We start from the raw sequence: 1,135,346 nt of genomic DNA on the forward strand, positions 1-1,135,346 counted from the left end.
ACTGTCAATAGTGGGTGTGCGTGTGGAGGGCATTCCAGTCCATGGTAAGGGTTGAGGATGGTAACCATAAGTACAATAAAATGGGCTCATCTGAGTGGAAATATGAAGGGAGTTATTGTATGCAAACTCTGCCTGAGGGAGAAAGGAGGCCCATTCATCCTGTCTGTTGCTGCAAAAACATCTGAGATATTGTTCAAGATTCGAATTGAGTCTTTCCATCTGGCCATTACTTTGTGGGTGGTACCCTGAGGATAGGCCATGGTTAATACCCAATTGTTGGCATAGAGTTGACCAGAACTTTGATGTAAATTGTGACCCTCTGTCAGATATGATAGTCCTAGGTAGCCCATGTAATCGGACTATATCACATAAGAGGACTGCTGCAATCTCAGGGGCCGATGGAAGATGCGACAGAGCAGAAAAGTGAGCCATATTACTGAATGAGTCTACAGTTACCATTACTGTATTCATGCCGTGGGATACTGGCAGATCCACAATGAAGTCTGTAGAAATGTGCTCCCAGGGGCGACCTGGTAACAAAGGTTGTTGGAGTAGACCAATGGGCTTACCTGTAGGATACTTCTTACACGCACTGACCGGGCAAGAGGAGACGTATCTCCTTACATCCTGATGTATAGTGGGCCACCAAAATGTACGACTGATCAATTCCTGGGTCTTTCGTCTACCTAGATGTCCAGACAAGAGAGCATCGTGACACCACAAGAGGATTTGATCTTGAAGTGTCTTGGAAGGAATATGCAGGGCCATATTATGATAGTAGAGCCCGTCATTGCCCAGTATGACCCTGTTTGGAACATCTGTCCTCTGTTTATACTGTTCCACCAATTCTTGTAGAAATGGAGCTACCGCAGCAATAGTTTGCAGCCCCAGTAGAACGAGATCATGACCTTGGTAAATACCTACCTCTTCGCCTTGACTTCGTGATAGGGCATCCGCCACTTGGTTTTCAGTTCCCAGGATGTAGGTAATACAGAAATCAAACTGTAGGAAGAAATAGGCCCATCTGGCATGGCGAGAGTTTGTACACTCCATCTTTTGTAGGACTCTGAGGTTTCTATGATCCGTACGTATAAGGAATTTGTGTTTAGTTCCATGTAGGAGGTGGCGCCACTCCTGACAAGCCATTTTAATGGCCAACAGTTCCTTTTCAAGAATGGAGTAATTGCGTTCGCTGCTGGTCAGAGTCTTAGAATAATAGGCTACAGGATGTTCCCTATCATCATCAGCCTTTTGTAGAACTGCTCCAACCACTCCAGCAGAGGCATCAGTCTCTAGGATGAAAGGCTTGTCTTGATTGGGCTGCACAAGAATGGGAGCCGAAGTAAAATGTTCCTTTAGTTGGTGGAATGCTTCCTTCTGTTCTTGATTAAAGGCAAAAACTACTCCCTTCTTGAGAAGAGCTGTGATGGGTTGCACTAGCTTAGAAAACATTAGTAGGAACTGTCTATAAAAGTTAGCCAACCCAAGGAATCTTTGTATGTCTTTGACATTCTGTGGTTCTTTCCAGTTCAGGACCGCTTGGATCTTACTGGGGTCCATCTGTATACCCTCTCTGGAATGACACTGTGTTTGCTTTAAAGATACATTTTTCAGGTTTGACCAACAGTTGGTTAGTATGGAGACGGTGTAACACTTCCTTGACCTGCTTCCGATGATCCTGTAGAGAGAAGACTAAAATATCATCTAAATATACCACGACTGAGATGAACAGTAAGTCTGCAAAAATCTTGTCCATAAATCGTTGAAATATGGCCGGGGCGTTGACCAAGCCGAACGGCATCACCTTGTATTCAAAAAGATCTAGAGGCGTCCGGAAGGCCGTCTTCCCTTCGTTGCCCTTGTGGACCCTCAAGAGATGGTAAGCTCCTCGGAGGTCGAGCTTGCTGAAAATTCTTGATCCTTGTACCACTTCCAAGATGTCCTGAATCAAAGGCATGGGATATCGGTCTCTGATAGTTATTTGGTTAAGACCTCGATAATCTATACAAGGCCTTAATTCAGAGGACTCCTTCTTGGGTATAAAAAAGAGGGAATCCCCACAGGAAGATCTGGATTCTTGAATAAGCCTGTTCCGTCAGTGAGCATCAAGGCAGTCTCTCAAAGCCTTCCTTTCGGGCAAAGATGAGATAAATACGTCCATAAGGTACTTGTGCCTCAGGTACCAAGTCGATGGCACAGTCTTCTGCCCTGTGCGGTGGTAAATACCTTGGCAACACATCTGAGTAGTCCTGGTACTGGAGAGGAATAGAAGATACTGTCCTCTTCTTGGGGGTCAAAGCCTCTTCCAACTCTGTCTTGCAACAGGACACTTCCATGCAGTGAGTCTGGCAGTAAGAAGAGTTGAAACTCACTCTATTTGTGGCCCAGTCTATGAGGGGGTTATGTCTCTTCAACCATGGGATGCCAATGACTAAAGGGAAGAGGGCGGCTCTAATGAGGTCAAATACAATGAATTCCTGATTCTGTCCCAACTTCATCCTTAATGGAATGGATTCTCTGACAATAGGGCCTGAAGAAAGTGGATAGCCATCGACTCTTTCGACCGGAATCGGTCTTGGTTTGAGCCGTTCAGTCACTTGATTTTCACGGGCCCATTCAACATCTATGAAGTTGCCTGCAACTCCACAGTCCAACATCGCCAATACTTCCACTGGTTCTGGACCCGACAACCATAGTTGTACCTTGAAAACCATGAGACGATTGTCTTCGTTGTCTTCTATTGGTCTGGTGAAGTAGCAAGGGTTACTGACTGTTCCCCCGACACTTCCGTTGCATAAGTTTGGGGACTGGCGTTTTCCTTCCGACGAGGCAGAACTTCTGGACAGTTCCTGAGATGTTTAGATGCCTCTTGCGTTCTTCAGGTGTCAGAGGACCACGGGTTGTTCCTATCTGCATGGGTTCTTCATTGACTGGAACTTGCTTGGGAAGTTGGTGAGGGAGACCTGAAGGGAGGAAAGAACGTGGTCTTCTCTTCTTTTGACGTCTCTCGAGCAAGCGGAATTCTATCTGCAGCGCTAGAGTCATGAGCTCTTGGAAAAGCAGCTGGTCTAGCAACTCGAGCCAACTCATCTTTTAAATCATCATGTAAACCTCTTCTGAAGATAGTTTGCTTGGCTGAGTCTGGCGAATCTGCCTTTGGTGCCAGTCTCAGAAATCAAGAGATATAGGTTATGCCTTGTCTGACATCCAAAATGGCTTCGAACGAGGTGTACAATACTTCTAGACGATCAAAACGCTCTCATAATAGTCCTACAAAAGCGGTCAAAATCATTTAAGGCTTGATCATTGTTGGTCACTAGCGGGGTTGCCCAAGCTAAAGCATTTCCAATTAGATTTGGGATGATGAATCCCACTCTGGATCTGGCCGTTTCGTAGGTGTGTGGCCTGAAGGCAAAATAAACCTGCCAAGCGTCTAGGAACTCCTTTAGTCCCCCCGGATGACCATCATACTTCCAGTATGACAGTGCCATGGGTGGTAGGTCCCCTTGATCGTCTCTATGTAAGACCACTTGTTGGTGCAGTGCCACGTTTTCTGTCTTAAGGGCTTGTACCTCAAGGTTCTGCATAGCAGCATCTAGTTCCTGATACTGCTCCAAGGATGGGCAGAAGGGATGTGACCAAGCAGTTCGGGCTGGACTGCCCCTTTTGGGGTGGGACCAAGTCTGATTTGCATATGGTCTTTCCCCTTCTGTAATGGGTTGGCAGGTGAAGAACGATGATCTGGAGGGTTGCCCAGAGCAATGCCAGTGGTTAAGATTAATTCTAAACCTTCCAGCCATCACCTCTTTGTTTTTGCTATGTCACCCGGAGTGGGACGGGTATGCCCAGACGTGGGTCCCGTGCCTGCTGGGCCTAGAGACCCAAGCTACTCCTCACTGATGAGGCCCAACAAGGCCGAAACATGTTTGGGGATGCTTGTGGTCTCGTGCAAAGAAGGGATGTGACCAAGCAGTTCGGGCTGCACTGCCCCTTTTGGGGTGGGACCAAGTCTGATTTGCATATGGTCTTTCCCCTTCTGTAATGGCTTGGCAGGTGAAGAACGATGGTCTGGAGGGTTGCCCAGAGCAATGCCAGTGGTTAAGATTAATTCTAAACCTTCCAGCCATCACCTCTTTGTTTTTGCTACTGCTCCAAGGACGCCATTGAGATCGACGGGCGTTGTATTCTGTCAGAATAAGGTCGTGCCTCCCCAACCTCCTCCTCACCTGGTCCTTCAGATGAACTGTCCTTGGAATCTGTTAAGGTCTTCCTTCTAGACTTCTTGTGGTCGGGAATCGGTCCTTCTTTAGATGACTTCTTATCGTGCAAGTAGGGTCTAGCTTCCTAAGAGGCCACCTTGGCAGGGAATGGAACCTACCTAGGGGGTCTAGCTCCTAGGGGTTCCCCTTAAGAACATGGAAAAAGCCTCTGGGCAATAAAAAACCCTGATTGATGTAAACTGTACAGAGGGTCCTACTTTCTGGGTATTTCTCTATGGTCGGTGAAGCACTGATTGGAGTCTTCTGAGTAGCTAGTATGGTTTCCAATCTGGTAGTGGAGCTGAGCCAAGAATAGGGGATAAGGACTGGAAGTAGATACGTGAACTGTGAATTAGGATAGCACATCACCAGACTGAAGCAAGAGGTCTGCTAAGTAATAACTGCAGGATGGAGGTAAAGTACCACCGTTGTACAAGAGAAAAGTTGTACAGGAAGTTAAGAATATACTTAATTGAAGACCCGGGGAAAGCAGTAGAATAGCGAAACCCACGTACCTGAAAGAAATGAAGTGAACCGTGCGCAAGGTAAGTACAGCAGAGGAACGTGGATGGGACAAGGAGAGTATGGTGTCGAAAGTGCGGAACTGATGAAATCCAATAGCCTGGTAGAAGTGGAGCCCAAGAAGACTGGACCGCGTAGCAGGGGAAAATAGACAGCAAGAAAACAGGAGAGACCGACAGGATAGAGAGCAAGCAGAAGCGAAAGCAACACTGGCGAGGTTCCGGCGAGAGAGAGAGGGACGGAAAACAGAGCAGGGAACCTTAACACAGAAGACGAAGGAGAAAAGACAAGTATGCAGTTTCTTTCAAGGAAAGGAACGAAAGGGCAAGAAAACAAGTAGAAAAACAAGGCGGGTAGAACTCGACAGAGTAACGGAGCGTTGGAAGGCAAGCAAACAAACAAACAGATACAACGCGCCGAGAAGGGGGCGTGGTTAGTATTTATAGGTTCTACTGCCATCTTGGGTGAGGACTAGACCATGGTGTCTATTCCTGGCCCAACTAGAAACACCAAGCATTCTATACCTTCCATGGACGGCGAATCCTGACAGCTTTGTTCTATGCCTACATGAGATTTTCATGCAGATATGCAACAAATAGATTCCTATGGAATTTGCCTTGGTTTTTGCAACTAGCCATGACCAGGCGGATTCCATAGGAATCAAGTAGTAAATGCTACTTTCAAAGCATATGTTTCGGCAGTATTTCCATAAGACCCGGTGAACAAATGAACGAGCAAAAGCGAGTTCACTCTATCTCGTGGACATATAAAATTGCATGCATGATATGATAGGTTATTTATATCGCTTAATACTCACACGTTTCTAAGCGCGGACCCGAGGAACGAACCTGTGGTGAAGTCTTGCTTCCAAGGCGAGCACGTTGCCCCTGAGCTATTCTCCCGAGACATGCATGCGACCCCATAGCACTTAAGTGTTAACATTGGTGGTTCATTGCATGCAATTTACGCTTTTTTGAAAATGACTCTGACGGAGATTGTCTATTTGTTTTATTTGGATGTATTGTTGGCTCAAGGGGAATGCATACAGGAGGTATTGTATAGGCTGTCATGATTGACAGTGGCGTAACACAAAATGTGGGGGCCCCCCTGCGAGCCATGCTGAGGGCCCCCCCCCATCTCGGCAACAAATCTCTATCGTGCCACACTTTCAATTACTATTTCTCATACATGTTTTTAGGTTGTTTTATCATGTGACTTGATCCTTTAAAAGGGTATTACCCGGGGATCAGTGTCACAGGGGTGCCATGGGAGGGGGTGAACAGTCATGCCTGGTGGACAGGGTGTCTAGAAGAGTATGGGGTGGGGGGCTCTGAGTTGACTGATAAAGATGTGTAGGCAATTACAATCCGAGAAGCACCAGGGAGTGATCTGAGGGTGCTGTGGTGCAAGTCATGGAAGACTGACGTTGAACTCAAAGTCTTCCTCTTTCGGTGCCCCACGTGCTGCTCCCTTACACTTGACCTGTGCAGCAGGCTACCCATGCTCCTCTTGTACAGTCTTTCTTAGCAGCGGCACATTGTTGTTTAAGAGGTGTAAAGGTTGCTTCTTGCTGCATAGATCTGTGAAAATCGTGTGTATCCAGGTGCGATGTGGTGGGAAAGTTGAGCAGGTATGGCCTTATTGCTGGTCACCAAAAGTCTGCAAGCGCAGACTCAGTCTATTCCCTCATTATCACGACGTCCTCCCCATGTTCGTAGGCATGCTGGGATGCCTGCTCCTCTATTAAACAGGAGGGTGTTTTCTCCCAGCTTATTGTGCAGCTGTCCTGCCCTTGCCCCCACCCCCGTTCCATGGTGTCGTCCCGGGGGACTGCCTCCTTCATGTTGATGATGTCAAAGATCATCGCAAATGCGAAGTGCACAACACATAGGACATTAGCCCCTATTACACTCCTACAATGCCAATAGAAAAGAAAATCAAGGTCACCCTTGCAGATGGAAAGAATACAACATCGATTGTACTGCATTGCAGTAAGGGAGGCGACAGGAAAGACGCATGGGCAGCACAGTAAGTTACAATAGTACTTTGAAGTTTTGTTTTTTGGAGGCACTAATATTTCTGGGTATTTCGGTGGAGAATGGCTTCTCTTCGTCTTTTTCTTTTTATGGAAGCACCTGACATGCAAGCACGGGTTTGTCTGCTAAGTTGAGTTGTTTGTGTGGCGTGGTCGACCTCTTGTATAACCTGTTGGACTCCCTCGATTTAGAGAAAGATGCTGTTGAGTCATCTTGATGGCGTCTATTCACATACCCCAGGGAAAGCATTGCCATGGAGCAGGAGCAGTAAGGGAGCTTAAGCAGGGACGTCATTTCACCAAAATGCCAAGGGTAGCGGAAAGGACGTCACACGGCCCTTGACCTCTGATGACATCACAGGAAGTAATGTCATTTGACCCCACCCCAAATTGGCATCACAGGAAGCGATGTAACACAACCTTTCACCCCTTGACAAAACAGAAACAATGCTATGTGATGTCACTTAATGCTATGTGATGTCACTTCCTGTTTTGTCAAGGGGTGAAAGGTCGTGTTCCATTGCTTCCTGTGATGTCACTTTGGGGTGGGGTCAAATGACATCACTTCCTGTGATGTCATCAGAGGTCACGGGTCGTGCGATATCACTTCCGCTACCCCTGGCATTTTGGTGAAATGCTATGTGATGCCACTTCGTAAAATATGGTTACGTTATCATTTTAAAGTGACATACATTTCATACAAGAATGGATCACCATGGGCCTCATTACAAGTGAGGCTGTAAGGGATTAACGGCGCCGGTAACCCTGTACCGCCTCATTACGAGGTCCCGCGAGGGGACCAGCATGCTAACAGGCCCGTCATTAACAGGCCCGTTGTTAGCATGCTCCCCATTCCCATTGAGCCCTATGGGGGCTCAAATGGTTATGGGGATGGTCCGGGTTGGAATGGCCCGGTATTTCCCCATTCAGGGACCACAGACCTGGACCCGAGTGGGGAGGCAGCCATGCCCTTTTTAAGGGCATGGCTGCCTCCAAACTCTTAATGAGGCCCCATATGTGTTAGAACTAGGCTTCCTACTGTTGTCCTCTGTCATCATTCATGTTGCTTCGGCTATAATCTAGCTATGTTCGGCTTAACCTTGTGCATAGTTGATGTCAGCAATATCAAGCCTTGTATTTATGTTAGCATTACTGTTTCTCATGTTGTTAGTTTTCTGTGTTCTGTAAGAGTGTCACTCATGGAACCTGGAGGGTTGGTGGGAGTCTAGAGTGGGAGGTGACTCCAGGATACATAGGGGTCAGTTGAAGGGTGTTGAGCTGGGAGGTCGCTGTTTACAACCTATCCTGAATAAATAAGACTATCAAACGACAGTGGCCCTCATTAGGACTCCGGCGCTAAACCATGGTGCTATTAGCATGCGGGAGTCCGCCATGGAGAAAGGGGGAATTACCACCCCATTCCAAGGTTGGTGGGGCGGTAATTCCCCCTTTCTCCATGGCTTTTCCCCATTCCCATTTTTGCCCCATAGGGCTCAATGGGAATAGGGAAGGCGGCAATTACGGTACCGCAAATTGCGGTAGCGTAATTGCCATCAAGGTCCCTTTGCGAGTCCCTACTTTAACGGCTGGTCCAGACCAGCCGTTCAGATCGGGTCCCGCAAAGGGATCTCGTAGTAAGGCGCTAAGGGGTTAACGGCGCTGCAGCCTTTTACGGTGCCGTTAACCGCTTAGCGTCCGGGTCGTAATGACCCCCAGTGAGTTACTTAAAGTCTGTGTAGATATGTCTTAACAATATGTAATATCAGCGCGTATAGTCCCATATTACCAAATGACTGTGAATGCAAGCAGACGTCCAAGGCCAAACGATAATGAAGTGTTATTATATAGCACTTACGCTTAAGCACTTCATATAGAACAAATATACATACAATATCGCCCACCCTTTGTTGGTACTCGTTTATCATCCTCAGCAGGATGAAAGGCTGAGTTGACCTTGCCGGGAGTCGAACCAGCAACCTTCAGATCACACACATTGCAGCAGCGGGCGCTCAACCCACTGAACTATCTTACAGGCTATTGCTATCAGAAAACCAGCCGCTCCAGAAACAAAGAGCCACATGCTGCTGGCCACAGCCCAGAGGCCTCAATTGAAAAAGAAAACTTCTTTTTTTTCTTTTTTTATGGGTAGTAAGGGAGACCACAGGGATAGCAAGGGGGGGCCTCATGGGTCGCAGGTGCAACCCCTGACGACCCCTAAATGATGTCCCTGAGCTGAAGGTGATCAGAGATTTTATAGAAGCTAATGTCCCCTAACCAGCACTAGCTGTAGCAGAGAAGGGCAACCACCGAATGGTAAGAGTACAGAGTTTCTGGAACTGTGACCAAAATTCTGTTTCCCAGTGACACTGGTACTGTACTGTATGGAAATGCTGTGACAAGACATATACTCCTGGCACCGGAATTTAAGACGGTTGTTGATTTAGATCTTAGCCAGTTCTCCTTTACTCTCAACGCCCTGCCAGATTCAGTGGTTCAAGTTTTTAATACCTCCTGTAAACACGCACTCGGTAAGAGGGCCCATGTTGTATCTGTATGAAAATACTTTTAGAATAAAAAACCCTTTGCCATGACTGGGCGAAGGATGTGAAGAGATCATTTGTGTCCACGCTGGTGGGGTGAATAAACTAACTGTGCCGGACCCCAGTTGAATGAGTGTTTCGCAGCGGTGCATCCTTTCCTCGAGCACATCAAGGTGATGCAAGGATGTGTACCTGAAAAGCTATATACCTGAGAGTGGTGCACTCTGGTATGTTCTGGACAAGGCATGCTGGCACACACACTTAAACCCGGCAGATGCTTCAGTTGTTCATTTATTTAAAGTACTCTTGACTGCATGCATTCATTGAATGGTACCCCGTGTTTATATTCCGTTAGGTTGCAGCAGTTGAGCGTTCCATAAAATAAGTCTGTTTGAAAAAACATTTAGATGCAAGAAAATCTAAACTAAGCACAGTGAAATACTGTTTGCCATGACATTATGCAAGACTTGGAAAAATCAGTGTACAAGCTGATGGGGGTTGGGGGAGGAGGTCTGGGACTAACATTGCCTGGCCTAAGTTGATTGACGAGTACCTATGTGTGCTTCATATCCGCGAACCCCTCTCGCCCCCCCACAACACAACGTGACTGCAATGATGCGTGCCTCAATGCTTATGTGCCCCAGATTTGTAGGTGAGGGTGTGTGTTTGTGTGCACTATGTGGACGGGACCTGGAGGTGTAGGTGCTTTGACCCTTGTTGAATTACAAGGAGACTGTGACAGGGCATCCGTCACAAATAACCATTCTGACTCCCGAACCAGGTTCAAGGGTGTTTATTGTAGATATTACAGATAGTCTTATCAAGGGATTCTCGAGAAGATTAAGTCCAACCAGGATCTTGGGGAAGTTTGGCTCTAGGGCAGTCCCTCTCTCTCTCAACTCCCGTGGGCTTGCCCGCCTCCCTGACCCAGTGTGTCCCTAACTGGGATAGTGCTACTGATCGCTACCCCCTTACTGTCTTTCTCTAACTTAGGCTGCAGGTGCTTTCCCTAATTCGATGGCTGGCTAACTCCCCATGGGCCTTCTGACTGGCCCTCTCCTAGCACCGCTTAGTATTCTAGGGAGAGTTAGGGATGGTGCCTTTTTCCTCATGGCGCCACTCGCTCTACATGCATGCACAGTTTCACCTGACCCTCTTCTACACTGAGTCCCCAGGTTCTCACCCATGCACCTCTACTATCCCTTCGATGTTACACTGCCTTCCTGCCTCCATCCTTTGATGTAACTTCTTTTCTTACTTCTCATCTCACTAGCACCTTCACTACCACTACTCTCCTTTATTCCTTTATGGCTACTACCACTACCATTCTTCTACTACTACTGCTACTCCTCTTTCCACCGCACACTACTACCACTACTACCTCTACTACCACTTTCTCTGCTCAAAACTACTACCTCCTCCTACTCCTAATCTACTTGTACTATGCTCACTCCTCACAAACATTTCACAGACCCTTCTCTCCCACTGGCGTAACGGGGACCCCGCAGCCCCCACGTTGTGGGGGGGCCATGTTGTCCATACTCTTGGGCCTCTGCCCCCATGCCCCCCAAGAAAACCTAAAGTACGAGCATCGGGCTTTCTTTAGGTGCAGTTTTCATTTCTTTTTTCTTTCAACGCATAGCTCGTGCCTTTCTTTTCGTTTCGGGAAGCTCCCTCTATTGGTTGCTATGCAAAATAGAATCCAACTATGTGCCGGCCAACGGGAGAAGAGCACGTCTGACATTATTCCTTGCCCTGTACCCAGATCGAAGACAAGAAGCAGCATTGTATGAAGTTGACAAGGGTTTGTATCGTTTGTGAATGTTCCAGACAGTGGGCCTCATGATAAGTTTGCCGGTCTGGAAATAAGGGTGCCGGTAAGCTCACCGGGATCCTTGTTTCCGGACTGGCAAACCACGGGTTGCCTGCTGGAGCCGCTGTGCCCGACAGGTCTGACCCTGCCGGGCACAGTGGTCACGGTAAGCAAAAGCCCCCTCCCGCTCACAGCAGCAGTCTGGGGGCACCTGTGTGGTACATACATTATACTGAAGACAAATACAGCCAGGGGTTAATAACCTCCACTTGTAATGACATGGCCATCCAGAAGGGAGCTGAAAACTAGATGCCCGATTGTCACCTCGTTGTCTTTTAACACAGGTTCCTCCACATTAGCCCCTTGCAGACAAAGAAGAATGAACAAGTTACTTACCAACTGTAACGTTCTTTCGACTGGATGTTCCTCCCACGTATTCCTCATCTTATGATAACTCGTCGTCCTCAGCTTCACTGCTTCAGAAAAAAAAATTCTCTTGGCAGAGGGCGCTGTGCTCGAGGTCGTGGCGTCGATTGTCCCTCGACGGACTCCGTACTCTGTTGACGTCACCGATGGTATAAATAGCTCGAGCCGCGCCCGTTGCTTCAGTTCTGTTTTTTCGATGAAACATATAGGAGGAACACCCAGGCGTGCCCCCTCACAGATACATTCTTCGTGAGAGGAAAGTGTAAGAAAACGTAAACTGTACTGTGGGGTAGGATGGGAGGGTCGATGAGGAATACGTGGGAGGAACATCCAGTCGAAAGAACGTTACAGTTGGTAAGTAACTTGTTCTTCGAATGGATTGTGTCCTCCCACGTATTCCTCATTTTATGATAGACTCCCATAGCAGTGGCAATTTTGGAGGCGGGAGTACTAGTTTCATTTTTCGTGGACAGAATGCAGAACTGCCTTGGCAAATAATCCCTCATTGGAGGAGGCAGTATCCAAGCAGTATTGCTTGACAAAAGTATGCATTGTTTTCCAAGTTGCAGCTGCACAAATATCTGCTGCCGGGACTCCCCTCTTTAGAGCCGCAGAAGTAGCCATTCCCCTTGTAGAATGGGCACGAAGCCCATCTGGTAGGTCTTTTCCCGCTAATCTGTAGCATTCAATAATGGCTAAAATGATCCAGCGGGATATGGTCTGTTTTGTTACAGATAAGCCTAGTTTATGACCAGTATAACCCACGAATAGTTGGTCATCTTGTCTCAATTTAGACATCCTTGAGATGTAAAACCTAAGAGCCCTCTTGGGATCTAGTCTGTGCAGCCTCTCCTCTTCCTTGCCCAAATGAGAAGGAGGATAAAAAGTTGGTAGTACTATTTTTTGTCACAAATGGAAGTCCGAAACTACCTTTGGTAAGAATGAAGGTTTAACTTTAAGGACTACCTTATCCTTATAAAAAATAGTATATGGTGGTTTCCATGAGAGAGCCTGAAGTTCACTAACCCTGCGGGCTGATATTAGGGCCACAAGAAGGACAGTTTTTAGTGTTAAAAGCCTCAATGGACATGAGTGCAGAGGCTCAAAAGGTATGCAAGTCAAGAATTTTAATACTAAATTTAAGTCCCAAGTTGGGACATGAAAAGGTATTGGACGGTATACGTTAGTAAGTCCTTTTAAGAATCGAATTATTACTGGTATTTTGAAATATGAAACCTCTTCTGAGGTGCGCTTGAAAATGGACAGCGCAGCAAGGTATCCTTTGATTGTTCCTATCCGGAACCCGAGATCGGCTAGATGTAATAAAAAAGAGAGCACTACTGGAGTGCCACATTGAAAAGGGTCCACATCCTTATCTTTGCACCAGTTACTAAACCTGTTCCAGCGACATCGATACAAAGATTTTGTTGCTGGCCTTCTGGCCGAAAGCAAGACTTCCATTACGTTATCCGGAAGATCCCAATCCTTGTATCTCAACCTCTCAGAAACCATGAGTGAAGGTTGAGTGTCTTGACCTCTGGATGGAGAACCCGACCTTCCTCTTGCGAGAGAAGATCCTCTCTTTGCGGAATACGTATTGAAGGGTAGATGGACATGTCTAGAAGGTCCGGGTACCACGTCCTCCTGGCCCAATCTGGGGCAATTTGGATCATGGTTTTCCTGAACTTTCTCAACCTCCTGATTACTTGAGGAATCACGGGGGCTGGGGGAAACGCGTACAGCAGTGGAAACTTCCACTCCACTATGAATGCGTCTCCCAGAGCTCCTCTTTGAGGAAATTCCCTTGAGCAGTACTGATCGCACTTCCGGTTGATCGCGGTGGCGAACAGATCCACTTGAGGGGTTCCCCAAAGGGCGAAGATCTCCAGAAGGACTTCCTGAGCCAGCTCCCACTCGTGAGAGACCGTGCTCTGCCTGCTCAGAGCGTCTGCCGCTGTTCTTCTCTCCGGCTAGGTGAATTGCCGATAGAGAGTTTCCTTCTCGTATTGCCCAGAACCATAGCTGCATCGCCTCTCTGCACAGTGGTAGTGACCCTACTCCTCCTCTTTTGTTGAGGTAGTACATGGCCACCGTGTTGTCCGTCATTATCAGGACATTCTTTCCCTGTACAGAGGGCAGAAAGGCCTTCAGCGCTAGTCTGATTGCCCTCAGCTCCAAAATGTTGATGTGTAGTTTGGACTCCGATGGAGACCAACGACCGCTGATTGTCAGATCGTTGGTGTGTGCTCCCCACCCTGTGAGTGAGGTGTCCATCACTACTGTTATCTCCGGCCATGGTTGCCAAAAAGATTCTCCCTTGAGAATGTTGTCGTTGCAAGCCCACCATAGAAGATCCTGAGCAACTGCGCTCGTAACTTGCAGAAGATCCGACATATTCCCTGAGAACTGGGACCACTGAGTTCTGAGTGCCCGTTGAAGGGATCTCATTCTCAACCTGGCCTCTGGTACTAGTAAAATGCAGGATGCCATGAGTCCGAGCAACCTGAGAAAATCGAAGGCCGGTAGACGTTGGGCATTCTGGAATTTTGTTACCATCTGCTGGATGTGGAGAACTCTCACTCCGGGAGGCGATTTTTTCCCCGAGGAAGTGTCCAAGACTGCTCCGATAAACTGGAGCTTCTGGGATGGTATCATGTGGGACTTCTTGAAATTGAGGGAGAAGCCCAATTTGTGGAGGAAGTGGCAGGTGATCAAAAGATGTTCCTGAGCTTGTTCTGGAGAGCTTGCTCTGGTCAACCAGTCGTCCAGGTAGGGATATATGTGAATACCTCCTCTCCTGAGACTCGCTGCCACAACCGCCAACAGTTTGGTGAAAACCCTCGAGCGGAGGTCAACCCGAATGGCAGAACTTGAAACTGATAATGAGAATTGCCAATCGCGAATCTCAGGTACTTTGTGTGCTTTGGATGGATTGGCACATGAAAGTAAGCGTCCTGAAGGTCCAATGATACCAACCAATCTTGGAGTTGGAGAGCCTGAAGGATCTGATAAAGAGTCACCATCTTGAACTTGTCCTTCCTGAGGAACTTGTTCAAGTTTCTCAAGTCCAAGATGGGTCTCAGTCCTCCGTCCTTTTTTGGAATGAGAAAATATGGGGAGTACCAGCCCCTGTTCCTCTCCGCTACAGGTACCAGTTCAATGGCACCTTTCTCTAGCAGGGTTAAAATTTCCTGCAACAGGAGCGGATCTGGAATTTTGATGGTGTTGGCTCCCGGTGGATGATTCTGAGGCCTTTTTAGAAAGGGGAGACAGTAACCTTGGGCTACTGTTTCCAGAGCCCAAGCATCTGAGGTAATACCCCGCCATTCCTTCAGATGCTGAGAGATCCTGCCTCCCACTGGTGTTTTGTGCAACAAGGTCTCAGAGGGATTTGGAGGCGGCTGCAGGAGTGGCTGAGGGTACAGATGCCGCTCCTGAGGATGATTTTGCACCTCTTCCTCTTGCTCCACGAGGGAAGTTTCTTTTGCCCCTTTGAGAAGCCTATCCTCTTCCTCTACCAAAAGAGGAGTAGTATTGAAAAGAACGACCCCTCCAGGAAGATGAGCCGGAATAGGGTTTTAGAGGCTGGCGCATAGAGGCTCTAAGCGATTTAGCTGCCGCTTTCGAGGTCTGAAGTTTTTCTAGGCTTTCATCAGCCTTGCTGCCAAACAGCCTCAAGTCATCAAAGGGCATGTTAAGGAGTCTGGCTTGCACATCTGGTGCAAACCCCGACTTCCTCAACCACGCAAATCTGCGTAGCAGAACGCTTGCAGCCATGGACCTGCTGATACTATCAGCAGTATCCAGTCCAGACTGGAGACATTCCCCCATTGCCTCCTTCCCGTCTTTGACTATATTCAGGAAGCCTTCCCTTTCCTCGCCTTCCGGAATATGATCAGCTGCTGCCGGAATACAGTCCCACAGGGTATGGGTAAACCTGGCCAGGGTACAGGTGACATTTGTCGATTTAAGGGCCGTACTACCTGACGTGAAAACTTTACGTGCCCATGCATCAACTTTTTTATCCTCTCTATCTGGAGGAATAGTGGGATATGCAGTTTGTTTTGATGTAGATGCTGCCTGAATGACAAGACTTTCTGGAGTCGGATGCTTATTTAAGTATTCAGGATCCGTTCCAGCTGGTCTATATTTTTTTGGAAAAGTGCTATCTGCAGCAGCAATACTCTCTGGTTTATCCCAGTTTTTCTCCACCGTCCTTTGAAGGGCCCTGTGAAAGGGGAGAACTGGATCTTTTTGAGGCCCTCTGACAATTATATCCGTCATGTCATCCTGTTCAAAAACAGGTGAAGTGTTACCCCAACCCATATATTCCATTACTCTGGTCATAAGACCCCTGTACCCAGCATCTGCATGCTCTGCAGGATCAGGTGTGGCAAACTCTAATTCTGGGGAGGTGTCAATTCCACTGGCAGAATGTAGAGTATCACTCAGGTCTCTCATTCTAGATTCCTGGTCAATAAGTTCCTCAGAAACTTGCTTTGTGAACCATAAGAAACTCCAAAAGGAGTCACTTCGTCTTCTTCTGAGCCAGATTCCTCATAAATTGAGGACATGGACTTAAAAAAGTCTGACCTGGGCAAAGGAGTGAATCTCCTTTCTTCTTCTACCATACGCGTCGAAGGGATTGATAAATCCTTTGTAGTTGTCGAAGGAATCTTCAATGACTTCGAAGATGACTTCGAAACGGGCGTCGAGGATGTTTTTGGTTTTGGTGCCGAAATGGTCAACGCCGACGGCGTCGATTAAGTCGTCGAAGCCTTCGACGACTTGTGTTTTTTGTATGGCACTACAGAAGTGCTCGACTCTTGAAGAGTCTTCGAGGGCTTGGCGTCGACTCGAGTTTTTTTAGTATCCTCGACACTACTGGTCTTTACCATGGTAGTCTTGGACTTCCCTTTGTCGTCCAATGGAGCCACCTTAAATTCTTCCCATTTACTGGGAGAATCCGATTTTGTCGGACATCGAATTTGTTCGGTCGGCTCTGAAGAAGAAGATGATGAGGGAGATCTATGTCTCCTCTTCATTTTTTTAGATGATGACGAAGAGTGTCTCGATCCACTCCTAGATGGAGATCTCTTGGAGTGCCTATGGCAATCCGATTCCTTCGAATCAGTTGCTTTCTTATGTTTTTTAGACATAGCCTTCTTAGAGGCTTCCATCCCCACTGACAGTTTACCTCTCCTCTCACGAAGAGCTTTCTCGGTCATGGATTGGCAGGAACCGCAGTCGTCGGTTCGGTGACTGGAACCGAGACACCAGAGACAAACCCGGTGGGGATCCGTGATCGCCATTTTTGATCCACACTCTACACACTTCTTGAACCCAGTCTTGGGTGTCGAAGGAGTTGAAGATGACGACATTTTCTTCACAGAAAATCTGAAGCGCGCCGTTCTCGATAGCGAAACGATCGGAAAAATAGATCTGAAGCAAGGGGTGCGGCTCGAGCTATTTATACCATTGGTGACGTCGACAGAGTACGGAGTCCACCGAGGGACAATCGATGCCACGACCTCGAGCAAAGCGCCCTCTGCCGAGAGAAAAATGTTTTCCGAAGCAGCAAAGCTGAGGACGACGAGTTATCATAAGATGAGGAATACGTGAGAGGACACAATCCATTCGAAGTATAGTTTTTCAGTGGGCATTTAGCGTTTCAGCTCCCTGCTGACTGGCCATCTCGTGATAATCGGTGGCTATTAAGTCTGGGTGTTTGTCTTTGCTTTAAATGTGCACTTTGAGCGTTCACGTTACAACCCTCATTTCGTGGAGCCCTTCAGGTCATCACTACCTAGTGACGGCTCCAGCAAACGAAGCTGGTAACACGAGCATTGCAAAGTGCACATTTAAATCCCCAGAACGAACATAATATCTATAACCTATCATCTATTTCTGTATTGTAACTGCTGACTGGCAACAGGGATTGGACACGGCCACCACAAGCTCTCATGCACCTTCAGCTGGCCTTGAAATTACCAATGAGAAAGCAAAACGCTGCTAGCTGCCTTCTATAAAATAAATGGAATTTTGAGAACACAAGATTTAGCATAACATGTTTAATATGACATATCCAAAATAGTTAATCAAACCTGCAACCCTTTCTGAGCTCATGATGCACATTGGCCTTCCTGCTTATTCATAATAATGCCCCAAATAGTAAAATAACTGCAAATCGGGAGTTATATGTAACTGTTTGGACACATGTATCCTTTGGGAGTCAAATGCTGGCTTCCATGCGTGTATTTCTGTCACAACCGGTTTATCCTGCTTACTCGCAGGGGACTCTAGGTCGACACCTAGAGTCTGTGGCACGCCCTCTGCTTCTTTGACAAGCTAGGGGAGGGCCTCAGCAGGGCTTTCACAGGTGGTGAGGGGGCCTCACATTTTGTGTTACGCCACTGCTTTCTCCAGTAACCTCTACACTCCTTCCAGGCTCACCTCCTCTGTTCTCTCAGACATCACTCTCCACCTCCTTTCCCCACCCAACTACAACCCACGCTAGACTGTTCCCAGCTTATCTCCTAAATAGCCCTCCCACTATCAGGAGTGGCTAGCTCTAACTGCCAATGACTTACCTGATCTTAGAGGGTGTGACCGGGGAGGGCTGAGGGGAGGCCACAAAAAGGGCTTGAAAGACCTTCCCCTTTTATATGTGGTCCGGCCTCGCATATGGCACAACTACTACAATGGATTGCAGCGGACTGTTTCTCTTATTATTGTGGCCTTCTTGTAGGCCTTTCTTTAATAATACAATCCCTGGTGGTCTAGTGGACTTCCTTCTTCTAAGCGTGGGCTCCGGCCGGTCTGCTTTCTGCAGCTGTGCCCTTGTCAATTCGCCGCTCATAACAGGTTTCTACTGCTGGGCCGGCAGTGGCTGCTTCGGTGGCCTGTTGCTGCCATGTCGCACTCCAGATGGGTAAGGAGTGCTCAACAGGGGTCTGACCACATGCACTCCGGCACCCGCTGTGGCGTCTCTTGTTGGGATCTCTCCTTCCAGTGCCAGGGCCTGTTCCTCAGCCCTGTCACAACACCTAGAGGTAAAATCATAGACGGCTTCTTGCGAGTGGTATCAGCTATGTGTCAGAGATAAATTAAGGCCAAAATAATGGCAAGATGTGTTGGTAATATGGCAGTTTTGGCACATGTCACTCTGAAATACAGTACGTTTCTAAGATGCACATTCCATGCTTTGCTAAGATGTACTAATTTACGGTCAGACACCCAATATACAGTTCTGTTTTTACTGTTTTGTTTTGCACACCAGTTTCATAGATCGAGGGACGAAGAACCAGATATCGTAAAAAATGACACATTGACTGACAAGTCCTGGTGGCAATTTCAAAACCTATCCTGAAAACATCTACATTTTCCAGGTAGCAAAATTGCTCTAGGTCAATGGAGGCCTTTTGTGTCTTCAAGACCAAAAGGAGCGATGGGAAAGATCCAATCATAAGCCCTAGCTGGCTGTTTATACAATCAAATGACAGACCAGCGAGAGTGTGCCGGGGGGAGTGCTGTGGGGCTATTTTGAGGGAACTCTGGATTTATTAGGTTGTGTGGGATGGTGTTTTCTCTCTTCTTCCTTCTCTTTCCTTTCGGCAATCTCTCTCATCCAATCTCAGAGAAGAGAGCCACAAATTGTCACAAAGGACAGCGCTAGGGCCCATACATTGACATTTCTTGAGGGTTTTATATCCAGTTTTTCAGTGCAGAAGAACGATGAGCATCTGGACACTTTCCTAAACCTCTTCCTTCAATGTATTTCCTCCCAAAATAGAAATGAAGGATGGTAAGTTTCAGGATGCATACCTCAACATGCCAATTTGCCTCAGTACTACAAACGCCTGATTTGCAGTGGAAGATTAGCTTTTACAATACGAGTGTCTCCATTCAGCATGAACAGTGCACAGAGGATCTTTTGCAAAGGTGAACAGAGCAGATGCAACTCATCTTTGATAGGAGGTCATCTACTTTATTTGATTTATTATTGATTTATAAGGGGCTACCTGTAATATGCAAAATTATTTGTGACATCCCAAGAGTAAGAGTCAGGGGTGTACAAAACTAAGGGGCGGGTGAGGAAGAGGTTATTCCCAGTTCCTGGAGCATTCAGACCTTCGGAAAGAGAGAAGAGCTAACGTCAAATAAAACATAAGCGCTTAGATGTAAAGTAAAGACCGAAGGGCTTTGATACACTGAATCTCTGATGGACCTGTGTTCTAACTTCTTTTTCTATAAGGCACTATTGAAGAGGTTGTTAGCAGATGTTCATCTTAGGGTCTTGAAAGAACTATATTTAAAACAAAATGTTGTTTAAGGTGGGTGGGGCCCTTCCTATCCAAGGCCTTGCGAAGAAAACATTGGATCTTGAAGAAGATTAGTTCCAAGGAAGCTAATGAAGGGGCTTTTGTGCAGCGAAAAGTGATCCAAGCAACTGCTTGGCCGTCTTATTTTGAATAAGTTGCCGGGTGTGGACAAGATATTTCGAGAGTCCGAAGGACAGACAATTGTAGCTTTCAAGCCTACACAACACTACTGCTCTAGCGACTTCTACTTGGTGATCCATGTTTGATAGAAAGACCCATAGCTAGACAACTTGTTTCTCTGGTCTAATAGCCCGCATAAATGTCATACCATGTTTCTTTTTTTATGTTGCTTGGTGTTCAGGTCTTTCTGTCAATCTGAAGAAATCCCCAAATGCTTCCCATCACAGAGGATCTTTTTCATTGGCAAATTTTGGAATGACACCAAAGTGGACAGGGACTCCAGTTGGCACTTTCGCTTGTTCGCTTAATCTGCAAGTGTTTTGCCAGCAAATCTGCTGGGCGATCCCTTCTATGCTCGATGGTTTGGGGGTAACATGTCTTTGTGCATACTGGTTCTCCATGGACTTGTATGTGCCGGACTGAACTTCAACTGGTAACTCGCTGGAACCAAGAGCAACAACCTGCATTGCACTTGATCCCTGTTCCTCAAGTGATTTTGCAGCACCTGGCCTGGTGGAGACAGGATCAATACTGATAAATGACCTGTGGAGCCTGACTACAAACACTTTGTGGAGCTCAAGGTGATTTTCCTGGTCCTTCATGCACGTGTACTGTAAGGAAGGCATGAACAGTAAGACATACACAAGTGACCACAGTTCAAGGGTGTTTATTGGACGTCAAAATGTGCATGATAAACACCTATCTAAGCCTAAATCTACAGATGGGAGCAAGCTACAACCATCAAATAATAATAATAACGCAGTCCTAGTGGTGACTTGTCAAAATAAAAGGGCCATTACTAAAAATAAAACTATTGCCAATCCTTACCTATAAATACAAATAGTGTGGGGAATAATGTTCTGAAAAAGAAAGAAGTGTTCAAAATGATATGTCAGGTTTTCAGTCCGTTAGCCTCTCTTCCCCAGTTTTTCATCACGGGATAAGGTGGTTTACTCGAGCGTAGCACAGTCTCTGGCTTCTTTAGCACGAGGTTACAGTTCACTCATCAGTGCCTTCAGAGCGTAAGTCTCCTTGCTTTTCAAAGTCTCTTCACTCAAAGGGCCTGATGCAACCAAATAAACAAGTTCTTTTCCCCTCTAGATTTTCACAAGTATTCACATCGGGTAAGTCACTATCCACCCCGGATCCCTTTCAGCCAGGCTCAGATCCTTTTAGCATAAAGTTCTGCACAGGCTTCTCTATGCCGGGCTCAAGCCTATCTTTCACCTTTCACTTTATCGTAAAATGTTTGTAAGTTCTTCTTTTTCGGTTTATTCACGGTTCACCCCGGATCCCCTTCTCTAGAGCTCAGAACCTTTCAACACAATTAGTCTCCCTCAGCTGGGCAAGGACCAATGTCAATTTTACATCAAGTATCAACGACTTCCGAATGTGCACAGGGTATGGCTTCACCCGTTGCAGGACCACTTCCATTTCAAAATTCTCTTTCTTTTATTGTTTGCACCCTTTTGGTTAGATACCTAACAGAGACCATTGAATGAGCACACACGTGATGCCGGACCACTCTGTCTGCGGTATCGTATCTTAGCTTCAAAGTCAATTCACTCATCTGCTGTCTAAATAATCTTCTTTATACAATGTTGCTGCTTGCAACCTTGATTTTCACACAGACCGGTCTGCTTTCAGTCTCCCCAACTCACTGGCTGTGATGACTTCCCTGGTGCTGCTTTGTTGTAGGAGCCAAAGACAGTACCACGGCAGCAAATGCTTCTCCCGGTCTTGACTAGCGACGCAGAGAAGCCATGGGTACCTCCAACTCACAATGCAGGATTCTTCCGTTTTAATTCCAGGTCTTACGTTGCCTATTCTCAAAGGCTCATGAAAGATGCAGTCTTTCAGTGAAAATGTCAAGGGTGCTTCCCTTCTTGCAGTCTTATTTGGTCTTGCCGTCTTCCGCCTTGTATTAAACTGCCACCTTGGAACTGCTGCTTCCTCGTGTGCTTTGCCTTGCTTAGCGTGTGCTTTCGCGCTCCGCCTTTTATCCGTGTGGGGAAGTGTGATGGAAGTCAGGTGTGTGTAATGTAATGACCATTGTATTGGGACAGGTCAGGTATACAGCTCGGGTATTAGTCCGTTTTCGGTCACAGTGAGTTGTCTGTGGGAAAGTGTTTGTGTCGGAAAAGGGGTTGGGGGGGATGAATCCCTAAGTATCCTACCTAGTAGGATGGGGTAAAGGTGTTACAGGGAAGAGGATACCATGTCACGCCATCCGGTGTCCCACTTCTACTCCCCAAAGACCCCTCATCCAGGTGATCCTCCCGCACTGGTCCACCCCCAGAAACTGGATCCAAAAGCAATGGCCGTGTCCTGGCCACCTGGATGACAGATCCCCGGGCAGGTGAGACACCTTCAGGATTCTCACATTATCCTACATTCAAGGCCACGGGATGTTCATTCTAAAAACAGCATCACAGCCATTATGTATGTCTACAAGCAGGCAAGAGTTTTGCCTGCTCTTTGCAGATTTGCCTTTTAACTAAGGGACTACTTTATTAATGTCATCTTTCCATTAGCCTTCGATCTTGCAGAGGTCTTAAATACCAAGACAGACACCCTGAGTCTGCTGGCTCAAGCTCCACACCAATGGGTAGTGGATTTGCAGGTGGCAGAGCATTTCCACTGTCACTGGGGCTCTACTGGTGGATCTCTGTCGCAAGAAATAACAAATGCTTGAATTATGCCACATGAGCAGGCTTGGGGGAAGATTCAATGGGAAAGTCCTTTCTTCCCTGGGTCTCACTGTTCATTTGCACCTTTCCTCTGCATATGCTGCTAGCTGTACACGTTGAAACAGTTCACCACTTGTCTTTTTCTAACAGCTCTGTTGTGGCCTAGCCAGGTTTGGAATCAGGCTTTCTTCACCTGTGAATAGAACCTCTGCGGTAGATTCTGCTGAGACAGGATCTGCTTTTGGCTGAAGCGAGGTTTGAGTTTAATCTCTCCCCCCTCAACTATTGTAATTGACCACTAATTTCCCAAGAACTTAGCTTATCTTGGCTTGTCTGACAATCTTTGAATAATTCACAATGAGAGGGAAGATTCCATTGGCATTCCATACTGGAGTAAATGGACAAGATTCAGTTACTAGGGACTGGTCAAGAATGTTGAACTGATTGTGCACTGTGAATGGTGCCTAATCATTTATGTCCGCACTGGCTAGATCCATTATTAAACCGATTGATGTCAAACCTATGAAACAGCAAATGGAACCTATTTGATTAAATGTGTTTTTGTTTTCAAAATCCAGCATTGAGATCATTTTCATGTTTAAATGCCACCTGATAAGTTAAACCCCTCACACAGTTAAGGACCTTAGGTTGTTTTGACAGGTCCAGATCCCAAACCTTTTGAGACAATGACTTATTTTAATCTACGGTTAGTTTTTCTGAAAACGCTTATTCACTACCTTTCAATTTATCTTGGAAAGTTCATGAACTTCAGGCCCTCTTGCAGTTTTTCATTGTGGTCATGAGTGCAGGAGATGTTAGATGGCTTAGATTGTCCATTATCCTTTTCTGCCTGGGGTGGTCATTGAATGTCCTATCAATCAATTTTTACTAATCCTTCAGACAAAGCTGAAAAGAGTTCTTCATAATCTAGATGCTGTTGGGACTCTAAATGTTTACCTTTTTAATGTCAAGGAGATTGTCTTCGGGGGCATGGATGTAAGGAAATCGCGTTCCTACCAAGCTCCCTCAGATGATCCTCTAATGTGATATTTTACGTGCACCCAGGCGAATGATAAGGACCAGATATTCAGCCTGTGTAGAGAGGGATCTAGAGAGGAGCTCTCTGGAGCCCAGAGGCAAGTTCAGAGGGCCTCGTAGCCAAACAGAGAGTGGGGAAGCACCGATGCCCGCTGTATTCAAAATGGCAGCTGTGACTCTCGGAGTGCGAGGAAGCCAACCGGTGGGCCCCGAGACGTAACTCTGGACTGTCAGAGAGTCTGGAAATTTGAAATGGGTGAGCTGCGTGTCCCGAGGAGCATGCAGTCTGCAGAGAGATGGGAGCACCCGGTGCAGGAGAGCACCATGGAAGGAATCGTGGGTCAGGGCTCTTACAGCGGCGTATAGCTGAGCAACTGCAGGGAGCCGCGCCTGGCAGCCTATGATCTGCACACAACATACCGACAGGAGGCGGTGAAGCAGAGAGTGCACAGGTGGGCCAGAACATTAGTAAACGCTCCGCAGAGCTTTGCAACCCGGCGGAGACTTGCCGTCCTGAGCGACTCACCCGCGGCAAGAAGAGGACACGCAGCAGGCTGACAGAGGACCTCCAGGCAATGCAGGCGTGCATACACAAGGGCTCTGATACGCTGCATGATGATATAGCCAGGATGGCGGGGGAGTGCAAGAGCTGAGAGGACATTGAGCAGCACTAGAAACTGCAAAGTACAGTGAAGCATAGACATTGGAGATACGACAGGGGCGGTGATTGTATCCACTTACAGACAAGGGCAAATAAACACCCTATTATTGATAACTGACAACCAAGCTAGTCCGTACTCTCTACAACCTGTGCCAACATCAAATAAGACTTCCCCGCCCTCTGCACGGTACACCCTTGGAGACAACCTGAGATGGCGAGAGGCCAAATATCACAGAGCCTGTCATTGAGTGCCGGGGGTGACATCTGAAGATGGGCGTTGGGGATAGGAACAGTATCAATACCGACTTTGGTGGAAGAACTAAAGCAGACAGAGTGCCGAAGGCCCAGTACCATTTAGTACCGGAAGGAGTTTGAGGAGTGACAAGTACACTGATGCCGGAGGGGGGAAGGAAGAAGGGCTCAGCACACTCCAGACAAACCAAGATGGAGCTGTTTACCAAGAAAGGGGAGCTCAAGCAACTGCCCATTGATATCGGTGCACAGCTAACGGAGGGCACCTGCGAAACACATTAGCCTCCATCTGAATGCTCCAATGACAGACTATTAGAGGCAATAACAGCTTTTAGGACATTTATGGAGACCCGTATTGGTGAGGTTAAAAGTGATGCGTGGCTCCTGCGACAAGAGCTATGAAATCTGGCGGATAGAGTGAGTGCAAGTGAAAAAAAGTGGAAGAGGTGTCATTAACCTTGAAAGCACTGCAGGAGACAGTTCGGGTGCTGGAAGTGAAGGTGCAGCTGCTATAAGATCGCGTAGAAGATACGGAAGGAAGGGTCAGAAGGAGCAACATCCGAATCCTAGGGCTACCAGAAGGGGAGCAAGGAAGAGACCCCACCACATATGTGGAAAATATGCTCCTTCAAGAGATTAGCCCGGGCATGCTGTCACGGGTTTACTGTGGAGAGGGCCCATAGGGCACTGATGAAGAGACCCCCCCCTGGAGCCTCGCCACAACCTGTCATTGCTAAAATTCTAAACTACCGGACAAAGAAAAAATCCTATCTTTCTACAAAACAGGCAGAGTGATCCGCCGATGTTCAGCCTCCCTAGCTATCTACCCAAACTACACCATATAAATCCAAATAAGGAGGGGTCTATTCGTCCCTGCGGAAGAGAGATTGCGACGAAAGGACATACGATACATGCTCCTGTACCCAGCAAAACTGAAAGTGCTATAGAAAAGAAAGACCCTCTTTAATACCTCAGAGGACATGTACACATGGATCGCTGCTAATCAAATGAAACAGATGCCGGACAAAGGTGAGGACACCGGAGGAGCAGTTGGCTGAAGATCGGATGCAACGTAGGATCAAGGCCTGGGATGCATGGACCTTTCAGAGACACCAGTTTTTTTGATGGAGGCAGGGAAAAAGAGTAAGTTGTTGGAATATCATTACCATTCACGACCTGTGGACCTAACCCCCAAGTTGGTTCATTGGTTTTATCATCTGCTTATTTGAGGGGTAATTAAGGTACCGGGAGGTACCCAGCCACCAGGACCCAAAGAAGGGAGGGGACAAATGGTGGTTACACCTCAACAGGACTTTTCTGCTGGGCAGTTAGTTATTGTTTATTAATGTTGGGGTAAGTTGGTTTCAGTCACAACATTGCTTGGTTCTGATGGGGGACGGGTCGATGGGAGCTGGCCCTGAAGCATGCAATGAGGGGAACAGGACCTTCAGGGCACACCAACGCAGTGAATAAAGGAGGGAGTGGCAGTAACAAATCGCATAGCTGAGGTACTCATGGTTGCCTCCTGGAATGTGAGGTGCCTAAACAACTATGTAAAATGGTTAAGAGTGGCAGCGTACTTGCGCCGTAAAGGGGTAAAAATAGCACTACTCCAGAAAACATACTTCATTGCGAAAAGACAGGCACAGGTGGTGAATAAATGGGGTGGGGGGATTTGGATCGACTTATTCCAACTATGCGAGAGGAGTGTGGCACTCACAGGGATAATGAGGGTAGACTGGTACTAGTGCATGTGTACCTGGAACAAAAGGAGGTCTGTTTAATAAATATATACACGCCCAACCACAATGCTGCTACTTTCTTCCATTGCCTATAAGGGAGACTAGCTCCTTTTAGAGGCATGAATTGGATTTGGGAGGAGGGAACTTCAACTGTACGATTGATCCACAGTTAAACAGATCTGACGGTAAATGCACCTCGCCGCCCCCCGCCCCGCAAAGGTCCTGTTAGATCTTATGAAAGATCTATAGATTCAAGAGATCTGGAGATGGCTGGAGGGACCCACGATAGTATTTTCATATTATTCAGGAGTACATAAAGTCTATACACAAATAGATTACTTCCTCACTGGAGTAGACCAGTCGGGGGAATTTGTGGGGGCTTCAAATGAGGAGAGAACAATTTCAGACTACTCACCCCTACTTGTAGATTGGACCATTAGCCATCTACTAGCCCTTATAACCACGTGTCGGCTTCAAGCCAAAATCCTGCAAGATGGTCCATTTAGGGAGGAAATGGGGCAGCAAATAAGCGACTATTTTGATCTAAATGAGGGCAGTGTGAATGGGAAACAAACCCTCTGGGATGCATTTAAGGTAGTGATAAGTGGGGTGGCCATAGCCAAAGCAGGGGGTGGTGGGTTACGAAAGAGCTGGAACAGGAGCTAACGTGTACGGAGGCACAAATTAAACAGGTAGAGGGCACAGGAGAGAGACGCAAGGCGACATAGAAGCTTCTGGGTCCCAGACAAAAGTGCCTAGTGCAATGGGACAGGCTGGGGAAGTACAGTTTTGCACGATATACGAAAGGGTTACACGAGCAGGGGACAAGCCGGGGAAACTATTGGTGTGACTATTCAAGAGTGGGGAAAACCGAGAGAGCATCCTAGAAATAGAGGACGAATGTGGGAAATTATGTAGGTCGCAGAAATAAATAAATGAGACCTGTCAGATGTTTTATCGACAGCTGTATGAAGACTCAGGGGACACCAAGTTAAGGGAGATTGAGGAGACACTGACTGAGATGGACCTTCCCACCCTGAGTGCGGAACAGAGAGAAATGCTGGAAGCACCCCTGTCGCTAGAGGAGGTGCAGGGGGTTATCACCTCGTTACACACGGGCAAAACTCCTGGGGGGTGGGGAGGGCAGCCTCCTGGCAGAGGATTATAGGGAATTAATGGAGGAGGTAGCACCATAGCTAGTATGAACCTGCACGAAGGCATATGCGACAGTGGAACTACTCTGTAGCATGGAGGAATCGATTATAATTCCAGTGCTGAAGCCTGGGAAAGACGGGAAGCACTGTGAGCATACCATGCGATATTGCTAATGAACCAGAACACTAAGATCCTCACTGCGGTCCTAGCGGAAAGGCTTAAAAGGGTTATTGGATTACTAATACACCCGGACCAGATGGTTATGTCCTGGGGAGGGCGACAACAGAAAACCTAAGATGATTGCATGCAATGCTTGACAGAACGCAAGACTGCTCACAGGGCTGCGCAGTGGTGGCACTGGATGTCATTAAAGCCTTTGATTCAGTCAGGTGGCAATGGCTATTTGCCTCCCTGAGGAGCTTCGGATTTGGCGAGCGGTTCTTGAGGTGGGTCCAGATCTGCTACTCCAGACGAGTAGCTAGAGTGAGAACCGGTAAATTCATATCAGACCAGTTCTCTATACAGAGGGGCACGAAACAAGGATGCCCAACAGAACACGTTAAGGGCCAGATCTAGACTAGAAACCTCGATCAAATTCTGGAGGAGGCTGTCTCTTCAGTAACCGACAGGGTCGCGCTTCTAAAGATAGTGGCCCTCCCTCGTTTGTTATACCACTTTGTGAAAGTCCCATATCTTATACCACAGTCCTTTTTTAAGGAGCCTAATACTGTGATTGGAGGGTTCATCTGTGTAAAGTGTAGATGGAGAGTAGCATTGGACACCTTGCAAAGAGAATATGTGGATGGAGGAATGAGACTACCACATTTTGAAATGTATTATTTGGTGGGCCAGCAACAGCGTGTGGCAGGGTGGCTGGCGGACCACGAAAATATAGAACACCTTCTGTCAGGTGCGGGGATAGCCCACTACATGCTGAAGGAGGCACTGTGGCTGGAGAATGATAGGGTCTCTGATCCTACAGTACTCTTGCGACTAGGTAGAGAAATTTGTCCCAGAACCAGGGCTATACTGAAGCTGGGAGAACCCTTCTCACACCAGATAGCGCTTGCAGCCATTTACGGGGAAAACACCAAAGATCTAGCACAGATTAGGTCACACTGGGAAAGTAAAGGGATAATAACGGTTGGAGATCCATTCTCCTTGGATAAGCCACTAACATTTCCAGAGATAGTGGACGGATTCGGCGCAATGCGCGTGAAACGGCCAACCTTCCCGAACCCCCCAGAAGAGGACAGCGTATTGGGGCTCCTATATGATGTGTCGGAGGGTAGACATTGAGTGTCCCGACTGTATCAGGGACTATTGGAGGCCATGCTGAAAGATGTGACCAAAGGGAATAGTGCATGGGAATCAGATATGGGTAGGACAATGACAGACAACAAATGCCAAGAGCTCTATTGTACCCCAAAAATACTCTCAAGAAATGCTACACTGAAACGAAACCAATTCAATGTATTACATAGAGCATACATGATGCCACAGCTTCTGTCACACTTCCCGTGCTCTGGGGTGAGGAGTTGTCCGAGATGTGGAACAGGCGGTGCGGGAATGGGTCACATGTTTTGGGGCTGCCCAGTGGTGCAGGTATTCTGGCTAGAAATAGAACTAAGACTAAGGAATGGGGCTATAACCACCAGGAGAACAGGCTGATAGATCTGGCGTGGGTGCTGGCAAAGAGAAGGATCGCCATGGTGTGGAAGTCAAAGGCTGGCCCATGTATAAATAGATGGTAGGAGGACCTTAGGCGGTGGTCCATAGCAAAGGCAGCAGTGTGGTATAAGGCCATCCAATTAAAGAGGAGGGAAGCCTAAGGTGACATATTGACCTGGAACGTGTTGGTACAAGCATTGTTTAGCTCACCTGATGATGGACCCCCTCGAACTTCAACAGATGCCAGTTACAAGTACTGGGCAACCATTTACACCAAGAGATTGACAGTGGGGTTAGCTGCAAATAACATTCTCGTAGATCATTCTAAGCAGATCACATGCAGTGATCCATGTTACTGTTTTCGTTGGGGTTAGGGTGGGAAGTTGAGTAGGGGGAGGGACTCGAAATATACGATGCGTCATGCAGATAACATGCTGTTCATTGATATGATGTCAGAATGGTGAAAAAAATAAAAAATGTATAAGCAAATAAAAAAAAGAAATTGTCATCATCCAACACTTTTTGTAATAAGTTAATAAGACTTCCCTATTCCACTGGGTAATTCAGTAGGGGGGTTCGTGCTGTCTGGGGAATGTTCTTTGGATATAACTTGCAAAGCAAAGACTTGGGCAAAAGCGCACTGCTTTTACAAACAATACCCCTTGGATATAAGTACAAAGGCTGGTCCTCCGTTTGGTCTATCTGTGCTAAAGAACATTTTGGGTTAATTGCTATGTCTCTATAGCTTTTTTGCTTCCCTGTTGTTCCCAAACATGTGGAGTAAAGGGGGGCAATGTAGGAATAAGGGCAAGTAGCTAACAGTATGGCTATGTGCTCCTAGACATTTTGAGGTGGGAAGGCAACATTTAAAAACCAATACATGACTGGAGGCTATAAATTACTGAACTCCCATCCCCACAAACACCTGGCACCTGCTAATCCACTACCCCCATCCCCGACAGTGTTGATTTCGTGTTGCTGATACAGAAGAATCACAGATGATTAATGTACAATACCTGCTGCTGGCATGCAGAAAGAGGAATGGATGCCTGTTTTTATAATGACACTGATAAAACTATATATACGCTAAAGAAAAAACAACATGCCCTTGTAGCTGCACATTAGTTAATTGCAAAAGTTGGTGAGGCAGATGAAGAAGCGTTCCAAAATGGCCATGTAATCTACAGATGCAGATCTCTGTTGAGAGGAACTACTGAAGTGTAGTCCCAGTGTCACTCAATTGAGTACTTAACTAAAGAATACAGTGAGCATCGGAATGAATCTAGTCTAATAAATTATAAATTACTCACTAACTTACTCCTAGTTCTTACTCTCCTTTCCTCCATACTGCATGCATGGGCGTACCTCGTTAGGGATGGGAACTGAACCTTTTTCACCAGAAACATTGGGCCTCATTATGACCTCGGCAGTAGCCATGCCGCTATTGGTGGCATGGCTGCCGCCGAAATCGCATCCGGGTCCGGGTTCCCAGAATGGTGAATTACCGGACCATTCTGAGTTTGGAGGGCCCGGTAATTCCTCTCTCGAGGAACCTGGCCCCGGACCTTCCCCATTCCCATTTCAGCCCCCATAGGGATGAATGGGAATGGGAATGGGAGAGGGAGCAAACAACGGGCCGATTACGAGTGGCCCGTTGTTTGCTCCCTCTTCCCCTCGTTGGACCGGGTAACGATGCCTGGTTTTACCAGGCGTCCTTACCGGGTCCCGTGAGGGGACCTCGTAATGTGGCGGAACGGGTTTAACGGGTCCGCCTCCTTTTGCGGAGCCAGTTAACCCGTTCCGCCAGGGTCGTAATGAGGCCCATTGTCTTTTTCCCTTTTAAATGTAGCTGCGTGCGGTGGCTCTGCCACCACACCTCAGTACCCTCTGATGTGTCAACTAGATCAAACTGCCTAACAACGATCATTTTTTACAGGGGGAAGGATGGCGGGATGTATGGAGTAAAGGGGACTAAGGACTAGGTGTACGTTATTCACTACAGTGACTAACTTATAAGTACTCATACATCCTGTCCCCTTTCCTCCACACTGCATGGGCGATAACCACTGATTGTAGCCCCAGCGTGGTGGGACGTTGATGCCCTTAAGAGAAGAGGTTCCTCAGGACTGCTTGCCCGAAGGCCGCGTCTGAGCAAGCACTGCCATCTAGACAATAATGCTTGCAGAATGCTGAGAGGATTGCCCAGGTAGCCGCCCTGCTGATGGTTTGCCATGGCACATGCCTCTGGAAGACGATGGTCGTTTTCCTGGCCCTGACTGCATGAGCGTGAAGATTTGCTGGCACCTCCTTATGTTGTCCCTTATAAGCCTCCTGAAGGGCTGTGTCCATCTACATAGATATCAATGCCTTTGACCCCTGGCAAGCTGGCTTTGACCCACCAAAGGTGATGAATAACGCATCCGACTTGTGGAAGCTTTTTGTCATGTCCAGGTAGAACTTTAGGGCTCTCCTGACATCAAGACAGTGTAGCACCCTTTCTGCCTCATCCTTGGGTTTAGGAAAGAAAGTTGATAGGAATATGTCCTCGTTGAGGTGTGACGAACACACCACCTTCGGGAGGAACGAAGGAAGTGTGCAGAGCACCACTTTGTTGCGCTGGAACGTGGTATATGGTTCAAAGGCCACAAGGGCCTGAATAGCACTGATCCTAAGTGCTGAAGTAAGGCCCACTAGCAGCGCTGTCTTGATTGTGACCAATCTGATGTCAATGGACGCCATGGGCTCGTATGGTTTATGCGCCATGGCACCCAGCACCATGTTGAGGTCCCAGACTGGGTGTAGTCACTTGATAGGGGGGTACAACCTTGTGAGCCCCTTGATATGCCTCTTGACCACAGAGTTAGAGGTGGAGAATGAGCTGATGTCCGAATTTCTGTGAGCACTGATGGCTGCCAGGTAAGTATGGAACGTGTTGATCTGAACCTCTGACTCTGCCAGATGTGCCGAAAATGACAGCACCTAATCACGTGTGCATGTCAATGGGCCTACCCCTCTTTCCTTGGCCCAGAAAACAAACCTGGTCCATTTGCTCCTGTATTGGTTCATGGTGGAGTTGCTTCTTTTCTTCTCAATTATGTTCAGGTTGCCCTGAGACAGGTGAAGGTGCTGCAAGGTTATGTGCTCAACCAGGCTGCTAAGGCTAATCTCTCCAGGGAGGGGTGCACCACTGCCCCGCTCGACCCCTGCTGGGAGAGGAGCAGCGTTACCCCCATCAGACGTGGCACCGGGGCTTGTCTTGCCGGCCACAGCAGGGCTATCAGTATCAGCCGTAAGTGAAGTGCTTCTCTGACCTTGCAGATCACCTTGTGTATCAATGGAGTTGGGGGCGAAGGGGGAATGCGTAAACACATATCCCGGTCCATTGAATTTGTAAGGCATCCCCCCGTGAGCCTCTGCCCGGTCCCAGCCAGGAGGCAAACTGTTGGAATCGCCGATTGTGCTCCGCAGCGAATAGGTCTATCTGGGGCTGGCCACACCTCCTGAAGATCTCCTGCAAGACGTGCTTGTCCAACTGCCACTTATAGTTGTCAATGCCCAATCTGCGGAGTCTGTCCGTCTCTAGGTTGGACTCCCCCGGAAGGTGGATTGCAGACAGCCATATGTTGTGGGCTTTGGCCCATTCCCACATCTCAATGGTGAGCCTGCACAATAGAGGCAATCTGGTGACCCCCTGTTTGTTGAGGCAGTAAATGCAGGTGGAGCTGTTCATCTGAATACAGACTGGGCTGTTCTTGACCACTGGTAGGAAGGCCTTGAGAGCCAGCTGTATGGTCGTTCGTTCCAGCAAGTTGATGTGACTCTTCTGTTCCTTCCTGGACCATACACCATGAACACTGTGGTCGCCCAGCATGGCTCCCCACCCCCACAGGGAGGAGTCTGTTGGGATGGTATAAACCGGCATGGTCTGTCTGAACGGTCTACTCGCCATAGGATTGGAATCTTGCCTCAACCAAACCAAATCCTGGTGAAGCTCTACCGGAATGGTGACAGATGCTGCTTGAGAACCAGTTTCCTGGTTCCAGGAGGCAGAGAGGTGTAACTGTGCCCTCCTCATTTTGAGCCTCATTTGCAGAACAGCCAGGAGATATGCTGCCATAATCCCCAAGAGGTGTTGTTATCACCACGCCAAGGTTTATACCTGCTGAGAAAACCTGCTGAGAAAATGGCCAGTAGCCGCTTTTAGGGCTGGCACCTTTTCCGTGGTGGGGAAGATCCTCTGCCCCTTGGTATCCCACACCAGGCCCACGAAGACCAAGGTTTGGATAGACTGGAGCTGAGACTAATTGTGGTTGATAGAGAACCCCAGTTCATAAAGAATATCCATAAGCCGGGAGGCCGTATTCCACACCTCCTCCGGGGATATTCCGCTCAGACTAACCAGTCGTCAAGGTATGGGTGTACATGGTGGCCCTCTGACATGAGCAGACCCACCACCGCATTCATGAGCCTTGTGAATACCCCTGGGGCTGAATTGAGCCCGAATGGAAGGACCTTGTACTGGAAGTGGGAGCCCATCACTCAAAACCGAAGGAATGAGGGGTGGGGCTGCCAAATTGGTATATGTATGTATGCATCCTTCAAGTCCAGGGAGCACGTCCAGTCGCCCCCGCACAAAGACTCCGCTAGCAGAGCTGGCATAACCATCTTGAACATTTGGAGGGGTAGGGATAGGTTTAAGAAGGATAGATCGAATACCACTCGCAGGCCAGCCTGGTTCTTCTTCTGTATTGCGAAAATCTACGAGTAAAACCCCAAGCCTCTCTGCGAGAGGGGGACTTCCTCTACTGCCCCACACAAAACCTGTGAGCGAACCTCTGCAAGGAGAGCTGGTGTTCTGGGGGAGCGGAGGGGGCATCCGAGGGAGGGGGAGGCGGAAACCATGGGAAACCACTAAGACCATGGATCCGCAAAGAGAGTCTGCCAGGACTGAATGTGCAGAGCAAGCCTGCCCCACACCGGAGAATTGTGGACCCTGATGACATCATTGCTTCTTTCCCTCTGAGGCGGGGGTGCCTGAGGGGAGGACTGGAAGAAGCTTTTGTGGGAGGTTCTTTGTTGCTTGTGCCTTTGTTGGCTAGGGTAGCTCTCCGGTCCTGAAAACCCTTGAACACGCCAAATGTTCTTCCCCTGTTAGAACAGGCTTTCCCCTGCCCGGACGGCTTTGCCAGTATTGTCAACAACGTAGCGGTTTGGGAACTGTTTTTCTTCTTTTTTAACTCCACATCAGTGGAAGAATGCAACAAGTCACCTCCTTCAAACGGAAGATCCAAGATGCAGTCTTGTACTTTCAGGTTAAACCTGGAGGGCTTAGCCACACCGTCTGCCTCATGTCTGTGGCCACGCAAATGGCCCTGCCAGCCATGTCGATGTGAGCCACGGTTGACTCCATTAGGTCCTGCGCCACCAGCCTAGCTTTTGCCAAACCTGCTTTGAATGAAGCTTGCTTGTGCACTGGCAGATCAGGAAGGAAATCAGAAATTCCCCTCCATAGCCTCTGATTTTCAGCGACCAGCATAGCGTCGGGGTTACCTTGCCGCAGGTGGAGTCCGGCGTTGGAGGATACTTTCTTCCTGTGGGCCTCCAGAACCTTCTCCTCCTTGCCCATTAAGGCAAAGGTAGATGAGGATGATGGAGATGTCTGTGATTTGGCATACATGGAGGCCGCAGCTATCACTGATGAATGAGGCCGAGGGTGAACCGATAAGAGGAGTGTATCTCCTTCTGCCGGCCTGTACTTAGCATCCAGCCATTTTTTGGTGGGCTGTGTAGAATGGGGCTTGGACTAGCCCTTTTTTACCAGGGTTTCCACGTCTTTTTAGAGTGGGGTGCTTGATCTAGTGGCTGATTCTATGGTCAGCACTTCCACTAGGACCCCTGCTTCTGGCTGTTGATTCTGAGGCTGAGGTATGCCCAGGTGCTCCACCAATCCTGCTAGGCCTATCTTGGAAGGCCCGTGCTGACGATGAGGTGTCCAAGTCCACCTCTTAGTCTGTGTGCCTCTGATCCCCAGGGTCCTGGGGCAGTTGCCGGATCCGCGGGAGGAGTAGCACGAAGGGAGATGCAGTATCATATTGAGGAGGAGGGTGAAGGGGACAAAGTCCCTGAGGTGTTCCTTGGTTATTCCACATCTACCCTTCCATCCAAGAAAGTTCCCTTAACAACACTCTACCACCCTGTTACCCTCAAAACTCATTAGTCCCAGAATCCTTGTTTCACCGGTCTTTATTTGAATACTCCCCATCCTTCAGCTCCACGCCCCTCTGGTTATTCTTTTCTGAAGACCCAATCTATTATAATAGATAACGACTGTTCTCACAATCCCCCTTGTTCATTTCACAATCTCGGTTATTCCTGTTTGCCCCACAAACCCTCCTACCATTTAAAAAACCCTCCAAAATCCACCCTTCCAAAATCATCTACTCCCCTAGGACGAAGGATATAATTCCCCATAACACTTCTTCTCTAACCTGTCACGCAGAGCACTTAGAAACTCTACATCTCCCCTTTTCCCGACACGAAAAATAACAGACTAATACGCAAGCTGTTTCTCTGACATGTCCCGACACCAGGGTCAGGCAAAGTCAGGCAATTGACTTAAATCACACATACCTGCCAACCCTTCCTTTTCTCCACAGGGATAAAAGGTGGAGCAAGAGAGCACAGTACGAGCATGGCAGACTGCATGAGGAGACAGCTATCCAGGCCCGGCAGCTCAAGAGGAGGAGAAGGGTGGGAATATCGAGACACTGACAAGGAGAGACACAACCTTGCCCTTTTTGAAGCAGACCCGCGGAACCTCCACAGAGGGAAGTGTAAGACCGAGGACAATAGCCCAAGTGTGCTGCAGCAGATGTCAATGGTACATGGAGCATGTCCACGCTGATAAGCTGGAGCAAGGGAGACTCCTGCTTCTGTGGTACCGGCCTTGACTCCAGTTAAGAGGAAAGCCACATGGTTCATCACAGCTGATGAGTTGAAGAGGGAGCCAATAAGAACTGGGCTGTGATGAATGAAAGTTGCAAAGTGGCAGAGCGAAAGAAGTTCAAAGAACTGTAAAATTGTAAATGGGAGACCAGCTGCAGAAGGGGACCGGCACCATCTAGATGCTGCTCCGAGAAACTCTGGTTGATCCCTGTTAGAGTGAAACTACAGATACCAGAAGGCTGTAGGAAAGCATTCAAGATAGTGGTCATACAGGAGGTCAAGCTAAATCCCTGTACAGTCGAAAGCCTTTGACCTAAGAACTATGAATAAAACAAGGGAAGTGAATCCCGTAAACTGTGAGACAAATGTGAACATGAAGTTGGCAAGAGTGAACCCGGAAGAGGGATGCCGACGAAGAGGGGGCAAAATCTAAAGTCCCAAGAAACAGTGTGTTGACAAATGTGAAACCTGCTGAGGGATGTCCACTGGAACTGTTTTAAAAGACATTGAGATTGTAGACGAGTAAAGCCATAGTGAACCCGGTGGAGAGAGGTTGAAAATTAAGAGGCGTCTGCACCTGGACAAGGGGGATACAGGGGAGAAGCCATCACCCAAGAAAGATTGGTGAGTGCTGGAAAAGCTATAGTGAACCCGGTGGAGGGAGGCTGAAAGCAAATAGGGGTCTGCGCGTGGAAGACGGGGGACCCAGGGGTGAAGCCATCACCCGAGAGAAATAAGTACAACAGAACTTTGTGATTGTGTGCTATTTGAAAACCTATCAGGCCCTCGGAACCAGGAGGCACAACCCTCGAAGGCCCTGATACTGATAGGAACTGTTTTAGGATCTAAGTTCAGAAGAGGGCGATTCAGGGGTTGAAAAGCGATCACCCAATACCATGAGGAACAAGGGTCAGCGCGTGGAAGAGGGGGACCCAGGGGTGAAGAATCCTCACCCTACGTAAAACAAACTTTCATTTTGTTGAAGGAACCTTTTATTTTGTTATTTTAATACGTCAGGCCCTCGAAGGCAAGAGACTTTCCAGAGAAACGAGACTCGGGCCATCGAGGCTCCTGATAGACTAGAACAGAACTGTCGACTCGTGCTGGGAAAGCTCGAGTGTGTGCTGTGCTCCAAGATCCCACCTTAGCCAGTGCTCAAAATGTGGGGAAGGGAGATCCAAGCTACCCCATCCTGACATTTTATTTGAGAACACTTCTTTCTTTTTTTGAAAACTATCCCACACCCTTTTTGTATTAGTTCTAAGGTTTAGCGATAGGTTTCTTAGTATAGGCCCTTTTTATTTGGCACAACCCCACTAGGACTGCCTTATTTTGATTTAATGGCCAACACTTGCTCCCATCTTAGATTTAGGTTTAGATTAGGCATTTCTCCAACTGGCATACAGTTTAACAAACACCCTTGAACTGTGATCATTTCTGTCTGTCTTTACTGTTGCTACCATGAGTTCCTTACAACGGGCACCAGTGTAGGCGGGGAAGCCGCCAAGAGCGAGGGTGTAGCCGGTTGCAGCTGAACTGGAGTCGAAGGCTGTGTAGGCGTAGGCCGAAGCATGTCCTTGATAATTCCCCTCAGGTTGCCACCCATTTGAGGAACAGCCTAAAGAATCGTTCCTCGCATGCCGGAGCTATGCTTTCCTGCACATGCATCGATGGCGTGAGCGGCATGGAGGGCTGCACTCTTCGGGCACTGTGCCAGCCTTGAGAGAAACTTGCCTCGGTTTAATGCCCCTACCCCGAGGGCACCAGGTAAGATGTGCACCACGTTACCTGTGACGTGATCATGGGAGACCGATCCACCCTTGGAGTGAAGTCCTCCCTCTGGGGTTCGCTGAAGTGGCGTGCGTCCGTACATGCCACCGTTTTGTCTGTCTGCGCGACCATCTTGTCCTGGACCGACACTTACGTGGTGTGCGTGTCTGTTGTGGAAATGGCTCTGTTTGCTTGAGCATGTAGGCTCGGACCTCGCATGCACCTCAGGTGTGGGGACCTGGTAGGCTGACTGCCCTTGGATATGGAGCCGGTAGTGCTGGTGCATGTAGGCGCCCCCTCAGGCCTACAAGCCCCTGGGGAGATTTTCTGTTAAAAGGGCCTTCTGGCCCCCAATACTGGGACCGGGAGGATCCGTGGATTCCTCAGCCGCGAGGCCGGTAGCTCTGTGAGCCTTGGTACCCTTGCTGTGTGGCCCCTCCCGCCTGGCTGCTTTACCAGGGAAGCAGTCGCCCTTGCCGGGTGCTTTGGAGAAGAGAACACTTACATTGGCCTTTGTTTTCCTACGCACATACTCCTTCATTTCTTTGGGCGGAGACCTGAAAAACAGCTCTCTCCACCTTGTGAGCCGGTTCTTGAAAGACTGGGGAGTAAGTGCGTCGCACTTCGAACAGCCGTCCCAGCCGTGGTCTTCGCAGAGGCAGCGTGCATTCTGGTACGACATCAGAAAGGATCTGTCGCAGGACGGGCACCTACCAAAGCCTGTCGTGGCCTACATGCGCCGGGGAGGAGTGAAGCACCAGAGGCCGGTGTAAGTTAAAGTTTCTAGAATTTAAATAAACGAAGGAAGAAAAAAATAAGTAATAAAAAACAGAGGGACAAATGTCCCCGGGGAAGACTGGAAACGTGTGGAATTAGGAGGGCCGCAACAACAGCACAGGTGAAGCAGATCCACTCCCGTTGATGCGGAAAAGAGGACTGAGATGTGGCAGCGGAGTCAGGGGAGTACCCCCGCGTGCAACTAAATTTAAAGGGGAAAAGACAATTTCTTGTGAAAAAGGTTCCGTTCTCGTCGCTAGCGAGGGATGCTCATGCATGCAGTATGGAGGAAAGGGGACAGGACGTATGAGTAGATAAGTGATTCATCTTGCAAACCCGACGATGACTCAAATGAATCATCCCTCAGACTCAAATTAAGTGCTTTGGTGCCAGGGCAGACATGTTTTCTTTTTTCCATGAAGTCACTGAAGGAACGTTTTGATCTCATCTACTCCTTCCTTGCCTTTTCAGCTGAAGAAAACTAAGAAGCTCAATCTGGCAAAAATGTATTTTAAGCCTTATCATTCTCTGTGGCACCAGCAGAGGCTGAGGTGGTGTGGTATTTTGTAGTCTGCCTCAAGCAATGCTCTTACTGGTTGTTTGGTACAGGCATCCTGGGGTTTGGTTAACATTACCCCGACTGCCAAACCTGTCGGAATTGTGTTTACAGTTTTGGAGCATTTGTATCCAAGAATGACAAATCCACTCCAAGCAATCCTACAATTATATGCCGTGGTATCAAAATGGGAGTTTCTTCTGCTGCACGGTGGTGACATAACCAGTTGTACAACAAATACTGAATGGTTTCAGCTCCAAAGACCTGAAGCTTTCCCGACTGGAGGCACCTGCTGCATAGTTTCTAGTTATACAGCCTTGCCTATTTGGCTGTTTTAAAGCCCTGAATTGTGAGTGACGAACATCACGCAGATAATTAATGGAATTGCTGTTTTAGTGCCATCCTCTGTGCTGAGCTGCACTCCCCTTATCACTCTCTTCCCTACTTTATATAGCTGTGGACCTGCTATGAAGTTGACTGTTGCCTGCTGTACTGGTCTCTGCATGGACATCAACTGAAGATGCATCATCAGTTACAGCCCATCACAGAAGACGAAGGTGTCCACAATATGTGATTTCTATAGTTTCAGTGCAGAACACCCACAGCTGACCTCTTATTTACCTTGTCAGAGAGAAACACCCAATATAAATTGTTCTACAGTAGACAAGTGGGAATAGAAATCAAGTAAAATCAATGCTACATGAGTGAAAAAGGGATGGTAATAATTTCACCTTGGCGAGGAAAAGCAGAACAGGTGCGAAGAGGCACGCAATGTTCATAAGGCCAATCTAAAAGTTTGAATGGGACAACGATCTTTTTACACATGATTTTTCCAGGGATGCCTTTGGTGCAGGCAGTTCCAAAGCAGTTAGCAAGGAGTAATACAATGTTTGACAGGGATCAAAACAGCCTACTTGTAGAATTTACTTTACTGGCCCATTCGTTTTTAGGACACTGCTCAACTTGGTCATTATTGATTCCTATTAAGGGGAGACTAGCATTCTTCAAGAAAAAACATACGGTTGATATATCAATGTTTGCAAAATGTGAGACTTTCACAACATCCACTATTGTCTTACAGCATTACCATGGTTTCCAGCTGTTTGTCTCCATGACCTCTTGGAGACACTGTGACTGTAAGCAGACACCCCGGGAGATGGTCCGAGGTATAGTTTTACATACACTATAGGTTTGTACATAAGGTCGTTGTTTTGGGGATTTTAGTGGGCCCTATGGTCCAGAACAGTCACCTACAGAAAAGGCAGAGGAGACCAATGGATGTTTACTGGATTTCTCAGGAGTCGGAGGGAGGGGGATGGGTAAGCAGGCAGATCATACCTAAAAAGTACAACCCGCCAATGGGAAGTCTTTTGATATGAAGTTATTTCAGTGTATGAGGGAGCATGAGGCTTGAAGCTCTGCTTTCTATCTATAATGATAATTGCTTCAGCATTTAAAGATGATCCTCAAAAAGTCATGCATATTAAAAAGTGTAGAAGCCATACTTGTTTTAGTTGCATGATGCAGACAAAGGTGCATGTCACCTTATTTATAAAGATAGCACGCACATTTCTCTGTGACCCGGCATCATCACACATTCTTTGTTTCAAGTGTTTTACTCCAATTGCAAACAGCAGGGTCTTACTTCGGCCTTTATTTGAAAACAACATTGGGCACTTCAAATTGCATAAATACTGATTGAGCAGACATGTGAACGTAAGAACTAGATGGACAAAAGAGATGCCTCAATGCACGCCCTAGGCTAAATAAATAGGCACTCATATTTTGAAAAACTAGAAACATTTGTGATAATAGAAGTTGGATTGATAATAAACAGTACCCTTGTTTCACTCAGACCACTTATGAGTAGATACTCAACAAGAGTCGATTGTGATACAAAGTCGACTTTGAAGTTTTTCAAACCAAGTCCTATTAGTTTATTCAAGCAAAGTTAAAGGAGCATGCATACCCCAAGCCTAGACTGGAAGTACAAACCTGTCATTTGTCTTACGCCCACACACCCAGCCCTCTCCTGACATGCCTCTATTTACTCTGAGGTGAGTCGTCACATACACAACCTGTGTAGGCTACTGTTTGACCAACAATTTGTATTTTAATATTCTTAAAAAAGGACCTTTCTTTTCCTTCTGCCCCACTTGTGTAACTCGAAACGCACATTCGAGCTTCCTCTGAAGCCATTTGGCTCTTTGTCCGAAATGCTATTTAAAAATAAAAAAATGAAACCGTTGAATCTGGTTAATAAATAAGAATATGACCTCTTTATTATTATCTAATGAGTATCTCCAACTGTTTTCAGTATTTTGACAGTGGGTTTATCCCGCCGAGAGCAGGATTCAACTGGTAGGAGGCTGTCATTCCAGTTGGAGTGGAATGGAATTCCACAGAGCTAGTTGGTGTGAGTTTGCCCAGGTTGGGCTCTATGCCTTCATCCAAAGAGCGGCTGTAGCCTCTTGATGGAGTTGAGCGCAGGCGTGATCCGGTAAGGTACACCAGTACTATCTGAGAGGAAAAAATAAGCAGTGGTAAGTGATGGCCAGATATAGAAACATCAATGTACATTTGAAATTACGGGAGGTAATGCATGGATAAAAAAAGGTACCATTTACACACGTTAGTGACTAAGTGGAAAACTTTATTGAACATGCTTCGGTCAATGGCAATTTGGTATGTCAGAATTTACAAACATCAAAACAAAACCATAAAACGAACATGGGGGGGAAAAACGGAACGCACAAACTGGTTCAGCATATAAATAGATGCAATAATTATTATATCTCACTTGAAAAGCCGGGAACCTGGAGGATTCAATTTGCGAATCCTAAATTAAGCTTGAGGATCCAAAAGGGTTACAGGAGCCGAGACACACGATTGCGGGACATTGGATCATGCCCAGGAGAAACTCACTGAGTTGAGCCAATCAGATGGCCAGAAGGCTTTGGGGAGCCCTATGAAAACAAGCAACATTTTTCAACATTTCGAAGGCCAGGAACCTGCAGGGTTCAATGACTTACTCATAAACCAAGGACCAATTGAAAGACAACATCTGGAGCTGGGATCGTGATACGAGAATCATTTATTTTTCCTTTTAAGGAACTTGAACTATTGTCTTTTTGGGAAGACTTAAAACTTTTTGTAAAGAACATGAAGAGAGGATTGAAAACTTTGTTTTGACGAATAGTTGAAAGCCACGCTAGAATGACAAATAACATTGGAAAGTAACCCAAGTAACGTCGGCTAGACGAAGCTAGAGTGGAAAGGCTAGTGCTCTGGCCTATTTTTAGGTTAAGTTTTTCTGACTAGTGGTAGGGCCAGATAGGGGTTAGGTTGTCGGACTGAGGACACATTTTTTATTTGGACAATTGACAAGCACCATTAGTTTAGTTTGTTAGGCAGGGGAAATCCCTCATAGCAATGGGGACAGTTAGGCATTTTTCTTTAATTTAAAATAAAGCCGTATGAAACGATAATAACTAGCCCGACCCCCTCATTTTCAAATCTTGCAACTGCTCTTATAATACACTATGTTTGCGCTGTCCCATTGGGGCATTCCGTACACAAGCTTCCTTCACGACTCGTGGAAGTGGGCCATTATTATTGCAATATTTGGTGTTCGTCAATGATAATTAAAGACCAATGGGGGCCACACTGCAGCTGTGTATCTTTATTTCAGGCAGTCTGTGTATGCTGCGGCCATGTAAAGCTAGGGGCAACATGTAAGGCTATTCCATACAGAGCGTTTGGACCAGCGGAGTGTTTGCTACTTGTTAGAAACATAAAATAAAATCTGCATTTGTTCAATTTACTAATTCAAATTTAAAAATCAACAAGACCTGACACCTTTTCTCAACATTATAACTTTTTTAATGTTATTTATTTGAAAATATATTTTTGCTTCTCATAACATAATTCGTGCAAAAATTCATATACATTCAGAAGTGAAAATCAATATGTTTCCATATACACCAACCATCATACATCTAAATGTCCCAGTTTTGGTAGTTTTTGTATGATGGATATGAAAGAAAGACTATTCGCAATAGCAGATAGTAATCTATTCAGACAAAACATTAAACTTTAGAAGAGATTTATTGGTGATGGCTTCATGATTTGGGAAGGCTCCTTGAATGAACTCAGTTCAAAGAATGGCTTAATTCTTACACTACACATATTCAATTTGCCACATATTACAAACAAAAGTGTATAGCCAAGTGTATAGCCTGCTAGAGGGGTGTGGCCAAGATGGCCGATGGAGCAGACGGGCTGTGATCAGTTCCGTTCCGCCTTCCCCTAGGCCTGCTATGAGACTGAGTAAATGTAACCCAGAGTGCAGCAGTGTAGCCCGACTCATTGCAGAGAACAGGGAGCACCGGGCATGCATGCAGCGGCCGGTGATGGGTAACCCAAGCGTCCCTGCTGCATGTTGGTGTGGTAGGAGGAGGGTCCGGACCGCGGCAGTCGCTATGTGATCCTGCCAACTGTAGATGGAGGAGGCGTGGGAAGCAGCGGAGTAAGGGCGCTGGAGGCAGTCTCCTGCTGAAGCTGCAAACCGCTTCCCGGCCCATCAACAAGCGGTCAGCGAGGTACCCCCTGCTTGGCATGGGAAGGAAATGAAGGGGAGCTCTCATAGTGGAGCCCATCAGGTACAGCTAAGGAAGCGGACCGCAGGGCAGGTGCTCCGTGATCTCCATAGACCCTGGGAAGACAGGTCCTGGGAAGTGAGGCACAAAGAAGGCTCTGGCTGGCAACGAGGGTGCACGTTGTAGGAAGCCAGAACCCCATGGGCTGGAGAGGCAGTGAGTACCAATAAAGGAAGGCAGTTGATGGTGCACTCAGGGGCCTTCAGCACACCACCCTGCATCAGGCAACCTCTTTCGCAGTGCGTGGCACATTGGTGGACTTATTATTCACCCACCTGGAGAATGAAAGAGGCACTAGGCGATGGGGCGGCATAACAGTGGGGGCCCCCCAGCTATGAGCTTTCATTCCAGTGCGAAATCCGTACTCAACCACCTGCCGCACGAACATCACAACACAAGATAGGGAGCATGCACATGTCGTACTTACCTTCATGGAGAAGCTGATGTACGCATACAGTAGCAACTATAAACACCAACATGACTACAGGTACCACAATGCAACATGCACTTACCAAAGCAATGCTGACAAATGGCCACATCGCCTCACACAACAACAACCCTGCCAGTACCACAGCCATGCACCCATGTACACCCAGCCCACAATGGCGTCCCGTCGGCCCCAGATGCTCAGGGAGGGCCCATGGGAAACCCAGCATGCCACATGCACAGTGGAAATACACTGCCACATGACAGCCACCATGTCAGCTGCACATGTCTCCGACATACACCTTACGTAACAAATGCTGCAAGGGAACAGGATGCATGTGAAGCAGAAACAATGCGGACATGAGTGACACAGCATGCACAGACATAGATTCGACACATGACCTGAAATGAAGGCTCATTTGCATGCAAGAGCTGTCCATTGCCCTGATATTGTGTAAGCCTCCCCCATGCAGGTGACTCTGGATACCCACAGCTGCCCTGGCTAATGACCCCTGTGGTGATCCACAAACACTGCAAGATAATGCCTACAACCACGCTCACAGCAGGACCCGTGTGTGCATCGAGCGTACCTTCGGCCTTCTGAAGGCACCTTTCCGCTACCTCAACCGTACCGGTGGAGCCCTGATGTACGCTCTAGAGAAAGTGGGTAAAATTGTGCTTGGTGGGCCATGCTTCGCAATATCTGCCTGAAGAGGAATGTTCCGTTACCCCCTGGCATGGACATGCCACCGCCAGAACATGAGGATGCAGTGCATGTGGGCAGAGGCAAATGCACACATTGCCAGAGATGACGTCAGGGATGGAAGATTGACCCGCCAGGGACTGATAGACAATTTCCTATGGCACTTTCAGATGGCGCAAGCCATACACAGCTGTGTGACAAAACACGACAATGACACAATCAGGAATGTCTTCCATTTGATGAAGTTCAACGGTTTTAATGTAATGAAGTGCCCCAACAATCCCTCCTCCCACTTGCTACCACCAACTCCCCAGCACACTATCCCTCCTCCGTCTCCCACCACCAACTGCCTAGCACACTATCCCCCTCCCACCTTCCACCACAAACTCTCCAGCACACTATCCCCCCTCCCGCCTCCCACCAACTCCTCAGCACACTATTCCCGCTCCTACCTCCCACCACCAACTCCCCAGCACACTATTCTCCTTCACGCCTCCCACCACCAACTCCCCAGCACACTATCCCCCCTCCCGCCTCCCACCGCCAACTCCTCCAGCATGGCCACTCATGGCAATTAGTGTCTCAGAGATCATTACAACTGTGGTCTCTTCCCCCCCCTGCTAGCTCCTGGTGATCTTGGGCACTGAAGGCGCTGTGACTGATGTCTCAGCCTGTCCTGTTGTGATTCATCTGTGAGAGTGGTAGAAGTGGAAGGGATGGAGCCTGGCCACTGCATCTGTTGGCGTTGGACCTCCATTCACTAGTGGATGGCCTCTGCAAGTGCTGAGACACCTTCGGTCTTCTCCCTGACCCTCTGGGCGTATAGTGTCAGGACTGTACTAGCAGTTGTCTCTGCCCGGTTCTTTGCGATGACTCGCACAATCCTGCGGGTGGCATCTTGGATGCTGTCGCGTATGGCCTGCAAGTGTTCAGAGAGTGTGTGCCCTATCGCCTCCCCCTCCCTCTGTCTCCGCTCCATCTCATCAAGCCCCTTCAGCACTGTGCTGCTTGTTGGTGTGTGCGTTATGGGAGGGGGGCTGTACAGTGGGCTGGGACTGTCATTAGGGGAGCCATAGGATGGGGTGTCAGCATTGGGCTCAGGTGTGTGAGCACGATGCAGGCGGCGAGGCCATTCTGGGGAGTGGGCATGCTGCCAGTGATGAGGGGTTTCAGGTGTTGGGCTACGCTACCAGCGATGAGGGCTTTCAGGTGTTGGGGTACGCTGCCAGCGATGATGGTGCCCAGGCGTCTGTGGCCCTTCTGCATGTGGTGACACCGGGCTGGTGTCCCCCTGTGTTTCCACAGTCGCCTGGCCTGGAGGTGTGGCCTCCGTATCAGACTGTCAAGTTGCAAGAGTGGGCGCAGTGGGCCTTGCGGGGGTTCTGGTGCGCTTTCGGGTGGACGTAAGCTTGGCCCTGCTGGTTGCAGTGTCTCACAGCGGGACATCTGCCTTGGCGTGGATTGTCTGCGCCTTTGCGGGGTTGCGGTGGTGGTGGTGGTGGACCTTGAGGGCCTGGATGCACCACTCCCAGATGGGCCTGCCCCCTCATCCTCCTCAGATACCTCTGGCGATGCATGAGTGCCTGTAGGGGACATAGAAAATGTTGTCAGGTATGGTTCCACCATGTGTGTTGGCATGCAATGCACCTTTGCTATGGTACAGGGTGGGAACACGCACATTTGGGCAGATGGGAATGGTTGGTCAGGGAATATTGCATTTGTGTCAAGCATCATAGGGATGGTTGCAGCAATGAGTGTGTGACACACGGCCAGATGGCCTTTGGCCTGTGTGGGCCGGGCAGGGTGTCCATGCTGGGGGAGCTGATGTTTGGCATGCATGCTTGTGGTCCTTCATGCACCCACATCCCTCCCCAAGTGGTTCCGAGCTTGTGGGGGTGGGTGTGGTGGATTACTCCATGGCAATGGCATGGCTCTTTGGGGCACTGCTGTGCAGCCAGCAGGGTTACACTGTTGTGTACAGTTATTGGCAAACTGAGCCCATGTCGGTGAGGGGGACGTGTGCTTCCCTGTGTCTCGTCTGCAATGCCAACAAGGGACTGACCAACTGGGTCCACAATATGCTGGTGTGACTGCTGTACGGTGTCATGGTTGCTCATGCACCACAGTCCCGCTGGCACAGGGTGCACCAACAGGGGTGTGGTGTGCATGGCACTTGGATAGGTCACTTGCCACCCTGCCCCATGGCTGCTGTGCCCCTCTCACTGCACTCTGTTGCAATGCCCGGCTACTGGGTCTGATGACATCCGTCTTTGTCCACTGGGGCATCTTATGCTAAACTGTCATTTGTGCATGCACTTGTGATGGGGGGTGGTGGACTCACCTCCTGCCTCTTGGCTGCTGGCACCCACCTCCGCACCTCTGACTCCCTCGATACCCTCCATATCCAGCATTGTGCTGCACATTTACTCCCAGGTGATTAAGACCAGTGGCTCCACAGTTCCTCCTCCTGTGGCGGTCTTGGAACAGCAGTCCACGCACCCTGACATCATTCCAGCATTTGCGACAGTCCTCCCCATCACAGAGGACACTGGCCACAGCTGTCACTTTCTGGCTGATGGCATGCCAGATGGCTCTCCTGCGCTGTGCTGATGTTTTGCTTTGCCTCATGCCATATAGCTCATCAGTGTGAGCAACAACATCATCGGTCAGGACCACCAGCTCACCCTCGATAAACTCTGGTTTTCCGAGTCGATTATCAGTCACCTTGCTTCTGATCCTCTCCTGAGACATTCTGGCGTGTTTCCAGGTCCGGATGACTGCAGAAAGTGAAGATATTTGATAGATTGTGTTTTTCAAAATGGGCATGGCAATTCTTCCTGTTCCGCCAATGACGCAATTTCCGGCAGTGCTAATACCGCCAAGGTCGCCGGCAGTAGCGCTATTAGTGCTGATTTTCCAGCTGTAACCTTTATTTTGGCGCAATTTCTGCCGGGTTCTAATAGCGTTCCCGCCAGAGTCGGGCACACATTCACGCCAGGTTGTGATGCAGTGCTAATTCCACAACACGACACTGCAGTAACGCTATTTCCGCTCAGCGGAAATTGCGCCGGATTACCACCAAACATGTGATGAGGCCCATAGACTTTAAGGGATCGTCGGTCCAAATCTTCCAAGATGTTACACAGCGAACCTTAGCATAAACCAGTGCCATGAGACCACTTACTGCGAAACTGAATGTGAACGGAAAAAGATATTGCTGGACCTACCTGTTTGGATTGCAGTTTAAATGGTAGGACAAAGTGGTCACGGTCTTCACAGTGGAGGAGGGAGCCTGCTTCCTGGGTCTTGACCTGGGAGGAATGGAGGAGGGCGGAAAGCTAGAAAGAGCCTCTGAGGAGAGGAGGGACGAAGGTTGGAGCAAGAGGCCGAAGGGGAGACAGTGCTGAAGGAGTGTGGAATCTTTGAGCGAATTATGTCAGGGCGACTGGGAGCGGTGGAATTAGCATGAAAGTGAATTGAGCTGAGGTGTGCTGACGCAGGTAAAGTTAGGAGTCATTGGGGAGCATTGTTAATTGTTGATGGTTGGTTAGTTCCATGTTAAGGGATCAGTTGTGCTTTGGAAGGGTTCACAATGAGGGCACACTCTATAGGGGAGTACCAAGGAGGAGCGGGTGCTGAGCTGGTGAGGGGCGCGTAGGGGGGAATTGTCTATTGGTCCTTCGCTGGAATGGTCTGTACTAGGGGAGGAAGTCTCTGATGAGGGAGGAAAAGGGGGAGGGAAAGGGAAATGTTGTTGGGCATGGTAGGGAAGGGTGTGGGGTACAGGAGGGGGGTTAGGTGTCCTGGCTGGTGGGAAAGCGAAGGGCCTGAACCGATTTGGAGGGGGTCTATTTCTCTCTGAGTAAATGCCAGAGCATAATCAAGCTGTGGTCAGGAAATGTGCAGGCACTCAATGCGCCAAACAAGCGGGTGCACTTGCTAAGGGAGTTGAAGTGGGAGGGGGCGGATATAGCTGTGCTGCAGGAAACCCACCTACTGCTTAGAGATCAGAACAGATTACGGTGTCAGGACCTTTTGTTGCAGTTTCACTCTAGTGCATCCACCAAACACACAGGGGCAGCGATTTAAATTTTTAAGCGTGTCAATTTCAGAGTTGAGAATCTCACCAAAGATAGGGAGGAATGCTTTGTCATTGTCAAAGGGTCCATTGGTGGCACCATAGTGACGGTAGCCGCCATCGACACACCAAATAGAGGACAGGAACAATTCATGTTAAACTGCTACAGGTTTTGGAGAGTTATGGGGATGGGATATGCCTGATAGCAGGGGATTGCAACGCCATGATGGAAGGGGATAAGGACAGATCTTTGGCCTCTAAGTACCCACATTTGGAAGAGATTACGGGGAAAGGTAAAACCGCCCTGGGGGAGATTGGTATGGTGGACGTGTGGAGGCACTGGCACCCAGGACAGAGGGACTACACCCACTACTCAGGGGTTCACCAGTCCTACTCGAGTCTACCTCTCGGTGGCATCTCTTTGAGATGTCCAGGTGTGTAGCATCCATACTAGTACGATGTCCTACTACTCGCCGGTCTTGCTGGACGTGAGGCTAGAGGGGAAACTACACCCACTTCCAATGTGGAGACTCAATGAGCTCCTAATACAGGACAAGCTGGTAAGGGAGAATCTTGAAAAGGCCCTTGTGGACTACTTGGATCTCAATTAGAGGGGCAACACATTGCTAGATACTCAATGGGATGCTTTAAAAGCAGTGGCCAGGGGAGTTTGATATAATCAGCGGCAGCATGTCATAAGAGTAGGTTGCAGCAGGAGCTTGAGCGGCTTGGGTAAATTGAAAAGCTGGAGAAGTGGTGTAAGACTGTGGACAGTAGGCGAGGGTAAAGGGAGCTCAAAGCAAGAAGGGATATGTTAAGAAGGCTTCATATGTTAAGGGTGGACAAGGCAGGGCAAATACTGCTAAGAACCAAACAAAGATTTTATGAGATGGGTGATAAAGCGGCAGGCTGTTGGCCAATAGGCAGGGAGCAAGGGGAGGAGCTTTATCCAGCAGATATTGGATGATTGGGGGGGGGGGGGAGTGCAGAATATAAGCGCAGGGCATTCCAGGAGTTCTATCATACACTCTTCGTGGGAACTGGATTGAAGGGAGTCACCAAGAGGCTTATTTAGAGGCAGTAACTATGCCAGTCATCCCTGAGAGAAATAGGATGTGGTTGGAAAGGCCTATAGAAAAGCAGAAGAACCTGAATGCCATCAAAAGCATGGGGGGGATAAGAGCCCAGGGCCAGATGGGCTGTCGATAGCCTTTTATAAGAGCATGGCACACTTGCTTGTGGACCTACTATTACATCTTTTTAACTGGATAAGAGATCAGGGTGTACTAGTGGCTGAATCAATGACCAAGACCCAAATAGTGCTGATCTGTAAGCCCGGTAAAGACCTAGCCCAATGTGCGTCTTATAGACCCATATCTTCGCTTAATGTAGGCATGAAAATCTTCACCAAAATACTAACTAACTGTTTGGCCCCATTTATGCAGTTCCTAATTGATGCGGACCAGACAGGGTTTGTACCCAACAGGGGGCCGCGGATAACATTAGGAAAATCTCCTCACTGATAGACGGGGTACACTGGGGGAAAGAGAACATGGTCTTACTAGCCTTAGATGCCAAAAAGGCATTCAACCGAGTCAACTGGTCCTTTCTAGAAAAGGTGTTGCACAAGGTCAGCCTTGGCTCCAATATAGTCAGGACGATTATGGCAAATTATGCCGCCCCAAAAGCTAGGGTCAAGGTAAATGGAGTCCTCATAGATTCCATTTCTTTGGTTAGAGGCACGCGGCAGGGGTGCCCTTTGTTCCCTATTTTGTTTGCCTTAGTGATGGAGCCCTTCGCATATCAGGAAGTCAGAGCATATTAAGGGAGTATTGGTAGGCAAGGGTGTGAATGAAATCCGCTTATTCGCAGATGCCGTCCTCCTCTCCTTAACTAAACTCGTAAACTCCCTTAGGGCAGTCATGGGGGAACTCGAAAGATCAGGAAAAATGTTGAGATTTAGAATTAATGCTAGTAAATCTGAGCTCTTCAATATCACAGGCACCACAGACACCATGCTGCAGCTGCAACACTTAACCCCATTTAGGCAGGTGAAGGTGAAGAGGACTCTGCGGTACTTGAGTATTAACATAACTAGTAGAGGATGGACATTGGAGGGTGCTAACTACCTGGCCCTATTTTGGGAAGTCCAGAAACATTTGTATGGATGCAGTAGGCTAAAGATGTTGTGGTTAGGGTGGCAAAAAGTGATCAAGATGACCATTCTCCCGAAGATCCTCTATCTTTTCAGGATGTTCTTATATCGAACCCTGGGGAGAAGCAGCGTGCCCTCCAGAAGATGGTTTTTAGGTTTATCTGGGGGGGCAAGAAGGCTTGGATTGGCCACAGGAGAATGGTGGCTCCCAAGGATAGGCAAAGGCTGGCCTGCCCAGATATACTAAACTATTATTTGGCGGCTCAGGTTTGTGTTTTGGCCGACTGGTTTCAGAACAGGCTATAGCTGGGGAGCACTTCCGGAAGTAACCCTGCCTGCCCAGATTCCAGAGGGCCAAACCAGTGTACTTTATGGGATCTCCAGGCGTATGATGGAAGCGTGGGATATGAACTCTAGAAGAAGTGGTCTGGTAACATTCACCTCACCCTTCACACGAATTGATGGGAATAGTGGCTTCGGGCCAGCCCTCAGGAACAGGGCGGTTTTAAAGGTGGGAGGTTGCAGGAATATAGGGGATATGGTGCAGGGGGTTACTATTAAAACCTTTGTAGACTGTAAGGCCGCCTTCGGGCTAGACGAAGGGGAAATATTCTGCTACCACCAGTTGCGACATTGGCTCCAAAGCCCAGTTATGAAATCATCAGAGACAAGAGCGCCCACAGAGCTGGAGAAAATTATTTTGGAAGCTTGTGGGATGAAATGACTTATAGGGAAACTGGTGGGATGCTTGTCGAGCCCCAGACGGGACGATGTTTGGTGATTTCAGCACCAATGGGAAAGGGAATTGGGGAGGACCTTTATGGCTGAAGATTGGGAGGGAGTATACCGCAATACATGGAAAGGGTCAATTTGTACTCAGCATAGGGAGTTATAGCTCAAGGTTCTCCACGGATGGTATCCCACCGCCTTGAAATTGCACAAGTTCCAACCTGGAGCCAACAAGAGATGTTGGAGGGGGTGCAAGCAGGAGGGCTCACTGACGCACATTATGGCAACCTGTGCCAAATTGAAGAAGATATGGGGAACGGTGGAGGAGGTACTGCTAGGGATGGGAGGAGTGGGTGGGACAATCAGACCAGGTTTTATCATGCTGGGGGTATATGCAGGAGGGTGAGTGGGAGGGTCGGTACTTGCAACTCAGGGTGGCCCGCGCCATGGTGATGGCAGCAAAACTAGTGATAACCTCGATGTGGGAAAAGCAGAACCTCCATCGATAGGCCAGTGGTTGCAGAGGCTAAGGAATATAGCAGCTATGGAGAAGATACCAGCCCTTGTTAGGGGAGTGGGTTTGCAGTTTAAGGCATTATAGGGTGCCCTGCTCGAATGTATGAACTCTTTGGACAGAACCTGTTATAAACCTCGAGCATTGCAGGGAATGTTTTGGGATGAGAGCTTGGGTCAGCAGTGAACGGTCGCCAAGTGTGGCTCATGGACTTGGACATGATGTGCAGCAGACTGGAGCTGTTCTCACCAGCATTGTGGGGGGTCGAGGGGCGTAAGTGAGTAAAAAAGTGCATAGCCTCTTTGGATTTACACATCTGGAATGATGGAAACATTCTGAAGAACAAGCCATACACCAAATCCACCAACAAAATAAAACACTGGAACTGTTTTCATCCTGTAAGCTTGGGCCATATGGTCCATTCCAGAAGCATGAAATTATTTAATACAAGAAACTTGGAAGCTTCAGATTAAACTTTGAGAGTGAGTATATCCTAAAAGTCGTCAATCATTTGTTGACACGAGCCAAAAGTAAGCATAGAGACATTGTTACAAGTTAAATATAAAACAGAAAACATCAGTAAAATAACTTGTGCTATCACAAAAGCAAATGATCAAAGTAGATGATTCATCAAATGGAACTGAACGATAATAAAGGGCAATGGACATGTAGATAAAACACCAATATCTTTTTTAAAAACGACAACAGCATATAACAAAGTCTTGTTAGAACATACATTGAGCCCCATACTCCAATATTGCGACCCGTGGGATTTGCCACAGATATGGTGACTGTTTCCAAGTGGCACATTTTTTTAATTTAAGAAAATAAAGTGAGAATGAAGATTACATTTTAACTGCAATATCTAAAATATGGTATATTGCATTTCTGCCCATGCAATTACATTTATGTAGGGTACACTATAAGAAAGATCTCTACACAACTCAATGAACATCGTTCAAGAATTTAAACCGTCACAGCTTCAAGTAATATTGTCAACATTTTTGTGAGAAGACACACACATAGAAGCAACTGGCATGGAAAATGATTGAGAATGTATTTCAATCAAAAAATGAAGGGAGGCATATTTAAACCAAGGACAAGTGTGAGACTGGATTGCCATTACTAATTCCATTACAGAAGGACTTCATTAAACGACTGTCTGTGTTTAAATTAGTATGAACAAGTTTGGAAACTGATAATTCTAATTTTTGTGCACTGTCAAATCATGTTTGAAAGGCAAAGCGTGGGTTCCTGAACAGTATCCATAGGAACTAAATGATTACATTTATATTTAAAACAATCATCAAGTGATGTCTTCTTCCAGGCCAATATATTCATCATTTTCCAAGAGGTAGCTATAAAAACTATAATATCTCGAATACCTACCACTGAGTTGACTGCAATTATGAAGAATCTACCAGCAAATATATGCTTTCAATGTTTGAGTGTGATCCATACAACCCATGCACAGGTCAACTATAAAAGATGGCACTGCACTGTGATCATGCACGCAGTGGTCCAGATAAGATTTTGAAGAGGGATATTTTACTTCCTATTTTTTAATGTTGGGAGTAAAATCATTTAGTAGGGAGTAAAAGTCTACGTCCATTTCCCAGAGGGATTATGTTATAAGCAAGTAAAATGTTTTAACTGGAAAAACGTAAATGTTTTGTAATAATTATTTGTTTTGCACCTAGGTATTCATGCACATTAAAAGAAACCGGTTTACTTCTTATGATCAGGCAGTAACGATAGTTTCTTCCTGCAGTACTATGTGCACTACTAGTCTAAACATATCCATGGAGCTGTGTTGGAGAACTGTGGGGCACATTGTTCTACATATCATTTCCCATTTTTTGTTGGGAGTATTTTACTCCCCGTTTTCATTTATTGCGAGTATTTGCCTATATTTAGGGAGTAATAGTGGCAGTACACCCCTTATCTGCACTGCTGCATGCAAATACGGTGAACATGACACATTTAGTATATAAATAAGGGAGCCCAAGCACAGTGGTGTACCACACTGATGTGTCACGCTGAAGGAGCCTGGGTATTCAAATATATTCAAAAAAGGTGAAGGTTTTAGAATGTTACAGTGGTTATATTGACTATGTACATGCAAGTAAAATTCCACAAAAACCATAACATGTTTAATATAAAAAAAAGAAAATCCACAAAAACCTCTTACCGACTTTTTCACCAGCTCCTTTAAAGAATGGTGCCTCTGAAAAGAACATATTTAACCACATACTGCAATCTTATGAAGCTCACAGAAAGATAAAGATTCTGGATTAAAGATTCTTCATACTTCAGGTAATTTACATCTGTAGGTCAATAGACTCTACAATTAATTTTGGTGCACATATGTGACGCAATAAGCAGGCCTCAAACACACAATTAGTTTGTATACATGATGATGAATTGTAATGTTATTGACATTTTCTGGTGATGTTGTTTCTTTCTTCCTTTAGTTTCTGTGTATGTGCCTCAGATTTGTATGCATTGTGGGTCTTCATATGTATTATTTGTACTAACACAAGTATGTAGTAAGTCTTGAATATTTATTCCATGTTTTAACATCACTCAAAACTCTGATAAGGTAGCATTCATTATTTTACTATCCAAAATTACCAGATAAAAAATAGGGTATTTCGCTACAGCCATTGCCTATGTGTACATATGATTAGGTTCCTGTATGAACAACAACACTCCAATATAATGGTTTTGTTTAGATGAGTACATTGCTTAATACATTAAGTAGTTCATGATAGGGCCCCGATCACCCCTGATACATTGTTACCAGCAATGTAAACACAACCCCTTGTAGGAACTTTTCATCAAAATTAATTTCATATGTGATGTCATTAGTGATGTCATCAATGACATTTGTGAAGTCATCTTTTATGTCCTGGGCGTTAGTCTTAGCAGTGCACAGTGATGGTGCAAGTTATGGTTGCTTAGCTTACCATAACTGGTGAATTTCTAGCTGTTTTTCGATTTTACTTGTAACCATAATGTCCCTTTACCAAAGTTTTTTCACTGAATTACATAGGTTTTCATTAGTGCGACTTAACCATAACGTGCCTTTAACAAAGGTCTTTCTGTGAATTTCATAGGTTTGTATGAGTGAAAATGTTTCATGATGTTACATCAGTGTATATGTTATTAATACTTCCTCTTTTAACATATACGAAAGAACTGTAAACCTACTTTAACAAACAGATTTTTCGCAACACACACTGATGTGTGTCGTTATGAGCAGCGCATGCTGGGGATGCAAGTCATGGTTGAATTGCCTAGGGCATGAGGTTCAACCATGACCCCAGCCCCACCAAACCACCCCGCTATCCACTGCACCTACCCTGCTTCCTTGTTCGGTGACCACTTTAGCCTCATAATGTGACCAATGGCCAGTGCTCATGGCTTGCAGCCGTGGCCAGTCTCCACAATCCATGGGGCCTGGGCTTTGCCATGCTGCATTCCCCAATAGGCAAATCAGAGTAGACATTTGTCCTTGCCGAGGGCCAGGCCCACTGCCCAGGCAGCAAAGTTATATCACTATTTTTTGTGTACTTACTTTTTGACACTTTCAAAAAAGTAAAACACGGGACAGATCTGCAAAAGCATGATTTCAGGACCTTGTGATGCTCGCGCGCAGGTTTGCTGCAATCCCGTCCAACACTTCGGCTGCAGCTGCAAGCAGAAATTATTTTCCCATTGAAACCCAGGGCATCTGCCCTGGCACTTGGCCTTCGGCCTTTTGGCCAACTGAACTTGGAGCATGTCCCTCCCCAGCACTGGAGGTTAAGAATCTGGGAGTTATCTTCTCGGCCTCACTGTCTACGGAAAGCCAAGTTGGGACCATCTGTATGGCAGGCTTCTTTGAACTCTGTGTGCTTCTGAAGGTCTTACCCTTTCTTCCTGTCTGACTGAGGCCGCTAGTTACGGCCTCCCTAGTTTTAAGTCGGCTGGATTACTGTAATTCTTTGTTCTTCGCTTAGCCCCTATATCTTTTTCATCGCCTACAGCTCCTCCAAAACTATGCTGCACACATATGCACTGGTACCCCATATGGCGCCCATGTGTCCCCTATTCTCTGGTCTTTGCATTGGCTCCCGGTTCTTCAGCGGGTTCGCTTCAAATCGCTGGTGATTGTACACCAGGCGTTTTATGGTTCAGGTGCTGAATACCTTCAGGATAAATTTCAACCCTACGTACCCGCTCGAGAACTGCGGTCGAAGGGTTCCTGCTTTCTTGTTGTTCCTCGTTATCAGTTTGAGCTAGTAGGGGGGCCGCTCCTTATCGGTAGTAGCCGCTAAATTGTGGAATTCTCTGCCAGTGCAGCTGAGAGCGACCAATAATTTTCTGACCTTTCGCTGACTGTTAAAAACATATCTGTTCTAACTCTTTTCAGGGTATTCATTTAGTCTCTTATTCCGCCAAGTTTCCTTTTTTAGCGCCAAGATGCTTTGGCGAGCGTGAGCCCTATAAAAATAATTAACATAACATAACATGCCACATGCCCCAATAAGTAAACCAGAGAAGGCATTCGTCCTTGCCGATGGCCAGGCCCATGTCCATGCACCAAAGTTATATCACAATTTTTTGAACTAACGTTTTGATGCTTTGGAACAATAAAACACAAGACAGATTTGTAAAAGTATGCTTTCAGGTCCTTGCGGATGCACCTCATGCAGGTTTGTTATAATCCAGTCCAGCACTTCATGCTGTAGCCTCAAGCAAAATCATTTTTCCCATTTAAACCTCAGGCTTCCGCTATGCTGCATGCCCCAATAGGCAAATTAGAGTACACATTTGTCCTTGCTCAGGGCCAGGCCCATTGGCGATGCACCAAAGTTATAGCACAATTGTTTGTGTTTATATGTTGACACTTTGAAAAAATAAAACACAGGACAGATTTGCAAAACTATGCTTTGAGGTCCTTGCTGATGCTCCTCGGGAATGTTTGCTGAAATCCTGCCCAGCTCTTCGGGCTGTAGCGTTACCACATAGCCAGTCCCTGGTGGTCATGCCCACTTTAACCCCATTGCTGGTCTCTCGTGGTCATGGTCAGTAGCCAGATTGTCCGGGTCATGGCCTTTGGCCATGACTCGGATAATCTGGCCACTGCCCATGGCCACAGGCTATACCTCAGTCACCAAAGGTATAGCACTATTTTTTGTACCTACATTATACCCTTTTCAAAAAATAAAACAAACACATTTGCAAAACCATGCTTTCGAGTCCTTGCCAATGCTCCTTGCAGAGGTTTGCTGCAAATACGTCCATGTTTTATTTTTTCAAAAGTGTCAAAACATACGTACAAAAAATAGTCATATAACTTAGCCACCACTTGACAAAATCCATTCAGACTTTTCACACACATTCAAGGTTGGGCCTATAATCCTTCTGAAGACTTTTGTGCAGATTCTACAAACAGCAAAAAAGTTGAGACCCATCCTCTAATTTTGTCCCCTCTTGACATAATCCCACCATACTTTGCAAAAATATTCAAATCTGGGTATAAAATCTTCTTGCAAACGTCTGTGCATATTTGTCGAATGGCACCAAATGTATAAGCCATTCAAATATTTTTGGACCCCCCCCTCTAATTTTGCCCCCTCTTGGCGAAACAGCACCAAACTTTGCAGAACGATTCATGGTTAGGTCTAAAATGTCCCGCAATGCCATGCTCTTTCATTGAGTGGCGCCAAAGATGTAAGCCATCCAAAAAATGCTTTTCACCAACCCTGTAATGCAGAACGATGCAGGAATGCCCCCGTACATCTGAGATGTTAGCGGACTTCTTAGAAGAAAAGCCATACGATTTCTGGCTTTTTATGGTCATATCCCATCCCATCCTCATCACCCTCCCCAGACATCGTTTCATTAGTTTGACAAGTGCAATGTCGTGTTTTTTACTATGTTTGTACCGCAATGTCCGCGGGCTATGGGCATAGTTCGCTAATTCAACATGGGATCTGTTTCAAAAGTTTTGACGCACCTCAGCTTTTTAATTGACCAATCAGCGCGCGCCTGTGATGTCCACGAATGTCACGCTGCTCTCTGATTGGTCCAGGGGTTGTTTGCGGACTCCGGTTGAGGAAATGAGACTGCGGACCAACCCAGATACCAAAGTAATAAACCGCCCAAAAAGGGCTTTTTCTATGAGTTGAGCAACTTAACTATAACTTCACAGCCGCTACTGTAGGCCCAGTATTAAAAGGGACATTTGTGGATTTGTTTCTGTGTCTGTTTGAAATGTTCAGCATACTTCCCAGCATGCTACAAAACTGATATTTGGCATTGGGTATGTTCCATGGTGTAGACAATGTAAAAAGTATAAAATATAAATGTTTCTCATTTATTTTTGTTTGCGTTTTTTAAGCGGTCTGCAATGCTTGGATATGTGTCTGTGTCTGTTTGAAATGTTCAGCATACTTCCCAACATACTACAAACCTGAAATTTAGCATGTGGGTAGGTTCCATGGCATAGACAATGAAACAAGTATAAAATATACCCTTTTGATTTTTTTAAAGCAATCTTCAATGTTTACCCTGCCATATGGCTCTTCGCGCCATAGTTCTACGTTCATAGTTATTAAAGTTCAGCAGTTCATTGTTCCTAAACTTCCCACACTATCAGCATTCTAGCTGCCTTTAGCAGCACTCACTTTTGAAGTCTTGCGGGTGACACAATACAGTGCTTTTTTAGTAATGCGGGTGACAGGAAGTGTCTCTTCAATAGTGTCCGCAATGACGTTGCCCGTCACATCGTGGTAAATCTCGCATCAGGATTACAGAAACATCATTTCCCACAGAAGTTGATGAATGTGTGCCATCTCAACAGTACTAAGCTTACACGCTTCAGCACTACACTTACGGCACTTATGTTGAGGTTGCTGCTGCCTTGGCTGTAGATCGGGACACCAATAATGTTGCTACGCAATCTCGACGCTCCAACTCAAAGTAGCTGGAACGGATTTCATGGGATTTATGCTTTTCTCATGGTTAGCTTTGTGGCTTGCTCCAGAGTTGGAATTAAAGGACATTTTTTCACACTAGCTCCTAAAGGAAAGACTAGCAATATTGTCTACAAAGGAGCATTTGGTTTAGTTCATTAAATAAACCTCAAACTAGGACTGAAGTAGGAATTACTGTGCTATCTATAATCCACTGGGAAGACCGATTGTCTCCTCAACTGATTATTATTAGAAAATACAGCTATATGTTTGGATTTCTTTTTGCATCCTTTTGTGAAAGACCTCAGTTTATACTGGGGGCCTTCTAATTAAAGTGGGAGACTTGAAAAGGGAACCTGATTTGTTGCTAGTATCCCTTGATGTCACCTTGGTATACACCATTATAAAGCGCAAGTATGGTCTGGAAGCGTGTACATATTTTCTTGATTCAAAATCTATAAACTATGAACAACATAATGAGATGATTCTACGTTTACTAAACTTTTGCCCTGAGTATAACGTTTTTCTATTTGACAATCGATGGTACAAGAAGGAATATGGCACTGCTGTGAGCTCCTGTATAGCCCCTACCTATGCCAACCTATATATGGGTTGGTGGAAACTTACAGAAGCCTGCCAGGAGAACTATGATCATTTTCTAGAACATATAATATGCTGGTACCGTTTTATAGATTACCTATTTCTTATGAATCTCACAGTACTAGAGATTACCTATTTCTGACCTGGAAAGGTACTGAAGAATCTCTGTCTGAATATGTACATCAATTGAATCAAAATACTATGAACATTCATTTGACAATGACAATCAGCCCTATTAGACTGGTATTTTTGGATGTTACATCATTTATAGCAAATGACAAATTGAACAGCAGACTATATAGTTACTTCTTCTAACTCAGATCTACATGCTAAGAGTCACCATCCTAAAACTCTGATGAATAGTATACCCTTTGGAGACCTTATTAGGGTCATACAGGATTGCTAATTAGAAAGTGATTTCCAAGAAGAAGCAGATAAAGTAGATGCACACTTTCTAGCTAGAGGATATACACAAAAAACTTTGGAAATTGCATATTATAAAACTAAACAGGTATCAAGAGTAGATCTTTTAAAATGTGATAAATCCAAAAAGAAGGATGACAGTACTGTGAGATTCCTAAGACAATATAGCTCCCAGGCTCATCAGATCCAGTGTATTCTTAAAAAGAACTGGTCTAGCTTACAAATGGATGGTAATCTGAAATATATAGTGGGAGGCTACCCCAGAATGACGTTCTCTAAAGCTAGATATCTCAAGGAATTGATATCTTCTAGTTATCCCAAATTAGTATTGGACAGCAATAACTGGCTTAGGAAGTTGAGAAAGAAAGGTTTTTTCAAGTGTAATAACTGTAAAGTCTGTAAATTAGTGGACTCCATTACAGGTGTCAGTTATGGTGGTAATAATAATAGAAAATGGTTTGTAAACCACAGAATTGATTGCTTGACCAGACTTCTTGTATATGGAGTAACATGTCCATTTGACAAAATGCATATTGGTTCCACAATTTGTCCTCTGAAGCTTAGAACGTTGCAGCATTTTAGGGCAATAAAGAATAATGATGTTAACTATCCCTTAGCTGTTCATTTTGGAGATAAACACTGATCCCTCCCTGCTCAGATTGTTTGCGTTAACACCAGCATTAGCATAAGAGAAAAGAGAAAAGGGAACAAAGATTAAGACAGCTAAAATCCAAATTTATCATAGAGTTCAATACTATGAAACTTAGAGGACATAATTCAGATGAATTATCAGTGAAATGTTGCTATGAATTAGATTACTAAAACATTTTCTTCTTCTATTTTGTCAAAACAGATTGACTGTGTGTTGACTAAAAAATGCTTTATAGACTTCCAAGCACTTACACTTTTTGATAATGTAGCTGCCAATCATCATCCAAGTAACGCTCTTGTGATTAAGTGACTAATTTAGTATTAACATTTTATGAGAATATTGCTGCTAATATGTATATGGTTTTTATCAAAACTTGATCATTGAAATTGAATGATGAATCATAATCCACTTGGATTTTATTACGTTTCTTTTGAGGTTGTGTTTATTTATTGCACTTGCACTTTACTTTACATAGGGTTATGCTTTAAATATATTCGGCCTCATTACGAGTCCGGTGGTAACCGTGCCTGAAATTCCGGCAGGTTACCGCCGGACTCGTATTACCATTCCACCTCCGTGATTCCCGGAATTACCGGGGCATTACGACCCCGGTGACCCAGGAATTCCGGAAGCGGAATTCGGTAAATCCCCTTTCCCATTGAGTCCCATAGGACTCAATGGGAATGGTGAAGTGGAAACACCAGCACCATCTTGTGATGGTGCCGGTATTTCCACGTCCGCCTGCATGCTGGTGGTGTTAAACCCGCCAGGTCAGACCTGGTGGGAATGAGATCTCCCGCCTGCAGAACTCGAGATCACCCGGTCCGGGAACAACGGTGGGTGCGGGTTTACCGCCAACCTTATTTCCAGACCAGGTGACTCGTAATGAGGCAAATTGTATACCTATTTGCAATTGTTATTGCTGCGTTGTAATAAGTAGATAGCCCACAGGGGCGGAGAGTGGTCTATATGAAAGCATGGGCAATTGTATTTGTTGGCACCTGTTACAGTATAGCCTCCAAATTGGTAACCTATAAGATTCCAAAATGCAGATACAAGTAACAATATTAATTAATTACACAATGTGATGTTTTGAGATGTTCAATCGAAACTTCTTGTAGGGGAAGTAAAATACATCAAAATGTCTGTAAATGCAGATTACTTGATTCAAAATATATATACATTGTAAATGGATGTCTATTTTAGATCCATTTTCTGTACAAATATGTTGATCTATAATGGTTTCTTATGGAGTTGAACCTACTAAAAGATGGCCACTACTATGGTATTTATTTTACAAGCATTTGGTTCCTCACTAGAACGTGATGTTGAAATCAGGTGATCTGCAGAAAAATAAAAGAAATACCCATAATGTGATGTAATTAACATGACAAAGTATCTGCATAGGGGTTGAACGCGTGGTTGATTTCCTGATTCAGGAATAATTGTTGCTTCTGTAAGTCAATGTTTTTAAGTGTTCTTTAATATTTATGTTTGAATAAAAATGTTTCTTTGCACATTGAGCTCTAGTGCTGGGGATTTTGGTGGTCATGCCTTTAAGCGCTGTACATTGAGCAGCAACTTTGAAGGCAGACTATTGTGTTTCTATTTTGATGAGATGTTGTTCTCCCATCTTACCCCATTATAGCATCCACTACTGAAGGCAGAGCACCATATTTGGAGATCAGTTGTTCGATATATATATATATTCACTGACAAAAAACGTTGTTAAAGGGACGTTATGGGTAAGTTGCACTACTAAAAAGCTATGACATTCACTGACAAAAAACGTTGACAAAGGGACAATATGTTTCAGTTGCCTTAAGAAAAATCTATCAAATTCAGTGCACCAAGTACTTGAAAGGAACATTACACTTACTTTGCACTAACAACAACCTATCCATATTATGGTTACAAGTAAAACCAAAAAAAAACAGAAATTTGCCAGTTATGGTAACATAAGCAACCATAACTCGCGCCACCACTGTGCACTGCTAAGACTAACACCAATGACATCAAACATGACCTCACAAATGTCACTGATGACATCACTGATGACATCACATGTGCATTTAGTTTTCATAAACAGCCTCCACAAGGCATTGTCATTATGATGTTGCCAGAAAACTATCAAGAACTATCATGACATACATAGTTCAGTAAGTAATGGATTATACAGCACGTGTGTCGCACTACTGATCAGTAGAGAAGTGCCAACGGTGTGTATAGGACACGTATGCACATGCGCACAAAGTATTCTGCCCAAAATGCGTCCTGTGGACAGCCGTCCCAAGGGAGAACAGTGAGGACGTCACCACACAACCTTATTTCGGGGACACGATCGGAACCTTTGGACAGCAGAAAAGTACAGTGTTGTGCAATGTATGGAGTGTTTTTCGGAAAGTACACGCTTGCAAACACACCACAATGTGCCATTGCACATGTATATATGTTTTTCAACAATGTAGGCCTGTTTTCCGGGTGCACGTTCTCCACAGCAGCCCTACAAAAGGCCACACCGCAGAGCTGCTCCGCAATCTGTTTGTAGCTTTTCATAACAGAGTAGCAGGCCACATTGGTTTGCCCTGTAAGTGATGTTGCACCAAATCTGTGTGCTACATTCCCTTTGCAAGTAATGGCAACCATGTCAGCCCGGCTCAGTACGCACAGTAATGGAGAAAAGTATTAACGGCCCTTCCTGTGACCCACACCCTCAGTTACGCTAGTCCCCACTGTCCCATTTCCATGGGTAGCATGCTGAAAACGGTAGTATGTGACACGTGCGTTTCCCCAAGTACGGCGAAGGCTGTCCCCCAATAAAGCAGAAACATTCCTTCTTCCCTTTCTACTTTCTTCTTTCCAGCACGTCGTCATTGGGTACTGGTAAAATGATCCACACGCATCCACCAATCACATTGCAGAGCTCTCCATGTAACAGTATCAGTTCTATACAACAGTCCTCTGCGTACACACCACACCCAGAAACATTATTGCGCAATACCTCAGCCTCCACAGTCCCATTTCCATGGTCACCATCCTCAAAATCCCCAGATGTGGATTTCGTGCTGCGTGTCGGCGTGGGGGAATACATTGCAACCAGGGTAGAGGAGGAACAAGTTACTTTCCTGTAACTGTTGTTCTCCAGTATGGGTCTGGCATGGATTCACATGCTCATGAATATTCCCCGTCGTCAGGCTGGGAATCCTCGGTAAAGAAAAAAACCAGTATCAGTTTCGTTTCTGATCTGTCTTTCGTAGTAATAACCAATCACTGGTCTCTGCGTCATACTGACCACAGCCAATGTCTGCCCTCTACCTAAGCACCGCCTCTGGCAGCCATCTTCAGATTTGGAAGCACGTGAAGTGGCAGTATGACCAAGTGAAGAGCCGCAGAGGGGTAGGCGGGAGGGTTCGCATGTGAATCCATGCCAGACCCATGCTGGAGAACAACAGTTATAGGAAAGTAACTTGTTCCTTCTCCAGCATGGGGTCTGGCATGGATTCACATGCTCATGAATAAAGAATACATAGCAGTACACACATGCACAACCACGGGAGGTGGCAAAGGCTCAACATTAAGCATTACATCAAACCCAACATTAAGCATCTTACCTCCTCACCAGGCTCACCTCAGGCGAACAGGTTGCGCAGCACTGCTTGGCCGACCCTGGACTCCTCCCTGGAATCCCGATCGACGCAGTAGAATTTCGTGAAGGTGTGCGTCAACCTCCACGTAGCAGCCCTGCATATGTCCAGCAGGGGCACACCAGAAAGGAACGCCGTGGTGGCTGCGATCGCTCTGCTGGAATGGGCTCTGGGACGGCCAGGCAGCGGTCGGTTTGCCAACCGATGACAGTACATGATACAGCCGGAGAGCCATCTGGAAATGGAAGCCTTCGAGAGAGCCTTCCCCTGATTGACAGGTCCAAAATTCACAAAGAGTTGTGACGTCTTCCGAAAACACTTCGTGCGGTCCACGTAGAACTTCAGCGCTCTAGCCACATCCAGCGAGTGCAAAGTCCTCTCAGCCGGCGACGAAGGCGACGGGAAGAACACAGGCAACACCAAGGGTTCGTTGAGATGGAAGTCCGACGGTACCTTGGGCATGAAGGAGAGGTGCGTCCTGAGCCCTACCCTCGTGTCGTGAAAAGTCAAGTACGGGGCCTTGCAGGAAAGGGCCTGGATCTCTCCCACCCGTCGTGCGGAGGTGATGGCCACAAGAAACGCTGTTTTCCACGACAGAAACTTCAACGGGGCCGAGTGCAGAGGCTCGAACGGAGGTCCCATGAGCTTGGTCAGCACCACGTTGAGCTCCCACGCCGGGGCCAGAGCCTTCACCGGCGGGAACGATCTGAACAGTCCCTTCATGAACTCTTTCACCAGACGATGAGACCACAAGGACGTCCGGCCCGTGGTCCTGGTGTATCGGGAGATCGCAGCAAGATGAATCTTGATGGACGCGTGTGCCAGTCCAGCTTTGGCCAGCGTCAGCAGGTACGGCAGTACCTGGGGAGCCGTAATCCGTAGAGGGTTAATCTTCTGTGCGTGGCACCAGACAGAGAACCTCTTCCATTTGTGTCCGTAGCATTTAAGAGTCGAGGACGCCCTGGCCTTTGCAAGAACCTCTCTGCAGTCGGCCGGTATGTCGTATCCTCCAAACTCTAGCGCTGCAGGAGCCAGGCCTGCAAGTTCAGCGATTTCGGGTCGTGGTGGAGGATGGCGCCTCCTTCCCTGGAGAGTAGATCCGCGTCCACCGGCAGCCTGATTGGCGGGGACGCTGATAAGTCCAGAAGGTCCGGGAACCATATCTGCCTCGGCCACGCAGGTGCGACGAGGATCATCCTGCACCGTGACCTCTTGAGCTGGTTGACGAGCCGGATTAGCAGTGGCAAAGGAGGGAACGCGTAGAGGAATAGGCCCTCCCAGGGGAACGAGAAAGCATCGCCCATGCTCCTCGCCTGGGGAAACCTGCTGGCGAACCTCCGGCACTTGGAGTTCGTCGCCGTCGCGAACAGGTCGATCTGGGGTGTGCCCCACTGTCGGAAGAGGCGATCCACTAGATCCTGCCGTAGTTCCCACTCGTGGCACGAGCGCAGCTCCCTGCTGAGTGAGTCGGCGACTGTGTTTTTTATCCCTGCCAGATGAAACGGCACCAGAAACATCCTTTGGGCGACGGCCCAATGCCACAGGTCCTGCGCCTCCTTGGACAGTGCTGGGGCCCTGGTTCCGCCCTGTTTCCTGATGTAAAACATGGTGGTGGTGTTGTCGGTGAAGATCCTCACCACCTTGCCCTTGAGGGACGGAAGGAAGGACCTGAGGGCCCAGAACACTGCACGGAGCTCCAGGACGTTGATATGGAGGGACTTCTCCGTCGGGAGCCACAGGCCTCTCGCGTGCAGATTTTCGGTGTGCGCTCCCCACCCTTCCAGGGAGGCATCCGTGGTCACTGTCTCCTGGTGGTCTGGGGTCTGGAAGTCCATGCCCGCCGTCAGATGCGCGCGGGTGCCCCACCACCGGACCGCTCGGCGGAAACTCTCGTCGAGTGTGATCCTCTCCTCGAAGCCGCCCGTCGTTTGGATCCAGCGCGCGTCCAGGAACTCCTGCAACGGGCGCATCCGGAGCCTGCACATGGGAATGAGGTAGATGCAAGAAGACATCATTCCGAGGAGGGACTTGATGGACCTCACCTTGGCCGCGTCGGAAACCAATATCCGCTGTACATTGCCCAGGATGGACCTGGTCCTTTCCTCCGACGGGGAGGCCAGAAGGGACACTGTGTCGAGCTTCGCTCCCAGAAACAGTGCGTTTTGCGCGGGTACCAGGTGGGACTTGGCGTAGTTCACGGAGAATCCCAGGTCCGTGAGAAGTTGGACGGTCCTTGCCGTGTGCTCCACGGCGAGCTCCCTCGTCTTGGCTCGCATGAGCCAGTCGTCCAGGTAGGGGTAGACGTGGATCCCCTCGCGGCGCAGCTGCGCCGCCACCGGTGCAAGGCACTTGGTAAATACCCTGGGTGCCGACCATAGTCCGAAGGGGAGGGCTTTGAACTGGTAGTGACGCCCATGGACCACAAACCTGAGGAATTTTCGGTGCCCCTTTAGGATGGGAATATGGAAGTAGGCATCCTCCAAATCCAACGACGACAGGAAGTCTCCTTCCTCCAGCTGACCCAGGACGTGCTGGAGGGTGACCATCCGGAACTTCTGCGCCTTGATGAACTTGTTCAGACGTCGCAGGTCTAGGATAGGGCGCCATCCTCCCGTCTTCTTCTTCACGAGGAAGTATCTCGAGTAAACTCCGGAGCCCCGAAGCCTCTTTGGGACGAGTTCGATGGCGCCCTTCCTGAGCAATGCCTTTACCTCCAGGAGAAGCTGAGGGACGTGAAGCTCTTTCCTGGCCACGGGGGGGACGCGCGGGCACCTTCTTTGAAACTCGAGCGCGTGGCCCCGGGCTAAGGCGTCCAGCACCCAACGGTCGGTGGAGATGGACTCCCACACGCTGACGAAGCTCGCCAGCCGGCCTCCCACCGGGGTGCTTCGGTGGAGGCCCGACCCCACGGCCGGTTCAATCCTGTTTGACGAGGCTTTGCCGCCTTGACCTCCTTGGCGACGACGGCGGGGTCCGCCAGACTTGCCTCGTCCTCTGTAGGCCTCCTGAGACGACGAGCGGGCCGCTTGACGGTAGGTAGAGAAACCGCCGCCGGAACCTTTGGAGGCGCCCTTGCCTCCGCTGCTCCGAAAGGGCGTCCGTCGTTGCTGTAGAACCCCAAGGGCCCGGGCCGTCTCAGTGTCCGCTTTAATGGCCTGAAGGGAATCGTCCACTGTTTTCCCAAACAGGTTGTTCCCATCGAACGGCATGTCCAGGACTCTGGTCTGTATGTCTTGACGGAAGTCCGTAGCCTTGAGCCATCCACGCCACCTAAGGCACACGCCGTTGCCCAACTGGCGAAACCCAGTGTCGGCGATGTCCGTCGCAATAGTGATGGCGTGGTCCGACGCCACCTCACCTTCCTGTAGGATCTCCAGGGCATCCGCCCTCTTGTCGTCCGGTAGGAAGTCCAGCAGGGGAGCCAGTTTGTACCATAGCTCCCTGTCGTAGCGGGCCACGATAGCCAAGGCGTTGGCCGCTTTAATCGTCGTTGCTGCAGACGAGATGACCCTGCGGCCCATAGCGTCCAATTTCTTTCCCTCGCCGTCCGGTGGGGAAGTCGATGTGGAGGCCGCACCCCCCCCCCGCTTTCTTCCTGGCCGCCGCGGAGACGACGGAGTCCGGGGTAGGCTGCGCCCGGAGGCACAGGGGGGCCGCGTCCGGGACCCGGTACTTCTTCTCGTACCGGTCTCTTCTAGCTGGCGTCGTGGAAGGGTTCTTGAGGAGGGCGAGGCCCTCATCCCAAATGTCGTCCAGTAGAGGCACCGCGAGGACCGTCTTCCTCTTGGCCTCGCGCCGTTGATAAAGGAATCCTTCCTTTTTCTTCTCCTCAGGGCAGAGTTGGAAAAGCTCGGATGCCCTGGCGATCATGGAGTGGAACGATCCAATCTCGTCGGGCGGAGAAGCCCTGGTGGGAGGTGACGACGGGAGATCCCTGGTCGTATACCTCGTCGTCCGTACCCGTCGCTGCCGTGTCAGTCCCCGTATCATCCCCTCGGGTGGACGGGGAGGGGGGCTGGACGGGTCGCGACGGCTGAAAAGGAGGTGGAGGGTGAATCCTTCTTTTCTTGGGCGGGGGAACACCAGAAGGTCCCGGTTCAGGATCCCCCGACGGGAGAGGTTCCTCCGTCTGCAAAGGTAGTCTCGTCCTTATCTCTGAGCATAAGGACTGTATAGCCAACAAAATGGCCGCCGAGTTGTCTTGCGGCGCTGGCAGAGGGGAATCCGACGGGCGATCAGGGGCCCCGTCGGCACCCTCGACGCTGTCGTCGTCACCTGCGTCGGGATCTATCCCGACGGGCCGTGGCTTAAGACCTCGATCAGCTCTTCCTCTGAAGCCGAATCTACGACGACGCCCTGCCCCCCCTTTTTCTTCCCCGCTGGGGATTTCACGGGGGTCCTATCGATGGGCACGAAAGAGGACACCCTCCGAGGTGGCAGGGAGACTCTGAGCCCTGAGGTCGCCACCACTGGTGTAGCCTCCACAGGCCGCGACAGTATCGATAGAGGGCTTGGCCGGATGGATTAAGGCCTTCACCACCTTAGGTGCGCTCACCGCCTTATCCTTGAGGGGGGGGACACTGCCTCGCTCCCCCTCCGATGGGGCCTTCGAGCTCGACCGGGGCCTCTCCAGGAGCTTCGCCGGGTGCGCGCCCTTCCTCTTACCCGACCCAGAGCGTTGGCTCGTGGCTGAAGGTGCCGGGGAGGGTGCGCCCTGCCTGGCGCCCGTAGAGCCCGACCGTTCGGCGCTCCCGGTGCCAGCGGACTCGCGGTGCTTGGCCTTGTGTTGGACCCCCGTCGCCGGGGCGTCCTCAAAGGTCTTAGAAGACCGCTCGGATTTCTTCCTCTTCTTCTCGCCTGACGGGCTCTTCCCTTCCAGCCAGTTGGCGAGGCGTTGGTGGCGGTCCTTCATGGTCCGCTCCGACATATTGCCGCAAAACGCACAGTCCTTCTCCACGTGCGTCTTGCCCTCATGTAAGCAGTAGAGACAAAAGGAGTGTTCGTCCTCCTTAAAGACGTTCTGCAGCTGGCATCCAGGGCAAACCCTGAACAGCTTTCCGGGCGTCGAGCTTCCCTTCTCCTGGGCCATGTCCGGGCCTGAGAAGCTTCTGGAGTCCTCCAAAACGTAGCTCGACGAAATCTTCACCCTTGAGGGGCGCAGACGAATCCGACACGGGTCCCCGTTGATCGGATGGAGAGTCGGTGGAGCTTGAGGCTCTTTTGACCGGAAAAAACGAAGTTTTGAGAAAAAAAACGTGAAAAAATAGCACTAACGCTCGAAAGCAATAGCACGAGGATCCCAACACATGAACGTGCGGTAAAAATCTGAAGATGGCTGCCAGGGGCGGTGCTTAGGTAGAGGGCAGTCATTGGCTGTGGTCAGTATGACGCAGAGACCAGTGATTGGTTATTACTACGAAAGACAGATCAGAAACGAAACTGATACTGGTTTTTTCTTTACCGAGGATTCCCAGCCTGACGACGGGGAATATTCATGAGCATGTGAATCCATGCCAGACCCCATGCTGGAGAACTATAAGCATTCTGGGCATTGAAGTCCATGATATTTCTAAGTTTCCCAGAGCCACTTTGTTTCAACTGATGGTTAAAGGAAACAGCAGATGTCATATGAACATTATGTGCAGCAACATTAAGTTTAGGATTTTTACCCAAGACAGAACCATTACAGTTAGAGGGTACCTTATGTGATCCATATATTCCCATAGTGGAAATTGTATTCTTTTTAGATGGTCTCTCCTGTATTATCTTTGGGGCTTTTACATGGGTGGGTTTGGTGTAGTGGCAGCATGCAATCAGGTTTTTTTGATTATAAGATCTTCACCTTCACAAGAGGATGAATACTGCATCTCTCCTAAGGGAGTCACCACTTCACCCCGACAGCCATCTCCTCCCATGTGATCCTGCTTAATGCTGTCAGCCCCAGTGTCTGGATCAGGTAGCCGCTGCCTTCCCCTGTCCAAACGGAAGGGTACTTTAGGCTGGGGTTCAGTGAGGAGTCCACAGAATTCATCACAGAAGTTAGACTATCAGGACTGAAGAAGGTTGTAGTCCTCGATGTAGGTATGTAGGTGTAGTGCTGGTGCTTTCTGTAGGCTTCAAGGACTGTTAGATGGGGAATGGGCACTTCAAGAGGAAGGCAATAGCTATGTTGAGCAGACAGGCGATAATGCAAATGTTTCGGATGAGGGCTTTGATCAAGGGCGATCGTGTGTGGTTTTAAAATGGTGGCTGCAGTGATTTAATTGCAGTGTCATCAATAGTGAATTCAATGAAGGTATGCAATAGTTGGTGTGCGATTGTGCAAGGAGGGATTTCGGGGGTGGGGTTTCAGATGTTTCCTAACTGGTTGAAGTTGGAGGGTTTACAGATTGAATGGTGAATGAGGAGGGCCAATGCAGTATTTTACTGCCCTTAAGACAGCCTTGCTCTCGTTAGTTGTTTAGGAGATTAAATGCATTCAGAAGTTAGATTATGCTTGCAGACTGGCACCTTTGAGTTTTGCAGGACCACTTCAATTCACAATCCTTTGTCACTCTTTCACTTTTGCCACAGCTCAGTTTGATACCTTACAGAAACCTTCGAATGAGCATGCACGCGGTGCCAGACCACTCTGTCTAAGGTATCGTATCTTGGTTTCAAAGTTCAATCACTCATCTGATGTCTAATTTTACTTGCGTTGGAAATCACATGTGCTTCATACACTGTTCGCTTCACCGTTCATCATACAATTTTGCTGCTTGCAACCTTGGCTTCAACACAGAACGGTCTGGTTTCGGCCTCCCCAACTCACCAGCTGTGGTGATTTCGCCGGCTCTGCTTTGTTGTAGGAGCCAAGGGCAGTACCATGGCAGTAGGCGATTCTCCCCACCTTGATTATCGATGCTCCGACACACAATGCAGGATTCTTCTGCCTGGTTTCCTGGTCTTACACTTTCTATTCTCGAGGTTTCATGAAAGTAACGGTTCCTCGTCAAAAGGGTCAAGGGCACCTCCCTCCTTGTGATCCCGATCTGTTTTGCCGTCTTTCGCCTCGTGTTAAATTGCCATCTTGGAACTGCTGCTTCCTCGTGTGCTTTGCCTCGCTCCGTGTGCTCTCATGCTGCGTCTTTTATCCGTGTGGGGAAGTGTAATGGAAGTCATTTGTGCGTGATGGTCACGAATTGCCTGACCATTGTATTGGGACATGTCAGGTATACGGCTCAGGTGTTAGTCTGTTTTCTCACATAGCGAGCTGTCCATGAGAAAGTGTTCGTTTTGTGAAGGGGGGGTGGGGGGGCTGAGTTCCCAAGTATCATATCTGGTAAGAGGGGGTAAAGGTGTTACAGGGAAGGGGCTACCGCATCTCACCATCCGGTGTCCCACTCATACTCCCGAAGACTCCTCACCCAGGTGATCCTCCCGCACTGGTCCACCCCTTGGAACTGGATCCAAAAGTGATGGCGTGTCCTGGCCACCTGGATGACAGATCCCCAGGGACTAGCGGCTGAGACACCTTCAGGTTTCTCACATGCCCTTCCCCTATGAGATGTAGCCACATCTGTTTCACAAAGAAACTGAGAAAGGAAATCTGCATTTCCTAGAACTTTGCATTTTCGGTGCTCCACAGTGAAACAGTAGGTTTGCAGGTCTAAGAACCATTGCATGACCCGATGCAACCACCATATTAAGGTATTCTTGGACAATAAAAATAGAAGCTCTTATAAGTAGGCATAGTATATAAAAAGATGTCAGTAATGGATTTATTTGAGCTTCCAAATTAAAGCCATATTAACAATAAAAATATACATTCTTGACTTTATAAGCAAAACTCATTGCCGAGTCAATTAGCATAGTTGGAGGGGATGATTTGATCAAATCTGCAAATTTGTGTTTTTGGTCCCAAAAGTATGAGGTAATTCCTATTTGGATTTAATTGAATTGCATTCTCCAGCATCCACGATTCAACTGTCAAGAAATTGTTAAAGCTGGAATTAGGGCCAGCCACTTTTAAATGGACTTGAGTGTCATCTGCATAGGTGTCATGATGCCTACCCCCGGGCATCCGGATCAAGCCCATCAGCCCGGGAGCAGGCATCCAGACATTTACAAAAACCCCACCAGCCCCAACTAGGGGCTGTCTGGGTTCAGTCCTGGCGCCATAGGGACCAGGCTCATAATAAAAATCAGTCCTGGCGCCATAGGCGCCAGGCTCATAGACATCACTTACTACTTACCTCATGCAGACCATGCTGCAAATAAATCCAAGCCAACGTGAGGCCTGGATGGGACTATTTTACTACAGTGACTATTTTTTACTCGGGTGTGGTCCTGGGGAACTTCTTTCCTGGGACTACTTTGGAGGCTATTTAAACCACGCCCGAACAGCAGCACATGCTTCGTGTTATTCTGCATCCAGCAGCGTGACTCTCACCGTGCCTGCAGCCAGCATCCAGTCTTCTGCCACGCCTGCCTCGAATCCGGAGCTCCTAGAATACAGAGGAAGAAAAAGACAAGGTTAGAAAACAAACTTATTTCAAATTCCTCACCTGATTCCGGATCCATTTCATCTCCCGACCTGGAAGTACATCAGTCCTGCACGCGTCGCTTCGCCAGCTCCAGCACCGCGCCATACTCACCAGTTCTCACAGCATCTTTCGATCCGGCACTGTCTCCATCATTTCTTCGCCGTACTCCAGCACCTAGGGGCACAAGAATAACAAGGTGAGCCAAGGGAATCAACAAATACCTCTTACCACCATAGACTTACCTGATTTACCACCAGCAGTATTATTCTCCATATCTTCATATGCCGCATCTGTAAAGAGGGAGAAAAACAACACGTTAACGCATGTAATAGTTACCGGACAGCGTTAGGAAGGGGACAAGAGTGAACATCGGGCACATTGAACTCTTTGAACTTGATACTTACCAATCCCGCCTGGGACTTCAGAGTCAATGCTTACCGGAACTCTCCCAACGCCTTCAAACCAGTGAAGTAACTGGTATCTACGCGCCCCTGCAAGACACGCAGGATGGAGAGCTCATCTTTTACAAACATAAGGTGAGGTTACTAAGGGGATATCGGAGGTTATTAGTGGGGGAGAGCGAGAACAGTTCGGAGGCCATCACTAAAACCCACAGGTGGCTAATCCCTGTCTCCACTTGCAGGAAAACACTTCTTCGGGTCCAGCAGACAAGACTAGGCGGGCCAGTCCAGACAGTCATCTCTGCACTACGCATCACGTTGACGGAGACAGCAGCTGTCCGGGTCCGATCGACACCCCTGTGGGGTCCAGGTGAGCGTAACAATAGGCATACTATCCTAGATTGTTTTTAAAACAAATGCCATTAAGGGGTTTGAGAAGTGTGTTAAAAAGTAAAGTGTACAATGGCGAACCTTGAGGTACCCCACATGATAAGGGCAGGACCGGGAACAGAAATGAAAATAATTTCACCTGTTGTGTCTTTTCTAAGAAATTGATGTGTGGGTAGAAATGTGAGCAAATTGCTCCAGACGTTGAATTAACAGGTCATGATGACCGTGTCTAAAGTGGCCAAAAGGTTGAACATGGCCAACAAGGTCATTCCCCTTTTGTCTGTTTGCTGGAGAATGTTACCCCAGACAGTAATAAAGGCAGTCTCAGTGCCATGTCTAGGGTGAAAACTGGATTGAAAACAGTAGAGTAGAAAATGTGATTCTACAAACAACTGCAGTTGCGATGAGGCCAAGTGTTCCAAAAGAGCATAGGAAGTCCTTTCACAGGTTTTAAGTAAGACGTATGGATAGATAGTTGTTTTTTCAGAAGAGGAAATATTATGGCTGCTTTTTTAGTTATGTGGGCATGACAACTTCTGTGAATGACATATTGACAAATGAAGTAATAAAACCTGCAATGGAATCTGTAAATATTTTAGCTGTGAGCGCAGGTTAAGAATGATCCAAGCAACTGGTTGGTTGAGGTTTTCTATGAAGATTAGAAATCTCATCAACTGGAAACATTTTAAAATCAAATTGATTGATAATTTGGGGTTTATCTTATTTAGGGAAGGCATGTGGGACTGTCATGGATATATTTTTTCAACAATATATGTGAAACAATGGTAGTTTGGATATCTAAAATCTTTCAAGAATATAAATCATTCAGATTTGAACAATGCTCATGTCAGATGGAAATAGAATTGTGGAACGCCACAGAATTCAGAACTGATTTAATGGTCTGAAATGGTGTCTTGGAGGTATTATGGACCTTCTTAATTTGATCGCTGAAAGAATAACTTTTTGCATCAATTTATATTTCTTATGAATATTTTTGTCTGAATCAGAAGATATTATTAATTGCTTTTTCACCATAGATGATATGATTTGAGAAGAGCATGTGTAATCTCTTTTCGGTTTGCCGTAAACCAAGGAGCCATTTTTACGTCCATTGTAAGTCGATCTTGAAAGGGGGCGGGCTATTAAAATAGCTCATAAAAAGAGCCAAATAAGTGTCGATGAATTCATTACAAGAGAGAGAGGTCTACCATCAAAAGTTCACGTTCATTCTTTAATTGAAATTAGGTCAATTTGTGGTTTTTAAGAAAAAAGAAGATCTAGATTTAGGCTGGGAGTTTGTTGAGCCTACTGGTGGGTAGTCAATCTTAAATAACCTGAAATAATGGTCCAACCAACATACGTGTACAGTGTTATCGGGGATAGCAGTAAAGTCTCTAAAAAGTATTTGGTGCATAACATGTCCTTTTGAATGGATAGAGGTCATCAGAAGATGATTAAAATTGTATAAACAGAATGTTTGGTTTGGGAGTTTAGAATCAGTAGGATTTTGTTCTTCAAATCACGGGTTAAAATCTCCAAGGACGATTAGCTTGTTGTAATCTAGAGCATCACTATTTAGCCATAAGTCGAGATTGTCTAGAAATGCTTTTGTAAGGACTGGAAGGTGGTAGCACAGCAGGGCTTTAAAAGTCCTTTGATTGTCTATGCAAAATTTTAGCAAAAAACATTCACCTGAATCCTCCATTCGGACTTACTTGATGTGTTGACTTCAGAAGTGCTTTTATACATCAGGGCGGTACCACCGCTCCAATTTAACATTCTTTTGGGACATGAGGTGAAGGAGTTAGGCAGCAAAAATGTGGGGGAAATGGCTCTGTCGCGAATAAAAAATCTAAATTACAATCAGTTCAGAAGAAAGTATGAGATAGAGCACCTGACATTTAGCAAAGCACATCCAACATGTGACATGAGCAGCGGAGTAACTTTGTTGAAAATATTGGGGGGGACATGACATCTGAAGAAAAGGTTCCCAAGCCAAATGAATGGGGACAAAATGGTGTCTCATGAAAGTTGGGGGGGACAAACAGATAGGAAATGTAGCGTATATAACTAGAAATACTGCTGATACAATGTTAAAAGACAATTATTAAATCAAAAATCAAACATAATCTCGAACACATGTGCCTAAGGGCCAAAAGACCCTAATCCTTTCTAAATTGTGTGTCAAAGAAATCAGAAAGTTCCCGGACTCCCAAGACTTGAATGTGCGGTAAAAATCTGAAGATGGCTGCCAGAAGGGGGGCTTAGGTAGAGGGCAGTCACTGGCTGGGGGCAGTATGACCCAGAGACCAGTGATTGGTTATTAGTAGAAAGACAGTTCAGAAACGAAACTGTTTTTCTTTTTTTCTTTACCGAGGATTCCCAGCCTGACGGGGAATATTCATGAGCATGTGAATCCATGCCAGACCCCATGCTGGAGAAGTTCGTTGTTAGTGGTGGCTCTGAAAAGAGTTTTTTTTTTGTAGGTGCTTCTGGAGAAACACCTTTTTTCGGTTTTTATTTGATTTTGTGTTTGTTTTCTTGTGCTCACATTGTTATAGTAAACTCTTCAACACATCCTGTAGATGGGCAAACAAAATAGCATTACCAATGGGCGATAACAAAATCCCATTCGCATGGAAAAACTCTGCATTTCCACAACTAATGAAGCCACTGTTGCAGAAGAACATCCTACCAGCGGACAAAAAAATAGACATGCTTCTGTTGATGAGACACCTTCCAACCTCTGGCTCGGAACAGCATTCATTAGCATTGTCTCATACAAGCACCTGGGCAGTGGGAAAAAGCCTGTTCACTACATTCAGCAACCACTTCAGTCGACGGAACAAACCTAAACAAGCCACATAACCCAAATGCATGCACCCGTAGTGCACAACGACAACATCAACACGAGCAGAAGAGGCCATGCCTCTGTAAAGTGCATGCATATCAGCGAAACTGCGGTCACAGACAGGGCACCACAATACGCCCACTCCTCCAAACCGAAATTGCCATCAAAGTGTCTTTCCAGGGCATACTTGTGCAGATCTATCACAAAGGCGTCACGCAAAGTCAACACAATACGTTTCTCCATGTCAGCCAGCCTCACTAGAGTAATGTAAAACAGTATGACCGCCCCTTCCTGTGAACCACACCCTCATTACCTGATTGGATAATCCCCACAGTCAATTTCCAGTGGCCAGCATGGTGAGAAGAGCAGAATGTGGCATGTGCGCTCGCCAAACTACCGCGAGGGCCGCGCCCCAGGAAAGCAGGAGCAGTGTTTCTTCCCTTTCCACTTTTTTTTGTCCACCCCTACCTCATTGGGTATGGGTAAATAGTCACACACGCATCCACCAATGCCATCCAAGTCATTAGCATCTAACACTGTCAGTTCTGCACAACACTTCATATGTACCGTTACAAATTCAGCCTGCAAGTGTCCTGTCATTCGAAAGCACGTCCAGTAGAAAGTGCAGTAAAAGATTGCAAGATTTGTGCAGCCACATTCATCCACATGAGCACCCATTACCACAAAATAGAGGTATGAATACTTTTTCTGCAGTATGTTTACAACTCTGTTATAAGTGCCTCTGTGCACGGTATCTGCCGCTGAGAGTCCATTACGTTATTAAAAAGCATACTGTTTTTTCTCCCATCTGCTACCATCAAATGGCACTTCAATGGTATGTGCTTGCATCGTTTTCATTTACCCATATCATACATTCTAATATCAAAATATCTTTCCTTCCGACAATGCTATGAATTGTTTTCCCCACTAACCCATCTCCTACATAAATCGTAAAAATATGGCACCAAAACCAGCACTGAATGTATCTTACCAACCTAAAGCAAGTTCCCAAAAGGTCATTGTCTGCACAGCTGTAGTTTGCTCTAGGCTACACTATTGCAACAGCCTCTTTTTAAATCTGCCCGCTTCTACTCTCCGCCCTCTGCAATTCATCCAGAAGAGGATGGCACGATTTGTCCTTGGCCTTAAGCCCAGGGATCATATCTCTCCTGGACTGAAATATCTGCAATAGCTCCCAGTGGCTGCAAGGAATAAGGTGAAAACCCTCTGTATTATGCACAAAGCCTAGAGGGCGCTAGAGGGCCAACCAAGATGGCCGCTTCCTAGTGAGCTCCCGCACAGCCTAACATTAATCCGATATAATCATCCTTAATTCGGAATAGCCCTGCCCTGACCGTCGACCATCCTTGTCAGCCAGACTCTGCTCCACCACCCTGTGAAGTCTGGGGCCAAAACGGAAGACCGAAGACCCTAAACGCTGTCCCCCTGCACTCACACCCGAGAGAAGCGAGTAGGCCCGCTAGAAGCCGTGACGAGAGATGACAGCCCAAGCCGCAGTTGGGACCTAGCGGAGAAGAGCTGCCTGCCCCTCACAGCGCCCTTGGGAGGCAGAGTCGGGCCGGACGCCCACAAACCACAGACAGTGATCGGAGAGGGTCCTCCCCTCCCCCCACGGCATCGGCCCCCATGCCGGTGGGTCCGCGGCCTGGGCCGGAGCGGACACCCGGGGACCGCGGGGGACCTCGGGGGAGCCGGGCAGATGCCTGATCACCCGCGCAGGATTGTCGCGGAGCGGGGAGCAAGTCCGCGCCACTTCCTGGCTCCCCCTCTTCTCACCCGATCTGCCCGGTGCAGTGAGAGGTGCCCCCCACCCGCTGCACGGGACCGAAGGGCCGGACCAGCGGCCACGACCCAGAGGTGGAAGGTGATGGCCCCCTTCCTCCCATCCTTCCCCTGGACGGTGGAGACCCAGCACAGAGCGGGAGAAGCAGGAGAAAATCAAGAAACTGTGCCCAGCAGCCAAACACTTTCGTCAGGTACGGAGCGCATTGGGGGGAACAGCTATCTAACTGCCAGTGGCCCTGCTTGAGCCCCCCCTGCGCGATCACGTAAATTCCACCGAAAATCGGCGACCAGACGGCCCCAAACGCATACCCCTGGGCCTACACCCCCAAAGCTCAAGGCCGGCAACCGAACTCTGCAGTCGGCAGGGCATGGTAGAAGCCTGCCCAGGACCCAGCAGGAAAGCTCCACCCCTTTCCCCCTGTGTCATCAATCCTGTGGCGCGGAGCCGGCGGCGGCGGCAGCCACGAACACCCAGAGACCGCTAACAGCACCGGAGAGCCGCGACTAACCCAGGTCCACCCCGGGTCACGGCGAGTGGGAGAAGCGAGGGAGACAAAGCACAGACACCCACTCCTTCCAGACCCAATCCCCGCTCAGCCGTCTGGCCCTGCACAGTGCATGTGACAGAGAGGCCGTCTCCAAGCAGCAGAGCACCACTGAAGCGCTGTAGAGACGGGCGGACAGCAGAAACGAGCACCCCACGGCCCACCTCAACTCTGAGGTACCGAGCGTGCTGTGGGAGACCAATTCTGACCTCTTATATCCCAGCTGGAAATCTTTTCTCCTTCTCAGTATCTGCCGCCAGTTTCTTGCCGCTTCCCCCCCATATAGCCACCTTTACCTGCAGGAATACTCCATCCAGTCAAGTTCACCACGCTGGAAATATCCCCCCCCGGATGGCACCCACGGCCCACTAACTTTTGCCCAAGTATCCGGAGCGACTCCCTGCACTCTGCCACCGGGGAGAGGTGCACCTAATGCCCTCACCCGTCTTGCATCCTCCAGAGACCTAAAAAATAACGAGTGCAATCAGAGACAAAAGTCCAGATCACCACTCCTAGCCCTGCAGACACCATTGCCCCACAAATCACTCTGGCAAACAAACCCCGTCTCTGGGAGTCAACCAGCAGCGAGGCTACTACCTACTAGCATCACACTCCACGCGGCGACGTCCGCTACTCCACCTCAATGGGGAAAACGGACAAAGAAAGCTAACCTTTGAATCCGGGGCACTCCCCAAAACCCCCAGGCTCCAGGAGGACTCAGAACCCATGTCTAGAGGACCCTCCAGATGGACGAAGGACTCTCCTCCACAGACATTAAGAGCCTTTTACTAGACCTCAAAGCCGGCATAGGGAGCCTCAATAACAAAATGGACGGTCTCTATTCGAAGGTAGATCTCTTACAACACAGAATGGACACCCACACAGAACGACTCAACGAGGTGGAACAACGCTTGTCAAATCTTGATGACGGCACGGCAACCCTGGCAGCCAAAGTCAGCCAACTGGAATCCCAAATGAAAGCGGCCAACGCCAAATGTGAAGATTTAGAGGGTCGCTCCAGAAGAAATAACATTAGGATTGTCGGGTGAGGGAATAACAGATGCAACCCAAAATGGAGGACTTTGTCGAAGAGCTATGTACCACCCTTTTTGGCCGAGAAGCCCTCTCGCACATGTTTGTGGTGGAGAGGGCGCACAGGATCCCATCCTCCAAACCCATCCCAGGAGCACCCTCCAGACCAATAATCGCCAGGCTGCTCAATTACAAGGATCGAGACACCATTCGCCAACTGGCCAGAGAAAAGGGCGAGCTACATGATGATGGAGATAGAATACACTTCTACCCAGATTGCTCCCCGGCAGTCCAGTCACAACGGAGATCCTTTACCTCTGTCAGACAAAGGCTCAAGGACAATCAATTCACTTACTCCATGCTCTTCCCAGCGCGACTCAGAATCCAACATGAGGGGAAAGTCCATTTCTTCCAGACGCCGGAGGAAGCCAACGCTTTCCTAGACAGAGCGGGATGCCCCGGGCTGAACCCCAACCAAGCACGAACACAGCGGGAGAGAGCACACAGAAATCCACCTTAACCAGCATGTGGTCAACCGCACGAAATCCGTATACAAGCAACTCAGTGCCCTAACCGAAATATACGCGGGAGTTAAACACTCCAAGGCCGTGCAACTTGGGAGGCCCCTGGTACTCCTTGCACAGCAAAGCTATCAAAACAGTTCACTGTTAATGGGTGGGAAAGTAGGAGACGGACACGCAGCGTTGCAGTTCAATCTTCGATGGCATAAGCAAATGGGCCAGTTGGGGTTGCCGTGTAAGGAAGGAAGCTGGAGAATGGGATTGGGAAAGTGCCTCTGACCCATTACCCCCCGCCGCACCCCCCAGACACCATGACAAGCTAGACCCCCTTCGCTGGACACCGTTGAAACCTCCAACAATCAGCAAAATACACCTCATACAGTGTCCTGTGATCCCTCAGGACGAATTCAACATCAGTTCAATCATATACGCCAGTCGAACAATTCAAAGTCGCCACATGGAACATTAGGGGAGGCAACCTCCCCTCTAAAACAAGAAGTATCCTTCAATACCTAAAGAGGCACGAAGTGGATGTCGCCATGATTCAGGAAACCCACCTACTCCCTGAGAAAGAACACCAATGGGCCAGAAACTGGGGCTGCCATAGGTACTTCTCCTCTTTTTCGTCATACGCCAGAGGAGTGGCGATCTTGATTAACCGTCGGACTGGCTTTCGGATGATAAACACTGAGAAGGACACCGAGGGTAGAGCACTGTTAGTGAGAGGGATTATTGCAGGCAAAGAAATCATTTTTGTCAACTCCTATGACCCCAACGTCGACGGACCAAACAACTTTGATTGGGTGCTCACACACCTTTCAACTCAAACCGCGGCAATGATCATATGGGGAGGTGACCTAAACACCGTCCTGGACCCTGTAAAAGACAGGTCGCGGAGCACGACACTGCCGACCTCCAAAGCTAGCCTCCAGGTACAGGAAATATGCAGAGCCTACAACCTGGTAGACACTTGGAGACACAGTAATTGGGAACAGCGTGACTACACGTTCCACTCGGCAGTCCACAACACCAACTCCAGATTAGACTATTTGATGGCATCCGCCAGTGGCCCTCTCCACTGGGAACAATGTCAAATTCTACCTAAAACCTTCTCCGATCACTCACCAGTAACTCTCATATGCAATCCGTCTACTACTAAATCTCGCTTGCTACATTGGCGCTTTAAGCCCGGATCCCTACAAGACCAAGTATTATCATCCGAACTCCGAGATGAAATTTCAACATTTCTAGACATAAACCTGGGCACAGTAACATCTTCAAGCACGATCTGGGAAACACTAAAGTGTTTCGTAAGAGGGGTCTGCCTTGCCAAAGAGAACGGAATCCTCAAGCTGATCCGGCAGGAACTCACCGCCAGTGAGGAAAGATTGAAACAACTCAAACTTAAGCTCTCCACTATGAACGACCCACGCAACCAAGCAGCACTTAAGGAGGAGCTACAAACGTTCAGGACCTCGGCGGAAAGCGAATTGAAATTCTTAGGCCGTAACAACCAGGTCCGTCAATACGGCGAGGGCCAAAGACCCGGAGCCCTCCTTGCAAGACTGATCAGAGCCGACAGGAAGCCGACAATGGTCGAGAGGATAAACTCCAGACATGGCACGTTCGTGCACACAGATGAAGAAATAGCTGAAGAATTCAAAACCTTTTATCAGGACTTATACACCTCTACATATAACTCGGACACAGACGCCCTAAACAGTTACCTCAAAGACACTGAACTCTACTGGGTGGAAAGAGAGCTACGCAAACCTCTTAATGAAACCACTCCAGAGGAAATAGTGGAAGCCATCAAAACCCTCCCAAACACCAAAGGCCCAGGGCCAGATGGTCTAACCGGGGAATTTTACAAGGCCCTTGCTGAAACCCTAGCGCCTTTACTCGCAGAGGTATACTGCAAAGCGTTAGATACAGGTTCCCTCCCACGGTCATCCCGCGAGGCCAACATCATCCTCTTACACAAGGCAGGCAAACCTCCGGAAGAGTGTGCATCCTATAGACCCATATCTCTACTCAACCTCGATAACAAAATATTGGCAAAAATACTCACAAATAGGCTGCTACCACTGATGATGGGCCTTTTGCTCTCAGATCAGGCCGGATTTGTGCCCGGTCGCTACACAACGTTCGGCATCAGGAGGTTGTTTGGCGTTGTCGAGGCTCTCAACCCCACCTGCCAGGCTGTCGCGGTTCTACTCGATGCCGAAAAGGCCTTTGACTCCGTGGAATGGCCCTTCCTATTCGCCGTACTCACACAGATGGGCCTGGGTTCCCGCTTCATTAAACTTGTCTCCCTACTATATAACGACCCCCAGGCTACCATATTGGTGGGATCAGTGAGGTCTTCCCCATCAAATTACAACGAGGCACTAGACAGGGGTGTCCACTCTCTGCGTTAATATTGTCATTAATAATGGAACCTCTAGCGTCGAACCTGTGAACCCAGCAACTCCACAGGGGCCTCACCATTGGCCCACCCAGGCTGATTATATCTCTGAACGCTGATGATGTAGCATTATTTGTACGCGATCCCGTAGACAATCTCAATCCAATCATGAGAGATTAATTAAATTCAGGGCAATATTGGGACTAAAAATTAATCACAAAAAATCTATTATATTCCCACTCACCCCAGTTACTAAACCATTCACTGATGATTATAACTTTGTTTGGGAGACCTCAAGGGTACGCTACCTTAGGATACAGATGTCACTAAAATACCACAATGTATTCCAAGATAACTATGAGACAGTAGAAAAAACACTACAGGAAAAAGTGAACCTATGGAAATCCCTCCCGCTAACCTTGTGGGGGAGAGCCTCACTAGTTAAAATGGTGATACTACCGAAACTACTATATCTATTCTCCAACATCCCAATTTTAATCCCACAATCCTTTCTAAAGAAAATTAAAAGCCTAGTTCTCAACCTACTATGGGCGGGCAAACCGGTATTACCCAAATTGTTCGTTTACAATTGTTCGAATGAACAATTGACCGAATTTAAAGGGTCACAATTGACCTTTTCACAATTGACCGAATATATATATATATATATATATATGGGTGTTGGGGGGTTTGGCGTTGGGTGGGGGGTTGTGGGGGGTTTCCCCCCACATATATGGTTCAATTGACCTTCACAATTCGGTCAATTGTGAAAAGGTCAATTGTCATTCGAACAGTTGTAAAACGAAAAATTCGTATACAACCGTGAAACCAGCCAGGGTCGCTCACTCAACACTGATACCCCCAGTGTCCTGCGGTGGACTGGCCCTCCCTGACTTAGAAAGATACTTCTGGGCGGCCCAGGCGCAGTTCCTCAGTTTTTGGTATGCCACGCACTTCATTAGACCACACGTGCAGATAGAACGGGCGCTACCAACTCCCAATTTATTAAGGGCTGTCATCATCAGTCAGCTCACAGTGCCTTTCAACACAATGAATGTGGTTCTCGCGACATATGGGATATGGAAAAATGTGCACAAAAATACAAAGTTCAGGTGAGATATTCTCCCCTTCTCCCAATCAAATTAATTCCAGGTACCCCCCTAAAATCTGAAAGGGTTTTCCACCAATGGGTGGAAAAACTACAGATAAACTCTCTTGGGGACTTGTTCAATGAAGGCTCCTTTATCACACCCCAACAAGCAACTGAAAGAGGAGGTAACACTCCCCTGGATAAGTTCATCTACTTTAGAACCAGATATACGGTAAAGGCTCTATTCCCCACGTTTCCGCAACAACCTCCAACATGGCAGTTGCTACACAATGTGATCCAGGCCCAGGGCGAAGGCAGACTAGTTTCACTAATCTATCCATCGATACTCGCACGAAAACTAGATGGGAGAGGTACCTCCAGCTAACGATCCCAGATGAGGAAAGGATATATATATTGAAACAAACCCAAAAAATAGCCCTCAATGCATGCTTCAAACAAATACACTTTAACTATCTACACCAGACGTACTTCACCCCCGCAAAAAAGAATAAACAACAACCGGACCAACCAGCAAAATGCGAAAGATGCAGAAACCCAACGGCAGACTTCGTCCACCTTGCTTGGGACTGCCCCAAACTGACCCCATTCTGGTCTCAGATCCTCCAGACCACAGCAGCAATAATAGAAGAGGAAGTGCAACCCATCCCAACGGCAGCACTGCTCGGGATGACGAAACAACTTTCACCCAGAACAAGGAAACTGGCAGGGTTACTATTGAACCTGGCTCGAAGGAGAGTTGCCATGTGGTGGGGTGGAGGACCATCCCCGTCGGTGGCAAACTGGCATAAAGACATCCTATACTGTCAGGATGTTGAGTCTGAGTTTATCAAGACACTTCCCCTACACGTACGTCCCCCCGACATTTGGGGGCCACTAGTCACATTTTTAATCAACGAGGCAGACAAGAACGCATCATCATCATCGTCTGGGAGACGCAGTCCCCAAAACTGTGACTCTTAATCCTTCAGAATACAGAAACAAGCGGTTAATCAGACTGCGCAGCAAGGGGGTGACACTACAACATTGGCTTTGGTGATCTAGGGAGGGCGAACGGATAGGGGAGGGTGGGAGGGTTAGTAAGGCACTTGGGTAACTCACCCTAACATGGGTGAGATTTTTCTGTAACTGTTCCTTTTTGTTTTTAAAATCACTAAATAAAATGCACAAGGCCTTCTGGGCCCTGGGACCTCAATACCTTTAACTCTCACTTCCTAAATATCTCCCTGCTCAAGCTCTTCCCTCATCCCCCTCCAGCTCCCTCAGGGTCAGTCGCTTCTGCAAGCAACCAGTTGGTGGTAGATCTCTTACTTCGGCTGGAGCCTCCCTCTGCAACAGCCTCCCTGAAACTTGAGGAGAACCATCGCCGGTTCGGGAAGCACCTCAAAGCCTTTCTCTTTGAGTCTGCTTTTTCTCCTCCTATCCCCGGCTGACTTCCTGGCTGAAAGTGATTCTGCACTGGTTACCTGGCCACTCTGTGATGTCGGGACCAGGTGTCAGGAACATGATCTCTAATGCTGTAGCACAGACCATGTCTCATTCCCCTTCTTTCTTAAGAAAGAAACGCTTTCATTATACCGCCAAGAGACCCCCGTTATGGGCTGCCACATGGTTCCCTGCTAGTGCTTTAGCCCGCAAGTGCGCGTTGCGTTCCAGCTGGTGGTTGCCTAGGAGACGCTGGAACGCACGCAGGTCTGGCAGGAGGAATCAGAACTTGAAGTCACGGCGCAACGTTGCCTCAGATGTTTTACGGCATAACGTTGCCGCAAATGTTTAAAGGGTTCATTCACCCATCATTGCTTGCTTCTGATTACAGTAGTCTCAGTAGTCTACATTGTTTGAATATTGCTCTTGGATCTCCTGTCTTATCGAGCCTCTGCTTGTCACCCGACCTTCGTTTGCTACGCCCTTCTGCTTTATCACTGCCCGTTCGATTTTTGACCTCTGCCTGCTTTTTGGAATTTCTCGTGTTGCCCTTTGGAATTGTTGCTACATACTATTACCAAGCTCAGTCTGCTTCGGATTGTTTCTTGCCTACGCCTTTGGACCCTTGCTGCTCCACGGATCTCATCTTTTTGTGCTGTTATGTCCGCCTTCATGTAAAGAACTGTGTCTTCCTGTCATCTCTTTTCGGATCCATTCTTCTATTCAAGACCAGGCGTCCGCGTGCCGGAGGGTACAGGTTTACTTCCTGGATTGTTTAGACTTTCGGATTTGATTGGAACTATTACCTAGACGTACTTGTGACGTCGGGAATAGGGTTCTCTGGAACTGCTTCGTAGGAACTTTGACTTTAAATCTCCAAACAAGAAGGATCATCGTCCCTAAAACCTGAACAGTCCATCCACGTGGGTAGGTGCTAATTACCTTTATTAGTTATCAGCCTATATAAAGACAGCTTATCCGTGTTACTAAGGTTGTTATTTCTTTGTCTTAGAAGGGGGACTATGTCATGATGCCTACCTCCAAGGAGCCAGGTCCGACCCAGCAACCCCAGAGGCAGGCATCATTCCCCCCAGGGAAGTGCCAGCGGGCCCAAGCTGGGGTCCTTTGGACACAGTCCTGGCGCCTTAGGCGCCAGGCTCATGTTGGACCCCTGTCCTGGCGCCTTAGGCGCCAGGCTCATAAAGCTAGACATGTGTTCAAGTGTTTTAATGTGCACTTACCTGATGCAGACCATGCTGCTACATCCAGGCCATCTTGAGGCCTGAATGGAACTACTTTACCTGTGGGACTACTTTCCACCTGGGTGTGGTCGGGGAAGGATACATACCTGATCGGTGGAAGGGTACATGCCTGGAACTTCTTCCAAAGCTATTTAAACCACGCCCGATCAGCAACTCACGCTTCGCGTTGTTCTGCTCCTCGAAGCTGGACGCTCACCGTGTCAGCTCCTGCATCTGGACTTCAGCCGCGCCTGTCAGCATCCTGGGTCGCCTGCAAAAGGAGATAAGAGGGAATTGGAGAGAAAGAAGACCTTACCTGTTAAAACTGCATCACGGGGACATCACACCGACGATCCTGAAAGGGAAGACATCATTTTAAAAGCATTTCGTTTCGATCGCTGCAGCGCTGCATTTCACTCACCTTTCCTGGGCGCCTCCATCTGCAGCAGCGATCATCGGGATCCGCACCCACTTCCCAGAGCCTAGAGAGAAAAGACAAGAAGACAAGGTGAGAGAAGGAAGGGAAAAAGGAAAAGCTCAGTTTCCTTCTAAGACTTACCTTTTGGGTCATTCCCATTTCATTTCGGGTCCTGCCGCTTCCAGGCATTCCGGACCCCGGCCCCAATGGGGAAAAAAGACAAAGACATTGAATGAGCGAATGCAAAGAGATTACCTGAACGCTCATCCAGAACTTACACTTCGGGTCGGCGCCATATCTCCGGCATTCCGAACCCCGGCCCCTAAGGGGAAAAAGACATAAGCATTAGCGCTTGCTGCAATAAGACAATGAACAATTATTATTAAGCTTGAACTTTTGAACTTGCAACAGAACTCTTACAGCGCCTCACCTGAATAGTCAAGCTTATATGGAACTCCCATCAAACCTCAATCCAGTGAAGTAACTGGGTTTCAACGCGCCCCTGCATCAGAAGCAGGATGGAGAACTCATCCTTCCAAACCCTAAGGTGAGACTTCACGGGGAATCGTGGAAGGGTATCGAGGAGGGTTGGAAGGGAGTGGGAGGCTTGAGCATTATTCCGTCAGTAGGTAATACTCCCTTTTCACGCACAGGGGAATATTCCTGCGAGCCAGAAAAGCCAGAGTAGAGGGGCCCTTCCTGTCCATCATCAGAGTCCTGCCCTTCACCATTGAGGAAGCATCAGCACTCGAAGCCAGACCTGCGCCTCCGTGGGAATCAGGTGAGCATGACAGAACGCGAAGCCTACCCACAATCTCCCACCCGGGCGCTATGGAGACTTCCGAGACAGATCAGCTGGCCCAGCTTTTGGGGGAATTACGGGCAGAAGTGCACTCAGCCCGCCAGGAGACTAACGCTCTCAAAAGAGAACTGATCCTATCCAAGGAGAGAACTGATGACCTTGCCAAAAGGTTATTGCAGGCCCAGGCAGGGCACACTCCTTTATCTAATTCCGGAGGTACTTCCACATCAATGGGTTTGAATAACCCGGTACAAATCAATCTACCTGGACACATGCCTTTGGCCCCGCCTGAACGTTTTGCGGGGGATCCCAAGAAATATGCCGTCTTTATGAACCAATGTCGTTTACACTTTCTATGCAGACCCGGGGCCTTCCCTAACGACCAGACCAAGGTAGCCTTTATTCTATCTTACCTCAGTGGCACTGCTGCCGATTGGTCTATTCCATTGGTAAATCAGGATGATCCAATTCTCCAGGATTTTCAGGGCTTCCAGGCCAGCATGGAAAGATTGTTTGCTCGACACTCTCAAGGACAGGCCCTTGATAACGAACTGCTATCCTTACGACAAGGTAATCAGGATCTCCTGTCCTATGTTGCCACCTTTAATAGACTGGTTGTGGAAACTGGATGGCCAGAAAACAAAAGGATCACATTGTTTCATCGAGGCCTGCGCGGAGAGCTTAAGGATGTTCTAGCTCAGATAGTAGATCCACCCCAGGTCTGCGCAGACTACATAGACTTGGTGGTTCAACTTGATCACAGACTTCAAAATAGAAAAGCAGATCGGTTCAAGTACAAAACCCGAGTACCGATCAAAACCCACGCTAACTCCAAGAGTACTCACGTATCCGAACCTATGCAAATCAGCGGTGTTAAAGGACCATTAACGCAGAAGGAACGAGAGAGAAGGCGGCAAATGCAACTTTGTCTGTATTCAGGGACTTCCGGTCACTTTCTTCGAAATTGTCCGGTTAAACCACCTAAGAAGGTGGTTGGAGCCACTGATAACGATTTATTGACACCTGATTCGGGAAACGACCTAGCCCGACAAGCGTAGGGGTCCGCTTGCCGAGCTTGAAAACAAACTCTTTGACCTCGCATTTTGTCATGCCAATGGTGCTCGTGGACCCAAAACAGCCTCAGCAGTTGCATGCTGTAAAAGCATACATCGACAGTGGAGCTATTGGAAACTACATAGACCGTGAATTGGCTTCCAGGATTAAGCTCCCTCTCCGCCCGAAAGTAAACCAAGATGTCATTACTACAGTAGATGTAACCGAAATAGCCTCAGGACCTGTAACGCATTCCACTGTTGAAATGACACTGGTGGGTCAGGATGGACATCGGGAAGCAATCGTGTTTGATGTGATCAAGGCCCTACAATTTCAAGTAATTCTTGGAATTCCTTGGTTAGAAACACATAATCCCAGAATCGACTGGCGAGCAAAGAAGATAAGTTTTCCTGATTGTGAACCAACTTGTTATCCAAGAAATCCAGTTATGGGTCTAGCCTCAGCAACTTCCACCCCTGTACAGCTACCGTCAGAATACCAAGAATTCCAAGACGTTTTTCAGAAGGAACAGGCTAACACGTTACCTCCCCATCGGTCTTATGATTGCCAAATCGATCTGGTACCCAATGCTCAACTACCTTGTAGTAGGATTTATGCTCTTACGGAACCTGAGAACCTGCATTTGCGTAAGTATTTAGATCAGTACCTAGCCAATGGTTTTATTCGCCCGTTCAAGTCTCCTGTCTCCTCAGCTCTGTTCTTCGTGCCGAAAAAAGTGGGCGACCTTAGAACATGTATAGACTATCGCGCCCTAAATCAAATAACGATTAAGAATCGTTATCCTCTGCCCCTGATCCCTGAGCTTATCGACCAGGTGAAAGACGCTTGTGTGTACACCAAGTTAGATCTCCGAGGAGCTTATCACCTGGTGCATATAAAAGAAGGCGACGAATGGAAGACTGCATTCCGCACCAAAATTGGGCTCTTCGAATATCAGGTGATGCCCTTCGGTTTGTGCAATGCACCTGCCGCCTTTCAGTACTTTATGAATGATGTTCTTCGGGAACTTATCGATGTCTGTGTCATTGTTTATATTGACGACATCCTGGTGTACTCTTCTTCAGAATCCGATCACAGAAAACATGTTAGGGCAGTTCTTGAGAAATTGCGCCAGCACAGACTATTTGCAAAGCTCGAAAAATGCGTCTTTCATACCACAGAAGTTGAGTTTCTCGGATTTATCCTGACACCTCAAGGAGTCCGAATGGACTCGCGAAAGGTGGACGCCATCCTCAAATGGCCATCTCCTAGCTCGGTGAAGGGAGTTCAGAGCATGCTCGGCCTCGCCAATTTCTATCGAAGATTCATTCCGGAATTTTCCCGAACAGTCCAACCCATCACAGCTCTCCTAAAGAAAAACAAACGCTTTGAATGGACTCTTGAGGCCGAACAAGCCTTTCAGGACCTGAAAACCAAATTCACCTCTGCACCTGTATTGAAGCACCCGCACCCAGATCTCCCTTACATTGTGGAAACCGACGCAAAGAGACCCAGAAACTAACCAACTACACCCTGTGGCCTTTTGGTCCAGGAAATTTTCTCCTCCTGAAATCAACTACGCAATTACCAACAAGGAGTTACTGGCTATTAAATCTGCTTTCAAGGCTTGGCGTCACTACCTTCTCGGGGCAAGACACACCATCACTGTAATTACGGACCACAGAAATTTACAATATTTAAAGACGGCCAAAGCTCAATCTTCACAACAACTCCGATGGGCTCTATTCTTTGCGGAATTTGATTTCGTAATTACCTATCGCCCTGGCTGCAAGAATGGTAAAGCGGACGCCTTATCCCGGATTGGCATGGAAGAAACCAATTCGAGTTTAGAACCTGTGCCAATCATACCTGAACAAAGAATCTTAGGCCTAACTTCATTGCAAACTATTGAGGACATCCAAACGCAAGTAAAACAACTTCTAGACTATTCAGCCTTACTGGAATCGAGTCAAAAGGGTCCTCATTACACCGTTAAGGATGATTTACCCTACTTCCAGGAGCGGTTGTTTCTGCCAAGTAAAGAATTGCAAGAACTTGTTATTGCCCATCATCATGAATCATTAATGGAAGGACACCCTGGTATCGCTAAAACGGAGGAAAAAATCAAACGCCACTTCTGGTGGTCTTCTTGGAGAAAAGACATAAAGTCTTTTGTATTGTCTTGCGGAATTTGCGCCCAAAACAAGGGTCAAAAGAAAAGGCCAACCGGCCTACTTCAACCCTTGGATATTCCACCGGCACCATGGCACACCTTGTCAATGGACTTTATAACTGACCTGCCTCCTTGTGCTGGTTACAACACTATCCTTGTAATTGTGGATCTATTCTCCAAAATGGCCCACTTTATCCCTTTAAAAGGTTTGCCTTCAGCTTCCACCTTGGCCAAGGAATTTCTGGAGAATATAGTTTGCATACATGGTTTTTCTTCCATATTAGTCTCGGAACGTGGAAGTCAATTTATCTCCCATTTTTGGAAGAAATGTTGTCAACTAGCACAAATAGATGTGCGGTTATCCACCAGCCACCACCCCCAGACCGACGGACAAACCGAGAGAACCAATCAGACTCTCGAGCAATATCTTCGGTGCATGTTACACCAATCCGAGTTAAATTGGAAAGACATCCTTTGGATCGCAGAATATGCATACAACAATTCAGTGCATTCTGGAACCGGACAAACTCCTTTTTATACTTTGTATGGTCACCATCCTCGGACCTCTGACCTAGATCCACCTCTGACCCTGGAAATGCCCGCAGTAAATCATCTGCATTCCACAATAACCCGAGCCTTCAAAGAAGCTGCAACTCATTTACAGCAAGCCAAGAAAAAGTATAAAGAAAATTCTGATTTGCACCGAAGTAAAACTCCTCCTTACCAAGTAGGAGACCGGGTATGGCTAGCAATGAAACATTTACCCCTCAAGGGCCCGTGAACCTTGAATCCCAGATTCATAGGACCTTATCCCATCAAGGCTATAATCAATCCCGTGGCCTTTAAAATGGATTTACCGTCTAACATGCGTATTCATCCAGTTTTTCATGCATCACTTTTGAAGCCAGTACAACCAGGGACCCGACTGTCCAAGCCTCCAGACCCAGTTCAAATTGAAGGGGAATTAGAATTCGAAGTTAAAGACATTTTAGACTCCAAGGTGTTAAAGTCAAAACTCTTCTATCTTGTTGACTGGAAGGGATATGGACCTCAGGAGAGATTGTGGGAGCCTAGTAACCATGTTCACGCACCTCGATTAATACAAAGGTTCCACCGGAGATTTCCGAACAAGCCAAAACCCCCGGAGGGAACAACCTTGGGAGGGGCCTTGAGGGGGGGTACTGTCATGATGCCTACTTCCAAGGAGCCAGGTCCGACCCAGCAACCCCAGAGGCAGGCATCATTCCCCCCAGGGAAGTGCCAGCGGGCCCAAGCTGGGGCCCTTTGGACACAGTCCTGGCGCCTTAGGCGCCAGGCTCATGTTGGACCCCTGTCCTGGTGCCTTAGGCGCCAGGCTCATAAAGCTAGACATGTGTTCAAGTGTTTTAATGTGCACTTACCTGATGCAGACCATGCTGCTACATCCAGGCCCTCTTGAGGCCTGAATGGAACTACTTTACCTGTGGGACTACTTTCCACCTGGGTGTGGTCGGGGAAGGATACATACCTGATCGGTGGAAGGGTACATGCCTGGAACTTCTTCCAAAGCTATTTAAACCACGCCCGATCAGCAACTCACGCTTCGCGTTGTTCTAATCCTCGCAGCTGGACGCTCACCGTGTCAGCTCCTGCATCTGGACTTCAGCCGCGCCTGTCAGCATCCTGGGTCACCTGCAAAAGGAGATAAGAGGGAATTGGAGAGAAAGAAGACCTTAAGTGTTAAAACTGCATCACGGGGACATCACACCGACGATCCTGAAAGGGAAGACATCATTTTAAAAGCATTTTGTTTCGATCGCTGCAGCGCTGCATTTCACTCACCTTTCCTGGGTGCCTCCATCTTCAGCAGCGATCATCCGGATCCGCACCCACTTCCCAGAGCCTAGAGAGGAAAGACAAGAAGACAAGGTGAGAGAAGGAAGGGAAAAAGGAAAAGCTCAGTTTCCTTCTAAGACTTACCTGTTGGGTCATTCCCATTTCATTTCAGGTCCTGCCGCTTCCAGGCATTCCGGACCCCGGCCCCAATGGGGAAAAAAGACAAAGACATTGAATGAGCGAATGCAAAGACATTACCTGAATTCTCATCCAGAACTTACACTTCGGGTCGGCACCATATCTCCGGCATTCCGAACTCCGGCCCCTAAGGGGAAAAAGACATAAGCATTAGCACTTGCTGCAATAAGACAATGAACATTATTATTAAGCTATATTTCTTATGAATATTTTTGTCTGAATCAGAAGATATTATTAATTGCTTTTTCGCCATAGATGATATGATTTGAGAAGAGCATGTGTAATCTCTTTTCGGTTTGCCGTAAACCAAGGAGCCATTTTTACGTCCATTGTAAGTCGATCTTGAAAGGGGGCGGGCTATTAAAATAGCTCATAAAAAGAGCCAAATAAGTGTCGATGAATTCATTACAAGAGAGAGAGGTCTACCATCAAAAGTTCACGTTCATTCTTTAATTGAAATTAGGTCAATTTGTGGTTTTTAAGAAAAAAGAAGATCTAGATTTAGGCTGGGAGTTTGTTGAGCCTACTGGTGGGTAGTCAATCTTAAATAACCTGAAATAATGGTCCAACCAACATACGTGTACAGTGTTATCGGGGATAGCAGTAAAGTCTCTAAAAAGTATTTGGTGCATAACATGTCCTTTTGAATGGATAGAGGTCATCAGAAGATGATTAAAATTGTATAAACAGAATGTTTGGTTTGGGAGTTTAGAATCAGTAGGATTTTGTTCTTCAAATCACGGGTTAAAATCTCCAAGGACGATTAGCTTGTTGTAATCTAGAGCATCACTATTTAGCCATAAGTCGAGATTGTCTAGAAATGCTTTTGTAAGGACTGGAAGGTGGTAGCACAGCAGGGCTTTAAAAGTCCTTTGATTGTCTATGCAAAATTTTAGCAAAAAACATTCACCTGAATCCTCCATTCGGACTTACTTGATGTGTTGACTTCAGAAGTGCTTTTATACATCAGGGCGGTACCACCGCTCCAATTTAACATTCTTTTGGGACATGAGGTGAAGGAGTTAGGCAGCAAAAATGTGGGGGAAATGGCTCTGTCGCGAATAAAAAATCTAAATTACAATCAGTTCAGAAGAAAGTATGAGATAGAGCACCTGACATTTAGCAAAGCACATCCAACATGTGACATGAGCAGCGGAGTAACTTTGTTGAAAATATTGGGGGGGACATGACATCTGAAGAAAAGGTTCCCAAGCCAAATGAATGGGGACAAAATGGTGTCTCATGAAAGTTGGGGGGGGACAAACAGATAGGAAATGTAGCGTATATAACTAGAAATACTGCTGATACAATGTTAAAAGACAATTATTAAATCAAAAATCAAACATAATCTCGAACACATGTGCCTAAGGGCCAAAAGACCCTAATCCTTTCTAAATTGTGTGTCAAAGAAATCAGAAAGTTCCCGGACTCCCAAGACTTGAATGTGCGGTAAAAATCTGAAGATGGCTGCCAGAGGGGGGGCTTAGGTAGAGGGCAGTCACTGGCTGGGGGCAGTATGACCCAGAGACCAGTGATTGGTTATTAGTAGAAAGACAGTTCAGAAACGAAACTGTTTTTCTTTTTTTCTTTACCGAGGATTCCCATCCTGACGGGGAATATTCATGAGCATGTGAATCCATGCCAGACCCCATGCTGGAGAAGTTCGTTGTTAGTGGTGGCTCTGAAAAGAGTTTTTTTTTTGTAGGTGCTTCTGGAGAAACACCTTTTTTCGGTTTTTATTTGATTTTGTGTTTGTTTTCTTGTGCTCACATTGTTATAGTAAACTCTTCAACACATCCTGTAGATGGGCAAACAAAATAGCATTACCAATGGGCGATAACAAAATCCCATTCGCATGGAAAAACTCTGCATTTCCACAACTAATGAAGCCACTGTTGCAGAAGAACATCCTACCAGCGGACAAAAAAATAGACATGCTTCTGTTGATGAGACACCTTCCAACCTCTGGCTCAGAACAGCATTCATTAGCATTGTCTCATACAAGCACCTGGGCAGTGGGAAAAAGCCTGTTCACTACATTCAGCAACCACTTCAGTCGACGGAACAAACCTAAACAAGCCACATAACCCAAATGCATGCACCCGTAGTGCACAACGACAACATCAACACGAGCAGAAGAGGCCATGCCTCTGTAAAGTGCATGCATATCAGCGAAACTGCGGTCACAGACAGGGCACCACAATACGCCCACTCCTCCAAACCGAAATTGCCATCAAAGTGTCTTTCCAGGGCATACTTGTGCAGATCTATCACAAAGGCGTCACGCAAAGTCAACACAATACGTTTCTCCATGTCAGCCAGCCTCACTAGAGTAATGTAAAACAGTATGACCGCCCCTTCCTGTGAACCACACCCTCATTACCTGATTGGATAATCCCCACAGTACCATTTCCAGTGGCCAGCATGGTGAGAAGCGCAGAATGTGGCATGTGCGCTCGCCAAACTACCGCGAGGGCCGCGCCCCAGGAAAGCAGGAGCAGTGTTTCTTCCCTTTCCACTTTTTTTTGTCCACCCCTACCTCATTGGGTATGGGTAAATAGTCACACACGCATCCACCAATGCCATCCAAGTCATTAGCATCTAACACTGTCAGTTCTGCACAACACTTCATATGTACCGTTACAAATTCAGCCTGCAAGTGTCCTGTCATTCGAAAGCACGTCCAGTAGAAAGTGCAGTAAAAGATTGCAAGATTTGTGCAGCCACATTCATCCACATGAGCACCCATTACCACAAAATAGAGGTATGAATACTTTTTCTGCAGTATGTTTACAACTCTGTTATAAGTGCCTCTGTGCACGGTATCTGCCGCTGAGAGTCCATTACGTTATTAAAAAGCATACTGTTTTTTCTCCCATCTGCTACCATCAAATGGCACTTCAATGGTATGTGCTTGCATCGTTTTCATTTACCCATATCATACATTCTAATATCAAAATATCTTTCCTTCCGACAATGCTATGAATTGTTTTCCCCACGAACCCATCTCCTACATAAATCGTAAAAATATGGCACCAAAACCAGCACTGAATGTATCTTACCAACCTAAAGCAAGTTCCCAAAAGGTCATTGGCCCTCATTACGACCCTGGCGGAAAGCGACTGACCGGAGCGCCACAGCGTAAATAGCGTTTCCGCCATTGCACGAAGGAGCAAAGTGCGGCCCATTCCGACCCATCGGGCACGAGCACCACGGCATGGCGGAAGTGCAAAGTCCGCGATGGCGGAAATGACCCCAAAACGGCCCACACCGCCGCCGTACGGCGCCCCAGGTGCAATACCGCCACCCCTCTTAGCGGTCACCGCAGTGTGCGCCTACCGGAAAGTACGGTGCCCGGAAATATACGGAAACGGAAGTTAAAACATGGGCCCGGAACGGGAAACATCCCGGCGTACACCTATAAATACACTAAAACCACACAACCACTAAAATCACTACCCTGAAACACACCCCAACCCGTCAACCACCCTAGCGAAACCAAGAATAATGGGAAAAGCAGCGAAGAAAGCGTGCGACCGCAAGCGGCAGGTCCACTTCTCCCGTGAGGAACTCACCGTGCTAACAGAGACCCTCCAGGAGAATGCTGCCGTCGTCTTCTGCACACAAATGACCAGGACGGCACTTGCAAACAAGAAGGCCATATGGGCTCTGGTGGCACAGCGGGTAAGTGCGGTGGGGACCGCACCCGCACCCCACAGCAATGCCGCAAGCGATGGGACGACCTGCGGATACGCGTCCGCAGCATACTCTCTGCCAACCGCAACATTGCCACAGCCACCGGGGGAGGTCCTGAATCACCCATCAAGTTGACCCCCTGGGAAGAAATCTGTGCCTCCACCATCGGAATGGAGAGCATAGAGGGAGTCGGAGGGATGGAGAAAGGAGTGCAGACATCCGAAGATACAGGTAGGTGGGCCAGAAAAAACAATGCCAAATCCACACAGTCCATCCATGTGAAGTACCATGCGTCCACATAGTGCAACAGAAACACATGTCCAGGAGAACGTCCACACACATCGGCCTGATAGCGCACGTTAAAACCCACAATAAATACTTAAATAATTAAAAACCCCTAATACACGCACTACACGTGCAGCAGGCACACCCTAACTGCAGGCTGCCAAACAACTGCACCCTCACTCCACACACAAATCAAAGCACCTCCAAGGGCCCGGCCCAAATCACCCTCAGGTACCACCCCAATGCATGTGATACAATGCCATTCCAATTCCCACAGACCCACCAATAACCCTCGCCCTCCTCTACTCCACCACAGGGTCCGATCCAAACGACGAGCTACAGGACACCCCTACCAGCACACCTGCAAAGAGGGCCAAGACCAACGGCCAGAGACCCTCCACCTCAGCTGCACGCATCAAGACACGGCAGCAGCACAAATCAGGTGGCAGCACAGAGGAGGGAACATCAACAGGCACCCCAGCAGCCAGCATGCCCACAACACCACCACCACAGGTCCCCCCAATGGATGCCACAGAAGGCACTGCCTCCGGTGGCAGCAGCACCATAGGTGACACCCCATTGATGGCAGCATGCTCCGACACAGAAAACGGGGATGCCGAAGTCAGATCCATCCATGACCTGTCCCAATCCCCCTGTCTGTCCCATCCCGTACAACATGAGGATACCACGCAGGGGCACCCACAAGACGACGACTGGCCATCCCCCACAAGCCCTGTGGCAATGCAACATGAGGACAACAGCCCCTCTGTGACACCCCCGCAAATGGCCTTGGCCCTGCAGAGGCAACAGTCCCTCGACCAGTTGATCGAACAACAGCAGCAACTGGCCACGCTCCTCAAGGACCATGCTGATGAATGTGGGGGCACTAAGGCAGACATAGAAACATCAACTGAGACACTTAGGGCACAAATCGAGAGTAGCACCGAGAGCCTGAGAGTCCAAATGGAGAGAAGCACCGAGAGCCTGAGAGTCCAAATGGAGAGAAGCACCGAGAGCCTCAGGGGGGAACTGCATGCGACGGCCAAGGACGTATGTGCCGAACTTGCCGCAGTGCGCCGTGTGCTCACTGAGCTCTCGCAAACCCTTAGGGACATGCATGGACGTGAGCAGGCAGACACATCATCCGTTGCAAGCTCCGTCCAGGGCAGCCCCCAACGTAGATCTGGAAGGAACCTGCGCTCCACAGGCAGGGGTGCCCCTGATACCCGCAGAGGGGGCTTGCAATAGCGACAGCCCACTGACAATGAGCATCTTTGGACACTGGTGTTCGGGGGGGAGGTAGGGGGGTGGAGGGGGTGTGTTGGGCTCACTTGGGTGGCGGGTCGATAGGGTGTTCAACATGACATCACATATGCCCTAAAAAGTGCACGATCAACCAATGAGATGTGTGGACATTGATCTTTGTGTACTAGGCCATCATAGGCGTACAGTCCATATTGTGCATGTCCCAGACACACGCAGTGCCACGAGTCCCGTGTCCATGTATCAGCCACCAGGCGTGAGTGCTAGAAGCATACATCAATGAGATGCTGACGAATGTCACGGGCCTCCGGTGCCTCGCAGACTCCATGAGGTGCTGCCACATCCCCACCCTCATCATGACCATCATCAGGTGCTTGCAGTTCTGCGTCAGGGGGCATGGGCACATTTCTACGTACGCACATGTTGTGGAGCATGACACATGCCATCACCATCTTTGCAACCTTCTCATGGCGGTACAGGAGTGCCCCGCCAGACCTGCTGAGGCAGCGGAAACGGCCCTTCAGTAGGCCGAATGCCTGTTCTATGACTACACGGGTACGTGAGTGGGCATGGTTGTAGTCCTCCTCATGCTGGTCCCGTGGGTTCCGGACTGGTGTGAGGAGCCATCTCTTCAGTGGATATCCAGCATCACCTGTATGTGGACGAGAAACGTATGATGTGGAATGCCATTGATACGTACGCACACCCCCCTCCCCCTTCCTGCCAGGTCATTGCCAATTCACATACCCCACATCATCATGCATGTAATGAGACTCACCGAGTAGCCAGGATCTGTTCCCTGCGTGTCGCTCCATGTAGCGTGGTATTGTAGAGTTCCTCAAGACCATAGAATCATGGGTTGATCCAGGGAATCGGGCGCAACAATGTGTAATGATCCTGTTGGAGTCACACACCATTTGTACATTCAGGGAATGGAATTGTTTTCGGTTGCGGTACTGGGCCTCCATGGCATGTGGGACGACCAATTCCACATGGGTGCAGTCGATGGCACCAATGCAACCCGGTATGCCGGCAAGTGCATGGAATCCCACTTTCGTGTTTGTAATTTCCTGCTCCGAGCGTGGTAGGGAGATGTAGTCGTCTGCGTGCTGCAGGAGGGCATCGAGCACTTGCAATAGTGTCCGTGAGAACAGTGGCTGAGAAATGCCATGCAACTGTCCGACTGTGTGCTGGTAGGTGCCTGTGGCCAGGAAGTGGAGTACAGACACCACCTTCAGTAGGGGTGGGATGGCGGTTGGGCTATCTATCATGCTGACAAGGTCAGCCTGTGTCATGTCCACAATGGCGGCTATGGTGTCCCGGTCCAAACGGTAGAGGGTGTGGATCTGCTCATCAGTGAGGTTGAACGGATGTGCTCGGAGGCGTGGGATTGCGGGCTGCCTGCGTGGTGGTAGTGGCTGTGCTGGTGGGCCTTGCTGGCCCTGCCTTGCCCTCCTCCTCCTCCTGCGTCTCCTCCGTGCGGCCGGTTGTAGTTGGTGTTTGTCTTCCTCTTGGAGTTGGAGCACTTGCAGTGCTAACAGGTCCCCCAGGGCCAACATCGCGAGTCCTGCCGGTAGCATTTCGGTGTGGTTGTGGGAGGAGACTGGCTGTGCAATTCATGTGTTTTCAGGCTGTATGGCCTCCACCTGTGGTGATTCATTCCACCTGTGCAAACTGCCCTCCCCTTTGGCCGAGCACGTCACGCGCACAACGCTGCAATTCGGGGAATGGTATCTTGCTATTGCTATCATGTATTTGTACCCGATGGCCGTGTTGGATTGGTTGTTATGTTCATTCGGCTATGGTCCCATTGTTTCCCATTCTATCTGTGCAGTCGCGAACAGACTTGTGAAGGGTCAGTGGAACGTAGTACTCGAGTAACGGTGGGCCCTCATGCATCACTGTACCGAGTTGCAACGACGGGCGGGGCGTCCCATTCGTGGGTGAAGGCAGTTGCCATTTTCACACACAGCCGCACTCGATGGAATAATTAGTGATTTCAAACGGCCACAGATGCCTTTCCGACGTGGTGTTGCAAATGAGGAATTCGAAGGGCGGCGCTTTCGGTCTTCAGCTGGCGGCGAGGAGATGCCCACAGGTCTGACTGCAAATATAACGTTCTATTGTTCAATGTCCTTGAGACAGGGCCCATGGCGAGGGAGCAATGATTGATATGAATAGTTTGGGATGCGCATTAGCTACGTGGGCGATGAGGCCGGCCGTTCCCAAATACATGTTACTTCACAACACTGGAATTACGGGCTGGGGCACTGTGGATTTTGCAGGCTGCATAACGCACAGACTCAATGGATGTTTCTAATGTCATGTGAGTAAATATTCAGGCGTTTTGATCCCGGGATGAGGGAATGATGAATGGATGCATGGGCAGGTGATTTGATACAGAGTTTGCCATGTACAGGGTTTCTTGGGATCTATCCGCCTCCCCTACGCTATGTGATGCAGGGCTGCCATAGTGGGACCATCGTCTATCTGGCCTTGTTGAGCCCTCCCTGTCTCGAGGCGCCCTCAGACACTTGTGTCCATGCACGTTGACATTCCCATCTGATGGATTCTGTTTTGACAGACGCATGCACAGGTACACTCGTTTGTGATGGTGTTTGCACCTCGATATAGATGGTTATGAGTCGCAAGTGGTTTTGGGGTGGTGATGATCCTTTTGAGTGGGCTAGCATGCATATGGCTGTGGATTTCGTGTGATCATTGAAGTGAGTTGTTCGAATGTAGTTCTGATGGCCATTCTGTTCTTTTTCTTTTCTTTTGGTTGACAGGTATCTCCTCCCCTTTTGCCACTGCCATCTGTATGCCACTCCTGCAGATGGATTTTACTCCCGACACCTGCTGCTTCGTGTTAATCGGTGGAGCAGCATTACGATCTTATGGGACGATCGCCAATGGCCCACATGCCCTTACGCAGTACTGGTGTCTCGGAGCAACATTTCGGCCTTTCAGCTGGACTAGTGCCTCCCCATTGGGACAGCCCTGCGGTTCTGTGCGCTTCCATGTTGCCTTTTCGTACGTGAATGTGGCTCTGTGTACCATGGGGGTACAGGGCGACACACAAGTAGTGGCTGGTCATTTCTTGCGGATGCAGCCCACAATGGTGATTAGTGTTTTGGAGTTCATGGCCTGATGGCTGTATGGGCTTGGTGTCTTTGATGTGCATAAATTGCTATTCTGATTTGGCCCGTGTAGCGTTTTTCTTTGCAAGTGATGTGGCATATGCCTATTTGGGGGGCGATGTATTGTGAGGAGATCTGCATTGGGTTCCAGCTTCGGGGTTTAGTTGCGTGGTACTGTACTGGGCGCGTTTGCCTACTAAGCCCGTGAGGTCAGGGATGGGGGCTGCCTATATGACAGTTTGAATGTTGTCATGCTCAGGGGCGGGGGATTGGGTTTTGTGTAACAGATGCCGGTCAGCCAGGTGGACTGGTGGAATGATGTGATTTTCGGAATATTGCTGGGCACAGGTGCCTGTGTTTGCGTGCGTTTCTTGGTGGGGGACTGTGGTCATGTCCATTGGGATGGCTTCTGTATTCGTGCCATCTGTGACCTGCAGCTCCCATTGGCCCCTCTTGTGTTGCTTTTGTTCGTTGGCATGCATGGGTGCTTTGTACATTTCAATGGTTGCATTGTGACTTCATTGCACCTACCGGGAGTTGTACTTTGTGGGCAGGGAGCGGTGTACAGGCACTCAGTGGGGCCGTTTACGGTTGATTCGCGATGCCGTACTTCTCGCCATGGCGGAATGGTACATTCCGCCATGCCTGATGGCGTTAGGTACATGTCCGCTAGGGTCGGAATTGGCGTACCGTTGCACCATGGTGGTGTTTGCGGTTTGGCATGGCGCGCGCGCGCGTGCTTGGTGCAGTTAGCGTTGGCGTTCACTACGGTGTCGCTAATGGCTTCGTACTTTGCGGTGACGGGTCATAGTCGCACCGAGCGCTATTCGATGGCGGTATTGCATTTCCGCCATCGTTTTTCGATTCCCGCCAGGGTCGTAATGAGGGCCATTGTCTGCACAGCTGTAGTTTGCTCTAGGCTACACTATTGCAACAGCCTCTTTTTAAATCTGCCCGCTTCTACTCTCCGCCCTCTGCAATTCATCCAGAAGAGGATGGCACGATTTGTCCTTGGCCTTAAGCCCAGGGATCATATCTCTCCTGGACTGAAATATCTGCAATAGCTCCCAGTGGCTGCAAGGAATAAGGTGAAAACCCTCTGTATTATGCACAAAGCCTAGAGGGCGCTAGAGGGCCAACCAAGATGGCCGCTTCCTAGTGAGCTCCCGCACAGCCTAACATTAATCCGATATAATCATCCTTAATTCGGAATAGCCCTGCCCTGACCGTCGACCATCCTTGTCAGCCAGACTCTGCTCCACCACCCTGTGAAGTCTGGGGCCAAAACGGAAGAGCGAAGACCCTAAACGCTGTCCCCCTGCACTCACACCCGAGAGAAGCGAGTAGGCCCGCTAGAAGCCGTGACGAGAGATGACAGCCCAAGCCGCAGTTGGGACCTAGCGGAGAAGAGCTGCCTGCCCCTCACAGCGCCCTTGGGAGGCAGAGTCGGGCCGGACGCCCACAAACCACAGACAGTGATCGGAGAGGGTCCTCCCCTCCCCCCACGGCATCGGCCCCCATGCCGGTGGGTCCGCGGCCTGGGCCGGAGCGGACACCCGGGGACCGCGGGGGACCTCGGGGGAGCCGGGCAGATGCCTGATCACCCGCGCAGGATTGTCGCGGAGCGGGGAGCAAGTCCGCGCCACTTCCTGGCTCCCCCTCTTCTCACCCGATCTGCCCGGTGCAGTGAGAGGTGCCCCCCACCCGCTGCACGGGACCGAAGGGCCGGACCAGCGGCCACGACCCAGAGGTGGAAGGTGATGGCCCCCTTCCTCCCATCCTTCCCCTGGACGGTGGAGACCCAGCACAGAGCGGGAGAAGCAGGAGAAAATCAAGAAAGTGTGCCCAGCAGCCAAACACTTTCGTCAGGTACGGAGCGCATTGGGGGGAACAGCTATCTAACTGCCAGTGGCCCTGCTTGCGCCCCCCCTGCGCGATCACGTAAATTCCACCCAAAATCGGCGACCAGACGGCCCCAAACGCATACCCCTGGGCCTACACCCCCAAAGCTCAAGGCCGGCAACCGAACTCTGCAGTCGGCAGGGCATGGTAGAAGCCTGCCCAGGACCCAGCAGGAAAGCTCCACCCCTTTCCCCCTGTGTCATCAATCCTGTGGCGCGGAGCCGGCGGCAGCCACGAACACCCAGAGACCGCTAACAGCACCGGAGAGCCGCGACTAACCCAGGTCCACCCCGGGTCACGGCGAGTGGGAGAAGCGAGGGAGACAAAGCACAGACACCCACTCCTTCCAGACCCAATCCCCGCTCAGCCGTCTGGCCCTGCACAGTGCATGTGACAGAGAGGCTGTCTCCAAGCAGCAGAGCACCACCGAAGCGCTGTAGAGACGGGCGGACAGCAGAAACGAGCACCCCACGGCCCACCTCAACTCTGAGGTACCGAGCGTGCTGTGGGAGACCAATTCTGACCTCTTATATCCCAGCTGGAAATCTTTTCTCCTTCTCAGTATCTGCCGCCAGTTTCTTGCCGCTTCCCCCCCATATAGCCACCTTTACCTGCAGGAATACTCCATCCAGTCAAGTTCACCACGCTGGAAATATCCCCCCCCGGATGGCACCCACGGCCCACTAACTTTTGCCCAAGTATCCGGAGCGACTCCCTGCACTCTGCCACCGGGGAGAGGTGCACCTAATGCCCTCACCCGTCTTGCATCCCCCAGAGACCTAAAAAATAACGAGTGCAATCAGAGACAAAAGTCCAGATCACCACTCCTAGCCCTGCAGGCACCATTGCCCCACAAATCACTCTGGCAAACAAACCCCGTCTCTGGGAGTCGACCAGCAGCGAGGCTACTACCTACTAGCATCACACTCCACGCGGCGACGTCCGCTACTCCACCTCAATGGGGAAAACGGACAAAGAAAGCTAACCTTTGAATCCGGGGCACTCCCCAAAACCCCCAGGCTCCAGGAGGACTCAGAACCCATGTCTAGAGGACCCTCCAGATGGACGAAGGACCCTCCTCCACAGACATTAAGAGCCTTTTACTAGACCTCAAAGCCGGCATAGGGAGCCTCAATAACAAAATGGACGGTCTCTACTCGAAGGTAGATCTCTTACAACACAGAATGGACACCCACACAGAACGACTCAACGAGGTGGAACAACGCTTGTCAAATCTTGATGACGGCACGGCAACCCTGGCAGCCAAAGTCAGCCAACTGGAATCCCAAATGAAAGCGGCCAACGCCAAATGTGAAGATTTAGAGGGTCGCTCCAGAAGAAATAACATTAGGATTATCGGGTGAGGGAATAACAGATGCAACCCAAAATGGAGGACTTTGTCGAAGAGCTATGTACCACCCTTTTTGGCCGAGAAGCCCTCTCGCACATGTTTGTGGTGGAGAGGGCGCACAGGATCCCATCCTCCAAACCCATCCCAGGAGCACCCTCCAGACCAATAATCGCCAGGCTGCTCAATTACAAGGATCGAGACACCATTCGCCAACTGGCCAGAGAAAAGGGCGAGCTACATGATGATGGAGATAGAATACACTTCTACCCAGATTGCTCCCCGGCAGTCCAGTCACAACGGAGATCCTTTACCTCTGTCAGACAAAGGCTCAAGGACAATCAATTCACTTACTCCATGCTCTTCCCAGCGCGACTCAGAATCCAACATGAGGGGAAAGTCCATTTCTTCCAGACGCCGGAGGAAGCCAACGCTTTCCTAGACAGAGCGGGATGCCCCGGGCTGAACCCCAACCAAGCACGAACACAGCGGGAGAGAGCACACAGAAATCCACCTTAACCAGCATGTGGTCAACCGCACGAAATCCGTATACAAGCAACTCAGTGCCCTAACCGAAATATACGCGGGAGTTAAACACTCCAAGGCCGTGCAACTTGGGAGGCCCCTGGTACTCCTTGCACAGCAAAGCTATCAAAACAGTTCACTGTTAATGGGTGGGAAAGTAGGAGACGGACACGCAGCGTTGCAGTTCAATCTTCGATGGCATAAGCAAATGGGCCAGTTGGGGTTGCCGTGTAAGGAAGGAAGCTGGAGAATGGGATTGGGAAAGTGCCTCTGACCCATTACCCCCCGCCGCACCCCCCAGACACCATGACAAGCTAGACCCCCTTCGCTGGACACCGTTGAAACCTCCAACAATCAGCAAAATACACCTCATACAGTGTCCTGTGATCCCTCAGGACGAATTCAACATCAGTTCAATCATATACGCCAGTCGAACAATTCAAAGTCGCCACATGGAACATTAGGGGAGGCAACCTCCCCTCTAAAACAAGAAGTATCCTTCAATACCTAAAGAGGCACGAAGTGGATGTCGCCATGATTCAGGAAACCCACCTACTCCCTGAGAAAGAACACCAATGGGCCAGAAACTGGGGCTGCCATAGGTACTTCTCCTCTTTTTCGTCATACGCCAGAGGAGTGGCGATCTTGATTAACCGTCGGACTGGCTTTCGGATGATAAACACTGAGAAGGACACCGAGGGTAGAGCACTGTTAGTGAGAGGGATTATTGCAGGCAAAGAAATCATTTTTGTCAACTCCTATGACCCCAACGTCGACGGACCAAACAACTTTGATTGGGTGCTCACACACCTTTCAACTCAAACCGCGGCAATGATCATATGGGGAGGTGACCTAAACACCGTCCTGGACCCTGTAAAAGACAGGTCGCGGAGCACGACACTGCCGACCTCCAAAGCTAGCCTCCAGGTACAGGAAATATGCAGAGCCTACAACCTGGTAGACACTTGGAGACACAGTAATTGGGAACAGCGTGACTACACGTTCCACTCGGCAGTCCACAACACCAACTCCAGATTAGACTATTTGATGGCATCCGCCAGTGGCCCTCTCCACTGGGAACAATGTCAAATTCTACCTAAAACCTTCTCCGATCACTCACCAGTAACTCTCATATGCAATCGGTCTACTACTAAATCTCGCTTGCTACATTGGCGCTTTAAGCCCGGATCCCTACAAGACCAAGTATTATCATCCGAACTCCGAGATGAAATTTCAACATTTCTAGACATAAACCTGGGCACAGTAACATCTTCAAGCACGATCTGGGAAACACTAAAGTGTTTCGTAAGAGGGGTCTGCCTTGCCAAAGAGAACGGAATCCTCAAGCTGATCCGGCAGGAACTCACCGCCAGTGAGGAAAGATTGAAACAACTCAAACTTAAGCTCTCCACTATGAACGACCCACGCAACCAAGCAGCACTTAAGGAGGAGCTACAAACGTTCAGGACCTCGGCGGAAAGCGAACTGAAATTCTTAGGCCGTAACAACCAGGTCCGTCAATACGGCGAGGGCCAAAGACCCGGAGCCCTCCTTGCAAGACTGATCAGAGCCGACAGGAAGCCGACAATGGTCGAGAGGATAAACTCCAGACATGGCACGTTCGTGCACACAGATGAAGAAATAGCTGAAGAATTCAAAACCTTTTATCAGGACTTATACACCTCTACATATAACTCGGACACAGACGCCCTAAACAGTTACCTCAAAGACACTGAACTCTACTGGGTGGAAAGAGAGCTACGCAAACCTCTTAATGAAACCACTCCAGAGGAAATAGTGGAAGCCATCAAAACCCTCCCAAACACCAAAGGCCCAGGGCCAGATGGTCTAACCGGGGAATTTTACAAGGCCCTTGCTGAAACCCTAGCGCCTTTACTCGCAGAGGTATACTGCAAAGCGTTAGATACAGGTTCCCTCCCACGGTCATCCCGCGAGGCCAACATCATCCTCTTACACAAGGCAGGCAAACCTCCGGAAGAGTGTGCATCCTATAGACCCATATCTCTACTCAACCTCGATAACAAAATATTGGCAAAAATACTCACAAATAGGCTGCTACCACTGATGATGGGCCTTTTGCTCTCAGATCAGGCCGGATTTGTGCCCGGTCGCTACACAACGTTCGGCATCAGGAGGTTGTTTGGCGTTGTCGAGGCTCTCAACCCCACCTGCCAGGCTGTCGCGGTTCTACTCGATGCCGAAAAGGCCTTTGACTCCGTGGAATGGCCCTTCCTATTCGCCGTACTCACACAGATGGGCCTGGGTTCCCGCTTCATTAAACTTGTCTCCCTACTATATAACGACCCCCAGGCTACCATATTGGTGGGATCAGTGAGGTCTTCCCCATCAAATTACAACGAGGCACTAGACAGGGGTGTCCACTCTCTGCGTTAATATTCTCATTAATAATGGAACCTCTAGCGTCGAACCTGTGAACCCAGCAACTCCACAGGGGCCTCACCATTGGCCCACCCAGGCTGATTATATCTCTGAACGCTGATGATGTAGCATTATTTGTACGCGATCCCGTAGACAATCTCAATCCAATCATGAGAGATTAATTAAATTCAGGGCAATATTGGGACTAAAAATTAATCACAAAAAATCTATTATATTCCCACTCACCCCAGTTACTAAACCATTCACTGATGATTATAACTTTGTTTGGGAGACCTCAAGGGTACGCTACCTTAGGATACAGATGTCACTAAAATACCACAATGTATTCCAAGATAACTATGAGACAGTAGAAAAAACACTACAGGAAAAAGTGAACCTATGGAAATCCCTCCCGCTAACCTTGTGGGGGAGAGCCTCACTAGTTAAAATGGTGATACTACCGAAACTACTATATCTATTCCCCAACATCCCAATTTTAATCCCACAATCCTTTCTAAAGAAAATTAAAAGCCTAGTTCTCAACCTACTATGGGCGGGCAAACCGGTATTACCCAAATTGTTCGTTTACAATTGTTCGAATGAACAATTGACCGAATTTAAAGGGTCACAATTGACCTTTTCACAATTGACCGAATATATATATATATATATATATATATATATATATATATATATATATATATATATATATATATATATATGGGTGTTGGGGGGTTTGGCGTTGGGTGGGGGGTTGTGGGGGGTTTCCCCCCACATATATGGTACAATTGACCTTCACAATTCGGTCAATTGTGAAAAGGTCAATTGTCATTCGAACAGTTGTAAAACGAAAAATTCGTATACAACCGTGAAACCAGCCAGGGTCGCTCACTCAACGCTGATACCCCCAGTGTCCTGCGGTGGACTGGCCCTCCCTGACTTAGAAAGATACTTCTGGGCGGCCCAGGCGCAGTTCCTCAGTTTTTGGTATGCCACGCACTTCATTAGACCACACGTGCAGATAGAACGGGCGCTACCAACTCCCAATTTATTAAGGGCTGTCATCATCAGTCAGCTCACAGTGCCTTTCAACACAATGAATGTGGTTCTCGCGACATATGGGATATGGAAAAATGTGCACAAAAATACAAAGTTCAGGTGAGATATTCTCCCCTTCTCCCAATCAAATTAATTCCAGGTACCCCCCTAAAATCTGAAAGGGTTTTCCACCAATGGGTGGAAAAACTACAGATAAACTCTCTTGGGGACTTGTTCAATGAAGGCTCCTTTATCACACCCCAACAAGCAACTGAAAGAGGAGGTAACACTCCCCTGGATAAGTTCATCTACTTTAGAACCAGATATACGGTAAAGGCTCTATTCCCCACGTTTCCGCAACAACCTCCAACATGGCAGTTGCTACACAATGTGATCCAGGCCCAGGGCGAAGGCAGACTAGTTTCACTAATCTATCCATCGATACTCGCACGAAAACTAGATGGGAGAGGTACCTCCAGCTAACGATCCCAGATGAGGAAAGGATATATATATTGAAACAAACCCAAAAAATAGCCCTCAATGCATGCTTCAAACAAATACACTTTAACTATCTACACCAGACGTACTTCACCCCCGCAAAAAAGAATAAACAACAACCGGACCAACCAGCAAAATGCGAAAGATGCAGAAACCCAACGGCAGACTTCGTCCACCTTGCTTGGGACTGCCCCAAACTGACCCCATTCTGGTCTCAGATCCTCCAGACCACAGCAGCAATAATAGAAGAGGAAGTGCAACCCATCCCAACGGCAGCACTGCTCGGGATGACGAAACAACTTTCACCCAGAACAAGGAAACTGGCAGGGTTACTATTGAACCTGGCTCGAAGGAGAGTTGCCATGTGGTGGGGTGGAGGACCATCCCCGTCGGTGGCAAACTGGCATAAAGACATCCTATACTGTCAGGATGTTGAGTCTGAGTTTATCAAGACACTTCCCCTATACGTACGTCCCCCCCGACATTTGGGGGGCACTAGTCACATTTTTAATCAACGAGGCAGATAAGAACGCATCATCATCATCGTCTGGGAGACGCAGTCCCCAAAACTGTGACTCTTAATCCTTCAGAATACAGAAACAAGCGGTTAATCAGACTGCGCAGCAAGGGGGTGACACTACAACATTGGCTTTGGTGATCTAGGGAGGGCGAACGGATAGGGGAGGGTGGGAGGGTTAGTAAGGCACTTGGGTTACTCACCCTAACATGGGTGAGATTTTTCTGTAACTGTTCCTTTTTGTTTTTAAAATCACTAAATAAAATGCACAAGGCCTTCTGGGCCCTGGGACCTCAATACCTTTAACTCTCACTTCCTAAATATCTCCCTGCTCAAGCTCTTCCCTCATCCCCCTCCAGCTCCCTCAGGGTCAGTCGCTTCTGCAAGCAACCAGTTGGTGGTAGATCTCTTACTTCGGCTGGAGCCTCCCTCTGCAACAGCCTCCCTGAAACTTGAGGAGAACCATCGCCGGTTCGGGAAGCACCTCAAAGCCTTTCTCTTTGAGTCTGCTTTTTCTCCTCCTATCCCCGGCTGACTTCCTGGCTGAAAGTGATTCTGCACTGGTTACCTGGCCACTCTGTGATGTCGGGACCAGGTGTCAGGAACATGATCTCTAATGCTGTAGCACAGACCATGTCTCATTCCCCTTCTTTCTTAAGAAAGAAACGCTTTCATTATACCGCCAAGAGACCCCCGTTATGGGCTGCCACATGGTTCCCTGCTAGTGCTTTAGCCCGCAAGTGCGCGTTGCGTTCCAGCTGGTGGTTGCCTAGGAGACGCTGGAACGCACGCAGGTCTGGCAGGAGGAATCAGAACTTGAAGTCACGGCGCAACGTTGCCTCAGATGTTTTACGGCATAACGTTGCCGCAAATGTTTAAAGGGTTCATTCACCCATCATTGCTTGCTTCTGATTACAGTAGTCTCAGTAGTCTACATTGTTTGAATATTGCTCTTGGATCTCCTGTCTTATCGAGCCTCTGCTTGTCACCCGACCTTCGTTTGCTACGCCCTTCTGCTTTATCACTGCCCGTTCGATTTTTGACCTCTGCCTGCTTTTTGGAATTTCTCGTGTTGCCCTTTGGAATTGTTGCTACATACTATTACCAAGCTCAGTCTGCTTCGGATTGTTTCTTGCCTACGCCTTTGGACCCTTGCTGCTCCACGGATCTCATCTTTTTGTGCTGTTACGTCCGCCTTCATGTAAAGAACTGTGTCTTCCTGTCATCTCTTTTCGGATCCATTCTTCTATTCAAGACCAGGCGTCCGCGTGCCGGAGGGTACAGGTTTACTTCCTGGATTGTTTAGACTTTCGGATTTGATTGGAACTATTACCTAGACGTACTTGTGACGTCGGGAATAGGGTTCTCTGGAACTGCTTCGTAGGAACTTTGACTTTAAATCTCCAAACAAGAAGGATCATCGTCCCTAAAACCTGAACAGTCCATCCACGTGGGTAGGTGCTAATTACCTTTATTAGTTATCAGCCTAGATAAAGACAGCTTATCCGTGTTACTAAGGTTGTTATTTCTTTGTCTTAGAAGGGGGACTATGTCATGATGCCTACCTCCAAGGAGCCAGGTCCGACCCAGCAACCCCAGAGGCAGGCATCATTCCCCCCAGGGAAGTGCCAGCGGGCCCAAGCTGGGGTCCTTTGGACACAGTCCTGGCGCCTTAGGCGCCAGGCTCATGTTGGACCCCTGTCCTGGCGCCTTAGGCGCCAGGCTCATAAAGCTAGACATGTGTTCAAGTGTTTTAATGTGCACTTACCTGATGCAGACCATGCTGCTACATCCAGGCCATCTTGAGGCCTGAATGGAACTACTTTACCTGTGGGACTACTTTCCACCTGGGTGTGGTCGGGGAAGGATACATACCTGATCGGTGGAAGGGTACATGCCTGGAACTTCTTCCAAAGCTATTTAAACCACGCCCGATCAGCAACTCACGCTTCGCGTTGTTCTGCTCCTCGAAGCTGGACGCTCACCGTGTCAGCTCCTGCATCTGGACTTCAGCCGCGCCTGTCAGCATCCTGGGTCGCCTGCAAAAGGAGATAAGAGGGAATTGGAGAGAAAGAAGACCTTACCTGTTAAAACTGCATCACGGGGACATCACACCGACGATCCTGAAAGGGAAGACATCATTTTAAAAGCATTTCGTTTCGATCGCTGCAGAGCTGCATTTCACTCACCTTTCCTGGGCGCCTCCATCTGCAGCAGCGATCATCGGGATCCGCACCCACTTCCCAGAGCCTAGAGAGAAAAGACAAGAAGACAAGGTGAGAGAAGGAAGGGAAAAAGGAAAAGCTCAGTTTCCTTCTAAGACTTTCCTGTTGGGTCATTCCCATTTCATTTCGGGTCCTGCCGCTTCCAGGCATTCCGGACCCCGGACCCAATGGGGAAAAAAGACAAAGACATTGAATGAGCGAATGCAAAGAGATTACCTGAACGCTCATCCAGAACTTACACTTCGGGTCGGCGCCATATCTCCGGCATTCCGAACCCCGGCCCCTAAGGGGAAAAAGACATAAGCATTAGCGCTTGCTGCAATAAGACAATGAACAATTATTATTAAGCTTGAACTTTTGAACTTGCAACAGAACTCTTACAGCGCCTCACCTGAATAGTCAAGCTTATATGGAACTCCCACCAAACCTCAATCCAGTGAAGTAACTGGGTTTCAACGCGCCCCTGCATCCGAAGCAGGATGGAGAACTCATCCTTCCAAACCCTAAGGTGAGACTTCACGGGGAATCGTGGAAGGGTATCGAGGAGGGTTGGAAGGGAGTGGGAGGCTTGAGCATTATTCCGTCAGTAGGTAATACTCCCTTTTCACGCACAGGGGAATATTCCTGCGAGCCAGAAAAGCCAGAGTAGAGGGGCCCTTCCTGTCCATCATCAGAGTCCTGCGCTTCACCATTGAAGAAGCATCAGCACTCGAAGCCAGACCTGCGCCTCCGTGGGAATCAGGTGAGCGTGACAGACTACTGACCTCTACAACTACTTGTGTTACTACCTAGTTTGGGTTTATTAAGGTGAGCATTGTTGATTCTAGCGTGTACGGATTATTGTTGCCTTGAGTGTGTTACTAACTGGTATTTTCCTTTGCATTCAGAGGCGTTCCAGTGGTGTCCCTCCACGTCTTTCTTTTAATTGACTGCTCTGCTGTTGTTATTCGGCAGAGTGGTACATTATCAGGAAGAATTCTTCCTCTACACTACCTGTTCAAGTACCCAGACCCAATTCAGGATTTGACGTGGCAGAGGTGTTCTGAAAAAATCAGAAGCCTAAAATGGACACCACGGATCCCCTGAACACATTGGCCCAGTTGGTCGCAGACCTTAGGATGGATATGGTTGCTGCTCATGCAGCCACGGAGAGGCAAATTGCTGACCTGCAATCCGGTATGCAGCCGCCAGTTGAGCTCCCCCCGATATCGGCGGCCGGTCCTAGCTCAGGGGCATCTAGGCAGGATTCAGGAACTGTGTATATGGCTGCGCAGTTCCGTTGGCTCCACCCAAACGTTTTACAGGAGACCCTAAAATCTTCCGTACATTTATTAATCAATGCCGCCTGCATTTCCGGTGTAGACCGGCATCGTTCCCTGATTCCACAACCAAAGCGGCCTTTGTATTGTCATATTTGGGCGGTACGGCAGCAATTTGGGCAAACCCCTTGTTAGAACAAGGGAGTCATTTATTGTATGACTGTGATGCCCTTATCACGGCCTTAGGGAGGGTTTTTGATACACACTATCGGACCCAGACCACTGATCTGTAGTTGTTAAACCTCCAACAAGGTAAATCATCCCTACTCTCATATGTAGCCAAATTCCATCAGTTGGTATCAGAAACAGGTTGGCCAGATGAGAAGCGAGCTGCTTTGTTTTACACGGGGCTTTCAGACGAATTGAAAGACACCTTGTCCACGGTTCCTGTGGTTCCCACTGTTTTCCCGGAACTTTTGGATCTTGTGTTGCAGATCGATGCACGGAAAATGGAAAGAAGGGGCGAACACAGGTTTCAATCATCGTCACACCAACCCGTTCCATCCCTGCCTGTTGGGAATGGAGAACCCATGCAAATCAGGGCTTTACGCGGTCCCCTTTCATCCGGTGAAAGGGAATCACGAAGAATAAACAACCTATGTTTCTATTGTGGGACTGCCGAACACTTCCTGCCGTCATGCCCAAAAAAGCCCGCCAAGAAGCAGGGAAATGCCAAAGCCCGGCAAGGCAATGAGTGGAGTCCAGTTGCTGGGCGTAACACCTTCCGACTCTTGTTATTCAAGCCCCTTTTCTATCCCAGTTACTTTTACGATGCCTATTGGGGAGACATGGACAGCTCAAGCCATTGTGGATTCTGGGGCCACAGGCAATTACACTGATTCCGTATTTGTCAAGGATAAGGGAGTGCCGTTTATCTCCAAGTCCTGTCCTGAACTTGTTAATGCAGTGGATGGCACAACACTGCTTTCTGGGTTGTTTACTGAACAGACCATCGAAGTACAGATGACCACCAATGGATGTCACATAGAGACCATTTCCTTTGATGTCATCACAGCACCACAGTACCGTCTCATTCCGTGTCTACCCTGGCTACGTTTCCACAATCCGTCGCTGGATTGGTGTAAAGGGGCTTTGGGATTCCACTCCCCGCACTGTCTTAATCAATGTACTACATGCTCTCCACAACCTCTCGGTCCGTGTCAGTCCATTTTGGATGTGGCAGGTACTATTGGGGCCCTTGCCACGATTAACTTGCCTAAGGAATACAGGGAATTCCAGGATGTCTTTGATAAAGGGGGTGCTGATGTTCTTCCGCCGCACCTTCCCTATGATTGTCCCATTGAGTTATTGCCAGGAGTTATGGTGCCTTCGGGAAGGATCTACTCGTTAACACAGAAGGAGGATGCAGTACTGAAGGACTATATTGATACCGCCCTCCGAAATGGGTTCATCCATCCTTCTAAATCACCAGCGGCATACCCGCTCTTCTTTGTGCCTAAGAAAGAGGGGGACCTAAGACCCTGCATTGATTATAGAGAGCTCAATGCAGTAACAGTCCGGAACCAATACCCCATACCTCTCATCTCTGTGTTACTGGACCAGTTGGGGGCCTCAGTGATTTTGACAAAGCTAGACTTAAGAGGGGCATACAACTTGGTCCGTATTCGACAAGGAGACGAATGGAAAACGACTTTCAAAACAAGGTATTGTCTATATGAATATTTGGTTTTTCCATTTGGACTCTGCAATTCCCCAGCGACGTTTCAGAGTTTTATGAACGATATATTCCGGGATATGCTAGACCAGTTCATCATTATCTACTCAGACGATATCTTGATCTATTCACCTTCAGTAGAAGCATACATTAAACACGTTACCATGGTTTTGCAGAGGTTGAGAGATCACCATCTCTATTCAAAACTTGAAAAGTGTATTTTCCATACCAGGCGAGTCGAACTCCTGGATTATGGCATCACAGACTCCGGTGTTCACATGAGTGCTTCTAAGGTGCAAGTAGTATTAGACTGGCCAGTACCTATTACTAGGAAAGCATTGCAATAATTCCTTGGCTTTGCCAATTTCTATCGCATATTTATACAAGACTTTTCAGCCATTGTCACCTTGCTTACTACCGTTACCAGCAATAAACTCACTTTTCATTGGAACCAGAATGCTCAATTGTCCTTTGAGAAACTGAAGGAGACCTTCACTTCGGCTTCGGTGTTGCAATACCCAGACCCGACCTTACCATTTGTGGTGGAGACCGACGCTTCCAACTTGGCAGTAGGAGCTATTCTTACCCAGCAGTGTAAAGACTCTGGTTTTCTGCATCCAATAGCATTTCACTCGCGCAAACTGTCTTCCTATGAAAGGAACTATACTATAACAGAGCGAGAACTTCTTGCCATACGTGATGCTTTTCTTGTCTGGCGACATCACCTATTAGGTAATCCACTCCCCGTACAAGTCTATACAAACCACAGGAATCTATTGGCTCTTCAATCTGTCAAATGCTCCACGGCCCGACATGCGCGATGGCATGGGCTCTTTACCATGTTTAATTTCACCATCACTTACAGGCCAGGACATCTGCATTCAAAACCTCATGCTCTTTCTCACATCCACGGTTCTTCTGAGACACGCCCTTCAGATGGCGCATTGCTCTTGCCCAACCAAGTTGTCTGTGCTTGTTCTATGCAACCTTCCTTGAAAACCATGGTACAGGAATGGGTTTTGTCTTCACCACAAGAACTAGGTGATTACAACATGGACGTTGTTCAGGGGTTTCCCTACTTGCAGGGGAAGATCTTTATACCCACAGTTCAGGCCAGAAGGGTAGCACTTCAGTGGTGCCATGATTCAGTTGTGGCTGCACATCCAGGAAGAAGGAAGACCCTTGAACTCCTTAAATGTTGGTGTTGGTGGCCAGCCATGCACCAGGATGTGGCCCAGTACATCAACTCCTGTGCCATCTGTGCACAAAGTAAGACTTCCAAAGCCAAACCAATTGGTTTACTCCAGCCAATGCCTGTCCCTGAACGTCCATGGGTGATGTTCTCCATGGACTTTATTGTGGAACTTCCTCCAGTTTTGGGCTTTGACACAATTTGGGTAGTTATAGACTACTTTCCCAAGTTTGCACTCTTTGTCCCATGCAAAGGGCTTCCTATGGCCTCCCAGTTAGCCGATCTTTTTTTGCAACATGCATTCCGTCTTTTTGGCCTCCCTGATATTATTATCAACGACAGGGGTTCACAATTCACGTCAAGGTTCTGGAGGGCGTTCACATCGGCACCAGGAGTGGATGAACTCTACTCCAGTGCTTACCACCCCCAGAATGATGGTCAGACAGAGAGACTAAAAGCAACGTTGAAGCAGTAACTGCAATGCCTCATCCTGCAACATCAGGAATCATGGTATTCTGTTTTATGTCTAGCAGAGTTTGCTTACAACAACTCACTGCACACCGCCACGGGAAATAGCCCATTCTTCGCGTTGTATGGTCAACATCCGCGTTCCATTCCTTTGGGGACGGTTCCTATTTGGATAACCCGGCAGCGCATACATGACTCCAAACCACCCTTGATATCCATCAATCAGTCCACCTGAAACTCACTGAGGCACGTAAACGTGCTAAGGATTTTGCTGACCGTCATCGTCAGCCTGCCCCAGTTTACCAGGTGGGGATGAAGGTCTGGCTCTCTTCTCGGAATCTTCGCATAAAGGGTTGTCGTAAGCTTATGCCCTAAGTTTGTCGGTCCCTACACGATCCTCGACCTCATTGGTCCAGCGGCCCTTTGGCTGGACGTTCCTCGTTGTTGGAGGATTCATCCCGTATTTCACATCTCCTTAGTCAAGCCCTGTCCTTCCGATACTAGATTGGCTGAGGGCCCATCGCCTTCCGTAGTACAGGACTCAGATGAATATGAGGTGCATGACATTTTGGATACTCGTGTCAGAAGGGGTGTTCGCCAGTTCCTTATATATTGGAAAGGTTACGGCCCGGAGGACCGCACCTGGGAACCTGCTGCTAATATCCATGCTCCCGAGTTAATGTCCTAGTTCTTGGCAGCCCGTGGGGTGAGGGCCTCTTTAAGAGAAAGTACTGTCAGGAACACAATCTCTAATGCTGTAGCACAGACCATGTCTCATTCCCCTTCTTTCTTAAGAAAGAAACACTTTCATTATACCGCCAAGAGTCCCCCGTTATGGGCTGCCACATGATTACCTGCTAGTGCTTTAGCCCACAAGTGCACTTTGCGTTCCAGCTGGTGGTTGCCTAGGACACGCTGGAACGCACGCAGGTCGAGCAGGAGGAACCGGAACTTGATGTCACGGCGGAACGTTGCCTCGGATTTTTTACGGCATAACGTTGCCGCAAATGTTTAAAGGGTTCATTCACCCATCAGTGCTTGCTTCTGATTACAGTAGTCTGCATTGTTTGAATATTGCTCTTGGATCTCCTGGCTTATCGACCCTTTGCTTGTTACCCGACCTTCGTTGGCTACGCCCTTCTGCTTTATCACTGCCCGTTTGTTTTTTGACCTCTGCCTGCTTTTTGGAATTTCTCGTGTTGCCCTCTGGAATTGTTGCTACCGACTGTTACCAATATCAGCCTGCTTCGGATTGTTTCTTGCCTACGCCTTTGGACCCTTGCTGCTCCACGGATCTCATCTTCTTGTGCTGTTACGTCCGACATCATGTAAAGACCTGTGTCTTCCCATCATCTCTTTTCGGATCCATTCTTATAGTCAAGACCAGGTGTCTGCATGCCGGTGGGTATAGGTTTACTTCCTGGATTGTTTAGACTTTCGGAATTGATTGGAACTATTACCTAGACGTACTTGTGCTGTCAGGAATAGGGTTCTCTGGAACTGCTTCGTAGGAACTTTGACTTTAAATCTCCAAACAAGAAGGATCATCGTCCCTAAAACCTGAACAGTCCATCCACGTGGGTAGGTGCTAATTCCCTTTATTAGTTATCAGCCTAGATAAAGACAGCGTATACATGTTACTAAGGTTGTTATTTCTTTGTCTTAGAAGGGGGACTACTGACCTCTACAACTACTTGTGTTACTACTTCGTTTGGGTTTATTAAGGTGAGCATTGTTGATTCTAGCGTGTACGGATTATTGCTGCCTTGTGTGTGATACTAACTGGTATTTTCCTTTGCATTCAGAGGCGTTCCAGTGGTGTCCCTCCACGTCTTTCTTTTAATTGACTGCTCTGCTGTTGTTATTCGGCAGAGTGGTATATTATCAGGAAGAATTCTTCCTCTACACTACCTGTTCATGTACCCGGAGCCAATTCAGGATTTGACGTGGCAGAGTTGTTCTGACACCAGGCCACCTCCCCCCGCCAGTCACTGCCTTTCTTGAAAACCCCACACTTGGGGACTGTTTTCTGTTTCCCTAACAGTTCCACCACCACCTGATGTCTGCACTTATCCTTGCACTTGGCACAATCGGGCCGTATTTGTTTTTTCACATCATATATCATACACACACTGCATTCATGACAACAGGATGCCTGCCACTTACCTTGTACACTTAACAGGTTTTATTTTTTCCGCAGTACCCCACTTACTACAACATTTTCAAAAATGATTGCACAAAAGCAGCACTAAATGCATGTTACCAACTTCAAACAAGTACATACAGTGCATGCATACAAACAGGATGCCTGCCCCTTAACTGGCACACTTCCACCATAGGCTTCTGCACTTCTTTGTACATAGAGACCTTCTGCCACAGTTTTTGAGTAAACACCACAACCACAAACCTTATTGAGCAATGCCTTAGCCTCCACAGTCCCATTTCCATGGCTCCCATCCTGAAAATGGCCGGATGTGGCACGTGTAATCCTGAAACTACTGCATAATCCTGAGTTTTCGTGCTAGAAAGGGGGGGTAGGGAGGGAGTGTGAAACAGGCTAGGGGATGGGGTCTTTAGTGTCCCTCTGAAAAGTTTTATTTTGTTTCGTGTTTTTTTTCCATGCTTGCAAAGAACCTTTTTTGTTTTTTTCTCTTTGTATGAGTTTCTGTTTGCTTCTCCTCCTACCATTTTTACCGAATGATGGTCAATGCTTCTTGCACAGTGTAAAAGAAAATGGTATTGCCAATGGTGTTCAAAGAAATGCCATTTGCATGGAAGCAGTGTATATTTTACAACTTTATGATCTCATAGTGGGTGGAGAACATCCCATTAGTGCACATAAATTCAGACATGCTTCTGTTTATAAGACACCTTCCGGGCTCTGGCTGGGGACAAATTGGTGGAATGGTTTAGAAAATGACCTTCGCAGTGGGAAAAATCTGTATCACTGTATTAATCAACTTCTTTAGGTGACGGTGCAAACGTCCACACGACATGTAACCCAAATGTAGACCTCCATAATGTACCACGACAACTTGAACAGTAAAGCTAGAGTGTATATTTTACAACTTCATGATCTCATAGTGGGTGGAGAACATCCCATTAGTGCACATAAATGCAGACATGCTTCTGTTTATAAGACACCTTCCGGGCTCTGGCTGGGGACAAATTGGTGGAATGGTTTAGAAAATGACCTTCGCAGTGGGAAAAATCTGCATCACTGTATTAATCAACTTCTTTAGGTGACAGTGCAAACGTCCACACGACATGTAACCCAAATGTAGACCTCCATAATGTACCACGACAACTTGAACAGTAAAGCTAGAGGCCACATATCTGCAAAGGCGAACCATCCCGCCGAAACTGCACGCATAGAGACTGGCCCACAAAGCGTCCACTCCTTCCAAGCCGAAATTAGCAGCTACACCTCTTTGCACGGCATACCTGTGCAGATCTTGTACAAATGTATCACCCACGATCAGCACTGTGCGTCTCTCCATCTTTACCAACCTCATTACACAGAAAGTATTGGGAAAAAGTAGTACCGCCCCTTCCTGTGAACCAAACCCTTGACACCTGATTCCATAATCCCCACAGTTCAATTTGCATGCCCACCATGCTCAGAATGGCAAGATGTGGCACGTGCGCTTTCGCAGCTACAGCGAAGGATACACCCCAGTAAAGCAGGGACAGTCCTTCTCCCCATTTCACTGTTTTTCTTCCAGCACTCCCTCATTGAGTACTGTGAAATATTCACGCATGCATGCAGCAATAACAGCCAAGAACTCTGCATCCAACACTATCATTTCTTTACAGCACTGCATATTTACTGTTGAACACTCTGAGTACACGTCACGTGTGCTTTCAAAGCACCTTCAGTACAAAGTTCTGGAAAAAATCCACGATTTCAGCATCCAAAATCATCCAGAGCTGCACCCTTTACGCCTTCGACCATGCACACAAGAGTCTACTGCTTGCCCACACCCAGCACAACATAATGGAGCCATGCATGCGAACATGTGGCCAGAAACCACAATCCACAAATGTAACATAGCCCGCAGCACTTCTACATAACCCCAGCAACATAACACAGTGCTGCATGGAAACATGTAACAGTTAGCACATTCCACAAACATACCACTGCCTCCGCCACCCCTACCCACTTCCATTCACAATGTATTGTGTCACTGCCAACCAGACCACACAATCTTCACAACATTGGGCCTACTCCCAGGAAGCTACACAAACCAGAATACCCAAGCACATAAAAGAATCACTTCAACCCTACCCTCTTCTACACTGACAGTGTTTCAACACTGCACCCAGTGGGCACACTGCAGGACTTTTCACTGCACAATTTCCAGCCATACACCGAAAACCGTAGGATGTGCTAACAATGACCGCACCCATGGAACCAACAATGTAAGCATGTTAGCGCACTTCTGGTGCGCTATGAAGAGTAAAATGTGCTCCACAACCATTCTATAAAGGTGACCACCCTCTGAGAGATGCAGTCAAAACTGCATTGCTGCAGTGGGTGTGGTGAAGGCCTTGGCTTTTGGGTGCATGGCCTATGGCTTACGGTATTTGGCCATGCACCCAATAGAATATGCACACACTTTTTAAATATTGCACCCACTTCACACACTGCAGTATCCAAGCACATAGAAGATGGATGCACTTCAACCCTACCCTCTTCTATACTGATAGTATTGCAACACTGCACTCAGTGCACACACTGCAAAACTGGTCACTCCATTAGCTGCAGCCATGGAGTAAACACTGCAGGATGTGCTACCAAACACCACACCCATGGAATGAACAATGTATGCAATGCTGACGAACCAAACACAGAAGGCAACAATGTCAAACCTAATTGCTACCACGGCACATAGTTGGCGGTGCAAGGCCTCCATCCGTGCATCGAATGGGCTACGGGCTTACCACATGCAACACACCGGAGTACACGCTATCTTACAATGTGCATGTCATGTGCAATGCACTCCTCTTCTGCAATTGAGCTCCCACCAGTCACCACGGAAAGAGGTGTCCGCACTAGCTATCGTGCCGTAACGAAGACTCCCTGCCTTCAGCACACATGGTAGTCGTCTGTGCAGAGTCACCCGAATTGGCGCTGTTCCCATTGATACTGCAGGCACCTTAATGTCTTCGTCCACCTATTGACATATCTCAGATGAACCACTTCTCACTCCCCCATCCTTTCTATCCCTTCTTCCCACCACCACATGGGGTAATATATGTGTTGCAATGCACTCCGCTTCTGCAATTCAGCTCCCACCAGTCACCATGGTAAGAGGTTGCGGCACAAGCTATCGTACCATAACGAAGGCTGCCTGCATTCACCACACATGGTAGTCGGCTGTGCAGGGACCGACGAATTGGTGCGGTACGCACAGATACTGCAGGAACACCACCGTCTTCGTTCAGCTAATAATCACACATCTCAGATGAACCTCTTCTCTCTCCCCCACCCTTTCCATCCCTTCTTCCCACCACCACATGCCATATATTATGTTTGTCAGTCCCTTTCGGTGCCGCAATGTCCTTTTTTTTTTGTTGAGACATACATTTCAGTTCTTTGCAACAAAAGTAGTGGTCGGATTTCCACCAAACACACAAAAGCACGCTTTCGGAACCAAGCCCCTGCTCCTGCCGCAAATTTGGTTAAAATCACTCCAGCCGTTCGGGCTGTTGCAAAACTCCAAAAATTCTGGATGTAAACAAAAAAAGCACGCCGTGTGTATAATACGGATACCTTTAATGATCAACAAGAAAAAATATACTTGTACACACAAACATGTGGTACAAAAAAATGCAACAAAACACAGACAAACAGAGGCAGGACGCCATGGTATGCGACCTGCAAACAACGCGTTTCGCGCTACACCGAGCGCTTGATCACGAATGGGGAAAGAAAAAAGACTGGTTAAAATGCACACAGTGGAAAGCAGTCCTATTACTCTGTTAGTTGCAATGACAAGTCATAGCTGAGGATTGAAAAGCAGGCGGCCATGATGGAAAGGAGTAAAAGTGCATGACATAATATAATTGAATGCATGGGCGAGCTAAACGCAGCCAGTGTTGGAAATCAGCACAACACAAATAATAAAATAACAGATTAAGCGCATAGTGCACAATGATGGTCGGATTCTGCATGGAGTTAGAAATCAACGACCCCCACGTATATTCTGATGTACAGATGTAAGTGCGTAGTCTTTGGATATAGCTGGTCTAATGCTCGAAATAACAACATTGCATAAATACAACTGAACACGCACATAATGAAATATAGAATCTCAAGTTGGCAACCAGGACAAAATAATACATGGTGGGTGAAAGTTGGATACTAAAAAACATCCCATCTCATGCAAGGCATAACCGTATCATAGAGTTGTACAGAATATATGACAGGTGCCAACAACCACAATAAAACCTTTGTTATTAAAAGGAGACATAATACTAAAATGCAAGTGCATGGATGACAGTAAGCTAATTATCATGGAAGGTAATACAGTAATAAAACCAACATGCAGCAAACAGCAAATCCCAAATATAGCATTGCTAAAATTAACACATATATATATATAAACAGTTGTAGCAAAAGATTAAAACCCGTATATATAGATAATAAAACTCCAATCCCTAATCATATAGAGAAGCCAAGATTTCAATGTCCAGCAACCTCAAAAAACCACCCAGCCTCGGCTTCTGACACATATAGAGGTGGACGTTAAGGTGTTATATGATAGAGGCAAGTGTTATGTGTTGTGTAAAGTGCAAGTGCAAGTAATATTACCAAAGAAAGTGCATACATAGCAAGACAACAATGTGTCTATCAAGCTTCATAGTGGCGGAGCCACAATACAGTGCGAGTGCAAAAGCAGCAAGAACAGGTAATATTCCCAATATAACAGAAAGTAAAGTGCAAGTGCAAAAGCAGCAAGAACAAGTAATGTTCCCAATATAGCAACAAGACACCAAAGTGTCCATCAAGCCTCATAGTGGCGAGGTCACACTAAAGTGCAAGTGCAAAAACAACAAGGACAATCCTAATTGGTAATGTCGGATGAACACAATAACTCGCTAAGGCAATGATAACATTTGATGGATCAATTGATAAAATGGGCAAAGCCAACTGCCAAGAGCAGAAACACAACACAATAAGCATACACCACCAGAGAAAGGGGAGATACGAAGGACCACAGATAAAACCCAAAGTGGGACCACAGTTATGTGCAAAACCAATCCCCATGAATTGCAGAGTGCATGGCCAAATCAAAATTAGAAACAGCTAATATTTAGACAGATGAAAGAAAATTTAGACAAAACATCTCAAAACTAAAGAAACTAGAGAGAAACAAGAAATGAACGTCCAACTGGACATGCAGATCAAAACAATAAGGAACAAGAAACAACAGAGAAGGGGAACAATTCAAGAGTGGTAAAAGAATGCCAAGGATGAAGGGCCTAAGTGCCCAGAAAATATATAACTCCTCATCAATATTGTGACCCCTTGGGTGCTTAGTGTCAAAATCCAGAATAAATCTGGTTTCTAGCTGTCTCAATTTCAAGATCCGGTCACCACCCATGGGATGAGTCGGCACATGCGCCACTGCAAAAAAAGTTAACAGTTTAAAATCATTCTGGTGTTCCAGTTTAAAATGCTTGGCCATTGGATACGCAGGATCAGAGTTCTTAATGGCTCTCAAGTGTTGCAAAATTCTCAACTTCAATTTGCATGTGGTGCTCCCAACATACCATCTCATGCACGGGCATGAGAGCACATATACAACAAAGGTGGTATCACAGTTGATCGAGAATTTTATCTTGTGCTGGATTTTAGTCACTGGATGTATAAATGATTTCAGTGCAGTGGCATGTGCTCAAACTTTGCACTTCATGCATTTTGTAAACCCAAAGGTGGAGACAGGAAGCCAAGTCGTAGATGACAAGTTTTTGCCACCTGGCGATAAGAAACTGGACACTAGTTTATCTCTTGTGGAGGGCACACGTTTGTATGTAAGAGTAGGACGATTAGCCAGTATAGGCCTAAGATCATTGTCTAGAGTGAGCACATACCAATGTTTCTCAATGATTTTCCGAATGTTATTTGAGGCAGTATCAAACGTAATGATCAATCTCGGGTCATCATTGATTTTGGCTTTAGGAGTGGTGTCATACAGCAATTTGTCTCTGGACATTTCACGTGCTCGGATATATGCCATTTCGATGTTTTTCTTATTATATCCTTGTTTCACAAAGTTAGCAGCTATCAGTGCACAGTGGTCGTCAAAACACGTAATATCAGTACAGTTACGGCAGTACCGGATACATTCACCATATGGAATAGATTTCTTACATGCCGGAGGATGGCAACTATTGGCATGAAGTGGCAAACCGGTATTAGTAGGTTTTTTGTGGAGTGCCGTATAAAAACCTGTACTGTCCAGTGTGACAATGACGTCCAAATAGATAATCTCAGAATAGCTGTGACATTCAGTACAGCAAAGGTTGACCTTGTTGTTATTAATGCTTTTGACAAAGGATAACCACTCATTTTCTGAACCCTTCCAAATAACAAACACATCATCGATGTACCGCCACCAAGAAACAATCTGTGTTGGAAAACAAGATGAAAGAAAGTCAGAAAGAAAAGTAGCTTCCCACCACCCCATCGTAAGGTTAGCATAAGATGGTGCGAAGGTACTTCCCATGGCAGTCCCTCTGACCTGCCAATAGAAAGACCCTTCAAAGAGAAAGACATTGTTTTGGAGACAGAACAAAAGCATATCTATAATCATAGAACTGTGCCCAAGATAGTTGAGAGAGCGAGTGTCCAAATAATATTTGCATGCATTAACACCGACAGTGTGGTTAATCGAGGTATATAAAGAAACCATGTCTAGTGTAGCCAAAATTAAACCCTCTTCCCAAGGTGTGTTAGTGATATGTTGAAAAAAATCCTTAGTATCCCTCAGGTAGGATGGCAACACTGATACGAATGGAAACAAAGTTTCGTCAATGAATTGGGCCAAATGTTCCAACAGTGAGCCACATAAAGTAACAATTGGCCTACCTGGGGGATAGTTAAGTGATTTATGTATCTTCGGAAGGAAATAAATCGTAGGTATGGTGTAACATGCAGGGGTAAGAAACTTAATTAGATCATCCTCCATTAAATCTTCACTCGCCCATTTGGTACACAAGGCAATCAGTTCTGTTCTTATTTCTTCGAAGGGGTCCTTGGAGAGCTTACTATAACACAGATGATCATGTAATTGCCGATGCGCCTCTGCTACATATTTAGGTCTCTCCTGGATAACGATGTTTGAGCCTTTATCGGTTGGCTTAATGACAATATTCGATAGTTCTTGAAGTTCATTGCTAGCCAAACGCTGTGCAGCAGTGAGGTTCTGCTTAGAAATACTGTTTTTTGTCGCAGTTTTCTAAAATCACTGATACAAAGGTCTTGAAATGCCTCAATGCATCCCCCCACGGGAAATTGAGGGTTGAATCTCAATTTGTTCTTTAATTTTGTTCATATGTCCCAATTAGGATTAATATTGAAATCGAAGAGATCAACCTTCATGGGGTCAAATTTATCATCATCGAGGCATGCCAAATCCATGAGTGAAGGAATATCCGATGAGAAGATCAGTACCTCCAGTGCGAGGTGTAGAATGTTTAGGAGTGATTGAATTGATGTCAAAAAACTTTTTTAGTTTAATTTTTCGCAGAAATTTGTGAAAGTCTATGCGTGCTTGTACATAGTTGTAGGTCATAGTTGGACAAAAGTTGAGCCCTAGAGACAAGAGCGAGGTTTGTGGTTTAGTAAGGACATGGGACGAGAGATTAATAATTTGGCAGGACTTCATGTTGTTGGTTATTGATTTTTTACCCCAGAACGCGTTGATCTGCCCTGTTGCTGCCCCTTTAGACCGGTTCCCACGTCGGCCTCGGCGAATAACTTTCTTGCCTGTGATTTCTGTCCTTTTCATTTTCCCGTTGGTGTGCCACGACCTCTGCCTCTTTTTTGATTTTTCCCATCCTGACACAGAAGTCGCATCTCGTCTAAAAAATTCATTTTAGGTATAGGTTCATCGGTCTCTGATGCAGAGATGTCCGACTCAGATGTGGCAGGACCTGGGTCGCCAGACGGTGCGAGTACAGACTGTGTAGCATTAGTTTTACGGACAGAGTCAAAACATTTGGCAAAGGTGAAAACACGACCCGTCTCATAATCAATTTTATCTCTGAGAAATTTCCGATGTTTCCGTTGTTTTATCTCATCTTCATATGCAGTTAAACCTTCCTCAATTTTAGTGCGCAGTTGTTTGCCTTCCTCTGTGGTGGGAACCTTGGTCAGTTCATTCTCAATTCTAACTAGTTCCTTAAGTGCCAACTCACGGTCTAATTTGGCATATTTAACCAGGATTGTCAAAAACTTAGCAGAACAATCCTTGCTGGCTTCACCCCATTCCTGGAGCATCAAAGGATCTTGATCCTCAAAAGAGGGAGTAGTCATGATGCGCAGGCCTCGTGGTATCCTACCGATGTTCAAATAATTTTGGAGAGAATGCTCTTCCCACCACTTAGATATCTCCTTCCTCCGAAGTTTCTCAAGTTCCTTAAGTAAAGTTACTTCTTTGCTAACATTGTTAGCCTTTTTGTTTGCCTCAGTCGTTGGCAACGTGACTGCAGACTCTTGTTCCTCGCTAAATAAATCTTTAGCATGAAGTAGCCGGGCTGCTACCCAGGCGTCCTGCATGTTTGTCATGTGGGAGTTGCAATAATGAAAACAATGAAAAATAACACTGCAAGTACTGTCCAGCTGGAGAGGTCAAAGAGCGGAGTGACGGCCAAAAATTGCAGGGGCCGTCACTAAAGGACACAAGGCTGGTGCGGAGAGGGATAATAAGCACTATAAGTCCATGTGAAAGGATAAGAGACACAAGCAAACTGAAACAAAGCCTACCTTGCGATGACCGTGCGTGCGTCCTCCGGCACACGTAAAGCCGCCAGTCGGTAAGGCGAGTTCAGTCGCGGTCCCTTATAAGTGCGAGGAATCCCACTCCTGTCAGCAGCATGGTCTGCCACCAGCGGCAGCAGCCCTATTCATGAAGCGAAAGTAGAGATAGGGCGCGCACACAATAGAGGTCCTGGTGCTGGTTCTGACACGGAACGCTTCGTGTCAAACAAAAATTGAACAAAGAGGAGGAAAGATGAACCGCACTCCCGCAAGCCAGGCATAGGTTTCAAAACTCCAAAAATTCTGGATGTAAACAAAAAAAGCATGCCGTGTGTATAATACGGATACCTTTAATGTTCAACAAGAAAAAATATACTTGTACACACAAACATGTGGTACAAAAAATGCAACAAAACACAGACAAACAGAGGCAGGACGCCATGGTATGCGACCTGCAAACAACGCGTTTCGCGCTACACCGAGCGCTTGATCGCGAATGGGGAAAGAAAAAAGACTGGTTAAAATGCACACAGTGGAAAGCAGTCCTATTACTCTGTTAGTTGCAATGATAAGCCCCCATACCTGCCATCACCACTGTGCACTGCTAACACTAACACCCAGAACATGAAAGAAAACAAAGGGGCTAAACATGTGATGTCGTCAGTATGTCATCAATGACATTTGTGATGCCATCTTTCATGTTCTGGGTGTTAGTGTTAGCAGTGCATAGTGGTGATGGCAGGTATGGGGGCTTAGTTTACCATAACTGGCGAATTTCAGGGGTTTTTCGGTTTTAATTTGAACCATAATGGGGAGGTAGACATTTTTTTTTAGTGAAGTACACAGGTTTTTGGTAGGGCAACTTAACCATAACGTCCCCTCAACAAAGTTTTTTTTGTATTGAATTTTACAGGTTTTTGGAAGGGGAACTTAATCATAACATTGTGTCAATGAAGTTGTTGTGCTGAATATACACTGTCATCATGTGATTGTGGCAGATAAGTAGTATAATGTACATACTTGATATACATTTAACATAGAACATACAGAATCCCCTCCCTATTGATGTTAGAAAGGGACAGACTGAGCGCCTGTTTGCGGACGGGGGCGGACAGGATCAATATTACCCAAAGATGCAGGGTGTATATGAAAACGTACTATTGTCAAACACAACAAATGTGCAATGTAGAAGAAGGACATAAAGACATTATAAGTAGTAATAAGTAAATTTGAAAAGCTAAAGGTGTGAAATGAAAAGGACACATTTAATAACCATGTAGAATGAAATGGATGGTACCATTAAAAAAAAAAAGGATGCCTCCATCGTAATCACTTCACAGAAGCTCTGCAGCCTGGACCGACAGTGGGCGGACGCAGTAGGAAGAAGGGAAATTACATCAAAATAGTGAGTGAAAGTCATTTTTTGTATGTGTGTGTCATTTTTTTGGTATGTGGTGCAGAAATAATAATTTCTTTCTGTTGTTTTGACAAAGAAATGGCTAGTACTTTGGAGTGGCTGGAGGAGAATTTTCCGCATGGGGAAATGTCTGAAGACAGCAACAGCAATGGTACACACTGCTCTGCATATGCAAAATAATGATCAGTATTTTATAGGCATTTAACATATGTATATTTTTTTTTGTACAGACCAGGAAAGAAAAGAAGAAAGGCCAACAAACGAGACAAAAGAAGACATGATGAAAAGGATTGAGCAGAAAATGGATGTACTGAATGACAATTTTAAAAGTTTAAGGGAGTTTGTGGAGGACTGTGTGAGAGGAAAAGTATGTTACCATTGTCCCACCTGTACCTGCCCCGCTTCTCCATTCCCCAATGAACCATCCCCAAACCTTCAAGAAGAAAATAGACGTTTTGACGAAACATCCATCCCTTCTTCCCCTCACAAATCTTCTCCTCATAACCAGCCCGTGTTGAATCCTAATTCCCCTATATTTGTGTCAGTATCTGCTTCCCCCTCTATTTCTTTGGATTGAAGTGTGTGTGTGTGTTTTTTTAAAAAGACTTAAAATGTTCGCGAACAGCGCACCTGTTCGACCTATCCGTAAGGAATGGAATGTGCGTGTTGTAAAGGCAGTACACCTACCCTTGCTAATGTCAAGTAAGATGGAGTTGATGTTTGACCGCAACATCTGTTCAAGTTGTGCGTACATAAACAGAAAGGGGCGTCCTAAGGACATGATACCTCGCCGTGCCGCTTACAAACGAGATCAAACATGTTCGTAGAACACACCAGGTGTCCGGGATGGCTGTAAATGAGCAAAATGGGAGTGTGTTAAGGACAGTATACCTGTCCGTATCGTCCACAGCCAAAATGGTGGCGTCCGTAGAACAGGCGCAGTGGCGGCAAGTTCGTAGCCAAACAAAATGGAGTTGTCCTAAGGACACTGGACCTGTCCGTACAGTGAACATATCATGTATGCACATGCGCAGTACAACCGTAAGTATAGCGAACATCGCGCCTGTCCCTAACTGTCCGTCTCATTTGTATCGCACTTTGAATTAGTTTGAGAACCCGAACACTGCCCGTAGGACATTTGCGCGCATGCGCAAGTTTGTTACTGTGCATTTGCTGTCCAGCGGACTCCCATTTCTGTCAGGACGTCATCATGTGACCGCACCCACGATGAGCATGTGGACTAATTTGCACAGTTTGTGTGCTTCCGCAGCAGTACAAAAGAGCTTGCAAACACAAGGCAAAATATTGTAGAGTGTAAAAATATCATTTCACATAACCCAGACAATAGCTTGCCTGAGGACTTGTGTAAAATGTTCGTACCGCTTTGCAGTGATGATGACGGTCACAAGGCACACCCCTCCACCCCTATAAATGGCCACCCCCCCGAGCGCATCTTCATTGTCCTTCTAGCTATAGCACATTGAGGTGTACTGCCTTTACTACTGTAGTGACCAAAAGGAAAGTAATCGGTATGGCTTCCATGGCTGCTATTGGTTCATTAGCCTCTGCACCACCCCCAAACCCGCCACCACCACCACCTCCCCAAGGGCCTGCAGAGAGATATATGGGTGTGGATGTAGAGAGCGAGGAAGAAGAGGAGGAAGAGAATGAGGTGGAGGAACTCCGCACTATGAGCACTCGCCGGGAGTCGTGGGTGTGGCGGTTCTTTTCCGTTTATGGGAACGTACCAAAAGCACGTGCAAACCTTGTGAGGTGTAACGAGTGCCAGGTGGTGCTGAGTCGCAGGAGATTTGGTGCGTACAGCTTTGGTACGGCAACCATGAAGCGACACCTCACTTCATTCCACACTGCGAACATTCGGTGCCATGTGAAGAGCGTAGTCGATTGAGTTCCTCCACACCATCCTCCGTGTCCGATCCTTCCACCACAAGAGACACTCATGTGGGGGAGCGCCTCCCTCCAGCTATCTTACAAGCCATTCGCAATGCTGTTGACCCTTACCTTTCAAAGGTGACAATAGTGTGTATGTATTGTGACATAGTACTCTGCATGGGGGAGAGTTTTCAAAGTGCTTTTGAGGCTCCAGTCACGGAGCACCAGAAGAACTGCTCCTTACCTAAGTGAAGCTAACCCTATATCTTTCTCTGTCCACTTGCCCTTTCTTATCCCCGTGGCTGGTGTCCCTTCCTTACCCTCCTTTGGCCTCCTCTCCTAGTGTGTCGTGTGCTGAGAAGCAATAAACATGAAAACAACAAAAACTTCAGAAAAGGCTTTTTTCAGAGCCGCCTTTCTCAGTTTAACAATAGAACTATGAAGTGACCATTGTAGACCCCCGCAGAGTTGTGGAAAAGTTTGCGGACAGTCGTAGGGAAAAAAAAGGAGGGTGCAAGCAGAGCAAACACAATGAAGTGTATGCTGGGAGTAAGTGGTGGCTCTGAAAAGAGCCTTTCGGTGGTGTGTTGTGTGGGTCAAAAAGTGTGGATTGGAGAAAACGGATTGTCACATAGGTTACTGTGAATCCAAAAGAGTTTGCAATGCATTTTGTACATTGCGAAGAAAAATCTTGATTGCCAGCATATGTGAGATGGACTCCATCTCTGCGGAAAATGAAAGAGATGCGAAACAAAATGTTTTCATTGTGGAATGAGGACATGCCAACATCTCTTAAAAAGGCACAAACAGCCTTATTCACATTGCATCTCGCTTTCTCCATTTGTGGACCAAAAGCAGACGAACACAGCCATATTTGTCTTTGTGCAATATGGGAAAAAAGTATTTGACAATTTGGAAACATGTCCATGAGCTTTGCAAGCTTCCTTCATTGCAAATTGCAAAGAAATTCCAGAGATGTGGCCTAAACTGTTTCCTCCACAATGAATGATAAGTATATCTGGAGGACGCTCTTTCAGTAAAGTAACACAGAGATGTACCAAGTCCAGCCACCTCATGCCACGCACGCCATGCCAGTGCACTTCCACATGAGGAAATCCGAGATCTGCAGATAAACTGCAGCTTTCTGCATGCACCTTCAACCAATGTATCCATGAGTCTCCCAAAATCCAGATAATCTGTTTGCAAGCATGCAAAGCCATGGCTGTGTGGTCTCCTGTCAGGGAGAAGACGGTCTTACTAAATCTCGCCGTTCAGAACACACCCACTGAACTTTATTGACCAATCCCTAGCTCCGCTCATTTTCATTTGCATGCGTCTCCACCCCAGAATCCCCGTTGGTGATATGCGCTGGCTGCAAACTACCGCCATGTCCAGGGACATGTATAGGATCAGAGCGTGACAACGGTACATTAAAGTATTATTCCCCTTTTTCCCCTTTAAGGTGGGCTCTGAAAAGAGCCGTTTTCTTTTGGTTTTGGGCAGATACCTTACAGACATCAGTTATTTTGTTTATTTTTTTGTATTTTGTGTCCTTACTTTACTCCTACAACCATTACAGAACCTTCTCTAAAGCAAGCCTTACGTTCCAAAAGAACATTGCATTTCCCAAAGAAGATAACGCAACACCATCTGCTTCAAAATAATCAGCATTACTTGGAACAATGTTTTCGTGGCTGCAGAAAAACATACCAGCACGTAACATAAAAGCACACATGCCACGATTAATGATACACCTCCCAATACTATGATCTGGACAGAAAAAATAATTGTTGTCCCATTTTACTATAGGGAGTAAACCAGAAAAAATGACTTTCTTAGTTGGTAAGATGTTCATGAGCGTCTGAACCAACTGTCCCAAATCTGCCAACAAAGTACGTGCAGTCACATAGCCCAAATGGCAAGCACCGTAGTGCAAAATTACCACATGAGGAGAGGTCATCATACGTATGTCTCTGCAAACTTGCAGAATTGCCGCAACATTGGCATCAGTCACACCACCTCCACTCCTCTCACATCGAAATGGCGTGCCACATGCCTACTCTCGGCATAATGTTTTAAGCCATGGACAAAAATGTCTCCAAGCACCAAAACCCTGACCCTCTCCACCTCTGCCATCTTCAGTGTACGCACCGTCTTTCGACACAAAAGAGTATTGAGAACATCTGATTGGCTGATGCCTTCAGTCCCCTTTCCATGCAGGATTTGCTGTAGAAACCCATATGTGACACGCTATCAAGGACTGTGGACGGTCCTATAGGAATGGCCACTGGGGCAGCGATATCCTCCTCGCCACTTGATAAACAGAGCTCCCCAAAGTACCTTCCTCCTCCTCACCTGAAGAAGACGAATAGTTGAGCTTCTTCCGTCTAGGGTGTCGCACTTGAGTCTTCTTTTTGGAGAGCAGATACGGTCTGCCGCGAAAGGAAGCCACCGTGACCCTTTACAGGGAAAACCACGGTGGCCCCTCTCTGCGACAGCCAATAGTATGAGGGGAAAAAGCCACCAGGCACAAAAACCCTTGATGCCGATGTAACTGGACAGTGGAAGACGGTCCGTTAGCGAAGTCCAAGCCGGGAGGAAAACAGAATCCGGAGGAGAATACAATGGAAGTGAGAGGAATGAAGGCGAACAGCAACGGTAAACAGATGCAGAAGGAGCGAAAAACACAGGGAGAACCAGGAGGAAACCAGCCGAAGGAAGGCAGGTAAGATGGGAACAGGGGAGGAAAAGGGGGACTGGAAGGGATCAAAGAGGGGCGAACTGGTCGCAAGGAAGTAGAAATGGGAGCGATATAGTAACACGGGAAAGCACAGTTGCAACGCGCTGAGCCAGCGAGAAGTGAATAGTGATATACTCAGGCGGCGGCCATGATGGAAAAAGACTAGACCGCGGATATCGTTTCCGAGAAAACGTGGCGGAACAGTCTAATGTCGTCGGAGTCTCCATCGCCGCCAAACTTGCCAGGCGCCTGTGGTCGTGACAGTATGTCCCCCTCGAACGCCCCTTCCTCCCGGTTTGCCCGGGTGAAGACTGTGATACCGGGACAGCAAACGGGGGGCATGTATTTGTGTAACTGGTTCCCAAGTATCCTCGGAAGAGGGGTAGCCCTTCCAGTGTACGAGAAACTCAAGGCGCCCTCGATGATACTGAGAGTCTCGAATCTGGGAGACTTCGTATTCTTCTGAGGTAGAAGTGGGTAGGATCATCAACTTCGGTGTTACCTGTTTCCTAGCGCTTGGCGAGTTTGGCGGCAATGGAGACTCAACAGATTGTTAGTCCAATCCACTGTTGGATTGTGCTTCCGAAGCCAACCGATACCCAAGATGACCGGAAAATGTGCAGCACGAATTATATCGAACAGGATCTCCTCCTTGTGTTGTTGTATCAACACTTGTACTGCTTCCGTGGTATGGGTGATAAGCCCGGAGCATAGGGGTGTTCCGTCCACCCCTTCGACCTTTTGATCCTCTTTCTTAGCGATTCTAAGTAGACCCACCTTATCGGCCCATAATGTGTCCAGAAAGTTACCTTCCGCGCCACAATCAAGTAAGGCTTGAGTGTCAACCACTTTGTCTCTGAAACAGAGTTTGACTCCTACAACCATTAGGCGCAGATCTTCAGAATGAGTTTCGGAGGTGACTGAGAGTGTAGTGTAGGAACAAGGAAGCGCCCCTCTGTAGTCTGTCCCACAAGCTACCGAGGGCATTCGTTTCCCGACCTTCTGGAGGGCACATCAGGGCAATCCCTCAACAGGTGGGCAGCTGAACCACAATACAGACAATGGTTTTCATCCCGTCTCTTCTTCTTTTCTTCAGCGGTTAAGGGGGACCTGGTGGTGCCGATTTGCATGGGTTCATCTCGGGCAGTCCGGGTTGCAGGTGAGGAGGCAGAAGTGTGAGATTCCTGGAATGGGGTTGTGGTACGGCTTTTCTTCCTTTCATTTCTTCTCTCGGTTAAACGGAAATCAATCCGTAATACAGCTGCTAGAAAATCCGAGAAAGTGTCCGGATGAGGAATCCTGGCTAACTCGTCCTTTAATTCCTCCCGCAAACCCCTGCGGATGATTGTGTACTGCGCTTGTTCTTGCCAACCGGCTTCCGTAGCCAATTTCTTAAATGTGGATATGTAGGAAAGCAGGTCGGAGGTACCTTGCCGCACATCCAACAAGTCTTCACTGGCAATATAGGCACACTCGGTCCTTAGGAAGGTTTGCTTCAGGAGGTCTTTGAAGGCGGCATAGTCCCGTAGGACTGGGTCTGACTGGGATACCAACGGGGTTGCCCATGCCAAGGCATTCCCAGTTAAATGGGTGATCATGAACCCCACCTTGGCATGATCCATGGAAAAGGGATTGGGTCTGAAGGTGAACTGTATATTTCAGGCTTCAAGGAATTCCTTTACCTTTCTCTCCGTGCCATCGAACTTCCCTGACACCAAAGGTAAGGGGGGTAAATCTGTAGATTGTTGTTCTCTGGCAGCCACTCTCTGCTGCAGTGCTGCATTGTCGGTCTTGAGTGTCTGGACTTCAACATTGAGGTTTTGGATGGCTGCCACTAACTCCTGCAACTGCTGTGGCGTGGCCATAATCCCTTTCTTTTGGCGTTGCAAGATATCAAGGACTGTGGACGGTCCTATAGGAATGGCCACTGGGTCAGAGATATCCTCCTCGCCACTTGATAAACAGAGCTCCCCCAAAGTACCTTCCTCCTCCTCACCTGAAGAAGACGAATAGTTGAGCTTCTTCCGTCTAGGGTGTCACACTTGAGTCTTCTTTTTGGAGAGCAGATACGGTCTGCCGCGAAAGGAAGCCACCGTGACCCTTTACAGGGAAAACCACGGTGGCCCCTCTCCGCGACAGCCAATAGTATGAGGGGAAAAAGCCACCAGGCACAAAAACCCTTGATGCCGATGTAACTGGACAGTGAAAGACGGTCAGTTAGCGTAGTACAAGCCGGGAGGAAAACAGAATCCGGAGGAGAATACAATGGAAGTGAGAGGAATGAAGACGGACAGCAACGGTAAACAGATACGGAAGGAGCGAAAAACACAAGGAGAGCCAGGAGGAAACCAGCCGAAGGAAGGCAGGTAAGATGGGAACAAGGGAGGAAAAGGGGGACTGGAAGGGATCAGAGAGGGCCGAACAGGTCGCAAGGAAGTAAAACTGGGAGCGCTATAGCAACACGGGAAAGCACAGTTGCAACGCGCTGAGCCGGAGAGAAGTGAATAGTGATATACTCAGGCGGCGGACATGATGGAAAAAGACTAGACCGCGGATATCGTTCCTGAGAAAACGTGGCGGAACAGTCTAATGGCGTCGGAGTCTCCATCGCCGCCAAACTCGCCAGGCGCCTGTGGTCGTGACACACGCCCTACCCGCGGACAAGCGTTGCCTACGTGCGGCACGTAACTCTTACCCAGTCCTTTCACCCTTTCCACACCGATAGCAAATCGAGTCCCTCATTGGACACAACTAAGCAGTCACACAACCATCCACCAATCACATTGAACATCGCTAAATCTAACTCTGTCATCAACATTGCGCACTTCAAAATAACTGTCGATAATTCTGAATGGAAGTCGGATATTGCAAAGCACCTACTTCAGAAGCTACTGTGCAAGTGTTGCGAATTTCTACATACAGCTCCATGCATGCGCACATGCATGATTATCGAGTACAGATATGTATATTTTAATCAGAGAACATGTGCAACCCTTATCATTTAATTTACAAAAATTAATGCCGCTAAATGTGCATAGGCAATTCATACCAACGCTCCCCCTTTTAAGTGCAAGATGTCCGATTTATCATTGACAAACCGCACGACTTCTTCTGTCTTCCGCATAACCTATACATACGTTGCGAGCATGCCTATTTAGGGCGAAACTCGATTTTGTATTATAAAATGTTGGAGTTGTGTACTGTGTACGGCCTACAGTAATGCTACTTGCAATATAATCGTATGACAAAAGTAAGCGCTCCCGATTGCTGTGGTGACATCTCCCTCTGAGGGTCTCCCGATTTTTCGGCATCGTGCTTTTAAATTGCAAGTAGAAAATGTTTTCACATCTACTACTATGCCCTATCGCTTACAAACCTCTCTCCTATAGATAGTACTGCTTGTAAAAAACAAAGCATTTTCATAACCTTAAAAATGTAAGCAATTTTGAAGGACTTGCAAGTAACATATTGCAAATACCATGCAAAGGCTGCACAGAGTGAAGTGAAATGCACACATGCACTGGGTTGACATATGAAAGGAGAATGCTCTGACGAAAGATGCACAATTAATGTGTGCAGTATCAGCACTGCTGTAAACACACAAAGGGCCTCATTACAGGGAAGGCGGTGAACCATGGCGCTATTAGCGCCATGGTTCATGCCGGTAAAATACCGGCACCGCCTTGGTGGAAAGAGGAATTACTGCCCCATTCCAAGGTTGGCGGGGCGGTAATTCCCCCTTCCACCATTGCCCTTCCCCCATTCCCATTTTTGCCCCATAGGGCTCTATGGGAATGGGGAAGGCGCTAATTACGGTACCGTAATTAGCTCCACTGGTCCCTTTGCGGGTTGGTTTTTAACGCCTGCAAAAAGCAGGCGTTAAATTCCCCAACCCCCAAAGGGACCTCGTAGTAAGGCGGTAAGGATTTACCGGTACCGGTAAAATACCGGTACCGGTAAACCCTTACCGCCTACCGTGTAATGAGGCCCAAAGTAATTAATTTTGTTTTTTTTGAATCGCAGTGAAGACTACTCTCCTGAGAATCAACAGCAACTACACTGCAGACGACATATCTGAAGAAACCTGGTCATTTTGCAAAAAAAGGTAAGTACAGTACTACCTTTATATTGTAACTACTCCTCAAAGAGGCTGCGTAGGTTATTTATTTAATTTGGGCACCAAAGTAAACATTGATTTCTGAACCACTCCACCTACAAATATCCATTTATTGAACAAAGAATAACAGGCAGATTGGCTCACAAATCCCTTTGTGTTTGGGACTGAAATAACATACGTAAGCCTTAGAAGGTTAGATTTAGAAAAGAAGTTGCTGTTGCAAGTTTATGGCATTTTGTTTATTAATAATGCTTCTCGCCACCACTAGCCCACTTTGTACTCTCATCTGAAGTACATTGCAGTACTATACAAACAGTAAAATAGCCTTACCAAATCATTGCAAGAGTCCAATGCACATTCACACACCATGACAAAGAGCTTCCAACTCAGACCCATGCACGCATGCACACAGCACACATACATTGTACAACAGACCAAAGTATGCCTTCTTTTTTTCAACAGACACCAAAGAATGCCTACGAAAAAGCAACTCCGTAGAAAGGAACGCAGAAGTAGAGCAAATAAAAATAAAAGTGCCCAATCTAAGCATCCATCTGTTGTACAGTTTGTAGAGAATGTTGGAACAAACCAGCTAATGCAGTCGGTTAGCAAAACAAAGGAAACTTCAACTACCGAAACTTTACCTCCTCCATCAAAATCTGTCACAAAACACCACAATGTTGGCAAAAAATTGGCTACCAGTACAGCTTACAATGCTCCTACTAATCCTGATAGTGTAACAAGAACCCATAGTAAAATAAGTATTTTATGAAAAATGTTTCGTCACAGAGTCCTTCAGAATCTACTAAGAAGAGGACTGAAATCATCCTCACCCCTTAGAACCTACCGTAGAAAGTTAATCCTACAAGCTCTCGTGGACAGTGCAATCCTTCTCAAAAGGAAGTTGTTTATATTAGTGTTAAATATAATGAAAGCACTACCAAAACTAAGTACCAAACTACAAAAGAAACTCAGCAATAAATGGAATGTGAACAAAAATAATTTCTTAAATGTTTGTGGTGGTGAATGGAGTCACACAACAACCACAGAAAGATATTTTAATGAAGAAGCATACAAACAAAATCACACAAACACAATTGCCATCCATAGCAGTGGACGAGGGTATGAAAAAATCAATACTACCATCAAGGAACAAGAAACACTGCTTACAAAAGTATCCTCTGAAAACTCAGAATTACCTCTCGATTCAACAGAACCACACGGTCCAGTATACAAATGGTTGTGCACATCAATGTGTGCCATTCCAAACAAAGCTTTCAAATCTTTACGTCAGTTCCTCAATCAGTATGTAAAAGGTAAAGACAAAACTAAAATGAAAGTGCTGCAAAATATGGATATTTGTCCAGTGCACAAATACACAGGACCACAAGGACATTCATTAGCCTGCATATCTAGGCCTATTTGCAAAATCACCTTCCATGATATCAAAAGGATATCAATACATCATGTAAGAAATCTAGTGTATAAAATATACTATGCAAAAAGTCCAGCTTCAGAATTAGGCAATTTAAAGAACACTCTTCTGCATGGTGCATCCAAATACTTACAAGAAGAAATTGACCGTATTCAGAGAAAGTATTTTGGAAGTGAAAGCCACTTACAAAATGCAATAGTTTAGGAACATAGTAGCAACAATTCTGCACAAAACAAATATGAACTAACTGAATGCCTAATATGTTGCAGTTACTGTAGTACAAAATTAGACAACAACCACACTCCTTCACGTGCTATTACAAATAATTTGGAATTGTTCCCACTACCAAAAATCCTGCGACAACTCAAATTGTATGAGAGCATAATAATTCAAACAGTTCACCCATTTCAAGCAATTATACACTTCCACCCAAAAACAGCAAAATTACCTTCCTCTGAATTGGTGAAAGGCATTTGTGGCAAAGTAGTTTATTTGCCATTAGATCTAACGGAAAATGTACACACTCTAGGAGTGCAACGTTCATTAGAGCACTCTTTAATAGTCTTGGTAAATGGTGTACCAACAAAGGACAAAAAAATTTGGCAACAACTGGTGGACTTACATAAAGTTAGACAAGCATTGCAATATCTAAAAGACAATAACGAGTACTACAAGGAAATAAATATTGATGAAAGCTTAAGGGAAACAAGTGAAATAATTCAAGAGCCATCAGAAAGTGGACAATTCGAACTTCTGGATCCTGCTACAGTATCCACTCTTTTGGACCGTTACACAATTCATCTATTGCATTCCAATGAAAGCATAGATGATGCACTAGAAACTTACCAAATGCGACAAACCAAAGGGTCACCAATGAGTATATGGGAAAAAAGTATAGAAGCACCTGCTTTTCCACTGCTATTTCCTACTGGCAAAGGTGGAAGATACGATGATAGACCCACTCAGATTGGGGCATCAGAATACCGCTCTTTACGAATGTATTTGCAAGATCCCAGATTTAGACAAAATGTGGAATACATATTCCACCTACTCTATGAAAGTGAATTAGCAACACTATGTTACGGAGTTGCACACATTTTGAAATCTGGAACCCACTTTTAAAATATGTCAGCTACGCAGTTAGTACAAAAAGTACAGGAAAAAGATGAGGTTTTACAGTCAAGTAAAACAGATTTGTTTGCAAACATGCGTGGTACATAGGAATACTGGTTCCGATGGCACGGAGACGTGCGTTGAATGATCAGAAACCTTGGACCACCGACTTGGTTTGTTACGCTAAGTTGTGCAGAATATGCATGGAAAGATTTACATGAGTTCCTACGCATAGCAAACAGCAACAAAAACAACATAGATATATTAACACCTGGAGAACTTTGCTCTCTAGATCCAGTTAATGTGTCAAGATATTTCCATCATCGTTTCATTGCCATGCTACACTTTATTTGCAATAAAACTGTTCCTCCCCTTGGAGAAGTGCAACACTTCTTTTGGAGAAAAGAAAATCAAGCGAGAGGAGCACCATATATTCACAGCTGTTATGGAACAAAGGTGCACCGAAATTTGGTCACGACAGTGATATCACTGTTTTGTAGTTTATCCAAAAATATGTCACTTGTGAAATCCCTTCACAGCAGACACATAGTGAGCTGCATGGGCAGATTTTACAATTTCAAAGACACAAATGTGGCAAATATTGTCGCCGCAAATACAAAAACAAAGCTAAATACTACACCAAATGCCGCTTTGGTTTCCCTAGACCAGTTACAGAAACAGGTGAAGTAAACAACTTCATGGCCCTCATTACAAGTCAGGCGGTGGACCATGGTGCTATTAGCACCATGGTCCATGCCGGATTCCGCCATGGTGGATGGCGGAATTACCGCCCCATTCCAAGGTGAGTGGGGCGGTAATCCCCATTCACCATTTGCCCTTCACCATTCCCATTTTTGCACCATAGGGCATAATGGGGATGGGGAAGGCGCTAATTACGGCACCGTAAATTACGGTGCTGTAATTAGCACCAAGGTCGCTTAGCGCCTTGGACTTTAACGCCTGCAAAAAGCAGGCGTTAAAGTGTGAATCAGGCGTTAACCCTTAACGCCTGACTTGTAATGAGGGCCCATGTCTTCAGTTCGACATAGTGTTAAAGGTAAATCACTTAAGAACACGTATTACATAAAAGGAAGGGAAGAATCAAAATATATCAATGATTACAATGCAATCATTACCCTCTTATGGAATGCAAACATAGATGTGCAGTACATTGCAGACAATTCAACTGCTGTTGCACGATATGTTACAGCCTACTTAACAAAAGCAGAAAAAACAGAGCTTCAAGACCTCTGGGATGACCTAGCATCAGACAAAACATTATCACAGAAATTGTACAGCCTAGGCATAAAAATGCTCTCTCATAGAGAATGTGGCCCCTATGAAGCAGCAGATCGTTTAACCGGCACTGCTTTGTATTGAAAATCAGACAACATAGTATGGCTAAGTCTTGGTCACGCAAAATCTAGAAAAAGAGTGCTGAAATCATATGAGGACATAGAAACAATTGCCAGAAATGATCCCAACAGCCAAGACATTCTAAAAACAATTTACTTGACACATACTATCCGAACAGGAGTAGCACTTTGGAAAGCATGTGTCTATACCACATAGCTCAAAACTTTGCATACAAAAATAATGTAAAACCTGATGAAAGCAAACGTAGATATAGAGTGACTGATTGTGAAGGGAGCTTAGTGAAACTTACCAAACAAAGCTTAATTAATCATGTAAAGTTGTCATTAAAAACTCCTCAACAGAAAGAACAATATTACATGCCTCTGTTACAACTTTTCAAACCATGGAGAAAAGAGGAAGACATACTACAAAACTATGACTGCTATGAAGATGCTTTCAAAGCAAATGAAAGCGCTATCACCGATGTGAACTTTACGCAGTACAAAACAATGTTACACAATGAGCAGCAACAGGAAGAAGAACTTCAGGCCCAACTAGATAAGGACTCTTCCGACAGTAGTCAACCTTGTGTAACAGGAAGTCAAGAACCACTAGGACAACCACTAACAGGAAATGACGCTGAAGTACCTATGGCAGATGTAGAAAACACCATGTATCAGTATCAAGAAGATACAGAAGACTTAAATGTACAACAAGCAAAACTTAACAAAGATCAGCGCACCATTTTTGAAGACGTTACAAAACAAATTGATTACAAACCTATACTGCTGTACGTGAGTGGTGAAGCTGGATTAGGGAAAACATTCTTAATCAAAATCATCAGCAAGATCCTTCAACAGCTGACAAACAACAAACTGTCAGCTGTTGTAATGGCCCACACAGGTTTAGCTGCCTACAACATAGGCGGTATCACTTTACACCGATTACTAATGCTTCCAGTAGAGCATCTTAATAAATTAGACTACTACAAACTTTCTGCAGAAGCTGCAATGGAATTACGCAGAGTATTAAAACAAATGAAAATGCTACTAATAGATGAAGTGAGCATGGTCTCCAACCTAATGTTGGCTTTGATTCACCTCAGATTGCAAGAAGTACTTAAAAGTAACAACGAAGAACTCTTTGCAGGGAAACACATTATCGTTTTCGGAGATCTTCTACAATTGACACCAGTGAAAGGTGAACCTATTTTTAAAACCTTACGCCACAAACTCTGCCGGAAAACTGTTGGTAGCATAGGTAATGTCAACCTTTGGCAACATTTCCAATACAGAGAATTAACTGAGAACATGCGGCAATCTGCAGATCTCACTTATGCCAACATCTTAAAAAGTATTAGCGTTGGTGTACTATCGCAAGAAGCACAAGTTGTATTGAAAAACTAGCACATTCATGTACTTTATGGTGATAATGCATGTGCAACTGATGTTATGGAACAAATAGCGCACAAAAATGTCGATTGTATGGCCTTAATGCCAACTCTTGCAAGCTGTTTCAAATTCAATGAAACAATGTTAAGTAAAAAAATACAACCAGTAATGGAAATTAGCGCCACAGACAAACTAGACGTACATCGTATGACAGTACCCATGTGTGAGCAAGCCACAACAAGACTAAATCGTTTAGACAATTCAATCTCCAACTCAGCTGGATTGGAAAAAATATTAAAATTATCCTTAAATTGTAGAGTAATACTTAAACGTAACTTTGACGTCGAGCAAGGGCTAGTTAATGGAGCACTAGGTACAGCTGTTGGCTTTCAATCATACCCACGTGACAGCAACATTCAGTTTGTCAATATTCGCTTTGATAAAGTTTCAGACGTGAAAAGGATAGGGCGCTCAATTGCTCGATTCCTTCTCTTCAAAGACATGTATGTACGTAGAGAGCAATTTTCTCGAACTCTTGCATATGCAGTTACCATTCATAAATCCCAAGGTCTTACCCTAGACAAAGCATTGATAGATATAGGAAACACAGTCTTTAAGGAAGGCGTGAGCTACATAGCATAATCACGCTTACGTACACTTGACGGTCTACTGCTAATGAACTTTGATGCAAGTAAAGTCAAAGCTGATATTCCTTGCATTCTAGAATACAATAGACTGCGTTCACTGTAAACCCCTCATCTGAAACAATATCCTGTTCCAGATAAAGTAAAACATGGTAAAAGAAATCTAAATGAAACAGAAATGCAACAGAATCCAACAGCAAATTTGTCAAAGAAAAGAAAAGAAGCTAAAGTTTCAGCAATTACGGCAAACAAAGAAGAACCTATTAGGGAATGAAAACCAGGGACTTCGTCAAAGAAGGAACAGAAATTCCGAAAAATGCACTCAGATACAGAACTAGCTGGTCCATTCAAATTTGCAAATGAAAGTGGGGTAAATTGCTATGCAAATGTAGCAATGAATATTCTATTTCAATTGCCACCAATTGTTCACAATATTTACTTGCACAGTACACACCAATTGTGTTTGCAAATGTTTGTGCTTCATAGAAATGCAACAAGCAATCCTGACAACACATACAGTGTTCATGGAATATGGCAAGAATTGGACGACTGTGCTGGAATGGTGAGATTCACTGTGAACTCACAAGAAGATCCACAAGAATTTCTAATGTACTTGGTATTAGTATTGGAAAACAAAAGCATACCTGTAAATGAAATCTTACAGATTTCGTACATGTGGAAACATACATGCACTCTCTGTAGCAAGGTGATACAGGAAGAAATCGCAAATGAGCGATGTGTGTATGTTTCCATACCAAATTGTGAAAGCATTCCATTTCAGCAACTTGTACAGAATGCAAACCATGGCAGATTATGTACTATTTGCAATTCAGACAAGCGCTCCACCTTACTGATACAATCACATAGTGCCTACATAATACTTATGCTTCTACGTTATAATGCAGATGGTACCAAAAACAACTGCAAACTGACTGGATTCACACACGGTTAAGTGTCACTTGGAAAGAAAACCTTTACAACAATAGGTATAACCTACCATGCAGGAGCTACAACCAATGCAGGTCACTACACCACATACATTAAAAAGAAATGTGGATGGTTCGAATGTAATGATAGCACCATTACTCTAAAGCAGAGATTGCCAGCTAATCTTACAAATGCATATTTAATCTTCTTAAAGCCAAAATTGAAAAATAAATAGTGTGTACTTCAAGATTGCCAAAAAATTATGTGAAAGACTACAAACAGTTAGAATACACCAACAGGTATCTAACTGCCAAAGAGGATGTAACAACGACACACATAAATGCATATCACAGATTTGTAGGAACAAATGCACAGTTAGAATACGCCTACAGGCTGTTGTTCAAATTCGGCAGGAAGGCAACAAACATAACATTAATCAGAAAGATGAAGGAAACAGGATATAACAATGACACAAATAAATGAATATCACTGATCTGTAGGAAAAAATGCACAGTTAGAATACGCCTACAGGTATCAAACTGTTGTTATAAATCGGCAGGAAGGCAACAAATATAACATTAATCAGAAAGATAAAGGAAACACTCAAAGGAAACAAGGAAGTAGTTAGTACCATAGCAAATGAAGGTTTTTTTAATCCGACAAGGATTTTTTTTCCCCAGACCCAAGGATTAGAAAAGCAAACACAGAAACTGAGCACAATGCACAGTACACTGGTTTGTAAACTAAATATGAGGGTAAAAAAAAAAAGGTAAACTGGCTATTATGCAATGTGGTAAGTTTTCATAAAATGCAAACACTAACATACCTTTTTCTTTTATCACCGAAATTAAAAAAGGTAACCTACGACCTACGCCTTACGACCAAGGTACAAAGAGTATAGTTCCTAGGCACAACCATTGCTGCATATCGAAACCATGGTCCTTGTAAATTAGCTACTTATAAATTTACTTTTGGGACCATCGTCTGCAGCCATGCAGCCAAGACATTAGGGCGTGCACACAACTAGCGCATTACACCACACCCATATTCACTTATAACTCCACTGCGTATGACTTCAGTCTTGGGTGCATGGCCTTTGGGTTCCTTGCTGAGTACCCATGTAAATCAATCAACAGATCCATTAAAAGGGCTGTGATGCCCATGTTAAACGAGGAACAAGTTACTTACATGTAACTGTTGTTCTCCAGCATGGGTCTGGCATGGATTCACATGCTCATGAATATTCCCCGTCGTCAGGCTGGGAATCCTCGGTAAAGAAAAAATCAGTATCAGTTTCGTTTCTGATCTGTCTTTCTTAGTAGTAACCAATCACTGGTCTCTGGGTCATACTGCTCCCAGCCAATGACTGCCCTCTCCCCAAGCCCCGCCCCTGGCAGCCATCCTCAGATTTGGTAGGACGTAAAGAGGCAGTATGACCAAGTGAAGAGCCGCAGAGGGGTAGGAGGGAGGGTTCGCATGTGAATCCATGCCAGACCCATGCTGGAGAACAACAGTTACAGGTAAGTAACTTGTTCCTTCTCCAGCATGGGGTCTGGCCTGGATTCACATGCTTATGAATATAAGATTACATAGCAGTATACAGATGCACAACCACGGGAGGTGGCCAGGCTCAACATTAAGCATTACATAAACTCAACATTAAGCAACTCTTACCTCATCACGAGGCCCACCCAGGGTCGGACTGGGACAAGAAATAGGCCCAGTCACCCAAAAAAAAGTGGCCCACCCCTCGCCTCATGACCCTTGACCTCTGATGACATCACCAGAAGTGATGTCATTTGACCCCACCCCAAAGTGAAATCCTGGGAAGTGTTGAAACACAACCTTTCACCCCTTGACAAAACAGGAAGTGGCATCAAATAGCATTGTTCCTAAGTACACTAAATAACTGTGAATCCAAGGAGACGTCCAAAAGGCCAAATGATAATATGTTATTGTATAGCACTTACGCTTAAGCTCTTTTTTATAGAAAAAATATGCAGTTAATATCACCCAACCCGTGTTGGTACTCATTTATCGACATAAGAAGGATGAAAGGCTATATGGTAAAAAAAATAATATATATTTTTTAAAACATTTGTTTTCTTCCAAATGGCCCAGGCATGCCCAGAAACCGGCCCCCACTGCCCAGGGATGAAAGACCAAGGGGTCAATCCGACCCTGGGCCCGCCTTCAGGTGAACAGGTTGCGCAGCACTGCTTGGCTGACCCTGGACTCCTCCCTGGAATCCCGGTCTACGCAGTAGAATTTTGTGAAGGTGTGCATCGACCTCCACGTAGCAGCCCTGCAGATGTCCAGCAGGGGCACACCAGACAAGAACGCCGTAGTAGCAGCGATTGCTTTGGTCGAATGGGCTCTCGGACGGCCGGGCAACGGTCGGTTTGCCAACCGATGACAGTGCATGATGCAGCCGTAGAGCCATCTAGAAATGGAAGCCTTTGAGAGGGCCTTCCCATGATTGACAGGTCCAAAGTTCACAAAAAAAAGTGATGTCTTGCAAAATCTCTTCGTGCGGTCCACGTAGAACTTCAGCTCTCTAGCTACATCCAGCGAGTGCAAAGTCCTCTCGGCCGGCGACAAAGGTGACGGGAAGAAAACTGGCAAAACCAAGGGCTCGTTGAGGTGGAAGTCCGACGGCACCTTGGGCATGAAGGAGGGGTGCGTCCTCAGCACCACCCTTGTCTCGTGGAAAATCAAGTATGGACGCTTGCAGGATAGGGCCTGAATCTCTCCCACTCGTCGTGCGGAGGTGATGGCCACAAGGAACACTGTTTTCCACAACAGAAATTTCAATGGTGCCGACTGCAGAGGCTCGAATGGCGGCCCCATGAGCTACCACGCAGGGGCCAGAGCTTTCACCGGCGGGAACGATGGGAACAGTCCCTTCATAAATTCCTTCACCAGGCGATGAGACCACAGGGATGACCGTCCCATAGTTCTGGTGTAACGTGAAATCGCTGCAAGATGGATCTTGATGGAAGCGTGAGGTAGCCCCGCCTTGGCCAGCGACAGCAGGTACGGCAGCACTTGAGGGGCCGTAATTAGCAGAGGATTAATCTTCTGTGCACGGCACCAGACAGAGAACCTCTTCCACTTGTGTCCGTATCAGTCCGCCGGGATATCGTACCCTCCAAACTCTAGTGCTGCAGGAGCCAGGCCTGCAAGTTCAGCGACTCTGGGTCGTGACGGAGGATGCGCCTCCTTCTCTGGAAAGAAGATCTGCGTCCGTCGACAGTCTGACTGGGGGGGACGCTGACAAGTCCAGAAGGTCCGGGAACCAGATCTGTCTCGGCCATGGCAGTGCGACAAGCATCATCCTGCACCGGGACCTCTTGAGTTGGTTGATGAGTCGGAGCAGCAACGGCAACGGAGGGAACGCATACAGGAACAGGCCGTCCCAGGGGAACGAGAAAACATCACCCATGCTCTTTGGCTGGGGAAACCTGCTGGCGAACCTCTGGCACTTGGAGTTCGTCGCCGTCGCAAACAGGTTGATCTGGGGTTTGCCCCATCGTTGGGACAATCGATCCACCTGATCCTGACGCAGCTCCCACTCGTGGCACGAGCGCAGCTCCCTGCTGAGTGAGTCGGCGATGACGTTCTTTATTCCAGCTAAATACAAGGGCACCAGAAACATCCCCTGGGTGACGGCCCAGTGCCACAGATCCTGGGCCTCCTTGGACAGGGCTGGGGATCTGGTGCCTCCCTGCTTCCGGATGTAGAACATCGTGGTGGTGTTGTCGGTGAAGATCCTCACCAACTTGCCCTGGAGGGACAGGAGAAATGACCTGAGGGCCCAGAACACTGCTCGGAGCTCAAGGATGTTGATGTGGAGTGACCTCTCCTCCGCGAGCCAAAAGCCTCTCGCGTGAAGATCTCCGATGTGCGCTCCCCATCCCTCCAGGGAGGCGTCCGTCATCACCGTCTTCTGATGTACCGGGGTCTGAAAGTCCTTGCCTGCCGCGAGATGTGCGCGGGTGCCCCACCATCGGATCGCTAGGCGGAAAGCCTCATTGAGCGGGATCCTGTCTTCGAAGCTGCCCGTCGCTTGTATCCAACGGGCGTCGAGGAACTCTTGTAGAGGACGCATCCGTAGGCTGCACAGGCGCACCAGGTAGATGCATGAGGACATCATTCCGAGCAGGGCCTTGATGGATCTCACTCTGGCCACATCCATGGCCAGCAGGCGCTGCACCTTGCCCTTTCCACCGACGGCGAGGCCAATCGCGCCACTGTATCGAGTTTGGCTCCCAGAAACAGTGCGACCTGCAACGGGACCAGGTGGGATTTTGAGTAGTTGATTGAGAATCCCAGGTCCGTGAGAAGTTGGACGGTCTCTGCTGTGTGTTCGACGGAGAGTTCTCTTGTCCTTGCACGGATGAGCCAATCGTCCAAGTAAGGGTAGACGTGGATCCCCCGTAGGCGCAGCCGCGCCGCCACTGGTGCGAGGCACTTGGTAAACAACCTGGGTGCCGACTTCAGCCTTCAGACTTCAGTGTCCTTTTAGAATGGGGATGTGGAAGTAAGCATCCTCCAAGTCCAGCGACGATAGGAAGTCCCCCTCCTCCAGCTGTCCCAGCACATGCTGGAGGTTGACCATCCTGAACTTTTGCGCCTTGATGTATTGGTTTAACCGCCGCAGGTCCAGGATGGGGCGCCAACCGCCTGTCTTCTTTCTGACGAGCGAGTACCTTGAGTATACTCCGGAGCCCCGGAGCCTCTTGGGGACGAGCTCGATGGCACCTTTCCTGAGCATCGCCCTTACTTCTAACATCAGTTGAGGGATGTGATTTTCCTTCCTGGCCACGGGAGGAATGCGGGGGCACTTCCTTAGAAATTCGAGAGTATGGATAGACTCCCACATGCTGATGAACTTCGCCAGCCGGCCTCCCACCGGGGTGCTCAGGTGGGGGCCCGAGGCTACGGCCGGTTCAGTCCTGCTTGGTGGTGGCCTTGCCGCCTAGGCCTCCTTGGCGACGACGAAGAGATCCTCCTGACTTGCCGCGTCCTGTGTAGGCCTCCTGCCACGAGGAGCGGGCCGTCTGGCGGTACGTCGAGGAGCTGCCGCCGCCGGATCCCTTGGAGGCACCCTGTCTGCCTCTGGCGTTCCGAAAGGGCGGCCGTCGTTGCTGCAACACTCCCAAGGCCCGAGCCGTCTCTGTGTCGGACTTGATGGCCTGAAGTGACTCATCCACTGTTTTTCCAAACAGGTTGTTCCCGTCGAAGGGCATGTCCAAAACTCTGGTTTGCACGTCCTGGAGGAAATCAGTTGCCTTGAGCCATCCCCGCCGTCGAAGGCAGACACTGTTGCCCAACTGGTGGAATCCGGTGTCAGCGATGTCCGTGGCCACCGTTATGGCGTGGTCCGACGCCATCTCACCTTCCTGCAGGATCTCTGGGGCCTCCGACCTCTTGTCGTCTGGTAGGAAGTCCAGAAGGGGAGCGATCTTGTACCACAGCTCCCTGTCGTAGCGGGCCACAATCGCTAGGGCGTTGGCCGCCTTAATTGTCATCGCCGCAGACAAGATGACTCGTCGTCCCATGGCGTCCAGCTTCTTCCCCTCGCCGTCGGGTGGGGAGATCGAAGTTGAGGATGACGCCCCCGCCGCCTTCTTCTTGGCCGCCACCGAGACGACCGAATCCGGGGTCGGCTCTGCCCTAAGGCATAAAGGGTGGAATCGGGGACTCGGTACTTCTTCTTGTACCGATCCCTCTTGGCAGGCGTCGTGGACGGGTTCTTCAGGAGAGCAAGTCCCTCCTCCCAGATATCGTCAATCAACGGTACCGCGAGGACCGTCTTCCTCTTGGCCTCACGCCGCTGATAGAGGAAACCTTCCTTCTTCTATTCCTCAGGGCAGAGCTGAAAAAGCGTGGATGCCCTGGCAATCATGGCGTGGAAGGAGCCAATTTCGTCGGGCGGGGAGGCCCGTGGGTGTGGTGATGGAAGGCCCATCCCATCGTCACCACCGTCGTCATCTGTCCCCGTCGTCGCCGTATCCGTTCCCGTGTCATCCCTAGGATCAGGGGAAGGAGATGAAGGCTGAGCGGGTGGCGAGGGCTGGAAAGGCGGGGGGATGAACTCTCCTCCGCTTGTTCGGAGGGCTTCCCGACAGGCCCGGTTCTGCTGGGTCGTCCGTTGGGGTTAGGGGCAATCTCGTCCTTATCTCTGTGCATAAGGTTTGTATTGCCATCAAAATGGCCACCGAGTTGTCCTGAGGCTCGGGCACTGGCTGCGACGGGCGCGATGGTTGCTCCTCTTCCACGGGAGCCTCGTCGGCGCCACCGTCGCTCTCTTCCTCCGCCTCCTCTGGGTTCGCCCGTGGGACCGGACCTCCTCGAACCTCTTGTTGAGGCCCTTCACGACTTCAACTAGTTCCTCCTCAGAGGCTGTATCCATGTCCGTGCCGGCCACCGCCCCCCCCCTCTTTTTAAACCGGGGTATTCACGGGGTTCTTATCGATGGGCTGAAAAGAGGATTCCCTCTGTGGCGGCAGGGAAACACTGGGCCCCGAGGTCGCTTCCACTGGGTTAGCCTCCACAGGCTTCGCCCGGGCCGCCGCGACTCCCTCGGTAGAGGCCTTCACCGGGTGAATCAAGGCCTTCACCACGTTGGGCGCACTTGAGGCCTTCACCTTGGGGGAGGGGTCACCGCCTCGCTCCCCCTCGGCTGATCCCTTCGAGATCGACCGGGCCCTCTCCAGAAGTTTAGCCGGGTTCTGGGATTTTCTCTTCCCCGAGCCAGAGCGTTGGCTCATGCTTGATTGCGTCGGTGAAAGTGCGCCCTGCCTGGCAGCCGAGGAGCCCGACACTTCGGTGCTCCCGGTCTCGCAATGCTTTGCCTTCTGTTGGGCCCCCGTCGCCGGGGCGCCCTCACAGGAATTAGAAGACTGCTCGGACTTCTTCTTCTTCTCACCTGCTGGGCCCTTCTCCAGCCAGCTGGCGAGGCGGGACCGACGATCCCTCATAGTCCGTTCCGACAGGTTCTTGCAAAACGCACAGTCCTTTTCCATGTGCGTCTTGTCTTTGTGAAGGCAGTAGAGACATCTCGAATGCTCATCCTCCTTGAAAACATTCTGTAATCCGCATCCAGGGCAGTTCCTGAACAGCTTGGATCTGGGTGTTGAGCTTCGCTTGTCCTGGGCCATGTCCACGAGGTAGGCCTCAGATCTTCTGGAATCCTCCAAGAAGCGTAACTCGACGAAAACCTCGCCCAACGAAATGGGTCCCCATTGAACCGAAGTAGAAACGGTGGAGCTTGAGACTCGATTGACCGAAAAAATTTGATTAAACTCCATTTGAACGTGCGGTAAAAATCTGAGGATGGCTGCCAGGGAAGGGGCTTGGGGAGAGGGCAGTCATTGGCTGGGGGCAGTATGACCCAGAGACCAGTGTTTGGTTACTACTAAGAAAGACAGATCAGAAACGAAACTGATACTGATTTTTTCTTTACCAAGGATTCCCAGCCTGACGACGGGGAATATTCATGAGCATGTGAATCCATGCCAGACCCCATGCTGGAGAAAGCAAGCTACAGAGAGGACCTGTTCATGTGGTCAAATGCAAATTAGTTCCATAAATACCATGTAGAAAGAAACCTGCAGGCCATGCATATATTTGGGCAAAACCAAATTCAAATGTAATCCTTCATTGGCAGTCTCCATTCCCTTCTTGGAATCCTAACTGGGTGTCTGTTATCACATTTTTAATTCCGACACAAGAGAATTTCCCCTGAAGAATGTCCTACATGACTGTATATCAAGGACAGAAACTTGTACAAGTCGGGTTGTTTGTATTACACTAACAGGAAATAGGCCAAAAGTAGTAAGGCATAGGAATCAGAGTGTGATATGTATACACAGTGTGTGATCCTAAAGAAACTATTGCAACATTACTCACCTATGGTGTTTCTACTTGTGTTGTTTTAACATAATGTATTTGTTTTATGGACTATGATCATTTTTATGATTGTTTTATGAAATGTATTGAATCTTAATAACATTTAGTGATAATTGATTCCACTTGATGTGGGAAGAGTGTTTAGTGACACCTATTCAAATATCGGACTTTCTTTTTATATATTTAAGTACCGTCTCTTTGTGAGAGTAAACATCCTCTGAATTGAAGGAGGAGGTTAAAGGCTCCAATGGGTTCATAGTCCCACTCACTGCAAGCTTTCAAAATTGCCATCCAGGCCCACCCCCCAAAATAATTAGAGACTGTCTCCACCCCTGTCTGTTCCCCTTTTTCATATCTGCCATAGTGCCTAGAGTCTATGCAGATGGCAGCCATGCCTGGTACAAATCCTAGTTAAATAACATCTCATCCTTGCGAACCACCTCGTTGACCTCTTTACAGAGCATGAACAGGGGTTGGTTGTTGTACATATTTTTTTGGTGGTTGTGAAATATGCTTGTTGTTAAATTCTATGTTGTGATGTTGGTGTAAAACCTGCACCCACTGTACTGACGTGATCACGCCCCCCTCAAAGGCACAGGGAGATATTCAGCCTACTACAGGTGGACATTTGGGAGTCTTCTTCACAGGGGAGTCAGGCTTCGCTGCTGGCTGCCACCTCTTCTCAGGTTGTGGGACCACATACATCCTTGTCCTCTTTTAGATCTCTGGTGTTGATACCTGCACCACTGGTTCTGGTAGGACTGCTATTTGTTGTACACACTCTTGCTAACACTGTATCCACATCCTTGGCAAAGAGGAGCATTCATTTGAAGGAGAGGTCAAGTACTTTGGCTTGCACATCAGATCTAAAGTCCATACACATCAATCAGTTTTGTCTTCTGAGCACTTGCCCATAGCTCATGTTGCAGAAACCTGTATCTGCGATCTTCACGGCTGCTTTCATGGCATGCTTGCAGGCAATCTCACACTAATATAAATGATAGAAAACTGTAGTGAACCATGTACATCTAGTCCAGAGTCCCCTTTTTTCAAACGTTTTGAAAGATTTTCAGTAGCACTTTTTTGTAGCACCAAGAAATGTTGTACTATTTTATCTTTATTTGAGGGATGTTGCAAGCGTGACCTCTGCCCCAACTTCTTATGCCTTGACCAAGCCTCACTCTTCAGTTCTTTTCTAATTGCAAAGGTCTGTGATTGACTCAGAACTAAGGAGATTTTAAGAGGGGAAGGAGGGCGGCATATTGGGGGAGGGGAACTGTGGACTAGGAGTACATTCGTCGGTACACTGAGTACCTGTTTTCTTAATGCAACGTCCTTTCCCCTTTCTTCCATACTTTGTTTGGGTGGATGGTACTAAATCCAGGTTATTTAAAAAGGTTTCTAAGAACCGCCTGTCCGAACTGGGCATCTGCCCTGCAGCTCAGATCCAGACAGTAGTGTTTACAAAAAGCAGCTGGGGAAGCCCATGTAGCTACCTTCACAATAGATTTCCAGGAGACATGTTTTTAAAAGTTAGAAGTTACTCACCGTAGTAACAAACGTACTCCTAGTCCATTGTCCCCTTTCCTCCATAATGCATGCAGTACTGGTTAGGGACGGGAACTGAATCTTTTTCACACAAAAAAGCCATTCCCCTTTAAATTTAGCTGATCGTGGAAGCGTGGTACCAGGAGCATGTGGTCCTCTGACTCTGTCCCCCGCGCCACGCCTCAGTCCCCTTTTTCACATCAGCCAGATTGATCTACTGCCTAACTATGTTCTATTAGGGGGAAGATGAAGGGTTGTATGGAGGAAAGGGGACAGTGGACTAGGAGTAAGGTAGTCACTACGGTGTGTAACTTCTAATTACTCCTACTTCCCATTCCCTTTCCTCCATACTGCATGGGCGATTAGCGCTGATTAGTAGTCCCTAGAGAGGTGAGATGTCTATCAATTTAATAGAACAGATTCTTCAGCACTGCTTGCCCAAAGGCTGTGTCTGAGCGTGCACTGCTGTCCAGACAATAATGCTTGCAGAAGGGTTAGCCCAAGTAGCCACCCTGCTGATGGTCTGCCAAGGCACATGCCTTTGGAACGCCACTGCAGTAGCCTTTGCCCTGACCGCATGGGCATGAAGATCTGCTGCTAACTCCTGCTAACTCGTTGTTCTGACCCTCTCGTGAATAGCTGCCACCACCCACCTTGCTATTGAGGCTTTAGAAGCCTGACAGCCTGGCTTTGACCCACCAAATGTGATAAACAGTGCGTCTGACTTACGAAAACCCTTCGTTCTGTATGGCTAGAACTTCAAGGTCCTTCTCACACCTAGACAATGTAAGACCTTTCCTGCCTCCGATTTCAGATTCGGAAAGAATGTCGGTAGTACAATCTCCTCATTAAGATGGAATGAAAACCCCACCTTCGGCAAGAATGAAGGATGGGTGTGCAACACAACCTTGTCTCGATGGTATACGGTTCCAATGCCATCAGGGCCTGGGTCTCGCTGACCCTGCGTGCTGATGTAAGCCCCACTAGGAGGGCAGTCTTTATAGTGACCATTTTAATGTCCGTCTACACCATGGGCTCAAATGGTTTATGCGCTAGCACACCCAGGACCACACTGAGATCCCAAACCGGGTGCAGATGCTAGATCGGAGGCTACAGCTTTCTGGGGTCTGGGTCCACTCTATATCCAACTTTCTCTCCCTAAATACCTCCCAGCTAGAATTCTTCAGTCTTCTAGCTCTAAGCCTCTGCAAGTCAGACGCTTCTCTAAGCAGAGACTTGAGTGTGGAGTAGATCTCTTTCTTCTGCAGGAGCCTCCCTCTGAAATGGCCTTCCTGCCCCTCTCCGTCTCAGGCCAGATCTCCTTAAATTCCAGAAGCTTCTCAAGACCTTCCTTTTCTCCTCCTCCTTCACCCTCCCTTGCTAGCCCAACCTGCCTCTATATTTGGTGGCCTGTTCCTTCATGAGCCTTACTGGGGCAGGCCCTCCTTCGACAAGTCTCCCCTTGCCCCTTACCAGCTCTTGCCCTCAGGCAGCCTTCCCCGACCATCCTACTGAGGCTAGACGACCTCCTCTCCCTTGCACTAGCTGACCCCTATCCTGCTGCCTGAGCACTTCCCCTCCTGGACCTCTCTCAGCACTTGACCAGCCCCTGGCCCGCTCCCCCTTGCACTTCTCCCTCCTCCCCTCTCCCTGCACTTCTATGATCCGAATGCCACAAGGTCTAGTAGGACCGTTACTGTTATTTCTTCTCCCCCTGTTCTCCCCCTTGTCTTGTGGTGCCTGGAAACACCTGTTGGTGTATAGACGTCTTATAAATGCTCGATACATAAATAAAATAAACAAATAAGCCATGTTAGCCCTGTAAGATGCTTCTTGACCAGGTTGGAAGTGGAGTAAGACATTGGGCCTCATTACAAGTATGGCGGTCTGGAATAAGGGTGCCAGTAGCAACGTACAGGCACCATTTCTGGACCGCCATACTACGAGAATGCTGGTAGGAGCACGGATCCCCCGGGAGGCTTGACCTGCTGGGTTTTCAGGCCCCTACTGGCATGTCTCTCCCTGAAGCCCCGGCACTGTTAGCAACGGTGCCAGTGCTTCAGTGTCCCCATTCTCATGCAGTCCTACGGGACTCCATGGGAATGGGGATTTACTGTTCCGCCGCTATTTGTGATATCCCGGTAGCACAGGGATATTAGGTAGCGGAAACGGTATTACGGGTTGGCGGCAACCCACCGGCAGCACCGGCAGGTTACCACCAACCTCTGTGCAAGCTATAGGATCTATGCCTCTGTCCCTTGCCCAGTAATACAACTGTGTCCATTTGCTCTTGTATTGACTCCTAGTGGAGTCACTCCTTGCCTTTTGTATCCGTAGATTTTCTTGGGACAACTGCAGGTGCTGCAGAGTCAAGTTTTCAGGAACCAGGCTGCTAGGGCTAGCTTCTCTGAAGCCGGGCGGACCAGCGTCCCCCACCCCATGCATATCAGTAGCGATGCAAATGGCTCTGCCATATCTATATGGGCCACAGCGGCCTCCATAATGTCTTGTGCGACCAACTGGTCCTTGGCTAATCCTGCCTTGAAGGCCGCTTGCTTGTGTACTGGCAGATCTGGAAAGGAAATGCGCAATCTCCCTCCAAAGCCTTTGGTTGGCTGCGGCCAGCATCGTATTGACGTTTGCCTGCTCTGAGGTGAAGCCCGGTGTTCAAGTAGATCTTTTTTCCATAGGCGTCCAGAATTATGTCCTCCTTTCCCAGCAAGGTTGAACACAGATCCAATGCAAAATTGAGGCTGCAGGGATGTCAAACACACCACAGTTCGAAAATCCAGAAGCACACAGATGCAATGCGAAATGGAGGGTGCAGGGATGTAAAACACACCACAGTTCGAAAGCCGAGAAGCACACAGATGCAATGCGAAAAGGAGGGTGCAGGGATTTAAAAGACACCACAGTTCAAAAGCCCAGAAGCACACAGATGCAATGCGAAATGGAGGGTGCAGGGATGTAAAACACACACAGATGCAATGCAAAATGGAGGGTGCAGGGAAGTAAAACACACCACAGTTCGAAAGCCCAGAAGCACACAGATGCAATGCGAAATGGCGGGTGCAGGGATGTAAAACACAACACAGCTCGAAAGCCCAGAAGCACACAGATGCAATGCGAAATGGAGGGTGCAGAGATGTAAAACACACCACTGTTCCAAAGCCCAGAAGCACACGGGTGTAATGCGAATAACCAGGTTACTCACCGTAGTGACCACCTTACTCCTAGTCCATAGTCCCCTTTCCTCCATACTTATGGGACATTCCTCCGTCCTGTGGGACGGGACCGGAGCACTTTGTAAAAGCATTAAAAAAATGCACATTTATTTAGTCCTTCCTCTCTTTCTACGCGGGGTAAGGCACGCGGCCATAACCCCGCCCACCTTAGCTCCGCCCCGCGCATCGCCCATCATTCCTTTTCTATCACCAGGTCAGAGACCTTTTAGCAATAACAGAGGAACCTTATTAGAGGGGACGGCTGGCGGGAGTATGGAGGAAAGGGGACTGTGGACTAGGAGTAAGGTGGTCACTATGGTGAGTAACCTGGTTATACTCCTACGTCCCGTCCCCTTTCGCCCATACTTATGGGAGATTCCCAAGCACTCCTTACAGGAACTACGGGTGGATGGAAAACCCCTATTGAAAAAGGTTCTTCAGCACAGCCTGGCCAAACTGAGCATCAGATCTGGAGCTCAAGTCTAGACAATAAAGTTTACAAAAAGCCGATGGGGAGGCCCAAGTAGCTGCTTTAGCGATGGTCTCCCAAGGGACATATTTTTGAAAGGCAACTGCGGCTGCCTTGCCCCGCACCAGGTGTGCATGAATACATTTAGGAGGATGCAGTCCTTGGACAGTGTAAGACTCCGTAATACAGGCAGCGATTCATCTGGCGATAGTCGCCTTAGAGGCCTGTTTACCTTGTGGATTACCAAAGGTCACCAACAGTTGAGAAGAGTTCCTAAATTCAGATGTTCTGTCTAGATAGAACTTAAGAGCCCTTCTCACATCCAAACAATGCAGAACCCTTTCCGCTTCTGAAGCAGGGTTTGGAAAGAAGACCGGTAGGGAGATTGACTGATTCAGATGGAAATCAGAGGCCACCATCAGCAGGAAAGAAGGATTTGCCCGTAGGACCACCTTATTCTTGTGGAAAACCAAGAAGGGATGCTCCACCGGCAAAGCTTGGAGTTCACTCACACGTCTTGCTAAAGTAACGGCAACCAAAATGGACACCTTCCATGAAAGGTGCTTGAGGTCCAACCTGGCCATTGGTTCTAAAGGTTTATGGCACAACGCCGTAAGGACCACATTCAGATCCCACGCTGGGTGTGGTTTGCGAACCGGGGGATAAAGGTGCGTCAAACCCGCGAAATGTCTCCTAATCTCTGGGTTAGACAGAGAGTAAGAGCATTGGTCCGTGGATAGCTAGGCGGATACAGCCGAAAGATAAGTTCTGCATGACAGAACGTCAATGCCCGACTCTGCTAGGTGAGATACGGAAGACAGCACAGTGTCAATCGTAGCCGCCCTTGGGTCCAGCTGTTTGTCTAAGCACCAATGACAAAACCTAAGCCATTTGCTTCTATACTGAGACCTTGTCGAGGGTTTCCTGGCTGCCTTAATAATGCGCATGCTATCAGCAGACAGGTTGAGATGTTCTAAAGACCTGAAGTCAGGCACCATGCCGCCAAGCTGAACGATAGTGGGGAGGAGTGCCACAGCTGCTAATCCCTCTGGTGAAGCAGATCGGGACTCACCGGTAGCCTGATTGGTGGACACACCGACAGGCGTTGAAGTTCTGAGAACCAGAACCTGGCTGGCCACCACGGGGCTATGAGCGGAAGGGAACAGTTCACTGTGTTCTTCAGATTGCAAATCGTCCGATGAATCAGAGGCAGAGGCGGGAAAGCATAGGCCCTCATGTTGTGCCAAGGAATCTCGAGAGCATCCCCCAGAGAGGAGGCTCCCAGACCATTTCTGGAGGCATACAGAGGAAGCTTCTTGTTTGTCGACGTTGCGAAGAGGTCCACTTCCGGAGTGCCCCAACGCAGGAAAATCCCTGAGAGGATCTCCGCCTTCAGTTCCCACTCGTAGCTGACCATTGTCTGCTGACTGAGGGCGTCTGCCGTGACGTTCAGCTGGCCCGGGATGTGTACTGCTACCAGCCAGACATCATGCCGAACCACCCACTTCCAAATCCAGATGGACAGGTCCACAAGAGGGGGAGACTTGGTGCCCCCTTGCTTGTTGATGTAATACATTGACACCAGGTTGTCCGTGTGGATACGGACCACCTTGTTGGCAATGACCGGTCTGAACGCCTTGAGCGCTAGGAAAATCGCCAGAAGCTCCAGATGATTTATGTGAAGGAACTTGTCCTGAGGCGACCAAAGATCTGAGACCTAAAGAAGATCCAACGTCGCACCGACCCCTGAAGGGAGGAGTCTGTCGTGACCATTACCATCGGGGCTCGGTCCTGAAAACCCGCACCCACCGACAGGTTGCTGAGAGACGACCACCACTCCAGGTCCGCTCTCATGCATGCCAGAATCAATATCAACTTGGAGTCCGGATCCACAGCCTGACGCCAAGAACTCTGAAGAGCCACCTGAGTCTGCCTCATTTTAAGGCGAGCGAGAGGTAGAGCCAAAACACACGAGGCCATGAGGCCCAGAAGCCTCTGGAACCACCAGGCCGACATGCTCTCCGACTGCGCAAACATCTGACACGTGGCCAACAGATCCGCCATTCTGTCCCCGGTCAGGTAAACTCTGCAGTCGATTGTGTTCCAGCGAAAACCCAGGAAAATCAAGTCCTGAGAGACCATCATGGAAGATTTCCGCCAGTTCATCGACAGCCCGAGATGGAACAGGAGCTGGAGGAAAGACTAAAGATTGCACGCTGCTATCAACGGGCAAAGGCTGCGTAAGAGCCAATTGTCCAAATACAGATACACATGGATACCCTGCAGACGAAGATAGGCCGCTATCACCGACATCATCTTCGTAAAGAGATGCGGCGCCGTGCTGAGGCCAAAAGGAAGCACTCGGAACATGAAGTGCTCCTCTCCCACAGAGAAACTGAGACATCTCCTGTGTGGATTCCAGATCAGTATATGCATGTATGCATCCTTAAGGTCCACCAATCGCCCATCTGCAAAGAGGACCTTACTTGGCCAGGCGTGATCATCTTGAATTTCTCTTGGGGTAGGAAAAGATTGAACTGGGAACGGTCTACGATGGTGCGCAGGCCAGCCTGGTTGGGGTTGGGCACCGTAAACAGTCGGGAGTAGAAGCCCTCTCCTCGCTCCCCTAGGGGAACGGGTTCGACTGCTCTGAGGTCCAGCAACTTCTAAACCTCGGCTTTGAGGGAGGGCGACCCCGACTGCTGGAAAGGAGGGTTGAAGGGTGGGGTAGGGGTAAGCAGAAGCCCGCCTGAGCGACTGACAAGACCCACCGATCCTTGGTGATGGTCTGCCATGCCTCCCAATGAGATACAATGCGTCCTCCCACCGGGGTCTCGTGCGAGCGCAGAGAACCCTCATTTGGCAGGCTTCTCAGTTTTGTTACCACCTGAACCTGAGGAGGAGGCTGAGAAGTGGGAGAAAAACCGAGTCCGTTGCTGCCTCCAGCGGGAATTGCCCAAAGGGGTATCCACTCTGCAGTATGTCCGATCTAGAAACCCCCTGAAACCAGAGGAGGGCCGGCTTTGCGACAACGGTCTCTGGGTCCTAAAAGGAGTTTTAACCAGGACGGACAAGGACTTGGCTGTCTGGGTGCTGACTTTCGTTTTGGGCAGCTGCACATCTGTTGAGGAATGAAAAAGCTCCTTACCGTCAAACGGCAGGTCCAACACCTTGTCCTGCACCTCCTTTGAGAACTTGGTGGCATGCAACCAAGCCTGCCGGGAGTATCAACTCCCAACATAAGGCCCCGAGCCGAAGTGTCCACGTGATGAGCCGCGGCCTCCAGCAGATCCTGGGCCAATACCCTGGCATCCGACAATCCCGCCTTAAAGTCCTCCAGCTTCTCAACCGGAAGGAACACCTCGAACTTCGACCGACCTTTCCACATTTTCATATTCGCCCCCGCTAACACCAGTTCTGCATTGGCCTGCCGGAGTTGCAGGGCCGAGTTAGCAAAAATCTTCCTCCCAAGGGAGTCGAGGAGCTTGTCCTCTTTCCCCAGTACCTGAGTAGCCGTCGTGGAAGAGGATGCTGCAGGCCTGGACTGTAAAGTGGCCGCAGCCACCACCGTGGAGGATGGGGGCGGACAAGATGCTAGGGCCACCTCTTCCGAAGAATGAAGCCTGTAGCGCGCGTCAATTTTCTTATTGACAAAAAGTCCAGAGTGTGGCTTCTCCCAGACTCTATGGACCTCCGCCAAAACGTCCTTCTGCAAGAACAGGCCGGTATGCTCCGAAGGAGATAAGGTGAGCGGGTTCCTCGGGTACTGGAACATCCAATAGACACATCATGTCCAGCACCCGGTCGTGGAAAGCTCGTATATAGCGGGGCTGGTCTTCGCTGTCCTGATCGCCCTGTGCATCATCCGACAGGTCAGGGTCCTGCTGAACTACGTCGGGAACCGCCTTGTCCACCAGGGACAACAGAAGCAAGGGCGGAAGGGTAGGAGGGAAGCACCGTAGGCAAAGGCGGCGCCGGTGGAACCACTGAAGGCGCGGGTGGAGCCGGAAGCGCAGGCGGATACCCAAAAAGACCCTTGAAATACTCCCTCATGGGGTCAGTACGCATGATTGTCTGAAACTTGCCGAAAAAAGGCATCCTCCAGAGAAGGCTTTGGAGCTGCCAGAGGAGGCCTCTCAAGAGGAGGATAATTCCAGGGATGCAGAGGGGAGGGCTGCCAAACTGGTCCATCCCCAGAGGTGTCCACATAAATCAAGGGTGCCGAACCCTCAGGTAGCGAAATGTTGTGCGGCAGGGGCATCCGAGCGTTCCAGTCGTAAAGTGGACGAAACGGAGGCGCACAAGGAACCTTATGTTCACCCATACAACCAATCCCCACACCTGAAATTGACAGCGTAGTTGTGGGGAAGCACCCAAAATGGCTGCCGTGGTCGAGGCGGGAACGGCCACCATTTTGCCGTCACCTGAGGGGAACTGCGGCACGTGTGGAAGTGAGGCAGAGGTCCCCCCCGGTGGATCAGGGGTCTTCATTTTAGCCTTTACACAAGGAACCTCGGCCGAGCCGGTACTATGCGGCCTGGAATGTTTCTGCAACATACCAATAGCCAAACTAGCCTTCACACGAAGGACCTTTGCACTGCCGGTAAAGGAGGAACTTTGGTTCGAAAACTCACTCCTTGCCCCCTCAACGGTTCTGGTGTCGCCACAAGAGCGGGAACGGTGAGAAAATCCTTTCACCGATACGGCCTTCTCTGGCCTCTCAGAACTGTTGGTAACCTTAGCCTCTGTATGAGGGACCTCGGACCCGAGTCCGGTAGAAGCCTCCTCACAGCGGGCCTCGAACATACATTCGGTTTTACCAAGCCCAGCCGAGGCCTCGGGACGCACCCCGGGACTTTTAAGGGAAGCCGATAAGGAGGCATCAGAGCGAGCTCCGGTATCCCACGACTCAGTAGAACTAGGTCTACATGCAGCCCCCACAGGAGGGGCCTCGGATTGTAATCCGGTGTCCACAAGCCCCTTACAGAGACCTTCTGAGACAACTCTGCTACACTTTTTAAGCCCAGAAGGCACCTCAGGGCAAGCCCCGGTGACAGAGCGGTTGACGCTCCTCCCGGACCGGGAAGACCCCAGGAAGGAGTCTCCCGGCCGGGGTGCTCCAAACAGTATAAAGTACTTACCAGGCGTTTCTTCTTTTTGTCAATGAAGGATTGAAATTGCGTCGGAGGAGTGCGCTGAAACACCTCCTCCCACCGCTCTAACCGACGCTGAAGGGCCCGGACCGAAAGGGAATCACAAAAGAAACAGGAGTCCCAACGGTGATCGGGACCCAAGCACTCTAAACAAAGAGGATAGGGGTCCGCCCTCGTGAAGCGCCGCTGACACAAAGTACAATTTGGAAAGTGTAGTTTAAACGACATAGACAAACTACTAAGCGATCGCTAGCGAGAGCCAGAGAGGAGGAAAAAAGGAAGAAATTCATCCGCAGATGCAAGTGCATCCAGTCCCGATGAGCGAAGAAAAGGACTGATGGGTGATGCGCGGGGCAGAGCTAAGGAGGCGGGGTTATGGCCGCGTGCCGTATCCCGCGTAGAAAGAGAGGAAGGACTAAAACATTATGAAAATGTTTTGATGCTTTTACAAAGTGCTCCGGAGGAATGTCCCATAAGTATGGAGGAAAGGGGACGGGACATAGGAGTAATGGGGGGTGCAGGGATGTAAAACACACCACAGTTCGAAAGTCGAGAAGCGCACAGGTGTAATGCGAAATAGGGGGTGCTGGGATGTAAAACACACCACGGTTCGAAAATCCAGAAGCACACATATGCAATGCGAAATGGAGGGTGCAGGGATGTAAAACACACCACAGTTCGAAAGCTGAGAAGCACACAGATGAAATGCGTAATGGATGGTGCAGGGATGTAAAACACACCACAGTTCGAAAGCCCAGAAGGACACAGATGCAGTGCGAAATGGAGGGTGCAGGGATGTAAAACACACCACAGTTCGAAAGCCCAGAAGCACACAGATGCAATGCGAAATGGAGGGTGCAGGGATGTAAAACACACCACAGTTCGAAAGCCCAGAAGCACACAGATGCAATGCAAAATGGCGGGTGCAGGGATATAAAACACACCACAGTTCGAAAGCCCATAAGCACACAGATGCAATGCGAAATGGAGGGTGCAGGGATGTAAAACACACCACAGTTCGAAAGTCCAGAAGCACACAGGTGTAATGCGAAATCGGGGGTGCAGGGATGTAAAACACACCACAGTTCGAAAGTCCAGAAGCACACAGGTGTAATGCAAAATGGGGGGTACAGGGATATAAAACACACCACAGTTCGAAAACCCAGAAGCACACAGATGCAATGGGAAATGGAGGGTGCAGGGATGTAAAACACACTACAGTTCCAAAGCCCAGAAGCACACAGATGCAATACGAAATGGAGGGTGCAGGGTGTAAAACACACCACAGTTCCAAAGCCCAGAAGCACAGAGATGCAATGCGAAATGGAGGGTGCAGGGATGTAAAACACACCACAGCTCGAAAGCCCAGAAGAACAGAGACGCAATGCGAAATGGAGGGTGCAGAGATGTAAAACAGGCCACAATTGGAAAGCCCAGAAGCACACAGGTGTAATCCGAAATGGGGGGTGCAAGGATGTAAAACACATCACAGTTTGAAAGTCAAGAAGCACACAGGTGTAATGCGAAATGGAGGGTGCAGGGATGTAAAACACACCACAGTTCGAAAGTCCAGAGTACACAGGCGTAATGCGAAATGGGTGGTGCAGGGATGTAAAACACCCAGAAGCACACAGATGCAATGCGAAATGGACGTTTCAGGGATGTAAAACACACCACAGTTCGAAAGCCCAGAAGCACACAGATGCAATGCAAAACGGAGGGTGCACGGATGTAACACCACAGTTCGAAAGCCCAGACGCACACAGATGCAATGCGAAATGGAGAGTGCAGGGATGTAAAACACACCACAGTTCGAAAGCCCACAAGCACACAGATGCAATGCGAAATGGAAGGTGCAGGGATGTAAAACACACCACAGTTCGAAAGTCCAGAAGCACACAGGTGTAATGCGAAATCGGGGGATGCAGTGATGTAAAATACACCATAGTTCGAAAGTCCAGAAAGCACACAGGTGTAATGTGAAATGGGGGGTGCAGGGATGTAAAACACACCGCAGTTCGAAAGTCCAGAAGCACACAGATGCAATGCGAAATGAAGGGTGCAGGGATGTAAAACACACCACAGTTCGAAAGTCCAAAAGCACACAGATATAATGCGAAATGGAGGGTGCAGGGATGTAAAAAAACACCACAGTTCGAAAGTCCGGAAGCACACAGATGCAATGCGAAATGGAGGGTGCATGGCTGTAAAACACTCCACAGTTCGAAAGTCCAGAAGCAGACAGATGAAATGCGAAATGGAGGGTGCAGGGATGTAAAACAGACCACAGTTCGAAAGCCCAGAAGCACACAGGTGTAATCCGAAATGGGGGGTGCAGGGATGTAAAACACACCACAGTTCGAAAGCCCAGAGGCACACAGTTGCAATGCGAAATGGAGGGTGCAAGGATGTAAAACACACCACAGTTCGAAAGTCCAGAAGCACACAGGTGTAATGCGAAATCGGGGGGGGGTGCAGTGATGTAAAATACACCACAGTTCTAAAGTCCAGAAGCACACAGGTGTAATGTGAAATGGGGGTACAAGGATGTACAACACACCACAGTTCGAAAGCCCAGAAGCACAGAGACGCAATGCGAAATGGAGGTTGCAGGGATGTAAAACACACCACAGTTCGAAAGCCCAGAAGCACACAGATGCAATGCAAAATGGAGGGTGCAGGGATGTAAAACACACCACAGTTCGAAAGCCCAGAAGCACACAGTTGCAATGCGAAATGGAGGGTGCAGGGATGTAAAACACACCACAGCTCGAAAGTCCAGAAGCACACAGGTGTAATGCGAAATCGGGGGGGGGGGGGGGGCCAGATGTAAAATACACCACAGTTCGAAAGTCCAGAAGCACACAGGTGTAATGCGGAATGGGGGGTACAGGGATGTAAAACACACCACAGTTCAAAAGTCCAGAAGCACACAGATGCAATGCGAAATGGAGGGTGCAGGGCTGTAAAACACACCACAGTTCGAAAGTCCAGAAGCAGACAGATGCAATGCTAAATGGAGGGTGCAGGGATGTAAAACACACCACAGTTTGAAAGTCCAAAAGCACACAGATGCAATGCAAAATGGAGGGTGCAAGGATGTAAAGAAACAACACAGTTCGAAAGTCCGCAAGCACACAGATGCCATGAGAAATGGAGGGTGCAGGGATGTAAAACACACCACAGTTCGATAGTCCAGAAGCACACAGATGCAATGCGAAATGGAGGGTGCAGGGCTGTAAAACACATCACAGTTCAAAAGTCCAGAAGCAGACCAATGCAATGCGAAATGGAGGGTACAGGGATGTAAAACACACCACAGTTCGAAAGTCCAGAAGCACAGAGATGCAATGCGAAATGCAGGGTGCGGGGATGAAAAACACACCACAGTTCGAAAGTCCAGCAGCACACAGATGCAATGCGAAATGGAGGGTGCAGGGATGTAAAACACACCACAGTTCGAAAGTCCAGAAGCACACAGATGCAATGCGAATTGCAGGGTGCGAGGATGTAAAACAGACCACAGTTCGAAAGTCCAGAAGCACACAGATACAACGTGAAATGGAGGTTTCAGGGATGTAAAACACACCACAGTTTGAAAGCCCAGAAGCACACAGATGCAATGCAAAATGGAGGGTGCAGGGATGTAAAACACACCACAGTTCGAAAGTCCAGAAGCACACAGATGCAATGCGAATTGCAGGGTGCGAGGATGTAAAACAGACCACAGTTTGAAAGTCCAGAAGCACACAGATACAACGTGAAATGGAGGTTTCAAGGATGTAAAACACACCACAGTTCGAAAGCCCAGAAGCACACAGATGCAATGCAAAATGGAGGGTGCAGGGATGTAAAACACACCACAGTTCGAAAGCCCAGAAGCACACAGTTGCAATGTGAAATGGAGGGTGCAGGGATGTAAAACACACCACAGTTCGAAAGCCCAGAGGCACACAGTTGCAATGCGAAATGGAGAGTGCAAGGATGTAAAACACACCACAGTTCAAAAGCCCAGAAGCACACAGATGCAATGCGAAATGGAAGGTGCAGGGATGTACAACACACCAAAGTTCGAAAGCCCAGAAGCACAGAGAGCAATGCAAAATGGAGGGTGCAGGGATGTAAAACACACCACAGTTGGAAAGCCCAGAAGCACAGAGGTGTAATGCGAAATCGGGGGGTGCAGGGATGTAAAACACACCACAGTTCGAAAGTCCAGAGCACACAGGTGTAATGCGAAATGGGGGGTGCAGGGATGTAAAACACCCAGAAGCACACAGATGCAATGCGAAATGGACGTTGCAGGGATGTAAAACACACCACAGTTCGAAAGCCCAGAAGCACACAGATGCAATGCAAAATGGAGGGTGCAGGGATGTAAAACACACCACAGTTCGAAAGCCCAGAAGCACACCGTTGCAATGTGAAATGGAGGGTGCAGGGATGTAAAACACACCACAGTTCAAAAGCCCAGAGGCACACAGTTGCAATGCGAAATGGAGGGTGCAAGGATGTAAAACACACCACAGTTCTAAAGTCCAGAAGCACACAGGTGTAATGCAAAATGGGGGGTACAGGGATGTACAACACACCACAGTTCGAAAGCCCAGAAGCACAGAGACGCAATGCGAAATGGAGGGTGCAGGGATGTAAAACAGACCACAGTTCGAAAGCCCAGAAGCACACAGGTGTAATCCGAAATGGGGGGTGCAAGGATGTATAACACATCACAGTTTGAAAGTCAAGAAGCACACAGGTGTAATGCGAAATGGAGGGTGCAGGGATGTAAAACACACCACAGTTCAAAAGTCCAGAGGCACACAGTTGCAATGCGAAATGGAGGGTGCAAGGATGTAAAACACACCACAGTTCGAAGGTCCAGAAGCACACAGGTGTAATGCGAAATCGGGGGGTGCAGTGATGTAAAATACACCACAGTTCTAAAGTCCAGAAGCACACAGGTGTAATGCAAAATGGGGTGGTACAGAGATGTACAACACACCACAGTTCGAAAGCCCAGAAGCACACAGGTGTAATCCGAAATGGGGGGTGCAAGGATGTAAAACACATCACAGTTTGAAAGTCAAGAAGCACACAGGCTTAATGCGAAATGGGGGATGCAGGGATGTAAAACACCCAGAAGCACACAGATGCAATGCGAAATGGACGTTGCAGGGATGTAAAACACACCACCGTTCGAAAGCCCAGAAGCACACAGATACAATGCAAAATGGAGGGTGCACAGATGTAAATCACACCACAGTTCGAAAGCCCAGATGCACACAGATGCAATGCGAAATGGAGAGTGCAGGGATGTAAAAAACACCACAGTTCGAAAGCCCACAAGCACACAGATGCAATGCGAAATGGAGGGTGCAGGGATGTAAAACACACCACAGTTCGAAAGTCCAGAAAGCACACATGTGTAATGTGAAATGGGGGGTGCAGGGATGTAAAACACACCGCAGTTTGAAAGTCCAGAAGCACACAGATGCAATGCGAAATGAAGGGTGCAGGGATGTAAAACACACCACAGTTCGAAAGTCCAAAAGCACACAAATATAATGCGAAATGGAGGGTACAGGGATGTAAAAAAACACCACAGTTCGAAAGTCCGGAAGCACACAGATGCAATGCGGAATGGAGGGTGCATGGCTGTAAAACACTCCACAGTTCGAAAGTCCAGAAGCAGACAGATGAAATGCGAAATGAAGGATGCAGGGATATAAAACAGACAACAGTTCGAAAGCCCAGAAGCACACAGGTGTAATCCGAAATGGGGGGTGCAGGGATGTAAAACACACTACAGTTCGAAAGCCCAGAGGCACACAGTTGCAATGCGAAATGTAGGGTGCAAGGATGTAAAACACACCACAGTTCGAAAGTCCAGAAGCACACAGGTGTAATGCGAAATCGAGGGGGTGCAGTGATGTAAAATACACCACAGTTCGAAAGTTCAGAAGCACACAGGTGTAATGTGAAATGGGGGGTACAGGGATGTACAACACACCACAGTTCGAAAGCCCAGAAGAACAGAGACGCAATGCGAAATGGAGGTTGCAGGGATGTAAAACACACCACAGTTCGAAAGCCCAGAAGCACACAGATGCAATGCAAAATGGAGGGTGCAGGGATGTAAAACACACCACAGTTCGAAAGCCTAGAAGCACACAGTTGCAATGCGAAATGGAAGGTGCAGGGATGTAAAACACACCACAGTTCTAAAGTCCAGAAGCACACAGGTGTAATGCAAAATGGGGGGGTACAGAGATGTACAACACACCACAGTTCGAAAGCCCAGAAGCACACAGGTGTAATCCGAAATGGGGGGTGCAAGGATGTAAAACACATCACAGTTTGAAAGTCAAGAAGCACACAGGCTTAATGCGAAATGGGGGGTGCAGGGATGTAAAACACCCAGAAGCACACAGATGCAATGCGAAATGGACGTTGCAGGGATGTAAAACACACCACAGTTCGAAAGCGCAGAAGCACACAGTTGCAATGTGAAATGGAGGGTGCAAGGATGTAAAACACATCACAGTTTGAAAGTCAAGAAGCACACAGGCTTAATGCGAAATGGGGGGTGCAGGGATGTAAAACACCCAGAAGCACACAGATGCAATGCGAAATGGACGTTGCAGGGATGTAAAACACACCACCGTTCGAAAGCCCAGAAGCACACAGATACAATGCAAAATGGAGGGTGCACAGATGTAAATCACACCACAGTTCGAAAGCCCAGACGCACACAGATGCAATGCGAAATGGAGAGTGCAAGGATGTAAAACACACCACAGTTCGAAAGCCCAGAAGCACAGAGACGCAATGCGAAATGGAGGGTGCAGGGATGTAAAACAGACCACAGTTCGAAAGCCCAGAAGCACACAGGTGTAATCCGAAATGGGGGGTGCAAGGATGTAAAACACATCACAGTTTGAAAGTCAAGAAGCACACAGGTGTAATGCAAAATGGAGGGTGCAGGGATGTAAAACACACCACAGTTCGAAAGTCCAGAGGCACACAGTTGCAATGGAAAATGGAGGGTGCAAGGATGTAAAACACACCACAGTTCGAAAGCCCAGAAGCACACAGATGCAATGCGAAATGGCGGGTGCAGGGATGTAAAACACAACACAGTTCGAAAGCCCAGAAGCACACAGATGCAATGCGAAATGGAGGGTGCAGAGATGTAAAACACACCACTGTTCCAAAGCCCAGAAGCACACGGGTGTAATGCGAATAACCAGGTTACTCACCGTAGTGACCACCTTACTCCTAGTCCATAGTCCCCTTTCCTCCATACTTATGGGACATTCCTCCGTCCTGTGGGACGGGACCGGAGCACTTTGTAAAAGCATTAAAAAAATGCACATTTATTTAGTCCTTCCTCTCTTTCTACGCGGGGTAAGGCACGCGGCCATAACCCCGCCCACCTTAGCTCCGCCCCGCGCATCGCCCATCATTCCTTTTCTATCACCAGGTCAGAGACCTTTTAGCAATAACAGAGGAACCTTATTAGAGGGGACGGCTGGCGGGAGTATGGAGGAAAGGGGACTGTGGACTAGGAGTAAGGTGGTCACTATGGTGAGTAACCTGGTTATACTCCTACGTCCCGTCCCCTTTCGCCCATACTTATGGGAGATTCCCAAGCACTCCTTACAGGAACTACGGGTGGATGGAAAACCCCTATTGAAAAAGGTTCTTCAGCACAGCCTGGCCAAACTGAGCATCAGATCTGGAGCTCAAGTCTAGACAATAAAGTTTACAAAAAGCCGATGGGGAGGCCCAAGTAGCTGCTTTAGCGATGGTCTCCCAAGGGACATATTTTTGAAAGGCAACTGCGGCTGCCTTGCCCCGCACCAGGTGTGCATGAATACCTTTAGGAGGATGCAGTCCTTGGACAGTGTAAGACTCCGTAATACAGGCAGCGATTCATCTGGCGATAGTCGCCTTAGAGGCCTGTTTACCTTGTGGATTACCAAAGGTCACCAACAGTTGAGAAGAGTTCCTAAATTCAGATGTTCTGTCTAGATAGAACTTAAGAGCCCTTCTCACATCCAAACAATGCAGAACCCTTTCCGCTTCTGAAGCAGGGTTTGGAAAGAAGACCGGTAGGGAGATTGACTGATTCAGATGGAAATCAGAGGCCACCATCAGCAGGAAAGAAGGATTTGCCCGTAGGACCACCTTATTCTTGTGGAAAACCAAGAAGGGATGCTCCACCGGCAAAGCTTGGAGTTCACTCACACGTCTTGCTAAAGTAACGGCAACCAAAATGGACACCTTCCATGAAAGGTGCTTGAGGTCCAACCTGGCCATTGGTTCTAAAGGTTTATGGCACAACGCCGTAAGGACCACATTCAGATCCCACGCTGGGTGTGGTTTGCGAACCGGGGGATAAAGGTGCGTCAAACCCGCGAAATGTCTCCTAATCTCTGGGTTAGACAGAGAGTAAGAGCATTGGTCCGTGGATAGCTAGGCGGATACAGCCGAAAGATAAGTTCTGCATGACAGAACGTCAATGCCCGACTCTGCTAGGTGAGATACGGAAGACAGCACAGTGTCAATCGTAGCCGCCCTTGGGTCCAGCTGTTTGTCTAAGCACCAATGACAAAACCTAAGCCATTTGCTTCTATACTGAGACCTTGTCGAGGGTTTCCTGGCTGCCTTAATAATGCGCATGCTATCAGCAGACAGGTTGAGATGTTCTAAAGACCTGAAGTCAGGCACCATGCCGCCAAGCTGAACGATAGTGGGGAGGAGTGCCACAGCTGCTAATCCCTCTGGTGAAGCAGATCGGGACTCACCGGTAGCCTGATTGGTGGACACACCGACAGGCGTTGAAGTTCTGAGAACCAGAACCTGGCTGGCCACCACGGGGCTATGAGCGGAAGGGAACAGTTCACTGTGTTCTTCAGATTGCAAATCGTCCGATGAATCAGAGGCAGAGGCGGGAAAGCATAGGCCCTCATGTTGTGCCAAGGAATCTCGAGAGCATCCCCCAGAGAGGAGGCTCCCAGACCATTTCTGGAGGCATACAGAGGAAGCTTCTTGTTTGTCGACGTTGCGAAGAGGTCCACTTCCGGAGTGCCCCAACGCAGGAAAATCCCTGAGAGGATCTCCGCCTTCAGTTCCCACTCGTAGCTGACCATTGTCTGCTGACTGAGGGCGTCTGCCGTGACGTTCAGCTGGCCCGGGATGTGTACTGCTACCAGCCAGACATCATGCCGAACCACCCACTTCCAAATCCAGATGGACAGGTCCACAAGAGGGGGAGACTTGGTGCCCCCTTGCTTGTTGATGTAATACATTGACACCAGGTTGTCCGTGTGGATACGGACCACCTTGTTGGCAATGACCGGTCTGAACGCCTTGAGCGCTAGGAAAATCGCCAGAAGCTCCAGATGATTTATGTGAAGGAACTTGTCCTGAGGCGACCAAAGATCTGAGACCTAAAGAAGATCCAACGTCGCACCGACCCCTGAAGGGAGGAGTCTGTCGTGACCATTACCATCGGGGCTCGGTCCTGAAAACCCGCACCCACCGACAGGTTGCTGAGAGACGACCACCACTCCAGGTCCGCTCTCATGCATGCCAGAATCAATATCAACTTGGAGTCCGGATCCACAGCCTGACGCCAAGAACTCTGAAGAGCCACCTGAGTCTGCCTCATTTTAAGGCGAGCGAGAGGTAGAGCCAAAACACACGAGGCCATGAGGCCCAGAAGCCTCTGGAACCACCAGGCCGACATGCTCTCCGACTGCGCAAACATCTGACACGTGGCCAACAGATCCGCCATTCTGTCCCCGGTCAGGTAAACTCTGCAGTCGATTGTGTTCCAGCGAAAACCCAGGAAAATCAAGTCCTGAGAGACCATCATGGAAGATTTCCGCCAGTTCATCGACAGCCCGAGATGGAACAGGAGCTGGAGGAAAGACTAAAGATTGCACGCTGCTATCAACGGGCAAAGGCTGCGTAAGAGCCAATTGTCCAAATACAGATACACATGGATACCCTGCAGACGAAGATAGGCCGCTATCACCGACATCATCTTCGTAAAGAGATGCGGCGCCGTGCTGAGGCCAAAAGGAAGCACTCGGAACATGAAGTGCTCCTCTCCCACAGAGAAACTGAGACATCTCCTGTGTGGATTCCAGATCAGTATATGCATGTATGCATCCTTAAGGTCCACCAATCGCCCATCTGCAAAGAGGACCTTACTTGGCCAGGCGTGATCATCTTGAATTTCTCTTGGGGTAGGAAAAGATTGAACTGGGAACGGTCTACGATGGTGCGCAGGCCAGCCTGGTTGGGGTTGGGCACCGTAAACAGTCGGGAGTAGAAGCCCTCTCCTCGCTCCCCTAGGGGAACGGGTTCGACTGCTCTGAGGTCCAGCAACTTCTAAACCTCGGCTTTGAGGGAGGGCGACCCCGACTGCTGGAAAGGAGGGTTGAAGGGTGGGGTAGGGGTAAGCAGAAGCCCGCCTGAGCGACTGACAAGACCCACCGATCCTTGGTGATGGTCTGCCATGCCTCCCAATGAGATACAATGCGTCCTCCCACCGGGGTCTCGTGCGAGCGCAGAGAACCCTCATTTGGCAGGCTTCTCAGTTTTGTTACCACCTGAACCTGAGGAGGAGGCTGAGAAGTGGGAGAAAAACCGAGTCCGTTGCTGCCTCCAGCGGGAATTGCCCAAAGGGGTATCCACTCTGCAGTATGTCCGATCTAGAAACCCCCTGAAACCAGAGGAGGGCCGGCTTTGCGACAACGGTCTCTGGGTCCTAAAAGGAGTTTTAACCAGGACGGACAAGGACTTGGCTGTCTGGGTGCTGACTTTCGTTTTGGGCAGCTGCACATCTGTTGAGGAATGAAAAAGCTCCTTACCGTCAAACGGCAGGTCCAACACCTTGTCCTGCACCTCCTTTGAGAACTTGGTGGCATGCAACCAAGCCTGCCGGGAGTATCAACTCCCAACATAAGGCCCCGAGCCGAAGTGTCCACGTGATGAGCCGCGGCCTCCAGCAGATCCTGGGCCAATACCCTGGCATCCGACAATCCCGCCTTAAAGTCCTCCAGCTTCTCAACCGGAAGGAACACCTCGAACTTCGACCGACCTTTCCACATTTTCATATTCGCCCCCGCTAACACCAGTTCTGCATTGGCCTGCCGGAGTTGCAGGGCCGAGTTAGCAAAAATCTTCCTCCCAAGGGAGTCGAGGAGCTTGTCCTCTTTCCCCAGTACCTGAGTAGCCGTCGTGGAAGAGGATGCTGCAGGCCTGGACTGTAAAGTGGCCGCAGCCACCACCGTGGAGGATGGGGGCGGACAAGATGCTAGGGCCACCTCTTCCGAAGAATGAAGCCTGTAGCGCGCGTCAATTTTCTTATTGACAAAAAGTCCAGAGTGTGGCTTCTCCCAGACTCTATGGACCTCCGCCAAAACGTCCTTCTGCAAGAACAGGCCGGTATGCTCCGAAGGAGATAAGGTGAGCGGGTTCCTCGGGTACTGGAACATCCAATAGACACATCATGTCCAGCACCCGGTCGTGGAAAGCTCGTATATAGCGGGGCTGGTCTTCGCTGTCCTGATCGCCCTGTGCATCATCCGACAGGTCAGGGTCCTGCTGAACTACGTCGGGAACCGCCTTGTCCACCAGGGACAACAGAAGCAAGGGCGGAAGGGTAGGAGGGAAGCACCGTAGGCAAAGGCGGCGCCGGTGGAACCACTGAAGGCGCGGGTGGAGCCGGAAGCGCAGGCGGATACCCAAAAAGACCCTTGAAATACTCCCTCATGGGGTCAGTACGCATGATTGTCTGAAACTTGCCGAAAAAAGGCATCCTCCAGAGAAGGCTTTGGAGCTGCCAGAGGAGGCCTCTCAAGAGGAGGATAATTCCAGGGATGCAGAGGGGAGGGCTGCCAAACTGGTCCATCCCCAGAGGTGTCCACATAAATCAAGGGTGCCGAACCCTCAGGTAGCGAAATGTTGTGCGGCAGGGGCATCCGAGCGTTCCAGTCGTAAAGTGGACGAAACGGAGGCGCACAAGGAACCTTATGTTCACCCATACAACCAATCCCCACACCTGAAATTGACAGCGTAGTTGTGGGGAAGCACCCAAAATGGCTGCCGTGGTCGAGGCGGGAACGGCCACCATTTTGCCGTCACCTGAGGGGAACTGCGGCACGTGTGGAAGTGAGGCAGAGGTCCCCCCCGGTGGATCAGGGGTCTTCATTTTAGCCTTTACACAAGGAACCTCGGCCGAGCCGGTACTATGCGGCCTGGAATGTTTCTGCAACATACCAATAGCCAAACTAGCCTTCACACGAAGGACCTTTGCACTGCCGGTAAAGGAGGAACTTTGGTTCGAAAACTCACTCCTTGCCCCCTCAACGGTTCTGGTGTCGCCACAAGAGCGGGAACGGTGAGAAAATCCTTTCACCGATACGGCCTTCTCTGGCCTCTCAGAACTGTTGGTAACCTTAGCCTCTGTATGAGGGACCTCGGACCCGAGTCCGGTAGAAGCCTCCTCACAGCGGGCCTCGAACATACATTCGGTTTTACCAAGCCCAGCCGAGGCCTCGGGACGCACCCCGGGACTTTTAAGGGAAGCCGATAAGGAGGCATCAGAGCGAGCTCCGGTATCCCACGACTCAGTAGAACTAGGTCTACATGCAGCCCCCACAGGAGGGGCCTCGGATTGTAATCCGGTGTCCACAAGCCCCTTACAGAGACCTTCTGAGACAACTCTGCTACACTTTTTAAGCCCAGAAGGCACCTCAGGGCAAGCCCCGGTGACAGAGCGGTTGACGCTCCTCCCGGACCGGGAAGACCCCAGGAAGGAGTCTCCCGGCCGGGGTGCTCCAAACAGTATAAAGTACTTACCAGGCGTTTCTTCTTTTTGTCAATGAAGGATTGAAATTGCGTCGGAGGAGTGCGCTGAAACACCTCCTCCCACCGCTCTAACCGACGCTGAAGGGCCCGGACCGAAAGGGAATCACAAAAGAAACAGGAGTCCCAACGGTGATCGGGACCCAAGCACTCTAAACAAAGAGGATAGGGGTCCGCCCTCGTGAAGCGCCGCTGACACAAAGTACAATTTGGAAAGTGTAGTTTAAACGACATAGACAAACTACTAAGCGATCGCTAGCGAGAGCCAGAGAGGAGGAAAAAAGGAAGAAATTCATCCGCAGATGCAAGTGCATCCAGTCCCGATGAGCGAAGAAAAGGACTGATGGGTGATGCGCGGGGCAGAGCTAAGGAGGCGGGGTTATGGCCGCGTGCCGTATCCCGCGTAGAAAGAGAGGAAGGACTAAAACATTATGAAAATGTTTTGATGCTTTTACAAAGTGCTCCGGAGGAATGTCCCATAAGTATGGAGGAAAGGGGACGGGACATAGGAGTAATGGGGGGTGCAGGGATGTAAAACACACCACAGTTCGAAAGTCGAGAAGCGCACAGGTGTAATGCGAAATAGGGGGTGCTGGGATGTAAAACACACCACGGTTCGAAAATCCAGAAGCACACATATGCAATGCGAAATGGAGGGTGCAGGGATGTAAAACACACCACAGTTCGAAAGCTGAGAAGCACACAGATGAAATGCGTAATGGATGGTGCAGGGATGTAAAACACACCACAGTTCGAAAGCCCAGAAGGACACAGATGCAGTGCGAAATGGAGGGTGCAGGGATGTAAAACACACCACAGTTCGAAAGCCCAGAAGCACACAGATGCAATGCGAAATGGAGGGTGCAGGGATGTAAAACACACCACAGTTCGAAAGCCCAGAAGCACACAGATGCAATGCAAAATGGCGGGTGCAGGGATATAAAACACACCACAGTTCGAAAGCCCATAAGCACACAGATGCAATGCGAAATGGAGGGTGCAGGGATGTAAAACACACCACAGTTCGAAAGTCCAGAAGCACACAGGTGTAATGCGAAATCGGGGGTGCAGGGATGTAAAACACACCACAGTTCGAAAGTCCAGAAGCACACAGGTGTAATGCAAAATGGGGGGTACAGGGATATAAAACACACCACAGTTCGAAAACCCAGAAGCACACAGATGCAATGGGAAATGGAGGGTGCAGGGATGTAAAACACACTACAGTTCCAAAGCCCAGAAGCACACAGATGCAATACGAAATGGAGGGTGCAGGGTGTAAAACACACCACAGTTCCAAAGCCCAGAAGCACAGAGATGCAATGCGAAATGGAGGGTGCAGGGATGTAAAACACACCACAGCTCGAAAGCCCAGAAGAACAGAGACGCAATGCGAAATGGAGGGTGCAGAGATGTAAAACAGGCCACAATTGGAAAGCCCAGAAGCACACAGGTGTAATCCGAAATGGGGGGTGCAAGGATGTAAAACACATCACAGTTTGAAAGTCAAGAAGCACACAGGTGTAATGCGAAATGGAGGGTGCAGGGATGTAAAACACACCACAGTTCGAAAGTCCAGAGTACACAGGCGTAATGCGAAATGGGTGGTGCAGGGATGTAAAACACCCAGAAGCACACAGATGCAATGCGAAATGGACGTTTCAGGGATGTAAAACACACCACAGTTCGAAAGCCCAGAAGCACACAGATGCAATGCAAAACGGAGGGTGCACGGATGTAACACCACAGTTCGAAAGCCCAGACGCACACAGATGCAATGCGAAATGGAGAGTGCAGGGATGTAAAACACACCACAGTTCGAAAGCCCACAAGCACACAGATGCAATGCGAAATGGAAGGTGCAGGGATGTAAAACACACCACAGTTCGAAAGTCCAGAAGCACACAGGTGTAATGCGAAATCGGGGGATGCAGTGATGTAAAATACACCATAGTTCGAAAGTCCAGAAAGCACACAGGTGTAATGTGAAATGGGGGGTGCAGGGATGTAAAACACACCGCAGTTCGAAAGTCCAGAAGCACACAGATGCAATGCGAAATGAAGGGTGCAGGGATGTAAAACACACCACAGTTCGAAAGTCCAAAAGCACACAGATATAATGCGAAATGGAGGGTGCAGGGATGTAAAAAAACACCACAGTTCGAAAGTCCGGAAGCACACAGATGCAATGCGAAATGGAGGGTGCATGGCTGTAAAACACTCCACAGTTCGAAAGTCCAGAAGCAGACAGATGAAATGCGAAATGGAGGGTGCAGGGATGTAAAACAGACCACAGTTCGAAAGCCCAGAAGCACACAGGTGTAATCCGAAATGGGGGGTGCAGGGATGTAAAACACACCACAGTTCGAAAGCCCAGAGGCACACAGTTGCAATGCGAAATGGAGGGTGCAAGGATGTAAAACACACCACAGTTCGAAAGTCCAGAAGCACACAGGTGTAATGCGAAATCGGGGGGGGGGGGTGCAGTGATGTAAAATACACCACAGTTCTAAAGTCCAGAAGCACACAGGTGTAATGTGAAATGGGGGTACAAGGATGTACAACACACCACAGTTCGAAAGCCCAGAAGCACAGAGACGCAATGCGAAATGGAGGTTGCAGGGATGTAAAACACACCACAGTTCGAAAGCCCAGAAGCACACAGATGCAATGCAAAATGGAGGGTGCAGGGATGTAAAACACACCACAGTTCGAAAGCCCAGAAGCACACAGTTGCAATGCGAAATGGAGGGTGCAGGGATGTAAAACACACCACAGCTCGAAAGTCCAGAAGCACACAGGTGTAATGCGAAATCGGGGGGGGGGGCCAGATGTAAAATACACCACAGTTCGAAAGTCCAGAAGCACACAGGTGTAATGCGGAATGGGGGGTACAGGGATGTAAAACACACCACAGTTCAAAAGTCCAGAAGCACACAGATGCAATGCGAAATGGAGGGTGCAGGGCTGTAAAACACACCACAGTTCGAAAGTCCAGAAGCAGACAGATGCAATGCTAAATGGAGGGTGCAGGGATGTAAAACACACCACAGTTTGAAAGTCCAAAAGCACACAGATGCAATGCGAAATGGAGGGTGCAAGGATGTAAAGAAACAACACAGTTCGAAAGTCCGCAAGCACACAGATGCCATGAGAAATGGAGGGTGCAGGGATGTAAAACACACCACAGTTCGATAGTCCAGAAGCACACAGATGCAATGCGAAATGGAGGGTGCAGGGCTGTAAAACACATCACAGTTCAAAAGTCCAGAAGCAGACCAATGCAATGCGAAATGGAGGGTACAGGGATGTAAAACACACCACAGTTCGAAAGTCCAGAAGCACAGAGATGCAATGCGAAATGCAGGGTGCGGGGATGAAAAACACACCACAGTTCGAAAGTCCAGCAGCACACAGATGCAATGCGAAATGGAGGGTGCAGGGATGTAAAACACACCACAGTTCGAAAGTCCAGAAGCACACAGATGCAATGCGAATTGCAGGGTGCGAGGATGTAAAACAGACCACAGTTCGAAAGTCCAGAAGCACACAGATACAACGTGAAATGGAGGTTTCAGGGATGTAAAACACACCACAGTTTGAAAGCCCAGAAGCACACAGATGCAATGCAAAATGGAGGGTGCAGGGATGTAAAACACACCACAGTTCGAAAGTCCAGAAGCACACAGATGCAATGCGAATTGCAGGGTGCGAGGATGTAAAACAGACCACAGTTTGAAAGTCCAGAAGCACACAGATACAACGTGAAATGGAGGTTTCAGGGATGTAAAACACACCACAGTTCGAAAGCCCAGAAGCACACAGATGCAATGCAAAATGGAGGGTGCAGGGATGTAAAACACACCACAGTTCGAAAGCCCAGAAGCACACAGTTGCAATGTGAAATGGAGGGTGCAGGGATGTAAAACACACCACAGTTCGAAAGCCCAGAGGCACACAGTTGCAATGCGAAATGGAGAGTGCAAGGATGTAAAACACACCACAGTTCAAAAGCCCAGAAGCACACAGATGCAATGCGAAATGGAAGGTGCAGGGATGTACAACACACCAAAGTTCGAAAGCCCAGAAGCACAGAGAGCAATGCAAAATGGAGGGTGCAGGGATGTAAAACACACCACAGTTGGAAAGCCCAGAAGCACAGAGGTGTAATGCGAAATCGGGGGGTGCAGGGATGTAAAACACACCACAGTTCGAAAGTCCAGAGCACACAGGTGTAATGCGAAATGGGGGGTGCAGGGATGTAAAACACCCAGAAGCACACAGATGCAATGCGAAATGGACGTTGCAGGGATGTAAAACACACCACAGTTCGAAAGCCCAGAAGCACACAGATGCAATGCAAAATGGAGGGTGCAGGGATGTAAAACACACCACAGTTCGAAAGCCCAGAAGCACACCGTTGCAATGTGAAATGGAGGGTGCAGGGATGTAAAACACACCACAGTTCAAAAGCCCAGAGGCACACAGTTGCAATGCGAAATGGAGGGTGCAAGGATGTAAAACACACCACAGTTCTAAAGTCCAGAAGCACACAGGTGTAATGCAAAATGGGGGGTACAGGGATGTACAACACACCACAGTTCGAAAGCCCAGAAGCACAGAGACGCAATGCGAAATGGAGGGTGCAGGGATGTAAAACAGACCACAGTTCGAAAGCCCAGAAGCACACAGGTGTAATCCGAAATGGGGGGTGCAAGGATGTATAACACATCACAGTTTGAAAGTCAAGAAGCACACAGGTGTAATGCGAAATGGAGGGTGCAGGGATGTAAAACACACCACAGTTCAAAAGTCCAGAGGCACACAGTTGCAATGCGAAATGGAGGGTGCAAGGATGTAAAACACACCACAGTTCGAAGGTCCAGAAGCACACAGGTGTAATGCGAAATCGGGGGGTGCAGTGATGTAAAATACACCACAGTTCTAAAGTCCAGAAGCACACAGGTGTAATGCAAAATGGGGTGGTACAGAGATGTACAACACACCACAGTTCGAAAGCCCAGAAGCACACAGGTGTAATCCGAAATGGGGGGTGCAAGGATGTAAAACACATCACAGTTTGAAAGTCAAGAAGCACACAGGCTTAATGCGAAATGGGGGATGCAGGGATGTAAAACACCCAGAAGCACACAGATGCAATGCGAAATGGACGTTGCAGGGATGTAAAACACACCACCGTTCGAAAGCCCAGAAGCACACAGATACAATGCAAAATGGAGGGTGCACAGATGTAAATCACACCACAGTTCGAAAGCCCAGATGCACACAGATGCAATGCGAAATGGAGAGTGCAGGGATGTAAAAAACACCACAGTTCGAAAGCCCACAAGCACACAGATGCAATGCGAAATGGAGGGTGCAGGGATGTAAAACACACCACAGTTCGAAAGTCCAGAAAGCACACATGTGTAATGTGAAATGGGGGGTGCAGGGATGTAAAACACACCGCAGTTTGAAAGTCCAGAAGCACACAGATGCAATGCGAAATGAAGGGTGCAGGGATGTAAAACACACCACAGTTCGAAAGTCCAAAAGCACACAAATATAATGCGAAATGGAGGGTACAGGGATGTAAAAAAACACCACAGTTCGAAAGTCCGGAAGCACACAGATGCAATGCGGAATGGAGGGTGCATGGCTGTAAAACACTCCACAGTTCGAAAGTCCAGAAGCAGACAGATGAAATGCGAAATGAAGGATGCAGGGATATAAAACAGACAACAGTTCGAAAGCCCAGAAGCACACAGGTGTAATCCGAAATGGGGGGTGCAGGGATGTAAAACACACTACAGTTCGAAAGCCCAGAGGCACACAGTTGCAATGCGAAATGTAGGGTGCAAGGATGTAAAACACACCACAGTTCGAAAGTCCAGAAGCACACAGGTGTAATGCGAAATCGAGGGGGTGCAGTGATGTAAAATACACCACAGTTCGAAAGTTCAGAAGCACACAGGTGTAATGTGAAATGGGGGGTACAGGGATGTAAAACACACCACAGTTCGAAAGCCCAGAAGCACACCGTTGCAATGTGAAATGGAGGGTGCAGGGATGTAAAACACACCACAGTTCAAAAGCCCAGAGGCACACAGTTGCAATGCGAAATGGAGGGTGCAAGGATGTAAAACACACCACAGTTCTAAAGTCCAGAAGCACACAGGTGTAATGCAAAATGGGGGGTACAGGGATGTACAACACACCACAGTTCGAAAGCCCAGAAGCACAGAGACGCAATGCGAAATGGAGGGTGCAGGGATGTAAAACAGACCACAGTTCGAAAGCCCAGAAGCACACAGGTGTAATCCGAAATGGGGGGTGCAAGGATGTATAACACATCACAGTTTGAAAGTCAAGAAGCACACAGGTGTAATGCGAAATGGAGGGTGCAGGGATGTAAAACACACCACAGTTCAAAAGTCCAGAGGCACACAGTTGCAATGCGAAATGGAGGGTGCAAGGATGTAAAACACACCACAGTTCGAAGGTCCAGAAGCACACAGGTGTAATGCGAAATCGGGGGGTGCAGTGATGTAAAATACACCACAGTTCTAAAGTCCAGAAGCACACAGGTGTAATGCAAAATGGGGTGGTACAGAGATGTACAACACACCACAGTTCGAAAGCCCAGAAGCACACAGGTGTAATCCGAAATGGGGGGTGCAAGGATGTAAAACACATCACAGTTTGAAAGTCAAGAAGCACACAGGCTTAATGCGAAATGGGGGATGCAGGGATGTAAAACACCCAGAAGCACACAGATGCAATGCGAAATGGACGTTGCAGGGATGTAAAACACACCACCGTTCGAAAGCCCAGAAGCACACAGATACAATGCAAAATGGAGGGTGCACAGATGTAAATCACACCACAGTTCGAAAGCCCAGATGCACACAGATGCAATGCGAAATGGAGAGTGCAGGGATGTAAAAAACACCACAGTTCGAAAGCCCACAAGCACACAGATGCAATGCGAAATGGAGGGTGCAGGGATGTAAAACACACCACAGTTCGAAAGTCCAGAAAGCACACATGTGTAATGTGAAATGGGGGGTGCAGGGATGTAAAACACACCGCAGTTTGAAAGTCCAGAAGCACACAGATGCAATGCGAAATGAAGGGTGCAGGGATGTAAAACACACCACAGTTCGAAAGTCCAAAAGCACACAAATATAATGCGAAATGGAGGGTACAGGGATGTAAAAAAACACCACAGTTCGAAAGTCCGGAAGCACACAGATGCAATGCGGAATGGAGGGTGCATGGCTGTAAAACACTCCACAGTTCGAAAGTCCAGAAGCAGACAGATGAAATGCGAAATGAAGGATGCAGGGATATAAAACAGACAACAGTTCGAAAGCCCAGAAGCACACAGGTGTAATCCGAAATGGGGGGTGCAGGGATGTAAAACACACTACAGTTCGAAAGCCCAGAGGCACACAGTTGCAATGCGAAATGTAGGGTGCAAGGATGTAAAACACACCACAGTTCGAAAGTCCAGAAGCACACAGGTGTAATGCGAAATCGAGGGGGTGCAGTGATGTAAAATACACCACAGTTCGAAAGTTCAGAAGCACACAGGTGTAATGTGAAATGGGGGGTACAGGGATGTACAACACACCACAGTTCGAAAGCCCAGAAGAACAGAGACGCAATGCGAAATGGAGGTTGCAGGGATGTAAAACACACCACAGTTCGAAAGCCCAGAAGCACACAGATGCAATGCAAAATGGAGGGTGCAGGGATGTAAAACACACCACAGTTCGAAAGCCTAGAAGCACACAGTTGCAATGCGAAATGGAAGGTGCAGGGATGTAAAACACACCACAGTTCTAAAGTCCAGAAGCACACAGGTGTAATGCAAAATGGGGGGGTACAGAGATGTACAACACACCACAGTTCGAAAGCCCAGAAGCACACAGGTGTAATCCGAAATGGGGGGTGCAAGGATGTAAAACACATCACAGTTTGAAAGTCAAGAAGCACACAGGCTTAATGCGAAATGGGGGGTGCAGGGATGTAAAACACCCAGAAGCACACAGATGCAATGCGAAATGGACGTTGCAGGGATGTAAAACACACCACAGTTCGAAAGCGCAGAAGCACACAGTTGCAATGTGAAATGGAGGGTGCAAGGATGTAAAACACATCACAGTTTGAAAGTCAAGAAGCACACAGGCTTAATGCGAAATGGGGGGTGCAGGGATGTAAAACACCCAGAAGCACACAGATGCAATGCGAAATGGACGTTGCAGGGATGTAAAACACACCACCGTTCGAAAGCCCAGAAGCACACAGATACAATGCAAAATGGAGGGTGCACAGATGTAAATCACACCACAGTTCGAAAGCCCAGACGCACACAGATGCAATGCGAAATGGAGAGTGCAAGGATGTAAAACACACCACAGTTCGAAAGCCCAGAAGCACAGAGACGCAATGCGAAATGGAGGGTGCAGGGATGTAAAACAGACCACAGTTCGAAAGCCCAGAAGCACACAGGTGTAATCCGAAATGGGGGGTGCAAGGATGTAAAACACATCACAGTTTGAAAGTCAAGAAGCACACAGGTGTAATGCAAAATGGAGGGTGCAGGGATGTAAAACACACCACAGTTCGAAAGTCCAGAGGCACACAGTTGCAATGGAAAATGGAGGGTGCAAGGATGTAAAACACACCACAGTTCGAAAGTCCAGAAGCACACAGGTATAATGCGAAATCGGGGGGTGCAGTGATGTAAAATACACCACAGTTCTAAAGTCCAGAAGCACACAGATGCAATGCAAAATGGAGGGTGCAGGGATGTAAAACACACCACAGTTCGAAAGCCCAGAAGCACACAGTTGCAATGCGAAATGGAGGGTGCAGGGATGTAAAACACACCACAGTTCGAAAGCCCAGATGCACACAGTTGCAATGCGAAATGGAGGGTGCAAGGATGTAAAACACACCACAGTTCGAAGGTCCAGTAGCACACAGGTGTAATGCGAAATCGGGGGGTGCAGTGATGTAAAATACACCACAGTTCTAAAGTCCAGAAGCACAGAGGTGTAATGTGAAATGGGGGTTACAGGGATGTACAACACACCACAGTTCGAAAGCCCAGAAGCACAGAGACCCGATGCGAAATGGAGGGTGCAGGGATGTAAACAGACCACAGTTCGAAAGCCCAGAAGCAGACAGGTGTAATCCGAAATGGGGGGTGCAAGGATGTAAAACACACCACAGTTCGAAAGTCCAGAGCACACAGGTGTAATGCGAAATGGGGGGTGCAGGGATGTAAAACACCCAGAAGCACACAGATGCAATGCGAAATGGACGTTGCAGGGATGTAAAACACACCACAGTTCGAAAGCCCAGAAGCACACAGATGCAATGCAAAATGGAGGGTGCAGGGATGTAAAACACACCACAGTTCGAAAGCCCAGAAGCACACCGTTGCAATGTGAAATGGAGGGTGCAGGGATGTAAAACACACCACAGTTCAAAAGCCCAGAGGCACAAAAGTTGCAATGCGAAATGGAGGGTGCAAGGATGTAAAACACACCACAGTTCTAAAGTCCAGAAGCACACAGGTGTAATGCAAAATGGGGGGTACAGGGATGTACAACACACCACAGTTCGAAAGCCCAGAAGCACAGAGACGCAATGCGAAAGGGAGGGTGCAGGGATGTAAAACAGACCACAGTTCGAAAGCCCAGAAGCACACAGGTGTAATCCGAAATGGGGGGTGCAAGGATGTATAACACATCACAGTTTGAAAGTCAAGAAGCACACAGGTGTAATGCGAAATGGAGGGTGCAGGGATGTAAAACACACCACAGTTCGAAAGTCCAGAGGCACACAGTTGCAATGCGAAATGGAGGGTGCAAGGATGTAAAACACACCACAGTTCGAAGGTCCAGAAGCACACAGGTGTAATGCGAAATCGGGGGGTGCAGTGATGTAAAATACACCACAGTTCTAAAGTCCAGAAGCACACAGGTGTAATGCAAAATGGGGGGGTACAGAGATGTACAACACACCACAGTTCGAAAGCCCAGAAGCACACAGGTGTAATCCGAAATGGGGGGTGCAAGGATGTAAAACACATCACAGTTTGAAAGTCAAGAAGCACACAGGCTTAATGCGAAATGGGGGATGCAGGGATGTAAAACACCCAGAAGCACACAGATGCAATGCGAAATGGACGTTGCAGGGATGTAAAACACACCACCGTTCGAAAGCCCAGAAGCACACAGATACAATGCAAAATGGAGGGTGCACAGATGTAAATCACACCACAGTTCGAAAGCCCAGACGCACACAGATGCAATGCGAAATGGAGAGTGCAGGGATGTAAAAAACACCACAGTTCGAAAGCCCACAAGCACACAGATGCAATGCGAAATGGAGGGTGCAGGGATGTAAAACACACCACAGTTCGAAAGTCCAGAAAGCACACATGTGTAATGTGAAATGGGGGGTGCAGGGATGTAAAACACACCGCAGTTTGAAAGTCCAGAAGCACACAGATGCAATGCGAAATGAAGGGTGCAGGGATGTAAAACACACCACAGTTCGAAAGTCCAAAAGCACACAAATATAATGCGAAATGGAGGGTACAGGGATGTAAAAAAACACCACAGTTCGAAAGTCCGGAAGCACACAGATGCAATGCGGAATGGAGGGTGCATGGCTGTAAAACACTCCACAGTTCGAAAGTCCAGAAGCAGACAGATGAAATGCGAAATGAAGGATGCAGGGATATAAAACAGACAACAGTTCGAAAGCCCAGAAGCACACAGGTGTAATCCGAAATGGGGGGTGCAGGGATGTAAAACACACTACAGTTCGAAAGCCCAGAGGCACACAGTTGCAATGCGAAATGTAGGGTGCAAGGATGTAAAACACACCACAGTTCGAAAGTCCAGAAGCACACAGGTGTAATGCGAAATCGAGGGGGTGCAGTGATGTAAAATACACCACAGTTCGAAAGTTCAGAAGCACACAGGTGTAATGTGAAATGGGGGGTACAGGGATGTACAACACACCACAGTTCGAAAGCCCAGAAGAACAGAGACGCAATGCGAAATGGAGGTTGCAGGGATGTAAAACACACCACAGTTCGAAAGCCCAGAAGCACACAGATGCAATGCAAAATGGAGGGTGCAGGGATGTAAAACACACCACAGTTCGAAAGCCTAGAAGCACACAGTTGCAATGCGAAATGGAAGGTGCAGGGATGTAAAACACACCACAGTTCTAAAGTCCAGAAGCACACAGGTGTAATGCAAAATGGGGGGGTACAGAGATGTACAACACACCACAGTTCGAAAGCCCAGAAGCACACAGGTGTAATCCGAAATGGGGGGTGCAAGGATGTAAAACACATCACAGTTTGAAAGTCAAGAAGCACACAGGCTTAATGCGAAATGGGGGGTGCAGGGATGTAAAACACCCAGAAGCACACAGATGCAATGCGAAATGGACGTTGCAGGGATGTAAAACACACCACAGTTCGAAAGCGCAGAAGCACACAGTTGCAATGTGAAATGGAGGGTGCAAGGATGTAAAACACATCACAGTTTGAAAGTCAAGAAGCACACAGGCTTAATGCGAAATGGGGGGTGCAGGGATGTAAAACACCCAGAAGCACACAGATGCAATGCGAAATGGACGTTGCAGGGATGTAAAACACACCACCGTTCGAAAGCCCAGAAGCACACAGATACAATGCAAAATGGAGGGTGCACAGATGTAAATCACACCACAGTTCGAAAGCCCAGACGCACACAGATGCAATGCGAAATGGAGAGTGCAAGGATGTAAAACACACCACAGTTCGAAAGCCCAGAAGCACAGAGACGCAATGCGAAATGGAGGGTGCAGGGATGTAAAACAGACCACAGTTCGAAAGCCCAGAAGCACACAGGTGTAATCCGAAATGGGGGGTGCAAGGATGTAAAACACATCACAGTTTGAAAGTCAAGAAGCACACAGGTGTAATGCAAAATGGAGGGTGCAGGGATGTAAAACACACCACAGTTCGAAAGTCCAGAGGCACACAGTTGCAATGGAAAATGGAGGGTGCAAGGATGTAAAACACACCACAGTTCGAAAGTCCAGAAGCACACAGGTATAATGCGAAATCGGGGGGTGCAGTGATGTAAAATACACCACAGTTCTAAAGTCCAGAAGCACACAGATGCAATGCAAAATGGAGGGTGCAGGGATGTAAAACACACCACAGTTCGAAAGCCCAGAAGCACACAGTTGCAATGCGAAATGGAGGGTGCAGGGATGTAAAACACACCACAGTTCGAAAGCCCAGATGCACACAGTTGCAATGCGAAATGGAGGGTGCAAGGATGTAAAACACACCACAGTTCGAAGGTCCAGTAGCACACAGGTGTAATGCGAAATCGGGGGGTGCAGTGATGTAAAATACACCACAGTTCTAAAGTCCAGAAGCACAGAGGTGTAATGTGAAATGGGGGTTACAGGGATGTACAACACACCACAGTTCGAAAGCCCAGAAGCACAGAGACCCGATGCGAAATGGAGGGTGCAGGGATGTAAACAGACCACAGTTCGAAAGCCCAGAAGCAGACAGGTGTAATCCGAAATGGGGGGTGCAAGGATGTAAAACACACCACAGTTCGAAAGTCCAGAGCACACAGGTGTAATGCGAAATGGGGGGTGCAGGGATGTAAAACACCCAGAAGCACACAGATGCAATGCGAAATGGACGTTGCAGGGATGTAAAACACACCACAGTTCGAAAGCCCAGAAGCACACAGATGCAATGCAAAATGGAGGGTGCAGGGATGTAAAACACACCACAGTTCGAAAGCCCAGAAGCACACCGTTGCAATGTGAAATGGAGGGTGCAGGGATGTAAAACACACCACAGTTCAAAAGCCCAGAGGCACAAAAGTTGCAATGCGAAATGGAGGGTGCAAGGATGTAAAACACACCACAGTTCTAAAGTCCAGAAGCACACAGGTGTAATGCAAAATGGGGGGTACAGGGATGTACAACACACCACAGTTCGAAAGCCCAGAAGCACAGAGACGCAATGCGAAAGGGAGGGTGCAGGGATGTAAAACAGACCACAGTTCGAAAGCCCAGAAGCACACAGGTGTAATCCGAAATGGGGGGTGCAAGGATGTATAACACATCACAGTTTGAAAGTCAAGAAGCACACAGGTGTAATGCGAAATGGAGGGTGCAGGGATGTAAAACACACCACAGTTCGAAAGTCCAGAGGCACACAGTTGCAATGCGAAATGGAGGGTGCAAGGATGTAAAACACACCACAGTTCGAAGGTCCAGAAGCACACAGGTGTAATGCGAAATCGGGGGGTGCAGTGATGTAAAATACACCACAGTTCTAAAGTCCAGAAGCACACAGGTGTAATGCAAAATGGGGGGGTACAGAGATGTACAACACACCACAGTTCGAAAGCCCAGAAGCACACAGGTGTAATCCGAAATGGGGGGTGCAAGGATGTAAAACACATCACAGTTTGAAAGTCAAGAAGCACACAGGCTTAATGCGAAATGGGGGATGCAGGGATGTAAAACACCCAGAAGCACACAGATGCAATGCGAAATGGACGTTGCAGGGATGTAAAACACACCACCGTTCGAAAGCCCAGAAGCACACAGATACAATGCAAAATGGAGGGTGCACAGATGTAAATCACACCACAGTTCGAAAGCCCAGACGCACACAGATGCAATGCGAAATGGAGAGTGCAGGGATGTAAAAAACACCACAGTTCGAAAGCCCACAAGCACACAGATGCAATGCGAAATGGAGGGTGCAGGGATGTAAAACACACCACAGTTCGAAAGTCCAGAAAGCACACATGTGTAATGTGAAATGGGGGGTGCAGGGATGTAAAACACACCGCAGTTTGAAAGTCCAGAAGCACACAGATGCAATGCGAAATGAAGGGTGCAGGGATGTAAAACACACCACAGTTCGAAAGTCCAAAAGCACACAAATATAATGCGAAATGGAGGGTACAGGGATGTAAAAAAACACCACAGTTCGAAAGTCCGGAAGCACACAGATGCAATGCGGAATGGAGGGTGCATGGCTGTAAAACACTCCACAGTTCGAAAGTCCAGAAGCAGACAGATGAAATGCGAAATGAAGGATGCAGGGATATAAAACAGACAACAGTTCGAAAGCCCAGAAGCACACAGGTGTAATCCGAAATGGGGGGTGCAGGGATGTAAAACACACTACAGTTCGAAAGCCCAGAGGCACACAGTTGCAATGCGAAATGTAGGGTGCAAGGATGTAAAACACACCACAGTTCGAAAGTCCAGAAGCACACAGGTGTAATGCGAAATCGAGGGGGTGCAGTGATGTAAAATACACCACAGTTCGAAAGTTCAGAAGCACACAGGTGTAATGTGAAATGGGGGGTACAGGGATGTACAACACACCACAGTTCGAAAGCCCAGAAGAACAGAGACGCAATGCGAAATGGAGGTTGCAGGGATGTAAAACACACCACAGTTCGAAAGCCCAGAAGCACACAGATGCAATGCAAAATGGAGGGTGCAGGGATGTAAAACACACCACAGTTCGAAAGCCTAGAAGCACACAGTTGCAATGCGAAATGGAAGGTGCAGGGATGTAAAACACACCACAGTTCTAAAGTCCAGAAGCACACAGGTGTAATGCAAAATGGGGGGGTACAGAGATGTACAACACACCACAGTTCGAAAGCCCAGAAGCACACAGGTGTAATCCGAAATGGGGGGTGCAAGGATGTAAAACACATCACAGTTTGAAAGTCAAGAAGCACACAGGCTTAATGCGAAATGGGGGGTGCAGGGATGTAAAACACCCAGAAGCACACAGATGCAATGCGAAATGGACGTTGCAGGGATGTAAAACACACCACAGTTCGAAAGCGCAGAAGCACACAGTTGCAATGCGAAATGGAGGGTGCAGGGATGTAAATCACACCACAGTTCGAAAGCCCAGACGCACACAGATACAATGCGAAATGGAGAGTGCAGGGATGTAAAACACACCACAGTTCTAAAGTCCAGAAGCACACAGGTGCAATGCAAAATGGGGGGTACAGGGATGTACAACACACCACAGTTCAAAAGCCCAGAGGCACACAGGTGTAATGCAAAATGGGGGGGTACAGAGATGTACAACACACCACAGTTCGAAAGCCCAGAAGCACACAGGTGTAATCCGAAATGGGGGGTGCAAGGATGTAAAACACATCACAGTTTGAAAGTCAAGAAGCACACAGGCTTAATGCGAAATGGGGGGTGCAGGGATGTAAAACACCCAGAAGCACACAGATGCAATGCGAAATGGACGTTGCAGGGATGTAAAACACACCACAGTTCGAAAGCGCAGAAGCACACAGTTGCAATGCGAAATGGAGGGTGCAGGGATGTAAATCACACCACAGTTCGAAAGCCCAGACGCACACAGATACAATGCGAAATGGAGAGTGCAGGGATGTAAAACACACCACAGTTCTAAAGTCCAGAAGCACACAGGTGCAATGCAAAATGGGGGGTACAGGGATGTACAACACACCACAGTTCAAAAGCCCAGAGGCACACAGTTGCAATGTGAAATGGAGGGTGCAAGGATGTAAAACACATCACAGTTTGAAAGTCAAGAAGCACACAGGCTTAATGCGAAATGGGGGGTGCAGGGATGTAAAACACCCAGAAGCACACAGATGCAATGCGAAATGGACGTTGCAGGGATGTAAAACACACCACCGTTCGAAAGCCCAGAAGCACACAGATACAATGCAAAATGGAGGGTGCACAGATGTAAATCACACCACAGTTCGAAAGCCCAGACGCACACAGATGCAATGCGAAATGGAGATTGCAAGGATGTAAAACACACCACAGTTCGAAAGCACAGAAGCACAGAGACGCAATGCGAAATGGAGGGTGCAGGGATGTAAAACAGACCACAGTTCGAAAGCCCAGAAGCACACAGGTGTAATCCGAAATGGGGGGTGCAAGGATGTAAAACACATCACAGTTTGAAAGTCAAGAAGCACACAGGTGTAATGCAAAATGGAGGGTGCAGGGATGTAAAACACACCACAGTTCGAAAGTCCAGAAGCACACAGGTATAATGCGAAATCGGGGGGTGCAGTGATGTAAAATACACCACAGTTCTAAAGTCCAGAAGCACACAGATGCAATGCAAAATGGAGGGTGCAGGGATGTAAAACACACCACAGTTCGAAAGCCCAGAAGCACACAGTTGCAATGCGAAATGGAGGGTGCAGGGATGTAAAACACACCACAGTTCGAAAGCCCAGATGCACACAGTTGCAATGCGAAATGGAGGGTGCAAGGATGTAAAACACACCACAGTTCGAAGGTCCAGTAGCACACAGGTGTAATGCGAAATCGGGGGGTGCAGTGATGTAAAATACACCACAGTTCTAAAGTCCAGAAGCACAGAGGTGTAATGTGAAATGGGGGTTACAGGGATGTACAACACACCACAGTTCGAAAGCCCAGAAGCACGAGACCCGATGCGAAATGGAGGGTGCAGGGATGTAAACAGACCACAGTTCGAAAGCCCAGAAGCAGACAGGTGTAATCCGAAATGGGGGGTGCAAGGATGTAAAACACACCACAGTTTGAAAGTCAAGCAGCACACAGGTGTAATGCGAAATGGAGGGTGCAGGGATGTCAAACACACCACAATTCGAAAGTCCAGAAGCACACAGGCGCAATGCGAAATGGGGGGTGCAGGGATGTAAAACACACCACAGTTCAAAAGTCCAGAAGCACACAGATGCAATGCGAAATGGAGGGTGCAGGGCTGTAAAACACACCACAGTTCGAAAGTCCAGAAGCAGACAGATGCAATGTGAAATGGAGGGTGCAGGGATGTAAAAAAACACCACAGTTCGAAAGTCCGGAAGCACACAGATGCAATGAGAAATGGAGGGTGCAGGGATGTAAAACACACCACAGTTCGATAGTCCAGAAGCACACAGATGCAATGCGAAATGGAGGGTGCAGGGATGTAAAACACACCACAGTTCGAAAGTCCAGAAGCACACAGATGCAATGCGAATTGCATGGTGCAAGGATGTAAAACAGACCACAGTTTGAAAGTCCAGAAGCACACAGATACAATGTGAAATGGAGGTTTCAGGGATGTAAAACACACCACAGTTCAAATGTCCAGAAGCACACAGATGCAACGCAAAATGGAGGGTGCAGGGATGTAAAACACACCACAGTTCGAAAGCCCAGAAGCACACAGATGCAATGCAAAATGCAGGGTTCAGGGATGTAAAACACACCAGAGTTCGAAAGCCCAGAAGCACACAGATGCAATGCAAAATGGAGGGTGCAGGGATATAAAACACACCACAGTTCGAAAGCCCACAAGCACACAGATGCAATGCGAAATGGAGGGTGCAGGGATGTACAACACACCACAGTTCGAAAGTCCAGAGCACACAGGTGTAATGCGAAATGGGGGGTGCAGGGATGTAAAACACCCAGAAGCACACAGATGCAATGCAAAATGGACGTAAAACAGGGATGTAAAACACACCACGGTTCGAAAGCCCAGAAGCACACAGATGCATTTGCAAAATGGAGGGTGCATGGATGTAAAACACACCACAGTTCGATAGTCCAGAAGCACACAGATGCAATGCGAAATGGAGGGTGCAGGGATGTAAAACACACCACAGTTCGAAAGTCCAGAAGCACACAGATGCAATGCGAATTGCATGGTGCAAGGATGTAAAACAGACCACAGTTTGAAAGTCCAGAAGCACACAGATACAATGTGAAATGGAGGTTTCAGGGATGTAAAACACACCACAGTTCAAATGTCCAGAAGCACACAGATGCAACGCAAAATGGAGGGTGCAGGGATGTAAAACACACCACAGTTCGAAAGCCCAGAAGCACACAGATGCAATGCAAAATGCAGGGTTCAGGGATGTAAAACACACCAGAGTTCGAAAGCCCAGAAGCACACAGATGCAATGTGAAATGGAGGGTGCAGGGATGTAAAAAAACACCACAGTTCGAAAGTCCGGAAGCACACAGATGCAATGAGAAATGGAGGGTGCAGGGATGTAAAACACACCACAGTTCGATAGTCCAGAAGCACACAGATGCAATGCGAAATGGAGGGTGCAGGGATGTAAAACACACCACAGTTCGAAAGTCCAGAAGCACACAGATGCAATGCGAATTGCATGGTGCAAGGATGTAAAACAGACCACAGTTTGAAAGTCCAGAAGCACACAGATACAATGTGAAATGGAGGTTGCAGGGATGTAAAACACACCACAGTTCGAAAGCCCAGAAGCACACAGATGCAATGCAAAATGGAGGGTGCAGGGATATAAAACACACCACAGTTCGAAATCCCAGAAGCACACAGTTGCAATGTGAAATGGAGGGTGCAGGGATGTAAAACACGCCACAGTTCGAAAGCCCAGAGGCACACAGTTGCAATGCGAAATGGAGAGTGCAAGGATGTAAAATACATCACAGTTCAAAAGCCCAGAAGCACACAGATGCAATGCGAAATGGAGGGTGCAGGGATGTACAACACACCACAGTTCGAAAGTCCAGAGCACACAGGTGTAATGCGAAATGGGGGGTGCAGGGATGTAAAACACCCAGAAGCACACAGATGCAATGCAAAATGGACGTAAAACAGGGATGTAAAACACACCACGGTTCGAAAGCCCAGAAGCACACAGATGCATTTGCAAAATGGAGGGTGCATGGATGTAAAACACACCACAGTTCGAAAGTCCAGCTGCACACAGATGCAATGCGAAATGGAGGGTGCAGGGATGTAAAACACACCACAGTTCGAAAGTCCAAAAGTACACAGATGCAATGCGAAATGGAGGGTGCAGGGATGTAAAAAAACACCACAGTTCCAAAGTCCGGAAGCACACAGATGCAATGCGAAATGGAGGGTGCAGGGATGTAAAACAGACCACAGTTCGAAAGTCCAGAAGCACACAGATGCAATGCGAAATGGAGGGTGCCGGGCTGTAAAACACACCACCGTTCAAAAGTCCAGAAGCACATAGATGCAATGCGAAATGCAGGGTGCGAGGATGTAAAACACACCACAGTTCGAAAGCCCACAAGCACACAGATGCAATGCGAAATGGAGGGTGCAGGGATGTAACACACACCACAGTTCGAAAGTCCAGAATCACACAGATGCAATGCGAAATGCAGGGTGCGAGGATGTAAAACACACCACAGTTCGAAAGCCCACAAGCACACAGATGCAATGCGAAATGGAGAGTGCAGGGATGTAAAACACACCACATTTCTAAAGTCCAGAAACACACAGGTGTAATGCGAAATCGGGGGGTGCAGAGATGTAAAATACACCACAGTTCGAAAGTCCAGAAGCACACAGGTGTAATGCGAAATGGGGGGTACAGGGATGTAAAACACACGACAGTTCGAAAGTCCAGAAGCACACAGATGCAATGCGAAATGGAGGGTGAGGGCTGTAAAACACACCACAGTTCGAAAGTCCAGAAGCAGACAGATGCAATGCGAAATGGAGGGTGCAGGGATGTAAAACACACCAGAGTTCGAAAGTCCAGAAGCACACAGATGCAATGCGAAATGGAGGGTGCAGGGCTGTAAAATACACCACAGTTCGAAAGTCCAGAAGCAGACAGATGCAATGCGAAATGGAGGGTGCAGGTATGTAAAACACACCACCGTTCCAAAGTCCAGAAGCACAGAGATGCAATGCGAAATGCAGGGTGTGGAGATGAAAAACACACCAGAGTTCGAAAGTCCAGAAGCACACAGAAGCAATGAGAAATGGAGGGTGCAGAGATGTAAAACACACCACAGTTTGAAAGTCCAGAAGCACACAAATGAAATGCGAAATGCAGGGTGCGAGGATGTAAAACACACCACAGTTCGAAAGTCCAGAAGCATACAGCTGCAACGTGAAATGGAGTTTGCAGGAATGTAAAACACACCACAGTTCGAATGTCCAGAAGCACACAGATGCAACGCAAAATGGAGGGTGCAGGGATGTAAAACACACCACAGTTCGAAAGCCCAGAAGCACACAGATGCAATGCGAAATGCAGGGTGCAGGGATGTAAAACACACCAGAGTTCGAAAGCCCAGAAGCACACAGATGCAATACGAAATGAAGGTTGCAGGGATGTAAAACACACCACAGTTCGCAAGCCCAGAAGCACACAGATGCAATGCAAAACGGAGGGTGCAGGGATGTAAAACACACCACAGTTCGAAAGCCCAGAAGCACACAGTTGAAATGTGAAATGGAGGGTGCAGGGATGTAAAACACACCACAGTTCGAAAGCCCAGAGGCACACAGTTGCAATGCGAAATGGAGAGTGCAAGGATATAAACACACCATAGTTCGAAAGCCCAGAAGCACACAGGTGTAATCCGAAATGGAGGGTGCAGGGATGTAAAACACACCACAGTTCGAAAGTCCAAAAGCACACAAGTGTAATGCGAAATGGAGGGTGCAGGGATGTAAAACACACCACAGTTCGAAAGTCCAGAGCACACAGGTGTAAAGCGAAATGGGGGGTGCAGGGATGTAAAACACCCAGAAGCACCCAGATGCAATGTGAAATGGACGTTGCAGGGATGTAAAACACACCACAGTTCCAAAGCCCAGAAGCACAATGATGCAATGCGAAATGGAAGGTGCAGGGATGTAAAACACACCACAGTTCCAAAGCCCAGAAGCTCACAGATGCAATGCAAAATGGAGGGTGCAGGGATGTAAAACACACCACAATTCGAAAGCCCACAAGCACAGAGATGCAATAAGAAATGGAGGGTGCAGGGATGTAAAACACAACACAGTTCGACAGCCCAGAAGCACACAGATGTAATGAGAAATCGGGGGTGCAGGGATGTAAAACACACCACAGTTCAAAAGTCCAGAAAGCAAACAGGTGTAATGCAAAATGGGGGGTGCAGGGATGTAAAACACACCACAGTTCGAAAAACCAGAAGCACACAGATGCAATGCGAAATGAAGGGTGCAGGGATGTAAAACACACCGCAGTTCGAAAGTCCAAAAGCACACAGATGCAATGCGAAATGGAGGGTGCAGGGATGTAAAAAAACACCACAGTTCAAAAGTCTGGAAGCACACAGATGCAATGCGAAATGGAGGGTGCAGGGATGTAAAACACACCACAGTTTGAAACTCCAGAAGCAGACAGATGCAATGTGAAATGAAGGGTGCAGGGATGTAAAACACACCACAGTTCGAAAGCCCTGAAGCGCACAGATGCACTGCGAAATGGAGGGTGCAGGGATGTACAACACACCACAGTTCGAAAGCTCAGACGCACACAGATGCAATGCGAAATGCAGGGTTCAGGGATGTAAAACACACCAGAGTTCGAAAGCCCAGAAGCACACAGATGCAATGCGAAATGGAGGTTGCAGGGATGTAAAACACACCACAGTTCGAAAGCCCAGAAGCACACTGATGCAATGCAAAATGGAGGGTGCAGGGATGTAAAACACACCACAGTTCGAAAGCCCAGACGCACACAGTTGCAATGTGAAATGGAGGGTGCAGGGATGTAAAACACACCACAGTTCGAAAGCCCAGAGGCACACAGTTGCAATGCGAAATGGAGAGTGCAAGGATGTAAAACACACCACAGTTCGAAAGCCCAAAAGCACAGAGACGCAATGCAAAATGGAGGGTGCAGGGATGTAAAACACACCACAGTTCGAAAGCCCAGAAGCACAGAGGTGTAATGCGAAATCGGGGGGTGCAGGGATGTAAAACACACCACAGTTCGAAAGTCCAGAGCACACAGGTGTAATGCGAAATGGGGGGTGCAGGGATGTAAAACACCCAGAAGCACACAGATGCAATGCGAAATGGACGTTGCAGGGATGTAAAACACACCACAGTTCGAAAGCCCAGAAGCACACAGATGCAATGCAAAATGGAGGGTGCAGGGATGTAAAACACACCACAGTTCGAAAGCCCAGAAGCACACCGTTGCAATTTGAAATGGAGGGTGCAGGGATGTAAAACACACCACAGTTCGAAAGCCCAGAAGCACAGAGACGCAATGCGAAATGGAGGGTGCAGGGATGTAAAACACCCAGAAGCACACAGATGCAATGCGAAATGGACGTTGCAGGGATGTAAAACACACCACAGTTCAAAAGCCCAGAGGCACACAGTTGCAATGCGAAATGGAGGGTGCAGGGATGTAAAACAGGCCACAATTGGAAAGCCCAGAAGCACACAGGTGTAATCCGAAATGGGGGGTGCAAGGATGTAAAACACATCACAGTTTGAAAGTCAAGAAGCACACAGGTGTAATGCGAAATGGAGGGTGCAGGGATGTAAAACACACCACAATTCGAAAGTCCAGAGCACACAGGTGTAATGCGAAATGGGGGGTGCAGGGATGTAAATCACACCACAGTTCGAAAGCCCAGACGCACACAGATACAATGCGAAATGGAGAGTGCAGGGATGTAAAACACACCACAGTTCTAAAGTCCAGAAGCACACAGGTGCAATGCAAAATGGGGGGTACAGGGATGTACAACACACCACAGTTCAAAAGCCCAGAGGCACACAGGTATAATGCGAAATCGGGGGGGTGCAGTGATGTAAAATACACCACAGTTCTAAAGTCCAGAAGCACACAGATGCAATGTGAAATGGAGGGTGCAAGGATGTAAAACACATCACAGTTTGAAAGTCAAGAAGCACACAGGCTTAATGCGAAATGGGGGGTGCAGGGATGTAAAACACCCAGAAGCACACAGATGCAATGCGAAATGGACGTTGCAGGGATGTAAAACACACCACCGTTCGAAAGCCCAGAAGCACACAGATACAATGCAAAATGGAGGGTGCACAGATGTAAATCACACCACAGTTCGAAAGCCCAGACGCACACAGATGCAATGCGAAATGGAGAGTGCAAGGATGTAAAACACACCACAGTTCTAAAGTCCAGAAGCACACAGGTGTAATGCAAAATGGGGGGTACAGGGATGTACAACACACCACAGTTCGAAAGCCCAGAAGCACAGAGACGCAATGCGAAATGGAGGGTGCAGGGATGTAAAACAGACCACAGTTCGAAAGCCCAGAAGCACACAGGTGTAATCCGAAATGGGGGGTGCAAGGATGTAAAACACATCACAGTTTGAAAGTCAAGAAGCACACAGGTGTAATGCAAAATGGAGGGTGCAGGGATGTAAAACACACCACAGTTCGAAAGTCCAGAGGCACACAGTTGCAATGCGAAATGGAGGGTGCAAGGATGTAAAACACACCACAGTTCGAAAGTCCAGAAGCACACAGGTATAATGCGAAATCGGGGGGGTGCAGTGATGTAAAATACACCACAGTTCTAAAGTCCAGAAGCACACAGATGCAATGCAAAATGGAGGGTGCAGGGATGTAAAACACACCACAGTTCGAAAGCCCAGAAGCACACAGTTGCAATGCGAAATGGAGGGTGCAGGGATGTAAAACACACCACAGTTCGAAAGCCCAGATGCACACAGTTGCAATGCGAAATGGAGGGTGCAAGGATGTAAAACACACCACAGTTCGAAGGTCCAGTAGCACACAGGTGTAATGCGAAATCGGGGGGTGCAGTGATGTAAAATACACCACAGTTCTAAAGTCCAGAAGCACAGAGGTGTAATGTGAAATGGGGGTTACAGGGATGTACAACACACCACAGTTCGAAAGCCCAGAAGCACAGAGACCCTATGCGAAATGGAGGGTGCAGGGATGTAAACAGACCACAGTTCGAAAGCCCAGAAGCAGACAGGTGTAATCCGAAATGGGGGGTGCAAGGATGTAAAACACACCACAGTTTGAAAGTCAAGCAGCACACAGGTGTAATGCGAAATGGAGGGTGCAGGGATGTCAAACACACCACAATTCGAAAGTCCAGAAGCACACAGGCGCAATGCGAAATGGGGGGTGCAGGGATGTAAAACACACCACAGTTCAAAAGTCCAGAAGCACACAGATGCAATGCGAAATGGAGGGTGCAGGGCTGTAAAACACACCACAGTTCGAAAGTCCAGAAGCAGACAGATGCAATGTGAAATGGAGGGTGCAGGGATGTAAAAAAACACCACAGTTCGAAAGTCCGGAAGCACACAGATGCAATGAGAAATGGAGGGTGCAGGGATGTAAAACACACCACAGTTCGATAGTCCAGAAGCACACAGATGCAATGCGAAATGGAGGGTGCAGGGATGTAAAACAAACCACAGTTCGAAAGTCCAGAAGCACACAGATGCAATGCGAAATGGAGGGTGAGGGCTGTAAAACACACCACAGTTCGAAAGTCCAGAAGCAGACAGATGCAATGCGAAATGGAGGGTGCAGGGGTGTAAAACACACCAGAGTTCGAAAGTCCAGAAGCACACAGATGCAATGCGAAATGGAGGGTGCAGGGCTGTAAAATACACCACAGTTCGAAAGTCCAGAAGCAGACAGATGCAATGCGAAATGGAGGGTGCAGGTATGTAAAACACACCACCGTTCCAAAGTCCAGAAGCACAGAGATGCAATGCGAAATGCAGGGTGTGGAGATGAAAAACACACCAGAGTTCGAAAGTCCAGAAGCACACAGAAGCAATGAGAAATGGAGGGTGCAGAGATGTAAAACACACCACAGTTTGAAAGTCCAGAAGCACACAAATGAAATGCGAAATGCAGGGTGCGAGGATGTAAAACACACCACAGTTCGAAAGTCCAGAAGCATACAGCTGCAACGTGAAATGGAGTTTGCAGGAATGTAAAACACACCACAGTTCGAATGTCCAGAAGCACACAGATGCAACGCAAAATGGAGGGTGCAGGGATGTAAAACACACCACAGTTCGAAAGCCCAGAAGCACACAGATGCAATGCGAAATGCAGGGTGCAGGGATGTAAAACACACCAGAGTTCGAAAGCCCAGAAGCACACAGATGCAATACGAAATGAAGGTTGCAGGGATGTAAAACACACCACAGTTCGCAAGCCCAGAAGCACACAGATGCAATGCAAAACGGAGGGTGCAGGGATGTAAAACACACCACAGTTCGAAAGCCCAGAAGCACACAGTTGAAATGTGAAATGGAGGGTGCAGGGATGTAAAACACACCACAGTTCGAAAGCCCAGAGGCACACAGTTGCAATGCGAAATGGAGAGTGCAAGGATATAAACACACCATAGTTCGAAAGCCCAGAAGCACACAGGTGTAATCCGAAATGGAGGGTGCAGGGATGTAAAACACACCACAGTTCGAAAGTCCAAAAGCACACAAGTGTAATGCAAAATGGAGGGTGCAGGGATGTAAAACACACCACAGTTCGAAAGTCCAGAGCACACAGGTGTAAAGCGAAATGGGGGGTGCAGGGATGTAAAACACCCAGAAGCACCCAGATGCAATGTGAAATGGACGTTGCAGGGATGTAAAACACACCACAGTTCCAAAGCCCAGAAGCACAATGATGCAATGCGAAATGGAAGGTGCAGGGATGTAAAACACACCACAGTTCCAAAGCCCAGAAGCTCACAGATGCAATGCAAAATGGAGGGTGCAGGGATGTAAAACACACCACAATTCGAAAGCCCACAAGCACAGAGATGCAATAAGAAATGGAGGGTGCAGGGATGTAAAACACAACACAGTTTGACAGCCCAGAAGCACACAGATGTAATGAGAAATCGGGGGTGCAGGGATGTAAAACACACCACAGTTCAAAAGTCCAGAAAGCAAACAGGTGTAATGCAAAATGGGGGGTGCAGGGATGTAAAACACACCACAGTTCGAAAAACCAGAAGCACACAGATGCAATGCGAAATGAAGGGTGCAGGGATGTAAAACACACCGCAGTTCGAAAGTCCAAAAGCACACAGATGCAATGCGAAATGGAGGGTGCAGGGATGTAAAAAAACACCACAGTTCAAAAGTCTGGAAGCACACAGATGCAATGCGAAATGGAGGGTGCAGGGATGTAAAACACACCACAGTTCGAAACTCCAGAAGCAGACAGATGCAATGTGAAATGAAGGGTGCAGGGATGTAAAACACACCACAGTTCGAAAGCCCAGAAGCGCACAGATGCACTGCGAAATGGAGGGTGCAGGGATGTACAACACACCACAGTTCGAAAGCTCAGACGCACACAGATGCAATGCGAAATGCAGGGTTCAGGGATGTAAAACACACCAGAGTTCGAAAGCCCAGAAGCACATAGATGCAATGCGAAATGGAGGTTGCAGGGATGTAAAACACACCACAGTTCGAAAGCCCAGAAGCACACTGATGCAATGCAAAATGGAGGGTGCAGGGATGTAAAACACACCACAGTTCGAAAGCCCAGACGCACACAGTTGCAATGTGAAATGGAGGGTGCAGGGATGTAAAACACACCACAGTTCGAAAGCCCAGAGGCACACAGTTGCAATGCGAAATGGAGAGTGCAAGGATGTAAAACACACCACAGTTCGAAAGCCCAAAAGCACAGAGACGCAATGCAAAATGGAGGGTGCAGGGATGTAAAACACACCACAGTTCGAAAGCCCAGAAGCACAGAGGTGTAATGCGAAATCGGGGGGTGCAGGGATGTAAAACACACCACAGTTCGAAAGTCCAGAGCACACAGGTGTAATGCGAAATGGGGGGTGCAGGGATGTAAAACACCCAGAAGCACACAGATGCAATGCGAAATGGACGTTGCAGGGATGTAAAACACACCACAGTTCGAAAGCCCAGAAGCACACAGATGCAATGCAAAATGGAGGGTGCAGGGATGTAAAACACACCACAGTTCGAAAGCCCAGAAGCACACCGTTGCAATTTGAAATGGAGGGTGCAGGGATGTAAAACACACCACAGTTCGAAAGCCCAGAAGCACAGAGACGCAATGCGAAATGGAGGGTGCAGGGATGTAAAACACCCAGAAGCACACAGATGCAATGCGAAATGGACGTTGCAGGGATGTAAAACACACCACAGTTCAAAAGCCCAGAGGCACACAGTTGCAATGCGAAATGGAGGGTGCAGGGATGTAAAACAGGCCACAATTGGAAAGCCCAGAAGCACACAGGTGTAATCCGAAATGGGGGGTGCAAGGATGTAAAACACATCACAGTTTGAAAGTCAAGAAGCACACAGGTGTAATGCGAAATGGAGGGTGCAGGGATGTAAAACACACCACAGTTCGAAAGTCCAGAGCACACAGGTGTAATGCGAAATGGGGGGTGCAGGGATGTAAATCACACCACAGTTCGAAAGCCCAGACGCACACAGATACAATGCGAAATGGAGAGTGCAGGGATGTAAAACACACCACAGTTCTAAAGTCCAGAAGCACACAGGTGCAATGCAAAATGGGGGGTACAGGGATGTACAACACACCACAGTTCAAAAGCCCAGAGGCACACAGTTGCAATGTGAAATGGAGGGTGCAAGGATGTAAAACACATCACAGTTTGAAAGTCAAGAAGCACACAGGCTTAATGCGAAATGGGGGGTGCAGGGATGTAAAACACCCAGAAGCACACAGATGCAATGCGAAATGGACGTTGCAGGGATGTAAAACACACCACCGTTCGAAAGCCCAGAAGCACACAGATACAATGCAAAATGGAGGGTGCACAATTGTAAATCACACCACAGTTCGAAAGCCCAGACGCACACAGATGCAATGCGAAATGGAGAGTGCAAGGATGTAAAACACACCACAGTTCTAAAGTCCAGAAGCACACAGGTGTAATGCAAAATGGGGGGTACAGGGATGTACAACACACCACAGTTCGAAAGCCCAGAAGCACAGAGACGCAATGCGAAATGGAGGGTGCAGGGATGTAAAACAGACCACAGTTCGAAAGCCCAGAAGCACACAGGTGTAATCCGAAATGGGGGGTGCAAGGATGTAAAACACATCACAGTTTGAAAGTCAAGAAGCACACAGGTGTAATGCAAAATGGAGGGTGCAGGGATGTAAAACACACCACAGTTCGAAAGTCCAGAGGCACACAGTTGCAATGCGAAATGGAGGCTGCAAGGATGTAAAACACACCACAGTTCGAAAGTCCAGAAGCACACAGGTATAATGCGAAATCGGGGGGGTGCAGTGATGTAAAATACACCACAGTTCTAAAGTCCAGAAGCACACAGATGCAATGCAAAATGGAGGGTGCAGGGATGTAAAACACACCACAGTTCGAAAGCCCAGAAGCACACAGTTGCAATGCGAAATGGAGGGTGCAGGGATGTAAAACACACCACAGTTCGAAAGCCCAGATGCACACAGTTGCAATGCGAAATGGAGGGTGCAAGGATGTAAAACACACCACAGTTCGAAGGTCCAGTAGCACACAGGTGTAATGCGAAATCGGGGGGTGCAGTGATGTAAAATACACCACAGTTCTAAAGTCCAGAAGCACAGAGGTGTAATGTGAAATGGGGGTTACAGGGATGTACAACACACCACAGTTCGAAAGCACAGAGACCCGATGCGAAATGGAGGGTGCAGGGATGTAAACAGACCACAGTTCGAAAGCCCAGAAGCAGACAGGTGTAATCCGAAATGGGGGGTGCAAGGATGTGAAACACACCACAGTTTGAAAGTCAAGCAGCACACAGGTGTAATGCGAAATGGAGGGTGCAGGGATGTCAAACACACCACAATTCGAAAGTCCAGAAGCACACAGGCGCAATGCGAAATGGGGGGTGCAGGGATGTAAAACACACCACAGTTCAAAAGTCCAGAAGCACACAGATGCAATGCGAAATGGAGGGTGCAGGGCTGTAAAACACACCACAGTTCGAAAGTCCAGAAGCAGACAGATGCAATGTGAAATGGAGGGTGCAGGGATGTAAAAAAACACCACAGTTCGAAAGTCCGGAAGCACACAGATGCAATGAGAAATGGAGGGTGCAGGGATGTAAAACACACCACAGTTCGATAGTCCAGAAGCACACAGATGCAATGCGAAATGGAGGGTGCAGGGATGTAAAACACACCACAGTTCGAAAGTCCAGAAGTACACAGATGCAATGCGAATTGCATGGTGCAAGGATGTAAAACAGACCACCGTTTGAAAGTCCAGAAGCACACAGATACAATGTGAAATGGAGGTTTCAGGGATGTAAAACAAACCACAGTTCAAATGTCCAGAAGCACACAGATGCAACGCAAAATGGAGGGTGCAGGGATGTAAAACACACCACAGTTCGAAAGCCCAGAAGCACAGAGACGCAATGCGAAATGGAGGGTGCAGGGATGTAAAACAGACCACAGTTCGAAAGCCCAAAAGCACACAGGTGTAATCCGAAATGGGGGGTGCAAGGATGTAAAACACATCACAGTTTGAAAGTCAAGAAGCACACAGGTGTAATGCGAAATGGAGGGTGCAGGGATGTAAAACACACCACAGTTCGAAAGTCCAGAGGCACACAGTTGCAGTGCGAAATGGAGGGTGCAAGGATGTAAAACACACCACAGTTCTAAAGTCCAGAAGCACACAGGTGTAATGCAAAATGGGGGGGTACAGAGATGTACAACACACGACAGTTCGAAAGCCCAGAAGCACAGAGACGCAATGCGAAATGGAGGGTGCAGGGATGTAAAACAGACCACAGTTCGAAAGCCCAGAAGCACACAGGTGTAATCCGAAATGAGGGGTGCAAGGATGTAAACACATCACAGTTTGAAAGTCAAGAAGCACACAGGCTTAATGCGAAATGGGGGGTGCAGGGATGTAAAACACCCAGAAGCACACAGATGCAATGCGAAATGGACGTTGCAGGGATGTAAAACACACCACAGTTCGAAAGCCCAGAAGCACACAGATGCAATGCAAAATGGAGGGTGCACAGATGTAAATCACACCACAGTTCGAAAGCCCAGACGCACACAGATGCAATGCGAAATGGAGAGTGCAGGGATGTAAAACAAACCACAGTTCGAAAGCCCACAAGCACACAGATGCAATGCGAAATGGAGGGTGCAGGGATGTAAAACACACCACAGTTCGAAAGTCCAGAAAGCACACAGGTGTAATGTGAAATGGGGGGTGCAGGGATGTAAAACACACCGCAGTTCGAAAGTCCAGAAGCACACAGATGCAATGCGAAATGAAGGGTACAGGGATGTAAAACACACCACAGTTCGAAAGTCCAAAAGCACACAAATATAATGCGAAATGGAGGGTGCAGGGATGTAAAAAAACACCACAGTTCGAAAGTCCGGAAGCACACAGATGCAATGCGGAATGGAGGGTGCATGGCTGTAAAACACTCCACAGTTCGAAAGTCCAGAAGCAGACAGATGAAATGCGAAATGAAGGATGCAGGGATATAAAACAGACCACAGTTCGAAAGCCCAAAAGCACACAGGTGTAATCCGAAATGGGGGGTGCAGGGATGTAAAACACACCACAGTTCGAAAGCCCAGAGGCACACAGTTGCAATGCGAAATGGAGGGTGCAAGGATGTAAAACACACCACAGTTCGAAAGTCCAGAAGCACACAGGTGTAATGCGAAATCGAGGGGGTGCAGTGATGTAAAATACACCACAGTTCTAAAGTTCAGAAGCACACAGGTGTAATGTGAAATGGGGGGTACAGGGATGTACAACACACCACAGTTCGAAAGCCCAGAAGAACAGAGACGCAATGCGAAATGGAGGTTGCAGGGATGTAAAACACACCACAGTTCGAAAGCCCAGAAGCACACAGATGCAATGCAAAATGGAAGGTGAAGGGATGTAAAACACACCACAGTTCGAAAGCCCAGAAGCACACAGTTGCAATGCGAAATGGAGGGTGCAGGGATGTAAAACACACCACAGTTCGAAAGCCCAGATGCACACAGTTGCAATGCGAAATGGAGGGTGCAAGGATGTAAAACACACCACAGTTCGAAGGTCCAGTAGCACACAGGTGTAATGCGAAATCGGGGGGTGCAGTGATGTAAAATACACCACAGTTCTAAAGTCCAGAAGCACAGAGGTGTAATGTGAAATGGGGGGTACAGGGATGCACAACACACCACAGTTCGAAAGCCCAGAAGCACAGAGACGCAATGCGAAATGGAGGGTGCAGGGATGTAAACAGACCACAGTTCGAAAGCCCAGAAGCAGACAGGTGTAATCCGAAATGGGGGGTGCAAGGATGTAAAACACACCACAGTTTGAAAGTCCAGAGCACACAGGTGTAATGCGAAATGGGGGGTGCAGGGATGTAAAACACACCACAGTTCGAAAGTCCAGAAGCACACAGGTGTAATGCGAAATCGAGGGGGTGCAGTGATGTAAAATACACCACAGTTCTAAAGTTCAGAAGCACACAGGTGTAATGTGAAATGGGGGGTACAGGGATGTACAACACACCACAGTTCGAAAGCCCAGAAGAACAGAGACGCAATGCGAAATGGAGGTTGCAGGGATGTAAAACACACCACAGTTCGAAAGCCCAGAAGCACACAGATGCAATGCAAAATGGAAGGTGAAGGGATGTAAAACACACCACAGTTCGAAAGCCCAGAAGCACACAGTTGCAATGCGAAATGGAGGGTGCAGGGATGTAAAACACACCACAGTTCGAAAGCCCAGATGCACACAGTTGCAATGCGAAATGGAGGGTGCAAGGATGTAAAACACACCACAGTTCGAAGGTCCAGTAGCACACAGGTGTAATGCGAAATCGGGGGGTGCAGTGATGTAAAATACACCACAGTTCTAAAGTCCAGAAGCACAGAGGTGTAATGTGAAATGGGGGGTACAGGGATGCACAACACACCACAGTTCGAAAGCCCAGAAGCACAGAGACGCAATGCGAAATGGAGGGTGCAGGGATGTAAACAGACCACAGTTCGAAAGCCCAGAAGCAGACAGGTGTAATCCGAAATGGGGGGTGCAAGGATGTAAAACACACCACAGTTTGAAAGTCCAGAGCACACAGGTGTAATGCGAAATGGGGGGTGCAGGGATGTAAAACACCCAGAAGCACACAGATGCAATGCAAAATGGACGTTGCAGGGATGTAAAACACACCACGGTTTGAAAGCCCAGAAGCACACAGATGCATTTGCAAAATGGAGGGTGCAGGGATGTAAAACACACCACAGTTCGAAAGTCCAAAAGTACACAGATGCAATGCGAAATGGAGGGTGCAGGGATGTAAAAAAACACCACAGTTCCAAAGTCCGGAAGCACACAGATGCAATGCGAAATGGAGGGTGCAGGGATGTAAAACACACCACAGTTCGAAAGTCCAGAAGCACACAGATGCAATGCGAAATGGAGGGTGCAGGGCTGTAAAACACACCACAGTTCAAAAGTCCAGAAGCACACAGATGCAATGCGAAATGCAGGGTGCAGGGATGTAACACACACCACAGTTCGAAAGTCCAGAAACACACAGGTGTAATTCGAAATCGGGGGGGGTGCAGAGATGTAAAATACACCACAGTTCGAAAGTCCAGAAGCACACAGGTGTAATGCGAAATGAGGGGTACAGGGATGTAAAACACACGACAGTTCGAAAGTCCAGAAGCACAAAGATGCAATGCGAAATGGAGGGTGAGGGCTGTAAAACACACCACAGTTTGAAAGTCCAGAAGCAGACAGATGCAATGCGAAATGGAGGGTTCAGGGATGTAAAACACACCACAGTTCGAAAGTCCAGAAGCACACAGATGCAATGCGAAATGGAGGGTGCAGGTGTAACGCTCACCTGAATCCCTCGGAGGCGCAGGTCCGGGCTTGGAGATTTCTGTGTCTTCTAGGGTCACGCGCAGGCCTCTGGTAACACCCTGGATAGACCCTCTCCTCACCGTAATTTTGACCTGGAGGGTGAGGTGTCTGCAAGCAGGAGAACAAGGGGTTAATGTATGTTCGGGTGGCCAATCTGACCTTCCCCTTTTCTGGACTCCCCACGTTACTCGTAGGCTGAATATGCTCACCTTATATAAGTGAAAGCGGAGCTCTCCATCCTGCGTCTGTGCAGGGGTGCTGATGCCAGTTGCTTCACTGGTTAATTGCCCAGCCTCTTGATTGCAGAGGATGAAGTCAGGGAGCAAGGCCGTCGTTAGCTGCACGAACGGTGATTGCTTGAATATGGAGTTTTATTTATATGACCCCTTAAATGTCTCTCGCCATTGCAGGTCCGGTATGTAGATAAGGTAAGCGAGAAGAATGCTCGAGCTCGTGAAGGCACGTAAGTAAAAGAATGTTATTCGAAGTTAAATGCACTTCTTAATGTCTCTTTTCCCTTTCGAAGTTAAATGCACTTCTTAATGTCTCGTTTCCCTTTTTCAGGTAGCCGTAGCAGTCGGCGTGGAGATGGACGCCGAGGTACGTGCCGGAGAATGGGCAAGCCGATGACAGCTAGAAGGCACGTAAGTAGTGATGGCGTACTGTGCCCCTAATGATGTCCTTCTTGTTTTAGCAGGTGCGGACAAACAGCGCCTGACGAAGATCGAGGCGTACGTGGCACCGGTAAGCAGAATAATCACGGAGGTTCACTAACCAATGTCCTTTGTTTCCGCAGGATTGCCGGAGTATGAAGAGTGCGGTACGCGGCCTCGGGATGCTCCGATGGACGAGGTAAGTGCTGCGCTGGTTTTGTCTTGTCCTAACCTGGTGTCCTTGTTCTCTTTCAGACGCTGCTGAAGACTGAAGACTGATCTTCCGGGAGGTAAGACTGAAGATTTCTTATTCACAGATGCAGAAGCTGAAGATTCTCTGGAGCTGACACGGTGAGCGTCCTGCTGCTAGTGCAGAATAACGCGAAGCACGTTGCACTGATCGGGTGTGGTTTAAATAGGCCACTGGAGTGCTTAGGTGTCTCCTTCCACAGCCTCGCCCAGACAAGAAAGAAGTTCCAGCTTCTAGAACAGTTCCAGTATCCAGTCCCAGGGAGTGGTGCTGGCCACACCCAGAAGGTAAAGTAGTTCCAGCCAGGAATGGATGAGGATATCATCCTACAGGTAAGTGAGCAGCATGGTCTGCAGCAGGTAGGTCCACCCAAGCACCATTCCTCTCAATATGAGCCCGGCGCTTCCTGTGCCGGGACTGAGTTCCCTTATGAGCCTGGCGCCACTGGCGCCAGGACAAGGTCCAAAAGGCCCCTGTGGGGACCGGCTGGTGCCTGGAATGGAAGTTGTGACCCTGCTTCCAAGGATGTTGGGCTGGGTCTGACTCCTTGGAGACAGCGGTCATGACAGCACCCCCCTTCAAGGCCCCTCCCAAGCTTGTCTTCTCCGGAGGCTTTGGCTTGTTGGGAAAAGTTCGATGAAACTTCCTGACTAGACGAGGTGCATGGACATATTCTGAAGGCTCCCAAGATTTCTCCTGGGGGCCAAATCCCTTCCAATCAATCAGGTAGTACAGTTTCGATTTGGAAATTTTGGAATCCAAGATGTTTCGAATTTCAAATTCAAGTTCTCCATCCACCTGGATTGGCTCTGGAGGATTAGTCAAACGGGTTCCGGGTTGCATAGGTTTAAGGAGAGAAACATGGAAAACGGGATGTATCTTCATCCGAGTAGGTAGCTCCAATTTCACAGCCACCGGATTTATCACAGCCGTGATCGTGTAGGGTCCTAAATATCTTGGGTTGAAGGTGCGTGGTCCTTTTAGGGATAAATGCTTCGTGGACAGCCAGACTTGATCTCCTACTTGGTATTGAGGGGCCTCTTTTCGATGTTGATCCGCTCCTTTCTTATACATTTCCTTGGCTCGTTGAAGGTGAGCTGTGGCTTCCTTAAATGCTTGAGTTATTGTCGCATGCAGATGGTCTACAGCGGGCGTTCCGAGAGCTTGAGGTGGATCCAAATTAGAGGTTCGAGGATGACTTCCATACAGCAGAAAGAAAGGGGTTTTTCCAGTTCCTGAATGGATTGAATTGTTGTAGGCGTATTCAGCAATCCAAAGGACATCCTTCCAAGTGCCCTCCGATTGTTGCAACATACAGCATAGATATTGTTCCAGAGTTTGGTTAGTCCTCTCAGTCTGCCCGTCAGTTTGGGGGTGATGGCTGGTGGAAAGTCGTACATCAATTTGCGCTAAACGACAACAACTTCGCCAAAAATGGGAAATAAATTGGCTCCCTCGATCGGAGATTAACACTGAAGGGAAACCGTGCAACCGGACGATGTTTTCAAGGAATTCTCGGGCCAAAACGGGAGCTGTGGGTAAACCTTTCAGTGGAATAAAATGAGCCATTTTTGAAAAAAGGTCCACGATTACTAGAATTGTGTTGTATTCGGAGCAGGAGGGTAAATCTGTGATAAAATCCATTGAGAGAGTATGCCAAGGGCATGGTGGAATGTCTGTTGGATGTAGCAGACCTGCTGGTCTTTCCTTTTGACTCTTGTTTTGTGCGCAGATGCCGCAAGAAGCCACAAAATCTTTAATGTCTTTTCTCCAAGTCGGCCACCAAAAATGTCTTTTGATTTTCTCTAGGGTTTTGCCCACCCCAGGATGTCCTTCTATTAGAGAATCATGGTAGCAGGTGATGACCTGCTTCTGTAAGTCAACACATGGCAAATATAGTCTTCCTTGGAAATACAATAGATTCTGATCTATCGTAAAATCTTTCCCTTTCAGTTGCCAATTCAATGAATCTTCAGGAGTTATTAGTTGACTGACTTTTGCTTCGATATCTTCAAGGGATAGCGTGTTGATCACTCCCAGTATCTTTTGTTCGGGGATTATTGGTACCGGCTCTGAATTAGCTGTGTGTTCGTCTACCCCTATTCGGGAGAGGGCATCTGCTTTTCCGTTCTTATTCCCTGGCCGATATGTGATCACAAAATCAAATTCCGCGAAGAATAATGCCCAGCGGAGTTGTCTCGAAGATTGGGCCTTGGCTGACTTCAGATACTGGAGGTTGCGATGATCAGTGATTACAGTGACTGTGTGCCGGGCTCCCAGGAGATAATGCCGCCAGGCCTTAAAGGCGGACTTAATTGCCAGAAGTTCTTTGTCCGTAATTGTATAGTTGATTTCGGGGGTCGAAAATTTGCAGGACCAAAATGCCACAGGGTGTAATTGGTGTGTTTCGGGATCTCTTTGTGATAGCACAGCCCCCATTGCGAGGCTGGATGTGTCTGTCTCGATGATATACGGAAGTTCTGGACGAGGATGCTTTAAGACTGGAGCGGAGACAAATTTAGCTTTCAATTCTTGGAAGGCTTGTTCGGCCTCTGGAGTCCACTCGAATTTTTTATTCTTTTTCAGAAGAGCCGTGATGGGTTGAACTACTCGAGAAAATTCTGGAATGAATCTCCGGTAAAAATTAGCGAAGCCCAACATGCTCTGTACTCCTTTCACGGAAGTTGGGGACGGCCATTTGGTGATAGCGTCCACCTTTCTTGAGTCCATGTGAACTCCATTGGGTGACAAGATGAACCCCAAGAATTCGACTTCCTTTACATGAAAAGTACACTTCTCCAATTTAGCAAACAAACGGTGTTGGCGAAGTCTCTGTAGAACCGCTGTGACATGTCTTCGGTGCTCAGCTTCTGAGGATGAGTATACCAGGATATCATCGATATAAACAATTACGCATACATCAATAAGTTCTCGGAAAACGTCATTCATAAAGAACTGAAAGGCGGCCGGTGCGTTACATAGTCCAAAGGGCATTACTTGATACTCAAACAATCCGTATTTAGTGCGAAAGGCCGTCTTCCATTCGTCACCCTCCTTAATGCGTACCAAGTGGTAAGCTCCTCTGAGATCTAGCTTTGTGTATATGCAGGCTCCTTTAACTTGGTCCAATAATTCGGGAATCAGAGGCAAAGGATATCTATTTTTGACTGTAATCTGATTCAGGGCGCGATAATCGATACATGTTCTCAGGTCACCTTCTTTTTTCGGAACGAAGAACAAAGCTGAAGAAACTGGAGATTTCGAGGGACGAATGAATCCGTTAGCCAGGTACTGGTCCAGGTATTGCCTGAGATGGAGATTTTCTGGCTCAGTGAGAGAATATATTCTACTGCACGGAGGAGTAGATCCAGGTATTAGGTCTATCTGGCAGTCGTATGACCGATGCGGGGGCAAGGTATTGGCCTGATCTTTCTGGAAGACGTCGCGGAACTCTTGGTATTCTGGAAGCAATTGGGGGCTCTCGGAAGCGATGGCTGCTAGCCTGATATCGGGTCGAGGGTAGCAAGTTGGGGCGCATTCTGGAAACCGGATTACCTTGGCTCGCCAGTCTATCTGAGGATTGTGCTTTTCCAACCTAGGAATACCCAGGATTACTTGAAACTGCGGGGCCTTGATTACATCAAACACGATCTTCTCCCGATGTCCATCTTGGCATAGCAACATCACTTCCATGGTGGTGTGAGAAACCGGTCCGGAAGCTATTTCTGTACCATCCACTGTAGTGATTATGTCTTTAACGATCTTAGAACATAGAGGAAGATTCATCCTGGTTGCCATATCTTGATCTACATAGTTACCGATCGATCCGCTATCAATGTATGCTTTAATTGCATGCATGCGATCTGGTCGATCTGGACTTATGAGGACCATGGGCATTACCAAATGCGAGGTCAAGGAACTGGTTTTAACGCTCGGCAAGCGGACCTCTACACTTGTCGGGCGAGGTCGTTTCCCGATTCTAGTTTTTTAGCATTCTTATCGGAAGCTCCTACAGCCTTCTTGACCGGTTTCACTGAACAATCACGAAGGAAATGTCCGGAATTCCCACAGTAGAGGCACAGCCGTAATTGTCTTCTCCTTTCCCGTTCCTTTTGGGTTAATGGTCCTTTAACAACCCCTATCTGCATGGGCTCCACGGAATCAGTTCCTTTAGCGGAGCTCTGAGGTCTTGAAAATTTTTGGGTTTCAAATCTGGAACGATCGGTCTTCCTGTTCTGTAGCCGGTGATCTAATTGGACTACTAGGTCGATATAATCGGAACAATCTTGCGGGGGATTCACCACCTGTGCTAAGACATCTTTAAGTTCTCCACGCAGCCCTCTGTAGAAAAGCGTGATTCTATTATCCTCAGGCCACCTAGTCTCAACCACCAGTCTGTTAAAAGATGCTATGTATGCTAGGAGATCCTGATTCCCTTGTCTTAGTGATAGGAGTTCATTGTCCAAGGCCTGCCCCTGTGAGTGCCTTGCGAACAACTTTTCCATACTGGTCTGGAAATCTTGAAAGTTATGGAGGATCGGATCATCTTGTGTCACAAGAGGAACGGACCAATCTGCAGCACTACCGCTAAGATAGGAAAGTACGAACGCTACTTTGGTTTGGTCAGTTGGGAATGCGGCGGGTCTACACAGAAAGTGCAAGCGGCATTGATTGATGAATACTGCAAACCGTTTTGGATCACCTGAAAAACGTTCGGGCGGGGCCAAAGGCACATTCCCTGGCAGATTAATTTGCACCGGATTATTTGAGGTTGTAGGAGTGTAGCTCCCTCCCGAGGCAGGCAGAGGCGTCTGTCCCGCTTGTGTGTGTAACAACTGTCTGGCCAGATCATCCGTTTGTTCTTTTGAAACGATCAACTCCCTTCGTAAAGCATTTGTCTCTTGGCGGGATGCCTGTACTTCAGCTCTCAGTGCCCCAAGCAATTGGGCCAACTGATCTGTGTCCGAGGATTCCATTGCGCCTGGGTGGGAATTTTGCGGTAGGCTTCGCGTTCTGTAACGCTCACCTGAATCCCTCGGAGGCGCAGGTCCGGGCTTGGAGATTTCAGTGTCTTCTAGGGTCACGCGCAGGCCTCTGGTAACACCCTGGATAGACCCTCTCCTCACCGTAATTTTGACCTGGAGGGTGAGGTGTCTGCAAGCAGGAGAACAAGGGGTTAATGTATGTCCGGTTGGCCAATCTGACCTTCCCCTTTTCTGGACTCCCCACGTTACTCGTAGGCTGAATATGCTCACCTTATATAAGTGAAAGTGGAGCTCTCCATCCTGCGTCTGTGCAGGGGTGCTGATGCCAGTTGCTTCACTGGTTAATTGCCCAGCCTCTTGATTGCAGAGGATGAAGTCAGGGAGCAAGGCCGTCGTTAGCTGCACGAACGGTGATTGCTTGAATATGGAGTTTTATTTATATGACCCCTTAAATGTCTCTCGCCATTGCAGGTCCGGTATGTAGATAAGGTAAGCGAGAAGAATGCCGGAGCTCGTGAAGGCACGTAAGTAAAAGAATGTTATTCGAAGTTAAATGCACTTCTTAATGTCTCTTTTCCCTTTCGAAGTTAAATGCACTTCTTAATGTCTCGTTTCCCTTTTTCAGGTAGCCGTAGCAGTCGGCGTGGAGATGGACGCCGAGGTACGTGCCAGAGAATGGGCAAGCCGATGACAGCTAGAAGGCACGTGAGTAGTGATGGCGTACTGTGCCCCTAATGATGTCCTTCTTGTTTTAGCAGGTGCGGACAAACAGCGCCTGACGAAGGTCGAGGCGTACGTGGCACCGGTAAGCAGAATAATCACGGAGGTTCACTAAGCAATGTCCTTTGTTTCCGCAGGATTGCCGGAGTATGAAGAGTGCGGTACGCGGCCTCGGGATGCTCCGATGGACGAGGTAAGTGCTGCGCTGGTTTTGTCTTGTCCTAACCTGGTGTCCTTGTTCTCTTTCAGACGCTGCTGAAGACTGAAGACTGATCTTCCGGGAGGTAAGACTGAAGATTTCTTATTCACAGATGCAGAAGCTGAAGATTCTCTGGAGCTGACACGGTGAGCGTCCTGCTGCTAGTGCAGAATAACGCGAAGCACGTTGCACTGATCGGGTGTGGTTTAAATAGGCCACTGGAGTGCTTAGGTGTCTCCTTCCACAGCCTCGCCCAGACAAGAAAGAAGTTCCAGCTTCTAGAACAGTTCCAGTATCCAGTCCCAGGGAGTGGTGCTGGCCACACCCAGAAGGTAAAGTAGTTCCAGCCAGGAATGGATGAGGATATCATCCTACAGGTAAGTGAGCAGCATGGTCTGCAGCAGGTAGGTCCACCCAAGCACCATTCCTCTCAATATGAGCCCGGCGCTTCCTGTGCCGGGACTGGGTTCCCTTATGAGCCTGGCGCCACTGGCGCCAGGACAAGGTCCAAAAGGCCCCTGTGGGGACCGGCTGGTGCCTGGAATGGAAGTTGTGACCCTGCTTCCAAGGATGTTGGGCTGGGTCTGACTCCTTGGAGACAGCGGTCATGACAGCAGGGCTGTAAAATACACCACAGTTCGAAAGTCCAGAAGCAGACAGATGCAATGCGAAATGGAGGGTGTAGGTATGTAAAACACACCACCGTTCCAAAGTCCAGAAGCACAGAGATGCAATGCGAAATGCAGGGTGTGGAGATGAAAAACACACCAGAGTTCGAAAGTCCAGAAGCAATGAGAAATGGAGGGTGCAGAGAGGTAAAACACACCACAGTTTGAAAGTCCAGAAGCACACAAATGAAATGCGAAATGCAGGGTGCGAGGATGTAAAACACACCACAGTTCGAAAGCCAAGAAGCACACAGATGCAATGCGAAATGGAGGTTGCAGGAATGTAAAACACACCACAGTTCGAATGTCCAGAAGCACACAGATGCAACGCAAAATGGAGGGTGCAGGGATGTAAAACACACCACAGTTCGAAAGCCAAGAAGCACACAGATGCAATGTGAAATGCAGGGTGCAGGGATGTAAAACACACCAGAGTTCGAAAGCCCAGAAGCACACAGATGCAATGCGAAATGAAGGTTGCAGGGATGTAAAACACACCACAGTTCGAAAGCCCAGAAGTACACAGATGCAATGCAAAAAGGAGGGTGCAGGGATGTAAAACACACCACAGTTCGAAAGCCCAGAAGCACACAGTTGAAATGTGAAATGGAGGGTGCAGGGATGTAAAACACACCACAGTTCGAAAGCCCAGAGGCACACAGTTGCAATGCGAAATGGAGGGTGCAAGGATATAAACACACCATAGTTCGAAAGCCCAGAAGCACACAGGTGTAATCCGAAATGGAGGGTGCAGGGATGTAAAACACACCACAGTTCGAAAGTCCAAAAGCACACAAGTGTAATGCGAAATGCAGGGTGCAGGGATGTAAAACACACCACAGTTCGAAAGTCCAGAGCACACAGGTGTAAAGCGAAATGGGGGGTGCAGGGATGTAAAACACCCAGAAGCACCCAGATGCAATGTGAAATGGACGTTGCAGGGATGTAAAACACACCACAGTTCCAAAGCCCAGAAGCACAATGATGCAATGCGAAATGGAAGGTGCAGGGATGTAAAACACACCACAGTTCCAAAGCCCAGAAGCTCACAGATGCAATGCAAAATGGAGGGTGCAGGGATGTAAAACACACCACAGTTCGAAAGCCCACAAGCACAGAGATGCAATAAGAAATGGAGGGTGCAGGGATGTAAAACACAACACAGTTCGACAGCCCAGAAGCACACAGATGTAATGCGAAATCGGGGGTGCAGGGATGTAAAACACCTCACAGTTCAAAAGTCCAGAAAGCAAACAGGTGTAATGCAAAATGGGGGGTGCAGGGATGTAAAACACACCGCAGTTCGAAAGACCAAAAGCACACAGATGCAATGGGAAATGGAGGGTGCAGGGATGTAAAAAAACACCACAGTTCAAAAGTCTGGAAGCACACAGATGCAATGCGAAATGGAGGGCGCAGGGATGTAAAACACACCACAGTTCGAAACTCCAGAAGCAGACAGATGCAATGTGAAATGAAGGGTGCAGGGATGTAAAACACACAACAGTTCGAAAGCCCCGAAGCCCACAGTTGCAATGTGAAATGGAGAGTGCAGGGATGTAAAACACACCACAGTTCAAAAACCAGAAGCAGACAGGTGTAATGCGAAATGAAGGGTGCAGGGATGTAAAACACACCACAGTTCGAAAGTCCAAAAGCACACAGATGCAATGCGAAATGGAGGGTGCAGGGATGTAAAAAAAAACACCACAGTTCGAAAGTCCGGAAGCACACAGATGCAATGCGAAATGGAGGGTGCAGGGATGTACAACACACCACAGTTTGAAACGCCTGAAGCACACAGATGCAATGCGAAATGGAGGTAGCAGGGATGTAAAACACACCACAGTTGGAAAGTCCAGAAGCACACAGATTCAATTCAAAATGGAGGGTGCAGGGATGTAAAACACACCACAGTTCGAAAGTCTAGAAGCACACAGATGCAATGCAAAAAGGAGGGTGCAGGGATGTAAAACACACCACAGTTCGAAAGCCCAGAAGCACACAGTTGAAATGTGAAATGGAGGGTGCAGGGATGTAAAACACACCACAGTTCGAAAGCCCAGAGGCACACAGTTGCAATAAGAAATGGAGGGTGCAAGGATATAAACACACCATAGTTCGAAAGCCCAGAAGCACACAGGTGTAATCCGAAATGGAGGGTGCAGGGATGTAAAACACACCACAGTTCGAAAGTCCAAAAGCACACAAGTGTAATGCGAAATGCAGGGTGCAGGGATGTAAAACCACCACAGTTCGAAAGTCCAGAGCACACAGGTGTAAAGCGAAATGGGGGGTGCAGGGATGTAAAACACCCAGAAGCACCCAGATGCAATGTGAAATGGACGTTGCAGGGATGTAAAACACACCACAGTTCCAAAGCTCAGAAGCACAATGATGCAATGCGAAATGGAAGGTGCAGGGATGTAAAACACACCACAGTTCCAAAGCCCAGAAGCTCACAGATGCAATGCAAAATGGAGGGTGCAGGGATGTAAAACACACCACAGTTCGAAAGCCCACAAGCACAGAGATGCAATAAGAAATGGAGGGTGCAGGGATGTAAAACACAACACAGTTCGACAGCCCAGAAGCACACAGATGTAATGCGAAATCGGGGGTGCAGGGATGCAAAAACACACCACAGTTCAAAAGTCCAGAAAGCAAACAGGTGTAATGCAAAATGGGGGGTGCAGGGATGTAAAACACACCACAGTTCGAAAAACCAGAAGCACACAGATGCAATGCGAAATGAAGGGTGCAGTGATGTAAAACACACCGCAGTTCGAAAGTCCAAAAGCACACAGATGCAATGCGAAATGGAGGGTGCAGGGATGTAAAAAAACACCACAGTTCAAAAGTCTGGAAGCACACAGATGCAATGCGAAATGGAGGGCGCAGGGATGTAAAACACACCACAGTTCGAAACTCCAGAAGCAGACAGATGCAATGTGAAATGAAGGGTGCAGGGAGGTAAGACACACAACAGTTCGAAAGCCCAGAAGCCCACAGTTGCAATGTGAAATGGAGAGTGCAGGGATGTAAAACACACCACACTTCAAAAACCAGAAGAGACAGGTGTAATGCGAAATGAAGGGTGCAGGGAGGTAAAACACACCACAGTTCGAAAAACCAGAAGCACACAGATGCAATGCGAAATGGAGGTAGCAGGGATGTAAAACACACCACAGTTGGAAAGTCCAGAAGCACACAGATTCAATTCAAAATGGAGGGTGCAGGGATGTAAAACACACCACAGTTCGAAAGTCTAGAAGCACACAGATGCAATGCGAAATGGGGGGTCAGGGATGTACAACACACCACAGTTCGAAAGCCCAGACGCACACAGGTGCAATGCGAAATGGAGAGTGAAGGGATGTAAAACACACCACAGTTCGAAAGTCGAGAAGCACACAGATGCAACGTGAAATGGAGGTTGTAGGGATGTAAAACACACCACAGTTCGAATGTACAGAAGCACACAGATGCAACGCAAAATGGAGGGTGCAGGGATGTAAAACACACAACAGTTCGAAAGCCCAGAAGCACACAGATGCAATGCGAAATGCAGGGTGCAGTGATGTAAAACACACCAGAGTTCGAAAGCCCAGAAGCACACAGATGCAATGCGAAATGAAGGTTGCAGGGATGTAAAACACACCACAGTTCGAAAGCCCAGAAGCACACAGATGCAATGCGAAATGGAGGGTGCAGGGATGTAAAACACACAACAGTTCGAAAGCCCAGAAGCACACAGTTGCAATGTGAAATGGAGAGTGCAGGGATGTAAAACAACCCACAGTTCGAAAGCCCAGAGGCACACAGTTGCAATGCGAAATGGAGGGTGCAAGGATATAAACACACCATAGTTCGAAAGCCCAGAAGCACACAGATGCAATGCAAAATGGAGGGTGCAGGGATGTAAAACACACCACAGTTCGAAAGCCGAGAAGCACAACGATGCAATGTGAAATGGGGGGTGCAGGGATGTAAAACACACCACAGTTCGACAGCCCAGAAGCACACAGATGTAATGCGAAATCGGGGGTGCAGGGATATAAAACACACCACAGTTCAAAAGTCCAGAAAGCAAACAGGTGTAATGCGAAATGGGGGGTGCAGGGATGTAAAACACACCGCAGTTCGAAAGTCCAAAAGCACACAGATGCAATGCAAAATGGAGGGTGCAGGGATGTAAAAAAACGCCACAGTTCGAAAGTCTGGAAGCACAAAGATGCAATGCGAAATGGAGGGTGCAGGGATGTAAAACACACCACAGTACGAAACTCCAGAAGCAGACAGATGCAATGCGAAATGAAAGGTGCAGGGATGTAAAACACACCACAGTTCGAAAGTCCAAAAGCACACAGATGCCATGCGAAATGGAGGGTGCAGGGATGTAAAAAAACACCACAGTTCGAATGTCCAGAAGCACACAGATGCAATGCAAAATGGAGGGTGCAGGGACGTACAACACACCACAGTTCGAAAGTCCAGAAGCACACAGATGCAATGCAAAATGGAGGGTGCAGGCATGTAAAACACACCACAGTTCGAAAGCCCAGAAGCACACAGATGCAATGCAAAATGGAGGGTGCACGGATGTAAAACACACCGCAGTTCAAAAGTCCAGAAGCAGACATGTGTAATGCGAAATGGGGGGTGCAGGGATGTAAAACACACCACAGTTCAAAAGTCCAGAAAGCACACAGGTGTAATGCGAAATAGGGGGTGCAGGGATGTACAACACACCACAGTTCGAAAGTCCAGAAGCACACAGATGCGATGCGAAATGAAGGGTGCAGGGATGTAAAACACACCACAGTTCGAAAGTCCAAAAGCACACAGATGCAATGCGAAATGGAGGGTGCAGGGATGTAAAACACACCACAGTTCGAAAGTCCAGAAGCACACAGATGCAATGCGAAATGAAGGTTGCAGGGATGTAAAACACACCACAGCTCGAAAGTCCAGAAGCACACAGATGCAATAAGAAATGGGGGGTGCAGGGATGTAAAACAAACCACAATTCGAAAGCCCAGAAGCACACAGATGCAATGCAAAATGGAGGTTGCAGGGATGTGAAACACACCACAGCTCGAAAGTCCAAAAGCACACAGATGCAATGCGAAATGGAGGGTGCAGGGATGTAAAACAAACCACAATTTGAAAGCCCAGAAGCACACAGATGCAATGCAAAATGGAGGTTGCAGGGATGTAAAACACACCACAGTTTTAAAGCCCAGAAGCACACAGATGCAATGCGAAATGGAGGGTGCAGGGATGTACAACACACCACAGTTCCAAAGCCCAGAAGCACACAGATGCAATGCGAAATGGAGGGTTCAGGGATGTAAAACACACCACAGTACCAAAGCCCAGAAGCTCACAGATGCAATGCAAAATGGAGGGTGCAGGGATGTAAAATACACCACAGTTCGAAAGCCCACAAGCACAGAGATGCAATAAGAAATGGAGGGTGCAGGGATGTAAAACACACCACAGTTCGACAGCCCAGAGGCACACAGATGTAATGCGAAATCGGGGGTGCAGGGATGTAAAACACACCACAGTTCAAAAGTCCAGAAAGCAAACAGGTGTAATGCGAAATGGGGGGTGCAGGGATGTAAAACACACCACAGTTCGAAAGTCCAGAAGCACACAGATGCAATGCGAAATGAAGGGTGCAGGGATGTAAAACACACCGCAGTTCGAAAGTCCAAAAGCACACAGATGCAATGCGAAATGGAGGGTGCAGGGATGTAAAAAAACACCACAGTTCGAAAGTCTGGAAGCACACAGATGCAATGCGAAATGGAGGGTGCAGGGATGTAAAACACACCACAGTACGAAACTCCAGAAGCAGACAGGTGTAATGCGAAATGGGGGGTGCAGGGATGTAAAACACACCACAGTTCGAAAGTCCAGAAGCACACAGATGCAATGCGAAATGAAGGGTGCAGGGATGTAAAACACACCACAGCTCGAAAGTCCAAAAGCACACAGATGCAATGCGAAATGGAGGGTGCAGGGATGTAAAACACACCACAGTACGAAACTCCAGAAGCAGACAGGTGTAATGCGAAATGGGGGGTGCAGGGATGTAAAACACACCACAGTTCGAAAGTCCAGAAGCACACAGATGCAATGCGAAATGGAGGGTGCAGGGATGTAAAACAAACCACAATTTGAAAGCCCAGAAGCACACAGATGCAATGCAAAATGGAGGTTGCAGGGATGTAAAACACACCACAGTTTTAAAGCCCAGAAGCACACAGATGCAATGCGAAAAGGAGGGTGCAGGGATGTACAACACACCACAGTTCCAAAGCCCAGAAGCACACAGATGCAATGCGAAATGGAGGGTGCAGGGATGTAAAACACACCACAGTTCCAAAGCCCAGAAGCTCACAGATGCAATGCAAAATGGAGGGTGCAGGGATGTAAAACACACCACAGTTCGAAAGCCCACAAGCACAGAGATGCAATAAGAAATGGAGGGTGCAGGGATGTAAAACACACCGCAGTTCGACAGCCCAGAAGCACACAGATGTAATGCGAAATCGGGGGTGCAGAGATGTAAAACACACCACAGTTCAAAAGTCCAGAAAGCAAACAGGTGTAATGCGAAATGGGGGGTGCAGGGATGTAAAACACACCACAGTTCGAAAGTCCAGAAGCACACAGATGCAATGCGAAATGGAGGGTGCAGGGATGTAAAAAAACGCCACAGTTCGAAAGTCTGGAAGCACACAGATGCAATGCGAAATGGAGGGTGCAGGGATGTAAAACACAACACAGTACGAAACTCCAGAAGCAGACAGATGCAATGCGAAATGAAGGGTGTAGGGATATAAAACACACCACAGTTCGAAAGTCCAAAAGCACACAGATGCAAAGCGAAATGGAGGGTGCAGGGATGTAAAACACATCACAGTTCGAAAGTCCAGAAGCACACAGATGCAATGCGAAATGGAGGGTGCAGGGATGTTAAACACACCACAGTTCGAAAGTCCAGAAGCACACAGATGCAATGCGAAATGCAGGGTGCGGGGATGTAAAACACACCACAGCTCGAAAGACCAGAAGCACACAGATGCAATGCGAAATGGGGGGTGCAGGGATGTAAAACACACCACAGTTCGAAAGACCAGATGCACACAGATGCAATGCAAAATGGAGGTAGCAGGGATGTAAAACACACCACAGTTTGAAACCCCAGAAGCACACAGATGCAATACAAAATGGAGGGTGCAGGGATCTACAACACACTACAGTTCGAAAGCCCAGACGCACACAGATGCAATGCAAAATGGAGGTTGCTGGGATGTAAAACACACCACAGCTCGAAAGTCCAGAAGCACACAGATGCAATGAGAAATGGGGGGTGCAGGGATGTAAAACAAACCACAATTCGAAAGCCCAGAAGCACACAGATGCAATGCAAAATGGAGGTTGCAGGGATGTGAAACACACCACAGTTCCAAAGCCCAGAAGCACACAGATGCAATGCGAAATGGAGGGTGCAGGGATGTAAAACACACCACAGTTCCAAAGCCCAGAAGCTCACAGATGCAATGCAAAATGGAGGGTGCAGGGATGTAAAACACACCACAGTTCGAAAGCCCACAAGCACAGAGATGCAATAAGAAATGGAGGGTGCAGGGATGTAAAACACACCACAGTTCGACACCCAGAAGCACACAGATGTAATGCGAAATCGGGGGTGCAGGGATGTAAAACACAGCACAGTTCAAAAGTCCAGAAAGCAAACAGGTGTAATGCGAAATGGGGGGTGCAGGGATGTAAAACACACCACAGTTCGAAAGTCCAGAAGCACACAGATGCAATGCGAAATGGAGGGTGCAGGGATGTAAAAAAACGCCACAGTTCGAAAGTCTGGAAGCACACAGATGCAATGCGAAATGGAGGGTGCAGGGATGTAAAACACAACACAGTACGAAACTCCAGAAGCAGACAGATGCAATGCGAAATGAAGGGTGTAGGGATATAAAACACACCACAGTTCGAAAGTCCAAAAGCACACAGATGCAAAGCGAAATGGAGGGTGCAGGGATGTAAAACACATCACAGTTCGAAAGTCCAGAAGCACACAGATGCAATGCGAAATGGAGGGTGCAGGGATGTTAAACACACCACAGTTCGAAAGTCCAGAAGCACACAGATGCAATGCGAAATGCAGGGTGCGGGGATGTAAAACACACCACAGCTCGAAAGACCAGAAGCACACAGATGCAATGCGAAATGGGGGGTGCAGGGATGTAAAACACACCACAGTTCGAAAGACCAGATGCACACAGATGCAATGCAAAATGGAGGTAGCAGGGATGTAAAACACACCACAGTTTGAAACCCCAGAAGCACACAGATGCAATACAAAATGGAGGGTGCAGGGATCTACAACACACTACAGTTCGAAAGCCCAGACGCACACAGATGCAATGCAAAATGGAGGTTGCTGGGATGTAAAACACACCACAGCTCGAAAGTCCAGAAGCACACAGATGCAATGAGAAATGGGGGGTGCAGGGATGTAAAACAAACCACAATTCGAAAGCCCAGAAGCACACAGATGCAATGCAAAATGGAGGTTGCAGGGATGTGAAACACACCACAGTTCCAAAGCCCAGAAGCACACAGATGCAATGCGAAATGGAGGGTGCAGGGATGTAAAACACACCACAGTTCCAAAGCCCAGAAGCTCACAGATGCAATGCAAAATGGAGGGTGCAGGGATGTAAAACACACCACAGTTCGAAAGCCCACAAGCACAGAGATGCAATAAGAAATGGAGGGTGCAGGGATGTAAAACACACCACAGTTCGACACCCAGAAGCACACAGATGTAATGCGAAATCGGGGGTGCAGGGATGTAAAACACAGCACAGTTCAAAAGTCCAGAAAGCAAACAGGTGTAATGCGAAATGGGGGGTGCAGGGATGTAAAACACACCACAGTTCGAAAGTCCAGAAACACACAGATGCAATGCGAAACGAAGGGTGCAGGGATGTAAAACACACCACAGCTCGAAAGTCCAAAAGCACACAGATGCAATGCGAAATGGAGGGTGCAGGGATGTAAAACAAACCACAATTTGAAAGCCCAGAAGCACACAGATGCAATGCAAAATGGAGGTTGCAGGGATGTAAAACACACCACAGTTTTAAAGCCCAGAAGCACACAGATGCAATGCGAAATGGAGGGTGCAGGGATGTACAACACACCACAGTTCCAAAGCCCAGAAGCACACAGATGCAATGCGAAATGGAGGGTGCAGGGATGTAAAACACACCACAGTTCCAAAGCCCAGAAGCTCACAGATGCAATGCAAAATGGAGGGTGCAGGGATGTAAAACACACCACAGTTCGAAAGCCCACAAGCACAGAGATGCAATAAGAAATGGAGGGTGCAGGGATGTAAAACACACCACAGTTCGACAGCCCAGAAGCACACAGATGTAATGCGAAATCGGGGGTGCAGGGATGTAAAACACACCACAGTTCAAAAGTCCAGAAAGCAAACAGGTGTAATGCGAAATGGGGGGTGAAGGGATGTAAAACACACCACAGTTCGAAAGTCCAGAAGCACACAGATGCAATGCGAAATGAAGGGTGCAGGGATGTAAAACACACCGCAGTTCAAAAGTCCAAAAGCACACAGATGCAATGCGAAATGGAGGGTGCAGGGATGTAAAAAAACACCACAGTTCGAAAGTCTGGAAGCACACAGATGCAATGCGAAATGGAGGGTGCAGGGATGTGAAACACACCACAGCTCGAAAGTCCAAAAGCACACAGATGCAATGCGAAATGGAGGGTGCAGGGATGTAAAACAAACCACAATTTGAAAGCCCAGAAGCACACAGATGCAATGCAAAATGGAGGTTGCAGGGATGTAAAACACACCACAGTTTTAAAGCCCAGAAGCACACAGATGCAATGCGAAATGGAGGGTGCAGGGATGTACAACACACCACAGTTCCAAAGCCCAGAAGCACACAGATGCAATGCGAAATGGAGGGTTCAGGGATGTAAAACACACCACAGTACCAAAGCCCAGAAGCTCACAGATGCAATGCAAAATGGAGGGTGCAGGGATGTACAACACACCACAGTTCGAAAGTCCAGAAGCACACAGATGCGATGCGAAATGAAGGGTGCAGGGATGTAAAACACACCACAGTTCGAAAGTCCAAAAGCACACAGATGCAATGCGAAATGGAGGGTGCAGGGATGTAAAACACACCACAGTTCGAAAGTCCAGAAGCACACAGATGCAATGCGAAATGAAGGTTGCAGGGATGTAAAACACACCACAGCTCGAAAGTCCAGAAGCACACAGATGCAATAAGAAATGGGGGGTGCAGGGATGTAAAACAAACCACAATTCGAAAGCCCAGAAGCACACAGATGCAATGCAAAATGGAGGTTGCAGGGATGTGAAACACACCACAGCTCGAAAGTCCAAAAGCACACAGATGCAATGCGAAATGGAGGGTGCAGGGATGTAAAACAAACCACAATTTGAAAGCCCAGAAGCACACAGATGCAATGCAAAATGGAGGTTGCAGGGATGTAAAACACACCACAGTTTTAAAGCCCAGAAGCACACAGATGCAATGCGAAATGGAGGGTGCAGGGATGTACAACACACCACAGTTCCAAAGCCCAGAAGCACACAGATGCAATGCGAAATGGAGGGTTCAGGGATGTAAAACACACCACAGTACCAAAGCCCAGAAGCTCACAGATGCAATGCAAAATGGAGGGTGCAGGGATGTAAAATACACCACAGTTCGAAAGCCCACAAGCACAGAGATGCAATAAGAAATGGAGGGTGCAGGGATGTAAAACACACCACAGTTCGACAGCCCAGAGGCACACAGATGTAATGCGAAATCGGGGGTGCAGGGATGTAAAACACACCACAGTTCAAAAGTCCAGAAAGCAAACAGGTGTAATGCGAAATGGGGGGTGCAGGGATGTAAAACACACCACAGTTCGAAAGTCCAGAAGCACACAGATGCAATGCGAAATGAAGGGTGCAGGGATGTAAAACACACCGCAGTTCGAAAGTCCAAAAGCACACAGATGCAATGCGAAATGGAGGGTGCAGGGATGTAAAAAAACACCACAGTTCGAAAGTCTGGAAGCACACAGATGCAATGCGAAATGGAGGGTGCAGGGATGTAAAACACACCACAGTACGAAACTCCAGAAGCAGACAGGTGTAATGCGAAATGGGGGGTGCAGGGATGTAAAACACACCACAGTTCGAAAGTCCAGAAGCACACAGATGCAATGCGAAATGAAGGGTGCAGGGATGTAAAACACACCACAGCTCGAAAGTCCAAAAGCACACAGATGCAATGCGAAATGGAGGGTGCAGGGATGTAAAACACACCACAGTACGAAACTCCAGAAGCAGACAGGTGTAATGCGAAATGGGGGGTGCAGGGATGTAAAACACACCACAGTTCGAAAGTCCAGAAGCACACAGATGCAATGCGAAATGGAGGGTGCAGGGATGTAAAACAAACCACAATTTGAAAGCCCAGAAGCACACAGATGCAATGCAAAATGGAGGTTGCAGGGATGTAAAACACACCACAGTTTTAAAGCCCAGAAGCACACAGATGCAATGCGAAATCGGGGGTGCAGAGATGTAAAACACACCACAGTTCAAAAGTCCAGAAAGCAAACAGGTGTAATGCGAAATGGGGGGTGCAGGGATGTAAAAAAACACCACAGTTCGAAAGTCTGGAAGCACACAGATGCAATGCGAAATGGAGGGTGCAGGGATGTAAAAAAACGCCACAGTTCGAAAGTCTGGAAGCACACAGATGCAATGCGAAATGGAGGGTGCAGGGATGTAAAACACAACACAGTACGAAACTCCAGAAGCAGACAGATGCAATGCGAAATGAAGGGTGTAGGGATATAAAACACACCACAGTTCGAAAGTCCAAAAGCACACAGATGCAAAGCGAAATGGAGGGTGCAGGGATGTAAAACACATCACAGTTCGAAAGTCCAGAAGCACACAGATGCAATGCGAAATGGAGGGTGCAGGGATGTTAAACACACCACAGTTCGAAAGTCCAGAAGCACACAGATGCAATGCGAAATGCAGGGTGCGGGGATGTAAAACACACCACAGCTCGAAAGACCAGAAGCACACAGATGCAATGCGAAATGGGGGGTGCAGGGATGTAAAACACACCACAGTTCGAAAGACCAGATGCACACAGATGCAATGCAAAATGGAGGTAGCAGGGATGTAAAACACACCACAGTTTGAAACCCCAGAAGCACACAGATGCAATACAAAATGGAGGGTGCAGGGATCTACAACACACTACAGTTCGAAAGCCCAGACGCACACAGATGCAATGCAAAATGGAGGTTGCTGGGATGTAAAACACACCACAGCTCGAAAGTCCAGAAGCACACAGATGCAATGAGAAATGGGGGGTGCAGGGATGTAAAACAAACCACAATTCGAAAGCCCAGAAGCACACAGATGCAATGCAAAATGGAGGTTGCAGGGATGTGAAACACACCACAGTTCCAAAGCCCAGAAGCACACAGATGCAATGCGAAATGGAGGGTGCAGGGATGTAAAACACACCACAGTTCCAAAGCCCAGAAGCTCACAGATGCAATGCAAAATGGAGGGTGCAGGGATGTAAAACACACCACAGTTCGAAAGCCCACAAGCACAGAGATGCAATAAGAAATGGAGGGTGCAGGGATGTAAAACACACCACAGTTCGACACCCAGAAGCACACAGATGTAATGCGAAATCGGGGGTGCAGGGATGTAAAACACAGCACAGTTCAAAAGTCCAGAAAGCAAACAGGTGTAATGCGAAATGGGGGGTGCAGGGATGTAAAACACACCACAGTTCGAAAGTCCAGAAACACACAGATGCAATGCGAAACGAAGGGTGCAGGGATGTAAAACACACCACAGCTCGAAAGTCCAAAAGCACACAGATGCAATGCGAAATGGAGGGTGCAGGGATGTAAAACAAACCACAATTTGAAAGCCCAGAAGCACACAGATGCAATGCAAAATGGAGGTTGCAGGGATGTAAAACACACCACAGTTTTAAAGCCCAGAAGCACACAGATGCAATGCGAAATGGAGGGTGCAGGGATGTACAACACACCACAGTTCCAAAGCCCAGAAGCACACAGATGCAATGCGAAATGGAGGGTGCAGGGATGTAAAACACACCACAGTTCCAAAGCCCAGAAGCTCACAGATGCAATGCAAAATGGAGGGTGCAGGGATGTAAAACACACCGCAGTTCAAAAGTCCAAAAGCACACAGATGCAATGCGAAATGGAGGGTGCAGGGATGTAAAAAAACACCACAGTTCGAAAGTCTGGAAGCACACAGATGCAATGCGAAATGGAGGGTGCAGGGATGTGAAACACACCACAGCTCGAAAGTCCAAAAGCACACAGATGCAATGCGAAATGGAGGGTGCAGGGATGTAAAACAAACCACAATTTGAAAGCCCAGAAGCACACAGATGCAATGCAAAATGGAGGTTGCAGGGATGTAAAACACACCACAGTTTTAAAGCCCAGAAGCACACAGATGCAATGCGAAATGGAGGGTGCAGGGATGTACAACACACCACAGTTCCAAAGCCCAGAAGCACACAGATGCAATGCGAAATGGAGGGTTCAGGGATGTAAAACACACCACAGTACCAAAGCCCAGAAGCTCACAGATGCAATGCAAAATGGAGGGTGCAGGGATGTACAACACACCACAGTTCGAAAGTCCAGAAGCACACAGATGCGATGCGAAATGAAGGGTGCAGGGATGTAAAACACACCACAGTTCGAAAGTCCAAAAGCACACAGATGCAATGCGAAATGGAGGGTGCAGGGATGTAAAACACACCACAGTTCGAAAGTCCAGAAGCACACAGATGCAATGCGAAATGAAGGTTGCAGGGATGTAAAACACACCACAGCTCGAAAGTCCAGAAGCACACAGATGCAATAAGAAATGGGGGGTGCAGGGATGTAAAACAAACCACAATTCGAAAGCCCAGAAGCACACAGATGCAATGCAAAATGGAGGTTGCAGGGATGTGAAACACACCACAGCTCGAAAGTCCAAAAGCACACAGATGCAATGCGAAATGGAGGGTGCAGGGATGTAAAACAAACCACAATTTGAAAGCCCAGAAGCACACAGATGCAATGCAAAATGGAGGTTGCAGGGATGTAAAACACACCACAGTTTTAAAGCCCAGAAGCACACAGATGCAATGCGAAATGGAGGGTGCAGGGATGTACAACACACCACAGTTCCAAAGCCCAGAAGCACACAGATGCAATGCGAAATGGAGGGTTCAGGGATGTAAAACACACCACAGTACCAAAGCCCAGAAGCTCACAGATGCAATGCAAAATGGAGGGTGCAGGGATGTAAAATACACCACAGTTCGAAAGCCCACAAGCACAGAGATGCAATAAGAAATGGAGGGTGCAGGGATGTAAAACACACCACAGTTCGACAGCCCAGAGGCACACAGATGTAATGCGAAATCGGGGGTGCAGGGATGTAAAACACACCACAGTTCAAAAGTCCAGAAAGCAAACAGGTGTAATGCGAAATGGGGGGTGCAGGGATGTAAAACACACCACAGTTCGAAAGTCCAGAAGCACACAGATGCAATGCGAAATGAAGGGTGCAGGGATGTAAAACACACCGCAGTTCGAAAGTCCAAAAGCACACAGATGCAATGCGAAATGGAGGGTGCAGGGATGTAAAAAAACACCACAGTTCGAAAGTCTGGAAGCACACAGATGCAATGCGAAATGGAGGGTGCAGGGATGTAAAACACACCACAGTACGAAACTCCAGAAGCAGACAGGTGTAATGCGAAATGGGGGGTGCAGGGATGTAAAACACACCACAGTTCGAAAGTCCAGAAGCACACAGATGCAATGCGAAATGAAGGGTGCAGGGATGTAAAACACACCACAGCTCGAAAGTCCAAAAGCACACAGATGCAATGCGAAATGGAGGGTGCAGGGATGTAAAACACACCACAGTACGAAACTCCAGAAGCAGACAGGTGTAATGCGAAATGGGGGGTGCAGGGATGTAAAACACACCACAGTTCGAAAGTCCAGAAGCACACAGATGCAATGCGAAATGGAGGGTGCAGGGATGTAAAACAAACCACAATTTGAAAGCCCAGAAGCACACAGATGCAATGCAAAATGGAGGTTGCAGGGATGTAAAACACACCACAGTTTTAAAGCCCAGAAGCACACAGATGCAATGCGAAAAGGAGGGTGCAGGGATGTACAACACACCACAGTTCCAAAGCCCAGAAGCACACAGATGCAATGCGAAATGGAGGGTGCAGGGATGTAAAACACACCACAGTTCCAAAGCCCAGAAGCTCACAGATGCAATGCAAAATGGAGGGTGCAGGGATGTAAAACACACCACAGTTCGAAAGCCCACAAGCACAGAGATGCAATAAGAAATGGAGGGTGCAGGGATGTAAAACACACCGCAGTTCGACAGCCCAGAAGCACACAGATGTAATGCGAAATCGGGGGTGCAGAGATGTAAAACACACCACAGTTCAAAAGTCCAGAAAGCAAACAGGTGTAATGCGAAATGGGGGGTGCAGGGATGTAAAACACACCACAGTTCGAAAGTCCAGAAGCACACAGATGCAATGCGAAATGGAGGGTGCAGGGATGTAAAAAAACACCACAGTTCGAAAGTCTGGAAGCACACAGATGCAATGCGAAATGGAGGGTGCAGGGATGTAAAACACAACACAGTACGAAACTCCAGAAGCAGACAGATGCAATGCGAAATGAAGGGTGTAGGGATATAAAACACACCACAGTTCGAAAGTCCAAAAGCACACAGATGCAAAGCGAAATGGAGGGTGCAGGGATGTAAAACACATCACAGTTCGAAAGTCCAGAAGCACACAGATGCAATGCGAAATGGAGGGTGCAGGGATGTTAAACACACCACAGTTCGAAAGTCCAGAAGCACACAGATGCAATGCGAAATGCAGGGTGCGGGGATGTAAAACACACCACAGCTCGAAAGACCAGAAGCACACAGATGCAATGCGAAATGGGGGGTGCAGGGATGTAAAACACACCACAGTTCGAAAGACCAGATGCACACAGATGCAATGCAAAATGGAGGTAGCAGGGATGTAAAACACACCACAGTTTGAAACCCCAGAAGCACACAGATGCAATACAAAATGGAGGGTGCAGGGATCTACAACACACTACAGTTCGAAAGCCCAGACGCACACAGATGCAATGCAAAATGGAGGTTGCTGGGATGTAAAACACACCACAGCTCGAAAGTCCAGAAGCACACAGATGCAATGAGAAATGGGGGGTGCAGGGATGTAAAACAAACCACAATTCGAAAGCCCAGAAGCACACAGATGCAATGCAAAATGGAGGTTGCAGGGATGTGAAACACACCACAGTTCCAAAGCCCAGAAGCACACAGATGCAATCCGAAATGGAGGGTGCAGGGATGTAAAACACACCACAGTTCCAAAGCCCAGAAGCTCACAGATGCAATGCAAAATGGAGGGTGCAGGGATGTAAAACACACCACAGTTCGAAAGCCCACAAGCACAGAGATGCAATAAGAAATGGAGGGTGCAGGGATGTAAAACACACCACAGTTCGACACCCAGAAGCACACAGATGTAATGCGAAATCGGGGGTGCAGGGATGTAAAACACAGCACAGTTCAAAAGTCCAGAAAGCAAACAGGTGTAATGCGAAATGGGGGGTGCAGGGATGTAAAACACACCACAGTTCGAAAGTCCAGAAACACACAGATGCAATGCGAAACGAAGGGTGCAGGGATGTAAAACACACCACAGCTCGAAAGTCCAAAAGCACACAGATGCAATGCGAAATGGAGGGTGCAGGGATGTAAAACAAACCACAATTTGAAAGCCCAGAAGCACACAGATGCAATGCAAAATGGAGGTTGCAGGGATGTAAAACACACCACAGTTTTAAAGCCCAGAAGCACACAGATGCAATGCGAAATGGAGGGTGCAGGGATGTACAACACACCACAGTTCCAAAGCCCAGAAGCACACAGATGCAATGCGAAATGGAGGGTGCAGGGATGTAAAACACACCACAGTTCCAAAGCCCAGAAGCTCACAGATGCAATGCAAAATGGAGGGTGCAGGGATGTAAAACACACCACAGTTCGAAAGCCCACAAGCACAGAGATGCAATAAGAAATGGAGGGTGCAGGGATGTAAAACACACCACAGTTCGACAGCCCAGAAGCACACAGATGTAATGCGAAATCGGGGGTGCAGGGATGTAAAACACACCACAGTTCAAAAGTCCAGAAAGCAAACAGGTGTAATGCGAAATGGGGGGTGAAGGGATGTAAAACACACCACAGTTCGAAAGTCCAGAAGCACACAGATGCAATGCGAAATGAAGGGTGCAGGGATGTAAAACACACCGCAGTTCGAAAGTCCAAAAGCACACAGATGCAATGCGAAATGGAGGGTGCAGGGATGTAAAAAAACACCACCGTTCGAAAGTCTGGAAGCACACAGATGCAATGCGAAATGGAGGGTGCAGGGATGTAAAACACACCACAGTACGAAACTCTAGAAGCAGACAGATATAATGCGAAATGAAGGGTGCAGGGATGTAAAACACACCACAGTTCGAAAGTCCAAAAGCACACAGATGCAATGCGAAATGGAGGGTGCAGGGATGTAAAACACATCACAGTTCGAAAGTCCAGAAGCACACAGATGCAATGCGAAATGGAGGGTGCAGGGATGTAAAACACACCACAGTTCGAAAGCCCAGAATCACACAGATGCAATGCGAAATGGAGGGTGCAGGTATGTAAAACACACCACAGTTCCAAAGCCCATACGCACACAGATGCAATGCAAAATGGAAGGTGCAGGGATGTAAAACACACCACAGTTCGAAAGCCCAGAAGCACACAGATGCAATGCGAAATGGAGGGTGCAGGGATGTAAAACACACCACAGTTCCAAAGCCCAGACGCACACAGATGCAATGCAAAATGGAAGGTGCAGGGATGTAAAACACACCACAGTTCGAACACCCAGAAGCACACAGATGCAATGCAAATTGGAGGTTGGAGGCATGTAAATCAAACCACAGTTCAAAAGTCCAGAAGCACACAGGGGTAGTGCGAAATGGGGGGGTGCAGGGATGTAAAACACACCACAGTTCAAAAGTCCAGAAAGCACAAAGGTGTAATGCGAAATGGCGGGTGGAGGGATGTAAAACACACCACAGTTCGAAAGTCCAGAAGCACACAGATGCGATGTGAAATGAAGGGTGCAGGGATGTAAAACACACCACATTTCGAAAGTCCAAAAGCACACAGATGCAATGTGAAATGGAGGGTGCAGGGATGTAAAAAAACACCACAGTTCGAAAGTCCGGAAGCACACAGATGCAATGCGAAATGGAGGGTGCAGGGATGTACAACACACCACAGTTCGAAACTCCTAAAGCACACAGATGCAATGCAAAATGGAGGGTGCAGGGATGTAAAACACACCACAGTTCGAAAGTCCAGAAGCGCACAGATGCAATGCGAAATGGAGTGTGCAGGGATGTAAAACACACCACAGCTCGAAAGTCCAGAAGCACACAGATGTAATGCGAAATGGAGGGTGCAGGGATGTAAAACACACCAAAGTTCGAAAGCCCAGAAGCACACAGATGCAAATGGACGGTGCATGGATGTAAAACACACCACAGTTCCAAAGCCCAGAAGCACACAGATGCAATGCAAAATGGAGGGTGCACAGATGTAAAACACAACACAGTTCAAAAGCCCAGACGCACACAGATGCAATGCGAAATGGAGGATGCAGGGATGTAAAACACACCACAGTTCCAAAGCCCAGAAGCACACAGATGCAATGCGAAATGGAGGGTGCAGGGATGTAAAACACACCACAGTTCCAAAGCCCAGACGCACACAGATGCAATCCAAAATGGAAGGTGCAGGGATGTAAAACACACCACAGTTCGAAAGTCCAGAAACACACAGATGCAATGCGAAATGAAGGGTGCAGGGATGTAAAACACACCACAGCTCGAAAGTCCAAAAGCACACAGATGCAATGCGAAATGGAGGGTGCAGGGATGTAAAACAAACCACAATTTGAAAGCCCAGAAGCACACAGATGCAATGCAAAATGGAGGTTGCAGGGATGTAAAACACACCACAGTTTTGCAGCCCAGAAGCACACAGATGCAATGCGAAATGGAGGGTGCAGGGATGTACAACACACCACAGTTCCAAAGCCCAGAAGCACACAGATGCAATGCGAAATGGAGGGTGCAGGTATGTAAAACACACCACAGTTCCAAAACCCAGAAGCTCACAGATGCAATGCAAAATGGAGGGTGCAGGGATGTAAAACACACCACAGTTCGAAAGCCCACAAGCACAGAGATGCAATAAGAAATGAAGGGTGCAGGGATGTAAAACACACCACAGTTCGACAGCCCAGAAGCACACAGATGTAATGCGAAATCGGGGGTGCAGGGATGTAAAACACACCACAGTTCAAAAGTCCAGAAAGCAAACAGGTGTAATGCGAAATGGGGGGTGCAGGGATGTAAAACACACCACAGTTCGAAAGTCCAGAAGCACACAGATGCAATGCGAAATGAAGGGTGCAGGGATGTAAAACACACCGCAGTTCGAAAGTCCAAAAGCACACAGATGCAATGCGAAATGGAGGGTGCAGGGATGTAAAAAAACACCACAGTTCGAAAGTCTGGAAGCACACAGATGCAATGCGAAATGGAGGGTGCAGGGATGTAAAACACACCACAGTACGAAACTCCAGAAGCAGACAGATATAATGCGAAATGAAGGGTGCAGGGATGTAAAACACACCACAGTTCGAAAGTCCAAAAGCACACAGATGCAATGCGAAATGGAGGGTGCAGGGATGTAAAACACATCACAGTTCGAAAGTCCAGAAGCACACAGATGCAATGCGAAATGGAGGGTGCAGGGATGTAAAACACACCACAGTTCGAAAGCCCAGAATCACACAGATGCAATGCGAAATGGAGGGTGCAGGGATGTAAAACACACCACAGTTCCAAAGCCCATACGCACACAGATGCAATGCAAAATGGAAGGTGCAGGGATGTAAAACACACCACAGTTCGAAAGCCCAGAAGCACACAGATGCAATGCGAAATGGAGGGTGCAGGGATGTAAAACACACCACAGTTCCAAAGCCCAGACGCACACAGATGCAATGCAAAATGGAAGGTGCAGGGATGTAAAACACACCACAGTTCGAAAGCCCAGAAGCACACAGATGCAATGCAAATTGGAGGTTGGAGGCATGTAAATCAAACCACAGTTCAAAAGTCCAGAAGCACACAGGGGTAGTGCGAAATGGGGGGGTGCAGGGATGTAAAACACACCACAGTTCAAAAGTCCAGAAAGCACAAAGGTGTAATGCGAAATGGCGGGTGGAGGGATGTAAAACACACCACAGTTCGAAAGTCCAGAAGCACACAGATGCGATGAGAAATGAAGGGTGCAGGGATGTAAAACAATCCACATTTCGAAAGTCCAAAAGCACACAGATGCAATGTGAAATGGAGGGTGCAGGGATGTAAAAAAACACCACAGTTCGAAAGTCCGGAAGCACACAGATGCAATGCGAAATGGAGGGTGCAGGGATGTACAACACACCACAGTTCGAAACTCCTAAAGCACACAGATGCAATGCAAAATGGAGGGTGTAGGGATGTAAAACACACCACAGTTCGAAAGTCCAGAAGCGCACAGATGCAATGCGAAATGGAGTGTGCAGGGATGTAAAACACACCACAGCTCGAAAGTCCAGAAGCACACAGATGTAATGCGAAATGGAGGGTGCAGGGATGTAAAACACACCACAGTTCGAAAGCCCAGAAGCACACAGATGCAAATGGACGGTGCATGGATGTAAAACACACCACAGTTCCAAAGCCCAGAAGCACACAGATGCAATGCAAAATGGAGGGTGCACAGATGTAAAACACACCACAGTTCAAAAGCCCAGACGCACACAGATGCAATGCGAAATGGAGGGTGCAGGGATGTAAAACACACCACAGTTCCAAAGCCCAGAACCACACAGATGCAATGCGAAATGGAGGGTGCAGGGATGTAAAACACACCACAGTTCCAAAGCCCAGACGCACACAGATGCAATGCAAAATGGAAGGTGCAGGGATGTAAAACACACCACAGTTCGAAAGTCCAGAAGCACACAGATGCAATGCGAAATGCAGGGTGCGGGGATGTAAAACACACCACAGCTCGAAAGTCCAGAAGCACACAGATGTAATGCGAAATGGAGGGTGCAGGGATGTAAAACACACCACAGTTCGAAAGCCCAGAAGCACACAGATGCAAATGGACGGTGCATGGATGTAAAACACACCACAGTTCCAAAGCCCAGAAGCACACAGATGCAATGCAAAATGGAGGGTGCACAGATGTAAAACACACCACAGTTCAAAAGCCCAGACGCACACAGATGCAATGCGAAATGGAGGGTGCAGGGATGTAAAACACACCACAGTTCCAAAGCCCAGAAGCACACAGATGCAATGCGAAATGGAGGGTGCAGGGATGTAAAACACACCACAGTTCCAAAGCCCAGACGCACACAGATGCAATGCAAAATGGAAGGTGCAGGGATGTAAAACACACCACAGTTCGAAAGCCCAGAAGCACACAGATGCAATGCAAATTGGAGGTTGGAGGGATGTAAAACAAACCACAGTTCAAAAGTCCAGAAGCACACAGGGGTAATGCGAAATGGGGGGGGTGCAGGGATGTAAAACACACCACAGTTCAAAAGTCCAGAAAGCACACAGGTGTAATGCGAAATGGGGGGTGCAGGGATGGAAAACACACCACAGTTCGAAAGTCCAGAAGCACACAGATGCGATGCGAAATGAAGGGTGCAGGGATGTAAAACACACCACATTTCGAAAGTCCAAAAGCACACAGATGCAATGTGAAATGGAGGGTGCAGGGATGTAAAAAAACACCACAGTTCGAAAGTCCGGAAGCACACAGATGCAATGCGAAATGGAGGGTGCAGGGATGTACAACACACCACAGTTCGAAACTCCTGAAGCACACAGATGCAATGCAAAATGGAGGGTGCAGGGATGTAAAACACACCACAGTTCGAAAGTCCAGAAGCACACAGATGCAATGCGAAATGGAGTGTGCAGGGATGTAAAACACACCACAGTTCGAAAGTCCAGAAGCACACAGATGCAATGCGAAATGCAGGGTGCGGGGATGTAAAACACACCACAGCTCGAAAGTCCAGAAGCACACAAATGTAATGCGAAATGGAGGGTGCAGGGATGTAAAACACACCACAGTTCGAAAGCCCAGAAGCACACAGATGCAAATGGACGGTGCATGGATGTAAAACACACCACAGTTCCAAAGCCCAGAAGCACACAGATGCATTGCGAAATGGAGGGTGCAGGGATGTAAAACACACCACAGTTCCAAAGCCCAGAAGCACACAGATGCAATGCAAAATGGAGGGTGCATGGATGTAAAACACACCACAGTTCAAAAGCCCAGAAGCACACAGATGCAATGCGAAATGGAGGGTGCAGGGATGTACAACACACCACAGTTCGAAAGCCCAGACGCACACAGATGCAATGCGAAATGGAGGGTGCAGGGATGTAAAACACACCACAGTTGGAAAGCCCAGAAGCACATAGATGCAATGCGAAATTGTTAGGGAGAATTCTCTGTAAGGCTAATTTCCCAAACCTAGTGAGTCCCCCAGCAGCTTTGCTGGATTTTTTGGGGTTTATTTTTTTCTCTCCTGCTAAGAGTGAGATTCTTTTGCTCCCACTCTTAGACATGATTTGAGGTGTTCCTTTAACTTTCCATGTGTTTAATGGGCTATGGGGTCTTTTACTCCATAGGGTCTCATGTGTTTTTTTTTATGTGGGTTACACAGCACCCTGCGTGCCGTAACCCAGGGGTGTCTTAGCGACCCCCCAACATAGACTCCATACCCTGGGACTGACTACTGTCTCCCAGGGCATGTAAAGTCTCCATTGGCTTTGCTAGTCCCAAATTATGGACAGAAACCAGTACAAACCATCATATTGTGGACGTACTGGTCAGGGCAATTCGATTGCCCCGGGGTCTGTTGTTCGAGGGGGCACATCTCCGTCCCCCTGATCGAGTTTTGGCTGGTGGCAGTGGATACTACTTTTTATATTCGACCGCGAATATATCTCTATGGGATTTTCCCATTGTTCGAGGCAAGCAACTTTAATTATTTCATTCTTATAGCCTCGAACATACCGCTGGTTTATTTATTCAATATTAATTCGCCGGTTGGTATTTGTTGCCAGAACTCGATTCTAAAATGGCGTTTGTGTTCTCTTCTGTGACTCCAACCCAAGTCGAACCCTTTGTTCCACTTTTTGGCGGGCTTCTCCACAGAAGCCTCCAAAAGTGGTGCCACTCTGTCTGGGTACCACAGGGGGTGCGGGAGAGGGTTTAGGCACCCTGGTCTGAGTTACCTTGGTAACTCAAGTCGCACTCTTGTGTGATTGGCCCAGGGGGTGAGCCGGCCGGCTCACCACTTAGCATGTTTGATTGACAGCTAGGCTGAGTGAATGCGGGTATGCTGCATAAAAGCAGGGCTTTGGGGACTGGAACTTCAGAAGTCACCACAGGACCTAAGAATCCGAGGAGGGAGAAGCTGAGCCGGCCTGCAATGACGACACCACCGGTGGAGCCCTGCTGACCCGTCTCACCACTTTTCCCAACGACAGAGGAGATCTCCAGCCCGGAGAGTCTTTTTCCTTCGACTGGTGGGGATAACCAGTCTACCTTCTTTTCACCTTCCTGGAGCATCTCATGGCTGCCTTGCCTGTGCCAAGCACCCCAGCAACTGGGATACCATGTTTTCACCTCTACCGTGAATCGAAAGGGTAGTACCTTTGTACCAGAGAACTCCGCGGCTGGTTTCTTCCCTGGCAGTGCAACGACCTTCATCCTTCCTCCACGACGAGATCTTCTCCTCTTCTGGACGATGCTGCGACTTGCACCCGCTGCCAGGAACAACTGCCCCCGCTGGAGGATCCTCTCCAGTTAAGGTACCGTGTTCCGCCTGGCTTCCCTTGCAACCGTTTGAACGGGGTGTATTAAATCCTCGTCTCTCGAACCTGGGTTAGCCTGGGACACCTTAGCTAACTTTCCTGCACTGAACAAAACCTTTTTCGAACTACCTCCACAAACTTTGAAGACTCTGTGTAACTGTCTGATCTTGGGCATCTTCCACCTGGCTCCCTTGAAAGTGGGCCTGGCACCTAAACATCCTTGCTCACCAGTAGACTGGGCCTTCCTAACTTGCTGTGGTTCTTTAAAAAGTATTTAGTGTGTATGCTCCCATAATTCTGCTTTTCCCTCCCTTTTTATTTAACTTGTTGGAGTGCCATCGAACGTTAAGCGCTCACCTCTGTCTGGAAATAAGTGGTGTTAACTAAAACTTGTCCAACAAGTAATCAGGGATGTACATATGATAATAGTGATTGTGTTTTGAACTTATCTTACCAATTTAGTGCTAGTGTGTTTTATAAGTGTGTGTTAAATAAATAATTATATACTTTTACACCCAAGCTCTGATCAGTGTTTGCTTGTGCTACTGTATTTCTGTACCTATTTTGTATGCTCTGTATACTGCCTAACTCTTCCTGAGGGAAGTCTGACTGCACAGCCACAGCTACCAGTGCATCTGTGTGGTACAGACTGCTATCAAGTGGGTTTACTGCCAAACACCTGTAGTCTTAAACCTTTTGCAGTGTTCCCTAAGGGAACTGCACAGGTTTCTGCCTAACAGAAATGGAGGGTGCAGGGATGTAAAACACACCACAGTTCCAAAGCCCAGAAGCACACAGATGCAATACAAAATGGAGGGTGCAGGGATGTAAAACCCACCACAGTTCGAAAGCCCACAGCACACAAATGCAATGCGAAATGGAGAGTGCAGGGATGTAAAACACACCACAGTTCGAAAGTCCAGAAGCACACACGTGTAATGCGAAATGGGGGGGTGCAGGGATGTAAAACACACCACAGTTCAAAAGTCCAGAAGCACACAGATGCAATGGGAAATGAAGGGTGCAGGGATGTAAAACACACCACAGTTCGAAAGCCCAAAAGCACACAGATGCAATGCGAAATGGAGGGTGCAGGGATGTACAACACACCATAGTTCGAAAGTCCAGAAGCAGACAAATACAATGCGAAATGGGGGGTGCAGGGATGAAAAACACACCACAGTTCGAAACTCCTGAAGCACACAGATGCAATGCGAAATGGAGGGTGCAGGGATGTAAAACACACCTCAGTTCGAAAGTCCAGAAGCACACAGATGCAATGCGAAATGCGGGGTGCAGGGATTTAAAACACACCACAGTTCAAAAGTCCAGAAGCACACAGATGCAATGCGAAATGGAAGGTGGAGGGATGTAAAACACAGCACAGTTCGAAAGCCCAGAAGCACACAGATGCCATGTGAAATGCAGGGTGCAGGGATGTAAAACACCACAATTCAAAGCCCAGAAGCACACAGATGCAATGCAAAATGGAGGTTGCAGGGATGTAAAACACCCCACAGTTCGAAAGCCCAGAAGCACACAGATGCAATGCGAAATGGAGGGTGCATGGATGTAAAACACACCACAGTTCGAAAGCCCAGAAGCAGACAGTTGCAATGCAAAATGGAGGGTGCAGGGATGTAAAACACACCACAGTCCGAAAGCCCAGAAGCACACAGTTGCAATGCGAAATAGAGGGTGCAGCGATGTAAAACACACCTCAGTTCGAAAGCCCAGAGGCAAACAGTTGCAATGCGAAATGGAGGGTGCAGGGATGTAAAACACACCACAGTTCGAAAGCCCAGAAATACACAGATGCAATGCGAAATGGAGGGTGCAGCAATGTAAAAAAAACCACAGTTCCAAAGCCCAGAAGCACACAGATGCAATGCGAAATGGAGGGTGCAGGGATGTAAAACACACCACAGTACGAAACTCCAGAAGCAGACAGATGCAATGCGAAATGAAAGGTGCAGGGATGTAAAACACACCACAGTTCGAAAGTCCAAAAGCACACAGATGCCATGCGAAATGGAGGGTGCAGGGATGTAAAAAAACACCACAGTTCGAATGTCCAGAAGCACACAGATGCAATGCAAAATGGAGGGTGCAGGGACGTACAACACACCACAGTTCGAAAGTCCAGAAGCACACAGATGCAATGCAAAATGGAGGGTGCAGGCATGTAAAACACACCACAGTTCGAAAGCCCAGAAGCACACAGATGCAATGCAAAATGGAGGGTGCACGGATGTAAAACACACCGCAGTTCAAAAGTCCAGAAGCAGACATGTGTAATGCGAAATGGGGGGTGCAGGGATGTAAAACACACCACAGTTCAAAAGTCCAGAAAGCACACAGGTGTAATGCGAAATAGGGGGTGCAGGGATGTACAACACACCACAGTTCGAAAGTCCAGAAGCACACAGATGCGATGCGAAATGAAGGGTGCAGGGATGTAAAACACACCACAGTTCGAAAGTCCAAAAGCACACAGATGCAATGCGAAATGGAGGGTGCAGGGATGTAAAACACACCACAGTTCGAAAGTCCAGAAGCACACAGATGCAATGCGAAATGAAGGTTGCAGGGATGTAAAACACACCACAGCTCGAAAGTCCAGAAGCACACAGATGCAATAAGAAATGGGGGGTGCAGGGATGTAAAACAAACCACAATTCGAAAGCCCAGAAGCACACAGATGCAATGCAAAATGGAGGTTGCAGGGATGTGAAACACACCACAGCTCGAAAGTCCAAAAGCACACAGATGCAATGCGAAATGGAGGGTGCAGGGATGTAAAACAAACCACAATTTGAAAGCCCAGAAGCACACAGATGCAATGCAAAATGGAGGTTGCAGGGATGTAAAACACACCACAGTTTTAAAGCCCAGAAGCACACAGATGCAATGCGAAATCGAGGGTGCAGGGATGTACAACACACCACAGTTCCAAAGCCCAGAAGCACACAGATGCAATGCGAAATGGAGGGTTCAGGGATGTAAAACACACCACAGTACCAAAGCCCAGAAGCTCACAGATGCAATGCAAAATGGAGGGTGCAGGGATGTAAAACACACCACAGTTCGAAAGCCCACAAGCACAGAGATGCAATAAGAAATGGAGGGTGCAGGGATGTAAAACACACCACAGTTCGACAGCCCAGAGGCACACAGATGTAATGCGAAATCGGGGGTGCAGGGATGTAAAACACACCACAGTTCAAAAGTCCAGAAAGCAAACAGGTGTAATGCGAAATGGGGGGTGCAGGGATGTAAAACACACCACAGTTCGAAAGTCCAGAAGCACACAGATGCAATGCGAAATGAAGGGTGCAGGGATGTAAAACACATCGCAGTTCGAAAGTCCAAAAGCACACAGATGCAATGCGAAATGGAGGGTGCAGGGATGTAAAAAAACACCACAGTTCGAAAGTCTGGAAGCACACAGATGCAATGCGAAATGGAGGGTGCAGGGATGTAAAACACACCACAGTACGAAACTCCAGAAGCAGACAGGTGTAATGCGAAATGGGGGGTGCAGGGATGTAAAACACACCACAGTTCGAAAGTCCAGAAGCACACAGATGCAATGCGAAATGAAGGGTGCAGGGATGTAAAACACACCACAGCTCGAAAGTCCAAAAGCACACAGATGCAATGCGAAATGGAGGGTGCAGGGATGTAAAACACACCACAGTACGAAACTCCAGAAGCAGACAGGTGTAATGCGAAATGGGGGGTGCAGGGATGTAAAACACACCACAGTTCGAAAGTCCAGAAGCACACAGATGCAATGCGAAATGGAGGGTGCAGGGATGTAAAACAAACCACAATTTGAAAGCCAAGAAGCACACAGATGCAATGCAAAATGGAGGTTGCAGGGATGTAAAACACACCACAGTTTTAAAGCCCAGAAGCACACAGATGCAATGCGAAATGGAGGGTGCAGGGATGTACAACACACCACAGTTCCAAAGCCCAGAAGCACACAGATGCAATGCGAAATGGAGGGTGCAGGGATGTAAAACACACCACAGTTCCAAAGCCCAGAAGCTCACAGATGCAATGCAAAATGGAGGGTGCAGGGATGTAAAACACACCACAGTTCGAAAGCCCACAAGCACAGAGATGCAATAAGAAATGGAGGGTGCAGGGATGTAAAACACACCGCAGTTCGACAGCCCAGAAGCACACAGATGTAATGCGAAATCGGGGGTGCAGGGATGTAAAACACACCACAGTTCAAAAGTCCAGAAAGCAAACAGGTGTAATGCGAAATGGGGGGTGCAGGGATGTAAAACACACCACAGTTCGAAAGTCCAGAAGCACACAGATGCAATGCGAAATGGAGGGTGCAGGGATGTAAAAAAACACCACAGTTCGAAAGTCTGGAAGCACACAGATGCAATGCGAAATGGAGGGTGCAGGGATGTAAAACACACCACAGTACGAAACTCCAGAAGCAGACAGATGCAATGCGAAATGAAGGGTGTAGGGATATAAAACACACCACAGTTCGAAAGTCCAAAAGCACACAGATGCAAAGCGAAATGGAGGGTGCAGGGATGTAAAACACATCACAGTTCGAAAGTCCAGAAGCACACAGATGCAATGCGAAATGGAGGGTGCAGGGATGTTAAACACACCACAGTTCGAAAGTCCAGAAGCACACAGATGCAATGCGAAATGCAGGGTGCGGGGATGTAAAACACACCACAGCTCGAAAGACCAGAAGCACACAGATGCAATGCGAAATGGGGGGTGCAGGGATGTAAAACACACCACAGTTCGAAAGACCAGATGCACACAGATGCAATGCAAAATGGAGGTAGCAGGGATGTAAAACACACCACAGTTTGAAAGCCCAGAAGCACACAGATGCAATACAAAATGGAGGGTGCAGGGATCTACAACACACTACAGTTCGAAAGCCCAGACGCACACAGATGCAATGCAAAATGGAGGTTGCTGGGATGTAAATCACACCACAGCTCGAAAGTCCAGAAGCACACAGATGCAATGAGAAATGGGGGGTGCAGGGATGTAAAACAAACCACAATTCGAAAGCCCAGAAGCACACAGATGCAATGCAAAATGGAGGTTGCAGGGATGTGAAACACACCACAGTTCCAAAGCCCAGAAGCACACAGATGCAATGCGAAATGGAGGGTGCAGGGATGTAAAACACACCACAGTTCCAAAGCCCAGAAGCTCACAGATGCAATGCAAAATGGAGGGTGCAGGGATGTAAAACACACCACAGTTCGAAAGCCCACAAGCACAGAGATGCAATAAGAAATGGAGGGTGCAGGGATGTAAAACACACCACAGTTCGACACCCAGAAGCACACAGATGTAATGCGAAATCGGGGGTGCAGGGATGTAAAACACACCACAGTTCGAAAGTCCAGAAACACACAGATGCAATGCGAAATGAAGGGTGCAGGGATGTAAAACACACCACAGCTCGAAAGTCCAAAAGCACACAGATGCAATGCGAAATGGAGGGTGCAGGGATGTAAAACAAACCACAATTTGAAAGCCCAGAAGCACACAGATGCAATGCAAAATGGAGGTTGCAGGGATGTAAAACACACCACAGTTTTAAAGCCCAGAAGCACACAGATGCAATGCGAAATGGAGGGTGCAGGGATGTACAACACACCACAGTTCCAAAGCCCAGAAGCACACAGATGCAATGCGAAATGGAGGGTGCAGGGATGTAAAACACACCACAGTTCCAAAGCCCAGAAGCTCACAGATGCAATGCAAAATGGAGGGTGCAGGGATGTAAAACACACCACAGTTCGAAAGCCCACAAGCACAGAGATGCAATAAGAAATGGAGGGTGCAGGGATGTAAAACACACCACAGTTCGACAGCCCAGAAGCACACAGATGTAATGCGAAATCGGGGGTGCAGGGATGTAAAACACACCACAGTTCAAAAGTCCAGAAAGCAAACAGGTGTAATGCGAAATGGGGGGTGCAGGGATGTAAAACACACCATAGTTCGAAAGTCCAGAAGCACACAGATGCAATGCGAAATGAAGGGTGCAGGGATGTAAAACACACCGCAGTTCGAAAGTCCAAAAGCACACAGATGCAATGAGAAATGGAGGGTGCAGGGATGTAAAAAAACACCACAGTTCGAAAGTCTGGAAGCACACAGATGCAATGCGAAATGGAGGGTGCAGGGATGTAAAACACACCACAGTACGAAACTCTAGAAGCAGACAGATATAATGCGAAATGAAGGGTGCAGGGATGTAAAACACACCACAGTTCGAAAGTCCAAAAGCACACAGATGCAATGCGAAATGGAGGGTGCAGGGATGTAAAACACATCACAGTTCAAAAGTCCAGAAGCACACAGATGCAATGCGAAATGGAGGGTGCAGGGATGTAAAACACACCACAGTTCGAAAGCCCAGAATCACACAGATGCAATGCGAAATGGAGGGTGCAGGGATGTAAAACACACCACAGTTCCAAAGCCCATACCCACACAGATGCAATGCAAAATGGAAGGTGCAGGGATGTAAAACACACCACAGTTCGAAAGCCCAGAAGCACACAGATGCAATGCGAAATGGAGGGTGCAGGGATGTAAAACACACCACAGTTCCAAAGCCCAGACGCACACAGATGCAATGCAAAATGGAAGGTGCAGGGATGTAAAACACACCACAGTTCGAAAGCCCAGAAGCACACAGATGCAATGCAAATTGGAGGTTGGAGGCATGTAAATCAAACCACAGTTCAAAAGTCCAGAAGCACACAGGGGTAGTGCGAAATGGGGGGGTGCAGGGATGTAAAACACACCACAGTTCAAAAGTCCAGAAAGCACAAAGGTGTAATGCGAAATGGCGGGTGGAGGGATGTAAAACACACCACAGTTCGAAAGTCCAGAAGCACACAGATGCGATGTGAAATGAAGGGTGCAGGGATGTAAAACACACCACATTTCGAAAGTCCAAAAGCACACAGATGCAATGTGAAATGGAGGGTGCAGGGATGTAAAAAAAACACCACAGTTCGAAAGTCCGGAAGCACACAGATGCAATGCGAAATGGAGGGTGCAGGGATGTACAACACACCACAGTTCGAAACTCCTAAAGCACACAGATGCAATGCAAAATGGAGGGTGCAGGGATGTAAAACACACCACAGTTCGAAAGTCCAGAAGCGCACAGATGCAATGCGAAATGGAGTGTGCAGGGATGTAAAACACACCACAGCTCGAAAGTCCAGAAGCACACAGATGTAATGCGAAATGGAGGGTGCAGGGATGTAAAACACACCAAAGTTCGAAAGCCCAGAAGCACACAGATGCAAATGGACGGTGCATGGATGTAAAACACACCACAGTTCCAAAGCCCAGAAGCACACAGATGCAATGCAAAATGGAGGGTGCACAGATGTAAAACACACCACAGTTCAAAAGCCCAGACGCACACAGATGCAATGCGAAATGGAGGGTGCAGGGATGTAAAACACACCACAGTTCGAAAGTCCAGAAACACACAGATGCAATGCGAAATGAAGGGTGCAGGGATGTAAAACACACCACAGCTCGAAAGTCCAAAAGCACACAGATGCAATGCGAAATGGAGGGTGCAGGGATGTAAAACAAACCACAATTAGAAAGCCCAGAAGCACACAGATGCAATGCAAAATGGAGGTTGCAGGGATGTAAAACACACCACAGTTTTAAAGCCCAGAAGCACACAGATGCAATGCGAAATGGAGGGTGCAGGGATGTACAACACACCACAGTTCCAAAGCCCAGAAGCACACAGATGCAATGCGAAATGGAGGGTGCAGGTATGTAAAACACACCACAGTTCCAAAACCCAGAAGCTCACAGATGCAATGCAAAATGGAGGGTGCAGGGATGTAAAACACACCACAGTTTGAAAGCCCACAAGCACAGAGATGCAATAAGAAATGGAGGGTGCAGGGATGTAAAACACACCACAGTTCGACAGCCCAGAAGCACACAGATGTAATGCGAAATCGGGGGTGCAGGGATGTAAAACACACCACAGTTCAAAAGTCCAGAAAGCAAACAGGTGTAATGCGAAATGGGGGGTGCAGGGATGTAAAACACACCACAGTTCGAAAGTCCAGAAGCACACAGATGCAATGCGAAATGAAGGGTGCAGGGATGTAAAACACACCGCAGTTCGAAAGTCCAAAAGCACACAGATGCAATGCGAAATGGAGGGTGCAGGGATGTAAAAAAACACCACAGTTCGAAAGTCTGGAAGCACACAGATGCAATGCGAAATGGAGGGTGCAGGGATGTAAAACACACCACAGTACGAAACTCCAGAAGCAGACAGATATAATGCGAAATGAAGGGTGCAGGGATGTAAAACACACCACAGTTCGAAAGTCCAAAAGCACACAGATGCAATGCGAAATGGAGGGTGCAGGGATGTAAAACACATCACAGTTCGAAAGTCCAGAAGCACACAGATGCAATGCGAAATGGAGGGTGCAGGGATGTAAAACACACCACAGTTCGAAAGCCCAGAATCACACAGGTGCAATGCGAAATGGAGGGTGCAGGGATGTAAAACACACCACAGTTCCAAAGCCCATACGCACACAGATGCAATGCAAAATGGAAGGTGCAGGGATGTAAAACACACCACAGTTCGAAAGCCCAGAAGCACACAGATGCAATGCGAAATGGAGGGTGCAGGGATGTAAAACACACCACAGTTCCAAAGCCCAGACGCACACAGATGCAATGCAAAATGGAAGGTGCAGGGATGTAAAACACACCACAGTTCGAAAGCCCAGAAGCACACAGATGCAATGCAAATTGGAGGTTGGAGGCATGTAAATCAAACCACAGTTCAAAAGTCCAGAAGCACACAGGGGTAGTGCGAAATGGGGGGGTGCAGGGATGTAAAACACACCACAGTTCAAAAGTCCAGAAAGCACAAAGGTGTAATGCGAAATGGCGGGTGGAGGGATGTAAAACACACCACAGTTCGAAAGTCCAGAAGCACACAGATGCGATGTGAAATGAAGGGTGCAGGGATGTAAAACACACCACATTTCGAAAGTCCAAAAGCACACAGATGCAATGTGAAATGGAGGGTGCAGGGATGTAAAAAAAACCACAGTTCGAAAGTCCGGAAGCACACAGATGCAATGCGAAATGGAGGGTGCAGGGATGTACAACACACCACAGTTCGAAACTCCTAAAGCACACAGATGCAATGCAAAATGGAGGGTGCAGGGATGTAAAACACACCACAGTTCGAAAGTCCAGAAGCGCACAGATGCAATGCGAAATGGAGTGTGCAGGGATGTAAAACACACCACAGCTCGAAAGTCCAGAAGCACACAGATGTAATGCGAAATGGAGGGTGCAGGGATGTAAAACACACCACAGTTCGAAAGCCCAGAAGCACACAGATGCAAATGGACGGTGCATGGATGTAAAACACACCACAGTTCCAAAGCCCAGAAGCACACAGATGCAATGCAAAATGGAGGGTGCACAGATGTAAAACACACCACAGTTCAAAAGCCCAGACGCACACAGATGCAATGCGAAATGGAGGGTGCAGGGATGTAAAACACACCACAGTTCCAAAGCCCAGAACCACACAGATGCAATGCGAAATGGAGGGTGCAGGGATGTAAAACACACCACAGTTCCAAAGCCCAGACGCACACAGATGCAATGCAAAATGGAAGGTGCAGGGATGTAAAACACACCACAGTTCGAAAGTCCAGAAGCACACAGATGCAATGCGAAATGCAGGGTGCGGGGATGTAAAACACACCACAGCTCGAAAGTCCAGAAGCACACAGATGTAATGCGAAATGGAGGGTGCAGGGATGTAAAACACACCACAGTTCGAAAGCCCAGAAGCACACAGATGCAAATGGACGGTGCATGGATGTAAAACACACCACAGTTCCAAAGCCCAGAAGCACACAGATGCAATGCAAAATGGAGGGTGCACAGATGTAAAACACACCACAGTTCAAAAGCCCAGACGCACACAGATGCAATGCGAAATGGAGGGTGCAGGGATGTAAAACACACCACAGTTCCAAAGCCCAGAAGCACACAGATGCAATGCGAAATGGAGGGTGCAGGGATGTAAAACACACCACAGTTCCAAAGCCCAGACGCACACAGATGCAATGCAAAATGGAAGGTGCAGGGATGTAAAACACACCACAGTTCGAAAGCCCAGAAGCACACAGATGCAATGCAAATTGGAGGTTGGAGGGATGTAAAACAAACCACAGTTCAAAAGTCCAGAAGCACACAGGGGTAATGCGAAATGGGGGGGTGCAGGGATGTAAAACACACCACAGTTCAAAAGTCCAGAAAGCACACAGGTGTAATGCGAAATGGGGGGTGCAGGGATGGAAAACACACCACAGTTCGAAAGTCCAGAAGCACACAGATGCGATGCGAAATGAAGGGTGCAGGGATGTAAAACACACCACATTTCGAAAGTCCAAAAGCACACAGATGCAATGTGAAATGGAGGGTGCAGGGATGTAAAAAAACACCACAGTTCGAAAGTCCGGAAGCACACAGATGCAATGCGAAATGGAGGGTGCAGGGATGTACAACACACCACAGTTCGAAACTCCTGAAGCACACAGATGCAATGCAAAATGGAGGGTGCAGGGATGTAAAACACACCACAGTTCGAAAGTCCAGAAGCACACAGATGCAATGCGAAATGGAGTGTGCAGGGATGTAAAACACACCACAGTTCAAAAGTCCAGAAGCACACAGATGCAATGCGAAATGCAGGGTGCGGGGATGTAAAACACACCACAGCTCGAAAGTCCAGAAGCACACAAATGTAATGCGAAATGGAGGGTGCAGGGATGTAAAACACACCACAGTTCGAAAGCCCAGAAGCACACAGATGCAAATGGACGGTGCATGGATGTAAAACACACCACAGTTCCAAAGCCCAGAAGCACACAGATGCATTGCGAAATGGAGGGTGCAGGGATGTAAAACACACCACAGTTCCAAAGCCCAGAAGCACACAGATGCAATGCGAAATGGAGGGTGCATGGATGTAAAACACACCACAGTTCAAAAGCCCAGAAGCACACAGATGCAATGCGAAATGGAGGGTGCAGGGATGTACAACACACCACAGTTCGAAAGCCCAGACGCACACAGATGCAATGCGAAATGGAGGGTGCAGGGATGTAAAACACACCACAGTTGGAAAGCCCAGAAGCACATAGATGCAATGCGAAATTTATTAGGGAGAATTCTCTGTAAGGCTAATTTCCCAAACCTAGTGAGTCCCCCAGCAGCTTTGCTGGATTTTTTGGGGTTTATTTTTTTCTCTCCTGCTAAGAGTGAGATTCTTTTGCTCCCACTCTTAGACATGATTTGAGGTGTTCCTTTAACTTTCCATGGCCCTCATTAGGACCCTGGCGGAGTGGGTTTCCGCCAGCGCTAATCGCGGCGGACCCGTCCGCCGAACTACGAGTTCCCTTAGCGCCATGGAGGTTTTCTCCGCCTGGTTTTACCGGGCGGAGAAAACCATGGCGCTAAGGGACCTCGTTGTTAATTACGCCGCCGTACTTTACGGCGGCGTAATTAACTCCTTCCCCACTCCCATTATACCCTATGGGGCAAGAATGGGAATGGGGAAGGGTAAAATGGGGATTGGGGATTTACCGCTCCGCCAAGGTCGGCATGGGGTGGTAAATCCGCCAACCCCCATGGCGCTATCGGCGGCTTTCCGCCATGCTCCGCGGTGCATTTAGCACCGCGGATTCCGCCAGGGTCGTAATGAGGGCCCATGTGTTTAATGGGCTATGGGGTCTTTTACTCCATAGGGTCTCATGTGTTTTTTTTTTATGTGGGTTACACAGCACCCTGCGTGCCGTAACCCAGGGGTGTCGTAGCGACCCCCCAACATAGACTCCATACCCTGGGACTGACTACTGTCTCCCAGGGCATGTAAAGTCTCCATTGGCTTTGCTAGTCCCAAATTATGGACAGAAACCAGTACAAACCATCATATTGTGGACGTACTGGTCAGGGCAATTCGATTGCCCCGGGGTCTGTTGTTCGAGGGGGCACATCTCCGTCCCCCTGATCGAGTTTTGGCTGGTGGCAGTGGATACTACTTTTTATATTCGACCGCGAATATATCTCTATGGGATTTTCCCATTGTTCGAGGCAAGCAACTTTAATTATTTCATTTTTATAGCCTCGAACATACCGCTGGTTTATTTATTCAATATTAATTCGCCGGTTGGTATTTGTTGCCAGAACTCGATTCTAAAATGGCGTTTGTGTTCTCTTCTGTGACTCCAACCCAAGTCGAACCCTTTGTTCCACTTTTTGGCGGGCTTCTCCACAGAAGCCTCCAAAAGTGGTGCCACTCTGTCTGGGTACCACAGGGGGTGCGGGAGAGGGTTTAGGCACCCTGGTCTGAGTTACCTTGGTAACTCAAGTCGCACTCTTGTGTGATTGGCCCAGGTGGTGAGCCGGCCGGCTCACCACTTAGCATGTTTGATTGACAGCTAGGCTGAGTGAATGGGGGTATGCTGCATAAAAGCAGGGCTTTGGGGACTGGAACTTCAGAAGTCACCACAGGACCTAAGAATCCGAGGAGGGAGAAGCTGAGCCGGCCTGCAATGACGACACCACCGGTGGAGCCCTGCTGACCCGTCTCACCACTTTTCCCAACGACAGAGGAGATCTCCAGCCCGGAGAGTCTTTTTCCTTCGACTGGTGGGGATAACCAGTCTACCTTCTTTTCACCTTCCTGGAGCATCTCATGGCTGCCTTGCCTGTGCCAAGCACCCCAGCAACTGGGATACCATGTTTTCACCTCTACCGTGAATCGAAAGGGTAGTACCTTTGTACCAGAGAACTCCGCGGCTGGTTTCTTCCCTGGCAGTGCAACGACCTTCATCCTTCCTCCACGACGAGATCTTCTCCTCTTCTGGACGATGCTGCGACTTGCACCCGCTGCCAGGAACAACTGCCCCCGCTGGAGGATCCTCTCCAGTTAAGGTACCGTGTTCCGCCTGGCTTCCCTTGCAACCGTTTGAACGGGGTGTATTAAATCCTCGTCTCTCGAACCTGGGTTAGCCTGGGACACCTTAGCTAACTTTCCTGCACTGAACGAAACCTTTTTCGAACTACCTCCACAAACTTTGAAGACTCTGTGTAACTGTCTGATCTTGGGCATCTTCCACCTGGCTCCCTTGAAAGTGGGCCTGGCACCTAAACTTCCTTGCTCACCAGTAGACTGTGCCTTCCTAACTTGCTGTGGTTCTTTAAAAAGTATTTAGTGTGTATGCTCCCATAATTCTGCTTTTCCCTCCCTTTTTATTTAACTTGTTGGAGTGCCATCGAACGTTAAGCGCTCACCTCTGTCTGGAAATAAGTGGTGTTAACTAAAACTTGTCCAACAAGTAATCAGGGATGTACATATGATAATAGTGATTGTGTTTTGAACTTATCTTACCAATTTAGTGCTAGTGTGTTTTATAAGTGTGTGTTAAATAAATAATTATATACTTTTACACCCAAGCTCTGATCAGTGTTTGCTTGTGCTACTGTATTTCTGTACCTATTTTGTATGCTCTGTATACTGCCTAACTCTTCCTGAGGGAAGTCTGACTGCACAGCCACAGCTACCAGTGAATCTGTGTGGTACAGACTGCTATCAAGTGGGTTTACTGCCAAACACCTGTAGTCTTAAACCTTTTGCAGTGTTCCCTAAGGGAACTGCACAGGTTTCTGCCTTACAGAAATGGAGGGTGCAGGGATGTAAAACACACCACAGTTCCAAAGCCCAGAAGCACACAGATGCAATACAAAATGGAGGGTGCAGGGATGTAAAACCCACCACAGTTCGAAAGCCCACAGCACACAAATGCAATGCGAAATGGAGAGTGCAGGGATGTAAAACACACCACAGTTCGAAAGTCCAGAAGCACACACGTGTAATGCGAAATGGGGGGGTGCAGGGATGTAAAACACACCACAGTTCAAAAGTCCAGAAGCACACAGATGCAATGGGAAATGAAGGGTGCAGGGATGTAAAACACACCACAGTTCGAAAGCCCAAAAGCACACAGATGCAATGCGAAATGGAGGGTGCAGGGATGTACAACACACCATAGTTCGAAAGTCCAGAAGCAGACAAATGCAATGCGAAATGGAGGGTGCAGGGATGAAAAACACACCACAGTTCGAAACTCCTGAAGCACACAGATGCAATGCGAAATGGAGGGCGCAGGGATGTAAAACACACCTCAGTTCGAAAGTCCAGAAGCACACAGATGCAATGCGAAATGTGGGGTGCAGGGATTTAAAACACACCACAGTTCAAAAGTCCAGAAGCACACAGATGCAATGCGAAATGGAAGGTGGAGGGATGTAAAACACACCACAGTTCGAAAGCCCAGAAGCACACAGATGCCATGTGAAATGCAGGGTGCAGGGATGTAAAACACCACAATTCAAAGCCCAGAAGCACACAGATGCAATGCAAAATGGAGGTTGCAGGGATGTAAAACACCCCACAGTTCGAAAGCCCAGAAGCACACAGATGCAATGCGAAATGGAGGGTGCATGGATGTAAAACACACCACAGTTCGAAAGCCCAGAAGCAGACAGTTGCAATGCAAAATGGAGGGTGCAGGGATGTAAAACACACCACAGTCCGAAAGCCCAGAAGCACACAGTTGCAATGCGAAATAGAGGGTGCAGCGATGTAAAACACACCTCAGTTCGAAAGCCCAGAGGCAAACAGTTGCAATGCGAAATGGAGGGTGCAGGGATGTAAAACACACCACAGTTCGAAAGCCCAGAAATACACAGATGCAATGCGAAATGGAGGGTGCAGCAATGTAAAAAAAACCACAGTTCCAAAGCCCAGAAGCACACAGATGCAATGCGAAATGGAGGGTGCAGGGATGTAAAACACACCACAGTTCGAAAGTCCAAAAGCACACAGAGGCAATGCGAAATAGAGGGTGCAGGGATGTAAAAAAACACCACAGTTCGAAAGTCCAGAAGCACACAGATGCAATGCGAAATGGGGGGTGCAGGGATGTAAAACACACCACAGTTCGAAAGTCCAGAAGCACACAGATGCAATGCGAAATGAAGGGTGCAGGGATGTAAAACACACCACAGCTCGAAAGTCCAAAAGCACACAGATGCAATGCGAAATGGAGGGTGCAGGGATGTAAAACACACCACAGTACAAAACTCCAGAAGCAGACAGGTGTAATGCGAAATGGGGGGTGCAGGGATGTAAAACACACCACAGTTCGAAAGTCCAGAAGCACACAGATGCAATGCGAAATGGAGGGTGCAGGGATGTACAACACACCACAGTTCCAAAGCCCAGAAGCACACAGATGCAATGCGAAATGGAGGGTGCAGGGATGTAAAACACACCACAGTTCCAAAGCCCAGAAGCTCACAGATGCAATGCAAAATGGAGGGTGCAGGGATGTAAAACACACCACAGTTCGAAAGCCCACAAGCACAGAGATGCAATAAGAAATGGAGGGTGCAGGGATGTAAAACACACCGCAGTTCGACAGCCCAGAAGCACACAGATGTAATGCGAAATCGGGGGTGCAGGGATGTAAAACACACCACAGTTCAAAAGTCCAGAAAGCAAACAGGTGTAATGCGAAATGGGGGGTGCAGGGATGTAAAACACACCACAGTTCGAAAGTCCAGAAGCACACAGATGCAATGCGAAATGGAGGGTGCAGGGATGTAAAAAAACACCACAGTTCGAAAGTCTGGAAGCACACAGATGCAATGCGAAATGGAGGGTGCAGGGATGTAAAACACACCACAGTACGAAACTCCAGAAGCAGACAGATGCAATGCGAAATGAAGGGTGTAGGGATATAAAACACACCACAGTTCGAAAGTCCAAAAGCACACAGATGCAATGCGAAATGGAGGGTGCAGGGATGTAAAACACATCACAGTTCGAAAGTCCAGAAGCACACAGATGCAATGCGAAATGGAGGGTGCAGGGATGTTAAACACACCACAGTTCGAAAGTCCAGAAGCACACAGATGCAATGCGAAATGCAGGGTGCGGGGATGTAAAACACACCACAGCTCGAAAGACCAGAAGCACACAGATGCAATGCGAAATGGGGGGTGCAGGGATGTAAAACACACCACAGTTCGAAAGACCAGATGCACACAGATGCAATGCAAAATGGAGGTAGCAGGGATGTAAAGCACACCACAGTTTGAAAGCCCAGAAGCACACAGATGCAATACAAAATGGAGGGTGCAGGGATCTACAACACACTACAGTTCGAATGCCCAGACGCACACAGATGCAATGCGAAATGGAGGTTGCTGGGATGTAAAACACACCACAGCTCGAAAGTCCAGAAGCACACAGATGCAATGAGAAATGGGGGGTGCAGGGATGTAAAACAAACCACAATTCGAAAGCCCAGAAGCACACAGATACAATGCAAAATGGAGGTTGCAGGGATGTGAAACACACCACAGTTCCAAAGCCCAGAAGCACACAGATGCAATGCGAAATGGAGGGTGCAGGGATGTAAAACACACCACAGTTCCAAAGCCCAGAAGCTCACAGATGCAATGCAAAATGGAGGGTGCCGGGATGTAAAACACACCACAGTTCGAAAGCCCACAAGCACAGAGATGCAATAAGAAATGGAGGGTGCAGGGATGTAAAACACACCACAGTTCGACACCCAGAAGCACACAGATGTAATGCGAAATCGGGGGTGCAGGGATGTAAAACACACCACAGTTCAAAAGTCCAGATAGCAAACAGGTGTAATGCGAAATGGGGGGTGCAGGGATGTAAAACACACCACAGTTCGAAAGTCCAGAAACACACAGATGCAATGCGAAATGAAGGGTGCATGGATGTAAAACACACCACAGCTCGAAAGTCCAAAAGCACACAGATGCAATGCGAAATGGAGGGTGCAGGGATGTAAAACAAACCACAATTTGAAAGCCCAGAAGCACACAGATGCAATGCAAAATGGAGGTTGCAGGGATGTAAAACACACCACAGTTTTAAAGCCCAGAAGCACACAGATGCAATGCGAAATGGAGGGTGCAGGGATGTACAACACACCACAGTTCCAAAGCCCAGAAGCACACAGATGCAATGCGAAATGGAGGGTGCAGGGATGTAAAACACACCACAGTTCCAAAGCCCAGAAGCTCACAGATGCAATGCAAAATGGAGGGTGCAGGGATGTAAAACACACCACAGTTCGAAAGCCCACAAGCACAGAGATGCAATAAGAAATGGAGGGTGCAGGGATGTAAAACACACCACAGTTCGACAGCCCAGAAGCACACAGATGTAATGCGAAATCGGGGGTGCAGGGATGTAAAACACACCACAGTTCAAAAGTCCAGAAAGCAAACAGGTGTAATGCGAAATGGGGGGTGCAGGGATGTAAAACACACCACAGTTCGAAAGTCCAGAAGCACACAGATGCAATGCGAAATGGAGGGCGCAGGGATGTAAAACACACCTCAGTTCGAAAGTCCAGAAGCACACAGATGCAATGCGAAATGCGGGGTGCAGGGATTTAAAACACACCACAGTTCAAAAGTCCAGAAGCACACAGATGCAATGCGAAATGGAAGGTGGAGGGATGTAAAACACACCACAGTTCGAAAGCCCAGAAGCACACAGATGCCATGTGAAATGCAGGGTGCAGGGATGTAAAACACCACAATTCAAAGCCCAGAAGCACACAGATGCAATGCAAAATGGAGGTTGCAGGGATGTAAAACACCCCACAGTTCGAAAGCCCAGAAGCACACAGATGCAATGCGAAATGGAGGGTGCATGGATGTAAAACACACCACAGTTCGAAAGCCCAGAAGCAGACAGTTGCAATGCAAAATGGAGGGTGCAGGGATGTAAAACACACCACAGTCCGAAAGCCCAGAAGCACACAGTTGCAATGCGAAATAGAGGGTGCAGCGATGTAAAACACACCTCAGTTCGAAAGCCCAGAGGCAAACAGTTGCAATGCGAAATGGAGGGTGCAGGGATGTAAAACACACCACAGTTCGAAAGCCCAGAAATACACAGATGCAATGCGAAATGGAGGGTGCAGCAATGTAAAAAAAACCACAGTTCCAAAGCCCAGAAGCACACAGATGCAATGCGAAATGGAGGGTGCAGGGATGTAAAACACACCACAGTTCGAAAGTCCAAAAGCACACAGAGGCAATGCGAAATAGAGGGTGCAGGGATGTAAAAAAACACCACAGTTCGAAAGTCCAGAAGCACACAGATGCAATGCGAAATGGGGGGTGCAGGGATGTAAAACACACCACAGTTCGAAAGTCCAGAAGCACACAGATGCAATGCGAAATGAAGGGTGCAGGGATGTAAAACACACCACAGCTCGAAAGTCCAAAAGCACACAGATGCAATGCGAAATGGAGGGTGCAGGGATGTAAAACACACCACAGTACAAAACTCCAGAAGCAGACAGGTGTAATGCGAAATGGGGGGTGCAGGGATGTAAAACACACCACAGTTCGAAAGTCCAGAAGCACACAGATGCAATGCGAAATGGAGGGTGCAGGGATGTACAACACACCACAGTTCCAAAGCCCAGAAGCACACAGATGCAATGCGAAATGGAGGGTGCAGGGATGTAAAACACACCACAGTTCCAAAGCCCAGAAGCTCACAGATGCAATGCAAAATGGAGGGTGCAGGGATGTAAAACACACCACAGTTCGAAAGCCCACAAGCACAGAGATGCAATAAGAAATGGAGGGTGCAGGGATGTAAAACACACCGCAGTTCGACAGCCCAGAAGCACACAGATGTAATGCGAAATCGGGGGTGCAGGGATGTAAAACACACCACAGTTCAAAAGTCCAGAAAGCAAACAGGTGTAATGCGAAATGGGGGGTGCAGGGATGTAAAACACACCACAGTTCGAAAGTCCAGAAGCACACAGATGCAATGCGAAATGGAGGGTGCAGGGATGTAAAAAAACACCACAGTTCGAAAGTCTGGAAGCACACAGATGCAATGCGAAATGGAGGGTGCAGGGATGTAAAACACACCACAGTACGAAACTCCAGAAGCAGACAGATGCAATGCGAAATGAAGGGTGTAGGGATATAAAACACACCACAGTTCGAAAGTCCAAAAGCACACAGATGCAATGCGAAATGGAGGGTGCAGGGATGTAAAACACATCACAGTTCGAAAGTCCAGAAGCACACAGATGCAATGCGAAATGGAGGGTGCAGGGATGTTAAACACACCACAGTTCGAAAGTCCAGAAGCACACAGATGCAATGCGAAATGCAGGGTGCGGGGATGTAAAACACACCACAGCTCGAAAGACCAGAAGCACACAGATGCAATGCGAAATGGGGGGTGCAGGGATGTAAAACACACCACAGTTCGAAAGACCAGATGCACACAGATGCAATGCAAAATGGAGGTAGCAGGGATGTAAAACACACCACAGTTTGAAAGCCCAGAAGCACACAGATGCAATACAAAATGGAGGGTGCAGGGATCTACAACACACTACAGTTCGAATGCCCAGACGCACACAGATGCAATGCGAAATGGAGGTTGCTGGGATGTAAAACACACCACAGCTCGAAAGTCCAGAAGCACACAGATGCAATGAGAAATGGGGGGTGCAGGGATGTAAAACAAACCACAATTCGAAAGCCCAGAAGCACACAGATACAATGCAAAATGGAGGTTGCAGGGATGTGAAACACACCACAGTTCCAAAGCCCAGAAGCACACAGATGCAATGCGAAATGGAGGGTGCAGGGATGTAAAACACACCACAGTTCCAAAGCCCAGAAGCTCACAGATGCAATGCAAAATGGAGGGTGCCGGGATGTAAAACACACCACAGTTCGAAAGCCCACAAGCACAGAGATGCAATAAGAAATGGAGGGTGCAGGGATGTAAAACACACCACAGTTCGACACCCAGAAGCACACAGATGTAATGCGAAATCGGGGGTGCAGGGATGTAAAACACACCACAGTTCAAAAGTCCAGATAGCAAACAGGTGTAATGCGAAATGGGGGGTGCAGGGATGTAAAACACACCACAGTTCGAAAGTCCAGAAACACACAGATGCAATGCGAAATGAAGGGTGCATGGATGTAAAACACACCACAGCTCGAAAGTCCAAAAGCACACAGATGCAATGCGAAATGGAGGGTGCAGGGATGTAAAACAAACCACAATTTGAAAGCCCAGAAGCACACAGATGCAATGCAAAATGGAGGTTGCAGGGATGTAAAACACACCACAGTTTTAAAGCCCAGAAGCACACAGATGCAATGCGAAATGGAGGGTGCAGGGATGTACAACACACCACAGTTCCAAAGCCCAGAAGCACACAGATGCAATGCGAAATGGAGGGTGCAGGGATGTAAAACACACCACAGTTCCAAAGCCCAGAAGCTCACAGATGCAATGCAAAATGGAGGGTGCAGGGATGTAAAACACACCACAGTTCGAAAGCCCACAAGCACAGAGATGCAATAAGAAATGGAGGGTGCAGGGATGTAAAACACACCACAGTTCGACAGCCCAGAAGCACACAGATGTAATGCGAAATCGGGGGTGCAGGGATGTAAAACACACCACAGTTCAAAAGTCCAGAAAGCAAACAGGTGTAATGCGAAATGGGGGGTGCAGGGATGTAAAACACACCACAGTTCGAAAGTCCAGAAGCACACAGATGCAATGCGAAATGAAGGGTGCAGGGATGTAAAACACACCGCAGTTCGAAAGTCCAAAAGCACACAGATGCAATGCGAAATGGAGGGTGCAGGGATGTAAAAAAACACCACAGTTCGAAAGTCTGGAAGCACACAGATGCAATGCGAAATGGAGGGTGCAGGGATGTAAAACACACCACAGTACGAAACTCCAGAAGCAGACAGATATAATGCGAAATGAAGGGTGCAGGGATGTAAAACACACCACAGTTCGAAAGTCCAAAAGCACACAGATGCAATGCGAAATGGAGGGTGCAGGGATGTGAAACACATCACAGTTCGAAAGTCCAGAAGCACACAGATGCAATGCGAAATGGAGGGTGCAGGGATGTAAAACACACCACAGTTCGAAAGCCCAGAATCACACAGATGCAATGCGAAATGGAGGGTGCAGGGATGTAAAACACACCACAGTTCCAAAGTCCATACGCACACAGATGCAATGCAAAATGGAAGGTGCAGGGATGTAAAACACACCACAGTTCGAAAGCCCAGAAGCTCACAGATGCAATGCAAAATGGAGGGTGCAGGGATGTAAAACACACCACAGTTCCAAAGCCCAGACGCACACAGATGCAATGCAAAATGGAAGGTGCAGGGATGTAAAACACACTACAGTTCGAAAGCCCAGAAGCACACAGATGCAATGCAAATTGGAGGTTGGAGGCATGTAAATCAAACCACAGTTCCAAAGCCCAGAAGCACACAGATGCAATGTGAAATGGAGGGTGCAGGGATGTAAAAAAACACCACAGTTCAAAAGTCCGGAAGCACACAGATGCAATGCGAAATGGAGGGTGCAGGGATGTACAACACACCACAGTTCGAAACTCCTAAAGCACACAGATGCAATGCAAAATGGAGGGTGCAGGGATGTAAAACACACCACAGTTCGAAAGTCCAGAAGCGCACAGATGCAATGCGAAATGGAGTGTGCAGGGATGTAAAACACACCACAGCTCGAAAGTCCAGAAGCACACAGATGTAATGCGAAATGGAGGGTGCAGGGATGTAAAACACACCACAGTTCGAAAGCCCAGAAGCACACAGATGCAAATGGACGGTGCATGGATGTAAAACACACCACAGTTCCAAAGCCCAGAAGCACACAGATGCAATGCAAAATGGAGGGTGCACAGATGTAAAACACACCACAGTTCAAAAGCCCAGACGCACACAGATGCAATGCGAAATGGAGGGTGCAGGGATGTAAAACACACCACAGTTCCAAAGCCCAGAAGCACACAGATGCAATGCGAAATGGAGGGTGCAGGGATGTAAAACACACCACAGTTCCAAAGCCCAGACGCACACAGATGCAATGCAAAATGGAAGGTGCAGGGATGTAAAACACACCACAGTTCGAAAGTCCAGAAGCACACAGATGCAATGCGAAATGCAGGGTGCGGGGATGTAAAACACACCACAGCTCGAAAGTCCAGAAGCACACAGATGTAATGCGAAATGGAGGGTGCAGGGATGTAAAACACACCACAGTTCGAAAGCCCAGAAGCACACAGATGCAAATGGACGGTGCATGGATGTAAAACACACCACAGTTCCAAAGCCCAGAAGCACACAGATGCAATGCAAAATGGAGGGTGCACAGATGTAAAACACACCAAAGTTCAAAAGCCCAGACGCACACAGATGCAATGCGAAATGGAGGGTGCAGGGATGTAAAACACACCACAGTTCCAAAGCCCAGAAGCACACAGATGCAATGCGAAATGGAGGGTGCAGGGATGTAAAACACACCACAGTTCCAAAGCCCAGACGCACACAGATGCAATGCAAAATGGAAGGTGCAGGGATGTAAAACACACCACAGTTCGAAAGCCCAGAAGCACACAGATGCAATGCAAATTGGAGGTTGGAGGGATGTAAAACAAACCACAGTTCAAAAGTCCAGAAGCACACAGGGGTAATGCGAAATGGGGGGGTGCAGGGATGTAAAACACACCACAGTTCAAAAGTCCAGAAAGCACACAGGTGTAATGCGAAATGGGGGGTGCAGGGATGGAAAACACACCACAGTTCGAAAGTCCAGAAGCACACAGATGCGATGCGAAATGAAGGGTGCAGGGATGTAAAAAAACACCACAGTTCGAAAGTCCGGAAGCACACAGATGCAATGTGAAATGGAGGGTGCAGGGATGTAAAAAAACACCACAGTTCGAAAGTCCGGAAGCACACAGATGCAATGCGAAATGGAGGGTGCAGGGATGTACAACACACCACAGTTCGAAACTCCTGAAGCACACAGATGCAATGCAAAATGGAGGGTGCAGGGATGTAAAACACACCACAGTTCGAAAGTCCAGAAGCACACAGATGCAATGCGAAATGGAGTGTGCAGGGATGTAAAACACACCACAGTTCGAAAGTCCAGAAGCACACAGATGCAATGCGAAATGCAGGGTGAGGGGATGTAAAACACACCACAGCTCGAAAGTCCAGAAGCACACAAATGTAAAGCGAAATGGAGGGTGCAGGGATGTAAAACACACCACAGTTCGAAAGCCCAGAAGCACACAGATGCAAATGGACGGTGCATGGATGTAAAACACACCACAGTTCCAAAGCCCAGAAGCACACAGATGCATTGCGAAATGGAGGGTGCAGGGATGTAAAACACACCACAGTTCCAAAGCCCAGAAGCACACAGATGCAATGCGAAATGGAGGGTGCATGGATGTAAAACACACCACAGTTCAAAAGCCCAGAAGCACACAGATGCAATGCGAAATGGAGGGTGCAGGGATGTACAACACACCACAGTTCGAAAGCCCAGACGCACACAGATGCAATGCGAAATGGAGGGTGCAGGGATGTAAAACACACCACAGTTGGAAAGCCCAGAAGCACATAGATGCAATGCGAAATTGTTAGGGAGAATTCTCTGTAAGGCTAATTTCCCAAACCTAGTGAGTCCCCCAGCAGCTTTGCTGGATTTTTTGGGGTTTATTTTTTTCTCTCCTGCTAAGAGTGAGATTCTTTTGCTCCCACTCTTAGACATGATTTGAGGTGTTCCTTTAACTTTCCATGTGTTTAATGGGCTATGGGGTCTTTTACTCCATAGGGTCTCATGTGTTTTTTTTTATGTGGGTTACACAGCACCCTGCGTGCCGTAACCCAGGGGTGTCGTAGCGACCCCCCAACATAGACTCCATACCCTGGGACTGACTACTGTCTCCCAGGGCATGTAAAGTCTCCATTGGCTTTGCTAGTCCCAAATTATGGACAGAAACCAGTACAAACCATCATATTGTGGACGTACTGGTCAGGGCAATTCGATTGCCCCGGGGTCTGTTGTTCGAGGGGGCACATCTCCGTCCCCCTGATCGAGTTTTGGCTGGTGGCAGTGGATACTACTTTTTATATTCGACCGCGAATATATCTCTATGGGATTTTCCCATTGTTCGAGGCAAGCAACTTTAATTATTTCATTTTTATAGCCTCGAACATACCGCTGGTTTATTTATTCAATATTAATTCGCCGGTTGGTATTTGTTGCCAGAACTCGATTCTAAAATGGCGTTTGTGTTCTCTTCTGTGACTCCAACCCAAGTCGAACCCTTTGTTCCACTTTTTGGCGGGCTTCTCCACAGAAGCCTCCAAAAGTGGTGCCACTCTGTCTGGGTACCACAGGGGGTGCGGGAGAGGGTTTAGGCACCCTGGTCTGAGTTACCTTGGTAACTCAAGTCGCACTCTTGTGTGATTGGCCCAGGTGGTGAGCCGGCCGGCTCACCACTTAGCATGTTTGATTGACAGCTAGGCTGAGTGAATGGGGGTATGCTGCATAAAAGCAGGGCTTTGGGGACTGGAACTTCAGAAGTCACCACAGGACCTAAGAATCAGAGGAGGGAGAAGCTGAGACGGCCTGCAATGACGACACCACCGGTGGAGCCCTGCTGACCCGTCTCACCACTTTTCCCAACGACAGAGGAGATCTCCAGCCCGGAGAGTCTTTTTCCTTCGACTGGTGGGGATAACCAGTCTACCTTCTTTTCACCTTCCTGGAGCATCTCATGGCTGCCTTGCCTGTGCCAAGCACCCCAGCAACTGGGATACCATGTTTTCACCTCTACCGTGAATCGAAAGGGTAGTACCTTTGTACCAGAGAACTCCGCGGCTGGTTTCTTCCCTGGCAGTGCAACGACCTTCATCCTTCCTCCACGACGAGATCTTCTCCTCTTCTGGACGATGCTGCGACTTGCACCCGCTGCCAGGAACAACTGCCCCCGCTGGAGGATCCTCTCCAGTTAAGGTACCGTGTTCCGCCTGGCTTCCCTTGCAACCGTTTGAACGGGGTGTATTAAATCCTCGTCTCTCGAACCTGGGTTAGCCTGGGACACCTTAGCTAACTTTCCTGCACTGAACGAAACCTTTTTCGAACTACCTCCACAAACTTTGAAGACTCTGTGTAACTGTCTGATCTTGGGCATCTTCCACCTGGCTCCCTTGAAAGTGGGCCTGGCACCTAAACTTCCTTGCTCACCAGTAGACTGTGCCTTCCTAACTTGCTGTGGTTCTTTAAAAAGTATTTAGTGTGTATGCTCCCATAATTCTGCTTTTCCCTCCCTTTTTATTTAACTTGTTGGAGTGCCATCGAACGTTAAGCGCTCACCTCTGTCTGGAAATAAGTGGTGTTAACTAAGACTTGTCCAACAAGTAATCAGGGATGTACATATGATAATAGTGATTGTGTTTTGAACTTATCTTACCAATTTAGTGCTAGTGTGTTTTATAAGTGTGTGTTAAATAAATAATTATATACTTTTACACCCAAGCTCTGATCAGTGTTTGCTTGTGCTACTGTATTTCTGTACCTATTTTGTATGCTCTGTATACTGCCTAACTCTTCCTGAGGGAAGTCTGACTGCACAGCCACAGCTACCAGTGAATCTGTGTGGTACAGACTGCTATCAAGTGGGTTTACTGCCAAACACCTGTAGTCTTAAACCTTTTGCAGTGTTCCCTAAGGGAACTGCACAGGTTTCTGCCTAACAGAAATGGAGGGTGCAGGGATGTAAAACACACCACAGTTCCAAAGCCCAGAAGCACACAGATGCAATACAAAATGGAGGGTGCAGGGATGTAAAACCCACCACAGTTCGAAAGCCCACAGCACACAAATGCAATGCGAAATGGAGAGTGCAGGGATGTAAAACACACCACAGTTCGAAAGTCCAGAAGCACACACGTGTAATGCGAAATGGGGGGGTGCAGGGATGTAAAACACACCACAGTTCAAAAGTCCAGAAGCACACAGATGCAATGGGAAATGAAGGGTGCAGGGATGTAAAACACACCACAGTTCGAAAGCCCAAAAGCACACAGATGCAATGCGAAATGGAGGGTGCAGGGATGTACAACACACCATAGTTCGAAAGTCCAGAAGCAGACAAATGCAATGCGAAATGGAGGGTGCAGGGATGAAAAACACACCACAGTTCGAAACTCCTGAAGCACACAGATGCAATGCGAAATGGAGGGTGCAGGGATGTAAAACACACCTCAGTTCAAAAGTCCAGAAGCACACAAATGTAATGCGAAATGCGGGGTGCAGGGATTTAAAACACACCACAGTTCAAAAGTCCAGAAGCACACAGATGCAATGCGAAATGGAAGGTGGAGGGATGTAAAACACACCACAGTTCGAAAGCCCAGAAGCACACAGATGCCATGTGAAATGCAGGGTGCAGGGATGTAAAACACCACAATTCAAAGCCCAGAAGCACACAGATGCAATGCAAAATGGAGGTTGCAGGGATGTAAAACACCCCACAGTTCGAAAGCCCAGAAGCACACAGATGCAATGCGAAATGGAGGGTGCATGGATGTAAAACACACCACAGTTCGAAAGCCCAGAAGCAGACAGTTGCAATGCAAAATGGAGGGTGCAGGGATGTAAAACACACCACAGTTCGAAAGCCCAGAAGCACACAGTTGCAATGCGAAATAGAGGGTGCAGCGATGTAAAACACACCTCAGTTCGAAAGCCCAGAGGCAAACAGTTGCAATGCGAAATGGAGGGTGCAGGGATGTAAAACACACCACAGTTCGAAAGCCCAGAAATACACAGATGCAATGCGAAATGGAGGGTGCAGCGATGTAAAAAAAACCACAGTTCCAAAGCCCAGAAGCACACAGATGCAATGCGAAATGGAGGGTGCAGGGATGTAAAACACACCACAGTTCGAAAGTCCAAAAGCACACAGAGGCAATGCGAAATACAGGGTGTAGGGATGTAAAAAAACACCACAGTTCGAAAGTCCAGAAGCACACAGATGCAATGCGAAATGGGGGGTGCAGGGATGTAAAACACACCACAGTTCGAAAGTCCAGAAGCACACAGATGCAATGCGAAATGAAGGGTGCAGGGATGTAAAACACACCACAGCTCGAAAGTCCAAAAGCACACAGATGCAATGCGAAATGGAGGGTGCAGGGATGTAAAACACACCACAGTACGAAACTCCAGAAGCAGACAGGTGTAATGCGAAATGGGGGGTGCAGGGATGTAAAACACACCACAGTTCGAAAGTCCAGAAGCACACAGATGCAATGCGAAATGGAGGGTGCAGGGATGTAAAACAAACCACAATTTGAAAGCCCAGAAGCACACAGATGCAATGCAAAATGGAGGTTGCAGGGATGTAAAACACACCACAGTTTTAAAGCCCAGAAGCACACAGATGCAATGCGAAATGGAGGGTGCAGGGATGTACAACACACCACAGTTCCAAAGCCCAGAAGCACACAGATGCAATGCGAAATGGAGGGTGCAGGGATGTAAAACACACCACAGTTCCAAAGCCCAGAAGCTCACAGATGCAATGCAAAATGGAGGGTGCAGGGATGTAAAACACACCACAGTTCGAAAGCCCACAAGCACAGAGATGCAATAAGAAATGGAGGGTGCAGGGATGTAAAACACACCGCAGTTCGACAGCCCAGAAGCACACAGATGTAATGCGAAATCGGGGGTGCAGGGATGTAAAACACACCACAGTTCAAAAGTCCAGAAAGCAAACAGGTGTAATGCGAAATGGGGGGTGCAGGGATGTAAAACACACCACAGTTCGAAAGTCCAGAAGCACACAGATGCAATGCGAAATGGAGGGTGCAGGGATGTAAAAAAACACCACAGTTCGAAAGTCTGGAAGCACACAGATGCAATGCGAAATGGAGGGTGCAGGGATGTAAAACACACCACAGTACGAAACTCCAGAAGCAGACAGATGCAATGCGAAATGAAGGGTGTAGGGATATAAAACACACCACAGTTCGAAAGTCCAAAAGCACACAGATGCAATGCGAAATGGAGGGTGCAGGGATGTAAAACACATCACAGTTCGAAAGTCCAGAAGCACACAGATGCAATGCGAAATGGAGGGTGCAGGGATGTTAAACACACCACAGTTTGAAAGTCCAGAAGCACACAGATGCAATGCGAAATGCAGGGTGCGGGGATGTAAAACACACCACAGCTCGAAAGACCAGAAGCACACAGATGCAATGCGAAATGGGGGGTGCAGGGATGTAAAACACACCACAGTTCAAAAGACCAGATGCACACAGATGCAATGCAAAATGGAGGTAGCAGGGATGTAAAACACACCACAGTTTGAAAGCCCAGAAGCACACAGATGCAATACAAAATGGAGGGTGCAGGGATCTACAACACACTACAGTTCGAAAGCCCAGACGCACACAGATGCAATGCGAAATGGAGGTTGCTGGGATGTAAAACACACCACAGCTCGAAAGTCCAGAAGCACACAGATGCAATGAGAAATGGGGGGTGCAGGGATGTAAAACAAACCACAATTCGAAAGCCCAGAAGCACACAGATGCAATGCAAAATGGAGGTTGCAGGGATGTGAAACACACCACAGTTCCAAAGCCCAGAAGCACACAGATGCAATGCGAAATGGAGGGTGCAGGGATGTAAAACACACCACAGTTCCAAAGCCCAGAAGCTCACAGATGCAATGCAAAATGGAGGGTGCAGGGATGTAAAACACACCACAGTTCGAAAGCCCACAAGCACAGAGATGCAATAAGAAATGGAGGGTGCAGGGATGTAAAACACACCACAGTTCGACACCCAGAAGCACACAGATGTAATGCGAAATCGGGGGTGCAGGGATGTAAAACACAGCACAGTTCAAAAGTCCAGAAAGCAAACAGGTGTAATGCGAAATGGGGGGTGCAGGGATGTAAAACACACCACAGTTCGAAAGTCCAGAAACACACAGATGCAATGCGAAATGAAGGGTGCAGGGATGTAAAACACACCACAGCTCGAAAGTCCAAAAGCACACAGATGCAATGCAAAATGGAGGGTGCAGGGATGTAAAACAAACCACAATTTGAAAGCCCAGAAGCACACAGATGCAATGCAAAATGGAGGTTGCAGGGATGTAAAACACACCACAGTTTTAAAGCCCAGAAGCACACAGATGCAATGCGAAATGGAGGGTGCAGGGATGTACAACACACCACAGTTCCAAAGCCCAGAAGCACACAGATGCAATGCGAAATGGAGGGTGCAGGGATGTAAAACACACCACAGTTCCAAAGCCCAGAAGCTCACAGATGCAATGCAAAATGGAGGGTGCAGGGATGTAAAACACACCACAGTTCGAAAGCCCACAAGCACAGAGATGCAATAAGAAATGGAGGGTGCAGGGATGTAAAACACACCACAGTTCGACAGCCCAGAAGCACACAGATGTAATGCGAAATCGGGGGTGCAGGGATGTAAAACACACCACAGTTCGAAAGTCCAGAAGCACACAGATGCAATGCGAAATGAAGGGTGCAGGGATGTAAAACACACCGCAGTTCGAAAGTCCAAAAGCACACAGATGCAATGCGAAATGGAGGGTGCAGGGATGTAAAAAAACACCACAGTTCGAAAGTCTGGAAGCACACAGATGCAATGCGAAATGGAGGATGCAGGGATGTAAAACACACCACAGTATGAAACTCCAGAAGCAGACAGATATAATGCGAAATGAAGGGTGCAGGGATGTAAAACACACCACAGTTCGAAAGTCCAAAAGCACACAGATGCAATGCGAAATGGAGGGTGCAGGGATGTAAAACACATCACAGTTCGAAAGTCCAGAAGCACACAGATGCAATGCGAAATGGAGGGTGCAGGGATGTAAAACACACCACAGTTCGAAAGCCCAGAATCACACAGATGCAATGCGAAATGGAGGGTGCAGGGATGTAAAACACACCACAGTTCCAAAGCCCATACGCACACAGATGCAATGCAAAATGGAAGGTGCAGGGATGTAAAACACACCACAGTTCGAAAGCCCAGAAGCACACAGATGCAATGCGAAATGGAGGGTGCAGGGATGTAAAACACACCACAGTTCCAAAGCCCAGACGCACACAGATGCAATGCAAAATGGAAGGTGCAGGGATGTAAAACACACTACAGTTCGAAAGCCCAGAAGCACACAGATGCAATGCAAATTGGAGGTTGGAGGCATGTAAATCAAACCACAGTTCAAAAGTCCAGAAGCACACAGGGGTAGTGCGAAATGGGGGGGTGCAGGGATGTAAAACACACCACAGTTCAAAAGTCCAGAAAGCACAAAGGTGTAATGCGAAATGGCGGGTGGAGGGATGTAAAACACACCACAGTTCGAAAGTCCAGAAGCACACAGATGCGATGTGAAATGAAGGGTGCAGGGATGTAAAACACACCACATTTCGAAAGTCCAAAAGCACACAGATGCAATGTGAAATGGAGGGTGCAGGGATGTACAACACACCACAGTTCGAAACTCCTAAAGCACACAGATGCAATGCAAAATGGAGGGTGCAGGGATGTAAAACACACCACAGTTCGAAAGTCCAGAAGCGCACAGATGCAATGCGAAATGGAGTGTGCAGGGATGTAAAACACACCACAGCTCGAAAGTCCAGAAGCACACAGATGTAATGCGAAATGGAGGGTGCAGGGATGTAAAACACACCACAGTTCGAAAGCCCAGAAGCACACAGATGCAAATGGACGGTGCATGGATGTAAAACACACCACAGTTCCAAAGCCCAGAAGCACACAGATGCAATGCAAAATGGAGGGTGCACAGATGTAAAACACACCACAGTTCAAAAGCCCAGACGCACACAGATGCAATGCGAAATGGAGGGTGCAGGGATGTAAAACACACCACAGTTCCAAAGCCCAGAAGCACACAGATGCAATGCGAAATGGAGGGTGCAGGGATGTAAAACACACCACAGTTCCAAAGCCCAGACGCACACAGATGCAATGCAAAATGGAAGGTGCAGGGATGTAAAACACACCACAGTTCGAAAGTCCAGAAGCACACAGATGCAATGCGAAATGCAGGGTGCGGGGATGTAAAACACACCACAGCTCGAAAGTCCAGAAGCACACAGATGTAATGCGAAATGGAGGGTGCAGGGATGTAAAACACACCACAGTTCGAAAGCCCAGAAGCACACAGATGCAAATGGACGGTGCATGGATGTAAAACACACCACAGTTCCAAAGCCCAGAAGCACACAGATGCAATGCAAAATGGAGGGTGCACAGATGTAAAACACACCAAAGTTCAAAAGCCCAGACGCACACAGATGCAATGCGAAATGGAGGGTGCAGGGATGTAAAACACACCACAGTTCCAAAGCCCAGAAGCACACAGATGCAATGCGAAATGGAGGGTGCAGGGATGTAAAACACACCACAGTTCCAAAGCCCAGACGCACACAGATGCAATGCAAAATGGAAGGTGCAAGGATGTAAAACACACCACAGTTCGAAAGCCCAGAAGCACACAGATGCAATGCAAATTGGAGGTTGGAGGGATGTAAAACAAACCACAGTTCAAAAGTCCAGAAGCACACAGGGGTAATGCGAAATGGGGGGGTGCAGGGATGTAAAACACACCACAGTTCAAAAGTCCAGAAAGCACACAGGTGTAATGCGAAATGGGGGGTGCAGGGATGGAAAACACACCACAGTTCGAAAGTCCAGAAGCACACAGATGCGATGCGAAATGAAGGGTGCAGGGATGTAAAACACACCACATTTCGAAAGTCCAAAAGCACACAGATGCAATGTGAAATGGAGGGTGCAGGGATGTAAAAAAACACCACGGTTCGAAAGTCCGGAAGCACACAGATGCAATGCGAAATGGAGGGTGCAGGGATGTACAACACACCACAGTTCGAAACTCCTGAAGCACACAGATGCAATGCAAAATGGAGGGTGCAGGGATGTAAAACACACCACAGTTCGAAAGTCCAGAAGCACACAGATGCAATGCGAAATGGAGTGTGCAGGGATGTAAAACACACCACAGTTCGAAAGTCCAGAAGCACACAGATGCAATGAGAAATGCAGGGTGCGGGGATGTAAAACACACCACAGCTCGAAAGTCCAGAAGCACACAAATGTAATGCGAAATGGAGGGTGCAGGGATGTAAAACACACCACAGTTCGAAAGCCCAGAAGCACACAGATGCAAATGGACGGTGCATGGATGTAAAACACACCACAGTTCCAAAGCCCAGAAGCAGACAGATGCATTGCGAAATGGAGGGTGCAGGGATGTAAAACACACCACAGTTCCAAAGCCCAGAAGCACACAGATGCAATGCGAAATGGAGGGTGCATGGATGTAAAACACACCACAGTTCAAAAGCCCAGAAGCACACAGATGCAATGCGAAATGGAGGGTGCAGGGATGTACAACACACCACAGTTCGAAAGCCCAGACGCACACAGATGCAATGCGAAATGGAGGGTGCAGGGATGTAAAACACACCACAGTTGGAAAGCCCAGAAGCACATAGATGCAATGCGAAATTGTTAGGGAGAATTCTCTGTAAGGCTAATTTCCCAAACCTAGTGAGTCCCCCAGCAGCTTTGCTGGATTTTTTGGGGTTTATTTTTTTCTCTCCTGCTAAGAGTGAGATTCTTTTGCTCCCACTCTTAGACATGATTTGAGATGTTCCTTTAACTTTCCATGTGTTTAATGGGCTATGGGGTCTTTTACTCCATAGGGTCTCGTGTTTTTTTTTATGTGGGTTACACAGCACCCTGCGTGCCGTAACCCAGGGGTGTCGTAGCGACCCCCCAACATAGACTCCATACCCTGGGACTGACTACTGTCTCCCAGGGCATGTAAAGTCTCCATTGGCTTTGCTAGTCCCAAATTATGAACAGAAACCAGTACAAACCATCATATTGTGGACGTACTGGTCAGGGCAATTCGATTGCCCCGGGGTCTGTTGTTCGAGGGGGCACATCTCCGTCCCCCTGATCGAGTTTTGGCTGGTGGCAGTGGATACTACTTTTTATATTCGACCGCGAATATATCTCTATGGGATCTATACCGCTGGTTTATTTATTCAATATTAATTCGCCGGTTGGTATTTGTTGCCAGAACTCGATTCTAAAATGGCGTTTGTGTTCTCTTCTGTGACTCCAACCCAAGTCGAACCCTTTGTTCCACTTTTTGGCGGGCTTCTCCACAGAAGCCTCCAAAAGTGGTGCCACTCTGTCTGGATACCACAGGGGGTGCGGGAGAGGGTTTAGGCACCCTGGTCTGAGTTACCTTGGTAACTCAAGTCGCACTCTTGTGTGATTGGCCCAGGTGGTGAGCCGGCCGGCTCACCACTTAGCATGTTTGATTGACAGCTAGGCTGAGTGAATGGGGGTATGCTGCATAAAAGCAGGGCTTTGGGGACTGGAACTTCAGAAGTCACCACAGGACCTAAGAATCCGAGGAGGGAGAAGCTGAGCCGGCCTGCAATGACGACACCACCGGTGGAGCCCTGCTGACCCGTCTCACCACTTTTCCCAACGACAGAGGAGATCTCCAGCCCGGAGAGTCTTCTTCCTTCGACTGGTGGGGATAACCAGTCTACCTTCTTTTCACCTTCCTGGAGCATCTCATGGCTGCCTTGCCTGTGCCAAGCACCCCAGCAACTGGGATACCATGTTTTCACCTCTACCGTGAATCGAAAGGGTAGTACCTTTGTACCAGAGAACTCCGCGGCTGGTTTCTTCCCTGGCAGTGCAACGACCTTCATCCTTCCTCCACGACGAGATCTTCTCCTCTTCTGGACGATGCTGCGACTTGCACCCGCTGCCAGGAACAACTGCCCCCGCTGGAGGATCCTCTCCAGTTAAGGTACCGTGTTCCGCCTGGCTTCCCTTGCAACCGTTTGAACGGGGTGTATTAAATCCTCGTCTCTCGAACCTGGGTTAGCCTGGGACACCTTAGCTAACTTTCCTGCACTGAACGAAACCTTTTTCGAACTACCTCCACAAACTTTGAAGACTCTGTGTAACTGTCTGATCTTGGGCATCTTCCACCTGGCTCCCTTGAAAGTGGGCCTGGCACCTAAACTTCCTTGCTCACCAGTAGACTGTGCCTTCCTAACTTGCTGTGGTTCTTTAAAAAGTATTTAGTGTGTATGCTCCCATAATTCTGCTTTTCCCTCCCTTTTTATTTAACTTGTTGGAGTGCCATCGAACGTTAAGCGCTCACCTCTGTCTGGAAATAAGTGGTGTTAACTAAGACTTGTCCAACAAGTAATCAGGGATGTACATATGATAATAGTGATTGTGTTTTGAACTTATCTTACCAATTTAGTGCTAGTGTGTTTTATAAGTGTGTGTTAAATAAATAATTATATACTTTTACACCCAAGCTCTGATCAGTGTTTGCTTGTGCTACTGTATTTCTGTACCTATTTTGTATGCTCTGTATACTGCCTAACTCTTCCTGAGGGAAGTCTGACTGCACAGCCACAGCTACCAGTGAATCTGTGTGGTACAGACTGCTATCAAGTGGGTTTACTGCCAAACACCTGTAGTCTTAAACCTTTTGCAGTGTTCCCTAAGGGAACTGCACAGGTTTCTGCCTAACAGAAATGGAGGGTGCAGGGATGTAAAACACACCACAGTTCCAAAGCCCAGAAGCACACAGATGCAATACAAAATGGAGGGTGCAGGGATGTAAAACCCACCACAGTTCGAAAGCCCACAGCACACAAATGCAATGCGAAATGGAGAGTGCAGGGATGTAAAACACACCACAGTTCGAAAGTCCAGAAGCACACACGTGTAATGCGAAATGGGGGGGTGCAGGGATGTAAAACACACCACAGTTCAAAAGTCCAGAAGCACACAGATGCAATGGGAAATGAAGAGTGCAGGGATGTAAAACACACCACAGTACGAAAGCCCAAAAGCAAACAGATGCAATGCGAAATGGAGGGTGCAGGGATGGAAAAAAAATACCACAGTTCGAAAGTCCAGAAGCACACAGATGCAATGCGAAATGGAGGGTGCAGGGATGTACAACACACCATAGTTCGAAAGTCCAGAAGCAGACAAATGCAATGCGAAATGGAGGGTGCAGGGATGAAAAACACACCACAGTTCGAAACTCCTGAAGCACACAGATGCAATGCGAAATGGAGGGTGCAGGGATGTAAAACACACCTCAGTTCGAAAGTCCAGAAGCACACAGATGCAATGCGAAATGCGGGGTGCAGGGATTTAAAACACACCACAGTTCAAAAGTCCAGAAGCACACAGATGCAATGCGAAATGGAAGGTGGAGGGATGTAAAACACACCACAGTTCGAAAGCCCAGAAGCACACAGATGCCATGTGAAATGCAGGGTGCAGGGATGTAAAACACCACAATTCAAAGCCCAGAAGCACAAAGATGCAATGCAAAATGGAGGTTGCAGGGATGTAAAACACCCCACAGTTCGAAAGCCCAGAAGCACACAGATGCAATGCGAAATGGAGGGTGCATGGATGTAAAACACACCACAGTTCGAAAGCCCAGAAGCAGACAGTTGCAATGCAAAATGGAGGGTGCAGGGATGTAAAACACACCTCAGTTCGAAAGCCCAGAGGCAAACAGTTGCAATGCGAAATGGAGGGTGCAGGGATGTAAAACACACCACAGTTCGAAAGCCCAGAAATACACAGATGCAATGCGAAATGGAGGGTGCAGCGATGTAAAAAAAACCACAGTTCCAAAGCCCAGAAGCACACAGATGCAATGCGAAATGGAGGGTGCAGGGATGTAAAAAAACACCACAGTTCAAAAGTCCAGAAGCACACAGATGCAATGCGAAATGACGGGTGCAGGGATGTATAACACACCACAGTTCGAAAGTCCAAAAGCACACAGAGGCAATGCGAAATAGAGGGTGCAGGGATGTAAAAAAACACCACAGTTCGAAAGTCCAGAAGCACACAGATGCAATGTGAAATGGAGGGTGCAGGGATGTAAAAAAACACCACAGTTCGAAAGTCCGGAAGCACACAGATGCAATGCGAAATGGAGGGTGCAGGGATGTACAACACACCACAGTTCGAAACTCCTAAAGCACACAGATGCAATGCAAAATGGAGGGTGCAGGGATGTAAAACACACCACAGTTCGAAAGTCCAGAAGCGCACAGATGCAATGCGAAATGGAGTGTGCAGGGATGTAAAACACACCACAGCTCGAAAGTCCAGAAGCACACAGATGTAATGCGAAATGGAGGGTGCAGGGATGTAAAACACACCACAGTTCGAAAGCCCAGAAGAACACAGATGCAAATGGACGGTGCATGGATGTAAAACACACCACAGTTCCAAAGCCCAGAAGCACACAGATGCAATGCAAAATGGAGGGTGCACAGATGTAAAACACACCACAGTTCAAAAGCCCAGACGCACACAGATGCAATGCGAAATGGAGGGTGCAGGGATGTAAAACACACCACAGTTCCAAAGCCCAGAAACACACAGATGCAATGCGAAATGGAGGGTGCAGGGATGTAAAACACACCGCAGTTCCAAAGCCCAGACGCACACAGATGCAATGCAAAATGGAAGGTGCAGGGATGTAAAACACACCACAGTTCGAAAGTCCAGAAGCACACAGATGCAATGCGAAATGCAGGGTGCGGGGATGTAAAACACACCACAGCTCGAAAGTCCAGAAGCACACAGATGTAATGCGAAATGGAGGGTGCAGGGATGTAAAACACACCACAGTTCGAAAGCCCAGAAGCACACAGATGCAAATGGACGGTGCATGGATGTAAAACACACCACAGTTCCAAAGCCCAGAAGCACACAGATGCAATGCAAAATGGAGGGTGCACAGATGTAAAACACACCAAAGTTCAAAAGCCCAGACGCACACAGATGCAATGTGAAATGGAGGGTGCAGGGATGTAAAACACACCACAGTTCCAAAGCCCAGAAGCACACAGATGCAATGCGAAATGGAGGGTGCAGGGATGTAAAACACACCACAGTTCCAAAGCCCAGACGCACACAGATGCAATGCAAAATGGAAGGTGCAGGGATGTAAAACACACCACAGTTCGAAAGCCCAGAAGCACACAGATGCAATGCAAATTGGAGGTTGGAGGGATGTAAAACAAACCACAGTTCAAAAGTCCAGAAGCACACAGGGGTAATGCGAAATGGGGGGGTGCAGGGATGTAAAACACACCACAGTTCAAAAGTCCAGAAAGCACACAGGTGTAATGCGAAATGGGGGGTGCAGGGATGGAAAACACACCACAGTTCGAAAGTCCAGAAGCACACAGATGCGATGCGAAATGAAGGGTGCATGGATGTAAAACACACCACATTTCGAAAGTCCAAAAGCACACAGATGCAATGTGAAATGGAGGGTGCAGGGATGTAAAAAAACACCACGGTTCGAAAGTCCGGAAGCACACAGATGCAATGCGAAATGGAGGGTGCAGGGATGTACAACACACCACAGTTCGAAACTCCTGAAGCACACAGATGCAATGCAAAATGGAGGGTGCAGGGATGTAAAACACACCACAGTTCGAAAGTCCAGAAGCACACAGATGCAATGCGAAATGGAGTGTGCAGGGATGTAAAACACACCACAGTTCGAAAGTCCAGAAGCACACAGATGCAATGCGAAATGCAGGGTGCGGGGATGTAAAACACACCACAGCTCGAAAGTCCAGAAGCACACAAATGTAATGCGAAATGGAGGGTGCAGGGATGTAAAACACACCACAGTTCGAAAGCCCAGAAGCACACAGATGCAAATGGACGGTGCATGGATGTAAAACACACCACAGTTCCAAAGCCCAGAAGCACACAGATGCATTGCGAAATGGAGGGTGCAGGGATGTAAAACACACCACAGTTCCAAAGCCCAGAAGCACACAGATGCAATGCGAAATGGAGGGTGCATGGATGTAAAACACACCACAGTTCAAAAGCCCAGAAGCACACAGATGCAATGCGAAATGGAGGGTGCAGGGATGTACAACACACCACAGTCCGAAAGCCCAGACGCACACAGATGCAATGCGAAATGGAGGGTGCAGGGATGTAAAACACACCACAGTTGGAAAGCCCAGAAGCACATAGATGCAATGCGAAATTGTTAGGGAGAATTCTCTGTAAGGCTAATTTCCCAAACCTAGTGAGTCCCCCAGCAGCTTTGCTGGATTTTTTGGGGTTTATTTTTTTCTCTCCTGCTAAGAGTGAGATTCTTTTGCTCCCACTCTTAGACATGATTTGAGGTGTTCCTTTAACTTTCCATGTGTTTAATGGGCTATGGGGTCTTTTACTCCATAGGGTCTCATGTGTTTTTTTTTATGTGGGTTACACAGCACCCTGCGTGCCGTAACCCAGGGGTGTCGTAGCGACCCCCCAACATAGACTCCATACCCTGGGACTGACTACTGTCTCCCAGGGCATGTAAAGTCTCCATTGGCTTTGCTAGTCCCAAATTATGAACAGAAACCAGTACAAACCATCATATTGTGGACGTACTGGTCAGGGCAATTCGATTGCCCCGGGGTCTGTTGTTCGAGGGGGCACATCTCCGTCCCCCTGATCGAGTTTTGGCTGGTGGCAGTGGATACTACTTTTTATATTCGACCGCGAATATATCTCTATGGGATTTTCCCATTGTTCGAGGCAAGCAACTTTAATTATTTCATTCTTATAGCCTCGAACATACCGCTGGTTTATTTATTCAATATTAATTCGCCGGTTGGTATTTGTTGCCAGAACTCGATTCTAAAATGGCGTTTGTGTTCTCTTCTGTGACTCCAACCCAAGTCGAACCCTTTGTTCCACTTTTTGGCGGGCTTCTCCACAGAAGCCTCCAAAAGTGGTGCCACTCTGTCTGGATACCACAGGGGGTGCGGGAGAGGGTTTAGGCACCCTGGTCTGAGTTACCTTGGTAACTCAAGTCGCACTCTTGTGTGATTGGCCCAGGTGGTGAGCCGGCCGGCTCACCACTTAGCATGTTTGATTGACAGCTAGGCTGAGTGAATGGGGGTATGCTGCATAAAAGCAGGGCTTTGGGGACTGGAACTTCAGAAGTCACCACAGGACCTAAGAATCCGAGGAGGGAGAAGCTGAGCCGGCCTGCAATGACGACACCACCGGTGGAGCCCTGCTGACCCGTCTCACCACTTTTCCCAACAACAGAGGAGATCTCCAGCCCGGAGAGTCTTCTTCCTTCGACTGGTGGGGATAACCAGTCTACCTTCTTTTCACCTTCCTGGAGCATCTCATGGCTGCCTTGCCTGTGCCAAGCACCCCAGCAACTGGGATACCATGTTTTCACCTCTACCGTGAATCGAAAGGGTAGTACCTTTGTACCAGAGAACTCCGCGGCTGGTTTCTTCCCTGGCAGTGCAACGACCTTCATCCTTCCTCCACGACGAGATCGTCTCCTCTTCTGGACGATGCTGCGACTTGCACCCGCTGCCAGGAACAACTGCCCCCGCTGGAGGATCCTCTCCAGTTAAGGTACCGTGTTCCGCCTGGCTTCCCTTGCAACCGTTTGAACGGGGTGTATTAAATCCTCGTCTCTCGAACCTGGGTTAGCCTGGGACACCTTAGCTAACTTTCCTGCACTGAACGAAACCTTTTTCGAACTACCTCCACAAACTTTGAAGACTCTGTGTAACTGTCTGATCTTGGGCATCTTCCACCTGGCTCCCTTGAAAGTGGGCCTGGCACCTAAACTTCCTTGCTCACCAGTAGACTGTGCCTTTCTAACTTGCTGTGGTTCTTTAAAAAGTATTTAGTGTGTATGCTCCCATAATTCTGCTTTTCCCTCCCTTTTTATTTAACTTGTTGGAGTGCCATCGAACGTTAAGCGCTCACCTCTGTCTGGAAATAAGTGGTGTTAACTAAGACTTGTCCAACAAGTAATCAGGGATGTACATATGATAATAGTGATTGTGTTTTGAACTTATCTTACCAAATTAGTGCTAGTGTGTTTTATAAGTGTGTGTTAAATAAATAATTATATACTTTTACACCCAAGCTCTGATCAGTGTTTGCTTGTGCTACTGTATTTCTGTACCTATTTTGTATGCTCTGTATACTGCCTAACTCTTCCTGAGGGAAGTCTGACTGCACAGCCACAGCTACCAGTGAATCTGTGTGGTACAGACTGCTATCAAGTGGGTTTACTGCCAAACACCTGTAGTCTTAAACCTTTTGCAGTGTTCCCTAAGGGAACTGCACAGGTTTCTGCCTAACAGAAATGGAGGGTGCAGGGATGTAAAACACACCACAGTTCCAAAGCCCAGAAGCACACAGATGCAATACAAAATGGAGGGTGCAGGGATGTAAAACCCACCACAGTTCGAAAGCCCACAGCACACAAATGCAATGCGAAATGGAGAGTGCAGGGATGTAAAACACACCACAGTTCGAAAGTCCAGAAGCACACACGTGTAATGCGAAATGGGGGGTGCAGGGATGTAAAACACACCACAGTTCAAAAGTCCAGAAGCACACAGATGCAATGGGAAATGAAGGGTGCAGGGATGTAAAACACACCACAGTTCGAAAGCCCAAAAGCACACAGATGCAATGCGAAATGGAGGGTGCAGGGATGTACAACACACCATAGTTCGAAAGTCCAGAAGCAGACAAATGCAATGCGAAATGGAGGGTGCAGGGATGAAAAACACACCACAGTTCGAAACTCCTGAAGCACACAGATGCAATGCGAAATGGAGGGTGCAGGGATGTAAAACACACCTCAGTTCGAAAGTCCAGAAGCACACAGATGTAATGCGAAATGCGGGGTGCAGGGATTTAAAACACACCACAGTTCAAAAGTCCAGAAGCACACAGATGCAATGCGAAATGGAAGGTGGAGGGATGTAAAACACACCACAGTTCGAAAGCCCAGAAGCACACAGATGCCATGTGAAATGCAGGGTGCAGGGATGTAAAACACCACAATTCAAAGCCCAGAAGCACACAGATGCAATGCAAAATGGAGGTTGCAGGGATGTAAAACACCCCACAGTTCGAAAGCCCAGAAGCACACAGATGCAATGCGAAATGGAGGGTGCATGGATGTAAAACACACCACAGTTCGAAAGCCCAGAAGCAGACAGTTGCAATGCAAAATGGAGGGTGCAGGGATGTAAAACACACCACAGTTCGAAAGCCCAGAAGCACACAGTTGCAATGCGAAATAGAGGGTGCAGCGATGTAAAACACACCTCAGTTCGAAAGCCCAGAGGCAAACAGTTGCAATGCGAAATGGAGGGTGCAGGGATGTAAAACACACCACAGTTCGAAAGCCCAGAAATACACAGATGCAATGCGAAATGGAGGGTGCAGCGATGTAAAAAAAACCACAGTTCCAAAGCCCAGAAGCACACAGATGCAATGCGAAATGGAGGGTGCAGGGATGTAAAACACACCACAGTTCGAAAGTCCAAAAGCACACAGAGGCAATGCGAAATAGAGGGTGCAGGGATGTAAAAAAACACCACAGTTCGAAAGTCCAGAAGCACACAGATGCAATGCGAAATGGGGGGTGCAGGGATGTAAAACACACCACAGTTCGAAAGTCCAGAAGCACACAGATGCAATGCGAAATGAAGGGTGCAGGGATGTAAAACACACCACAGCTCGAAAGTCCAAAAGCACACAGATGCAATGCGAAATGGAGGGTGCAGGGATGTAAAACACACCACAGTACGAAACTCCAGAAGCAGACAGGTGTAATGCGAAATGGGGGGTGCAGGGATGTAAAACACACCACAGTTCGAAAGTCCAGAAGCACACAGATGCAATGCGAAATGGAGGGTGCAGGGATGTAAAACAAACCACAATTTGAAAGCCCAGAAGCACACAGATGCAATGCAAAATGGAGGTTGCAGGGATGTAAAACACACCACAGTTTTAAAGCCCAGAAGCACACAGATGCAATGCGAAATGGAGGGTGCAGGGATGTACAACACACCACAGTTCCAAAGCCCAGAAGCACACAGATGCAATGCGAAATGGAGGGTGCAGGGATGTAAAACACACCACAGTTCCAAAGCCCAGAAGCTCACAGATGCAATGCAAAATGGAGGGTGCAGGGATGTAAAACACACCACAGTTCGAAAGCCCACAAGCACAGAGATGCAATAAGAAATGGAGGGTGCAGGGATGTAAAACACACCGCAGTTCGACAGCCCAGAAGCACACAGATGTAATGCGAAATCGGGGGTGCAGGGATGTAAAACACACCACAGTTCAAAAGTCCAGAAAGCAAACAGGTGTAATGCGAAATGGGGGGTGCAGGGATGTAAAACACACCACAGTTCGAAAGTCCAGAAGCACACAGATGCAATGCGAAATGGAGGGTGCAGGGATGTAAAAAAACACCACAGTTCGAAAGTCTGGAAGCACACAGATGCAATGCGAAATGGAGGGTGCAGGGATGTAAAACACACCACAGTACGAAACTCCAGAAGCAGACAGATGCAATGCGAAATGAAGGGTGTTGGGATATAAAACACACCACAGTTCTAAAGTCCAAAAGCACACAGATGCAATGCGAAATGGAGGGTGCAGGGATGTAAAACACATCACAGTTCGAAAGTCCAGAAGCACACAGATGCAATGCGAAATGGAGGGTGCAGGGATGTTAAACACACCACAGTTTGAAAGTCCAGAAGCACACAGATGCAATGCGAAATGCAGGGTGCGGGGATGTAAAACACACCACAGCTCGAAAGACCAGAAGCACACAGATGCAATGCGAAATGGGGGGTGCAGGGATGTAAAACACACCACAGTTCAAAAGACCAGATGCACACAGATGCAATGCAAAATGGAGGTAGCAGGGATGTAAAACACACCACAGTTTGAAAGCCCAGAAGCACACAGATGCAATACAAAATGGAGGGTGCAGGGATCTACAACACACTACAGTTCGAAAGCCCAGACGCACACAGATGCAATGCGAAATTGAGGTTGCTGGGATGTAAAACACACCACAGCTCGAAAGTCCAGAAGCACACAGATGCAATGAGAAATGGGGGGTGCAGGGATGTAAAACAAACCACAATTCGAAAGCCCAGAAGCACACAGATGCAATGCAAAATGGAGGTTGCAGGGATGTGAAACACACCACAGTTCCAAAGCCCAGAAGCACACAGATGCAATGCGAAATGGAGGGTGCAGGGATGTAAAACACACCACAGTTCCAAAGCCCAGAAGCTCACAGATGCAATGCAAAATGGAGGGTGCAGGGATGTAAAACACACCACAGTTCGAAAGCCCACAAGCACAGAGATGCAATAAGAAATGGAGGGTGCAGGGATGTAAAACACACCACAGTTCGACACCCAGAAGCACACAGATGTAATGCGAAATCGGGGGTGCAGGGATGTAAAACACAGCACAGTTCAAAAGTCCAGAAAGCAAACAGGTGTAATGCGAAATGGGGGGTGCAGGGATGTAAAACACACCACAGTTCGAAAGTCCAGAAACACACAGATGCAATGCGAAATGAAGGGTGCAGGGATGTAAAACACACCACAGCTCGAAAGTCCAAAAGCACACAGATGCAATGCAAAATGGAGGGTGCAGGGATGTAAAACAAACCACAATTTGAAAGCCCAGAAGCACACAGATGCAATGCAAAATGGAGGTTGCAGGGATGTAAAACACACCACAGTTTTAAAGCCCAGAAGCACACAGATGCAATGCGAAATGGAGGGTGCAGGGATGTACAACACACCACAGTTCCAAAGCCCAGAAGCACACAGATGCAATGCGAAATGGAGGGTGCAGGGATGTAAAACACACCACAGTTCCAAAGCCCAGAAGCTCACAGATGCAATGCAAAATGGAGGGTGCAGGGATGTAAAACACACCACAGTTCGAAAGCCCACAAGCACAGAGATGCAATAAGAAATGGAGGGTGCAGGGATGTAAAACACACCACAGTTCGACAGCCCAGAAGCACACAGATGTAATGCGAAATCGGGGGTGCAGGGATGTAAAACACACCACAGTTCAAAAGTCCAGAAAGCAAACAGGTGTAATGCGAAATGGGGGGTGCAGGGATGTAAAACACACCACAGTTCGAAAGTCCAGAAGCACACAGATGCAATGCGAAATGAAGGGTGCAGGGATGTAAAACACACCGCAGTTCGAAAGTCCAAAAGCACACAGATGCAATGCGAAATGGAGGGTGCAGGGATGTAAAAAAAACACCACAGTTCGAAAGTCTGGAAGCACACAGATGCAATGCGAAATGGAGGGTGCAGGGATGTAAAACACACCACAGTATGAAACTCCAGAAGCAGACAGATATAATGCGAAATGAAGGGTGCAGGGATGTAAAACACACCACAGTTCGAAAGTCCAAAAGCACACTGATGCAATGCGAAATGGAGGGTGCAGGGATGTAAAACACATCACAGTTCGAAAGTCCAGAAGCACACAGATGCAATGCGAAATGGAGGGTGCAGGGATGTAAAACACACCACAGTTCGAAAGCCCAGAATCACACAGATGCAATGCGAAATGGAGGGTGCAGGGATGTAAAACACACCACAGTTCCAAAGCCCATACGCACACAGATGCAATGCAAAATGGAAGGTGCAGGGATGTAAAACACACCACAGTTCGAAAGCCCAGAAGCACACAGATGCAATGCGAAATGGAGGGTGCAGGGATGTAAAACACACCACAGTTCCAAAGCCCAGACGCACACAGATGCAATGCAAAATGGAAGGTGCAGGGATGTAAAACACACTACAGTTCGAAAGCCCAGAAGCACACAGATGCAATGCAAATTGGAGGTTGGAGGCATGTAAATCAAACCACAGTTCAAAAGTCCAGAAGCACACAGGGGTAGTGCGAAATGGGGGGGTGCAGGGATGTAAAACACACCACAGTTCAAAAGTCCAGAAAGCACAAAGGTGTAATGCGAAATGGCGGGTGGAGGGATGTAAAACACACCACAGTTCGAAAGTCCAGAAGCACACAGATGCGATGTGAAATGAAGGGTGCAGGGATGTAAAACACACCACATTTCGAAAGTCCAAAAGCACACAGATGCAATGTGAAATGGAGGGTGCAGGGATGTAAAAAAACACCACAGTTCGAATGTCCGGAAGCACACAGATGCAATGCGAAATGGAGGGTGCAGGGATGTACAACACACCACAGTTCGAAACTCCTAAAGCACACAGATGCAATGCAAAATGGAGGGTGCAGGGATGTAAAACACACCACAGTTCGAAAGTCCAGAAGCGCACAGATGCAATGCGAAATGGAGTGTGCAGGGATGTAAAACACACCACAGCTCGAAAGTCCAGAAGCACACAGATGTAATGCGAAATGGAGGGTGCAGGGATGTAAAACACACCACAGTTCGAAAGCCCAGAAGCACACAGATGCAAATGGACGGTGCATGGATGTAAAACACACCACAGTTCCAAAGCCCAGAAGCACACAGATGCAATGCAAAATGGAGGGTGCACAGATGTAAAACACACCACAGTTCAAAAGCCCAGACGCACACAGATGCAATGCGAAATGGAGGGTGCAGGGATGTAAAACACACCACAGTTCCAAAGCCCAGAAGCACACAGATGCAATGCGAAATGGAGGGTGCAGGGATGTAAAACACACAACAGTTCCAAAGCCCAGACGCACACAGATGCAATGCAAAATGGAAGGTGCAGGGATGTAAAACACACCACAGTTCGAAAGTCCAGAAGCACACAGATGCAATGCGAAATGCAGGGTGCGGGGATGTAAAACACACCACAGCTCGAAAGTCCAGAAGCACACAGATGTAATGCGAAATGGAGGGTGCAGGGATGTAAAACACACCACAGTTCGAAAGCCCAGAAGCACACAGATGCAAATGGACGGTGCATGGATGTAAAACACACCACAGTTCCAAAGCCCAGAAGCACACAGATGCAATGCAAAATGGAGGGTGCACAGATGTAAAACACACCAAAGTTCAAAAGCCCAGACGCACACAGATGCAATGCGAAATGGAGGGTGCAGGGATGTAAAACACACCACAGTTCCAAAGCCCAGAAGCACACAGATGCAATGCGAAATGGAGGGTGCAGGGATGTAAAACACACCACAGTTCCAAAGCCCAGACGCACACAGATGCAATGCAAAATGGAAGGTGCAGGGATGTAAAACACACCACAGTTCGAAAGCCCAGAAGCACACAGATGCAATGCAAATTGGAGGTTGGAGGGATGTAAAACAAACCACAGTTCAAAAGTCCAGAAGCACACAGGGGTAATGCGAAATGGGGGGGGTGCAGGGATGTAAAACACACCACAGTTCAAAAGTCCAGAAAGCACACAGGTGTAATGCGAAATGGGGGGTGCAGGGATGGAAAACACACCACAGTTCGAAAGTCCAGAAGCACACAGATGCGATGCGAAATGAAGGGTGCAGGGATGTAAAACACACCACATTTCGAAAGTCCAAAAGCACACAGATGCAATGTGAAATGGAGGGTGCAGGGATGTAAAAAAACACCACGGTTCGAAAGTCCGGAAGCACACAGATGCAATGCGAAATGGAGGGTGCAGGGATGTACAACACACCACAGTTCGAAACTCCTGAAGCACAAAGATGCAATGCAAAATGGAGGGTGCAGGGATGTAAAACACACCACAGTTCGAAAGTCCAGAAGCACACAGATGAAATGCGAAATGGAGTGTGCAGGGATGTAAAACACACCACAGTTCGAAAGTCCAGAAGCACACAGATGCAATGAGAAATGCAGGGTGCGGGGATGTAAAACACACCACAGCTCGAAAGTCCAGAAGCACACAAATGTAATGCGAAATGGAGGGTGCAGGGATGTAAAACACACCACAGTTCGAAAGCCCAGAAGCACACAGATGCAAATGGACGGTGCATGGATGTAAAACACACCACAGTTCCAAAGCCCAGAAGCAGACAGATGCATTGCGAAATGGAGGGTGCAGGGATGTAAAACACACCACAGTTCCAAAGCCCAGAAGCACACAGATGCAATGCGAAATGGAGGGTGCATGGATGTAAAACACACCACAGTTCAAAAGCCCAGAAGCACACAGATGCAATGCGAAATGGAGGGTGCAGGGATGTACAACACACCACAGTTCGAAAGCCCAGACGCACACAGATGCAATGCGAAATGGAGGGTGCAGGGATGTAAAACACACCACAGTTGGAAAGCCCAGAAGCACATAGATGCAATGCGAAATTGTTAGGGAGAATTCTCTGTAAGGCTAATTTCCCAAACCTAGTGAGTCCCCCAGCAGCTTTGCTGGATTTTTTGGGGTTTATTTTTTTCTCTCCTGCTAAGAGTGAGATTCTTTTGCTCCCACTCTTAGACATGATTTGAGATGTTCCTTTAACTTTCCATGTGTTTAATGGGCTATGGGGTCTTTTACTCCATAGGGTCTCGTGTTTTTTTTTATGTGGGTTACACAGCACCCTGCGTGCCGTAACCCAGGGGTGTCGTAGCGACCCCCCAACATAGACTCCATACCCTGGGACTGACTACTGTCTCCCAGGGCATGTAAAGTCTCCATTGGCTTTGCTAGTCCCAAATTATGAACAGAAACCAGTACAAACCATCATATTGTGGACGTACTGGTCAGGGCAATTCGATTGCCCCGGGGTCTGTTGTTCGAGGGGGCACATCTCCGTCCCCCTGATCGAGTTTTGGCTGGTGGCAGTGGATACTACTTTTTATATTCGACCGCGAATATATCTCTATGGGATTTTCCCATTGTTCGAGGCAAGCAACTTTAATTATTTCATTCTTATAGCCTCGAACATACCACTGGTTTATTTATTCAATATTAATTCGCCGGTTGGTATTTGTTGCCAGAACTCGATTCTAAAATGGCGTTTGTGTTCTCTTCTGTGACTCCAACCCAAGTCGAACCCTTTGTTCCACTTTTTGGCGGGCTTCTCCACAGAAGCCTCCAAAAGTGGTGCCACTCTGTCTGGATACCACAGGGGGTGCGGGAGAGGGTTTAGGCACCCTGGTCTGAGTTACCTTGGTAACTCAAGTCGCACTCTTGTGTGATTGGCCCAGGTGGTGAGCCGGCCGGCTCACCACTTAGCATGTTTGATTGACAGCTAGGCTGAGTGAATGGGGGTATGCTGCATAAAAGCAGGGCTTTGGGGACTGGAACTTCAGAAGTCACCACAGGACCTAAGAATCCGAGGAGGGAGAAGCTGAGCCGGCCTGCAATGACGACACCACCGGTGGAGCCCTGCTGACCCGTCTCACCACTTTTCCCAACGACAGAGGAGATCTCCAGCCCGGAGAGTCTTCTTCCTTCGACTGGTGGGGATAACCAGTCTACCTTCTTTTCACCTTCCTGGAGCATCTCATGGCTGCCTTGCCTGTGCCAAGCACCCCAGCAACTGGGATACCATGTTTTCACCTCTACCGTGAATCGAAAGGGTAGTACCTTTGTACCAGAGAACTCCGCGGCTGGTTTCTTCCCTGGCAGTGCAACGACCTTCATCCTTCCTCCACGACGAGATCTTCTCCTCTTCTGGACGATGCTGCGACTTGCACCCGCTGCCAGGAACAACTGCCCCCGCTGGAGGATCCTCTCCAGTTAAGGTACTGTGTTCCGCCTGGCTTCCCTTGCAACCGTTTGAACGGGGTGTATTAAATCCTCGTCTCTCGAACCTGGGTTAGCCTGGGACACCTTAGCTAACTTTCCTGCACTGAACGAAACCTTTTTCGAACTACCTCCACAAACTTTGAAGACTCTGTGTAACTGTCTGATCTTGGGCATCTTCCACCTGGCTCCCTTGAAAGTGGGCCTGGCACCTAAACTTCCTTGCTCACCAGTAGACTGTGCCTTCCTAACTTGCTGTGGTTCTTTAAAAAGTATTTAGTGTGTATGCTCCCATAATTCTGCTTTTCCCTCCCTTTTTATTTAACTTGTTGGAGTGCCATCGAAGGTTAAGCGCTCACCTCTGTCTGGAAATAAGTGGTGTTAACTAAGACTTGTCCAACAAGTAATCAGGGATGTACATATGATAATAGTGATTGTGTTTTGAACTTATCTTACCAATTTAGTGCTAGTGTGTTTTATAAGTGTGTGTTAAATAAATAATTATATACTTTTACACCCAAGCTCTGATCAGTGTTTGCTTGTGCTACTGTATTTCTGTACCTATTTTGTATGCTCTGTATACTGCCTAACTCTTCCTGAGGGAAGTCTGACTGCACAGCCACAGCTACCAGTGAATCTGTGTGGTACAGACTGCTATCAAGTGGGTTTACTGCCAAACACCTGTAGTCTTAAACCTTTTGCAGTGTTCCCTAAGGGAACTGCACAGGTTTCTGCCTAACAGAAATGGAGGGTGCAGGGATGTAAAACACACCACAGTTCCAAAGCCCAGAAGCACACAGATGCAATACAAAATGGAGGGTGCAGGGATGTAAAACCCACCACAGTTCGAAAGCCCACAGCACACAAATGCAATGCGAAATGGAGAGTGCAGGGATGTAAAACACACCACAGTTCGAAAGTCCAGAAGCACACACGTGTAATGCGAAATGGGGGGGTGCAGGGATGTAAAACACACCACAGTTCAAAAGTCCAGAAGCACACAGATGCAATGGGAAATGAAGAGTGCAGGGATGTAAAACACACCACAGTACGAAAGCCCAAAAGCAAACAGATGCAATGCGAAATGGAGGGTGCAGGGATGGAAAAAAATACCACAGTTCGAAAGTCCAGAAGCACACAGATGCAATGCGAAATGGAGGGTGCAGGGATGTACAACACACCATAGTTCGAAAGTCCAGAAGCAGACAAATGCAATGCGAAATGGAGGGTGCAGGGATGAAAAACACACCACAGTTCGAAACTCCTGAAGCACACAGATGCAATGCGAAATGGAGGGTGCAGGGATGTAAAACACACCTCAGTTCGAAAGTCCAGAAGCACACAGATGCAATGCGAAATGCGGGGTGCAGGGATTTAAAACACACCACAGTTCAAAAGTCCAGAAGCACACAGATGCAATGCGAAATGGAAGGTGGAGGGATGTAAAACACACCACAGTTCGAAAGCCCAGAAGCACACAGATGCCATGTGAAATGCAGGGTGCAGGGATGTAAAACACCACAATTCAAAGCCCAGAAGCACAAAGATGCAATGCAAAATGGAGGTTGCAGGGATGTAAAACACCCCACAGTTCGAAAGCCCAGAAGCACACAGATGCAATGCGAAATGGAGGGTGCATGGATGTAAAACACACCACAGTTCGAAAGCCCAGAAGCAGACAGTTGCAATGCAAAATGGAGGGTGCAGGGATGTAAAACACACCTCAGTTCGAAAGCCCAGAGGCAAACAGTTGCAATGCGAAATGGAGGGTGCAGGGATGTAAAACACACCACAGTTCGAAAGCCCAGAAATACACAGATGCAATGCGAAATGGAGGGTGCAGCGATGTAAAAAAAACCACAGTTCCAAAGCCCAGAAGCACACAGATGCAATGCGAAATGGAGGGTGCAGGGATGTAAAAAAACACCACAGTTCAAAAGTCCAGAAGCACACAGATGCAATGCGAAATGACGGGTGCAGGGATGTATAACACACCACAGTTCGAAAGTCCAAAAGCACACAGAGGCAATGCGAAATAGAGGGTGCAGGGATGTAAAAAAACACCACAGTTCGAAAGTCCAGAAGCACACAGATGCAATGTGAAATGGAGGGTGCAGGGATGTAAAAAAACACCACAGTTCGAAAGTCCGGAAGCACACAGATGCAATGCGAAATGGAGGGTGCAGGGATGTACAACACACCACAGTTCGAAACTCCTAAAGCACACAGATGCAATGCAAAATGGAGGGTGCAGGGATGTAAAACACACCACAGTTCGAAAGTCCAGAAGCGCACAGATGCAATGCGAAATGGAGTGTGCAGGGATGTAAAACACACCACAGCTCGAAAGTCCAGAAGCACACAGATGTAATGCGAAATGGAGGGTGCAGGGATGTAAAACACACCACAGTTCGAAAGCCCAGAAGAACACAGATGCAAATGGACGGTGCATGGATGTAAAACACACCACAGTTCCAAAGCCCAGAAGCACACAGATGCAATGCAAAATGGAGGGTGCACAGATGTAAAACACACCACAGTTCAAAAGCCCAGACGCACACAGATGCAATGCGAAATGGAGGGTGCAGGGATGTAAAACACACCACAGTTCCAAAGCCCAGAAACACACAGATGCAATGCGAAATGGAGGGTGCAGGGATGTAAAACACACCGCAGTTCCAAAGCCCAGACGCACACAGATGCAATGCAAAATGGAAGGTGCAGGGATGTAAAACACACCACAGTTCGAAAGTCCAGAAGCACACAGATGCAATGCGAAATGCAGGGTGCGGGGATGTAAAACACACCACAGCTCGAAAGTCCAGAAGCACACAGATGTAATGCGAAATGGAGGGTGCAGGGATGTAAAACACACCACAGTTCGAAAGCCCAGAAGCACACAGATGCAAATGGACGGTGCATGGATGTAAAACACACCACAGTTCCAAAGCCCAGAAGCACACAGATGCAATGCAAAATGGAGGGTGCACAGATGTAAAACACACCAAAGTTCAAAAGCCCAGACGCACACAGATGCAATGTGAAATGGAGGGTGCAGGGATGTAAAACACACCACAGTTCCAAAGCCCAGAAGCACACAGATGCAATGCGAAATGGAGGGTGCAGGGATGTAAAACACACCACAGTTCCAAAGCCCAGACGCACACAGATGCAATGCAAAATGGAAGGTGCAGGGATGTAAAACACACCACAGTTCGAAAGCCCAGAAGCACACAGATGCAATGCAAATTGGAGGTTGGAGGGATGTAAAACAAAAAACAGTTCAAAAGTCCAGAAGCACACAGGGGTAATGCGAAATGGGGGGGTGCAGGGATGTAAAACACACCACAGTTCAAAAGTCCAGAAAGCACACAGGTGTAATGCGAAATGGGGGGTGCAGGGATGGAAAACACACCACAGTTCGAAAGTCCAGAAGCACACAGATGCGATGCGAAATGAAGGGTGCATGGATGTAAAACACACCACATTTCGAAAGTCCAAAAGCACACAGATGCAATGTGAAATGGAGGGTGCAGGGATGTAAAAAAACACCACGGTTCGAAAGTCCGGAAGCACACAGATGCAATGCGAAATGGAGGGTGCAGGGATGTACAACACACCACAGTTCGAAACTCCTGAAGCACACAGATGCAATGCAAAATGGAGGGTGCAGGGATGTAAAACACACCACAGTTCGAAAGTCCAGAAGCACACAGATGCAATGCGAAATGGAGTGTGCAGGGATGTAAAACACACCACAGTTCGAAAGTCCAGAAGCACACAGATGCAATGCGAAATGCAGGGTGCGGGGATGTAAAACACACCACAGCTCGAAAGTCCAGAAGCACACAAATGTAATGCGAAATGGAGGGTGCAGGGATGTAAAACACACCACAGTTCGAAAGCCCAGAAGCACACAGATGCAAATGGACGGTGCATGGATGTAAAACACACCACAGTTCCAAAGCCCAGAAGCACACAGATGCATTGCGAAATGGAGGGTGCAGGGATGTAAAACACACCACAGTTCCAAAGCCCAGAAGCACACAGATGCAATGCGAAATGGAGGGTGCATGGATGTAAAACACACCACAGTTCAAAAGCCCAGAAGCACACAGATGCAATGCGAAATGGAGGGTGCAGGGATGTACAACACACCACAGTCCGAAAGCCCAGACGCACACAGATGCAATGCGAAATGGAGGGTGCAGGGATGTAAAACACACCACAGTTGGAAAGCCCAGAAGCACATAGATGCAATGCGAAATTGTTAGGGAGAATTCTCTGTAAGGCTAATTTCCCAAACCTAGTGAGTCCCCCAGCAGCTTTGCTGGATTTTTTGGGGTTTATTTTTTTCTCTCCTGCTAAGAGTGAGATTCTTTTGCTCCCACTCTTAGACATGATTTGAGGTGTTCCTTTAACTTTCCATGTGTTTAATGGGCTATGGGGTCTTTTACTCCATAGGGTCTCATGTGTTTTTTTTTATGTGGGTTACACAGCACCCTGCGTGCCGTAACCCAGGGGTGTCGTAGCGACCCCCCAACATAGACTCCATACCCTGGGACTGACTACTGTCTCCCAGGGCATGTAAAGTCTCCATTGGCTTTGCTAGTCCCAAATTATGAACAGAAACCAGTACAAACCATCATATTGTGGACGTACTGGTCAGGGCAATTCGATTGCCCCGGGGTCTGTTGTTCGAGGGGGCACATCTCCGTCCCCCTGATCGAGTTTTGGCTGGTGGCAGTGGATACTACTTTTTATATTCGACCGCGAATATATCTCTATGGGATTTTCCCATTGTTCGAGGCAAGCAACTTTAATTATTTCATTCTTATAGCCTCGAACATACCGCTGGTTTATTTATTCAATATTAATTCGCCGGTTGGTATTTGTTGCCAGAACTCGATTCTAAAATGGCGTTTGTGTTCTCTTCTGTGACTCCAACCCAAGTCGAACCCTTTGTTCCACTTTTTGGCGGGCTTCTCCACAGAAGCCTCCAAAAGTGGTGCCACTCTGTCTGGATACCACAGGGGGTGCGGGAGAGGGTTTAGGCACCCTGGTCTGAGTTACCTTGGTAACTCAAGTCGCACTCTTGTGTGATTGGCCCAGGTGGTGAGCCGGCCGGCTCACCACTTAGCATGTTTGATTGACAGCTAGGCTGAGTGAATGGGGGTATGCTGCATAAAAGCAGGGCTTTGGGGACTGGACCTTCAGAAGTCACCACAGGACCTAAGAATCCGAGGAGGGAGAAGCTGAGCCGGCCTGCAATGACGACACCACCGGTGGAGCCCTGCTGACCCGTCTCACCACTTTTCCCAACAACAGAGGAGATCTCCAGCCCGGAGAGTCTTCTTCCTTCGACTGGTGGGGATAACCAGTCTACCTTCTTTTCACCTTCCTGGAGCATCTCATGGCTGCCTTGCCTGTGCCAAGCACCCCAGCAACTGGGATACCATGTTTTCACCTCTACCGTGAATCGAAAGGGTAGTACCTTTGTACCAGAGAACTCCGCGGCTGGTTTCTTCCCTGGCAGTGCAACGACCTTCATCCTTCCTCCACGACGAGATCTTCTCCTCTTCTGGACGATGCTGCGACTTGCACCCGCTGCCAGGAACAACTGCCCCCGCTGGAGGATCCTCTCCAGTTAAGGTACCGTGTTCCGCCTGGCTTCCCTTGCAACCGTTTGAACGGGGTGTATTAAATCCTCGTCTCTCGAACCTGGGTTAGCCTGGGACACCTTAGCTAACTTTCCTGCACTGAACGAAACCTTTTTCGAACTACCTCCACAAACTTTGAAGACTCTGTGTAACTGTCTGATCTTGGGCATCTTCCACCTGGCTCCCTTGAAAGTGGGCCTGGCACCTAAACTTCCTTGCTCACCAGTAGACTGTGCCTTCCTAACTTGCTGTGGTTCTTTAAAAAGTATTTAGTGTGTATGCTCCCATAATTCTGCTTTTCCCTCCCTTTTTATTTAACTTGTTGGAGTGCCATCGAACGTTAAGCGCTCACCTCTGTCTGGAAATAAGTGGTGTTAACTAAGACTTGTCCAACAAGTAATCAGGGATGTACATATGATAATAGTGATTGTGTTTTGAACTTATCTTACCAATTTAGTGCTAGTGTGTTTTATAAGTGTGTGTTAAATAAATAATTATATACTTTTACACCCAAGCTCTGATCAGTGTTTGCTTGTGCTACTGTATTTCTGTACCTATTTTGTATGCTCTGTATACTGCCTAACTCTTCCTGAGGGAAGTCTGACTGCACAGCCACAGCTACCAGTGAATCTGTGTGGTACAGACTGCTATCAAGTGGGTTTACTGCCAAACACCTGTAGTCTTAAACCTTTTGAAGTGTTCCCTAAGGGAACTGCACAGGTTTCTGCCTAACAGAAATGGAGGGTGCAGGGATGTAAAACACACCACAGTTCCAAAGCCCAGAAGCACACAGATGCAATACAAAATGGAGGGTGCAGGGATGTAAAACCCACCACAGTTCGAAAGCCCACAGCACACAAATGCAATGCGAAATGGAGAGTGCAGGGATGTAAAACACACCACAGTTCGAAAGTCCAGAAGCACACACGTGTAATGCGAAATGGGGGGGTGCAGGGATGTAAAACACACCACAGTTCAAAAGTCCAGAAGCACACAGATGCAATGGGAAATGAAGAGTGCAGGGATGTAAAACACACCACAGTACGAAAGCCCAAAAGCAAACAGATGCAATGCGAAATGGAGGGTGCAGGGATGGAAAAAAATACCACAGTTCGAAAGTCCAGAAGCACACAGATGCATTGCGAAATGGAGGGTGCAGGGATGTACAACACACCATAGTTCGAAAGTCCAGAAGCAGATAAATGCAATGCGAAATGGAGGGTGCAGGGATGAAAAACACACCACAGTTCGAAACTCCTGAAGCACACAGATGCAATGCGAAATGGAGGGTGCAGGGATGTAAAACACACCTCAGTTCGAAAGTCCAGAAGCACACAGATGCAATGCGAAATGCGGGGTGCAGGGATTTAAAACACACCACAGTTCAAAAGTCCAGAAGCACACAGATGCAATGCGAAATGGAAGGTGGAGGGATGTAAAACACACCACAGTTCGAAAGCCCAGAAGCACACAGATGCCATGTGAAATGCAGGGTGCAGGGATGTAAAACACCACAATTCAAAGCCCAGAAGCACACAGATGCAATGCAAAATGGAGGTTGCAGGGATGTAAAACACCCCACAGTTCGAAAGCCCAGAAGCACACAGATGCAATGCGAAATGGAGGGTGCATGGATGTAAAACACACCACAGTTCGAAAGCCCAGAAGCAGACAGTTGCAATGCAAAATGGAGGGTGCAGGGATGTAAAACACACCTCAGTTCGAAAGCCCAGAGGCAAACAGTTGCAATGCGAAATGGAGGGTGCAGGGATGTAAAACACACCACAGTTCGAAAGCCCAGAAATACACAGATGCAATGCGAAATGGAGGGTGCAGCGATGTAAAAAAAACCACAGTTCCAAAGCCCAGAAGCACACAGATGCAATGCGAAATGGAGGGTGCAGGGATGTAAAAAAACACCACAGTTCAAAAGTCCAGAAGCACACAGATGCAATGCGAAATGACGGGTGCAGGGATGTAAAACACACCACAGTTCGAAAGTCCAAAAGCACACAGAGGCAATGCGAAATAGAGGGTGCAGGGATGTAAAAAAACACCACAGTTCGAAAGTCCAGAAGCACACAGATGCAATGTGAAATGGAGGGTGCAGGGATGTAAAAAAACACCACAGTTCGAAAGTCCGGAAGCACACAGATGCAATGCGAAATGGAGGGTGCAGGGATGTACAACACACCACAGTTCGAAACTCCTAAAGCACACAGATGCAATGCAAAATGGAGGGTGCAGGGATGTAAAACACACCACAGTTCGAAAGTCCAGAAGCGCACAGATGCAATGCGAAATGGAGTGTGCAGGGATGTAAAACACACCACAGCTCGAAAGTCCAGAAGCACACAGATGTAATGCGAAATGGAGGGTGCAGGGATGTAAAACACACCACAGTTCGAAAGCCCAGAAGAACACAGATGCAAATGGACGGTGCATGGATGTAAAACACACCACAGTTCCAAAGCCCAGAAGCACACAGATGCAATGCAAAATGCAGGGTCCACAGATGTAAAACACACCACAGTTCGAAAGCCCAGAAATACACAGATGCAATGCGAAATGGAGGGTGCAGCGATGTAAAAAAAACCACAGTTCCAAAGCCCAGAAGCACACAGATGCAATGCGAAATGGAGGGTGCAGGGATGTAAAAAAACACCACAGTTCAAAAGTCCAGAAGCACACAGATGCAATGCGAAATGACGGGTGCAGGGATGTAAAACACACCACAGTTCGAAAGTCCAAAAGCACACAGAGGCAATGCGAAATAGAGGGTGCAGGGATGTAAAAAAACACCACAGTTCGAAAGTCCAGAAGCACACAGATGCAATGCGAAATGTAGGGTGCAGGGATGTACAACACACCACAGTTCTAAAGTCCAGAAGCAGACAAATGCAATGCGAAATAGAGAGTGCAGGGATGTAAAACACACCACAGTTCGAAAGTCCAGAAGCACACAGGTGTAATGCGAAATGGAGGGTGCAGGGATGTAAAACACACCACAGTTCAAAAGTCCAGAAGCACACAGATGCAATGCGAAATGAAGGGTGCAGGGATGTAAAACATACCACAGTTCGAAAGTCCAAAAGCACACAGATGCAATGCGAAATGGAGGGTGCAGGGATGTAAAAAAACACCACAGTTTGAAAGTCCAGAAGCACACAGATGCAATGCGAAATGGAGGGTGCAGGGATGTACAACACACCATAGTTCGAAAGTCCAGAAGCAGACAAATGCAATGCGAATATGAGGGTGCAGGGATGGAAAACACACCACAGTTCGAAACTCCTGAAGCACACAGATGCAATGCGAAATGGAGGGTGCAGGGATGTAAAACACACCTCAGTTCGAAAGTCCAGAAGCACACAGATGCAATGCGAAATGCAGGGTGCAGGGATTTAAAACACACCACAGTTCAAAAGTCCAGAAGCACACAGATGCAATGCGAAATGGAAGGTGCAGGGATGTAAAACACACCACAGTTCGAAAGCCCAGAAGCACACAGATGCCATGTGAAATGCAGGGTGCAGGGATGTAAAACACACCACAATTCAAAGCCCAGAAGCACACAGATGAAATGCGAAATGGAGGTTGCAGGGATGTAAAACACCCCACAGTTCGAAAGCCAAGAAGCACACAGATGCAATGCGAAATGGAGGGTGCAGGGATGTAAAACACACCACAGTTCCAAAGCCCAGACGCACACAGATGCAATGCAAAATGGAAGGTGCAGGGATGTAAAACACACCACAGTTCGAAAGCCCAGAAGCACACATATGCAATGCAAATTGGAGGTTGGAGGGATGTAAAACAAACCACAGTTCAAAAGTCCAGAAGCACACAAGGGTAATGCGAAATGGGGGGGTGCAGGGATGTAAAACACACCACAGTTCAAAAGTCCAGAAAGCACACAGGTGTAATGCGAAATGGGGGGTGCAGGGATGTAAAACACACCACAGTTCGAAAGTCCAGAAGCACACAGATGCGATGCGAAATGAAGGGTGCAGGGATGTAAAACACACCACATTTCGAAACTCCAAAAGCACACAGATGCAATGTGAAATGGAGGGTGCAGGGATGTAAAAAAACACCACAGTTCGAAAGTCCGGAAGCACACAGATGCAATGCGAAATGGAGGGTGCAGGGATGTACAACACACCACAGTTCGAAACTCCTGAAGCACACAGATGCAATGCAAAATGGAGGGTGCAGGGATGTAAAACACACCACAGTTCGAAAGTCCAGAAGCACACAGATGCAATGCGAAATGGAGTGTGCAGGGATGTAAAACACACCACAGTTCGAAAGTCCAGAAGCACACAGATGCAATGCGAAATGCAGGGTGCGGGGATGTAAAACACACCACAGCTCGAAAGTCCAGAAGCACACAGATGTAATGCGAAATGGAGGGTGCAGGGATGTAAAACACACCACAGTTCGAAAGCCCAGGAGCACACAGATGCAAATGGACGGTGCATGGATGTAAAACACACCACAGTTCCAAAGCCCAGAAGCACACAGATGCATTGCGAAATGGAGGGTGCAGGGATGTAAAACACACCACAGTTCCAAAGCCCAGAAGCACACAGATGCAATGCGAAATGGAGGGTGCAGGGATGTAAAACACACCACAGTTCGAAAGCCCAGAAGCACACAGATGAAATGCGAAATGGAGGGTGCAGGGATGTACAACACACCACAGTTCGAAAGCCCAGACGCCCACAGATGCAATGCGAAATGGAGGGTGCAGGGATGTAAAACACACCACAGTTCGAAAGCCCAGAAGCACATAGATGCAATGTGAAATTGTTAGGGAGAATTCTCTGTAAGGCTAATTTCCCAAACCTAGTGAGTCCCCCAGCAGCTTTGCTGGATTTTTTGGGGTTTATTTTTTTCTCTCCTGCTAAGAGTGAGATTCTTTTGCTCCCACTCTTAGACATGATTTGAGGTGTTCCTTTAACTTTCCATGGCCCTCATTACGAACCTGGCGGAAATCGAAAAACGAGGCCGGAAATGCAATACCGCCATCGAATAGCGCTCGGTGCGATTATGACCCGTCACCGTAAAGTACGATGCCATTAGCGACACCGCAGTGAACGCCAACGCTAACTGCACCAAGTACGCGCGCGCCATGCAAAACCGTAATTAGCACCATGGCGCAAGGGTACGCGAATTCCGACCCTAGCGGACATGTACTTAACGCCATCAAGCACGGCGGAAAGTACCATTCCGCCATGGTGAGAAGTACGGCATCGCGAATCAACCGTAAACGGCCCCACTGAGTGCCTGTACACCGCTCCCTGGCCACATAGTACAACTCCCCGTAGGTGCAACGAAGTCACAATGCAACCAGTGAAATGTACAAGTCACCCATGCATGCCAACGAACAAAAGAATCACAAGAGGGGCCAATGGGAGCTGCAGGGCACAGATGGCACGAATACAGAAGCTATACCAATGGACATGACCTCAGTCTCCCACCAAGAAACGCACGCAAACACAGGCACCTGTGACCAGCAATATTCCGATAATCACATCATTCCACCAATCCACCTGGCTGACCGGCATCTGTTACACAAAACCTAATCCCCCGCCCCTGAGCATGACATCATTCAAACAGTCATATTGGCAGCCCTCACCCCTGACCTCACTGGGCTTCGTAGGCAAACGCGCCCAGCACAGTACCACGCAACTATACTCCGAAGCTGGAACCCAATGCAGATCTCCTCACAATACATCGCTCCCCAAATAGGAATATGCCACATCACTTGCAAAGAAGAACGCTACACGGCCCATATCAGAATAGAAATTTAATGCACAACAAATTCACCAAGCCCATACAGCCATTAGGCCATGAACTCCAAAACACATTTCACCATTGTGGGCTGCATCCGCAATAAATGACCAGCTACTTCTTGTGTGACGCCCTGTTCCTTCATGGTACACAGGGGCTACATTCTCGTACGAAAAGGCAACATGGAAGCGCCTAGAACCGCAGGGCCGTCCCAATAGGGAGGCACTAGTCCAGCTGAAAGGCCGAAATGTTGCTCCGAGCCACTAGTACTGCGTAAGGGCATGTGGCCCATTGGCGATCGTCCCATAAGATCGTAATGCTGCTCCACTGTATAACACGAAGCAGCAGGTGTCGGGAGTAAAACCCATCTGCAGGAGTGGCATACAGATGGCAGTGGCAAAAGGGGAGGAGATACCTGTCAACCAAAAGAAAAGAAAAAGAATAGAATGGCCATCAGAACTACATTCGAACAACTCACTTCAATGATCACACTAGATCCACAGCCCTATGCATGCTAGCCCACTCCAAAGGATCATCACCACCCCAAAACCACTTGCGACTCATAACTATCCATTTCGAGGTGAAAACACCATCACAAACGAGTGTACCTGTGCATGCGTCTGTGAAAACAGAATCCATCAGATGGGATTGGTAACGTGCATGGACACAAGTGTCTGAAGGCGCGTCGAGACAGGGAGGGCTCAACAAGGCCAGATAGACGATGGTCCCAATATGGCAGCCCTGCATCACATAGCGCAGGGGAGGCGGACAGATTCCAAGAAGCCCTGTACATGGCAAACACCGTATCAAATCATCTGTCCATGCATCCATTCATCATTCCCTCATCCCGTAATGATAACGCCTGTTTCCATACTCACATAACATGTGAGAATTCCATTGAGTCTGTGCGTTATGCAGCCTGCAAAATCCACTGTGCCCCAGCCCGTAATTCCAGTGTTGGGAAGTAACATGTATTTGGGAACGTCCGGCCTCATCATCCACTTCGCTATTGCGCATCCCAAACTATTCATATCAATCATTGCATCCTCGCCATGGCCCCTGTCCCAAGGACACTGAACAATAGAACGTTATATTTGCAGTCAGACCTGTGGGCATCTCCTCGCCGCTAGCTGAAGACCGAAAGCGCCGCCCTTCGAATTCCTCATTTGCAACATCACGTCGAAAAGGCATCTGTGGCCGCTTGAAATCACTAATTAATCCATCTAGTGCGGCTGTGTGTGAAAATGGCAACTGCCTTCACTCACAAATGGGAGGCCCCGCCCGTCGGTGAACCTCGGTACAGTGATGCATGAGGGTCCACCGTTACTCGAGTACTACGTTCCACTGACCCTTCACAAGTCTGTTCGCGACTGCAAAGAATGCATGTGAAACAATGGGACCATAGCCGAATGAACATATCAACCAATGTTACACGGCCATCGGGTACTAATACATGATTGTAATAGCAAGATGCCATTCCTCGAATTGCAGCGTTGTGTGCGGGACGTGCTCGCCCAAAGGGGAGAGCAGCTTGCACAGGTGGAATGAATCACCACAGGTGGAGGCCATACAGCCTGAAAACACATAAATTGCACACCCAGTCTCCTCCCACAACCACACCCACTCCGAAATGCTACCGGCAGGACTCGCGATGTTGGCCCTGGGGGACCTGATAGCACTGCAAGTACTCCAACTCCAAGAAGAAGACGAACACCAACTACAACCGGCCGCACGGAGGAGACGCAGGAGGAGGAGGGGGGCAAGGCAGGGCCAGCAAGGGCTGCCAGCACAGCCACTACCACCACGCAGGCAGCCCGCAATCCCACGCCTCCGAGCACATCCGTTCAACCTCACTGATGAGCAGATCCACACCCTCTACCGTTTGGACCGGGACACCATAGCCGCCATTGTGGCCATGACACAGGCTGACCTTGTCAGCATGATAGATAGCCCAACGGCCATCCCACCCCTACTGAAGGTGGTGTCTGTACTCCACTTCCTGGCCACAGGCACCTACCAGCACACAGTCGGACAGTTGCATGGCATTTCTCAGCCACTGTTCTCACGGACACTATTGCAAGTGCTCGATGCCCTCCTGCAGCACGCAGACGACTACATCTCTCTACCACGCTCGGAGCAGGAAATAACCAACACAAAAGTGGGATTCCATGCACTTGGCGGTATAACGGGTTGCATTGGTGCCATCGACTGCACCCATGTGGAATTGGTCGTCCCACATGCCATGGAGGCCCAGTACCGCAACCGAAAACAATTTCATTCACTGAATGTACAAATGGTGTGTGACTCCAACAGGATCATTACACATTGTTGTGCCCGATTCCCTGGATCAACCCATGATTCTATGGTCTTGAGGAACTCTACAATACCACGCTACATGGAGCGACACGCAGGGAACAGATCCTGGCTACTCGGTGAGTCTCATTTCATGCATGATGATGTGGGGTATGTGATGCGGCAATGACCTGGCAGGAAGGGGGGGGGGTGCGTACGTAGCAATGGCATTCCACATAATTCGTTTATCGTCCACATACAGGTGATGCCGGATATCCACTGAAGAGATGGCTCCTCACACCAGTCCGGAACCCACGGGACCAGCATGAGGAGGACTACAACCATGCCCACTCACGTACCCGTGTAGTCATTGAACAGGCATTCGGCCTACTGAAGACCCGTTTCCGGTGCCTCAGCAGGTCTGGCGGGGCACTGCTGTACCGTCATGAGAAGGTTGCAAAGATGGTGATGGCATGTGTCATGCTCCACAACATGTGCGTACGTAGAAATGTGCCCATGCCCCCTGACGCAGAACTGCAAGCACCTGAAGATGGTCATGATGAGGGTGGGGATGTGGCAGCACCTCAAGGAGTCTGCGAGGCACAGGAGGGCCGTGAAATTCGTCAGCATCTCATAGATGCATGCTTCTAGCACTCACGCCTGGTGGCTGGTACATGCACAATATGGACTGTACGCCTATGATGGCCTAGTACACAAAGATCATTGTCCACACATCTCATTGTTTGATCGTGCATTGTTTATGGCATATGTGATATCATGTTGAACACCCTATCGACCCGCCACCCAAGTGAGCCCAACACACCCCCTCCACCCTCCTACCTCCCCCCCGAACACCAGTGTCCAAAGATGCTCATTGTCAGTGGGCAGTCGCTATTGCAAGCCCCCTCTGCGGGTATCAGGGGCACCCCTGCCTGTGGAGCGCAGGTTCCTCCCAGATCTACGTTGGGGGCTGCCCTGGACGGAACTTGCAACGGATGATGTCTCTGCCTGCTCACGTCCATGCATGTCCCTAAGGGTTTGTGAGAGCTCAGTGAGCACACAGCGCACTGCGGCAAGTTCGGCACATACGTCTTTGGACGTCGCATGTAGTTCCCCCCTCAGGCTCTCGGTGCTTCTCTCCATTTGGACTCTCAGGCTCTCGGTGCTACTCTCCATTTGGACTCTCAGGCTCTCGGTGCTACTCTCCATTTGGACTCTCAGGCTCTCGGTGCTACTCTCCATTTGTGCCCTAAGTGTCTCAGTTGATGTTTCTATGTCTGCCTTAGTGCCCCCACATCCATCGGCATGGTCCTTGAGGAGCGTGGCCAGTTGCTGCTGTTGCACGATTAACTGGTCGAGGGACTGTTGCCTGTGCTGTGCCATGGCCATTTGCGGTGGTGTCACAGAGGGGCTGTTCGCCTCATGTTGCCCTGCCACAGGGCTTGTGGGGGATGGCCAGTCGTCGTCTTGTGGGTGCCCCTGCGTAGTATCCTCATGGTGTATGGGATGGAACAGACAGGGGGATTGGGACAGGTCATGGATGGATCTGACTTCGACATCCCCGTCTTCTGTGTCGGAGCATGCTGCCATTAATGGGGTGTCACCTATGGTGCTGCTGCCACCAGAGGCAGTACCTTCTGTGGCATCCATTGGGGGGACCTGTGGTGGTGCTGTTGTGGGCATGCTGGCTGCTGGGGTGCCTGTTGATGTTCCCTCCTGTGTGCTGCCACTTGATATGTGCTGCTGCCGTGTCTTGATGCGTGCAGCTGAGGTGGAGGGTCTTTGGCCGTCGGTCTTGGCCCTCTTTGCAGGTGTGCTGGTAGCGGTGTCCTGGAGCTCGTCGTTTGGATCGGACCCTGTGGTGGAGTAAAGGAGGGCGAGCGTTATTAATGGGTCTGTGGGAATTGGAATGGCAATGTATCACATGCATTGGGGTGGTACCTGAGGGTGATTTGGGTCGGGGCCTTGGAGGTGCTTTCATTTGTGTGTGGAGTGAGGGTGCAGTTGTTTGGCAGCCTGCAGTTAGGGTGTGCCTGCTGCACGTGTAGTGGGTGTTTTTGGGGTTTTTACTTATTTATGTATTTATTGTGAGTTTTAAAGTGCGCTATCAGGCCAATGTGTGTGGACGTTCTCCTGGCCATGTGTTGCTGTTGCGCTATGTGGCCACATGTGAGTCACATGATTGGACATTGTGGATTTGGCATGGTTTTATTTGGGCCACCTACCTGATTCTCCGGATGTCTGCACTCCTTTCTCCATCCCTCCGACTCCCTCTATGCTCTCCATTCCAATGGTGGAGGCACAGATTTCTTCCCAGGGGGTCAACTTGATGGGTGATTCCGATCCTCCCCCGGTGGCTGTGGCAATGTTGCGGTTGGCAGAAAGTATGCTACGGACGCGTATCCGCAGGTCGTCCCACCGCTTCCTGCATTGCTGTGGGTTGCGGGGTGCGGTCCCCACCGCACTTACCCGCTGTGCCACCAGGGCCCATATGGTCTTCTTGTTCGCAAGTGCCGTCCTGGTCATTTGCGTGGAGAAGACGGCGGCGGCATTCTCCTGGAGGGTCTCTGTAAGCACGGTGAGTTCCTCACGGGAGAAGTGGACCTGCCGCTTGCGGTCGCACGCTTTCTTCGCTACTTTTCCCATTTTTCTTGGTTTCACTAGGGTGGATGACGGGTTGGGATGTGTCTCAGGGTGGTGTTTTTAGTGGTTGTGTGTATTTTGTGGTTTTATAGGTGTACGGGGTGTTGTTTCCCGTTCCGGGCCCATGTTTTTACTTCCGTTTCCGTATATTTACGGTCACCGTACTTTCCGGTTGGCGCTCACTGCGGTGTCCGCTATGATGGGTGGCGGTATTGCACCTAGGGCGCCGTACGGCAGCGGTGTGGGCTGTTTTGGGGTCATTTCCGCCATTGCGGACTTTGCACTTCCGCCATGGCGTGGTGCTCGTGCCCGATGGGTCGGAATGGGCCGCACTTTGCTCCATCGTGCAATGGCGGAAACGCTATTTACGCTGTGGCGGTCCGGTCAGTCACTTTCCGCCAGGGTCGTAATGAGGGCCCATGTGTTTTATGGGCTATGGGGTCTTTTACTCCATAGGGTCTCGTGTTTTTTTTATGTGGGTTACACAGCACCCTGTGTGCCGTAACCCAGGGGTGTCGTAGCGACCCCCCAACATAGACTCCATACCCTGGGACTGACTACTACTGTCTCCCAGGGCATGTAAAGTCACCATTGGCTTTGCTAGTCGCAAATTATGAACAGAAACCAGTACAAACTATCATATTGTGGACGTACTGGTCGGGGCAATTCGATTGCCCCGGGGTCTGTTGTTCGAGGGGGCACATCTCCGTCCCCCTGATCGAGTTTTGGCTGGTGGCAGTGGATACTACTTTTTATATTCGACCGCGAATATATCTCTATGGGATTTTCCCATTGTTCGAGGCTAGCAACTTTAATTATTTCATTCTTATAGCCTCGAACATACCGCCGGTTTATTTATTTAATATTAATTTGCCGGTTGGTATTTGTTGCCAGAACTCGATTCTAAAATGGCGTTTGTGTTCTCTTCTGTGACTCCAACCCAAGTCGAGCCCTTTGTTCCACTTTTTGGCGGGCTTCTCCACAGAAGCCTCCAAAAGTGGTGCCACTCTGTCTGGGTACCACAGGGGGTGCGGGAGAGGGTTTAGGCACCCTGGACTGAGTTACCTTGGTAACTCAAGTCGCACTCTTGTGTGATTGGCCCAAGTGGTGAGCCGGCCGGCTCACCACTTAGCATGTTTGATTGACAGCTAGGCTGAGTGAATGGGGGTATGCTGCATAAAAGCAGGGCTTTGGGGACTGGAACTTCAGAAGTCACCACAAGACCTAAGAATCCGAGGAGGGAGAAGCTGATCCGGCCTGCAATGACAACACCACCGGTGGAGCCCTGCTGACCCGTTTCACCACTTTTCCCAACGACAGAGGAGATCTCCAGCCCGGAGAGTCTTCTTCCTTCGACTGGTGGGGATAACGAGTCTACCTTCTTTTCACCTTCCTGGAGCATCTCATGGCTGCCTTGCCTGTGCCAAGCACCCCGGCAACTGGGATACCACGTTTTCACCACTACCACAAATCGAAAGGGTAGTACCTTTGTACCGGAGAACTCCGCGGCTGGTTTCTTCCCTGGCAGTGCAACGACCTTCATCCTTCCTCCACGATGAGATCTTCTCCTCTTCTGGACGACGCTGCGAATTGCACCCGCTGCCAGGAACAACTGCCCCCGCTGGAGGATCCTCTCCAGTTAAGGTACCGTGTTCCGCCTGGCTTCCCTTGCAACCGTTTGAACGGGGTGTATTAAATCCTCGTCTCTCGAACCTGGGTTAGCCTCGGACACCTTAGCTAACTTTCCTGCACTGAACTAAACCTTTTTCGAACTACCTCCACAAACTTTGAAGACTCTGTGTAACTGTCTGATCTTGGGCATCTTCCACCTGGCTCCGTTGAAAGTGGGCCTGGCACCTAAACTTCCTTGCTCACCAGTAGACTGTGCCTTCCTAACTTGCTGTGGTTCTTTAAAAAGTATTTAGTGTGTATGCTCCCATAATTCTGCTTTTCCCTCCCTTTTTATTTAACTTGTTGGAGAGCCATCGAACGTTAAGCGCTCACCTCTGTCTGGAAATAAGCGGTGTTAACTAAGACTTGTCCAACAAGTAATCAGGGATGTACATATGATAATAGTGATTGTGTTTTGAACTTATCTTACCAATTTAGTGCTAGTGTGTTTTATAAGTGTGTGTTAAATAAATAATTATACACTTTTACACCCAAGCTCTGGTCAGTGTTTGCTTGTGCTACTGTATTTCTGTACCTATTTTGTATGCTCTCTATACTGCCTAACTCTTCTTGAGGGAAGTCTGACTGCACAGCCACAGCTACCAGTGAATCTGTGTGGTACAGACTGCTATCAAGTGGGTTTACTGCCAAACACCTGTAGTCTTAAACCTTTTGCAGTGTTCCCTAAGGGAACTGCACAGGTTTCTGCCTAACAGAAATGGAAGGTACAGGGATGTAAAACACACCACAGTTCCAAAGCCCAGAAGCACACAGATGCAATACAAAATGGAGGGTGCAGGGATGTAAAACACACCACAGTTCGAAAGCCCACAGCACACACATGCAATGCAAAATGGAGAGTGCAGGGATGTAAAACACACCACAGTTCGAAAGTCCAGAAGCACACAGGTGTAATGCGAAATGGGGGGTGCAGGGATGTAAAACACACCACAGTTCAAAAGTCCAGAAGCACACAGATGCAATGCGAAATGAAGGGTGCAGGGATGTAAAACACACCACAGTTCGAAAGTCCAAAAGCACACAGATGCAATGCAAAATGGAGGGTGCAGGGATGTAAAACACACCACAGTTCGAAAGCCCACAGCACACACATGCAATGCAAAATGGAGAGTGCAGGGATGTAAAACACACCACAGTTCGAAAGTCCAGAAGCACACAGGTGTAATGCGAAATGGGGGGTGCAGGGATGTAAAACACACCACAGTTCAAAAGTCCAGAAGCACACAGATGCAATGCGAAATGAAGGGTGCAGGGATGTAAAACACACCACAGTTCAAAAGTCCAGAAGCACACAGATGCAATGCGAAATGAAGGGTGCAGGGATGTAAAACACACCACAGTTCGAAAGTCCAGAAGCACACAGATGCAATGCGAAATGGAGGGTGCAGGGATGCACAACACACCATAGTTCGAAAGTCCAGAAGCAGACAAATGCAATGCGAAATGGAGGGTGCAGGGATGAAAAACACACCACAGTTCGAAACTCCTGAAGCACACAGATGCAATGCGAAATGGAGGGTGCAGGGATGTAAAACACACCTCAGTTCGAAAGTCCAGAAGCACACAGATGCAATGCGAAATGCAGGGTGCAGGGATTTAAAACACACCACAGTTCAAAAGTCCAGAAGCACACAGATGCAATGCGAAATGGAAGGTGCAGGGATGAAAAACACACCACAGTTCGAAAGCCCAGAAGCACAAAGATGCCATGTGAAATGCAGGGTGCAGGGATGTAAAACACACCACAATTCAAAGCCCAGAAGCACACAGATGCAATGCGAAATGGAGGTTGCAGGGATGTAAAAAACCCCACAGTTCGAAAGCCCAGAAGCACACAGATGCAATGCGAAATGGAGGGTGCATGGATGTAAAACACACCACAGTTCGAAAGCCCAGAGACAGACAGTTGCAATGCAAAATGGAGGGTGCAGGGATGTAAAACACACCACAGTTCGAAAGCCCAGAAGCACACAATTACAATGCGAAATGGAGGGTGCAGTGATGTAAAACACATCGCAGTTCGAAAGCCCAGAGGCAAACAGTTACAATGCGAAATGGAGGGTGCAGGGATGTAAAACACACCACAGTTCGAAAGCCCAGAAATACACAGATGCAATGCGAAATGAAGGGTGCAGGGATGTAAAACACACCACAGTTCGAAAGTCCAAAAGCACACAGAGGCAATGCGAAATAGAGGGTGCCGGGATGTAAAAAAACACCACAGTTCGAAAGTCCAGAAGCACACAGTTACAATGCGAAATGGAGGGTGCAGTGATGTAAAACACATCGCAGTTCGAAAGCCCAGAGGCAAACAGTTACAATGCGAAATGGAGAGTGCAGGGATGTAAAACACACCACAGTTCGAAAGTCCAGAAGCACACAGGTGTAATGCGAAATGGGGGGTGCAGGGATGTAAAACACACCACAGTTCAAAAGTCCAGAAGCACACAGATGCAATGCGAAATGAAGGGTGCAGGGATGTAAAAAAACACCACAGTTCAAAAGTCCAGAAGCACACAGATGCAATGCGAAATGAAGGGTGCAGGGATGTAAAACATACCACAGTTCGAAAGCCCAGAGGCAAACAGTTGCAATGCGAAATGGAGGATGCAGGGATGTAAAACAAACCACAGTTCGAAAGCCCAGAAATACACAGATGCAATGCGAAATGGAGGGTGCAGCGATGTAAAAAAAAACACAGTTCCAAAGCCCAGAAGCACACAGATGCAATGCGAAATGGAGGGTGCAGGGATGTAAAAAAACACCACAGTTCAAAAGTCCAGAAGCACACAGATGCAATGCGAAATGAAGGGTGCAGGGATGTAAAACACACCACAGTTCGAAAGTCCAAAAGCACACAGAGGCAATGCGAAATAGAGGGTGCCGGGATGTAAAAAAACACCACAGTTCGAAAGTCCAGAAGCACATAGATGCAATGCGAAATGGAGGGTGCAGGGATGTACAACACACCACAGTTCGAAAGTCCAGAAGCAGACAAATGCAATGCGAAATGGAGAGTGCAGGGATGTAAAACACACCACAGTTCGAAAGTCCAGAAGCACACAGGTGTAATGCGAAATGGAGGGTGCAGGGATGTACAACACACCACAGTTCGAAAGTCCAGAAGCAGACAAATGCAATGCGAAATGGAGAGTGCAGGGATGTAAAACACACCACAGTTCGAAAGTCCAGAAGCACACAGGTGTAATGCGAAATGGGGGGTGCAGGGATGTAAAACACACCACAGTTCAAAAGTCCAGAAGCACACAGATGCAATGCGAAATGAAGGGTGCAGGGATGTAAAACACACCACAGTTCGAAAGTCCAAAAGCACACAGATGCAATGCGAAATGGAGGGTGCAGGGATGTAAAAAAAACACCACAGTTCGAAAGTTCAGAAGCACACAGATGCAATGCGAAATGGAGGGTGCAGGGATGTACAACACACCATAGTTCGAAAGCCCAGAAGCACACAGATGCAATGCGAAATGGAGGGTGCATGGATGTAAAACAGACCACAGTTCGAAAGCCCAGAGACAGACAGTTGCAATGCAAAATGGAGGGTGCAGGGATGTAAAACACACCACAGTTCGAAAGCCCAGAAGCACACAGTTACAATGCGAAATGGAGGGTGCAGTGATGTAAAACACATCGCAGTTCGAAAGCCCAGAGGCAAACAGTTACAATGCGAAATGGAGGGTGCAGGGATGTAAAACACACCACAGTTCGAAAGCCCAGAAATACACAGATGCAATGCGAAATGGAGGGTGCAGCGATGTAAAAAAAAACACAGTTCCAAAGCCCAGAAGCACACAGATGCAATGCGAAATGGAGGGTGCAGGGATGTAAAAAAACACCACAGTTCAAAAGTCCAGAAGCAAACAGATGCAATGCGAAATGAAGGGTGCAGGGATGTAAAAAAACACCACAGTTCGAAAGTCCAGAAGCACACAGATGCAAAGCGAAATGGGGGGTGCAGGGATGTACAACACACCACAGTTCGAACGTCCAGAAGCAGACAAATGCAATGCGAAATGGAGAGTGCAGGGATGTAAAACACACCACAGTTCGAAAGTCCAGAAGCACACAGGTGTAATGCGAAATGGGGGGTGCAGGGATGTAAAACACACCACAGTTTGAAAGTCCAAAAGCACACAGATGCAATGCGAATTTGGAGGGTGCAGGGATGTAAAAAAACACCACAGTTCGAAAGTCCAGAAGCACACAGATGCAATGCGAAATGGAGGGTGCAGGGATGTACAACAACACCATAGTTCGAAAGTCCAGAAGCAGACAAATGCAATGCGAAATGGAGGGTGCAGGGATGAAAAACACACCACAGTTCGAAACTCCTGAAGCACACAGATACAATGCGAAGTGGAGGGTGCAGGGATGTAAAACACACCTCAGTTAGAAAGTCCAGAAGCACACAGATGCAATGCGAAATGCAGGGTGCAGGGATTTAAAACACACCAAAATTCAAAAGTCCAGAAGCACACAGATGCAATGCGAAATGGAAGGTGCAGGGATGTAAAACACACCACAGTTCGAAAGCCCAGAAGCACACAGATGCCATGTGAAATGCAGGGTGCAGGGATGTAAAACACACCACAGTTCGAAAGCCCAGAAGCACACAGATGCAATGCGAAATGGAGGGTGCAGGGATGTAAAACACACCACAGTTCCAAAGCCCAGACGCACACAGATGCAATGCAAAATGGAAGGTGCAGGGATGTAAAACACACCACAGTTCAAAAGTCCAGAAGCACACAGGGGTAATGCGAAATGGGGGGGTGCAGGGATGTAAAACACACCATAGTTCAAAAGTCCAGAAAGCACACAGGTGTAATGTGAAATGGGGGGTGCAGGGATGTAAAACACACCACAGTTCAAAAGTCCAGAAGCACACAGATGCAATGCGAAATGAAGGGTGCAGGGATGTAAAACACACCACAGTTCGAAAGTCCAAAAGCACACAGATGCAATGCGAAATGGAGGGTGCAGGGATGTAAAAAAACACCACAGTTCGAAAGTCCAGAAGCACAGAGATGCAATGCGAAATGGAGGGTGCAGGGATGTACAACACACCATAGTTCGAAAGTCCAGAAGCACACAAATGCAATGCGAAATGGAGGGTGCAGGGATGCAAAACACACCACAGTTCGAAACTCCTGAAGCACACAGATGCAATGCGAAATGGAGGGTGGAGGGATGTAAAACACACCTCAGTTCGAAAGTCCAGAAGCACACAGATGCAATGCGAAATGCAGGGTGCAGGGATTTAAAACACACCTCAGTTCGAAAGTCCAGAAGCACACAGATGCAATGCGAAATGGAAGGTGCAGGGATGTAAAACACACCACAGTTCGAAAGCCCAGAAGCACACAGATGCCATGTGAAATGCAGGGTGCAGGGATGTAAAACACACCACAATTCAAAGCCCAGAAGCACACAGATGCAATGCGAAATGGAGGGTGCAGGGATGTAAAAAAACACCACAGTTCAAAAGTCCAGAAGCAAACAGATGCAATGCGAAATGAAGGGTGCAGGGATGTAAAAAAACACCACAGTTCGAAAGTCCAGAAGCACACAGATGCAAAGCGAAATGGGGGGTGCAGGGATGTACAACACACCACAGTTCGAACATCCAGAAGCAGACAAATGCAATGCGAAATGGAGAGTGCAGGGATGTAAAACACACCACAGTTCGAAAGTCCAGAAGCACACAGGTGTAATGCGAAATGGGGAGTGCAGGGATGTAAAACACAGCACAGTTTGAAAGTCCAAAAGCACACAGATGCAATGCGAAATGGAGGGTGCAGGGATGTAAAAAAACACCACAGTTCGAAAGTCCAGAAGCACACAGATGCAATGCGAAATGGAGGGTGCAGGGATGTACAACAACACCATAGTTCGAAAGTCCAGAAGCAGACAAATGCAATGCGAAATGGAGGGTGCAGGGATGAAAAACACACCACAGTTCGAAACTCCTGAAGCACACAGATACAATGCGAAGTGGAGGGTGCAGGGATGTAAAACACACCTCAGTTAGAAAGTCCAGAAGCACACAGATGCAATGCGAAATGCAGGGTGCAGGGATTTAAAACACACCAAAATTCAAAAGTCCAGAAGCACACAGATGCAATGCGAAATGGAAGGTGCAGGGATGTAAAACACACCACAGTTCGAAAGCCCAGAAGCACACAGATGCCATGTGAAATGCAGGGTGCAGGGATGTAAAACACACCACAGTTCGAAAGCCCAGAAGCACACAGATGCAATGCGAAATGGAGGGTGCAGGGATGTAAAACACACCACAGTTCCAAAGCCCAGACGCACACAGATGCAATGCGAAATGGAGGGTGCATGGATGTAAAACACACCACAGTTCGAAAGCCCAGAAGCACACAGATGCAATGCGAAATGGAGGGTGCATGGATGTAAAACACCACAGTTCGAAAGCCCAGAAGCACACAGATGCAATGCGAAATGGAGGGTGCAGGGATGTAAAACACACCACAGTTCCAAAGCCCAGACGCACACAGATGCAATGCAAAATGGAAGGTGCAGGGATGTAAAACACACCACAGTTCAAAAGTCCAGAAGCACACAGGGGTAATGCAAAATGGGGGGGTGCAGGGATGTAAAACACACCATAGTTCAAAAGTCCAGAAAGCACACAGGTGTAATGTGAAATGGGGGGTGCAGGGATGTAAAACACACCACAGTTCAAAGGTCCAGAAGCACACAGATGCAATGCGAAATGAAGGGTGCAGGGATGTAAAACACACCACAGTTCGAAAGTCCAAAAGCACACAGATGCAATGCGAAATGGAGGGTGCAGGGATGTAAAAAAACACCACAGTTCGAAAGTCCAGAAGCACAGAGATGCAATGTGAAATGGAGGGTGCAGGGATGTACAACACACCATAGTTCGAAAGTCCAGAAGCACACAAATGCAATGCGAAATGGAGGGTGCAGGGATGCAAAACACACCACAGTTTGAAACTCCTGAAGCACACAGATGCAATGCGAAATGGAGGGTGGAGGGATGTAAAACACACCTCAGTTCGAAAGTCCAGAAGCACACAGATGCAATGCGAAATGCAGGGTGCAGGGATTTAAAACACACCTCAGTTCGAAAGTCCAGAAGCACACAGATGCAATGCGAAATGGAAGGTGCAGGGATGTAAAACACACCACAGTTCGAAAGCCCAGAAGCACACAGATGCCATGTGAAATGCAGGGTGCAGGGATGTAAAACACACCACAATTCAAAGCCCAGAAGCACACAGATGCAATGCGAAACGGAGGTTGCAGGGATGTAAAACACCCCACAGTTCGAAAGCCCAGAAGCACACAGATGCAATGCGAAATGGAGGGTGCATGGATGTAAAACACACCACAGTTCGAAAGCCCAGAGGCAAACAGTTGCAATGCGAAATGGAGGATGCAGGGATGTAAAACACACCACAGTTCGAAAGCCCAGAAATACACAGATGCAATGCGAAATGGAGGGTGCAGCGATGTAAAAAAAAACACAGTTCCAAAGCCCAGAAGCACACAGATGCAATGCGAAATGGAGGGTGCAGGGATGTAAAAAAACACCACAGTTCAAAAGTCCAGAAGCACACAGATGCAATGCGAAATGAAGGGTGCAGGGATGTAAAACATACCACAGTTCGAAAGCCCAGAGGCAAACAGTTGCAATGCGAAATGGAGGATGCAGGGATGTAAAACACACCACAGTTCGAAAGCCCAGAAATACACAGATGCAATGCGAAATGGAGGGTGCAGCGATGTAAAAAAAACACAGTTCCAAAGCCCAGAAGCACACAGATGCAATGCGAAATGGAGGGTGCAGGGATGTAAAAAAACACCACAGTTCAAAAGTCCAGAAGCACACAGATGCAATGCGAAATGAAGGGTGCAGGGATGTAAAACACACCACAGTTCGAAAGTCCAAAAGCACACAGAGGCAATGCGAAATAGAGGGTGCCGGGATGTAAAAAAACACCACAGTTCGAAAGTCCAGAAGCACATAGATGCAATGCGAAATGGAGGGTGCAGGGATGTACAACACACCACAGTTCGAAAGTCCAGAAGCAGACAAATGCAATGCGAAATGGAGAGTGCAGGGATGTAAAACACACCACAGTTCGAAAGTCCAGAAGCACACAGGTGTAATGTGAAATGGGGGGTGCAGGGATGTAAAACACACCACAGTTCAAAAGTCCAGAAGCACACAGATGCAATGCGAAATGAAGGGTGCAGGGATGTAAAACACACCACAGTTCGAAAGTCCAAAAGCACACAGATGCAATGCGAAATGGAGGGTGCAGGGATGTAAAAAAACACCACAGTTCGAAAGTTCAGAAGCACACAGATACAATGCGAAATGGAGGGTGCAGGGATGTAAAACACACCTCAGTTCGAAAGTCCAGAAGCACACAGATGCAATGCGAAATGGAGGGTGCATGGATGTAAAACACACCACAGTTCGAAAGCCCAGAAGCACACAGTTACAATGCGAAATGGAGGGTGCAGGGATGTAAAACACACCACAGTTCGAAAGCCCAGAAGCACACAGTTACAATGCGAAATGGAGGGTGCATCGATGTAAAACACACTGCAGTTCGAAAGCCCAGAGGCAAACAGTTGCAATGCGAAATGGAGGGTGCAGGGATGTAAAACACACCACAGTTCGAAAGCGCAGAAATACACAGATGCAATGCGAAATGGAGGGTGCAGCGATGTAAAAAAAAACACAGTTCCAAAGCCCAGAAGCACACAGATGCAATGCGAAATGGAGGGTGCAGGGATGTAAAAAAACACCACAGTTCAAAAGTCCAGAAGCACACAGATGCAATGCGAAATGAAGGGTGCAGGGATGTAAAACACACCACAGTTCGAAACTCCTGAAGCACACATATGCAATGCGAAATGGAGGGTGCATGGATGTAAAACACACCACAGTTCGAAAGCCCAGAAGCACACAGTTACAATGCGAAATGGAGGGTGCAGGGATGTAAAACACACCACAGTTCGAAAGCCCAGAAGCACACAGTTACAATGCGAAATGGAGGGTGCATCGATGTAAAACACACTGCAGTTCGAAAGCCCAGAGGCAAACAGTTGCAATGCGAAATGGAGGGTGCAGGGATGTAAAACACACCACAGTTCGAAAGCGCAGAAATACACAGATGCAATGCGAAATGGAGGGTGCAGCGATGTAAAAAAAAACACAGTTCCAAAGCCCAGAAGCACACAGATGCAATGCGAAATGGAGGGTGCAGGGATGTAAAAAAACACCACAGTTCAAAAGTCCAGAAGCACACAGATGCAATGCGAAATGAAGGGTGCAGGGATGTAAAACACACCACAGTTCGAAACTCCTGAAGCACACATATGCAATGCGAAATGGAGGGTGCAGGGATGTAAAACACACCACAGTTCGAAAGTCCAGAAGCACACAGATGCAATGCGAAATGCAGGGTGCAGGGATTTAAAACACACCTCAGTTCGAAAGTCCAGAAGCACAGATGCAATGCAAAATGGAAGGTGCAGGGATGTAAAACACACCACAGTTCGAAAGCCCAGAAGCACACAGATGCAATGCGAAATGGAAGGTGCAGGGATGTAAAACACACCACAGTTCAAAGCCCAGAAGCACACAGATGCAATGCGAAATGGAGGTTGCAGGGATGTAAAACACCCCACAGTTCGAAAGCCCAGAAGCACACAGATGCAATGCGAAATGGAGGGTGCATGGATGTAAAACACACCACAGTTCGAAAGCCCAGAAGCAGACAGTTGCAATGCAAAATAGAGGGGGCAGGGATGTAAAACACACCACAGTTCGAAAGCCCAGAAATACACAGATGCAATGCGAAATGGAGGGTGCAGCGATGTAAAACACCCCACAGTTCGAAAGCCCAGAAGCACACAGATGCAATGCGAAATGGAGGGTGCATGGATGTAAAACACACCACAGTTTGAAAGCCCAGAAGCAGACAGTTGCAATGCAAAATGGAGGATGCAGGGATGTAAAACACACCACAGTTCGAAAGCCCAGAAGCACACAGTTACAATGCGAAATGGAGGGTGCATCGATGTAAAACACACCGCAGTTCGAAAGCCCAGAGGCAAACAGTTGCAATGCGAAATGGAGGGTGCAGGGATGTAAAACACACCACAGTTCGAAAGCCCAGAAATACACAGATGCAATGCGAAATGGAGGGTGCAGCGATGTAAAAAAAAACACAGTTCCAAAGCCCAGAAGCACACAGATGCAATGCGAAATGGAGGGTGCAGGGATGTAAAAAAACACCACAGTTCAAAAGTCCAGAAGCACACAGATGCAATGCGAAATGAAGGGTGCAGGGATGTAAAACACACCACAGTTCGAAACTCCTGAAGCACACATATGCAATGCGAAATGGAGGGTGAAGGGATGTAAAACACACCACAGTTCGAAAGTCCAGAAGCACACAGATGCAATGCGAAATGCAGGGTGCAGGGATTTAAAACACACCTCAGTTCGAAAGTCCAGAAGCACAGATGCAATGCAAAATGGAAGGTGCAGGGATGTAAAACACACCACAGTTCGAAAGCCCAGAAGCACACAGATGCAATGCGAAATGGAAGGTGCAGGGATGTAAAACACACCATAGTTCAAAGCCCAGAAGCACACAGATGCAATGCGAAATGGAGGTTGCAGGGATGTAAAACACCCCACAGTTCGAAAGCCCAGAAGCACACAGATGCAATGCGAAATGGAGGGTGCATGGATGTAAAACACACCACAGTTCGAAAGCCCAGAAGCAGACAGTTGCAATGCAAAATAGAGGGGGCAGGGATGTAAAACACACCACAGTTCGAAAGCCCAGAAGCACACAGTTACAATGCGAAATGGAGGGTGCAGCGATGTAAAAGACACCGCAGTTCGAAAGCCCAGAGGCAAACAGTTGCAATGCGAAATGGAGGGTGCAGGGATGTAAAACACACCACAGTTCGAAAGCCCAGAAATACACAGATGCAATGCGAAATGGAGGGTGCAGCGATGTAAAAAAAAACACAGTTCCAAAGCCCAGAAGCACACAGATGCAATGCGAAATGGAAGGTGCAGGGATGTAAAACACACCACAGTTCCAAAGCCCAGAAGCACACAGATGCCATGTGAAATGCAGGGTGCAGGGATGTAAAACACACCACAGTTCCAAAGCCCAGAAGCACACAGATGCAATGCGAAATGAAGGTTGCAGGGATGTAAAACACCCCACAGTTCGAAAGCCCAGAAGCACACAGGTGTAATACGAAATGGGGGGTGCAGGGATGTAAAACACACCACAGTTCGAAAGTCCAGAAGCACACAGGTGTAATGCGAAATGGAGGGTGCAGGGATGAAAAACCCACCACAGTTCAAAAGTCCAGAGCACACAGGTGTAATGCGAAATGGGGGGTGCAGGGATGTAAAACACCAAGAAGCACACAGATGCAATGCGAAATGGACGTTGCAGGGATGTAAAACACACTACACTTGGAAAGCCCAGAAGCACACAGATGCAATGCAAAATGGAGGGTGCACGGATGTAAAACACACCACAGTTCGAAAGCCCATACGCACACAGATGCAATGCGAAAGGGAGGGTGCAGGGATGTAAAACACACAACAGTTCGAAAGCCCAGAAGCACACAGATGTAATGCGAAATGAAGGGTGCAGGGATATAAAACACACCACAGTTCCAAAGCCCAGACGCACACAAATGCAATGCAAACTGGAAGGTGCATGGATGTAAAACACACCACAGTTCGAAAGCCCAGAAGCACACAGATGCAATGCAAATTGGAGGTTGCAGAGATTTAAAACAAACCATAGTTCAAAAGTCCAGAAGCACACAGGGGTAATGCGAAATGGGGGGGTGCAGGGATGTAAAACACACCACAGTTCAAAAGTCCAGAAAGCACACAGGTGTAATGCGAAATGGGGGGTGCAGGGATGGAAAACCCACCACAGTTCGAAAGTTCGGAAGCACACAGATGCAATGCGAAATGGAGGGTGCAGGGATGTACAACACGCCACAGTTCGAAACTCCTGAAGCACACAGATGCAATGCAAATTGGAGGTTGCAGAGATTTAAAACAAACCATAGTTCAAAAGTCCAGAAGCACACAGGGGTAATGCGAAATGGGGGGGTGCAGGGATGTAAAACACACCACAGTTCAAAAGTCTAGAAAGCACACAGGTGTAATGCGAAATGGGGGGTGCAGGGATGTAAAACACACCACAGTTCGAAAGTCCAGAAGCACACAGATGCGATGCGAAATGAAGGGTGCAGGGATGTAAAACACACCACATTTCGAAAGTCCAAAAGCACACAGATGCAATGTGAAATGGAGGGTGCAGGGATGTAAAAAAACACCACAGTTCGAAAGTCCGGAAGCACACAGATGCAATGCGAAATGGAGGGTGCAGGGATGTACAACACGCCACAGTTCGAAACTCCTGAAGCACACAGATGCAATGCAAAATGGAGGGTGCAGGGATGTAAAACACACCACAGTTCGAAAGTCCAGAAGCACACAGATGCAATGCGAAATGGAGTGTGCAGGGATGTAAAACACACCACAGTTCGAAAGTCCAGAAGCACACAGACGCAATGCGAAATGCAGGGTGCGGGGATGTAAAACACACCACAGTTCGAAAGCCCAGAAGCACACAGATGCAAATGGACGGTGCATGGATGTAAAACACACCACAGTTCCAAAGCCCAGAAGCACACAGATGCATTGCAAAATGGAGGGTGCAGGGATGTAAAACACACCACAGTTCCAAAGCCCAGAAGCACACAGATGCAATGCGAAATGGAGGGTGCAGGGATGTAAAACACACCACAGTTCGAAAGCCCACAAGCACACAGATGCAATGCGAAATGGAGGGTGCAGGGATGTACAACACACCACAGTTCGAAAGCCCAGACGCACACAGATGCAATGCGAAATGGAGGGTGCAGGGATGTAAAACACACCACAGTTCGAAAGCCCAGAAGCACATAGATGCAATGCGAAATTGTTAGGGAGAATTCTCTGTAAGGCTAATTTCCCAAACCTAGTGAGTCCCCCAGCAGCTTTGCTGGATTTTTTGGGGTTTATTTTTTTCTCTCCTGCTAAGAGTGAGATTCTTTTGCACCCACTCTTAGACATGATTTGAGGTGTTCCTTTAACTTTCCATGTGTTTTATGGGGTATGGGGTCTTTTACTCCATAGGGTCTCATGTGTTTTTTTTATGTGGGTTACACAGCACCCTGCGTGCCGTAACCCAGGGGTGTCGTAGCGACCCCCCAACATAGACTCCATACCCTGGGATGACTACTGTCTCCCAGGGCATGTAAAGTCACCATTGGCTTTGCTAGTCCCAAATTATGAACAGAAACCAGTACAAACCATCATATTGTGGACGTACTGATCGGGACAATTCGATTGCCCCGGGGTCTGTTGTTCGAGGGGGCACGTCTCCGTCCCCCCTGATCGAGTTTTGGCTGGTGCAGTGGATACTACTTTTTATATTCGACCGCGAATATATCTCTATGGGATTTTCCCATTGTTCGAGGCTAGCAACTTTAATTATTTAATTCTTATAGCCTCGAACATACCGCCGGTTTATTTATTTAATATTAATTCGCCGGTTGGTATTTTTTGCCAGAACTCGATTCTAAAATGGCGTTTGTGTTCTCTTCTGTGACTCCAACCCAAGTCGAGCCCTTTGTTCCACTTTTTGGCGGGCTTCTCCACAGAAGCCTCCAAAAGTGGTGCCACTCTGTCTGGGTACCACAGGGGGTGCGGGAGAGGATTTAGGCACCCTGGACTGAGTTACCTTGGTAACTCAAGTCGCACTCTTGTGTGATTGGCCTAAGTGGTGAGCCGGCCGGCTCACCACTTAGCATGTTTGATTGACAGCTAGGCTGAGTGAATGGGGGTATGCTGCATAAAAGCAGGGCTTTGGGGACTGGAACTTCAGAAGTCACCACAGGACCTAAGAATCCGAGGAGGGAAAAGCTGAGCCGGCCTGCAATGACGACACCACGGGTGGAGCCCTGCTGACCCGTCTCACCACTTTTCCCAACGACAGAGGAGATCTCCAGCCCGGAGAGTCTTCTTCCTTCGACTGGTGGGGATAACCAGTCTACCTTCTTTTCACCTTCCTGGAGCATCTCATGGCCGCCTTGCCTGTGCCAAGCACCTCTGCAACTGGGATACCACGTTTTCACCACTACCGCAAACCGAAAGGGTAGTACCTTTGTACCGGAGAACTCCGCGGCTGGTTTCTTCCCTGGCAGTGCAACGACCTTCATCCTTCCTCCACGACGAGATCTTCTCCTTTTCTGGACGACGCTGCGACTTGCACCCGCTGCCAGGAACAACTGCCCCCGCTGGAGGATCCTCTCCATTTAAGGTACCGTTTTCCGCCTGGCTTCCCTTGCAATCGTTTGAACGGGGTGTATGAAATCCTCGTCTCTCGAACCTGGGTTAGCCTGGGACACCTTAGCTAACTTTCCTGCACTGAACTAAACCTTTTTCAAACTACCTCCACAAACTTTGAAGACTCTGTGTAACTGTCTGATCTTGGGCATCTTCCACCTGGCTCCCTTGAAAGTGGTAATGATATCAGATAATTATTTCTGTAAAATTAATATGAGGTAATTATTATAATATCAAGTTGCTACAATTCTTAGAAAAACAAGAAAAAGAAAAAAGAGACTAGGGGCTGTGATAACCAATCACTTAACTAACCTGTACTTGAGGTCAAAGATCTGGGTCAATATTCGTAAAAAGTTCACTCTGTGGACTTCCTGAACCTAAAATTGACAGAAAATTACAATTTAATGTCAAGCTAAAGGTAGGTGTTAATAGTGAGTGTAATGGCGATCTGGAATGGGACCAGCGGCGCAACGAAGCGCTGGGTTCCACTCTCAGATTGCTGTACTGAAAAAGAACTTTCATTGCTCACCTATCGGGGTAGTCGATGCTAGGTATGGAGATCGTAGGGTACTTCAACTGTTCCAAAGCCGCATCTTGAGAAACAGTGCAAGCGGCTGTAATAAATAGACAACGTTATTGTTGTTTTAAATCTATGCTAGAAGTACATGACTTGGATAAACTCTTTAACTTTGGCTATGAGGCGTTTACCTGGAGCTGAGTATGGTATGACTTCCTTGATTGAAGTGTTGCCGTTCCACGTCGTTAATTTCCAATTCCCATAGAGAACAAGACGGATAAGATCACAAGACAACCTTTAAGTGTACGTGCGTGAAGCTTCACGTCGATAACTGTTGCCATATATAACGCGGCGGTACAACCGCTGTAGAACTCTGTTAGAAAGGGGGATACAATCGCACCCCCGTGTTAGTGTACATGAATTAGAATCACACCCTATCTCACAGGTTTGTATTAAGCGCTATAGCGAGAGAGTTACCGGCTTCAATGAATACGAGCCTCGCACCGCGTTTGCCTGACGGGAGTGCAGCGAACTTCCTGTTTCTCCTACAGTTTCAACGTAGTTAGTGGCGACGTGTATGAGTAAATAAACTAGAGTGTAAGGGCGGATCAAAACGGCGACCATGTTGGAAGAAAAAGTAAATAACGCCTATCCATGTGATTGTGTGAATGAGAGCTAACCTGGCCAGTATTGTAGATTAATAGTTAATCTAAAGGACAAAAAGAGCTGACTGCCCGTTTTGCCTACTCTCTACTGGATTTTCATTCGCTCACAGGTTTATCGGTATCAAACCGATTTACGATCATTGTTGCCAACAAGTTATAGAGTTACAAAACAAATTTTCCTATATAAACACCTTACAAAAATATCAGATGCATGTCTCAACAGTTTGTATGTAACAGCTAAAACAAACATATTGCTTCTAAACATATGAAAAACATGTTTTTGATCTTCAAGAACAGTGATAAACATTAAATCACAAAACATTGCAACAGATAGTCCATCGAAAAGATATACCCCATTAGATCTCAAAAAAACAGTAATGAACCTTCAATCATAAAACTCTGTAGCAGACAGTCCGTCACAAAAAACAATACAAATCCCATTCTAAGTTCATTCCCCGGGGAGCCATTGAGTCCAATTTGTCTATCCAGAATGTTTCTCTTTGTTGAAGCAATTTTTGTAAGTTGCCTCCTCGTCTAGGTAATTTAACATGTTCCAGAATTACAAATTGCATTTGTGCAATTGTGTGATTGCGTTCATTAAAATGTTGTGCTACTGGAGATTTCATGAGTTTTAGTCGCACATTAGATTTATGTTTGCACCATCGTTGTTTGGCTTTCCTGCCTGTAAGACCCAAATAATAGAGCCCACAGGGACACTTAATGCCATAAATAACACTCCGAGTATCACATGTGGAAGTGTGATTTAGTGCAATCTTATTGCCTTTATAAGGGTGATGAATGTAATTACCTTGTAGGACATTGTGACAGCAGTTACAGTTGTTACATGGGCGGGTTCCCTTAAAATTGCTCATCTGTATTTTCTTCGCGGAGAAGTCTGATTTAATCAGACAATCTCGGATTGACTTGCTCTTATTGTAAGCAAAAAGTGGAGGTGTCAGAAAAAGGCTTACTAATTTGGGATCAAGTGATCATTTCTCCCAGTTATTTTTCACTATCTTTTTAATCTGTCTGCTTTGTTGCGAGTAAGTAGTGACATACACAATGTCTGTAGTATCTTTCTTAGCAGTTGGACTCAAAGCTTGTTGTCTAGTGATGTTCTTGACTTTTTCTTTATCATGTTGTAGCTGTGTCTGGTCATAACCTCTCGAAAGTAATTTCCTGGTTAGTTCATTCGCTTTTTTATCAAATTCATCTTCTTCGGATACGATTCTTCGGTATCTCAATAATTGGCTCAGAGGGATACTTTCGATCGTTGTTTGTGGATGAAAGCTAGATGCAAGGAGCAGACTATTCCTATCTGTTGATTTGGTGAATACAGTAGTAGAGAGTTTCCCCTGATGTTCATACACCATTACGTCAAGGAATTCCAATGATGTTCTACTCATTTTGTAGGTAAACTTGATCCTTTGTGCCAATGTGTCCATAAACTTAAAAAATTGTGTTAGTTCTTCTTCTGTTCCACTCCAGATACCGAAGAGGTCGTCTATGTACCTAGTGTAAAGTTTCAATTTTTGATTCCACATCTGATTATTAAGTACTTTCGTCTCTTCTAGGTATGTCATGAAGATATTTGCGTAACTGGGAGCCATCGCGGCACCCATTGAGGTTCCAGAAATTTGAATATAATATTTGTCCTCAAACATAAAAAAGTTATTGTTCAAGACAATTGTAAGTAGCTGCATGACAAACAGTCTATCAGACTTAATGTTGCTGGTTGTTCTTAGGAGTGCCCATTCGATTGCCTCAAGTCCTGCCTGATGAGTAATATTTGTATAAAGGCTGGTGACATCCATAGTAAACAAAATGTCCGAAGTTGGGTCAAAGGAAATTGTTGTTAATTTCGATAGAAAATCATTGGTGTCTTTGATGTAGGAACAAGCCCGTTGTGCTAGAGGTTGGATTATTTTATCTATATATTGTGCAAGTGGTTCCAAGAGACTATTGCTAGCCGCTATTATTGGACGTCCTGGTGGATTCTGTAGATCTTTGTGAATTTTCGGTAAAACATAAATAACCGGCATGATTGGATGTGAATTTGTCAAAAAAGCTTTAGTTTTGTATGAAATAATGTCCTCTTCTTCTGCCGCATCTAAGTATTTCTTGATTATCTCTCTCACTTGTTCGGTGGGATCTGTATTGACTTCCATATAGGTCTCTGTACCAGCAAGTTGTCTTTCCACTTCTGCTTTATATTTCGATGTATCTAATATCACCAAGGCGCCACCCTTGTCAGCCGGTTTGATAATAATTTCTGGATTACGCCAGAGTCTGTCGAGTGCTTGTTTTTCTCTCGCAGTCAGATTCGTGCGCTGTTTTCTTTTGAAGTTGATTTTCTTAAAGTCATTAAGAACAGATTTTTGAAAAGATGGAACGCTCACCTGGTTCCCACGGGGGCGCTGGTCTAGTCTGGATTGCTGCGGCCTCTTCTAGTGTGATGCGCAGGACCCAGAACACCGATTGGACAGGACCTCCAAATCGTGCTTGCCTGGCCCGTAGGAATATCCTTCTGCAGATGAGAAAGGGGATTAACAGTCTGCAGAATAGTGTGCTACCTCCCCCCTTTCCCCCTTCATTCCTCTCTAACTTCCTCCAAACCCCGGTTTGAGCTCACCTTATGGTTTGGAAGGATGAACTCTCCATCCTGCTTCTGGTGCAGGGGCGTGCGTTCGTCCAGTTACTTCACTGGTTTTCAGAATGGCGCTGGCAAAATCCACTTGATTTTCCTGAGCGATGCGCCGTAAGTATGAAAGTTCAAAGTTCAAGTGAGGCCCCCTTTATGTTGTCTTTCTAACCTGTGATCTGTCCTTTATTTCAGGTGCAGAATGAAGGCGATGCGTCGAGGGGTTAAACTGCCGAGGTGAGTAGTGATGAGGGCGATCCCTCTAAATGTCCTTATCATTCCCCAGAAATGTCTCTTGTCCTTTCCCCATAGGGGCCGGGGTACGGTACCTGCCAACGGGGCGGCGCCGACCCGAAATGTGAAAGAAAAGCTGGTAAGTATTATGGCTGTTAATCAGGCTTTCCTTCTGTGTTCCTTCTGCTCACCTTTTGTTTCTTCCTCTCTCCCCTAGGTGCAGAGATGTGGCGTCTGATGCTGACAGCCGCGATGGAGCCGGGAGATGTCTCGAGGACAGGTGAGTGAAGCGTGGCGCTGCAGCGAGCAACGCAATGCTTTTAAATGGAAGTCTTTCTTCAGGGATGCTGGCGAGAAGATTCCGGATGCAGGTAAGAAGTTTGAAATAGTCCTTGGTTTTCACCTTTCTCTTCTCTTCCTTCCTTGCAGGTCTTCCAGGTTCGAGGCGGGCGTGGCTGGAGTCCAGGAGCAGGAGCAGACACGGTGAGCGTTAAGCTGCAGGAAGCAGAACAACGCGAAGCATGAGCTGCTGTCTGGGCGTGGCCTAAATAGCCTCCAAAGAAGTCCCAGGTATGTATCCTTCTCCAACTAGGTATGTATCCTTCCCTGGCCACGCCCGAGTGAAAAAATAGTCCCTATGAAAAAATAGTCCCTTTCAGGTCTCAGGGAGGCCTGAAGCGTGCAGCATGGTCTGCATCAGGTAAGTGCACAAAACACCTCCCTTTATGAGCCTGGCGCCTATGGCGCCAGGACTGATGTCCAACATGAGCCTGGCGCCATAGGCGCCAGGACTGAGTCCAAAGAGCCCCTATAAGGGGCCGCTGGGCTTTTACCCGAGGGCATGATGCATGCTTCCGGGGGTGCTGGGCCTGGCCTGGTGCTCCGGGGGTAGGCATCATGACAGCACTCCCTCCCAAGGCCCCTCCCAAGGTCGTTCCTTCTGGAGGTTTTGGTTTGTTTGGGAAATTCCCATGGAACCTTTTTACCAGCCGAGGTGCATGTACGTGATCACTGGGTTCCCAAGACCTTTCCTGAGGCCCGTACCCTTTCCAATCAATTAGATAGAAAAGTTTTGATTTTGAGATCTTAGAATCCAAAATGTTCTTCACCTCGAATTCAGGCTCCCCATCTATCTGAATCGGTTCTGGTGGCTTTGTTAATCTGGTTCCTGGGTGCACTGGTTTCAAAAGTGACACATGAAAAACGGGGTGAATCCGCATATTAGATGGTAGATCGAGCTTGACTGCCACTGGGTTGATTATAGCTTTGATCGAGTAAGGGCCTAAATACCTTGGATTAAAAGTTCGAGGCCCCTTGAGTGATAGGTGTTTGGTAGCCAACCATACTTGATCCCCTATTTGGTATGGAGGCGCCTCTCTTCGATGCAGATCCGCATTCTTTTTGTGTTTCCCTTTCGCATGTTGCAAATGTGCAGTTGCATCCTTGAAGGCTTGAGTAATCGTAGAATGCAAATGGTCCACTGCGGGCATTTCAAGGCTCAGAGGTGAGTCCAAGTCTGAAGTACGAGGGTGATGTCCATATAGGGTATAAAAGGGGCTCTGACCAGTTCCAGAGTGTATCGAGTTATTGTATGCATATTCAGCCACCCATAAAATGTCCTTCCAATTACCCTCCGATTGGTGCAACATACATCGTAGATATTGTTCAAGGGTCTGGTTCGTTCTCTCCGTCTGACCATCGGTCTGTGGGTGGTGGCTGGTCGAGAGTCTTACGTCGATTTGTGCCAGTTGACAACACTTTTTCCAAAAATGAGAAATAAACTGGCTTCCCCGATCGGAGACTAGTATGGACGGGAATCCATGCAAACGGATGATATTTTCGAGGAATTCCTTGGCAAGAACAAAGGCTGAAGGTAATCCTTTCAACGGAATAAAGTGGGCCATTTTGGAAAATAAATCCACCACGACCAGAATAGTATTGTAACCATTACAAGAGGGCAGGTCCGTGATAAAATCTAGTGACAGGGTGTGCCAAGGTGCTGGTGGAATGTCTAAGGGCTGAAGAAGACCGGCGAGTCTTGTCTTTTGACCTTTGTTTTGGGCACAAACTCCACAGGACATCACGAAAGATTTAATATCCTTTCGCCAGGAAGGCCACCAGAATTGTTGTTTAACCTCTTCCTCTGTTTTGGCAATGCCAGGATGTCCTTCCATCAGGGTATCATGATGACGGGAAATAACCAGTTCTTGCAATTCCTTTTCTGGCAAAAATAAGCGTCCTTGGAAGTAAGGTAAGCCATCCTTGACTGAAAAGTTAGACCCCCTTTTGATCCAATCCTGCAAGGCTGAAGAGTCCAGGAATTGTTTCACTCGTGCTTGAATGTCTTCAAGGGTTTGTAAAGTGGTTATCCCCAAAATTCTTTGTTCGGGAATTATCGGCACAGGTTCTGAGTTTGTGTCTATTTCTTCCATTCCAATTCGGGATAGAGCGTCCGCCTTACCATTCTTATAGCCGGGGCGGTAGGTGATTACAAAATCGAACTCAGCAAAGAACAAAGCCCATCGGAGCTGTCGAGACGATTGAGCCTTGGCATTTTTTAAATATTGTAAATTTCGGTGATCAGTGATCACGGTGATGGTATGCCGGGCGCCGAGGAGATAATGCCGCCAAGCCTTAAAGGCAGACTTAACGGCTAATAGTTCCTTATCGGTGATCGCATAATTTATCTCCGGCGGCGAGAACTTTCTGGACCAAAATGCTACGGGGTGCAGTTCATTGGTTTCAGGGTCTCTCTGAGACAGGACTGCTCCCATGGCTAAGCTGGACGCGTCGGTTTCGACTATATATGGGAGATCGCGACGCGGGTGCTTCAAAATAGGTGCGGACGTGAACTTAGCCTTCAACTCCTGAAAGGCCTGTTCGGCTTCCTCGGTCCATTCAAAACGTTTATTTTTTCGCAAGAGTGCAGTGATGGGTTGCACCACACGTGAAAACTCTGGGATAAACCTGCGATAAAAGTTGGCAAAACCAAGCATGCTTTGGACACCTTTCACCGAACTAGGTGATGGCCATTTGAGGATGGCATCCACTTTCCGTGAATCCATTCGGACCCCTTTAGGTGTCAGGATGAATCCGAGAAACTCAACCTCGGTGGTATGGAAAACACATTTTTCCAGCTTGGCAAACAGTTTGTGCTGGCACAGTTTCTCTAGGACGGCCCTGACATGCTTTCTGTGATCAGATTCCGAAGAGGAGTACACAAGAATGTCATCGATATACACGACAACACAGACATCGATGAGTTCCCGAAGGACATCGTTCATGAAGAATTGGAAGGCTGCAGGCGCGTTGCACAACCCGAAAGGCATCACCTGGTATTCGAATAGTCCATATTTTGTACGGAAAGCCGTTTTCCATTCGTCGCCTTCTTTTACTCGTACCAGATGATAAGCCCCCCGGAGATCTAACTTGGTGTATACGCAAGCGTCCTTCACCTGGTCAAGGAGTTCAGGGATCAGAGGCAGAGGGTAACGATTTTTAACAGTTATCTGGTTCAATGCGCGGTAATCGATACAAGTTCTAAGGTCGCCTTCTTTTTTAGGCACGAAGAACAAATCTGAGGATGCCGGGGACTTTGACGGACGAATGAAACCATTGGCGAGGTATTGATCTAAATATTGTCTCAAATGCAGATTCTCTTTTTCAGTAAGGGCGTAAATCCTGCTACAAGGGGGTTGTGCACCAGGCACCAGATCGATTTGGCAATCGTAATATCTGTGGGGAGGTAACGTGTTGGCCTGTTCCTTTTGGAAGACGTCCTGAAAGTCTTGGTACTCTGGAGATAGTTGCACGGGGACAGAGGTTACTGATGCTAGATTAATCTTTGGATTTTCTGGGTAGCAGGTTTGTGCACAATCCGGGAAGGTTATTCTCTTCGCTCGCCAATCAATTCGAGGATTATGTGTCTCTAACCAAGGGATTCCGAGAATAAACTGAAACTGTGGAGCCTTGATTACATCAAACACAACTGCCTCCCGATGGCCATCCGGACCTACAAGTGTCACCTCAGCTGTGGGATGTGTTACCGGTCCAGAGGCAATTTCGGTTCCATCTACTGTGGTGATGACATCTTTGTTGGTTTTAGGACGCAGAGGGAGGTTTATCCTAGAGACCAATTCTCGATCCACATAGTTTCCTATAGCCCCGCTATCGATGTATGCCTTTATAGCATGCAACCGTTTAGGCTGTTCCGGATCTACGAGGACCATTGGCACAATGAAATGCGAGGTCTGAGAGTTAGTTTTCAAGCTCGGCAAGCGGACCCCTACGCTTGCCGGGCGTGGTCGTTTCCCGATACAGAGTTTCCATGGATTTTATGAGCGGCTCCTACCACCTTCTTGGGCGGCTTAACCAGGCAATCTCGTAGAAAGTGTCCAGAGGACCCACAATAAAGGCATAATTGCATCTGTCGTCTTCTTTCCCGTTCTTTTTGAGTTAGGGGTCCTTTAACCCCTCCGATTTGCATAGGCTCCGAGCCATCAGCCCCCTTGGGGTTAGCGTGGGTCTTGGCAAACACCCGGGTTTCAAACTTGGACTGATCTGCTTTTCTGTTTTGCACCCTTTGATCCAATTGGACCACTAAGTCTATATATTCAGTGCATTCTAGGGGCGGATTTACAACTTGTGCCAGGACATCTTTAAGTTCTCCGCATAGACCTCGATAGAATAACGTGATTCTTTTATCCTCTGGCCAACCAGTTTCCACAATTAGTCTATTGAAGGTTGCAATGTAGGATAGAAGGTCTTGATTGCCCTGTCGCAGAGATCGAAGTTCGTCATCCAGAGCCTGTCCCTGGGAGTGTCGAGCAAATAACCTTTCCATGCTTGTTTGAAATCCTTGAAAATCACGAAGAATCGGGTCATCTTGAGTTACCAGTGGGACTGACCAATCGGCAGCACAGCCGCTGAGATATGACAACACAAAGGCTACCTTGGTCTGATCATTAGGGAAGGCCCCAGGTCTGCATAGGAAGTGCAAACGACACTGATTCATGAATACGGCAAATCGTTTGGGATCCCCAGCAAAGCGTTCAGGTGGGGCCAGCGGCATGTTTCCAGGTAGATTAATCTGCACTGGGTTACTGGAAACCACAGGAGCGGGGTTCCCCCCGGAACCGGGTAAAGGAGTTTGTCCAGCTTGACCTTGCAAAAGCTGTCTAGCCAGGTCATCAGCTCTATCTTTTATTACAATCACTTCCCTCCTGAGGGCACTAGTCTCTTGACGAGCGGCGTGTACTTCGGCCTGTAATTCCCCCAGTAATTGGGCCAACTGGTCAGTTTCGGAAGTTTCCATAGCGCCTGGGTGGGAATTTGTAGAAAGGCTTTGCATTCTGTAACGCTCACCTGGTTCCCACGGGGGCGCTGGTCTAGTCTGGATTGCTGCAGCCTCTTCTAGCGTGATGCGCAGGACCCGGAACACCAATTGGACAGGACCTCCAAATCGTGCTTGCCTGGCCCATAGGAATATCCTTCTGCAGATGAGAAAGGGGATTAACAGTCTGCAGAATAGTGTGCTAGCTCCCCCCTTTCCCCCTTCGTTCCTCTCTAACTTCCTCCAAACCCCGGTTTAAGCTCACCTTATGGTTTGGAAGGATGAACTCTCCATCCTGCTTCTGGTGCAGGGGCGGGCGTTCGTCCAGTTACTTCACTGGTTTTCAGAATGGTGCTGGCAAAATCCACTTGATTTTCCTGAGCGATGCGCCGTAAGTATGAAAGTTCAAAGTTCAAGTGAGGCCCCCTTAATGTTGTCTTTCTAACCTGTGATCTGTCCTTTATTTCAGGTGCAGAATGAAGGCGATGTGTCGAGGGGTTAAACTGCCGAGGTGAGTAGTGATGAGGGCGATCCCTCTAAATGTCCTTATCATTCCCCAGAAATGTCTCTTGTCCTTTCCCCATAGGGGCCGGGGTAAGGTGCCTGCCAACGACGCGGCGCCGACCCGAAATGTGAAAGAAAAGCCGGTAAGTATTATGGCTGTTAATCAGGCTTTCCTTCTGTGTTCCTTCTGCTCACCTTTTGTTTCTTCCTCTCTCCCCTAGGTGCACAGATGTGGCGTCCGATGCTGACAGCCGCGATGGAGCCGGGAGATGTCTCGAGGACAGGTGAGTGAAGCGTGGCGCTGCAGCGAGCAACGCAATGCTTTTAAATGGAAGTCTTTCTTCAGGGATGCTGGCGAGAAGATTCCGGATGCAGGTAAGAAGTTTGAAATAGTCCTTGGTTTTCACCTTTCTCTTCTCTTCCTTCCTTGCAAGTGCACAAAACACCTCCCTTTATGAGCCTGGCGCCTATGGCGCCAGGACTGATGTCCACCATGAGCCTGGCGCCAAAGGCGCCAGGACTGAGTCCAAAGAGCCCCTATAAGGGGCCGCTGGGCTTTTACCCGAGGGCATGATGCCTGCTTCCGTGGGTGCTGGGCCTGGCCTGGTGCTCCGGGGGTAGGAATCATGACAAAAGATTCCAAAATACAATTCTGAACCGGCTGAGCAAATGTACTCTTGGATTTCATTTCAAGAAATTCAGACTGAGTCTCCTTTTCAGGTATTTCAATTGAATCAAAAAAGACTTTAAGTTTCATCTTCCGCATCAGTTTAAAAAAGCTGATTTTTTCTTTCAATAAAGTACTTGAATAATGGGGAACAAATGAGAGTCCCTTTTGGAGCGTCTGGTGTTCAAATTGACTTAGTTGGTATCTAGAAATATTGACTACTAGGTCTTCTTGGGCTGAGGGAGTACTTTTTTGGGAGGATTTCTTTTTTTTGCTGCGTCGGATCTTAGCCGGTCTAAAAAAAGAATAGGACGTGGGTGGTATCTCTGAAGTAGGCGCTGTGGAAGTGCTAGGCGTTTGGCTAAAGCCACGTTGTTCTTTCTCTGGTGTTCGTGGCTGGTGTGGGCGTTCGCTAGGTTCTTGTTGGTTTTCTACCTCACCGCTCGAAGCTTCAGAGGTATTCGTAGAATTTTTCGGCGTTGGCTTGTTCTTATTAAAAAAGGGTTGTTTATTTCTTGAAGAGTCCTGTTGTTGATAGTATTCTTTCCATGTATATACAATGTCTAGTTTATAGTCTAATGTATCTCTCCTGAATTTGCGAACTTTTTTTGTCTCAGGCCAGTTTTGAAATCATCCAATTTGCTATTCACCTCCTCTAGTAGTTGTGACAGTTCCTCTTTGTTAATAAAAGTCGAAAGAGTTTTGTTTGTATTTTCAATATCCGTTTCTAGCGTTGTCAATGATTTTGATAATTCTTCTATCGTCAGAATGATAAGATCCAAGGAACACTTGTTCAATATTTGTCTCCACCTTTTAATGAACTCAGGATTTTCTTTGCACAATGTAGGTTCGAGATCAATTCTAAGTCCTCTGGGAATTATTTGGGATTTGTAATATTGTGACAGGGTCGTTGCATATAGTTTCTGATTGATTTCACGGCGTATCAACCTCTCTAGTTTCTCAGGTTTAGTTGAGGAGCCCAGTTCTTTTTCTGTTGTTTTAATAAGTTTAAGAATACGATTGGCTTCTTCCTCGGAAAACGCTAAAGTTTCTGCTTGATTAGTTGTAAGGCTCTCTATTTTAGAAAATGACATGATATTGTGTCAAAACACAATTGGTGAAATATCTGTGGTGCAACCTCTAGTATTGGTGTAGCAACAAAAGAATACTAGAAACAAAATTGGTTGTAGAGGTGCACACTTAGTTGGTTAGGATAAAGGAATGTCAATATATATAATGTTACTTCGTAGTGCTACCTGTTGGGATCTATGCTACTAGACCCAAACTGTAAAGAAAAAGGGGGAGGTATCGCAAAGAGCAACTCGCGATACAAACAGGGGCACAAACCATAGCAGACAGATAGCTGCTAAAACACTTTCGTCCAAACTCTTAATAACTTTAAATGAGACAGTTCAAAAAGCTTTATATAAGGTTTCAAAATAAGGTAAGTATTAATCAAAACAAGTGACCAACAATAGACTCTTGTCGGTAATATTTCAACAATTTCAACACACAAATTTCATATAAAAGAATCTCCGCACAAGTGATCGTTCAATAATCTTTTCAAAAGCTCTATTATGTGGGTCTTACAGGCAGGAAAGCCAAACAACGATGGTGCGAACATAAATCTAATGTGTGACTAAAACTCATGAAATCTCCAGTAGCACAACATTTTAATGAACGCAATCACACAATTGCACAAATGCAATTTGTAATTCTGGAAAATGTTATATTACCTAGACGAGAAGGCAACTTACAAAAATTGCTTCAACAAAGAGAAACATTCTGGATAGACAAATTGGACTCAATGGCTCCCCTGGGAATGAACTTAGAATGGGATTTGTATTGTTTTTTGTGACGGACTGTCTGCTACAGAGTTTTGTGATTGAAGGTTCATTACTGTTTTTTTGAGATCTAATGGGGTATATCTTTTCGATGGACTATCTGTTGCAATGTTTTGTGATTTAATGTTTATCACTGTTCATGAAGATCAAAAACATTTTTTTCATATGTTTAGAAGCGATATTGTTTGTTTTAGCTGTTACATACAAACTGTTGAGACATGCATCTGATATTTTTGTAAGGTGTTTATGTAGGAAAATTTGTTTTGTAACTCTATAACTTGTTGGCAACAATGATCGTAAATCGGTCAGATACCGATAAACCTGTGAGCGAATGAAAATCCAGTAGAGAGTAGGCAAAACGGGCAGTCAGCTCCTTTTGTCCTTTAGATTAACTATTAATCTACAATACTGGCCAGGTTAGCTCTCATTCACACAATCGCATGGATAGGCGTTATTTACTTTTTCTTCCAACATGGCCGCCTTTTGAACCGCCCTTACACTCTAGTTTATTTACTCATACATTTCGCCACTAACTACGATGAAACTGTAGGAGAAACAGGAAGTTCGCTGCACTCCCGTCAGGCAAACGCGGTGCGAGGCTCGTATTCATTGAAGCAGGTAACTCTCTCGCTATAGCGCTTAATACAAACCCGTGAGATAGGGTGTGATTCTAATTCATGTACACTAACACGGGGGTGCGATTGTATCCCCCTTTCTAACAGAGTTCTACAGCGGTTGTACCGCCGCGTTATATATGGCAACAGTTATCGACGCGAAGCTTCACGCACGTACACTTAAAGGTTGTCTTGTGACCTTATCCGTCTTGTTCTCTATGGGAATTGGAAATTAACGACGTGGAACGGTAACACTTCAATCAAGGAAGTCATACCATACTCAGCTCCAGGAAAACGCCTCATAGCCAAAGTTAAAGAGTTTATCCAAGTCATGTACTTCTAGCATAGATTTAAAACAACAATACCGTTGTCTATTTATTACAGCCGCTTGCACTGTTTCTCAAGATGCGGCTTTGGAACAGTTGAAGTACCCTACGGTCTCCATACCTAGCATCGACTACCCCGATAGGTGAGCAATGAAAGTTCTTTTTCAGTACAGCGATCCGAGAGTGGGACCCAGCGCTTCGTTGCGCCGCTGGTCCCATTCCAGATCGCCATTACACTCACTATTAACACTTACCTTTAGCTTGACAGTAAATTGTAATTTTCTGTCAATTTTAGGTTCAGGAACTCCACAGAGTGAACTTTTTAGGAATATTGACCCAGATCTTTGACCTCAAGTACAGGTTAGTTAAGTGATTGGTTATCACAGCCCCTAGTCTCTTTTTTCTTTTTCTTTTTCTTGTTTTTCTAAGAATTGTAGCAACTTGATATTATAATAATTACCTCCTATTAATTTTACAGAAAGAATTATCTGATATCATTACCTGAAGAAGGCTTAAAATGAACCCGAAACGCGTAGTATAGGACAGAAGACACAACAACAACAGCACTTCTCTGTCTAGATATCAGTGTATATTATTTGAATGAAACAGCTTGTCAACAATTGAATTTATAACCCTTATGTGTTTTTGAAAAATGTATTGAACGATCACTTGTGCGGAGATTCTTTTATATGAAATTTGTGTGTTGAAATTGTTGAAATATTACCGACAAGAGTCTATTGTTGGTCACTTGTTTTGATTAATACTTACCTTATTTTGAAACCTTATATAAAGCTTTTTGAACTGTCTCATATAAAGTTATTAAGAGTTTGGACGAAAGTGTTTTAGCAGCTATCTGTCTGCTATGGTTTGTGCCCCTGTTTGTATCGCGAGTTGCTCTTTGCGATACCTCCCCCTTTTTCTTTACAGTTTGGGTCTAGTAGCATAGATCCCAACAGGGAGCACTACGAAGTAACATTATATATATTGACATTCCTTTATCCTAACCAACTAAGTGTGCACCCCTACAACCAATTTTGTCCCTTGAAAGTGGGCCTGGCACCTAAACTTCCTTGCTCACCAGTAGACTGTGCCTTCCTAACTTGCTGTGGTTCTTTAAAAAGTATTTAGTGTGTATACTCCCATAATTCTGCTTTTCCCTCCCTTTTTATTTAACTTGTTGGAGTGCCATCGAACGTTAAGCGCTCACCTCTGTCTGGAAATAAGTGGTGTTAACTAAGACTTGTCCAACAAGTAATCAGGGATGTACATATGATAATAGTGATTGTGTTTTGAACTTATCTTACCAATTTAGTGCTAGTGTGTTTTATAAGTGTGTGTTAGATAAATAATTATATACTTTTACACCCAAGCTCTGGTCAGTGTTTGCTTGTGCTACTGTATTTCTGTACCTATTTTGTATGCTCTGTATACTGCCTAACTCTTCTTGAGGGAAGTCTGACTGCACAGCCACAGCTACCAGTGAATCTGTGTGGTACAGACTGCTATCAAGTGGGTTTACTGCCAAACACCTGTAGTCTTAAACCTTTTGCAGTGGTCCCTAAGGGAACTGCACAGGTTTCTGCCTAACAGAAATGGAGGGTGCAGGGATGTAAAACACACCACAGTTCCAAAGCCCAGAAGCACACAGATGCAATACAAAATGGAAGGTGCAGGGATGTAAAACACACCACAGTTCGAAAGCCCACAGCACACAAATGCAATGCGAAATGGAGAGTGCAGGGATGTAAAACACACCACAGTTCGAAAGTCCAGAAGCACAGAGATGCAATGCGAAATGAAGGGTGCAGGGATGTAAAACACACCACAGTTCGAAAGTCCAAAAGCACACAGATGCAATGCGAAATGGAGGGTGCAGGGATGTAAAAAAACACCACAGTTCGAAAGTCCAGAAGCACACAGATGCAATGCGAAATGGAGGGTGCAGGGATGTACAACACACCACAGTTCGAAAGTCCAGAAGCACACAGATGCAATGCGAAATGGAAGGTGCAGGGATATAAAACACACCACCGTTCGAAAGCCCAGAACCACACAGATGCCATGTGAAATACAGGGTGCAGGGATGTAAAACACACCACAATTCAAAGCCCAGAAGCACACAGATGAAATGCGAAATGGAGGTTACAGGGATGTAAAACACCCCACAGTTCGAAAGGCCAGAAGCACACAGATGCAATGCGAAATGGAGGGTGCATGGATGTAAAAAACACCACAGTTCGAAAGCCCAGAAGCACACAGTTGCAATGCAAAATGGAGGGTGCAGGGATGTAAAACACACCACAGTTCGAAAGCCCAGAAGCACACAGTTACAATGCGAAATGGAGGGTGCAGCGATGTAAAACACACCGCAGTTCGAAAGCCCAGAGGCAAACAGTTGCAATGCGAAATGGAGGGTGCAGGGATGTAAAACACACCACAGTTCGAAAGCCCAGAATCACACAGATGCAATGCGAAATGGAGGGTGCAGCGATGTAAAAAAAAACACAGTTCCAAAGCCCAGAAGCACACAGATGCAATGCGAAATGGAGGGTGCAGGGATGTAAAAAAATACCACAGTTCAAAAGTCCAGAAGCACACAGATGCAATGCGAAATGAAGGGTGCAGGGATGTAAAACACACCACAGTTCGAAAGTCCAAAAGCACACAGATGCAATGCGAAATGGAGGGTGCAGGGATGTAAAAAAACACCACAGTTCGAAAGTCCAGAAGCACACAGATGCAATGCGAAATGGAGGGTGCAGGGATGTACAACACACCACAGTTCGAAAGTCCAGAAGCAGACAAATGCAATGCAAAATGGAGGGTGCAGGGATGAAAAACAGACCACAGTTCGAAACTCCTGAAGCACACAGATGCAATGCGAAATGCAGGGTGCAGGGATTTAAAACACACCACAGTTCGAAAGTCCAGAAGCACACAGATGCAATGCGAAATGGAAGGTGCAGGGATGTAAAACACACCACAGTTCGAAAGCCCAGAAGCACACAGATGCCATGTGAAATGCAGGGTGCAGGGATGTAAAACACACCACAATTCAAAGCCCAGAAGCACACAGATGCAATGCGAAATGGAGGTTGCAGGGATGTAAAACACCCCACAGTTCGAAAGCCCAGAAGCACACAGATGCAATGCGAAATGGAGGGTGCATGGATGTAAAACACACCACAGTTCGAAAGCCCAGAAGCACACAGTTGCAATGCAAAATGGAGGGTGCAGGGATGTAAAACACACCACAGTTCGAAAGCCCAGAAGCACACAGTTACAATGCGAAATGGAGGGTGCAGGGATGTAAAATACACCGCAGTTCGAAATCCCAGAGGCAAACAGTTGCAATGCGAAATGGAGGATGCAGGGATGTAAAACACACCACAGTTCGAAAGCCCAGAATCACACACATGCAATGCGAAATGGAGGGTGCAGCGATGTGAAACACACCACAGTTCCAAAGTCCAGAAGCACACAGATGCAATGCGAAATGGAGGGTGCAGGGATGTAAAACACACCACATGTTCGAAAGCCCCGAAGCACACAGTTGCAATGCGAAATGGAGGGTGCAGCGATGTAAAACACACCACAGTTCCAAAGCCCAGAAGCACACAGATGCAATGCGAAATGGAGGGTGCAGGGATGTAAAACACACCGCAGTTCGAAAGCCCCGAAGCACACAGTTGCAATGCGAAATGGAGGGTGCAGGGATGTAAAACACACCGCAGTTCGAAAGCCCAGAGGCAAACAGTTGCAATGCGAAATGGAGGATGCAGGGATGTAAAACACACCACAGTTCGAAAGCCCAGAATCACACAGATGCAATGCGAAATGGAGGGTGCAGCGATGTAAAACACAACACAGTTCCAAAGCCCAGAAGCACACAGTTTCAATGCGAAATGGAGGGTGCAGTGATGAAAAACACACCACAGTTCAAAAGCCCAGAAGCACACAGTTGCAATAAGAAATGGAGGGTGCAGTGATGTAAAACACACCACAGTTCAAAAGCCCAGAAGCACACAGTTGCAATAAGAAATGCAGGGTGCAGGGGTGTGAAACACACCACAGTTCGAAAGCCCAGAAGCACACAGATGCAATGCGAAATGCAGGGTGCAGGGATGTAAAACACACCACAGTTCGAAAGCCCAGAATCACATAGATGCAATGCGAAATGGAGGGTGCAGCGATGTAAAACACACCACAGTTCCAAAGCCCAGAAGCACACAGTTTCAATGCGAAATGGAGGGTGCAGTGATGAAAAACACACCACAGTTCAAAAGCCCAGAAGCACACAGTTGCAATAAGAAATGCAGGGTGCAGGGGTGTAAAACACACCACAGTTCGAAAGCCCAGAAGCACACAGATGCAATGCGAAATGCAGGGTGCAGGGATGTAAAACACACCACAGTTCGAAAGTCCAGAAGCACACAGATGCAATGCGAAATGGAGGGTGCAGGGATGTAAAACACACCACAGTTCCAAAGCCCAGAAGCACACAGATGCAAATGGACGGTGCATGGATGTAAAACACACCACAGTTCCAAAGCCCAGAAGCACACAGATGCATTGCGAAATGGAGGGTGCAGGGATGTAAAACACACCACAGTTCCAAAGCCCAGAAGCACACAGATGCAATGCGAAATGGAGGGTGCAGGGATGTAAAACACACCACAGTTCGAAAGCCCAGAAGCACACAGATGCAATGTGAAATGGAGGGTGCAGGGATGTAAAACACACCACAGTTAGAAAGCCCAGAAGCACACAGATGCAATGTGAAATGGACGGTGCAGGGATGTACAACACACCACAGTTCAAAAGCCCAGAAGCACACAGATGCAATGCGAAATGCAGGGTGCAGAGATTTAAAACACACCACAGTTCGAAAGTCCAGAAGCACACAGATGCAATGCGAAATGGAAGGTGCAGGGATGTAAAACACACCACAGTTCGAAAGCCCAGAAGCACACAGATGCCATGTGAAATACAGGATGCAGGGATGTAAAACACACCACAATTCAAAGCCCAGAAGCACACAGATGCAATGCGAAATGGAGGTTGTAGGGATGTAAAACACCCCACAGTTCGAAAGCCCAGAAGCACACAGATGCAATGCGAAATGGAGGGTGCATGGATGTAAAACACACCACAGTTCGAAAGCCCAGAAGCACACAGTTGCAATGCAAAATGGAGGGTGCAGGGATGTAAAACACACTACAGTTCGAAAGCCCAGAAGCACACAGTTACAATGCGAAATGGACGGTGCAGGGATGTAAAACACACCGCAGTTCGAAAGCCCAGAGGCAAACAGTTGCAATGCGAAATGGAGGATGCAGTGATGTAAAACACACCACAGTTCGAAAGCCCAGAATCACACAGATGCAATGCGAAATGGAGGGTGCAGCGATGTAAAAAACACCACAGTTCCAAAGCCCAGAAGCACACAGATGGAATGCGAAATGGAGGGTGCAGGGATGTAAAACATACCACAGTTCGAAAGCCCCGAAGCACACAGTTTCAATGCGAAATGGAGGGTGCAGTGATGAAAAACACACCACAGTTCAAAAGCCCAGAAGCACACAGTTGCAATGCGAAATGCAGGGTGCAGGGGTGTAAAACACACCACAGTTCGAAAGCCCAGAAGCACACAGATGCAATGCGAAATGCAGGGTGCAGGGATGTAAAACACACCACAGTTCGAAAGTCCAGAAGCACACAGATGCAATGCGAAATGGAGGGTGCAGGGATGTAAAACACACCACAGTTCGAAAGCCCAGAAGCACACAAATGCAAATGGACGGTGCATGGATGTAAAACACACCACAGTTCCAAAGCCCAGAAGCACACAGATGCATTGCGAAATGGAGGGTGCAGGGATGTAAAACACACCACAGTTCGAAAGCCCAGAAGCACACAAATGCAAATGGACGGTGCATGGATGTAAAACACACCACAGTTCCAAAGCCCAGAAGCACACAGATGCAATGCGAAATGGAGGTTGCAGGGATGTAAAACACCCCACAGTTCGAAAGCCCAGAAGCACACAGATGCAATGCGAAATGGAGGGTGCATGGATGTAAAACACACCACAGTTCGAAAGCCCAGAAGCACACAGTTGCAATGCAAAATGGAGGGTGCAGGGATGTAAAACACACCACAGTTCGAAAGCCCAGAAGCACACAGTTACAATGCGAAATGGAGGGTGCAGGGATGTAAAACACACCGCAGTTCGAAAGCCCAGAGGCAAACAGTTGCAATGCGAAATGGAGGATGCAGGGATGTAAAACACACCACAGTTCGAAAGCCCAGAATCACTCACATGCAATGCGAAATGGAGGGTGCAGCGATGTGAAACACACCACAGTTCCAAAGCCCAGAAGCACACAGATGCAATGCGAAATGGAGGGTGCAGGGATGTAAAACACACCACATGTTCGAAAGCCCCGAAGCACACAGTTGCAATGCGAAATGGAGGGTGCAGCGATGTAAAACACACCACAGTTCCAAAGCCCAGAAGCACACAGATGCAATGCGAAATGGAGGGTGCAGGGATGTAAAACACACCGCAGTTCGAAAGCCCCGAAGCACACAGTTGCAATGCGAAATGGAGGGTGCAGGGATGTAAAACACACCGCAGTTCGAAAGCCCAGAGGCAAACAGTTGCAATGCGAAATGGAGGATGCAGGGATGTAAAACACACCACAGTTCGAAAGCCCAGAATCACACAGATGCAATGCGAAATGGAGGGTGCAGCGATGTAAAACACACCACAGTTCCAAAGCCCAGAAGCACACAGTTTCAATGCGAAATGGAGGGTGCAGTGATGAAAAACACACCACAGTTCAAAAGCCCAGAAGCACACAGTTGCAATAAGAAATGGAGGGTGCAGTGATGTAAAACACACCACAGTTCAAAAGCCCAGAAGCACACAGTTGCAATAAGAAATGCAGGGTGCAGGGGTGTGAAACACACCACAGTTCGAAAGCCCAGAAGCACACAGATGCAATGCGAAATGCAGGGTGCAGGGATGTAAAACACACCACAGTTCGAAAGCCCAGAATCACATAGATGCAATGCGAAATGGAGGGTGCAGCGATGTAAAACACACCACAGTTCCAAAGCCCAGAAGCACACAGTTTCAATGCGAAATGGAGGGTGCAGTGATGAAAAACACACCACAGTTCAAAAGCCCAGAAGCACACAGTTGCAATAAGAAATGCAGGGTGCAGGGGTGTAAAACACACCACAGTTCGAAAGCCCAGAAGCACACAGATGCAATGCGAAATGCAGGGTGCAGGGATGTAAAACACACCACAGTTCGAAAGTCCAGAAGCACACAGATGCAATGCGAAATGGAGGGTGCAGGGATGTAAAACACACCACAGTTCCAAAGCCCAGAAGCACACAGATGCAAATGGACGGTGCATGGATGTAAAACACACCACAGTTCCAAAGCCCAGAAGCACACAGATGCATTGCGAAATGGAGGGTGCAGGGATGTAAAACACACCACAGTTCCAAAGCCCAGAAGCACACAGATGCAATGCGAAATGGAGGGTGCAGGGATGTAAAACACACCACAGTTCGAAAGCCCAGAAGCACACAGATGCAATGTGAAATGGAGGGTGCAGGGATGTAAAACACACCACAGTTAGAAAGCCCAGAAGCACACAGATGCAATGTGAAATGGACGGTGCAGGGATGTACAACACACCACAGTTCAAAAGCCCAGAAGCACACAGAAGCAATGTGAAATGCAGGGTGCAGAGATTTAAAACACACCACAGTTCGAAAGTCCAGAAGCACACAGATGCAATGCGAAATGGAAGGTGCAGGGATGTAAAACACACCACAGTTCGAAAGCCCAGAAGCACACAGATGCCATGTTAAATACAGGATGCAGGGATGTAAAACACACCACAATTCAAAGCCCAGAAGCACACAGATGCAATGCGAAATGGAGGTTGTAGGGATGTAAAACACCCCACAGTTCGAAAGCCCAGAAGCACACAGATGCAATGCGAAATGGAGGGTGCATGGATGTAAAACACACCACAGTTCGAAAGCCCAGAAGCACACAGTTGCAATGCAAAATGGAGGGTGCAGGGATGTAAAACACACTACAGTTCGAAAGCCCAGAAGCACACAGTTACAATGCGAAATGGACGGTGCAGGGATGTAAAACACACCGCAGTTCGAAAGCCCAGAGGCAAACAGTTGCAATGCGAAATGGAGGATGCAGTGATGTAAAACACACCACAGTTCGAAAGCCCAGAATCACACAGATGCAATGCGAAATGGAGGGTGCAGCGATGTAAAACACACCACAGTTCCAAAGCCCAGAAGCACACAGATGGAATGCGAAATGGAGGGTGCAGGGATGTAAAACATACCACAGTTCGAAAGCCCCGAAGCACACAGTTTCAATGCGAAATGGAGGGTGCAGTGATGAAAAACACACCACAGTTCAAAAGCCCAGAAGCACACAGTTGCAATGCGAAATGCAGGGTGCAGGGGTGTAAAACACACCACAGTTCGAAAGCCCAGAAGCACACAGATGCAATGCGAAATGCAGGGTGCAGGGATGTAAAACACACCACAGTTCGAAAGTCCAGAAGCACACAGATGCAATGCGAAATGGAGGGTGCAGGGATGTAAAACACACCACAGTTCGAAAGCCCAGAAGCACACAAATGCAAATGGACGGTGCATGGATGTAAAACACACCACAGTTCCAAAGCCCAGAAGCACACAGATGCATTGCGAAATGGAGGGTGCAGGGATGTAAAACACACCACAGTTACAAAGCCCAGAAGCACACAAATGCAATGCGAAATGGAGGGTGCAGGGATGTAAAGCACACCACAGTTCGAAAGCCCAGAAGCACACAAATGCAATGTGAAATGGAGGGTGCAGGCATGTAAAACACACCACAGTTAGAAAGCCCAGAAGCACAAAGATGCAATGCGAAATGGAGGGTGCAGGGATGTACAACACACCACAGTTTAAAAGCCCAGAAGCACACAGATGCAATGCGAAATGGAAGGTACAGGGATGTAAAACACACCACAATTTGAAAGCCCTGAAGCACACAGATGCAATGCGAAATGGAGGGTGCAGGGATGTAAAACACACCACAGTTCAAAAGCCCAGAAGCACACAGATGCAATGCGAAATGGAGGGTGCAGGGATGTAAAACAGACCACAGTTCGAAAGCCCAGAAGCACACAAATGCAAATGGACGGTGCATGGATGTAAAACACACCACAGTTCCAAAGCCCAGAAGCACACAGATGCATTGCGAAATGGAGGGTGCAGGGATGTAAAACACACCACAGTTACAAAGCCCAGAAGCACACAGATGCAATGCGAAATGGAGGGTGCAGGGATGTAAAACAGACCACAGTTCGAAAGCCCAGAAGCACACAAATGCAATGTGAAATGGAGGGTGCAGGCATGTAAAACACGCCACAGTTAGAAAGCCCAGAAGCACACAGATGCAATGCGAAATGGACGGTGCAGGGATGTACAACACACCACAGTTCAAAAGCCCAGAAGCACACAGATGCAATGCGAAATGGAGGGTACAGGGATGTAAAACACACCACAATTTGAAAGCCCTGAAGCACACAGATGCAATGCGAAATGGAGGGTGCAGGGATGTAAAACACACCACAGTTCAAAGGAAAGCCCAGAAGCACACAGATGCAATGCAAAATGGAGGGTGCAGGGATGTCAAACACACCACAGTTCGAAAGCCCAGAAGCACACAGATGCAATGCAAAATGTAGGGTGCAGGGATGTCAAACACACCACAGTTCGAAGGTCCAGAAGCACACAGATACATTACTAAGTGGATAGGTATCAATAGCTCAGTGAATAACTCACCAGTGATACAGAAAGAGTAGAGCTCCAGATGAGGCACATTTTAGTGAAATGGATGGCTGCAGGCAAGTGGACCATTACCAATATGGAGAAGATGATGGTGATGTTGTGGGCAGAGAGGCCCTCCGAGCCCTTCCAAGGCCCAAACAAGCTCAGACAGGGGCCTTAGCCTGGGCCTAGGGAGAGGGACGGCGATCGCTTTAGAGCTTAACCCAGCCTTTCTTAGCTTAGGCCTCTACATACTTCTGCAGAGGAATGCCAGACCTGGTGGATGCTCCGATGGTCAGTTCCTGGGCTAGGACCCACACCTAAGGTTGTTCCTTCTGTGACTGCGGGATACCCAGATACTCCGCTAACCCTGCTAGCCTATCTTAGAAGGCCCGAGCCAAAGTGGTGGCATCCACATCTTCTTCCTTGTCTGTGTCAGCCTAGATGGTGGCACTGTGATCCCTGGATTGGGGGTCTGCAACTCCCTGAACCGCACCATCACCCGGCAAAGTTGCCAGTGGTATCCCGGGATTTGTGGAGACGAAGGAGGAGGAGACTGGGGCTGTGCCAGCCCTGGAGTCGGCGGAGGCGGCCCGAGAGTCTAAAGCTACACTGGAGCTGGCGATGGCTGTGGTAAATTCGGTCTTCACGCAACCGTGGATGTCAACACACCGGCTGATCCATTTGTGACTTCCTAGGGTCCCTCCATATGTCAAGGAGTGTTATCTGACATATCCTCATATGCTCTCATGGGATTTCCCCATTTCATTTTCTTTACGGTGGAACTGGATGCAGATTCATTTTGAAACCATCTGCATATATAAATGAATTCAAGGTCTCAAGTACCCCTCTTTTCAGCATTGATGGTTGCTGGGAATCACAGACGATAAGTAGCCACTCATTCACTGTTGTACCTTGTCTCAAATCACTCCTCACACATCCTGAAAAGGGCCGGGCACATTCCGTTGGTGAGAATGTGGACCCCTGCACAGGCCCGAAACTCTTGAGTCGACGACAGACATTCTTTTTGGGTGTAGTTACCCATTTCATACTGACAGAGATTGGTTTTTTAACCAAATTGGTTCTTGAACAATATGTGATTTACTTCAGTTGGTGATGTAGTTACACTGTATTTTCTAGTGTATGTTTCACACATATTTTTCGTTTCTCAAATGGTAACATTGCACATGTTGTTCATCTTGCATAATTTGTATTTGTTTTGTATTTTGTTCTAGTTATATAAATATGTTTTTCTTGTCAAGTTCAGTTTTCGTTTTGTTTACACATGTTTGCTTAGTATACACAGGCATTTTATGTTGTATGTGTGTGCAACCTTGGATGTCCTCTTTATTTTTTTTTTTGAAGTTGGTTCATTCAGCCAAATGTACAACTTGTAGTTTCATTTCATTAACTTAAGCCTAACTTAAACCAGTTCTTGGGCTGCATTAAATAACCATTTTTGTTTACATTTAGGTGTGTGTGTATGTGTATATGTTGAGGCTCATATAGGACTCATGTCCACATTATTTAAATTTATTTACGTGACATTTTGTTCAATTGATGAAATTGTATGATACATGTATCGCTAAGAAGTAGATTTTCTTCTGCTAATATCTGGCAGTACCGGAGTCTTGGGCTGGCTGGCGCCGGCCGGTCCGGAAGTATCATGTCCTGCATGGTACCCTTCGAGTTGCCCGCCATCTGTGGATACTTCATCAGCGTCTTAAACTTGTCAAATATCCACTCCTATGCAGGCGTAGCACACTCTGGCGCCGCAGGAGCAGTTGGGGCAGTGGGCTGCATTCTGCCCGAGCCATGCTAGGACTGCATATAACTAGCCATGGTGTAGCGCATGGACAAGGATGTTACTAGGTAGAGTGGGAAACCAGGGGGTGTCTCACCCGCTAGTCCTCGGGAATCTCTCTATAGGGTGGCCAGGACACAGAAATCACCTTTGGATCCATACCCTGGGCTTGGACCAGTGAGGGAGGATCACCTGGGTGAGGGGTCTTCGGGATGTATTCCTGCCTTTTTTGTTCATCTACCCATCCTATTTTTTTGGATTTTCCAAAGTCCCAAGAACCCCTCCCCCCCCTTTTACACAAAAACTGGGCCGGGGGAGAGGGTGACTGAAAGTAACCAGACTAACTCTCTCACATCGTACTGGATATGCCCTGTTAATCAGGCCAGGGAAAGTCAGGCACTTTACACTAAGTGCATACACCTGATACCAGTTAGCTCTCCTCATACAAATAAAAGTCAACACCTCATGACACACTCTGAGCAAGGCGGAACACGAGTACGAGCAGAACTTCCGGGACAAAGGCACACCTACTGAAACAGAGCAACGAACAAAGGGACGAGAGCAGCAGGCCGAAAACCCGAAGCCTTCCGTAATAGAGGTTGTTGCCTTTGACAGACCGTGAAAGACACGATGAGAAGGCCAGATCCCACAATTGAAAATTGCATTGTGTGTCAAGGACGCCGGTGACCCTCCCGGGTGAACGGCAGAGTTGGGGAGGCGAGGCCAAGCCTGTGGTACTAACCTTGACTCGTAAATTGGGAATCGCAAAACAAGAAAGAAGTGCACACAGCCAGTGAGTTGGCAAGCCACCTAAGAGACCGGTGTGTGTTAAAGTGAATGAAGTAGCAACATTATATCACAAGTGAAGGCTGCACGCATGTGGATGAGACACGAACAAAGGCAGACCTGTGAATGAGAAAATAGTCCATAGGCACCCCTCTGCGAGAACTAACACGGCTAAAGGACCTGCTTGAGAGTCTGCAGCCACACTTTAGCTCACAGAAGGAGAATATCCATTTGCATATCAGACTTTGTCCCTCCCACATGGGCAGACCAGCACCGAAATGCTATGGCAATTCTCTTCTGAACAAGATTACCAACAGCAACCCCATACACGTGTTTCAGCCTTGTTGGGCCTCATCATTGAGGTGGAGCTGTGCCTCTCTAAGCACAGTGAGCAAGGGGTCCACGTTTGGATGACCCTAGAAAACTTATGGTGACTAAACCTAAGTCCCTTAAAAAATCAGAAAATACTCCATAGGCGCCCCTCTGCGAGAACGAACACGGCCAAATGACCTGCTCAAGAGTCTGCAGACACTCTTTAGCTCACTGTACCTATCACAGAAGTGAAATACCATTTGCATATCAGACTTTGTCCCTCCCCCATGGGCAGTCCAGCACCGAAATGTTTCAGTCTTGTTGGGCCTCATCAGTGAGGTGGAGCTGTGCCTCTCTGAGCACAGTGAGCAAAGGGTCCACGTCTGGATGACCCTAGGAAACTTAGGGTGACTGAACCTAAATCCCATTAAAAAAATCAGAAAATAGTCCATAGGCGCCCCTCTGCGAGAACGAACACGGCTAAATGACCTGTTCTTTGGGAATGTACCCACTTGAGAGTCCGCAGCCACACTTTAGCTCACTGTACCTTTCACAGAAGGGAAATACCCATTTACATATCAGTCATTGTCCCTCCCACCTGGGCAGTCCAGCACCGAAATGCTATGGCAATTGTCTTCTGAACAAAAGTATCAACAGCAACCCCAGACACGTGTTTCAGCCTTATTGGGCCTCACCAGTGAGGTGGAGCTGTGCGTCTTTGAGCACAGTGAGCAAGGGGTCCATGTCTGGATGACCCTAGGAAACTTAAGTGACTAAACCTAAGTCTCTTAAAAAATGTGAAAATAATCCATAGGCGCCTCTCTGCAAGAACGAACATGGTTAAATGACCTGTTCTTTGGAAAGGTACCCACTCGAGAGTTCGCAACCACACTTTAGCTCCCTGTACCTTTCACAGATGGGAAATAAACATTTGCATATCAGTCTTTGTTCTGCCCACATGGGCAGTACAGCACAGAAATGCTATGGCAATTCTCTTCTGAACAAGAGTACCAGCAGCAACCCCAGACACGTGTTTCAGCCTTGTTGAGGTGGAGCTGTGCCTCTCTGAGCACAGTGAGCAAGGGGTCAACGTCTGGAGGACCCAAGGAAACTTAGGGTGACTAAGTGTAGGCTGCACTTGTATGGATGAGACACGAAGAAAGGCAGGCCTTTGAATTAACTTTAAAGTAAAATGCAGCTGTGAGATCAGCTATACTAAGTAACAGAGTGGTCTATCGAAAGGAAGTAGCCCATTCGAAAGTCTCAGTGAAAGGTACATTTTTTTAAGCTAAAAGGCAAACAAACAGCAAAGGGGAAATAAAGAAGATTAATTCCTAGAGAAGGGAAGAGTGAAAGTAAAACAGTGAACATTGAGTCAAAGTGGTCCTGCGGTGGTCTGTAAAGAAAGCCACGCACATTCGAAAGACTTTGACATGCGAAAGTGGTCCGAGCCCGACTGAGGGACACCCGAACTATAATGAGAGGTCTGAGCCCGACAGAGGGGGACCTACAAGAACTATGTGGTGAAAGTTCTCAACCCGGCAGAGGGGGATCTTTGTGAAAGGTTTGGTTGAAACATGATTTTGGAAATCAGAGAAAGAGACTTTAACTTGGAAGGCCAGGCGGGCCTCCATCAACGGTTTTGAACTGTGTATTCTGTTAGAAACCGAGCCAGAGTGTGTCATCCTGCCTACAAGGATTAACTTACTCCACGAGGCCCAAGGTGGGGAGGAGAGCTGTGTCAGCCACATTATCATTTGAACTGAAAAAATAAGCCCTCCTGTAGCGCTTCTCTATAAAAGAAAAAATGGAAATGCAAGAGGTTGATTAGTTTGAAATAATATGAAGATTTTATTCTTGAACAAATAAACAAATTTAGACCATAGATCTGGTTGATGCACTGAGCACAAAGAAACTTTGCAGATCACAAATTAGATTTACTTAGTCTTGGTGAGCAATGATTGTTGGTTCAAAGGATACACTATTTTTCTCTGTTGTCCTGTAGTCTATTAATAGCTGCAAAATTGAAAGCTCTGTTTTTTGAAAAGGGTCCTTTTTAGGACAATACAGAGTTGTAGGGAAGATTATCTTGTTATCCTTATTTGTTTTGGTTAAAGGATGTGTCCTTAGTTGTTAGCGACGTTGGAGAACAGATGACTCTATGTTGGAAAAAGGGTCCTTGTTTTGAGAAAATGCAAAGGTACATTGGAGATCCTGTGGTTGAAAATATAGCTTTGATTGTTGTTGGGATTGTGTTGAGGAGCGATTGGCTCTATGTTGGAAAAAAGTCCTTTTGAGAAACAGTGCAAAGTCCTCGACACGTGTTTTCCCACCGCACGGTCGCGGTGGTTCTTCAGGAGGAAATTTATTGGAAGAGATTTCAAAGTATTTGTCAAACTGTTGTATACTTGAAATGTAGAGTTTCCATTGTAAACTTAAATTATAGAATCCGAGAGGAAGAGAGAAAATGTACAGGTTGTTCCAAAATGTTATGTCTTGCACATTCTTAATGGCAAAATAAAAAGGATTCTTGATTGACACAAAGGCAAATATATACTTACAGGTTTAGAGCATCTTATTTATCCTAGAGTGTTCAAATGGTGCAGGAGCACTTGTACATTGATCATTGTTCGAATCTTATTCCAAAAATCGGTTGTCTGTAAGAATTGATTAAATTATATATTACCAAGTATATTTAACCATTAGTTCATTCACAGAAGATGCGTGTTTAGCAGCTTAGTTTAAAGTGTTTACTTCGGATAACAGGGTATCAATTGTCTGGTATTGATGAGTACGATTGGAAAACCTATTTATGCACCATCATAATAGAACAACTAGTTGAGGGAGCATTGTTAGTCAATATAGCACTTGGTAAATAAAGAATAAAAGATTTAGGCACCATCATAATAGAACAACTAGTTGAGGGAGCATTGTTAGTCAATATAGCACTTGGTAAGTAAAGGATAGAAGATACTAAATGTGGCGTCAAAATGATGGAGCAACATGGGCTGGGAAATTGGACTTACCAGAAGGATACTGGGTCTAATCACACTTGTTCGTCAAAATAGGACGTCCACCATGTGTGTATTGTGGAGGCCGTTATTAAGACAATACGCTGTGAATTAGCGTATGCGTGATGATGTCATGCGTTATCGCGTCGAAATGTCATGACATCATGACGTTGTGGTTTGTTTACAGTCCGCCATTTGGAGCGGTGAGGTTCGTGGTGTGCAATTGGCAAGGATCAAATATAATTAGTAGGAGAAAGTAAGAATCAGAGGCTGCCTTTTTGATCATATGTGGTACTTATGTGGTGAGGACATTTTAGTCAATGAATATATGCATGTATGAAGAAAGTATAACCGGTGGGCTCACCACATCTCACCTGTTTGCTGAGACATAAATTTAATAATGCTGTTATGCAAAAAATGGAGGTGATGAGTGAAAACGTATGTTGCAAGACATGACTACTAATATACTAGTGGTTGGTGTGCCAGTAGTTGCAGTGTGAAAAAAATGAGAGAAGAAGGAAACGGTTTCTGAAAATAGAAGCAGTTTCTAAAGATGGAGAAAGAAAAAGAGAAGTTGTTATGCAAATGGTACATGTTGCCAGACCGAATTGTTTACAGGAAGTGACATAGCTCTTGGTCTGCATTCAGACCGGTGTTGCATGTGTCCATTAGGCAGATCCAACGTGCTTCCTGTTGTCTCAGATGCAGTTCGGGGTTGCCTCCTCTTAGAGGAGGTTTGAGCTTGGCAATCCCAAAAAATGTGAGATCTTTGATCTGTGCTGGTTGGTGGGATTCCAAAAAATGGTTGCCTATAGGTGATCTCATGTCTTGATTTGTGATGGCTCTGATGTGCTTGCTGATCCTTGTTTTGAGTTTCCTGATGGTGCTTCCGATGTATAATTTGTTGCATGGGCACGTAATGGCATATATGACGAATTTGCTGTTGCAGTTGATTAAATGTTGGATGGTGTAGGTGGGTCCATTTGGTTTGGTCATGGTGGTTTTTGCGTTGTCTGAATATTTACAAACTGAACATTGCCCACACTTATAGCTCCCTTTAAGTGGTTTCTGTAGCCACATAGCATGTGTCTCTAAATTCCATGGGGTTGATTTGTTCACGAAATTGGAAGGACTAAGTTCATCTTTGAGATTCCTTGCTTTTTTGAAAGTCAAAGTTGGTCATGCTCCTAGGATGGTAAAGAGATCAAGGTCAGATCTGAGGATGTTCCAATACTTCGTGAGAATTTTTCGAATAGTTAGGTTGTTTGAGCTATAAGCCGTGATGAAGTTGGTTTTCTATTCTTTATCATTAGTTGGTTTGTTTAATTTGGTTTTGGCTTGTAACAGCGATTCTCGAGTTCCTGTGAGAGATTTATGGTAGCTTCTGTTAACAAGTGCTGTAGAGTATCCTCTTTGAATAAATGTGTCCATTGTCTGAGCAGCATGTTTTGAGAAATCATCTTCCTTGGTGCAATTCCTTCTAATTCTCAAGATTTCACCAAGGGGTATGTTGCGGATAACATGTTGAGGGTGGTTGCTTGATGCATGTAGTATGCTATTGACAGCAGTTGGTTTAGTGTAAAGTGTAGTACAGATTGTGTCATTGTCTATATAGAAGGTGATGTCCAGAAAGTTAATGTTGGTTTGGCTGAATTCTGTGGTAAGTTTGAGACTGTAGGTGTTTTTGTTAAGGTATTGGAAATAGTTCTGAAATGATTTTCTGTTCCCTTGTGATTTGTTCTTGTGATCTACTATGTGTTTATTTCTTTTTAAAGGTTTACTTAAACCAATAAAAAAAATAAAAAAAAACAACATGATTCTTGAGATGTTACAATTCACGGTTCATAACAATATCTTTACATTCAATAAATCTCTGTACCGGCAAATACAAGGCACAGCCATGGGCGCAAAATATGCCCCATCATATGTGAACCTGTACATGGGCCACTATAAACTAGAATCTGCGTGGCAACATCCATCATTCACTCATCTCAACAATATCATCTTCTGGGCCTGCTACATCAATGACATTTTTCTCATTTGGAACGGACCAATACAATAATTTCAGGACTATTTCCAATACCTTAACCAAAACACCTACAATCTCAAACTTACCACAGAATTCAGCCAAACCAACATTTACTTTCTGGACATCGCCTTCTATATAGACAATGACACAATCTGTACTACACTTTACACTAAACCAACTGCTGTCAATAGCATACTACATGCATCTAGCAATCACCCTCAACATGTTATCCGCAACATACCCCTTAGTGAAATCTTGAGAATTAGAAGGAATTGCACCAAGGAAGATGATTTCCCAAAACATGCTGCTCAGACAATGGACACATTTATTCAAAGAGGATACTCTACAGCACTTGTTAACAGAAGCTACCATAAATCTCTCACAAGAACTCGAGAATCGCTGTTACAAGCCAAAACCAAAATAAACAAACCAACTAATGATAAAGAATGGAAAACCAACTTCATCACGGTTTACAGCTCAAACAATATAACTATTCGAAAAATTCTCACAAAGTATTGGAACATCCTCAGATCTGACCCAGATCTCTTTACCATCCTAGGAGCACGACCAACTTTAACTTTCAAAAAAGCAAGGAATCTCAAAGATGAACTTAGTCCTTCACATTTCGTGAGCAAAACAATCCCAGGGAATTTAGAGACACATGCCATGTGGCTACAGAAACCACTTAAACAGAGCTATAAGTGTGGCCAATGATCAGTTTGTAAATATTCAGACAACGCAAAAACCACCGTGACCAAACCAAATGGAACCACCTACACCATCCATCAATTAAGCAACTGCAACAGCAAATTCATCACATATGCCATTAGGTGTCCATGCAAAAAATTATACATCGGAAGCACTATCAGGAAACTCAAAACAAGGATCAGTGAGCACATCAGAGCCATCACAAATCAAGACACAAGATCACCTATAGCCAACCATTTATTGGAATCCCACCAACCAGCACAGATCAAAGATCTCAGATTCTTTGGGATTGCCAAGCTCAAACCTCCTCCGAGAGGAGGCAACCTCAAACTGCACCTGAGACAACAGGAATCACGTTGGAGCTGCCTAATGGACACCTGTAACACCGGTCTGAATGCAGACCAAGAGCTATGTCACTTCCTGTAAACAATTCAGTATGGCAACATCTACCATTTTTTCCAATTTGCATAACAACTTCTCTTTTTCTTTCTCCATCTTTAGAAACTGCTTCTATTTTCAGAAACCGTTTCCTTCTACTCTCCTTTTTTTCACACTGCAACTATTGGCACACCAACCACTAGTATATTAGTGGTCACGTCTTGCACCATACGTTTTCTCTCATCACCTCCATTTTTTGCATAACAGCTTTATTAAATTAATGTCTCAGCAAATAGGTGAGATGTGGTGAGCCCACCGGTTTTTCTTTCTTCATACATGCATATATTCATTGACTAAAATGTCCTCACCACATAAGTATCACATATGATCAAAAAGGCCGCCTCTGATTCTTCCTATCTCCTACTAATTATATTTGATCCGTGCCAAATGCACACCACGAACCTCACTGCTCCAAGATGGCGGACTGTAAACAAACCACGACGTCATGACGTCATCACGTTTCGATGCGATAATGCATGACATTATCACGCATACGCTAATTCACAGCGTATTGTTTTAATAACGGCCTCCACAATACACACAGTATGACTGACGTCCTATTTCGACGGACAAGTGTGATTAGACCCAGTAACCTTCTGGTAAGTCCAATTTCCCAGCCCATGTTGTTCCATCATTTTGACGCCACATTTAGTATCTTCTATCCTTTACTTACCAAGTGCTATATTGACTAACAATGCTCCCTCAATTAGTTGTTCTATTATGATGGTGCCTAAATAGGTTTCCAATCGTACTCATCAATACCAGACAGTTGATACCCTGTTATCTGAAGTAAACACTTTAAACTAAGCTGCTAATCACGCATCTTCTGTGAATGAAGTAATGGTTAAATATACTTGGAAATATATCATTTAATCAATTCTTACAGACAACCGATTTTTGGAATAAGATTCGAACAACAAGTGCTCCTGCACCATTTGAACACTCTAGGATAAATAAGATGCTCTAAACCTGCAAGTATATATTTGCCTTTGTGCCAATCAAGAATCCTTTTTATTTTGCCATTAAGAATGTGCAAGACATAACATTTTGGCACAACTTGTACATTTTCTCTCTTCCTCTCAGATACTATAATTTAAGTTTACAATGGAAACTCTAAATTTCAAGTATACAACAGTTTGACAAAACTTCGAAATCTCTTTCAATAAATTTCCTCCCGAAGAACCACCGCGACCGCGCGGTGAGGAAACACGTGTCGAGGACTTTGCACTGTTCCTCAAAAGGACTTTTTTCCAACATAGAGCCAATCGCTCCTCAACACAATCCCAACAACAATCAAAGCTATATTTTCAACCGCAGGACCTCCAATGTACCTTTGCATTTTCTCAAAACAAGGACCCTTTCTCCAACATAGAGTCATCTGTTCTCCAACGTCGCTAACAACTAAAGACACATCCTTTAACCAAAACAAATAATGATAACAAGATAATCTTCCCTACAACTCTGTATTGTCCTAAAAAGGACCTTTTAAAAAAAACTGAGCTTTCAATTTTGCAGCTATTAAAAGACTACAGGACAACAGAGAAAAATAGTGTGTCCTTTGAACCAACAATCATTGCTCACCAAGACTAAGTGACTATAACTTAGATAAATCTAACTTGTGATCGGCAAAGTTTCTTTGTGCTCAGTGCATCAACCAGATTTATGGTCTAAATTTGTTTATTTTTTCAAGAATAAAATCTTCATATGATTTCAAACTAATCAACCTCTTGCATTTCCTTTTTTTCTTTTATAGAGAAGCGCTACAGGAGGGCTTCTTTTTTCAGTTTGTTTTAAGCCCAGGTCAGCCTCTGTGGCACCCCCACATTGCAGCATCTCTACTCTTGCTAACCTATATCTTTCGCACATCCTCTACTTGGGGCGCCAACACTGTTCATCAGGCTGAACATTTTCTAAATTATCATTTGAACACTGAGTTTTCCTTTTGCATATATTTCTCCTTTTTATACGTTTTGTACAAAAGATAGGGTAGGCATTAGGTGTTGTAAGCAGAGGCCATTTGACGGACTCAACTAGGACTGTGTTGTTTATCGTTTGATGGTCGAGATTACTCCCATCATAGTTATAGGGCAAAATAGGAATTTATCCAACCCCAACATTTTCAATAAATGTTTTACAAATTGTATCCATTGTGTCAGTGTCAATACTTGTGATACCATGCCTTCCCTACAGTAGGCTGTGCACCACGGCATGTGAGGATGCATGGTCGACCATTCAACTCGTGGAGTGAACTCCTTCCTAGGTGCTGGAGGCATGACCCCCTCAGAGCCTTCTGGCTGAGGTGGGCGTGCCTCTGCATGTGGCACAATTTTGTCAGTCGACACCGCCATTTTGTCTGGTTGGACTGCCAAGCGTGGGAACTGTGTGACCGCTGAAGTACTTGCACATGCCTCTACCTGTTTTCCCTCAAGCATAGGCTCAGCCCCTTTCTGCACCTCAGGTGTGAACCTGGGAGGCTTGCTGCCCTCGGGCATAGACCCGGTAGTACTTTTGCATAGAGGTACCCCCAAGGGCCTCATCGCAGTACCAGAGCGATGCCCCTCAAGAGATTTTCCAGTATGATTTCCCACCAGAGACTTTTCGGCCCGTCTGGGAGCTTCGGGACCCTGACTGGTAATAGGATCAGAATGTTCCCTCCAGCTCGGGGTCTTCTCACGGAAGGAATCGCCTTCGCCAGGTGCTATCGAGAAGAAGAGTATACTTAACTTGGGCCTTGATACCCTATGCACATACTCCTTGAGGTGTTCAGGCAGAGACCTGCAGAAGAGCCCCCTCCACTCGCGAGAAGGTTCTTCAGTGACTGAGTTGTGAGCTCGTTGCACGCCAAACTGACTTTCCAGCTGCGGTCTCCACAAGGCACTGCCCGCGTGGGTCAGACGCTGGGAAAGATTTACCAGGTTACTCACTGTAGTGACCACCTTACTCCTAGTCCATAGTCCCCTTTCCTCCATACTTATGGGACATCTCTCCGTCCTGTGGGACGGGACCGGAGCACTTTGTAAAAAGCATCCACATTTATTTAAAAAATGTGTCCCTCTTCTCTTTCCTGCGCGGGGCCGGCACGCGGCCGTAACCCCACCCACCTTGGCTCCGCCCCGCGCATCGCCCATCAGTCCTTTTCTATCGCAGGGTCAAGACCCATTAGCAATAACAGAGGAACCTTATTAGAGGGGACGGCAGGCGGCGTATGGAGGAAAGGGGACTATGGACTAGGAGTAAGGTGGTCACTACGGTGAGTAACCTGGTAATACTCCTACGTCCCGTCCCCTTTCCTCCATATTTATGGGAGATTCCCAAGCACTCCTTACAGGAACTATGGGTGGATGAAAATACCCCTTACTGAAACAGGTTCTTCAGCACAGCCTGGCCAAACTGAGCGTCAGCTCTAGAGCTCATATCGAGGCAGTAATGCTTACAGAAAGCAGATGGTGAGGCCCAAGTAGCCGCTTTAAAGATGGACTCCCAGGGAACATACTTCTGAAAAGCAACCGCGGCTGCCTTGCCTCGCACCTGGTGTACATGGATACCTTTAGGAGGTTTCAGCTTTTGGACGGTGAAAGATTCCGTGATACAGGCGGCAACCCTTCTGGAAATGGATGCCTTAGACGCCGGCCTGCCCTGAGGTTTACCGAAGGTCACAAACAGTTGCGAAAAGCTTCGAAACTCGGAAGTCCTGTCCAGGTAGAACTTAAGAGCTCTTCGGACATCCAGGCAGTGTGGAACCCTTTCCGCCTCCGAGGCAGGGTTCGGAAAAAAGACTGGAAGGGAAATCGACTGATTCAGATGGAATTCGGTCACTACCTTTGGTAGGAAAACTGGGTTCGTCCGAAGGACTACCTTGTCCTTGTGAAAGACCAAGAAAGAATGCTCCACCGACAATGCCTGGAGCTCACTCACTCTCCTCGCTGACGTAACGGCTACCAGAAAGGACACTTTCCAGGATTCGTACTTGAGGTCAACCGTAGCCATTGGCTCAAAGGGTTTATGGCACAGCGCCGTCAGGACTACATTTAGGTCGCAAGGCGGGTGCAGACTACGAACCGGAGGGTAGATGTGTGTCGAGCCAGCAAAATGTCTCTTCACCACCGGGTTAGTTAAAGAATAAGAACACCGGTCTGTAGAGAGGTAAGCGGAAATCGCCGAGAGATAAGTCCTGCAAGACAGAACATGAACCCCTGACTCTGCTAGGGAGGATACGAAGGACAGCACCGTGTCAATCGTCCTCACCCTCGGGTCCAATTCTTTCTCCAAACACCAGTGACAGCACCTGAGCCATTTACTCTTGTATTGGGATCTGGTCGAGGGTTTCCTGGCTGCCTGGATAATGCACATGTTATCCGCAGACAAACCCAAATGCTCTAGAGACGTGAACTCAGGCACCATGCCGCCAAGTTGAGCGATTGTGGGGAGGGGCGCCACATCAGCTGTTCCCCTTGTTGAAGAAGATCGGGAGTTATTGGTAACCTGATCGGCAGACACACCGACAGGTGTTGAAGTTCTGAGAACCAAAACCTGGCCGGCCACCATGGAGCTATCAGTAGAAGAGAACAGTTGACAGAGCTCTTCAACTTCCAAATTGCTCGATGAACTAGGGGAAGAGGCGGCAAGGCGTAAGCTCTCATGTTGTGCCATGGAATCTTGAGTGCGTCCCCCAGAGAGGAGGCTCCCAGCCCCCCTCTGGAGGCGAACTGAGGAAGCTTCTTGTTTACCGCCGTGGCGAAGAGGTCCACCTACGGTGTGCCCCAACGCGAGAAAATCTATGAGAGGATCTCCGCCTTCAACTCCCACTCGTAGCTGACCACAGTCCGCCGGCTGAGGGCATCCGCGGTGACATTCAGCCAGCCCGGGATGTGCACTGCAAGCAGCCAGACCCCATGAAGCACGACCCACTCCCAAATCTGGATGGACAGGTCCACGAGAGGGGGAGACTTCATTCCCCCTTGCTTGTTAATGTAATACATTGACACCACATTGTCCATTCTTATGTGGACCACCTTGTTGACAATGAGAGGTCTGAACGTCTTGAGCGCCAGAAAAATCGCCAGACGCTCCAAATGATTTATGTGCAGGAGCTCGTCCTGAGGTGACCAGAGGTCCGAGACCTGAAGACGATCTAACGTCGCACCCCACCCCAAAAGGGAGGAAAGTGTGTCGTAATCGTCACCATGGGGGCTGGGTCCTGGAACCCCGCGCCCACTGACAGGTTGCTGAGAGATGACCACCAGTCCAGGTCCACTCTCATGGAATCCGGAATCATTATCCGCTTGGAATCCGGGTCCACAGCCTGATGCCAGGAACTCCGAAGAGCCATCTGGGTCCGTCTCATTTTGAGACGAGCAAGAGGAAGAGCCAGCACACACGAGGCCATGAGGCCCAGAAGCCTCTAGAACCACCAGGCCGACATGCTCTCCGACTGCGCAAACATCTGACACGTGGCCAACAGATCTGCCATTCTGTCCCCGGTCAGATACACTCGGCAGTCTATCGTGTTCCAACGAAAACCCAGGAAAGTCAGGTCCTGTGAGACCGTCATGGAGGATTTCCGCCAATTCACCGACAGCCCAAGATGGAACAGGAGCTGAAGGAGAGACTGGAGGTTGCCCGCTGCTGCCAACGGGCAAGGGCTGCGAAGGAGCCAGTCGTCCAATTAGGGATACACATGGATACCCTGGAGACGAAGATAGGCCGCAATCACCGACATCATCTTCGTGAAGACACGCAGCACCCAACTGAGGCCAAAAGGAAGCACCCGAAACTGGAAGTGCTCCTCTCCCAAAGAGAAACGAAGGTATCTCCTGTGTGGATTCCAAATCAGGATATGCATGTACGCATCCTGAAGATCCACCATGTTGAGCCAATCGCCCGTCTGCAAAGAGGAGTGAATCTGGCCGGGCGCGATCCTCTTGAATTTCTCTTGGGATAGGAAAAGATTGAACTGGGAAAGGTCTAAGATGGTGTGCAGGCCAGCCTGGTTGGATTTGGGCATCGTAAACAGCCGGGAGTAGAAGCCCTCCCCTCGCTCCCCAAGGGGAACGGGTTCCACAGCTCTGAGGTGCAGAAGTTTCTGAACCTCGGCCTTGAGGGAGGGTGAGCCCGACAGCTGAAAAGGAGGGTTGAGGGGTGGGGTAGGGGGTAAAGGTAAGCAGAAGCCCGCTCGAGCGACTGACAAGACCCATCTGTCTTCTGTGATGGCCTGCCACGCCTCCCAATGAGACGCAATGCGTCCTCCCACCGGGGTCTCGTGCGAGCGCGAAAAACCCTCATTTGGCAGGTTTATCGGTGGCTGTGCCACCTGAACCTGATGAGGAGGCTGAGGAGCGGGAGAAATACTGCGTACGCTGTTGTCTACGGCGGTTATTCCCCGCAGGAGTATCCACTCTGTGAGATTTGTGGTCAAGGAAGCCACTAAAACCAGAGGAAGGTCAACCTTGTGTTAGGCAGAAACCTGTGCAGTTCCCTTAGGGAACACTGCAAAAGATTTAGGACTACAGGTGTTAGCAGTAAACCCACTTGGTAGCAGTCTGTACCACCCAGATTTACCTGGTAGCTGTGGCTGAGCAGTCAGACTTCCCTCAAGAAGAGTTAGGCAGTATGCAAAGTATACACAATAGGCACTCAGATACGATAATACAAACAAACACTGATCAGAGCTTTGGTATCAAAGTATAGAATTATTTATTTAAAAAACACACTGTTTGAACCACTCCAGCACTCTTATTGTAAAATACTCTAAACACAGTTACTATTATAATATATACAACCCTTATTCCTTATCAGATAAGTCTTAGTTAACACCACTTATTTCCATACAGAGGTGAGCGCTTAACTATAGATGGCACTCCAATGAGTTTATGAAAAAGGTAGGGAAAAAGGCAGAATATGGAAAGGTACACCACTCTAAGATTTAGGAACACTATTAGCAAGGCAGAAGAGCGAAAGTCACTTGTGAGCCAAAGTCCATAGGCTGGGCCCACTCTTAGAGAGAGCAGAGCACAAATGCGCCCAAGATCACACAGTTACACTAGGCTTAGAAAGTCTTGCAGGGAGTTGAAAAAGAGTTTAGAGAGGCTCAGAAAAGTTTAGCCAGGGTGTCCCAGGCTAACCCAGGTTCGAAAGCCAGGGGCTAAATCTACCCCGTACAGTCGGTAGCAAGGGAAGCCAGGCGGGACACGGTACCTTATGCGGGAAGGATCCTCCAGCGGTGGAAGTTGTTCCTGGCAGTGGGTGCAAGTCTCGTCGTCGTCCAGGGGAAGAGAAGATCTCGACTTGGAGGAAAGATGAAGGTCGTTGCACTGCCAGGGAAGAAACCAGCCGCAGAGTTTTCCGGTTAAAGGTAATACCCTTTAATTCGCGGTCGTCTTAAAACGTGGTATCCCGGTTGCCGGGGTGCTTGGCACAGGCAAGACGGCCACGAGATACGTCGGGAAGGTGAAAAGTCGGTGAAACTGGTTATCCCCACCAGTCAAAGGAAGAATACTCTCCGGCGGGAGATCTCCTCTGTCGTTGGGAAAAGTGGTGAGACGGTCCAGCAGGGCTCCACCGGTGGTGTCGTCGTGGCAGGTCGGCTCAGCTTCTCCCTCGTCGGATTCTTAGGTCCTGTGGCGACTTCTGAAGTTCCAGTCACCAAAGCCCTGCTTTTATGCAGAAAACCCCCATTCACTCAGCCTAGCTGTCACTCAAACATGCTAAGTGGTGAGCCGGCCGGCTCACCACTTGGGCCAATCAGGACGGAGTGCGACTTGAGTTGCCTAGGCAACTCAGTCCAGGGTGCATAAATCCCCCTCCACCCCTCCTAAGTACCCCAGACAGAGTGGCACCTCTTTGGAGGGCTTCTGTGGAGAAGCCCGCCAAAAAGTGGAACAAAGGGCTCGACTTGGGTTGGAGTCACAGAAGAGAACACAAACGCCATTTTAGAACCGAGTTTTGGCAAAAAATACCAACCGGAGAATTAATATTAATTAAATAAACCGGCGGTATGTTCGAGGCTATCGTAATTAAATAATTAAAGATAGTAGCTTCGAACAATGGGAAAATCCCATAGAGAAATATTCGCGGTTGTATATAAAAAGTAGTATCCACTGCCACCAGCCAAAACTCGATCAGGGGGGATGGAGATGTGCCCCCTCGACTAACAGACCCCGGGGCAACTGAATTGCCCCAGCCAGTACGTCCACAATATGATGGTTTGTACTGGTTCTGTTCAGAAATCAAGACTAGTGAAGTCAATGGTGACTTTACATGCCCTGGGAGACAGTAGTCAGTCCCAGGGTATGGAGTCTATACTGGGGGGTCACTATAACACTCCTGTGTTACTGCACTGAGGGTGCTGTGTAACACACATCACAAAAACACATGAAGCCCTATGGGGTAACAGACCCCATAGCCCATTACACACATCTAGAGTCAAAGAAACACACTCAAGTCATGCCCAAGAGTGAGGGAAAAAGAGTCTCACTCTTGGCAGGAGAAAAAAATAAACCCCAAAAATCCAGCAAAGCTGCTGGGGGACTCACTAGGTTAGGAAATTCAGCCTAAACAGAGAATTCTTCCTAACACTCATCCCCCCCAGACTAAGGGACAGGAGGATTTAATCCACTCCTGGATGAACCTCATACCTCTAGTGGACGACATACATCCTAGAGAGTCCATCAGCATTTTGATGGTGACACCTTGACCTATCTTCTATGGTCCAATCACAGGTTTTCCTTTGTAAGCTATATGACCTATAAACCCTTTGAGGAACATCAGTCTTTTTAAAGTTATAGGGGATCTGGCTGACCAGTCCCTCAGAAGTTGTTACAACTTCTGAACCTGTGTTAGGCTTTTTCAAGGGGTCCTTATAAAGGATTCCCTTAGATCTAGAGGGGCCTCCAAGGTTCCTCACACCTCTCTTGTGGGAGCAGGTTGGGTCTTAGGCCTCTTGGTTGGAGGGGTTGGGGTTAGGCAATGTACCTACTCCCCCTTCCTCTTAGATCTAACCTTACCTACTTTAGGAGTTTCCCCCCTAATATTAGGATTTGGGTTGGGGTCTTCAGTAGAAGGTCCAACAGTCTGAAGGTTTTTGGCCTTAGACTTTTCTTTCCTGGTTTTCCACCAGCATTGAGAATTACCAGTTCTCTTAGGCCTAGGTAAGGGTCCAGTAGGTATATCCTCCTCTTCCTCTTCCAGGGGGAATCACAGACTCTGAAACTGGGGGAACAATGATGGAGCTTGGTTGGGGCTCCAATTTCCCTAATGTACTAGCCTGAAATGTGCCTGGGTTAGAGGTCAACTTACTAACACCATGGCTTGTAGTGGGGGTCTCAGTAGAGGTTCCCACAGGCTTAGAGTGGTCCCTTAAGGTGGCCTCTCTAGCCAATTTGGTTAGGTTCTGGTTCTCCATACTGGGAGGCCTGGGGGTATGTGACACTACTCCTAGAGTTCTCAGGTCATTCCCCAACAGGACTTTCCCAGGCACCTCAGTCTGCACACTGACAGGGATCCTCACTGTCATGTTGTTACACTGAATGAGGGCTGGTAGAATAGGAACCATCTGGACAGGGCCTCCAGACATCTTAGTGGGACCTTTGGGTGCTCTTGCCACATCCTCAGGTTGAAAGAAGCTTTCATCCACTACTGTTCTGCTGGCCCCAGTGTCTCTCCTGGCAGGAGTATCCTGGCCATTGACAAGAACACTGTCCACATAATACACCTTAGAGTTAACAGGTAGGGTGATATACACAACCCTATTCTGGGGACTAACCAGACCCATAGGATCTAAGTTTACAGTTGCTTGACGACCCAAGGGTTCTTCAGCAAAGAGTTCAAAGTGGGCACTAGCCATCTGTACTTCATCCTCAGGAGTGAAGGCTAAGGAGACTCTGCTGATCCCTGCAGGTTTGCCCTTGCACTTGGGATCTCCTTTGATATGGTCAGTAGCCTTACAGATATAGCATTGTCCAAATGCTCTCTGAAAGGGTGGCTTGGTCTGACCTCCTTCTGGTTGTTGACCAGAAGGTACACTAGCCTGTTTTGGTTTACCCTGGGGCTTACCCTGGTTATTTTGTTGTTTGTGGCCCTCTTTGGTATGGGAGGTATTAGAATTCTCTGGATTCACTTTGGGTGGCTGCTTTCCCTCATCCATTTTCTGAGTTACCCCAGAATCCTTGTGAGTGGCCCTGTTGGCAGCCCACAAGTCAGCAGCCTTAGCTAGCTTTCTGGAATCTAATTCCTTTGAATCAGCCAAGTGCTGTCTGAGCTCAGGAGAGCAGGCATCAGAAATTGACTCCAACATAAAAAGATTCTTCATACCGTCATAAGTGTTCACTTTGTAACCCTTAATCCATCCCTCTAGGTTTTTCAAACATTCACTCACCCAGGTAGCCCAAGGGGTACCATCATTCGTTTTGAGGGTTCTAAACCTCTTAAGATACTGGGAAGGGGTCTTCCCAAATCTAGCTATCAGAGCTAGTTTCACACATTCATACTCTTTCCTATCCTCCTCCCTCAACTCCATTACCACATCAGTTGCAACAGGGGGAAGCCTAGAGAACAACCAGGTGAGTAAGTCATTTCCTGTGATGTTCTGGAGCCCATGATTATATTCAAACAGAGACAATCAATCCAACACATCCAATTTAGGCTCATACATACCAACCAATTTTTTAGGCATCCGGGGTCTTTTAGGACTGGAACTTCTAGAGGAGCCAGAGAGAGAAGTATTTTCAACAGACAATTTCTTCATTTCTAGCTCATGCTTGAGCTCCATTTCCCTTAGCCTTAGCTCTTGATTCAGTTCCTGGTGTCTCTGTTCAGCCTGAGTATTCAGTCTCTTGAACTCTAGTTCAAGTTTCATTTTCTCTAATTCAAGATATTGAGGACTAAGTGTGGGACCTGGCAAAGGCCCAGTAGGTACAGCAGGTAGAGCAGACAGAGGCCTAGGGGGGACAGTCACAGCAGCCTCACCCTCCTCTTCTGACTCTTCCTCAAGATTATCAACATTTTGATCAACATCAATCTCTATACTGTTATCTACAGTTTCTGGCATGGTAGGTTCCTCTGAACCATCATCCAGACTTTGGTTAGCTAACAACCTTTCTATCAATTCCATTTTCTTGCCTTTAGTCAGGAGATTCTTATGCTTGCAGAGTACTCTTAAACAATCAGCAGTTTTTGTAGCAAGGGACTCTTGACTATAATTTTCCATAGTTGACATGTTAGAAAGATTAGTTTTTCAGTGCTAACCTTTGTGGTTAGTTGTATGTACACCAGTGTTAGGCAGAAACCTGTGCAGTTCCCTTAGGGAACACTGCAAAAGATTTAGGACTACAGGTGTTAGCAGTAAACCCACATGGTAGCAGTCTGTACCACCCAGATTTACCTGGTAGCTGTGGCTGAGCAGTCAGACTTCCCTCAAGAAGAGTTAGGCAGTATGCAAAGTATACACAATAGGCACTCAGATACGATAATACAAACAAACACTGACCAGAGCTTTGGTATCAAAGTATAGAATTATTTATTTAAAAAACACACTATTTGAAACACTCCAGCACTCTTATTGTAAAATACTCTAAACACAGTTACTAATATAATATATACAACCCTTATTCCTTATCAGATAAGTCTTAGTTAACACCACTTATTTCCATACAGAGGTGAGCGCTTAACTATAGATGGCACTCCAATAAATTTATGAAAAAGGGAGGGAAAAAGGCAGAATATGGAAAGGTACATCACTCTAAGATTTAGGAACACTATTAGCAAGGCAGAAGAGTGAAAGTCACTTGTGAGCCAAAGTCCATAGGCTGGGCCCACTCTTAGAGAGAGCAGAGCATAAATGCGCCCAAGATCACACAGTTACACTAGGCTTAGAAAGTCTTGCAGGGAGTTCGAAAAGAGTTTAGAGAGGCTCAGAAAAGTTTAGCCAGGGTGTCCCAGGCTAACCCAGGTTCGAAAGCCGGGGGCTAAATCTACCCCGTACAGTCGGTGGCAAGGGAAGCCAGGCGGGACACGGTACCTTAAGCGGGAAGGATCCTCCAGCGGTGGCAGTTGTTCCTGGCAGTGGGTGCAAGTCTCGTCGTCGTCCAGGGGAAGAGAAGATCTTGACTTGGAAGAAAGATGAAGGTCGTTGCACTGCCAGGGAAGAAACCAGCCGCGGAGTTTTCCGGTTAAAGGTAATACCCTTTAATTCACGGTCGTGGTAAAACGAGGTATCCCGGTTGCCGGGGTGCTTGGCACAGGCAAGACGGCCACAAGATACGTCGGGAAGGCGAAAAGACGGTGAAACTGGTTATCCCCACCAGTCAAAGGAAGAAGACTCTCCGGCGGGAGATCTCCTCTGTCGTTGGGAAAAGTGGTGAGACGGTCCAGCAGGGCTCCACCGGTGGTGTCGTCGTGGCAGGTCGTCTCAGCTTCTCCCTCGTCAGATTCTTAGGTCCTGTGGCGACTTCTGAAGTTCCAGTCCCCAAAGCCCTGCTTTTATGCAGATAACCCCCATTCACTCAGCCTAGCTGTCACTAAAACATGCTAAATGGTGAGCCGGCCGGCTCACCACTTGGGCCAATCAGGACGGAGTGCGACTTGTTTTGCCTAGGCAACTCAGTCCAGGGTGCCTAAATCCCCCTCCACCCCTCCTAAGTACCCCAGACAGAGTGGCACCACTTTGGAGGGCTTAAAACTGGTAGAGCATTACCCTCTACGTTTTAATACTTTTCTTACTCAGCCATTACCTACTAGTACGACATAACTTGGGGCCAAGATACCCCATCTACAGCTTCTGTTCCCCCTTTCCTTTTATTTTTAAACTCTATGCAGGATATCACCAAGATGTAACTGTGACTTTACCTGAGAGCTCTCAGTGTTCACACAGATGCATGATCTTGTCGCCTGATTTTCTCCCCGTGTGGCTTACACCCGAACCTCTGGGATCTGAAGCACCGGCAGGTAAGCCGGCCACCGGTGCCGAGAGTTTAAAATATTTTTGTGCAGTGCCCTAAGTACAAGGGGCCACGGCCTGTTCACATCCACCCCTCTGACTCGATATCCATATATTCTCCACAGGGTCCCCAACTAGGAGCCCTGATGAAGGCGGACCTATCGCAATAGAATACTGCCGAAACGTGATGAAGACAGGGAATTAAATCAAACACATATATCCCTGATCCTTTGGAACTTATATTCCGGTTCCAACTATCAAAACTCACGTTGGCAAGGACAAAAAAGATATCTTGTATCAAAGACCCTGCAGCATTAATTGCTTGAAATTAACAATTGCAAAAAGGGACTATCACTGAACAGAATCCACAGTTTGGGCAATGATATTGTCTATCTATTGAACCAGTATCATGCATATGTCCTTTTTGCACTCTACTCTATGATTTAGTCACTTTAGTGAAAAGAAATGAATTTAAACCCAATGTTCTTTGTGTTTTTTGTTTTTGTTCTGTGAATATAATTGTGTTAAAATACTTATTTATACTGTAATCTTTCCCCAAAAAAACGTTGTCTTCTCAATGTACCATGTGGATGTACTTGTATTTTGTTCTACCCTTGGTTGAGATTATAACCTTGTTGACTTCCGATTATGTGTTGTGTTTTCTAAAAATATATGATTTTGATCCTCTTGGAAGTAGAAAGTGATTGGCCCTCATTACGACCCTGGCGGAAATCGAAAAACGATGGCGGAAATGCAATACCGCCATCGAATAGCGCTCGGTGCGACTATGACCCGTCACCGTAAAGTACGATGCCATTAGCGACACCGTAGTGAACGCCAACGCTAACTGCACCAAGTACGCGCGCGCGCGCCATGCCAAACCGTAATCAGCACCATGGCGCAAGGGTACGCGAATTCCGACCCTAGCGGACATGTACTTAACGCCATCAAGCACGGCGGAAAGTACCATTCCGCCATGGTGAGAAGTACGGCATCGCGAATCAACCGTAAACGGCCCCACTGAGTGCCTGTACACCGCTCCCTGGCCACATAGTACAACTCCCCGTAGGTGCAACGAAGTCACAATGCAACCAGTGAAATGTACAAGTCACCCATGCATGCCAACGAACAAAAGAATCACAAGAGGGGCCAATGGGAGCTGCAGGGCACAGATGGCACGAATACAGAAGCTATACCAATGGACATGACCCCAGTCTCCCACCAAGAAACGCACGCAAACACAGGCACCTGTGACCAGCAATATTCCGATAATCACATCATTCCACCAATCCACCTGGCTGACCGGCATCTGTTACACAAAACCTAATCCCCCGCCCCTGAGCATGACATCATCCAAACAGTCATATTGGCAGCCCTCACCCCTGACCTCACTGGGCTTCGTAGGCAAACGCGCCCAGCACAGTACCACGCAACTATACTCCGAAGCTGGAACCCAATGCAGATCTCCTCACAATACATCGCTCCCCAAATAGGAATATGCCACATCACTTGCAAAGAAGAACGCTACACGGCCCATATCAGAATAGAAATTTAATGCACAACAAATTCACCAAGCCCATACAGCCATTAGGCCATGAACTCCAAAACACATTTCACCATTGTGGGCTGCATCCGCAAGAAATGACCAGCTACTTCTTGTGTGACGCCCTGTTCCTTCATGGTACACAGGGGCTACATTCCGTACGAAAAGGCAACATGGAAGCGCCTAGAACCGCAGGGCCGTCCCAATAGGGAGGCACTAGTCCAGCTGAAAGGCCGAAATGTTGCTCCGAGCCACTAGTACTGCGTAAGGGCATGTGGCCCATTGGCGATCGTCCCATAAGATCGTAATGCTGCTCCACTGATTAACACGAAGCAGCAGGTGTCGGGAGTAAAACCCATCTGCAGGAGTGGCATACAGATGGCAGTGGCAAAAGGGGAGGAGATACCTGTCAACCAAAAGAAAAGAAAAAGAAAAGAATGGCCATCAGAACTACATCCGAACAACTCACCTCAATGATCACACTAAATCCACAGCCATATGCATGCTAGCCCACTCCAAAGGATCATCACCACCCCAAAACCACTTGCGACTCATAACTATCCATATCGATGTGAAAACACCATCACAAACGAGTGTACCTGTGCATGCGTCTGTGAAAACAGAATCCATCAGATGGGATTGGTAACGTGCATGGACACAAGTGTCTGAAGGCGCGTCGAGACAGGGAGGGCTCAACAAGGCCAGATAGACGATGGTCCCACTATGGCAGCCCTGCATCACATAGCGCAGGGGAGGCGGACAGATTCCAAGAAGCCCTGTACATGGCAAACACCGTATCAAATCATCTGCCCATGCATCCATTCATCATTCCCTCATCCCGCAATGATAACGCCTGTTACCATACTCACATAACATGTGAGAATTCCATTGAGTCTGTGCGTTATGCAGCCTGCAAAATCCACTGTGCCCCAGCCCGTAATTCCAGTGTTGTGAAGTAACATGTATTTGGGAACGTCCGGCCTCATCATCCACTTCGCTATTGCGCATCCCAAACTATTTATATCAATCATTGCATCCTCGCCATGGCCCCTGTCCCAAGGACACTGAACAATAGAACGTTATATTTGCAGTCAGACCTGTGGGCATCTCCTCGCCGCTAGCTGAAGACCGAAAGCGCCGCCCTTCGAATTCCTCATTTGCAACATCACGTCGAAAAGGCATCTGTGGCCGCTTGAAATCACAAATTAATCCATCTAGTGCGGCTGTGTGTGAAAATGGCAACTGCCTTCACTCACAAATGGGAGGCCCCGCCCGTCGGTGAACCTCGGTACAGTGATGCATGAGGGTCCACCGTTACTCGAGTACTACGTTCCACTGACCCTTCACAAGTCTGTTCGCGACTGCAAAGAATGCATGTGAAACAATGGGACCATAGCCGAATGAACATATCAACCAATGTTACACGGCCATCGGGTACTAATACATGATTGCAATAGCAAGATGCCATTCCTCGAATTGCAGCGTTGTGTGCGGGACGTGCTCGCCCAAAGGGGAGAGCAGCTTGCACAGGTGGAATGAATCACCACAGGTGGAGGCCATACAGCCTGAAAACACATAAATTGCACGCCCAGTCTCCTCCCACAACCACTCCGAAATGCTACCGGCAGGACTCGCGATGTTGGCCCTGGGGGACCTGATAGCACTGCAAGTACTCCAACTCCAAGAAGAAGACGAACACCAACTACAACCGGCCGCACAGAGGAGACGCAGGAGGAGGAGGAGGGCAAGGCAGGGCCAGCAAGGGCTGCCAGCACAGCCACTACCACCACGCAGGCAGCCCGCAATCCCACGCCTCCGAGCACATCCGTTCAACCTCACTGATGAGCAGATCCACACCCTCTACCGTTTGGACCGGGACACCATAGCCGCCATTGTGGACATGACACAGGCTGACCTTGTCAGCATGATAGATAGCCCAACCGCCATCCCACCCCTACTGAAGGTGGTGTCTGTACTCCACTTCCTGGCCACAGGCACCTACCAGCACACAGTCGGACAGTTGCATGGCATTTCTCAGCCACTGTTCTCACGGACACTATTGCAAGTGCTCGATGCCCTCCTGCAGCACGCAGACGACTACATCTCTCTACCACGCTCGGAGCAGGAAATTACCAACACAAAAGTGGGATTCCATGCACTTGGCGGCATACCGGGTTGCATTGGTGCCATCGACTGCACCCATGTGGAATTGGTCGTCCCACATGCCATGGAGGCCCAGTACCGCAACCGAAAACAATTTCATTCACTGAATGTACAAATGGTGTGTGACTCCAACAGGATCATTACACATTGTTGTGCCCGATTCCCTGGATCAACCCATGATTCTATGGTCTTGAGGAACTCTACAATACCACGCTACATGGAGCGACACGCAGGGAACAGATCCTGGCTACTCGGTGAGTCTCATTTCATGCATGATGATGTGGGGTATGTGATGCGGCAATGACCTGGCAGGAAGGGGGGGGGTGCGTACGTAGCAATGGCATTCCACATAATTCGTTTATCGTCCACATACAGGTGATGCCGGATATCCACTGAAGAGATGGCTCCTCACACCAGTCCGGAACCCACGGGACCAGCATGAGGAGGACTACAACCATGCCCACTCACGTACCCGTGTAGTCATTGAACAGGCATTCGGCCTACTGAAGACTCGTTTCCGGTGCCTCAGCAGGTCTGGCGGGGCACTCCTGTACCGCCATGAGAAGGTTGCAAAGATGGTGATGGCATGTGTCATGCTCCACAACATGTGCGTACGTAGAAATGTGCCCATGCCCCCTGACGCAGAACTGCAAGCACCTGAAGATGGTCATGATGAGGGTGGGGATGTGGCAGCACCTCAAGGAGTCTGCGAGGCACAGGAGGGCCGTGAAATTCGTCAGCATCTCATAGATGCATGCTTCTAGTACTCACGCCTGGTGGCTGATACATGGACACGGGACTCGTGGCACTGTGTGTGTCTGGTACATGCACAATATGGACTGTACGCCTATGATGGCCTAGTACACAAAGATCATTGTCCACACATCTCATTGTTTGATCGTGCATTGTTTATGGCATATGTGATATCATGTTGAACACCCTATCGACCCGCCACCCAAGTGAGCCCAACGCACCCCCTCCACCCTCCTACCTTCCCCCCGAACACCAGTGTCCAAAGATGCTCATTGTCAGTGGGCAGTCGCTATTGCAAGCCCCCTCTGCGGGTATCAGGGGCACCCCTGCCTGTGGAGCGCAGGTTCCTCCCAGATCTACGTTGGGGGCTGCCCTGGACGGAACTTGCAACGGATGATGTCTCTGCCTGCTCACGTCCATGCATGTCCCTAAGGGTTTGTGAGAGCTCAGTGAGCACACGGCGCACTGCGGCAAGTTCGGCACATACGTCTTTGGACGTCGCATGCAGTTCCCCCCTCAGGCTCTCGGTGCTTCTCTCCATTTGGACTCTCAGGCTCTCGGTGCTACTCTCCATTTGGACTCTCAGGCTCTCGGTGCTACTCTCCATTTGGACTCTCAGGCTCTCGGTGCTACTCTCCATTTGTGCCCTAAGTGTCTCAGTTGATGTTTCTATGTCTGCCTTAGTGCCCCCACATCCATCGGCATGGTCCTTGAGGAGCGTGGCCAGTTGCTGCTGTTGCACGATTAACTGGTCGAGGGACTGTTGCCTCTGCTGGGCCATGGCCATTTGCGGTGGTGTCACAGAGGGGCTGTTCGCCTCATGTTGCCCTGGCACAGGGCTTGTGGGGGATGGCCAGTCGTCGTCTTGTGGGTGCCCCTGCGTGGTATCCTCATGGTGTACGGGATGGAACAGACAGGGGGATTGGGACAGGTCATGGATGGATCTGACTTCGACATCCCCGTCTTCTGTGTCGGAGCATGCTGCCATTAATGGGGTGTCACCTATGGTGCTGCTGCCACCAGAGGCAGTACCTTCTGTGGCATCCATTGGGGGGACCTGTGGTGGTGCTGTTGTGGGCATGCTGGCTGCTGGGGTGCCTGTTGATGTTCCCTCCTGTGTGCTGCCACTTGATTTGTGCTGCTGCCGTGTCTTGATGCGTGCAGCTGAGGTGGAGGGTCTTTGGCCGTCGGTCTTGGCCCTCTTTGCAGGTGTGCTGGTAGGGGTGTCCTGGAGCTCGTCGTTTGGATCGGACCCTGTGGTGGAGTAAAGGAGGGCGAGCGTTATTAATGGGTCTGTGGGAATTGGAATGGCAATGTATCACATGCATTGGGGTGGTACCTGAGGGTGATTTGGGTCGGGGCCTTGGAGGTGCTTTCATTTGTGTGTGGAGTGAGGGTGCAGTTGTTTGGCAGCCTGCAGTTAGGGTGTGCCTGCTGCACGTGTAGTGGGTGTTTTTGGGGTTTTTACTTATTTATGTATTTATTGTGTGTTTTAAAGTGCGCTATCCGGCCAATGTGTGTGGACGTTCTCCTGGCCATGTGTTGCTGTTGCGCTATGTGGACACATGTGAGTCACATGATTGGACTTTGTGGATTTGGCATGGTTTTATTTGGGCCACCTACCTGATTCTCCGGATGTCTGCACTCCTTTCTCCATCCCTCCGACTCCCTCTATGCTCTCCATTCCAATGGTGGAGGCACAGATTTCTTCCCAGGGGGTCAACTTGATGGGTGATTCCGACCCTCCCCCGGTGGCTGTGGCAATGTTGCGGTTGGCAGAAAGTATGCAACGGACGCGTATCCGCAGGTCGTCCCACCGCTTCCTGCATTGCTGTGGGTTGCGGGGTGCGGTCCCCACCGCACTTACCCGCTGTGCCACCAGGGCCCATATGGCCTTCTTGTTCGCAAGTGCCGTCCTGGTCATTTGCGTGGAGAAGACGGCGGCGGCATTCTCCTGGAGGGTCTCTGTGAGTACGGTGAGTTCCTCACGGGAGAAGTGGACCTGCCGCTTGCGGTCGCACGCTTTCTTCGCTACTTTTCCCATTTTTCTTGGTTTCACTAGGGTGGATGACGGGTTGGGATGTGTCTCAGGGTGGTGTTTTTAGTGGTTGTGTGTATTTTGTGGTTTTATAGGTGTACGGGGTGTTGTTTGCCGTTCCGGGCCCATGTTTTTACTTCCGATTCCGTATATTTACGGTCGCCGTACTTTCCGGTTGGCGCTCACTGCGGTGTCCGCTATGATGGGTGGCGGTATTGCACCTAGGGCGCCGTACGGCGGCGGTGTGGGCCGTTTTGGGGTCATTTCCGCCATCGCGGACTTTGCACTTCCGCCATGGCGTGGTGCTCGTGCCCGAGGGGTCAGAATGGGCCGCACTTTGCTCCATCGTGCAATGGCGGAAACGCTATTTACGCTGTGGCGGTCCGGTCAGTCGCTTTCCGCAAGGGTCGTAATGAGGGCCATTGTCTTTTATTCTTCCTAAACTATATTGGTTATCTTTTACCTATTTCTCAAACACTGGAAACATCACTGTAATATTTGTCCTTTGAAACACAGAGCAACTTCACTATTTGGGTGGACACATGAGAACAACGGTTAATCTCACTTTAGGATTTCTGTAATCCGGAAACCTTGCAAAAATAATAATTAACTTTTAAAAGAAAAAATATGAAAATAAATAGTAGCAAGGGTACATTCTTCTGTTTAGAGGGTCACTATAACACCCCTGTGTTACTGCACTGAGGGTGCTGTGTAACACACATCACAAAAACACATGAAGCCCTATGGGGTAACAGACCCCATAGCCCATTACACACATCTAGAGTCAAAGAAACACACTCAAATCATGCCCAAGAGTGAGGGAAAAAGAGTCTCACTCTTGGCAGGAGAAAAAAATAAACCCCAAAAATCCAGCAAAGCTGCTGGGGGACTCACTAGGTTAGGAAATTCAGCCTAAACAGAGAATTCTCCCTAACACCTTGCGACAACAGCCTTTGAGCCTTGAAGGGAGCTTTAACCAGAACAGACAATGATTTAGCCGTCTGAGTGCTGTCTTTGGTTTTGGTGAGCTCTACATCAGTAGAAGAGTGAAAAAGCTCCTTACCATCAAATGGAAGGTCCAGAACCTTGCCTTGCACCTCCTTCGAGAACTTAGTGGCATGCAGCCACGCTTGCCGCGAGGTATCAACCCCAGCAATCAGACCCCAAGCCGAGGTGTCGACGTGATGAGCCGCAGCCTCCAGGAGATCCTGGGCCAAGACCCTGGCATCGGAAAGGCCTCCTCTGAAATCCTCCAACTTCTCGACCAGAATGTGCTCCTCAAACTCTGACAGACCTCTCCACATCCGCATGTTAGCTCCCGCCAAAATCAATTCTGCATTGGCCTGCCTGAGCTGTAAGGCTGAATTGGCAAAGATTTTCCTCCCTAGGGAGTCCAGGAGCTTGTCCTCCTTTCCCAAGACCTGAGTAGCCGTCGCAGAGGAGGATGCTGCAGGCCTGGATTGCAACGTAGCCGCAGCCACCACTGTGGAGGAGGGAGGCGGTCAAGACGACAAGGCCACTTCTTCCGAAGAATGCAGCCTGTACCTCACGTCAATCTTTTTTTTGACAAAAAGTCCCGAGTGTGGCTTTTCCCAAACTCTACGGACCTCGGCCAGAACGTCCTCCTGCAAGAACAGGCCGGTACGCTCCAAAGAAGACAAGGTGAATGCCCCAGAAAGCACACCCTCCTGCGGAACAGGTGCCTCAGGCACCGGAACATCTAAGAAACTCATCATGTCAAGCACCCGGTCATGGAAAGCTCTGATAGAGCGGGGAAGGTCCTCGTTGTCCTGATAGCCTTGAGGGTCATCTGACAGGTCAGGATCCTGCTGAGCCGTGTCAGGCACTGCCTTGTCCACTGGGGACAATGGTGGCACAGGCGGAAGCGCAGGGGGAGGCACCACGTGCACCGGAGGCGCCGGCGGGACCACCGTCAGAACGGGTGGAGCCGGAGGCGCGGGTGGACATATCTCCTTGAAAAGCCCTTTGAAATATTCCCTCATGGGGTAGGTGCGCATAAGTGAAATTTACCGAAAAAAGCGTCCTCAGGAGATTGTTTCGGAACCTGAGGAGGCCTCTCATGAGGTGGACAAATCCAGGGATGTAACGGAGCAGGGTGCCACACCGGCCCCTCCACCGACGAATCCACATAAATCAAGGGAGCCGCCCCCGCGGGCAACAAAACATTGTGCGGAAGAGGCATCCGGGTGTTCCAATCATAAACCGGCCGGTAAGTATGCACACAAGGGACCTTAGGTTCACCCGAAGGACCGAACCCTACACCAGGGGCCGATGGCGTAGTTGATGGGGTAGTACCTAAAATGGCTGCCGTGTTCGTGGCGAGAACGGCCGCCATTTTGTCCTCATCTGAGGGGAACTGCGGCACGTGAGGAAGTGAGGCAGGGGTCCCCGTCGATGGGTCAGGGAACTTAATTTTAGCCTTAACGTAAGGAACCTCGGCAGAGCCGGTACTATGAGGCCTGGAATGTTTCTGCGACATACCAACCGCCAACTGAGCCTTCGAAGGAAGGGCCTCGGCACTGCCGGTAAAAGAAGAAACTTTCTTCTTTGCCCCCTCAACAGATCTGGTGTCACCACAAGAGCGGGAATGGTGCACTGTCACCGACAGGGCCTTGCCCGGCCCCTCAGAACTGTTGGTATCCTTAGCATCTGTACGAGGGACCTCGGACCTAGGCCCGGTAGAAGCCTTATCGGCACGGGCCTCGAAACATCCGTTCGGTAACCTCAAGCCCAGCCAAGACCTCAGGGCGCACCCCGGTTTTGTTTTTGAGGAAAGCCGAAAGAGCAGCCTCAGAGCAAGCTCCGGTACCCCACGACTCAGTAGAACTGGGTCTAGAAACAGCCCCCACAGGAGGGGCCTCGGAGAAAACTCCGGTAGAATTATTAGGCCCGACAGGCACCTCAGGGCGAACCCCGGTAATAGAGCGATCAACGCCCCTCCCGGCTCGAGAGGAACCCGGAAAGGTATCCCCCGGCCGGGGTGCTCTGAAAAGTAAAGAACTTACCAGGCGTTTTTTCTTCTCGTCGATGAATGCCTGAAAATGCGAAGGAGGAGTCCGTCCGAACACCTCCTCCCACTGCTCCAACCGATGTTGAAGTGCCCGGACCGAAAGGGAGTCACAGTAAAAACAGGACTCCCAACGGTGTTCCGGACCCAAACACTCTAAACAAAGAGTATGGGGATCCGCCCTCGCAAAGCGATGGTGACATGATGAACAGTCTGGAAAATCTAGTTTAAAAGACATAGACAGACTAGTAAACGAACGCTAGCGAGAGCCAGAGAGGGAAAAAAAGGGAAGAAAGTCTTCCGAGGATGCAAGTGCGTCCGGCCCCGATCGTGCGGAGAAAAGGACTGATGGGCGATGCGTGGGGCGGAGCCAAGGTGGGCGGGGTTACGGCCGTGTGCCAGGCCCCACGCAGGAAAGAGAGGAGGGACACATTTTTTTAAAAGAATTTGGATGCTTTTTACAAAGTGCTCCGGTCCCGTCCCACAGGAAGGAGAGATGTCCCATAAGTATGGAGGAAAGGGGACGGGACGTAGGGGTACTGTCAATTTAAGGGCACCTACTAAAGCCTACCTGGGCCGGAAAGTGTCAGGGAGGGCGAGGCACCGGAGGCCAGTTTAAGAAAGGTAATGTAAATTAAAAGTTAAAATAAAATAATGGGACAATGGATCCCAGGGAAAGGTCAAGCGCATGGAATTAAGAGGGAAAAGGCCTCAACCATCAGCGCAGGTGAAGCAGGTCTGCTCCTATCGCTGTGGAAAAGAAGACTGAGGTGTGGTACCGGAGGTCGGAGTCAGGGGAGCGCATGCTCCTGGTAGCACACCTCCACGTGCAGCTAAATTGAAAGGGGAAAGGCTTTTTGGTTGCCTTTATTTACTCCACCAAAGGTTCCAAAAAGACTTGAGGAATTTCTGAATTCCTTTGTTATAGCAAACTAACATTTGAGGGCTTGACTAACGTCTAGGCAGTGTAAAACTCTTTCCACAGCAGAGGAAGACACTGGAAAGAATACTGGTAAAGATATCGCTAGATTAATGTGAAATTCTGTAACTACCTTTGGTAAAAAGGATGGGTGGGTCTGGAGAGCCACCTTATCTCTGTGAAAAGTGGTAAAAAGCTCTTAAGCGCAGAGAGCATGGAGCTCGTTAATTCTTTTTGCTGAAGTGATGGTGATTAGAAAATCCACCTTCCATGAGAAAAGTTTAATGTCGGTCATATCCATTAGTTTGAACGTCTTATGACAAATGGATGTTAATACAACTATTAGTCCCATTTGACATGGGGCACTATAACTGGAGGATAAAGATGACATAAGCCATCAAAATGGTTTTTCACTATGGGGTTGGTCGAGGAGAAAGATTTATTATCTGCGTTTAGGTATGTTTCTAGAGATGACAGGTAAGTCCTGCAAGAATCTTTTTGTATGCCTGTGGTTGCTAGTTCAGCAATTCGGGATGTTTTACCTTGTCTTACCACCAGTAACAGAATCTCAAACACTTACCTACTGAGCCCATGTGGGTTTCTAGGCAGCTTGGATGATGCATGCATTTTCTTCCTATAGGCCTAGGTGCCCTAAGGATCTGACCTATGGAACCTTGCGTCAAGCTCAGCAATAGGGGGATGGGTGAAATACCAGACTGCTCTCTTGATGCAGAAGTTCTGGGAGATCTGGAAGCCGAATGGCAATGATGCAAGATTCATGAGGCCGGAGAACCAGAATCTCACTGGCCACCAACGAGCAATGAATATTAGTATTCTTTTAGTTCTCCGAAACATCTGTAGTGTACGAAGAGCGGGAACTCCAGTGCTAATATTCCATCCCATGATATCTCCAGAGCATCCCCTAAGGAGTTTACACCCGATCTTCTCTCGAGTTGCAAAGAGGAAGAATTCTGTTCCTGTCCTTAGCAAATAAGTCGACCCGGGAGAGTCCCTGCTAATTGAAAATATGGCTCGGAATGTCATTCTTCAGTTCCCACGTGTGGTTGACTATAACCAAACAACTGAGGGAAGCCGCAGCTGAGTACTCTGTTTCTGGGAGGTGAACTGTTTGAAGCCCGATTGCTCTCAGAGTAGCTCATTTCCACATCTGTACGGCCAGTAAGATGGGATGTTGAGACTTGGTGCCACCTTGCTTTTTGACATTGTGCGGATATGCACAGGATAAATTCTTTACACTGGGTTAATGGATGCAGATACTTTAAATGTGTGGAGAGAACGCTTAGTTGCTGAAATAGGGAAAGAGGAGCCACAAAAAGTATTTGAAGAGGGTACAGTGTTAAACACGTCTGGCAAGATTTTATGATTGCAATGATGGTACATCTCAAAGAGATTGTCTTATTAGGCTAGGTGCCAAGCTCTGGTTCTCCTACACAGAATGTTAGAAATCACATGAGATGATGAGCAAAATATGCCGAAATGTCAGGGTGAATTGTCAGAACTGCGCAATAGGATGATTCATTAAGAGAATAGCAGGCCTGATGCATTTCACAATTTCAAGCCAGGTGCGATGAACTCACGGCTCAGTTGTCACAGGTACAGGCGAGCCCACAGTGCTTTGAGGCGTTAAAAGATGAGGTCGGAGTAAAGAAGAAACAAAAAATTGAGGATTTGGAGGAGATTAACTACTTGAAAAGTTAAAGCAGATTCGGGTAGACAGAGATAACACAATAATGGAGATGGAGTTATTGCGTCGAAAAAATTGACAGTTTGCTCAATATATGCATTAATTGGAAAGCAAACTGCTTCATTTATTGTCAGAAGACGATAAAAACTGACAGTAATCCCTGATTACAAAGGACAAGTCACATAAATGAATGGCCTAATGATCAAACTGAGGAAAGTCCAGCTGTGCCCTCTTGTGCTAAATAGAGAGAGATGATTCAAAATAAACTTCATTTTGATACACTTAAAATTATGAAATCACTTAAGAGTTTAGTGGAAACTTTTAAAAAATATTCAAGTTTATCAATTGAGGAACATACAGAATGCGTGGTGGAAATCTACCGGACATTAAAAATCCAAAAACAATAAAATATTAATTTTGTTCATTTAACCATTGATCCTGCAAATGCTAGTTTTCTGCGAAGTCTCAGTGAGTAAGACATTTTACTAAGTGATGATTATCAACAAGTGATAAGAAGGTTTTTCTCTCCATATAAATCAATTTGAGACGATAAACAGGCTGCATATTAGTTATCGGCAGTGTCCAACGAGTCGCCAAAACAATTTCTTTAAACCTTAAAACGGGCCTTACTAAGCTTTGATGTGAACTGTGATGTTAGCTCAGTAGAATTCAAAAGCATGCTTTTCCCTGGTCTTCATAAAGAAATAATAGCTCAATTAGCCCATGAATTTACCAATAATAAAAGCATACATTGGATTTTAGACCAGGCCATGAAGATATGGGAGGTTATTTCTCACAATGAAAATAAGGGAAACTAATTGAAGCAAAAAGCCAAGGAGACAACAGTGGACCCTGCATTTTTAGAAGTTATTTCAGGAAAAAGCATGGCACTAGAGACAGCCCACATGAAAAATGATGTAACGCAGAATCGGAAAAATGTGTCAGTGCAAGGAAAGGCAGCACCGCAAACAACAATATTTCAATTGCAAGATCCCAGTCAAAGGGACACCTTTATTAGTCCCTGGTATCTTGCCAACTCACCACTAGTATGGTTTCCATACAATATGACAGAATCCAATACACCCAAATTCAATCACATAATGGGCCATACCAGGAGTTGGGAGCACATACCAGCTTTAAACCTGCAACAATGATAAATGGGAATGGCAATCAAACAGGGACAAGATATGTGGATAGGTTCATTGAAAATGGCAATCAACAAAGGGAGTAGTAACAGTCAAATGAGAGACATAATGTGACCTACAGCCCTCGCCCCTATGTTCAAGCCTCAGCACAAGGGGATTATGGACAGAAGTTCAGAGGAAACACTAACAGAATTCCGTTGCTTGAAAGAGATCAAAATAGGACAGGCCAATTTGATTCCGACCAGTACAGGCTACAGCACAGAGAGATGATTATAGAGATCAAGAAAAATGTCAGTGCTTATAAGCACAAGTAATCAAATAGAGAAGCTGTGCACTGGTCTAAAGAATCAGCAACAGGTGACAAGTCCGAGTGAACAGCATAGAAGTGACATTGCAGAAGGCATCAGCAAATGACTGATCAGGCAAACAGCCCACCCCAGAGGGCCAAATGATTCACCATTGACTGAACACACAGTGCTGCGTAGTGATTTAGGGTTTGGAAGACAAAGTGGTGATAATATAGGAAATAAAAACACACACAAGAAATGAGTGTAAACCAAAGTATTGACTACATTCAGGTGTCTGGAGGTGTGAAGACAGGAAAAAGGAAAAATGCACACGAGGAACCCAAATGGCAGCGGGTTAAAAAACAGTCTAAAATGATGATGGCACATGGGAAGGATGAGAAGCATACAAATTAACAAATAATAGCCAGTGAGCAAATGGGTCATTACATGGTAAATGGTGCGTTGAACACACCAGAAATAAATGAAACAGAGCTAAGTGAAATGACAAGTGAAAATGCACAAACAAGTGATGGGGTTTCATTACATTATTAATCTAATCATGCTCATACCTCCTCAGGGATGAGAACTCCCCAAAGGACACTTGCAGGTGAGTTCCCAAAGCAATATTTTGAGCCACAGATGTTTGACGAAGGGCGAGAAACAGGTACAAGTGCCAGGTGATTTTGCTAAACAAAATGTTGACATATTGCCACATGAGGCCAATGAAAACACAAAGCAGTCGTGCACCACAGGGAAGATAAATTAAGAAAATCAGAACAATGTTGAAAAAACAGTTAAGGAAGTGTATGAGAATTCTGGTGGGCCCGCTATGGAGGGAGGCCAATCTATTGCAAAGCTTCAAATGGAATTCCAGGGCAGGAAAATAAACGGGGAATTTGGAAATTAAATGGGCAAAAAGGGGGTAAAATATCATTCCGCATGCCCGTTTGTTTGGCAAGAAGCCAGGCAGGTTTAAAGAAAATCAGCCCTGAGATCAGCAACAATTCACATTTCCAATGTATACTTGAAGAATGTGAAGACTGGTATTATGCACCTATCACAGTGGAAGAGCAATACAATGTGTTTGCAGTAATGTAATGTCAAGGAAAATGCTGGATAGCATAAATGAATGTGGAACCCCACAAGACATTTTGCAATTAAGACAGATTGAGGGCCCTGTACATTGTTTCAATGCTGAAGAGATACTGGTGGAAGTCGCCACTGAAGATAACATCAAAGTAGGGAAACATAGGGCCTCATTACGGGTCGGGCGGCCTCGAAATAACAGTGGCGGTAAATTTCCGGACCGCCCGATCCCGAGTCCTGCAGGCGGGAGGTGGCGTTCCCGCCAGGTCTGACCTGGCGGGTTTAACACCGCCCGCCTGCAGGCGGACGTGGAAACACCAGCACCATCACGAGATGGTACCAGTGTTTCCACTTCCCCATTCCCTTTGAGTCCTATAGGACTCAATGGGAATGGGGATTTACCGAATTCCGCCTCCAGAATTCCCGGGACACCAGGGTCGTAATGCCCTGGTAATTCCAGGAGAAACGGAGGCGGAATGGTAATACGAGTCCGGCGGTAACCGAGCTGGAAAAACCGGCTGGTTGCCGCCGGACTCGTAATGGGGCCAATAGACTGAAGCAAGAAGTGGTAGTCACGCCAACTGAGGAGACACCATTCCTTTAAGGGACAAATTGTCTTAAGAGACGGCCACTGCTAATTGATGGGGTAAATGGGGTTGTGTGGTCTTTTGCCAAAAGGTCCCTGAAACCTCAAAAGGTAGTAAGCTAGATTAGCAATGCAAAAGAATGCCACACCTTTGCAAAATCATAGAGAAAAGTGTAGGTTTATCTTCAAGATGGCTGTGTACCCAGTGTCACTGTCATTCTCATGTGCCAGGATGAAATGGCGGGGCGGGGGGGAGAAAAGCAGTCATTGGAGATCCATCTAGATCCCAAGAATAACTGGCAAACACAAGTAGATGAAAACAGATTATGACTCTATCTAAGTGATGAAGATTTTAGACAAAGTGATGCTCCGGTGTCAGATAAGGAGAAATATATTTGACATGAATGAAGATCAGGCATAGATACCAGTGCACATCAATAGGCATCCCGGAAACGATTGCAGCAGTATTGGCCCTAGAACAGGAGAGGAGTATCATCAATGAAAAAGTGTTAAAACAAATGCTTCACAGAAAAGAAATACCAAGTTTTAAAATGAAAAATCAACAAATATTTGGATTAGACAGCCTTGATTTGGGACATAGAATTGTGGGGAGATGAATGTGTAAATGGGCAGAATAAACTGCATTTGGGTGCAAATGTGCAAATGTGAGTCTAAACATTAGCCCCTACTCAAACAACCTCAGCCTTACAAGATTTCTTAGCTATTGAAAGGGCAACCTCAGGGTTTCCCCCGATAACTTTAGCCCCTTTACAGGAAACCTCAGAAGTAACTCCGGTCTCAAACTTAGACCACCTAGTCCTGGTAGTGCTACGGTCAATGCAATTCCCCCAGGCACCATATGTCCCAAGAAAGAGATCACCTGGCCGGGGTGCCCTGTATAGGAAAGTACTCAGTCTGTGATGTTTCTCCTCAATGAACTCCCTGAGGTGGCTCGGTGGAACGCACCAAAAAACCTCTTCTCCCCTTCAGAGTCTCATTTCGAGTTGGCGAACAGAGAGGGAATCACAGAAAAAGTACAAGCTCCAACTGTGATCCAGACCTAAACATTTGAGTCAGTGTGTGGGGATCCACCACCACGTAGTGACGACTACATGAAGCACCCGACACAAACCCTTTATTCTTTGCCACAGGTGGAGGGAAAAGGCTGATTGCAGATACCTGGCAGGAAGTGTAGAAAAAAGTGACCAAAAGAAATGTGAGAAAAATAACCTGCAGGTGTTACCACGTGTCAGATTCCGACCTCCCACAGAAAAGGAGTGAAGGGTGAGGTTTGTAGTAGGGAATTGGAAGGCACAGCGAGGCTACAAATGCACCTGCCTTTGCATTAAAAATAAAAAAAGACAAGAATTTTTGGTGCTACAAAAAAGTGCTACAGTCACATTGTCAGTCTAGAAATAGGGATGCCTCTACTTTGGGACCGCAAACGCATTTTGGTGGCCGTGGGCCAACGTCTCATGCACGATATGACAAAATATAGGTTTTCGAGTTTGCCAATGAACGGCCATTTTGATGTAACAAGAATCGCCATTTTGTTTTCTAACCATTGCTCATTGCTTTCTGTTCCTATTGCTTCGCAGTATATTTTCCGCTTACGCTGCTCGACTGTGTAACATTGTTGTCTGTATGTGAAAAGGACAAGGCCGCAGGGCCGTGAGGATAACAAGAGTTTGCTGAAACACAAACGTAGGCAGCGCCAGGAAGAATGCCCGGCTCCCTCCCGAATGTAGCCTTGAAGCAGAGCTGCAGGGCCTTTAATCATTTCACAGCTGCCAGCCAGTCTCGTTATGTGGTAGAATATGTTAGAATAATACCGCTAAAGGCTTGAATTATGCTTTTCTTACGGCCCCCCTTTTGCTGAGCCCGCTAGAGCATGTCGGCTCCCAGGACGCGAATAGCACCTGATAGATAGCAAGGTCCGGAATGCAACTCCCCCCCGTATGTAGTTCGCTTCCAAGAACAGAAGCGCCGTGTTCTATTCAATAACCGAAAGATGCCTTCGCACTCACAAATTGCAAATTGTTATTAGAATAGACGTTTGAAGGTGTGATAGTGGTCGGAGATGTCCATCATCACACCAAGTTCAAAGAAACCCAATAAAGGGGGGTGTTAAACATGTCATAGCTGATTGTTTGATATGCATTTTGTATATATGTAACTGATGTACGTAATTCACTCTCTTGCGTCCCTCGAGGTCTAGAGATACATGTCGGGGGGTGTGAGACCGAGTTGGCCAACTGAGACTTTTGCTTTGCAATAAAACCCTAGCTTTGGGAATACAACCTCGTGCCTGGCGTCTCTACCGTGTGTGGTGACTCGCCTTGTTTCCATAGGCGTCAGGGTCCCCTAGGGGCCCCTTTCAACATCCCGAAGGACAAAATGTCCCAAAAGTAGGGAAGAATATGGACGGGATGTAGGAGAAATCAATTATATGTACAGGTGTTGTGAGGAAAGGGGAGAACATAAGCTTAAGACATTAAGACATTCCGTGTATGGATGAAGGACATGCCCAAGGCAATGTGTCGAGCTCCATGAGTGATTCTTTAGATTTAGTAGCTGCGGTATAGGGAAGGTTGAAGTAGCCAAGAAAGATGTTGACTGATTTGTTGTTGTTCTGAAGGAACATTACTTTTTGTTAACCTCTTCGGGGTTACACCTTCCCTTGAGCTATGCAAACATCTCTCCTCTTTGTTTGAGGAGAAAGCCATAATCAGACCACTATTCCCTCTAACACTTTGATTACTCCTGATACTTGCTCTCTTTCCCACTTCTGTACTTCAACTGTTCGTCCCTTCACTTGGATATTCTCTGAGTTCTTCTCTGTTAACTCTGATACACTTCTGGCTATTCCACAAATCAAATGTCACTCACTACTGGCACTGTACTTGACTGCTTCAAATGAACGGTGGTGGGAGGCGTGGCTGACGGTGGACCAAGATGGCTGTATAGCCGGTACAACGTCCTTTCGTCGCGGGATGTTTTCTCCTGGGTTTTTTTTACCGTGAATTTTGTACGCAAAAAAACAATCTAATTTTTTTGAAAATGGGGGGTTTGGGCCCAAAAAACAAAAATAAATTTGATGGGTTTTTTCGAGAAAAAAATTGCGGTAAAAAAACCTGCAAAAAAACATCCTGCGATGAAATGACATGGAACCGTATAGCCAGGGAGCTCCTGCTGACCCAGCGGTATTTCCTTGGGGATGGAGGGGATCTCTGATGATCTCCATATGAAAGATCAGTAGTGAACCCACGAGACACCCTCAGAGCACACAGAGGGCAGTTGCGGACCCAGGCGGCACCAAAGGTGCTGCAGTCGCAGACCTGGTTGAAGAGCTGTGACTTAACGACTACCGCTCTGCAGAAGTACAGGGATGGGTAGTGGCTAAACCGCCTACTTAACTCTTACAATACAACAAAATAACAAGATCCCAATCAGAAAGATGAACAAGGCACAGTCAAGAAATATACCTCCTTCGCCTTTTGTGGTAACGTGGGCCGAGTGAATGTGATGAAAGTAGCAACCCGAATAAAGGTATGCCTAATCAAGGATATATATATGTATATCAAATATATATATATATATTTTTTTTTTTTTTATTTAGTTAAAAAACCAATATGCAAGAGAATAATTAATTATAAAACCAATAGCAATAACCCTCTCCTGTGGAAAGAACACAGAAAATGCAGAATGCAAAAGTAGCAAACACAGAATGCACATGTAGCAAACACTCTGGGTACTGTAGCAGGAGTGAAAGGCAAGAAATTGCAACAATGTCACTTCAAAGATATTTCGTGGTGGAAAAAAAGTGTGAATGGCTGTCTTATCAGTCATTAGTTTCCCAAACGTAGACCAAGGGGGGATGGTCCTCACAAAAGTACCTTTGAGTCAAGTTGGGTTAGAAGCAGAGCTCTCTGCGGTTCAAAGGTAGTGTTCAAGAGATGCAGTTAAATGAGCCCAGCTGGGTCGGTTCAGAGGTCGAAACACTAAAGAAGTTCCTTGACGCTAATCAAAGAAGAAACCAAGGCACTCCTATGGGGAATCCCCCTATAATTGTTCAGATTTTCAAAATTATAAATGGAAATTGTAAACCCCTTAAGTGCCAAGGACGAGTATGCTCGTCCTTTTTGCATAGACTTGCATAATAGCCAGGCAGTTAAGGGAAGAAAAACAATCAATAACAAGCAGTTTATGAAATCTAACAAATTAATTGATACTTCTCAAAAAACAAAGATTGTACACAATACTCCTCTCGGGAGATGTAGTTAACATTATTTGCATTGGTAGAGTTCATATAGGATAAGTGCTTCAGATTGTACAGAAACAAACTGATGGTTGTTCTGTGGTGGATGAGCTTGTCCTTTTTACACACTACGCGTTTCGGGAATCACTCCCTTCTTCAGGTGTTGTGAACTCTATCCCCTCCTGTAATCAAGGATGTGCAGTGTAATTAATGTAATGCTCGACTAAAGATTATAGATAATATATGGACTAAATATAAATCAATTAAATAAATAGGTCTCCAAGGTACCAACCTGATTGTGTACTGTATTGGGTGACAACCCTAAATGCGCTGTCTGTATTGTTCTGAATGCATTCGATATATTGGAAGGCTAAGGAAAAGAAGAGGGGAGGAGTGTTACATGCTGATTTATTAAAGATCACTTGTAATAAGACAAGTACGGTGTACCCCGACAGGGGTTAAAAGAGTAAAAACACTCACTGTTCTTATGTATGTTTTATTTATTTATTTATTTTGCATTTTTAAAGCGCTCACACAGCCCGGGGGCATTGAGGCGCTGTTGCAGGAATATGTCTTAGTTGAGTATTTATGACGCGCTTAATACCCAAAGGTTACTAAGCGCGGACCCGGGGATCAAACCTGTTTTGCTTCGTGTTGTCTTGTTTCCAAGGTGAGCAAGTTGCTGCTGAGCTATCCTCCCGGGACAGGAGGAGGACAGTGTAGGTAGTGCGCCAGATAGGAGTAATGACGGCAACTCGAGCGGCGTACCACTCCAGTAGGTATGCTAATCGGCTTTTTCACGGCGTCAGAGAAATCTATCAAAGGAAGAGGAGGTATAAATCATTCGTTCCACTCCTCGAAATAAATCTGATCTAACCAAAAGGAACACGATCAGATACCAGTAGTGTGCACTATCTAAGTACGCTAAGCTTTCAAAGACTTATCTATTATTTACCAGCAAATGGGCCTCAGCGGGACGGAAGGCAGCTAGCAAGCAGTCCCCCGTCCCACGGTAGCCCATATGTAAGTGGCGACGTCCACATGATCGGAGTACCCGTCACACGTCAGTCTAGTCACATGATCCTTGTAAAATAAGTGAGTAAGGTGATTCAAATGTGGGACCATCTCTGAATATGATCTTCGTTGCCTAGCTGTCTTCGACTAAGGAGGGTCAACCCAGTTCAAGGCAATGGTTACTGCTGGGTTGAGTCAACAAGTGACACAATGCTTTCAGTTGTTTGAGTCGAGGCCCAGAGATGTTCAATGCAGTGATCTTGATGGTCCATTACTTTTGTTTGAAGAGAGGGGCAGTTCGAAGTCATCCACAGAAGTGAGCTGGTGTTTGTGCCAGACGGGTGACATGCTCAGCTGGTATGATGCAGCATCAAGCTAGGTCGATGAATGCAAAACAGCAGTTTGAAGACAGTGCCATAGACAGCACCGTGAGTCCTGATGGTTTGAAGGCATTCGAACGCAGTCAGCTCAGGTTCGAAAACGGTTCAATGTGGCAAAATACAGGAATCCAGCTGCTTTTGCTTCTTTTGGTGCTCTGAGTCCCAATCAAGCGAACACAATTGGTCCTTTTCCTCTTCACGTCCAGTCCTGGGAGGCTTCATGGCACCTGCAGAAGTCTTTCACCTCCAGTGAGGAGCTTACTGCAGCGTAGTGCAGCTAGCAGAGAGTGCAAGTCTTGGTCCAACTGGAATCACCCCAATGTTCCCTGGGAATGGGTAGGCTGTAGAGCATTCCTCTGCCATTGAACACATGTTTTCAGCTTTGGCGGAGAGCTTTGGAAAGATTGCTTTGCCAACAGGTTCCAAAATAATTCTCCTGTCTATTAGAATGTAAGATAATACAAAGAAGGAGTGGGAGACCCCTTCCCTATAGAGGCAAAAGGTCACAGGGGATTGGGTAAAAGCAAGCCTGCTTTAAGAGGTCCAGTCCCTGTCAAGGTAACAGGTGACTTGTGCCTTCTTCTATCCTACCCAAAGTGCTCTGCAGGAAGTGGAGTGGGCAGGAAGGAAAGAGAAGCCCACAGATAGCAAGATGGAGGAACCCTTACTCCAGTCCTTTTTGCTTTGTCAGGCTGTTCTAACCCTGCCCCCTTCCAAGGTCTGCAACTTCAAAGGCTCTTTGGTATTCAACACCCTGCTTTGAGGCTGGCCCTTTTATCATGAGTGTGCCACTTGGAAGCATTTTTTACAGCAGTCCTCTAGCTGATTGTTTCCTAGACTGGAGAAGTGGTATCCCACCTCTGAAGGGGATCAAAGATGCACAGCTTTCCCACCTATATGCTGCTGGATGAGTCAAAGACGGGCAGTCTGGCTGAAACCACATAGCCTTTCCATAGCTTTCCTGAGCTCTGAGGGTTGACATGAGTATGATACAAATCTGATGTGCCTTTATAATTGTCTGAACTATCTGTCAACATGCCAAAACAACCCAGGTATATTTTACTTTTAGAGATTACCTTGCCACCAGATGGATAGTTCTTCATAACTGTTATGGGTTTGCTTCAGGGTGCAGATTTAAATGCCACCTCTGTCTGCAGTGACTTTGGTGTCACAGCAGCTATTAAACAGGGCACATGTGACCTTAGCTGCTTGCACGGTCCGTCCACTCATTTCCGATGAAAGCCACACAATTATTGCCAAGACCCTCGCTATGACTCTCCCCATTTGGTAGTGCTACATGCTCAGAGAAAGTGTAATTTTTAAGGGGGACCTCCACTTGCAGTATTGTACTTTCTACCACAGTCACTACTATACATATATATATATATATATATATATATATATATATATATATATTCATTCAGTGAAAAAACTTTGTTAAAAGGACGTTATAGTTAAGTTACGCTTCTAAAAACCTATCAAATTCAGTGAAAAAACTTTGTTAAAGGGACGTTATGGTTACAAGTAAAACCAAAGAACCCCTGTAATTCGCAAGTTATGGTAAGCTAAGCAACAATAACTTGCGCCATCATCATGCACTGCTAAGAATAACACCCATGACATCAAAGATGACATCACAAATGTCATTAATGACATCACTGATGACATCACTTGTGCATTTACTTTTCATAGGAAGTCCCTACAAGGGGTTGTGAATGTAATGTTGCCAAAAAAGTGTCAGAGGTGATCGGGAGACGTGTGATGAACTACATACTTCATTACGCAATGTACTGCTCCAAACAACATTCTATTGCAGTGTTCTTTCTAGTACAGGAACATACTCATACAGAAACGTAAGCATAGAGGTGTAATAGTAGCTAATAATGCATCACTACTACATGCAAAACATAAAGAGACCATAATGCAAACAAATATGGGGCATATACACGGAGAGTAAAGTAAGCAAACAAGAGGCAGTATCATTAGCAACTGTGTATAACCTACATGATTATCTTCACGCACAGAAATGATTGCTGTGTTTCATGCCTGCTTCTTCCCCTATGTATGTGCATCATATGATGCAATTGAAGTCTAAGGAAAGTAGTGTAAGAACATGTGAGAATGGCAACGTCTAGAAATTTATACTTTTTTAATTTTAAGTTTCTAACTGTCAGTGAATAAACCCACCTGGCCTAGATATGTCAGTGAATAAAAAAGAAGGGGCTAGACATGTGATGTCATCAGTGATGTCATCAATGATATTTGTGGTGTCATCTTTGATGTCATGGGTGTTATTCTTAGCAGTGCACAATGGTGGCGTAAGTTATGGTTGCTTAGCTTACCATAACTTGCGAATTTCAGCGGTTTTTCGGTTTTACTTGTAACCATAATTGTCAGGAACCGTAGTTACTCGTCCACTCTTCCGTCACATTTTCCTAGGAGCATGTCTAAAAATGCCTCTAAAGTGTTCACACAATCACGAGTATTGCCTTTTTCTATTCGGGGAAAGCGTTATGCTCCAAGATGCGGCGCTCATCTCCAAGAATTCACTGCATTAAAGAAACGTGCACCGTTTGCAGCCCGGTGGCGGTTGCCATGGAAACTAGGGTATAAACAGTGAGGCGTACGTCATCACGCGCACGTTCAGTCATGTGACTTCATGACTATTTAAACTCCTCCTTGACATTGAATCAGTGCTTCTGATTTTGGCTGAAGTACGCTACATCCTGTGTGTTTAACTACATTCTTGGTTTCCTGATCTTTGGTTTGTCCTTTGATTAAGTTTCTGAATTTTCCAGTACCTGCTCTATGTGACTCCTACCCTTGTTAACTTGTTTCTTCTGAGCCTTTTTTCCTCCCTTGATCTGCTGTTTCCCTATTCACCCACGTTGCCGACCCGGACTGCTCAACAGACTTCTGTTTCCTTTCGATTTTGGATTGTCATTGCTTTCCACGTTGCTGACCCGGACTGCTCAAAGGACTTCTGTTTCCTTTCGATTTTGGATTGTTATTGCTTCCAACGTTGTCGACCCGGATTCTTCAACGGACTGCTTTCGCCTTCCGACTCTAGATCTGACCTGCTCATCATTGCCGAACCGGACTGGCCATTGAACTGCAAATTGAATTGGATCCTTACCTGTGATCGCTACCTGGTAGTCCGGAAGCTCTTCACTCCCTTTCATCCTGGTACGGACTAGAGACTTCCTGGTACCTGGAGGGTGTTTTGGGAGCGTCCGCGTTCCGTCGGGTTCTTCAAGGAACTTCCTGGCCTCTAGGCGTCTGTTTTTCTGCGGGAATAGTCCTATCACATTGTGTTGCTTCCGGACCTTACCTAAGTAGTGATCCTACATTGTCTCTGCACATCAGAAGCTAATGTATGGGAGTGAGGGGCCCCTAGGCCCCCTCGCGCCGTACACTCCTCAGTACAAGGCTTGGACCACGTGCCTCCGCTAGTGGGATTGCCCCTTGCCCTTATGTAAAGTTAACCACGGTTGACTGCTACATAGATGGGACTACTGAGCAGGACATGGGGCATCCATCTTTTGTGCCCCCTTTCGACTCCATCTTGGGTAAACAGGCCTCACTGCGATAGTACAGCAATGCTCAGCTCCCCTTCCACCGCAGCAGCCAAGGACAGAGACACACACACACAAGGCGCGCAGGCAGCTGACTGGCCCCCACCCTTGCACTCCCCCAGCAAAGGAAAGCTCTGCGCTCCCATTCTCACGCTGAAGCCGGAGAAAGTTGCAACAACCAATATGATACAGTTTTCTTCCTCTGAGATCACTGCTAGCATGAGAACAAGCATGTGAACCAGGATCAGCTAAGCACTTTCTGCTCGTTCGTCCCTATAAACGTGCAAGCCACCCACCCCCATTTAGAGCAATTTATTGCCATCCTGACCCTGCGCTCCCTGTACGGTATTTCTTTCAAGTGCCAGACCCTCGCCTGTGCTGCGAAACCCACCCAACACACCCACTACTAACCTTAAGCATTTTACCAAAATATATGTTTTTACTTATACTAATAGGTCTGAAGCTTAGGAGATATGTGAAACACAGCTTGACTCTTTTTACATGCACAATAAAGGTCAAGGCCTCCAATTAAAGCCACGAATTACCCACTGTACTAACAATAAAAACTATGTGTGATTTGTGTAAGAAATATGAAAAGTAACATAAAATGTTTAGATAATTTGTTATTTAGTGTTTTTTGGATGCAACATATTAGCTTAGGTAGTGACCACAGTGACCGGACCCTGACCTGCGTGGAGCACAAGATATTTGACGTCCGTCATCTCGTCAGCCACTCAGCCAACCAGAAGGAAGAGATGCCACCCACACCTACAGCATCACACCGCCTGGCCAATCGGGTCCATTTAGCATTTGTTGTTAGAGTTACTTTAATTGATATATATATATATATGAGTTATGATGTAAATGTGGTAGGGGTTTTTTGGGTTATTTCCTAGCTGGAGAAATAAACCATGCTTTGAACTCTTGCAGCCGGGTCTCATTGCCTCCTTCCCCGACAGGGGTGGTGTTGGTTATTTTATTTTCTCTCACACGTAGTAAGCCGGGGAAAGGCACCTACACTGATTACCAACAGGAACACGGTAAGGGCCCCATCCAATCCCGTTCCTGGACTTTCTCCTCTGACCTATTATACCAATTCTTATCTTGCATGTTTCTTCCTTGTTACTCTACAGATACCTCACACATCATTGCTCTCCGGTTGATTCCATCCCATTTGACCAGCCGGGGTGGTGTTAGTTTTACTAGTGATAAGCCCAATAAGGTTGGTTCTGTTTGGATACACTGTTACTTGTTTATTAAGAAAAAGGCTGTTGTTAATGTGCCTTTTCCTTTCCGGCTCTAGGTCTGCTGTTCGTGTTTGGGTCCATTCTTCCAGATAATAGATCCCTTGGTATTGGTGTTTTGTATCCATACACAGGGTTACATTGTTGGGTATAATTCTTCGTCTCCACGCTGTGGGCAAGTTACCAGGCTACCCTGACAATAATGTCCCTTTAACAAAGTTTTTTCACTGAATTTGATAGGTTTTTATTAGCGCAACTTAACCATAACGTCCCTTTAACACATTGTTTTCACTGAATATAGATATAGATATGTATTTCATAGGTTTTTACCATGATACCCTTAGTTTATATAGATATACCATACAACATACTGAGCCCCTGACCCATGCTAATTGCTGCAATGTCCGTGGACAATGCAACTGTCCGCGGACTCGGGCAACACCAACATTGTCTAAAAGCTCAGGGGGTATCGTACATTGTTGTATCATACAACATACACATTGAACATGTTCAAATAGCAGCATATAAATGAATTACATTGAAAATTAAATAAGAGGTACACACTGTATACGTAAGACATCAACAGTCCAATTACATAGGATATACAAAATAATGGAACATACCAAAAAAAAAAGAACATATGCCTCCAGCAGAATTACCTCACTGATGCTTTATACATAAACTGCAAACCAACTATAAACAGCACACCTACAAAGCAGTAACAGCAAAACTGAATAACAAACTGGTAAGTACACTACATTAATTCCTATAGTTATAAACCTTCTTTAGTAGGATACACTAAAATATTATGTATCTTTTTTTTTACACAGAAATGGCTAGCACTCTGGAGTGGCTTGAAGACAATTTTCCCCAGGATGAAATGAGTGAAGACAGTGATACTACTGGTAAACACTGCAGTTTTCAAAGTAAGCCAATTAATACACATTATTTCACATGTACCTAACACATGTTTTTTCTTTAACAGTACATAAAGAAAATAAGAATAATACTCTGAAAACAATACTTCATGTAGTAATGGAAAAACAATCAGACACTGTGGAAAATCTTCTAGTGCACTTAGAAGAAAAAATGGATCAATTATTCACCAATTTCATTATTTTGAAGAACTTTGTAGAAAACTATATCATGGAAAAAATTAAATATCACTGTCCCACATGCACCTGTACCCCTTATCCATGTCCCAGTCAACTATCCCCAAAAATTCCCCATCACCAAAAACGTTATGATGAGACCTCAATCCCTTCCTCCCCTACCACCCTACATGTAAAAAACCCTAATTCCACTGTATATGTCTCCATTTCTGCTTCCCCCTCTTTTTCATAATTTCTATATTTGTGTATATTAATAAAGTGATATGAATACTGTTCCTGTAGGTGGCTGCATTTAAAAAAAAAATGCTGTTTGGGAGTTTGCTGACAGCGCGACTGTCCGGAATGTCTGCAATTAACCAAAATGGGGGTGTCCTAAGGACACTTGGCATGTTCATACTATCCACAATCAAAATGGAGGTGTCCGTAGAACACATAACCTGTCCGCATGTCTGCAAAGTTGTGACGCACCTTTAATGTGTTCGGGGACCCTAACCCTGTCCGGCGGACACTTGTGCGCATGCGCATCCCAGCCTCGTGGTCCTACGGACATCGCGCCTGTCCGTAACTGTCCGCTGCACGTGTATCGCACTTTTAATTAGTTCAGGGACCCATACCCTGTCCATAGAACACCCGTACGCATGCGTACAACCGATCCCGCACAATAGGTGTCCTACGGACAGCCATCCCATTCGCGGACGTGCCCGCAATGTCATCATGTGACCGCACCCACGCTGAGTGTACGCCCATGACCGCGGACAGGGTCTGGGCCCCGGACACCGAAAAAACACTTTTTTGAGCAATCCAAGATGTTTTTCAATGAAACTTCACCCTTGTCGAGGTCCCAGACTATACCTCTACTGATCTGGATACTTTTTGGAACTTTTTGGTGCTCGAAGTGTCCACGGGCAGCGCGGCAGCGCGAAGTGCTCCCCAGCACCCCTATAAAAGACCACACCCTAGAGATGCTCCTCATTCTGTTTTTGGCTACCAGAGAGAGCATTGCTCAATATTGCTGATGTCCTATATCTGATTGGCTGCTGACCTCTGCCTCCTGTATGTAGTATGGCTAAGCCTTGCTACTGCTAAATCCAGAAAAAGAGTTCTCAAATCATATGAAGACATAGAAACAATAGCCAAAAATAATCCCAACAGCCAAGAAATTTTGAAAAACAACTTACTAGACTCATACTACCCAAACCATGTGTCTATACGACATAGCCCAAAACTTCACATACAAAAATAATATTAAACCAGATGAGAAGAAAGGTAGATACAGAGTCGAAAACTGTGAAGGCAGCCTGGTGAAACTTACCAAACACAGCCTAATTAATCATATGAAATTGTCATTAAAAACTCCTCAACATAAATAACTGTATTCCATGGCCCTACTACAACTTTTTAAACCATGGAGAAAAGAAGAAGATTTATTAGATACCTATGTCGCTTATGAAGATGCTTTCAAAGCAAATGAAACAACTATAACAGATATAAACTTTACGCAGTACAAAACTATTTTAGACAACGAACAGCAACAAGAAGAAGAACTCCAGGCACAACTAAATATAGACACTCCTGACAGCAGTCAACCTTCTCTAACAGAAAGCCAAGAACCACTTGGACAGCCACTCATAGCAAACAAGGCTGAATTAGCCATGACTGAAGTAGAAAACACAATGTGGCAGTATGAAGGGTTTACAGGAGACTTTGCTATAATCAAATCACAATTAAACAATGAACAGCGTAGCATTACAAATTGAACATGTTATGCAGCACTAAACTAAAACTTGTACCTGTGAAGACTACAAACCTATACTGCTATATGTGAGTGGTCAAGCTGGTTCAGGGAAAACATTCTTAATAAAAATCATCAGCAAGTTCCTCCAACAATTGACAAACAACAAACTGTCAGCTGTTGTAACTGCCCCCACAGGTTTAGCTTCCTACAACATAGGCTGTGACACTTTACACCGATTACTATGCCTTCCAGTAGAACACAAAACAAATTAGACTACTACAAACTTTCTCCAGAAGCTGCCATGGAACTACGCAGAGTTTTGAAACAAATGAAAATGCTGCTAATAGATGAGGTGAGCATGGTCTCCAACCTAATGTTGGCTTTATGTCACCTCAGATTACAAGAGGTCCTCAAAACAGACTACAAAGAACTCTTTGGAGGAAAACACATTATTTTTTTTTATTTTTTTTTATTACTTGCCTTTTAACCATTTAAAAGGTTTTTGCAAGTCGTCTTGTGTTCTTTGTGAAGTCTGTTTTCTGGTAATCACCTCACCACTTAGGTAGGAGGAGTCACGGCGTCAAGTGTGATTTGGGCAGTTGTGACCTGTGTTGGGTCTGGTACTGCTGCCGAGATGATGATTTTCTTTAAAGCTCCATCTAGGAATTTGGCAGATGCCATTGTCCATCTTGAGGATTCTCCAGATATTAACCAAGTCCAAATCGTTACTTCATCTGTCGCCGATGGATAGGATATAAGTGGTGAGATGTAAGCTTCTCTGTCTTTGGTCAGTTGTGGGCAGGTCGTGAGGAGATGCCTTATTGTTTCTGGTTGCTCTTGGTTGTCACAAAGACGGCAGAGACTAGATGTTGCCAGATGTCTTGTGGTTAAAACATCCCTGGTTTAGTCGAGCTCTCATGAAGAGCTTTCATAGCGTTTTGTTTGGACATTTTTCACAGTACTTTAGTGGTTTTCTTATTTTGTTGTATACTGGCGGTAAGTGCAATAGTAGGTGATCCAGTCTTGGAGTTCGATCTTGGTTGATACTCTTGCCGGGTTGCCGATGAGCTGTTCTTCTGTGCAGGCAAGTTCTTCAAGTTTTCCTTGGAGAGTTTTGACCCTGTTGTTCAGTAGTTTACAAGTCCCGTTTTTGATTTCTGCCGCGATTACTTGGTAGACTGGGATAGTGTTGGTTTGTAGAGTCTTCCTGTAGAATTGTATAGCGCTCTTGTCCACTACTGCTGCTAGGCAAAGGAGGCCCAGTTTGCGCCGGATTGCAGCCAAGGAGGTTGGTTTGGGAAGGCCAAGGACCGATTTCCACAATTAGCCTTCCAGTTGCAACCAGATTGATGCAGGCATGGTTAAGGAGGCGTTCATTCCGTATGTCATGGTCGGGATGACTTTTGCCTTGTAGAATTGTATGGCTGGAGACAGTGAAAATTTGCCAAATGTTTTGTCTACTTCTCTTGTCTGGGCTGCGAGGTTTCTTATTTTGTCCCATAGACATTTTTGCATTGTGCATTCTTCCAGCGAGTTGTCGATCCAGATGCCTAGATACTTGTACTCTTTGACCACTTCGATCTTGACATTGTCTAGGTACCAGGTGTGGCCTTCCAAATGTTTTCCTTCCCTGCTGTTTGCGGATTTGGAGAGGAGGAGGAATTTGGTTTTGGATTTGTTTATTTCGAGGTTGTTTTCTTTCATGTATGCCGCTAGATTGGTTAATTGGCATTGAAGTCCAATTTTGGTCTGGTCCAGTGGGATCAGGTCGTTGGCATACCATAGTTTCGACACACAGGTCTGACCTATTTTTGGTGGAAAGGATCAGATTTTATTTTCTGAATTTCGGAAGTCTCCAAAAAACGCGATGAACAAGGCTGGGGCGAGCGAGCATCCTTGTTTGACCCCTCTCTCCGAGTGGATACTGTCCGAGAGCAGGCCCTTGTGGTTGAGGCGATCTCGGAGTGATGTTTTGGTGTGCAGTGCCATGATCGGGTCCAGTATTGCTGGGGGGCATTCCCACATTTTTAGTTTGGTCCACAGTATACTGCGGTCGACCTTGTCAAAGGTCTACGAGAGGTCCACTAGGGCGAGGTACACCCGTGTGGCACCTGACTTGACTTTAGATTTTGCGATGTTTCAGAGTAGTAGGTTGACTGCTGTGCTTTCTTCCTTTAGGAAACCTGTCTGGAACAGGTCAGCGCTGGGGGAGTTTCTAGCCCATTTTTGGAAGTGGGTCAGTAACAGGCTTGCAAAAAAATTTCCGATGATATCCAGAAGTGCGATGGGCCTGTAGTTGGCTGGGTTTTGTCTACAGCCCATTTTGTAGATCGGGACGATGATGGCTTCTGTCTATGATGTTGGAATTAGTTTTGATTTTTTGCACTTCTTGCAGATTTGGCTGATCACCGCTGCCCATTCTTTTGGATGCTTTTTCAGGTCGATGTTCATGAGGCCGTCCGGGCCTGGGGCTCTCGAGGAAAACACATTATTGTTTTCGGAGATCTTCTTCAATTAACACCAGTTAAAGGTGAACCTGTTTTTGAAACCTTAGGTCACAAACTATGCCGTAAAACTCTTGGCAGCATAGAAATTGTCAATCTTTGGCAACATTTCCAATACAAAGAATTAACTGAAAACATGCCTCAGTTTGCAGACCTCGCCTAGGCCAACATTTTAAAAAATATTAGAGTTGGTGTACTATCTAAAGAAGCACAATCTAAATTAAATACCAGACACATCCATGCACTCTACGGGCATAACTCATGTGCTAATAATGTCATGGAACAATTAGCACACAGAAATGTAAACTGTATGTCCTTGATGCCAACTTTTGCAAGCTGTGCACAATTCAATGAAATAATGTTGAAAAAAGAAATGCAACCAATAGTTCAAATTTACTCCACAGACAAACTGGACGTGCACGGTATGCCACTACCCATGTGTAAACAAGCCACAGCACGACTGAATACCTTAGAAAACTCTATCTCTAACACTTATCTTTAAACTGTAGAGTAATGCTCAAACGTAACATTGACATGGAGCAAGGACTAGTTAATGGAGCACTTGGTACAGTTGTTGGCTTTCAAACATACCCCACGTGACAAGAACATTCAGTTTGTCAATGTTCACTTTGACAAACTGTCAGAAGTTAAAAGGATAGGACGCTCAACGGCCCGATTCCTTCTTTTCAAAGACATGTATGTACGCAGAGAACAATTTTCTCTATCTCTAGCAATTGCAGTCACCATTCATAAATCACAAGGTCTTACCCTAGATCAAGCATTGATAGATATTGGCAGCACAGTGTTTAAAGAAGGCATGAGCTATGTAGCACTGTCACGTCTACGTACACTTAAAGGACTATTTCTAGTCAACTTTGATGCAAGTAAAGTAAACGCTGATATTCCTTGCATTGTAGAAAAAAAGCAATAGTTTGAAAAAGAAAAGTAGTTCAGACTCAAATTATACAGCATCTCACAACAATACCTCCAAAGAAATTAAAAGAAGCTAATACTTCATCAATGACCACGACTAAAGAAGGATATACTGCACAAACAAAACCAACTACCTCTTCAAAGAAACAACATGCACTTCCAACAAATGACTTAGACACAGAACTGTCTGGTCCATTCAAGTTTTCCAATACAACAGGTGTAAATTACTATGCAAATGTAGCAATCAATATTCTATTCCAATTACCACCAATTGTTGAAAACATTTACTTAAACGGGACAGACCAATTATGTTTGCAAATGTTAGTCCTTCACAGAAATGCAACCAACAATCCTGACAACACTTACAGTGTTTCTGGAATAAGGCATGAATTAGACTACTGTGCTGGAATGGTCAGATTCACTATAAACACACAAGAAGATCCATAAGAATTTCTAATGTACTTACTACAAGTACTGGAAAACAAAAACATACCTATAAATGAAATCTTCCAGATTTCATACATTTGGAAACATACATGCACTCTCTGCAGCTATGTGGCACAGGAACAAGTCCCTAATGAACGCTTCGTGTATGTATCCATACCTAACTGTGAATCCACTCCATTTTAGCAACTTGTACAAAATGCAAACCAGGGCAGATTATGTACTACTTGCATTTCCGATAACCGTTCCACCTTACAAATAGAGTCACATAGTGAATACGTAATAGTAATGGTTTTGCGTTACAATGCAGATGGTACCAAAAACAACTGCAAGCTGACTGAATTCACACATGGACAAGTATCACTTGGCAAGAAAACCTTCACAACAGTAGGCATAATCTACCACGAAGAAGCCACAACCAATGAAGGTCACTACACTGCATACATAAAAAAGAAATGTGGATGGTTGGAATGTAATGATACTTCCATTACTCTAAAACAGAGATTACCAGCAAATCTTGTAAACACTTACATAATATTCTTAAAACCAAAATGTATTCACTAATCTCAACCCAAAATGGCAGCCTGCTTTTAGCATTGTGGTTGCTAAGCAATCTCACACAGCCAGGATTGGCTGCTTCAATATTTCCACAGCGATCGCAGCCGGAAGTCGAGAGCAGGCGTACCCCCAAGGGCCGGCCACCATAAGGGCAACTTCCTGTCTGTGCCTCACCGCGACGGGCCGCGCAGAGGCCGCGCACCCCACGCTCCATTACGATCAGGGTGCAAGATTACTCAAGCAAGTAAGAATCTCCATAAAAGCCACCATTCACTACCAATGGTAATATACGAAGGTACACCACGCAATCCATACTCCCAGAGGGAGTAAACTACAGATGCCTGCTCTCCTACTCCTTATCCCTACCCTGGACTATCTACATCAACGGCATCTACCTCTGCTATCCATGGGCCACTCGCATTATCTCCCTCACTGCAGCGCTAACACAAGCTCTCGATCCATGCTGCCCAGCAAATTAAACGGCATAGATTACTGTCTGTTACACCTGCCATTGCACTGCCTAATAACATTAGCTGCATCTAGCTTCTGTAGCATTGCCTGCCAATTTGTGCACTGCATTCTGCATCTGCCCTCTAGCTGATAATTCATCTAGCTGCTTTAGCATTGCCTGCCAATTTGTGTACTGCATTCTGCATCTGCCCTCTAGCTGATAGTTGCATCTAGCTGCTCTACCACTGCCTGTTAAATGTATCAAACCATCAAACAGCCTAACCCAATGTATCCAACCACCTCACGCAAAACACTCCACAGGCTCACGTGCCAACACTCACTTCTCACACCCCCGCCCCTTTACCACTCATTATTCTAGCGTTCACAGTAGTAACTCTCCTGCACTTATCCTCAACCATGTTCTCCACACAACCCACATCACTTTTTTCACAGACCTCCTACTCGCCCAAAAAACTTAACAACTCCACCACGTCGTATATCCCAATCACACAAACCCACACAGACATCTAGAACTTAAGACTTAGAATGCGCACCTTCCCGCCGTCCATCCTCAGCCTCCCTAAATCAACCTTCCACAGAAACCTATTACTAAGCCACTGCACCAAAGCATCCTACCAGGCTCCTACCAAACACACTCAGTGTAAATCAGCAACCTCCTTCCAGACCCCTCCCCAATGCCCAGGCACTCATATACTGAGATCCCTTAAACCAGCGCTCACCAGCTACAAAAATGCGACTACACCCACACCCACCTCAGGCCACACCACTAGCCACATCCTTTCATCTTCTCCTAAGATCACCAAAGCCTCTGAGGCACTCAAATGTGCCCGATCCCTCTCAGCCCATGCCCTCGAAATCAATGACCTTATTGTCATACCAGACTTAGACTTACTTGTCATCACAGAAACATGGCTCAATGAGGCTGCTATCAAGCTCGCCCTCCCTCTAGGCTATTCTATCCTTCATCAGGATAGAAAACGTGCCATAGGAGGGGGTGTTGCCCTCATACTTAGAGACAACCTCCCAGTTAGACTGTGCAATGACACATGGGAAGGTAATAGTGACCTTGTCTCAGTCAAACTGCCAACGTCAGCCAATGACACCCTAAATATTCACATTATATACAGACCGCCCGGTACACCCATGGAGTTCCAAGGGCACCTCCTCCACGCCTTAACCAACAAACTGAAAAACTCATCTAAATCCCTCCTACTCAGCGACCTCAAACTTAGGTCTCACCAACCCTAAAGACAAAGCTGCTGCAGCCCTTGCCAAATACCTCAAAGATCTAGGCTACACACAATAACTCACAGACTCCACACACTCGAAAGGCCGCACTCTTGACTGGGTGGCAGATCACAACTGTTCCTCCACCATAACATCCAACCTTGCCTATCCTTGGACAGACCACAACTGCATCCAACTATCCATCCCCACCAAAACCACCACCAAAACACTCTCCTATGCACCCCCTGCCATGGTCAGAAGCTCCAAAAAAACTAATGGCAGATAATCTACGGCCCCTCCTAGACACTAAGGAACTTAAACCACCTTTCTCCGACACAAAGGTCTTGGCCGACATCTACTCTCGCACCCTTACTACAGCCATCAATACCATTGCCCCCATTGAAGCAAAAAAAGAAAAAAAATCCATGAACACCAACTCTTGGTTCACTGAGGCTCAACTGGCCCTCCGCGCCGACCAACGGATTGCCCTCTTCAACTGGCAATCCAACCCCTGTGAGGCCACCAAAGGTGACTTTAAAAGAATCTCATCAATATACAAAAAAGCGATATTCACTGCCAAATCCAATAGCATTAACTCTCGTATATCAAAGGCAAACTCTAAATCCAGAGAACTATTCACCATCTTCAAAGAGCTCACCTCTCCTCCTGCTAACCCGATGAAATAACCAAAGATGAAGCCTGGTGTAACAGTATACAAGAAGCAATTCTTAATAGAATCTCACTCCTCCAAGACAAAATACGAACTCAACGTTCTCTTTTATCCAACTCAGACACGGCTGACCTCCCTCCTATTACTATACAGAAGCCCGCCCCCCCTCTCTTCACATTCAGAAATGTCTCAGAATCCGAAGTCACTGCACTCTTACAACACATCAAACCCTCCTCATGCAAAGGTGACATCTGCCCACCCAACATCATTAAAGACAGCGCTGTCTCACTGGTTCCACTGATCACAGCATTCATCAACGCATCATTCTCCTCAGGCATCGTCTCTGCCAACCTCAAAGAAGCCTGGTTCCAGACCCTTCTCAAGAAACCATCCCTAGACCCATCATCCCCTAGCAACTACCATCCTATCACAACCGTCCCTTTCCTCCTCAAAATCCTCGATACAGCTGCCCACAACCAAATCCAGCACTTCCTCAAAACCCACTCAATCTTAGGAAAAAGGCAATCAGGGTTCCGCAAAGGCCAAGGCACAGAATCTGCCCTCCTGGATTTAAAGAACCAAATCACCAAAATAATGGACACTGGATAACCAGCCCTCTTACTACTACTAGATCTATCTGCCGCATTCGACCTCGTAGATCACAAAACTCTCACCTCCCACCTCACCAGCGCGGCCCACTTCTCGAACCACACCACCTCCTGGATCACCTCTTTCTTAGAAGGCAGAGCTATGAAAGTTTTCTCAGACACAGCTAACACCACCCCCACCACCATCCACTGCGGTGTACCTCAAGGCTCCTGCACTGCCCCCACACTCTACAATCTATTCACCAAGCCCCTTTTTGACAAACTTGACTCCCTCGGCATAGTCTATACAAACTATGCTGATGACAATCAAGTCCTCCTCCCTCTCACAGGTTCCTACAATCACGGCTCAGCAGCCCTCCTTGAAATTTACTCCACCATCCAGGCTTGGATGGCCACAAACGGTTTATGTCTCAATGGAGACAAAACCGAGATCATTATCATTGGCCCACAAGAAATTCTGAACAAATTCCACCCCCAATATGTCAACTTCTCCATTGAGAATACCACCATCCCAGTCTCCCCATCCGTAAAGACCCTTGGAGTATATCTATATGCCACTCTATCCATGAACAAACAGGTCAAATTCTATTGCCTTTGCCTCCACTCACACCACCAAACTAATAAACGCTGTCAAACCATACCTAACCAAATAGAACTGCCTCTCCATCGCCAGAGCTACCATAGGCGCCAAGCTGGACTATTGTAATGCCTTTCTAGTAGGCATCTCACCTTAACCGGCTTCAGACAGTACAGAACAACGCGCTCAGAGCGGCCCTCAAAATCCCTAAGAGAGACCACATTACCCAAGCTAGGAGAGATGCTCATTGGCTTCCGGTTAAGGATAGAATAACTTTTAAGACACTGACCTTAACCCACAAATGCCTTAGCCTCACTGCCCCCACCTATCTTTCCAAAACCATTAACCGTGACACCTCCACACACCCCATGAGGACACACCACACCAACCTACTACACAAACCCTCATTCAAAAGAGCTAAAGCCAGAGGTATAGGCTTGCCTTATCAAGCACCCAAACTCTGGAATGCCCTCCCCACTGCCCTCCGTGCTGAAACTTCCCTCTCCATATTCCGCAAAGTCCTCAAGACCACACTATTCAACTGACACACTGTATGCCTGCTGACAAATGTAACTAAGTATGCATACCTTGCCGTTCTGTACCGACAATTCTTAACCATGTATGTGACTGCTCATTTAATTCACTGTAACCAGCTATGATGTTTTCTACTGCTATTTGAAACATACTTGCTGTAACAGCGCCATGATGCCTCAGGGCTGATGCACGCTTTAGAAATCCTAATAAATAAATAAATAAATAAATAAATCTCAGTATTAACATCTACAAAATGTCTTCAATAACCTTTAAATCCATAAACTAATAGAATAAGGCAACAGCTATCTAACAGTGAAAAACTATAAACAGTTACAATACGCCAACTGGTATCTAACTACAACCAGAAAACTGCAATATATATTTTTCTAAGGAAACCCTGCAACACTTACTACGTATAAAAATACCCTCAACAAATTCAAAACTATCAACAGTTAGAATACGCCAACAGGTATCTAACAGGTATCTAACTGCCCCAAAATTCTGCAACAACCAAACAGATAAATGAATACTGCTAAACTGCAACAAAAAATAAACAATTAGAATACGCCAACTGATATCTAACTGCAACAATAGCACCACTACTTCCAGACCTATTCAATTCTTCCTACTGAAATCAACCACCGAAAAATATTGTACCATAACGTAGAAGAACAAGTTACTTACCAACTGTAACGTTCTTTCGATTGGATGTTCCTCCCACATATTCCTCATTTTAGATATATCCTTACCTTCAGCTTTGCTGCTTCTGAAGTTTTTTCTCTCTCCACCACAGGGCGCTGCACTGGAGGCTGCGGCGTCGATGTCCCTCGGCGCATCCGTCGAGTGCCGGTGTCATCCGCTGTATAAATGCCTCAAGCGCACCCGTTAGCCTCAGTTCCGTTTTTTCGTATATTGTAGCCAATGGATTGTAGTTAATGGCGTGCCTCTTTTGACCCAAGCCTTAAAAGAATTTAGAGTGTAAATCAAGTAAACTGTACTGTCGGGTAGGCTTGCAGGGTCGATGAGGAATACGTGGGAGGAACATCCAATCGAAAGAATGTTACAGTTGGTAAGTAACTTGTTCTTCGAATGGATTGTGTCCTCCCACATATTCCTCATTTTAGATAGACTCCCAAAGCAGTTTTGTATTGGAGGTGGGAGTACAGAAGTTTTAGTCATGTACAGAATGAAGTACTGATTTAGCAAATAGACCTCCTTGAGAAGAAGTCGAATCTAGAGCATAATGTTTTATAAAAGTGTGCATGGATGACTATGTGGCTGCTGCACAAATATCTTGCAAAGGGACACCCCTTTGAAGTGCTGTTGAAGTTGCCATGCCCCTGGTTGAATGAGCCCTCAGCCCATCTGGAGGATCTTTCCCAGCCAATCTATAACATTCAGTTATAGCCAAAATTATCCATCTAGATAATGTTTGCTTGGTTACAGCTAGTCCCAATTTACGGCCAGTGTATCCCACAAAAAGTTGGTCACACTGACGTAGTTTTGCCAATATTGAGATATAGAAGCTAAGAGCTCTCCTAGGATCTAATCTATGTAGCCGTTCCTCTTCTTTACTTGTGTGTGGAGGAGGGTATAAATTAGGCAGTGTTATTTTTTGTGACAGGTGAACATCTGAGACAATTCTTGGCAAAAAAGAGGGTTTTACTCTAAGGACTACTTTATCTTTATAAAAGATGGTGTGAGGAGGACCACTAGAAAGTCCCTGCAACTCACTTACCCTGCGGGATGATGTCATTGAAACAAGAAGTATTGTTTTTAGAGTAAGAAGCCTTAATTGACAAGAATGTAAAGGCTCAAATGGAACGCATGTGAGGAACTTTAGTACCAAGTTTAAATCCCACAGAGGAACTTGAAAGGGTATTGGAGGAAACACATTATTTAGACCTTTTAAGAATTGAGTTATTAAAGGTATCTTAAAGTATGATTCTTCCTCTGATGAGCGCTTAAAAATGGATAGTGCTGCTAAGTATCCTTTTATCGTACTAACCTGGAGCCCAAGATTAGCCAAGTGTAATAGAAAAGACAATATTGTAGGAATATTACATTGAAACGGGTCCACATTCTTTTCTATGCACCAGTTACTAAATGTGTTCCAACGACACGGTACAGAGATTTAGTTGCTGGCCTTCTGGCCGAAAGCAACATCTCCATAACGTCATCTGGAAGGTCCCAATCCTTGTATCTCAACCTCTCAGAAGCCATGCGTGAAGGTTGAGAGTTTTGACCTCTGGATGGAGAACGTGACCTTCCTCTTGCGAGAGAAGATCCTCTCTTTTTGGAAGACCCATTGGAGGGCAGATGGACATGTCCAGAAGGTCTGGGTACCTCGTTCTCCTGGCCCAATGCGGGGCAATTAGGATCATGGTTTTCTTGAACTTTCTCAACCTCCTGATTACCTGAGGAATTACAGGGACTGGAGGAAACGCATACAGAAGTGGAAACTCCCATGCCACCATGAATGCATCTCCTAGAGCTCCTCTCAGGGGAAATTCCCTTGAGCAGTACAGTACGCACTTCCTGTTGACCCTGGTCGCGAACAGATCCACTTGTGGGGTTCCCAAAAAGGCGAAGATCTCTTGAAGGACTTCCTGAGCTCGTTCCCACTCGTGGGAGACTGTGCTCTGCCTGCTCAGAGCGTCTGCCGCTGTGTTTTGCTCTCCGGCTAGGTGAAATGCCGACAGAGAGATCCCTTCTTGTATTGCCCAGAACCAGAGCTGCATTGCTTCTCTGCACAGTGGCAGTGACCCTGCTCCTCCTCTCTTGTTGAGGTAGTACGAGGCCACCGTGTTTTCCGTCATTATCAGGACATTCGTTCCCCGTACAGAGGGCAAGAAGGCCTTCAGCGCTAGTTTGATTGCCCTCTGTGATGGTATCATGTGTGACTTTTTCAAATTCAGAGAAAACCCTAGTTTGTGAAGGAAGTGGCAAGTCTTGGACAGATGTTCCTGGGCTTGTTCTGGAGAACGTGCCCTGATCATCCAATCGTCCAGATAGGGGTAGACGTGAATGCCCCCTCTCCTGAGACTCGCTGCCACCACCACCACCATCTACTTGGTGAAAACTCTCGGGGCAGAGGTCAACCTGAATGGCAGAACTCGAAACTGATAGTGAGAATTGCCAATCGCGAACCTCAGGTACTTTCTCTGCTTGAGATGGATTGGTACATGAAAGTAAGCATCCTGAAGGTCCAAAGATACCAACTAATCCTTGAGTTGGAGAGCCTGAAGGATCGGGGAAAGTGTAACCATCTTTAACTTGTCCTTCCTGAGGAACTTGTTCAAGCTTCTCAAGTCCAAGAGGGGTCTCAGTACTCTGTCCTTCTTTGGTATGAGGAAATGTGGGGAATATCAACCCTTGTTCCTCTCTGCTAAAGGCACATGTTCTATTGCACCTTTCTGTAGCAGGGTTAAAACCTCCTGCAACATGAGCGGATCGGGATTTTTAACAGAGTTGTATCCCGGTGGGTGATTCTGAGGTTTCTTTTGAAAAGGAAGGCAGTAACCTTGTGATACTGTTTCCAGTGCCCAAGCATCTGAAGTAATGCCCCGCCATTCTTCCAGATGCCGTGAGATCCTGCCTCCCACTGGGGTCTTGTGGATTTTAAAGCCATGCTCCCTGACGTAAAAATCTTTCTGGACCATGCATCAACCTTTTTATCATCCCTATCAGGGGGAATTGTAGGGTATGCAGCATTCCTAGTAGAGGTAGCTGCTTGAACTACCAGACTTTCTGGAGATGGATGCTTACTTAAATATTCTGGATCTGAAGGACAAGATCTATATTTTGACACATATTTCTTATTTACTGCTGGAATAGTTTCAGGGTTTTCCCATGCAGTATTAACCTTCCTTTGTAAGGCCACATGAAAAGGAAGTATGGGGTCTTGCTCAGGTCCTCCTGAAACAATGTCAGTCATGTCATCATCTTGATAGACAGGTGAATTTCTACCCCATCCCATGAATTCCGTTACCCTGTTCATCAGTTTTCTATAACCCGCATCAGCATGTTCTGCTGGGTCTGGTTTTTCAAATTCATATTCTGGAGAAGTATCCAGACCACTTGCTGATTGCAAGCACTCATATAGATCCTGCATCTTAGACTGAGGATCAACTAACTCCTCAGGGTCTTGCACCAAATTTAACACCAGCAGGTGAAACATCTTCTTCTTCTGCTGATGACTCTCCTTCATATATAGATGACATGGTCCTAAAAAAATCATGTCTACTTTCTGGGTGAAACACCTTTTCAGGTGGTATAGGTTTTAACATTGGTGTCGATTTAACCATTGTAATGGGCGTCAACGTCGACAAAAGCGGAAATGGCGTCGATGTTGTAGCCACTACCTTCGATGTTGTTGAGGTAGTTTTCGATGCCTTCAAAGGAATCGTTGATGCCGTTGAAGGAGTTGTCGAGACCATCGACACCGTCGAAGGAGCCTTCGATACCGTTGATTGTGCACTCGACGTAGCCTTTTTAGGTTGGGTCATCGACACCTGGTGCTCGACTGCCTTCGAGGACGTTCTAGAGGAGGACTTTGATGACGTATGAGAGTCTGATGCCATTTTCTTGAATTCTACCTCCGATGTATGCACCGGTAGGTCTTTCCTATGAGGTGTCTGGGAAGATTCCCTGGATGACACCCTCGACAATATTTTGTCGGATTTTCTCATCTTGGATCTTCCCCCTTCACTTTTTTGTGAGCAGGGGCATGGTTTTCGTTAGACTTTTTTGAGGGGGTCTGGGCCGCGTTCTCAAATTTTTTAACATAGATGCTCTGAAAGTTTCCCACTTTCTTGGAGAGTCATGTCTCGATGGACATGCTATAACTTCCTCAGACGACGTTGAGGAAGAGGAAGAGGGAGACCGGTGTTGTCTTTTCTTTGCCTTTTTAGAGGACGAAGAAGAGGACTTCCTGGATCTACTCCTCGACATAGATTTTTTATGACGTTTTACCGAAGACTCAGCCGAGTCTTTAATCCCCCTCGAAGAAAACTTTGAGGATTCCTCCCCCACCGCCAGTTCACCTCTTCGTTCTTTTAAGGCCTTATGGGTCATCGACTGACAAGAACCGCAGTCATCTATACAGTGGTCGGAACCGAGGCACCAGAGGCAATTCCGTTGGGGGACAGTCAGCGACATCTTTCTCCCACATTTCTGGCATTTCTTAAATCCAGTCTTCGGTGTGGAATGATTAGATGAAGACAACATTATCGTTTCGAACTGAAGCGCCGTTTATATCGATCCGAAGCGAAGCTAACGGAAAAACGGATCTGAGACCAACGAGCGCGCTCGAGGCATTTATACAGCAGATGACGTCGACACTCAACGGATGCCGCTAAGGGACATCAACGCCGCGGCCTCGAGTGGAGCGCCCACTGGTGGAGAGAGAACAAATTTCCAAAGCAGCAAAGCTGAAGGTAAGGATATATCTAAAATGAGGAATACGTGGGAGGACACAATCCATTCGAAAGTTTTTTTTTAATCCTGCATGGATTATTTTCCTACAGACCCAATGATTATACGAACAAACACAGGAACTGAGCAAATTGCACAGTACACTGGTTTGAAGCATAGTACTTGTAAAGTACTAACTATGAGGGTCGACAAAGTACAGAAATGTCTGCTATTCAATGCAATAACTAATTATAAACTACCTACACTAACATGTGATCTTTTCTTTTATCACAGAGAATGAAAAAAAAATGTCTGCTCCATTTTTCCATACCATGAAAAAACTGCATACATCCTCAACAAAGCAAACAGTAAGTATACAATGATTGCAGTCACAACCACATAACATAACACACCCATGCAAGCAAACACCTGACCACTGACCACAAACCAAAATGTTTACTTGCTGCAGTGGTTGTGACGAGGACATACAGTCTTGAGTGCATGGCCTGGCCAAAAACTACATACAACCTAAACAAAGCAAACAGTAAGCATACAATGATTTGAGTCACAACCACCACAACATAACACACCAATGCAAGCAAACACCTAACCACTAACCACAACCCAAAATGTTTGCTTGGCCCTGGCCACAACCACTGCAGCATAACACACCCATTCAAGCAAACACCTGCCCACTAACCACAACCCAAAAACATAACACAACCACGTCCAGACCTATCCATTTCAATTAACATCCTAAAACAATAATTACAGCCAATGCACACACTCTTCAATACATACCCTCTTCGCCCAATACTCTACTAGCTACCCAAAACCAATACAACAAGCACAGTAAAATATCCTGTAGTGTGGCCAGTGTTTAGTATGTCCGCGGACAACCGCAACCTCATCACGGCCTTCGTCCACCTAAACAAATACAGAAATTGACCCATCTCTCACTTTGCCACCCTCTCCAGCCACACTCCCACACCAACACACTCCTCAAAATGAGATTTCTGCTCTGTTCCACGCCGCGCTGTCCTTGGATATCCGCGGATCCAACATGGCGTGCACATCGGGAAAAGGTGACGCACCTCACGCTTCACTCCAGCAAATCAGCGAACACGTTGATTGTCTGCAGACATGACGTAGCCCCATTAGCCAATCAGTGTCCTGTCCGCGGAGCGAACAGGGAAATCTGTATGGAGCGGACCCAGATATCACTGATTCTTTTGGACCTACTTTTTGGTTGTTTTAAAAAGAACTACTGGACGGATTTCCACCAAATTTACAAAAGCACGCTTTCGGGACCAAGCCGCCGCTCCTGCCGCAAATTTGGTGAAAATCCGTCCAGCGGTTTGGGCTATAGGCGTGAGCAAACTTTTTCTCCATTCAGTCTATGGAAAAAAAATAAATATTGGGACCCCCCTATAACTTTGCCCCCCACTGACGAAACCTCAACAAACTTTGCAAACAAATTCATGGCGAACCATATACTTTTTTTGCAAAGTTTGGTGAGGATTCGTCCAGGGGGAGCAAAGTTATAAGCCGCCCTTAAAGTGCTCTTCCTATGGGTTTAGCAACTTAACCATAACTACACGGCTGCTAAACAGGCTTTCAACTGCTGCATGTAATATAAGCCCCTTTAAAGCTTTGCCAGAACCATAACCTCTCTTTTTTCAAACTTCCATAATCCCTAGGCACTTAGTTATGACCAGCAGTACTGAAGGCAATACTTATGCACTTAGACCATGGGCGAACAAAAATTATGTTCTAGGTTATATATAGGATTTTCCGATACTGGTCTACATAATCCAAAAATTCTACACTTGTACAATCTGGAATATACACATTAATTGTGAATGGTTGCTGAAAGGGGATTGTGAATTGTTATTGTAATGGGGGTGTTTTCAATGCAAATCCAACAAGCACTGACATAGCCAGCGGGCCTGAGTCTAAAAATGAAGAGAGTGAGCCATTTGCCCTGCACTGGCGTTAAAACATCCTATGCTTTACATGTACAAAGCCATACCTATTGGCTTTGCCAATGTGTTCTACCTGCAGTAATGTGCAACATTTTAAAAGGTCCCATATGCAGTTGTGACGTGAGTCCTCTTGTCTACTGCAGGTTTTTACCAAAGCGCATTATATATTAAAAGGCACTCCAAAAAAGATACATACAAATAAAGGTACCCACAAAAGAAATGTTTCTTTTCCAAATGTAAATATACATGATGCAGAGCCATATGAACAGAGTCCCTTTTAAAACACTGACATACAAGCATACAAAAATGAGTGGAACTGAAACATACACCACTGATATGAGCAACACAAAGGCACTGAATTATGTTCTGATAAAAATGTAATCAAAGACTACAGCACATATAAATTGAGGGGAGCAGCAGAAACTTAGAAATTGAAATCAGCTATTGTTACTCTGGAAGCATGAACTCTTATGCAAACAATCACAATGCTTTTTGGGTTTAAAATAAAACATAAAATAGACTTACCCAGCATAGAATGGAGAAAAAGGAGAATGCAATACTGGCTCGAGCTGAGTCGCCACCCATCGGGTAGCTATTGGAATTGGTCAAGGCCCACTGGTTAGCCAGAAAGCAGAATCCAACGAACCACAGAATCGACCAGATTACTGAGAGAGAAATCCATACAAGTAATTTTAGTTGTTTTCAGTACAAGACGCATAAACAAATCAAGATTTAAATAATCATTCATCCACACCTGTAGGGAGTGGTGACAATGATTCAAAGTTTTGGAATGTTATGGTGCTTCTGTGCAAGAAGCTCATTAGCAACTGAATTATCTCTAGGCATGGCTAACAGAGTAGACCAGAGCTAAAGTTGATGTTGGAAGGGAAATCGAGGTGACAGTAAAATGAATTAGGGCTGCCTGGTGCGTTAATCTGTTGACAAGTCTATCCAGCCACACTGTTCCACATTCTTTTACTAATTTTTGGTAGACTCATTGTGATGACTCAAATATTCTTTGTTTGTGGCCCTATTCATGATTACAGGGACACACATCACTTCCTTTTTATGTGGTATTGGGGAGAACCGTTTAGAGGTAAGTGGACTGTCCACTAGGAATACAAGAGTCAGTGTGATGGGTAACACCAACTAACTCTTACGAGGCCACAAAACTTGCACTTGTCACTAGTGATTAGGGAGCGAAAATTCCCTCTTGAAGAGTAAGAAATGTGCTGTGTGCAGTTGAGAACTCGCATTCATGCGCGGGATCAAGTGACATTTTTACACATGGCTAATAGCTAGCAACTTGGAATTTTAATCCATGCTCTTATATACTATCCCATTTTGTGCATTTTATTTAGTTTTGTCCAAAGTACTCATATTAGGAAAACATTTTTAATACCGCTATTTAATCAGTTTTGCATTAGAAGAACTGATGTATCGCTTGACCTTTACTTGATGGGGGATTGTGAGCTGGCAACCTACTGTTTAGGGAATTATTTGCTCCAAGCTTGGAGGGTCAGACAAAAAAACATCACTTTACCATCAGCCTCGCATAAGTATTTCTGAGTTTTTACATTTTGCTTTTAAAATTTGTGGCTTCTAATTTTTGGAACAACAGCGCCACGTTTTATAGTGTTTTATTAATGTCTTAATTATGAACTGCAATGTCTTGTGTGATTTGTATGCTGTAAAATCTGTGTTTGACTTTTATGATATATTTATTGGATCGAAATACAGTATTTGTATTTAATTGACTATGCCATTTTCTCCAAACAGAAAGGTGATAACAAAGCGATTCAATTGAGAAAGTAGTGTCAGAATAAACAGACTGGTTTAGCCAAAGATGTTCCCGACGTGAGATGCAACTAGGTAGAGTAGCCGACATGACTGTGTTCTGAGCCCGTTCTAGGACCAGCCCGAGAAGCAGGCCGAGCAAACATAATTTCTAGGGAACCCCATCTACAACAAAATTGAGGAATGGCTGTTGAATGGCATCCTCAACACAGGTGAGCTGCTGATAATAATGTATCTTTGTGGAATAGCAGGGATCTGTGGCCTGTTGAGAGGTCTCCATCCACAGACCATAGAGGCATACCTACAGTGGAGAAGCAAACTTTGAGATTGAAGGCAGAGAGGAACCAACTGCCCACACCCAGTTGCCATGAAGAGCTTAGAGGACCAGAGAGTTAGCCACACCAGCTTAGGGATATTGCAGGGACCATGTACTGTACACCCACGGTGCAATGACAATGTGCGGAGTGCCATGCTTGTCGAGAAAGAGGTTGTGCAGAGGGGGGTAGATAGCCCTATCTATTGACAGGAACAGTACTGAAACCCTGGGACTGTCTCACATGAGCATTAAGAAAGAGGGTTGGGGTATCTAGAAGTCAACGCAAAGAGAGCGTTGGTGTGATTGAATGGGCCCTAAATCTTCACTGGGCTTCCCCGTGGTTTTCGTCTCATGTCCTCTCTGGCTCTGTCCAGTTTTGAGATTTTCTTGCACCTTATGTGAAGGGTTACTATGTAGCCTCTGGTGAGCTGGAGAGCCATTGTCATCTTCCAGTTAGGGCACTGTATGAAGGTTTATGAAGGCATGATGATTAAGTCCTCTGGTACACCTGAGGGAAGGTGAGTGCACTTCTTCAATGATAAAGCCAAGGAGGGTTCAGTGGTCAGTGCCTGGAAGAAGCTCGAAGACCTCTTTGGTTCCCGGGCAACCCTTCTGGACTGACTGCAGGTTTTGCACCCTCCTGTGGCTGACTTTAATCCATCAGTAAGCTTGATTACTAGAAGGACTGAAGAAATAATTTGAAGAGGTTTCAGAGAAGTGCTGATGAGTTAGGTGACATGATGGATGTTAGGGATATTGAGAGGATCATGTGTGCGCTTATGCTGTTTTTCCAATGCCAGGATGTCGGCCCATAGTTGCCCATAGTTGCGTCTCCTGGTTACCCCAGCTTTTTAGTTTGTGGGACCATCACGAGATACACTCCCCATGCATATAAGCATTAAAGGAGTTCCAACAGTCGTCGTCTGTGCGGCCTGGGGACAGATTGGTCTGCCAGAAAATGTCCACACCGCCCTCTAGGTGTGCAAAAAAGTCTGGGAAACGTAGGGCCTGCAAGTTCAGTTTCCACAATGGCATCCTACGCGGAACATCAGGCAATACCATGTGCGTGATGACCGGCGCATGATCCGACAAGGTAGTGGGTATTATGTCACATTTCTGAACTAGGTGTGTGGCATTGGAGGGCACTAGCCAGTAATCAATCCTGGAGTAGCTGCGATGGTGATTGGAATAGAAGGTATAGTCCCTCTGACCCTTGTGTTTGACATCAACGAAAGGTCGTCCATAAGGGAGTGGAGGGTGGCCCGTTTAAGGGGAACACTACCTGTGGCTGTGTTTGCACTCTGACGGTCCATTAGTGGGTCTAAGGGAACATTCAGGTCTTCCCCCACCACCATCAGATTCCCCAAAATGCATGCGCATTCCGTAAAGGTGTGTGTGAAAAAGTTCAGGGAATCAGTTGTGGGTGCATAGAGGTTGAGTAGGGTGAGAGGCTGTTGTTAAATACGCCCCTGAACCAGGACGAAGCACCCATTTTGTCTGCCAGCGTATTGAGTACTTGTAGGGATACACCTATGGATCAGGATGAAGACACCACTTTTACCCTGGCAAGGAGAGTGCTTCGGGACCCCCACCTAGCCACGACCCAATTTTGCGGATTCCCCAGAATTAAGGTGCATCTCTTGCAAAAAGATGATGTACCCCTGGATATCACGCATGTAATTGAGCATTCACCTCCTTTTGATGTGGCAAAACCCTGTATATTAAATGTTCCCAGTGTGAGGGAGGTCATTGCATCCTAAAGGAGGTGTTCAATCGGTGCTCGCCCAAGAGATGGTCCCCCGTGGCACAAACCATGTCCCCAGCGTTGCAATAGGCATACATTCAAAAATTGTCCCCTCCCATAAAATCCACTATATGGCCCGCAGGCGGCATCCATGATTGTATCCACATCAACAGTATACAATTCAGCAGGCATTTGGAAATGTACCCAACTAAATCACCCAAAAACAGTGAGAACACAATAAACATTGGGATCGAAGAACCGTATCCCAATAACTTGCCAGTAGTGCCTGTGTGGGACTGGCTAGAGGAGGTCTGTGAACCGACTGCCTACTCCACACATACCAACGTCCCCGAAGAGGGAACATTGGGGATCATAACAATAAGAATGCAAGTGGCAAGGGAGTCAGAAGCATCAAGGGAGTTAATGGAGGCCGCGGGTGATGAGCAGTGCATAGTGTCCCATCCCTGTAGGTGGAAGCAGCAAATGATCCATGTTGGTGCCACACTTAGGCACTTCCACCTTCGAACGTGGGTCGTGCATTGGGAGTTGGTTCAATAGCGCTGTAGGGCAAAAGGTTTCTGTAAGGGAAAGCAGGCCGGAAATATCCTCAGAACCGGGGCCGCCCAGTTTAGTTCTATCAACCAGAAAAATGAGTCCATCTTACAGTCATGCTGTCTTCACCTTACCCTTTCATCCTGTGTGCGCCTCAGGTCCCTAGGCTTTTTGCCCACTTTTTGCCATCTCTCTGTCTCGTCGTAGACTGGTGTTGTGGTCGCGGTGTGGAGCGGCTCCCCTGCTCTCCTCCATCGCCCGTCTGGGTATATTTGGCTGTCACCAGGTCTTGTTTTAGAAATCGCCAGGCTGTTTGAAGGTCCTCAAAGGAGTACCACTTCCGGTCGAGTTCAATGCACCACACAGCTGGGAACTTGAGGTAGTACTTTTATTCTGTGCCCTTCAGCGCTTCAAACAGTGGGTTGAACCCTTCCTGCGTCGGGAGACTTTGATGGAGTAGTTATTGAAGATTTGTATGTCAGCGTTGTCCACTCACACCACTCCCGCCGCTTGGTAAGCTTTCAGAATCGCAAGGTTGTACTGGAAGTTGAGCAATCGCATGGTGATAATGCCTGGCCAATCCCTGTGGTCGGTTTAGGGACAGGGGCTCTGTGTACTCGTTCGATTATGTAGTTTCGTGGATTGTCCATATGCAGTTTATCGTGCAGGAAGGCATAAATGTAGGCTTCTAGATCAGTGCCCTCGACACCCTCCGCTAGGTCCTCTAAGCTAAGGTTGTTGTGCCTAGACCTGTTTTCCAGGTCTTCCAGTTTGGCTCCTAGGCGCTGCACCTCCTTGATTACCCTATCAAGGTTTGTGGCGGTTGTGTCATAATTGTCCTTCAGCGTGCTGACGCATTGTTCATTATCAGTAGTTCACTCAGCTTGGGTGTTGAGGCAGCTGTGCACATCTTGTAGGTCCCTCTTAATATCCTGGACGTTTGCATTTGTTTCTTGTGTCCGTTGTCCTATTATTTTCATCTCAGTCAATATGGCCTGCTGCTGCTTTGTTTGGCTGTCCATTGTGGGATAGCATCTGGATGAGCAGCGCAGAGGTGTGTCACTGGGAATTCTACCTGCCACACTTTCTGGAGTTGAGTCCCTTGATGTCCTTGGCATACCAAGCAGGCAACTGGGGAAGTTGTGCGAGCCAGTGGGTGCAAGGTGAGACAGCAGTAGTGAGTGGCTTGGTGCTGCGTGGGCAACAGTGTCCCGGTATCTCCAGTGGTCAGTGACTGTGGGAAGCAGACTGTTGCACTCCAATAGCGTGTGCCAGGGCCTTTGAGTGAGGCAAAGTGTTAACTGAAGAATGGCTGCTGTCTCAGGCCCCCTGTTGGGTTGCGCTGCTGTTCGGTCATCATTCTATGCTCCATTGTGAGATGCGCTTACTGCCGGCGTCCAGCCATGTGTATTCATGTCTGGGTGATTCAGTCATTTTCGTGTCTCTGCCCCATTGGGACAGGATGCCCTTTTATTCACATATGCGCCTCTGAGGATTACACAGGGCTGTTTTGAGTCAGCCGCCCCAGGGTGACTATGGTGGTAGCCTCTGACGCCAAGTCTGAGCCCAACGCTCCTGTCCTTGCCCCCAACAGGGGAGCACCTGGGGTCCCTGCCACACTTTGTTATATAGCAGGAAGCAGTGAGCCAAGTCCCAGATCTGCGCTCACCTCTTGCGATTAGCTGGCCCGCTCCGCTAGCAGAAGCAATGTCCCTCCTCCTGAGATTGGCAGCAGGTGATCAGTGCCTCTGAAGATCACAGCTGCAGGCGGCTGCTCATAATGTGGCTGCCTGTGTTCCAGGGACTCCCTGCTTCAATTTGTCATGGGGCTTTCATCCTGTCAGGGACAGGCTTGACTGAATTCCACAGGAGCTGATGCTGGCCCCACAGACCCTCACCAGGAGTTCACCTCTCAACCCTTAAGTATAAGCTGAGCTGAAAACCCCAAGAAAGGGAAAGGGGAATTTGGAGAAAATAACAACGGAGACACTGCAGCCCTGCAACCTTCTGGTAGGCTCTGGTATCTGTAGTAAACAAATACACCTGGTTACTTATATGATAATATAAACTTCTTTTCTAAAATTATTCTAAACAAACTCTAAACTCTTTACCTCTTAAACCTCAGTAAAAGACTTAGAGGCTAATAATCTGTGTGGAATATCTTGTAAATAATATCTTGTTTAGTGCATATAGTTCAAGCCACTCAAGTCTCTTTAGAATCCTAAAGTGATGGCCCTTGCAAACACCTTACAGACTTAGATATTCTTCTTGCTTTAAAGTTCTTTTCACTCTATGTAGTTTTTAATGCTTTTATAAAATGCAGTCTTTCTCTGAAGTATTGAATTCCATTTGCATAAATTACATTAAATAGATACTCTTTAACTTTCTGGAATGCTGCTTTCCTTCTGCGTGTGAATTGTTTCTTTATTTACACATAAAAACGTATAGTTTCTTTCTTGATACGCGTGTGCGTTAAACACGTGAAATCAGAAGACGTGAAGAATTGTCCTCGCGTTTAAAATACACACGCGATTCTTAACAAAACACGCACGTGTGAAAAAATACGTAAACGCGATAAAAATAACACGTGCTAGTTAAAATGGACTCGCGCTCTATCGCTACCGAACACACGCGGAGAAACGAAACGTAATTCACGTAAAATAGTTCACGCATTAAAAACAACTCACGCTTAATTAAAATGGACTCGCGCTCTATCGCAACCCAACACGCGTTTTCTTATGAAACGTCTTTCACGTTAAAAATGTACACACGCTAAAATTCACTTGCGCAATTCATTTGGGCACGCGCTCTATCGCTCTGAATACCCGCGCGCTTCCTAAAACACGTAAACGACGACACGCGAACTTGCGCACACATTAAACAGTCTTGAAGTACATTACACGCAGTTAATAAACTTTAAACTTCAACGCACAATCTTCAAGCTTGTTTCCTTATAGTAACTTAACTGTAAATGTCTCTTTTCTCAAATAATTTTGAAACTTGTTAGCTCTTTAAGTTTTCTTATAAAAGAAAATGAAAGTTCACTGTGAAAATCTTAAAATCTTTAAAAGAACGATCCCACCTGATGTCTTCTTGTTCATACAGGATCAGCAAGCGATATTCTTACTTCTTTGGTAGATTTTCTGAACTTTGAAAGGGCCTTACTTAAGGAGCTTAACTGATGTACAACCAGCCACTGAATTTCTATGGATGAAAGGCAGTTTAGAATCTTGCTCACCTCCCAAGAATCAAACCCATTATCCTTTCCACCAATCAGGCAAACCAAACATATCATTGTTCCTTTAACAAATCAGATTAAGTTTCTTTCTCTCCATCTTGACTTGGGCAAGCACAATGTTAATTCTAGGTACAAACTCTTCCTGTTACTAACCCAGCCAGCTCTGAAAGCACAACTAACCCAGCCAGCTATGAAAGCACAATGTTAATCCTGTTACTCTTCCTGTTACTAACCCAGCCAGTCCTGACACATTGGCAGCAGGTGATCAGTGCCTCTGAAGATCACAGCTGCAGGTGGCTGCTCATAATGTGGCTGCCTGTGTTCCAGGCACTCCCTGCTTCACGCGATCCTCTTCTCCGGCAGCTCCTCCACACTAGCAGCAACCCTGTGAAGGTGGGAAGAAGCATGGAGCTAGCAGGCCAACAGAGCTTCCCCCACAGTGATATTTGCCAGGTGAGCATCATATAAGCCCTCTGCTGGCCCCTCCATTCTGAGCTTTCTTAGCAAGCTGCAGTGATCATTTTGCACCCAAGTCCTACAGTGCTTGGGCCTCGAGCGCCTCCCCAATCGTATGGGAAATCTTGAGGGGTGCCAGAAACAGTCTGGGACATTTGCCCAATTAGTCACCAGCGGACTGTCTTAAGTCATTGATGGATGTCCCTGTGTCAGAACGTGAAAGGGGAGACGATTACCCTGAAACTCAATGATATTGAAACTCATGAAAGGAGATGTAACATTTCTTTAGAGTCATTGTGAAGGAAGAAGAGGTACTGAGGGACGTGTGAACGTCATGAACGGAATAGTAAACTTCGTCTTCAAACAGGAATGAGGTCTGTTGGAGTCGCTGGGGACAATATATTTCCCAGTGGGTTGAGGGTGGTGTCCATGGACCATTTAAACTACTTTAATACGCAACTACAAGATAACAGAGGAACGTGGTTAAGGAAAGTAGTAGTAAGCCATTTATGAAATGTTGAGAGTAATAACAAAGCATTACAGCAGAATATTAGAACTGTCCAAATGAGAAGGGAGACATTGTTGAAAAATTTGAGTTTGCATAGGTGCAGACATAACGGCTCTCTGCCGCCAAATCATACACATGACTGAAAATGAGCCGTGGCGTGAATGCAAGGCGTTAAAGCCAAACACAAGGTTTTTACGCCTTGCATCCACGATACATCTCAATGGAAAACGGGCCCCTCTGTGTAATGAGGAGAATTCCCAAAACAGCAAGAAAACATCTGTTCCTTCAAGAATGCGCCAAAGTTAAGTTAATGTGTGCTTGAATAGCACAAGTGTGATCTGGAAGCACATCTACGTGGTGCTGTTGAGTTGACATTTGAAAGAATGCAGGTTTCATCAGGAAATTGAGTAGAGTTGCTGGATGACCAATTGTACTAAATTGTGCGTTAAATTATATGTATATTTAGAGCTACTGGGTTGGTCGGTTATTCGTGTGAGCTGTAAGGCTAATGGGCCCATAAGAAGAGGGAGAATTAAAATAAACGTGTCACTTACTGGAGATGATTAGATCCGTGATCATGATGCACCTCAGAACTTTGGGTTGGACGATGAAGGCCTCGGAGGCGTCCAGTGCCAGAAAGAGACAGCACCACATAAAGCCCAAGATACCCAACGCAATCCCGAAGCTGCAGGCCCTGAAGTTGTCATTTAAGATGCAATGAAGTTTTGAGGTGCTGGGCAGGTTCTGGTATCCGCCATTCACAAGAGAGCCAGCCACAATTAAGGACATAATCTGTGATAAACAGGAAACAGCAGAGATATCACATGGTAAGAAAACACCTCTCTCGTCATTGACTCTGAATGACTTCTCCACAACTCATATTGTCGATTGCTATAATGAAAAAAACAAAAAGAAATCTAGGAATTGACTGTGGGCATGTAAAAAAGCTACTGCGGCAGAAACACATTAAGGCTGTGACAAGGTAAAGCAAGCATTGTCATAGGAAATAATTATGGTGTGTGTGTGATTACAATGTTTTCTGGATTGCCATATGTACACTCAAACCATCTACCAATCATTGACATCATATTACAGGCTTTGAACACATATGTCAGGACAGGTATAGCTATTGAAAGGCCTGGTAATCACATCGAATGGCAGGTATGCAATCAGAAGTCAGGTATTCACATTGTATAACAGTTATGGCCATCGAATGCAAATATACTCGCATCATATCTCATGTACTACTATAAAATGGCAGATGTTCACATTACATTACATGTTAGGCAATGGCATCAAAGCATATTGAATATATTCATATCAAATGACAGATACATCATAAATCGTCTAATGACTTCAAATGCCTGGATGTTCTACCAACTTGCTGCGAATTGCCATCAGTCGTCACGGTACTCACATCATAACCCAGGTATTGTCATGAAATCTTGAGGTACTCATAATCTCATCAAGGTATTCCTTTGAAATATTCTGTTTCTCACACAATACACCAGGTAGTGCCATTAACGACCAGATAACCACATGACATGCCAGGTACTCCCAACAGGTTCTCATGGTAATAGCAACATATACCAAATCTTTCAATCAAAGGCTCAGGTTCTCACATAACATAACAGGACTTACACTTAAGTATCTCAATCAAACATCCAGGTACTCCCACAATTTGCCTTATATTGCGATCATTTGGCCGGGTAAGTCCATTGCATGCTAGATATAGGCATTGAATGTCAGGCACTCGTATAAAAAGCAAAGTATTTCCTTCATATTCCGAGGTACTCACATAATATTCCATAAAATCAATGGTATTCACGTAATATACCAGCTAATTTCCATTATATGCCAGGTGCGAGGCTCTTCTGGTGTCAATTGGGCAGCGGGAGAAGACACGACAACCAGAGGCTTCTATGTAGAAGGCTGTGTTGTCAGTTATCATTTTCTATAAAGTCAGGGAAAGAGAAGAAAGACTGCCAGCCTGCAACATTAAGACCAAAAAGTGGTCTAGTGTTTCTTCTGGAAAGAAAAGACTGTGGGACGCTGCAGAGGCACGCTGAAAATAATTTAGAGTGAAATATCCACAGATTCCTAAATCCCTTCTATTAACAATTACGATGGTCTTGGCCATGGTCGGACTTGGACATAACATTTTCTCGGGCACCAATGAAAAAGTGGCCCACATTTGCAAATCAAAAACAAAGAGGTGATGGCTGGAAGGTTTCGAATTAATCTTAACCTCTTCTAGTCCAGCCCGAACTGCTAGGTCACATCCCTTCTGCACGAGACCACAGGCATCCCCAAACATGTGTATGGGAGTGAGGGGCCCGCAAGCCCTCTCGCGCCGTACGCTCCTCAGTACAGGGCTTGGACCACATGCCTCCGGTAGTGGGATTGCCCCTTGCCCTTATGTAAAGGTAACCACGGTTGACTGCTACATAGATGGGACTACTGAGCAGGACAGGGGGCATCCATCTTTTGTGCCCCCTTTCGACTCCATCTTGGGTAAACAGGCATCACTGCGATAGTACAGCAATGCGCAGCTCCCCCTCCACCGCAGCAGCTCAGGACAGAGACACACACACACAAGGCGCGCAGACAGCTGGCTGGCCCCCACCCTTGCACTCCCCCTGCGAAGGAAAGCTCTGCGCTCCCTTTCTCACGCTGAAGCCGGAGAAAGTTGCCACAACCAATATGATACAGTTTTCTTCCTCTGAGATCACTGCTAGCATGAGAACCAGCATGTGAACCAGGATGAGCTAAGCACTTTCTGCTCGTTCGTCCCCATAAACGTGCAAGCCACCCACCCCCATTTAGAGCAATTTATTGCCATCCTGACCCTGCGCTCCCTGTAAGGTATTTCTTTCAAGTACCAGACCCTCGCCTGTGCTGTGAAACCCACCCAACACACCCACTACTAACCTTAAGCATTTTACCACAATATATGTTTTTACTTATACTAATAGGTCTGAAGCTTAGGAGATATGTGAAACACAGCTTGACTCTTTTTACATGCACAATAAAGGTCAAGGCCTCCAATTAAAGCCACAAATGACCCAACTGTACTAACAATAAAAACTATGTGTGATTTGTGTAAGAAATATGAAAAGTAACATAAAATGTTTAGATAATTTGTTATTTAGTGTTTTTCGGATGCAACATATTAGCTTAGGTAGTGACCACAGTGACCGGACCCTGACCTGCGTGGAGCACAAGATATTTGACGTCCATCATCTCGTCAGCCACTCAGCCAATCAGGAGGAAGAGATGCCACCCACACCTACAGCACCACACCGCCTGGCCAATCGGGTCCATTTAGTATTTTTGTTAGAGTTACTTTAATTGATATATATATGAGTTATGATGTAAATGTTGGTAGGGGTTTTTTGGGTTATTTCCTAGCTGGAGAAATAAACCATCCTTTGAACTCTTGCAGCCGGGTCTCAGTGCCTCCTTCCCCGACAGGGGTGATGTTGGTTATTTTATTTTCTCTCACACGTAGTAAGCCGGGGAAAGGCACCTACATTTTTGGTGACCCCCGCGACGTGATTTAGAGAGGTGCCTCGAGGCCTGCCCCGCCCGGCAGCGAGATCCAGGACGCCCCCAGAAAAACCATCGCCTCTGTGGTTGACCAGACTGTGCACACCAAGAAGAAAGGGTCAAGGGTTCCTGGTTGACGAATACCCGATCGGAAAGGCTGCTCGCGAAGGCAGGCCACGGCTTTGTTGGGGGACAGACCTGAGCGAGGTCCGGCCGTGAGCGGTGACCCTCGGAGTACCTGACTGAACACGTGGAGTCCCGGTTGCAAAGACCCCAAAGAAAGGTAAGGGGAAAATATGGGAAGAAGGGAACTAACAAACAAAGGGAAGGTAGTTAAGAATAGGGTCTGTGTGAGTGACGGTGAGGCTTTTCTGATCTATCCTTTATATGGCCATTAGGTGTTGTAAGAAGTGAGAAGAAGAGAAGTAGTATCCTAGCCCGTACGGGGTAGAAGGCGGCGCTGCGTAGCATTTGTCCCGACCAAGTGCAGACTAGAGATAAAGAGAAAATAGTAGGGGTCTCGTATATTGAGTAGACTCGGAGTAGTTTTAGAATATTCTTTTTCCGTGGAGGTAAGAAATCTTGAGACATAATAAAGGTGAAAGAGGTGGGGAGTGAATGCGAAATAGTAGGTAGAATAGGGAAGAAGAAAAACCGGGGACAGTAACGGGAATAGGGAAAGAACAAACGCGCGCAGGCAGTGCATGTGTATGTTGCATGATTATATGTTTGTCGGTCTGCTTTGTGTATATGTCCTGTTGAACACACTAAAGTATTTCAGTACAAGTAACTTGTGATTAATGAATAATAGGCAAAGAAATACATTGTGAGAGGTGACCAGGTAACACCTCTCAAGAAGAACAGCTAATGCGACATACCATAATTGCGAGCATTGATAAAGAACGTATTTTCACATGTTGTAACTGACATGCCAAGTGAGAGGTGGGAAGGGACTCAAGGGTACCAGAACACACAAGAAAGGAAAAGAAGCATTGCCATGGGGAGAGTACCGCCACTGGCAGATATTTGCCAGCACCTTCCACTATATAGCGACAGGATACAGAAGTATCACGATCAGTGGATCACTGAGATAAAAGGAGATGGGGTTATACCAATTTGGCCAGAAGGAGGGTCATTCGACAAAAGAGTGTTGGACCTAGTATCAACACATTTGCTAGCACGATACAAAGGGAAACAGTTACAGAACCGGAGAGAAGTATTAGATTTATGGCGAATGTTCGAGGAAGTTACCCCCACGGCAGAGGTAGGTACAAGCCGAATGATAGAAAAGCAGAAAATACCTGAAGAAGTAAGCGGGACACCAAAAGGGGAGTGCTCAACAACTACAACCGAGAACGAAGTAACAAAAATCTATCCCTTAATGACCAGGCCAGCAGTAGGGTTTAGTGAGCCCCTGTATATACCACCCACCCCCACTGCTCAGTGCGGGGCAACAGCCCCCGAACCCCTGCCATATGACAAAGGAGGCCTGTATGGCCCCACGAGTGCGCCTCCTGTGAACATAGCACGTTTAACAGGCGATTTAAAATGCCAGCTAGCACACGCACAAATGGAAATAACACGGTTAAGAGCTCTATGTGACAAAGGGCAAATGCTGCCAGGGGGAGGGGAGGTACCCCCGCTGTCACTGGCAGATCTCACACCCCCGATAGGGGCAGTAAGCAATGCAACCCCAGCAGTCTCAGTATCAGGGCAATCCATAAGGAACGTCATCACAGCAAAGACAAGAACAAGAGTGGCAGTCAGGACAGTTCCTGTTCCAATTGAAAAACAAACCAGTGAGAATTATACGCCCAGATACACCAGAGAGTCAACAAAGCGGAGATCAGGGTGAAAGACAAGGAAGTGAACCCAAGGAAAACTGGGAGGATAATAACGAGCTAGAGTCAGAAATAGAAGACGTATGGGATGATTTAGATGAATACGAAGAGGCAGCTGCCGCAGAGGGTTCCCCACTGCCAAACTGCCGTTACCCAGACACACTATCACCACCATTATGGCAGGGTAGATTAAGACAACGAACAGGGAAGACAGGGAACATACTGGTAAGTAAAACAAAAAAAGGGAGAACGAGCAAAACAGGAAAGAAACAGAAACTACAAATGCCACTGATACATAAAGGAGCAGGTAGGCCAAACTATATTCCGTGGGCCCAAATGGACAAAAACAACCTGTTAAAACTCCTCCCCCCGCTGACGGGAGGAGCAGGTAAGTGGATACATGTATTTGAGAAGAACACGGCAGGCGTGCCGTTAGCTATAGGTGATGTGAAAACCTTATTAGTATCAGCAATCGGGGACCAAGCAGACACAATCTGGGAAAGGGCAGGGTTCCCGGGAGTAACAATCAGCTGTGATCGCCACGATGGATCACCATTCAACAATGTTCGAGCACAAGTGTGGGATGCATTGTGGCGTGCATTTCCAGACGTTCCAGATTTACATGCAGTGATGCAGTGCACGATGGAGGAGAGTGAGGATCCTGCGCAGTTCATTTTGCGAGTGCAAGACTTATGGAGAAGTGAAACTGGTACGGCATGGAATCAATCAACAGCCTTATTTTATTTTATCATTAAAAAGGGGTTGCCGAAAGAGGTGCAGAAGGCCTTGGACAAAATAGCTGGGATCGAAGCCAAAGGGTGGCCTGAAATTCAGAGCATAATTGTACACCATTGGAGGAGGATCAAAGAGAAGGAAAAGGAGGTCACACAAAAGAGGCTGGCCGACGAAGCAAAACTAGTGCAGACAAAATTAGTGAAGGTCGCCGCCATTACTGCCAGTGTAACCGCAGACAGAGGAAACGAAGGAGAGGAAAACGCGGGAGGAAGACCCATTGGGATAGCAGCGCAGTGGATTGGAGAGAATCAAGGACAGTGGAACGGAGAGGAACAGCCATGCCAAGGATCACAGTGGCAGAACAGGCCGGCCCAAGGAAGAGGTGGGTACCGTGGGCAGAGGGGAGGATACGGAGGAATGGGAAACAGAGGGTATGGTGGGCAAGGACCAAGAGGAGGACAACAGGGGTCATGTTGGAATTGTGGAAAGTGGGGACATTATTCACGAGATTGTAGAATGCGACCATCAGGGTATTTTCAGGGGCAGCAGCAGCCCATGAACAATGAACAGGGGTGGGGCTGCCCACACCAAGGTAGTCCTTGTGGAGCTCCAATCGGGAGGGGGGTACAACAAGATCAGTACTGCTATGACCCCCAAATGGAACAAAGACAGCCAGCCCCACAACAGCAGCAGCCACAACAGCAAAACGCACTACAGCCCATGGCAAGACAAAACTCAGTAGGGAACATAAACAATAACCCTTTTGCAGCGGCCGCAAACGGTGCCCTTGCACCATTCCGTGGCGTAACGGTCGTAGGTGACAACGTTTTTTCAGTGCCAGGTCAGCAAAGATACCAAGACTAGGACAGCCCACAGAGAGTACTTGCGTGTCCAGTCCTATCCACCACACAAAGTGCAAATGAGGAACCACTAGTGGCGGCAGAGATAGGAAACAAGCAGTTTATCTTTATGGTAGACTCTGGAGCAGAAAAATCATGTCTCACAGAAGGGCGGTTTCAGCTCTCGGGAAGAAATTTGGAGATTTCTCTGTGCTTAGAGAGGCATCAGCTTCACCTCACTGATGATCCCCAACAAGGGTGAAACACGTGTATGGGGTTGCTGGTGGTACTCTCGTTCAGGTTGGAATTGCCATTGCATTTCGGTGCTGGACTGCCCCTGGGCAGGACAAAGACTGATATGCAAATGGATATTTCCCATCTGTGAAAGGCACAGTGAGTAAAAGCAGTGGCTGCGAACTCTCAAGTGGTTAATAACCACTGAACAGGCTATCAGGCCTTGTTCTGTCGAGAGAGGGGCGCCCGCTACCTTTGCAAACAAGAAGGAAATTTGGAGATGCAGGGATTCTCTGGGGCTATTTTAAAAGTTCCTTATACAAAAGATCTTGATGTAACAGTAGGGGGAAAAACAGTGCGCACACCCTTATTGTATTACGAAGACGCGCCAATCAATTTGATGGGACAAGACTTGCTCAGTAAGTTAAACATGACCATAGCCTTTACTGAAAGAGGGATAGTGTGCTCGACGCCAGGGGTATGCCCCGTACGAGCACTCCTGATAATAAGCACGATTACAAAGGAAGTTGCAGTAAGAGGGATCCCCGTTGACATGGACATGTTCGTCTATGGAATACAGGTATTAGCCCGAGTAGTGCCTGAAATAACACAAAAAGAGTGTAGAATACCATCAGACTTCATATTCCGACCAATCACACCAGCAGATGTAATGCCAGGCACAATTATATCTATAGACACTGAGGCAGTTCAAGTTTCCAACAAACGCATTGTGGTCATAGCCTGGACGCACAGGGACGCGAGTGGAGAAGTGTGCTATGCATAGAGTCGAACATAATGCTAAAAGATATAACTGATGAAGAATTGTTTTTACCGATTACGAGGGGGATGGAGAAATAATAATGGAAATAAGCGTACCATGTGACATTATGATCCAATACAGAGAAATACACAACCCACTCATGGCTAACATAAAGGCCAAACTGACAATATTTGATGAAGACATGGCCAGGGTAGCACCTGAAATTTGGACTACAGGGCCACACGATGTGGGATTGTTGCATGAGGTGACTCCCATAAAGATAAAACTGAAACAAGGCGCCCTCCCACCCAGAGTGAAACAATACCCAATATCCAAAGAAGCAGAGGAAGGTATTAGAGAAACAGTGAATGCACTCCTAAGCCAAGGTATCTTAGTGCCATCAACTTCCCCATGCAACACAGCGATTTTTCCGATTAAAAAAGCGAAAGGAGGGGCGTGGAGAATGGTCCAGGACCTCCGCCCACTCAATGACGTCATCCTAAAAGAGTTCCCATTAGTGCCTAATCCGGCATCAATATTGTGCAGTATACCAAAAGAGGCAACTTGCTTCACTGTCATTGTTTTGAAAAATGCTTTTTTCTCTGTGCCACTTGCACCAGAATCACAGTACCTTACAGCCTTTACATTAGGGAACAGCAGATATGAACACCGCAGACTCCCACAGGGGTATTGCGAGAGCCCAAGCATTTTTAACAGAGTACTACGAGAAGACATCAGTAACATAGATGTAGGGAGCACCATTATACAGTATGTAGACGATTTACTCGTCTGCAGCAAAACAGAAGAAGAGTGTAGAGAAGACTCGATAACACTGCTTAACGTATTGGCTGCCAAGGGATACAAGGTGGACAAAGGAAAGTTACAATATTGCCTTGCAGACGTTGTATATCTCGGCCAGCAAATATCTAAAGATGTAAAAAGAATACTACCAGACAGAGCTGCTGCCATTCGACACATTATCATACCAAAAACAGTGAAGGACATGCAGAAATTTCTTGGCATATGTAACTATTGCCGAGCATGGATTCTCGACTATGCAGCATACACACGGCCAATGCTACAAGCACTGACAGAAGCACAGAAGAACAGGGCCCCAATAAAATGGACACATGAGACAATTGCCCAATTCTCCCGATTAAAAGACCTTATTGCAGACGCCCCAGTCCTTGCAAATCCAGATTATGAAAGGGAATTTTTCCTGTTTTCACACAGCAATGGAACATTGATGACAGCAGTATTGACACAAAACACATCGCTAGGCCACAAACCATTAGCGTACTACAGTGGAATATTAGACCCAGTAATGCAGGGACATTTCGCTTGCGAACAGGCCCTCGCTGCAGCGGCCTTCACCATTGAGAAAAGTGCCACAATCGTAATGGGATGTTCAGTGACGCTATCTGCGGAACACTCATTATTTGCTATCTTGGAAAGATCAAAATCCACTCTCACAACACAGAGAGCATCTGCTTATGAAATAATAATATCCAGTCCAAATGTACACGTGGTCAGATGAAAAACAGTGAACCCAGCCATATTCATTACGGAGCCATGCACAATTGAAGATTTACAGGAACACGATTGTAGTACGTATGAGGGAAGAGGGCGATGACATTCCCAAAGCAAGAGAAAATGCCCTTACAGAAGGAGAAATCTATTTCATAGACGGGTCAGCATCCATAAACTCAGAGACAGGAGAGAAACATGTGGGGATGGCAGTAGTGCGCATGGAAGAAGACACATACGAAGTGATTGTTCAAAAGCGCCTCCCCTCACATTACTCTGCACAAGCAGCCGAACTGACTGCACTAATCAGCGCGTTCGTTACACACAGCCAAAGATTGTGCCGTAACAATATATTCAGACTCAGTTTACGCCACCACCACAGTTCACTCAGGGCTATCACGCTGGCGAAGGAGAGGGTTTAGAAGAGCAGATGGGTCCCCCGTACAACATGCCACGTTGCGAAATGAACTAATAAAAGCTTTAGCAGAGCCATCGGTAGTAGCAGTGGTTAAATGCCAAGCCCATACCAATAACACAGCCGCTGTCTCATTGGGGAACGCGGCAGCCGACACAGCAGCGAAGGAAGCCTTGTACTTCAATAAGACACCAACATCAGAGTACGTTGTAAAAACAGCCACAGCTGAACAACCAGCAGAAGCATACAGTAACACGCCCATAGCACAATTGATAAAACTCCAGAGAAAGGCTGCACCGGAAGAGCAGGAGTTGTGGGGCAAACAAGGATGTACACAATCAGCCACAGATCTCATTTGGAGACAGAAAACGACAAGGAAAAGTTAGTGATGCCTGTAGAATTATTAGAAGTAGCGTTCCAACAACTGCATTTCCCAGCTCACGTTGCAAAACAACACATTGCCTCAGACATTCAGGAGGATTGGTTTGTTCCCAATCTGCACGAATACTTGTCTAAATTTGTGATTGAATGCACTACATGCCAAACTTACAATTCAGGAATGACATTACGAACTCTGTGTGGCACTTTGCCACGCCCTACAGGTCCATTTAGAGAGCTACATATCGACTATGCCGATATGGGAGAAAGATGTAATGGAGCGAGATACTTGATTGTGGTGGTATGCCCTTTTTCACGATGGGTGGAAGCGGGCCCCTGCCCCCATCCTGATGCAAAATGTGCTGCCAAGTTCCTTGCGCGAGAAGTATTCTCGCGGTGGGGAATCTGTGACGTGATCCGTTCAGACAACGGCACGCACTTTGTGAATGATCTGTTCAAAGAAGTAACCTCCCTTCTGGGGGTGAAACATAAACTATGTTCGATTTATCATCCAATGGCCAATGGAGTTGTGGAGAGGATCTGCTCAAAAGCAATTTATCGAAATTATGCTGCACGTTGAAAAACAATTGGGTATATTGTCTGCCCCTAGCACTGTTCCAACTCAGAAATCAACCATGCAAGGATCACCATTTGAGCCCGCACGAAATTGTGACGGGGATTGCACACGCCGCTCTCTCCTGTTAGGAGGGTGTCTGATGCACACAGGGCTCCCACAGTGCTGGGGGAAGAATTTAAGGAATACCTAGCATAGCTAACACGCGCAGTACGCAGCATAGCAAAACAAATTGCTCCGCCATTTACTGAAGATGTAGCAACAGACACCTCCATGCCGGCAGCAGATAGCCCGGAGGGGCCTTTAATGCCAGGGCAACACATCTATGTTAGAAGTTTTGTAAAAAGGTGGAATTCACCAACATTTCATGGTCCATACACAGTGGTGTACAGCACCACAACCGCAGTTAAAGTGAAGGGACTGAAATACTGGGTGCCCCTATCGGACGTGCGAAGGGCGCACAGTGTCGCACTCCCCCAGAATGAAACAGCCTGTGTGGATGGCATCGCTAACACAGTCTGAAACAATGAAAACTGCAACTAAAACAGGGAAAGTATAGTGAAAAAGCAAAATGTTTTTTACATATTCTGTCTCTCTCTCTCTCTCTTTCTTTTTTTTTCTCTCTCTTATTCTCATATGAATCGTGTTATTTTTTCTATTTTTCTTCATTGTTTTTATGATAAATGGAAAGAAATTGTTAAATGCCTAATTGAGCAAAAAGACGAAAAAGAATGAACAATTGCAAATATGTTTCTTTTCATGATGACTTAACGAATTTGTCTCGCCCACCTAGGTTCAACATGAGCCAATGCGACAAAACGGCTGAGCAGGCTGAAATGTTAGATAGAAATAGGGATGCCACTAGGGCCAGTAGACTGAGCAATGTCGAATGCGTTATAAAATATACTGCCATACTATTTGCAATAATGATGTTTTATTTTATTTGGTATAACGTTGTTTTATTTGTGGCAAATTAAATGAACAAAGGGGGGAGCGGGGCTAATATGACAAAACCAGGGTCTAAACTAATATGGACTGGAGTAACAACCATTTTGAAGGACACTTATAGCGTTGAATCAAATAGCATAAATGCAACGCCACCCTATGAACAATTGCATGTGAACAAAACTGCTATTCCATTGTTGAGTAATACTATGGCCCAGGAAAGAGAGCTTGGATGGAATGCAAATGACGATTACTATTGGTTGACTAACTCCAGAAATACAAGCATGCACACACACACAGCACCAGAAACCACTACTGAATACACACATGTCACCATGAACAACATTGATGATGCATGGTCCAGAATATTCCCGCTGCAATGTCAACGAGTTGGTACCCAATTAAAAAACAAAAGAAGGAGGAGAAAAAGGGGGGCAGGAAAAAACAGATATGATATTTATCACAACCTGGGGTTAGATGAAATAGAGGACCCCCGACACCCTGACCAATCAAATAAATGGTATTCAGACATGAGCACCGCAGCAAAGCAAGCAAGTAAAGAAAGTTGCTACGTGTGCTCACTTATTCCTCATGCAACTGGAACCCCAAAAATGTTAGTTCCACAGAAAGTACCCTTGTCTGAGGCCCGATGTTTGATTCATCTGATGTTGAGTAGAATAAAAAAGACATTTCAGGCACACACAGTCACCATGGAAAAATTGGAAAACGAACAAACATGCACCAGCAGACGACAAGGAGTAATCTGCCTCCAAGAGCCATTTTTCATCATAAGAGGGACAAGGTATGCAGACGACAAGTGGCATGATGAAACGATTAAATGCAAAGCTGAGGGGCTTCGAGGGCTGCCAGACGAAACATACAAGTGCGCAAAAGAAACGTGCATCCCCATCTGGTCACAGCATGTCACCAAGCTGACATGGGTCACACCCCTGGAGAGACCCATAAAGATTCAAAGGGAAATACCGCACAAACTTTGCTTCCATGGAGAAGGGAAGGTGAATATGGGAAACGCACAGCAGTGCAATAAGACTTTAATAATACCAGATATGAAAAAAGGCACTTCTGCACTAATGGACATATACTGCATCTGTGGCAAACAAGCTTACCTGCATCTCCCAGCATCCTGGAGGGGCACTTGTGCCCTAGCCACACTTCACTCAGCACTAATGGTGATACCAGAGAGCCACGTTCAGTTTACAGCAAGGTCTTCGGCTGACAGTTCGACAGCAGGCCAATCGGCTGACATATCGGCAGCAAGGCAATCAGCTGAACCATCGACAGCGCCCGATGAGACAATCACGGAGCCCCCAGCATACGAACTATTGTCAGAAGAAACATTGAGAACCAAGTTGTCACGCAGGAAAAGATCCAATTATATTTCGTCCAAATCGTAAGAACTCCTTGCTGAAATCCCGCAGCAGTACAAGCTTTTCTGTTCTGCAGGGACATTTTTTGCATCATTTCTAGCACCAGGCGTTCAAGCAAGGACAAACGCGAAATGGCTGCAGATAACACGCTGGGAGCTCATCCAGCTGGCTAACGACACTGAAGAAGGATTCAACATCATAAAAATAGAGCTCCGTGCACTGTGCCTGATGACGATGCAAAACAGATATGTCTTAGATCTTATCACGGCGATGGACGGCGGTGTTTGCAAAAAAATTGGGGGGGCGTGCTGCACGTTCCTACCAACTTCAGATACTGCTAACGGGACACTGTCACACGTGATAACAGCAGTGCATAATTTAGGAGAAAGAATGAGAACAGAAGGTGGAGCAGACAACAACACGTGGTTCGACAATCTGTTCAGCTGGATACCATCATGGGTGAATATAGCAGCGAAGATACTCATTCCCATTATTGTCTTTCTTCTCCTAATATTCTGTGTGTGCCAACTGGGACTAAGATGCTGTGAAAATAATATGCCTAATTCAGCGATGATGATGGTAACAGTGGGCCGACAGACAACGGTGGCTACCATGATAGATGCCCAAGTACAAACTGGAGAAAACACCACACCGCAGTATAGAATGACTGCCATCTATAAGCAGAATGGGACGTGGTTGATAGTCTACATCATACTACCATTAAAGAACCAAAGAACTTGCTGTGGTATGACGAGGTTTGGATAGATTTAGATGGGGATGGTGGGATATACTTAATGGTCACCCCAGAAGAATATGCAAGAAGAGGTAACAGCTTAAGAAGTGTGTGCAAAGCATGGATGCCAATAAAGGGTACACCCGCTTGGTATGAGGCTGTGGCTCAAGCTGAGCGCTACCGAAGGGAGAACAGAAAGAACGAGATAAGTAGTTAATTACTTTAGATGTAAAGAAAGGGGGGAATGTATGGGAGTGAGGGGCCCCCAGGACCCTCGCGCCGTACGCTCCTCAGTACAGGGCTTGGACCACGTGCCTCCGGTAGTGGGATTGCCCCTTGCCCTTATGTAAAGTTAATCACGGTTGACTGCTACATAGATGGGACTACTGAGCAGGACACGGGGCATACATCTTTTGTGCCCTCTTTCAACTCCATCTTGGGTAAACGGGCCTCACTGCGATAGTACAGCAATGCGCAGCTCCCCCTCCACCGCAGCAGCCAAGGACAGAGACACACACAAGGCGCGCAGGCAGCTGGCTGGCCCCCACCCTTGCACTCCCCCTGCGAAGGAAAGCTCTGCGCTACAATTCTCACGCTGAAGCCGGAGAAAGTTGCCACAACCAATATGATACAGTTTTATTTCTCTGAGATCACTGCTAGCATGGGAACCAGCATGTGAACCAGGATGAGCTAAGCACTTTCTGCTCGTTCGTCCCCATAAACGTGCAAGCCACCCACCCCCATTTAGAGCAATTTATTGCCATCCTGACTCTGCGCTCCCTGTAAGGTATTTCTTTCAAGTACCAGACCCTCGCCTGTGCTGCGAAACCCACCCAACACATCCACTACTAACCTTAAGCATTTTATCACAATATATGTTTTTACTTATACTAATAGGTCTGAAGCTTAAGAGATATGTGAAACACAGCTTGACTCTTTTTACAAGCACAATAATGGTCAAGGCCTCCAATTAAAGCCACGAATGACCCAACTGTACTAACAATAAATACTATGTGTGATTTGTGTAAGAAATATGAAAAGTAACATAAAATGTTTAGATCATTTGTTATTTAGTGTTTTTCGGATGCAACATATTAGCTTAGGTAATGACCACAGTGACCGGACCCTGACCTGCGTGGAGCACAAGATATTTGACGTCCATCATCTCGTCAGCCACTCAGCCAATCACGAGGAAGAGATGCCACCCACACCTACAGCACCACACCGCCTGGCCAATCGGGTCCATTTAGTATTTTTTGTTAGAGTTACTTTAATTGATATATATATGAGTTATGATGTAAATATTGGTAGGGGTTTTTTGGGTTATTTCCTAGCTGGAGAAATAAACCATCCTTTGAACTCTTGCAGCCGGGTCTCAGTGCCTCCTTCCCCGACAGGGGTGATGTTGGTTATTTTATTTTCTCTCACACGTAGTAAACCGGGGAGAAGTAACCGCTGCTCGGTTATCAGAATGGTTGACTACTTATAAGTAACCATTAAGAAATATAAATAAAGAACAGCGTACTTTGTGTAATGAAACAGAAGTAGTGACAGACGGGTATGCCCAGACATGAGTCCCATGACTGCTGGGACTAGAGACCCAAGATACTCCTCACTGATGAGGCCCAACAATGCCGAAACATGTTTGGGGATGCTTGTGGTCTCATGCAGAAGGGATGTGACCAAGCAGTTTAGGATGGACTGCCCCTTTTGGGGTGGGACCAAGCCTGATTTGCAAATGGTCTTTCCCCTTTTGTAATGGCTTGGCAGGCGAAGAACGATGGTCTGGAGGGTTTCCAAGAGCAATGCCAGAGGTTAGCGTTAATTCCAATCCTTCCAGCCATCACCTCTTTTGTTTTGCGTAAACCACATTTGCAAATGGCAATTAATTCCTTTTGTGACAGACTGTTTGAGTAGTACCCAAGTGGGAGGTTTTTGATAAAATGTGATACAAATTGTGCATTTTAAAGAATATTTATTCAGTAACACTGGTCAAAGCTACTAGCGGATGGCGAAATAACTTATCAAACTGGCCCACATGGGCCAAAGAACTGGCCCAATTTGACCCACACTAGCTTTTTGTGTTTTTGGTTTGGCATTGCCCTATTGCAATATAGGCCAGTCCAAGTCTGGTCTTGGCTTACTTCAGGTGGTGCTACTACCTGGAACCAAAATTAAAAACTTGGATACACTCTATTGTACTCTGCATAAGAAAGAAACTGCTCATTCCCACCCATGTAGAGCTTTATTCAAAAGTTATCTTCCTGAGTGCTGTTAACTTCCTTTCTGTTCTAAAAGAGGGTTACACAGTAAATATTACAATGAAAAGAGTGTAGCCTTAGCGTGATAGCCTAACAAATGAGTCCTATCAAACACAATTGGATTGATTTTGACAGTGAACACCTACAAAATTGAAGTCTTTTCACCCCTTCTTTCATTATAAATTTGGTGGTAACAGTAAAAACAAGACGTACTTCAAATATCTCCTATATCACAGCACCATTGGTAAAAGCATGGGGTATTTGCAGCATGGGCTATTTTATGGGATTACCACATGCGTTAAATACTACATACATCTATATCAAGACCAGAGGCTAGCAGTATGCTTCTCTTTCCTTATTGTAAAATCAGTTTGTTGTAGTTCAAACGTTAGAACATGTTAAACCATACACCAATCAGTGTCCCTTCCTCCTTTAAGGACATTCCCTTTCCTTAAATACTTCTCTTAGCTGCACGGCAGCACATAAGTACATATTTTCTACAAATATTTGATGTGTGATTGGGAAGTATTAGAAGCCATAAAGTGGGAAGCCGCATTTTGGGTCTAAAAGAGTAGATTTATGGTACTCTGCTTGTGAATTCCAGAAGGTTTTCTTTCTGGGCAGCATTGCGACTCCTGACAGGAAGTGGCAAGATACTTATTCAAAACACAAGAGGTGATGACTGGAAGGTTTAGAATGAAACTTAACCTCTGGCATTGCTCTTGGCAACCCTTCAGACCATTGTTCTTCGCCTGCCATGCCATTACAGAAGGGGAAAGACCATATGCAAATCAGGGTTGGTCCCACCCCAAAAGGCCGAACTGTTAGGTCACATCGTGTACATCGTTTACATTGTGGTCGGCATGGTGTAAATCCTCTGACAAACTGGCCTGCCGCCTGCTCCAAAGGCAATATCGACTCTCTTTCCTCACTAAGAAGAGAGCTCACATCCAAGCCTGCGTTTCTGCGGCTTCTAACAACTTGGCCAAACTCTTTCAAATCTGCTAGGAATTGGCTAATCCTGCTGCAGTCTCTACCTCTCCTGTCCCTTCGCAGGCCCTCTGCTCGGCCCTGGCTTCTCACTTCATCTCTAAAACCCAGGATATCCTGTCCATCCTGTCAGCTCCTCCTGCCTCTCCCACACTCTCTCCTCTTCCTTCGGCCCCCCTGTGGCCGCCCTCCTCTCTTCTCTGCCTTTCCTCTCCTCTCCCCTGATGAGGTTTCAAGACAAGTCCGATCTATTGAAACCGCTTCTAAGCAGGTTCCCCCCTGTTCTTCCAAAACCATCAAGGACCACATTGACACCCTCGCCCCAGCAGTAGCTGGCTTCGGCAACCACTCTTTCGCCTGCGGCACCTTGCCCTCGCCTCTGAAGCACTCTCTTGTGCACCCTCTTCTCAAGAAACCCTCAGCCGATCCCTCCCTTCTGGCTAACTATCGCCCGATATCTATCACTCCTTTCTTGGGCAAACGCCTGGAAAAGTTAGCCATCTCCCAGCTTAATCTTCACACTGAATCTGTTGGTTGTCTCCATGACCATGAGTCGGGCTTTAGAGCAGCCAGCAGCACGGAAACTGCTCTCCTGAACATCCGTGAATACCTACTCTCAAACCTTGATTCGAATCGCCCATTTGTCCTCATCCTGCTCGATCTCTCCTCTGCCTTTGACATGGTCAACCATGCCATCCTGCTCAACCGGCTCTGTGATAGCCTGGGTATCAATGATCAGGATCTGGCCTGGCTGACTTCTTTCCTCTCTGACAGACCCTCTCAGATCCAACTTGGGTCCTTCCTCTCCTCTACCTCTCTCTCTCTCTCCACCTGCAGTGTTCCCCAGGGGTCTAACCTTTCTCCCTGGTTGTTCAATCAATACCTGGACCTCTCTCCCACTGCATTGCCGCTCTCTGCTCCAATTTACAGTGCTATGCGGAGGACACCCAGCTCGCCTTCAGGCTCCCCTCTGCCACCTCTTCTCCCTCTCTCATCCCAGATTGTCTGACTGCAATCCAGGAGTGGTGCACCGCCAATGATCTCTGCCTGAATGCAAGCAAGACGGAGATCCTCCTCATCGGCACACCTGCACCCCTCTTTCCCACCACTCTCTGGCCGGCCTCCCTTGGCCCTCCTCCTGCTACCACCTCTGTGGCTAAGAACCTCTGGCTTATCTTTGACTCCTCTCTCTCCTTCTCTCCTCATATTTCTGACGTCTCTAAGATGTCTATCTACCGAGGGGGGTGTGGCTAGCCGGAGACGCCGCAGGATGTGACTCCGCTGAGCTCCTGATCCCGTCCAGGCAATCTAAACCCCCCTTCTGGAGGCGCAAGAAGCGTGAAAATGTAGGCGAGGGTTCCTCGAGTGTGGGAGACAGTCTGGGCCGAATTTGGAGGTTATTGTGGTGTGAAGAAGGAGAAAACAAAGTTCCGAAGTTATGCAGAGAGCCTGGTGAGACAAGATGGTGGATGCGAGTTCGCGCGTGGAGGAGGAGCACAGTCACTGAGGACCGGTACGGAGGCAGGGGGAAAGAAGGTGCCCAACGGAGGAAGCACCCCTGATGAGGTGTGGCAGAGGGGGTGAGCTGAGAGGAAGGTGCACGGCCCGCCCCCATCGGATTCGCCGGACCCATGAAGATACAGAACCCGCAGGCTCCGAGAAGCGTGCCTTGGCACCTCAGAGGGAGCCTGAGTTAGCAACGGCAGGCGGAGGCGGGTGAATGGCTGAACTAAACGAGGAAACAGCAGCGAGTGTCCGCTGGGATGCTGCTCTCCCCCCGTCACGTCAGAGAAGTTGCTGAAGGTGCGGCAAGGAAACCGAAGCTCATTGTCACATCGCAGAGCAGCGGTCCATTCCCAGGCATGAACACCAGTCACAACGGTTTGCAGATAATCGAGTGGGGGAGAGCGCAGCGGTGGCTGAGCCTGCACAGGCTGAAACGTTTTAGCAGCAGACAGCAGTGATAGCTGAGAGACTTATACTGCCAGCTCAGGGGCTTCACACAGAACGAGAGGGGGGAGAGGAGCAGGAGGAGAGCCCCTGAGGCAGAAGAGCGAGGTGAGGAGTGGATGAAGGAGGAGAGCAAAGTGGGGGGAGCTCTGGACTTCATCTAAAGAGGGCAAGGAGGGAGAGAAGGCCCTGTGCCATGGGAATGTGCGGCAGGAGAGAAAAGTGTGCTTTACCCGGGACTGTGGGGGTGAATGGAGCAGGTGTCAGACAGGGGTAACTCCTGCTCCCACCCACAGGAAAGCAGCAGCGCAAAATACACGTGTGACAGGACAATGAGGTGGACCGGACAAAGGAAAGGCACCCATGCTGGGGGTATGAGCTCGACAGACCTTTCCTGCATGTGCGGGCATTAAGGAGGGAGTCCGTAGTCATCTCAATGGAAGAGGCCCCACAGGAACATGTAATTTGCACAAGATCACAACCTCACATTGGATGTTCTAACCAGGGTACACCTGTACCAAGTGCAAGAAGAGATCATGAGGGAAGCCCGTAAGCAGGAGCCGGTGAGGTTCAGAAACACATCGCTGACTCTGTTCCAGGACTTTGCGCAGGCAACGCTGCTCAAACGGAAAAGGCTGAGAGTAGTGACAGAATGGCTCCGTTCCAATAAGGTCTGCTATCGATGGAGCTTTCCATGTGCATTACGATTTGAATGGTGAGGACGGAAATTTGTGATTTCCAAAGTAGAAGAAATGGCCTCTATCATAGAAAAGGGAGAGAAGGGACAGTCATCGGAATCTAATGGGGACCAAGAGGAGGAGGAGATGGTTTTGCCGTCAGGAAGAAAGGAACGAAGGAGAGCAACGCGGCCCCACTTGAAGGGGAAAAGCCAGTCGAGTAGGGGGGTCCAACATGAATTTAGTGAGTCGAGAACTGGTAAGAGGAGATCTCAGGGCGATGCTGACTGGTAAAGTGGGGATTTAATGATGTTGGTAGAAGCGTAGAAGAGAAACGGGGCAAGGGGAGGGACGGGATTGAGGGATTGGACAAGCCCTAAACAACCTGGGTGGGAATAAAACCCAGTGGTCGATGAAGACACGTTTTTGGGTTGGTGGGGGGTACTTCTCACAAGTTGGGTGTTGGAAGGGGGAGATTTTTGGTGGTATACAGTGATCAGACAGATAGTCGAGGGTTCGGGATGGAGGATGAGTTCTTCAAAGGGTGCTGTAAGGGAATGGGATGACTGCAGATATTCATATAGTGTCCCTGAATGTTCAAGGACTTAACTCCCCTATCAAATGGCGCTCAATTTTGCAACGCCTGGTGGAGTTGCAGGCCTCAGTTGCCTGGTTACAAGAAACCCACCTAGTAGAAAAAGATGAGATACGTCTCAAAGACAAAGTCTTTTCAAGTCAATTATTTGCTTCCAGTGGTGCAAAGAAAAGAGGTGTGCAAATTCTAATAGCGAAAGATGCAGCATTTGTCAAGAGATTTGTCCATAAAAATCCAGAGTGGAGATACCTAGTGGTGGGGGGGTTAATAAGAAGCCAATTGGTGACACTGGTGAGCATATACGGGCCGAATGAGCATCAAGACCACTTTCTAACTAAGATACGGAAGACAATCACAGGCTGGTGTTTGGGGAAGGTAATAGTGGGTGGGGATTTTAATTGCGTGATGGACCCACATATGGACAAAACTCTCCCGCCAACACAGGCTGATGGCAGGAATAGATTGGCGCTGGCACAATTCCTCGGGGAACTTCACCTGATAGAAACTTGGCGTTTTTCTAGACCCCAATCCAGGGATTACACTCACTATTCGGTGCTTCACAGGGGGTTCTCCCGAATTGGCATGATTTTGGTCTCTGACACGCATATACCTCAGGTAACGGAAATAGAAATTGGGGGGTGGTTTCTCTCAGACCATGCACCGGTGGTACTGCATTGGGAGCCTGTGGAGGGCGCACCAGAAGGGTCGGAAGGCATGGCGATTAAATCCCTTTATTCTAAAGGATCCAGTGGTGAGGGCACATATGGAAGACACTCTTAGGCATTTCTTCAAGGAGAATGACACAGAGGGGATGAACTGGGGAGTGCTGTGGGATGCAAGTAAGGTGGTTATGAGGGGGAATTTATAGCGCAAACAGCGGCATATATCAGAGGGAAGGAAAGGGTGAGAGAGGCTCTGGAGAGGGAGGTTAAGGAAGCAGAGGCTTCACACAAAGAAACGGGTTCGGGGAGGCTGTGGAGGGCCCTGATGACGGTCAGGGCTAGACTTGAAGCACATCTGGCAGAAAGATCGGCACAATTATTAGTCAGCACCAAGCAAACATATTACACCAAAGAGGATAAGGCAAACATATTCCTAGCAGCAAAACTGAGGCAACGACAGGCTGAAAAATACATTTCACAATTGAGGAATGGGGAGGGGCAACTAATATGGGGGGAGGAAGAAAAGCGAGAGATCATGTCTCAGGGAGGAGGATCAAAACAATTTCTTGGAAGGCTGTGACATGCCACAATTGACAGAGGAAGACAGGAGGGTATTGGAAGCTGCCTTTATGGAGGAGGAGACGGGGAGGGCAATAAATATGCTGGCTGGGAACAAAGCTCAAGGCCCAGACGGGTTTGGAAATTAATATTATAAAGTATTCCAACCGATTTTAATAGGCCCATTGACAAAACTCTTTAACTACATAAAGGAAACAGGGAAGGTGTCTGGGAATATGGGGCCCTCTACGACCATTCTTCTATCAAAACCTGAGAGGGTCCCCACCCAATGTTCCAGTTATCGCCCAATTTCACTACTCAATGGTGATGCCAAAATATACTTGAAAATGATCGCACTTAGACTGATGAGGTATTTGCCTAAAATCATCCACCCGGATCAGGCGGGATTTATAATGGGCAGACACACCCAGAACAGTACTCACAGGGCAGTGAATATGATAGATTGAGGGAAAAGGACGGGGCAGAAGTTCTCGTTGGTAGCGTTAGATGCCTCACGCGCATTTGATAGCATGGATTGGAACTACCTTAAACTTACGCTGTCCCATCTGGGGTGTGGGGACATTTGTACGCATATGATTTCGGTGAACTTTCAAACTCATTCCATGAAGCTATACATGAACAGGAAGCAATCAGAGTCCATAGCAATACGCAGAGGAACGAGACAGGGGTGCCCACTCTCCCCTTTCGCCATGGCCATGGAGCCACTGGCGCATGTGATAAGATAGGGCCTAGCAATAAAGGGAGTGGTGGGAGAGGGAACAGAACATAAAGTGGCACTATACGCTGACGAGTTATTTATTTATAACATTTATATAGTGCACCTAACCATTGGACATCTGGGCGCTTGTGCTTAAGAATATGGTTACAGTCAGTTACATTTTAGTCTTGTGCATAAGGAAATTGGTTACATCCAGTTGCTTTCAAACTTAGTCTTAGTCTTGTGCATACAGAATTAGTTACATCCAGTTACTTTCAAGCTTAGTCTTAATCTTGTGCATAAGGAATTTGTTACAATCAAGTTAGATTCAAGCTTAGTCTTAATCTTGTGCATAAGGAATTGGTTACATCCAGTTACTTTCAAGCTTAGTCAAATGCAGAGTATGAATACATAGGGTATAGTTACATTCAGAGGTATATTCAACTTGGTCCCACAACAAGAGGTACATACAGCTGCCTGTACCACGTTAAAGTGGTTTTCTGGGACCCATAGAGTTGCCTTTTCTGAAGGGGCTCGAGAGGATTCGGAATGGATTAGCTGTAGTTATTGAAATCTTGGTTGAAGACGCCTGGACAGGTACTGTTGTTCTTCAGGGATAAAGGGGAGTTCATTGCCAAAGGTGTTGGAATTCATGGGAGGTTTTGCGGAGGCCTCAGGTTTTCGAATTAACTTCCAGAAGTCAAGGGCACTTAATATCTCAGAGGAACAAGGGGGGAGGAGCGGGGAAGCCAGGGGTAGGAGGGCATTGGTATGGGTGAAGGAGCATTTGGAATATCTGGGGTAAAATTGACTCCCACACAGCAGGGGAATTTTAAGGCCAATATCCGGGTCTCCTGAGAAGCCTTAGGGAAGATTTAAAAAAGGTGGGACATGCAGGAGCTGTCCTGGTTTGCAAGAATAATGGGGGTCAAAATGATGCTCCTTCCCAGATTTTATATGTAGTGTGTGCGCTGCCGTTGTGGATTCCCCCCAAACTCATAACGAGGCACCAGAAAAGATATCAAAATTCAGGTAGGGAACCACAGGTGGCCAGAAAGATCTTGTTCAGAACCCCTGGGTTGGGTGGGTTGGGAGTCCCAGAGATGTCCTGTTACCTCTTGGCGGTCCAGCTGGCACCCATGTTGCACTGGTCTTCGCGGGGGGCCAAAGAGGAGGGTGTGAGCTGGAACAGCAGGTGATGAGCATTCCATTGGGGTAGCTGGGCTTCCAGAAGGCTAAAGCAAGAGAGACTGGGGGGACGCTGCTGGCCTCCACAAGAAACACACTCAGATACTGGGACAAAGCGTTGGGAGTAAGGAAGCTCAGCCCTGGGAAGGGTCCCCTTACCTCACTGGGTCACAACGGTGAGTTCTCCCCTGGCTTAACCCTGTGATTTTGGGCAAATTGGGAGGAGGGAGCACCCTAACACTAAGGGATCTTTTTCAAGATAGGGTTGCCATACAGTTTGAGGCGTGTAAAACGAGATTTGCCCTTCTTGAAAGTGAAAGACTCCATTACGTACAAATTAGACATTGGATCACATCCAAGGAGTGCCGAGAGGCGGCTAGTAGAGTGCCGGTGGGGTTGGAACTTACAATGAAAGAAGGTGATCCAAGAAAAGGGATCTCTAGATGATATCGTTTATTGGATAGGGCTACAATGAAAGACGAATTGTGGTTTATGAGGAGTTGGGAACAAGATCTGGGCATGCCCATATCGGAAGTGGAATGGGGGCAAATTTGGGGGAGGGCCCAGAAAAGCTTGAGGTGCTCCGCAATTAAAGAATCTGTGTATAAGATATTTATGAGATGGTACATGACTCACTGATACTGCATAGGGCAAACCCAGACTCCCCTAGAGAGTGTTGGAGGCGATGTGGACAAGTGGGAGAAATGCGACACATGTGGTGGACGTGCCCTAAAGCGGGAAAGTTTTGGAAAGAAATATTAGGCCACATTAAATAAATCTTGGGTATACAGTTACCAATGTGTCCAAACGGGATTGGAGCTTTTTTAGGACTCTGAGAAAAACAAAAAGAAAAACGAGGAGAGGGCAAGGTAAATCAAAAAAGAAAGAACAAATAAGTGAAAATCCTGGTCGTGAACATTTCCAAGAAAATTCTCACTAGTGGTCAACTCAAGATGTTAAACCGTGGATTATCATTTGTCCCGACAAACAACACCACTCTATTTGAGGAGAAGATCTGCATTCGTAGGCTATTAAGAAAATTAAGGCTTAAGATCTTTTTTGAATCAGATGAAGATCTGGAAACCCTTCACTCAGTAGGTGAGCACTGGAAATCCGACCGAAAAGTAACTTTGACCCACATGTCCAGAACTCCATCTTGAATCTCTTCGAAAAGCACGTCCTCTCTGACTTGAAACGGATAAACTACCAGATATCAACACCCTACAATGTTAAGAAATGCCAACTGGACCATGTTGAAACATTAGCCAAAGATGAAGATCGAACCATAAAACCGGCTGACAAAAGTGGTGCCATAGTGATAATGGATACAGGGGATTACACAAAAAAATGCTTAGAACGCCTCAATGATACCAACACGTACACAAAATTGGATGGAGATCCAATCATGAGGATACGATCACTTATTGAAATAGCAGTGGAGGAAGCCCTAGATAATGAATGGATAAGCAGCAAAACAAGTGAATTTCTAATCAATCAACATCAAATCACACCAGTGTTCTATGGACTGCCAAAGATTCATAAAAAACAGAATAATACACCTCTGAGACCCATAGTGGCCGGCACAGATAGCATATTTGATCCATTGTCTATATACATTGACCGTTTACTGCAACCATTGATCCAAGTCATTCCAACATATCTCAAAGATACCACGGATTTCATCAAATGTATCCAAGAAATTAGAGCAGTTAGTGAGGACTGCATAATATTTAGCATGGATGTCTGCAGTCTGTACACCTCCATCCCGCACGAGGAAGGGATTCAATCTGTAGAATGGCTATTGCTGAGCTCACAAGCAACTAGAGGAGACCCACAATTTATTATGAATCTATTAAGTTTGATACATAACAATAACTATTTAAGATTTCAAGGAAATTACTATCTGCAGGTCACGGGGACATCAATGGGGTCAGCAATAGCCCCAGTATACGCAAACACTTTTATGTACAGATTTGAGCACACTCATGTGTTGGAGAATGTGGAGTGGTCGAGCAAGATACTGATATGGAAGCGCTTCATTGATGATATTTTCGGGATCTGGTGTGGGACACAAGAGGAATTGACTTATTTCTTCAACTACTTGAACTCAACACATCAAAGCATCAAATTCACAATGGAAATAGGGACCCCTCTTTACACTTTCTAGATGTTTGTTTGGAAATCAAAAAAATCAGATCACCACCAATGTTTACCATAAGCCGACCGATGTCAATAACTTATTGCATTTCTCAAGTTTCCATCCTAAATCAATGTTGGGCAGTCTGCCCTACAGCCAAATCGTAAGGCTTAAGAGAATCATTTTCGACCAAGCAGGCCTTGATGTGGAATACACAAAACTTCTGGAGAAATTTGAAAAGAGGGGCTATCCTCACACTGTTTTGGATGAGGCGAAAGAGAGGTCGTCTGGTTTAAGCAAGGAACAATTACTGACTCCTAAAGTCAAGAACAAGGAGACACCGTTACTATATATCTCTAAATATTCTCGCCAAAGCTTCCAAGTAGGAAGAGCAATCAAGAAACACTGGAATGTTCTCCACAGCGATCCACTCCTCCACAAATTATTCCACAAATCCCCGATGATGGCCTTTAAAAGAGGTGAGAATCTAAGGGACAAATTAGTGAGAGCTGAGAAACTTCCCAAAGAGAAGCAAATGCTGTTGAGCACAAGGAGGAAAGGAACACACCCCTGCTTGGCCTGTTCACATTGTAATAATATGATAAAAGGTGAATTTGTGACACACCCCCAGACGGGTAAAAAAATATAAACTCAGAGATTTTGCCACCTGCATTTCAGTAGTTGTGATATACGCCATTAAATGCCCTTGTGGCAAACTGTACGTGGGACAGACCACCAGGGCAGTGAAAGACAGAATCACTGAACATAAGTCAAACATCAGATGCAAAAACATTAAAACTCCCCTGGCAAGGCACTTTGTACAACACCAACACACAGTAGCCCAAGTTACATTTTTGGTTTTGGAAGTGGTCAAAAAACCATACAGAGGGGGAGACTATCAGTCAACCCTCTCCCGCAGAGAAACATTCTGGAGAGATCTCCTGGACACTCTCAATCCTAAAGGACTCAATGAGGAGTTCTCACTTAGATGCTTTATCTGAAATGCAATCGAATACTGACCTATTTTCCATTATTTTTTGTGCTTGAATATGGATTTAACCTGAATAAGCATTAGCAACTAGTGTCACTCTACCTCTCTAACTTGGGGATCACTTTCATTACAAATTGTGCTTGTTGTGACAGTCTACTGATTGACTAAAGACCAATAGAGTAAAGTAATATGATGAACATGATACAGATTAAATTCAATTTGCATTGTGCACAAATTCACAGTGGAACACTTGTTAAGATGATGAAAGTCCAGGTCTTGTCAACCAGCCCACTGATGATATGTTACTCTACATAAAATATATAAACACGGATTAGTCATTAATTCTAGACATGCCCATAAGTGTACCTTGACCCGCTGTGACCATAGTGTAATTCTCACATACCTCATATGCTAATATATGAACCGATTACGGGAGCTTTGTTATCTCCTGCACTTATATACCTACATAACAGGATTTCAGTAAACTATAGGTACTTCTATTCCTTTGGTCAATCACAATCACACTTTAGCGGCCATCCGTATTCTGGTAATATACAGAAATCTCCATAACACTCCAAAATGGCGCCCACAGGATACATTGCTCTAAAGGCATCCTGGATGTCCACATAACATTGAGAATAGTCCTTTTTCTATTTCCAAGAGGAACGCACGCTATTGCTATAGTTACCTCAAACACACAAATTTTCCAGCGTGCTGGAAGGTTTCCTGGGAGAAGGTGTAACCAACAGCAACTAAATCGAGGGACGCATCGCCGGCACTGGGACTCGCGCGGCCGCTGCGACCCTCTCTGAAATCAGCAGCATTCTGTACGCTGTGACTGTGTTCGTCTCATGAACCCTAAACGGGATTAATAGGTAAGAACATAGTGAGATAACCGCACTGCGACAACTCTCGTCAGTGGCCTTGTTAGTTTGCAACCGAACAGAGATTGATAGTGTACCTTAATATTTTCCCAGATTTCATGCAAAGAGTGCCAGAGGATTGACTATCACTAAAAAAAGGAACTAGTGAGCAACACATTCACCAGCACGCACGATAATGAGCAGCACGTTAGCCTCACGGACCCAGCCTCTCGTTCATTGAGAGGTGAGCCTGTTAACTTTATTATTGTCACTCTGCCTGCCTTTATAGTTTTTTTAAATTATTAGCTGAGAATTATAGACCAGAACAGACACGTGTGGCAGAATAGCAGGTTGACGTTAATTGTCGTTTTATAAATAAACGTTAAAATCTTAATGAAGGATATCTGGCGTTCTTGGTAACCACTGTATGTTATATGTGCCTCCACTTAATTAGAACCAGGCCATTATTAGAATGGCACTTGCCACAGAGAATGATCACTTGAAATGCCTACAAAACATCATGTTTCAGCAAATAATAGAACCCGTCTTCTATACATGTGTGCTCTGTCTGCATTTAGGTCTCCAACCTGGAAACAGGAGCGTCCCCTACCCCACAATCGTCTGAGGATTCAGAATAGTCTAATACGGCAATTTCCCCACCACAGGTTTCTTTAACCAGTTCCTAAAAGTATGCTCCCTTCCATCCTCGCTTGACGTAATGCATGAGTATAAGTACTATCTACACATGGTGAACATAGGTAACAGACATGTATTCCTACATTATAGACACACAGAATGCAGAATTGCATAATGGTCACAACGGCAGCCCATTGGGGTTCTTTGGCTAAAATGAGCCTCTTTGAAAAACTAGAGACTATCCGCTGAATGTTTGTACATAAGGACCAAGCTTATCCTTTGAAACCAATTTCATTAACCATGGTCCGGTGCTAATGCTTTTTCTTGAATTCATTACTCTTGAGCATAAAACCTATGTCCATCCAATTGTCTGTAATTTGACATATTCCTCATTTATTTTACTGCTTTGCAGTTCATACTTTTTGGCTCAAGAAGAAGGGATGTTGATCCCGAAATGCGTCAGCCTTTCTATTTGAACTGTACATGTACAAGATTGATACTCATCTAAACAGCATTTACTGCTTGACACTCGATTTGTTCTCTGCATCAAATGATGCAATAACAAAGAATCTGTTATATTGATTAAACTATTGTGTTTTAACCAATTAAATGCCTAAATCATTGTTTGTTCTTATACTGACTTCTCTAAAGAGTGTTGACTTATATGGTCTATAAAGATTTTTGTTTAACCATCAGATGATGGTATATTAATAGTGTGCAGGGGACGGGAGTGCTCCTACCTTTGGATCCTCTTTCTTTTCTCTACATATAGGTAATAGTGGTCCTGTGCCAGGGTCACGTTTCCTCCCCCACACCTTAAAAGAATACTAAATAAACGTACACATCCTATTAACAATATAAAACAGTAGGAGAGTGCATCTACAACCCTCCGCCCCTTTTGGGGGCAGTAGCAGAAAGAGTATATGGAGCAACGGGAGCGAGAGCAACGCTGATCACCCACATGTTAACGGCAGCGAGAATCACACTGGCACACAACTGGAAATCGGAACATGGACCGATACATGCGATATGGTGGGTTTGTATCTGGAACATTATAGCAATGGAAAATGTTTGCGTGTTAGTGATGAATAAATATAAGAACTATGTGAAAGTATGGCTGCCGTTTCACGAATTCACAGCCGAAAGGGACAATCAATTCCATAAACCAGCCATCCTCAAAACTTTCTTGGTGCTGTAACCCTGTGGGGGATGGTCCTTGGGCACGAAAAGAGGCTTACTGAACTTTCAGTCCCTGGGCTTATCCCGTAAGCCAGAAAGACAATGTTGGGCAGTCTTCGGGAGTAAAATTAGACACTTGGATATACCACCAGAGTTATGTTGATGGAGTTGGGAGGCGGGAGGGGTGAAGTGAGGAATTGGGGGGGGGGGCAGACAAGCTGTCATTGAACAACCTTTAACTTATATTGCTCAGTATATGTTCTTGTGTTTGGTGGCTGATGATAAATTATAAAATAAAGCTTGTAAAAAAAAAAAGAAGTCTAACTACCAACTGCACCTCCTCAGAGGTAATTTTCCTTTCCTCTCCTTCCCCCAGAAGCTCACTGTATCTAGAGTTCTGGTTCTCTCGAGGCTTGACTACTGTAACAGCCTCCTTTTAAATCTGCTTGCCTCTACTCTCCGTCCTCTGCCACTCATCCAGAACAGGACTGCAAGACTTGCCTTGGCCTCAAGCCCAGGGATCGTATCTCTCCAGCACTGAAATCTCTCCATTGGCTCCCAGTGGCGGCAAGGATCAAGTTCAAGACCCTTTGCATTGTCCACAAGGCCTGCTGGTGCCTCTATTTGGAACAGCCTCCCTGCCTCTTTGAAACTTGAGCAGAACTATCTCTGGTTCGGGAAACAGCTCAAGACTTTCCTCTTTGCTTCTGCCTTCTCTCTTCCGCTAGCTTGCTGATCTCTTGTCCGATACTGCACTGGTTACCTGGATACCCTCTGAAACCACAGGCCCAGGTTCCTTTCCCTCCCAGTTGCACACCTGGGGCTGTATCTGCAACCCTACAATCCCCCACACCTGCACTTATCTACCACCTGTTTCTGCAATTAACCCTTGTACTGCCACCTGCTGGCCACACTTTTCCAGCGTGATTTTCGTTGTCTAATCCTATGTCTTGCACTTGCTCCCCCTGCCCTTCCCCTGGCACTTCTCCCCTTCCCTCTCCCCTGCACTTGCGCGACCCCAGTGTCACTGGGCCTAGTAAGATCATTGTCTTGTTCCCTCTTGTTCCCCTCCATCGCCTCGTCCCACCTTGAAACACTTGTGTATAGGCGCAATAAAAATAAAATATCATACCATATCATATCATCCCTACTGCACGAGATCACAAGCATCCCCAAACATGTTTCGTCCTTGTTGGAACTCATCAGTGAGGAGTAGCTTGGGTCTCTATGCCCAGCAGGCACGGGACCCACGTCTGGACATACCCGGGAGGACATCTCAGGCTGGGGTCTAGTGATGACTCTGCAGTTCCCTGTCATGTGGGTTTCCAATCTATAGGAAGAAGATCTGCTTTTATGGCACATCCTTTGCTTTCCGTATCCAGGTGGGCCCAGACAGCCTTTCCTGGTAACATCACTGGGATTCGACAAACTCTTATCCCCAGTGCAAAGCATAACATCAGGTTTTTCTAACGATGCAGCTTCTTTGGTGTGATAAGATATAGTGCTCTGATCTTTCACCTCAGGTATTATTTTCCTGGAATGGGCATACATAATGTTGGCATAAGAAAACCCGGAGTTTGGTTTGTGACTCCACTCTAATTTCTGCTCTGATGGTAGGGAATAGCTTTCCAGTTTATTGAGTGAACAATGTCTTGTGGAATGTGCCTGTTTCCCACAAGAAAAACACTCCTGTTCTGGTGGTCGGTATCCTACAGGGAATATACATTCTTCCCACGAGGGATCAGGTTCATCCTCACTTTCTTATCTACCCAGGGAGTTTCTACATCTGCAAAGCATAACATCAGGTTTTTCTAACGATGCAGCTTCTTTGGTGTGATAAGATATAGTGCTTTCATCTTTCACCTCAGGTATTATTTTCCTGGAATGGGCATACATAATGTTGGCATAAGAAAACCCGGAGTTCGGTTTGTCACTCTGCTCTAATTTCTGCTCTGATGGTAGGGAATAGCTTTCCAGTTTATTGAGTGAACAATGTCTTGTGGAATGTCCCTGTTTCCCACAAGAAAAACATGCCTGTTCTGGTGGTCGGTATCCTACAGGGAATATACATTCTTCCCACGAGGGATCAGGTTCATCCTCACTTTCTTATCTACCTAGGGAGTTTCTACATCTTCTCCTACTTTGAGGGTCTCCTCTTTGTCAGGGGGCGTATTGCCCGAAGTGATGACTATAATATTTTGGGACTGAGAGACTTTGCAGTACTCTGTCTCTGGGGACAAGAAACCTTTCTAGGTGGTGGGGAATCGGGAAAGCTATTATTTCCCTTGTTTTGTATCCCTACTGACGAGGCCTCTAATAAATGTTCAGATTTTCTAACCTTCTCTGGCGAATATAACGAAGTGACCGTTGTTTCAGGAGCGTTACGATTTCTTAGTTTCCCAGGTAGAGGTATCTCCCGTATTATTCGGGGTATCGGGAGCTTTTCTCTCTTCCCCTGGTAATCTTGATTCGGTCTGGTAGTAACCAGAGTCAGAGTTTTTCTCTGCCGCTAGCTTCGAGTCATACAAAAAAAATGTTTGGTCCCACTTCCCATCGAGTTGCCTTCCTGGGTTTCCCAGGGGTTTAATGCACCAAGAGTCCTACCGGTCCACCCCTCTTAATTTGGATTGGCTTGTGCGACAAATTAGAAAGGGCAATTTTTATTTCTTCTTCTCCTAGAAGGTGAACAAGTAAGGGTCTCACAATTTCTTTCTAGAGGTCCCAGCCCACTGGTAAAAAAAATGACCCATCTAGATCTTTCCTCAGGCACAAATGTTATGGGGCTGGACCCACCGATGGGAGAGGTGATGTTACTCCACTCCTTCACAGATTTAACAACTGTGGGGCTAGTATCTATCACACTCATGTGGGATCCCCAGTTTGTTTCAGCTGAATCCGATCCCACTTCTGACACCACATGTGAGGGGTCAGAAATGCGAGACGGACACAAAGGTTCAGATTTCCCAAATGTCACTATTTATTAAAATAAAAAAGGTGGGATAAGCTCCTATCTTTCCCTATCCTAACGAGGAGGTCCCTACCTAGTAAACTAAAGAAAGAAGACCTAATGTCCAAAAAGTCTCTGACCCGCACACTAATACATACATCAAAATAAACAAGGAATGGTTGACTAACTTTAGTTCTGCAAAACATTATGAAAAGTTAAAACTTATAAATTTGAGCAAGTACTCCTTGTGACCATGGTTGAACTCCCTTCCCCTGGGTCAATTCAGGAATATCCTTGACACAGTTCAGATTCAACCAAATTTGATTCAGTTACAAACAACAATGTATCTTCCTTCCAATTATGTTCATCCACCAAATGATGCAAATGTTTCTTTCACAAACTCTTGTTCACAAAACAAACACTGATTCTCCTTGGCAGTATCCTTCTTGATAAGTGTCTCTTCAATAAAACATAAGTTAATAAACCAATGAAATTGTTTTCTTTAAAGTTCAAGGCACTTCTTAGCACATCACACTTATTATTCGCTTGAAATACTCTTGTCACAATAGCACACTGCTGCCTTTGGTAATGTAACAGTTTGTTAAAGGATACCACACATAATAACTTCTTCCAATGACACATTTTTATCACAACAACACTTTTTCAAAAAAATATCTTCTTCATTCCTGGTATGCCTGGCAGGGCTAACTACTAATGACCCCTTTCCTGGTTCACTCTCCTACCAGGAAGATAAACTGCTACACCTACAAATACTTTCAGTGACAATAACTGTTCCAGAGTTCTTCCCACCAGTATCCCCTGTGAGGAAGGCTGCACACTGGTAATCTCTTTCAATAGTCTCTTGGTTCTTGACAAAGTGGGTTACAGGTTCCCCCAAACTGGTGTCCCAAACAAGTAGGATTGCGCCCAGGTTGCCTTCTCATGTCTTCTTGATCACAACCTCTTGGCTGCTGGCAATGCGGGTTCCAGATTTCCCCTCAATCTGATAACTCTAAGCTGAAAGAAGGAGATGGGGAAGGCAGTACGGAAGAAGTAACTCAAGCAAAGGCTGTCTCAAGGGCAAGAATTGCCCCCGAAAGAAGAACTCCACTTGATGCCATTGCCAAGAGTGAATGCAAGTGACATTGAAGAGAACGTGCAGCGGGAAGCGGCATGTGGAGAACAAGTCTAGCTGAAGGGGAGGCAGTCTCCCAACTCAGCACACGGTATGTTGGTGAGAGAGAAGTCGCAGAAGATTACCGGAGCTCTCAGAGTTCTTGGGGAGAGACGCGCAGCCCACCGAAGATATGAGGAAGCTGGAGAGAGAGCAGGCAGGACACTGGAGGTCTGCAACATCAGCTGCAAGTGAAAAGGAGACGCTGTTGACCCCGGGACGCTCCGAATATGACAATTGTTGAAACCCAATAAATGGGAGGATGCCTTGGGTGCCCCTCTGTCGGATGAAACCTTCGCACACTACTGTTCACCACAAGCGTGTAAGCTGGCCATCAACAGCAATTTTAAGTTAATCCAGTTGAGGTTTCTGCACCAGTTTTACTTGACCCCAAAGGACTTACATAGATTCTTCCCAGAGGCTCCAGAATCGTGCCAGTGATGCACTATTGCCACAGCGTCTTTCCTACACCTGGCCTGGGACTGTCCCCAAATCGATGTTTTTTGGGAACAAGTGTTTGAATTGATTGAAGGTATTGTGGGGGAGCGGATGGAACAATCTCCTATAGTGGCGCTGCTGGGATGTACGCTGAGTCTGCCTAAGCATGTCAGGAGATTAACAGGCCTTCTGTTGCTGCTTGCTAAGAGGAGAGTGGCCATGATGTGGGGCAGGAGCCGCACTCCCTCATTTGAACAGTGGAGGTCTCACATTCTATACTGTTACGAAACGGAAATGGACTATGTAACCTATGTGCATCCGAACTCGAGGCCTATGGATATTTGGGGCCCGTATGTTGCTTATCTACTATCACTCAGCAGTGGGGCATCTGAGGTGTCTGATCATCACTTCTCCTGCTGAGTCTGAAATTGTATAATTCCTATCTTTATGTTCATTTATTCGCACCTTGGCTGTGATGTCTATGGGGGCGGGTGTGGTGTGGTGTTGTCGTCTGAATGTGAACTTGTGTCGTTTGTTTTGTTTCTGCTTTAAAACTCAATAAAAATAGTTTTAAAAAGAATTATAATAATTGCTGGTAATTCCAGCACCAGCAATTTTACCAGACTGGCAAAACGCAATTTCGCCAGTGGGGGCACTGATTTACCTCCAGCCAAGAACTGCAGGTAAATCAGGCCACTACCGACAAATAAATGCCAGAATTACCGGCACTGGTTTTACCGGTGCTGGTAATTCCGGCAATCTCCTCCATGGCGTCCCATCGGACACCATGGAATGGGGATTACTGCCATTTCCACCACCTGTAATAGCCCAGTAATTACCAGCCGGATACCGGCAAACTTGCTAGAAAGCCTTCTGTGTTGTAAGGCTATATAGTGCATTAATATAAGCGGGATTGAGCTAAATCCATACAGTGATTACGGCAAATCTTTTCAACAAAGGTGTTGACTAGATATTGTCTGGCATAGTCTCTTAGCCCTGGCTTTCCTCCTTTGTTGCCCTTGTTCATCATGAATCTGTTCTATGCGCATCCTCACTATGCGCCTTCTCCTTCCTCAGGACCAAAAGAAATGTGCAAACAGACACTGTATAATATAACATTTAAAATAAAACTTGTGTGGTATTGGTGGTTTGGCAAAATAATTTTTCAGGTCCAGCATGCCAGGAAAAAGTTGCAGTCAACATTAGATTCAGTTCCGTCATGTGACTCTGGCCACAAATGTCCTGTTAGTTGTCTCGTGAAGTCCTTCCAAGAACACTCCTCCTTCTCTTTCTTTGGTTATGTTATGTGGATTTATACTGCACACCGCTGCCATTTGTGTAAGCTAGTTAACTGAAGCACTTGACGAAAATGGAACACAACGGTCAACCGCCTCGACTCAACCGGTCTGTTTATAGGTGCCGTATGCAGAGGTTCAACTCTACTGAACAGTTCCCCTGACCAAGACTATTTTGTCCCTGCACCTGGGGAAGAACAGAAATGATCATGCAGCTCTACTTCTCAAGGTTGCTTATCAAATAAGCAAATCAAGTCTACGGACACATGATCAACTCAACTGCCTAAGTAATACCTCCACTCTACAAATACATGATCAATTGCACAGCATAACATATCCTCAAGCAGCATGAACAAATGAACAAGCTGTCTTCGACCAGCCCCCATTCCATAAACTGCAGGAAGGTATAATGATGCCGTGTGTGTCTTTAATAGAAACGAGGATTTCCTACACTTACAGATTTGGAAAATTCTCATTCTATGACAAAAACTGTAGACAAACGATATAATAATAACAATCATTTGCATTTATATATCGCTAGGAACGCTCAATCATCTGACCAGTGCTTATTACCCACTGTGTGTGGTGCTCATTTATCGACCTCGGAAGGATGAAAGGCTGAGTTTGGCCCTCCTGGGATTCGAACCTGTCAAAGCGAGTGCCCTACTCGCTGTACTATCTGACCGGCAATATGCTGGTTTAAAGCTTGCTTACTACTTAACGAGGCTGGCTGAAATATCAGTTTCAGACGTGAACCTTTAAATATTAATTCTCCAGGACAGTATGCTGCCTTCCGGATGTCTGCCAGGGGTCGCCAACCTGAAACACCCTCGAAGTCATAGGTCCTCTGGTCATAAGAACCCATCATGCCCATCTTCCCAGCGTGGGTGAGGAAACTGGCTTAAACGGCTTACATGCTACTATCAGCAGCTGCCTGCCTTCTGCATCACTGGCATTTTCAAAGACTTTCAGACAGCATAACGCACATGACGTGGAGTGATCTGGAAACACAGTATAGGAGATTATGCAAGGGCTACATTTTGTACAATGTGAAATACTACTCCTGCCAGTAAAAAAACATCCGTCCTGATAAGTTCAGAGCTTGGACATCGGACATTTGCTGGCATGATACCAGACATAACAGTTTTGTGGGCCTAAAGGACAGGGCCCAACTAGACACGTTCTTGGTAGAATGTCAGGACTGAAATAGTTTGAGGAGCTTATTGAGGTCTCAAGGTTGAATAATTGGTCACTGGAGGTTAGTAATGTGCAGTTCCTCAAGTAGTCAGCATCAGGGGTGGACTGGCCTATAGTGAACTCTGGAGATTTCCCGGTAGGACTTTGCATCCTAGACCTCTTTTGTGTGCTGACCATTATTATTTTCAAATGTTCTAATTTTTTCCAGGGCCTCTTTTTGTTCCCAGTCTACCCCTGGTCAGCGTACAAGAGAATGTTCGCCCACTGGCCACCCTCTAACAAAGAGCGGTTTGCCTAAATTGCTGATCAGTGGGAATTCACTGTACAGTAGGAATAACCTGTTCTGCCAAACTGTTGACACAGTTGAGCAGTTTTATACTAATTACCTTTCTAATATGTCCCCCGGATTAGACCCATGGTGAAAAACATAAAGAAAGGTCTAAACTATTATGGGATTGGATGGGACTATAAAGCATGGGCAAGCATGTAGAAGATACTTGGCAACCTTCTTCAGCGAATCGCTGTTTAATTGCATTCCAGGCCCTTTTTGGATTGTTTTGGGATTTTACTTCATTGGCGTTTTGGCAGTACTTCCACCTCTCTGTCCTGCATGCTAGGCACTAGACAGTGGTACCTCTGAGTGTAGCTTTTGTCCGAGAGCTCTATGGATCAGAAGAAAGGGAGGGGTTGGCGTCCGAGTTTTCAAGAATCTCTTGCAAGTTGTGACAGACACAAAATGGCAGATTCACAAATTCCTGGTAACTTCCTCCCCAATAGAAGAAGGAAGCACCTGTGAGAAGTGAACCTGGAGATGGAAAGGTACGCACCCCAGAGATCCAGTTGTGACACCCATTCCTCTCATATTGAAGGGCCCTGATCATTTGTAGCCTTTAGATTTTGACGTGCAGGTCAGGTACACCACACATTTGTTCCTTTGTTTGTGACACCTCACCAGTCTTAACTTCTCCTTCCTCTTTACTAGGACGAAGTAGCTGGAAAATCTCTTTTGATATTGGTGAGTCAGCCATACGAAACCTACTTCTGCATCCATCAGAGCATGGACCGTAATTCCTGCAAGAACACCATGGGTGAGCGAACCCGCCTTGCCTGTGGGTATCGTGAAACTCTATGTGGAGTCCACTTATTGGTTGGCATACTCATGCATTGTCTGATAGCCAGTCCAATTTTCCAAAAACAATGCAATGGGCCCTCCCACTGATGATTTTGCTGCAAATGTGGGAACCACCTGAGGCACCAGTGGGCTGCTACTATAGTCTCCTGCACCTGTGTTCTCTTTGAACCTCTGCTTTGCAATGGAAAAAAAGATATTTGTGTGCTGTGCTGCCAGCATTGTGTGGTTACTCTTCCCTCAAAGGACCCTTTGTCTAGTTGGTACCAGACGCAGAGTGCCCTTGACCTCAACCAACCCTGTCAAACATCTTGCTGGCAAAGAATCTTTTAATCGAAGATACGTATATGCCAACAAACTTAAAGAGGTCTTTAGTGAAGGGGTTTCACAAAATAGGAGGCCCTGAGAGGATGCTCCGGCCTCTGAAGGTTCCATTTCCCCCAGGCAGCTGTCTACTTTAATCAGCACCCCTTTTCAGTGCTGAGTAGCTATCCCGAGTTAGTATAACCCAGCAGACACATGACACACTGGGCCGAGCCAGTCAACGCATGGAGTCTATGGGTGTGCCTATCTTTGGCCCTCCAAGATTTTTGAGAGAGGGCTAACCACATCCAGGACTGTATTCTAGCAGGCTCTCCACGCTGTGTAATTTTCTCTTAGATGACTTCCACATGGGATGGTAATGTTTATTTGTATAGCGCCTATACAGAAGACAGGTTTTTCAAAGCGCTCAAGGAGGGGGGGACGGGCAAGGGGAGAAAGACAACAGTCATTCAGAGCCCTTGAATTTCTGAACGATACAAGTCTGACCACTAGGCAGAGTAAGTGCATAAATACATATAACAGGGTAGATAGATTCTGCAGTTTTTCCAAGAGCATAGGGCACAACCATGCAGGAGGGGAGACAGGGAGAACATTAGAGACGATCTTCAGGCATGGTACGATGAGATCGTGCGAGTGCACAGCAGGTACAGGAGAGGAGAGGGAGGCGATAAGTGCAGGGGGGGCGGGAACACGTGTGACTGGTTAGTCAGAGAAACTGGTAAGTGCTGAGGGAAGTTGTTCTCATGGGTCATTGACCAAGTGCAGTAGCAATGGGGCAAGTGCAGGCCCTGAGGCAAGTGCAGAAAGACTGGTGAGGGAGCCAGGGGCCTGTGAGACTGTGTAGCCACCTCAGGTGCTTCTGCCACCTTCCCAACTATGTCCAGCCACATACTGACCTAAGCTTCACTCGTATCGCTTTCTTCAGTGGCTCATGCAACTAGATGGCATTCATTCAGAAGATTTCAGATTGATTACTTCTTCCGAATCAAAGGAGTCATTGGTCTTGCCTGCTTACGTGGCAAACGGTGCAGTGTTTTCATCCTGTGGCCACTCACGTGGCCGACCAGATCAGATTTTGTTGGCTGGAGAGACTTCTCAGGTGTGACTCCACTGACCTGCAAATCCCTGTTTTGCAGGTGAAATTTTATTCGGGAACACCGGGTAGAAGATGGCTATATGAAGAGTTACTAAATGTCCATCTCAAAATATACACAAAGATACATTTCTTGTTATCTAAATTCACAGTGTTTCTTGATTAGTATTTTTAGTTTGCTAGTTAAAGATGTGCATTTAGAAATGCTGAGAGCGATTGAAGAAGTGAGTGAAGTATGTGAATGTGACATTGAGTGATCAGTATTGAATGCGTTTGGGTATTTATTTATATGTATTGTCTGTGCTCTGTTCTTTAAGCCAAGTCTGTTGTTTAAAAATAAGCATATGATTATGTTCATACATTACATATGTTTTCAATAAAGTGTCTGTTTATAAATGTTGTGAAGAGGGAGACCCAAGTGTGGCCCTCGTGACCCCCACCCGACTTACAGCCCGAAGACAGAAATGAGAGATGTGCATCAATCCTGGCCCTTCCTCGCCATCGTTGATGTATTGCAGATGTGAGAAGTGCTATTCACTCAGTCAGCCATTCAAACCATACCCGACTGACAAAATGGAGGAGATACATTTGTCATTGATCAAACAAGTCGACTGACTATAACCTCGAAGAAGCTGATGATGTCACCACTGACTTCATGACATAGATGCGTTAGAAACGAAGAAAACAGGCATCCATGCAGAAGCTACGCAGACACTTAGGGGAAAGCTGCTCCCATCGAACCAAAGGTGGAACGATACAATTACTATACAGGTTCGAAGACGAATGTTCTGTCTCAGGGCCTAGGCGGTCGGAGATGGTAACTTGTCAGGAACACACAGCACCTTCGTGATCATTCCAACTGCCTTGAGCAGGTTCACTTGGCCTGGTAGCTGTCCAAGGTCCCAAGCATGAGAAGACCTGTTCTGCCAATTCCTAGCTACCTCTCACATTAAGCACACTAAGTTGCATAAGCCAATTACTTTCGGGCTGACCTGCAACTTTGTATTCGTTACACTAAGAGGTGGTCCTAGGAGCAGCCATCAGATATGGCTATCCAATAGTTATGCTAACCCCTATGGATTACATATATAGACTTCCTCAATTAACCAATTCCTTCCCCCGTTATGCAACTTGTTTTTGTGACATCACTAGCCGTTAAAATGGTGTGACACACGTTTGGAGGATGAGAGCTCTGAGAAAACGTTATGCTGTTCTAATGCGATCCCTGTCATTTGATCATAAAGACAGCAAACTGTGCCCTATGGTTGAGTCTTCCATTATTACGGCAGGGATTTTGTTAAGGCCCAAGTACCCTCTTGCTGGTAATCGGGGTAGCTGCTAAGAGTGCCCCTGCCGCTCCTTTATAAGTAGTAGCAGAGGGATGATCGCTAAAACCTTTCAGCACTAAAACCGCCTCGCCCCGATGAATGCCTGAAGGGCAGCGCAGTGACCGTGAGGATCAGACGTTTAGACTCCACGGAGGAATCATTGAAGAGGTCATCAGGAGTGTTAGGGAGAATTCTCTCTTTAGGCTGAATTTCCCAACCTAGTGAGTCCCCCAGCAGCTTTGCTGGATTTCTGGAGTTTGTTTTTTTCTCCTGCCAAGAGTGAGACTCCTTTTTCTCCCACTCTTGGACATGATTTATGGTGTTCCTTTGACTGTTAATGTGTTTTATGGGCTATGGGGTCCTTTACTCCATAGGGTCTCATGTGTTTTTACTATGTGTGTTACACAGCACCCTCCGAGCATTGACACAGGGGTGTCATAATGACAACCCACCATAGACTCCATACCCTGGGACTGACTACTGTCTCCCAGGGCATGTAAAGTCACCATTGGCTTTACTAGTCCCAAATTATTAACAGAAACCGGTACAAACCATCATATTGTGGACGTACTGGTCGGGGCAATTCGATTGCCCCGGGCTCTGTTAGTCGAGGGGGCACGTCTCCGTCCCCCCTGATCGAGTTTTGGCTGGTGGCAGTGGATACTACTTTTTATATTCGACCGCGAATATTTCCCTATGGGATTTTCCCATTGTTCGAGGCTACTAACTTTAATTATTTAATTCTCATAGCCTCGAACAGCCCCGGGCTCTGTTAGTCGAGGGGGCACGTCTCCGTCCCCCCTGATCGAGTTTTGGCTGGTGGCAGTGGATACTACATTTTATATTCGACCGCGAATATTTCCCTATGGGATTTTCCCATTGTTCGAGGCTACTAACTTTAATTATTTAATTCTCATAGCCTCGAACATACCGCCGGTTTATTTATTTAATATTAATTCGCCGGTTGTTTTTTTTTTGCCAGGACTCGATTCTAAAATGGCGTTTGTGTTCTCTTCTGTGACTCCAACCCAAGTCGAGCCCTTTGTTCCACTTTTTGGCGGGCTTCTCCACAGAAGCCTTCAAAAGTGGTGCCACTCTGTCTGGGTACCACAGGGGGTGTGGGAGGGGGTTTAGGCACCCAGGACTGAGTTACCTTGGTAACTCAAGTCGCACTCTTGTGTGATTGGCCCAAGTGGTGAGCCGGCCGGCTCACCACTTAGCATGTTTGATTGACAGCTAGGCTGAGTGAATGGGGGTATGCTGCTTAAAAGCAGGGCTTAGGGGACTGGAACTTCAGAAGTCGCCACAGGACCTGAGAATCCGACGAGGGAGAAGCTGAGCCGACCTACCACGACGACACCACCAGTGGAGCCCTGCGGAACAGACTCACCACTTCCCGACGACAGAGAAGATCTCCCGGCTAGAGAGGCTTCTTCCCCTGACTGGTGGGCACAACCAGTTTACCTTCTTCTCTTCGCACCCCAGACTGGTTTGTGGTCGAATTGCCCATGCCAAGCACCCCGGCAACCGGATAGCCACTTACCACTGGACCGCGAATCAACGGACCGTTCCTTTTACCTGAGAAACTCTGCGGATGGTTTTTTCCCTGGCAGTGCAACAGACTCCTGTTTTCCTCCCCGACGAGATCCTCTCTTCCCCTGGATGAAGCACCGACTTGCGTCCGCTGCCAGGAACAACTGCCCCCGCTGGAGTATTCTCACCACAATAAGGTACCGTGTCCGCCAGGCCTCCCTTTCTAAAGATTGCTGCAAGGTAATAATAACCCCTTAACCTTCTGGACTGGGCTGGCTGCCTTGACCCTCTAACTGGCCCCTCTCTTTGGTGCAACTCCTTTTTGAACCGTTACAAGACTTTTGTGCACTGCAACCGTTTGACCTTGGACACATTTCGTTTTTATCCTCTGAAAGCGGATCCGGCCTACTGACTCTAAATTCACGGTGTTACTTTGCCTTCCTCTCTTGTTGTGTTCGTGAAAAAGTGTTGGGATCTGTTAAATTTATTCTCTGCTTTTCTCTCCCTTTTTAAAACGAATAATTAGAGTGCCATCTACGTTAAGCGCTCACCTCTGTCTGAAAATAAGTGGGTCTTTACATAAGACTTGTCTAATATTCTTTTAAGGGAGTGTATATCTTTTAGTGGCAGTGTTTTTGGATTGCTTACTATTAGTGCCTGTGTGTTTTTCTAAATGTGGTTTTAAATAAATAATTATATCTCTTTTACACCAAGCCCTGGTCAGTGTTTACTTGTTCTATTGTGTTCTTTTGACCTATTGTGAATACTCTGTATACTGCCTAACGCTTCTTGAGGGAAGTCTGACTGCTCAGCCACAGCTACCAAGTGAATCTGTGTGGTACAGACTGCTACCAAGTGGGTTTACTGCCAAACACCTGTAGTCCTAAATCTTTTGCAGTGGTCCCAGAGGGAACTGCACAGGTTTCTGCCTAACAAGGAGCCGCCTTGGAGAAATTCCTGCCCGCTCCCTGTGCGACGCCAAGCAGACCAGACGGCATAGTGGCAGATTCTGGGAGAGTCGGTGTCCGAGGGTCTTCAGCAGATCACAGAGTGTAAGTATAGACTCAACTACATGGGAAGTATAGTGAAGGGGAAAATCTTGTTTAGTGTTGTGTTTTTGTGCTCTTGTGTTTTATGTGAAGATCCGTTTAGCTTGTAGATGAAAAATAGAAAAATACTATAAAAAGGTTACCTGTCATCTAGGTGTTAGCTCAGTTTATTGATGAAAAATATTAAGAAACCCATAAAAAGGATCTGGGTTGTCTGCCCACAAACGTTTTGTTCGCAGGCGGACTGCCTGTAGTGTAACTGCTCGGGCCCCCGTTTTGACCGTTCATTAAAAACGGGGGCCCAAGCAATTTCTGTCCCCCGCCACCAATGTCAAGGATGCGGGGGACACCCCGCAACCCCCGAATCGGAAGATACCTAACCTGGGGATCGGGGGACACCCACGCAACCCCTGCTCTTCATGTTCAGTATTTTCGGATTCTAATTGATCGCAAAAATTCGAACTAATGGTAGTGACCAAATTCGGTCAAATCTACCATTCGTTAAAAAAGTTTAGATCAATTTTAGTAAAAAGGATACCTATGCTCTAGGCAGGTCAGCTTAGTTCATGGAAGATTTTATATATGGTTCCCAGTGTCTAGGTATTGGCAGAAGGTGCTAACTTAGGTCACAGAAGGTGGTTTCTTTATTTATCTCATTGAGATGTGTTCCTACATGCAGCGGTATAGAAGAAGGAACACAATTTTGAAGTTCCCTATGTCTTGATGAGGAAGGAAGACAGCTGTAAGTTATGTTATGTTTGTTATTGTGCCTGTTGGGGGTATATCTTGAAGTATTAGCGGTGTTTCCTTTGGAGCGTTTGTCACATCACATGTGAAGTTGTTGAATAGGACTTGAGGTGCTTAGAAGGTGATCAATTTAATTTTGTTGAACTGTTGCTTGAATTGGTGGAGCTCGAGGAGCACATGAGGGAAGCTATGGTTTAGTCTTAACGGTTGAAAACGCAGTCTGGGCGGTGCACGGAGCACGCTCTTGTTGATGGTGGTGAGCCAGAGAGGCGGTTGGAACGATTTTTGGATTGCTGTGGTTTTTGTGAATTTGATCGAAAAGCGATGTTAATTATGTGAACTGTGACATTAACGTATCGAAATCCCGATTTGAGAACACAATCATGAGGCGATAGTCCCGACAAATTAATGGGTAGGTGGACAGATATTGCTTAAATTTGATGCGAGGACTACAAGCGAGCTAAGACATACGGGAGAGGAAGCTCCAAACCATAAAGATGCAGAGGAAGAAGCTAAGGAGTGGGCAGAGATAATGGAGGAAGTACAGAGAAGAGAAAGGGAAGAGAAGGAGGACCACGACAGGGTGAAAAGAGAATGAGAACGTCCAGAAGAGAGAGAAAGGGAAGGTAGAGAGAAGAAAAGGCAGAGGGAGCTAGAGGAGAAGGTGATGAGAAAGGCCAAACAGGAGGAGAGACAGTCGCAAATAAAGAGGTAGGCTGGTAGTCGAGCGACTCGTTAAAGAGCGCTGATGCACAGAAGAAGAGAATAGGAGACGCGAGCGGGAGAGAAACGGAAGTAAAGAAAAATATTTTACAAGAGCAGCAGACACTAAGACAGAATCGGCATATCTAAATGATGCTGAGGAAGAGGGGATATGAAGAAGAATAGGGGAACTTTATAGGAGCAGGAGAGACAGTATAGTTGCCCCAAAGGCGAGTAGGAGTACAGCAGGGTCTTTGTTAAGAGGGGAAAGCAATTCTTTGGATAAGGCGAAGAGGAAACAACGGGAGAAAATGATGTTGTTGAGGCTCAGCTTTGAGGATGAGAGGGACAAAGACAGTGACAACAGTATTGGGACCATGGGGTCAGATGAAGATCGACAGGGAAGTGACAATGACGAGGGGGAGAGGTCACGCCGCCACTCTATAGAAGTAAGCCCTAATAGAGACACATTTTGGGGATAAGTGGAAGACACAGGAAGAGACAAGGGAGACCCTGAGGGACGACTGGAGCATCCTAGGCACAGGTCACATAGTGCAGGCAAAGGTACTCCATATGTGCAGAGGCTCAAAGCCTTGCCAGGACAGAGTCGGGTAGAGATGGTAAGAGCGTTTACAGCCACTAAAGACATGGGGAAACATGACAGAGGTATGAGACTGACACAGTTTCTGTTACTAAAGAAGGGTGGTGGACGACCACAGTATATACCATGGCAACAGATGGATAAGGATAATCTGAGGTGTAAACTAACCCTTCTTGACTGCAGCGGCTGGGAAATGGATTTATAAGCTAGAAAGATTAACGGCAGGGATGACACTGGCAGTGGACGACATGAAGACTTTACTCTCAGCCATTCTTGGGGAGGTAGCTGATGACATTTAGAAAAGGGCAGGGTATCCCGGAGTGACTGCACATAACACGGCACATGATGGCACACCGTTCAATGACTGCTGAGCAGAGGTATGTCAAGTTCTAAGGTTACAGTACCTGGACACATCTGACATAAGCGCGAATATGGCACACAAAACGTGTGAGGACGAAGACCCACTTCAATGCATGCAGGAGATACAAGAGTGCTGGCATCTCGAGACGAGAGATCCGTGGGATAACACAGTGGGGTTGTTTTATCACATATTATGCCAAGGGCTGCCAGAACAGGTGCAGAAGTAGCTGAAGAAATTAGTGGGGATCGAGGCTAAACCATGGTCAGAGACTCAGCTAACTATGGTGCATTGTTGCCGGCTAATGCAAGAGCACGCGAGAAAGAAATGTGAGGAGAGAAAGAAGGAAGAGGAGAAGTTAGTGCAGAAGAAGCTATCAAAATATACAATGGAAGGGGCGATGGTGACGAGTGGAGAGGCGGTGGTTGCCCAGAATATGCAAAATAGACTAGACAGTAGGAGGAGGCTTTGTAGGAAGAGGCGACGCAAACCACAGGTCAAGTGTACAAGGAGGAGTGCCCCGGGGAAGAGGGTTTGGATACCCAAACACAATAGGGTGGAGATGGATTTCATGGGGGACAGCCGAGACCAATGGGGGGGGTCCAATACAATGCTGGCTATGCGGAGGGATAGGTCACATTCCACGAATGTGCAGGAGCAGGGGGAAGATGCAACAGAATGGGGAAATGGCACACCAGCCAATATACCAGACAGAACAAGCCGACTATTATGCCCAAGATATCATGCACGCGCAGGCATATGCGCCAAACCGGCGCAAGCACAGAGTATGCCCTAAGCAGTCATACCAACCCATGACATATGCACTGCAAGCACAGGAACATATGCAGTCAGCTCAACCAGCACAGCACAGCACCGCTGCAGCAGAACATTGTAGCCACGACACACAAAGACTCCACAATGCAGACTCCCATACGGAAGTTGGGGGGAGTGACTGTAGTGGGTTGGCAACCCTTTTATCGGGACATGGATGACATTATATCCACAATAGGACAGCCCACAGACACACCTGATGTGTTCGATCCTATCCGTTACACCTGACCCGAACGAGGAACCACGTATAGGGGTGACAATAGGTGACAAGACTTTCTCTTTTCTCATGGTTACGGGGATGACTCGATCCTGTATTAGGTAGGGGGATACCCAATGTCAGGCATTGCCATGAATGCGCTGAGATTCTCTGGGGTTACAGATTTGGTTCCTTTTACTGAGGAACTTCCGATTTCCATAGAAGAACATGACCTGACCATACCATTGTTATATTCCCAACAGACAGTAAACATAATGGGTAGGGACATGATGAGCCGACTTAACATGGCCATCTCATTCACTTATCAGAAAATAGTATATTTTAAACTCCAGGAAGTCACTACATGAATCTGAGGGAACTTATTCAGGCATATTGCGGACAGACTCTAAAGAGGGGGTGCCAGCGAACCCCAGGCTTTTTCAATATGCAGCGGAATATGGCTTCCGGGGATACAAGGCAAGCTGCTATGTATACCCAACAAGTTTTTGTTCAGACCAGAGGTTCCCCTAATGAAAGGGAAGGACGAGTGTTACCAATACAACTGCAAATACACAAAGGGGAGTCCCTTGGATGAACCACGTCAGTTTATGATTCAATGCAGCCTAGCCATACTACGGCCTCTGCATTTCTAAGTAGATTTTGACTGAATCTATTAAATGGCACACATCTTGAATAAAAAATGAAAATCTTTATTCGGTAGGCCCATAGGTCCTACAATAGAACACACATAAAACATATATAAATACTTTATCTGTTTTGAATTATACAGATGAAACAAACACTTTTTCATGTATGCTGAATATCACAAACAATAAATCCCCACTCTGGACTAGTGCAACAAACCTAGCATTGCATATTGATAGGTAAATGATATAACCAATAGCATATGTACATATTTATGAACAAAATATAAGAAAACCAAAAGAGCAAATCTTGTTTGTTAAGAATAGGACACACTGGACATTTTCAAACACGTGACTTGTTAGAGATAGGACTCAATCTAATTCATAAGTGTACGGTCCTTATCCTGTACTTCTGACCCTCACTAACTACTGCATGACAAAATCCATGTATGCCAATACCTCATGCATGATACATAAAAAAGAAAGTACAAGACTTTTAGAACCAGATACACATCCCAGGTCTACGTCTCAGAAATGTTAACAACCACAAGAATATATTTAAGGTTGTACAGGTAAGACGTTTCGGCAGATGGTAGATTTCGCTACCTACTTCAGGACCCCAAGGGAAGTTGGAGCTCTGTGGATGTGATACAATTGGTATTACTACGACATTAAGATAAAACATCAATAAAAACTATGTTAAAAGAGAATTAAGAAGGCAGAGGATGTAAGAGAACAAAGAAGAGAGCTCTGGTGTAAAGAAGAGCATATTACATCTGAAGGAAACAGAAGTAGGCAAAGAAGAAAAAATAAGAAATACCAAAAAAGTCTTGTGTGGCGTAAGGTGAGTCCCCCCACACACACTTTCAGCACCCAGTGGGCCAGTATCCATTTAACATATTGTAGACTTTCTAAGCGATAAGGATGTATATTGCACTCGAAAGGGATTCTACATCCCGGATGAACAACTTGTATCCATGGATGTGTCACAAACCGTCACCACGTTTATGGTCTTGAGGCTCAGATTCAGCTAGTATAAAGGAAATACATATATGAAAATTCAGAAAGGCTCCCATTCATTTTTCTAGGTTGACAAGTAGGTCCTACATACCCCCGCTGCCACTGTGCAGGGAGATGCTGCGATAGGCTTTTCTATACGATTTAGCCGGGTTCAAACCACAGATCTCACGTGCAGTTTCGTATGGCTCAGAGTGATTGTCCCGATATTGAGCACGTGAAAGAGGGTCCCGATATTGAGCACATGAAAGAGGGGCAGAGAATTAAAATGTCAGTTAAATAGCAGCACACCTAGGTGTTATGGGGGTATAGATGCATTGGTCGAGGGGTCAGAAAATGACTTATAGAGTGGCAAATTACACTCAAATGCTCACCTTTAAGATGGTTTAATAGTCTATGCGGGGAAGCGCAAATCCTCTCCTCCGACACTTTCATGTATAAATCAATAAATGCCCACTCGCAGATCTTGCACGAAGAAACAAAAAGACAAAACACATTCAGTCCGGTGTTAACACAGATCATTGAAGCCAATTATTCAGCTATGGTCACGTTGAGAATACAGCGAAACAACATGTGCCCTGCTACCTGCTCCCGAATATTGTCTGCTGCCAAATCAGGCGGGTCGCATTCAAAGCAGGGACAAATATCCAAGCACAAATAATATTGTGACTCCGCAACGTGCAGCTACTCGCCCGCTATTGAATGCTCATATTACAGGCGACTGCTAAACGTGTGTGACGGAAGTAATACTGCTTCATACAGTTGCTCCACTAGAACACAGTACGAATCACTTAACTCGACTAAAGATTAAAAAAGCCTTCTGCGGCATGATGGTGGTGCCCTAATGTCCCCTTACCTAGTCTGAATAGAACTGGAGACAGTTATAGTGAGGGACAAAAGAATAGTGTTGCATGGGACTGACGACATAGGACGGGCATGGAGGACAGTCATTACGGAAGGAGAAGAGCACAGGCTTACTGACTTGACAGACAAGGAACTGTGTTGAGATGATCGTTCGGACCTTGAGACAGTGTTTTCCATGAATATTCCCTATTGGGTGAGAATACACTACAGAGAAGTGGCAAGGAGAATGGTTTTGCAGAAAAAGACACCACCACCAACTCTCGAGGAAGACCTGGCACGAGTACCCAGTGTTCTATGCATAGAATCAATCAAACCCAAGAGTAAATTAGAATAAATCAAAAAGAAGATATAAAAAAAGTAAAAATGTCAGATATATTCGAAAAAAGAGAGGCGGAAGCTGAAGAACTTTTCCTGAGACACAGACAGACACCTGGCGATGTACGTTCATCTCAGACATCAACGTCATTGAGAAATCTATTTGAAAGATTGGAAACAGTTTCGAAAAAAGAGTTAGCCAAGTGGTGGGAAATGAAAACCCTGAGAATGTATATGGATATGGAAAGAATTCCACCAGGACTTAGAATATGTATTTTTCCTTCCTTTGAAGATGAAGATATAGAAGATTTGAAAAATTGGGAGGCTCTCCTCGCAAAAACTTCAAAAGATATGATGGTCAGAATAATCAACCATTCGGCAATAGCCCATGAGAAAGCATTGGAAGAAATTAAGATACTAAAAGAAGCAATTGAGAAATTAAACTTACCTGAAATAACGTTTAAAAATTATCAAATATTAGATGATTATTTAAATAAATTCACTGAAGAATTAAAATCTAAAAAAACAAAAAGCATTCCTAAGAGACAAAATAGATTATAAAATTGGAAGAGTATACACATATCAGAGAAAATATGACATTAAAGGAAGAACTACTCCTATTTCAAAACCTTATTCTAAGGCAAAAAATGTGAATATACCATCTTCAACTACTCAATCTTCTGACACAGAAACGGTTAGTGAAGCAGAAAGAGAAATGGAACCAAGTACATCAGGTAAAACACATGAATTAAATTTTTTAGCAGAATTCAGAAGGCACAAGTCGATCACGAAATCAAATTTTCAACAAAGTACCATCAATATAAGGGGCACAAGACCTGGTATAAACGAAGGTATATCAATCAACTTACCAAAAACAAGAGAGGAAAAAGAGGAGGAACGCAAAAACAAAGGAAGCGGACAAGGGGGAATGCAAACCAGATCACAAGACAAGAGGATGAAGTAAATTTAGTCATGAATCTAACTGGACAAGAAGTCGACACAACAACTAACAAGGTATTGAATAAAGGACTAAATTTCAATCCATCAAATAAGGCATATTATTTTCACACTAATGTAGATCTATTCAAATTTTGTAGAAAATTAAAATTGAAAAAATACTTTGCCGAATCAATATTCGAGAAATAAAAGAAGATGAATCAGGATATCTCACCTCTGTCAGTAGAAATTGTGGAAAAGACAATAAATGTCATGAATCTCACAGAAGAAAATTATACTACAGAAATGTTCCTGGATGAACAAAATATTGATCCTTGTTTATCGGAAGAATCAAACTTAAAACTAAAATCTAAGTTCATTCCTAAAGTGGCAGAAAACAATGTAATTGATGTCTTTCAAAAAATGGTGAGTGCAGATCTAAGACAAAATTTCCTCAAAAATAAACAAACGAAAATGAAACAGAATCTTTCACAAAAAGAATCGATGGCTATTGAGTCCTTATCAAAAAATACACAATGGATAATTAAGAGTGCAGATAAAGGAGGCAATATTGTCCTGATGCAAAGAAAAGACTATATTACTGAAGGAAACAGACAATTGAATGATAGGAATTGTTATTGTCTACTACAGAAGAATCCAATTATGGATTTGCAGTCGGAATGGCACAGCATGATCAAAAATTGGGAAGAAATCGGCTTACTCTCTGAAGATGAATATCATTATCTGAACAACACTCATCCAATTATGCCAATAATATATTTTTTGCCAAAGATTCATAAAACATTTAAACAATTTCCAACCTGTAGACCAATCATCAATGGCATAGGTTCATTAACAGAAAGAGTTTCCCAATATATTGATTTACATCTTCAGCCTTTAACAACTAATCTGTCATCATACCTGAGAGACAGTAAACATGCCATACAACAACTGGAAGAAATACCCTGGGAAGAAAGTTTTCTTTTTGTAACTATGGACGTGGTATCTTTATATACCAGTATTGAACATTTAAAAGGGCTTGAAACAACAGAGTTCTTTTTGAAAACAAGATCAATTTCGTTCTTTCAACAAAATTCAATGATTTTAGAAATGTTGCATTTTGCTTTAACCAACAATATCTTTTTGTTCAATAAACAAATTTACAGACAAGAACGAGGCACAGCAATGGGGGCCAAGTTTGCACCGTCCTATGCAAACTTATTCATGGGACACTTTGAGATCAACCATGCATGGCAACATACGGCATTTACGAATGGATACATAACCTATTGGGGAAGATATATCGATGATATTCTTATGATATGGAATGGAGATAAAAAAAAACTTTTTGACTACATCAGATATTTGAATGCGAATGATTATAATATCAAATTTACTGAAAAAATGAGTTCTGAGAAAATTGAATTTTTGGATCTGCTAATCTATACAGATGGGGAAAAGATCCTAACAGATCTATATATAAAGCCAACTTCAGCAAATAATGTACTACATGCTGAAAGCAATCACGTGAAGCACATAATCAAAAATATACCATATGGTGAATTTCTGAGAACAAAACGTAACTGCAGTTCAAATGAAAAATACGAAAATCATGTTAAATTGCTCAAAGAAAAATTTATCCAGAGAGGTTACAAAAATCAAGATGTGGACAAAGCTAGCTACAAAGCTGAAAAAGTACCTAGAACTGAACTACTACAGGACACACCAAGAATGGTGAAGAAAAGTGAAGAAAAGGTAGACTTCATAACGACTTTCAATAGTGAAGCTCACCTTTTGAAAAAATTCCTGACAAAACATTGGAACATTTTGCAAAGCGATGAAATGCTGAAACAGTATATAGAAGCTAAACCCAGGATAATTTATAGAAGGGCACCAACTTTAAAGCAAAAAATTAGCCCCAGCCATATGAAAGAAGAAAAAACCGAAGTGCTAAGTCAATTTTTACAAGTTCCAGCACCAACAGGAACCCACAAGTGTGGGAGTTGTGGAATCTTTGACCAAATGGAAAATGGTGTAAAAGAGATAAGGTTACCAAATGGAAAAATTCACAAACTAAAGCAATTCATTAATTGTAACACTAAGTATGTGATTTATACAATTACATGTATATGTAATAAGAAATACGTGGGAAGTACTATCAGAGTACTGAAAATCAGATTGCAAGAACATATTAGAGCCATTAAAAATAAGTACACAAGATACCCTATGGCAATTCATTTTGATCAAGAACATAAAGCAACGGATATTAAGGGTATCAAGTTTCTGGGTATAGAAACAATTGAAAGCATGGAGAGAGGAGGCAACAGAGAGCTACAATTAAGTACAAGAGAAGCAAAATGGATCTGTATTTTGGATACTTGCAATACAGGGCTAAATTCAGACAATGAAATGAGTTATTGGTTGTAATGATTTGCTTTTTGAAATTCTGTTTGAAATTTAAAAATTGTTTGGGGGTTGTGAAAATGTTTAACTAAATTTAAAAGAATTGCTGATATAGTGAAAAGTAAAATCGGAACTTACTTTTGGTAAAGTGCCATGATCTTGAATTAGTGTCTTTGAAATAAAGTAAAAAACATAGTTTATTCAAACACTAAGATGGTCGCCGACCGTGTAGGAAAAACGCGTGACATCATTACGCAACGTAACGCATGAAGTCATCGCGTTGCGCGGTGTGATGAAGTCACACGTAGCGGGCCCGCAAGTATAAATAAGAGGATTAAAAAACACTTTCACAGTAGCATGGACTGAGAAGGATTGAAGGCAATCGTACCGGGATAAATAAGGTGAGGAGAGCAGACTAAGGGATACTGTATGTTACCAAAACCATAGGGATTATTTAAATTTAACCTAAGCTTAAAAACTTTGTTTATTTTACTTCTGGTTTTCACAGAAATCCCATATAATTTTTCTGGAAGATAAGAAAGGATAAATGTTTGCTATAAATGGGAAAAAAATAACTTTAACAAAAGGATTTAAAAGTTGAGAATATTATCGAATTTGAAAAAATTGGTGAGTATGTTAAATGAATATTTAAATTGGTGGTTTGCCTCTACCACCTAATTTGTTGTATATAAACAATGTATTTGAGTTGATATAGCTAAGCAAAAAAATGTTTTTTCTTGTTTTATATTAGAAAACTCTCCTGATGAACCACGTGCGTTAAACGTGGAGAAGCACGTGTTGAGAGACAAAAGGGATATGGTTATTTGAAGAAGAAAGTTTGTTTGAAAGGAAATAAAAAACAAAGATGTGCATAACCAATCAAAGATGTATCTTTGTATGATTTAAAGTTCAGAAAAGGAATACCGGAAGCGCACTCCAAGGAAGTGTACAGTTAAAAAGAGCAGTCCATAGAACCTGGCCTGTTAAAGGGAGTAGGAGCTGTCCAAATACAGCTCAAGCCAGGGGCTATCTAACTGAGGGCAAGACAATATCCCCTATCCAGGGAGGCAGGCAAATGCATTCATGAGACGATCGCTGCGTTAGTGAAGCAAGGAATTTTAGACCCTTCTGAGTCACAGTGTAATACAGCTGTGTATCCGGTGAAGAAGGTGATGCGGGGAATCGTAGTTGTTTTATTCAAGATCTACATCCTTTGAACCAAATAATTGAGGCAGAATTTCCGCTAGTTCCCAATCCAGTGACAATTCTATGTAGTGTTCCACGGGAAGCTCCCCATTTTACAGTAATAGATTTGAAGAATGCTTTCTTCTCTATAGGACTTCACCTCCTTCCTATATAGAAACCAGAAGTGGAAACTCACGAGATTACCACAGGGGTACTGTGAATCACCCTCTTCTTCCAAATGGACCTAGGAAATATACAGTTGGAGAATACCGTATGTAGACGACATTTTGATTTGTAGCAGGTATGAAGAGTAGTGCCAAAAAGACTTAGTGCAATTGTTGACAGTATTAGCAGAAAAGGGTTACAAGGTAGACAAGTCAAAACTACAATATTGCCAGAAGGAAGTGTTGTACATTGGACAGTTCATATCACAGGAGGGATGAAAGGTAACTCCAGTAAGAGCGGAGGCGATCTTTAGAACGCTGCCGACACAGACAGTTAGTGAGATGCAGCAATTCTTGGGCCTTTGTATATGTTGCAGGGCATGGGTATTCAACTACAGCACATACACAAGACCCATATTAAGCAGGCTTTGTGAGGCACAGAAGGGGGATGGGAACCTGTCATGGACACACAAGGTGACTGAAGCATTTGAGGAGCTGAAGAAGGCAATATGTACAGCCCCAGTGCTAGGGATTCCCAATTGCAATGACAAATTTTAATTGTTCTCACACTCCAACGAAGTAGTGATGTTTACGGTACTCACACAAGACAACCTTAGGACACAAACCAATGGCCTACTATAGCGGACGTGTAGACCCAGTGATGAGAGGACACTACCCTTACGAACGAGCATTGGCTGATGCTGCATTTGAAGTAGAAAAGTTGACGAGTATCACAATGGGGTGCAGTACAAAACTTTACATGGAGCATGCCCTCTTTGCGATCTTCGGCTAGTCCAAAAGCACATTGACTACCCATAGAGCATCCGGATATGAAGTGATCATCTCAAATCCACTGATACAGGGAGTGAGATGCGGAATTGTGAACTCAGTGACATTCATAGCTGAACCAGTGGAGGAAGGAGACTATGTGCACGACTAAACTACATGCATGGAACACTATGACCACATCCCTATGGTGGGGGAGAATGCCCTCGAAGGGGGGGTACTTTTTATTGACGGTTCATCGACGATCGACGAGGCGATGGAGAGAGACATACTGAGACAGCAGTAGTAACGACCAAATCGGATGGGACAGTTGAAGTAGTAGCAAGTGCGAGATTGCCTTCAAATTTTTCAGTGCAGCCAGCAGAATTAGTGGCTCTCATAATGGCATTAGATGAGCGCAAAGGAAAGGAGGTTACAGTGTATTCCGTTTCAGCCTACGTGACGTCTACAGTACATGCTGGACTGTCACAATGGCAGAGGATAGACTTTCGACTCACTGACGGCACACCAGTACAGCACGTGCCCCTGTTGGGCAGAATCATAGACACACTACATCTCCCTTCAGCCATAACAGTCGTGAAGTGCCAAGTACACACAAAGGGGGAGGTCTTAGTCTCCCATGACAACGAGATGCATAGCATATTTTACAGAGATAAACGAGTTTGACACCCCATCCAACACCTGCAAACGGGTCCGCAATATGATATTGAAATAAGGGTATAGTTCATTACCTGCCACACAGATAATGGAATTTCAAGGGAGGGCACCATTGGAGGAAAAGGAGCTATGGGTAAGGAGACGGTGTTCAATATCCGCTACAGACGCATTGTGGTGACAGGCAAGCACGGGCAAGCCAGTGATCCCAGTAGCGTTGTTGCAAATTGCACTCACGCAATTGTATCATCCCACTCACTTAAAGGGACGTACTTGCTGAACACATTGGGGAAGAGTGGTTCTGGACAAATATGGTGGAGCACATAGCCACATTAATTGAAAATTGTACTGTATGCAAAAAATACAATGCGGGTAACACATGGCGAGTAGTGCGAAGAGCCATACCCCGCCAAATTTGACATTTCCAACACCTCCATGTGTATTACGTAGACATGATCCAGGTCTGCCAAGGCTACCGCTATATGATAGTAGTAGTAGGCCCTTTTCCCTATGGATCGAAGCTGGTCCATGTTCACACCCCGATGCCCTCAGGGCGGCCAGATTTCTCGTTAGAGAGGTGTTCCCACTATGTGGGGTGTGCAAGGTCCTACGGTCAGACAATGTGCCTCATTTTGTAAATTAGACTTTTGAACGCATAACAGCCCTACTGGAGATTAAGCATACATTTTCCTGTGCTTATCACCTGCAAGAGAATGGAATAGGTGAGCATCTCAGTGGCCTGTGTGAGAAATCTGAAAGTTTCTCACCCGCTAGTCCCCAGGGATCTGTCATCCTGGTGGCCTCCTGGCACACAGCCATCGCTTTTGGATCCAGTTCCTGGGGGTGGGCCAGTGCAGGAGGATCACCAGGATGAAGGGCCCTCAGGGAGTGGAAGTGGGACACCGGAAGGTGAGACGCGGTATCACCTTCCCAATAACACATTTTCCCCATCCTACCAGGTAGGATACCTAGGAATTCAACCCCGCACCCTTTCCGACACAAACTCTTTCTCACGCACAGAACCGTATACCTGACATGTCCCACCACCATGGACAGGCAGGGTCAGGCAATTATGGATTATTACACACAATTGACTTCCATCATACTTCCCCACATGGATAAAAGGCGGAGCACGAAAGCACACTCTGAGTGAGGCAAACCACACAAGGAAACAGCAGTTCCAAGATGGCAGTCTAATACAAGGGGAAGGACGGCGAGACCATAGAGAGTCGCAAGGAAGGAAGTACCCGTGACCTCTAAAGACTATTACTTTCGGGAGCCTTGGAAAGTAACGAAACGAAAGACAGGCAATTAAGGTTGATCAAACCTGCACAGTGTGGCGGAGGTACCCGGGGCTCTCCCATGTCAATAACTAGGGTGGGGAGGAGTGACTGCCGCCGTGGTACTGTCCTTGGCTCCTACAACAAAGCAGCATCAAAAAGACAGCACAGCCGGTGAGTCGGAGAGCCTGATACCGAACCAAGTTGTATTTTGAACCAGGGTTGCAAGCGGCAACACTGTACAAAGAGAACAGTGTGTGAGGCGTTTGCAAAGAGCAACGCAGATATGAGTGGAAACCAAAAGGAGTAATTGAACATTATAATTGAACTTTGAAGGCCAAGAAAAGATACCATACACAGAGTGGTCCAGCGACGTGGGTGCTCATTCGAACGTCTTTGTTAGGTATCCAACTAATGCTGAGTCTGAGAAAAGGAATATTAACATCGAAGTGGTCATTCAGGGGTCAAGTTAAACCCTGTGCACATTCACAATTGGTCCGAGCCCAGGTGAGGGAGATTAATCGAGTGATAGAAAGGAAGCTGAGCCCGGCTGAGGGGGATCTGTGTTCAACCGTGAGTCACCCGAGGAAGAATGATCTCAACTTACTTGGAAAAGGATCTAAGCATGACTGAGGGGGATCCAACGTTGAACTTTTGTTTTGGAACTTTTGTTTTGGAAGGGATCTGAGCCCAGCTGAGGGGGATCCAGAGTGAACACCCAAATTGGATACTGGAAAAGGAAAAGAACATTTTCATTGTTGTTTTGGTGTACTAGACCCCCTGAGTCAAGAGACTTACAAGAAGTAGAGACTTGAACACATAAGGTTTTGAACTGTGTAAATGGAACTGTAATCTCGTGCCGCATAAGCCAGAGTGTGTGCTTTGCTCGAGTGAACCACCTTGTCCCGTGCTGAAAACGTGGGGAAGGGAGGCCAACGGTCCCAACATCCTGACTTATCATTTTGTAAACACTTCTTTCTTTTCATGAACATCACCCCACTTTATTTGTAAATTAGTAGTAAGGATTTGCAATAGGTTTTCTTTGTATAAGCCCTTTTTATGTTGGCATGACTCCACTAAGACTGCATTATTATTATTTGATGGTCCTAGCTTGCTCCCATCTGTAGAATTAGGCTTAGATAAGGGAGGATAGCTCAGGGGCAACGTGCTCGTCTTGGAAGCAAGATGACACAGAGCAACACAGGCTCGATCCCCGGGTCTGCGCTTAGAAACCTCTGGGTATTAAGCGTGTCATAATTAACACATTTTATTAAATTAAATTAAATTGGTGCTTATCTCACCCTTGTGAAGGTTCAATAAACACCCTTGAACTGTGGTCACTTGTGTCTACATTACTGTTGATACCATGCCTTCCTTACACCTTCTAAAGGAGAAAATAGCATTGAAAAAGGGGTGGCTTCATTGTCTGCCCCTAGCCTTGTTCGCATTGCACAATCAACCTGGATCTGACCACCATTTAACACCCCATGAAGTGGTGACAGGGTGACGCATGCGACTCCCACTTGCTCCTCCCTCTAGAGCACTGACAGATGCCGATAGTTTTGCATTTGTTTTAGGTGATACAATTCTTGATTACCCTGCTTCAATGATGGCTAGTGCGCCTTTTATCGCTCGACAGCTGCAAACCCGGTGGGAGAGGTCATAGAAGGTTGAGGAAGACACCACACCAGAAACGAAATCTGAGTTACTTAAGCAACCACCGTTTTATACAGGGGATGCTGTATATTTACGAACATTTGTTAGGCCTTGGTTTAAACCAAGATGCAAGGGGCCTTTTTCTGTAGAGCAGGCCACAGACAGAGCAATGAAACTGACCGGCAAGAAGGCCTGGAACTACATTGGAGACGTCAAGCCCTGCATAGATGAGACCTCCTCCTGCCAGCACAAAGACGTTTTGATGCAAGGAGAAGGAGAAGCACCACAACGAAGATTGACTAGATCGATGACCAAAGTTAGAGAAGAACCAAATGCAGAGCTAGATTAGGCACACTATCCTTTCCTCACACTAGGTATTCATCCTGAAAATGAAAAAGCCTGGTTCAGAAGAACAAGTTACTTCTTACCTTGTAACGTTCTTTCGATGGGATGTTCCTCCGACGTATTCCTTATCTCAGATATCTCCTTCCAGCTTTGCTGGCCTCGGAAAAATTTTCTCTAGAGGACGCAGCGCGTCGACGTCCGCCGAGTCGATGTCCCTCGACAGCCGCCGTATCGACTTCGACATCATCCTGCCTATAAAGGCTGCGCGCAGCCTCCGTTGCTCAGTTCCGTTTTGTAGCCCACAGTTTTTCTGTCTGGACTAGACTAATCACCCTGAAGGAGCGTAAGCTGCAACAACAAGGGAAGTAGTACTGCGGGGATGGATGGGAGGGTCGATAAGGGATACGTCGGAGGAACATCCCATCGAAAGAACGTTACAAGGTAAGAAGTAACTTGTTCTTCGAAGGGATTGTGTCCTCCGACGTATTCCTTATCTTAGATAGGCTCCCATAGCAGTATTCTGTTATTGGAGGTGGGAGTACTGGCTTCATGCTTCCTTTTATTGATGAATAGAGTGCAATACTGCCCTTCCAAACCTAGTCTCTTGACTGGAGGAGGAATCCAAGTTGTGAAATCGTGTAAAGGTATGGACGGACGACCATGTGGCAGCCGCACATATGTCTTTAACCGGCACTCCTCTTTTGAGGGCCGATGAGGCTGCAATACCTCTGGTCGAATGAGCCCTAAGATTTTGAGGGGGCTCTTTTCCTGCCAGTTTATAACATTCCAAAATGGCTAGAATGATCCATCTGGAAATGGTCTGCTTAGTTATTGGTAACCCCAGCTTGTGACCTGCGTAGCCTACAAACAGCTGGTCTGCTTGTCTTATCCTGGCCAGTCTACTGATGTAAAAACTTAAAGCCCTTCTAGGGTCCAGCCTGTGTAACCTCTCTTCCTCTTTTCCCGGATGAGGAGGAGGATAGAAAGATGGCAGGGTAATCTTCTGAGTGATATGGAATTCAGAAACCACCTTTGGGAGGAAATTAGGCTTTACTTGCAGGACAACTTTGTCTTTGTGAAAGATTGTATGAGGGGGTTTACAAGAAAGAGCTTGTAACTCGCTCACCCTTCTAGCAGATGTAAGTGCTATTAATAAAACAGTTTTAAGGGTAAGAAATCTTAACGAACAAGAATGGAGTGGTTCGAAAGGTGTGCCCATCAGGAAAGTTAGGACTAAGTTTAAATCCCACAGGGGAACCTGGAATGGTCTTGGGGGATAAACGTTAGTTAACCCCTTTAGAAACTGTATTACCAAGGGTAACTTGAAATAGGATGGTTCTTCCGCAGTGCGCTTAAAGATGGATAGCGCTGCGAGATAGCCCTTAATGGTGCCAACTTGAAGGCCTGAATTCACCAAATAGAGTAGGAAGGACAAAACCATTGGTGTACCACATGAAAAGGGGTCGATATTCTTTTCTCTACACCAGCTGCAAAATCTGTTCAAACGGCAGCGGTATAAAGACTTTGTTGCTGGCCTCCTTGCCGAAAGCAACACCTCCATAACATCATCATGGAGGTCCCTATCCTTGTACCTCAGCCTTTCAGAAGCCAAGCGTGAAGGTTGAGGGTTTTGATGTCTGGATGGAGAACCTGACCTCCCTTCTGTGAGAGTAGATTCTCTCTGAGTGGAAGTCGGATTGGAGGGCAGATGGACAAGTCTAGAAGGTCTGGGTAGCACGTTCTCCTGGCCCAATCCAGGGCAATTAGGATCATGGTTTTCCGGAAAGTTCTCAACCTGCTGAGCATTTGAGGGATGACAGGGACCGGTGGGAACGCGTACAGAAGCGGAAACTCCCAGTCCACTATGAGCGCGTCTCCCAGAGCTCCTCTTGGGGGAAATTCCCTTGAACAGAACAGATCGCACTTTCTGTTGACACTGGTGGCGAACAGATCCACCTGAGGGGTTCCCCAAAAGGCGAAGATCTCTTGAAGGACTTCCTGAGGTAGTTCCCACTCGTGGGAGACTGTGCTCTGCCTGCTCAGAGCGTCCGCTGTCAAGTTCTTCTCTCCGGCTAGGTGAACTGCCGATAGAGAGATCCCTTCTTGGATTGCCCAAAACCAGAGCTGCATCGCCTCTCTGCACAGGGGTAGTGATCCCACGCCTCCTCTTTTGTTGAGGTAATGCATGGCCACTGTGTTGTCCGTCATTATCAGGACATTCTTCCCTTGTACAGCTGGCAGGAACGCCTTCAGCGCAAGTCTGATGGCCCTCAGCTCTAACAGGTTGATATGTAGCCTGGACTCCGATGGAGACCAACGACCGCTGATGGTCAAGTCGTTGGCGTGGGCTCCCCACCCCGTGAGTGAGGCATCCGTGACTACTGTTATCTCCGGCCAGGGTTGCCAAAACTGTTCTCCTTTCAGAATGTTCTCCTGACAGGCCCACCACTGAAGGTCTCGAGCCACCCTGTCGGGAACCTGAAGAAGATCTGTCATTCTTCCTGAGAATTGTGACCACTGAGTCCTCAGTGCCCACTGGAGGGATCTCATTCTCAGGCGAGCCTCTGGCACTAGGAAAATGCAGGATGCCATGAGGCCTAGCAACCTCAAAAAGTCGAAGGCTGGGAGATGTTGGGCATTTTGGAACTTGGTAACCATCTGTAGAATATCTTGAGCCCTCACCTCTGGTGGCGAGGCTTTTCCCAGGGAAGTGTCCAGGATCGCTCTGATGAACTGGAGTCTCTGCGATGGTATCATTTGTGACTTCTTTAAATTGAGGGAGAAGCCCAGTCTGTGAAGGGAGTGGCAAACGTGATTTAGCTGGATCTGAGCTTGTTCCGAAGATACAGCCCTGATCAACCAATCGTCCAGGTAGGGGTAGACGTGAATCCCTTCCCTCCTTAGACTTGCAGCCACTACCGACATTAACTTGGTGAAGACCCTCGGGGCGGAGGTCAGCCCAAATGGCAGCACTCGAAATTGATAATGAGAGTTGCCAATTGCGAACCTCAGGTATTTCCTGTGTTTGAGATGGATAGGCACATGGAAATAAGCGTCCTGAAGGTCCAGAGATACCAACCAGTCCTGGAACTGGAGGGCCTGAAGGATCTGAGAAAGAGTTACCATCTTGAATTTGTCTTTCCTGAGGAATTTGTTTAATTCTCGCAAGTCCAAGATGGGTCTCAGTCCTCCGTCTTTCTTTGGAATGAGAAAGTAAGGGGAGTACCAGCCCTTGTTCCTCTCCGCTACAGGTACCGGTTCTATGGCACCTTTCTCTAGCAGGTCTAAAATTTCCTGCAAGAGGAGCGGATCTGGAGCTTTCTGAGAGCTGATCCCCGGTGGATGACTCTGAGGTATGCGTAGGAGAGGCAGGCAGTAACCTTGGGCAACTGTTTCCAATGCCCAAGCATCTGACGTGATAGCCTGCCATTCCGACAGATGTTGAGTTAACCTACCTCCTACAGGTGTCTTGTGAAGGAAGTCCTCAGAGTGGTTTTTGGGCGGCTGATGCAGATGCCGATGGTAAAGAGGCACCTGCTGTTGCTGCGGCTTTTGAATATCTACCCCGTCCACCTCGGGTAGTTCTTCTTTGTCCCCTTTGAGCCGGTCGTCCTCTACCTCTTCCGAATGCGGAGTAGAAGCGAAAGGACTTGCCCCTCGCAGAGGTTCCTGTGGGACGAAAAGGTGTCTGACGGATTGCAGCGCCTAGGGATTTTGCTGCTGCCTTTGATGTTTGCAGTTTTTCTAAACTGTCATCCGCCTTTTTCCCAAACAAAGAAGAGCCATCGAATGGCATGTTCAAGAGCCTGGTTTGCACATCTGGGGCAAAACCAGACTTTCTCAACCAAGCAAATCTCCTGGTTGTTGTACTTGCCGCCATTGCTCTGCCGATACTATCAGCCGAATCAATGCCCGTCTGGAGGGATTCGCACATAGCGTCTTTACCGTCCTGTATGATATTTAGGAACGCCTCCCTTTCTTCTCCCTCCGGGATGCAGTCAGCCGCTGTAGAAGCACACTCCCAAAGTGTATGGCTGAATCTAGCAAGGGTACCAGTAGCATTAACAGATTTTAACACCATTCTACATGCCGAAAAAACTTTCTTTGCCATAGCATCATATTTCTTATCGTCCCTGTCCTGTGGGACGGTAGGGTAAGCAGTCTTGTCGTCAGTAGAAGATGCTGCCTGTACCACCAGACTTTCTGGGGATGGGTGTTTTGACAAAAACTCCGGGTCTGCAGAAGATACCCTGTATTTAGTAGACAGTTTTTTATTTACTGCCGGGACGACATCTGGGGTTTCCCAGTTCGTCATGATTTTCCTCTGAAGAGCTTTATGAAAGGGCACTGGAGGATCCTCCTGTGGACCTTTATCAAGAATATCCGTGAGGTCATCTTGTTGGAAAGCCTGTGAAGGTGTTGACCACCCCATAAATTCTGTGATCCTGGCCATTAAGGCTCTATAGGGGGTTTCAGCATGCTCCCCCGGGTCTGGCCTAGCGAACTCTACCTCAGGGGAAGTGTCTAACCCACTTGCCTCATGTAAGGAATCATGGAGATCCTTTAACCTGCGTTCTTCTGAGGATAGCTCCTCTTGAACTGGGGTTGCAGGTCCCTGCAACTCAAATGTGTCTTCTTGTTCAGATAGTTCTCCCTCTTCCATAATTGAGGACATAGTTCTCAATTGTTTTGAACTCACAAAGGGTGTGAAACCCATCTCCAAGGCAGAGGGTGCCAAACTTGTTGTAATCGGCCTCGAAAACGTCGATGCCGTCGACGCCGACGTCTAAGGCTTCGGGCGTGGCGTCGAAAACAAAGGCGGAGGCCTCGAGATCCTCGATAGAATTTGGATTCTGCTCGAGGAAGTCAACAATCTCGACGCCATCGCGGACCTGGGGATAGCCACTGGGTGCGTCGCAACCGTGACTTTCCTTGGCGTCGACGCCGGTGTCGAAGATGGCGTCGAGTCGACAGACCCGTGTGTCGAAGGTCCCTTCGACAACGGCGTCGAAGACACCGACCTCGGCGTCGACGGAAACTTCGTCGACGGTGTCGACGGAACCTTCGAAGAAGGTTTCGAGGTCATAGCTTTACTCGAGGGTTCGTGACGAGCTCGAGAAGCTTCCTTCGACTGCGACTCGCAGCGCTTTGACCTTCGGGTCTTTCGACCAGAGCATCGCTCTCGGCAGTCTTCGAGGGGGTCGAGGAAGCTTTCTCGAAGACGCTCATCATATTTTTGCGGAATTCCTCCCATTCAGCCCGGGAACTATGTTTCGTGGGGCAAGGGGAAGAGGAGGACGGAGAAGGGGATCTTCAACGTCTCCTCTTCGAGTGCTTCGATCTCGAGGAGTGATGGGACCCACTCCGAGAACTGAAGCGCAAATGGTGACGAGGAGACAAATGTCTCGACTTCGTTGAGGAAGAAGAAGCTTTTGAAGTCTTACCTTTCTCCAGCTTCCCCCTACGCTCCTTCAGGGCCTTAGCTGTCATGGACATACAGTCCTCGCACTCCGAACAATGGTGTTCAGCTCCCAAACACCACAGACAAACTCTGTGAGGGTCAGTCAGCGACATCTTTTTCCCACAATCTCTGCATTTTTTGAAGCCGGACCGAGGGGTTGTCGGTTCCGACGAGGAAGCCATCGAGTATGAATCGAATATCTCGAGGTAAATAGAATAAATTCTCTACGAAACTGAGCTTATTCCGAGGCACTGAGTAAGCGCGGAAAAACGGAACTGAGCAACGGACGCTGCGCGCGGCCTTTATAGGCAGGATGACGTCGACGTCGATACGGCGGCTGTCGAGGGACATCAACTCGGCGGACGTCGACGCGCAGCGCCCTCTAGAGAAATATTTTCAAGGGCAACAAAGCTGGAAGGAGATATCTAAGATAAGGAATACGTCGGAGGACACAATCCCTTAGAATACATGGTTTTGTACCTGCACACACCCTTTGAGAAGCACTTTCTTCAATTCGTAATTAAGACCGAGCGGATGATACCACCTAGGTTGTTCTTGTATGCCTTTCTTCTTTACGTGGCACAAACGTGCCCACTTCTGACCCACAGAGATACATCCATTATTACGTTATTGAACAGTGCAAAAGTTTGTTTAGTGTGGGAACAATTTTTTTTGCAGCACTTGTTCAGTACAAAAGAAGGAGAGTTTAACACACAATAATAACGTGTTTTTGAGGCTTTTTGGGTGATTTTACAGACTTTCTGAACAATAAAGAGGACATTGGGTACTACAAAAAATGGGAACTGTAATTCAAACTGCTGTGTTGATGTTTTGTGCCTTCTGATGGCTCTACATTTTTACCCTCTTTGCACTGTGCATGATTCTATTCTCGCATGCACATGCTTTGGTTCCTAATAACACAGCCCCTATCCATGCTCTTACGGAAGCCATATCTGGGAAGATGACTAATGCTGCCAGAGAGGGGAAAAGATTCAAACGCAATACAGATGTAGACCCTGAACAGTTAAATTTATATATAACAGATTTGGCCCATGTATCCAATAACATGTGGAATAAGCAAATGATCAAAGTGTGTAAAGAAACTACGAAGGAGACCTGCTATGTGTGCTCTCATCCCCTATGCCATGAGTATGTCCAGAACATTTGTAGCAACTGAAATTCCGAGTGCCAGAGCACAATGCCTCATGCACTTGTCGCTCTGCACAACCAAAGGCCGATTTCAGGGGAGACGGGCCACATTAAAATGGATGTCCCAGAAGACGTTCCCGTACGAAGACAGTTATATCAAGACTCAAGACACGATAGAGGACTACTGGAGCACTAACAAGACAATACAGTAAATTCCCTGATAGCCCACACAAAAGAGAAGCCAGAATAGTGACAGAAAATTAATTACAATGCACCAAGACAAAAGCAGATAGGAGGAGTGCCAGGATACTGGGAGAGGCTACAACTAATAGTATATGGGCAAATATACACAGCTGAAGGGTGGAAGGAGGGAATGGTCGGGAGCAAAGCACATGCACTCCTAACAGTTCCAGTAGAAGTGGTACAAAAGGAAAACGATGATTGACTCAAGGAATTTGAAGCAAGTGCAAAGCTGCTCACCTGGGTAGAGAATGAAGCAGGTCCTATGTCAATGATACCACTCAAGAGTGCTTCATTGTGCTACCAGAATGACGGTCCAGTGAAAGTTGGAGAGAATAAAGCCTGCAAGCAAACATCGAAAATACCAGACATGAAGCTCGGTACTGCAGTGCTAAAGGACCACTACAAGGCCTGCGGGTCCAAGTTATACATGCAACTGCCGCCGAATTGGGGAGGAATATGCTCTCTAGTACAGCGGAACACACCAGCATTAGTAGTACCTTGGAAGGACATACAAGTAGACGGGTTCCCTAAGATGGATGCTCATCAGAGGAAGAAGAGATCTGCAGAGCTGACAGGAGGAAACTATGTGTCATTGAAAATGGAAGATGCACTGGACGCAATACCACCAGAACATAGGCTGTTCAGCAGGACCGAGATATTCTTTGTGTCCATCATTCCAGCGGTTCAAGTTAATGTGAAAGCCAAGTGGCTCCTGATTACGCAATGGGAGATGATGCAGATGATAAACTCAGACGTTAAGGGGTTCAACGCCATCAAAGAAGAACTGAGAGCTGTCAATTAATGGCCCTACAGAACCGATACGATCTGGACCTTCTCACGGCTATGGGGGGAGCCATTTGTGCCGAGATCGAGCCTTCCTGCTGTACATATGGACCCACCCATGATGAAGAAAATGGGACCCTAAGAGAAGCTATCACTCAACTATCGGACCTGCATGCTAAAATTGAGGCAGAGACAAAAGCTATAGTACAAGACGTCGACTGGTTGTCATGCATATTTACCTGGATACCATCATTGTCAAGGAGTTCCCCCCTTCTCACCTGAGTTCGATCGTTGCTGGATTTCTTGAACGATGCTTTCTTGCGGACGGATCGAGTCTTGAATAAGGCTGCACGAGTCTCTTCCGATTCAGCGTGCGTTCAAAGTTCCGGGATGCAAGGATCCATGAATCCGGGAAATTTACAGAGTGCGCTACTAGCACACGAGTCCAGGAATCAAGAAAGGAAGGAAAGGGACTAGGAATGGGGTAGGCTGAAAGAAGCAAGGAAAACAATACCGCTAGCTACAGAGCACACGTCTGGTCGCTACTTCGCAATACCATTGAGACGCGTAGAGCCGCGGGAGGCGTGGTCTATTAATAGAACACGCTACGTCCAAGGTGTAGAGCGAGGAAGGTGTTTCACAGTGGACGGCCATGTTTGAAGTACAAGGGAGTGTAAGCCCCGTTGAGACAAGGACCAGGAAGTCCAAAAGGGGCGTGTTCTGTAGTTCATGACAGCATGCCTCCTCCGAAGACCGGTTCCTCCGGGTTTGCCCGGGTGTATAAGATGAAATCTTCTGATCAGTCGAGGGGCCTTGAGATTAGAAAGTGGTTCCCAGGTTCTTTCACTAGGAGGATATCCTTTCCATTCAACCAGGTATTGAAGCTGACCCCGTTTATACCTGGAGTCACATATTCGGGATACTTCATATTCCAATTGGTTGTCGACCAGCAGAGGAGGAGGTCGGCAGGATTTCCGGGAGGATTGGGTGTAGGGTTTTAATAAGGATGTGTGAAATACTGGGTGAATTTTCTTTCTGGTAGTCTGATCCGCTATGAAACTGGATTGATAATTTCCTTGATGGGAAATGGACCATAGCACAGAGGGGCCAACTTGTTTGGCCGTAGATGTCGGGGTAGTAATTTCGAGGACAACCAGACTTGATCACCAATTGCATAAGAAGGACCTGGTCTTCTTTTGGAATCTGCATACCTCTTAGTCTGTGTTCTGGCCCTCTCTAAGTTTTCTTTGGCCTCCTGGTGTACGTGGATGAGGGTTTTTAACCAGGAGTCGACAGTAGGTACTGGTGTAGGAAGAGGGAGAACAGAGGGTAGAACCGATGGATGGAAACCTTGGCTACAATAAAAGGGACTGGTCTTAAGTGCGGAATGATCGGAATTATTGTAGGCAAATTCAGCCACGGGTATCAGGAGCGACCAGTCATCCTGAACCTTGGTGGCTAAACATCGAAGGTACTGCTCCAGGGTCTGATTAGCACGTTCTGTGGCCCCGTTGGTTTGGGGATGATAACCAGATGAGAGGGCGCGTTGGATTCCCAAAATGCGACAGAAATGTTTCCAGAATTGAGAGACGTATTGAGGTCCTCGATCAGATATGATCTTGCAAGGAAGTCCATGTAAACGGAATATGTGTTCCAGGAAGATTCCAGCAAGCTCGGACGAGGATGGTAGCTTACACAGGGGTGTAAAATGAGCCATATGAGTGAACAAGTCTATGGTAACCATGATGGTCGTGTATCCTCGGGAAGGTGGTAATTCCACAATGAAGTCTGTAGCAATGAATTCCCATGACCTTGTTGGCAGTGTAGGTTGCAGTAGAAGACCCGCCGGTCTCTTGTTATCATGTTTATTTTGACTGCAGATAGTACAAGCTTTGATGTACTGCTGTATGTTGGTCTTCATTCCAGGCCACCAAAACGGTGACGGAGGGTGTTGGTTATGCCATAATGTCCGGAGTGAAGGGTATCATGACAGAGGTTTATTATTCTTTGTTGTCATTTCTGTGTAGGAATGACCAGTGCATTGTCCTTGAATAAATATTCTTCCCTAACTGTTAGGTTCCATGGATTCTTCCTTGAAATATCCTTCCAGAGGTCAGAGGATTGGGTTTGCATTCAAATTTTTTCCAGGAGGTTGACTGCTTGAGCTTCAAAGATCGTGTGGGGAAACATCTTAGGATAGGCCCTGTCTTCAGTAGTTACATAGTCAGGACATCGAGATAAGGCATCAGCAATCATGTTTTGTGATCTGGGAACATGAGTGATTTGGAATTGATACTGGCCAAAGAAGTAGGCCCAACACGCCTGACGACTCTTCCTGCACTCCAACGACTGTAGAATTTGAAGATTCTGATGGTCCATGTGGACCTGAACTGGATATCTAGCACCCAGAAGTAGATGTCGCAAATCAGTGAAGGCTTGGCGGATGGCTAACAGTTCCTTTTCCACGACGGAGTAATGTGTCTCACTGGGAGTCAGGGTTCGTGAGAGGTAAGCAATCGGGTGTTCCAGTTTATCCTCAAGTTCCTGCTTCAAGACCGCTCCTATGGCGTAGTTAGAGGCATCCGTTTCCACTAGGAATGGACGATTTATGTCGGGTTGGGCCAAGATGGGGGCTTGCGTGAATTCTGTCTTTAAACGTTGGAATGCTTTATCTTGCGGTGTAGACCAGATAAAGGGGGTGTCTTTCTTCAAGAGGGCAACGATCGGCTGAAAGATCTCGGAAAAGGTAGAAATGAACTTCCGGTAGAAGTTGGCAAGCCCCAGGAAGGATTGAACTTGTTTCACGGACGTGGGAGCAGGCCATGCCAGTATGGCCTTTACCTTTGAAGGGTCCATACCAATTCCTTCGGGGCTAAGGATGAATCCTAGGTAGTGAACAGAAGTAACGTGAAACAAGCATTTTTCGGGTTTGGCTAAAAGTTTTTGTTCACGGAGTCGTTGTAATACTGCCTTTACATGTTCTTCATGCTTTAGAGGATCCTTGGAAAAGATCAATATGTCATCCAGATAGACAATGACGAAGAGGAATAACATGTCAGAAAACACCCTAGCCATAAAACGTTCAAAAACTGCGGGGGCATTAGCTAGTCCAAAGGGCATGACTAGATATTCATAGTGACCAAAGGGTGTTCTAAAGGCTGTTTTCCATTTGTCTCCTTCCCGGACATGGATCAAATGATAGGCACCCCGGAGATCCAATTTTGTGAATATTACGGCGCCTCTCACAGCTTCCAGGATATCCGAGATCAGGGGCAGTGGGAACCGATCTTTGAGGGTGCATTGATTTAAGCCACAATAGTCGAGGCAAAGTCTGAGTTCCTTGGTGTCCTTCTTGGGAATAAAGAACAATGAAGCACCCGCTGGAGATTTTGAGGGTCTTATCGTGCCGTTTTCAAGGTTGGTATCCAGGTATTCTCGGAGGGCCTTTTTCTCTGGTTCGGAAAGGATGAACATTCTGGCGAAGGGAATCACTGCTGAGGGATCTGTATCTATGGCACAATCTTCAGGTCTGTGAGGGGGTAAGGCCTGGACTATGGCAGTTGAAAATACATCAGCATATCCCTGATAGGCCTCTGGGATTTGTGTGATATTGGAAACCATGAGTGGTGTTTGCTGGTCTCTTAGTGGTTCTTTAGGGGTGTCGAGGAGGGATCCAGGAATAGACAGTGGGACATACAAAGCTCTGAGCCTAGGAATAGTGATCCTGCTGTCCAATTGATATACGGATTGTGCTTCTGTAACCAGGGCATACCCAATACCATGGGGTAATGAGCTGACTTAATTATGTCGAATGTAATCCGCTCTTGGTGATGGTTTATGGAAAGCTGGATCTCTTTTGTCTGCAGGCTTATGGGTCCTGAAGTGAGGGGTCTTCCGTCGATTGCTTCCACCGGCTGCATGGTGCTTCGTGTCTCGTATGGAATATGGTGACAAACAACCCAGTCTTGATCAATGAAAATTCCCATAGCTCCGCAGTCTACCAAGGCCAGAATGGGATAGGTCTTATTCTTGGAGGGCGACAGGAAGGCCTGTAGTATCACCAAATTGTTTTGTCCAGGAGAGTTCAAGGATGGAATTGATGTGGAGCAAACATCTCTCTCCCGAAGCTCTGCTCCATCTAGGATCGGGAGCTGGCGTTTCCCGAACGCCGAGGAGGGCCTAGAGGACACTCCCTAACCAAGTGTTTGTCTGAGGCACAATACATGCACAACCCCGTATGAATCCTTCTCATCCTTTCTTGCGGGGATATAGGTCCACAGAAGGCTCCTATCTGCATGGGCTCTGGTTCAGAGACTGAACCTGGGTTTCTGTCCGTCTTGGTGGTACTCTCAAAGGACAGCTTCAGAGGATTACCTCTGGATTTCTTCTTCTCTGCCTTCCTTTCCTGGATACGGAAATCTATTTGCATGGCAAGGTCCATTAGTGCCTGGAATGAGTTTGGGCGACCCACTCTGGCCAACTCATCCTTAATCTCCTCATTCAGTCCTCTCCTGAAAAGGGTAAAACTCGCCTCAGGGGACCAATCAGCTTCCTTGACTAATTGCTTGAATCGGGTAACATAGGTGAGCATATCCTGGGATCCTTGCTGAAAGTCTAACAGGCGTTCCTGGGTACTATAGACCTGCTCTGGACGGTCAAACATGGTCTTAAGGGCTTGTATGAAGCCATCATAGTCATCTAGGAGAGCATCGCTGGAATTAACGAGGGGCGTAGCCCAGCTTAAGGCGTTTCCTGAAAGGTGGGAAATTATGAACCCCACCTTAGCCCTGGGAGTTGAAAACTAGTAGGGCTTAAAAGTAAAGTGGACCAAACATGAATCCAGGAATCCGCGAAGGGTTTTTGCCGACCCATCGTATTTGTCCACTATGCCGCCCAGCAACACAATTTATTTTGTGGCAGAATCACGGGATAGAACTAATTGTTTGAGAGCAGCGTTTTCTGCCTTTAGATTCTGCACCTCGGTTGATAGCTCTTGCATGTCACGCATCAGGTCCTGGACGGCCGCTTCCATGTCCATATCGAGTTCGGTCAGTTGGCATCTCAAACTGTCAAGGAGTTCCCCCCTTCTCACCTGAGTTCGATCTTTGCTGGATTTCTTGATCGATGCCTTCTTGCGGACGGATCGAGTCTTGAATAAGGCTGCACGAGTCTCTTCCGACTCCAGCGTGCGTTCAAAGTTCCAGGATGCAAGGATCCAGGAATCCGGGAAATTTACAGAGTGCGCTACTAGCACACGAGTCCAGGAATCAAGAAAGGAAGGAAAGGGACTAGGATTGGGGTAGGCTGAAAGAAGCAAGGAAAACAATACCGCGAGCTACGGAGCACACGTCTGGTCGCTTCTTCTCAATAGCATTGAGACGCGCAGAGCCGCGGGAGGTGCAGTCTATTAATAGAACATGCTACGTCCAAGGTGTAGAGCGAGGAAGGTGTTTCACAGTGGACGGCCATGTTGGAAGTACAAGGGAGTGTAAGCCCCGTTGAGACAAGGACCAGGAAGTCCAAAAGGAGTGTGTTCTGTAGTTCATGACAATCATGGATGGCCAACGGACTGAAAGTATTGATAGCAGCACTAATACTAGTGTTATTTGCCTTCTATGTCATTAGAGTAGCAATATCACAATGCAAAAAGACTGCTGAAAAGACTATAGGGATGAAGGTATTACTGGACTTGGAGACAGAAGAGGATGAGGAAACAAAGACACGTAATGCATTGAAATCACAGCTGACGCAGTGTCCTCTGTTCCGGCCAGGCACAGTGTTTGCATTTCCTTCCAACACAAGCAACTACTGGGGAAAATGGGTATGGTGCAACAGTGATGGAGATTGCAGCTCCATGACCTGGAGTTTGGATGACCATGCAAAGTATCAGTATATTCTTTTTGCTCTCACCTACTTAAGTTTCAAAAATACATTACTCAACTGGCGCAACTGGGATTGTACATTCCACTGAACTTTCAATTTCTTATCTCTGGTAATCAAGATAACAGTACACACCCAATAGCTGACAACCAAGCCTCAACTATAAAATTCTGGATAAACTAATTTTGAATTCGGCCAAAGAACGAAGTCCTCACTTTTTGATTACCATTTATGAATATAAACTAGATCCCGAAACTGTATGTGAACAGGGAGGGTCGTTTGGGGAGTGTGGTTAACTTGTCGACCAGAGGGAGGATTGAAGAGGGAGTATTCAAGTGTGAGTATTCAAGTGTGGCACTTGTGACCCCTCACCCTACTCGCAAACCCAAAGCCAGAGAAATGAGAGCTGCGCATCACTCCTGAGTCTTTCCTCGCCATCGTTGATGTATCGCAGATGTGAGAAGCACTATTCACTCAGACAGCCATTCAAACTGTACCCGACTGACAATATGGAAGAGATACAGTTGTCATTGATCGAACAAGTTGACTGAATATAACCTCGAAGAAGCTGATGACGTCACCACTGACATTATGACATAGATGCCTTAGGCATGAAGCATAGAGGCATCCATGCACGGAGCTACGCAGACACTTAGGCCACAATTCTCTTATACACAAAGCAAATGCTTATGACTTATATAGTTAGAGGACCTACAGATTTACACAAGTATATTTTCAGCTATGAGAAACAGCAGGACGCCAAGAATACATACAACTAGCTCGCTCATGCCTTATTGCGACTAACACGGACGGCCATAAAACAAAGATGGAAGCCATAGGTGCATTGAAGTGAATGGGGAAGGCAAGACGAACTTCATAATACAGGGAGAGATTGACAGCCTGATTCATTTAAAAGCAGACAGACAAAGCTTCCAGCACAAACAGAGTGCCCAGCCTTGCCAAGGACGAGCAGAGACAGAAGGTTGCCAGTTCACCAAGGCGATAAGACACCTGCAAGGAATACAGTCTAAAATCCTCATAATTACAAGCAGGAGAACTTCATTTCGTGGTCCTTACACATGTGACCTGGAAGAAAAGGAGTGAACCTATTCATTCGAGCCAAAGGTCGAAAGATACAATTACTATACAGGTTCAAAGCTGAATGTTCTGTCTCAGGGCCTAGGCGATCAGAGATGGCAACTTGTCGAAAAACACAGCACCTTCATGATCGTTCCCACTGCCTTGAGCAGGTTCACGTGGCCTGGTAGCTGTCCAAGGTCCCAAGGCTGAGAAGACCTGTTCTGCCCAATTTATAGCTACCTCTCACGTTAAGCACACTACGTTGCACAAGCCAATTACTTTCAGGCTAACCTGTGACTTTGTTTTCATTACACTTAGATGTGGTCCTAGGAGGAGGCAACAGATATGGCTCTCCAATAGTTATACTAACCCCTGGGGATTATTACATATATAGACTCCCTCAATTAACCAATTCCTTTCCCCGTTAGATTTTTGGGATGCAACTTGTTTTTATGACATCACTAGCAGTTAAAATGGTGTGGATCACGTTTGGCGGATGAGAGGTTTGAGAAAAGGTTATGCTGTTCTAGTGCAATCCCAGTCCTTTGATAATAAAGACAGTACACTTTTCCCTATGGTTGAGTCTTCTGTTTGTGCGTAGGGGATTTTGCTGGGGCCCAAATACCCTCTTGCTGGTAATAGGGGTAGCTGCTAAGAGTGCCCCTTGCGCTCCTTTACAGTTGCCTCACGATTGCTTTCTGTTGTTGCTGTAGGTGAAATTCAACATCACTGAGCCAGAGTTGCAAGATCATTTTTAACAATGCCTTTCCATAGTGTCATGGAACAAGGACTCAGAATTAGAGGGCCCTCATGAAATTGGCTGTTGCCCTTATACCTGCCTTGAGATACTCTGTGTGTTCACCAATGCTCGCAGTGCTGAAATGCTTGAGCATGCACGCAGACTGACACACACTGCAGGCCTTCTGTGCCCCAACTTTCTAGTGCAGAGACACTATCCAGGTGCCTGCCACTGAGCGCACTGGATAAAGTGACAGACCTGCCTACATTTGAAAATCAAAAACCCTGAGATGTATACCCTGCCCATAGCCACACCTGACTCTGCCCAATTGTACAAGGCTCTGCCCACATGCCCCCGTTATCACGGACACACTTGTCAAATACAAAGCCATGTGTCATTCTTATGTTCCCGAAATGCAACATATCCAGGAAGAGTTCTATTTCTGCTATTTTTCCCTTTATGGTAGAGACCAACAGTAATCACTTTTATTCTCCTTATGCCCCATGGCTGTCATTGCCGCCACTCAAGGCAGCATTTGGATAGAGTAGAAAGAATTCACTATTTTGAGTGGCTCCTCCTAAACACCACTGTCTGATCTAGTGAATCAGCAGGAAGTGGCATGCTTAATAAGTTCACCGAGTATTGGCACTGAGTATTGGGTGGCCTAAGGAGTATAATAAAGAAACACCAAAAGGAGATCCCCTTTTATCATCTGAACATCAATGGCATTAGTTTTAAATTAATTGGAAGTACCATGACCCTCATTATAGCTGCGGAAACAAGAAAAGGGAGAGATGCTGGCCTGTATTATAGAAGAATCGCTGTGGAGCGTGGCTTGGCAGCCATGGAATAGGCTGCACTTCGTGTGGGCTCCTGTATCCTTTCACTAATCCGCATCGGCGCACGCCTACAAACCACGAAAACAAGGGAGAAATGAATATCACAACAATATGAAAGTAAGCGGCATGCAATGAGCGGAGAGCTGGGAAGATTGTCAGCGTAAGCCAGAAGTTATGGACCCCGACAGTGAGAAGAGAGCGTTGCGGGACCGAAATCAAGATGGCAGCGTCCCCAAGACAAAGGAGCCCCAGGCGGTGAGGGCAGAACTGAAGAAGAGGAGCGAGGCGCGGTGACCGGTGAAGCCAGCGGCCCCATGGAAGGAGCCGTGGGCTGCCAGACAGCACACCCAGCGCGGGTGCAGGAAGAGCGGAGGAGCAGAGGATCGGGTGCCGGAGCACGCACAGGAGGGAGGCTGCGGTGGCCCCCTTAGGGGTGCGGAGGTCCGAGACGTGCACCCCAGTGGGGGAGCAGAGACACTGGTGTTGCAGTGCCCGGGCCCCCCTTCTACCCTCCTGCAACGGGGGAGGAGGGGCGCACAGCCCGTAACGAACCAAAGCGCAACAGGGGGCCCCCCCGCGAAATAAGCAGCGGGACACTGGGGAGGCACCACGAAGGTCGCAGACACACGCGATCTGCAGTGTGTGAATGCAAGCGTGTCACACACTCAGAGAAGACGGCGGCGCTCGGACGGATAGTAAGATGGCAGCGTGAGCACCCGCCGCTTGATCCAACGCTGTTTGGGGACACGCTGAGTGCCAGGCTAGGACTTTGCAAGGTACAGAGGAAAATAAGATAAGCATAGACAGCAGTGAACCTGCTGGCAACTTGCTGGCAACCTCCTATAAGAACTGCACACCCAACATATGGACCCTAATGCAAAACATAGGTGCGAATAGTAGATGGTGAAACAGAGGAGGAAACAGTTGCGCATGGACGTAGGAAGGGGCGAGCCCTGGTGCATGAAGCAGTGACACCCAAGGAGCGAATCAGACATAATAAAGGATGGTCATTGAAGAAGCAATACTAGCAGATTATAAGCGGAGTGCCTCATTGTAGACAACACCACACGGAAGAGTGCGCTACGGAGGTCCATACCCCTGGCATGACTGCAAAGCACAGACAAGCACACCTGAACAGGTACAAGGTCAGCAGAGCACCAGCGCCAACGGATTGCACGAAAAGTGATTACTAGGGGGCCCTGATACCCACAACAATTGAATGTAGGCGGGAGAGCTGGTCGTGGGAATAAGGAAGGAGTGACCCAGAGAATACGTGTCCCAAGATAATATTGACAATGGCTAGCCTGCACGAGGCATACAGGAAGTGAGAGCTGAAAACCTCCCGCGAGGCGGACTGGAACAGTACGCAAGTGAGTGCAAGACGGGCAGCGCTATAGTAGGTCTACACCCACGGGGAAAAGAAATCTGCGGGGGGGCAAAGACCCACATGCTACTGGTGCGGATCCTGGTTTGAAGACAGGGTGAAACAATGTCTGTGAGGAGTGGTAAAACCAAGGGCAAGCAGCCCACAATGGACATCTTTGCTAAGTCGCAGCAGCCTCCCACCACAAGGTATGGCTGCCGCACTTGCAGACGCAGCTTTGCCGAGAGAGGAACACTTGATCTTAACAGCCATCACGGAATTGAAAACCTTGTGGGGAATAGCGATGGCAGACCTGAGAACCGCAGTGGAAACCAAAATAGATGCAGTGGGGATAGAGGTCAACCTGCTGAGACAAGATGTGAGAGCGCTTGCGGAAAGAACAAGTGGTCTAGAGAGCGCAGTGAAAATCAACACGGATACCAGCTCAAACAATGCCAAGAAAGTCCACATACTGAAACAGCAGGTAGCCAACCTGGAGAACCGTGCGGAGGAGGCCGAAGGAAGAGCGAGACGCAATAATATACGCGTGGTCTGCCTACCGGAGGGGGAGGAAGGCCAAGACCTCACAGACTATGTAGAGAACCTGATTATACAGGAAATAGGAGCTAGTAAGCTCTCACAAGGGTTTGCAATCGAACACACGCACAGGGCCCTGATGAGGAAACCGCAACCCGGAGCCCCCCCTCGAGCAATTATAGTGAAGTTCCTGAACTACAGGGGCAGAGAGAAGATCTTGGAATTCTTTCGGAAAGGAGGGACGATATCAAGGGCGCCTGCGACCATCACCGCATACCGTGACTACACCATGCTGGTGCAGAGACAGCGCTAAAGCTATGTGGCGATCAAGAGGAGACTGAGCACAGCCGGATTCAAATACATGCTCTTGTATCCCGCAAAGCTCAACATTTTACACAAAGGCAAAGCACACTTTTGTGACACCCCGGAGTATGTGGAAACATGGTTGGACGCACATGGCTGCCCGGAGCGAGATGAGGAACAAGGCCGAGAGGGACACAATAAGTGATTTCAAAGCCATGCATGATAAGAGGCGGGAGGGAGTTTCCGGGGGCAGAGACTATAGAAGAGATAACAACGGAGCTGCTAGCAGAGATAGTAACGGGAAACTGTAATTTGTGACACCTGAACACCTTGGACTGGAATATAGATTGTAAAAAGTAAAATGGGCGGTGTTAAAGGAATGGTTCGGTCAAAAATTTTTATTGTCCCTACGGGTCGGCCATGTGTTTTTAAGTCTAAGTTGCTCGATTTTAGAAAAATTTCCTATGGCCCTTACCCGAGTTTTCGTCCATTAAACGCACGCGAAAACAGGCATCAGGGCGCTGCCATTTTGTGATAATCCTATCACTTGCCCCATCGCCCTGGCTGACCTGCTTTTGTGCCACTAAATCATATCCCCCACCCCTAAGCCTGTCATCAGCAGACGCGTACCGCCCATTTCACAACGCCAAAGCACGTCTCGTGTCAACATTCGCTGCGCTTCAGCCAATGACGTGTCGCCATGGAAATGGCAGGACGCCTCTTTCCTCAATAAGTATAAACAGACCGTTTCACAACACACAGCAGCAGATTTTCGATTCCATTCCTCTCTCTGTGTTACTTTGAGTATTCTGTGACTCGTTTCTGTGCTCTGGTCAGCTACCTTCGTTGCTTGTAGCCCGTGTGAACAGATACCAGTACCACCGCTATAAATTATTTTAGCTTGTTTAACACACAATGGCTACAATAATGCCCTACATGTACGAGCCCGAGTATACCGAGGAGGAACTACTGGAAAGGGAAACACGCGAAAACGATGGGTCTTCAGACGGCAGTTGGGAGGACGATTCAACAGCTGAAGAGCCTGGACCTAGTCGCATGGACGGTGTTTCCACCTGGTGCACATGCAATCGGTGCAAGCTAATGCCAACCGAGGACGAGAACTGCTGCTGCTGTGAAAACTCGGGATGCGTGGCCTACATTTCGGAAGGCGAGCCACGACCGCAATGCATCACCGAGCTGCCAGACTTCAGGGCAGCCTGCCTCACACGGTCCGAGGTTGAGGATAATGATGGTGCTTATGCACGAACTTCGTGCAACTGTTCGTCCTCGTAATCCGAGTAACGAGTAAGTATACTCTGCTTGTCATGCCACTCCTATTTCATGGTCTTCTACTATATCCAAAATTACATATACATATCATTGTAACGCATGAAAGTCGTTCAATAGTGTGCAGTGTCTAGATAGCATTTGTCCGAGCGGAATGCCATTAGTTACAAGAATTGTCATTGACAACAAACGTTTATTAAACTTATCTTGGTCATTTAAAAACAGTTTGTTTCATTCCTTTTCACAGGTAGTACAGGCTGGTGGCCTATCATTCCTTTACATGGTGGCTTCACGGGAGGCTTGGACACCGCGTTCGAAGAGTAATACCCGCCTGTGCCGTTCGTGCCATAAGAGAAACGTTCCCAAGTGACAGCGGTCAGTACAGGGGATTTTCCCCCGCTGTGCTGCAACCTGACCTGTACAATATGTAAAGTCTTCTATTTTTGTGTCATCAAAATAAGATACAAAATAAAACACCACATATATTTTAACAAAGGTTGTTTCGATTTTTTAAATGAATCAAGTGTGTCTCCATTCAAGGATGGACGTCAGACATCTGTGCTCCGAATGGGTGAAGATCAGGTCGCTGTGAAGCAGGGTGGTCACTATCTAAGCTAACATAATATATTCTCAATAATGCATGCACTAAATAACATTTGTTCAAAGTCTTTCAATCGGTTATGTCTCTATAAAAGTCACACATATATCTATACTATCAATTAACATTGGATTATACAGGCCTTAGGTTAAGGGTCTTGACCACTATAATACACTGTTTGAAGTGTGGGTCTGTGCTCACAAGAATCTCCGGTATGTGGCATTTCTTATTGATAGGCAACGATATACTGCAGTAGGGGTCTAATGTTAGTTGGGGATCTGCTAGGTGGGCATCATGGCGTGGTCAGTGGTCTGGCACATGAAGAGAATACCTTGAAGGGACACAGGGTCAGAATGGCAGTAAGTTTCCACTGGCGATGGACACGTTTGTGGAGATGAACGAGCTATGTGCTTAGTTCAGGCTGGTTCACATGCAGGACAGTGATCTCAGAGGACGAGTGATGTGTTACATTTATTAGCTGTTGCAAATACCTCTGGAGTTTTCCAGTCAGAGTGGGAACGAGGGTGGGGGCCATGTGCTCTGCGCAGTGAAGCCTGGTCACCAAGATGGAGTGGAAAGGGGGTACAAAAATGGATGCCCCGTGTCCTGCTCAGTGGTCCCATCTACGCAAATGTCAACCAAAGTTAACATCACATAAGGGCAAGGGCGAACCCACTGCTGGAAGCACTTGGTCCGAGTTTCTACTGAGAAGTAAAGGATGAGAGGGGCCTGATGGCCCCTCGCTCCCACACACTTGCCTGCACGCCCACCGGCCCATCCATCCCACCCCCCTCTATCAAAGGCGGTTCGCACCCGGGGATGAGCGCTGGCATGGGGGGCTGTCACGGGCGCAAACGGCCAAAGTGCCAAACAGCATGAACACTTCAAAAGGTATCCCACGCCCAGGGGCCATCGCTCACATGGCCTCCTCAGACCCCGTGTCTCCAGGCAGGCCTCCCCTGAGGCAGGCCGCCCCCCCGCAATCCACATAAGTGTGTCTCCATTCAGCAGTCTTCCTGTGCCTTATCTGCACGCCCCAGGCCCATCCATCCCACCCCCTCTATCAAAGGCGGTTCGCACCCGGGGATGAGCGCTGGCATGGGGGGCTGTAACGGGCGCAAACGGCCAAGGTGCCAAACAGCATGTACACTTCAAAAGGTATCCCACGCCCAGGGGCCATCGCTCACATGGCCTCCTCAGACCCCGTGTCTCCAGGCAGGCCTCCCCTGAGGCAGGCCGCCCCCCTGCAATCCACATAAGTGTGTCTCCATTGAGCAGTCTTCCTGTGCCTTATCTGCACGCTCCAGGCCCATCCATCCCACCCCCCTCTATCAAAGGCGGTTCGCACCCGGGGATGAGCGCTAGCATGGGGGGCTGTCACGGGCGCAAACGGCCAAGGTGCCAAACAGCATGTACACTTCAAAAGGTATCCCACGCCCAGGGGCCATCACTCACATGGCCTCCTCAGACCCTGTGTCTCCAGGCAGGCCTCCCGTGAGGCAGGCCACCTCCCTGCAAACCACATAATACCACGACATACACACGTCATTCATTCACAAACACACCCCTGTTTCTAATACTTTATAAACCACTTGATATGTCTCATGAGAACATCTTTGTACTTTGCAAGTCAACTCCTGAACCTTCTACCTGAGAAGCACTGAGATCTATGCTAATCTGCTTGTCGTCGTGCTATCTGTGACTGCTTCGAGCAAACTCGTCAGTGTGCTACCCATGGCCATCTACCTGTTCTCCTGCAACATGCTGCTCGGCCTGCTGAATCCAACTGTCTGTTGGTCAAGGTAAGGCCATGTATCCTAGTCATATTTCGGTCATTTTTACATTTCTATCTATTTGCGATTACAGTACCCAATAGTGCTATGGTCATTGGTCTCATTGCTATTGACTTGAGTTTCAATTGTTATGCTATCAATAGATCTATTTATTTTCATCTGTGTCAATTGTCATCGAATTGCATCCTTCGGGGGTCCAGTCTATAATGTAAGCATGTTTCCTTCTCTTGCAAGACAGAACATCCAAGGGACGAGACACATGTTCAGAGTTTAGTCACATCATTTAAAACATTTCTGTAACTTATGCAAATACTAAGCCGCACATGATGAACTGGTATAGTTCCGGTGACCAAAACAAACCTTGCATTGAACATGGTATGGTTCATTTACTTTTTTATGACATTTTTATTCATCAAGGTTTTATAATAATCTTGATATTTACTTTTCAGAATGTTCAACAATGCCTGCCTGTTCGATTAGCAGTTGCCCTTCGAAGACCCATGCTAAACCTGAAGGCACTACAATGCATGTATTCCCTAAAACTGTTGATCGAATAAGAGAATGGGTCAGACATTGCGGATATCCACCGGAAGAGCTTGAAAGTAGAGTCCAGCAAGTCTTTGAGGACAAGAGGGGTGATCGATACCGCATCTGCAGCCGGCACTTTTCCTCGAACATGTAAGCCACATCTTGGGTAACAAAGAAGAATAAACGGCGAACGACACGAAAATTGCTCGCAAACGCTATTCCAACTCTATTCGTCCACATTCCGCCACTGGTGAGTCAAGTGTCCGGATTTAGCTTTAGGCCTTGCGGTAGTGTGTAGGTAGCCGAATGGATTAATTGATATTTTAGGTGTTGTGTCCTTTGTAATTCTTTCAATATTGATATGAGTGTATAGCTTTTTGAATAATGACATTTATCAATGCATTATTTTTCGATTTTATAACCCCCAAAGGAAATCTATTCATTGGCACAGGGAACTGTGCTATATTGCGCATTTTCAATAGCATTATTCTTAAGTATTCTGTCGGTTTACATGGCAATTTTTTAATATTTGCATTTCATTATCAAACAATAATTTACCTTTACAACTGCTTGATTATCCACTGAACCTGAAGCAAAAACATTCTACATCCGTGACGTGCCCGCAGTTATCAACCACTTCTAGTGCGTATCAGGTAATCATACTTGGCTATTCCGCTACAGACTTGTTTTATGCATGTCAAGTAATAGTTTTTATGTATCGTGTGATTATTTTACCAATTGTTTGGCTAGTGCTTTCCAATTGATCTAAACCTTAGTTGTCGTCCCCTGGTGTTTGTTTTCAGTTATAATTAGTGTTATCCATACTAATGCAAGTACTGTCTTTCAGGGAGATGCTGAAGCGTCCACCACATTGACAACAGCCCTCGATGTTCTTCAGCAGCACGAGGTATGGATACTGACAGCTCCATCGACCGTGATCATCAGTACTGGAACACTTGTCGTTTGATTGTTCTACACCATGTTTCATTCGTGGTTAGCCATTGATATGTACCTGTGCCGTCGACCCCAAGTGTGTGTTGTGTTTTCAATATTGTAATCCTTACTAATGCAAATACTATGTTTCAGGCAATTGTTGAAGCGTCAACCCACGCACTTGATGCGGAGCCTGACATTCATGTAATTCCAGGGGAAGTGGAAGCGGGCCCATGCGGATACGAATCGGCGCAACAGCTTTCGGAAGTGTGCACCACATTTACAACATCCATAGATATTCTTCAGCAGCACGAGGTATGGATACTGACAGCTCCATCGAGCGTGATCATATAACGTGATTCCATTTGCTATACTTTCTTCCCTATTAACGCAAGTACTGTGTTTCAGGGAGATGATGGAGCTTCCACTACAATCACAAGATCCCATTTAGATGATGCAGATGTAAAGAAATCGGAGAAATAAGTCGATTAAATCTGCTCATATTTAAATATTCATTGATTCTTTTAGACAATGCATCATTTGTGGTTATCTCTTCATATGTATCTGTGCCGTCGACCCCAAGTGTGTGTTATGTTTACAATATTGAAAACCATACTAACGCAAGTACTGTGTTTCAGGGAGTTGCTGATGCCTCCTCTCCAATACAATCATTCATGGCAGTCCATGCAGAGCCAGAGGTATGGATACTGACAGTTCCATGGAACTAGGTCATCAGAGCTTGAATACTTGTCGTTTGATTGTGCTACACAATGTTTAATTCGTGTTGAGCTATTGAGATGTACCTGTGTGTTCATCCTCACGTGTGTTTTATGTTATCAATATTGTGATACATAGTAATGAAAGTACTATGTTTCAGGGAGTTGATGGAGCCTCATTCCGTGCTGTCTATGCGGATACAGAAAATATAGTCGTTGCAGCGCAAGAGGAAGGGAAGAGATGTGGAAACGAATCGGAGCTACAGCGTGCAGATGTTGAAGTTCGAGTCAAGAAAGTTGCAAAGAAAAGAAACAAACATAAGGTTAGTTACAAACAGTTCATAACTTTAGAATTTATTTGTGCTGGGGACTATTTTATGTTTTTTCCAGTCAATTGTACTATACTTTATCTTGTGTTTAAACTGAACATCCCTTTTCCAATCTGTCCTGTAGTTACCCGTGGGTCTACGAACTATACATACACAGACAGTGAAGCGAATGAGAGATGTTGCTTGCCAGACCATTTACACTATGGAGGAACTATTAATTCAGACGCCGCGTTTTGAGACTAGAGATGCTCAAATCCAATGGCCAGAACATGAAATGTATGTGTCCGCAGAATCCAGTAAACTTGTAATGGACCATTGCTACAGTGCGACTGCACCACCACAAGAAGATGATACTGAATGTATTGAGGATAGCTCGGAAGTAGTCGCAGATCAATTCACACAATCTACACCCGCCACAAAATTGACACCAAAAAAGCTGTCGACAATGTTGTGTTCTCCCATCAATGTTGAAGTAACAGATGTTGAAATGACAGAGAATGAACCAGCAGCAGTATTCACCGACGCATCAGAACCTGACATCGGCGATATTTCTTTCAGTTGTGGTGAAATGCCCTCAACAATGCAGTCCGAAACAAGTGTGACACCGGATGACAATCTAATGAAAGAGGGCAAATACATAGTATTCGACAGTTGTTTGATGGATATTATAAGTATGCTGAAATGTGGGCATTCCGTCAGAGGGAAAGTATGTCGGAGGCCATTGATTCATGTGACTCTTCAAAAACAAGGCAGTAACGTCAAAATACATGCCACCTGTAGATTAAATCATGCGTTCTCATGGTCTGCACAACCGATGCTGGGGAAGCTGCCAGCAGGCAATCTACTGTGTGCAGCTGCATCACTTTTTAGTGGGTCCAGTTTTAGAAAGTTAGAGTCTTTCTTTCAGTATATGGGACTTCATTTCATTTCTAAAATGCAGTACCAACATGATTATCTGTTTCCGGCCATTAGTGATGCTTGGAAAATTGAACAATTGTCTCTAGCAAGTACATTCGAAGGGAAACGATTCAAGCTAGCCGGCGATGGACAGTGCGACAGCCCTGGATTTTCTGCCAAGTACTGCACCTACCACTTTCAGGACATGGATAGTAAGAAAATTGTGAGTTCGGTGGTTGTGCAGGTAACACAATGTACATCCTCAGTGGCCATGGAGAAACTAGGATTTATAAAATCAGTGGAATATGTACAATCGAGGGGAATGCACATCAACCTCATAGCCACGGACAGACACGTTTCAATTGCCAAGACAATGAGAGAGCAGTTCCCACATATTAAACATCAATTTGATGTATGGCATCTTGCTAAATCAATCAATAAGAAAATCTCGGCTGCAGGGAAAAAAAAGGTTTGGAAAGTATTTCACAGTGGTCCCAATCTACCAGCAACCATCTTTGGTGGAGCTCCAAAACTCGTGAAGGGTCAGTGGAAATACTACTTGAAAAATGGCGGTCACTGATGCACCACTGTACCAACGTTCACCGCTGGTCAGAAAACCTACATTTCCACCAATGTGAACATGGCCCTTTGTCCCCAGAGGAGGCAAGGAAGAAGAAGTGGTTGATTCCATCTTCACCGACACACAAAGCCATTGAGAAGATTGTTTTCGATAAAACTCTATCAAGAGATTTGAGGGGGCTGACAGAATTCTGTCACACAGGAGGTTTGGAGGTGTTCCACAATATGTGCCTAAAGTACAGGCCAAAGCGCTTGCATTTCAGCATACAGGGCATGAAACATAGGACTCTACTTGCGGTCTTGGCCCATAACAAGAATCTCTGCCGTGAACAATCTAGAACTACGGGTAATGTAAGGATACCTCGCTACACTAAAGTATTTTCTAAAAGAAGTAAGCAATGGGTCATCAAACCAGTCTATGAGGAAATGGAGTTCGACTTTGTAAAAAGCCTTATTGTTGCTGTACTCGAGAAGCACAGATATGGAATTTTGAACGTTTCTGTGCAGAGCACTGATGCATTGCCACCAAACATTGCCACTGTGCCATGTCCACCCAAAGCAGAGCTGGTTGTGAAGTACAAATCCCGGTTTAAATAATTGTAATATGATTGTCTTTTTGTAAATAAATGTTATTGTACACTGTACATACAAAGTATGCTAACCCTAACCCCTCCCATCACCATCCTGGGTGGCAAACAACCTGGGTGTCTTGTTTGACTTCTCTCTCTATTCACCTCATATCGCTGACCTTGTCAATATGTGTATGTATATATTTTTGTTGCTGTAACTAAGTTTCGCAAGGCTTGCGTATTGCAAATAATAAAACAAACAATAAATCCCACTTTCAACTCAACTCCTCGGGTACGTTATACTTTCCCTGACCTTCCCCCAAAAAGTCAATGTCTCCATAGTTATGGTTCTCTAGGGCTGCAAAGCTCACGGACAACGAGGACAAAAATTGGGGGCCTCAGAATGCACCAAGCGAGCCGTTGCAGATGGGAGAGAAGCCAGTTCACATTTGCACATTGAGGGCTAGTACATAGATGGATTCGAAAATTCAAGTTCTCACAGATGGCTTTACTACGGGATGTTGCAAAGTAAGAATGTATGCTCGTTTAGAGTGAAGGTCAGCGACTTTGATTTTCAGCTGGCAGCCTGAAGAGGCCCACAACTCACACTGGCAGTATAAGGTTCTATTGTTTTTTTACCTTGAGACAGGGACCATGCCGAAAGGACTTCATTTGAAGGAGGGGTGCAATAACGTAAAAGACGATAAGGCAGAAAATTCTGAAACTAGACCGAGTTTCATGTTAGTTCAGTATACGAAAAATCGTTGTCAAGAGCACAGTGGGATTTACGGACTGCATTACGCAGAGACACAATGGAAATTGCAAATATAATGTAAGTAACTCTTTAGACGCTTTTATACCGGAATGAAGAATTAATGCATGGATGAATGAATGAATGAATGAAGAGCAAGTAAAACATTTGTAGGACCGCCTTTGTACCGGGCACATGGGCATGCAGGTCCACATTCCACACGCATGTAGACAAACAGTCGTTTCTCATTGTGTGTTAACCTCGATTTATTTTGTTAGTTTTCGCATTGATTTTAGAGCCGAACATACTCCATTGCACTATCCTTGAAAGCAAATAGTTTCAGATCGGCTGTAATAAATAAAATGAATAATATTAATAAAGATCGGCTGGCAAGACTAATTATAATTTTTATGTTTTCAAAACAGGTATATCCTACCCTACTGCTACTGCCACAAATTTCAGACCCCGGCAGATGGTTTCTTCAACCGCCAGCTGCAGCTTATCGTAAACAACTGCACCACTTTGACGATCTTATGGGACGATCGCCAAGGGCCCTTATGCCCTTACGCAGTACTAGCGGCTAGAAGCAACATATCAACCTTTACTCTGGCCTAGTGCCTAGTTGATGGAACAGCCTTGCGGTTCACCGTGCGACGAAAGTGCTTCTTTTAACGAAAACCAACACCCTGTGTACCATAAAGTAACAGCGCGTGACTCACGATAAAACGGAACAGGATTTGCGGATAGAGAGAAAAGAAAAAAAATGACATTCCGATTTAATATGCCAATTGCTGAATATTCTATAAACATTTAATGTTAAATAAATGTACTTTACCAAATGTACCGTTTTGCTGTTTGATTTGAAGGTACAGTTTCATATTCCGAATTGTGGCGCGCTGTGTTGTGAGTTGATCTGTGTTGGTTTCCGGGTTCTGTGTGAAGTCGCGTAGAAGACGACTGGGCGCGTTTGCCTACGCAGCACAGTAACGTCACAGAGAGAGGCGGGGAATATGAATGTTTTGATAATGTCAGGCTCAGGGGCGGGGGATATGATTTAGTGCCGCAAAAGCAGGTCAGCCAGGGCGATGGGACAAGTGATAGGATTATCACAAAATGGCAGCACCCTGATGCCTGTTTTCGCGTGCGTTTAATGGACGAAAACTCGGGTAAGGTCCATAGGAAATGTATCTAAAATCGAGCGACTTAGGCTTAAAAACACATGGCCGACCCGTAGGGACAATAAAAAATTTTGACCGAACCATTCCTTTAAGCGCGCTTAGCATGATGAGTGAAATAGGAGTCACAAGATGAAGACAACCTACCCCTGGGAGTTAAAGTAGTAGGACCACCACTAGGGCGATATCTCCCTGCTGGCCCGTGAGTATGGCAATTGCTGGAAAAGGGCTAGATGCGGGGGTGCCTGAGATCCAGGGATAGAGCTGGGCAACAATTGGGGAAGGGTAGAGACAAGAGGGGGTTGTTGAAGGGTAACTTGAGGTGGGGGGAGGAGGGGAGGTTGGGGAAGTGTTGGGGAGTGTGTTGGGGTTGGGAAAGGAGGAGGGCGGGAGGGAGGGTGGTGAAGTGGAAGTGTTTATAGTTAGGGGAAGTTTATATTGGAGAACAAGCCTATGCGTAAATGGGGAAAAACCTAGACATGGACTGTACTTGCGGAGGGAGGAGTGGAATCCTAATACATTATGGGGGATCTTAAAGTAATTACCTGGAACGTTAGAGGGCTTAATAGCTATTTAAAAAGGAATAAGGTTATGCTGTATCTGCGTAGACAGAAAATAGACATAGGGCCTCATTACACGGTAGGCGTTATGGATCCCCATCCGTATTACGACCCGGCTCACCGCTATTAGCGGCACCGCTAAGTACGGTGCCACTAATAGCGGGCAGGCAGCGTGCGCGCGACCCTCCATCCCGTAAATTACGCCATGCTGCTATTAGCACGGCATCACAAGGCTAGTGGACATGCCAATAGCGGCATGGTAAAGCCCCCCGAACCCATTACCGCCATGGTGCTAATACCGGCATCGCGAACCACCCGTTAAGAGAACGGAGCAGTGTTCCCACCTGCCACAGGTGGACACAATCAGCACAGGTGGAGGCAATGGAGACTGTGGCAGCTCAAAAGGAGCACCCACACCCCTTCCCACACCCCTTCCCACACCGAGATGGTTCCAATACTGGCAGCATTACATGGCCTGGAGGACCTCGTTGCAGCACAGCTGCAACAACAACAGGCAGCACAAAGGAGACGCAGGAGGAGGAGGAGGAGGAGGGCAAGACAGGCACAGCAAGCACCACCACGGCACCTAATCATACCACAGAGGCACCCACCAATCCCCAGGATCAGAGCCAGTCCATTTAACCTAACCCCTGAGCAGATACACACCCTGTACCGACTGGACCTGGTTACCATCACCAGCATCGTGGACCTGATACACAACGACATTGTGAGCCTCATAGACATCAGAACTGCCATCCCCCCACTACAGAAGGTGGTGAGTGTGCTCCACTTCCTGGCCACAGGCACCTACCAGCATACAGTGGGACAGATGCATGGCATCTCACAACCAGTATTCTCCCGCACGCTGAACCAGGTACTCAATGCCCTCCTGAAGCATGCACCTGAACACATATACATGCCACGGACTGCCCAGGAGATTGCAAACACCAAAGTTGGCTTCTATTCACTGGCAGGCATCCCAAGTTGCATCGGGGCCATTGACTGTACCAATGTGGAATTGGTGGTCCCACATCACAATGAAGTAGTCTACCGAAACAGGAAGCAATTCCACTCCATCAATGTCCAAATGGTATGTGACGCCAACAAGATAATCACACATTGCTGTGCCCGATTTCCCGGATCAACCCAAGATTCCATGGTCCTGCGGAACTCAACTATCCCATGCTACATGGAGCGACAAACCGCACGACGTTCGTGGCTACTTGGTGAGTAGCAGGGCAAGCACATGGCAGCGTGATTGGGGGCGGGAGAGATACATACTCCAACTGTGTGTGATTGGGGCGGGGGGAGAGATACATACTCCAACTGAGTGTGATTGGGGGGGGGGGAGATACATACCCGAAATGGGTGTAGCTTGTCGGCTGTCAGCAAAATGCACATACAGATGTACGCCAATGTCCATCTGGGAAGGCGGCAATGTACTTGAGATGAACCGACATGCAAGTATAAGCTACACAACACAGATGACATTCCAGGTCTAGTAACATTAAACATCCATCCATATACACATTGCACAACATTCCAGGACACAAAATACAAACATTTCACACATGCCAACAAGATAGTCATCCGGAATTAGTCCAGCACAACATCAATATTGCAATGTGCCCTATAATGCATGCAAAGGGATCACCCCTAGCCATAGAATTTCACCACGCACCTATAGCACCACTGAAGTGATGCCTCTCTGCATGGCAACATCAATGTTGGAATGGCAGTACACCAGCAATGTTGAACCAAATCTGCCTGGGCCCAGGGACACCGAAGACCTCGCCTCACCCAGGACATGTCAATTACTGTTGGAGGCATTAATGGGGCATGTCCACTTGCAGGGTCGACCTCCCCATTGCCCATTGCTGTCACACAGACCATCTGCATGTATGCTGTTAATTGTGTACTTGAATCACAATGCAATGTCAATTTGTGTGATATGAACAGGCTGCTCTTGAGGTGAACAGTAACAGGACCCCGTTCGTTCCCCCATACAGGTGATGCGGGCTATCCCCTGAAGACCTGGCTCCTCACACCTGTACGGAACCCACAGAACAGGCACGAGGAGGAATACAATCGTGCACATACCCGTACCCGCATTGTGATCGAGCAGACTTTTGGCCTTTTGAAGTCACGGTTTAGGTGCATTAGGAGGTCTGGTGGCGCTCTCCTGTATGGACATGAGGTCTGATGGCGCTCTGCTGTATGGACATGAGAAGGTGGCCAAGATCACCATGGCATGTGTCATGCTGCACAATATGTGTATCAGACGGAATGTGCCACTGCCCCCTGACGTTGAAATAGAGGCACCTGATGAGGATGATGATGGTGATGAGGACGGAGGTGAAGGGGATGCAGGTCTTGCAAGAGGGGATGGGCAGGAGGGACGTGCTGTGAGACAGCATCTGATCAACCAAATATTCTGAGGAACATGTTTTCGTACTGTCACATGGATATGGGTAGTAATGCACTGGTGTATGTTTGGAAGCACGAAATGGACCCTGTCGCCAATAAAGTACACAAACACAATGAAGATGTCCAAGCCTGTGTTTTGATCAGAAACCAGTGTATTGAGTAACGGAAAGGTGAAAAAGTGCAAGTCCCCAAACATCCCACCACCCTTCCCCCCACCCCCCACAACAGACCCATAACACCCTTCCCCCCACCCCCCACAACAGACCCATTACACCCTTCCCCCCACCCCCCACAACAGACCCATTACACCCTTCCCCCCACCCGCCACAACAGACCCATAACACCCTTCCCCCATCCCCCACAACAGACCCATAACACCCTTCCCCCCACCCCCCACAACAGACCCATAACACCCTTCTCCCCAACCCCCACAACAGTTCCTCATGTGTCTGCCATGTTTGCGTTGGCCCATACACACAGAGGAATCGCCATTAACCCCCTATTGGCCATTGTCTGTAGCAGCATTTGGAGGATGGCCAGACGTGCGCCTGGTGGTGCGTGTCGAGCGGCGGAGGGGGCTTGTCTGTGTTGAGCCGGAAGATGACGATGGGGCAGACTGGCCTGGTTGTGTGAAGTGGCGGTCCATTATGTCGGCCATGCGAGTAAGGACCTCCCTGAGCCTGGATATCTCGTTACACAGCCTGTCAGTGTTTGCGTCCATCCTCTCAGTGGAGTGCCTCGCCGTCTCCACGATATTCTCCCTGAGATGGGCAGCCTCCTCAACATGCTGGCCAACCAGCACAGTCAGTTCGTGTTGACGCTGCAGGATGGTGGTCAGTTGGAGGGCAGTGCTGGGTGATGTTGTACTGGATGCTGTGCCCTCAGATGCATCCACTGCAGCAGGTGAAGCCACCAAGGGGGACATTATGGCTGGATTGTTGTCCTGGAATGGTGCTGGCTCTGGGGTTCCAGGGGGGCTTGGGGTGTGCATCTCCATTGGCCCAACTAGGGTGTCCTCAGGATCAGATAGGGGGGCAGTGGCGGCTGCCTCATCAGCGGAGCTTGCCGCAGCTGATGGTGGGCCCTCGGTGGCTGGTATTGGTGCCTATGGGTTCACCTCCGGTGGTGGGGCTGCAGTTTGTGGTGCAGCTACTTCTGCCCTGGCAGTGGCACTCCTACGATGTTTCCCGCTCATCAGGTGTGACCTTCCCCCTGGATGTTGTGGGGGTGTCCTCCGAGTCCTGTGCCCTTGGCCTCTTACTCGTGGCTGGTGCCTGGGATGCATTAGCGGCATCCTCACCATCTGTATGTGAGCCTGTCAGGGACAAGAAGGGGGATGGCATTGGTTGCGTTTCAATGTACTTAATACAGATTACATAAATGATGCAGTTGTGGCCATTGGGACTTAGTAGTTGTGGATGCAGGTGATGTGCCAGTTCAGTGCCTCATCCATGCATGGTTGTGTTTGGAACTTGTCTCTGGTGATGTGTGCATGTGTGTGTGTTTGGGTCTGACACTGACATGGTGAGGGATGGATGCATGTGTGGATGTGTGTCCATGCATGAGAGGAGTTTGTGCTCACATATGGGGGGAACAGTACATTCACATCGCATCCTGTCATGTGTACATTCACCTCCATCCGAAGTGGTACCCACGCCGAGCTCCATGGTGCCTACTCCCTCTATGGATTCCACAGAAATCAGGTTTCCACAGGTCTCCTCCTATTCTTTAAGTCTGATTGGCGAACGAGCTCCACCTGCAATGGCGATGCGGCGGTCTTCTGCAAGGATGCCCCTCACCCGCAGTCTGAGGTCGTCCCACCTCTTCCTGCACTCACGCACCGTGCGAGTGCTGGTGCCCACTGCACTCACTTCAACTGCAACTTCCTCCCAGATGGCTTTTTTTTTTAGTAGTGTTGGCTGCCGCATGTCATTGGCAAAAACTACCTCTGCATTCTCAGCCAGGGTCTGTGTCAGCATATTCAATTCCTCTGCTGTGAATTTCTCCTTGCGCTGCCTGTCAGTGCTTTTTTTAAATGCCTTGGGCATGATGCAGGTGTCCCGGATGATTTAGAACTGCTGAAGACTCAAAACAGGTCCAGGGGGCAGAGGATGGCAATGGATTGTGTTTTTAAAGATGGCCGCCGTGCTCTTTCCCGTTCCTGTGCGATGACGCTATTTCCGGTTCCGCAATTTAACGGTCACCGCTATTTGCGGTGACCGCTATTTGCATGCAGCAGGAGGGCAGAGATGCAATCTGCACTTTCGTCGAGGGCGGTAGGTGACTTTTTTGGGTCTTTACCGCCATGGCGGTAGGGGGTTTACCGGCATGGCGCTATGCTCGTGTCCGCGTACTCGTAATAGTGCTTTATTAGCGTACTCTTGCGAGGGCGGCCACGTTGATAGCGCCATGCCGGTATTTTGGAATTTTTACTGCACAACGTGTAATGAGGCACATAGCCATGATACAAGAGGCCCACGTTACACAAGAAAAGCTGGAGGTGATCCGGAAAATGTGGAGGGGGACCGTTGTAGGCGCAACATATTCCGCTTATGCTAGAGGGGTTATTACCTGGGTGGCACCGCATGTCCCATTTCAGCTATTGCAATCTACAGTTGAGGCAGACGGGAGAATGGTTATAATAAGAGGGCTGGTGGAAAACAAGGAAATAAACATTATAAACACATATGCCCCGAACCAGGATACGGCGGCATACTTTAAAACTCTATGTGATAAACTCAGCATGTGCTTAGGGGGGGGGGGGGGCAGTGATTTGGGGAGGAGACTTTAACAGTGCACTAGACCCGAAAATAGATAGATCAGATAGCAAAATAGATAGACCCACTCCAGCCGCTAGGACGTTGCAGTCACTGTTAATGGACTTAGGGTTCGAGGATGCATGGAGGTCGCGCCATCTACAGGACAGGCAATACTCGCATTATTCAGCTCCAGAAAATCTACATACTAGGCTGGACTATTTGTTTGTCACACAGGAGCTAATGACAGAAAAAGCGCAGAAAGAATATAAAGCGAGGGTCCTTTCAGACCACTCGCCATTAATACTGGTATGGCAATCCCGACCCAAGAGCAAGGATACCGACATGGCGCCTCAGAGCAGAGGCATTGAAAGACACTATTTTCAGGGAGGATCTGAGAGAGGAAATAGTAAACTATTTTGAGATCAACACTGGCAGTGTAGAGACAGTGGGTATGCTCTGGGAAGCCTTCAAAGTGGTAGGGAGGGGGATAGCCATAGCAAAATCCAAGGGACTACAAGGAGGGATTTTAGCAGAATTACAAGAGGCGGAAACAGATCTAGAAATAGCGTTAAAAAGGGGAAGCAATACTAGGGAGCATAATGAAGCAATACTCAGGCAGCAACAAAAATGCGCTGGGCACTGGGAGAGACTGTGCAATCTCAATTATAAAAAGTATATAGAGAGACAGCATGCAGGAGGGGACAAACCGGGGAGGGCCCTGGCATGGTTATATAAGAGCGAGACCCCTAGACCCACAATCAGAACGATAACGAAGGAGGATGGGCGCATAGAGGACACCCAAGAAGGCGTTAACCAGGAATTTGCAGACTATTATCGACTCCTGTACGGTGATGAAGAGGGGAGTGATTGCAAAGAAATAAGAGAAACAATGGAAGACATTGGGTTGCCGCAAATTAGCGCAGAAGAGCGAGTGGAGCTGGATGCTCTGATTACTCTAGATGAACTGGAAGAGGTAGTGGTGCAGCTACCCACCAGCAAGACTCCGGGGGCGGACGAACTACCTAGCAAATTTTATAAAATGTGCAAGAATGAGGTGCTCCCCCCGCTTTTAGAGATATGAGGCACACGAAGTGGGAAGACTACCAGAGTCGCTAAGAGAGGCGATTATCATACCAATCCCTAAACCCAACAAGCCCGGCAATGATTGCGGCTCATATAGACCGCTGTCAATGCTGAATCAGGACAGTAAAATACTGACGGCGGTCTTGGCAAGCAGAATGAGGAGGATCATTGATACATTAATACACCCTGGCCAGACTGGCTATGTCCCTAACAGGAATATATCCAATAATCTCAGACGACTCCATCGAGTCATCGAACATGCGAATGGGGATGCGGGCGAAATGGCAATAGTATCGCTGGACGCAATAAAGGCCTTTGACTCGGTCAAATGGCCTTGGTTGATTGCGGCCCTGACCAATTATGGAATAGGACCTGGGTATCTTAAATGGGCCAAACTATTATATAGCGCACCGCTAGCCAGAGTCAAAACAGGAGCTGTAATATCAGAGAGGTAGCAACTTAGTAGAGGTACTAGACAGGGATGCCCGTGGACCCCCATGCTGTATATCCTAGCCCTAGAAACCCTGGCGATATACCTGAGGCAACAGTATGACATAATAGGCAACACCATAAAAGGAGAACCACACTTAATCTCCCTGTACGCAGATGATATGCTGTTGTATCTACGCTACCCAGAAGAAAACCTCCAGTATGTTCTGGAAGTGATGGAGCGATTTGCAAGGCCTATCCTAAAAAGTCTTGTATATTTCCACTGGGCAGATACAAAGGGATCCCGTTAGATCAGTTACCTGTCTTGCAGATACCATGGGAGGTCAGTACGTTTCGATACCTTGGGGTAGACATATACCATATGGTGGAGGCAGAGCACCAGCATAACAAGGAGACGGCGATTAAGAGTATTGACAATAGTATGAAGTTCTGGGTGAAGCTCCCCTTGGCGATGATGGGACGAGGAGCAATGCTGAAAATGGTGGTCCTGCCAAGACTATTGCATTACTTTGGGAACATCCCATACCTGATACCAAGGCGATTCTTTGCTAGGACACATAGCATATGCTGGGAATTCCTCTGGCATGGGACGAGGAACAAAGTGGCCCTTTGGAAATTACAAAACCCACACGAGAAAGGGGGTATAAAACTGCCAAATTATAAGATTTACTATATAGCAAGCCAGCTACAATATGTAGCGAAATGGCTCTCTGAAGAACCAACCTCAGAGTCCAGACTGTTTCAACTGGACTGTGCCCCATTCTTTTTAAAAGAAATTATGTGGTTACCCAGATCGGAGGTGGAAGGGCACCCAAAGATGATGATACTAGGGTGGGAGATATGGCGTAGGGCCTGCCAGGTAATGGAGAACCCATCCCCGTGTTCCACGCAAGTGCCACTAGTTGTATTGACAGGAAAAGAAAAGCAATTACGGATGACGATTAGGAAGCACTGGGGACCAGTCGGGATAGCTACAATGGGAGATATATGGCAGGAGGGGAAGATAAAAGACTTTGAGATGCTGGAGGAGAAAACGGGGCTACACACAGGACAATATATCACATATCATAGGGTGGTGCGGCGAATCAAAGAGACATGGTCCGAAGTGGTACTAGAAGACCAACCGGATGCCTCCATAGATACAATATATGACATAGCAGAAGGAGGACACGAGATATCTAGGATATATGAGCTCATGATGTCTAAAGTGGGAAAGGAGGTGGTACAACTGAGATAGGACTGGGAAGAGGAAGTGGGTGCCCCAATGAGTGATGGGATGTGGGAGCGAGCCCAAGGGTACCATAAGAAAGTGTCAATGAATGCAAGATTACAACAGATACAGTTATACATAACCCACAGGGCGTATACGACACCCCAAAGGATAGCCAAATTTCAAAACGCAGTACGACAATCATGCCCCAAATGTGACGAAGAAAACGCTGGAATGGTGCATATGTTCTGGACATGTCCAGTAATTGAAAGGTTTTGGGGAGAAGTAGCACATAAACTGGAAGAGAAAGGGATTAAGATAGTGGTGGATACAGTGTGGGCTTGCCTGATAGGGGGCTTCCTAGACCATGTAAACTCAAGCATGTAAGCAAACTAAAAGATCTGGCGTATGTACTCGCAAAGCAAAGAATTGATATGGGGTGGAAGGCATGCCATAAACCAAGAATAGAAGTATGGTGGAAAAATGGGCCGAAGCTGAAACTACAGTATGGCAGGAAGCCAGTGGTTCCGGGGGGGAGGAGGAGGCTGAAACTCTGATAGCCTGGAAATATCTAATAGCTACGATATTTGGGCCCCCGCAAGGCCAATGGAGTGATCCGGACCCAACAGAGACAGACCCAACAGGGACCATGGAAGAGGAAACCCTACTGCAAGACGAGAGAATAGAACATGAAGAAGAGTAGGCTAGACTGGGGGCTGGGGGGGGTTAACGGGAAAAGCAGTGGATATAGAAGGAGTGATGAAAATTAAAAATGCTATTATATGCACTGCAAGTTTGGTTTGGGTTGTTTGTTGAAATAAAACGAATAAAAATTGTTTAAAAAAAAAATAGAAGAATCGCTGCCTGTCTTGTGTGTTAAAGGTAATCTCCCTGGATCAGAGGCTGAACAAGCACTGGCGAGTACACTGCCATCAGACTATCACCCAACTGGGGTTATCTTTAGAAACAGTTCTGCTCTAAGCCAGAGCTGCTGACAGTCCATAACGGATTTAATCACATAACACTTACGGACCGAGTGTGCAAATGTGTGCATGCATTGTACGAGTCGAATCAAGACTAAAGTCAGACAACCTTGTACAGGCACACACAGCATGATGCGCTGCATGCAGCAGATCAGCTGTGGCCTGCGCTTCGGCCGGATGATGGACCTCAGGAGCCTCAGCAGGGCCTTAGAGGACCAAGGCCGGCACCACAGACACAAAGACAGGCAGGCCAGCAATGCCACGGATATCAATTTATCAAAGGGCCTGAGGCACGTGACTGATGCTGGTGAACTTCACTGCGACGGGTCCCATACAAACTCAGCTGTGCCCGTTGCCTAACGCCAAATTCACGCCATTACTGGGTCTCTGCCCATGCTCCACCTGATTGGCTAATAGCAGTCTTTTGTAGTTTGTAGCCAATCAAATGAAGGCATGGGCAGAGTCTCAGCAAATCTGTGCCTGCCTGCAGAAAACCTAGAGACTCCATGCTCATCCCCAGAGAAGAGAGTAAAAGCCTGGAGTCTCCGGGCTAATCCCGCAAACTATACAGATCTGTACACCGATCGATATCAGCTGAGCTCTTGTACACAGGGAAACAAAACCAAATGCTGAAATGTTTTAATGTTATGCAACAGCAGTGCCAGGAGAAGCCATGGAGGGATGAGCCCATGTGTTGGATTCCCAATTTACTTCAAATGGTGTGTCCGTAGTTGGCAAACCCTGAATCTGATTTTAAGTGACTTCATTGAGGCATGTGAGAAACCTGAGTGTATTCTCCCGAGTAGACCTCGAGAAACCCTTAATCAGTTGGACAGGGAAGGGCTGGCGCTCTCGATGCCAACCCTGGGGGTGGACGAGCAAGGGAGGATCACCTGGGTAAGGGAACCCAGGGTTATGCTTGGGAAAATGCCCCAGGAGAGGCGTGGTATTATATCGGAGAAAGGGATGAGGAAGACAAGCTTCTTGAATCCTTTATAGGTTGCACCCATTCAACCTCCCTTCCACCTAAAGAATCTCCCTTATCCAAAACAACGACCCCCTCCATATCTGGTAAATCTTGCCCTTCTGACTTTACCAAACCCCCTGGTAAAAGGGTCATAATGCCATATAACACCCTTTCCCTTTTCGACCCTGTAGGATACTTGAGAACTCTACCACCCTCCTTTCTTCAAACAAACACTTTCGCACACCACGAAAGACGACGGACTAACACCAGAGCCATTTACCTGACATGGCCCAATACAAGGGTCAGGCAAAGATAGGCAATTGGCCAGAATCACACACACACTTTATTGCCCTTTCCCTTCACCACAGGGATAAAAGGTGGAGCATGGCAGACCGTACAACGAGAGAGCTATCAGAGCATGGCTGTTCAAGTGGGGGAGAAAAGCAGCGAGAACCGAAGGGGCGACAAGTAGAGAAGCGACCTTGCCCTTTCCGACCCAGACCCGCGAAGCCTACGCAGAAGGAAACATAAGACCACGAACAATAGCCAGAGTGTGTTGCAGCAGATGTCAATGGTACACAGAGCATGCCTACGCTGATAAGCAGGACCGAGGTAGATGCCAGCTACTGTGGTACCATCCTTGACTTGAAAGTAAAGCCAAGTGGTTCATCACAGCCGGTGAGTCGAGGGGAGAACCGATAAGAGACCGAACTGTGTTGACTGAAAGCCGCAAAGTGGCAAATTAAGAAAAGTACCAAGAACTGTGAACATTGAGGAAAAGCCAGCTGCAGAGAGGTCTGGCACCACGTGAATGCATCAGACAGAGGGATGCCGATGGAAAGTAGCAAAGCCTAAAGTCCGGATGAACAGTGTGTTGACAACGATGAACCCAACAGAGGGTTGTCCACAATGAACTGTTTAAAAAGACATTGGGCCTTATTACGAGTCCGGCGGTAACCTGCCGGTTTTTCCGGCTCGGTTACCGCCGGACTCGTTTTACCATTCCGCCTCTGTGATTCCCGGAATTAGCGGGGCATTACAACCCCGGTGACCCGGGAATTCCGGAGGCGGAATTCGGTAAATCCCCATTCCCATTGAGTCCAGTAGGACTCAATGGGAATGGGGACCATGGAAACACTGCCACCATCTCGTGATGGTGCCGGTGTTTCCACGTCTGTCTGCAGGCGGGCGGTGTTAAACCCGCCAGGTCAGATCTGCCGGGAATGACACCTCCGCCTACAGGATTCGAGATCACCCGGTATGGAAACAACAGTGGTGGCGGCGGGTTTACCGCCACCGTTGTTTCCATACCGGGTGACTTGTAATGAGGCCCATTAAGACTTGTGAATGTCAAAGGTGAAATTGTACTGAAAAGCCGTAGTGAACCAGACGGAGGGAGGCTGAGATTTGAGAAGGGTCTGAGCCCGGAAGAGGCAAATCCAAGGGTGAAGAGCTGTCACCCAAAAAACTGCGAAAGAAAAAGGGGAAGGTGTGTGAATGAGAGCCAGAGTGAACCCGACGGAGGCAGGCAAACATTTGAGAAGGGTCTGAGCCCAGAAGAGGGGGATCCAGGTGATGGAAAACCATCACCCCACCGACACATGAATGCAACAAAGAAATCTTTGGAATACAAGCCAGAGTGAACCCGACAGAGGGAGGCTAAAAGTTGAGAGGGGTCTAAGCCCAGAAGAGGGGGTGAAGAATCCCCCAGGGGTGAAGAATCATCACCCCAAGTGCAATCCGAAAGGAACTTTTTTTTGTTATTTGATGCTATTAGGTCCCCCGAAGCAGGAGAGACAACCTCTGAAGGTCCTGATATTGAAAAGCAGTGTTTGAGGGGTCTGCGCCAGGAAGGGGGGGACCCAGGGGTGAAGTCATCACCCAACGTACATTTGGAACCAAACTTATTTTTGTTTGTTATTTTTGAAACCCATCAGGTCCTGGGAGGCAAAAGACTTTTTGTAGAAAAAAGACTTAACCAACAAAGGTCCTGATACGTGAAGCGGAACTGTCGTCTTGTCCAACCTGCATATCCAGTTTAATAAACACCACAAAACTGTGATCACTTGTGTCTGTCTTTACTGTTGCCACCATGAGTTCCTTACAGGCACTGTAATAATATAGCTACAAAGAATATTATTACGCACACAAAACAAACCATAACTCGTAGGTGCTTTTCTCACTGATCAAGCAGCAAAGAAAGAGTAATAGAAGGAATCTTGGAATGACATCATGAGGCAGCTAGCAGGACATAGGCGCCAGAGTCAGATTACTGAACTTTCAGGTTCTTAAATGTAAGGGGTACGAGTTTTCCCAGGCGTGCTGGGAACTGTAGCGTGTTGTAATGTTTTTTATGTGTTGCTGCTAGAGCTTCGCTGTTTTTGTTATAAAGAGAAAGAGAAGCGTAATGCTTGCCTCCAGTCTTGGCATAGAATCCCATGTCATAAATAACAACTACTATCCCTTCAAGCTATCCTTTCTATGGATCCAGAATATAAACTGCATGCACGTTATTCAAATGCCTAGCCTAGCAGTTTAGATAAATAAGCAAAGATTAGGCATCCCATTTCCGAAAAAGAGATATTTTAAAAACTTGATGTCAGGGTTGCAACATAATTAGCATTTTTAATTTTAAAACCATGGACCATCACATATCTGATGTTGGTGTGGAAAACAATATTCCCTCTGTTAAGATCGTTATAGCACAGGTTCTTGCCATAGTGAGTGCACATCATCACCTCTTAAGCACTTTTCTCAGTTCTATGGGAAAATACCTCATTTTAAAGATCTCAAGAGAAAAAAACTGATTTACAATGCCCGATTTTCTTTTGATCGTAAAAACAGCATTGTAAAGGTATTTTTCTCTTGAGACCTTTAAACAGCGTTTTAAAAAAAGGATATTCAGGGGGGGTTTCACCATCCAAGCCCCCCATTGTGTCCCCCTCGAACTCTCCGAACCCCACCCTCTCCCGTGGGATTTCACCCCCAGCCCCTCCCATCCAAACCAACACACATACATTCACACACACCAACACACACGCACACTTACACATTCTCCTCGTCCTGTGCTTCCGGGTCCAGACGGCCTGTCAGCCCCTGCGCGCACTTGTGTGCGGCAGGGGCGTGACAGTTCCATTTAGAAAGACTGCTCCGTGCGGTCACAGAGCAGTCTTTCTAAATTGGTCTTATGGTGAAAAGATCTTTTAAAAAATATCTTTTCACCTAGAACGCTTTGCTCCATAGGATATGCTTTTTTTGAATCTCCATTCAGAGTATATAAAATGTGAATATCAGTATAATTTGAAATTCAAAGTTCTGAAAGAACAAATTACTTACCTCTGGTAATGTTCTTTCTGATGGATGTTCCTCCCATGTATTCCTGATCTTAAACATATTCCTATGGTCGCAGCAAACTTTGGACATTGTTTCGCCACCAGAGAGGCAGCGTGCAGCTTCAGCGATGAGGTTCCCCCACACTCCTCAGCAGTGGCGTAACACATGATCTGGGGGCCCCCCTGCGAACCATGCTGAGGGCCCCCACCCCCCAAATCGGCAACAAATCAGGGGACATGCCACACACTGGACCGGCCTAGATTAACACACTTGCGCAATACGCACAAACGTGCTGCTGAAGGGGTATGCCGCACACTGCACTAGGAGAAAGATATAAATATGTGTTTAATGCAATACAGCACACCTTCTGTGGAAAACTGGCTAAAAAGCCACAGTGTTTGCTATTGTTGTGAAGGGTAACACCAATCCAATACATGCAAGTCACCAACAGTTCACAAGAACATTAATGCTTTGCCATTAAAAATGCCATGCCACAATTAAAACATGTCCAACTGGCTGCAAAATGTAGACCAGTGTATACACGTAATAACATTACAGTAAAGCATGCCAGGCCACATTTAGACATACCTAGACTGATAGCACCAAAATGCCAGTCGACGCAATAAAACTCATCAAGAAGAGAGCACACATTCAAGCTTGCGTCGCTGCGGCCTCTAACAACACGGCCAAACTCTTTAAAATCTGCAAGGAACTGACCAATCCTGTTGCGGTCTCTACCTCTCCAGTTCCTTCAACAGGCCCTCTCTACGGCTTTGGCCTCTCGCTTATCCACGAAAACCCACGACATCATGTCCACTATCTCCTCTTCCTCTCTTTCTTCCTCTCTCAGCCCCCCTTTGGCCATTTCTCCCTCTCCTCCTTTCTCGTCTTTCTCCTCTTTCTCTCTAACACCGGAGTAGGTTTCTAGACAAGTCCCATCTATGAAAGTGTCGTCGAAACAGGTGCTCGCCCGCTCCTCCAGAACCATCAAGGACCATATTGACATCCTTGTTCCAGCCTTGGCCAATTTCTGTAATCATTCTTTTGCCACTGGAACTTTCCCCTCTCCCTTACTCTTGGAAAAGCTGGCCATCTCCCAGCTTACTCTCCACACTGAATCTGTTGGTTGTCTCCATGACCATCAGTCTGACTTAAGAGATGCCAGAGGCACGGAAACTGCTCTCCTGAACACCTGTGAAGATCTGATCTCTAACCTTGATTCCAGCATTCCTTCTGTCCTCATCCTCCTTAACCTTTCCTCTGCTTTCGACACAGTTAACCACGTCATCCTGATCAATCGACTCTGTGAGAACCTGGGCATCATAGATCAGGCCCTGTAGTGGCTGACCTCCTTCCTCTTGGACCGTCCCTCTCAGGTCCAACTTGGTCCCTTTAACTCCACCACCTCTCTCTACCTGTGGCGTTCCACAGGGCTCTATCCTCTCACCCTGGTTTTTCAACCTCTACTTGGCTCCTTTGGCCCACCTGATCTCTACCTTCTCCTCTAACTTTCAGAGTTATGCGGATGACACTCAGCTTTCCTTCAGGCTGCCCTCAACTTACTCTCCTCTCTCGCTCATTCCTGATGTCATCTCCACCCTCTCTTTCTCTCTTAACATCTTAGACGTCGCCAAGAAGTCCCACGACCAGCTGCACCTCCTCAAAGGGACTCTTCCCTTTCTCATTTTCCCCCAGAAGCTCACTGTCTCTAGAGCCCTGGTTCTCTCTAGGCTGGACTACTGCAACAGCCACTTTCTCAATCTGCCTTCCTCTACTCTCTGCCCTCTGCAACTAATCCAGATCAGGACTGTAAGACTTATCCTTGGCCTCAAGCCCACGGACCGTATCTCTCCAACCATGAAATCTGTTGGCTGCAAGGATCAAGTTCAAGACCCTTTGCATTGTGCACAAGGCTTTCTGGGGCTGGGATCCACACTACATCCAATGCTCTCTTCCCAAATAGCTTCCTTCTCGAGCCATAAGGGTTAGATGCTTCTCCAGGCAGAGTAGGGGGTAGATCTCCATCCTCTGCAGGTGCCTCCCTCTGGAATGGCCTCAATGCCCCTCCCACACTTGAGCCGGACCACCTGAAGTTCCAGAAGCGGCTCAAAACGTTCCTCTTCTCCTCTGCTTATTCTCTCTCCCTCCCCTGCTGATCTACCTGACCTACCTGTCTGCTTTACCAACTGGTTGCTTGGCTACCCTCGGACTCACTGAGTCCACTCTCTTTCTTGATCAGTCACCCTTGCACTGCCTGCGGGCCTACCACGCAGTTAGGGGCTGTAACTGTAACCCTACAGTCCCTTGTTCTCCTTGCAATACCCTTAGCCGCGCTGCTCTGGCTGCACTTACTCAGAGCATTGCTACCCTGTTTTCCCCTCCCCTCGCACTTCCCCCCTCTGTTTCCCCTTGCACTTCTCGTTCTCGCACTTGCATGATCTGAATGACACAAGGCTTAGTAAGATCATTTGTCTTGTCCTCCCTCTGTTTTCCTTCCCTTGTCTTGTCTTGTTGCGCCTAAAAACACTTGTTTACAGGCGCATTATATATGACTTATCATATCATATATCATTTTATCACAGATGCCCAGAAAATATACAGTGCTGCAGTAAGAAACGGCAAGACTGGCAGAACCCAAGTGCCAGTCTAGCCAGGTAGTTACACTTAGCAGGACTGCTTTATCAGAAATACCCAGTTAAAAAAAGTCATACCAAACTGAGGAATGACTAGACTGACTGCACCAAAATGCCTTTCTAGCCACTATTACCACATATCATGCCTGCTTAGAATGGAAATGGACGGTCATTATGATTTATTGCACAACCCCCTCCCCCCACACACCTACTCCAACCTCCAAAATCAGCTGATTGGCCCAGAATTACCTCTGTGTCTCTCTTTTTTGTCCCAGAGCTTACGTATGAGGCTCCTTGCCTCATAGGTAAGTACTGGTATGAGGAAGAGTGGGACTAGGAGTAATGAAGATTACAGGTAGCTAAGGCAGGCATTACCTTCATGTACCTCTACCTCATCCCAGTATTTGTTTATGAGGCATAGTGCCTCATACACAAGTACTGGGATGAGGATGAAAAGAGCTAGGAGTAATGAAGATTACCAATAAGTAATCAAGGCATTAAACACAAGTAGTGGTGCAACACCATTGAGCTGACTGGGCTTCAGCACTTCCCCCCCCCTGAAATTGTGCTCTATGTTGACTTGACCTGGCTGACCTACAGAGCAGTTGCCGGACAGAAAAGGACACAGATGTTAAACGGCACCTAGGTTTCGCTGTTAACAAGGGCCCGGCGCAGCAATTACTAATGTACCGCATTTCCCTGTTAGTACCTGCATTCAAATGCCAATTTTTTTAGGCAATTGAAATTGTGATGTGGGTTTAGTACTTGCATGCCAGGGGAGTGATTGGAAGGGTAGAGAGAGAACAGGAACCCGTCATTCTCACAGCAGTCCATAAGTGGGTGCTTTCAGACTTAAAGGAGAGAGGTAACTACTTATAACATTGAAGCTACACTAGAATAGTCTCATTAAAATGCGTAAAGAAGTTAGATGCCCCCATACAAATAAGTTGGCTCCTCCCCCCACATGTGAAGTTAGCGCCTCTGCCAATATTTGAAGGGTTAGCCCCCTGAAATGTAGGTTTTGTTGCGCCCCTGAATACAAGCACACACACAATTCATCATATATACACACGCACACCCAGTCATCCATACATTTGAGTGTGCACTCTTTCACCATACAGGCACACCCAGGCAGCCACCCATAGATTTAAGTGTGCACCCTTTCACCATACAGGCACACACAGGCAGCCACCCGTCCATTTAAGTGTGCAACCTTTCACCATACAGGCACACACATCCAGGCACCCACCCATACACTTAAGTGTGCACCCTTTCACTGTGCACACACCCAGCCACCCATATATTTATGTGCACCCTTCCACCATACACTCACACAGACAGTCACCTATACATTAAAGTGTGCACCCTTTCACCACACAAGCACACCCAGTCAGCCACCCATACATTTGTGTGTACTCTTTCACTATACACCCACACACGCACACGTCATGGAGTTGAGGGGAGCCATAATACTTCAAAAATAAATTGTTTCTTTTTGAAGTAATAGGGGTTCCCCCATCCCATCACATGGAGGCCTCCAGCCTACGGTCTTCATGTCAAGGGGTGGGGGTAGTGCCGTACCTCAATAACAACGTTTCTTTTTGTATTCACTCTGCCTTCATAAAGAAATGATTTCTGTTACAGAAATAATTTCTTTATAAATGCAGAGTGAATTACAAAATAAAAAAATAAAAAAGTTTTTTTTGTTTACTCCAAGATGGGCCCCCTCTCAGGACATGTATTCACGGGGGCCCCTGTTACACCAGTGCTCCTCAGTACCAGTCGTGACATCGGCATCAGTATAAGTATCCAACACCACGCCCTGTGTTTCTCGTTTCCTCTCCGTGCTCCTTGGGGAATGTTTACTCTGTATGCTTTAAGGGTGAATTATTTTACTTATAATGACCAGGCAATGAAGGAGCAATCTAATGATTATGGGGTAGGATCGGAGGGCGAAGAGGAATCCGTGGGAGGAACATCTATCAGAAAGAATATTACCAGAGGTAAGTAATTTGTTCTTCTAATGGATTCCTCAACTTGAAGAATCAACTTGATTCTCAACTTAAAGAATCAATGGATACCTCAACATTAGAAGAATCAATCGATTCTTCTAATGGATTTCTCAACTCAACAGATTCCCATAGCAGTAACCTCTGTCAGGAGGCAGGGAAAAAGAGTGACTCTCATTGCAATCATATCTTAAAGCATTCGCTAAGACTGATCTGCCAAACGAGGCATGCTGGCTTTATATCACATCCAGGCAATAATGTTTAGCAAATGTGTGCAGGGGTGACTATGTCAGTGCCTGACATATGTTCAGAGTTGGGACTCCTCTTTAGAGTGTGGATGAAGCTGCTACTCCGCTGCTGGCGTGAAGCCTCAATACTTCTGGAATGGCCGTGCCTGCTATATTGTAGCATTCAGAGATAGCTAGGACTGTCCATCTTGGCAGTTCGTTTTGTCAATGATTTGCCCAGTTTTGGGCAGACGTAGCCCACAAATAGTTGGTCCTCTGTTCTGAAGTGGCTTATTCTCTCAAAATAGAAAGCCCTTTAAGGGTCCAATCTATGCAACCTCTCCTCCTTATTTAATGGATGAGAGGGAGGATAAAAGGCTGGTACATTTTGTTTTGTTACAAAGGAATTCGGACACCACGTGCAGAGATGATTGCAAAAAGGAAGGCTATTTGCCAGGTAAGAAACCCGAGTGGGCAAGATTGCATTGGTTCAAATGGGGCATCCATTATGAATATTGAAACCAAATTTAAGCCCCAAGCCGGCACCACAAAGGGGGTCCGGAAAAGTATTTACTAGCCCTTTTAAGAATTGAAGTACCAAGGACAGAATGAAGTAAGAGCCTTGATCAGCTGTGTGCTTAAAGATGGAAAGTGCTGCTAAATATACATCGACTGTAGCCCCCTGTAGCCCTTGCTGGGCTAGGTGTAACAGAAAGGAAAGAACAGTGGTGATACCGCATTAAAAAAGGGTCCAAATCCTTGGCCCTGCACCAGCTGTAAAATGTCTTCTAGCGGCAGCAATAGGGAGCCTTTGTTCCAGGCCTTCGGGCCGAAAGCATCACCTATGATCTCTTCATGGAGATTCCAGTCCCTTTACCTCATCCTCTCAGTAGCCAGGCATGGAGATTGAGAGTACTGGCATAACGATCGAGGACTAGGCCCCCCTCTTGCGAGAGTAGGTACACCCTCTTTGGAAGGTATTGTGGAGAGCAGATGATCAAGTCCAGAAGGTGCAGGTCCCACTTCCTCCTGGCCCAGCCTGGAGCTATCAGGATCATGGCTGTTGCAAACCTTCTCAACCTCCTAATGACATGAGAGATGACGGGAATTGGTTGGAACGCGTATAGAAGTGGAACTTTTTTATTTTTAAACTTTATTTGTTTTTGGTACAAAGACCTTTACAAATAATTACAAAAGATAAAAAAAATAAGTGACAAAAGAGAACAATTCACAAAATTGATTTTCAGCTAACTTATATCGGATACAACACCAACAATAAGCTATTCAACATAACATATAATATATATTTGTGGATATTATCTTACTCCATCAAGTTCATTTGCGATGACATTTACCAATCTTACAGTCCTAAGTATGGAAGAGCTAGTAGCACCCCACATACATGTTAACCATATCCAATTTCTGGCTAAGATGGAGTTTGCCTGTAAAAATGAATTCATTATTTTACAGCGATCATTTTCTAAATATATACAAAAGAGAAAAAGATGATTTAGCAATTCCTGAGTTAACTTACAGAATCTGCATATCTCATCACCCATATCAGGCTTGTCTTTATGCCAATACTTCATTCTCACCCTTGTGTGGAGCAAGTCAAGTCTAAACAGCATGTATGTTCTACGTACCTGTGAGCATGGGCATAATAATAAATATGGAAGACGAGGGGATTGCTTATGGCAGAATTTAGCATATTCTACAAATAATGGATATCTGTGTATTTGCAAACAACAATCCACCCAATCATGTTTGAACATTTTTTTCTTAACTTTTGCTTGAAACAGTTCTAAATCTTCCATAGACATATTGATTTTTTTCAACAAAGACAACATACGCTCTTTGTACTGTACCAGAGAAGGGGGGTTGTTACTAACAAGCATGTGATTTAATCCAATGTATAGAGAATTTATAGGAGGAAACACCGTTTTGGAGAAGTTAGAGAGTAGACGCCAGTTATATCTTACAGATAGAGAATTGAGGTCCAATTCATGCCTAAGAATTGCATTTGGCATAGGGGCTGGTAATCCCAACGTTGTCATGAACCGCCGTCTGCCTCCCTTCTGGACTTCGTGGTCCCTGACACATAAGGGATTGAACTCAGTAATCCTTCCAACATGGCCGCTTGATGCGGAACGCTGCTTACCAGTCTTTGCGATTGATTTTCGAATCCAGGAAAAAAAGGCAGAGAAAAAGAAGTCGAAATCATCATTCCAAAAAGCTGTCACAGACCGCCCTTCTAGCCCAGAACCCACAGTTTCTCCGACCTCAGATCCAGAACCCATGCAACTGAGGGCATTCCGTGGACCCATTACCACACAAGAAAGGATGCGCCGTATTCACACTGGACTCTGCATGTACTGCGCCTCCGATAAACATCTTGTCAGAGAGTGCCCTATTGCTCCTCCACGGCGTTCGGGAAATGCCAGCTCCCGATCCTAGATGGGGCACAGTTTCGGGAGAATGATGTCTTCTCCACATCAATTCCTTCCTTGAATTCTCCTGGACCAACCAAGCTTGTGATTCTTCAGGTCTTTCTATCGCCTTCCAAGAAAGAATCTTACCCCATTCTGGCATTAGTAAATTGCGGAGCCATGGGTATATTCATAAATCATGATTGGGTCACTACTCACAACATTCCACACAAAACTCGAGAGACGATGCAACCAGTAGAGGCAATTGATGGAAGACCCCTATCTTCAGGACCCATAACCCTTCAAACTAAAGAGATCCTGCTCTCTATAAATCACCATCAAGAGAGGATCAAATTTGACATCATAAGATCTGCCCACTATCCGATGGTTCTAGGCATGCTCTGGTTTCAGAAGCATAACCCCTACATCAATTGGGCAACAGGCTCCTAGTTTCTTGGTTCTGAACACTGTATGTCCCACTGCTTATTCCTAGATTCCTTACCAAAGTCCTCTGAAAACTCGCAAGAAATCCAACAGAGTCCAGTCACTGTCTCTAACATCATCCAAATTCCCAGGGCCTATCAGGCTTACATAGATGTATTTTCGACTGCAATAGTTCAAGCTCTTCCTCCTCACAGACCTGAGGATTGGCCCATCGATACTGAGCCTTCAGCAGTGATCCCTTTCGGGAGAATGTTTATTTTATCAGAACCTGAAAAAAGGGCCTTCCGGGAATACCTGGATACTAACTTGGAAAATGGCACCATACGACCATCCAAGTCCCCGGCGGGCGCTTTGTTATTTTTCGCTCCCAAGAAAGATACCAAGGAGCTTAGACCATGTCTAGATTACTGTGGCCTTAACCAGTGTACTCTCAAGGACCGCTACCCATTGCCTTTCATTTCAGATATCCTGAAAGCAGTAAGAGGTGCAGTAATATTCACAAAATTATATCTCAGGGGTGCCTACCATCTAATTCGTATAAAGGAAGGTGACGAATGGAAAACAGCGTTAAGAACACCTTTTGGCCATTTTGAATACATGGTTATGCCCTTCGGACTTGCTAATACCCCAGCGGTCTTGCAACGTTTTATGGACCGGGTGTTTTCTGACATGCTGTTCCTCTTCGTCATTGTATATCTGGATGACATACTGATTGACTCCAAGGACCATTTGAAACATGAAGAACACGTTAAGGCAGTTTTACAACATCTACGTGAACATAAGCTCCTGGCCAAACCCGAGAAGTGTCTTTTCCATGTATCAACTTTTCACTATCTCGGATTCGTTCTTAGCCCTAAGGGGATTGGAATGGAACCCTCAAAGGTAGATTCTATTCTATCCTGGTCCGTTCCAACTACTGTAAAACAAATTCAATCCTTCCTGGGGCTTGCTAACTTCTATCGGAAATTTATACCAACCTTTTCGGAGATTGTACATCCTATTGTTACATTGCTAAAGAAGGATACCCCCTTTCAGTGGACCTCAGCACAAGATACGGCTTTCCAACGCTTGAAGTCGGAGTTTACACAAGCTCCCATCTTAGCTCAACCCGACATTGATCGCCCTTTTCTTGTGGAAACTAATGCCTCCAACTACGCCATCGGGGCAGCCCTAAAACAGGAACTTGATGATAAGTTAGAACATCCCATCGCCTATCTTTCTCGCACCTTGGCTCCCAGTGAAACTCATTATTACGTCCTGGAAAAGGAACTGCTAGCCATCCGCCAGGCTTTCACTGATTGGCGTCATCTTCTCCTGGGAGCCAAACACCCGGTACAGGTCCGCACAGACCATCAGAATCTTCAAGTCCTGCAATCCCTAGAATGTAGAAACAGTCGTCAAGCCCGTTGGGCCTTCTTTTTTGCTCAATATCAGTTTCAAATCCATCATGTCCCTGGAACATACAACATAATAGCCAATGCCATATCCAGATGTCCTGATTACGAAACCCTGGAAGATCGGACTTTTCCTAAGATGTTTCCCCACATAATATCTGTTGCCCAAGCAATCACCCTCCTGGAGGATATTCGAATTCAAACGCAGTCCCCTGAAACCTGGAAGGAGTTTAAGAGAAACAATCGATGGAAACTGAAATCCAAGGGACAGATATCTGTTCATGGACAATCGCTTAGTCATCCCCACTCCTGGACTGCGGCAAAAGATCACAAGCCTATGTTATGATACTTTTCATTCAGGACACCGTGGCATCACCAACACCCTCTGTTCAATACAAAGACAATTTTGGTGGCCGAGGATGAAAGAGGATGTCCGGATCCATATCCAGGCATGTGCAGTCTGCAATCAGAACAAACATGATAATAAGAAACCGGCAGGTCTACTGCTTCAACCAGCAATACCAACAAGACCCTGGGAATTCATCGCCACAGATTTTATCATGGAACTACCATCTTCCAGGGGATACACAACTATCATGGTTACCATTTGTTCACTCATATGGCTCATTTTACACCTTTATACAAACTGCCATCCTCATCTGAACTCGCCGAAATCTTCCTGGAATACATATTCCGGCTTCATGGGCTACCCTCCAAGATCATTTCTGACCGAGGACCCCAATACATATCCCAGTTCTGGAAACAATTATGTTGTATACTGGGAATCCAACGTGCCGTGTCCTGAGGTTATCACCCACAGACCAATGGAGCCACTGAACGTGTAAACCAAACTCTGGAACAATATCTTTGTTGCTTCGCCACCAAGGTCCAGGATGATTGGTCACTCTTAACACCTGTGGCCGAATTTGCCTACAACAATTCGGATCATTCAGCTATCAACACCAGTCCTTTCTTCTGCAGCAAAGGATTTCATCCGTCAGTTTTACCTTCCATTCTCCCACACCCTACCCCAGTTCCTACGGTTGATTCCTGGATTGAAACCCTTATTAATGTACACAAAGAAGCAAAGGAACACTTAGAAAAGGCCCGAAAAGACGTTAAACATCATGCCGACTCCAAAAGAAGACCTCTGCCTTCTTACTCAGTAGGCGATAAAGTCTGGTTATCCTCGAAACTCCTTCCTCGACATCTGCGACCAAATAAACTGGCTCCCAGGTATTACGGCCCCTTTTTTATAAAAGAAATCGTCAACCCAGTGGCCTTTCGACTTCGGCTACCAGAATCATGGAAAAGGATCCATCCTGTCTTCCACACCTCTCTATTGAAACCATATGTTCAACCCTCTCGAACTGCTCCAAGATCTACCCCAGTGATTATCAATGACCAACTCGAATATGAGGTTTCCAGAATCTGTGACTCTAGATACCGACGTGGTCAACAACAATATTTGGTCGAATGGAAAGGGTACCCTCCCAGTGAGCGCACCTGGGAACCCGTGTCAAACATGAATGCTCCCAGGCTGATTCGAAGATACCATCTTATACATCCGGGCAAACCCGGAGGAGCTGGACATTAGAGGAGGCATACTGTCATGAACCGTCTGCATCCCTTCTGGACTTCGTGGTCCCTGACACATAGGGGATTGAACTCAGTAATCCTTCCAACATGGGCGCTTGATGCGGAACGCTGCTTACCAATCTTTGCGTTACACGCTCTACGTTCTACAAAACAGACACGCCCCGCGGCTCTGCGCGTCTCAACGCTACTGCTCGCCGTAGCTGGACGTGTGCTGCCGGAGTTCGCTCGGGGCTATTTTCCTGATCTCTATTCTCGGTTCCTTGATTCCTCCTCCTTTTCCTTTCATCCCTCAACTTACCCAAACTTTCCTGGATTTACACCCGCGCTCGAGCCACGGGTTCTATGCCTCCGCGCGCGGACATTGTTCCTTCCTGGTTCCATCCTGGACAATCTGAACGAAGCACGGTGGAATCCGAAGACCTGCGCGCAGGCTTATACAAATCCCAGACCCTGTGGCAGAAGTCACAAAAGAAGGTTGCAAGTAAACACGAAAGACAGGTGAGAAGGGGAGAGACTTGTGACAAACGTATACTTCCAGATGGCACCTTGGAGTTGATCTGAAAGGGGACCAAGGTCGTTTAGAAAAAGTTCCAGCAAGATTTTCATTTGGCCCTTCAAAGGAAGTAACTTTACCATAAGCAGTTCTTTCACTCTTTTATAGGAAACATTGTCCGACAATATCAGCCCTAAATAAGGTAAATTTAAGGATACAGCTATGGGCAAAGACTCAAATGTCTAAGAAAAGTGCCAGACTTTTTTCTTGTTGCAAAATACAATTATGTTTGATTTCTGAGGGTTTACGGTTAAGTTGTTACTTTTGCAATACTGTGAAAAGCGTTCCAATTTCATTTTAAGGCCTGCTTGCGTTCGATCGAACAACAGGATGTCGTTAGCATATGCTAACCATGATAGGGTAAAAGACCCTAAACCAACTGCAAAAGATTTGTCTAGGTTCCATATCTCGTCTATATCAGCAAAATAGAGGTTAAAAAGAATGGCTGCAAGATTGCATCCTTGTTTGATACCCTCCAGCTTGGTATAGCTTCAGTAAGTGATCCTGCCCGATTAATGTGCACCCTAAAGTTAGTATTATAGTGGAGCATTTCTACTAGAGTGATCAGATACTGAGGGAATTTAGCCTTATGCATTTTTTGCCAAAGTATGCCTCTTATAACAGAATCAAAGGCTGCCTTTAGATCAAGAGAGGCGACAAAAATGGGACTTTTGTCAGAGCAATTAGCCGATGCAATGATGTGGGCGAGAATGCAGGCATTAAGAGGGGTGCCCATGCCTTTTCTGAACCCTACTTGTGCAGTGCTAAGACAATCATTGTTTTTTTTTTAAACATTTTTTATTTTATAAACAACTCTCCAAACATTACAACCTATTAGGACTCACTTAGGACTCACGTGATAATGTTTAACAGCATAACATTACTAAATGCACTCTTCGGTCCTCCCCCCACCCACCCTTTTAACTCGAGCCCCTATATCCGTGTCATCAACCTGTTCATCTTCAGGCGTGTCTATTACTATCATTCCTTCCGTATCGTCTTCACTGTGGTCGGTCTGGGAGGGGACCACCATTGAGGCCACCAATTGTCTCCATGCTATTAGGGGTCCTACCTCCTCCTCACCCCCTCCACTAACTGCGTCGTACCAGATAGCTGTTTCTGCCTCTGCCCATTTCATGAGGTCTGCCCACCACATCCCGATTCTAGGCCAATGGGCTGCTTTCCAGCTCATTGCAATCCTCCGTTTGGCTAGGATGTAGGCCAGGTCCTTCATCTTGCTGACATGCCTCAGGTTACGTGGTCTGGGGAAGCCCCCAAGCATGCATGCCCAGGCTGACTCCACATTCAACGTGATCCCTTTTCCTGTTAAGCATACCTTCAACTCTGTCCAAAACCTTCCCACCTCCGGACAAGCCCAAAACATATGTAACATCCCAGCCGCCTCCTCCCCACACTTAGGGCATCTCTGTATCACCGGACCACCAAACCTGGCTACTTTACTGGGGGTCAGATATGCCCTATGGGTGACATATAATTGTATCTGCTGGAGTCTCGCGTTTCGGGACACCTTCTTATGATACCTTGGGGCTCTATCCCATTGCCCATCCGACATGGGTTCTCCGACCTCCTCTTCCTTCCCCACCTTGGCCCCCAGTAGCTCATATATGCGTGACATTTCATGCCCCCCTCCGAAATATCATACATTGTCTCGATGGTAGCATCAGGAGGTTCCGCCAGTACTGCCGCAGGCCATCTTTCTCGCACTCGTTTGATGTTTCTGGCATAGGTAATGTGTTGGCCCCTATGCACCCCAGTGTCCTCTATTAGCTTCTGAAAGTCTAATGCCTCCCCCTCCTGCCATATATCTCCCAGGGTAGCCAGGCCCATCGGTTCCCAATATCTACAGACCCCTTTTATCATCTGAGAGTCCCCTTCACATAGCGCCAGTAGCGGCACCTGTGTAGAGATCGGGGCTGAATATCCCACCATCTGCCATGCTCTGTACCACATTCCCCAGCCAAGCGCCAGCAGTCTTGCCATTCCCCGTACCTTCGTTTTAGGTAACCACACTGTCTCTCTGAGGAAGTAGGGAGCAGGATCTTTACCTAACAACCTGGCCTCAGCCGACTCCTCATCAGGCAACCACTTAGCCACATATTGCAGCTGTTCCGCCAGGTAATATAACTCAAAATTCGGCAGATTTATACTCCCTCTGTCACACGAATTTTGTAGTTTACAGAGGGCCACCCTATTTCTGGAGTTATGCCATAGAAACCCTCTGCACAGGCTATGGTGTTTGGCGAAAAAATGCCTAGGGATCACATACGGGATGTTTACGAAAAATTGTAACAGTCTGGGCAGGACCACCATCTTAATCAGAGCCGCTCTCCCCATCATAGCCAGAGGTAGCCTGGACCAAAATGCCATGCTATTTTTAATGCCATCAACAGCTTTTTCCGTGTTATGTTTGTGTTCTTCTCCTACCGTGTGGTATATATTGATGCCTAGGTATCAAAAACGTCACGGTCCGCCAGGGTATTGGCAAAACCGGGAGGTCATGCGGTAGGACGCCTCTGTACCTCCCCAGGGGGAACACACTGGTCTTCTTGGGGTTCACTGCTATGCCTGAGAGGGTAGCGTAACGCTCCATCACCTCCAGGACATATTGTAGGTTCTCCTCTGGGAAGCGCAGATATAAAAGTATATTATCGGCATACAATGATATAAGATGCGTTCCCACAGCAGTCTGGATCCCTATTTCCTCGTATTGTTGTCGGCGGCAAACTGCCAGTGGTTCTAACGCTAGGATGTACAGCATGGGCGACCAGGGCCAACCCTGTCTAGTACCTCTGCTAAGTTGCCACTTTTCTGAAATTGTGGCGCCCGTTTTAACCCTTGCAATTGGAGAACTGTATAACATCTTGACCCACCTCAGGTACCCCGGCCCCGTTCCATAGCCCTTTAAAGTTGCAAGCAACCAAGGCCACCTCACTGAATCGAAGGCCTTGACCGCATCTAACGAGACAATTGCCAGTTCGCCAGCGTCCTTTTCTGTTTGGTCAATAATGTGGTGAAGTCTCCTATGATTATCGGTTATATTCCTGCCAGTGACATAACCCGTTTGGTCAGGGTGTATCAGTCTACCAATGACTTGCTTAAGCCTGTTTGCTAGCACTGCTGTGAGGATTTTGCTGTCCTGATTAAGCATCGACAGAGGCCTGTATGGCCCACAGTCTGTGTTTGAGTTAACCTGGTGAGTTAACCTGGTTTTAAAAGCGGAATCATCACTGCCTCCCTTAGGGACTCCGGCAGCCCACCACTCTCGTATGCTTCGTTGAGCATGGCCAGCAATGGCGGGAGCAACTCTTGTTTATATGTTTTATAGAATTCGCTGGGGAGTCCATCCGACCCCGGAGCTTTGCATGTGGGCAGGTGCTGAATCACAGTCTCTAGTTCATCAGAGCTGATTGGAGCATCCAGGTCTGTCCATTCCAGATCATCCAAGGAGGGCAATCCTATGTCTTCTATTGTATCCTGGATCTCTTGATCCATATCCTCCCCTACGTCCTCATACAGACATTTATAGTATCTAAGGAACTCCTCATTAACTCCCTCTTGGGTATCCCAGATATGGCCCCCATCCCCCCTGATTTCCCTGATCACTGGTTGTGATGTTTTGTTTTTATATAGCCAGGCCAGCAATCTGCCTGGCTTGTATCCTCCCGCATGTTGCCTTTCCGCATATTTCTTATAGCTCAGCTTACATAGTCTGTCCCAGTGCTCACTGCAGGCTTGTTGCAGCAACTCTACCCTTACCCCCTCCTCCCAGGAAATGTCCCCCTCACGCATTATCGCTTCCAACTCCCTTTCCGGTTCCTGCAACTCCCGTGCTATACCCCCCTGGAGCCCTCTGGATTTTGATATGGCTACACCCCGCACTACTACCTTAAATGCCTCCCATACAGTTCTCTCAGATTGAACGCTTCTGGTGTTAATGTCGAAATACTCAGTGATCGCCTCCCTCAAATCCTCCCGGAATCCCGCGTCCAGCAGGGCCTCTGCCCTAAGCTTCCACGTCGGGATTCGCGCTCTAGGGGGTTGGTGTCACCACTCCAGGACCAAAGGGGAGTGGTTCGAAAGCACCCTGGCCTTATATTCCGCGCTCACCATTTCTCCCACTACCTCAGCAGCCGCGAACACATTGTGTGCAGGTCATGTGGCGCCGCATAGTGTGAGTACTGCCTGTCTGCTGGGTGTAACTGCCTCCAGATGTCTTCGAGTGCAAAGTCTCTCAACAGGGCTTGTAACGCTTTTGCAGCCGGGGTGGGCTTGTCCGGCTTGCCGTCTGACCTATCCATTTTGGGGTTCAATGTACAGTTAAAGTCCCCGCCCCATAGGATCGCGCCACCCAACAGGAGGCTGATTTTGCCATATAGAGTCCTTAAGTAAGCCGCAGTATCTTGGTTGGGGGCGTATAAGTTTATAATGCTCACTTCCCGATTTTCCAACATCCCCCACACTACGACCATTCTGCCTTCCGGGTCCACAGTAGACCGAATCATCTGAAACGGTACATGCGGTACCACCCATGTAATAACTCCTCTTGCATATGCTGAATATGTGGCTCCCGTTGTGCACCCCTTCCATTTTCTTTTGACCACCTCCAGTTTCTCTCTAGTTAGGTGGGTTTCCTGTAATAAGGCTTTCTCAATCCTCATCCTTCTTAGGTACATCATCAATTTATTACGCTTTAGATAGCTATTGAGGCCCCTCACATTCCACGTCACCACTCTGAGGCTACCCGACTCCATTTATCTGGTATCCCGTTTCCCACCCCAGTGTCCCCTCCCGCCTGTTCTCACTCAAAGTTTGGCTCGATCCCCTACCACTCCCAACAAACTTCCCCACCCCCCTTTCTGCAACCCCAAAACACTGCACACAACCCTTTCCCTCCCCCTCCCAACCCACCCCCATGCAGGTGCCCAGCTCCATCCCTGGATCTCAGCCCCCCTCCCCTGTGTTTGGTCATCCCTCGGAATGCTGAGGTCAGGAACCTAGCAGGGTGTCACCGGACTACCAGTGACCTAACTAAAGTTCTCTTCTTGGGGGTATGTGGGTTGGCTCTCTAGGCTCCCGCGCTATTATCAAGGTTTCTCAGTGCTAACGGATCATGCATGCATTTATAACCCTAACAGTACCCTCCCACAGGCTGTGTCTTATGCTATATTCAAGTCCCATTGTCTTGGGCTGTGACTCCCTGGGTGTCGCAGACGCACGTTACTTATCTTCTCCTTCTCCCGTCTGGATTCCCGATTCCTTGGGGCAACTCTGCGAGTCCAGCCACCCCATAGCGTCCTCTGGAGTTTCAAAAAACAAGGCTCTATTCTTGTGGAACACCTTCAGCTTAGCCAGATAAATCAACATATACTTGTGTCCTGCTTCCCGCAATCTTCTTTTCACCGTCCCAAAGTTCATACGTCTGCGCTGCACCTGCAAGGTATAATCCGGATATGCAGTTATGTTTGCCGACCCCCTCTGTATTGTTCCGCCCTTCTGAAAGTGTTCAAGGATTTTTTCCCGATCCCGGTAGTTCAGGATCTTGGCTATCACCAGTCTGTGGGTGTTCCCCGGCGGTGGCTTCCTCATCAGGGCCCTGTGCGCTCTTTCCACTGCAAACCCCTGGATCAACACTCCTCCGGTTATCTCCTGCAGCAGCATATATTCGATGTACTCCATTGGGTTGGATCCCTCTGCTCCTTCCGGCAATCCAACAATACGGATATTATTCCGTTGGGCGCGTCCCTCCACCTCCTCCGCCCTGCTTTCCAGGTTGCCCACGCGCTGCACCAGGGCATGAAGTTCCGATTTGTGGTCTGTGCAGGCTGCCGTATTCGGTGCCACCTCTTTTTCTAGGTCCCCCATGCATTCCGCCAGCGATCTGACATCTTGCCGAAGGAGGTTCACCTCCTCCTGCACCGCTCCGACTTTGAGCTCTAGTGACACCTTTAATTTGTTCATGGTCAGTCCCAACTTGGTCTCCCAGGCCACTTTCAGATCTGCAATTGCAGCAAGGATCTCCTGGTTTGAGCACATGGCGTCTGTGCCCCCAGCAGGGGCCTTGTCTTTGCTCCTGGCGCCTTCTACCCCCGCCGATGTTTTGGCATATTCATCGAGCGTGGGCAGCTTGTCCTTCATTCTCAGGGGTTTGTTGGTCATTTTACTGTGTAAGAGAGGTGTAGGCGAGCCCGAACACTTGTGGCCCTTGGCCCTAATAAGGTTTGGCTGCTCTTCGAGTCAGGGCCCAAACAGATCGTCAGGGGTGTCTGCGTGCTGCCTATTCTACTCCTGGAGTGGGCTGTGTCCTCGCACGTGATTAGATGGCTTTGTTCAGGCCTCTCGACCCCCAGACCCCAACCCTCAGTGCTCGAGGGGCTTCCAGGGCATCCTTGCTGGCCCCATGCGTGTCAACCCTGAGTCCCAACAAGTTTCCGTCGCGTCTCACCTGGCAGCGAAGTCCGTGGCGCTTCCCACCGGGCACGGTCCCCAAACAGGCTATGTTGTGGCCTTGAAGTGGGCTATATCGTTCCACGCTATTTATATGGGCTGAATGATGCGCTCCGGGCTGGAGTCCTCCCTCAGTGGCTCTGCTGGCGTGCCCACTGGTTACGGCGAGTTATGCAAGGTCCCCGACACCGTGTTATGGGCCTCTGCTTCCCCTCCCTCCAGAGGTTAGGACCGCGGCCTCGTCCGGGCGTCAGATGAGTGATTGCCCCGGCCCCAGTGCGACTTTTACTAACTGTATGCCGTAGGCTTTTCACAACCTCACCTCCACTGTTGCAATCCACTGGGAGCCGTCCTGCCCCCGCGGCACGGCAGTGCCTCGAGCCTGCCTTTTTCGGGATGAGCCTGCGGATGCGCGTGCATCCGCGCTTGCTGAGTGCCCGACGGGAGACCGGCCACATGTCGTACACCGGGCCCGGTATCTAGCGTTCAGGCACCGACCTGCGGGGTAAGATCTCCCTCGCTGGGCGTCTGTGTGCTCCTTCAGCGCTGATCCCAAGCTCCGCGAGCCCCTCCGCAGCCGGCCCTGGCACCCCTCCGGCACGAGTGCCCGCGCTGCTGCTGCGGCGGTGCTGTGCAGGCGCCGTCTCCCTCAAAGCGATATTCGGGCCTCTACTCCTATCGCGTCCGTGGTCCTCCCGCTCTAGGCGTCCCAGGCAACATCAAGGTCCTATGACCGGGCGCCAGACCCGGCTCCACAACACCCCCACTGTCCGCCGTCCAGTGTTCTGGTGCCGCTGCGGGCAGGGGCTGTCCTTAACCCCACGCAGCGTCCTGCTGCCATTGCCGTAGCGCCCCCTGCCGCACTTCCACGTTCTATGGACTTCGGTCCCAATCACTCGACCCGGCAGGGCCCGCTCCCATCCGCAAGGGTCCTTATATGTCAGAGCCTGCGCTGGACTCTTCTTGTCCTCCCGGGGCTCAGGGACTCAGCGGTCAGTTTATGGCCCTTTGTTCCATGTCCGCCATCTTGCGCAGCCCTGGAGCCCAGGCTCCCCAAGTCTTCCGGTAGCCCTCTCTCATCCGCTACACCGCCGATCGGGCCATCACAGCACTCCATGCATTCCCCTGCTTTTCATGCTTCTGTAGGTGTACTGCAGGCAAACGCACCAAGGATTAAGCACGTCAATAACCCAGGATCAATGTCGGATCCGCGGGAGCCATCCAGGGACACGTCCACTCACGCGGCCATGTAGCCACGCCCCCCCCAGACAATCGTTGTTACGTGCAAATATTTCCAACTCTTGTAGGATTAAAGAGGCAAAGATTTTTGCTGCTACGTCAATAATGGCGACAGATCTATAATTGTTAGGATCGGATATTAAGCCCTTTTTGTGTAGAAGAGAATGATTGAAGTAAGCCAGGAGATGGGAATCATTTTTGAGCGAAAGATTTCACGGAAAGTGACACTAAAAGTCGATGCCCAAAACAACGGATCATCTTTAATCAAACATGGACGTAAACCATCTGGCCCTGCACATTTAGATCCCTTCAATTTATGAATTGCGTGAAGGATATCTGTAATTCCCGAAGGACAACAATTTGGGATTAGTTGGCTATCAGGCAGATGTTCAAAGGATCTAAATTCATCTGGAAGCGCACATTTGGAAAGAAAGAATGAGGTCCAAGTTGAGCTGTCAATTCCTGAGTCAAATTCGCGAGGTTTGTCCTTGTCTATTGCTGTAATCATTTTCCAGATATCTTTTATCTTCCGATTGCATAACAAATTTACTATTGTTTGATTTCGTTTTAGTTTGGTCTGTTCCCGGATCTGGTTTAAAGCATTTTTGTAATTACATATGACCTTTTTTTTCCTCGTTAGATGCTCAGAAATATTACTACTCAACCTGGACTTCCTCGCTTCTCGGAGGTCAGCATTTTTTTTCTGTTTGAGTAAAGCTACCTCATAAGAGTATTCTACTTCCTCATTTTTGGTTTTGTTGGGAGCTCCACACATATAAGCTATTTTTAATAGATGAGACGACATCATCTGTGAATTCCATTTTAGTATAACTTCATTTTCATGGCAATTTTTCCCATTGCTCTTCCAAAGATCTCTATTTACAAGAGCAGTGAATTTTCTACAAGTAGAAGGAGACCAGTTAATCGACATTCTAGGTCTATCAATTTGAATGAGGGCTAGATGAGATTCCTGATGACAGGATTTCAAACAGTCTGTAATAGATGTTGTTATCATTAAAGTGCGCATCAATGGTGCTTACTTTAGAGAGCATACCTGATAAGTACTTGGAAGCGAACATGTGATCAATCCATGATTGATGGCCCCCACATTTCCATGTGAAATTTGCGTGATTGCATTCATGTTGTAGTGGATGAACATCCCAATATTTTAAAAAAACTCCTCCATACTTTCCCCTTTTGTATAGCAGTCTGGAAGTATGCTGAATTGTGGTAGACATTACTGTTCTGTTCATTACTGTTCTTTTGAAAAAAATGATGCAATAAAGTCCCCTCCAATAAGATTTTCAGCAGAGGGCAAATTTCAGCAGAGGGCGAATTATCAAAAGCCTTGAGGAGGGTTTTGTTTAATAATTTGCACGCTATTTCAATGGGGTTCCAATATAGTGATATTATTAATACATTTCCACTATGGAAGGAGTCGAATTTTACATCCATCAGTAAAAAAAGGTCAGATTGATAAACATGATTAATTGTAAAATTCAATTTGGTATCAATGAGAATAGCTAAGCCTCCTGCTGGTCTACCTTCTAAACCTCTAGTAGCATGGTGTACACAGGAGAAAAAACCATCAAGTTCGATGTTTGATAGGGCCATGGTCTCTTGGACCATCAAAATGTGAGGACGAGATTCTTGAGTTGTCTGATTCCTCCATTTCGTAAGGTTCGAGAATCCACAGCAATTCCACGAAGCGACCTTAAGGTAATAAATTTATGATGGTGCATGAGGAGTAATTGTATTGGCAGCTGTTTTAATTAACGGCTCAAGCCACTTTACACCATTCAGGGTATTCGTGAGCGCTGACAGTTGATCCATCATGTTTTTAGAAGGATCTTTATGGACAGATGGATTGTCACCATTGTTAACAACAGCTATAACAGGAGGTGGTTGGAATTCTAAGAAGTCCATTGTATCTTTAATGTTTAAGAAGGCCTGCATGTTAAGACCAAATATCTGTAAATCATTCTGATGTTCCCATATCAACTTTGCTATTATTGGGGAAAACATCTTGGACAGCATACGGTTATTGTTCTCGTTTGGGAGTCGAATCCATTCAATGTTGTTTGTAACAAGGCTACGGAGCGAGGGAATCTTGAAGAGAGCATTCATTAAGAATGAGCGATTAATACGAACTGCTCCATTGATATTGGCGTCGCTCTTCCATCCGATGGTGTTTTTATCTCATTCGGGATTGAATGAAAGGTAAGTAGGATGTTCGGATTGGCTGCCGCGGGGTCAACCTCTAGCTCCTTTTCGTCCTTGATATCTTCGTTTGTCTGTTCCACCAAACTCACAGGGAGATTGTGTGTTTGATTTCTTGGTTCACAATCTTCTTGAGCCATATTTATAGCGGGCGAGTTCGACTGGGTCATCAGAACCTCCTTTGGCGGATGTGTAGAGAGCATCACCATTGACTGAGGTGGTACAATATGATTAGAGATGTGCTCAGGTACCTGTTTTTGTTTAGTGTAGTTATCCGACCCACCGCCGGCACAGTTGGAGCAAGGTTCCAGGAGTGGAGCAATTTTTTTGGAGTTTTCAACTGATGCCGTTGGATTCAAGCCTGTCTCCTCAGTTACAAAGGACGCTTTCTCTTTCCCCACAGGTACCTCTTTTCCTTTATTGTTTTCCTTTATCACGTAACCGTTGTTTTTTTTAAATGTGATGCCTGTAAAGAATGAGGTTAAATTTGGTTGTATCAATGCAGGTACACTTAAAGTTGCATCTATTTGCGTTGCAGCATTTGCTTTTTTGGTGAGCAGTTCTGGATCAGGAACCGTCGATTTAGAGTCTATTTTAACATTTGCCATAAGTTTAGGGATTTTTTTGTGAGTTTTTAATGAACAAATCTGTAAAGCCCTTTTGCTTTCTTCATTCAGCTCGCTCAGATTCAAAATTTGCTCAGTAGAAGTTGCATTTTGTGAGCCTTTGCCAATAGTTACTTTAGACTTAATGGAATTGGTGGTGGTGATATGATATGATATTTTATTTGTATCGCGCTTGTAAACAAGATATCTCTTTTGCCGCTTTTTCTGCTCTGGAGGTTCCCCCTTTATTTTTATGTCTTCTTTTTAAGGCTTTCTGGTGGAGCTTTTTGCCCTTTCTCGATATAAAGTAGAAATTCTCTCTTGGGATCAATTCTTCTTTTTGCGATTCGAGACATTTGTCTTGTTCAATGATATTAATTAGTATCGAAGGACTGTCTGGAGTCTCCACAGTCGGGATCGAATTGGGATATGCTGCTTCTGCCGTCGCAAGCATCTCAAGAATTTCTTCTTTTGGATGCATCTGGACTAAAAGTTGTTCGAAGTCTTTCATGTTGGGATTTCGCAACCTCCAGGTAGTCAATTGGCTCGCTCAAAGGTATGCACATGGGCTCTGTCACTGTGGCTTCTTCACGATGTATTATTCGCGGGAAAGTCAAGGGCACTCCATTTAACAGTAGGGTCAGCCAATGTTTGCGATCCCACGTGTTTTTGTTCCACCTGAGGTGTGTTTTTTAGGAGCTCTTTTTTTACAATTTAGGCTGCTCTTTCATGGCAATTCATGTGATGTTTATGACAAGCCTCCTGAGCTAGAATGTAACCTTCAGCTTTCATTAAATGTGTCGTGTTCGTGGTCGAGACATTTTTTATCTCCTGCAACAGCAGATGAGAATATTCATGCCCTCGATCTAATAGGTTTAAAATTCTCGTAAAGACAGGAAGATCTTTGATGTTATGCTCCATAATTTCTTCGTCAATATTTTCTTGAGAGAGGGGCACTTAGGAAGATTTGAAAAGTTGAACACTGGCATCGATGCATTCAAGTTCCTTTGTGCCGGAATTGGATTTGAGGTTTTACTTCTATTGAATCTTTTGCAGTAGGAGAACTAGTGGAGGGAAATTGCAGTTTTTGTGCGAATTGGTACTCTTTTTGCTCGTGACCATAATGCGGTCTCAGCATCTCCTTTATATTAGATTTATGAAAATGTACATGTTCTCTATATATCCCGTTTGTTGAAACAGGCGTCGAAGGCCCAAGAGATAGGCGTACTCTCTTATCGAAGTCTGCCATGATTATGGGGGCCAGCATGGAGATGTCTGCCACGGGGGAGAATGTATAATTATGTATCTCTACAACAATTTTTTTATTCCTACAAGGATTGTGAGCTGCCGCAAACGGATATGTTGTGATATTCTTGTTTGCTTTTTTGAGAGCAAAGTTCGTGATCAGCTGGATTAGTATCAATTGTTTCCGGATTGATGCTCTTTTCAATGGGAGGTATGATTTCCTCAGAGTGAGCAGACATGGATAGAAAAGATTGTTTTCCATTTAGGGAGAGAGAGGGGCTATTTCTTTTTTTTATTGGCATTTTTTGGGGATTCAACAGCAGGTTGTGTCTTAGAGGAGCAATCCTTCCGCTTTTTGCCATTCCTGAGGGTGATCTCCATAGAAAGCAGAATATGGGAGCAAATCAGAAAGGATTGCAGCAGGCTCGTGTTTGATGTTTGCGCAGGGGGTATTTGGCCTAGAGAACAGTTATTGACACCCTCCCACGTCGTCTAAGTAACTTTACCTTACCAGATTAGAAGAAGCAGGGCATACCCTCGGTCTGAGAACAGGGGTATAGCAAAGTAGTCTCTCTGCTATCTGCGGTGAAAATCAGATATATTGTCTCGTAGCTCCTGCGACCCGCGCGGCGCACCGTGAACAGTAAACAGTACTTCATATACTTCACGGTGCGCGCGCGGGTGTGCTGTATTCTGGAAGTATAACGTTGTCAGAGAGGGGCGTGGACACCAAAGGGGTGGGATCACTGTGCGACAGGACCTTAGGATAAATTACAAAATTAAAGAGAGAGCTATTTAGCTTAATGGTCGCACAAACAAAAGGTCCACTATTTCTCTGTTATAAGGTGCACAACGTGCCAACAACAGTCACCTCTTTTGGTTTCAGAACGCCAGGCAAGACTGTGTAGCTTCTAAAGACGTCCTCCTGGTGGACGTTTGCATACACAACAGTGCGGGCTCAGCAATGGAAAGTGAGGAAAAACAGAGACCGGCTCCCACGTAGTGGAAAGTTCTAGTCCACCACAAACGTGTCTCACAGTGCTCTTCTCAGGGAAAATTCCCTGGAACAGAAAGGTTTGCACTTCCTGTTGGAACTGGATGCCTACAGGTCTACTTGAGGGGTTCAGCAGAGAATGAAGATCTCTATAAGGACTTCCTGGCACAGATTCCATTCATAAGAGGCCAAGCTCTGCCTTCCCAGGGCGTCTACCCTCGCGTTCTCCTTACCAGATAGGTGACCCACAGACCAAGAGACCCCTTTTTGAAATGTACAAATCCAGAGCTGCATTGCCTCTCTGCACAGTGGTAGTGAAACTAGGCCCCCTCTCTTGTTGACGTAGAGTATGGCCACTGCTTTTTCTATCATGGTAAGATAGTTTTCCTCTGTATCGAAGGCAAAACGGCCATCAGTGCCAGTCTGATAGCCTTCAGCTTCATGAGGTTTATGTGAAGTTTAATTTCTGTTGGGGACCACAGCCACACTCACTGTGAGCTCATTAAGGTGCACCCACAGCCCTGCAGCAAAGGTTGCAACTATGGTTGCCAAGGCTGCCAAAAGAACTCTCTTGCCATCAAGTTCTCCCTATGGGACCACTGCAGAAGGTCTTGAGAGACCTTGATCGGGACGTGTAGAAGGTCCATCATGTTGCCTGAGAACTGAGACTATGGAAATCTGAAAGCCCACTCAAGTGATCTCATCCTCTGTCTGGCCTCCAGCACCAGAAATATGCTGGATACCATGAGACCGAGCAACCGCAGAAAGTCCAGGGCTGGTGTGGGAGTTTTGGAATTTGGCGACCATGTGCTGGATGTGCAAAGCTCTGTCCTTGGGGGAAAAAGCCTAGGAGAAATCCATGACTGGAGTATTTGTGAGGGTGCCATCTGAGACTTCTTGAAGATGAGGGAGAAGCCCAATTTGTGTAGGAAGTGGCAGGCGCTGTTTAGGTGATCCCGGGTTTGCTCCTGTGATTGGGCCCTGATCAACCAATCATCCAGGTAAAGGAAGACATGGATTCCCTTTCTCCTTAGACTGACTGCCACATTTGATAACAATTTGGTGAAGACCATTTTGGCAGTGGTGAACCCGATCAGTAGGACTCAAAACTGATAGTGTGATCTGCCGATCACAGACTTTTTAGTGCCTTAGATGTATTGGCACATGGAAATAAGTGTCCTGGAGGTCCAGTGACACCAACCATTTCTGAAATTCCAGAGCCTGGAAGATCTGTAAAAGTGTCCCCATCTTCAATGTGTCTTTCCTGAGGAGCTTGTTTAAGTGCCTCAGGTCCAAGATGGGTCGCAGTACCCCGGCCACCTTCGGAATCAAGAAGTAACTGCAGTACCACCCCTGGTTGCTTTTCGCTTGAGGCAATGGTTCTATTGCGCCTTTCTCTAGCATGGAAGCAATCTCCTGCTGGAGCAACAGATCTGGGAACTGGGGAGAAAGTGGAGGGGATGGACAGGTTGGAGGACGCCTGGTAAAAGTGAGGAAGTGCCCTTTGCGTAACTACCTGTTTTAGCCGCACACCCATTGTAATGTTGTACCACACTGCGGGATGCAGCATCAGATGTCCCCCACTGAAGCAGTGTGTGAGGAGTACTCAGAGAGGTTTTGTTACAGTTGCTGTGCCCGCTGGGGCAGCATAAGAAGAGGTTTACATGGCCTTACCCCCTCTAGCCGTTGCAGGTTTAGCAAATCTCTGTGATTGTCTTCCCGGAGCTAGACCCCTGTCTTTTTGGCCAAAAGACCCATAGTAGTGAAATGCTCTAGTCTTCCACATTACAGGCATAGGCGGAGTGGTTAGCATCTAGACCAGACTGAAGAGCCTGGCACATTGCCTTCTTCCCATCAGCAATAATATTTAGGTAGCCCTCCCTTCTCTCCCTTTTGGAATATGCTCCACTGCTTCTTCAATCTCAGCCCGCAGTGTGTGGGTGTACTTTGCTAGAGCACATGAAGCATAAACTGCTTTCAAGGCCATGTTGCCCAAGACAAAAAACGTTTAGACCAAGCATCAACCTTCTTGTCATCTCTATCCAGGGGTAAGGAAAGATAGGCTTCAGACTTTGCCCTGGATGTGGCTGCTTGAATAACCAAACTCTCTTAGCTAGGATGCCTTGACAAGAATTCAGGGTCCATGGACGCTGGTTTGTATCTCTTGATGAGGTCACACCATATGCTGGCACCAAGCAGGGCTTTTGCCATAGCTCCAATAAGAGGTCTCTTCAGGCCGCATGAAAAGGAAGTATTGGGTCCTTAACCAGTCCTTTATCTAAGATACCAGTCAAGTCATATTTTGTGACATTCTTAACTGGATGACCCCATCCCAGGGCTTCAGAGACTTTCCCCAAAAATGACATATATGCAGTATTAGGGTAAGCATGGGGATCTTGCTGGTAAAATTCACCAGTGTCAAGCCCACTTGCGGCCAGAAGGTCAGTTGCTAAATTTTGAATGCTTGCATCCTCTGAGGAAAACTTCTTAGGAGAGTCGGGAAATGCTAAAGACTCCATTCCAAAAGGGACTTGATCTCCCTCTTCGTCCAAAATCCCCATGAACGAAGACATGAACCTTTTTCTGGATTTCGGACATATTTCGATGTCGAAGAGTCTTTGACACTCAATGTCGACGGACACTTCGGAAGGGGTCCCAGTAAGGCGTTGAACAACATTGAGACGGTTGCAGCCGTCGACGATGTCAGGATCTTCTCAAGACTTTTCAGCATCTACTTTGCACCCTTTTCAGCACATGGGATAAGTCTCTGCTGGAGTCCCTGCCAGCTTTACCAGGCACAGTGGGCTCTATTCACTTTGTGGCCTTCACAAGAAAAGGGCGAGAGGGCTGCTTTTTTAAAATCTCCACCATTTATTATCAAAATTCCTCCCGGACTTAAAAGAAAATCTCACCTATCAGGCCATAAGTCTGATGAAGAGTGCTTGCATCTCTTCTTCATTCTCGAAAAAGATGAGGAGGAATGATGCAGATTGCTTTGGGAGTGCGATCCTTCTGTGCCATTTTCTATAGCTTTTTTTTTCTTTCGGAAGCTTGATCGGCTAATAGGTGTTCTTTTCCCTCACATACTCTTTTCTTTGAGAGAGTTCCGCTCAGAGATTTGCACAAGGATCAACCAAGAGCCAGTGCTGAGCATGCAGAAAAACAGAACTGAGATCACAGGGCGCAGTGCTGAATACTTATACCAGCGCCAATGTCACGTACAGCCATGATGCCAAGGAGTATCGAGGAACCTCAATGCTGACGCTGCACGGTGCCCCTGGTGGGAAACACATTTACAAAGTTTGCTTCTACCGCACAAATATGTATCTAAAATGATGAATGCATGGGAGGACACAATCCGTCAGAAATAAAGTTATTTATGTATTATGTACAGCTTGAATGGAGATTAAATGAAGATGCATTAAATCACAAAATTCAATCTTTTAAATTTCAGATTCAACAAAACAAAAGTTCAACCTTCATACCCACAAAATTAATTTGGGTTTCATACCAATAGCAGATAAGCACATTACCAATAACTCTTTGTAGTTCATCTCACTCAACGTTATTCTCCTTACCCAAGCTGCCATCCGTACAATGGTCAGAGGTCTAAACATGAACAGGACTAAGGCATTGTTGGTGACATCTCTCAGTGCTTGGAGACAGCCCATCGCTCATCGCTGGATTTACTAATTTTCAAGCCAGTCTTTAATACCACTGCCTGTTCAAAAGAGGGAGGGAAAATATCATTTGATTATGATAAAATGTATACCAACAACAGATTGTGTTTGGTTTATTATTTTACAGTGAAATAACAAAATAACCATGATCAAGGTTGCAATTTTCATGTAGATTTGGGTATATTAATATAAACATCAGGTCATTGCTTTAACAGAACCAAAAGGAATGCAAACATAGTTTTTAAGAAAACATAGATCATCCATGACTTAAATGTAACAGACATTTCTTTATTAATTTGAGAATTCTCATTTCGCATCAAAATCAGTCTTTTCTCATTAAAAAGCAACTAGCTGTTCCTGGCATAAGATACGCTGTTCTAGCATATCTTAAAGGTCAATATCGGTCAGTATTTCATTGGGTCACTTCAGAAATATCGGAATTACCACTGATGGCTTCCAGGAAGGGGGCGCAGGGCCCTGTGACTTATTAATGGTCATTAAAAAGGCTAAACGTACAGGAAACTGTCTTCTTTTGAATTTAAAAGGCATATTTGTATCATATGGAATGAGAGGTATGCACGGTATAAGGACCGTATCTAAGTTTAATCCATCGATTACACAGACCTCTTTAGTATTTCTTTGTAGATGCGTAATTGTCAACCTTGTTCAATTGCAGAGTCCCTGTCATGGCTTAAGATTGCGTAGTAACATAATTACAGCACCTTCATTCACTTTTAGCTTGTGAGAAGGCATTCGTCCTACAGCGTTTCACTCTTTAGCGACTGAAACGTTGAGCCGGTAATTAACAGTTCATTGACACTGGATCTTCCGCGCCCTGTGTTAAGAGAAGCGGTGGTGGAAAGAGGTAACTTGAAATTATTCCAAATGTTTGCGATAGTGAAAGGTGAAGGTGACTGCGTAGAACGGTGCTCATTCTGTCTGTTAAAATGATAGCTGTTGTTGAAGTGGAAGGCCACACATAGGTGCACTTTGCCATTTGGACAGCAGAGGACAACCTAACACTGATAAATTGCCTTGTTAAAATTATAGCTGTTGTTGAAGTGGAAGGGCACACAGAGGTGCACTTTGCCATGTGCACAGCACAGAGCAACCAAACACTGAGAAATTCCATCAGCTGATTATGGAAACATACCTAAGGATTTTATATATATGGATGTGCTGGTTTTGTAGAGGAGCTTTAACTTTTGCCAATGGTGATCCACCATTGATTACCAATGATTTGGCATCACCTGGTAAAACTTTAAGACACCCCCACGCCACTGCAAAACCTGACAACATACAGACAACCTCTGGCTTTTCTTCGATTCCAAAATAGCTACAAGTTGCAGATCAATCTAAAATATTCTTGACCTCATCTTTCCCTCTCCCATATTTACTCCTGTGTTACAGTCATTTTACACTTCCTTCAAACCCTTAATGAAGATTTTCTTAGGAACAAGAGCACCTAGACGCTAAGCATCCAGCTTCAAACGAGTGGTAAATACTCATAGCTGTTATCACATGCAATAGAAAAACCTCCTTCCCTTGGGAAATATTTCCCAAAACACTGGAACATGCCACATTACATTCCTTCTGAGTAAAAAAAAAAAAAAAACAACCAACAGTCAAGAGAGGCACAGAATTAATTTGTGCTGTCATCTGAAAGAGGTTCTCCTCTGTGACTTAAGTCATCAAGCTGTCCTATTCAAACTTGGTCTCTCTGCCATCTTTGGGCAGTAGTCCATGCTATTCTCCTGAAAAAACTGAAAGGGTGGGAAAGGGTATCAGTTACTTGCCTGGATGCATATATATTTTTTTCAACCATATCCAGAAACTATGCAATGTAAGGATGGAACCATCCGGTCACAGGGTATTGTGTCAAATTCTACAGAAATCGGGCCTCATTACACGGTAGGCGGAGAACCATGGCTCATGCCGGTAAAATACTGGCACCGCCTTGGTGGAAAGGGGAATTACCGCCCCATTCCAAGGTTGGCGGGGCGGTAATTCCCCCTTCCACCATTGCCCTTCCCCATTCCCATTGTTGCCCCATAGGGCATAATGGGAATGGGGAAGGCGCTAATTACGGTACCGCAAATTGCGGTACCGTAATTAGCTCCCTGGGTCCCTTTGCGGGTTGGTTTTTAACGCCTGCAAAAAGCAGGCGTTAAATACTCCAAGCCGCAAAGGGACCTCATAGTAAGGCGGTAAGGATTTACCGGTACCGGTAAAATACCGATACCTGTAAACCCTTACCGCCTACTGTGTAATGAGGCCCATCCTCTATCTCTATGCTTTTATTCACTGCCGACCAGCACTTACCCGTGAAGGATCTGGAAGGAAAAATTACAGGTAAGTAACTTCAGTTCTCCAGCATTAGTATTCTTATTAAATTCACAAGCTGTTGAATATTCCCTGTCATCAGGCTGGGAATCCTTGCTACATTAACAAAGCAATTTAAATGTACATATACAAGAAAGACTGCACTCACTTTTGTGTTTTATCTTCCTCATTTCTGGCTTTTTGCCCCCTAGCCAATAGATGGCATCCCAATAGCTAGGCTACGTGAAGCCATCTTTATATTCTGAAAACAGTAACCATCCAATCTTGAGCATCATGTGGGGTTAGCAGGCTGGTCGCATGTGAATCTATTAAAGATACCAATGAATGACAATTGTCCTTACAAGAAACTACCAGGGGTGGACTGAACTAAAGGGAACTCTGGAGAACCCAACACTAGCCCCAGGGGTGGACTGGCCTAAAAGAAACTCTGGAGAACCCAACACTAGCCCCAGGGGTGGACTGGCCTAAAGGGAACTCTGGAGAACCCAACACTAGACCCAGGGGTGGACTGGCCTAAAGGGAACACCAGAGATTTACCAATAGGCCTCTGCACCCTGCGCCACTTTTTGTGTGGAAAACTAGTTTACTTTCAAATTATCTCATGGGAAAAGGGTTGGCTTCGCTGAAAATGTGTAATATGGGGCCACTTTGAAAATGATTTCCAGGTCCTCTTTTGGTTCCCAGTCCACCCCTGGAAATTACTGTTTTGGATGTATGTCTAATGCTTGAAAAAAAGTGCTAACTTTTTTGGGTTCACATTTTTGTACCCACATTTTTGACCACCGAATTTGGAGGGTGCAGCGGAAGGCCACCCGCACTAGCCTACTCCCCTCCTCCCCCGCCGACCACCCCACTCTACTACCACCAATATTGCCTGACTCCAACTCACCATCTACATTTTGGCGGTAAAATGTGAGCACAAAAAGAATTTGAGCAGTTTTTCTTCAAGTAATAGACACTATACCAACCTTTTCTACTCTCCAGCACTGGATCTTTATTAGATTCAAATGCTGATCAACCGATTAGAAAACAGTTCAAATAGTTGTTCACAGGGCAAGTAGTAGGAGAAAAAAGGCACACCATAAGCAAACGGGATGCCTAGCAGTGCTTGCACAACACTGGAATCCTCTGATGTCTTCGTGTCCACGTATTCAAACTTTGTGAAGGCATATCATATCATATCATGAGTAACCTTCCATGTTGCAGCGCTGCAGGAGTCGTCAATCGGTACTCCTACCAGCATACTGATAGTAAATACATTGGCCCTTATGGAATGTGCTCTGGGCTTCCCTGGAAGCGGCCTATCAGTTTTCCTATGGCAATATCTGATACCCCTTGCCTGTGCCATTGGGTCCATATGCGACGAACAGCTGAATAGAACGGCAAATTCACTTGGTCCTTTCTATATAGTATTTCAGTGCTCTTTTCACAGCCAGTGAGTGAAATTTCCAACGGTGACGATAGATTATTAAAGAAGGTTGCCTCAAATGCAATATAAAAGGAACCTTAGGCATGACTCTCAGATTTGTAATAGGTTTACCTTGGCTTTTTGGAACTTAAGATAAGGCTCATGCACTGCAAGAGCATCAAGATCCCCAATCCTCCGGGCTGAGATGATTGCCACTATAAAATGCTGTTTTCCATAAAATTAACTTAATATTGCCAAATCTTAATTTTCTTTGGCACATCCCACCACTTGCACCAAAAACAAGGATCAGCTCAATCCATAAAGGGCATCTGAATGAGCGCATCTTTTACATCCCATTGCACATCTGTGCAAACCTGTGGGTGTTTCTGCACATTTAAAAGCATATCCCGAATTCACAAATGGCATGTGCTTTTAAATTTTCAGAAATTGGGGTCATCCCCATGCGCCTGTGGCCAACAGGCACAGGGATAGGCGCAAATCATGACAGGGTCATATTTGACTGTGTCACACTTGCATTGCTATCCCCTATGCATGGGTTTGAGTGGGTTGCCAATCAGCCTGCAAAGAACCATATTTAATTCCCCTGAAGATTAAATCATTTTGATAGAAGTAAAATTCGGAATAATCGGTTTATGAATTCTTTCATCATCCTTTTAGACCACTGGAAAGGATTAGGGGATTGACGAGTATAGCAGCAAATAGCCGCTACGTGCAATTTAATGGAAAAGAAGGCTGAACCTCCTTTAGCCATTTGAAGCAAATAAGGAAGGCCCTGATGCAATTGACAGTCAAACTGTTGTCCTAATGGGAGCACCATGTGCAGACCCTTTTCCACTTTTTAGTATAGCACTGTTAGGTAGCAGGATTTCCAAAGCCGCAAGTACGTCCCTTCATTTCTGAGGCATTTCAACATCCCTGAACTCTCTCGGAACTTAGAAGCCGAGCTCTGAGAGTGACGGACAGAGGATTGTGGTGCATGCAGAATATTCCCCTATTGCCTAGACAACAGGTACATGTTGGGTAGAGAAAGATTTGTTGTGCCCGGAAGAGATGCAGTAGTTTTGAGAACTTGTACTGCTGTTGCGTATGATGAACAAGACCATCAGGATTATTGGCGGCAGAGAAAAAGCATACAGAAACCTGTTTCTCTAAGGAATAGAGAACGCTTCTCCCAGGCTGCCCTGATGGTGGCATTTGTTAGGGAACAATTTGCACTTGGAGTGGTCAATCTATCCTGAGCTTTCCCCAAGCTTTCAAGATGTAATTAATCTGGTCTTGTTTCATTTACCTTTCTTGGCATGCTAGATCGCTGCTGAGCGAATCGACCATTGTGTTTTGCAAACCCGTCGGGTGAAACAGGATCAGGAACATATTGTGGTTAAGAGAGCATTTCCCTAATCTCTGGGTTTTCAATGGTAGAATCTGGGATTGTGTTCCTGCTTGTTTCTGTGTGTGTAGAACACTGTTGTGGTATTGTCGGTGAAAATCCTGATGCTTCTGCCTGTGAGCTTGGGCAGGAAATATCTCAGCAGTCAGAGCGTCGCTAGAAATTCTCTAGAATGTTGATGCATAATGCTTCTCTTCTGGTGACCATAGCCGATTAGCATGGTGGTTTTCTAGGTGGGCTCAACAGCCCACTATAGATGTGTCCATCATTACTGTCAGCACGAACACCGAATCTGTGGATGGTTCTCACCCGCCCCCCCCCCCCCCAAGAGACTGTCCGCTTTCTGCCACCATAGAGGACTTCAGTGAAACACTGTTTGATGGGAAATTTTGTTTGCAGTTCCAGCTTTCTGAAACCTTCCGGCATCTGAAATCTAGGAATTGCTGGAGGAGTCACATACACAGTCTGCAATTATGTATGATAGAAATGCAAGATGAGAGCATGCTGAGAAAAGGCGTATATGTGCAAACCTCATCACTTGCCCTAACTTCAGAAGCTTAATATTGAAGAGGTGAGTGTGAATCCACGCTTCCGATGGCTTTTCCTTCAAAACATTGTTGTCTATCAGAGATCCTAGTAATACAGTTATGTTTGAAGGAACTCTATGGAGATATTTTGAAATTGAGCTTGCTCCTTTGAGGGCGCCTGGATCAGTCAGATGCCTAAGTAAGGATAGACATGAAGACCTTGACATCTCATGCAGGCAGCCACTAGGTACTTGGTGAAAATTCTCTTGGCCAACTTAAAGTAAAACAGAAGCACATTGAATGTGAAATGGTGGCCTGCTTCTACAAAACGGGGGAAGCTTCTGCACTTGCGATCGTGGTAGTCTGCGTCTTCTCCGTTTAGCAAAGTGAAAAGATCACCTCCTTAAAGCAGAGCTAGAACCTTCAGCAAAATGACCACCTGGAACGACTGGGATCTGAGAAACTTGAATCCTTAAAACTAGGATATTTCTTCAGCCCCCAGTCTTATTTCCTATCAGGAAGAATCGAGAATAAACATGTTGATATATTTACAAGAGGGGGATACAACTCATGGGAGCAGACTGGTTGAGCAGGAGCATCTTGATCTGCTCCTGCAGGATATTCCGGTGTTCCTTCTTTTATGTATTGTATTGTATTGTGGGACATGTATTAACCGCAACATACGCCCAAAGGCATCTTGGCGCTCCTTGCAGGACAGAGAACAATTATAGAAAAGAAGGGTTTTCAGGGCTTTGTGGAAGGCTGGGTGGGCAGCTGTGGCTCTAAGGGAGAGTGGGAGGGAGTTCCAAAGACCCAACGCAACCACTGAAAAAGAACCTGCCACCAATTGACCATATTTGACCAAGGGGACAGTGAGAAGACAGGCAACGGCAGAGCACAGAGACCGGGCCGGGACATATGGTTAGAATTTAGCCACAAGATATTGTGAGAAATCTGAGGTGTTTCTCCAGGCTATTCTCGAGGATCCTTTGTTCAGGTGGCATGGAGAGGGCCATTGCTCTTGGATCCCAACCCTGGGGGCGGATGAGGGAGGATCACCTGGACAGGGGGTCCTTGGGTACTATGGGAGACATGCCCTCAGGCAAGACATGGTATTCCTCCCGTTCCGATACACCCTTACCCGACATCCCCTCAGTTGTCATGGGATATTGTCAGCACAGTACCATCATACCTCAGTACCTTTCGGTAAGAAAAAGGAGAAAACCATCAGGGAAACTTAAACCCATTAGAAAATCAATTTACCCATCACAATGCATTTACCCCCTTCATCCTGACAAACCCGACATGGTTTTTCCACGATCTCCAGGAAAAGCTGCAACTCCCACAATCCCAACTCCATTCTAGAAGTCCAACTACTGGGAGGAAGAAGAGGCAGATGGGAGTCATAAGGATTACTCATAGGAATCCATGGGTAATGGATTCCTATGGGCAGTCTCTATGTTGTCCCGATAAAGAGGTCAGGCAGAGTCAGGCAGGGAGGGACAACTACTCACACCTGACTCCAATCAACTCTTTCAAAGAGTATAAAAGGTCAGCCACCCAGACACACTCTGAGCGAACAGGAGATGCTGAAGGAACCATGAAGACCAGAAGGAGAAGTCTGCAGCTGGGAGATGCTTGGGAAGCCAAAAGGTTGGATGGACTGCCAGGATTCTGAGGCCTGTGAGTACAAAAGGGGCTACAGTGTGGCATGGGAGCCGTGCCCCAGGGAACCAAAACTCCAGCTACAATTTTCTGGTAGTGTTTTTTAAATCAGTGCTTGTTCCCTGGTGAGTTCCACAAACCCAGGTAGTTGAGGGGCAGGTGCTGGGACCCTGACCTCAAGTGAATCTCTATTGAGGACCCGCTAACACCTCATCAGTGAGGGTAAAAGATGGAGACCCTGTGACTAGAGGGAAGCTAAGGCGGGATAACCTACTGTCTCAAGAACTTTGTGTAAATCCCAAAAGTACCCGTATCTGGCAAAATGTAGTCCAAAAGAGCAAAGCTGTGAGACAGAATGGTCCGGCAGCACATGTGTGCCCAATCGAAGGTCTCTGTAAGGTATGCAGCTGAGAAGTGGCACAACAAGTGACAGTTAAAGAGTTGTAAAGAATTGGAAATCGAAGTGGTCCTGCGATGGGCCAAGCAAAATCCCACACATAGTCGAAAGTCTTCGATTCTGGTGTCAAAAGGGATCTGAGCCCGGAAGAGGGGGATCCATGGTCCGAGCCCGGATGAGGGAGACCAAGTTGTGAATTTGAACATTGTAGAAAAGGGGTCTGAGCCCGGACGAGGGGGACCCGTGGTCCGAGCCGGAAGGAGGGAGACCAATCATGAATTTATGAATGTGAGAATCTTGACAAAGGAAATGAACGTTTGTGTTTTGTTTGCTACATCAGACCCTCTGCAGTGAGAGACTTTGAATGGCAAAGAGACTTTGGCTCAGAAGGTCCTGATACTGAGATATTGAATTGTACGAGTAACAAAAGGAACTACAAGTACCAGCAGTCACTGGGAAAGAAGGTAGTACTGTGTGTTTTGACAAGCAAAGTGAACTTTGTTTCGAGGCGGAGGAAGCCTGTGTTTTGACAAGAGACGTTTCTTTTGAGAATCCTTTTTGTATCTTAAAGACTTTGCCAGAGTGGTGTGAGACCAGCTGAACCACTAAATTGTGTCCTCGTGCCAAAGAAGTCAGAGTGTGCACGAGGCTCAAGTGTGCTGCATTGTCCCCTGCTGAAAGCGTGGGCAAGGGAGGCCAACTGCTCAACTGTCCTGACATATTGTTTCTTGAACACTTTCTTTTTTTTAATACACTACTGCCCCACACCATTTTGTAGTTATAAGTAAGAATTGGCAATAGGTTTATTATCATTGGCCCTTTTATTTTGACAGACTGGATTAGGACTGTGTTATTATTATTTAATGGTTGTAGCTCGCTCCCATCCTTAGATTTAGGTTTAGAGAGGCGTTTAACCAACCCTTTAAAATTCAATAAACACACTTGAACTGTGTCTCATTTGTGCGGTCTTCATTGATGATACCAAGCCTTTCCTTACAATATTCAGCTCCTAGACTATAAAAAGCCTGATGCACCAAGCAGAGAGTTTTAAAACAAATGTTTTTGGCCACCCACAGGGAGCCACTGGAGCTTTCAAAGAATGGGCAAAATGTGAGAGCAGCAGGGGGTGGAAGTAGCCAGATGAGCAGCAGAGTTCTGAAGAACTTGAAGATGTTGTAGAATATAGACAGGTTGGGCAGGGTATGGAGAGTTACAATAGTCAATCGAGGAAGTGACAAAAGCAGAGACTACATACGAAGACGTGCAGGAATGTAGAGAAGAGCCTGACAAAGAAGTTTGAGCTGAAAGCCCCGTTGACAAACTGTACTTACCTGCAGCTCCATGGACAAGGACGTGGTAAGTTTCACCCCTAGATCTTTACCAATCGAGAGCGGTGAGGGGAAAGGGCCCAAGGAAGCAGGCCAAAAATCAGCTGTCAGAAAGAGGAAGCCAGGGGAGAGCCCACCATCAACACCTCAGTCTTTTCGCTGTTCAACTTGAGCCAGTTGTTGCACATTCACCCACCGCTTCCAGACAGTCACCTGGCTGCTGAATCAGGAATGGAAAGGTCAAGGCGTAACAAGATTTGCGTGTCATCAGCATAAGAATAGCAGAGGAAGCCATGGGAGAAGATAGGTTTGGTCAGAGGTTGAACATAGGTGTTAAATAAGACTGGGGAGATGGCGGCCCCTTGAGGAACACCACAAGTGAGGTCAACCACCAGAGAAAGGAAAGAGGGAAGAGAGAGAGTTTGGCGGTGGTCTGAAAGAAAAGAAGAGAACCACGCCAGGGTGGTACCCAAGAGGCCAGCTCCTGCCAGCCAATTCAGCAGGACTGCATGATCAATGGTATCAAAAGGCAGCTGAAAGGTGAAGCAAAAGCAGGGTACTAATGCTGCCCGTGTCATGAGTCTGAGCTAGATCGTTCATGACCGAGACCAGGACTCTCTCTGTCCCACGCCCTGACCAGACTGCGAAGAGTGAAAGAAAGATGATTCCTCAAGAAAGGCAGTGAGCAGAGGGCAGACCAGGGATTCAAGAAGCTTTATGGAAAAAGGAACAAGAGAAATCAGACGGAGGTTGGCAGGGACCGAAGGGTCAAAAGAGGGCTTTTTCAGCAGCGGGATAACGGTGCCAAGCTTGAGGGAAGTGGGGATCATCCCAGTGGAAAATGAGATGTTGACAGCTTCCATCAACAAATGGATAAAGTGAGGTAGAATGTCCTTAATTATACAAATAGGAATAGGACCCTGAGAAGAGGATTTGAGTTTGGTAACGGCAGCAGCCACATCAGAAGCTGAGAAGATGGGAAATACAGACCAAGAGGTGGTGGCTAGGGGCTCAACAGGGGGCAGAGGACAAGCAGGATGAAGAGTAGGGATGGAGACAATATCAGACCGGATTATACTGATTTTGTCCATGAAGAAGTAAAACAGAGAATCACAAGGAGAGACCGGGTCCGGCGCAGTGGGGGAAAGACGGCAAACAATTTTAAACAACTCTTTGGGATGATTAACAGACGTCTCAATAAGAGAGGCGTACTGAATTTGTTTCGCACTGATAATAGCTTGATGGTACTGCGAGGCAACATGGGATAGCGCAAGTTTAGCTGTGGGGGAATAGGAAAGCCTCCATTCACGCTCCAGCTGTCTGCACTTCAGACGGAGTACCTGAAGCTTATCAGTGAACCACTGTTGAGAAGGACGTGCAGGCACCATAGTCCTCTTGAGAGGGGCTAGGCGGCAGCTAGCACTACCAAGGTTTCAGATAGTGAGCTTAGATCCACAGAGGAGGGCCCAGAGTGTCAGGCACAGATCTGGGTAACAATGTCAGCTTGTGGAATTGAGCACCAGCCACGCCGATAAACTGTATTGGCCTGGGGAGTAGGCTTAGAGACCTTAATGTCCCAGGTAAAAGGAACAACCAAAATGGTCAGTCCAGAAGACTTGAAAGACGGGAAAGATGGTGACCTCAGAACCTGGCGAGAAGATCAGATCTAAGGTGTTAGCTAAATTATGAGTAGAGTCAGTGACCTGTTGGACCAAAGAGAGCTCCTTCATAGATGACACAAGGCTTTGAACTTTGGGATCATTAACATCATTAACCTTGAGGTTAAAGTCACTCAAAATGAGGTGTGCATGGGTGCTACCAGTGGTCTTTGCAGGAACTGAAGGGTGTGGCCAAAGACCAGCAGCAAAAGCACCCATAAGTCTAATGCTACCTTTTCAAACGCAGATAGATGATTTGACAGGTATCCAACCTCTGGGGTGCTGAAGTGCAGGGACATCTAATGGACAGTCAAGCCTGCTTGGGCACTTGTTACTTGGGCTGAGAGGAGCCCTTTGGGGTTTTTTTTCTCAGTATTCCTGAGAATGTGCTTGTAGTGTTCCCGGTTTTGAATGAGGATCCTCTATAAAATTGTGAACATTAAGAGGACTGTGAATCTTTTCCTTACCTTGAATATCACCCTCTGGGATAGACAGAATGGTAAGGGTGTCTGTGTTGCTTGATGGCAAACCAAGTGTCATCCACAATTTACCTGGACCAAAGGCATGTCTACTACTTTCACCTGCACATCATGCCTGAAATTGCGGATTTCAGCCATCTTTGTCTTTAAAGAACTGTTTAGTTTCCCATCTGGAGAAAACCAGTGTCTGCAATGTCCACCGCCATTGGCATTGCATGGTGCGATGACATTGCTCTTTTCCACAAAAGCACAAATGCCTCGTTTCTCAGCATCTTCAAAGAATTCCAATATGGGGGCTATCATTTACCATATATCTCTGCCATATTTTGCTGGGATCAGCAAAAGAAAAAGTTATTCACTGTAGTGACTAACTTATTCTTAGTCCATAGAACCCTTTCTTCCATACTTGTGGAATATTCCATCCTTTGGGATGTCACTGAAGCACTTTTTGGTAGCATCCCAAAAATATTGTCCTTTTTTTATTTTTACGCAGGGCTGGTGCTGTATGGCTCTAGCCCTGCCTTCCTGAGCCCTCGCCCAGCTCATCGAACTTCAGTCCTTTTCGATTGCCATGGTTGGTAAACATTAGCAATTTAAAGGGAACTTTGTTAGTGGGGGCAACGGGCGTATGGAGGAAAGGGGACTATGGACTAGTGCTAAGCTAGTCACTACGGTGAGTTACTTTTTCTTCTCCAACGTCACGTCCCCTGTCCTAAATACTTGTGGGAGAGTCACAAGCACTGACTGTAGAAAATAGGTGGACGGATTAAACTCCCCTAATTAAATAGGTTTCTGAGGACCACTTGACCAAACTGAGCATCAGCTCTAGTGCTGAGGTCTAGACAATAATGTTTGCTGAACGCAGAGTAGGGAGGCCCAAGTGGCTGCCTTGGCGATGGCTTCCCAGGGAACGCACTTCTGGAAAGTCAGAGAGGCCAATTTATCCCGCACTAGATGTGCGTGGATGCCTTTGGGAGCCTCTAGGCCTTGTACTGTGTGGGCTTCTGTGATGCAGGAAACTATTAGAGGCCGGGATTCCTTTTTTTTGCATTTACAAATGTGAAAAACAGGTGCAAAGAGGTTCTAAAGTCCTTTGTCCTCTCAAGATATAACTTGAGAGCTCTACTGACATTGAGGTTTTGTAGGACCCAAACTGCGTCTCTCTAAGAGTACGTAAAGAACACCGGTCAGGTGATAGTTTGGTTAATATGAAAATCCGAAATGATTTTAGGGAGAAAAGACGGGTGTGCTTGCGGCAACACTTTATCCCAATGGAAGGACATAAAAGGTTCTTCAATGCAGAAGGCCTGCAGCTCTCCAATCTTTCTTGCTGAAGTGATGGCGACCAAGAAGGCCATCTTCCAGGTGAGCAATTTAAGATCCACTTAAACGGCTTATGACAGAGGACATTGAGCACCACATTGAGGTCCCATTTCGCCTGAGGCTTGACGGGAGGAAAAAGATGGAGCAGGCAGCAAAATTACGTTTTATGACTGGGTTTGTGAGAGTGAAGAAAGCAGGAAATCTCTATGGCATCTCCCAGGAAGCCTGGGCACAGGTCCTCCCTGAAAGCATCTTTCTGATGTTTTCTGTTGGTGTGAGTCGCAAAAAAGGTCTACACTAGTGTCAACGATTTCAATCAGGCGACGCACACCTTGGTCTCAGCCTAGTATGCAGCACACGACTGAAATGCTTATCTTTTTATGTTAGATTCAATATTGAGAGGGTACACCACTCATATCACACCCCCTTTTCAAATACCCTGGGTCACAATTGACCATGAACCAGGCTGGTTGGTAAAATACAATATTTATTTATTTATCTGAAAATTAAAAAGAAATCATACACTTTTTAATATGGGGCAGCAATCTCCAATGTGGTGATAATAACAATGAGAATGTGAGCAATGCACTGGGTTTAACTTACTAGTGGAACATATACACAGCACAGCAGGATAGGAGCACTTTTGGTTTAGGTAAGATAGCACTTGAGTTAGAATTCCCCCCTGCAATGTTCCCTCACTGAAAAATAATCAATTCTGAGTGGATAAACAGAAGCAGCAGGTAATCAGGAATGACACATAGGAAACAGAATGTTTACTCTACACTAAAGTATTCAGGCTAGGCCACCAAAGAGGGACACAGTAAGCTCCAGGGTTGATTCGCGAGTTCAACCCTATCACCCCAGCGCCCAACCTTGGCGGAGCCAGTCCCATCACTTGAAATAGAACTAAGGGCTTAGGATTTATACAAGGCAAAATTACTAAAGAGATGGCGCTAGCACTAGAAATCAAGTGTAGGATTGCAAGAATGATTCTGAAAGTTTGAAAAAGGTATCAGGATAAGGATAGGGTGACTTAGAGAGTGGGATGAGGACAAAGACAAGATATGCTATGGGTTTAGGTGGGGTGGCAATTGATACTCACAGTCCACTTTTTAGTTTTTGGATTTTGGACATTCAACGGTTCAGTCACTACACGGCAGGACGCCTGGCAAAACAGCTGGGCAGTTCTGGTCGCCGGGTAGCAATTCTGGACTGGCAATTCTGGTCACTGGATACTAAAGATTATCAGGGTAGCAGGATGGCAGCAGCATGCAGTGAGGGGCAGCAAGCCAGGCTGGATCAGGATGCCAAAAGGTGCCACAGCTTTCCCCTTGTTAATGGAAGATTTAGTGGGTTATTTTAGATTTGAGGCCTCACTGGGAATGGGACCAGCACTGCTTGGGTTTTGCAGTGGACCGTGGAGTAGGGTCAGCAATGTTTTGGCCTTGTAGTTGGGATCTGGAGTCTGGATGGATGGAACAGGGACAGGATGCAGCGCAGGAAATCAGGAAGAGTGTCTGTGTAGAGTCTTGTCATGTACCCTTATTTATAGTGCATAATGACATCTTTTTCCACTTTCTTCCTTTTATTTATGTCGGAACACACTGGCAATCTCTTCCAATGTGCCCCCTTTGTTCCATCCTGCCCCATGGCACTCACAGGAGACAGCGCCACCATTTTGTGGTGTCTGTGCAACTGCAGCTTGGTGATGTGGGGAAATGCTGTTGAGTGGGTCAATATATCCCCCCCCCCCTGGGCAAGTGGGAATTCTTCGGGGAACAAGGCAGGATCAGTCAGGTATGATTCCTTCTTCCATTCGAGAGCGGTGCGTCCTGCTCCTCTTGTTGTCTCTGGTCGGAATGTAGAACAACACCCCCTCCCCCTGGTTTACCCATGGATCTCCTTTTCATGGTGTGGAGTGACACTCCCGGTTATCCTTTAGTTTCTCCCTCCCAGGTTCCCGGGGAGGTCCTCCTTGGTCGTTAGATAGGTGCAACCCGAGCAAATCTATGAAAGAGAACACAAACCGGTTACGACAATTTCCCACTACCTGCCTTCCAATCGGGTTGACAGCAGAGGGATACGCAAGCATTCAATTGATCACAATTGATAATGAAGAAAATACTCCATGTTACATGATCATATTTATAAATCCTATCTGCTCCCTTCTGGTTCTTCTTTTCCTTATTCTCATGTTTCCGATGTCTCCTCTGTTTGATTCTCTCTGGGCTCTTCAATTTGTTGCAAAGTGCGCCTAGGGTGACAACTCTTTAGCTGGTTAATATGGACCCATTTCTCTTCTGTCAATTCGCCTTTGGTGATGCAGATTCTGTAGGCGACAGGTGAGATTTTGTCTACAATTTCAAAAGGTCCTCGCCAGCTAGGCAAATATTTGCACTCTTTGGTCTGGTGCCTTTGGAAATTGTACAAGTAGGCCCTGTCTCCTACTTGGTATTCCTTTTTGGTTGTTTTTAGATCATACTGAGTCTTCATCCCCTCAGCAGATCTTTCTAGGTTCCACTGAGCGTACGCAAAAGCATGTTGAAGGTGTTTTCTTAGATTCTCAACATACTCATGAGTTGTGGAGGCGTTAATCAGTGTCTGCTCCTGTGTTCTATATAGCAGATGCTGAGGTAGCACCATCCTTCATCCAGTCATCAGCTCAAATGGAGACATCTTAGTTGCAGAAGAAGGTGTAGCTCTGATGGCCATCAGGACAAGCAGTAATCGGATGTCCCAACTTGGCCCAGAGTCTGCCACAAACTTTTTTTAAATGCTCACAATGGTTTTATTGTACCTCTCAACTCCACCACTAGAGGAATGGCGGTATGCAATGTGAAGTTTCCTTTTTACCCCAAGTATCTCCCACATCTTTGTCATCACTTCGATGGTGAAGTGACTACCTCGGCCTGACTCAATCCTTTGGGGTAGGCCAAAACACAAAAAGATGTGATTGATCATCAGGGCAGCTGGTGTTTCTGCCTTGCAATTTGGGGCCGGGAGACATTCCACCCATTTGGTAAACAAGCATGTTACGGTTAACATGTACTTGTTCCCCCTAGAGGAGCGAATCATGGGCCCGATGAAATCTACTTGTAAATCTGACCAAGGCAGTGTCATCCCCCTCTTCTGGAGGGGAGCTCGGTGTGTGAGTGAATTTGGCTGACATGGTGCACATACAAGACACCCCTTCAAGTATTGGTCGAGGTCCTGCCCCATGTGTGGCCAGAATGCAACCTCTGGCAAGATTTCTAAAGTAGAGTGAAACCCCCGATGACCGGCTGTGGGCGCAACATGGCCGTGACTTAGCATCAGGCTTCGGAATGAGGTAGGGACCACCCACTGGTCACAGTCAGATATGGATCTCCTTACCAACAAACCGTCTTAGATTCGGAACATTTCTGGATATTTCATCAACACTCTGAGGTCCTCTGTCCCAATGTAATCGGTATCCGTCAGGGGAAAGTTCTCAGGGTCCTCAATGTGTTGATAAAACTTACCAATAATCGGATCCCCTTTTTGTGCCATGATTAAATCAGCATCTGGGGTCTCCTTACTCCATTGGGCAGTTGAGAGTTCATTGTGAGCATTTGTCTGGGACCTAGTGATAGCAGTGACCTGGATTTCCCCCAACAGGGACTCGATCTCGACGAGCTCCCCCTGGATGGCTCCGGTTTCGGCCAGCTGATCAGCTAGGTCGTTTCCAGTTTTGTCTGGTCCCTCTATTCTGGAATGCCCCTTGATCTTCTTCCAATAGATGGTCATGCCACTAGAGGTGACCAGATCATTACCTAGATCCATGGAAAAATGTCGGTCATCAACCGCCATTCCAATAATGGTGCCTCCGCCCAGAGTGATATTCCTAAGGTCGCTGTTATCCATCAATATTGGAATAGTGTTGTGTTCTACATTGACTAATGGTGTTGGGTTTAACCCCAACCCCTGCTGTTGGAGATGGGCATTGAAGTGTACATATGCGTCAGGACTTTGCAGTTTCTGTCCTCTTTTAATTTTTAATTGAAGTGGGAATAGTCGTGTCCGTCCTGGGATGGTGACCTCCTCTCCAATTTGAACTTCAACTGCATACGGCAGCAATTGGGCTAACCAAAATGCTTTTTCTGAATCATCAAAGTCCATGGGGTTACCCCCTAGTCGGGACCACGCTTTGTAATTGATCAGGTCCAAATGAATGGCAAACAGATTCAGAATGTCACTGCTTAAATAGAATGCAGCAGGGACATCTCGCACGACCCAACAGTTATGTACTATGCTTTTGTATAGAGATTTTGAGCATACACCTGCTAGCCAGGAGATGTTTGGAATTTGGGAGTTTCCAGGCCCATTTCCCACTTATCGATCGATTTAAATGTGGGAATGGCTGGATCTTTTGGAGCTTTCGGAACATGGCGTCGCTGATGAAGCTCTTACCGTTGTTCACGCACACTCGGGCGAGAACAGATTCCTTCCCCTCATTTAACTGAATACGGATGAATCACCGCGAAGCACCGCAAAGGACTGTTTGCTGTGCGGGGGACTTGCTCAGGGATTCGGCGCTGGGATTTTGCACGGCTTCCCTGTGGCCCTCGCTCTCGTCAACCTTGTTTCTCCTGGCATTTGCATTGCCGCTGGATAAGGAGGAAGTCTTTGGAAGTTACACCGTCGTGCCTGACCTGCATCCGAGAAGGAAACAGGTGTTGTGGAGCTAATCACGCCCCCTCTGGTTTGTGCAACGCTCCTTCCGTCTCCATAAATTCATTGGCCTCCAGCGCACCCGCGCTGCGCACCGCGAAGCAACGCAAAGGACTGTTTGCTGTGCGGGGGACTTGCTCGCGGATTCGGCGCTGGGATTTTGCACGGCTTCCCTGTGGCCCTCGCTCTCATCAACCTCGTTTCTCCTGGCATTTGCATTGCCGCTGGATAAGGAGGAAGTCTTTGGAAGTTACACCGTCGTGCCTGACCTGCGTCCGAGAAGGAAACAGGTGATTTGCAGCATACCTCCTCCTCCGCCCTTAGGGTCCTCCGCCCTTAGGGTTGTGAGGCTCTTTGAATAGAAACTGGACAATGAATATGAGGCAAGCAGTTATTAAAAGCTAATTATTTTTTCACTTTTTCTAAAGGTGTTGTGGAGCTAATCACGCCCCCTCTGGTTTGTGCATCGCCCCTTCCGTCTCCATAAATTCATTGGCATCCAGCGCACCCGCGCTGCGCACCGCGAAGCACCGCAAAGGACTGTTTGCTGTTCGCGGTGCGCAGCGCGTGGCACTGGGCTGATTCTATGCTGCAATTCTTATGGTTTAGGTGAGCCTTGCTTGGCTTTGTTTTACTTTTTGTTTTGTTTCTTTTTTGCTTTAGACTGTTTAACTAAGACACACATCTAGGTACCTTCTTTCTTTTTCCCCTGTAACTCTTAGAGGGAAAAGGGAGAAAAAAAAAAAAAAACCTTCACATATCCTCTTTGTGAATTTTTATCGGTAAGAGATTATAGCATGTGAGGTGTTGTACTTTCAAAAACCCAACTTTATGGATTCCCCCTTACTTACTTTAAGGAACGGGAAGCGTCTGAGAGAATCCATTAAAAAATCGGGAATTAAACCATTCCCTAAAATAAAAATGGAGGGACCGGATATATCTAAAATTAGTCAACAGCCCGGTCTATCTGCTGTTATTCAAACAGCCTCCTTCTCGACCTCTGTAGAGCAGTTGGCTCCTCAAAATGCTTGCAAACACCACATAGACATTGAATTGTCTACTTCTTTATCAGAAGCACAAGAAAATACATCTTTCAGTCTCCAAACAGCTAATGATATAGATATTCAAACTAGTGTTGTTCTGGATGTGACTGGTAATGCTCCCATGCCCATTTCTGACACCTCTATGCTTGCACCAGGCATACTCTCTGCCCTAGAAAGGCGAATTAGCCTTTCACTAGGTCCATCCACTCCAGCTGCATCCTCATGTGGACTATGAGAACAAGTGCATTTCCATCCGACGCCTTGCCCGCCTTTGGCTTTTTCGAATCAGCCTGCAACATCTAGTAGCCCTTCGAGGGAAGTGTTTGCGTCGAGTAAAATGAGAAGTTCTCCCACTTTTGAATTTCAATCCCTTAGGAAACTTCAGCTGGATGACCCGACTCGTTCTGGCGCTTTGAATAATCAACTGCCACAAGTGGCGACTTTTGACCCGACCACTTCCCACTCTCCTTTGTCCCCAAAACCGATTAATGGAAATTCCTCACATTCACTAGAGCAGGAATTACATTCATTTCCTGTACTTACTCGCATCCTCAATCTACTTGACAAGGGCCACGAATTTACACATGTGCTACTAAAGGATATAAAAGACTCCATTGTAACTAATTCGATCAAACTTTCAAAAATTGAAGGATTTATGCTAGCCCAAGAATCATGTCACAACTTTCATATTATGTGTCCTGAACGCATGGCTGAGCTTGTAAAGAGGGGCCTGCCAGCTACTCTTGCAATGCATGCTTTGACCTCGCAAAGCACTCAAACGACTGAAGTTACTTATTTGTTAAATGGCATGCCCACTTCTTTTGCCAATGCCGCTGCCAAAGCTTACTTAATGGAGTCTTCTACGACTAGTCCAGAATCAATAGACATAGTCGAAGTGGCGAAACTTCAACACAAGCGAATTTTTCAAATTGAACAATTGCTATTTAAATCTGAGCTGTTCTCTGCAGAATTGTTAAATAACCATACAATAACTTCGGCTGTTATTCCGACCGAGCCAGCTCCAGAAAGTCCTTCTGCGTTTACGAACCTACTTGAGAAATCTACCTCTCCAGATTCAATTGAAATGTCGACTAATATTTACCATCCTTCTCGCAGGATGAAAAAATCCTATCAGAGAGCCCTGAAACACAGAAACAAATCAAAGAGGAATAATCCCTCTATTTCTAATAGTAGCAATGCAGCTCCCTCAGTACAATGCTCAGCCAAAAATTGTAACAATATTGATGTGACACTGAATACTTCGCAAATTGGAAGCGAAGATTTTAAGTTTAACTCGAGCCAATTGAACGAAGAGAGTTTAAATGCTCTTCAAATAAAATCTTCTAAAAAAACTCCAAAAAAAGGGAAGAAAGGTACGTAGCCAACCTCTCTTAATGTAACAGTTTAAATGCCTGGTCTCTCTTTTCTCCCCCTTCTGTCGAGCTCTCCTCACCTGAACCGCCGGAATCGCCGTCGGGGTCCTGCAGACGCCGTCGAAGTAGATAATCCTTCTCCTTTTTCGGATGAGCTTGCTTGTCACGGAGGGAGGCCACCGTGACCGCTGAGGAGAACAGCTGTCCGAGGACCTCCCTTCCGGAACCAAGCCGAAATAGGGGAAAAACCCTGAATGGGGAAAAACCATTGGACACTTCTGGTCTGTAGCATGGAAGGTGTAGTTCCAGCAGAAAGTAGACTTTCAGATGAGTAGGAGGTAAGTAATAGACTGGATCCGCATGAGTAGATGAAGGCAACACTGCAGCGGAACAGGGGAGTCCTGTCGTGGGGAGCCGGAGGACAGGGCTCCACGGAACACCCACCAGCCAAATACAGCAAGCGGGGCGAGGACCGGAGAAGAGGCAGCAAAGGCAAAGGAGAAAGGTGCCAGGCAAGTAGCGGAGAGAGAAAAGGAAAGTGTAGGGAAAGGGGCGGCGCCTATCCGCGAGGACGGGGCCGCAAGAGAAGAGAAACAGTAACCGCCGAGGAGCGGCGGCAGCAGAGAAAACTGGAGGGGAGAGAAAGTAAGAAGAACACTCGCTGAAGGGCGCGAGTGACAGAAGCCAGGACAGAGCGAGGCAGGAGCGAAGAAACCCGGAAGAGCGAGAGCTTCCAAAGGATAGTTGCAACGCAGGGACCGCTGGGCCGGGAGAGAAGATATACTCCCAGCGGCCCCGCGCTACAAGGAGGAAAAAGTAACGGACACAAAGGAGGGACTAGTACCTCCCGTACCTGCGTCCCAAAACCCAGCGCGGAAGAAACCGCCAGTCGGAACGCCTGCGGGTGACAGTATGCCCCCTTCCAGTCTGCACTACCCCAGGCTTCCCCGGGTGCAGGCGGTGGAACCTGGCAAGCAAGCGAGGAGCATGCACCTGAGAAGCAGGTTCCCAAGAGTCCTCCGTCTCGGGATAACCCTTCCAGGACAAAAGGTATTCCAACCTCACTCGGTAGAACCTAGAATCTCTAATGTCGGAGACCTCAAATTCTCCTTGATTGGGTGTCTGTGAGGGAGTGTGTCTGGGCACTGGTCTGTGATGAGAATCGGAATAGAAAGGTTTAAGGAGAGATGAATGAAATACAGGGTGAATGCGATTCAGAGAAGGAGGCAGCCGAAGACGGTAAGCCACAGGATTGATCTTAAGAAGAATGGGAAAAGGACCCAGAAAGCGAAGGGAGAGTTTAGAGGGCCTTGTCCATCTAGGTAAAAACCGGGTGGACAACCACACCTTGTCGCCTGGCTTCCAATCTGGACATTCTTTGCGGTGTTTATCTGCTCCGATCTTCGATTGTCTCCGGCTGTTCTCTAAACTCTGCAATACCGTGGCATGGGCATCATTGATCTGATCCAATACCTCTTCGGCCGCTAGGGAGTTGGTGAAACTGGAAATCTCTGGAAGAATGGACTTAGGATGGACCCCATAAGTACAAAAGAATGGCGAGAGACCAATGGCAGCGTGTCTGGTATTGTTATACGAGAATTCTGCAGTAGGCAGTAGAGAAACCCAATTGTCCTGATGCTGAGTGACGTAACATCTCAGATATAGTTCGAGAGTAGCGTTCAGACTTTCCGTCATCCCGTTGGATTGGGGATGGAATCCCGAAGAGAGTGCTCTCTCAATCCCCAATCGGTTACACAGGGCTGTCCAGAATCTCAAGGTGTACTGACTACCCCGATCAGAGATGATCTTGTCAGGTAAACCATGAAGTCTGAAGATGTCTCGTGCAAACACCTCAGCCATCCTGGTGGCTGTAGGAACACCAGAAAGAGGAGAGAAATGTGCCATCCTGGAGAACGCATCTACCGTAACCATGATGCAGGTACAGGATTCGGATTCCGGTAGGTCTACAATGAAATCCGTAGAAATCAACCCCCAGGGGCGAGTAGGCATCTCAACTTGGGTAAGTAACCCCAACGGTTTCCCTGTAGGATATTTAGATCGAGCACAAATAGGACAGGTCTTCACAAAATCCAGGGTATCTTTTCTCACGGTGGGCCAGGAAAAATTCCTCGAGATGAGCTCCAGGGTGTTGATTCCCCCGCGGTGACCTGCGAGGCGAGAAGTGTGACACCAATCCAGAATCTTCTTCCGCAGCGGGCCTTCCGGAACATACAGTCGTTTCTTGAAGAACAGCCAGCCGTCCTTCTCCTGGTAAGGAGAGTCGGAGTGTAACGGTAATTGGGGAAGTTCCTGAACCACAGCGGTTTTAACCTCTTGTAGGAAAGAACTAACAAGGGCCAATATCCGATTGCGATGAAACATGGGTTCAGCGGATAACGAAGCCCTTTCCTTGCTGGAGTCCTTGCGGGATAGGGCGTCTGCCAGACGGTTTAGTGACCCAGGAATGTAAGAAATCTGGTAATCATATTGCGAGAAAAGATAGGCCCAACGTGCTTGCCTGGAATTAGAACACTCCATTTCCTGGAGGGCTTTCAGGATTTTTGTGGTCAGTCCTGATAAGGAAGAGATGTCGGGCCCCCATGAGCAGATGGCGCCATTCATCGCAAGCCAGTTTCATTGCCAACAGCTCCGTTTCTAGGACAGAATAATTCGGTTGACTGGGTGAGAGTGTCTTGGATAAGTAAGCTACCGGATGTTCCACACCACCGACAGCCTGAAGTAGTACCGCTCCGATGGCAATTGCAGAGGCGTCGGTCTCCAGGATGAAAGGCTGAGTTTGGTCCGGGTGTCGGAGAATCGGAGCTGAGCAGAAGAGATGTTTGAGCAACTTGAAACTGTTCTCGATATCGGTTGACCAGCGGAACGGAGAGGCCTCCTTCTTGAGTAGGCGAGTGATGGGTTACACCACTTCCGAGAAGTTGGGAATGAACCTTCGATAATAGTTGGTGAGTCCCAGGAACCTCTGCAACTCTCGGACAGAAGTGGGGGCGGGCCATTCGAGAATGGCCTGAACCTTCCTTTGATCCATGTCTATCCCTTCTTCTGATAACTTGTAGCCCAGATACTGCACAGAAGATAGCGCAAATTTGCACTTCTCAGCTTTAACCAATAGCTCGTTCTTTTGTAGACGTTCAAGAACTTGAGTGACATGAACAATGTGTTCCTGTAAGTTTGAGGAGTAGACCAAGATATCATCCAAGTAGATGAACAAGTTACTTCTTACCTTGTAACGTTCTTTCGACGGGATGTTCCTCCGACGTATTCCTCATCTTAAATATATATCCTTCCAGCTCTGCTGGCCTCGGAAAAATTTTTCTCCAGAGGGCGCTGCGCGTCGACGTCCCTCGAGTCGATGACCCTCGACAGCCGCCGTATCGACGCTCGACGTCATCCTGCCTATAAAGGCCGCGCGCAGCGTCCGTTGCTCAGTTCCGTTTTGTAGCCCACAGTATTACTGTCTGGACTAGACTAATCACCCTGAAGGAGCGTAAGCTGCAACAACAAGGGAAGTAGAACTGCGGGGATGGATGGGAGGGTCGATGAGGAATACGTCGGAGGAACATCCCGACGAAAGAACGTTACAAGGTAAGAAGTAACTTGTTCTTCGAAGGGATTGTGTCCTCCGACGTATTCCTCATCTTAGATAGGCTCCCATAGCAGTATTCTATATTCGGAGGAGGGAGTACTGACTTCACGCTGTCTTCTATTGATGAATAGAATGTAGTACAGCCCTTCCAAACCTAGTCTCTTGACTAGAGGAGGAATCCAGATTGTAAAAACGTGTAAAGGTATGGACAGACGACCATGTAGCGGCCGCACATATGTCTTTAATCGGCACGCCTCTTTTGAGGGCCGATGAAGCTGCAATACCTCTGGTCGAATGAGCCCTAAGGTTTTGAGGGGGCTCTTTCCCTGCCAGTTTATAACATTCCAGAATGGCTAGAATGATCCATCTGGAAATGGTCTGCTTAGTTATTGGTAACCCCAGCTTGTGACCTGCGTAGCCTACAAACAGCTGGTCTGCCTGTCTTATCCTGGCTAGTCTACTAATGTAAAAACTTAAAACCCTCCTAGGGTCTAGTCTGTGTAACCTCTCTTCCTCTTTCCCCGGGTGAGGAGGAGGATAGAAAGATGGTAGTGTAATCTTCTGAGAGATATGGAATTCAGAGACTACCTTTGGGAGGAAATTAGGCTTCACTTGCAGGACAACTTTGTCTTTGTGAAAGATTGTATGAGGGGGTTTACAAGAAAGAGCTTGTAATTCGCTCACCCTTCTAGCAGATGTAAGTGCTATTAATAAAACAGTCTTAAGGGTAAGGAATCTTAACGAACAAGAATGGAGAGGTTCGAAAGGTGTACCCATCAGGAAAGTTAATACTAAGTTTAAATCCCATAGGGGAACTTGGAATGGTCTTGGGGGATAAACATTGGTTAACCCCTTTAGAAACTGTATTACCAAGGGTAATTTGAAATAGGATGGTTCCTCCGCAGTACGCTTAAAGATAGATAGCGCTGCGAGATAGCCCTTAATGGTGCCAACTTGAAGGCCTGAATTTGCTAAATATAGTAGGAAGGACAAAACCATTGGTGTACCACATGAAAATGGGTCGATATTCTGTTCTCTACACCAGCTGCAGAATCTGTTCCAACGGCAGCGGTATAAAGACTTTGTTGCTGGCCTCCTTGCCGAAAGCAACACCTCCATAACATCATCAGGGAGGTCCCAATCCTTGTACCTCATCCGTTCAGAAGCCAAGCGTGAAGGTTGAGAGTTTTGATGTCTGGATGGAGAACCTGACCTCCCTTCTGTGAGAGTAGGTTCTCTCTGAGAGGAAGTCGAATTGGAGGGCAGATGGACAAGTCTAGAAGGTCCGGGTACCACGTTCTCCTGGCCCAATCCGGGGCAATTAGGATCATGGTTCGCCAGAATCTTCTCAACCTCCTGATCATTTGAGGAATGACAGGGACCGGTGGGAACGAGTACAGAAGCGGAAACTCCCAGTCCACTATGAACGCGTCTCCCAGAGCTCCTCTCGGAGGAAATTCCCTTGAGCAGAACAGGTCGCATTTTCTGTTTAGGCTGGTGGCGAACAGAGCTACCTGAGGGGTTCCCCAAAGGGCGAAGATCTCTTGAAGGACTTCCTGAGCTAGCTCCCACTCGTGGGAGACTGTGTTCTGCCTGCTCAGAGCGTCCGCTGTCAAGTTCTTCTCTCCGGCTAGGTGAACTGCCGATAGAGAGATTCCTTCTTGGATTGCCCAAAACCAGAGCTGCATCGCCTCTCTGCACAGGGGTAGTGATCCTACGCCTCCTCTTTTGTTGAGGTAATGCATGGCCACCGTGTTGTCCGTCATTATCAGGACGTTCTTCCCTTGTACAACTGGCAGGAAAGCCTTCAACGCAAGTTTGATGGCTCTCAGCTCTAACAGGTTGATGTGTAGTCTGGACTCCGATGGAGACCAACGACCGCTGATGGTCAAGTCGTTGGCGTGGGCTCCCCACCCCGTGAGTGAGGCATCCGTGACTACTGTTATCTCCGGCCAGGGTTGCCAAAACTGTTCTCCTTTCAGAATGTTCTCCTGACAGGCCCACCACTGAAGGTCTCGAGCCACCCTGCCGGGAACCTGAAGAAGATCTGTCATTCTCCCTGAGAATTGTGACCACTGAGTCCTCAGTGCCCACTGGAGGGATCTCATTCTCAGGCGAGCCTCTGGCACAAGGAAAATGCAGGATGCCATGAGGCCTAGCAACCTCAAAAAGTCGAAAGCTGGGAGACGTTGGGCATGTTGGAACTTGGTAACCATCTGTAGAATATCTTGAGCCCTCACCTCTGGTGGTGAGGCTTTTCCCAGGGAAGTATCCAGGATCGCTCCTATGAACTGGAGTCTCTGCGATGGTATCATTTGAGACTTCTTTAAATTGAGGGAGAAACCCAGCTTGTGAAGGGAGTAGCACACGTGATTTAGCTGGATCTGAGCTTGCTCCGGAGAAACAGCTCTGATCAGCCAATCGTCCAGGTAGGGGTAGACGTGAATCCCTTCCCTCCTTAGACTTGCAGCCACTACCGACATTAACTTGGTGAAGACCCTCGGGGCGGAGGTCAGCCCAAAAGGCAGTACTCGAAATTGATAGTGAGAGTTGCCAATTGCGAACCTCAGGTATTTCCTGTGTTTGAGATGGATAGGCACATGGAAATAAGCGTCCTGAAGGTCCAGAGATACCAACCAATCCTGAAACTGAAGGGCCTGGAGGATCTGAGAAAGAGTGACCATCTTGAATTTGTCTTTCCTGAGGAATTTGTTCAATTCTCGCAAGTCCAAGATGGGTCTCAGTCCTCCGTCTTTCTTTGGAATGAGAAAGTAAGGGGAGTACCAGCCCTTGTTCCTCTCCGCTACAGGTACCGGTTCTATGGCACCTTTCTCTAGCAGGTCTATAATTTCCTGCAGGAGGAGCAGATCTGGAGCTTTCTGAGAGCTGATCCCCGGTGGATGACTCTGAGGTATACGTAGGAAAGGTAGGCAGTAACCTTGGGCAACTGTTTCCAATGCCCAAGCATCTGACGTGATAGCCTGCCATTCCGTCAGATGTTGAGTCAACCTGCCTCCTACAGGTGTCCTGTGAGGGAAGTCCTCAGAGTGGTTTTGGGGCGGCTGATGCAGATGCCGATGGTAAAGAGGCACCTGCTGTTGCTGCGGCTTTAGAATATCTACCCCGTCCACCTCGGGTAGTTCTTCTTTGACCCCTTTGAGCCGGTCGTCCTCTACCTCTTCCGAATGAGGAGTAGAAGCGAAAGGACTTGCCCCTCGCAGAGGTTCCTGTGGGACGAAAAGGAGTCTGACGGATTGCAGCTCCTAGGGATTTTGCTGCTGCTTTTGAAGTTTGCAGTTTCTCTAAACTGTCATCCGCCTTTTTCCCGAACAAAGAAGAGCCATCAAATGGCATGTTCAAGAGCCTGGCTTGCACATCTGGGGCAAAACCCGACTTTCTCAACCAAGCGAACCGCCTGGTTGATGTACTTGCCGCCATTGCTCTGCTGATACTGTCAGCCGAATCAATGCCCGTCTGGAGGGATTCGCACATAGCGTCTTTACCGTCCTGTATAATATTCAGGAACGCATCCCTTTCTTCTCCCTCCGGGATGCAGTCAGCCGCTGTAGAAGCACACTCCCAAAGTGTATGGCTGAACCTAGCAAGGGTGCAAGTAGCATTAACAGACTTTAACGCCATGCTACATGCTGAAAAGACTTTCTTAGCCATAGCATCATATTTTTTATCGTCCCTGTCCTGTGGGACAGTAGGATAAGCCGTCTTGACGTCGGTAGAGGATGCTGCTTGTACCACCAGACTTTCTGGGGATGGATGTTTAGACAAGAACTCTGGGTCTGTGGAAGATACCCTGTACTTTGCAGACAGTTTTTTATTTACTGCTGGTATTACATCTGGGGTTTCCCAGTTTGTCATGATCTTTCTCTGAAGAGCTTTATGAAAGGGCACCACTGGATCCTCTTGTGGGCCTTTGTCAAGAATATCCGTGAGGTCATCTTGCTGGAACGATTGTGAAGGTGTAGACCACCCCATGAACTCTGTAATCCTGGCCATTAAGGCTCTGTAGGGGGTTTCAGCATGCTCCCCCGGGTCTGGCTTAGCAAAATCCACCTCAGGGGAAGTGTCTAACCCACTTGCCTCATGTAAAGAATCATGAAGATCCTTTAATCTGCGCTCTTCAGAGGAAAATTCCTCTCTAACTGGGGTTACAGGTCCCTGTAACTCAAATGTGTCTTGTTCGGACAAATCACCCTCTTCTAAAATTGAGGATATAGTTCTCAATTGTTCTGAACTAATAAAGGGAGTAAATCCCATTTCCAAGGCAGAGGGTGCTGAACTTGTCATTATTGGCCTCGAAAACGTCGATGTCGTCGACGCCGACGTCGAAGGCTTCGAGCGTGGCGTCGAGAACAGAGGTGGAGGCCTCGAGGACCTCGACAGAATTGGAATTTTACTCGACAATATCGACGCCATCGACGTCGAGGGCCTGGGGATCGTCACTGGATGTGTGGTCACCGTGACTTTTCTCGGCGTCGACGCCGGTGTCGAGGCCGGCGTCGAGTCGACAGACCTGTGTGTCGAAGGTCCCTTCGACAACGGCGTCGAAGATCTCGACGTCGACAGAACCTTCGTCGACGGCGTCGACGGAACCTTCGAGGAAGGTTTGGAGGTCATAGTCCTACTCGAGGGTTCGAGACGCGCTCGAGAGGTTTCTTTCGCCGGGTACTGCGACTCGCGGCGTTTTTGACCTTCGGGTCTTTCGACCAGAGCATCGCTCTCGGCAGTCTTCGAGGGGGTCGAGGCCGCTTTCTCGAAGACGCTCATCATATTTTTTCTGAATTCCTCCCATTCAGCCCGGGAACTATGTTTCGTGGGGCAAGGGATTCTTTTTGGCGAAACAGAGGAAGAGGAAGACGGAGAAGGGGATCTTCGACGTCTCCTCTTCGAGTGTTTCGATCTCGAGGAGTGATGAGACCCACTCCGAGACCTGGAGCGTGAATGGTGACGAGGAGACGAATGTCTCGACTTCGTCGAAGAAGAAGAAGCTTTAAAAGTCTTACCTTTTTCCAGCTTCCCCCTACGCTCCTTCAGGGCCTTAGCTGTCATGGACATACAGTCCTCGCACTCCGAACAATGGTGTTCGGCTCCCAAGCACCACAGACAATTTCTGTGAGGATCGGTTAACGACATCTTTTTCCCACAATCTCGACATTTTTTGAAGCCGGATCGAGGAGTTGTCGGTTCCGACGAAGAAGCCATCGAGTACGGTATCGAATAACTCGAGGTAAATAGTACTAAGAACTGAGCAACGGTATTCCGAGGCACCGAGTAGCGCGGAAAAACGGAACTGAGCAACGGACGCTGCGCGCGGCCTTTATAGGCAGGATGACGTCGAGCGTCGATACGGCGGCTGTCGAGGGTCATCGACTCGAGGGACGTCGACGCGCAGCGCCCTCTGGAGAAAAAATTTTCCGAGGCCAGCAGAGCTGGAAGGATATATATTTAAGATGAGGAATACGTTGGAGGACACAATCCCTTCGAAGATGACGGAAGTGGAAAGCATATCGGAAAACATTCTGTCCATAAATCTTTGAAACGCTGCAGGAGCGTTAACCAGTCCAAATGGCATCACCTTATACTCGTACAGGCCGAATGGGGTGCGGAATGCCGTCTTCCATTCGTCACCCTCGAAGATTCTGAGCAGATGGTATGCGTTTCTGAGGTCGAGTTTGGTAAAAATTCTGGCTCCTTGTACAGCCTCGATGATATCGGAGATCAAAGGCATGGGATAACGATCTCGGATAGTCACCTTATTTAGACCTCTGTAGTCTATACAGGGTCTAAGTTCAGTTTAATCCCTTTTCTTGATAAAAAATGAGGGCGCCCCTGCAGGGGATTTCGAAGGCTGAATCAGCCCATTCTTTTAATTAGTGTCCAAATAGTTTCGTAACACAAGCTTCTCCGTAAGTGTTAGAGAGAACATTCTGCCAAATGGAACTAGTGCATTGGATACCAAATCTATGGTACAGTCCTCGGGCCGATGGGGTGGTAGTTTGGAGTGAAGGCTTTCTTGGAATACTTCGGAGTATTTCAAGCAAAAATTGGGTAGTGCAAAAACCCCCACACAGTTGGAGGTGTGAGCCGTAATAGATTGAAGGCCCTTCTGACTCTTCGGTGGAAGACAGTGTTCGGTGCAGTATGCAGAACAGAAACTCAGCTGGTTATTTGTCCAATCGATTTGGGGATTGTGTCTGCGAAGCCATGTGATTCCCAAAATTATTGGAAAATGTGCAGCCCGGATGATGTCGAACTTTATCACTTCCGAGTGCTGAAAAACTGTTAAGGATAGCTCTTCAGTGGTATGGGTGATGAGTCCGGATGATAGTGGAGAGCCGTCAACTCCTTCTATCTTCTGACCTTCCTTCCGGGGTATCCTGCGTAGACCGACCTTATCAGCCCATATGGAATCAACGAAGTTTCCTGCTGCTCCGCAGTCCAATAATGCGAGAGTCTCCACCTTCTCGCCTTCTAACATGATGATAGCTGAAACTACCATGAGTCTGGAATCTTCCTTGGAGTCAGAAGAAGAAACCGTTAGAGAAACATAGGGACGAGTAGACAGAACTGGAAACCCCCCGACACTAGTCCCTATTGATGCCGAGGGTGCTCGTTTCCCTGCCTCTTGTTAGGCAGTTCTGTGCAGTCTTTTAAAAGGTGTTGATCCGACCCACAGTAAGCGCAAAGTCCCTTTTCTCTTCTTCGCCCTCTTTCGGCAGCAGTCACAGGTGTTCTTGTGGAGCCAATATGCATCGGTTCCTCTGAAGCGGCAGCGGGAGAAAGACTAGGGGGAGAGTATGCCCGAGAATCCGGGAGGAATCCTGAGCCTCGTTGTTTGCGTCTTTCCATCTTCCTTTCCTGTAGGCGATACTCGATATGTAGTGCAGCAGTTAGCAGGTCCGAGAAAGTAGGTGAGCGAGTAGATCTGGCTAACTCATCCTTAATCTCCTCTTTTAGACCCCTCCTGAAAATGGCATACTGTGCCGGTTCTGGCCAGCCTGCGCCAGAAGCAACTGTTTTGAAAGCAGAGATATATGACAGGACGTCCAAAGAACCTTGCTTTACATCCAACAACTCTTCAGAAGCAGTAAATGACAACTCTGGGCGTTCGAAAGTCTGTCTCAGAGAATTTTGGAACGCTGCGTAATCTTGGAGAATTGCATTGTTGCTTGTGACTAGGGGAGTGGCCCAGGTCAGAGCGTTGCCCGTCATGTTCGAGATTAGGAAGCCGACCTTCGCTTGATCTGTAGAGAAAGTGCGGGGTCGGAAAGTAAAGTAGACAGTACACGCCTCTAGGAATTCCTTCACTTTTTTGGGGGCACCATCAAACTTTCCCGAGGATAGTGTTGTAGGCGGTAGTTCTGGAGGAGGTGGTTCCCGGGCGGATACCATTTGTCTAAGGAGGGCGTTCTCAGCTTTGACTCCCTGAAGTTCCTGAGACATAGCTTGAATTGCCTTCCAAAGCTCTTGCACTTGCCCTTCGGCTGACATTGTGTCTTTCTTTGGCGTTGCAATCTGTAACAGTTTAAATGCCTGGTCTCCCTTTTCTCCCCCTTCTGTCGAGCTCTCCTCACCTGAACCGCCGGAATTGCTGTCGGGGTCCTGCAGACGCCGTCGAAGTAGATAATCCTTCTCCTTTTTCCGATGAGCTTGCTTGTCACAGAGGGAGGCCACCGTGACCGCTGAGGAGAACAGCTGTCCGAGGACCTCCCTTCCGGAACCAAGCCGAAATAGGGGAAAAACCCTGAATGGGGAAAAACCCTTGGACACTTCTGGTCTGTAGCACGGAAGGCGTAGTTCCAGCAGAAAGTAGACTTTCAGATGAGTAGGAGGTAAGTAATAGACTGGATCCGTATGAGTAGCTGAAGGCAACACTGCAGCGGAACAGGGGAGTCCTGTCGTGGGGAGCCGGAGGACAGGGCTCCACGGAACACCCACCAGCCAAATACAGCAAGCGGGGCGAGGACCAGAGAAGAGGCAGCAAAGGCAAAGGAGAAAGGCGCCAGGCAAGTAGCGGAGAGAGAAAAGGAAAGCGTAGGGAAAGGGGCGGAGCCTATCCGCGAGGATGGGCCGCAAGAGAAGAGAAACAGAAACCGCCGAGGAGCGGCGGCAGCAGAGAAAACTGGAGGGGAGAGAAAGTAAGAAGAACACTCGCTGAAGGGCGCGAGTGACAGAAGCCAGGCAGAGCGAGGCAGGAGCGAAGAAACCCGGAAGAGCGAGAGCTTCCAAAGGATAGTTGCAACGCAGGGACCGCTGGGCCGGGAGAGAAGATATACTCCCAGCGGCCCCGCGCTACAAGGAGGAAAAAGTAACGGACACAAAGGAGGGACTAGTACCTCCCGTACCTGCGTCCCAAAACCCAGCGCGGAAGAAACCGCCAGTCGGAACGCCTGCGGGTGACACTTAAACCAATTGCTGAAAATGTCCCTGCGGATTTCACTCTCAATGGCGAACTAGTTGGTTGTGAAGGTACTGGTTCTTCCAATATGTTGGTTCAGGCAAACTTAAACACCTTTTTTCCTTTAGTTGAAAATAAAAAAACATCATGTTGTGGTGGGTCCAACATTATTAACAAAGAGGCTCCGGAAGCGATTACCTCATCTTCTATGAGTGTTCCAGCTGTGATTCATCAACCCTTGTCTGGAACCCCAGATAACTACCTCACAGCATATGGTTCCTCAGATGCCTCCTCCTCAGATGCTTCCTCCAATTACAAGGTTAGACATCTCTAATTTTTCAGGAGTAGATTTAGCAAAGCAATTCGGTTCATCTTTGAACAACTTCCCCTTTGCTGGAGATAATCAAGTCCCGACTGCAATATCCTCGATAGAAATGAAAGATATTCATGGAAAGTCAACTACTGAATGCATTCCTTCAGCTCCACGGATCATAATTAATCACGAGTTACGATCTTTTAATGAAATTCCTGAGGAAATGCACACCTTAATTGGCTGGGCCAGTAACCAACATACCAATGGAGTGGCCCCTATCAACCGCTCCTTTTTGATGAACACCTATATACAATTCCTTCCTTGCGTAACCTAATTTCCCAAGACATAGATTGGATAAAGTTACCATCAATCAACAACAATCGTATGCTCTGTAAGGTAATCTCGCCCATTATTGCGAAGTTGATTTGGGAGTATAAGTCTGACTTAATCTTTTTGGGCTTTGAATTGCAAGCATTTGCTTCCTTTGAAAAGGCTATACAATTTTTAGAATTTACGCCTCCACCAATTTTGGCAAAGTGTCCAGTTGCAATTAACTCCACCTCAGCTTCTTCTGAGAATGAAAAAATACTAGGACAGTTGGCTTCCCTTACATCTGCTTTGAATGGATTCTTGGGAATCTTGCCGCTTTTGCAAAACTCCTCACAAACAGCGGGCATGAACTCTACCGCTACGCTAACATCATAATGTAACAAGTTCATTATTCAATCCTGGAATTGCTGCGGTCTGAACAATCTTCTAACTTGGTTCGCAAATAATAACCTAAAAGATCTTCCTGCTATTCTATTATTGCAAGAAACCATGTGTTATAAAGAATTCTGTCTTGACGGTTTCACAGCCGTTCATAACACCGCAACTCAGCCCGAGTCTGGTCGTCCAGTTGGAGGTATCTCAATTCTATTGAACAATGATCTGGCTTTTGTAATAAATTCAACGCTGTCCTCTCAATTATTCTTAATGACAAATATTGACATTAACATTTTAGGGCTAAAAAAGTGGTATTGATATCTATTTATTGGAATCCCGCTACGCTTGATATTGAAGAAGCCATCTATGTCCTAATGGAACCATTAACAGAAAGCTTTTTGCAAATATCCGGCCGCAGAAGTGCTAATCTGCGGCGATTTTAACGCTTACTTATTTGCATCCATAAAGATGCCTCCTTCTCATGTATCTTCACAGCATTTCAAAACAGCTTATGTAAATGGGATAAAATGGACACAATTCTTCCTCTCGTGGGATTTAGTAGTGTTAGAACCCCTTCACCCACATTCCTTTTTAACTTGGCGGAGGGGAAAGGCATGTTCTACCATTGATTACATAATAGCTTCTCAATATCTCTCTGGAATCATCTCTCCAATTACTTCCTTTTTTCCATCGTACGGTGATCATGCCATCCTTTTGGGTGTTATATTGGCAGAAATTAAGTCGTTTGGTAAGTTACAGACTTTGAATCTAGTTCAGAACGATAGACAATTTTTGTCTATTCGTTGGAAATCATCTACTTGTCGCCGATTGACATTTTTAGTCAATCGGGACTGGTGTCCTGACTATGATTATGGGGCGCAATCTGCCCAGGTTATTCTTGCATGGAATTTACAAATGATCAATAACCATTTAATTACCCTTGCCGAAGTGGCGCAGATATACCCCAAAATCAAAGACCCGGCTTATATTTTGACCTGTCGAATTGCGAAATTAAAATCGGAAAGAAACTGTGAGTTAAGAATTTTGAAAAGAAATGTTTGCTCTAATTCTTGTAATAGTTATCTAACAGCGAAAAAGCTATTGCTACGTAACTATAAAAATAAGATAAGAGCAACCAGAGCCTCTTTTCATTTAATAGGTAATCAAAACATGGCACGCTTAATTTGTAAGCACAATATTCGCGATATTTGGCAATTACTTAGGACAGCAAACAGAAATACTATGCCTCCATTCGAATCTGCTATAGATGGCACTGCATGGTTTAAATTCTACGAACAAAAATATCTGTTACCATCTCGCTTTCTCCCAGTTGATATCGAGGACCTAGTCATCCACATTCCGATGCTATGCCCATGGTCTAGCGAGGACATTCTGTTTGCTATTTCCAAACTCAAATCCTCGAAATGTGCAGGCCCTGATGGCCTACCTCCCTGTATAATTAAGGATGACCCTTTGTTTTGGGCCAATATTCTTCTGAAGATATTTCAATCTATCTTTATCCTAAAAGATCTTCCGCCCTCTTGGGTTAGTTCAATCATTATCCTGTTACATAAAAAAAGGACCTCTAAATAATCCCCTTAATTTCAGACCTATTGCCCTTATGGATGTAGCGTCCAAAATGTTTTCTCTCCTCCTATTGAAGGAGGTAGAAACTCATATTACTGTGAACCACATTTTAAATAAAGTCCAGACTGGTTTTCGAAAAAATATGGGGACACAGCTAAATGCTACGATTCTTGCACATCTAAAAGCTGAGGCGCTTCGTCCTCATCATGGTCCAATATTTATCGCATCCTTAGATTTATCTTCCGCTTTCGATTGCGTTATTCGCAGTAGACTTTGGGACAAAATGCTTAAACTGAAATTTCCACCATACTTAGTAGCACTCATTGCGTTGTTACATCATAAGAAATCTTTCAGAGTACGCATTTCGAGTAAAGGCAGTTTGTCTAACCCAATTCCTACAGTAATTGGGGTTAAGCAAGGAGTAATCTAGCGGCAGTCCTATTTAACTTATACTTATCAGACATCGAAGGCTTATGGGACTCCGCCAAATCTTACTCGGTCCGACTTGGCAAACTTCAGCTGTCTTGGCTGGCGTATGCAGACGATGTGCTTTTATTCGATAGTACCCAATCAGGTTTGCAGAACAAATTAGAAACCTTTCAGAACTTTTGTAGAGCAAATAATTTGACCATACATTTCTTAAAATCTAACATCCTCGTGCTTTCCTCAAAAAAGAAAATTCGTAAATTTCGATGGCGCTTGGACTTTGTTGATATTCAAATTGTAACACAGACTACCTATCTCGGCTATAATCTTGCAAATAACTTGTCTGCCATCTTCTGGCAAAGAACACTGGCGGAAAAAACTTTACCTCTACAAAATCAAATGAAAATTATCTTCCATAAATATTGCAAATTCTCCTTACTTCCGCTGTTTGAATTTTACTCTAAAAAGATAGAGGCAATTATTCTGTATAGCTTAGACCTATGTTTATTAGATATGTCTAGCTTCTTAAATAAACTTCAAGCAAAACTGTGGAAAGTCACTCTTGGTCTTCCTACTTATCTGCCCAATGCAATATTACTCCATGAATTAGGACTAAACTCCCTAGCAGTGCGCCATAATTGGCGCATCCTAAAGAATTTTACAAAAATGTGTTCTCCAATTGAAAACTCTATTTATGAAGACTTTTTTATTATGTTGAAGGAATCCAATCCAACATCTATTAGAACCTTCCACAAGCGCATACTTGTTATATTAGAGGGGATTAACATCTCTTCCGTAGTATTACCATCTAAACTATTCATAGCTCAGAAACGCCTGTTTTGGAATGATTGGGCTGTTACCTGTTCTAAAATAGCTTCTTTTGCTTCATTTACTGAATATGCAAAATTCAGACACAAGCAATTGCCAAGATTACCTTATCTTATGCTTTGCCCCAGTGCTGAACTCAGGGCCTTATATATGCGATTTCGATTAGATTTATTGCACACTAAATCGAGAACGAAATATTGGAACAATACTGCTATTAATACTCATGATACCATCTGCAGATTTTGCAACAAGGCCGAATCATCTGAAACTTTAAAACATCTTTTTCTTTTATGTCCATTTTTTTAAATTGAAAGAGTGAACACGATCACTGCCTTTAGCTTGACACATTCAATCTTTGGAAGAGAATTGATATGATATGATATGATATGGCATTTGTAACGCGCCTATACACAAGTGTTTCAAGGTGCGACGAGGCAGGGGGGGAACAAGGGGAGACAGACAACGATCTTACTAGGCCAGGTGTCATTCAGATCGCGCAAGTGCAAGGGTAGAGGGGAAGGGAAAAGTGCATGGGGGAAAGGGAGAGGGGAAAGTGCAGTACAGGGTTATAAACATACAGCATACAGGATAAATAACAAGGGCCAGCTGGTGGCAAGTGCGAGGTAAGTGCAAACAAGTGCTGGGAAGGGGGGCTGTATGGATACAGACACAGTCCCGTAGTGAGGGGTTGCCGTGGAGGCAGTGCAGGGGAGAGTGGCTGGGCCGAGAACGGTGAATGGCCCAGTTGCAGATTCAGTGCAGTTTCAGTAGTATTAGCAGGGGAGAGGGGGAGAGAAAGCGGAGGCAAAGAGGAAGGTTTTGAGGTGCTTCCGGAACCGGAGGTGGTTCTCCTCAAGTTTCAGGGAGGTAGGAAGGCTGTTCCAGAGGGAGGCCCCTGCAGTGGAAAGAGATCTGCCCCCAACTCGTTGTTTGGAGAAGCGGCTGACCCTGAGGGAGTTGGAGGCGGATGAGCGAAGAGCTCGAGAAGGAAGATATTTAGGAAGAGAGAGTTGAAGGTATTTTGGCCCAAGGCCCCAGACGGCCTTGTGGACAATGCAGAGGGTTTTGAACTTGATCCTCGCAGTCACTGGGAGCCAGTGTAGTGATTTCAGTCCTGGAGAGATACGGTCCATGGGCTTGAGGCCAAGGACAAGTCTTGCAGTCCTGTTCTGGATGAGTTGCAAAGGGCGGAGAGTAGAGGCGGGCAGATTAAGATATCTTAAGAATTAATCTGGTCGCGTTGTATGTGGGGCTCTTCGAACTCTATAATTATGGCGACAGTACGCCTGGTGAAGATCATTTTCACAGCATTATCAGCTATCTCAGAGACCGAAAAAAATTGTGAAACTACAGCTCTTACTATTTAAGTCTTGTTTGTGTTTTATAGAATATATTGCTTTTTTTTCTTTTCGTCTGATTTTGTCACAAGTAACGAAGTGTAAATAGTGAATTGTCCTTTTTGACTTTTTTTTTATTTTGATGTGTTAATTATGTGTTAATTATGTATTGTATATTATAACGTAGGTTAGATGTTTTGTCTATCTGGCTCATTTTGAATTTTCGTAAGTGTAATGTACGAGCGTTGAACTGTTTTTAAATGTAGTATAAGGGAAAGAATGTAAAGATGTAAAGATGTAAAGACGTAAAGATGTAATGATGTTTATTGAATGTAATTCTTACGAACAATGCTATAATTTTGTAAAGATGCGTATGCATCAAAAACAAAATTTCAATCAATAAACTTTAAAAAAAAAAAACTGTTCTCTAATTTTCTGAATATCAGCTAAACTTTGAGCTGGTTTCTCATCACTTTTGGCTATGGAATTGGGATTTTCATATTGTAAATGGGAGTATTTCCTTCCAGTGTGGAATGCCACTTGAGACTGGAAGGAAGGTTGATCTTCAGGAATGGAGAGGAGTTCCCATCACCAGTTTGTTGTCCAACAGCAATTACTGTCACGTCCGGTATTTGATTGTTCTGAAAATGGAACTCAATATGATCAGATTTTTGTTCAACCATGTGGCATGTGCCATTTAAACTCACATGGCTGAAACGCTGTTTTAATTTTATTGGCCTGTTAGTCTGAGTCCAGAGGACCTTCTTCACACAGTCTATTAAGGGGGACAACCTTCGCAGGATGTGATTCCCTAGTAGACAGGGTGTGCCCTCTGGAGTCACGACTATGAAAGGGTGTTTCACCTTATGTCGCCCAATTTTTATTTCCAAATACGCAGTCCCCTCGACAGGAATTTCATTCCCATCGAAGTTCTGGAGTTGTCCAGGAAGAGGGGTGAGAGGGATCTGGTATCTCTCCCCCCTTCCTCAATTTATCTGATCACAGGTCCTTTTTGACAGAAGAGTGGCTTGGGACCCAGTGTCCACCAGTGCCGAAAATGCACATTGCTTCCTCTTATTCTAGGGATTTACACTCCCCACTCTCCCCTTGTGCCGCCTCCTCTGGAACCAGTGAATTGTCAGGGCCCTCGCCCTGTCATTGTTCTGGGGTGCCAGATCCTTGGTTTGTGGGGTTCTGTACCGCCATGTTTAACTGAGGGTTCTGTTGAGCCCTCAACATGCAACCCAGATCCTGGGTTAGGTTCTGTACCTGTCACTCCAGTTGGGACACCCGTTCCGGCTGGTAGAGGGGTCTCTGGTCAACCCTAGGTGGATCACGGGAAGGGTAACTATCCCTTCTCCCATAGGACCCTGGATATGGCAAATTTTGCTAACACTCCACCCTTGGCCTCCCCTCTCCCGGATTGGGATGTCTGGGTTCCTGAAAGCGGGGAGTGGAAGGAGTGTTGTCCTGCAGGTTAGGGTTTTGTGGGTATCGGGAAAAGAAGCTTAACCCAGCATTTGGGGAATTCCTGCCCTCCTGAGGGAAGTTAGGAGGGAAGTTTCCAGGGGGAGCACTTACCTGGTTGGATCCCCCCCTTGGGCCGGGGGAGTCCAGACGTACCCCAGGATTGGTCAGTTGCCCTTTTATCGGGGGCTAATATAATCAGGGAAGTTAGGGCTCCCATTAGTGGAATTACCTCCCTGACTGCCACCTGGTTGTAACTGGCCAGAAGGCCTTCTGGGTCTTTGATTTTGCTGACTTGTGCAGGTGTATTTTTAGGCTCCCCCATCTCTAGGTCTAAAATGGGGGCAACCTTCACCTCTGCCACCTTAGCAGAAGCAGGGGTGTTGGCTGGTTTGGGGTTTTTGTTCAGATTTTTATTTTCTGTAGGTTTTTGGACCCCATACATGCAGGTCGTCTGCTTTACGACCAAGTCCAGAGTTCTTTTCTCTTGGAAGTCCCTTACTAGCTGGGTCATAATATACTTGGGGAGGGCATGAAAGAAGGTGGTTACAAACACCTTACTATCCGTGCGCACCCTCCTAGTGGTCTGGGCAAAGACGCGTTTGAGCTCCTGCACAAACTCTTGTGGGGCCTGATCTTCCCCGCACTGCAGATTATATGCTGCTTTGCGAGCCTCCAGGAGGTTTCTGTGGGCAGAAAAGTGTTTCAAGATGGCCACCCTATAGGTGGACCATCTTGAATGGTTCTGGTCCTCCAGTCCTGCAAAGAAACTGGAGTACTCATGGGAGAATGTCAATTTTACATACTCTATACAGTTTTGGTTGTCTTTCAGATGAAAAGTGTCCATCATCTGCTCATAGAGCTCCAGGTGTTCCCAAACAGAATATCTTGCATTTTTATGGTAGGGGGTTATGACAATCCTAAGGGCTTTAATCTGCCTAATGGGATCTTTGGTCATAACTTGCTTGAGTTTGTTTGACTTCTTTGGCTTAGTCACCTGAGTCCACTCGCCCTCAGTCATAGGGGCGCTACTAGTTGAGGTCCCCTCAAGATCATCTAGGCTTTTCCGGATTCTGTGAGCTTGAGAGGGGCTCGCAGAATGGTGGGGCCTAGTTTCTCCACTCCTGTGGGGCACAGGAGAGTAATCTTCTGTCTCCTCCTTACTCCCGGGGTGGGCAGAGTATTCCCTCCACTGCCCTAATTGGATAGAGGTCTTCAGGATACTCTTTTTGGGCCTCATCTCATTGGGTTTTTCATTAAATTGGACCAACTGGTCCCTTGGAAAGTAATATTTCAGTAGATCTAATTCGCTGACCCTCCCCTCATAGGAGACTTCCTTGTCAGAGACATCAGCCTGGATGTTTGGGTATCTATACAGGGATGTCCATCCATCCATTTCTGGAGGGCGCTGATCTGTCATTTCCATCATGCTTGGTCTATTGAATTCTGCCGTCCTCATGGTTTCTGGTTCATGTGAACCGGTAGACATGAAGCTGGCAGTGTTCACAGTATTAAATGGGTTGGGGTCCCTTAGCATAGAAGTCCTTATCCTATGATCAGGGGTTACCCTGTCCCTCTATACCTGTTTGGGGTCCCTCCAATTAAGATTAAATCTAGCACCCTCTTTCTCCAACCTTGCTAGTTTCTCCTTTTCAGCCCCTGCTTCTATATAAGAAGCAAAGATCTGAGCTTTTTGTTCAGCTATCAAGGCTTTACTGGCCTCTATGACCCGCTCTTTCGCTGCCACTAGTTTGTTGAGCCCATCATTCTTTTCACAGAGAGCCTCATTGTCTCTCTGCGTTTCTTGTATGGTCTGGGAATAATGAGACAATATCTGCTGCAGGAGACCCACCTCCTGAATTTTCGCATCTTTGGTCTGGTTGTTCTCTTCCAGAGCACCTTCTACCCATCTGGCATGCTCCAGTAGATTCCCATACATTTTTAGTTCATTGAGTTTATGGAGGGCTAACTCACTCCCCTGTAACTCTATTTTTAATTTGCTGATTTACTGGCATAAGGCATCTTTCTCCTGATTTAGGGTGCCTCTCTGTTCAGCCAGGTCATCCCTTTGTTGCCTGATGATATTGAATTTCTGGCGCTCTTCATCAAATTCTGTTTGAGAGTGGAGGTCTCTCAAAATTAACTTATTATTTTCCTCTTAATTCATCTATCTGATTTTGTAGAGTAACTATCTGCTCTGTGCAGGCCCTGTTATAGGTTAACGGTTGAGTCAGCTTCCGTTGACTCTCAACCTTTTCCTGAGACTATTTTTGCTGCTTCTAGTTGGGCCTCTTGATCTGCGTTATTTTGCTGTTGGTGAGCCAAATCCTCTTTTAATTTTATGATGTAGTTTGCAGATTCTACCTCCAACTCTTGGCTCTTTTGTAATGTTTGTTCCGCTAAACTTAAATCAATCTGGATTTTATTTAATAGTTCAGATTGATTCTGCGCTAGAGTTTCATTTTCCTCCTGCTTTTCCGGCATCCCCCCTGTATGGAGATACAGGTAGGCCGTGAATCTGGCAATTTTGATTTTCTCCTCTTTCATTTTTGGGGTCATATATAGCTCGCTCAGAGCTTGGTGTAATAGGTCACCGTTCTGCCATGTATCCAGGTCCAAGGCGGTGACCTGTTGGACTATTTCTTGTAGCCAGACTTTTTCATCCTGTTCTAGCCACTCACCTCTGACAAACAGCTTGTGCAGAAGGTGCTCCGTAGCCATATTTATCTCTACTGGAACTGCTATTTTGGAGATGTTCTTTCTTTATTAATTATTTCGGTGTTGATTTAATTTTACTTTTATAGACAGGCCTGGTGCTTAGAGTATTTGTTTTGGGAGGCGCCTGTACAATGTAACCCAGTATTCACACCACACAAAGTATTACTACCCTGCAGGTTAGTCTGCTGTGTTAGACTGTCACGGTGGCAACTAAACTCAATCCCGGACTCGAGCCCCCAAATTTGTTAAGCATTTCATTCAGGCGACGCACACCTTGGTCTCAGCCTAGTATGCAGCACACAACTGAAATGCTTATCTATTTATGTTAGATTCAATATTGAGATGGTACACCACTCATATCACAGCCCCTTTTCAAATACCCCGGGTCACAATGGACCATGAACCAGGCTGATTGGTAAAATACAAAATGTATTTATTTATTTGAAAATTAAAAAGAAATCATACACTTTTTATTATGGGAATTTTGAACCCCTGGCAATGTTATAAAATGACACTCTGAAATGGACAATTAAATAATGAATGTGTGTGAAAAACCTTGAAGCAAATATAATTCCTCACTAAAGCAACAATGCAAAGACACTAACAATCACAATGAATGGATTACCAAAAGCATACAGTTCGAAAATGAGTGGAAGTTTAAAACATGTTGGGCCTCATTACAGCCATGGCGCTCCCGTAAGGAAGGGTCCCGGTACGGGACTGGCACCCTTCATTACGGTGTTAGGCAGAAACCTGTGCAGTTCCCTCTGGGACCACTGCAAAAGATTTAGGACTACAGGTGTTTGGCAGTTGTTAGGCAGAAACCTATGCAGTTCCCTCTGGGACCACTGCAAAAGATTTAGGACTACAGGTGTTTGGCAGTAAACCCACTTGGTAGCAGTCTGTACCACACAGATTCCCTTGGTAGCTGTGGCTCAGACTTCCCTCAAGAAGAGTTAGGCAGTATACAGAGTATTCACAATAGGTCAAGAGAACACAATAGAACAAGTAAACACTGACCAGGGCTTGGTGTAAAAGAGATATAATTATTTATTTAAAACCACATCTAGAAAAACACGCAGGCACTAATAGTAAGCAATTAAAAAAACACGGTCACTAAAAGATATACACTCCCTTAAAAGAATATTAGACAAGTCTTAAGTAAAGCCCCACTTATTTTCAGACAGCGGTGAGCGCTTAACGTAGATGGCACTCTAATAATTCGTTTTAAAAAGGGAGAGAAAAGCAGAGAATAAATTGAAACAGATCCCAACACTTTTTCACAAACACAACAAGAGAGGAAGGCAAAGTAACACCGTGAATTCAGAGTCAGAAGGCCGGATCCGCTTTAAGAGGATCAAAACAAAATGTGTCCAAAGTCACACGGTTGGAGTGCACAAAAGTCTTGTAACGGTTTAAAAAGGAGTTGGACCAAAGAAAGGGACCAGTTAGAGGGTCAAGGTGGCCAGCCCAGTCCAGAAGGTTAAGGGGTTATTATTACCTTGTAGCAATCTTTAGTAAGGGAGGCCTGGCAGACACGGTACCTTAAAGTGGTGAGAACACTCCAGCAGGGCAATTGTTCCTGGCAGCGGATACAAGTCGGTGCTTCGTCCAGGGGAAGAGAGGATCTCGTCGGGGAGGAAGACAGGAGTCTGTTGCACTGCCAGGGAATAAACCAGCCGCGCAGTTTCTCAGGTACAAGGAGCGGTCCATTGATTCGCGGTTCAGTGGTAAGTGGCTATCCGGTTGCCGGGGGGCTGGGCACGGGCCGTTCGACCACAAACCGGTCTGGGGTGCGAAGAGAAGAAGGTAAACTGGTTGTGTCCACCATTCAGGGGAAGAAGCCTCTCCAGCCGGGAGATATTCTCTGTCGTCGGGAAGTGGTGAGTCGGTTCCGCAGGGCTCCACCGGTGGTGTCGTCGTGGTAGGTCGGCTAAGCTTCTCCCTCGTCGGATTCTCAGGTCCTGTGGCGACTTCTGAAGTTCCAGTCCCAAAAGCCCTGCTTTTATGCAGCATACCCCCATTCACTCAGCCTAGCTGTCAATCAAACAGGCTAAGTGGTGAGCCGGCCGGCTCACCACTTGGGCCAATCACAGAAGAGTGCGACTTGAGTTACCAAGGTAACTCAGTCCAGGGTGCCTAAACCCCCTCCCACGCCCCCTGTGGTACCCAGACAGAGTGGCACCACTTTTGGAGGCTTCTGTGGAGAAGCCCGCCAAAAAGTGGAACAAAGGGCTCGACTTGGGTTGGAGTCACATAAGAGAACACAAACGCCATTTTAGAATCGAGTCCTGGCAAAAAATACCAACCGGCGAATTAATATTAAATAAATAAACCGGCGGTATGTTCGAGGCTATGAGAATTAAATAATTAAAGTTGGTAGCCTCGAACAATGGGAAAATCCCACAGGGAAATATTTGCGGTCGAATATAAAAAGTAGTATCCCCTGCCACTAGCCAAAACTTGATCAGGGGGGACGGAGACGTGCCCCCTCGACTAACAGACCTCGGGGCAATCGAATTGCCCCGACTAGTACGTCCACAATATGATGGTTTGTACTGGTTTCTGTTAATAATTTGGGACTAGTAAAGCCAATGGTGACTTTACATTCCCTGGGAGACAGTAGTCAGTCCCAGGGTATGGAGTCTATGTTGGGGTGTCACTATGACACCCAAGTGTTACTGCATGGAGGGTGCTGTGTAACACACATAGTAAAAACACATGAGACCCTATGGAGTAAAGGACCCCATACACATTAACAGTCAAAGGAACACCATAAATCATGTCCAAGAGTGGGAGAAAAAGAGTCTCACACTTGGCAGGAGAAAAAAAAAACTCCAGAAATCCAGCAAAGCTGCTGGGGGACTCACTAGGTTAGGAAATTCAGCCTAAAGAGAGAATTCTCCCTAACACTCGCCCCCCCCAGACTAAGGGACAGGAGGATTTAATCCACTCCTGGATGAATCTCATACCTCTAGTCGATGACATACATCCTAGAGAGACCATCAGCATTTTGTTGGTGACACCTTGACCTATGTTCTATGGTCAAATCAAAGGTTGTTCTTTGTAAGCTATATGACCTACAAACCCTTTTGGGAACATCAGTCTTTTTAAAGTTATAGGGGATCTGGTTGACCAGTCCCTCAAAAGTTGTTACAACTTCTGAACCTGTGTTAGGCTTTTTCAAGGGGTCCTTATAAGGGATTCCCTTAGATCTAGAGGGGCCTCCAGAGATCCTCACCACCTCTCTGTTGGGAGAAGGTTGGGTTTTAGGCCTCTTGTTGGAGGGGATGGAGATAAGCAAGATACATGCTTCTCCTTCCTCTTAGATCTACCTTTACCTACTTTATGAGTTTTCCCCTTAAGACTAGGAATTGGGTTGGAGTTTTCTGTGGAAGGTCCAACGGTCTGAAGGTTTTTGGCCTTAGACTTTTCTTTTCTGGTTTTCCGCCAGCACTGAGAATTACCAGTTCTCTTAGGCCTAGTTAGGGTTCCAGTAGGTCTATCCACCTCTTCCTCAGAAGCAGGGGGAGTCACAGACTCTATAACTGGGGGAACAATGATGGAGTTTTGTTGGGGCTCCCATTTCCCTAACATGTTAGCCTGAAATTTGCTTGGGTCAGAGGTCAATTTACCAACACCAGGGCTTGTAGTGGGGGTCTCAGTAGAGGTTCCCACAGGCTTAGAGTGGTTCCTTAAGGTGGCCTCTCTAGCCAATTTGGTTTGGTTCTGGGTCTCCATACTGGGAGGCCTGGGGTACTGGATACTACTCCTAGAGTTCTTAAATCATTCCCCAACAGGACTCTCCCAGGCACCTCAGTCTGAACACTGACAGGAATCAACACTGTCATGTCATTAGACTGAATGAGGGCTGGTAGAATTGGAACCATTTGGACAGGGCCTCCAGACATCTTAGTGGGACCTTTGGGTGCCTTAGCAACATCCTCAGGACTGAAAAATCTTTCATCTACTACTGTTCTGCTGGCCCCAGAGTCTCGCCTGGCAGGGGTATCCTGGCCATTGACAAGAACACTGTCCATATAATAAACTTTAGAGTTTTCTGGTATGGAGTTGTACACACTCCTATTCTGATCACTAACCAGACCCATGGACTCTACTGTTACACTTGCTTGAAGAACCAAAGGTTCTTCAGCAAAGACTTCAAAGTGAGCACTAGCCATTTGGACTTCCTCCTCAGGAGTGAAGGCTAAGGAGACTGTGCTGATCCCTATAGGTTTACCCTTACATCTGGGATCTCCTTTGATGTGGTCAGTTGCCCCACAGAGATAGCATGTTCCAAATGCTCTCTGGAAGGGTGGCTTGGCCTGACCGCCTTCTGGTTTGTGACCAGAAGGTACACTAGCCTGTTGTGGTTTACCCTGGGGCTTACCCTGGTTATTTTGTTGTTTGGGGCCCTCTTTGGTTTGGGAGGTATTAGAATTCTCTTGGTTCCCCTTTTGTGGCTGCTTTCCCTCATCCTTTTTCTGAGTGACCCCTGAATCCTTGTGAGTGGCCCTGTTGGCAACCCACAAGTCAGCAGCCTTAGCTAGCTTCCTGGAATCTAATTCCTTTGAATCAGCCAAGTGCTGTCTGAGGTAAGGAGAGCAGGCATCATAAATTGACTCCAACATAACAAGATTTCTCATTCCCTCATAAGTGTTCACCTTGTAACCCTTAATCCATCCCTCTAAGTTTTTCAAACACTCAGTCACCCAGGTAGCCCAAGGGGTACCATCATTCTTTTTGAGGGTCCTAAACCTCTTAAGGTACTGGGAAGGGGTCTTCCCAAATCTAGCTATCAAAGCTAGTTTCACACATTCATAATCCTTCTTATCCACCTCCCCCAACTCCATTACCACATCAGTTGCAATAGGGGGAAGCCTAGAGAACAACCAGGGAAGTAACTCATTCCCTGTGATGTCCTGGAGCCCATGATTATACTCAAACATTTTTAACCAATCCAACACATCCAACTTAGGTTCATACATACCCACTAATTCCTTAGGCATCCGGGGTCTTTTGGGACTGGAACTCCTAGAAGAACCAGAGGAGAGAGAAGCAGTTTCCACAGACAACTTTTTTCATTTCTAGTTCATGATTAAGCTCTATTTCTCTGAGTCTTAACTCAGCTTGCTTCTGCTCAGCCTGGGCATTCATTCTTCTGAACTCTAGCTCTTGGATTCTTTCAGATTGAGCAATAAAACGTTTGTACTCTAATTCAAGCTTCATTTTTCAAGTTCAAAATAAGCAGGGTTACATGTAGGACCTGGTATAGGCCCAGTAGGTACAGTAGGTAAGGCAGACAGAGGCTCAGAGTGGCTAACTTCATTAGGTTCACTTTACTCTTCTGACTCATTATCAAGACTTTGATTTAGATCAATACCATCACTGTTTTCTACATTTGCTGGGGGTAGATTCCTCTGTACCACCCAGACTTTTGTTTTCTAACAATCTTTCTATAAGTTCCATTTTCTTGCCCTTCTCAGATCGATTCTTAAGTCTACACAATACTTTTAAGCAATCAGCAGTTTTGGCAGACAATGATTCTAGGGTATAGCTCTCCATAGCAGACATAGTTAGAAAATCAGCTTCTTAGTACTAAGGTCTGTGGTTAGTTGTCCTAAAGTGTTCAACAAGAACTCTAAAGTGTATACTCAATACAAATCCCACCGCTGTACACCAGTGTTAGGCAGAAACCTGTGCAGTTCCCTCTGGGGCTACAGGTGTTTGGCAGTAAACCCACTTGGTAGCAGTCTGTACCACACAGATTCACTTGGTAGCTGTGGCTGAGCAGTCAGACTTCCCTCAAGAAGAGTTAGGCAGTATACAGAGCATTCACAATAGGTCAAAAGAACATAGTAGAACAAGTAAACACTGACCAGAGCTTGGTGTAAAAGAGATATAATTATTTATTTAAAACCACATCTAGAAAAACACACAGGCACTAATAGTAAGCAATTCAAAAACACGGTCACTAAAAGATATACACTCCCTTAGAAGAATATTAGACAAGTCTTAAGTAAAGCCCCACTTATTTTCAGACAGCGGTGAGCGCTTAATGCAGATGGCACTCTAATAATTTGTTTACAAAGGGAGAGAAAAGCAGAGAATAATATGAAACAGATCCCAACACTTTCGTAAGATCAAAGCAAGAGAGGAAGGCAAATAAAACCGTGAAGTTAGAGCCAAGTAGGCCGGATCCACTTTAAGAGGATCAGAACAAAATGTGTCCAAGGTCACACGGTTGAAGTGCACAAGAGTCTTGCAAAGGTTCAAAAAGAGTTGGACCAAAAGAAAGGGACCAGTTAGAGGGTAAAGGCGGCCAGTCCAGAAGGTTAAGGGGTTATTATTACCTTGTAGCAATCTTTAGAAAGGGAGGCCTGGCGGACACGGTACTTTAAAGTGGTGAGAATACTCCAGCGAGGGCAGTTGTTCCTGGCAGTGGATGCAAGTCGGTGCTTCGTCCGGGGGGAGAGAGGATCTCGTCGGGGAGGAAGACATGAGTCCGTTGCACTGCCAGGGAAGAAACCAGCCGCGGAGTTCTCAGGTAAAAGGAGCGGTCCTTTTATTCGCGGTCCAGTGGTAAGTGGCTATCCGGTTGCCGGGGTGCTTGGCACGGGCAATTCGACCACAAGACGGTCTGGGGTGCGAAGAGAAGAAGGTAAACTGGTTGTGCCCACCAGTCAGGGGAAGAAGCCTCTCCAGCCGGGAGATCTTCTCTGTCGTCGGGAAGTGGTGAGTCGGTTCCGCAGGGCTCCACCGGTGGTGTCATCGTGGTAGGTCGGCTCAGCTTCTCCCTCGTTGGATTCTCAGGTCCTGTGGCGACTTCTGAAGTTCCAGTCCCCAAAGCCCTGCTTTTATGCAGCACACCCCCATTCACTCAGCCTAGCTGTCAATCAAACATGCTAAGGGGTGAGCCGGCCGGCTTACCACTTGGGCCAATAACACAAGAGTGCGACTTGAGTTACCATGGTAACTCAGTCCAGGGTGCCTAAACCCCTTCCCACACCCCATGTGGTACCCAGACAGAGTGGCACCACTTTTGGAGGCTTCTGTGGGGAAGCCCGCCAAAAAGTGGAACAAAGGGCTCGACTTGGGTTGGAGTCACAGAAGAGAACACAAACGCCATTTTAGAATCGAGTCCTGGCAAAAAATACTTACCGGTGAATTAATATTAAATAAATAAACCGGCGGTATGTTCGAGGCTATGAGAATTAAATAATTAAAGTTGGTAGCCTCGAACAATGGGAAAATCCCATAGGGATATATTCGCGGTCGAATATAAAAAGTAGTATCCACTGCCACCAGCCAAAACTCGATCAGGGGGGACGGAGACGTGCCTCCTCGACTAACAGACCCCGGGGCAATCGAATTGCCCCGACCAGTATGTCCACAATATGATGGTTTGTACCGGTTTCTGTTAATAATTTGGGACTAGTAAAGCCAATGGTGACTTTACATGCCCTGGGAGACAGTAGTCAGTCCCAGGGTATGGAGTCTATGGTGGGGTGTCACTATGACACCCCTGTGTTACTGCACGGAGGGTGCTGTGTAACACACATAGTAAAAACACATGAGACCTTATGAAGTAAAGGACCCCATAGCCCATAAAACACAGTAACAGTCAAAGGAACACCATAAATCATGTCCAAAACAAACTCCAGAAATCCAGCAAAGCTGCTGGGGGACTCACTAGGTCAGGAAATTCAGCCTAAAGAGAGAATTCTCCCTAACATACGGGACGCCCTATTACGAGATCCCTTGCGGAGGGATAGCAATAGATCACATTTACAATGTCCAAAAACCTCCCACATTTACTTTACTTAAAATCCGATTTTTGCCAAAAACAGACATTTATACAATTGCAATCTCTTAGTAAATTATATACACAGGTTACATATTATGGGCAGTACATATCAGTCCAATCCTCCAGTCTGTGGGACCTTGTTTCGCCCTTCTGATACATTTTGGTAATTTTGAGCATGAAAGATTGGGCTGAAAATTCCATAACTTTATGCACAGATGAGAATTATCCCCAGGGATGTATGTACAAAATGTTATGTTTGCAACATTGATACTTTCCAATTTATCCTCAATATTTTGACATTTGTGCCCCTGAGGTATCAGTGACTTCTATCACGTCTTAAAAGAAAGCACAAAAAATCACTTTTAAACTGTGACATTTTTACAATTTTTCAAAGTCTTGCTGCAAAGATAGAAGTCTTTAACGTTTATTCCTGAAATAGTTTTTGGGAACAAATGGCAGTCTCTTTGTTCCTGGGTCCATTTTTTTCCTGTCCTTCAACTGCTGCCAACTGTCATTTCCTATAGAGCATGGTGGGGGTTTCTCCCTTAATTGAAGTTATATTGCGTCTTCACACTTCAGACTTCCTTCCCTGGGAGCTTCATTGTCAGGGTCCCAGCAGAGACAAAAGTCTGTTCAACCCCGTAATTATCAGGAGGTTGTCAGTATCTGCTGAGAGAGAGCCCTCCTTTTGGTGCCACCCCTCCAAGCAGAAAACCTGTTTTTCAACTTGCAACTCCAGCCACAATAGTTTTAACCTATAATTTCTGATCTTAGATCCAGAATTAAAGCAAGCCGGTTGCATAAAATAGCCCATGTTATATAGTCTCACCATCAACAAACCCCTTCATATTGCTAAGGACTGGCAGGCTTTGATTCACCAGTGCGCTGCTCCAAAACACAGGCATTTGTTTTTCTTTAACTTGCAAAAAGGCCCATTTTTTTACACGTGGTGCAGCTGGCCTTCCTTCTTAAATTCAACTTTTCATCTCCAGAAACTTGACACACTGTCTTGCAGCTAAAGTTATTCTCTTGAATGCTGAAGTTGGCCTGCAGCACAGATACATTGAAACAGACATGGCTCAGCTAGTTAGAGTCTATCTCTGAACAGCTGAGTTTTGGATACTTTTCCAAAGAAAATGAACGTGTTTCCCGTGTTAGTAAAAGTAAAGTTCCTGGTTGATTTTTTTAGAGTTGGTTTGACTGGGCTTGTCAATTCAGAATCATGCCTGGTTTTTCTGAAGCACAGTGAGACACACATGGCTTGGTATGGCTTATTAATCCCAGTGGCTTTAAGGAACAGAGGGAATTTAGCGTCAAAGCCATATTTTCTAAAGGTGAAAAAGGGTTTCTTTTCAATGTGGATTTTGGCTTCTGCAGCAAGCAACGCTGTGTTTTCCACTTTCTTCCTTTTATTTATGTCAGAGCACACTGGCAATCTCCTTCAATGTGCCCCCTTTGTTCGATCCTGCCCGATGTGTGCATGGCAGGACGGTGCAGCCATTTTTGTTGTTGTTGCTAAACGCAGTTTTGAGCCATGGCGCTATCAGGAGCCAGCGCAACCATTTTGTGCTTTGTGTGCAACTGCAGCCTTGGTGATGTGGGGAAATGCTGTTGAGTGGGTCAATAAATCCCACAATAGGGGTTCCGCAATTGGAGAAGAGATGGAAAATAACATGATGGTTTAACGCCCACTTGTGATTTGCAGAAGACCGATGGCTGAGAGAATCAGCTGCTGTGTTTTCCTGACCTGGAATGTGCACCGCTCGAAGCCAAATTCCCCTCTGTACTCCCCATTCGCATATTTGAAGGGATAGGCCCACCAGAGGAAAGGACTTTGTCCCCCCTTGCTTGGTTACATAAAACATTGAGATTGAGTTGTCTGTCCTGATAACAACTATCTTGTCAGTGATATTGGACTGAAATGCCTTTAGGGCCAGATAAATGGCTAATAATTCAAGGTAGTTGATGTGGTGTTCCCTGTCTGAGGAAAACCACAAATCGAACACCTCCAGATTATTCAGCGCAGACCCCAACCGAGCAGGGAGATGGTTCCAAAAAGGGGGTCCCCTCCGGGAGTCGTCGCTTGAGAACAGTTCTGTCTGAGTCATCTGTGTACGTCACATCTTTAACCTTGCCAGAGGAAGGACTAAAACGAAAGATGCCATTAAGTCCAGAAGCCTCTGGAGCCACCTTGCTGACCTGTGAGTGGAATCAGGAAAAGGGTACATGTATCGAATAAGTCTCTCATCCTGTCATCTGTTAGAAAGGATATGAACACAAAATTAAGACTGATTACCCCTCTTTACGCTGCTATGCCACTAGAACATTGTTTGTACATTTAACACATGTGGTCAAAATAAATCATATTCCACATCAAGAATGTGGTAGAGTACACACTAAAAATCGGTAAAAAACATAGTTTATTAGGTTCTAATTATATCATTAAAAAGTTTTTTTTGAAAGAGATATCACTAACACACGGTTTGACATCATCATTCTGTCATGTTTTGACACTGATAAAAGGACTCGAAACAGTGAGCCGTCACAACATTTAGAAAACACAGGGAATAATTTTGACATTACTACAAACAGATCACAAAAATTACCAAACGCAAAACAAATTTCACAATTATAAAGAGAAACAGAAGACCCCTTGATTATTTTCTGTGGATGGTCGACATGTTTCGGCCTGCTTAAAGGAGAGTTCCGGGACTTTTTTTTTATTGTCCCTACGGTTCGGCCATGTGTTTTTAAGCATAACTCGGTAGATCGTAGAAAACTTTCCTATGGACCTTACCCGACTTTTCGTCCATTAACGCACGCGAAATCAGCCGCCATTTTCTGATAATCCTATCACTTGCCGCATCGCCCTGGCTCACCTGCTTTTGCGGCACTAAATCAAATCCCCCGCCCCTGAGCCTGACATCAGCAGACGCGTACCGCCCATTTCCCAACGCCAAAGCACGTTTCGTGTCAACAATCGCTGCGCCTCAGCTAATGAAGTGTCGCCATGGAAACGGCAGGACGCCTCTTTCCTCAATAAGTATAAACACACCGTTTCACAACACACAGCAGCAGATTTTCGATTCCATTACTCTTGCTGTGTTACTTTGAGTATTCTGTGACTCGTTTCTGTGCTCTGGTCAGCTACCTTCGTTGATTGTAGCCCGTGTGAACAGATACCAGTACCACCGCTATAAATTATTTTACTTTCTTTACCACACAATGGCTACAATAATGCCGTATATGTACGAGCCCGAGTACACCGAGGAAGAACTACTGGAAAGGCAAGCACGCGAAAACGATGGGGATTCGGACGGCAGTTGGGAGGACCAGTCAACGGATGAAGAGCCTGGACCATGTCGCATGGACGGCGTCTCCACCTGGTGCACGTGCAATCGGTGCGAGCTAATGCCAACTGAGGAGGAGAACTGCTGCTGCCGTGAAAATTCCGGGTGCTTGGCCTACATTTCAGAAGGCGAGCCAAGTCCGCAATGCATCACCGAGCTGCCAGAGTTCAGGGAAGCCTGCCTCTCACGGACAGTGTTGAGGATGATGATGGTGCTTATGCACGAACTTTGCGGCACTGTTCGTCCGCGTAATCCGAGTAACGAGTAAGTATACTCTGGTTGTGATGTCAGTGATGCCACTACTATTTCATGGTCGTCTCCCACATATAAAACTACATCTACATATCATTCGAATGCATGTAAATTGGTTCCATGTTGTGCATTTTCTAGATAGAATTTTTTTCAAAGCAGAATGACATTTTTGTACCTGAATCGACAGTGATAAGAAAGTTGTCATTTTAATAAAGTTTGCATCTTTCATTTTCACAGGTGGTACAGGCTGGTGGCCTATCGTTGCTTCACTTGGTGGCTTCACGGGAGGCTCGGACACCGCGTTCGGAGAGTAATACCTGCCTGTGCGGTACTTGCCATTAGACAACATTTCCCCAGCGACAGTGGACAATACCGCAGATTTTCCCTGGATGTGCTGCAACCGCAACTTTACAATGTGTAATGTTTATTATTTATGTTCAATTGAAATTAAGATCTAAAATAAAACCCAACATATATTTTAACAATGGTTGTTTTGATTTTTTAAATGAATCTAGTGTGTCTCCATTGAATAGTCTTCCTGTGCCTTGTCTTGTCACACCACATGTCTCCGGCCAGCATCCTCCCTCACGCTGGCCGCCCACCTTCAATCCACATAACCGTTGAACCCATATGCAGCAGACATACATATGTTATTTTGCGGGTTGGCATCAAGCCTCCCGGCCTTGCCTCCTCCCCCAAAAATACTTACCACACCACCTGCTGCTGACTAACTGCCTAGGGATCCAGGGTCTCCAGGGTGAACTGCACCCATATATTCTCCTGGGAGGGTGAGGTATTTATAAACTCACCCCCCTGCCTTCCATGTACTAGATCCTGCAGCCTGCCTCTTACATGCAGTTAGATGGCCTCTCCTTGGTGAGGCCCTACGGCAAACGAGTCTTGTCTGCACGACCACCGCCCCAATCCACCCCCCGCCCTATCAAAGGCAGTTTGCACCGGGGTACTTGCGCTGGCAAGTGGAGCTGTCAGGGAGCGATAAAGGCCAAGAGGTGCCAAAGACCATGTACACTTCAAAGTGGTCTATAGAGCATGGGTTGTTGTTCCCATGTCTACCGCCAGACCCCGTGTCTCCTGCCAAGCATCCCCCCTCATGCTGGACGGCCCCCTGCAATCCACATAAGTGTGTCTCCATTCACGAGTCTTCCTGTGTCTTGTCTGCACGACCACCGCCCCAATCCACCCCCCGCCCTATCAAAGGCAGTTCGCACCGGGGTACTTGCGCTGGCAAGTGGAGCTGTCAGGGAGCGATAAAGGCCAAGAGGTGCCAAAGACCATGTACACTTCAAAGTGGTCTATAGAGCATGGGTTGTTGTTCCCATGTCTACCGCCAGACCCCGTGTCTCCTGCCAAGCATCCCCCCTCACGCTGGACGGCCCCCTGCAATCCACATAAGTGTGTCTCCATTCACGAGTCTTCCTGTGTCTTGTCTGCACGACCACCGCCCCAATCCACCCCCCGCCCTATCAAAGGCAGTTCGCACCGGGGTACTTGCGCTGGCAAGTGGAGCTGTCAGGGAGCGATAAAGGCCAAGAGGTGCCAAAGACCATGTACACTTCAAAGTGGTCTATAGAGCATGGGTTGTTGTTCCCATGTCTACCGCCAGACCCCGTGTCTCCTGCCAAGCATCCCCCCTCACGCTGAACGGCCCCCTGCAATCCACATAAGTGTGTCTCCATTCACGAGTCTTCCTGTGTCTTGTCTGCACGACCACCGCCCCAATCCACCCCCCGCCCTATCAAAGGCAGTTCGCACCGGGGTACTTGCGCTGGCAAGTGGAGCTGTCAGGGAGCGATAAAGGCCAAGAGGTGCCAAAGACCATGTACACTTCAAAGTGGTCTATAGAGCATGGGTTGTTGTTCCCATGTCTACCGCCAGACCCCGTGTCTCCTGCCAAGCATCCCCCCTCACGCTGGACGTGATTCATACACGTCATTCATTCACAAACACACCCCTGTTTCGAATTCTTTATAACCCACTTCATATTTATAATGAGAACTTCTTTGCACTTTGCTAGTCAACCCGTGAAGGTGCTGGTTATCTGCTCTTCGTCTCTGTGAACTTCCGTGACCACTTCGAGGAAACTCGTCAGTTTGCAACCTGTGAACTGCTCCCTGTTCTTCGACAAGAAACTACTCTGATCCCTGCATCTAACTGTTTGCTCGTCAAGGTAAGGCCATGTACCATACTCATTTTGCGTCCAATTTCTTTTCGTTCAAGACAGTACATGCAAGGAACTAGTCACATGTTCTGAGTTTAGTCAAATTATTTTTCTATTTTTTTAAAGTTATTCAAATACTTATCCGCATGTGAATAACGTGTATAGTTCCAAGAACCAAAACATACCTTGCATTGAACCTTTTATGTGTCATTTAATTTTTTAACACATTGGTATTCATAGAGAATTGTTGATCTTTACTTTTCAGAACTTTCCACAATGCCTGCCTGTTCCATTGGCGGTTGCCCTTCGAAGACCCATAATAAATCTGAAGGTACTATAATGCATGTTTTCCCTAAGACAATAGATCAGATAAGAGAATGGGTCCGATATTGCGGATATCCACCCTCTGAGCTTGAAAGTAGAGTCCTAGAAGTCTTTGCGGACAAGAGGGGTGATCGATACCGCATCTGCAGCAGGCACTTTACCTCTGACATGTACTCCACATCATTGCTAATAAAGAAGAACACACCGCGAGCGAGGCGAAAATTGCTCTCAACCGCTATTCCCACTCTATTCGTCCACATCCCTCCACTGGTGAGTCAAGTTTACGTATTTATCTCTCGGCCTTGCGGTAGTGTGTAGCATTAGCTAACAATAATTTCCCCATTTATGTATCCACTCAATATGAAGGCGGAAGATTCTCCATCCGTGTCGTTATAGCAGTCATCAGCCACTTCAAGCGCCTATCGGGTAATCTTACTTAGCTATTCTGCCATTGACTTGTTTTAGGCATGTAAATCAATAGTTTTAATTTATCGTGTAATTATTTTACCTAATGGTACACCCTTGTACTCGTCCTCTAGTCTTTGTTTTCAGTTATAATTATTGTTATCCAAAATAATTCAAGTACTGTCTTTCAGGGAGATGCTGAGGAGTCCAACGTATTGACGACTACCGTTGATGTCACTCAGATGCTCGAGGTACGTTTCAGGACAGTTCCATCGATGGAGATCATCAGATCTTGCATTCTTGTAGCGTGATTGTTACACACAATGTTTCTTTCGTTTTTAGCCATTGATATGTCCTTCTGTCGTCGCCCTCGTATGTGTCTTCTTTTTTCAATATTGTGTTCATTACTAATGAAAGTCCTATGTTTCAGGGAGTCGATGGAGCATTAGTCCAAGAAGAAGGGGGAGCGTGCAGTTACGGGTCGGCGCAACAGCTTGCAGAAGTGTGCACCGCAGTTACATCGTCCCTTGATGTTCTTATGCATTTCGAGGTATGGATACTGACAGCTCGATCAAGCGAGATCATATGACGTGATTACATCCGCTATACTTCCTTCTTTATTAACGCAAGTACTATGTTTCAGGGAGATGACGGAGCTTCTTCTACAAGAACATCACCCCTAGTAGTTGATGCAGATTTCTGGGTGGTGACACTTCCAACGATCGAGCAAATCGAATCATATTTAGATATCCATTATTTATTTTAGACAACTGATCATTTGTGCAGGTCTATTTAGATGAGCCGTTGACGCCTGCACAAACTTTATGTTCTTTTTATCAAAATAGAAAACCATACTAATGCAATTACTGTGTTTCAGGGAGTCACTGAAGCATCATCTTCAATAATATCATCAATGGAAGTCTATGAGGAGCCCGAGGTATGGATCTTGACAGTTCCATCTAACTAGATCAACAATGCGTGAATAATTGTCGTTTGAATGTTCTACACAAAGCGTTCATTCGTGTTTTGCTATTGAGATGTACGTGGGTATTGGTCCCCAAGTACATTTTGTGTTTTCGATATTATTATACATACTAATGAAAGTTCTATGTTTCAGGGAGTCGATGGAGCGTCAGTGCGTGATGGATGTGCTTATCAGGAAAACATAGTCGTTGCAGCGCAAGAGGAAGTGGAGACATATACACACGAGTCGGAGCAACAGCGTCCTGATGTTGAAGTTCGAGGCAAGAAAGTTTCAAAGAAAAGAAAGCAAAAGAAGGTTAGTGTCCTGGTCACTATATTATGTTGTTTTTCACTGTTAATAGTTCAATACTGTAAGTTGTGTTTAAACTGAACACCCCTTTTCCAATCTGTCCTCTAGTTGCGAGTGGGTGTACGAACTAGATCTACACAGACAGTGAAGCGAACGAGAGATGTTGCTTGTCAAACCTTTTGGCAGGGACTTGAGACTGGAGAAGCATCGTGCCAATGGGAAGAATATGAAGTGATTGACAACGGAGCTATACCACCACCAGCCATTGATAGTGAATGTCCTCCTGGTAGTTCGGATGCAGTCGGAGATCAATTCACAGAATCCACACCCGCAAAAACTAAGACCGCGAGAAAGTTGAAGAAATTGTTTTATTCACCCATCGCCGGAGAAGGAACAGATGTTGCAATGGAAGAGAATGAAGTAGGCGACAATGAAACACCATCAATATCACTGAACATAGCGGAAGACGATATCAGAGATTCTACCTTTCATGTGAGTGACATGTCCTCAACGTTACAGGCCGAACCAGCTGGGATGCAGAGTGACAATATAAGGAAAGAGGCCAAATTCATTGTATTCGATAGTTGTTTGATTGATATTATTATTCGGATGAAATGTGGGCATTTGGTTGGTGGGGAAGTATGTGGGGAGCCATTGATTAATGTGACTCGTGCAATTCGAGGCACTAACCTTAAAATACATGCCACCTGTACAAAATATCATCCTTTCACATGGTCTGCACAACCTATGCTGGGACAACTGCCAGCAGGCAATCTACTTTGTGCAGCGGCTGCACTTTTTAGTGGTTCAAGTTTTAAAAAATTAGAGTCGTTCTTTCAGTTTGTGGGAATCCATTTCATTGCGAAAACTCAGTTCTACAAATACCAAACCGATTATCTATTTCCAGCCATTAGCGAAGCTTGGAGAATGGAAAAAATGTCTATTGATAGTACATTCGCGGGCAAACGGTTCAGGCTAGCCGGTGATGGACAGTGCGACAGCCCAGGATTTTCAGCCAAGTACTGCACCTACCACTTTCAGGACATGGAAAGTAAGAAAATTGTGAGTTCGGTGGTCGTGCAGGTGTCACAAAGTACATCCTCAGTGGCCATGGAGAAAGTTGGCTTTGTAGCATCATTGCAAGAACTACAATCGCGGGGAATGGTGATCGACCTGATAGCCACGGACAGACACGTTTCAATTGCCAAGACAATGAGAGAACAGTACAAAAATATAAATCACCAATTTGACGTTTGGCATCTTGCAAAATCAATCAATAAAAAATTGTCGGCTGCAGGTAAAAAAAAAGAATTGCAAGGTATTTCACAGTGGTCCAAGTCAATCAGCAACCATCTTTGGTGGAGCTCAAAAACATGTGGAGGGTCGTTGGAAATTCTACTGGAAAAATGGCGGTCAGTAATGCCACACTGTACAAACGTTCACCGATGGAACACGAACCAACATTTCCACAATTGTGAACATGGCCATTTGTCCACAGAGGAGGCACGGAAGAAGAAGTGGTTGATTCCTTCATCACCCACTCACAAAGCCATTGAAAAGATTGTATTTGATAAAACTATAACAAAAGCTTTGAGGGGACTCACGGAATTCTGCCACACAGGAGATTTGGAGGTGTTCCACAATATGTGCCTCAAGTACAGGCCAAAACGATTGCATTTTGGCATGGAGGGCATGATACATCGGACTCTTTTAGCGGTCTTGGCACATAACCATAATGTTGGCCGTCAACAATGTAGGACGACCGGAACTTTAGGGACGCTTCGCTACAATAAGGCCTTCACTAAAAGAAGTAAACAATGGGTGATCAAACCAGTGTTTGAGGATATGCAATATGAGTTTATTGAGAAACTTATTGTTGACGTCCTAGATAGGCACATAAATGGAGTTGTGAACGAACCTGTGCAGGGGACAACTGCATTGCCACCCAACATTGCATCTGTTCCATGTCCACCTAAAGAAGAACTCATTGAGAAATACACATCACGGTTTAAATGATTGTAATTTGATTGTCTGTTCTCTCAAGTCTCCTCATGTCGCAGGCCCATTGAATATGTGTATCTATCCAACCTTGTTCATTTGCGCATTAAATTAAACCAAACAGTATTATAAATCATTTTTCAAAAAATATAGAATCTCTCCGTATTTATGGTTCTGTGTGGCTGCAAAGCACGCAGACAAAATGCAAAGATGGAGTGTAAATTTCAAGTCCTGTGAGAATGCCTTACACTGAATGTAGCTAACTAGGAATGTGTGCTCGTTCAAAGTGAAGGTCAGCTGCTTTGATTTTTTCTCGGGTGCCAGAATGGCCCACGAGTCAGTATAAGGTTCTATTGTATTTTGACCTTGACAGGCCGGGACCACGTAAGAAACGATAATGAATATAATTTCAGAAACGAAAGCCATTTCATGTTCGTTCATTAGAAGAAATAACGTCGGCATAGAAGGAGTGGTATTTCGGGGCTGCCCTACGCACAGACGCAATGGAAAATGCAAATATAATGTAAGTAACTCTTTAGATGAGTTTATACCGCAATTTAATTACTATACAGTAGCTTTAAAGACGGGTTAAGTTGTACTTGTTCGTTCTATGTGGCATGTTGTTTTGTACCGCGCACTATCTTGGGGAGAACCGTCTACTTTTACGGAAGCACCTCAAAACCTTTGCTTCTGCTTTCTCTCTCCCTCTCCCCTGCAACAACTGGTCCACTGTCTGCGATCTCGGTCCTGGGCCCTTCCACTCTCCACCTGCACTCCCTGTCAACCCCTGCACTGAGGGACTGTCTCAGTATCCTACAGCCCCCCCTTGACGTTTAAAACCCAGTTGCACTGTCCTAGCTATGAAATAATTTCCCGACCGAATATATAAAATGAATAATTTTAATAAAGATCTGATGGTGAGACTAATTTCATTGTTTATGTTTTTCAAACAGGTACATCATGCATTACTGCATGTGTCACGAGTACCAGACACCGGCGGACGGCTTCTTTAACCGCCAGTTGCTACTCCGCGTGAACAACGTTACCACCCTGACCATTTTATGGGACGATCGCCAAGTACAAGTATGCCCTTACGCGGTACTAACGGCTAGATGCAACATACAGACCGTTGTGGTGGCCTAGTGCCTCGTTGTTGGAACAGCCATGCGATTATCAGTGCGACCGAAGAGCTTATTTTATCGTAAACCAACACCCTCTTTACTGCACACGAACATCGCTTGCCTCAAGACGAACTATTTTGGATCGAGAGCAAATAAAAATGAAAATCGCTGAATATTCTATAAACATTTGATGTCCAATAAATGTACTTTGCCAAATGTACAATCTTGCAGTTTGCTTTTAAACCACAGTTTGATATTCCGAATTGTGGCGCTGTATTGTGAGATGATCTAAGACCCTGTTTACAGCAAAGGAACATCGCGTGCCTCAAAACGAACTATTTTGGATCGAGAGCAAATAAAAAAGAAAATCGCTGAATATTCTCTAAACATTTGATGTCAAATAAATGTACTTTACCAAATTTACAATCTTGCGGTTTGATTTAAAAGTACAGTTTCATATTGCGAATTGTGGCGCGCTGTGTTGTGTGAGCTGATCTGTGTTGATTTCCGGGTTCTGTGTGGAGTCGCGTAGAAGACGCCAGGGCGCGTTTGCCTACGCAGCACAGTCACGTCACGGATAGAGGCGGGGAATATGAATGTTTTGATAAAGTCTGTTTCAGGGGCGGGGGATTTGATTTAGTGCCGCAAAAGCAGGTGAGCCAGGGCGATGCGGCAAGTGATAGGATTATCAGAAAATGGCGGCTGATTTCGAGTGCGTTAATGGACGAAAAGTCGGGTAAGGTCCATAGGAAAGTTTTCTACGATCTACCGAGTTATGCTTAAAAACACATGGCCGAACCGTAGGGACAATAAAAAAAAGTCCCGGAACTCTCCTTTAAATATTTTGGACACTATCCCTAGTGTCGTTTAGCTTAACAATTAAAGGCCATCTTCAGAACAATGATTTCTTCACAAACACTTGTTGATTCTTTTTTTACCCCTGAAGAATATTCGTAAGAACTTAATATTAAGCCAAGTGATCACGATGGGTCAGTCAGAACCACCTATGGTGGATTTGGCAAAAGTCCATGTAGGGCCATTTATCGGGTTGTGCTTGACTTAGTCCCGCTCTGATGTTTTGGGAGATTTTTCTATTTCTATTCCAAGCCAGTCACAGATCGCTGGTACAAGATTTCAAGAGGATGCCTGCCGCGTTTTCATCCATATACCCCAAATAGTTAGGTATTACTAGAAAGTAGTTCCCATTGGTAAAGTAGGTAAGAGTGGATGTATGTCGTGGGTTGCACAGAGGGTTTCTTTTTTCTTATTTTTTCTTAAAGCTGATGGTGCGTCAATCACTGGGAAACACGACGCTGGCAAAGACAGCTCCTATTGCTGCCTGTGTTCATATCCTTTACGATATTAGTTCCCCCTGAGTACTGATCCCCCATAAAAAATTGGGAACTTACCTTATTAAGGTATAACAATTTGTTAGAAAGACCTTTGCCATCATTGTGTTCTGGTGGAAACCCAAGAATATCAGATCTCAGTAGATCGTCATTGAAGACTTCCTCCAGTTCACTGACAATCCCCATTTGAAAAGAAGTTGAAGTAGCATTTACATTTGTGAAGCTGCTTTCTGAGAACAGTGACATCTGAGGAGTCAGTCATCCAAATATGGATAGACATGGACTCCCTGAAGACTGAGGAATGCTGCTATAACCGCCATCATCTTTTTGAAGACTTGTGCAAGACTTGTGGTGCCAAGCTCAGTCTGAAGGGGAGTACACAGTACTGAAAATGCTTGCACCGACCGAAAAACAAAGGTATTTGCAGTGCTGAGCCGTATTGGTATATGAAGGTACGCGTCCTGAAGAACCACTACACAGAGCCAACTGTCCTTTACTAGAGACAAGTGGATCTGTGTAGGCGTGATCATCTTTAATCTTTCCTGTGGAAGGTGAAGATTGCAATCTGACAGGTCTAAAAAAGTGTGCAGGCCAGCCGAGTTGAATTTTGGCACTGTAAAAAAGCAGAAGTAGAAGCCCCCACCCTCTTCTGGTGGAAAGACTCATTCTATAGCCCTTAAGTCAAAAAATGTCTGAACCTCTGAGCAAGGACAGCAAGGACAGGGAGATCCCAGAGGAGGACGGGATGGAGGAATTGCCAGGAGAAGAAGGCAAAAACTGAACGGGTTACCAACAGAAGCCAAGGATCCTTCGTGATGGTTCGCCAAGCCAGATGTTGAGAGATGTGACCACCTACTAGAGTCGATTGGGACCATTTCAAGCTGTTATTTGAGGAGGTATCGAGACTGAGGAGTGAGAGAAAATCCTTGATCACTCGTTTTCTGCTGCTTGCGTCAGGGACTGCGAGAGGAGCAGTCTGGCTGACGCGACTTCCGATCTTGAAACCTGTGAAAACCCCAAAGTAATCTGGGACTAAAGTGTGACTATTTGGGGTAAGAGGGTTTTGCGGCTGGAGGTTTTGTGAGGACAGAGAGCGATTTTGCTGTCAAAGTACTTGCCTTGGTTTTTGCCAACTCATCATGGGTAGAACTGTGGAAGAGTTATTTACCCTCGAAAGAAACCTTCCCTTGGACCTCCTTTGTGAATTTGGTTGGGTGGAGTCATGCTTAGTGGGTGACATTGACACCAATCATAAGGCAGCGCGCTGAAGCATTAGTATGATGTGCGGCAGCCTCTAACAACTCCATAGCCAGAACTCAGGAGTCCGATAAACTGGTCTTGAAATGGTCAAGATTGTCTTGTGAGAATTCAAAGAGCTCTTTCAAGAACTTTGTCTTGTGAGAATTCCAAGAGCTCTTTCAAGAACTTTAGGCTGCCGCAGCCAGCACCGCTTTGGCATTTGCCTAATGGAGCTGGAGGGCTGCAATTGCAAGGATTATTTTCCCAACTCCCTTCAAATTCTTATGCTCCTTGGACAAGACATGTGATGCCGAAGAGAGCAAGAACAATGCCAAAGATTTTGAAAGGAGGGTAGCCGCTGCAGCCACCGTAGAAGATGGGAGGCGACATGTGGTTAGAGGAATTTCCTCGGATGCTTGAAGCCTGTAGCAAGTGTCTATCTTTTTGTTAATTTTTTAAAAATGTTTTATTTGTATTTGGTCAACAAAAAACGTTTACAAAAAGACAGAGGGCCTCATTCCGAGTATGGCGGTAAGGGATAGCGGCCACCGGTAACGAGACCGGTGGCGGTAATCCCTTACCGCCATACTCTGAGTTCCCTCTGCGCCCTCGCCCTTAACGCCTGCTTTGAGCAGGTGTTAAAGTCGAGGGCGCAAAGGGGCCTCCAAGCCAATTACGGTGACCGTAATGAACGGTCACCGTTATTTGCATCTTCCCCATTCCCATTGAGCCCTATGGGGGCTCATTTGGGAATGGAGAAGAGCCTTGGTGAATGGGGAATTAACGCCCCGCCAACCTTGGAATGGGGCGGTGATTCCGCCATCCACCAAGGCGCTGCCGGTCCGGGTACGGCGTCAACCAAGGCGTTAATAGCGCCATTGGTTAGCGCCGTACTCGGAATGAGGCCCAGAATATATAAAGAAACTATTTCATATAGAATTGAAAAAAGAGCAACACTAAAAAAAAAGTAAACACAGTTAAAACAGAGATAAAAGGACCAGCAGGACAAAGGACAACCGAGAGAAGTAAGTATACACTCCCACTCTATATATCTTTGGTTATCAAGATAATATAAGGAAATAAACAAGAGAGCCAATGACTAAGTTGAATGAGCATTATTTCTGAGATTTCTCAGATCACCCCCTATAGAGTGTAACATTGAGTATCTTTTTGTTTATAGGTTGGCCAGTGTGTGGCTTTTTCCCACTCTTTCCTCGACTCAGCAAAGATATCCATTTAACAGAAAAGGCCTGGCTGGTCCTGCGTTTTCACAGTAAGAGCCCCTGACAAAAACCCTGGCTGTAGAGTCGGAGGTTCAGGTAGCGGGATGTCTATATAAGACAAAAGATCATTCACCCGGTCATGAATCACCTTGATTGACGAAGGCGAGTACTCCTCTTCCCCATAAACATCTGTCACTTCCTTATCGGCTAAACTTTATGCAGGAGGCACCGAGCATGTAGGGGACGCAGCACTGTGTTGAACTTACGCAGACTGCAGCACGTACTGGCACAAACATCAAATTCTCAGGCAGAGTACGCCATACTATCCCTAGACGCAATAAAAGCGTTTGATTAAATATACTGGGAATGGCTTGTGGCAACATTAAAGGTGTTTGGATTCGGGGAGCAATATATTAAATGGGTGCAAATACTATACACGGCCCCAATAGCGAGGGTAAAAACTGGTGGGTTGGTGTCATCAACCTAGGACAAACAGAGAGGTACTAGGCAAGGTTGCCCACTGTCTCCGATGCTCTGTGTGTTGGGGCTGGAACCAATAGCAATCTACTTAAGGAAACAGTTCCCAGAAGTGGGCATTTGGGTGGGAGGTGTAGGGCATCTGGTGTCATTATATGCGGATGATGTGCTTCTGTACTTAAGGGACCCACACCTAAACGTCCCAGTGATGCTGAACATACTAGATAACTACACGAGGGTGTCTGGGATCAGGTTCAGCAGAACCAAATCCTGTATATTCCCAATAGCAGGGCTAAGCGGGAAGGACACAGGGGAACTGCCGGAAGTGGGAATACAATGGGAAATGGAATTGTTTAGGTACCTGGGGATAAACATACGACACACACCAGAGCAAATGCATGAAAACAACACAGTGGCAGTGGTGAAGGGTTTGAGGGGTTCCATGAAATTTTGGTCCAAACTGCCATTGTCTCTAATGGGCAGGGTGGCTATTACCAAAATGATTATCCTGCCAAGATTCCTGTACTACTTTCACAACGTGCACTGCTACATCAAGGCGTAATTCTTCCGCCTACTGGAAACACTGCTCCAGGAATTCCTGTGGGGGACGGCCCGGCACAAGCTTTCAGACTCTAGAGTCTCCAGGGGGTCACCCTAAGGTGCCGCACTCTGGGTCTAAACTGGATACTGGAGTCCCCTCGGAGGTTCCCTTTTTGTGGGCTAAAGATCCTGCGGTCACCCCCGAGGTTCCCAGAAAGGGACTAAAAAATCTACCAGCAAGGCCGAGGATTCCCATTCCGGGGCTAATAAAACCGGATTAATTTCCGAGGTTCCCCTCAAAGGGGCTTAGTATTGTACCGGCCAGAGGGAGTAAAACAGACAGAGGCTCGTCCAAAGTCCACATCTACCCAGCTTTGCTGAGGATTCCTCAAAAAGGTCTAAGGAACCACTGAAAGCTCATAAAACAACAGCCAAAACCTCCATGGCTTTTGACAAACCTGTGACGCACATTAACACAGATAGTTTCAAAATGACAGCTCCCCCAATGTCAATGATGTCGGCCCCTGTGTCTGCGCCTTCAGCTTCATCAGGTGCGGATGCCAAGCCCAAATCCCTGCTGTCTGCATCCTTGGGGAAAGATTCTTTCAGTCCGAGAATGGATTGGAATCGGAGAATTCCCCTACCAGCGACAATTTCTCTTCTTCTGACTTCGGCACCATTACACTACGTTGATCTGTGGTTGGGGGGACATTCTTGGCAGCCAGTGTCAACAGAATTGTGAAGGTATAATCCGTTTGGCAAATCGGTTCCAACACCACAGCCAAGAAAATCTTCAGAAGAGGCATTTTTCTGCTGTTTCCAAAACCTCATGCACCCAGACCCGATGAAAACCTATGTTAAGGACCTCTTTTGAGAAGTTTTTTCCCAGGCAGCCGGAACCTCCAAGGCCAAAGGAAGTACTGTCTCTGCCTCCTCCACCAAGGCCAGTGGAAGTACCACCTTTGCCTCCTCCTTCTCCAGTGGAGGGTCCTCCTAAACCAAAGGAGCCAGAGCCAGTGCCACATGCTCTATGCTCCATGCTTTATTTTAAAATGTTTTTATTGGCATTTATAGTACACATTAACATCTGCTTCTCAATTTGTCATCATTGTCATACATTTATATTAAGTTAATTTAACAACAAATACATTTATAACAACAACAAACAGTCTTCACCGCTAATTCTGCACATGGGGGTACACGACTCTCTGTACAAAGGACCTCCGATGCACAGGGTCGTCGCCAGAGTTGCCAGGGGGCTATGGTGTGTCTACCAGGGCTTCCTCGCTTCAGTAGCCCAGCACTAAGTTATTCTGGGCATCCCAGATATGGGCACAATTCATTCATGGGGGTTTGTCATCTGACGGATGAAATATGTCCCAAGTTAGTGTTTTCCAGGCCTCATATGCAGGGCTCTCTTCGTCTCCTGCCTTAGCCAGCCCTTCTCCCCATTTATTTTATTTTAACATGTTTTTATTAGCATGTATTTAATACAACTATGCATTTCAATTGCTGCACCTTCAATGCTGATCTTAGTGCTTACAACATTGTACTAATAACCACAACATGAAACAAACAACATTCTTCACGTGTCTGACATTGTATCTTGCCTGGTCCATTGGTGTGCAAATACAGGACCTGTATCTCGATACCCACTTACTGCCCTCAAGGGCTTCAGGGTGGTTGGTTGGGTTTTAGTTGGGCAACAGTATTATCTAGTGCATATTCTACAAAAACCAGTTGTTGATTTTCAAGGGGGTTTATCATCTGACCGGTAGAACATGTCCCTGATTAACGCCTTCCAGGCGTCACATGTATTACTCCCTTCGGTTCCTGCTTTACTCATCCCATCCATCCATACCTTAGTTTCCGCCTCAGCCCAGCGCTCTTTGAAACATGCCTTCCACTCATGGTCTGGGCCTAGACACTAGAGGCAAAGTTTGTGAGGGTCCGGCGCCATGTAGTGACATCCACAGGAGACACATGAGGTGAAACCCTTATCCTCCAGCATAGGTGGAGGAAAGAAAACAACTGCGGAGGCGAGGCAGGAAGACAAATTGAAGGACAAAAAGCAGGAGAGGAAATAAAAACCTGCGATGCTAAATGCATCGATCCCATCTGTGTTGAGAAAAGGACAGAAGGCCGATCCACAGAGCGGGGCTCAGGAAGGTGGTCCAGAGCCATACGCATGCCGGCCAAGTGTAAAAATAAAAAAGGGACTATATTTTTGGATGCTACCAAAAAGTGCTCTGGGCCCGTCGCGCAGGATGGGATATCTCACAAGTATGGAGGAAAGGGGACAGGGCATAGGAGTAAGAGTTTTCTGCCTTCCCTGTTGTTGCCGCTGTAGTTATCCTTTTACCAAAAGCATCAAATTATTTCTCCTTCTTGTCTGGGGGTCTGTGCAGTGATGGGTTTACCTACCTCTTCCTGGCAGCTGCAGAAAAGGAAAGGTTACTCACCGTAATGAGTGCTATACTCCAAGTCCAAAGCCCCTTTCCACCATACTCATGGGACATTCCGTCCTAGCACCACAAAAATGTGTCCTTCTTTTGTTTTTACGTGGAGCCCCACGCATGTGCAGTAGCAAGCCCCGCCTTACCAAACCACGCCTCCGGACCATGCCCCTCAGTCCTTTTCCTCTGGCTGAGTTTGGGCTCTGACCGGAGCTAAGGCCTTTTATTAGGGGGATAGAAGGCGGGTTTATGGAGGAAACAGTCACTACGGTGAACAACATTTCCTTACTCCTATGTTGTGTTCCTTTTACTAAATACTTATGGTTGATTTCAAAGCATATAATTCGCTGTGGGTGGAAGGTTCTAGCCTAATCCCTACCTGACAAGGTTTTTTAGAACGGCTTGTTCGAATTCGGTGTCTGCTCTTGAGCTCAAATCCAAAAAGTAGTGTTTGCAGAAGACTGATGGAGGGGCCCATGCAGGTCCCATTGCATTCAGACTCTAAGGGACATGCCTCTCAAATTCCACTGATATTGCCTTGGCCTTGATTTAATGCACATGCAGACCTCTAGGTTGAACCAGCTTTTGAATTGACTAAGACACAAGAATACAAGACTCAACCAATCTAGTGATGGTTGGTTTAGATGCTGGGGACCCCTTATTCACTTCCCTTAAGGTTACCAGGAGCTGGAAAGATTTCCTAAGATCCTTGTTTCTGTCCAAATTGCATTTTAAAGCCTTTCTGACATCCAAGGCAGAAAGGTACGCCCTGCAAGTCTCAATCTTATTTCCAGAAGCCTCTATGCTCAAAACAAAAGACAAGAAATCATCTAAGGAAGCAGTCAGTGGATTCCTTTCTTTCTCCATAATCCAATAGCAGAACCTGAACAAATGTGCTCTTGTATTGCAATCTTCTGGAGTCGTTTATTGCCGCTTCAATGATGTGCATATTGTCCTCTGAGAGTCCAAAATGCACTAAGGTCCTGATCTCAGGTACCACACCGCCAAGTTCAGCGATCATGGGAAGGAGTGTTGAATCTGCCCTCTCTCCTGGCTTAGCATGTTCGCAAGAAATGGAAAAAGGAGTGGGGGGGTTGTTGGGGCAGGTTCAATATATCCGAAAACCAGAAACCCATTGGCCACCAGGGGACTATGAAGATTGCATAGTAATGTGCCGATTCCCAGAACTTGCATACAGCTCTGTGAATCAGAGGAAGGGGAGAAACATAAGTGCTCATGCCCTCCCATGATATCTCTAGAGCATCCCCCAGGGAGATCTGGCCCTGGCTCTCCCTCAAGGCAAAGAAGAGGCACTTCCTTTAGGACTCCCTGGGAAATAAGTCCACTTGTGGAGTCCCCCAGGGGATGAAGGGGGACTGGGTTACTTGTGAATACAGTTCCCACTCGTGATTGTCCTCCGCTAGGCGATTCAGGCAATCTACCTCTGTATTGGATACTTCTGTTACGTGGACCGCAAGTATCCAGATGTTGTGCTGCCAAGCCCACTCCCAATTCTGTACCATTAGGGAAATAAGCTATCTCGACTTTGTGCCACCCTGTTTGTTCACATAAAACATTGACACAGCATTGTCTGTCTTCATCGATATTGTTTTTTTCAAGATATTCATCAAGAAAGCCTTTAGGGATAAAAATACTGCCTTTGCATGCAGAAAATTGATGTGTTGAATCAGATGCTCTAAAGACCAAAGATCTGACACTTGGAGGGGCCCCCATGTTGCTTCCCAACCTATAAGGGAAGAATCCGTTGTGATGCTGACTTCATATGTAAGATCTGGGTTGGCCACCAAATCAGGTCCCGCCTCAGAGTGAGGAACCACAATTTGTTTGCTTTGTGGATCTAAGGCCTGAGACCAGGGCTCTCTCATGGTCACCTGAGATCTGCACATTTTCAGTCTGGCCAGAGGCGCAGCTTGCACACATGAGGCATGAGGCAAAGTAGCCTCAGAAACTACCTGGCGCTGATAGTGTGAGAGTTGAGGAACATTTGATCTGAATGTTCATGATTAGCTTTTGAGTTGGAAAAATCCTCGACTAGCAAGTCACCCAGCGGAAACTGATGAATGTCATGCCTTGCGTTATCATCAAGGATGACTTCCCCCAGTTGACTGATAGATCAAACAGTAGGTCCAACAGGTATTTGAGATGTGCTTCCGCTATTTGTAGGGACCTTTCCCTCACCAACCAGTCATCCAAGTAAAGATAAACATGAACCCCCAAGACGGCGGAAGGCTGTAACAGTCAACATCATTTTGATAAACATGCTGGGTGCAGAATTCAGGACAAGGGGGAGTACTTGATACTGTAAGTATGGACCCCCAATTCCAAAGCGCAGAAACCTGTGATGAGAGGTCTATTGGGATGTGGTGATACGCATCTTTCATATCCACTGCAGTGATCCAGTCTCCCTGTTGAAGAGCAGACCATATATGACCTGGAGTGATCATATCTACATTTTCTAGGAGAAGATGCAGATTAAAATCTGCCAAATCCAAAATGGTGCAGTGGCCCGCCTGGTTGGATTTTGACTCCATAAAGAGCCTGGAATGAAACCCCTAGCCTCTTTCTGAGAATGGAACTTCCTCTATGCTGCTCATTTTGACTAATTCAGTGATCTGTTCCTTCAAAGAAGAGAATAGAATCTGCATTGGGAGATGGGAAGAAAGGCCAAGGGAAAATCATGCACGGTTCAGAGGTGATGGCCCACCAAGACTTGATGAGAAGTAACATTTTTGGCCACACATGAGTGTTCTGGTAACGATCTGCACCATCCTTTTTTTGGACTTCTCAGCTGTGTCTGGGGAGACTCAAAAGATCTGGGGCTTAGAGAAAGTGTACCCTCGAGCTGAGGACTTCTGCTGCTTTTTTCTTGGCAGACTTGGCACTCTGTTCTGCTGTCAGGCTTGTCTGTCTTGCAACCCATGAAATCCTGCAAAAGAGCGTGATCGGGTATTCGCCCTTGAGGAATCGGTCTGCTTAGATTTTGCTGGTTTAGAAAGCACTGACAAAGACTTAGGGGGAATGATGGTAGCCTTATTTTGGAGAGTTCATCGTCGGTAGTATGGTGGAATAAATCTACCCCATTGAAAGGGAGTTCAAGGACCATATCCTGGACCTTCTTTGTGAACTTCGTAGGGCAAAGACACGCTTGTTTACAGGTATCCGGTCCTTTGCTGACTCCCCTTAAAGAGGTTCCAACGTGATGAGCCGCCACCTCTTGAACCTCCTGGGCGATCAACCTTGTGTCCACTACACCACCTTTAAACTGTTTCAGATACTCAGCTGAAATAAACTATTCAAGCTCTGATAGATCTCTCCAAAGTTTTTGGTTAGCTGCTGCCAGTAAAGCTGTAGTATTAGTCTGGCGGAACTGCAGTGCAGAGTTGGCATAGATGTTCTTTACTGGAGTTTTAAGAGTTCAGTCTTCTTTACTTAGAATATTCGAGGAAGAAGCAGAGGAAGAAGTAGGTCTTGAATATGTTTGTGCCCTCCCTGACTTATACGTGTAGAAGTGAATAAAACAGACACTCCCTGGACAGGGAATAAGGCACAAAAGAGCAGGCTACGAGAGTTCAAGGAAAAGTTTATTTAGATCTCTGAGAGCGCTCTGAACACATCAAAGTTACACCATAATATATAGTACATTGGCATATTTAACACATGATGCTACGTTGGACCCGGATTGGTCAGCCAGGGTGGTGTCTTAGGTGTGGGCATCATCTCTTCCTCCGGGTTGGTTGCTTACTTGGTGGGAGGATTGACGTCAGACATCTGTACTCCGGATGGGTGAAGGTCAGGTCGCTGTGAAACATGGTGGTCACTATCTAAGCTAAGAAAATACATTCTAAATAATGCATGTACTAACTAATTAATGGTTGATCAAAAAACACTCAGTAGTTTATCATGTCACTATACAAATCACACAGGTATCTATAACATCTGTGACGTTTGGGTTATACGGATCATAGGTTTACGAGTCTTGACCACTATAATACTGTCATTGACCTGTAGGGTTAGACTCACAAGAATCTCAGGTATGTGGCATTTGTTAGTATTCGGCATGATATACTGCAGGAGGGGTCTAATGTTAGTTGAGGGTCTGTTGGGTGGGCTTCATAGCATGTCAGCAGTCTGGCACATGAAAGGGATAACTTGCCGGGACACAGGGTTAGAATGGCAATAAGTTTCAACTGGCGAGGGTGAGAGGGCAAGAACACTTTTGTGGAGATGGACGAGCTATGTGCTTGGTTCATGTTGGTTCACATGCAGGACAGTGATCTCAGAGGAAAAGAGATGTGTTACATTTATTATTTGTTGCAAGCATCTCCGGCTTCAGCGTGAGAATGGAGCTGCAGAGTTTTCCAGTCGGAGTGGGAACGAGGGCGGGGGCCATGTGCTCCGAGCTGCTGCGGCGGGGAAAAGGGAGAGAGGCATTTTGTACTATCGCAGTGAGGCCTGGTCACCAAGATGGAGCCGAAAGGGGGTACAAAAAATGGATGCCCCATGTCCTGCTCAGTGGTCTCATCTACGCGAATGTAACCCAAAGTTAACATCGCGTAAGGGCGAGGGGCGTACCGGTTACCAGACATTTGGTCGAAAAAAATTGGTCGACCAGACAAATGGTCGAACCAATTTGGTCGAAAACCAAATGGTCGAATTTTTTTTTTTTTTTATTTTCACCCCTTTTTTTGGGGGGGGGTCCCCCCACCCCCTTTTTTTCTAAAAACCCATTTTTGTAAAAAACGGAAACCCGAAAAATAAATATATAATTAAAAAAAAAATTCGACCATTTGGTTTTCGACCAAATTGCGTCGACCAAATGTCATTCGACCAGTTTAAGGTCGACCAAATGTCTGGACTCCGGGCGTACCCACCACTAGTGGCACTTGGTCTGAGTTTTTTACTGAGAAGTGATGGCAGAAAGGGGCCCATTGGCCCCTCGCTCCCACATATTCCCCCCTTTCGTTACATCTAAAGTAACAAATACTTCTATTTTTTATTCTTTTCATTCTCCCTTCGGTAGTACTCAGCCTCCGCCACAGCCTCGTCCCACGCGGGGGTGCCTTTTATTGGCATCCATGCTCTACATAACTTCTTAAGCTATTTCCTCTTCTGGCATATTCGTCTGGTGTACACATTAAGTAAATTCCTTCATCCCATCTAGATCCACCCATACTTCTTGGTACCATTGCAACTCCCTTGGTTCTTTTATCGTTGTATGATGCAAATTATCAACTATATCCCCATATTGCCTGTAAATTGCTGTCATCCTGTATTGTGGTGTAGTGTACTCCCCTGTTTGCATTTGTGCATCTATCATGGTAGCTACCGTTTTCGGTCGGCCCATTGTTACCATCATCATAGCTAAGGTTGGCATGCTTTTCTCACAACACCGTAGTCCCAGTTGGCACACACAGAAGAACAGGAGCACCAAGACGATGATGGGGACCAGTATTTTCATTGCCACATTTACCCATGATGGTATCCAACTGAACAAATTGTCGAACCACGTGCTTTCTTCTGCACCTCCTTCTGTTCTCATCCTTTCCCCTAGATTGTGTACTGTTTTTATCACATGTGAGAGTGTCCCGTTATCAGCATCTTCAGTTGGCACGAATGTTCAACATGCCCCCCCCAATTTTTCGGCAAACACCACCGTCCATCGCCGTAAGGAGATCTAGGACATATCTGTTTTGCATTGTCATTAGGCGCAGTGCGTGGAGCTCTATTTTTATCACATTGAACCCCTCTTTAGTGTCGTTAGCCAGTTGGATGAGCTCTCAGCGCACTATCTGCAACCATTTGGCGTTCGTTCGTGCTTGCAGTCCCGGGACAAGAAGTGAGGCGAAAAATGTCTCTGCTGATGAAAAGAGCTTGTATTTCTGCAGGATCTCAGAAAGGAGTTTCGATGATTCGGATGAGATGTAATTGGAGGATCTTTTACTTCATGTCAATCTTTTCTTTAGTTCATATTCTGACAATAGTTCATACGCTGGAGCTTCTGTTTTTATTTGTTGGGGTGCTGTCGATGGTTCAGCCGATTGCCCTGATGCCGATATGTCAGCCGATTGCCCTGCTGACCCTTGGATATGGCTCTCTGGTATTACCATCAGGGCTGTGTGGAGGGTGGCTAGAGCACAAGTTCCTTTCCACGATGCGGGGAGGTGCAGGTAAGCTTGTTTCCTGCAAATCCAGTACATATCCATTAGTGCAGCGGTGCCTTTCTTCATGTCAGGTATTATGACGGTCTTGTTACATTTCCTTGTCTCTCCCATGTTCACACTTCCCTCCCCATGGAAACACAGTTCATGTGGCACTTCTTTCTGTATTTTGATAGGCTTTTCTAATGCTGTGACCCACGTTAGCTTAGTGACATGTCGCGACCAGACGGGGTCACATACCTCGTTTATCCATTGGAGAGTGTCATTGGATAGGCCTCAAAGTGCTTCTGCTTTGCATTCGATAGTTTCTTTGTGCCACTTATTTTCTGCATATCGCGTTCCCTTGATGACAAGAAATGGTTCCTTGAGGCAAATTACTCCTTGGCGTCTACTTGTGCACGTTCTCTCATTTTCCAGTTTTTTCAATGTGACAGTGTGCGCTTGGAACGTGCTCTTTATTCTGCATAAGACCAGATGAATTAAACATTGGGCCTCCGACAAGGGCACTTCTTGCGGCACTAACATTTTCGGTGTTCCTGATGCGTGCGGAACGAGTGAACAGACGTAGCAGCTTTCATTTGTTGCTTGCTTCGCCGTGGCACTCACGTCGGAATACCATTTATTTGATTGATCAGGGTGGCCGGGATCTTCTATTTCATCTATTCATCCCGCCCCCCTTTTTCTCCTCCTCCTCCCTTCCTTGTTATTGTTTTTCACCCGTTTATAATGTATTGGAAATATTCCAGTCCAGGTTGTATCATTGCTATTCAATATGGTTTGTCTATCGTCAATAGTAGCAGCAATGTTGTGTGAGGTAGGGTATATGGTTGTCTGTGCATGTGTATTAGTGTTACGTAAATCATTTGGCTAATAATAATCTCCATCGTATTCGTTAAATTCATAATCATCACTCATATTTATGTTCAGAAGTAACAATGATACTCTTGTTGGTCCTACAGTGGCGTGTCCTGAAGGTTGCATCACATCTGTAGTGTTCATGTTAATCTCATGTGATTCTTTCCACATAGTCTTCACCCCAGTCCATATCAAGTGCAACCCTTCTCGTATCATGTTAGCCCCGCTCTCCCCTATGCATGTCATTTACGAGAGAGAAGGGTATAATACCACGCCATGAAAAACAACATTACTGACATCAAAACTGCAGCACATTTCAAAACACATTCAACGTTACTAAACCTTTTAGCCCTAATGGCGTTCCTATCACTATCTAGCATTAATTGGTTCTCCGCGATTGTGGTTCGTTGGGCCATTTGTCACCTGGAGGGGTGATATAAATTTGTTAAGTCACCACAATATATACATGTATTTACATTTTTTGTTCAACTTCATGTTTAATCATTATTTTTAGTCATGTTTGTTCATTTGCTCTATTACACATTTACTTTTGCTATGGAGGGAAGGAGAGTAAAACAGTGATGGAGAAACTCGTGGAACAATAATCGAAACGAAGGTGGGAGATAGAGAGAGTTGAGGTGTATGGAGGGGATATCGATCAATCAAAAAGGAAAGAAGGAAAACATAGAAAAGAAGGAAGTAGGAGATAAGTCGTGCAGAACAAAATACATATCATAACTTTTATCTCTGCATGTTCTCTTTACTGACAATTTGGTTATCTTTTTTCAACCCCATTTGTGGTACCAGTGGCACCATCTTGCTCCTCCTGGGGGATTGTACTATCGTGTGCCCTCCTCACATCTGATAACTGCACCCAATACTTCAATCCTTTCACCTTCACCACAGTGGGTGTACTATAGATGACCTCGTAAGGGCCATGAAACCTGGGTAAATTCCACCTCCTTACAAAGCTGCGGACATACACGTGTGCTCCTGGCATCAGTGGCCCGCTTGAACTGTCTGTGGCCGGTGTGGTAGTATCAGTCGCAACTTACTCTTTAGAAATCCGTTGATCTTTTCTACCACCCCACTTGCCATCGGGTGATAAATTGAGCATAGTTTGTGTTTTACCCCCAAGAGTGATGTCACTTCCTTAAAGAGGTCATTCACGAAGTGCGTACTGTTGTCTGATCTTATCACATCGCATATTCCCCGTTGGGAAAACACTTCCCGAACAAGGAATTTGGCCGCACACTTCGCGTCTGGGTGGGGACATGGGCCTGCTTCCACCCATCTTGAAAAGGGGCACACACCACAATCAAATATCTTTCTCCATTACACCGCTCTCCCATATCAGCATAGTCTATATGGAGCTCTCTAAATGGTCCTGTTGGTCGGGGCAGGGTACTGCGCAGTGTTCTCAATGTCATTCCTGAATTATATGTTTGGCATGTTATACATTCTACAATTAATTTTGACAGGTGCTCTTGCAAATTGGGGACGAACCAGTGTCCCTGGATGTCTGCGGAAATGTGTTGTTTTGCTACATGGCCGGGGAAATGCAGCTGTTGGAATGCTATTTCTAGTAACTCTATGGGCATTACAAACTTTCCTGTTGTCTCCTGTCTCCAAATGAGATCTGTGGCTGATTGTTTACATCCCTGTTTGCTCCACGGTTCTTGCTCCTCCTGTGGTGCTCTTCTTTGCAATTCTTTTATCTGCGCTAATGGGGTATTACTGTAGGCTTCTTCTAGTCGGTCTGTGGTGGTTGCTTTTACAATGCATTTGAGTGTTGGTGTTACATCGAAATACGAGGCCTCCTTCGCGGCTGCGTCGGCTGACGCGTTTCCCAATGAGATTGCATCTGTGTTGTTGGTATGGGCTTGGCATTTCACCAGTGCCACTACCGATGGTACTGCTAATGTATCTATGAACTCATTCAACAATGTCGCATGCTGTACTGGAGAACCGTCTGCCCTCCTGAATCCCCGTCTACGCCACCGTGACAAACCTGAGTGCACTGTGGTAGTTGCATATGCTGAGTCTGAGTATATTGTCACCGCACAGCCCTTGCCTGTGTACAGTGCTTCGATCAGGGCAGTTAGTTCGGCTGCCTGTGCTGAGTAATGGGATGGGAGGCGCTTTTGCACAATTGTCACATAGTCATCTTCCTCCATGTGCACTACCGCCATCCCTACGTGTTTTTCCCCTGTTTCGGGGTTTATTGATGCTGACCCATCTATGAAATATATTTCTGGCACGCACGGCAGCCGCGGCCGCTGGCGGTTGTGGAGACGCTGGCGCTGGAGCGGCCATTGTTATGGCCGCTACGCAGCTGCACGTTCTCCAGCCGCGGTCTAGCGTTCCGCTGTCGGATCAGCGGCGCACTTCATTACGAGCGCCAACCCGGAAGCCCGCGCGTTGCAACCTATTCGCGTTAGGCTTCCGGGTTGGTACGCTCTAGTGCCTTTCTCCGTGTTCTGTTCCTCTCTCGTTTCTTTCTCCTGAGTACGTTCTGCATTGCCCTTTCGTCCTCTCCCTTACCTCTCAGGCCCCCCTTTTCTTCAGCAGTCCTTCTGTTTTGGCTACCATATTGGCTTCAGCAGTTCTCCTTTTCTTTTCTGTCTGTTGGGTTCCATCACCCCCATCCTACCTTCGTTCTGGAAGGAAGTTCGTTCCGTGTGGGAATCCTTCAAATCATTTCTGACCTGGCATCCTGTTATCCAATCCAATCGGAAGGGGTTTTTTGTGCCTTGTGGCTTTTTCCCCTTCATTGGTCTGCCCCGGTTCGGGGGCCCCCCTAGGCCCCGAGTCAGAGGGCAGGGTGGCTTCCTCTCGAGGCAGACCCCATCTGCATTCCCGAGAAGAGGCCCTGAGAAGAAGGAGATTTGGACTCCAAACAGAAGAAGAGACAGCAGGTGAGCAGGAGGGCATAAGGGTCACTGTGGATAGTGGTGAGGAGTCGAGTAAACCAGGGAGCCATTGTGACAATTTCTCCCTCCTGTAGGGCATTTTCACTTGCTTTTGGGATGTCATCACCTTCCCCCTCATATGTGGCACAATTGTGTTCCTGTATGTCCTCTGTCGTGCATGGCTCTGTAATGAATGTTGCTGGGTTTACTGTTTTGCACCTTACGTGTACGTTGGGGCTCGAAATTATTATTTCATATGCTGTTGCTCTCTGTGTTGTTAGCGTTGATTTTGGTCGCTCAAGGATGGCGCATAGGGAATGCTCCGCATATAGCGTCACTGAACATCCCATGACAATGGTGGCGCTCTTTTCAATCGCGAAGGCCGCAGCTGCGAGAGCCTGTTCGCACGCGAAATGGCCTTGCATTACTGGATCTAGCGTCCCGCTGTAATAAGCCAATGGTTTGTGACCTAGTGATGTTTTCTATGTCAGTACTGCCGTCATCAGTGTCCCATTACAGTGTGAAAACAAGAAAAATTCCCTCTCATAATCTGGGTTTGCGAGAACTGGGGCATCCGCAATTAGGTCTTTTAATTTAAAATACTGTGTCATCATTTCATGCATCCATTTTATTGCGGCTCTATTTTTCTGTGCTTCTTTTAACACTTTTAGTAAGGGACGTGTGTATGATGCGTAATCAAGGATCCATGCTCGCCAATAGTTACAAATGCCAAGAAACTTTTGCATATCTTTCACAGTTTTTAGGATTATTATGTTGCGTATAGCAGCTGCTCTGTCTGGGAGTATTCGCTTCCCATCTTTTGATATTAGCTGTCCGAGGTATACAACCTCGGCGAGACAGTATTACAATTTTCCTTTGTCCACCTTGTATCCCTTGGTAGCTAACACATTCAGTAGTGCTATCGAGTCTTCTCTGCACTTTTCTTCTGTATGGCTGCAGACAAGTAAATCGTCTACGTATTGGATGATGGTACTCTCTACATCTATTTTTCCAATGTCCTCACGTAACACCCTGTTAAAAATGCTGGGGCTTTCGCAATACCCTTGTGGGAGTCTGCGATGTTCATACCTGTTGTTCCCTAATGTGAACACTGTCAGGTATTGGGATCTTGGGTCAAGTGGTATGGAGAAGAAAGCATTCTTCAAGTCAACTACAGTGAAACATGTTGATTTTTTTGGTACGCTGCACAAGATTGATGCCGGCTTAGGCACTAATGGGAACTCTTTTTGAATGGCGTCATTGAGTGGGCGGAGATCCTGGATCATCCTCCACGCCCCTCCTTTTGCTTTTTTGATCGGGAAAATCGCTGTATTACATGGGGAGTTTGATGGCACTATGATGCCTTGTTTTAGGAGTGCATTTATGGTTTCCCCAATTCCCTCCTCTGCTTCTCTCGATATGGGATATTGCTTTACCCTCGGCGGTATTGCACCTGGCTTGAGTTTTATTTTTATTGATGTCACCTCATGCAGTAACCCTACATCGTGGGGCCCTGTGGTCCAAATTTCAGGTACTACCTTTGCCATGTCCTCCTCAAATATAGTCAATGGGGCATTAACGCTAGCCAAGAGTGGGTTGTGTACCTCTCTGTGCTGGATCATAATATCACATGGTATACTTATTTTCATTATTATTTCTCTGTCATTTTCACCATCAGTTAATAATTCCTTGTCTGTTATGTCTCGTAGCATTATGTTTGGGTCTATGCATAACACAGTTCTCCACTCACACCCCTGCGCGTCCAGTCCTATGACCACAATGCGTTTGCTGGATACCTGAACTGCCTCGATGTCTATGGACATTTTCGTGCCTGGCACGACATCTGTGTGTGCAATTGGGCGGAATATGAAATCTGATGGTGTTCTCCATTCTTTTCTCGTTATCTCTGGTACCACTCGTGCTAATACCTTGATGCCATAAATAAACATGCTTATATCAATAGGTATCCCTCGTACCACAACTTCATTCATCACTGTGCTGATCATCAACATGGCTCGTACTGGTCATACTCCTGGGGTTGAACACACTATTCCTCGTTCTGTAAACGAGATGGTCATATTTAATTTGCTTAACAAATCTCTCCCCAACAGATTGATCGACGCATCTTCGTGGTACAGTAAGGGTGCGCGCACAGTTTTTCCCCCCACCGTTATATCAAGATCTTTAGTGTAAGGAACTTTTTGAAATAACCCCAGAGAACCCCTACGTCTCTAAATTACTGCTTGAGAGTGGAAACCACCCTTCCATAAGACATGATTTCTCCGCTCCTGAGTCTACCATAAAGATAAACTGCTTGTTTCCTATCTCTGCCTCCACTAGTGGTTCCGCTTCTACACGTAGGGTGGTGGATAGGACTGGACATGCAAGTGTTCCCTGTGGGCTGTCCTAATCTGAATGGGCCTCATTACGACCCAGGCGGTAAGTTACCGCCTGGGTCGTACCCTTACCACCATGGTGTAAACTATGTTTACACCATGGTGGATGGCGGATTTACCGTCCCATTCCAAGGTGAGTGGGGCGGTAAATCCCCATTTCCCATTTTCCCCTTCCCCATTCCCATTTTTGCCCCATAGGGCATAATGGGAATGGGGAAGGCGCTAATTACGCCACCGTAAATTACGGTGGCGTAATTAGCACCATGGTCCCTTAGCGCCATGGATTTTAACGTCTGCAAAAAGCAGGGGTTAAAATCACCATGGCGCTAAGGGACCTTGTAATCAGGCATTAAGGGTCGGCGCCGTTTACGGCGCCGTTAACCCCTTAACGCCTGATTCGTAATGAGGCCAAATGTCTTTCTTGCCCTGGCACTGAAAAGACATTGGGCCTCATTACGACCCAGGCGGTCCGGAAATAACGGTGGCGGTAAACCCGCCGCCACCGTTGTTTCCGGACCGCCTGAGTCCAACCCCTGCAGGCGGGAGGTGATGTTCCCGCCAGGTCTGACCTGGCGGGTTTAACACCTCCCGCATGCAGGCGGACGAGGAAACACCGGCAGCATTACGAGATGCTGCCGGTGTTTCCATGATCCCCATTTCCATCGAGTCCCAAAGGACTCAATGGGAATGGGGATTTACACCATTCCGCCTCCGTGATTCCCGGAAAACCGGGGTTGTAATGCCCCGGTAATTCCGGGAATCACGGAGGCGGAATGGTAATACGAGTCCGGCATTAACCAGGCGGTTTTACCGCCTCGGTTAACGCCGGACTCGTAATGAGGCCCATTGTCTCTAACCACTGTTACGCCACAGTATGGAGCGGGCGCACCGTTTGCAGCTGTCGCAAAACAATTGCTGTTTGCGTTTCCTACCGCATTCATTTTGTCTTGCCATAGGTTGTGGCAGTGGTTGCTGTCCTTGCTGCATCTGAGGTTCGTTATAGCATTGGTCCTGCTGTCTCCCTCCTCCCATCGGTAGTCCATAGGGGCTACCTGGGTGTGGGAACCCCCAACTTTGTTCGTTCTCCATGGGCTGTTGCCCCTGGAAATACCCTGAAGGCCGCATTCTACAATCTCTGGAATAGTGTCCCCATCTCCCACAATTCTAGCATGACCCGTGTGGTCCGCCTTTCATTCCTTGACCACCAAATCCTCTATTCCCCATACCTCCAAACCCCCCTCTCTGGCCACGGTACCCACCTCTTCCTCTTGCTGGTCTTTCTTGCCACTGTTGTCCACCGTACTGCTCTTCTCCGTTCCACGGTCCTTGTCCTCCTGTGGCCCGCAGTGCCGCTATTGTTGCTGGTCTGTTTCCCACTCCTTCATCCCCCTCGTTTTCTCTGTCTGTGGCTACGCTGGCGTTGATGGTGGCTACCTTCACTTATTTGTTCTGTACCAGCTTCGCCTCGTCTGCCAGCCTTTTTTGAGCTATCTCTTTTTTTCTCTCTTTGATCCTCCTGCAGTGGTGCACAATTATGCTCTGTATTTCAGGCCAGCCCTTGGCTTCTATCCCAGCTATTTTGTCCAAGGCCTTCTGCACCTCCTTCGGGAGCCCCTTTTTGATGATAAAATAGAACAAGGCAGTGGATTGGTTCCACGCCGTGCCAGTTTCGCTTATCCATAAATCCTGCATCCGCAGTATGAATTGCGTAGGATCCTCGTTCTCCTCCATTGTACACTGCATCACTAAATGTAAATATGGAATATCAGGAAACGTGCGCCGCAATGCATCCCATACCTGTGCTCGAACGTTATTGAACGCCGATCCATCGTGGCGGTCACAACTCACCGTTACTCCGGGGAATCCGGCCTTTTCCCACACTGCGTCTGCTTGGTCACCAATTGCTGACACTAATAAACTTTTCACATACCCTATTGCGAGAGGCACTCCTGCTGTGTTTTTCTCAAAGGCGTGCATCCATTTCCCAGCCCCTCCCGATAGTGGGGGGAGGACATTTAGCAAGTTGTTTTTATCCATTTGAGCCCTTGGAATGTAGTGTGGCCTACCTGCTCCTTTATGTATCAATGGCATTTGTAACTTGTATTTCTTTCCTACCTTACTTACTGCACCTTTCTTTGTTTTACTTACCATCATATTTCCCCCTCGCTGTCTTAGTCTACCCTGCCATAGTGGTGGCGATGGCGTATCTGGGTAACGGCGGTTTGGCTGTGGGGACCCGGCCTCGGCAGCTGCCTCTTCATATTCGTCTAAGTCACTCCACACCTCTTCTATTTCTGATTCTTGCTCATTGTTTCCTTCACATCCTTCCCCTCTCCCACTTTCTGGGGTGGGTGGGAGTATAATCCTCACGGGTTTGTCATTTAGATGAAACAGGAACTCCCCTGACCGCCACTCTTTCTCTTGCCCTTGTGGTATGCGTATTCCTTGTGATGATATTGATCGCGCTGGCTCTGAGATTGCTTGCGCCACTTCCCCTGCTGTGCTCAATGTTGGCGTTAGATCCACCATGGATAATGGTGGCACCTCTCCTCCATTGTGCGATAGAGCATTTGGCCTCTATTGCACAATGCTCTTAGCCGCATTATTTCCACCTGTGCATGCGCTAGCTGGCGGTCTAATTCTCCAGTTAAGTGTGCCAAATTCACGAGGGGTGCGCTTGTTGGGCCATACAAACCTCCTTTATCATAGGGTGGTGGTGCCGTGGCAACTACTCCTGCTGAGGGTGTAGGGGTGGGACATGCTGGTGTGTACAGGGGCTCGCTGTATCCTACTGCTGGCCTTGACATTAAAGGATATATTTTCGTTGTATCGCCTTCAGCTGTAGTGGTTGTGCACTCGCCCTTTGACGTTCCACTTACCTCTTCCCGTGTTTTCTGATTTTCATTCGTTCTTTCTTTACCTACTGTAAGAGGATTCAATTCAGCACTACAGCCAAGTTAACGCCTAGTCTAGAATACTGAATGAAAACCCTTATTGATATATCTTTAGGTCCAGTTCATGCGTTCTGGATGACTACCCTTGTATAACACCCCTCTCTTGGAATCCCCCTGACCCCACTGAGCCAAGAAGTAATTCTGTTTTGCAAGTTTAAAAGGTTTATTTGATAAATTAAAATATATATATCACACTTTATAATAAATTAATAATTGAATATCACACTTAATCTGATATGGTAAATATTAACAACGGAGAATCTGGCACTAGCACACTTCTTTATAATGACTAATGAGTTGATATGAAATGGATAAGGTAGCACACTGGTAAATAGGAACAAAAGTATAATGTGGTAGAGGATGCTTTATGTAACTCAGGTGGATGCAATATTCAATGAATGCAGTACAGAAAATACGCAATATGATTCAACCAGGCAATGTAATCACTTTTCTCGGGCTATTCCCTCCCCCCCTCTTTATGCAATGCAAGGAAATGGAAGGAAAACACACAGTCCTCAGAAATGCAATCAACTGTAATTCAGTTCAATCCCAGCAAGCTTACAGAAAACAGATAGGAGTTTTGAAAACACAGGCAATGCTTGGATATGTGCTGGCAATGAATGAGAAATATGCTAAATTTGCTTTTAATTCCCTTATAGAGGTTCAGGGTGAGTGGTATCTAGTTAATATTAGTCCAGGCTCACACTAGCAATGATGCAGGGATAGTTAGCAGGTTAGACGAATTTCTGGCCAATGGAAAGCAAACAGCAGCAGTTTTTACATGTGAAGAAATTGCAAATCGCGGTAAAATTCGCGGATGCGCCGAGCGCTATTACAAAGGAACCGCAAGGACTATCTCTACCGTTTTGGGGTCCTAGAAAAGCCTGGGATCTCAGCTTCCAAATGAAAGTTATTGCAAGTCTCTAGCCCAAACGGTTGCGGAGATATGAGTAATTTAGTAAAGGTCGTTTTTGGTTTTGTAAATTTTAAACGCACACTTTTTCAAAATGACAAGTGACAAATTTTTGCAGCTATAATGACAGGTGACAGCTAGGAGGCAGTTCTACTTAGGTTAAATAGATTGAATTAGATGAATTTAAACTAAGAGATGTGTTCTGAGTTTTGCTAAGTACTCACAAGAGATTTTGAACAGGAAAGCGACTTGGTCACGGACTTCAGTCTGGTCAGGTCTTTCCGGGTTCTGCTCACAGCGCCTGGCCTCTGGAACTGCTCACAGGGGTCTGGTCTCTGCTAGGCACCGGTTCTTTGGGTCTCTCTGCTCTGGATAGATTGAAGTCTCTAGTTTTGGATAGATTGAAGTCTCTAGTTTTGGATAGATTGAAGTCTCTAGTTTGGCTCTCTGGAGGTTTGATGAATTTGAAGTCTGGATCTCTGGATGTTGTATGGTCCGGCAGAGTGCGTTGCAGCAAATGGAATTGAAGGTCCCTATCTGTCCTGTCTGTCTGCTTTTATGTGTTTAGAATGTGGGTGTGTTCTAGCATCACTGACCCTACCTCTCTCTCAGCTTCTAATTGGTCAAACTTCCATTTCTTACTTGATTGGCAAACTGAACTGTGAGTCAGATTGATGTCATTTTACAGCCTGCAGAAAGTCCACTCCTCCTGTCAACTTACACACAAATCTAGATTTGAAACAAATACATATTTGCAGAGGTACATATTGTTTTAAAATCATATGCACCCATCATGCATTACAGGAGGTATCCCCTGTTCAAACTCTGCTCTTCCTGGGAGCTTGCATTCAAAGAGTGTACATAATTGACTTTTTAACTGCTTTTCCAATTTCCGACATGGACCCAACTTTACATACATGTGTGCAGGGGGTAGGGACATTAACTGATGAAGTTTCAGATTTTTAACATGCACACATTTAGAGTAATATCCACTTTTCCGCTAAAACCCCCCTGAACATACCACCGGTTCCTACCACGTCTTAAACTGTGGGCAGAAAAATCACAAGAATTATGGTATCATTTATAAAATTTTCACATGTCCGCTCTATGAATTATCCCCCTTTTTATAAAACCATATCCTTGCTGCAGGGGTGTGTCTTTTCAGGTCACATGGTACAGAAACCAGTCTTTCCAGTTTCTGCCAAGCCAGCTTGCTTCTCACAGGCAGTGCTCCTCCCAGCTTCTCCAGGAGGAAGCCACTTTTTACGACGTCTGTAATAAAAAACCTTTGCCTGAGTGGAGAGGGCTTTGTTCACTCTCTGGCAGAGCACAGGAAATTCAAATATCAGATAGATGGCATATCCTTAGCCTGGGCAGCAAAAGGAAGGTTGGCCTGGGAACACAGTGGTGACTCAAGTTTCACTGCTGATGGGATCCGTTGCTAGGCAAAATCAAGTTCCTTAAGCCAGACCTTCAGCTAACTTTTTGTTGCTTTTAAAATAACTTGTAATTTTACACATGCAGCTAGAATGCTGATTCTAAGTGCAAAACTATGACATTTCAACAGTTACAAAGGCATGTGACACCAAACATAGGTCACTCATTTAATTTAACATTTTCGATTTTGGTGGTTTTAAATCCAGTTGTAGTTAGGCTTAAGCTGCTGACTCCATAGCATTTTTGTTATAAGCATTGTTTTTGGGCTCTTCATTTCCCAGATTTTGTAGGCACACAAAACTCCATTCTGCCAAATGTCTGCTGGTGTTCAGTGAATATTTTGCACATGTTGCAAGGTTTGAAATAGGCATTTTGCTTGCCTTCAGAAAAACACACAGAGTGGTTTTAAAACGCCGGCTTTTGGATAGTGGTGAGTACTGGTACTGCACTCATTTTTGGGATTTAAGAAATGAATTCCCCACACTTCTAGGTTGCATTTGGCAATCAGCATTGCCATTCCCAATGGTTTCAGACTACTGTGCGGGTAGTCCAATGGTGGTTTTAAAGCGCTTTGAAGCTAACCGGCGCTACTGTTTTTCCTTTGGCAACCCATTTCCCTCATGGCAACCCGGCCTTTCATTCTCGCACTGGTGGGTGGCAAGTGAGGCAACCATTTTGGTGGGCGCACAAACTGCGCAGCTTTCCTGGATTTCGGCGCACATGTGGGTTTTCCGCCATCTTGAATTTCCTAAGCCCACAGCACCAAATGTTGTAGCAGGATAGCTTAAACGTGGGTCAGGACACCCAACAAGTCCCCCCCACGCGACTGCACTTTGAATTTGAGTCGATGGGGAGTCGCGTGCACAAGGGTTTTGACCCATGCACCGGTCCGTCCGCATAATCTTCTTCCTCTTCTGTAGATGGCACAGTTCAGCATCTTCTTCTCCATCCGGTACTGATCGATCGGTTCTCCTCGCCGGTCCTGATGGGAGTATTGGGCGGTCCACTGGGCCCATTGGATCTCCGTTCCCGGTCTCCGGATCGTCCTTCTTGGTCATCCTTCATGGTTTCATCTCTCCTAGGATGATAAAGCAAAAGCGGCAATATCTACTCATAGGCGATTTTTTTCCACCACTGTTGAGATAGTGGGGCAGCATATGCATTTTATCATAACGAAACATTACATTCTTATTTTAATAAAAACAGTATGACTAAGAGACAGTTTCATGTAAATCACAATATTTTAGAGACTAGATGTGGTAGGTTTTATGATTGGAACTGAATTAGTCTGATACAGTACCCGCTAGGATTCCAGAGGATTCCTCCAGTTGTTGCAGAGTGTGCCTGGGATGGCAACATTTCAACTGGTTTATGTGGACCCACTTGTCTTCCCCCTCTGCCAAAGGACCTTTGGGGATGTGGATTTTGTAGGCCACAGGGGAGATCTTGTCGATGATCTCAAAGGGTCCCTTCCATGTAGGCAAAAATTTGCGCTGCTTGGCCTGGTTCCTTTGGAAGTTGTATAGATAGACCCGGTCTCCCACCTGATATTCCTTCCTGGAAGTTTTCAGGTCATAGTGGGTCTTCATGCTATCAGCTGATCTTTCTAGATTCCGCTGAGCATAAGCAAAAGCATGTTGAAGGTGTTTCCTTAAATTCTCCACATACTCATGAGTTGTGGAGGCATTTATCAGTGTCTGCTCTTGGGTCCTATAGAGCAAATGCTGAGGAAGCACCATCTTGCGCCCAGTCATCAACTCAAATGGTGACATTTTGGTTGCAGATGAAGGGGTAGATCTGATAGCCATTAGGACCAGAGGTAATCGGATATCCCAACTTGGCCCAGAATCTGCCACAAACTTCTTTAATATGCTCACAATTGTCCGGTTATATCTCTCTACTGCCCCAGAAGAAGCTGGTCTATAAGCAATATGCAACTTCCTTTTGACCCCCAGTATCTCCCACATCTTTGTCATTACTTCACTGGTGAAGTGGCTACCTCTGTCTGACTCAATCCTTTGAGGTAGACCAAAACGGGAAAAGATGTGGTTAATCATCAAGGCAGCTGCAGTTTCTGCCTTGCAGTTTGGGGCTGGGAGACATTCCACCCACTTGGTAAACAAGCATGTCACAGTCAACATGTACTTATTCCCCCTAGCCGAGCGAATCACAGGGCCTACAAAGTCGATTTGTAAATCTGACCATGGCAGTGTCATTCCCCTCTTTTGTAAAGGCGCCCGGTGTGTGAGGGATGATGGCTGAAATTGTGCACACACAAGGCAACCCTTCAGGTACTGGTCGAGGTCCTGCCCCATGTGTGGCCAGTATGCAACCTCTCTTAAGATTTCCAATGTTGTGTGAAACCCCCTATGACCGGCAGTGGCCGCATCATGGGCGTGACTTAACATCAGGCTTCGGAATGAGGTAGGAACCACCCACTGATCGTGGCCAGCTTTGGATTTCCTTACCAACAAACCGTCTTGGATCCGGAACATTTTGGGACATTTCATCAACACTCTTAGGTCCTCTTTCCCAATGTAATCGGTATCCGTCAGGGGAAAGTTCTCAGGGTCCTCAAGGTGCTGGTAAAATTTACCAATTATTGGATCCCCCTTCTGAGCAGTAATCAAATCAGCATCAGGGGTCTCCTTACTCCATTGTGCAATTGGGAGGTCGTTGTGAGCATTTGTCTGGGACCTAGTGATGGCAGTGACCTGGATTTCCCCCAACAGGGACTCAATCTCAATTAGATCCCCTTGGATGGCCCCGGTTTTGGCCAGCTGATCAGCTAAGTCATTTCCAGTTTTGTCTGGTCCCTCTACTTTGGAATGACCCTTGATCTTCTTCCAATAGATGGTCATCCCATTCGAGGTGACCAGATCATCAATGTTTTGGATCAACTTCCCATGTTTCAAGGGTTTGTTGTTAGCACATACCATGCCTCTGGTCTTCCAATTAACCAGGTGCTCCACGAACCCGTTCCGTACATAATCCGAATCTGTGATTATGACCAGTTCGTGGAGTTGATGCTGGACAGCAGTGAGGATGGCCTGATGCACAGCCATCAATTCTGCCACCTGACTACTTCGGGGACCAATTTTGTATCCAGCGGAGGGTTCTGGGGACTCATTCACCCATGCATTCCCTACGCCGGCCACCAGTTCTTTCTCCCCGTTGTTGTCGATATGGTAAGAGCATCCATCCACATACACAGTGGGCATTCCCTCACACTTGTCCTCTTCAAAGACTTTGTGGGGGGAATTAAGGTATGCCTCCATGTTGTCCTTTATTTTTAGACTTTCGTCCTCGAGACAGTTTTCTCTGGCACAATCATGCAAGTCAGCCAGACCTTGCGCGAGTGGACTCTTCTTGTTTTGGCCATATCTGACCTCCACAGGAAAGCCTTGCATTGACAGAATCCAGGAAGTAATTCGGGAATTACTCACATTTCCGGCCCGGATTCTGTCACTTTGGAGATATTGCAGAGGCTGGTGTGGAGTCTCCACTATGATGTGTTCCCCCTGGATAAACGGGCGGTAATTCTTCAATGCCCACACCGTTGCCAGGAGTGCCTTCTCACAATCGTTGAATTTTTCCTCCACAGAGGATAAAGTTTTGCTCGCATAGGAGATTACTTTATTGACCTTGTCATGCTTTTGATATAATACTGCCGTCAAGCACGTATTAGAGAACCCTGTCTCCAGGAAGAACTCCTTGTTTCTGACCGGGTAAGCTAGGCAAGGCGCTTGTGAGAGGCTTCTTTTGAGTTGTCTTACTGCCTCGGATTGTTCTGGACCCCATTCCCACTTGACCCCCCCCTTCAGGAGATGAATCAGGGGTCTGGTGATCTCTGCGTAGCCCTCAATGAACTTTCTGCTGTAATTAGTCAGTCCAAGGAGGCTCCTTAGTTCCCGCAGAGTTGTGGGGTCTTTCAGTTTCTGAAGTGCTTCCACTTTCTTTTCCTGGGGACAGAGACCCTGAGGAGTAATCTCATGCCCCAAGAAATTAACACGGGTTCTACACCACTGTGCTTTCTGAAAGGAAAGTTTTGCTCCGGCGGCCCTCAACTGTGTCAGAACATAACGGATCTCCGCTATGTGTTCCTCAACAGTTGAGCTTTTGATGAGGACATCATCTACATAAGCCAGGTTACCCCTTGCACCCAAGTCGGGCATGGCCTTGTGTAGAAAAATGTTGAATTCATTACCGGAGTTGAGGTATCCGAAGGGAGTCCGGGTCCATGTGTACTGCTGGCCCCCAAAGGTAAAAGCCAGCTTGTATTGGTCCTCCCTACTGACAGGCACGGTCCAGTATCCATTGGTCAGGTCTATTGCAGTGAATACCTGTGACCCCTGGATCTGGGCCAGCCCTTGGTCAATGTAGGGCAGAGGCCATCGGGAAGTATGGACCCGTTTGTTGAGCTCCCTAAGGTCAGCGCAGAGTCTCCACTGGCCGTTTGGCTTCAATATTCCCAGCACCGGATTATTGAAGGTGCTGTGGACTGGACGGATTATTCCCCGGGACTCAAGGTTCTTAATTATTTCAGTAAGGGACTCCATTGATGCGAGAGGCAAGCGATATTGCTTCACAAACACTGGAGTCATGCCAGGGTCCGTGGGGATTGTTGTGGTGTGGATGTCGGTGCGACCACAGTCATATGAGTCTACCGCAAAGAGATCTTGGAAATCCAAGAAAACTTGTTTCAACTTTTGCTTTTGTTCCAGAGTCACACAGGCATCAGCTAGGTTGACTCTCTCTTCCACCATCTGCCTGAAGCCTGGAAAGACTTCTGGTTTGGCTATTTCAGCGGCCTCCTCCAGCTGGGTGGAGAAGTCCCTGGTTAGAGTGCTGATTTGGACCGGAGGCTTCAGGTGGGAAAGGCAGCCCTCATGGACCTGGAAAATCACCTCATCCCTCCTGAAGTCACAAGTCACATCTTCCTTACCATAGGGGCAGGAAGTGTACACCAGGAAGTTCCCCCCATGCCGGGTAACAATCCTGTCTGGTGTTGTGTTGTCCTCACTGTCACTCTCAAAACAGTCCTTGGGGATTGGTCCTAACAGTTCATTTACTAAGTCGATGGAAAAATGTCGGTCATCAACCGCCATTCCAATAATGGTGCCTGCGGCTAGAGTAATACTCTTTAAGTCGCTGTTATCCACCTCTATTGGAATGGTGTCATGTTCTATGTTGACTAATGGTGTTGGGTTTACCCCCAACCCTTGCTGTTGGAGAGAAGCATTTAGATGTATGTAAGCATCAGGGTTTTTCAACTCTTGTCCCCTTTTAACTTTCACTTCCAGGGAGAATTGTCGGGTCCTTTCTGGGATGGTGACTTCCTCTTTGATCTGAATTTCAACTGCATAAGGTAGCAATTGAGCTGACCTAAATGCTTTTTCTGGGTCATCAAAGCCCATGGGATTATCCGCTAATCGGGACCAAGCTTTGAAGTTTATTAGGTCCAAACTAATGGCAAAGCGATTGAGAATGTCACTGCCTAAGTAAAAGGCGGCAGTGACGTCTCGCACGACCCAACAATTATGGACTATGCTCTTGTTGCCAATGGAGATTTTGAGCATACACCTGCTTGGCAGGAGATGTTTGGAGTCAGGTGCTTCCAGGTCCATTTCCCATTTGTCTATCAGTTTGAAGGTGGGAATGGCTGGATCTTTTGGGAGTTGGCGGAACATGGCTTCGCTGATGAAGCTCTTACCGTTGTTCACACACACTCGAGCGAGAACAGAGTCCTTCCCATCATTTAACTGAACAGGGATGAACAACTGCTCTCCAATTTGCTGAATATCAGCCAGGCTTTGAGCTGATTTCACATCTTTCTGGACTATAGGAGTGGGGGTTTCTGATTGTGGATTAGTATAGAATTTCAGAGTGTTTCCTTCCAGCGTGGAATACCACTTTAGACTGGAAGGAAGGTTGATTTTCAGAAATAGAGAGGACCCCCCATCACCCGTCTGTTGTCCTACTGCTATTACTGTCACGTCTGGAATTTGGCTATTCTGGAAGTGAAATTCTACTTGGTCAGATTTTTGTTCAACCATGTGGCATGTGCCGTTTAAACTAACATGGTTGACACTCTGTTTTAATTTTATGGGTCGGCTAGCCTGAGTCCAGAGGACCTTGTTTACGCAATCTATTAGGGGTGACAACCTTCTCAGGAGGTCATTCCCTAGTAAACAAGGGGTGCCCTCTGGGGTCACAACTATGACCGGGTGTTTCAACTTATGTCGCCCGATCTTAATGTCCAAGTCTGCCGTCCCCTCGACGGGAATTTCCTTCCCGTCAAAGTTCTGCAGTTGTCCAGGAAGAGAGGTGAGAGGAATTTGGTAATTCTCTCCCCTTCCTGCATTCAGTTCGTCAACGGCCCTTCTGGACAGAAGGGTAGCTTGAGATCCAGTGTCCACCAGCGCTGAGATTGTACCCTGCCCCTGTACTTGTACCGGGGCATAATATCTTCCCTCCTTCTCCTCAAGGGGGCACAGATAATGCACATTTTTGGACAACTGGTGGGCTAATTTTCTGGTTTTGGACATCGCTAGCGAGGAGATTTGGGCAGAATTCTGTGGAGAGTCTTGGGAATCTGAAAGAAAAAATTTGCAACTGGAGATCAGAGCCATTGTGGGTTCCCCTGGCTCCGTTTCTGGGCCGCCCCCCCTTTTTTGGAGGCAGTCGCCAGGATGGGTTTGAACCAGGGGATTTTCTTGCTGTTGGTTCTGGGATGAGATGGTGGGTGGCGGTAGCTCAGTCTCCACATCTCCCCAGTCTGGATTTGCATCCCTAGGGACCCATTTTTCTTTGGGAGGAGTTCCCCCCTCTCTGAAGGAGAAGATCCTTTTCCCAGGATCCTCTGAGGATCCCTCTCCCTCAAATTGGAAGATCTGTACCTCCTCCTCAAACTGAGTCTGTTTGGGTCTTTTGTTTCTCCTACCCCCCCTCTGCTCCTTAGGAGGCAGACTTTCAGGGGCAAGAGATTTTGTTTCCGGTTCCTGGGTTTCCAGGGGCTGTTTACAAGTGAGGAAGGAAGCTTCCTCCAAGGCTTTACACCCCCCTTCCCTTTGTGCCTCCTCCCTGGGAACCGGTGATTTATCGGGGTGCTGCCCCCGTCATTGTTCTGGAGCACCAGGTCCAGAGTTGGGTGCGTTCTGCGCCGGCATGCTGATCTGAGGGTTCTGCTGTGCCCTCAGTATATGACCCATATCCCGCGCCATGTTTTGAACCTGGCGCTCTAACTGGGAAACCCGCTCAGGCTGATACGGGGCCCTGTTTTCTCCCCTGGGCTGATCCCGGGAAGGGTAGCTGTCCCTCCTCTGGTAGTACCCCTGGTTGGGAAGATTTTGGTACCCCTCCACCCTTGGCCTCCCCTCTCCCGGATTCAGTGGTCTGGGCTCAGGGAATTGAGGAAAGAAGGATGGATGATTTTGGGGTTGGAAGTCGGGTGGATATCTGGGGAAAAAGTTCTGCCCAGGGTTTGGTAAATTTCTGCCCTCCTGTGGGAAGTTTGGAGGGAAGTTCCCTGGGTTAGGTGCTTGTCTGGATCCCCCCCCTTGGGCTGGAGGAGTCCACACATAACCCAGGATGGGTCGATTACCTTTGTAGCGAGGACTTACATAGTCAGGAGAGCGAGGGACCCCATTTGTGGGGCTGCCTCCCTGGCTCCCTGTCTGCGACTGGCCCGAGGACCTTCTGGGCCTAGCATTATTAGGTGCAGGTAGGTTTTTAGGCCCCCCCATCTCCAAATCCAAAACGGGGGTGACCTTTACCTCTGCCACCTTGGCAGCAGCAGGGGTGCTGTTGGCTTTGGGGTTTTTCTGGGCATTGCTTTTATTTTCTATGGGCTTCTGCACCTCATAGATGCGGGTAGCCTGTTCAATGACCCAGTCTAAAGATCTTTTCTCGTGAAAATCCCTCACGAGCTGGGTCATGATATATTTGGGCAAGGCATGGAAAAACGTGTTGACAAACTCTCTACTATCTGTGCGCACCCTTCTTGTGGTCTGTGCAAAAGCACGCTTTAACTCCTGCACAAATTCTTGTGGGGCCTGATCCTCCCCACATTGTAAATTGTAGGCTGCCTTGCGAGCCTCTTGAGGATTTCTGTGAACAGAAAAATGTTTCAAGATGGCCGCCTTATAGGTGGACCATCTTAAATGATTTTGGTCCTCCAGCCCTGCAAAGAAACTGGAGTATTCCGGGGAGAAGGTCCACTTTACATATTGAATGCAGCTTTGGCTGTCCTTCAAATGGAAAGTCTCCATCATTTGTTCAAACAACTCTAAGTGCTCCCAAATAGAATACTTAGCGTTCTTATGGTAAGGCGTGATGACGCTCCTGATCGCCTTAATCTGCTTTAAGGGGTCCTTAAGCAAGGCCCTTTTTGCCTTATTGGCCTTTTTGGTTCGGGTAACCCTGGTCCAATCGTCCTCGGACTCGGAGGCACTGCTCCCAGAGGTTCCCGTCTGTTCTTCCAGGTTTTCCCGGATTCTGCGAGCCTGGGAATGGCTGGCAGAATGTGGGGACCTGGTCTCCTGTGTCCTGCGCAGTTCAGAGGAGTCTTCAGATTCCTCCTTGCTGCCAGGATTTGATGGGTACCCCCTCCACTGACCTAACTGGGCAGAGGTTTTCAGGATGCCCTTAATGGGCCTACTCTCCTGGGGTTCCCCATTGAACTGTACTGTACTTGGGTGCCCATACCCGGATGTCCACCCCTCCATTCCTGGATGGTACTGGCCTATGAGCCCCATACTCTTAGCTGGATAGTAATCTGCCATCCCTGTGGCCCTGTGCTCATGTGCGCCAGGGGACACGGGGGTGGTAGAGTCCAGGGACTGGGGAAGATGAAGGCCCCTGGTGTTAGGGCTCCTGCGGTTATGGTCAGGAGTCTCTCTTTCCCAGCGGACCTCATCTCTATCCGCCCCTGCTCCCTGTTGCAATGCAAGAGCCTGCATTTGTGCTTTCAGTTCCTCTGTTAAGGCCTTACTCGACTCTATCAGTTTCTCCTGCATCGCTACCTGTTGCTGGAGCCTATCATTGTGTTGACAGAGGGCCTCATTTTCCCTCTGTGCTTCCTGGTTGGTCCTGGAGAACTGGGCCAGTCTTTGCTGCAGGAGGGTTACCTCCTGAGCTGTGTCCCTATTGGCCTGCTCCTTTCTTGCTAGAGCATCCTCCACCCTTCTGGTGTGCTCTACCAAGTTCTGGTTTTCTTTTTGGAGGTCACCCAGCCCCTGGTGGGCCAGGTGATTTTCTTCCATTTTCCTTTTTAAATGGCAGACTTCCTGGCCTAAGGCGTCTCTTTCCTGACTAAGAGCCTGCATTTGTGCCGCCAGGTCGTCCCTTTGCCGTTGAAGGGCACCAGCTTTTTGGCGCTCCTCATCAAACTCTGCCTGGGTATCCAGGTCTTTCAAGATCAGCTTGTTGCTCTCTACCTTCACTCTATCTAGATGACTTTGCAGGGTGGCTACCTGCTCCGTGCATGCCCTGTTAAAGTCTAATTGTTGCTCCAGCTTTTTCTGGCTCTGCAGTAAGGAGTCCAAACTGTCTTGGTGCTCCTCCTGTAGGGCCAGAAATCTGGTATCCTGTTCTGACTTTTCCTTTTGCAGCACATCCATATCCTCCTTTATTTTAGTGATGTACCGTCTGCTGTCATTTTCTGACTCCTGGCTCCTCTGCAGCCTCTGCTCAGAAGAGTCCAGATCAGATTGGGCCTTCTGTAATGCCATCTGTTGCCTATTTGCCAGATTTTGGCTTTCCGCACATCTATCCTGCATGTCTCCAACGTATAGGTACAGGTATGCTGCTATCCTGGCAATCTTATTGTGTTCCTCTTTGGCTTTAGGAGCCATATATAGTTCACTCAGGGCCACATGTAAGGGACCCTGATCTCTATATATATCTGACCCTGTTTCAGTGACCTGTTGTGTGATGGCCTGCAACCACACATCCTGGCCCTGTTCGGTCCATTCACCTCTCACAAATAGCTTATGCAAGAGGTGCTCTCTGGCTATTTTCATGTCTACTAAGGTCGTCATTCTAGAGATTGGTCTCTGTCCTGACTTACAGAAGTTTGTATTTTATTTTTGCAGAACAGAACTTTTCTTGGAGTGTCCCTTTTGAGGAATGCTTCACAGCGTAATGCAGCGTGGTGATCCGACTGGATGTATGTATCCCGTCAGTTAGCACACTGTATTAATCTGCACAAATGGTAAATCTAACCCAACGTCTCGGCTCGAGCCCCCACTTTGTAAGAGGATTCAATTCAGCACTACAGCCAAGTTAACGCCTAGTCTAGAATACTGAATGAAAACCCTTATTGATATATCTTTAGGTCCAGTTCATGCGTTCTGGATGACTACCCTTGTATAACACCCCTCTCTTGGAATCCCCCTGACCCCACTGAGCCAAGAAGTAATTCTGTTTTGCAAGTTTAAAAGGTTTATTTGATAAATTAAAATATATATATCACACTTTATAATAAATTAATAATTGAATATCACACTTAATCTGATATGGTAAATATTAACAACGGAGAATCTGGCACTAGCACACTTCTTTATAATGACTAATGAGTTGATATGAAATGGATAAGGTAGCACACTGGTAAATAGGAACAAAAGTATAATGTGGTAGAGGATGCTTTATGTAACTCAGGTGGATGCAATATTCAATGAATGCAGTACAGAAAATACGCAATATGATTCAACCAGGCAATGTAATCACTTTTCTCGGGCTATTCCCTCCCCCCCTCTTTATGCAATGCAAGGAAATGGAAGGAAAACACACAGTCCTCAGAAATGCAATCAACTGTAATTCAGTTCAATCCCAGCAAGCTTACAGAAAACAGATAGGAGTTTTGAAAACACAGGCAATGCTTGGATATGTGCTGGCAATGAATGAGAAATATGCTAAATTTGCTTTTAATTCCCTTATAGAGGTTCAGGGTGAGTGGTATCTAGTTAATATTAGTCCAGGCTCACACTAGCAATGATGCAGGGATAGTTAGCAGGTTAGACGAATTTCTGGCCAATGGAAAGCAAACAGCAGCAGTTTTTACATGTGAAGAAATTGCAAATCGCGGTAAAATTCGCGGATGCGCCGAGCGCTATTACAAAGGAACCGCAAGGACTATCTCTACCGTTTTGGGGTCCTAGAAAAGCCTGGGATCTCAGCTTCCAAATGAAAGTTATTGCAAGTCTCTAGCCCAAACGGTTGCGGAGATATGAGTAATTTAGTAAAGGTCGTTTTTGGTTTTGTAAATTTTAAACGCACACTTTTTCAAAATGACAAGTGACAAATTTTTGCAGCTATAATGACAGGTGACAGCTAGGAGGCAGTTCTACTTAGGTTAAATAGATTGAATTAGATGAATTTAAACTAAGAGATGTGTTCTGAGTTTTGCTAAGTACTCACAAGAGATTTTGAACAGGAAAGCGACTTGGTCACGGACTTCAGTCTGGTCAGGTCTTTCCGGGTTCTGCTCACAGCGCCTGGCCTCTGGAACTGCTCACAGGGGTCTGGTCTCTGCTAGGCACCGGTTCTTTGGGTCTCTCTGCTCTGGATAGATTGAAGTCTCTAGTTTTGGATAGATTGAAGTCTCTAGTTTTGGATAGATTGAAGTCTCTAGTTTGGCTCTCTGGAGGTTTGATGAATTTGAAGTCTGGATCTCTGGATGTTGTATGGTCCGGCAGAGTGCGTTGCAGCAAATGGAATTGAAGGTCCCTATCTGTCCTGTCTGTCTGCTTTTATGTGTTTAGAATGTGGGTGTGTTCTAGCATCACTGACCCTACCTCTCTCTCAGCTTCTAATTGGTCAAACTTCCATTTCTTACTTGATTGGCAAACTGAACTGTGAGTCAGATTGATGTCATTTTACAGCCTGCAGAAAGTCCACTCCTCCTGTCAACTTACACACAAATCTAGATTTGAAACAAATACATATTTGCAGAGGTACATATTGTTTTAAAATCATATGCACCCATCATGCATTACAGGAGGTATCCCCTGTTCAAACTCTGCTCTTCCTGGGAGCTTGCATTCAAAGAGTGTACATAATTGACTTTTTAACTGCTTTTCCAATTTCCGACATGGACCCAACTTTACATACATGTGTGCAGGGGGTAGGGACATTAACTGATGAAGTTTCAGATTTTTAACATGCACACATTTAGAGTAATATCCACTTTTCCGCTAAAACCCCCCTGAACATACCACCGGTTCCTACCACGTCTTAAACTGTGGGCAGAAAAATCACAAGAATTATGGTATCATTTATAAAATTTTCACATGTCCGCTCTATGAATTATCCCCCTTTTTATAAAACCATATCCTTGCTGCAGGGGTGTGTCTTTTCAGGTCACATGGTACAGAAACCAGTCTTTCCAGTTTCTGCCAAGCCAGCTTGCTTCTCACAGGCAGTGCTCCTCCCAGCTTCTCCAGGAGGAAGCCACTTTTTACGACGTCTGTAATAAAAAACCTTTGCCTGAGTGGAGAGGGCTTTGTTCACTCTCTGGCAGAGCACAGGAAATTCAATTATCAGATAGATGGCATATCCTTAGCCTGGGCAGCAAAAGGAAGGTTGGCCTGGGAACACAGTGGTGACTCAAGTTTCACTGCTGATGGGATCCGTTGCTAGGCAAAATCAAGTTCCTTAAGCCAGACCTTCAGCTAACTTTTTGTTGCTTTTAAAATAACTTGTAATTTTACACATGCAGCTAGAATGCTGATTCTAAGTGCAAAACTATGACATTTCAACAGTTACAAAGGCATGTGACACCAAACATAGGTCACTCATTTAATTTAACATTTTCGATTTTGGTGGTTTTAAATCCAGTTGTAGTTAGGCTTAAGCTGCTGACTCCATAGCATTTTTGTTATAAGCATTGTTTTTGGGCTCTTCATTTCCCAGATTTTGTAGGCACACAAAACTCCATTCTGCCAAATGTCTGCTGGTGTTCAGTGAATATTTTGCACATGTTGCAAGGTTTGAAATAGGCATTTTGCTTGCCTTCAGAAAAACACACAGAGTGGTTTTAAAACGCCGGCTTTTGGATAGTGGTGAGTACTGGTACTGCACTCATTTTTGGGATTTAAGAAATGAATTCCCCACACTTCTAGGTTGCATTTGGCAATCAGCATTGCCATTCCCAATGGTTTCAGACTACTGTGCGGGTAGTCCAATGGTGGTTTTAAAGCGCTTTGAAGCTAACCGGCGCTACTGTTTTTCCTTTGGCAACCCATTTCCCTCATGGCAACCCGGCCTTTCATTCTCGCACTGGTGGGTGGCAAGTGAGGCAACCATTTTGGTGGGCGCACAAACTGCGCAGCTTTCCTGGATTTCGGCGCACATGTGGGTTTTCCGCCATCTTGAATTTCCTAAGCCCACAGCACCAAATGTTGTAGCAGGATAGCTTAAACGTGGGTCAGGACACCCAACACTACCTCTGCTGTAGGCGTAACTTCCTCAAACATTCGCCACAGGTCTAGTACTTCTCTTCTATTCTGTAGTTGTTTCCTCTTATACCTTGCTAACAAGTGTGTGGATACTAAATCTAACACCCTTTTATCGAATGACCCACCTTCTGGCCAAATTGGCGTCACACTGTCTCCGTTTATCTCCGTCAACCATTGATCGTGGTATTTTTGTATCTTCTCACTGTATAACGGAAGGTGCTGACAAATATGTGCTAGTGGTGTTATTCCCCCCATGATGATATTTTTTCTTCTTTCCCTTTGTCTGTACTTGCCCTTCAACCTCTCTTTCCCTCTAATCACTTCTCCACTTGCCTTTCTTTCCTTCTAGCTGAACGATATACCTCTAATCTTTTCAATTACTTATAGGTTGTCTGCACACATATGTATCAATATAGATATATAAATCACTTTTCAATGTTAACCTTATGGTTGTTGCATGTTCAAATTCAACAGTTCATTTTTGCACATTTTGCCACTTTAACCACAAATTAATCACAGTACTTGGATATCCTTGACAAAAATGGACAGAACCCAAAAGACATATAACACATATCATGCACATGCACTACCTGCACGCTTTTTCTTCCCGTATGTTCTTTTATCACCCCTTTCCCATTTCACCTACTCTTCTCATTCACTCCCTACCTCTTACACCCTTTTACTCTTTTCCAAGAATCCTTTCGTACCCAGAAAAAGAATGTTCTAAATAACTACTCCGAGTCTACTCAATATACGAGACTCCTACTATCGTCTCTGTATCTTCACTTATTTATTCTGCACTGGACGAGACAATGCTACGCGGCGCCGCCTTCTACCCCGTTAGGGCTAGGATACCACTTCTCTTTTTCTCTTCACTTCTTACAAAAACCTAATGGCCATATAAAGGACAGATCAGAAAAGCCTCATCATCACTCACACGCCCTACTCTTCCCTATAACCCATTACCACCTGTCCGCCCTATTTCCCCTTTACCTTTCCTTCGTAACCTTCGTAACCGGCACTCACATGTTCAGTCAGATGACTCGAGGGTCGCCGCTCGCAGTCCGACCCCAGTCAGGCTTGCACCCCAACCAAGCCGTGGCCCGCCTCGGCGAGCAGCTTTTCAGTCGGGTATTTGTCAACCGGGAACCCTTGACCCTTCTTCGTAGTGCGCACAGGCTGGTCGGCCGTGGAGACAATGGTTTTGCTGGGGGGCGTCCCGGATCTGGCCGCACAGCGCCGGCCTTGAGGCACCTCTCCGATCACGTCGCAGGGGGTCACCAAATGTTTGTGCCCTCCTTGACTTACACGTATAGAAATTAATAAAACATACACTCCCTGGACAGGGAATAAGGCACAAAAGAGCAGGCTGCGAGAGTTCAAGGAAAAGTTTATCTAGATCTATGAGAGCGCTCTGAACACATCAAAGTTACACCATATTATATAGTACATTGGCATATTTAACACATGATGCTACGTTGGATCCGAATTGGTCAGCCAGGGTGGTTTCTTAGGTGTGGGCATCATCTCTTCCTCCGGGTTGGTTGCTTACCTGGCGGGAGGATTGACGTTAGACATCTGTACTCCGGATGGGTGAAGGTCAGGTCGCTGTGAAACATGGTGGTCACTATCTAAGCTAAGAAAATACATTCTAAATAATGCATGTACTAACTAAATAATGGTTGATCAAAAGACACTCAGTAGTTTATCATGTCACTATACAAATCACACAGGTATCTATAACATCTGTGACGTTTGGGTTATACGGATCACAGGTTTACGAGTCTTGACCACTATAATACTGTCATTGACCTGTAGGGTTAGTCTCACAAGAATCTCAGGTATGTGGCATTTGTTAGTATTGGGCACGATATACTGCAGCAGGGGTCTAATGTTAGTTGGGGGTCTGTTGGGTGGGCTTCATAGCATGGTCAGCGGTCTGGCACATAAAAGGGATAACTTGCCGGGACACAGGGTTAGAATGGCAATAAGTTTCAACTGGCGAGGGTGAGAGGGCAAGGACAGTTTTGTGGAGATGGACGAGCTATGTGCTTGGTTCATGTTGGTTCACATGCAGGACAGTGATCTCAGAGGAAAAGAGATGTGTTACATTTATTATTTGTTGCAAGCATCTCCGGCTTCAGCGTGAGAATGGAGCTGCAGAGTTTTCCAGTCGGAGTGGGAACGAGGGTGGGTGCCATGTGCTCCAAGCTGCTGCGGCAGGGAAAAGGGAGAGAGACATTTTGTACTATCGCAGTGAGGCCTGGTCACCAAGATGGAGTCGAAAGGGGGTACAAAAAATGAATGCCCCGTGTCCTGCTTGGTGGTCCCATCTACGAGAATGTAACCCAAAGTTAACATTGCGTAAGGGCAAGGGGCGTACACACCACTAGAGGCACTTGGTCCGAGTTTTGTACTGAGAAGTGATGGCAGAGAGGGGCCCATTGGCCCCTCGCTCCCACACAAATACAACATGGCAGCCGCCACTACTTATTAGGATGGCTAGGGATGAGAATGTAGATAGTCTAGTTTGTCCTGCATCAGTCAATACCTCACATCAATCTGTTTGTTTGTGGGAGTAACTGAGTTTGGCTTTGTCCTGCTCTTTCTCACTTCAGTGACGTCCTTTTGTATGCCAACGCCAGACTTTTGCTTGCTGTCACTGACTGGCTCCTGTGAGTGGGGATTCCGTGATGGGAATATCCAGAAAGCCCATCAAATCCACAAGCCTGTCATGGAATACTCTTGCAGAAGAAGGAATATCTCTTCTTCCTTTTCCTGCAGAGCATCACCCTGATGATCTTTGGGATCTGAAGATGGTTCCTTAGAGGCAGGTTTTGGTTTGAGTGGTTGAAGAGATAGCACCGGAGCAGTCTCCATTTATAGTGATTGTATGAGGAGGCTTTTCCACAGGTTTGGGTGGATCCTGATGTTTCAGAATTAGGTCCCAAACTAGACCTTTGAAGTAACCATTCATGAGTTCCGAACGTATGAGGGCTTTGAATTTAGCAAAGAAAAGGTCCTCCGATGACTGGGTGCTCCTAATCTGAGATTGAAGCATCGGTACATGAGATGCCTGGACAGGATTATATCAAAGTTGGTTGCCAGGTTGGCCTAGCCAACCACAGTTCCACATAATATAGTGGAGCTGATGTGGGGGCTAAAGACACGGTTGGCAGGAGCGACATCCGTGTTGGTGCGGACCATTTCACTCTTGGCGCGAACAGATCGCTCCCCAAAGAAACACTAGGGGTAGATCTAGGTCGCAAGCCTGAAGACCCCACCATGGATGAGGATCTGAGGTTGTGGCGTCACCTGATTCTTGTCTGTTGTAGGACATTGTGACAGGAATGTGCACAGGTGGTCCTAGCTGCGTCACAACATGCAGGTTTTTCTGTTGTATGCTCTTTCTTGAGTTAGAGTTTGTAAGAATTAGCTTTTGATGCGGGAACCTCAGCTGGCCCAGTAACTGGATTAGCCCTAGATGGGGGAACCTCTGGAATAGTCCTGGTTATATTAGCCCCAAAAGGGGGAACCTCAATGTCACCGTTGGGAAATTCAGCCCTTACTGAGGCAACCCCAGAGCAAGCTCCGGTATTGTTTGCCACCAATGAGGGATCCCAAGCTCTGCCGGTACTGGCGCTAGTCCCTAAGAGGGGATCGTCGGCCTTGCCGGGATCGACGTTAGCCCCTTATCAGGGGACCTCAGGGAAAGCCCCAGTATCCAGATTAGCCCCTACTCTAGAATCAAGTGGCAAGTCATGGTAATGCTAGAGCCAGGCCGGCCCCTCCCGTGACTGGAAATCCCAGAGCAGACATCCCCAGCATGAGGTACTTATCTGTCACTACTGGTTCTCTTAGATGAAGTCTTGTAGGTGCTACAGAGGTGGGCGGTGAAAGACCTCCTCCCTGTGACAAAGTGGACGAAATAAGACACAAACCAAAAATAAGTCACTATAAAAACAAGCATCCCACTGGTGCTTTGGTCCCAGACACTCTAACCAGAGTAAATGGGGATCCCCTGCAATGCTACAGAGCCTTTATGTCTCTGCTTAAACAGCAGGAAAAATCAGATGTGGCAGCCAAGATGGGTGGAGAAAACATTGTGTGAAAGATAAGAAACATTTTGGGAAGAAAAAAAACACAGGTGCCACATACATCCGATCCGGACCACGCAGGGAAAAGGAGTAAGGGACGAGGACCGGTGGCAGGAGTTAGGAAGGCAGGTCCTGTTGCTGCACAAGCGTGGGGACCTGTATAAAAATAAAAGAAGGACTTTTTTGTGGTACTACCAAAAGCCATTCGGTCCCATCTTGAAGGTTGCAATATCCCATAAGAATGGAGGAAAGGAGGGTGGGATGTAGGAGCACCACGGATTTGGGGTTAGGCTGTGCCCTTAATCACTTCTGAGTACTATCGTGGGGATGTATTCTTTTTTGTCCGAATGGTCCCTCTTTGCTGGGGTCGAAAAGGATGTAGGCATCGCTACTAACCCATGCACCCAAATATCGTAAAGGATGGGGTGGATATGATTGTCTTTTTTTTTTTTTAAAACATTTTTATTAGTTTATTCAAACAAACAATACAAACCAAATTTGCAGTGCATGTAATAACATTTCAATTATGCATCACTTTATTATGTCCACCGCTTTCACTATCCCACCCCCCCCCCTTTCGAGCCTACTTTCTCTCGTATTCAGCTTCTGCATCCTGCGGTAGGGATTCCTCGTCTGCGAATTCCGTTGGGTCCCGCATCGGCCCAAATAACTCTGCTATTAGTGATTTCCAGGCCATCAGGGTTACCGTTTCCTCCTCCCCCCTCAGTCCTACTTGAATCCTGCCACACCATAGTTTCTACCTCAGCCCATTTCCGAAGATCTTCCCATCATACTTCTAGTCGTGGTCTGTGGCAAGTCTTCCACCCCATAGCAATTCTCCTCTTTGCAAGTACATACGCCAGGTCTTTTAGTTTGCTCACGTGTTTAAGCTCACATGGTCTAGAAAACCCACCCTTCAAGCAGGCCCACATTGTGTCCACCTCAATCTTGGTACCTCTTTCCGTCAATCTGTGTGCCACTTCGCCCCAGAAGCGCTCAATGATCGGACATGACCAAAACATATGCACCATCCCAGCATTTTCCTCATCACATTTGGGGCATGCTTGCCGCCTTGCATTTTTTAATCTAGCTATACTCTGAGGTGTCATAAACGCCCTGTGTGTAATATATAGTTGTATCTGTTGCAGTCTAGCATTCCTTGACACCTTCTTGTGATACCCTTGGGCCCTTTCCCACATCTTATCACTCATCGGGACTCCCACTTCCGCCTCCCACTCTTGTCTCAGTTGCACTACCTCTTTTCCCAATTTAGCCATCATCCACTCATATATTCTGGATATCTCGTGTCCCCCTTCCGCTATATCATATATTGTGGATATGATTGTCTTTCTTGCTCTTTTGCCATCCTTCATGTGCTCCGTCGGGGGTAAATAGAACATCTTACCACCCTTAAGTCAAAGGCCTCAATTTCATCTGGAAGAGAAACCCTGGAAAGATGTTCTTCTGGTTCTTCATCTGTGTGGATGAGGTCACCAAACTTGTCCGACCTGGAAGATTTAGTTGAAGAGGGGGAGGCAAAGATAGCTCAGGGGCAACGGGTTTGTCTTGGAAGCAAGACAACACAGCGCAACACAGGTTCGAATCCCGATCCTGTGCTTAGAAACCACTCATTGGTATTAAACGCGTTAATAAAGAATAATTATAATTATGTATCTGGATAAACTCCTCCCTGTGCATCTGTGTCAGAAATGGGATACCCCTCTTCTCTAGGTCTCAATGGCTGTCATGATCTCTGCTTCCAAAAGGTCAGGGTTTTCCCAACTCCCTTGGAAGCAGATCCATAACCCAGGTTCCGAGTGCCAACCAGTCCCAATTGGGACCTTTTGGACCCAGTCCTGGCGCCAGTGGCACCAGGCTCATAAATATGCCCAGTCCCAGCGCTGGAAGCGCCGGGCTCATAATGCTTGGGTGGACTTACCTGCAGCAGACCATGCTGCTTACTTGCCTGCCAGTTGAGCCTCTGATCCTCTTCTGTTTGGAACTACTTTTCCTGTTGGGTGGGGCAGGAGCCACTCCATAGATTCAGAACACTGGAACTCTTCTGGAAAGCAGGAACTCTTTTCTTACCTAGGCGTGGCTGTGGAAGGAGACACCTAAGCACTACAGGAGGCTATTTAAACCACACCCGATGGATGAATCTTGCTTTGCGTTATTCTGCATCCTCTGCAGCAGAACGCTCATCGTGTCTTCTGCATCTGATCCTGGGCCTAAGGAAAAAGGCTTACCATCCTGAATCCAGTCTTCAGCAACACCTATAAAGACAAGAAAGAACAGGTTAGCATTACGGTCTTCAGTGACAGCTCTTCACTTACCTGGTCCATCGGCTGCCACCAACGCCTCGCGCTGCATTCCGGCATCTGAAAGACAAAGGCTTACCTACTCTTCGTGCGCTCCGGAGGTCTTCACACTGCATTCCGGCATCTGAAAGACAAAAGCTTACCAACTCTTCGCACGCTCCGGAGGCCTTCGGCGCTGCATCCCGCATCTGAAAGACAAAACAAGGTGCGTTTAAAGACATTGGGGAACTTTAATACTCACGTGCCATTACTCCTTTCCACATCTAACCCAGTGGGTATTCCGGCACCCTGCAGCCGCTCCGAACTTGTACCTGCAAAATAAAAAGACAGTTAGAGCGCATCGTGAAGCAGGCAACAAGCGCTTACTTACGTGCTTCCAGGCGCTTCTATTCATCACACGGGCTCCATCTTCAACTCACTTCAGCCCGTCATCCGCCATCGCCGGAACCCTGCAAAACAAGAGACATCATTACTAAAGACTTTAAAGACATTAGAATTACTCGAAACTTACCGTTCGTGCAGTAAACGACGGACAGCAGTCCTCTGAAGTCAAGAGGCCTGCTCCCCTTATCCAGTGAAGAAACTGGTTACAGCACCCTGCCCCGAGGCAGATGGAGAGCACAGCGTTCACTTACCTAAGGTGAGAGCGTTAACCTTTGGGGTTCTACAGGAGAAGAGAAAGGGAAGAAGAGAGAGGCATTCAATAACCCAGTTCCTTAATCCCATATTTTCTATCTGCAGACATCTTACCCTTCGAGTCAGACATACAGTGCACAGAGGTCCAGCCCAAAGAGCCAGCCGTGTGTTACACATCACCTTTGAAGATACGGTATACGCCCAGTCAAGACCGGCGCCTCTACGGGAATCAGGTGAGCGTTACAGAACGCAAAGCCTACCACAAAACTCCCGTCCAGGCGCTGTGGAAACCTCGGATACCGACCAGCTAGCCCAGTTACTTGGGGAACTAAGGGCAGAAGTGCATGCAGCCCGTCAGGAAACGAACGCTCTAAGAAGGGAACTGATTATTTCCAAGGAGCGAACAGATGATCTCGCTAGACAATTGCTACAGTCACAAGCCGGACAGACCCCGTTACCCGCATCTGGGGGAAATCTTCCTTCTACATCCTCTATGAATCCAGTGCAGATCAACCTACCTGGGAATGTACCTCTGGCTCCGCCCGAACGATTTTCTGGTGACCCAAAGAGGTTAGCAGTATTTATCAATCAGTGCCGGTTGCATTTCTTATGCCGGGCAGCAGCCTTTCCAACTGATCAAGCTAAAGTAGCTTTCGTGCTTTCGTACCTTAGTGGCAATGCGGCAGACTGGTCGATCCCTCTAGTAAATCAAGATGATCCGGTCCTCCATGATTTTCAAGCTTTTCAGCTCAGTATGGAAAAACTGTTCGCAAGACATTCACAGGGGCAGGCCTTGGACAATGAGCTTCTTTCGTTGCGACAAGGTAATCAAGACCTTTTGGCTTATATTGCGTCTTTCAACAGACTGATAGTGGAAACTCAATGGCCTGAGGACAAAAGGATTACGCTGTTTTATAGAGGTCTACGTGGAGAGCTCAAAGATGTGTTAGCCCAAGTAGTGAATCCCCCACAAGATTGTTCGGACTATATAGACTTAGTCGTTCAAATAGATCACAGACTGCAGAACAGGAAGGCCGATCGTTCCAAGTTTGATGCTCGAGTATTTTCCAAACCGCCAACTCCTTCCAAAGGAGTAGACTCCGGGGAACCCATGCAAATAGGGGGTCTGAAAGGTCCTCTAACACAAAAGGAGCGGGAAAGGAGAAAACAGTTGCAATTATGCCTCTATTGCGGAAACTCAGGGCACTTTCTTCGAGACTGTCCGGTGAAACCTGCCAAGAAGGCAGTAGGAGCTGCAGTTACCAAAGTTACAAACTCTGAGCAGGGAAACGACCTCGCCCGACAAGAATAGAGGTCCTCTTGCCGAGCGTGAAAACCAGTTCCGTGACCTCGCATTTCGTGATACCTATGGTCCTCATTAGCCCTGATAATCCGGATCGATTACATGCAATTGAAGCTTACGTCGACAGCGGTGCCATCGGCAATTATGTGGATCATGAAATGGTTTTGAGGATGAATCTAACTCTTTGTCCCAAGGCTGTAAAGGACGTCATTACTACGGTGGATGGTACGGAGATAGCCTCCGGGCCAGTAACGCATACCACTCAAGAGGTGACGCTAGTAAGTCAAGATGGACACCATGAGAAGATCGTGTTCGATGTGATCAAGGCCCCTCAGTTTCAGATTATTCTAGGAATACCTTGGTTAGAGAAACACAATCCTCTGATCGATTGGCGAGCAAGAACGGTCCAGTTTCCAGAATGTGTCTCTACTTGTCACCCTCCACCTGGTGTTGCACTGGCAGCAATTTCTTCAGAGACTCCCCAGTTACCTCCCGAATACCTAGAATACCAAGATGTTTTCCGGAAGGATCAGGCTAACTCTCTACCTCCTCATAGGTCTTATGACTGCCAGATAGACCTGATACCTGGATCTACTCCTCCTTGTAGTAGAATTTATGCCCTCACCGAGCCTGAGAACCTTCACCTTCGACAATACCTGGATCAATAACTGGCAAATGGGTTTATTCGTCCTTCCAAGTCCCCTGCTTCTTCAGCTTTGTTCTTCGTTCCAAAAAAGGAAGGAGACCTTAGAACTTGTATAGATTATCGCTCCCTGAACCAGATCACCGTTAAGAATAGATATCCGTTACCTTTGATCCCTGAACTCCTGGACCAAGTCAGAAAAGCATGCATATATACAAAGCTGGATCTTAGAGGAGCTTACCACTTGGTACGAGTAAAAGAGGGCGATGAATGGAAGACGGCCTTCCGCACCAAGTATGGGCTATTTGAATATCAGGTCATGCCCTTCGGACTTTGCAACGCCCCGGCCGCCTTTCAATATTTTATGAACGATGTCCTCAGAGAGCTCATAGATGTGTGTGTTGTTGTTTACATTGACGACATCCTCGTTTATTCTTCATCGGAATCTGAACATCGGAAACAAGTGAAAATGGTCCTCGAAAGATTGCGTCAACACAAACTTTTCGCTAAGTTGGAAAAATGTGTTTTCAACGTGACTGAAGTTGAATTCTTGGGATTCATATTATCACCTGGCGGAGTGCGTATGGATTCAAAGAAGGCCGATGCAGTTCTCAAATGGCCATCACCATCCTCCGTAAAAGGTGTGCAAAGCATGTTAGGCTTCGCTAACTTTTACCGCAGGTTTATCCCCGAATTCTCTCGAATAGTCCAGCCCATCACTGCCTTGTTAAAGAAAAACAAACGTTTTGAATGGTCTACCGAGGCGGAACAAGCTTTCCAGGATTTGAAGACTAAATTTATCTCTGCACCAATCTTAAAACACCCTCGCCCCGAACTCCCCTACATCGTGGAAACTGATGCTTCAAGCCTTGCCATGGGGGCAGTTCTATCACAAAAGGACCCGGTAACCAATCAGTTGCATCCCGTGGCATTTTGGTCCCGCAAATTCTCGCCTCCTGAAATCAATTACACGATTACTGACAAGGAACTTCTGGCTATCAAGTCTGCCTTTAAGGCTTGGCGGCATTATCTGCTGGGGGCCCGACACACCGTTACTGTGATTACAGATCACCGAAACCTGCAATATTTGAAAACCGCAAAAGCCCAATCCTCTAGACAACTCCGTTGGGCATTATTCTTTGCCGAGTTTGACTTCATAATTACCTATCGACCTGGTACAAAGAACGGTAAAGCTGATGCCCTTTCTCGGATGGGAGTGGAAGAACACTTGATCAACCCTAAACCTGTACCAATCATTCCCGAACAAAGAATTCTGGGTGTAATCGCCACAGAATCCATAGAGGAAGTTAAGGATAAAGCCAGGCAACTTGTAACTCCAGCAGACATACAGAATTGGCATCTGCAGGGAAAGGACTTTGCAGTAAAGGACAACTTATTGTATTTCCAAGAACGATTATACCTACCCAGCACAGATTTACAGAAAAAAGTAATCTCTTGTTATCACGATTCTTTAATGGAAGGACATCCCGGTATGGCCAAGACCTCAGAAAAGATCAAGCGCTACTTCTGGTGGCCGTCTTGGAAAAAAGATATCAGAGACTTTATAATGTCCTGTGGAGTATGCGCCCAAAACAAGAGTCAAAAGGAAAGACCAGCAGGCCTCTTACGCCCTATTGACATCCCACCTCGCCCTTGGCATACGCTTTCTATGGACTTCATCACCGATCTACCTCCATGCTCCGGATACAATACGATTCTAGTAATCGTGGACTTATTCTCCAAGATGGCGCATTTCATTCCGCTCAAAGGCTTGCCAACAGCAGCAACTCTGGCCCGAGAATTTCTCGAAAACATCGTCCGACTGCACGGTTTTCCTTCGGTTCTAATTTCGGATCGAGGTAGTCAATTTATTTCTCATTTTTGGCGAAGTTGCTGTCGGTCGGCTCAAATTGATGTGAGACTATCGACCAGTCACCACCCTCAGACCGACGGACAAACCGAGAGGACCAATCAAACTCTGGAACAGTATTTACGCTGCATGCTGCAACAAACTGAAAAAACTTAGAAAGACATCCTTTGGATAGCCGAATATGCCTACAATAACTCTGTCCATTCGGGAACTGGGAAAACCCCGTTTTTTCTTTTGTACGGCAGTCACCCTCGAACCTCGGAGTTGGATCCCCTCCAAGATCTTGAAACACCAGCAGTAGACTACCTGCATTCTACAATCACCCAAGCCTTTAAGGAAGCTGTTTCTCACCTTCAAAGGGCTAAAGAACAATACAAGAAAGGAGCAGATCAACATCGGAAGGAAGCCCCTCAATATCAAGTAGGGGATCAAGTCTGGTTATCCACCAAATATCTACCTCTAAAAGGGCCACGCACATTCAACCCAAGATACCTTGGTCCCTATTCCATCACTACCATAGTAAACCCAGTAGCAGTCAAGTTGGACTTGCCCCCGCACATGAAGATACATCCGGTCTTCCACGTCTCTCTATTGAAACCCGTGCAACCTCAAACCCGACTAACTAAATCTCCAAAACCTATCCTAGTTGATGGAGAACTCGAGTTTGAAGTCAAAAGCATTCTGGACTCCAAGATCTCCAAATCTAAACTATTTTACCTAATTGACTGGAAAGGCTACGGCCCCCAAGAGAGATCCTGGGAACCTGCTGAATATGTCCACGCTCCTCGCCTAATCAAAAGATTTTACCGAACATTTCCTGACAAGCCAAAACCCCCAGAGAAGCCCGGTTTGGGAGGGGCCTTGAGGGGGGGTACTGTCATGATCTCTGCTTCCAAAAGGTCAGGGTTTTCCCAACTCCCTTGGAAGCAGATCCATAACCCAGGTTCCGAGTGCCAACCAGTCCCAATTGGGACCTTTTGGACCCAGTCCTGGCGCCAGTGGCACCAGGCTCATAAATATGCCCAGTCCCAGCGCTGGAAGCGCCGGGCTCATAATGCTTGGGTGGACTTACCTGCAGCAGACCATGCTGCTTACTTGCCTGCCAGTTGAGCCTCTGATCCTCTTCTGTTTGGAACTACTTTTCCTGTTGGGTGGGGCAGGAGCCACTCCCTAGATTCAGAACACTGGAACTCTTCTGGAAAGCAGGAACTCTTTTCTTACCTAGGCGTGGCTGTGGAAGGAGACACCTAAGCACTACAGGAGGCTATTTAAACCACACCCGATGGATGAATCTTGCTTTGCGTTATTCTGCATCCTCTGCAGCAGAACGCTCATCGTGTCTTCTGCATCTGATCCTGGGCCTAAGGAAAAAGGCTTACCATCCTGAATCCAGTCTTCAGCAACACCTATAAAGACAAGAAAGAACAGGTTAGCATTACGGTCTTCAGTGACAGCTCTTCACTTACCTGGTCCATCGGCTGTCACCAACGCCTCGCGCTGCATTCCGGCATCTGAAAGACAAAGGCTTACCTACTCTTCGTGCGCTCCGGAGGTCTTCACACTGCACTCCGGCATCTGAAAGACAAAAGCTTACCAACTCTTCGCACGCTCCGGAGGCCTTCGGCGCTGCATCCCGCATCTGAAAGACAAAACAAGGTGCGTTTAAAGACATTGGGGAACTTTAATACTCACGTGCCATTACTCCTTTCCACATCTAACCCAGTGGGTATTCCGGCACCCTGCAGCCGCTCCGAACTTGTACCTGCAAAATAAAAAGACAGTTAGAGCGCATCGTGAAGCAGGCAACAAGCGCTTACTTACGTGCTTCCAGGCGCTTCTATTCATCACATGGGCTCCATCTTCAACTCACTTCAGCCCGTCATCCGCCATCGCCGGAACCCTGCAAAACAAGAGACATCATTACTAAAGACTTTAAAGACATTAGAATTACTCGAAACTTACCGTTCGTGCAGTAAACGACGGACAGCAGTCCTCTGAAGTCAAGAGGCCTGGTCCCCTTATCCAGTGAAGAAACTGGATACAGCACCCTGCCCCGAGGCAGATGGAGAGCACAGCGTTCACTTACCTAAGGTGAGAGCGTTAACCTTTGGGGTTCTACAGGAGAAGAGAAAGGGAAGAAGAGAGAGGCATTCAATAACCCAGTTCCTTAATCCCATATTTTCTATCTGGAGACATCTTACCCTTCGAGTCAGACATACAGTGCACAGAGGTCCAGCCCAAAGAGCCAGCCGTGTGTTACACATCACCTTTGAAGATACGGTATACGCCCAGTCAAGACCGGCGCCTCTACGGGAATCAGGTGAGCGTTACAATGGCTCTCTTCGGTCATTTTTTTGTTGACAGTCCCAAGGACTATTTTATAGTTATCGATGATTCAGTCATTTTCTGCAATACAGCCATGAACGAGGAGACAGAAGTGAATCTCAGGGCTAGGGAATGCTTAGCAGATCCCTGTTCACTCCTTTTTCCCTGGGCTCTTCAGCATGAGACGTAGTCCTCTTGGAAGTGCTACCTTGACATATGATCTCCCAGGTTGAGCAGAGGCAGGGTTTCTTACTGTCCGATGTGATAGTACCCTTTATCAAACCAGGCCACCAGACGCCTCTATTTATCTCTTAGTTTCTTATTAGAAACAGACTGACAGACGTTGCAGGATTCCATGTCACCTTCTGGATGAAGACAATAAAGCCACTCCTTGTGTTTTTCTCCAACATATATATATATATATATATATATTTTTTTTTTTTTGGCATGTGGGTACCGTAGAAAAGGATTTACTTGATTGTATCGTCTCCAGCTATTGTAAAGTTTGGGGATTACAATCCATAAGGGATCAGACCCTGAGGGGGTACAGGAGGGAACTCTTCAAACTCCCTGTGGAGTACCAAGTGGATCATAATGTTCCCAAACTCCAGAAATATGAAAGATGTAGGGCCTCATCAGGGGTTATGTGGAGGGGTAAAAATTCAGATGTAAAAGCGTTACCGCCGCAATACCACTCAGCCCAATACCGAGTTTGGGAGGAAAGTAGCAGATTTACTGCCAGCTTTGAGCTGGGGGTAAATCTTGCCACTTTCCGCCCATTTGCACCGCTATTGGAGCTGGCCGTAATAGCGTCCAACAGCTTTGAGCTAGAGGTAAATCTTGCCACTTACCGCCCATTTGCAACGCTATTAGCGCTGGCGTTAATAGTGCCCAGCATGCCCCATAGAGTCCTATGGACTCTTAACAAAATGGGGAGTAACAGCCTTACCGCAACTACGCCAATAGCGCCAGAACAAGTTGCGGTAACGCTATTTGCGTTGGTGGTATCCTGGTGGATTTACCACTGGGATACCGCCAAACTTCTGATGAGGCCCTTTATCTTTTGCTCCACCAAAAGGTCTTGCTTGAAGTAGCAGATAAAGAAATTAATTTTTAAAATGTTGAAGGAAATGAGAACTTCTGAGAGCACTCCCTGTTCTGAATGTGCCGTCAATAATCTGATGGCCTCCTGTGGCAGAGCTTTGGAAAGGCTGTATATTGGGTAGCACCCAATTGGGCTGATATGAGGTTGATAGAACACTAAAGTGAGTGCAGTCTTTCTTGTTTACAATAATGAACCAAGGTATCACAGACTGACAACAGGGACTATTCAACAGCAAGTGAATATATGATAGCTCCAGTGCTGGAAAACATCATAACATACACTTTCCAATGTTCGTTAATAACACTAAAATCCACATACATGTAGAAAAACAACAGTGACTGTCTATATCACATCTTTCACTAATTGAACAAGACCTTTGCCTAAATGAAACTCAAAGTAAGACACTTACACTGGTAGGTAGAAAGCTTGTATCACTCCCATTCATTTCAATTGGTCCACCAACCTCATCTTTGAGACTCCCTTACTACCTAACAAAAAGCCAACCATGTAGAAATCATATTGAACAATAACCTTTCATTTGTCTGCCAAATTAAAACAGTGCCTAAGGGGTCCTCAAACTACAGCAATCCATGTACTGAACATCATCCTTATATTTTAAATAGATCAATCAGTGGATCTGTGTAAAGTCTTCATAATGGCCAAGCTGTTGAATGCAAAGAAACTACAAATGTGGCGTCTCACGAAGTAATCACTTCAAATATTTCATTTTGTAAAAAAAGGGCTTAGATTGGGGTAGAAAGGTCAGTTCAGAAAGTTACCGAAAATAGTATATTTTATTATTTCATGAACATGAAATAACAACATATATAATAAATCAAAACAATGTAAAAAATCTTTCAAATTTATCCGGCATTTAGGCAAGTAGAAATACATAAACATTTTTATCAAATCTATAGAAAAATACATAAATATAAAGTGCAAAGGGCGTGGCTTTGTGGTGAGCAGCACATAATCGGAGATCCGTAGTGATCCTGAATATGAGACTGCCAAACTGGCCTGATATCCAGTAAAAGTCGAACTAAAGGCATTATTAGGGTGTCGGAAGACTCGTGGAATGCCCAGGGAGAAGTTGTGGCATGAAATCCAGCGAGAGACCCGGAACACGACGCTGGGAGAAGCTGCGCAGCAGAGGGCTAGATGGCGGAGGGGCGCCAGCTCCAACTCTGAGGAGGAGCTGGAGAGCGAGCGCTGAGGCCACCGGATGAGAGTGGCACAGGACCACGAACTGTGGCAGAGGTCTGGGTCGGAGATAAACTGTGAAAGAGACCCGACTCCAGCATCATTTAAGGTCCACCACACTGAGAGGATACGGTGGAGGTGCGAACCACGGAAGAGAGGCAGCCAGGAGCGGAAGCAACAGGAGAGTGTCGGCACCGCAGAGGCCCTGAACACTACGCTAAGCTGAGCCCGGTTGAACAGTAAAGGCACCGCAGCTCGAGAGGTGAGTGCCGATGGGCAGCGCATGGCCCCCTCCACCCCACCCGGACATCCATATTACGGCGCGAGGAGGAGATTGCAGCACGCCCGCGCAAAGGGCATGACTCGGGCTGAGGCACTTGCACAGCAGCCTGGGTAACCCCGCCAGGTGGAGAAAGCAGGGGGTTCCTGGAGCGAGTCTAGTACTTGAAGCCGTAACGGGAAGCAAGCGGCCGACGTGGCCCCCCCCAACAGAGTAGAGAACAACGCAGGAGAACGGCACCCGCCCCGATCGGCTCCAGACGAGGCAGTAGACTGGGGCGTGGGGATCTTCCCACACCGCGCCACTGGGCGACATCCCGGCCCACAAGGAAAGGAGAGGAGACACAGAGGAAGGAAGACGGACGGAAAAGGCCACTAAACGACCTGAGGCGAAAGGAGACACAAGCAGATCCCACTTCTGGATGCCAGCAGCCGCCAGACCTCGAGGCAAAGAGGAGACCAGCGCGTGAGTTGCACACAGTCCGGGGAGAACGGGGAGACCCCCGTCTACACCCAAGAGCCGGGTGTAAAAAGGCAAACATAATTATCCACCCGGGGACCACAGTAGCAGTAAATAAAGGAGAGAGAGCAGCATGTGGGAGGGCATAATCCACTGAGCACACCTGCACCGAACTCTTGCAGCCCTCTAAACTGCCCAAAGGGCAGGACCTGGAGCCTTCGTACCTCCACAGTACACATCACCACTTGGGACTCGGTCTAAGGCCTAGGTTGGGCGGACAGTGGCCACAACGGCCCATCTTCACTCCATATGATCCCTGGCGCAGTCGAATACAAACGAAAACACCCGGTAGCCGCACCATAGGGGACACATAGTATACAGCCGGAAAGGGTTGTACACAACGGCAGACAGGGGAGAGGCTACATGGGCTCTGACCCACCCCTGGCGCACATAACACTGGGAAGCTTGCAGGCCTAAATAGCAGCGAGCAAGGTCAGCTATCAGGGTTGGTACCCAAAGTTAACGGATCACCTCTTGAGCCCCGGTGCGGGGAACTCCGGGCTCCGTAGCCGGTCAAGCAGATCGGCCCCGTCTAGCACTCCGGAACACACAGCGGGGAAGAGGATACCTGCGGCTCCCCCCTCCACCGGGAAGGGCGACTTTTGCCTTGGAGAGCTCGTCGAGGGACAGCGGCGCAGGCTCCTCCCTTGGAGGAAGGTGCGTGCTGACCGGGCGTTAGACATTGCAGCGCTTGAAGCGCGCCGCACAACCGGCCCAGACGGGCCCCTACAACAGCAGACGCACCCCCCGGCTAGCAGCGCAGAGGGAGGTACGGCCTGTGGCCACTGAGCACCAGAAGACCCTGGCCCCGATTCAGTGGACAACCAGTGCCAGACGGATGCTGCACAACACGCATGGGAGGTGGATGGGAGCCCCATGTGAAGAGGCAATAGCAGCTATAGGGAGTGGACAAAGGAAGGAAACTCCGGAGCCCGAGAAGTACCGTACCGCGGTGAAAGGCCACACACAACGGCTACATCCGGACCATCCTGCGCGGACGCAGCTCTGAGCGGCCTCTAGGCCCACTCAGTGACACGGAAGACCTACTAATAGCATTGAGCACGCATGAGGCACTGACACAAGACTTACAGCAAGTCGGCATGCAGGGAAAATAACCCGCTGCTCAAGATAGCCTTTGCGCTGCATCTACAAATGGTGGGGCAGAACATGAACATTTGCATGGACGAATAAGACAGTTGCTTCAGCAAGAAATACCAGTGGCAAAAAAGAACCTGGGGCAACCACCAGAGAGATCATACCTACGGCGTACAATGCTTGGGAGGGGTGACAAGAGCGGCACTGCAGGGCAACTAGTGGACGCATGAGAACATAATCCACTCGACGACGTACGCTGCTAGAACCTGCTCAGGGCAAATTGAGACAGGAGAAGACTGCCAGACGTGGAGACATACAACCCGCCCAGATAGAGGAATGCCAGGCAAATCGAAAGGGAGCAGAGGCAAACAAACAAGAATTGAACCCTTTGCTAGAAAATCAAACAGGGGCCAATCCACACCGTCAGAGGCAACCATCGCTTTGTCTAGCACAGACCAGCAGAAAGAAGGTGAGAGCGCGATATTGGAAGCCATAATGGCTCTGAAGGCGTCTATTTAGAGCAAGCTGGGCACAGCCATTGCAGCCCTCAAGACGTCCCAAGAGAACAAAATGGACACAGTGATGGTGGACGTGAGTCTCCTCCGGCAGGACATAAGGACCCTGGCAGACCGGGTGGGCACGGCGGAGCAACAGGTACAGCAAAACACCACGGATGTGGCAGCAACCCAGAATCAAATGTCAGACGTGCTCCTGAGGGTCAAGGTCCTAGAACAGAGGGCGGAAGACTCAGAAGGAAGGGATAGAAGGAATAACATCCGGATTGTTGGACTACCAGAGGGAGAAGAGGGACAGGACGCTACGAACTACGTTGAGAACCTCCTGCTTCAGGAGATTGGGGTGGGGGTACTATCCCAAGGCTTCGCAGTGGAGAGAGCACACACAGCCCAGACCAGAAGGCCCCAACCCAGAGCCCCGCCGAGATCAATGATCACGAGGATCATGAAGTTCAAGGATAAAGAGAAGATAATGATGTTCCCTAGGGAAGGGGGTCGATAACCAGGAACTCCTCCAGGATAACGATTTAACCGGATTACACTATCCTGATACAGAGACAACGAGCATGCTATGGGCCCACCAAGCAACGCCTCAGAGCGACGGGCATCCGTTACATGCTGTTATAACCAGCGAAACTCAAGGTGATACCACAGGGCAGATCGTATTTCTTCGAGACAATTCCCTGCTGGATAGATCTCAATCTGTAATTCAGTATTTTATCCAATAACCTAACATAGATATTAACATATACAGTAAGCTAATCATTTAAATAGTTTAACAATTCCTAAACATTTTATATATCCAACAGAGTAAACTAATAAAAATATCAACACTATACTGTTACCAACGCTCTGAACACATTACTAGTTGCATATTTACTGAGGCTCAAAAGATAGAAAAGAACAACCAAAAATAAACGTTCCCGGATACACACTTACACACACATAACATACATACACCAAAATATATTAACTTGCATTCACATACTTTTGCTCGGATCTTCTTTCAAACAATTTATTTCTATGTACCATATAGATCATTAAATGGCATCCAAAGATCTAAATCGACATCTTCCTGATTTCTCCCATGATACATACATTTCTGTAACGCTTACCTGAACTCTGCGGGGACACAGTAGTGGGAAACTGCTGGGCACAAGTCTGGGACACTGGAGTGGAAACTGCTGGGCACAATTCTTCCCTTCTACCTTGCTAGCAAGGGGTCCCTGCATAAAACACCAAAGATTTCTTAGTGTGTGTAAAGTGCTCAAAATCTTGGATTCTATGGGAATTCTCCTTAAAATTCTTACCTAGGTTATTTTTGAAGCGAGCTATCCATCCTGCATCTGTGCAGGGGCTCTAGTTCTGCAGAGGGACATCCAGATGAATACAGTGGGGTGGAAAGGGAGCAAAAGTGACAGAAGGGGAAATTCCTACTATGCTAGTGGAGCCCCACTGGGCATGTAGTGAAAAATAGGTTACAACCCACTCAAAAGAAAGAAATACCAACACATGGCCAAATGTGTTTAACACCCCAAAAGCTTCTTCTTCCTAAGTATGTGTGTATAACAGGATGAACTGAACTGGCACAAAAACAAACGTGCAGCTGCACGTAATAACAACAATGGGCAAAACCTTTCAATAAATGCCTTAACTATGAAGTAGAAAACCTCAGTGTAAATACAAGCCCAAACGCACTTCACTGTAAGAAGTAACAATGCCTTTCACTCAAAAGACTGTAGCAGGTGAGAAGCGGGAAAAACGCTCGGTAGCAATGCCTGCCAAATGCACTTCTAAATAAACGCAGCAATGTCTTTCCCTCAGAAGCCTAAAGCTAGCGAGGAGCGGGACACGCGCTCAGTAGCAATGCCTGCCAAATGCACTTCACACTAACATGGCAATGTCTGTCACAGGAGATAGTTCGTCAGCAGAGAGCGGGAACTCGTTTTACAGAATGCTGACTGAACACTCTTCACAAGAGCATGTCTTTATCACTCTGCAATAAATAAAGTCAATAAACTCAAGAGCAAGCCGCTCGTAAAGAAAAAAGAAAACAGATACTTGCAATGTGTAGCGCTGACAGGAACAATAAATACTTAAACCGCTGACAGGAACGAGTGCATTATTAGAATGCAGCAGTGCGGAAAATGGAAACTAAATGACTGAAGTTATTTGGTGCTAAAGGACAGGCTGGGGAGGTGAAGGAAAATACTAAAAGGGTTAGAATATGGGACCAATGAACCAATGAAGCGAAAAACTATAAGTTGACAGGACAGCTGACTGGAACTGCGGTAAGCGTCAATTGAAGGCAATGATGACGCGAAGCAGGGAACTCTCGAGGGGAGGGGCTTAAATAGGAGCAGGATGACAACCACTAGACAAACACTGCTCACCTCCCAGAATAAGCTAGACGGCCATGTATAAAAGTCAGGAAGTGACATCAATTCCCCTCCAGTGCTCCGAGTTGTTTTTTTATGGCCCAAGAATTATAAATGGAAGACCACTTCCTTTTAGAGTCAATTAGGCAACCTTTTCCTGTGATCATGACAGTATTCCCCCCCAAGGTCCCCCCTTTTCCAGGTTTGCTAGGGTTATTCAAATGGAAGGATTTTATCAAGCGGGGTGCATGAATATTTTCAAAAGGTTCCCAAGTTCTATCCTGTGGCCTATACCCCTTTCAGTCCACTAAGTAGTACAACTTTTTACGAACTACCTTAGAGTCCAGGATAGCCTTTACTTCATACTCTGGTTGGTCCTTTTCCACAACTATGGGAGCTGGGGAATCTTGAATTCGGGTATTAGGACTCACTGCTTTCAACAAGGACACATGAAACACTGGATGAATCTTCATATTCTTGGGAAGCGTTAACTTCATAGCCACTGGATTGATAACCTTTTCTATATTAAAAGGACCCAAAAATCTTGGAAGGAACTTCCGGGACCCTCTCAATCTCAAGTTCTTGTAGCCAACCACACAGTGTCTCCCACCTTATACTCCGGGGAGTTTCTTCGTTTTTTATCAGCAAACTTCTTCTGAGCTTCTTTTGCTAAGTACAGCTGTTTTTTGCTTGGTCCACTGCAGTAGCGATATTGTCGTGCAAGGTTTTGATTGCCGGCATTTCCAAGGATTCAGGTGGATAATGAACAGAGGTTCGGGGATGCCTTCCATAAATAGTGAAAATTTGAGTCAATCCAGTGAATGAGTGGACTGAATTATTGTAAGCGTATTCTGCAATCCACAAAACCTTGAGCCAGGAGTCTTCAGTCTGATGGAGCATGCACCTCAGATACTGCTCCAATGTTTGGTTTGTGCGTTCGGTTTGCCCATCCGTTTGTGGATGGTAACTGGTGGACAAACGTACTTCAATTTTAGCCATTTTACAACATCTCTTCCAGAATTCCGAGACAAACTGACTTCCTCGATCAGACACGACTATGGAAGGAAAACCATGTATCCTCCCAATGTTCTCCAAAAAGATTTTGGCCAGAACTGATGCAGTTGGTAGACCTTTCAGGGATACAAAATGCGCCGTCTTGGAAAAAAGGTCTACCACCACCAGGATGGTGTCGAATCCGTCGCTCTTAGGTAAATCTGTAATAAAGTCTAGCGAGAGGGTATGCCAAGGAAGAGGTGGAACATCCAATGGATTGAGAAACCCAGCAGGTTTCATTTTCTGAGATTTGTTTTGCGAACAGATTCCACAAGTCTTGATAAATTGAATCACATCTTTTCGCCAGGTAGGCCACCAGAAAGATCTCTTGACCTTTTCTAACGTTTTTGTAACTCCAGGATGTCCTTCCATCAAAGCACTGTGGTAGTCAGCAATCACTTGTTCTCGCAACTTTTGAGTAGGTAAGAAGAGTCTTCCATTATAAAATGGCAACCCTTCCTGGACACAACAATGTTCTTTCTCAGACTCCCACTTTAGCAATTCTGCCGTGCTAATATTTGCTTGGATTTCTTCTCGCAGCTCTTCAAACAATGAATCTGTGTTATTCATAACTCCAAGCACTTTCTCTGCAGAAATTATTTCCACTGGGGTTGTGGCAATGTAAGCCTTGTCACCCTTACCCAGTCTGGACAGAGCATCAGCCTTTCCATTCCGGATACCAGGCCGAAACGTGATAACGAAGTCGTACTCCGCAAAGAAAAGGGCCCATCTTAACTGTCGCGAAGATTGTGCCTTTGCAGAGCGTAAATACTTCAAATTCCGATGATCAGTGAAAATGGTGACAGTGTGCCTAGCCCCAAGTAGGTGATGCCTCCATTCCTTCAATGCACATTTTATTGCCAACAACTCTTTATCAGTGACAGTATAATTCAATTCAGCCGCAGAAAATTTTTTGGACCAAAAGGCCACTGGGTGCATCTTTTGCGATATTGGATCACGCTGTGATAAGACTGCACCCATGGCCACATTGGACGCATCGGTTTCCACCACAAAGGGAAGATCCGGTCTGGGATGTTGAAGAACTGGAGCCACTGTGAACTTCTCCTTCAGTTTCTGGAAGGCCTCATCCGCCTCCTGTGTCCAATTGAAGGTTTTGTTCTTTCGCAGCAAGGACGTGATGGGATGAACCAGTTGAGAAAAGTCTGATACAAATCGTCGATAAAAGTTGGCAAACCCCAGAAAACTTTGGACTCCTTTCACAGAAGTTGGAGCTGGCCAGGAAAGGATGGCGTCAACCTTTCTGTTGTCCATTTTTACCCCCTGCGAAGACAACATGAATCCCAAGAATTCAACTTCAGGAACATGGAATTGACATTTCTCCAACTTCACGTACAAGGAGTTTTCTTTGAGGATCTGAAGAACGGCAGTGACATGTGTAAAATGCTCCAGAGGATTGGCTGAAAAGATCAAGATGTCATCGACATACACCACTACACAAATATCCAGTATCTCGCGAAATATGTCATTCATAAAAGACTGAAATGCAGCTGGTGCATTACATCCTGGTATTCAAATAGTCCATAGCGAGTGCGGAAGGCCGTTTTCCATTCATCTCCAGGTTTTATGCGAATGAGATGGTATGCCCCTCGAAGATCAAGCTTGGTGAAGATCTTGGCTCTCTTTACTTGGTCCAATAGGGTAGAAATGAGAGGCAGGGGGTATCGGTTCTTCACAGTGATTTGATTCAGGGCTCTATAATCGATGCATGTTCTCAAATGTCCTTCTTTTTTGGGCACGAAGAACAGAGGTGATGCAGCAGGGGACTTAGATGGTCTAATAAATCCATTGGCCAAATATTGATCAAGGTAAGCTTTCAGATGAAGGTTTTCCTTTTCCGTTAATGCATAAATGCGATGACAAGGAAGCTGAGCTCCTGGAATCAGGTCTATCTGACAATCATAAGGCCTATGAGGGGGTAAAATTTCGACTTGCTTTTCTTCTTGAAAAACATCCTGAAACCTTTGATATTCTGAGGGCAATGAACCAATGAGGCCCAACATGATCTCAGTATTCTTTGTTGGTTGCTCTAGGCCCGTAGAAGGTTCAGAGAGACTACAATTCTCAGAACATTCAGAGCTAAACATCAAGGTCCGTGCACGCCAATCAATAACAGGATTATGTTTTTCCAACCAAGGCATTCCTAGGATGATTTGAAATTGTGGTGCTTGAATTAGGTCAAAGGAAATCCCCTCCTTGTGTCCTTCCTGGCAGAGCATGATGAGATTGTTTGTTAACTGAGTCACCGGGCCTGACACTAGAGGGGTGCCATCGACCCCAGAAACATTATTAGCTTCCAATTTCTCCCTTAAAGGAATACCCAATTTGCTCACTAGGTGTAAATCCATATGATTGCCAATTGCCCCACAGTCAATATATGCGTTCAACGCAAATTTTTTGTGGGACATTCTGGACTAACTATGATGATGGGAAACACAAAATGCGAGGTCACAGAAACCTTCTTCACGCTCGACAAGCTGACCTCTACACTTGTCGGGCACTGGAGTTTTCAGGACTCGGTTCTTTCTTCTCCTGACTGATTCCTCCTAGGGGCTTTCTTGAGGGTTTCACAGGACAGTCTTTCAGGAAGTGCCCCGCCTTTCCACAATATAAACACAGCTGCTGCTGCCGTCTCTTATCTCTTTCCGCTTGAGAGAGAGGACCTCGAATTACCCCCACATGCATGGGTTCGGCATGAGTCTCTCCCAATGATCTTCCAACAGATTCCTTAGGACGTACAAAATAAGCTCGACCTTCTGGGCGGGCCCGGTCTGTTCTTCGATCTTGGAGCCGATGGTCTAACTGGATGGTTAAATCAATGAATTCTGTGACACCTTCAGGTGGGTTCACCACCTGTGCTAGGACATCCTTCAACTCACTCCGCAACCCGCGGTAAAACAAGGTGGTTCTTTTTTCCGAAGGCCAATTGATTTCTGCAACTAGTCTATTAAAGGTTGCCACATAAGCCAGTAGATCTTGATTGCCCTGTCGCAGCGATAACAACTCATTATCTAGGGCTTGACCCTGAGTGTGACGCGCAAATAACTTTTCCAGTTCCCGCTGAAACTCCTGAAAATTTCGTAACAAAGGATCATCTCTGTTGACAAGGGGAATAGACCAGTCGGCTGCATATCCACCAAGATATGACAACACAAATGCCAACTTAGACTGGTCCGTGGGAAAAACTCCTGGTCTACATAGAAAATGTAGTCTACATTGGTTTAAAAACACTGCAAACTTCTTTGGGTCTCCATTGAAACGCTCCGGGGGAGCTAAGGGAATATTTCCTGGTACAACCACTTAAACTGGAACAGCTGATGCAGATGGGGCTGGAACTTGTGGATTACCCTGAGGCAAGGGAACCTGTCCAGCTTGAGACTGCAATAGTTGGTGAGCCAATTCTTCGGTCCTATCCCTGTTTACCACTAACTCCCTCCTCAGAGCGTTGGTTTCTGAACGAGCTGCATGAACCTCAGCTCTCAATTCCCCCAACAATTGGACCAACTGATCCACCCCTGGAGTTCCCATGATGTCCAGGCAGAGTATGTTTCAGTACGGCTTCGCGTTCTGTAACGCTTACCTGAACTCTGCGGGGACACAATAGTGGGAAACTGCTGGGCACAAGTCTGGGGCACTGGAGTGGAAACTGCTGGGCACAATTCTTCCCTTCTACCTTGCTAGCAAGGGGTCCCTGCATAAAACACCAAAGATTCCTTAGTGTGTGTAAAGTGCTCAAAATCTTGGATTCTATGAGAATTCTCCTTAAAATTCTTACCTAGGTCCATCCTGCATCTGTGCAGGGGCTCTAGTTCTGCAGAGGGACATCCTGATGAATACAGTGGGGTGGAAAGGGAGCAAAAGTGACAGAAGGGGAAATTCCTACTATGCTAGTGGAGCCCCACTGGGCATGTAGTGAAAAATAGGTTACAACCCACTCAAAAGAAAGAAATACCAACACATGGCCAAATGTGTTTAACACCCCAAAAGCTTCTTCTTCCTAAGTATGTGTGTATAACAGGATGAACTGAACTGGCACAAAAACAAACGTGCAGCTGCACGTAATAACAACAATGGGCAAAACCTTTCAATAAATGCCTTAACTATGGAGTAGAAAACCTCTGTGTAAATACAAGCCCAAACGCACTTCACTGTAAGGAGTAACAATGCCTTTCACTCAAAAGACTGTAGCAGGTGAGGAGGGGGAAAAACGCTTAGTAGCAATGCCTGCCAAATGCACTTCTAAATAAACGCAGCAATGTCTTTCCCTCAGAAGCCTAAAGCTAGCGAGGAGCGGGACACGCGCTCAGTAGCAATGCCTGCCAAATGCACTTCACACTAACATGGCAATGTCTGTCACAGGAGATAGTTCGTCAGCGGAGAGCGGGAACTCGTTTTACAGAATGCTGACTGAACGCTCTTCACAAGAGCATGTCTTTATCACTCTGCAATAAATAAAGTCAATAAACTCAAGAGCAAGCCGCTCGTAAAGAAAAAAGAAAACAGATACTTGCAATGTGTAGCGCTGACAGGAACAATAAATACTTATGCCGCTGACAGGAACGAGTGCATTATTAGAATGCAGCAGTGCGGAAAATGGAAACTAAATGACTGAAGTTATTTGGTGCTAAAGGACAGGCTGGGGAGGTGAAGGAAAATACTAAAAGGGTTAGAATATGGGACCAATGAACCAATGAAGCAAAAAACTATAAGTTGACAGGACAGCTGACTGGAACTGCGGTAAGCGTCAATTGAAGGCAATGATGACGCGAAGCAGGGAACTCTCGAGGGGAGGGGCTTAAATAGGAGCAGGGTGACAACCACTAGACAAACACTGCTCACCTCCCAGAATAAGCTAGACGGCCATGTATAAAAGTCAAGAAGTGACATCAATTCCCCTCCAGTGCTCCGAGTTGTTTTTTTATGGCCCAAGAATTATACATGGAAGACCACTTCCTTTTAGAGTCAATTAGGGAACCTTTTCCTGTGATCATGACAATTTCTCATAATCTGATAACCACTGCATATCTCTAACCCAATTGTCCACTTGTGGTATTTTCCTAGTTTTCCACAATTTCAAGATCTGTTTCACTGCCATCATTAAAGCCTTGTCAATCCAACATCTATATCTGCTAGCAATCACACACCTTCCCCTATCCGACAAGAGGATTGTAGAAAAGGGTGTCCTCAGTAAGTCTATAGATAGTACTGTGTCCAACCTGTCCAATACATCCCCCCAAAAACCAATCGATCTAGAGCAGTTCTACAACATATGCATTTGTGTTCCCCTCTCCTTCCCACATCCTCAGCATATCTCATTGTTGAAAAGATCAAGACTATACATGTGCACTGGCGTCCAGTACAAGTAACTCATAGTTTTCTGATGTGTGGGTCTTAAATTTAAATCTAATTTACTTCTATAACCTCCTTGTTGTACCTTTCTCCACTCTTCCTCTGAAATACAATGGTCTGACTCAGATTCCCAAGTGCTTTTTAATGTGTCCCATGATTTAATAGTGGAATGACCTAAATGCATTGAATTAAAATAAGTAGATACGCTTTTTCCAAGATGGCAGCCAAACCGGGTAGACTTGCATGAGCAAAGCTCTGTCCCCCAGCTCGGGCCGCAACAACTTAGAAACACAAAGAAGCAGACATTTGGCCCCTTTCGAGCGGTTCTCCATAGAAGGCACAACGGGAAAAGGAGAAACCAAAAAGGCAGCTCCAGTCCGCTGTAATAGGAAGGAGGAGACCCCACGGATCACAAGGAGAGGAAGAGTGCCCACAAGGCCCGCTCCAAGCAATCACGGCCAGCAGAGAGTAAGCCCGGGACCCCTAGCAAGAGCAGGCACCACGAGGAACAATATCGGTGAGACACCCTCATCCAAGTGAGCCAGCTCCGCGCACACCAGGGGCCCTGAGGCGTCTGAATTGGGCACACAGACAGCGCAGAGATGAGACACCCGACGCGCTGAAGTCAGCCAGCGGTGGGATATGAGGAGCCACAGGGTGAGAGTATGGGTGGCGTACAACGGAGCCGCAGCAAGCAGAGGAGGCGGCCCACAGCCCCCCAGCACGAAGAAACAGTAGAGGGGTGGGAGCCCCCCCAAGCACGAAGTACGGAGGCAGAAACCACCACGGAACACAGAAAGCGGACGCTGCCCCGGACACAACTCCCGCCGGCGGGGACACTGTCAGAGAGACACGCCACCGCCTCCACAGCAGAAAGGACCGCGAAAACATACGTTAAGCACCCAGGGATGGCGGGAGAGCCCACTACTCCAGCGGCAGGCATACGCCCCCTCCTCCGGTCCTAGCATTAGCAGGCTAAGATCCGGGGACAGGGGATCAAGCAGAAAGCGAGAACCGGCCTACAAAGAGGCCCCAGGGAAAGCCGAAGCCCACACAACGACCCAGCAGAGGCCGAAATAGCCCAAGGGGAGAAAACATCACAGGAGGGGAGACCACCTAGATAAAGGAGCCCTATTCAGCAAAAGGAAATAAACAAATAAGGAGAACTCAAGCAGCCACGTAGCGGGGCAGCCCTCCCAACGCCAAGAGCAAGAAGGCACCACAGACAAAGGGAGGAGAGGGGAAAAAAGACTCCCCCTCACAGAAACCCCAGAGACTCAACAGGGCGCACGCGGGGAGGGAAAGGAACACTAGGCTTCCCCAGGGGCAAAGACCCACACAAAATCAGCCAGGAACAAACAGAATCGGGCATGCCAGGAAGTCCTTAAAAGCAAGCATAAGCGGTAAAACATCTGCATCGCCCAGACCACCATGGAAAAAATACACACACATGTCAAAATCCAGAACCCGACAAGGGCAACAGCCAACACAGCCCCCCAACAACAAGGCCAAACAGGATCAATACCTCCTCCAACTCTGGGGACCAGATAAAGCAGCGACGCCGAAAGGTAACGCGCAGAAAGAAAAGGGGAAGACTGTGTCTGAGCAAGCAGGAGGCACAGATATGGCCATGAAAGACGATATGAAAATGTGGTTCAAACAATTTCAGGGCCAATTTATATCCTCCACGCAAACACAGTTCGAAGACATGAAAGGGGAGATGAAACAAGCAATCCAAGAACTGAACAAGGAAATAGGGAACTAGGAAAGAACGGATCAACTGGAAAGAACGGTCCAAAACATAGACGAAGAAACATTGCAACAAGCGGAAGCACAAGAACGACTAGCAAGACTGGCCCAAGAACTAGAGATTTCATGCAAAGATCTAGAAAACCGCTCCCGAAGGTCAAACATAAGAATCAAAAATATGGCGGAATCAGTCGAGGATAAAGACCTCCGCTTGGCAGTCCAACAGGTGTTCCAAGACCTACTTATGGATGACCCAAGAGAAGAAATACTGATAGACAGAATACACGGAGTCGGCCCCCGTAGAGCGTGAGAACCAGTCGCCCACCAAAGAGATGTGCTAGTCGCACTTTCACAATATATGCAAAAAGAGCAAATCTTAAGGAAAGCCAGGTCGGTAGACCACATAAGAATGAAAGGCAAAGAATTTCAGCTCTTCCAGGATCTAGCACAATCCACGCTCAGGAAACGCAGGGAGATGGCGCAGATAACGAAACATTTGACAGAGAAGCAGGTGCGATACAAATGGACTTTCCCATTTGGCCTTATCTTTACTTGGGAGGAGAAACAATATAATATCACCACATGTGAGGAGGGTCTCAGGATTCTAAACATGCAAGAGTAGGAGAATGAACCAGCACAAGATAAGCATTCACTCGGAGAACGCCGGGCTCCGAGAGGCTGGCAAACAGAGCACAAACGGTTGAGACGCCGAACCAGGAATCTAGAGCACAAATGACCCTGAATCAAGATAAAAGAAACAAGCCATAACAGACGGAACAAGACACCAATTATGCAAGGAAAAGAAGCATGGGCCAAATTCTGACAGAGGCTGTGGCAGAGCCAAGGGACGTCCTTGGAATCCACAACAGACATGCAGGGTTTAGGACCCCCTGCGAAGACATTGACCTGAGTATTAGAGGACATGGAGCGAAGGCCACATGCCCAAGCATCCTTAGGGCCCATTGCCTCAGGGCAAAAGTTGGAGGGTATGGGATGGAGGGAAGGGGGGGAGTTGTGGGGAAGTTACATGGGGGAAAACTTCAAAACACCGGCATCAATGGACCTAACTGCAATCCACACAGTAAGAGACAAGAGAAATCAGAAACACAAGGGAAAGGATGGGGCTGAAAATATTAACATATAACATAAGGGGGCTGAACTCTCCTGTGAAAAGAAAGAAAACGGAACACTTCCTACACAGAGAGAAGTTTGACGTAATAATGCTCCAAGAAACACACATACAAAAGAAAAGAAAAGAAAAAGACAAATCCATATAAGGGGGTTCAATCAAATACTCCAAGCCAACGATGAAGAGAAGAAAAAGGGGGTCATGGTAGCGTTTTGCTAACCATCTCAGTGTACAAATACGAGAAACGATGTCAGATAAGAAAGGACGGTACCTATTTGTGAAAGTCCAGATCGAAAATCGCCCGTTGACGCTAGCAACATTATACGCCCCAAACATTGTCCAGGGCAGCTTCATAAAAGACACACTGAACAAGCTGGAAAACTTCGCAGTAGGAGAAATTTTCTGACAGGAGACTTCAATCTGGCATGGAACCCGAGGGAAGACCGCTCAAACCCCAACCACACACAAGGGACTCCCTCGCAACAGCTAAAGGAAACGATGAAAAAGATGGCCCTGGATGATGTATGGCGGAGAATCAGAGGCACAACCCCGGGATTCACATACCACTCACACATACATGGCACAAGTTCAAGAATCGACTATATCTGGGTCTCTGGGACCCTATTAGGGGAAATACAGGACATTGAAAAAGGCCAGATATCGCTATCAGACCATGCCCCATTATGGATAACTCTCCCTAAGATCCACAAACGCTCTGGTTTATGGCGCTGGACACTGCCAAGAGAAACAACGCAAGACCCCGCAATGAGAGAAATAGTCAAAGCGAAAATAACAGAATACTTTGAACAAAACGACACCCCTGAGGTCTCCAAAACCACAATATGGGAAGCCTTCAAAGCGGTGATACGAGGAAAAATAATAGCCCTAAAAGCACAGAAAGACAAACAATCCAGAATATGGGAATCAGAATTAGAAAACAAACTGGAAGAGATCAGAGAAGAAATGATAGACAACAGATCTCTGAAATTAAAGAGAGCCTACCAACACCTCCAGAGCCAGCTAGAAACACTTAGAACGAAAAAGGTGGAAACCCAACCACTCCACCTAAAACACTGGCATGTGATGAAATCAAACAAGGCGGATAAACTGCTGGCGAGACAACTAAAAGGGAAACAACAAAACCAAACAGTAAAAGCACTAAAAGATGAACACGGCCAAAAGAAGACACAATCTATAGAAATAAAATAAATATTCAGGGACTACTACCAGAAACTGTACACATCGGACAAACTGAAAGAGGAGGAGCAGGTTGAAGACCTCAAGGAGATTACACTTCCAACCCTCACATCAGAAGAAAAAACATCACTTGACGAACAAATAACAATAGAGGAGGTGACAAGAGCAATCAGAGACCTACCCAAAAACAAATCCCCAGGCCCAGATGGCTACACCGCTGCCTTCTATAAATCGCGGGTATTCTATCCCCCATCCAAACTTATTCAACACCTTCAAAGACACAGCCAACATAGCCAGGTTAATGAACGAGGCAAAAATCCTGGTTTTCCACAAGAAAGGGAAAGACCCAGTGAACCCAAGCTCATACCGCCCAATCGCTTTAATAAACATAGATGCAAAACTCTACACAAAGGTCCTGGCAAACAGACTCGCTCCACTACTCCCCAAGTTGATACATCAAGATCAATCCGGATTCATCCCGAACAGGAAAACCCACGACAACATCAGACGAATCGCACACCTGATACAGAAAACGGGAATAACCAACTCCCAGGCAGAAATTCTAGCGCTAGATGCAGAAATAGCATCCGACCGGTTAGAGTGGTCCATGTTATTTGCAATAGTGGAGAAAATGGGCATGGGCAACACATACATAAATATGATACGAGCAAACTATAACTCACCAGCAGCCAGAATAGCAGTAAATGGGGAACTCTCAGATACGATCAGAATAGAGCAAGGCTGCCCACTGTTCCCCTCCTATACGCAATCTTCCTCGAGCCACTGCTGACAAAGATAAGAGTGGCACCCGAAATCAAGGGCATAGAAATGGGAGGCCACATTCACAAGACAGCGGCATACGCGGACGCCATGCTGATGACCGTAGCAGAAACAACAAAGACACTTCCCGTCCTCATTCAAGAAATAGACGAATACGGATAAATATCAGGCCTAAAGATAAATAGACAAAAGTCATTGGTAATGGTCCTAGGGGGTGACAAACAAGAACTACATACATTACCAAGACTTCTGTATTATTTTCAAGCACTCCCAATAAGGATACGCCCACATTCTTCAAGACACTCATCAAAGTAATAACGAAATATATTTGGCACAACAAAACCCGAGACTTTCAAACCAAGCTCTCACGGCGCAAAAGGCAGAAGGAGGAATGGCTCTTCCCCACTTTCGGAAATATTATGAGGCAGCTCAGATGTGGTTCCTGAAGGAATGGATCCCAAACATATCAGAAAACAAATGGGAAGCACAGGACAGAGCGAGATTCAATATGCGCCACCAACTATGGATGAAACCAGAGCACATGCACCAGAACGTCAGAATAAACACAACCTTGGAAATATGGGATAGAGCAACCAAGAATGGAACACTGACCATAGAGCCCGCCCCCTTCATACCAATACATAACAACCCGGAATTCCGACCCGGTATTGAGAAAGGATAATTTCAGAAATGGTGGGATGCAGACAGCACGAAAGTGGGTGACATATATGATGGCCAGCCAATCAGAACATACGCAGAATGCCAGGACCTTCTGGGCCTCACGGACAAGGACAGATATAAATATGAACAACTACACCATTGGCTCACCACCCCGAGAATAAAACATGCATTAACAAGGGACCTCACCCCATTCGAAACATACATCATGACACAGTCAGGGGGGAATAAATGCGTCTATACCCTATACAAATTTATAAACGCCAAGACAGAGGAAATAAAATGGCAATATATTAAGAAATGGAAACAACGCTACGAAAAGAAATAACGAGGGAACAATGGGCATACATCTGGCAAATAATCCCCAAGTGGACCAGGGCGATCCAAACAAGAGAAGCATGGACCAAAATCATGATACAATGGCACTACACCCCGGAAAGACTCCACAGAATGTTCAATACTGCACAGAATAGATGCTGGAGGGGATGCGACACAGTGGGCACATGGAGACACATTTGGTGGGACTGGCCGGAACTACGGGTCTTCTGGACAGAGGTAAAGTCCCAAATGCAAGAAATGTTCAAGGGTGCAGAGACGCTAGAAGAAGAGGTATGGATGTGTGGTCTGTGGAACCCCTGAGACAGGACATTAACAAAGACACAAAAGAGAAACTTCATGGGATTCCTCACGGCTGCATGACTAGCATTAGCACAAAAATGGAAACAGAAGACACCCCCATCCAACCAGGAGTGGTTACAGAAAATATGGGCATTTGTGACGATGGAAAGAATCACATATAACATTCAAGGGGGCCAGCAAAAATATGCGTCAGATTGGGGAGTGGCGATAGACTACCTTCAAAGTGACTATATGATCCAGTGGTGCCCACACAAAATCCACATACTGGACATGTTTACAGGATGAGACAGAAAACTGAGAGTGGACGCAGGAGGAACATTATGGACAACACAGCCGGTGAGGGGGGAAGGAATGGGGGGGGAAAGATTATGTTGAAATCTCGAAGTTCATGTTTAAAGAAATGCCAATAAAAACATATTTATAAAAAAAATAAGTAGATACCATGCAGGGTGGGGACTTAAATATGACACAACCTGAGGGTTCTTTTTCCATTGAGCCTGATAACATTCTCAGCCTCTGATGCAACAGGGTCTCCAGTTCTTTACACTTACACACTTCTCTGTACCCTAGACCAAACTTCCTCTGTAGCTCCAAGAAAGATACTATCTGCCCATCCGGCATGATGTCCCCTATCTCCAGAATACCTTTAAGGATCTAGCTGCACCAGCAAAGAGATTTATTTGCAAGTTGGAGTCCAGGGGTCCCCACAGCGAGTTTTTATAATGCAAATAAATGTTCTGGTCAGTATCAGTTAGCCAATAAGTAAGGATTGCACGTGTCACATCTATAGACGGCAATCTATTTAAATTCATGGGTATTTTCCCCATTGAATAAAGGTTATCTAATTCCACATCTCTTTCAATTTTCAGCCAAACTGGCTCTTGTATATTTGCGGTCGTCATATAGTGAGCAGCCTTCTTTAGTATAAAACCCCTATGATATTTAATAAGATCTGGATAGCCTAAACCACCTTCCTGTATTCTGCCTATCATAATATATCTAGGAATTTTTGCTTTCTTCTTCTTCTTCTCACCCAACATAAAATTCTGAAATATACTATCAAATATTTTTAACAGTTTTTTGGTGAAAAGTAAGGGACGTTATTGAACAAGATATAATACCTTTGGTAACAGGGTCCTTTTAGTTGCATTGACCTTGGCCTAAATTCATAGAGATAAGTGTTCCCACTGTCTGATATCCTTCATCAATTCCCCAATCAAAGTTTCTGCATTTACCTCTACAATGTTCTTCAGATCCTTGATAAGGTAAATTCCCAAATATTTAACTTGTGAATCTGACCATTTACAGTTCCATTCTGCAAAGTCACTTCGTCTACACGTCTCTGAGAGTGGGAAGACGTCTGTGTCAGGGCTGGGCTATTCCATTCTTATTGCAGGCAGAATGCCCAGGGACAAAGAAACACCAGGAAACTACATTTCCCAGCAGGCAGTGTGCTTCACGAGCCTGCCGGCATGGGAAAAGCCACACCCGACAATCTTAGCATGCGCTGACCGCTTCCCTCTGATCCTGCTTGCTATTCCGTCTACCGGAGGGAACGGACGTGGATTTCAGCGCTCCGCTCTGGGCACGCCTATGTGGTGCATCGGCCCGCCTGAACACTCTACAGGCCCATCACCCATATAGAGATAAGTGGCTTACTTGACCTTCATGTGAGGAACAGAACTAAACCTTTTGGGGCATGTTTATTACGATTACGCAGTAAAGACCGCAGCACATGGCAGACACTAATCCGCATGCAGAATGCATTCCCTGGAGTGACTGTGCTTAATGAATGTTCTACAACGTTTACCACGTTCTGGGTGACGGCAACCTGAAACGTACGGTCTCCGAAGTATCAAACGGAGAATCTTAAAAAACACGTGTGCTGAGCCTCGGGTGACATCAACCCCAGGCCGTGCGCTCATCTCGCTCATGATTGCCCATTACATTGGGTAAAAAGCAAAGTGCTATAAACACAGAAGTTAGCTCAGCTCTCCCTTATTGTTATTTTTGGTATTTTCCAGCGGGGCATCATCACAGGACATTCGGGACTTCCCGGACCGCACAAAAGGACCTAGAGCTACGAACCGCAGCTAAGTGTATTTTCTTTGTTTCAGTCACTACTTGAAGCCCTGTAAGCACACATGGTGTAATGTGTTATGAGATTACAGTGTGAACACGCTGTTTCTTATCTGCATGAGAGCAACGCAGGAAGCAGTGCAGTAGCATACTCAGTTTATGCCTAAGTGTAGGCAAAGTAGAAAGCATTGGTTAGAGCTCCAGGCAAAAGCTCAAACAAGTGTGGTTAGAGGCTCCACTAGAAAGGCTTCCTAAACAGCTGTGTAAGTTCTAAGTGTGTGTGCTGTGAGAATGTGCTTTGACAGGGCGGAGAGCACAATACCAGCAAAACCAACCAAACCGGCGGCAGGAGCTGAGGAGCATGTTACCCTAACTTCCCCAACCCACCCACAACCTCTTCCTAACCCTCTTTCCGGTTACCCTGCAACCCTCTACCCATCCAACCTATGGACCCTAACCCTCTTTCCCTGACAGGTCACGGTTGCCTGTGGTTCATACCAGTCCCAGGTGACAAGACCTTACGGGGAGGCAGGAGTTTGTGCTGCCTCTGCGCCAGTCAAGATTGTTAGCAGTTCTGACAGAATAGCAAGCCCACATATATTCAGGCACCCAGGTAGCACGATCAGCCATGACGGATGTAGTTGCCTTGTTGCAAGAGCTCAAGAATGGGCTTGCTGCGACTATGCAGCAATATTTGGCCCTGGCTGGCCAGGTGCATACCCTAACAGTCCCGAACCAAGCCCCAGCAACTTCCTTAACCCGAGACCCGCCGACACCAGTACAGGTGCAGGTATCTACTGAGTCTCCTCTCCCACTGGCAGCCCCAGAACGATATCAGGGGGATCCCCAAAAATACAACCAGTTTATTATGCAGTGTCAATTACATTTTCTGACCAAACCCGCAGTGTTTCGAACAGATCAAGCCCATACTGCCTTTGTGATATCCTGCTTGAGTGGAGATGCAGCGTCCTGGGCTACGCCCTTGGTGCGCAAGGACGAAGCTCTGTTGTATTCTTGGGAGTACTTCCAGGAGGAGTTCGGCAGAATTTTCAATCAGTGATCGGCTTCTTTACTTAAGGACAGGGAACTGTTGACTCTCCGACAAGGGAGTAAAGAATTGGTCACCTACGTAACATCATTCAACAGGCTGGCCCTGGAATCGGATTGGCCCAAGACAAACAAATGGCACTGTTCTACCAAGGCCTTCGAGAGGACCTCAAGGACCTGATTGCTCAAGTGGACCCACAACCAAACAACTGTTGTACGATGATCGACTTAGCATTACTCTTGGATCAGCGCCAAAATGAATGACGTCAAGACCGACAGAAATGGGAAGCCAAACCAAAGGTACAATTAGACCAACAAAAATCTGTTAGACCACCAGAGAAAAGCATGGAGGAGCGTATGCAGATCGGAACAGTTTGGGACCACTGTCCAAAGAACAAAAAGAAAAGAGAAGACGGGATAAACTCTGCCTATACTGTGGCAAAGCAGGGCATTTCGTTCGGGAATGTCCTACAAAACCATCAAAAGGAGTCCTGTCGGAAACGCCACTGCTCGCCAGTGAGGGTGGCCCAGGCGAGCACAGCTAAAGACACTTCAAAGAGTCTGGCTAATACATACCACAGTCAGGCAGCACATGTGATGTTGGAGATCCAGTTGAGTTAGCAAAACAAATATATCCCTGTAACACTTATGATCGACTCAGAAGCTACAGGAAATGTTGTCGATGCAAAATTGGCGCAGAGTTTAGGTCTTCCGTTAGTCAAGAAGGCGCAGGAGGAAGAAGTCAAAGCAGTGGACGGTTCCCAGTTAACGTCAGAACCCATCACGCAGCACACCCAACTCCTTTGGTTGGTCTGTGGAAAACACCACCAGGAAAACTTGTAGTTCGACGTTATTGCGGCCCCGCAGTTTGGGTTCATTCTGGGTATGTCTTGGCTACGAGCACATAATCCTAGTTTAGACTAGGTTTCAGGCTTGCTTCAGTTCTCATCGGTTCATTGTAAGAAGCATTGTGGAATGCCGAACTTCACGCAAGTCATCGGAAGCACAGACACAGTTTTACCGGAAGACTATACTGAATACAGGGATGTCTTTAGCAAGGCAGCTGCAGAGACTTTGCACCCACATCGACCCTTTGACTGCAGGATAGACCTGGAAGCCGGGGCCATATTATCATGCAGTAGGATCTACACCCTCACGGAGGCAGAAAATGAACACCTGAAAACTTATATCGACACAAACCTAGCAAACGGATTCATCAGACATTCTACATCACCGGTCTCCTCCCCTTATTCTTTGTCCCTAAGAAGACACGGGATTTAAGAACTTGTATTGACTATAGAGCAATAAATGGGATCACCATCAAGAACCGTTACCTGCTCCCCTTGATACCGGTGTTGTTAGACCAGGTAAGCGGTTCTACATGATATACAAAATTGGACCTACGCGGGGCATATCATCTTGTCTGCGTAAAACAAGGAGACTAATGGAAGACGGTGTTCCGGACCAAGTTCGGCTTATACGAGTATCAGGGGATGCCCTTCGGGCTCTGCAATGCTCCATCGGCGTTCCAACTTTTCCTAGATGTAGTACTACGGGGTTACCTGGATGTATTTGCTGTTGTATACACAGACGACATACTGATATACTCGCAGAACATGGAGGAACACCGGGACCATGTGAAGGCCGTCTTACAAAGGTTGAGAGAACACCAGTTATATGCAAAGCTAGAAAAATTTGAATTTCATCGGTCAACTGTGGAATTTCTGGGTTTTATTTTATCGCCCCAGGGGGTCACCATTGACAAAGGAAAAGTACAAACCATCATAGATTGGCTATCCCCAACCTCAGTAAAAGAAATACAAACCGTTCTAGGATTTGCCAACTTAAATAGACGTTTATAGAGGGTTTCGCCCAAAATGTCCATTCAATCACTCGTCTCCTCAAAAAAGGGGTGGCATTCAAGTGGGATGCAGCAGCAGAAGAAAGTTTTCAGGCACTCAAAAAGGCATTCACCACAGCACCAGTGTTTATGCAACCAGACTCAGCCAGACCCTTCGTGGTGGAAACCGTTGCATCTAGTTACGCCATTGGGGCTGTACTTTCACAGCGTGATAACCATGGGCAACTGCACCCAGTGGCCTATTATTCAAGAACTTTACTACCTGCTGAACAAAATGACGTTATAGCGGACCGAGAACTACTGGCAATCAAAGCCACCTTTAGCGAATGGCGCCACTATTTAATGGGACCCAGGCATACAATTACAATATTCACCGACCACCGGAATTTGCATTTCTTAAAGACAGCTAAGGCGCTAAGTCCCCGACAGCTAAGATGGGCAATGTATTTTGCTGAATTTGACTTTTTGGTTACATACCAGCCTGGCGCAGAAAATAAGAAAGCAGACATCTTGTCTCGTTATCCAGAATCAACTGCGGTACCGACAGAGAACCCAAGGGAATCAAGACCCATAGTAGATCCGGTATGTGTGATTGGAAGTATAGTGGTAGATGATATGTTCCAAGACATTAGAAAGGCCATGACAGCACAAGAACTGGTACAATGGAAGTCGCAAGGCAAGGATCAGAAGGAAGGATTACCATTCTACAAAACAAGTCTATACCTCCCAACAACTCGGTTGTGACAAAAAGCCATTCGTTGGTGTCATGATTCACCTTTCGTAGGGCACCCGGGAGCACCCAAGAATCTTGAACTTCTTAGTAGACACTTCTGGTGGCCCCACATGACCAAGGATGTTCGACTTTACTTAACCTACTGCAAGAACTGTCTACGGAATAAAACGGATCACCAAAGACCAGCTGGCATGCTTCAGCCATTACCAACGCCTCCAAGACCTTGGAATACAATCTCCCTTGACCTTATAGTCGAGCTTCCCATGAGTCTAGAGTTCACATCCGTTTTAGTGGTCATAGATTATCTAATCAAGATGGGACATTTTATACCATGTAGATGCACACCATCCGCTGGCATCCTAGCCAATTTATTTTTACAAAACATAGTCCGGTTAAATGGAATCCCTCAAAGTATTATCTCAGACAGAGGTCCACAGTTCACCTCTCGTTTCTGGAGTGCCTTCTGTACGGTTGAGACTGTTCAAGAACTTCAGATATTGATACAGCAGTGGTACCAGTTACGTCTGCTCACTGATGATGAAAAATCCTTTCTGATCAAACTTAGACCCCTAATACCAACTCTCTATTTGTTACCTATGGTACACAAACCTTTTACTAACCTACCACCTGTGCGCCCTATAATGAGTGGCCAAGGAGGAGCCACTGAGACCCTTGTAACATATATTGACTCTTGTATTAAGGACCTAGTACCGACAATACCAGCATACCTTAAAGATACGACTCATACTTTACAAATTCTTAACAATATTACATGGGAATCACACTACTTTTTGGTTACCTTAGATATAACTGCACTGTATACACCTATCGAACACACACTGGCACTTAAGACCATTGATCATTCCTTCAGATCACAGCAAAAGCACAGAAAGACAAACAATCCAGAATATGGGAATCCGAATTAGAAAACAAACTGGAAGAGATCAAAGAAGAAATGATAGACAACAGATCTCTGAAATTAAAGAGAGCCTACAGACACGTCCAGAGCCAGCTAGAAACACTTAGAACGAAAAAAGCGGAAACCCAACTACTCCACCTAAAACACTGGTATGTGATGAAATCAAATTAGGCAGATAAACTGCTGGCGAGACAACTAAAAGGGAAACAACAAAACCAAACGGTAAAAGCACTAAAAGATGAACACGGCCAAATGAGGGCACAATCTATAGAAATAAAAGAAATATTCAGAGACTACTACCAGAAACTGTACACATCGGACAAACCGAAAGAGGAGGAGCAGGTAGAATACCTCAAGGAGATTACACTTCCAACCCTCACATCAGAAGAAAAACCATCACTTGACGAACAAATAACAATAGAGGAGGTGACAAGAGCAATCAGAGACCTACCCAAAAACAAATCCCCAGGCCCAGATGGCTACACCGCTGCCTTCTATAAATCATACGCGGGTATTCTATCCCCCATCCTAACAAACTTATTCAACACCTTCAAAGACACAGCCAACATCATCAGGTCAATGAACAAGGCAAAAATCCTGGTTTTCCACAAGAAAGGGAAAGACCCAGTGAACCCAAGCTCATACCGCCCAATCGCTTTAATAAACATAGATGCAAAACTCTACACAAAGGTCCTGGCACAGAGACTCGCTCCACTACTCCACAAGTTGATACATCAAGATCAATCCGGATTCATCCCGAACAGGAAAACCCACGACAACATCAGACGAATCGCACACCTGATAGAGAAAAAGGGAATAACCAACTCCCAGGCAGAAATTCTAGCTCTAGATGCCGAAAAAGCATTCGACCGGTTAGAGTGGTCTATGGTATTTGCAATACTGGAGAAAATGGGCATGGGCAACACATACATCAATATGATACGAGCAAACTATAACTCACCAGCAGCCAGAATAGGAGTAAATGGGGAACTCTCAGATACGATCAGAATAGAGCAAGGCTGCCCACTGTCCCCCCTCCTATACGCAATCTTCCTCGAGCCACTGCTGACAAAGATAAGAGCAGCACCCAACATCAAGGGCATAGAAATGGGAGGCCACACTCACAAGACAGCGGCATACGCGGACGACATGCTGATGACCGTAGCAGAACCAACAAAGACACTTACCCTCCTCATTCAAGAAATAGACGAATACGGATCAATATCAGGCCTAAAGATAAATAGACAAAAGTCATCGGTAATGGTCCTAGGGGGTGACAAACAAGAACTACATACATTACCAAGACTTCTGTATTATTTTCAAGCACTCCCAATAAGGATACCGCCCACATTCTTCAAGACACTCATCAAAGTAATAACGAAATATATTTGGCACAACAAAACCCGAGACTTTCAAACCAAGCTCTCACGGCGCAAAAGGCAGAAGGAGGAATGGCTCTTCCCCACTTTCAGAAATATTATGAGGCAGCTCAGATGTGGTTCCTGAAGGAATTGATCCCAAACATATCAGAAAAAAAATGGGAAGCATAGGACAGAGCGAGATTCAATATGCGCCACCAACTATGGATGAAACCAGAGCACATGCACCAGAACGTCAGAATAAACACAACCTTGGAAATATGGGATAGAGCAACCAAGAATGGAACACTGACCATAGAGCCCGCCCCCTTCATACCAATACATAACAACCCGGAATTCCGACCCGGTATTGAGAAAGGATAATTTCAGAAATGGTGGGATGCAGACAGCACGAAAGTGGGTGACATATATGATGGCCAGCCAATCAGAACATACGCAGAATGCCAGGACCTTCTGGGCCTCACGGACAAGGACAGATATAAATATGAACAACTACACCATTGGCTCACCACCCCGAGAATAAAACATGCATTAACAAGGGACCTCACCCCATTCGAAACATACATCATGACACAGTCAGGGGGGAATAAATGCGTCTACACCCTATACAAATTTATAAACGCCAAGACAGAGGAAATAAAATGGCAATATATTAAGAAATGGAAACAACGCTACGAAAAGAAATAACGAGGGAACAATGGGCATACATCTGGCAAATAATCCCCAAGTGGACCAGGGCGATCCAAACAAGAGAAGCATGGACCAAAATAATGATACAATGGCACTACACCCCGGAAAGACTCCACAGAATGTTCAATACTGCACAGAATAGATGCTGGAGGGGATGCGACACAGTGGGCACATGGAGACACATTTGGTGGGACTGGCCGGAACTACGGGTCTTCTGGACAGAGGTAAAGTCCCAAATGCAAGAAATGTTCAAGGGTGCAGAGACGCTAGAAGAAGAGGTATGGTTGTGTGGTCTGTGGAACCCCTGAGACAGGACATTAACAAAGACACAAAAGAGAAACTTCATGGGATTCCTCACGGCTGCATGACTAGCATTAGCACAAAAATGGAAACAGAAGACACCCCCATCCAACCAGGAGTGGTTACAGAAAATATGGGCATTTGTGACGATGGAAAGAATCACATATAACATTCAAGGGGGCCAGCAAAAATATGCGTCAGATTGGGGAGTGGCGATAGACTACCTTCAAAGTGACTATATGATCCAGTGGTGCCCACACAAAATCCACATACTGGACATGTTTATAGGATGAGACAGAAAACTGAGAGTGGACGCAGGAGGAACATTATGGACAACACAGCCGGTGAGGGGGGAAGGAATGGGGGGGGAAAGATTATGTTGAAATCTCGAAGTTCATGTTTAAAGAAATGCCAATAAAAACATATTTATAAAAAAAATAAGTAGATACCATGCAGGGTGGGGACTTAAATATGACACAACCTGAGGGTTCTTTTTCCATTGAGCCTGATAACATTCTCAGCCTCTGATGCAACAGGGTCTCCAGTTCTTTACACTTACACACTTCTCTGTACCCTAGACCAAACTTCCTCTGTAGCTCCAAGAAAGATACTATCTGCCCATCCGGCATGATGTCCCCTATCTCCAGAATACCTTTAAGGATCTAGCTGCACCAGCAAAGAGATTTATTTGCAAGTTGGAGTCCAGGGGTCCCCACAGCGAGTTTTTATAATGCAAATAAATGTTCTGGTCAGTATCAGTTAGCCAATAAGTAAGGATTGCACGTGTCACATCTATAGACGGCAATCTATTTAAATTCATGGGTATTTTCCCCATTGAATAAAGGTTATCTAATTCCACATCTCTTTCAATTTTCAGCCAAACTGGCTCTTGTATATTTGCGGTCGTCATATAGTGAGCAGCCTTCTTTAGTATAAAACCCCTATGATATTTAATAAGATCTGGATAGCCTAAACCACCTTCCTGTATTCTGCCTATCATAATATATCTAGGAATTTTTGATTTCTTCTTCTTCTTCTCACCCAACATAAAATTCTGAAATATACTATCAACTATTTTTAACAGTTTTTTGGTGAAAAGTAAGGGACGTTATTGAACAAGATATAATACCTTTGGTAACAGGGTCCTTTTAGTTGCATGGACCTTGGCCTAAATTCATAGAGATAAGTGTTCCCACTGTCTGATATCCTTCATCAATTCCCCAATCAAAGTTTCTGCATTTACCTCTACAATGTTCTTCAGATCCTTGATAAGGTAAATTCCCAAATATTTAACTTGTGAATCTGACCATTTACAGTTCCATTCTGCAAAGTCACTTCGTCTACACGTCTCTGAGAGTGGGAAGACTTCTGTGTCAGGGCTGGGCTATTCCATTCTTATTGCAGGCAGAATGCCCAGGGACAAAGAAACACCAGGAAACTACATTTCCCAGCAGGCAGTGTGCTTCACGAGCCTGCCGGCATGGGAAAAGCCACACCCGACAATCTGAGCATGCGCTGACCGCGCCCCTCTGATCCTGCTTGCTATTCCGGCTACCGGAGGGAAAGGACGTGGATTTCAGCGCTCCGCTCTGGGCACGCCTATGTGGTGCATCGGCCCGCCTGAACACTCTACAGGCCCCTCACCCATATAGAGATAAGTGGCTTACTTGACCTTCATGTGAGGAACAGAACTAAACCTTTTGGGGCATGTTTATTACGATTACGCAGTAAAGACCGCAGCACATGGCAGACACTAATCCGCATGCAGAATGCATTCCCTGGAGTGACTGTGCTTAATGAATGTTCTACAACGTTTACCACGTTCTGGGTGACGGCAACCTGAAACGTACGGTCTCTGAAGTATCAAACGGAGAATCTTAAAAAACACGTGTGCTGAGCCTCGGGTGACATCAACCCCAGGCCGTGCGCTCATCTCGCTCATGATTGCCCATTACATTGGGTAAAAAGCAAAGTGCTATAAACACAGAAGTTAGCTCAGCTCTCCCTTATTGTTATTTTTGGTATTTTCCAGCGGGGCATCATCACAGGACATTCGGGACTTCCCGGACCGCACAAAAGGACCTAGAGCTACGAACCGCAGCTAAGTGTATTTTCTTTGTTTCAGTCACTACTTGAAGCCCTGTAAGCACACATGGTGTAATGTGTTATGAGATTACAGTGTGAACACGCTGTTTCTTATCTGCATGAGAGCAACGCAGGAAGCAGTGCAGTAGCATACTCAGTTTATGCCTAAGTGTAGGAAAAGTAGAAAGCATTGGTTAGAGCTCCAGGCAAAAGCTCAAACAAGTGTGGTTAGAGGCTCCACTAGAAAGGCTTCCTAAACAGCTGTGTAAGTTCTAAGTGTGTGTGCTGTGAGAATGTGCTTTGACAGGGCGGAGAGCACAATACCAGCAAAACCAACCAAACCGGCGGCAGGAGCTGAGGAGCATGTTACCCTAACTTCCCCAACCCACCCACAACCTCTTCCTAACCCTCTTTCCGGTTACCCTGCAACCCTCTACCCATCCAACCTATGGAACCTAACCCTCTTTCCCTGACAGGTCACGGTTGCCTGTGGTTCATACCAGTCCCAGGTGACAAGACCTTACGGGGAGGCAGGAGTTTGTGCTGCCTCTGCGCCAGTCAAGATCGTTAGCAGTTCTGACAGAATAGCAAGCCCACATATATTCAGGCACCCAGGTAGCACGATCAGCCATGACGGATGTAGTTGCCTTGTTGCAAGAGCTCAAGAATGGGCTTGCTGCGACTATGCAGCAATATTTGGCCCTGGCTGGCCAGGTGCATACCCTAACAGTCCCGAACCAAGCCCCAGCAACTTCCTTAACCCGAGATCCGCGGACACCAGTACAGGTGCAGGTATCTACTGAGTCTCCTCTCCCACTGGCAGCCCCAGAACGATATCAGGGGGATCCCCAAAAATACAACCAGTTTATTATGCAGTGTCAATTACATTTTCTGACCAAACCCGCAGTGTTTCAAACAGATCAAGCCCATACTGCCTTTGTGATATCCTGCTTGAGTGGAGATGCAGCGTCCTGGGCTACGCCCTTGGTGCGCAAGGACGAAGCTCTGTTGTATTCTTGGGAGGACTTCCAGGAGGAGTTCGGCAGAATTTTCAATCAGTGATCGGCGTCTTTACTCAAGGACAGGGAACTGTTGACTCTCCGACAAGGGAGTAAAGAATTGGTCTCCTACGTAACATCATTCAACAGGCTGGCCCTGGAATCGGATTGGCCCAAGACAAACAAATGGCACTGTTCTACCAAGGCCTTCGAGAGGACCTCAAGGACCTGATTGCTCAAGTGGACCCACAACCAAACAACTGTTGTACGATGATCGACTTAGCATTACTTTTGGATCAGCGCCAAAATGAATGACGTCAAGACCGACAGAAATGGGAAGCCAAACCAAAGGTACAATTAGACCAACAAAAATCTGCTAGACCACCAGAGAAAAGCATGGAGGAGCCTATGCACATCGGAACAGTTTGGGGACCACTGTCCAAAGAACAAAAAGAAAAGAGAAGACGGGATAAGCTCTGCCTATACTGTGGCAAAGCAGGGCATTTCGTTCGGGAATGTCCTACAAAACCATCAAAAGGAGTCCTGTCGGAAACGCCACTGCTCGCCAGTGAGGGTGGCCCAGGCGAGCACAGCTAAAGACACTTCAAAGAGTCTGGCTAATACATACCACAATCAGGCAGCACATGTGATGTTGGAGATCCAGTTGAGTTAGCAAAACAAATGTATCCCTGTAACACTTATGATCGACTCAGAAGCTACAGGAAATGTTGTCGATGCAAAATTGGCGCAGAGTTTAGGTCTTCCGTTAGTCAAGAAGGCGCAGGAGGAAGAAGTACAAGCAGTGGACGGTTCCCAGTTAACGTCAGAACCCATCACGCAGCACACCCAACTCCTTTGGTTGGTCTGTGGAAAACACCACCAGGAAAACTTGTAGTTCGACTTTATTGCGGCCCCGCAGTTTGGGTTCATTCTGGGTATGTCTTGGCTACGAGCACATAATCCTAGTTTAGACTGGGTTTCAGGCTTGCTTCAGTTCTCATCGGTTCATTGTAAGAAGCATTGTGGAATGCCGAACTTCACGCAAGTCATCGGAAGCACAGACACAGTTTTACCGGAAGACTATACTGAATACAGGGATGTCTTTAGCAAGGCAGCTGCAGAGACTTTGCCCCCACATCGACCCTTTGACTGCAGGATAGACCTGGAAGCCGGGGCCATATTATCATGCAGTAGGATCTACACCCTCACGGAGGCAGAAAATGAACACCTGAAAACTTATATCGACACAAACCTAGCAAACCGATTCATCAGACATTCTACATCACCGGTCTCCTCCCCTTATTCTTTGTCCCTAAGAAGACACGGGATTTAAGAACTTGTATTGACTATAGAGCAATAAATGGGATCACCATCAAGAACCGTTACCTGCTCCCCTTGATACCGGTGTTGTTAGACCAGGTAAACGGTTCTACATGATATACAAAATTGGACCTACGCGGGGCATATCATCTTGTCTGTGTAAAACAAGGAGACGAATGGAAGACGGTGTTCCGGACCAAGTTCGGCTTATACGAGTATCAGGTGATGCCCTTCGGGCTCTGCAATGCTCCATCGGCGTTCCAACTTTTCCTAGATGTAGTACTACGGGGTTACCTGGATGTATTTGCTGTTGTATACACAGACGACATACTGATATACTCGCAGAACATGGAGGAACACCGGGACCATGTGAAGGCCGTCTTAGAAAGGTTGAGAGAACACCAGTTATATGCAAAGCTAGAAAAATTTCAATTTCATCGGTCAACTGTGGAATTTCTGGGTTTTATTTTATCGCCCCAGGGGGTCACCATTGACAAAGGAAAAGTACAAACCATCATAGATTGGCCATCCCCAACTTCAGTAAAAGAAATACAAACCGTTCTAGGATTTGCCAACTTAAATAGACGTTTATAGAGGGTTTCGCCCAAAATGTCCATTCAATCACTCGTCTCCTCAAAAAAGGGGTGGCATTCAAGTGGGATGCAGCAGCAGAAGAAAGTTTTCAGGCACTCAAAAAGGCATTCACCACAGCACCAGTGTTTATGCAACCAGACTCAGCCAGACCCTTCGTGGTGGAAACCGTTGCATCTAGTTACGCCATTGGGGCTGTACTTTCACAGCGTGATAACCATGGGCAACTGCACCCAGTGGCCTATTATTCAAGAACTTTACTACCTGCTGAACAAAATGACGTTATAGCGGACCGAGAACTACTGGCAATCAAAGCCACCTTTAGCGAATGGCGCCACTATTTAATGGGACCCAGGCATACAATTACAATATTCACCGACCACCGGAATTTGCATTTCTTAAAGACAGCTAAGGCGCTAAGTCCCCGACAGCTAAGATGGGCAATGTATTTTGCTGAATTTGACTTTTTGGTTACATACCAGCCTGGCGCAGAAAATAAGAAAGCAGACATCTTGTCTCGTTATCCAGAATCAACTGCGGTACCAACAGAGAACCCAAGGGAATCAAGACCCATAGTAGATCCGGTATGTGTGATTGGAAGTATAGTGGTAGATGATATGTTCCAAGACATTAGAAAGGCCATGACGGCACAAGAACTGGTACAATGGAAGTCGCAAGGCAAGGATCAGAAGGAAGGATTACCATTCTACAAAACAAGTCTATACCTCCCAACAACTCGGTTGTGACAAAAAGCCATTCGTTGGTGTCATGATTCACCTTTCGTAGGGCACCCGGGAGCACCCAAGAATCTTGAACTTCTTAGTAGACACTTCTGGTGGCCCCACATGACCAAGGATGTTCGACTTTACTTAACCCACTGCAAGAACTGTCTACGGAATAAAACGGATCACCAAAGACCAGCTGGCATGCTTCGGCCATTACCAACGCCTCCAAGACCTTGGAATACAATCTCCCTTGACCTTATAGTCGAGCTTCCCATGAGTCTAGAGTTCACATCCGTTTTAGTGGTCATAGATTATCTAATCAAGATGGGACATTTTATACCATGTAGAGGCACACCATCCGCTGGCATCCTAGCCAATTTATTTTTACAAAACATAGTCCGGTTAAATGGAATCCCTCAAAGTATTATCTCAGACAGAGGTCCACAGTTCACCTCTCGTTTCTGGAGTGCCTTCTGTACGGTTGAGACTGTTCAAGAACTTCAGATATTGATACAGCAGTGGTACCAGTTACGTCTACTCACTGATGATGAAAAATCCTTTCTGATCAAACTTAGACCCCTAATACCAACTCTCTATTTGTTACCTATGGTACACAAACCTTTTACTAACCTACCACCTGTGCGCCCTATAATGAGTGGCCAAGGAGGAGCCACTGAGACCCTTGTAACATATATTGACTCTTGTATTAAGGACCTAGTACCGACAATACCAGCATACCTTAAAGATACGACTCATACTTTACAAATTCTTAACAATATTACATGGGAATCACACTACTTTTTGGTTACCTTAGATATAACTGCACTGTATACATCTATCGAACACACACTGGCACTTAAGACCATTGATCATTCCTTCAGATCACAGCAAAAGCACAGAAAGACAAACAATCCAGAATATGGGAATCCGAATTAGAAAACAAACTGGAAGAGATCAAAGAAGAAATGATAGACAACAGATCTCTGAAATTAAAGAGAGCCTACAGACACGTCCAGAGCCAGCTAGAAACACTTAGAACGAAAAAAGCGGAAACCCAACTACTCCACCTAAAACACTGGTATGTGATGAAATCAAACTAGGCAGATAAACTGCTGGCGAGACAACTAAAAGGGAAACAACAAAACCAAACTGTAAAAGCACTAAAAGATGAACACGGCCAAATGAAGGCACAATCTATAGAAATAAAAGAAATATTCAGAGACTACTACCAGAAACTGTACACATCGGACAAACCGAAAGAGGAGGAGCAGGTAGAATACCTCAAGGAGATTACACTTCCAACCCTCACATCAGAAGAAAAACCATCACTTGATGAACAAATAACAATAGAGGAGGTGACAAGAGCAATCAGAGACCTACCCAAAAACAAATCCCCAGGCCCAGATGGCTACACCGCTGCCTTCTATAAATCATACGCGGGTATTCTATCCCCCATCCTAACAAACTTATTCAACACCTTCAAAGACACAGCCAACATCATCAGGTCAATGAACAAGGCAAAAATCCTGGTTTTCCACAAGAAAGGGAAAGACCCAGTGAACCCAAGCTCATACCGCCCAATCGCTTTAATAAACATAGATGCAAAACTCTACACAAAGGTCCTGGCACAGAGACTCGCTCCACTACTCCACAAGTTGATACATCAAGATCAATCCGGATTCATCCCGAACAGGAAAACCCACGACAACATCAGACGAATCGCACACCTGATAGAGAAAAAGGGAATAACCAACTCCCAGGCAGAAATTCTAGCTCTAGATGCAGAAAAAGCATTCAACCGGTTAGAGTGGTCCATGGTATTTGCAATACTGGAGAAAATGGGCATGGGCAACACATACATAAATATGATACGAGCAAACTATAACTCACCAGCAGCCAGAATAGGAGTAAATGGGGAACTCTCAGATACGATCAGAATAGAGCAAGGCTGCCCACTGTCCCCCCTCCTATACGCAATCTTCCTCGAGCCACTGCTGACAAAGATAAGAGCAGCACCCAACATCAAGGGCATAGAAATGGGAGGCCACACTCACAAGACAGCGGCATACGCGGACGACATGCTGATGACCGTAGCAGAACCAACAAAGACACTTCCCCTCCTCATTCAAGAAATAGACGAATACGGATCAATATCAGGCCTAAAGATAAAAAGACAAAAGTCATCGGTAATGGTCCTAGGGGGTGACAAACAAGAACTACATACATTACCAAGACTTCTGTATTATTTTCAAGCACTCCCAATAAGGATACCGCCCACATTCTTCAAGACACTCATCAAAGTAATAACGAAATATATTTGGCACAACAAAACCCGAGACTTTCAAACCAAGCTCTCACGGCGCAAAAGGCAAAAGGAGGAATGGCTCTTCCCCACTTTCGGAAATATTATGAGGCAGCTCAGATGTGGGTCTTGAAGGAATGGATCTCAAACATATCAGAAAAAATATGGGAAGCACAGGACAGAGCGAGATCCAATATGCGCCACCAACTATGGATCAAACCAGAGCACATGCACCAGAACGTCAGAATAAGCAAGATCATGAGCAGAACCTTGGAAATATGGGATAGAGCAACCAAGAATGGAACACTGACCATAGATCCCGCCCCGTTCATACCGATACATAACAACCCGGAATTCCGACCTGGTATAGAGAAAGGATCATTTCAGAAATGGTGGGATGCAGACAGCACGAAAGTGGGTGACATGTATGATGGCCAGCAAATCAGAACATGCGCAGAATGCCAGGACCTTCTGGGCCTCACGGACAAGGACAGATATCAATATGAACAACTACACCATTGGCTCACCAGCCCGAGAATAACACATGCATTAACAAGGGACCTCACCACATTCGAAACATACATCATGACACAGTCAGGGGGGAAAAAATGCGTCTACACCCTATACAAATTTATAAACGCCCAGAAAGAGGAAATAAAATGGCAATATATGAAGAAATGGAAACGACGCTACGAAAAGTAAGGGACGTTATTGAACAAAATATAATACCTTTGGTAACAGGGTCATTCTAGTTGCATTGACCTTGGCCTAAATTCATAGAGATAAGTGTTTCCACTTTCTGATATCCTTCATCAATTCCCCAATCAAGGTTTCTGCATTTACCTCTACAATGTTCTTCAGATCCTTGATAAGGTAAATTCCCAAATATTTAACTTGTGAATCTGACCATTTACAGTTCCATTCTGCAAAGTCACTTCGTCTACACGTCTCTGAGAGTGGGAAGACCTCTGGGTCAGGGCTGGGCTATTCCATCCTTATTGCAGGCAGAATGCCCTGGGACAAAGAAACACTGGGCAACTACATTTCCCAGCAGGCCGTGTGCTTCACGACCCTGCCGGCACGTGAAAAGCCACACCCGACAATCTGAGCATGCACTCACCGCGCCCCTCTGATCCTGCTTGCTATTCCGGCTACCGGAGGGAACGGACGTGGATTTCAGCGCTGCGCTCTGGGCACGCCTATGTGGTGCATCGGCCCGCCTGAACACTCTACAGGCCCCTCACCCATATACAGATAAGTGGCTTACTTGACCTTCATGTGAGGAACAGAACTGAACCTTTTGGGGCATGTTTATTACGATTACGCAGTAAAGACCGCAGCACATTGCAGACACTAATCCACATGCAGAATGCATTCCCTAGAGTGACTGTGCTTAATGAATGTTCTGCAACGTTTACCACATTCTGGGTGACGGCAACCTGAAACGTACGGTCTCCGAAGTATCAAACGGAGAATCTTAAAAAACACGTGTGCTGAGCCTCGGGTGACATCAACCCCGGGCCGTGCGCTCATCTCGCTCATGATTGCCCATTACATTGGGTAAAAAGCAAAGTGCTATAAACACAGAAGTTAGCTCAGCTCTCCCTTATTGTTATTTTTGGTATTTTCCAGCGGGGCATCATCACAGGACATTTCGGGACTTCCCGGACCGCACAAAAGGACCTAGAGCTACGAACCGCAGCTAAGTGTATTTTCTTTGTTTCAGTCACTACTTGAAGCCCTGTAAGCACACATGGTGTAATGTGTTATGAGATTACAGTGTGAACACGCTGTTTCTTATCTGCATGAGAGCAACGCAGGAAGCAGTGCAGTAGCATACTCAGTTTATGCCTAAGTGTAGGCAAAGTAGAAAGCATTGGTTAGAGCTCCAGGCAAAAGCTCAAACAAGTGTGGTTAGAGGCTCCACTAGAAAGGCTTCCTAAACAGCTGTGTAAGTTCTAAGTGTGTGTGCTGTGAGAATGTGCTTTGACAGGGCGGAGAGCACAATACCAGCAAAACCAACCAAACCGGCGGCAGGAGCTGAGGAGCATGTTACCCTAACTTCCCCAACCCACCCACAACCTCTTCCTAACCCTCTTTCCGGTTACCCTGCAACCCTCTACCCATCCAACCTATGGACCCTAACCCTCTTTCCCTGACAGGTCACGGTTGCCTGTGGTTCATACCAGTCCCAGGTGACAAGACCTTACGGGGAGGCAGGAGTTTGTGCTGCCTCTGCGCCAGTCAAGATCGTTAGCAGTTCTGACAGAATAGCAAGCCCACATATATTCAGGCACCCAGGTAGCACGATCAGCCATGACGGATGTAGTTGCCTTGTTGCAAGAGCTCAAGAATGGGCTTGCTGCGACTATGCAGCAATATTTGGCCCTGGCTGGCCAGGTGCATACCCTAACAGTCCCGAACCAAGCCCCAGCAACTTCCTTAACCCGAGACCCGCCGACACCAGTACAGGTGCAGGTATCTACTGAGTCTCCTCTCCCACTGGCAGCCCCAGAACGATATCAGGGGGATCCCCAAAAATACAACCAGTTTATTATGCAGTGTCAATTACATTTTCTGACCAAACCCGCAGTGTTTCGAACAGATCATGCCCATACTGCCTTTGTGATATCCTGTTTGAGTGGAGATGCAGCATCCTGGGCTACGCCCTTGGTGCGCAAGGACGAAGATCTTTTGTATTCTTGGGAGGACTTCCAGGAGGAGTTCGGCAGAATTTTCAATCAGTGATCGGCTTCTTTACTCAAGGACAGGGAACTGTTGACTCTCCGACAAGGGAGTAAATAATTTGTCACCTACATAACATCATTCAACAGGCTGGCCCTGGAAACGGATTGGCCCAAGACAAACAAATGGCACTGTTCTACCAAAGCCTTCGAGAGGACCTCAAGGACCTGATTGCTCAAGTGGACCCACAACCAAACAACTGTTGTACGATGATCGACTTAGCATTACTCTTGGATCAGCGCCAAAATGAATGACGTCAAGACCGACAGAAATGGGAAGCCAAACCAAAGGTACAATTAGACCAACAAAAATCTGCTAGACCACCAGTGAAAAGCATGGAGGAGCCTATGCAGATCGGAACAGTTTGGGGGCCACTGTCCAAAGAACAAAAAGAAAAGAGAAGACGGGATAAGCTCTGCCTATACTGTGGCAAAGCAGGGCATTTCGTTCGGGAATGTCCTACAAAACCATCAAAAGGAGTCCTGTCGGAAACGCCACTGCTCGCCAGTGAGGGTGGCCCAGGCGAGCACAGCTAAAGACACTTCAAAGAGTCTGGCTAATACATACCATAGTCAGGCAGCACATGTGATGTTGGAGATCCAGTTGAGTTAGCAAAACAAATGTATCCCTGTAACACTTATGATCGACTCAGAAGCTACAGGAAATGTTGTCGATGCAAAATTGGCGCAGAGTTTAGGTCTTCCTTTAGTCAAGAAGGCGCAGGAGGAAGAAGTCAAAGCAGTGGACGGTTCCCAGTTAACGTCAGAACCCATCACGCAGCACACCCAACTCCTTTGGTTGGTCTGTGGAAAACACCACCAGGAAAACTTGTAGTTCGACGTTATTGCGGCCCCGCAGTTTGGGTTCATTCTGGGTATGTCTTGGCTACGAGCACATAATCCTAGATTAGACTGGGTTTCAGGCTTGCTTCAGTTCTCATCGGTTCATTGTAAGAAGCATTGTGGAATGCCGAACTTCACGCAAGTCATCGGAAGCACAGACACAGTTTTACCGGAAGACTATACTGAGTACAGGGATGTCTTTAGCAAGGCAGCTGCAGAGACTTTGCCCCCACATCGACCCTTTGACTGCAGGATAGACCTGGAAGCCGGGGCCATATTATCATGCAGTAGGATCTACACCATCACGGAGGCAGAAAATGAACACCTGAAATCTTATATCGACACAAACCTAGCAAACCGATTCATCAGACATTCTACATCACCGGTCTCCTCCCCTTATTCTTTGTCCCTAAGAAGACACGGGATTTAAGAACTTGTATTGACTATAGAGCAATAAATGGGATCACCATCAAGAACCGTCACCTGCTCCCCTTGATACCGGTGTTGTTAGACCAGGTAAGCGGTTCTACATGATATACAAAATTGGACCTACGCGGGGCATATCATCTTGTCTGCGTAAAACAAGGAGACAAATGGAAGACGGTGTTCCGGACCAAGTTCGGCTTATACGAGTATCAGGTGATGCCCTTCGGGCTCTGCAATGCTCCATCGGCGTTCCAACTTTTCCGAGATGTAGTACTACGGGGTTACCTGGATGTATTTGCTGTTGTATAACCACACGACATACTGATATACTCGCAGAACATGGAGGAACACCGGGACCATGTGAAGGCCGTCTTACAAAGGTTGAGAGAACACCAGTTATATGCAAAGCTAGAAAAATTTGAATTTCATCAGTCAACTGTGGAATTTCTGGGTTTTATTTTATCGCCCCAGGGGGTCACCATTGACAAAGGAAAAGTACAAACCATCATAGATTGGCCATCCCCAACCTCAGTAAAAGAAATACAAACCGTTCTAGGATTTGCCAACTTCTACAGACGTTTATAGAGGGTTTCGCCAAAAATGTCCATTCAATCACTCGTCTCCTCAAAAAAGGGGTGGCATTCAAGTGGGATGCAGCAGCAGAAGAAAGTTTTCAGGCACTCAAAAAGGCATTCACCACAGCACCAGTGTTTATGCAACCAGACTCAGCCAGACCCTTTGTGGTGGAAACCATTGCATCTAGTTACGCCATTGGGGCTGTACTTTCGCAGCGTGTTAACCATGGGCAACTGCACCCAGTGGCCTATTATTCAAGAACTTTACTACCTGCTGAACAAAATGACGTTATAGCGGACCGAGAACTACTGGCAAATAAAGCCACCTTTAGCGAATGGCACCACTATTTAATGGGACCCAGGCATACAATTACAATATTCACCGACCACCGGAATTTGCATTTCTTAAAGACAGCTAAGGCGCTAAGTCCCCGACAGCTAAGATGGGCAATGTATTTTGCTGAATTTGACTTTTTGGTTACATACCAGCCTGGCGCAGAAAATAAGAAAGCAGACATCTTGTCTCGTTATCCAGAATCAACTGCGGTACCGACAGAGAACCCAAGGGAATCAAGACCCATAGTAGATCTGGCATGTGTGATTGGAAGTATAGTGGTAGATGATATGTTCCAAGACATTAGAAAGGCCATGACGGCACAAGAACTGGTACAATGGAAGTCGCAAGGCAAGGATCAGAAGGAAGGATTACCATTCTACAAAACAAGTCTATACCTCCCAACAACTCGGTTGTGACAAAAAGCCATTCGTTGGTGTCATGATTCACCTTTCGTAGGGCACCCGGGAGCACCCAAGAATCTTGAACTTCTTAGTAGACACTTCTGGTGGCCCCACATGACCAAGGATGTTCGACTTTACTTAACCCACTGCAAGAACTGTCTACGGAATAAAACGGATCACCAAAGACCAGCTGGCATGCTTCAGCCATTACCAACGCCTCCAAGACCTTGGAATACAATCTCCCTTGACCTTATAGTCGAGCTTCCCATGAGTCTAGAGTTCACATCCGTTTTAGTGGTCATAGATTATCTAACCAAGATGAGACATTTTATACCATGTAGAGACACACCATCCGCCGGCATCCTAGCCGATTTATTTTTACAAAACATAGTCTGGTAAAATCGAGTATCCCTCAAAGTATTATCTCAGAGGTCCACAGTTCACCTCTCGTTTCTGGAGTGCCTTCTGTACGGTTGAGACTGGTCAAGAACTTCAGGTATTGATACAGCAGTGGTACCAGTTAGGTCTACTCACTGATGATGAAAAATCCTTTCTGATCAAACTTAGACCCCTAATGCCAACACTCTATTTGTTACCTATGGTACACAAACCTTTTACTAACCTACCACCTGTGCAACCTATCATGAGTGGCCAAGGAGGGGCCACTGAGAACCTTGTAACATATATTGACTCTTGTATTAAGGACCTAGTACTGACAATACCAGCGTACCTTAAAGATACGACTCATACTTTACAAATTCTTAACAATATTACATGGGAATCACACTACTTTTTGGTTACCTTAGATGTAACTGCACTGTATACATCTATGGAACACACACTGGCACTTAAGACCATTGATCATTCCTTCAGATCTCATTCAGCATCCCATACTTTACATGTTCAAATGTAAAAAAGTTTTGTTGAGTTTACTCTAAATCACAACCAGTTAATTTTTGATGATAAATACTATACCCAAACTAAGGGAATAGCAATGGGCACCAAATATGCCCCTGCCTTAGCCAATCTATTTATGGCGTACTTTGAAGACCTGCATATCTTTCACAACAATCCCTTTAGCCAATATATCCCCATTTGGAGGATATATATTGACGATGTCTGTGCCATCTGGTCAGGTACACTCATTCAATTTAATGAATTCAAGCAGTTTCTTAATCAGAACCAGTTTGCTATAAAGTTTACTGGGCACATAAACGCATCAGAAATTATGTTTCTAGACCTCAAAGTTTATATAACTGACAATACCATACTGACTTGCACATTTCACAAAGAAACTGCTGTGAACTCTATTTTACATGCAAACAGCAGTCATAGATAAAGTGTGATTAACAACATACCACGTGGTGAACTTTTGAGAGCCAGGAGAAACTGCAGTGAGGTAAAGAACTTTGAAATAGAATGTAAGTCAATAGGAACCAGATGTAAAGAGAGAGGTTATACTATTCCAATTATCAACGAAGCATTGCAAGATGTCAAAACAATGGCACGATCCTCTCTGTTATCACAGACTCCAGGTCAACAAGCCAAAACTTCCACCATTTTTCCTAAATACGTGAACGTTATCACTACATTTTCCATGATTCTAAATGTATCTACCACATCTTGAACAAACATTGGAACCTGTTATTACTAGACTCAGATTTGGTATCATAAATCCCAGAGAAACCTATGATTACTTTTTCAAAAGCTCCAACTCTCCGAAACCTACTTTGTTCCTCCTTTTTGAAATCTGGTTCCAATACACAGGACAATTGGTTATCTAAGAATACCAAACCCAGTGACTTTCATAAGTGTGGGACATGCAATTTTTACAAATTTGCTCTGTCACCTACTAAAGTATTCACCTGTCATGGAGATCTCAAAGTCAATATTACAGATTTTATCAATTGCCGTTCAAAGTACATTATATATGCAATTGTCTATGTGTGTAAGAAAGTGTATATTGGCAGTACCATCCGGGAACTGAGAATCAAGATCAGAGAACACCTTGCCAATTTGAATAGTCAAGATGCCAAATTGCCTTTTGCATTGCATTGGCGAACGGAACATCAAATGGCACACCGATGCAACATTAAATTCGTTGGTCTAAAACACATCAAGCCACATACAAGAGGTGGCGATAGACAATTGAAATTACGTCAGGAAGAAGCACACATGATTTGCAAATTACGATGTGCGCAGCTTGGTTTAAATTAGGAACATGAATTAAATGTATTTCTATGATCTACTCATCTAAGATATATGCAAGTGGTTTATGTAGTTTGGAGAATTGGTGATGCTACCACATCCCAACAGGTGTATTAACTGATAAGGTTACTGTGGGCCTATCCCACACACTAACATAGACCTAAATAATACCAAGATGTAGCAGTCTGGGAAACAGTGGCTACTCATATCAACAGGTATACTAACTGATAAGGTTACCGTGGGCCTATCCCACACACTAACATAGATCAAATGAATACCTACATGTAGCAGTCTGGGAGACACTGGCTGCTCATATCACTTAGTGCCCCACATTAAGCTATACCCCCTTTTCTGTGTTAGTTGCACTATTTTATCAGTTCTCGGGCCCTAACATACACATTTTCATCCATACATATTACCTAGCGTAAGCACAAACCTAACATACTAATTTTCATCCATGCATTTTACCTACGTTTAAAGCGTGCCATTAATATCATTAAAACTTAGAAAATGTTTGCATCATTAATCTTTTCTGACCGTTATATCAGTGCTATTTGCCGTTGGCCCTAATAATTTCATACATGAGCTACAAACTTCTTAACATGCACTTGTCTAATTATTGCCCTAATTCGGACATTTGCTAAATTTAGATGTTATATATATTTAGGCTCTTGTACAGAACCGCATTTCTGCATTACCGGCATGTGAAACAGACGTTCATGATGCACGGGACTATCCTCTTCAACTGGGGTTTTACATCTAACACAATCCCATGACTAAGCATGGGAACGTTCTATTGTGCAGCTGGCTTGTCATCAACAGGCAACAGCAGCAGTAAATTGGTTGAACAAACTCTTTAGAAGACCAGACGCATGACAATGTTGCCAGTAATCAGTAAACATTAAGCCGTTTTAAACGCAAGTACATTTACATCATTTTAGTTACTAAGCGTTGCCTTTGATTTGCAAAACTTAAGTGCAAAGCAGAAACCTGCGGGATGGTTTTTTATGGGACACTACGTGGCAGAGTTGCACAGTGTTGCCAGGCAACCTCTGAGCACTCTGATCACATGACCATAGCTTATTTTACCTTCGAGGCCAGTTATAGGCCAACAGAGCCAACACCCGCATTCCGGTAGTCTGCAACCAGACACACGGCAGTAATTGCAAGTTCTGAACACATTGAAGCGGAAATTAGGTAAGCTCATAATGTTTAAACGTTTACCCAGTTACAAGGCTTTCTGCCCAGAATCACTCTAATAAGTCACCTTACACTTTTCGGCTCTTGCATCAATGTGAAAGTAACACGGGCTTGGGCGGACTTTTACAATACACTTTCCTTTATTTTTCTCATGCTTTAGTACATCGCATGTCGAGCTGACAACAAGTCTTTAAATTGGAAACCTGACTTAGGACATTATGCCTGTTTGAAAATACATCGCGCAACTTTGAATATATTGTGAATGGTAGGTGAGCCTTAGAGCACTTTCCATTTAAACGTGCACTATCTATTGTGATTCTTCCTTTTATTGGTAACTGGTTATTACAATAGCAGGCTTTATCTGCTTTTCAGATAAAACACATCGGGCCTCATTACGACCCTGGCGGAAATCGTGACGCCAAATGCACCATGGAGCACGGCGGAAAGCTGCCGATAGCGCCATGGGGGTTGGCGGATTTACCGCCCCATTCCGACCTTGGCGGGGCGGTAAATCCCCATTCCCCATTTTACCCTTCCCCATTCCCATTTTTGCCCCATAGGGTATAATGGGAGTGGGGAAGGCGTTAATTACGCCACCGTAAAATACGGTGGCGTAATTAACAACAAGGTCCCGTAGCGCCATGGATTTCTCCGCCCGGAAAAACCAGGCGGAAAACGCTCCATGGCGCTACGGGAACTCGTAGTGGGGCGGACGGGTCCGCCGCGAATACCGCTGGCGTAAACCCACTCCGCCAGGGTCGTAATGAGGCCCATCATATGGATCTCCCCCTCAGATTTGAGGTTTTAACAACCCAACAATCTGCGGCTTTATGTACACAGCTAGTACCTCGCTTTCAAAATATCAGGTACTTTTCAGTTAATAACCTTACCCTTTTGGGATGTGACTATGCTCACCAAGGCATTTGTTGACTTAACCATGATGGAATTATGTATCTGTATATTATTGAGAGTTTTTCACTTACTATATTCTTTGTTTTCTCTTCCCCTCCCCATCCCTGTTTCTCTTCATGCCTCTGTGTTTTTTGTTTTTTTTGTGTTTTTTGTATTTAAATGGTATGAATCTACAATTGACTAAAATCTATGTTGGTGCTCGAATTACGGACTATGTATTATTGGTCATTATTTTGTTAGTTATATTTGTTTACGCCCTGAAGACGGCCCGGTTAGGGTTGAAACACGTGTTGGCGTGGCGTTTTCTGTTTATGGAACATTAAAAAACCTTCTACTTTAACCATATATCGGATAACTTGTATAAATCCTTGGGAAGGAATTTGTGATTTCTTTATAAAACAATTGTCTAACAACACATAACCATTAGAGGCCTTGCTACAGGTTTCTTTCTGGCATAGGTTGGCAGCGCAGACAGTGAGGCTTTTCAAATCTCTTGCTGCCTTCTCTAAGACAGTGGGAATCGAGATGTGTCTATCCACTAGTTACTACCCAGAGACGGATGGGCAGACTGAAAGTCTGAACCAAACCTTGGAGAAATACTTACGTTGTATGATCCACAATCGAGAAAAATCTTGGGATGAGGTCATTTGGACAGCGGAATTCGCCTACAACGCAATTCATTCTTCAACTAAAACGACACCTTTCTTCGGTACATATGGGTACCAGCCCCGTTTTCAGCCTGTGCCTCCCTATGGCCCCAGCAGTTGAAGAACGAATAAAACAACTCACGGATGCCTGGCGAGTTATTCAATGCAATCTATCAGAAGCAAAACATAATTACAAAAAATACGCTAACAGGAAGCGTCGTCCAAGTCCGCCCTATCGCATTGCCGATACAATATGGCTTTCCACACACAATATACACCTACAGGGTCCGAGAAAATTCCAACCCAGGTACATTGGTCCATTTCCAATAGAAGCTGTAGTCAACCCAGTGGCAGTACGATTGACACTACCAAAACATATGCACATTCATCCGGTATTTGATGTAGCTTTATTGAAGGTGGCCCCTTTGTCCATGAAACCTAAATAAAACACCCATTGTGATTGATGGCTATCCCGAATATGAAGTTAAAGCCATCTTAGACTCACGTATCAAGCAACACGAATTGTGGTACTTGATTGACTGGAAAGGGTACGACCCATAGGAACAATCATGGGAACCTGCATCTAACTTACATGGTCCTCGGCTCCTCCGTCAGTTCCACCGTAATAACCCCACTAAGCCGGGGCCTCCGAGGGGGAGGGGGAGTAATGTCAGGGCTGGGCATGTTAATTGTATTATGGGTCCAGTGCAGACCCTACATGTACACCTTGGTGCTGCTAACCCCCTGCACAAACCCTCTATATGTTATATAAGGAGGCTATTCCATCCTTATTGCAGGCAGAATGCCCAGGGACAGAGGAACACCAGGAAACTTCATTTCCCAGCAGGCCGGCATAGGAAAAGCCACACCCTACAATCTGCGCATGCACGGGCCGCACCCGTGTGATCCTGCTTGCGATTCCGGCTACCGGAGGGAATGGACGTGTACTTCAGCGCTCCGCTCAGGGCACGCCTATGCGGGGCACTGGCCCGCCTGAACACTCCAGAAACCCCGCGTCCATATACAGATAAATGGCTTACTTGATCTTCGTGTGAGGAACAGAACTAATCCTTTTGGGGACATGTTTATTACGATTACGCAGTAAGGACCGCAGCACATGGCAGACACTAATCCGCATGCAGAATGCATTCCCTGGAGTGACTGCTTAATGAACGTTGTACAACGTTTACCATGTTCTGGGTGACGGCAACCTGAAACGTACGGTCTCCGAAGTCTCAAACGGAGAATCTTAGAAAACACGTGTGCTGAGCCTCGGGTGACATCAACCCCGGGCCGTGCGCTCATCTCGCTCATGATTGCCCATTACATTGGGTAAAAGGCAAAGTGCTATAAACACAGTTAGCTCAGCTCTCGCTTATTGTTATTTTTGATATTTTCCAGCAGAGCATCATCACAGGACATTCGGGACTTCCCAGACCCCACAAAAGGACCTAGAGCTATAAACTGCAGCTAAGTGCATTTTCTTTGTTTTAGTCGCTACTTTAAGCCCTGTAAGCACGCATGGTGAAATGTGTTATGAGATTAAAGTGTGAACACGTTCCTTATCTGCATGAGAGCAATGCAGGAAGCAGTGCAGTAGCATACTCAGTTTATGCCTAAGTGTAGGCAAAGTAGAAAGCATTGGTTAGAGCTCCAGGCAAAATCTCAAACAAGTGTGGTTAGAGGCTCCACTACAAAGGCTTCCTAAACAGCTGGGCAAGTTCTAAGTGTGTGTGTGCTGTGAGAGTGTGGTTTGAAAGGGCGGAGAGCACAACACCAGCAAAACCAACCAAACCGGCGGCAGGAGCTGAGTAGCATGTTACCCTAACTTCCCCTACCCACCCACAACCTCTTCCTAACCCTCTTTCCGGGTACCCTACAACCCTCTACCCATCCAACTACGGACCCTAACCCTCTTTCCACGACGGGTCGCGGTTGCCTGTGGTCCATACCAGTCCCAGGTGCCAAGACCTTACGGGGAGGCAGAAGTTTGTGCTGCCTCTGCGCCAGTCAAGATTGTTAGCAGTCCTGACACTCTGATTTCTCCCACTTAACTTTAAGTCCTGAGAATTTACTCACTCTTTCAAATGCACTTTTAAAAGCATTATTCCCCTCTCCTGGATTTGATAGTATAAACACCATATCATCAGCATATGACAATACTTCAATTTCTGTATCTCTAAATTTAAGACCCCTAATTCCTTCTTCTCTATGTAAGAATGCAATAAATGGTTCTAAAGCAATGGTAAATAAGAACGGCGATATTGGGCACCCTTGGCTCGTGCCCCGTTCAAGTTCAAATGAGTCAGAGGCTTCATTATTCACCCATACCCTTGCCGTCGCATCATTATGTAGACATCTAATTGCCTGTAAGAACTGTGTACCAAACCTTATCTTCTGCATAGTAAACTCCAAGAATGCCCAATTCACTCTACCAAATGCCTTCTCAGCGCCTATAAAAACTAGTACTGTATCAAGAATCACATTTTTTCAAAGTCACACTATGTCATAATAGTCCTAATGTTGTCATTTTCAAATCTATCCCTCATAAAGCCGACTTGAGATTTGCGAATTTGGTACCCAATACATTTATCTAGCCTATTCGCAAGTATTTTCGAGAATATATTAACATACATGTTAAGCAATGAAATCGGTCTGTAATTACCACATTTCTTATGGTCTTGGAATCAGTGCCTCTCGCATTGAATGGCATAAAGTCCCTTTGTATATACAGTCATTAAATAGCTCTCATAAAAAGGGAGCTAATGTAGGCCCATACAATCTATAAAATTCCGATGGCAAACCATCTAACCCAGGCGATTTGCCAATGTTGAGTTCAATTGCCTGTAAAAATCTCTTCCATCTCAAACTTGGCTTCCAATGCAACACTATCCTCGACTTTTAACATCGGAATGTCTAAAGAGCTAAAAAAGCTCTCCAAATCAGATACTAACGGGACGGTGTTACCCGTATATATAGATTTATAGAAAGAGCGGAAACACTGGCAAATCTCTGTGCTTTTAACTACTGTACCACCTTGCTCATTCTCAATGCCTTGTATATATGAAGTCTCCATCATCCCCTTCAACCTACTAGCTAGTAATCTACCACTTTTGTCACTGTAGTCCCAGTATTTTAGTCTCACAAAAAAAAGACCCCTTTCTGCCAACATATTAGTTTTATTCTTCAAGTCTTCCTGCGGTCTCTCTTCAAGTCTTCCTGCGGTCTCCCATTCTTTTAGTTCGTTTTTTTTTTCCGTTGTAGGCCGGCAAGCCCTTTTTCTAACATATGTATTTCTTTTAGTCCAGTGTTCCTAGAGTAAGAAGTCCTATTAATTAATTCACCTCTCACTGTAGCTTTAAAACTATCCCAAACCATTTGAATATCTGTTGAGCCCATATTTTCTTTAAAGAAAGTCTCAATAAATGTTTTGAAATGTGTTATCTTTTTTTCATCTTTGAAGATACTTGTTTTCATGCGCCATCTAAAAAAAATAGATTTTTCCCTGCCCATTGTTAGGCGTAAACCTACCAAAGCATGATCTGAGCTTTCACGTTCCCGAATATCTGTCCTTAATACCTTATTACTCAGTTTATCTGAAATCAGTATGTGATCGATCCGGGAGAATGAGTCATGTATTGGTGAATATTCTCTCTCAGATGGATGTATAGTCCTCCAAGAGGCTTGGTAAATCAAATCTCTTAATAAAAAGATTAAATTCTTTACTTATCCCGTGCTTCGTATACCTACATGATGCTGAGTGGTCAACAGCATGATTAAGTACACAATTGAAGTCTTTACATTTTATCGTTGTTTCTCGCTGCATATCACGTAGCACTTGGGTGCTACCTTTTCAATTTTAAAGTTTAGGTAAAGTTTAGGCCCTTTCTGAATAAAATGCTAACTCGTCTTGATTTTGAGAGTGGCAATTTGACAACTCATGTGGGTATTTTACATTGGTTAGATATTTTCTAGCCTCATTTAATAAGTGTGTTTCTTGTAATAATACTACATCAGCCTTTGTTCTCCATATCCTTGTCATCACTTTTTTCCTCTTTTTCGGGCAGTTAATTCCTTTAAAATTCCAGATCATAAACGTTAAATCATTAATTTTACATCAAAGTAACTGATATATCGCAAATTCATCATAAGAATATTAGTAACCATGTCTATTCGCATTGTATATTTAATACTCTGCTGCAAATAATGATAGGGATCTGTGTGACTATTATAATCTCCTTGATTCTTTAGAAGGCATGCATCCTTAACCATTGCACACAAACAACATAACAGACATATATAGACAACACAAAACCAAAATAAACCAAAATGCTTTCTAACATGTCAGCCACATATCAGTCCAGTTCAAACTGAACCATCTATAAGTTACAATCCGAATTATACATTTCATATTCTGAACCATAGACTCCCGATAATCGGTGCCCATTCCAAAAGCATTACATTTAATTCTCTTTTCCTATTGCATCAGATTATTTTAACCTGTAATCACGCCCTACATTCCACTTCTTATTTAGACCATCTTATTTATCTCTCATCATTTTAATTAATAGAGCCGGGTTCTTATCCAATTCATCCACCTTTTTCCTAATGAAGAAGAAAGAAGAGAGTACAGGTGGACTCTCAACTTCTGTCCGTAGAGAAGAAGAGAGTATCCATCACCATCATAGTGACATAGGCGATCTAGAGGACTGGGTGAACGGGGAACACATACTTGTATGAGGGCTTTTTGTCTGTTCTTCCACAAAAAATATATGTGACAACTGATGTCAAATTATCAGAGAAATATATAATTTAGTGTATTTAGGGGCAAGGTTATTGCCCAACAACATATTAGGATTTTAATGGCACAGACCTGCATGATAATGTAGTGATCACTTAGCTTAGTTGCTTGCTAGCTAATGAAGTATGTTCAGCTGTAATTTGCCATAATCCCATATCAGACCAAACGGTGTCACAGTTGGTATCCTATAGATATCAGTGAGCAATCCTAACAATTACCAGACAACTAATTGAAACTGTGTTCCCTGATTGTGTGGCCTTGTATAGTGTAACCTGTTGTAGCTTCATTTAGCCTACCCGCATTCAAAATAGCAAAATAATGCAGAAATTCAAGAGACGTGTTTTGCATGAATATAAGAGTAAAAGAGGTTGCATGCAGTTAATGTTTGGTGATCTTGCTGGTAATACCAGCGACTTCAAAGTGTCTACCCACCTCCTTTACCATCAGTATCTGTGACATAAGACTCCAGTATTAATAGCTAATTGCAAATTGCAAGGTATACCACCCACGCCTTCACAATATTTCTCACACTGACCCATTACAGGTAACCCAATGCAACTCTCCAAACTCCCCAAAACCCCTCCGGACAACCACACACATAGTGTACATTATCAGCCTGGAGTATCTCAACTAAAATTACTACAGAGGATCGCAAATATGCCTACCATAGAGAGTTCAATTTAATAGATCTGTACACGTTAACATTCTACTCATGTCTTGCTCCTACATTCCCTCCCAACCTCTCTCCCGCAGATCACACGGTTATTTAGTATAGCGTATCAAGATTTGCAAAGAATTTCATTTATACTCTGAGCCACTTCAGAAAGATGCTCCTTTGTATGTTCCTTAGATCCGAACCTTGAGCAAACCAAGCCTTTATGCCCATCATATGTTCAGGTGGTCCCGGCTAGACAACAAGGTGCCTTTGCCAGCCCCCAACTGAGTAACACCATACCGCGAACATTTCACCAGGTTGTGCTCATTAACCTTGTCTCTTGCTCCAATCCCCAGGCATTCCCTCTCCCTAATCTAATTCCTCCTACTCCAGCTTGCGGATGTGACCGAGAAGCCCCACTAAGCCCATCCATCAATCAACTCCTCCCGCTGTCCAACCCGCAACATCTTCAAACACAAAAGCCCACTTCACCCCCAGACCCTCACCCCTCCTGACTGAGGGAGGCCACGATCGTCATGCTAAAAAAAAACGTTAACTCAATCAACCAAATCCAATCCAGATGACATCCGACCGAATGAAGACGTATAATCCAATGAGCTGCTTCAAGATCTGTGTGGTTGTGTCCTGGGGAACGTTTCAAGGCAAGGTTGTCCAACATCCAGATCTTCAACTCTGCTGCTCAGTGTGTAAAATCTCGTCTCCCTCCACTCATTTTTCCAATACTGTAGGGTCGTAAGGCTCATTATAATCAAATACTTCCTGGATTGCGTGCTCACGCCTCCTAGCATCGTAGGGCCCCCTTTTCTAAGTTGCTCGCGCTCGCACCAAATGAAAACAATTCAGAAGTCGTTTTACAACCATGTCAACCTTTATTATTATATTATAGTAAAATATAGTTATTATGGTCTTTTTTTGTAAAAAAAGACAAAACAAAATCGGAAATAACCAAAAATAAGAAATAAAAGTATTACATTACCATTCGTCCAGTGCAAATGTGATCCAATATAATAATAAAGGTAGACCACATTTTCTTTTTAAAACAGTCATCTTTTCTTTATGTTGTTTTGACAAGTGGTTCCATTCTACCTTGCTAAAGATAAAGCTGGAATTGTGTTTGTGGTCCATTTTGTCATAGATCGTCTTAAATTATTTTAGGACTGCTCTCTTAAATGTGGCCGTTTCCTTAGAGATCATGGAGACTGAAGGTATGAATGTGGACTTAGGTCTAAAAGGGGTACTTCCCTCTAGCTCTGGTATTTCATTAGTTTCTTCCATTCCAAAGAAGTCTTTCAAACATATCTTTCTAAACAATTGTTGAAGTTCAATTTCTGCATCCTTTTTTTTTGTTTAGGGTTTCTCTTGGAGATAAAAGAAAAACCTTTTTCTAAGACATTGGGGTCTCTTTCTGACAACACTCTTTCTGGGATGTCAAACAGAGCCCTTGGTATTCCTACCGTCTATAAGCCCTCTTCTGTGTTTCAAAGAAGTTTGGTATTGGTGCAGCTCCTTGGTGTGGGGGAGGAAAAGGGAGGTCCTGTGGTTGATAACCCTGAAGAGGATATACAGGTGGATCATTTTGATGTTGATCATTTTGTTGCGAATAATCGCCTCTCCTTCTCCCCCGGGCATTGTTCATGCCCCATGGTCTTTTGTTCTGGCGATAATTTATAGCCCCTCTAAAATTACGATTGTCTCCCTCCTCTAAAGAGGAATCAGAAAAGGTCACTCTTTTTCTTTGAAGGTGTTGCCCTTGCTGCGCTCTCTGGTTGTTCGGGTCATTCCAATATAATGGTCCTGTGTTATCAGCATAGAGGTATGGGTATACCGTATCTCTAGAAAAATTCTGAATATCCTTCTTGATCTTTTCAATTTTTTTGTTAGTAGTATTTTTAATAAACTCATTGGGCCTCATTACGACCCTGGCGGTTGGGGGTTAACAGGGCTGGTAGAGCTGCCAGCCCCGTTAACCCCCTACCGCCTCATTACGAGGACTGCTCGCGGGACCCGCTAAGGACGCCTGGTAAAAAAAAAAAACAGGCGTCCTTAGCGGGTCCCGCGAGCAGAGCAGGATGCTAACAACGGGCCCGTTAATAACGGGCCCGTTGTTAGCATCCTCCCCATTCCCATTGAGCCCTATGGGGGCTCAAATGGGAATGGGGATGTACCGGGTCTGGGTTCCCTGAATGGGGAAATACCGGGCCCTCCAAGATCGGAATGGCCCGGTATTTCCCCATTCAGGGAACCCGGACCCAGTACCAAAAAGCAGCATGGTTACCTCCAGGGTCGTAATGAGGCCCATTGACCTGTTTCTCAGTAGCAGCCAGTCTCTGCTGCATTTTGTAGCTACTCCTGCAAAGCCTGTTTTGTACTCTTCATCGTCTATAAAGAGACATGGTTCATTATGGACCTGTAGGCACACTGGTATGTTTTTTTTTAGATATTCAGTAAACAGGTGACTGTGCATCTAAATCTCTTTTTCTCTAGCTTTAAGAGAGAATCACTAGTTGTATTAGCTACTCCTCCAATTTCTAAACTATTAGGCAGGTTATCAAAGAAGGATGGAACATTAATTGCTTCTGCTAATTGTTCATCATTGAATGATACAATGCCCAAACCCGCCATCCTAAAAACTATAGAGGCAGGACAAATTTTAAATGTTGATGTCTAATTCACTTCTACTTAAAAACGTGTATACTGGCACCACTCAAAATCACTGAAATGCCCACTCAGCAGCTTGCTGTTCGTGAAATATAAACTATGTGTGGGGATCCCCTTGCCTCGTAGACACCTGGGGAATGGTCACAAAGAAACTACAAATGTGGTGTCTCACGAAATAATCACTTCAAATATTTCATTTAGTAAAAAAGGGCTTAGACTGGGGTAGAAAGGTCAGTTCAGAAAGTCCTTCGAAAATAGCATATTTTAATATCCAAGCTGTTGAATGCAACATAATCTATCCAGTAAGCCCAAAGGCTGTTGCCAAAGGCTTTAAATGCAACAAAAGCAGGACATTTGTCTGAGCTTAATGGAACAGGTCCATATGAAACCCGTCTTCAGAGAACTCCACTGGCGGTTAATAGAGATAAGCATTAAAGTTGAGATTTTCTGCTTCAGTCACAACGCCTACTAAACAGCTATAGAATCTGCACAAATCAGAGCCCTATTACAATGCCATAATATACCACTGATTGGAGAAACCTTAATTGTCCAATCAACGGACTTTCTAACTACCAAAAACATGGGATCTGACTGCTTAGAGTGCAGACATCCACACCCTGGGAGGCTTTAATTCCACACCTAAGAGCAGATCCCGATTTTCTATGCTTTAGGATGCTCTTGAAAACAGGCCTTTATGGGCTTTCAATCACATACAGGCAATCCTTTGACAGGGACCAAATGATACAGCACAGGACAGCCTTTCTTGCATCCTGATTGTCCATGATCGCAGCATACTAATTATACTAATGTACTTCTGAGCCCCTCAAAGGTACTTTAGAAAAGGCCTACATTAATATGGCTAGTTCATTATTTAACTAAGGCATGTGAAGAATTTCACACTTCCTTAACTAACAGCCTGCCTTGGTTATATGGATCACTGTTTAGTACTATTGTTGCTTACACTTTCTTCATTCTGGAAAGAAGAGTAAAGGGGACACATGATACTTATGGCACAGCTCCTGTCATCACCCATCACAATATTCTGAAAAAGGAATTCCGTTTCTACTGTCCATTACAAAATTAGAAAATGAACCATGTGGAAAGGGTTGAGCTAGGCCGAAAGGATTTTTAGAAGGACATTAAACAGATGTATGTACAAATGTTCAGTACTGTGCGGGTATTTTCCTTCACCTTGTACCCTGTACTCAACCTCACCCATTTTAACCTCACCTCCACTCTACCTCACATCCACTTTTCATCTCACCCTACCTCATCACTACACCCTTATTTATCTTACCTCACTATTCATCCCTCTACTTCACCCACTTCCACCCACTTTCACCCCACCTTGGCCACCTTCTTCTCATCTCTCTTCACCTCATCTCACATCATCCATCTTCAGTGAAACTTGCCTTATCTATCCTCACCCCACCTCAGCGTAACCATCTTGGCACCACACTACCCTAAACACTCTCCTCACCTTGCCTCCACCATCTTCACACCTTCTCACCCTTTCAACCTTTACCCAACCACACACCATATCTACACATCCTTACATGGCTTGCCTTAATCTGCCTCACCCTCATCTCCATCCACCACCTAAAGGTAAAACAAACGAGTGAGAAGTGGGAGACTATTTGGGGTCTTAATGATGTAAATGGAAAAGGCACTGAACATTGAGGCCTCCAAAGCTGCCTGATTAACGTAGCCAGGTATTGTGTGGTTGACGAAGGCAGTGTCTTGCTCATACGGATCATCAACAAATGCTGCATCAACAAATAGTGTCCCAAAATGCAAGAATGAATGGGTAGTAATAAGAGCTATCTGTGGGGTGAATATTGGAAAGAGCATTTTAACAGTAATTTGTTTCCCTGAATGAATATTTTTCTCAAAACACCTCTCACACACAGCAAATTGCCAGGCTAATAAATATATGCATGCAGATTAGTTCCACATGCTCATTATGTACGAAATGGACAAGTGACTACGTCTAGCTAGTAGGCCCTACAGATAAGTGCATGTACCAGACAGTTGATACTCCTTAAAACAGACAAATACTCTCAATGGGCCTCATTACAAGTGTGCCACAAGGCTTGCATCGAGGCCCAGGAGGAAGCCTCTTTCTCCATTTCACTGCCGTGAAACAACAGCGGATCCAGCTCCCTCCTGCATTCTCTCATCCCTCACCCCTGCAACCCTCCGGAGCTACAAATCTTCTAAGTAAGCCCATTTGGGTGCTGACATCTTTCTGGCCACTAAATACCTTACCAGCTGGTGCAATTACAACCTCTTTCAAAATCACATTTTCGTCAGCGTGATATGCTTTTAAATTCGATTTTTAACTGCAAATTAAGTGTTCATACCACCTTTAGTCACCTAAATCCTGCATTTTGCCTATGCTTGAGGCCACTCTCCAAGATGGCAACCCTGGTCTTTGGCACTGCAGCCATGCTCCTGATGTAAGCCTGGGACCTTGCGATTGGCTGCCTCACCACCTTATAGCCAATCAGGGTCACCGGAAGGCGGGAGCCGGCCCAATCACACAAGGCCCACATCTAAGGCCCTGTCCGTCCCTGTCTGTGCCTGCCGTGCTCAGGGCCCAACTCCCTGGCACCATCATTCGTCATTTTTCTAGAGGCATATTCTCACTCATCTCTGCTCCGGACTGGTTTCTCCCCGACCCGCTCCCTTACGTGAGTTCTGGGGCTGCCTCATCCACATAGAACCTTTTCTTCTCTGCCTTCCAAGTCTGCAATTCTGGAAACACCCCTTGCTCTACGGTGACTCTGTTTTCTGCCTTTCACACTGTGTCTCACTCCACCATCTTTCTGATAGCCACGCTCCCCTTCCTGTATCCATGAAACCTTGCTGTTATTTGAAAATTTTACTTAGCTGTGCCCCTTGCTGCTTAGAAAGTTCCTGTTTATTTGAAAATCGCACTTAGCTGTGCCTCTTTGCTGCCTACTAAGTGCCTGCTTGTTTGCAAATCGTACTTAGCTGTGCCCCCTTGCTGCCTACTAAATGCCTTTTTGTTTGAAATTCGGACTCAGCTGTGCCCCCTTGCTGCTTAGAAAGTTCCTGTTTGAAAATCGTACTTAGCTGTGCCCGCTTGATGCTTAGAAAGGGCCTGTATGTTTGAAAACTTTGCTGTTGTTTGGAAATCGTACTTAGCTGTGCCCCCGTGCTGCCTACAAAGTGCCTATTATTTTTAAACCTGCTGTTTGTCTGACAATAGTATTTAGCTGTGCCCCTTGCTGCTTAAGTGCCTGTTTGCCTATAAATTGTACTTAGCTGTGCCCACTTGCTGCTTAGAGGGTGCATGTTGTTTGAAAACCTGCTGTTTGTTTGAAAATTGTATTTAGCTGTGCCCCTTGCTGCTTAGAATGTGCCTGTTTGCCTGTAAATCTATTTAGCTGTGCTTGGTTGCTGCAGAGCAATGTGCTTATTCGCTTGAACCGCCATCCCCCCTGGCACCCTCTGTCCCCTATACTCTGTGTACTACCCCCATATATCCCCCCCAACCCCTCCCTCCTTTGTGCCTCGGTGCATCAGCCTGGTAAGTGTCCTCCTCGCCATTGCAGCTAGCTACGTCCCTATCTATCTCTCCTATTCTCCCCAACTGCTTCTCTATTTCCTATCCCTCTCCTATCCCAAAATCTGTCTGGAAGAAACTTAAGAAGGACATAGTGGGCTCAAACCCAGACCTTCCTATTGCAGACACCTATGTCACGGCTTCCGCCAGAGAGACACTCACAGACATCCTCTTTGTCGTTCCCTCACCCGACCTATGCACCCGATACATGGTCGCCTTTCTCTCTCCTATCGCCTCTTCCCCCATTAATAGTGGCACCCGCTGAGAGGTCCTCCTCGACCTCTTTGCCATTTCCAGGGTCATCATCAATGTCTATCTGAATGGAACCATCTGTTACGCTCACCTGGTCTCTGCGGGGGCGTTGGGGCACGGTTGCAGCCCTCCCAGGGAGTAGTTCGCCCTCATCTGGCTTCTCCCTCTGCGCTTGTACAGTTACTGCGGTAGTGCTGCTCAAGATTGCTCCTATGTAAATGTAAAGAAGGCGTAAGTATGCCAGTCTGTGATACGAGTTCCCTTCCACTCATGGTGTAGTTCCCATAGGATGCACTGCCCATAGAAGGCTCACCTGTTTATCTTGAATGATGAGCTCTCCGTCCTGCTACTTCCAGCAGGGACACTTGCTTAACAAGGACCGAGTTCCTTCACTGGTCCCTCTGTGTGGCTGTCCAGTCCATCTGCGACTAATCTACTTCTCTCCAGGTGAGTGTTTTGTGTTTGTATAGTCCGTTTTGCTTTCCACCTGCTATACAGTGTTTGTTTCGTCTGTTCCGGCAATGTTGTTCGTTCTTTCCTTAATGTCTCTCTTATGCTCTTTCCCCGTGTAGGTGATGTCGCAACCCGGCAGCTGTGAAGATGAAGATGGCAGCCGGAGCCAACAGGGAACGAGTTCACAATGGCCCGGCAACAGGTGAGTGATATCTGAGGATGCGTGCGTGGTCCCAATGCGGCGCAACCCCCAGCTGCTGAGTTTCAATTGTCTAACCTTTTCTTTCTGCTTCTTTACAGGGCCCAACTCTGTGGACGATGGGTGCGGCGTTGGATGATGAGCGCGGCACCGGAATCAGGGTCACTGGTTTCCTGAAGGTAAGTATGTTAATGCGATGTGATGATGAACGCTGGCTTTCAGGAGGTGAGTATGCAGATACGATGAGATGGTGTTCGCTGGCTTCCAGAAAGTGACTATGCAGATGCAATGAGGTGGTGATCGCTGGCTTCCAGAAAGTGAGTATGCAGATGCTGTGAGATGCTGAATGCTGGCTTCCAGAAGGTAAGTAAGCTGGTCCAAGTGGCGGTGAGCGTCACGCTGCATGAAGATGCAAAGTAACGCGAAGCATGGATCAGTGTGAGGGCAGGGCTTATATAGCCCTGGCCTGTTTAGCCACGCCCTCGAGCAGCCTGGCTGGGCACGCCCTGCCACACCTAATACTAGATGCACGTGTAAAGTGGGCCTGGAACATTCCCAATGATCTGGTCTTCTTCATGAGCCTGGCGCCCCAGAGGCGCCAGGACAAAACCCACATAAGGGGCTCTGGTGTGTCCCATACGAGGGCGGATGGGCAACAACTGTGTCCCTGCCTGAGTGGCCATGACACCGTCATGATTCATGGTCCTCAACCCAACCTTCTTCTCTTTGACAGGCTATTACCTAGCCACTCAAACCTTACCTCTCCTGCTGAACAGGCTCCCTTGCCCACTGTGTCTTCCTTGTCCTCTGCACAGGCTCCCTTGCCTGCTGTGCCTTCTTCTGCCTCTGCACAGGCTCCCTTGCCTGCTGTGCCTCCTTCCGACTCTGCACAGGCTCCCTTGCCTGCTGTGCCTTCTTCCACCTCTGCACAGGCTCCCTTGCCTGCTGTGCATTGTTCCGCCTCTGCACAAGCATCCTGGCCTTGCCTTACTATCCCAGCTTGTTAGGGAGGATTCTCAAAATGTGCTAATTTCCCTTACCTTTTGAGACCCCCAGCAACTTTGCTGGATTTCTAGGATTTTATTTTTTTACCTGGGAAGAGTGTGAGCCTTTTTTTCCCACTCTTCCATGTATTTCATGTGTGATTTACTTTTGTGTTCTTTGGTTATGGAGTTTTAAAACAACTCCGTGGCATCATCTTTTTCTGTGTGTCACACAGCACCTTCAGTGCAGTGGCACAGGGATGTCTTTCAGACTTCCCATGGTTTAAATACCTTCTCTAGGATTGACTACCGTCTCCCAGAACATGTAAAGTTAAATTGGCTTTACTAGTCTCTTTAAATGTACTGACCCAGCACACACTATCTTCCTATAGAGTGCTGGAGGGGTTGCCCAGATTTCCCTGTGTCATAACACTCATGTAACAGTAAAATGTTACATTTTCCTACTTTAAATGGCTGGTGGCAGTGGTTTAGATAAACTACCCTGATTTTTCCTGACTGCTAACAACGGTAGCTAAAAATCGCCCCAGACCTCTCTGTAAAGACAGACTCCGGTCATCTTTTTTCACCATTTCTTTTAGGAAAAGTCCTTCTTGTGTTTGTCTCTGCGTGCCAAACCAGGTTTGGTCCCTTTGTTCGTTGGGCTTTGGCGGGCTTCAGGGCTGAAGCACTCCTATGGCGCCTGAGTGTCTGGGATGGACAAGATGTCCCTGTGCTTAGTCTCCTAGGAGACCTGAATGCACTCTGCCATGATTGGCCATGATTGGCCGGCTGGCTGTCTGGCAAGGACAGCCACCCTGCTGTGTGAGTGACAGCCAGGCTGGAATGAATGGGGGAAAACTGTTTAAAAGCAGGTCTCTGGGACTTGGAAAGCAGTCGACCACTGGAACAAAAGAACCAAAGACGAGCTGAAGGAAGAGGACTGCTGCAGCTCCTGGACGACCGGTGAAGCCCTGATGCAGGTCCGAATTGCCTGAAACTCCAATCGACAGAGAAGCCCTTCAAGGTTAACTTCTTCCCTTGAGTTTGGTGGGAACAACCAACTCGCAAGCCACCTGGACACCGTCCCCATCTGGTCGAATTTTTATCAGAGTGCTGTTGAAAACCAGACAGCCAGAGGGAAGGAAGCTTGTGGACTTTAAGGCACTCACACCTTAAACCGACGTCTTGCTACAGCTTTTGGCCTCATCCCTGGGCAGAGCTGGAACCTCCCGAGGTCCTCCTTCTTGTCCCCAACACTGAAGCTCAGGAACAGCGAGATCTGCTCGAACTGCCAGGAACAACTGCCTCAGCTACAGCTTTCTTCATTAACAAGTTACTGTGCAAACACGGTCTGGAACTATTTTTGGCCATCGAGAAAGTGTGTGAAACTTTCCTCAACTTCGAAGGTTTGTCCTTCCGTAAACATTCGTCAAACTTTTCACCTAGCCAAATTCTTCTAAACTCCGTGGCAAAGACTTAACCGTTATCTACCAGAACTGTGCTATCCTATACAAATACTCTGAACCATTGACTATGGCACAGGACTATGATATGATATGATATGAGAAGAATTGCTGGTTGTATTTAACTGAAACCTGTTGCCCTGCCTATGAATGTATTTGGGCTGTCTATTCTTATACCCTTGTCTTTTTATGCCTTTAATAAGTATCTGAAGTGCCATTTTGCTCCCACTTCACAGGAGCTAAATCTTGTTCATTTACTTCCCAGTTGGATTTTTGTGGTTTATCAGTGTGTGATATTGAGCTGCTTATGCTAGTGTAATGTTTTCGAACTGACTCAGTAAATAAATGTATATTATTTTACCAAGAAACCTTGAGTACGTGTTTGTTTGAATCACTGTATTAGTTGGTCCTTTGTGTAACTTGTTCTACTGCTCACTTAAACTCTTGAGATAAGTCTGGCTGCTCAGCCATCACTACCACTTTACTGTGTAGTACAGGCTTGTACCAAAGGTGAAATTGTGCTTACACTTGTAGTCTTAATTGCCTGTAGTGTTCCCAAAGTGTACTGCAGGTGATTTTGCCTAACACTGGTGTAGAGCGGTGAGGATAAAGTATACTTGTTACATTTAAAGTGCTACTTTTACCTTTGTTCAAATAATCCTCCCAAGGCTAAGCAACACTAGTAAAGCAATTGTTTTATCATGACTGATATGGAAAGCTACAGACAAGAGACCCTAGTGACTTTAACTGTTGATCAATTGAGAGATATGTGTAAAGCTAGGAGTCTCACTGTAAAAGGAAAAAAGGTTGAATTGATAGAAGAGTTGTTAGAATACCAAAGTCTGAGGAGTGGGTCTGAAACCCCCACCCCTGCAGCAAATGTGGAAAATGTTGATGAGGATGATAATATGTCAGAGCCAGGCTCTAATATTGTTGATGAGTTAGATGAGGCCAAAGAGTCTCAGAATGTGGGCCCTGTCTTACCTCTACCTGCTCATAGGCCTCAATCTTTGACCACAGGGACCCCATCAGGTCCAAACCTATGTCCTGAATTTGTCTCTTTAGAAAAATTGAGACTGGAGTTAGAATTCAAAAGAATCCAAGCTCAAACTGAAAGCAAACATCACAAGCTTAGACTCAGAGAAATGGAATTGAATCATGCACTTGAAATGAGAAAATTGCCTCTTGAAACTGGTTCCAGTCCTAAGAGGCCTAGCATCCCCAAAGATGCAGTAAGTATATATGAGGTTAAGCATTATATTTTGGATTGGTTGGCTGCTTTTGAATATAACCATGGGATTCAAGACATTACAGGGAATCAGCAGAATCCTTGGCTTTTTTCTAGGCTACGCCCTGTTGCAACTGATGTGGTAATGGAGTTGGGGGATATAGACAGAAAGGAGTATGAAACTATGAAGCTAGCTTTGATAGCTAGATTTGGGAAGACCCCTTCTCAGTATCTTAGGAGGTTTAGAATTCTCAAAAAGCATGATGGTACACCTTGGGCTACCTCAGTGACTGAATGTTTGAAAAGTGAACACTTATGAAGGTATGAGTAATTTGTTTATGTTGGAATCTATTTATGATGCCTGCTCTCCTCAGCTGAGACAGCACTTGGCTGACTCTAAGGAAATTGATCCAAAGAAGTTAGCAAGAGCTGCTGACTTGTGGGTTGCCAACAGGGCTCCTCACAAGGATTCTGGGGTAACTCAGAAGAAGGACGGAAGGGGAAGCAGCACAAGAAAGATACCAAAGAGAATTCTAATACCTCCAATCCAAAAGAGGGCCCTAAACATAACACGGGTAAGCCACAGGGAAAACAGAATCAGGCTAGTGTACCTCCTGGTGCCAAACCAGAAGGAGGTCAGAACAAACGCCCATTCATAAAAACATTTGGAAAATGTTATGCTTGAGGGTCAACTGACCATGTGAAAGGGGATCCCAGATGTAAGGGTAAACCCTAAATCCACGCTGTCTCCTTAGCCTTCTCCCCAGAGGATGAAGTACCAATGGCAAGTGGAAACTTTCACTTACTGGCTGAGGAACCCATAAAAGTCTCAGCCAGTGTTTCTTTAGTATCCCTGGGTCTGTGGGAACAACAGAATTTAGATGTGTATAACTCTATTCCAGATAATACTAAAGAGAATTACAAAGACAGTGTTCTTGTGAATGGTCAGGAGACCCATGCCATCAGAGACACTTGGGCCAGCATAACTGTAGTTGATGAATCATTTTTCAAGGTTGAGGATGTTGCTAGGGCACCCAAATTCCCAACTAAGCTTGCTGGAGGCCCTGTCCAAATGCTTCCACAGTTACTAGCTCTCATCCAGTGCAATGACATGACTGTCAAGATACCTGTAAGCGTGCAGAGTGAAGTACCTGGGAGAGTCCTGTTGGTGGAATGACTTAAAAACTCTTAGAGTTATATCAAGCAACCCCAGGCCTCCCAGCAAAAGGAAACAGGAGAAGACTAGGAAGGCCAGAGAGAGTACCTTAAGGGGCTCTCAAGAGGATATTATAGAGGAAACTATAACTCCCAGTCCACAGGACTTACTGACTGCCATTTCTAAAAAGAAAGAGGAAAAGGGGAAACCTAAAACCTCACATATGAAACCAGCCAGCACTCCTGTGCTACCTACAAGGACATCTCAGAGAGGACTGTCCAATATCACACCTATGATCCCTCCACCAGCTGAGGCTGGGTGTGTGCAACAACCTTGTGTGGTTGAATCAGCTGCTGAGGAATCAGAGCTGGAAGAGGACTTTGCTCCTGTTGGAGATCTGGATCCTACAGACCATCCTGCGTTGCAGTCTTTACTGGCAGAAGGTGGACCCTGTAGGGCAGACTTCAGCAGAGGTCAAAGAGAGTTTCCTACTCTTGAAGGTCTTCGCCAACAGGCAGCTTCCCAGCTGGATGGGCAAGAGCCAGGGAAGCATAGGTTGTACTGGGAAGATGGCCTCTTCTACAGTGAACCGACTGAGTCTATCCCATGGGACTACAGAAGACTTGTAGTGCCTCTTGAAAGCAGACTCCAGTTCCTACAGTTAGCCCATGAGATACCTTTGGCTGGTCACTTAAGTTTTAAGAAATCCACGGAAAGGGTCTCTTTATATTTCTACTGGCCTAAGTTGGGGTCTTATGTAGATAAGTTCTGTAGGAGCTGTCACACTTGCCAAACCTCTGGCAAGAGTAGAGCCAAGAATGTGGCACCCTTGGTGCCTCTCACAGTGGTGGGAGTCCCTTTTGAGAAGGTAGGAATCGACATTGTTGGTGTCCCTTAGACCCTCCCACATCTTCAGGAAACAGGTTTATCCTGGTTGTAGTAGACCATGATACTAGGTATCCTGAAGCTATACCTATGAGGACTGTTACAGCTCAGGCTGTTGCTAAGGCCCTTCTTGGTATTTTTATCAGGGTAGGTTTTCCTAAGGAAGTTATCTCTGATCCAATTTTATGTCCCACTACATGCAGGCCATGTGGAAAAACTGTGGAATACCTTCTCAACTGCCTACCATTCTCAGACAAATGGATTGGTTGAGAGGTTCAACCATACAATGAAGATCATGATAGGTGCTTTAGAGGAACACTTAGAAGAAAGTGGGACCTTCTATTTGCTTATAGAGAAGTCCCTCAGGAGGGAGTTGGATTTAGTCCCTTTGAACTTCTTTATGGCCATCCAGTTAGAGGTCCCTTGGCCTTGATTAAGGAGGGGTTGGAGTCTGATCCTTCCCCCAAGCCAGTGAGAGTCACTGACTATGCGATAAGGGGGGCGTGGCTACATGGCCGCGGGATAGGACGTGTCTTTTGAGAGCTCCTGCTGATCTTTCCTCGATCCTGGGAAGAAACTGTGTTTTAAACCAGCTGTGCATAGCCAATGCATATCCAAGGATGCATGAATATTGGGAGCATACAACAGGCCTAATTGTGGAACGACTAGCAGTATGAGGAATAAATAGAGAGGAGCAGAAGTCCTGAGGAGTCCAACCTGCGGAGGAAACAAAATGGCGCGTGGCAAGGACAAAGGGACAAGCGGCAAAATCACTGCATCACAATGAGGAGAGCGGAATGAACAAACACAAAAGTGGACCCTGCTCGCCCATGGAGAAGCGGACAGTGCACTAACGAGACCGAGGCCGATGGAACAGTTGCCAGAGAGCGAGAGCCTGCAAGTACGAGAGTGTGCGCCTGCTGGGGACAAACGAGCGCTGGTGTGGGCAGGAGATCAGGCGGACATATTTGTGTGACGGAGGGGCGGACGTGACACCATCGGCACCGTATGAGGCTGCATCAGTGAGGACCGAGTTCCCAACCCTAAGGGAAGCACCTGGGTGGAAAGCAATGCAGAGCCTATAGCACAGCCCCAACAGTACGGCAACAGTGGCATTACCGAGGAGCAGGACTGGGGATGGCAGGTCCCGGAGCACCTCCCTGTTGAAGGGAGAGAGACCCTACCAGCGGCACGGCGTGGGGACTTTTGCAACAAAGGCGTATTACTTGCTATAATTGAGGGATGCGGGGGGTGCGTCTTTCGGTTTGGTTGCCCGCCTGGCCCCACAACGAAACACCGGTACGAATTGAAGAGCGCCGCCACAGACAGAATTGTGGACACGAGGGTTGGCAACGGACTAGCAGATTAAGCCCGCGGCACCCGCAGCTCACATTCAGACGCTGCTGGAGAATGTGTAAGCAGGACGGCGAATATACAAAGAACGAGCGGAGCGCTCGCTGAGCGCAACAAACTATATTCAGGCGCCGACGGTGGTGCTGAGGCAGAGCGCAACACTGTAACAGAGCTGCCAGAGCTATTGAGAGGCGACGGAAGGTGGGCCCTGCATTTGATAACGCCTGGTAGCCGCACTAGAAAGGAAACGGTGAGAAAATAAGCGAAAGGCAGAAATACATTAAGACACGCCATGGCCATGCTGGGCTAAATACGGCCAGCCCACCCCGGCAGCAGCTACAAACAGACCAAAGGGGCCACCCACAGAAACAATTACAGTAGGCGCCATAACCGAAATTGTGCTGGATAGCCGGACAGTATAAGACCTATAGGTCCCCAAGTGGACGCTACCTTAAAGCACTGGAGCTCAGGATGCCATACCACCAAAAAACATCAGGAGGCTGATGGAGAAGGCGAGAGCACACTACTAGATTTAGCCCGGGAGCACAATACCCCACCACAAGACGCATAAGAAGCACACCATCACAGGCTGACACCCACATATACCAGCGGAACGGGCCTGGACGTCCTAACCACGCTGGACAGCTCAACAAACGTGCCTACCAGCGCAGGCACAACAAAGCAAACGAGACAACCACGGCCTCACCTCTAAAGAAGTAGCAAGGATATACTGCTGCACCGCACACTTGGATGAGTGCGCTGGGCACAGAGGGGGTGGCAGGCTGGGCGCGCACACGAGAGGGGCAGCTGCAGAAGCGGCTTGGATAGCGTTAGCGACAAGTTGCACTGAAGGATAATCGAAGGGGCACTTAGGCCACATAAAAGCATAAATCGCTAGAGCACCAAAACAGACCCACAGGCCCTTGGGTGCGCAGATAGCGACACAACCCACCTAGAGCCGGGACATAAAGGTAATAAGAACGAGCAGCGGCCAAGGACGTGGGAGGACACAACCCACTCATGAAACAGCGTTAACAGTATACAAACACTTCAACCACAGCTCCCCTTAAGCATCACAGTTGAGGACGGACTAGCGATGAGGCGCCAAAGGTCACACCCCCCGAGGGCCCAGAGGGAAGCATACAGCAACACTGAGATGGCAAACAAACAGGCCAAGGCAAAGGGCAAACAACCCACGCTAGAAGAATATGCGAGGACACCGCAGATGGCAGAAGGGGCTAGAAGCAAGAAGTAATGATGTATCTAAGAAGGCAAAAAGTGGACATAGCATTATTGCAGGAAACCCACCTTACCAAAGAGAAACTAGAGATGGTCAAGAAAAAGTAGAGAGGGACCACCATGGGAGCCACATATTCAGATTATGCTAGGGGGTTGGTTACCTGGGTGGCACCCCATGTGCCATTCCAGCTGCTTCAGGCCACGGCGGAGCCAGATGGGAGGATGATAACGATACGAGGGTTGTTGGAGAACAGAGAACTGAGTATCATAAATACGTATGCCCCCAAACATGAAACGGCAGCCTACTTCAGGACACTGTATAGCAAAATCAGCCTCCACATGGGTGGCGCGATCATATCGGGAGGGGACTTCAACAGCACGCTATGTCCTAAAATGGATACGTCAGATACGAAACTAGATAAACCCACCCCCGCTGTAAAAAGTACTACAGGCCCTGCTGAGAGATTTCGAGCTGGAGGACATATGGAGACAGCAGCACTTGAAGGGCAGGCACTATTCACACTACGCCGCCCCACACAACCTGTATACGAGACTAGACTATTTGTTCGTCACCTCAGACCTCGTAGGGGAAATGACGGGCGCAGAAAATAAGGCAAGAACACTATCGGATCACTCCGCCCTGGTCCTGGAGTGGAGACATCAACCACCTAGAGCAAGAATTCGAACATGGAGGCTTAGAGCGCAGGCCCTGCAGGACTCGGTATTCCGAGAGGACCTAAGGGAGGAGATCATTGGGTATGTGAAGTCAGAAGAAACCTTATGGGAGGGATTTAAGGTGGTAGTGAGAGGGGCGGCCATATCCGAATCCAGAGGGCTGCTACGGGGCATAGAGCGGGAGCTACACGAGAAGAAACTGGAAGAAATAATGCGTAGGGGAGGCACCTCACAGGAGGAGGCCAAACAAGCGTGCCAACTACAACAAGCTAGCGCAGGACTCTGGGAAAGACTATGCAAACTGAACTATACAAAATATATTGAAAGGCAACACGCAGGCGGGGACAAAACGCGGAGGCTGCTTGCATGGTTATATAAAAACGAGACACCAAGACCGGTAATTAGGGAGATAACAGGAGAAGAAGGCCAGATTTGGAACACCCAAGCGGGGGTGAATGAGGGGTTCCTTAGGTTCTACAAACGCCTCTACGAAGACACGGGGGAGGTAGCAGAACGGGATATCCAGGAGACACTGGAAGACATAGGATTACCCAAACTAAATGAGGAAGAGAGGGATGACCTGGAGGCCCCAATCACGATAGAAGAACTAGAGACAGTAGTATTGCACCTACCCACTAGCAAAGCCCTGGGGTCTGTCGGGCTCCCCAGTGAATTCTACAAAAACGTATAGACAAGAAGTGCTCCCCCCGCTGTTGGCTATGTTAAACGAGGCGTTCGAGGGGGGAAGGTTACCGGAATCCCTAAAGGAGGCAGTGATTATTCCGCTCCTCAAACCCTGCAAGCCAAGCACAGAATGTGGGTCGTACCGACCCCTATCTATGCTAAACCAGGATAGCAAAATACTTACAGCGGTGCTAGCAAACAGACTTAAAAGGGTAATTAACAAACTCATACACCCCGACCAAACTGGATACGGGGCAGGAATATAACCGACAACCACAGGAGACTCCACCACAACATAGAACAGACAGAGGGCGACCTTAGTGAAAAGCAATAGTCTTGCTGGATGCAATAAAAGCCTTCGACTCAGTGAGATGGCCCTGGATGATGGTGGCCTTGAAAGAATATGGGATGGGACCAGGGTACTTGAGGTGGGTGAAGATGGTATATAGCTCCCCAACAGCTAGGGTCAAAACGGGTGTGATAATTTCAGATAAATGGCAACTCAGCAGAGGCACAAGGCAGGGCTGCTCCTGGTCCCCAAGCTATATATCCTGGCATTAGAACCATTAGCGATCTGCCTCAGACAGCAATACGGGGAGATTGGGATCCACACAAAGGGGGGAACGCACTTGATATCATTGTACACTGATGATATGTTGCTATACCTCCGTTTCCCAGAGGAAAACTTGCGATATGTCCTGGAAGTGATGGAGCATTATGCAACCCTTTCGGGCATAGCGGTAAACCCCAAAAAGTCAAGCATGTTCCCACTGGGGAGATACAGAGGGGTCCCACAGGGGAGCCTACCGATCCTGCAGATACCCTGGCAGACTAGAACAATTAGATACTTGGGGATTAATGTATATCACACAATTGCAGACAAATATAAATACAACATAGAGAGGGCGGTGGAAGGAATCAAGAACAGCATGGGGTTCTGTGCGAAACTTCCCCTGGGAATGGTGGGTAGGGCGCCTCAAGATGGTGGTCCTGCCCAGGCTGGTACACTTCTTCACGAATATCCCATACATGCTCCCCAAACGCTTTTTTACGAAACTCCAGAGCTTATGCAGGGGCTTCATATGACCTGATACCAGAAATAGGGTGGACCTATGGAAACTGCAGAACCCGTATGACAAAGGGGGCATACACCTGCTGAATTAGCGGGGCAGCTCCAGTACGTGGCCAGATGGTTGTCGGAAGTAGAAACGGCAGAGGCCAGATTGCTAAGTAGGGACTGTACCCCATTCTTTTGAAAAGAACTGATATGGCTACCCAAACCAAAGATGAGAGGAAGAGCGAGATTGCTGGAACTAGGTTGGAATACTTGGCGCAAAGCGTGCCGATTAGTGGGAAACCCGACCCCATGCTCCCCGCTGATACCACTTGTAGCGCTATGCGGAGAGGACGAGCAAACGATAAGGGGGATCTGCAAATTCTGGGAACCGGTGGGCCTCGCGACCCTGGCAGACATATGGCAAGAAGGGTAGGTATTAGACTTCAAAAAGATAATGGAAGAAACCGGAGTACACATAGGACAACACATTACATACATCAGAATCATCAAACGAGTGAGAGAAAAGTGGCCAGAGATAGTACTATCAGAACAACCCGATATGATCATTGAAACGATGTATGATATCTCGGAGGGCGGGCACGAAATATCCCGAATTTACGAACTATTGATGTCCAGAGTGGGCAAGGAGTTGCTCCAACTGAGGAGGGACAGGGAGGAGGAGGTGGGAGAACCTATGCAGGATGGGCAATGGGCATGAGCCCAGAAATATCACAAGTAGGTGTCCCGTAATGCGAGGCTGCAACAGATCCAGTTATATGTTACCCACAGGGCATACATGACCCCCAGTAAAATCGCAAGGTTTGGAAGCAGAGTAACACAGAAATGCACCAAGTGCGGGGAGGAGGATGCCGGGATGAATCACAGGTTTTGGGCCTGCCCAGAGGTGGGAAGATTCTGGGAGGAAGTCAAGCAACGCCTGTCCCAAAAGGCGATCAAGTTAGGGGTGGACTCAGTATGGGCATGAATGCTGGGGGGATTCACTAGACCACATAACCTAAAGCATATCAGCAAACTGAAAGACCTGGCCTACATCCTGGCCAAACGGAGAATTGCCATAAACTGGAAAGCAGCCCAGAGACCTAGATTAGAGGTGTGGTGGAATGACCACTTGAAATGGGCAGAAGCGGAGACGGTTGCATGGTACGAGGCAGGTAGCAGGGGAGGGGAAGAGGAAGCGGGCCCCCTGATGGCATGGAGACGAATGGTGGATAAGCTGTCGGGACTCTCCCATGTCGGATATAGTGAAGGCAACACGTCTGGTAATAGTGAAGGAGATAAACCCTAAGAAACTAATCTTATGGCATTGAAGGGGGCGCTCGAGTTAACGGGGAGGGAAGGGGGGAGACTGTAATGTGCAATATGTTGATGTAATATTAAGTAGCAAGTATATGGAAGTGTCCTATATGTTGGATTAGTTTGGTGTGTTGTTTTAAAAAATGATAATAAAAATTGTTTTAAATGAAAAAGACTATGTGATCGGTCCCCGGAGGAGAATGTCACACATGATGGCAGAAGCATCAGATAACTTGAAAGCAGGTCAGGCTCTGGTGAAGCATTGGCATGACCAAAAGGCCAACATGGTTGAGTTTTCTCAAGACTAGCTAGTTCTAGTTATGGTACCTACAAGGCAGAGGGCCTTACAGAACAAGTGGACAGGACCATTCAAGGTTGTGGGTAAACTTGGAGAGGTCAACTATCTGGTGGACTTAGGCATTCCTAAGGAGGCTCCCAGAGTCATTCACACCAACCGTCTAAAAGCTTATGTCTCAAGACCAGAAGTAGGAGCTTTGCTTCTAGCTTCAGCTCAAGAGGAGGTGGAGAGTGAACTTCTACCTGACCTACTCAGAGGCCAGCCTTTAGATGAGAAGATAGAAGGAGATCATCTCTCTTCTAATCTGACACCTGAACAACAGGAGGAGTGCAAGTTTCTGTTAAATTAGTTTGCCTCCCTGTTTTCACTATCACCAGGCTTGACCCCTTGGGGCCAGCATGATATTCAAACTGGTGACTGTTTACCTGTTAAAAGCAGAGGTTACAGGATGTCAGGTCATGTAAGATCCCACATAATGGAGGATGTCAACAAGATGCTTGATCTCGGGGTAATAGAGCCCTCTACCAGTCCATGGTCTAGACCAGTTGTTCTAGTACCAAAGACAGGATCCAAGGAGTTCAGATTTTGTGTGGACTATAGAGCTCTTAGTGCAGTCACCAAGACTGATGCCCACCCTTTATCAAGGGCAGATGAACTGGTGGATATACTTGGTTCAGCCAAGTACCTCAGTACATTTGATCTCATTTCAGTCTATTGGCAATAGCACTGACAGACCATGCCAAGGAGAAAAATGCAGTCTCAACCCAAGCAGGCCTCTACCAGCTTAAGGTAATGCCTTTTGGACTAGAGAATGCACCTACTACATTCCAAAGGATGGTTAATCAAGTTCTGAATGGGATGGAGAACTTCTGCATGGCATACTTGGATGACATTGCAGTGTTCAGCCCTACTTGGAAAGAACATGTTGGCCACTTAGGATATGTTTTGCAGGCTAAAACTGGTGGAACTTGTTCTACTGCCCACTTAAACTCTTGAGATAAGTCTGGCTGCTCAGCCATCGCTACCACTGTAGTACAGGCTTGTACCAAAGGTGAAATTGTGCTTACACTTTTAGTCCTAATTGCCTGTAGTGTTCCCAAAGGGTACTGCAGGTGATTCTGCCTAACACAGCTCCCCTATCGGCCTTGGCTCCTCCGCCACCCTCAGGGAGAACCAACATCCCCTGCGCCCTCCCGCGGAAGACCTTCAAAGATGGCAAGCTGCTCCATATTGCAAAATACTTGAATGCATGAATCTTGATGTGCTCACCATCACGGAGACATGGTTCAAGGACAGCTCTGTCACAAGCTTTGAAATACTCCTCCCTGAAGGATACAAGATCCTCTGTGTACCCAGGCCTAAAGTGTTGGGAGGGGGAGTGGCACTGATCTTCCCAGAATGGATACCTGTGGCCATCATCGCCACTCAGGGCTACTCCTCTTTTGAATGCATAGTCTGCAGGCTCTCACGCTCTCCTAAATCTTCCCTCTATATGGCCACCTTCTATCGGCCAACAGGGCAATCCACTCTCTTCCTCTCGGGATGGTCTGACCTGGCCTCCTCTCTACTCTCCTCCTCCTCTCAACTCCTCCTGCTGGGTGACCTCAACATCCATCTGGACTCTCCTGACTCCTCTGGACCTTTCCGCAACCTATACGATTCCCTCTCCCTCTCTATCTTACCTTCTGGCTCCACACACATAGCTGGCCACACTATGGATGCTCTCATCTCTACCAACATCTCTCTCTCAATCCCTCTCACTACCTCTCTCTCTTGGACGGACCACTCTCTTCTCTCTTCACACCTGAAACTCTCTTCTCCTCTTGCAGGTGCACCATCTTAAATCTCTCCATCTCCAACACCCTTGACATTCTTGCCCCTGTCATGAGGGTCTGACTAAAGTCTTCCAAAATGTGCAACTCTTGGTACGACTCTGATCTGGCTGCCCTTAAACGCAAGTGTAGGGTAGCTGAAAGGAAATGGAATGCGTCAGGTGGGCCCTCTGAAAAACTGGCCTGCCGCCTCCTCCAAAGGCAATATCGACTCTGCATCCAGCCGAAGAAAAGAGTCTTTATTCTAGCCTGCATCTCTGTGGCATCAAACAACACAGGCAAACTTTTCAAAGTCTGTAAGGAACTGGCCAATCCTGCAGCAGCCTCCTCTTCTGTCACACCCACCCAGGACCTTTGCTCGTCACTGGCTTCTCACTTCTCCGCAAAACCCAAGACATCCTTTCCTCTCTCACCTCCACACCACATCATACACCAACACCCTTGGAGCCTCCATTGGCCCCTCCACCACTTCTCCCCTCTTCTCTCACTCCCATCACACCTGATGAGGTTGCCAGACAAGTCCGGTCTATGAAGGCCTCGTCCAAACAGGTGGGCCCCTACCCCTCCAAAACAATTAAGGACAACATTAACTCTCTCGCTCCAACCTTGGCTGATCTCTGCAATCTCTCTTTTGCCACTGGAGTTTTCCCAACTTCTCTTAACCACTCCACTCCCTTGTGCACCCTCTGCTTAAGAAACCCTCTGCCGACCCCTCCATTCCAGCAAACTACCGCCCCATCTCTATCACCCCTTTCCCGGGCAAACTCCTGGAGAAGCTTGCTATCTCTCAGCTTACCCTCCACACTGAATCTGCTGGTTGCCTCCACGACCATCAGTCTGGCTTTAGAGCGTCCAGAGGCACGGAAACTGCTCTTCTGAACACCTGCGAAGACCTGCTCTCAAATCTTGACACTAACACTCCCTCGGTCCTCATTCTGAACGACCTCTCCTCTGCCTTTGACACGGTAAACCATAACATCCTGATTGCACGTCTCCGTGACACCCTAGGAATCACCGGTTAGACTATGGCATGGTTAACCTCCTTCCTGTCTGACCGCCCATCTCAGTTTGGACTCTTTAAAACCTGCGGCGTCCCTCAGGGCTCTAACCTTTCCCCCTGGTTCTTCAATGTCTACATGGCTGCCCTGGCACGTGAGATTGCCAGTTCACCTCTAATTTACAGTGTTATGTGGATGACACAAAACTCTCCTTCAGGCTACCCTCAGCCACCTCCTCTACCTCGCTCATATCAGACTGTCTGTCCGCAATTCAGTCATGGTGTGCTGCAAACGACCTCTGTCTCAACGCCAGTAAGGCTGAGATAGTTTGCATTGGGACTGCTCCCGTTTTCCCGCTCTCACTCTGGCCAGCCTCCCTTGGCCCTGCGGCCGCCCCCACATGCGAGGCAAAAAACCTTGGGGTCATCTTCGACTCCACTCTCTCCTTCTCCACCCACATTTCGGACATCTCTAAAAAGTCCAAAAACCAGTTGCACCTCCACAGACGTACTCTCCCTTTTCTCACCTTCCCCCAGAGGCTCACTGTCTCCAGAGCCCTGGTTCTCTCAAGGCTTAACTACTGCAAGAGCCTCTTTCCCAACCTCCCTGCCTCTGCTCTGTGCCCTCTGCAACTCATCCAGAACAGAACTGCAAGACTTATCCTTGGCCTCATTCCCAGGTACCGCATCTCTCTGGCGCTGAAATCCTTCCACTGGCTCCCCGTGGCTGCAAGAATCAAGTTCAAGACCCTCTGCATTGTCCACAAGGCTTTCTGGGGCCCACCTATCTTCACCGATGCCTTCCTAAATACTGTCTCCCCCAAGCCCTCTGCTCATCTACCTCCAACTGTCTGCGAGTGAGCCGGTTCTCTAAGCAGAGATTTGGAGGGAGATCTTTATCCTCAGCAGGGGCCTCCCTCTGAAATAGCCTCTCTGCCGTCTTGAGACTGATTTCGTTAAGTTCCGGAAACTCCTTAAAACATTCCTCTTCTCCTCTTCCTTCTGTCTCCCTCTACCCTGCTAAGCTCTCCCTCCACTCTATTCCCTATCCCCCTCCTTTTCCATACAGCATGCCGACAGTCCACCGGGAGTAACTCAGAGTCTCACAGGTCCCCGGCACCCTCGCCAGTCCTCCAGCACTTGCCTCAGGGCCTGCACTTGCCTCATGCTACTGCACTCGGTCAACTACCCATTGAGAATGGAATCTCTCAGCACTTACTCAGTTTCTAACCAATTGGGCGTATCCTGATACCCCCACTCTGCACTTGTCCTCTTCCCCCTCCCCTCTCCTGTACTGTCTGTGCACTTGCACGATCTGAACGTACCATGTCTTGAAGATCATCTTTCCTTTCCTCCCTGTCTCCCCTCCCGCATGGTGGTGCCTCTATGCTGTTGGAAAAACATCAGAATCGTTGTCAGACCTATTTGTTGTTATCTACGCTGTTAATTGTTCTATATGCACTTAATCTGTCTGGCAGACTGGTTATCGTTCAGAAACTCAAGGGCTCTGAATGACTGTTGTTTTTCCTCCCTTGTTCTCTCCCTCCTTGAGCGCCTTGAAACACTTATCTTGTGTATAGGCGCTTTACAAATAAACATTACCATTACCATGTTGTTTTAAACAGAAGTCTATCCACCTTCTCTGTCAGTATATTTTCTAGTTTGTTTTTCTTGAGTTTAAGAGCGGAACATGAATCTAATGTATAATTTACCATTGTTTGTTTTCGATTTCTTCAATTTCATCTCTCAGTTTCTTTGCTTCCTTCTCCCGTTCTCTTTACTTGAGAGGCCATACCCCTCATGTAGCAGTTAAATGCCTCCGAGACATACTCCACCGGCACATCATCCGTTCAATTCTTTTACAACAAAAAACATAGCTTCCTTCACAATTGTATCAATATCTCTACGTCGTCAAGTAGTGTAACATTCACTTTCCAGATACTTGTCTTAGGCATTGGAAATGTCCATGACATTTCAAGCGAAACTGGGGCATAGTCAGAAATCAGAATAGTATCAATATCTCCTCTTTTGTAATTCTGTGTGCATAATCCAGATGTCAGGAGTAGGTCAATTTGTGAATACATTCTATGACGACCAGAATGAAACATGTATCGCCGGTCTTGTGGGCGTTGAAGTCTCCAAATATCTTGTAACTTGCACTCCCCCATAAAATCTTCCATGGCCCTGCGTTTCACGGCACTCTCAGAACATAATGCTAGCATTTCTATCCAGCATTAGGTCAAGTGTGATATTAAAATCCCCTCCCACTATGAGGTTGGGTTGATTCACATTCTGCACAAACTGCGCTAGAGTGACATAGAATTTGCCATCACCCCCGTTTGGGGCATATATATTGCAAACACCATATAACACATTTTGTACATTCATAATGATACATAAAATTAGCCTGTCATTGTCTTTTTAACAAGTTATTTCAGATATTGGCAAGTTCTTCCTTATCAATGTGCATACCCCCCTAGAACGTGAGGTGAAATATGAGCAAAAGACCTTCCCCACCCAGCCCCGTTTCAATTTCTCTGCATCTGTTTCCAGTAAATGTGTTTCCTGTAATAAGGCTATATCTGCCCCCAACTCATTCAATCGATTCAAAATTCTTTCTTTTGTTTGCACAGTTTGCACCATTAACATTTGGCACCTCCCTTCCGTACTCTTGTAAAGAGATCTCTGTTCCACCCACTCCCCAATCATTCTTAATTATTATATTGTGCTAATATATTCCAATATAATTGTCACATCAGCCAATAAAGAATACCTTACATTCTTATTCTTTATGATCTTGAAAATATTCTAGCCCCTCTAAATATCAAACTATATACAGATGTAGCTATATCAGGAATTCGTCCTTCATGACAATCTCATCTCCCATCTGTTGCCGATTATTATCATGCTTTAGCCCAACATTTCTAACTTTGCAATTAAATTGCAACTAGCAATCTAACAGTCCTTTTCTGGGTCTGTCAAACACTGGACTTGAACCACTTTATTATCTTAGGTTACTGCCTTTCACACCGCACCTATGCACACCAAATGACTGTGTACTAATTCCTACAATCACCAATGTTACAAAACAAGCAACTCTTGTGGTCAGTGCTGCCACCTCACTTTGAAAGACTTAAACCACTGTGGGTATTACTGGGCCTTACACCAGAGCGACTGTAGTTTAGCCCTAAATCAAATATATCGATCCTGCACGCCTCTGAGTCTCCAACAGTAGTGTCCAGGATTTGTGTGCGCCTATTGACCTGGCAAATTCCTAGATTTCCCCCGTTATTATAGCCTCTTTGGTCAACTCTAGTAGCTTCAACCGGGGACTTGTGACATATAGGTCACTCAAGGGGTTGAAAAGGTACATTTTGTTAATGTGTGCAATCTGTGACCTGTCTCTTAATGGAAGGCTGTGAGGAGCCAATCAACAAGCAGCCATAATCCACTGCTGTCTATGGATCACATTCCCCATGCCTCTTTTACTGTTTGTCCACTTCTTCTTCAGAGATGCCAAGATCCAGGTTTGATTCTGCTGGAAGTATTGTCTCACTCTAGCCAAGAGCCCCAAACGCACAACTCCCTATGAAAAAACAGGGTTTTCAAGGTTTTTACTTTTTGGACATTTAGTTTAGTTTAGTTTATTTATTTATATTGCGCTGAAATGGCCGCAGGGAATTAGGGCACTACACATAACAATACACACAGTCAGAAACACACATAACGCTAAATTAAATACATTTGTTTCAGGATGGGCCAAGAGGAATACAACAGCAATGAAAAACAAAGTTATTTTTGACTAATTAAGCACAATCCTTAAGTTAGAGGCGGATGACACGTTGGTCAGATTTTTGCATTAACTCAGAAATGAAGGAAGGCTGCTCTGACCACAGCCTATGATGATACAAACTGTATTGGTCCCAGTGCACCATTCCTTAATATGCATCATTCCCAAAAGCTTAAAGTCCTGTCCTCTAACACAGCCAGGACCCACTTTGGCGTGTATCCAAGACAAGACCTTATTTCCGAGCGCCTCTCTGGTTTCCACCCTCTCCGGGTTCCAACAATCCATAGTAAAACTCTCTTTGAGAGATATCAATTATCACAGGAATTCTCGACTTCTTGACACAAATATTCCTACCATGAGAAGACATAGCCAGTCTGGGTGAAGGATTAGCCTGCTTTCTATTCTTTTGTGAGGGTACAAAGGCCCCTGCAGCCACTGCTACCACAGCAGACCCCACGTCAGGGCACTTGCAGTCAGACTTGCAGTCGGACTGAGATACGCTGATCTCATTTGCAATGTTTCCCCCACTGGTATTTAAAGTCATGTATGTTTGACATGCTATATCCAAAGGCTGCCGCATTATGCCGATCGAGATCTCATCTCCTAAAGGTAAGTGAGCATCAAAAATGCCTGTTATTGCCACTTCATCTCCATATGATCTGCCTGTATGTTCATCCGACACTGTGTCATTACGCTCTGCCCTCTCATCATCCACTTCTGCCACTTCCCTACCTCCCTCTTCCACACCTAATCATGTGCATGATATCTACCACAACCCAGTAGCGCAACCAGTCGATCCCGATCTTCTATCTACAATGTGCCCAAGAGGGTGCCTAGCCCCTCGCACTAAAGTAAATTGCACCGCAAGGTCCCCCAACATCCCTGCTACACCCAAAATACTCCCCAGTGCTCCCGCGCTCAGTGCAGAAATGGTTGCCCAGGAAGACTCCATGAGGTCCCTCAGCCTCCGTAATGCCCCACATATTTTGCCTACCCACCCTACTAAGCTATGCGCTAAAACGGATCACAACACTAATTGCACAACCCCACTGGCAATAAACAGCAAAAAATGCCTTCCACTGCCATGGCAACAAAGATGCTCATCCTATGCTCACAGTGCCCACCAACATTGACCACAGAGCAATACAGCAAGATGTCCCCCCAGCCACAGAGACCAGAAACAAGCATCTGCGCAGGAGAATCTACCACACTTACTCTTCATACACACCAGCTTGGCAAGTTAGAAACTCGAGGTTAGCCACCCGCACGTCCACAAAGATGCCTGCTGATCACAAACAGCTTAGACCTCCTTACTCACCTCTGATTAAAGAACATACCATACTCATGGTCCACACTGCTTCCGTGTTACCCACACAGGCTATGTTAACACCTAATCTCCAGGAGGGTACCCAATCTTTTGCTGCCCATACCAAGGGTGCACTGATTAACGCTAGGTCCATCCCTGCCTACTCAACAGACATCCATGATCTCATCACCTCACACGACCTAGACTTCCTAGCCATCACTGAATCATGGCTGCACTCTGCCTCCGGGCCTGCCCTGTCCCTGGCCATCCCCCAAGGGTTCGTCATCCTTAGGTCAGATAGACAGGACACCAGAGTGGGAGGTGTTGGCCTGATTTATAAAACCTCACTTAATTTCAGACAATGCGCATCAAAAATGGACGGAAACTGTGACCTGCTATGTGCTAAATTCACCACCTCCCACACCAGCTCGATCATGCTCAATATCCTCTACAGGCCCCCTGGACCAACAGGTACCTTTGAGGAAGACCTCCTACATACCCTCAAGACCAGCCTCAAGACATGCTTAAAAATCATCCTCATGGGTGACTTTAATCTGGGCCTCAATGACCAGACTGACGATAATGCCACATCCCTAGCCAACTCACTAACTGCCCTGGCCTTCGTTTACTGTGTCAACAACCCGACGCATGCCAAAGGCTGCACCCTCGACTGGATTCCGGACCTCAATGGCAAGGTAGATATTAATGCTACCCACCCGCGTCCCTGGTCCAACCATTTGTAGTAACATTTACTATCCCACAGCCCAGTCAACACTTCCAACATCTCACCCATGCCTCTGCCCTCGGTGCGTAGCTCTCGCAAAATCAACAAGAACAGCATCACACTTGTACTGACTGTCTAAGCTTCACCCAGAAAACTACCAGCACATGGCCAACAATCGAGTTGCGCTCGCTGACTTCTACCTGAAAACATTGGCAACTGCTGTAGACAGTCGCCCCGCTAGCACGCTGGAAAGCCAAGACTCTGACCCACTCCAATTCATGGTTCACTAGCGATCGACAAGAACTGAGAGCCAAGAAACGGCAGGCTGAGGCAGCCAGGTTAAAGTCCCTATTGGTTGCCCACAAAGCCCTTTTCAAAGCCACTGCCAAGACCTACAAACTAGCCATCATTCAGGCTAAAGCTATGACCTTTAACAACAGAATTGCCAATACCAACTGTAACTCCAAAGAGCCATTCACCTTCCTCAGGGAACTAGAAGCGCCTGCCCCCCAACCCCCAGACATCACCAAAGATGAAACTTGGTGTGTAAACATCCAAGAGGCCCTGCTTGGCAAAGTCACCAGCCTACAGGAGAGAATCTACACCAAACAATCACCAATCACAACCCCTCCTCCATCCACTCCCCAACACCCCTATCCTCCCAAACCAGACACCTTCCGCTTCCACCCTGTCTCGCAAATGGAAGTGGCCACCATCCTCAAAAACCTCAAACCATCCAGATGTAAAGGAGACAACTGCCCACCCCTGACGGTCAAGGACTGCTCAGAAGTGCTCATTCCTTTTATCACCAGCTTCATTGACGCCGTCTTCTCCTCATGCATAGTCCCGGCCTCCCCGAGGAAGCCTGGGTCTACCCATTGATCAAAAAACCTACACTCGACCCGGTGATCCCAAGCAATTACCGCCCCATCACCACCGTCCCTTTCCTGCTGACGCACGGGTGACGTCACTCGCGACCATGTTTACACTTAAATCCAATCAGAATTGGAGCTTGCGACGTGACGTCATCACGCGCATGCGCGGGTGGCGTCACTCGCGACTATCAATATACATACCACTCTTATCCGGTATTCGGGTGCGGATGGAGAATGCCCATACTCTACCTCTTACCAGCAGTCACCTTCTTGTACTGTAAGTATCATTTAAGGCTACCTTTTCTTAGGCGGCTTGACCTTTTCTTTATAATATAGCCATGCTATTTCTCTTTTTTAGAATACTACAACCAGTTCACACTGATGCCTTTAAAAGACTACTGGGGGTGTCCTACATGACATCGTGAAGTGAGTCTAGGTTTTATTCTACACTTCATAAATCACCACGGGTACTTGGCATTTATCACCATTGTAGTTCTTACATGTCTAAATAGCACAGGAACAGGATCTTGTTACACCATTCCCCACTTTTTTTCTTAATAGGTTACCAATCACACTCCGATTCTATTGATGGTATTGTCTACAAACTCAATAGGCTCCCAAGCATTTGGTGAATAAGTTCATCCTTTGTTACAAGACTAAATCTCTTAAACTAATGTTATTGGTTGAAAACATGCGATGATGCCATTTTTTGTACTCCTATCTAACTAATGAAGTACCTTGTTTTGGTTCAAAAGTATAAACATGAATACATATCATTAGATAATTAATTTATTACTTTTTTCTACAGAAATTGTATTGAATGTTAAGAATACAGAACACATTGCCCCTGATGAAGAGTGAAAATTGATACTCGAAACGCGTTGGGCCACATTAAATTGTGATTAATGATTTGTTGTTATAAAATGAATAAACTACTGTTTGTTGGATAAACAGAAAAGTTGTCAAGAAATAATTGGATGATTTAAGAATAACTTTGTGAGCTAAACAAAGCAATGAAATTTATTTAAAAACTGTGGAAACTACTAGGCTACTGACTGTACCTATTAAAACTTCTATACAGGCTTTTAGCCTCTTGTTGATAGTGTGCAGGGGATGCGGGTTTCCTTAAATAGGAAACTATTGTTCCATGCTTGTGTGACATGCACACAAAAAATAGCTTGTTTTAGGAACTTTGCATTGTATTTACAACATGCATACTAACAAGTCAGGTCTGTGTCACACAATGACCACAAGCAGGTGACCGTATCACAGTTTTTTGTTGTTTTGTGTGCGTCTTTAAGTCTGTTTGCGAAAGGTACAGTTGCAAGATGTAGAGGTTTAATAGGATCTTATTACCTTGCATTCTGGTACTTATAGTCTTATATTTAGAATGAGGACAATAAAGATACAACTCTTTTTGCTTAGCAGATCTCTAAAAGGATTTATAAAAATGTTCAGGTTAATTTATTTATTTATAGAGCGCCAAAGCCTGATGGCATCGGTACACTACACTGACACGACAAGACTTAGGAGACAGGACAAAAATGGAAGTGAAAGAAAATAGATAGCAAAGATTAGCAGAATAAGTGAGTTTCAACGTTTTCCTAAAAAGCGTCCAGCTGGTTTCTAGTCTCAGCGGCGTAGGAAGGTCAATGCAGATATGGGCCACTAGCACGGGGAAAGATCTCCCCAGGCCTCTGCTTCTTTTAGCTCTAGGGATGGTAAGCCGACCACTTGTGCTGGAGCGAAGCGATCTTGAAGGATTGTAGCTGGTCGTATGTATCTTCAATACTTGGGCGCCTTACCGTGTATACATGTGTGGGCCAGACTGATGGCCTTAAACTGAACTCCAGCTGCCACATGGAGCCAATGTAACTCCTTCCTGGTCCCTGAGATATGATCTCTCCTAGGAATGTAATAGATAACTCGAATTGCATTGTTCTGTACAGTCTGCAGTGCTTTAATGCAGCTAGAGTTTGCCCCTAAGAGTAGGGCGTTGCAGTAGTCTAACCAGGGCAGGATAATGGCTCTAGCCAAGGTGGCGCGATTTTTTCAGTGACAAGAATGGTTTAGCATGTCTTAGTACCTTAAGATGGTATTGGGTGCTATGAACTACCCCTTGAACATGAGCGACTGAGTTGACTGCCGCGTTCATGCGGATGCCTAGCATCTTGACTTTGTCTCTGGTGGCAATTACAGAGCTGCCAAATGTCAGGCTGAAATAATCAGCACCCAGCTTGGATCTGGCTTCGGTGGTCCCAAATGGTTGCATACTAATTGACCTTTTCACAATTCTCAGGAGAATTGACCTTGGGAGAATTTACCTCATTTAGAAGGTCAATTAGGACATATATGCGGGGGGGAAACCCCCTGCAACCCCCTACCCAATCCAGAACCCCCCGCAACCCTCCACCCAATCCCCTTATATTATTTATAATCCAAAACAAACCCAATACATATATAAAATAACTAAAATAATATAAAGGTCAATTGTGCAGAAGGTCAATTCGGACCACTATAATTTTTTCAATTGTGCAAAAGGTCAATTGTAAAAGGTCAATTTGGGTAATACCGTCCCAAATATCATCAATTCAGTCTTAGCCGGATGGAAACACATAGAATTCAGGTTCATCCAGTTATCAATAAGCCCAAAGGTCTCTTGTAAGTTGGTAGAGTCCAACTCATAATTACCACTCAGTTCCAGGATGAGCTGAGGGTCGTTTGCGTAGTTTGAAAAAGTGATTTTCTGAGATGTCAAAAAATCACACAAAGGCAGGATATACAGGTTGAACAGGGATGGGGACAGACAAGCCCCTCCTTTATGCACTCTGTTCTAGATGTTGCTTTCCCCATCCCACTCTCGATTGCCGTTACTCAAGAAGGATGTGAACCAGTCAACAGCATCAGACGAACATTGGCCATGTGAGTGAAGACAGCTCACAAAGCATGAATGGTCCAGTAAGTTGAACGCGGCCGACAAATCCAACAGTACCAGCAGGCCTGCTTTGCTATTCTCTACGATGGTTGTCTGGTTATGTTCGTATTTTTCAAGTCCTAAAAAATATCATTATTTTGGTTCCTTGAAATCCAACCCTTAAACATATTTTGTCAACTAGAGCTGATAGGATGGTCAGGCGACTAAATTGCACATAGGGCTTAAATCCGGTGCCACCTTACAAAGTATGTGATTTTGGTGGGCACATCAGTTTCCTCCAGTGTGCATTTTCTGCCACATATCGAAGTGATAGTTCGCAGTGTAAGATGTTCAGAAATAGCTAGAATGTCTTAAGTTTAACAGATCATGGTACTGTTCTATGCATAATAGTGCAAATGTATTGCAATTCACAAATATATTTGTCGGGTGGCTTATTCATGTAAACTAAATGTAACATACAATGATGATGACACACTACTGTAAAAGACTAAAGTCACTCCAAGGACACCATTTTCTGTCACTTCAAGTCTATCAATATGCAAATTAAGGGGATATACACCTCAATTGTTATGTCACGGGGAGGAGAAGCAGCAAGCGCTCTACAGATTGGTGTGCATCCAGCCACCTGCTCGGTTCTTTCCCTTGCTTCCCCACCTGCTTTGTTACTTTCCGCTTCCCTAGATCATAAGTAAATAGTTGTGCAACAACAAAATGAAATGCTTCCTGAACATGGCAGAGGTTTTGCTTAGCATTTCCCAAAACCACAGAACAGACACAATTTTACTTTTTCATCGATGTTCAACAACTATCCACCAAGAAAACGGTAATTATCTGAAGACCAACACAATTACAGCTTTTGTTTTGGAGTCACAACGTTTTTAGTACAAATCCTGATTGTGTATTACTACAAACTATGATCTTGTGCATATTTTTATGTGGCTGAATTATAAACTGGAGAAGCTAAGCATAGTTTTCCCCACATTGTCTGCAGCTATGTGTATGTTTGCACACTCATGGCATTGGTTATATATACATATTTAAATATATAGCACTTCTCAATTGGACTGCAAATCTCACTCATATTTTAACAGAAAGGGCAGGGCTTTAGGTGAGCAGGAGAGACGCCCTGGCTTCTCCGAAAGCTCTCATTGAGCCAGCGCTCCCTAGTCCCCATGAGTAGCACCCAGCCTGGTTTTAATCAAGAACACTTGTGGGAGGGCTGTAAGGTATGCTGTGTGTAGGTAAGTGGTCAGCCTCCCAAAGCAGACAGGCAGCATCTGCCTCCCAAATGGTAACTTTTCCAAATGTGTATATATTACTGATAGTTTGCCATCACTTTACTGGTAGGGTATCATCACAATGCACACTGTGCCATTTTTATGCAAAGAAGGGTTGCAGGCATGAATCACTATCACACATGTGATATATATATATAAAAAAAAATGTGGTTGTTCTTACGTTCCCAAAATGGCCTTTGATCGTATGCAAAGCACCAAGTAGTTTGCATTGGTGCTATTTGTCCTCCTCCCCTATTCACAAGGATGCCCTCCTGGGAGATTTCAGGCCTGGCTGAAGATGTCAGGGAATACAATAACACATTAAGGTCCGTCTTTGGACACAAAAAGCACATTTAAAGTGAAATGGTCTTTACTTTGAGAAGACTGGTGCCTCCTTAGCTTGAAATGATCACGGGACAAGTAGACAGCAGGGGAATTAAAACCATAAACGAGCACTTAGGAGCTATCAAGCACAATAGGACTGGTTCATTTATTTACACAATTAAGCTGATTTACTAGCTGATTGAATTGCTTGTGTTGGAGTCAGAAAATTATTTATTTACATACAGCAGTTTATTTGGAAACTGAACCAGAGAGTTTTGTTTACAATATACAGACTGGATGCAAACAAGGCCACCTGAGATCATGTTAGCTGGGACAAAGTATATGTTAGCTGGGCTTCATGTTTGTTGGGACAGGTGAGAAAAGGGCAGAACAGTTTCAGAGGTCCCCTATTACACCTCCATGTTAAAGGCAGTTTTGTATCGCTAAAGCCTGTTGCTGTAGAATCTCAACAAGTCTCCTAATTTGTAATGTAGCCGCAATGACTACCTACGTATCATGATTATACACAACTCAGAAAAACTAGACAGCATCATCCGGCGCCTGGCTAGCTAAAAGAACAAATTAATTGGTTCATTTTTATGAGGGGGGCTCACCGCAAATATTGGCCCCCGAGTGATCGCTCCTAGATGTGATCGTAGAAGGAGAGGTGAGGCTCACAACAGACCGCTCTTCTCTTCTCTTCGCAGGCCTCCAGTGGCTTTCCTCACACCTTTCTTTTTACCGCCGTTTCTTTCCGGTCGCCTTAACAACGGATGGAGCATGACGTCAAGACGTACGGCACAAAGGCTCGAAGATCTCGAGCGACTGTACACCACGCACGGGTTGCTGTATCCAGTCTCTGTTTGGCGTCACGAGGAACGGACTGAACTTAAGGGTAAAGTAGAACAGTGGACAGAAAAAAGAATGTTTATTAAAAAAATTATGAACATTGGGAAAATACAAAACGTCTTCACTGGAACGGGATAATGTACTGTAGTGTAGCATATCTCACAACCCGAGGAAGGTGTCATCAGCCTCCAATAATCAAACGATGTATTTCTTTATCGGTTATTGGCAGTGTTCGCGTGCGAATCGCGTGTATGCCTGTGTTAAGACTGAGAAATCAGATCTCTGGCACAAGGGTTGCCATCGGGCCATCTCTTCATGCACTTAGCGCTCAACCTTTCGAGTTCAGAGAGCGGGCGAAAATACATTTCGTTTTAGAATGGTGCAAGTCCATTGACTTTAATGGATATGTGTGGAGCTCAGACGGCGAGTGAACACTTTGCTTGGCAGGTGACACCCGCCAAAAGCGTGTGAGTATCAGATTGTGGTGGCTTTAGTAAAGACAGGACACCGTGTGTAGTAACTGCGGTATTTATCGGACACCTGAGGTGAAGGATCAACTTGGGAATATAATGTCCAGGGGCAGGGGCACAACTGTACTCACAATCCAGCAATCCTATTGCGGCTGCTGCTACTCTGGTCCTTGTAGTGGGGCACACAATTCACACCAGAGCCCCCAGGAGGCTGCCCTCAGCCACGGCGTTATGCTCTGGTGTGTGTATGCTGGATGTGCAGGCCTCAAAGCCTTCTGGCTCCGTGCTTCAGGAGGAGCGCGGGGGCAGTCCTTTCACTGCGCTCTCGCGCCCGCTTATAACTTGAAACACGATGCTTCGCGCTTCTCACAGGAGTTCTCGCGAGATTGCGGAAGGCGATCTCACGACTGGACGTCCCCACACACCTCCTTTGGTGGGAAAAAGGACAGGTGGTCAGTGCATGACAAAGTCTGAGAACTTGCTGGGTTTTCTTCTCTCACGCTGGGGTCTGCCTTGTTCAGAGGGCGGATCTGAACGCCGACATGGGGCGTGGGGAGATTCGGGTGGATCGGGTTCTCCTTGTGTCACTTCTCTCTGTGCTCCGTCTGGCGGGGACAACGGGCTCATGCCTGCGGGTTCTTCGTGGTGCTGCGTTCCCGATGAGTTCTCCCTGATGTGGTGCGTGTTGTTGGACGGACCTTGTTAGGACTGTCCTCCAGCTTCTTCGGATGGTTGGTTGGTATTTTCTCTCCTGCGGTACATGGCCACTCTTTCCAAGTTCCATCGCCTACCGTCGCTGGTGCATATGTGGTTGGGGCCATTGGCAATGACCTCTATGGGTCTACTGTAGTTGGAGCTGGTCATGGTGTCTTTATGGGGAAGGTGTATTTTTACCAGTTCGCCTTCGCTAACAGCTGTGCTTTGGAAGGCCCTGCGTTTGTCCCTTTGAACCTTCATTGCTTCCTTGTTTGCATGCGGAACGCTATGGGCCTCATTACGCAGTAGATGGTAAGGGATTACCGGCACCGGTAAGGTCACCAGTGCCGGTAATCCCTTACCGCCCTACTACGAGGTCCCTTAGCGGGTCCCTTCCTTAACGCCTGGTCTGACCAGGTGTTAAGGACGGGACCCGTTATGGGACTTCAGAGCTAATAACGGTACCGCAAATTGCGGTACCGTTCTTAGATCCATCCCCATTCCCATTGAGCCCTATGGGGGCTCGAATGGGAATGGGGAATGGTTCCCGGAATGGGGACTTACCGGGTCCTCCAAGGTCGGAATGACCCGGCAAGTCCGTATTTCGGGGACCCGGAATGCGGTAAGGGGGTAGCCATGGTGCTAATAGCACCATGGCTACCTCCTACCGCGTAATGATGCCCTATGTCTTGCATGTCCACATCTCTGTCTACCCTTACTTGGTGTAGCCAAGGCGGTATCACCGTGGACACCGCCCTTCTCCCTCTGAACAGTTGGAAGGGTGAAACGCCTGTGATGGCATTTGGTGTGATGCGGTGGGCTGCGACAGCCTCTTTTACTGTTTTACTGGGGTCTAAGCCCAATGCATGTGCCAACTGTAGCGCCCCTTTGATGAAGCGGTTTGCTCTCTCGACGAGCCTGTTGGCTTGTAGATGGTACAGACTCGCTGTCAACTGTCGAATGTTGTGTTTTTGTAGGAATCTCTCCATTTCTCGGGAGACTAGTTGCACCCCGTTGTCGGTCACAATCTCTTCTGGAAGGCCTTCGCGCTGGAAGACGGCGGTGAGCGCCTCAATGACCGTGCTGGTGGTGATGTCTGAGGCGAATTCGACCTCCAACCAATTGGAAAAATAGTCCACCATGACGATTCCATACTTGTGCTATGAGGGCATGCTGTCCAGTGGGCCGATGAATTTATATTCACAAAAAAGAGTATTGGTACGTCAAGGATTGGCCTATGAGCGGTATAAATGAATTAGTACCATATCGGTCCAATACCTATATAACCTTGTTGGTTATGTAAAGAACACTACACCCAATTGTATATAACAGAGTCATAACCATTCATAACAATTGAAAACACATTTAATGTGGAAAATACATACATAGAATTAAATCAAACATGTAATTCACATTTGTAACAGTGGATAAAATCTTTCAAACCATATATTAACGAGTTGAACCTATGAGAAATGAAGAGAACAAAATCAAAAATTAAACCAAAAAGGAGAAAGGAAGAACCCGGACCAAATCCGGATATAAACAAGAGTTCCTTGTTATTTAGACATGCAATTTTTCCTTTACAAATAAAAACAGAGAAATACTCAGTGAAGTTATTCTGAAAGTCAATGCAATATCTCGAACTGCAATATTGCCGTAGACTGTAACCATCAAGTGTGCAAAAATGAAAATAATTTTTTGTTTCCAATGAATAGTCTTATTAATTGAAAAATGAAGTCCCAGGCTAAAAGTCTTAAAAAGCTGGGATTGGGACTGCCAACGCATCCGAGGGAGAATAAGAATAAGAACCCCCACACGGCTTCACCATAAAGGGGTGTCCTTGCAAATGGAGGACTGAAGACCGGGTTCTAAATCCAAACTGGGTGAGGTGTATAGTGGAGGACCTCCAGTTTCCTTTAATCAGAAATGCGTTTCGGCGGTGAGAACTGAGTGGAGAAAATAGAATCTTCACAGTTGGATTGAGTGTTCCGCCTTCATCAGGGCAATAAGTAGCAAGACCCTGTTGTTTTCAAAAAAAGGAGGAAGGGAAAAAGAAAAAAAATATATCACGGTGTGGAGAGAGTAAAAGCATTAAGTGCTAACAATTAAAATCAAGTGTAGAGAGCTATAAACAATTATATACAAAAAGAAGTTACAGGTGTAGGTGGGATGCTTTCGTCTCAGTGCAGATCAGAGATCCTAGTCTTGTCTGCAACAAACTACTCAGTGCCATGTGAACTTAACCTATGAACAAGGGGTTCTCTGACAACATGCAGATGAGTCCCTGTAGGGTAAATGGGAAATAATGGCACATTGTCCCCTTCAACTATAAAGTACCTAGGCCCCAGACGACCATATATGGTATCCGGTCCTCGGTGTGTAAATTTACCAGGAAAATTCAAACATTCAAGATCGGTGACAGACAATGGAGTTTGAACAACCAATCCAAAGGAAACTGGAGGTCCTCCACTATACACCTCACCCAGTTTGGATTTAGAACCCGGTCTTCAGTCCTCCATTTGCACGGACACCCCTTTATGATGAAGCCGTGTGGGGGTTCTTATTCTTATTCTCCCTCGGATGCGTTGGCAGACCCAATCCCAGCTTTTTAACACTTTAAGCCTGGGACTTCATTTTTCAATTAATAAGACTATTCATTGGAAACAAAAAATTATTTTCCTTTTTGCACACTTGACGGTTACAGTCTACGGCAATATTGCAGTTAGAAATATTGCATTGACTTTCAGAATAACTTCACTGAGTATTTCTCTGTTCTTATTTGTATAGGAAAAATTGCATGTCTAAATAACAAGGAACTCTTGTTTATATCCGGATTTGGTCCGGGTTCTTCCTTTCTCCTTTTTGGTTTAATTTTTGATTTTGTTCTCTTCATTTCTCATAGGTTCAACTCGTTAATATATGGTTTGAAAGATTTTATCCACTGTTAAAAAATGTGAATTACATGTTCGATTTAATTCTATGTATGTATTTTCCACATTAAATGTGTTTTCAATTGTTATGAATGGTTATGACTCTGTTATATACAATTGGGTGTAGTGTTCTTTACATAACCAACGAGGTTATATAGGTATTGGACCGATATGGTACTAATTCATTTATACCGCTCATAGGCCAATCCTTGACGTACCAATACTCTTTTTTGCGAATATAAGTTTTACTAGCCCCTTACTGGTACGCCAGCCCTAGGGCAGACCACTGCCACCACAAAGTGGCCACCTTCTTTGTAATATATGTCAGTGGGCCGATGAAGTCTGGTCCTATTTTGTGCCACACTCCTTTGGGGACTTCAGTGGGCATCATGGGGGCTTGCCTCACGGACAAGCGTTTGTCGCTGTGGATACATTCGTGGCATCTCTCTATCATGGCCCGTATGTCCTAGTCCATGCCTGGCCACCAGTAGGCGTCGCATACTCTTCGCCTCGTCATGTTGCTACCAAGGTGGCCCGAATGTGCTCTGCATAGGATGACTTTCCAGATGCCTCTGGGGGGAATCACATGGTCCCCTCGTAGAATGAGACTGTTCATGGTTGTAATTTCATCGCTCACTTTCCAGTAGGAGCGTAGTCCTTCTGGGACTGCTCTTTCGTTGGACCATCCTTCACAGGCCCACTCTGCCACGCAGCAGGGGGCTTCGTCCTGCTCGTATTCATCATGCCAGTGGCGCTCGCTTAGTTCCATAAAGTCGCCGTTCCTGAGGTCGCCCATGGAGGCCATTACGCATTCGTCCTTGAGGAATGTGGTTCTTGGGGCATTTTGGTTCAGGAGCCTGGACATGCAGTCTGCTTGGGCGTTCTTCCAGCCTGCAATGTGGGCTATCTCATAGGTGTATTGTTGGAGTTTGGCGGCAATTCTGGCCAGTCTCGGTGTGGCAGTCTTTGTGCCACCTGGGCTTAGCATGTGTATGAGGGGTTTGTGGTTGGTGACCAATCGGAATTTTGTACCCCAGACATACGACTGGAAGTATTCTAAGGCCCAAGCGCACGCTAGCATTTCCTTTACTACTGTGGAGTAGTTCTTCTCCGATACTAACAGGGTCTTTGAGGCGAACGCTGCAATGTTCTCGGTGTCACCCTTTTTTTGGGTTAGGGTGGCGCCTAGCCCGTAGGCGCTGGCATCGGTCGTGATGCATGTTTCCCATTCTGGGTTGAAGGGTTTTAAACAGGGTGCATGGAGCATCCTTCTTTTGATCTCCTTGAATGCATCGTCCTGCTGTGGCCCCCATGCGTAGCTCGCCCCTTTCTTCAGAGGTTCCCTCATGGGGGGCGTGGTTTCTGAGAATCTCGGGACTAATTTTGCGTAGTATTCCGCAAGGCCCAGGAAGGACCGGAGTTTGTCTTTGGACATCGGGCCCAGGGCGTCGGTTATGGCTTCCAGGAGATTCTTTTTGGGGCTCACTCCCTCCTTCAAGATGCGATAGCCGAGGTATTCGACTTCTCCTATGCCGAAAACACATTTCTCGTGGCGCAGGTGGACTCCTGCTTCCTGGAGTCTGCTCAGTACTGCAGCAAGTGCTTTGTCGTGGGTCTCTGAGTTCTTTGCGTACACAAGTATGTCGTCCTGAAAGTAGGAGACATTCACGATTCCTTTCAGCAGGGAGCTCATCATCCTCTGGAACGCGGATGGCGCTGAGGACAAGCCGAACAGCATTCTGGTATACTGGAACATGCCGAACGGGGTGATGAACGCCGTGAGCAGGCGCAAGGATTTGTGCAGGCTGATCTGGTGGTATGCGTCACGCAAGTCCAGCTTCGAGAACACTGTTGCTTCTTTCATCATGAGCACTATCTCACTGATGCTGGGGAGCGGGAAGCTGTCAGTGACGACTTCTAAGTTGAGGCTTCTGAGGTCAATGCAGACTCTGAGGTCATTTGAAGATTTCTTTTTAATGAGTACTACTGGGCTCAACCATTCTGAGGACTCTACTGTTTCGATGGTGCCCTCTTTGACCATTTTCTGGAGGTGGGCTTCCAGCGCAGGTCTCGCTGTGGCAGGTACGGACCTGACCTTGTGCTTCACAGGCACTGCGTTGGGTTTGAGGCGGATCTTGTGGATGTAGTCCTTGATTTTTCCCAGAGTTTCGGAGAACAGGCCAGGGAAGGCTTCTTTCCAACTCTGCGCTCCTCCTGAAGAGATCACAAGCACCTGTTCTGGTGTGCTGGGGTCTAGCCTGATGCTGAGCCTGTGTTGATCGTCCCACCCTAGTACGGCGGGGCCTTGAGAAATGAAGTAGACTTTTGTCGTGGTGAACCTGCCTTTGAACTCAATCCTTGCTTTAATGTAGCCGAGCAGATCCACGGTGGCACCTCCGAAGACCGTCGGTTTTTGTCTGGTGGTCCTGATTTCTACTTTGTCACACCCCATCATCTCTTTATAGGTGTTAATTTGCAGGATGGTGAGATCTGAACCTGAGTCGGCCATGACTTGTGTCTCCATGCCGTTCACCTTTATTGTGCAGTGGGGGTTTTCTCTCCTGGCTTGGGAGGCGTCTACCATGATGACCATGGGTCTGTTGTGTAGCTCGTCATCTTCACTCGACTCCTTGTCGCCGTCGATGCAGGTGACGGCTTTTCCCTTCCACGTGCAGGCCTGGGCCACGTGACCGAAGCGTCGACATTTTGAACACTCTTTGTTCATGGCGGGGCATTCGGGATCACTGGCCATGTGTTTGGTGCTGGAACATCTATAGCACTTCGTTGCATCCCTTTGTCTGGGACCTTTGTCTCTGGGGTTGTCGCAGGGCTGTCTTTTCTGCACTCTCTCCATTGCAGCGCTGATATGCCGGGTACAGGCGATGGACTCCTGACCTCTGTGCGCCTGCTGGTGGTTTCCTCTTCAGCTCTGGCTATTTGGATGGCCTTGTCGAGGTCCACTAACTTCTCCTGGATGAATTTATCCTTCACTTTTCTCGAATTGGTGTGTACCACGAGCATGTTGCAGATGACTTGTTCTGTGTTGTCGCCGAATCCGCACAGGGATGCTAGTTCCCTCATTCTGGTAATGTAGTCGTCAACTGGTTCGTTGCCCTCCTGCTTGCGAGTGTAAAACCTCAGTCTGTGCAACACCACATTTTCTTTGTTGGTGAATCTCTTCACGATGCAGCGAATAGCTTCCTGGTATGCATCGTCGTCTTCGCCAGCCTCTGGCATGGCCTTTAGTCCTGCAAATATGAGCTGCCCTTCGACCCCCATTGCGTTCAACAGCATTGCTTTCTTTCTGTCCGGCGCGTATTCCATTCCGCCCATCGCTTCCAGGTATGTGGAAAAAAGCGGTTCCCACTGCTGCCACGGAATCGCCCGGGCGAGGAGAGGAACGCAGGGGTGGGGAGGCGTGGCACTTTGCATGGTGGTTGCACTGGGTTCTGGCTCCTCGTCGCCAATTATGTGGTGGCTTTAAGACAGGACACCTTGTGTAGTAACTGCAGTATTTATTGGACACCTGAGGTGAAGGATCAACTTGAGAATATAGTGTACAGGGTCGATTTGGGAATATAATGTCCAAGGGCAGGGGCGCAACTGTACTCACAGTACAGCAATCCTATTGCGGCTGCTGCTACTCTGCTGCTTGCAGGTCCTTGTAGTAGGGAACACAATTCACACCAGAGCCCCCAGGAGGCTGTCCTCAGCCATGGCGTTATGCTCTGGTGTGTGTGTGTGTGTGTGTGCTGGATGTGCAGGCCTCAAAGCCTGCTGGCTGCGTGCTTCAGGAGGAGCGGGGGGGCAGTCAGTTCACTGCGCTCTCCTGCCCGCTTATGACTCGAAACGCGATGCTTCGGGCTTCTCACAGGAGTTCTCGCGAGATCGCCTTCCCGCAATCTCGCGAACGGAAGTCCCCACACAGACGCAACTATTTTTTAATCTAATTTTATTTCTCGCTGCTCCAGATTGTATCTGTATTCATAGTGATATCCTCCTGCGTGTGTTCGCAGTGACCCATGGAAACTACTTTAGGCATACCTCTCAACTCACACGCTTTAAGCGGGTGTCACCCGCCCAGAAAGCATCTCTCTCACCCGCCAAGCTCCCCACCCTTCCATGAAAATGAATGGGCTTTCACCCGCCAAAAGACAAATCGGGTGTTTTCACCCACCATCGGGTGACAAAACGTTGAGAGCTATGCTATAGGAAAGTAAAATTTCACCTACCCTCAGGGCCGGCTGAAGATTTGTGTGGAGGCTAGTCTTGCAAGGGCAGCTCCGAACATGCTGTCGATAGACTTTGCACGGGTGACACACCATGCGGCAGAGAGGTAAGCGAAGCTGGGAGAGAGTGTCGCACTGTGCTGCTCCTCCTGCAACTAGTATACAACCCCATTAAGATATTCTACTCTTGATCCACTAGCAACAATAAAAGGGACTTAAGACAGTGATGTGGACAGTGCATTCAATTCTATGCGGCTGGGTGGGCAGGGAACTAGGCCAGAAATCCGAGGGTAGCCAGGGGCCCAGTGCCGAAGCAGACAGAGATCAGCAGGGGTAGAAGCAAAGAGGAAGGTCTTGAGGTGCTTCCAGAACCGAAGATGGTTCTCCTCAAGTTTCAGAGAGGAAGGGAGGCTGTTCCTGAGGGAGGCCCCAGCCAAAGAAAGAGATCTACCCCCAACTCGTTGCTTGGAGAAGCGACTAGCCCTGAGGGAGTTGGAGGTGGAGGAGCGAAGAGCTCGAGTAGGAAGGTATTTCAGAAGGGAGAGTTGAAGGTACTGTGGACCCAGGCCCCAGAAGGCCTTGTGGACAATGCAAAGGGTCTTGAACTTAATCCTTGCAGCCACTGGCAGCCAACGAAGAGATTTCAGGGCTGGAGAGATACGATCCCTGGGCTTGAGGCCAAGGACAAGTCTTGCAGTCCTGTTCTGGATGAGTTGCAGAGGGCATAAGAGTAGTAGCAGGCAGATTTAGAAAGAGGCTATTGCAGTAGTCCAGCCTAGAGAGAACCTGAGCTCTAGAGACAGTGAGCTTCTGGGGGAAGGAGAGGAAAGGAAGAATAACTGAGGAGGTGCATTTCGTAGTTTGACTTCTTAGACACGTGAGAGATGTGTGGAGATAAGGAAACCGTGGAGTCAAAGATGACCCCGAGGTTCTTAGCCTCACAGGTGGGAGCAGGTAGGCGGCCAAGAGAAGCCGGCCAGCGAGTGACAGGAAAGGAAGGTGCAGGAGTGCTGATGAGGAGGATCTCTGTCTTACTGGCATTAAGGCAGAGGTAGTTGGTGGCACACCACTCCTGGATTGCAGACAGACAGTCAGAGATGAGAGACGGAGAAGAGGTGGCAGAGGGGAGCCTGAAAACAAGCTGAGTGTCATCCGCATAGCACTGAAAATTGGAGCAGAGAGTAGCAATGTGGTGGGCGAGGGGTGCCAGGTATTGGTTGAAAAGCCTGGGAGAGAGGTTAGACCCCTGGGGAACACCACAAGTGAAGAGTGAGATAGCGGAAAGGAAGGACCCAAGTTGGACCTGGGAGGGTCGGTTGGAGAAGGAGGTAGCCAGGCCAGGGCCTGATTAGTGATACCCAGGTTATCACAGAGGCGGTTAAGCAGGATGGCATGGTTGACCGTGTTAAAAACAGAAGAGAGATTGAGTAGGATGAGGACAGAGGGGAGATTAGAATCAAGGTTGGAGTGCAGGTCTTCACGGATGTTCAGGAGAGCAGTTTCTGTGTTTCTGGCTGCTCCGAAGCTAGACTGATGAGCATGGAGACAACCAACAGAATCAGTGTGACGATTAAGCTGGGAGATGGCCAGCTTTTCCGGGAGTTTGCCCAGGAAAGGAATGATAGAGATCGGGCGATAGTTAGCCGGTCAGGAGGAGTTAGCCGTGGGTTTCTTGAGAAGAGGGTGCACAAGAGACTGCTTCAGAGGAGTGGGGAAGGCTCCAGAGACGAAGGAGTGGTTTCAGAAGTCGGCCAGGGCAGGAGTGAGGGTGTCCATATGGTCCTTGATGGTTTTGGACGAACAGGAAAGAACCTGTTTTGACGAGACGTTCATGGATCGGGCTTCTCTAGAAATCTAGAAATCTCGTCAGGGGAGAACATAGGAAAGGAAGAGAAAGAGGGAGGAGAGGCGGCTGCAGGAGGGCTAAAGGTAGCCGAGAGAGAAGTGGAGGAGAAGACAAGATGGTGGACAGGATGTCTTGGGTTTAAGTGTCATGCCTGCATCATATGGATTGCTTCATACTCCAACCCGCTCCTGCTTACCGGAGCCTGTGGCCTTCAGAACGGCTAGACCGTTCTACACGTTGTTGAAACTATCTGGAAGGCGCCGTTAAAATCAGCGATTGCTATCATACTGTTTACCAATTTTCACTTCCTGGTTACTAGCCCAGGTCACATGACCAATGCTTCGTCATCACGTTGGTCAGACGTTTTGTCAGCTGACTCTATTTAGCTGTGCGAGTTCCGAGCACAGACGCTTCTGATTGCGTTTCTGTACTCTAAAGTTCCGGAGACTTCCCCTGCTGTTATGAGCAGACGCTCCTGCTGTTCCTTCGTCATCAGGGTGATTGTTTCCATCAAATCTTCCATCTCGCCCTGATATTCCGCTCTGTTCCGTACACAGTTTCTATCGGGTTGCCTGCGCGGCCCAATCTAACTTTTCGCTCCCCGCGGAGCTTCCATTCCTGCCTTGGTTCCACCCACGGACTCTCGTCAACCTTCCGCTCCCTGCGGATCCTCCAGTCTGCCGTGTTCTACACGGACTCTCAACAATCTCCCGCTCCCGGCGGAGCCTCCAGTCTACTGCATTCCACATCGGACTCACACTTACCTCCCGCTCCCCGAGGAGCCTCCAGTCTGCCGTTTCATCTACACGGTTTCTATTAATCCTTCCTCTCCGAGTCTCATGGATTCTCACTGGGCCTCTCCCACAATTTCAACTTCATAGGATTCTTCAGTTTGGATCAAGGACCCAATTAGTCCAAGTGCACTGAACTTTGGACGCTTTCCGGGGTGCACCAACTCGGATCTAGTGCGACCCTCGTTTCGTACGGGTTAGTCTCCTCACTTACCCTTCCTGTCGTTGTTTTCCTGGATTCCCTTCTCATCTCTGGACTCCCGCAAACTTCCTTGGACTTCATCAAACTTCCCCAAGACTTCCAGTTGGCTCATTGCAGGTTAGTGCATAATAGTTAGGTTTTATTCATTACCTCTCTCTCAAAATACCATTCTGATAGTTTTCTTGTCTCATCTGCGGCCTGGTGCTACTTGGTTCACACTCGCCCTTCCCTCTAATAACTCTCTCTGACTGCTGACTAAATCTGGTCAAAGAGTGGCATTAGTTAGAAGGTTTTTATTGACTGCACTATGTTCCACTTCGCTCTTCACCCAGTTGGGAAAAGACGCCAAGTGTATCCTTTGCTACAAGTTTGTATCCTTTTCGAAGAATCCAATACCTTGTAAAGTATATCCTGTGAATCTGAAATCTGTGTCATAATCTGTGTCTTAACAGTAAGGGATGAAATGAGAGGCCAGGGCTGTGCAAAGGGCCTGGGAGGGGACAGGAGAAATAGAGACTGCAGCAGGATTGGCCAGCTCCTTGCCTATTTAAAAGAGTTCGGCCGAGTTGTTAGATGCTGCAGGGACGCAGGCTTGGATGTGGGCTCTCTTAGTGCAGACAGAGAGCCGGTATTCCCTTTGGAGCAGGCGGCAGGCATGTTTGTCAGAGGATGCACAAGATGCCCGCCATTTCCTCTCAGCCACCCTACACTTGCATTTAATGGTTACTAGGTCAGAGTCGTACCAAGATTTGCACTTGGCTTTGGGCTTCAAGCGGATCCTCATGACAGGGGCAAGAACATTGAGAGTATCAGAGATAGCAGAGTGGAGCTTGGAAAGGGCAGTGTCAGGATGAGAGTTAGCCAGAGGGGAAGGAGGGGGAGAGAAAGTGGCAGCGAAAGCCTCAACTGACACACGCTTCATGAGCCAAATGACCAAGAAGGTAGGTGGCAGTGCTGGAGTAGGCTTGGCCTGCCGGATAGAGAGGGATAGATGGGAGGAAAGGAGAAAGTGATCGCTCCAAGAGAGAGGAGTGATGAGAGGGTTAGATAAGGGGAGGTCAGAGAAGATGGGAACATCCAGAGTGTGCCCTGCAGAATGAGTCGGGCCAGAGGGAAAAATAGAAAGAGAGAGAGAGTTGCAGAGCTCTCAAAAGAGTACAGAAGAAGGACAGGAAGTATCCAGGAGGATATTGAGGTCTCCAAGGAGGAGGGGTTGAGTGGTCGAGGCCAGGAGGGAGGAGGAGAGGTCAGCCCACTCGGAGAGGAAAGAGGTAGTTGGACCAGGTGGCCGATAGATAGTAGCAATGGTGAGAGAGTGGCAGGGAGAGAGAGAAAGCCTACAGACAAGGCATTCGAAGGAGGAGTAGGCCTGCGTAGGGTGCACATTACTAAGGCGACCGTAACAAACAAACCTGCAAGAAACCAAAAGCCCAGAGGAAAGAACCTAAAAGCGTGCACGCCAGCAGTAAAAGAGAACAATGATTGCATAGACTATACGTTACTGAGGCAACTATATCAGACAGACCGGATAATAAGTAAGGCGGTCTGGAGAAGAAAAGAAAACAAACTTAATAATAAAGCATTGCTAGCAATATCAAATTTATAGCAAATTAATATGTTTAAGTGAAGTATAATAAAAGAAACGTTAAACCGTAGAAAACTATATAAAATGCAATCACTCACAGTGCACCCACCTGAAAGCTTTTTACCTAACCCAGGGGAACCTGGATAGAAAGGAGGGAGGATTTGTAACATTGTTTATAGGCAGTAGAGCATGATGGATTGACTTAAAAGGAATCAATATTACTTCATGCTCTCTGTCAAAAAGGGAGACGGCAATACAGAAAATTACCTCCACCCTCTGTAACTCACCCTAGAGCAGGTAGCATGGATGTTTATGACATGGCTATAAAACAACTTGATACATAGTATTTTCTAGAAACGAACATAGTAATCAACAGATTACATTTTTATTCTAGAAAACAGAAACTGTATGAAACCACAGAAGAATTGTTTCCGCTCTTCGAGCGTTATCTGTTTCCTGCAGGTTTGGAGCAGGCATTACTGCGCATGAACTCAAGAGGCATCAAGTAATATTACACACAAGCAATTCCATGATACAAGAACAACTATAGATGTGCAGGAACCCATCATAAACCGAAACAATGGCCATCACGAAAATAATTGAACATTCAGAACTGTGTTGAAAGGCAATCAAAGAAAAAAAGAAACCCTCCAAAACCAAGGTGAAAATGATGTAGATACAAACTCCATTTCTCAAATAAACATAGTAAATAAGAAGGCAGGGACATCTGGAAATAAGGTCAATGTCAAAAACCAGACAATAGAGTGGATTACCCCACACTCAACCAGGACAAGGAGTGAAGGATGATTTAGCCGAAATGTGACCAAGTTCGGAAAAAGATATGCTTCCATTGTGGCAGGCCAGGACACTATGCAAACTCAGGGTTTTGTTTGACTCTCACCCTGAAATGCTTGACCTGTAGTATGAAAGGGCATTTTGGGGCAGTGTGCAGGCCGGAGGAAGAGGGTAGCATGTGTGCAAGAAAAAGATAGCCCAGCAGAACGAGTGCTGATGGTGAGATGTTCACTCAGGAATGTCACTGAACTGTCCCAGTTGTGTCGTGTACTTTGACCACATAGGAACAAACAAGAATGCTGGTTTGCACACGGTTATCATGCTAAATGGATTTGTAATGTATAATCTTTCAAGTTACTCAAGAATGTAATTTGGCAACAACCATGAATCGGATTACAACATAGGAGTAGGAATCTGTTTCCACTCAGAGTATTAATATCAAAGAATCTTATAATTGAATCTTGAATACCTCACTCGAAAAGTTGTGTGTCTGATAGTTTCATTAAGATACATTTCGGTTTTGGACTACTTGACTGTAAAAAATGTTTTTGGGTTTGTACTGTGCACAGAGAAATTGAATATGTAAAATGATATTCATGGTGATGGACTATATCAGAAGCCCTGAAGAAGCTCACCTTAGGTTTAATAAAATGTCCTTAACGTATGTGGTGAAACACATGTAGGCATACAAATAAATAACATCAGGAGGGTAACCAAGGAAGAAATACTGTCAATGGCGAGGATGAAATAGATTAAGGAGTATTATACATTTTTATATACTCTCTTTCCTGATGTGAAAGAACAATGCATTCTTTGTTTTGACAACCGCACTTTGATATATTAAAACAAAATTAATAAACAGACTGATTTATGAGAAATAAATGATGCACAACAACTTTACCTCTTTTTTGTTTTGAATTTCACATAGGACCATGATAGTTGCTCCCCATACACCATAATCGAGCAGAAATTGAATGATTTGAAGGATTGCGGATTGAAGGCACGACTACACTAATCAGACATAATTAACCCAGGTGGGTTGTACGGCACACATAATTCGCTCCTGGGGTTCATCCATGCCTTACTAGAGTTCAAAGACAGAATGGACACCATCAAAATATATGTTGCAAAGAAAGAGGAAGTTTAAGGACGGTCTCCCAGTTTGAACAAGAAAGATTACCTAATGTTTTCAATTCAAAGATAGGGTGCCTGAAGGTCTAGGCCCACACTATCATCATCAAACCTGGAGCGCAGCCAATTACACATAAAACGAGGAATATACCTTTCGCTCTGAGCGCTGATGTAGAGAAGGAGCTAGGCTGCTTAGTGAAGGATCATTGAACAAATAGAATCAGCAACGTGAATAAGGCCAATTTTTGTAGCATTAATGAAAAAGAGCAAGATCAGAGTTTGAAGTAATTGAATAAGAACATATTGATAGACACATTTCCTTTACCAATCATAGGTAACATATTAAACTGTGTGCATGGAGCAGACCAGTTTACCACCATGGACCTGTCAGCAGCTTACCTTCAGATGCCGTGAGTATTTTAGGCATCTCACTTCCTTAATAACACCCATTCTTCTGTATTGTTGCTGTAGGATGTCGTTTGGTTTAGCATAAGTGGTAGCAGTATGTCATAGAATTATGACACATCTTGAAGGGGATGGAAGGTACTTTTGTGTATCAAGATGACATACTTTTGTATGTTAAAGGAGAGAAAGAGCACGATACCAGATTGAATGCAGTTTTGTGCAAATTTAGAGATAAAGGCCTGACCATAGAGATCGTAAAATGTACATTTAGGGAGAATGAGGTAGAATACTCTGGACAGTTAGTAAATTGCAATGGGTACAAACCAGAACAAGTCACCATGAGGGCAATTCTTCCCACAAACAAGGGTGATGTACGTTCCTGCGAGAATATTACGATAATTTTGTCAAGAACTTTGCTGATATCACTCAACCCTTGTAGACATTATTTAAAGATTCCAATTTTGTGTCGAGTAGTGAGTGTGAAGAAGCAGTGAGGCATATAAAGGATGGGACATGCAGTGTCCCAAACCGGCGAAGGTTTATAGTAGGCAAACCAGTAAAGTTGGCAATATATACCAGTGGGAACAATTTGGGTTGGTTATCTCTCAGGTTATTGATGGCACGGAAAAGATGGAATGGTATGTCATGCATCTAGAGCTGCATCAGACAAATAATCCAGATACTCCGGTGTTGAGCAAGAATTGCTTTCGTGGATATGAGGAATCAATGATTTCTGACAATATCTCTGGGGGAATCCTTTAATAGTATGCACTGACCATAAACCCCTGGTAGAATTTTCACCAGTGAAGGGTATGGTAAAGGCCTCCTCTCCAATAGCGAGATTGAGTTTATAATGACAAGAATATGATTTCCAGATTAGATATCTACTTGGCATTCAAAACAGGGCAGCTGAATTTACTGTCACGTTGGCCGGTCATTGAGGCAGAGGGAACTCCTAATAAGGAGGAAAAAACGTTTGCTGCTTTACAACTGGACCTCCTTGCAGCCTCAATTTACAAAGAAGAGCAGACTAGTGAGTTGTTAAAAGACCCAGTCTAGTCTGAAATTTAATTTTGGATTGCTCCATTAACAATAAAATACATACAACAAAATTGTAGCACACCATCATCCCCCTTGTGAGACAGTTCCCAACGACAAACATTAATTTGTAAACTAGAGTTAAAATCAGCATATAAAACCAAATAAATACAGTTTTCAGTAGTTGTATGTTATAATACTTGTTTGCTCAATTTGTCAAAAACTGCCCTGATGACTTTAACCTATAGCATAAGTGTGTATCTTCAACCTTCTTATATTAAGCGCCCTGTCGTTAAACCTCACCAAGTTGTACATGAACCAAGGCCGCAACACAGTTTATCAGCATTGCCATGGTTTCCTTACAAGATCTAATGTAATGCTCAAAAAAAGTGGCTTTAACCACTCAATCCTCCCACAGTGATAGAGTGGGCAGATCAGGTAGAAGAGGGACAAATCTTCGTCCAACCCCAGACCACACTGGCATTTTGGTTAAGCTCTACACCAACTTGCTCTTTTAAATAGCGGAAGTACATTTAATTGAGCCATAGTTAAAAGCCTCCTACTTGTGGTCGTGTTCATGCTGCTAATAGACAGCAGACATGTCAGGTTCTCCTTAACCTCGACGTACCAGGCCAGTGAAGGAAAGGCTTTAGTTCTTTTACTTCTGCGACCAATGCCCTCTCTCTAAACCAAATGGCTGATTTTACTTGTGTCAAATTCCTCATATGTACATCTGCCCCACTTCCAACAGCTAAATCCTCCCAGAGCTTACTTCCTTTCTTATAGCAGAACTACTTGTCCCTACTCACTAAGTCCTACATCTCCAAGAACCCCATCATTGTATTTGGGTTATCCGAGAGCCCCTGTTTTAAAAGACGTCAGATAGCTTGTCTGTGCCAAGGATGCAATACTCTGTAGCCCTAATTCTATTTGTTAAGCACTATTTGAGCATCCAGGCAGCAGACCTAAAATTTGGCACAGACATTTTGACTGTAATATGTCCATAAGCTTACAGTGTCCATAGTCACAGACTTCGCTACATAGAGCATCACTGAGGACACTTAATTTGAAAACTGCCATACATTTGTCAAACCTGAGTGCTCCATATCGCTAGTAGAATCTTAGGAGCCCTTTGAGTCTGGCTGTTGCTCTTTCTGCCCGGTATTTAATGTGTGCTGCCCAGCTGCCATTCCTAGTAAACTTTAATCCGAGATAGACATAAGAGTTCACCACTTCAATTGGGTCTCCTTTCAATTCCGATCTCAGGGGTATCCTCATCTTCCCGAATATAATGATTTTAGTTTTACTTTTGTTTTATTTTATTTGTGGTGTTCCAGAAAGTCATTGGCCTAACAAAGACCTTGGTTCAAACCACCTAGAGGTAATGCTAAAATGACTGTATCGTCGGCAAAGACTAGTGCCCTGTACTCTTTGTTCCTCAGCCCAAGTGGGAATACCTTGATTATATAAAACTTTAGCCAAAATAATTGTCCAGAGCCCAACTGCCCACTCTTAAGGCGGAACCAGGACATTTACATTTTTTACTAAAGTAGTTCGGTGTAATTGCAAATCTTACGTGATAATGTTGAATAGTTAATAGACCAGAATTGATTAAAAAACCTGTCACACAAAGTGACAGATGAAGACACACAAGATATACATAGACACTTTCATACAGATATATCACACAGTGAAGGTCACATATAACCATTTAAATTACAACATAAATAGCTCACAATCGTTACATACACTAAGTGAGTCTTAAAAACAAAGCACTACTAGTGAGGATCAAACACAAACAACACAGTGCATTTCAGGACACTGGTCCTTCTTCAGGGGTAAACCCCTTGTAGTATTCCTGAAATAATAGATGAAATAAAGCACAGTCAATATAGAACGTTCAATAACACAGAAACATTGTTTGTGTTTCCTCCCTAGAAAACAAACAAATCCAATCCTAACCTGACACACCTAGGCAAAATGCCCTTCGTATTGTAAGTCCAATCGACGATGTCACATGTACTTACAACACGTTATCCTGTTATTAGATACTAGGCAGTCAGTATTAAGAAACTAACATCTGTAAAAAATGAAATAGAGTAAATTAGTAACCATGACTTGAAAACCCCAACTCAAGCCGAACAACAATAAGCGAACGTCATTTACCTTAAATGTACAAGAATGTAAGCACATCTTCTTAAATTATTTTATTTCATCAACACTGCAAGAAAGAAAGAGAACACCACTATATTCCCCCATACGCATGATCCTGATAATAAAATTACATAAACACACAAGGAGCACAGAGTATGGTATCCTACCCCGTGGAGCCAAGAAAGTGTCCACATAGAGGACCAGTTCTTCACCGACCATGAGTGGGAGATCGGAGCGCCCACTTCTAAAAATAGAAGCAAGCGTCCTATGTTGCCACCCATGTATGGCACGCTGGCAACTAGTCAGTATACTAAATAGAAAGTACTAGAAAAAACTAGCGCAATCTTAGAAAATGCTTGTGTTGTTGTTTGCCCATGTACGTTCATGCTGTTAGTAACGTACCCAAGAACACCAATCAATTTAAGTGCATTGTGATCTACATAATCAAAATGTGTGTGCTCAATCTAATAAACAGAAAGGTATAGAGGTTTAGAGACTACTAAAAAAGAAGAAAAAAGTATACCATGCCAAATACACCCAAATTCATAATAAACCCCAAAACGAAAAATCCCATCAACACACCCACTGGTAAGCAACTCATAGTGGATAACCAACATGAAAATACCAGTGTTATTAGTCGAGCGCTCAAAACAAGGACAAACTGAATGTCTGCCCATTTGAAATAAAACAAAGCTTACATAAAGAATTAACAACCATTTCACAATTCCTGCTGTATGGAAATACAATACCCACATTTCACCTTCTAACGTAAGTCATCCATTCTAATACATCAATTAGAATATAACAGAAAGTCAAACAAAGAAATTCAAATCAAACTCCAGATTCATCCCCCTAGGGATCAGGGAAGACAACTCATTGATCCAGTGTATTTCACATTCATGGAGTAGCTTAACAATATCTCCTCCTCTTTTGGGAAGAATCACTTGTTCCAGGATCACAAATTTTAGTTGTGCCACAGTATGACGTTGTTCTTCAAAATATATAGCCACTGGAGATCTGCGATTCTTGTTATGTGTTTGCGACTTGTGCTCAGTACAACATAGCTCTGCCTTTCTGGTTGTGAGTCCCACATAGTAAAGTCTACAACAACAGTTAAGAGCATAGATAACATTTGAAGAGTCACATGTCGGGAAGGATATCATTCTCATCTCTTTGCCATTACAAGGGTGCCTTATAGAGAGATCCTTTATTAATTATTAGAATATTAATTACTCTAAAAGTAGCATCACTCACACACAAATGCCTTAACAACGCCGCTCCACGCTATCTCACCGACAGATTCATCAGATATTCCTCCAACCGACCGACTAGAACATCCAATTCCAACACCCTCGTAGGGCTCAGATACAAACACTCTAAAACCGGAGGCACCAGCTTTCAAGTACAAGCTGCACAACACTGGAACTCCCTCCCCACTTCCTTAAGAGCTACCCAACCTTACCCACTCTTCAGGCATAACTACATCCAGTGGATCAAGGAAAATGACATCTAACTTCCAAGTCCACTATGTCTCTTTCCAGTCACTTTACAGAACAGTACCTAGCCCCCGATTACACATGACACACTGACATTCCACCCTGCACCCTGTATATATGACCCGTACTTGTATATATGACCCGTACTTGCCGTATATATTATATAATCAACTGTATATATGTCCCTCCTTACATTTGTATATTCCTCATTGTATATTATTATTATTTTCTATGTTTTCCTTATTGTATATTGTTAGGGAGAATTATCTGTAAGGCTAATTTCCCAAACCTAGTGAGTCCCCCAGAAGCTTTGCTGGATATTTTGGGGTTTATTTTTTTCTCTCCTGCTAAGAGTGAGATTCTTTTGCTCCCACCCTTAAACATGATTTGAGGTGTTCCTTTAACTTTCCATGTGTTTTATGGGCTATGGGGTCTTTTACTCCATAGGGTGTTTTTTTGATGTGGGTTACACAGCACCCTCCGTGCCGTAACCCATGGGTGTCGTAGCGACCCCCCAACATAGACTCCATACCCTGGGACTGACTACTGTGTCTCCCAGGGCATGTAAAGTCACCATTGGCTTTGCTAGTCCCAAATTATGAAGAGAAACCAGTACAAACCATCACATTGTGGACGTACTGGTCGGGGCAATTCGATTGCCCCGGGGTCTGTTGTTCGAGGGGCCACGTCTCCGTCCCCCCTGATCGAGTTTTGGCTGGTGGCAGTGGATACTACTTTTTATATTCGACCGCAAATATATTTCTATGGGATTTTCCCATTGTTCGAGGCTACCAACTTTAATTATTTAATTCTTATAGCCTGGAACATACCGCCGGTTTATTTATTTAATATTAATTCACCGGTTGGTATTTTTTGCCAGAACTCGATTCTAAAATGGCATTTGTGTTCTCTTCTGTGACTCCAACCCAAGTCGAGCCCTTTGTTCCACTTTTTGGCGGGCTTCTCCACAGAAGCCTCCAAAAGTGGTGCCACTCTGTCTGGGTACCACAGGGGGTGTGGGAGGGGGTTTAGGCACCCTGGACTGAGTTACCTTGGTAACTCAAGTCGCACTCTTGTGTGATTGGCCCAAGTGGTGAGCCAGCCGGCTCACCACTTAGCAAGTTTGATTGACAGCTAGGCTGAGTGAATGGGGGTGTGCCGCATAAAAGCAGGGCTTTGGGGACTGGAACTTCAGAAGTCGCCAGAGGACCTAAGAATCCGAGGAGGGAGAAGCTGAGCTGGCCTGCAACGACGACACCACCCGTGGAGCCCTGCTGAACCGTCTCACCACTTTTCCCGACGACAGAGGAGATCTCCAGTCCGGAGAGTCTTCTTCCTTTGACTGGTGGGGATAACCAGTTTTGCCTTCTTTTCAAATTCCTGGAGCATCTCGTGGCCGCCTTGCCCGTGCCAAGCACCCCGGCAACCAGAATACCACGGTTTACCACTACTACGAAGAGAAGGGTAGTACCTTTTAACCGGAGGACTCCGCGGCTGGTTTCTTCCCTGGCAGTGCAACGACCTTCATCTTTCCTCCACGGCGAGACCTCTTCTTCCTCTGGACGAAACACCGACTTGCACCTGCTGCCAGGAACAACTGCCCCCACTGGAGCTCCCTTCACACTTAAGGTACTGTGTCCCGCCTGGCTTCCCTTGCGACAGATCGTTCGGGGTGACAGTAAAGCCTCGACTTTCTAACCTGGGCTAGCCTGGGACAACCTAGCTAACTTTTCCTGACTTGAATTTCATCTTTTTTGTGCGAACTATCTACAAGACTCTTTGGGCATAACCCCACTGTGTGAACCTGGACCCCTTCTCCTTGCTCTCTCCAAGAGAGGGCCTTGCAATTGACTTCCTTGCTCTCCAGTAGAACTGTGCCTATACTGCCTTACTGTGGTTCTTAGTAAAAGTATTGAAACTTGTGTGGTTCCTTAACTCTGCCTTTTTCTTCCCTTTCTGTACAACTTATTAGAGTGTCATTTTATGTTAAGCGCTCACCTCTGTATGAAAATAAGTGGTGTTTCTCACTTATACTTGTCTAATAAGTGAATAGGGTTGAATATATATGATAGTGACTGTGTGCTGAATTTACTCACCTCGTTTTTTTTGCTAGTGTAAACTACAAGTGTGTTTTTAAATAAATAATTATATACTTTTACACCAAAGCTCTGGTCAGTGTTTGTTTGTACTACTGTGTCCCTGCACCTATTGTGTATACTCTGCATACTGCCTAACTCTTCTTGAGGGAAGTCTGACTGCTCAGCCACAGCTACCAAGTGAATCTGTGTGGTACAGACTGCTACCAAGTGGGTTTACTGCCAAACACCTGTAGTCTTAAATCTTTTGCAGTGGTCCCTAAGAGAACTGCACAGGTTTCTGCCTAACACATATTAATGTTCAGCAATGTAACCAAGTTGAGAATATTTTTTCTGCCTGTCTGCGCCGTGATACCCTCGGGTCTGGTGCGCATTACAAATATTAAAACAAACAAACAAACAAGAATGTTGGCATGAGTAACATGGTAATGGTAATGGAAAAGTATCAATCCTTGCCAATTTTGGTTTAACAATACCACCACATTTTAATCTTGGTACTGTGAAGATCCTTCAGATGGCGTCACTTCTCCCCAGAGGGAAGGCCCTTTCCATGAGGCTAGGGAGGTGAGGCTGCTAACCAATAGTCCCCATAAGGGTGTTAACATGCGGGATGATCTCATGGAGAGAGACTCCTCTCCTGGGCATAATGACGTGAGTGGGAGTCATGCCCCCTTAAAACCCCAACCTTGCAGGCTGATGTTAATGCTTGAATCTTCTACACATATGCTACTATCGGAAACTATGCGTTATTGTAAAATATGAAACCACCTTGATGCCATAGGAACAGGGACGAAGAAGAGCTTGAGAACGCTACAGTCGAGCTGTAAGAATGCTTGATCAGCTGCTGTCAATTGGACTGACGTTACACTGGGGCTGTTCCTGCTATTTAAACTGAACAGCAATGAAGGACTGGGCTCTTTGTCATCTGTCCCATCCAGCAGTGGCCGGTGCGGTTCTGGTATGCTAAAAGAGGTTTTATGCCCATAAGGAGAACCCGGCAAGCGAGGGGGATGCATCGAAGTCCGTAAGGCTGAACTTGGACTTTGGGAGACTGCAGCAAATCACCTCCCCATAGTTAAAAAGACAAGCAGCGGGACACCCAAGAAGCATCTTACAAATTGCTTGGGAACCGGCACAGTAAATCGGCAGAAATGGAAAGGTGGTGGTGCGACCTGTAGTGGGTAGACTATCGGATCTGACAATGGTGCCGAGACTGCCTACCATAGCCTACAGCATAGCAACATAAGTGAATGTGCAGAGAGTGCAACTGAATGTGGTGGTGGCATGACCTGTCGTTGGTGAATTGAGGGGTTCATCAACTGCGCCGAGACTGCCAGAAGTAATTGGCCATGGAGAGAAGCAGGCCGCAGAAGAAGCGTGAACAGAAGAAGTTGAAGTAGAGAGAGTGGACCCCTAGCGAAACTGGTGAAGGGTCCCCCGGCAGAAGTTAACAGCAACAAGTATAAGTCTGGGAAGGGGCCTGGAAGATGCGAGACTGTAAGCCATGAAGAAGCAGATGAAGTAGTGAATCACTTTGTAGCATAATTCCCTGCCCAGTTCCACATGAGTGTGACGCTAGAAAGTCAAGAGGGACTCAGGTAGCATCTTCGTCATCCCTTTGGGGGCTGAATAAAGAGTATGAGGAAAGTCTAATGTGTGGAAGCCTCCTTAAAGGAATTACAAGTTTTGCTTAAAACTATAGGGGATATTGGGGAACAAGCTAGGAGAAGGGAGTCATTCTCCTAGCCCCACAAGGATCCTGTAGAACAGTTTGTTTTGTTAATGGAATCTTTACTTTGCGAAAACTTTGTGTCTTTGGCACACTTTACATCCATGAGAAAGGAGTCATTCTCCTGGGTTACGATCAGAACCTGAACTTTATTACTGTTTATTATAGTGACAAGGATAGCATAGGATCTTTTTGATGTGGACGGTGTCTTTTTGATTTGGATTTTCACAGACTTCCTGACGAGCACCAGAGTTTCTTTAGTTTAGGTAGAGAAATCCTATTAGAGTTAAGGGCAGGCAGGTTTATCTTTCTTTAGAATTAAATCATCATAGCACCACTTGGTCAGTCTCCTCATTCCTCGTCGGCACTGTACTCTACATTGAATGAGTATAAACATACACTAGATCAGCTGATTGAGGTTTTGGACGTTCCTGTAACAGAATATTATGTTGTAAAACTGATGCTTTCTGCTTGGTTGTAACAATTACACTCTTGTCATATTGTTTAGAGCGAAAGGGTCCTAGCATAAGCTCACTCTGTTGAGTATATACACTAAAATCCAAAATGATACGTTTTATTCCCACCAACTGGCAATACAGGAATCCCTTAATAGTGTTGTCAGGATGGAAGCTTTTCCCATGTAACAAACTGCTTCTGTATGTTGGCCTGGTAAATGAAGATGTTGTACATTTCCCATTAATGAACCGGACATACATATCTAAAAAGTGAATAGCATTCTGGTCTTTGTTCCAAGTACAATTGATTCGATCTTGAATCAAATTAAGTCCCTCAAAAAGTGAAAGAAACTCAATTTCTGTCCCAATCGAGACCTCAAAAATGTCATCAATTTACCTTTTATAGAAAGCTAAATGAGACATGGCCGGTTCCCCTGACAAAATCCTAATAATTTTGAAGAACAACATCATACTGTGGCACAATTGAAATTTGTGATCCTGGAACAAGTGATTCTTCCCAAAAGAGGTGGAGATATTGTAAAGCTACTTAATCAATGTGAAATATTCAGGATTGGTGCGTTGTGTTCCCTGAGCCCAAAGGTGAGGAATCTGGACTTTGATTTTCATTGCTTTGTTTGACTTTCTGTTCTTATCTACTTGATGTAGTAGAATGGACGACTTACATTAGAAGATTAAATGTGGGTATTTTATTTCTATACAGCAGGAATTGTGAAATGGTTGTTCATTCTTTATGTAAATTTTGTTTTATTCCAAATGGGCAGCCATCCAGTTTCTACTTGTGTAAGACAAGACCTCCAGACAACCAGACAATAAAAACACTCCTTTTGGGAAAAAGGCTTGTTGCACCACTTTGCAAGGAAAACAAGATTTATTTTGTATACAAAAAGGAAAAGGGTATCAGAAGGTCCCTTAGAACTAAACTGACATGGAGCTCTCTGCTAGTTGAAAGCAGGCATATGGCTTTTAAGGAAAGACATCATCACTCATGGCGTAAACAATATACAGTTTTATTCCCCCAGCCTCATTGGCTAGCACCTATATACATAGTACCAGCACACTATAGTGCCTTGACCAATTGGCCACATCCTAATCTACCGCTACCCTATAACTATGGTTCCCCTTTTCCGTCACTTTGGTTCTCGGTTGGCTACTGGATTGGCAAGTTACCTGGGATGTTACCCACCCCATCAGTCTAGTCATGTGAGGTGCACCTGGTCGTTAGCATGAGCTCAGTGGACAACTCCAAGGTCAAATTGGACCTTTGACACAATAGTGCACTCCTCTTGATACAGATACAAAGGAGCCCCAGCCATGCCTTCACAGCTCTGGACTAGATTTTCTGGCATCATCTCTTGCTCTTCGTATCACAAATCACAGGATATTCTGATCCTCGCTCCCCCTTATCAGTTGCCCACCCGCGGTACAGCTCGTTGCTCTCTCGAGAACCACATTAAACAGCCCAATTCTGATGGATTTGTGTACTATATTTTCCAGACGCCTGGCAGTTCAAATAAGACAGCCATTGTCCAGGGGGGGCTAGTGCCCTAAATCTAAACCGAGCATGTTGTCAGCGCAAGACCTCTAACCTGGCTCCCATGGATTTGCCTTACTAGAAGGCTGCAGCCCTACCCTCACTCTGCTGTTCACGGTCCAATCTTGTTCCCCAGGCCTACAGCTTGTTACATTTAAACCATTATCTATTCAGTCTGAATGCCACTATTCTTAGCTTCACTCCTGGGGCTTCGGAAAGGGAAACTAATTTGAACTCTTCATTATGCTACGCTACTACACCTCCAACAGAGAATACAAATTGCTAGGCCTCACTTCCAATATGACGATGCTTCAGTATTTCCTGCACCCCAGCCCGGTGTCTGCATCATCATCGTTACACATTATATTTCACTACTGCTACACAATATCACCCGTGCCTTATACCTGGGCCTACCTAATCCTCTATAACTACTTTAAAGATACATTTGTTGCTGGCTCCATATTTCCATATGCAAACTACTCATATAAGCGGCTCCCCATGCCTCGGCTGCTGCGCTCCTTCACTTTCTCATGCACTAATAGATTTTCCTTAGTCTGAATCGTTTGGCTATGCATGGAAGCTTCGCGTGTATCCCAACACTTGGCTCAATTATTAGATTCAGTTGGTCCTTGTTTTGAGCACTTGACTAATAACACTGGTATTCACATGTTGGTTATCCACTATGGGTTGTTTACCACTGGGTGTGTTGATAGGGCTATCCCTTTTGGGGTTTACCAGGAATTTGGGTGTATTTGCTATGGTATTTCTGTTCTTTTTTAGTACTTGTGAGGAGTCAGGAATGATACTCGGACACAAGTTAGACGTGACTTTGGCTAAAGACTTTTATTAGAACATCAAAGGGTTGGAGAAAGGCCTCGCTCTACCTGCACTAGCAGAGTTTCCATACCTAAACCTAAAACTAAGGATCTGTCAGTGTCAGAATCTCCAAAACAAAACTGTCCTGTGTCCAACGTACTATTCTGACCCTAACACTCTAAATCAGCAGTATTCAAACTGTGGGGTGTGTCCCTCTGGTGGGCCGGAGCCTCATGCCCAGGGGGCTCGCATACACAGCCTGAAAAGCTGCCGGACAACAGATTAAGCAGCCTACTGTGCCTGTGAGCGCTGCCCTGGGATGTGCGTCTGGCTGATCTCTGTTGACTTGTAGATAACTGCGATGAGTTCGGAATATGCAAACAAAGGAATGCATATTCCAAACGCAGCGGGTGAGATGCTCTGGAGTCACACAACCTGCGGCCCTCTTTTTTTGTGCTGACAGCCTTTCAAGTGGCCAATTTATAAGTGATGGCTCATTAACAAGACAGTTTGTTTTCACAGTATGTGCTATTTCAGTGTAAAGACCTGAACATGATTGATTGATTGATTGATTGATTGATTGATTGATATTTTATTTCTATCGCGCTCGTACACAAGTGTTTCAGAGCGCGACAAGGCAAGGGAGGGCAACAGGGGAGAACAAAACAGCGATTTTACTAGGCCCAGTGACATTGAGAATGCGCAAGTGCATGGGAGAGGGGGGAGGGGAAAAGTGAATGGAAGGGGGGAGAGGTGGAAAGTGCAAAGCAGAGGAGAAACAGATAAATAACAATAAATAAATAATAAAGGCAATAAACAGTGGTAATGCAGCCAGCAATTTGCAAGTGCTAGGTTTAATGCAGCAGACAGGGTAGGTCTGATAAGTGCAGGAAGAAAAAGGGGGGCTGTATGGGTACAGATACAGACCCCACTGCAAGGGGTGGTCCAGAGGCAGTGCGGGAGGGTGGCAGGATGAGCAGGTACCTGGGCCCAAAAGACAGAGGGTGGCCAGGTGCACGGTGCCAAAAGAAAACAGATCAGCAGGGGAGAGGGGGAGCGAAGGCAGAAGAAAAGAGGAAGGTCTTGAGGTGCTTCCGGAACCGGAGATGGTTCTCCTCAAGTTTTAGAGTGGCAGGGAGGCTGTTCCAGAGGGAGGCCCCAGCCGAAGACAGAGATCTACCTCCAGCTCGTTTCTTAGAAAAACGACTTACCCTGAGTGAGTTGGAGGTAGAGGAGCGAAGAGCTCGAGAGGGGAGGTATTTGCGGAGGGATAGCTGAAGGTATTTTGGACACAGGCCCCAGAAAGCCTTGTGGACAATACAGAGGGTTTTGAATTTAATCCTTGCATCCACTGGGAGCCAGTGGAGAGATTTCAGAGCTGGAGAGATACGATCCCAGGGCTTGAGGCCAAGGACAAGTCTCGCAGTCCTGTTCTGGATTAGTTGCAGGGGGCGGAGAGTAGAGGCAGGTAGATTTAGATAGAGGCTGTTACAATAGTCCAAGCTAGAGAGAACCAGATCTTGAGATACCATGAGCTTCTGGGAGGAGGAGAGGAAAGGCAGAGTACCTCTGAGGAGGTGCAGTCAGAAATTCAACTTTTTAGAGACCTCAGAGATGTGGGCGGAGAAGGAAAGGGTGGAGTCAAAGATGACCCTGTGGTTCTTAGCCTCGCAGGTGGGGCTAGGAGGAGAGCCAAGGGAGGCCGGCCAGAGAGTGAGGGGAAAGGATGGTGAAGGTATGCCGATGAGCAGGATCTCGGTCTTGCTGGCATTCAGACAAAGGTCATTGGCGGCACACCAATCGTGAATGGCAGTTAGGCAATCAGAGATGAGAGAGGGAGAGGAGGTGGCAGAGGGCAACCTGAAAATGAGTTGAGTGTCGTCAGCGTAGCACTGGAAATTTGAGCAGAAAATGGCAATGCAGTGGGCGAGAGTTGCCAGGTATTGGTTGAAAAGCCAGGGCGAGAGGTTAGACCCCTGGGGAACACCACAGGTAGAGAGGAAGATAGATGAAAGGAAGGACCCAAGTTGGACCTGGGAGGGTCGATCTGAGAGGAAAGAGGTCAGGCAGGCCAGAGCCTGATCAGTGATACCCAGGTTTTCACCGAGACGGTTGAGCAGGATGGTATGGATGACCGTGTCGAAGGCAGAAGAGAGATCGAGGAGGATGAGGACAGAGGGAATGTTAGAGTCTAGGTTGGTGAGCAGTTCTTCACGGATGTTTAGGAGAGCAGTTTCTGTGCTTCTGGCAGCTCTGAAGCCAGACTGGTGGTCATGGAGACAGCCAACAGAATTGGAATGAAGGTTAAGCTGAGAGATGGCCAACTTTTCCAGGAGTTTGCCAAGAAAGGGAGTAATGGAAATTGGGCGATAGTTAGCTGGACAAGAAGGATTAGCTGTGGGTTTCTTGAGAAGAGGATGCACAAAACAGTGCTTCAGAGGGGAGGGGAAGGATCCAGAGGCAAAGGAGTGGTTGCGAAAATCAGCAAGGGCCGGAGCGAGGGTGTCAATGTGGTCCTTGATGGTTTTAGAGGAACAGGGATGAACCTGTTTTGAATAGGCTTTCATAGATCGGAGTTGTCTAGCAACCTCGTCAGGGGTGAAAAGTGGAAAGGACGAGAAGGATGGTGGAAGGGTGGCTAAAGAAGGGTCAGCAAGCACAGATGGAGAGGGAAGAGGAGGAGTGTGGGTGGAGAGGGTGGACAGGATGTCCTGGGTTTTTTAAATGAAGTGAGAGGCAAGGGCATTGCAAAGAGCCTGGGAGGCAACAGGAGGGGTAGAGACTGCAGCAGGGTTGGCCAGCTCCTTGCAGATTTTAAAGAGTTCGGCCGAGTTGTTAGATGCCGCAGAGACACGAGCTTGAATATGGACTCTCCTATTGGTGAGGACAGAGAGTCGGTATTGCCTTTGTAGCAGGCGACAGGCCAGTTTGTCAGAGGATGAACAGGAAGTCCTCCATTTCCTCTCAGCTGCCCTACACTTACGTTTAAGTGTAGCTAGGTCAGAGTCATACCAGGAATTGCACTTGGCTTTGGAGTTCAAACGGATCTTCATGACAGGGGCAAGAGCGTCAAGCTTATTAGAAATTGAAGAGTAGAGCAGGGACAGGGCTGTATCAGGATGAGAGACAGCCAAAGGTGGAGGGGGGGAGAGAAAGTGGCGGCAAAAGCCTCAACTGACACACGCTTCATGGGCCGGATGTCTGAGAAGGTATGTGGCAGTGTTGGGGTAGGCTTCGCTTGGGGGGAAGAGAGGGAGAGATGAGAGGAGGGAGTGATCACTCCAGGAGAGAGGAGTGGTCAGAGGGATGGAGAGGGGGAGGTCAGAGGAGATCAAGACATCGAGTGTGTGCCCTGCAGAGTGAGTCAGGCCAGAAGGGAGGATGGACAGGGAGAGGGAGTCGCAGAGGTCACGGAAGAGTAATGAAGAGGAGCAAGGAGAGTCTAAATGTATATTTAGGTCACCGAGGAGGAGGAATTGAGTGGTAGAGGCCAGGAGGGGGGAGGAGAGGTCTGGCCACTCAGAGAGAAATGAGGTGATTTGACCAGGAGGCCGGTAGATGGTAACCACAGTAAGAGAATGGGTAGGCGAGAGAGAAAGCCTACAGACAAGGCATTCAAAAGAGAAGTAGGTCTGAGTGGGAATGATAGAGGCAGGAATCCACTCAGGAAAGATCAGGGCTACCCCCCCTTCCCCCCCACCGGACCAGGAGTATCTGGGTGCTTAGAGGGTCTTGTAGCCATCAGGGAGGAGAGTGTACAAGCTCGTAACAGAACTGGCCGTGAACCACGTCTCAGTAAGACCAAGGACATCAAGGTCTAGTTCTTCAAGGAGGTGGCAGATGTCAGAGAAGTATTTGACGGCAGAGCGAGAGTTGAGAGTGGCAATATGAAGAAGGCTGCCAGCCTTAAAGACCTTCCGGGGAGGGTTACAGATCAGAGGTACGCCCTGCGGAGGAGAAAGAGCCCTAGGAGGGGCAGAGGAGGAGGAGGAGAGAGAGGGCAAGGTAGCCAAGGGGGGAGAGGAGGGGACAGCAGGAGATGAGACATGGGGCATTTATATTCACCAGGCCAGCACAAGTATCAGTTAGCTGACCAAACCTATGCAAAAGAGAATTAACTCAATGTCACTTGGCACCTTGATTAGGAAAGTGGAGTTCATTGTGTGTCACCATGCAGACAGTAGTCCATGGAAATCAATGCAGCGATGTGTGCAGCAATGAATTGTGCGCTGCACAAGTCGCCAGCCTGTTGGTTAATGGTGTCTTGTTTTTGTCTGATGTGCCCAATGCCCATACAAGAGCACACTGGACTGTTTTATGTATGTGACTCTGACGAGCAGGCCATACTGTGCCCACACTTAAACACATAAAGCAAACAAAGAAGTCGCCTCAAATTGTAAATCCACAAGGCCAAACGCCCTTTCTACACTGCCACACCATGATTTTCACTAGCTGCAGTCCAGCACTAATAAGAGATGCTAATGCCAGCTCGGTTAGATAAAGCATGGGCCTGCTCTTTTTTGCTGAAATAACCGCTGAGGCCTGCGCAATGGTGACAAGGTAGTGGCTGAGGAACTGTGGGCTCTTTACCACGCACCAGAAGCCGGTTTTGTTTAAAACGCTTCATCAGCATATTACTGGTCAGGCTAAAGTTTGAAAGATGTACAATCCTTTCTGTGTAGCCTTTCTGTGCATTGTTTATTGGGTCTCTCTTGTGCGTCATCCTGCCCTGTCTGTAGATATAAATCCCTAGAGATGTTTCTGTATTGGGATTGGGCATGCCCACACTGAGACCCAGCCCTTCCTCCTCTAAAATTCTTCAGAAAAAAGAAGCAAAAGAGCCCTTGTACCTCATTTGAGTGACTGATGTTGCAGCCATTTTATACTTGCATCCAAAAACATAAGCTGTCCAAATGGGCATGTATGGTTCATGGTTACAAACATTTTAATGTTAGGGTGAGTGTTGTGAACCGTGATGTGAGCACCAAGCCATGCATCAGTTATGCATTTAGAGATTCACACATACAATCCTTTTATCACAGACTTGTTTATCAAATGTAGAGATCTCTAATCACTTATAGTCCTGAAATGCTCTGTGATTTAATGCAAAGTATACATTAATTCTCATTGGTGTTATCTGTCCCCTTTCCCACTCTCAGAGAGGTATTTTGAAAGAGTACAACAAGAGTGTACCAGACTGTCCATCTTGGAATGATAACCTTCTATCAGAAAATAATTCATGTGGTTAGTCTAGTATTGCCCCTTGCGAAATACAAGTGAGGTGGTACGAACAGAACACCTGCAACACAGGACCAGGTAAGTGGGCCCTCAGACCCCGATAGGCTGTGCACACCGCAGTGTGCCAGTACGGACAGTTTCAAACTGCTTTCAGGCAAGGCCTTCCCTAAGAGCAGGTGACAGAAAAAACATTTACTTGGTCAGCAACAGTTTTCACATTAGAATTCTTGTATAAGTACTTAAATTTCAATGTAATGAAACCAGCTTCATTTATATAGCAATTATTGATTCATTTTGAAGAGGGGTTTTGTCGCACGACAGAGGTGTAGTTTGGGAGTGACGTGTGCCAGTCAGTGGGGGTGGGGGGGCGCATTCTGATGTTTTTGATGTTTCGTCATGGGCACCAAGTTGGCTAGAAACTGCCCTGATTATAGCACACACCTGCTTTTGCGGATATAACCCACCCCTCCCATCTGAATTCACAGCAGGAAATCACTAATGATGGCTCATTAATGACATACTGCCCTACTTTCAGATGGGCGGTGGTGGTAGGGGGGGAGCAACTGCCCCCTTGTTGCCGGTCAGAATTCATTTAGCTCAGCAATGTATTCAGTTCTCTGTTTTTTGTCCTGGTACTTAAAATGTGCACTTTGCATTACAAGCTGTGTGCCGCAGACTAGTTCCACTCTAAGCGGGGGAGAAATGAGGACTGTGGGGACTCTGTACAAGTGAAAAGAACAGGGCCCCCATGGTCCTCATTTCTCCTGCAGAAGCAATGTCCAGTGAAGGCGCCAGGGCATTTCACCCTTTTCAAATTAGAGACGCCAGGGCATTTCAACCTTTTCATATGAGGGGCCTTCACTGTGCTTGATAATCCCCAAATTCTCTTTAATCTCTTTAATTTCATGCAAAGCTTCATTTTATTTTTACAAGGTTATTTTACTCACTGAAGCTGATCAAGTCACCTAACAACATTAAGGTCCAGCGTTAATACTTCCCTGAAGAAAATGCTGGCATTAACGACTGGGTGATGCAGATTTTTCTGGCAGAGGAGGTGGTGCATCTTCCATTTGATGTTCAGGAGGAGCCGATTGAGGTTCAGTCGGACACTACTCTGCAATCTGAATTTAGGAACATTACAGTAGGTGACTTTTGGCTAAAGGTAATTCTGTAGTATACTACATTGGCAAGGTCTGCTATACAGTCTCTCTTACCCTTTGGATCTTCCTACTTGTGCGAAGTAGGCCTTTCAGCATTGGCTTTACTGAAAACGAAATACCGCACAAGGCTGGAAGTGGAGGACAACCTCAGAGTGGCGGTCTCAAAAATAAAGCCACATATTGAATTATTTTCTGCAGAGACAGACCCACCCTTCTCATTAGTACTTGCTCTGTAAAATCAAATTGCCTTCTGCTGAATGTACTAATAGGAATGTATTTTGAGAAAATAAAAGCCCTACTCTAGAATTTTGTGTTTTCTTGTACAGTTTCTATGTTTGGATTGGAATGGATTGTCCTACTGTCTTGGAATGCCTCCCTAACATATCCCTTCAAATGTATGGCATCACGCATTCTGCAGCCAACTCTATAACAAAAAAAATAACACCAACACAGAGGGGCGGGGCGATCCTGAAAAAAGTACTTTTTGCGCAGGGGGGCCTTGGCATAAAATGTTTGAAGAACACTGCTCTAAACAAATTAATTCTAAGATGAAAAGGATAATGTCATTGGCCTTGAGTGTCTTTTAAATGTTCAAAGGAATGGTGGAAAATAATGTATACTCTCTGACCCTATGCATCATCCACAAGGCTTTCTGGGGCCTGGGACCCCACGACATACAATGCTCTCTCCTTAAATAACTCCCTGCTAGAGCCCTTCGGTCTTCCAGCTCCACTCTCTGCAGATCAGACGCTTTTCCAAGCAGAGAGTGGGGGTAGATCCCTCTCTTGGGCAGGAGCTTCCCCCTGGAATTGCCTCCCTGGCCCTCTCAGGCTTGAGCCGGATCTCCACAACTTCTGGAAGCTTCATAAGACCCTACTTTTCTCTGCTTCCTTCCCTCTTCCCATCTCCTGCCATGCCCCCTCTGCCTTATTGACTGGATGCCTGGTCCCTTCTGAGTCCTAAAGGGCACCAGGCCCTCCTCGCCCAGGCTACCCCTGCACCCCGGTCTCCCTGACCCCCACCATAATCTGCACTGTCCCTTCTGGGCTCCCTTCCCCTGACTAGCCTGATGGGGTGTGTATCCCTACCGAACCTGGTCCACCGCCGTCCCCGCACTTAGCATGCTTTCCTCACACCCTGCATCCTCTAGCACTTGCCCACCTGGCCTCCCTTAGTACTTGTCTAGCCCGAGGGGCCCTCTTCTTCCCTTCCTCCTCCCCCTGCATTGTATACCTCGACTCCCCCGGACTCCCCTTCCACCTTCACATTATCCCTTCCACCATGACTGGCACCCCTGCCCATTCCTCTCCCCCGGCACTTCTTGTTACTTCACTTTACGATCCGAATGACCAATACATAAATAAATAAAAACAAAGACTCCTTCAAGGATAGGTATCCTTGCTCCAGAGGGTTCATGCCTTTCCCTGGATTCTTTGACACTTTCTGAGTTTACAAATAACAGTTCTTGATCAACAACAAAGGTTATCTCCAAGCTGATTGTCTTTATGTATGGTTGGTATACCTGGTGTACTCTCCTCCCATGATGTCTGTCCCCAAGCCTTTAAAAGCAACACAGGCTACTGGCTAATCCTTGTATCTCATTCACTTCCTGCCATTTGCAACAGCCTGGTATATTCTTCTCTGCTTTTTGAACTCATACTTTCCAATTGACTGGTATGCTCTCCTGCCAGGGCTTCTTGAAAGCACACGCTTGTAATTGCTTGGTACACTCACCTGCTAGAGCTTCTTGAAAAGACACACTTGTAATTGCCTGGTATACTCTCCTGCCAGGACTTTTCATCCGTGAGCATCTGCTCACTCACCTTTGATGGTTTTACCTTTTTGCCCTATTGATTAATATACTTGGTTTCTCATATATGGCCTCTTTAATGTCTATCTCATGTGCTTGCAACATGCATTGACAAACTTGCAAGTCTCTCCTTTTAGAAAACTGCTCTTTCAGTCTTTCTCCAGTTTCACCAACCGTTCCTTTACCTCCTCTTGTTTGACTTTGTTATGTATAATTCTGTCCGTTTGGCATGTTCGTCAATGCGCCTCAATATTCCCTCTTTCCCCATCGTGTCCTCACCGGTAGTTGATGGCATTTCTTGTCTCATTCATCGTCTGCTGGTGATTGTCTCCTGCTTCTTTCTTCTTCACAAGTTTCCTGAGGCTTCTACTGAGATCGTCTGCTTCGCATGGGATTCCGGTGGGTAACGCGCTGCTCTCTGACATGGGTAAACGCCCAGGAGCCCTCTGCTGGCTTCTGGCATTCTTGCCACGTGTCACCTGCTTCCAGCTGCCTTCTCCCTTGAGCTCCCTGAGCCGGTTGGCTCCACAGACATTTTTCCGCATGGAAAGGCGCAACCCGCTCCTGCGTGCAACTTCCTCTTGTTTCTTCTTCTGGCGATTTGAATGTCCCGGGCACAGGTGTGCGCTTGGTGCCACTAGAACGCTGCCTGTACTAGTGGATTCCCCTTCTCTGCATTACTCCGCTCTGCTTCTTCGTCACAGTGTTGCAGGGATTGTGGGAGTAGTAATCCCTTCCTGAAACCGCTGTATGAATGTTTGCAAACTAGGTTTGGAGGAAGAGTCTGTGGATTTAACAAAAGTGTCTTGAATCATTTTACAAGGCTGGTTAGATTTTAAGAGTTGGCCTTTGGACTGGAACAAAAAGGTTTTACTACTCTTCATGGATGGAAGAGGGGAGGCCTTAACACAAGCAATTAGGGCATGGCGTATCGGAAGTGTATCTTCTGAAAGGAAAGGGGGATACCATGTCTCACCCGATTATACCATCACCCCCTGCCGGAGGTTGTCTCCCTCCATGTGATCCTCCCTCATATAATCAGCCACAGCACCAGGATCTGATAGCAACTGCTGTCCCCTTGCCACATGGGAGGAGGTCACCGCCATGAAAGCAGTGAGGATATCATCGGATTCATCACATATGCTTCTTTTACAAAGTTTGATTTACCTTTATGTTAATTTATTAGATTGAGCACACACATTTAGATTTTGTAGACACTAATGCACTTTAAATTGATTGGTGTTCTTGGGTACGTTATTTCCAGCATGAACTTACATATGCAAACATCAACACAAGCATTTTCTAAGATGGCGCTTGGTTTCTCCAGTACTTTCTATTTACTATACTGACTGGTTGCTGGCGTGCCGTACATGGGTTGCAACATAGGACAGCCACTTCTATTTTTAGAAGTGGATGCCCTGCTCTCCCACTCACGGTCGGCGAAGAACTGGTCCTCTGCATGAACACTTTCTCGGCTCCAATGGGTAAATGTCACTGGCTTGCACGACTGGAGGCTTTGGAGGAGGTGGAAGATCAGCCATTGAACATGCCTACACGTTTGCCCTGAATGTGCAGGCTCGCTCTAGTGTTTGACTCCCGGCCGGCTTAAGAGCTAGCTCTGCCCCCTTCCCCTCGCGTTGCAACCTTGTTACTTGCTTTCCTCTCAGGTTCGCACAACGCTAGTTTTTCCTATCCTTGCCCCCTTTGCCTATCTTCCGCAGAGATTATTTCTCAGCTTCCAGTGTTTTGTAATTTTATTCCCACTGAGCTTCTTACCACTGTCCGCACCTATACTGCGCTACATGTGTCCTCTCCATTGCCCCACGGCTCTGCCGTGTTATCCTGCTTCGTATCGGCTCCATACAGCTCCTCTCCATTCCGAGCCATGGCAGCTGGATACTGTATCCTTGTCAGTTTCAAAGACTTCCACTGACTTGGCTTACCTTTGAATGCTGGCTATCTACAAATCAGTGTCATTGATACAATTCCGTAATAGTTTCCATGCCTCAGTTACCACCACTCAACACGGCTCCCCTTCTCAGCGGACTGCTTGCCGGTCTTCCAGCCAGGTGCTCCTCTTTACCTCTGCTTACGGAGACTTTTGTTCAGATCCAATCTCAGTCCCATTGAGCACCGTAGAGAGAGCCTTCCTTTGTCTTTCTCTCCTTCCCTACTGTTTCGGCTTTATTACCTTTCTACAAACTCTTCATTGGTCATACCCTACCATTGCTACTGAGGACACAGATGACTACCTCAAGGACTCCAGCTCCAACAAAGGGTTTTTTATGTCTCTGGCTTTTTCTCTTTGGCGATCCCGGAAGGGTGGCCTCTTGTCTTGTCTGTTCCTTCCGCGGACATAGTGGCTACCTCTCGGGGTCGACCATATCTCTTCGAAGAGAGGAGGACCTCTAAGAATAAGGGAACCAAGGCTCCAACCGATCAGCAGGATGTTTCCACTGAAGAATCAGGTGAGGAGAGGGAAGAAGACAACATTGTTGTCAGTTTGCAATGCCTAACAATGCCCGCAACTATGGCTACCGCTGAACAGATCCAGGAGTTGATAGCGGCTGTTCAGGGACTCTCGGCAGAGCTTCAAATCATCAAGGTGGAAAATGATGTTCTAAAACACATGCGCAAGGGACCAAACCACTGATCTCCCGCCAATGGCCTTGGCTACAGGGCAAATTTGATGGCTCGCCGAAAGAAACTTAAGGAGTTTATTGACACCTGCTTTGTATACTTTACATTTCGCACTGCGTCGTATGCCTCGGAAAAAGCTAAAGTAGGCTTCAGGTTTCCAACATGGTGGGAAACACGTTGGCTTGGGTCACACCCTTGGTCACCTCAGCTGATCTGGCGTTACAGGATTTTAAAGCTTTTTTGGCCTTTTGCGAAGGACTTTTGAGAGGTCGGAAGTGGTTTATTCCGCTTGCGAATCATTACTGGACCTTCGTCAAGATTCAACACACTTAATGACCTACATCAGTGACTTCAAACGCATTGCCGCCCAGGCCGGATGGCCCAAAGAGACACAATATGTCATCTTCAGGAGAGGCTTACAGGAAGAATTAAAGGGCGAACTGGCAAGAATCGCCCGTCCAGCTACTTTTGCTGATTTCATGCCCTTCACTTTGCAAATCGATTACAGACTTAAGGAACGAAAGGCAGAGCATGGAAGCCCCCCTACAAACCATCCTCGAGCACGAGTCCGGGAATACCACCCACAACGTCCTCCTCATCAGGGACTATGACTAGAGAAGAACCCATGCAGATTGGAACAGCTTGTGGTCCCTTAACTCCTATGGAAAGGAAGAGAAGACGAGATTTAGGTCTTTGTATTTACTGTGGAACTGACAGTCATATATTCCGAGTTTGCCCTGAAGTTCCACCTCGACGACAGGGAAACGAAAGACCCTGGTCCTAGGAGGAACCCTGGATTGGGGAGACAAGAAGAGTTCCATATGGGTTGCAAAGGCAGTCGAGAAGGAAAGTGATTCCCGACTGTTGGGAGTTCGTCTCTGTCTCCTGCTTCCACAAAAGATTGAAGCACTTGCCCTTATTGATAGCGGGACCGCTGGAAATGTTCCGGATGAAGTCTCGGCCAGCAAGGAGGGTATCCCCCGACTGGAAAGAAGGGAAAATCAGACCGTCCACGGTGTTTATGAGAGACCGCTAATCTCAGGTCCCATTACTCACACCTCTGCTCCTTTACAGTCAGTTATTTGTGAACACCAGGAGGAGATCAGCTTTGATCTCATTTGTGCTGCTCATTTCCACATTTGTTTGGGGATTCCCTGGCTTAGACTCCACAATCCCTACATCGACTGGAAGGAGAACATGATTAGTTTTCCCTCGGCTTATTGTACCTCTAACTGCTTTCCTGATCTCCGGTCACAGACATCCTCCACGGATTGTTCCAAGGTCGAAAGCACTGTGTTGAGTATCCATTGTATTCCAGCTTTTTATGAACCCTTTAAGGAAGTATTTCTGGATCAAATACCTAATCAACTACCTCCACAAAAGCGGAAAGATTGCGCGGTGGACATCAAACCGGACACTTTGGTTCTGTTTGGTCACATGTTTTCGCTAACCATTCCGGAAACACAAGCCCTGAAAGAATACCTGGACGATAACTTATTCAACCCTCTAGGTCTCCGGCAGGGGCTTCTCTGTTTTTTATTCCAAAAAAGGACTCAAAGGAATTACGCCCTTGTATCGATTACCACAGGCTCAATCGCGTAACAATAAGAGACCGATATCCCATGCCCCTCATTAAGGACATTCTAGAATCTGTTCAGGGTTCAAAGATCTTCACTAAGTTAGATCTCGAGAGGCATAACATCTTTTGAGAATCAAACAGGTGGACGAATGGAAGACGGCCTTTAGAACACCGTTTGGGCTCTTTGAGTATCGAGTCATGCCTTTTGGTTTGGTTAATGCTCCTGCCGTCTTCCAGCATTTCCTGGACTGCCTGTTATCGGACCTTCTTTACAGAACAGTGATAATCTATTTAGATGACATCCTAGTATTCTCCAGGATGGTGCAAACTCACTGTGGTCATGTATCAGAAGTACTATCCCGATTACAGAAGAACCATCTTCTCCTTAAACCGGAGAAATTTATGTTTGAAGTGTCATCGGTTCCCTATTTGGGTTTCATACTCTCAGAACAAGGAATCGAAATGGACCCACACAAGATCACGGCAGTCCAACAATGGCCAACCCCAGCAGGTATTAAGGACATACAAAGATTCTTGGGTCTATCTAACTTCTACTGCAAATTCATTCCCAATTTCTCTCAGATTGTGTTACCCATCACAAGGTTGTTGAAGAACAACACACCCTTTAAATGGGGAGAAGAAGCTGAGTCTGCCTTTCAGTTTCTCACTGGTTCTCAAACAGCCAGATCAATCAAAACTCTTCATTGTTGAGACCAACACTTCTGCTGGAGCCATTGGAGCAGTCCTTAAGCAAGGCTGTGGAGAATTGGAACATCCCATCGCCTACTTGTCCAAGACCCTTAGTACTTCCGAATTGAACTATTCAGTTATTGAAAAAGAACTTCTTGAAATTAAACATGCTTGTTTAGAGTGGAGACACCTTTTACAAGGCTCAATTCATCCTTTTGAGATAAGAACGGACCACCACAATCTCAAGGTCCTTCAGCAGATGGAATGTTCTAATGCACGTCAGGCTAGATGGGACTTTTTTTGCACAATATGATTTCACCATTACTTACATCCCAGGATCGGACAATACGGTAGCAGATGATCTCTCATGCAGATGGGCCTCCCCAGATGTGAAAGGACAGAGTGGTGAGCCTGTCTTCAGAAGGAATTGTTTCCTGGGTGTTACAACCTCTTATTCCATCTAGGTCGTTTAGTTGTGCCCTCTTCCAGATTACAACACAAGATTCTCTCCTGGTGCCACAAGGGAAGAACGGCTGGACACAAGGCGGTCGATGCCACTCTGGACCTGGTGGGTCGCTCTTTCTGGTGGCCATCTATGAAGAAGGATGTCAAGGCTTTCGTCCGCGCCTGCCCCACTTGTGCTCAATGCAAATCCAACACCTGCAAACCCATTGGACTTTTGGAGCAGATTCCTGTTCCTACCAGACCCTGGAGCCATATTTCAACTGACTTTATGATGGATTTACCCTGTTCGGGGGGTTGTACGGCCATAATGGTGGTTGTAGACTCCTACAGCAAGTTGGCGCATTGTGTTCCTCTCTCTGGTCTTCCCTCGGCATCTGAGACTGCTAGGGTATTTCTAAAGGAGATCTTCCGGTTGCATGGCCTACCAGCAGCGATAGTATCGGACCGGGGTACTCAATGTACTTCAAAATTCTACGATGACACCACCGGTGGAGCCCTGCGGAACCGACTCACCACTTCCCGACGACAGAGAAAATCTCCCGGCTGGAGAGGCTTCTTCCCCTGACTGGTGGGCACAACCAGTTTACCTTCTTCTCTTCGCACCCCAGACCGTCTTGTGGTCGAATTGCCCGTGCCAAGCACCCCAGCAACCGGATAGCCACTTACCACTGGACCGCGAATAAAAGGACCACTCCTTTTACCTGAGAACTCTGCGGCTGGTTTCTTCCCTGGCAGTGCAACGGACTCCTGTCTTCCTCCCCGACCAGATCCTCTCTTCCCCCGGACGAAGCACCGACTTGCATCCGCTGCCAGGAACAACTGCCGCCGCTGGAGTGTTCTCACCACTTTAAGGTACCGTGTCCGCCAGGCCTCCCTTTCTAAAGATTGCTACAAGGTAATAATAACCCCTTAACCTTCTGGACTGGGCTGGCCGCCTTGACCCTCTAACTGGTCCCTTTCTTTGGTCCAACTCCTTTTTGAACCGTTACAAGACTTTTGTGCACTGCAACCGTGTGACCTTGGACACATTTCGTTTTGATCCTCTTGACTCTGAATTCACGGTGTTACTTTGCCTTCCTCTCTTGTTGTGTTCGTGAAAAAGTGTTGGGATCTATTTCAATTTATTCTCTGCTTTTCTCTCCCTTTTTAAAACAAATTATTAGAGTGTCATCTACGTTAAGCGCTCACCACTGTCTGAAAATAAGTGGGGCTTTACTTAAGACTTGTCTAATATTCTTTTAAGGGAGTGTATATCATTTAGTGACCGTGTTTTTGAATTGCTTACTATTAGTGCCTGTGTGTTTTCCTAGATGTGGTTTTAAATAAATAATTATATCTCTTTTACACCAAGCCCTGGTCAGTGTTTACTTGTTCTATTGTGTTCTCTTCACCTATTGTGAATACTCTGTATACTGCCTAATTCTTCTTGAGGGAAGTCTGACTGCTCAGCCATAGCTACCAAGTGAATCTGTGTGGTACAGACTGCTACCAAGTGGGTTTACTGCCAAACACCTGTAGTCCTAAACTTTTGCAGTGGTCCCAGAGGGAACTGCACAGGTTCCTGCCTAACACTTACCCTGTACGGGGGGTTGTACGGCCATAATGGTGGTTGTAGACTCCTACAGCAAGTTGGCGCATTTTGTTCCTCTCTCTGGTCTTCCCTCAGCATCTGAGACTGCTAGGGTATTTCTAAAGGAGATCTTCCGGTTGCATGGCCTACCAGCAGCGATAGTATCGGACCGGGGTACTCAATGTACTTCAAAATTCTGGAAGACTTTATACAATCTGTTGGGTATCGATAGGGCCCTCTCATCTGGATACCATCCTCAGACGAATGGACAGACCGAACGAACGCCTCCACTATACCATGGAGCAGTACCTCTGATGCTTCATAAAGTCTCGGCAGGATGATTGGATGGATCTACTTCACATTGCAGAATTTGTGTATAATTACACACTACACACAGCTATAAGAATGAGTCCGTTTTTCTGCACCTACGGCATCCACCCCAGATTCCTACCGATGTCTATTTTCCCAGATTCCTCAGTACCCACCTTCGATGCCCTTCTTAAGGACAACACTCAAGCTCACAAGGAATCTTTGGAGGGTCTTAAGGTTGCCAAGCAAAACTACAAGAAGCAAGCTGACCAGCATCGGAGAAAGGTTCCAGAATGGGATGTAGGTTCTTTAGTTTGGCTGTCTACCAAATATCTGCCCAGATGGGTTTGTCCTTTGAAACTGTCCCCCCGTTTCATTGGACCTTTTGAAATTTTGGCTAAGATTAATCCAGTTGCTTTCAGACTCAAATTACCTACTTCCCTTGTCAAACTGCATCCCGTGTTCCACTCATCTTTTCTACGTTCTTGTGTTCCGGTTTCCTTTGGCCGTCGTAAAAGACCCATCCGGACGGCAGTCCCCCCAGAGTCTGAGGAATATGAGGTTACAAGGATATGGTATTCCAGCTACTATAAGGGTAAGATCCAGTACTTGGTACAATGGAAGGGATATCGGCTTTCTGAGAATTCATGGGAGCCGGTGTCTTATATCAAAGCCCCACGACTCATTAGACAGTTCCACTGGTTCCATCCTGGAAAACCCGGTACCCCCAGGCTCAGAAGGGGGCATACTGTCACCGGCTTGCGAGACTGGAGGCTTTGGAGGAGGTGGAAGATCAGCCATTGAACATCCCTACACGTTTGCCCTGAACGTGCAGGCTTGCTCAAGTGTTTGCCTCACGGGCCGGTTTAAGAGCAAGCTCCGCCCACTTCCCCTCACGTTGCAACCTTGTTACTTGCTTTCCTCTCAGGTTCGCACAATGCTAGTTTTCCTATCTTTGCCTCCTTTGCCTATCTTCCGCAAAGATTATTTCTCCACTTCCAGTGTTTTGTACTTTTATTCCCACTTTGCTTCTTACCACTGTGCGCACCTCTACTGCGCTATGTGTGTACTCTCCAGTGTCCCACAACTCTGCCGTGTTTTCCGGCTTTGTATCGGCTCCAAACGGCTCCGTCCCATACTGAGCCTCGGCAGCTTGGCAGAACTCTTAAGTATCTTCTATGAAAGGCTCATCTCCATTCCAAGCCTCGGCAGCTGGATACTGCATCTGTGTCAGTTTCAAAGCCTTCCACTGACTTGGCTTACCTTTGAATGCTGGATATCTACAGATCAGTGTCACTGCTACAATTCTGGAACAGTTTCCACGCCTCAGTTACCACCACTCAACGCGGCTCCTCTTGTCAGCGGACTGCTTGTCGGTCTTCCAGCCAGCCGCTCCTCTTTACCTCTGCTTACGAAGACTTTTGTTCAGATCCAATCTCAGTCCCATTGAGCACCCTAGAGAGACCCTTGCTTTGTCTTTCTCTCCTTCCCTACTGTTTCTGCTGTATTACCTTCTACAAACTCTTTATTGGTCCTCCCCTACCATTGCTACTGAGGACACAGACAACTACCTCAAGGACGCCAGCTCCAATGAAGGGTTTTTTATGCCTCTGGCTTTTTCCCTTTGGCGATCCCGGAAGGGTGGCCTCTTGTCTAGTCGGTTCCTTCAGCAGACATAGTGGCTACCTCTCGGGGTCGGCTATATTTCTTTGAAGAGAGGACGACTTCTAAGAAGAAGGGAACCCAGGCTCCAACCGATCAGCAGGATCTCTCCACTGAAGAATCAGATGAGGAGGGAGAAGAAGCCAACATTGTTGTCAGTAAGATACCATACTCTGTACTCCTTGCATGTTTATGTGATTTTATCATCAGGACCCTGCGTATAGGGAATTATAGTGTTGTTCTCTTCCATTCTTGCAGTGTTGACAAAATAAGATAATACAAGGAGATGTGCCTATGTTCTTCTACTTTTAAGGTAAATCGCATTCCCTTATTGCTGTTCGGCTTGAGTTTGGGTTTTCAAGTCGTGGTTACTGATTCTCTATTAATGGGATAATGTTTTGTACTAGACAACGTCGATTGGATTCGGCATTTTGCCTAGTTGTATCAGGTTAGGAATGGATTTGTTTATTTTGTAGAGAGGAGGCGCAAACCATGTTTCTGTGTTATTGAACGTTCTATATATATTTATTTTTAGTACTTAAATTTGTATTAAAGCAGTGTCATAACACCAATAATAATACATTTGAACACAACAAATATTATAACAAACACCCTCCCCCCATACCCTAAAAGTCCCAGGAAATAAACCTATGTAGATTCAGGCATTTTTCACATAAGAGCAAAACTACCAGGTGTGTTCGGACTATCATAACTAGACCAATTTGCTTGAGCTCTCCCAACCCCAGGTGGCATAGATCCCAACCCTATTCCCTCAAGAGTGGTGGTCCATCCCCCTTCTGCCTTGGAACACCAATTGTGTCATATTGCTATATAATAGACTCCACTGCCCCACTGCAGCCTCACTCTCAATGATGAAGCACCGCTTTCCCCGGCGAGAATCCCGTCCTGACCTCCTCCCGGAACCCCATTATGTATCTCAATCCAAACACCACTTCATCACGAAAGATCACATATGGCCATTGACTATGGCAATGAACTTGTCCATTGTGAATATCTCCCTGAGTTTATGTTCTCGCTCAGTTTTATCAGGGGCCTCTGGGGATTTCCACTTCTGTGACAATGCGATTCTACCAGCTCCCAGCATTGCCTCCCATAGTCCCAGAAACCTAGTCTTGTCTCTCTCAACTGGTGGGATGCCTAATAACATCTGCAGGGGGTCAAGATCAAGCTAGATGCCTGTCACCTCCTTCATCCAGCTCATGACCTCAGTCCAGTAAATCTGAACCTTGGGGCACTCCCACCACATATGGAACAGAGATCCCTGCTGGCCACAATCACACCGACAAAGTGGGGATGAGCCCCAAAACATCTTGGAGAGCCTGACGGGGTCTCTGTGCGAACTGTGTAGAACCGTAAAACCGTGTTCCATCGTAGTGGTCGATAATTGACCATGTAAAGTAACCCTAAATATAGTACTGCATGTCTCCCCTGGGATTTCACAGCAGACCCAGGTCTCCCACTCTCGTTTAAAGACCTGTCTGCTGCCAATATCGGCAGTGACCATGGCCTTAAACAGACACGAGAGGACGTCCTTCCGACCCTCTGTGGTGGATAAAGCCTTTTCGAATTGTGTCAAGTCGCGAGCGAACTAATCGTCCCAACATTTATTTATCAGGAGCCCTCTCAATCTCAAATAGTAAAAAATGGACAGGGAATCTTGGCCTAAAACTTCTCAGAGAGGGCTTAGTAACCTTTGAATGAACTTCCTGAGAATAGCTGGCCTGCTCTCCCCAAATGGTTGTCCGACCACACATGCGCACGGCGAAACTCCTGCTTAGCTAAATTCAATGGGATCCCCCAAACAGAAGATAACGGTAATGGCCAGGTAGATAAGAACAAGTTTGTCTTTGTTAACCCTCCATAGGGACCATAAAACCCCTAACGTTGAGTGCTCCCTCAGTTTCTGGGGAGCCATACATCAAGGGGCTCATAACAAATCTTTTTCGGGTGTGCTTCCAAACCCTCTAGAAAAGTCCAATAGTTGCTTAAGTCGTCCCTGATGTGCTCTAATAGGACTCTTAACTGATCAGCCTTATAATACAACTGCATATCCAGGTAGCCAAACCCTCCCCAATCTCTTGGCAGCATGAGTGTTGCATGTCTGATTCTTGGGACTTTATTTTGCCACAAGAACCTGCTAAGCAACGTCTGTACTTCTCTAAAATAACCTTCCAGGCCAATTGTGGGTATTGGCGAGAAGAGGTAGAACAAATTCAGGAGCACATTCCTTTTGACGGAAGTCATCCTACCCACCAAGAGAGTACCCTAGTGGCCCATCAGATAAGGTCCCTCTTCTGAGTAACCAATATGGGGTCGTAGTTGGACAAAAATACCCTGGACATATCCCTCAATAGCCGAATACTAAAATATATGATCATCACCTTCTCAACCCTCATTCCACTATCTACGGATCGGCATACTACAAGATTTGTTCACATTAATCTTGAGATCCGAAAACCGCCTAGTCGGATATCTGGGAAAGAAGCTTGGGGACGGATGAGTGCAAGTTGTCCACATACGCCAAGATGTCGTCAGCAAACAGCAACAGTTTAAAACGTGTCCTCACACTGTATGCCTGTGATGGCTGGGTTAGTTTGAATAGCAATCGCTAATGGCTCCATGGATAGTGCATAAATCAAAGGGCGCAGGGAGCATCCCTGTCTTGTTCCTCTGGGTAGTAGGAAGGGGGGTCAGTACCCCATTTACCCGGATGCTTGCCATGGGGGAGCGTTACAGGGCAGCTAGCCATTTGTGGAGGTTATGTCTAAACTTCATTTTCTCACGAACCTTTGACATGTAAGGCCATTCAACCCTTTTCGGAGTTCCAAGAGATCACCACCGCATCCAGGTCTGCTTTCTGAGCAACATACATAAGGTCTATGGTCTTTATGACCAAAGAGCTTACCGGCACCCTTGTTTTCCGGACCGCCACACTACGAGTCTGCCTGCAGGGGCTGTTGTTCAATGGCCCCTACAGGCAGACTTTTCACGGAAGCACTGGCACCGTCAGTGACGGTGCGTGTGCTTCTGAGGCCCCATTCCCATGGAGTCCTATGGAACTCCACGGTAATGGGGACTTACAAAATCTGCCACCTGACTTTGTGCTCAGTCGGGACTTGCAATGTCCTGGTGGCACCGGGAAGTCAGGCGGCGGATTCGGTGTTACAGGGTTGACGGAAACCCGCCAGTAGCACCAGCAGGTTACCGCCAACCTCGTAATGATGGCAACTGAGCTGCTCTGTGCAGATTTAAACCTGTAGCCTTCGTCCCATTTGATTGTAAACTTTCAATCTTGGCCCGAAGGTCAGCCTCAGGCCCTTGTCTTCCCCATTTCTTCAGGGCACCCATACCAATGAAGACCTCTCTTATGGTGGCCTTAAACCCTTCCCAAACCAATTCAGCACAGATATCGCCCTTATTCAATTCAACGTATTCCTTAATGTTTCCCAATAAGGTTTGGGCTAACTCCAATGAACGTTTACGCCATGGTGCGATGCCGTAAAGTCCGGCACATTCCGACCCATCGCGCACGAGCATTACGCCATGGCGCTAATGTAAACTACGCCATGCCGTAAAAGACCCCAAAACGGCCCCTACCGGCATCGTACGCCGCGCAAGGTGCACTACCGCCATCCATCACAGCGGCGACCGTAATTAGCGGTCACCGTAATTAGCAGTCACCGTAAATAAGCGGAACTGGAAGTAGAGTCATCGCACAGGAACAGGAAAGAGCACGGCGGCCATCTTTAAAAACACAATCCATTGCCATCCTCCCCAACCACTCTACATCCGACCCTGAGACCTGTCAAAACCCATTACCCACCCATTTTCCCACTACAAAATGCCAAAAGCTGTCAAAAAAGCCTGCGATCGGCAGCGGTAGGACCGCTTCACTCGGAGGAACTCACTATGCTGGCGGAGACCCTCCAGGAGAATGCGGCGGTGGTCTTCTCCACACAAATGACCAGGCTGGCAATTGCCAAGAAGAAGGCCATCTGGGCTCTGGTGGCACAGCGGGTCAGTGCAGTGGGAACCGTACCCCGCAATGCACAGCAGTGTCGAAAGCGGTGGGACGACCTGAGGCTCCGCGTCAGGAGCATCCTCTCCGCAAACCGCAACCTGGGCCTGGCAACCGGGGGAGGATCGGACTCCCCAATCAAACTCCAGCCATGGGAGGAAATCTGTGCCTCCACAATCGGCATGGAGAGCATAGAAGGGGTAGGAGGGATGGAGAGAGGAGCACCGACATCAGGCGATGCAGGTAGGTGCCTCAAAGCAAGCCATGCAATAGTCACTGAAGTCCATTCATGTGTAGCACAATGTTGCCCTAGAGTGTAAATGCAACACATCAGCAGGAGACTGCCCACAGCCACATCCGACCTCCACCCTGTACACATGTAGTATGCACACCCTAACTGCAGGCACCCACATACCTCCATGCTAAAGCCACACAAAAAGGAGACAACCTGCATGCCCCTGCCTCAAATGTGCTGCATCTAGTAACCAAAATGATGTCAGTCATCGCAATTCCAATGTCCGCAGACCCATCAATAACACTCTCCCTCCTTTGCTCCACCACAGGCTCAAATTCCAACCCCGAGGATGAGGACACCCCTGCCACAACACCAGCCAAGAGGGCCAAGACCACTGTGCCAACACCCTCCACCTCAGCTGTAGTGATCAAGACACCGCAGCAGCCGAAAACCGTTGCCAGTACACAGGCCGGCCCACTGACAGGCACCACAGCAGGCAGCATGGCAGCGGCAGCAGCACCACACATCCCCACAATGTTCGCCACAGAAGACACAGGTTCTGCAGGAAGCAGTACCATAGGCGAAACTGCTGCCATTGCAGCATGCTCTGAAAGTGACACAGAGGAGCCCGATGTCGGACCCCCCACTGACCACCATCATTCCCCCTGTCTGTCCCAGAGCAGCCCCCATGAGGATCCCACACAGGGGCATTCAGAAGATGAGGACTGGCCATCCACCCCATGCCCTGTCGAAAATCAGCAGGAGTAGAGCAGCCCCTTCGTAACACCATCTGAATTAGGCATGGGCCAGCAGAGCCAACATTCCCTGGAGGAGATAATCACGCGCCAGCAACAACTCTCCTCGCTTATGAATGAGCATGCTGCAGAATGTGGGGGGGCAAGGGCAGCCATGGAACAATGTACAGAGACCCTGAGGGCTGAAATGGAGCGGAGCATTGAGACCGTGAGGGCTGAAATGGAGCGGAGCACTGAGACCCTGAGGGCTCAAATGCAGTCCTCCTCAAAGGACATGTGTGCGGAACTTGCCGCCGTGCGGCGCGTGCTCTCAGAGCTAGCCAACTCCATTCGGGACATGTGTGCACATGAGCAGGCAGGGACCTCCTCCGCTGCCAGTTCCACCCAAAGCAGCCCCATCCGCCGATCGGGGAGGAACCTCCGCAGCACAGGCAGGGGTGCCCCGGGGGCCGGGAGAGGGGGCTTGCAATAACGGCTGCCCACCGTTATCATGCAACATTAGCCACTTAGTCACAGGGTGTGTTGGGGTGTTCAGGGGGGAGAGGGGAGGAGGGAGTGGTTGTGTTAGAGTGTTCAGGGGGGAGGGGGGATGGTGGAGTGGGTGTGTTGGGGTGTTCAGGGGGAAAGGGAGGAGGGAGGGGTGTGTCACAACAATTCACATTTAAAATACACATTTTCCTTTTGCACAAATCAAATGTGTGGACATTGTTCATTGCGTATGTGTGCTTTATTGGTGTACAGTCCACAGTGTGCATGTCCCCGACACACACAGTGCCCCAAGTGCCGTCTCCATGTCATACACACCAGCCATGTGTGCTAGAAGCATTGGTTGATGATATCTTGTCGCATTTCACGCCCCTCCTGTGCATCACCTCCTCCATGAGGTGCGGCCCCATCTGCACCCTCCTCATCCTCATCGTCAGGTGGTTGCAGTTCTGCGTCAGGGGGCAGGGGCACATTTCCTCTGACGCACATATTGTGTAGCATGACACATGCCATGACGATCTTTGCCACCTTCTCATGGCGGTACAGGAGTGCCCCACCAGACCTGCTGAGGCAGCAAAACCGTGCCTTCAATAGGCCGAATGCCTGCTCAATGACCACACGGGTACGTGTATGTGCACGGTTGAAGTCCTCCTCATGCTGGTTCTGTGGGTTCTGGACTGGTGTAAGGAGCCACCTCTTCAGGGGATAGCCTGCATCACCTGTATGTGGGCGAGAATGTATGTGTCAGTCATGACGTCTAATTCGAAACTTGATGTGCCACCATGGCTTGCATCCAACTGTTACTTTGGACCCCTTTTAAATGCACTAATTGATTCACACTATGCGACCGGTATATGCTCATGGCTCTCATGGCCTGTTTTGCATGCCATCAACCAATGTATGCAGGGGGGGTCAAGTGCCTTGTGAGTGCCCATCCACTGTGTTCGTTCATGCCGTTTGTTTTGGTGGCCTGGCACGTGTCCTGTGATGTCAATGCTCACATCATTGCAACATTGCTGTCGGCCTCATCATGACCCCAGTGAGCAATACTGATGTTTATAGGGACATTTTGGGGGCCCTGCTGTCTGTGTGATGGTGTGTTGATGTTTCTGTCCGTCATGTGCCTCCTTTGTGCGCAGTTATGGGGGACAGGCCTTTCGGTTGATGGTGTTTGGTGACGTGCATGTAGGTGCATTTCGTTGTAGTCAATGTGGTCAGAATTGGTACAATGCACTTGCAGATGGTTATGTCATGGTTGGGACACAACCTCATTCACATGGTAGGGCTGCATACATCAGGCATTGGGTTTACTGGTGTTGGGTGAAGTTTGTTTTGCTTTAGGGTATGATCTGGCTCCGTTGTCTCTGCTACTCATAGCCAGGTGGAGTGTGCATCATTCCCCCCCCTTTCAGCCAGGTGGAGTATGCATCATTCCCCCCCCCCGCCGCTTTCAACCAGGTGGAGTATGCATCACCCCCCCCCTTTCAGCCAGGTGGAGTATGCATTGGTACATCGTTCACCTACCCACTTCACATTTCCATGGTCATGACATTAGACTCACCGAGTAGCCAGGATCTTGGGCCTGCATGTCGCTCCATGTAGCGTGGTATTGTGGAGTTCCTCAGGACCATTGAATCATGGGTTGCTCCGGGGAATTGGGCACAACAATGTGTGATGATCCTGTTGGAGTCACAGACCATTTGCACGTTGATTGAGTGAAATAGTTTACGGTTGCGGTACGGTACCTCCATGGCATGTGTGGAACCACCAATTCCACATGGGTGCAGTCGATGGCACCAATGCATCCAGGTATGCCGGCTAGTGCATGGAAACCCACTTTGGTGTTTGCAATCTCCTGGGCAGTCCGTGGTAATGAGATGTGGTCGTCTGTGTGCTTGAGGAGGGCATCGAGCACTTGGATCAGTGTACGTGAAAATAATGGTTGTGAAATGCCATGCAAGTGCCCCACTGTGTGCTGGTAGGTGCCTGTGGCCAGGAAGTGGAGTACAGACACTACCTTCAGTAGGGGTGGGATGGCGGTTGGTGTTTCTATCATGCTGACGATGTTGTTGTGTGTCATGTCTACGATGGCGGTGATGGTGTCCCGGTCCAAACGGTACAGGGTGTGGATCTGCTCAGCAGTGAGGTTGAATGGACTGGCTCTGATGCGTGGGATTGGGGGCTGCCTGCGTGGTGGCACTGGCTGTGCTGTTGGGGCTTGCTGGCCCTGCCTTGCCCTCCTTCTCCTCCTGCGTCTCCTCTGTGCTGCCTGTTGTTGTTGTTGTTGTTGTAGCACTTGCATTGCTATCAGGTCCTCCAGCCCCAACATTGCTAGTCCTATTGGTATCATTGTGGAGTGTGACTGGGTGTGGGAAGGGGTGGGGTGTGCTCTTTTTGTACTTCCTGAGTCTGTATTGCCTCCACCTGTGCTGATTCTGTGCACCTGTGGCAGCTGGGTTCACTTTACATGGCCATTTACGGTTGGTTCGCGATGGCGTAATTAGCACCATGGCGGTAAGGTACTTAACGGGCTTTGTGATGGCGTTAGGTGCATGTCCGCTTGGGTCGTGATCCGCTTAGCTTTGCGCCATGCCGCTATTTACGGCGTGGCAGGTCGCGTGCGCGCGACCTTGGTGCAGTTAGTGGGAGCGTTAACTACGATGCCGCTAATTGCATCGTAGTTAACGGTCACGGGTCATGATCGGACCTAGCGGAAAACGATGCCGGTAATCATTTACCGGCATCGTTTTTCACTTACCGCCAGGGTCGTAATGAGGGCCCCTGTCTTTTAATAACAGGTCATTACAAATCCATCTTCCCTTGGGTCTATGAGACCACCCTTCCCCTAACACCACCCGGACCAAGTCATGGTCAGGCCATGGCATAGGAGCCACATACATATCATTAACAACCCTCTTTAGAGAAGAGTCCACCAGCACAATGTCAGTTCTTGAAAATAGTAATGGTCTCAGGAATAGAAGGTGAATGGAGGCTCATCCCGAAGTGCAAGGATCAAGGAGTCAGTCCTCATTAATCACACTAAACATATTGGCCTAGGTCCTCTCAGCAGTGGTCTCCTCTGAGTCTTTAGCTCTTTTCCTATCCCTAACTGGATCGAGAACCATATTAAAATCTCCCCAATGACTAGTTGCCTCTCAACAAATCCCTTCAGTTTATCTTTCAGGGCACTCCAGAAGGCGATCTGGCCCAGTAGATTGAGACAATCATGAGTAAACCTCCCCATAGGAAACCCTTGACTATTATATAGCGCCCCTTTGGGTCGCTGAGAACCTTCGCTACTGTAAGGCCCAGTTTTGACGAGGTAACTGCCGCCACACTTTTTAATCTCAGGCAGAGGACTGATAAACCTCCCCAATGTGTCTTGATTTCAGGCCCCGGAAGTCCCCTTCCGGTCTGTAAGGAACTATGTGCTAAAGAATCCGTGCAGCACATGCTACGTGCTCTGTAATGTAATACATGGGTTACTAGCATGAATTACTAGCGTGGTTTACTAACATTAGTGACTGTAGCAATTGGAACTGAAATGGGGGTGACTTTGAACCAAACAGCTAATGTAGCGGTTAGATTTGTGTGCTGCAGGCCTTAACATACTAACATTTCGGCAGGTGCAAGAACAAATACGCTGGCTGTGGTTTGCCAGTTTCACAGAATAAAGCGTGAAAACTGCATTTGCAGGCGAGATTCAGAGCTTGAGCTGTGAGGTTGCAAAAAAGGGGCCTTGAAGATAAATGACCATTGTTCTGAGCGGAAAAGAGGAAGCAAGAAATATGCTACATTATCAGGAGATATGCCGAATGCTGCCAAAGGTCCCTTAGGGCTGAGCTGAAAGAAAGGCTGGTAGATCCTCAGAGGTTCTGTCACATGTTCAAGTTAGGATTGACACAAGAAAGGGGCTGGAGTTTGAAGGAGGTAACGGCTGACATCATCAGATAGGTGGGTAAACATTTTCAGAATCCATATGTGATATTTGGAGAAAGCGATGGTTCTGGAGAAGGGTTTATAATGGGCTCTCAGCTGCAAGGAGTTTTTTTTAACAAACTCTGACTACTAGCAAGGCCTGGGGCCGTTGGTTGTCGGATCTTGAGAGAGATTTGGAGCTTACTAGAAAACGTTTTGCTATCTCTAAACTGAGCTGGCTTGTTCGCTGTGTTGTTTTGAGCACAATCGAAAGATCGAGGCCTTGAAACTTGATGCAAGCTGTCTTTGAGCTGACTATATCTGGATAACTGGCAGCGCTATAAAGTTCAGAGCAGTGCAGTGTCCTGGGATCCTGTCAGCTGGCAGGAATGTGGGGGCAGCTGCCGAGTGGAGCCCAGACTGCAGAGAGGCCTGAAAGGCTGGACTTACCAAAGTCTCAAGTGAAGTAGAGTGAGTATTAATAGGGACACAATTAGCAGGGAATCTCTTCTAGGGATAATCTGGCAAGTTGTCAAACTGACCCAAAAGGAATAACTCTGTTTATTTCTAAGGTACTCAGAGATAAAGGTAGTTTGCGTGATTCATAATTGGTTATTGGGGTTGTTCTGATATGCAGGAGAGTCCATTATATCTAATCTCATACTATCCTGACCTTACCTAAGGGGCAAGGAGTAAATGAAGATTGAAGCTGTATCTTTAATGCATTTGTTTTCATAGTCAACATACTAGCTTGGGTCTAAGGGCTGTGCTGAGCCAAAGTACAAACCGGGGCATCACGAGTTTGGTGGTAACCCTTAAATGCAGCGGTAATGTTATTACCGCTGCATTTAAGGGTCCACCAGATCAGGGCTTTGGGTGCATTTACCCCCAGCTCTGAGCTGAGGGCAAATCTGCTGTGATTTTGCCGATTGTCGGGCGCTATTACCACTGCGCTAATACCACCACGCTAATACCGCCGGCAGTAGCATTGCTGAAAATTCCCCATTGGGCCCTATGGGGAATGGGGAATTTCCAAACGGGCCCAATGGGGAATGGGGATTTACCGTTATGCCAAACCCGTGAATCTGCGCTAATAGCGCCGGGGGGGTTGGCGGTAACACTAATAGCCCTGGCAGTAATACTGCCGGGGATACCGCCCAAATCGTGATGAGGCCCAAAGTGTTTTTCGATTTTTTCCTTTTTTCTTTTCATGTGTTCATTGCCAACATTTGTTTCCATTCTTTCTATGCTCACCACTGTATCAGTTTTGAGATTACATGTGCATTTTGCGCTGACGAATGAACATAAAAACGCCTAAGTGCAGAAAGGTGACAGTGGGCCTCATTATGAGTTTGGCAGAATGGGAAGGCAGAATGGGAATGGAGAGCATGGATGCACCGGCATCTTTAATAATGGTGCCGGTGCATCCGCAGGTTTTGCTGGCGGGTGCCGCACAGCCCGCCAGGTCAGACCTGGTGGGCTGTCAGGCACCCGTGAGCAAAACTCGTAGTTTGGCGGTACGGCGCCAACGGTGCTGGTGCCGTACCAGCACCTTTGGCACCGTACCACCAAACTTATAATGAGGCCCAATGTGTGGTGGCTGTTATTGGCCCTCATTACAACACCAGCGGTAACCAATGGGGCTATTAGCACCATGGTTGCTGCCGGTATTGTAACGAGTCCGCCATGGTGCAATGGGGATTACCACTCCATTCCAAGGTTGGCGGGCGGTAATTCCCCATGCACCATTGGCCCTTCCCCATTCCCATTTTTGCCCCATAGGGCTCAATGGGAATGGGGAAGGCGGTAATTACGGTACTGCAAATTGCGGTACCGTAATTACCTTCAAGGTCCCTTTGGGGGTCCCTACTTTAACGGCTGGTCCAGACGAGCCGGTAAGGTCGGGAGCCGCAAAGCGACCTCGTAATTAGGCGCTAAGGGGTTAATGGCGCTGCAGCCTTTTACAGCGCCGTTAACCCCTTAGCGCCAGGTCGCAATGAGGCGCATTGTGTCTGCTTTTATTGTGCAGCTTGTCCAATGTCTTATGATTAATGCATTATTTTCCAGGACATGGTGTGTGTCTGGCGCAGTACAAAGCCTACTGGTGTCTAGCCTAGCCCGTGGTAAAAATTGTGGAAAAAGGAAAGTGGCAAGGAATATATCCAACACATTTGGTGTGTTGACTGGGAACAGCTTTGGCTCAATGCTTTAGGTAGGCGTGGCACAGTATAACTGACATTGTGCCCTGTGCTGGGTACACTCTCAGAATTGTTTTGGTTAATTGTGCTGTGCGCTAAATAGTTTTAGCACACTGTGCATTATACAAGCAGACATGGCAGAGGTCAAGGTAGCAGAATTGTGCAGATATCTAGAAGTTCTTTGTGCTAGCTACATGGAGTTCAGACACTTTAGGTGTATGAATAGAGAACTTAATTGCTGAGATAGGGAAAGAGGATCTAAGAAAGTTGTTTGAAGAGGGTACAATATTACACACGTCTGACAAGGTTATTTAACTTGGATGAAAATAAGTCCTACTGAGATTGTCTCATCAGATTGAGGTGAAGGTTTGGTTCACCCTGCACAGAATGTTAGAGGTTCGATGAGATGATGAGCTAAATATTTTGAAATATCCTGGTGAGTTGGCACAATTGCATGAAAGGGTGTTTCAGTTAGAAGATGCCTCAGGGAAGGGGCATCCCATTTCACAGTTGCAAGCCAGATGCGATGAACTGCCGGATCAGTTGGATCCACAATGTTTTGAAGCTTTGAATGTTGAGATAGAGTTGAAAGGGAAGCAGCTGGAAGACAAATTGGAGGAGATTAACAATTTAAATAAGGTATTAGAAGGGAACTGGGCAGACAGAGATGTAGCTTTGTCAGAGATGCAATCACTGTGCAGACACAATAGTCAATCTGTTAGGGATATTCAATCATTGGAAAGCAACATTTTTCATTTGATGTCAGAAGATGATAAAAAAAAATTGAAGCAAACTCTGATTACAAAGGGTATGTAACAGAAATGAATTATTTAATAATCAAACTGAGAAAAGAGGGCTACGCATTTTATAAGGAGAGACAAGATTTACAATCCCAGATTAGGGATATAAAATGGCAGAATTCGGATTTCAGAAACCAAGTGCTGTGCTTGGCTCACAAAGAGCTGCAGGGCATGACTGTCACTGGGGCTGTGCCAAGTTACAGACTGGGAACTCTGCCAGCTGAAGCACGCTTACCAGGGACTGACCAGGTTCCAATGTTGGAGAGGGAGAATCAATCTGTGGCCCCTTCTGATGAACAGAGAGAAATTAATTAAGACAAAGGTCATGTCATGATTCCCAGGAGAGGGCAGAGCATATTTCCCCAGTATAATCACTCTGTCAGGTCAACCAACGTGTCAGGCACATTTTCATACACTCGTGATCTTGGTAGAGTATGGACCCTGAAGGTGGCTGGCTGGCGTAGGCAGCATTGTATTGGCATGGACAGCCTACACCAAGATGGCTGCCAAGTTACTCCACACAATGAGACCCAAAATGGCCTCCAAGCAGCCCATTCTAAAGTTATCCCTGGTGGTCTAGTGTTCAAGGGTGCAGCCAGGGCTATAAAACCACGCCCCGTACTCAGCATTTCGTCTGCCAACACGACAGCAGTGTAACGCTTACTATCTGCCTCAGCGTGGCATCCACAGTGAGACCGCTACAACTTTGAACTTCCATCGGGACTCCACAGAGTGAATACATATCTGCCTTGATTCCGGCGTGCTCTGATCATCCAGCTGGAGTTTTTCTTCTTCTGCTGCATGCCGTCAGACTTCTGGAAGGGAAATCACAGGTTAGAACTGCGAAGCAACTTGAGTCCTGAGCCCTTCCCTGAAACCCTGCTTACCTCGTTTCCTCCAACGCAACCCGGACAACAGCAAACAGAATCTCCAGCACTTGTGGCATCCCAAGAGGCAAACTGCATCTAAGGAAAGAAGACAGGACAGTATTGATGCACGGCTTGCGCATTGCACATGAACAGTGAGCAAAGCAGTACAACAAACTCGCGCCTCGCAGCGCACTCGCCATCTACTCTGCCACTGACATTTACCTACTTACCAGGAGCAACTCATGAGTCACAACAGGACTTGACCGCGATGACCAGTGAAGCAACTGGACCTGGTATTAGAGACTGCATGCTGGAACTCACCGTTGTACACAGAAGGTGAGATAGTGCCCCTGCCAGCCAGCAGCCTATTAGGGGAAGGTCAAGGAAGGCTGGTGGGAGATAGTTTTGGGCCCGTACTAAAGTGTCCACTTGTTACCCACAGATCAGACAGATCACACAGTGGCCAACTCATTAGCCATTCAGCAGACATCAGAATCACTGCAGGTGAGTGGACATCAATCCTAAAACACTCCCACTTGCACAGTGCGCTGCGCCACAGTGCCATCCTGCGTATACTGTGAAGAAGCACTGTTTTGGACACTCATCACGCCTGGCCACTGGAGGGAAGCCACAAACACCTAGGCAACACCTGAAGACAGGGCGCCCCCGCAAGACATCTGAAGCTAAGCTTTACAGGTCATTTCAATCCACTTCAATTATGAAATCTATTAAGAGTTTTGTTAAACCTTTTAGAAAAGATGTGAGTGTGACAATCGAAGAATATTTGGAATGTGTTTGGAATTGTATTGCACTTTGAACATTCCGAAACAACAATATGTTCGATTTTTTCACCTGACAATTGACCTGCTTAGTGCCAGCTTTATATGTAGTCTTAGTGAGCAGGACAATCTACTGTGGGACGATTATCAGCGAGAGATAAGAAAATATTTCTCCCCGTATTGTTATTGAAGATGCAAAATGAGCAGTCTATACTTTATCGGCAGGACCCGATGATTCCCCAAGACAGTTCTTGCAAACTTTGAAACAAGCATTTTTGAGATTTGATGTGAATTGTAATGAGCACTAGAATTCAAAAGCACGTTGATTCATGGACTACAAAAAGAAATTGTGGCTCAGTGATCCCGTGAATTTAATAGGGACAAAAGTTTGCATTGGATCTTAGATCAATCCACAAAGGTATGGGAGGTAATGGTACACAATGAGAATAACAGCAAGGGAACGAAGCAGAACGCAAACGGGTTTTAGAGGTCAGATCAGGAAAAACATGGCGTTAGTAACAGCTCAGACAAGGAATGACACTTTGCAGAATCTGAAGTATGTGGCCATGCAGGGAAAAGCAGCACCCCAGACAACTGTATTCCATCCACAGATCCTAGTCAAAGGGGCACTTACATTAGTCCCCAGTACCTTTGCAACTCGCCACGAGTGGTGTTTTGGTATGACATGGCAGGATCCAATAACACCCTAAGTCAACTACATACCAGGCTTTGGGAGCACAGAGTAGATGTAACCCTGCTACAATGATGTATGGCAATCAAACATGGCTGAGAGATGTAGATAGATTCATTGAAAATTGAAATCAACAAAGGGAGCAGTATCAATCAAATGAGAGATACAATGTAACCTACAGCCCTCGCTCCTATGTTCAGGCCGCCTCAGAAGGGGATTATGGACAGAGGACAGCAGCCCCACGCTCCTCACCTCCTCGGTCCGGGAGTTCAGGGGAAACACTAACAGGAGTCAGTCTCCTGAAATAAACCAAAATAGGACAGACCAATATGAATCCAACCAGTACCGGCCTAGAGCACAGAGAGATGACTTTAGGGATCAGGAACTTTTCCAGTGCTTGGAGGCACAAGTGACGATGTTAGCTGATGAAATCGGAAGGATTTGCGTGGGGCAAAAGCAACAGCCTAACTGAGGATGCAGAATATAATAGTGACATTGCACAGGGCACTAAAAAAATGACTAATCAGGCAGTCTTCTTACACTGAAGGTACGATTGATCCACCATTGGCCAAACACACTGAGCTGCATAGTGATTTAAAATTTAGAAAACCAAATAATGATAACATAGGAAATACGAACACACACAAGAAAGGAGTGTGGTTTAATCTAGAGTTAAACCAAACTATTGGCTCTTTTCGGGTGTGTGAAGATAAGGAAAAAGAAAGGAGAAATGCGTAAGGGGAACCCAAACAGCAGCGGGTCTAAATACAATCTAAAAAGAACATGGCACATAAAAAGGACGAGGGGCATACAAATGAACAGTTGATAGCCAGTGAGCAAGTGGACTGTTGCATGGGTAATGGTACACTAAATACATCTGAAATAAATTAAACAAAACTGAGTGAAATAATAGGTGAGAACAGAAAAAGTACAAAGACAGGTGATAGGCTTTCATAAGCTGATAATTCTAATCATATCTCCACAGAGATTAAAACTTCTCAAAGGACGCTTACAGATGAGTTCCCAGAGGAATATTTCATACCACAGATTTCCAAGAGGTGAAATTGACAAGAGTACAAGAGCCAGGTGAGTTCCAAGCACAAAATGTTGACATACTGCCACATGATGCGAATGAAAACACAAAGCAGTCATGCACCAAAGAGGATATAAGTGAAGCAAATCAAAATTATGTGGAAAAAACAAGTAAGGAATGGGGTGAAAACCAGGAGGCCATGCTATGCAAGGGTGCCAACCAAAGCTTCAAATGGATTCTCAGGACAGAAAAATAAACAGAGAGATTAAAAAGGGGATGGGCAAAAGGGGTGTAAAATGTAATTTCACATGCCTCTTTGTTTAGCAAGAGGCCAGGCAGTCCTTAAGAAAATCAGTCCTGGATTAGCAGCAATTCACATTTCATATGTATAATTGAAGTATGTGAAGATTGATATTATGCCCCTATTATAGTAGAAGAGCAATGCAATGTATTTGCAATGATGGACACAGGTGCACAGGCAACCGTAATGTTAAGGAAAATGCTGAATAGTATAAATGAAGGGAGACCCCCCCCACAAGACATTTTGAAATTACGACAGGTGGAAGGTGCCACTGAAGTTAACATCAAGGTAGGGAAACATAGACTGAGGCAGGAAGTGGCGGTCAAGCTCATTGAAGAGAACCAATTCCTATTAGGTTTGAATTGTGTGAAGAGACTGTCACCTCTGATCGAAAGGGTAAATGGGGTTCTGTGGTCTTTGGCCAGAAAACCCCTGAAGGCTCAAAAGGTGGTGAGACAGGTTAACAATGCAAAATAATGTCACACCCTTGCTAGGTCAGAGAGAGCAGTGGAGGTGTATCTTCAGAATGGCTGTATGCTATGAGAAACCTGAAGGTGTCTCACCTATCAGTCCCCAGGGATCTGTCATCCAGGTGGCCAGGACACAGCCATCGCTTTTGGATCCAGTTCCTGGGGGTGGACCAGTGTGGGAGGATCACCTGGGTGAGGGGTCTTTGGTGAGTGGAAGTGGGACACCGGATGGTGAGACAGGATATCCCCTTCCGGGCTCAGATCCTAAAACAGTTCCTATCCATATCAGGTTCTTTTGTAGTTGCGCCTCCTGGCTCCAAGGGCCTGATAGGTTTTCAAACAACAAACAAACACAAAGTTCTGTTCCACGTATTTCTTGGGTGATGGCTTCACCCCTGGGTCCCTCTCTTCTGGGCGCAGACCCCTCTTTTAGCAATCTTAATGTCTTTTTAACAGTTGCAGTGGACATCCCTCGACCGGGTTCATGTTTGTGAACACACTGTTTCTTGGGACTTTAAACTTTGCCCCTTCCTTGTCAGCATCCCTCTTCCGTGTTCACTCTTGCCAACTTCACATTCACATTTACTTTCAATGTTAGCGGGATTCCCTTCCCTTGCTTTCTCATGTGGCAGGATTCACTTCCCTTGCTTTCTTTATAGTTCTTAGGTCAAAGGCTTTCAACTGTACGAGGAGTTTGCTTGACCTCCTGTATGACCACTTTGACCTATTGTTACGCTCACCTGGACCCCACAGGGATGTCGATCGGACCCGGACAGCTGCGGTCTCCTTCAACGTGATGCGTAGTGCAGAGAGACTGTCTGGACTGGCCCGCCTAGTCTTCTCTGCTGGACCCGAAGAAGTATTTTCCTGCAAGTGGAGACCGGGATTAACCACCTGTGGGTTTTGGTGATGGCCTCCCAACTGTTCTCGCTCTCCCCCACTAATCACCTCCGATATCCCCTTAGTAACCTCACCTTATGTTCGTAAAAGATGATCTCTCCATCCTGCGTGTCTTGCAGGGGCGCGTAGATACCAGTTACTTCACTGGTTTGAAGGTGTTGGGAGAGTTCCGGTAAGTATTGACTCTGAAGTCCCTGGCGGGATTAGTAAGTATCAAGTTCAAAGAGTTCAATGTGCCCGATGTTCACTCTTGTCCCCTTCCTTCCTTAAACTGCAACTGAGTTCGTGAGAAGAAGGTCTCGTAGCTGCTGCTGGCGTTCAGGTAAAAGTCTGTGTTACCCAACGCTGTCCGGTAACTATTGCATGCGTTAACATGTTGTTTTTCTCCCTGTTTACAGATGCGGCATATGAAAATGTGGAGAGTTATGGAATAATACCGCCGTTGGTAAATCAGGTAAGTCTATGGTGGTAAGAGGTTGTATTTGTTGATTCCCTTGGCTCACCTTGTTTTTTCTTGTGTCCCGTAGGTGCCGGATTACGGCGAAGAAATGATGGAGACAGTGCCGGATCGAAAGATGCTGTGAGAACTGGTGAGTATGGCGCCGTGCTGGAGCTGGCGAAGCGACGCGTGCAGTACTGATGTACTTTCCAGGTCCGGAGATGAAATGGTTCCGGAATTAGGTGAGGAATTTGAAATAAGTTTGTTTTCTAACCCTGTCCTTTTCTTCTTCTTTATTCTAGGAGCTCCGGATTCGAGGCGGGCGTGGCAGAAGACTGGATGCTGGCTGCAGGCACGGTGAGCGTCACTCTGCTGGATGCAGAATAACGCGAAGCATGTGCTGCTGTTCGGGTGTGGTTTAACTAGCCTCCAAAGTAGTTCCAGGTAAGAAGTTCCCTAGAGCCACGCCTGAGTAAAAAATAGTCCCTGTAACAAAATAGTCCCATCCAGGCCTCATGTAGGCTTGGACTCTTTTGCAGCATGGTCTGCATCAGGTAAGTAAAGTCTATGAGCCTGGCGCCTATGGCGCCAGGACTGATTTCTATGATGAGCCTGACACCTAAGGCGCCAGGACTGAACCCAGACAGCCCCTAGCCGGGGCTGCTGAGGTTTAAACAAATGTCTGGATGCTTGCTCCCAGAGCTGAGGGCCTTGGTCCTGAAGCCCGGGGGTAGGCATCATGACAGCACTCCCCCCCAAGGCCCCTCCTAAAGTTGTTCTTCCCCCTGGCCCCGGTTTGTCTGGGAAGTTCCGATGGAATCTTTTCACCAACCGAGGTGCATGAACGTGGTCGCTAGGCTCCCATGATCTTTCTTGTGGTCCGTAGCCCTTCCAATCGATCAAATAAAAAAGTTTTGATTTAATCATCTTGGAGTCCAGGATATTTTTTACCTCGAAAAAGGTTCTCCATCTATCAAGATGGGGTCAGGTGGTTTGGTTAATCTTGTCCCGGGTTGAACTGGTTTTAGAAGTGAAACATGAAAGACAGGATGAATTTGCATATTAGAGGGTAATTCGAATTTGACGGCCACCGGGTTGATAATGGCCTTAATGGTGTAAGGTCCCAAATATCTAGGATTAAAAGTCTGAGTTCCCTTCAGAGGTATATGTTTTGTAGCCAGCCAAACTTGATCCCCAATCTGGTATTGTGGAGTTTCACTTCTATGATGATCAGCATTTTTCTTGTATTTCTCTTTTGCTTGTTTCAAATGTTCTGTGGCTTCCTTAAAGGCTTGTGTAATAGTAGAGTGCAAATGACTAACTGCGGCCATTTCTAAGTGCTGAGGCGAATCGAGTTCTGAGGTTCGAGGGTGATGTCCATATATGGTATAAAAAGGGCTTTGTCCGGTTCCTGAATGTACAGAGTTATTGTATGCGTACTCGAAAATCCATAAAATATCTTTACAATTGCTTTCGGTCTGGTGTAGCATGCAGCGTGGGTACTGTTCAAGGGTCTGGTTGGTCCTTTCCGTCTGACCATCGGTCTGGGGATGGTGACTTGTTGAGAGCCTCACGTCGATTTGTGCTAGTTGACAACATTTCTTCCAAAAATGTGAGATAAATTGACTACCTCGGTCAGAAACCAATACGGAAGGGAATCCGTGTAATCGAACAATGTTTTCTAGGAACTCCTTGGCCAGAATCGAAGCAGAGGGTAACCCCTTTAAAGGAATAAAGTGGGCCATCTTGGAAAAAAGATCCACAATAACTAGGATGGTGTTAAATCCATTACATGAAGGTAGATCTGTAATAAAGTCTAAAGACAAGGTGTGCCATGGTGTAGGTGGAATATCCAAAGGTTGTAAAAGGCCAGCGGGTTTTTTCTTCTGGCTTTTGTTTTGGGCGCAAATACCACAAGACATCACAGATGACTTTACATCTTTTCGCCAAGTGGGCCACCAGAACTGTCTCTTAATTTTCGCTTCAGTATTTACGATACCTGGGTGTCCTTCCATCAGGGTGTCATGGTAATTGGAGATGACTAGTTCTTGTATTTCCTTGTGTGGTAGAAATAGTCGTCCTTGATAGTAAGGTAGGTCATTGACGACTGAGTAGTCCGGGCCTTTCTTTACCCAGTCCTGCAGGGTTGCTGGATTGAAGAGTTGTTGGATTTTTGAATGAATATCTTCTATAGAGTAGTTATTCCAAGAATTCTTTGCTCTGGAATTATTGGCACCGGTTCCTATTCGGGATAAGGCATCTGCTTTGCCATTTTTGCAGCCTGGTCGATAAGTGATCACGAAATCGAATTCGGCAAAGAACAATGCCCATCGAAGTTGTCGCGATGATTGGGCTTTGGCTGTTTTTAAATACTGCAGGTTCCGGTGATCAGTGATTACGGTAATAGTATGCCTGGCACCAAGAAGATAGTGCCGCCAAGCCTTAAAGGCGGATTTGATGGCTAATAGCTCTTTATCGGTAACCGCATAATTTAACTCAGGTGCTGAGAACTTTCTGGACCAAAACGCTAGTGGGTGAAGTTGACCGGTTTCAGGATCCTTCTGGTACAGGACAGCTCCCATTGCTAAACTGGATGCATCAGTTTCTACTATGTATGGAAGCTCAGGGCGTGGATGCTTTAAGACAGGTGCTGATGTGAATTTCACTTTCAGCTCTTGGAAGGCCTTTTCAGCCTCTTCGGTCCACAAGAAGCTTTTGTTTTTTCGCAAAAGTGCTGTGATGGGGTGTACAACATGGGAGAATTCCGGAATGAATCTGCGGTAGAAATTAGCAAATCCGAGCATGCTTTGTACCCCTTTGACTGAACTGGGTGATGGCCACTTGAGAATTGCGTCTACCTTTCGAGAGTCCATTCGGACTCCTTCTGGAGTCAGGATAAATCCAAGAATTTCAACTTCCGTAGCATGAAAAACACATTTCTCCAATTTTGCATATAACTTGTGCTGGCGTAGTTTCTCAAGGACTGCTCGCACGTGCTTAACATGGTCTGATTCTGAGGAGGAGTACACTTGAATATCATCTATGTATACGACGACACAGACGTCAATGAGTTCACGAAGGACATAGTTCATAAAATACTAGGCTGCTGGTGCATTGCACAACCCGAAGGGCATCACCTGATATTCGAATAATCCGTACTTGATGCGAAAGGCAGTCTCCCATTCGTCGCCTTTCTTGACACGTACCAGATGATATGCCCCTCGGAGATCTAACTTAGTGTAGATCAGGGGTGCACAACTGATTTTGACAGAGGGCCGAAAGTACCCTACATGATGGCTATAGTAGGCCGAAAAGTAAATGTGGGTGGGGCGTGGCGTGGCAGGAGGCTTTTTCAACCCCTAATTTTTATTAAACACTATGCCCCATAGCCCCCACCCCTCAAGCAAACACTATGCCCCATGGCTCCCACCCCTCATGCAAACACTATGCCCCAAGGCCCCCACCCCTCAAGCAAACACTATGCCCCATGGCCCCCACACCCCAAACAAACACTATGCCTCATGGCCCCACCCCTCATGCAAACACTATGCCCAAGACACCCCCCTCAAGCAAACACTATGCCCCATGACACCCCCCTCAAGCAAACACCATGCCCCAAGACACCCACCCCTCATGCAAACACTATGCCCCATGACAATCCCCCAAGCAAACACTATGCCCAGTGACACCCACCCCTCATGCAAACACTATCCCCCAAGGCCCCCACCCCTCAAGCAAACACTATGCCCCATGGCCCCCACTCCCCAAACAAACACTATGCCTCATGGCCCCACCCCTCATGCAAACACTATGCCCATGACACCCACCCCTCATGCAAACACCATGCCCCATGACACCCACCCCTCATGCAAACACCATGCCCCAAGACACCCACCCCTCATGCAAATACTATGCCCCATGACACCCCCCCAAGCAAACACTATGCCCAGTGACACCCACCCCTCATGCAAACACTATGCCCCAAGACACCCACCCCTCATGCAAACACTATGCCCCAAGACACCCACCCCTCAAGCAAACACTATGCCCCACGCCACCAAGCATGCACCATGCATACATACTCATACAGACCCCAACCCCCCCACCCCTGCATACAAACTAACAAGCATACACCATGCACCCATACAGACCCAAACCCCCCACCCCCAACTCAGCACACAAACTCACAAGCATACACCATGCACCCATACAGACCCGAACCCCCACCCTGAACTCAGCACACAAACCCACAAGCATACACCATGCACCCATACAGACCCAGAACCCCCCACCCCCAACTCAGCAAACAAACCCACAAGCATACACCATGCACCCATACAGACCCGAACCCCCCACCCCCAACTCAGCACACAAACCCACAAGCATACACCATGCACCCATACAGACCCCACCCCCAACTCACCATACAAACTCACATGCATACACCATGCATCCATACAGACCTGAACCCCCCACCCCCCAACTCACCAAACAACTCACAGGCATGCACGCAACGCATACAGACCCGGACCCCCCTACCTCACATCTCAACATACACTGAACGTGCACACAACAACAAACATTTAGGCAGACCCGACCACTCCAACCACCCCCCCAGCATCTCAACATACACTTCACGTGCATACAAACATATTCAGGCAGACCCGACACACACCCCACCCCGCCTCTCAACACACACTGCACTTGCACACCAACACATTCAAGCAGACCCAACACACACCCCACCCCCACATCTCAACATACACTGAACTTGCACACAAACATATTCAGGCAGACCCGACCCCTCCCCCCCGCCTCTCAACACACAATCCACTTGCACACAAACACATTCAGGCAGACCCGACACACACCTCCCACCCCATCTCAACATACACTGCAGACATACAAATACAAACACACCCATACACACCCGACACACACCCCCACCTCCGCATCTCAACATACATACAAAAACAAAAAACACAGTCAGGACGGACCCGAGACAGACACACACACACACACAAACATACAGCCCCCCCCCTACCATGTACTTACCCAGACGTGCTGAAACGCTGGCGAGGCTTCTGGCACTACGGCTGGCGTGGGCGTGACAAGGCTGAAATCTTTCCGGCATCAAGCCTTACTGGCCACGCCAGCTGTAGTGCTGGCACTCCATTGGTGCAGCACACACGCACTACGTGGCTCGTAGGAGCTGCGTGGTTCATGTGCACTGAACCAATGAGGGCCAGTGTTTTGTACGGCCCGGAAGACAACAAAGACTTTCCTAATGGAGGGCGGCCGATGCTGCTTGCGGGCCGCCCTCCATTAGGAAAGTCTTTGTTGCTGGCGGGCCGGACAAAACGGCATGGCGGGCCGCAACTGGCCCGCGGGCCGTATGTTGTGCACCCATGGTGTAGATACAAGCAGACTTTACTTGGTCTAGTAATTCGGGGATCAGAGGCAATGGGTATCGGTTTTTTACCGTAATATGATTTAATCCGCGGTAATCTATGCACGTTCTAAGGTCACCTTCCTTTTTTGGCACGAAGAATAAAGCTGAGGATGCAGGAGACTTGGAAGGACGAATAAAGCCATTAGCAAGGTATTGGTCCAAGTATTGCCATAGGTGACGATTTTCAGGTTCCGTGAGGGTGTAGATTCTACTGCATGGGGGTTGTGCACCGGGTAGGAGGTCGATTTGACAATCGTATGATCTGTGAGGAGGTAATGTGTTGGCCTGTTCTTTTTGAAAAACATCCTGAAATTCTTTGTATTCCTGAGGTAACTGCACGATTGGGTTAATGACTGTAGCCAGGCCTTTGTTCAAAGTTTTCTCCGGGTAACAGGTGTGTGCACAATCCGGGAAGGTTATTCCCTTCTCTCGCCAATCTATACAAGGATTATGTGTTTCCAACCATGGCATCCCCAGTATTATCTGGAACTGTGGGGCTTTGATTAGATCAAACACAATAGTCTCTCGATGCCCATCTTGACTCAACAGTGTCATCTCTGTAGTGGAATGAGTTACAGGCCAGAGACAATCTCAGTTCCATCAACTGTGGTGATGACATCCGAAGTGGTCTTTTTGCAAAGAGGTAGATTCATCCTTGACACCAATTCGTGGTCCATATAGTTTCCCATGGCCCCGCTATCTATGTATGCCCTTACTGCGTGCATACGTGATGGCTGCCTGGGATCAAGTAGGACCATTGGGATGATCAGATGCGAGGTCTGAGTGTCCTTCTTTAAGCTCGGCAAGCGGACCTCTACGCTTGTCGGGCGTGGTTGTTTCCCGAATCAGGCTCTATGTGGCTTTTATCAGCAACTCCTACCACCTTCTTGGGTGGTTTTGTAGGGCAATCCCGTAGAAAATGTCCTGAGGTTCCACAGTACAGACACAACTGCATCTGTCGTCTTCTTTCTATTTCCTTTTGAGTTAAGGGGCCTTTAACCCCCCCGATCTGCATAGGTTCAGATGCATCTGTTCCTTTGGGGGCAACGTTGGGTTTAACCAATACCCGGTTCTCGAACTTAGCTCGATCAGTTTTTCGGTTCTGAAGTCGGTGGTCTAGCTGGACCACTAAGTCTATAAATTCTGTGCAATCCTGAGGTGGGTTCACAACTTGAGCCAAGACATTTTGAGTTCTTCCCGAAGTCCACGATGAAACAATGTAATTCGTTTTTCCTCCAGCCACCGGGTTTCCACCACCAACCTATTGAAGGTTGCAATATAGGTTAGCAGATCCTGGTTACCTTGTCGTAAGGATAAAAGTTTGTTGTCTAGGGCTTGACCCTGTGAGCGTCTGGTGAATAGTTTTTCCATGCTCGTTTGAAAACCCTGAAAATCCCGGAGAAGAGGATCATCCTGGTTGACTAATGGAATGGACCAATCCGCTGCGCTGCCACTAAGATATGACAATACAAAGGCTACTTTGGCTTGGTCATTTGGAAAGGCTCCCGGTCTGCATAAAAAGTGCAAGCAGCATTGGTTCATAAACACGGCAAACCTTTTGGGGTCCCCAGCAAAGCGTTTGGGTGGAGCTAACGGAATATTTCCTGGTAAAACCACTTGCACAGGATTGCTTGATGAAACGGGGGTTGGGTTTCCCCCATATCCAGGTAGGGGCGTTTGCCCAGCTTGGTTTTGCAGTAGTTGCCTAGCCAGACCATCCGTGTGCTCCTTTGAGACAATCAGTTCTCTCCTGAGGGCATTAGTCTCTTGGCGAGCGGCATGTACTTCCGCCCTAAATACCCCCAATAATTGGGCCAGTTGGTCGGTTTCTGAGGTTTCCATAACACCCGGGTGGGTATTTGTAGAGAGGCTTCGCGTTCTGTTACGCTCACCTGGACCCCACAGGGGTGTCGATCGGACCCGGACAGCTGCGGTCTCCTTCAAAGTGATGCGTAGTGCAGAGAGACTGTCTGGATTGGCACGCCTAGTCTTGTCTGCTGGACCCAAAGAAGTATTTTCCTGCAAGTGGAGACAGGGATTAACCACCTGTGGGTTTTAGTGATGGCCTCCCAACTGTTCTCGCTCTCCCCCACTAATCACCTCCGATATCCCCTTAGTAACCTCACCTTATGTTCGTAAAAGAGGAGCTCTCCATCCTGCGTGTCTTGCAGGGGCGCATAGATAACAGTTACTTCACTGGTTTAAAGGCGTTGGGAGAGTTCCAGTAAGTATTGACTCTGAAGTCCCTGGCGGGATTGGTAAGTATCAAGTTCAAGGAGTTCAATGTGCCTGATGTTCACTCATGTCCCCTTCCTTCCTTAAGTTGCAACTGAGTTTGTGAGAAGAAGGTCTCGTAGCTGCTGCTGGCGTTCAGGTAAGAATCTGTGTTACCCAACGCTGTCCGGTAACTATTGCATGCGTTAACGTGTTGTTTTTCTCCCTCTTTACAGATGCGGCATATGAAAATGTGGAGAGTTATGGAATAATACCGCCGGTGGTAAATCAGGTAAGTCTATGGTGGTAAGAGTTTGTATTTGTTGATTCCCTTGGCTCACCTTGTTTTTTCTTGTGTCCCCTAGGTGCCGGATTACGGCGAAGAAATGATGGAGACAGTGCCAGATCGAAAGATGCTGTGAGAACTGGTGAGTATAGTGCCGTGCTGGAGCTGGCGAAGCGACGCGTGCAGGACTGATGTACTTTCCAGGTCCGGAGATGAAATGGTTCCGGAATTAGGTGAGGAATTTGAAATAAGTTTGTTTCCTAACCTTGTCCTTTTCTTCTTCTTTATTCTAGGAGCTCCGGATTCGAGGCGGGCGTGGCAGAAGACTGGATGCTGGCTGCAGGCACGCGGGCGTGGCAGAAGACTGGATGCTGGCTGCAGGCACGGTGAGCGTCACGTTGCTGGATGCAGAATAACGCGAAGCATGTGCTGCTGTTCGGGTGTGGTTTAAATAGCCTCCAAAGTAGTTCCAGGTAAGAAGTTCCCTAGAGCCACGCCCGAGTAAAAAATAGTCCCTGTAACAAAATAGTCCCATCCAGGCCTCATGTAGGCTTGGACTCTTTTGCAGCATGGTCTGCATCAGGTAAGTAAAGTCTATGAGCCTGGCGCCTATGGCGCCAGGACTGATTTCTATGATGAGCCTGGCGCCTAGGGCGCCAGGACTGAACCAAGACAGCCCCTAGCCGGGGGTGCTGAGGTTTAAACAAATGTCTGGATGCCCGGAGCTGAGGGCCTTGGTCCTGATGCCCGGGGGAAGGCATCATGACACCTATTTTGGCGGCTCTCCTATGGCCTTCTGATATCTGTTGTTTTACTCAGATGGGGATAGACCAGGGTTTCTCGGAGCAGCACCCACGCCACGTGGTGCCGGTCCCCTTCTGCAGCTGGTCTCGCCCTTTTCAATCTTACAGTTCTTTGAACTTTTTTCGTTCTGCTTCTTTGTGACTTTCATTCATCACAGCCCGTTTCTTATCGGTTCTCGCCTCGACTCACTGCTGTGATGAACCGCTTGGCTTTCCTTGTAGCTGGAGTCAAGGCCGGTACCACGGTAGCAGGAGTTTCCCTCACTCTGGCTTATCAGCGTCTATACGCTGCGTGTACCGTTGACATCTGCTGCAACACACTTGGGCGATTGTCCTTGGTCTTACTATTCCTTCTGCAGAGGTTTCACAGGGTTTTGTTAAAAAGGGCAAGGTCATGTCTCTCCTCGTCTGCCTCTCGATATTCGCCACCTTTCACCTCCTCTTGAACCTCCGGGACTGGATAACTGTCTCATTGTGCGGTCTGCCTTGCTCGTCCTGTGCTCTCTTGCTTCACCTTTTATCCCTGTGGGGAAAGGACCGTCAGGTGTGTGTGATTCTGATCAATTGCCTGACTTTGCCTCACCCTTGTATTGGGACATGTCGGCAAAACGGCCCTGGTATTAGTCTGTTCTCTTGTGTGTCGTGCAAAAGTGTTTGTGTCGGTAAAAGGGGGGGGGGGGCAGTGGTTTTGAATGTCCTACGTGGTAGGGAAAGGCTGTTGAAAGAAGGGGGATATCACATCTTACCCATCGGTGCCCCACTCCTACTCCCCGAGGACCCCGCATCCAGGTGATCCTCTCTCACTGGTCCACCCCCAGGAACTGGATCCAATAGCAATGGCTGTGTCCTGGCCACCTGGCTGACAGACGCCAGGGTTTAGCCAGGGAGACACTTTCAGGTTTCTCACAAGTGACAAAAGTGAAAGAGTGGCAACGGATTGTGTATCAAAGAGTTCCTGTAGCAGGTCAAGTAAAATTCCATGCACAATCAAAAGTCTTCAATGGTGATACTGCAAAGAAATTTGAAAACAAAGTAGATAACGTTGGTCTGAGCCCGGACGCGGGAGATCAATCAAAAACTTTTGGGTTAAGCGAGTTTGTTTTAAAGTAAATTTTATTGGTCTGAGCCTGGTGGAGGTAGACTGACTGAACAGTGTAATGAATCGGAGCTGAGTCTGGCTGAGGGGGATTTGGGGTGAACCATGAATCACCCGAGAAATGAGATACATGGAAATCCTACAAGCATTATGTTAAAGGGGATCTGAGCCCGGCTGAGGGGGATCCGAGGTGAATAGGAAATCACCTGGGAAAATTGAGTATGTGTGAAATCCTAAGAGGAAAGGAACTTATTGTTTGTTTGTCGCTTAAGTCTCTCTGAAAGAAGAGACTTTGAAAGGCAAAGAGACTTGGGCACAGGCCCTGATGCTAATGTTTGAACTCCCTCGTGCTGAAGAAGCCAGAGACTCTGCCAAGTTCGAGTGTGCCGCCTTGCACTGTGCTGAAAACGTGGGGAAGGGAGGCCAACGGCCTGAATATCCTGACATATAATTTCTTGAACACTTCTTTCTTTTACATAACATGGTTTCCCACACTATTTTTATTTAGAGGTAAGGATTGACAATAGATTTTTTTAGTATAGGCATTTATATTTTGACAGATGGTCCTGATTTGAGACAAAGAATTGTGGGGAGGTGCATGTTGAAAATAACAATATGGTCCAAAAGCATACATCACAACATATGGTTTATAAGTGGAACCAACGCCAAATTCTATCTGGGAAATGACATCATGCACAGAATGAGTATGGGTTTCGATTTTTTTATCAAAAGGTTTGGTCCAGATGGGGTGGGTCAGCACCTCAATTTAGGGATAGAAGGCAAGCATACCATTGTGTGCAATAATATCATATGCAGTTGGGCTACAAGTAAAAAAGAATGTTACCATTCCTGCATTCGCAAGACAGGTTACGATAGCATTGAAGTACAGAATGGACAGAAATGTATGGAGCCCGATGCATTTGTGTGTCTCAATGAATCCATGAGACAGCATGAGCTAGGATGTGAATACACACGCTTAGTGGAAGTTGGGGATGGTCCCATCCGAATACTTGTGGATAACAAAGCATATCAGGCAATTTACTTGAAGTAAGGTACACCATTAGGGGTGACAATGCAAGAATCATACTACACTGCAGATTTAAACAACCCAGTTATTCGGAATATTCTTGAAAGATATGTCACTTCACAGGGTGAATTGCCCAAGTCTTTAGACTCTGAACCAAAGGGGATTTTCAGAATTCAGTCGGTGTAACCTTAAGAACCAAAAGATGTGATTTGTTATCATCAGGATGATTGAATCCTATTCCAAGTGGATAAAAATGAGACAGAAGAAAAACAGCAAATTGAGGTGGAAGCTGAGTTGCCAAGATACTTCAGAGTGGCGTCTCTCCATAGAGCTACTGCCACACAATTAGAAGAAAGCACAAAGGTTCCTCCTTTAGAAGATTTTCCTGGATTTTCTAAAATGGTAGAGGAACAAATCCAAGCTGCAAATGCATGCACAAATGTAGAAGACAAAGACCAGCTCCTATAGACCGATCTCACTCATTAATACTGATGCAAAAATACTGGGACGACGCCTAGAACATCTCCTTCCCTGACTATTGCATTAGGATCAGACGTGTTGCATAAATGGAAGACACTCTTTGAATAATGTGAAGCGCCTGCAGCACGATATCCAGTCACCCGAATTATGCGGAAATAGTGCTTTCCCAAGATGCTGAAAAAAGCGTCTCACAGGGTGCAGTAGGACTATCTGTTCAGAGTACTGGACAAGTTCGCTTGAAGAGATGATTCATTGATATGATCACACTGTTATACAATGTTACCACGGAAAGGTGGTTACTAATGGGCACACCTCAGTGGCATTCTCACTATTTACGGGCATGAGACAGGAATGTCCCTTATCACATTTACTTTACGCAGTAGCTATTGGACCGTTGGCTGTGAAAATACAAACCGATGATGGGATAATAGGTATTACCAGGGTGGACATTGAACATTACATATCTGACAATGAGCTATTATACACCGGTAAATGTGCTAGAGTTCTTCCGTGCTTATGTGCTATTCTCCAAGAACCGTGCATGGTAGCCGGAGACAAAGTTAACTGGGAAATGTCTGAGGCAATTCCACTGCAAACAGATATGCCCTGGGATCCAGGAGTGTTTGCCCTGTTCAGACTGCAGACACAGGCGATTAAATATCTGAGGGTGTGGATAAGCAGGAGCTTTGAATAACTTATCCACCTTAACTATCGACCTATCTTACTCAGTATCAAGGGGGACCTCATCAAGTAGAACATCTTGCACTATCATTTTGGAGTTGATTCAACGCGGTAAGAAATTAACACCTTGCCCAAACTGGTGTATTTGGCACAGATGATCCAGTTCCTCCACCGACATCCATGATACAGGATATCAAAAGACAATCAGGGAACTTTATATGACGCCATAAGAGAGCGAGGCTCAGTATTAAAATACTACAGGTGGCAAAAAGCGATGGAGGGGTGGCACTTCTGTCTTGGAGGGCTTATTATCTGGTGGCGTAGATGGTCTGCGTTAAGAGAAGGTTCAATAATGAAGATAAGACCAGCTGGAGGCTGACAGAGCTGGAGATAATGTGCCTGTATATACCGCTGGAGATTTTTGCTATACCACCGAAGAAGCTACCAAAATGTATCAAGTCGCATCCCATACTAGGCAGTATGATATGGTAATGGCACTGAATGCTTCGATTGACAGGGAAAAATGTAAACGATACCCCTGCATGGCTTAGCATCTGGGAAGCATTATTCTTATGCTTGGGCGACCAGACGAAATTCAGACATGAAATGGACTGGGGCGATAACCGAATTATGGATCTATATGATGCAAACACACCATTACCATTCCAAGAGGTCAGAGACAAAATGGGCTTTACATCTAATGAATGGTTACAGCATTGAGTACTAGTGTCATTAATAAGGACACACATCTCCGATGCCACCCACACTAGAGAAATTTCGCTTTGTGAATCTGAACTGACCAGAGACATTGTTGAGTGCTATAGGATTCAGGCGTACTATACACTGTGTATACCTAATAATTTAGGGAGGAAGGGTAACCTTGCCAATAAATGGGCAGAGGATCTAGAAATCCCAATAGATACCAATGATATATACACAGCATACAGACTAATGAATGCAGTATCACTTATTTTAAGGAATAGGAGATACAATATAAATTGGTGCAAGGTGTATGCTATCCTCTGACCAGGTTATATACTATGAATTTGATGGAAAATCCAGAAGGTTGGAGAAGATGCAGGGAATTGGGTACCATGGGACACATATTATGGCTATGCCCATAGATTCAGCCATTCTGGGCGGAGGAATTGGCGAAACTATCTCAAATACAAGGGTCCATCACAACAAATTCACCCACAGCCACATTGTTCGGATTGGGAATAGAGGAATGGCATCAGGATAGCATGGTGAGAAAAATGGTACATATCATGTTGTTTACAGCCAGAAAGGCTATTATCCACAGATGAAAATCGGAGACTCCCTCGCACCAAGGGATATGTGAAAATCTTTCCAAGATATGTACATACGAAAAGAGGGCATGTAATACGAGACAGATGTCACCCTGGGTGGGTAGGCTCTGTGAGCTGCTTGACCAATTTCTATGAAACGGCAGAGACCCCCGTGACAATACCTGGTGCACAGCATGAATAAGTGGGTGGGTGTTTGTTGTGAAAACACGCCTATAGATCTGGACACCAGGAGTGACCTAGTAATGGAAGATAAATCACAAAGGGAGAAGGAGTCATGAAATGTTGCATCAACCACATATGGAAATAGTAAACGTGTATTATGTACAACAATAACATGAATGTACACAGGACTGTAGATGAAAGTGTTGCCAGGTGGACTCGACTTGGATGATAACACTGTTGAAGTTACCTTTGCCATAATGTAAACGGTTTAAGTAGAAATGGGTCACTGCGGAATATTATAAATCTATGTAATTTTTCCGAATTGCAAAATAAAGAATGTAATTTTAATGAAACAAAAACAACGAAAAAAATCCCCAGTTTTACTTTTCTCGGGGTTCCCTCCAAGTACCCAGGTTCCTCGTGCTTAAAACCCCACCCCAACCCCCATCCAACCAGTTTTTACCCTTTACCCCACCCCCACATATATATATTTAAAAAAAAAGAAAATTGTACAAAAATAAATACATCAGTATTTTTCCGTTGTTATTGTTTTCTGTGAAAATGCATTCTTTATTTTCTTTTGGTTAAAACCACTGGATACCACCCTGAACACACAAACAAACAATGTATATTACACGGCCCACGGTAGCAGCCGCGTAGTTATGGTTAAGTTGCTAAACTCATAGGAAGAGCACTTTTTCAGCAGTTTATAACTTCGCTCCCCCTGGACGAATCCTCACCAAACTTTGCAAAAAAAAGTATATGATCGGCTCTGAATTTTTTCGCCAAGTACGGGGAGGTTTCGTGTGGGGGGGCAAAGTTATAGGGGGTCCCACATTTTTTTCCCCCATAGACTGAATGGTGAAAACCTTTGCGCACGGCTCCACCGGAACGGCTGGACGGATTTTCACCACATTTACAGCACGAGCGGGGGCTTGGGTCAGAAAGCGTGCTTTTGTGTGTTTGGTGGCAATCCGAGCAGTACTTGTCACAACTCGCCTGCCGTGGAGACTATACCCAAGATGGAGACTGAAAAGGAGGTAGAAGAAGGACTCCTTCCCTGGACTCGCTGTGCGCATTCTAGTCTTTTGACTTTATGTTCCCGGAAGTTGCTAACGCACTCGCCGTGCAACTTCCAGTACTTTGGAAAGTGTTTCCCAGCGCTCGCGTGCTATTTTCCTTTTTTCCCACCTGGCCGCTTTCCGAACGGCTTCCCCTTTCCGTTTCTGCCGTTCTCGGACGGCTGTTCCTCTGTATGCTGTCTACTGATTACCTTATTGGAAACTCCCTCTTTCCTTGCTCGCAGTTCTTGCGAGGTACCTGCTACTCTTCTGCAACCTAGCCCCTCCGGACTTCTTGCATCCTGCAGCTGCTCTCTTGAGTGTTTATTTGGAGCTATTGTGTACTTTACCTACTCCTTCAGTTTCTCAGTGCATTCTGGGATCAGTAGTCCCAGCAAGATATCACAATCTACCAGGGTTTTTTCGGCAAGGCTTTTTCCCTGGTCTGGGGTGGGCTCCCTGGGGTCCCCACTGCCAGGCAAATTGCATCTCAGGCAAAGTGGCCTCTAGTGGAGCCCATACCCATCGCACCAAACCAGGGGTAAGGACGCACAAGAAGCCCAGCGACTTTTGGAGACAGAGAAGAAAGGAGATACCAACGGATGAATTCTGGGACTCTGATTCAGACGGTACCTCAGCCATAAAGACTTCAGGTGAGGAGGGGGTTGGTGGAGATAACAAGGATCAGACTGAATCTGAGAGATTGCAACGCCCAGAGATAATGGCCTCCCTAGAACAATACCAAGAAATGGTAAATGCCATCCAGGCCCTGACGGCTGAAGTACAGTCCCTAAGAGCTGACAATACAGCATTACAGCAACAGGTTCAACAGTTGGGACAACAGGCACCTCAACGGGATGATAACAGAGGAGAACTACCTCCTCTTCCCTTGTCCTGTGGGAAATATGATGGGGACCCAAAGAAATTAAAAGAATTCTTGGATGCCTGCACAATCCAATTCACCTTTCGCCCCAGAACCTACGAGTTAGACAGAACTAAGGTTGGGTTCTTAATATCCAATCTGACAGGCAACGCTCTGGCATGGGCTACGCCTTTTGTTACTACTTCAGATCCGGTTCTCATTGATTACGGCCTATTCACACAACGACTAAAAGAAAGGTTCGAGAGACCGGAGGTCTTGTATTCCGCCTTTGAAGATCTACTCGACATACGACAAGGGTCATCGGATGTCCAAACGTACCCTGTGAGATTTCAAAGGATAGCTGCAGAAGCAGGATGGCCCGAAACTGCCCAACAGACTATATTCCGAAGAGGACTCCACGAAGACATCAAGGACGAACTGGCGAGAGTTGCCAGACCTAATTCTTTCCAAGACCTGGTCTCCTTAGTCTTACAAGTAGAGTTCCGTATGGCAGAAAGGAAGGCAGAAAGAAGAAGACCACGCAATTTTGTATCAGGACCAAACCCCTCTTCGATACCTGAAAAGAGATCCACGGAAGAACCTATGCAAATTGGAACTACACGAGGACCTCTATCTACTGGCGAACGCAAGAGAAGAAGGGACCTCGGCTTGTGTATGTATTGTGGGTCAAACAGCCATCTATTAAGAGATTGCCCTGAAGTACCCCCCAGAAGACAGGGAAACGAAGGACCCCGACCTTAAACAGGGAAAGGGAAGGGGTGAACACCATAAATCCCTGTCACTTAGCACAGCCTTCGGCTTTGGAATGTTGCAGTCTTATGGTGATCAAGATACTAATAGAATGGGAACCGACAGGGTCCGTGGAGTGCATAGCCATGTTAGACTGTGGGGCGGCTGGCAACTTTGTGGACGACAAGTGGGCCAAGGAACATCTCTTACCCAGACGACCGAAGATTAGATCTATACCGGTGGAAGGAGTCGATGGTACCCCACTAACATCAGGCCCCATTAGTCACGAAACACAGGAGTTGAAGATAAAGATGGCTAATCATCAGGAATACCTCTCATTCGATCTGATCAGGGCGGCACATTTTCCGGTAATACTGGGAATTCCCTGGTTGAGAAAGCACAATCCCCACATTGATTGGAGTTTGAACACAGTAGACTTCAAATCACAGTACTGCGATCAACATTGCTTAACTACAGAAATCACCCCGGTCATTCAAGCAACACTGCATCCTTCCTTCAGTGTCAACATGATACCAGCTCCATATCAGGAATTCATAGATGTATTCACAGACACACAGCCCCGTCTTCTACCACCACATCGCAGAGAAGATTGCAAGATCGATCTGACACCAGAAGCAGTTGTGCCTTTCGGGAGAATGTTTCCGTTGTCACTACCTGAAAAGGAAGCTCTGAAAGAGTACCTTGCCACCAACCTAGAGAACGGCCTTATTAGAGAGTCATCTTCCTCAGCAGGGGCTTCTCTCTTTTTTATTTCCAAAAAAGGAACAACAGAACTACGTCCCTGTATAGATTACAGAGGTCTGAATAGTCTTACGGTGCGAGATAGATACCCTATGCCATTAATGAAGGACATCATTGAAGCCGTCCAGGGTGCCCGGGTCTTCACCAAGCTGGATTTGAGAGGAGCTTATCATCTTTTAAGACTCAGCGAAGGGGATGAGTGGAAGACGGCTTTCCGGACACCTCTAGGACATTACGAATATAGAGTAATGCCTTTTGGACTGGTCAATGCACCGGCTCAATTCCAACGATTCATGGACAATGTGTTTTCAGATATGCTCTACTCCTCAGTGGTCGTTTACCTAGACGACATTCTTGTCTTTTCTGTCACTCTGGCTGAACACCGTGTCTTGGTAACAGAAGTCTTACAACGTTTAAGGAGAAACAGTCTACTAGCTAAACCCGAAAAATGCATATTTGAGGCATCCACAGTACCATATTTGGGTTTTATATTATCTGCAGATAACATACAGATGGATCCAGCCAAGACGGATGCCATTACAAATTGGCCTGTACCCTCTAATGTCAAAGGAATCCAACGATTCTTAGGACTAGCGAACTTCTATAGAAAGTTTATCCCCAATTTCTCTGAGATTATTCTTCCTATCACCAATCTTCTGAAAAAGGGGGTGAAATTCCTCTGGGATTCCGACACTGAACAAGCCTTCCGAACTTTGAAAAGAACCTTTGTAACAGCTCCGATCCTCAGACAACCAGATCAAACACGCCCGTTCATAGTGGAAACTGATGCTTCCCTCGGTGCTATCGGGGCAGCATTACTACAGAAGGAGGAAGACGGCTTGGAACATCCTGTCTCTTATTTTTCACGCACGTTGACCACTAGTGAACGCAACTATTCCGTTTTAGAAAAAGAACTCCTAGCCATCCGGCAAGCGTGTGAGGAATGGAGACATCTGCTACAAGGCTCTGTAGTCCTGTTTTTGGTCCGTACGGATCATAAAAACCTTAAGGTCCTTCAAAAGATGGAATGCCGCAACTCACGACATGCCAGGTGGGCGTATTTCTTCTCACAATTTGACTTTATAATCACCTATCTCCCAGGAAAGGACAACACTCTGGCAGATGCCCTTTCTCGGAGTATGGGTGAAGATTCGGGAGATCTACCAGAACAGGAACTCATGTTAGCAGGAAAGACATTCATCGCCACCATAAACACATTTTTGCGACGGGTAAAGGTGGAACAACAGAACAATAGGAGCCCAGTAATGGATTTGAAAGGGAAGGGCAACTTTCTCTTTAGAAAGGAAGCTTTGTATATACCAACCCGAGAACTCCAAGTACAAGCAATGTCCTGGTGTCACGATATTCCCTCTGCTGGACACAAGGGCCAAAGAGCCACACTAGAGTTAACATCCCGTCAATTTTGGTGGCCTTCCCTGGCTAAGGATGTGAAGGAGTATGTACAGGCCTGCCCTGTGTGTGCTCAAAACAGGTACGATTACCACAAACCCCTAGGACTTCTACAACAAGAAAAACAGCCCGAAGGACCTTGGCAACAGATATCCACGGATTTCATAGTGGAGCTGCCGGAATCCTGTGGACACACCGCCATAATGGTCACAATCGATTCCTTTAGCAAGCTGGCTCACTTTTCTCCTCTTAAAGGACTCCCTACTGCCAGCACGACTGCAGAAGTCTTTCTGAAGGACATAGTCAGGCTTCATGGGATTCCCACCAATATAGTCTCAGATCGAGGCGCTCAGTTCACGTCCAAATTCTGGACAGTTCTGTGCAGAACATTAGGAATCAGGAGATCTCTTTCCTCAGGGTTCCACCCGGAAAGCAATGGGCAAACTGAACGTTTGAACGCCACTCTCAAACAGTACATACAGTGTTTTTGTAACCAAGAACAAGACGACTGGTTCCATCTTCTGCCCATGGCCGAGTTCTCTTATAACAACACAAGACATACCTCCCTAGGTATGAGTCCTTTCAAGTGCACCTATGGTTACGACCCAAAGCATATACCTCTCTCTGGCATCCCTCCTACAAACACACCTTCAGTGGATCATCTACTGGATACCATACAGAGGATGCACCGAGTATCAGAATCCAATCTCGCGAAAGCTCGACAAGACTGTAAAAGATGGGCAGATCAAAAGAGAAGCCCAAATCCTCAGTGGGAAGTAGGAAGGCAGGTGTGGTTATCCACCAAGTATTTACCTAGATGGGTTCATCCAGGAAAGTTTGCGCCCAGGTATCTTGGGCCCTTTCGTATCTCAGCCAAGATCAATCCTGTGGCTTATAGACTGGACCTTCCCCCGATTCTCAAAAGAATTCATCCTGTCTTTCATACCTCACTCCTTAAACTATATATTGAGGACCCTCATTCCCAAAAGACAAAAAGCTCCCCTCATAAGACCACAAAGACCACTGAGGAATATGAAGTTTCCGACATCATGGATTCCAGATACAAAAGAGGTGTACTGCAATACCTGTTTTTTTGGAAGGGATACCCAAAGTCAGAATGCACATGGGAACCTGTTAAGAACATTTCTGCTCCTTGTCTACTACGGAGATTCCATCGCCTTCATCCCGGAAAACCAGGGGGTGGAGGCCTGAGAAGGGGTCATACTGTCACAACTCGCCTGCCGTGGAGACTATACCCAAGATGGAGACTGAAAAGGAGGTAGAAGAAGGACTCCTTCCCTGGACTCGCTGTGCGCATTCTAGTCTTTTGACTTTATATTCCCGGAAGTTGCTAATGCAATCGCGTTGCAACTTCCAGTACTTTGGAAAGTGTTTCCCAGCGCTCGCATGTTATTTTCCTTTTTTCCCCCCTGGCCGCTTTCCGAACGGCTTCCCCTTTCCGTTTCTGCCGTTCTCGGACGGCTGTTCCTCTGTATGCTGTCTACTGCTTACCTTATTGGAAACTCCCTCTTTCCTTGCTCGCAGTTCTTGCGAGGTACCTGCTACTCTTCTACAACCTAGCCCCTCCGGACTTCTTGCATCCTGCAGCTGCTCTCTTGAGTGTTTATTTGGAGCTGTTGTGTACTTTACCTACTCCTTCAGTTTCTCAGTGCATTCTGGGATCAGTAGTCCCAGCAAGATATCACAATCTACCAGGGTTTTTTCGACAAGGCTTTTTCCCTGTTCTGGGGTGGGCTCCCTGGGGTGCCCACTGCCAGGCAAATTGCATCTCAGGCAAAGTGGCCTCTAGTGGAGCCCATACCCATCGCACCAAACCAGGGGTAAGGACGCACAAGAAGCCCAGCGACTTTAGGAGACAGAGAAGAAAGGAGATACCAACGGATGAATTCTGGGACTCTGATTCAGACGGTACCTCAGCCATAAAGACTTCAGGTGAGGAGGGGGTTGGTGGAGATACCAAGGATCAGACTGAATCTGAGAGTACTTTTGGTGCAAACTATTGAAATGTATGTCCCAAAAAATTTGTGATACCTGGGTCCGCTCCGCGGACCCATTTCCCTGTTCGCTCCATGTACCGAAGTGTCATTGGCCTATGGCACGCCGTGATGTCGGCAAATGTTGGGCGCGGCTGGTGGTTGGCTAGAGGGAAGCGTGCTGTGAGTCAAGGTTTTTGGGAAACACCGACATGGTGTGTCAGAGGACAGTGCCCCGCCAAACGGGTCTGACAAACATAATGTAGGGCATGTGGTGGTGGGAAGCAGGGATGGAAAGGGTGGGGGAGAGAGAAGTGGTTCATCACAGATAAGTGATTATTAGGTGGATGAAGGCGGAGGATTGCCTGCAATATTATTGCGTATTGCGTGAATTCGCCGGTACGTAGATAGCCGACTACTTTGTGTGGTGATTGTAGATGGCTGTCGGTACGGCCTGATAACCTGTTTGTGGCGACCACTCTCCGTGGTGAGGGGTGGCAGGTGATTTTTAGACGGGGAGTGAATGACATATGGCATAGGCTGGGTGGGAGCACAGATGCCTATGCTATGTGGATGGATAGCGGTAGTTGGCCACATGGTGGCATGCATGGGTGCATGATGTATCGGTGGGTCTGTTGAAAGATTAGACCGTTGGATGCATGGCCGAAGGCCGTAGGCCGGGGGCCATGCACTGAAGAGCCTAGAGCTTGAGCTCACCAACCGTAGCAATGCCTGTCAGACTCTGTATCCAGTAAAGAGGGGGGATGCTTGCATAGTGTGTGTGTGCAGATTGTTTGGAGTAGGTTTACTGTTGCAAAGAGTATGTGGGTAGGTTGGCAGTGACACAATACTTAGTTAATGGAAGTTGGTACGTCCGTACAATGTGCTTGCCAGTGCGCAGGGGGGCAGGAGACAGTGTTTTATGTTTACAATATGGTAAATGTGGCAATTTAGTGCTGGATAGCTAAATGGCAGTGCACCGGTTGGGTAGGAGTGCTGGTGGGAGTGTTGTGTATGTGCATTGTGTGAGTTGGTGAGATGGTGACATGTATAGTGCCATTATGTTGGGGTGGGTGTGTGCAAGGCCTAGACTATTCAGTGAATGACTGAAGGCCGTAGGCCGGAAGATATGCACTCCAGAGCCTAGGCGTTGAGCAGATCCAGGGCACTAATGTATTGTTGCCTCTGCATCCTGTTAGGATGGTTGAAGGACAGCTTATATGTGCTTGGATAGTGTGCTATGTGCAGATTGCTTGCACTGTAGCCTTGCAGGTTTGACAGTGAATTAGGCACAGGAAGGTGATGTTTGGAGAATGGATGTGGAGCACATTGTACACGTGCTACAGCAGCACATGTGAGTTCCAAAGGGTGTAGTGTGCGTTCCATGGTTGTGGTGATAGTTGCAAAATGGTACAGTATTTGGTGTACAGCAAGAGATGGTGCAGTGACAAGTTGTGTATTGTGGCCAGAGGGTGCAGTGTTTATGTAATGTGAGTATGGAAGAGGGTATGGTTGAAGTGCCACTTACATATGCTTGGTTACTGTGCTGTGTGTAGATTTATTTGTAGTGGGTGTGTTGAAAGATCAGACTATTGGAGTATCGGTGGGTCTGTTGAAAGCTTAGACTATTGGGTGCATGGCCGAAGGCCGTAGGCCGGTGACCATGCACTGAAGAGCCGAGGGCTTGAGTGCACCCACCGTAACAATGCATGTGAGACTCTGTACTCGGTAGAGGAGGCTGTGTGCATAGTGTGGTGTGTGCAGATTGTTTGGAGTCAGGTTACTGTTGCGAACAGTTTGTGGGTTGGTTGGCCGTGAGACAATAGTTAGTGAATGGAAGTCGGTACGTCCGTACTATGTGAATGACAGTGCACAGGGGTGCAGGAGACAGTGTTTTATTTTGACAATAGCCTAGGCGTTGAGCAGAACGATGGCACTAATGAATCATTGAGTCTGCATCCTGTCAGTATGGTAGAGGGTATGGTTGAAGGGCACCTTATATGTGGTTGTTTAGTGTGCTATGTGCAGATTGATTGTAGTATGGGCACTGTTGTGAGTAGTTTGTGGTTAGGTTAGCAGTGACACAATAATTTTTGAGTGGAAGTGGGTAAAACAATAGTATGTGAATGAAAGGGTGTAGGGGAGCCAGAGACAGTGTAATGTCAGTACATTACGGTGACTGTTGCATTTAACGAAGTGCATATGCATTGCGGTGTGGAGGTTAGGTAGGAGTGCTGGTGCCAGTGGTGGGTATGTGCATAGTGGTACCTGGTGAAAAGCTAACAAGAATGTTACTGTTACAGTGTGGGGAATGTGTGCAAGGAGCACAGCCACTGCAGCCTTGCAGGTTTAACAGTGCATTAGGCACAGGGTGGTGATGTTCGGAGAATGGGTGGGGAGCACATTGTACACATGCTACAGCAGCACAAGTGAGTTCCAAAGGGTGTATTGTGCGTTCCATGGTTGTGGTGAAAGTTGGAAGATGGTACAGTATTTGGTGTACGGTAGGAGATGGTGCAGTGTGGCCACAGGGTGTAGTGTTTATGTAATTTCAGTATGGAAGAGGCTATGGTTGAAGTGCCGCTTACATGTGCTTGGTTACTGTGGTTTGTGTAGATTTCTTTGCAGTGGGCGTGTTGAAGGATTGGACTATTGGGTGCATGTACGATAGGAGATGGTGCAGTGCAAAGTTGTGTACTGTGGCCACAGGGTGCAGTGTTTATGTGATGTAAGTATAGAAGAGGGTATGGTTGAATTGCAGCTTACATGTGCTTGGTTACTGTGATGTGTGCACATTTATTGAAGTAGGCCCAATGTTGTGTAGCTGTTGTGAATAGGTTGCCAGTGACACGATACTTTGTGAATGGCAGTGGGTAGGGGTGGTGCGGGCTGTGGTATGTTTGTGGTCTCTGCTAATTGGGATACTTTTCCGTGAATGGGTGTTAATTAGTGTGGGGGAGTTGGGTAGAAGTGGCGCCATGTATGTTACGTTTGTGCATTATGTTAGGTGGCAAAATGGTGGTATGCATGGATCCATAGGGTTGTTGTGCCTGTGGAAAGGACTGCACTGTTGTGTTCATGGCCAAAGGTGTGGTGGGTTCGCCTCTGGATAATTGTGGATGCTGCAATCGTGCATTCTTTATCAGAGGTTTATGGTGGAGGGGCTTTGGAATGAAACGCGACGTGTACTGAGAGTGTGTAATAGTAAATTTGGAGTGGTGTGCAGAAATGATAGTGTGCTATGCAGAGGTTTTGTATGTGAATGCTGCATGCGTGTTTGACAATTTGCCAGCACCTAATGGGGGAGTGGAGCAAAAATGCTTGTGCAAAGGGAAGAAGTATTGTGTGTGCGTTACTGGGCCGTGGCCCTTACTGTGGATGGGAAAGCGCACATGCAATATTATCCCATTATGAGCATGGTGCAAATGGAAATTGAATTGTGGGAAATAGGCAATTAGGTGTTTAGGGTGTGGTTGCCAAGAAGGGGTGGTACCAAATCGTCCCAATACTGTCTTGTGAGGTTGGTGGAGATGGAGAGACGCACAGTGCTTATTGTCGGTGACACTTTTTGTGTGCCATCTGCACAGGTGTTGCGTTTAAAGAGGCGTTGCTTGTAATTTCAGGTTGGAAGGAGTGCACGCTTTCTGGGGCTGTCAGTGTGACTGCAGTTTCGGCAGAATGGTTCGACTTTGCAGATATGTGGTCTCTGTCACGAACGTTAACTTTGTAGTCGTGCACTATGGAAGTCTACCTTTGGGTTATGTCGTGTGGATGTTTAATCCGCCATCTGAAGAGGTTGCTGAATGCAATGATGGGGATTTTTCCTACTGCTAAGGTCGTTTTCTCACACATAACACCAAGAGGAGGATGGGCCCATGACGGTGTCATTTGTCCACGGCCGGAGGTGGGAAGGCATGTTATAAACCGATTTATGCGTGATTTTATACAGACTACTGGCATGTTGTCCACCCATTATGAGGTGATGAGGTTGCACAACATGCAGTGATCCGTAGAAATGGCATTTATTTAAGCACCATTGGCAATGCTGTTTTCTTTTACACTGTGCAAGAAACATTGCGCAGAATGTGGTAAACAAGTGAGAAGAGGCAAACAAAAACGCATATAAAGAGGAAAAACAAAAAACGTTGCTCGCACACCCGTTAAAAACAAAATACAAAAAAAACCTTTACACATCTACGACGGAAGATGCAATCCCATTGTGAGGGTCAGATTACTTAGCCCGCCACCCCTCGCCCCCACCGGATTGTGCAGTACTTTTAGGATTAGACGTGCCACATTCTGGGTGGCCATGTGGATATATGCGGATAAAGAAAACGTACATAGTTTTACAGAACTTTGTAGTGGATGTGCTTTGCAATGGCACGCCACTTGTACTGTAAATGTGTGACGGTACATTTGAAGTGTTGTATGATGGTGGTTTGGATGTGATTGGTGGATGCGTGTGTGCCTATTAACGCATAAGTCAATTAGGTAGTGCCGCAGAGAAGGGAAGAAGGACTCCTCTTGCTTCACTGGGGCGCAGCCCTCGAGCTAGTTCGGAAAGTGCACGTGCCACATTTTGCCCTTGTAAGCATGCTGGGCAATGGGAATGTGCCTGTCAGGATTATCCAATTAGCTTCTTAGGTTCTGACTCACAGGCAGGGGCGGTAAGAAATTGTTACAATACTTTGTGCAGTCGATTGGTAGAAATCGAGAGACGCAGAGTGCTGTTACTGGGTGATGGCTTTGTGGTAGATTTGCATGGGTATGTCCAGGAAAAAGACTTGGATGGCAATTTCGGGTTGGAAGGAGTGGAGGCATTGTGGTTCGCTGTCGACATCTGCAGTTTCGGCATTGTCATTGACCTTTGCAAAGAAGTGGTCACTTTCGGGCCTTTTGACGTTGTCGTGCTACACTACGAAGTTAAGCATGTGGGTCACGCCTCTTCTTCAGATGTGGTGCATCAACTGAAGAGATTGTTGACAGCAGTGAGGCGTTTCTTTCCCACTGCAAAAATTTGATTCTCATCTATACCGCTAATAAGAATGTGGGCCTGTTGGAATGGAGTTTCAGAGGGCGAAAGGTGTACCAGCAATGGCAAAATGGCTTCTTTTTTTTAGCAAACTTGGAATGTTCTCCTGCAACAATGAGATCCCTGGGTGTAGAAATGCGGTTTTCTTCCATGACAATGGCATGTCTTTGTCGAACATTGGCAATGGTATTTTGTTGCGGCATTTACAAGATGCATTGAAAACCTTACTTTAAGAATGCACGGAGTACAGGAAAAGAAAAATCTGTATGAAAAGCGAAAATCCTTTGTATTATCCATACCACTAACAAGACTATGCACTTGGTCTAATGCAGTTTGTTCCCTGCGTGAGGGCGGAAGATGTGTCAGCAATGGAAGTATGTGTACATTTTTGTATGATGCTGCCATGTTTTTCTGCTAAATTGACATTATTCTGTTGGGATGTCGCGTGACGCCGAAGTCTCGCCAGACCTCGGGCGACCCCTGAAGAGCTGGGAACAAAGAGCACAAAGCCGTCACCGACTCAGACTAAGCCGGCAGAGGACACTGAGAAGGTCTAACTTCCGGGCCTCCTCTCAAACTAACTGTAAAATGACTCCAGAGTCTGTATTTCATTGCATCACCCTGCACTGTTGAAGGCCAGCTACCTTTAGACTAAATGCTGCACTTGTTGTCTGTTTTGCACTGCTGATTTTGCTGCAGTAATAAAGAGTTAAGCTTGTAACACAAGAGCTTCTGCTACATCATTTCACAACACATTGCTTCAAAAAATGCAGATTTATTGCATGACAATGGGCCTCATTATAACTCAGGCGGTCCGGAAATAACGGTGGCGATAAACCCGCCGCCACCGTTGTTTCCGGACCGCCTGATCCCGACTCCTGCAGGCGGGAGGTGATGTTCCCTCCAGGTCTGACCTGGCGGGTTTAACACCGCCCACCTGCAAGCAGATGAGGAAACACCAGCAGCATTACAAGATGCTGCCGGTGTTTCCATGATCCCCATTCCCATCGAGTCCCATAGGACTCGATGGGAATGGGGATTAACACCATTCCACCTCCGTGATTCCCGGAAAATCGGGGTTGTAATGCCCCGGTAATTCCGGGAATCACGGAGGCGGAATGGTAAAACGAGTCCGATGGTAACCAGGCGGTTTTACCACCGCGGTTACTGCCGGACTCGTAATGAGGCCCAATGTCATTTCTTTGTGCAATATTCATAGTGGTGTTTTGCAGTTGTATGTACAGGATGCAGTGAGGGGGTTGTTGTAAGAATGGGTGGAGTGCACAAATATAAAAATCTCTATAGAAACCACAGAAGGAGTTTTCCCTTAAACGCATCTACACAAACAAAACCGCGACCACCTCTTTTTAGAGCCACCGCTATATATAAAATCTGCTGTCCTGGTTCCAATGTATTCCGCCACATCTGCACACAGCACGAAAAGTATACGTAAACCCTGTTACTTGCGGGATTCCATGTGCACCTCCGGCCCATTTGCAGAAAGGCGGGCATGGAACTGGGTCTGTGGAAGCTTCTGGGTGTGGTATGACCAAGAATGTTTTGGAAGCGTAACGTTTGTAAATGAGTCACCAATGGAATATTACAGTACTGTATATGATGTTGTTAGCAGGTAATTGGAATAGCTACTGCAAAGGGTGGGCAGGGACTCGGACACGCATTGCGATTGAAAGCAGTCGGCTGTAACTACGTTCCAATACGGACTGTGTTCCTTTCGTCTTGCCTGTAAACAAACGGCCACTGTACAGGTTGCGATCAACAGTACTATAGAACAGCAAATGTACACATCCAATGTCTCATGCACTACTCCTACACAGCTTGTGCATTGGCACTGCCATATGTGTGAATGTCTCACCACGGATAATTTGTTCTCGTACTTATTGATGTGCACCATATTCTACGCCATATATTACGCCACAAAACTGCTTTTTGTACATATTGTAATATAGCAATCTGTGCATCCAGGCAACAGTTCCCTCACTTGATGGTATGATATTAGTGGTATCTGTAGCATTTATGGAGATGAATACATTTTGCCCAATAAGAATGCTTTTCATCAGGAAACACGCAGTTTCATTTGGAAGCGCAATAAGACAGTTGTTCAGGTAGCGCCACGTGGCCACATTACTTTTGTAACCAGCACTGTTAATGTTTGAGATTCCAAGATTTTGTGATTTACTCAGTTGTGCGGACATGCAACTGTCTGGGATTTAGCAAGCAGCAACAGCGTTCATATTTTGCAGAGTCACTACTGATTGTCATATGTGCAGTGCAATATTTTATGCACTTGTGAAAACGGCAGTGAGGAACTTGCTACGTACCCTCACGTTGGTAAATGCAGAGACAGTGTGTGAGTTTCACACGTACTGGAACGACAAGCAGCATTTGATTCAAGGCAAGGGGCTATTTAACACGCCCACTGTACATTGGAGCATCCTGTTCCTTGCTCCCAATGGGCCCCACCCACCCGTGACGCAGTTATAAATTAGTAGCTTTGCAACAAGAAATCTGTTGGCATCAGCACAGTTTGAAATGAGGTAGTGTGTGGCATGATTCGGTAGGTGTGGCGACAGGGGCGGTATTACCAGGAAATAGAGGATGACATACGAATACGTATAGCTGTGCAACTGACAGACGTCCGGTGCCACGACTATTTAAAAAGGGACTGAGAAGATGCGGACATGAGGCCAGTTCTGTAGTCGTATGGACACTTCCATTGCGATTGGACATACACCAGCCACATGCACTCTCAGTAGGAAATCTCCATTTTGCTGACATGCAGGCATCTGGGGCAGCACTATGCGCTACAGAGTCACAATGCATTGACAGCACCAAAGCAACAAATATGCACACAGTCACAAACAGTTTACATGTACACGTTTACTTTGTAAGAAACATTGGCCGTATTTGGACAGGGTAGGGGTACTAGTAATTGTTTAGCAATTGTTCAATTTTTACGTACTGGCTGTGTACATTACTTTTTACAGTGTCTCATAGATTTCGCGTGGCTACATGCTGTTGTGGAAGAGGTGCCGCTATTGATGCGTTCTTTCAATGTAAAGTATGTCCTCTTACACACAAACATGTGTGTGAAGTGCACATAAAGCAATACATATTACCTACATTTCTTTTTACACTGTGCTGCTTGCCCATGCAGTTAGTATCCTTACTTATTTAGGGAAGAGGGACGTTCTTTTCCAGCTATGCTAGGGTGCTTAGCATTGTTGCAAGAAAAAAAAACAAATATCATGGTTTCCTATTGTGGTACACTGCAGAAATTAGGCATTAGTAGGAGACACTTCAGTGTAGTTACCACATTGGAGTTACGTTTTGCTGTCAATACTTTGCATTCCTTACTCTGCTATTTGTTTCTTCATTTTCATGTGTAGCTGCATTGTGGTAATGTTGCTGGATGCAGACGTGCCTTCATGTACTGGTTTCTTCCACTATGGTGTATACTGTATGCCTTTGGTCTGTGTGTTTCACAAGTACAGAGTTTGATCACTTACCTTACTTCATTCTCCTTGCGATGTACATACATGGTGCTATTTATACATGTTTATTCACTTTGATGATGAATGGTAGCAGTATGTGAGACAACTAATGCTGTTTCCAGCAGTTGGAATGCTAACCACTATATGCACTCAGATGTACATTTTGTGGTTATTGTGCTCCTTGGTACGGAGACATCAATTTCCTATGCTGTATGGTACATCTATGCAACCCAATGGCTTTCTGGTGAAAATCTATAAAATTCAGTGAAAAAACTTTGTTAAACGGAAGTTATGTTTACGTTGCACTAATAAAAACCTATGAAATTCAATGAAAAAACTTAGTTAAAGGGACATTACAGTAAAGTTGCGCTACTAAAAACATTTCCCCTTTATTGAAAAAATAGCCCAAAGCAATGTTATGGTTAAAGTGCCCTACTAAAAACCTATGAAAGTCACTAACAAAAAACCTTGTTAAAGGGACGTTATGGTTACGTTGCACTACTAAAAAACCTATGCACTTCAATGGAAAAACATTGCTAAAGGAACGTTATGGTTACAGGTGAAACCGAAAAACCCCAGAATTTCGCCAGTTATGATAAGGTATGCAACCATAACTCGCGCTACCACTATGCACTGCAAGGACTTACACCCATTACCTCAAAGATGACATCACAAATGTCATTGATGACGTCACTGATGACATCAGAGCTGCATTTAGTTTCCATGAAAATCCTCCACACGGGATTGTCATCATAATATTGGCAGCAAACTATCAGAGGTCATTGGGAGAACTATCATGAGCTACATAGTTCATTAAGCAATGCATAGCTATAAATACCATTGCATTAGAGACTTCTTTCCAGTACATGAACCTACTCATGAAGAAACGTAGGCATTGTCTGCAGCATGCACCAAAGATGTGCAATACTCAAAATCCTGCCAGGTTGGATAGTAAAATGATCAATGCTTTCGTTTTAGATTATTGCGTATTGTCAAACATGTAATAAGTAGCTACCAATGCCTCACTTACTAGATAATGGTACTACTACACATAAAACATAACGAGACCAAAGCGCATATAAATATGAGCATATACAGGGAGAGCAAAGTAAGGAAAAAAACAGCGGTATTACCAGAAAGTGTTCATAACCTAACTGATTATATTTATGCACAGAAATGATTGCTGTGTTTCAGCCTTGTTTCTTCCACTATGTATATGTATCATATGATGCGCCTGAACCCTAAGGAATGTAGTGTAAGAAAATATGAGAAGACTAAGGTCTACAAATATAGTATCTTTTCAATTTTTAGTTCCTGACTGTCAGTGTAGAAAATCTCTTGGCCTAGATATGCCAGTGAACAAAAAAAGAGGGAGCCAGACATGTGATGTCATCAGTGATGTCATCAATGACATTTGTGATGTCATCTTTGAGGTCATGGGTGTTAGTCCTTGCAGTGCACAGTGGTAGCGCAAGTTATGGTTGCATACCTTACCATAACTGGCGAATTTCTGGGGGTTTTCGGTTTTACCTGTAACCATGACGTCCCTGTAGCAACATTTTTCATTGAAGTGCATAGTGTTTTTAGTAGTGCAACTTAACCATAACGTCCCTTTAACAAGGTTTTCTGTTAGTGTATATCTGTCCTGACTAGGACGTTCTCGCCCTCCTTCCTCCCCACTCTCCTCACCTGGTGATAGGTTATCCAAATCTGCAGTTGAAGTTCCTTCGATGCAGGTAATCCTTTTCCTTTTTATGTGGAGGGAGCCTGCCGCGAGAGGAAGCCACAGTGATCGCTAGCTATAACAGCAGTCCTGTGGCCTCGTTCCCGCGAGCAGCCAGGAAGTAAAGGGAAAAAGCCGAACGGCAGAAAAAACCCTTTTGTCCGTATTGTTGGTATGCTCGAAGTTGATCCAGGATTGGAAAGTGGTCCAGAGATGGTAGTGGTAAACGGCAGGTGGAGATGGTAGAGAGGCTGGCAATCCTTGAGGTAGAGGTAAAGCTAACCACATAGAAAGATTGGGAAAGAAAGCCACTGAAGGGAGCGCCGGCCAAGCGGAAAGCGTAGTAAAAGTTAGAAGGCAGCGAGGCAAAGAGATAGAGGAGGAAAGGACGCCAGAAAGGCGTACGAAAGGAGTCAGCTAAAGAAAAAGCCAAAAGAGGAAAACAGCATCTGACCCAAAGGAGAGCAAAGCGCTAATCTAATGGGGTTGCAATGCAACGGTAACCCGGAAGTACACAGAATTTATACTTCCGGGCGGCCGCCAGGACGCAACAACTAGACCTGCACAGAGAGGAAACTAACCCCGCACTCTACCGTGACGAAGCCGCCAACGCGTAAGTAAACCCCATCCGGCACGGCGGATGACAAAGATGGCGGATGTTCTTTCTTGTCCTTCTATGAGCACCGGTCTAGTTGTTGCACGTATTTCCCCTATGGTGCCGGCAGCTCAGGTGACTGAATATAGGGAAGCAAGTGTATTGCCTCAGTGCGTCGCTACTTCAAGTCAAGACGCTTTGTAAGTTATCGCCACCTAGGGATCTTTACTTTCGGGCTCTTACCTAATTTCTAACTTTTACCTCTTGTTCGCTTCAGATTTGACATTTCCAGATCGCAGGGAATCTTTTGCTCTGCCCTCCGAAGCTCCTTCCCGTCCTTATTCAGAAGACTGCCTGAAACTCGTACCAGTTACCCACCATTGAATTTGCACCATGGTACTTATTATTCCTCGCCCTTCCCTCTAACTGTATTACGATCTATTCGTTTCATGCCGCTCTGATCTATTCCCATTCGACTGACCTTCTCACTCTCCTGTTTTGGGATCATGTTTTCCCTTTCTTGCAGCCTTCCGACTCACAGAACATAGCAAGTATAATTGATCCGCTTTAAAGCTTCTGAAGCAGAATCAGGTGGGTGACTGATTCCGTGGGACTCCCTTCTAGCTCGCAATTCTTCAAACCTATCTTACCTGTCCTTTTTCGTTCGCAGAACATCTCCTCTGCAGTTATCGAAAGACTGAAACAAAGACGAGCTCCTGCAGGATTCCCCCTCGTGAAGACCAGACGACATCAAACTGCACTCACCACTACAAAGAGTTTTCTTCCCATAGAGAGTTTCCCTGGGGGCGCAGTCCTCTCTTCTCCTGGTGGTTTGTGCCCGGGTATAGAGTGGCTGGGCTTGTAGGGGAATTCTCAATTCAATCTGCTCCATTGCCTTCCCGGTCACGGCTGAATGTTCAGGTTAGTGCTCTCGTTCCTAGAGAATTTCAGATTGTCATCAGCAAAGTATATAACCTTAACAGTAACAGTAACAGTGTTACCAGTTAACCATATCAGTTAACAGTTCATATTTAACAGTTAGCAACGCCAGAAAAAAAAAATCCTTTTCTTTCTCCCTCTTTGAACTTCAGCACCTTCAGCACGTGACTATGGAACAGCAATTGCAACAACTCATGGCTGCCATGCAGACTATGTCCCTGGAGCTGCAAAGACAATGCGCAGCTCTGTCAGCAGATAGCTCGGGTAGTTCCTGAAAATCCCCCGTCCTCTCTGCCATCTGGCAAATACAATGGGGATCCTCACAAATGAAAGGAGTTTCTATACAGTTGCACCGTGCAATTCACGTTTAAGCCACGGTATTTCCCTACTGATAAGGACAAGGTAGGGTTCTTGATTTCTCACCTTTCAGGACCCGCGTTAGCGTGGGCCACCCCATTAGTTACTTCGGGGAACGCAATTCTGGTGTCGTATCCGGCTTTTGTTAATAGCCTTAAGTCTGTGTTTAATAGGCAGGAAATATCAGTGGCCTTCCAGGAACGACTCCTTGATCTTAGACAAGGAAGCAAAGACCTTTTGACTTATATTACTCAGTTCAAGCAGCTCCCCTCAGAGACTAATTGGACGGATGACACTCTTCTTACTTTATTTCGAAGAGGGCTCACTGAGGAATTGAAGGATGAGGTGTCCAGGGTTCCCCGTCCAGCTAATCTAGCTGACATGATCACCATCACTATGCAAATGGATTATCGCCTCCAGGAGAAAATGGCAGAACGAAGGAAGGGAAAAGTTTATCATCATCGTACTGAGAACTACCCAACAACTAGCAAATCACCACAGACAGAAAAACCCATGCAGATTGGGGCAGCCCGAGGTCCACTGTCTACTCATGAAAAGGAACGACGCAAGTCGTTAGGACTATGCATGTATTGTGATTCCTCTACCCATGTGTTAAGGGACTGCCCGACTGTTCTGCCCCGAAGACCTGGTTTCCAAACGCCGGGAAACTCTAGAACCTAGTCGTAGGAGGAACCACGGCTGGGGGAAGCAATGATGGTTCCTCAACTCAGATTGACGTGTCCCATGTGTCTCCCCCACAGGATCTTTCCATGGTAGTTTTGTCTCTGACTATAGTGTTCCAAGAGCAAGTCATTCAAAGAGTTCCGGCTTTAGTAGATTGTGGGGCAGCCGGGAACTTCATTGACGATAAATGGGCAGAAGACAAGGGAATTGCTCGTGTTTCTAAGATTTGCATCACGCCTATTCAAGGGGTGGATGGTAGTCCTTTAAGTTCAGGTCCTATCTGGGAACAAACTAAACCCTTAACATGCATAATTGCCTCACATAAAGAAGCCCTCACATTTGATTTGATTAAGGCAACAGACTTTCCCGTTATATTGGGCTTGCCCTGGTTACGGTTACACAATCCGTTTATAAACTGGTCAGCTGGCACCCTTTTCTTAGGATTTGAATACTGTGTGACTCACTGTCTCTCTCATGAATCTGTTGGACTTCGAGTTCCTTCACAAGTCCCCAGTCACACTTCGATAACAACGATTTCCCAGATAGGTAACATCCCAGTCTGTTACCAAAAATATCAATCGGTCTTTTCCACACCGCAGTTTCCTACTCTTCCTCCTCATCGGAGGGATGACTGTCATATCGAGTTGATTCCAGATCAGCCTGTTCCGTTTGGGCGCATGTACATGCTATCCCAGCGAGAGAAGAACGCCCTTAAAGAGTACCTTCATACCAACTTACAGAATGGCCTTATTTATTTATTTTTTAAAAATATTTTTATTGGTTTAAAAACAAACCTTTAAAAAGTTTTTTTTTTGTTACAAGCATCAATTTCTCCACATAATTCATTGAGTAAACCCAATCCTGCCAAAACCCAAATTAACTATTGCATCTTTCTAACAACCCAGTCATTAAGATTGAGGTAACTCCGGTTTCAACAAGTTCTCAATCACGGTTAAGAAAGATGTGAGTGGGAGTATCAACTTCATGTCGATCCCATTGAACATTTTCTCCCACCATTCGTCGGCGCATAGTGAAGGATGGTCCTCGGCCCATGAGCCCAGATGGATTGATCGCATGTCTCTCAATTTACTACAGAGCAATACCAAATGTTTAAGGGTCTCCACCTCACGTGCACATAGCCTACATGCTGTGTCTAAGGATGCATTACGATCCCATACTTTGAGCCACTCTTTAGTTTTGAAGGCGTTCAGTCTGAACAGCATGAAAACTCTCCTTGCGTTTGCACTCGGGAACAAGCCTATGTACCTTTGTAGGACATTAAATGCCCTAGCTTCAGTCGGTACATCAGCCATCAATGTCTTGTCAGATCTTTGAGCGCATGTCGCCGCCCAGTCAGCATGCCAGATTTTTTACTTTGCAGCATCCAGATTGTCATGCAATGTTTCCATGGTAATATCGAATTCCACAAGGAGGTCTTCACAGCGTTTGGCCCACATTGCTACCATGGTATGACCCTCGGAAGATATATCATGTAGGATCTGAAACTGCAGAATGTTCTCGCGTTTCTGTGTTTTACAAAATAAAGACAAGAGATTCCAACAAATTCTACCATGCAATGAGGTTAGTGCCAATTCATATCTTATACATGCCGTGGACAGCCCCTTTGGCAGACTCAATGCTTTGGACCAAAACGTGTTCTGCAATGTAGCCCATAAGGTGTCGGGACATCCCAGCGCATTTTCAGCTCTGTACGTTAGGATTGGAGAAACCTTTTGTTGGTAAAAGTTTCGAACTGTAATTAGCAAAAACCTTCAAAATATTTTGATTATAAGCAACGCTTGATTGGCAAGTTGATGACATTTCCTCCTGATTTCAATGATCCATGGGCCATCATTTATATTAGAGATTATCCGCATGCCTAGATATTTCACACTGCTTGACAAGCCTATCGAATCGTGGCCCAGCTTCCATTTAGTTTTGCTTTTGGTTTTATTTCGAGCTGTTCTCAAGTTGTTGAGCACCATGATTTCGCATTTGGAGGTATTGATCTCCAGTTGATTCATGGTCACGTATTTGTGTACTGCATCCAGCTTTCTCTGCAGGCCAATAGCTGTTATATCTAGTGCAATCAAATCATCTGCGTATAACAGCCAGCTAATATGCGACATATGGAGTTTGGGAGGAAAAGATTGCACAGAGTTTATGGCGTCTCCAATGTCAGATATGAAAAGGCTAAAGATAGCGGCAGCCAATGGGCAACCCTGCTTCACTCCCTTATACGTCTTGATCTCTTTGGAGAGCGTTCCTACTTGGTCTAGTCGTATACGAATCGATGTATCTGTGTGTAGATCTTTAATTGCATTTACCAAGCCAGGTGGGCAGCCCCATAGTTGCAGCTTGTTCCACAGCATTTTGCGGTAAATGGTGTCAAATGCATGGGAGAAATCGATAAAGGCAAGATAAACATTAGTGTTGGTACGTAAGGCCTCCATCTTCAACAAGTTCAGAATAAGTAAATTCAACGAACATCCAACGTGTTTGACAAACCCAGCTTGTCTTGTGTTACCCTATTAGCCTTTTTCGACCATTCAATCAGTTTTCTTTGTAGCACTGTAGCGTAGATTTTGCCGAGAACATCTAGCAGTGCCACCGGACGGTAGTTTTTAGGGCAGGCTCTGTTTTCCTTCTTAAAAATATGCACAATTATAGTCGATTTCAGGACCTAGGAGTCTGCTGTTGTACTTTTATCCTTTCGAACAACTCCAGAGACACATCTGCCCAGATTTCAGGATGTTGCTTGATTGTGAAGTTTGTTAGACCGTCTGGTCCGGGGGCCCTGGAATTGTTTGCTTTTTTTATTATGGCCATAATATCTTCTTTTGAAGAGTGTGTGTCCCAAGATGATTCCAATGGGGTAGATAGAATTGGGGTGACGTTCGGTATACTATAAAGAGTCTCATAATGTGTCTGCCATTCAGCTTCCGTCACCATACAAGCTTGGAGTGCAGTTTGAGGTGCTTCAAGATTGTTAATAATGCGCCACAAAATCTGCACTATTTTAGTTTTTTAAGCACATCAGCATCTTCTCTGCGTCCTGTTGTACCAGTAGGTGCCTGTGACCTTTTAGGCAGTTTTTGTAGTTTTGTTTCGCCAGCTGATTTTTCGCTATTCTTACATGGTTCGGGAACATTTTGTTTTTACGGATTGTCGAACGCATCAGTCGCTTCCTCTTCAACACCTCTAGGTCGAAGCAATGGGTATTTTTGAATGACAAATTTTTGAGCCCTATGTTTTTTGCTTTAAACACAGATAGCAGCGGTGTATATTCCACTGTTATGCCGTCTCTGTGAAATTGCTCTGATAAGTGCGCGACTTCGTTTGTGTTCAGCCGCAATCTGATTCTACTGGGTTCCACCAAAACCTGTGGTTGCCACTCTAAACCAGGCTTATTACTAGCAATTGAGAACTCCATTTTTAGCATGCCATGGTCGCTGTTAAGCATGTGGACCACCTTTAAAGATTTGACTCGGGAGTGGAGGGCATCCGATGCAAACATATAGTCAATGGTGGATGTTAGCTCGCCTCGTTGCCACGTTGAGCCAGGTGGAATATCTCCACGAGTTCATCCATTTAGCATTGTTAAGTCCCGAGCTTTTAGTTCTTCCAGCCATTCTTTTGCAAGGCTTGCTTTTTGTGCTTTTAGCGGTTTAAAGAAATCTATGTTAATGTCACCACAAATTATTACGTTTATTGGCCGTGTAGATTCCATCAAGTCGTCAATAATTGTTGAGATTTGATCTATCAAGAAAACGAGCCTGCCCTCTCGTGGTTCCAATATATATTTATAATATATATGGGATCCAAGCAAGCCTTTATATCATGGTGTTTCCCAATCTCAGACACCTGGATGTAAGAAGAGTAGTTTGTCGATTTTAAAAGGTGGTAGCCCGAGGATCGCCTAATGAGAGTCACCAACCCTGCCATAGGACGACCCTTTTCTAGTGTAATGGCAGGATTGAGGGCACCTTCGAATTCAGAGACCACATGTAGGGTACTCATCCATGTCTCTTGCAAGCAAGCTACCTGGATTCCCTGCAGCCAATTTGAATTAAGCAAATGTACAAATCCTCTCGTGTTCCATGATATAAATGTGCATGATGGATTGCGTTCCTCTATCTGGCATTAACTTAATCTATTTTTGTTTAAGGATTTTGCAAGCCAGTTCCAATTGTCCATTTGATCCTTAATAAGCGGGCTGCTTGATGGAGTGTTCACAGCAGTCTTACAATTGATCCCTCCATTTATGGTGATTCTGATAATGTCCATCTTACTCCGCAAGGCATCGAGATGGGTTTCAGAGAACGAGACCTTCGGCAACCCAAGTTTTAAGATGCCATGTGGTTTCTGAGGAACGGAGTTCTGCTTGTCAACTGCCTTCTTGGCGTTAGATGAATTATCAAAGTGCTCATTCTGAATGATTGAGTCAGACGTTCCTTCTCTCGTCTGAGAGGATCGGTCAGGTGACGTAGATTCCATGACGTGTTTCAAAGTTGACTCACAATGAGAATAAGGCGTCTGCGGCCTCTAAGATTGCTCCTGCAATTATGTTTGATGCTAGATGCAAAATCACCTTATCGTTCCGGTTTTCATCAGGGAACTCTACAATTTTTACGTCCTGAGAACTCAATGCTCGTAATTGGGGAATGTGGTGTAGAAGTTTTATCACGTTTGTGCGATTCAAGATCGGACTATCTCAAGAGTCAATTCTCTCAATCAAGATCTTTGATACAGGGATATTGATTTCATGAATTTTGTTTTTCTGAGACTTTGTTGTAACAGTGGAATTATCAATTCTCTCCGTAACATCTTTGTTCTTGGTCCCATGTGGCGGACGTTTTAGTGATGGTATTAAATCATTACTATAAGACTTCTCATGACCAGCACTTACCCCAACAGATGGCAGTTGGTCAGGCTTCATAATAGGCAAGGTGGTTCTCTGTAGATTAGCCCTTAGTAGGGCCCTTTTTTCTTGTAGGGTGTGGAACACGGGACTTAACGGCAATATGTCGTTTGCCACGTCAATTGAGTTCTCAACAATAATTGAGCATGTTCTTTCGCTGTTAATCACATCTCTGTCATTAATCAACCCGTATGAGGAAGTGAGCGCGGTTTTCCTAGGTAGCGCAGCCCCACTGTCAACTGGCAACGTAAGTGTAACCTTTCTCAGTGGTTCATGTGGTTTGGGACTGTCTGATGCAGCCTTCCCTGCAGACCGGGCGGGCGCCTTCTCGCTATCCTCGCATTCTGGGTCGTTATACACGGATAGGTCCAATAATGCGTCCGAACTATCCTGCAAGGCATCATCGATCTGAATGACTTTCTTCTTTGTTAGTGTAGGTGGTGGAATAATCGTTGTAGTCTTGTTCTCAGGTGCCTTTAAAGGAAGACAGGTATTGGGTGCTTTCACCTTCTCTACAAATTGGATCACTTTAATGTTCCGCAAAAATGTTCGGGCCCCACAAGCTCGATTCATCTTCCTCCCTGGAAGGTTTTTGGATTTCTTTATTTGTTCTTTGTGAGGCTGTATCTGTTTTGTTGTTCACAGAGTGGGGTGAGAGCCACCATTGACGATGGAAAACAAATCGACGGTCTTGGGATGGGCTGACTCAACAACCACTTGCTTAGTGTTAGGTGTTAACACAACATTAGGGTGTGATGAGGATGATGCAACTTGCACGCTAAGTTGGGCCAAGTTAGCTGCACTTCTTGCCTGAAGAAAGGCACTGTTAAAGGAAGTCTCAGCTGCAGTTCCCGGCGAGACAGTAGTGTCTACATCATCAAGAATAATGGTTCCGCTGTTCGTAGACAACCTACAAGCAACTGATGATTTCATCTTTCCAGTGTTCGTTTCTAAACTTAGAGTTCTTCCTTCCTTCGACTTTCGCGCCCTTCCAATAGCGTCATTTGAGGCCGTCCCCACTGTGGGCAGGATTAAGTTTTAAGACGTCGGAGACCCCTTCTTGATCATTGCATGTTGGCTGAGCGTTTTTTGCCAGTACTTGAATTGGATTGTGGAGGTCAGTATCTGAGACCATTGCACCTGGAGGTTGAGATGTCGGAGATGCAGCCCTATGGTTATGGCGGAACAGCGCCAAAGCCTCTTTTGCAACCTCTGCCAATAGTTTTTTGTCAAGAGCACCATTTCTTTTTTGATCATTCACAGATGAGAGTAATTTCATCATCTTGTGAGTTACCTCTTCTTGCTTGTTAATTTGTCTTGACTGCAATTCTTCCAGATGTATCAATTTAGAATTAATTAATGCTACCAGGGTTGTTAGATCCTTAGTACTGTCATTAATGGACTCATATAGTTTTGTGAATGGCACCATTGAGATGGCCATTGAGGAGGTTAACAGAGCTTGTAATTCATTGAATGGCACGTAGTCACATGTAGGTTTTGGAGCCCGTAGACTATGGCCCTCATTACAAGTCAGGCGTTAAGGGTTTAACGTCGGCCCCGTTAACCCTTAACACCTGATTCACACTTTAACGCCTGCTTTTTGCAGGCGTTAAAGTCCAAGGCGCTAAGCGACCTTGGTGCTAATTGCCCTATGGGGCAAAAATGGGAATGGGGAAGGGCAAATGGTGAATGGGGAATTACCGCCCCACTCACCTAGGAATGGGGCGGTAATTCCGCCATCCACCATGGCTTGTAATGAGGGCCTATGAGTTAAGTCTTTGGTAAATTGTTTTTGTTGAAGTGTAGCCATGTTAGACCTCCTTACTTTTGGGAAAGGATGATCCACAAATGAAGAATCTGATGTTGAAGAATCATCTGAGACTGAAACAGCACTGGGTCTCAAGCCCGATGTATTTAATGCATCATGTTGATTTAAAACAAGAATGTTCTGATTGCTGAAAAATCTTTTTTGAGAGTCAAGCACTGCCGACGGAGAAGTCTGATTCGCCTCTTGGTTAGAATGCCCTTCACTTAGTCTCGGGCGTTTATATGTGACCCATGACCAGATATCCTCGTTAGAGTTAGAAATGTCTGTTGTTATTTCTCTTTGAGGACATTCTGGTGCCACCCTCGTTTTCTAAAATTGGTTCAGGTAGGTGTTTTGGTGTACGTGCTTTATTTATTTGGAGCAGGTTCTGTAACACCCTATTTACCACATCCAAAGAATTTCTCTGCTCTGAACTGCCGTGTCGGTGCGGGGTTCTGCATCACGGCAGAACAAAGGTCTATAGAGGCAGTATTGGGAAAGGCGTGTGCGTCTTTACACAAAGGAATACGGTCATCCGACAAGGGTGCAGTACCGAACGTTTCCACCGGAGTAAGCAAATCACTAGACGCAGCAAGAACCAATAGAAACGGCAATGGCTGCAATGGCGGCACCACAGCAGCCCCGCTTGAGCAGCCGGAATCCAAGAGGACGTCCCCCCATCGTTAGCTGCAAGCACAGCCTCCTCACCAGCCAGTCGAGTCGCCTCGAAACTGCAGAGCCGCGGCGGGACAGAGTCAGTAACCAAACTGCGGAACTCATGCACGGCTTCCAGCGCCGCAGGCGCCCCGGCCGCCTCGCAGCCCAAACCAGGAAGCACAACCGGCAGGCGAACTTCACGAGCCACTCCCACCAGGCCGGCCACCACGGGTGCACCGCACCCGCCGACATGTTCAACAGCCCGCGCAGCCAAGGCACACAGGCACTCCGGCACAGCTCCCCTCATCAGGGAGTCAACCCCCCCCCGCCTGGAGCCCAGAGTCGAGCCCCGACAGCCGCTGTGATGCACTCGGTACAAGCACAGCATCAATCTGCAAGGTAAGTGCAATGTTCTCTGTGCATGATAAGTCAGTATTTGTCTCGTGAAAGACTTGTAAATCAATAGCAATTTCAGGAGCCATTTCAGGAGCAGTGGTATGATTCACGCCAGCAGCAGTAATAATGTAATCATTATAATCAAGTACCTGAGTAGATCTTTCTTCAGAGTCTGAGGCACAGGAGTAATAGCGACTAGCCTGGGATTGTCTCGATCTCTCTGCCGTAGCATCCTCGTTCCTGCCACAGCGCTTTGTTTGTGCTCGAGTCAGTGGGGATAGGAGGGTTGTGTTGCCGGCGATCATATTGGGCTCTGTAAGAGTTTGTAGTTTGGTGTAAGAGCCTCACCTTGCCACAGCCACTCGCCAAACAGCCAAACAGGAATCACCTCGCCCTTTCGCCTCAGGCCTTACGCCACAAGGGCGTCCAAGGCGGCCTTAAGTAGTCAGTCACCTGACAATCCTTAAAGGCACACGCACCTTGAGGTGAATAACAGGTAGTATGGTAGATAGCAGGGAGACTTCTCCTTCTCCTCTACTGCAGGTCCACTCGCCAGGTCCACTCGCCACAGCCAAACAGGAATCACCTCGCCCTTTCGCCTCAGGGCTTACTACTGAATCCACCTCATCTGCTGGGGCCTCGCTATTTTTTATACCAAAAAAAAGACACAGAAGACCCTGTATAGGCTATAGAGGCCTCAACAAGATTACAGTACCAGACAAATATCCAATGCCCCTGATTCCAGATATTCTCGAGGCAGTACAAGGGGCCACCATTTACTCCAAATTAGATCTCCGAGGGGCGTATCATCTCATCCGCATTGCTCCCGGAGATGAATGGAAGACGGTCTTCCGAACACCTTTTGGACATTACGAATATCAAGTAATGCCCTTTGGCCTCTCGAATGCCCCAGCCATATTTCAACGATTTATGGACCATCTGTTTGCAGATGTTCTATTACATTTTGTAGTCGTATACCTGGACGCCATTCTGATTTTCTTTGCATACAAAGCCGAACATATCCGTCATGTAACATTAGTCTTGGATCGACTTCAAGCAAATCATTTGTATTGTAAGGCAGAAAAGTGTGAATTCCACAAGACTCAGGTCAATTACATGGGGTTCGTGCTATCGGCTCAAGGTGTGTCTACGGACCCAAGAAAAGTGTCAGCAGTATTGGAATGGCCATCTCCATCAAATATTAAAGAAATACACGGTTCCTTGGCTTCGCCAATTTCTACCGCAAATTTATACCCTGTTTTTCCAACATCATTCTTCCCATTACCAGGTTGTTGAAAAAGGGAGTACCCTTTTCTTGGGATTCTAAAGCTGAACAAGCCTTTAATAAACTGAAGAAAAAAAATTCTGCTGCCCCAATTTTGTCAACCCCGATCGGTCCAAGCAATTTATACTAGAGACCGACGCATCACATTATGCTTTAGGAGCTGTTCTCCTGCAAAGATCAAGTCAAGGAGTGGAATCCCCAGTGGCATATTTATCCAAAACCTTTATTCCCTCCAAAGTCAATTATTCGGTTCTGGAAAAGGAATTACTGGCTATCAAGAGATCTTTCGAAGAATGGAGACATTTGTTGTTGGGGTCTCCGTTTCCTGTGGAAATCCGCACAGATCATCAAAACTTGAAAGTACTTCAACATGCCCAAACCACCAACAGTCGTCAGGCATGTTGGGCACATTTTTTTCCTTCCTTATCGCATTTTATTTACCTTTTTACCCGGAAGTCAGAATCTTAGAGCAGTTGCTTTTTCCCGGAAGGACCACCCTAAGGCTAGATTCAGTCCTGAAAGCCTGTTTCCCAAGGCTCAGTTCATTTCAGTCCTGACTTTCTCCAGGCAATAAAACAGACACGGATCTACACCTACAGTCCTGCGAAGATCTCGAACAAAACTACCAACTTGCCAGAGATTGTGGTTTATTCTTTCATGGTAAGCAAGTACCTGTGCCTTCCTCCACTCTCCAGAAAGAGGTGCTGTTTATGTGCCATGATTCCAGAGCTGCTGGTCACCGGGGATATCAATCTACGTTAGAACTCATCAAACGTCATTTCTGGTGGCCTAATCTTCGCTCCGATGTGCAAGACTATGTTTCGGCTTGTGTTACCTGTCTTCAATCTAAAGTACCCAGACAACCTCCCTTGGGTCTACTTACCCGAATGCCTATTCCTGATAGACCTTGCGAATTGATTTCTATCGATTTCATTGTGGATCTGCCTCCATCCTCTCACCAAACTACTATAATGGTAACAATAGACTATTTCACAAAAATGACCCATTTCACCCCTTTGCCCAGACTGCCTAATGCGGATCAGATGGGCCGAATCTTCATTTCAGATATCTTCTCTCGTCATGGCTTACCAGACACAATTGTGTCAGACCAGGGTCCCCAGTACATCTCCCTATTTTGGCAAAAGTTGTGCGCCTTTTTGGGAATCAGAAGAGCACTGAGCTTGGGGTACCATCCACTGACTAATGGACAAACAGAGTGATTAAATCAGACATTGGAATGTTATTTACGTTGTTTCATATCGCCCGCACACGACAACTGGGTTGATCTTTTACCATTGGCAGAATTCGCTTATAATAATGCCAAGCACTCAGCTTTGAAAACTAGCCCTTTCTACTGTACCTATGGATACCATCCGGCTTACGTTCCGACCATAGCACCATCTCCTTCCCGATGTCCTGGGGTGGATCGGCTCATTGCAGACATTCAACTGGGTCACCAAGTCGCTCGTAAGGCTCTTCAGTCTGCTCAGGATCGTGCCAAGGTTTCTGCAGACCGTCACCGAAGGGCAGCTCCTGAGATAACGGTTGGTGATGAAGTATGGTTGTCTTCTCGGTTTCTTCCTCGCCACTCGGTTCCCTCTAAGTTGTCTCCCCGGTTCTTTGGACCCTTCACGGTTGTTTCCCTGGTGGGTTCTGCAGCAGTCAAACTCTCGCTGCCTCCTTCTAGGTCTCGGATCCATCCTGTTTTTCACCTCTCTCAGATCAAGATGGGAGTGCCCGATCGTTTTCAACGATGCACTGTGTTTCATCCACCTCCTGTTTCCACTACAACAGGACCAGACTCGAAGTTGCTGGCATTTGTGATTCCCGTTACCACAGAGGTCATCTTCAATACCTGATTGATTGGAAGGGGTTTTCTCCAGCAGATAGGTCCTGGGAGCCGGCTTCAGGGGTTCATGCTCCTCGTTTGGTGCGCAGATTCTTCCGGCTCCATCCCGGGAAGCCGGGTTCTCCGCCCTTGCGCAGGGGGCATACTGTTACATCTTGCTATAAACGTTGGTCTCTTTGGCATCATGGCCGAAATAGCCATGCCGCTGTTTTGAGTCCTTCTAAAATGGCGGGTGTTCTTTCTTGTCCTTCTATGAGCACCGGTCTAGTTTTTGCACGTATTTCCCCTACGGTGCCGGCAGCTCAGGTAACTGAACATAGGGAAGCAAGTGTATTGCCTCAGTGTGTCGCTACTCCAAGTCAAGACGCTTCGTAAGTTATCGCCACCTAGGGATCTTTACTTTCTGACTCTTACCTAAATTCTAACTTTTACCTCTTGTTCGCTTCAGATTTGACATTTCCAGATCCCAGGGAATCTTTTGCTCCGCCCTCCGAAGCTCCTTCCCGTCCTTATTCAGAACAGTGCGTGAAACTCGTACCAGTTACCCGCCATTGAATTCGCACCGTGGTACTTATTGTTTCTCGCCCTTCCCTCTAACTGTATTACGATCTATTCGTTTTATGCCGCTCTGATCTGTTTCCATTCGACTGACCTTCTCACTCTCCTGTTTTGGGATCATGTTTTCCCTTTCTTGCAGCCTTCCGACTCACAGAACATAGCAAGTATAATTGATCCGCATTAGAGCTTCTGAAGCAGAATTAGGTGGGTGACTGATTCTGTGGGACTCCCTTCTAGCTCGCAATTCTTCAAACCTATTTTACCTGTCCTTTTTCGTTCGCAGAACATCTCCTCTTGTAACGCTCACCTGAATCCCTCGGAGGCGCAGGTCTGGGCTGGGGGTTCTCGGAGTCTTCTAGGGTCACGCGCAGGCCTCGAATGCCACCCTGGAAAGGCCCTTTCCTCACTGAGATTTTGATCTGAAGGGTGAGGTGTCTGCAATTATGAGAGCAAGGGGTTAATATGGATATATAAGCCTGACTGGGTAAGCTGCCTCCCCTTTCTGGTACTCCCAAGTAGTTCATAGGCTAAATGTGCTCACCTTATGTAGGTGAAAGCGGAGCTCTCCATCCTGCGTCTGTGCAGGGGCGCCGAAGCCAGTTACTTCACTGGTTAATTGTCCAGCCTCTTGGTTGCAGAGGATGAAGATTTGGAGCTAGGCCGTTGTTAGCAGCACGAACGGCGGTTGCTTGAATATGGAGGTCCGGAGAGCGATGGGATGGCGAAGGTATTGCAGGCAAGTAAGTAGAAAATGTCAATTCGAAGTTAAAAGCACTTCTTAATGTCTCTTTTCCTTTTTCAGGTCGCAGAAGCAGCTGGGTAGAAAAATGGATGTCGAGGAATGCACCGAGGAGTGAGTATGATGAGCGCTACCCAAAACACGTGCGTATAGATGGAGCTTTGTATTTCTTAATGATGTCCTTTTGTTTTGCAGATGCGAGTAGCAGCGTCGGCGGAGGCGAGAAGAATGCAGCGCAGGTAATGAAAGTTTCACGGAGGTTTACTAACCAATGTCTTTGCTTCCACATGGTGCCGGAAAAATGGAAAGCTGCAGCCCGTGGCTTGAGATGCACCGATGGACTGGGTAAGTGCTGCGCTGGTTTTTATCTCGTGCTAACCTGGTGTTCTTTTCCCTTTTCAGATGCTGCTGAAGACGAAGATGGTTTTTCGGAAGGTAAGATTGCGGATTTCTCTTCCCCAGATGCAGAAGTTGAAGATTCTCTGGAGCTGACATGGTGAGCGTCCTGCTGCTATTGCAGAATAACGCGAAGCACGTTGCTCTGATCGGGCGTGGTTTAAAAAGCTTACTGGAGTGCTTAGGTGTCTCCTTCCACAGCAGCCTCGCCCAGGTAAGAAGTCCCAGCTTCCAGAATAGTTCCAGTATCCAGTCCCAGGGAGTGGTGCTGGCCACACCCAGAAGGTAAAGTAGTTCCAGCCATGGATGGATGAGGATTTCATCCTGCAGGTGAGTGAGCAGCATGGCCTGCAGCAGGTAGGTCCACCCAAGCACCATTCCTTACATCATGAGCCCGGCACGTCCTGTGCCGGGACTGGGTCCCCTTATGAGCCTGGCGCCACTGGCGCCAGGACAAGGTCCATAAGGCCCCTATGGGAGCCGATGGGTGCCTGGAAATGAAGTTGTGACCCAGCTTCCGAGAAGTTGGGCTAAACCTGACTCCTTGGAGGCTGCGGTCATGACAGCACCCCCCCTCAAGGCCCCTCCCAAGCTTGTCTTTTCCGGAGGTTTTGGCTTATTGGGAAAAGCCAGATGAAATTTTCGGACTAGACGAGGTGCATGTACATATTCTGAGGGTTCCCAAGATCTCTCCTGGGGTCCTTATCCCTTCCAATCAATCAGGTAGTATAGTTTTGATTTGGACATTTTGGAGTCCAAGATGTCTCGAATTTCAAATTCGGATTCCCCGTCAACTTGGATTGGCTCAGGAGGTTTAGTCAAACGGGTTCCGGGTTGCACAGGTTTCAGAAGAGAAACATGGAAGACAGGATGTATCTTCATTCGAGTAGGTAATTCTAGTTTGACAGCCACTGGGTTAATCACGGCCGTGATCGAGTAGGGTCCTAAATATCTTGGGTTGAAGGTGCGTGGCCCTTTTAAAGATAAATGTTTAGTGGACAGCCAGACTTGATCTCCTTTTTGATATTGAGGAGCCTCTTTTCGATGTTGGTCTGCTCCTTTTTTGTATGATTCTTTAGCTCGTTGAAGATGAGCTGTGGCTTCTTTAAATGCTTGAGTTATCGTCGAATGCAGATGGTCAACAGCAGGTGTTCCGAGAGCTTGAGGTGGGTCCAGATTTGAGGTTCGAGGATGACTTCCATACAGCAGGAAAAAGGGGGTTTTTCCCGTCCCAGAATGGATTGAATTATTGTAAGCGTATTCAGCAATCCAAAGGACATCCTTCCAAGTACCCTCGGATTGATGCAACATGCAGCGCAGATATTGTTCTAAAGTTTGGTTAGTTCTCTCAGTCTGCCCGTCAGTTTGAGGGTGATGGCTGGTGGAAAGTCGTACATCAATTTGTGCTAAACGACAACAACTCCGCCAAAAATGGGAAATAAATTGGCTCCCTCGGTCAGAGATTAGTACAGAAGGGAAACCGTGCAACCGGACAATGTTTTCAAGAAATTCTCGGGCTAGAATGGAAGCTGTAGGTAAACCCTTCAGTGGGATAAAATGAGCCATTTTTGAAAAAAGGTCCACGATCACTAGAATGGTGTTGTATCCGGAGCAAGGGGGTAAATCCGTGATAAAATCCATCAAGAGCGTGTGCCAAGGGCCTGGTGGAATGTCTATTGGACGTAGTAATCCTGCTGGTTTTTCCTTCTGACTCTTGTTTTGTGCGCAGATACCACAAGAAGCCACAAACTCTTTAACATCTTTCCTCCAAGATGGCCACCAAAAATGCCTTTTAATTTTCTCCGAGGTTTTGGCAACTCCAGGATGTCCTTCCATTAGAGAATCATGGTAGCAGGTGATGACCTGTTTTTGTAAGTCAACGCAGGGTAAGAATAGTCTTCCTTGGAAATACAATAGGTTCTGATCTATTGTAAAATCCTTTCCTTTCAATTGCCAATTCGATGAATCTTCGGGAGTTATGAGTTGATTGACCCTTGCTTTAATCTCTTCGAGGGATAGTGTGTTGATTGCTCCTAGTATCTTTTGTTCAGGAATTATTGGCACCGGCTCCGGATTAGCTGTAAATTCGTCTACCCCTATCCGGGAAAGGGCGTCTGCTTTTCTGTTCCTAACGCCTGGTCGATATGTGATTACAAAATCGAATTCTGCGAAGAATAAAGCCCAGCGTAGTTGCCTCGAAGATTGAGCTTTAGCTGACTTCAGGTACTGGAGGTTACGGTGATCCGTGATTACAGTTACTGTGTGCCGGGCTCCCAAAAGATAATGCCGCCAGGCCTTAAAGGCGGACTTAATTGCCAAGAGTTCTTTGTCCGTAATTGTGTAGTTGATCTCAGGAGCCGAAAATTTGCGAGACCAAAAGGCTACAGGGTGTAACTGGTGCGTTTCGGGGTCTCTTTGTGACAGCACTGCCCCCATTGCAAGACTGGAAGCGTCTGTCTCGACGATGTAGGGAAGTTCTGGACGGGGATGCCTTAAGACTGGAGCAGAGATAAATTTGGCTTTTAATTCTTGGAAGGCTTGTTCGGCTTCTGGAGTCCACTCAAATTTTTTATTCTTTTTCAGAAGAGCCTTGATAGGTTGGACTACCCGAGAGAATTCAGGAATGAACCTTCGGTAAAAATTAGCGAAGCCCAGCATGCTCTGTACACCTTTCACGGAAGTTGGGGAAGGCCATTTGGTGATAGCATCCACTTTTCTTGAGTCCATGTGAACTCCGTTGGGTGACAAGATGAACCCTAAAAATTCCACTTCCTTTGCGTGAAAGGTGCACTTCTCCAGTTTAGCAAACAAGCGGTGTTGGCGAAGTCTCTGTAAAACCGCTGTGACGTGTCTACGATGATCAGTTTCTGAGGCTGAGTATACCAGGATGTCGTCAATATAAACGACTACGCACACATCAGTAAGTTCTCTGAGGACATCATTCATGAAAAACTGGAAAGCGGCCGGTGCGTTACATAGTCCGAAGGGCATTACTTGATACTCAAATAATCCATATTTAGTGCGAAAGGCCGTCTTCCATTCGTCGCCCTCCTTAATGCGTACCAAATGGTAAGCTCCTCTGAGGTCTAACTTTGTGTATATGCAGGCGCCTTTTACCTGGTCCAATAATTCAGGAATCAAGGGCAACGGGTATCGGTTTTTGACTGTAATCTGGTTCAGGGCGCGATAATCGATACAAGTTCTTAGGTCACCTTCCTTTTTCGGGACGAAGAACAAAGCTGAGGAAGCCGGGGATTTCGAGGGGCGGATGAATCCGTTAGCCAAGTACTGGTCCAAGTATTGCCTGAGATGGAGGTTTTCTGGTTCAGTGAGGGCATATATTCTACTGCACGGAGGGGTGGACCCAGGTATTAGGTCTATCTGGCAGTCGTATGACCGATGCGGAGGCAGGGTGTTGGCTTGATCTTTCTGAAAGACGTCGTTGAACTCTTGGTATTCCAGAGGTAATCGGGGGTCCTCGGAAGTGATGGCTGCTAGCTTGATTTCGGGTTGAGGATAACAGGTTGAAGCGCATTCTGGAAACCGAATTACCTTGGCTCGCCAGTCTATCTGAGGATTGTGCTTTTCCAACCAAGGCATTCCCAGAATCACCTGAAACTGCGGGGCCTTGATTACATCAAACACGATCTTCTCCCGATGTCCGTCTTGACATAACAACGTTACCTCCATGGTGGTATGAGAAACTGGTCCGGAAGCTATTTCAGTACCATCCACTGTAGTGATTACGTCCTTTACCATCTTGGGACGTAGGGGAAGATCCATCCTGATAGCCAAGTCTTGGTCCACATAATTACCGATTGCTCCGCTATCAATGTATACTTTGATAGCATGCATGCGATCTGGTCTATTGGGACTTATGAGGACCATAGGCATTACCAAATGCGAGGTCAAGGAACTGGTTTTAACGCTCGGCAAGCGGACCTCTACGCTTGTCGGGCAAGGTCGTTTCCCGATTCCAGTTTCTCAGCATTTTTATCAGAAACTCCTACGGTCTTCTTGACCGGTTTCACTGAGCAATCACGAAGGAAATGTCCAGAATTCCCACAGTATAGGCACAGCTGTAATTGCCTTCTTCTTTCCCGTTCTTTTTGAGTTAATGGTCCTTTTACTACTCCTATTTGCATTGGTTCCACTGAGTCATTCCCTTTAGCGGAGCTCTGAGGTCTTGAAAGTACCTGGGTTTCAAATCTGGATCGATCGGTCTTCCTGTTCTGTAGCCGATGATCTAATTGGACTACTAGGTCGATATAATCTGAACAGTCTTGCGACGGATTAACCACCTGTGCTAAAACGTCTTTAAGTTCCCCACATAGACCTCTGTAGAAGAGCGTGATTCTCTTATCTTCAGGCCACCTGGTCTCCACCACCAGTCTATTAAAGGACGCTATGTAAGCCAGGAGATCCTGATTACCTTGTCTGAGTGACAGGAGTTCATTGTCCAAGGCCTGCCCCTGTGAATGTCTTGCGAACAACTTTTCCATACTGGTCTGAAAGTCTTGAAAGTTATAGAGGAGCGGGTCATCCTGTGTCACGAGAGGAATGGACCAATCTGCAGCACTACCGCTAAGATAGGAAAGTACAAACGCTACCTTGGCTTGGTCCGTTGGGAATGCGGCGGGTCTACACAGAAAGTGCAAGCGGCATTGATTGATGAATACTGCATATCGCTTTGGATCACCGGAAAAACGTTCGGGCGGGGCCAAAGGCACATTCCCTGGCAGATTAATTTGCACCGGATTATTTGAGGTTGTAGGAGTGCCGCCCCCTCCATAGGGAGGCAGTGGCGTCTGTCCCGCTTGAGCCTGTAGCAACTGTCTGGCCAGATCATCCGTCCGTTCCATGGCAATGATCAACTCCCTTCGTAAAGCGTTTGTTTCTTGGCGAGATGCGTGTACTTCTGCCCTTAGTTCCCCAAGCAATTGAGCCAGTTGATCTGTGTCTGAGGTTTCCATTGCGCCTGGGTGGGAAAATTGCGGTAGGCTTCGCGTTCTGTAACGCTCACCTGAATCCCTCGGAGGCGCAGGTCTGGGCTGGGGGTTCTCGGAGTCTTCTAGGGTCACGCGCAGGCCTCGAATGCCACCCTGGAAAGGCCCTTTCCTCACTGAGATCTTGATCTGAAGGGTGAGGTGTTTGCAATTATGAGAGCAAGGGGTTAATATGGATATATAAGCCTGACTGGGTAAGCTGCCTCCCCTTTCTGGTACTCCCAAGTAGTTCGTAGGCTAAATGTGCTCACCTTATGTAGGTGAAAGCGGAGCTCTCCCTCCTGCGTCTGTGCAGGGGCGCCGAAGCCAGTTACTTCACTGGTTAATTGTCCAGCCTCTTGGTTGCAGAGGATGAAGATTTGGAGCTAGGCCGTTGTTAGCAGCACGAACGGCGGTTGCTTTAATATGGAGGTCCGGAGAGCGATGGGATGGCGAAGGTATTGCAGGCAAGTAAGTAGAAAATGTCAATTCGAAGTTAAAAGCACTTCTTAATGTCTCTTTTCCTTTTTCGCAGGTCGCAGAAGCAGCTGGGTAGAAAAATGGATGTCGAGGAATGCACCGAGGAGTGAGAAAGATGAGCGCTACCCAAAACACTTGCGTATAGATGGAGTTTTGTATTTCTTAATGATGTCCTTTTGTTTTGCAGATGCGAGTAGCAGCGTCGGCGGAGGCGAGAAGAATGCAGCGCAGGTAAGGAAAGTTTCACGGAGGTTTACTAACCAATGTCTTCGCTTCCACAGGGTGCCGGAAAAATGGAAAGCTGCAGCCCGTGGCTTGAGATGCACCGATGGACTGGGTAAGTGCTGCGCAGGTTTTTATCTCGTGCTAACCTGGTGTTCTTTTCCCTTTTCAGATGCTGCTGAAGACGAAGATGGTTTTTCGGAAGGTAGGATTGCGGATTTCTCTTCCCCAGATGCAGAAGTTGAAGATTCTCTGGAGCTGACACGGTGAGCGTCCTGCTGCTATTGCAGAATAACGCGAAGCACGTTGCTCTGATCGGGCGTGGTTTAAATATCTTACTGGAGTGCTTAGGTGTCTCCTTCCACAGCAGCCTCGCCCAGGTAAGAAGTCCCAGCTTCCAGAATAGTTCCAGTATCCAGTCCCAGGGAGTGGTGCTGGCCACACCCAGAAGGTAAAGTAGTTCCAGCCATGGATGGATGAGGATTTCATCCTGCAGGTGAGTGAGCAGCATGGTCTGCAGCAGGTAGGTCCACCCAAGCACCATTCCTTACATCATGAGCCCGGCACGTCCTGTGCCGGGACTGGGTCCCCTTATGAGCCTGGCGCCAGTGGCGCCAGGACAAGGTCCATAAGGCCCCTATGGGAGCCGATGGGTGCCTGGAAATGAAGTTGTGACCCAGCTTCCGAGGCAGTTGGGCTAAACCTGACTCCTTGGAGGCTGCGGTCATGACACCTCTGCAGTTATCGAAACACTGAAACAAAGAAGAGCTCCTGCAGGATTCCCGCTTGTGAAGACCAGACGACATCAGACTGCACTCACCACTACAAAGGGTTTTCTTCCGATAGAGGGTTTCCCTGGGGGTGCAATCCTCTCTTCTTCTGGTGGTTTGTGCCCTGGTAGAGAGTGGCTGGGCTTGTAGGGGAATTCTCAATTTTGTCTGCTCCATTGCCTTCCCGGTCACGGCTGAATGTTGCGCCGACCCGTAACTGCATGCTCCCCCTTCTTCTTGGACTAATGCTCCATCGACTCCCTGAAACATAGGACTTTCATTAGTAATGAACACAATCTTGAAAAAAGAAGACACATAGGAGGGCGACGACAGAAGGACATATCAATGGCTAAAAACGAAAGAAACATTGTGTGTAACAATCACGCTACAAGAATGCAAGATCTGATGATCTCCATCGATGGAACTGTCCGGAAACGTACCTCGAGCATCTGAGTGACATCAACGGTTGTCGTCAATGCGTTGGACTCCTCAGCATCTCCCTGAAAGACAGTACTTGCATTATTTTGGATAACAATAATTATAACTGAAAACAAAGACTAGAGGACGAGTACTAGGGTGTACCATTAGGTAAAATAATTACACGATAAATTAAAACTATTGATTTACATGCCTAAAACAAGTCAGTGGCAGAATAGCTAAGTAAGATTACCCGATAGGCGCTTGAAGTGGCTGATGACTGCAATAACGACACGGATGGAGAATCTTCCGCCTTCATATTGAGTGGATACATAAATGGGGAAATTATTGTTAGCTAATGCTACACACTACCGCAAGGCCGAGAGCTAAATCCGTAAACTTGACTCACCAGTGGAGGGATGTGGACGAATAGAGTGGGAATAGCGGTTGAGAGCAATTTTCGCTTCGCTCGCGGTGTGTTCTTCTTTATTAGCAATGATGTGGAGTACATGTCTGAGCTAAAGTGCCTGCTGCAGACGCGGTATCGATCACCCCTCTTGTCCGCAAAGACTTCTAGGACTCTACTTTCAAGCTCAGACGGTGGATATCCGCAATATCGGACCCATTCTCTTATCTGATCTATTGTTTTAGGGAAAACATGCATTATAGTACCTTCAGATTTATTATGGGTCTTCGAAGGGCAACCGCCAATGGAACAGGCAGGCATTGTGGAAAGTTCTGAAAAGTAAAGATCAACAATTCTCTATGAATACCAATGTGTTAAAAAATTAAATGACACATAAAAGGTTCAATGCAAGGTTCGTTTTGGTTCTTGGAACTATACACGTTATTCACATGCGGATAAGTATTTGAATAACTTTAAAAAAATAGAAAAATAATTTGACTAAACTCAGAACATGTGACTAGTTCCTTGCATGTACTGTCTTGAACGAAAAGAAAACATGGATGCAATTTGATGACTACTAGCAAATAGATATAAATTAAAAAATTGGACGCAAAATGATTATGGTACATGGCCTTACCTTGACGAACAAACAGTTAGATGCAGGGATCAGAGTAGTTTCTTGTCGTAGAACAGGGAGCAGTTCACAGGTTGCAAATTGACGAGTTTGCTCGAAGTGGTCACGGAAGTTCACAGAGACGAAGAGCAGATAACCAGCACCTTCACGGGTTGACTAGCAAAGCGCAAAGAAGTTCTCATTAGAAATATGAAGTGGGTTATAAAGAATTCAAAACAGGGGTGTGTTTGTGAATGAATGACGTGAATATGTCGTGGCATTATGCGGTTTGCAGGGGGGCGTCCAGCGTGAGGGGGGATGCTTGGCAGGAGACACGGGGTCTGGAGGTAGACATGGGAACAACAACCCATGCTCTATAGACCACTTTGAAGTGTACATGGTCTTTGGCACCTTTTGGTCTTTATCGCTCCCTGACAGCTCCACTTGCCAGCGCAAGTACCCCGGTGCGAACTGCCTTTGATAGGGTGGGGGGGTGGATTGGGGCGGTGGTCGTGCAGACAAGACACAGGAAGACTTGTGAATGGAGACACACTTATGTGGATTGCAGGGGGGCGTCCAGCGTGAGGGGGGATGCTTGGCAGGAGACACGGGGTCTGGAGGTAGACATGGGAACAACAACCCATGCTCTATAGACCACTTTGAAGTGTACATGGTCTTTGGCACCTTTTGGCCTTTATCGCTCCCTGACAGCTCCACTTGCCAGCGCAAGTACCCCGGTGCGAACTGCCTTTCATAGGGCGGGGGGTGGATTGGGGCGGTGGTCGTGCAGACAAGACACAGGAAGACTCGTGAATGGAGACACACTTATGTGGATTGCAGGGGGGCGTCCAGCGTGAGGGGGGATGCTTGGCAGGAGACACGGGGTCTGGAGGTAGACATGGGAACAACAACCCATGCTCTATAGACCACTTTGAAGTGTACATGGTCTTTGGCACCTTTTGGCCTTTATCGCTCCCTGACAGCTCCACTTGCCAGCGCAAGTACCCCGGTGCGAACTGGCTTTGATAGGGCGGGGGGTGGATTGGGGCGGTGGTCGTGCAGACAAGACTCGTTTGCCGCAGGGCCTCACCAAGGAGAGGCCATCTAACCTCATGTAAGAGGCAGGCTGCAGGATCAAGCACATGGAAGGCAGGGGGGTAAGTTTATAAATATCTCACCCTCCCAGGAGAATATATGGGTGCAGTTCACCCTGGAGACCCTGGATGCCTAGGCAGTTAGTCAGCAGCAGGCTGGCCTGTGGTGGCAAGGCGGCACGGGCCAGAGGGGGTCATCTCTGTACCCGGTGCCCAAAAGGATGATTTATTATGATCAACCATATTGATTATTTACCTATAACCATGTTTTGTATCAATAAAATCCAACGGCCTTTTATTGCCAACGCTTGAACAAAGTGGTGTGGTAAGTATTTTTGGGGGAGGAGGCAAGGCCGGGAGGCTTGATGCCAACCCGCAAAATAACATATTTATGTCTGCTGCATATGGGTTCAACGGTTATGTGGATTGAAGGTGGGCGGCCAGCGTGAGGGAGGATGCTGGCCGGAGACATGTGGTGTGACAAGACAAGGCACAGGAAGACTATTCAATGGAGACACACTAGATTCATTTAAAAAATCAAAACAACCATTGTTAAAATATATGTTGGGTTTTATTTTAGATCTTAATTTCAATTGAACATAAATAATAAACATTACACATTGTAAAATTCCGGGAAAATCCGCGGTATTGTCCACTGTCGCTGGGGAAATGTTGTTTAATGGCAAGTACCGCACAGGCAGGTATTACTCTCCGAACGCGGTGTCCGAGCCTCCCGTGAAGCCACCAAATGAAGCAACGATAGGCCACCAGCCTGTACCACCTGTGAAAAAGAAAGATGCAAACTGTATTAAAATGACAAAACTTTCTTATCAATGTCGATTGAGGTAAAAAATGTCATTCTGCTTTGAAAAAAATTCTATCTAGAAAATGCACAATATGGAACCAATTTACATGCGTTCGAATGATATGTAGATGTAATTTTATATGTGGGAGACGACCATCAAATAGTAGTGGCATCACTGACATCACAACCAGAGTATACTTACTCGTTACTCGGATTACGCGGACGAACAGTGCCGCGAAGTTCGTGCATAAGCACCATCATCATCCTCAACACGGTCCGTGAGAGGCAGGCTTCCCTGAACTCTGGCAGCTCGGTGATGCATTGCGGACTTGGCTCGCCTTCCGAAATGTAGGCCAAGCACCCGGAATTTTCACGGCAGCAGCAGTTCTCCTCCTCAGTTAGCATTAGCTCGCACCGATTGCACGTGCACCAGGTGGAGACGCCGTCCATGCGACATGGTCCAGGCTCTTCATCCGTTGACTGGTCCTCCCAACTGCCGTCCGAATCCCCATCGTTTTCGCGTGCTTGCCTTTCCAGTAGTTCCTCCTCGGTGTACTCGGGCTCGTACATATACGGCATTATTGTAGCCATTGTGTGGTAAAGAAAGTAAAATAATTTACAGAGATGGTACAGATGTTCACAAGGCCTAGAAGCGGCGAAGGTAGCTGACCAGAGCACAGAAACGAGTCACAGAATACTCAAAGTAACACAGAGAGAGTAATGGAATCGAAAATCTGCTGCTGTGTGTTGTGAAACGGTGTGTTTATACTTATTGAGGAAAGAGGCGTCCTGCCATTTCCATGGCGACACTTCATTAGCTGAGGCGCAGCGATTGTTGACACGAAACGTGCTTTGGCGTTGGGAAATGGGCGGTACGCGTCTGCTGATGTCAGGCTCAGGGGCGGGGGATATGATTTAGTGCCGCAAACGCAGGTGAGCCAGGTCGATGGGGGGAAATGATAGGATTATCACAAAATGGCGGCTGATTTCGAGTGCGTTAATGGACGAAAAGTCGGGTAAGGTCCATAGGAAAGTTTTCTACGATCTACCGATTTATGCTTAAAAACACATGGCCGAACCGTAGGAACAATAAAAAAAAAGTCCCGGAACTATCCTTTAACACCAACCTGCTGAGAAAGGGAGGGCTGGTCGTACAAAGTGGTACCATGCAGCAAAGACAAGAAACATATGCAAACAGCAGCAAGTGCGTGAATGGGAAGGGAAAATGCAGTAGCTGCACAAAGTCTGTACTTTCAAAAAAAACAGCGCAAAGGCATACGGTATGCAGCACAATGGAATGCACCAACACGAGAAGTAACGTTTGCCTTCAACACTCTTACCGCACACCTGCTTCACATTCCAACAAAGGACAAAGAGGCAGAGTTAGGTTCGCCAACTACTGAGAGCAGAACCTCACTGCAACGTGGTAAGTACACTAAAGTTTATGTTCGAATTGCACAGGTTCTGTAGCCTACAATAGTAGGAAAGCATGATGTTTTATGTTTGTGCGCAGCAATGCCAAGCACCCTAGAATGGCTGGAAGAGAATTTTCTGCGTGAGGACGATAACCCCATTGCTACCTGCCGCAGTGTGAAAAGGGAACAAGTTACTGCAAGTGCAAGCACCCTAGAATAGCTCGAGGAGAATTTCCTGCATGACAAAATGAGTGACCATAGTAACCCAATAGGTAGGGAATGCAGTGTGAAAAGTAACACAATTACAATATATTGCTTCATGCATACTAAACACATTCGTTTGTCTTTAACAGAACATACGAAAGGAGTACACCAGAAGCGGCACCTTTTCCACAGCAACATACGGCCACAGAAACTGAAGCAAATGCTGTAAATATAAAACTAGACCGCCTGTCCGCGAAAATGGATGAATTGATGAACAATTTTGGTGCCTTGAAAATTATTGTACACAAACCTTGTACACAAGGTTCTCGACAATACCCCTTGCTTATGGTCTGATCATCACATCATAACCTTTAATATTGAAGCAACCCCGCGAGCCCCGACACTGATAGCCCCACCACTCCTTACTAGAAGTAAAAAGGACATAACTAAGGAGAAACTCCTCCCTTTGCTACTCCCTTCCCTCAATGCGGCCACTAACACCTGCTCTGATCCCAACTCCCTAGCAGACACCTATAACCAAACTATGCTCACGGCCATAGACTCTATAGCACCCATCAAACTTAGGAAGGCTAAACCACGAGCACATCTTAATTCATGGTTCACCCCACAGTTAAGAATGCTCCGTAAAGCTAAACGCTGTGCTGAAAATCGCTGGGAAAGCCACCCCTCTGATGAGCATAAAGATGGTTTCCTTCTTGCCTCATTTAGCTATAAAGATGCTATCATCACTGCAAAAAAAGAGTCTCTCAACAATCGTATTCTGCAAGCTGATTCAAATACAAAGGAACTCTTCAGAATCCTAAAAGAGCTAGAAACTCCAGTCTCCCCCCCAGACACTTGCTCGAAAGATAGTAAATGGTATATGCATATCTCTTCCTGTGACCCCTGGTAACACCGCCCCTGGCCAAGATATGTGAAGAAACGTGTGATGTAGTTTTAGTAGGTGGAAGCGCTCACCCAAGTCCAGCGAGTACCTTTGCACGTGAACATTCCACCTAGTGTACCGTGCGCACACCAAGCTTATTTGGAAATATTGGAAATATTCAGTGCACGTGTGCCGTACATTTAAGTAGTCCGGGGATGCGAAGGTTATCCGTAGGAGACCTATGCACGTGGCCACAAAGTATTCCGACCAATATGCATCCTGCGGACAGTCTTCCAAATGGAGAACAATGTCGACGTCACCATGGGAACGGAACCACGCTGCTCGTGGGCCCTTATTTGGCATACACAATCAGAACCCATGCACATCAAAAAAGGACTATTTTCTGCAATGCATGGCGGGTTACAGTCAGAGTGCACCCTACAGAGGTCCTACATTCTCCCTTCTGCATGTAGTTATTGTAGGGAAAGAATTAGGGCACTTTCCTGTTTGCTCCACAACAGTCCTATAAAAGGGCACACCCCACAACTGCACTCCAATCCGTGTTTGGCTTTCCAGAGAAGAGCAGCGGTGCAAATTGGTTCATGCAGAAATTGCTTTCTGACCAAATCTGTGCCTGGAAAGTACCTCTCCCAGTACTGGCCACCAGGGCTTCTGCTACTACCTCTGACTCAGGAGCACCCACACCCTCACCACCGCCACCTCCTTCTGAAGGGCCTGAGCAAGGGAACAGGTGTGATAATGTGGATGGACATCAAAAAGGAAACAAGGATAAAGTACAGGGAATCTCCATTGCCTGCAGCCAGCGTGAGTCGTTGGTGTGGAAACTATTTACGACCGTTGGAGATGTTCCCAAATCTCGTGCAAACCAGCTAAAATGCACTGAGTGATAGTACTCAGTCGCGGAAAACCTGGCTTGTACAGCTGTGGCACGACCTCCATGCGGCGGCACCTGAAACCACAAGGCAGCTGTTTGGAGGGTTGTCCCCTTCCAAGAAGGCAGTAGGTTACTTTCCTCTACAGCATCCTCCACATCTGCTCCTGCCACCACTAGGGACACTCCAGTCGGCCAGCGCATCCCTCAACCAGCCTTGCAGGCCATGTGCACCGCAACAGACCCGTACCTTTCAAAGGTCACTGTCTTGTGCATGTACTGTGACGCGGTACTGTGCAGGGGGGAACAATTTCGAAGTGCTTTTGAGGCTTCAGTCCCGGAGCATGACAAAAAGTGCCCCCTACCCAAGTAAGGTGCATGCAACATCTTGTGCTTTCCACATGCAATTTCTTATCCCTGTGGTTGGTACCCTTTTTCAAACCTCCCTTGCATTCCTGTCCTTCTGTGGCATGTCTTATAACAACAGGAAATAATGTAACACAACCAGAAGGGGGGGGACAAAAAGGCTCTTTCCAGAGCCACCTTTCACTGTTTGAAAATAGAATTTGAATGAAAGCATGCAGGCGGTGGTGCAGCCTATTAAGCCGCGTACACGGTTGTCAACAATGGGTGGCGGGACTCTGTCAAAAACATTGTACGCATTCGCAAAACGAAGAGGTGGCTCTGAAAAGAGCCTTTTTGTGCTGTTTGTGTTTGGAACGTTCGAAGTGGTGAACACCCACAGGGAAAATGCTTGCTAAACTTGCAGGAAGCGCTGCACTGCATTTTGGATACTACGCAGAAACAGCTCATTGCCAGCATCAGTCAGAGGAAATCCATCTGAACGAAAAATGTTGCTACTATGAAACTTAAAGTTTTCATTGTGGAAGGAGAACATGCCAACGCCTCGCAAAAAGGCGCAAATAGCCTTGTTCACATTGCGCCGCGCTTTCTCCATTTGTGGCCCACACGAGGAAGAATGCAGCCACATCTGTCTCTGGGCAATGCAAGAAAAAATTATGTGCGACTTTGGAACATTTCCATGAGTTGCTGTCATGTCACCTTCATTGCAAACTGCAGTGAGATAACGCTAACATGTCCTAAACTGTTCCCTCCACAATGAACAATAATAATGTCTGGATGAGCGAGCATCAGCAAACTGGCACAAAGAGGACCCACATGGAGCCCCTTCATCCCACGTTGTTACGCTCACCTGGTCTCTGCAAGGACGTTTTCGGTACGGTTGCAGCCCTCCCAGGATCTGGCTTCCCTGGTTCAGGCTTCTTCCCCTGCTCCCGTGTGTCATGAACTACAGAACACGTCCCTTTTGGACTTCCTGGTCCTTGTCACAACGGGGCGTGCACTCCATAACACTCCCAACATGGTCGTCCAGCGTGAAACCCCTTTCTCGCTCCACGCGCTGGACGTAATGTATTCTAATAATAGAGCACGCCTTCCATGGCTCCGCGTGTCTCAATGCTATTGCAAAGTAGCGATCCGACGTGTGTCCCGTAGCTCGCGGTATTGTTTCCTTGTACCTGTCTATCTACACATTCCTTGCCCCTTCCTTTCCTCCTATTTCCTGGACTCGTTGCTAGTTGCACCTTTCCTAGTTCCTCGGATTCCTGGATCCGCGTTCCGGAAACTGAACGTACTCTGGAGACGGAAGAGACTCGGGCAGCCTTGTTCAAAACCAGGTCCGTCCGCAAGAAGGCAGCGAGCAAGGACTCCAGCAAAGAACTGACCCAGGTGAGAAGGGGGGAACTCCTTGACAGTTTGAGACGCCACCCGACCGAACTCGATAGCGACATGGAAGCCGCCGTTCAGGACCAGATGCGTCGCATGCAAGATCAACCGAGGTCCAAAATCTAAAGGCAGAAAACGCTGCACTCAAACAATTGGTCCTATCCCGGGATTAGGCCACAAAAGAAAGCGTCTTGTTGGGCGGCATTGTTGACAAATACGATGGGTCGGCAAAAACCCTTCGTGGATTCCTGGATTCATGTTTGGTCCACTTTACATTTAAGCCTTATTACTTTTCGACTCCCAGGGCTAAGGTGGGTTTCATAATTTCCCACCTTTCCGGGAATGCCTTAACCTGGGCTACACCCCTCGTTAACTCCGGCGATGCCCTCCTAGATGACTATGATGGGTTCATACAGGCCCTTAAAAACATGTTTGATCGCCCTGAGCAGGTCTATAGTGCCCAGGAACGTCTGTTAGACTTTCAGTAGGGTTCCCAGGATATGCTCACTTATGTGACCCAATTCAAACTATTGGCCAAGGAAGCTGATTGGTCCTCTGAGGCGAGTTTCACCCTGTTCAGAAGAGGACTGAATGATGAGATTAAGGATGAGTTGGCCAGAGTGGCTCGACCAAACTCATTCCAGGCACTAATGGACCTTGCCATGCAAATAGACTTCCGTATCCAGGAAAGAAAGGCTGAAAAGAAGAAATCCAGGGAAAATTCTTCCAAGGTGTCCTTTGAGAGCACCGTCAGAACAGACACAAACCCAAGCACAGTCACAGAACCAGAACCCATGCAGATAGGAGCCTTCCGTGGACCCATATCCCCGCAAGAAAGGATGAGACGGATTCACACAGGGTTGTGTATGTATTGTGCTTCGGACAAACATTTGGTCAGGGAATGTCCTCTAGCCCCCCCTCGGCATTCGGAAAACGCCAGCTCCCGATCCTAGATGGAGCAGAGCTTCGGGAGAGAGATGTTTGCTCCACATCAATTCCATCCTTGAACTCTCCTGGACAAAACAAATTGGTCATACTACAGGCATTTCTATCACCCTCCAAGAGCAAGACCTATCCCATTTTGGCCTTGGTAGACTGCGGGGCTATGGGGATCTTCATTGATCATGATTGGGTTGCTAGTCACCAGATTCCGTATGAGACACGAAGTACCTTGCAGCCTGTGGAAGCCATTGACGGAAGACCCCTCACTTCAGGGCCCATAAGCCTGCAGACCAAGGAGATCCAGCTCTCAATAAATCATCATCAAGAGCTGATTAGGTTCGACATCATTAAGTCAGCCCACTACCCCATGGTATTGGGTATGCCCTGGTTTCAAAAACACAATCCGTATATCAACTGGACAGCAGGATCACTATTCCTAGGCTCAGAGTTTTGTATGTCTCACTGTCTATTCCTGGAACCGTCATTAACACCCCCTAAAGAACCACATAAAGACCAAGAAACACCACTCATGGTTTCCAATATCATACAAGTCCATGAGGCCTACAAGGTTACGCTGATGTGTTTTCGACTGCCATAGTCCAGGCCTTACCCCCACACAGGCCTGAAGACTGCGAAATAGAAACGGAACCCTCAGCAGTGATTCCTTTCGGCAGGATGTTCATCCTTTCTGAACCCGAGAAAAAGGCCCTCAAAGAATACCTGGATACCAACCTTGAAAATGGCACCCTAAGACCTTCAAAATCTCCAGCAGGTGCTTCGTTATTCTTTGTTCCCAAAAAGGATACCCAGGAACTCAGACCCTGCCTCTATTATCGTGGCCTAAATCAATGCACCCTCAAAGACCGATACCCACTACCCTTGATTTCGGATATTCTGGAAGCTGTAAGAGGCGCGGTAATAATCACCAAGTTGGATCTCCGGGGTGCCTATCATTTGATCCGTATCCGGGAAGGAGACGAGTGGAAAACCGTCTTTAGAACATGCTTTGGCCATTACGAATACCTGGTCATGCCCTTTGGACTAGCTAATGCCCTGGCAGTCTTCCAACGTTTTATGGATAGGGTGTTCTCTGACATGTTGTTCCTCTTCGTCATTGTATATCTGGATGACATATTGATCTTTTCCAAGGACCCTCAAAAGCATGAAGAACACGTAAAGGCAGTACTACAAAGACTCTGTGAACACCAACTCTTAGCCAAACCCGAAAAAAATGCTTGTTTCACGTTACCTCTGTTCACTACCTAGGATTTATCCTTAGCCCAGAGGGAATTGGTATGGACCCTTCAAAGGTAAAGGCTATTCTGGCATGGCCTGCTCCCACGTCCATGAAACAAGTTCAATCCTTCCTGGGGCTTGCCAATTTCTACCAAAAGTTCATATCCACCTTTTCCGAGATTTGTCAACCGATCGTTGCTCTCTTACAGAAGGACACCCCTTTTATCTGGTCCACACAGCAAGACACAGCGTTCCAGCGTTTGAAGATCAAGTTTACACAAGCTCCTATCTTAGCCCAACCCGACATAAGCCGACCATTTCTAGTGGAAACGGGTGCCTCTAATTACGCCATAGGAGCAGTGTTGAAACAGAAATTAGAAGATAAGCTGGAACACCCCATTGCTTATCTTTCACGAACCCTGACTCCGAGTGAAACACACTACTCCGTCCTGGAAAAGGAATTGTTAGCCATCCGCCAAGCCTTCACTGAATGGCGGCATCTACTTCTGGGAGCTAGACATCCAGTCCAAGTCCGTACGGGCCATCGGTTGACTGGTCCTCCCAACTGCCGTCCGAATCCCCATCGTTTTCGCGTGCTTGCCTTTCCAGTAGTTCCTCCTCGGTGTACTCGGGCTCGTACATATACGGCATTATTGTAGCCATTGTGTGGTAAAGAAAGTAAAATAATTTACAGAGATGGTACAGGTGTTCACAAGGCCTAGAAGCGGCGAAGGTAGCTGACCAGAGCACAGAAACGAGTCACAGAATACTCAAAGTAACACAGAGAGAGTAATGGAATCGAAAATCTGCTGCTGTGTGTTGTGAAACGGTGTGTTTATACTTATTGAGGAAAGAGGCGTCCTGCCATTTCCATGGTGACACTTCATTAGCTGAGGCGCAGCGATTGTTGACACGAAACGTGCTTTGGCGTTGGGAAATGGGCGGTACGCGTCTGCTGATGTCAGGCTCAGGGGCGGGGGATATGATTTAGTGCCGCAAACGCAGGTGAGCCAGGTCGATGGGGGGAAATGATAGGATTATCACAAAATGGCGGCTGATTTCGAGTGCGTTAATGGACGAAAAGTCGGGTAAGGTCCATAGGAAAGTTTTCTACGATCTACCGATTTATGCTTAAAAACACATGGCCGAACCGTAGGAACAATAAAAAAAAAGTCCCGGAACTATCCTTTAACACCAACCTGCTGAGAAAGGGAGGGCTGGCCGTACAAAGTGGTACCATGCAGCAAAGACAAGAAACATATGCAAACAGCAGCAAGTGCGTGAATGGGAAGGGAAAATGCAGTAGCTGCACAAAGTCTGTACTTTCAAAAAAAACAGCGCAAAGGCATACGGTATGCAGCACAATGGAATGCACCAACACGAGAAGTAACGTTTGCCTTCAACACTCTTACCGCACACCTGCTTCACATTCCAACAAAGGACAAAGAGGCAGAGTTAGGTTCGCCAACTACTGAGAGCAGAACCTCACTGCAACGTGGTAAGTACACTAAAGTTTATGTTCGAATTGCACAGGTTCTGTAGCCTACAATAGTAGGAAAGCATGATGTTTTATGTTTGTGCGCAGCAATGCCAAGCACCCTAGAATGGCTGGAAGAGAATTTTCTGCGTGAGGACGATAACCCCATTGCTACCTGCCGCAGTGTGAAAAGGGAACAAGTTACTGCAAGTGCAAGCACCCTAGAATAGCTCGAGGAGAATTTCCTGCATGACAAAATGAGTGACCATAGTAACCCAATAGGTAGGGAATGCAGTGTGAAAAGTAACACAATTACAATATATTACTTCATGCATACTAAACACATTCGTTTGTCTTTAACAGAACATACGAAAGGAGTACACCAGAAGCGGCACCTTTTCCACAGCAACATACGGCCACAGAAACTGAAGCAAATGCTGTAAATATAAAACTAGACCGCCTGTCTGCGAAAATGGATGAATTGATGAACAATTTTGGTGCCTTGAAAATTATTGTACACAAACCTTGTACACAAGGTTCTCGACAATACCCCTTGCTTATGGTCTGATCATCACATCATAACCTTTAATATTGAAGCAACCCCGCGAGCCCCGACACTGATAGCCCCACCACTCCTTACTAGAAGTAAAAAGGACATAACTAAGGAGAAACTCCTCCCTTTGCTACTCCCTTCCCTCAATGCGGCCACTAACACCTGCTCTGATCCCACCTCCCTAGCAGACACCTATAACCAAACTATGCTCACGGCCATAGACTCTATAGCACCCATCAAACTTAGGAAGGCTAAACCACGAGCACATCTTAATTCATGGTTCACCCCACAGTTAAGAATGCTCCGTAAAGCTAAACGCTGTGCTGAAAATCGCTGGGAAAGCCACCCCTCTGATGAGCATAAAGATGGTTTCCTTCTTGCCTCATTTAGCTATAAAGATGCTATCATCACTGCAAAAAAAGAGTCTCTCAACAATCGTATTCTGCAAGCTGATTCAAATACAAAGGAACTCTTCAGAATCCTAAAAGAGCTAGAAACTCCAGTCTCCCCCCCCAGACACTTGCTCGAAAGATAGTAAATGGTATATGCATATCTCTTCCTGTGACCCCTGGTAACACCGCCCCTGGCCAAGATATGTGAAGAACGTGTGATGTAGTTTTAGTAGGTGGAAGCGCTCACCCACGTCCAGCGAGTACCTTTGCACGTGAACATTCCACCTAGTGTACCGTGCGCACACCAAGCTTATTTGGAAATATTGGAAATATTCAGTGCACGTGTGCCGTACATTTAAGTAGTCCGGGGATGCGAAGGTTATCCGTAGGAGACCTATGCACGTGGCCACAAAGTATTCCGACCAATATGCATCCCGCGGACAGTCTTCCAAATGGAGAACAATGTCGACGTCACCATGGGAACGGAACCACGCTGCTCGTGGGCCCTTATTTGGCATACACAATCAGAACCCATGCACATCAAAAAAGGACTATTTTCTGCAATGCATGGCGGGTTACAGTCAGAGTGCACCCTACAGAGGTCCTACATTCTCCCTTCTGCATGTAGTTATTGTAGGGAAAGAATTAGGGCACTTTCCGGTTGCACGTGCTCCACAACAGTCCTATAAAAGGGCACACCCCACAACTGCACTCCAATCCGTGTTTGGCTTTCCAGAGAAGAGCAGCGGTGCAAATTGGTTCATGCAGAAATTGCTTTCTGACCAAATCTGTGCCTGGAAAGTACCTCTCCCAGTACTGGCCACCAGGGCTTCTGCTACTACCTCTGACTCAGGAGCACCCACACCCTCACCACCGCCACCTCCTTCTGACGGGCCTGAGCAAGGGAACAGGTGTGATAATGTGGATGGACATCAAAAAGGAAACAAGGATAAAGTACAGGGAATCTCCATTGCCTGCAGCCAGCGTGAGTCGTTGGTGTGGAAACTATTTACGACCGTTGGAGATGTTCCCAAATCTCGTGCAAACCAGCTAAAATGCACTGAGTGATAGTACTCAGTCGCGGAAAACCTGGCTTGTACAGCTGTGGCACGACCTCCATGCGGCGGCACCTGAAACCACAAGGCAGCTGTTTGGAGGGTTGTCCCCTTCCAAGAAGGCAGTAGGTTACTTTCCTCTACAGCATCCTCCACATCTGCTCCTGCCACCACTAGGGACACTCCAGTCGGCCAGCGCATCCCTCAACCAGCCTTGCAGGCCATGTGCACCGCAACAGACCCGTACCTTTCAAAGGTCACTGTCTTGTGCATGTACTGTGACGTGGTACTGTGCAGGGGGGAACAATTTCGAAGTGCTTTTGAGGCTTCAGTCCCGGAGCATGACAAAAAGTGCCCCCTACCCAAGTAAGGTGCATGCAACATCTTGTGCTTTCCACATGCAATTTCTTATCCCTGTGGTTGGTACCCTTTTTCAAACCTCCCTTGCATTCCTGTCCTTCTGTGGCATATCTTATAACAACAGGAAATAATGTAACACAACCAGAAGGGGGGGGACAAAAAGGCTCTTTCCAGAGCCACCTTTCACTGTTTGAAAATAGAATTTGAATGAAAGCATGCAGGCGGTGGTGCAGCCTATTAAGCCGCGTACACGGTTGTCAACAATGGGTGGCGGGACTCTGTCAAAAACATTGTACGCATTCGCAAAACGAAGAGGTGGCTCTGAAAAGAGCCTTTTTGTGCTGTTTGTGTTTGGAACGTTCGAAGTGGTGAACACCCACAGGGAAAATGCTTGCTAAACTTGCAGGAAGCGCTGCACTGCATTTTGGATACTACGCAGAAACAGCTCATTGCCAGCATCAGTCAGAGGAAATCCATCTGAACGAAAAATGTTGCTACTACGAAACTTAAAGTTTTCATTGTGGAAGGAGAACATGCCAACGCCTCGCAAAAAGGCGCAAATAGCCTTGTTCACATTGCGCCGCGCTTTCTCCATTTGTGGCCCACACGAGGAAGAATGCAGCCACATCTGTCTCTGGGCAATGCAAGAAAAAATTATGTGCGACTTTGGAACATTTCCATGAGTTGCTGTCATGTCACCTTCATTGCAAACTGCAGTGAGATAACGCTAACATGTCCTAAACTGTTCCCTCCACAATGAACAATAATAATGTCTGGATGAGCGAGCATCAGCAAACTGGCACAAAGAGGACCCACATGGAGCCCCTTCATCCCACGTTGTTACGCTCACCTGGTCTCTGCAAGGACGTTTTCGGTACGGTTGCAGCCCTCCCAGGATCTGGCTTCCCTGGTTCAGGCTTCTTCCCCTGCTCCCGTGTGTCATGAACTACAGAACACGTCCCTTTTGGACTTCCTGGTCCTTGTCACAACGGGGCGTGCACTCCATAACACTCCCAACATGGTCGTCCAGCGTGAAACCCCTTTCTCGCTCCACGCGCTGGACGTAATGTATTCTAATAATAGAGCACGCCTTCCATGGCTCCGCGTGTCTCAATGCTATTGCAAAGTAGCGATCCGACGTGTGTCCCGTAGCTCGCGGTATTGTTTCCTTGTACCTGTCTATCTACACATTCCTTGCCCCTTCCTTTCCTCCTATTTCCTGGACTCGTTGCTAGTTGCACCTTTCCTAGTTCCTCGGATTCCTGGATCCGCGTTCCGGAAACTGAACGTACTCTGGAGACGGAAGAGACTCGGGCAGCCTTGTTCAAAACCAGGTCCGTCCGCAAGAAGGCAGCGAGCAAGGACTCCAGCAAAGAACTGACCCAGGTGAGAAGGGGGGAACTCCTTGACAGTTTGAGACGCCACCCGACCGAACTCGATAGCGACATGGAAGCCGCCGTTCAGGACCAGATGCGTCGCATGCAAGATCAACCGAAGTCCAAAATCTAAAGGCAGAAAACGCTGCACTCAAACAATTGGTCCTATCCCGGGATTAGGCCACAAAAGAAAGCGTCTTGTTGGGCGGCATTGTTGACAAATACGATGGGTCGGCAAAAACCCTTCGTGGATTCCTGGATTCATGTTTGGTCCACTTTACATTTAAGCCTTATTACTTTTCGACTCCCAGGGCTAAGGTGGGTTTCATAATTTCCCACCTTTCCGGGAATGCCTTAACCTGGGCTACACCCCTCGTTAACTCCGGCGATGCCCTCCTAGATGACTATGATGGGTTCATACAGGCCCTTAAAAACATGTTTGATCGCCCTGAGCAGGTCTATAGTGCCCAGGAACGTCTGTTAGACTTTCAGTAGGGTTCCCAGGATATGCTCACTTATGTGACCCAATTCAAACTATTGGCCAAGGAAGCTGATTGGTCCTCTGAGGCGAGTTTCACCCTGTTCAGAAGAGGACTGAATGATGAGATTAAGGATGAGTTGGCCAGAGTGGCTCGACCAAACTCATTCCAGGCACTAATGGACCTTGCCATGCAAATAGACTTCCGTATCCAGGAAAGAAAGGCTGAAAAGAAGAAATCCAGGGAAAATTCTTCCAAGGTGTCCTTTGAGAGCACCGTCAGAACAGACACAAACCCAAGCACAGTCACAGAACCAGAACCCATGCAGATAGGAGCCTTCCGTGGACCCATATCCCCGCAAGAAAGGATGAGACGGATTCACACAGGGTTGTGTATGTATTGTGCTTCGGACAAACATTTGGTCAGGGAATGTCCTCTAGCCCCCCCTCGGCATTCGGAAAACGCCAGCTCCCGATCCTAGATGGAGCAGAGCTTCGGGAGAGAGATGTTTGCTCCACATCAATTCCATCCTTGAACTCTCCTGGACAAAACAAATTGGTCATACTACAGGCATTTCTATCACCCTCCAAGAGCAAGACCTATCCCATTTTGGCCTTGGTAGACTGCGGGGCTATGGGGATCTTCATTGATCATGATTGGGTTGCTAGTCACCAGATTCCGTATGAGACACGAAGTACCTTGCAGCCTGTGGAAGCCATTGACGGAAGACCCCTCACTTCAGGGCCCATAAGCCTGCAGACCAAGGAGATCCAGCTCTCAATAAATCATCATCAAGAGCTGATTAGGTTCGACATCATTAAGTCAGCCCACTACCCCATGGTATTGGGTATGCCCTGGTTTCAAAAACACAATCCGTATATCAACTGGACAGCAGGATCACTATTCCTAGGCTCAGAGTTTTGTATGTCTCACTGTCTATTCCTGGAACCTTCATTAACACCCCCTAAAGAACCACATAAAGACCAAGAAACACCACTCATGGTTTCCAATATCATACAAGTCCATGAGGCCTACAAGGTTACGCTGATGTGTTTTCGACTGCCATAGTCCAGGCCTTACCCCCACACAGGCCTGAAGACTGCGAAATAGAAACTGAACCCTCAGCAGTGATTCCTTTCGGCAGGATGTTCATCCTTTCTGAACCCGAGAAAAAGGCCCTCAAAGAATACCTGGATACCAACCTTGAAAATGGCACCCTAAGACCTTCAAAATCTCCAGCAGGTGCTTCGTTATTCTTTGTTCCCAAAAAGGATACCCAGGAACTCAGACCCTGCCTCGATTATCGTGGCCTAAATCAATGCACCCTCAAAGACCGATACACACTACCCTTGATTTCGGATATTCTGGAAGCTGTAAGAGGCGCGGTAATAATAACCAAGTTGGATCTCCGGGGTGCCTATCATTTGATCCGTATCCGGGAAGGAGACGAGTGGAAAACCGTCTTTAGAACATCCTTTGGCCATTACGAATACCTGGTCATGCCCTTTGGACTAGCTAATGCCCTGGCAGTCTTCCAACGTTTTATGGATAGGGTGTTCTCTGACATGTTGTTCCTCTTCGTCATTGTATATCTGGATGACATATTGATCTTTTCCAAGGACCCTCAAAAGCATGAAGAACACGTAAAGGCAGTACTACAAAGACTCTGTGAACACCAACTCTTAGCCAAACCCGAAAAAAATGCTTGTTTCACGTTACCTCTGTTCACTACCTAGGATTTATCCTTAGCCCAGAGGGAATTGGTATGGACCCTTCAAAGGTAAAGGCTATTCTGGCATGGCCTGCTCCCACGTCCATGAAACAAGTTCAATCCTTCCTGGGGCTTGCCAATTTCTACCAAAAGTTCATATCCACCTTTTCCGAGATTTTTCAACCGATCGTTGCTCTCTTACAGAAGGACACCCCTTTTATCTGGTCCACACAGCAAGACACAGCGTTCCAGCGTTTGAAGATCAAGTTTACACAAGCTCCTATCTTAGCCCAACCCGACATAAGCCGACCATTTCTAGTGGAAACGGGTGCCTCTAATTACGCCATAGGAGCAGTGTTGAAACAGAAATTAGAAGATAAGCTGGAACACCCCATTGCTTATCTTTCACGAACCCTGACTCCGAGTGAAACACACTACTCCGTCCTGGAAAAGGAATTGTTAGCCATCCGCCAAGCCTTCACTGAATGGCGGCATCTACTTCTGGGAGCTAGACATCCAGTCCAAGTCCGTACGGACCATCGGAATCTTCAGATTCTACAGTCATTGGAATGTAGAAATAGGCGTCAGGCACATTGGGCCTACGTTTTTGTCCAGTACCAGTTCCACATCCCTCATGTTCCTGGATCACGTAACCTGATTGTTGACGCCTTGTCTCGATGTCCTGACTATGTAACCACTGAAGATAAGGCATATCCTAAGATGTTTTTCCCCACGATCTTCGTAGCTCAAGCAGTTAACCTCCTGAAAGAAATCCGAGCGCAAACCCAATCCTCTGAGTTATGGAAGGATATGTCAAGGTAAAATCAATGGAATCTAAGAGCCAAGGAGGGATATTTATTCAAGGACAATGCACTGCTCATTCCTACACAGAAATTATAACAGAAAATAATAAACCTCTGTCATGACACACTTCACTCCGGGCATCGTGGCATCACCAATACCCTCCGTCTTATACAGAGACAGTTCTGGTGGCCTAAGATGAAGACTGACGTACAGCAGTACGTCTAAGCTTGCGTTGTCTGTGCTCAAAATAAGCATGATAAGAAGAGACTGGCGGGTCTTCTACTGCAACCAACGCTGCCAACTAGGCCATGGGAATTCATCGCTACAGACTTCATTGTGGAACTACCACCATCTCGAGGATACACTACTATCATGGTTACCACAGACTTTTTCACTCATATTGCTCATTTTACGCCCCTCAGTAAACTACCATCCTCCTACGAACTAGCTGGAATCTTTCTGGAACACATATTCCACCTGCATGGACTTCCTTCCAAGATCATATCTGATAGAGGACCTCAATATGTCTCACAATTCTGGAAACATCTCTGTCGAATTCTGGGAATTCAACGTGCCCTCTCTTCAGGGTATCACCCCCAAACCAACGGAGCCACAGAACGTGCAAATCAGACCCTGGAACAGTACCTTCGATGTTTCGCCACCAAGGTCCAGGATGACTGGTCACTCCTGATACCCGTTGCTGAATTCGCCTACAACAACTCCGAACATTCAGCTCTCAAAACCAGTCCTTTTTATTGTAGTCAAGGGTTCCATCCATCGGTTTTACCCTCTGTCCTTCCTCATTCTACACCGGTACCTACTGTTGTCTCCTGGATCGAAACCCTCGTCAACATACACCAGGAGGCCATGGAATACTTAGAGAAGGCCAGAACGCAGACCAAGAGATATGCGGATTCCAAAAGAAGACCAGGCCCCTCTTATGCAGTCAGTGACCAAGTATGGTTGTCATCAAAATTACTACCCCGACATCTACGACCAAACAAATTGGCTCCCTGGTACTATAGTCCATTTCCCATCAAGGAAATTATTAACCCCGTCTCATACCGGATCAAACTACCAGACTCCTGGAAGAAAATTCATCCAGTTTTTCATACCTCCTTATTGAAACCCTACATTCCATCCTCCCGGAAATCCTGTAGACCTCCTCCTCTGCTGGTCGACAACCAACTGGAATATCACGTATCCCGGATTTGCGATTCCAGGTATAAACGGGGCCAGCTTCAATACCTGGTTGAATGGAAAGGATACCCTCCTAGTGAAAGAACCTGCGAACCTATTTCTAATATCAATGCCCCTCGGTTGCTCAGAAGATTTCACCTCATACACCCGGGCAAACCTGGAGGAAAGGGTCTTCGGAGGAGGCATGCTGTCATGAACTACAGAACACGTCCCTTTTGGACTTCCTGGTCCTTGTCACAACGGGGCATGCACTCCATAATACTCCCAACATGGCCGTCGAGCGTGAAAACCCTTTCTCGCTCCACGCGCTGGATGTAACGTATTCTATTAATAGACCACGCCTTCTGCGGCTCGGCGCGTCTCAATGCTATTGCAAAGTAGCGATCTGACGTGTGTCCCATAGCTCGCGGTATTGTTTCCTTGTACCTGTCTATCTACCTGTTCCTTGCCCCTTCCTTTCCTCCTATTTCCTGGGCTCGTGTGCTAGTTGCACCTTTCCTAGTTCCTTGGATTCCTGGATCCGCGTCCCAGAAACTGAACGCACTCTTGAGTCGGAAGAGATTCAGGCAGCCTTGTTCAAAACCAGGTTCGTCCGCAAGAAGGCAGCGACCAAGGACTCCAGCAAAGAACAGACCCAGGTGAGAAGGGGGGAACTCCTTGACACTGTGTTGTGGACTGCTCTGGTTGCTGGAACTGCCCCTGTGAGGATACGAGAGGTCATGATGATGCTGTGATATAGCTGAAGTTCTCGAACCCTTCTTCCCAGAATGTGGTGAGCATGCATTTGCCCATATAGTCTCACCTGTTTAACTACGAGGATGAGCTCTCCGTCCTGCTTCTCAAGTGCAGGGGTGCTTTAATTGGACCTAGTTCCTTCACTGACCCATGTGCGTGGCAGCCCAGACCAGCTGTGACTGATCCACTTCGAAGGTAAGTGTTCTTCAAGAATGATTATTGTCCGTATTTGTTAGCAATATCTCTTTCCTATGATTAGTGTTCATATCCCTAGTAATGTCTTTCTTTCTCCCCAATAGGTGATGAAGGTCCAGCGGAGTCGTGATGCTGGAAGTGAGCCCGAATAGAGCCCTGAGGAGTTTACAATGTCCCAAATAGAGAGTAATTTTGAGTCCTAAGGTCAGCGTGAGGATTGTGTAGCGTGCAACCTTAGCGAATTGTCTTTATGTGGTTTCTGAGCTTATTTGTCCTTTTCTCCTGCAGGTATGGCCTGGCGACGCTAGACGAGGAGCTGTCACGGCTCGCTCCCGTTCCCGTCACTTGGGGGCATGTTTTGGGGTTTATTCCCTACTGGACATTTCCTCCGAACCTTATGCTACAGTGCTGTGATGAATTGGGAGCGTTAAAACCTTATTTTCCAAGTTACTTCCCTTCCGGATCCATTCCAGGTTTTTGGCAGCCAGCATGCTACTTTAATCTAATGACTATGCTTCCCAGAATGCCTGGCTCACTGCTTCACCTCCTCCCTTGCAGGACAAGGTTGGGTGGAGGATAGGCAACACCTGTGGCTGCAGGTGCAGCAGGCGGCACACCTGAGAGGTGTGCTCGTTAAGCAGCTTTAAAAGCCTCAGTTTGCTTCAGTCCAGCACTGGTCATTGTTGCAGTGTTCCTGTTGTGACTGGTCCCTTGTTCCTAGCTTTTGTGCCTAGTTCCTAGTTCCTGTTTCTTGTTCCTCTGCCCTGGATTTCGGATTTATGTGCTTAATTGATTTATGCTTTCTGGATTTCCCTTTCTGTCTTCCTCTGTCTGCAGGCAGCCTTTCGCTGTGCTTTACCCTTTGATGCTGCCCAATTTGCCTGTGTTCTGTTTCTTTGATGCTGTCCTTTGCTACTGAAAAACTTGATGCATTAGTCTTTCCCTTTATAGATTTAGCTTCCTGCGTTTTCTCCTTGGATGGGTGGGAAAGGTTTCCTTTTGTGATATCATTTCCCCGCTCCTGATCCTTACTTTCTATTGGGATCCATTCCATGTTTTCCATTACACTTCTGCATTTATTTCCCATTGATTATTAGGTGTGGGGTGCTGTTGTAACTAGTCCCTGTGTGAATGCCTTTTGGTTTCCTCACTATTCTATAATCACAATTCCTACTTGCCCCTTGACTTGGGTCTTATGAATTTAGTTATCCTCCACCCATTGCTGTTATAGCCTTCTGGGTCCCTGTTTGATCAACTGGGTTCGTGGGTTTACTGACATTCAAGTGGTCTTTCCGGTCCTCGTGAGTACTGTTTCTAAGTTCCTTATTCAGTATCATCCAGAGTGTCAGCTCACAGATCCTGTCCTTGCTTGCCCTCTACGTGGGCTTAGCGCTGTCAGTATCTGTAATAGCATAGTGGGTAAGGAGTTTGCTGACTTTCCTTTCAGTCATAAGGAGGTTCTAAGTGCTTACCCCACATCCCTTTTCATATATTGGTATTATTGTTTCACTCTATTTGCACTCCTGGGTTTTAGTATACACGAGTCTTGGGTATTGTATGCACGTTGTTAGATTCAAAGTTGTTCACTGTGCGATTCCGTGCACATTTCCCTTGTCATATTCATTGCCTTCTTCCTTTCTTAACAGGAGCAGCTGTCCGAAGATCTGTCGGCGGGTGATGGATGACTGTAGCCGCAAGGATGCTGGCCGAGATGAACTCCCGCGTAAACGTTCAAACTGCAGAACAGGTAAGGAGCGCTGCAGGCGATAGTATTGCTGGAGTCAGGTAGGTGCACTTTAGGAGATGGATGATGTTATTGCTGAAAGCAGGTAAGATGTGCTTCTGGTGAAGGTAGGCTTCGGGCGATGGTATTGCTGGAATCAGGTAAGATGCGCTTCAAGCGTAGATAAGATGCGCTTCAGGCGATGGTTTTGCTGGAATCAGGTAAGCTGCGCTCAGGGGAGTTGCTAGGTCTTGAAAAGCCCCGGGGCTAAACTGATGTCGGAACTGTCGGGACTGGGGGCTAGCTAGTCTTTTGGCTGTAGCTCCTGAGATTCTATCCGGGGCTACAACCAAAAGATCAGGGGCTATAGCCCCCTTAGCCCCCCCCTAGCAACGCCCCTGGCTGCGCTTCAGACGATGGTTTTGCTGGAATCAGGTAAGAAGTGCTTCATGCGGTGGTGAGCGTTACACTGAATGAGCAGACTAACGCGAAGTGCTGGCATGCGGGCGGGGCAGGCTTAAATAGCCTGGTCCCAGCCACGCCCCTTTGCTCTGCTTGATGGCTCCACCCTGCCACTCCCAGAAGATGCTCCATGTGTAGCCCAATGCATTCCTATGGCCACGCCCAGCCTAGATGCACATGGGGGCCCAGCAAGAGATGACATAGCACGTGCACTAGGAATAAAGTGTGCAGAGCACACTTTCTCATGAGCCTGGCGCAAAAGACGCCAGGACTGGGTCCAAATGAACCCTTTAAGTGATGTAACGTGTGGTTCTTGCCCTGTGGCCATGACACACGTATTCAGTACCAGTGCACATCGACATTATGGAACCCAAAGTGTGCTGCCAGTGCACAGCGTTCTGCGTAAACTTGTACCCAATGTATCCAGGAGTCACCCAAAAGCCATATAGTCCACCTACTGAACGGCACAACCATACCCGTAGTCATCTCCACTCCTATTTGCAAACACACGTTCTGGCAAAATCTGTTGCTACACACCACACCCAGGAAATCGTATTGACCAATCCCATCTCCTCCACAGTCCCATGTCCATTCCAGCCACCCTGAAAAGACCCGGATGTAGCATGTGCGCACCTCCAAATGCTGCAGCTTTTCGCGAACATATTTTTTTTCCAATAAGTTTTTATTAGCGGTTTTCAATACAACAAGAAATGAAAGTTTACAAACCCTTTTATCCCACAACAACAACTCACCCCCTCCCTGCCATCCTTCCCCCCTTCCCAGATCCTATAGGTTTGCTGACGGCTCATCTTCAAGAAACAAATTAAGTACATTATTCATGCTAAAACGACCCAGCAGCCCCGGTAGAGCTTTGAGCAGTGGCCCTAGGCGGCCTCGAACAAAACAAAAAAAATGCTGCACACGTGACTTCACAGGTCTGATTCATCCTGAGGGCGAACTATGCCCTATAGTTCCATAGCTTTGGGAAACCAGGCGCGGCGAGCTCCCGCTTTTAAGTATGACAACAGATTGGCCCAGTCCGAGATGAAGCGCATATGAGCCCCCTGGATCGAGCAAGTGAGCCACTCCATTGCCACCATTGACCACAGTTTCGCAACCCACTCGTGTTCCTGCGGAGGATCCCTTGACTTCCACTTTCTAGCCACAACCAGTGCAGCCGACGACATCATTATCACATACAGTTTGTGGTCCGTGCTGGTGGGCAGGGTTGTCAGCATTCCATTAAGGCCTAATAAATGCCGCCTTGTATCACAGCTCTGCTGGGCCCCCAACACCTGGGCACAGCCCGCTGAACTAGAGACCAAAAGGCAACGAGTTTCGGGCACTCCCACCAAATGTGAGCCCAGGAGCCTACTTTGCCGCACTCCCTCCAGCAATAGCGTGATACCGTGGGGTATATTCTATTTGACCTTAGTGGGGTTAGGTACCATCTCAATATCAGCTTCAACCAGAGCTCGCAGATTTGGATAGATCTTGCCAGTTTCGGGACTTGGGACCAAAGATTGACCCATTCCTGTTCCTCTATGTCCCCCCCAACATCCTGCGCCCATTTGACCATATAGCTCCTGGAATGTACAGCTTCTCCCCGTTTTATAAGTTTGTAAATGGACGAAACCACCCCCCTGTCACCCGTGTCCATGTCTAAATATTTTTCAAACTGGGTGACAGAACGAGAAGCCGCCTGTCTTACTGAGGGATGGGAGATCCAGTGCCTGATCTGAAGGTACGAAAACCTCTGCTTCTCCCCCACACCGAAGTCTAACTTACACTGCTCAAATTTGTTCACCTCACCCCCTACCATCATTTCCCGCAACATCCGACAGCCCCCCTAGAACCATGGGTCAAAGTTCTGCGGATTCGTAGCTGCTGGGGAGAATTGCGGGTTACCACACAAGGGCGTGTACGGGGAAGGGAAGGAGGTGATTTGGGCTCTCACAATAGCTTGATCCTAGGCATCCCCTATTGTGGACGTTATTGCACTACAATACATTCTAGTCGGCCTATCATGCTTTGGCATCCACAGTACCGCCTCCAGATCTTTACCCACTACCGCCCTATCCATCGGCCTCCACACCTTACCACTATCATTCCTTTGCCAGTCCCTAATGACTCTAATCTGTGCCGCTATGTAGTACACTCGGAAGTCAGGCTCACCGACTCCCCCACGGTCTGGCAAAGCTTTCATAATGGATGCCGCCATCCTCGGGCGCTTTTGGTTCCAGACAAATCGGCTCGTTATTCTTTGCAGGGCCTTAAAGAAAGATATGGGGACTCGGACCGGTAAAGCTGAGAAGTGGTACAGGAGCAGAGGAAGGATTGCCATCTTTAAAGTGTTGATTCTACCTAACCAGGAGATCTCAAGAGGGCCCCAATCCACCAATTTCGATTTCACCTTCTGGAGGAGGGGGGGTAATTTGCTGTATATAATTGCCCCACGGTCTTGGTCAGATGGATACCTAGATACCTTAGCGAGGAGTCTACCCATCTATATCTAAAGGCCCTGCTGAGGTCTTGGATGGCGGTGGGTGACAAGGTAAGAGGTAACGCCTCAGACCTATGGACATTGACTTTTAAGCCTGTCACTTAGCCAAATCTGTTCAGTTCTCTTGCCACTGCCTGCAGGGAGGTGATCGGGTGGGTCAAAGCCAGAATCATATCATCAGCGAAGGCTGCGATCTTGTGATCCTCGCCCCCAAACTGGATTCCCTTAATATCTTTAGCCGCTCGCACCGACTCCAGAAACGGTTCCAGGTGCAGGACATAAAGGAGCGGCGACCTCGGGCAGCCCTGCTTGGTACCTCTTCCCACCCGTATCGGAGCAGATACGTGACCATTTATAGCCAACAGTATCACTGGATTCTGGTAATTTGCCCTCACACGCGTAATGAAACCCGGGCCAAAATGTCATGCCGCAGAGTTCCTGGCGTCTATGGAGCCGCTGGCGACGCGGAACTTAGTCCTGTTCGCCGGCAGCTTTCGGCCACGCCCCCTGTATCCTGGTTTTACTTTCCTTCTGTTCCTATTGGTTGGGCGCTCCGCGTCCCGGTGTTATAACCGACCACTTCCGGGTCACGGATGCGTCGCAACGCTTCTAGTTTCGTCCGTTACCCCTGAATTGCTTGCTACCTGTTGCTATCTTCCTGGGTTACTCGCTTTTCCGCCGGTCGGGTCCTCGTGCCCTGTCCGGCCCCCTCTGTTCTTCCTTCGTCCTTCCGCTGGTTCTTTCTGCCTCTCTCTCGCTCCCTTGACTTTGTTTCACTCGCCTGTCTCCTCTGCCCTCCTTCCAACTTGCTTACCCTCCCTGCTTCCCATCTTCACTTACCGCTTTTCCTCCTCTTGTCTGTTCCGCTTACTCCATTTCTCTGTTTCCTACTTCCTCTCGCTCTGCTCCGTTCCTTCCGTGTACCAGTTCCCTGCCTTGTCCTTGGACTTGCTCTCGCATACCTTCAGGATTGTTTGCTGTGACCTTCTGTGTACCAGACTCCGGCCTGTTCCCCTGGACTGCCTTTGCTTGCCGTTTTGTACTTCCACTTCTAGCCTCGTGTACCAGATCCTCGGACCGCTTACTGGACTGCCTGTGTTCTGGGGGATTCACTCCACGTGTTGCCTCCAGACACTTTCCACCAGCTTTCACCCTTCAAGGATTCCTGGTTCCACACCTCCAAGGCACCCAACAATAACACAGGGGTTTTTTGTGTCTAAAGGCTTTTTCCCCTCTTGGTCGATCCCGGGGGAGCGGCCCCCTGGTCTCCCCTCTTGCGGGGCACGGTGGCTTCCTCCCGGGGTCGTCCCTATCTACATAAAAAAAGGTGCGATCACGAAGAAAGGAAAAGAAGGGTACTTGGAAGGAAGAAGAAGGTGAGGAGTCGGGGGAGGGGGAGATCTCAGAATCTACACTGTCGGACGAAGATATCACCGACCCCGGTGACAGTTTGCGACGCCTAAAAGAGATGGCCACCCCACAGCATGTACAAGAACTCGTAGCCGCTGTACACAGTCTAAGTTTGGAGATGCAGAACCTTAAGACAGCTAACGCCACCCTTCAACAGCGTCTGACGGACAGGGAAAGACCTTTAACCGATTTACCTCCACTTCCCCTAGTATCAGGGAAGTTCGATGGTTCCCCAAAAAAGGTTAAGGAGTTCCTGGACGCATGCAATCTTCATTTTTCCTTTCGCCCTCAGACCTTTGCCTCAGACCACGCCAAGGTGGGGTTTATGATCACCCACATGACCGGGAATGCCCGGGCTTGGGCTACCCCTCTAGTAAACCAGCCAGACCCGGTTTTACAGGACTATAATGCCTTTAAGGCCCTGATTCAACAAAGCTTTCTGCGAACAGAGAGTACCTACTTGGCCTCGGAGGACCTCCTTGACATCCGTCAGGGGAATTCTGATCTACTGACATACATCACCGCTTTCAAACAGGTGGCAGCTGAGGCAGGTTGGCAGGAACAGGCCCAGTATGCCATATTTCGGCGAGGTTTAAGGGAGGAATTGAAGGACGAACTAGCCCGGATAGAAAGACCGGTGTCTTTTGCCGAACTCCTGACAGCTACCCTCCGAATTGACTTCAGAATGATGGAAAGACGTCAAGAAAAGAAGAAGACCAGGTTAAGTGTACCCCCTCTCTTAGAGACTCACTCACCCGCATCTGTACCCTTCCAACGGACCGCTAAGGAAGAACCCATGCAGATCGGAACCACCAGAGCCCCGCTCACACCTGAAGAAAGGAAACGGTGCAGGGAGGGTTCCCTGTGTATGTACTGCGGGTCTTCCTCACATTTATTAAGAGATTGTCCGGAAGGTCGGGAAACGCTTGCCCTCTGTAAACATTGGGACGCATTACCGAGGGGCTGCTCCTAGTCCCTACGCGCCTCTTTCTGTATCCTCTACTGAAACGTCTGAGGACTCCCGGTTGATGGTTCTCACAGTTTCTCTCAGAGTGGGGCCCAAGGAAGTAACCACTTTAGCCCTACTCGACTGTGGAGCAGCAGGGAACTTCATGGATACCCATTGGGCAGAACGACACAGGGTGAAAAGGATAGCCAAACGAGAAGATCAAAAGGTGGAAGGGGTTGATGGCGAACCTTTGAGCTCAGGTTTGATTACTCACACCACGGAAGCACTTACTTTGTCCATCCAACAACACACTGAAAGTATCACATTCGATATCATCAGGGCTGCTCACTTCCCCCTTATCCTGGGTATCTGTTGGCTACGCAGACACAACCCCAGTATTGACTGGTCTAGAAACTTACTTAGTTTTCAGTCCTCACTATGCAAATCAGAATGCTTGCCAGAACCAAGATTCGAGACCGTCAAGACCACAAATAGCTGCGAGGTCAGAACTGTACACTGTCTCCCACACTACCTGAAGGAGTTCAACGAGGTGGCAACTGAAAAGATACCCGTCGAGCTCCCTCTGCACCGGCCTGAAGACTGTTGCATTGATCTCACCCCAGGTGTCTTGGTACCCTCCGGTAGGATGTTTCCACTGTCTTCAGAAGAAAAACAATACCTCCCAACATACTTGGACAGCAACATGGAAAACAGGCTCATAAGGCCTTCAAAGTCCCCTGCAGGGGCATCCTTGTTCTTCATCTCTAAAAAGGATTCAAAGGAGTTGAGGCCGTGTATAGATTATCGCGTTCTAAACAAGGTTACCATAAAAGACCGGTATCCTATGCCATTGATCACCGATATCCTACAAGCTGTACAGGGTGCTACCATCTTTACCAAACTCGACCTGAGGAATGCTTATCACCTACTCCGGGTGCAGAAAGGAGACGAATGGAAGACAGCATTCCGGACTCCTTTCGGCCTTTTCGAATACCAGGTAATGCCGTTCGGGTTGGTAAATGCCCCGTCGGTATTCCAACGGTTTATGGACAGACTATTCTCCGATCTCCTGTGCCAAACCACATTGGTATACTTAGATGACATTCTGATATACTCTCACACTCCTGAAGACCATGTGGAACATGTCAGGGAAGTATTCAGAAGACTACAGAGAAATCAGTTGTCTGTTAAACTCGCCAAATGTGTGTTTTCAGCCTCCTCCATTCCTTATTTAGGATACATTCTGTCAGACCACGGTATCTCCATTGATCCTAACAAAGTGTCTTCCATCATTGAATGGCCTTCACCCACCTCAGTCAAAGAGATACAGAAATTCCTGGGGTTAGCAAACTTCTACCGGAGATTTATCCCTAATTTCTCTCAAAAGATACTACCCATCACCTCACTTTTAAAGAAGTCTGCAACTCCATTCAAATGGTCAGTGGAGGCGGAAGACAGTTTTGGGAATCTTAAGGAAGCCTTCTGTTCGGCACCCATTTTACAACAACCAAACCAACATTTACCCTTCATTCTAGAGACGGACGCTTCATCAGCCGTAATAGGGGCTGTGCTTCTTCAAGAAATCCAGGGTACAGAACATACGGTGGCTTATTTCTCGAAGACCCTAAACACCAGTCAAAGGAAATACTCGGTCATAGAGCAAGAGCTTCTAGCCATGATGGCGGCCTGTGTAGAATGGCGCCATCTGCTTCAAGGAGGAAGGTTCCCGTTCACCATACGGACCGATCATAAGAACTTGCAGGTTCTCAAACAGTTTGAGTGCTACAACACTCGACAGGCCCGATGGGCTCACTTCTTCGCCCAATTCGAATTCCACATAACCTACATCCCTGGCAAAATGAATGTTGTAGCCGACTCTCTTTCCCGCCGGTGTGATTACCTGCCAGAGACAGATACGCCTCTTGAACAGATGTTTCCCCAGTCCAGGACTATCGGAATTATTTCTAAATTCCTTCAGCAGGTACAAGAGGATTCTGGAGGTCGTTTTGAAGTGGAAAGACATTCTAAGGATCTGGCCTATGAAATCAGGAACGGCCTTTACCTTGTCGGAGGGAAACTCTATCTACCCACACCGGCTTTCCGCAAGACAGCACTTGCCTGGTGTCATGATTCTAAACTAGCAGGACACAGGGGAGTGGCTGGCACTCTCGACTACCTTCAAAGACATTTCTACTGGCCTACGATGAGAAGGGATGTAGATCGGTACGTTCAGTCATGTATCGTCTGTCTGCGGAGTAAGTCCTCCCGTAAACGACCAATTGGTCTACTGGAACCAAGTGCTGTACCTAAGGGTCCTTGGAGCACGATCTCTACGGATTTTATAGTGGATTTGCCCCCGTCTCAAGGATGCACCTGTGTCATGGTAGTAGTAGATTAATTTACCAAATTGGCCCACTTCTCCCCATTGCCTGGTGTTCCTACTGCAGCCAAGATGGCGGAAGTGTTTCTCCAAGACATATTCTGGTTACACGGTCTACCTAACAAGATAATTTCAGACTGGGGTAGTCAGTACCCCTCCCGGTTCTGGAAGGCACTGTGTGTCAGACTAGGTATCGAAAGAGCTCTCACCTCTGGATTCCATCCGCAATCCAATGGGCAAACTGAACGCCTAAACGGAACCCTGGAACAGTACTTAAGGTGCTTTATCAACTCCCAACAAGACAACTGGTGCACGCTACTCCCTCTAGCTGAATTCTCTTACAATAACTCCACACATGCCGCTCTGGGGTTCAGTCCTTTTTTTGGTACTTATGGTTTTCACCCTCGCTCCATTCTTCCTGTCTCGGGCCTCTCTACTAGCGTACCATCGGTAGATTCTTCCCTCGCCCTCCTTAGAGAGACACACAAGAAGGTAGAGGAAGGCCTTAAGTCAGCCCAAGCTCAATATTGCATTCAAGCCAACAAACACCGTAGACCTGTACCAGGATGGGATGTGGGTACCAGAGTCATGCTCTCCACTAGATATTTACCTCGTTGGGTACATCCCTACAAGTTATCTCCCAATTATCTAGGGCTATACGAGATCATACAGAAGATCAACCCTGTGGCTTTTCGCTTAAAATTACCCAACAACCTCAAAAGGGTCCACCCTGTTTTCCATGCCTCTCAACTCAAGTCATTTCATGCTGACACATGGGCACGACAGGTTAGACAGGCCCCGATTCCTCATGGTTCCACTCGGGCGGAATATGAGGTCGCCCAACTCTGTGACTCCAGGTATCATAAGGGCAGGCTGGAATATTTGGTTAAATGGAAGGGCTACCCTTCATCGGAAAACTCTTGGGAACCCATCACACACATTAATGCTCCTGTCTTACTTCGCAAGTATCACTTCTTTCATCCAGGGAAACCAGGGCGAGGAGTTTATAGGAGGGGGCATACTGTCATTCCGCCGAGTTCCTGGCGTCTATGGAGCTGCTGGCGACGCGGAACTTAGTCCTGTTCACCGGCAGCTTTCGGCCACGCCCCCTGTTTCCTGGTTTTACTTTCCTTCTGTTCCTATTGGTTGGGTGCTCCGCGGCCCGGTGTTATAACCGACCACTTCCGGGTCACGGATGCGTTGCAACGCTTCCGGTTTCGTCCGTTAGCCCTGAGTTGCTTGCTACCTGTTGCTATCTTCCTGGGTTACTCGCTTTTCCACCGGTCGGGTCCTCGTGCCCTCTCCGGCCCCCTCTGTTCTTCCTTCGTCCTTCCGCTGGTTCTTTCTGCCTTTCTCTCGCTCCCTTGGCTTTGTTTCACTCGCCCGTCTCCTCTGCCCTCCTTCCAACTTGCTTACCCTCCCTCCTTCCCATCTTCACTTACCGCTTTTCCTCCTCTTGTCTGTTCTGCTTACTCCGTTCCTCTGTTTCCTACTTCCTCTCGCTCTGCTCCGTTCCTTCCGTGTACCAGTTCCCTGCCTTGTCCTTGGACTTGCTCTCGCATACCTTCAGGATTGTTTGCTTTGACCTTCTGTGTACCAGACTCCGGCCTGTTCCCCTGCATTGCCTTTGCTTCCCGTTTTGTACTTCCACTTCTAGCCTCGTGTACCAGATCCTCGGACCGCTTACTGGACTGCCTGTGTTCTGGGGGGGATTCACTCCACGTGTTGCCTCCAGACACTTTCCACCAGCTTTCACCCTTCAAGGATTCCTGGTTCCACACCTCCAAGGCACCCAACGATAACACAGGGGTTTTTTGTGCCTAAAGGCTTTTTCCCCTCTTGGCCGATCCCGGGGGAGGGGCCCCCTGGTCTCCTCTCTTGGGGGGCACGGTAGCTTCCTCCCGGGGTCGTCCCTATCTACATAAAAAAAATGTGCGATCACGAAGAAAGGAAAATAAGGGTTCTTGGAAGGAAGAAGAAGGTGAGGAGTCGGGGGAGCGGGAGATCTCAGAATCTACACTGTCGGACGAAGATATCACCGACCCCGGTAACACAAACCCCATTCTGCACAAGACCGCAAACAGGAACCCCCACTCAACCTGATCTAATGCCTTATCAGCGTCAATTGCCAAAAGAAGGGCCGGGATATTCCTTTTCTGGGTCTTTTCGACCAAGTGTGCCAGTTGTCTGACATTATCAGATGTTTGCCTACCTTTTATAAAGCCCGACTGGTCACTGTGGATTAATTTGGGGAGGATGGATTTGAGACGATTAGCCAGGACTTTGGCATGGATCTTGGCGTCGACGTTTATCAACGCAATTGGATGGTAGGATGCGCAGTCAGTCGGATCTTTACCCTTTTTGTGTATCAAGATCACCTTGGCTTCGTTCATGGAGTTGGGGAGATGACCCGTGGCCCCTATGCAGTTAAATAATTTGGTCAAAATGTGGATTAGCACTTCTTTATGGGTCTTATAGAATTCAGACACATACCCATCCGGATCTGGGGCTTTACTGGACGGGAGGTTATTAATAACTCTCCTAACTTCGTCAATGTTAATCTCAACCTCCAGCGCATCTCTATCAACCTGCGGACCACGTCGAAAGCCAATATCGCGTAGATAAGCTTCTTGATCTGTGCTTGTGGGGTGGCTTGAACTATAGAGGTCAGTGTGAATTCACCCTCAATGTCGGGATTCGATGTGAGCACGACCCCTCCCTCGCCTTTTATTTTTACGATTGTTTTGTCACCTGCCTCCTTTCGTAGCTTTCTGGCGAGCAAGCGGTCAGCCTTGTTGCCTTTAATATAAAACCTTTGTCGCAGCCGGAGGAGATTGCGTTCGGCCGCTCTTGTCTGTATGAGTTTCAGCTGGGCTCTGACTGCTCTGTATTCCTTTTTGGTGGCTGCTGACATCCTAGGACCCATACGAGCCATGACAACCTTAAGTCTTGCTTCCAGGTGTTGTTCCTCCAGCCTTACTTCACGCTCTCTTCTGGCCTTGATCGCTATGATCTTACCCCTGACTGTGGCCTTTAGGGCATCCCACCATATGTGAGGGGTTGTGTCCTCCCACTTATTTTGCTTGGTATAGTCCATTACTTCCTCCTCTACTTCCCTAGCCAGGACTGGATCCCTAAACAATGAGGCTGGGTACCTCCATTTCCAAATGGCCGGGGGACCCCTAGGTTTAGCCATTGACAGTGTAAGTGAAGCGTGGTCGCCCAGGGTGATTGCCCCTACCTCCAAAGCTGTCACCCTTCCCAACAATGGTTTCAAAATCCAGAAATAGTTTATCCGCGAGTGGGACCTATGTGCGTGCGAATAGAAGGTGAAACCCTCCGCGTCACCATAGAGTTCTCGCCAAGTATCGACCAGGGCCAAGTCACGCATTTTCTTCACCAGATCCCCCGACGGTCCCCTCTGAATCTCCCACGAGGAGGAGCTTCTGTCTTTGGAAGGGTCCCAAGCTAGGTTAAAGACCCCCATTAGGAGGATGTTTGCCTTAGCGATTTCCCTAAACGGGTGAGAGAATGTTGTATATAAACGTCTTGTGCCTGGTTGGGTGCATAGATGGTTCCTACCGTGAGAAACTCTCCTTTTCCCTCGAGTAACACTGCCAGGTATCTTCCTTGGCTATCCACCTGTATGTCCCTAATGGTCAGACCTGACCCGTCTCGTAGAGCAATTAGGACACCCACTTTCTTACATGGTTGCGTGGCCTGTACCAGTCGGGAGTAGCCCCAGAATCTAATCCTGTGGGTGTCCTTGGTGCGAACGTGGGTCTCCTGCAATGCTACTACCAGGAGTTGTTCCCGCCTTAGATACTTCTCCACCTTCCTCCTCTTGACCTGTGAATTGAGGCCGTTCACGTTTAAGGAGAGAAACTTCAAAGCCTCTGAGTTAGCCATTGGACATCCTCATGTGGGGCCTAATTAACCCTATTGGGCCTCGCAAGCTCTTTCCCCAAAATGGTATTTGCAGTATGCGCTCCCTCTGAGAGTCATTGTTTGGGCCGTCCAGCACTGGACCATGGATCTATCCCACACCCCCCCCACTCCCTCCTAGCTACCCCCCACACACCCCTTTCTAGGCGAGATCCACTGGCTCTCAGCCCCCCTCGTGAGTTCTCCACGAGAGCCCTAACCCATAACAAACCCAGAAACTACCCACGCAGGAAAACCCATTCCCATTCCAAGACCCCTTCCCTCCCCCTCCCCCGCTCCTGCAAACCATTACAACATTAGAAAATTGCCCTTCAACACCAGCTGAACAGCTTTTGCTAGCGCCCTCCCCGGGCTCCAATATGAAGAGTCACCCGGCCGTATAGTGTCCTAAGTGACAGTTGGAGGAGAACCCTCCACTGATGGACGTCTCTGGGGCCGACTCTTGCTGGTTTTCCTGGGAGCTGGGTCCGTATCCCTCCTCCTTCCTCTTTTATGCTGGATTGTGGACCACTCCCATGGCTTGCGACCACCCTAAGCGCCTCCGCCTGTGGCGTCGAGGCCCGCTCCTCCAGGCCCAGCAGGGCCAACCCCTGGTCACAGGTCCTGATCTTGTGCTGAGAGCCTTGCCAGTCGAACGACAGACCAAATGGGTGGGCCCATCTATAACAGATTTTTTGAGATCTAGGGAAAGACAGGACCAGATTCATTCGTCGCCTTTTAATTAGCGTGATCCTTGCCAGGTCTTGATATAACAAGATTTCCTGACCATTGTAAGTAATGGACGTGGCTCTTCTCGCCTTCTCCATAATCTTCTCCTTTACTGCATAGTTATGGAAGGCCACCAGCACATCGCGCGGTCTAGACCCTCGCTCCGATCTTCGTGGACCCACCCTATGTACTCTGTCGAACTGCATGTCGGCGACCATGTCTGAATTTAGCAGGTCCACAAAAATTGCCTTTAACACTGGGTCCAGCTCCTGATCCTGGATATCTTCTGGTAGCGATTTAACTCTAATGTTCGCCCTTCTCGACCTGTTCTCCAAGTCTTCTGCTTGCAATTCCAGATTTTGTGTAGCTGCAGCCAGGGTCTCCAGCAAGTTGTCAGCTTTTCTTGCGTCTTCCGTCAGTTCCTGAATGGCACGCTCATTGATATCCACTCTCTCTTTGACCTTATTCATATCTCTTTTGATCTCTCTTAGGCTTTCGGCCAGATCTTCTCGCAACTTATCCATTTTTTGCTGCCCCACCGCCGTGATCTTTTCAGCCAAATCGCCCATGAACTGGGACAACATTGCATGGGTTAACGGCCTGTCGTGGTCCTCTAGGGACACTGCAGCGGTATTGTCGCCTGAACCTTGGGCCATCTCCTGCGCCTCCGCCGACTCCAAGTCTTTGGCCCAGAATTTCGTAAGGGGGCCATCTGTGGCTTTTTCGTGGGCTTTCCCCTGGAGGGGTAGTCTTTCCCCTTATTTCTGAACATCTCAGCACGAAGAGAATGTGGCCCCCAATCACCGGGAAACAGTGGGTGGTGCGATGATGAGAAGGCGCCGGCAGGGCAGGGGCAACGCAGAAGGGATCCCAGACAGTTTCCGGAGAGATCTCACTGCAACCCGGCCCGTATGCAGCTATCTCCCAGAGCCCAGGCCAGGCTGGCAGAGAGGGCGCCCCTCCCTTTGGTGCTCCTATTTTGGGGGGCCGACTTCAGCTACTCCCGGGGCTGGGAAAGATCCACGGCACCAGCTCCACCTGGTGCCAGGTTAGGCCGACATAGCAGGCTGGTCCAGTTTAGCAGGGCTCCGGAGGTCTAGCGGGGGCCCCACCTCAGAGCGCATTCCATGGCCAGCCACCGTAACACACGCACTCAGCGGCCCCCAGGTGGCTGCTCCCGAGCTGGGGGCCGACCAAGCCTGCACTGCGCTCTACTACTGAGGTAGAGCCTCAACCTCGGGTCCCTGGGGCGTCCACTATCCCATCAATCCGCACACACGGGGGGGGCCACACACTGCACAACCCCCTGTGCACTTCTCCCCGGCCCCCCTCCGGCCCTCCTCCGTACCTTCCAAGCAGTGCTCCGATGGGCTGTGAAAGTCCGCTTCCCCTCCTTTTCAGGGCCGGAGGAGGGGGGACAGCCACAACGTGGCGAGGCCTCAGCCGGCGCTCACAATATCCACTCCGAACGCCGCGCTTGTCCGGCTTCGGTGCCCAATCGGGCAAAGACAGAGCGTGGCACCTCCTTTTTAGTCCTGGGGGGGCAGCAGCAGCTCACCCAACCCACCGCCGGGGTCGAGCCAATTCCACCCCCACACCGCGGGCTCTCTCTCTCCGCTCACGGCGGTCCTCGCGGCCTCCGTCCCGGGGCACCAGGCCACCACAGTCCCCCCGCCACCGGCCCCGTCGCCTCCGGGTGCCGTCAACCTGTGTGGCCCTCGCCCCCGCCTCAAAGCACCCCCACCACCTGATCTGGGTGCCGGGGAGGGCTGCAACCGTATCGCACGGGCTAGCAGTTATAGGCAGGGCAGGAGTGCAGGGAGTGACGTCCTCCACTCTACGCGGCCATCTTGGAATCCTTTCGCGAACATATTGTGCTGTGTGACGGACTGCGTAAACACATTTGTAGCATGATAGAGAATGTTTGCTTTGTTGGTAGGTCTGAAAAGTGTTTTTTTTTGTAAAGCAACGTGTAAAGAAACACCTTTTTGTGTGGTAGTTGTTGGGGATTGCTCTCTGCTTTTCCTCCTTATGTTATTACATGAGTTTCTGCAAACTACATTTTACATTGTGGAATAGAAGACTAATTTCAATAGGGGGAAAAAAAAATCTGATCCACTGACAAACGTCACACTAGAAGCACTAAGGTTCTCATGGGCACAGAAGAACATCCTAGCATGGAACAGAAAAGCAGACATACACCTGAATCGATAATCTGTAGTCCCATTTCCATCACAGGCATGTAAAAAAGACAGCATGTAGCACGTGCGCTTTCCCCAACTATCAGGAGGGGCGCACCCCAGTAAAGCAGGGCCAGTCCTTCTTCCGTTTCCAATAGTGTTTTCCCAGCACTCCCTCATTGGCTACTGTTATTTTTAAAAAAGTATTTTTATTGATTTTAACAAACATTCAAACAACCAACCACATCCGACAGTGCATTTTATAAACTTACAAACATCATGTGAATTATCGTGAAATTGCCACTGCCATTCCCTCTCCCTCCCCCTCTAACCCGAGCCTACTCCACTACACCCTCTGCTATAATCCTCTGGGGGCCCCCCTCCTTCCGTGCTCCCAGAGGTATTGTGTTCTCCTGGACAGGGCTGGGTGGAGCCAAACAGTGAGGCCACTAAATGTCTCCAAGCCATCAGCGTTCCCACTCCCTCACCCCCCCCCTGTTGGCCGACCTCATACCATACTGCCGTTTCAGCTTCAGCCCATTTCTGGAGATCATACCACCACATCTCTATCCTGGGTCTATGGCTCGCTTTCCACCCCATAGCTATTCTGCGCTAGGCCAGGATGTAAGCCAAGTCCTTAAGTTTGCTCACATATTTCAATCCCCCCACCATGCAGGCCCACACAGACCCTTGTTGGCTACTGTTAAATGGTTACATACCCATCCACCAATTACATCAAAGAATTCTGCATCTAACTCTATCACCTCTGTTGAATAGTCCATTCCAACCGTTAAACACCCAGAGGTCAGGTGTCCTGTAAATCAAAGCACCTGCACTAGAAAGTACTGTAAAATGATCTACGTGTTCTGCATCCACATACATCGGCATCGCTACCCATCACCACACCTCGTAGGTATCACTACTTTTTGTATAGTACATTTGCAACTGTGTTGTAAGTTCGTTGCACCAGGGTACCTGGCACTGAATCTCCATACCGTACTCAAAATTCATACTGTTATTTCTCCCACAGTGGTAGGTGCTGGCAAAGTTCCCATTTGCCCATAGCAGCCATTGTTATATGCAAACGGTTACTCTGTTCTTTTGTTCCGTCAATTTCACTTTGCTTTCCCGCATTAATGCACCTCCTATCAAATTTGTAAAAATTGCAAACACACAAGGATCAGTCAGCGTGTCCCACCAAACTACGCTAAGTGCATACATTGCATGAATAACAACAGTTTCCGGCCACTTACCTTTCACACTTCATAGATTACAACATTACTTAAAATAGAAAAAAATGTATGTGTGCATTGACAACAGTAACATTCATAAATGCGCCTAAGGAAATGAAAGACCAGAAACAATGGCGCCACTCATGTACCAAGCATATATATGCAGAGAAGTACATGCAAATGCACACACAAAAACATTCTGCTTTGCATGCTGTACATCTTTCCGCGCCTTTTTGTGATCCTTCCATAATGCGAAGTACTCCATTTTGAAAGTAAATAGTCCTACATTAATACACACAGGTGTTCAATAAGACATCATACAACACACTCCCAAATAGCCCACCTATCCCCTTAACAAACATGATTATGCTCCCAAGTCCCCATTCATATCGTTATCCAGCCATTTATACACACACACTTTCTCTTCCTGCCAAGTCATCCCCCTATAGTTTGAAAGAATGTATTGTACAAATGTAAGCACTATGCCATCAGCCAACATATTTTCTTACCATCTTCTTATACAGGTGCAGTACCCACCTCTCTCTGGAAAGCCACTGGTGTGTGCACTTGAAAATACAACCTGCACTAAAGCTACTCTCACCAAGCAACAAAGTAAGTACAATACCATCATAGTGTTGTACGTCGTACTGGAAGAGTGCACTATTATTGTATTGTTTCATATAGATTTGCAAAGTATGTACTTCATTTTTACTCATGACACCTCTACAGGTGCTCAGTGTTTGTTATGTCGCCACCATTAGACTAATCCCCACATAGTAAGATACTGTCCCCAACCGAAAGTTAGAGGCCATTACACAGTGACACATTTCCATGTATATGCATACCCTCATATTGAACCACTCATGCACATTGCACACATATACATTTGACAATCTGCACACCCACACTTCCCTTTCTTCGCCAACAGCTACTACACAATGCCTACCAAAGTGCAACTCCTTAGAAAGCAACACAGAAATAGAGCCATGCAACCTAAAAACATAGAAAGTAGCCATCCACTGCAAGCAGAACTTCTACAGAAAGTTGAAAGAGAGGAGCTGATCCAGCCATTAAGGAAAACGGATGCATCTACCAGTAAAAACAGTGTAGTTCATCTGGCAAAATGTGAGAATGAAAACAAAAGCATTAAAAACAGTGCAACGCGCACTACTGCTAACAGAGCACATACAAATGATAATGCAACAACAAGCAAGCATTCCAAAATGTTTATTTTTCAAATCATTTTCCACCACAGAGTCCTTCAGAACCTTATAAATAGAGGGCAGAAATCACGTTCAACCCTCAAATCCTACCGCAGAAAAGTCATCCTGGAAGCTCTTGTAGACAGTGCAATGAGCGTGAAACGGAAATTGTTTATAATCATTTTGAACAGAATGAAACCACTAACAACATTAATTGGTAAATTGCAAGCACTACTTTGAAACAAATGCAATATCAGCAAAGATACCTTTGCCCACATCTGTACAGGTGAGTGGAGTCACACCACCAACACAGAGCCATACTTCAATGAAGAATCATACAAACAAGAACAAACAAACCAAATGGTCTTACATCGGAGTGGACGGGGGTATGAAAAGATACACAATACCATAATGGAAGGAGAAACACTGCTTTCAGAAATACCCCATTCAAACTTAGATGTCACTCTCCATTCCACCAAACCAACACGCCTCACCTACAAATGGCCTTGCACATCAATGTGTGACGTTCGCCAATGCTTGATCAAATCTTTGCAGCAGTTCCTCAATCACTATATTAAAGGCAAGGAGAAAAGAAAAAGAAAAGAAAACTACTACAAACTATGGACTCCGAGGTCTACGAGGACATTCCTTAGCCTGTATTTCTGGACCTGCTTGAAAAAGCACCTTCCACCATATCAAAATGTTAGCAACCCACCATTCAACAGTCAGAAATCTAGTTTACAAACTGTACTATGCAAAAAGTCCAGCTTTAGCACTGCAACATTTAAATGATATTCTCCTACACGGTACAGCCAAACAAGTGCTCAAAAAAATAGAGCACAGCCAAAGGAAATATAGTGAAACTGAAGAGCACTTACAAACTCCAGCATTTTCAGACAACAGTACGGACAACATTGCAGCTATCAACATTTCATTTCACACATACAGAAAAGATTTTTTTTTCTTTTTTCTTTTTTATTACGAGTATATAATCACTGAAGTGATTTTTACAAGAAGATGAACAGGACAGAAGGTTATGAATAACGAAAAAAGAAGAAGGTAACGTAAGATTTCAAAAGTAAAAGCGAAGGTAAAAGCAAAAATAGTAGTAAAAGTGAAGATAGAAGGTAAAACTGATAAACTGATAAATGAATGCCAGGGTGGAAACACAGATGGTAAAAGTAAGGACGAGGTCAAAAGAAAAGAAATACAAAAGTTCAAAAGCACATCTGCTGGAATGCCAAACCAAGTATGTGTGTGTTGTCGTAGAACTTTCTATAGAAAGAGCACCAAAACTATACCTATAATGCAGAAAATAGACGGCAATGAGGAATCCCAATGGTTTCAGTTAGCTCTTTACCTTATAGCTGAAAACAAATATGAAATTACGAACACCTCCATACTGTGCGCATACTGCACTGCAAAACTTGACAATAACCAAATGCCTTCACGGGCAATCAGTAATAGTTTGGAAGTATTTGCACTGCCAAACACACTGGAGCAACTTAATTTGTATGAGAGCATTATAATCCAAACAGTGCACCCATTTCAAACAATAATACAACTTCAACTGAAAACTGTAAAATTGCCTCCCACCAAATTACTGAAAGGCATTTGTGGGAAAGTAGTTTATTTGCCATTAGATCTGAATGATAATGTAGACACTCTACGAGTACAACAGCCAATAGAAGAATCTTTGATTATCCTAGTAAATGGTGTTCCTACAAAAGACAAAATAAATTGCCAGCAACTAGTGCACTTAAACAAAGTTAGGGAAGCCTTGCCATACCTTAAAAACCACAATGAATACTGCAAAGAAGAAATAAACATTGAAGTAAACCTGAGAGAAACGACTGAAATAATTCAGGACTTCTTAACAACTGGCCAATTTCAACATCTACATCCAACTGCAGCTTCCAATATTTTAGACCACTAAACAATTCACCCACTGCTCTCCAAAGACACCATAGACAATGCACTAGAAACATATCAAATGTGGAAAGCCAAAGGAGCGCCAATCAGTATACGAGGAAAAAGTGTAGAAGCACAAGCCTTTCCTCTACTCTTCCCGGCTGGAAAAGGTGGAAGATATGATGAAAGACGCACACAAATAATAGCATCAGAATACTGCTGCTTACGCATGTATTCTGAAGACCCTAGATTTAGACAGAACGTGGAGTACATATTCCACCTCCTCTTTGAAAGTGAACTAGCAGCGCTATGTTATGGAGTTCCACAAACACATTGAAACAGGTTCCCATTTTCAAAACATGTCTGCTTGTCACACCGCTTCCTACTAAGTCAAGGACATGCCCCTCCGCATCTACCTCTATCCACGCTCCCCGGCACACACGCTCAGATTCATGTACTTCGTTTCCCACTCACGTTTCACACAACAGGGCATGGCATGGCATGTTTGGCGTAGCTGGCGTTTATCGCCCTTCACGGCTGTGGAAAACCAAGTGGAGACTCCTTCACTCCAGGAACTCACATCCTTCGCGGAGACCGGCGCTGCCCGGCGCGTCACAGATCACGTGACTCTTAGTTGCCTAGCAACGCTACAACGCTTTCGGTTCACTTCTCACGTGATACTGTCACGTGCGTCCCTTCCAGGGATAAAAGGAGTTTGAAAACCAAAGGCGTTGCTTCACAGCTGTTTCAACTAGGATCACGTGACGCTCTCTCTTCGTTCAAGGACCTGTTCTATTCTGACCTACGCTTGCTCCACGGATCGTCTTTGCTTAACCCTTCACTGACTCTGGAACTTTGGATTGCCTATTGCCAACTTACGCTTGCTCCACGGATCGTTTTTGCTTAACCCTTCACTGACTCTGGAACTTGGATTGCCTATTGCCGACTTACGCTTGTTACACGGATTGTCCTTGCTTAACCCTTCATTCTCTCTGGAACATTGAATCATCTGTTTTCTGACCTCGGACTGCCTGGAGTTCTCTACGGATCACGTGTTTCATTAGGACCTCGGTCCTACAATACGTGGTTACCTGCTCTACCTTACAGCCTTGTCCAGCCACAGCCTGGAGGTTCATGCCTCTTTCAGCCTTGGGAAAGACACAAGTCCTCACAGGTATTCCAGTGTTTTGGTATTTGCATTTGGGAAGATTGTGTCCTGCTTTGCTACTTACATAACCATTGTACCTTGCCTTACAGCGCTCAAGGGGTTCTTCCGGCTGTCCCGCGTCCTGGCTTGGGGACTTCCACCTGTGGCCTTAATAATCACGCCTACAGTATTTCTGGTGTTGTCAGGGTGTTTCTTGGGGACAGAGGGGTTGTTCATACTCTACACGACCAACGAACTTCGTAACAGACTGTGAAGCCTTTTTGGTCGTCCAGAGTATGAATCCCTCCGCCGGGGATCCAGTGACCGCTTTGTTGCAGGCAGTGGCGGCCCTCAGGACCGACATGGCTACCGCCACGACAGCCATACATCACCGTCTGGGCGCCCTACAAAGCACACGTTTCCCATTACCCACGGATGCCGATTTCGGGGCCACAGTTCCCCCAGCCCAACCAGCACCTGTCACGGCCCCTGCACCCACTCCTGTATTGCTTCCTACACCTGTCCCTCTTGCTGCGCCAGAACGCTACCAGGGGGACCCTCGGAAGTATCGTACTTTCGTTAATCAATGCAAATTACATTTCTTGTGCAGGCCCTTAGCGTTTCCCGATTCTGTTACAAAGGCCGCGTTTCTTCTGTCCCATTTGTCTGGGGTGGCAGCCACCTGGGCGAACCCAATGCTGGAGAGCGATCATCCCGCTCTATATGATTTTGATCTTCTTGTATCAGAAATGGCCAAAGTCTTCGATACACGCTATAAGGCCCAATCAAGGGATCTCGAACTCCTGGATCTAACACAAGGTAAACAATCATTGATAGAATACATTACTAGGTATAACCAACTCGCTGCTGAAACATCCTGGCCAGAGGAGAAAAAGGCAATCGTATTCTATCGTGGCCTATGCAATGCCATGAAGGATGCACTCTCAGTGGTTCCTGCCCTTCCCTCGGTATTTTCGGATCTGGTGGATCTTGCTTTACAAGTTGACGCAAGGAGATCCGAGAGAAGGGCCGAAACAACGTTCACTAGTCAATCTGGACATTCCGTTTCTATCACCCCTGCTGAACCCATGCAAGTAGGTGGTATCCGTAGTCCGATAACACCATCCGAACGAGAACGTCGGAGAAACGATAATGCCTGTTTTTATTGCGGGTTAAACGGACACTTTGTAAGGGAATGCCCCCGACGCCCCAAGAACAAAACCTCGGGTTTTCAGAAGGCTCGCCCATGATACAGGGGGCACCGGCGAGCCTGTCTATGACCCCCTCTGAACCCACCTTCGGGCCTGTCAGACCAGTGGTAGTTCATGCCCTACTGAAGCCCACTAGGGAGATCGCACACATAGTTCATATTGTAGTTGATTCTGGGGCCACTGGTTGTTTCATCGATATTCCCTTGGCCCATTGTCTCAATCTGCCCCTGGTCAGGAAAGAACACCCGGAACCTGTACACGCCTTGGACGGCACTTCCCTGTCTTCCGGCCCAATCAGGTTCCAGACTGCTCCGATGGAAGTGGTGATACAAAACATCCATAGGGAAACCATGTCGTTTGATCTTATCAATACACCACAGTTCGGCATCATATTGGGAATACCCTGGTTACGGCAACATAACCCGTTGATCAATTGGGGAAACGGACAAGTCACGTTCGAATCCGAGGTGTGTCAACAGTTTTGTCTCATCGAAGCTGACCCGCTGTCCACTCCTGCCACGATCCTTGGTGCCATGGCTGCCACCCATATCGATGACATTGTTCCAGACCCTGTGCTTTCGCACGCCGTGGGGGCCGTTACAGCTAACATACCCATTGCCTACCACGATTTCCATATGGTTTTTGATAAACCCACTGCTGAGGGTCTACCCCCACATAGACCATACGATTGTCCGATTGACCTGGTTCCGGAGGCTCCCATTCCCAGGGGTAGGGTCTATTCGTTGTCACAGTCAGAGGAGCAAGCCCTTAAGGAATACATACATCGGGCTTTGAAGTTGGGTCACATACGACCTTCTTGTTCTCCAGCTGCCAGTCCGATCTTCTTTGTGCCAAAGAAGGAGGGCGATCTTCGTCCATGTGTGGACTACAGACGGTTAAATTCCATCACCGTAAAAAACAGGTACCCGCTTCCGCTCATATCCACGCTGCTGGACAGGTTGACTAAGGCTTCTGTCTTCACCAAGCTGGACCTAAGAGGAGTGTACAACCTGATTCGTATGCGGCTTGGGGATGAGTGGAAGACGGCGTTCTGCTCCCGACAGGGTTTGTTCGAATATACAGTAATGCCCTTTGGGCTTTGTAAATCTCCCGCGACGTTCCAACGATTCCTCAACGACGTATTCTCGGACATCCTGGATACGTTCGTGGTGGTATATCTGGATGATATTTTGATCTACTCATCCTCCCTGGAGGAACACGTCGGTCATGTTAGAGAGGTACTCTCTCGCCTCAAGGCAAATGCCTTGTTCGCCAAACCTGAAAAATGTTTATTCCATTCAAAGGAAGTGGAGTTTCTGGGTTTTCACATCTCCCCTGGGGGCTTGTCCATGAACCTGTCTAAGGTTCGTGCTGTCACTGAATGGACAACTCCCGTTAACATCAAACAACTCCAGTCCTTTCTCGGCTTCGCTAATTTTTACCGGCGATTCATCGCCGGCTTCTCTTCTATCGTTTCTCCTCTGACCGCTTTGACCAGCCCTCTCGTCCCGTTCTCTTGGACCCCTACACATCAGAAGGCTTTCGAGGCACTCAAGGCCAGGTTCGTTTCTGCCCCTGTTTTGCAACACCCCGATCCCGACCTCCCCTACATTCTGGAGGCAGACGCCTCCTCGTTTGCTCTAGGTGCGGTACTGTCTCAGCCTTGCCCAACCACGGGTTATTTGCATCCGGTAGCCTATCACTCACGAAAATTCTCGGCAGCCGAATCACACTATACTGTAACCAAGAAAGATTATTGGCCATCAAGGATGCTCTACAAGCGTGGCGACATAATCTCATGGGGGCAAAGTATCAGGCGGTGGTATATACAGACCACAAAAACTTACAAGACTTGGCCTCCCTGAAATGTGCAAACAGCAGGCAGGTGCGTTGGCATTTGTTCTTTGCCGCCTTTGATTTTGTAGTCAAACACAGACCAGGTCGCATCCATGGCAAGGCTGATGCTTTATCCCGTTCTCCTGGTGGGCAGTCATTGTCTCTGTTCCCCAACACACTACTAGGAAAAGGCCATATTATCTGTATGTGTACGCCATCTCCCACCATGCTTACCGACATTAGACAAAGGGTTTCCCCAAATCCTCATGCACTCACCGAATGGGACGTTGCCCTTCACGAGGGGTTACCATTCATCCAAGGCAAATTGTTCCTCCCTACATGCGATGTACGCAACCAGGCACTAGCCTGGTCACATGATGCTACTATAAACGGCCATCCAGGGCAACAACGCACTTAAGAATTGTTACAACGTTGGTGCTGGTGGCCCTCCATGAGGAAAGACATTGAACATTATGTTAACACGTGCTCCATATGTGCTCAATGCAAACCACGCAGGGGACGGCCTTTAGGGCTACTCTTACCGTTACCGGTACCTCCCAGGCCTTGGCACACCATCTCTATGGATCTCATCACCGACCTGCCCCGCAGACAAGGCTACGATACCATATGGGTTATCGTCGATTCGTACACCAAAATGGCCCGCTTTATCCCTTGCACAGGCATACCGTCTGCCCCAACCCTGGCTCGCTTGTTCTTTAGAACTATCTTCTGTCTCTTTGGTTTACCGCAGGTCATCATCTCAGACCGTGGATCGCAGTTCACGTCCTATTTCTGGCGCGCTCTCACCAAACTCCTGGGTATAGATGCTCGCTTCTCTTCGGCTTATCACCCTGAAAGGGACGGGCAGACCGAGAGGGTGAATCAGGCTCTAGAGCAGTACTTGCGGTGCCTGTCCCTTCAGTACCAAGACTCCTGGTCCAAACTGTTATACCTCGCTGAATTTGCGTATAACAACTCCCGTCATTCGACCACTGGTTTCTCCCCCTTTTATGCTCTGTATGGACAACATCCGCGCACCCTGCCGCTCCCTGATTTCCCCTCTGCCACTCCTGCTGCTAATGCCTGTGTGCGCGATCTGGCCGGTGTGCATGCCCAGACACTGGTCCATCTCCGTGAAGCCCAAGCGGTGATGAAGACTAAGGCTGACCGCAAGCGGGCGAAGGCTCCGGAGTATCAGGTGGGCGACCGGGTGTGGCTGTCGACCAGACATTTGCGGATCCCTGGTTGTCGCAAACTGTTGCCCCGTTTTGTGGGCCCTTACCGGATTACCAAGGTCTTGAATCCCGTGGCTCTCAAACTCTCTGTTCCCCTTTCCTGGCGGATCCACCCGGTGTTCCATACCTCTCTCCTCAAACCGTACCTTGCACCCACTCGTGTCCTTGTCCTGTCTGCCCCTGTCTCTGTGTCTTCCCAGGACGTTTTTGAGGTTAGTGCTATCCTTAGTTCCCGTTACCATCGGGGTCGCCTTCAATATCTGGTGGACTGGCTGGGCTATGGTCCCGAGGATCGTTCCTGGGTTCCCTCCCGGGATGTCTGGGCTCCGCTTCTGGTGTCGCGGTTTCATAGGGACAACCCTGCTAGCCCACGTGGTCATGGGCCTTTGAGGGGGGATTCTGTCACACCGCTTCCTACTAAGTCAAGGACATGCCCCTCCGCGTCTACCTCTCTCTGGAACATTGAATCATCTGTTTTCTGACCTCGGACTGCCTGGAGTTCTCTACGGATCACGTGTTTCATTAGGACCTCGGTCCTACAATACGTGGTTACCTGCTCTACCTTACAGCCTTGTCCAGCCACAGCCTGGAGGTTCATGCCTCTTTCAGCCTTGGGAAAGACACAAGTCCTCACAGGTATTCCAGTGTTTTGGTATTTGCATTTGGGAAGATTGTGTCCTGCTTTGCTACTTACATAACCATTGTACCTTGCCTTACAGCGCTCAAGGGGTTCTTCCGGCTGTCCCGCGTCCTGGCTTGGGGACTTCCACCTGTGGCCTTAATAATCACGCCTACAGTATTTCTGGTGTTGTCAGGGTGTTTCTTGGGGACAGAGGGGTTGTTCATACTCTACACGACCAACGAACTTCGTAACAGACTGTGAAGCCTTTTTGGTCGTCCAGAGTATGAATCCCTCCGCCGGGGATCCAGTGACCGCTTTGTTGCAGGCAGTGGCGGCCCTCAGGACCGACATGGCTACCGCCACGACAGCCATACATCACCGTCTGGGCGCCCTACAAAGCACACGTTTCCCATTACCCACGGATGCCGATTTCGGGGCCACAGTTCCCCCAGCCCAACCAGCACCTGTCACGGCCCCTGCACCCACTCCTGTATTGCTTCCTACACCTGTCCCTCTTGCTGCGCCAGAACGCTACCAGGGGGACCCTCGGAAGTATCGTACTTTCGTTAATCAATGCAAATTACATTTCTTGTGCAGGCCCTTAGCGTTTCCCGATTCTGTTACAAAGGCCGCGTTTCTTCTGTCCCATTTGTCTGGGGTGGCAGCCACCTGGGCGAACCCAATGCTGGAGAGCGATCATCCCGCTCTATATGATTTTGATCTTCTTGTATCAGAAATGGCCAAAGTCTTCGATACACGCTATAAGGCCCAATCAAGGGATCTCGAACTCCTGGATCTAACACAAGGTAAACAATCATTGATAGAATACATTACTAGGTATAACCAACTCGCTGCTGAAACATCCTGGCCAGAGGAGAAAAAGGCAATCGTATTCTATCGTGGCCTATGCAATGCCATGAAGGATGCACTCTCAGTGGTTCCTGCCCTTCCCTCGGTATTTTCGGATCTGGTGGATCTTGCTTTACAAGTTGACGCAAGGAGATCCGAGAGAAGGGCCGAAACAACGTTCACTAGTCAATCTGGACATTCCGTTTCTATCACCCCTGCTGAACCCATGCAAGTAGGTGGTATCCGTAGTCCGATAACACCATCCGAACGAGAACGTCGGAGAAACGATAATGCCTGTTTTTATTGCGGGTTAAACGGACACTTTGTAAGGGAATGCCCCCGACGCCCCAAGAACAAAACCTCGGGTTTTCAGAAGGCTCGCCCATGATACAGGGGGCACCGGCGAGCCTGTCTATGACCCCCTCTGAACCCACCTTCGGGCCTGTCAGACCAGTGGTAGTTCATGCCCTACTGAAGCCCACTAGGGAGATCGCACACATAGTTCATATTGTAGTTGATTCTGGGGCCACTGGTTGTTTCATCGATATTCCCTTGGCCCATTGTCTCAATCTGCCCCTGGTCAGGAAAGAACACCCGGAACCTGTACACGCCTTGGACGGCACTTCCCTGTCTTCCGGCCCAATCAGGTTCCAGACTGCTCCGATGGAAGTGGTGATACAAAACATCCATAGGGAAACCATGTCGTTTGATCTTATCAATACACCACAGTTCGGCATCATATTGGGAATACCCTGGTTACGGCAACATAACCCGTTGATCAATTGGGGAAACGGACAAGTCACGTTCGAATCCGAGGTGTGTCAACAGTTTTGTCTCATCGAAGCTGACCCGCTGTCCACTCCTGCCACGATCCTTGGTGCCATGGCTGCCACCCATATCGATGACATTGTTCCAGACCCTGTGCTTTCGCACGCCGTGGGGGCCGTTACAGCTAACATACCCATTGCCTACCACGATTTCCATATGGTTTTTGATAAACCCACTGCTGAGGGTCTACCCCCACATAGACCATACGATTGTCCGATTGACCTGGTTCCGGAGGCTCCCATTCCCAGGGGTAGGGTCTATTCGTTGTCACAGTCAGAGGAGCAAGCCCTTAAGGAATACATACATCGGGCTTTGAAGTTGGGTCACATACGACCTTCTTGTTCTCCAGCTGCCAGTCCGATCTTCTTTGTGCCAAAGAAGGAGGGCGATCTTCGTCCATGTGTGGACTACAGACGGTTAAATTCCATCACCGTAAAAAACAGGTACCCGCTTCCGCTCATATCCACGCTGCTGGACAGGTTGACTAAGGCTTCTGTCTTCACCAAGCTGGACCTAAGAGGAGTGTACAACCTGATTCGTATGCGGCTTGGGGATGAGTGGAAGACGGCGTTCTGCTCCCGACAGGGTTTGTTCGAATATACAGTAATGCCCTTTGGGCTTTGTAAATCTCCCGCGACGTTCCAACGATTCCTCAACGACGTATTCTCGGACATCCTGGATACGTTCGTGGTGGTATATCTGGATGATATTTTGATCTACTCATCCTCCCTGGAGGAACACGTCGGTCATGTTAGAGAGGTACTCTCTCGCCTCAAGGCAAATGCCTTGTTCGCCAAACCTGAAAAATGTTTATTCCATTCAAAGGAAGTGGAGTTTCTGGGTTTTCACATCTCCCCTGGGGGCTTGTCCATGAACCTGTCTAAGGTTCGTGCTGTCACTGAATGGACAACTCCCGTTAACATCAAACAACTCCAGTCCTTTCTCGGCTTCGCTAATTTTTACCGGCGATTCATCGCCGGCTTCTCTTCTATCGTTTCTCCTCTGACCGCTTTGACCAGCCCTCTCGTCCCGTTCTCTTGGACCCCTACACATCAGAAGGCTTTCGAGGCACTCAAGGCCAGGTTCGTTTCTGCCCCTGTTTTGCAACACCCCGATCCCGACCTCCCCTACATTCTGGAGGCAGACGCCTCCTCGTTTGCTCTAGGTGCGGTACTGTCTCAGCCTTGCCCAACCACGGGTTATTTGCATCCGGTAGCCTATCACTCACGAAAATTCTCGGCAGCCGAATCACACTATACTGTAACCAAGAAAGATTATTGGCCATCAAGGATGCTCTACAAGCGTGGCGACATAATCTCATGGGGGCAAAGTATCAGGCGGTGGTATATACAGACCACAAAAACTTACAAGACTTGGCCTCCCTGAAATGTGCAAACAGCAGGCAGGTGCGTTGGCATTTGTTCTTTGCCGCCTTTGATTTTGTAGTCAAACACAGACCAGGTCGCATCCATGGCAAGGCTGATGCTTTATCCCGTTCTCCTGGTGGGCAGTCATTGTCTCTGTTCCCCAACACACTACTAGGAAAAGGCCATATTATCTGTATGTGTACGCCATCTCCCACCATGCTTACCGACATTAGACAAAGGGTTTCCCCAAATCCTCATGCACTCACCGAATGGGACGTTGCCCTTCACGAGGGGTTACCATTCATCCAAGGCAAATTGTTCCTCCCTACATGCGATGTACGCAACCAGGCACTAGCCTGGTCACATGATGCTACTATAAACGGCCATCCAGGGCAACAACGCACTTAAGAATTGTTACAACGTTGGTGCTGGTGGCCCTCCATGAGGAAAGACATTGAACATTATGTTAACACGTGCTCCATATGTGCTCAATGCAAACCACGCAGGGGACGGCCTTTAGGGCTACTCTTACCGTTACCGGTACCTCCCAGGCCTTGGCACACCATCTCTATGGATCTCATCACCGACCTGCCCCGCAGACAAGGCTACGATACCATATGGGTTATCGTCGATTCGTACACCAAAATGGCCCGCTTTATCCCTTGCACAGGCATACCGTCTGCCCCAACCCTGGCTCGCTTGTTCTTTAGAACTATCTTCTGTCTCTTTGGTTTACCGCAGGTCATCATCTCAGACCGTGGATCGCAGTTCACGTCCTATTTCTGGCGCGCTCTCACCAAACTCCTGGGTATAGATGCTCGCTTCTCTTCGGCTTATCACCCTGAAAGGGACGGGCAGACCGAGAGGGTGAATCAGGCTCTAGAGCAGTACTTGCGGTGCCTGTCCCTTCAGTACCAAGACTCCTGGTCCAAACTGTTATACCTCGCTGAATTTGCGTATAACAACTCCCGTCATTCGACCACTGGTTTCTCCCCCTTTTATGCTCTGTATGGACAACATCCGCGCACCCTGCCGCTCCCTGATTTCCCCTCTGCCACTCCTGCTGCTAATGCCTGTGTGCGCGATCTGGCCGGTGTGCATGCCCAGACACTGGTCCATCTCCGTGAAGCCCAAGCGGTGATGAAGACTAAGGCTGACCGCAAGCGGGCGAAGGCTCCGGAGTATCAGGTGGGCGACCGGGTGTGGCTGTCGACCAGACATTTGCGGATCCCTGGTTGTCGCAAACTGTTGCCCCGTTTTGTGGGCCCTTACCGGATTACCAAGGTCTTGAATCCCGTGGCTCTCAAACTCTCTGTTCCCCTTTCCTGGCGGATCCACCCGGTGTTCCATACCTCTCTCCTCAAACCGTACCTTGCACCCACTCGTGTCCTTGTCCTGTCTGCCCCTGTCTCTGTGTCTTCCCAGGACGTTTTTGAGGTTAGTGCTATCCTTAGTTCCCGTTACCATCGGGGTCGCCTTCAATATCTGGTGGACTGGCTGGGCTATGGTCCCGAGGATCGTTCCTGGGTTCCCTCCCGGGATGTCTGGGCTCCGCTTCTGGTGTCGCGGTTTCATAGGGACAACCCTGCTAGCCCACGTGGTCATGGGCCTTTGAGGGGGGATTCTGTCACACCGCTTCCTACTAAGTCAAGGACATGCCCCTCCGCGTCTACCTCTATCCGCGCTCCCCGGCACACACGCTCAGATTCATGTACTTCATTTCCCACTCACGTTTCACACAACAGGGCACGGCATGACATGTTTGGCGGAGCTGGCGTTTATCGCCCTTCACGGCTGTGGCAAACCAAGTGGAGACTCCTTCACTCCAGGAACTCACATCCTTCGCGGAGACCGGTGCTGCCCGGCGCGTCACGGATCACGTGACTCTTAGTTGCCTAGCAACGCTACAACGCTTTCGGTTCACTTCTCACGTGATACTGTCACGTGCGTCCCTTCCAGGGATAAAAGGAGTTCGAAAACCGAAGGCGTTGCTTCACAGCTGTTTCAACTAGGATCATGTGACGCTCTCTCTTCGTTCAAGGACCTGTTCTATTCTGACCTACGTTTGCTCCACGGATCGTCTTTGCTTAACCCTTCACTGACTCTGGAACTTTGGATTGCCTATTGCCGACTTACGCTTGCTCCACGGATCGTTTTTGCTTAACCCTTCACTGACTCTGGAACTTGGATTGCCTATTGCCGACTTACGCTTGTTACACGGATTGTCCTTGCTTAACCCTTCATTGGCTCTGGAACATTGAATCATCTGTTTTCTGACCTCGGACTGCCTGGAGTTCTCTACGGATCACGTGCTTCATTAGGACCTCGGTCCTACAATAGGTGGTTACCTGCTCTACCTTACAGCCTTGTCCAGCCACAGCCTGGAGGTTCACGCCTCTTTCAGCCTTGGGAAAGACACAAGTCCTCACAGATATTCCAGTGTTTTGGTATTTGCATTTGGGAAGATTGTGTCCTGCTTTCCTACTTACATAACCATTGTACCTTGCCTTACAGCGCTCAAGGGGTTCTTCCGGCTGTCCCGCGTCCTGGCTTGGGGACTTCCACCTGTGGCCTTAATAATCACGCTGACAGTATTTCTGGTGTTGTCAGGGTGTTTCTTGGGGACAGAGGGGTTGTTCATACTCTACACGACCAACGAACTTCGTAACACTGCTACACAGCTACTTCAAAAGGTGCAAAACAAGGAGGAAGTTTTACAGCCAAGTATTACAAATCTCTTGGCAAACATGCGTGGTACGAAAGAGTACTGGTTCCGACGGCACACAGATGTACGGTGTATGCTACGCAACCTTGGTCCACCCACATGGTTTGTCAATTTAAGTTGTGCAGCGTATGCATCGGAAGACTTGCACACTTTCCTATGCATAGCAAACACAAACAAAACAGGTGTAGACATGAAAACACCAGGAGAACTTTGTTTGATTGATCCTGTAAATGTTTCACGCTACTTCTATCATCGCTTCCTTGCCATGCTGCACTTCATCTGCAATAAAGCACTTCCTCCCTTCGGAAAAGTGGCACACTTCTTTTGGAGAAAAGAATATCAAGCCAGAGGAGCACCACACATCAACAATGATCCTAAATTTGGTGAGGAGATTGATTAAACTGTTTTGCATTTCATTCACAAATATGTCACTTGTGAAACCGCTTCAGAAACTACACATAGTGACCTACATGCACACGTTTTGCAGTTCCAAATACACAAGTGTGGCAAGTATTGTCGGTGCAAATATAAAAACAGAGGCAAATACTACACCAAATGCCATTTTGGTTTCCCTAGACCAGTTTCAGAAACAGGGCAAGTAAACAGCTTCATCTCTTCGGTTCGACAGAGCGTGAAAGGGAAATCTCCTAAGAACACATACTACATAAAAAGGAGCGAAGCATCAAAGTACATCAATGATTACAATGCAGTAATTGCCCTCCTATGGAATGCTAATGTTGATGTACAGCACATTGCAGACAATTCCACTGCAGTTGCACGATATGTCACAGCCTACTTAACCAAAGCAGAGAAAACAGAGCTCAAAGACCTCTGGGATGACATATCATCTGACTAAACACTGTCAGAAAAATTGTACAACTTTAGCATAAAAATGCTGTCCCATACAGAATGTGGCTCCTACGAAGCCGCAGACCGTTTAACCGGCACCGCCTTATATGGGAAATCTAAAAACATAGTGTGGCTAAGCCTTGGTCCTGCTGCATCCAGAGAGTACTGAAATCATATGAAGACATACAAACAATAGCCAAAAACGATCCAAACAGCCAGGACATTTTGAAAAACAATTTATTGGACACATACTACCCAAACAGGAGTATTACTTTAGAAGCCATGTGCCTATACCAGCCTAAAACTTCTCATACAAAAGTAACATTAAACCAGATGAGAGAAAAGGGTGATACAGAGTGGAAAATTGTGAAGGCAGCCTTGTGAAACTTACCAAACGCATTAATCATATGAAATTGTCCTTACAAACTCCTCAACACAAAGAACTGTACTACATTGCTCTACTGCAACTTTTCAAACCATGGAGAAAAGAAGAAGATGTATTAGCCACCCACGCCTCCTATGAAGATGCTTTCAATGCAAGTGAAAGTACAATTACAGATGGAAACTTTACACATTACAAAACCATATTAGACAATGAACGCCAACAAGAAGAAGAACGTCAAGCACAACTAAATGTAGACACTTCTGAGAGCAGTGAACCTTCCGGTACAGGCAGCCAGGAACCACTTGGACAGCCACTCATAGCAAATGAGGCAGAATTAGCCATGACAGAAGTAACCACCACCATGTTTCAGTATGAGCAATCTGCTGAAGAGTTGGCTGTTCTGAAATCCCAACTAAACAGTGAGCAGCGTACGTGAAAAAAATTGAACATGGTTTACAGCATGAAAGTAAAGCTTGTACCTGTGACAGTTACAAACATCTACTGCTGTATCTAAGTGGTGAATCTGCAGCAGGGAAAACATTCTTAATAAAGATGATCAACAAATACCTCCAACAATTAACAAACAACAACCTTTCAGCTGTTGTATCCGCCCCCACATGTTTAGATGCCTACAATATAGGTGGAGTCACTCTACAGCGATTGCTACTCCTTCCAGTAGAACACCAAAACAACTTAGAGTATTATAAACTTTCAGCAGAATCTTCTATGGAGCTGCGCAAAGTTTTGAAACAAATGAAAATGCTCCTAATAGATGAGGTGAGCATGGTTTCTAACCTAATGTTAGCTTTGATTCACCTCAGATTACAAGAGGCCTTAAAAACAGACTATGAAGAACTGTTTGGAGGAAAACATGTCATTGTTTTCGGAGATCTCCTTCAATTAACACCAGTCAAAGGTGAACCAATCTTCAATACCTTAGGACACAAAGTGTGCCATAAAAGTCTTGGAAGCATTGGGAATGTAAATCTCTGGCAACATTTCTAATACAGAGAACTAACTCAAAACATGGGTCAGTCTGCATACCTCACCTAAGCCAACATTTTAAAAAACATACAGATTGGTGTACTATCAAAGGAAGCGCAGTTACCCTCAACACTAGACGCATCCATGAGCTGTACGGGCGTAACACATGTGCTACTGATGTCATGGAACAATTAGCTCACAGAAATGTCACCTGTATGTCCTTAATGCCAACTCTAGCAAGCTGTGTACAATTCAATGCAACAATGCTAAAAAAAGAAAACCAACCACTAGTGATAATCCACGCCACAGACAAACTAGGCATACACAGTATGACAATACCTATGTGTCAACAAGCCATAGAACGACTAAATATCTTAGAAAACTCTACCTCCAACACAGCTGGTCTGGAAAAAATGTTAACATTATGTGTGAACTGTAGAGTAATGCTAAAGCGTAACCTTGATGTTGAGCAAGGTTTAGTTAATGGAGCACTTGGTACAGTTGTTGGCTTCCACACATACCCAAGGGACAACAGCATTCAGTTTGTCAACATCCAATTTGACAAACTTTCAGAAGTTAAAAAGATAGGACGCACAATGGCTCGATTCCTTCTTTTTAAAGACATCTATGTACGCAGAGAACAGTTTTCTCTGTCGCTAGCTTATGCATTAATTATTCATAAATCGCAAAGGTCTAACCTTAGATCAAGCATTGATTGATATTGGCAGCACCGTCTTTAAAGAAGGCATGAGTTACGTAGCACTGTCACGGCTACGTAAACTGGAAGGACTATATCTAGTGAATTTTGATGCAACTGCAGTCAGCGCAGACATTCCTTGCATCATAAAGTACAACAGACTACGTGCACTATGCACACCCCATCTGAAAATGTACCCTGTTGCTCACAAACCCAAAGTTTCGAAAAGAAAGCTGATTCCATCAGAAGTGCTAAATCATTTGGCAACAGTACCACCAAGAAATTGAAATCAATTCATACTACATCAACTACCAAAAGCACAGACAAAAGGAGTAAAAAAGACAAGACATACCCAACTCCAGACACAAAAAAGTGCCTCTTCAAACACACCACAGACCCTTTCATCAAAGTATCAAAGTACTCAGACACAGAAGGACCTGGTCCATTCAAATTTTCTAATACAACAGTTGTTAATTGCTATGCAAATTTAACAATGAATGTTCTATTCCAAATGCCAGCAATTGTGGAACACATTTATTTAAATGGCGCAGACCAGTTGTGTTTGCAAATGCTCGGCCTTCACAGAAATGCAGTAAGTAATCCAGATAACATTTACAGTGTCCCCGGAGTAAGACAACAATTGGACTACTGTGCTGGAATGGTGAAATTCACATTAAACCGACAAGATGATCCACAGGAATTTCTAATATACTTACTAAAAATACTGGAAAGGAAAAACATACTCATAAATGAAAGCTTTCACATTTCCTGCATATGGAAACATACATGCAGTCTCTGCATACATGTCATTCAGCAGCAATTCCCCAACAAATGCTTTGTCTATGTACCAATACCTAACTGTGACTCCATTCCATTTCAGCAACTGCTGCAAAATGCAAACCATAGCATATTGTGTACAGCGTGCAATTCTGATAATCGTTCGACGCTACATATACTCGCACATAGTCAATATGTAATTGTAATGCTCTTAAGATACAATGCCGATGGAACCAAAAACAACTGCAAACTTACTGCCTTCACACATGGCCAGGTATCACTTGGCAAGAAAACCTTCACAACAGTAGCCTTAATCTACCACACTGGCGACACAACCAGTGGAGACCACTATACTGCACACATTAGAAAGCAATGCTCATGGTGGGAATGCAATGATACGTCCATCATTCCAAAGCAGAGATTACTTGCAAATCTTGCAAATGCCTACTTAATATTCTTGCAGCCAAAATGTAGACATTGATGTACAAAACTACTATGCCTTACTCCCCAGCACCAACCAGTACTCACGTAATGGCACAAATAAAGAATTACCTTCCACACTGTCGCCCTAAAGCAACTTTGCATACAGCAAGCATTCAATAAATGCATTAAAGTGTGTGTTGGATAATTCTATCCCCAATGAACTCAATGAGTACACTCAGACAGAAAATTGGTGTACCCAAATGACAGTAGCAGTATAAACTATCCTCAGTAATGTCTGAAACCACCAAAGAGTACTTTGGTATTTGTGGTAGAAACCACAAATGAGTCACCGCCTCTCTAAGAATACTCATGCAAATGCTATACATATGGAACTATCACTTTGTAAACCCATATTGGTACACCACCACTTCCGAATGCACACAGATGTGAAAGTAGCAACAGGAATGCACGAGCTTGGAAACGTACCTTATAGGAATGGGACACTGTAAACAGTTAGAATACGCCACCTGGTATCTTACTGCAACCAGAATACTACAATGTTATTTGCTGCATTACAACAACCCACCTCAACCTGCAACACGACTGTGCTACAAACATATCTTCAAATACTTCCAAAGTATGAGCAGTTACAGTACGCCAACAGGTACGTAACTACCGTCACAATTCTGCAGTAGCACAGTACAATGCCACAATACTTGCAAAACACCAGCAGCAACCAAACACATAAAGAAACAGTGCTACAAAAACAAAGCAGGTTAACGTTTACAAAACACCAACCGCTATACAACGCCACCCATCCTACCAACATGTGTAGGCCTGAAATCGTAAACCATTACATGTTCTCCTACTTCAAGAGTCCACCTTAAAAAGTGCTATAACCACTGCAAACGTTCCTGTAATTCATTGTGCACCATAGCAGCAAATTTATTTGGAAGGGTATTTTTTAATCCAGCATGGATCTTTTTTCCCCACAGACCCAATGATTATGCAAAGAAACACAGTCACTGTGCAATGTAGCAGACTGCAAAGTAACGAAATATCTGCTCTAACATGTTCCGTTTTCTTTTCCTTCAGATAATGCAGCAACGATTACTACAACGTTTCACATTCCATACACAAAAAACGGCACTGGCCCTCCCCAATGCAAACAGTAAGTATGTAATTATTGGTACCATACTTCTCTACAATGTCCACAGTGCACTGTGTGCACTTATTTCTGCAATGCACATAGCAATGCCACAATTTGCAATGCACACCTATATTACACTAAACAGCTTCTGCCTACTCCCTACACACTTCACTACACCCAGTAAAGTGTAGGGGCTCCAGCCATGCACTCAATATTGTAGACCCTGCCCACAACTGCCGCTGCACTGTACAACTATGCATACAAACATCTATCCATGTACCAGAAACCCCACACATAACACAGCCACCTAACTCTTAGCCACTGCAGTTGACATTTCCTGCCATTTCTTCCACACAATACATAACCTGTTTGCTATGTACACTGTTCATCTAAGTCTATAATAAGTTGACACATTCAACGCACTACACTACAGTAACCTACCCGATAATCTGCACAATCACAACAATGCAAATTGATCAATGCATCCATATATCTTACGTAAATGTCCTAACTGCTGCAACATTTGGCTCCTCCCACTCCACTGGCACCGTTTAGGCCATTAGGTCATCTTAATTGTTATGTACACCATTTCAAAAGAAGGTGTACAACACAGATTTCCCTGCAGCACATGGTACATAGCTCGCCAAACATATTTCAAACACTTAGTTACGCCTTACATTTTTAAACTTCTGTGTCCCTTTCTTATTGTATAATGGAAACACCATTTGAACATCATAACCTCCTTACAATGTTTGAAGGACGTACACAGTAATTCCTTTTCTTTAATCAATGACAGCCCCAAACATGTTCATGCTGCAAGACACCAAACTGCGTACGATGGCCCAGCCACCGACGTATGTTGAGGCAGCGCACACACAGTCTGCCATTGTCCACTGTTGCCTCGTAATACACTGCACATAAAAATGTTCCTTAGGGACTGTAAAAGCACATTTTATGTTTGTTGCCAGGTGTGCATTCAGGGCAGCATTTGTACGGCACCATCAACTCTACTTGTACGTCATACTAACTTCATCGTAATGACACTACCAACATTCGGAAATGCATGGTACAATTGAAACTCGTTGCCGGCTGAATCCTTTTTTTTCTCCAGTATCATCTCCGAAAAGCGAAACCTAACAGACCTCCCCTTCAACAGGGCAAATGCTCATAGTAAAACAGCCTTGAGTAGGAAGCATGATTAGCTCCAAGGGCAGACATTATATGGAATTGTAGAAAAAAAGGGGACATAACTTACAGTGCAGTTGCTCTGCCCATGTGTCCCAAAGGTAGCCTGCAACGATTCCATACGCCGTACACTGCAATTTGTCGCCCACTCAATACAAGCATGGAATTTGCCGAAGTTATGTAACTACAAATTTACAGCACATATGTACTACAATTAAAATGTATTAAGCTGCAGTTCTGTATGCATAATTATAAACTTACTTTACTGCACACTTTCTCTGTGTGCATTGTACTGAGGTTTGTGACAGCAGTAATCACGTGCCATTACAGTGGCATGTCTCCACCATTCCCTGTAAATTGCAACTGTGATTGTACTTCCTTTTGTTGCCATTCTTCCCCAGCCCTTGCAAATCTAAACATAAAGGACAAGACGAAAAGGGAACGCAATTCGTGCAGTGAAACGGCACACCTTATGCTCACTCGTGCAGTGCTACATTCCCTGTTTTGCCCTCACTATGCCCATTCAAACAATTACCAGTTCTATGCAACCTCATTGGGCCTCATTATGAGGTATGCCGGTAAGGGAGAAATGATGCCGATATGTAAATACCGGCATCATTCACCGTTCCGTAGCATTCCGACCTGGAACCCTGGTATTAGCGGCATACCAAACAATGGTGCCACTAATAGCGGCATGGGCGCGTACACGCGCCTCTTCAGGTAGTAAATACTGGCATTCCGGTAATAGGGGGTAGCTTCAACCGACGCAAACATGCAAATACCGGCATTGCGAACCCGGTAATAACGGGCTGCATGATGCCGGCAAAACAGGCATAGCGGACCACCCGCAAACAGCAAGCAAGATACAAGGCAGCTGCCACAGGTGCACACAATCCCCACAAGTGGAGTCAAAGGAGGCTGTGCTAGTATGAACTGAGCACACCCACACACCACAACCCCCCACGCCCCGGTGTAGGCAATGCAGAGTTGCCCAGTACAAAAGGAGCACAACTAAACACCACACCCCTTCCTACACCAAGATGCCACCACTAGCATTTGCAAACATGGCGCAGGAGTACCTGCCTATACTGATACAACTACAGCAACAACTGCAACAACAACGACAACCACAGCAGCAAGAACAGGCAGCACAGAGGAGACACAGGAGGAGAAGGAGGTTGAGACAGGCCCATCTATTACCACCAGCGCAGCCACCAGAGCCTCGTAGGCAGCCAGCAATACCTCGCACCAGACCCAGCCCATTCAACCCTACCCCTGAGCAGATCCACCCCCTGTACCGGTTGGACTGTGACACCATCACCACCATAGTGCACATGATACAGAACGACATTGCCAGCCACATACAAATATGCACTGCCATCCCACCACTACTAAAGGTGGTGTCTGTGCCACACCTCCTGGCCACAGGCACCTACCAACACACAGTGGGCCAGCTGCATGGCATTTCACAACCACTATTTTCACGCATGCTGAACCAAGTGTTGGATGCCCTCCTGAAGCACGCAAGAACCCACATATCCCTACCACGGACTGCCCAGGAGATAGCCGAAACCAAAGTAGGCTCCCATGCACTGGCAGGTATGCCCAATTGTGTCGGTGCCATCGACTGCACCCATGTGGAATTGATAGTCCCCCATGCCATAGAGGCCGTGTACCGCAATCGCAAACAACACCACTCCATCAATGTGCAAATGGTATGTGACTCCAGGAAGATCATCACCCATTGCTGTGCCCGATTTCCTGGATCAACACATGATGTCATGTTACTGGGTAAATCCACGGTACCCCATCAAATGGAGCGAAATGCCGGAACACGTGCCTGGCTGCTTGGTGAGTTGCACAACCATCCCATGGCAGTGCTTTGGGGTACTGATGTGTGGAGATGCATGAGGCGGGGGCAATACTGCACCTGGGTGGGAATAGCCGGTGATTAGAGAATGCATGCAGAGCCAAACACTCCTGACCTGAACCAGTCAAACGGTACATGACACTTCACTGGGCCACATATCACAAATAATGCATATAAATGAGAACAAGTAAGAGGCACAACCAGGCCACCATGGTTATGGTAAGCAATGCATGAATGAACAGGACGGCAAGTGTGGCTATGTGGGCAGTGTGACCATGCATAGTAAATAATGAACAGCATGAATTGGAGTCAAAACATTGTTGCACTACCACAGCATATCTGCCTCAGCATGCATGATTACACCCTGCATCATCTATTGAATGCCAACCAGACTACCACACCTCATGACAGAACAGATTGCACCTAGATAACATTTTTTCATGCTTACAGGGACATGTGCATGGCCACTCCAATTAGCTGGCGGCATGACCGTGCTCCCTGATTTACGAGAGTTCAGAGTGACACACACCTATTTGAATCTGCTTGCTGGTGATGGAGGATATCCCTTGAGGCCGTGGCTACACACCCCTGTGCCTAACCCGCAGAATGGCCATGAGGAGGAGTACAATCGTGTGCAAACCCTACCCGTGTTGTCATTGAGCAGACCTTTGGCCTGTCAAAGGGGCGGTTCCGCTGCCTCACCAGGTCTGGTGGGGCACTCCTATGTAGGCCTAAGAAGGTGGCAAAGATCACCATGGCCTGTGTCATGCTGCACGACATGGGCGTCCGGAGAAATGTACCATTGTCACCTGATATTGACATGCATGGGCCGGCTGAGGATGATGAGGACGGAGACGGAGGTGAAGTAGCCCCACTGCCAGTACGTGATGCACGGGATGGCCATGCTGTACGGCAAGCACGAATTCAAGTATACTTCTGAAACACAGGGACTATGAAAGACTTGTGTCAGTCAGACACTGGGCCAATATGAACATGCACATAGGGAATGTTGGGAGTTGGGCACTGAACACCGTAACACATTAAAGGGATCCAAACGAAAAATAACAATGTCCAGCCATGGATTTTTCTTCTCACAACTTGTGTATTATTTAAAACTGCAAAAATGTGCCCACTCCCCCCTCCCAGACCCCTCCAACAAACTCCCTCACCCACCCCACAAACCCCAGAAAACACCCCAACAAACTCCCTCACCCACCCCACAGATCCCAAATGTCCCCATGTGTGCAACAAACAGTGTTCCCTTCACCAATGTAGTTCTTCACATTGTCATTGGCCATACTGTTATTTCTTTGAGACTTTTGGGTCTGGGGTGCCATGGCCGAGCGCCGTGCGCTCCTGCGCGTTAACCGCACAGGGCTCGATTGCACCGAGGTGGAAGGGGTTGTTGTAGTGGAGGTGTCTATTGTCAGTCCCATGGCTGGGCCAAGGTGTTGCCGCTGCATTTGCGGGATGTTTGCAAGAAGGGCCTGTGTCAGTGACCCCATGCACTCCCTGAATGCACACGTAGATGCCTCCACAGCAGCTGTATTGGCTGCAATGGCCGTGGCTATGGCCCTCATGGCTTCATTCCCAGCGTCGACCTGTCGATGCATGATTTGCAGCATTGACTCTTGGCGGGACTCTACCCTTGCCAGGCGAGCCTCGAAGGAGGTGTCGGCCGCAGGTGTACTGGTGGCTGGCAGGGTGGTGGCTGGCAGGGTGGTGGCTGGCAGGGTGGTGGAAGGCACCTGCGTGGGCTCCTCGTCCTTGGCACTGTCCTCCTGGAAGATCCCATGTCTGATTCTCCAAGATCAGAGTCATGGAGACCCGGATCGTCCAGGCTCTCAGACTCCGCAGGTGGGTGGGGGCTGGCAATGGGGCTTGGGGTGGGTATTCCAAACATAATTCCAGCCTCATCATCCACCTTTGTGGACACAACGTCCGTGGTGGCTGGCGGAACGGCTCCCACTGTGTTGGGTGCCTGCTGCTGTTCTGTTGCTGCAGGTGCCCCCTGCAGGGTTGATGCCTTGCGTGGCACACTGGGTGCTGCTGCAGGCATTTTCTTGAACGGGGGGGCGGCGGTGGCCATGGCCCCTTTGCGTGCACTGGATGTACTCGCACCCCTGTCCTGTGTTCCACCTTCCTCATCGGTGCCTGGGAGATAGAAGAGATGCAGGTCATCAGTGATGTTGTCAAATGGCAGCTATGATGTATTGTGGTGTGATATGTTCATACATTCAGGCATCATTTCATGTCTGGTGTGTGGCATTTGGTGTACTGAGGGGACATGTTGGCAATCAATGCATGGCTGGTGGCATAGCATTGGTTTGGTGTCTGTGTGGTGGGTCCCATGAGCATGGTTGGGTCATGTTGCACCTCTGTTGGGATTGGGATTTTCACTCAGCATGCGTGTGGTGCAGGGTGTGGCACTCATTCTATGGATGTGTTGATGTAGCCTTGGAACATGCATTGCCTTGCCTAGTCTAACTTCCACATCACTTGTGCCACATCATGTTTTGGTATACGTGGATGTGATGGTTCACTCACCTTCCTCTGTGGTAGTTGCAGCGCCGAACTCCTGGTCTCCTATTCCCTCTATGGTTTCCGGGTCAATGAATGCACTTGCGGTCTCCTCCCATGCGGTGAGCTTCACAGGGGAGTGTTTTGAAAGTAATAACGGCCACAGGTACATGCAGCAGTCAACCGGCACACAAACATTGATGGCGCACATTTCAATGTTGCATTTTTTAGCAAACCAGCTCCTGCATTCTCTTGCAATCCGAGGGGACCCCTATGAGGGTTGTTATTTTTTATTTTTTTCCTTTGGACACACACATAGACATTATGCCGTGGGTCTAACAACACTCGCTCGCACTGCCATGTTTTGTAAAAAGGAACCACATGAAAGGAGAGTCTAGTGGCAACGTTTCAAAGACATTTTGCTTGTGTGGAGCCGTACAAGGACAGTATCGCCCACAAAACAGAGAGCACAGCAGTGGGTTAACATATGACGCTATTCAATAACACACACTACATGGTCCATGAGGCAGCCACCTATTGCGTCATCCTTCCCAAAAACTCTTCTCCTGTATGCTGCCACTAATAACGGCTACTTACATCTATTCTTATTCCTCTTTCTACTCAGCTACCTTGCACCTTACTGCACGTGCCACCACTTCCACCAAGCATTGCAAGATTACCATAATTGATGTGTTTGCCGTTGTTGTTATCTGGCCCAACCGATATGGGCCTTTATGACCATTTGCGGTTACGGCAATACGAACCAACCTGCAAACGTTCATTATGTAAGGCATTCCAGAGGCAACAGCAGCTACCTTGCAAAGAAAATGTGTTGTTCCACACGGCCCATGAAGGAACACAAAGTAATCTTTTTTCCACTTTGCTAGACGACAAAAGAAGTACAGAAGTGCACAGACGGCATTGCACACTGGATTTTGTTTGCGAAATAAAAGAGCGGTGATTGCAGCCACCTTACACGTTATTGTGAACATTCCGTAACAAAATAAAGCACTTGCAACAATTCACAATGTTGTTGACAAAGTATGAGAATTTTCTAGAACTGTACGCTCTGTGTGCGCATATCTGCTTTTGCTTTTGTTTATGTTGTTCCTTTCCGGGGCTAGCTGCTCACGTAACAAAAATACCTGGAGTGCATGCCATGAGCAACGACTCTCCACAACTTAAGTCAGCTATGCCAGTGACTGTTGCGATGGTGTATGCCACCCACTCGTAAAGGTAATGGAAGCAATGCACACATTACAATTTCACACAATAGGAACGCCAACCGCGTTCGTTGGCCATCTCAACAAGTACACAAAAGAAAGCTAACAGTCAGAAGGCCTGCCATCCTGTATATGGCGGGACTTAACAGCGTCGATTTTGTCCGGTGCAAATGTATGTAGCTGGTCAAGTGGCACAGCGAGTAGAGCGCTCACTTTCACATCCGTGCAGAGCTTGCTAACTTAGGTTCGAATCCCGGCAAAGCCAAACTCAGCCTTTCATCCTTCCGAGGTCGATAAATGAGCACCACACACCGTGGGTAATAATAAGCAGTGCTCAGATACCTGAGGGTTCGTAGCGCTATATAAATGCCAAATTATTATTATTATTATTATTATTATTATTATTATTATTATTATTATTATTATGTGGGTCGGTCTGTACATTAGCCATACTTTAAATGTGTAATGCTTAGTAACTCGTGTCATGTCGCAATATTTTCCTTCACTCTCAAAGCACAGGGTATTATCAGGAGCAATACCATACCAAACACAAATGGTGGCATGTTAGTCCGTAAACGGCAACAAGTCCAATGACGTACACCATATGCAAGTGCGGTAAACCCGCCGCCACCGTTGTTTCCGGACCGCCTGATCCCGACTCCTGCAGGCGGGAGGTGATGTTCCCGCCAGGTTTGACCTGGCGGGTTTAACACCGCCCGCTTGCAGGCGGCCAAGGAAACACCGGCAGCATTATGAGATGCTGCCGGTGTTTCCATAATCCCCATTCCCATTGAGTCCCATAGGACTCAGTGGGAATGGGGATTAACACCATTCCGCCTCCGTGATTCCCAGGAAACCGGGGTTGTAATGCCCCGGTAATTCCGGGAATCACGGAGGTGGAATGGTAATATGAGTCCGGCGGTAACCAGGCGGTTTTACCGCCTCGGTTACTGCCAGACTCGTAATGAGGCCCATTGTCAATTTCTTTACATCATCTACAATGCAGTCCACATTCCCAATGGAGCGTCCATGCAGTCGCCACAGAAGGTTGTCACCTGAGGAGCTACGTGCAAATTTCAGCATTGCTCGCGTACACCTCTCGCACTCCACCATCTTCTTCGACCTGAACAAATGTATCATATCTTCCACTTTTCCCGCCCCCACACTACACGTCCCCTCCTTCACCCACCCGATCCTGCAACCCATGTTTTGCAACCCCTTACGCCGTGTCAAAATTGCTGGAGTACTCATATACACCACTCGCACACCACCGTCTTCTTCAACCTGAACAAATATATCATACTTTCCTCTTCTCCCCCCCAACCTTTCCATCCCTTCTTCCCACCATCACATGCCGTGCATTATGTTGTCAGTCCCTTTCGCCGCCGCACTGTCCTCCAATACACCATGGCGGCGTTTCCCAAAAACTTTGACGCACAGCACACTACCCTCCAGCCAACCACCGGCCGCGTCCAAAGTTTTCCGACATCACGGCGTACTCCAAGCCAATGAGACTTCTGTCCATGGACCGAACAGGGAAATGGGTCAGCGGAGTGGAGCCAGATATCACACATTTTTTGAGATGTACATTTCAGTTCTTTACAACAAAAGTACTGGTCGGATTTCCACCAAACACACAAAAGCACGCTTTCGGAACCAAGCCACTGCTCTTGCCACAAATTTGGTGAAAATCCGTCCAGCCATTTGGGCTGTAGCCCATTCAGTCTATGGGGTAAAAAAAATGTTGGGACCCCCCCTATAACTTCCCCCCTGCACGAAACCTCACCAAACTTGCCGAAACAATTCAGAGCGGGCCTTATACTTTTTTTGCAAAGTTTGGTGAGGATTCTTTCAGGGGGAGCGAAGTTATAAGCCACCAGAAAAGTGGTCTTCCTATGGTTTTAGCAACTTGACCATAACTACACGGCCGCTACCGCGGCCCGTCTAATAACTTTAAGCAATTCATTGCATGGTTTAAAGTACTTAAAACACAAGCGTGCCACAGTATGTCACAAATCTCTGGACTAGCTGATGTAAAATGTACTGTCTAAATAACTTCAAAGACATTAAACAAGTCACAAACACCCTCAGAATCATTGCAGGATACTATAAATGAAATTCTTTTTTTCAACATTTTATTTTTCTCAGGGTGCACTGAACTCTCAACCTCATGCATCAGAGCCCTAGACTCTACCACAGTACTAACAGTCTGAATGGTGTTTACCGTTGATCCAATTCTAATCACCTTTTCAGACAGCAGTTTTGGTAGTCCCTTTTCTCTGTCAATGTATTCCACATCGTGCAATGGAATGGCACCTACATTTATCTATATATTACCTTGAAATCGGCCTTCTGTTTGCTTCGATTAGTACTCCAAACATCTCTCCTCTTATCCTTGTCTTATATAAAATAACTTTCAGCAATTGCATGGTTTAAAGAACTTAGAAAACAGGTACGCCACAGCATGTCAAACATCTCTGGACTAGCTGATGTAAAATGTCCTGTCTAAATCACTTCAAAGACATTAAACAAGTGACAAGCACCCTCTGAAACATTGCACGATATTATAAATGAAATTCTTTTTTGACATTTATTTTCCTCAAGGTGCACTCAAACTCTCAACCTCACAGCCCTAGACTCTACCACAGTACTAACTGTCTGAATGGTGTTTACCATTGATCCAGTTCTAATCACCGTTTTAGAAAAACACCCTCTGACTCACTATGGAATATTATAAATTCCATTTAAAAATAATTATAATTCTGACAGTGCACTTGAACTCTGAACCTAGTGCGTCATAGACCTGGATTCTATGTCAAGACCGGAGGCTTGCATTATGTTTACTCTTCTTTACTAAAACTCAAGCAGCAATCTTAACAAAGAAAAAAACATTCAACACAACTCAAACAAAACTACAATTTTCTGTGACAATTCAGCCTTTGCAGTTTGAAAGTCTATTGCCCTCAGGCATGACAGGTGACAATGACAGGTTCTTTCAAGACGGACCTCTTTGCGCATTGGTTGAACCGCCAACTGGAATGGTTCTTCAGCTGGAGGCTGGATCTGCAGGCAGTGGCCATGGACGTTTTCTTACATCAAATGGGTCCATGCAGGAACGATGCCTTTATCCCCTTTGCAATGATTGTGAGGATGCTGGCGTATGTAAGGCAACAGCAAGAGAAAATAACTTGGTGATGCCAGCTTGGAGGAGTCAGGCTTGGTTCCCGGATCTGCTGGAGCTCACCTGCGGCATCCAGATCCTCCTAACGGACAAGCTAGGCATTCTGGCAGACCCTCTAGTTGTGTTGGGACATCTGTAGCTGGTAGCTTGGGTGATTTTAGGAGCGCCTGGAGAACGCCAGGACTATCGGGAGAGGCTGAGAACTTCATTGGAGAATCCTGGTCACCCAAGATGGCCAAATCCTACAGGACGGCTCGGAATAGATGGCTCAGCTGGTGTATGGCTAGATACGTGCATCCAGCTACAGTGGATGTTATCCACGTAGTAAACTTCCTGGCAAGCCTAGCTGGCCAGGGTAAGGCCTATAGAACAGTGAACACGTTTAGGTCTGCCATCTCGTCCAGTCACAAGCAAGTTGACCTAGCTCTGGTTGGAGAACACACCCTAGTTGCCAGACTGCTTAAGGGTGTGAGAGAAATTCAGCCGCCGATGCCCAAATATTCACGCCTATGGGATGTGAACGACGTTGGCCCAACAACAGCGATTTGACCAGGAAAGCTCTGTCGGCTAAACTAGCTATGCTTCTGCGTTTAGTGACCTGCAAAAGAGTATCGGACGTGGGAGTGCTGGAGATAGATAGCAAATCGTTTTCTCCAGAAGGGATTAAGTTCCACTTGAAAATGAGGATGAAAATCTGCATTAGAACGGCTATCTTCCCTGCTTTTCCGGAGCAGCAGAAAGTTATGTCCGGTCAGGTGTCTGAAAGCGTACAAAGGCCACGCATCTCAGACCCACGGGACAAAGTCGGTTTTTCATTGCATTCCATAATCCTTTCAAGGCAGTGTCCAGTGCCACCCTAGCCAGGTGGCTGAAATGGGTCATGCAAGAAGCAGGTATAGACACATATTGCTTCGGAGCACATTGCGCGCAAGGGGCTATGGCTTCTAAAGTCTTTGCCATCAGAGCCCAGCTGCATTACATCCCCAGGCCCGCAGACTGTTCGAGCGAGTCTACTTTGAAGACCATTTATTTTAAGCCAGTCAACCATGTTGCCTTGTTGGTGGTAAGTAAGCTTTAAACAAGTATAATACGAGCCTCTAGTCTTGATATAGAATCCAGATTTTCCATACTAACGTTCGGGAAAGTCATGATTCTATTGTTAAGGATTTCAATCAGGCACACACCCAAGTCTCGCCTAGCATGTAGTGCACAATGAAATACTTATTATTTGTGTCTATAAATTCAATATTCTGAATGATATACCACTCATATCACACCCGTCTCAAAATACCCCACAGGTCACAGTGTACCAGGAATCAGGCTAGTTTGTAAAGGTAAATTTGTATTTATTTATTTAATATACAAATCACGCATACATTTTAATATATATATATGGGGCAGCAATCACCTAGCAGTGACAATACAATTAAAAAATAAGTAAAGCAATCGAATTCACTTTTAATAAGGCAGAATGTAAAACACAAGAAAAAAAACAGTTTTGGTTTGTGAACAGATAGAGTTTAAGTTAATATTTCCCCCTGCAAAGTTCTAAAGGTACAAATGAGCAATCCTACACAGATGTCAGTAATCAGCAGGTATTCAGGAATGAAAGATAATGTCTAAAGTTTAAATGCAATCTTCCCTCCCCAAACAAGAGAGAAAACCCTTTTTGCAGGTGGACACTTTTAAACCGACAGGTGCAAATGGCTTTATAAAACAAGGCAAAAGGGTGCAAAAATGCTTAAATGGAGAAAAATTCTTAGGAGAGCAACACTAAACAGGTCCTAACACACATGAGCTACCAGCTAAACAACCGTACACACTTTAGATCAGGATGGGAGTGAAGAAAAACTTTGAATGGGAAAAAAGACATGTGTAAACTTTTGAAAATTGCAAATTCGCGGCAAAATTTCACTATGCGATTTCTGATAAAATACTGGACAAATACACTGTTCTGCAATGCAGGCTTTGGTTGTGGATATAGCTAAGGGTCTTAGGTATCAGAGAGAGCTGAAATTTCATTTCTATCTATACAATTGAAGAAGTTATAGAAGTTTTATTGAGAGGCATTTTTGCAAAATAGGCGCAAAATGAAAACAGAAATTCGGTTTAAAAAATGACAGGTTGATGTTATTATACTATATTAATGACTATGAAAAAGAGGATGCCACCTGGGAATCTTCACAGTTACGTGGCCAGCGTAACCCTTGTATGGGAGGAAAGGTCTTTAGGGCCCCCTCCCTCTATTTCCCACCAACGTGCAGCCACTTGTCTCGCCCAGCGGCCATCCATGCACCTGGGGCCCGGGATGCGGGATGGCTGCGGGTCGACACATGGAGATGCACAGCCCATCCTGAAGTATGGTACATACTCCATTTTGTGACACACTTAGACTCCATTTTGAAAATAAGCAAACTTAGGCTTCACTAACACAAGCAGTCTGCAGTGCTGCAGTTCTTCCCTCCTGACCGTGCACAGCGAGCCCGGCGCTTCCCTCGCCCTCCTCCCCTTGGCGGTCCTGCTGCAAGCCTGTTCTCACGGGAGACTAGGCACGAACAAGTTACATGACAAACACTGTATCTTTCACATTCCGCAGTCCATCATTGACCTGCAGATGACCGGGCCGAAGCTGAGGTTTGAGAAAAGCAAGCTATCTCCATAAACCTTACCTTGTCCCCTCGCAGACCCCCCATTTATCACACAAGCTGTGGATAACCCCAACCCTGTTCCCCAATTGAAGTGCCAGACATGTATGCTAAGCCCGTGTGCCACCCTGTTTCACCCATGCAGCTAAGCCATCTGAAGGGACGATAAATTCACTTTGAGTCCACAAAACTGATTGTACATATTGAAATAAAATGGCCCTCACCCATCCCAGACCATACACGAAACCACAACGTGTATGGTCAAGTTTTTCATTACTAATCACGAGTTATTGGTTTTGTACAATAAACAAAGCAATGAATGATTTCTTAAGAATGTATGATTCTAAATGTATTCAATTAAGTGTTGTAATATGTATGGTCTTAATACAATGAGTGTCTACTGTATAATAGAGTGTCCCTAGTAGCATTCATCTAACCTCTGAGTATCGAATTATGCACATCATATTATAAGCAGAACATGGCAAACTTTTTATTGTACCAATGCACTCACTAACCTATGTCTACCTCATTTGAAATGTAAGCTCTATGTGTGCCTCACACAATGTAGCGAACACACAGCCCAACAGGTTACAGGGCCCTTCTCCCCTTACCCCTCTCAGGTACCGCTGCATGCACAGTCCCCACCTACCCTCCCCCCTGGCCGGGCCGGGATTCAAAGCCTTAGCCCTGTGAATGATGTGATGCTACAACTATAACCTCCCACCCCTTCCACTGTGCTTACACCGAGCATGTACCCTCCCCACAGCCCCCTTAATTAACGTTGTTACCATGAATCTGCCTAGCACCCCCAGACTCTGGTTAATGAAATATAGGCAACAAGGCCGTCATCTTAATCTTAACGCTCTCTTGAAGTTAATAGTGCATGCTCCTTCTGAAGTGTAGTGCCTCAGCTCACCCCTGATCCCCTGTGTGGCAATATATTCGACTCACACAAATAAGCAATAAATAATTGTCTCAGGAGATCAAACAGAATGATTGGTGACTGTGACACCTCAATCATATGAGTAATTGTGCCCCTTGGATCCATGTGTTCTCACTTTTATTGTTCATGACAAATGTTAAAGAGTATGCCTTTCATGTGTTAACTTAGATAGATGATGGTCAAAGTATGTGTGGACACAAGGGCAAATGTTATGCAGCATAAATTGTAATAGTTCGGACTTCCTCGGACCCAGCGCTCCACCCAGATGAGCCCAGCTGACCCGAGCACCCCGCACTGGCACCACGTGGATCTCTACCAATCATGGAGCACTGCCCTTAAACAATGTTTAGTATCCAGTCTTCACCACCCAATCCCCACTACTATGTGCCCCCAATAGCTCACCTCACTCATGACGTTATTTTGTAATAAATATGCATGTTTTTCTTTTGTCTGGCAGAGCGCTCTCGGAGTTTGCAGAGTTCTCTGCTTGCCCTATATTGGTTTGAATAAACTTTTGAATAAACTTTTACTTTTAAATTCACCCACACTCAGTCTTGGTCTCATTCCCATCTGGGGTGTGTCCATCATTGACTCTTCTTGGGGAGTTTTAAATGCCTTTTTGGAGGACGCTCACTTTCAAGTGGTGACACCGATGTGATTTGTCCTTTCGTTGCTTTTGGCACAAGACGTCCCCGGCCACAGGTGGTCAAAAGAGCTGCCCGCGTACGGCAACTGGTACGCTTAGACATGAGCACGCAGTAGGACGAGAGGGTACTTGTCCGACTTCACAAAACCCATAGTATTGCTCACTGGAGCCGGGGGCGGCCATTGAGTGTGGGGCAGCGCCGCCTGGACGGACCAGGTCCGGAGGGTCTCAGATCAAGACGGACACGTGAGTATCAAGTGCGAGTGACATTGAAAGGAGTTGGATGTAGAACATAGTGTACGGGGTCAGGTTGAGTAAAAGGGGCTTGTGGGGATGTAATAGGTACTATCTTATACTCTTTTCTTTCTCTGCATATGGCCATTAGGATAAGTTAAGGAGATTACGAGGTGAAAAAGGAGTATGGGAACCTAGCTCTGTAAGGGGGTAGAAGGCGGAGCTGCATAGTGCTATCTTGACTGATACTGTGAATAAGTGGAAAATGGATTAAATAAGTGGGCGTCTCGCATAAAGAGAAGACTCGAAGTACAATTTTCTTTCTTTCTTTTCCTTCTTCTAATCTGCGGGAAGGTATTTTGAGAATGTAAGGGGTAAGGGGTATAACGAGCTGGGGTAAAGGAGATCTTTCTAATAAAGAACAGTTGAAAGCAGACAGGGAGGTGTATGTTACATGTTGTATGTGAACTGTCTGTCGATCGATGTTATTTATTGAATTGGTTATGTCTTTTGTGATCACAACATTTTGGTAACGGTTAAAGTGACCGTGTAGTGGTTTTTTGTTGAATAAGTGGTCATTGTAAGTGGGACACTTTAAAAGACTCAGTATATGAGGTGTATAAAAATGGTATACTAGCAGTAAAATATTGGCATAGTTAGCATTGGGACTACATAACAGAAGTAAGGAGTACTAGGAAGGACGAGAAAGTAACATGGGTGCTGTCACGCCACTTTTGGGGAGACCGAGGTCCGTTGCGATCGCTCTCCCTTCTCCCTCCTGGCGGATCTACCCGCGCTTTCGCGCCTGGGGAGCCGCCAGGAGGAGAGCTTCTGGAACCGCTGCTGGAGGGTTGCGGCGCATGCGCGGGAAACCGCTGTCTCAGTTCCGCGCATGCGCCGTAGATTGGGCCTGCGCTTTGGGAAGGGCTTGCCTTCCAAGCCTCGTTTCGGGTCCGCCGGCACCCGGAGACGAAACGGCTTGCGTTTCAGGCCTCGCGGGTGCTGGCGGCCCATAAAAGGGAACCGCAAGCAGAAGCTAACCGCGTCTCAACGCGGAAGCTTCGTTCGTGTTGCTCGCTCCTGGTTTCCTGTGGTTCCTGCTTCCACCTTGCCTTGCCCCCAGCCTGCCTGGGTGCACAGCTCAACCCTGGGTCCTCTTGGGCCCTTTTGCCTTGCCTTGCCTCCAGCCTGCCTGGGTGCCCTGCTCAACCCTGGGTCCTCTTGGGCCCTTTTGCCTTGCCTTGCCTCCAGCCTGCCTGGGTGCCCTGCTCAACCCTGGGTCCTTTTTGTCCTGCTTGCCTTCTGCCTGCCTGGGTGCCCAGTTTTGCCCAAGGGTCTCTTTGGTCCCACTTGCCCTACTTGACCTCCAGTCGCCTGGGTTCCTTGTTCTCGCCCTGGGTTCCCTTGGCTCCAGTTTCCCCTCTGACTCTCCTGGGACCAATTGGGCCTTTGTCTTTTTCCCTATTCCTTGGGCTCTCCCTTGTTGGTTTCCCTTCCCTATCTGGTTCCCCTTTTCCTGTCTGGTCCTGCCTGGTGCCTCGTCCTTTTTGGATCTACAGACCATCGGGCTAGTCAGCCATCTCCAAACGAGCTACCTGAAGTTCGCCTGAAAGTGTCTTCCTGCGGATTGGTGCCCCGACTTAGTCTTTGTTTGGTGTGATCCCGCGTTCACCTTGGACTTCACCTTGTTCCTAATCTTCAACCTGACTGCTGCCTCTCCTATCTGTGCTTGCACAGTCCCACCGTCACGTTAATCAGGAGAGTGCCTTCCGTGACGCTGGGAGTGTGTCCATCCTCCACCCTGTACCATTTGGGTGGGGGAGAGGCGGGTTCCCCGAGTCACACACTCGTCATTCAGCTGGCTACAGCCTGGCGGCCCCAACAAGATCCACATCAAAGAAAACAGGTACGCAGTCTTCACGTACATCCCAGCTTGACAGGTGCAGAAACACTGTTGTCCCATATTTGTCAGAGCTTACCGGAGTATGCGGAGTGCATAACTAAGTACCATGACCAATGGGCCACAGAATTAAAAGGGGAAGGGCTACCACAGGTATAGCCCCAGGAAGGGTCGTTTGACAAGAACATCTTGGATATGATAGCTACATGCCTCTTTGTAAAGTATAAAGGCATGCAGTTGCAGAATAGAAGGGAGTTATTAGACCTATGGAAGTTATTCGAAGAGGTGCATCCACAAAAAAACGGAGAGAGCAAACAAAGGAACGAAGGAGGGCAAAGAAAAGGAAGGGCCAATAGAAGTTGTACGAATATACCCCCTCTTAAACAAACCAGTGCCAGCCGAGGGATACAGTGACCCGGTGTATGTGTCAAAACCCACTTCCCCAGCCTCACCAAGACCCACAGCACCCCCACCATATGAGTGCCCAAGAGCGAGTGAAGAGGTGAGTACCCCGGCAATAGATATTGAAAAATTCACAGAAGATTTCGACTCCAGGTTATCAATGGCCCGAAACGAACTGTCCAGACTAAGAGATATGTGTGAACAAAGTGGGTCAGGTACTTCCAGGATCGACCAGGCACAGGGGGCACAGACACCGACAGGTCAATAGAAGAAGGGTGGAAGAAGGGGGAGAAAATACTCTGAATAAACGATGAGCCAACAACAATAATAGAGCTAGAGCAATACACACCTGAGGGAGAAACGGTGAGTCGGCATGACATCAGGAGGAGCAGAAGAGCTATGGTGTGACATAGAGGAAGATGAGCTGGAAGGTAGGAGAATAGGGATTGCATCAGGAGGAGTGCCGGTGAGGTTAGACGAAACACCCCTGGGGCGGGCAATGGAAGAAAAATGGACTGGGAGGCTAGGAAACAGAGTGGGGAGGATGGCTGTAGTGGGAAAATGAGGGACAAAGTTGACTACGGGAAAAGGAACAAAAGGAAAGTTGCAGCTGCCCCTGATACACCGGGGAGGAGGGAGGCCAAATTATATACCCTGGGCACAGATGGATAAGGCAATTTGTTGAAATTACTGCCCTCACTGTCAGGAGGTGCGAGTAAATGGATATATGCATTCGAGAAAAACACTGCAGGGTTCCTTTGGCAGTGGGTGACGTTAAAAGTTTGCTGGTGTCTGCGGTGGGTGATCAAGCTGATCGGGTTTGGGCAAAAGCAGGCTTCCCAGGAATAACATTAGATTGTGACTGCCATGATGGTGCCTCATTTAACACAGTGAGAGCGAGAGTATGGGACGCATTAAGAGACACATTCCCAGACACACCTGATTTAGAGTCAGTAATGCAATGTACAATGAATGACGAGGAAGATGCAATGGCCTTCATTTTACGGGTGCAGGAGATGTGGAGAGCGGAGACGGACAAGGCCTGGGATCAGTCAACATCCCTGTTTTACTTTATAATAAAAAGAAGGCTCCCGAAAGAAGTTCAGAAAGCGCTCGATAAAATAGCTGGGATTGAAGCCAAAGGTTGGCCCGAGATACAAAGCATCATAGTACACCATTTTTTTATTTTTATTATTTGTATTAGCTGAATTAAATCAACCTTTCAAATATAAAATGCAGGAACGTATATACATAACAATACAAAACCATATACATATTATTTACATTTACATGACAATTATATTTCATTCCACGAAAAACCACAAAAGAAACCAAAATAGGCGTGATGTGTTCTCATTTGATCAATATATATAATAAGATCAACAAATGATTATGAACATTTTCTTTGCATTTGAGGTTTCATGGTATCATATAATAAAAACTTTTATTATTTAAAATTTTGAAAGGGAATTTGTCAAACACCTGATTGCTCATATTTTTGTTCAGCAAGAATAGATTTCGTTTTTATAGCCTCCAAATCTAAGCATGTTAGAAAATGAACAGTTGCAATTTGTAAAAGTAAATAACTGGCACCCAAAATTAGCGACCAACATAAACCCTGGTCTGTGAGGCATAAGTATTTACAGTGCCTTGTATAATGTATTTCACGCAATGGCCTTAGAGCACAGCATTCTGTGATGATGTGTACTAATGTTTCACAGGTGTCCTTCAACAAGCAAAAACGGCAGAAATTGTCATTTATAGCTAATTGTTTCCACTTGGCTTGAACATCCCTGGTATTACACAAATTAAAGCGTAATCTTAAAAATGCCATTACGCAGTTTAAGTGAGGGGCACCGGACCAAATAAGGGGGTAAAGTTTGTAGTTTTTTATGTGGAAACCGGGCCCCCTCCGTATTATGGTACGAAAGACACAGGGTTCTCCAGGGTAATCCAGTCAAGCTCAAAGAGTTTTAATTTTGCTTTATCAGGATTCTGTATTAATAGGTATAGTGATACATCTGCCGAATTTAGTACGTGATAGACCTTTGTGAGCCATTGTTCAATAAATGTGTGATTAGTAGTAAATATATAGTTTGTCAAAGTTTTCAACAAGACATTTAAGGTAGTCGAAATCAAGCATTTCCTAAAAAACACACACAAACGCCCTGATATATGGCATGTATTGAAACCAAACCCAATTCATACCTTATCCAGGAGGCAGGTATACAGTTCGGAAGGTGTAAGATACACCGCCAATATTTTGCTTCCCATTTAGCAAACGGAAAAGGTGAGTTAGTAATTAATGTTTCAAAGCCATACAAAAGTGCCGGGATTGTTTTCATATTCCAAAAAAAATGTGCAGGTTGATTGAAAATTTACCATATTTCAACATTATAATTCTGGCTTGTGAAATAGATGATGTAAGTTTTGCCTCTAATCGTGCTGTATGGGCTTTTGCATGATACTGGCCCTCAAACATTATACCAATATAGGTATACTGTGGAACCATTTGTATGGGAGATCGATCAAAGGTCCAGACATATGACAAAACGGCCCTGGCGCTTGGGTGAATAAGCAACAATTTGTGTTTTGCTCATATTGATTTTCAACTCGATTTTTTGAATATAGATATAGAACGTGTTCAGCAAGCGCTGCAGACCTAGTTGTGTTTTTGAGCTGAGAACTAGGTCATCTGCATACATAAGGGTTTGAATGGGTTGATTATTGAGTTTTGGAGAGTCTGATATCACGTCTATCAAGGCAGATCTAACGTCATGAATAAAGTAGATGAAGATTGCTGAAGCTAAAAGACATCCTTGCTTGAAAAGTACTAATCTGGTCAGATAATAATCCGTCTAACGTTAGCCTAACTCTGATGGAAGTGTGAGAGTGCAATGAATGAATGACATCATACAATGTGGCCGGACAATTATCTTTGCAAAGTTTAGAAAGAAGTATCACCCGACTCACTGAGTCGGAGGCGGCATTGAGATCAACAAAGGCAAAAAAAACCTGTTGTTTGGACATGTGACATTGCAATTTGACTGAATTAAGGGCCAACAGATTTATGGTGGTTCCCATGCCAGCAACGAATCCTGTTTGATTAGGATCTCGGAGCTGGGCTTGTAGAGTCCAGGCATTAAATTCGCACAAAATCAATTTGTCAAAAGAAATTCCTGGCGCATCCAGTAAGGCGATTGGCCGATAATTGGCTGGCATACAGCGATCCCCCTTCTTGAAAATAGGAACAATAATGGAAGTTTTCCAAGATATGGGGATGGCACGTGAGGTTAGTATTTCCTGAAAGATGGAGTGGAGGATATTGGCCCATTCATCTGGGTGGGCTTTGAACATAAAGTTCGAGAGCGCATCTGGACCCATCGCCCTAGAGGAGTGTGTGGGAGCGATGGGCCGATGGGCCCCTCTCTACCATCACTTCTCAGTACAAAACTCGGACCAAGTGCCTGTAGTGGTGGGTACACCCCTCGCCCTTATGTGATGTTAACCTTGGGTTACATTCGCATAGATGGGACCACCAAGCAGGACACAGGGCATCCATTTTTTGTACCCCCTTTCGACTCCATCTTGGTAACCAGGCCTCACTGCGATAGTACAAAATGCCTCTCTCCCTTTTGCCCGCCGCAGTAGCTCAGAGCACATGGCCCCCACCCTCGTTCCCACTCCACCTGGAAAACTCTGCAGCTCCATTCTCACGCTGAAGCCGGAGCTGCTTGCAACAAATAATACATGTAACACATCCCTTTTCCTCTGAGATCACTGTCCTGCATGTGAACCAACATGAGCCAAGCACATAGCTCGTCCATCTCCACAAAAGTGTCCTTGCCCTCTTACCCTCGCCAGTTGAAACTTATTGCCATTCTAACCCTGTGTCCTTCCAAGGCATTCCTTTCATGTGCAAGACTGCCAACCATGCTATGAAGCCCACCCAACAGACCCCCAACTAACATTAGACCCCTGCTGAAGTATAGCGTGCCCAATACTAACAAGTGCCACATACCTGAGATTTTTGTGAGACTAACCCTATAGTTCAATGACAGTATTATAGTTGTCAAGGCCCATAAACCTGTGACCTGTATAACCCAAATGTTGTAGATGATATAAACTCTTCAGTGATTTGTAAAATGACATGATACACTACTGAGGGCCTTTTGATCAACCATTATTTAGTGAATGCATTACTCAGAATGTATTTTCTTAGCTTAGCTTAGATAGTGACCCCTGTGTTTCACAGCAACCTGACCTTCACCGATCCGGAGCACAGATGTCGGACGTCAATCCTGCCAACCAAGCAACCAACCCGGAAGAAGAGATGATGCCCACACCTAAGACACCACCCCGGCTGACCAATCCAGGTCCAACGTAGCATCATATGTTAAAGATGTCAATATACTATATAAATGTGTTGTAACCTTGATGCGGTCAGAGCACTCAACAGGTATCTAGATAAACTTTTCCTTGAACTCTCGCAACCTGCTCTTTTGTGCCTTATACCCTGTCCAGGGAGTGTCTGTATTATTCATTTTTTCACGTAGAGTCGGGGAGGGCACAAACATTTGGTGACCCCCTGCGACGTAATCGGAGAGGTGCCTCGAGGCCGGCGCCGAGCGGCGAGATCCGGGACGCCCCCAGCAAAACCATCGCCTCTGCGGCCGACCAGCCTGTGCGCACTACGAAGAAGGGTCAAGGGTTCCCGGTTGACGAATACCCGACTGAAAAGCTGCTCGAGGCGGGCCACGGCTTGGTTGGGGTGCAGCCTGACTGGGGTCGGACTGCGAGCGGCGACCCTCGGGTCACCTGACTGAACACGTGAGTGCTGGTTGCGAAGGTTACGAAGGAAAGGTAAGGGGGAAATAGGGGGGACAGGTGGCAACGGGTAATAGGGAAGAGTAGGGCCTGTGTGAGTGATGATGAGGCTTTTCTGATCTGTCCTTTATATGGTCATTAGGTTTTTGTAAGAAGTGAAGAGAAAAAAGAGAAGTGGTATCCTAGCCCGAACGGGGTAGTAGGCGGCTCCGCGTAGCATTGTCTCGTCCAGTGCAGAATAAATAAGTGAAGATACAGAGAAAATAATAGGAGTCTCGTATATTGAGTAGACTCAGAGTCGTTATTTAGACTATTCTTTTTCTGGGTACGAAAGGATTCTTGGAAAAGAGTAAGAGGGTGTAAGAGGTGGGGAGTGAATGAGAAGAGTAGGCGAAACAGGAAAGGGGTGGAAAAAAAGAGCAAACGGGGAGAAAACGCGCGCAGGTAGTGCATGTGCACGATAAGTGTTATATGTGCTTTTGTGTTCTGTCCATTTTTCGTCAAAGATATCCAAGTACTGTGATTAATTTGTGGTTAAAGTGGCAAAATATGCAAAAATGAACTGTTGAATTTGAACATGCAACAACTATAAGGTTAGCGTTGAAAAGTGATTGATATATTTATCTAGATACATATATGTGCATACAAATTACAAGTAACTGAGAAAATTTGTGGTGTATTGTCCAACTAGAAGGAAAGAAAGACTAGTGAAGAAGTGATTAAAGGGAAAGAGAGGTCGAAGGGCAAGTACAGACAAAGGGAGAAAAGGAAAAGATAGCACATATCTGTCAACACCTTCCGTTATACAGTTAAGAAAATAAAAAAATACCACGATCAATGGTTGACAGAGATAAAAGGGGACAGTTTGATGCCATTTTGGCCAGAAGGTGGGTCATTCGACAAAAGAGTATTAGATTTAGTATCCACACACTTGTTAGCAAGGAATAAGGGGAAAAAAACTACAAAATAGAAGAGAAGTACTAGACTTGTGGCAAATGTTTGAAGAAGTTACGCCTACAACAGAGATAAATAAAGAAAGAACGAACAAAACACAGAAAACGCAGGAAGAGGTAAGCGGAACGCCAAAGGGCGAGTACACAACCACTACATCTGAAGGCTATACAACCAAAATATATCCTTTAATGTCAAGGCCAGCAGTAGGATACAGTGAGCCTCTGTACATAGCAGCATGTCCCACCCCGCACCCACAACCGAAGCAGTTGCCACAGCACCACCACCCTATGATAAAGGAGGTTTGTATGGCCCAACAAGTGCACACCCCGTGAATTTGGCACACATCACTGGAGAATTAGACCGCCAGCTAGCGCATGCACAGATGGAAATAACGCGGCTAAGAGCATTGTGCGATAGAGGCCAAATGCTGCCAGGGGGAGGAGAGGTGCCATCATTATCCATAGCAGATCTAACGCCAACATTGAACACAGCAGGGGAAGTGACGCAAGCGATCTCAGAGCCAGCGCGATCAGTATCATCACAAGGAACACGCATACCACAAGGGCAAGAGAAGGAGTGGCGGTCAGGGGAATTCCTGTTCCATCTAAATGACAAACCTGTGAGGATTATACGCCCACCCACCCCAGAAAGTGAGAGAGGTGAAAGATGTGAAGGGAACAATGAGCAAGAATCAGAAATAAAGGAGGTGTGGAGTGACTTAGACGAATATGAAGAGGCAGCTGCCGAGACCGGGTCCCCACTGCCAAACCGTCGTTATCCAGATACACCATCGCCACCACTATGGCAGGGTAGACTAAGACAGCGAGGGGGAAATATGATGGTAAGTAAAATAAAGAAAGGTGCGGTAAGTAAGGTAGGAAAGAAACACAAGTTACAAATGCCATTGATACATAAAGGAGCAGGTAGGCCACACTACATTCCATGGGCTCAAATGGATAAAAACAACTTGCTAAAGGTCCTCCCCCCACTATCAGGAGGGGCTGGGAAAATGGATACATGCCTTTGAGAAAAACACAGCAGGAGTGCCGCTAGCGATAGGGGATGTGAAGAGTCAGCAATTGGTGACCAAGCAGACGCAGTGTGGGAAAAGGCCGGATTCCCCGGAGTAACGATGAGTTGTGACCGCCACGATGGGTCGGCGTTCAATAACGTTCGAGCACAAGTATGGGATGCATTGAGGTGCACGTTTCCAGATATTCCAGATTTACATTTAGTGATGCAGTGCACAATGGAGGAGAACGAGGATCCTATGCAATCCATACTGCGGGTGCAGGATTTATGGAGAAGCACAACTGGCACGGCGTGGAACCAGTCCACCGCCTTGTTTTATTTTATCATTAAAAAGGGGCTCCCGAAGGAGGTGCAGAAGGCCTTGGACAAAATAGCTGGGCTAGAAGCCAAGGGCTGGCCTGAAATACAGAGTATAATTGTGCACCACTGCAGGAGGATCAAAGAGAGAGAAAAGGAGATAGCACAAAAAAGGCTGGCAGACGAAGCAAAGCTGGTACAGAACAAATTAGTGAAGGTCGCCGCTGTCAACGCCAGTGTAGCCACAGACTGAGAAAACGAGGGGGACGAAGGAGCGGGAAACAGACCTGCAACAATAGCGGCACTGCGGGCCACAGGAGGACAAGGACAGTGGAATGGAGAAGAGCAATACGGTGGACAACAGTGGCAGGAAAGACGAGGAAGAGGTGGGTTCCGTTGCCAGAGAGGGGGGTTTGGAGGTATGGGAAATAGAGGATTTGGCGGTCAAGGAATGAGAGGCGGACCACAAGGGTCATTCTGGAACTGTGGGAGATGGGGACACTACTCCAGAGATTGTAGAATGCAGCCTTCAGAGTGTTTCTAGGGACAACAGCCCATGGAGAACGAACAAGGTTGGGGATGCCCACACCCAGGTAGCCCCTATGGACTACCGATGGGAAGTGGGAGACAGCAAGACCAATGCTATAACGAACCTCAGATGCAGCAAGGGAAGCAACCACAACCACAACCTACGGCAAGACAAAACGCAGTAGGAAGCGCAAACAATAATTGCTATGCCACATCCGCAAACAGTGCGCCCGCACCATACCGTGGCGTGATCGTGATTGGAGACAATGGCCCTCATTACGACCCTTGCGGAAATCGAAAAACGATGGCAGAAATGCAATACCGCCATCGAATAGCGCTCGGTGCGATTATGACCCGTCACCGTAAAGTACGATGCCATTAGCGACACCGTAGTGAACGCTAACTGCACCAAGTACGCGCGCGCGCGCCATGCCAAACCGTAATTAGCACCATGGCGCAACGGTACGCGAATTCCGACCCTAGCGGACATGTACTTAACGCCATCAAGCACGGCGGAAAGTACCATTCCGCCATGGTGAGAAGTACGGCATCGCGAATCAACCGTAAACGGCCCCACTGAGTGCCTGTACACCGCTCCCTGGCCACATAGTACAACTCCCCGTAGGTGCAACGAAGTCACAATGCAACCAGTGAAATGTACAAGTCACCCATGCATGCCAACGAACAAAAGAATCACAAGAGGGGCCAATGGGAGCTGCAGGGCACAGATGGCACGAATACAGAAGCTATACCAATGGACATGACCTCAGTCTCCCACCAAGAAACGCACGCAAACACAGGCACCTGTGACCAGCAATATTCCGATAATCACATCATTCCACCAATCCACCTGGCTGACCGGCATCTGTTACACAAAACCTAATCCCCCGCCCCTGAGCATGACATCATTCAAACGGTCATATTGGCAGCCCTCACCCCTGACCTCACTGGGCTTCGTAGGCAAACGCGCCCAGCACAGTACCACGCAACTATACTCCGAAGCTGGAACCCAATGCAGATCTCCTCACAATACATCGCTCCCCAAATAGGAATATGCCACATCACTTGCAAAGAAGAACGCTACACGGCCCATATCAGAATAGAAATTTAATGCACAACAAATTCACCAAGCCCATACAGCCATTAGGCCATGAACTCCAAAACACATTTCACCATTGTGGGCTGCATCCGCAATAAATGACCAGCTACTTCTTGTGTGACGCCCTGTTCCTTCATGGTACACAGGGGCTACATTCTCGTACGAAAAGGCAACATGGAAGCGCCCAGAACCGCAGGGCCGTCCCAATAGGGAGGCACTAGTCCAGCTGAAAGGCCGAAATGTTGCTCCGAGCCACTAGTACTGCGTAAGGGCATGTGGCCCATTGGCGATCGTCCCATAAGATCGTAATGCTGCTCCACTGATTAACACGAAGCAGCAGGTGTCGGGAGTAAAACCCATCTGCAGGAGTGGCATACAGATGGCAGTGGCAAAAGGGGAGGAGATACCTGTCAACCAAAAGAAAAGAAAAATAATAGAATGGCCATCAGAACTACATTCGAACAACTCACTTCAATGATCACACTAGATCCACAGCCATATGCATGCTAGCCCACTCCAAAGGATCATCACCACCCCAAAACCACTTGCGACTCATAACTATCCATATCGAGGTGAAAACACCATCACAAACGAGTGTACCTGTGCATGCGTCTGTGAAAACAGAATCCATCAGATGGGATTGGTAACGTGCATGGACACAAGTGTCTGAAGGCGCGTCGAGACAGGGAGGGCTCAACAAGGCCAGATAGACGATGGTCCCACTATGGCAGCCCTGCATCACATAGCGCAGGGGAGGCGGACAGATTCCAAGAAGCCCTGTACATGGCAAACACCGTATCAAATCATCTGTCCATGCATCCATTCATCATTCCCTCATCCCGTAATGATAACGCCTGTTTCCATACTCACATAACATGTGAGAATTCCATTGAGTCTGTGCGTTATGCAGCCTGCAAAATCCACTGTGCCCCAGCCCGTAATTCCAGTGTTGTGAAGTAACATGTATTTGGGAACGTCCGGCCTCATCATCCACTTCGCTATTGCGCATCCCAAACTATTCATATCAATCATTGCATCCTCGCCATGGCCCCTGTCCCAAGGACACTGAACAATAGAACGTTATATTTGCAGTCAGACCTGTGGGCATCTCCTCGCCGCTAGATGAAGACCGAAAGCGCCGCCCTTCGAATTCCTCATTTGCAACATCACGTCGAAAAGGCATCTGTGGCCGCTTGAAATCACAAATTAATCCATCTAGTGCGGCTGTGTGTGAAAATGGCAACTGCCTTCACTCACAAATGGGAGGCCCCGCCCGTCGGTGAACCTCGGTACAGTGATGCATGAGGGTCCACCGTTACTCGAGTACTACGTTCCACTGACCCTTCACAAGTCTGTTCGCGACTGCATAGAATGCATGTGAAACAATGGGACCATAGCCGAATGAACATATCAACCAATGTTACACGGCCATCGGGTACTAATACATGATTGTAATAGCAAGATGCCATTTGTCGAATTGCAGCGTTGTTTGCGGGACGTGCTCGCCCAAAGGGGAGAGCAGCTTGCACAGGTGGAATGAATCACCACAGGTGGAGGCCATACAGCCTGAAAACACATAAATTGCACACCCAGTCTCCTCCCACAACCACACCCACTCCGAAATGCTACCGGCAGGACTCGCGATGTTGGCCCTGGGGGACCTGATAGCACTGCAAGTACTCCAACTCCAAGAAGAAGACGAACACCAACTACAACCGGCCGCACGGAGGAGACGCAGGAGGAGGAGGAGGGCAAGGCAGGGCCAGCAAGGGCTGCCAGCACAGCCACTACCACCACGCAGGCAGCCCGCAATCCCACGCCTCCGAGCACATCCGTTCAACCTCACTGATGAGCAGATCCACACCCTCTACCGTTTGGACCGGGACACCATAGCCGCCATTGTGGACATGACACAGGCTGACCTTGTCAGCATGATAGATAGCCCAACCGCCATCCCACCCCTACTGAAGGTGGTGTCTGTACTCCACTTCCTGGCCACAGGCACCTACCAGCACACAGTCGGACAGTTGCATGGCATTTCTCAGCCACTGTTCTCACAGACACTATTGCAAGTGCTCGATGCCCTCCTGCAGCACGCAGACGACTACATCTCTCTACCACGCTCGGAGCAGGAAATAACCAACACAAAAGTGGGATTCCATGCACTTGGCGGCATACCGGGTTGCATTGGTGCCATCGACTGCACCCATGTGGAATTGGTCGTCCCACATGCCATGGAGGCCCAGTACTGCAACCGAAAACAATTTCATTCACTGAATGTACAAATGGTGTGTGACTCCAACAGGATCATTACACATTGTTGTGCCCGATTCCCTGGATCAACCCATGATTCTATGGTCTTGAGGAACTCTACAATACCACGCTACATGGAGCGACACACAGGGAACAGATCCTGGCTACTCGGTGAGTCTCATTTCATGCATGATGATGTGGGGTATGTGATGCGGCAATGACCTGGCAGGAAGGGGGGGGTGCGTACGTAGCAATGGCATTCCACATAATTCGTTTATCGTCCACATACAGGTGATGCCGGATATCCACTGAAGAGATGGCTCCTCACACCAGTCCGGAACCCACGGGACCAGCATGAGGAGGACTACAACCATGCCCACTCACGTACCCGTGTAGTCATTGAACAGGCATTCGGCCTACTGAAGACCCGTTTCCGGTGCCTCAGCAGGTCTGGCGGGGCACTCCTGTACCGCCATGAGAAGGTTGCAAAGATGGTGATGGCATGTGTCATGCTCCACAACATGTGCGTACGTAGAAATGTGCCCATGCCCCCTGACGCAGAACTGCAAGCACCTGAAGATGGTCATGATGAGGGTGGGGATGTGGCAGCACCTCAAGGAGTCTGCGAGGCACAGGAGGGCCGTGAAATTCGTCAGCATCTCATAGATGCATGCTTCTAGCACTCACGCCTGGTGGCTGATACATGGACACGGGACTCGTGGCACTGTGTGTGTCCGGTACATGCACAATATGGACTGTACGCCTATGATGGCCTAGTACACAAAGATCATTGTCCACACATCTCATTGTTTGATCGTGCATTGTTTATGGCATATGTGATATCATGTTGAACACCCTATCGACCCGCCACCCAAGTGAGCCCAACACACCCCCTCCACCCTCCTACCTCCCCCCCGAATACCAGTGTCCAAAGATGCTCATTGTCAGTGGGCAGACGCTATTGCAAGCCCCCTCTCCGGGTATCAGGGGCACCCCTGCCTGTGGAGCGCAGGTTCCTCCCAGATCTACGTTGGGGGCTGCCCTGGACGGAACTTGCAACGGATGATGTCTCTGCCTGCTCACGTCCATGCATGTCCCTAAGGGTTTGTGAGAGCTCAGTGAGCACACGGTGCACTGCGGCAAGTTCGGCACATACGTCTTTGGACGTCGCATGCAGTTCCCCCCTCAGGCTCTCGGTGCTTCTCTCCATTTGGACTCTCAGGCTCTCGGTGCTACTCTCCATTTGGACTCTCAGGCTCTCGGTGCTACTCTCCATTTGGACTCTCAGGCTCTCGGTGCTACTCTCCATTTGTGCCCTAAGTGTCTCAGTTGATGTTTCTATGTCTGCCTTAGTGCCCCCACATCCATCGGCATGGTCCTTGAGGAGCGTGGCCAGTTGCTGCTGTTGCACGATTAACTGGTCGAGGGACTGTTGCCTCTGCTGGGCCATGGCCATTTGCGGTGGTGTCACAGAGGGGCTGTTCGCCTCATGTTGCCCTGCCACAGGGCTTGTGGGGGATGGCCAGTCGTCGTCTTGTGGGTGCCCCTGCGTGGTATCCTCATGGTGTACGGGATGGAACAGACAGGGGGATTGGGACAGGTCATGGATGGATCTGACTTCGACATCCCCGTCTTCTGTGTCGGAGCATGCTGCCATTAATGGGGTGTCACCTATGGTGCTGCTGCCACCAGAGGCAGTACCTTCTGTGGCATCCATTGGGGGGACCTGTGGTGGTGCTGTTGTGGGCATGCTGGCTGCTGGGGTGCCTGTTGATGTTCCCTCCTGTGTGCTGCCACTTGATATGTGCTGCTGCCGTGTCTTGATGCGTGCAGCTGAGGTGGAGGGTCTTTGGCCGTCGGTCTTGGCCCTCTTTGCAGGTGTGCTGGTAGGGGTGTCCTGGAGCTCGTCGTTTGGATCGGACCCTGTGGTGGAGTAAAGGAGGGCGAGCGTTATTAATGGGTCTGTGGGAATTGGAATGGCAATGTATCACATGCATTGGGGTGGTACCTGAGGGTGATTTGGGTCGGGGCCTTGGAGGTGCTTTCATTTGTGTGTGGAGTGAGGGTGCAGTTGTTTGGCAGCCTGCAGTTAGGGTGTGCCTGCTGCACGTGTAGTGGGTGTTTTTGGGGTTTTTACTTATTTATGTATTTATTGTGAGTTTTAAAGTGCGCTATCAGGCCAATGTGTGTGGACGTTCTCCTGGCCATGTGTTGCTGTTGCGCTATGTGGACACATGTGAGTCACATGATTGGACATTGTGGATTTGGCATGGTTTTATTTGGGCCACCTACCTGATTCTCCGGATGTCTGCACTCCTTTCTCCATCCCTCCGACTCCCTCTATGCTCTCCATTCCAATGGTGGAGGCACAGATTTCTTCCCAGGGGGTCAACTTGATGGGTGATTCCGATCCTCCCCCGGTGGCTGTGGCAATGTTGCGGTTGGCAGAAAGTATGCTACGGACGCGTATCCGCAGGTCGTCCCACCGCTTCCTGCATTGCTGTGGGTTGCGGGGTGCGGTCCCCACCGCACTTACCCGCTGTGCCACCAGGGCCCATATGGCCTTCTTGTTCGCAAGTGCCGTCCTGGTCATTTGCGTGGAGAAGACGGCGGCGGCATTCTCCTGGAGGGTCTCGGTAAGCACGGTGAGTTCCTCACGGGAGAAGTGGACCTGCCGCTTGCGGTCGCACGCTTTCTTCGCTACTTTTCCCATTTTTCTTGGTTTCACTAGGGTGGATGACGGGTTGGGATGTGTCTCAGGGTGGTGTTTTTAGTGGTTGTGTGTATTTTGTGGTTTTATAGGTGTACGGCGTGTTGTTTCCCGTTCCGGGCCCATGTTTTTACTTCCGTTTCCGTATATTTACGGTCACCGTACTTTCCGGTTGGCGCTCACTGCGGTGTCGGCTATGATGGGTGGCGGTATTGCACCTAGGGCGCCGTACGGCGGCGGTGTGGGCCGTTTTGGGGTCATTTCCGCCATCGCGGACTTTGCACTTCCGCCATGGCGTGGTGCTCGTGCCCGATGGGTCGGAATGGGCCGCACTTTGCTCCCCTCGTGCAATGGCAGAAACGCTATTTACGCTGTGGCGGTCCGGTCAGTCACTTTCCGCCAGGGTCGTAATGAGGGCCAATATCTTCTCAGTGCCAGGGCAAGAAAGACATTCAGATTAGGACAGCCCACAGGGAACACTTGCGTGTCCAGTCTTATCCACCACCCTATGTGCAGATGAGGAACCATCTCATGTGGGGGCAGACATAGGAAATAAACAGTTTATCTTTATAGTAGACTCAGGAGAAATCATGTCTTATGGAAGGGCGGTTTCCGCTGTCAGGCAGGAATTTAGAGATGCAGGGGTTCTCTGGGGCTATTTTAAAAGTTCATACACTAAGGATCTTGATATAACGGTGAGGGGAAAAACCGTGCGCGCACCCTTACTGTACCACGAAGATGCGCCAATCAATTTGGTGGGGAGAGATTTGTTAAGCAAATTAAATATGACCATCTCCTTTACAGAATGAGGAATAGTGTGTTCAACCCCAGGAGTATGCCCAGTACGAGCCATGTTGATGATCAGCACAGTAATGAACTAAGTTGTGGTGGGAGGGATACCCATTGATATAAGTATGTTTATTTATGGCATCAAGGTATTAGGACGAGCGGTGCCAGAGATAACGAGAAAAGAATGGAGAACACCATCAGATTTTATATTCCGCCCAATTGCACACACAGACGTCGTGCCAGGCACGATAATGTCCATAGACATCGAGGCAGTTCAAGTATCCAGCAAACGTATTGTGGTCATAGGACTGGGCGCGCATGGGTGCGAGTGGAGAACTGTGTTATGCATAGACCCAAACATAATACTACGAGATATAACAGACGAGGAATTATTCACTGATGGTGAGAATGATGGAGAAATAATAATGGAAATAAGCATACCATGTGATATTATGATCCAGTACAGAGAGGTACACAACCCACTGATGGCTAGCAGTAAGGCCCACTGACTGTATTTGAGGAAGACATGGCAAAAGTAGCACCTGAAATTTGGACCACAGGGCCCCACGATGTAGGGCTACTACATGAGGTGACACCAATAAAAATAAAACTCAAGCCAGGTGCAATACTGCCAAGGGTAAAACAATATCCCATATCAAGAGAAGCGGAGGAGGAAATTAGGGAGACCATAAATGCACTCCTGAAACAAGGCATCATAGTACCATCAAACTCCCCATGTAATACAGCGATTTTCCCGATCAAGAAAGCAAAAGGAGGGGCGTGGAGGAGGATGATCCAGGATCTCCACCCACTCAATGATGTCATTCAAAAAGAGTTCCCATTAGTGCCTAACCCGGCATCAATATTGTGCAGCGTGCCAAAAGAATCAACATGTTTCACCGTAATTGACTTGAAGAATGCTTTCTTCTCCATACCACTCGACCCAGGATCCCAATACCTGAGAGTGTTTACATTAGGGAACAACAGATATGAACATTGCAGACTCCCACAAGGGTATTTGAAAGCCCCAGCATTTTTAACAGGGTGTTACGGGAAGACATTGGAATCATAGATGTAGAGAGCACCATCATTCAATACGTAGAACATCGCAGACTCCCACAAGGGTATTGTGAAAGGCCCAGCATTTTTAAAAGGGTGTTACGGGAAGACATTGGAAACATAGATGTAGAGAGCACCATCATTCAAATGTAGACGATTTACTTGTCTGTAGCCATACAGAAGAAAAGTGCAGAGAAGACTCGATAGCACTACTGAATGTGCTAGCTACCAAGGGGTACAAGGTGGACAAAGGAAAATTGCAATACTGTCTCACCGAGGTTGTATACCTCGGACAGCTAATATCAAAAGATGGGAAGCGAATACTCCCAGATAGAGCAGCTGCTATACGCAAAATAATAATCCCAAAAACTGTGAAAGACATGCTAAAGTTTCTTGGCATTTGTAACTATTGCCGAGCATGGATCCTTGATTACGCGGCATACACACGCCCCTTACTACAAGCATTAAAAGAGGCACAGAAAAATAGAGCAGCAATAAAATGGACGCAGGAAATTATAACACAGTATTTGAAATCAAAAGACCTCATTGCTGACGCCCCAGTCCTCGCGAACCCAGATTATGAGAGGGAATTTTTCTTGTTTGCACACTGCAATGGGACACTGATGACAGCAGTACTGACACAGAAAACATCACTAGGTCACAAGCCATTGGCTTATTACAGTGGGACACTAGATCCAGTAATGCAAGGCCATTTTGTCATGATCTCTGCTTCCAAAAGGTCAGGGTTTTCCCAACTCCCTTGGAAGCAGATCCATAACACAGGTTCCGAGTGCCAACCAGTCCCAATTGGGACCTTTTGGACCCAGTCCTGGCGCCAGTGGCACCAGGCTCATAAATATGCCCAGTCCCAGCGCTGGAAGCGCCGGGCTCATAATGCTTGGGTGGACTTACCTGCAGCAGACCATGCTGCTTACTTGCCTGCCAGTTGAGCCTCTGATCCTCTTCTGTTTGGAACTACTTTTCCTGTTGGGTGGGGCAGGAGCCACTCCCTAGATTCAGAACACTGGAACTCTTCTGGAAAGCAGGAACTCTTTTCTTACCTAGGCGTGGCTGTGGAAGGAGACACCTAAGCACTACAGGAGGCTATTTAAACCACACCCGATGGATGAATCTTGCTTTGCGTTATTCTGCATCCTCTGCAGCAGAACGCTCATCGTGTCTTCTGCATCTGATCCTGGGCCTAAGGAAAAAGGCTTACCATCCTGAATCCAGTCTTCAGCAACACCTATGAAGACAAGAAAGAACAGGTTAGCATTACGGGTTTCAGTGACAGCTCTTCACTTACCTGGTCCATCGGCTGTCACCAACGCCTCGCGCTGCATTCCGGCATCTGAAAGACAAAGGCTTACCTACTCTTCGTGCGCTCCGGAGGTCTTCACACTGCATTCCGGCATCTGAAAGACAAAAGCTTACCAACTCTTCGCACGCTCCGGAGGCCTTCGGCGCTGCATCCCGAATCTGAAAGACAAAACAAGGTGCGTTTAAAGACATTGGGGAACTTTAATACTCACGTGCCATTACTCCTTTCCACATCTAACCCAGTGGGTATTCCGGCACCCTGCAGCCGCTCCGAACTTGTACCTGCAAAATAAAAAGACAGTTAGAGCGCATCGTGAAGCAGGCAACAAGCGCTTACTTACGTGCTTCCAGGCGCTTCTATTCATCACACGGGCTCCATCTTCAACTCACTTCAGCCCGTCATCCGCCATCGCCGGAACCCTGCAAAACAAGAAACATCATTACTAAAGACTTTAAAGACATTAGAATTACTCGAAACTTACCGTTCGTGCAGTAAACGACGGACAGCAGTCCTCTGAAGTCAAGAGGCCTGCTCCCCTTATCCAGTGAAGAAACTGGTTACAGCACCCTGCCCCGAGGCAGATGGAGAGCACGGCGTTCACTTACCTAAGGTGAGAGCATTAACCTTTGGGGTTCTACAGGAGAAGAGAAAGGGAAGAAGAGAGAGACATTCAATAACCCAGTTCCTTAATCCCATATTTTCTATCTGCAGACATCTTACCCTTCAAGTCAGACATACAGTGCACAGAGGTCCAGCCCAAAGAGCCAGCCGTGTGTTACACATCACCTTTGAAGATACGGTATACGCCCAGTCAAGACCGGCGCCTCTACGGGAATCAGGTGAGCGTTACACATTTTGCGTGCGAACAGGCTCTCGCAGCTGCGGCCTTCGCGATTGAAAAGAGCGCCACCATTGTCATGGGATGTTCAGTAACGCTATATGCGGAGCATTCCCTGTTCGCCATCCTTGTGCGATCAAAATCAACACTAACGACACAAAGAGCAACAGCATATGAAGTAATAATTTCAAGCCCCAACGTACATGTTGTGAGGTGCAAAACAGTAAACCCAGCAACATTCATTACAGAGCCATGCACGACAGAGGACATACAGGAACACGATTGTGCCACATATGAGGGGGAAGGTGATGACATCCCAAAAGCAAGCAAAAATGCGCTACAGGAGGGAGACATATATTTCACAGATGGGTCAGCATCAATAAACCCCGAAACAGGGGAAAAACACGTTGGAATGGCAGTAGTGCACATGGAGGAAGATGACTATGAGACAATTGTGCAAAAGTGCCTCCCATCCCATTACTCAGCACAGACAGCCAAACTAACTGCCCTGATCGAAGCACTGCACACAGCCAAGGGCTGTGCGGTGACAATATACTCAGACTCAGCCTATGCAACTACCACAGTGCACTCAGGGTTGTCACAGTGGCGTAGAAGGGGATTCAGGAGGTCAGACGGTTCTCCAGTACAGCATGCAACATTGTTGAATGAGCTAATAGATGCATTAGCAGTACCATCGGTAGTGGCAGTGGTGAAATGCCAAGGCCATACCAACAACACAGATGCAATCTCATTGGGAAACGCGGCAGCCGACACAGCAGCGAAGGAGGCCTCGTATTTCAATGTGACACCAACACCCGAATGCATTGTAAAAGCAACCATCACAGATCCACAAGAAGAAGCATACAATAATACCCCAATAGCGCAGATAATAGAATTACAAAGAAGAGCACCACAAGAGGAGCAAGAACTGTGGAGCAAACGGGGATGTAACCAATCAGCCACAGATCTCATTTGGAGACAGCAGACAACAGGAAAGGTTGTAATGACCATAGAGTTACTAGAAATAGCATTCCAACAGCTGCATTTCCCCGGGCATGTAGCAAAGTAACACATTGCCGCAGACATCCAGGAACACTGGTTCGTCCCCAATTTGCAAGAGCACCTGTCGAAATTCATTGTAGAATGCATAACATGCCAAACATATAATTCAGGAATGACATTAAGTACACTGCGCGGTACCCTGCCCCGACCAACAGGACCATTTAGAGAGCTCCACATAGACTATGCTGATATGGGAGAGCGGTGTAATGGAGCAAGATATTTGATTGTGGTGGTGTGCCCCTTTTCAAGATGGGTGGAAGCAGGCCCATGTCCCCACCCAGACGCAAAGTGTGCGGCCAAGTTCCTTGTGCGAGAGGTGTTTTCACGATGGGGAATATGCGATGTGATTAGATCAGACAACGGTACGCACTTTGTGATTGACCTCTTTAAGGAAGTGACATCACTCTTGGGGGTAAAACACAAACTATGCTCAATTTATCATCCGATGGTGAATGGAGTGGTAGAAAAGATCAACGGATTATTAAAGAGTAAGTTATCTAAGCTGTGTAACACATTGAAGAAAAACTGGGTGTATTGCTTGCACCTAGCACTGTTCCAACTCAGGACGCAACCATGTAAAGACCACCATCTGAGCCCCCACGAAATTATGACTGGGAGGCGAATACACACGCCAGTATCCCCAATTAGAAGAGCATCAGATGCGCACAGGGCTGCCACAATGCTGGGGGAAGAGTTCAAGGAATACCTGACCCAGTTAACATGCGCAGTACGCAGCATAGCACGACAAATACCACCGCTTTTTACTGAAAATGTGGCGACTGATACTACCACAACGGCCACAGACAGTTCAAGCGGGCCACTGATGCCAGGAGCACATGTGTACGTCCGCAGCTTTATGAGGAGGTGGAATTCACCCCAGTTTCATGGCCCTTATGAGGTCATTTATAGTACACCCACCACGGTGAAGGTAAAAGGATTGAAGTATTGGGTGCACTTATCAGACGTGAGGAGGGCACACAATAGTACAATCCCCTAGGAGGAACAAGATGGTGCCACTGGTACCACAAATGAGGTTGAAAAAGGATAACTAAATTGCCAGTAAAGAGAATATGCAGAGATAAAAGTTATGATATGTATTTTGTTCTGCATGACTTATCTCCTCCTTCTTTCTTTTCTATGTTTTCCTCCTCTCCTCTTTGATTGATCGAAATATTCTCCATACACCTCAACTCTTTCTCCCTCTCGATCTCCCACCTTCGTTTCGATTATTGTTCCACGGTTTTTCCACCACTGTTTTATTACCATCTTCTCCATAGAAAAAGTACATGTGCAATCAAGTAAAAGAACAAACATGACTAAAGGTGATGATTAAACATGAAGTTGAAAAAATAATGTAAATACATGCATATATTGTGGTGACTTAATGAATTTATATCGCCCCTCCAGGGGAAAAAATGGCCCAACGACCTACAAACGCGGAGAACCAATTAATGCTAGATAGTGATAGGGTCGCCATTAGGGCTAAAAAGTTCAGTAACGTTGAATGTGTTTTGAAATGTGCTGCAATTTTGATGTCAGTAATGTTGTTTTTCACAGCTTGGTATTATACCCTTTTATTCTTTGTTAATGACATGCAAAGGGGAGGAAGCGGGGCTAACATGATACGAGAAGGATCGCAAATGATATGGACTGGGGTAAAGACTACATGGAAAGAGTCACATGAGATTAATGTCAACAAAACAGATGTGATACTACCCTCAGAATACATCACTGTAGGATCAACAAGTGTGTCAGTGTTACGCTTCAATGTAAATATGAGTAATGCTTATGGATATAACGAATATGATGGAGATTATTATTGGTCAAATGATTTAATTAACACTAGTATTAATGCACAGACAACCATACACCCTACCTCACACAACATTGCTGCTACTGATGACGATACACATGCCATATTGAATAGTAATGATACAACCTGGGCTGGAATGTTTCCAATACATTACAAAAGGGTGAAAAACAATAACCAGGAAGGGAGGAGGAGGAGAAAAAGGGGGGCGGGAGGGAAAAGATACGACATCTATCATGACCTAGGGTTAGACGAAATAGAAGACCCCCACCACCCTGATCAATCAAATAAATGGTATTCCGACATGAGTGCCACGGCAAAGCAAGCAACAAATGAAAGCTGCTACGTCTGTTCACTCATTCCGCACGCATCAGGAACACCGAAAATGTTAGTACCGCAGGAAATGCCCTTGTCGGAGGCCCAATGTTTAATTCATCTGGTTTTATGCAGAATAAAGAGCACGTTCCAAGTGCACACGGTCACATTGAAAAAACTGGAAAATGAGAGAACGTGCACAAGCAGAAGCCAAGGAATAATTTGCCTCATGGAACCATTTCTTGTCATCAAGGGGACACGATATGCAGAAAACAAGTGGCACGAAGAAACAATTGAATGCAAAGCAGAAGCCCTTCAAGGCCTATCAAATGACACTTTCCAATGGATAAAAGAGGCATGTGACCCCATCTGGTCGCAACATATCACAAAGCTAACGTGGGTCATGGCATTAGAAAAACCTATCAAAATACAGAAAGAGGTGCCACATGAGCTGTGCTTCCATGGGGAGGGAAGAGTGAACATGGGAGAGTCAAAGAAATGCAACAAGACGGTCATAATACCTGACATGAAGAAAGGCACCTCTGCACTGATGGACATGTACTGGATTTGCGGCAAACAAGCTTACCTGCACCTCCCCGCATCGTGGAAAGGAACTTGTGCTCTAGCCACCCTCCAAACAGCCCTGATGGTAATACCAGAGAGCCACATCCAAGGGTCAGCAGGGCAATCGGCTGGCATATCGGCTGCAGAGCAATCGGCTGGCATATCGGCAGCAGGGCAATCGGCTGAACCATCAACAGCGCCCCAACTAATAAGAACAGAAGCTCCAGCATATGAACTATTGTCAGAATATGAACTAAAGAAAAGATTGACATGAAGTAAAAGATCCTCCAATTACATCTCATCCGAATCATTGAAACTCCTTGCTGAGATCCCGCAGAAAAACAAGCTCTTTTCATCAGCAGAGACATTCTTCGCCTCGCTTCTTGTCCCGGGACTGCAAGCACGAATGAACGCCAAATGGTTGCAGATAGTGCACTGGGAGCTCATTCAACTGGCTAACGACACTGAAGAGGGGTTCAACGTGATAAAAATAGAGCTCCGCGTGCTGCGCCTAATGACAATGCAAAACAGATATGTCCTAGATCTCCTCACGGCGATGGACGGTGGTGTTTGCCGAAAAATTGGGGGGGGCGTGTTGCACATTCGTGCCAACTGAAGATGCTGATAACGGGACACTCTCACATGTGATAACAGCAGTACACAATCTAGGAGAGAGAATGAGAGCGGAAGAAGGAGCAGAAGAAAGCACATGGTTCGACAATTTGTTCAGCTGGATACCATCATGGGTAAATGTGGCAATGAAAATACTGATCTCCATCATCGTCTTTGTGCTCCTGTTCTTTTGTGTGTGCCAACTGGGACTACGGTGTTGTGAGAAAAGCATGCCAACCTCAGCTATGATGATGGTAACAATGGACCGACCGACAACGGTAGCTACCATGATAGATGCACAAATGAAAACAGGGGAATACACTACACCACAATACAGGATGACAGCAATTTACAGGCAATGTGGGGATATAGTTGATAATTTGCATCATACAACGATAAAAGAACCAAGGGAGCTGCAATGGTACCAAGAAGTATGGGTAGATCTAGATGGGGATGGAGGAATTTACTTAATGTGTACACCAGATGAATATGCCAGAAGAGGAAATAGCCTAAGAAGTGTATGCAGAGCATGGATGCCCATAAAAGGCACCCCCGCGTGGGACGAGGCTGTGGTGGAAGCTGAGTACTACCGAAGGGAGAATGAAAAGAATAAAAAGTAGAAGTATTTGTTACTTTAGATGTATTGAAAGGGGGAATGTGTGGGAGCGAGGGGCCAATGGGCCCCTCTCTACCATCACTTCTCAGTACAAAACACGGACCAAGTGCCTCTAGTGGTCGGTACGCCCCTCGTCCTTATGCAATGTTAACCTTGGGTTACATTCGCGTAGATGGGACCACCAAGCTAGACACGGGGCATCCATTTTTTGTACCCCCTTTCGACTCCATCTTGGTAACCAGGCCTCACTGCGATAGTACAAAATGCCTCTCTCCCTTTTGCCCGCTGCAGTAGCTCGGAGCACATGGCCCCCACCCTCATTCCCACTCCAACTGGAAAACTCTGCAGCTCCATTCTCACGCTGAAGCCGGAGCTGCTTGCAACAAATAATAAATGTAACACATCCCTTTTCCTCTGAGATCACTGTCCTGCATGTGAACCAACATGAGCCAAGCACATAGCTCGTCCATCTCCACAAAAGTGTCCTTTCCCTCTTACCCTCGCCAGTTGAAACTTATTGCCATTCTAACCCTGTGTCCTTGCAAGGCATTCCTTTCATGTGCCAGACTGCCAACCATGCTATGAAACCCACCCAACAGACCCCCAACTAACATTAGACCCCTGCTGCAGTATATCGTGCCCAATACTAACAAGTGCCACATACCTGAGATTCTTGTGAGACTAACCCTATAGTTCAATGACAGTAATATAGTGGTCAAGGCCCATAAACCTGTGAGCTGTATAACCCAAATGTTGTAGATGATATAAACTCTTGAGTGATTTGTACAATGACATGATACACTACTGAGGGTCTTTTGATCAACCATTATTTAGTGCATGCATTACTCAGAATGTATTTTCTTAGCTTAGCTTAGATAGTGACCACCGTGTTTCACAGCCTGCTCTTTTGTGCCTTATCCCCTGTCCAGGGAGTGTCTGTGTTATTCATTATTTCACGAGTCGGGGAGGGCACAAACAGGAGCTTGCCTGCATGATGATGGAACAAATACTTTCTATAGAGATCTGTAATTGCCATGAGGAGGCAGAAGTAAGTGTATATATAATTTTTGAAAAAAACGGATCGGCATACAATGAAGAAAAGTGGGAAATCCAAGTTGATTCTTGGACACCATTGATTTGTGCATCTCCCTGGAGATGACATCTACGATCATTCAGTAACTGCCACATGGTGGCAGAGTTTTTGTTGGACATGGCATTTTGCATTGCTTCACTATCTTGTTGGAATTGGGCCGCCTTTCTACTCTTTAACCAGTTTTTGTATCGGCATTTGGCTGTTTTTAGGTGCTGCCACCGCAGAGGATCTTGTGATGCTGCTAGTTTTTTCTTAAGGTTTTTGAATTCTGCTTTAATACGATGAGTCTCTGCATTAAAGATATGTGGATGTCTTATTTGATTACGTCGAAGAGCGGTTATGGTCTTCTGTTAAGGGTTTTGACCCATGCTAAATCAATAGACAGGGTGGATGTGGGGTTGAGCTGTCGCCGCCCACCTTCACGCCAGAATCTAGGAGAACTGTGCAGTTTGTGCGCACACCAAAATGGTTGCCTAACTTGCCACCCACCAGTGCGAGCATGATGGGCCAGGGGTGTCATGAATGGAATGGGTGCCAAAGGAAAAACAGTAGTGCCTGTCAGCTCAAAATCACTTTAAAATCACCCTTTTGTTTCTCTGAATGCAAGCTCAAAATGCCTATTTCAAACATTGCCACATATCCAAAAATCTTACTGAACACCAGCAGACAGTTGGCAGAATGAAGTCTGATGTGCATACAAAATCTGGGAAGATGAAGAGCCCAAAACAATGTATATAACAAGACTGGCTGAACTGTGGATGTCAACAGCTGGAGTGAAATTGGACTTAAAGCCACTAAAATCGAAATGTTTAAATTAAATGAGTGACTACTTTTGAGTGTCACATAGTTTGTAACTGTTGAAATGTCATAGTTTTGAACTTAGAATCAGCATTCTAGCTGCATGTGTAAAAATTGTAAGTTTGATTTAAACTGGGTAACAACAAGTGACATGTAGCTAAAAACTGGCTTAAAGAGATTCCAATTCTGCCTGACATCTACCCCCACAGGAGTTGAATCTTGATCAGCAGGTTCCCAGGCCTGGCTGCATCCTGTTGCCCCTGCCAAAAGGAGGTCACACACTCTCTGATTGAATTACCTGGGGACTGCAGGAAACGAAACAAAGGGCCCAGGCAGATGGTTTATTGCGGGGGTCATAAATGGCTTCCTCTTGGCAGAAACTGGGAGGGGCAGGGCCTCTGAGGACAGGCTGAGCTTAAAGAAAGTAGGCAAACTGGTTTCTCTACCATGTGACCTGGGAAGACACACCCCTGTTGGCCAGAATATGATTTTAAAAAAAGATGTATAACTCATGGTGCGGGCTTTTCAAAATTATCTAAATGATACCATAATTCTTGTGATTTTTCTGCCCACATTTTAAGAGGTTTTAGGACCTGGTGGTATGATCTGGGGGGTTACGAGCGGAAAAAGAGGTTGTTACTCTAGATGTATGCGTGTTAAAAATCTGACATTTCCTTATCTAAATGCCCACATGCCTTGCACACAATTGTATAAATTTGGAGAAAAATCTGATATGGGGAAAGCTACTAAAAAGCGCAAAATGCTGCCATTTCTGGATGCAAGCTCTTAGGAACATCAGGGTTTGAACGGAGTATACCTCATGTGATATGTGATGGGTGCATGTCATTTTAAACAACTGTGTATCTGTGCAATATGTATTTGGGTCAGAAATAGATTTGTGTGCAATCTGACAAGGGGAGGTTCCTCTGACCATAAAACCTACAGCATCACTCTGACAACCCATTTCCTTCCCCCAATCATGAGAGAGGGGAGAATTGGGCCAATGAAAAGTAGAGAGGGGCAGGCTTAGCTAGGCCCAGGCACACACCCATTTTCAAAACACATAAAAAGAGACTGCTGGGACAGGTAGAGAGATTCAAATCCAGTTGCTGCAAAGCGTTTTGCCGGACCACACAACATCCAGAAGATACCAGTTCCAGACTGACTCCAGCTACATACTCCAGAACCTAGAACTTATACTTTAGAACCTAAATCAGAGGCCTAAAACCACAAGCTGAGTTCTCTGCAGCAGGCCTCAAATCATTGCAAGCTACTCACAGCCGGGCGAGCTGCTTGAATCCCTTGCCAAGAACTTTTGCCAGGACCAGTGCAGAGATCCAGGAGCCGTGCAGAGACCGATGTATCCGGACAGACCGGACCAGTGCCAGACCGTGCAGAACCGCAGACCCAGAGACCAGATCGTTGTGAAGTGCTGCTAGCCTGATTGATCAGATCCGTGACGAGGTCCGTCCTTCCAAAATATATTGTGAGTACTTAGGTCAGATTGTGACAGAAATAAGATCTTAGTTTAAAATAATCTAATCCAAACTATTTTAATCTAACCAGAACTGCCTCCTAGAAGTTGTCACTTGTCAATTCTGCAGCTGCATAGCTGTCACTTGTCAATTTGAGTTACTTTAAATCCGAAAAACAACCCTTACAAAATCGTTCATATCTCTGGAACCGTTCGTCCTAGGAACTTGGTTTTATCTTTCCTCTGAAAGCTTAGGATCTCAGCTTTCCAACGAACCCAAAACCGACGTATACATTTAATCGCGATTCACGCACTTGCAAATTTTACCGCGATTTGCGATTTGGTTAAAAATCCAGCCACGTGTAACCATCAGCAGTCATTTATTTCCTTGCTAGAAATTCGTTTGCCTCTTAATCACCATCTCTGAATCATTGCTAAAGTGGGCCTGAACTCATCCCAAGTATCTCTCACTCTCCCTGAACCTCCTAAAGGGAATTAAAACCATTTTCGGCATATTTTTCACTTCCTTGCCACCACATTCAAAGCACTTGGGCCGGTGTTTTAAAACTCATACCTGATTTCTCTAAGTTGCTGGGGGGGGAATTGAACTGAATTATATTTGATTGCATTTCTAAGAACTGTGTGCTCTCCTTTTCATCTCCTTACATTGCATAAAGGGGGGGGTGAATTGTCAAAGAAAGGTGATTGCTTGTTTTGTTGAAGTCATATCAAGTTATTTCTGTACTGCATTTATTCCACCTTGCATTTCCTTGAACCATATCAAGCATTCTCTACCCCTTTATTCTTCTGTTCCTATTCACAAGTGTGCTACCTCATCCTCTATACTACTCCAAGTAACCAAATCAGTTTACTAGTAGAACATTATTCATTGTTGATTACTGCTCATATTCTTAAGTGTGATATTAAATATTAATTTATTATAAGAGTGTGATAGATATACCGTTATATTTCTCAAATAAACCTTTTAAACTTGCAAAACAGAACTACTTCTTGGCTCAGTGGGGTCAGGGGGATTCTAAGAGAGGGGTGTTATATAGGGGTAGTCGTCCAGAACTCATGAACTGGACATAAAGATATATCAATAAGGGTTTCCATTCAGTATCCCAGTCTAGGCATTGACTTAGCTGTTATGTTGAATTGAATCTTCTTACAAATTGGGGGCTCGTCCGGGATTCTGGGTTAGATCTATCACTTGTGCAGATTAATACAGTGTGCTAACTGACAGAAGACATACATCCGGTCGGATCACCACGCTGTGTTACGCTGTAAAGCACTCCTCAAAGGAACGCTCTAAGGAGAAGGTCTGTTTTGCAAAAAAAATAAAATACAAACTTCTGTAAGTCAGGAAGGAACTCAAATTCCAGAATGACGACACTGGTAGATATCAAAATAGCCAGAGAGAACTTCTTACATAAGCTATTTGTGAGAGGTGAGTGGACTCATCAGGACCAAACGGTCTGGTTGCAGGCAGTCGCGCAACAGGTCACTGAAACAGGGTCAGATATATGGGGAGATCAGGGTCCCCTACATGTGGCCCTGAGTGAACTATATATGGCCCCTAAAGCCAAAGATGAACATAATAAGATTGCCAGGATAGCGGCATATTTGTATCTATATATGGGAGCCATGCAGGACAAATGTGCTGAAGGCCAAGATCTGGCAAATAGGCAACAGATGGCGTTAGAGAAGGCCCAATCTGATCTGGACTCTTCTGAGCAGAGGCTGCTCAGGAGCCAGGAGTCAGAAAATGATAGTAGGCAGTATATCATTAAAATAAAAGAGGACATGGATAGACTGCAACAGGAAAAGACGGACCAGGATACCAGAATTCTGGCTTTGCAGAAGGAGCACCAAGACAGTCTGGACTCCTTACTGCAGAGCCAGAAAAAGCTGGAGCAACAGATCAATTTCAACAGGGCATGCACAGAGCAGGTAGCCACCCTGCAAATCCAACTAGACAGAGAGAAAGAGGAAAGCAATAAATTGATTTTGAAAGACCTGGATACCCAGGCAGAGTTTGATGAAGAACACCAGAAAGCTGGTGCCTTCCAAAGGCAAAGGGACGACCTAGCGTCACAAACGCAGGCTATTGGTCAGGAAAGGGATACCTTAGGCCAGGAAGTCTGCCATTTAAAAAGAAAAATTGAAGAAAATCACTTGGCCCTTCAGGGGCTGGGTGACCTCCAAAAAGAGCATCAGGGCTTGCTAGATCACACCAGGAGGGTGGAGGAGGCTCTGGCAAGAAGGGAGCAGGCCAATAGGGACACAACTCAGGAGGTAACCCTCCTGCAGCAAAGACTGGCCATGCAGGAGAGACTGATAGAGTCTAGTAAGGCCTTAACTGATGAACTAAAAACGCAGGCTCTTGCATTGCAACAGGAAGCAGGGGCGGATAGAGATGAGGTTCGCTGGGAAAGAGAAACTCCTGAGCATAACCTCAGGAGCCCTAGTACCAGAGGCCTTCATCTCTCACAGTCCCTGGACTCTGCCACCCCCATGCTGCCTGGCGCACAGGAGCACAGGGCCACAGGGATGGCAGATTACCATCCAGCTAAAAGTATGGGGCTCCTAGGCCACTACCACCCAGGAATGGAGGGGCGGGCATCCGGGTATGGGCACCCAAGCACAGTGCAATTTAGTGGGGAACCCCAGGAGAGTAGGCCCACTAAGGGCATCCTGAAAACCTCTACCCAGTTAGGTCAGTGGGGGGGATACCCAGCAAATCTTGGCTGCAAGGAGGGATCTGAAGACTCCTCTGAGCGGTACAGGAAACAGGAGACCAGGTCCCCACATTCTGCCAGCCATTCCCAGGCTCGCAGAATCCGGGAAAACCTGGAAGATCAGACGGGCACCTCTGGGAGCATTGCTTCTGAGTCAGAGGATGAATGGACCAGGGTTACCCGAACCAAAAAGGCCAATAAGGCAAAAAGGGCCTTGCTTAAGGACCCATTGAAGCAAATAAAGGCAATCAGGAGTGTCATCACTCCTTATCATAAGAACGCCAAATATTCCGTTTGGGAACACTTGGAGCTCTATGAGCAAATGATGGAGACTTTCCATTTGAAGGACAGCAGTAGCTGCATCCAGTACGTCAAATGGACATTCTCCCCAGAATACTCCAGTTTCTTTGCGGGGCTGGAGGACCAAAATCATTTAAGATGGTCCACCTATAAGGCGGCCATCTTGAAAAAAATTTCTGTTCACAGAAATCCTCAAGAGGCTCGCAAGGCAGCCTACAATTTACAATGTGGGGAGGATCAGGCCCCACAAGAGTTTGTGCAAGAATTAAAACGTACTTTTGCGCAGACCACCAGAAGGGTGCGCACGGATAGCAGAGAATTTATCAATACGTTTTTCCATGCCTTACCCAAATACATAATGACCCAGCTCGTGAGAGATTTTCATGAGAAAAGATCTGTAGACTGGGTCATTGAACAGGCTACCCGGATCTATGAGGTGCAGAAGCCTATCGAAAATAAAAATAACGCACCGAAAAACCCCAAAACCAACAGCACCCGGCTGCTGCCAAGGTGGCAGAGGTAAAGGTTGCCCCCGTTTTAGATTTGGAGATGGGGGGGCCTAAAAACCTGCCTGCACCAAATAATTCACAGCCCAGAAGGCCCTTGGGCCAGTCACAGACAGGGGGTCGAGGAGGTAGTCCCACAAATGGGGTCCCCTGCTCCCCTGACTATGTAAGTCCCTGCTACAAGGGAAACCGACCAATCCTGGGTTATGTGTGGACTCCTCCAGCCCAAGGGGGGGGATCCAGCCAAGCACCTGACCCGGGGAACTTCCCTCCCAACTTCCCACAGGAGGGCAGAAATTCTCCAAATCCTGGGCAGAACTTTTTTCCCTGGTATCCACCCAATTTCCAACCCCAAAACCATCCATCCTTCTTTCCCCAATTCCCTGAGCCCACAGAACCTAATCCGGGAGAGGGGAGGCCAAGGATGGAGGGGTACCCAAATCTTCCCAATCCTTGGTATTACCCGAGAAGGGATAGCTACCCTTCCCGGGATCAGCCCAGGGGAGAAAATAGAGCCCCGTATCAGCCTGAGCGGGTTTCACAACTTGAGCGCCAGGTCCAAAATATGGCACGAGATCTGGGTCACATACTGAGGGCTCAACAGAACCCTCAGGTGAGTATGCCACCGCAGAATGCCCCAAACTCTGGACCTGGTGCTCCAGAACAATGACGGGGGCAGCACCCCGATAACCCACCGGTTCCCAGGGAGGATGCACAAGGGGAAGTGGGGTGTAAAGCCTTGGAGGAAGCTTCCTTCCCAACTTGTAAACAGCCCCTGGAAAACCAGGAACCAGAAACAAAATCTCCTGCCCCTGAAAGCTTGCCTCCCAAGGAGCAGAGGGGGGGAAGGAGAAACAAAGGACCCAAACAGACCCACTTTGTGGAGGAGGTACAGGTCTTCCAATTTGATAGAGAGGGATCCTCAGAAGATCCTGGGAAAAGGATCTTCTCCTTCAGAGATGGGGGATCTCCTCCCAAGGAAAAATGGGTCCCTGTCAAGTTGGGAAGCACGAGAGGGCTGCGTACCTGGTTTCTTGGTCTTTGATCTTGCCGAGGTCGCCAGTCTGGAACCAGTTGAAAGACGAGCTTGTGGCACGAGAGACCAGCCTCTCCGCCACCCAAAACTGATACTGGGTGGAGGATGGGCCGATTCCCAATGTCACGGAAAGCACTCTCCAGATTAACGTGACGAAGGGACTGTGTAAGCACAGACAGAAGAGGCTACAGTCTTGTTGCCGATCACGGGCAAGGATGGAGTCCGATGGAATCAAGTCCAAAAGCACGTGAACTGAAGCGGAGGTCAATGATTATTCTTAGTCCACAGGAACGGATGTAGAGGGTAAGGCCGGACAGGAATGGAAGGAACTAGGCTGGAACAGGTGACCAAACTGAAGGGGACCGAAAGGTAACCCTAGGGCAGCAATCACAGGGGACCCCGGTAAGTGTATGCTGGCAGACCCAGGGAGATCCAGGTAAAAGTATGTCGGCAGGCCCTGAGTTGAGTCTGGTAAATTGCTGGCAGAGCCAGGAGAACCCAGGTAGAGTATGCTGGCAGGCCCAGGGAGAACCCAGGTAAAGTATGCTGGCAGGCCCAGGGAGAACCCAGGTAAGGTATGCTGGCAGGCTCAGGGAGATCCCAGGTAAGGTATGCTGGCAGGCCCAGGGAGATCCCAGGTAAGGTATGCTGGCAGGCCCAGGGAGATCCCAGGTAAGGTATGCTGGCAGGCCCAGGGAGGAACTCAGATGAGTAGCAGGCAGCCCAGAGTGGACTCAGGTAAGTTGCAGGCAGCCCAGGGTGGGCTCAGGTAAGTAGCAGGCAGCCCAGGTAGGAATGCTCACAGAACGAAGCAAACCGCGTTGAGACGCGGCTTGCCTTGATCTGCGGCTCCTTTTATGGGTCGCTGGCGCCCGTGAGGCTTGAAACGCAAGCCGCTTCACCCCCGGGCGCCGGCGTACTCAGAGGTCTCCCGCGCATGTGCCGTGGCCCTCCGGCCCCGACACCCAACGCTCTCCCTCTGGCGAGCCCCCAGGCGCGGAAGCGCGGGTAGACTCGCCCGGAGGTGACGGGAAGAGCGGGCGCGGCGGACCCCGGTCTCCAACGTGGCGTGACACTATGCCCCCTGCCAGGAAGGCCCGGGGCCCCGGGTTTCCAAGGAAACTGCCTATAGAACTCACGCACCAAGCGGGGAGCATGCACATGCCGGTGTGGTTCCCAAGTACGATCACAAGCCGGGTACCCTTTCCAATCCACCAAATAGTGGAGCACCCCCCTGCGATAACGAGCATCACAGATCTCGTGTACCCCAAATTCCGGGATGCTGTGCACTATGACTGAGGTTGGGCGAGGGCAGGTGCGACCGTAGGTATCGACAACATAGGGCTTCAACAAGGAGACATGGAAAACTGGGTGTACATGCCAAGAAGGGGGTAACTGGAGACGGAATGCTACTGAGGACAGCCGCTTGGTAATAGTGAATGGACCAAAATAACAGGGAGCCAGTTTGACAGGCAAATTGCGAAGCGGCAGGTTCCTAGAGGATAACCAAACCTTGTCCCCGACTTGAAAATCTGGTTCCACACTCCTCTTCCTGCCCGCCTGAGCCTTCATCCGATCCTTGGTTTCTCTCAGGATCTTGCGTGCCAATTCCTGTTGCTGTTGGATGCTTGAGACCAGGGCATCAGCGGATGGAACAGTACTGGCGGGTACGGGATGGAAGGGCATCAATTTGGGATGTTGGCCAGTTGAGCAGAAGAACGGACTGACCCCAATGGAGGCATGAACAGTATTGTTGTAGGATACCTCAGCAAGGTCTAACCCAGCCTTCCAGTTGGACTGAGTAGCGTTAGCAAAACAACGGAGGTACTCCTCCAACGTCTGATTAGTCCTTTCGGTGAGCCCATTGGTCTGTGGGTGATAACCCGAGCTTAGAGCTCTACGAATTCCTAGATGGCCACACACCTTGCTCCAAAAAGAAGAGATGAACTGGGAACCGCGATCTGAAATGATCTTTTCCGGAAGGCCATGCAACCGATAGATTTCATGTAGAAACGCTGAAGCCATTTGGGTCGCCGTAGGAATCTTCTTAAATGGAATGAAATGAGCTAGTTTGGTGAAACCATCCACAACAACCATTATGCAGGTAAACCCTTCGGAGGGAGGCAGATCCACAATGAAGTCCGTGGCGATGGTATGCCACGGGTAAGGTGCCACTTCAGTAGGTACCAGCAATCCCAACGGCCGTCTTCTCGGAATTTTGCACTGGGCACAAACAGGACAGCTTTCGACGTACTTCTGAACTTCGGTAGCCCATCCAGGCCACCAAAACTGTCGGGATATCAATTCTCGTGTAGCTCTCATTCCTCGATGACCTCCGATAGGCGAATCGTGAAATCCATGCAATATGCTATCTCGGATTGTTCCCTTAGGAATCTACAGCCTTTTCCGGAAAAACAAAAGCCCATCATGTTCGTACACTGACCGACGCCTAAGAAGGGCCGACCTTTCAGGATCCGTCCGGGTGGCGTCAGCGATTGACTCAAGATGAGGTGACAAAGTCAGTAAGAAATGCTGAGGGGAAATCAGTGGCTGATCTGGACAGGCCGCTCTACTTCTTTCTCCAGGGATCGGGAGAGAGCATCCGCTTTCAGGTTGGAGGTTCCCGGAACGTAAGTCACATGAAACACAAACGGAGAGAAGAAGAAGGCCCACCTGGCTTGACGAGGCGTTCGACATTGCAAGGAGCGTAGGTACTGCAAGTTGCGATGATCAGTCCGAACTTCCACGGAAAAGCGAGCTCCGAGTAGATGATGTCTCCATTCCTCAAAAGCGGTCTTAATAGCCAACAGTTCCTTTTCAATAACCGCGTAATTTCTCTCGCTGGGATTCAATTTGTGAGAGAAATAGGCTACTGGATGTTCTACTGACGTCGCTGGATCTTTCTGTAGGAGAACAGCTCCGACAGCGAAGTTGGAAGCGTCGGCCTCCACAATGTAGGGTAGATCATCCTGTGGATGGCGCAGAATCAGGGCGGCCATAAAAACTGACTTCAAGGTGTCAAAAGCCTGAGATGCAAAGGAATCCCACTTGAAAACCACTTTACTGCTGGTCAGCCTGGTGAGGGGCGCTGAGATCTGAGAAAACTGTGGAATAAAGCACCTGTAGAAATTGGCAAATCCCAGAAAGCGTTGAAGAGATTTCACGTCGTGGGGTGGTTTCCACTCTTGTATGGCTTGCACCTTCTTAGGATCCATCTCTATCCCATCTTGGTTAATCACAAATCCCAAAAACTAGATATAAGGCTGATGAAAGCAGCATTTCTCCGCCTTTGCGAATAGATGATTACAGGACAAACGGCGAAGGACCTCCCGAACGTGTTCCACATGCTCTTCAAAGGATTTGGAAAAAACCAGGATATCATCCAAATACACCCAGACTGACAAACCAATTAGATCACCAAAGATGTTATCCATAAACCGTTGGAAGATAGCGGGGGCATTGCATAGACCGAATGGCATTACTCTATATTCATAATGCCCAAAAGGTGTCTTGAAAGCCGTTTTCCATTCATCGCCACTCTTGATGCGGACCAAGTGGTAGGCCCCGCGTAAGTCCAGTTTGGTGAAGATCCGAGCTGTGTGTAAAGTTTCTAGGATACTGCGAATCAATGGTAATGGATAACGGTCCTTTGCAGTTATGTCATTTAGTTGCCGGTAATCTACACAGGGTCTCAAGGTGCCTTCCTTCTTCTTCACAAAAAACATGGGAAATCCAAGGTCTGTAATACCGCAGGTTGCATGGGAAGAAGTATAGAACAAAATGTGGAAAGGTCTGAAGATGGAATAGGACCTGTCGCTGCCCTTCCAATACACGACAGGTCTTTTAGTTTCCCGCCTTCTTCTTCTGTGGACGTAAAGGACACGTACCCAGATAATGCCCGGCAGCTCCGCAATAAAGACATAGGCGTAATGTTCTTCTCCGTTTCTTTTCTTCCTCAGACAATGGACCTCTCATGGCTCCCAACTGCATTGGCTCTGATCCTGATTCAGTAGGACCGAACGATCCGGCGGGTAAACTGGTCATTCTGGGATTGTTTCTTTCGAGCTGACGTCTTTCTGCCTTCCGCTCGGCTAGCCTCTGGTCAATGCGGAGCACTTCATCAATCATGTGTTGGAGACTGTCTGGATCGGGGATATGGAGTAACTCGTCCTTGTACTCCTCTCTCAAGCCTCGGCGAAACAGGGTCTTCTGCGTGATTTCAGGCCACTGAGAATCGGTTGCTAATAGTCGGAAGCGGCTGATATAGGTTATGATGTCGGCGGTTCCCTGTTTGATATCCATCAGTTGATTCTGTGCAGCAGAGGCCAGATTTGGCGTTTGGAACACCTCCAGGAATGCCTTTTCAAAGGCTGCAAAGTCATTCAAAATAGGACTGTTTGAAACCACAAAAGGAGTTGCCCAGGCTAAAGCATTCCCAGTTAAGTTCCCCAAGATGTACCCGATCTTGGCCTTATCATTGTTGAAATGAGTCGATCTGAAAAGAAAATGGATTCGGCAGTGGTTACAAAACTCTGCCACCCGTCTAGGGTCTCCATCAAACTTGATTGGTGTTGTATGAGCCAAAGAACCCTCCACCTGTGAAGTACTCATTGCTCCTTGGGTTATCATTTGACGTAACGTCTGATTCTCCTGACGCAAGGCGGCCATCTCAGCCCTGAGTGCTTGTAACTCATTCCGCAGGTCTTGCGAATCCTCCATCTCCACGTCTGAAGGCAGGCATCTCAATTTGTCAAGTTGGGAAGCACGAGAGGGCTGCGTACCTGGTTTCTTGGTCTTTGATCTTGCCGAGGTCGCCAGTCTGGAACCAGTCGAAAGACAAACTTGTGGCACGAGAGACCAGCCTCTCCGCCACCCAAAACTGATACTGGGTGGAGGATGGGCCGATTGCCAATGTCACGGAAAGCACTCTCCAGATTAACGTGACGAAGGGACTGTGCAAGCACAGACAGGAGAGGCTACAGTCTTGTTGCCAATCACGGGCAAGGATGGAGTCCGATGGAATCAAGTCCAAAAGCATGTGAACTGAAGCGGAGGTCAATGATTCCGGCGTGGCAGATATATTCTTAGTCCACAGAAACGGATGTAGAGGGTAAGGCCGGACAGGAATGGAAGGAACCAGGCTGGAACAGGTGACCAAACTGAAGGGGACCGAAAGGTAACCCTAGGGCAGCAATCACAGGGGACCCCGGTAAGTGTATGCTGGCAGACCCAGGGAGATCCAGGTAAAAGTATGTCGGCAGGCCCTGAGTTGAGTCTAGTAAGTTGCTGGCAGAGCCAGGGGAACCCAGGTAGAGTATGCTGGCAGGCCCAGGGAGAACCCAGGTAAGGTATGCTGGCAGGCCCAGGGAGAACCCAGGTAAGGTATGCTGGCAGGCCCAGGGAGATCCCAGGTAAGGTATGATGGCAGGCTCAGGGAGATCCCAGGTAAGGTATGCTGGCAGGCCCAGGGAGATCCCAGGTAAGGTATGCTGGCAGGCCCAGGGAGATCCCAGGTAAGGTATGCTGGCAGGCCCAGGGAGGAACTCAGATGAGTAGCAGGCAGCCCAGAGTGGACTCAGGTAAGTTGCAGGCAGCCCAGGGTGGGCTCAGGTAAGTAGCAGGCAGCCCAGGTAGGAATGCTCACAGAACGAAGCAAACCGCGTTGAGACACGGCTTGCCTTGATCTGCGGCTCCTTTTATGGGTCGCTGGCGCCCGTGAGGCTTGAAACGCAAGCCGCTTCACCCCCGGGTGCCGGCGTACTCAAAGCGAGTCCTGGAAGGCAAGCCCTTCCTAGGACTCGAGCCCAGTCCACGGCGCATGCGCGGAACCGAGACAGAGGTCTCCCGCGCATGCGCCGTGGCCCTCCGGCCCGACACCCAACGCTCTCCCTCTGGCGAGCCCCCAGGCGCGGAAGCGCGGGTAGACTCGCCAGGAGGTGATGGGAAGAGCGGGGGCGGTGGACACCGGTCTCCAACGTGGCGTGACAGTCCCAAGGGATGCCAATTCAGACTGGGGAGATGTGGAGACTGAGCTACCGCCGCCCATCATCTCATCCCAGAACCGACAATACCAAAATCCCCTGGTTCAAACCCATCCTGGTGACTGCCTCCAAAAAGGGGGGGGGGGAGGCCCAGAACCAGAATCAGGGGAACCCACAATGGCTCTGATCTCCAGTTGTCAACTTTTTCTTTCAGATTCCCAAGGCTCTCCACAGAATTCTGCCCAAATCTCTTCGCTAGCAATGTCCAAAACCAGAAAGTTAGCCCACCAGTTGTCCAAAAATGTGCATTATCTGTGCCCCCTTGAGGAGAAGGAGGGAAGATACTATGCCCCGGTACAAGTACAGGGGCAGGGTACAATTTTGGCACTGGTGGACACTGGAATCCCAAGCTACCCTTCTGTCCAAAAGGGCCTTTGAGGAACTAAATGCAGGAAGGGGGGAGAATTACCGAATTCCTCTCACCTCTCTTCCTGGACAACTGCAGAACTTTGACGGGAAGGAAATTCCTGTTGAGGGGACTGCAGACTTGGACATTAAAATTGGGCGACACAAGGTGAAACACCCGGTCATAGTAGTGACTCCAGAGGGCACCCCTTGTTTACTAGGGAATGACCTCCTGAGAAGGTTGTCACCCCTAATAGATTGTGTAAACAAGTTCCTCTGGACCCAGACTAGCCAACCCATAAAATTAAAACAGAGTGTCAACCATGTTAGTTTAAACGGCACCTGCCACATGGTTGAACAAAAATCTGACCAAGTAGAATTTCACTTCCAGAACAACCAAACTCCAGACGTGACAGTAATAGCAGTAGGACAACAGACTGGTGATGGGTGGTCCTCTCTATTTCTGAAAATCAACCTTCCTTCCAATTTAAGGTGGTATTCCACACTGGAAGGAAACACTCTGAAATTCTTCACCAATCCACAATCAGAAACTCCCACTCCTATAGTCCAGAAATATGTGAAATCAGCTCAGAGCCTGGCTGATATTCAGCAAATTGGAGAGCAGTTGTTCATCCCTGTTCAGTTAAATGATGGGAAGGACTCTGTTCTCGCTCGAGTGTGTGTGAACAACGGTAAGAGCTTCATCAGCGAAGCCATGTTCCGCCAACTCCCAAAAGATCCAGCCATTCCCACATTCAAACTGATAGACAAATGGGAAATGGACCTGGAAGCACCTAATTCCAAACATCTCCTGCCAAGCAGGTGTATGCTCAAAATCTCCATTGGCAACAAGAGCATAGTCCATAATTGTTGGGTCGTGCGATACGTCACTGCCGCCTTTTACTTAGGCAGTGACATTCTGAATCGCTTTTCCATTAGTTTGGACCTAATAAACTTCAAAGCTTGGTCCCGATTAGTGGATAATCCATGGGCTTTGATGATCCAGAAAAAGCATTTAGGTCAGCTCAATTGCTACCTTATGCAGTTGAAATTCAGATCAAAGAGGAAGTCACCATCCCAGAAAGGACCCGACAATTCTCCCTGGAAGTGAAAGTTAAAAGAGGACAAAAATTGCAAAACCCTGATGCTTATATACATCTAAATGCTTCTCTCCAACAGCAAGGGTTAGGGGTAAACCCAACACCATTAGTCAACATAGAACATGCCACCATTCCAATAGAGGTGGATAACAGCGACTTAAAGAGTATTACTCTAGCCGCAGGCACCATTATTGGAATGGCGGTTGATGACCAATATTTTCCATTGATCTAGGAAATGAACTGTTAGGACCAATCCCCAAGGACTGTTTTGACGGTGACAGTGATGACAACACAACACCAGACAGGATTTTCACCCGGCATGGGGGGAACTTCCTGGTGTAGACTTCTTGCCCTTATGGTAAGGAAGATGTGACTTGTGACTTGTGACTTCAGGAGGGATGAGGTGATTTTCCAGGTCCATGAGGGCTGCCTTTCCCACCTGAAGCCTTCAGTCCAAATCAGCACTCTGACCAGGGACTTCGCCACCCAGCTGGAGGAGGCCGCTGAGATAGCCAAACCAGAAGTCTTTCCAGACTTCAGGCAGATGGTGGAAGAGAGAGTCAACCTAGCTGATGCCTGTGTGACTCTGGAACAGAAGCAAAAGTTGAAAAGAGTTTTCTTGGATTTCCAAGATCTCTTTGCGGTAGACTCATATGACTGTGGTCGCACCGACATCCACACCACAACAATTCCCACGGACCCTGGAATGACTCCAGTGTTTGTGAAGCAATATTGTTTGCCTCTCGCATCCATGGAGTCCCTTACTGAAATAATTAAGAACCTCGAGTCCCGGGGAATAATCCGTCCAGTCCATAGCACTTTCAATAATCCGGTGTTGGGAATATTGAAGCTAAACAGCCAGTGGAGACTCTGTGCCGACCTTAGGGAGCTCAACAAATGGGTCCATACTTCCCGATGGCCTCTGCCCTACATTGACCAAGGGCTGGCCCAGATTCAGGGGTCACAGGTATTCACAGCAATAGACCTGACCAATGGATACTGGACCGTGCCTGTCAGTAGGGAGGACCAATACAAACTGGCTTTTACCTTTGGGGGCCAGCAGTACACATGGACCCGGACTCCCTTCGGATACCTCAACTCCGGCAATGAATTCAACATTTTCCTACATAAGGCCATGCCCGACCTGGGTGCGATGGGTAACCTGGCTTATGTAGATGATGTCCTCATCAAAAGTTCATCTGTGGAAGAACACATAGCGGAGATCCGTAATGTTCTGACGCAGTTGAGGACCGCCGGAGCAAAACTTTCCTTTCAGAAAGCACAGTGGTGTAGAACCCGTGTTAATTTCTTGGGGCATGAGATTACTCCTCAGGGTCTCTGTCCCCAAGAAAAGAAAGTGGAAGCACTCCAGAAACTGAAGGATCCCACAACTCTGCGGGAACTAAGGAGCCTCCTTGGACTGACTAATTACAGCAGAAAGTTCATTGAGCGCTACGCAGAGATCACTAGACCCCTGATTCATCTCTTGAAGGGGGGGGTCAAGTGGGAATGGGGTCCAGAACAATCCGAGGCGGTAAGACAACTCAAAAGAAGCCTCTCACAAGCGCCTTGCCTAGGTTACCCTGTCCAAAGCAAGGAGTTCTTCCTGGAGACGGGGTTCTCTAATACGTGCTTGACAACAGTATTATACCAAAAGCATGACAAGGTCAATAAAGTAATCTCCTATGCGAGCAAAACTTTATCCTCTGTGGAGGAAAAATTCAACGATTGTGTGAAGGCACTCCTGGCAACGGTGTGGGCATTGAAGAGTTACTGCCCGTTTATCCAGGGGGAACACATCATAGTGGAGACTCCACACCAGCCTATGCAATATCTCCAAAGTGACAGAATCCGGGCCGGAAATGTGAGTAATTCCCGAATTACTTCCTGGATTCTGTCAATGCAAGGCTTTCCTGTGGAGGTCAGATATGGGCAAAACAAGAAGAGTCCCCTCGCGCAAGGTCTGGCTGACTTGCATGATTGTGCCAGAGAAAACTGTCTCGAGGACGAAAGTCTAAAAATCAAGGACAACATGGAGGCATACCTTACTTCCCCACACAAAGTCTTTGAAGAAGACAAGTGTGAGGGAATGCCCACTGTCTATGTGGATGGATGCTCTTACCATGTTGACAACGACGGGGAGAAAGAACTGGTGGCTGGCGTAGGGAATGTATGGGTGAAGGAGTTCCCAGAACCCTCCGCTGGATACAAAATTGGTCCCCGAAGTAGTCAGGTGGCAGAATTGATGGCTGTGCATCAGGCCATCCTCACTGCTGTCCAGCATCAACTCCACGAACTGGTCATAATCACAGATTCGGATTATGTATGGAACGGGTTCGTGGAGCACCTGGTTAACTGGAAAACCACAGGCATGTTATGTGCTAATAACAAACCCTTGAAACATGGCAAGTTAATTCAAAACATTGATGATCTGGTCACATCGAATGGGATGACCATCTACTGGAAAAAGATCAAGGGTCATTCCAAAGTAGAGGGACCAGACAAAACTGGAAATGACTTAGCTGATCAGCTGGCCAAAACCGGGGCCATCCAAGGGGATCTAATAGAAATAGAGTCCCTGTTGGGGAAAATCCAGGTCACTGCTATCACTAGGTCCCAGACAAATGCTCACAATGATCTTTCAACTGCACAATGGAGTAAGGAGACCCCTGATGCTGATTTAATTACAGCTCAGAAGGGGGATCCAATTATTGGTAAGTTTTACCAACACCTTGAGGACCCTGAGAACTTTCCCCTGACGGATACCGATTACATTGGGAAAGAGGACCTAAGAGTGTTGATGAAATGTCGAAAAATGTTCCGAATCCAAGACGGTTTGTTGGTAAGGAAATCCCAAGCTGGCCATGATCAGTGGGTGGTTCCTACCTCATTCCGAAGCCTGATGGCAAGTCACGCCCATGATGCGGCCACCGCCGGTCATAGGGGGTTTCACACAACACTGGAAATCTTAAGAGAGGTTGCATACTGGCCACACATGGGGCAGGACCTCGACCAATACTTGAAGGGGTGTCTTGTGTGTGCACAATTTCAGCCATCATCCCTCACACACCGTGCGCCTCTCCAAAAGAGGGGGATGACACTGCCATGGTCAGATTTGTAAATCGACTTTGTGTTAAGGTGAGAATCACGGGAGAGTTGTGTACCTGAATTCCTGGTTGATCTCGACGGGGCAGCCAGACTGACGAGAAGATCATGTGACACAAGCAACCAGCCTCTCCACCACCCAGAATGGATACTGGGTAGAAGATGGGCCAATTCCCAACGCCACAAGCTGGTTTCAGTGACGTCTGAGCTGTGCAAGCACAGACCGGAGAAGTTGAAGGAGATAATCCTTGATGAGGCGAGGCTCGGGAGTTCAAAGATGTGAGAGCAGGACTCCAGAAGCTGGCACTGGATGTTAGAGAAGTTGAGAGTCCCAAAGAGTGGGAGCCGTACTCCCGTAGCTGGCAATGGATATTCTGGTGACGAGAGTCCCAAAGAGTGGGAGCCGTACTCCCGTAGCTGGCAATGGATACTGTGGTGACGAGAGTCCGAAGATGTGGGAGCCTACTCCCGTAACTCACACTGATGCGGTGGTGATGAGAGTCCAAAGGTGTGGGAGCTGTACTCCCGTAGCTGTCACTGGAGGCTGTGGTGATTAGAGACCAAAGGCGTGGAATCCGTGCTTCTCTAGCTGGTACCAGAGGCCGTGAAGATGAGAGTCCAAAGGTGTGGGAGCCGTACTCCCGTGGCTGACACTGGAGGCTGTAGTGATGAGAGACCAAAGGCGTGGAAACAGTCCCAAGAGAGACACTGGGGGGAACCACTGAGAAGGGGTCTGGCCAGGGAGGAGAGGAAGCAGAAGGCAGGCAGGTAAACTAAGGCTGGCAAGGGAGAGGAACCAGGAATAGAAGGGAAAACTAGCTAGGACCTGGGGAGAAGACCTGGAAGGGGACCAGAACTGGTCCTAGGGAAAACCAAAATGGCAGCAGGCAGGAGGAGAAGGAGAGCTGAGGCAGAAGTCTTGGGCTGGGCCGCACTGGGCGAAGCAAAGGAGAGCGAGTACATGATCCGGAACAGAACGCGTTGAGACGCGATCTGCTCCCGACCGCGCCTCCCCCTTTATGGCGGACCCAGAACGAGGCTTGAGCAGCAAGCCGCTCCAAACCTGGGCAACCGCCCCACGGCGCATGCGCGGGACCGTGACCGCGGTCTCCGGCGCACACGCCGAGGAGCTGCAGCCCTTGTCCCCGGAACTCTCCTCCCGGCGCCTCCCCAAGCGCGAAAGCGCGAATAGAGGCGCCAGGGAGGAAGAGCGCGAGCAGCGAACCCCGGTCTCCCGGTAAGCGTGACACTTTGTAGGCCCTGTGATTCGCTCGTCTAGAGGAAACAAGTACATGTTGACCGTTACATGCTTGTTTACCAAGTGGGTGGAATGTCTCCCAGCCCCAAACTGCAAGGCAGAAACAGCAGCTGCCCTGATGATTAACCACATCTTTTCTGTTTTGGTCTACCTCAAAGGATTGAGTCAGACAGGGGTAGCCACTTCACCAGTAAAGTAATGACAAAGATGTGGGAGATACTGGGGGTCAAATGAAAGCTACATATTGCTTACCGGCCAGCTTCTTCTGGAGCAGTGGAGAGATATAACAGAACCATTGTGAGCATCTTAAAAAGGTTTGTGGCAGATTCTGGGCCAAGTTGGGATATCCGATTACCTCTGGTCCTAATGGCCATCAGATCTACCCCTTCATCTGCAACCAAAATGTCACCATTTGAGTTGATGACTGGACGCAAGATGGTGCTTCTCCAGCATTTGCTCTACAGAACCCAAGAGCAAACGTTGATAAATGCCTCCACAACTCATGAGTATGTGGACAATTTAAGGAAACACCTTCAGCATGCTTTTGCCTATGCTCAGCGGAATCTAGAAAGATCAGCCGAGGGCATGAAGACCCACTATGATTTAAAAACTACCCAAAAGGAATATAAGGTGGGTGATCGGGTCTATCTATACAATTTCCAAAGGAACCAGGCCAAACAGCGAAAATTCTTGCCTACATGGAAGGGACCGTTTGAAATTATAGACAAGATCTCCCCTGTTGCCTATAAGATCTGCATCCCCAAAGGCAGTCTGGCGGAAGGGGAAGACAAGTGGGTCCATATTAACCAGCTAAAGTGTTGCCATCCCGGGCACACTTTGCAGCAACTGGAGGATTCCTCTGCAATACCAGAGGGGACCGCTCCAGATTAATTCAGTTCCAACCCTAAAATATCCCACATATATTCTCTAAAATATTATACTCTTGTAAGCCACTGTCTTTGAATGATAACTTGTATCTCAAAAGTAAAATGTTAGGTATGTTAAAGTATAAAATGTATATGTCTGCCTCGCCATTAGTAGTGATGGAAAAATGTCTACGAATAGGTATTGCCGCTTTTCCTTTGTCGTCCTAGGAGAAAGAAAACCTGGAGACTGGCCAAGGAGGATGATCCGGAGACCGGGAGCAGAGACCCAAGGGGCCCGGGGTACCGCCCAATCCTCCCATCAGGACCAGCAAGGAGAACTGATTGATCGACTGGAGAGAGGAAAAGATGCTGAACTGTGCCATCTACAGAATTGGAAGAAGAGAATGTGGACATACCAGTGCAAGGGCCCAAAATTTCCTTTGCACCCGACTTCCCCTCGACTTGAATCAAAGCGTAGTCGGGCGGGGGGGTTTGTTAAGGGCTTTGACCCATGCTAAATCAATAGACAGGGTGGATGTGGGGTTGAGCTGTCGCCGCCCCCCTTCACGCCAGAATCTAGGAGAACTGTGCAGTTTGTGCGCACACCAAAATGGTTGCCTAACTTGCTACCCACCAGTGCGAGCGTGATGGACAAGGGGTGTCATGAGTGGAATGGGTGCCAAAGGAAAAACTGTAGTGCCTGTCAGCTCAAAATCACTTTAAAATCACCCTTTTGTTTCTCTGAATGCAAGCTCAAAATGCCTATTTCAAACATTGCCACATAGCCAAAAATCTTACTGAACACCAGCAGACAGTTGGCAGAATGATGTCTGATGTGCATACAAAATCTGGGAAGATGAAGAGCCCAAAACAATGTTTATAACATGACTGGCTGAACTGTGGATGTCAACAACTGGAGTGAAATTGGACTTAAAGCCACTAAAATCGAAATGTTTAAATTAAATGAGTGACTACTTTTGAGTGTCACATAGTTTGTAACTGTTGAAATGTCATAGTTTTGAACTTAGAATCAGCATTCTAGCTGCATGTGTAAAAATTGTAAGTTTGATTTAAACTGGGTAACAAAAAGTGACATGTAGCTAAAAACTGGCTTAAAAAGATTCCAATTCTGCCTGACATCTACCCCCACAGGAGTTGAAACTTGATCAGCAGGTTCCCAGGCCTGGCTGCATCCTGTTGCCCCTGCCAAAAGGAGGTCACACACTCTCTGATTGAATTACCTGGGGACTGCAGGAAACGAAACAAAGGGCCCAGGCAGATGGTTTATTGGGGGGGTCTGTCCAGTTTTGTCTCCCTCTCCTCCCCACTCTCCTCACCTGATCGATAATCTTCCAACTCTTCCGTATTGAGATGCCGACGTGAGCAGAAGTCTCTCTTCGTAGCCGAAGACACTTGTCTACCACGAGAGGATGCCACAGTGAATGCTTGAAACAAGCAGTCCTGGGACTCCTCTCCCGTAGCAGGCGACAAGGGAAAAAGCCTTGACGGCAGAAAAAACCCTTGAAAGGAACGAGGCCAAACCGGAGTCTTCCAAGGAGATTGATGGTACGTCGGCTCCAGTGGTCGTAGAAGAGTGGTAAGTTGGCTACTGAGGCTTGGAGGAGGTAGACGTGAGCTGGTAGGGGCAGAGACAAGGAAGCCCTCGCCTCGCAGAATGAGTAGCGAGAGAGACTCGAGCCGGCAGCCAGAGAGAGCCACGGGAGCTGAAAGAAAACCAAAGAGAAATGAAGGAGAGGAGAGAGAGAGAGAGGGAAAAAGCCTCAACCGAAGCTAGGAGAGGCGAAGGGAAAAGCACGGACCAAGCCGCGATAAGGAAAAAACTAGCGTTCTCACCCAAAGCAGGAAGCAAAAACTACGGGGGTTGCAACGCAGCGATCGCTGGGAGTGAGAGGCTGAAATACCTCCTGTTGCCGGAGAACTAGACCGCGGCTGCACGTAGCGAAAGCAACGTGCTGGAACTACGGTCTGCGCTGGAGCCTCCAATGCGGAAGTATCCGCCAATCGGCCCGGCTGCGGATGACAGTATGCCCCCTCACAAAGCGAACCCCCCCCCCAGGCTTTCCCAGAAAACTTCGATGGAAACTACTCAACAACCGGGGGGCATGAATGTGGGAGACCGGTTCCCAAGAGTCCTCTGACTCCGGGTAACCCTTCCACCAGACCAAGTATTCCAAACGTCCCCTGTAGAATCTGGAGTCACGAATGGCCGAAACTTCGTATTCCTTCGTACCTCCAGAACCTTGAACTTGCAGACGGGGAAGAGATCTTAGGTGAGGATCTGGAACAAAAGGTTTGAGAAGGGAGGAGTGAAAAACAGGATGAATGCGACTGAGAGTGGGAGGCAATTTCAATCTGAAAGCGACAGGGTTGATTTTAGATAGAATAGAAAAGGGTCCCAAAAAGCGAGGAGAAAGTTTGGAAGGGTGGACCCATCGAGGCAGAAATTTAGTAGAGAGCCACACCTTGTCTCCCTCCTTCCAATCGGGACAGTCCTGCCAACGTTTATCCGCCTGTTCCTTGTTCCGGATTCTGCTCCTTTTCAGACTGAATTCCGCAATCCTATGCGCCTCCGCAACGGACTGAAGTACTGCTTCCGCAGTGGGAGAGTTCGTAGGAACTGAAATCATGGGAAAAATGGATCGAGGATGCACACCATACGTGCAAAAAAAAGGAGAAAGACCTATCGCGGAATGTGTAGAATTGTTGTACGTAAATTCCGCGGTGGGTAACAATGACACCCAGTTGTCTTGATGTCGGTTGGTATAACATCTCAGATATTGCTCCAAGGTGGCATTCAGTCGTTCTGTCTGGCCATTCGACTGGAGGTGGAAACCAGATGATAGTGCTCTCTCCATGCCCACTCTAGTACACAAAGCCTTCCAGAAGTTTGAGATGAACTGACTACCTCGATCGGAAATGATCTTGTCAGGTAAGCCATGTAGTCTAAAAACATCTTGTGTGAAGGTCTCTACTATCTGAGTGGCGGTAGGTAAGCCAGGTAGCGGGGAAAAATGTGCCAATTTCGTGAAAGTATCTATCGTCACCATAATGCAAGTGCAGGATTCGGACTCTGGTAGATCCACAATGAAATCGGTAGAGATGAGACCCCAAGGGCGTGTAGGCATCTCGGGTTGGGTCAGCAAACCTAAGGGCTTGCCCGATGGATATTTAGCTCTGGCACATATTGGACAGGCCTTGATGTAATCCTTAACCTCTCCTTTCAATTCAGGCCAGAAGAACCTTCTTGCAATAAGTTCAGTAGTGTTCTGCACTCCTCTATGACCCGCGGTAAGTGGATCATGGCCCATATGAATGATCTTCTTACGTCAAGGGCCTTCTGGAATGTACAGTCGGTTATCATAAAACACTAAACCTTCCTTCTCGGTATATTTCCCTCCTTGTAACCTAGGAAACTTCATCCTTTCAGATGCCAACGCGGTCTTCACTTCTTGAAAGAAAACGTTGACAAGTCCCAGGATCTTGTTTCTTCTGAACATAGCTTCTCGAGAATGAAGGATAAAGTCTCCAGGAACCTCCTTGCTAGATAAGGCATCTGCGACTTTATTCGAGGTACCTGGTAGATAGGTGATATGAAAGTCGTATTGGGCAAAAGAATAAGCCCATCGGGCTTGCCTTGAATTAACACACTCCATGTTTTGTAGTGCCTTGAGATTCTTATGGTCTGTCCTAATGAGAAAAGGATGACGCGCACCCATCAGTAAATGTCGCCAATCCTCACAGGCCAGCTTCATGGTGAGTAGTTCCTTCTCTAGAACCGAATAGTTGAGTTGGCTTTGAGACAAAGTCTTCGAGAGATAGGCGACTGGATGTTCCACACCATCGTAGGTTTGTAAAAGAACTGCCCCTATAGCCATGGCAGAGGCATCAGTCTCAACAATGAACTGTGGGTTTTGATCCGGATGTCGAAGAATCGGAGCGGAACAGAACAATCTTTTTAAGTTCCTAAAACCAAGTTCAGCTTCGGGTGACCATAGGAAAGGCCCTGAATCCTTCCTTAAGAGTCTTGTAATGGGAAGTACTATCTCTGAGAAGTTTGGAATGAACCTCCTGTAGAAATTTGAGAGACCTAGAAATCTTTGAATCTCCTTTACACTGTCTGGGGAGGACCAATCGAGTATAGCAGCGACCTTGCCTGAATCCATGGAAATCCCTTCTTCCGAGAGAATGTATCCGAGATAGTGAACAGAGGGGACTGCAAAAACGCACTTCTCGGGTTTGACCAGAAGTTAATAACGTTGAAGGCGCTCCAGTACTTGAGTCACATGAATGATATGGGATTCCAAATCGGATGAGTAAATCAAAATGTCATCCAAATAGATGATGAGCGTAACCAGTAATAGATCGGAAAATAATCGATCCATGAATCGCTGAAAAATGGCCGGGGCATTCACTAATCCGAATGGCATTACTTTGTATTCGTATAATCCGAACGGGGTGCGAAAGGCCGTCTTCCATTCATCTCCCTTGGCAATGCGAAGCAAATGGTATGCGTTCCGAAGGTCCAGTTTGGTGAAAATGCGGGCCCCCTGTACGGCCTCTATGATCTCAGATATGAGCGGCATTGGATAGCGGTCTCTGATTGTAACCTTATTAAGTCCTCTGTAATCAATACAAGGACGCAAATCGGTGGAGTCCCTCTTTCTTATGAAAAACAAAGGAGCTCCTGCCGGAGACTTGGAAGGTTGAATAAGGCCGTTTTGCAAATTGGTATCCAAGTAGTCCCTTAATACCTGTCTCTCAGTTTGGGTTAAGGAAAACATCCTGCTGAAAGGAACTAAAGCATTAGGTTCAAGCTCTAAAGAGCAATCCTCAGGCCTATGTGGGGGTAGATCCGCAGGTATAGTCTCCTTGAAGACCTCCTGATAGGGTAAACAATAGTGTGGTAATGCGTGGACTCCCACATGATCACTTGTTAACACCGTCGAAGTAAGGTGCTCACCATGGAATGGTCCTGAGAGACAATGTTGTCTGCAGAACAGAGATGAAAAACTCAACTGGTTGCTAGTCCAGTTTACCTGAGGGTTGTGTTTACGAAGCCAGGTAACTCCTAAAATTATAGGAAAGTGCGCTGCTCGAATGATATCGAATTTGAGCACTTCTCTATGTTGGAAGATGGTGACTCCTAGTTCCTCCGTGGTATGGGTTATAAGACCCGACGAGAGGGGAGATCCGTCCACACCCTCTACCTTTTGGTCCTCTTTGCGGGCTACCCTATGAAGGCCCACCTTCTCTGCCCAGAGAGTGTCCACAAAGTTTCCGGCCGCCCCACAATCCAGGAGGGCTAGGGCTTCTATAGACCTTCCCCGGGATTCAATCCGTACAGGAATAACCATCAACCTGGAATCCTCCAAAGTGTTGGGAGCTGAAATGGAGAGAGAAACATAGGGACTAAATGGGTTGCAAGTTGATCCTCGGAACCACGTCCCTACTGGCGCCGAGGAAGTTCGTTTCCCTGTGATCTGGTTGGAACCACCTGACAATCTTTAAGCTGGTGCTGCTCAGACCCACAATAGGCACAAAGTCCCTTTTCCTTTCTCCGTCTTCGCTCAGCAAATGAAAGCGGACCCCTGGTAGCTCCAATCTGCATTGGCTCTTCGAGGGAGTGGGAGGAGGCGTGAGAAGAGGACGTAGATGTATTGGATGCATGAGGGCTTGTCGCAACACGATGTTTGCGGCGTTCTGCTCGGCGTTCTTGAAGACGATATTCAATCTGCAATGTGGATGATAGCAGATCGGCAAAAGTCGGTGGACGAGAGGACCTGGCAAGCTCGTCCTTAATCTCTTCTCTTAGGCCCCTTCTGAAGATGGCGTACTGGGCTTGCTCCCGCCAACCCGCTCCTGCCGCCAGAGTCTTGAATCGGGATATATAGGTTAGAACATGTGAGGCCTCTTGGCGTACATCCAACAAATCCTCACATGCAGTGAAGGTTAGTTCCGGTCTCTCAAATGTCTGTTGCAGTAATGCCTGAAACCCGGCAAAGTCATGTAATATGGGGTTGGCACTGGTCACCAATGGCGTGGCCCAAGAAAGGGCATTACCAGTCATGTTTGAGATCAAAAAGCCTACCTTGGATTGATCGGTAGAAAAGGAACGAGGCCGAAATGTAAAGTACACTACACAAGCCTCCATGAATTCTTTTATCTTCTTTGGCGAACCATCAAACTTCCCCGAAGGGAGCGACATTATCGGTAGTTCAGCAGGCGAAACCTCCCGAGTCGTGGCAAGTTGTCGCAGAACCACGTTTTCAGCCTTAACCATCTGTAATTCTTGTGACAGGCCCTGAACCGCCTTCCAGAGTTCCTGGATCTGTTCTTCGGCCGACATTGTGTTCTCTAGGCATTGCAAACTGTCCAATTTTGTCTCCCTCTCCTCCCCACTCTCTTCACCTAATCGATAATCTTCCAACTCTTCCGTATTGAGATGCCGACGTGAGCAGAAGTCTCTCTTCGTAGCCGAAGACACTTGTCTACCACGAGAGGAAGACACAGTGAATGCTTGAAACAAGCAGTCCTGGGACTCCTCTCCTGTAGCAGGCGACAAGGGAAAAAGCCTTGACGGCAGAAAAAACCCTTGAAAGGAACGAGACCAAACCGGAGTCTTCCAAGGAGATTGATGGTACGTCGGCTCCAGTGGTCGCAGAAGAGTGGTAAGTCGGTTACTGAGGCTTGGAGGAGGTAGACGTGAGCTGGTAGGAGCAGAGACAAGGAAGCCCTCGCCTCGCAGAATGAGTAGCGAGAGAGACTCGAGCCGGCGGCCAGAGAGAGCCGCAGGAGCTGAAAGAAAACCAAAGAGAAACGAAGGAGAGGAAAGAGAGAGAGAGGGAAAAAGCCTCAACCGAAGCTAGGAGAGGCGAAGGGAAAAGCACGGACCAAGCAGCGATAAGGAAAAAACTAGCGTTCTCACCCAAAGCAGGAAGCAAAAACTACAGGGGTTGCAACGCAGCGATCGCTGGGAGTGAGAGGCTGAAATACCTCCCAGCGACCGCCATGTTGCCGGAGAACTAGACCGCGGCTGCACGTACCGAAAGCAACGTGCTGGAACTACGGTCTACGCTGGAGCCTCCAATGCAGAAGTATCCGCCAATCGGCCCGGCTGCGGATGACAGGGTCGTAAATGGCTTCCTCTTGAACAAAGCTCAGTCCTGGACCCAGGCAGATGGTTTATTGGGGGGGGTCGTAAAGTGGCTTCCTCTTGCCAGAAACTGGGAGGGGCAGGGCCTCTGAGGACAGGCTGAGCTTAAAGAAAGTAGGCAAACTGGTTTCTCTACCATGTGACCTGGGAAGACACACCCCTGTTGGCCAGAATATGATTTTAAAAAAAGATGTATAACTCATGGTGCAGACTTGTCAAAATTATCTAAATGATACCATAATTCTTGTGATTTTTCTGCCCACATTTTAAGAGGTTTTAGGACCCGGTGGTACGATCTGGGGGGTTACGAGCGGAAAAGAGGTTGTTACTCTAAATGTATGCGTGTTAAAAATCTGACACTTCCTTATCTAAATGCCCACATGCCTTGCACACAATTGTATAAATTTGGAGAAAAATCTGATATGGGGAAAGCTACTAAAAAGCGCAAAATGCTGCCATTTCTGGATGCAAGCTCTTAGGAACATCAGGGTTTGAATGGAGTATACCTCATGTGATATGTGACGGGTGCATGTAATTTTAAACAACTGTGTATCTGTGCAATATGTATTTGGGTCAGAAATAGATTTGTGTGCAATCTGACAAGGGCAGGTTCCTCTGAACATAAAACCTACAGCATCACTCTGACAATCCATTTCCTTCCCCCAATCATGGGAGAGGGGAGAATTGGGCCAATGACAAGTAGAGAGGGCAGGCTTAGCTAGGCCCAGGCACAAACCCATTTTCAAAACACATAAAAAGAGACTGCTGGGACAGGTAGAGAGATTCAAATCCAGTTGCTGCAGAGCATTTTGCCGGACCACACAACATCCAGAAGATACCAGTTCCAGACTGACTCCAGCTACATACTCCAGAACCTAGAACTTATACTTTAGAACCTAAATCAGAGGCCTAAAACCACAAGCTGAGTTCTCTGCAGCAGGCCTCAAATCATTGCAAGCTACTCACAGCCGGGCGAGCTGCTTGAATCCCTTGCCAAGAACTTTTGCCAGGACCAGTGCAGAGATCCAGGAGCCATGCAGAGACCGTAGTATGCGGACAGACCAGACCAGTGCCAGACCAGACCAGACCGTGCAGAACCGCAGACCCAGAGACCAGATCGCTGTGAAGTGCCGCTAGCCTGATTGATCAGATCCGTGACGAGGTCCCGTCCTTCCAAAATATATTGTGAGTACTTAGGTCAGATTGTGACTGAAATAAGCTCTTAGTTTAAAATAATCTAATCCAAACTATTTTAATCTAACCAGAACTGCCTCCTAGAAGTTGTCACTTGTCAATTCTGCAGCTGCATAGCTGTCACTTGTCAATTTGAGTTACTTTAAATCCAAAAAACAACCCTTACAAAATCGTTCATATCTCTGGAACCGTTCGTCCTAGGAACTTGGTTTAACTTTCCTCTGAAAGCTTAGGATCTCAGCAAAACCCCAGCCACGTGTAACCATCAGCAGTCATTTCTTTCCTTGCTAAAAATTTGTTTGCCTCTTAATCACCATCTCTGAATCATTGCTAAAGTGAGCCTGAACTCATCCCAAGTATCTCTCACTCACCCTGAACCTCCTAAAGGGAATTAAAACCATTTTCGGCATATTTTTCACTTCCTTGCCACCACATTCAAAGCACTTGGGCCGGTGTTTTAAAACTCATACCTGATTTCTCTAAGTTGCTGGGGGGGGAATTGAACTGAATTATATTTGATTGCATTTCTAAGAACTGTGTGCTCTCCTCTTCATCTCCTTACATTGCATAAAGGGGGGGGGGGTGAATTGTCAAAGAAAAGTGATTGCTTGTTTTGTTGAAGTCATATCAAGTTATTTCTGTACTGCATTTATTCCACCTTGCATTTCCTTGAACCATATAAAGCATTCTCTACCCCTTTATTCTTCTGTTCCTATTCACAAGTGTGCTACCTCATCCTCTATACTACTCCTGAGTAACCAAATCAGTTTACTAGTAGAACATTATTCATTGTTGATTACTGCTCATATTCTTAAGTGTGATATTAAATATTAATTTATTATAAGAGTGTGATAGATATACTGTTATATTTCTCAAATAAACCTTTTAAACTTGCAAAACAGAACTACTTCTTGGCTCAGTGGGGTCAGGGGGATTCTAAGAGAGGGGTGTTATATAGGGGTAGTCGTCCAGAACTCATGAACTGGACATAAAGATATATCAATGCGTGTTTCCATTCAGTATCACAGACTAGGCATTGACTTAGCTGTAGTGTTGAATTGAATCTTCTTACACTTCATGAATGGTTTTAAAAGATCTGAGTATTGCTTAGTATTGGGTTGCATTACATTATACACCACACTATTTTTAAAGTTGATGAATGTATCTGTATTCCACCGGAGATGATTTCTTGAGGAGCTAACTATCGCCTCTGCATGGAAATCTGACTTGTCTCTAGTTATCGCAGAATTCCAGGAGGATTGTACGAGCAACAGTCTATGATCGCTGTGAGGTTGGTCACTGTTGTTCAATTTGATTACATTTTTGAACAATCGAGAACTCATGTAAATGTAATCAATTGTACTTGTGCTAGACCCACGCTGCCACGTATGTTGGGGAGGTATGTCTCCTTTGCCGGAACCGTTGAGCATATGAAAATTACGGTCCTGCATAAGGTTGATCCATCTCTGGGTGTCCTGAGTGCAGCCAGTGGGCTTCCAGCAGTTCAAGTTGAGGTCACCCGCAATGATAGTGCCTCAGATTGTATGGTTCATCAAAATCATGCCTAAGATCTCAATTAGGCCATCGTAAAAAATGTCATCGGACATGACAGCAGTGTTCCTATAGATATTGATAAATGCTATCACCTGCGTGTGACTAACAACTTGGACTAGTTGGATCTGAGCCCCAACAGATGACCACGGCTTAACACGCAGGCCACTAGAGATATGCACTGCCACAAGGAGACCTGAGGACGGTCTGCCTCCACTCGGAAGCACAGGAAGCAAAGTAATCTCATAGCCATCCCATAATGGGCAGGAAGTGAGCCAGGTTTCCTGCAGTGCTATCACCTGTCAAGAATCAGACAACTTGGCAATGGAAGATTGTGAGTGAGAAATGCTCCTAGTGTTCCAACTTGCTATTTTAAAAGTGGCCGGGGTAGGACATGTTGGTGGTTAATATTGTTGAGTGGAGACACTCTGAGCAACTACATTGTCCGAATTCGCTCATTGATAGATGTTTGGTTTCACATGAATATTTTGGGTTTTAGGGTGGAAACATGCTGGGTCCTCTGCTAAAAGGAAACCCATGTCGAACAATTGCATCCTGCATCTCCAAATGGAATCCCGCGCTGCTCCAGATGGGAGCCATAATCTCACAATTGTGCGTGTTGAGTCCAAGATTAATTCTATTTGGTCAATGTCCTGTTTTGATACATTACATAACTCAGGAACATCTCCAAAAATGTTCAAAACACTCTGGTGATTCAAGTCATAGGATGGAAAATTCCCATCTCGGCATTTTAGAATGAAGGTATGAAAATGAGCTCTGCGTGGATGTAAATGGCGTGAAACTGGGTGCAAATTGGGTTTCTGTGGTATCCATTTTAATTTTGAGATGTCAGTGCTTGTGTTACGATGACCATCACCCATTTCCTCCTATATATGCTGTTCTTCATATGAGGAGATTTGTTGGTTTTGACCACTAGCAGTGGCCACCCCTGTCGGCACAAGGTTTTGCATTCTGGCCATATTAGCGGTCAAATATTCATCTACCTTCTGTTTGAAATTCTCAAACACATGTTGTGTCAATAAAGCATCTGTTGTGGGTGCAGGCACTTTAGGAACAGGGACACTGGAGTGGGTTGTAATAGGCAATGTAGAAGGTTCACATACCTGGTCGCTTGAAAATTTAGTTGACAAGGTTGGCAAACCGTGAACAGTGGGGGCAGATAATACTTCAACAGGCTTCACATAAGATGAGCCAAACAAACCAGCATTTTGTTTCTTTAACGCAGTGAGTTGGTTCTCAGCCTCTGTGTTTCGAGCTATCGATAATACTAGTTGTGAAAGCGGAGACAGAGAACCACCCAAACAATCTTTGTTACTTGGTCCCCTACTGGCTGGCGGCGCTAAAGGCAGAATTGTAGGAGCTATTAATGCTGGTGTTGGAATAGGGGCTATTCCAGTTGCCCCAGGCACAATGTTTTGGGAAGCAGTTGTTTTACTCAAGGCTTTGAAAAAGGAATTGAGTGTTTTTTTGGTATGTTTGATGTTTACCATATTTTTATTTTTATTTTTTTTTACAAAGAAAAGGGTTTCTTTTGAACAACTTTGGGATTTCTAGCTTTGAGTGCCTCTAGATGACTTAGAACGTGGCCTGCTGGACGCTCGGGTGCCAGCACCACATTCACCTGTTTTACTACAGAGGCGCTTTCTTGAGAGGGATGTACAATAGAAGCAATCTTTACCTCATCCCATCACTTAGGGCAGAGCACAAACTTATTATGGGACGTATTATTCCAGAGATCAGGGGTAAAGCACAAGAATCCAAAGCCACCTCCTGATATGCAGTATGTGTATGTTCACTAGTCGTAGCCAGGTTATGAACAATATTATCAATATCAGAATCAACACATTCCACTGAATTATTCACTACATACACATCATTGTGCGCAAGCAAACTCTTAGACTGTGTGGATGAATAAAATGCTGATAACCACTTCGTTAAATCATCGAATTGTTTCGACTGATGTGAGACCTTTGTATCGAGTGACTCAAAGAGTTTGCACAGACGCATGATAGTGGTATTTATGGCAATTAGAGCTGGTTGAATCATTGTTGAGTGCTGTAAAAATAAATCAGCAGGGACAGTTTTGATTGCTCTGGGCGTAGGTAGAGCAAAGGACTGTAGCATGGGATTACGAAAATCTACTTGAGAGTGTAGTTGAATTGAATCCTCCTCCCCAACATGGAAATCTGCACCAGGACAATTATTATCCCTTCATAATATTGGGGATTCGCATTGACTTGCATGGATGGACAAACACGTGTGGTCAATACACAAGGGTGGGAACTTGATTGGTGAGGTAACAATACGGGAGGAAGAAAGTTTCGGGATGTGTTTGGTAGATGCTAACATCGTGTGGTCAGAAAGTGGTTGTGGATTGACTCTGGCACAAGGTGTATTCACAGTTAATAGCAAACTATTAGCTTGTGACCCACCAGATTTGTTGTGATCAACCAGATGGGATGTAGACATGGATGAAATAGAAACAATAGAGTCATTCATATAATTATCAAAAGTGAATTTAGGTTTCGAAGATGACACTCTCGTTGGCGTAATTGAAGTGGCAGAGTAGAATTTCGGCTGGAGAGCTTCGGGTTCACCTTGATTAGATGATTTCCTTACTAATGTTAAGTGAGGGATATGCAGCGGCATACTTGTTGTTAATTTGTATGCCATTATGAACTCAATTTAACAGGGCAAAAGCAGAGCAGGCTCCAGGAGTAACCCACAAAGGTCCTTTAGTCCTTAGTCACCTCCAACAGTCTTCGACAATACCTTCTCCCAGAAACAGACAGCAGGCAGCAAAGAAGATCGCCAAATCCTGCAACGTCTCGTGGCCAAGCGGAACATTTCCGTTACTCCCACCAGGTTTTGGAATGCTATGGCATGTGGGTTCGCTCGACTGCTCAAAGGGTCTAGCCCCGCAGTCGCAGTCGAGCAAGATAGCTTTGAAAAGGATCAAAAGTTAGCCCCTCATGTGCATAGACAGTTGGTTTAGTGCAATATGTGGATGAGCACGACTGCTCAAAGGGCATGCCCCACAGTCACAGTCGCAGGATCCACAAACTGTTTAGATTGTAAATCTGTCGATAATTCGCCACTGGATTCCTTCTGATTTTGATTAGATGGCGCACAGTCAGCAATATGCGAGTATGCGAGTATCAAAGGTTTTTGGAATGTAGAACTTGCTCACCTTTTATCTTAAAGCGGGTTGCGGCAATCTCACATTCAACCTCCTCTGAACCCACAGCTATCTTCACCGGTGAACAAACTCATACGGCTTCACACACCACGTTGCGCTGCAGCGGGGCCGATGAGACCAACCTGGGCACTCAAGGAGCATACATTAGACTTCACATTGAATTAGAGTGCCGCGCCACCAGAGCCACAGCAGCCTAACAGCTCAATCCCATGAACGCACTGCCCTTTACACCGCAGCCGGGCTTCACGCCGCGAGGGCTGGGTGTACTGACTTTAACTTCTTGATTGCTCCGGGGGCGTGGCTTCGCTCTCCAAGTATGTTAAAGGGGTAGGCAGCGCCTGAGAAGAACGGGATATTGAATGAGTTCCGTGTGCAGTTCGCTGCGTTCAATGAGCAAAGAATGCTCTAGTCCAGGCACACAATCAAAACAAATATCAAAGAGCCAGAGCCACAGCAGCCTAACACTTCAATCCCACGAACGCACCACCCTTTACACCGCAACCGGACTTCCTAGTACACCATTGCAAAAGGATAAAAGAAAGTGAGAAGGAGATAGCACAGAGAAGACTAGCAGATGAGGCAAAATTTATTCAGACGAAACTAGTGAAGGTCGCAGCAGCTGAAGCCGCACTTCCCACAGAAAGGGAACGGGAGGAGGAGGAAGGATCTACAGTAATACAAGCTAGAATGGCAGCTAATTGGGCAGGACAAGGACAGGAGCAGTGGAACAGTGATGAACAATACAGAGGGCCACAGGGCATGTAGGGAGCGCCCGTGGAGGAAGAGGTGGGTACAGAGGTCAACGAGGGTGTGGTGCTGGGTATGGGGGTATGGTGGGTACGGAGGACCAGGCTCAAGGGGAGGACAAGGGAATTGTTGGAATTGTGGGAGGTGGGGGCATTTTTCAAGGAAGTGTAGAAGCAGACCCATGATTACCTATCAAAGTGAACCGCAGTATGGCTACCCCCACCCAGGGAGCCCATATGGGTTGCCAGTGGGAGGTGGAGGGAGAGAAGACAGCACCCACAGTACCAAATGGTGCACCTACACCCTTTGGTGGAGTGGCAGTGGTGTCAGGAAATGTCTTCGACAATGGGGGAACAACAAGGCATCCAGCATAGGACAGGACAGCCCACAGTGAGCACTTGCGTGTCCAGTACTATAGACGACCATCGATGCAGCTGAGGAACCATTGGTAGGGGCGGAGATAGGAAATAAACAGTTCATTTTTATGGTAGACTCGGGAGCTGAAAAATCATGCCTACGAGAAGGCAGGTTTCCGTTATCTAATCGTAAATTGAAAATGCAGGGGTTCTCTGAGGCGGTGGTCGATGTTCCTTACACACAGGATTTGGATGTAACAGTGCGTGGGAAGACGGTGCAAGCACCTTTACTGTACTATGAAGAATCACCAATTAACTTGCTGGGGAGGGACCTCCTCAGCAAGCTCAACATGACTATATCATGCACAGAAAGGGGGATAGTATGCTCCACCCCAGGGATTTGCCCAATGCAAGTAATGTTGGTGGTACACTCACGAGCCACAGCGCCAGAGGTCTGCGGCATACCAGTTGATCCAGACATTTTCATCCAAGGGCTAAAACACTAGCATCGGTGGCCCCTGAGTAAAAACGCCAAGAGTGGAGACTGCCCGCAGAGTTTGTTTTCTGCCCCATAGCACGCCCAGAATTAATGCCAGGAACGGTGATGTCCTTAGACTTGCATACACTACAGGTGTCTGCGCAAAGAATAGCAGTCATAGGAATGGACATACATGGGTGTCAGTGGCGGTCAGTATTGTGCATTAATGCTAACATTGCACTGCGAGACTTGTCCGACGAGGACCTTTTTACTGATTCAGACAGTGATGGGGAAATAGTGATGGAGATTGCAATCCCCTGTGACATCATGATACAAACAAGACAGGTGCCAGTACAGCTAATGGCAGTTGTAGGGGCGCCACCTTCCTTTTTTAATGATGTCATGCAACTAGTGCCATAAGAACTGTGGACCACAGGCTCACAAGATGTAGGATTGTTGCGCGAAATGACACTAGTAAAAATAAAACTCAAACTTGGGGCATTGTTGCCCAGGGTAAAGCAGTACCCCCTGTCCCGAGAAGCAGAAGAAGGGATAAAAGAAACAGGAGATCTTTTACTTTTAATTTCACCCGCACTTGCTCTTGGTCTCATTCCCATCTGGGGTGTGTCCATCATTGACTCTTCTTGGGGAGTTTTAAATGCCTTTTTGGGGGACACTCACTTTCACCCTTCACGTGGTGGATACTCTATTTCTTTCCGGGATTTACTTTAGTTACTCAAAATCACCAATGACTTATGGTTTTGTAACATAAATGAGAAAAAATCAGCGCAAGAATGGTTCTGACAATACTAGGGTTCTGAAATTAAGATGGGATGGGTTGAGATTGGGATAAGACAAGGAAAATATACTATGGATCACTGTTCTTCCTATTAATACTTACAATCCTTTGTAATTAAATTGGACCGTCAAAGTTCTGGTCATCGGATCATGTCTACCAGCAGCAGGGCACTTCTGGAGGGATTGGATCAGCTGGGCGGTTCTGGTCAATTTTGGACTGCACCTCAGACTGGATTTGGATGGGCCCTTCTGGTCACTGGACACGGCAGATTAGCAGGATGCGAGTTTCAGCGGGAAAGCCTTAAGGGTAGCAAGCCAGACTGAATCAGAATTAAATCCCTTCAAGTTTGGGATGGTTGAATTTGGGTCAAGCTAGAAAGAGTTCAGCAATGCTAGAGTCTGAATTCTGCAAAGAAATCTGGAGTCAGCTGCAAGGTGAAGAGTTCTGGAACAAGGTGAAGAAGTCAGGAACAAGACGCTGCACGGAAATCTGGATGTGTTCTGGAAGCAGTGTGTCCTATGTGTGGTGATGTTCCTATATTTATGCTACCAAGTGACATCACAAATTTTATGGTGTGGGCAGAATTTCAAAACACACTCCCACGGCTGTGAGTGGCCACAGGCACTTGCCATGTTTTGGTTGGCAGTCAGAACAGAGATGTCATCTTTAAGATGGGATTTAGGAACTCCCACATTGATTTTGACCAAAACTTAACTTTTGCACAAATGTACATTTCTAAAATTATGTCTCCTAATAAAATTGAGACAAAGGAGGTTTCCCAAAAAAAAGCTACCTATTGATGTCACACATATAGGCTGGAAATTTAGACTGACATGAGGCAGCTGTGGGTAACAATCTTGTATGAAAACATATTTGTATTTGTATTTATTTATTTGTAATGTGCACCTAACCCAAGGGTAGCCAGGCGCAGAGGCAGCAAGAGGGTTGCAAAGCTTCGTTACATACAGTGTGGTGACGGTCCAGCTAGGGTTACATTGCCGGACGTATCACGCCAAATAGGAAGGTAGAACATGTACATTAAAGGCAAAACTATAAACAGATTTACATTCAGTGAGTAGGGGTAGAGCATGTGCATTAGGGCAATACTATAAGCATATTTACATTCAATGAGGAGCTACATGGTAGTGGCGAATCTGGGTCTCTAAGAGTCGTTATGAGTCGAGAGATTTGAGCCAGTGGACGGTCCTGGCTCTGAACTGGTGGTAGGGTAGGTCCTCCCTACAAGTAGGGGGGAGGGAGTTCCAGAATTGCGCTGCTTTTACTGGAAAGCTATTGCCTCCAGATGTAGTACGTTTGAACCTGGGCACCAGAAGAAGGTTAGCGTTGGCCGTTCTCGAGGGGCGGGAGAGGGTAGGTCTAGTAAATCTGGAAATGAGGTATTGGGGGGCTGCTTGGTGGAGGCATTTATGAATCAGAGACACTGATTTAAGGAATATCTTGTCCTTGGTGGATAGCCAATTGACAGATCTTCCGGAATCTGAAATATTGGCTTTCTTCGGGATACTAAGGGCCGCTCTGAGGGCATTATTTTGGTGGATTTGGATTTTGTTGGAGATATATTTGTTGCAGCCTACATATAAGGCATTGCAATAGTCCAACTTGGACAGGATCAGTGCCCTGGCCAAGGTGGTGCAGTTGGTGGGGGAGAGAAAGGGTTTGGCTGCCCTGATGAGTTTGCAAGTGTAGGAGGTGGCGGAGGCCATTGCGTTCACTTGTTTTTTGAAGGTAAGGGTGGAATCTAGATAGAATCCGAGGGTTTTAACCTCCTTAGCTACCATGATTTTGTTATCGTCAATTATGAATGATGAGTATTTGTGGCCCAGTTTGTTGAGGTAGTGTGTGGAGCCTAGAATGAGAAGTTCCGCCTTGTCATCATTCGGGCATAGACCATGTGAGGCCATCCATGCCTGGATGATGAGGTACACTTTATTAACGAAGGCCAAATCCTTGTCATAATCCCCCGACAACGGGATGAGGATCTGGGTATCATCGGCGTAATTACTGTAGGTGATACCCAGATCGTCTAGATCATCAAAAAGGGGCTTCGTGAAAATGTTATAAAGTGTAGGGGAGACGCAAGATCCTTGCGGCACGCCGCACGTGATAGGGATAGGGTCGGCTGCTGCTGATAATGAGAAGACTCTCATCGTACGGTTATTAAGGAAGGATTGGATCCAGTTGGTTGCTTCTTGAGAGAAGTGGGCAGCTGTTTGTAGGTGGTTGCACAAGATCTCGTGGTCGACCAGATCGAAGGCCGCAGAGAGATCAAGGAGAAGCAATAATGCTGTCTTTCCGTGGTCTCTCAACTCATCTATCTGTGCCTTGAGATCTATGAGTGCGGTTTCTGTTCCGTGTTGTGGCCTGAAGCCTGATTGACGGACGCCTAAGAGCTGGAAGTGCTCAAGGTAGTGTTGGATCTGTTGGTATGCTATTTTGTCAATGATTTTAAGGAGGAAAGGTACTGTGGTAATAGGGTGGTAGTTAGTTGGGCTGGATAGGTCTAAATTCGGTTTTTTAGGCAGAGGGAGGACCCAGGACTGTTTTAAGTTATTAGGTACGGTGCCTGATGTGAAAGACGCATTTATTAGTTTGGTAATAAATGTTGCGAGATCACGGGCGGCATCCTTAATCAGTTGAGCGGGGCATAGGTCTCCGTGGCAGTTTGAGGGTTTGAGGGCGAGAATGGTATTTTCTACCTCTTTGGTGGATACTTTGTGGAAGTTGAAGGAGGGGTAGTGCGCTGGGGGGTTGAGTCGAGTGAACCTTTTTGTGGGAGACGGTACTCTGCTTGGTGGAGGAGAGTAGAGATTCTTTTTTAGAGCTTATCTTGGTCGTAAGGGGGGAGATTTTGTTCGCTAGGGCATTTTGAATGCCCGTGCACGAGTTTTTATCTTTAATACATGAAACAGGTACTTGGATCGGAGATTCAACCTCTTTAAGTATTGTGAAAAGCTCTCTAGTGTTGGATTTAGCTTGTGAGATTTGCGTGCTGAATGACGATTGTTTAGCCAGTATAATTTCTTTTTTATATTGGGAGGCTAGACTACAAGTTTTTTTTGTTTTTTTCTGAAGGGGTAGCTCGCCAGATTTTTTCACAGCGTCGCTTTTCCTGTCTGAAGGCTTTGAGATGAGGCGAAAACCAGGAGTTAATGTGTTTCCGGGGCTTGCTCTTTTTTAGCTTCAAAGGGGCTATAGCGTCAAGGGATGAGAGCATGATTTTATTGTAGATGTCCACCATCGTGAGTGGATCAGTGTGATTCGGGATGGCATTCAAGGTAGGTGTGATAAGCGGGATCAGGTTTTCCGGGGTGATATTTTTTTTATTTCGGGATTGGACAGCTGGAGCTATGCTGTTAGCTTGTGCTGGGGTTGCCTTTAGGGTAAGCGGGATCAAATAGTGGTCTGTCCAGGGCTGCGGGAGTATGGCAGAGACCAGGACTGGGCAGTTGTGCACAGCTAACCAGTCCAGAGTTCTCCCTTTGATATGGGTAGGCTCGGTAATCTTCTGGGTGAAGCCCAGTTCCTCTAGGGTATTGTTGATTGTACTGGCATTGGCGTCTGCAGGATCACTGAAACCAAGGTTAAAGTCTCCTTGTAGGATGCGTTGGGAGGAATTTTTAAGATTGTTTGATAAGATGTCTGTGAGGTCTTCTTCGAATGATCCTAGGGGGCCCGGTGGTCGGTAGATAAGGTGAATGGAGATGGATTGAGTACTAGATAGTGTTAACTTGGCTGTTAGAGATTCACAGGAACTAACATTGGTGGGAGATTCAATTGTGATAGTAAATTTAGTTTTGGCTATGATAGCAAGACCTCCACCTCTAGAGGTAGTGCGATCAAGTCTTAATAGCGTGTAGTCATCTGGAACTGCTAGCATGATTGCAGGGCCTGCCGTGGGGTGAAGCCAAGATTCGGTAACTGCTAAGAAGTCCAGGTCTTCATTATGTAGCAGGTCAGCAATGTCTGATGCATGGGCTACTCTGGAGCGGGCATTTATTAGTGCGCCCTTGGTCCCTAGATCTGCTGGGTTTAGGGGTGGTGGCATAGATTTGTGCGTACTTTTCTGGTCACGGATGGGTTCACGGTGGAGTCTACTATTTAGTTGAAGAGGGTGTAGAGATGGATTCCTGGTCACCTTGTTGTGGGCTAGTTTAGATAAGGGGTCATGTAGTCTTGCGAGCCTTGCACGTAATCTAAGGTTTCTCGTGAGAACAGAGCAAGGTGTGGAGTTCATTTCGGTTAATATGTATGGGTAATGTGCGGGCTCAAGTGCTGATAGGTTGGGTAGCATGATTAGGTATTGAATGTTCAAGATGTACAATATTAATCTCAGTAACATTGTATAAAGCCCATGGAGATACATTGTAATGTTGGGCGAGGTCGACTGGTGCGGTGTAATTAGTGTCTGGTAGCGTGGGTCTAGTCTAAAGAGGCACCTAAAGTCGATTCGAGCAATCCAGGCGCGAAATCAAGGTCCCTAACATAGTACAAAGGCAATGGGTCATTTAGGTTCAATTTTTAGCAATCAAGGCATAAAGCATAGTTCACTAGCAGGGTGCGAAGGCAGAGGGTCATCTAGATTCGATTGAACAATCAAGGCACAAGAGCATTTGACAATCGAGGCACAAGAGCGTAGGTCTCTGGCAGGGTGCATAGGCAATGGGGCACCTAAATTCGATTTTAGCAATCAGGCACAAAAAGCATAGGTCACTAGTAGGGTGCATAGGCAATGGGGCACCTAAATTCGATTTTAGCAATCAGGCACAAAAAGCATAGGTCACTAGCAGGGTGCATAGGCAATGGGGCACCTAAATTTGATTTTAGCAATCAGGGTTACAGGTGATAGGTATGCAGTAGAGAGGCAGTGGACATGCTACTTAGGCGGTTTAGATCCAGTAGCTGAGAGGCAGCCCAATGTTGATATATCATGTAGTAACAGCATTAGTTAGTCTGGTCAAAAATAAACTTAATATTCTAAACAAGCATAGGTAACATAGGCAACATTGACAAGCATAGGTAATATCACACCTAGATTCAGAGTTAGCATTAGGGTCAGAGAAACATCAGTTCCAATGCATAGGTAATATCGCACCTATATACAGAGTTAGCACTAAATCAGAGACACAGAGGCCCAATGGACTGCAGTGACTAATATACACAAGGCACAGTAGGCATAGATTAGCATAGGCAGTAACTAAAATGTACACAGGCATAGTAGAAAATGTTCAGCATAAGCTTGCAGGTTACCCAAGACATTAGCTAGGCAAGGGGCACGGTGTGGCTCCCAGGTAGACTTAGTCATAGATCACTTGTGAGAAGGCTAATTTCTGCACAAGGTGTGGAGGGTCTTAGTGAGGCAGGGCAGTCATTATGGCAAGGTTAACCTTGTGCAATAGGGCTGCAAGGTAGAGGGAAGGGGTTAAACAGCACAACTACCGAGGTACAACAGGGGTTGCATAGGGGCCTTTGTTAAAGAGTGCCAAATAAGTTTAAAGTGTGCAGTTTTCTGGATTCCAGCTAGAGGTGCAGGAAAAAGCCATAGGGCTTACCGTGGTTGTGTGGGTCAGTCCTTGCAGAAGGCAGGGTTCCTTGCAGGATATCTTCGGGAGGGAGGGACAAGGGAGTAGGCCGTGCCGCGCCTCCCATGCGCCGAACAGGGCGCAAAACAGGGCCTTTGTATGGCCTTCGGATGTGCCGGCGTATCCGCCTGCCGGCGGATGTACAATTTAGAAATTGCCGCAGTTAGCGAGGCTCAGCCTCGTTGTGGCGCCGTAATGTGCCCAGCATGCCCAGGTCAGGCACGGTGAAAAGACAGGGTCAGGCAAGCCCTGCACCTTGTGCATTCGTAGCTCGTAGGCAGCGGTGATGGCTGAGATGTGGCTTCTGCGGAGGGGGAGAGGGCTCCTGCCCTCTTCCCTTGCCATGGGGGTGCTGGAATGGGGTCCAGGGCGCAAAACAGGGCCTTTGTATGGCCTTCTGATGCGCCGGTGTATCCGCCTGCCGGCGGATGTACGATTTAGAAATTGCCGCGGTTAGCGAGGCTCAGCCTCGTTGTGACGCCGTAATGCGCCCGGCATGCCCAGGTCAGGCACGGTGAAAAGACAGGGTCAGGCAAGCACTGCACCTTGTGCATTTGTAGCTCGTAGGCAGCGGTGATGGCTGAGATGTGGCTTCTGCGGAGGCAGAGAGTTATGTAACAAGATATACGCAAAGGCCGGTATTACAAAAAATATATATTCAATTTTATTTTTCAGGTGTATGCTAAAAAGCAAGGACAGCAATGGTCCAAATTTGTTTTAAAAAAAGACAGCATATAACAACATATAACAACAATCAATCAAACGCTGTATTCAAAAGCATATAAATATATCTATTAGCGATTGTCAAAATTCAATAAAGCCCATTGCTAATTTCAAGTGATGTTAGTAAAACAAGGTGACTTTCACTCATAAGTATTTATCAATAATTTTGCATAGAAGTCCCTATGAAGAATGTGTTGACAGAAGTGACTCTGTTTCCAGCCTTAAATATGTAAAACCACGAGGTAATATGTGTCGAATGTTGTAACCTGGACACCTGGTAGTCCGACTAAGGCTTTCGTCAGGACACACAGAGGACAACTGGTTTAGGAGAACTGTGCAGTTTGTGCGCACACCAAAATGGTTGCCTAACTTGCCACCCACCAGTGCGAGCATGATGGGCCAGGGGTGTCATGAGTGGAATGGGTGCCAAAGGAAAAACAGTAGTGCCCGTCAGCTCAAAATCACTTTAAAATCACCCTTTTGTTTCTCTGAATGCAAGCTCAAAATGCCTATTTCAAACATTGCCACATAGCCAAAAATCTTACTGAACACCAGCAGACAGTTGGCAGAATGAAGTCTGATGTGCATACAAAATCTGGGAAGATGAAGAGCCCAAAACAATGTTTATAACAAGACTGGCTGAACTGTGGATGTCAACAGCTGGAGTGCAATTGGACTTAAAGCCACTAAAATCGAAATGTTTAAATTAAATGAGTGACTACTTTTGAGTGTCACATAGTTTGTAACTGTTGAAATGTCATAGTTTTGAACTTAGAATCAGCATTCTAGCTGCATGTGTAAAAATTGTAAGTTTGATTTAAAATGGGTAACAACAAGTGCCATGTAGCTAAAAACTGGCTTAAAGAGATTCCAATTCTGCCTGACATCTACCCCCACAGGAGTTGAAACTTGATCAGCAGGTTCCCAGGCCTGGCTGCATCCTGTTGCCCCTGCCAAAGGAGGTCACACACTCTCTGATTGAATTACCTGGGGACTGCAGGAAACGAAACAAAGGGCCCAGGCAGATGGTTTATTTGGGGGGTCATAAATGGCTTCCTCTTGAACAAAGCTCTGTCCTGGACGCAGGCAGATGGTTTATTGGGGGGGGTCGTAAAGTGGCTTCCTCTTGCCAGAAACTGGGAGGGGCAGGGCCTCTGAGGACAGGCTGAGCTTAAAGAAAGTAGGCAAACTGGTTTCTCTACCATGTGACCTGGGAAGACACACCCCTGTTGGCCAGAATATGATTTTAAAAAAAGATGTATAACTCATGGTGCGGACTTGTCAAAATTATCTAAATTATACCATAATTCTTGTGATTTTTCTGCCCACATTTTAAGAGGTTTTAGGACCCGGTGGTATGATCTGGGGGGTTACGAGCGAAAAAGAGGTTGTTACTCTAAATGTATGTGTGTTAAAAATCTGACACTTCCTTATCTAAATGCCCACATGCCTTGCACACAATTGTATAAATTTGGAGAAAAATCTGATATGGGGAAAGCTACTAAAAAGCGCAAAATGCTGCCATTTCTGGATGCAAGCTCTTAGGAACATCAGGGTTTGAACGGAGTATACCTCATGTGATATGTGATGGGTGCATGTAATTTTAAACAACTGTGTATCTGTGCAATATGTATTTGGGTCAGAAATAGATTTGTGTGCAATCTGACAAGGGGAGGTTCCTCTGACCATAAAACCTGCAGCATCACTCTGACAATCCATTTCCTTCCCCCAATCATGGGAGAGGGGAGAATTGGGCCAATGACAAGTAGAGAGGGGCAGGCTTAGCTCGGCCCAGGCACACACCCATTTTCAAAACACATAAAAAGAGACTGCTGGGACAGGTAGAGAGATTCAAATCCAGTTGCTGCAGAGCGTTTTGCCGGACCACACAACATCCAGAAGATACCAGTTCCAGACTGACTCCAGCTACATACTCCAGAACCTAGAACTTATATTTTAGATCCTAAATCAGAGGCCTAAAACCACAAGCTGAGTTCTCTGCAGCAGGCCTCAAATCATTGCAAGCTACTCACAGCCGGGCGAGCTGCTTGAATCCCTTGCCAAGAACTTTTGCCAGGACCAGTGCAGAGATCCAGGAGCCGTGCAGAGACCGCTGTATCCAGACAGACCAGACCAGTGCCAGACCAGACCATGCAGAACCGCAGACCCAGAGACCAGATCACTGTGAAGTGCCGCTAGCCTGATTGATCAGATCCGTGACAAGGTCCCGTCCTTCCAAAATATATTGTGAGTACTTAGGTCAGATTGTGACAGAAATAAGCTCTTAGTTTAAAATAATCTAATCCAAACTATTTTGATCTAACCAGAACTGCCTCCTAGAAGTTGTCACTTGTCAATTCTGCAGCTGCATAGCTGTCACTTGTCAATTTGAGTTACTTTAAATCCGAAAAACAACCCTTACAAAATCGTTCATATCTCTGGAACCGTTCGTCCTAGGAACTTGGTTTAACTTTCCTCTGAAAGCTTAGGATCTCAGCTTTCCGTCGAACCCAAAACCGACTTGTACTTTTGCCGTAATCGCGATTCAAGCACTCACGACTTTTACCGCGATTTGCGATTTGGTTAAAAATCCAGCCACGTGTAACCATCAGCAGTCATTTCTTTCCTTGCTAAAAATTCGTTTGCCTCTTAATCACCATCTCTAAATCATTGCTAAAGTGAGCCTGAACTCATCCCAAGTATCTCTCACTCACCCTGAACCTCCTAAAGGGAATTAAAACCATTTTCGGCATATTTTTCACTTCCTTGCCACCACATTCAAAGCACTTGGGCCGGTGTTTTAAAACTCATACCTGATTTCTCTAAGTTGCTGGGGGGGGAATTGAACTGAATTATATTTGATTGCATTTCTAAGAACTGTGTGCTCTCCTCTTCATCTCCTTACATTGCATAAAGGGGGGTGAATTGTCAAAGAAAAGTGATTGCTTGTTTTGTTGAAGTCATATCAAGTTATTTCTGTACTGCATTTATTCCACCTTGCATTTCCTTGAACCATATAAAGCATTCTCTACCTCTTTATTCTTCTGTTCCTATTCACAAGTGTGCTACCTCATCCTCTATACTACTCCTGAGTAACCAAATCAGTTTTCTAGTAGAACATTATTCATTGTTGATTACTGCTCATATTCTTAAGTGTGATATTAAATATTAATTTATTATAAGAGTGTGATAGATATACTGTTATATTTCTCAAATAAACCTTTTAAACTTGCAAAACAGAACTACTTCTTGGCTCAGTGGGGTCAGGGGGATTCTAAGAGAGGGGTGTTATATAGGGGTAGTCGTCCAGAACTCATGAACTGGACATAAAGATATATCAATGCGGGTTTCCATTCAGTATCCCAGACTAGGCATTGACTTAGCTGTAGTGTTGAATTGAATCTTCTTACACTTCATGAATGGTTTTAAAAGATCTGAGTATTGCTTAGTATTGGGTTGCATTTCATTATACACCACACTATTTTTAAAGTTGATTAATGTATCTGTATTCCACCGGAGATGATTTCTTGAGGAGTTAACTATCGCCTCTGCATGGAAATCTGACTTGTCTCTAGTTATCGCAGAATTCCAGGAGGATTGTACGAGCAACAGTCTATGATCGCTGTGAGATTGGTCACTGTTGTTCAATTTGATTACATTTTTGAACAATCGAGAACTCATGAAAATGTAATCAATTGTACTTGTATTAGACCCACGCTGCCACGTATGTTGGGGAGGTATGTCTCCTTTGCCGGAACCGTTGAGCATATGAAAATTACGGTCCTGCATAAGGTTGATCCATCTCTGGGTGTCCTGAGTGCAGCCAGTGGGCTTCCAGCAGTTCAAGTTGAGGTCACCCGCAATGATAGTGCCTGAGATTGTATGGTTAATCAAAATCATGCCTAAGATCTCAATTAGACCATCGTAAAAAATGTCATCGGACATGGCAGCAGTGTTCCTATAGATATTGATAAATGCTATCGCCTGCGTGTGACTAACAACTTGGACTAGTTGGATCTGAGCCCCAACAGATGACCACGGCTTAACACGCAGGCCACTAGAGATATGCCCTGCCACAAGGAGACCTGAGGACGGTCTGCCTCCACTGGGAAGCACAGGAAGCAAAGTAATCTCATAGCCATCCCATAATGGGCAGGAAGTGAGCCAGGTTTCCCGCAGTGCTATCACCTGTCAAGAATCAGACAACTTGGCAATGGAAGATTGTGAGTGAGAAATGCTCCTAGTGTTCCAACTTGCTATTTTAAAAGTGGCCGGGGTAGGACATGTTGGTGGTTAATATTGTTGAGTGGAGACACTCTGAGCAACTACATTGTCCCGATTCGCTCCTTGATAGATGTTTGGTTTCACATGAATATTTTGGGTTTTAGGGTGGAAACATGCTGGGTCCTCTGCTAAAAGGAAACCCATGTCGAACAATTGCATCCTGCATCTCCAAATGGAATCCCGCACTACTCCAGATGGGAGCCATAATCTCACAATTGTGCGTGTTGAGTCCGAGATTAATTCTATTTGGTCAATGTCCTGTGTTGATACATTACATACCTCAGGAACATCTCCAAAAATGTTCAAAACACTCTGGCGATTCAAGTCATAGGATGGAAAATTCCCATCTCGGCATTTTAGAATGAAGGTATGAGGAGATTTGTTGGTTTTGACCACTAGAAGTGGCCACCCCTGTCGGCACGAGGTTTTGCATTCTGGCCATATTAGCGGTCAAATATTCATCTACCTTCTGTTTGAAATTCTCAAACACATGTTGTGTCAATAAAGCATCTGTTGTGGATGCAGGCACTTTAGGAACAGGGACACTGGAGTGGGTTGTAATAGGCAATGTAGAAGGTTCACATACTTGGTCGCTTGAAAATTTAGTTGACAAGGTTGGCAAACCGTGAACAGTGGGGGCAGATAACACTTCAACAGGCTTCACATAAGATGAGCCAAACAAACCAGCATTTTGTTTCTTTAACGCAGTGAGTTGGTTCTCAGCCTCTGTGTTTCGAGCTATCGATAATACTAGTTGTGAAAGCGGAGACAGAGAACCACCCAAACAATCTTTGTTACTTGGTCCGCTACTGGCTGGAGGCGCTAAAGGCAGAATTGTAGGAGCTATTAATGCTGGTGCTGGAATAGGGGCTATTCCAGTTGCCCCAGGAACAATGTTTTGGGAAGCAGTTGTTTTACTCAAGGCTTTGAAAAAGGGATTGAGTGTTTTTTTGGTATGTTTGATGTTTACCATATTTTTATTTTTATTTTTTTTTAACAAAGAAAAGGGTTTCTTTTGAACAACTTTGGGATTTCTAGCTTTGAGTGCCTCTAGATGACTTAGAACTTGGCCTGCTGGATGCTCGGGTGCCAGCACCACATTCACCTGTTTTACTACAGAGGCGCTTTCTTGAGAGGGATGTACAATAGAAGCAATCTTTACATCATCCCATCACTTAGGGCAGAGCACGAACTTGTTATGGGACGTATTATGCCAGAGATCAGGGGTAAAGCACAAGAATCCAAAGCCACCTCCTGATATGCAGTATGTGTATGTTCACTAGTCGTAGCCAGGTTATGAACAATATTATCAATATCAGAATCAACACATTCCACTGAATTATTCACTACATACACATCATTGTGCGCAAGCAAACTCTTAGACTGTGTGGATGAATAAAATGCCGATAACCACTTCGTTAAATCATCGAATTGTTTCAACTGATGTGAGACCTTTGTATCGAGTGACTCAAAGAGTTTGCACAGACGCATGATAGTGGTATTTATGGCAATTAGAGCTGGTTGAATCATTGTTGAGTGCTGTAAAAATAAATCAGCAGGGACTGTTTTGATTGCTCTGGGCGTAGGTAGAGCAAAGGACTGTAGCATGGGATTACGAAAATCTACTTGAGAGTGTAGTTAAATTGAATCCTCCTCCCCAACATGGAAATCTGCACCAGGACAATTATTATCCCTTCATAATATTGGGGATTCGCATTGACTTGCATGGATGGACAAACACGTGTGGTCAATACACAAGGGTGGGAACTTGATTGGTGAGGTAACAATACAGGAGGAAGAAAGTTTCGGGATGTGTTTGGTAGATGCTAACATTGTGTGGTCAGAAAGTGGTTGTGGATTGACTCTGGCACAAGGTGTATTCACAGTTAATAGCAAACTATTAGCGTGTGACCCACCAGATTTGTTGTGATCAACCAGATGGGATGTAGACATGGATGAAATAGAAACAATAGAGTCATTCATATAATTATCAAAAGTGAATTTAGGTTTCAAAGATGACACTCTCGTTGGCGTAATTGAAGTGGCAGAGTAGAATTTTGGCTGGAGAGCTTCGGGTTCACCTTGATTAGATGATTTCCTTACTAATGTTAAGTGAGTGATATGCAGCGGCATACTTGTTGTTAATCTGTATGCCATTATGAACTCAATTTACCAGGGCACAAGCAGAGCAGGCTCCAGGAGTAACCCACAAAGGCCCTTTAGTCTTTAGTCACCTCCAACAGTCTTCGACAGGACCTTCTCCCAGAAACAGACAGCAGGGAGCAGGCAGCAAAGAAGATCGCCAAATCCTGCAACGTCTCGTGGCCAAGCGGAACATTTCCGTTACTCCCACCAGGTTTTGGAATGCTATGGCATGTGGGTTCGCTCGACTGCTCAAAGGGTCTAGCCCCGCAGTCGCAGTCGAGCAAGATAGCTTTGAAAAGGATCAAAAGTTAGCCCCTCATGTGCATAGACAGTTGGTTTAGTGCAATATGTGGATGAGCACGACTGCTCAAAGGGCATGCCCCACAGTCACAGTCGCAGGATCCACAAACTGTTTAGATTGTAAATCTGTCGATAATTCGCCACTGGATTCCTTCTGATTTTGATTAGATGGCGCACAGTCAGCAATATGCGAGTATGCGAGTATCAAAGATTTTTGGAATGTAGAACTTGCTCACCTTTTATCTTAAAGCGGGTTGCGGCATTCTCACATTCAACCTCCTCTGAACCCACTGCTAGCTTTACCAGTGAACAAACTCATACGGCTTCACACACCGCGTTGCGCTGCAGCAGGGCCGATGAGACCAACCTGGGCACTCAAGGAGCATACATCAGACTTCACACTGAATTAGAGTGCCGCGCCACCAGAGCCACAGCAGTCTAACAGCTCAATCCCATGAACGCACCGCCCTTTACACCGCAGCCGGGCTTCACGCCGCGAGGGCTGGGTGTACTGACTTTAACTTCTTGATTGCTCCGGGGGGCGTGGCTTTGCTCTCCAAGTATGTTAAAGGGGTAGGCAGCGCCTGAGAAGAACGGGATATTGAATGAGTTCCGTGTGCAGTTCGCTGCGTTCAATGAGCAAAGAATGCTCTAGTCCAGGCGCACAATCAAAACAAATATCAAAGATCCAGAGCCACAGCAGCCTAACACTTCAATCCCACGAACGCACCGCCCTTTACACCACAGCCGGGCTTCCTAGTACACCATTGCAAAAGGATAAAAGAAAGTGAGAAGGAGATAGCACAGAGAAGACTAGCAGATTAGGCAAAATTTATTCAGACGAAAATAGTGAAGGTCGCAGCAGCTGAAGCCGCACTTCCCACAGAAAGGGAATGGGAGGAGGAGGAAGGATCAACATTAATACAAGCTAGAATGGCAGCTAATTGGGCAGGACAAGGACAGGAGCAGTGGAACAGTGATGAACAATACGGAGGGCCACAGTGGCATGTAGGGAGCGCCCGTGGAGGAAGAGGTGGGTACAGAGGTCAAAGAGGGTGTGGTGCTGGGTATGGGGGGTATGGTGGGTACGGAGGACCAGGCTCAAGGGGAGGACAAGGGAATTGTTGGAATTGTGGGAGGTGGGGCATTTTTCAAGGGAGTGTAGAAGCAGACCCATGAATACCTATCAAAGTGAACCGCAGTATGGCCACCCCCACCCAGGGAGCCCATATGGGCTGCCAGTGGGAGGTGGAGGGAGAGAAGACAGCACCCACAGTACCAAAAGGTGCACCTACACCCTTTGGTGGAGTGGCAGTGGTGTCAGGAAATGTCTTTGACAATGGGGGAACAACAAGGCATCCAGCATAGGACAGGACAGCCTACAGTGAGCACTTGCGTTTCCAGTACTATAGACAACCATCGATGCAGCTGAGGAACCATTGGTAGGGGCGGAGATAGGAAATAAACAGTTCATTTTTATGGTAGACTCAGGAGCTGAAAAATCATGCCTACAAGAAGGCAGGTTTCCGTTATCTAATCGTAAACTGAAAATGCAGGGGTTCTCTGGGGCGGTGGTCGATGTTCCTTACACACAGGATTTGGATGTAACAGTGTGTGGGAAGACGGTGCGAGCACCTTTACTGTACTATGAAGAATCACCAATTAACTTGCTGGGGAGGGACCTCTTCAGCAAGCTCAACATGACTATATCATGCACAGAAAGGGGGATAGTATGCTCCACCCCAGGGATTTGCCCAATGCAAGTAATGTTGGTGGTACACTCACGAGCCACAGCGCCAGAGGTCTGCGGCATACCAGTTGATCCAGACATGTTCATCCAAGGGCTAAAACACTAGCATCGGTGGCCCCTGAGTAAAAACGCCAAGAGTGGAGACTTGTCACTCGCAGTCGCGGCCATCGCCGTGACTGGCTATTTCTTCCGCGTTGGAGTTTGAGGAGACGCAGAGGAAGGGTACTTTAGTCCCTTTTCTGTGTTCACAGCCGCCGCTCCAAACGCGGGACGCTACGCTGCCGGGAGTATTTAAATCCCCGCCTCCCGGCAGGTCGTTGCGTTGCAACCCCCTCTGTTGTTTACCTTTCGACTCTGGGTCCTTCGCTCTTCCTCTGCACCCCGCTTTGGAATTACTGAGGAGTTTTCTCTGTGGTTACTTTCTCCAGTGTCTTCCGTCCCCGGAACACCACTCTTTTGTTTTCAGTTTCTCTCCGCCGCCTTCCCTGGGCGGCCCTAGCTGTGCCTTTTTCTCTGGCGGTGTCTCGGTCTCTCTCTCTCTCTCTCTCTCTCTCTCTCTCTCTCTCTCTCTCTCTCTCTCTCTCTCTCTCTCTCTCTTTCTCTCTCTCTCTCCCTCTCCCTCTCCCTCTCTCTCTCTCTCCCTCTTCTTTGGGTCCAGACAGCGTGGGGTTTTCTCCCGTGTTTCCCCGTAGTGCTTCTTGGAAGATTTGCTACCTCCACCTCAGCCGTCAGTTGCTGCCTTCTCCGCCTGCTCTTATGGCCTTGTGCTACCATTGGACTTGGACGTTTTGAGGGCCACTACCTCAGTGTTGGAGATCCTCCGCTTCCTTCTTCATCTGCGAACAACTGGCCTTCTGAGACAAGTCTTGACAACTCTTATCAGGGTTTTTTTCCCTTTGCGGGTTTTTTCCCTGTATTTTCTGGCTTGATTCCGGAAAGGAGGTCACTGTGCCGCTGTTCTTACCCAGCGGCCACAGTGGCTTCTCTCCGTGACAAGCCCACGCACCAGAAAAAGGAGAGAGACTACCTGGCACGTCGAGGCCTGCAAGATATCATCGACTCGGAAAGCTCAGGTGAGGAGAGCGTGTGTACAGGGGAGACTCAGCCAAGGGTACCGTTCACGTCACAGATTGCAACGGCCAAGAGTATCACGATGTCAGCTGAGGAACAGGTCCAAGAGCTGTGGAAGGCTTTCCAGGCCATGTCCCTGGAGCTACAAGGTGTCAAATCTGAGAACGCTTTGCTAAAACAAATGGTTGCGGATAGGGAACCGACTCCCTCGGAATTGCCACCCATGGCGCTATCCTCTGGGAATTTTGATGGCTCCTCCAAGAAGGTGAAGGAGTTTCTTGAAGCATGCTTGGTTCATTTGACATTCAGACCCCGTACCTTTGCTACAGATCAGGCCCCGGTGGGTTTCCTAATATCCAACATGACTGGAAACGCTCTGTCCTGGGCCACCCCATTGGTGACTAGTGGAAACGCCATTCTGCAGGACTATTCGGGGTTTCAGAATCTTCTCAAGCAGGCCTTCGAACGACCAGAGCTCTCTTTTACAGCCTGCAAAGACCTGTTGGATGTCAGACAAGGCTCGCAAGACGTTTTGTCATACATCTCCTCTTTCAAAACATTAGCAGCCGGAGCAGGATGGCCCGAAACAGCGCAGTATGCCATTTTCAGAAGAGGACTGAAGGAGGAAATTAAAGACGAGTTGGCCAGATCCCCTCGTTCTCCTACTTTCTCAGATCTGCTTTCTGCTGCCCTTCATATTGAGTATCGCCTTCAAGAGAGACGAGTTGAACGTCGTAAGCAAAGGACTCCTGGCTATACCTCAGACCACTCTGTACCCGTTCTCCCTGGTCGCTCTACTAACATTATTACCGAAGAGCCAATGCAGATTGGTGCCACCAGGGCGCCCTTGTCTGCAGCTGAAAGACGTCGCAGAAGAGAGAAAGGGCTGTGTTCCTACTGCGGATCAGATCAACATCTTCTCAAAGACTGTACAGAACTGCCAAGCAAGAGGTCGGGAAACGACTACCCTCGGCGTCAGTAGGGACAAGCGACCGGGGGTCTTCGAGCAATCTTCATCGTCCCTATGTCTCTCTGTCAGTCACCTCTTCCGAATCTAAGGAGGACTCCAGGCTGATGGTCATTCCAGTACAACTCAACCTCGGAGACCATCAGGTGGAAAGACTGGCTCTATTGAACTGTGGAGCGGCAGGGAACTTCGTCGACACCCTGTGGGCAGACAGGGTGGGTCTCCGTCGGATCCCCCGGGCAGAAGGTCAGAAGGTAGAAGGTGTTGACGGTTCGCCTTTGTCTTCAGGTCCCATCACCCATACCACTAAGGATCTCTCCTTAACGATCAACCAACATAAGGAAGTTTTGCGTTTTGATATTATCAGGGCTGCCCATTTCCCCATCATCTTGGGCATCACATGGCTCCGTCAACATAATCCTCTGATTAACTGGACCGAGAATCAGATACGTTTCAGTTCCCAGTATTGCGCATCCAACTGTTTTTCACTGGAAGGTCGAGCTGATCTTCAGCCAGTCAAAGTGTTTCCCAACAACCATGTGGGTGTCCATGCTTTACCCAATTTCTGCTCTGGGTTTTCAGAGGGTTTTCAGGAGTGCCTCCATGCCAGACTTCCACCCCATCGGCCAGAGGACTGCACCATCGATCTGGAGCCCAATGCCTTGGTTCCATTCGGACGGATGTTCGCTCTCACCCAAACCGAGAGACAAGTTCTTCGGAGATACTTGGATACCAACATGGAGAACGGTCTCATCCAACCTTCAAAGTCTCCAGCAGGAGCCCCTTTGTTTTTCATCAAGAAAAGAGATTCCGCCGACCTTAGACCCTGCATTGACTACAGGGGCCTAAATACAGTGACAGTCCGTGACCGGTATCCTATGCCCCTTATCACGGACATTATTGAGGCGGTACAAGGTGCTCAAGTCTTCACCAAACTGGATCTTCGCAACGCATACCATCTGTTGCGGATTGCCAAGGGTGACGAGTGGAAAACCGCATTTCGTACTCCTCTGGGCTTATTCGAGTATAAGGTTATGCCGTTCGGTTTGGTGAACACCCCAGCGGTATTCCAGAGGTTCATGGACCGAATGTTCTCTGACATGCTTTCCATCTCTGTCATCATCTATTTAGATGATATCTTGTTTTTTTCCCCTAACATGAGAGAACACATTGAACAAGTACAATGTGTTTTGGAGCGTCTTAAGAAAAATAATCTACTGGTCAAGGAGGAGAAGTGCAGATTCGCTGTACCTTCGGTACAGTATCTGGGTTATGTTCTGTCAGAAGAAGGGATCGCCATGGATCCTGACAAGGTGCACGTTATTCTTGACTGGCCGGCCCCGACATCTGTCCGGGAGGTCCAGAGGTTCTTGGGTCTTTCGAATTACTACAGGAGATTCATTCCAAACTTTTCGGAGGTGGTGTTTCCCATCACCTGTCTACTCAAGAAGACGGCCTATCCTTTCTCCTGGTCCACTGAGGCGGAAGGAAGTTTCTGTCGTCTGAAAACCCTCTTCTGCTCGGCCCCGATTCTGCAGCATCCCAACCAAACTCTTCCATTTATTCTGGAGACAGACGCCTCCGCTATTGCTGTCGGAGCTGTGTTGCTTCAGTCTATCAACATGGTGGAACACCCTGTCGCCTATCCCTCTAAGACTCTTTCTCCCAGCCAACTCAACTATTCGGTTCTGGAGAAGGAATTATTGGCAATGAAGTTGGCTTGTGAGGAATGGAGGCACCTTCTCATGGGTGCCGTCATCGGTTCCTCATTCGCACCGATCATAAGAACCTAAAGGCCTTACAGGACATGGAATGTTCGAACTCCAGGCAGGCTAGATGGGCCTACCTATTTTCGCAGTACGACTTCCAGATCACGTACATCCCTGGGTCTCTCAATCGTCTAGCTGACGCTTTGTCTCGCAAGGATTCTCACTTGGAAACGGTAGCTGTCAAGTCTGAGCCATTGTTCCACAGACATCGGATCCTAGCCACAGTGGGTTCTTTCCTTCAGGAAGTCAAGGCTGCTGTTGCACAAGAGGCTCCTCATATCTCTTTTTCCGCTGATTCCCCTTTCCAAATCAAGGACGGTTGGGTCTTCTACAAGAAGAGGTGGTATATCCCTGAAGGGTCGCTGCGCCGGAAAGTCATAAAATGGTGTCACGACTCACGTCTAGGCGGACACAGAAGTGGAGATGGTACGTTGGAACTTATCTCGAGGTCGTTTCTTTGGCCCAACATCAGGAGAGATGTGTTCAACTACGTGAAGACCTGCCCAACTTGTGCCAGAGTCAAATATGCCTCGGGTAAGCACCTAGGACTTCTCACCCAAGTGGAGATGCCGACTCGCCCGTGGGGACTCATCTCCACGGACTTCATAGTGGAGCTTCCTGATTCTGAGTCATGCACATGTATCATGGTTACGGTGGACGCTTTATCCAAGTTAGCCCATTTCTCTCCTCTTCCGGGATTCCCTTCTGCCACTAAGATGGCAGAAACATTTGCCTGAGTTATTTTCAAGCTTCATGGCCTCCCCGACAAGATAATATCCGATCGAGGAAGCCAGTACATTTCCAAATTCTGGACGGCTTTATGTACTCGATTGGGAGTGGAAAGGGCCCTTTCCTCTGGTTTTCACCCACAGACAAACGGCCAAACGGAACGACTCAACGCAACCCTGGAGCAGTACTTGCGATGTTTTATTTCCCAGCATCAAGAGAATTGGGTTTCTCTACTCCCTACTGCGGAATTTGTTTACAACAATTCCAGGCACACTGCCACGGGCCTTTCCCCTTTTTTTTGTACCTACGGCGTTCACCCGCGTTATCTAATGCCAGAGGTGCCCGGTTTTTCCAACTCTCCAACCGCTGAAGAGGTGCTAAGGAATATCAAGGAGGCCAGGGACAATGCATTGCTAAGTTTGGTGAATAGTAGACAGCGGAATAAAATTGAAGCCGACAAACATCGCAGGGAAGCACCTTCATGGAAACCTGGGGACAAGGTGTGGTTGTCCACCAGATTCCTTCCCAGATGGACAAGACCTTCTAAACTGTCTCCACGTTTCTTGGGACCTTTCCCCATTCTCTCCAAGGTCAATCCTGTTGCCTATCGTCTAAAACTCTCTTCATCTCTCAGACGCATACACCCTGTTTTTCACATCTCTCTTCTTATACCCTACTATTCAGATCCACATCGCCGGCCTCTCAACCAGTATCTTCCTGTCACTGCAGCCGACCAGGAAGAATACGAAGTTTCTGCCATTCGTGATTCTAGATTTCTTCGTGGTCGGTTGGAATACCTCCTGTCATGGAAGGGTTACCCGGTATCGGAGGATTCCTGGGAGCCAGCTTCTCAAGTACAAGCCCCTCAGCTGTTGGCCAGGTTCCATCGCTTGCACCCGGGAAAGCCTGGGTGGTTGCACTCTAGGGGGGGGCATACTGTCACTCGCAGTCACGGCCATCGCCGTGACTGGCTATTTCTTCCGCGTTGGAGTTTGAGGAGACGCAGAGGAAGGGTACTTTAGTCCCTTTTCTGTGTTCGCAGCCGCCGCTCCAAACACGGGACGCTACGCTGCCGGGAGTATTTAAATCCCCGCCTCCCGGCAGGTCGTTGCGTTGCAACCCCCTCTGTTGTTTACCTTTCGACTCTGGGTCCTTCGCTCTTCCTCTGCACCCCGCTTTGGAATTACTGAGGAGTTTTCTCTGTGGTTACTTTCTCCGGTGTCTTCCGTCCCCGGAACACCGCTCTTTTGTTTTCAGTTTCTCTCCGCCGCCTTCCCTGGGCGGCGCTAGCTGTGCTTTTTTTTTCTTTTTTTTTTTTTTTCTCTCTCTCTCTCTCTCTCTCTCTCTCTCTCTCTCTCTCTCTCTCTCTCTCTCTCTCTCTCTCTCTCTCTCTCTCTCCCTCTCTCCCTCTCTCCCTCTCTCCCTCCCTCCCTCCCTCCTTTGGGTCCAGACAGCATGGGGTTTTCTCCCGTGTTTCCCCGCAGTGCTTCTTGGAAGATTTGCTACCTCCACCTCAGCCGTCAGTTGCTGCCTTCTCCGCCTGCTCTTATGGCCTTGTGCTACCATTGGACTTGGACGTTTTGAGGGCCACTACCTCAGTGTTGGAGATCCTCCGCTTCCTTCTTCATCTGCGAACAACTGGCCTTCTGAGACAAGTCTTGACAACTCTTATCAGGGTTTTTCTCCCTTTGCGGGTTTTTTCCCTGTATTTTCTGGCTTGATTCCGGAAAGGAGGTCACTGTGCCGCTGTTCTTACCCAGCGGCCACAGTGGCTTCTCTCCGTGACAAGCCCACGCACCAGAAAAAGGAGAGAGACTACCTGGCACGTCGAGGCCTGCAAGATATCATCGACTCGGAAAGCTCAGGTGAGGAGAGCGTGTGTACAGGGGAGACTCAGCCAAGGGTACCGTTCACGTCACAAGACTGCCCGCAGAGTTTGTTTTCTGCCCCATAGCACGCCCAGAATTAATGCCAGGAACGTGATGTCCTTAGACTTGCATACACTACAGGTGTCCGCGCAAAGAATAGCAGTCATAGGAATGGACATACATGGGTGTCAGTGGCGGACAGTATTGTGCATTAATGCTACCATTGCACTGCGAGACTTGTCCGACGAGGACCTTTTTACTGATTCAGACAGTGATGGGGAAATAGTGATGGAGATTGCAATCCCCTGTGACATCATGATACAAACAAGACAGGTGCCAGTACAGCTAATGGCAGTGGTAGGGGCGCCACCTTCCTTTTTTAATGATGTCATGCAACTAGTGCCATAAGAACTGTGGACCACAGGCCCACGCGATGTAGGATTGTTGCGCGAAATAACACAGTAAAAATAAAACTCAAACCTGGGGCATTGTTGCCCAGGGTAAAGCAGTACCCCCTGTCCCGAGAAGCAGAAGAAGGGATAAAAGAAACAGGAGATCTTTTACTTTTAATTTCACCCGCACTTGCTCTTGGTCTCATTCCCATCTGGGGTGTGTCCATCATTGACTCTTCTTGGGGAGTTTTAAATGCCTTTTTGGGGGACACTCACTTTCACCCTTCACGTGGTGGATACTCTATTTCTTTCCAGGATTTACTTTAGTTACTCAAAATCACTAATGACTTATGGTTTTGTAACATAAATGAGAAAAAATCAGCGCAAGAATGGTTCTGACAATACTAGGGTTCTGAAGTTAAAATGGGATGGGTTGAGATTGGGATAAAACAAGGAAAATATACTATGGGTCACTGTTCTTCCTATTAATACTTACAATCCTTTGTAATTAAATTGGACCGACAAAGTTCTGGTCATCGGATCGTGTCTACCAGTTTGGGATGGTTGAATTTGGGTCTAGCTAGAAAGAGTTCAGCAATGCTAAGAGTCTGAATTCTGCAAAGAAATCTGGAGTCAGCTGCAAGGTGAAGAGTTCTGGAACAAGGTGAAGAAGTCAGGAACAAGACGCTGCACGGAAATCTGGATGTGTTCTTGAAGCACTGTGTCCTATGTGTGGTGAAGTTCCTATATTTATGCTACCAAGTGACATCACAAATTTTATGGTGTGGGCAGAATTTCAAAACACACTCCCACGGCTGTGAGTGGCCACAGGCACTTGCCATGTTTTGGTTGGCAGTCAGAACAGAGATGTCATCTTTACGATGGGATTTAGGAACTCCCACATTGATTTTGACCAAAACTTAACTTTTGCACAAATGTACATTTCTAAAATTATGTCTCCTAATAAAATTGAGACAAAGGAGGTGTCCCAAAAAAAAGCTACCTATTGATGTCACACATATAGGCTGGAAATTTAGACTGACATGAGGCAGCTGTGGGTAACAATCTTGTATGAAAACATATTTGTATTTGTATTTGTATTTATTTATTTGTAATGCGCACCTAACCCAAGGGTAGCCAGGCGCAGAGGCAGAAAGAGGGTTGCAAAGCTTCGTTACATACAGTGTGGTGACGGTCCAGCTAGGGTTACATTGCCGGACGTATCACGCCAAATAGGAAGGTAGAACACGTACATTAAAGGCAAAACTATAAACAGATTTACATTCAGGGAGTAGGGGTAGAGCATGTACATTAGGGCAATACTATAAGCATATTTACATTCAATGAGGAGCTACATGGTAGTGGCGAATCTGGGTCTCTAAGAGTCGTTATGAGTCGAGAGATTTGAGCCAGTGGACGGTCCTGGCTCTGAACTGGTGGTAGGGTAGGTCCTCCCTACAAGTAGGGGGGAGGGAGTTCCAGAATTGCGCTGCTTTTACTGGAAAGCTATTGCCTCCAGATGTAGTACGTTTGAACCTGGGCACCAGAAGAAGGTTAGCGTTGGCCGTTCTCGAGGGGCGAGAGAGGGTAGGTCTAGTAAATCTGGCAATGAGGTATTGGGGGGCGGCTTGGTGGAGGCATTTATGAATCAGAGACACTGATTTAAGGAATATCTTGTCCTTGGTGGATAGCCAATTAACAGATCTTCTGGAATGTGAAATATGGGCTTTCTTCGGGATACTAAGGGCCGCTCTGAGGGCATTATTTTGGAGGATTTGGATTTTGTTGGAGATATATTTGTTGCAGCCTACATATAAGGCATTGCAATAGTCCAACTTGGACAGGATCAGTGCCCTGGCCAAGGTGGTGCAGTTGGTGGGGGAGAGAAAGGGTTTGGCTGCCCTGATGAGTTTGCAAGTGTAGGAGGTGGCGGAGGCCATTGCGTTCACTTGTTTGTTGAAGGTAAGGGTGGAATCTAGATAGAATCTGAGGGTTTTAACCTCCTTAGCTACCATGATTTTGTTATCGTCAATTATGAACGATGAGTATTTGTGGCCCAGTTTGTTGAGGTAGTGTGTGGAGAATAGAATGAGAAGTTCCGTCTTGTCATCATTCGGGCATAGACCATGTGAGGCCATCCATGCCTGGATGATGAGGTACACTTTATTAACGAAGGCCAAATCCTTGTCATAATCCCCCGACAACGGGATGAGGATCTGGGTATCATCGGCGTAATTAGTGTAGGTGATACCCAGATCGTCTAGATCATCAAAAAGGGGCTTCGTGAAAATGTTATAAAGTGTAGGGGAGACGCAAGATCCTTGCGGCAAGCCGCACGTGATAGGGATAGGGTCGGCTGCTGCTGATAATGAGAAGACTCTCATCGTACGGTTATTAAGGAAGGATTGGATCCAGTTGGTTGCTTCTTGAGAGAAGTGGGCAGCTGTTTGTAGGTGGTTGCACAAGATCTTGTGGTCGACCAGATCGAAGGCCGCAGAGAGATCAAGGAGAAGCAATAATGCTGTCTTTCCCTGGTCTCTCAACTCGTCTATCTGTGCCTTGAGATCTATGAGTGCGGTTTCTGTTCCGTGTTGTGGCCTGAAGCCTGATTGACGGACGCCTAAGAGCTGGAAGTGCTCAAGGTAGTGTTGGATCTGTTGGTATGCTATTTTGTCAATGATTTTAAGGAGGAAAGGTACTGTGGTAATAGGGCGGTAGTTAGTTGGGCTGGATGGGTCTAAATTCGGTTTTTTAAGCAGAGGGAGGACCCAGGACTGTTTTAAGTTATTAGGTACGGTGCCTGATGTGAAAGACGCATTTATTAGTTTGGTAATAAATGGTGCGAGATCACGGGCGGCATCCTTAATCAGTTGAGCGGGGCATAGGTCTCCGTGGCAGTTTGAGGGTTTGAGGGCGAGAATGGTATTTTCTACCTCTTTGGTGGATACTTTGTGGAAGTTGAAGGAGGGGTAGTGCGCTGGGGGGGAGGATTGAGTCGGGTGAACCTTTTTGTGGGAGACGGTACTCTGCTTGGTGGAGGAGAGTAGAGATTCTTTTTTAGAGCTTATCTTGGTCTTAAGGGAGGAGATTTTGTTCGCTAGGGCATTTTGAATGCCCGTGCACCAGTTTTTATCTTTAATACATGAATCAGGTACTTGGATCGGAGATTCAACCTCTTTAAGTATTGTGAAAAGCTCTCTAGTGTTGGATTCAGCTTGTGAGATTTGCGTGCTGAATGACGATTGTTTAGCCAGTATAATTTCTTTTTTATATTGGGAGGCTAGACTACTCAAGTTTTTTTTGTTTTTTTTCTGAGGGGGTAGCTCGCCAGATTTTTTCACAGCGTCGCTTTTCCTGTCTGAGGGCTTTGAGATGAGGCGAAAACCAGGAGTTAATGTGTTTCCGGGGCTTGCTCTTTTTTAGCTTCAAAGGGGCTATAGCGTCAAGGGATGAGAGCATGATTTTATTGTAGATGTCCACCATCGTGAGTGGATCAGTGTGATCCAGGATGGCATTCAAGGTAGGTGTGATAAGCGGGATCAGGTTTTCCGGGGTGATATTTTTTTATTTCGGGATTGGACAGCTGGAGCTATGCTGTTAGCTTGTGCTGGGGTTGCCTTTAGGGTAAACGGGATCAAATAGTGGTCTGTCCAGGGCTGCGGGAGTATGGCAGAGACCAGGACTGGGCAGTTGTGCACAGCTAACCAGTCCAGAGTTCTCCCTTTGATATGGGTAGGCTCGGTAATCTTCTGGGTGAAGCCCAGTTCCTCTAGGGTATTGTTGATTGTACTGGCATTGGCGTCTGCAGGGTCGCTGAAACCAAGGTTAAAGTCTCCTAGTAGGATGCGTTGTGAGGAATTTTTAAGATTGTTTGATAAGATGTCTGTGAGGTCTTCTTCGAATGATCCTAGGGGGCCCGGTGGTCGGTAGATAAGGTGAATGGAGATGGATTGAGTACTAGATAGTGTTAACTTGGCTGTTAGAGATTCACAGGAGCTAACATTGGTGGGAGATTCAATTGTGATAGTAAATTTAGTTTTGGCTATGATAGCAAGACCTCCACCTCTAGAGATAATAATCTTAATAGCGTGTAGTCATCTGGAACTGCTAGCATGATTGCAGGGCCTGCCGTGGGGTGAAGCCAAGATTCGGTAACTGCTAAGAAGTCCAGTGCAGTTCGACATGGTCCTAAACATTCCAGCCGGACTATGATGCAGCAACCTGCCAATATGGGCACATTCTACGCACTGAAAACAGGCATCGCTTAAACCTCTTCGAGCGTTTGCCTAAAGAAAGTATTAAGGTATCATTGTAGATAGAGGCTACTAATAAATAGGCACATTTAGAATCTACTGTCTGCTGTTTTCTCACTGATCCAATTAACCTCTCTATACCCTTCACTTTGGAGCACATATGAGGGTTTTGATTATCACTGAAGTATTATCAGGCTAAGTTAAACAACAAAAACACTAAAGGATGAACAAGTTGCATCCAAATATTATGAAGTGGTATATTAAGTATTGAATATTGATATATCTCTGATGCACATTAAGCAATTTGTTAAAGGTTTGGAAATATTAGGAAAAATGAGGCAACAGTATAATTACAATCCGTGATAGAGTCGGTTATTAACAGTTTGATTTCTCTGTGTTTTTGTTTAGATACACTGGTTAATAAAAAATCATCCCCCTTGAAAACACGACATCTAACACCAGGTGTCCTCTGTGTGTCCTGACGAAAGCCTTAGTCGGACTACCAGGTATCCAGGTTACAACAGTCGACATGTATTACCTTGTGGTTTTACATATCTAAGGCTGGAAATAGAGTGTCACGCTCACCTGATTCCCACGGAGGCGCAGGTCTGGCTTTGAGTGCTGATGCTTCTTCTATGGTGAAGCGCAGGACTCTGAAGATGGACTCACTGGCTCGCAGGAATATTCCCCTGTGCGTGAAAAGGGAGTATTACCTACTGACGGAATAATGTTCAAGCCTCCCACTCCCTTCCAACCCTCCACGATACCCTTCCTCGATTCCCCCTGAAGTCTCACCTTAGCGTCTGGAAGGATGAGTTCTCCATCCTGCTTCTGATGCAGGGGCGCGTTGAAACCCAGTTACTTCACTGGATTGAGGTTTGATGGGAGTTCAAATAAGCTTGACTATTCAGGTAAGGCGCTGTAAGAGTTCTGTAGCAAGTTCAAAAGTTCAAGCTTAATAATAATGTTCATTGTCTTATTGCAGCAAGCGCTAACGCTTATGTCTTTTTCCCCTTAGGGGCCGGGGTTCGGAATGCCGGAGATATGGCGCCGACCCGAAGTGAAACGTGCAGTTCCAGTAAATGACAGGTAAGTTCTGGATGAGCGTTCGGGTAATGTCTTTGCATTCGCTCATTCAATGTCTTTGTCTTTTTTCCCCATAGGGGCCGGCGTCCGGAATGCCAGGAAGCGGCAGGACCCGAATTGAAATGGGAATGACCCAACAGGTAAGTCTTAGAAGGAAACTGAGCTTTTCCTATTCCCTTCCTTCTCTCACCTTGTGTTCTTGTCTTTTTCTCTCTAGACTCTGGGAAGTGGGTGCGGATCCGGATGATCGCTGCTGAAGATGGAGGTGCCCAGGAAAGGTGAGTGAAATGCAGCGCTGCAGCGATCGGAGCGAAATGCTTTTAAAATGATGTCTTCCCTTTCAGGATCGTCGGTGTGAAGTCTCCGTGATGCAGCTTTAGCAGGTAAGGTCTTCTTTCTCTCCAATTCTCTCTTAGCAGGTGACCCAGGATGCTGACAGGCGTGGCTGAAGTCCAGATGCAAGAGCTGACACGGTGAGCATCCAGCTGCGAGGAGCAGAACAACGCGAAGCGTGAGTTGCTGATCGGGTGTGGTTTAAATAGCTTTGGAAGAAGTTCCAGGTATGTATCCTTCCACCGATCAGGTATGTATCCTTCCCCGACCACACCCAGGCGAAAGTAGGTCCACAGGTAAAGTAGTTCCATTCAGGCCTCAAGAGGGCCTGGATGTAGCAGCATGGTCTTCATCAGGTAGGTGCACCTTAAAACACTTGAACACATGTCTAGCTTTATGAGCCTGGCGCCTAAGGCGCCAGGACAGGGGTCCAACATGAGCCTGGGGCCTAAGGCACCAGGACTGTGTCCAAAGGGCCCCAGCTTGGGCCTGCTGGCACTTCCCTGGGGGAAATGATGCCTGCCTCTGGGGTTGCTGGGTCGGACCTGGCTCCTTGGAGGTAGGCATCATGACAGTACCCCCCCCTCAAGGCCCCTCCCAAGGTTGTTCCCTCCGGGGGTTTTGGCTTGTTCGGAAATCTCCGGTGGAACCTTTGTATTAATCGAGGTGCGTGAACATGGTTACTAGGCTCCCACAATCTCTCCTGAGGTCCATATCCCTTCCAGTCAACAAGATAGAAGAGTTTGGACTTTAACACCTTGGAGTCTAAAATGTCTTTAACTTCGAATTCTAATTCCCCTTCAATTTGAACTGGGTCTGGAGGCTTGGACAGTCGGGTCCCTGGTTGTACTGGCTTCAAAAGTGATGCATGAAAAACTGGATGAATACGCATGTTAGACGGTAAATCCAGTTTAAAGGCCACGGGATTGATTATAGCCTTGATGGGATAAGGTCCTATGAATCTGGGATTGAAGGTTTGCGGGCCCTTGAGGGGTAAATGTTTCGTTGCTAGCCATACCTGATCTCATACTTGGTAAGGAGGAGTTTTACTTCGGTGCAAATCAGCGTTTTCTTTATACTTTTTCTTGGCTTGCTGTAAATGAGTTGCAGCTTCTTTGAAGGTTTGGGTTATTGTGGAATGCAGATGATTTACTGCGGGCATTTCCAGGGTCAGAGGTGGATCTAGATCAGAGGTCCGAGGATGGTGACCATACAAAGTATAAAAAGGAGTTTGTCGGGTTCCAGAATGCACTGAATTGTTGTATGCATATTCTGCGATCCAAAGGATGTCTTTCCAATTTAACTCGGATTGGTGTAACATGCACCGAAGATATTGCTCGAGAGTCTGATTGGTTCTCTCGGTTTGTCCGTCGGTCTGGGGGGTGGTGGTTGGTGGATAGCCGCACATCTATTTGTGCTAGTTGGCAACACTTCTTCCAAAAATGGGAGATAAATTGACTTCCACGATCCGAGACTAATATGGAAGGGAAACCATGTATGCGAACTATATTCTCCAGAAATTCCTTGGCCAAGGTGGAAGCTGAAGGCAAACCTTTTAAAGGGATAAAGTGGGCCATTTTGGAGAATAGATCCACAATTACAAGGATAGTGTTGTAACCAGAACAAGGAGGCAGGTTAGTTATAAAGTCCATTGACAAGGTGTGCCATGGTGCCGTTGGAATATCCAAGGGTTGAAGTAGGCCGGCCGGCCTTTTCTTTTGACCCTTGTTTTGGGCGCAAATTCCGCAAGACAATACAAAAGACTTTATGTCTTTTCTCCAAGAAGGCCACCAGAAGTGGCGTTTGATTTTTAGCGATACCAGGGTGTCCTTCCATTAATGATTCATGATGATGGGCAATAACAAGTTCTTGCAATTCTTTACTAGGCAGAAACAACCGCTCCTGGAAGTAGGGTAAGTCATCCTTAACGGTGTAATGAGGACCCTTTTGACTCCATTCCAGTAAGGCTGAAGAGTCTAGAAGTTGTTTTACTTGCGTTTGGATGTCCTCAATAGTTTGCAATGAAGTTAGGCCTAAGATTCTTTGTTCTGGTATGATTGGCACAGGTTCTAAACTCGAATTGGGTTCTTCCATGCCAATCCGGGATAAGGCGTCTCCTTTACCATTCTTGCAGCCAGGGCGATAGGTAATTACAAAATCAAATTCCGCAAAGAATAGAGCCCATCGGAGTTGTCGTGAAGATTGAGCCTTGGCCGTCTTTAAATACTGTAAATTTCTGTGTTCCGTGATTACGGTGATGGTGTGTCTTGCCCCGAGAAGGTAGTGACACCAAGCCTTGAAAGCAGATTTAATAGCCAGTAACTTTTTGTCGGTAATTGCGTAGTTGATTTCAGGAGGAGAAAATTTCCTGGACCAAAAGGCCACAGGGTGTAGTTGGTTAGTCTCTGGGTCTCTTTGCGACAGGACAGCTCCCATGGCCGAACTGGATGCGTCGGTTTCCACAAAGTAAGGGAGATCTGGGTGCGGGTGCTTCAATATAGGTGCAGAGGTGAATTTGGTTTTCAGGTCCTGAAAGGCTTGTTCGGCCTCAAGAGTCCATTCAAAGCATTTGTTTTTCTTTAGGAGAGCTGTGATGGGTTGGACTGTTCGGGAAAATTCTGGGATGAATCTTCGATAGAAATTGGCGAAGCCGAGCATGCTCTGAACTCCCTTCACCGAGCTAGGAGATGGCCATTTGAGGATGGCATCCACCTTTCGCGAGTCCATTCGGACTCCTTGAGGTGTCAGGATGAATCCGAGAAACTCAACTTCTGTGGTATGAAAAACGCATTTTTTGAGCTTTGCAAATAGTCTGTGCTGGCGCAATTTCTCAATAACTGCCCTAACATGTTTTCTGTGATCGGATTCTGAAGAGGAGTACACCAGGATGTCGTCAATATAAACAATGACACAGACGTCGATAAGTTCCCGAAGAACATCATTCATAAAGTACTGAAAGGCGGCAGGTGCATTGCACAAACCGAAGGGCATCACCTGATATTCGAAGAGCCCAAATTTGGTGCGGAATGCAGTCTTCCATTTGTCGCCTTCTTTTATACGCACCAGGTGATAAGCTCCTCGGAGATCTAACTTGGTGTACACACAAGCGTCTTTCACCTGGTTGATAAGCTCAGGGATCAGGGGCAGAGGATAACGATTCTTAATCGTTATTTGATTTAGGGCGCGATAGTCTATACATGTTCTAAGGTCGCCCTCTTTTTTCGGCACGAAGAACAGAGCTGAGGAGACAGGAGACTTGGACGGGCGAATAAAACCATTAGCTAGGTACTGATCTAAATACTGACGCAAATGTAGGTTCTCAGGTTCCGTAAGAGCATAAATCCTACTACAAGGTAGTTGAGCATTGGGTACCAGATCGATTTGGCAATCATAAGACCGATGGGGAGGTAACGTGTTAGCCTGTTCCTTCTGAAAAACGTCTTGGAATTCTTGGTATTCTGACGGTAGCTGTACAGGGGTGGAAGTTGCTGAGGCTAGACCCATAACTGGATTTCTTGGGTAACAAGTTGGTTCACAATCAGGAAAACTTATCTTCTTTGCTCACCAGTCAATTCTGGGATTATGTGTTTCTAACCAAGGAATTCCAAGAATTACCTGAAATTGTGGGGCCTTGATCACATCAAACACGATTGCTTCCCGATGTCCATCCTGACCCACCAGTGTCATTTCAACAGTGGAATGCGTTACAGGCCCTGAGGCTATTTCGGTTCCATCTACTGTAGTAATGACATCTTGGGTTACTTTTGGGCGGAGAGGGAGCTTAATCCTGGAAGCCAATTCACGGTCTATGTAATTTCCAATAGCTCCACTGTCGATGTATGCTTTTATAGCATGCAACAGCTGAGGCTGTTTTGGGTCCACGAGCACCATTGGCATGACAAAATGCGAGGTCAAAGAGTTTGTTTTCAAGCTCGGGAAGCGGACCCCTACGCTTGTCGGGCTAGGTCGTTTCCCGAATCAGGTGTCAATAAATCGTTATCAGTGGCTGCAACCACCTTCTTAGGTGGTTTAACCGGACAATTTCGAAGAAAGTGACCGGAAGTCCCGCAATACAGGCAAAGTTGCATTTGCCGCCTTCTCTCTCGTTCCTTCTGTGTTAATGGTCCTTTAACACCGCTGATTTGCATAGGTTCGGATATGTCGGTACTCTTGGAGTTAGCGTGGGTTTTGATCGGTACTCGGGTTTCGTACTTGAACCGATCTGCTTTTCTATTTTGAAGTCTGTGATCAAGTTGAACCACCAAGTCTATGTAGTCTGCGCAGACCTGGGGTGGATCTACTATCTGAACTAGAACATCCTTAAGCTCTCCGCGCAGGCCTCGATGAAACAATGTGATCCTTTTGTTTTCTGGCCATCCAGTTTTCACAACCAGTCTATTAAAGGTGGCAACGTAGGACAGAAGATCCTGATTACCTTGTCGTAAGGATAGCAGTTCGTTATCAAGGGCCTGTCCTTGAGAGTGTCGAGCAAACAATCTTTCCATGCTGGCCTGGAAACCCTGAAAATTCTGGAGAATGGGATCATCCTGATTTACCAATGGAATAGACCAATCGGCAGCACTGCCACTGAGGTAAGATAGTATAAAGGCTACCTTGGTCTGGTCGTTAGGGAAGGCCCCGGGTCTGCATAGAAAGTGTAAACGACATTGGTTCATAAAGACGGCATATTTCTTGGGATCCCCCACAAAAAGTTCAGGCGGGGCCAAAGGCATGTGTCTAGGTAGATTGATTTGTACCGGGTTATTCAAACCCATTGATGTGGAAGTATCTCCGGAATTAGGTAAAGGAGTGTGCCCTGCCTGGGCCTGCAATAACCTGCCCGTAATTCCCCCAAAAGCTGGGCCAGCTGATCTGTCTCGGAAGTCTCCATAGCGCCCGGTTGGGAAATTGTGGGTAGGCTTCGCGTTCTGTCACGCTCACCTGATTCCCACGGAGGCGCAGGTCTGGCTTTGAGTGCTGATGCTTCTTCTATGGTGAAGCGCAGGACTCTGAAGATGGACTCACTGGCTCGCAGGAATATTCCCCTGTGCATGAAAAGGGAGTATTACCTACTGACGGAATAATGCTCAAGCCTCCCACTCCCTTCCAACCCTCCACGATACCCTTCCTCGATTCCCTGTGAAGTCTCACCTTAGGGTCTGGAAGGATGAGTTCTCCATCCTGCTTCTGATGCAGGGGCGCGTTGAAACCCAGTTACTTCACTGGATTGAGGTTTGATGGGAGTTCAAATAAGCTCGACTATTCAGGTAAGGCGCTGTAAGAGTTCTGTAGCAAGTTCAAAAGTTCAAGCTTAATAATAATGTTCATTGTCTTATTGCAGCAAGCGCTAACGCTTATGTCTTTTTCCCCTTAGGGGCCGGGGTTCGGAATGCCGGAGATATGGCGCCGACCCGAAGTGAAACATGTAGTTCCAGTAAATGACACGTAAATTCTGGATGAGCGTTCGGGTAATGTCTTTGCATTCACTCATTCAATGTCTTTGTCTTTTTTCCCCATAGGGGCCGGGGTCCGGAATGCCAGGAAGCGGCAGGACTCGAAATGAAATGGGAATGACCCAACAGGTAAGTCTTAGAAGGAAACTGAGCTTTTCCTATTCCCTTCCTTCTCTCACCTTGTGTTCTTGTCTTTTTCTCTCTAGGCTCTGGGAAGTGGCTGCGGATCCGGATGATCGCTGCTGAAGATGGTGGTGCCCAGGAAAGGTGAGTGAAATGCAGCGCTGCAGCGATCGGAGCGAAATGCTTTTAAAATGATGTCTTCCCTTTCAGGATCGTCGGTGTGAAGTCTCCGTGATGCAGCTTTAGCAGGTAAGGTCTTCTCTCTCTCCAATTCTCTCTTAGCAGGTGACCCAGGATGCTGACAGGCGTGGCTGAAGTCCAGATGCAGGAGCTGACACGGTGAGCGTCCAGCTGCGAGGAGCAGAACAACGCGAAGCGTGAGTTGCTGATCGGGCGTGGTTTAAATAGCTTTGGAAGAAGTTCCAGGTATGTATCCTTCCACCGATCAGGTATGTATCCTTCCCCGACCACACCCAGGGGAAAGTAGGTCCACAGGTAAAGTAGTTCCATTCAGGCCTCAAGAGGGCCTGGATGTAGCAGCATGGTCTGCATCAGGTAAGTGCACCTTAAAACACTTGAACACATGTCTAGCTTTATGAGCCTGGCGCCTAGGGCGCCAGGACAGGGGTCCAACATGAGCCTGGCGCCTAAGGCGCCAGGACTGTGTCCAAAGGGCCCCAGCTTGGGCCCGCTGGCACTTCCCTGGGAGAAATGATGCCTGCCTCTGGGGTTGCTGGGTCGGACCTGGCTCCTTGGAGGTAGGCATCATGACATATAGTCACTTCTGTCAACACATTCTTCATAGGGACTACTGTGCAAAATTATTGATAAATACTTATGATTGGAAGTCACCTTGTTTTACTAACATCACTTGAAATTAGCAATGTGCTTTATTGAATTTTTACAATCGCTAATAGATATATTCATATGCTTTTGAATACAGTGTTTGATTCATTGTTGTTATATGTTGTTATGTGCTGTCTTTTTTAAAAACAAATTTGGACCATTGCTGTCCTTGCTTTTTAGCATACACCAGAAAAATAAAATTGAATATATATTTTTTGTAATACCGGCCTTTGCGTATATCTTGTTACATATGTTTTCATACAAGATTGTTACCCACAGCTGCCTCATGTCAGTCTAAATTTCCAGCCTATATGTGTGACATCAATAGGTAGCTTGTTTTTGGGACACCTCCTTTGTCTCTGTATTGTAGACCACATCCCACAAGCCCCTAACAAAAAAGTGGTCTTTTTTTGCTCACATAGCATTGCCCTCCTAATAAAATTGGACATATACATTGCATATTTGATGGGTTATATTTACCTTCAATCCCCATCTCTGTGTGAGCTGCCTTTCTCATTCTATAGAATGTTATCAATTTTAATAACAACAGTTTGGATTAATAATTTCTAATTCGGTACATTTCTGGGGATTTAGCACTGGCACGTGAATATACAATTTTAGGCTTGCAACATTAATAGTTCTGCTACAATTAGAGTTTTTCCGTAACTTTGGTTCCTTAAGTGGTACAGGGTTCATCAATGTCTTCAAAGCAAAAGCCTGAACTTAGGCGAACATCTACCAAATGTATTCTTCTTTAGGTTGCACAGTTAAAGAGTTTCAAACTTAACCACAAATAAAGATTTAAACAAAGTTTCTTTGAACAGTTTTTTTCTCTCCTTCCAACAAACAACAGCTGTCAGATCCCTTTGATCAGGGTGGGGTGTAGAGGGAAGCATCCTGCCCCTCCTCAGCAGAGGCCAATGCTCAGCCTGTCCTTTGTTCTTGGCTCAGCCAAAAGACAAATGTCTAATGAATTCTATTGTGCTCCATATGAGAGAACCTCCAGCAGCCATTAGCCTTCCGGTAGCAAGGTAATGTCAAACTGAAGTGTCAAACTTTATCAGGCTGGCCACTGTCCAATCAGAATTAAGCAGTTACTTAACACCAATACTGGGTTGCTTTAAATTCACAATAAAGTCTTTTCTTCAACACATATAAAAATAAGCACAGTTTATGAGGGATTTGGACATTTAAAAGAATCAGCCCTTCACAAACAAGCTTTAAATAGGCGAATTTTGCAATTTCTTCAGGAAAAAGAAACACCTTTAACTGGGTTTAACCTATAGTTGTCTTATGCAGCTGTCAGGCATTGAGGCCTGGATTCCTCTGACTACACTGGAGAATTTGTGATTTCAGCCCACTGTTCATTTCAACAGCTCACTGGGAAAATGATGAAATTAGCGCCGAAACAGCACTTTGAAGGTTGCAATTGATTGGGAAAACTGTATTTTAAAGGCATTTTTGGATTTTAGCCCACTTCTGTGGCCTTGCTTCATGTGACAGGTAACAGCACCCCCTGGCATTCTCCTGCAGGGAGTTCTGTTTTGACATCAACTTTGCCTGTGTGTGGCAGGGTGATGCAGCCTTTTTGTGATTCATGAACCATGCACAGTTTTGCAGATTTGGTGTGCACAGGGGTTAGCGCCTCCATTTTTGGCAAAGGGATGTAGTAGGGCGCATTGGCATGGGTTGAAATATCCCACACATCCCCCCGACTTCAGCGTAACGTCCAGTTGTGGGGGAGTCAGGCACGTGGGATTTTTTTTTCTTTTCGGTCCATGTGAAGAAATCCGGTTGCTTCTCCCGTCAGCGATTGATTGGACGCGCTCTCTTCGCTGGTTCTGGTTGGAAGTGTGGAGCGACACTCTGGATCTCTGTTTTTTTTTTCCTCCCGGTCCCCGAGGAGGTCTTCCTTGGTGATTAGCTGGTTTTAGTTCCAGTACTAGAAAACAGAGCATGGCATGGTTATGGAAATTTCCCCACTACTGTTCCCCGAGGGGTATAGTGGGGCAGATACATGCATTTAATAACAATTGACAATATTCCCTGCATCTATTCAATGATAGTCTTAACACTTTCCTCGCACGTAATCAATGAATATTTTATAATTTTTTTAGATCTCTGCATTTTCCCCCTCTGGGTTTCCGGTAGGCTCTTCTATTTGCCACAAAGTATGTCTGGGATGGCAACTCTTTAGCTGGTTTATGTGGACCCACTTGTCTTTCCCTTCTGTCAAATTACCCTTGGGGATGCAGATTCTGTAGGCGACTGGTGAGATTCTGTGCACAATTTCAAAAGGACCCTGCCAACTTGAGAGAAATTTGCGCTCCTTGGCTTGGTTCCTTTGGAAATTGTACAAGTAGACCCTGTCTCCTACTTGATATTCCTTTTTAGTTGTCTTAAGGTCATAGTGGGTCTTCATACTGTCTGCAGATCTTTCTAGATTCCTGTCACGACTGCTGGCAGCTGGCGAGTCTGGCGGAGGTGGAAACTCTGACGCCATTAGACTGTTCTGCCACGTTTCCTGGAAATGCTACACTGCGGTCTAGTCTTTTTCCAACATGGCCGCCATCAGGTATAAAAACTTCAGTTACTCAACGGATCAGCGCGTTGCAAGTGTGCTTTCCCGTGTTGCGTGCGCTCTATTCTGTGTTTATTCAGTAGTCCTTGGTCCTCCTTCCTCCCCTTTTTCCTCCCTCATTCCATTTCCTAGCTCCTAGTCTATCCGTAGTTCTTGCCACTTCCTCCTGGATCCCTACCTCTCCTTCTTCTTCGTTTTCTGCTTGTGAAGTTGTTTACCATCCTCACTTCCGTCTTGGATAGCCCTCCCGGAGACTTCTGCTTCATTATTGAAGATTACCTCTCATCGGATCCGCCTATTCGACAGCCCTCTTCAGAACATTGTGTGGTTTTTTACGCCTTTGTGGCTTTTTCCCCTGAAATATATCTGGCTGTTGCAGAGAGGAGTCACTGTGAATTTCTCTATATAGAGTCACGGTGGCTTCCTTTCGAGGCAGACCATATCTGCTCACAAAGAAGAAGACTCCAGCACGGCAATCCCGAAGAAAGAAGCTAAACTATTCTACCTCATCAGGTGAGGAGGTGGAAGGGCTTTTGGGGCTGTGCAGTAATTCTAGCAGTGAAGAGGATATAGCAGATCCTGAGATCAATCCGGTAAAAGTGTCTGCTAGTCCTGACAGCTTGCAACGCCAAAGTGAAGACATGGCCACACCACACCAATTACAAGAGCTGGTGGCAGCAGTCCAGACCCTCCAGGTTGAGGTCCAGACACTCAAAACCGATAATGCGGCTCTCCAGCAGAGAGTAGCCGCTAGAGAACAACAGTCTACAGATCTACCCCCTTTACCACTGGTGTCAGGGAAGTTTGATGGCTCCGAAAGGAAGGTAAAGGAATTTCTTGAAGCCTGCAATATACATTTTACGTTCAGACAAAATGACTTTTCCACGGACCATGCTAAGGTGGGTTTTATGATAACACACTTAACCGGGAACGCCTTGGCATGGGCAACCCCTTTGGTATCCCAGTCCGATCCAGTCCTACAAGATTACACTGCCTTTAAAGACCTCCTGAAACAGACCTTTTTTCAGACGGAATGTGCCCACATAGCCAGTGAGGACTTACTGGATGTTCGTCAAGGTAACTCCGATCTACTCACCTACATATCCACCTTCAAGGAATTGGCTACTGAGGCTGGTTGGCAAGAACAAGCCCAGTATACGATTTTCCGCAGGGGATTGCGAGAAGAGCTTAAAGATGAACTTGCCAGGATTCCTCGCCCTGACTCTTTCTCAGATCTACTAGCGGCAGTTGTACGAATCGATTTCCGTTTAACTGAATGAAAGAACAAAAGGAAGAAGAGTCGTAGTTCAACCTCATTCCCAGACACTCACACTCCTGCCTCCTCACCTGCTACAAGGAATGCCCGAGAGGAACCCATGCAAATCGGAACTACCAGATCTCCTTTGACCGCAGATGAGAAGAAGAGGAGAGGAGATGAAAATCTCTGTTTGTATTGCGGTTCGGCTAATCATCTATTGATGGTTTGCCCGGATGTGCCTCCAAGAAGGTCGGGAAATGAACGCCCTCGGTAGTTGGTGGGACAGACTACCGAGGGGCTCTCCCTTGTTCGTACACCACTCTTTCGGTAACCTCTGCTAAGTCATCCGAAGATCAGCGACTGATGGTAATAGGAATCAAACTTCGTTTCAGAGATAAGGAAATCGATATTCAGGCACTATTGGATTGTGGAGCCGCAGGTAACTTTCTGGGCACCCTGTGGGCAGATAAGATGGGTTTACTCAGAATTGCCAAGAAAGAAGATCAGAAGGTGGAAGGGGTGGATGGTACTCCCTTATGTTCAGGGCTCATAACCCACACCACCGAGATGGTCCAAGTCTCTATTCAGCAACACAAGGAGCAGATACAGTTTGACATTATCCGCATAGCGCATTTTCCAGTCATCTTGGGTATCGGTTGGCTTCGGAAACACAATCCTACAGTGGATTGGACTAACAATTTAATGAGCTTTCACTCCAAGTACTGTCAAAGGGAGTGTTTACCGGAACCATCACATGAAACTGTTAAAACGGTGAGCGCTATGGAGAAGAGTTCCATTCATTGTATTCCAGGATGTTTGGCCTGGTTAATGCACCCTCGATCTTCCAAAGGTTCATGGACCGTTTGTTTTCGGATCTATTGGGACAAAACACAGTGGTTTACTTGGATGATATCCTAGTGTTTTCCCGCAATCTGGAAGACCATGTCCCCCACGTTAAAGAGGTTCTACACAGATTACAACACCACCACCTTTTGGTAACGCCAGAGAAATGTACCTTTGCCCAGTCTTCCTTGTCATATCTGGGATTTATTCTATCTGAGCAAGAAATCACCATGGATCCCAAAAAAGTCGAAGCCATAGTAGACTGGCCGTCACCCACCTCCATCAAAGAAATCCAACGATTCTTGGGACTTGCAAATTTCTATAGGAAGTTTATTCCGGAGTTTTCACAACTTACTCTTCCCGTTACTTCCTTATTCAAGAAATCTTCAAGACCCTTTATATGGTCAGCAGAAGCTGAAAACAGTTTTCTCAGCTTGAAATGGAGTTTCTGTTCTGCACCCATTCTTAAGCAGCCAAATCAATTAAGACATTTTATCCTGCAGACAGATGCTTCAGCAGGCGCCGTTCTCCTTCAATCTGACCAAGGCCGGGAACATCCTGTGGCTTACTATTCAAAGACTTTGACCCAAAGCCAACAGAACTATTCTGTTATTGAAAAGGAACTCCTTGCCATGAAATTGGCTTGCCTTGAGTGGAGGCATCTACTCCAAGGGAGTCTTCATCCTTTTCAAATACGTACGGATCATAAGAATCTACAAATCCTCAAACAACAAGAATGTTATAACACCAGACAGGCCAGATGGGCTCACTTCTTTGCTCAATTTGAATTTACCATAACCTACATACCTGGTACCCAGAACCATATTGCAGATGCATTGTCCCGTCGTGATGACACTGACTCGACCTTCAGGAAAGTAATGATGTTCCCTCACACCCGAATTATATCTTTGGTGTCCTCCTTTATGCAGGAAGTGAGAGAAGCCTCTCTGAATGGGTCAACACTGGATACTGGTAGTCTGCCAGTCAGCTGTAATGATGGGCTATGCTTTGTTCAAGGTAGACTCTTCTTACCCACTCAAAAACTTCGCCAGCAGGCTCTTCGATGGTGTCATGACTCTAAGACCGCTGGACATCGAGGGATACGAGGAACGCTGGAATTGCTTAAACGTTCTTTCCATTGGTCGAACATGAAGACTGATACACAGACCTACGTACAATCATGTCTAGTGTGTCAGCAGAACAAGCATTCAACCCAAAGACCATTGGGATTGTTATACCAAGATCCTATCCCTTTGGGTCCTTGGAAGTCCATCTCTACCGACTTCATAGTTGAATTGCCTAGTTCCCAGGGCTGTATGTGCATTATGGTTACAGTGGACTCTTATTCTAAACTAGCTCATTTTTCTCCTCTGTCCAAGTTACCGGCAGCCTCCGTCATAGCGGAAGTCTTTCTCAAAGATATTTTTCGGCTACACGGCTTGCCCCAAAAGATCGTATCGGATCGAGGCGCTCAATACACCTCCCGATTCTGGAAGGTCTTGTGTAAAATTATGGGCATGGAGAGAGCCCTTTCATCAGGATTCCATCCCCAAACAAACGGTCAGACCGAAAGGCTCAACGGAACTTTGGAACAGTATTTGAGATGCTTTGTCAATCAACAACAAGACAACTGGGTAGTCCTACTTCCTACTGCTGAGTTTGCGTACAATAACGTGGTAAATTCCGTTACGGGTCTTAGCCCCTTTTATTGTACGTATGGTTTCCATCCTCAATCTATCAGACCTACCTTCTGGGAAGAGACCAACATTCCATCTTTGGAGGCTACTCTCAAGCAGTTTAAGGAAGCTCATGACACGGCTAAACAAAGCCTACAGGAAGCCAGCATACGGTATAAGAAACAAACAGACAAACATCGGAGTCAAGTGCCTACCTGGGATACAGGCAAAAAGGTTATGCTGTCCACAAGGTTCTTACCTCATTGGGTTCGCCCTTCCAAACTATCTCCCAGGTACATTGGACCATTTGAAATAGAGTCCAGAATCAATCCAGTTGCCTAAGACCCTCAGACGGATTCATCCGGTATTTCATACCTCTCTCTTACGCTCCTTTGTACCTGATACTAGGAAGCAAATTTCACCCAGATTAATGATCCAGCCCACTTCAGCCTTGGATGAATACGAAGTCTCACAAATCCGTGACTCTCGGTACCATCAACGGCGCCTTGAATACCTCATACACTGGAAAGGCTATCCCTCCTCAGAGGATACTTGGGAACCAGAGACTCAAGTCCATGCCCCCCGACTTCTACTCCAGATTCACAGACTTCATCCGGGTAAACCGGGAGGAAGGGGTCTTCGAAGGGGGCATACTGTCACGACTGCTGGCAGCTGGCAAGTCTGGCAGAGGTGGAAACTCCAACGCCATTAGACTGTTCCGCCACATTTCCTGGAAATGCTACACTGCGGTCTAGTCTTTTTCCAACATGACCACCGTCAGGTATAAAAACTTCAGTTACTCAATGGATCAGCGCGTTGCAACTGTGCTTTCCCGTGTTGCGTGCGCTCTATTCTGTGTTTATTCAGTAGTCCTTGGTCCTCCTTCCTCCCCTTTTTCCTCCCTCATTCCATTTCCTAGCTCCTAGTCTATCCGTAGTTCTTTCCACTTCCTCCTGGATCCCTACCTCTCCCTTCTTCGTTTTCTGCTTGTGAAGTTGTTTACCATCCTCACTTCCGTCTTGGATAGCCCTCCCGGAGACTTCTGCTTCATTATTGAAGATTACCTCTCATCGGATCCGCCTATTCGACAGCCCTCTTCAGAACATTGTGGGGTTTTTTATGCCTTTGTGGCTTTTTCCCCTGAAATATATCTGGCTGTTGCAGAGAGGAGTCACTGTGAATTTCTCTATATAGAGTCACGGTGGGTTCCTTTCGAGGCAGACCGTATCTGCTCACAAAGAAAAAGACTCCAGCACGGCAATCCCGAAGAAAGAAGCTAAACTATTCTACCTCATCAGGTGAGGAGGAGGAAGGGTTTTTGGGGCTGTGCAGTAATTCTAGCAGTGAAGAGGATATAACAGATCCTGAGATCAATCCGGTAAAAGTGTCTGCTAGTCCTGACAATTCCGCTGAGCATACGCAAAAGCATGTTGAAGGTGTTTTCTCAGATTCTCAACATACTCATGAGTTGTGGAGGCATTTATCAATGTCTGCTCTTGGGTTCTGTAGAGCAGATGTTGGGGTAGCACCATCCTTCGTCCAGTCATCAGCTAAAATGGAACATTTTTGTTGCAGAAGAAGGGGTAGATCTGATGGCCATCAGGACAAGGGGTAATCGAATATCCCAACCTGGCCCAGAATCTTTTTAATATGCTCACAATAGTTTTATTGTACCTCTCAACTCCACCACTAGAAGACAGCGGTATGCTATGTGTAGTTTCCTTTTTACCCCAAGTATCTCCCACATCTTTGTCATCACTTTGGTAGTAAAGTGACGACCTCAATCTGACTCAGTCCTTTGGGGTAGTCCAAAACGCGAGAAGATATGATTGATCATCCGGGCAGCTGCTGTTTCTGCCTTGGAATTTGGGCCGGGAGACATTCCACCCATTTAGTGAACAAGCATGTTACGGTTAACATGTACTTGCTCCCCCTAGAGGAGCGAATCACGGGCCCGATGAAATCGACTTGCAAATCTGACCAAGGCAGTGTCATCTCCCTCTTTTGGAGGGGAGCACAGTGTGTGAGTAATGTTGGCTAAATTGTGCACACACAAGACACCCCTTCAAGTATTGGTTGAGGTCCTGCAGGATGTGTGGCCAGTATGCAACCTCTCGCAAGATTTCTAATGTCGTATGAAACCCCTAATGACCAGCTGTGGCCGCATCATGGGCGTGACTTAGCATCAGGCTTCGGAATGAGGTAGGGACCACCCACAGCCAGATATGGATATGGATCTCCTCACCAGCAAACTGTCTTGGGTTCTGAACATTTTTGGACATTTCATCAACACTCTGAGGTCCTCTTTCCCTATGCAATCGGTATATGTCAGGGGACAGTTCTCAGGCTCCTCAATGTGTTGATAAAACTTACCAATTATTTGATCCCCTTTTTGACCCGTGATCAAATCAGCATCTGGGGTCTCCTTACTCCACTGGGCAGTTGAGAGTTCATTGTGAGCATTTGTCTGGGACCTAGTGAGAGCAGTGAACTGGATTTCCCCCAACAGGGACTCGATCTCAACTAGATCCCCTTGGATGGCTCTGGTTTTTGGCCAGCTGATCAGCTAGGTCATTTCCAGTTTTGTCTGGTCTCTCTATTTTAGAATGACCCTTGATCTTTTTCCAGTAGATGGTCACCCCACTAGAGGTGCCCAGATCATCAATATTCTGTATTAGTTTTCCATGTTTTAGTGGTTTATTGTTAGCACATAGCATGCCTCTGGTTTTCAAATTAACCAGGTGCTCCACTAACCTATTCCGGACATAAACTGAATCAGTGATTATGACCAGTTCGTGGAGTTGGTGTTGGACAGCAGTGTGGATGGCTTGATGCACAGCCATCAGCTCTGCCACTTGACTACTACTGGGACCGATTTTGTACTCAGCGGAGGGTTCTGGGGCATCATTCACACAGGCATTCCCCACGCTGGCCACAAGTTCCTTTTCCCCGTTGTTGTCAACATGGTAGGAGCACCCATCCACATAGACAGTGGGCTTTCCCTCACACTTGTCTTCTTCACAGACTTTGTGTGGGGAATTGAGGTACGCCTCCATGTTGTCCTTGATTTTAAGGCTCTCGTCCTCGAGACAGTTTTCTCTGGCACAATCATGCAAGTCAGCCAGACCTTGCGCGAGGGGACTCTTCTTGTTTTGGCCATAACTGACCTCCACAGGAAAGCCTTGCATTGACAGAATACAGGAAGTAATTTGGGAATTAGTCACATTTCCGGGCCAGATTCTGTATCTTTGAAGATATTGCAGAGGCTGGTGTGGAGTCTCCACTATGATGTGTTGCCCCTGGATGAATGGGCAGTAATTATTCAAGGCCCACACCGTTGCCAGGAGTGCCTTCTCACACTCGTTGAATTTTTCCTCCACTGAGGATAAAGTCTTACTCGCATAGGAGATGACTTTATTGACCTTGTCATGCTTTTGATATAATACTGCAGTCAAGCATGTATTTGGGAACTCTGTCTCCAAGAAGAACTTGTTTTTGACAGGGTATGCTAGGCAAGGAGCTTGTGAGAGGCTTCTTTTGAGTTGTCTTACTGCCTTGGCTTGTTCTGGACCCCACTCCCACTTGACCCCCCCTTCAACAGATGGATCAGGGGTCTTGTGATCTCTGCATAATCCTTAATTAACTTTCTACTGTAATTAGTCAGTCCAAGGAGGCTCCTTAGCTCACGCAGAGTTGTGGGGTCTTTCAGTTTCAGGAGTGCTTCTACTTTCCTTTCCTGACACGGTCCTGCACCACTGTGCCTTTTGGAAAGATAGTTTTGCTCTGGCAGCCCTCAACTGTGTCAGAACATAACGGATCTCCGCTATGTGTTCCTCAACAGTTCAGCTTTTGATTAGGACATCATCTTCATAGGCCAGGTTACCCCTTTCACCCAAGTCGGGCATGGCCTTATGCAAGAAGTTATCAAATTAATTGCCGGAGTTGATGTATCCGTAGGGAGTCCGGTTCCAAGTGTACTGCTGCTCCCTGAAGATAAAGGCCAGCTTGTATTGGTCCTCCATACTGACAGGTATGGTCCAGTACCCATTGGTCAGGTCAATGGCAGTGTATACCTTTGAGCCCTGGATCTGGGCCAGCCCTTGATCAATGTAGGGAACAGGCCATCGGGAAGTGTGGACCTGTATGTTCAGCTCACTTAAGTCAGCACAAAGTCTCCACTGGCCGTTTGGTTTCAGAATCCCCAGCACCGGATTATTGAAGGTGCTGTGGACTGGACAAATTATCCCACGGGACTCAAGGTTCTTAATTATTTCAGTAAGGGACTCCATTGACACGAGAGGCAAGCGATATTGCTTCACAAATACTGGAGTCATGTCAGGGTCTGTGGGAATTGTAGTTGTATGGATTTCGGTGCGACCACAGTCATATGAGTCCACCGCAAAGAGATCCTGAAAATCTAAGAAAACTTGTTTCAATTTTTGCTTTTGCTCCAGATTCTCAGATGCATCAGCTAGGTTGAGTCTCTCTTCAACCATTTGCCTGAAGCCCATAAAAGACTTCTGGTTTAGCTATCTCAGTGGCCTCCTCCATCTGGGTGGAGAAATCTCTCGTTAAAGTACTGACTTTGACTGATGGCTTCAGGTGGGGAAGGCAGTCCTGGTGGACGTGAAAGATCACCTCATCTCTCCTGAAGTCACCGGTCACCTCTTCCTTACCAGAAGGGCAGGAAGAGTAAACCAGGAAATTCCCCCCATGCCGGGTGAAGATCCTGTCTGGTGTTGTGTCATTGTCGTTATCACTGTCAAAACAGTCATTGGGGATTGGTCCTATCAGTTCATTAACTAAATCTATGGAAAAATGTCAGTCATCAACCGCCATTCCAATAATGGTGCCTGCGCCCAGAGTGATACTCCTAAGGTCGCTGTTATCCACCACTATTGGAATGGTGTCTTGTTCTATATTGACTAGTGGTGTTGGGTTTAATCCCAACCCTTGCTATTGGAGATGGGCATTCAGGTAAACATATGCATCAGGATTTTGCAGTTTCTGTCCTCTTTTAATTTTTACTTCAAGTGGGAATCGTCGGGTCCGTTCTGGGATGGTGACTTCCTCTCCAATCTGAACTTCAACTGCATAGGGCAGTAGTTGAGCTGACCGAAATGCTTTCTCTGGATCATCAAAGTCCACGGGATTACCCGGTAATCGGGACCAGGCTTTGAAGTACATTAGGTCCAAACTAATGGCAAAGCGATTGAGAATGTCACTGCCTAAATAAAATGCGGCAGGGACATCTCGCACGACCCAATAATTATGGACTATGCTCTTGTTGCCTATGGACATTTAGAGCATACACCTGCTAGGCAGGAGATGTTTGGAATTGGGTGTTTCCAGGTCCATTTCCCATTTATCTATCAATTCAAAAGTGGGAATGGCTGGATCTTTTGGGAGTTTTCGGAACATGGCTTCGCTGATGAAGCTCTTACCGTTGTTCACGCACACTCGGGTGAGAACAGAGTCCTTCCCCTCATTTAACTGAATAGGGATGAACAAATGTTCTCCAACTTTCTGAATGTCAGCCACGCTTTGAGCTGGTTTCTCATGATTTTGGACTATGGAAGTGGGATTTTCTGACTGGGAATTGGTATAGGAAGGTTGATTTTCAAAAATAGAGCAGAATTCCCATCACCAGTTTGTTGTCCTACTGCAATTACTGTCACGTCAGGGATTTTGTTGTTCTGAAAATAGAATTCAATGTGATTCTGTTTTTGTTCCACCATGTGGCATGTGCCATTTAGACTAACATGGTTCACACTATGTTTTAATTTGATTGGTCGGTTAGTCTGAGTCCAGAGGACCTTGTTTACACAATCTATCAGCAGAGACAATATATACAGGATGTCATTCCCCAGTAAACATGGTGTGCCCTCTGGAGTCACAACTATGACCGGGTGTTTCACCTTGTGTCGCCCAATTTTTATTTCTAAATCCGCAGTCCCCTCGATAGGAATTTCACTCCCATCAAAGTTCTGAAGTTGTCCAGGAAGAGGGGTGAGAGGGATCTTGAATCTCTCTCCACCCTTCCTGAATTCAGCTGATCAAAGGCCCTCTTTGACAGAAGGGTGGCTTGGGATCCAGTGTCCACCACTGCCAAAAATGTACATTGCCCTTGTATTTGGACCGGGGCATACAATCTTCCCTCCTTCTTCTCAAGGGGGCAAAGATAATGTGCATTTTTGGCCAATTGGTGGGTTAATTTCTTTACTCTTGATTCTGACACAGGGGTAGTTTGGGCAGGATTGGGGATCTGTTAGAAAAATGTGGCAGTTGGATATTGGGGGAGTTTTGGGCTCTGCCTGGTTCTGATCCTGGGTCACCCCCTCTTTTTGGAGGCAGTCCCCAGAATAAGTTTGGGCACAGTGATTTATGGCTGGTCATTCTGGGGTTCACTGATGAGTGGTTTTAACTCAGTCCCCACATCTAGCCAGTCTGGATTAGGATCTCCCAGGACCCATTTTTCTTTGGGAGAAGTTCCCCCATCCCTGAAGGAGAAAATCCTTTTCCCAGAGTCCTCTGAGGACCCCTCTCCTTCAAATTGGAAGACACTAACCTCCTCCACAAAATGGGCCTTTTTAGGTCCTTTATTTCTCCTACCCAACCTCTGTTCCTTAGGTTGCAGACTTTCTGGGGCAGGAGATTTTGGTTCCGGTTCCTGGGTTTCATGGGGCTTTTCACAAGAGGGGAAGGAAGCTTCCTCTAAGGCTTTACACCCCCCTTCCCTCTGTGCCTCCTCCCTTGGAACCGGTGGATTGTTGGAGTTCTCTCTCCGTCATTGCTCTGGAGTACCAGACCCTTGCTTTGTGGAGTTCTGGGCTGCCATGCTCATCTGAGGGTTCTGTTGAGCCCTCAACATGTGACCCAGATCCTGTGACAAGTTCTGGACCTGGCGCTCCAGTTGGGACACCCGCTCTGGCTTGTACGGGGGTCTCTGGTCCATCCTAGGTGGATGACGGGAAGGGTAACTGTCCCTTCTCCCATAATACCCTTGGTTGGGATAGTTCTGGTAACCCTCCACCCTTGGCCTCCCCTCTCCCGGATTGGGCTGCCTGGGTTCAGGAAAGTGGGGAAAGAAAAGAGGGTTATTTTGTGGGTTGAAGTTTGGCAGGTACCAGGGAAAGAAGCTCAACCCGGCATTTGGGGGATTACTGCCCTCCTGGGGAAAGTTAGGAGGGAAGGTTCCTGGGCTGGTAGCTACCTGGTTGGATCCCCCCCCCTTGGGCTGGGGGAGTCCACACATACCCCAGGATGGGTCTGTTGCCCTTGTAATGGGGGCTGATATAATCAGGGGAGTTAGGGGTCCCATTTGTGGGATGACCTCCCTGGCTACCTGTTTGGGATTGGCCCGAGGGCCTTCTGGTCCTTTGGTTAGAAGATGGATTCTGTACAGGAAAATGTTTAGGCCCCCTCATCTCCAGATCTAAAATGGGGGCAACCTTTGTCAGTCCAGAAAAACCAAACACCTCTTGAGGGTCCGGAAATGAATGATAATTGGTTGGCCAAAGACCAACCGCCTCATTTACAGTGCAAGAATATATATTTATTAGTCATTAGTTATTACGTAGCTATTAGTTCAACTAGAGTGAAGCCATTTTAAGATGACCAGAATCGCCATTTTGTTTTCTCTCTCTGCTCTCTCTAACGTTGCCACTTTGCCTCATGTAAAACTGCTTTGCTGTAGATATTATTTCGCTTCAATGGTCCAAGGCTAAGAAACATGTTGAAACATTACACTGGAGAGCCAGACAGAAATACCCGATTCCCTCCCTCTATCATGCATCAGCCCTGGAGATTTGTTTGTCGTTGGAGATACTACTAAGATGGCTGCCTGTTCCATTCTATCGGTCTAGTTTATTCCAACATGGCCGACGGAATCTATAACCAGCAGGCCATAGCAACGTTCGGCACGTTGTATCGTTTTCGTTACGTACCCAGCCAGTCGCTCTCAGCGTCTAGCTTTCCAGCATTGCCTTTTCGTTCAGGTCCTTTTCTTACCTACCTACTATCCCTTCACTAGTGGTGTTTATAGGTTTTCAGGTAAGATGATTAGGGTCTTAGCTTCTGTTCTTTCTTACACGACGTGTACTACCAAGCGTTTTCCGTGTAAGTAATTTTCGTGTCTTTTTTCACTCAGCCGGTGCTTCAGCGCTAGCTTTTCGCTGTGAGTGTTTTCTGCTGTTCATACTTTTCTGTCCATTTCCTTACCTCTTTCCCTTCCGCCCAGCTTTCTTCTGTTGTTCTGTTCGTAACGCCTCTCTGGTGTTCCGACGGACCGAAACCTCCTCTCGATTGCAACTCAGTCCAGAAGACATCGAGACCGCACAACACTGGAGGCAGTATCCTTGTCTCACCGCCTTTCTCAGGGAACGAGTTGAGCAAGGTGTGGGCGTTCCTCCTACGTGTCCGGAGCTCCGCGGCTGCAAGAATCGACATCTCCATATAACTGCAGGACATCTAGTATTCCACGGATACCTGAATACTGATCGGGGGTTTTTTGCCTGAAGGCTTTTTCCCCATTCTTTAGGACGTGCTCCTCGGGTATTCCCTAGATCTGTTATTATCCAGATCACGGAGGCTACCGAGGGAGCGCGTCCTTACCTTCGACAAAAAAAAAGAGAAGAAGCCAGCCGAACGAAAAAAGGTCAAGAAAAAGAAGGCTGTAATCAGGACGGAAGAAGCACAGGAGAAGAAAGGTGAGGAGGAGTTGGGGAAGGCGGAGACAGACCGTGACACCCTCACATATTCTTGAAGACAGGGAGCAAGGCATTTAATCAGTACACGAATGCCAGCGAGTCTCCTGAAAGAATAGAAATGTACGAAACTAGCATTTAAAGAGTTGAATTATGATCTTCTTTACGGTCCCCCTTTCTGAGCCCAGTGAGGCCCCGGAGAGCGGGCTGACCTCTAGAGCGAGAATCGAAACTAAGAGATAGAGAGGTCTGGTATCTGCCAGTCTCCTTCGCGCAGCTTGCCCATGAAAAACAGAAACGCTGTGTTCTCGCAAATAAAGAATGGTGTCTGTAAAATTGAAGATTGCAAAGATATGGTGGTCTAAGGTGTCATATTTGTTACACTGGTCAATCATCACCTCTAATTCAAAGGGAAATGAATTGGGGGCGGCATCAAATGTGTCATTACTGATTGTAAGATGCTCCGTTTGTATATATGTAACTGATGTACGTTTCACACTCTCTTGCGTCCCCCGAGGTCTGTTAGACTCACGCCGCGGGGCGTGGGACCACTTGGCCATCTGGGACTACTTTATATTGCAATAAACCCTAGATTTTTGGAACAGAACCTCGTGTCTGGCGTATCTATTCGTGTGTCAGGGCCACCACTGTAACCAAGGTGGATCTGATGCATAGGAGGGAGCAGCCTGGGCTCGGGACAAAGGTAATGGGACACAGGCAACCATACTTCAGGACTCTTTTGTGTCCTTATTGCAGGAAATGGGCTGGGGGCGGCAGAAAATGCTATCCAGCATCCAGACCGGTGAAAGACTCCATTGCCCAGCATGCTCGCGGGTTCGCGAGCCAAAGAACTACTTGCCGGACCACGCCCGATGTTCAGCGCATGCGCGCGGCGCGCGCAAGGATCCCTGCTTGCGCTAATGGACACGGAGCAGAGAAGACGTCTCGGCTGAGGGCTCTTGCAGGCAGCAACTTGCGGGGCCACCCCCCGCCTGCGAGAACTGCAGGCCCCACGCACCCAGACAGATAAGTGCTTCTGCTTCTTAGTGCATGATTTCGCACAAGCGATCGATGTCGATCGCTTGTCAACAGTTGGTTGACATCAGTGTGTGTAGAGGCCCTCGTGGGGAAGACTCCCTTGGCAATAAGGTGCGTGTACGCGCCGGACAGCTGAGGAAAGCTTGGGCGCGCCACGTTATGTGGCAAGACTTAGTTGCAGACCTTTTACGGGCACCTGTAGCGCCGAGTGCAGTAACCCGGCATCTTGTGGAGTAGAATGTCAATGTTTGTAAACCGTGTGAAACACCACGGTCTTGACCTGGTCTCACGTATGTTTTAGTTCTCTTGTAGCGGAGCACCGCTGTACTGACAGCACGAACTTACCTCGCTCAGCGCTGTGGCATTACGGCAAGAACTGGCAGTCGCCTTGCAAGCAACTCAGCAGCAACACTCAGTGCTAAGTGCTGTCTCGATTTCTACCTATTGGGCTAGTAATAGTGCTGTGGGGGGGGCCACAAAAGTTGTGGTTGTGCTTGGGAAAATACCAACCCAGGAAATGCTTAGAATCAGGGCGTGATAGAAACGCTCATCCTTATGGTTATATGTTCATTCTGATACGGTGTTAAAGCTTTGAGGTTATAGGGAGCACGAGTGTGAGAAGGTGTGCAAGGGCGGTGTACCTCGAAATCAGGAGCTCCAGCAGGGAACATCAAGGTGGACCTTTCCCCAGGCCCCTTACCCTATCCAAACCACTCCCTTACCCTTTTCCCGGTTACCCTAATTCCCCTTACCTATCCAATCCAGCGGACCCTAACCCTCTTTCCCCGGCGGGTCGCGGTGGCCTGTGTTTCCTACCAAGCCAGGCACCAAGACCCAACGGGGAGGTAGGTGTACGTGCTACCTCCACGCAAGATGGCGAGCCTGACAGTAGCGCAAGCCCACGTATCTTCAAGCGCCTGGGTAGCACGTCACCATGGAAGAGGTTTTAGCAGCTCTGCAAGATTTAAAGGGGGAGTTACAGGCCACCCGCCAAGATTATGTGAATCTAGCAGGGCAAGTGCATACATTGACCTTACAGAGCACTGCCCAAGCTACTTCTTTACCCCGAGATCATGTTCCACCCACCCCAGTCCAGGTGCATGTGTCTACCAGGCCACCATTACCATTGGCAGCCCCAGAGAGGTACCATGGGGACCCGCAACGCTATAACCAATTTATCATGCAGTGTCAGTTGCACTTTATTACCAAACCCAACATATTTCGTAGCGCCCAGTCTCGCACTGCATTTGTTATATCATATCTGGGTGGGGATGCAGATTCTTGGGCCACACCCTTGGTAACCAAAGACGATGTTATATTATACAGTTGGGATACCTTTCTGGAGGAGTTTGGCAAGATTTTTAACCGCAAAGCAGCAACCTTGAGTAAGGATAGAGAACTACTCACTCTGCGCCAGGGAGCCAAAGACTTAGTTACCTACGTAACCACTTTTAATCGATTAGCAGTACAAACGGACTGGCCTGAGGAGAAGCGCTTGGCTTTATTCTACCAAGGGTTGCGGGAAGACATGAAGGACCTCATTGTGCAAGTAGAACCCCAGCCGGAGGCTTGCTCTTCAATGATAGATCTTGCTTTGCGATTGGATCAACGACAGAGCGAAAGAAGGCAGGATAGAAGGAAATGGGAATCCAGACCCGTAGCTCGATTTGACCAACAACTAAAGACTACCAAACCTGAGAAGCCAATCGATGAGCCTATGCAGATTGGAACAATACATGGGCCATTAACCAAAGAAGAAAAGGACAAGAGGCGTAGGGAAAAGCTCTGCCTATATTGCAGTAAGGGAGGACACTTTGTTAGGGAATGTCCCGCAAAACCTAAAGGGGGAATGCCAGGAAACGAGAGCGCTCGCCAGTGAAGGTGGTCCGGGCGAGCCAAGCAGAAAACACCCCGAAGCTTTTGGCTAATACCAGTCAAGTGCAAGTAGTCCATGTAACGATCCCAGGGCAAATTAGCTGGGGCACTCGACAGGTGCCAGTCTTACTGATGATAGACTCTGGGGCCACGGGCAATTTTATTGACCAGAACCTAGTAGAGAAATCAGAAATACCCCTCCTTGATAAAGAACGTCAGGAGGAAGTTAAGTCGGTGGACGGCTCGCCGCTTACTTCCGGTCTCATAACAAAACAAACTAGGTGGGTACATCTGGAATGCACCCCTGAGCATCACGAAGTCATCAGATTTGATGTAATTGCAGCGCCACAGTTCGGAATGATCTTGGGATTACCCTGGTTAAGGAAGCATAACCCAGACGTGAACTGGGCTCAAGGTTCATTACGTTTCTCATCCAGCCATTGCTCGACGCATTGCCATCAAAACCCAGTTGTGATCCCGGAAGCGCAACAGATGCCAAGTCAGAAGCATGTGATCGGGAGTATAGAGAGCTTACCAGTCGTCTATCAAGCTTACCGGGATGTTTTTAGTAAAGCCGCAGCGGAAACCTTGCCACCCCACCGCACGTTTGACTGCAGGATCGATCTAGAACCAGGAGCAGCATTACCATGTAGTCACATCTATGCTTTGACGGAGTCAGAGAACAAACACTTACGGGACTACATTGATACAAATTTAGCTAATGGTTTTATACGACACTCCATGTCACCAGTGTCATCACCGTTATTCTTCGTTCCCAAAAAGACCGGAGAATTAAGAACATGTATCGATTATAGAGCGATTAACCGAATAACCATAAAAAACCGATACCCGCCTCCCTTAATCCCTACCTTGCTAGATCAGGTACGGAATGCTAAGATCTACACTAAGCTTGACCTACGAGGGGCCTACCATTTGGTGCGGGTGCGCGAGGGGGACGAGTGGAAGACTGCATTTAGAACCAAGTATGGTCTCTACGAATATCAGGTCATGCCATTCGGCCTCTGCAACGCACCCGCCGCTTTTCAGCACTTCTTGTATGAGGTTTTGCTGGGTTATTTGGATCTCTTCGCCATTGTCTACATAGATGATATATTCATTTATTCTCAAACCTTGGTTGAGCATCAGGACCATGTAAAAGCTGTTTTGCAGCGTTTAAGGGAACACCAGTTGTACGCCAAGATCGAGAAAGGCATGTTTCATCAAACTACAGTGGAATTTTTGGGATTCATTCTCTCCCCTGAATGCGTAACCATGGACAAAGGCAAAGTGCGAACCATTATGGAATGGCCATCCCCCACGACTGTCAAGGACGTGCAAACAGTGCTGGGATTTGCCAACTTCTATCGGCAATTTATCAACGGGTTCGCAAACATGGTGCAGCCGATTACTCGTCTATTGAGGAAAGGTATAACGTTTCAATGGGATGCCGCCGCCGAAGCCAGTTTTCTGGCCTTAAAGAAGGCCTTCACCACAGCTCCGGTCTTATTACATGCGGACCCGACTCGTCCCTACGTTGTCGAGACGGACGCCTCGAGTTATGCTCTCGGGGCCATATTGTCCCAACGGGATAACACCGGTCAATTACATCCAGTGGCGTACTACTCTCGTACCTTGTTACCTGCGGAACGCAATTATGTAATAGCAGACAGAGAATTACTGGCTATTAAGGCAGCATTCGGTGAGTGGCGTCTCTACTTGATGGGAGCTCAACACACTATAACGATTTTGACCGACCATAGAAACCTGCAATTCCTGAAATAAGCCAAAGCACTAAGCCCCCGTCAGTTACGTTGGGCCATGTACTTTGCCGACTTCGATTTCATAGTCACATACCGTCCAGGTGCAGAAAACAGGAAAGCTGACATCCTGTCTCGTTACCCAGAATTGGAATCCAATTGCGACAAGATGGAAGAACCAAAACCTATAGTACCACCAACTAGCATCGTAGGTAGTGTGGTAGTTGATGACATGTTTGCAAATATCAGAAAAGCATTAACAGCTCACGATTTGGCCCAGTGGAACGATCCTGACAAGAGGAAAACTGTAAAGGATGGACTACCCTTCTTCGGCACTGCTTTATATCTACCCACGTCAGCAACTCGTGAACAAGCCATTGAGTGGTGTCACGATTCCCCATTTGTATGGCACCCCGGAGTAGCCAAGACTTATGAGCTGTTATCACGTCATTTTTGGTGGCCTTGGATGAAGCAGGACGTTCAACAATACCTACGTATGTGTGAATGTTGTTTGAGAAACAAGGCGGATCACAAAAAACCAGCCGGGTTACTACGCCCCTTGCCCACGCCGCCGATGCCTTGGCACACAATATCTCTGGACTTCATAGTAGACCTACCAAGGTGCCATGGTTATACCACAGTGATGGTAGTCGTGGATACACTAACTAAGCTGGCGCACTTCGTACCTTGTAAAGGGATCCCCACGGCTCAGGCTTTGGTTCACCTTTTCCTCCAAAATATATTCCGTCTACACGGCATACCCCTACATATTGTTTCGGATCGTGGGGCGCAATTTACATCACGCTTCTGGCAAGCCTTTTGCGCCAATGCAGGTATGCAGCTGAAATTGTCTACCAGTTATCATCCCGAGACGGATGGGCAAACCGAACGGGTGAACCAAACACTGGAGCAATACATACGGTGTATGACATATGATAACGAAAACATGTGGGCAGATGTCATCTGGTTGGCGGAACTGGCATATAACAACGCCGTGCACGCATCTACCAAAGTATCTCCTTTTTATGGCACTTATGGCTTCCACCCGCGCTTTCAGCCAGTACCAGTGGTAACGAGTACGGAGGTACCAGCGGTTGCCTCGCTCAAGGAACATTTAGAAAAGGTCTGGCAGAGTATGATGGCTAATTTGAATGCTGCTAAAGCATCCTATAAAAAGTACGCTGACGCTGGCAGGGGACAAGCCCCGACATATCGAGTTGGGGATAGGGTGTGGTTGAACACGCATAATCTGCACTTGGTAGGGCCCCGTAAGTTCCAGCCCAGGTTTGTGGGTCCATTCCCTGTGGAAAAGATTCTAAATCCAGTTGCTGTCCGCCTTACCTTACCAGCGCAAATGAAAGTGCACCCGGTATTTCATGTGGCATTACTCAAGCCTGCCCCAGCGTCCATCCGCCCAAAAAGACCTCCCCCAATAACTGTTGCCGGGGTTCCTGAGTTCGAGATAAGAGCAATTTTAGATTCACGTTTTCGCCTGGGACAATTGTATTATTTGGTGGACTGGTTGGGTTACGGGCCTGAGGAACGCTTCTGGGAACCAGCGTCTAATGTTCATGCAGCCCGACTAATACGCAGGTTCCACAGAAATAATCCCGCTAAAGCAGGACCTGTTGGGAGGGGGGGGGGAGTACTGTCAGGGCCACCACTGTAACCAAGGTGGATCTGATGCATAGGAGGGAGCAGCCTGGGCTCGGGACAAAGGTAATGGGACACAGGCAACCATACTTCAGGACTCTGTTGTGTCCTTATTGCAGGAAATGGGCTGGGGGCGGCAGAAAACGCTATCCGGCATCCAGACCGGTGAAATACTCCATTGCCCAGCATGCTCGCGGGTTCGCGAGCCAAAGAACTACTTGCCGGACCACGCCGGACGTTCAGCGCATGCGCACGGCGCGCGCAAGGATCCCTGCTTGCGCTAATGGACATGGAGCAGAGAAGACGTCTCAGCTGAGGGCTCCTGCAGGCACCCCCCGCCTGCGAGAACTGCAGGCCCTGCGCACCCGGACAGATAAGTGCTTCTCCTTCTCAGTGCATGATTTCGCACAAGCGATCGATGTGGATCGCTTGTCAACAGTTGGTTGACATCAGTGTGTGTAGAGGCCCTCGTGGGGAAGACTCCCTTGGCAATCAGGCGCGTGTACGCGCCAGACAGCTGGGGAAAGCATGGGCGTGCCACATTGTGTGGCAAGACTTAGTTGCAGACCTTTTACGGGCACCCGTAGCGCCGAGTGCAGTAACTCGGCATCTTGTGGAGTAGAATGTCAATGTTTGTAAACCGTGTGAAACACCACGGTCTTGACCTGGTCTCACGTATGTTTTGGTTCTCTTGTAGCCGAGCACCGCTGTACTGACAGCACGAACATACCTCGCTCAGCGCTGTGGCATTACGGCAATAACTGGCAGTCGCCTTGCAAGCAACTCAGCAGCAACACTCAGAGCTAAGTGCTGTCTCGATTTCTACCTATTGGGCTAGTAATAGTGCTGTGGGGGGGGGGCACAAAAGTTCTGGTTGTGCTTGGGAAAATACCAACCCAGGAAATGCTTAGAATCAGGGTGTGATAGAAACGCTCATGCATATGGTTATATGTTCATTCTGATACGGTGTCAAAGCTTTGAGGTTATAGGGAGCACGAGTGTGAGAAGGTGTGCAAGGGCGGTGTACTTCGAACTCAGGAGCTCCAGCAGGGAACATCAAGGTGGACCTTTGCCCAAGACCCCTTACCCTATCCAAAACCACTCCCTTACCCTTTTCCCGGTTACCCTAATTCCCCTTACCTATCCAATCCAGCGGACCCTAACCCTCTTTCCCCGGCGGGTCGCGGTGGCCTGTGTTTCCTACCAAGCCAGGCACCAAGACCCAATGGGGAGGTAGGTGTACGTGCTACCTCCGCGCAAGACTGCAAGCCTGACATCGTGTGTGGTGACTGTGCCTTGTTTCCACATCCGAGGGTCCCTCAGGGGCCCCTTCAAGATGGTGCCCGAATAGGGACCCTCCCCCACTTGTTCCATCGTGTACGTTGCAAAATAAGGAAGGCTGTAAGAACGGCGAGGACGGGAGCGATCGAGCCGGGATGAAGAGGTGTTTTTTACACTGCTCCTCTTTTATTTTTGGGGCCATGTACAGTTCACTCAGCGCTTGGTGTAAAGGGCCCTTGTCCTACCATGTATCTAAGTCTATGGCAGTGACCTGTTCTTTGATTTCATGTAGCCAGACCTGCTCATTATCTCCGGCCACTCACCCCTGACAAACAGTTTGTGCAGGAGGTGTTCCCTAGCAATATTAATCTCTACTGGGATCACCATCTCAGAAATATCAATTTCCTTCTGACTTATTTCAGGGTTAATTTACTTTTGCAAATAGGCCTGATTTTTGGAGTATTTATTTTGAGAGGTGCTTGTACAGTGTAGCACAGTACACCAACCCAAAACTGGCACAGGTGGTATCTCGAATTAAGTATCACAGCCCAAGCCCCCAAAAATCTGTTAAGGATTTCAATCAGGCACACACCCAGGTCTCGCCTAGTATGTAGTGCGCAATTAAATACTTATTATTTGTGTCTATAAATTCGATATTCTGAATGATATACCACTCATATCACCCCGGTCCAAAAAACCCCCCAAGTCACAGTGGACCAGGAATCAAGCTAGTTTGTAAAGGTACATTTTTATTTATTTATTTAATATTCAAATCACACCTACATTTTAATATATATATATGGGGCAGCAATCACCTAGCGCTGACAATACAATTACAAAATATGTAAAGCAATTGAATTCACTTATAATAAGGCAGAATGTACAACACAAGAAAAAAAACAGTTTTGGTTAGTGAACAGATAGCGTTTAGGTTAATATTTCCCCCTGCAAAGTTCTAAAGGTACAAATGAGCAATCCTACACAGAGGTCAGTAATCAGCAGGTATTCAGGAATGAAAAATAAAGTCTAAAGTACTTAAAGTATAAGTATAGTTTAAATGCAATCTTCCCTCCCCAAACAAGAGAGAAAACCTTTTTTGGAGGTTGACACTTTTAAACTGACAGGTGCAAATGGCTTTATAAAACAAGGCAAAAAGGTGCAAAAATGATTAAATGGAGCAAAATTCTTAGGAAATCAACACTAAACAGGTCCTAACACAGATGAGCTACCAGATAAACAACAGTACACACTTTAGATCAGGATGGGAGTGAAGAAACACTTTGAATGGGAAAAAGACACGTGTAAACTTTTGAAAATTGCAAATTCGCGGGCAAATTTCACTATGCGATTTTTGATAAAAACGGGTCAAATACACTGTTCTGCAATGCGGATGTAGCTAAGGGTCTTAGGTATCAGTGAGAGTTGAAATTTCGTTTCTATCTATCTATAAAATTGAAGATGTTATAGAGGGTTTATTGAGAGGCGTTTTTGCAAAATAAGGGTGAAATGAAAACAGAAATTCGGTTTTAAAAATGACAGGTTGATGTTATTATAATATATTAATGACTATGAAAAAGAGGATGCCACCCGAGAATCTTCACAGTTACATGGCCAGCGTAACCCTTCACGTGGTGGATAATCTATTTCTTTCCGGGATTTTACTATGACAATACTAGGGTTCTGAAGTTAAAATGGGATGGGTTGAGATTGGGATAAGACAATGCAAATATACTGTGGGTCACTGTTCTTCCTATTAATACTTACAGTCCTTTGTAATTAAATTGGACCGTCAAAGTTCTGGTCATCGGATCGGGTCTACTGGCAGCAGGGCACTTCTGGAGGGATTGGATCAGTTGGGCGGTTCTGGTCAATTTTGGACTGCACCTCAGACTGGATTTGGATAGGCCCTTCTGGTCACTGGACACGGCAGATTAGCAGGATGCGAGTTTCAGCGGGCAAGCCTTAAGGGTAGCAAGGCAGACTGAATCAGAATTAAATCCCTTCAACTTTGGGATGGTTGAATTTGGGTCTAGCTAGAAAGAGTTCAGCAATGCTAGAATCTGGATTCTGTAAAGAAATCTGGAGTCAGCTGCAAGGTGAAGAGTTCTGGAACAAGGTGAAGAAGTCAGGAACAAGATGCTGCGCGGAAATCTGGATGTGTTCTGGAAGCACTGTATCCTAAGTGTGGTGAAGTTCCTATATTTATGCTACCAAGTGACATCACAAATGTTATGGTGTGGGCAGAATTCCAAAACACACCCCCACGGCTGTGAGTGGCCACAGGCACTTGCCTTGTTTGGGTTGGCAGTCAGAACAGAGCTGTCATCTTTACAATGGGATTTAGGAACTCCCACATTGATTTTGACCAAAACTTAACTTTTGCACAAATGTACATTTCTAAAATTATGTCTCTTAATAAAATCGGACATATACATTGCATATTTGATGGGTTATATTTACATTCAATCCCCATCTCTGTGCGAGCTGTCTTTCTCATTCTATAGAATTTTATCAATTTTAATCACAACAGTTTGGATGAATAATTTCTAATTTGGTACATCTCTGGGCGCTTATCACTGGAGCATGAATGCACAATCTTAGGCTTGCAACATTAATAGTTCTGCTACAATGAGGGTTTTTTCCGTAACTTTGGTTCCTTAAGTGGTACAGGGTTCATCAATGTCTTCAAAGTAAAAGCCTGAACTTAGGTTAACATCTACCAATTTTCAGATTCATCCTTCTTTAGATTGCACAGTTAAAGAGTTTCAAACTTAACCACAAATAAAGATTTAAACATCAAAGTTTCTTTGAACAGAGTTTTTTTTCTCACCTTTCAACAAACAACAGCTGTCAGATCCCTTTGATAAGGGTGGGGTGCAGAGGGAAGCATCCTGCCCCTCCCCAGCAGAGGCCAATGCTCAGCCTGTCCTTTGTTCTTGGCTCAGCCAAAAGACGAATGTCTAATGAAGTCTATTGTGCTCCATATGCAAGAACCTCCAGCAGCCATTAGTCTTCCTGTAGCAAGGTAATGTCAAACTGAAGTGTCAAACTTTCCCAGGCTGGCCACTGTCCAATCAGAATTAAGCAGTTACTGAACTCCAATACTGGGTTGCTTTAAATTCACAATAAAGTCTTTTCTTTAACACATATAAAAATAAGCACAGTTTATAAGGGATTTGGACATTTAAAAGAATTAAGCCCTTCACAAATATGCTTTAAATAGGCGAATTTTGCAATTTCTTCTGGAAAAAGAAACACTTTTAACTGGGTTTGACATCTAGTTTTCTCATGCAGCTGTCAGGCAATGAGGTCTGGATTCCTCTGACTGCACTGGAGAATTTGTGATTCCAGCCCACTTTTCATTTCAATAGCTCACTGGGAAAATGACGGAAATGAGTGCCAAGACAGCACTTTGAAGGTTGCAATTGATTGGGAAAACTGTATTTTAAAAGGCATTTTTGGATTTTAGCCCACTGCTGTGGCCTTGCTTCATGTGACAGGTAACAGCACCCCCTGGCATTCTCCTGCAGGGAGTTCTGTTTTGACATCAACTTTGCCTGTGTGTGGCAGGGTCATGCAGCCTTTTTGTGATTTACGAACCATGCGCAGTTTTTCAGATTTGGCGCACAGAGGGTTTAGCGCCTCCATTTTTGGCAGTTTATCTCCCCCATTGGCAAAGGGATGTAGTAGGGCGCATTGGCATGGGTTGAATTTTCCCACACTATTAAAGACAAAGGCAAAGTATTATTCCACCCATCCAATTGTTCAAATCTGTGTAGATACAGTGCAGTGAGACGAGATGTATGATTATTGCAACGGCAAGAAGCGAGGCCAAGCAGCAGCGCAGTACACTGACAGTGGCGATTGCCCACCCACCATTAACATTAACTTGGTTGTGTTTTTTCCTTTTTTCTTCTATCTGGGCAGGTGCCGACACTAAACAGTCTCTTAAATGTCCTTCAGGATGAAGGCGGATGGCACAGGTGCCCTACCGGATCCGGAGGGGGTAGTTCATTATGAGTTTTGTTCTTCGTTATACCCTGTTCGAGATGGAGTAGTTCATCAGGAAGCAGCAGTGAGATGGCGAAAGAAAGAGGAAGTGGGGAGGAGGACTTGTGAAGTAAAAGGACGCTAACGTCGTGATTGGTGGACTAGGACACGTGTCATGCCTGAGGGCAATAGAGTTTCAAACTGCAAAGACTACATTGTCACAGAAATGTAGTTTTCTTTCAGTTGTGTTGAATATTTTTTTCTTTGTTAACGTTACTGCTTGAGTTTTAATAAAGAGAGTAAGCATAATATGAGCCTCCATGTCTAATAAAATCATGACTTTCCTGAACGTTAGTATGGAAAATCTGTACTCTACCACGGTACTAACTTCCTCAATGGAGTTTACCATCAGACAGCATTTCTTGCTAGTCCCTTTTTTTGTCAATGTATTCCATATTGTGTCATGGAGTGCCCCCAACATTTCTCTGTCAACAGAGCTGCCAAGTCTTCCTCAAATCGCAGGAGTCTCTAGCAAAAGGAGACCGACACCTGCACTCTCGTATCTGAATAGGATTGTCTTGCAACATCTCCAAAGAGTTTCAGCTGTACCTCAGATAGTCCCTTTGTTTGTGGCAACGTTGAGCAGAACTAAGTAACCCACTGCTGAACAGAGCACCGGACAGCACATGCTGGTCTGTGTCCTGCATGCCTCGGCTGCTGAATCTCTAGCTGTTGCCAGTAGCAACTTTGGATAAAGGGATAAATAGGGGAGATAAGATGATCATGTGCATTATTTCAGCACAGATGGTGTGTGTGAGAGGCTGCACTTAGAGTCGCAGCCCGTGTGATGGTCTAACATGCATATTCTGGCACTAAAACATGACTGTAGTGTCTGACAGGACATATTTTTACTTATCTTCTAAATTTGATTAGAAATCACATCCTGCAGTCACAAGTAAAGGTTTCTGATATAGACTTTTTGTTTTTTAATGTTACACCAGGAAAGGACCTTCCAATTCTCTTAGTGATTTCATGTGCAAGTTCTTCACTACCCGGTCAGTGCTGTGGACCCCAGTCAATGTCAAAGGCTAGGCTTTGCAGAGGGACTACTTCACTTTAATGTCCACTTCCCCTAAACCTGAGCCCAAGAAAAATCCAGACACGTCCCAAAAGACTGGTTCCTGTAGCTGGTATGTCTCACACTCTGCCCGACCTCTATTGTCCTTCAAAGGCATGTATGACATGGCCAACTGCCCTCAGGCCCACAGCTTTATGGAAGCAATAGACAAGAGAGTAACAATAGCCCTATACTGTAGGCCCATGTTAAATATAGCTCTGTTTTAAAATCTATCTATCATATGTTTGTCCTTCTGTAAGCAGCAGATTTCTTGGAGTCATAGATGTGTGTGATGTGTTACATTTTGATAAGCCTTTCAATTTGGGAAGCCTATTGCTTCTGAGTCAAATTTTACATGTTACTGAGAGGGGCCTCAGGAGTGGGTCGGAGAATAGAAGTAAAGAGCTAAAGAGTGACAGGGTTTAGTTAAAAAGAATATGTCCAGGGATGCATGGGCTAGATAGAGCCTGGGGTCCCCTGGTACATTGAAGGGACCAGGCTTTCCAGGAGCTGCAGAAGAAAAACCCTTTACCCTGAAATAGGGACAGCAGAGAGTGGAGGTTCGGAGCAAGGGAACAGAGTCCAGAATGTATTAGACAAGGGACACAGGTTTGCAGAAGGCACCTTCACTATGAGAGGAGGAGGTACAGAGGGAGGGTGGCCTGCCGCAAGGGGCAATAGCACCCAAAGGGTAATGGGAAACTGAGGAGCCATAACTGGCAACAAATATACCTTTAAAGTCACAATTATTCCATGGGGGCATGGTGGGGGTTGTGGAGTGAAAAATCTCCAGCAAAACCCAGTCTTCCCCTTGGCATCTCTGTTCGTATCATCTTGAAATCAACCTTCTGTTTGCTTGAACTAGCCCTGCACACATCTCTCCTCTTATCCTCTTGTCTTAGATTACATAACTTTCAGCAATTTCATGTTTTAAATCACTTAAAACACATTCTCATAGAAAATCTGGACTCCTGTTTTGCTGATATTTGCTAAGGTTATTTTAATTTCAAGGCTTGCAGAAAATACAAATCAACTTTACATTTATTCTTGAATAGGATTCTTTTAAAGTCCATTTGTATTAAAACATTTAAAAAAGCTGACTGTGTAATATTCACCAGGGAAAATACCCCACAAGTACAATGCACCATATAAACAATCATCCTACAGGGGCCATAAAGAGCTGAGCTCAAGACACCAGTGTGCAATAAATGCACATTGAAATGTTTTCCGTGAGCTCGTCGGATGAACTAGATACCAGTGCTCGAACCATGGCTGAGGGTGTGGTTGGGGGGAGGGGCAGGGATAAGGGTTATTGTTAAACTGTTTTTTTGGTTAATATTGCTGAAATATCTTCTATGTTTTGATAACCAGAAAATGTTAATAAAATATGATTTTTTTAAAAAAGCTTACTGGATGGTATCATGGCTGATATAAAAGACACAAAAATATTTTCTACAATCGATTTGCTGTCTGCCTATTATCAGATGCCTTTACACAAAGACTCATGCCAGATTGTGAGTTTTTCTTCCCATATAGTTTGTTTAGATTCAAGCCAGTCATTCTCAGGGTATGATCGGCTACCAGGGTCTTTCAACATATGTTATAAGGGTTGCTACCTTGCCTAGCTGCTGTCCTTAATGTGAATTATGATGTCCTGATATATTGAGCAACTGAAAAAGAACATCGCAAGACACTTCAAGTGATGTTCAGCCGATTGCATCAGAATGGACTTATATTATATTAAAAGATATGCCCTTTTATGCAGTCCAAGTTACACTTCTTTGGTTTTGTATTCCAAGGCACAGTCATCTTTGGTGATCCTCAGAAGGTGGCGGGCATCAAAGTCTTGGCATATCCCACATCCCCTTCTGAAGTATGCAGTTTCCCAGTGTAGATACATTTCTGTGGGATCTCTATCCCGAACTTGCCCGAAATAACATAGCCACTCTGTCATCTTATTTCCAAATACATCAAATGGGTATTGATCGTTGTCACAAAGCATTTGAAGATTCAAAAGCAGCTCTAGCAGAATACACCACAATGGCATTTTCAACCCTCTTAATCAGTCCAATATATTGGTTGATGCTAATGTTGTGGGCCTAAGGGCTGTGCTAGCTCTGATGGACAGTGACAGGGTGAGACACCCCATGGCATTTGCTCCCAAAGCATTGATACCAACAGAAATGAGGCATTCACAAATAGTGTGTGAGGTGTTCCTTGTTCTGTGGTGGTGTTGTCATGTCCACCATGACATTTTTAATCGTCCAATCACGATCGTGACGGACCCTAAACCCCTACTGTGAATTCTACCACGGTCATTGCTTCTCACACCACTCCCATCAGAGCACTGGCTGTTGCAACTTATGTGGTTGCTGTCCAATTTGAAGCAGTGGCTGGCAACCCTATGGACTACCTGCTGCGTCATCCAGGTCTTCAGGCGTCGACACCGGAGGCAGTGGAAGTTGAGGCAAAAGCTATGGTGAGCATGGTCAGATGGATGACTGCTATGAAATTGTTGTCTTTGCAAGACATTGCAGAAGCTGCCAGCATCGAGGCATGCAGTAGGCAATCGAACAGCTTAGGGGTTCGTGAAAATCCTTATTGGCGGATATTAGTCACGATATAGAAGAAACACAGATTCATGGAGGGCCTATGGAGGGTCCGCACTGAACTGTCTATGCATATTGAGGGTGTCCTAGTTGGGGGTATCCGAATTGCAATTCCCTCATCACTAATCCAAACAATAATCAGCATTGCGCACACAGGGCACTGTGATGAATCCTATGGATCCCTAAAGTCTCCTCCCAGGTGGCCAGGGAAAGGCAGATGCTTCCTGATCCTGACCTTGTGGGTGGTGTTCTACAGGAGGATCATCTGGGAGGAGAAAAGGTCCAGGAAAGTGAGAGGAACCCGTGGGATGAGACACAGTATTTTACTTCCTCTAAAGAAGACATATCACACATATCAAAGTATATAATTGCTTGTCATCATCATAATCTAGTTGTCCCACATATTGAACACTTAAAGGGAGGGCACATCAGTCAGAACCCCCGGGGTATAAAAAGGAAAAAAAAAACTTCTCAAACCCATAGTTAGAAATGTTCCTAATTTAAAAAAGGGAAATAAAGGTAGTTCTGAATAATAACCACCAAAAGTCTAGAATGCCTTATGCCTCTTTACAAACACAATTAATGAATACTTTGTGTGATAATCCTTCAAGAAATATTGGAGAGTGTGGAAATCAGATCAGCAAAGTAGAAAACGCCTAAAAAACTGCCGTTGTTGGCAGAGACTTCTAGTCCCATAATTCCCTACTGTACTGGGACGAGTAAAAGGGATGCAGAGGAATACTACAATAGGAGTGGTCAGCTAATTGGTGTAAATGACCTACATCTGAGGGAGACTGGGAGGCTTAAAAAGCCCTCTCAGGTGCAGGTCAGGAAGCAGCAGGATAGGACAATGCAGTGCGGCAGAAAGTGAAGCTGGAGGGGAAAGAAGATGCCGGGACCCCTGAGGAGCCAATTCCGGTGACAGGTCCTGAGAGGATCTTTGCCTCTTGTTGTCTTTGTTGCAGAGGTCGCACAGCGGGATGCGTAAGAAAGGATGTTTGCCCATTAACGGCTCGGTGTGCAGAGGTTGCGCAGCGGGAAGCTGAAGCAGCGAAGGAAGTGTGCCCTCTCTAGAGGTTTCAAGTGGCTGAGCTGCACCCGAACGTCTTAGGAGCAGAAGGCACTCCAATTCTGAGTGGCGCAAGCAGAGGGAGGACAGAAGAGGCTGTCTGCATGATCGCAGGAAGTCACAATCACAGAAGCCCTGAGAACACCAGGTGGAGCGGGAGCAAGTGACTTACCCAGTGAGTACACGGCTAGTGAGTGACTCTGGGGCTCTCTGACACAGTCCGCGTGTTCACAGCAGGCAGTTTCACTCATGTTTGAGTTAACGCAGCAGCAGTTATGTTTCTGAATACCTAGCGACCCAAAACCAACTGAAGTTACATTTATTGAATCAAAATAACTGCAAGCCAGCATATGAGTTTGTGGGAAACCCAAAAGCCCTGTCGGAAAGCTTTGTCAAACACCAAAGCCTACAAGCAATGCCCAAGATAAAAGTGATTGCTAACTCAGCAATATCAATACTACCAATATTATTTAAAGGAAGAGGGGAATATTGGGCAACCAAAGAGTTGTAAGACTTGCTACTCATCTGTTTCGAAATGCAGATCACCAGTTGATATAAACACACATTGCCAAAGCCAAGATGCAGGGAGAGTGATACTGTATCCTGGTAACTGTTTGGTTGTTGGTGCAGAGGGGAAAGGAAGGTGGCACACAGGCTGCCATTGTGGAGAAGATTATCCAGAGGGAGAGGAGCATAGTTTCCAAGGAGCCCTAAAGAGCATTAATTAGATTCCTGGTTTCCCTGAAAATGGTTTAAAGTTGAATGCCAAAGAAAACTTGTGAAGTTGTTTTTTTAAGCAAAATACCACTAAAGCACACTTTGTCATTTTGTGAAGCACTTGACTGGCAGGCGACTATACCTGTATGACAAGTTGACAAGTTGAGGAAGTAGAAGGCCTGGCAAAGGAATCAACAGGGTAGTCATAGAGTGCTGAACTGTGGTTCTAACAAAGATAGCTCAAGTCAATTGTGTTATTTAAATTGTGGCATTTAAAGAAGAATTGTGCAAACCTGTTGTGGAAGTGTACAATTCTGTACAAAACAAAACTGTGGCAAATCATCCTGAAAAATGACAATTGTTGTTGTTCACTTGAAGAATACAAAGGTGAAACGTGTTCTTACTCCAGGAAGAGTTGGAACATACTATTTCTTTTGGTGTTTTGTTGAGACCACAGAACTGTTTGTGATCAGGTTAAATTCTTCAAAACGGTGTCTGAACTTTTGTGGCAAATCAGGATTTCCTTATATTCTTTTGACCTGTGGAGCTCACCCAGGTTATGAGAAAATACATTAATCATATTGGGACTCGAAGTACATGCTACATATGTTTGTTCAATTGAATTGTCATGCATTTCCTTTTTGCTTTATTGAATGTGCAAGTGTGAAGGACAGATATCCTTTTGTTAGAGTGTTTCCTTTAGTTTATTTTAGGCAGGGACATCCTTGTCAGGGTAAGGATAGTGAGGCGTTTATCCAACCTTTTTATTTAATAAAATGGCTAAAGGTAAAAACTCTTTACAAAGTTGTCTGCCTCACATTTCTGACACTTCACAGCACCAAGGGGTTGCAACACAAAGTCTGTTTCCCTGAACTGGAGAAGAAACTGCATGCCCTGTGGGCCAGCTGCCAGTGATGCCAGTAGACTGGGGGAATTCAGAACACCCCCATCCCCAATTGAATCACCCGTGTGGCCATCTTTGCCTGGCAAGCCATAAACACGGACTTTAGAACTATACAGCAGAACAAGCAGATGTGGTAGATGAGTTCTCCTGATATCCTGCTGGTGATATAGGACCTTTTTGTAGATCAAACACTCCCACAGACATTGAGAACAAATGATGGGCCCCCATTTCAAGGTGCAGATTTTGCAAACATCCTGTCTGTCTATGACATTCTGCATCACTGCAGTATGGGGTGCTGGCCAAGAGCTAATGTAGACGTGGCATGGTTCATGAAAACTTTAAACAAGACTTTCCGAATTGCGCATACAAATAGAACACCAATGGAGACAACACTGACCATGTTCTTGATGACTTACAGGTCAACTCTGCACACAGCCACAAGCTTGTCGCCGGACAAGGTGTTTTTGAAGAGAAAGGTCCGCTCTTTGGTGCCTTATCATAAGTACAGACAGTCACTTGAAATTTATCTGATGTTAGTTCACCAGAAACAGGTGATCAACAATCACAGGCATTCATCCTGGAGGAAAATATTATCATCCCAAACACAATTGGAGTATGCTGCTCTTTTTTTATGAAACAGGAAACCCATTCATAAATTATTTATGTCACATGGGTATTCCCCATGGGTGGTTGTTATCCAAAAAGGTTCCATGGCCATGGCAGCCAGACACTGTGAAGGTTGACATGGAATTGCAGTTGGTTCAAATAATTCTTACCCTGCAATAGTGGCAACCCACTGGTAGATGTAGACGCCAAAGATGCCAGATCAACGGCTGAGAACTACCTTCCATGGAGCAACCATGGCAAGGAGGTAAGGAGTCAGACACAGTCCCTGATGGCGTTGCCCATCCAAAATAAAGAAGGCCTGGGTTTGGAGCAGAGATATCCATCAAGGCCTGCTAGGTGAATGCCTGTGAAAATGAAAGACTATGTTACAGAAGAGGGAGATTGATGCTTTCAGAACAATGGGGTGTTTCAAGATAATTTTATAAGGATGGCTTGTGGGGGGGTGCTAGTAAGACCGTGTTGTTGCTTACTGTTTATTTATTTTTAAATGTCTTTATTGGTATTTCAGACAAGACATGCACATATAAAACATCTTTATGCATCAATTTCCGGAGTGTTTAAACATACACTCCGATCATCTGCCAATACTATAAACAGATAAACACTGTCAAACAGCAGAACAACTTCTCCACGCATGTGAACTAGGTCATAAACTTATATTGTGCAATAGTCAGGTCAGGAGTTTGGGGGGCGAGCGAAGAATCAGCCTAGCGCTCCTGGGCCGGTGCCCTTGTCTGTAGTGAAACAAAAGTTGCTGGAGCACCCAGTGGGGGCAAGAAGAGCAGAACGTTTGGTTAATAAAGCAAGACATTAAGTAATGGCAGAGTGCTCACAGTGGTTTATCATCCGAGGGGTGAAACATTTCCCAGATTAACATTCTCCAGGACTCATACGCTCCCCAGGAGGCTGCCTCCAGGGCCCTTGTTGACATATACCATATTCTTGTCTCCGCCTCTGCCAAAGCCCCGACGTCCCTGTGCCAGCGCCGGTATTGCGGTTCCTCGGCCGACTTCCAGGACATAGCAATACACTGTTTAGCAAGGATGCATGCCATATCCATAAACGTGATGACATGTTTATGCCTGATATTCCTCAGATATGCTCCCAATAGGCACTCCTTTCAGCTGCATGAGTATCTCGTAACCCCAGCTTTTCTACATGCCTGCTCAATGCGTGCCCAGATGTCCTGTACCTTTATGCAAACACAAAACATGTTTGCCAAATCAGCACCTTCACCTCCACACCAGGGACATGCCGGCTGCTTGCCTTTTATAAACTTGGCCCTCCTACTAGGGGTCATATAAGTGTGATGCAGGACATTCAGTTGGACCAATTTGAATCGCAGATTCCTGGACACCTCCCCAGGGAAACCAAGTATGCGTTCCCACTCTCGCCCCCGATGTCAACGCCCCCCCCCCCCCAGGTCAGCTTCCCAGTGCAGTTTCAATTTGGAGCTCTGAGGATTAGGCCTAGAAGCTAGACTACCATACAATCTGGACACCCCGGGCGCCAGCCATCTTCCAAGGAGTACATCAGAGCCAGCAGCGGGGACCCCTCTGGTTCTTCAGACCACCCAGACCATTTCTTTTTAGCCACCCGCACTATCCTCAAATATCCCAGTAATTGTCCACTGGTTAGACCAGTCTGCTCAATCATAGCATCCAGTTCTTTGAATTTACTGTTCTCGAACAGGTCGCCCCAAGTGGAGACAACCCAGCCCTACCAGTGTCGTGCCGCTGAAAGGTCATTTCTGTTCCTGCACACGTCCACCACGATCAGGACCTCAGGTGAGTAAGGGCACTCTATTTTCAGTAGTTTCAGCGTTCTGAACCATACCTTCCTGCCCAAGGTAACCAATAAGGGTAAAGAACCCAGGCAGCTCAGTGGTAACCACAACACTTCCTTAAGGTGGACAGGGACCACCAATTGCTGTAGCAGTAGTGACTCGGACGTAGGGTCATCTGATAACCATTTTACAATAAAGCTAAGCTGCACCGCCAGGTAGTAACATTCTAAGTAACATTCTAAGTTTGGAAGTTGCACAGCACCCTCCCTTGTTTTTTGTTTGAGTTCAGTTTAGTTGGGGAGAGGTGTCCAGGGTGCCGGACATCTTGTTATGTGGTTCTACTTTGGGGTTGGGGGTTGGAGTTCATGTCTATCTATCCTGTTGTGTTGTGTTTTTAGTGTTGAGTGGTGAATCGTTGCAAAGTTTGGTACCTGGACACAGTCCAGTGTGCAGTATGGACGGGCGTTTGAGAATGATCACCTGGAATGTGAATGGTTTAAACAATGTGCATAAGAGGAAGAAAGTCATGTCTTACCTGAATGATCAGAAGGTTGATGTGTGTCTCCTGCAAGAGACACATCTTGTTAAGGAAGATTTTGATGTACTGAAGAAAGGATGGGTTGGTAGAGTGTATGGATCAGCTTTTAACTCAAGGTTGAGGGGTGTAGTGATTTTGATTAAAAAAAGTGCCCCTATCAAAGTTTTGAAAAAATGTAATGATGTTGATGGTAGAATTATTGCCATTCTGACAAAAATTCGAGGAACGGAGGTCATTTTTTGTAATGTACATGCACCTACGGTAGACGATGGCTCCTTTTTCAGGAGGGTGGCTTGAAGTTGTCCAGGATCAGGGGTCAAGAAATATTGTTCTAGGAGGGGATTTTAATACAGTTTTGGACCAGAATATGGATAGGTCGGGTCAAGATTTGGTAGACCTACTGATCAGCACTCCAGAGCTCTGAGATCTTATGGAAGAACATCATTTAAAAGATGGGTGGAGAATGGAGAATCCGATGGCCAGAGAATACATCTTTTTTTCAAGGGCGCATATGACTTACTCGAGGTTGGATATGTTGCTAACATCGGGAAGGATTTCTGAGAATTATTTAACATCCAACATTGGAAATTTAATATTGTCGGACCATGCTCATGTCATCATGGATTTGAAACTCGTTTTGCATTGAATAAGACTTATACTTGGATGTTGAATACTAGAATACTTGACAATGAAAAAGACATGGAGAAGATTGCCACGGAAATAGATTACTTTGTAAAAGAAAACTGTACCGGGGAAATTTGTCCGGGCACGATTTGGGATTTGGCTTTTAAGTGTATGGTATGAGGTATGCTCATTAGTTTGGCGAGTGGCTTGAAGAAAAGATATGACCGTAGACAGCAGGAATTGGAGTTGAGTATTAAACTGGTCACGAATGTCTTGGTGTTTAATCCTGGGTGCTCAATTATGATTCAGAAACTTAAACGCTTACAATTGGAGTTGAGAAATCTGATTTCTGATAGAGAGGATAAGAAGTTCTTCCAATAGAAATGTACATATTTTGAGAAAGGGGAAAAATGCGATTGTTGGTTGGCATATCGACTGAGGAAAAGGGAGTCAGAAAGGTCTATTACTTCCATCCAGGGACAGGATAACCATATCACTTTTAAACCAGAAGAGATTAATAAGGTTTATCAGACTTTTTATTCCGATTTATACAAAAATGGCACTTATATCTCGGATGATGATGGAGGATTCCTGGCAGGATTACCACTTCCGAAGATCTCAGGGGTGGAATCAGATTCTTTGGAGGAGGATATAACGCTGGATGAGTTGAAGAGAGCGATTGGTAAACTGAATACTGGAAGGTCTCCTGGACCTGATGGACTACCTATTGAATTTTACAAGTGGCTACCTAATTCTGCGTTGACCCTCTTGTTGGATATGTATAAATCGTCCCACTCGAGTGGTTTGCTTTACACGTCATGCAATGTTATCAGTTTTCTTGAAAAAGGGGAAGGATGAGACCTTGGCATCCAGCTACACACCGATTAGTCTGCTTAATGTTGACAACAAGATATTGGCGAAAATACTTGCTTTATGATTGGAAAATGTACTGCCTAGCTTGGTTCATCCTGATCAGTCGGGTTTTGTAAAGGGAAGAAGTACTGCCAGTAACATTAGGAAGCTGCTGTGAACTATTTCTGTGGCTGCTGAGTCCACGACGGACTCAGCAGTTCTTTCATTAGATGCTGAAAAAGCCTTTGACAGGGTAAACTGGCAATTCTTGCTCAGAGTTCTGGAGAGGATGGGGTTTGGCTTAAATTACATTTCTTGGATTGACTTACTTTACACCAAACCAACAGCTGATGTGAATACCAATGGTTTGAGATCAGAAACTTTTGATTTAGAGAGAGGAATGTCCCTGGTCTCTATTACTTTTCGTTATAGGTATTGAACCCCTGGCAGTGGCGCTGAGACTGGAAGAGAATCTGAAAGGTGTGAGTTGTTTGGGAATGCAACAATAGGTGTGGTTTTATGCCGATGATTTGCTGCTGGTCCTAAAAGATCTTCGGCTTTCAATTCCAACTCTCATGGAGATTTTGTCAACCTTTGGACACCTCTAAGGTTATAAAATAAATTGGTCCAAGTCAGAAGTTCTTCCCTTGGTGCCGTCCTGTGATAAGAATTTTGTTACACATTGGGGATTTACATGGTGTGCGAGAAAACTGCTGTATTTGGGAGTTTGGATTTTACCAGATATAAATGATTACGTAACAGAACTTGAAAATGGTCTGTTCTGCAAATAAAATGGATTTAGAGAGATGGAGCGCACTGCATTTGTCCTTATAGGGTAAAGTTAATACGCTGAAAATGGTCTCCACGCCAAGGATCAATTACGTGCTTAGTATGATTCCCTTATATATTGAGAATAATTTCTGGCAGGAATTGGATATGCTCACTCAAGGTTTTTTATGGGACCAAAGACAACCAAGGTTAAAGCTGTGTAAATTACAATTGCCACTGGGAAAGGGTGGTTTAGGTGTACCTAGTCATAGATCATACCATTTGGCTTTTATGTCACAGACTTTGTTGGAATTTCTTAAACCAAATCCAGATGAATGGCTGTGTGCTGAGAGTAGTCATTTTGGTCCTTTGTTGCGAAAAGCTCTACTGACGACTGTACAGAAATTACCCGGTGTAAATGGCCCTCTAAGTAAATGCCTGTTCAATTCATGGGTGAATCCGAATGCTTGTTTGGGGTATGATGCATTGAGAGATCCTAACGCCTCAATTTGGTTGAACCCTGGTGTTAAATGTGATGTGAAGACCCTGTTTTGGTCAGAGTGGTTTCTGGCGGGCATTCAATGTTTGGGCGACCTCTTTGAAAGTGGAAATTGGTTGACTGCTAAAAGGTTACAATCCAAATATTGATTTGGGGAAGAGTCTGGATGTTGACATATTATGGAAGAAGCACAGAGTGGGAGGGGGTGGTCTGGTGAGTCGAGTTTATGGTTTGATTGCAGGAAAATTTAAAGACAATGCTTTGTTAAGAGAGGAGTGGAGTGAAAGGATAGGGACCAATATTGATGATAATCACTGGTTGCGTATGTGTGCAAATACAGGGTTATGTTCCTTAAGCTTGGTGGAAAGGTCCAGACAGATTAAAATAATTAATAGGGTCTACTGGACTCCTGAAAAGGCTATTCCATAGGGGTATGATTGATAACTCTGATTGTTGGTCATGTGTTCATGAAACCGGTACTTTTGAACATATGCTTTGGACATGTATCAGAGTGCAAGGTTTTTGGTTTGAATTTGGTAGGATTTGTGATGCAATGTTAGATAAGAAAATAGCCTTTGATTTTAAGACTTTGATACTCGGCTGTGACTTTCTTTTGAAAGATCTTTCAATGAGTCAGAAAAAATTGATCTATAGAGGTGCGGTGGTGGGCAAAAAGATTATCTTGAGAGGTTGGAAGACGACAAAGCCAGTCCTAGTTGAAGTGTGGATTGATGAAATGCATGATTTAGTGGAGATGGTAAGGGTTATTTTTCGGAGAAACGGGAAGCTTTCTTTATTTGAGAAAATTTGGGGGAAATTCCTCGCTATTACTAATAGGTTTGCTAATTAACGATTACTAATTGGTGATTGATGTGAACACTGGTTGTGGGGCGGGGGCGGTTTTGTAAATATGTATAGATTGCGCACTATGTATTGTTGTTTTGGAATTTGTTTTTTCTTCTGAATGCTTAGAATTGTACATACTAAAATCTTAAAATAAAGTTTTAAAAATAAATAAATAAATGTAAGGTAGACGCAGTGTTGTGATGGCAATGCCCCACAAGAATCTTCGAATCAGCGAGTCCTGTAAGCAAAAGAAGGAGACATTAATGTAGTGATGGATATTCGTAAAGAAATACAGAAATCTGGGAAGAACAATAATTTTCATAATTGCAACCCTACCCAACAGCGATAATGAATGTCTAGACCAGAATGCCATTTAGTTCTTGAGACCTTTCACCACCCCCCCAACAGTTGCTTAATGTTTATGATGGAGGGATGTTGTAACTTTAGTACCCACCCTCACGTGAGGTGACGGACAGTGTATGTGACATGAACTGAGAATAAAGAGGCACACCCTCTTCAAGGCATTGGCATTTGCCGCCAGCACCTCCACTCTCTGAGTCCTAAGGCTGTGCCATGTAGATCTAACACACTAAGCTCTACCATTATGCCACTTAATGCAGCAGAGGTTTGTCAGATATCTCTCGTATAACTTCTGCCAGAAGCTTCTTCATGAGCAGCAAGAAAGTATGCACCACAGCGTGTACACTCTGGAATAGCTGAGGCTAGATCCTTGATGGCCTTGCTTCTTTACGATCCAGAAATCGTTTGCCGAAACAAGCTGGCTGGCTGAAAGGTATCTCGTGATCATTGTTTTTTCAACAAAACATTTTATTGAGCATTTTCACAATTTTAACATCAACATATTCCACAGACGCATATGCATGCACATGGATGTAGAGGTGCCTCGGTGTTGGCATAGATTGACAGCTCGGGGTCGTGCAGAGGCCTGTGATGGTTGGGGTTGTGTCTCCATCTCAAGTGACTTGCTAGGCTTTAGTGAGTCCCCTGTGTCCTAGCAGGTTCTGGTATGCTGAGGAGGTTTCGCCTAGTTGGTGGTTTGGTCTAGGTCGCTTTGGTTAAGTTATTTCACCCATCTAGTCATGGGAGGCCGGTGAGTTAACCCCAGGAATTGTTCAAAATAGTCAAGGAATGTGGCTCATATACTGCAGGATTTGTTCAGTTTCTCCAGACCGGTGCTGGAATCTTTTCAGCCACTACTATGTCCCAGCCTTTCACTTACCACATGGGGAGGGCTGGGCCTTCAGGGTGCTTCCATAGGCGAGTTATAGTAATTTTGTCCGCTGTCAATAGTTGTATCTCGTGATCATTGTGTGAGCAGCTTCTGTGGCTCCATATAGCCTCGGCAGATTAGGTAGCTTCAGGTAGATCCTTCAAACCCACTAGCAAGGAATACAGTTGTCAATTATATTAAACTACAAAATAGACGGTGAGGTAAGTCTGGCACTGTACGATTAGGGAAGATAATGTGGTGCTCTAAACTAAAAGGGTAATAGTAAGGATGGTTGGTCATTATTTTTATATGCAGTTTATTAGCAGTGTTGTGTGGGGCCAGGGAGGTGCATCCACCCTTGAGATGCACAACCCTGTGTTAAAGAAGCAGGTATGGACTGGCTCCAATCCAAGTTACCAAGGGGTAATTCTTTTATTAAATTGGTAGCATGTACAGAAAAATGTATAAATGTGGTGACACATGTTATGTCAGTCTCACTTCCTTGTACTACAGTAGTAGTTGCATCAGGCCAAACTGTAGTAGGTGGGATGCAGGGTTAGGTGTATATTTTTGATATTGGTGCATGGCAGTCGCCCACCTCCGACCCACTATATATGCTACTGCTTTTAGCACTGAAATGCCATTCTTATCTGTTCTTCAGCTACCGTATCTTTGGTGTACCCATGATTATCCATCCTTTGAGCCCATGTGACCCCTTTTCTCTATCCCCATACCTCCCATGTTACCCTTTGTTCACCTCTGTGAGTTATTTAATTCATGTTGTCATTTAATAAACCGCCCTTGTGTTGTATCATTGTAACGCAGTCTGTTTATTCCCATTGTAAACTCACTTATGATCTGATCATTTTTGCAGTTAAGCCCGAAACCCCACGTTGCCTGCTTACAGACCCTCACAAATCACTCCTTCGAGCTCCTCAAATCCTATCTGTTCTCATCCCACTTATGAGCACTGCAGTTTAAACTCACTTTCAACCATATTAGGCCCTTTGAATCAACCTGATCAGCAATTAGGTGCTCTCAAATCCCACCTTCCTTAATATAGGATTCATGTCATCCTAATATTGCCCATATATATCAATATTTAACATATTCAAAAATGACATTTTGAACAAAAGCTTTTATGACTTTGCTCAGTTTTACTGATGACCAGTTAACAATGCAGGTAATCTAAAAGTAGTTAGGTAAAGTACTGCGCCTGGATTAGTGATAGTCAAAACAAGATAGCACTGGTTTGCTGCAAATTGAGATTCATGCCTTGGAACTAATATTATTACCCTTATCATGCAGATCATTTTGCAACTCAATTTTAAGACAGGACCGCAATTCATACTTGTGCTCAGCCTAAGAGCCCTCCTTTATGGACCACATGGGTAAATATCAATTTCAATGGTTACACACTAGGTTTTTTGTACTTTAACAAAGCCAACTACCACTACCACTTACCTATCCAAAACGACAAGACACAACTCACTGTGCCACCTGCACATTAAAGCATGTAGATCCTTTCACTATCAATCTGGACAGACAGAATTCAACCTGAAATAGATTATCTTAAGGACTTGTTCTTCAGCCATCACAATATATAACTCTCACCTCACTAATGATGAACAGTCATAGAACTGACATATGCAGCAAATCCCATATTGAAAGAACTTTGCAGGATTTTATTTCAACATGCCCAACTACGACATATGGCCCATACTCTATTTCAAGCTATGGCTACCCTCCCTAATTCTCCTTTCTGCCTTCTCTCCTCCTCCGTCTGCCCCCCCTCCTTCCTTCCTTATATTTACAAATGCAATTGTACTTTAGGCACCGGCCAAAACGGAAATGTACAAACATGTACATGAACACTTATCTGTAACCAACTCTGAAGATACTTTAGACCAATGTTATGTAGATTGTGGAGTAAAAATTTATTAAAAACGCACTGATGGCAGAATAACTGAATAATATGATAGGAATTGCTATTTTTAACAGTGTTTTGATTGTGTAAATCCCGACAAAGGTAGAAACATTTGCACGTGCCACCATCAGGATAATGTTGGCTCATAAAATTGCCTAAACCACTAGTAAGGACTATACCCTCTTAATAGGTCTATAAGAAAGCCTAACAATTGGTATGGAATGTAACACTGTAACTACCAATCCAAGATGGACAACTAATAAATCGATTTTTTACAAAACTATCTTGTTTTGACTATCAATAATCCTGGCGCAGTACTTTACCCATTTACTTTTATATTATCTCTATAATCAGACTGACTAAAGTGAATATCAGTCTAAGTTAAGCCACTGCAGCAATGATACGTTAAATATTCAGACCAATCTAATTTACCACAGAGAGGCGCACAGGCACATTATTGCCTTTATCCTCCAAACAGTTAAAGGAATGGTTCGGTCAGAAATATTATTGTCCCTATGGTTCGGCCATGTGTTTTTAACCATAATTCGATCGATCGTACAAACATTTCCTATGCACCTTACCCGAGTTTTCGTCTCTTGAACACATGCAAAATCAGGCAGCAGGGCGCGGCCATCTTGTGATAATCTTATCACTTGCTGCATCACCCTGGGTGACCTGCGTTTGCGGCACTAAATCATATCCCCCGCCCCTGAGCCTGTCATCACCAAATCATTGATATTCTCTGCCTCTCTCCGTGACGTTACTGGGCAGCGTAGCCAAACGCACCCAGCCGTCACCTACGCGACTAGACGCAGAACCCGCAAAAACAACACACATCGTCTCACAGCACAGCGCGTCACAATTAGGAATATGAAACTGTACTTTAAAAGGAAACAACAAGACTGTACAATTGGTAAAGTACATTTATTTCACATTAAATGTTTTGATAATATTCAGCGTCTGACATAATCAATCGAAATGGAACATTTTTTCTTTGCTCTCGTTCCGCAAATCTGCAAATGTTTATCGTCAGTCACGCGCTGTTTCTTTTTGGTACACAGGGTGTTCGTTTTGGGTAAATGAAACACTTTGGTCGCACGGTGAATTGCAAGGCTGGTGCATGACCTCGGCACTAGACCACTGTAAAGGTTATGTTGCTCCTAATCGCTGGTACCGCGTACGGGCAAATTGGACCTTGTCCGACTTCCCAAAAGACGGTTAAGTAGATCCAGTGATTGACATGTAGCTGCAGCTGGCGGTTGAAGAAGCCATCGGTCGGGGTCTGGAATAGATGACAATCGCAGAATGGCACGATGTACCTGTTTGCAAAAGATAAAAATAGAAATGTGTCCCAGTAGCCGATCTTTATTACAGTTAATCATTTTCTTTATTAGCGCAGAGGTGACACAATGTGAACCGAGAGAATACAACGTGGAATCTCAAAGTACTCCGCTATTTGCTTCTGACGATAGTGCAACGGAGTATGTTGAGCTCTAAACGTAATGCGTAAACGGGGCAAGAATTCGAGGTGCACAAACTATGTAATGATTTATTAACGTAGAACCAGGGAGAAACGAGCGGTGGTCTACATGCATCTCGATGCTGGCCTGCCCATGTGCCCAGTAGATAGCCCAGCACACAAAGGTTGCACTGGGACTTCATCGCAATATGCAACACAGAACGAACAAGTACAATGTGACCTGGCGATAACGGTCAGCTATTCGCATTTAGACTAGTTCTGGTATGAAATTGTCTAAAGATAAACTTACATTATATTTGGCATTTCCATGCTCTTGGCGCAATGCAGACCGTAATGCAGACTCCTCCGTTCGTGTCAACGACATTTCATAAACTGAACTTATATGTAGCTAGGTCCAGTTTCGGAATGGGCAACCCTATCATATCATACGTTATTACACCTCCCCTTCAATTCAATCCCTTTCGGAATGGTCCCTGCCTCTCAAGGTAAAAAACAATAGAACCTTATACAGTGCGTGGGACGCATGGGCCTCCCAGCTCCCAAGCAAAAATTCAAAGCTGGTGACCTTCACTCAAAATGAACATACATTCTTACTTTGCAACATCCCGTGTCAACGCATCCATGTGAACATGATTTTTGAAGAACGGGCACAGGAAATTGGGGGCTGTCACTGCTCGTTGTTCGTGGCGCTGCTGAGCTGTAAGTGAAATTTGCCAATGACAGAATTCCCCCTATTCCCAAATTATAGTTGGTGTAACACAAAAACGGAGTCCAAATGTGTCAAGTAATAGGGCCACCTCTGCTTATCCTATGGCCTCCTACCCCATGGCATGTTTTCACAGTCATTACACTTCTTCCGTGCCTAGAATTTTTTGTGGCCTAGGTATAATACCTTTTCTAGGACGAGTAGATATTCAGCTTTTTGTGGAACTTTATGTCAAGGCAACTGCCAAAACCCAAAGATTCTAACACACGGTCCCACAGTAGCTCGACTAAACTGTGAAATGTGAAAGCAATCGTAATAATTGTAATATTTTTTTTATAAAAGGACTAAGAGGATAGTTTGAAAAGACAAATCGCATACTTTATTTTTACAGTTTATAAAAAAATGTTTGCAAAAATAAAAACAAATGGTAATCATTTATACCGGGTTTTGAACGATTTAACGAGCTCTTCTTTGGGTGGACATGGCACATTGGCAATGTTTGGTGGCAATGTATGTGTGCTCTGAACAGATTTGTGTGCAATTCCATGAGTATACATCTCGACGACATTAACAATAAGATCTTTCAGAAAATCAAATTCCATTTTCTCATATACTGGTTTAACAACCCATTTTTTGCTTCTTTTCGTAAAAGGCCATATTGTAGCGAAGTATCCCTAAGTTTCCTGCAGTCGTAGATTGTTCCCGGCCTACATTCTCGTTATGCGCTAATACCGCTAGTAAAGTCCTCGCTTTCATCCCTTGGATGCCGAAATGCAATCTCTTTGGCCTGTATTTTAGGCACATATTGTGGAACACATCCAAATCTCCAGTGTGACAGAATTCTGTGAGTCCCTTCAGATCTCGATAGAGTTTTATCAAACACAATGTTCTCAAGGGCTTTGTGTGGAGGTGAAGATGGGATCAACCACTTCTTCTTCCATGCATGCTCTGGGGACAAAGGGCCATGTTCACATTGGTGGAAATGTTGGTTTTCTGTCCAGTGGTGAATGTTGGAACAGTGGTGCACTAGAGAGCGCCATTTTTCCAGTAGAATTTCCACAGACCCATCACATGTTTTGGAGCTCCATCAAAGATGGTTGCTGAAAGACTGGGACCATTGTGAAATACTTTCAAAACCTTTTTTATTCCCTGCCGCTGAGATTTTTTTATTTATTGATTTGATTTTATAAAACCAAGTTTTTCCATGGCCACTGAGGATTTACATTGGGACACCTTCACGACCACCAAACTCGCAATTTTCTTGCTTTCCATGTCCTGAAAATGGGAGGTGCAGTACTTAGCTGAAAATCCGGGGCTGTCACACTGTCCATCACTGGCTAGCCTGAACCGTTTGTCGGCGAATGCAGTTTTAATAGCCAATTGTTCAATTCTCCAAGCTTCACTAATGGCAGGGAATAGATAATCACGTTGGTATTTGTAGTATTGCGTTTTAGAAATTAAATGTAGTCCCACAAACTGAATGAAACTGGATAACTTTGTGAAACTAGAGCCACTGAAAAGTAAAGCTGCTGCACACAGTACATTGCCAGCTGGCAGTTTCCCCAGCATCGGTTGAGCGGACCATGAAAATGTTTTATGTGACTTTTCACAGATGGCATGTATTTTGAGGTTACTGCCTTGTGTTAGATGAGTCACGCTCACCAATGGCTTCCCACATACTTCCCCTCGCACTGAATGCACACAGTTCAGCATCTTTATAAGCTCCATCAAGCTGCTGTCGAATACTATGTATTTGGCCTCTTTTATTAGACTGTCATCTGGCAACACTGTTGTTTCAGACAGAACAGTTGTGGACATATCAGCCAAACTATACATACTGTAGTCGATATCTTTGTCTGTTTCGTCGGTCAATAGTGTTGATGCTTCATTCTCTGTCATTTCAACATCTGTTACTTGACCATGGACAGGAGAAAACATCAAAGTGGACTGTTCTTTGGGGGGCATTTTTTTGGCGGGTGTCGATTGTGTCAAGTGCTCATCTAGTAATGTTAAACTATCATCTATAAATTCAATTTCACCTTCCTCTGGTGGAGCAGGCACATTGTAGCAATGGTCCAAAAACACTTTGCTGGTTTTGCCGGTCATATTAAATTCATTTTCTGGCCATTGGACATAGGCATCTCGGGTGTGAACACGTTGCGCCTCAATTAATAGTTCCTCCATGGTGAAAACAGTTTGGCAAGCAGCATCTGTCATTTGTATCGCTGTCTGTGTCTGCATAGTCTGTACTCCATTGGGCAACTACAGGACAGATAGGAAAAGGTATGTTCAGTGTAAATCCTACATACAGTGTTGTACAATTTACATAAAAAAAAAACATAACAAAGGCCTCAGCACAAAACAATTGCCAACAATATAAAGTGTTTATCACTAACCTTATTTTTATTTTTATTTGAAACCTTCTTTACTCTATCAACAACATCAGCAAGCTGGCGCACCGACTCGGATCCACGTGCCTCCGGTTCAATATACGGATCTTGTATACATCCCTACAATAAATAGTATCCATATAAAATAAGCCATTTGCATTACACATACAATTAGACTGACTTTCTTTCATTAGAGGGTACTGTCAGTACGCATACCTCTGTCTCCTGATGAACTGCAAGGTCTGGTTCCGGAAAAACTACAAGGGATAATGTAATTGTAGAGGACACCTCAGCATCTCCCTGAAACACAGTACTTGCGTTAGTAAGGACGAAAATATTGGAAACTGGACATACAATTTGGAAATACGACAATGGTACATATCAATAGTAAAGTACGAATGAAACATTGTGTAAAACAATTACACAATATGCAAATATGATCAGATTATCTCGTCCAATTGTACTGTGAAGACCCATACCACTGGCACCGGATCTACTAAGAGGGATGCTGTTATTGTAGTGGATGCTTCAGCATCTCCCTGGAACACAGTACTTGCATTAGTAAGGACGAAAATATTAGAAACTGGACACATTATTTGGAAAGACGACAATGGTACATATCAATAGTAAAGTACGAATGAAACATTGTGTAAAACAATTACACAATATGTAAATATGATCAGATTATCTCGTCCAATTGTACTGTGAAGACCCATACCACTGGCACTGGATCTACTAAGAGGGATGTTGTTATAGTAGTGGATGCTTCAGCATCTCCCTGAAACACAGTACTTGCATTGGTAAGGATGAAAATATTGGAAACTGGACACACATTTTGGAAAGACGACAAAGGTGCATATCAATATCAAACCACAAAAAACATTGTGTAAAGCAATGATACTTTGCGAAAATATGATCACGTTATCTAGAATTCCATGCTTAAAACCATTCTGGAACAGAATAGCTAGGTAAGATTACATGATATGCGCTGGAAGCGCTTGATGACTCCATGCAAGACATGGATGTTGAATCTTGTTGCTTCATATTTGGTGGATAGTAATGGAGTAGCAAAAGTAAAGTATTATTCGATTTAGAAATTCCAACATTTAAAAGTGGCATGTAAGGAGACCGAATACGAGAAAATGATGCTTATGTAAATGCGTAATATAGCATGGTTATTTGTCCACATAAATCAATTTTCTATGTGGGTTCTAAAAAACAAAGACTGATGTTTAGCAAAATAGTCATTATTTAAACAGCTATTCAATCACAAGTGACATTTACACCGAAAATACTGGCGTAAATCTACATCCGGAAGCGTGTCTCACCTGTGGCGGCATGTGAACGGATAAAGTCGGAATAGCGTTTGGTAGCAATTTAAGAGTTGTTCTCAGTTGATTCCTCTTTGTGTACAAGGATGTGTCGTACATATCCGGGTTGAAGTGCAGGCTGCAGATGCGGTATCGATGACCCCTCTTGTCCTCCAAGAATTGTTTGACTCTACTTTCAAACTCTTCCAGTGGATATCCGCAATGTGTGACCCATTCTCTTATTCGATCAACAGTCTTAGGGAATATATGCATTGTAATGCCTTTGGATTTGTGATGGGTCTTCGAAGGGCAACCGAAAATAGAACATGCAGGCATTGTTGTAAATTCTGCAAAATAAAGGTCAACATGATTAGAAAATTATTTTGCATAAACATGTGAGAATGAATGAATTGGACCATACATTGTTCATTGCAAGCTTTCTCTTGGACACCACAGCAAAACCAGTGCAGCATGTGCGTCTGTATTATTGGATACATTTCACAAATGATTCACTGATGTGTTGAAAATCAGAACATGTTACTCGCCCCTTGAATGTTATATCGTGCACGAAAAGGAAACATGTTTATACTATAGACACGCTCCGCAAAGGATGAAATACCATGCCAATTGACATTGATGAAAAATGATATATCGATAACATAACAAAACATACTCAAATTAATAGCAATGAGACAAATTAACATAGCACTACTGAGTACCTTACTTCGAAATAGATATAAAATTTACAAACGAAGGAGATATGATTAGGATACATGCCGTTACCTTGACCACCAAACAGTTAGATTCAGCAAGAAGAGTAATTAGTGGCAGGAGAACAGGGAGATGTTCACAGGTAGCACGTTCACGAGTTGACTTGCAGTGCTCAAAGATGTTCTCATGGTGAATATCAAGTAGTTTATAAGGAATACCAAAAAGGGGTGTTTTACTGAATGAATGATGTGTATATGTCGTGGTATTATTTGTATTTCAGGGGCGCGGCCTGCTTAAAGGGGAGCATGCCTGGAGACACAGGGTCTGAGGAGGCCATGTGAACAATGGTCCCTCGGCGTAAGATACCTTTTGAAGTGTACATGGTGTTTTGGCACCTTGCCCATTCATGCCCCTGACAGCACCCCATGGCAGCGCACATCCACTGGTGCAAACTGCCTTTGATAGTTTTGGGGGGGCTGATGGATGGGCCGGGGCGTGGAGACAAGGCACAGTAACACCACGGAATGGAGACACACTTGATTCACTTAAAAAATGAATGAAGCAATAATAAAAAATATGTTGTGTTTTATTTGGTTTCTTATTTTGATGGCACAAAAATACTAAACATTGTAAAGGTCTGGTTGCACCGCAGCAAGGGAAAATCCCCTGTACTGACCGCTGTCACTGGGGAAAGTTTGACAAATGGCAACAATGACACAGGCGGGTATTACTCGTCGAACGCGGTGTCCAAGCCTCCCATGAAGCCACCATGTGTACGAACGATAGGCCACCAGCCGGTACCACCTGTGAAAGAGAAAGATACAAACTGTTTTTAAATGACCAAGATAAGTGTATTAAACCTTAGTTGTCAATGACAAATCTTGTATCCAATGGCATTATTGCCAGGACAAATGCTAACTAGACACTGCACAATATTGAATGACTTTTATGCGACTTTCACTAGAGAATTGCAAGACTAAACTGATATGATAATGATATATTGAAGTTACGAGAATATAGGGGACAACCATGAAATAGTAGTGGCCTGACATCACAACTGTCATGAACCGTCGCCTAAGTCTTTTCTGGACTTCGTGGTCCCTGACACATAGGGGATTGAATGCAGTAATCCTTCCAACATGGCCGCCGGACACAGAACGCTGTTTGCCAGTCCTTGCGCTCCACGCTCTGCGTTCTACTAAACAGACACGCCCCGCGGCTCAGCGCGGCTCAACACTACCTCTTGCTGTAGTTGGACGTGTGTTGCCGGAGTTCGCTCAGGGCTTTCATCTGCATCCTGGTTCCCGGTTCCTTGAATCCCCCTTCCTTCCCTCCTTTCCTCAAAACTTACCTTCGAGCTTCCTGGATTTTCGCCCGCGCTCGGGTCACGGCATTCCGTGTCTCTGAGCTCAGACATTGCTCCTTCCTGGTCTCCGTCCTGGACATCTGAACGTTTCCTGGAGTTGGATTGTCATCCTCACACTGGAATCCGAAGACCGGCGCACGGGTCTATACAAATCCCGGACCGTGCGAAAGAAGTCAGCAAAGAAGGTCTCAAGCAAACAACAAAAACAGGTGAGAAGGGGGGAGACTTGTGACAACAACCAGACTATACTTACTCGTTACTTGGATTACGAGGCCGAACTGTTGCGCTGTCATGATGCCTACCGCCGGGGACCCAGACCAAGTCCAGCAACCCCGGAAGCAGGCATCAAGTTATCCTAAGCAAGCCCAACAACCCCTGCTAGGGGCTATTTGGGTCCTATGGCGCCAGGCTCATATGGAGAGTCAGTCCTGGCGCCATAGATTAAAACTTACCTTATGCAGACCATACTGCAAACTTACCTGATGCAGACCATGCTGCAAGAGCTCCAAGCCAACAAGCCAAAGGAGGCTTGGAAGGGACTACTTTACTTAGGGACTATTTTTTTACTCGGGTGGGGCTGGGAGGAATACTTACCTGGGACTACTTTGGAGGCTATTTAAACCACACCCGAAGAGCAGCACACGCTTCATGTTATTCTGCATCCAGCAGCGTAACGCTCACCGTGCCTGCAAGTCTGCATCCAGCCTTCTGCCACGCCCGCCTCGAATCCAGAGCTCCTAGAAAAAGGGAGAAAGAAGGAGAAAAGGTTAGAACAAGAGCAATACCTTTGATCCTTACCTAAATTCCCGATCCATCGCGCCTTCGAGCTGGAAGAAAGAAGTAATTTTATGCGCGTCGCCTCGCCTGCTGCAGCGCCGCACTGAACCCAACGGCCTTCGCAGCATCTTCACATTCCACTGCATCCTCCTGCATGTTCCCGCCACACTCTGGCACCTAAGGAGAAGACAAGAACAGCAAGGTGAGCCAAGGGAAAACACAGAGGAATATTAGTTACCACCCCATAAACGTACCTGATTTTACCACCGGGGGTACTATTCCTCTTCACAGGTCGGCGCAGCTTCCACTGCATCTTCGCTGAACCCCGGCCCCTAAGGGGAAACAAAAGGACAGCAAGGTGAAACAAAGGGACTAACAAGGGGAACCCTCCTCACCACAATAGACTTACCTGATTTTACCGCCTGAGGTATTATTCCCCGAGACTTCATACTTTCTCTCAGTGCCTGAATAAGGGAGAAAGCAACCGGTTACATATTGACATTATTTTATCGAACTGTGTTGGAAATTACAAATCCTTACCAGAATACTACCGGTTGCCACAAGGAACTCTTCATTAGGGTCGAGCTGCAACCTGCAAGGAGTCGGACAAGAGTGAAAGTCAGGCATTTGAACTCTTACGAACTTTATACATACGGCGTCTTGCCGGGAATCTCGGAGTCAATATTGTTCTGGAACTCACCAATTCCTTCGAGCCAGTGAAGCAACTGGTTATCAACGCGCCCCTGCGCTCAAAGCAGGATGGAGAGCTCATCTTTTCAAACCATCAGGTGAGACTATAAGAGGGGACATCAAAGGTGATCTGTGGGGAGAACAGCAGGGGTGGGGGGATTTACGCTCAACTCCACGGGTGGTTAATTCCCTTTCTCCATTTGCAGAAGAATATTCCTACGGGCCAAGCAAACAAAGCTAGGTGGGCCAGTCCAGTCCGTCATCTCGGCCCTACACGTCACATTGGTGGAGACCGCAGCTGTCCAGTTTCGATCGACGCCTCTCTGGGAGCCAGGTGAGCATAACATGCGCGAAGTTCGTGCATAAGAACCATCAAAATCATCAACACGGACCGTGTGAGGCAGACTGCCGTGAAGTCTGGCAGCTCGGTAACGCATTGCTGTTGTGGATCGCCTTGCGGTATGTAGGACAAGCATCCAGAGTTTTCTCGGCAGCAGCAGTTCTCCACCTTGGTTGGCATTAGCGCGCACCGAATGCAGGTACACCAGGAGGAAACACCATCCATGCGACTAGGCCCAGGCTCTTCATCTGTTGAAAAGTCCGCCCAACTGTTGTCCAAACCCTCATCGTTTACGCAGCTTTCTCTTTCCAGTAATTTCTCCTCGGAATACTCGGGCTCGTACAGGTAGTGCTTTATTGTTGCCATTTTGTGGTAAACAAACGAAAATAATTTATAGCGGTGGTACTGGTATCTGTTCACACGGGCTACAAGCAACGAAGGTAGCTGACCAGAGCACAGAAACGAGTCACAGAATACTCAAAGAAATACAGTAAGAGGAATGGAATAGAAAATCTGCTGTTGTGTGTTGTGAAACGGTCTGTTTATACTTATTGAGGAAAGAGACTTCCTGTCGTTTCCATGGCGACACGTCATTAGCTGAGCCGCAGAGAATGTTGACACAAGACGTGCTTTGGCGTTGTGAAATGGGCGGTACATGTCTAGTGATGTCAGGCTCAGGGGAGGGGTATATGATTTAGTGCCGCAAACACAGGTCACCCAGGGTGATGCGGCAAGTGGTAAGATCATCAAAATATGGCCACGCTCTGCTGCCTGATTTCGCTCGTGTTCAAGAGATGAAAACTCGGGTAAGGTGCATAGGAAATGTTTGTACGATCGATCGAATTATGGTTACAAACACATGGCCGAACCATAGGGACAATAATATTTCTGACCGAACCATTCCTTTAACAATACAAAACTATTTTTTATATTTCCCTTTCTTAAATAAAACAGACTTTTAATCTATCTCGCAAGTAGTGAATAAATCAGAAATATTTTGCATATATTCATGTTTTTAGTGAATATGTACAACATAGGGTTCAACAAGACAAGTAAACACTCTTAATTCATGTTTTCTACTTGGATGGAACCCCCTGCAGTGCCCTGATTGCTTCCACACCCATAGTGGAACCTAGAGGAGCCCCTGCTGCCAGTAGAGGGAAGGCGTCCTTTCTTGATTGTGGGTCAGCCAAGCTCTAGCCCGGGCCTCCACAAATAGCAGGAGCTATCTCTTAGTTAAGAAATATACCTCCTTTTCTGATAAAGGGAAGGCTATACTCTTAAGAGGGGTATGAATGTGATTCAGTAGCGACAAAGAACGCAAAAAATAACGGTCCAAAATAAAGGGATTGTCCAATCAAGGTTTTCTGAAAAATAGATATACTTTAATAAAACACACCATCTACAAAATAACTAAATAGACAAACACTACACAAACCCACCCCTGGTGAAAGAACAAAGAATAAGCAAATATAGCGGAAGGACATTTTGTGTGTCATGGCCACGTCTCGCATCAGAAGGCCAAGTGAGGGTTTTTCGTGCACTACTCTGGGAAGGCAATCGAGAACTGGTCCGGAATCACACTGGAAGGATTTGAGGGAAGGGCGTGTATCGCGCCAGGATGAACCAGAAGGTTGGCCTCCCATGACAAAGGTAACAATTGTGAAGGTTTAGTACGTGCGCTATATATCTGGAAAATTCACCATGCGCACCACCTGAAAGAGCCTGGAAGTATAGTACGTGATCCTCCTGCACCATTTTGGAGCCATAGACTGTTGCTAACCATTTTATAACGGCCACAAAAATTGACCAAGGAAGCCACTACCTGACCGGGTGCACATACATCAATCCTTCACCTGAACTGCTAGCTGCGTGTAATGCACCACTCCGGGGTACAATGGCAGCAGGCATGGCTCCACACACATCAGAATACAGCAACAACTATGACAAATTCGGTCTCGCTGGTCACATAATTGCTCCGCCTATTATACCAGACTACGCCTCAACACCTGACATCAGTATGAAGCAAAGACCTACGTCAAATTGGGGCACGCTGGACACAGTGAGCCTTTAGCACTTACACCATCTCCTCACTCCTCTCAGCACCCATCCACATGGCCTGACCTCATGGGTTGCTATCTACCAGAGCCTGGCCAGCCCATCTAAGCCTTATTTGGCCAAATACACACACGCATTCTAATCCTACTCCGTGACCTCCAACACTCTGCACTTCGATCCCTCAGAACGTTCCCACCACCAGCGCATTCAGTATATAATTGAAAAAGGCGCTACATAAATGACTACTACTACTAATGAATCAGGGGCGTAAGGTAAGTGAAGACCACAATGTTCTTATAAAAGGATATTTTTCTTCAAGCTAAGAAGGGATTTAATTACCTAACCAGTTCTCTAGGGCCCAAACTGAACCAATGGGGTAATTAATAGCCAATAGTACTTTCTAAGGTTTCTTGTCGGTTCGATAGCAGTTCAAACTGTGTTCGACTGAGTCGCCGGTTTTGTTCCAGACCAGCAGTAGGTGTCATCTGCTTATGAAGATCTGCAGTGAAGATGCTCGCAGTTGATGGAGGTTTTTAGACAATGGGTGCAACAAGGAGCTTCATGTTCTAGCCGGGCCACTACACGCTCAACTGGTGCAGTGTGGTGGTGAACTGGTTCGAGGATGCAGTTCGGAAGTTCGGAAGCAGCAGTCACGTTGTAGGCAAGGAGCAGTGTTCAGCTGGGTTTGAACAGGGGCTCTCTGGATTTCGAACGCGATGCTTGAGAAGGGCGAATCATAAGTGCCACCAGGGCAGGTTCGACAGTTCGTTCTACTGCCAAGATGCTGGGGACTGGATACGCGTTTCTGCTGGATCGGTGTGCTCAAGCACTTGAGGAGCTGTGGATGGTAAGGGCCATCAGGGTCAGTTTGATTGTTGGTTTAACGGCGAAGATGCTGGAGACCTTGATACACAGTGCTGTTCGAGCGACTATGTGGCGTACGATGGTCATGGCTCGATGAGCCACCAGGGTTGGGTCCATGACGATGGCAATTGACAGTGAAGATGCTTGCGGTTTGATCGGCGGTTCGAAGGGCAGCAGATGCAATTATGAGCGTGAAGTTCATGCAGAGGCAAAGACACACTTGGTTAACGCGGTGTGGCAGTGAAAAGATTAGAACATGTGGGAGGGTGGTTCAATGAGGTAGAGTACCAACAGCAGCTTGATGGGTTGTGTGGGTTTGAGGGCATCGAACGTCTCAAATCACAGCTCTAATCGGTTGCACGTTATAAATGCATGTTTCCTGGGTGTCTTGTTCCTCTGGTTGCTGTGAGCCTATGGTCTCAAGAATACGTTTTGGACCTTGGTGTTGTTCTCCCAAGCACTAGGGATACTTGTCAACAACTTCAGGAGTCCTACAATGCAGTGAGGTCATGAGTACTGTTTCGGCTGGAAGAGAGGCAGGTCTTATCTCAGCAGCATGTCATCCGCAATGGTTAATTGGTATGGTTAGAGGACAGTGCTCGCCTCTGCATTTGATGCTCAATCTTCACCTCACTGGCAGAGGGCTTGGAGAGACCAACTCTCCCAAAAGAGGTCAAATGAACGCTTCCTCAGGGTTATGTTCATGAGTGAATCAAAGAGGCTGCAGGAAACCCTTCCTCTTAAAGGTAAACGTCTGCAGATGATTGGACTAAAGCTAGCCTGCCTTAGTGGTCCAATCACTGTTTGTGAAATCAGTTGATATTGCCCTTCTGTCATCAAACTGAAAGTGCTTTGCTGTAGAGGAAGGGGAGGGGACAGGAAAGAGAGAGAGAGAGAGAAAACAAACAAGATGGTGGAAGTCTTCCTCCACTGTACACAGCCCTCCTGTCTACTCCAACCCCACCCTCTTCTTTCTCACTAGGATGAAAAGACCTTCAGAAAGGAAGCAGCGTGTTGTAAGGATACCCCCTTTAAATGGGTGCACTTCTTTGATGCCTGGTTCCAGCATAGCTGACTGTGGTGCAGCTGTCTCTGGGTGAGGGTGTTACCTACCAACAACAAGAGCTAAAAGAAGAGTCATGGCCATTCAGGTTCCAGTCCTGTAAGTTGTTAGGCTGAGCCTGTCTGGCCAGAATACATATCACCTTCCACAGCTGAGCTGGCTCACAAGAGCTGACACATGTTGAATATCAAAATGAATGTGGCTGCAATGATCATGAGTAGTAATACCATGCCTTAACCTATGCATAGTTTATCTTTAGAATTTACCGTGCCACCAGCCTGGGCTACTTATGATCATCATAGTTGTAGTACAGGGGTGCATATCTTAAATAAATCCCCTGTGCTGCAGATACTTGGCTGTCACTGCAGCTGCCAAATCGGCACCTGCGAAGTCGGAACCTGCTCACTCCTACTGGCAGAGCAAGCGCTGCAGATCAAGATACTGATGCAGCAAGGCACAGATACACAATAGGCTTTTGGAATTGAGCTCATGAAAGGAGAATCTAATCAGCAGATTTAATTACCCGCATCATTTTATTAAGTAATGCAAATAAAAAAGGCAGGGCTTTTAAAACACTGGCCAAATGGTAATCTGTCTCACTGTCCCACATTGACTTCCCAGACCAGTCCTGTGTATCCGCTACTGTACTCACTAACGCACATTATTAATTTAAACACTAGTAACTAAACTTTATGCAAAGCTTGCCTTAAAGAAATGCAACCTAGATCGCTCCAGGCGAAAATACTGCTCGTCCATATATTGAATCCCATAATTTTCAGCTCCCAGTTCTATTTTGTCCATCTGAATGGTTGTGTTTCATTTAATATCACTCCAGCCAGGGAACTGTCATCCTGATTTCCCCTCCAGACACTTAATACTCTCTTGGAACACTGTCTCCTCCGCTCTGTGTAGTTGAGCCCGTTTGGAGTTGAAAGTCATGCATTGACATGATATGGTCGGATTTCCTTCTTGCTTATTGAGTGATTTATCATCCCTATTTCATCTACTGATGCTTAATGCTCCCATTGCAAACAATCTTTCTTTTAGTGAGGTCCATCTAGTAGTCACACATCTACCACTCATGGGATTGCCAATGTCTGTAAATGCAGAAATACCAGTTCCTGACTACATGATAAAAATCCACAAATCTTTCAAATAAAGCCCCTGTATTATTGCCTAACAGTAAAATTACATTTGGTTTTAGGACATTTTACTCTTCTAGTCAGTTGTCTTTCCAGTGTGCTTACTGCTACTGTGTCTTAGATGACTGACTGCCATCACTGCCCTCCTTCTCGTCTGCTGTTCTGCCTACTGTGCCTTTGTGAGCCAGGAGATGTCAGCATCTTTGCCCTTACCCATCATCTTATACAAGCACCGTTGGTGAGACTCAAAAAACACCATAGGTACACATCCTACCGCCCCTTTAATAGGGTCAGATGAACAGCAAAGTGATCTGTCAACACTTGCCTGATTGAAACTATCTTTCAAATGTCCTGCACAACTAAACCACAACCCTGGCAACCTTCCTCAAACTCCTTTGAAAAGTATACACTCCCTTTAACCGACCAGGTATCTATGCATAGTTCATGCTTTTTAAATATTTAAACATGTTTTTTTAATCAAGCATCATCTACATTTTATAAAATGTCTATTTAAGTATGGTACATAGGGTAAAAGGCGTAGATTTCTTATTAAAATGTCCATCTCATAATAACCTCGGTGACCTTACCATAGTCTCACTAGTATTATTTATTTAAAAGTATGTTTCCTTGTTATACTCTTCTGCTTCATTTCTAATTATTATTTATTTTTAAATGGTCATCTGTCGATTGCTCTTTTCCCTTCTAAAAAAAATATTTGTGCATACAATAATCATATATTAAAACGAACATAGCCCTTGCTATTGTTATTAATGAATGGAATAGTAGTGACCCCATTACTAAATACTGATCTTGTGCTTAATTTTCTAATTCATTATTGTCTTTATTTCAATTCACTTCATCATAAGCCTCTGATTTTAAACTGACACTAATGATAATGATGTATTATAAGCGCTTTACATTGAAATATTTACATAGAACATATTTACATACAATATCACCCATCCAAAGTTGTTACTCATTTGTCTGCCTTAGGAGGTTGAAAGTAAAAGTTGGCCTTGCCGGGATTCGAAACAGCAGCCTGTAGATCACACACAGATCACAGCAGCAAGTGCTGCTACCCTACCTCACTAATCTCTTTTATAAAAAGAGAATCTCGAATAAAATGCAAAACATGTTTATTGTTAATCCTTTACTGAAATGTTCTAAATAAACGTTTGTTATAGCGGTTCATGTTCATTTTTTCAATGTTATCTTAAACAACTATTAGGCCCATAACCTAACAAAAAGTATTTAAAGTGTATCTAATTTGTCTATTCTGGCTGCTCCATCGATCACTTTACTGTATACTTTTACTAAACATTGATACATATTAAACTGCACAAACTCAATTAAAGTTACAATATTTATTATTTAAATAAATATAACAAATACAATAGTGCAAACAAGCCATAACAACATTGCATAGAATATATATATATATATATATATATATATATATATATATATATATATATATATATATATATACATATCACATTTAATAACGTCTTCTCAGGAGAGCATGCCATCACAGCTTAGCGAATGGTCTACTTACCACCACTCGACCTGCCAAGGTCACATTAAACAGTGCTGCTAATCATAAATATTAACTTTTTATACTAATTGTTTTTTATTCGTCTTCTTCACAAACTAAAGTACATCCAATAATAAGCATTAGTTCAGTGCTTCATATTTTTGAAGAAAGTTGATTGTCATCTTCAAAAGAGTAAACAAAATGGCACATTTAGGTCACTATTACTACCTTCTCCTCAATCCCGGAAAAACTGAAATCATGATCTACGGGAAGACGGCTCTCTTCCCCCAACTCACCCCTTGACCGTCTTCCCTAGTTCCTCCCCTGCCGCATCCAACGCAGTAAAGAACCTGGGATGCACCATGGACACTGACCTGACACTCTTGCTATCTACACCTCCGCATTCTCAGATGTGTCTTCCCTAACTCTCGTACCCTCTCACAGTCGCTGCAATCACGGCCATTGTCCTCTCCCACCTTGACTATGCCAATTCCGGTTACCTGGGCGCCCCTGCATATCAACTCAGAAAGCTCCAAAGGGTCCACAACACAACAGCTAGGCTCCTCCTGAGTCAAGATTCACCTGAACATCTTTGATGGAAGACTTATCAAGTCTTAAAAGTACTTGACCATACCTCCATTTCTCCAAACCAACCTCCCCTTTGTCTATTCTCTTCTTCCCTGCCTTGCTGTTATAGTCCCAGTACTTCCTCCTCTGGTCGTGGCTCTGTTTCATCCCAATCTCTTCACCTCTGGTTTTCAAGTTCCCTTCTCAACCTATCTTCTATTCTGGCCATTGAAGGCCCTGCCAGTCCTCATCCATCGGTCCTACCCTTCCAGAAGATTGGCCTTCTCTCATTTTCCGCTCTTAGTCTTTCTACTAACCTTTCGGTTGACAGCATATCCCCTCACCATTCTCTCCAATTGGACTTATCCGGAAGCCTCCCCCTTTGGGTTGTAACCCTCTCATTTTCTTCTAGTTGTAATGTGTCTGCTAACTGGGCTGAAAAAAGGTGTAATTTCTCCCCATTCTCAATCTCTCTGAAGGTGTTGGTTCTTGCCTTATCTATCCGCAGCCACTGGAGTAGTTGCTGGGGGCTCAAACTCTATATTGGATCATCATTCGGCAGGCGCCATGGGATAACACACATATGCTGGTGGCGCAGAGGGACCCTCTGCGCCTACCATGGTTAACCCCATTTCCATATCCCTGTGGGTCCTCTTTGTCACATCATATATGTTCAATAACTAACATATTACTTCGGGTTTCTAATTTAGAACCCTTCTACCTCGTAGCTAAAAAGGTATGCATATATTCTAATATCCCTTTATCAAATGACCCCATCTCTGGCCATGATTTAACCAGTTTCCCGTTTTTTGTACCCATTCCTTGTGGTGCTTTAGAATTTTTAATTTTATGCCCTGGAAGTACCTGGCACAACTGATCAAGCGGAGTCTCCATACTTAAATCAATCTGGATACAACCATCTATTTCCACCAAAACCTACAGCTAAACCTGCAGCACAACGAATCTAATCAAAACCCCAGCACAAAGCCAATTTTTTCCTCACAATTTCTTAAGACTTCCCAATCATGTATACACTTTTTGGCCACACCACAATTTTTCTCACTAACTTTTTCTATTCCTTTCCAAGACACTCATACACAAAAGACAGCATGTTGTTACACCGCCATGGCCTAAACCTTTTCTTTATTTCTTCATCTCTTTTACAATGCTCTCAACTACACCACTGTCTTTTTCTGACTACAGAAAGATTCCCATCACTACTGACTATCCTGAGAAAAGAAAATATTAAACAAAGTAAAAAATAGAAATAACGGGAAAAAGACTAAAACATAACAGTTCATTCATTCCCGCCAAACAATCCTCTCACGCAAACACCCTATCTGACTCCATACATATGTATCTCCAATTATCATTTCCCAACAAGATACAATACATAACCCTATCAAAACCCCACTTGGTTTCTCGCCAAAACGCACTCACATAATCTAGACATCCCCTGAAGCTTTCCAAAGTGGTGCTTCTCTCAAATGCCCTGCAAAGCTGGGCCGCGGCACGACCTTAGTGTCAGGATTCAGGGGGCTGGAACATCCACGTCACACCAAGTACGCTCTCTGAGATTGCCTGCAGGGCAAACAGGCTTATCCTCACAACACGGGGCTGTTCACCTCAGTTCTCCAATGCGTGTCTTATGTCAGCCATCTCATCGCAAGTACCAAAATGTATTGGGAAACAGATTGCGGTTTGCTGACCGCTGGAGGTTGCCATTGAGAAGTTGGCGTCCTCTACACGTTCGGAGTCACGAGTCCCGTTCAGAGAACAGCGCAGAGAACAGTCACATGATCAATGGTACTTAGGCTCCACCTCCCCGCGTCTCTATGCTACTGATTTTGTGAAGTGCGCTTGGTTTCCTTGTTAGTTTTTTACTCTTGCCCAAGTATGAACCTTTGCCTGTCCCTCTACCTTGCTCTGTCTTGTCCTTGTCTGCCTATTTGATAACCTGGTAACAATCTGCTTCTGTCCTTGGATTCCACTGCTCAATGGACCGCATCACGCCAACAGCTAACGCCAACTCAGAACTCTTTTGGATTGCTTGGCCTCTCATCTCCAACATAGTCTAAGCCTGTTTGTTGCCAACCCTTTTATTGTCTGGTTTCCCTCTGGTGGTGCAGTTCAAGATATTGGCATGGACTAGAGACTTGGTTGGTGCGCTTTTCATTGCTCCTTAGTCCTCCTCATGCCGGCGGGGTAGGTGGACTACTGGGACAAGAGACTTTGGACCTCTCAGCTGTTTTAGGCGTCATTGTGCCGTCGGGACAGCCCATTATGGGATTGCTTCATTGGACACTACGTGCCAGCTCTTCTCTACTTATCTCCCTTTCTGGGCTCACACATGTTAAGACTTGATTTTCCTGTCATTCCCTAAGACCCATCCCTGTTTTTCTCTGTGTTAGTAATTCCTACTGTATTTTGCAGATTCACCGGTCACATCCCTGAGAGTGCTGGAGAAGGAAGAACTCCTCTCCTAGATTCTTATTGTGTACCTTACAGGTTAGCTTAATCACAGTATGTGTTGATTGACATCTGCTCACTGTTATTTTCTGATCTACTGATTACATTTTTTCTTCCCTTCTGCAGCCTACGGTGTTCGTGTTGTGTCAATTTTTCCAAGTAATAGTAATAGATCCCTCAGTACGTAACTCATACTGTCTTGAGGGGTACATTATTGACACTTAGGGAGCAGAAAAGCCTTTAAACAATATGGTGCCTGAAAACCACACCTCTTAATGTGCACAATAACTGGTCCCCTCAGAAAAGCGCTGCAGCCAATATTTGCAGACAGGAAACTTCTTCTTGGGAGAGCCTGGGGATCACATTGGGGTCACCAAATGTCAGGACTGACCTCAGATTTCTAAAATAGCCCACATCTCAAGAAGTGAATGCACCTTGTCAGTAAACCAAGTTTATTTCACAACGTCCGCTAGGGAGAGGCTAGACAACAACTTGGAGTTGAACTAACCCGAGTCTCCCTGAACAATAGAATAGACACAGTATATATATATATATATATATATATATATATATAGTGAAAAAAGAGGAGAGGGGCGCACTCCAGTTCCCTGCACAGTAAACCTTCTCAGCCACAGGTGTTCTCCTCCGACCGGTTTCTGTGCCAATACACGTCATCAGGGAGGCTGTCTTAACTTGCAGCTCACAGCAAGTGCAGGTGTTAACACTTAGTGAGGATTCTGCTGCAAGGACTTCTGGTAGCTGTAGTCATCAGGTTTGCAAGGAAAAGACTCACACCCAATCCCACAGTGGGGAAAGGGGGGGGAGTAGCCTACAGTGAGGCACTCCAAAGTTGGGCATAAATTACCCCGGTGCAGCACCCTATTAGATTTCTGAAGATTCCACCCTTCAGAAAACTTACAAATGTGGTGAAAAAAAGAGGAGAGGGGCGCACTCCAGTTCCCTGCACAGTAAACCTTCTCAGCCACAGGTGTTCTCCTCCGACCGGTTTCTGTGCCAATACACGTCATCAGGGAGGCTGTCTTAACTTGCAGCTCACAGCAAGTGCAGGTGTTAACACTTAGTGAGGATTCTGCAGCTACCAGAAGTCCTTGCAGCAGAATCCTCACTAAGTGGTAACACCTGCACTTGCTGTGAGCTGCAAGTTAAGACAGCCTCCCTGATGACGTGTATTGGCACAGAAACCGGTCGGAGGAGAACACCTGTGGCTGAGAAGGTTTACTGTGCAGGGAACTGGAGTGCGCCCCTCTCCTCTTTTTTTCACCACATTTGTAAGTTTTCTGAAGGGTGGAATCTTCAGAAATCTAATAGGGTGCTGCACCGGGGTAATTTATGCCCAACTTTGGAGTGCCTCACTGTAGGCTACTCCCCCCCTTTCCCCACTGTGGGATTGGGTGTGAGTCTTTTCCTTGCAAACCTGATGACTACAGCTACCAGAAGTCCTTGCAGCAGAATCCTCACTAAGTGGTAACACCTGCACTTGCTGTGAGCTGCAAGTTAAGACAGCCTCCCTGATGACGTGTATTGGCACAGAAACCGGTCGGAGGAGAACACCTGTGGCTGAGAAGGTTTACTGTGCAGGGAACTGGAGTGCGCCCCTCTCCTCTTTTTTTCACCACATTTGTAAGTTTTCTGAAGGGTGGAATCTTCAGAAATCTAATAGGGTGCTGCACCGGGGTAATTTATGCCCAACTTTGGAGTGCCTCACTGTAGGCTACTCCCCCCCTTTCCCCACTGTGGGATTGGGTGTGAGTCTTTTCCTTGCAAACCTGATGACTACAGCTACCAGAAGTCCTTGCAGCAGAATCCTCACTAAGTGGTAACACCTGCACTTGCTGTGAGCTGCAAGTTAAGACAGCCTCCCTGATGACCTGTATTGGCACAGAAACCGGTCGGAGGAGAACACCTGTGGCTGAGAAGGTTTACTGTGCAGGGAACTGGAGTGCGCCCCTCTCCTCTTTTTTTCACCACATTTGTAAGTTTTCTGAAGGGTGGAATCTTCAGAAATCTAATAGGGTGCTGCACCGGGGTAATTTATGCCCAACTTTGGAGTGCCTCACTGTAGGCTACTCCCCCCCTTTCCCCACTGTGGGATTGGGTGTGAGTCTTTTCCTTGCAAACCTGATGACTACAGCTACCAGAAGTCCTTGCAGCAGAATCCTCACTAAGTGGTAACACCTGCACTTGCTGTGAGCTGCAAGTTAAGACAGCCTCCCTGATGACGTGTATTGGCACAGAAACCGGTCGGAGGAGAACACCTGTGGCTGAGAAGGTTTACTGTGCAGGGAACTGGAGTGCGCCCCTCTCCTCTTTTTTTCACCACATTTGTAAGTTTTCTGAAGGGTGGAATCTTCAGAAATCTAATAGGGTGCTGCACCGGGGTAATTTATGCCCAACTTTGGAGTGCCTCACTGTAGGCTACTCCCCCCCCCCTTTCCCCACTGTGGGATTGGGTGTGAGTCTTTTCCTTGCAAACCTGATGACTACAGCTACCAGAAGTCCTTGCAGCAGAATCCTCACTAAGTGGTAACACCTGCACTTGCTGTGAGCTGCAAGTTAAGACAGCCTCCCTGATGACGTGTATTGGCACAGAAACCGGTCGGAGGAGAACACCTGTGGCTGAGAAGGTTTACTGTGCAGGGAACTGGAGTGCGCCCCTCTCCTCTTTTTTTCACCACATTTGTAAGTTTTCTGAAGGGTGGAATCTTCAGAAATCTAATAGGGTGCTGCACCGGGGTAATTTATGCCCAACTTTGGAGTGCCTCACTGTAGGCTACTCCCCCCCTTTCCCCACTGTGGGATTGGGTGTGAGTCTTTTCCTTGCAAACCTGATGACTACAGCTACCAGAAGTCCTTGCAGCAGAATCCTCACTAAGTGGTAACACCTGCACTTGCTGTGAGCTGCAAGTTAAGACAGCCTCCCTGATGACGTGTATTGGCACAGAAACCGGTCGGAGGAGAACACCTGTGGCTGAGAAGGTTTACTGTGCAGGGAACTGGAGTGCGCCCCTCTCCTCTTTTTTTCACCACATTTGTAAGTTTTCTGAAGGGTGGAACCTTCAGAAATCTAATAGGGTGCTGCACCGGGGTAATTTATGCCCAACTTTGGAGTGCCTCACTGTAGGCTACTCCCCCCCTTTCCCCACTGTGGGATTGGGTGTGAGTCTTTTCCTTGCAAACCTGATGACTACAGCTACCAGAAGTCCTTGCAGCAGAATCCTCACTAAGTGGTAACACCTGCACTTGCTGTGAGCTGCAAGTTAAGACAGCCTCCCTGATGACGTGTATTGGCACAGAAACCGGTCGGAGGAGAACACCTGTGGCTGAGAAGGTTTACTGTGCAGGGAACTGGAGTGCGCCCCTCTCCTCTTTTTTTCACCACATTTGTAAGTTTTCTGAAGGGTGGAATCTTCAGAAATCTAATAGGGTGCTGCACCGGGGTAATTTATGCCCAACTTTGGAGTGCCTCACTGTAGGCTACTCCCCCCCTTTCCCCACTGTGGGATTGGGTGTGAGTCTTTTCCTTGCAAACCTGATGACTACAGCTACCAGAAGTCCTTGCAGCAGAATCCTCACTAAGTGGTAACACCTGCACTTGCTGTGAGCTGCAAGTTAAGACAGCCTCCCTGATGACGTGTATTGGCACAGAAACCGGTCGGAGGAGAACACCTGTGGCTGAGAAGGTTTACTGTGCAGGGAACTGGAGTGCGCCCCTCTCCTCTTTTTTTCACCACATTTGTAAGTTTTCTGAAGGGTGGAATCTTCAGAAATCTAATAGGGTGCTGCACCGGGGTAATTTATGCCCAACTTTGGAGTGCCTCACTGTAGGCTACTCCCCCCCCTTTCCCCACTGTGGGATTGGGTGTGAGTCTTTTCCTTGCAAACCTGATGACTACAGCTACCAGAAGTCCTTGCAGCAGAATCCTCACTAAGTGGTAACACCTGCACTTGCTGTGAGCTGCAAGTTAAGACAGCCTCCCTGATGACGTGTATTGGCACAGAAACCGGTCGGAGGAGAACACCTGTGGCTGAGAAGGTTTACTGTGCAGGGAACTGGAGTGCGCCCCTCTCCTCTTTTTTTCACCACATTTGTAAGTTTTCTGAAGGGTGGAATCTTCAGAAATCTAATAGGGTGCTGCACCGGGGTAATTTATGCCCAACTTTGGAGTGCCTCACTGTAGGCTACTCCCCCCCTTTCCCCACTGTGGGATTGGGTGTGAGTCTTTTCCTTGCAAACCTGATGACTACAGCTACCAGAAGTCCTTGCAGCAGAATCCTCACTAAGTGGTAACACCTGCACTTGCTGTGAGCTGCAAGTTAAGACAGCCTCCCTGATGACGTGTATTGGCACAGAAACCGGTCGGAGGAGAACACCTGTGGCTGAGAAGGTTTACTGTGCAGGGAACTGGAGTGCGCCCCTCTCCTCTTTTTTTCACCACATTTGTAAGTTTTCTGAAGGGTGGAATCTTCAGAAATCTAATAGGGTGCTGCACCGGGGTAATTTATGCCCAACTTTGGAGTGCCTCACTGTAGGCTACTCCCCCCCTTTCCCCACTGTGGGATTGGGTGTGAGTCTTTTCCTTGCAAACCTGATGACTACAGCTACCAGAAGTCCTTGCAGCAGAATCCTCACTAAGTGGTAACACCTGCACTTGCTGTGAGCTGCAAGTTAAGACAGCCTCCCTGATGACGTGTATTGGCACAGAAACCGGTCGGAGAACACCTGTGGCTGAGAAGGTTTACTGTGCAGGGAACTGGAGTGCGCCCCTCTCCTCTTTTTTTCACCACATTTGTAAGTTTTCTGAAGGGTGGAATCTTCAGAAATCTAATAGGGTGCTGCACCGGGGTAATTTATGCCCAACTTTGGAGTGCCTCACTGTAGGCTACTCCCCCCCTTTCCCCACTGTGGGATTGGGTGTGAGTCTTTTCCTTGCAAACCTGATGACTACAGCTACCAGAAGTCCTTGCAGCAGAATCCTCACTAAGTGGTAACACCTGCACTTGCTGTGAGCTGCAAGTTAAGACAGCCTCCCTGATGACGTGTATTGGCACAGAAACCGGTCGGAGGAGAACACCTGTGGCTGAGAAGGTTTACTGTGCAGGGAACTGGAGTGCGCCCCTCTCCTCTTTTTTTCACCACATATATATATATATATATATATATAAACCGGAAAAAACCACGGAATTCGGCAGTTATTTATTTACATTTTTAAAGCGCTCACACAGCCCACAGGCATCGAGGCGCTGTTAAAGGAATTGTTTGTTTTTTAGTTACATAATAGTTTTTATTTTTTGTCTTAGTTGCATATTTATAACACGCTTAAACACCCAGAGGTTTCTAAGCGCGGACCCGGGTTTCGAACCTGTGTTGCTTCGTGTCGTCTTGCTTCCAATGCGCGCACGTTGCCGCTGAGCTATCCTCCCGGGACGAGTTATGGTAGGCTAAGCAACCATTCCTGCCATCACCACTGTGCACTGCTAACACTAACACCCAGGACATGAAAGATGGCATCACAAATGATATATATATATATATTCAGTAAAAAAACTTTGTTAAAGGGACGTTACACTTGACAGTAAAACCGAAAAACACTTGACATTCGCTAAAAAGCAAAATATCGACGCTGCGTACCCCAAAAGGAAATACACCGAACACGGGTTACAAAGGAACATACAAAGTACTTTATTTTATACTGAATCCAGTCGCTAGGAACAGAGCAAAAATCAGATAGCTATCAGCCCTCACTACAACACAACAAACTCCAGCGTGGTTCAATGTGTTCAGTGAGAGACGCTGTACATTAGAATGCATTGGCTTTTTATACTTTTTGTGAGCATGATGTCCAGCCCCACTTCGGGTTAATATTCCACTAATACTATCAGTATATATATGTACTGCATCACCGATCTAGGGTTCATGCCAAGTCTCACACACCCGCATATAACTGGTTTGCTTTTAATACATATATCAACAAGCCTATACGGCAACTGTGTATTCTGGGATTTCCCATATGGGTATTCTTAAACATTAATACAATGTAGTTAAACAAGAGTTCTACGTTCAGTATTTGAATACATTGTCTTTATCGTATACTCGTGGATTAGTTTCATTGCACGAGTAATCCCTTACACACAGGTCAACGAAGGACAAGGTCTCAGTTCACAACCTCAACAAGGGACCTGCAGGCAAGTTACATATTAGCTACGTACAGAGGTCAAGACGGCCATGTTGTATTTTGGAATGACATCGTCCACCATTTTAACTCACAGGGTGACTTTTACAAAGCGAACCTGAAATGGCGGATTTACCTAAAATGGCGGCTTACATTGATTTTAAGGTCAGGACCTTGCAACACGGATTCCTTCACAAGCGACTTACGAGCTGCTTGGCGTAGGCCAATATACATATATTTATTGCATCAGGAGGCACAATATAATTTCTCTTTTGACAAACCCTCCTTTTGGCCTATGCCAAGTGCTATAACTACTTTGGATCTCCTTGCAAATAACTCCATGCATCATTGTCCATGCACCAGCACATATTTCTTATTGTCATATCGTTCCATTTCAATAAAGTCAAAGTGGATAACTTCAAAGGGGACAAAGGGCGGCCCAAAACTTCCCCTTGGAGTTACTGTCCCCTTTCCCACATTGTGTTGTAGGCAAATCATGCAATCCTGGACGTAGCGCTGGGCAATTTTCAAAATTTTGTCATTTACTCAAATTTTCTCTAACATTTTTGTCATCTTCTGGGCACAGACATGCGTAGGACCATGGGCCATGATGACCATCATTACATACGCGTCAGGGAGTAGCCATTTCCCTTCCGCTATATCCACCCAACACCCGTCATCATCAAGTTTCCCCAAGCCTTCAGCCCACCTTTTGGATTCTTCTAACGTGGCATCAGCTTGGATATCCCGTACAGACCCAACACCCTCATCCATTCCATAAGCATTTACAGTCTCCCTCGAAACATACTTCTTCGTAAGGGGATCGGTAGCAGTTTGTCTAGCTATCTGATCAGCGAAAGCATTCCCTTTCCCTATGTCATCTATAATCTTTCGATGTGCTGCATATTTCATAACTGCTAACTGAGTAGGGAGTGCAAGCGCTGAGAGTAGTTGTACTATTAGGGAGCCATGTTGGATTTTGGTGCCATGTGAAGTTAGGAACCCTCTTTCTGACCAAAGTCTCCCAAAGTTGTGAACCACCCCAAAGGCATACTGACTATCAGTATATATATTTACTGCAAGCCCTTCGGAAAGTTCACAAGCTCGGGTCAATGCTATAATCTCTGCGGCCTGCGCAGACTTATGTGTGATTCTCTTAGTTTCCACAACCATGCTTAATGTAGTGATTGCATAAGCAGCTGTGGATGTACCATCCGGAAGTTTGAAGCAAGAGCCATCACAGAACAGTTCTCCTTGCGGATTATCCAAAGGGGTGTCTTTCAAATCAATTCTACCCTTTGTCTCTTGTTCGGTAGTATACAGACAATCATGTGACTCTTCATTATCGCAAGTAGTATCTTGCGGGAAAGGTAGGCGTTCAGCCGGATTGAGAACACAACACCTCTTAATTTGAATGTGAGGAGCGAACAAGATCAATTCATATCTTGACAACCATGCAGAAGTGAGGTGTTGCCTTTGGGTTCGGTTCAGTAGAACATCTACAGAGTGAGGCACCATCAGGGTTAGATCATGGCCTAGGACCATTCCCTCACTCCGTTTTACAGGCGCAGCAGCGACAGCTCGCAAACATCTTGGCAAAGCGCATGCTACAGGATCAAGGGTGGAAGAAAAGTAACCACACGGCCTATTCTTCCCTCCATGTTCCTGCGTTAATACAGCCAAAGCACATCCATCACATTCATGCACAAACAACACAAAGGCCTTTTCATAGTTTGGTGTGCCCAAAACTAGTGCAGAGCATAATGCAGTCTTAAGCAAGTCAAATGATTGCTGGTGTTCAGTGTTCCATGGCAAAGGCGAAGAAATGCCCTTCTTTGTCAAAGCCAACATCGGTTTGATCACTAGTGAAAAATTTGGGATCCACAACCTATAGTAAGAAGCCATACCTATCAAAGCTCTAACTTCCTTCTGTGTATTTGGGACAGACATGCCAGAAATGTGTTTTATTCTTTCAGGGGTCAATCTTCTTCCCTCCTTTGACAGGAGGTAGCCTAAATAGGCGACCTCCTGGCAACAATATTGAAATTTTTTAAGCGAAGCTTTGTGACCATGCTTGGTCACAAAGTCAGCAGCTAAGAGGAAGTCATCAACATACTGAAGCAATGTACAAGTAGAGGGCAATTCAAGGGTATCAAGTTGTTCTTTCAAAGCCCTACTATAAATGCTAGGACTCTCTGTGTACCCTTGAGGTGCACGAGTAAATGTGAGCGAGCGTCCCCCTAAGGTGAATGCGAACAAGTATCTACTATCCTTGTGTATAGGAATACTAAAGAAAGCATTCTTTAGATCCACCACACTAAAGTAAGTAGCTGTAATCATGGTTAGGATTGTCGTTACATCAGGCACAATTGGAAATTGTGGAGCCACAACTTTATTAATGGCACGTAAATCAATTATGAAACGGAATTGCATTATCGCCTTTCTTGTACACAGGTAAAAATCAGACTATTACACAAACTTCCTGAAATTTCCTCAATCACCCCGCGATGCACAAAATCGGAAACCATGCATTTCAAAGCTTGCTCGCCCTCAACTGAAATCTTATACTGGGGAATGCGTGGCAGCTCAATTCCGTGTTTCAAAACTATCTTAACAGGTTCAATTTGTAAACACCGACATTATTGTCGTCAACAGCCCACAAGCTCTCTGGTACATTAATGAATTCTGGCGGCAAAGGTCTAGTCAAGAATTGCGAGACAGAAAATTGCTGTGGTGAAATCGTCAAGCGCACTCCATCAGAAGAACAATAGATCACTGCATTTAATTCTTTTAACAGATTCAACCCGAGCAAGTTCTCTCCACAATCCGAAGTCAACAGAAATGGACAGTGGTCCATAAAGGGACCCAAAGAAATAGGTACTGGCGAAGAAACCGGACAAACAACTGGTGTGCCAGAAAACCCTACAGAAACATTGGTTTGCCCTGACAGTGGAATGTTTGGAACCCGGGAATGATCAATGGAACACTTCTGTGCTCCAGTGTCTGTCAAAAACGGATGTTTCCTATTTCCCACCACCATTTCAACGTAGGGACCTTTCTGATTGACGGGAATAGGTGTAGGTTCCAAACCCTGCTTCGGGCAATCCTAACAAAACAGAATGTCATCAAAAGGAAGCTCTTCAGATAAATATGCTGCGGAAGGATGATCAAATATGTTCCCGGTGTCCACACTCGAAATCTGATTATCCTGCAAGAAAGGTTGCTGAGGATCCTGTGTAAACTGACCTCTACCAGTGACCCCCTACACCCGGGCGACCTCTGGGTCGTCTACCCATATTCCCAAATGTGTTATTCGACCTTTGTCGAAGGACGGGGCATTGTGCATGCCAATGACCCTCTTGACGACAATAGGCGCACTGGTTAATGTTCACAGGACCCCAGGGCACATTCACTTGCGGGACATACTGACCGCTAATCTGAGAACTACCCCCTCTGGGGCCTCTAACAATTTGCTGCAATAGCACTTTAGTTTTCAAATCACCTTTTCGCTTTTCAACTCTATCTTTTTCATTATTGACACGGTTCTCGTAGTACTGAGCCATGTGCAGTACTTCTGATTGCGATTTCGCCTGCAAAGCGCTCTCAGAAGGCATCATTTGTGACAGGATGTCAGGCAGCAATCCACGCACAAATTTGTCCACAAATAATCTTTTCCCAGACTGTGTGCCTAGGTCTTGTCCACTGAAATCCGAGAATACCTGTTCGAACCATTTAAAGAACTCGGGAGAACCCTCAGACTTTCCATGGACACAGGCCGTAAGTTTGCCCCAAATAATTCTTTTCTCTGGGATTATGGTTTTCAATTTTGCAATGATTCTATCAGGCAAAGTTAATATCACCTGAGGCGGTCTTTCACCAGCTGGCCTTTCTCTATCGAGTCTAGTTATATTCACCCATGTATCTCCCAACCCTGGCACGTCATCTATAGTTCTAACCTGTTTCCACAAATCTACGGGCAGGAGTACAGGGAATAACAAATCAATATCGCCTAAGGTGAACACTGAGGAATGCAAGACGGACTCTATTTCTTTATAGAATCCTGTTGGATTTTTCCTAATATCAGGAATAGATTGCCTAATAGTATTCACTTCCTGTCTTGAGAACGGGACGTGAACGAACTGCGATACATAATGTGCAGGAATGTTCACAGCGATTATATTTCGTGCAGCATCGGCCGCAATCTCAACCTTCGGAATAAATGTCAGAGGAACCTCTCTCATAAGCAACTGAGAAGTAGGTGACTCCAAACGCTTACTAAGCAACAGAGCAAAATAGAGCGCCAAAGCAGTCGAAGAAGTGTCAAGTGAAAAAGCTCTCTTGTAAATACTCAATAACTCTGTGGGACAACTAATCTTTCTTTTTACACAATCATCCTGTAGGTAACTCTATCATTACCTGTATCACTTTCCTCTGCATTTCTGGCGTATACTGACTTTATGTGTCATATACTTCAACTGGCGTTATCGACATATCCGAAATCCATCTAAGTGCATCCTTCGTACAAATTTGTGCTTCCTCAGATATCGATTTACGACAAGGAAGGAACTGTTTCTGTACATACATACTTTCCTCCTCGTCATCCTCATTCTGTAACTTTTCTAACTCCTTTCTATACCCATATAACCTCTCGACATGCTCATTTACTTTCTCCACAGTGTCTCTAGAAAACACTTATTTAGATCCCTTAACCCTTGCGGGAGATCTGTAATATTTAATTTTCCCCACATTACACATAAATGAATCCCTAAACCTTCAATAAAAACATTTTTCTCAGGAAAATGAGTGATATTACAGTGTGTGGCAAAAACATTAGCTTGATCATCCTTCTCCATACAATGTTTAGCCCAGGCAATCAAATCACGTTTCTTCTCTGGTGGTACAGTATTGCGAGTGACAACCTTTGACCCTGCACCTCGATCGACTACAAGCGGCTCAGGACCACTTGGAAGAGAGGGAGCAGGCAAATTCAATGAAGGTACTGTAACTGGTGCGATAAGAAGAGGTGGAGGAGCTGGAGGAAGGGGAACATTAGGAGGAGCAGGAACAACAGCAGGAAGAGCTGGAATAATAGGAGGAAGAGGCAAAGCAGCAGGAAGAGGAACATACGGAGGTGGCGCAGAGGCACCAGGCCTTCGTTCATTTAACAATTTATCTATAAATTCATCGGAAGCATGGAGGTCTTCGGAAGGATATATTTTTTTAATTCCAAGTGAGAAAACCCTATCCATATTCCTAGTCGATTCAGAATGTTTATCTTGGTCATACAATAATGCTTTTTCGGCGTTCGTCTTATGATGGCGCGCATGTTTTTCTCTACTTTTAAATTGCTGCAACGCTTCTTTTTTCCAATTCTGCAAAACATCAAATGCTGCAGGTCTAGCCTTTTTCTTTAATAGAATTCACTCTAAATACTCAATACGAGGGATTTCAAAACTATCATTGATAGGCCACTGAAGTTCAGAGACATGTCTGGTTTGTCTGTGCCAAAAGTCATTAAATACTATACTTCCAATACCATGCTTACAGTACATAGTACATAGTACATGCCGGCGACCCCTCCTGTGGTGCGGGATGGCTAAATTCCAAAGATTGTCTATCGCTGCGGAACAACGCCCTGAAGCAGGTAGACAATTTCCTAGGCATATCAAATTATTGGTGGTGTTACCTGGTCAATAATTGTGTCTGCAGATACAATGCGCCAAATTCAAATTTTCAGGGTTGAATGAAGAGTCGGGTCACGACTCACCTGAACAAACCTAAGGAGGTTCGATCGGATTTCAAAGAATCTTACCTAACTAATCTTACCTGTGTATGGTGATTTTGGAAAATCTGCCCGCCTCGATAAGTGGACCCTCGTCAAGATGTCGTCTCGGACCACAAGCTAATCGTCCAGGGATCGGGTCGTGCAGCGCTGCTGAGGTGTCGTGTCTCGTTCAGTGGGGCCCCCTTTTTGTCACACCGTCCGATCCCGGTCCGATAGCATGTGTCAACCTTCAACAATCCGGCATCAATCTTGAGGGTCCCTATTCGGGCGCCAACTGTGAAAACAAAATAAAAATATCGAGGCTGCGTACCCCAAAAGGAAATACACTGAACACGGATTACAAAGGAACATACAAAGTACTTTATTTTATACTGAATCCAGTCGCTAAGAACAGAGCAAAAATCAGACAGCTATCGGCCCTCAGTACAACACAACGAACTCCAGCGTGGTTCAATGTGTTCAGTGAGAGACGCTGTACATTAGAATGCATTGGCTTTTTATACTTTTTGTGAGCACGATGTCCAGCCCCACTTTGGGTTAATATTCCACTAATACATCACCGATCTACGGTTCATGCCAAGTCTCGCACATCCGCATATAACTGGTTTGCTTTTAATACATATATCAACAAGCCTATACGGCAACTGTGTATTCTGGGATTTCCCATGTAGGTCTTCTTAAACATTAATACAATGTAGTTAAACAAGCGTTCTACGTTCAGTATTTGAAAACATTGTCTTTATCGTATACCCGTGGATTAGTTTCATTGCACATGTAATCCCTTACACACAGGTCAACGAAGGACAAGGTCTCAGTTCACGACCTCAACAAGGGCCTGCAGGCAAGTTACATATTGGCTACGTACAGAGGTCAAGACGGCCATGTTGTATTTTGGAATGACATCGTCCACCATTTTAACTCACAGGGTGACTTTTACAAAGCGAACCTAAAATGGCGGATTGACCTAAAATGGCGGCTTACATTGATTTTAAGGTCAGGACCTTGCAACACGGATTCCTTCGCAAGCGACTTACGAGCAGCTTGGCGTAGGCCAATATACATATATTTTGTGCATCAGGAGACACAATATAATTTCTCTTTTGACAAGCTAAGCAACCATAACTCACGCCACTTATGTGCATTGCTAAGACTAACACACAGGACATCAAAGATGACATCATCACAAATGTCATTGATGACATCACTGATGACATCACATGTCTAGCTCCCTCTTTTTTTGTTCACTGACATATGTAAACCAGGTGCCTTTCTTCACTGTCAGTCAGGAATTAAAAAAGTAAAAAGTGCTATATTTGTAGTCCTAACCCTTCTCATATGTTATTACAATACTTTCCTTAGGGGACATTTACATCATATCAAACGTATACATAGGAGAAGAAGGAATCCTGAAATACAAGACTTTTTTCTGTGCATGAAGGTAATGAGGTCGGTTATGAACACTTTCTGATAATACTGCAGGTTTTTTTGCTTACTTTATGTTCCCTCTATATGTTTCTATTTGTATGCATTGTGGTCTCTTTATGTTTTGTGTGTAATAGTACAACTATGCAGTAAGGGAAGAATTGGTAGATGCTTATGTTTTACAGTATGCAAAATTCTGTAATAGAAGCATATATCAATTTAGTGGTACGACGTAATTTCATCGCCTGCAGTTTTTTCGCTGGGTTTTTTGCCGCAGATTTTTTTTCAAAAAAGAATCATTGCATTTTTTGGTGGGGTTAAAAAATTATATAAATTGGGTGTGGGTGTATGGGGATATAAAAATTATTAAAGGGGATAGGGGGTCAGGGGGAAACCCCCCAAAAACCCTGCGATGAAATCACATGGAACCAATTTAGTAGCTAACATGGGAAGATTTAGAATATTGCACCTCTGTAGCGCATGCTGCAGACAATGCTTAAGTTTCTTCACCAGGTCGTTCATGTACTGATAGAATTTTTTAGCAATGCATTGCTTAATGAACTATTTGGCATAAGATAGTTCTGCAATGATCTCTAACATTTTTCTGCCAATATTATAATGACAATCCCTTGTTGAGGCTCTGCATGAAAAGTAAGTGCACATGTGATGTCATCAGTAATGTCATCAATGACATTTGTGATGTCATCTTTGATGTCCTGGTTGTTAGTCTTAGCAATGCACGCAGGTGGCGTGAGTTATGGTTGCTTAGCTTACCATAATTAGCGAATGTCAAGGGTTTTTCGGTTTTACTGTGAAGTGCAACGTCCCTTTAACAAAGTTTTTTTTACTGAATATATATATATATATATATATATATATATATATATATATATATATATATATATATATATATATATATATATATATATATATATATATATATAGCAGTGAACAAAAACAAAGGGGATAAACATGTGATGTCGTCAGTGATGTCATCAATGACATTTGTGATGCCATCTTTCATGTCCTGGGTGTTAGTGTTAGCAGTGCACAGTGGTGATGGCAGGAATGGTTGCTTAGCCTACCATAACTGGTGAATTTCAGGGGTTTTTCGGTTTCACTGTGAACCATAATGGCACGTTTGTAAAGTTTTTTTAGTAAAGTGCACAGGTTTTTGGAAGGGCAACTTAACCATAATATCCCCTTAGCAAAGTTTTTTTTTTAGTGAATTTTACGGGTTTTTAGCAGGGCAACTTAACCATAACGTCCCTTTAACAAAGTTTTTTTTTTACTGAATTTCACAGGTTTTTTGAAGGGGAACTTAATCGTAACATCGCGTTAATAACGTTTTTTGTTGAATATACACTATCTTCATGTGATCTTGGGAGATACGTAGTATAATTTGCTTACTTTATATATATGTGACATAGAACATACAGAACCCCCTCGCTATTGATATATGAAAGGCACGGACTGAGCGCTTGTTTGCGGACGGGCGTGGACGAGGTCAACAGTACCCAAACAGTGAGGGGGTATCTGAAATTGTACTATTGTCTTACAGAAAAAATGCTCAACTTGGAAAAAGGATTATAAGTACTAATAAATAAATAGGGAAACCTAAACGTGTGAAATAAAAACCATGCATTTAATGACCATGTAAAATGAATTGGAATGTACCATAACAAGAAAAAGGTATGCCTCCAACGTAATTACCTCACAGAAACTCCAGGATCGACAGTAGATGCACGCAGTGCAACAAAGGCAAATTCCAAGAAAATAGTAAGTGAACTTCATTTTTCTTATATGTGTGTGTATTTTTCTTGGTATGTGGGGCAGAAAAAATAACTTCTTTCTGTTGTTTTGACACAGAAATGTGCAGTACTTTGGAGTGGCTGGAGGAGAATTTTCCGCATGCGGAAATGTCCGAAGATAGCGATAATAATGGTACACACTCCTCTGCATAAGCAAAAGAAAGGTCAGTATTTTATGGGCATTTAACATATACATACATTTATTTTTAACAGACCGGGGAAAAAAGAAGAAAGGCCAACAAACAACACAGAGGAAGACAGGATGAAAAGGATAGAACTGAAAATGGACACACTGAATGACAATTTCAAAAGTTTAAGGGAATTTGTGGAGGAGTTTGTGAGAGGAAAGGTATGTTATCACTGTCCCACCTATACCTGTCCCCCTTCTCCATTCCTTAGTGAACCATCCCCAAACCTTTAAGAAGAAAATAGACGTTTTGATGAGACATTCATCCCTTCTTCCCCTCACAAATCATCCCCTCACAACCAGCCTTTGTTGAATCCTAATTACCCTATATTCGTGTCAGTATCTGATTCCCCCTGTATTTCTGTTTATTGAAGTGTGTGTGTGTGTGTTTAGAAATGGTTTGTATAATAGTTGTAGTTGAAGAGTTTGAGGACTTTTTTTTTTTAAAGACTTAAAATGTCCGCGAACAGCGCGCCTGTTTGAGCTATCCGTAAGCAATAGAATATGGACGTTATAACGGCAATACACCTACCCGTACCAATGCCAACCAAGATGGAACTGATCTTAGAACGCACCATCTGTGCAAGTTGTGCGTAAATAAACAGAAAGGGGCATCCTAAGGACATTATACTTCTCCGTATCGCTCACAAACGAGATAAAACATGTTCTTAGAACACACCAGGTGTCCGGGATGTCTGTAAATGAGCAAAATGGGAGTGTTTTAAGGACACTATACCTGTCCGTATCGTCCGCAGCCAAGATGGAACCGTCCGTAGAACAGGCGTGCTGGCCGGTACGTTTGTAGTCAAACAAAATGGAGGTGTCCTAAGGACACTGGACCTGCCCGTACAGTCATGAGATCATGTATGCACATGCGCAGTACACCCATAAGTACAGCGAACATTGCGCCTGTCCCTAACTGTCCGTCTCACTTGTGTCGCAGTTTTAATTAGTTTGAGGACCCGAACACTGTCAGTAGGACACTTGCGCGCATGCGCACGTTTGTTAGTCTGCCTTGGCCGTCCAGTGGGCACCCATTTCCCCCGCGGATTTGTTCAGGATGTCATCATGTGACCACACCCACGCTAAGCATGTGGACTAATTTGTGCAGTTTGTGTGCTTCCGCAACATTACAAAAGAACTTATACACATAAGGGAAATTCTACACATAAGGGAAATTTTTTCATAGTATAAAATCATCATTTCACATGTCCCATAAAATAGCTGTACCTGTGGACGTATTGTGTAAAATTTTTGGAACGCTTTTCGAGTGATCAAGATGGTCATGAGGCGCACCCCTCAACCCCTATAAATGGCCACACCCCCGAGCGCATCTTCATTTTGCTTCTGGCTATAGCAGATTGAGTTGTGCTGCCTTTACTGCTGTAGCGACCAATAGGAAACTAATCGTTATGGCATTCATGGCTACTGGTGCTTCATTAGCCTCAGCACCACCCCCAAACTCTCCACCGCCACCACCTCCCCAAGGGCCTGCAGAGGGATATACGGGTGAGGATGTAGAGATTGAGGAGGAAGAGGAAGAAGAGAATGAGGTGGAGGATCTCCGCACTACAAGCACTCGCCGGGAGTCATGGGTGTGGCGGTTGTGTTCCGTTTGTGGGAACGTACCAAAAGCACGTGCGAACCTGGTCAGGTGTAATCAGTGCCAGTTGGTGCTGAGTCGCGGGAGACCTGGTGCGTACAGCTTTGGTACGACAACAATGAAGCGACATCTAACTTCGTTCCACAGTGCGGACATTCGCAAGGTGGTGCCATGTGAAGAACGTAGTAGATTGAGTTCCTCCACAGCATCCTCCGTGTCCGATCCTCTCACCACAAGAGACACTCCTGTGGGGGAGCGTATCCCTCCAGCTGCCTCACAAGCCATTTGCGATGCTGTTGACCCTTACCTTTCAGAGGTGACAATATTGTGTGTGTATTGCGACACAGTACTCTGCAGGGGGGAGAGTTTTCGAAGTGCTTTTGAGGCTACGGTCACGGTGCACCAGAAGAACTGCCTCCTACCCAAGTAAAGCTCACCCTAGATCTTTCTCTCTTCACCTGCCCCTTCTTATCCCCGTGGTTGGTGTCCCTTCCTTACCTTTGCCCTCCTCTCCAAGTGTGTTGTGTGACCAAAAGCAGTAAAGTGGAAAACAACAAAAATGACAAAAAAGGCTCTTTTCAGAGCCGCCTTTCTCAGTTTAACAATAGAACTATCAAGTGACCATTGTAGGCCTCCGCGCATTTTTGAAAAAGTCCTCAGACAGTCGTAGGACACAAAAATGGAGGGTGCAAGTGGAGGAAAACCAATGGGCTTTACGCTGGTAGTAAGTGGTGGCTCTGAAAAGAGCCTTTCGGTGGTGTTGTGTGTGCTTCAAAAACTGTAGATAGGGAACAACGGATTGTCAAATAGGTTACTGTAAATTCAGAAAAGGGCGCAATGCATTTTGTAGATTGCGAATAAAAATCTGATTGCCAGCATATGTGAGATGGACTCCATCTCTGCGAAAAATTAAAGGGACCTGCGAAACAAAATGTTTTCATTGTGGAATGAGGACATGCCAACATCCCTTAGAAAGGCACAAACAGCCTTATTTACATTGCGTCTTGTTTTCTCCATTTGTGGGTCAAATGCAGAAGAACGCAGCCATATTTGTCTTTCTGCAATACGGGAAAAAACTATTTGGCAATTTGGAAACATGTCCATGACCTTCGCAAGTCCTTCCTTCATTGCAAATTGCAAAGAAATTCCAGAGACATGGCCTAAACTGTTTCCTCCGCAATGAATGATAAGTATATCAGGAAGACGCTCTGTCAGTAAAGTAACACAGAGAGGTACCAAGTTCAGCCACCTCATTCCACGCACGCCATGCCAGTGCACTTCCACATGAGGAAATCCAAGATCTGCAGATAGACGGCAACTTTCTGCATGTAACTTCAACCAATGTATCCATGAGTCTCCCAAAATCCAGATAATTGTTTTTGAGCACACAGAGCCATGGCTTTGTGGCATCAGGTAATAATATCGCCATATATATGGTTGCCGTAAATAATAATCGCAGGGAAAATGTTGTGGCGATATTATTTGGGTGACCATATATATGGGGACAATGGCAAGAAAAAAATGAGAAAAAAAATGTTTGAGGGTTGCGGGGTGTTCCCCGCATGTTCCATGCAATAATGTCGCCCAAAAAACGGCCATTTTTCGGCGATATTTTTGCATGCCAAGATTTTTGTGGCGACATTATTACATGGAACCGGCTTTGTGGTCTCCTGTCAGGGAGAAGACGGTCTCACTAAATCTCTCTGTTCAGAACACACCTACTGAACTTTATTGACCAATCTCTAGCTCTGCTCATTCTCATTTGCATGCGTCTCCACCCCAGAATCCCTGTTGGTAATATGCGCAGCATGCAAACTACTGCCATGTCCGCGACACGTACAGTATCAGAGCGTGACGACTGTACATTTAAGTATTATTCCCCTTTTCCCCTTTAAGGTGGGCTCTGAAAAGAGCCTTTTTTTTGTTTTTGGGCAGATGCCTTACAGACACCTGTTATTTTTTTTATATGTTTTGTTCTTACTTTACTCCTACAACCATTACAGAACCTTCTCTAAAGCAAGCCTTACATTCCAAAAGAACATGGCATTTCCCAAAGAAGATAGCGCAACATATCCGCTTCAAAATAATCTTCATTACTGGGAACAATGTTATCGTGGCTGCAGAAAAACATACCAGCTCGTAACATGAAAGCACGCATGCTGTGATTGACGTTACACCTCCCAATACTTTGATCAGGACAGAAAACAGAACTGCTGTCCCATTTTCCTCTAGGAAGTAAACAAGAAAAAATTACTTTCGCAGTTGGAAAGATGTTCATGACTGCTTGAACCAACTGTCCCAAATCTTCCAACAAAGTATGTGAACTCACGTAGCCCAAATGGCAAGCACTGTAGTGCAAAAGTACCACAAGAGGAGTGGTCATCGTACACACGTCTTTGCAAACTTGCAGAATTGCTGCAACATTGCCATCACTGTTAACGCTCCACACCACCTCCACTCCTCTCACATCGAAATGGTGTGCCACATGCCTACTCTCGGCATAGTGTTGTAAACCATGGACAAAAATGTCTCCAAGCACCATAACCCTGACCCTCTCCACCTCTGCCATCTTCAGTATATGCACTGTCTTTCGACACAAAAGAGCAATGTGAACATCTGATTGGCTGATGCCTACAGTCCCCTTTCCATGCTGGATTTGCTGTAGAAACCAGTTTGTGGCACGCCCTACCCGCATACAAGCGTTGTCTACGTGTGGCACGTAACTGTTACCCAGTTCTTCTACCCTTTCCACATCAGTCGCAAATCCATTCCCTCATTGGACACAACTAGCAGTCACACAACCATCCACCAATCACATTCAACAGCGCTATATCTAGCTTCGTCATCAACATTTCGCACTTCAAATGGACCATCGATGACTCTGAATGGAAGTTGCATATAATTGCATATCACCTACTTCAAAAACTACTGTGCAAGTGTCGCAGATTTCTACGTACAGCTCCATGCATGCGCACATGCATGAGTATAAAGTACAGGTATGCATATTTTAATCAGAGAACATATGCAACCCATATGATTTAATTTAAACAAATTAATGCTACTAAATCTGCATAGGCAATACATACCAACGCTCCCCCTTTAAGTGCAAGATGTCCGATTTTTCATTGACAAACCGCACTACTTCTTACTGTCTCCCGCATAACCTATACATACGTTACAACCATCCGTATTTAGCGCAAAACTCGATTTTCCAGTACAAAATGTCTGATTTTTGTACTGTGTACCGCCTACATTAATGCTACTCGCAATGCGATCGTATGAGAAAAATAAACGCTCCCGATTGCTGTAGTGACATCACCCTCTGAGGGTCTCCCGATTTTTTGGAATCGTACTTATAATATGAAAGTAGAGAAATTTTTCCCATTTACTATAATGACCTATCGCTTACAAACCTCTCTCCTTTACATAATACAGCTTTAAAAAAACAAGGCATTTTCATAACAAAGATTGTACTCATTTCTGAAGCATGTGCAACTAACATATTGCAAATAACATACAAAGGCAACACATAGTAAAGTGAAATGCACACATGCACTGTGTTGAAATATGAAAGGAGAATACTCCGACGAAAGATAGAAAATTTAACGTATACAGTGACATCACTGCTTTTAACACACAAAGTTAATAACTTCTTTTTTTTACAATCGCAGTGAAGATTACTTTCCTGAAAATCAACAGCATCTATACTGCAAACGACATATCTGAAGAAACCTAGTCATTTCACACAAAAAAGTAAGTACAGTACTACCTTTATATTCTAACTATTCCTCAAAGAGACTGTGTGGGTTATTTATTTAATTTGCCTACGAAAGAAAACATTGATTTCTGAACCATTCTACCCACATCCCCATTTATTAAACAAAGAATAACAGGCAGAATGGCTCACAAATCCCTGTGTGTTTGGAACTCAAATATAACATACAGAATCAGTTGAATGTTAGTACTAGAAAACAAATAGCTGTTTCAATTTTATGCCATTACGTTTACTATTAATGCTTCTCGTCACCACTAGCCCACTTTGTACTCTCATCTGAAGCACATTGTAGTAGTATACAAACAGAAAAATAGCCTTCCCAAATCATTTTAAGAGGCTAATGCACATTCACACACCACCACAAAGAGCTTCCCCATCAAAATCAGGCACGCATGCACACAGCACACATACATTGTACAACAGACCAAACCATGCCTTCTTTTTTTCAACAGACCCTAAAGAATGCCTACCAAAAAACAAGTCCCTAGAAAGGAACGCAGAAGTAGAGCAAATAAAAATTAAAGTGTCCAACCTAAGCATCCATCTGTAGTAGAGTTTGTAGAGAAAGTTGGAACAAACCAGCTAATACATGTCATTTAGCAAAACAATGGAAGCTTCAACTACCGAAACTTTACCTCCTCCATCAAAATGTGGCGCAAAACACGAAAATCTTCACAATAAAATTGGCTACCAGTACTGCTAACAATGCTCCTATTAATCCTGATATGGTAACAAGACCCCGTAGTAAAAAAAAGTATTTGAGCAAAAATGTTTCGCCACAGAGTCCTTCAGAATCTAATAAGAAGAGGACCGAAATCATCTTCAACCCTTAAAACCTACCGTAGAAAATGTATCCTACAAGCTCTCAGCACAGTGCAATCCTTCTCAAAAGGAAGTTCTTTATATTTGTGTTAAATAGGATGAAACCACTAACAAAACTAAGTACCAAACTACAAAAGAAACGTATCAATAAACGGAATGTGAACAAAAATAACTTCTTACATATTTGTGGAGGTGAATGGAGTCACACGACAACCACAGAACCATATTTTAATGCAGAAGCATACAAACAAAATCAAACAAACACAATTGCCATCCATAGCAGTGGACGGGGGTATGAAAAAATCCATAATACCATCATGGACCAAGAAACACTGCTTAGAAAAGTATCCCCTGAAAACTGAGAATTACCTCTCGAGTCGACTGAACCAGACCGTCCAGTATACAAATGGCCGTGCACATCAATGTGTGCCATTCCTAACAAATCTTTCAAATCTTTACATCAGTTCCTCAATCAGTATGTAAAAGGTAAAGACAAAATTAAAATGAAATTAAAATGAAATTAAAATGAAAGTGCTGCAAAATATGGATATACACAGGACTACAAGACATTCATTAGCCTGCATTTCTGGACCTATTTGCTAAAGCACCTTCCATGATATCAAAAGGATATCAATACATCATTCAAATGTAAGAAATCTAGTGTATAAAATATACTATGCTAAAAGTCCAGCTTCAGAATTGGCCAATTCTTCTGCATGGTACAGCCAAATACCTACAAAAAGAAATTGACCGCATCCAGAGAAAATATTTTGGAAGTGAAAGCCACTTACAAAATGCAATAGTTTTGGAATAGAGTAGCAACTATTCTGCACATAGCAACCTTCTATTACACACATACAAAAAAGAAATACTAAAATTTAAAAGTACATCGGCTGAAGTACCAAACTATGTGTGTGTGTGTTTCTGCATAACGTTTTACAAAAGGAACACAAAAAATATAGACATAGCATACAAAATAGAAGACAATGAAGATTCCAAATGGTTTGAATTAGCGCTCTACCTTTTAGCAGAAAACAAATATGAAATACGTGAACGCCTAATATGTTGCAGTTACTGCACTACAAAACTAGACAACAACCAAACTCCTTCACGTGCTTTCACAAATAATTTGAAACTGTTCCCACTACCAAAAACCCTGCAACAACTCAATTTGTATGAGAGCATCATAATTCAAGCAGTCCACCCATTTCAAGCAATTATACGCCTTCACCCAAAAACAGCTAAATTACCTCCCTCTGAATTGGTGAAAGGCATTCGTGGCAAAGTAGTTTATTTGCCATTAGATCTAACCGAAAATGTACGCACTCTAGGAGTACAATGTTCAATAGAGCATTCTTTAATTGTCTTGGAAAATGGTGTACCAACAAAAGGCAAAAGAATTTGGCAACAACTGGTGGACTTACATAAGGTTAGACAAGCCTTGCAATATCTAAAATACAATAACAAGTACTACAAGGAAATAAATATTGAAGAAAGCTTAAGGGAAACAACTGAAATAATTCAAGAGCCATCAGAAACTGGACAATTCCAACTTCTGGATCCTGCTGCAGTATCCACTCTTTTCGACCAGTACACAATTCATCCATTGCATTCCAATGAAAGCATAGATGATGCACTAGAAACTTACCAAATGCGACAAACTAAATGTTCACCAATGAGCATATGGGAAAAAAAGTATAGAAGCACGTGCTTTTCCACTGCTATTTCCTACTGGCAAAGGTGGAGGATACGATGATAGATCCACTCAGATTACAGCATCAGAATACTGCTCATTACGAATGTATTCACAAGATCCCAGATTTAGACAAAATGTGGAATACATATTCCACCTACTCTTTGAAAGTGAACTAGCAACGCTACGTTACGGAGTTGCACACATTTTGAAATCTGGAACCCATTTTCAAAATATGTCAGCTATGCAATTAATACAAAAAGTACAGGAAAAAGATGAGGTTTTACAATCAAGTATAACAAATTTGTTTGCAAACATGCGTGGTACAAAAGAATACTGGTTCCGACGGCACAGAGACATACGTTTTATGATCAGAAACCTTGGACCACCGACTTGGTTTGTTACACTAAGGTGTGCAGAATATGCATGGGAAGATTTACATGAGTTTCTACGCATATCAAACAACAGCAAAGCCAGCATAGATATATTAACACCTGGAGAACTTTGCTCTCTAGATCCAGTTAATGTGTCAAGATATTTCCATCATCGTTTCATTGCTTTGCTACACTTTATTTGCAATAAAACTGTTCCTCCCCTCGGAGAAGTGCAACACTTCTTTTGGAGAAAAGAATATCAAGCTAAAGGAGCGCCACATATTCACATGCTTTTATGGATCAAAGGTGCACCTAAATTTGGTCACGACAGTGATGCCACTGTTTTGCAGTTCATCCACAAATATGTCACTTGTGAAATCCCTTCACAACGGACACCTGCATGGGCAGATTTTATAATTTCAAAGTCACAAATGTGGCAAATATTGTCGTCGCAAATACAAAAACAAAGGTAAATACTACACCAAATGCTGCTTTGGTTTCCCTAGACCAGTTACAGAACAGGTGAAGTAAACAACTTCATGTCTTCAGTTTGACATAGTGTTAAAGGTAAATCACCTAAGAACATGTATTACATAAAAAGAACAGAAGAATCAAAATATATAAATGATTACAATGCAATCAGTGCCCTCTTATGGAATGTAAACATAGATGTGCAGTACATTGCAGACAATTCTACTGCTGTTGCAAGATATGTTACAGCTTACTTAACAAAAGCAGAAAAAACAGAGCTTCAAGACTTCTGGGATGACCTAGCATCAGAAAAAACACTATCGCAGAAATTGTACAGCCTGGGGGCATGGCTAGGCAGCACGCCATGCGGTTGTGCTTCCCTTGAGCTCCATGCCACAGCATTAAAGAGAGAACTCTGGAGGGTAACTCCAACGGCTGAGAACGGGCACCCCACTACACAATTGAAGCCTCACACACCCCGGAGGGCTCCTATGAACAACAAAAAACATGTTGGGAACCCCGGAACGCCTCGCCCTTGAGTTGCACCTGATTGGTCTGAGAAGGCAAATAGGCGTCCTCGACAACCCTGTCAAGGGATGCCCAAAACAATAGCTAAAAAGAAGTCACGTAGTATTCAGGCCTATCTAACACCACAGCTCGGAGACCCACTCCACACAAGCACCACCACGGCCTAAATTCACCCGCTCCCACCCCCGAAGCTGTCTGCCAAAATGGCGGTATCCAGGGAGGATCTGGAGGGAATGTTTAAGTCATTTAAACAGGACATCACCCAAGAAATTAAAAAGGAGATCAAGACCTCCAAGGACTCCCTGGCTCAATCACTGGCAGACCTCTCATCCCACCTTGGGGGAATGGAGTCCAGAGTTAACGACCTGGAGAACGTAACCTGCGTTCAATCTCATGACAGTGAAGCACTAGCGGGAAGAGTAAAGGCCATTGAGAAGCAACTTGAAGATATTTGGGCAAAACAGGCTGACCTAGAAAATAGATGAAGGAGAAACAACGTGCGCCTTCGGGGGATCCCCCGGCAGATTCCTGACAGGGATTTGGCCGAATACGTAGTCATTCTTCAGAGCCCGCCTAGGGCTGCCACCAAACGAGGACTTGAAGCTAGACAGAACACATCGGATGTACTGTTCGGGCCAGATGAAGGAAAACTTAACTCCAGATGTACTCATTCGAGTTCACTTTTATCGCCAAAAGGAGATCATGGCTGCAGCCAGAGACTCCGACTCAATACGTTTTCAGGGTACGGAGATCCAACTGTTTCAGGACCTGGCTCCTTACACACTGGCGCGCAGACGGCGACTACAGAAGGTGACATCCTGGTTGAGGGACCAGAAAATCCGCTACCGCTGGGGGTTCCCATGTAAGTTGATGTTTCAACTCCATAATCAACATCATATAATCTCATCAGAGGAAGAAGCGAAAGGCTTAATGGGCGAGACACCCAAAGATGGGGGCCCTAATCCGCGATCTCATGAAGAGAATGGCTCTGCCTCATACACCCCACCAAAAGCTAGGCGGGGAAGGTCCCGGCGTCGACCGCAATCCACCACGACTCCAAACCGGGAATCCGACCCTGGGAAAGTATCCAAAGCACCTGAGGAGGCTTCACCTCCAGCATCATCGGAGGGAGAGAGCTGGGCAGCAACCTGAATAGTTTGAGGGTAGGAGGTTAAAGGTTCTCTGAGGAGAGACGCTCACCTTTTGGACCCCCGTTGGGGCTTCGCGAGCACCCAAAGAAGGTGATTGGTTTAGCAGGATGAGGAATTCTGGACAGCTTTGGAAATCTCTTTCTCTGCACCTGAAGAGCACCTGGGAACATCTCACTGGAAGTTTAAACTGAAACAGCAGCAGGAAACTAACCCAGCTCAACTGCAGGCCAAGAGCGGCTTGGGCGTTCACGTGCCCCCCCCCCCTTGATCCCATGTTTAGATTTGCTTGAGTTTGGGCTTGAAAATTCCATTTAGTAAGTTGACTTGGGCATCGGAATGGATGGCGCCCGACATATTTTGTACTAGGTTTAAATTACCATGGGGACTAAAGACAATGCAATTTCCGATGAAAGTAGCTTGCTCATTTGTTACCATCTTCTTTACCATCTGTTTCTATTATAACTCTTCTTTTGTTTTTTTTTTAGTACACCCCACCTCGAAGTTGGTAGGGGGACATTATGCTTTGATTCACCACAGTATCCAGTCAAGTTGCACTGCAATGTTCCAAGAAGTTACACTTCCCCATATTTGGCCAAAAGAGGCAGCGTAAGGCAAAGTCTTGAGCGACTGCACCATTGCAACCCCTAGTGATAAATTCATCTCGCTCAATGTGCAAGGGTTGAATTCCCCCTGAAACGTAAAGCCATCTTCCACAGGCTAAAATCCTTAGACGCATCATTTTTGTTTCTCCAAGAGACCCATTTACAACCGGCTGATGAATTCCGCCTTAACGATAAGCTCTATCCCACCAAATTTTTCACCTGAAGCGGGATGAAAAAGTGAGGGGTTGCCATCCTGGTGCGCAAGGGGATTTCATTTAAAAGTCAGGGAGTGGTCCGAGATGAGGAGGGGAGATTCTTGTTGATCAACGCCATACTAGATGGCCGTAAAGTCACATTGATCTCCATTTATGCCCCTAATAATAACCAAAACCAATTCTTCTCAAAGGTGTCAAAAGCTGTATTTGATCATGCTGAGGGGGAAGTGATTTTAGGAGGGGATTTCAATGCTTTGGTCAACCCCTTAGTCAATAACACTTTACTGCCAACAGCAAATGATGGGAACAATTTTAAGGCCCTCACCTCCCTACTGAAAGACCACTCCTTGATTGAGGTATGGAGATACTGCCAACAGGAAGAAAGGGATTACACATATTTTTCGGCGGTCCACGGGGGGGGTTCTCAAGGCAAGAAATGTTTTTCATATCCGATTCACTGATCCAAAATGTACTGGAGATGGATATACTTCCCGAATCACTAGCAGATCACTCTCCGGTCCTGCTGGCCATAACCCCCCTCCGACCGGTCTCTCCCAAGAAACCTTCTTGGAGGCTAAATTACTTCCTGTTAGATGACCCATTGATCCGCGCCCACATTAGAGAAACTATGGAAGCATACTTCAGCGAGAATGACATGGGGGATGTAAACTGGGGCACGATTTGGGACGCGAGCAAAGCAGTACTCAGGGACCATTTAATAGAACAGGTGTCAAGCTCACAAGGGAATAGGGGACTCAACCCCCTCTCCCGAACCACAGAAGCCGAATAGATCGACCCTCCCACTGTGGTTGGCACGGGCGCCTGAATATAATATCACAGGGAACCACGTGGCAGCCAATGGGGGGAAGACGGAGTTAGGGAAAGGGGGTGGATTGACAAAGGAAAGGATTCTGTAATAATTGATTCTGTCTCCGTCGGGAGTCCAATATCTTCTTCACTTCTTCACTTCGAATTCCATCTGCCCATCCTTGATAATTGCTGGTGGTCTCTGCACTCGCGTCCCGGGAGCTGCAGGTTTAAGCAAAGACACATGGAACACTGGATGTATCTTCAGGGTTTGAGGCAACTTCAATTTGACCGCTAACTTAGATATACATTTCACAATCTCGTATGGTCCAATGAATTTAGGGGCGAATTTACGAGGTCCTTTCAAAGGCAAATTGTGAGTAGCCAGCCATACCTTATCTCCCACCTTATACAAAGGAGTCGCTCTCCTTCTTTTGTCTGCATATTTTTTATACTGTTCTTTAGCCTGTTCTAAATTATCTCGTGCCTTCAGTCTGATGTGTAGAACTTTTTTCTATCCTGAAGCATAGGAATATTCTCCATGTCCGGTAAATGCTCTGGTAACATATTCTGTGTTTCACCATACAAACATTCGTTTGGAGCCATACCCAACGAAACGTTGTCAGTATTATTGTACGTGAACTCCGCCAACCATAAAGATTGTACCCAAGACTCTCTGCCATCATTTAAATAACAGCGCAAATACTGTTCAAGCGTCTGATTTACTCTCTCTGTTTGTCCATCCGTTTGTGGATGATAACTGGTAGACAACGCACAGTCAATTCCTAACATATGACAGAAAGCACGCCAACTTTTGGAAGTAAATTGAGGGCCTCTATCTGATACAATACTTTTAGGTAGACCATGTAATCTGACCACATTTTGTAAGAACAACTCTGCCAATTTCCCCGCTCCCGGAATGCCTATATGTAAAGGACCGGTAGGGGGTGTCTGTACTTCTGCTCTCTATATGGTAGAAGAGAGGCACAGAAGACCCCCAGCCAAGATTCTCTATTACGGTAGCAATGGACGAGCAATCAAGGCCTAGCTTCTCAGGAGGTGATGCAGGCTGGTTCTTAAGTACAGTGTAGTCCCCAAGCCCCCACAAAGGAATATCCACACACTGTATTGGTTAGAACACAGTCTTTATATAATCAATATTCAAGGTTATGTACACTTATCATAATAACTCACTTTGTACTTAGGAAAATCAACAATGGCAAATATATACAATTCTAAAGTGGTACCACCCTTTGTATTAGATCTCATTAAAGTGCATCAACAATACTGTAACAATGTCACACAGATCAATAGAGTGAAACCAGCAATAGAGAGAGGAGAGAAAATAAGATGGTTGAGCAATAGGCAGAATACTGGCCCCTACCACTAGACACAGTTCTGTGTGGAGATCCCCCCACCTGGGCAACCTGTAAAATAAAGATATAGCACAAGCCGAGTCCATATATTGTTCTGCAAGTCTTATTCCCTCCTATAATGTTTTTACCCCCCCAATGTACCTGGTGGAGTCGAGTTCTTCGAAGAGGTGTCGACAGATCCTTCTTGAGCGACCCCCTTTCAAGCGGGAGTCACGGATCGTCGAGAGGCGTCGAGAAGCGTCGAGGAACTCGGCGTTCGGCGTCGGGGAATCGACGACCCTTCTTGAATGCCTTCCCTTTCATGCGGGAGACACGGGGCGTCGAAAGTCCGACAACAGACAGGGTAGAACGGCGTCGATGAGGCGGCAGCTTCGATCCAAGCGGTGCTCGTCGACGACGGAGCGTCGGCGTCCTGCAAGGCAGAGGCGTGCGGGGCACCTCGATGACAATTGTTCTGGACCGCAAAGATTGTGGAGACGGGGGCCCAGCAGGGGCGTCAAGTCGTTCGAGTCTTTGCAGTCTTCGGGTGGCGGGAAGCCCACCGGCAGGTTTCTTCTCGGCGCGTTGGTCGTCCTCGACTTTCTCCGGCAGGATAAAGCGGTCGACGGTGCGGACGAGGGAGTCCTTCGATTCAAATGTTCTTAGGCAAGGAGCGTACGGCTCCGGTCGTCGGCGGCAAGTGCTTCCCACGGCTGGGCAACAAAACTTCGACGGGCCTCCAGCGGTTACACAAACCTGCGAACCCTGGTCGACGGCAATGGACTTCGACGGCGGCAATGTCCGGGTGCTTCACTTCGATCTCCTCGGCGGTCCCGTCTCGGGTCGGCAGCCTTTCGAGGGTCTGACTTCCAGGGCGCTTCGGCGAAGATGGAGCGGTGCTCGATGGTCCCTCGGAGCACGGGAAGAGGGCGCCTTACCAGGTCCTCTCTCGGGTCAGTCTTCGACGATTTCGGCAGCCTTTGGATCGGTCGAAGCAAATGCAACAGCAAGTCTTCTTCCAGCTGGACGTCGAGGATTAGCAGTTTCAGTTACTCTTAGAGTGGAGACTCAGCTTCTGAACGCTTCTGAACAATCACCAGTGGTGAGAGGTCCCCAGATATACTATTCTGTCTCTCATCCACACTGCTGGCACACACTCAGCAGCCAATCATACAGAAGGGCATTCATGCAGTCAGTCAGCCAATCAGGCACACAGTGCATTCAGGCCACACTCCTCCCTTTCAGACACTCACAACAAGGAATGTGGATTGGGACAAGTACCCAGCCATTCAACACTACACACTGCATTCAGGCCAGTTTCGGGCAGGGCGGTCTCAGTCTGTGTCTCTCATGCCAGAAACCAGACAACCACAACAAGGAGTGTATATTGGCCACACACTCCATTCACCCAGGTCCCACCCACAGGAGGTACCCACAACATACAGTCACTGGGAAGGCTCCAGTCAGTCTAGCTGGGCCTTCACAACAACACCACATATGGAACTTCAACCCAACAGCCAGTCAGGGGGAAGGGACAGAGTCAGGGCTTCCCAGGACTTTGGGAAACAAGGTAACAGGCAATAGAAAGCAAGAGGCCACAGGGGCCACCTTGTTTCTTATCAGGAATCAACTGATCCCAATGGCAGGGCCTGGGTATCCCAAAATGGAGGACACCCAGAGCACCTGTCAAATTCAGCATGGAGCTGCCACGAGCCCATACCCTGCTCTGTGGGCCACCCACAGGTGCCCAAAAACATACACTAGGGGTACAGGGTTGTACCCCTACCCATGGGTGCCATAAGGGTATCCCCTGGGTCTGTCCACCAAACCAAAAGAGAGCTGCACTGCCAGGAGTCTCACATGGACTCCGGGGCAGAAAACATGACAGAACACACGATAAAAAGCAGTAAAGGACAAGGATTCAGAGGCCCTGTCCCTCTGATGCATTTCCAGCATCACAGTCGCCCCCCCCAGACTGAGGGGGAGGGTGTCTAATCTCCCACGGGATAGACACCCTCATCCAGACGGTCAACATACCTTCTGGAAAGGCCATCTGCATTATCGTGACTCTTCCCTGGTCTGTGCTCTATGGTGAAGTCTAGCCCTTGCAGGCTAATGGACCACCTGAGCAATTTCGGATTCTCACCCTTCATCTGCATAAGCCACTTCAGGGGCTTATGATCTGTTTGGACCTTGAAGGTAGACCCCGTAAGGTAGGGCCTAAAACGCCTAAGGCTCCAAACTATGCTAAAACACTCCTTTTCAACAGTAGCCCACCTAAGTTCTCTACCCTTGAGTTGTCTACTGATGAATATGATAGGATGTTCTCTCCCTTTGTCATCTAACTGGGACAAGACAGCTCCAATTCCGGTGTCGCAGGCATCCATCTGGACGATAAAGGGTCGGCTGTAGTCAGGCGCACACAACACAGGTGCCCTACACAGACTTTCTTTCAAGCCATCAAAGGCCCTCCGACAGTCTTCGGTCCAATTAACCTTCCTAGGCTGTTTGGGTGAAGTTAGAGCTGTCAGGGTTGCAGCTATGGTTCCATAGTCTGCCATGAAATTGCGATAGTACCCAGTGAGGCCCAAAAAGGCTCTCACCTGGGTTTGAGTAGTGGGAGTCTCCCAGTTCTGTACATCCTGTACTTTACTGGAGAGAGGTTGGATTTGACCCCCTCCTACCTCATGACCAAGATAGGTAACTTTCCTCTGAGCTATCTGGCACTTGGTGGCCTTGATAGTGAGGTTAGCCCTTTTCAAGGCCTGCAACACCTTATCCAGATGTGTCAAATGCTCTTCCCAAGTGGAACTGTAGACGGCAATGTCGTCTAAGTAAGCCACACAAAAGGCTTCCAGCCCACTGAGCGCATGGTTGACCAATCTCTGGAAGGTGGCAGGGGCATTCTTCAACCCAAAATGCATGACCCTAAACTGGTAGAGTCCCTCAGGTGTTGAGAAGGCCGTCTTTTCCTTGGCATGGTCCGTCAGAGCTATTTTCCAATAGCCTGAGGTAAGTTCAAGGGTGCTCACAAATTTGGCAGCACCTATGGTGTCCACGAGCTCATCAGCCCTGGGCAATGGGTGCGCGTCAGTTTTGGTGACGGCATTGACTCCTCGGTAGTCCACACAGAACCTCCAATCCTTGCTACCCGCCTGGGAACTTGCCTTGGGGAAAAGGACCACTGGACTGGACCAGGGACTGGTTGAGGGTTCAATAACACCCAGATCCAACATCTTGGCGACCTCAGCCTGGATGTGGTTCTTGACGGTATCTGACATACGGTAGCACCTGCTTTTGACAGGCACACTGTCACCAGTGTCAATTTCATGCCTACACCACGGTGTAAGGCCTGGCGTCAGTGAAAACAGAGAGGCATACTGTTGGAGTAAAGCCCTGCAGGCCCTCTGTTGCTCTGTTGTCAAATCCGGGGAGAGATGTACTCCCTCCACTGAGCCATCCTGAGGGTTGCTATGCAGCAAATCAGGAAGGGGCTCACTCTCATCCTCTTCTTGCCCTGAAGCTAGCAAGAGACATGAGACTTCTGCTCGCCGGTGGAAAGGCTTGAGCCTGTTGACATGGAATATCTGAGGGGCTACCCCAGAGGCTCCCATGTCAACCAGATAATTGACTTCGCCCATCTTGGAGATGATCCTGAAGGGTCCAGTCCACTTGTCTGCCAAAGCTCTAGGCTTGGTAGGCTCCATCACAAGGATTTCCTGTCCCGGAGTCCAATCCACTTGCGAGGCTTTAAGGTCATGCCAGTACTTATTCAATTCCTGGCTGGCCTTGAGATTTGCTGTTGCCTGACCCATCATCTGTGTCATCCTCCGTCTGAGGCCTAACACATAGTCCCCCACTTACTTGGCGGGACCTGGAGGGGTGGCTTCCAAGCCTTCTCTAATCAAGGCGAGGGGCCCCCTCACGGGATGTCCAAAGAGTAACTCAAAGGGGCTGAAACCAACACCCTCTTGAGGTACCTCTCTGTAAGCAAACAGCAGGCATGGCAGGAGGAGATCCCATTTCCTCCTTAGGGGTTCTTCCAAAGCCCCTATCATGCCCTTGAGAGTTTTATTAAATCTCTCAACCAGACCATTGGTCTGGGGGTGTTAAGAGGTGGAGAACTTGTAGGTTACCCCACACTCTTTCCACATGGTTTTCATGTAACTAGACATGAAGTTGGATCCTCTGTCAGAGACAACCTCCTTGGGGAATCCAACACGGGTGAAAATGCCCAGGAGAGCCCTGGCAACCACCTTGGCAGTAACAGTCCGAAGGGGTATTGCCTCAGGGTACCTGGTGGCATGATCTACCAAGACCAGGATGAACCGATGTCCACCTGAAGTGGGAGGGTCAAGGGGACCGACGATGTCGATGCCCACCCTCTCAAATGGTGTGCCAACCACTGGCAATGGCTGCAGTGGGGCAATGACACTACCTCCAGTCTTGCCAGACAACTGACAAGTTGGGCAGGTCCTGCAGTGGGACTCCACCTCTACTCCCATCCTAGGCAAGTAGAAATGGGCAGAGAGCCTCTGCTTAGTCTTCTTGGTCCCAAGATGACCAGCCAAGGGCACCTCATGCGCCAACTGCAGTAGGAAGGGCCTGTAAACCTGGGGTACCACCAACCTCTTGCGGGCACCAGGTTCAGGCTTAGTGGGCTCACTAACAAGGAGCTCACCCTCCCAATAAATCCGGAAATTCCTAGGCACCTCTCCTTGTGCCTGGGCCAGGGCCTGTTTCCTCAGTCCCTCGAGAGAGTGGCACTCTCTCTGTCCCTTACAGAAGTCCGCCCGGGACGGTCCCCCTTCAGCTAACAAGCATTGAAGGTCGGGATGATCCTCCGGGTTGAGAACCTCTCCCACAGGAGAGTCTTCTGTCTCTTCTCCCACAGGAGTTGAGTTTGGGTTTTCCACTGGACCCAGCCCGTCCGGAGCATGGATCCCAATGGGTGCTGTCGGAACAGCAGGAAGAGAAGGTGTTCCCTCCACCGAGGTGGCCTTCTTGGTCTTCCTTCTTCTTGCCTTCGGCCTCGCCTTTGGCTCGGGTACCTGACCCACAGCCAGACCCGGTGTCACCTGTGACCTAGTGACTGCAGCAGCAGTCATGGGAAGACCATCCCCAACTCTACTAGATCATTTCCTAACAGAATGTTAGCAGGGACATTGTCCTGAACCAGGACAGGAAGCTTTGCTGTCTTGTCTCCAATCATGAGTGTGACTAAGGCTACAGGTGATAATTTGGGAGGCCCACCAGCTAACCTGGTGGTTCTCAGAGGAGCACCTACATAGTCCTCTGGCTTGAGCAGGGTCCTGTCCACCACTGTCATGCTTGCCCCAGTGTCTCTCAAACCAGTAGAAGGCTGGCCATTCAAGAGGACACTTCTCAAAAACCTATGGGTGTTCTGTGGGATAGTTGCCAGTACTTCTGCATACTGGTCCCAGGCCCCAAGGGACACTAAGGAAATCTCTACCGGAGCACCAAATGAGATCCCGGTAGAGGAGGGGAGGACAGTGGCCTCCACCTCAGACACGGGGTAAGGGTAGGTCAGGCTGACAGCCTGTACTCCAAGAGCCTTACCTTTACACTTGGAGTCATCCCTTTTGTGATCCAGAGCCCCACAGTCCCAACAAGCGCCAGGAGTGCGGGGTATGGTACTGGAACCACTGGGAGCCTGCTTTGCAGCAGGTGGACCACCACTCTTATTCCCACCCACAGATGACTTATCCCCACTAGATTTTTGGGTCTTGGGAGAGGAAGGTTTAGGTTTACCCGACTGTGACTGCTTGTGGGACTCCTCAGCTTTCTGAGAGGCCCCCTTTTCTTTGTCCTTGTCCTTCCCACTGGAGTCCTTAGGGGACACCCGGTGGGAGACCCACTTGTCAGCCAACCTAGCCAGCTTAAAGGGGTCCAAAATGTTCTGGTCAGCCACATACTGACGCAGCTCTGGTGAACAGGCTTCAGAAAAATGCTCAAAAAACAAGAGGTGGGACAATTCAACAAAAGTCTTGACCTTGTATCCATCGATCCACCCCATCATGTTCATGTGCGCAGCACTCACCCAGTCAACCCAAGACACATTCTCTCTTTTCTTAAAATCCCTGAACCTTCTAAGGTATTGGGTAGGTGTCTTGCCAAACTTGGCAATCAAAGCAGACTTCATACACTCATACTGACCCCTTTCTTCCACACTCAGCTTCAGAATACAGTCATATCCAGTTTGAGGCACTCTGCTTAACAAACACTTAGCCCAATCTCTTTTATCAACATCATGAATCGCACAAGCCATTTCAAACGCTTCAATCCATTGGAGGATATCTGAACCCTCCACAAATACACCAACCAAATCTTTCATAAACTTGGTGGCTGGGGACCTGACACTCTCACTGGTTTTAGCTGAAGTCTCCACTCTAGCTTTCTCTAGCTGGATTCACTGACATTCAGTGTCCTGGCTCTTGAGTTCAAGGTCCTTATTTCTGAGTTCAAGATCCCTATATTCTTGAGCTCCACTTGTTGAGCCAACTCCTCTTTCTTAAGTTCAGCATCTATTTCCAACTTGCGGTATTCAAAGGCCAATTTCATCCTTAATAACTCAAGCTCCAAGGAATTGCTGGGGTTTGGAACAGAGGCAGCAGGAATGGCGGCATTCCCAGAAACAGATTCCGCAGAAACCCCAGGGGCAGAGTCCTCATTGGTTGCATTCCCCCCTCATCAAGAGTTTCACCATCAGTCTGGTAGTCCACCAGGGCAGCTATCAGCTCAGCCCTAGACTTATCCACAAAGTCTAACTCCCTGGCTTCACAAGCACTCTGGAGAGCCTCCAAGCTCATCCGAGTCAATTTGCCATTTGCAATAGACTCCATTGTTTGTAATGTAGTTATCTTGTACACAACTAAACCTTAATTTAATAAAGTGCAGATATCTTTTGTAAGTGGCACGGTTATACACTGATTCTTAAAACCATAAGCATCCCACCGCTGCCACCAGCTGTAAAGGACCGGTAGGGGGTGTCTGTACTTCTGCTCTCTATATGGTAGAAGAGAGGCACAGAAGACCCCAGCCAAGATTCTCTATTACGGTAGCAATGGGCGAGCAATCAAGGCCTAGCTTCTCAGGAGGTGATGCAGGCTGGTTCTTGAGTACAGTGTAGTCCCCAAGCCCCCACAAAGGAATGTCCACACACTGTATTGGTTAGAACACAGTCTTTATATAATCAATATTCAAGGTTATGTACACTTATCATAATAACTCACTTTGTACTTAGGAAAATCAACAATGGCAAATATATACAATTCTAAAGTGGTACCACCCTTTGTATTAGATCTCATTAAAGTGCATCAACAATACTGTAACAATGTCACACAGATCAATAGAGTGAAACCAGCAATAGAGAGAGGAGAGAAAATAAGATGGTTGAGCAATAGGCAGAATACTGGCCCCTACCACTAGACACAGTTCTGTGTGGAGATCACCCCACCTGGGCAACCGGTAAAATAAAGATATAGCACAAGCCCAGTCCATATATTGTTCTGCAAGTCTTATTCCCTCCTATAATGTTTTTATCCCCCCAATGTACCTGGTGGAGTCGAGTTCTTCGAAGAGGTGTCGACAGATCCTTCTTGAGCGACCCCCATTCAAGCGGGAGTCACAGATCGTCGAGAGGCGTCGAGAAGTGTCGAGGAACTCGGCGTTCGGCGTCGGGGAATATGCCTTCCCTTTCAAGCGGGAGACACGGGGCGTCGAACGTCCGACAACAGACAGGGTAGAACGGCGTCGATGAGGCGGCAGCTTCGATCCAAGCGGTGCTCGTCGACGACGGAGCGTCGGCGTCCTGCAAGGCAGAGGCGTGCGGGGCACCTCGATGACAATTGTTCTGGACCGCAAAGATTGTGGAGACGGGGGCCCAGCAGGGGCGTCAAGTCGTTCGAGTCTTTGCAGTCTTCGGGTGGCGGGAAGCCCACCGGCAGGTTTCTCCTCGGCGCGTTGGTCGTCCTCGACTTTCTCCGGCAGGATAAAGCGGTCGACGGTGCGGACGAGGGAGTCCTTCGATTCAAATGTTCTTAGGCAAGGAGCGTACGGCTCCGGTCGTCGGCGGCACGGCATCAAGTGGTTCCCACGGCTGGGCAACACAACTTCGACGGGCCTCCAGCGGTTACACAAAGCTGCGAACCCTGGTCGACCGCAATGGACTTCGACGGCGGCGATGTCCGGGTGCTTCACTTCGATCTCCTCGGCGGTCCCGTCTCGGGTCGGCAGCCTTTCGAGGGTCTGACTTCCAGGGCGCTTCGGCCAAGATGGAGCGGTGCTTGATGGTCCCTCGGAGAACGGGAAGAGGGCGCCTTACCAGGTCCTCTCTCGGGTCAGTCTTCGACGATTTCGGCAGCCTTCGGATCGGTCGAAGCAAATGCAACAGCAAGTCGTCTTCTTCCAGCTGGACGTCGAGGATCAGCAGTTTCAGTTACTCTTAGAGTGGAGACTCAGCTTCTGAACGCTTCTGAACAATCACCAGTGGTGAGAGGTCCCCAGATATACTATTCTGTCTCTCATCCACACTGCTGGCACACACTCAGCAGCCAATCATACAGAAGGGCATTCATGCAGTCAGCCAGCCAATCAGGCACACAGTGCATTCAGGCCACACTCCTCCCTTTCAGACACTCACAACAAGGAATGTGGATTGGGACAAGTACCCAGCCATTCAACACTACACACTGCATTCAGGCCAGTTTCGGGCAGGGCTGTCTCAGTCTTTGTCTCTCATGCCAGAAACCAGACAACCACAACAAGGAGTGTATATTGGCCACACACTCCATTCACCCAGGTCCCACCCACAGGAGGTACCCACAACATACAGTCACTGGGAAGGCTCCAGTCAGTCTAGCTGGGCCTTCACAACACCATATATGGAACTTCCACCCAACAGCCAGTCAGGGGGAAGGGACAGAGTCAGGGCTTCCCAGGACTTTAGGAAACAAGGTAACAGGCAATAGAAAGCAAGAGGCCACAGGGGCCATCTTGTTTCCTATCAGGAATCAACTGATCCCAATGGCAGGGCCTGGGTATCCCAAAATGGAGGACACCCAGAGCACCTGTCAAATTCAGCATGGAGCTGCCACCAGCCCATACCCTGCTCTGTGGGCCACCCACAGGTGCCCAAAAACATACACTAGGGGTACAGGGTTGTACCCCTACCCATGGGTGCCATAAGGGTATCCCCTGGGTCTGTTCACCAAACCAAAAGAGAGCTGCACTGCCAGGAGTCCCACATGGACTCCGGGGCAGTAAACATGACAGAACACACGATAAAAAGCAGTAAAGGACAAGGATTCAGCGGCCCTGTCCCTCTGATGCATATCCAGCATCACACTCTACAAGGCACGAAATGGGTTTGTTTAGATAATTAATCCACTACCACCCAAATTGTGTCATACTGGTCATCTGTAGGCAAATCAGTAATGAAATCCATAGATATATGTGTCCAAACCTTTTCCGGTGTGGGTAAAGGTTTTAGTAAACCTGCTTTCTTAGTATGATCTGATTTACTTCATACACATGTTTCACACTCTTGAATGTATTTAATAGAATCTTGTCTTAATCCTGGCCACCAGAAATACTTTTCTAACATACTTTGTGTCTTTTTGCTTCCAGAATGTCCGGCTAGAGGGGAATTGTGACACCATTATAACGCTTTTCTTTGCAAGGCATGCGTTGGTAAATACAATTTCCCTGCATAATAGGGGAGACCATTATGAAATGTTTCCGCGGGATTCACCCCTCCCCACTCCATCTTTTTATTTCCTTTCATTTCTTGTTTTACTTGTTTCACTAATTGAGTCATTACCGCTCCTACTACTTTTTCCACCGGAATGATGGTCTTAACTTCTGTTATACTGCTGTCCAGATTTTGCTGCCTAGATAAAGCGTCAGCTTTACCATTATTTCTTCCTGGTCTGAAAGTAACCACAAAATTAAACTCATTAAAGTACTGTGACCACCGTAACTGCCTAGGACTCAATGAATGTGCTGTCTTGAAATATTGTAAGTTCTTAAAGATCTGTGACCACTGTAACCTGATGTTTGGCCCCCAACAAATAATGTCGCCACTCCAGAAAGGCTGCTCTAATTGCCAATAACTCTTTATCCGTAATAGAATAATTTTGTTCACAACTGGTAAGCTTACGAGAGTAGAAAGCCACTGGATGCCACACTCCTCCTTCATCCTTCTGAGACAATACTGCCCCAACAGCCACATTGGAGGCATCAGTTTCTACTTGAAATGGTTTCTCCGTGTTAGGGTGTCTCAGGACCGGAGCTGACGTGATTGCTTTCTTTAACTCCTGAAAAGCTACTTCTGCCTCAGAGTTCCAACAAAATTTAGTGGCCTTTCTTAACATTTTAGTAATAGGTATAACAATTTGTGAAAAATTGGAAATAAATCGCCTGTAAAAATTTGCAAAACCCAAAAAGGATTGGATATCCTTGATACATTGAGGCGCTGGCCATTCAGTAACTGCTTGCACCTTCTTTTTGTCCATTACAATACCAGAAGGAGTCAAAATAAAACCAAGAAATTCGACTTGGGTGGTATGGAAGGCACATTTTTCTAATTTTACATACAACTGATAGTCTTGTAATTTCTTCAACACTGCCCTCACATGCTCTATGTGTTGCTCTTCAGAAGATGAATAGATCAAAATGTCATCAATATACACGATGACAAACACATCTAGGAACTCACTCAACACCTCCTGCATAAAATATTGAAATGCTGCAGGAGCGTTACACAATCCAAAAGGCATAACAAGATATTCGAACAAACCAAACTTAGTCCTAAAGGCTGTCTTCCAATCATCACCCTCCTTAACGCAAATCAAATGATAGGCCCCGCTCAAGTCTAATTTGGTGTAATTCAATGCCGTTTTCACTTGGTCCAATAACACTGAAATCAAAGGTAAGGGGTACCTGTTTTTTACTGTCACCTTATTCAACGCCCTATAATCAATACATGTCCTAAGAGTGCCCTCTTTCTTTGGGACAAAGAATAATGGTGATGAAACTGGGGAGGTGGAATGTCTAATAAATCCCTTCTTTAACATATCATCTAGATATTCTCGTAAATGCTGGTTCTCTTTTTCAGTCAGAGCGTAGATTCTACTACATAACTTAACGTAACTTAGCTCCTGGTTCCAAATCAATCACGCAATCATAGGGTCTATGGGGTGGTAACCTGACTGCTCCCCCTTTGTCAAAGACTTTAGCTAAATCATGGTACTGATTTGGGATATCCACAGCCATTGCTCCCACCATTTGTGGTTCTGCCACCTGGTCTGCCAAATATAATGCAGGTCTAACTTCTTCCTCCATGTGACCCTCACATTCCACCCCTGCAAACCCCACCTCTCTCTTAATCCAATCAATCCTGGGATTGTGCTGAAGTAACCAAGGCATGCCCAAAATGAGTCCAAACTGAGGTGCCGCTATTAAATCAAATACAATTTCCTCTACATGTCCAGACTCACACCTCATTATAATGGGCTGAGTTTGTTGACAAATGGGCCCCGAAACTAAGGGTGATCCATCCACTGATAGCACCCCCTCAACCTGAGATTTTTCTCTTAACGGTAAATCCAACCCTTTTGCCAGTCCAATGTCAATGAAATTACCCGTGGATCCAGAATCCAACATGGCAGACACTAACTGTTTCGCGCATGCAAAAAACAACGTTACCAAAATGTACAAATGTGAATTTCTTTTCCCTGTCGTATTTGCTATCCAATTGGGGAACCTAGTTTGTTCTGGGCCTGTCGCCTGAGTTCCCCCTAAGGCCGGCCCAATCCTTTTCCCATCTCCCCCTGTTTTCTGTCCACACCTGCTCCTTTCTTTGGAGTATGCGGGCATGTCCTAATATAATGTCCTGGCTGTCCACAATAAAGGCACAAGTTATTAGCCTTACGTTGCTCCTTCTCTGCAGCAGACAATGGCCCCCTTACTCCACCAATCTGCATAGGCTCTGCTTCTATATTCCTGTTCCCCTTACCCCGATCTAATCTGGCAAAGGGCAACACTTCTGGTCTTTTCTTCTCTCCCCTACGCTCTCCAATCCGATGATCCAGTCTTAGGGCTAAATCAATCATTGCCGAACATGTACTGGGTTGAGGTTCTACTTGGGCAATAGCATCCTTTAATTCCTCTTTCAGCCCTTGGTAGAACAACACCATCTGTTAATTCTCAGGCCAATCTGTTTCAATCAGTAACCTGTTAAATTGAGTAACATACAATACCAAGTCCCTAGTTCCTTGTCTTAAAGCTAATAATTCTTTGTCTTGAGCCAGGGAAATTTCCCGACGATCAAACAGTCTTCCAAATTCCCCCAAGAAACCATCCCAATTATACAATAAAGGTTCATCCTTCTGTACCAAAGGCATTGCCCAAGCTGCCGCATCACCCGTTAAATAAGAAATAACGAATGCGGTTCTAGCCTGTACAGTCTCAAAAGCCGTAGGTTTACACAAAAAGTGCAGTCGGCATTGTGTCAAGAATGTCATATATTTCTTAGGGTCTCCTGTGAATCTTTCTAGAGAACACTACTAGAGGACTGCACAACTACTGTAGGGGTGACTCTACCCGTTTGACCTCCTGTAGAGGTTCCTGCCCCATCCAGAGGGGTGCTCTGTGCTACCAACCCCTGTACTTGGGCTTTCAACGTACTGGATTCCTGTCTAGCCTGCACTAACTCTATTTGTATATCTTGTAGTGCTTTTAGCACATCCGCTAAAGAGGGAGGATTCGTATCCATTTGGCCTGGGTGGTTCAATTACCCCGAAATCGGGGGCAGGTAATTCTGTCAAGCTCACAAGGGAATAGGGGACTCAACCCCCTCTCCCGAACCACAGAAGCCAAATAGATCGACCCTCCCACCGTGGTTGGCACGGGCGCCTGAATATAATATCACAGGGAACCACGTGGCAGCCAATGGGGGGAAGACGGAGTTAGGGAAAGGGGGTGGATTGACAAAGGAAGGGTGGGGAAAACATAACAAGAAAGTACATAGCAATAATAATACCTATTAGGTCAATGCTCCTGAAACCTGTATCTTACTCCTATACCTGTATCCTAATCTCACATACCCATAATGACCTTAGTACATTTCGTAGCAAGCTCTTCATATTTTTAGCAATGTTCTTATGAAACACCACCCTTGCGTACAACACAACAAATAAATGTTAGCAACTTAGACTTGACATAAGACGAAACCCCTTTTGAAAGCACTCTTGAAACATAGGGGGTTGCAGACAAGCAGAATGTCATAGACAAATGAATGTACGAGACTCATGGCCCAAGGGGCACATTGAAGCAACAAACATGGGTTCACAAATACTAAGCACATGTCCTCTGATTGTTCTCTGAAATCATATTTAGCTCTAAGTGATTCTCTTGTTGTAAAACGAATAATAGCCAGTGTTAGCAGATAGCTTATTCAGAAATTAGATGGCGTGTTTAAGCATGAGTTGTGCACACAAGAAATAGCGTGTTCCTTCACACGCTCTCTCTTTACGTGGCATCACATCATTCAGGCAGTACGCTCATTAATATGCAAATAGCATGAGTAACTTAACTGACTGTCCGGACGCCTGATAGGACATCCAAACCCTGAAGATCAATGCCCAACACCAAGAACGAAGCCGTTCAACGCCGCAGCCGGGCGCTGTGGTTTTCAGTAGAGAAATGCACCGTTGCGGCCCGGGATACAGCTTCTCAGTCCTCCGGCGTTTCAGCGTTCCTGCATATCATCGCGTCCTCAGCTGCCGCCGCCCGTGCAGACAATCTGTAATTACCTGCACTGAGGCACGGGCGGCGGCGGTTTTTAAGCAAGCAGACCAGCCCACAATCAGAACCAGCTGGCGTGCCGCGCGAACGCTAAGGACTACATAATTCCCAAAGCATGCTGGGAAGTGAAGTCTTTAGCTACTTAGCGCCTTTTTGGATACAAAAAACGCCTTCCTTTGCCCCATATTTGATTCCTGACAACAGGCAACACAACGAGGGAGAGATAGGAGATAATTGAGAGAGCAATTAGAAGGGGAAGCACTCAGACTTGAAGAAGCGCACAGGAAAAAGCCCTCCCGGCACTCACTAAGGGACCTGAGGATGGCAAAAAAGGCCCTTGAAGCGCATCATATGGGGAGGGCGGCCTATGGTACGATGCGCACCAAACAATTTTTTTTACACAAAGGGAAACAAAGCTAACAAATTACTGGTGGCCAAACTAGGTAAACAAACTAAACAAAACAGGATAGATTTCCTGCGAGATAAATCAGGCAAAGGCACATACTCTGAGGAGGGCAAATGCTGCATTATAGAAGAATTTTTTAGGGAACATACGAGCCCACATAAGGGAGATCCACGGTCCGTCAGAGAGTTTATATCCAAGGCGGATCTTCCACAGCTGCCACAATCCTCATCAGAAGTCTTAGACGCCCCAATATTGGCAGAGGAAGTCAAATTCGCCATCAAAACGGTCCCTATTGGCAAAGCTCTGAGTCCAGACGGATTCACAAACAAATTTTACAAAACATTCGCAAAGGAACTCACACCGCACCTCACAAAGCTATTCAATACCCTATGGGAAACGGGATCTGTTACTCAATCCATGGCTGAATCAAACACAACCCTTCTCCTGAAAACCCGGAAAAGATCCAGCAGATTGTGCTTCCTACCGGCCTATAGCTTTGCTCAATACTGATGCCAAGTTGTTTAGTAAAATCATAGCACAGCGCTTGGGTGAAACATTACCTACACTAATAGACAGGGACCAGACAGGATTTATTCAGGGACGATCGGCCCATGATAACATCCGGAGAGCAATAGATTTAATAGCTCTAGCCCCCTCCATACCAGGTCCCCTTTCTTTGCTCTCCCTAGACGCCCACCGGGCCTTCGACAGCATGTCACGGTCGTGAAGGGTTTTGGCTTCAGCCCACATTTCTCCAAATTGGTCTTGGCCAACTTCCAGATCCCCTCTACTCGAATACGAGTCAACGCCCACTGGACACCACAGATACCCCTTGGTAAAGGGACCAGGCAGGGGTGTCCCCTCCCGCCTTTGGTTTTTGCTTTAGCTATGGAACCTTTAGCCCAACACATCCGCCTTCACCCTGAAATCCAAGGGTTCGAGGTGGGAGACCAAAACCACAAAGTAGCGCTATATGCGGACGATGTGCTTTGTTTCCTGAGAGAGGC

General features: G+C 46.8%; 1 protein-coding gene across 1 annotated transcript; it reads right to left on the minus strand.

Moving 5' to 3' along the window:
* Positions 1-41,604: 41,604 nt before the first annotated feature.
* On the minus strand, positions 41,605-747,299 carry SYNGR4 (synaptogyrin 4). The gene is made up of 5 exons (XM_069633756.1): positions 747,141-747,299; positions 549,063-549,205; positions 421,168-421,405; positions 412,528-412,667; positions 41,605-41,873 (listed from the first exon to the last, which is right to left on the minus strand). Exons 2-5 carry the CDS (start codon positions 549,153-549,155, stop codon positions 41,667-41,669), a joined length of 678 nt encoding a protein of 225 aa, XP_069489857.1. The 5' UTR covers positions 549,156-549,205; positions 747,141-747,299; the 3' UTR covers positions 41,605-41,666.
* Positions 747,300-1,135,346: the final 388,047 nt, after the last annotated feature.

The sequence above is a fragment of the Ambystoma mexicanum genome, chromosome 1q (genome assembly GCF_040938575.1).
Source record: "Ambystoma mexicanum isolate Mex_15411 chromosome 1q, UKY_AmexF1_1, whole genome shotgun sequence".
Lineage (NCBI taxonomy): Eukaryota > Metazoa > Chordata > Amphibia > Caudata > Ambystomatidae > Ambystoma > Ambystoma mexicanum.

Excerpts from the sequence above, each read along its gene's own strand:
- SYNGR4 (XM_069633756.1), bottom strand. The coding sequence starts at position 549,155 with ATGGGCTGTCTCCAAGCACTGAGAGATGTCACCAACAATGCCTTAGTC. Across the intron at positions 421,406-549,062 it reads TTGTACGGATGGCAGCTTGG|ATTATGTCCTTAATTGTGGC; the intron begins GTAAGGAGAATA and ends TGTTTATCACAG. Across the intron at positions 412,668-421,167 it reads CACGGATCTAATCATCTCCA|TAATCTGGTCGATTCTGTGG; the intron begins GTAAGTGACACG and ends TTTCTCTCTCAG.